The 1,153,433-nt window shown below is 41.4% G+C and overlaps 5 protein-coding genes, 2 long non-coding RNA genes, 3 other non-coding genes and 2 pseudogenes across 16 annotated transcripts in view; 9 read left to right on the top strand and 3 right to left on the bottom strand.

Annotated features, from left to right (window-relative positions):
* KIF26B (kinesin family member 26B) overlaps positions 1-364,331 on the top strand; it is a 490,005-nt gene extending 125,674 nt beyond the window's left edge. Inside the window, exons 3-15 of one of the 2 annotated variants that reach the window (XM_053607520.1) lie at positions 71,601-72,134; positions 123,755-123,921; positions 243,364-243,547; positions 300,542-300,748; positions 304,807-304,900; positions 306,198-306,460; positions 308,860-309,043; positions 317,384-317,543; positions 344,736-344,898; positions 345,881-349,280; positions 359,729-359,931; positions 360,401-360,551; positions 363,542-364,331. In XM_053607520.1, the coding sequence (XP_053463495.1) occupies positions 71,601-72,134; positions 123,755-123,921; positions 243,364-243,547; positions 300,542-300,748; positions 304,807-304,900; positions 306,198-306,460; positions 308,860-309,043; positions 317,384-317,543; positions 344,736-344,898; positions 345,881-349,280; positions 359,729-359,931; positions 360,401-360,551; positions 363,542-363,690 (5,859 nt within the window). In that variant the 3' untranslated portion in view covers positions 363,691-364,331. Of the gene's footprint in view, positions 1-71,600; positions 72,135-123,754; positions 123,922-205,732; positions 205,858-243,363; positions 243,548-300,541; positions 300,749-304,806; positions 304,901-306,197; positions 306,461-308,859; positions 309,044-317,383; positions 317,544-344,735; positions 344,899-345,880; positions 349,281-359,728; positions 359,932-360,400; positions 360,552-363,541 lie in introns of those variants that run through there. The other variant, XM_053607521.1, reaches the window with a different exon arrangement.
* Positions 77,031-78,216, bottom strand: LOC128597277 (pantothenate kinase 3-like; annotated as a pseudogene).
* A 36,314-nt stretch (positions 364,332-400,645) lies between the features above and the next one.
* On the bottom strand, positions 400,646-1,008,095 carry SMYD3 (SET and MYND domain containing 3). 2 transcript variants are annotated; one of them, XM_053605887.1, is made up of 12 exons: positions 1,007,839-1,008,095; positions 882,160-882,223; positions 864,965-865,072; positions 861,887-861,944; positions 858,282-858,418; positions 562,581-562,648; positions 560,857-560,959; positions 550,985-551,095; positions 506,251-506,338; positions 498,822-498,996; positions 414,687-414,795; positions 400,646-400,959 (listed from the first exon to the last, which is right to left on the bottom strand). In XM_053605887.1, exons 1-12 carry the CDS (start codon positions 1,008,000-1,008,002, stop codon positions 400,858-400,860), a joined length of 1,287 nt encoding a protein of 428 aa, XP_053461862.1. In that variant the 5' UTR covers positions 1,008,003-1,008,095; the 3' UTR covers positions 400,646-400,857. The 2 variants fall into 2 exon arrangements, with proteins under 2 accessions (XP_053461862.1, XP_053461863.1); XM_053605888.1 differs by lacking the exon at positions 1,007,839-1,008,095 and adding an exon at positions 882,772-882,811.
* Positions 458,373-471,759, top strand: LOC128596256 (uncharacterized). The gene is made up of 3 exons (XR_008383097.1): positions 458,373-458,660; positions 468,066-468,237; positions 471,359-471,759. It is a non-coding gene; the product is annotated as an uncharacterized LOC128596256 (long non-coding RNA).
* On the top strand, positions 518,774-523,441 carry LOC128596257 (uncharacterized). Its single transcript, XR_008383098.1, has 3 exons — positions 518,774-518,970; positions 522,228-523,338; positions 523,370-523,441. It is a non-coding gene; the product is annotated as an uncharacterized LOC128596257 (long non-coding RNA).
* Positions 732,331-732,462, top strand: LOC128597951 (small nucleolar RNA SNORA70). The gene has a single exon (XR_008383486.1). It is a non-coding gene; the product is annotated as a small nucleolar RNA SNORA70 (small nucleolar RNA).
* LOC128597864 (U6 spliceosomal RNA) lies at positions 880,731-880,833 on the top strand. The gene has a single exon (XR_008383419.1). It is a non-coding gene; the product is annotated as a U6 spliceosomal RNA (small nuclear RNA).
* LOC128596255 (NADH dehydrogenase [ubiquinone] iron-sulfur protein 5-like) lies at positions 945,341-945,661 on the top strand. The gene has a single exon (XM_053605889.1). It carries the CDS (start codon positions 945,341-945,343, stop codon positions 945,659-945,661), a length of 321 nt encoding a protein of 106 aa, XP_053461864.1.
* LOC128597898 (uncharacterized) lies at positions 994,831-994,928 on the top strand (annotated as a pseudogene).
* Positions 1,008,096-1,013,607: 5,512 nt separating the features above from the next.
* On the bottom strand, positions 1,013,608-1,030,996 carry TFB2M (transcription factor B2, mitochondrial). Its single transcript, XM_053606962.1, has 8 exons — positions 1,030,563-1,030,996; positions 1,029,473-1,029,561; positions 1,027,295-1,027,448; positions 1,026,824-1,026,972; positions 1,021,234-1,021,323; positions 1,019,827-1,019,889; positions 1,017,001-1,017,155; positions 1,013,608-1,014,527 (listed from the first exon to the last, which is right to left on the bottom strand). The coding sequence occupies exons 1-8, from the start codon at positions 1,030,870-1,030,872 to the stop codon at positions 1,014,341-1,014,343; spliced, it is 1,197 nt and encodes a 398-aa protein (XP_053462937.1). The 5' UTR covers positions 1,030,873-1,030,996; the 3' UTR covers positions 1,013,608-1,014,340.
* Positions 1,030,997-1,031,192: 196 nt separating this feature from the next.
* Positions 1,031,193-1,125,326, top strand: CNST (consortin, connexin sorting protein). 5 transcript variants are annotated; one of them, XM_053606959.1, is made up of 12 exons: positions 1,031,216-1,031,379; positions 1,037,574-1,037,698; positions 1,059,555-1,059,855; positions 1,086,093-1,086,298; positions 1,093,471-1,093,501; positions 1,095,600-1,095,686; positions 1,096,158-1,096,272; positions 1,100,831-1,100,852; positions 1,101,014-1,101,110; positions 1,105,492-1,106,384; positions 1,119,069-1,119,204; positions 1,122,739-1,125,326. In XM_053606959.1, exons 3-12 carry the CDS (start codon positions 1,059,606-1,059,608, stop codon positions 1,122,942-1,122,944), a joined length of 2,043 nt encoding a protein of 680 aa, XP_053462934.1. In that variant the 5' UTR covers positions 1,031,216-1,031,379; positions 1,037,574-1,037,698; positions 1,059,555-1,059,605; the 3' UTR covers positions 1,122,945-1,125,326. The 5 variants fall into 5 exon arrangements, with proteins under 5 accessions (XP_053462935.1, XP_053462934.1, XP_053462932.1 ...); XM_053606957.1 differs by having other exon boundaries at positions 1,031,217-1,031,379; positions 1,059,555-1,059,984; XM_053606960.1 differs by lacking the exons at positions 1,119,069-1,119,204; positions 1,122,739-1,125,326 and adding an exon at positions 1,106,697-1,106,871 and having other exon boundaries at positions 1,031,193-1,031,379; positions 1,059,555-1,059,984.
* Positions 1,087,958-1,088,059, top strand: LOC128597919 (U6 spliceosomal RNA). The gene has a single exon (XR_008383466.1). It is a non-coding gene; the product is annotated as a U6 spliceosomal RNA (small nuclear RNA).
* Positions 1,125,327-1,153,433: the final 28,107 nt, after the last annotated feature.

The raw sequence follows: 1,153,433 nt of genomic DNA, 5'->3' as shown, positions 1-1,153,433 counted from the left end.
TTGTTTTTCTTTGCCATCCATCTGAATTTCTTTCCTTTTTTTTTGGATGGGGAGACGGTGTTCAATTAAAACACTTTTTATGGAGTGATAGGTTCCAAATTGCAAACTGTTCTGCTGGAGAATTGGGAGTTCATTCCCTGAGTTTTCTCAGGAAATGGTACGTTACCCTCCTTTTGACTGGAAGCAGTGTAGATTGAAAAGATAAATAGCCACCCTCTGCCTAGAAAGACATTTTCTGTTTTTCCTAAGTGTACCGCCCTTTAGGTCTCTGCTTAGACACACTTGCTCTGGGAAGCCTTCCCAAACTTTGCCACCCTACCCTCAACCCTACCTCCAACTCTGTTAGGTGGGCAGCCTTAGTGCCTGTCTTAATATATTTTGGAATTGCCTATTTCTTGTTCATGTCCTCTTTTACTTGGCATCAGGAACTGTGTCTTGTTACCTTTGTATCTCCTAGCATTCAGTAAGTGCTTAATAAAACCTTTATTGAATGAATGAATGGAAGTAGTGCGTAGCTCACCTGGGTGGTAAGCCTTTGCATACCTTATTCATTTCTGCATAGCCACTGCCTACTTGGTATATTAGTTATCTATTGCTGCATAACAAACCACTCTAAGACCCAGTGTCTCAAAACAATGGCTATCTGATTAACTCCGATCCTGCACACAAGCAACTTCAGCTGGTCCAGCAGGCAGTTCTGCAGATTTTAGCAGTCTTTCCTCTTGTGTCTGTGGTCAGCGTCCAGGTCATTTGGGGGCTGGGGGATCTAAGTTGGCCTCAGCTGGGTGGGGTCTCACCTCCTTATCCATGTAGTCTTTTATCTTCCAGAAGGCTGGCCTGGGCTGTTCATGTGGCAAGTGGTCAGGGTTTTAAGCAAGTGAGCAGAAGCATGCATGGTCTCTTACAGCCTCCAACTTCTGGGCTCAATCAGTCCTCCCTCCTCAGCCTCCCAAAGTGCTGTGATTACAGGTGTGAAGCTCAGAACTGGTACAGTGTCACTTCTGCTGTGTTTTATTGGCCAAAGAAGTCACAGGGCCAGTCCTGAATCTAAGGGATGGGAAATAGACTCCCTTGAGCAGAAGAGATGCAAGTCCTGTTACAAAGGGGCTGGGTACAGGGAGGAGAACAACTAAGGTCATTTTGTAAACAAGTCTTTTCAGCAACTTCACAAGCTTTTCTTCTTTAGGATTTGCACAGTTTTTGTTAAATTTATCCTTAGGGGTTTGAGACCAGCCTGGGCAACATAGTGAGACCCCTGTCTCTACAAAATATGAAAAATAACCAGGTATGGTAGCATACACTTGTAAGTCCCATCTTCTTGGGAGGCTAAGGCAGGAGGATCACCTCCAAGTTTGAGGCTGCAGTGAGCTACAGTTGTACCACTGAACTGTAGGCTGGGAAATCTTGTCTCAAAAAGTCAAATTAAAATAAAATAAAAATCTTCCTGGGCTGCAGAGAGAATCCCATTCATTTTTCTAGTATCAAAACACCACTCCTCAGGAAGGTGTGAGGAAAAAAGCAATTGGACTACACTGAAGCTACTGATAACCCTGTCAGTGGTATTCAGTTCAGACAAGTCTTTGTGTTTTGTTTTTTTTTTTTGAGTTAGAGTCTTGTTCTGTCACGTGCACTGGGGTGAAGTGGCATCATTATAGCTCACTGCAACCTCCAACTTCTGGGTGCAATCCGTCCTCCCTCAGCCTCCCAAAGTGCTGTGATTACAGGCATGAGCCCCCATGCCCAGCTGAGACATCTTTTTTTTTTTGGGGGGGGGGCCAGGTTTGAACCCACCACCTCCAGTATATGGGGCTGGTGCCCTACTCCTTGAGCCACAGGTGCCACACTTGGCTGAGACATCTTTATTGTGCAGTTTTAGAATCCTTCTGAACCCGGTCCCAGGGGAACCTCTCGGCCTGTGCGTGGAAGCTGAGGACACAGGGGAGGGGAGGGAGTGTCATTACCAGCGCTGGGTACCACTCTGTTCCTTCTGACCCGGGATGCCCTGCTGGTTAGGGGCTTGTGGGGCTTTGTGAAACCCCCTGAGTCCTCACACAAGTCTGGCAAGTGGCTCAGCTGGGATAGTGTGGAGCTCTTTCTCTTGAGGTCTCAGGGCAGGACCTTTACCTGCTGCTATTTCTCCCCTATTTCCCCCCCCCCCCCAATTGGGTGCCATTTTACCTTTTTATCAGTTGTCATTTTTAAAATGTTGTGATTGGTCGCCCCCTTTCTCCTGGTTTTCAAGGTGGAGCAGAGATCTCCTTTTCACTGCTGCCTCCTGGGAGCGCCTGGGAGCTGTGCTTCTCAAGCGTCACTCCAGAGTAACTGACAGTTCATTGCCCGTGTTCTGCAAACCCATTTCCCTATCCAGTGTCCCTCCATTCTCATTGGTCCCAGAAGGAACGTGGCCACTGCACAGCTTCTTCATAATGAAATGTTTAGGGCGCCCCAGCCGGCAGTTTAACTCGGTGGCCCAAGCTCAGTTTCTGTGCCACCTCTGCTCCTGAATTTTGACAACCAGAATTTTCTTTCGAGAACAGGTCCTGCTTATCAATCGTGTTCAATATTAGGTTACTTGCAGAATGAAGTCATTATCTTTAATGTTTAATAACTGTGCCCCAAAGATAATATAATAACATCTGTGAAATATAATTTAGAGAGGCTTTCGACTCCAGCCCCGTGTATGTGTGTGTTTTTAATCTTTTATGATCCTATCCCCAAGGCTAAGAAAAACCTTGTTTTTGCTCCGTCTTCCACTTGGTTTATCTCGTTTATTTGGTTTTTGCTTGGCAATGTCCTGATTGATCTGTTTTGGTGGTACCTCGACGTGGGGACTGGAAGCAGAGACAATCCCCGGAGCTAGGGCTGTGCTGCAGGAGAGGGGAGTGACTGGCTGTTGGGGTGTTGCAGGGTTGGAGCTTTGCCTGGTGTGGACTTGGCCAGGTGTGAAGAACGACTGTGTGGACTCTTTGCTCTTGACTCAAATGAACCAAGTGCCCAAGTCTTATTCTCTCAACCCTGGAGGCTTCAAGATCTTTCAAGATAGAATTTAACCTCAGAATAGAGGGCTCTTAGGAGTTAAGAGATTCTGTAGGGTAAAAGCCAGGCAAGAAAGAAAGAAGTTCCTCCTTTTTATTTTTATTTTTAGGATTTTTTTTTCATAAAATTGAATTTAGTTATGTTGATGTGTCTCCTTAAAGGAAGCATCGACTGACTACATCTTTGAATTTGCAAGTTAAACTCTGACCGCTGGCAAAATCCTCTTGAGAAATAAGGCCGCAGACTGTTTTGAGTTCTTCCTTTAAGGAGTATAGACTATAACGGTGGCCCTGTTTTGTGTCCTGAGGGGCTGTGGACAGGAAGTCTATGCAAGGTTCATAAAACACTTAGAGGTTTTTCAGAGAAAAGTGCCATAGAGGTTAGGAACCTCCCACCCATCCCCAGACTCCCATTTCACTCCTAGTCCTAAAGGATCTGTTACAAGCCTTCTCTCCCCACCCCTCTCCTTACTCTGTCCTCAGGAAAGAATCAAAGGATGAGCGTCAACAAGACCTGACAGTCCTTTCAGCAATTAATCTGCACAATCCTATCCTCTATCTTCTAAAGAGCAGGCCAGCTAGCCTCTCAAAATGTTACAATTGGGCCTTTCCTTTCTCTGAGTTGCATTATGATCTGACTTGTCTAACTAAGGCAGTGATTTTCAGCAGGTGTGCTGAGAGAGGATCTTAGGTGTGCTGTGAAAAATTGTAAAGCTCGTTAATGAAATTATTTTCAAAAGAAGTTCAAAGCACAGTAAGTAGATTTTTTTCTCCACCTTTTTTTAAGCAACGTTAAGTTAAATGTGCGGTGGAAGTTGAACTATAGGTTCAAGTGTGCCATGAAATAAAAAAGGTCGAAAAGCACTGTTGTAAGGAGACCGCCCTTGAACAACATAAAGCTGACCGAGGTCCATAGCCAGCTTCGCTTTCTCTTCTAGAATTTTGCTTGAGTTTGTTTTCTTGGTCTACCCATGTTGGAACTGTAGAAGGTGGGGATGAGAAAGGGGTTGAAACAAGTTCTTGAAGGAAATGTTCTTTTTTTTTTTTTTAAGAGACAAGAGTCTCACTTTGTCGCTCTCTGTAGAGTGCTATGGCGTCACAGCTCACAGCAACCTCCAGCTGTCGGGCTTAGGTGAGTCTTTTGCCCTAGCCTCCCGAGTAGCTGGGACTTACAGGCGCCCGCCACAACGCCCGGCTATTGTTTGTTGCAGTTTGGCCGGGGCTGGGTTCGGACCCGCCACCCTCAGTATATGGGGCCAGCTACCTACCCACTGAGCCACAGGAAATGTTCTTAAGGAAGCCAGGACTGAGTTACACGGATAGTCCAGTTTTTGACTGTTTTGCTGTTTTATTAAGCATATTCTAATCTCCTTCAGCTTACAAGGGAAACGTTGCAGAGTTGGCGCCTAAAGTGTTATAATTCTCACCAATCAAGATGTAAAAAGTGAAGCACAGATATGTTAAAGTCTTTGTATGGGATGGACAGAAATGATCTCTTTTCAAACATTATAACTTCATACATTCTAGGGCAGTGTTTTTCAACATTTTTTATCTCACGGCACACTTGAACCTATAGAACTTCCGTGGCATACTTACATTATGTTGATCCAGAAAAAAAAGTTAAAAAGAATAATATACTTACTGTGCTTGGAATGTCTTTCAAAAATAATTTAATTAATTATCTTTAAAAATTTTTGTTTCATAGCTAAGATTCTTTCATGCCACACCGGTCGAAAATCGCTGTTCTAGGGACATGTTTATACACACCATTGGTTTAACATTTTAGCTGAATTAATTAGGCACATTGGTTCAACAAATGGTCAATTCCATCAGCTTCTTAATTGATTTTTAATAAAACTGAACCAGTCAGCTGCTTGATTCGAACAAAAGTTTGGATGGCCTAGAGTAATAAGGTTAGGCTGATCAGTGATCAGTGGCTGTGACCAAGGTTAAGTAAGATGTGGAGATCTCCACCCATGGATCCATTCAGCAGCCCATGAAAAGGCAAATGAAATCATAGTTCCCCACCCTTGAGGTCTCATTTGATTTCACAGTCAGTGTTCTTTTCTTTTTTTTTTTTTTTGAGACAGAGTCTCATTTTGTCACCCTCTGTAGAGTACTGTGTTGTCATAGCTCACAGCAACCTCAAACTCCTGGGCTTAAGCAGTTCTCTTGCCTCAGCGTCCCAACTACAGTGAGTAGTATTTTCAATCTATGTCAAAAAGCACATGAGATGTTAACACATTTAGACACATGGAGGTGATGAGAGTGAACTCCAGAGACAATTTGGACATTAGAGATGATGTTCAATTTAGTGTCTTTTTAAGTCCTTATCGGAAACATTACTTTTCAAGGACTGGAACTAATTAGAAGAAGGGGATCCTTTAAGTATATTTAGAAAACTTCTTCCATCTAGTTTTGAGTGTACTGGGTTTGCCTGAGAAACTTGTTTTGTATTTCATTCTGGCAGTGGCTTGGTAGATTGCTTTGATCTAATAGCTTTGGGATGTAAGGAGGCCTGAATGAGAGTGAAGCTGTTTTTAGAATTGGGATTTCCTTCAGACAGCTGTGGTTTAGACTTGAACTTATGTGGAGACACCTCGGCCTCTCCTCATCTTTATACCCCTTGATAAGGTTAGTTACATAATATGCATTCAATAAATCTTCAGAGTAAGACATTTGCATTTGTTCATTGAATTGAGTACTATTTGCTGCCAGGACGTACGACTTTGGGGAAAGAAGCCTTAGCATTCCAGAAGCTCTGGTGTGTTGACGATTTTTTTTTCTTATGGGCTGGCGAATTTCCCCTTAAGTTATGTACCTCATTTAGGAGTAAGTAACAAATATCCAAGTTAACTGAAGTGTCTTCTTTTGGGTTCTGTGAAGAACCACCTTACTAATTGATACCCCTTATTAAAAAGTTCCTAATCTCCGTAGTAACAAGATAGACTTCTGGTTTGTATGATCAGAGGTCGGCAGAGTAGTTCAGAGACGTGGGTAGTAATCTGAGTGAGGGATGATAAAGGTCAAACAAAGGGCCATTCAGGCCTCAGCTGGAAGTGGGTTTAGATCTATACAGCAGGCACTGAGCTTAGTCCTGGGGGTCTTCTGCTGAAGGATCCTCCCTCTAGTGTTGAGACTTCTGCTTTCCTAAGTCTTGGTGGGAGGCCCACAATGTTAAATCAGGAACAAAAACTCTTGCTTAGCAAAGGTGACCTTCTTTTTCACTGCCCATCTCCTGGTTTTCGCTTCCTTGTCTATTGATTTCTGACACCTGCCAGGAATCCCATCCACTCTGCTCCTTGTTGATGAAGAGCTCAAGCAAAACTCAACTCTTCAAAAAATCCTTCTGTGCCCTCTCTTTATTACTACACAGTTTATTCCGCACCTAACTTGCACGTGCTTTGTTGGGATTTTGTTCGTGTATTGGCTGTTGAGATGGCACACTAGAGAGGGACGGTTCTTCTTTTTGTATCAGGATGACTTCAGGAACGCGATTGTACATGTCGGGGCCATGTCATATAGATTTTCAGTTTCTGAGATTTTATTTGATTCTCCAAATAACCCTGTGAGAGCAATTTTTATTATTTCCATTTTATTGATGATGAAACGGTAATTCAGAGAGGTCAAGTGACAAGGTCACACGGCCAGGTGAGAGGCAGAGGCACGATTTGAATCCTTGACCCATCCGTGATCATTCCACGTCCATTATTCTTTCCACTACTGCACTGTCTGTTGGGCTGGCTGATAAAATAAATTCTGCCTTCAAAAATTAGACTCATATTTCTTTTTTTATTTTAAAGAAGGCTGTCTTCGGCTTATAACAGCTATGATTTTTCTAGAAAATAATTTGACTTAGAGCAAAGGAGTGGGCTATAAGAAAAAAAGTATGGTCAAGGTTTACTTGTTCCTTTATTGAACATTTAAGTGTCTACCCTGTTCCAGGCACTGTGTTGGTTGATGGGAACAAGAACTGTGTCAAATAACGTGATTTTTGTCCTTCTGGAGCTCCCTGCCTAGTGGCCAGGAGGTGGAACCCCATGGTTCTAGATCCTTTCAGTTTGTGGATCTGAAAGACTAACCCCAAATATTTCAACTGATAGGCACATTTTATCTTCATTCATTATGAGTAAGTTTATACTCATACTATACAAATGTAAGTTTCTAGGGTTCATGGAGGGATAGACAGATAAACAAAATGTGGTGTAGACGTAAAATGGAATATTATTCAGCATTAAAAAGGAATGAAATTCTGATACATACTACAGCCTGTACACAAACCTTGAAGATATTTACACTAAGTGAAACAAGCTTGAAACAAAAGGACAAATTGTGTAAGATTCCACTTATGTGACAGGCAAATTCATAGAGAAAGTAAGCAGAATAACCTCTGGAGGAAGAAAGAACGGGGCAGTGATTGATGATACAGAGTTTCAGTTTGGGAAGCTGAACAATTTCTGGATATGAATAGTATATGATGGTTTCAAAACAAAATGAACATTCTTAATGCCACTGAATATCTAAAAGTGGTTAAATTGTTAATTTTTTTGTTCAGTATGCCATACCCCCAAAAGTTGTTTCCAGAATATTGTCAGCTGTGCTTACTAAACACCTTTAAGGCACAAGGAAGGTGGGACTAGTCATAGGCATCTTTGGAAAGTGGAAGAGACCCCACGTGTCACCAACTAGTTTTCAGAATCCAGGAGGCATCCGGGAATGAACAGCCCTCCCGTGACCCGTGAGCTGTTTCACTTGCATTCAGAACAATTCTGGCAGAGGCTGAAAAACTGGACCAGGATCCGGGTAACTCTTTCACAGTTGATTGGCTAAGGAGAAGAGCTGTTCTCAGAGAAATGAGAACATGTGTCTTGGAAGGCTGCCTTTGCTTAATGTTCCACGCGATCCAGGAGGCCAGATGGCATTTTATGTGGTTTTCACAACTGTGATTTTGGATTGATTACTAAACCTGTTTGTGTTCCTAACCCAGCTCCCTGGCTCCCGCCTGCCTTTTAGCTTAACCCTTATTCCCAGAGCTTGGTTTGAACGGACGCATTGTTCTTCCTTTTTCTTATTATTATTGCATCACTACCAGCCTCTACTACTTTCAGACTTATTTGTCTGCCCGGAGTCCAAGCTAGAAAATGAAATCTTTTTTTCCAATAGGTATGATCGAATGAATGGCCGTCACATTGCATTTATATCCAGTCTGTGTCTACTTTTCTTGAGCTCGAGTCACCTGCTGGTGGGGTTACAAAAGGCCAGTTTCCAAACCCATGTTGGTTTTTCCTTATCCAGCTGACCTTCTGTCATCAGATGGTATTTGCACAGGAAAAGCGAAGTAATTGTATACATACTTTAAGAAAAACGTTATTAGGAAGGTTGGAATAAAAAATTTGCAAAACATTTCAGCAATTTTCAAAACTTGTTGCATAAATCACCTCTGTCAAGTCTAACTACAGTCCTGAGAAGGAGTTGAGCAGGGGTCTCATCCATGTGAGGAAACTGAGGCACAGAGAGGTTAAGAGCTGCGCCCAAGGTTGCACAGCTAACATTGGTTAGAGCCGGATCAGGAGATTGTCTCTTCTGGGTCCATGTTCAGAATTCTTTTCACCTTTCTCCTATGCCTACTGGAAAAGAAGATCCAATTTAGAGTAAATAACTTGGAATTATCCATCATTTTAAGCAAATTATTAGATCATTGTCCTTTATTAGATAAGTCATAGTGTACATTTGAACTTTGCAGAAATCCTTTTTACTCTTTGTGTTTTAGTAACTCTTGTGAGCAGGGTCTGCATCGGGTTGGCAAAGTGAGCCAGACATGGTGAAGAGAGACTCAAAGGTTCTCAGGAACATCTCTGATGTCCTCTTAACCTGGGCTAATGGACTTCTATCATCCTTTCCAGAGCCGTGTAGATGTTTTGGTGAAAACGCAGCGTCCTGCTGCCCAGCTAACGTTCTGGGATGGCTCCAGCAACATCCGTTTCTAGCTTCTTGACACAATAGGGACCCAGTAGCTATTTGTTGAGTGGAACCTCTGAAGAGACCAGTTTCTTCTTATGGTGAATTACAATCGATTGCATTGCTCACTGCAAGCTCATTTTACTAAGATTTCAGACGTAGCCCACTCGGTACGTTTTCTGTCCCCCCCTTTTGAAAGAGGTCTTTCTGTCGTTAGTTGAAGTTCCTCTTAAAACACAACCGTCCTGTAGAGACACAAATGAATGTAAATCTTCTCTCATGAATTGCAGTTCACGACAATGAACTCTGGTGTCTAGGATATGGTCGCTCTGCTGTGGTTTCTCCGGGTCGCTTCCTTGTCCCCTCTTCCTGCAGTGTGCACGGGTCGAAGCTGGGGCTCCCAGGATGTGCTGCTCTGGGTTATTACAGTGATACATCTTGGAACTGAGCTTGAACAGGGATCATCCTGTTTCCTGTTGGAATTGATTTTCTGTCCAACTTTCATTTCCTATCGTGCGTTCCTTTGGGGTCAGAGCGGCTTTGTCAGACAAAAGCAGGGCTTTCTTTTTTGGAGATATTCCTAGATTCGCTTCAGCTGTGTGTTTATATAAATGGACAGCCAGGCAGTGCAATAAACTGGCTTCCCAACCAAAGTCTGGCTGTACTGCCTGGTTTTACTCCAGGAGTTGGGCCCCGTAGAATTCCTGGACTAGGGCTCGAGTCCCAGGTCACCTTGTCACTTGCCCTATATCCTCACTTGTGAGTACTTATTCATATGTCAGCTGGGCTTTGTTCTCGGAAGCTTGCATCAGAGAGCTCTTCAGAAGAGAGGAAATGCTATATTGCTGTTATCATTTCAAATGTTTGCTGCCGAGATGAATCTGGTCCAAAGCTTAACGGCCTGTGGGGGAACCACGAAGCTCGGCTGGATCACAAAGAAATCCCTGATCAGACCCTCAGCCTTCCAGGACCTGATTATTTACCAGTAAATGTTAACATCACAACCTCTGGATTATTCATCAGTTTTTGAGAAGTGTGAACACTGAATCCTTAGCATCGTAAGATGCGAAATAGAATCAAACCCTGGTTGTTATTCCTTTTTTATGTCCTCAGAATCCACTTTTGTTCCATTCCATTTCCATTGCTTTCTGCAAGTGGCTTTGAGGTTTCAATCAAGTGGAACGACAGTGTCAATAAACTCTGCCGCCTCATTAAGTTTATCAATGACAAATACTTTGATCTGTTGTGGATGTCATGAGTACATCTTTCAACCACCATTTTCCCATTGTATTTCTCGGATCAATGTAGACCCTACATCAACCCATTTGCTGGTTCATAGTCAAGGTCCTGTTTCTTGATGTTTCATCGTAGCAGCAGGATTATGTCTGTCAGCCTGTGATTATCAGTAGTAGTCAAAAAAATCTAATGTAAATTCACCGTAATGCCATAAAGAGTGTCAGCCCTTTTGGCTTCAGTGATCTCTTGTTGAGAGAGAAAGCTGGTGACAGGGGGAAGATATTGAAATACTGGTTTGGGGATTATTTCTAAAACATGATAGTTGTACAGTATACATATGTCTGCAAATGAATCGAGTCATGTGAAAATATCCAGTTTCATTCAACCCAGAATTGGACATCATATTCTTTGGATATATCTTGAAGGGAGATGGTTCTGCCTGTGCAGCAGCAAAGGGTGAGAGCCTGCTTGTCACATCACTTTCCTCTTTATATGTCATGGCAGTGGTAAGAAGCGTGGAGGCTTTCCCCAGTATATCAGGGAGTTTTTTATCTATTCCCGAACACGAGGAAGTACATGGCAGTAGAGGTGGGTGATGGTCATTTACTTGATGATTTTAAAAACCTGGGAACTCTGGCTTCCGTTATGCTTCTACCATGGTCAGTGACCTTGAGCGAGGTCACTTTCAGTGACCTTGAGCGAGGTTTCTTTACTTTGCTGCACCTGAATTCCCTTATCTATTGTAAAAAGAAATCATTGAACGAAATGAAATGTTCTTGAATCTCCTTCCAAGCCCTTACGCTGAACTTGGTACGTCAACTTACATGATTTATTTACGCAATCTTAGCAGAATTAATTTGGATTTGTTAATTGTTTGCACCTGGCTAATTATTGCTTGCACACTCAATATCTAATAGTCGTGCTATCCTACATTAACTAAAGGTTCTGTGAAGGAAACACGGAATTTTCAAAAAGCAAAACTAGGGCGGCGCCTGTGGCTCAGTCAGTAGGGTGACGGCCCCATATACTGAGGGTGGCGGGTTCAAACCCAGCCCCGGCTGAACTGCAACCAAAAAATAGCCGGGCGTTGTGGTGGGCGCCTGTAGTCCCAGCTACTCGGGAGGCTGAGGCAGGAGAATCACGGAAGCCCAGGAGCTGGAGGTTTCTGTGAGTCCTGTGACATCATGGCACTCTACCTCAAGGTGGTAAAGTGAGACTCTGTCTCTACAAAAAAAAAAAAAAAAAGCAAAACTAGAAGAAACTTTTCTTTTAGAGTAAATGCTGATAAAATACATGTAAAGGTACTCTAGCCATGCTAGGCCCTTCTGCCCGCTTCAGCAAGTCCTGAGCTGTGCAGAATTATTGCGAGCTCTTGTGCCGTGAAATGATGTGAGGAAGTGTGAGGCTGTGAAGGTACGTGATACAGGTGCGGGCTCCACTACCGAGCAAATGTGGTCTTTCTCAAGTTAATGAGCCCGTTGCAAAGTTTTCCAACTCTGCAATCTTTCCTGCTTCCAACAAGGATCCTGGGGCAAGCTCTCAGAGTAACAGATCACCTTACATTAAAGAAAAACAAAAAAAGCATTCCCGTTGCAAGAGTCTAAACCAGCCACAGACCCAGGGCACACATTTTGCACTGTCTTTTGGAGAAAGGAAAGCTACTAATAACAAGTAAGTCTTGTGGGCTTTCAGATGGGTTTCAGCCTCATTCTTTTGTGGTGCACAGAGCTGAGTTTTGATGTTTTCCCTCTGGAGATGTTTCTAAACAAGGAGACCCATAGATACCTCAGTAGAACCCCATCCTCTCTGATCAATGCAGTTGCTACACAAGACCAGAAAAAGGCTCACTAGTTGATGGCAAAAGTTTCTGTGAATTGTCTTCTGACTGGGGACTCAGGAGGATTTGTTTTTTTCCAGGAAGTTGTCTCTGACCCATGATACAAAATGGAGTTGGTGTGTCATTTTAGGTTTGGCTCTTGAATCCTCAGAAATATTTGCCTTCACTGACTCTGAGGAGGAAATATCCTTTGGTGCTGGAGATCCTTTTCTACCCTGACTTCTCCAGAAGTTTGCTTCATCTGATGCTTCTTCAGTTTGCAGACAGGTCCAAGTCTAAATAAAAAGCAGACGTCGCCTGATTGTGCAATCCTCTCTTGTCCTAACTCTCCATCCATTGCCCAACATTTTGAAAGACAAATCTATATTTGCCATATCCATTGCTTCATAACTAGCTTACTCTTTTGCCTTTTGCAATTGATGAGAAAGTCCTTACACTGTCCTGAAATTGCTCTATCAAATGTGACCAACAACTTTCTGGTTACTAATCCAGACCACCAATTCCCCAGGTATTTTGTGAACCCTCATCATTTTGACTTTTTTTTTTTAAAGGCATCTAATACCCTTGACTACATTTCCATTCTGGAAAGGTTTTTCTTCTTTGGCCTTGACTCCTAGGGTTGTGATGAGCCTTACATCCAGTGGTATATGTAAAGTGCTTAGAAATTGTTCCCATGGAATTACTTGATAAATATTAACTACAGTTGTTGTTATTCTGGGATATGTGCTTTCTAATTTTTAAAGCTCCCTGCCTCTTTCCTTTATGTTGGCTTTGTTTGCTCTTTCTGTCCTTTAAAGGCAGACAGCTCCCTGTGCCTCTCTCCTCAGTCCTAAGATGTACTCGGAGTGGATTTACTATTACACTGATGAAATTTGAGCTCCACTTCCAAGGTGTGAGGGTGCTTGCTGCAAGTTCACACAGCCATTTCTCTTGTTTGTAAAGGTGAGCTATTTGACTGTGATTGGTTTGATGCCCTACCTCACCTCCCTGACACCTTCCTCCTCCTGTTGGGAGGTGTTACAGCAGTTGGCATTTTTGCTAACCTGATAAGCAGAAATTGAGCTGAGGGTACATTTAGTTTCCATTTCGTGGTTATATTTACATGGTTTTCAGTCCCTCCTATGTTTGAATCATTGAGGGGTCCCGGAGCAGAAATGTTTCCCTCCTGCCCAATAGACCAACTCGCCCAGGTCCAGAGGTCGCATCGTGATGTGAATGGGTTGTGTGTGGCACAGCCCTGGAAGTTTGGACACAGTGGAGGAGGAAGATACAGAGCCAGAAGCTGGACATGGAAACATTTTTAAGCTATTAAGTTTTTAAAAATCAGCACCATGCTGGAGAAAAGGCCGAATTATGTTTCTATTCTCTCTCTAAAAACTGACATTACAAAATTGTCACTGTGGAGAGGAAATCGGCGTATACTGACCATACGTAGGGAAATCAACAGCATGGAGAAAAAGGAAAAGTAGGTAAGTTGGACGACGTGGAAATGGAAAGCTTTTTTTGTTGCACATGATGTCATCAATAAAGTGAAAAAAAAAATCTACATGATGGGAGAAAAAATGTGCAAGTCATGTATCTGATAAGGAACCCATATCCACACTATATAAAGATTTCTTGCAATTCAATAATGAGATTAAAGAATGAGTAAAAGATTTGAACAGATGTTTTTCCAAGGAAGATACAAATGACCTGGAAAGATGATCAGCATCATCACCCATCTGGGAAAGATAAATCAGAACTACAATGAGATACCGCTCACGGGTACCAGCACAGCTAGAATAAAAATGATGATAGGAAATGCTGGTGAGGATGTGAGGAAACAGAATCCTCATTCTCTGCTGGTGGGAACGTAAAATGAGGCAGCTCCTCTGGAAAACAGGCTGGCACTTTCTCAGAAAGTTAAATATAGTGTTATATGACCCAACAATTCCGAACCTTGTTTACATACCCAAGAGAAATGAAAAAACTATATACACAAAGACATGGCCAAGAATGTTTACGGCAGGATTATTCATAATAGCCCTAAAGTAGAAACAGCCCAAAAGTCTATCAACTGATGAACGGATAAATCAAATGTGGTGTTGTCCACGTAAGGGAATATTACTTGGGAATAAAAAAGGAAGGAAGTGTGGTTCATTCATAAGATGGTATGGTAGGTGAACAAGACCCTGTGTTGTACGGTTCCATTCATGTACAGTGTCCGGAACAGGCGAGTCTGTGATGTGTAGGGAGATCAGTGGTTGTGTGGAGTTTCTTTTAGGAGAGGATGGAAATGTCCTAAAATTGATGAGGGTCGCACAGTCCTGTAAATATATACTAAAAAGCATCGACTTGGACAGTTTCAATGGGTGAATTGTATAGCACGTGAATTTGATCTCACTGAAGCTATTTTTAAAATGTAAAAAGAAATATTATAGATGTGTGTCTGTACTCTGAAATTTAACCACTGCCTTCCGTATGTTGCCTAAACTTTACCGATTGGCTTTAAATTGCTTTTATTTATATGGAGATTTCCTCCCCCTCATCTATACATCTGTAAACCGTGTTATTCAAATGCCATATGATTCGTCAAACTGGATATGTCTTCTTCCTCCAGATAGATATTCCTTCATCCCTCTCTTCATGGCCTTTAGCAACATCTGCCTCGAGTTGTATTTCTTTTTGTATACGTCTGATTGAGAGCTCTTCAAGGCCGCAGAGAATGCTCACTCACGTTAGGATCCCTCACAGCCCCTGACCCCTAATCTGATCTGACCGACACGTGATAAATTCTTATCACTTGATAGAATGACCGGATTGTGAAATTATCAGAAGTGAGCCAGACATGACACTATCTTTACCAACCTCTTTCACAAGTGTCTTTCAAGAACGGCGAGATCAAACGTAGAATGACATTTTTGAAACTCTTAAAACTCTGTGCAGGGTATTATTATTATCTGTAACCCTGGTAACTGTTCAAATTAGTGTCAATTAGCTTTTGGCGGCACTCTTTAAGATGCCTTATCATCTACATTAGTTTGTCAGATGAGGTAATGCACTTTTTCTGGGTACAGTTGTCTTTGAAGAGATTGGCAGCATTTCATAGTTGTAAACAAAACTGTCTCATACGCGGGACCATGACAAAGAGGGGATAGGATGCCAGAAGCTCTGTGAAAACACTTACATCCATTTCAACGAGGGGGATTGTGATCTGGAAAACAAATTAGTACTCTGCTGTGTTCCTCAGCTCCTCCGCTAATGAATGGGCCCCAGAGATTCCTTGTCCGGGGTGATAAGCTCCTCATATCTATTCAAGTTCAGTTTAAAGCTCATTTGCTCTATAAATCTTTGTTTCAACTAGAATTCGTTAAGCAAATATATTTATCAAATTAAAAATATTTCAAATATACAGAAAGACAGAGAATGACGTAACCAACCAACCCACCACCGGTGTTTACAAATGCTCGCTTTTTGCCATATGTACTTTGGATTTGATTTTTAATGAAAAACATTTTGGTTGACTAATTCCTTCCCTTCCCAATTCTCATGGCCTTTCCCCTTCCTCAGAAGTAACTATTATCTTCTAGGAATCTTTAATTGATTAATCTTTTAGTCCAACTTTGATGTCATCTTTAAACTCTTGAGACCATTTTCTACTTCAAAACTGTCCATCTGACTCGCTTCTTATTATGAGTCAAACCCATTAAACGGGAGTCTTCTGAGAAGGTTTAAATCAGTGCGTGGGTAAAGGGAGGGGACAGTCACAGAGAAACCTCATTCCATATTCCTGGAATTCTGGGAGAGAGAGGGGAGGAAGCATGGTGGTCTTGTCTTTGAAATACAAAAGTTTAACACTTAGGACATTTTCATATGGCAAATATTGTGCAGTTTAAAAATATGTATTGGCTGGGCATACTTGTAATCCCAATACTTGGGAAGGCCAAGGCTGGAGGATCACTTGAATCCAGAAGTTTGAGACCAGCCTGGCTAACATAGGAAGACCCTCTCTCTCTCTCTCTAAAAAAAAAAAAGAAAATAAATAAATAAGAAAAATTAATCAAGCCTTGGTGGCACGTGCATACCGGCAATCCTAGTTACTTGGGAGGCTGAGGCAGGAGGATCGCTCGAACCCAAAAGTTTCAGGTTATAGTGAGTTATGACTGTACCATTGTAGTCCAGCCTGGGTGACACAGTGAGACCCCATTTCTAAAAAATAACAAATACATATCATGCCAATTCAACAGCAGTTTTTGAAAAAATGTTAAGGTGCTAGGTAGTAAGGAGAGGAAAATTAAATAACCCGGGTGGATATATGTATTCATATATATACGTGCCTCATTAAAAAATAAACCTCAGGTGACTTTTTAAAAGACACGGGTGGAACAAGGAAGAATGGTAAGTAAGGAAATGAAGGTTAAGGAAAAATGAGGATAGGAATGGGTTTAGTTGTAAGGTCAGGTCATCATGTGGAAGGAATCCATACAGCAGGCAGGAAACTCGGCCAGACGTGGGCCACAGATTAGGTTCTGAGCTTCTAAGACGTGGACCACAGACTGGGTCCTGAGCTTCTAAGACGTGGACCACAGATTGGGTCCTGAGCTTCTAAGACGTGGACCACAGATTGGGTCCTGAGCTTCTAAGACGTGGGCCACAGATTAGGTTCTGAGCTTCTAAGACGTGGACCACAGACTGGGTCCTGAGCTTCTAAGACGTGGACCACAGATTGGGTCCTGAGCTTCTAAGACGTGGACCACAGATTGGGTCCTGAGCTTCTAAGACGTGGACCACAGATTGGGTCCTGAGCTTCTAAGACGTGGACCACAGATTGGGTCCTGAGCTTCTAAGACGTGGGCCACAGATTGGGTCCTGAGCTTCTAAGACGTGGACCACAGATTGGGTCCTGAGCTTCTAAGACGTGGGCCACAGATTGGGTCCTGAGCTTCTAAGACGTGGACCACAGATTGGGTTCTGAGCTTCTAAGAGACAGTGAGAGACAGTGAAGGGGTCAGTGACACAATTGAAGGCTTTTTTCTTATTATTGCAGTTTAATTTTAATATCTTCATTTGGTTTCTATAAAACATTAAAATATCAGTGTTGTTTTGAGTTATGTAATAATTTAGTTTTACATTTGCTGGATACATAATATCTTGATGTTAAGTGTTTCCATTTCCTCTCTTTTTTTTATTACTATTAAATCATAGCTGTGTACATTAATGCGATCATGGGGCACCATACACTGGTTTTATAAACAGTTTGACACATTTTCATCACACTGGTTAACATCACCTTCCTGGCATTTTCTTAGTTATTGTATTAAGACAATTATATTCTACATTATAACAAAGATATTTGCACCAGAATGTTTATTGCAGCCCGATTCACAATTGCTAAGTCATGGAAAAAGCCCAAGTGCCCATCAATCCATGAATGGATTAATAAATTGTGGTATATGTACACCATGGAATATTATGCAGCCTTAAAGAAAGATGGAGACTTTACCTCTTTCATGTTTACATGGATGGAGCTGGAACATATTCTTCTTGGTAAAGTATCTCAAGAATGGAAGAAAAAGTATCCAATGTACTCAGCTCTACTATGAAACTAATTTATGGCTTTCACATGAAAGCTATAACCCAGTTATAACCTAAGAATAAGGGGAAGCGGGAAAGGGAGGGGAGGGAGGGGGTAGGTGGGTGGAGGGAGGGTGATTGGTGGGATTACACCTGCGGTGCATCTTACAAGGGTACATGTGAAACTTAGTAAATGTAGAATACAATTGAGGGCTCTTAAGATAAAAGTAAACCAGTTGCCTAGGAAAGAGTGGCTGTTTTCTGATGCAAATACCTGAGAGCCTTGTCCCTGAGCACATGGTCCTGACTCCTGGTGGACAATGAGAACATTCTAGCACATGTGCAGGGTGCTCTAGGGAAGTGTGTGTGATGTGCAGGAAGCACAGCTGGGGACGGAGCGTTAATGTGCGTGAGGAATGCTCAGAGTACCAAGGCTTATTTGTGCTAATGATGTCGTCAATGACTCTGTGACAGTTACTTTTATGTGTCAACTTGACTGGGCCATGAGATGCCCAGATATTTGGTCAGACGTTGTTCTGGGCATGTTTGTGAACAAACTGTGCTCTCCCATGTGGGAGGGCCTCATCCAGTTGGGGGTTGGAGGCCTGACTAGCACAAAAAGGCTCCCCCTTTGTGAGTACAAGGGAACTTCTCCTGTCTAACTGCTTGGTTTTTGGGTCACTGGCCATTTCCAGCTTTCACACTCAAACTGAGATGTCAGCTCTTTTTTGGGTATCAAGCTTTGCAGTTTTCAGACTGGAACTACACCACTGGCTCTTCTGGTTCTCAGACCTTTGAGCTTAGACGAGAACCCTGGTGATAACCTCTCCTGGGTCTCTAGCTTGCCAACAGCTGGGGGAGATGGGGGAGCCTCCACAGTCCCTGAGCCAATTCCTTATAATAAATATCTCTCTCTCCACACACACATCCTATTAATTCTGTTTGGGACTCATGCCTGTAATCCTAGCACTCTGGGAGGCCAAGGCTGGTGGGTTGCTTGAGCTCCGGAGTTTGAGACAAGCCTGAACCAAAGCAAGACCCTGTCTCTACTAAAAACAGAAAAATTAGCAGTGTGCGGGGGTGGGTGGGGGCGCCTGTAGTTCCAGCTATTTGAGAGGCTGAGGCAGGATCATTGCTTGAGCTTAGGAGTTTGAGGTTTGAAGTTGCTGTGAGTTAGGCTGACACCACTCTAGCCTGGGCAACGGAGTGAGATCCTGTCTCAACAAACAAACAAACAAACAAACAAACAAAAAAAGACAGAGAGAGTGAGTGTTGGTCTTAGGTGTTAGTTATAAACTTATTTTGTATTTGAAGAGGTAAATCTAATTGATATCATTGAATGGGGGGAAGATTTTGTATTCTCTTATCCATTAACCTTAAGTGTTCTGATAATAATAATAATACCAATAGTAATATTTATGGTGTACTGCTAAGCACTTCTTTATTAGCTCACAGAAGCCTCCTAGCAAGATTCTAAAGACCTGAGGCTCAGAGTTAGGGAACTTCTTCAAGGTCATGTAGCTAGGAAATGATGTAGTGTTTTCAAGGTCTTAATCTAAATGAAGCTGATCTTCCATTTACTCTTGGTGGTGAAGCATGGGAGGGATCTGTATGGAAGATAAATTAGAAGTTGCCTTCTTTTATAGGCTGAGGCATCTCTGACTAAAGTAAGGAAGCAGCGGGCATGTGTGCAACGTGGGCTGCTGACATGGCGTGTGCAGCTTGGGCTACTGACGCGGCGTGTGCAGAGTGGGATACGACGTGTACAGTGTGTGCAGCGTGGATGCGGCGTGTGCAGCGTGGGCTGCTGACACAGCGTGTGCAGCGTGGGATGCGGCGTGTGTAGCATGGGCTGCTGACATGGTGTGTGCAGGTTGGGCTACTGACGCGGCGTGTGCAGAGTGGGATACGACATGTACAGTGTGTGCAGCGTGGATGCGGCGTGTGCAGTGTGGGCTGCTGACACAGTGTGTGCAGCGTGGGATGCGGCGTGTGCAGCGTGGGCTGCTGACGCGGCGTGTGCAGCGTGGGCTGCTGACGCGGCGTATGCAGCGTGGGATGCGGCGTGTGCAGTGTGGGATGCGGTGTGTGCAGGTAGCAGCTGGGACAGCTCATGCAAAGGAGGGAGGAGGCTGCCCACAGGGGCAGCTATGATGCCTGGGAAGCCCTGCTGGGCTGGCTCTGTGTCAAGGTGACCTCCTGAGCAGCTGCAAATGAACTACTCGTTTTCCCATCAATGCTTGTAATTTACTAAGCACTTTCCTGGTGTCATGAGGGGGTAACTCAGGTAGCTGGCAGATACTAGAGTTGTTAAGTTGTTAGACACTAAACTCTGATTTCCTCACTACACCTGCCTTGCCAGTTCCAACGCACCTCAAGAATTTTTTTTTATTTTATTTCAGGTTAATATGAAGGTGTATATACAATTAGGTTGCATTGTTTGTTTGTAAGGTAAAGTCCAAGTTGTAGTTAAATCCTTCACCTAGGAAGGGTGCCATACACCCCTACATTGTACCCGTTAGGTGGGAGCTTCCTGAACCCCCTTTCCCCGTTGCGACAGGAATTTCTGTTGAGAACTTGTCTCGGTATCAGCATGAAGCTGGAAAAGGAAAAAGAAAGCAGGGTAACAAAGCCCGCAGGTGTTCTTTTTTTGTTCCAGTCTCACTCTGTTGCCCTAGGCTAGAGTGCTTGCATCACAGCTCACAGCAACCTCAAACTCTTAGGTTCAGACAGTTCTCCTGCCTCTGCCTCCCAAGTAGCTGGGACTCCTAGGACACCTGGCTAGTTTTTCTATTTTTAGTAAAGACAGGTTCTTGCTCTTGCTCAGGCTGGTCTTGAACTCCTGAGCTCGAGCAGTCCTCCACCTCAGCCTCCCAGAGTGCTGGGATTACAGGTGTAAGTCCCTGCTCCCAGCCCATGCAGATCCTCTTGAAAAGCAAAGTGGAAGAGAGAATCCAGACTTGCTTCTCCCTAGTAGGAGTTTTTCTCACCACCTGATTTTTGTTTCTAGATGCTCCAGGCCCCTTGCTCCTGACCTCAGTGCAGGAACAGTGCACATGACCCCTGGAGCATGGAGCATGGAGCAATAGCCAGTGTCTCCCCTGGTGGGAGGGTGCTCCACAGGGATCTGGAGGGTCTTTCTCACGGTGATCAATGTGTCAATCTGTGTTGAATAAAGCTGTTGCTGAAACTGAGGCTGGTCACCCTATATCATCGTCTTGTTCTGTTAAGCAGGTTTCAGGCTGTTTTAGTGGCGAGTTAGACTTCCCTGCCTATCTGGAAATCACCCCCTAACTCAGAATCAGCCAGGTGGGATTGGGTGAGGTTACTTGTACATCAGGTTGAGGATCTCCTGGGGATGTGGTAGGTTGTTGACTTTGCCATCCTGTGAAGAGCACAACTGGGTCTGCCTAGAGTCGGGACACAGCTATGTGGGAAAGCAGGCATGGAACGGGAGGATTCTGGGGAACGGCTGCCTGTCCATTGCGCTGCCACCTCCCTTCCCACCAGGTAAATACTGCTTAGACACTCAGCTTCTGATTAAAGCCACACGATGGAACTTGTACTAAGGATGCAAACTGATGGCCCGTGTCAGCCTGTTGGAGTTAAAAAATATATTTTAATTTGTTTAGTTCTCCGGGGAAATTATCTGAGCCTGCATGTGATAATCAACTTTCATATGAGCTTTCAAAAAATCTGAAATGATTCAAGCAACAAAATGAGATTTTTAATCTACATAAATACAGAAGTCATTTGCCTATTGTGTGTGTATGTGTGAGAAGAGATTAAAAAAATTTTAATTCATTCCTTCCACCCTGCCCCCGACACTATCATTAGCAATTGTAGGAAGGTGATCATAGGAGTAATACTTTCCCTAACATTTTCACTCACAATTTCCCTTTTTATTTTCAACTTTATACCAACTCTTAAAGGTGGGGGGTGGCAAGCATCACTCCCCCTTTTTATAGAAGAAAGTGAGTGTCAAGGAGGTTGTATGATTTTCCCAAGTTCGTGTGGCTGGTGAGTTGCAGACTCAGTTCTAGAGTCAAGTTCTGTTGGCAACCGGCTCGATGCTCACCCCACCCATTGCCTCATAGTGATAGTAGTAATGATAATGCCAACATCACTAAAACAGTATTTGTAAGAGAACAGAATTCGAGGTAAGGTAGATTTATATTGCATCCCACCCGCATCCACCAGGATAAGCCAGGATAAGGATAGACCAGACTGTGTGTAGCTTGATTTGTTTATGCAGGGTCCCCTGTGGGTCCAGCGACTCTCCGGGGAAGTTGCTCTCTGCGTCTTCAAGTGGCATTGATCTCCTCCCCCCACCCCCTCCTCCTGCCCCACAATAGGAGCCTTTGGGGTGCACTGAACTGAGGAGGGGAACTGAAGACTTGCTTGTTGGCTTTAAGTTCATCAACCACAAAGTAACCACGTTCACATCAGTCCCAGCCTGTGGGCCAGGCCCAGCTGTAGAGCTCTGCCCAACTGCACGGGTAGTTGTGAAACTGTATCTTCTTTGTGTTCAAGAAGGGAAGGAAAACCAGAAATACTGGTGACCACTAGCCTTGAGCACCACGCCATCCACAGGCCAAAAGATGGGTACCATGGAACAGGCTCCTGTTTGGACCAGTATCCATGTCAGGAAAGGATGCCGTATTCAACAAATGGTGCTGGGAGAGTTGGATGGCCACATGCAGAAGAATGAAACTGGATCCTGACTTCTCACCATACACAAAAATTAACTCCAGCTGGATTAAACCCTTTCTGAGCCTACGTCAGACCTCATCCGACATAACGATTTTCCTGTCCCACTCATGTGGAAAGATGTCAACATGTTTTTTTGTTGTTGTGTTTGTTGATGTGCCTCTGATGCTTGACAAGCTAGGTGCATTCTTTGACCCTCAAACACAGCTCATCACTGGTTATAGGAAGAAATAGCTGTTCAGTTTGAAAAAACAAGTTATTTTAGAATACACTGAGCTTATGAGAAGAGTGGACAGAGCTAATCAGTACTGTGGATGTTACGGATTTATAAGGAGGTCCTACAAATGGTAGAGAAAATTATTATTCTGGCTGATGGGAGGTGGAGTCATGAACAGCTACATCCTTTTACTCATGAGATGAGGAGAGTGGAGAAAAAGTGCAGATACACCTTTCTTATAGGAGAATCTCATCACTCAGCTTGTGGGCAATGTGAGGAACAGAAATTCAAGAAAGAGGGGAAGACCTTCATCTTCTGACACCGAGGAGAGGCTACATGGGAAGATGCATTTTATAATGCAAAGTGAAAAAAAAAAATCAATAGTCCGTGCTTGGTGGCTCATGCCTGTAATCCTAGAACTCCAGGAGGTTGAGGTGGGTGGATCACCTGAGCTCAGGAGTTCCAGGCCAGTCTGAACAAGAGCAAGACCCCATCTCTACTAAAAAAAGAAAAAAAACAACTAGCTGGGTGAGGCGCCTGTAGTCCTAGCTACTCGAGAGGCTGAGGCAAGAGGATGGCTTGAGCCCAAGAGTTTGAAGTTGCTGTGAGCTATGACGCCAGACCCAGAGTGACAGAATGAGACTCTGTCTCAAAACAACAACAACAACAAAGCATTGCCTGGTTTGCAGCAGAAGAAATGAGAAAGATAAAAGGAAAGAAACCATTATTGGACTTAATCCTGGCGATTGCTCCAAGAAGTATCACATTCAAATTATAAGTAAAAATAAACAAACACACTCATTTTATGTAACTTAAAATAATAAAATCACCAGGCGAGTTCATATTTATGTTTTTCTCTTTTAAAACTGTAATAATTATAAGTAATCCACCAACTTCTTTCCCACCCCAAATAATGAGAGCTGGGGAGCAATGTGAGGGGCAGAAAAATTGGATTGGAAATTAAAGACATAAATGTAAGACTTGATACCATAACGGTTCTAGAAGAAAACACTGGAAAAACTCTTCGGGACATTGGCCTCGGCAAAGAATTTATTACCAAGACCCCACAAGCAAAGACAGCAACAATAAAAATAAGTAAGTGGGACTTAAACTAAAAGGTTTCTGCACTGCAAAGGGCATAATTAACAGAGTAAATAGAAAACTTACAGAATGCGAAAAAATATTTGCAAACTTTATACCTGACAAGTGACTAATATCCAGAATCTACAAAGAAGTCATACAAATCGACAAGGCTAAAAACCAAGTAACTCCATCAAAACGTGGGCAAAAAATATGAATAGAATCTTTTTGGAAGATAGACAAATACCCAAAAAGATATGGAAAAATGCTCAACATCATTAATCATTTGGGAAATGCAAATTAAAACCACCGGAGATACCACTTTACCTCTGTCAGAATGGCTATTATGAAAAAGTCAAAAACCAATAGATGTTGGAGTGAAAAGGGAAGACTTGTACACTGATAGTGGGGATGTATGCTAGAGCAACCCCTACAGAAAACAGTAGGGAGATTCCTCAAAGATCTAAAAGTTCTACCATTCAATCCAGCTATCCCTCTGCTGGGCATCTACAAAGGAAAAGAAGCCATTTTATCAAAAAGCACCTGCATCTGAATGTTTGTGCAGCACAATTCCCAATTGCAAATGATCTGTAATCAACCTCAGTGCCTGTCAACTGATGAGGAGATAGAGAATGTGGTGTATGTACACACCATGGAATACTTACTGGCATAAAAAGCAAAGAATTAATACCTTTTGTAACAATCTGGATGGAACTGGAGACCATTATTCTAAGTGAAGTGTCTCAGAAATGGAAAGACCAGTATCACATGTTCTCACTAATCAATGGGAGCTGAATGAGGGGTACGTATGGTCATAAACATGGGGTAATGGACATTGGAAACTAAAGGAGGTTGGGCAGTGAGATGAAAATCTCCCTATTGGGTACAGTGAACACCATTCCAGTGATAGGTGTACTAAAAGCTGACTTCAGCCTGATACAATTCAGCCGTGTAACAAAAAATACTTGTATTCCCTAAATGTATTGGAATTAAAAAAAACCAACAAGACCCCCTCCCAAGAAACCAAATACCCCTGTCATTGATGCTGAGGAGGGAATTCATCCTATCCGTGATCACTTTGGTAGAATAGTTCAGTGTTTAACAGATATTTAACAGATAGAAACCCGGCAGTCTGTCCTAAATGCATGCGCATTATTATTCGAAGATTGTGATTCCTGCTTGATGAATGCCTTTTCCTGATTAAACATTCAGTGATTTTCCTTGTCCTGAAGAAACAATTACAACTTCTTAGCAGGACTAAGGCTCATTCTGATTTGGCCCCTGGCACCTTTCCGAGTCTTCTGTAATCCAGGTTTACGGAGCTCCTTTCAACCTCTCAATTCTCTCTTTCTCTCTCACCTCTTTATTCAGGCCTCTGTTTAAAAAACATGGATTTTTTTCTCTTTTTGAGACGGTCTTGCTCCATCACCCTGGGTAGAGTGCTATCATGTCAGTCTAGTTCACAGCAACCTCACACTTCAGGGTTCAAGCGATCCTCCTTCCTCAGCCTCCCAGACTGTAGGAACCTGCCACCATACCCAGCTCATTTTTCTATGTTTAGTAGAGATGGGGTCTCATTCTAGCTTAGGCTGGTTTGGAACTTCTGACCTCAAGTGATCCTCCTACCTTGGACTCCCAGAGTGCTAGGATTACAGGCATAAACCAACACACTGGTCTTAAATAACATTTTTCTGATGGGGCTAACTCCTTTTCTGCTTTTTTGGCCTTTATAATTACCTTTATTACCTTTATCAGCTATTGGGTCTTCATAATGGAGTGGCCTGCTCACTTTTCTGAGTCCCAGCTGTATGGCAAACTCTTTGGAGTCAGGGAAAGGGACTGATGGAGGCTGTGGCCCTTGGGAGCTTATTCTTAGCACAGGGCTTAGCTAGTACACACAAGCAGGTGAAATTAGTACACAGAAGTAGGTGAAACAAAAAAATGAATGGATGTATGAATGGATAAATGAGTCTATATAGAGAGTCGAATGTTTCTGATTCTTTTTGCTTTGCTGTGCTATAAGCTTTAGGCAAGGTGATTATTTTCAAGCTTTGACCATGATTTCTCTTTGCTTTTAGGTGTCGATGCTCATCTAAAGGGTACCCTAAATTTTTCAATTACCCTATGTCCCACCAAGTTCCCTTAAAAGTTGAAGGGATGTCTTATATGTTGATATTAAATCATTTCCTATTTTTCTAGCAAGCTTTAAATTCACATGGTAATATATAATTAATGGTCCAATCCTATTAGGTACCTGAATTAGTGGGCTGTGCTCCCCCTTAGAGTTACTGTTTAATGGGTACAGAGCTTCAGGTTGAGATGATAATGTTCTCATTATGGATGGCGGCAATGGTTGTGCAATAGTGTAAATGTACTTAATGTCAATGAACTGTACACTGGTTAAAATGGAAAATTTTATATATATCCTACAATGATGAAAATAGATTTCCGTTATAGTATATCATTAATTCCACAAATGCAGACAGAACACCAACTGAAACAAGTACTCAGAACGTGACTGAGTATAGTGTCACCCAACTAGCCACAGCCTGCTTCGTGTCACCAAGCTGGGACATCACTGCACTGCAAGGAAGACTGCTGAGACTGAGTTATGTTTTGGTTTCCAGGCTTCTTATGTAGGAAAATTATTCCCCAAATGAGACTAATTTTGGTTCAACAGAAAACTTCTGTCACCTCTTTTCAAACGAAGATGAAAATCCAGCTCAATGATCTCCAAATATTTTATGAACTAGATCGAATGCAGTTTAAAAAATAGTTCTTATTTCTGCATTTATAAAATCATAATCTCCACACCCCCACAGCCCCTGCTGCCTACCCCCAAGGTTAAAAAAAGATCTAGACACACCTAACCACCCAGCAGGGTCCTTGACCGGCTTGGATGGCCAGTTTCTCTACATTGTTTTCATAAAAAGCTGCATTTGATGTAACACTTGAGTATGAATACAGACGTGCTTTCCACAAGGTTTTTGACACATCAGGACAGCCCGCTACGCCCCATCCCCTCACCCTTCACTTACAAGAAAACAAGGGGTCTGCATTTCATTTGTTTCCTGGTGCGGTTCCTTTAAGAGTCCAGGCGCCTGGGTGTCCAGCCCCAGTAGAGGGGCTCCCCGAGGCCTGGTGATGGATGCTCTAGTCAGGAGTGCATATTGGATCTGTTACATGGCCGTGATGTATGATTTCAGCATTTCAGGGTTGATTTGGATTTCCTGTACTCCCTGACTCGCATTTTGCTGCCATGTTGTTTTGGGCTTCACTGTTCAACCAGAGGAAAATAAATCTAGAAACCTGCTGGAAAATAGACCTCAGTATGAATTCTATATTTTTAAAAGCTCTTAAAAGCGAGACCTTAATGCTCTTGCCAGTGGAAGGAAGAAATTGAGCTGAGGATCTCTTCTTAGAAATAAGCTCTAGAAATTCTAAAATTCTAGCTAACAAATAGCGGTATTCATGCGGCCTGATATTCTTGACATTTTTCTTGTCTGACGGGCCCAGAGGGCTCATTGGCTGTGGGTTTTCACAGGGTTGCTGTATCCCCCAGGGTTGATTGATCTGTTTATTCTAAGTTGGAGGCCAGAGCTGGAAGGGTGGCTGTTTGTTTGGGGCACTGCTGAGAAAAACAGAAGAATCGCCTAAATACCACCTTGGGGAATGAAGTAGCTTGAAACGAAACTGACTGGTGCTCGGCTTTTATTTGGAGTGAAGAGGGAAACCTGCAGCTGAGAAGGGCTGACTGATGATGAAAAGTGCAAAGCTCCAGTTTAGCAGCTGGAGGAATTTAGTTTCTTTCACTGTCCAAGAGTGAAAACCCCCATGCTCCCCAATTCCAGAAGCTGACCCCTCTGCACATTTCTGGTCACTATCCTGGAGGGCCCCCCAGACCCTGCTGCTGAATCCAGGGGCCTGCTCAAGGTCAGGTGTTCTGGGCAGAAAGGCAAGTCTTAGGTACCATGGATGGTGCCTTTCTTGGCAGCAATTTGAAGATTTTCAGCGGAGCAGAATTTAAAACTAGCACAAGAAAACTTTGTGAAAGTAGAGCGGCCCCCCAGGTTTTATCTTTCTAACTTCAATGGCCTTATAAAACACAGGGCACGCATGGGGATTTAACACTTTTAAGCAAGTTAATGTTGCGAGGATTACAGGTCACACGCCACCTGATTTCCAGGTTAGAACAGTGCCAGACTTTTTTCCCAGGGCACTCTCATTTAGAAGTACAGTTGAGACAAGCCTGTCGTTTCTCTTAGTTCAGATTGCCTCTGTTGTGAGGACAGATCTAAAACAGGCGTCCTCAAACTTTTTAAACAGGGGGCCAGTTCACTGTCCCTCAGACCGTTGGAGGGCCAGACTATAGTTTAAAACAAAAAAAAAAGAACAAATTCCTATGCACACTGCACATATCTTATTTTGAAGTAAAAAAACACAATGGGAACAAACACAATCACACTGCCTCATGTGGCCTGCGGGCCACAGTTTGAGGACCCCTGATCTAAGAGATCCCTAAGTATATTGAGATTTCATGCTGGGTTAAATCAGCAAATATTAACTACATACAAAAGACAGGGCCCGATCACACAAGTCAATTAGTCAATATCAACACTTGTCATTGGTGGGGAAAAAAGCAGTACAATGAATGACTGGGGCATACAGATGTGAATTCCATTTAGCCTCGGTAAGATGAAGGAAAGGCAAGCCTGGCCAGGCACCTCCTTTGCTCCTCACAGGGGATTCTTTGCCCTGGGAAGTGTATAGCTTGATAGAACTACTCTGCCTTTGGCCTACTAGGATCTGCTTGGCTCCTGATCTGCAGGTCATAAATGCACCAGTGCTGGAATTATCCCAGAACTGTGCGTTATGATGTCTTGACACTGGCCTTTTGAAGCTGGCACTTTGCTCTGACTCCTTAAGGAGTCACATAGGACTAATTTGGAAAGCAGCAAAAATGAGTTCTGGAGACTCCAGCATATGCGTGAGAGTTCCAGGGTGAAAGGTTGTCCCCATGTAAACTGTGCATAACTTAATTCCCCTGGCTGCCCTGTGTCTGTCGTCCCTGAGATTTCTAGGGGCCAGCTCAGGTCAACACGGGCTAATGGGACAAGATCTAACAAAACAAAGTAAAGGGTTTCTCAGTCACAAGGGAAACTTTTACTGTTTGAAATTAGCCTGAACCAAGGCTGGCCAGGAAAAAAAGAAAAATCTATTGCATTTTACTCCTAGAAAGAAGGAAACTTTTATAAATAGAGTACAGGGATATTTCAATCATGGTTCTTTTGGGGATTGGGATCAAGTGTTACATATCTTTCTCCCCTGATTAAGAAGCATCTTCAGCTTGGAGCAGTGTTTTTCAACCTTTTTTAAATCTCATCGCCCACTTGAAACTATAGTTAAATTTCTGCAGCACACTTAAATTATGTTGATTAAAAATAGGGTAAAAAACCCCCCAGAATATACCTAACTGTGCTTTGGACTTCTTTTGAAAATAATTGGGCCGGGTGTGGTAGCTCACGCCTGTAATTCTAGCATTCTGGGAGGCTGAGGTGGATGGATTGCTTGAGCTCGGGAGTTCAAGACCAACCTGAGCAAGAGTGAGACCCCATCTCCACTAAAATGGAAAAACTAGGCATCATGGTGGGCACCTGTAGTTCCAGGTACTTGGGAAGGTGAGTCAAGAGGATTGCTTGAGCCCAAGAAATTAAGGTTGCTGTGATGATGCCATGGCACTCTACCCAGGGCCACAGAGCGAGACTCTGTCTCAAAAAGAAAAAAAAAAAAAAGAAAGAAAGAAAGAAAAGAATTTAATTGATGGTCTTCAAAAATTTCTGTGGCGCACCTAAGGTTTTCCTGTGCCATAGCACATCAGTTGGAAATCACTGGCGTAGAGGAAAAAGTTAGATTCATGAAGCATCATGCCCTGGAAGAAAGAGCCTGGGGAGTTAAGGGTGTGTGTGTATGTAGGGGACATAGTATAAAATTGAGTCTACAGTAATTCTTTTATAGGGAGAATACATTCCCAGGTGCCAAGAGATTCAAGAGGAGGGTGAAGCTTTAATTTTGAGTGAGACGAATAGAGTCAGAAGATCCGGCAGAACCACATTGTTTGTGGGAGAGAAGACCTCTGTAAAGGTCTTGAGATAGGCCACAGAGAGAGGCGGGGGTAGGAGGATTGTAGGCCCCGAGAGCTGAGGGTAGGGGCTGGCCCTGCAGACTGCAAGGGCCCTTAGCTAGAGTGGGGCAAAGTGGCAATATGTTTGGGTGCCTGGGGTTTTGATGTAATCACTCTGCTACTTAAGGAAGGAGACCCAGCCATATGAAATGCAGTAGAGCTGTGGGTCTTCTTTTCCTTTAAGTTAGAACCTCCAGGGTGTAAACAACAGAAAGCAAAACATGAGCTGAACAGACGTCTACAAGCTACATAATAATGTGTCCAGATCCAGTTCACTCATCTACTCAGACTTCAAAGGCCTCCATCCTGGTCCATTCATCTGCTGGACTTTCCAACTTGGAGGCTTTTCACAGCTGTCATCATTTAGCATAAATAACAGCCTGCAGAAGAGTGGGTGACAATGTGGCATTTTGCTGGGCCACTTCTTGCTCAGCATTCCTCATGAAGTCTCCTGTCACTGGCCATGTGCCAGGCCTGACAAAAGCCGTGAAAACGACTTGTCATAAAGTGATTTTCAAAAATTATTGTTGAGGTTACTTCATTAGTACATCTTTCATGCTTGGCAAAATAATTACTACGCTAAGTGTTTTCTAATCAACATAAAACATGGATAAAATGTTTTCTCGTATCTGGATTACAGAATAGTCAGTGATCCCTGGACTTTGTCTTATGTGCTCCTTCCATGACACAATTTCTCTTCTTCCCAGAAAAACGTTTCCACAAATTCCTGGGGATGAACCCTGATTAGAATTGCACACTTCTTAGGGAGTCCCTGGTCTGTTTCTGAAGTTGCGTTGGGGAAGAAACAGTTGTACTTGAAAAGGCCGCCCTGTGATTTGGAGACTATGTGAATGGCAGCATTTTGAGAATGAGTTTTACTAGTCCATGATATTTTTCTGTTGTAGCTTAGGTGTGGATTCCTCAAGTGGGAATGATTTGGGAACATGAAAACATAGACGCATTATTATCATTGTATCTACTACTAACATTTTCTTTCGAAAACATATCTGTCTACCAATCTATAACAATGAAAGAACACTGTATTTTTAGAAATAAATCATAAATTAATTTTACTTAGGATGTTACTGTTCACAAAGTGCTTTGACATGTATTATTTTATTTGGCTAAATTGTGACGGTCATCCCTGCGAGGTCAGCCAGCTAGTGTCAGTCCCGTTTGTTCCAGATGAGGGACAGGAGGCTCGGAGCAGCAGGTGACATGCCTCCTGTGGCAGGCAGGCAGAACTCAAAACTCCTTCGTCCTAGCCCACAGCTACTCCCTCAAAATCCCTTTACCACATTTTTACTGTTTTAGAAACATTTGCTTATTGTTCCTTCCCTAGATTTTTTTCTTTTTTCTTTTTTTTTTAAATCATAGCTGTGTGCAATCATGGGGTACAATGCAATCATGGGGTACAATGCGCTGCTTTTATATACAATTTGAAGTAGTTTCATCACACTGGTTAACATAGCCTTCACGGCATTTTCTTAGTTATTGTGTTAAGACATTTATAGTCTACATTTAGTAAATTTCACATGTACCCTTGTAAGGTGCCCCGCAGGTGCCTTTACCACATTTGTAAAAAAAAAACGAATAGACTTTTTTTTTTTCCCAAAGCAGTTTTAGTCTTGTAGGAAAAAAGGAGTGAAAAGTGCAGAGAGCTCCAAGTGCTTCCTTTTCTTCTCTCCAATTTGCCCATTACTAACATATTGCATTGGCCTGGGACACTTGTTATGCCTGAAGAATGATATAATGATACATTAGTATCACCCAAGGCTGTAGTTTACATTAAGATTCAGTCTTTGTGTTTTACATTCTGTGAATTTTGACAAATGAATAATGACATGTGTCCACCAATACAGGCTTAGACGTAATGATTCTCTGCCTTAAAACATCCCCTTCTCTGCCTAGTTATCCTTCCCTCCTTCTGCCCTAACCCCTGGCAACCACTGATCTTTTTACTATCTCCATAGTTTTGCCTTTTCTAGAATATTACACAGTTGTAGTTGTGTACTTTGATTCTACCCCCATTTTAAACCCTGATATTTTGCCTTCATTGGTTGTGTCAACAACAACAAAAATTTTTTGAGTTTCTTTCTATTTGAATTAATTTTTTTTGAGACAGTCTCACTATGTTGCCCTCAGTAGAGCGCCGTGGTGTCACAGCTCACAGCAACCTCAAACTCTTGGGCTTAAGCAATTGATTCTTTTGCCTCAGCAGGGACTGAGTCCCAAGTAGCAGGGACTACAGCTACAATGCCCGGCTATTTTTTTGTTGCGGTTGTCATTGTTGTTTAGCAGGCTGGGTTCGAACCCACCAGCCTCGGTGCATGTGGCCAGCGCCCTACCCACTAAGCCACGGGCACCACCTGAATTAAATTTTTTAATGAAGCTAGGTATGTAGAGAAAAAAAGCCTCTGTTTTCAACACGGTCTTCTAAGCCTATTTTTATCATTGGTTAGAATGTGGTCAGTAGAGTTACTTCACGGTAAGATGTTCCTGCTTCTTATAACAGCCCTGACTGTTGGTTCATACCAAGAATTTTGTTTTTCTGAGCAAAATCAGCAAAATTCTTTTGGGTTCTAAGGTAGCCTGTGATATATGCTCTTGTAAACTATGAATATCAGTAGAGACTGTTAGCCCTTGAGATTAAGAAAACTGAGGCTTTGAAAGGGGAAACAGCTTGCCCACGGAAAGACCTTTAGGAGAACAGCCGAGGCCTCCTTACTCCCATTTGACGTACTGCTGACTTTAGCAATCACTGGCTAGTGAATCCGAAAGAAAGATCTGGAAAGGACAGAGCAGGCAGTCAGCTTTGCCATTTGGCATAGAAGCCCTGAGTATTGTGGCCCAGGCTGTGGATTTGGTCCCCATACATTAGCATTACCTTGGAACTACCCTGTTTCCCCGAAAATAAGACATCCTCCGAAAATAAGACCTACTTACAGGAAAGATAAGACGTCCCCTGAAAATAAGACCTAGCGCATCTTTGGGAGCACACCTTAAAATTAGACACTGTCTTATTTTCGGGGAAACAGGGTAGCCTTTAACTCCTGGGAGCTGTCAGGGCCCACATGGGCACCTGGTTTATAAGGGGAACCAAGAAAATAAGTTTAGATCTCATCTCCTCCCCTGAAATCCAGGAATAAAACAATTCAAACCATGTCCATCCTACCAGCTTAGCACACGGTCTTTTTTGTGTGTGTTTGAAAGAATTGAATACTGGCGTTGGTTGATGGAAGAGATTACTTTCTGGAGTCAGCATTATCATGAACAGAGGAACAAAGGAAGCATCCAGTAACTGATATTGCTTAGCAACTGATTATCTATTTGCGTGACATATTAATTATCTTGTTTTCTGTTGTTTGAGCGGTAGTTGTTTCTACGTATTAGAGACACCGGAGTGACAGAAAGATGAAGGATCATAAACATTTCAAAACACTTCTTGCTTTTTAACAAGGATAGAGTACCTTGTTAAAAAAATAACTGAGGATCGGATAACCAAGGATGATGATGGCTAATGCTCCTTTTGCTGAGCAAATAAAATATGGGTGTTCTTAACCTTGTCAGTTAGGTGGCAGCATAGTCTAGTAGAAAACAGCTCTAGCTCCTGGGTCCAAACTTTTCCAACTGACTCCTAAGTCCCTTGTTGATATTTGGGTGACTCTGGGTAAGTCACTTGATTTCTTTGGCTCTCCCTTGCCACGTCCTTAAAACGTGGGCAGTCATAACGATACGTGGCTTTGACTTATGCAAAGAGTTTTATGCTGTCAGTCTACAACTTCAAGTATGTTTCAAGACAAAAAGTATTATATACCATTAATATTTATTTTATATATGTGATATATATTACTATTTCTGTGTATCTTATTAATGGTCGTTATATATGGATGTGTCTATATGTGAGGATATGTGTAGACGTGTGGATATGCTTGTGTCTATAAAAAAACACGTGTATTTTTGTGTTTTACAGTTTTACAAAGCTCTCTTGCAGACAGGATCTCATTTCATGCTCCCAGCAACCTCTCAGAAGGGGGATATTTCTGCATTCATTTTATAAGTGTAGTTGAGAGAGGTTATGATTCCTGAAACTTGATACAATGACCAAGTTTCTGAAATATGGGAAAAAGAACTTCATTGTAGACAAAGATCACAAGTGCTTTTATAACCAAATTATGAGCAAGTTTGGAAAAGCTGTAAGAAAGTCATTGAACAAAATCAAGATCAGCCTTTTGAGAAAGGTCTCTTTTGATGGAAAGGCTGAGCGGCGTCTTTTACAGAACCACAAATATGCATGTTGGATTGGGTTTGGGGGAAGGTTCCGCTCAGGACGGTGCCTTTCCATCAGCCTGGAAGTGCTGCTTCAACTTGTTTGTTAAGAAAGACCCTAAAAGGCCCCACTCTCAAAGGTGCCACCTGCTCATGTCATCCTTAATTTGTTAATTAACTTATCCATCTGTTTATTTACTCATTCACTCACAAGCATTTACCATGCTCCTACTGTATGCTGTGGGAGAACGCCGAGGGGGAACAGACAGCCCAACTGCTTGTGGAGTTACTGAGGGTTCTGCACAGTTGAGGCTGAGCAGGAAGAACATTTCAGACTTGGGGTAGACCCCAGATGGTGGACAGAATCACAGGAAATACAGTAAAATCAGAACGTGGTTGTTTAGGGCATCTGATCATCCAGGCAGAGAATCTTCTTCCTATGGAAAATTTGAGGTGTAATATTTGGGGGGAATTCTTTTGGTGGAAGCCACAAACGATGTTGGGGTTTCAAACAAAATTCATGTCATGGAAAATGCCTCTTCATGGGGCTGAAGTATCTCTTTAGAAAGAGAAACTCTCTGGAATGCTAGATTAAGGAGGGTATGCAAAATAGCAAGAAGCTCAGTGCTTTTGATTGGGATTTATTCTTTTTCCTCTGTTATGATTTCTTCGCAGTTTAGTGCCCAGGTGGCTTGTGCATCTTTCCTCCCTTAAGACATCTCCCACTTTGATGCCCTGCGTTATCTTTGGAGTATCCACTGGCTCTTGGGATGCTGACCACAGAGCCAGGCGTGAAACTCAGCCATCCCTCTGCAGCATGATTGCTATGATTGTGCAGGCTCATTAGCAAAACAGGACTTTCCAAGACGCCATGTTCCTAATGAAATTGGATATCCACTGCTGCCCTCCTTATACACATACCCACAGTGCAGTGACTCCTTTCCTGGTCTGTGCTCCCATATCGATGTTGCCATGTGGAGTTGAACCAAGTTGCCAGGGTTTACCATCTTGACCTACAAAAAAGGGCGGTTTCATGTGGTTCAACAACCCATCATCTATTGCGTTTACCCTGTTTACCCGAAAATAAGACAGTGTCTTATTTTAAGGTGTGCTCCCAAAGATGCGCTAGGTCTTATTTTCAGGGGACGCCTTATCTTTCCTGTAAGTAGGTCTTATTTTCGGAGGATGTCTTATTTTTGGGGAAACTGGGTAAACAGCATTTTTTGTCCGTTTCTGTGTATAGTGGAATGGGGTCTTCTCACTGTTTATCTGTGTGTCTACATCGCCCAGTATGTGACACCTGACACGTAGATCTTAATAAAAATACATATTAAAAACCAGAAAAGAGGCTCAAAGCTAAGAACCAGTATGTTCTGTTGACTACATGACAAAGTGGTTGGTTGGGCTAATTATCCAGCTGAGGAGAACTGCATTAAAAAAACAAAATCATTACACATCCTTGTTAAAACTTATTTTCCATTTTTAAAATGATAATTGTCTTAGTGGGTGTAAGGTGACATTTCATTGACATTTTTACTTGTATTTGCTTGTTGACTAAGGATGTTGTACATCTTTTCACGTGCTTGTTGGCTATTTACATCTTTTTTAGAGAGAAATGTCCAATCAAGTCTTTGCCAGTTTCTAATTGAGTGATTTTTTTGTTGTCGTTGTTGCCTTTTGGCCACTAAGTTGTAAGAGTTCTTTATATATTCTGGAATTGAAAATTTTTAAAAAATGGAAAAAAAAAAATCAGACCTTTTCTTTGTCATGCCAATGGTGGCCCTGTTGCTGTCTGTAGCTTGCTCTGTAAGCCGGTACCTTGTTCTTACTCTTTAAACCTATCTTTCTCTTTTTTTTTTTTTTTGTAGAGACAGAGTCTCACTTTATGGCCCTCGGTAGAGTGCCGTGGCCTCACACAGCTCACAGCAACCTCCAACTCCTGGGCTTAAGCGATTCTCCTGCCTCAGCCTCCCAAGTAGCTGGGACTACAGGCGCCCGCCACAACGCCCGGCTGTAAACCTATCTTTCTCAATAAACTTTCCTTAAAAGAAACCAGGTTGCTCCCCTTCACATGCAGATATATAGCTCTCTGCCCTCTAGGATATAACCGTAATATGTAGAAGTTTTCTGAAGCATTTAAAATGCTTGGTTAGAGGTCCTTTCTTGTGTCAAAATCATGCGTTTTATTCACATCCTTCCAATTTGGGGGTAAGAGCCTATTGTCTAGTGGAAGGTAAGTTACCATTTCGCTATGAGCTGGCTCATTGGTTGATGTGAACTTGAAACCAAACCTATTCCATTTTGCACTCAGTGAATTTGTGAAAATGGGCTTAAGAATCCGGTTCTGTTTCTGGGAACATGAAGTGTTCAGTATGACATATATTTGGACAGCTTTCTATGTGTCAGATAGAGTGTGTGTGGGATATAAGTTGTGATGGAGATTTTTTTTTTAAATTAAATTGTAGCTGTGTACATTAATGCAGTCATGGGGTACAATGTGCTGGTTTTATATACAATTTGAAATATTTTCATCAAACTGGTTAACAGAGCCTTCATGGCATTTTCTTGTATTAAGACATTTATATTCTACATTTAGTAAGTTTCACCTGTATCCTTGTAAGATGCATGGTAGGTGTGGTCCCACCAATTACCCTCCGTTTACCCATCCTCCCCCCTCCCCTCCATTCCTTTTCCCCATATTCTTGGGCTATAATTGGGGTTATAGTTTTCAAATGAAAGCTATAAATCAGTTTCATAGTAGGGCTGAGTACATTGGATACTTTTTCTTCCATTCTTGAGATACTTTGCTAAGAAGAATATGTTCCAGCTCCATCCATGTAAACACGAAAGAGGTAAAGTCTCGTGATGGAGATTTTTGAACCAGAACCAATGTTGTAGGCTTAACTGTCTCACCTCCTACGACACAGAGGGCTCCTTGGAAACCACCGTCTGTGTTGCTGCTGCATCTGATTATCGTTAAATTGAGAGAAAACGGACAAGATTGTGAACATGAAAGCAATGACTTTGCCAACTGGATTTGATGTAGACATGAGCAGAAACACAGAGCACCTCACCCCATGCTCAGAAGAGTGGTTGTGTCACAGGGAAGATTTGAGTGTGATTTCCTTGAAAGGAAGGTGTGTTCATTTCAGTCTTCTAACTGCTGTTTTTCAAATGTAAACACAAGGCCACCAAAGCAGCAACAGTTTTTTATTGTCACAAAGGTGTGCTATTTAGAAAGAATAAAAGCTGTTAGAATATAACAACCGAAAGGTCATTAACATGATTTAGTAGTAGATGGGGTATTTAGGGTTACTCAGCACAAAACGACATTTCTGGACAGTGATAGATTCGTTCAGCATCTCACAAACACAGTGAAGTGACCTTTTATTTCTTCCCACCCAGGTGGTTACTCTGTCCTCAGCCCTGGGATTTAAATGTGGACTGATGTTGTTTTTACTCCAGAGCAGGTTCGGGGCCATTTTCTTCTTCAATATCTGCAGCCTCATAAAGCTCAGAAATGTTGACTTTTATGAGGCTAAGAAAAGTCAGAACGTGTGCCCAGGCATTGGTTGTGGGCTTGGCACGTGGAACGGCAGCTGGTGAGGACCGAGGGCCGCCCAGCTTCCATGGCACACACTCCTCACAGCAGTTCAAGAGGACAATCTTTTGGTTTCCACAGATTGAACAAACTTTACTCTGTTCCTGAGAATGATTTGAAAATTCCATGTATTAATCCATAACTTGGAAATCTCAGAGAACTGGAAGGTCATATCGAAATCACCTAGCCAGAATAACTCCTCCTTTTCAAGATCAAGGTTTAATGAGATTCCTTCTCCTTGACCTCACGTTCACCTCTGCAGCTATTTCTTTTGTATCTCATATTTTGTCTTCACGTCTCGCCTTCCTTTTCCCACTCCTTGCAGTCTGAAGAAGTGAGAAAATTGGGGCGGCGCCTGTGGCTCAAAGGAGTAAGACACCGGCCCCATATGCTGGAGGTGGTGGGTTCAAACCCAGCCCCAGCCAAAAACTGCAAAAAAAAAAAAAAAAAAGAAGTGAGAAAATTGTTATGGGCATAGCAATGTTAACTTTTCTTCCTTCATTTTTTCCCACTCATGCCCTATGTGAAATGAAGCACAGGGTTTCATTCTGAGGGTTTGAGTCAAAAAGCCCAAGAAAAAGCCTTCCTTTCTATGCCACATGGTGGTAGCATAATGATCAGAGCAAGCCTTAGTTATCCCAAGTCTGGCCATTGCATGGTTTGCTCTAGGTTTTACTTTCTGACTTCCTTGGTTAGAGGTCAACATGCTCTTGATCTTTTGATCCTTGCTTTTTTCCTCCCTTGCACTTTGGTCTCTCCCTTCTCTCTGACTTTTAGTTATGAGACATCTCTAGGAGTCGTCACCTGCCTTGAGAATACAGCAAGGGTTCTCCATCCATCAGGGCCTGCCACCTCTGATGACTGTCTGCTCAGACAGGGTCTCACTGTTTTTATAATTATGATAGTTCTCATGTATTAAGTGCTTTCTGTACACCACACACTGCTTGAGCCTGCCTTGCTGGGACCTCAGAGGGCTCCGTGGCCCTGGAAGCGTTGAGGACGCTGTTTTATAGCATTGACCAGGAAGGGATCTAGCTTCTGCCATCTTTTCTTCTAAGGTGGCTACAAAATACCAACATGCTCTTGGCTATTTTTTCCCACTAAATGTATTTTCCGGAGCTTTCAGATAGTAGATCAATGGGGAAAAAAAGAGAATTGACCTTTTTATGAAGGGAATGCTTTCAATAGTAAAATGGGCTTTATCAGAACTCAAAAACTTGTGACTTTCAGAAAACAATAATGGTCTAATCTGGGATTGAAGGACTGTCTTTATCCCAGACACGCCAATCAACTCTCAACCAAATTGAAGGGTTCTGCACCATCTGAAACCTGTCAGGGGAGTGACAGGCAGGGATGGGCTCACTGAGTCCCCTAGTGAGCAGCTCTGTTGACAAGGCTGTGTTTTGCTAAGGAGGGGGCAGGGGAGAGGCCTGGGCTTGGGGAAAGCAGGAAACTCCTGTGCCATTTGGAGCATGTCATAATGGGAGTGTTATTTATTTGGGGGTAAGCTCAGGCCTAACATTTGTAAAAGGAGGGATTATGCTCAGGCTAAGCGTTCCTGGAAGCCCTCAATCTGTTTGTTTCTATCTATTTCTTCTTATTCATAAACACATGAATAGGTTCATATCCATAACATAGGCCAAGATAATGGAAGAATTTAGTAGCTATAATTTTATTTTGTATGACTTTGGGGGGGGAGTACCTTGTATTAATTTTATTTGTTAGGTACTTGGACATGTCAAGTGTAGAGCTAGATTGAATGGCTGTGTGTAAGCTGTAAATTCCGCCTGCCTTTCATTCATGCCGTGCCTTTGGTGTGCATAATTCCCAGAGTGGCTGGCTGCACCATGACCACCACCTGACCTTGGCTCCTTCTAGCAAAAGACCAGGGGATGTGGGGATGCCCTTAACTGGTTCATAAAGGCTGAGCACCCGTGAGCTTGAAAGAGCAGGCCCGGCGTTTTGGCACTGTCATCTTTCTCCTGGTTACCATGCCTGGTCTTTACACTGGCAGGCGCTTCTCATTCCAAGGATGGCCACCAGGGTTTTATGAAGCTCTGATCGTTTGTCGTCAGGAGCATGAGGAGACAGGAAGGAGAACAATGGCTGGGAACCCGCCAGGATGGCTCGTTCATCCTGGTCATGAGGACTGTGTCTCGGTCCGAGCTCTTTGTGTCCGCGCGCATTCTGTGATGCGTCGTGCGGCCTTATTAGTATATTATAACATCTATTAGAGAGTAATTTTCTCTAATTTTGTCATTTTGTAGTTCTGCGCAAAAGGCACTAAATTGTGGATTAAAATGAGGGCATCTGGATATTGTTAGAAAATGCCAGCTGAATTCGCAGGCTCTCAGAGCGGCAGTATGTTTGGGAAGCTTTGGCCATTTCTGTGATTTTTCCTTTTCTGGAGCTGGGGGCAGGATAGGAGGTGGCTACTAGTCCCTAGAGAAATTCCCAAGGATGTGTTCCTCAGCTTAGTTTGGGGATTGGGCTTTATTTTAACTCCAGCATTTCTAGGCCTTGGGGAAGCATCTGCTTTGCAGGGCTGTCAGTCCACCACCTGCCACCAATAGAAGTCAGGGGACACCATTGTCACCAGTGCCGTGAGTAGGAAGGGCAGAGTCAATGTATAAGAATATCTTTGTTTCTGCCTGCGGCTGTGAAGCACCACATTTACCCACTATCTTGTTCAATTTGAACCACAGACAGATGAAGCGCTCACCAGACGCTCCGAGTGCGGAGGGAAGCGGTGTGTTCAGCCCTCTGGCTGAATGGCTGGAGGCCACATGCACCCACACTCATCAATAATTTCCTTCTCCCACCATATCCCTCCCAGGCTCCTGACTCTGTCAGGCATGCCTGGAAGGTTCACTAGATGATACCATGGTGGATACTAACTAAATAGTTGTTTGATAAACACTGGAGTGACATCTGTCTGATCAGTAAGATTATAAAAGGATGTTGATGTTAAGAGTCTGATGTTTTCTGAGCTTCTGGTCCCAAAGCTCTGTGGATGGCACAGGCCCACCTGTGGAGTGGGGGGTGCCACCTTCTCAGAGCACAGACGGCTGCCCAGCGTGTGGGCTGAGACCCGGGTGGGGGGGTGAGCAGGAGCTTAGCTTCTCGTGGAGAATCAGGTGGGCTGGCGAGCAGCACGTGGGAAGGAGAGATGGGCCGCAGCCACAGCTGGTGTGTGTGGGGGGCAGGTGGGGCAGAGGAGGTGTGACTTAGTCATTCATTCCCTTAATGATTTCAAATTAAGTGATTATGAAAAAGGACAAGCTCCTCTGTGAGATGGGCGACCTCCAAAGACAGACAAAAACTCCTGTAAGAAACCGGGGTGGGGTGAGAGATTGTGGAGAACACAGGCTGGAAGTTGCACACCCGGGAGACTTGAAAGGCTGATCCTGTGGAGGGAGACGCCTCAGAGCAGGAATACAGAGGTGGCCTTGGTGTGACCAGTGTGTGATAGGATACAGGGCTAGAACGGGCCACAATGCAGGGTGACAGAGTAGAGCTGTGCTAAAAATGAGCTTCTCATTCTCATGAGTGACAGAGCCTGGACACCTGCTCTTGCCAGAGAAGAAAGCAGGTGTCAAAGGTTTCGACAACCACTGTGCCAAGTTGTGTGTGCTGGGGTGGGAGGGGGAGGTTCTAAAAGATGAGTTTCAGAAGAGACTTACGAGCCACTTTTGAGGTGTGGCTGGGCACAAGGTGAGAAAAGTGGGAGCCCTTGATACTCTTCCTCATATTTAAACCAATCCATATGCTCGTAAGGGAAGTGCTCTGTCACCCAAGACTCTAACTTCGTGGTCTTCAACCTTCCTAATGCCACGACCCTTTAATACAGTTCCTCATGTTGTAGTGACCCCAAGCATAAAATCATTTTCATTGCTACTTCATAACTGTAATTTTGCTCCTGTTATGAATCGTCATGTAAATATCTGATATGCAGGATGTATTGTCATTGTTACAAAGAGGTCGTGACCCACAGGTTGAGAACCGCTGCTTTCACTGAAAATACGGATCGGAAATTTGACAAAGGAAGTTTAAGGTAACCACATTTGCCCAAGCATGGCCTCCACCCTGAAATAAGGAGCTGTCTGTGGCAGACGCCTCTGTGATACCTGTCTGGGGGACAGAGTTTCTGAGGAGCCCGAGGCTGTCCCTTGATTGTGTTTGCCAAGGAAGGAACTTGATTTTCTGTGGAGCTCTGGTCGCCTGTGAGCTTTGTAGATGAACAACTGAACATGTGTGATAAATAGATATGCACTGTTTAATGTTAACTGTGTGTTATTGTTATATAATGGATAGTAATAAAATAAGGCATAAAATGTGATGACGTGTACAGAAAATGCAGGGATTTCTGAAACGAGATTTTGTGTGTGGGCCGAAGTCCACATTCAGAAATGCATGAGTGCGTGATTGTGAGCTGGGTTGAGCTGCTGCAGAATCTTCTAGGTCTTTTGTGTATTGATGGAACGTAAACAATTCAATTTGTTGTTGTCACAACAAATGACATCACCCCCACCCAGGTTAGACAGAGAAGTGGGTATAACATTTAGGGTTCACAGTTTGAAATACTCTCTTTCTTTAGCCTCTGAAGGCCAGAAATGAGCACTTCCTTTTAAATTTTTATTTTTTCCTAGCAGATTCTTTAGTGAAGGAGCTTTTGGTCTAGTGTAACCTTCCTCCTCCCGGTTTGCTTCAGCCCCTCCACCTTCCTCCTGCCTCTGCCCCTCCGCACCCCTACACTGCTAGCTTGACATTTGCCGCCTCCTAGAAGCCACAGCCCAGGTAGGTTTCATGCAGGGTGATGTGGTCCGTTATGAATATCATGCTTCGCCCAAGACAGGGAGGAGTCCTGGCTGGTTTGCTGGCACGGGGCCATGGCTTCTGTTCATGGCTTATGATTTTCTATTCTTTGAGAGGGCACCTGTGGATTTTTTTGTTGTCTGTCCTCTGCAAAGGGGCTGGCTTTGCTGGTCAGTGGCAGAGGTGAGAGGCGAGTTCAGAGCCGGGAGAGGGCTGCTCAGGAACATCTGGGCAGATGTGTATTTCCATGTGTATCTCCCCAAACCAAATCCTAGAGAATGGGGGCAAAATACAGGCCAGGGCACCAACACGGGGCCGTCGTGGTGCCACAAAGGATTTATTTGGCATCAATAATCAGAGGTCTGGTGCAAGATTAGCAAGTGGAGTCAGCATGCAAAAGAAAAGCAGGACAGAGACACGGTGGCTGAATTAATATAATACTGTCGCTCCCAACGGGTATTTGTGTACGCCTGGTCGTCCACCCACGTTCATGATTGCCAAAAGGTGGAAATAGCATAAATGGTTATCACCCTACGAATGGATAAAAATATGATAAACATGTACAATGGAATGTTTATCAGCTTTAAAAAGGATTGAAATTCTAACGCACGCTACAATGTGGATAAGCCTTAAAGACAGTAAGCTAAATAAAATAAGCCACAAATACTGTATGATTCCACTTCTGTGAGGTACCTAAAGAGTCAGATTTGTCAGATTTGCTGGTTACTGGGAGCTGGGGAAGGGGAAGGGGCAGTTAGTTAGTGGTAAGAGGTCCAGAGTTTCAGAGGTGGATGATGGTGGTGTACACACGGTTGTACAACACCGTGAATGTACTTAATGCCACAGAACTGGACATTTAAAAATGATTAAAGTAGAAATTTTTATGTTATATTTTACCACCCTCCCCAAACACACACACACAACTGAACTCTCCAAGTTTTGTCTTTTTTTTTTTCTCCCCAGGACAGTCTTTCTCTGTCTCCCTGGCTAGGGTGCAGTGGCATCATCACAGCTCACTGCAACGTCCAATTCCCAGGTTCAAGTCATCCTCCTGCCTTAGCTTCTCAAATAGCTGGGACTACGACATGTGCCTCGGCATGCCTGACTAATTTTTCTATTTTTAGTGGAGACCAAGCCTCTTCTTGCTCAGGCTGGTCTTGAACTCCTGAACTCAAGGATCCTCCCTCCTCATGCTCTCAGAGCGCTAGGACTCCAGGTGTGAACGTCCACGCCCAGGCTTCATGTTCTATCTTTACATCCTTAACCTTTCACCTCTCCCAGTCCTTGACTGAAATAGCTCCTCTGTGAGTGGGGGTGGGGAGAGTGGGGAATTTATTTGGGGGTTAGAAGGAAGCGGAAGAGTTCAGTCCGGTCATCTGTTACCCACACAGTGAGGTACAGGAAATGATATGCGTGGGGGGTCCATGATGGCCTCTTCATTTTGCAGAGGAAGTGGTGGTGACTCCCACTAGGATCTCCAATTCTATAAGGCAGCTTTAAAATCCAGGCGGACATATTTCAAGTGGTCTCATAGCTGCCTCCTAACTTAATTTGTGTTTTGCTCATTCCTAATATACCCAGGGATGTTATTAAAATGTTCTTTCCTGGTCTTTACTCACGCCACGCTGTCCTTGCAGCCTGCGTGATTAATGGCAAGGTAATTGCCCTTCAAAACAAGGCCACCTGGGTCTTTACTGCCCCCAGAGCAGATGTCTTCTGCCAGGAGTGAAATTCCCAATTCCCAGCAGTTATTCCCTCCTGGTGAAACACCTAGGTGAGAAGCTGCTGGGTGCACAGGAAGGACGGGGTGCGGCTCTGCTGGAGCCTTCAGAGGAGTGACCTCAGTCCAGTCCGGGTCAGGCCAGGCTCCCTGGGGGTCTGGCAGAGTGGGATCTTTTCCTGGAGGGGATTGTGGTCACCAGGAAGACAAAGGAACAGAAACAACCGAGAATGAGACATTAGTTTGCCCTGCAGTCTGTGAGTCTGTTCTCCATGAAGGGGGACAGTTTTGGAGTATTTGTTCTGTGTCTGCCTCTGCTGAGCACTTGGCATAATTCCTGTCACCTCAGCCTCATGCTAATCTTATGCACTAGGCATCGTTGCTTTGTGCTTGTATAGAGGAGGAAGCCTCCATAGAGGTTAGGTCACTGGGCCAAATCCACCCATGTGTGGGAGAGCTGGGATTTGACCCCAGACTTCCCGTCCCTGAAGCAGGTAAGAATCGGATCTCATCTGCAGTGCCCAGCTTGTTCCACTTGCCCTGTGATTTCTGTTACCTTAAGAAAGCAGAAGGTAGCTAAAGCAAGGGCACCCGGGGCCAGGGGGGATCTCTGCTCCCTTCTGTGGATGTCGTGACCCTCCATCTCATTTCTGGATTCTGCTGCCCAGCTGGCTGTCCTGCGCTAACGGTGAAGGCATAATTTGGGGATCCCAGATCTGCCTTGCTGCTTAGGATACCCCCCTGGGTGCTCATCTCCATCCAATCCCAATCTTGGATTGCCATCCCCCTTTTATGGAATCCCAGAGCCCTGCTTCTGGTTTGCCTGTGTTACACACACACACACACACACACACACACACACACACACACACACACACACACTTTCTCTCTCAGTCACATGCACGCACATGCATACTGACTCTAGAGCCAAACATGACAGATCGGGAGGTTGGTTTTCTTCCCCCGAGTGTCTTTGGAATGGGAGAGGTTAGAGGAATCTAGAGGAGTCGGGAGGTGATCTGACTTGGGAAAGAGCTGGATTGGAATCCACTGCCCACCAGTGCTGGAAGGGAAAGAGAACGTCTACCCAGTGATTGCCATCTCACTCTCTGTAGCTCTCAGGCTTTATGCCGTCTGGCTGCTCTCTAGAAAAGCACCATCCACTGTCTGCGAAAGAAGGAGAGGAAGGAGATGAGAGTGGGCGAGCCATCCTAGAAGGAGGACTGCCCAAGGGACAGGAGACATCAGTGTGCTGTGTTGAAGGCCACAGCACAAGACAGAGGGTCACAGCTGTGTCTGCTCCGTCCTTACTGCGGAGGGGCTGATCTGACCACTTGGTGGAGACAGCAGTGACCTTGGCCTGCTGACCACGTTTGCTGCACAAACGTGGACTCACACTCAGTGGCCTGGCAGTGATTTGCTCTCTGTAATAAAGATCTATGGCTTTATAGCTTGTGCAGTGGCACTGCTGGGGGGCGGTTCCTGGGCGGTTCCTGGGCGATTCGGAAAGGTCTTGGGGTTCAGTCATTTCCTGTTTCCCTACCCACCTTCCCTATCACATGCCTTTTGGCTTTCCCCACCTGAAAGCCGCTGATACCCTTCTCTCTCTTATCTTTTCCTTCCCCAAAGTGCTCAGGAACTACAAATCCAACTTCATTAAACTGGAAAGACTGGCTCGCTTTGCTAATTAGTCCATTTTAAATGAAACTGAAACCCAGGCTAGGATTTTTTGGTTCACCTCCCAGATCACAGGAATTTATTGCCTCATTAACAGTAGAATAAGCAGTTTTAAATGATCCAAGAGCAAGCCGACCACTTGGAATCCCAGGGTAGTCTGTTAGGCCTCCAATGTCGTAGCTGGTTTGTGACTTACCTTGGCTGCCATGGGGGCTGACGGGGAAGAAAGGAAGCAGGAAATGAGATGCAAAGAGAAAACTGGAGTGAGCATTCTGGTTTATCAAGAGAAGTAGAGAGAGAGAGAGAGAGAGAGAGAGTGTGTGTGTGTATTGGGAGGAGGGGAAGGTCACGTAGAAGTTTTATAACTGAAGATTGTTAGTTATTCAACCTGGTGATCTAGCAGTACTTTGGAATTGTGTGTGTGTGTGCGCGCGCGCGTGCGCTGTAACTGAGCTTGTCATTCATTTAACATAAACAATCTGTAGATTTGTTTAACTGTCTTCTACTGCTATCATGTAAGGTCCTTGATGTCTGCTTTTGTTTGTGTCTATTTGTGGTGTTTTTTAAATCTTTTGTTTACTAACATATTTCAAGTCCTGAGAACAGTGTCTGGCAGATAGGAATTCAATAAATTGTGTGTGTGTGTGTGTGCACATTTATACACAGAGTAATATCTCACCCATAAAAAGTCATTGATGTAACAACCTTAACTCCATAAAATAAGCGAAGAATTAGAACACAGTCCAAAAGGCGAGAGTGAGAGCATGAAGGTGACAAAGCTCAGGGTCGCGTTTCTTCAAGAGGAACTTATCGTCCTTCATAGCTAGGTCTACTTTAGATACTGTTCATGGCCTGGAGCAGATCAGGAACGGCAAATTAAAGATAGAGACAGTCACAAAGCTGAGACCAACTAAGTGACAGTTAACATCTTGACAGGAAGAGAGAAGACAAAAAACAGACACAAAAACTATAAGTATAGCCGCCTGGAACCACTAGATTTAGGGCAAACAGCATTTATAATTTACTGTGCATTTGGAAATTATGTCGTGTAGCACATGGTCCGACATTAACTAACATTCACAGTGGATGCTGCAGGGTCAAAAGCTTAAATCATGTCTTATGATTTTATAAGAAGATGAGGTCATCTCTAATTTGGGGGAAGATTCCTTCAAAATGGTTTAAATGTTTCTTAAAGTGTCATGCTTTCATTACATACACCAGGAGGCAGAAAATTATGACCTGTAGGCCAAATCTAGCCTGCTGCTTGTTTTTATAAATAAAGTTTTATTGGAAACAGCCATGTCTGTTCATTTACACACTGCCTGTGGCAACTTCGTTCTTCCTCTTAGCAGAGTTGAGTAACTGTGACAGAAACCATATGGCTTGCAAAGCCAAAAGTACTTGTTATCTGGTCCTTCACAGAAAACGTTTGCCAATCCCTGGTCTCCATATTGGGTTCTTTTTCAGGTGTTGGTTTCTGCTTCTGTGTAAGTCTGATTCATTTCCAGGCATTAAGTGATCTGTGTCCATGAGTTTGTACACACACGCATTGCTCTGTTTTAACAAACTCAGTTAAATGTTGAATGCCACATTCACATTCTCAAATGTTTGAATGAAATTAGCTAGAACTTCTGCTTCACTCAACTGATGGCAGTGAGCAGGATGTTGTGACCTCTGACCCAAAGGGCAACGACCTTCTGGAGGAACTGTAGCACCTTTGGAAACCTCACTGCATGTTCACTCAGCTGTCCTCAGAACAGCTCCTCAAGCAGAGGCGTATTGATTGCATTCAAAGCTCGCGTAAGATAGATGTCCTTGCATTGTGAATGATTCAGTGACTGTGTGTCCCACACTATGTAGGGTCTTGGGGGATATTTAAATGGCACTGGAAGTTGGCAGGACTCTGCTCTCATAGGCTTTACTTTCCAGTGAAGATAAGAGTTATTAAATAGCTAATCTCACAATGAATTTCACAGCCACATTGTGATATATGCACCAAAAGAAGTATCCAGGTTTTTTGGATAGAAGGGTGGAGGAGGGGGAGGTTCGAGGAGGGTGCGATGTTTCAGCCAACATCTGAAGGATAAGTAGTAAGGGAACGGTGTGCGCAAGGGCAGGGGTGCCTATGGTGAGGGCAGAATGTCACAGGCGGGGCAAGAGGGTAGGCGGGAGCTACAACATAGAGGGCCTTGTAGGTGTAGGAAGGATTTTAGACCAAGTAGTAGAAATTCCCTAAGTTCCTAAAACCCACCCTAATTGCTGTGTGTTAAGGGTTAGAGGGGAGCTGGCATAGAACAGGGAAATTTACTGCAGGCATCCAGATGAGAGATGGGTGTCTTCAGTGCCCAAACTAGGGAGAGTAGGGGACATGAAAGTGGATTTGAGATCTGTTTAGGGCATGGAATTGACCACCCTCATCGCATTTATTACCTTTTCATTCCTGCTTAGAGTCCTGCTTTCCCAGTTCTAGGACCTCAGATGTCCTTGTTTTCCTGTCTGGCTGAGTGTACATTGAATTCACACTGCAAGCCATTCAGTGCCCCTGGAGTCAATTAATTGTCATCTTAGGACAACTGTGTCTGCAATGTTAGAGACCCCTGATTTATAAGGAGAAGGCTTCTCCAGATAATTTCTTGACGTTGTTCTGGGAATGTTACTGGAAAAGCTGAGGGCTTATCAAAGACGCAGTCTTCAGAGAAGGTTAACTCTCTGGGCACCCAAAGACACTCACAGGGATGTTCATAAACTTGAAGTCGCATTCATAAACTGGCTTCAACACAGGAATCTACATTTTCCACGCTGTAAAGTTCCTCCATCTTTTTTGTTGTTGGTTTGTTTTGTTTTTTGGAGGCAAAGTCTCCTTCTGTTGTCCTGGGCTAGAATACCATGGAGTCACTGCTCACAGCAACTTCAAACTCTTGAGGAGGGGGAGGTTCCTCAGCCTCCGAAGTAGCTGGGACTACAGGCGCCCACCACAATGCTTGTCTGTTTATTTCTATTTTTTCAGTAGACGTGGGGGTCTCACTCTTGCTCAGGCTGGTCTAGAACTCCTGAGCTCAGGCAATCCACCTGCCTTGGCTCCTAGAGTGCTAGGATTACAGATTATAGGCATAAACCACCTTGGGCCGCCTACCTGCATCTTTTTTAAAGATCCAAATGCTGCGTCTCTCACTTCCTAGGTGGGAGGACAGGCAGGAGGCTGCTGGTGGGTAGAGCCCGAGGGAGGCACAGCTGCCAGGTGCTCAGCCCCTGGGCCTTCTGCTTCTTGGCACCATCAGGTCTGTGTACTCCGCTCCCCGTGCTAACATGACATTTTACCCCCAGATGGTGATTTTTTATTCACTTCAATTCTGGAGTTTAAAATTCTCAGACTTCAAACTGAGTTGAAAATAATCCTTTGTGTCCTACTGAATGATGAATGAGAATTTGTGCCTAGGAGACCAGACGGGGTAACAAACTAGAAAACTTCCCCAAACCTAGTTGCTCTCTGGCTGTAGTCATTTAATTCTGAGCCCCTGATGGATGGTGATGCTAAATATGGATGGGACTTGCATTATAGAGGAATGCATCTCTGACTGTCAGATTTTTCACTCATTTAGCCAAGTGGATGGCTTTTTGCCTTCAGTGGGTTTTTATTTCAAGACCAGCAACTATGGCACCAAGATGAAGAAAGTAGAGGGCCTTAGAGTCAGACAGATGGTTTTCCATATCCAGAGCCCAGAAAAGAAAAGTGCAGAGACAGTCTTTAGTGTTTTTATATAAATTTGCTTTTGCAAAAAAATATATTGCATAATTAAGAGTGTGGATGATGTTGGCCAAGCAAGAGAGAAAGATGGCTCCTTGGTCTACAGTCTTTAGTCATTTTGATTCAGACCTTTATTCTGACGTCAGTGCTGGTTTTGTGTTTTTTGTTTTGTTTTTTACTGTTTTTCTCAAGGACTTGGGGCTGGAGGCTGGCAAAGGGCCCGTTCCACAATTTCTCAGCACTCCAGGCCAGTTTATCAGGATTGGAACTCAGAACTGCAGTGCCCTGCAGGGTAGTGATGGAGCTGAATGAGATCTTTGTGAAGAGAGGGGGAGGGAGGGAAGAAGTAGGTGTCAACTTACAGGAGGCGAGGCCTGTGGCTCAAGGGGTAGGGCGCTGGCCCCATATGCCAGAGGTGGTGGGTTCAAACCCAGCCCCGGCCAAAAACTTCAAAAAAATAAAAATATAAATATAAAAAGAAGGTATTAACTTGTAGTAGGATTTGGAGTACAAGAGTCAGAGATTAAGAATTTAGATTATTGGCGGCGCCTGTGGCTCAAGGAGTAGGGCGCCGGTCCCATATGCTGGAGGTGGCGGGTTCAAACCTAGCCCCAGCCAAAAACCAAAAAAAAAAAAAAAGAATTTAGATTATTGTTTATTTTGGAACAAGACAACCATAAATATATATTTAAGTGTCTGTCTTCACTATAAGTTTGTTTATGGCTAAATTTGAAAAATAACTTCCTTTGGTCTCTTGAGTATATTTAGTCATTTGGGTGTGATGCCTTGTACGAAGGTGCTCAAGATAACATTTATTTGGGAATCATCTGAGATTTAAGATCAGAACTAATGCCTTTAACACATAAAAAACAGTTTAAAATATTAAAAGGTAGGGCCATGCCTGTGGCTCAAAGGGCTAGCGCGCTGGCCCCATATGCCAGAGGTGGCAGGTTCAAACCCAGCTCTGGCCAAAAAATCTGATAAAAAAAAAAAATTTTTTTTCAAAATATTAAAAGGTTACATACCATCTGTTTCTTTCTTATTACATGTATTTATGAGAAATCATCTCCATCTTGCCTCTCCTTTGCCAGGGAAATTATTATCCCCTACACATGAAGGTCTGTGTTCAAATCAGCATAATGAAGACTAATCAGCAAATAAATATATACAGAACGTGCCAAAGAAAATATACCCATTTTATTTTATTTATTTATTTATTTTAATTAAATCGTAGCTGTGTACATTAATGCGATCATGGGGCACCATGCTCTGGTTTTATATACAATTTGAAATATTTTCATCACACTGGTTAACATAGCCTTCACTGTATTTTCTTAGTTATGCTGTTAAGACATTTATATTCTGCATTTACTAAGTTTCACATGTACCCTTGTAAGATGCACCGTAGGTGTGGTCCCACCAATTACCCTCCCTCCACCCATCCTCCCCCCTCCCCTCCCCTCCCTCTCCCCTTTCCCCATATTCTTAGGTTATAACTGGGTTATAGCTTTCATATGAAAGCTATGAATTAGTTTCATAGTAGGGCTGAATACATTGGATACTTTTTCTTCCATTCCTGAGATACTTTGCTAAGAAGAATATGTTCCAGCTCCATCCATGTAAACACGAAAGAGGTGAAGTCTCCATCTTTCTTTTAAGAAGGAAAAACTGTACTAAAATTATTATGCTCAATGTATACCAATAAAGTTTATTATCTTGTATACCTTTTTTTTTTGCAGTTTTTGGCCTGGGCTGGGTTTGAACCTGACACCTTCGGTACATGGGGCCGGCGCCCTACTCACTGAGCCACAGGCGCCGCCCTATCTTGTGTATCTTGTATTGCATCTGGTATCTTTTATACCTGCAGAAGTCAAAAGTGACTTGAGTCTTACAATTTTACTATAGTTTTTCTTTCTTTCCTAAAATGTCTATGCATATTTTTGGCACCCTCTGTATAATTTTCATAAGATTCATGCTACATTCTTAAGCTTTAGATTTTAAATTTTTAGCAGTGCTTTCTAGGTAGAAATCATCTTTGTAATTGACGTTTACAACACAAATTCTTCTCATAATTGACAACGACTTCATTCATGACAGCCGTGAAACTCAGTTTATAACTCTTGTCAGTGCTTGACATATTTGACAGTTCGGGAAATCTCAAGTAAAATAGATAGATTTGGGCATGAGATGTTGACTTATAATTCATGAAATCGCAACCTTCCGCCTGTAAAGGAGAAGAACCGGCAGAGGCGTCGTTTTGATTTATGTGGTGAAAACCAGAAAACAAACACGAAAACCTTTGTTCTGCTGTCACCGCTGATGAAGGCGACCGTGTTGAAATAAATAAACATCCTGAGCGCTTCACACACAGCCCAGCCTCTGTGGCAGCACCACGGAGAGGCCAAGATTTCCTTTGCAGAATATTCCGCCTTTCTTAGAGCACAGGTAGGGCTCTGGCCCTGCTCGGCTTTAACCAGAAGCACAATGGTATTTCCTTCCCTCCCTCCCTCCCTCCCTCCCTCCCTTCCTTCCTTCTTCCCTCTCTTTCTCTCCCTCCCTCCCTTCCTTCCTGTTTCACTGTCTCCTTTTTCTTTCATTACACTTCTGTGTAAGATTTTATTTGAAAAAGAGAGTTCTATCCCCCTATCTAACCCTCAGCCCTTGGGCCACAAGCTGATTTTTTGAGGACTGTTTTGCTTATCTGTGCTGTGGGAGATTGTGCAAAGTATGCACGGACCTTTTGTTTTGCTCCTTAGCTGTTATTAGCGGTTATATATTTATTGTGTGGCCCAGGGCAGAGAAAAAAAGGGGAGACACCCCTGGGTTATAGGAAAGTTGCTCCTGGCTACCCTGTACCACAACAGGGCAATTACTCTGGCTACCTATGTGTTCCTACCTAGGTCTTTTTCCACTTCAGCAGTTGCTACACTCCTGGGCCTCCCATTTCTCCGATAATTCCCAGTTTCTCTGCCAGCACACTGGCCCTCTACCAGGCAGCATTAGGTTGCACCAGATGCACAGATAATCTTTACCAGTGTGTGAGAAACTTTAGGATCCCGCAGGACTGGACACTACAGCTGTGTGTTTTTCGGTGAGTGGTATCATGCTGAACAGATCCTTTGACAACTCACATTTTTAGCTCAAAGTTACACTTTTCAGATCTGTCTGTGATGGTTCATGTAAAAACTGGTGATGCTGCTGCTTTCGTTCTACTCCCCCAGCCTGATCGGACCCTCGTACCTCCACCACCCCGTACCTACCTGGTGCTTCTGGACACACAGTTCAGCTAATACTGGAGGACACAGATGGGTTCACTGTATCTTCACCAAGGAGATGGCATGAAATATATATTCTGAGCTATTCCCCAGCAGCAAGGGCACACTTGTGCTCTCCTGTGCATGGTGACTGTTGACAAAATTTGAATGTCATCCGTGGCCGTAGACTCAAGTGAAGAGAGATTCCAGCTAATTACCTTGGTATTGTTGTGTTTATCATAAAGAGGGGGCCTTTGAACTCACCCAGTACAACACACTGGTATGTCCCTTCTTGTTCAAGAACACCCTCTAGCAGTTCCCCTGCCTTCTTCTCTTTTTTTTTTTTTTTTGGAGACAGAGTCTCACTTCATTGAGTGCGGTGGCGTCACAGCTCACAGCAACCTCCAACTCCTGGGCTTAGGTGATTCTCTTGCCTCAGCCTCCGGAGTAGCTGGGACTACAGGTGCCCGCCACAACACCTGGCTATTTTTTTGTTGCTGTTTGGCTGGGGCTGGGCTTGAACCCGCCACCCTCGGTATATGGGGCTGGTGCCCTACTCACTGAGCCACAGGCGCCGCCCCCTTCTTCTCTCTTTATTGGATCATTTCCTTTAGAACACGAAAGTGCTATTACAACTCCCAACTTAGAAAAAAAATTACAGGTTCGGGTGGCGCCTGTGGCTCAGTTGGTAAGGCACTGGCCCCATATACCGAGGGTGGCAGGTTCAAACCCGGCCCCAGCCAAACTGCAACCAAAAAATAGCCGGGTGTGTGGCAGGCACCTGTAGTCCCAGCTACTCGGGAGGCTGAGGTGAGAGAATCGCTTAAGCCCGGGAGTTGGAGGTTGCTGTGAGCTGTGTGAGGCCACGGCACTCTACCGAGGGCCATGAAGTGAGACTCTGTCCCTACAAAAAAAAAAAAAAAAAAAAAATTACAGGTTCTCTGGACCTCCTACCCCCCACAAACTACTGTCTTATTCCTTTGATTGTCTGTACAGCAAGTCTATTTCTTAAAAAGATGTGTTCATACTCCCTGCCTCCGACTTCTTATCTCTACGCGCTCTTCAGCCTATTCCCTGCATCCTTTAGTTGGCACCACTCAAGCAAAGGCTCTTGTGACAGTCATCCGTGGTAATAAATGCTAAATAATGTTGTGATGTTATAATCCATTCGTTCAGTCAGTAGGCATTGTTGACCCCCTGGTATGTGCCAGGCGCCGTTGTGTACTGACTCACATAAACCCATAAGGTGCCAATGTTATCCCTGTCTCATGGGTGAGGAATTGACCTTCTCTACCATAAATAGTATGCAAATGGTTAGTTCTCTCTTCTTATTTTACTTGACCTTTTCCACCATTTCTTCCATACTTCCTAGTTTTTCTGCTGGTACACCAGCCCTCAACCAGGCAGCATTAGGTATTTATTGGCAGGTCATTTTCTTTTTCTTGGAATACTTCCTTTACCTTGTTTCCTGAACAGCACTCTATTTGGTTTCTCCTTCTACCTCATTAGCTATTTCCTCTCCTATCCTTTGCTTGTTCCTTCCCATCTGCTCTAAATAAACCTGGAGAGCTCAGCTATCAAACCTTTTCCGTACCTGCCCTTCCTCCCTGTGTGATCTTCCCCAGTCCTGTCATTTTAAACACTTACCAGTGTCTCATCGACTTCTAAAATTGTATCCCTAGCCTGCACTTCACCCTTGAACTCCAGGCCTGATAGTCTCTGGCTTGGTGTAACTGGGCTGCTGTAATAAACCACCACTGACCAAGTAGGTTGTAAGCAACAGAAATTTATTTCACATGTTTCTGGAGACTGAGAAGTTCACAGTCATGGCAATGGCAGACTTGGTGCCTGGTGAGGGACCTTTTTCTGGTTTGTAGACATCACCTTCTCACTCTGGAGAAGGGGGTTCTCTGAGCTATTAGTGGCAAGGGCGCTAACTTCATTCATGATGGCCCCACCCTCATGACCTAGTCACCTCCTAAAGGCTCTACCTCCAGCCTTCACATTGGGAGTGAGATTTCACATGTGAGTGGAGGTGGGAGGATAACATTCAGTTTACAGTGGTTTCCTGGACCTCATTTTCAACCGTGTCCCCTGCTGACTCCTGTGGGCTCCCTTGCTCTGCCCAGTTGTGCTAATCCAGCTCCCAGCCTGGAGCCTTCATATGACCTGCTGCTCTGCGTGGGAGGCTGCCCAGTGATGCCTGCTGTGGCTCACAACCACTCTTTCTCCAGGTCTCTCCTCAAGTGTCACTTAATAGAAAGGCCATCTCTGACCATCCTGAGGAAAAGCCCCGCACTCCAGCTCCCAGAGTCCCTTTCCCATCTTGCTTCATTCTCTAGGTGCCACACGTAACCTTTCACATTTGTTCATGACTTGCTTTTCTCCAGAAGAGAGCTCTCTGACAGCAGGGACCTTAATTGGTGGGCTGCTTTATCACCAGCGCTGGGTAGATAATAGGTGCTGGGTGTGTAAATATTTGCTGAGTGAATGAACGAAGTCTCTGCGGGGAGTGCACAGACATCTTTCAAAACCCCATGTGTTTAGTTTTATAAAAGTGAATTTCTTTGATTGTAAATTGATTCACATTTACAAATGGAATAAGGTAACAAATGGAAAAGCGAGTCTTCTTTCCTGTCCCCTTAGATTTTAAGACATTTATAAATGTGCCTGAAATTGTAGCAAAAGTTTCCAGGTTTGGGGCGGCACCTGTGGCTCAAAGGAGTAGGGCGCCGGCCCCATATTCTGGAGGTGGTGGGTTCAAACCCAGCCCCGGCCAGAAACTGCAAAAAAAAAAAAAAAAAGATTCCAGGTTTTCCAGCATGTTTTCAGTTGATGGTAATTGGTGGAAAGAGTTGAAATAACAATGTTAACAGGTTATGGTTTTGCTAAAGAACCACAGTGTTTTTAAAAGGGAAACTTCAATAATCCCATTTTACTTATCCTTAAACCTTTGAAACACATAATAGTTATGAATGTTGAGCTATTTAACAGAAATAAAATTTTATTAAAAGCTAACAAAGTGTCACTCTGATATTAACTACTTTGGGTTGAATGATTTTTTTTTTTTGTAGAGACAGAGTCTCACTTTATGGCCCTCGGTAGAGGGCCGTGGCCTCACACAGCTCACAGCAACCTCCAAATCCTGGGCTTAAGCGATTCTCTTGCCTCAGCCTCCCGAGTAGCTGGGAGTACAGGCACCCGCCACAACGCCCGCCTATTTTTTGGTTGCAGTTTGGCCGGGGCCGGGTTTGAACCCGCCACCCTCGGTATATGGGGCCGGCGCCCTACCGACTGAGCCACAGGCGCCGCCCGGGTTGAATGATTTTAAATAATGTCTCAATAATATTGGCTTCATGAATTCGGCTCTAAGAAGGGTACCTGTCAGGTTATATTATTTGCAGAAAAAAGCAGCTAAAACTCTGCTTGTAAATAATAATGTGGGAAGATGCAGTATTGATCCACGGCTGGGCTTGGACAGCTTCCAAACCCAGTGGAGTTAACATTGAACCTATCTGTATTTGAAGTGTAAAGAGCACAAGACGTGGTCCTTTGAGAACTAGCTCTTATGGGAGGGAAAAATTGTAGGAAATTGCACCTAAAACCCATTTACAAAATCATACTCTTAAAGGCTTTGTCTTGGAACAGTTTTTAAAAATCTGGTGGGTCACCTCTTGACCACGTCCCTGGGAATACAGAGGAATGCTGAGAGTATTTTTTTGCATAATAATTGCCCTTCACATTTTCCCTCAGTCTATAATCTGATTGAATCAGTGGCTCTGAAGATAGCTGGCCTGGAGCTGTTCACGTTTGGTGGCCCCGCCTGAGTCTCTATCAGGTGCCAGTTCATCCTGTCTGGAGGTGTGCACAGTTGACCTGGGACTCTGTGGACATAGCAGAGAATCCTTCATTTCCGAAGGAGATCTGGAGATTTTGCCGTCTGTGTCAGCTCAGCCACCTCTGGATAGCTAAAGCCTCCCCATGAAACCCTTTGACCTTCTTTGAAGCTCGCCTTGTGTCTTGAGCTATGAAATTTTTCCTAATCCTACAAGACATGGTTGATTAACATCTCATCTCAGTTCAAATTATCTTTTTAGTCTTTCGGCTGGTGTCTCCTGAGTAGGAATGCCTGCTCCACTGCTGGCCTTGGACTATGGGCACACTCAAGTGTGTGACCTGGGGCCATAAAAACCCAGGTAAGGCTATATCCAGAGCAGTCTCTGGCCAGGCCTGTCCTGGGGCACACACTTCCCATTTTGTGGGCCGCAGAAAACTTAGATTCTGCTCTGGGATTCTAAGTCTGGGCTCTGAAGGTGACCACTAGCTATATGGAGGGCCCTGCCAGGCCTGCCTGGTGGGGGATATCTCTTACCTAAAATCTATTGCTCTGAGGCAATTCTAAGATCCCAGAATACATGCACTTGAAGTCTTCATAGTTACGGAGGCTCTGGCTAACTGTCTCCAAAGCCTTTAATGATTCTCTCTGCTTGGCTGAGAACTGGGCTTATCACAGAAGTTCAAATGGCATGGGACTGTGCTCATTTTTCCTTCTGGAAAATTTTGTTCCTCTGCCTGGCCCCCACAGCAGTGCAGGGAGGTCAGGGAAGTGACTTCTCATGTATGTAACAAGTGTGGACAGAGCGTGCTTGACATTCATCTTAACTATAGACCAGGGAAGAAACTGAGCCACTTCTGGCTTTATCTTTTCTGACCTGTCCATTGCGATAAATTTAGCTGAGAGCACTTTCCTATCTGTATGGAGGGTCTAGAAAAAGAGCCGGACACTTAGCTGGGCTTGGCATTTTGATCTTGGCTTTTCTCTGGAGCCAGAGGCTTACCTGGGTGGGCCCTCTTTGGTCCTGTGACTCTGCTATCCTTTTCATACTTGGCCCTTGAGCTCCCTAGCTGAGAACTGTTAAGTACACCAAATAGGACTTAGGCTAGGCTCTGACTATGCTTTTTTGTGTCTTAAATGCAGGAAAAACTGAGTGTTTATAATAATAACATGCTCGGTTTGTAGAGCTCTTCACAGAGTACTTCAATGTCTATGACTCTATTTAATCTTTACATCAACACCAAGGGATAAGTATTATCCTGATCTTATTGATGAAGAAACTAAGGCTCAAGAAGATGGAGTGATTTGGGTAAACCCATGAAACTAGAAAATGACAAAGCTTAGACTAAGACCCAGGTCTTAAGAATTCGAGCCCAGAGCTCTGGCCAGTCTGTGATTTCTTCCTCAGCTGTCCTGATACAGAGGATCTGTTTTCTGGTTTAAATCTTCGATGATAATAGTTTTGTAATACTCTCTAAAGGCTGGGCCTGTGTTTGTTTCCTAGCACCTAACAAAGGATCTGACGCAATTAGATACTTAATAGATGTTTTATACGTGAATGAAATTAGTGAGTAAAGAGGTAAATGAGTGAAGATATTGAAAGAATAGATTAACCGGGCAGAAATCTACCTGTCTGCATTTGTATTGGAAAGTACTATATGTAAAATGGCATTTGAAAGAGTTTTAAAGTGTGGCCAGGTGGGTAGGAGGGATCTTCCCTGCATCTTCCGTTGCTTCTGATTTCCTACCGATATGGAAGGTCCACATCTAGTTCACACAGTATTTCTCAAATTGCATTGAAATCTGTAACCAAAATCAAAATGAAAATCTATTTTAAAAAGGTCTTCTATGCTCCTATCTCTCCCGTTCCTACCTCCACTTTAAAGTCATCTGGGAAATACTCAGGGCACAGCTTTTTAATTTTCACCCTTCATCAGACCACACAGATCACTTTATGAACTTTGCATGTTTAACTTCATCAGAATCGATCCTGAGGAAAGCTGAGAGAGGCAGGCTGGGTGGGGAGGGGTGAATTTTCTCATTAATCTCAGTTTCTGAGCCTCTGACCAGTAGTGTTAACCCCTAGAACTGCTCTGCCAGAGCCAGCTTACGGATTCTCTCCCAAAGAGATGTATGTGTGTTCACGTGTGTGTGTGTTCAGTGAGGAAATGTAAGGTAGCCCTCTTAACTTTGAGTGAATTCACAGAATTTTGCTTTATGCTCTTTCCCTGTGAACCTACTCATATTTTTTGTAAGATTAATACGTCAGAGGTTTAGTGTTATAGTTGCTGTTATTTTCAGTTTCTTTCTTTTTTTTGAGACAGAGTCTCACTATGTCACCCTCTGTAGAGTACCGTAGCATCACAGCTCACAGCAACCTTTAACTCTTGGGCGTAAGCGATTCTCTTGCCTCAGCCTCCCTACCCTGTTTCTCTGAAAATAAGAAATCCTCCGAAAATAAGACCTACTTACAGGAAAGATAAGACATCCCCTGAAAATAAGACCTAGCACATCTTTGGAAGCACATCTTAAAATAAGACACTGTCTTATTTTTGGGGAAACAGGGTAGTAGCTGGGACTACAGGTGTCTGCCACAACTCCCGGCTATTTTTTGTTGCAGTTGTCACTGTTGTTTAGCTGGCCCAGGGTGGGTTTGAACCCACCAGCTTCGGTGTATGTGGCTGGCACTGTAAACACTGTGCTATGAGAGCCGAGCCATATTTTTAGTTTCTTATGTAATTAATTTATATAGGTAGACAGTGCATATGAATTGACTGATTAAAATATATCTCTTCTGGGGTCTGTTAAAAATAGTCAGAAAGCCTTCCTTCCTTCCTGCCTTCCTTTCTTCCTTCCTCCCTCCCTTCTTTTTTTCTCTCTCTTCCCTTCCTCTCCTCTCCCCTCTTTCTCTACAGCACCTCACTCTGTAACCCAGGCTACAATCCAATGGCCTGATCATAGCTTACTGCAACCTCAAACTCCTGGGCTCAAGCTATTCTCCTGCCTCCCCTCCTGAGTAGCTAGGACTACACACATGTGCACTACCCAACTAATTTTTTTACATTTTTTTATAGAGGTGGGGATCTTGATTTCTTGCCCAGGCAGGTCTCAAATTTCTGGCCTCAAGCAATCCTTGCATCTCAGCTCCCAGAATGCTAGGATTACAGGCACGAACCACTGCCCCTAGCCTAGATAGCTCTCTTTTAAAAAGTGAAGATATATTCATAATTTAACAATATAGCAGCTCAATACAGCTGTGCTCTGTCAAATCCTGGGCTCCCGTGTGTTGGAATGATTGGAGGCATCGCGGAGTGGGGTCCTGGTTGGCTTACCCTCTTTCTCATTCACTTATTAACAGGGGCTTGCTGTGGTTGAGGCTGTGGAGGGAGCATCTAAAAGGGATCATTTAAAGGAGACAGCTCCAGGCTTCACTCGGGCCCCCCATGTGTTCTTCCAGCTCTCCCTACCATGGGGTCCTCTGCGAATCCTGAGAGCTGTAGCCCTTATAGAGGCCACTTCTGCTGTTGGAGGCTGGCGGGTACAGCACACAGTAAAGGAGGTGACAAAGCATGGCCCCTGCCCACGGTCAGGTCCAGGAATCTCACCCCTGATCAGCACTGAAGAGGTGGAAGTCGGAAATGAGAATGGCCAGCCAGTTCTCTGATGTTCTGGGGATGTGACAGTCTGTGTGTCAGGAGTGACGTTACCGACCGGAGCTGAAGGAGAGGTGGGACCAACCCCCTGGAGAAAGGCTCCTTGCCCTTCCTCCCCCCACTCCACCATCCTGCCATATTTAAATATTTCAGCGATGCTCCCTCATCTTAGTGAATGACCTTTTGGTTCATTCAGTTCAGACCTTTCTCCTAAAGATCATCATGGCTGAAAGAAGGGCGAGCCATATGGCTGAGTATTCCACGATTAGCCCTTCCCTCCTCAAATCAGTAAACGGGATAGGGAAGTTAATTCTGGGCCTCCTGGGTAGGTCTCGGAGTTGTTGTGAGTATAGACACCCTCTGTCAGATGTTGTGAGATGTTACATCCTCTGCTCAAGGATGTAAGTCACTTCTGATGTATCGTGAGGGAGAACAATGTATAGCTGAGGTTCTCATCCTCTAAGGCTGTGGTCCCCAAGCCCCAGGCTGTGGCCTCTTAGGAACCAGGCCACGCGGCGGGAGTGAGCAGCAGGTGAACTGGCAAAGGAGCTTCATCTGTATTTACAGCTGCTCTCCATTTCTCCTGTCACTGCCTGGGCTCCGCCTCCTGTCAGAAGCTGTGGCATTCAATTCTCACAGGTGTGTGACCCTCACAGGAAGCTTACCTGCTCCCTAGGAGAACCTCATGCTTGATGGTCTAAGGGGAGACAGAAGGTGCTGGAGTTCTCCGGAAACCTGCCCCTGCTGTGGCTCATGGAAAAATTGTCTTCCATGAAACTGGTCCCTGGTGCAAAAGGTTGGTGACCTCAGCTCTCTATGAGAGAGCCTATGGCTTGGGACACTATGGCCAAAGCCTGTGAGACTTCCCTGACCAACTGACATAGCACAGAGCCCGGTGCATGGTGTGAGCTATATAAATGTGTGTGTGTGTGTGTGCATTTTCAGGAACAAAGAGGTCTTTGGTCTTCTGTGTAATAGCTCCATATTACATCTTCAAGATGACTCTGTCTTATCGTGGCATTGATTTTCCTTCTCTGAGAAGGAAACTGCAAAGTTACTATGACGTGAAATCTGGCCAGAGGCTTGAAGTGATTTCATAGTAAAAAGCAACCTCAGCTGTCACCTCTTAAACTCAGGACAGGAAGCAGTGATGGGAATGACATGCTCTACAAGCAGCCTCGTGAGCCATGAAGCAGATCCATGGTTACACATGGCCAAGACCTTTGGGCCCACATCAGCCCTTTTCACCACACTCTTGTAAACAGCTGGTGGCACTGTCAGCAGTGCCTCTGTCACCAGGAAGGGCAATGGCCTGTGTAGCCCAAAAGAGGGGAGGTTGGAGGCCAGGGTAGGCGGTCCGGGATCTAAAGTGCACCAGTCAGGGGGTCTATGCCCACCCATGGTGTGCTCACGTACACCCACCACAGTCCATTGTCGGCTGCAGTGGAAGAGTCAAAATGTTAAGAGAGTGTGCTTTTTAGAGTTTAGTATCTCTTTACTTAAGGGAAACTGAGGTAGAGGAGTGTCAGAATTAGCTTTTGGAGTAGACACCATCTCATTGTCCTGCATAGAGATTCCTCTCTAAGGAGCCGGTGTGAAGGAATCAGACAGAGGACTCAGAGTTCAACCTCAGCACAGTTGACAAGGGGGTGTATGATTCTTCGTGAAGGCGGGGAGTGTTTGTTCTGCAGACTGTCAGATATTCAGCAGCACCCTTGACCTCTACTCATGAGATGTCTTGTAGCCCCCTCCCAGATGTGATAGCCAAAATGTCTCCAGATATTTCCAAATGTGGACTAGGGGGTCAAAATCATCAGTGGCTGAAAACTATTGGAGTAGTGAGAGAATTTGGTGAAGAAATATTTGCATCAAACCTTTAGTCTCAAGGCTATGTATCAAGAACCATTTATCATTGTCTTGAATTATTACTGTCTATAAAAAGCAACAGCCCTCAGCACTGAGGTTTTCAGAGGTTTGCAATTTGTTGGGTGGAGTGGAAAGCTCGTCTCTGAAGGCCATGGTTAGGGTTAGACATTGAAAGGGAAGGACAGATGTCACTTTCTACTTCTTTTTTTGCTTTTTCTTTGAGACAGGGTCTCATTTGTTGTCTAGGCTACAGTGCAGTGGTATCATTATAGCTCCCTGGCTTCCGGGATCTTCCTGCTTTAGCCTCCTGAGTAGCCGAGACTACAGATGTGCACCACCATGTCCAACTAAGGTTTCTTTTTTTGTAAAGATGGGATTCTTACTGTGTTGCTCAGACTGGTCTTAAACTCCCAACCTCAAGTGATCCTCCCACCTCAGCCTCACGAAGTGCTAGGATTACAGGCCTGAGCCATTCACCCAGCCCCTTTCTGCTTCTTCACGTAATCCTTCTGCCTTAGGCTTCCAAGTAGTGGGGACTACAGGTGTGCGCTACCACAGTTGGGTAATTTTTATTTTATTTTTTGTAGAAAAAAGGGTCTTGCGATGTTGTCCAGGCTGTTCTTAAACTCCTGTCCTCAAGTGATCCTCCTGCCTTGGCCTCCCAAAGTGCTGAGATTATAGGCACGAGCCACTTCACCAGGTCTTCTTGCTTTCTCATCTTGGTCTCTCCCTTTTTCAATGGCACAGCACCACAGAATCTCGTGGGGTGCTTATAATATGCAGATTCCAGAGCCCCGGTCCCCAGAGATTCTAATATCAAGGGTCTAAGAGAGGGCCTGGAAATATGCCTTGTTACAAGCTTCCCAAATGAGTTTGCTGCAAAGGTTCATTCACAGCGAGCTCACCCTTGAGAAATAAGACCCTGGAGGAATTTTAGAACAAACGAGCTCTCCAAGTCCTCTCAGGATACTAAAATCTAGCAGAAACAAACAAAAAAGACAACTTTACTAAAACAACTTTCTTATAAAGAAAAAAGTGATAGAAATCCATAAGAAAGACGAAGCTAATAGACGGAGGAACTCCTTTCACTGAGAATTGATTCATTGATTCATGCAACTCGTCCTTTCTGAGTGCCTGCTGTAATTTAGGCATTGTTCCCAGGCGTTAAGGATTTAGCAGTGAACAAAATGGGCAAAAGTCTGTGCTCTCATCCAGTTTATATTTTGCAAGGAGAGACAGACGACGAAGGGTCATAGAGCATGGGAGAAGGTGACAGCATGGCAGACAGAAATAAAGCAGGGAGAAGGGGGTTAGGGCGGCCTGCAGTGTGATTAGGGGCCTGGGAGGGCTCATTTACAAGGTGATGTTTGAGCACCGTGGAGGTGGTGAGAGACAGCCAAGCAGATATCTCCAAGCAAAAGATTTCTGCGCAGGAGGACTCACCCAACTGGGAGTGAACATTCCTGGGTGTTCAAGAATTAGCAAGAAGGCTTTTGTGGCTGGTGCAGAGTAGGTCAGGGAGTGACTTGTAGGAGCTGGGATCAGAGAAGGACCAGGAGGCTGGATCCTGTAAGAACCCAGGGCAAGGTCATTGACTTTACTCTGAGGGAACTAGGTGAGGGGCCAGGGGAGGATTCTAAGCCAAGAAATAGCAAGATCAGATTTAAAATCTAAAAGGATCACCCTGGCTGCTGTCTTGAGAGTAGACTCCAGGGGAGCAAGAATAGAAATTGTCATTGCTATTAAAATTATGGCATGGTTTCTGCCCCCTAGGAATTTACTGCGATGGTGGAGATAGAACATGTACAACTCTAATGAGGAAGTCTCTGCTAAGCGCTGTGAGTGACTCAGACCGGAGAAGCGCTCTGGGAGTCCAGGGAAGGGAGACATCCCTCCTGGGAGCCCGACTTCACGGACGAGCTGGGCCTTAGGATGAATGAACAAGATTTTTTCTTAACTTGATGGATATGTAATTGACATACAGCAAGGGGTACACATTTCAAGAGCACACTCTGATGCATGTGTACATGTACACACTCATGGAACCATCCCCACAATTATAACAGCAAACATATCCGTGACCCCCTATCAGTCTTCTGCTGGTTTATGAAGGAGGCTGAGGATTATCATCAGGGCAGAACCTAAGCAAAGGTTCAGGGAAATGTAGGGGCTCCTGTGGGACAGGGGGAAGCCCACGCTCACTTCACTGGAGGTGACAAGATGGCTTGAAGAAAATTATGTAAAGTCTGAAACTCTTGGCCACCAGGATTAGCTCATAGGGGAACTGTGGAAGTATTTAAATTTGTTGCAAGACATAGTCAAAACAGGGTTTATCTGCTAACATTTCAGCTTTTAAAGATAAAAGTAACAACAAATAACTAATATAGTGATAACATTTCATCTTTTAAAGATAATAGTAATAACAAATAACTAATTTTTGGTTATTTCATTTTTTTGTAGTAAGTCCAAGAAAACACAGCCAAGTACATTCGTGTAGTATTTCATGCATATAAAATCAATTAAAGGAAAAAGAAAGTATTATGCAATTTCATAATTAGATAATTAACAGAATCCTTAATAGCCTTATACTAATACAACTACTTACAGACTGAAAATAATTCCATTTGCCACCTCTTAGTACACTGAAGCCTACTCATAAAAAATATATCTAGTCTAGATAGAATTTAATAATATAAAGATGCTATTTCGGTGTGTTGCATTAGAATCCTGACGAGTGCTCATATATTTAAAGGCCAGTACTTTATTTTTGTGTCATGTTGAACATGAACTTTCAAGTTAAGGGAAACATTTTAAATAGGAATCTACTCTCCCATCTTAAGCTCTTAATTTATTTGTGAAGGGATCCTATTTCCCCAGGGCCAAGGGATAAACTGGAGATCAGGATTTTCAGCTTTGAAGATAGTTTTTTGCTAACTCAAAATCATCTTTTTCTTTCTACCTCTCCTGGGTATAGGTTGGCAGATCCCAGGAGACACTGACCAGTTGATGGCTCTGTGGTTCTAACTGAACATCTAGCAAAGCCCCTTTAGGACTTTACTTGCTTACTGTTAAGGGACAAATAAGGAATTTTTTTTTTTTTTTTTTGAGACAGAGCCTCAAGCTGTTGCCCTGGGTAGAGTGCTGTGGCATCACTACAGCTCCTGGGCTCAAGCGATTCTCCTGACTCTGCCTCCCAAGTAGCTGTGACTACAGGCACCCACCACAATGCCGGGCTATTTTTTATTTGGTTGCAGCTGTCATTGTTGTTTGGCGGGCCTGAGCTGGATTCGAACCCGCCCACTCTGGTCTATGTGGCTGGCGCCTTCACCGCTTGAGCCACAGGCCCTGAGCCAGGAATATTTTTTTTTCAGCTTATTATAGAGAAAAGAATCATATTCTCAGTTCCATGGAAATGAATCACTCTTGGATTATTTTATCTCTTACAATAAAGAAGGAGGCTGGGAGCCATTTAATCCAAGCTCAGGAGTGTCAGCTCTGGAGACTTGTTCTTATTATGATTTCTTTTAAGAAGTTGACTTACCTGGATGTAGGAGGTGGTTAACTGAAGGTCATATGTTCTCTTCCTTACCATTCTCGCCCCTCTTAATTTTCAGAAGTAACTAATATCCGCTTACTGGCATTTTGGGAGGATCCTTCGGTTTCATATGTTTGAACTCTCCTCTCTGACAATGGCTAAGATTAGGGCAAATTATTTTTCTTCTTCTGAGATTACTGAGGGGGGAAAAAGAACTATTTCTTTGAGAGACATTTGGGTTCAGATAGTGGAATATTGAACTACAAATGAGACAGTTGGTACTCTTAGGTTTCGAAACACCGAAGATTTGCTATCTATTGTTTTGTAAACCTTTCGATTTTGCATTTTCCATTCAAAAAAAGCAATTTGTTATATGGACCTTTGGGACTAAAATTGCTACAAGGAACATTGAGTTTCTTGCGAAAGAAAGGACACAGGAGGGCCACGCCTGTGGCTCAGTCGGTAGGGCACCGGCCCCATATACCGAGGGTGGCGGGTTCAAACCCAGCCCCGGCCAAACTGCAACCAAAAAATAGCTGGGTGTTGTGGCGGGCGCCTGTAGTCCCAGCTACTCGGGAGGCTGAGGCAAGAGAATCGCTTAAGCCCAGGAGTTGGAGGTTGCTGTGAGCTGTGTGAGGCCACGGCACTCTACTGAGGGCCATAAAGTGAGACTCTGTCTCTACAAAAAAAAAAAAGAAAGGACACGGGAATGGGACAGGGGCCAGCAGGGATGGGAGAGTGGGAGTGGGAATCACACCCTCCCCATGGAAGGATTGTACGGAGTGTGAAGGCAAATTCCATGGATCCTCCGAGAAGCTGCTCCTGCGGGGAACAAAACATTTTGGTTCTCAGGGCATTTTCCTCCATTCCTGGGGGCAGCATTTTTGGAGGAAGAAAGTTTAGGAACAAAGTGGAAAGAAACTGCCTTTGAAGAGCAGCTTAAATCTCATTGAGCTTGTCACTGGAGGCCCCTAGAATAATAAACCAGAAGCAAACATCAACAAGGGTTTGTATAACACATGCTACATGCTCACTCCAGCTGCGCCTTCCTCACAGACCCAGAGGCTTTGGAGGAACATGCTCGAAGGCTCTTTTGGCTACAATAAGGTGGAAAATGAGCCAGTCCTCAAAAGTGGCATTAGCATTTATTGCTCAGCAACATAGCCATTGGAGGACAAAATGGGACAGCAGGCAAATGAGGGGCTTTAGTCAATGGCTTTGTTTGCCTGGGCGGTAGTTCTTGTGGTCTTGATTGAATTTGCAGACTCTCCCACCCTCATTGCCTGTCCCAACTCATGCGTTGAAAGCTGGCTGCCAGCTCTTAGAAAATAAGCCTGCTGCCTGCTCGCTGGAGTCTCACCTTGCTGGAGCACGTGTGCAGTTACTGGTCTGGAGTTGACTTGTAGGCAGGTGTGTCTTGTCTTGTTGAGAAGCTGGTCTGATGGTTAAAAAGTTTTTTTAAATAAAGCCCTTTTCATGTAAACGTAACTTTCTTGGGAATTTACGAACAAGATTAATAGATTTTGTACTGAGGCCAGAGAATCTGTTCTTACAGTTTAAGGAATCATCTGTAAAAGGAGAATATCCAGACTATGGTGGACTCACATGAGGTTCTTTAACAAGGCAGAACAAATATGGTTGGGAAACTATCTTTGATTTGAAAGAGTTTCTTTTGTGATGATTATATAATAGGTGCCTAACTCGTTGAGGCAAAATAAATGAATGATGGACCTAAACCAGCTTTATTACTTGGCTGTTCTCGCTTCGGTTGAATTCCTTCATTCATTTCCCAAATGTTTGTGGAGGCCTTACTGTGGAGTAGGTGTTATGCTGTGGAATCAAAAATGGAAAGAAACAATATTTTCCCCAGTCCACAGGACAAGTGGTTTTACAGATAAGAAGTAAAGACGGTCAGCTAACCCTTAGAACGGAGGAATAGGAAAGCAAGTAATGGCATGATCCGATTTGCATTTTCATACGATCATTTTGGTGGCAGCGAGGTCTGCGAGATTGTGGTGATGAGAGGGACACTGGAAGTCTGAACATGGCAGTGGGAGGAGGGACCTTCAGGGGCTCTTAGAAAGTGCTGTGATTTGGGCCGCACCTGTGGCTCAGTGGGTAAGGCGCCAGCCCCATATAGCGAGGGTGGTGGGTTCAAACCTGGCCCCCGCCGAACTGCAACAAAAAATAGCTGGGCGTTGTGGCGGGCGCCTGTAGTCCCAGCTATTCAGGTGGCTGAGGCAAGAGAATCACGTAAACCCAAGAGTTGGAGGTTGCTGTGAGCTGTGACGCCACGGCACTCTACCGAGGGCAATAAAATAAGACTCTGTCTCTACAAAAAAAAAAGAAAGAAAGAAAGAAAGTGCTGTGATTAGAGGTGCGTGAAAAGGAGGACACAGGACGGTTCTAGATTTCTAGCCTGGGGCCCCCAAGTGAATAATGAAACTATTTACTCATCTAGTGGCTATTGGAATGAGAGGAGGTTTAAGGGCAAAGAAAATTAATTTTGAATTACCAGGTTGTGGGTATTTACCTGGGTGATGCTGCCCAGGGGCCCTTGAAAGGGCTTTTCATTTCCGTGAGATGTATCTCTCCGTGTACTGAGGCCTTGTGATGATAAGAACTAACACGGGGCTTCAGATCAAGGGTTGCTCAAGGTAAGGAGCGATCTGACAACTGCACACTGGTTAAAGACTCACCCTCAGCTTTCCTCGGGATGAGGCAATAATGGTGTTGGCTCCTGCTGTGCCGTCCGTGACCGTCATATTGGGAGTGGGTTCAGCTGTGCACTCAGGGATGGTTTTCTTGGCTCTTGAGGGGGTGGCTTTGGCTGGTGCAGGTGTGAGTGAAAGAGAGTGATGGGGAGCTGGAGCTCTGCCTGACATCTTAGGAACCGCAGACTGAACTTCTCACGTCTGAGTACGTACAGGTGGATCCTGCGAGTCACTACAGACTGAACTAGGGGTAGGATATGCCATTTGGAGGTCCAGAAACCAAGGCCCCTGGTCTGTGCCTAACAGAGAAAGATAATTGTTCCCCTGTATGCTCAGGTGCCCAGCCCGGTGCAATGCCCGGCGTTTTGGAAGCCAGCATACCTGTTTGTTAAATGTTGGGAGCCAAACAAGAAATGGTAATAGCTCAATGAAAAAGATACTGCCTCAAGGGAGAGTAGGAAAAACAGGAAGAAAAGAGAAAAGGAGTCTCAGAACCAAGGACTGCAGAGGGGACGTGTCTCTATGTCAAAGTCAAATCCAGAGTCTCCGGGCTAGGGTTGAAAATAACTGTGATGTACAGATGCACTTGCTCTTATAACTGCCCCCTTTCACTGGTATTTCTTGCATATGATTTGGGTAACAAAAAATATTCTAAATAAGCTGTTAATTTGAGGCCTCTTGACGCCAAATAGTTTGGTAACTTGAAAGTATAAGCCATTGGTTGCAGATTGTATTTAATGCCAGTCTCCTGATTTCCCACATTTTCTCCAATTATGTGGGAATGAATTATGGAACAACTAACGGATAAGTACCATGTGGTCATTAAAAAACACATTTTTGAATGATGTTTATTGATAAGAGGAAAATGTTCCTTTTCAATGTTATGTGAAAAAGCAAAGGACTCTTATCTTGGTACATATTCCCCCCGCAAATTCCCTTCGAATAAATTAAAATTTCCTAGGTGAGCAGGGTTGACAGCCATATATGTCTGTGCAAAAACTACAGGTCTGTTGTTGGATGTGACTCTTGGGATTTTGCAGTGAAAAATCACGGATTGGCAGAGAGCAGAGAAGTCTCAATGTGCCCCAAACTTGTATCCCCTTTTGTGCTGTTTCTTTGTCTGTAAGCTGAGGTGGTAATCTGTTCTAGAATGGTCCCTGAAGGGCCCTTTTGGGTCCCAGTGCTCCATGTTGTGATCAGAGACTCTCTGGATATGGCAGCTTTGGTGGAAGCGGGCCCCATGTGGTTCACATCACTTCACAGCCGGGACCTGATCAACCTTGACCTCCTATTGTTTCCCATCGTTTTATCTGACTGTCTTGAGTTTCTCCCTCCTGGGCTACTCCTTACCGTTGCTATGTAAAGAGGCCTCTTGATTTATTAATCAATTAATCAGTGCATCCTGAGCCGCTGTTCAGGGTAGTTAAACTGAGAAAACAAAATACGAGAGCCTGTAATCAAGATGGATCATAATTAAGAGCGGCCCTCACTGTGACCATCTTCCTGGCTGCCCAGTGCCACTGCCCTGGCCCACAGCTCCTCAGACCCCATTCAGCTCTGATGGGACTTCTGCAACAGCAAATCTCAGATGGGCAGGTTTCCCCCTAAAGTCCTAGCGGTAAATAAGCCTTGAGGTGAGCCTCATTCATTATGGGCAGCAACTGCCGACCCTCAAAAATTCAACCAGGCCTCCCAAAAGACATAGTGGCTCTGTCCATGTACACACACACTGTACCCTCCTGTCCCAGTTTCCCCACAGTCATGAAGCTAGAAGGATCTTACAAGAAGGACCGATGAGAAGTTCAGTGAAATTAAGTTGTCTGAGGTCACGCAAAACTCCAAGGACACAAGGAGCAGAACTGCAAAATATTTTGATACCCAGTTGGCTCTCCTGGTGCTTTTTTCTCTGGGTAATCCTGCTTTCTTATAAAAGTGGGAAGCCAAGTAAATGAAGGGCATCATCTTCAATAAATGTTCTGGTCTTTTTAAAAGATATGGGCCTCTAAAGATTTTTAAAATACAGTAAAACCTCTGGAACTTGACCACCCAAGGGCCTGTAACAAAGCCATCAGCTTATGGAGGTGGTCAGCGTAAGGACCTAGGCCTACTGTACTGATATGTACATGTGGTGCATGTCTGGTCTATGAAAATTAGGTCAACTTAAGGGGGCAGTCAGGGTAGGGAGGTGGGCAGCTATAGAGTTTCTACTGTAGTAGTTTTAGATGAAGTTTGTGTGGGAAAGTATCTTGGACTGTCAGGGACAGATTTTTATTTTAATGTGTCTCAGATCCATAGATACAGGCATGGCCAGCCTGCTGTGGGCCACGTGGTACACATGAGTTCACCTGCAGAAGTTTGCTGGGCTGCTGGATCAGGTTGGGTGTCTGATCCAGAATCTGTTTGCTTGGTTTTCTCCCGGTGGCACTTAACCACCCAGTGCTAATGAGGCCAAGATTTCCTTAGAGCAGAATCTCTCTCCCAGGCCACAAGTAGCACCTCCATCTGTGACTGACTTTCTGTGGGTAACATGGGGCCAGAGGGCCACAAGGTGTGGGTCCAGACCCCATTGTGCCTGCACAAACATTTGTGTCTCTGATCGAACGCTGTGGGCTGGTCCAAGAACAAGAAGATTCTTTTTTTTTTTTTTGTAGAGACAGAGTCTCCCTGTACCGCCCTCGGGTAGAGTGCCATGGCGTCACATGGCTCACAGCAACCTCTAACTCTTGGGCTTATGCGATTCTCTTGCCTCAGCCTCCCGAGCAGCTGGGACTACAAGCGCCCACCACAACGCCTGGCTAAAGAACAAGAAGATTCTTATTTGACTGGCTTGATGAGGAGGAGACTTAGGAATCTGTTTGGGGTTTTTTTGTACTTCTTTAATAAAAGTTTGAACTATAAAATTCTTAGGCATTTGTCAAAACATGTTTGTCAACCCTAGATGCTCTTCTGCCAGGCTGGCTTCTCATTTCTATTGGATGCCAGTCAATCAGTCAAATTCCTTGGATTTGCCTAGAGCTTAATTCATAAACCAGATATACAAATGGTGCTTACCAGCCTTGAGTTACAGGCTCTGTCTCTCTCTCTTTTTTCCTGCCTCTGTGTTCTCCAGGACCCGGCTTTCTCGGCTGTGATTCATGACAAACTCCAGGTCCCCAACACCATCCGGAAGGCATGGAATGACCGTGACAACCGCTGTGACATCTGTGCCACGCACCTGAACCAGCTGAAGCAGGAGGCCATCCAGATGGTGCTGACCTTGGAGCAGGCGGCTGGCAGTGAGCACTATGATGCCTCCCCCGGCTCACCCCCACCACTCTCCAGCATCCCCGCCCTGGTGGGCTCCCAGCACGTGGCTGGGTTCCAGCAGCCCAGGGATTGGGCTTTTGTGCCTGCAGCCTACGCCACCTCCAACTATACAGGCTTCGTCAACAAGCACGGCAGCAAACCCAACAGCCTTGGGGTCAGTAATGGGGCAGAAAAGAAGAGTGGGTCCCCCACCCACCAGGCCAAGGTCAGCCTCCAGATGGCCACCAGTCCCAGCAATGGGAACATTCTCAATTCAGTGGCCATCCAGGCTCACCAATACTTGGATGGCACCTGGTCCCTGTCAAGAACCAACGGGGTCACCTTGTACCCATACCAGGTGAGTAGCCTCGGTGAGTTTGGAAGAGCAGGGTTGGCTAGACCCAAAAGCAGAGAGGCGGGTAGCACTTCCTTTCTTCACCGTCTCCTGGAACCTCCTCAACTCACAGCCTAATGTTTCCATATGGTTCCCACAGGGTTCTAATCGAAGTGTTTCATCCGGGCCTCTGCTTTGAGAGTGTGCCTGCTTCATCCTCTGAACCCTCTGTACCTGGCCCCTCTCTGCTTCCTGGAGGCCTTGCTGGCAGTGCCAAGGGCTTCCAAGCCAGCAGGTTGACCATATGGCTCAGTGATTAAGAGCATAGACCCTGGAGATAATTGGACTAGAGTCCAAGCCCTGACTTGTCCACTTCCTAGCAGTGTGACCTTGCACAAGGGGCTTGCCCTATCTCAGGCTCTCTTATAAATGTACGTTAGCAGTGAGAGTTAAGTAGGGTATGCAGACATACAGCTGAGTATCTGCCAGATACTAGGGGGTTGTTGTTATGCCTGTTAACAGAGATTTTAGAAATTAAGGGAGATGGGTGAGAGATTTTTGAACAAAAAATATTATGGGTTCCTAAAATCATGGTGCGTAGTGCTGGACATTGGGAAGATAAAGTATACGAGGGGCCACTGATCCAGGTTAGTACTCTGCTTCCATTGTCTACACCTCCTAAAAGAGGTGTAGACTCTCCTGTTAACTCTTCTGGCTTGACAGACCTTAACCCTTTTCTATTTACAATTCACCTTTAATACCACTGGGATTGGGTTACCTATGGTGTCTTTTTTTCCTTTTCAGTTATTTTAATTAGCACACACCCCCCAACTTTTCCTATAGAAATAGGGAGCAGGTCTTAAATCTGCCAGAGAGTCTAAAAAATGTGTCTGAATTTTTCCTGGGTGAGTTTTCTGGCAAGCGAGCCACGTGCTCTCTGCGTCCCCTGCCTCAGTTGTGTGGGAAGCAGCGGAAGACACTGCCTGCCCCTGGAGTGGAGAGGTGGCCGTGGTCAGGGGTGAATTGTTTAGGGATGGTAATTGATGCAACAAATAACACTGACGATCTCAGGTACTTTCTCATCTCTTTCCCTGTCAAAGTTGGGGTTTGGTGGGTGGCCTTCTGCTGTGACAGAGAAACTTGGGCTTCATCCATCAGATGTGCCACCGGCTTCCCAGGGCCTCCCTAGCCTTCCACCTGACCTGTAACCACCCAGGAGATGAGGGAGGAGAGCTTGGAGGGTCCCGTAGGGGGATTTTGCCCCCCCCCAGCCTGGCCTCACAGGGACGCGTGTGGCTTCCATTCATATTCTAGTGGCAAGAATCCAGGCTCTTCCCTCAGGGGAAGCTGAGAAGGCCAACCTGCCCCAGTGCCTGAGAGGAGGGAAGGCTGAAATGAAGATTAGGGATTATCGCACATTTATTTGTAAATAATTGTTTTTTTTACTTCCTCCCTACCTCGGATAAAAGAATTTCATGTATGGCTGGGTGCCTGTGGCTCAAGCGGCTTAGGCGCCAGCCACATACACCAGAGCTGGTGGATTCAAATCCAGCCTGGGCCTGTCAAACAACAATGACAACTACAACCAAAAAATAGCCAGGCTTTGTGGCAGGTGCCTGTAGTCCCAGCTACTTGGGAGGCAGAGGCAAAAGAATCGCTTAAGCCCAGGAGTTGGAGGTTGCTGTGAGCTGTGATGCCACAGCACTCTACCCAGGGCGACAGCTTGAGGCTCTGTCTCAAAAAAAAAGAAAGGAATTTTATGTACAAGAATAAGTATTTATTAAGCTCTAACCAGGTTCTAAGCACCATGGTAGGTGGCAGGTGGGGCTGCTGCCTGGGGCTGGAAACCCAGGTTCCTGTCCTGAGGTCGTCACAGCCGGAGGAGCAGGTGAGTGCAAAGGCAGCGAGATGCTTTGAGATGAGAGGGTAATCCAGCCCCTGGAGGAAGGGCAGGTTGGTTGGCTGAATCATGAAGATGATTCATGCCTGCCACCAGTTTGAGATTGTCCTGGGTACATTACATTGCTTCTTTCCAACTCTAGTTAGCAAAGACCCATTTGTGCATTTCCCCTGAGTAATAATGAAAGCGACCAGAGGAAATCTCTCTGGGATAAAGAGATTTGGTGCCTGGCTATGAATCCGTATCCCCTCTGCTGTGACTGTGTCATCCTGATGCCCGGGGCTGGGGGGTGTGGGCCTGGCCAGACTGAGCGTCTCCTGCTGTGGACATCTCCCTGCAGTAAATACCGTGCGGCTCACAGTCTAGCCGACTCGCCAGAGATGGTTGACTGCTCTGAAAGCTGACCTCGTTTTTCCTGCTCACCCATACGCCCACTTCCCTCCCCACAGAGCAGATGGCCTCTGGAGTTGTGCCAGAGCTGTTCCCTGAGCAGAGAAGCATGTAGCTTTGTCACTACGGAGGGTACTGGTCCACACCCACAGAATCTGAGCCTACAGAAATGGGAGAAGACACCTGCCCTTCTTCAGTCAGATGCAGTGGGGATGAAAAAGATGAGAAAGGGCTTTCTAACTGTGAGCTTGGAGAAACTGTTGTGTGGGTAGAAAAAGGTCCTGCAAATCCCTCAATTCCTGTTACCCACACCACTGTGTAATAATCCTCGCAGGTTGCAATAGGAAGATTCTTGATTCTATATCTTTATATTTCCATAATACCTCTAGAAAGAACAAGAATCTATAAGCATCATAGATAAATATGAATCTATCCAGAAAGGTTAGAAAGCCAGTAATTTAGGAGACACTGAGCTGACATTAAAAATGTCAAACAAATCACAAAGTTAATTGGTCATTAAATATCTTAGTGAATTGGTTTCCTAGAAGCTGATAAGATGGGCCCTTTCAAAGAAACTTTCTTTTTTTAATTTGTAGACATTTAAGATAATCTGTACATATACAGAACAAAATGCTCTAGAACATTTGACCACATGAGTTTTGACTCTGAAAAGGCACCTTCTGGGGCGGAGCCTGTGGTTCAAAGGAGTAGGGCACCAGCCCTATATACCGGAGGTGGCGGGTTCAAAACTGGCCCCTGCCAAAAACTGAAAAAAAAAAAAAAAAAAAAAAAAAAAAGGCACCTTGTAAGGAAGCCTTTGAGATCCCCTGCGGGAGGAAGCTGAGACTGTGAGGCCCCCAGTACAACTGCTGCTGTACTCAGTGGCTTTTCCTATGGTGGATTCCAGGAGAGCGGAGGGGTGCGTTCTAGTCTGATGTCAGGAGCATGAGGTGTTCAGGTGTACATGTGCTGCTTCTGGCTGAGCCACTTTTCTAGAAGGTACACAGGTGGGTATTTGCATCAGGCAAACTTTCCAGGGCTCAGCCACTTGTCACCTAAAATATGCAACATGCCCCTTATCGGGCCAGCCCTCCTCTGTGGCTACCAGTTTGCCAGACTCCCAGATAGGGCAATAGCATAAGCTGTTACCATTAGATACATCATAACATTGAAAGGATTTTTAACACCACGAGTTTTTGTTTTTACCTGTTTATCGATATTCGAAGGGTATTAGGTTATTTATCTTTATGCTTTTTGACAAATCTGGAACACAGTAAAAGGAATCAGTTTGTATATTCAGTCATGGACGGTATTTCTCAAGGACATAATGTTCTCAGGTGGAATTCCAAGCAGGTAGACCAGGGTGGGGAAAGTTTTCATGTTAGAAAGCTGAATTACTTTAGCTGTAATCAAACAAGGCTGTATTCAAGAAACTTCAATTAGCTATACTTAAGAGTGTACATTATTTTGTAAAAATCTACTATGTAGTTAATAATTTAAAAAAATTTTAAAGTTTATTGACTTTTAAAAAAATTTTTTAGCATGAAAAATAATATAATATTGAGGAATAAACTTTACAATGAAATGAAAAATTTATATATTGAAAATTACAAAACATGGATGAAACAACACACAAATAAAGGAAAAGACATCCCATGTCCATGGATTGGAAAGCTTAACATCACTGAGATATCAATACTACCCAAAGCAATCTATAGATTCATTGTAATCCCTACCAAAATCCTAAATGTTTTGCAAAAGTAAAAAAAAAAAAGGTATCCCAAAATTTATACACAATCTTGGGAGTGTCCAGATAGACACAATAATCTTGTACAAGAATAAAGATGTTGAACATCTCAAACTTCTGCTTTTAATACATACTACAAACCAACAGTAATCAAAACAGAACAGTACTGACATAAAGACAGACATATACACAACTGGAATAGATTTGACAGCCTAGGAATAAACCCTTACACATAGAGTCAAATGATTTTCAACAATAGTGCCAAGGTCATTCAAAAGAAAAAGGACAATCTTGGGAGGTGCCTGTGGCTCAGTGAGTAGGGCGCTGGTCCCATCTACCGAGGGTGGTGGGTTCAAACTTGGCCCCGGCCAAACTGCAACAAAAAATATCTGGGTGTTGTGGTGGGTGCCTATAGTCCCAGCTACTCAAGAGGCTGAGGCAAGAGAATGCCTAAGACCAAGAGCTGGAGGTTGCTGTGAGCTGTGACATCAAGGCACTCTACCAAGGGCAACAAAGTGAGACTCTGTCTCTAAAGAAAGAAAAGAAAGAAAGAAAAAGGACAATCTTTTTTCAACAAAAGGTGCTGGGAAAACTGGACATTCACATGCAAAAGAAAAAGTTGAACCCTTACCTCAGATTTTTTTTTTTTTCTGTAGTGAGAGGCTGTATTACATTTAAGAATTCTACACTGGCCGTATATGTTAGGGAAAACATTTCAAATAGAAATACTTCATGTTACCGAGTTCTCTCTTAATATGGCAATATGCAGCAGCTTATGATAGTCTTTTATCCTTGGGTTCCCAGTTACAAACAAAGAGACAATAATGCCTCTGGTTTCAGCTCCTCCTGGATGACATTTATTAACAGAGAGAGACCTGACGGTTTAGCTGAAATTTGGCAGCCCAAGCAGTGCACCAAGTGCTCCAAAGTATCCCTCATGTTCTAGAAACAATGCTTTCAGTTGACCTTTTGACCAATAATCCAGTGCATATGCCAGAAGTTTCACTGAAAGAGTACTGACACGTAAAAAATGTCCAACAAAGACAACTCAGTTTATTTTCTCATAACAGCACACATTCGTGCCTCAGAACCAATGTTATTGGTGATAGTAACTAAAGTAGCTCTTGCCAGATCTTCTTTACTAACAGATTCTTGTCTCTCTTTATAAATCATATTCCCCAAACTAGACGCTACAGCCCACCCTGGCAGACCAAATCTTTCATAATCTCCTCCATAAATATCACAGACCAGCTTGTCAGCTTGGGTGCTATCACCCTTGGATTTCATTTCAAGAGCCTCTTCAGAACTTTCAAAGCCAGTCAATAAACTGCACAAACCCAGAAAGGTACCCCCTCCAAGGCTTGTCCCAGTCACTCCTTTATAGTTGTCTTTGGAATGGACTGCTAGAATACTGACTCCTGAGCCAATATTCACGACCAGCAGTGATAAGGATCGTCTAGGTGAAAAGGCATCTTTTGGCATCGCTCAGGTTCTGAGGCATTAGCAAAATAATAGCACTCTGCTTGTCCAGTGAAACTGACAGAATCTATGTACAGTGAGCCCTTTACAAGGCAGTCAAGTTCATCCAGTTTGTGCAGGTGGAGGTTTCCAATCTACTGTGCGAATTCGAACTTGTAAGCACCACCTCCTGCAGCACATAGCACCGTTTGTAACGTTGAGAAGTTTTTATCTCTTCCCATTTGGATAAAAGTAGGCAGGTCCTGGGTTGGAAATCTGACAAAGTGCAAGTTCCCTCTTCGGCCAAAAAGTGTTAAATCCTTCAGTTCAAGGTGTACATCCCGAATGCCAGTGGATCCATATGCTACATTAGAAGTCCAATATTTCAGAATACTTTTTAAGCTCTCAACTTCTTCTTCTTCTTCCTCTGCTGTGATATCAATAAGCTCAAAACGTGAGAGCTTTACTATAGTTCCCCCAATGTCCAGGCCAAAACACGGGAAAGCTTTTCAAAGGACCAGTCCATCACCATACCACCCTGAAGACGCCTAATCTCATCACAGGATCAAACTGCAGAAGATAGAAGGTTTCTTGGCCTCCTTGATCTTCATGGCGTCAGCTGAGGGGCGAGGAGCAGCCTCTAGACTGGAGCACGGAGAGCAGTGGCGGCCACTCCAGGGGGTGGTAGGGCCGCACCTAAAATTTTTATTTATTGAGACAGAGTCTTACTTTGTTAATATCCTGAGTAGTGCCATGGCGTCATGGCTCACAGCAACCTCAAACTCCTGGGGCTCAGGCAGTCCTCTTGCCTCAGCTTCCCAAGTAGCTGGGATTACAGGCGCCCGCCATTTCTTAGATATAAAGGCTGGCTATTTTTTAGAGACAGGGTCTCGCTCTTGTTCAGGGTGATCTTGAAATCATGAGCTTAAGCAATCCACCCACCTGGGCCTCCCAGAGTGTGAGGATTATAGGCGTGAGCCACCAGGCCTGGCCTTAATTAACCTTTTAATGTTTTGCTGGGATTTTTGTTGGAAAGCATTTGAATACTTGCTTGCAGCATGGAGGTCCACCACTTCGGTTAATTCTTTAGATGGGTACTTGTCATTTGTGACCGTTAGGTCATCTTTAGTTGAGTTAGGTAAGAGAATACAGATTCCCAGCAATAGTGGTGGAAAGCAAGAAATAATTTTTTTGTGCGTGTTGCTGAAGCTATGGGTAATCTGCATTTTTCCATATTTCAATAGGATCTTTCTCAGCATCAAATAATATGTTTAAAATGTCATGTACTAAGAACTTAGTCAATTCCATCTGTCGTTCGTTAGGTGCCTGGGTGATATCAACTAGGTAAGGCTGAAATGCTAATTTTAGTGTGATATTGTGATTCCCAAAGTCAGTGACCCTTTCATTGTCTTCTCCAATTAGTAGGCCTATAACAGTCGCATATTCTTTAAATGATTCACATGCACCATCTTGCTTATCTATGACCTTTGCTGATCATTCTTGGGGAGAAAGATCATCTGAAATTTCCTTTTAAAGAAGAAGTATTTTGAAAACCAATAGCTTTTTTTGAAACGCTTGGATTTTTTTTTTTGACATATATTATTAGAGTTAGTTGTACCTTGCAAAGAAATACTCAAATTGTTTTAACATGATATCACACAGATTCCTAAAGACGTATTCTTTTAATAATTCACATTGCTGATTCTATTCTTCATAAAATTTAAGTGTCTGTTCTAACAGAGATAAAGTTTTGGCTAATACTTGTCCCTGCAATAGCCAGTGCACTTTAGAATGATAGGCCAAGTCCACACTAGATACCTCATCATTCAACTTTAGCATGTTATGAAACTGACAATGCCATGTTGCATTTGCAGGAATATAGTTAGCAACACTTACAGTTCGTTACAACGTGTCATATTATAGTAAAAGTAGCACAGAAGATTTTGCTGATGCAAGATACAATGAAAAGATGAAAGTATCTGGATCTGTTAATACTTTTTAAAAATCTGTGCAATAAACTCTTCATGTTTTCCTGTCATGGAAGGTACACTCTCTGTGCACATTCTCACTAAGTTTACCGAATTTAGTCCAACTTCACAACATTTATTTTGAATAGATAGCTATTCCCTGTATTCTGTTTGCAAGAGTATCCAAAGCAAGTAACTCTTGGTTAGCAAAGAAAATCTTCTGTTACAACCCAGATGACCCAAATGATGTATAAAACCTGTGCCAATCCAGTCGTAATCTTCTGTTTATTCATCCCAAGTGATCGAATAATACATACTTTCCTTTTGAAATGTCTCATAAAGTTGTTCTATTACGTATCTATTACATATCAGTTATGATTCCCCTTGAAAGAGGCAGTTGTTTGTACTTTGAAATGTTATTGGAGTCTAAGCATCCTACAACTTTAGTAATGCATTCTTCTACAATTTCTACATCACTCAATAGTTTCCCCTTTTTCCTGAGTGTAAGGAACTTTGTAAATTGTTTCAGTGTCAATATTTACAGGTCTTATTGCTGCTTGAACGAATTATCTTTGCTTCTGCTTTTTATCTTTTGAATTTCTGCAAGACAACCTTTCACACCTCTCCCCCTGATTTAAAGTATCTGTGTTCCTGGCAGGAGTTCTAATGCCGATTTCTTTAATGTTGATGTTTCAGTATCACAAAGTGAGTAAATCATCTTTAGCAGAAACGACGTAATATTGCAATTCCCAATCCTCATTTAAAAATCTGTTTTTTTCCTTCAGCATTCTATTGGTTGTCTTTTACATGATGGGCTGCTGTGCCTCTATTCATAAATTCCACTTCAGACAGAAACACGGTGCAATGTTGTCAAAAGCTGGTGACAGACTGGTGTGCTTGACCCCTGTAAACTCTCACCAGCCAGCATTGTGTGGAGTGGTGCCAGTCAGGTGGGGGAAGCTAGAACTATATCATGAGCGTAGAGCCATCCATTTAGCCCATATGGCTTGCAGATGTTCTAATTGTGCTAGTCAGGGAAGATTATTTCATTGAAATTTATTTTATTCTTTGGTATTTTAAATACACTTCTTTCAAAAATTAAAATAAAAATAGATGAAAATAAAAGCATTTGTTTTATAAAATTTGGATTCAATCAAAAGACCGTATTGAAGGGTATAGAAGGCTACATGTGGCCTTAACATAGGTTCTCCACCCCTGGGGTGAGCATATCTTCTCTTTCTTTCCCAGTTTTTACCCTTTATACTTGTTCCTTTTATTCCTTTCCAACTAAAGAACAAGAATGGGACTCCTCCACCGCTGTCCAGCCGTGCACATTTGGCACTCAGAATCAGTCCAGCGAGGAAGGACTCCATAGATCCCTCACCTCTTCAACTTCATTTTTCATCCTTCTGTCTACCTACCTACCTGGATAGGTTGAATAGTGTCTCCTCCCTAAAATTTAGGAGGGGATGGGTAGGGCTTAGTCTGCAAGGAACATCCAAACTTCATCAGGGAATTTCAAAACAATGTTAAACTGGCCATCTGCTTGGTGTGGTGGCTGAATAAGGGATTGAGATGTTTATATCCTGATCCCCGCAGTATGTGGGCCTGTTAGCTCACATAGCAAACGTGATTTTGCAGGTGTGATTAAATTAAGGATCTTGGGATGGGGGGGATTATCTTGGATTATTCAGAGGACCCAATGTAATCACAAAGGCCCTTTAAAAGAGGGAGTTGAGAGGCTCAGAGCCAGGGAGAGGCAAAAGCTTTGCATGATGGAGGAAGGGGCCATGAGCCAGGGAGTAAAGGCAGCTCTAGAACAAGGGTGTCCAACCGTTTTTTTCTTCCCTTTGCCGTACATTGGAAAAATAAGAATTGCCTTGGACCACACGTTAAATACGCAAGTACTAAGCAAAGTTGATTAGCAAAAAAAAAAGAGGTCCATGCATACTTTGGTGGTATCCAACATCACAGATAAACAAAAAAAGTCCTCACCAGGCTTGGTGCCCATAGCTCAGTGGTACAGGTGCCAGCCACATACTCCAGGGCTGGCGGGTGGGAACCCAGCCTGGGCCTGCTAAAAACAACAATGACAATTACCAAAAAATATATATATATAGTCGGCATTGCGGCCAGCACCTGTAGTCCCAGCTACTTGGGAGATTGAGGCAAGAGACTCGCTTAAACCCAAGAGTTTGAGGTTGCTGTGAGCTGTGACACTATAGCACTCTACTGAGGGCGATGTAGTGAGACTCTGTCTCAAAGAAAAAAAGTCTCCACCAAATCAGCTTATGGCACCATCAGCTGCATGTTGGACACCCCTGCTCTAGAAGGCAAGGAATCGAATCTCCCTGAGAGCCTCCAGAAAGAGCCAGTGCTGCAGACTTAGACTTCTGACCTCCTGAGCTTTCAGAAGGTCAATTTGTGTTGTTTTAAAGCTGCTAAATTCGGGGTGATTTGTTTCAGCAGTGGTAGGAAACTGATAGACGCGGAAATATCTGGTAACTGAAAGGCTTGGTAAGGAGAAGCAACCTGGGGTGCTCAGACCGAGGAGTCGGTGCAGAAGCCTGCAGGAGGGTTAGGAACAGACCACGCTGCCCTGCAGACGGGCCAGGACATCAGCAAGTCCCATTATTTCATTTGGGTGCCTCCACAGAATGAGCGGTTACTCATCCCGCCCTGTTGGTTTTCAATTGTCTCAGATTTCCCTATTGTTATAGACTCATAATAACAAGCACACCACAGCCGCTCTCCATTGGTAGCTAGTAATTACCATTATGTAAGTTTCTCATAGTGTTGAAACTGCAGAAATCGTTCCAAACTAGGGGAGGAGGGGATGAGAGGGCCAGAAGGGCTGTGGAGAGACTTAACTGAAATATACAGAAGGGAATTCACCTTCTCCCCAGGGCTTTGGACCTGGTAGAATGCGGTTTCACAGAACTACCCCAGGAACAGTCCTGACCTCATCTGGTAAGATCTTGAGGGTCAAATGCATTTCAAAACACTTTAGAAATTGTAGAGAAGATTGGAAGTGTTCATTGGTATCGTTTTTTGTTTGGTAGGCGGATGGTGGCCATTGGAGATTTTGTCCCAGGAGAATAGGAAGATGTCCTTGCTTGAAGACAGGAGTTTTCAGTTTTGGCTACACATTAGAATCCCCTGGGGGATTTCAAGAAATCTGATGTCTAAACCACTCCAGACCAATTAACTGAGAATATCTGAGAGATAAACCCGGACTTGTTTTGAACTGGCAGGGCCAAGAACTACAGCTTTAAGAAACAGTTTATCTGGGTGGCGCCTGTGGCTCAAAGGGGTAGGGCGCCGGCCCCATATGCCAGAGGTGGCGGGTTCAAGCCCAGCCCTGGACAAAAACTGCAAGAAACAGTTTATCTGGTGTGGGTATAACAAGTACAAGAAGGAGGAGCAATCCATATAGGTAGATAGATAAGTGACATGTGGCTTAAAACAAAAGTGTGTCCTCATAGTTTTGGATACTAGAAGTTTGAAATCAAGGTGTCAGCAGGGCCGTGCCCACCCTGAGAGCGCCAGGAAGAATCCTTCCTTGGTTCTTCTAACTTCTGGTGACTCCAGGCATCACTCCGCATGTGGCGCATCCCTCCAGTCTCTGCCTGTCTCTTCCCGTGACCTGGGTCCCACTCTGTGTCCCCTCCCCTTATGGGAACACAAGTCATTGGATTTAGCATCCACTGGTATCCGATATGATCTCATCTCAATCCTCAACTAATGACGTCTGCAAAGACCTCATTTCCAAATGCGGTCACATTCTGAAGTTCCAAATGGGCACGGATTTTTGGAGAGACACTATTCAACCTACTGTAGGTGCACAGGTAGATGGATGGATGAAAAACGACGTTGAGGAGGTGAGCAATATGTGGGCTTCTTCCTCCCTGGACTGATTCTGAAGAAGGAGCAGGTGCACGTGGCCCATTCATGTTCTTTGGTTGGAAAGGAAAGAGGGTAAAGACGGGCTGAGCAAAAAGAAGGAGGGAAGTGTCACATCGGCATAGACCCTGATACCGCTGGAGGAGACACCTCAAGAGCCGGACAAAATGAAAACATGCTCAGAGATGAGGTCGAGTGATCAACTTATATACCTATGTTTTTTGGTGGAGTAATGGCCTCCTCTTCAGAACTTAGGAAATGACTGTTTCATTTGTGTTTTCACAACCCTAGTCATTAATGTAAATGTTTCTTAGAACACTGTTTGCAGGTAGATACATTTAAATGGAGGACCCCATCTAACCAGTGCTAGCGGAGCCTAATTCTTATTTTACCGACCACTCTGATAGTTTGGGCTAAGTTGGTGGTCTGTGTTTCTGTTTTTCTTCTTCTTTTTATTACTATTATTTGTTTTTATTACGTCTTTTGTACATAGATCATAAATACATTTATGCCATTTTCTTTTTTTTTTGTGGTTTTTGGCCAAGGCTGGGTTTGAACCTGCCACCTCTGGCATATGGGACCGGCGCCCCACTTCTTGAGCTACAGGCGCCGCCCCATTTATGCCATTTTCAGTGTGTTGATTATTTTTACAAATTGGAGTGCTTACATCATACTAATCAACATAGCTTTCACCTCATTTACCCAATTATAGCATTAGGACATTTGTGTTCTACACATGATAGATCCAACTTGTACTTGCAATGTGCTCCATAGGTGTGGTCCCCCTACTATCCCTACTATCCCTCCCACCCCCCTCCCCTCACCCTCCTTCCCCTTCCCTCCTTCATCCCAGGCTAAAATTGTGTTTCATTTTTCATATGCAAGTGCGAGTGATTATAAATTGGTTTCACAGTAGTACTGAGTACATTGGATACTTTTTCTTCTTTAGAAATGTTTCTCTGCTCTAGAAAGAAGCTAGAAACTGTAGGTAAGTTGCTACGCCCCTTAAAAAAGGATTGCTTTCCCACCAGCAGTGTAGAAGTGTGCCCTTTTCTCCACATCCACGCCAACATCTCTGGTTTTGGGATTTTGTTATGTGGGCTATTCTTACTGGAGTTAGATGATATCTCAAAGTAGTTTTGATTTGCATTTCTCTGATGATTAAGGATGATGAGCTTTTTTTCATATGTCTGTAGATCATGCGTCTGTCTTCTTTAGAGAAGTTTCTCTTCAAGTCCTTTGCCCACCCTGAGATGGGATCACTTGTTCTTTTCTTGCTAATACGTTTGAATTCTCTGCGGATTCTGGTTATTAGACCTTTATCGGAGGTATAACCTGCAAATATTTTCTCCCATTCTGAGGGCTGTCTGCTTGCTTTACTTACTATGTTCTTGGTTGTGCAGAAGCTTTTTAGTTTGATCTGGTCCCAGTAATGTATTTTTGATACTGCTTCAATTGCCTGGGGAGTCCTCCTCATAAAATATTCACCCAGGCTGACAGCTACGGTGCATCTTAGAATGGGTATAGGCGAAACTTACTAAAGGCAGAATACAAATGCCTACATACAATAACTAAGAAAATGCCATGAAGGCTACGTTGAACAGTTTGATGAGAATATTTCAGATTGTATATGAAACTAGCACATTGTACCCCTTGATTGCACTAATGTACACAGCTATGATTTAACAATAAAAAAAAAGGATTTCTTAGTTATTGCCCGCCCCCCCTTTGTGTGGGTGAGGAGGGTGGGGTGTGAGAGGTGATGGGAATGAGGCTGCTATCTCCCAAGCACGGGGGAGTTTCTCTCGCAGGGCTGCCTCCCAGGTGAGGGGGAATCACTGCACTAGGAGGTGAACTCAGTCAGAGGGAAGATTGCTTAGATGTTGATGCTTTTTCACAGTTATCTTTCGTTTTTGACAGCTTTCCACATCACTCGTCATTTCAGCCATCCCCCCCAGTTCTTGCTTTCTCAGGCAAAATTTTCACTTTATATTACACAGTTGAGCTGAAGAGCTAAGGCGTCTCCACAGTCCCCAGTGAGCTAGGGGAAACAGCAGCTACCGTTTTTGGTTCTTTATTATTATTATATTATTCTTGACAAAGAAAACAGATTGTTTTAGAAAAGCTGAGCCTGAGACTTATCAATGATTTTTTTTGTTTGTTTGTTTTTCGGCCGGGGCTGGGTTTGAACCCTCCACCTCCGGCATATGGGACTGGTGCCCTACTCCTTGAGACACAGGCATCACCCCTTATCAACGATTTTATACAAGCCTCACACAATGAGGGACTAGAGGGTGGGGTCCTGCTGGATTTGCCGCTCATGTCCCAGAAATAAAAATCCCAGCTTCCTAGCTCACTGTACAACCTCTGTGCACGCTTTTTAACTGCAAGGTGGGAAGTCCCAGAGTTGCTGTGGGAATCGTGGGAGATAACGTATGAACTTAGTGCTCGCTGTGTCTGACACACAGTAACCCCTCAGTTAAGTTCATTGAACCCCAAGTGCCTCTTTTAGTCAACTCAGGTTCATGTGACTCAGCAGTGAATGGAATCAGGGACCTCTTTTCTAGTCTATGAAACAGTGGTAAATGAGAAAACAAAATCATAAAATGAATATTGTCCAGCAACTCAGAAAATACCAGCCCTCCCTACATATTGCTAAAAATTAACTTTCCATGTACATATCACATCTTACATGAGGATGCCATATGTAAGGTGGCATATTTCCATATTAAGTGGAAATAATCTCATTCCACCATGAGTGAATTAATTGATATAATACAGAAAGGCTCATGGACCCATTTCCCCCCAAATTTAGGGAGCTAAAGGGAGGGAGGAGTGGGAGCAGTGTGTGGAATTTTAAATTCTATAGACTAGTAGAGAGGCCACATTTAAAATTATCCAAACGAGTAAAAGCTTATTAACTTTGGAATCAGTTTGAAAGATCAAGTAATTCAGGCATAGTTCATTCTTACCAAATGAACGTTTTAGTTTGTTTTTTGCAGTTTTGGGCTGAGGCTGGGCTTGAACCCACCACCTCCAGCATATAGGCCCAGTGCCTACTACTTTGAGCCACAGGCGCCTCCTGAAATGAATGTTTTAAAAAACAGACCACTCAGGCCTTTCATTCTTGCTTTCCTAAGATACATGCTTACGGTAAAATATAATTTTAATGCATTTGCTTTCTTATTATTGTTTGACATCTTTATTTAGAAAATAAAATCTTTATTTTTAAAATAAAGATAATTTTCATTTTTAAAATTAGGTGGATGCCTGGGCTGGGAGTGGAATCTTAAAAGTGGAGTCTACTCCTGACTCCCAGCCCAGGCATACACCTAATTAATTTTAAATTGAGACTTTACTAACAGTCTTTAGCATGACAAATTAGCATACCTTTATCTTATAGAAGTATTTGTAAGGATTAGTTAATGAGTCATATATTTCTTCTGCCTAAATCACTCCCAAGGAGTCATTTAGGTGTTTAGGAAGCAATTAGTCACCATCATTAGGACACTGGAGGCTGGTTAGTACATTTCTGCTGCATTACTGGCCTCGAAGTGTTAACATATCTTTCAGTAGCGTATCTGAGAGCCTGGGCATGACTGAGACACTGGGGAGAAAACAGGTACCCTATGAAGAGCAAGCAGAGCAACAGGCATGTCTAGGTTCAAGGCGGTGAGCCCGAGTTTTCTAATCAGATGACTCATCGGAGCCAACCTGACAGTCCCCGTCACCTTAGCAAGGCTGGTTTCCACTGCCCACGGTGCCTGAGGAGCAGCGTTGTAAGCTGGTTCACAACTGCTTTTTTGTTACAGCAAACACATCTCAGCGATGCTGATGGAAGCAAAATGGGGAGGTTGCCCTTGTAAATTAGAGATGGCAAAACCGAGGCCCAGATATGCCACGTGACCTGTCCAAGTCACACTGCTGGGAAGTGATGGAGCCAGGAGTCAACCTTGGGTTTCCTGTGCATTTGCCTCTGCCTCCCTCCCTGCCACTGCTCTCCCGAGGGAGGGGACCAGTCACTCAGACCGGCCACATGTGCAGCCTCGGGCGGGGGGGGGCACCCCAGCAGATACCACTAACATGGTGTCTCTCTGGCGATTCTGGGTGACGAGGGTTTCCAAGTCAGGTCTCCCATTGTATGGCTCTGCAGCGTCATCCGTGGAAACATAAGTGCCCTGTGTTACATCTCACTGGGAGATGAGGAAGCCAGTGGGGATAAAGGTTCAGACAAAGATGGACCAAAAATGAGTAAAGGGCTGTGTAAGCAACACTGCCATCTAGTGAGACAGGCCGACCTCAGGGGTGGGGTTGGGAGGCCTGATTGGATCTGTCCAGAAACTTACTCCACTTTCCTATTTCATTGTCACTAGTGTGGTCTTTGTTTAACAGCATAGTATAGATTTAAATTCAGCGTCCCAACGCATATCCTTTAGAAAGAACCTTATTGCCTGAGCAGCTCTCTTGCAAAAGTGGAACTCACTTTTGACCAGGTAGAAATAGCACAGAGATCTTCATGTGAATTCTGACTCACCTACTTAGAAGCCGAGTAATTTTTTGCTGTTGTTTTATTTGTGGTAAAATAAGCATACTATAAAGTTTATCATCTGAATCGTTTTTAAGTGTGCAGTTCTGACAGCATCACACGCATTTACTTTGTTGTGCAGCCGTCACCACGATCCATTTCCAGAACTCTTTGGAGATCCTGCTTTCTATTCTTTTGGAAATACACACAGAAGTGGGACGGCTGGGTCACGCGGCATGTGTTGTAATTTGTCAAGGACCTGCCGAACGGTTTCCTCCAGCAGTGGTGCCATTGACATTCCCACCAGTGGTGCTTTAGGTTTCTAGCTGTTCCACAACCTCTCCAGCACTTTCTACTTTCTGTTTTTTCTGCACTACAAGGTGCTGTCACACTGGTTTTGATTTGCACTTGTCTAATTATTAGCGATGCTCAGCGTTTTTTCATGTCCCTTGGCCGTTTGTGAACTAATATTTGGTAAACCACTTGACCACTCAAAGCCCCAATTTCCACTTCTAGAGAATGGGAATGGTACCAATCTACTAGTATAGCATGTGTCTCTTGAGATTATTGAAAGATTACATTCACTCTGAAATACTATATTTGAGTCCTACCACTCTGGGAGGCCAAGTTAGGATGATCACTTGAGCTCAGCAGTTTGGAGACCAGCCTGAGCAAGAGTGAAACCCCATCTCTGCTAAAAAATAGAAAAATTAGGGGTGGTGCCCGTGGCTCAAAGGAGTAGGGCACCAGCCCATATGCCGGACATGGCGGGTTCAAGCCCAGCTCTGGCCATAAACTGCAAAAAAAAAAAAAAGAAAAATTAGCTGGGCCTTGCGGTGGGCGTCTACAGTTCTAGCTACGCAGGAGGCTGAGACAAGAGTATTGCTCAAGTCCAAGAGTTTGAGGTTGCCGTGAGCTCTGATGATGCCACCGCAGTCATCCGAGGGTGACAGAGTGAGACTCTGTCTCAGAAACGACTAATAATTTTTTTTAGTTCTGTGTACTTTTCTAGGCACTGGTTTTAAGCCATTTATACCTATTTATGTAAAAATCATTTTACATGTATTTAATCATTTTTTTGTGTATTAATAATCATTTTATTTGTCCACAAAGTGTCCAGCCATTGTCAGTACTATTTTTCATAGTATGTGGCTGGATACTTTCTGGACATCCATTTCATATACTTTTATATATTTTTGCTATTTCATACATATGAGAGACACACACAGAGAGATACACAAAATCCTATAAAATCAGCCTGCACTGACAGACCACTCACAGAGCACGGCTCTGTACCTCACTGTGGCCTGGCACCACATTTAGAGGTGAGGCACACATACCTGAGCCATGAACATACCTCTGAAAAACAGTGGTGGAGGGCGGTGCCTGTGGCTCAAAGGGGTAGGGCGCCGGCCCTATATGCCGGAGGTGGCGGGTTCAAACCCAGCCCTGGCCAAAAACTGCAAAACAAACAAACAAAAAAACAAACAACAGTGGTAGAACTAATGAATTTGCAAAACTAAGGCATCTCACATCTGAATGGGATACAGCTCTGTTTTTTGTTTTTTTTTTTGTAGAGACAGAGTCTCACTGTACCGCCCTCGGGTAGAGTGCCGTGGTGTCACATGGCTCACAGCAACCTCTAACTCTTGGGCTTACGCGATTCTCTTGCCTCAGCCTCCCGAGCAGCTGGGACTACAGGCGCCTGCCACAACGCCCGGCTATTTTTTTGTTGCAGTCTGGCCAGGGCTGGGTTTGAACCCGCCACCCTTGGCATATGGGGCCGGCGCCTTACTGACTGAGCTGCAGGCGCCGCCCTCCACCACTGTTTTTCAGAGGTGATACAGCTCTGTTTTTAGCAGTCACGTCATGATTAACACCTTGAATGTCACCTTTTTGCAGGGCTTGCTCTGTAGCTTCGAGATTCATTTATAGCCCACCTCGAAGGCAGCTGAGACCGTGGATTGGAGGTTTTGTTGAAGACAATAGTTTTTCGTTTTCTTCTAAAGACAGATTGTACTTTCTCATCTAAATAACCTTTGTGATAGAGTGCAGATGCTTCAAAGGATTAACTGCTGCTATTAGGCTAGGTGGCTCCCTCTCTCCAAATGCTCTGGTCTGTTCATTATTGTTTGGGAACCTGGCAATTTACAAGCAGCAACCACTTTGTTGAGTCCATTAGGAGGTAAGAGAAGGATCAGTAGCAGAGGAATGAAAATTCTTGTGTGCAAGTTGTGAGTAGAAAAGATGAATGGTGGTTGCTGAGGCTTTCTGAAGGAAATGAGGGCAAGACGTGCTGTCCTCTGATAGGACAGAAGCTTTCCCCTTCTAGAAAAGGGGCTGCCAGTCCACTCTGGATGGAGGAACTGATCACAGACTCCTTTCCGAACACATGCCTGGATTGCTAAAACTTGAACAAAATATTTCAGCTGTTGAAATGGTCTTTCCTTTGGGAAAACTGTGGGGACAGTACAGAGAGTACAAACACTGAATCTTAATTCTAGTCCACGTCTACTTTTATTATGGCCTTGGGCAGTTTTTCTGATCTTTTCTTCTGAAGAGCAGAAGCCTTATATTGTTCCTGGATTCGTCAGCCCGGGAGGGGACATCCAGCATCGCCCCTGCCAATGTGCTTCTGCTTACTGGGTTCTGTTTCTCTCCCAGGTGACCAAGTTCACTGTTTCTCACCTGTAAGAACCAACTGTGAATATCTTTAATTTAGTATTGTAGAAATAAAAACTATAACCAGGTGGCGCCTGTGGCTCAGTGAGTAGGGCGCCGGCCCCATATACCGAGGGTGATGGGTTCAAGCCCAGCCCCGGCCAAACTGCAACAAAAAAATAGCCGGGCGTTGTGGCGGGCGCCTGTAGTCCCAGCTGCTCGGGAGGCTGAGGCGAGAGAATCGCGTAAGCCCAAGAGTTCGAGGTTGCTGTGAGCCGTGTGATGCCACAGCACTCTACCTGAGGGCGGTACAGTGAGACTCTGTCTCTACAAAAAAAAAAACAAAAAAACAAACTATAACCAATACGTAAGTATGCCAGGCCCTGTGCGTATCGAAGCAGATAAGCTTTGTAATGTTCCTGTAAAGTAGGTAGATAATTATCCTAGTTTTAGTGGTGGGGAAACTGAAGTAGAAGTTTGTCTAGATAACACTTCGCCACCTGCACAGAGGAATTCCACATTTCTAGACTTCTAAAAATTTAGTCAATATCTGTTTTCTTAATTCAGTTATTGGTTGGCATTATAAATAGATACCATTTCCACAATAATAATATAAGTGATTATATAAGTGCTATTATAACTTAATATTATAAGTTCCAGTGATTTCAGTTAATACCAAACTGGGATAGGAAATCTGGTTTTGTCTGACTTGAAATAGGCGAAGTCCTGTCCTTAGGGTTGTTCATAGGAAGTTTCATGTCCCCAGCCTTCCTTCTCCTCACCTCTCCCCACACATCTTCTTTATCTTTCTTCTTTTTTTTATGTTAAATCATAATCATCTCTTACTACGTCTAATGTAACTGTCTAGATCATAAACTATTCACACTTTTCCTCTCATTCCATCCCTGTATTTTAAATTTGATCTACCACAGTTCAGTTGCATTTCCAAGAGCGGGTGGGTAGGCAAAAGAAATAAAAGGACTCAATGAAAGTCAGTTAATTCTGTCTTGATGAGCAATCTACATAAAAGTTTTGCAGAAAAGGAAACGGGAACTAAAACAGTAATTAATGGAAAGTCGCATTGCAAACTTTCTTGTCCCTTCTCTGTAGCTACTAATAGCTAAGTAATGGACTAAATGGAAAATAGACCAAGGCAGTGTTTAAGGTTAGTGGGTAAAAATATATTAATTGTATTAGCTGGTCATTAAATGTTTCATCTGGTATTAAATGTATATGTTACTGGCACAGTACCTGTGTAAATGCCGCCTACTGAATACGTATAATTGCAAACACGTCATGCTTACACCTACGCATTTAAAGTGTCTCTAGAGGGCTTTTACATTGAAGCATCCTGAATTTACACAGATGTTTGTTGTCACTGGGAAAAGACTGCAAAAAGATGGAAAGAAGAACGGATCTGTAAAATTGCTGTCGTGGGAAGGGGGTGTGGGGAGCTAGGGAAGAGTCAGGGCAGGGAGGGGGGATAAAGTGGGGGCTGCATGCAAGGCCCTCGGTAGGTGGGTGGTGAGAAGCCGTGTGTATCCACGTGGAGGCGGGGGGGGGGGGGCCCTGCTACTCTAACAGGTAGTTTGCGATCAGGAAGGTGGCAGCAGAGGGCTCAGGTGAGGGAAGGCAGGTTTCATGTATACTTACAAAGAAGCCCAAAAACCTTGAGGATTGGTTGTATGTGGGCCAAAAGGGAACTCATTGAAGACAACGCTCTGGTTTCTGTGCTGGGTGCTGCGCGGGCAGTGAGCTGTTAACCACAGCAGGGAGGAGGAGAGAGCAAGGCCAGGGAAGAGCTCAGTTTGGGATGTGTGGCCCTGGGGTACCTGTGGGTGCTGCAGGCCAGAGGCACATGGTAAAGCCGGTGTGGTTAGCGGCAGAGGCTTAGCTGTGTATCAGAGGTGGGAACATAGCCATGAGAGCCTCAGTGGGTACAGAGTGGCAGAGCTGCTGCTTCTGGAGCTCAGGTCTTCCGGGTCTGGCTGTCCTCTCCGCTGGATGGCTGTCTTGTCAATGCCTCCACTTGAAAAGCTGTGTTGCTGTGGTCTGACCGCACTGTGGGAGGTCACATGTTGATCTATTCCTTCAGCAAGTATTTGCTGAGCCAGGCACTGTGCTCAATGCTGGGGATACGAAGGGCCAGTACTTGCTTCTAGGATTTTGCCTGTTATCAATGCGGCTTTTCTGTGGAGAAATAGTGAAGGACAATGGGCTGCTCTGATCTTTTCTTGACCTGTGCTAACCTGTATATGTGGGGAGGAGGGGTAACCAGAGGTATTACTTTTTAAATTGTTGGCCTGGTGGCTCACACATGTAATCCTAGCACTCTGGGAGGCCGAGGTAGATGGATCATTTGAGCTCAGGAGTTTGAGCTGTGCACGAGTGAGGCCTCATCTCTATTAGAAAGTAGAAAAACTAGCCAGGTGTCATGGTGGGAGCCTATAGTCCCAGTTACTCAGGAGACTGAGGCAAGGGGATCACTTGAGCCTAAGAGTTTGAGGTTGCAGTGAACTATGATGACACCATGGCACCCTATCCAGGGTAACAGAGTGGGGCTCTTATCTCCAAAAAGAAAAAATATATATTATTTTGTTATTTTTTATTATATAGTATCACGTTATAATTGGGTACATTTATTGGCTACAAAGGGGTGTTACTGTTTTCAAATGCAATGTGGAATGGTTAAGTTAAACTAATTAACGTATCCATCGCCCCAGATTTTTGACAGGTTTTATGCTGGGAACATTAGCAATTGGGTAAATTAGCAATGTTGAAATATACCAAACTCAGGTAGTAGCTATTATGCAACATTCTGTGCAATTGATTTAGAAAAATTCAGACTTGTTTCTCCTGTCTCACGGAGGCTTTGTACCCTTTGAGTGTCATCTCACCAGTGGTCTTTAAGGAACGGCATAGCGACTCCCATCTCTTTGATGGTGGGCAGGGGGTATGACCCAGACTCATGGGTCGTGGGGTGACCATGCTGCTTCTGGGGTCAGGGCTGAGGCTTCTGCTCCCCAGCTGGGTTGCCGCTATGGTGGGAATCAGACTTTGACCATCCATGGGGCAGAATATGCTCATCCCTCCTCCCCAACGTGGTGGTGTGGGCAAACCCAACAAGGGCGATAGGGGATCCCACTAAGGATCCCACTGGCTTTGTTCCTTCCTTTGAAAAGCCTCCTTTTATTTACAGTTGCCAAAATCTGGAAACAGCCTAAATGCCCCCCAACCCAGGAATGGATTAACAAGCTGTGGTATATGTACACCATGGAATAATATTCAGCCATTAAAAAAATGGAGACTTTACAGCCTTGGCAATTAACCTGGATGGAAGTGGAACACATTATTCTTAGTAAAGCATCACAAGAATAGAAAAGCATGAATCCTATGTATTCCATTTTGATATGAGGACAATTAATGACATGGTGGGGGCGGGGGAAGGGGAGAGCAGAGAGAGAGAGAAGGAGGGAGGGGATGGGGTCTCGGTGTGTGACACACCTTTTGGGGGCAAGGTGTAATTGTAAGAGGGACTTTAACGAATGCAATCAGTGTAACCTGGTTTCTTGTACTCTCAATGAATCCCCAACAATAAAAAAAAAAAAAAAAAAAAAGCCTCCTTTTCAGAGCTATCCATTGATAAAGATAAGCAATGGACAACTTCATCCATTTAATCTGCAGCAAAACAAATGTCACCACTTATTTTCTCACTCTCTGATGTTGGGAAGAGAAAAACAGTTCAGTATGAAATACTGAATCCTCAGTTCTTTATCTTAGTTCATGCAGTGTTTGGGGTGTTTGGGGCTAGGGTAGTAAGGTTGAGGCGGGCTGAGCCCCTCTCTTCAGGCATCTTGCTGAGCACAGCTCTCCATGATTCCAGTCAGACCGGGCTCAGCGCCGTGGCAGAGGTGCAGATGGCCTGCCGCAGGACAGTAGAAGGAGGCCAGGTGTGAATGCCACCCAGGTGTCTGGAAAAATGCCTCTTAACATTGGTTATCTGCATAGCTGTGAGTTAGATGAACTGTTTACACGTGTAGTAATCCAGAAACAAGTAGTAAATATTTATTTAATGCAACATTTACTAATAATACAATGATAATATAATACAATATTTACTAATTATGTTATTTACTAGTTATTAGTAGCTTCTATAGAGGCTTTATTATCCAATCTGGCTCTTGATTTCATATATATGTTCCTATATGTTAATATTTTTTCTTATTTATTTTATTAAATCATAAACACATAGCTCATGTCTCCATTAATGCATTTATGGGGTACAATGTGCTGATTTCATATAGAATTAGGAACGCTTACATCACACTGGTTAATATAGACCTCATCTCGTTTGCTTAGTTATTGTGTTAAGACATTTATACTCTTTGTCATCTAGGCCTGATAGAGAGAGGTGACCCAATCACAGCTCATTGCAACCTCATTGCAACTCCTGGCCTCAAGGAATCACCTGCCTCAGGCTCCTGAGTAGCTGGGGATATAGTGTCACCACCTGGCTAATTTTTTAAATATTTTTTTTTTGGATAGAGATGGGAGAGAAGGGGTCTTGCCAGGCTGGTGGTCCTGAACTCCTTGGCCTCAAGTGATCCTCAGCCTTGTGTGACCAGCCTTTGATGCCACCTTTAAAATTATTCTTCTGCTCAGCAGACAGGGCTACCCTGACACCTTCCGGAAGTATAACCGGACATTTGTGTGGACTCGTGGAGTTTGGGAAAAAGCATCAAAATTAAATACAAGTCCTATTTTTTCTTTCTCATTCACTTCGCCCAACCTCTGGTCAATCACCTAGGAAATGCAGAGTCCTGGGCTGCATTTGCCAACTTTAGTCTAATATGTGCTTATATGTCTGAGGCCGGAATAGGCCATTTTGAAGCTTTGACCTAAGAGGTCCTCTGGTTCCATAATTGTACACAGCTATGATTTAATTAAAAAAAAAAAAAAACAAAACTGAAATAGCAGAGTTCTGACCTCTCTTCCTGGTGGTTCTTTGGTGCTCATCTCCATGAGACCAGAGCTGTTTTAAGTAGTGACATGGGCAGTATTGAGATAGAGATATTTGGGCACGTACAGTTTCCATTCACTCTTTAGTGAGAATTAATGTCGGGGGAGAAAAGACCATGATATGAACATTCCCAGGTTTTTGTTTTAGTATTAAAGACTTTCTAAGGGAAATTCTAGATGGATACTTCTTGAAGGGATAGAAAAGTAAAGTTGTGGGGCGGTGCCTGTGGCTCAGTGAGTAGGGCGCCGGCCCCATATGCTGAGGGTGGTGGGTTCAAACCCAGCCCCGGCCAAACTGCAACAACAAAAAAACAGCCGGGCGTTGGGGCGGGCACCTGTAGTCCCAGCTGCTCGGGAGGCTGAGGCAGGAGAATTGCAGAAGCCCGAGAGCTGGAGGTTGCTGTGAGTCCTGTGACATCATGGCACTCTACCAAAAGCGGTAAAGTGAGACTCTGTCTCTACCAAAAAAAAAAGAAAAGTAAAGTTGTAAAGTAGCTCATGTTGAAAGGATTTTCTTTTGATGAAAAATGATACCAATGGAACCATTAGAAGCACGCACTTGTAATTACTGAAGCAAAAGCCGGCTACTTTAATTGCTTAGTCACACGGATGTCACAGTCCTTATTTGCCCAAATGTGCTCTCTTTTCTCATCTTGCACATATGATGCTGTTAGCATTTATCGCCGTGTTTGAAAACTGCCAGGATAATGACTATGCTAATTAATCTGGCCCAGTGTGTTTCACCATAAGTAGGAGTGTGGCTGACTGAGTAGGTCCCTGGCCCCTTCCACATCTGTCTCCTGCCTTTCCTAGGAAGAAGTGAATCTAAGTCATCCTGGGAACATGGTCCTTAAACTGTACCTCCCTGGGGAGGGGACTCCAGCCCTCTTTCCATTTCTGTTATACTCATTTTCATTTCTAAGAGCTTCTCTTTGTTATTGCTCCGTTCATCTCTGCATCTTCCTTTTTTTTTTTTTTTTTTTTTGTAGTTTTTGGCCCGGGTTGGGTTTGAACTCACCACCTCAGGCATATGGGCCCAGGGCCCTACCCTTGAGCCACAGGCACCTCCCTGCATTTTCCTTTTTTAATGGCCTTCTCTTCTTGCCTCGGATGTGGTATTTTCATTGCTCTCTCTGAGAATATACCTGCTAGTCGATTTTGTTTTGTTCTGTTTTAGTTTTCTTCTTCCTGTATAATTTCTCCATTCCCAAAGGTGGCACTTTTTTTTTGTTTTGTTTTTTCCCCTTTTTTAGTAGATGTTTTCTTCAAATACTCGTTGGTTCTTGGTGGACTGATTACGAATGAGGCACAAAATAGCAGAGTGTGGGAGCATGGGGCGGGAGTGGGGCTGAACGTCGAGTGTGGCGTTCACTGGTGACCCAAGTGAGCCATTTTCTGTAGGTTCCTCAGTTCTTTTCTTTGGATTGTTGGGATCCACCAGAAAAGACTCTTCTCATTGCCAGCCTGGTAGGTGTAAATTTTGGCTGCCAGATTTGGGGAGCCAAGAGGAGGAGGACAAGGGAGATTTCGATTTGGTACGTAAACTTCAACTCGATCCCCATTTTTAGTTTCCTGCTTCTAACCGCGCCTAGTATGTTCTAGGAACCTCCCCTAGTCTGTGTTTTTTTTTTTTTTGTTTTTTTTTTGTAGAGACAGAGTCTCACTGTACCGCCCTCGGTGGAGTGCCGTGGCGTCACACGGCTCACAGCAACCTCTAACTCTTGGGCTTACATGATTCTCTTGCCTCAGCCTCCCGAGCAGCTGGGACTACAGGCGCCCGCCACAACGCCCGGCTATTTTTTTGTTGCAGTTTGGCCGGGGCTGGGTTTGAACCCACCACCCTCGGCATATGGGGCTGGCGCCCTACTCACTGAGCCATAGGCGCCACCCCCTAGTCTGTGTTTTATCCTTTTGGAGAAAAGACTGTTAAACTCTGCCAGGTGGGGAGGCATAGTCACCCAGCTACCCGGAGTGCAGAAAGGGACCCAGGGTTCTAACTGCTCTGAAACAGTTCCACGTGTCCCCTTGGCATCAGCTTCACCATCAGCCCTACTGCCCATGGTATCTGGTGCCATCCACTCTTGAGCCTTTGGGGATTTTGAGCTCTCAACCGAGTTGTTTACAGCTTTCCGGATTTTGTCGCCCATTTTCTTTGTCCTTGTGAGTTTATGCTTTCTTAAAAATCCTTTATTACCATATTGTTAGCGTTTCAGTAGAGAACACTGCTTCATGCATGTATTTAATCCACCATTTTTAAATAGACTTTTACAAAAATATTTATTTATCATTTATTATTATTATTTTGAGGCAGAGTCTCAAGCTGTTGCCCTGGGTAAAGTGTTGTAGTGTCATAGCTCACAGCAACCTTCAACTCTTGGGCTCAAAAGCTCCTCCTGCCTCAGGTTTTCTATTTTTCAGTAGAGACAAGGTCTTGCTTTTACTCAGACTGGTCTCAAACTTGTGAACTCAAAATATCCACCCTCCTTGGCCTCCCAGAGTGCTAGGATTATAGGCATGAGCCACCACGCCCGGCCTTAAAAAATATTTAAAGAGAATAAAAAAATGCCTTTGAGGTATTTTCTTAGTAGGTGAAATTGCTAAGAGTAAGAAGCATTTATTCAGTCCCTGTTACTTCTTGAACCAAGTTGTTGCTGTTTCTTAGTTTACCTATATCTGAGTATTATAGGCCTGATTCAGAAGTAAGCGGTTTGATGTTTGGCTCCAACATTACATAATCATAATTCTACCTTAAGATTCAAACTTGAGTAGATCTGGGCACATACATATGTTGAAAATGATGTCGCTATTGGAGTGTTTTCAGATGCTCTGGGTTCCAGGCTGGATCGTACTCAAGGGCAGTTTTGCTCTGGGTTCTTCCCTGGGATCTTAATATACTTGACTTGGTTCGTGTATAATCCATTCTCTTCTTTCCCTTTCCTTTTCCAGTAACAGCTCAAATTCTGATATCCATTTAAAAGACAGGTTAGGTGGTGGTAAGAGGAGGTGTAATGTAAGGGAAATAAGAAACCTTCCTGATTCCTGAGCAGGCCAGATTCCAGGCAGACTTTTTAGACAAGCCGTCTAGATCCAGTGGTGTGCTGGAGCCCAGGTGTATGCCCTGGTGGGGTCATTCACACCTCTGAAATTGGCAAGTGCTACAAAATCAGGGCTGGTTTTCTTTTCTTTTCTTTTTTTCTGAAAAGCTTATTTTTGAGTCTTACCAGCATGCTGCTGCCTAGATCTGACTTTACTCTCAGGGCAGCCTGGTGACCCCCCCCCCACCCCCCCAAAGCTTCATAATCACGTCATACTACCAACGTGGCATTGTGTTTATTTACCACACTAGGAGCCCCAGGGAGGCCCGTGATACAGCGGGCAAAGGGCAACATTTGGAGCCAGACAGCCTGACATTTAGTTCCTTCCTTGGCTACTTCTAGCTGTGTGACCTTTGGCAAACCTCTCTGAGCCTCAGCTTCAGTTTCCTGCAGAACAGGGGAAACGATTTCTACCTAGGATTTCTGCCTAACAGTGGGATGTCATAAAAGTTAACTGTGCCATCTCCCCACCATATCCTGCAGGGAATCCTGCCTTTGTGAACAGGTGCCTCTGTGACCTATTTCTGTTTGGTAGCAGGATTGCGGCATCTTTGGGTCTGCATTTTTATAAGAAAATACTAACTTAATCTTTTGTTTATCTGGTTTCCAAATTTTATAAAGCTACTTAATCAAAACTATGGGATCAGTGAACTTTAGATTCTCCCAAGAGAGTATAAGATTTCTCTCCAGGGCAGCACCTGTGGCTCAAAGAAGTAGGGCTCTGACTCCATGTGCCGGAGGTGGTGGGTTCAAGCCCAGCCCCAGCCAAAAACCGCAAAAAAAATGATTTATCTCCAGTGCTCAGAGTCTGAGGGTGGAGGAGTTTGTGGAGGGGCAGTTATTTAAAGAAGGCCTGTCTAATAGATTACCTATTCTAAGTTACATCTTTGAGCAAAGTTAAAATACTGAAGGAAATATTTACACATGTGGACAAACTCAATTCAATCCTTTCTCTCACCACTCTGAAATGTGTCGTAATCTTATTCCTTCAAGTCTTCATCGTAAATTATTGTAAAAAGCAACGATTTGGCTTTTGCTTCAGTATTTGCTGTGAATGGTGAGTACAGACACTGACTGTTCATTACAAGTTTCAATTTTCCCAGTTTATGCTGCCCTACAAGAGACATCTGTCCTTGGTACAGGGACTGACCTTGTCTCTCAAAGGAGCTCGTCTTTTTTATCTTCTTAATAAGGAGTGGTGATACTTATAATGTTTCCCAGTTCACCTTTGTGCCAGACACATTAGAATCAAATTTTGTACTCAGTCTTAAAAACTGGGTAAGCTTTTCATTTGGCAAGTAAGATTTCTCTTCCTGACCCTATTTTCCACGTTTGTTTCTATCGTACTTATCACATTATTAATTTTTTTTTTTAATTTTTAATTTTTGAGACAAAGTCTCACTTTGTCACGCCGGGTAGAGTGCCGTGGCATTGTCATAGCTCACTGCAACCCCACATTTGTGGGCTTAAGCAGTCCTCTTGCCTCAGCCTCCCAAGCAGCTGGGACTATAGGCTGCCACCAAGACACCTGGCTAGTTTTTCTATTTTTAGTAGAGATGGGGTCTTGCTCTTGCTTAGGCTGGTCTCAAACTCCTGAGCTCAAGCCATCTGCCCACCTTGGCCCCCCAGAGTGCTGGGATTACAGGCATGAGCCACGGCGCCTGGTCTGCCCCACTATTTTAAATTACAAATTCCTTTTGGGGAAAAAAAATGAATAAATGAATGAATGGTTCTGAAAAAGTGAAGGAAAATGAGTAATGGTAAGTAACCATGTTTTAAGAACTGTGTAATATGAGACATGGTCATGGGAATTAGGGAATTTTAGGCTGGAAAAGAGAATCAGAAGAGGAAAAGGAAAATGTCTTCAAATGCCTGAGATGCTGTAGTTTGGAGGCGACAGTGGACATGATTTTTTATTGCTCCTGAAAATAGATTAAGAGCCAGTGGATAGAACATTCATTAACTGATCCCTTCACTTCCAAGTTATTACTTATTTATCTGCTCTCTCAAGCATGCAGAAGAGGCCCAGATTAGGACAAGTTCCCTGCCCCCAAATTTCTTCTACTTTAGGGGGATAGTTTTGGGGTGATTTGCAAAGAACCTTTTTTTTGCAGTTTTTGGCCGAGGCCAGGTTGCGAACCCGCCACCTCCCGTATATGGGCCTGGCACCCTACTCCTTTGAGCCACAGGCGCCGCCCGATTTGCAAAGAACTTTCTAACAGAATTATGTAATTATAGGATGTATTGCCTTATGAAGTAGGAAACTTTCTATCTCTGCAGGATCCCACAAAGAGGCTGAATGTGGAGACCCCTAAAAAATATTCCTGCATCAGGAGAGAGGGTGGATTGGTTGACTCTAAGGTTTGGCCCTGCCCTGCTTCCACGATTCTCTTTTCTTTGGCGCCTTCCATGCTAAACTGAAGGATTAGGTTGTTTCAAAGTAAATGGGGGCCTAGGGGTTGGGGGGAGGCAATAAAAATACCTTCACAAGCCAGTTCCTTTACTCTGTGACACAGGCAGTTCCCACAGGTGCCTTGACCCTTGATAAAGTGATCTTAGCTGCTCCCGTGGCAGCGTAGGCAGCCAGGGTTTACGGAGCCTGTGGTTGTCTCCTGAAGAAGAGTCTTGGCAGCTTCCAAGGCCACTGTGAGGATTGCTTTAATCCTTGGTGGAGACTCCTCTCGTATTTCTCACCATGGAAATGAGACCAGGAGATGGACTCCTGGGCTGATGCAGAGACCCAAAGCCCAGGCTTCTTTCTGTGGAGAAGACAGGTAGACGGACCCACGCTCCTAGCTGGCGAAGGGGTGGGCTGCTGAGAGAGAGCCCTTCCCCAGATGTGGAAGTCATTGCTCAGTCTACATCGTCTGTGTCCAGGCCTAGAGGGTTTGTGGAAATTAGGGAAAGAGGACAAGGAATGGCCCCATGTAAAGCCCTAAGAGAAAAAATTGACTCAGGAGAATTTTTGCCCCATCAATTTCATTCACTCTTAAGAGAATTAGATGCTTTCCCCCGGAAATAACATTCAGCTAACAGAAAAGTTGCAAGAACAAAATTAGTACAAAAGACACCCTTATTCCCTGTACCCAGTTAACCATGAACTATTTTTTTCGGAACTATTTGAGAATAAGATGCGTATACCATGATCCTTTATCCTTAATTACTTCACTGTGCATTTTTGAGCAAATGGCATATTCTCTTGTGCAGCCAGAGTGCAGTTATCAATTTAAGTATAATTAACGTTGATGAATAACTTTACATAATTGGCCATCATATTTTTTTCAAATGACCCGATAAGGTCCTAATTTATAGCCTTGTTTCCCCTCCAGGACAGGGTGCAGTCTGGAATGAGATTACATTTAGTTGTCACATCTCTTTTTTGACTCTTTTAACTGTAACATTATTATAGCTGTAGTTAATAAGCTCACTAACTTATTCTAAATTGTTAGCTAGACGTACTTCTTACTAGGGTGGATTTGATTTACAACCATGCTTTTGTTCACTTAAAAACCATGCTAGAGGCTCGGCACCTATAGCTCAACCAGCTAAGGTGCCAGCCACATACACCTGAGCTGGCGGGTTCAAATCCAGCCTGGGCCTGCCAAACAATGATGGCTGCAACCAAAAAATAGCCAGGCATTGTGGCAGGTGCCTGTAGCCCCAGCTACTTGGGAGGTGGAGGCAGGAGAATCGCTTGAGCCCAGGAGTCGGAGGTTGCTGTGAGCTGTGATGCTACAGCACTCTACCCAGGGCGACAGCTTGAGGTTCTGTCTCAAAAAAAAAAAAAAAACCAAGCTAGATTCTCTGGAGTCCAAACCCGCTCCTATCCTGTGGAAAGTGGGGTGGAAGGGATGGGGGTGAGGAATTTGGGGTGTGCTTTTTCAACAGGGTTACTTTATTTGGTTTAGAACACACAAAAACTGAGCAAATTCTTCGAGATCATCCTCAAAATCTCCTGTTGCCAATTTAGCTTGTTGCCAAAGAGATCTTTCCTTCATCCTTGAGAAAAAGAGGATCATTTTTGAGAATCTGTTTTCTATGGAGACAACATACTCTTATGAATCTGCAAACAGATGAAAATACCTTTGCATATACTCAGAGCCCTTATCTCAGCACTTTCATGCATGTTACGAGTCAACAACAGCAATGTGTGTGATAATTAAGCATTTCTAGGCATTCGGTGCTTTGGAAGCTCAGGAAAGGGCATATTCAGCAATTCTGGTCCCTGCCCTCCAGAACAGCTTGCTTAGCATGCATCAATATGCATTATTAAATATAATAACACATCAAGTAAAAAATAGGACTAACACTTGCAAAACATAAATACAGACTTAGAATTATTGAGATGATATTTTTAAGATAGCAACATTTGATCGCAGAGAAGCTGAATAATTTGTCAAATTTTGCTTAAAAAAGAAAAGAACCAAGGTGGTACCCGTAGCTCAGGGGTTAGGGCGCTGGCCAACTAACTGAGGCTGGCAGGTTAGAACCTGGCCTGGGCCAGCTAAACAACAATGACAACTGCAACACCAATGAATAAATAAATAAATAAAATAGCCGGGCATTGTGGTGGGTGCCTGTAGTCCCAGCTACTTGGGAGGCTGAGGCAAGACCATCACTTAACCCCGGGAGTTTGAGGTTGCTGTGAGCTGTGACACCACAGCACTCTACCCAGAGTGACAGCTTGAGACTCTTTCTCAAAAGAAAAGAACCAGAGCTACAAAACCAATGTTCAGTTCTTAACTTTCTTACTACAACCCCTCATTTTCAAAATACCCTTTGTAAATGTCTCCTTTCCTGTCTAAGAAACAGAAGAGGGTGGGGAGACTGATAGAAAATAGCATTTTAAAAAAGGTTTTGCAGAAATCTGGTCCACAGCTTCTTTTAAAAAAAAAGAAAAAAGAAAAGCTAAATGGAAAAAATAATTGACTTCTCGCTTTCTGAGGGTGCGATTTTATATTGAAGAGACTTCACTGTGGTCTGTTGTTTAAGCAGCTGCAAGAGCTATAAGGCTGGTGGAAGGTCAGGTTGGTAATGTGCCTCTGATAACGGGCTCTCCTGTGGCTGCCCTAAGTATTTCTCCTTTTCACTTGTTTTACTTGACCTGTGCCTATTTCACTAAGGGTTATAGACCAAAAATTTGGACTTTTAAAGTGGCATATAATTTTGATATTTTATGAATTTATAGCATTCCAAATTATAACCTGAGGGAAGTGTGCCCAGAGGGTATGCAATAATCACATCAATAGTGAAATTTTTTTTAAATTATCTTTTCCTGGGTTAGTCAAAGATGCTGCAGACCTGTGCTATCCACATGATTGCCACCGGCTGTGTGTGGCATTGGAGATGTGGCTATTTTGCTGTGGACTTGCTGGAAGTGTAACTGCACATTTGGCTTCAAAAACCTACTACATGAAAAAGAATGTGTCAATAAAATATCTCAATAATAAGTTTTTAAATATGTTGATTATTCATTGAAATGATAATATTCTTTGATAGGTAGGGTTAAGTAAAATAGCCATAGCATAATTAATTTCATTTTTTTCGATGTCTCCTAGAAAAATCCTAAACTACATGTGTGGCTCAGATTTGTGGCTACCATTATATTTCTATTGGACAGATCAGCTCTAGAAGGAAAGAAAATATCGAACAAAAAAATTAACTCATTAAGTATATTGTAGACTGACTTCCTGAAGAGAAAGCTGAATATCCAAAGGTTCTAGGTTTTATTGTTGTTGTTAGGTTTGGGTTTCATTAAAGCTTCTTTACTTAAATTTATTGTAAATCCATCCAAGGTCCCAGTTGGCAAGAGAATTGAATCTTTTTATTTGCTTTCGAAAATTCTAAGAACATCCTGAACTCATTTCCAAAGTGACTTAGTTTAGAAAGCTTTCTAAAAAGCTTTCTATTTTATGTGGATTGTAGGTCTGATTTAATATAGAGTTCTAAAAGGGCTGAAGAATTGTGAAAATTATTCAGCAACTTCTGAAAGGACTTTTCTGGTCCTTCTCACAGATGAAGCATCCAGGGGAGACTCAGAAGCCTTTGGAAGCCACAGATCAGCCATGAACTTCTGCGTTCACACCTTCCTTCCAATAAAAAACATCGGGGAAGATAAAATATTTATTCCTGAGTGTCTATAACTGAATTTATGGATATAACTTGCTGGATATTATTGCTTGTATAAACCCACGTAACTGTGCGTGGAGAGCATGTTTTTATTAGTTCCTACATAAAATTTTTATGATAATGGCAAACAAAGGACCAATTTAGTTTAGCTGAGTTTGTTCTTATTACTCCAGCTTCCAATAGATAAACGCAAACAGTACAGTCAAGAGGAAAGGAGGGTTGGGCCTCGCCAGGCTAGGGCTCCTGGCCTGTGGGCTGAGAAGGTTGAGACTTCTGCAGGGCTGACTAGCGTAGTAGGGTAAGACTGGGGTAAGCTGCCCTCAGCTCTCCTCCCCACTGGTAACTGCGGAGTATTCAAATTTGGTCTCTGAAAAGGCCTGCATAGCTACTATTGAAAGAATTCCCACATACTGTATTTCAGCTGGAGAATTACAGAGGGAAAAAGGTTCAAGTGGCTTATTGTGGGTCATCTCCCACTCTGGGATTTAAACAAAGCCCCAGCAGAACAAAGTTCCTTTAAACAGGGTGCCTTCATCTGAGTCCCTTCTGTCTGTGGGGTCTGGCAGGCCCGCTGCAGAAAGAGCCCACGTCTCTCATTCCCACTGCTGCCTTTTTAAGTTTGACCCTTGACTCTGGCAAAGGATCCCCACGGGGATCTGATTGGGAGGGGAGTTTTGGTAGAATTCGAAGATAAAGCATCTTTCATAAATACTGCCTTTCCCCTCCCAATGACTAGTTAAAAACTGACGGTCTGTAATCTAGCTGGAGTGTCATTGCTGCACCTCAATTCAGGAGGCAGGAGTTGACACGTATAAATGTACGTGGGAGAACAATAGCAGGACCTATTTTCAGTTGTGTTTGAAGTGCGATTGTTATAGATAGGCAGCACTGAGGGCTGTTTTGGACAGAAATCAACTAAGAAGAGGGGCGAGCATGGTGCATGATCTAGGCTGAGGTCAGTCTGGGACACTAATGGAATTACAGGTTAGTGATAGAGCAACACAGTGGTTTAGGTTTGAGACTTTAGAAGTATTAACACATCCAAAACTCCTGTTTGGGAAGAAGTTTCCTCTGGGCACCTGCTACATCTCCCCCTTTTGGTAGGTCTACACTGGAGCCATGCTAGGCAGCTGGATGGTTGTATTTTTTTTTCTTTTGGTTTTGTTGTTGTTGTTGGTTGTTTGTTTATTTTGAGACCAAGTTTCCCTTTGTCACTCTGGGTAGAGTCCCGTGGCATCATAGCTCACAGCAACCTCCGACTCTTGGGTTCAAGTGATCCTCTTGCTTCAGAGACTACAGGTACCTGCCACAATACTCAGCTAGTTTTTAGAGACAGGGTTTTGCTCTTGCTTAGGCTGGTCTTGAACTCGTGAGCTCAAGCAATCCACTCGCCTCGGCCTCCCACCCAAAGTGCTAGGATTACACATGTGAGCCACCGTGCCTGGTTGTTCTTTTTTATGAGACAGTCTCACTTTGTCACCCTCAGTCGCGTGCCATGGCATTATAGCTCACAACAACCTTAGGCTCTTGGGCTCAAGCGCTTTTCTTGTCTCAGCCTCCCGAGTGGCTGAGACTACAGGCACCTTCCACAACACTGGGCTATATTTAGAAATGGAGTCTCACTCTCGCTCAGGCTGGTTTCAAAGTCCTGAGCTCAAGCAGTCCACTGCCTCAGCATCCCAGAGTGCTGGGATTACAGGTATGAGCCACTGTGCCCCGTTGGTTGTTCCTTAAAGGTCTGTGGAAGGAAGGAGCCCCCCTCACCTCTGCCCCCACTGTGTGGGTGCGTTCCCTTTAGGACTAACCTAACTTGAGTTTCTGTACTTTGTTTTTTTCCTCAGTGGGCTTGTTCCCTGGATTCTCAAATGTGTCTTTGTATATTTCATAAATGATTTCTTGGCATTCCTCCCCCCAGAGTAGTTTTCATTCTTTTCCAGAGATGCCACTGGAACCTTCTTGGAAGAGCAGGTGGAGGGGGTGTGTGTGGCTGTTCACCCACGCCCGTGCTCACGTCTGTACTGCTTTACTTTGGCCTCATCTCAGGCCCTGGAAAAAGTACAACGCTACTAAATCTTAAGCTAACTACATGCATACGTATTTTTTCACTCTTGCCAACATTTTATGATTCTGCTGGTAGTGAGCCCTGTAGAATTTTAAATAGCATAATTTTCAATACGTACTCCAAGAGGACCATTCAGAGTAATAAAAGTGACTCTAATGGCAAGATTTATTTCCTGCCCTCTTGGCACTGACCTTCTAAAATAGGTATATTGCTGCCCACGCTAACCAGGGGTTACTACACACCCTGTGTATTCTCAGTGGGTGTTGAACATTGTGGTTTGGGGCCATCAGCTTCTTTCAGAGATGGCCTGGTTGATTCCAGACTCTGGATCTGAGAGGCTAGATGGGTTTGCATGATTGCCCCACATGCATGGAGACATTGCAGACTTGAAAGGGATTTTGTATTGAGGGGAGAATCATGGTTTTGGTCCTGGTGATTGGGGGTCGACCCACCTTCCCCAATGAGGGAAGAGGACAGTCTGAGCTGACATGTTGTTGTTGTTACTTTCTCTCAAAAGGTTGTTCAGAGAATCATTCAATTTGGAGGAATTGTAGCAAGACTGATTTTTTTAAATGCAGTGTAGAGTCTTTTAACTCAGGGTTAGATGAATAGCTTTTCAAGTGTGTATGAAAGACAAGAATCCCCAAAGATTGGCTCTGTTTTAAATAGCAGACTCCAGGGACTCAAGGCTTGCAACAAAAGGGCAGGTAGGGAAGGGATGAAGTCCCAGGTCCAACTCTGTTAGAGAATAAAGCTCACTGGCTGGGTTCCCCGAGGTGTTGGGGAATGCCAATCTTGCCGGCTCTGGTCTGTGAGCTCGCAATACGCTGCTTAGTATTAACTTCACTAGGCCTGACCCGTATTATAAAGTTCTAAAAAGTGGAAAGTATAACCAGGCTTTGGGAAAAGCCATCGCAGATACAATAGAAGGGAAAACCAACATCTTGAATGAACAGAGGAGAAATTTGAGCAGAACCACCAAGTGAAGAAATTAGGACACTGGATGGAATGTTACTGCCACAGTAGAAAAAAAAGAGCGGAGTATTTATTGAGTGAAAACATTGAGATGGTACAATTCTCTGCTGTCACCTCACACAGAAGATCTTTGTCTCTTGCTAATGATGCAAAAAGCAGAAGGGTGAGTGCTAAGAAAAATTTTCTAAAGAAATCTGACAACAGCAAAAAATTAATCTCGGAGGTTAGTTTGATAACTCACGCCATCCAGGATTTTTCAATGTCCCTCCATTTGAGGATTCAGGGTTAAGGATAGATTTAGGGACTATTCGAACATTATTTAAATGGCTTAAAAACAACTTTAATGCTGTTTTTACCAGGGAAATATAAAATGAAGACACCCACGTGTAAATAAGTATATGTTATGAATAATCCAGAGCTACTGAGTGAACCAATTTAGAAAACCGGCAGCTGTGAAGCCTGCCCTGGGTCTGGTGACGGGATTAGGATCAGTCCTCATTAGGATTAATGAAACAGAGTTTCCCAGTAATTAACTCTGACAATCTGTTCTCTACATTCTGGACATGTAGGAATGGTATGAAAGTTTAGATTGTCAGGTCTATAAAGTAAAGAATCCTAAACTCGGAAAGGAACAGGAGAACCGTTTTAAGCATCTTCACAAGATCGTTTTGGGTCAGCCCACAGAGGTCTGTCAGCTCGTGTGCAGGTTTGCAAGTAGAGGCTTAGCGTTGGTTTTGATCCTTAAGCCATTTTTATTTGAGGAGAAGTTTGCTCGAGAGTGTTTTTAGTTAATATTCCTTGTGGCAGATCTCTGATTTTGGAAGCTGAGATGCTGAGAGGTTAATTGACTTTATTAAGGTCCCGCAGCTGGTCATTTGGGAAGAACGGAGCCCCTGGTTTATTGCTAACCTGCAGAGAATGACTCCTTTTTTTCCACTCTGTACTTCTGGGATTTTCAATCCTTTTAGAATTCGGCTCTCCTGTTGTTGGTTTTTTGATATGTGTGAATAAGTGCTGCAGTTAACTGGCTGTGGCACAAACTGGATGTGTGATTTGGGGTAACTCAACCTCACCAGTTCAGGCCTCACCATCTTCAGGTTTACATATGAAAAGTTGAGCTAGAATATATCTAAGGACTTTTCCTGCTCTATTTTTCTTCAGTTGCTTTCTGGTTTATGTAAGGTTTGGCATTTGTGCAGTTGGAAAACAAAAGACATGAAGTTTGGGATGAAGTAAAAACTGAAACCACATGCCGTGTCCAACCTTTTTTCTGCCTCACATTGGAAGAAGAGTTGGGTTGGGCCACGTGTTAATTACACCAACACTAACAATAGCTGGTGACAGAAAAAAAGGGAAAAAGGTCCATGCATACTTTTCACGATATGTGACACCACAAACAAGCAAAATAGTCATTGAATAACGTGCATGTGGCCCTTGGGCTGCAGGTTGGACACCCCTGAACCATTGAATTACTCTGAACAATCTGCTGACTCTGAAAATCAGTTTCTGTTCATCACTGGTGGTTTGGAACAGTGGAGGGGAATGTTCTGTTGTCACCAATGTGTTTGCCTGTTTTTAGACAAAGGCTGCTCAAATGTTAAATTAGGGGTATATTTTAAAGATGTAATAGGGATATTTCTTTTTTTTTTTTTTTTTTGTAGAGACAGAGTCTCACTTTTTTGCCCTAGAGTGCTGTACCATCACAGCTCACAGCAACCTCCAGCTCCTGGGTTTAGGCGATTCTCTTGCCTCAGCCTCCCCAGTAGCTGGGACCACAGGCGCCTGCCACAACGCCTGGCTATTTTTTGTTGCAGTTTGGCTGGGACTGTGTTTGAACCCACCATCCTTGGTATATGGGGCCGGTGCCCTACTCACTGAGCCACAGGTGCCGCCCGTAATAGGGATATTTCTAATCATTTCTGCTTTCTATTTGATTATGACTTTAGGAATCACAGGGCATATTCAGCTGTGTTATCTCATTTCATCCCAGACACAGTTTTAAGAGTCTCCTTTTGCTGGGAAAACTGGAGCTAAGAGAGGGGAAATGATTTGCCCTAAACCTCCCATGTTGTTTCAACCAAGCCAAGCCTAGAATTAGTTCTTACCATTCAATGCAACCAGGGCCCAATACCTGCCATACCCTTTGCTAGGCGCTGGGATTACAGAGATAATTCAATTCGGGGCAGCATGTCACCAATTTAGACATCCCTCCTTCGTGGCTGTGACATGGGCTTGAGCAGAACAGAGCAGGGTAAATCGTGCCATCTAGAGCCAGCCCCAGAGCGGTCAGTCTCCTTGAAGGATTCCAAACAAGAAGTGCTTTCCCTGGCTGAGGCGAGCCCCGCAGGCCTGTGCTCTTGTGGCTTCTGTGGCAGGGAGCCCCCAGGCCTTGTATGGGCTCTAGTTTCTACACATCCCTGAGGGTGTGTGTGTGTGCACTTGAGCTACACACATACATGCCATTAGTGGGTAGGTTCCTAACCTTGTTGCCTCAGTTTTGTCCAAATGCAAGGTCACTTTTGCATTCAGCTCACTGGCCATTCTGCAGACCTAAATGAGCCAGTATTATCCCCAAGTCCCACATGACTTGAGCTCAAGAAAAATATGAGGAAATGGAATGTCTACAAGAAATGCACATTTTAAATCTCAGGCTGTAATGCACTGCTGATTTCCTTGAAAGGTTTCCAAGCATTAGCCCAGACGTAGGGGAAGAACAGTGACATAGACCCTGGGAAGGTACTGCTTGTTAGAGGTGCATGATGGTGACCTCTACAGGACAGATTAAACAGAGATGGAAAGGCCGTCATCTGTATTAGAATTAAATGCTGCATCAATTCCGGCTAATCTAATGTCCGATCCCTTAATCTCATTGTGTTGACCCTTGGCAGCATAACTAATAAACAATGCCATTCTGTAGAAGTTATACAAAGCAAGTATTCAGATAGTTTAAAAACTCCAAGCTGTTTTCTTCAAAGGTTAGGACTTTTTATTTATTTATTTATTAATAAATGGAAAAAAGGAAGAGAATGGCTCAATTTTGTGAAATGTATCGTTAGTCAGTTTGTACACTTTGATCTTTCTAGTGCCTCAGGGGCCAGAGGACAGTTGAAAGTCAAGTCTGGTGCAGGGAGAACTGGGCCAGGGTAATGGGACTTCAGCCTTTGGGCTTGATTCCTCCTCTCCTGGAAACCATATTCCTATGACTGCTTGCCCTGTATTCTAGAGAATTCCAGCTGTCTTGCTGTAGCTGTTTTACACTCACTGAGACTCACTGAGAGGAGCAATTACTGGTGTCTTCTCTTTTTTCTCGTCTTTTTATGTAAATTTCTTTTGGGGTTTCTCTTTTATTTTTCCACCTTTTGTTCCTTTGTCCCTCTTTGTTCCTTGTTTTTCCTTTCTTTCCCCCACCCCAGCAATTGTCTTATTATCACTATATTCAATTGAGTATATGCTAAAATACCTGTTTTTATTGAATAAAGATTGCTGTATCCTATTCATAATTTTAAAAAATTAAATGAAAATAACTTCTTAACGTTTAAAAACAAACGAAACTCTGGCAACCAGCCCAAAGCCAACTCAATGAAGTTCATTTTTATTTGCATGTATTTGTGATTTCGTGTTTGAATTAATGTATTTGTTGGATATAGTGCATGTTTAGACACTGGTTATGCTGAGAACAGACAGTCCCGGATCCTCTAGTTGGGGAGAGGCTGGTGACAGGCAGTTACAAAACAAGAGGTGCTCTGATAGCACAGGGACAATTTTGGAGAACTATGGAGGCAGGTGGCCCTGATCACTCAGTGCAGGGGAACAGTGGTCAGGGACTTCCTGGGGGACTGGCTCTTGGTTAACCATTTGGGGGTAGGAAAGAATGCTAACCTTCCCCCAGTGGAAGGGCAGCCTCTGGGTGATTCAGTATGTGAAGAAATACAGGACCTGGACTAGGCGTAGCCTCTGGCCCGTCCCTGATGTCAGGGTTGAGATTTAATCTTGACTGAGCTTCTCAGTCTGAGTTTGCTCAGTTGCAAATTGAAAGTGAAATCGATTTCATTAAGATTCAGACCATTTGATTTTATTTTCATTTGATCATAAAAATCGCAAAACACTGGATAGAGTAGAGCCTATGGCACATATTAAGAAATTATTCCTGGGGCAGCGCCTGTGGCTCAGTCGGTAGGGCGCTGGCCCCACATACCGAGGGTGGTGGGTTCAGGCCTGGCCCCAGCCAAACTGCAACCAAAAAATGGCCGGGTGTTGTGGTGGGTGCCTGTAGTCCCAGCTACTCGGGAGGCTGAGGCAGGAGAATCGCTTAAGCCCAGGAGTTGGAGGTTGCTGTGAGCTGTGTGAGGCCACGGCACTCTACCTAGGGCCATGAAGTGAGACTCTGTCTCTACAAAAAAAAAAAAAAAGAAAAAAGAAAAAGAAATTATTCCTATGATCCTTTTCTCTTTTCCTTATCAAATCTTTGCTGTGAGCACGTTTCCCAGAGGGAGGGAGCTGCACGTCCTCTGGGTAACAGGGGTATCTGCACAGTATCTGCTCAAGGGTCTGCTCAAGGACAGAAAGAAACCAAGCCGGGTGCATTACTGGCCCCAGGGTCTTTCCATGTGACAGACAGAGTTTAAGCTCTTATTTGATAACAGTTATGCCTACGTTATAGGGTTATTGCCAGGGTTAAATATGACGATACCCTTAGAACAGAACCTGGCTCATGCTACATGCTCAGATTTTGGTGTAATGATTTTGGTGTTGATCTAGGAGGATGCCCGATTTCCGTCCTCAGAGTCCTCTCAGGCTGCAGCTGATGCCGTCAGGTCAGCTGGACTTCTCGTATCTTTACACCTGCCATTGAACATGTCCCTGAAATCATCCCGCAACACATAACTGAGGATTAAGTAGTCAAAGTGATTGTGATTCAACACACCTACGTGGTGAATTACAATGCATATGTAGAAATACTACAGGTGCAATTGGTAAGACTCTCTCATCTGTTGTAAGAGATTCTTTTTTTAAAAAAAAATGTGGTCTCTACCTTAAGCTGCACGTGTTGGAACTTAGAAATCTAAGGGAAGGGTCCAAAATAGAAATGCAGATGGCCTTGTGCTTCTCGCTGCACCTGGGTCTGTCTGAAAGCAGGCAGCTGGCCCTGCCTCTTAACCTTCTAGCAACACAAAGAAAAGACAATAGTTATCAGGTGCCGAGGGGCCAGATTTAAGCCCTGATAACGGGTATCTTGAAACGTGAGCAGCCTCTTCTATTTGCTGAGTCTCAGAGCCTCCTCTCGCAGGGCACAGGCCAGACGCAGGCAAGGCTATAAATTGGGGGTGAAGGAAAGGCAGCTCTCCTAGGCCCTGTGCTCGCCAGTTGTGGGATTCTCTTTTCCAAGAGGTCACTGAGTCAAATGCTGTGGATGGATAATTTTATGGCCACTAATAAAATTTATAGCCAAGGCAAGTTAAGATAATATGGGTAATCACACGTCCAGCCCTGCGACAGGAGAATCCCATCTTGGCCTGGTGGTGCCGGTGGGGGGGTTGGACAGCACAGGAGGAGTTTATCTGTCTGACTCAAGGCCAGCCTCAGAGTCTCAGAGGTGATTTGTGTGCCCGCCAGCTGCGAGGACTGGGCCAGGCTCGGGGCAAGCTTCAAGTGGGGCAGGGACCGCCTGCAGTCTGTGGATAGCATGCCAAGAGCAGTGGGAGAAAGAAATGTCCTGTTTAAATGCCTGAATGTAAACGGTGAGCCTAAGGAAGGATGTTCACGGACTATTCAGGTGTGACTTGGCAGGCCAGAGAGAGATAAGGAAGGAGAGGATTTCATTTATGTGAGTGGAAAGAAATCAAGTGATGTTTAATGGAGGAGCTGAATTTGTGTGAGGGCTGCCCTCAGCCCATCTCCTCTCTTCATTGCCTTCCCCCCTCGTCCCTCCTCCTGCTGGCCTGGCGAGCAGGCTAGGTGGGGTCGTGAAAGGTACAGAGGGCACCTGGGTCTGTGGAAGAGAGAAACCTCGGGTCCCTGCCCCCCATGTCTGACTCAGGCCTCACCATTGATAGTCCTCAGGGCCACCTGCTCTAAAATGGCTAAGCAGGTGCACGGCCGCCTGGGGCGAGTTAAAAGGGATTAACTCTTAGGTGTTGTAGGATTTTTTTTCTTTCTCTTTTTATTGTGATGAAATATGCATAACCTGAAACTTACCATCTTGCCCATTTTTAAGCGCACAGCTTGGTGGCATTAAAAGCACATTCACCTCGTATTACAACCATCCCCACCCTACGTCTCCAGGATAGTTTCATCACCCAAACTGAAACTCTGTTCCCACTAACCAATCACTCTGCATTTCTCTGCCATCCCCAGTGCCTGACAACCCCCTGTTCTATTTTTGTCTTTATGAATTTGACTCTTCTAGGTAGGCCAGATAAGTGGAATCGTATGTTTGACCTTTTGTGTTGTTGTTTGTTTATTTATTTATTTCTGAGACAGAGTCTCCCTCTGTTGCCCTAATAGAGATAGGTCACAACAGCCTGAAAGTTCTGGGCTCAAGCAATCTCCCTGCCTCAGCCTCCCAAGTAGCTGGGACTATAGGCTACCGTCATGGTGCTCGGCTAAGTTTTCTCTCAACATTTTTTTTTTTTTTTTTTTTTTTTTTTTTTTTGTGGTTTTTGGCCGGGGCTGGGTTTGAACCCGCCACCTCCGGCATATGGGACTGGCACCCTACCCCTTGAGCCACAGGCGCCACCCTCGGCTAAGTTTTCTATTTTTTTTTTTTTTTTTTTATTAAATCATAGCTGTGTACATTAATGTGATCATGGGGCACCATACACTAGTTTCATAGACCGTTTGACACATTTCATCACACTGGTTAACATGGCCTTCCTGGCATTTTCTTAGTTATTGTGCTATTACACCTGCCATGCATCTTACAAGGGTACATGTGAAACTTAGTAAATGTGGAATATAAATGTCTTAGTTTTCTATTTTTAGTAGACATGTGGTGGTGGTCTTACTCTTGCTCAGACTGTTGTCAAACTCCTGAGCTCACGTGATCTACCCACCTTAGCCCCCCAAAGTGCCAGGATTAAATGTGTGGATTTTGTTTTTGTTTTTTTTTTTAAATAGAGACTGTTTTGATGAGATGGGGAAAATTATTGCTCTAATTTTCAGTACATTTTGTTCAGGCGAGAAGAATCCAGCGATAGTTAACTTGCTGTAGCATCTGCTGAGACAGAAACTTGTCTTGCAGTTCTGGGTAGCTCTGGTGTCCAGGGAGAGAAGAGCTGAGATTAAAGTCTAAACAGGATGGACAAGTTTGCCCAACACCTGGGGTCAGGAAGGAGGGAAGGGGAAAAGAGAGGTGTGCAGAGTAAGTTAGTGAGGGCAGAGAGCAGCGGTCCTGAGGAAACTGACAAGACACTGCAGAGGAGGAAACGGTCCCGGGCTAGGGAGCATCCCCCACACTTCCTTCCAGAGGGCGTCATTTCTTTTGTTTCTCTGCCTTCAAGGCTGGAGTCAACCTTACTCATAATGGAGCATTTCAATCCCTGTGGGAGTGGCTCCCAAGCGGGCAACCTGCGGGGTGGTTGTCAGAGTGAGGGACCTTCCCGGCTGCTTGTTCTGGGTCCAGAAGGAAGAGTCTGGGGTGGCCAAGCAGCAGCCACTCCATGGGGCCCCCTCTGCCACCTACACTAGTGATTGGCTCTGGAAGTGACTCGATGTAGGAACTGAGACACTCCTGCAATCCAGGCTCATATACAGAAAGGGACATACAGTTTCTCTCTCTCTCTTTGACATGAGCAAAATCTAAACAGGGTTGATGTGGGGCCACACCCCTGCACTGTGCTTGCTGGAGGAAGTGCCTTCTGGCCACTGTCCCCCTCCTGGTATCCGTGGGACTGCGGTGAAACATCTGTACAACAGCTATGCGTTTATCTTTAGTACCGGATGCATTGTTTGGTCTTTTCCTTTTCAGATTTCCTTGCATAATTTATATTTTACAGAATATATATAGAAATATATTCCGGTGCTCTGCTTCCCAAGAGCAGAACCACAGACAGCATAGAGGCAGCCCAAGCCAAGGCCAAGAGTTAAAAATGAGCTGTGACTAATCTTTTTCAAGATAATTGTGAGTTGATTTGTGCTATTGTGGATCAAAAATATTTATTAAGCACCCACTGTTTACAAAACCCTAAAAGACATTAAGTAACAGTGTAACTAACAGATAACAATAAAAGATGTCCCCAGACAGTAAGATATTAATTGTGTAAGGGAAAATGTTATTACAGGTTATTTTCTGGGATTGGGAGCGGGGGCAAGTGTCATTAAACGTACTTAATTAAAGACTGAGTAGGAAGCATTTGCTGTCCACAGACAACCCTACACAGGAAATGGGCACTGTGTGGCCTTCCCTGCTGTGTTGGTGGAGTCAGAGGGAGGTGGCTTTCTGGGTCAGTAAGGCCATTTATGATGAACCCACGTGGATACACTCTGCTGGCTCTCAGAGTCTTTCCTCTGGTGGGAAAGTTAAAGGTCAATGGCTTACAAATTGCAGTTTGCCATGTGGAAGAGACATTTATAAGAACCAAGTATCTTTTGTTTTGATTTTGTGGTCAAGACCATAACCAAATTTAAGATTCACTGTTTCTTTGGGGACAAGTCCCGAGCTCCTCAGACTGAGGTATCTGTGCAGAAATTCAAATGTGGTTGAAAGGCATGAATCTTAGCCAAGATTAAAATACAGAGAGAAGCTTTATTTCTATGAAGTCTGGGGAAAAGCTCCCACTGCACATGGAATGGAGGGGGGATTCTCACATACCTTGAGGACCCCTTATATACACACATGCACACATGTGTCCGCCCCTGTACAGATACACATGTACACCCTCTCCCTGCAGGCTGGTCCCTTTTACTGCACCCTGAATTCATTTTACCACCCCTACTGCCACCCAAGGGGTACGATGTAGTATCTGGAAAGTAACAGAAGGTATGAAGTGGCGAAATGGTCCCATGGAGCCAAGATGGAGATTGCAAGAGGGACTTTACCTAACAAATGCAACCAACGTAACCTGGCTTATTGTACCCTCGATGAATCCCCAACAATAAAAAAAAAAAAGAGAGAGAGAATTAAACCAGACAAAATCCTATGGTGAAAATCTAGTCCCCAAAAGCTTGTGAGTGGGACTGTCCGATGTGTTTCGCAGCTGCTTTAGACGTGACCACGACACACACATAACCGAGACAATGCGTCCTTTCCACAAGGATTTTAGGTTTTCCAAATGTGTTAGATGATTGTTTTGAGGTTTTCGAACCTGAGTTGAATCAGGAAGACTCCTGTATGTCACAATATTGCCAGAGAAATAAATTCGTAACAGTCTAAAAATCTTAGAGTTCAACCAAAGCCCTTTAAAAATAAGGCTCTTGAATCAAAATTAAGCGGTGAAGTTCAAGTTTCCAGAGAACTCCTGCTGTCTTGGGGATGTTCTCGGATAGTGGGTTGGGGGAGAGAGGCGGAGTTGGGAAGTGGTTCTGGAGGGAGAAGAGTTCAGGAAAGGGATGTTAAACTTCTTTGTTTTTTAAAATAGAGACTCTTTTGATGAGATGGGGAAAATTATTGCTCTAATTTTCAGTACATTCTGGGGGCAAAATGCTCGTGAAAACCACTTCAAACAGCGTGGAGCTCCGCTCTGGGCTTTTCCTTTTATTAGCTGTGTTTCCCCTTGGGGAAATGGCTCAATTTCTCCCGCCCTTGGTTCCTACATGGGTGAAGTGGTTGAACTGTCTTGGTTTGCAAGTGACCATCTCAGCACAGCAGTGGGGGCTCTGCAGGTGTCAGCTGAAGCCCACCCTTAGCTCCATTTCCAGGCCACCCCCCCTGGCCTGGGAGCCGGGGACATGGCTGGAGAAGAGCAGGGGTTCTCTAGAACTCATTCCCTCACCCAGGGCAGCTGGAGGAGCCAAGGCTTTGGGCAGGTGTTTACATACAGAACAGAGTATTTAGTATCGCTAGGGGCAAAGGCAGGCCCCTCTTAGACTTGTTTTTAAAGCATGATGGGGGGGGAATGATCCTACTGACTGGTGGGAAAGACCACTGCCCTGGGATAAAATTTAGAAGCCAAGAGAAGAAGGAGTGCTGTTGAGTAGGTGGTGTGTCCAGTGCCATGGATTGCAAACTCCTCAAATCCCTTAGGGAATACAACGGCCTGCCACTCCTGAGAACCAGCTCTGGGTAGAGAGGCTGCTGAACTGAGGGAATTCTCAGTGAGGGCCCCAGGCATGTGACAGCTCACTTGCCACTTGACCAGGGCTGCAGCTGGTGGGAAGCGACCAAGCTCCAGCACATCCCCCTCAGGCCTGGCACTGCACGCTCACCCCATGGAAACTGAGCAGGGGAGTGCGTACCCCTCCTTCCCGGTGCCCCCTGAGGTCCTTTTTGACCTAAATATTGGGCTAAAAACATATGTTGGAGGCTTCTCCATTACCAAGTTGCAGATAATATTTCTACATACACAATTTTAGGGACAGGAGAGAACATGGGTCTTTGGTGGCTGACTCGGACTTTTTCTATCTAGCTTTCTTTGAAATCTCATGAGATGTTGATCAGCCTTGAAGGGGGTGGACCACAGAAGAGCATCCTTCATTCTGTTAATGATGATGTAATTGTCATGGATGTGGATTGCTAACCTTTGGTTAACCTAAGAACAATTCAGGGACAAATTATCACTGTTTCAGAGAGCCACAGGAAGAATTGGATGGGAGCAGTTCTTTCTGAGCTAAATCTCATCCAGTAGGCAATTATTTGTTTCTCTGATTAATGAGATAATTCATGTGTAACCTATGATATCGCCCTAGGGATAGTTTGCTGGGTTGAGGAAGAGTAAATTTTAGGAAAGGAGCAAAACAGTACCTTGGTAGAACTCTGTACTTGGAAGGTCTCCATGCCCAGGGTATGTATGAAAACTGATAAGTTTATCTACAAGGAGGTGCCCTGTCGCCCAGAATCATCTACAGCTGATAAGATTTTAATTGTTAAAGCAGCTAGATCTACTTTTACTGAGAGCACTAGCTCTTCTGTTTTTAGAATTACATATATGACGATATAGCTAAACATAGACAACAGAAGTGGCTTTGGATAGCCAGCTTATGAACTCACTTTGTGTAAGACTTTGACTGCCAATGGGTTTTACACAACTAAAAAGAAAATGAAGTCAATGTTGAAGATACAGGAGACTCTAAGCTATTTGTACATGCATTTGTCACGGTGCCTGGCACATACTGAGCTCCCAATACCTTGTTGTTGATAACAATGAATGAACAAATGAACTAGTAGACTGAAAAAAAGGCAGCTCTTGATCCCTAAACTGTTACATAGTGGAACCAAAATAGTAGACTTTGGCAGTAATGAGGATAGGAAAAACATTGTTATATCTTAGTAATCAATCAAAATAGGAACGCGATGAAACATTACAAAAAAATGTTGTTTTGCTTAACAGAATTAATAAAAAAAAAATTTAGAAAGTAAGAATAGCTGAAGTTTACTCCCCAAGCATTGTGAACATCTTTGTGTATCAGGCCTTGGTGTGCGGTAGTGGGCAACCAGCCCTAGACCTACTTCAGAGAATTTGTGTAGTGGGAGAAAATGACCTATTATTAAATGCATAATATGAATCAAAGCTAAGGTGCTGCAGGAAGAGATTGCAGTTCTGTAAAAGCATCAGCAGAGGAACCATAGGCTGGAAAAAGGCTTCTTTGAGGTCATGTTTTTTTTTGTTTGTTTGTTTTTGTTTTGAGACAGAGCTTTAAGCTGTAACCCTGGATAGAGTGCTGTGGCATTACAGCTCACAGCAACCTCCAAATCCTGGGTTTAAGTGATTCTCCTGCCTCCGCCTCCCAAGTAGCTGGGACTACAGGTGCCCGCCACAATGCCTGGCTATTTTTTTTGGTTGCAGCCGTCATTGTTATTTGGCAGGCCTGGGCTGGATTTGAACCCACTAGCTCAGGTGTATATGGCTGGCGCCTTAGCCGCTTGAGTCACAGGCGCCGAGCCAGGGTATGATGTTTGAAGTGGATCTGAAGGAAAAGAAGCAGCATTTGAGATGGAGAGAAAAGACATGTGCAAAGGCCCTGTGGCAGAAGAAGCAGGAAGTGTGTTTGAGGACCTTAACGGAGGCCAGAGCCCTAGAGAGCAAAAGTGAGTGGGAGGAAAATTAGCAGTGGCTGTAGCCAAAGTGTGTATTATTTCTGAAGTCTGTCACCCCTGAAGAGGATACTGAGCGTAAATATAAATGAGGACGTGAACTTCTAGGTGGTGAAAGTCTATAGGAGTAGGCACTGGGGGGTTGCACTTGCCTATTGGTGGAATAAGGAGAACAAACTCTAGAGAATGCTCAGAAGAAGGAAATAGTAAAGTGAGTTGGTAGGCTCTTAGGAGGAAGGCTGCGGGAAAGCACCCCCTTAGGAACAGGAACATGGACTGGCCCCACTAAAATACTGAGCTCCTGGTACTGGCTCCATCTGCAAAGGAGGGCGGGCAGGGCATCATGACTAGAGACACTGGCAACTTGGGCTTCTTTTAGAAAATATCTTCTAAGATAAAATATTAACATTTGCTGATGGTAGTGGATAGCCATGTGTATGTTTTATTTGATGTTTTTCTATATGTTATTATTATTTTGTTGTTGTTGTTGTTGATTTTTCCCCAGATGGGATAAGGAACAGTTAGAAGAAAGGAGGAGGGGCTACAATCGCTCTTCTCTGCAGAGTCTCGCTCAAATCACTTCTGTTTGTTGTCGTTGTTGTTACTGTTTTGTTTTTGTTTTTTTGAGACAGAGTCTCTCTCTGTTGCCCAGGATAGACTGCAGTGGCATCAACCTCAAACTTTTGGGTTCAGGCAGTTGTCCCGCCTTGGCCTCCCGAGTAGCTGGGTACAGACACCTGCCAGGACACCCAGCTAGTTTTTCTATAGTTAGTAGAAATGGGGGTCTCACTCTTGCTTAGGCTGGCTTCGAACTCCTGAGCTCAAGTGATTCTCCTGCATCAGGCTCCCCAGAGTGCTAAGCCTATACCTCTCTGGTCTTTGGGTGTCTTATCTAAGAAGTGTGAAGGTGATGACCTTCGAAATCCCTTCTAGCTCTGAAACATTCCGTGATTCTAGAAACAATTGATTATTGAGCGATTCTGGGTTAGGCTTCTTGCCTTTCACCACACAAGTCCTGATGGCTTCTCTTGGGGTTTGCAAGAACAATGTACACATATGGAAACAAAAGGGTTCCCTTCTTTTCCCTCCCTTCTTTGGGTTAGAAATACAATAGTGAGAAGGAAGCCACACAAAGAGAAGTTCCTATGAGAGCAGCCTTATTATTTTTTTTTCAATTTATTTTTATTTTATTTTTTAATTTAATTATTTTGTGGGTGTGTGTGTTAAGACATTTACAGTCTACATGTAGTAAATTTCACATGTACCCTTGTAAGATGCCCAGTAGGTGTGGTCCTACCAATTACCCTCCCTCCATGGATCCTCCCCCCTCCCCTCCCCTCCCTCTCCCCCTTCCCCACATTCTTAGGTTATAACTGGGTTATAGCTTTCATACGAAAGCTATAAATTAGTTTCATAGTAGGGCTGAGTACATTGGATACTTTTCCTTCCATTCTTTTCTCCCCCCCCCCAGTGGCCAATTCTTTTTTTTTTTAATTAAAATTTGTATTCTGAAGTATTCACATACAATTGTAAGAAATAATATAGAGATCCCATAGACACTTTACCCAGTTTCCCTCAGTTATAACATCTTAAAAAACCATAGTACAATATCACAACCATTTCCTTCCATTCTTGAGATACTTTGCTAAGAAGAACATGTTCCAGCTCCATCCATGTAAGCATGAAAGAGGTAAAGTCTCCATTTTTCTTTAAGGCAAGAACAGCCTTATTAAGCCCATCAAAGGATATAAGGTATAGCAAATTGCATGCATGTTCATTGCCTGGGTTACTGGCTTTTTTCCAATGTCATGGTGTGTCACAGTCAGATGCAATGTTCAATTGTAGCTTCTGGATGAGAAAAATGTGCCATGAATGTTGGAGGCTTGTGTAATGTTCCGACATTGGCCGTCATGGCGTTGTGTACCACCTGGAGCTTCAGGACACTATTTAGTGGGGACAGCAGTGCTCACAGTTCCATCCTCAGGTCCCCAGTTCTTTAAGTTGTTCCCTCTGCATGCCTCATTCCTCTGGGACAGTAGCAGCTGGGGGAGGGGAGCCCACACCCCATGGGCTCTCTGTAGAGGGAACAAGGACTGTGCTTCAGGCCCTCGCCTGCTCCTGCGCCCTTCTCTCCAGTTTTTCTTACTTGGGTCAAATATCCTTACAATGTGTTGAATGAATGAGAATAAGAAATTGCGGGTTGGCAGAATTTCAGCTGAGTAACACCACGCCTTTCCAAGTGAGAACATGAATTTAAGCAAAGCAAAATCTCAAGTCAGTGGGACTCAGAGTGATGGCTATTCAGCTAATAATGAAAAGTACAAATGTTTTTACGTTCAAAAGTTAACAAGTGGGATTCTTTCCCTGGCTGATCGGCCTGCTCAGTTACAAAGCCGAAACTGTTCCGGATCTTTGCTTTTTTAAAGTTGTAGTTCCTAGGTGATTAGAAGCATTTTCCACTTAGCAGTGAAGCATTTGAGCAGGCGGGTAACATTTTTTTTAAAGTAAAATTTCTTTCTTTCTTTTTAACATAACATTTTCCCCTTTTTGTACAAAGACTGAAGTTTTAGAATAACATGTATTCTGCATAGCATACTTAGACTTTGCCTGCCTAATTTTTACATTTGTCATGGGGGATTAGCATTTTCCAAAAGTATCTTTCTACACAAGAATCTCACTTTGCCCAAAAGTATAGTTCTTCACAGCTTACTAAGCGGGTTTAGGCAAAATGGACCCTGCCTTGTCCACTAGGACTTCTGCTGTAAAGGGCGATCATGTCAAATAAAACAGAAGCCATTTATCTCAATGAACCAGCAGGAAAATGAAGGCTATTGAAATGATCTGAAGCCTCGGTGGCGTCCAACCAGCAGCCCAGGGGTGCGTGCAGATTGTTTGAGGTTTTGCTTATCTGTAGTATCAGATATCGCAAAAAGTATTCAGAGGCCTTTGTTTGCACATCAGCTTTCATTAGTGTATTTAATGTGTGGCTCAAGACAAACCTTATTCTTCCAAATGTGTGCTAGAAAAGAAAAAAGTTTGGACATCCTAATTTCCTAACCCCACAGCATAACCTCACAAATTCATGGTGGCTTTGTCTGTTTCTGGGAGGTTCCCTAACTTGTCTGCTTTCCTGACTTCCCACGGCAAATCACCACTATCAAATTCCGTGGAGTTGTGTTTAATTCCTTATGTCCTTCATTAGCAGCCTAACTTCCCCTTCCTTTGAGAGCATTTGGGGCCATTCCTGGTCAGTCATCAGCATTAGTTGATGTTTCTCTGCTGGTCTTGGGCTGCAAAAAGTGTGTAGATAATGGTCTGTGCTTTCCATTCCAAAGGGAGGTGAGACACAGACGTAATTGAAACTTAGTGTCAAGGGGTGGTTTTATTCCATTATTTTTAATGAAGATGAGGAGACAGCCCAGCTCAAATGTGGGAAAATAGCCTTCTAGAAGCCCTAAATACCCCCATGTAGCTGAATACAAGAGGGATGTACACTTTTTCCCCTCTGGCCTTCCTCTCCCTTTCCCATACTTCTGGCTCTCTCGCCCAAAGAGAGACTTGCTGTCAGTGGTCAGGAAATGCAGTGAGCCACAGGTAACAAGCTCACTATCTATTTTCCTTGTCAGATCTCTCAGCTGATGACAGAGAGTGGCCGGGAGGGGCTGACAGAAGCTGCGCTGAACCGCTACAATGCAGACAAGCCCTCCACCAGCAGCGTCCCAGCCTCCCAGGGCTCCTGCGCGGCCAGCGAGACGACCACAGGCACCTCCGTGGCCGCTTCCTTCTTCGCACGGTAAGACAGGTGTTCAGATCCTTGCTACTTTGGGGACGAGCCCATCCGGTTATCTTCTCACTTGGGCCAGTTCAACTACAGAGAGTTGTGGGTCAGTCTTTGACGTCACTCTTTAAAACAGGGCTGCTCCACCTTGACCCTGTGGACCTTTTGGACCAGATAACTCTTTATGATGAGAACTGTGCTGTGTGTTGTAAGGATGGTGGCAGCAGCCTTGGTCTCCACTCGCCAAATGCCTTTGCCCCACATGTAACTACCCAAAATGTCTTCAGACATTGTCAGACGTCCCCTGGGTGGAAAACCTCTGCTCAAAGAATACATGGCTATAGAGATGGGCTTCCTCAGGATGAGGGCTTTTATAGGTACAGCCCTAGGGCTGGCATTTCCAGATTTATCTTCTTGTTACAGAAAACGCACTGCTTAAAAACTGGTTGTTAAATAGACGGCAGTTTTTCCTTTTTTCTCCTCGACAGTCTAGCTGGAGAGTTACCAAATGCTATTCAGCTAATCTTGGAAACTTTAAAAACACAAGAAACAAAAAAGAAAGGTATTTCAACAATGTTTTCTGCCTAATTTTAGCAACATGGTGGAGACGGAGCGGGAGACAAAGAACAGCTGAGCAGGAAAGAACTTCAGGGGTTGTCTAATCCGGGCTCCTTATTTTGTCAGTGAGGAAACTGAGGACCAGGAAACTTCAGCTATGAGTTAGTTAATAGCAAAGCCAGAAATAGAAACCAGATTCTCTGCTTTTTTCTCTATGACTCATTTTTTATTTATTTGATACAAATGCGTGGAACTTAACCTTTGAAAACTTTCTCTACCTAAGATTTGCAAGCTCCTGAGGACACAGAGCATGGATTAAGTACCAGGGGAGCAGATATGAAATTAGAAGCCTCCTTGGGTTCAAGTTCCAGCTCTGCCTCAGTTTCCATATCTATAAAATGACGATAGTATCTTCTCTGCAAGGTTGCTGTAAGGTTAAGATAAGAGGATAGAAAATGACGGAAGTACACGTGTTAATTCCGTGGACTTAGCCAGTGGGGCACTAAGCAGAAATACTGCATGGTTTTCTTGCTATCCACATGAAAACAAACTGCTTAAAAATTGGTTATTAAATATGGAAAAGGGGCTCTGATTAGGAGCAGGAACTGAGAGCCGATGTCCTGGGTTAAGAGACCATCAAGGCAGCACCTGGGGCTTGCTGGACGATTGGCTTTGAGGGCCTGATTGTACTTTGGTGCCCTGTTTATTATCCTCTGAACACTGGGACTAGCTCGAATGTGTGGGAAGTAGCAGGAAATATGTATATCCCGGCCACCCAACAGTGGCGACGCTTGTGTTAGTTCCATCTATACGTGAAATCTCTGTGTTGTTCGAGACCATTGATCGGGGGCTAGGCTCCCTGGGAGGTTGCTTGCATGCCGTTTAGGTGGGGGAAATGAAGAGGTGGAGTGGTTTATGAGGAACTTCCACAAGTGCAGGAGACCCTAGGAGGTGATTAGAGGGTTTGCAGAGGAGGATGTCATGGCAGGGTTAGTTTAGAGAAGGGAAGGATCTGGGGTGCATTCTAGCTGCCCTTAGTACCTCTTGGGCAATTGTGTAAAAGAGGACGTGGTTGATAAGAGCATCCACGCAAAGTCTGAACAAGACCTACAGCTGGAAGGGAGGTATCGCCCAGCTCAGAATAGAGGGGAACTTGGCAGTGGTTCATTCTGCCCCAGAATAAGGTGCGGCCCTCTCCCCGAGGGAGAAGAAGGTTAGTTACGGTATGTTGAGTGCTCATATGAGAGTTGATCTCCAATGTACCTTCGGTCTGAAGTTCTTTGACTGTCAGAAGACTTCAGTTCAGAGTCCATCCAGAGAATTTTATAGACTACCAACTGATTCACAACCCCCCACCCCAGAAGATAGATTTCTTTTTTCATTTCAGGTTAATGTCAGGGTACAAACGACCAAATCACATTATCTGAATTTGTTAGGTACCTCTTCTAACTATGCCCTGTACCCAAAAGGTGCGCCACACACCCCTACATTGTGCCTATTCCGTGGGAGCACCCCAAACTCTCCCTTTCCTTCCCCCCTCCAACTTGACTTGAAATGAGTTTTTCTCTTATGTGGGTGTGAATTAGATCCTCTACTGGCTTCCTATAGTATTAAGTACACTGGATATTTGCTTTTCCATTCTTGTGATACTTTACTGAGAAGAATGTGTTTGAGCTCCATCCAGGTTAATGCAGGAGATGTGAAGCCACCATCTTTTTTATGGCTGAATAATATTCCATGATGTGCATATACCACAGTCAGGAGATAGATTTGAAGCAGGAAGAAATATAAGGGGATGGCTCCTGATAGAAAATGTGTAGGGAGAACAGAAGTTTCCCAGTGCAAAGAATCAACAGTGTCTGTAGAGCTAGGAAAAGGTTGTCAAAAGGAGATGGGCCTGGGAACTCATGAGTCTTGGACAAATGGTTATGCCAGAGGCCAGAATTTACATTCATCAGGGGAGGATTTATTAGCAAACTTCAGGGAAAGGAAGGGCAAATCATTGGCAAAGCCAGGGGACGGAAGAGAAACTCTGAGGCCAGCTCGAAGTGGATGGGCCAGTGGTGTCAGTGGGGGTGGCCAGCAGATGATGCCAGCATTAAGAAAAGACTCAAAAACCCGAGACTTCAGAATGGCAGGGGCTTATGGTGAGAGATTTCAAAGAGCTGGAAAGGATCCACGGAGCTGCCAAAATCCTCATTGTTACTTTCTTACTGAACGCTGATAGCCCTCGGAACTTAATGGTATAAGCATTGAAAGTATATCATTTGTTTTCAAAAGGTTTACAATATACAGTGGGAACAAAAGTACCACAGAAAAAGAACAATTCTTTATAGATAGTATAAGTTCCCCCACACCACTTATTCCTTTTTTTTTTTTTTTTTTAGAGACAGAGTCTCACTTTGTCGCCCTCGGTAAAGTGCCATGGCGTCACACCTCACAGCAACCTCTAATCTGGGCTTAGGTGATTCTCCTGCCTCAGCCTCCCGAGTAGCTGGGACTACAGGCGCCCGCCACAATGCCCGGCTACTTTTGTTGCAGTTTGGCCGGGGCTGGGTTCGAACCCGCCACCCTCGGTATATGGGGTCGGTGCCCTACTCACTGAGCCACAGGTTCTGCCAACACACCACTTATTCTTTACCTGATTTTTCCTATTGTTCCCATCAGCCATAGTTGGGCCTTCCCACCTTCCCGCAAGGGAGGCAGCATGTTAACAACCTCCCTGTCACTGATGGGCGCTTACAGCAGATTCGGAACACTCGCTCAAGGCCTACTAGGTCAAGAGACAGAATCAGGGATATGTCTCACCTCTTTGGATCCCCAAAGATCCACGTGATAAGCCCAAACCAGCCCAGCTTACGTTGTGAGAGAGGAAACTTGAGTTCAGCGTTGGGGAGCCTTTTGGTTTCAGCCAACACAAAGCTGCATCGGTGATGGTGTGGGTAGCTTTTGCTAGGGGTGAATTCTGGCTCTGTTGCTGGTGCCAACGTTGGAAATGCTTGAGTGGTTTTGATTTATATTGAAAAACAGGAGTTTCTGTCCTCACAGGGTTTGGGGGGCAAAGTCAGCTCCTATATGCTCCCCATTTTCAACTCTTCCTGCTGGTCTGTGTAACAGAGTCACAGGCCTCTGAGCCTGGAGGGTCCTGGAACTCCTGCAGCTCCAAGACAGGACACAAGGGTGGCCTGCTGTCAGGAATCTGTGCTGGGGGTCATTTCATATGCGAAGGATGACATTTGCTGAATCTGTGACCTGTGTGGCTGACGGTTATTGATGCTCTGTATCAACAACTAAGATCTTAATGTGCAGAGACCCTCTTCCTCCTTGGAGTGACCCTATGGACTAGCTCCTGTCATTTTTCCTGTTTCATGGCTAAACAAAGAGGTGCTCTGAGGTTGAGTTACTGACCCAAAGCCACACAGCAAGGAAGTGGCAGGGGAGGAGGGTTCATCCTCGTTTTTTCTCATTTGAAAGCCCACGTTCCTCTCCTCCCCTGAACGGGCACAGTGAGATACCTCATTATAGGATTTTATTCACCAACACCATGAACTGATGATCATTGCTTATAAAACACATCCGATGCTCGGGAGGCTGAGGCAAGAGAATCGCGTAAGCCCAAGAGTTAGAGGTTGCTGTGAGCCGTGTGACGCCACGGCACTCTACCCGAGGGCGGTACAGTGAGACTCTGTTTTCTACAAAAAAAAAAGAAATAAATAAAACACATCTGAAATTAGTGGGCCACATGGTTTATTTGAGAAGATGAGTAAAACAAAACCGATTTTTGAGTGTCACAGATGTACACTTTTCTCCATGATGCTATCCTTTTTAAACATTTTTTATTGCCTAATTAAAATTGTATATATTAGGGTAGACAGTGTATTTTGAAATATGTGTATATTGTGGAATGAGCCTTTATTATTATTATTATTGTTTATTTATTTATTTTTTAGAGACAGAATCTTACTTTGTCGCCCTTGGTAGAGTGCTGTGGTGTCACAGCTCACAGCAACCTCCAGCTCTTGGGCTTAGGCTTCTCAGCCTCCCGAGCAGCTGGGACTACAGGCACCTGCCACAACGCCCAACCATTTTTTGTTGCAGTTTGGCCGGGGCTGGGTTTGAACCCGTCACCCTCGGTATATGGGGCCAGCACCCTACCCCTTGAGCCACAGGCTCTGTCCTGAGCCTTTATTTTAAATGTTTGCTTTTCAGCACTATGGGTAGAGATCTGGGTGGACCGTGTTGCATCTCAAATTCAACATGCATAAAATAAGAATCCCAGTATGGAATAAGCAGTGATGCCTCTGGACAGGGTTACTCTAAGTGTGGCCTCTGGACTGGTGCTGGTCCCTATGCAGTTATTGGTCTGGGATAAGTCTAGAAATTGGACACCTGTAAAAATGTCTTTGGACAGAGAAACTTCATCTATTGAACCTAAGAATAAAACGTCGGGGCTTGTATTTTGTGCACAATTAGAAATAAAAGAAAAAGTAGTCCTTTGCCACAGACAGTTGAGAAGTACTACTGTAGAGAACGGAGCCCCAGGCATCTGGCCTATTCTTTTCTGCCTTTCTTACCAACATTTCCTTATAAATTTAAATAATCAGCATCTTAGTTTTTAGCTGTCTTTGCTTCAGAATTTCAGTGCTCTGTATTTAGAAAACATTTATTGTTCTGGAAAAAATACATTAACAGTCTACCCAAAAAAGGATCGGCAAAATTGGTCCTCAAGTTAGTTTATCATGTGCTGGCTTTGGACGTAAAGAACGCCTCAGATGGGGGACTGTCCTTTACGTGATTTTTCACATTAAGAGGAAATGGTGAAGTAGTGTGTGATTGGATTTTCCCATTTGTTCACTTTGGATAAAGGTTTGCTTAATTAAGATCTTTGCCTTGTAACTTGTATGAAGTGTATGATCTTTGCCTTCATACACATATATGAAGTGTATGAAACCCAATAAAAACTCTTGGGTGAAACCCTCGCTTTGTACATAGGGGCAGAGAAATCTTCATTTTCATTTGAAGTGAGCTGATTTTGTATTGTGCATAAAATTGGACCTTGGAAAATAAAATGAAACTTTCAGATGACCTTATATGTTCATATTGATTTTCTTTCCCAAATAAGCATTACAGATCGTGTTTTTCTTATTTATGGAGAAAATGAGCCTCTGGAGGATTTTTATTCTGTGTTCAGAGCAAGTGTTTGAAAAATGGTGGAAATTGCTAATGATCACATAAGCCTCTCCAAGACAATTTCAAGTTTTTGCAGAACGGGTGTGGCCAGCTCTGTGGCGTTAGTGAGCACAGGGACTTTCAGCTCTGCCATCAGACATTATATCTGATTGGATTTTTTTTTTTTTTTTTTGAGACAGAGTCTCACTATGTTACCCTTGGTAGAGTGCTGTGGCATCACAGCTCACAGCAACCTCAGACTCTTGGGTTTTAAGCAATTCTCTTGCCTCAGCCTCCCAAGTAGCTGGGACTACAGGTGCTTGCCACAATGCCCGGCTATTCTATTTTTTGTTGTTGTTGTTGTTGTCATTGTTGTTTGGCAGGCCCAGGTTGGGTTTCAACTCGCCAGCCCTGGTGAGTGTGGCCGGTGCCCTAACCGCTGAGCTACAGGTGCTAAGCCAGGAATATTGTTTGTTTTACAGCTTTTATATTTAGTTTTCATCCTTTCTACCAAATTAAAATCATATTTTCAAGTAAAATTATATTAAGGGATTTTTTTTTTAATTGTCAATGACTTTTATTTAAATTTTCCCTTCCTGTGTATGAACAGAATTTTCCCATTCTGTTTTCCTGGGTTCTCATGACTTCAGATTCCTCCCTGCCTTCAAATCCACATTTCAGAATATGTTTCCTCATTATTGGGTCCATCACATTAGTTTGAATTTCTCTTTCTTTCTCCCTTCCTTCTCTATGATATTAGCCTTAAAAATTTTTTTTAATTGACTCATAAAAATTGTGTATATTTATAGTGTAAGTGTGGCATGGGACCAGCATGGTGCTTGGATGGTGGGCACCTACTGGTATGGGTGAGTGGGGCTTAAATCCGGCCAACACTCTGCTGACCCTCTCCCTTCCTTCCACCTACTGAACCTCCTCTTGAAGATTCCAATCTGTACACTATTTTTTTTTTTTTTTGCACTTTTTGGCCATGGCTGGGTTTGAACCTGCCACCTCCAGCATATGGGGCTAGCGCCCTACTCCTTTGAGCCACAGGCGCCACCTGTACACAGTTTTTTACTATTGATAACAGATATATCTGTGCTGGGTTTTGAATTTTCTGAGTAAATTTTGACCTTCACCTCCATGTAACCTTGGCCTTGACTCCATTTCGTGGTGTCCATTTCCTCTGTTTTCTCTTTCTCGCTTGCCAGGCTGTTCATTATTTCCTCCCACCAGCTCCTCCACCTCCTTGCTGTGGGCCCACACTCATTCTTTTCTCAGGGTTACTGTTATGTTTTTTGTCTACCTTCATCTCTTGCACAATTTCTTCAATCTTTCTTTTTAAATGGCTTCTTGCATTACCTAGCAGCGTTCTCCAGGCCTCTTGAGCGTGTCACTTATGGTTGACATGACCAGTCTGCCCTTGAGTCTTGAGGTTACCCTGGCATTAAAACCAAGACTTGTTCAGGACTTGGGGTCAGGGGATAAGCTGAACATAGAGGCCCGACTCCTGGCCCACGGCCCTGCCTGCAGGACCACATGGCTCCTGTTGTCAGCCCCCATGGGGCCCGCTCAGAGCGCTATGTATACACATGCCACCGCATGGACGGCTATTACTGGAATGATGACTGTCATTTCCACATTCTTGCTGACAGCCGACTCAAATAGCGCCTTGGTGCGCGGGTTCCAGCAAATGCTTTTCATATATAATCTTCACAGTGAAGGCTTTCTTTAGTCCCTGGGCACTTAACACATAACAGTGGGACTTGGTGTTTTGCTAGTTTATTACGTCAAAGAAGGATGAGGAGTGTGGAACGGCTCGCACTTCTGTTCTGTCAGATACAGTTCCCATTATAAATCCATCAGCAACATTATGGAGAAAAACTATCCTAAACACGCCACAATTGGTCTCAATTGTGGAGGAGAAAAATGGTGCTGGATGCAGAAGGTCCAAGTCTTAGGCATGAATTTGCTATGGGGAGATAGACTGTAGTTTCTGCCTATACTTTTACAGCTTGGGACGTTACTTTCCCAGCATGAAATGGCGAAGTAGAGTATGATTAGATTTTCCCATTTGGTGACTATTCAAATAGTCACCAAATATTTACTTTGGATAAATATTTACTTAATTATGAGCTTTGCCTTATATCATATGAAGTGTATGAAACCCTATAAAAACTCTTGAATAGACTCTTAGGTAGAGGATATAAAAGCCTAAGAACTTTTATGAGGTCGTATTACAGAGCGTCTCTGTATTATTATTTTTTCCCATTTTTTGTTTTGTTTTCACTAAAGTGTATGTTACCTCCCCTCATTCCCCCTCTCTCTCCAGGGTGTCATTCTGAACTGGCGTCTGTTCCTTTCCTTTTTCTCCCCATTCCAGCTCCCTGTCTGTCTATTCCTTCCCCTGCAGGTGAGGTTGCCCTTGAGCTTCCCCTGGGACACTTGTGGTCAAGGCCAACATGCATAATTGTGCCATTTGCTCATGGAACAGGGGCACCCAATGTAGGAGTGAGTGGGGTCTAAGTCCGGCCGATGCTGGGCTGGCCCCTGGCCCAGCGGAGGGGCCACTGTGGGTCTTTGTGCAGAGTGAGCATCTTTTTCTCAGTAGCACACAGCTGGAGTCTGGCTTGGTGTCATTCCAGCCATTCCTGCATCCTTCCCTGGTGGCTAAGCAGTGTCAGGGCAGAGAGCGTGGAAGACCTCAATTGGAAGCCAACCCCCTACCCTCTGGGTATCTTGTTTATTTCTTCCTGACAGGTCATTCATTGCTTCATTTTTCTCAGGAAAGACTCCAGGCCTTCTTGGAAAAGAGACCCTTACTCATGCATATTGATGGCAATTTTCAGAAATCAGAGTTAGATGAATATAGTCTCACTTTAACTCACCTCAGTTGCCATATGAAAAGAAAACAGTAAGAAGCAGTCAAGTATATATTTAGTGCCATGAGCTTTCAAGTGCCCCAAGAAATAGTTTCAGGTGTTTGCTGCATGAAGTAACACCCTTAGTTGCTTATGAGAGACAGTGAAAGTATTGGGAAGAAAGTGGTTATACTTCAATATCTACACTGTTATCCCTTGTGTTAAAAAATCCTAAAGCACCTCAAATAGTTAACCCTAGCATCCAGTAGGCAGCCCCCAGGACGCTTCTGTTTTGGGGTGTGCACACTGTAACAGAAATGGCATTCATGGCTTGGCATACGCCACTCTGGCTTGATGATCTGTGCTAAAGAAAACCACCAGTGTTTCCAGCCCTCTCCCATCTCCTGCTACAGGGACTGTATCAGATGGGGCATTTTCTGATTAAACAAGTCCTTTGTCTGCCTGGTGGCTGATTGGGGTGCTGGCAATCAGCTCCCAACATCTGGAAATCATTTGCACAGTTTCGCCTGGGTTGAAAACCCAGTTCATGTCTTGGTGCGGATATTTGAAGGCAGCGCCGTTTCAATGAGCATGGAGGATCCAGCGATTCTTGTCACATATCTGCAGGGTTAGGCTTTCCAGTTCTTATTGCACATTTTGAATGTGTTTTTTTTACTGATGTTGGGGGTGGGAGGTATAGAAGGAAATTGAATAAAGCAAACAGAAAACTAGACTAGCCCAAGGTTGAATCCTCAGCCTGTCATTGACATTCTGACTTTGGATAAGTAACTTTACCTCTCTCTACGTTTCAGTCTCTTGTATTAAATGGGGATGGTCACATCTAGGGTGTGGTGAGGATTAGATGGCAATGTGACAGTACTTTGTAAACGTCTTCTACGTTCTAGAGGTGATGTTAAGCTGGCACGTGCTGTAAGTTCTGGTCTCCGTGGAAAGTCCAATGAATTCTCAACGTTCCCTATCGAGTAGATGACTTTTGTCATGCCCACCATTGCGTGAAACTCTGTAGTTTGCCTTAGTGACGCCTAGGCCTTCTGTGGCAATTGCAAACATCTGGCACCGTGCCCTAGAGACAAAACCCCCTACCCTGGGAGTTGAAGACCAGTTAGCTCTCAAAGCTTCACCCATTATGAACCAGATGCCACTGACAATTGAAACATCAACAGCCCACAGGAAGAAAAACTCACCCTCAGGTAGCCCCATCCTAGCCAGGCTCCAGGTAGGTGAGCACACACTTCTACATCTCTTTCAGAAGGGGGTTTATTTATTTATTTATTTGGCTCTGTTTTGTTTTATAGCCCTTGAAAGAAGGGTCTTGAAAAAGAATGAAGGAAAAATGGAACAAAGAGAGAAGCATGAAGAATTCTATTTCCATATAACTTGGCGGTGACTGAAGTACAGCCAGTTGGAATTGTCATGACACTGACAGGGAAGATTAAACAGTAAATAAAACAAAAGTAGAAGGAGAGAATATTCTCTTTTTTTGGTTAACACCTTCATGATTTAAATTTGGGGCTAAAGAGGGAGGATGGGGTGACATGGAATAAATTCAGAAAGAGCAGGACAGGGACCTGGAAGAAGGCGAGGATAGGAGGAAGGGGGGAGGATACAGTTCTACCTCATCTGTATAATATTTCTTCAGCTTGTTTAATAGTCTACACTTCCACCACCACCATACTGCAGGACCTCTATAACTTATTTCCTTTTTTCCATACTTACCTTCTTTATTTAATTGTTTGTTTGTTTTTGAGACAGGGTCTTGCCCTTTCTCCCAGGCTAGAGGGCTGTTGTGTCATTGTAGCTCAAACAGCCTCAAACTCTTGGGCTCAGGAGAGTCTCCTGTTCCAGCTTCCTATGTAGCTGGGACTCCATATGCCCCCTATCATACCTGGTCAGTACTTACTCATTTAAAAATCATAGGAGCCTACATTTATTGAGGGTTAAATGTTTATTACACTCACTATTCTGAGTTCTTTATAAGGAGGGGAGAACGGAGGGTAAGAGGAGGGAGGGTGATTGGTGGGACCACACCTATAGTGCATCTTACAAGGGTACATGTGAAACTTACTAAATATAGAATATAAATGTTTTAACACAATAACTAAGAAAAAGCCAGAAAGGCTATGTTAACCAGTGTGATGAAAATATTTCCAATTGTATATAAAACCAGTGCATGGTACCTCATGATTACATTAATGTACACAGCTGTGATTTAATAAAAAAAAAAAGAGAGAGGAAAAAAAAGTTCAAACTCGGCCTAGGCCTGCTTAATAACAATGACAACAACAACAACAAAAATAGCTGGGCATTGCGGCGGGTGCCTGTAGTCCCAGCTGCTTGGGAGGCTGAGGCAAGAGAATTGCTTAAGCCCAAGAGTTTGAGGTTGCTGTGAGCTGTGATGCCACAACACTCTACCAAGGGCAACATAGCAAGACTCTGTCTCAAAAAAAAAAAGAAAAGAAAAAAGAAAGAAATGTTTGTTGCATGATTAAATGCGGTTACACCGCCACACTCAAGATGTATTGTGATGGGTAGAGGATCATGAAATAAATAGGCTCAGAGCAAGGGTGGCAAGTGAGGCCAAAGTAGAGGATGGATGCAAAACGGACCACAGAAGCTGTAGGGGAAACGGGGAAACACTGTGGGCAAGAAGTGATTAGAAGATTCTTTAATCTTCTAATTTTGTTGGTTACTAAAATACTGCTTCCTAAAAAGCTAAGGGTTTTTAGTGACTCCCAAGGCTCCTTCCATACCACGCGTAGCCGGTCCTCTTCCTCCGCCACCCTCCCTCTTGTTTACTCTAACCTAGACAGAGTGATCTTGCTTTTTCTCCAAAAGCACGATGTCCCTTCTCAGGGACATCGTTCTTTTCTGTTCCCTCTGCCCTTCCTCTAGACATCAGCCTGCCTTGCCTTCAGATCTTTGCTCTAATGCCACTTTCGAGGTCAGGCCTTCCCAGATCTTCCTCTTAAAACTGCACCTGTCCTACTTCTGCACGCCCCCCTTTCTGGATAATGCTTTCTGTTATTATGAATATTTGTTGAATGAATGAATGAATTTCAGACAAAAGGAAAACAAGCAACTAAATTTCCAGATTATCTTCCTCTGAATTCTTTAAGAAGGAAGTTTGCATATTTCCCATTCAGTTCAAACTACATGCTCGGGAATTAAATTACTCTTTTAGCTTGAGGTTGTTCTGGGGAGATAGCATTATAACAAAACATGGTGGGGGAGTATTGTTGAGAAAATGAGGTCCTTATTAAAGTCTAAGTACCTGGCTGTGATTCCAAGATGAGGATTTGTAAGGGATAGGACAAGTGATGCCGCTCTTAGGGTGATAAACCCAAGAAAGAGTTAAAACAGAGAAAAGTGTTATTAGTTACAGGACTAGCACAAACAAAGTAGGGCTCTCCATCTTTTTCCTGTCTTGTTGAAAACCTGTCTTTTCCTCCCTTGAATAAACTTCTCTGCTCTCTGTCCCCCCTGCTTTTATTTATTATTTTAATTCTATAGCTGTCTTAGTGAAGTATGTAAAACATTCAGGGAGAAAATTACGTGGAAGACATTATAGAAACTAAAGATGTATTATATTACGTGGTGTTGGGCAGAGGTTCTGTATGCTGATGCTTCATAGTGTTGAAGAAAACACAAATCTGTCCATGGCATTGTCTGTTGGCTGAATGCGAAATTGGCTCCTCCTTGAGGGTATGGGAAGGAGGGGCTTAAGGGATCCTGCTATAATAGTTTGGTTAGAAATAGGTAGAACTGGGGTGGTGCCTGTGGCTCAAAGGGGTAGTGCGCCGGCCCCATAAGCCGGAGGTGGTGGGTTCAAACCTAGCCCTGGCCAAAAACTGCAAAAAAAAAAAAAAGAAAGAAAGAAAGAAAGAAATAGGTAGAACTGAAGCATAGATAATCTAGTTGACATCTCTTGTTTTTTCTACTGAGAAATGTTCCTGAAGGTGGTATTTTTATTTTTTTGACTCTAAAATGAAAATAATGAATGTTTCTATTTCTTCTATCTGATTACTCTCTGATGAATGTTTCTATTATTTTTATCAGATTTCATGAGAAGAGGAACTAATCTAATCCTCTCCCACCCCATAATTCCCAACATGCCTGTTATATAGTAGGAGCTCAGTAAATGAATGTTGAAGCTCAGTAAATGAATGAATGAATGAGCCATGCTTGAAAACTTAGGCCTGCCCTTTAAATGAGTAAAATACTTAAAAGAAGCTATGGGAGTGTGCTTGAAAATACTACAATTTATGGTGTAGCTTCAGCATCTCATCCTCCCAGGGACTGGTATGAGTGATAAAAAATAATTCTGATGGGTAAATAAATGGAATTTTATTTTTCGTTATTGATTTCATCATAGTTAGACTCAGAAGTACACTATTTCTGATAATCGTCTATCATTTTCTTTACTGTATGCAGAAATGATCTTAGTATCACATTGTAATAGATGCTTTTTCTCTAGCACCTGGTGTGCTTGTTCATGAAATACACTGAAATTTGGGAAATATAATTTCAAGAGCCTAGAAATAATAGCCCATGTCATTTTCTTGGTATCCCCCCAAATCAAAGCTTTAAGAGTCCATGGTTTGTCCTTTTCAACCCTAGCAAAGGAAAGAAAGGCCCTTGGCAGTGACAAAGAAAGCAGTTCTCTCAGGGGCCTACAGGGAAAAAGGGTGTAATCAGCACCAGGCAAGCCACTTTGAATAAAATAAAAGAAAAATGAGCAAATATAAACCATCACTCAAAATTTATTTCTAGTCTTTTAGGCGCTTCAAAATATAAATGGAGTTCACTTTTCTCAAATAAATTTCCATTTATTATCAGAACTGTCTCTTTGGTGCTCAAGCTAAAGTGGCAAGGTGCCATTTATAGGGAAAACAGTATTTTTTAACCCAGCCATCCTGAATTTTAGAGGCACTTTCAAGAGATGAAAAGTGCACACCGTGGTCGTAAGTTCCTATCTCTAGTCTCATCACCTAAAATTATTTAAAAATAAAAATGAAACCTTGCCTCCACCCTCGAGAAACTTCAGGGATCAGGTTCAAAATGGGGAGCAGCGGTAAAAGAGAACCAAGGATTACCAGTGTTTCATAGCACCTGACCTGGGGAGGGTGCAGCCCGGCTGCGAGGGCCTCTATTCTCCCCCAGCCTCTGTGGCCCCATCGTACACTACTCTCTCCATGTCCCTCAGGAATTCACAAGAAGAATCCAGGGGCTGAGATAGGTGCTTTAGTCCCCCTCCCGCATGCCCTTGACACTCATCATTCTGCCCAAACCTTGTAGCTTCTGAGGCGCAGCACCTGCAGGTCTTCTCTGGCTGCTGGAGCCACCTGCAGGGACACATAGGACAGCCAGAAGTGCCGGGAACTTAATGCCTCTTGGGAACAGCTCCAATAAGACTGGCAGGAGTTGGTAAATAAGCCCCCAGCTCCCTCATGCCTTGGTTGGAAGAGCTGCGGACATGGTCTACCACGTCTCTCGGATTTCCTAGGCAGGATTGTGCCTAAATTGTCCATCTCCATAACCTGTTTGATAAAGAACACAGCCTCTGGTATCTTCCTTCACTTCCCACTGTCCTACGGCTGCTTCCTGGAGTGACCTCTCAGTTAAAACTACCAGCACCCTCCTCCTTGTCCAAGGAAGCTTCTGAGGGAATTTAGTGTAAGCTGTTGCGAGTACATTCATTCATTCATTCATTTCTATCCATGCACCCTTCCAACGAGCATTCGCTAATCCTTGGTATATGCCAGGTCTTGTTTTAGACACCCAGGGTAGCAGGAGGACACTACTGCCACCAGGGAGCTCTCAGTCCAGCAGGGCAGCTAGTCCCCTTATAGGACAGTTAGAAATAATATGGAAGCTCAAGATAGAGACATTCATGAAAATGTCCAGTATTACTCTCCCTGGATCACTGGCCCGTTTAGCAATGACAACCTATTCCCAGCACACGTGATTATCAGAAATTATCACGTGTGTTCATTTGCTTACTGGTTTATTTCCTGCTCCCCCTCCTAGAACATAAGATCCTTAGAAAAGGGCCTGTGTCTCCCTGGTTCAGCTGTTGCATCCTCAGCTCCTAGAGCGGGGCCTTGGCACATGGCTGGGGCACAGTAAAGGTTTGGTGAGCTGGTCTCGGAATCAGTGTGGAGTTTGTCACAGAGAGTTGGTCGGCCTCCTCCTGTCCCTCCCAGGGGTGGGGGGAATTTCATCCATGTTGAAATGTAATTAAGTTCCAGTCTGAATGTGTTTCTAGTGCATGTGGAAGCCTCTGCTTAGGGCAGGAGAGAAAGTAAACGTGCTCCCCGCCCTGAAGCCAGAGGCCTTCCCTCTGGTCACTGTTCCTTAGGAACGAAGTCCTTCCCCCTACTGTGTCCCTAAGGTGGGCACGCTCCCTTAACATAAAGGGTTATTTGGTTGAAAGGAATTGTCTTCTAAATAGCCTGCTAAGTTTCTTTAGGTATCTTCTTTGTACACTGAATGCTAAACTCTAAGTTGGGAGGGTCTGCTTATACCCCGTTTACAGCCTCCCCCCTCCCCAGCCTGCATGATCCTGAGTGATGGACCACCGAGACAGCTATACAGCCCCCTTTGTTGGTGGTGGTGGCAGTGGAAAGGGCAGTTTGAATTTGGAATGTAGACTTTCTGTCAACAGGGTCAGAGAAATAACTGTCCACCACCCTCCCTTCTGTGTTGTGCAACGTGAACTGACGTGGTGATTGTGGGGCTTGGCAAGTCCAAAATTGGCAGGGATAGAAATTCCAGCAAGAGTCGATGCTGCAGCCTTGAATCCAAAGGCAGCCTGGAGGCAGAATTCCTTCCTCTCCTGGGGCACCTCTGCCTTTTTCCTGAAGGCCTTCAACTGCTTGAATGAGGCCCATCCACTTTATGGAGGGTAATCTGCTTTCTCAGAGTCTACCAATTTTAAATGTCAATCTCATCATGAAAACACCTTCACAACAACATCCAGGTTGGTGTTTGACCAAATAACTGGGAACCATACCCTCGCCAAGTTGACACATGAAATTAACCACCATACCTGGAATCAGCAGGACTGAGTTTAACCTGATAATAATGAACTCTCAGTGCAGTTCATCAAGCACCCATTGAGCCTGGCCAGGGTTGCTCCTGGTGCTTGTTTCCTAACCTTCAGGCTACTGAGGTGATGCACCTGCTCACTCCCAGGTGGAGCTCGGCCACGCCCTCCCTCTCTTGACCTCCCATCTTCCAGCCTTCGTTTCACATTTAACGGAATCTCCCTGTCTTGGATAAATCGGAGAATTCCATATCATTCATTACTTGAGATGCTGAGCATTTAGTTTTAGCTTTCACATTAAAGACAGAGCAAATAAAAATAGATACCATTAATCTTTACACTTCTCCTGTGGTCCAACCACAGCCGCAGAGATCCGTGGTGGATTTACTGCTTGGCATGTACCTTATTTCCTGTAAACCTGGGCAGCTGAGGAACATTGATTTATGGAGCCTATATCCTGCTTGGTTGGTGAGGGGGTGCAGACCGAGGCGAGGTATTGCTCAAGCTGCAGTAAATTTAAACATCACTAGTATTTCTTTACACATTCAGGGACAAAAAGTTCTAAGCTGAGTCTATTGCTACAGGAGCTCATAAATTAAAAATAACAGGACTATTTCCTACGCACCTGGAGCTGCAAAATTACAACCTGTTAATTCTGTGATTGCCCCCTTCACAAAAGAGGCATTGAAGGTGACAACTCAAACAAGATCTCCACCGTGGCTCTGAAATCCAAGCAATGATTCACCTCATGTCTTTTGACCTTTGCTTAAAAAAAAAATATTTCAAGCTAAGGGAAGTTACTTACCTGAAGCATAGAATCTAAGAATTTAGTCTTGTGTTTTTTTTCTCTAACTTTTCTCCTCTCTCCTCTCTTTCTCTCCCTTGTTTTGACTTTTTATTTTACATAAATTTTTAAAAAAGTCTAACAGCATCAGAAAACAGAACACAGGAAAGTCTTCGTTAGTTTCCACTATGTTTTGAGCCATACATTTCTTCCAGTAGGCAAATAATACATCCCAGCTGTGCTGGTGGAATGAATTTGATTAGTATCTTAAATGTAACACCTGTATCCCGCAGAGCTTCCAGGAATGGGGAAATTATGTTTCCTCCTGTCCCTATGGGGCTGCTTGCCACCTGGGCCAGATAGCTGCTGTGTGCCAGTTTACAGACGTTAAGATTGAGCAGTTTTTAGGTGGACAGAGAAATTTCTGTTGCAGTTTGGCTGGGGCTGGGTTTGAACCCACCACCCTCTGTATATGGGGCCAGCGCCCTACTCACTGAGCCACAGGCGCCGCCCAAGGACAGAGAAATTTCTAAAGAAGTACAGACACAATTTCAAGTCCCTGCACATTTTGACTTCCTCATCTTATTCTTGGAGAATTATGTTTACTTTCTTTGCTAAAATGCATAAAGGATCAAGAGAGGATGTACTTTACTTAGATTTTCGGAAAGCCTTTGAAAATAGGTCAGACCTATTAAATAGGTCAGGAGCAGTTGAGCTGAGCTTTCACTTCCTTACCGCCCCCCTTTCCCTGCTTGGTGTTTACCAAAAAGGAATGAAGGTGCATTTTTACCTAAAGACCTGCACGCGCATGTTCACAGCAGTACTGTTAATAACAGCCTCAAACGAACTACCCAAATCTTCTCCAGCTGATAAACAGATAACCAAAGTGTGGCTATCGGTTCACTGGAATACTCTTCAGAAGATTCAAATTATTACTAACTGTAGCAACATGGATAAAATCTCATAATAATTACGGTAAGTGAAAGAAACCAGGCCCCCCCCCCAAAACAGACACCACCACACGATATGATTTCATCCTTATACAAGCATAGACAGTATAGACCAACAGAGAGACGGGAAGCATCTCAGTGGTTGACCAGAAATGGTGGACCCATTACAAAGGGGTGGGAGGAAACTTTTGGGGATAATAGATGTATGTTCATTATCTTGATTGTGGTGGTTTCTCGGGTGGATAAATATCACAAAATCCACCAGATTGCACAGTCTATTATATATCAATGATGCTTCCCTGAAGCTAATAAATGAGTTTTGTTGGGATTAGAGAAACGTTTTGAGATGGTAGAAAATTGTCATTGAGAGTAAAGAGGGTAAATGATTGTTTTCCTTCCTTCCTTCCTTCTTCCCTCCCTCCCTCCCTCCCTCCCTTCCTTCCTTCCTTCCCTCCCTCCCTCCCTCTCTCTCTTTCTCTCTCTTTTTCCTGTTTTGGCTGGAGCCAGGCTTGAACCCACCACCCCCAGTATATGGGTCAGGCGCCCTACACCTTGAGCCACAGGTGCCACCCAGTAAATGGTCATTTTCTCCAGAGGAAAAATGTTAATAATAGGAGCTCCCAGGAAACCATATTGAATTGGCATCATTTAACTTTTTTTAAGGGATCAATATGAGACAGTATCCTTGGAAAATGTTGAAATGTGTACAGAACACTGGATTCTTCCAGGCAATAAAAAATCATCAAGGTAGAATAAATGGGAAGAAATGAGCCTAGGAGATTTTTGAGAGCAAAGTGAAACATTTTGGGGTAAGGTACAAGCAATTCACACTGTTCTTATGAGATGATAGACTCTGAGAAACTTTATAATTGAGGAAGGGAAATTATGGACTTAGTTGCCTGAAGATTGAGTCTAAGATTATGAGTAGAGAAACAATAGCAAAACTTGTTGGACCTTATCAGGAAGAATATTGGAAAGAAAGTCAAAGGCATCCTCTTAGCCTTGAACAAAATGAACGTTTGAACCTAGAAGTTCTTAAGAAGTTTTGATAAGTACACCTTATAAAAGGGAAGCAACACTGTCAAGAGGTAAGGGATTTCCATTTGGAATAGGCATTTGGAAGAACTCCTCAGTCTAGGAGGGAATCTGAGTAGCTCATTTGACATGGGGATAGATAATTCAGTGCGTCTTGGAATTATCTCTTGAAATTGGGAAGAAGCAGCTTTCGAGGAAAACAAAACATAGCTGTATTCCACCTCCTAAGAGATAGTAGCAAAAACTGAGAATATAAATGTGCCGGTGCAGATTAATTCCCAGATGGTAGGTTGATCGGGAGCTACCAGACAAAGCTTAGAAGGGTCTGGGGGCAAACCCCAACTTCTGACTCCACTGAGGGTCACAACCAGCTTCTCTTGCACAGGAGAAAGATGAATTCTCAGCTAAATATAGCAGGACTCTAGTCCAACATAATGGCTGCTCTAGGGTTTCTGAAATAGTCTGGATCATTTTTAAAAGTGTCTTCATTCTTCTGAGTTTTTTTTTTTTTTTTTTTAGCAGTTTTTGGCCAGGGCTGGGTTTGAACCTGCCACCTCCGGCATATGGGGCCGGCACCCTACCCCTTTGAGCCACAGGCACCACCCTCTTCTGAGCATTTTTATCAACTTACAAATCAGCTGACATAAATGCTTGAAGTTGGCTGAAAGCCAGCAAGGATTTAAAGCCCCCCTCAGCAAGTCTAGGTTGGACACGTGTGATAGGCTCTTTCCTGTAGGAGGCAGACTCTGGGCAGCCTGGTATAGAATGACCTCCAGCTGCCCATGTTTGGGATGTAAATGTCAGCAGAGCAGATGCTAGGCATTTCCCCCCAGCACCTGGGTTGTTTCATGCCCAGAGGGAGGCAAGACAGGAAGGCATAAAAATCTAAATCAGTGCAGTTGCTCAGAAAAAAAGGACAGGTGATGGCTTGGCATCCTCTTGCTGGCTTCCTGAGGAATTCTGAAGTGGCACTTGGGGACTGTGAACTCCAGCTATGTGCATACTTGGAACCCGGAGAGCAGTGCAGCTGGTGCCTACCACCATAATTAGGAGGGGTGTGGCACACGTAGACATTACTATTAACCACCAGGAAGGAACTGAGTGTGAGAGTCACATTGGAAAGTGAAGACGCAGGAAGGCTGATGGCACCCAGGGGACACAGCCACCAGGTTTTCCTTTATGAAAGGAATGGAAGGATGAAGTCGTTTTGGAAAGAAGTATGACGAATCCTCAAAGAGCTCAAAGGAGACCTCCCATTTGATTTCCCAGTCCCATCAGTAGGTATCTACCCAGAAGAAAAAAAAATGATTTTACCATAAGAACATTTGGGGTGGCGCCTGTGGCTCAGTGAGTAGGGCGCCGGCCCCATATGCCAAGGGTGGCGGGTTCAAACCTGGCCCCGGCCAAACTGCAACAAAAAGAAAAAATAGCCGGGTGTTGTGGCGGGCGCCTGTAGTCCCAGCTGCTCGGGAGGCTGAGGCAAGAGAATCGCGTAAGCCCAAGAGTTAGAGGTTGCTTTGAGCCGTGTGACGCCACGGCACTCCACCCGAGGGCGGTACAGTGAGACTCTGTCTCTACAAAAAAAAAAAAAAATTAGTGTGTACATCATTAATCTACATAAAAAGAAAAGAACATTTGCACTTGAATGCTTATTGCAGCTCAACTCACAATTACAAAGACGTGGAAACAACCCAAGTGCCCATCAACCCCTGAATGGATCAATGAACTATGGTGTATATATATACCGTGGAATACTATTTGGCTATAAAAAGATGGAGACTTTGCATATTTGTATTTACCTGGAAGGATTTGGAGAACATTCTCCCAAGTAAAGTGTCTCAAGAATGAAAATCAAGCATCATGGACTCAGTTCTCATCTGAAACTAGTAGATCAACAACTATAGGCCCACGTGAGAGAAAAACAAAACTAAATTCAAGAAGGGGGGAGGGGAATGGGGCTCGGCCAGTTCCCACCTTTTGCTCAATATACACTAGCCAAGACGTGGAAACAGCCTAAATGCCCATCAACCCAGGAATGGATTAATAAACTGTGGCATATGTACACCATGGAATACTATCCAGCCATAAAAAAGATGGAGACCTTACATCTTTTGTATTAACCTGGCTGGAACTGAAACACATTCTTAGTAAAGTACCAGGAGAATGGAAAGCAAGTATCAATACTAATACTCAATATTACTAATACTTAATACTAATATGAAGCCAGAAGACGATTGACTCTATACCCACACGAGAGACAAGCAATTCAATTCAAGATGAGGGGGGAGGGGGATGGGTGCGCTCCCACCTAATGGGCACAATGTGGGGTGCACACCTCCTGGGGGTGAGACACAACTACAACAGGTATCATACTCAATAAAGGCAAACATTATAACTGAATTCTTTGTACCCTCAAATTAACCTGAAATTACAAAAACAAAGTTTTTACCTATTGGGCATAATGTAAGGGTATACGGCACCCTTCCTGGGTAAAGGACACAATTACAACTCAGACTTTGGACTTTACCTTAAAAACACAAATAATGTAACCTAATCGTATGTACCCTCATACTAACCTAAAAAAAAAAAAAAGGGACAAAAAAGTACTCTTTTCCCCTGGTGTCTGTCCCTCGGATATAACTTAATTAGCGAGCATCTTTCTCTGTTGCTGGCGTGTTTGCTGTTATCACAGAGTTTTCTGATTCTTCATGCCTGTGGCTGCTTCCTGGTCCTCCCCCCAACCCCCATTTCATCTGGTGGCTCCTGGGAGCCCAGGCTCCAGTTTCCCCGGCTAACAAGTGTGTGATTCTGACAGTAACGAGCAACACGAATCTGGGAGGCGAACAAGAATAGGATATTCCTATATTTGTATGTGGAGATTGATAATCAAGGCTAACAATCCCTGCAGAAGGTGAACAGCACATTAAACAGAGGGGGAAAGATAATAAAATATCGCCTGCTGCTTAACAATTGTTGGGTGGAAACGTTCCCTGGAACTATACAGCTGGCGCACTTGATGGCTCATAAAGCCTCAGTAAAGTCCGTCAAGGGCCTTTTTTCTTGGTGAGGGACCATTTTTTTCATGCAGTTATGATAGCATCTGGTTCCTGTCCCTGCAAGCGCAAGGAATCCGCAGGCGCAGGCAGACGGATGTAGGGCAGGAGCCCTGCTGCAGAGGCATCTGGCTCCTTTGATGGGCTTGGGATAACTTCTGGTCTAAAGGGCATTGTCATTAAATGCACATTAAGGTTTAGTGGGTAGCCATCGAATATGTGCCAAGCACTGGGTTAGGTTATCTCATTAATGCCGACAACCATGAGGTCAGTATTACCATCATTAAAAAAAACAATACTCTGAAAAATAGAGGCCTAAGCTGGTTTAGGAACATCCAGGTCACAGTGGGCAAGTGGCAGCTGAGCCTCCCAAGCCTCGTGGCCTCTGGTGGCGAGATGGAGGAAGAGGCGACAGCTCCTTCCTGTCTGTGCTCTGGGTATGTGTGAAACAGGCCTGTTCCCTGGATTCCCGTGCACATGTGTTGAGAAGGGTTGCTATTTTCCAGAACATTCGAAGTACATGGAGGGAGTCCCAGGTGACCTGTTTTAAGGTGGGTTTTCCAGTAGCAGATCCTAAAGTGAGGATTCCTGTGAACTTGATTTACTAAGAATGTGTTCCCTGGGGACACTGGTAAGGGAGAGAGGGGGAGACAGGGAAAGAGAAGAGGAAGCCAGAGCTGAGTCAGCCTAAGGGTGGCTTTTAGCTTCAGCCTGGCCATGCTGGGGCACTGTCCTGACCCGAGGCCGGGGAGCTGGGCTGTCCTCTCCCTGACTGTTAGCCTCTCGCGGTTGCTGTGGGAAGGAGGGGGGTAGCGGATGGATCCCAGGCCCTTGAGCGAGCTCTCGGCATGCTGGAAAGGCAGGCCCAGCAGCCCAAGGGCAGGCCTTTGGAAAGAGGTGCAGGTGCTGGCTGTTAGCGAAGCAGCCTGTAAAAGCAGCACAGGAGGTGGCTGGCCGAGTACAGCGGTGACCACCCCCACCTGGCCTTCCTCAGCAGCTAGCCGGCAGGAGAGGACGCCGAGATGGTGGAGACAGGAAACCAGTGGCTGGATTAACCAGGTGCCCCTGATGTTTTCAGGCAACACCATCCGCTGTTATTTCCACAGTAAGAGTGTTGCTTTTCCTGAATTCTGGGGGTGGTATTTTCAGATGTCTTTGATTGGCAAGCTCCCTGCAAACCAAGTCAGCATGAAACACCATGGGGTATTTCACCTTGGATGACAGACGGGAGGAGGCTGACTCTCATCTCCAGAGCCCGAGGGGGGGTTGTTTCTAAGTAAACTTCCATGTTCCTTTACAAGGTAGGAAAATGAAAAGGGAAGATGGAAAGTGGGGGGGGCGCCCCTCCTTCTGAGACCATGCTGTGGCTTAAGGTCCACAGATTCCAAAATCCATGTGTGTTTTTCTTCAAAACCAATAGCTGCATGTAAAAAAAAAAAAATTGTATATGAACCTATAGCAACAACATTTTAAGTGAAAACAGCTAACATTTTAGAGCGATGTTGACTCTTGATTATGAAGTATGAGGGTCCCTCAGACGTGTCCTAGCTGATAGAGAACTCCAGGTTCTTCTGTAATTTATGGCAGAGTAGTTCTGTCCCCTGCTGGCTTTGTATCTGTCGTACCCATCAACATTGAGGACGCTGGAAGCCAAGCATGTTCTGGTTTTAGTGTTGTGACTGAGTGGAGACAGTGAATTTCCCTTCTCCTTGGGCCGTTTGAGGGAGTGAAGTCCAGGGGGTGGCCGTCCTGGGTTCCAGCAGAGCCAGGCTCGTCCTACCTAGCCCTAGTCTTTCAGGCAGCCCCAGCCTGGGAATTTTATCAGAGGGGCATGGGTAACAGTTTAAAAGGCAATGAATTAGAATGTTTGTGTGATAATAGAGTTTTTTAAAAAGTGTCCTCCTCCTTTAGAAATATATGCCAAAACATTTATAGATGCCACCTTAGGTAATTAGGGAGGTGTTGGCACTTAATCAAGAGGAACTGACAATATAACAAAAAAGGTGATCTAAAGAATAACCCCCGACCCCTATTATAGACCATTTAACTCCTATGTGAACTACAGTAGGGACCATAACAAACTGGTCAACATAAGGAACTAGGCCTGCTGTACTGACACGTCTGTGTGGTGCCTGTCCAGTCTATGAAAATCAGGTCAACTTAAGGAGGTGGTCTCATGACAGGAGAGCCTCCCTGGAGGAGGAGTCAGATACAATTGCAAATTCCGTTCTCCCCCAGTTCACAGCCCCTCTCATTTTACACAAAGACATCTCATTACTTCTGTCACTAGGGAGTTCCCACAGATACTGCCATGGATCCTAGAACAGCCCAGGTGTTCCATTATTTGAGAAGTAAATTTCATTTTCTTTCATATTTGGAGATACTGTTTTTAATTAGCAGTGGTCTCTTCCACAAAGATGTGTACCATGAACACTGCTGACTCTCAGGATATAGTCTGATTGAATGTAATCTTCCCTACAGATGCAACTCTTGGTTCTGTTTTAGCTTTGCCCTTGCTCCTCAATGTGTGGCGGGTTGAGCCAGCTCTTCTGGAGCAGGTGCGTTGCTGATGAACTTGATGCTGCTGCTGTGCTCACTGTCCGTTCAATAGACCAGCTCACAAGGCTCTTTGGTGTTCTTTGCACTAAATCACTTAGGACTGTAGGTAATGTGGGTAATGTCCTAGTGCTGGGGCTGTCCTGCAGGCTGCAGGCACATTATTTGCGGGCTGTTTTGCTTGTCTGTGATGTCAGATGCTGTGCTAAGCGCACCTGGACCTTTTCTTTTGCTCATCAGCTTTCATTAGTGTTTGTGTATTTTAATATGTGGCACAAGACAACTCTTCTTCCAAGGTATGGCAGAAAAGAAAACAATGTGCCCATCACCCAAGTAGATTTATTGTATCCATTAAGTAGGTTTCACTCATCCCCTTCCCTCCCATTTTTCCCTGCTTGATTTCCATTGAGTTTTACTGCCCTCTGCGCACGTGTGCTCATGGTCAGTTCCAACTTAATCGGACATGTGTTTGGTTCTCCATTCTTTCAGGCGTCCTCAAACTTTTTAAACAGGGGGCCAATTCACTGTCCCTTAGACTGTTGGAGGGCCAGACTATAGTTAATAAAAAAACAAAAGCTATGAAACAAATTCCTATGCACACTGCACATATTTTGAAGTAGAAAAACAAAATGGTTTTTTTTTTTTTTAATATCTACAAAGTCAATAAGAATATGCCTAGTACTGGGAGAAGAAAGCATTCTTAATAAGGACTGCTGTGGTCTGAACATTGGTGTCTCCCACCCCCCACGTTCCTATGTTGGAAACTTCATCTTCAATGCTATAATATTAAGAGGTGGAGCCTTGGAGAAGGTGATTCTGTCACGAGGGCTCCACCTTCATGAATGAGGTCAGTGCCCTTATCAGAGAGGCCTGAGGGAGGTTGTCCCTCACTTTACTTTGTTGAGGACACATGGGAGGTGCCATCCATGAGAGCTGGGCCCCTCACGACGTTGAATCTTCTGGCAGCTGGATCTTAGATTCCCCAGCCTCCAAAACTGTGAGCATACGTTCCTGTTGTTTATAACATACCCAGTTAAAGGTATTTTGTTAGCAGCAGGAATGACAAGGACTAATCTCGGTAGGAAGGAATTAATATAGATCTTAGGAATTATGACAGATACTCAAAAGACTGGAGGAAACCCACAGTTCTCTCCTTGTGGCGTGTTACAGAAACACTACAACTCTTCCCAGTTTGGTCTGAAGCTTTATAGCTATTATTTAGATTAAAAATTGGCATCACAACCTATAACCAAAGTGTTGCACTCCTCTTGCTTACGCAGAGCTACTTTGAATTTTAATAACTCCCTGCTATTCATTTAAAAGTACATTTATTGAACACGGAGTCCAGACATCAGGATCTGCTTGGCTTTGGCTATCCTTGTGATTTTTAAAGCCAGAAGCACCCAGTAGCTATTAAATCCTTCAAGTGATACAAAATATTCATAGCCATAGTCTTCTCTGAGTAGAGAACCTCTTATGCTTGTTCAATTTAGCACATCTATACTTGAGGATCGATTCTGCGTTGCTGCTTTGGCCTGCAAGTTCAGAATAACATCGTGTGGATTTTGAAATAAAATGAACACAGCATCAGAGAATCTGTCACAATAATAGGAAGGGGCCGGAGCCTGCCTGCCACGGGCATCAAGAATCTCGCTTTCATCAAGCCCTCTATCCCGTGGATCATTGTCATATGGAAGTGATTCGCAGGGGCTGAGAGCTGTGCGAGCAGTCTGCGGAAAAGAACCAGGGTGTTTCTAAAACTCAGCCAGAGCAATTTACAAGCCTGAGCCGAGCTGGACACACCACAAAGGAAATGCATTTTCCCAGTAACTATTTTTTGAAGGAGGCTTTTTATGACTTGCCTTTGAATCGCATTTGTTTATGAAGTCTCTGGTAATCACCTCCATCGTCGCTGGCTGTTTCTTCGCAGACCAAATTTCCATGACTCAGTGTACTGTGAGAACTCCGTTTCTGTCATGCGCCATATGGCTCATGTACATTTCCAGGTTAATCAGATAAGTGACTGGGAGCTGGGGAGTGCATTCACGAAGCACCTGGCTAGCCTGAAGGTCTTCACATTTGACAAAATTGGGAGACAGAAATTATAATGGTTTTTCCATTTTATAAAATGGAAAAACCATTATAATGGATTGTAGAATTCGGTAATCAAGATTACTTTAAAATGCTCAGCTGAATGAGGTAAAATATATTTTACTGCTGGAGGGGAATCTATCCAACAGGAGACAAAAGCATGAATTTTAAGTTACAGTTTGTCCCAAGGACATTCACCTACCATAAGATGCTTTTTACAGTCTATTTGTTATCTTAGGCAATTATTACTGAGGCTTTCTGCTAATGGATTCATTGGGAGGAGGATTACCATATTCGGAATGAGGTATTCCATGCCTACGAGGTATGTCCACACATGGTGGGTGTTATTTATTGATGAAGAGAGAAAAATACATCAATGTGGCCTTTAGATGTCTGTATTTTGCTTTGGGAAGCACCAACCTTGCAATATAAATTACAGCTGGTGTATGTCTGGGCCGGGCGTGGTGAGTTTTCCATCTTTTCATGCCATTTGAAACAGCAATCAGCTGTTTCCTCCAGTTTGGTATTTTTGGTGGCCATTTTTTTCTTACTGTTCTCTCCAGTGATGATTTGGTTCCATCTGAGAGTTGCTTTTCCCGTCTAACTTGAAAACAGCATCGTGGTTCCTTCCAAAACACTGGATTTACAGGGTTAAGGGGCTTGCTTGCCACACACATTAGTTGATTGGGATTAGAATTTGAAAAGATTTTAATTATTGTTTCAGATATTCTCAAAGGTGGAATGAGTCATTGCTGCTCAGTTTTAATGCTAAAGGGAGAAAGGAGTCATGTTAATGAGATGGGAAAAATAACCTAATCTTTTTCTGACCAATCCTTTCTATAGAATTTAGGGCAGCAGGCCCAGTGGCTGTGTGAGAATGATGGTGGGGGGTGAACTGTTGTTCCATTTCTGTTAGGGTTTGATTTGGGGGCCTTCGGTGAATAATTTCACTTTGTTGTGACTTAATCTTCTCACAGGGAAAATGAGGAGACTGGTGATGTTACCCTTCTTGGGTAGCTGTATTCAGTGGTAATATTCAGAATAAAACAGTGGGGTGGCACCTGTGGCTCAGTGAGTAGGGTGCCAGTCCCATATACAGAGGGTGGTGGGTTCAAACCCGGCCCCAGCCAAAATGCAACAACAAAAATAGAGTAAAACAGTGTTAAAACTGAAGGGGTCTCTTCAGATGGGGGCATGCAGCAAGGTGCCAAGGGCTCCAAAAGCTGTCTGACATAGCACATCTGGGGATATTAGTTTTTCCTTGATTCCATGGTGTGGTGAAGGGAACCCTTTTTTACGACAATTAAAAACAGATATAGTATGGAACACAATATGAAATTTGAAGGAATTTTTAAGATAGAGCATGCAGTTCTAGGGAATTTGCTAGATTTAGACTGATTTGGGTTATGCCTTCCTGTGGGAACGAATTCTCTACGCCCACTGCCATTAACTACAGGGGAAAGTTTGATTTTTTTTTTTTTTTTTTTTTTAACCAGCATTTTGATTTATTTTTTATTAGTTCTACTATTTTTCTATTTGCTACTTCACTGATTTCTGCTTTTAATTTTATTTCCTTCCTTCTGCTTTCTTTTGGTTTATGTTCTTTTTTTGGTAACTTTTGGAATGAAATGCATTTATTTTTCTTGATATAAATATTTAGGCTCTGAGTTCTTTTGTTCACTGTTTTAATCATGTTTTATGTATTCTGACATGGAGTGTTTTTATTAACATTTTGCTTTACAAATTCTGCAATTTGCATTTATGCCTTTCCTTTTCACCCAAGAATTATTTTTACAGAATTTTTAAATTTCCTGAGGCAAGAGCCTTTTATTTTATGACTTAAGTTTAATTGTATTATGATCAGATACTGTTGTTTTTATTGTCTTAAGTTCATGAACTTACGATTTTTTTTTTAATACAAAGGTTTTTTGTTTTTTTGGCTGGGGGTGGGTTTGAACCCACCACCTCCGGCCTTTGGGGCCGGCGCCCGACTCCTTTGACAGGCGCCACCCCAAGTTCATGAACTTATTGAAGTTTTCTTGGTGAGTTAATGTATGGTCAGTCTTTATGAATTGTGCCTGAGAAGGTGTATTCTTGATTGTAGTGGGTGCAAAGTATGATATGTATCCAGAAGCTCTTTTTAAAAAAAAATACTTATTATGATAAAACATGTTTAATATAAAACTTGTGGTTCTGCGTTTAAGTGGCATTAATTACATTTGCATATTACATAACAATTACCACTATAAAACTTCTTTTTTAATTTTTTTTATTGTTGGGGATTCCTTGAGGGTACAAGAAACCAGGTTACACTGATTGCACTTGTTAAAGTCCCTTTTACAATTGTGTCTTGCCCCCCTATAAAACATTTTTGATCACACCGAACAGCAGCTTTGTAATCATTAGGCAGAAAGTCCCCATCCCTCTGCTCTCGACCCCCGGCCACTTCTGATCTACTTTCTGTTTCTATAATTTGCCTGTTCTTAACCTATCATATGATTCCAATCCTATGAAATTTATCCTTTTGTATCTGGCTTCATTGATTTAGCATAATGTTTTCAAGGTTTAACCACGTTGTCTTATGTATCAGAATTTTGCTCCTTTTTATGGCTAAATGATAATATACCATTTTATCTAGAAGCCACATTTCATTCACCCGTTTATCTGTGCACTGACGTTGGATTGTTTCTACCTTGGGCTATCGTGAATAACACCGCTATGAACATTGGTCTACAAGTATCTGTTTGAGTCTCTGTGCTCAGTTCTTTTGGGTATATACTTAGGAGTGGAATTGCTAAGCCATGTGGTTATTCTCTGTTGAGCTTTTTGAGGAAATACCTGTTTCCACAGCAGCTGCCGTATTTTATATTCCCTTAACAATACAGGTGGTTTTCAATTTCTCCACGTTCTCACTAACATTTATTTTCCTTTAAATAAAAAAAAATTGCAGCCATCCCAATAGAAGTGAGGGGTTCTCTTGACCTTGTGATTTGCATTTCCCTAATGACTGATGATGTCGATTATTTCTTCACGTGTTTATTGGCCATTTGAGTCTCTTCTTTGAGAAATGTCTGTTCAAATCCTTAGTCCATTTCTTGCATTATCTTTTTAGGCCAGGCATGGTGGCTCATGGCTGTAACCCTAGTACTTTGAGAGGCTGAGGAAGGTGGATTGCCTGAGCTTAGGAGTTCAAGACCAGCCTGACCAAGAGTGAGATTTTGTCTTTACAAAAAAATAGAAAAATTAGCCAGATATGGTGGTGTGTACCTATGGTCCCAGCTCCCAGGAGGCTGAGGAGGAAGATCACTTGAGCCCAGAAGTTTGAGGCTGTAGTGAGTTAAAATGGCACCCTTGCACTCTAGCCTAGGCAACAGAGTGAGACTCTGTCTCCAAAAAAAAAATTTTTCTGTCGTTGAATTGTAGCAATTCTTTATCTACTCTGGATATTAAACTTTTATCAGGCCTCTTTGATAAGAGCACTGATCCCATTCTTGATGATATCCTTTGATACACAAAAGCAATTAATTTGGGTGAAGTTCAATTTATTTTTTCATTGCTGGTTCTTTTAGTGTCATATTTAATAATCCATCCATTGCCCATCCTAAGTCATAAAGATTTACCCATATGTTGGCCAGGCACGGAGGCTTATGCCTGTAATTCTAGCACTCTGGGAGGCTGAGGAGGGTGCATTGCCTGAGCTCAGGAGTTTGACACCAGCCTGAGCAAGAATGAGACTCCATCTCTACTAAAAATAGAAAAACTAGCCAGGTGGTATGGTGGGTGCCTGTAGTCATAGCAACTCAGGAAACTGAGGTAAGAGGATGGCTTGAAGCCAGGAGTTTGAGGTTGCATGTAACATCATGGCATTCTACCCGGGGAGGCAAAATCAAACTCTGTATTAAATAAATAACCTATATATTTTCTTCTAAGAGTTTTATAGTTTATAGTTCTTATGTTTAGATTGTTTATCCATTCTGAGTTAATTTTTGTACAGGGTATGAGGTAGAGGTCCAACTTCATTCCTTTGCATGTAGAAATTCAGTTGTCCCCTCATACCAGAAGATCTTTTTTTATTGATCATGTTGTTTAGGTCTCCTATAGCCTTATTTTATCTTCTTTTTTTTTTTTTTTTTTAGACAGAGTCTCACTATGACACCCTTAGAGTACTGTGGCGTCACAGCTCACAGCAACATCAAACTCTTGGGCTTAAGCGATTCTCTTGCCTCAGCCTCCTGAGTAGCTGAGACTACAGGTGCCTGCCACCACACCTGGCTATTTATGTGTTGTTGTCATTGTTGTCTAGCAGGCCCAGGCCGGGTTCATACCCACCAGTCCCCGTGTTTGTGGCCGGCACCCTAACCACTGAGCTATGGGCACTGAGCACTTTTTTATCTTCTTGGGCTAAGAGTGGCAAGTTAAAGGCAAAAGGACAAATCAGTGACACTGATCTCATCTTTACATAAAATTTTCATCTTTTATTAATCGTGGACTTTTTTGTATATATTTAAATTTTTAAAAAGATTACATTAAAATATTATTTATCTTAGTTCTTGAGTTTTTTCCACCCCCTTAAACTGTGTGCCCAAGGAGAGTGCCTTATCACCCGTGCCCCCCACCCCCAAGTGCCAGCCCTGGGTTAAAGGTTCCTGTTGTGAGTGTGTTTCCATTGCTCCTTACAGCTCCTGTGGTTTTGGTTTTCTGAAAGCAGTTGCTATGTATTTGGTATAAACATATTCATAAATGTTACACTTTTGCTATGAACTGTGGCTTTTAGTATTACAGTGTTATTTGTCTCGTTTAATACTTTTTGGCATGGATCCTACCTTATCTGATATCAGGATCACAAACTACGGCAGAAAAGTTGGGATTCTAGCAAGTCCCCACTTTACAACTGATGAAAATGAGGACTTTGGCAGCAGCTGAAATAATTATCATTAAGTTAAAAAATGTCAATTACTCCTAAGTCCTGATACTATAGTAATGGCCTCATCATACTTCAATGTGAAAAGGGTATCGTTCTGAAATTGTGTAAAGAAAAAGAGCAGTGCATGTGTTCATCATGTTTAAGGATGGGCTGCACACTCAACCAAGGTCTTGGGATAGGCAGGTTTGAGAAATCTTTGGGCTGAATGCAACTCATACAAAGATAAAGGTTCAAGGCCAGTGAGTTGAAGTAGGATGATTCCACCCACTCCAATAGAAATTTTAGTTTTAACAACGAGATCCTAGACCTCTATGTTAGAGCTACTAGACGTTTGATGGAGCAAAGAAGGGAGTTTTACTGTACTCTACAGAATAGAGTCTCCTTATATTTCCCTTTTTTGCTTCTTGCCATAACCTCGTAGTCTCTAACCCACCCAGCTTCATTCGAGCAGTGAGGGAGCATTGGAGACTGCCTTCTTACTTTCCTTCTAAGTAGTAATTATTTCTGTGTCTCAGAGCATCTAGGGAGGTAAAGCTGGAAAAGGGTGGAAATAAAATATGGCTCAGTTTCGGCCTTACCAGACCCTTCTAAATGGATTCATGCGTCTCTCTGCACATCTTGTTGTATGAATGGGAAAGAAAAAAAAAAGGTGTGTTTTGGTCCAACAGGCTTTCTTCTTCTGTCTCCCTCTGAGGTGCTCAAAGGCATCAATAACAGAGCAGGAAAGCCCAGGCTGAACAAAACTTAGTATTTTCCTTTGATACCTTCCACTGGGAGCCTTCATACAAAACATCTGAAAGCACTTTGTCAGCAAACTCTTGCTCCAGGCGAACATTGAGAAAACTATTGAGAAGGCCTCGATGGAAAGCATCTAATCTGCCCTAGAAACTGCCCTAGTTCTGTATCAGGAGAGCCACCTTCAGTGGAAGAGAAGTCCTCTCCCCACCTCCCCCATCCCCACCCCATTTTTTTTTCCTTTCTCTTTTTTTTTTCTTCTCCTTTCTATTGTAAGAATTGTGGGAACGCTCTTTAAATGAAAATAACCCTCAAGCTGAGTTTTGTTTTCTAACATGGATAAATGCCTGGATACCTCATCTCCCCTCTGTAAAACTAGAATCTCAACTTTAGATTATAATGAACTTGTTTGGGACAAATATTTGAGTTGAAGGAGAAATTAATGCTCGGCGTAGTGTGTGTGTTTTAAAATCACCCAGAAGTTAAATGCTGGTTCATTAACCTGCTGCTAAGAAGCCCCTGGCTGTTACTTGGCTGGTCTGTTGTGTGTGGGCTGCCCCAGGCTGGCTCTGTGTAATATTTGCATTGGGATATAGACTCACCACTGTGCCCTTGCTAGATTTTAATTGAATTTAGTTGCTTCTGAACTTCTGAGCATCTATCCCTTTTTTAAAACCTATACTACATTAGCTTCTACTTCAGGTTGTAGCGTGAGCAAATGTTTAAGGTGGCAAAGCCAAGAGAAATAAAATCTCCATGGCACTGGCTTCTTCTACCAGTCATTGAGATGAGCCCAACTGGAACAGGAGTGTTCAGGAAGACCAAGAGCTGGGCGATACCTGTGGCTCAAAGGAGTCGGGCGCTGGCCCCATATACCAGAGGTGGCGGGTTCAAACCTGGCCCTGGCCAAAAGCAGCAAAAAAAAAAAAAAAAAACCCCAGGAGCATGAAGAAGTGACAGATGGTGACCATTGCTCTTAGATCCCAATTTCTGTAATTATCTGACAATTTATGTTTTTATTTATTTATTTGAGACCATCTCACTATGTTGCCCTCGGTAGTGTGCTGTGCTATCACAGCTCACAGCAACCTCAAACTCTTGGGCTTAAGCCAGTGGTTCTCAACCTTCCTAATGCTGCGGCCCTTTAATACAGTTCCCGTGGGTCACGACCACAGGTTGAGAACTGCTGGTTTAAGCGATTCTTAGCTTCCCAAGTATCTGGGACTACAGGTGCCTGCCACAATGCCCAACTATTTGTTTGTTTGTTTATTTTTTGTTTGTAGGTATCATTGTTTGGCTGGCCCAGGCTGGATTCAAACCTGCCAGCTTCAGTGTTATGTGGCTGGCGCCCTAGCTGCTGAGCTACAGGCACCGAGCCCAGTTGATGTTTTATTCTAATTGCAAAGCCAACCCACTGAAAAACATGTTAGAAACTATATCATGGTGCAAATAAAATAGACACCCATGATTCCAGGAGTTAGAACCATGGGTGGCTTTTTAGTGTGTTTTGGTCCGGTCTTTTTTCGTGCATATATTATTTCAGAATTAGATTCCTAGGTGTACATAGCATTTTCTCCACTAACATTCTCTCTTGAACATTTGTCCATAATATTTTTCAGTTTATGTTTAATGACATGAAGAGTGCAGTTTATTACATTACGTGGCTTGTGTTTTGTTTAATGAATACCTTATTGTGTATTTAAGAGTTTGCTATGATAAATGATGCTATAGTGAGTATCTTGGCGCATAAATCTTTGTGCATATCTTCATTTATTTCCTTAAATGCATAATCCCAGCAGAAGAATCATTGGGTCGTTGCTACACAATGTCAAATTATACACCACTACTATATGAACGCCCAGCGTCACGCATACCTTCCAATACTGAATATTATCTTTGCCTGTTGGTAGCTTAAAATTATAACTTACTTTAAATTGTTTTCCTTCTATTGTTCATTTGGTTGAATATTTTCATTTGTTCATCAGCCATTTAAATGATCCTGCTAGAATTTTTATCTTTTATTCATCCTTCTATTAGGTTATTTGGAGAATCTAAATGATTTTAGGTTATTTTAGAACCTTGTAAGAACTCAAATCTAATTATTTTAAAATATGAACCATGCTGAAACGTTTTAAATTTTAATGAAACTGCAATAGCTGGTCTTCTTTTATAATGTGACTCTGTTATTTTTCCCTAACTCCTGTGCCTGGCAGGGAGCTATGCATACTCAACAAGCTATATAAATACTTTTTTTTTTTTTTTTTTGAGATGGTCTCAAGCTGTTGCCCTGGGTAGAGTGCTGTGGCGTTGCAGCTCAAAGCAACCTTAAACTCTTGGGCTTAAGTGATTCTCTTGCCTTAGCCTCCCAAGTAGCTGGGACCACAGGCGCCTGCCACAATACCCAGCTATTTTTTTTTTTTTTTTGTTGTTGTTGTTGTTGGAGTTGTCATGGTTTTAGTTGGCCCGGGTGGTGTTCGAACCTGCCAGCCTCAGTGTATGTGGCCAGCGCCCTGCCCACTGAGCTATGGGCACCGCCCTACATAAATACTTTTTAATGAGAGAATGATCCATTACCTAAACATGTCATTGATGTACAATGTTGATTAGCAAAGCAAAAATCAGAATTTTTAGTCCATTCAGAGTTACAATAAGGACAGCTTTTAAAATGAGTTGTCCCAGAAAAAGAAGCTAGAAGAGAGAAAAAAATTCTATATATGTGACCTTATATTAGCAGGACATCACTGATACTATAAATCAAAACAAAGGTACAGCTCAATTTTTTTCAAATTAATGAGTATCTTATGCTTGCAAAATGAAATAGAATGATATAAGAGACTTTATCAACCTTAATGTTTTTGTCATGTTTTTCTTTTTTTAAAGAAATAAAATATGAGAGTTGAAGCCTGCAATCCCTTCTTTAATCTCATCCTTCCTCCTTCCGCAGAGGGACCTCTTAGTCTAAATGTGGGGTTTATTATTCAAGTGTGTGTTTTTATATTTTTATGACATAGGCTTGTGTCTGTAAGCAATATGGAGTGTTTCACATTTTTAAACCTGTTACAAATGGAATCATACTTCACGTTTCTAATTGCAACATTTTTCTCATTCAGTATTAAGTATTTGAGGTTGATTCATTTTAGTAGCACTCTATCATACGGAAATTTCACAACTTACTTGTCAACTCTGTTCCTCACAGTCATTCCAATGTCTAGCTCGCAAATGCCGCTTCAATGAACATTGGATCATGTCTATTTGTATACATAAGTTCAGTTTCTCTAGGATAGGAAAGCAATTGCTAAGTCATAGGCATCTCCTCCTCCTCTTTTATATTTTAATATTTATTTATTTAGATGGGGTCTTACTCTTATTTAAGCTGGTCTCAAACTCCTGAGCTGGAGGCAATTTACCCACCTTGGCCTCCCAGAGGGCTAGGATTATAGGGATGAGCCACCGCATGCCCAGCCTATTTGTTTTTTTTGTTTGTTTGTTTTGTTTTTTTGAGTCTTGCTCTGTTGTCCTAGGCTAGAGTGCTATGCCCTTCATAGCTCACAGCAACCTCAAACTCCTGGGCTAGAGCAATCCTCTTGAGTAGCTGGGACTATAGGCACCTGCCACCATGCCCAGGGATCTCACTCTTGCTTAGGCTGGTCTTGAACTCCTGACTTCAAGCAATCCGCCTCCCTCAGCCTCCCAGAGTGTTGGGATGACAGGCATGAGCCACAGCGCCAGCCATCATCATCTTTTTTAAATAATACCAAGTTGTTTTTCATGTTTTTAAGGTATTATGCAAATAACTGAGTTATGTCAGGGACATATTATACAAACTACATTAGTTAATATTTCCAAGTGCTTGTTATGGGCCATGAACCCTTCTAAGAGTTTCACATGATTCAAAACGTTTGATGCCCCTTATCCATTTTACAATCGAGGAAACTGCAACAAAAGAACTTGAGGATCTCAACCAAGGTCACACAGCAAATATCAGAGCCCACTCACACCCGCCAGTGTAGTCTCAAGCCCTTTCTTTCTCTCAACCCAGGGTTGTGCTCTAGTTACTGGAGAGAGACTACTGTGCCAATTTATAGTAGTGTAAAGACAGCAGCTGCTTAGCCTGTAAGAACCATCTGAAGGGTCCACTTGGCTGTGGCTCTGGGTCATGGCCCTCAAATTTGGCTCAGAATAAACCTCCTTAAATTATTTTACTGAGTATGACTTCTTTCACATTGACAAGATCAGCACCCAGACGTGAGGTCAGAAGACTCAGGACCCCCGAAGGAGGAGCCTGAACTCAGCACTAGGTCCCGACATGGACCCTTTTAGGCCCCTGACTCTGAACTTCTCCACGGGGTGGAATTGGCATAATTAGGTTACCTATCAGGCCAACGAAAGTTTTGCCATGTGAACAAGTTCCAGTTTTGTCAGAAGAAATTTGGAATCAGTTGTCCTTTACAAACTGATGAGTTATGTTACTATCTTATGGCCAGTGTTCTAAAAGTCATGACAAGTTTTGAGTGAACAGCAAGTTTACCTGGTACCTCCAGGTTTTGAGACTATTGAATGCTGCCTTGCCCAACCCGTCCCTCACTGCCAACATCCTGCTACCCAATATCCCTCCTCTAGGCACAGGGACTATTACAGAAGCAGCGGGTGAGGGGGAGATTGTAAGAGCTGGAAGGGATGGAATTGGTTTAAAGCCTCCGGATGAAGGCACACAGAAGCCTAAACAAATTCAAAATGAGACTTTGCCTTTCTAGGCCACATGGTACAGACATAAATCCCACTCATAAAAAATGTCGTGCTGTCCCTAGACCGAAGAACTCTCTGAGTAAAATTGTTCTCAGTTACGGGGGTTATGTAAAAGGAGATACAACAAAAAATTTATTAGCCACATCATGATAAATTACTAAAGAGACTAAAATGTCACGATACAACAAAAGTGTCTAAATCCCTCAGCTTAAATGGTTAACAATACTTAATGTTTGCTGTAAGCTTACAACTAAACCCAAGAATACAGTAGTAGCTCAACACTTATAGACAGATTAATTTTGTAGTCTTGCCTTTGATATTTTGGTTTTTGCTCTTATATTGTCCTTTCTCCTCTCCTCCCCTCTCTCCTCCCCTCTCTCCTCCCCTCTCTCCTCCCCTCTCTCCTCCCCTCTCTCCTCCCCTCTCTCCTCCCCTCTCTCCTCCCCTCTCTCCTCCCCTCTCTTCTTTCCCTCCCCCTCCCTCCCCTCCCCTCCCCCTCCCTCCGCCCTCCTCCCCCTCCCTCCGCCCTCCTCCCCCACCCTCCGCCCTCCTCCCCCATCCTCCACCCTCCCTCCCCTCCTTCACCCTCCCTCTCCTCCTCCCCTCCCCTCCCCTCCGCCTCCCTCCTCCCCTCTCCTCCCCTTTCCCCTCCCTCCCCTCTCCTCCCCTTTCTCCTCCCTCCCCTCTCCTCCCCTCCACTCTCTTCTCTTCTCCTCCCAAATGTATTCATGGAGGCACATAGCTCCATCTTCATGTACTTTTCATTTCTTTTAGCCTTGAGTAGACAGTTCACAACAGGAAAGGTCAACTAAATGTTTTAAGACTAGTAATGGATGTAATCTCGTAGATGTAAATTTTAATTGCAGCGCTTTAATCCCCATTCTAAGTGCCAAACTTTCAGGATTAATTTGTTGCATCTGTTGGTAACACTGTCCTCAGTCTTCTGACCAGATTCTTTGCCTAAGGGCCCTCATTTCCTCATGAGTAATCGCTGTAATTTTCAGAGAACATGCTACTGGTACAATCATGTCTGAACATTCATCAAATATGATGCAGGCCCAGTCAGGAGAGATGTTAGCGTCCTTCGCCTGCCAATAAGGATGTAGAATTAAATCTCATGCTCCCATTCCTCTATGGTTACTACCTCTGTCAGTGTTTGCAAGAATTGGTGGTAAAACTATTCGTGATCTTGCAGCTCTGTGGAGAGGACCATGTCATGGGTCAGGCTTACCTGACCAGCAGAGGCCGTATTGCCACTTGCCTTCTATTATTCAAGCTCAATTTCGGCAAGAAAAGACAGAGGTAGAAGAGGGCGCATCAGCAGGAACGCACCTGTCTGCAGATCAGACGCGCAGCACTGACAAACTAATTACAGCTTCAGGTTGAACATTTCCGATTTCTGCATTTTGTTTGCCAACAGCCAATTATTTCCATCCTGCCTGCGAGAGAAACACACACGAAGTGGCTCATCGGTAGCGTTTCTGAGTCAGTCCAACTGTCTGCCTACCTCCTCTGCTTTGGTTTCATCTTGCTAGGCTGGGCGTCTCACTCCTCTTCCCTCCCTGCCCAGTTACTTTTTGAATCTTTCTAACCTGCACACAGACCTGCGGTTGGAGTTCCAGCTTTTGCTCGTCCAGCTGTTCTGTTCACATCAGTTCCCCAGCAGACGTAGCCACCGGCCTGCCAGGCACTGCTAGTCACTAGGAGAGTGGGTGATAAGGATCTGGTGGTAAAGAACATGAGGATGGGCCGCGCCAGCAAAGCAATGAATGGATACTTTGAGGTCACCTGAACTGGAAGAAGAACGGAGTTCTAAAGCAAAAACTGGAACTAAGCTCTATAGTAGCCAAAACAGGTGCAAAGTGGGATAAAAACTTAATACTGCAGACCTGGCCCTAGGCTCCTATTCTCTGTGATGGCACAGAAAAGGTGAAAATCTCTGAAATGGGAACCTGTGATTCAAGTTGCTGTGTAATGTAAAATCTATGATTTAATGTCCTTCCTGCCCCTACATTTTTTTTTTTTCTGCCTATAATTTGCAGCAAAATTAGGAAGTCAAGAAAGGCCCTTGATTATCCCCAGGGCTTTCTTGATGGGGCAGAGTATCTGACTACAGACTTCTCTCGTTGTAGAATTAGTTCACCTTCTCTTGGATCATTTTTGTTTTAAATCCGGAGATGGCAAAGTATGGCCCAAGGTCCAAATCGAGCCTGAAGTCACCTATGTTTGTAAATAAAGTTTCATTGTAATATGGCTGCCTCTATTTGTTTACAGGTTAGCAATGGCTGCTTTTGCCATGCAAAAGTTGAGTAGTTGGACAGAGACTACATAGATTAAAATATTTACCCCTCTAGCCCTTTACAGAAAGTTCACCCATCCTTAAAGTACAGAAAAAGAGAGGCTTTAGGGAATTCAGGTGTAGGAAGGTTTCTGAAGTGTCATTTGGCAAAACACAGTTATGATTAAAAGGTATATATTTTGTAAAAGGAAAACAGACAAGATGGACAGGTGCCGATCGGTTTATTCCTCCAGCAGCAGGGAATATGTTAAACTGTGGGGTATGTGTGTATGGATATACACACAGCTCCTAAATTCTGCCGCCCTTTCTGGAGTTATTTTGGCCATCCTGGTTCAGATCAATTCAACAGACTTTCCTTAAAAACCTCTGGACACAGGGCGGCGCCTGTGGCTCAGTCAGTAAGGCTCCTGCCCCATATACCAAGGGTGGCGGGTTCAAACCCAGCCCCAGCTGAACTGCAACCAAAAAATAGCTGGGCGTTGTGGCGGGCGCCTGTAGTCCCAGCTACTCGGGAGGCTGAGGCAAGAGAATCGCTTAAGCCCAGGAGTTGGAGGTTGCTGTGAGCTGTGTGAGGCCACGGCACTCTACCGAGGGCCATAAAGTGAGATTCTGTCTCTACAAAAAAAAAAAAAAACCTCTGGACACAAGCCACACTCAGAACAGGGAATGCAAAGATGGGAGGGCCCCTGCGTGTGCAAAGCAGGGGACACAGACGTGAGCAGTTACCAAAACCAAACCTCAGAAAGGAGTGAGGCTAATGGGGAGCTAGAGAAAGCAACTCACTCTTTCTGGGGGAGTTGGGGACAGCCATTCTGGGACCTCGTTCCTTTCATTCTCATGAGGGAAACAACCGAAACCAAAGACCTGTCCACCCGTGGAGGCCAAGCAGCATGCCTCTGCTGGCCGCCCTCTCCAGGCTAAGCAGACTTTGGAGAAAACGTGTCCTTTCTTCAATTCTCAAATGGTTGCAAGGCCTGGATGACTTAGAGGTGATGTGCTAGAGTCTGGACTGGTTTCTTTGGTTCTGCTTTCTCACGAAGTCGGCTCCGGTTTCCCGATCTTAAAACTAATTAGATCAGCTAATTGTGTGCCCAGGAAGAGGCGCAAGTGGGCAAGCCACAGCCCACCTGCCAATAGTCAGTGGTAGTTTGTTAAACTGAGGAGGGAAGAAATTAATACCCATCTTTTGTTCCAGTTACCTGGAGCCACATAAGCCTTGAGTAGGACTGACCTGGGCCTCCCCAGGGACCCTGCCCTGCGGTTGTCAGGAATCAGAGCTCTGTGCGGTGCCTTCCCGCTGCATTTGTGCTCTCCAAAGTGTGGCACGATCTCTTCAGACAAGGCCTGGATTTTAATTTGAGGCAGAGTGTAGATCAAATATTTTCACTGTTGCCTCGGGGATTAAATTTTAGGTATCTTGAAGGCAGGAGATGTTGGACTGATACTGGAGGGAGAATTTTGCAGACGTCCACAAGTTGTTCTCATTCCTCAGGCACACCACGGAGAATGGAGTTTCACGGTGTATCAAAATCTGACCGCAGGGATTGGCTTCAAGACATACCAAAAGAACACTCATGCAGACGGGCGTAATGCTTATCTCTAGACAATATTTTGAAAAGTTAATCTCCAAAATGTTTTAAAGTCTAGTTTTGTAGTAACCCCCTAAAACGCACACACCAGGCATGTTCTATGTCTTTATTTCAGCCAGCAAATCAGAGGCAGAAACTGGCTGCGCCTTTGAAGGAGAGGGAGGAAGCGACTGTCGTGCTAGTGGCTTCCTTTAGCGGCATCTTCACTGTGTGTCATCGGTACCCACAGTGTTAATAGGTAATGCGTGTCAGGTGGCTTCCCAGTGTCCATCTCCCTGCAAATGAGACTGTTTTACGGTCACCTTCTTGTTTTGTGCTCAGAGTAACCGCAGGAGAAGCCGAGGCGCAGACAGTGAAGTCAGTTGCCAAAAGTCATCAGGGCTGGGATTTGAACTCCAGGTGGACTAATGTCAGAGGCTGTGTTCTCAGTTCTTACCTGAGTGGCCTCCTGAGCAGAAATCAACACGAATGCATGAATGAATGAATGAATCCATGAATGAATGAATCCATGAATGAATGAATGAATGAATCCATGAATGAATGAATGAATGAATCCATGAATGCATGCATGAATGAATGAATCCATGAATGCATGCATGAATGAATGAATCCATGAATGCATGCATGAATGAATGAATCCATGCATGCATGCATGCATGAATCCATGCATGCATGCATGCATGAATGAATGAATCCATGCATGCATGCATGCATGAATGAATGAATCCATGCATGCATGCATGCATGAATGAATCCATGAATGAACGAATCATTCCTGTGGAGGCAAACAGGCTCTAGAACGCCTTCTCAAAGCTTACACGTGGTTGGGAAGACAAGGCTTGGTACAAACACACACAGATGTGCAACCAAATGGGCAAGTGCATGGTGCACATGAGAGGGGTTGGATGCCTGCTGAGATTCCTCTCTCCTTCACCTGTTCTTTCCCACCCATGCCCTTCTCAGAAGAGAATGTGCTTCTTTGACAGACCTAATAGGAAAAGGCCCCGCTACCATTGTATACCAGCACAGGTGAATAAGAGGGAGAACAGCTGCCATTGATCCGTTGGACTCCTCCTGTTCCATACATGGCCTTACAATCCTCATAACAATGTTGCCAGGTAGGGATGATGATTCTTCCTTTGAGATGAGAAAACTGAGGCTTGGGAGGTTAAGCAGCTTGCCAGATGTCGTGGCTGAGAAGTGGAGTCAGGACTCACGCAAGGATGCAGCAATCCATAAAAGCCTGTGAGCGTCCCATGCCAGGTTGTGTCTCTCAGATATATACATCAGTACTGTGGCTCTGGCAGGTGGCAGTTGAAAGCCATGGATGTGAAGGTGTTTGGACCATCAGGAAGAGCCCAGTCAGCTCCTCACAGACCTCCTGGGCCTTTGCAGGCCGTGGTTGCAGAAGTTACTCTCTTTCAGCGCATCACAAACCCTGTGAGTCTAACCTGTTACCCACGGCCCTGTGGGGCAGCGACTGTTTGTCCGTCTCTGGGGCCACCGCAGCCTGTCCAGATTGTGACTCAAGGTGTAATAGGAAGTGGGAACAGTACCGATTTGTGCTTTAAAAGTGTAGTTTAACTTGGTTACAGGAACCTGGAGGTGGGTAAATACAGGCTTTTATTGTGTAAAGACACCTCTGAGACAAACCCATTTCACCTAATTTCTACTTGGGAATATTTGCTGTGAGGTTTGTCTAAGCTCCAAGGCTTCCCTGTAATGATTTTTTTTTTTTTTCATGATTCATTCATCAATTAGTGGTGTTTTATGCCGCTTTGCCTCAGAGCTTTCAAACCGTGACCTCCTTCTCCTCTGGAAAACATGCACAGACTTTGCCCACATTTAATCATGCCAACCCCACCCTTCCTTGTCTTTCCTCAAATTTTTGTATGTCTCAGATGAGCACAAGTCAAATGCTAAGAAAGAAATATCAAGAGCTTAAAAATGCCTGTTCAGAAACCATGTTGGTCTATGATGGCAAAGATGCTTCTGCTGGCCCCTCAAAGACTGCACTGCTCTAGGTTGCTCTGCTGCAGTGGGGAGGGGCTGGATGTCGCAGGACCTGATGGGCTAGAAGGAAGAACGTGCGTGCAGTCCCCTGACCCTGTGAGCACACGTGTGAGTGTGTGCATGTGTGAAGCACAGAGTGTTTCTTACTAAACTGAGGTTGTGGTGCTGGTGTCCAGAAGACAAACCCTGGCCGGGCATGGTGGCTCATGCTTGTTATCCCAGCACTTTGGGAAGCCAACATGGGTGGATTCTTGCTCTGGAGTTCAAGACCACCCTAAGCAAAAACAAGATCCCATCTCTACTGAAAACAGAATAGAAAAACTAGCCGCGTGTTGTGGCAGGTGCCTGTAGTCCTAGTTACTTGAGAGGCTGAGGCTAGAGGACCACTTGATCCCAGGAGTTTGAGGTTGCTGTGAGTTGTGACGTACGGTACTCAACCCAGGGTGACACTGATATTGTATCCTGGAGAAGACTCAAATATGGAATTAGCAAGTCAAGGCTAAAGCAGGGGGAGCTGGTGAGCAGAGGGCATCAGCCAGGGGGGTTGAACTGATAAGAGCCACAGCACTGTCCCAGGCTGCCCAGGCACCAGAGCTACAGGTTACTTGATGACTTCATTTCTTCCTCTAGCATCCTGTGGGGAGGGGATGATTCTTGTCACAGTTTCCCAGGTGATAGAGGACACTGCCGGTGAGCAGCTGTTTCCCCACAGCCTAAGCTTCTAACCAGATGGATGGGAGGTGAAAAACAGCATCAGTGTGCAGGCAGCGGCCTCCATGCCTGGTGCTCGGGATTCATTCAAAAGCACGGGATTAGAGGAATTCAGATATCTGTAAGGAGAGAAAGGACCCACAGAGAAAATGTCTTTTGGGTTTTCTGCCCAGTTACCTTGAGACTCACTTTCTTGTTTTCTTTATATTCCATTTCCTTCTAATTTATACAGGTACCTTTAGCCTGTAAATATTCATAACTCTTTAGGGTCATCAACCCCTTGAACATCCTTTGGATCCTGGCAGAAAGCAGATGGTTTGCTCTGCATAATGAACACTTTTTGAAAGGGACTCTTTACAAAACTACATAGCAGATGTAGAGAAGCTATGGGGGATGGTGGGTCCAAGCCAGGACCCACTGTGCTCTGACCACCTGCAGGCATGAGGGACAAGGAGAAGAAGCCATAGCCACAAGTGAGAAAGGCAGATGCCAGACAAGTGCTGGTTCCCTTGAGAGGCCCAGCCGGCCCTTAGCAGCCTCACCAGGCGGGAGTTGGGTGGACAAACTTCTGTCCTCCCCCGTGTTCTTCTGAGTTCTCCAGTAGCTGAGCCCATCCTGAAATCATGAAGGAAATCTGTTGAGACAGCTTCCATTCATCTGCCTCCTGGCCCAGAGCTGGTGGAGAAAGGAGTGAGCTTAGGTGGGCAGGTGGAAGGCTCTAAGCATAAGCATTTCATGAGAATAAGAAAAGTGTCTAAATAAGCAAACTGTGTCAGATTTTCATGGCATTATATACCCCATTCAGCCAATACAGGGTAAGAGTCCCTGACTGAGATTGATAGGAATGTTTTTTTCCCCCTAAAAACCTCTGGGTTTGTGCTCTCCCTGAGTCTATAACAGCTGAGTGCACAGCCAGCCTGCACACAGGTGCCCAGGCCACATATACAGTAAGCAGACATTTCTTGTTTCTATTCTACAAAGGAATAAACAAGCCCAGCAGAACAGAGGCTCGGTTGCAGTAAAGTACAACCCTCACTAATTTTAAGGGAGTGTTTAAAATGATGGCTATTTAGAGGAAAATTTATGGCTGGGATTTACAAGCAACCACAGGAAGGGAGGGAAAGGTTTTCAAAACATGTTCCTCTATTTGATTTCTTTAAATGAAAGGTGAGTGTGTAGACAGGTAATTGTAAGGATCTTGACTTTAAATATTTGATTGCCTTTTTTTCATGAACGCTTTATATTCTCTGGCTCCTTAAATGACGGATGCTCTCTTTAAGAAGGCCTATCTAATCCTCGGTTTTGCATTCACCTATTTAAGAAAATCACTGAAAGCTTTGGGTCTAACCACGTGCCGTCCTGCTTATGGTGGTGAAAATGACTGCTTTTGCTCAAAGGATGTAAGACAGGAAGTTAGGAAGCTTTGGACCTTCGACAGTTGGAACTGAGGATTCATCTAGAATATCAACATTTTTGGACATTTTCATAGTAAAATAAAAATCTGTTAAATATAAGACATACTCCATTTGGTCATATGAAAGAACAAAGTAAAAAGTAGGGATTGAGATAATTTCGGTTTGTTTTGTTTTTATTAAATCATAGCTGTGTACATTAATGCTATCATGGGGCACCAATAATTTCAGTTTTGTCATTAGTGTGGTACTTGATGAGGTATTTTTAGGAAACGAAGCCACGTATATTTTAGTTCTTAGAAGTTCTGGTTTTGGTTGCCTTGAAAGTTTAAGGCAAAAGTCTGGTTCCTTGAGAAAAAAGTTTTTTTCTATTGGGAAATCCCAGAGGTATTCAGTTCTTGAGTGATTGCAAACAGGAAGAGCCTTCTCTATTGCCCAGTTCTTCTCCCTCTCCTGACTCCAAGGTGGAAACTGCTGGATCTGATTCCTAAGGGGCCCCACCAGGCTCAGATTTTAAGGCGTCTGACTTAAAACTGGTCGGCGATGGCTCCGCCCCAGAGTCCCCACCTATTATTGTGGCTTCACTTTTGCATTTAGATCCAGGCTTTTTGGTAAGAACCAGGTTGAACAAATACCGCTCAAGTATTTGCTCTGCCTTTGAATTTTTCCAAGAAGTAGGGCACGGGTGGGAAGAACCAACCCAAAATTATTTAAATTCCTATATAATGGCTTGAAATGATCAGAAACTTCCAAGCCAAGTTCACTTTTACTTTTCAGCCTTTGTCGTCTCATCAGGAGAGCATCTTTATCTTCCACAAGGACCCCTTCTCCAGCGCCAGTTAGGAAACAGCACTGGGGAGGCCAACGTAATAAACTACCTTTCCTTGCACCACACAGAGGGTGGCTTTGGTCTGGAGAAGGAGAGTGAGATAGAATCTGTCCTGTCTGTCCCCTTCCCAGTTCATTTCCTCTGTGGTTTTTACCCACCCTCACTCTCATTTTAAGCAGCAGGGGCCGCCCATCAGGGCAGTGGTATTCCCCTCTCCTGAGAATGGAAGGACTGCAAAATGTCCCATGAGTCATGAGCCATTGTTCTGGGGACCTGAAGAAGTTAGAGAAAAGAATAGGAAAGTAAGAGAGCTGTTGCTGAAAGAAGGGAACTGTTGGCCAAAAGAGAGACTCAGGCTTAGAAAATTGCTGAATGAAATACCTATACCTTAAAGAGCAAGAGAGAGAGAGGAGGAGAGGCAGGGCCTTTGTTACGGAGTTGAGTGACATTTCTCTTTATTTTTTTTTTTATTTATTTTTTTGTAGAGACAGAGTCTCACTTTATGGCCCTCGGTAGAGTGCCGTGGCCTCACACAGCTCACAGCAACCTCCAACTCCTGGGCTTCAGCGATTCTCTTGCCTCAGCCTCCCAAGTAGCTGGGACTACAGGCACCCGCCACAATGCCCGGCTATTTTTTGGTTGCAGTTTGGCCGGGGCCGGGTTTGAACCTGCCACCCTCGGTATATGGGGCCGGCGCCTTACCGACTGAGCCACAGGCACCGCCCTAACATTTCTCATTATGAAAAGGTTATGGGTGGCGCCTGTGGCTCAAAGTGGTAGGGCACCGGTCCCATATGCCGAAGGTGGCAGGTTCAAACCCAGCCCCGGCCAAAACCCACAAAAAAAAAAAGAAAAAAAAAAAAGGTTATAACATCTGGCAGTAGAACTGCCCACAAAGGCTCAGTTTAGGGGTGTCCTCCCCCACCCCCAAGCTGTATTGTTTTAACAGTTTGCATCTGGACTATTAAAGTATTCTTGCATGGGAAATACTACTTATTGGTTTAACAAGTGAGACTACTTGCTAAAGTAGTTATTTTTTAATATAAAAAATACACTTTGGGGCATAGTGCCTGTGGCTCAAAGGAGTAAGGTGCTGGCCCCATATAGCCGAGGTGGTGGGTCCAAACCTGACCCCCGGCCAAAAACTGCAAAAATAATAATAATAATAAATAAAAATACACTTTGTATTTTAAAAATATGTATACACACTATACATGTGTATACATAGGTATGTATGTGTTTCTGTTCTTTGACATCAGAAAAAGAGGGTAGCTATGCTGTAAGAGTCTTTGGTAAAGCAGGGACTCTGGTGTGCTATTTAAATGACGTCCCTTCTCCCCCGCCAGCATGGCCAGAGCACCACATTGTGATGTAGAAATGTCACGGTTTGTCTCCCTGCTGCCCTCCTGCGTTTTGGTGTTCAGGGAGAATGTCAGCCGGGGATCTGCCTTGACTTGAAATCGTCTTCTCATCTCAGTTAAAAATCAAGCCATTCACAGGCTTTAGTGTAGAGAGTTTGTTGTTCCGTTTTCTTTGGTGGTATCCATTTTAATAAAGAGTGAGGGTTAGGGGTAGCATAATGGATTCACATCCTCTTTAGAGATTTAATATCTTAATATTTCGTGTGTATTTTAATATCCCTACCTGTACTGAGAACTGTTGTGTTTAATCAGAGTTATATTTCACTCCAGAATAAAGTTGTGCTTTCTATGGTTACCTGGATTCCAGGTGGGGCTGAGCAGGCTAAGAGTATCTGATCTCATCCTCAAGTGAGTTTTGTATTATCTAAATCTTGATTGATGGAATTGTCACTATGCATGTTTATTTTAATGCCAGGCACAGCTCTTTATTGCAGCATATCCCAAACGCAGTTTACTTAATCCATCAAAACTTTTGTACCACCTACCTATACAATGTGAAGCATATACAATCTCATCTCTGGTTTTTAAGAATTCAAGATATCACACTAGGTAAAATCGAAGGTGTGGTGGCTCACACCTGTTATCCTAGTACTTTAGGAAGCTGTGGCAAGTGGATTATTTCAGCCCAGGAGTTTGAGACCAGCATGGCACCATAGCAAGACCCCATCTCTACAAAGAATTTGAAAATTAGCCAAGTGTGATGGCCTGTAACTGTAGTCCCAGGGTCAGGAGGCTAAAGCAGGAGGATCACTCGATCCCAGGAGTGTGAGGTTGCTGTGAGTTATTATGATGCCACTCCACTCCAGTGTGGGTGGCTGAGCAAGACCCTGTCTCAAACAAACAGGTGCAAAAAGTAGCCTATGGATTCGCTCCAAACGGATAGTAGTGTATGGAAATTCTGTGGGAGTTCAAAAGAACTGGAAGTCACAAGAGATTTGGGGTTGGAGAGAGTCTTCAGGAGAAGTGAGGTTTGACTTAGGCCTGGAAAGAACCAATAGGATTCTACCAAGAGGTAAGTGCACAGGAACTGTTTCCTATGGAGAGGAGTTACTGAGCCTGGCCATCCTCTGTGAATATAATAGTGCGTGGGTCCCTTAGGCCTCTGGTCCCATGACACTCAGCCTTTATGTAGGGAAAATGAGCAGACTATAAACAGAGTATCGGCAAACCGACGTGGCTAAGACTACTAAAGAAATATAGAAGAGCTGAGAGTTAAGAATTGGCTGAGCGAGCAGGCTGGATCACCAGGTCTTCTTGATGGGCACAGTAAAGGCCATTTGCCCAAAGGGGACCTGTCTCTCTCTCTCTTAAACAGAGTCTCACTTTGTCTCCTTGGCTTGAGTACACATTCAGCATCATGGTTCACTGCTGCAACCTTGAACTCCTGGGCTCACGTGATCCTCCTGCTTCAGCCTCCTGAGTCATTGTGACTGCAGGCACCTACCATGATGCAAATTTTTCTATTTTTTGTAAAGACCATGTCTGGCTCTTGCTTAGGCTTGTCTGGAAATCCTGAGCTCAAGCACTCCTACCTCAGCCTCCCAGAGTGCTAGGATTCCAGGTGTGAGCCACGGCATCCAGCTCTCCTCCTCTTACTGTTAAATGCAAACCTATTTGTTTTAGAGCACTAGTATACAACAGTGATGTCTTTTCTATGATCTTCAATTTTTAAATCGATATTTATTTGCTTGAAAGCTTTTCCTACTCATGATCTTGGCCTATCATCCATAAGACATATTAGGGTTTATGTGCCTCTGATTGCCACTTGAGTTGGTGACTTCCTGGTGTGGTGGCAGTCTGGGGGAGGGTGCCCTGTCATCAGAGGAGGCTGAGGAATGTTTCTACTCCTGCATCTTGTGGACTATTTTTCACTTGCTTCTTAAATTCTTAATAGGCATTGAGGAGAGGAAGGAGGAAGGAAAACCAAAGCCAACAATAAAGTTCACACTCATAATCCTGGCAGCAGCTACTATTTTTTTTTTTTTTTTTTTTTTTTTTTTTTTTTAATTTTTGGCTGGGGCTGGGCTTGAACCCGCCACCTCCGGCATATGGGACCGGCGCCCTACCCGTTGAGCCACAGGCGCCGCCCAAGCAGCTACTATTAATATCGTGGTATATAGCCCTAAATACTTCTAAAAATTATTTCTTCCTTAAATTTTAGAACAAATGGGGTTACACTACCAATTTTCTCACTAACAGCAAATTTCCAGATCAATAGATGGTTTTCAGACTGTGTTCTGTGGAGCGGCAGGGGGTCACCAGCCTGAGAGCACGGGGGCCCTCCCTACAAGGGACCAGGGGCACAGCCAGCTGATTTTCCTCCGTGCAGCGCCACTCTTACTGGAATATATTTTGTGACACAAACCCATTGTTTTTTATCTGGGCACCGTGACTCACCTCTATAATCTCGCCACTTGGGAGGCTGAGGTGGGAGGATCAGGTGAACCCAGGTGTCCAATGTGATTGACTGAGCTGCTGCCTTCCCGCCTGGGTGATAGAGTGGGACCCTGTCTCCAAAAGCAAAACATTATTTTTGTGTGTAAAAGCTCTTACTACTCATATAAATAACAACTTGGAAAGCTTGCGCTCATAGTCATTTTTTTCATTGACTAGAGAACACACATAGACATTCAGAATTTAAAGCTGACATCTCTGTCCATACCCCCTTGCTTGCTTATTGATGGACGGTTGTTGGATTGATGCTAAAGCAGCCACCTGTTGGCCCCTGTGGAGACTGTGGCCGTCTCTGCCTCTTAGAGCTGCTCAGATCCTTGACCCAGTACAGAGTACCCAACGGGGAACACTGGCTGCCTCACTCCTGCCAAATGGGAATGAATCACACTCGTGCATGTTTATAGGAAGGTTTGGGGCCCTGGCACTGCTGAGCAAAGCCTTGGTTGACTAACAAGTGTGGAGGAAACTGCCTGGCCCATGTTTCCAAGGAGGGATGCCTTGGGCACCATCAGACATCCTGGGGTGGGTCCTGCTTGGGGGTCAGAAGGTTACTGGATAGGTGGTAATAAAAATTAGTGACAGGATTAGAAGAAAAGATTTACTTAAATGGTTTTGATATGGGTCTAGAGTATAGACAATAAAATGTACTCTTATAACTTCTCAAAAACACAGCACAATTAAAAAATGGGTGGAGGATTTTAATAGACATTTCTCCTAAGATACACAAATGGCCAATAAACACATTCAAAGATGCTTAACATCGTTAGTCATTAGGAAAATGCAAATCAAAACCCAGTGAGATGCTACTTCAAACCCACTAGAATGGCTATAATCAAAGACAGACAGAGTTTTGGGGGCATTTTGAGTGTTGGCAAGGATGTGGAGAAATTAAAACCCTTGTAAAATGGTGCAGCCACTGTGGAAAACAGTCGGGCAGTTCCTCAAAAGATCACAGTGCAGAGTTACTAAATGGATGGCCCAGCGATTCCAGTCTTAGATACACACCCAAGAGAAATGAAAACATACGTCCACACAGAAACTTGTATACAAATGTTCAGAGCAGCATTATGTGAAATAGCCAAAAAAAGTGGAAACGGCCAAAGTCTCTCAACGGATGCATGAATAAACAAAACATGGTTTATTTACTCAATAGCATGTTATTTACCAGGAAAAAGAACAAAGAACCGATACACTCTACAGCCTGCTTGTGGGCAAACCTTGAAAACGTGGCAGGTGAAATACACCAGACATAGAAGCCCACGTTTGCGTGGTTTCCTTTATTTGAACGTCCAGAATAGGCAAATCTATAAAGACAGAAATTAGCGATTGCCTAGAACTGGGGGTGCTGTTGAGATGGGGCTTGACTGTCAAAGGAAGTGGGTGTGAAAATGTCCTGTGTTCTATGATGAACCACATAGAGTGGTTCACAGCTTGGAGTATATGAAAACCACTTAGTTGCAGACTTTAAAATGGTGAAGTTCAATGTCATATGGATTTTATCTCACTATTAGTTTTAAAATTCACGAAGGGCAAATTTACATTGTTTGGGGCTCTTAAACTGCCTTAAAAGATTCTTTTACATTTTGTTAATGGAAAAGTAAATAAACCACGAGGGAATAAACAATATATACACCCCCACAGTTCAAAGGGAAAAAACGGAACATATGCGTTGATGTGTCTGAGAAAAACAGATAACAATACTTGCTTAGAGTAACTGCCAGAATTGTTTCACCTTGTAGAGAGGGAAGGTAGAAAGAAGTGGAGGCCCCAAATGAGTGTGGGGGATGGGAGTGAGCCAGTATGTTTTTTAGTGAAATAAAGGGTTCAACAGGCTATTTACTGGTTTGTAAAAGTTAAACTGCAAAACCTTGAAACTGGTTTTTTGGCATCACTTTTCAATTAGGTAGGATTAGTAATTTGTGCTTAATGTTTTCTTGGTTTAGTCCCATTTCTTTTCTTTCTAAACCAGAAATACTTTGTTCTAAACCCTGGTTTAGAAGGCACATGTTTGAAACTCAAGACACAAAATTCATTGAGTCCTACATTCAGCGAATACTTCTCAAGCGTACGCTGTGTGTCCGGCACTGTTCCAGGCACCTGGGACGCAGTAGGAAACGAAAAGATTCTTCTCATGGGGCACAGATTGTAGTGTGCGTGTGGGAGACAGACCTTAAACCACAAATACAATGAGTAAGTCAATTGTGTATTAGACTAGAAGGTGATAAAGGAGGGGAAAAACTGTGCGGCAGGTATAGAAGTGGGGTGCTGCAGGCTGTAATGTTAAATGAAGTAGCCGGGGCCTACCGAAAAGGTGAGATTTGGACACAGACATAAAGGAAGTAGGAGTTTAACCAAGCAGGTGCCTAGATATCCCTGGGGGAAAAGCATTCTCAGGAGAGGAAGTGGCAAGGTCAAGGCTGTAAGGGAGAACAGGCCTGGTGTGTCTAAGGAATAGCAAGAAGTCTGGGATTAGCTGGAAAAGAGACAGAGAGGAAATCAGAAGCTCGGGAAAGTCAGATGCTCTAGCAGGGGTCCTCAAACTACGGCCCGCGGGCCCCATGAGGCGGTGTGATTGTATTTGTTCCCATTTTGTTTTTTAATTCAAAATAAGATGTGCAGTATGCATAGGAATTTGCTCATAGTTTTTTTTTAACTATAGTCCGGCCTACTGTCTGCGGGACAGTGAACTGGCTCTCTGTTTAAAAAGTTTGAGGACCTGTGCAGTGTAGAAGGCCATTGTGAGGACTTGGCCTTTTTTAAAATAGACATGTTCACATACCATAATATTCAGCCTTTAATGTTACAATTCAGTGATTTTTAGTGTATTTACAGTGTTGGGGTCACTACTTATTCCAGAACATTGTCCTCACCCCCAAAAGAAACCCCAAGCCATTCATGTGCGTGCACACACAAACACACGCACGCACCCACCCACCTTCTTTTCCTCCCAGCCCCTGGCAGCTGCTACTCTACAGTCTGGCTCTCTGGATCTGCCTCTTCTGAACATTTCACATCAATGGGATCATGGAGCATATGTGCTTCTGTATCTAGTTTCTTTGATGTGACATGTTTTCAAGCATTTTGTTGTAGCACATAAGAACCTCATTCCTTTCTAGGGCTGAATACTATTCCATGGCGTGGGTATAGATGTCCGCATTTTGTTTACCCATGCGTTAGCTGACGCATGCTTTGGACTACTTCCACTTTTTGGCTATTGTGAATAATGCCGTTACATATGTTCAGGTACAAGCTTTTTTTGTGGGTATGTGTTTTTATTTCTTGGGTATATGCCTGGGAGTGGAAGGGCCTTTGATTTTTTTTTTTTTTTTTTTTTTTTCTGTATGAAATGGAGAACCTTAGCAGGATTTTTAACTTTGCATTTAAGTCTCCCTCTGGCTGCCTGTGGAGCATAGATGTGGGTAAGCAGTGAGCAGAGGTTGAGATGCCAGTTAAGAGGCATTTGCAGTGACTCAGTGAGTGATGATAGTGGCTCATACCCAGGTGGGAGCCATCAAGCTGTTGAGGAGTGATTAGATTGTGGATATATTTGAATGTAGCCAATAGAATTTACACTTTCTATGGTGGAAAGTGAAGATGTCAGGATAACTCAAGAGATTCTGGCATGATCTGAGGATGGAGCTGTCATTCAATGAGACAGGAGAGGCACACGGAGAAACATCAGCTCAGTCCGAATATACCAGTGCGGAGATGTCCACTAGACACAAAAAAGAGATGTCAAACAGGGAGTTGGATAAATGAGTCTGGAGTTCAGGAAATAGTCTGGGCTGAAGATATAAATTTGGGAGTCATTGGCATATAAATGGCATTTAGAATCACATGAGACTGAGTAAGGTCACCAAGGTTCCCATTTATTTTAAGGATAAAATAACACAAATGTGAGTAGCGTGTGGTAGTATTTTCTGTCTATTGAATTCCAACAATGAGCTCATATTATAACTGAAAACACATATCACAGATAAGTTTATCTAGAAATACATATTTCAACGTGGTTGAGCTATAGGCACCCTGGGTGTATTATAAACACAAGCCATTCATTATAATCTTAGGATGTGCATCCATATTTTATGAAGGCTCTTTTGTTTTCTGTGTTTTTAAATTATGCTGTCTGGGTTTTTTTGTTTTGTTTTGTTTTTTTTTTGGTGGTGGTTGTTTTTCTGTTCCCCCATGTGTACGTCAGCTTGTGATCAGTGTGTAAAGGAGTAAGGATCTTTGGTTGAGACCTTTGCAAAAGTGGGTGGTAACCTTACCTAATTGACTCCTATGCACTGTTTCCATAGAGAGAAAAGTAGTTTGACAGTTGAGGGCCGAAAATGTTAGAAAGCAATACTTTCTCAATAAAGAAATCATAAGAAGAAATGAATAATCTTAACAAAGAAATAATAGGAGACATGGGGGATACCAACTAGTCCAAAAACCATGTCACGTGGGAATAATTGCAGGTCTGATGGGGGTTTAGCCTGGAGAAGACCCAGGGGAGGGAGAGCAGTGGTTAATATTCATGTATGTGAAAGGTCACAGGCTTGATTTGCTCAAGACAGAAGTAGGAGTCAAGGGTAAGGACGGTAAATAGACAACTTTCCACTTAGGAAAGAACTTCCAGAGGATTAAAGCTGCTAAACTATATGCAGGGTGGATTTGGGCACCTGCCTGAATCACCCTGTTGGTGTCACACCTAGGAGCAAGGGATTCTCAGTTGAGGGTGCAGCCAGAGGAACTTCTATACTCTGCTAGGGCCAGTGAGTGCTTTGCCTACTTGCAGACTCTGTGATTGTCAGTTAGAATGTCTTTAAGAAGATGGGACGGGTTTCTGGTAGGTGTTTGGGAGTTTCTGCATCTCTGTGATGTAAACTGGCCCTCGTTCTCCCCCCCACCCCCTGCCCCCGCAGTTTTTGGCAGGGGCTGGGTTTGAACTCACCACCTCCAGCATATGGGGCTGGCGCCCTACTCCTTTGAGCCACAGGCACCGCCCCACCGGCCCTTGTTCTTCTAAGGGTTATAGTCAGCTTGGTACCATTTGACCAGCATATCTAAAGTTGAGGAATTGCACAGCTGATTTGCAGTAATACAGCCCAAGAGTCAGAGCTAGGGGCATGATAGAGTGTATAAACTGAACTTCTGAACTTATGTTTTTTTTTTTTAAAGAAGAAATACAACTTGCACTCTGTACCTGAATTGTTCTTTGTTCTGTAGAGAATTGAGGGTTATTTATTTATCTTATGCGTTCCAAGTGCTAAAATAGTTTAATCCTGACATTTTTTAGAAGGTCAAAAAAAGAGAGGGAAATGTTTAAAGTTTGGACACAAGCCCTTTGAATCTTTAAATATGCTCAGTGAGAACGACCACAAAGGTCCTATGGCCCTGTTCTTATAGACAAGGAGTCTGTAATACCCAGATAGTGGTTTACTCAAGATCAGTCAGTTGATGCAAACCTTCCCATCTTAGTTCCCTGTACAGTATTTTGTCCACAAGTATATTTAAGAGTTGGCAATAGTTACCATGTGAGAAGTCCTTAGCTATGCCAGGCATTGTGCTGGCTACACCTTGCACATGCATTTTCTTATTTAAAATATCACCTGTAAGCGCTGTTCTTGGAATATTTATCCTTTAGCGAGAAGCATCTGCTTGGAGCCGATGGCAGACAAAATGGCTTTTCTCTTATCTTTACTACTGTGCGGGTTTCTCCATAAATGGTAGGTAACTGGCAAAGGCCCTCTCTGGGCTCAGAGAATGCCCACAGCTGCCAGCCCAGCTGGCTCATGAATTGTGTCAGGTTCTGTTCCCAGGTTGCAGTCAGTCTGTCTAGAGAACAATGGGACTCCTCAAACATTCTAATGCTCCAACATGATGTAAAAAGAACAATATAAAATTTCAGGCTTCAGCATTTGAACTGGTCCCTTGGGGAAACTAGCATGGTGGGTAGGAACTCATCATTGAACAGGGAAACCCAATATCAATGTCTACTCCAGCGTCTCTTAGTGCTGTGGTCCACAGACTGGAGAGAGAGAGAATGCTTATTCCTAGTCCTGGAGCTTTGGTCTTTTTACATGCAGCTAATATTTGAAAATTCTTTCCCTGGAGTGTCAGACCTCCCGTCAGCTCACCGTAAAGACAAGAGATTTCCTTTTTCAACAAGTGAGGACAGATGTGGCCAAGTGTTGATTATTATTGTAAGAGATGAATACAAATGTTATCATTACTGAGCCCTAAGCTTTATTTCTTCAGAATCCCCCCTAGAGCCTCTAGGCTGGGAATTGCACCCACAGACCTTAATAAACATCCTCTGGCACGTTGAGCTGTCCCTGGTTTGATGTGCCATGACAGCACACGGCAGTCTTCCCTCTTACCAGGGCTGCAGCAGCATCTGACCAGATTCCCCTCTTCTCAGAACCACGTGTTATTCTTACTACACTGTCCTTGCTAATGAAACCCGTAGCCAAAGAAGAGAAAGGTAACAAATATCCGGCCATATTTGGTTCTCGGAGTAGGTGCACACCAAGTTAGAAATTGTCAGGGAGGCAATTAATGGGGAGAGAAGTTTATTTTTAACAAAGACCTTCCAATGAGTGATCCTTCATAATCAGTATTTAGAACGGAATGTCTCACCATTAGAACTAGAAGGCATGTGAGATGCACATTGTGTTATGTAAAAATATAAAGGACTGAAACCAAACATTATTGACCAAGCTCTTCTGAGGGCTTAGGAAGAAATTGCCGGAGGGCACCCAGTTTTGCACGCACAGGATATTTTCCATTTGCCTGAGATCTTTCAGAATCAGAAGAAAGGGCACAGCTTCATGAATTAGGGTCAGAAAAGGGGTCGCGGAAGATCCGCTTCACCCATGCGCTGTAGAGCCGCAGTATGTCCCTGTTGGCTGTTCCCTGGAGTGGGCTGGCAGTTACTAAGAGTGCTCCCCCCACCGTAAACGGCTCCCCCCAAGGCAATCCTGATGTGGGTATTAGAGGAGGAAGTGAGTGAGAGTATCAAGTCCTAAAACTGGAAGGGCCACAGGGAAATGACCCCTTGGTCCTTTGAAGGTTTGATGAAAATGTAACTGACAAAAGCCGATTCATTGGAGAAAATGCATCAGAATTTACTTAAAGCGTATGCATGGGAGCCTTTAGAATGGAGACCCAAAGACACAGAGGAAACTGTTTTTCTGCTTAGGTCTAACAAAGTTTGGACAGCCATGTAGAAATATGATTGGGTGGGGGAAAGGATATAATCTGATGGTAATAGACCTCATGGGGAAACCCAGCGAGGCCTGTCTGTCTACATTCTTCTTGGCTTCTCTGAACACACGTTTCTTCCTCCTAGACGTGGGGCAGGGTCCTCTCCCCTGGAATGGGGGTCTTATGACCTACACTCAAAGTAGGTGAGATAATCTCTTTATGGCCAGTTTTTACAGTTTTTAGAGGGAAAGTCAGAGTGACATTCTTAGGTTTTATGGCTTGGCTTTAGGGAAAAGGGGTTCGGTTTGTATGACCCGCCTCAGGGAAGAGAGATTCTGGTTTCTGTGGCTAGCTAGCCTGGAGGTGAAAGGAAATGGAACTGAGACAGGAAAGCAGGAGAAAGTCAGAGAGAAACTTCTGCTTCTGAGGTGGTAATTTTGGGGTGCTGTTTTTTTTTTTTTTTTTGAGCCCCGACAGAATCAGTGGACATGCCTAGTCCCTGTTTGGGGGCCCTGCCGTCTGCAAGTGAGGTGTGATGAATTCAGGGCAACTGTGCACAGATTCTAGGAATAAGACACTTCAATTCTAGTCATCAGGAAATTCCTCCCCTGCAGGTGTGAGAAGGTGCAAGTGGCAGATGCCAGGACTTACACTCGGGTTAATTTCCCTTGGAAACTGGGGACTCAGGTGCTGGCCAGAGCACTGGGATGTCTTCTTTTGCACCCTCCTTCAGATCTCAGGGATTACGTGCCTGCTGGTGTCTGATGTACATGGACAATCCGAGAGCCTGGTGAACAAAAGCTGTCTCAGAACCAATCACTAGAAAAATAAGAATAGTTAACAGACAGAGAGCATTTGCTTTGTCTTAACAGCATGCTAAGCACACTTGTTTCCTTCAGCCCTCACAGGTTCTGTTAGCGCCATCTTTTCTAGAGGAGAAAAATGAAATTTAGGTCAAAATGTTGTCCAGGGTCACCCAGCTGGGACTGTAAACCATGCCTGCCTGATCCCGGAGCCCTTGCTCGGAATTGCTCCATTTCCTGCCCTGACTTAACTGCCTGTGAATTTCAGTCTCAAAAGGGCTGGTTTTATTACAGCCACCAGCTGAGTTGTGGGGAATGGGAGAGGTGGAGGAATAAAGTTCAGATCGTTAAGAAACTTTGCTGATTAATTTTGGGAGGATATGTTGAGCCAGGCTGCCCCGGTGCATGTTGGCACAGATGCTATTGTCAGTGGGCACTTAAGTGTTCCGGCTACGAAGGGCAAGTCAAGTGCAGTTGTGACAGCAGAGTAAAAAGGAAAAGGGGTACCTTGGCACGGGAAATACGCATTTTGCTTATTTTGTCAGTTTTGGGTGGGGAAACCCCAAATTATAATTATGTAGGGCAACTACTTGGGTTTTATCCAGGAAGAATATTTCACACTGGCTGGAGGAGAGGGGAGTGATCATGGCTCACTCAGATTCCTGGGCTCACGTGATCCTCCCACCTCAGCTTCCTGAGGAGCTGAAGCCACAGGTGTGTGCCTGGCTAAGTTTTTAAAGTCTTATAGAAATGAAGTCTTGGCTCGGTGCCCGTAGCTTGGTGAGTAGGGCACCAGCCACATACACTGAGGCTGGCAGGTTTGAGCCTGGCCTGGGCCTGCTAAACAATGACAACTGCAACCAAAAAACAGCTGGGCGTTGTGGTGGGCGCCTGTAGTCCCAGCTACTCGGGAGGCTGACCAAGAGGATCACTTGACCCCAACAGTTTGAGGTTGCTGTGAGCTGTGACAGCACAGCACTCTACCCAGGGCGACACAGTGAGACTGTCTCAAAAGGAAAAAAGAAAAGAAATGAAGTCTCACTCATGTTGTCTAGGCTGCTCTTGAACTCCTGGCCTTGAGTCATCCTCCGACCTTAGTCCCCGGAGTAGCTGGGACTACAGAAGTGCCACCACACTCAGCTGTTTTTATTTTACTATACCAAATATTTTTCTTCTTTTCTGTTTTTAGCAATTTATTAATAAAATGTTTTTATAAAAACCTGTGAATTCTTTTATTCCCCTTTCGTCATTCTCAGGCCCTCACTTGAGTTGAGAGCTCGTCACTTTTACGGGGCTTTGTTAGGACGGACTGTGAATACCAAACCATTTTGTATTTGTCCGAGTTTGAGTTCTACTCTAACCTCAGAAATTTTTTTTACCTTCCTATCTTTTTTTCTCTTTCTTTTCACCTGTGACCTCTCCTGCCTGTCCTTCTTTATGAAGTGTTAATGATTCTGGGTTCTACTTTTAAGCCTTCTGGGCAGTATCTGAAATCTTATCTCACCAGAGAAAGTGCTAATGAAATGTCCCATGTTATGTGTCTGTGATCACTTACAGAAGCAGATAAGATCTCAACTCTGCCTTTCACATAAAGCCCATAAACAGTAAGGGAAGGGACATAGCTGTCACCAATCAGATTCACCCTCTCCGTCCTCCTCCCAATGCACCTCATAACCCTGTCACTGGACACCATGTGACTTCTCTAATACATTTTAAGGTGACCAGTCTTTCTGCTATTCCACAAGTTACATATTTTCTAGGATGAATTCCTCTCTGGAATACTGGGCTCTATTAAGAAATAGACCTCTATTAAAGAAATATGTAGCAAAAATGTAAAGATTTTGGAGAATTGTTAGGAGATTGGGCCTTTATTCTAAATTGTAGACTTGGAGATTATTCCAGCAATTTGGAGCTTTTTTTTTTTTTTTTTTTTTCTTTTTCCTTCAGAAGAACAGCTTACAAAAGAGCAGATTTACGTAAGGGGCCTAGTGATTGGGCCCTGAGGGTTGCCTTTCTTCTCTGAACTAAGGGGAATAACTAAAGATAAACAGACACCTTGGTAGAGTTTTTTTTTTTTTTTTTCTGATTATGCTTTATGTACGTCTTGGTATTTTAAGTCTCTTTTCCCAGTGGAAACTGAGAAATAAAATGCCATAGTGACAAAGTAGTCATCGACAGAGGAAGGGATAAACAAAATGTTCTATACATATGACAGAATATTATTCGGTTATAAAGAAGGAATAGAATTCAGGCACATGCTATAACACAGATCAGCCTTGAAGACATTCTGACAGTGAAAGAAGCCAGGCGAAAAAGAGCAAATACTGTTTGAGTCCACTCATACGGAGTACCTAGAATAGGGGAATTCATCTAGACCAGCAGTTCTCAACCTGTGGATTGCAACCCACAGGAACTGTAGTGAAGGGTCGCGGCATTAGGAAGGTTAAGAACCATTGATGGACAGTGGTTTTCAGGGGTAGAGGGAGGGCGAGTAGGTAGGTACTGTTTAAGGGGTACAGCGATTCAGTTCAGGGTGATAAGTTTTGGATCTTGATAGTGGTGATGGTTGCACAACATTGTGAATGCACTTAACGCCACTGATTGTACACTTAAAGATAGTGGAAAAAGGCGAATTTGGGGCTATATTGCCTTAATTAAAAAAATACTGCATAGGAAGGTAGCCTTACAGCAGTGTTTTCAACCTTTTTTTATCTTGAGATTCGTTTGAACCTGTAGTTAAACTTCCAAGGCACACTTAAATTACAATGATTCGAAAAAGTAAAAAAAATACTGGGCTTTGAACTTCTTTTGAAAATAATGAATGATCTTTAAAAATTTTTGTGGCACACCTGTTGAAAATCACTGCCTTATGGAAGTGGGGTGCTCTTCAATTTCTTTCTTTTTTTTTTTTTTTTTTTGCAGTTTTTAGCCGGGGCTGGGTTCGAACCTGCCACCTCCGGCATCTGGGGCCAGCACCCTACTCCTTTGAGCCACTGGAGCCGCCCAAATCCTTTTGTAGTTTTTGGCCAGGGCCAGGTTTGAACCCACCACCTCCAGTATATGGGGCTGGCGCCCTACTCCTTTGAGCCACAGGCACTGCCTGCTCTTCAGTTTCTTATAAATTAGTGACCCTGTGTAGATACAGACACTTTAGGGCCAGCAGTAAGGAAGCATGTTGGGTCCTTCCACAGGAGTGATGCTGAGATTTTCCCCATAGCTGTGATGAATAAATAAATGAAGGGAGAAGTTAAGATTCCATACTACTCTGCAGCTTTGTCTTTTGACTGAATATGGGCTTTTTCTTTTCCTGTTTCTAGCAACCTCTCCCACAGCTGTTATTCTTAAATATACTGGCATTTACTTAAGTGAGCCTTCTTGTCAAACAGGATTTGACCTTTCCTAAAGCAGCTTTAAAGAAATCCACATACCCTGATTAAAAATAGAAAGCTGTATACTTTCTCAAGGATTAATGTAGGCAAAGCAAAGAAATGTTGGTTCTGATTTAAGAACGTCCTATTTAAGGCGCCTTTGGTAACGCGTTTCCTTTTTGTCCATTTGGGCTAAAACCACATCGTTGAGCATTTTATAAAATCGGCGAGAATCCTCCAGGAAAAGGTTCCTACCTCTTTTTCTGAGGGTCACGGTTGGAGAGAAGGAAGGAAGTAAAGCATCTGTCATTTTGATAAATCATTTTCAGCAAAGAAAGTTCAGAAGCAAAGTGTAAGATTGAGTAGGCAATTCAACAGCAAAAAGAAAATGGGGAAAGAACACCGCAAATAGTACTAATAACTTGTTTTTACGTCGAACTTTTAGATACATAAAGTAATTTCATATATATCATCTCATTTGATACAGCAATCCAGCAAAGGAGTTTTCATTACTCCACAGGGTAAGAAATGAAGGTTCAGCTTTAATAAGTGGCTTGCCCAAGGCCTTACCACCCATAGAGGAATCAAACTCCAGAAGAGTTTACTGGGTCAGGTCCTAAGCCTGAAGGCCGGGTTTGCTACAGGCGGCTGGACCCCAGAGTTGACCTTGGTGACTCCAGGAATGAATCTCTAGTTGTGGAAAATTGAGAATGGAGGTGTTTGGATTCTTTTGACATGTTTCATGAATACAGTGCACGTGGTGCTGCGTCTTTGTATACTTGTAAACCTAACCATGCCCACATCTTCTGAAATGGTCTTTTACATCTGAATTTGTGATTTTCAATTTAACAGATCTAAATAGATGGGTGGTATTCTGTATGTTTAAAAGAAAAAAGTATCACCACCAGGACAAACTACGTAATGTATGGGGTGCAGTACAAAATGAAACACAGAGTCCTGTGTTCAAAGAATAATTAAAAATGTCAATACGGCAACAGCATTCAGTACTAGGCGGCTGCTGCCTCTCTAGCCTGGAGAAGTGGCAAGTCCTCTCTGCCGCCGAAGCGACAATGTGCCTGGGGGATCAGTTTGGCCTTTCTCCAGACCTTTTATGGAAAACCTTACTCCTTGGCAGAATCAAAGGGAGAAAATTAAAGAAGTAGTAAGTAGTCCTGAAGCCTGAACTCTCTTTTCTAAACCATAGTTATTAATTGGACTTATGAAAACCCTAATGAAACTTTCCATTGGTACGGTGGCTTCTTTTTTTTTTTTTTTTTTTTTTTTTTGCAGTTTTTTCCGGCTGGGGCCAGGTTTGAACCCACCACCTCTGTTATATGGGGCCAGGGCCCTACTCCTTGAGCCATAGGCACCGCCCAATGGTGGCTTCTTTTTAAGTTGCTTTGGTGGCAACATTTACACTCACTTAACTTAAAAAAAAAACCTCTAACCACATGAAAAAAATCAGCCACAGACTTTGCATCCCCCTAACATTAGGCCAGAATTTTGCCAATAGATCCCAATGATAGATACGTTCCCTAAAAATATGCTAACCAGATAAACATTCCTCATTGTATAGAATTGTTTCAGGGGATACGAGGAGCAAGGGACCTAGCCAAGCCTGGCATCTGTCTCCTCTGGGTCCACACAGCCCAGTTCCTCAAGGAGCAGCCTCTAGGGAATGAATTATCCTTGCAGCCTGGGGGACAGGCACCTCCTGGTCCATGGCACCCCTGGGGTGAGATGTGAACCGCAGATGCTGTCTGTCCTCTGCTGTGGCCCCAATCCTTCCCCATCTAGATTTTGATGAACTGAAGACCGAAGTCCAGGCTGTAAAGGAGACTTAGAGTGAAGCATTTTCGCTTTAAAAAGATTATTATAATTATCTCAAGGCACTGAAGTGGTGCTGCATTTGCATTTCAGACACTAAAATCAGAGGGCAGATCTGTAAGAGGTTAATTTTGTCAGTGAGTCTTTAATAACAGAGGGACGAGACTAGATTCTTTATGCCTTAGGCTGGGTTTGCAGCGGGTAGATGCAAAATATGCTGATAAGATTAAAGCTCCCCTAGTGACTCTTAAACAAGCTTCAGGCTCTTTTATTTGCAAATGACTTCTGCCCTCCTTCTCAGAGGACTCTCTGGGCTCCACTGCCCTAGAATCCCTTGCAATGGATCCTGTCTGGAGTTTGGTATGGACAGGAGAGCAATTCTTATCTCCTACCAGTCATCACAAGGGCTGGAACAGAGTCCAGCTGCACATCTGGTAATTCGATCGCTTCACTGAGGACATAGGGGAAGGCCCCTTATTGATCATTGTAAATATACCCATCATAAAGCAGTCCTTGTGGGTTTCCAGCATCTGCTTGAACAAACTTACTGGAACACAGCCTCAGAAGGACTAATGCATCCCTTCCAACCCTCAGGAGCGGATAAGAGGATGCCGCATCATTTATTACATTGCAGTTGTATGTCAATAATAAACATGGACTGAATACACAGTGCAAATAGAGGAAAGATATTCACATCTCATGGAAGTAAATCTGATGGCTTATTTTCTTATAAAATTATACAATCCACAGTCAAGTGCTAGTGTAGAAATCTAAGAGATGTCAAGCCACACCGTGAGGTTAGGGTTAGGGTCAAGGTCAAGCCACACAATGGGCTAAATGGCTTTGAGATGGCCTGCCAGGTAGCCTCAACCTGTTATTTCCCAAGACAATCAGATTTAGTACATTTTAAATACCACACTGCCTCCTTCTTGAAATATTTAGTTTTAATGTTTGCTAAATTTGCGAGTTTGTAATGCAAGAAAACAGGTTAATTTTCAATTCCTGTTTTTGCTTTGGGATGGGTGTAAATAAAGTCCAGGCTTATCAGGAGGAGGAAGCAAGCTTTTTGGTAGAGGTGTCACAGTATATAACACAACATGGCTTAATTTAGTATAGGCAGAACTCTCTTTCAAAATTAGTAATGGGCCGGCACCTGTGGCTCAAAGGGGTAGGGCTCTAGTCCCATATGCCGGAGGTGGCGGGTTCAAACCCAGCCCTGGCCAAAAAACTGTAAAAAAAAAAAAAATAATAAATAAATAGGGAATATTAAACAAACAAAAAAAACTACTCATGCTCGCTCAGTCTTCGTGATACTAGTTAACATCTATTGAGTGTGGTCACTATGCCTACATCTCTACTAAGAACTTTATACTAATTACCTCTTTTGATTTTTAAAGAAACATTTTGAGGCGGGTATTATGACTCTCCCTGTTTTATAGAAAGAAGAAGCAGAGGCTCAGGGAGGTTAAGTAATACGCCCAAGCACAGCTCAGTAACTGAGCTGCTTGCAAACCTGGTTCCTCCTTTGTCCGGAGCCCGTATTTGTAACAACAGCTCTGATGTGTGTAAGTTTCTTTGACTATTTGGAACAGTGAATCAAGTTCAACTTACTTGCCAACTATGATCAAATGTGGGCCTCTAAAGTATTGAACTTGGTAAGAAGTAGTGTTGTGATTGATCTGTGATCTCTACAATGGGTAGGTCCAGGATAAAGGAATGAGAAAACAGGAGTCACCATTCCAAATTAGATTATTCTTAAACTGTCCATGGGGGACTTCTGATGGACCACATGCCATCCAGGCTTCTGTAGAACACACTTTTATTACACAGTCCACGTTTGCATTTCTGTTCTGTCACGAGCTACTTGTTAATAAAAAGTGGCAGTTTTATATTAGTGTCTTATCAAAAACAATGCCTGTTTTCCTTTCATTTTACTTTGGATTTGTTTTCACCCTCACTGCTGAATCCTTGGAAAATAGTATATACCATGAGAAATACTTGAGAATACCTGAGAATGATTTTCTCTTGCATTTATTGCTGTACATAAACTTTTCTATCAAGAATCCCTATTTCTGAACTACACTGTTAACTCTGTGGTTGGAGAAACCAAAACAGAACAAGTAAATGGTCTTTTGAAATAGCCGTGATACTATTAATAAAAGTAAGTCAGATCCTTGTTTCATTTTTCACAGAAAACTGAAGCAGATATCCACCTCTTCGGTACTGAATAATGTTTTCCTCTATGAATTCTGTTGCTGAGATTGGAGTTTGTCCCACAAGAAATGACTGAACAGATTTAATTTTGTTTATTCTTTTTTTTAGACACTATATTTATTCTCTGCAAATATTATCCAGAGACTGAAATGAGTCTCAAGCAGAGACGTAGGACCTAAAAAATTTAGGTCAAAGCTAACACGTAAATGGTTTATCTTGCTGACATCAGTATTTTCATATTTCTCTTCTCGAAAGAAAATAACTATATATTGACATTTCAAAATTAAATGTAGCCTGCTTTACTGGCGACTGTTGTTTCTTGTTGTTCTGATATAAAAACTTTTATTTTCTTTGCCTGAGACATTCTGCTAATATCTGAGATGGCTGCATAGACACTGGTAACCTGAAAGGCCTATGTCAGATTGAGAATTATCCTGACCCACCTTGGTCTAGGTCCGAAATCAAGCCTGGGGGAATATTACTGTAGCCTGGGCAGGAGCCACTGGCCTCTAGGAAGGAGCTCCTTATGGAGGAGAGAAAAGGAGGAGCTGTCAACTGGAGGATGCCTAAAAAACCCGGTGAGCTGAATTCTAGGTCAAGCCTTACCTCCTGAGTAACCTTGGCTGAGTTACCAAATTCTCATGATGTCAGCTCTCTGACTGTAAAATGGAGATAAGGACCAGAAAAATCTCTTAAATGCCTTCTAAGTTTAAGAATCCAAGATGCCTGATGTCTGCTTCCACAACAGGGCAAGCAGAATGTGGTTTTAATCTCTCCATCTTTCTCTTGAACCCCTGAGGACAAGGGCTGAGTGCTCTTCAGCTCTTTCTCCAAGAGCAGTTTAAACCCTTCGCAATGGTCAGAAATGCCTTTGGTGGCCTCTCTGGATTCTCTAGGTGTTTTGCTGAAGCAGGATTCAGGTTTGCTAATGTTCCTTTTTGCTTAAGGTGGTATCTATATTATTGCAAAGTCAATTAGACAAAAACACTTTTAAAATGCCACCTACAAGCTTTACAAGCTTTCTTCTGGTGGAGGGAGGGCAAAGTTCAGTTGTCTTAAACACAGTGGTTGGCTGTCAACTGTCAGCTTTAGGAAGAACCTTCAATAACCTTAATTCCTAGGATGCAACTAGAGTTAATGAGAGAATGTAGGGAAAATGGGCAAAAAATAAGCAAAGATGATAGTAATGTGTTAAAATATTTTTTAAAGGAAAACAAAACTGGAAAATCAGAGCAAATGACAAGACTGTCGTGGCTACTGAAGTTTTGCATAGACTCGTGACGGAAGGATGTATTTCAAACTGACCAAAGACAGTTTGGACTGTGGTTATTTTTGGTAGACATTGAAGCTGCCTATAGTCCAAGGAAGGTAGGGGTATAGGTTTTCTCCTACAAAAACTTGTTTCTGTGTTGTGTTATAAAAAAAAAAAAACCAAAAACGGAAGTCTTAAGCCAAATTAGGCTAGACTTACAAACATGGGTATAGGCTGACAGATAAAAGCCACACCGTATGTTTTTAAGTTTGCTGAAGAGCCACTTCCCTGTCCTTTTAGGCTTTCCACTAGCACTTTGAAAAGGATACCAGAGGTGGGTATGGTAATATGTGAATGGCTAGTCTCAGATCATCAGCCAGAGTCAAGCAGAGAAACCCACCTGTAACCATCTCAACAATGGGCCCGTTAGTTTTAATCCACATTCTAATTGGGCTTGCCAGATTCTTACTAGAGTTGGAATGGCTGCTCAATATTTCCAGCCAATTCACATGTTCTTGCACAGCCATTTAAACCAAAGAAAAATTATTTGTAACCTCCATTATTCTAATTAGCAATGTCTCTGCTGTTGAACAGTAATAAAGATAGACAAAGCAATTGTGGTAACAACCTTTGGAGTATAACTTTCTGATTAGTCTTTCAAATAATCACCTTCAGTCATAACAGGTTCTGGCCTCAGCTGATGCTAGATCTGGGAACCTCCCTACTGAGCCAGAGTTGTCCCAAAGAGCTGCCAAGGCAACTAGGACTTGAATAGCTAACATCAGAGAGAGAAGGGAACTACGGAGTGTTGAGAAGATGTTTTTCTCTTTTTTTTTTTTCCTCTTAGGTCAGCAGTTCTCAACCTGTGGGTCGTAACCCACAGGAACCGTAGTAAAGAGTGGTGGCATTAGGAAGGTTGAGAACCACTGTTTTAGGTTATGTGCTGAGAAGGTGGTGTTTTTTTGTTTCTTTTTCAATTCAAATTCTCCAGAATTTTGACCTCTCAAGTCTTGCCTACCTTAGCCTTGAAATCAAGTTTTTGACACAGAAAAGTGAGCTGGATACTCCAGCAGTTTTCCTCTTTGAAGCATTTGCCAAATATTAAGCTGCATGGAGTGAGAGGCTAAGCAAAAACCACTGAAAAGGGGATTTTCAGTATCACAGTGCTGAGTAAAAAATTCTCATTTAAGGACTGTCAAAGGGAAAAGGTACCAATATAGATCTTATTGGAATCCTTGGAGAGCTATACCCTGGGAATAGAGGTAAACTAGAATAAACCATGCCATATAACAACTCAGGGAGCTCACTCATGGATTGGGTTAACCCTTTGGAGCGTTCAGAAATGTGCCTACAAGCATTGTTTGCACCAAAGGAACTCTTGTATTGACGATCTAAAGGTGTTGGGCATTTTGTTTGAATACCTGTAGGCATCATTTGAGGTCAAAAGGTTCAGTTGGCCACTCCTATTCAGGCTGCCTACTAGAGGATTGGAGGATAGCACTGTCACATGTCTTTAAATGTCTCATACATTTTTTCAATCAAAAATAACTGGGCATAATGGAAAATAGGCCTAAGAGGGGAAGAAAATAGGCACTGGAAAAAGGCCCATAACTTACCCAATTACAGACATTATCTGACATAGACTTTAAAATATCTGTAGTTAATACGTTCAAGAAAATGACATAATAAAAAATTTCTCCAGAAAACTGGAAGCCATCAAGAATAAAACATTCTGTAACTTACAAAATAAAGGACTCAAACGGATTTAAGAACAGATTAGATTTAGCACAAGACACAATTAGTGAAATGGAAGACAGATCAGGGAGATGCATAGAGAACGAAAAGGAAAATATCCAAGTAGAAGCTCAAATAAAACAGATGAGCTGCAGACAAGAGGGCAAGAGAACTGTGGAGCGTGTGTTGCTCTGTGTGATAACACGTAACTGCCATCTCAGAAGAAGGAAATAGGAAGGAGGCAGAAGCAATTTTTTTTCCTTTTTTTAATTTGATAAATAGTTGTACATATTTATAAGATACAGAGTAATATTTTGATACAGGAATGCAATGTGTAATGATCAAATCAAGGTAATTAGCATATCTGTAATCTCAAATGTTTATTTCTTTGCATTGTAAAAATTTTCTAGCTTTTTAAGAATGCATGATAAATTATGGTGACCGTATTCACCTTCCAGTGCAGCAGAGCACAGCAGAACTCATCTTTCCTACCTGGCTGCAATTTGCTGTCTGTTAACCAACCTCAGCCCATCTTCCTTCCCAGCCTCTAATACTCACAATTTTACTCTCTCAGAAGCAATATTTTCTGAAAACAATGAATGCCACTGAAACGTGGGTTCAAGCAACTCTGTATTGCCCAATCAGGATATATACAAAGAAAATTGCAATTAGGTAAAATGCAGTAAAATTATTAAAAACAAAAATCAAAGAGAAAACTCACTTCTCAACAGAAGCAATGGAGGCCAGGAGACAACGGAATGTTAATGTGCTGAAAGAAAGAAACTTCTAACCAAAAATGTTATAAGCTCAACAGAAATATTCATCAAAATTGAAGTGAAATAAAAACATCTTAAGACAAACAAAAATGGAAAGAAACCATCACCAGTAGATTAACACTAAAAAATATATTAGAAGGACATATTCAGAGAGAAAGAAAATGATCTCAGAAATGCAGGAAGAAATCAAGAGAGACAGAAAGGGTAAATTAAAAATATACTATGTGTCGGTGGCTGGATGGGGAGATGGATAGGTATGCCATAAAGCAAGTGTAGAAAAATGTTCATTATAAAATCTGGATGAGGAGTATATGGGTATTCACTGTACAATTTTTCTAACTTTGAAAAATTCAGAATAAAACATTAAGAAACTATAAGGGCAGGTATAAATGAGTATTGGTCATACAACAAAAATGGTTTTGTGTGGTCTAAAATATACATGTACGGATGCAGCATTAAATGTATGGCCAAAATAATACAAAAAGTGGAAGACAGGTAAATGGAGCGGAAGAGTTGTAAAGTCTTAGCAACGTCTGGAAGTGTGGCCCCTGTGGCTCAAGGAGTAGGGTGCCGGCCCCATATACCGGAGGTGGTGGGTTCAAACCCAGCCCCGGCCAAAAACTGTAAAAGAACATAAGAAAGAAGGGAAGAACAGAAAACAGGCCAACAGCTAGCAATTCTGAGATGGGAGCTATAAACCCAAATATATATCACTAACCGAATTAAATGGAAATTAGCTGAATATTACAAGATAATGATTATCAGACTGAACTAAAAAAATAAAATCTAAGTCTATACTGCTCATATGAGACAACTGGTTAAATTTAAGGACACAAAGAAGTTGAAAATAAAATAACGGAAGGGCGACGCCTGTGGCTCAGTCGAAAGGGCGCCGGCCCCATATACCGAGGGTAGCGGGTTCAAACCCGGCCCCGGCCAAACTGCAACCAAAAAATAGCCGGGCGTTGTGGCAGGCGCCTGTAGTCCCAGCTACTCGGGAGGCTGAGGCAAGAGAATCGCTTAAGCCCAGGAGTTGGAGGTTGCTGTGAGCTGTGTGAGGCCACGGCACTCTACCGAGGGCCATAAAGTGAGACTCTGTCTCTACAAAAAAAAATAAAATAACGGAAAAAGATACCCACTGTAAATACCAATCTGTAAGCTGATGTAGTTGTACTAATATCAGAAAAAGTGGACTTTAGGGCAAAGCAACAATCATTAAGGACACATTTGGGTCATTTTGTAATAAAAGAGTTGATCTACAAGGAATATATATAATTATAAATTTGTATTTAATACAGCTCCAAATGTAGAAAGCAAGAATTAGGAGACTTAAAAGAAGAAATAAATCAATCTGTCATCATAGAAATAACACACCTCTCAAGAATGTATAGAACAGACAGGCAAGAAAATAAGGATAGAGAAGATCTGAATCTCTCTGCAGTCACACAGTACAATTCTCTTCCAACTACACCTGGGACATTTACCAAAATCTCAACAAATCTCAAAGAACTAAAGTCATTCAGAGTCTGTTTTTTGACCAGAGAGAAATTAAGCTAGAATTAATAACAAATCCCCAAATATTTATCCACTTATAAATAACCCATGAGTTAAACAAGAGTTTCAGTGGATTTTAGACAAAATTTTGCAATGAAATAATGAAAATGTGACCTATCAAGTGCTAACTAACCAATCACTCCTGAAGTATGTATTCCTGCTTAAGGCATCCCAAATATTAACACCCCTAAAACATAGTAACCCATACACAGTGTTGCGCTGTGCATGCTGAGGGACTGTGTTTTAAAGTAAATTGCTGAGACTGTAGCAAGAATAGAGGTAATTATAGCAATGTGCTTTTGTGGAGGGGAGGGGCTTCCAAATATTAAATAAAAAGCAGCCAACACTTAGGTGAAGCTATTTTGAACACATACTTCTTCTATCATATTATCATCCCTCTCAAAACATAATGCAACTGCAAATGTAATTTCCAGGTGGTTTTTCAATGTTGAAACATCATTTATTATCCATCAAATTGTCATTTTCTATTTCTTTGTGTATCCCTTTCCTGGGAGCAGAGGGAGGTAGGTGGGTAGAGAGCCGGTCTGCCACACTTTGTGTTCTAATATTTTCCATCCAGTTTGCTTTAGCGTGATGGGAGAAGCTAGAAATTGAATCAGAGACCTCAAGGGCACCCCAAATGATGAGTCAGCCTGTGTGTGAAGGTTATCACTCTTGGCTCTGTGTGTTTAATTAGAAGCTACTGGAATATTATCATCTTTCCCAGCAAAAATCTTCACTTGAGGGGCAGCTGGGTTAAGCAAGAACATGCTGAAGATAGAATTTTGAACTGTAACTGGAAACTGTTTGTCCAGAGCAAGCCGCAGGGAAAGTGAGGAGTGGGGGAGGCACAGCATGGGGGGGGTCTCTGCACGGAGCCTGTGTGTTAAGCAAAGGGACGCTGTCTCCGAAGCTGTGCCTGAGAGTACTCGGCCGTGTCCCCTGAGCTTTCTTCCTGACAAGATGGTGTGGATTGTCAAGATTTCTTCTTCCTTATAGTATAGACGTTGGAGATTTAACTTCTTCTAGCCTGGAACTTTCAATGATATCATAGCCGCCCTTATGTGCCACCGTGAGAAAGGCCGGTCTTGACCCAGAGCCTCCTGGTTCTGTCCTTCCAGGTGTAGAATCTGAGACACCCTGAGAAAAGGGGGAGGTAAGGATGGTCTTCTCCACGGCTCTCTCTCCACCCACCTGCGTTTCTTTCAGAGGTTCACATTCTTCCTCTTGCATCCAATGGTGAATGCATTTAAAGAACTGGTGAGGACAATGCCAAGTTTTGTTGATGTGTGTTAGATGGGAAGAGAAAAATTAGCAGGTGCTCTTTAAGGAAAGCAGACACAATTACACCGAGAGGCAGCAGGCTGCAAAGTAGTGTAACTACTGAAAGAGGAACTTCCATTGCATTTTTGTGCCGGTTTTCATCTACACCAAATCTCTTTTGTTTCGGTGTCAGCCAGGGCTCATGTTACCTTTACTCAAAAAGAAAGGTGTGTAGAATCTTCAAGCTCAGGACAATTCTCAGTGTCCTTGGCAGTGACCCATATTAAAAATGTAAGAGAGCGCGAGAATAATAGGGGTGCGTGTGTGTGTGTGGCGTGCACGGTGTGGGGGGGTGCCTTTCCTGGAGAAGGTCAACACACTACAAATACAATCTAGATTAATCCAACATCATCAGAGTCTAAAGAGGTTTGGTCAGTCAGCCCACATATGCTGTGATTTAGCTAAGACTCCATGGTGAGTTTAGAAGTAGAGCCGGACACAGACCAAGTCCCTACTTCATATCTAAAGGGTGCTGTTGTGCTCCATCAGAATGAGGAGGAGGAGACTGCTCTCTGATTTTATTTTCTCAGGATAGATAAACTCGGCTAAACTGATGGAAGCACACAACTCAGACCCTACGCCATAGATAAATAACTGTTTATGTAGTTTGTGTATCATTTGAGTGTGCCAAAAACTTTCCACTTGCAGATTTTCTGTATCTTCAGCTGAGAGTATTAAGGGGGCCAGGGAGGCAAAGACAGCAGAATTTAGAATCTCTCTCTGTGTCTATATATGTGTATATATAATTTATTTATTTAGAAATAGCTTCTTAGCACACATGGCTATCAGATTAGCCAGTTGATATCCCAGGCCTGAAGGCCTATAACGTGGAGGCCCTGTTTTGGTTGGTTCGATTTTTGCTTGGGGTATTCAGGCTGGTAGGTCTAATGCCCTGGGAACGTGGTAAACCAATAATAATGGATGCTAGGGAACAGTGTGGAACATACAAAGAGGTCGTTTTTCCGAAGGGGACGTTCTTTCTCTTTTAAGATTTTGCTGTAGCTGGGCCAGACCGGGAGCTTTACCTTCCTGACTACCCTCTGATTTTCCAATGCACACTTTATTTCGGGCTGGGTAGCCACCTGTCAGTAGTTAGAATGCAGACAGCCCTAATGCTTGCTAAGAACATGAGGCGTCTTTAGGATCCTTGTGTCTTAAATATCTATTTTCTAAGCCCTAGGTGATAGAGCATTCAAAGGTATTCTTTCCAGTCTGACTGGAACCTAGGAACCTAGTTTACTTTGGTGCTAGAGTTATAGTTCATCATCCGTTGTTATGACTTTTTATTCCAAATGAACTGACCTCATTCCTATGAGCTTGGCTGGCTGAGCCCTGGGAATCTGTTCCAGTCTTCAGCTTTAACAAATGATTTTTTTTTTTTTTTAATTTAAAGAAATAGTACTGGTCATTTGGCCTACATCCTAATGGCTAAATAAGACTTATTTGCAATAAATATGTCTTCCATTTGAGGACTGAGTTCTTCAACCCACATTCTAACTTTTCCCACTTAGAAAAGACTACAGTCCTTCTAGACTACAAAAGCCATAACTCTACATAACCCAAACAATAGGTTGAAAACTGGGTTTGTTGTAAGTAACATATTAATAACACCCGGTGTGATACCTGTTAACATGCTCAGTGCCTGAAGCAAATTGGCAGGCTCTGCTTCTACTTTTGCCAGTAACTTGTCAAAAACCGACTTAGAATTCCTTCCAAATTCTCAGAAGAACGTCCAAGACAAGGCAGCTTATGTAGTTCTCAAACTTCACCAGGGCAAAGGCTGGCCCCTGGCCAATTTGAGAAGTCACAACTGAATTAGAGGAGGAATTCCGAAGAGCCAGGGGAAGGGTCTCACGAGGGCAAGATGCTGAATAACAGCGTGATGAACTAATTGATTTGTACCTTACGTGAGATCAGAGTGAGGATAGCAGTGAAGTTCATTTCCTTCGATAGATCCTGCTCCTTTCTTAGTCCTTAAGCAGCATGGCTGGAACTGCCTAAAATGCTGCTTCCATCCCATACAGCCAAAGAGGAGTCTTTCTATCCAGCCGAGGACGTAGTGGTGTCACATGGCCAGAGACCACAAAGGAAGGCAGGCCACACGAAGTCATGTACAATCTTCCCAGAACAGAGATTTTCTTTTCTTTTCTTTTTTTTTTTTTTTTTATTAAATCATGGCTGTGTACATTGATAGGATCATGGGGCATCATACACTAGCTTCATAGACCGTTTGACACATTTTCATCACTCTGGTTAACATAGCCTTCCTGCATTTTCTTAGTTATTGTGCTAAGACGTTTACATCCCACATTTACCAAGTTTCGCATATACCCTTGTAAGATGCACCGCAGGTGTAATCCAGAGCAGAGATTTTCAACCGGTGTGTTATGGGAGGGTTTAGGTGTGATCTTTAAAAAATTTTTAAAGATCATTAATTAATTTGATAGAAGTTCAAAGCACAGTAAGTATATTCTTTTTTTTACTCTTTTTTTTTTTGATCAACATAATTTAAGTGTGCTGTGGAAGTTTAACAATAGGTTCAAGTGTGCCGGGAGATTAAAAAAGGTTGAAAAACACTGCCCTAGATGAAGACTAGCCTGCTTGGCCCTATGGAGGCAAAGTATTGGGAAGGGTTGGGCACTGCTTGCTCATTAAAATTGAGACTAGTTACTAAGTGATGTGTCAAGCACTTTTAAATGCTTTATTGTAGATATTCTGGCAATCTTAGCAAGGTCAACGCCATTATTATGCCGATGTCACAGATAGCTGTTTAGACACCTTCGGGAATGTACATGAGGCATTCTGGCATAAAGTTTGAGAGGAAACTCTGGAACCAGGCCACCTGGATCCAAATGTTGGCTTTGCTACTTTCTAGCTGTGTGACCTTGAGAAAAGCTTAACTTCTTTGCGTTTCAATTTCCTTATCTGTAGACCAAGGATAATAATGTTACATCTATCACCACAGAGTTGTAATGAGGATTAAGTAAACTGATAGGCGCAGATCCCTGAGAAGTACTAGTTACCTATTCGTTGTGTGATTTGTTTTTATTCATCTGAGAGAGTTGAAACCTAGTTTACTTTGGTGCTAGGGTTATAGTTCATCTGTTGTTATATGACTCTTTATTCCAAAGCAAGTAGACTAAATTTCTTTTGTTTTCTTTATACCTAAACAAAGATGATAATCCTGCTTTAGCAGAGGTAGCATGCGTGCAAAGGTATCATGGAGATTAATTAATAATTTTTATCCACGGAGAATCTTTTTTTTTTTTTTTGCAGTTTTTGGCCGGGGCTGGGTTTGAACCTACCACCTCTGGTATATGGGGCCAGTGCCCTACTCCTTTGAGCCACAGGCTCCGCCCCACAGAGAACTTTTTAAATGGAGAAAATTTGCTATGCTAGGTTAGTATGGTAGCAAGAATTCACTTCCGAGTTAGACTTTGTGACTTAAAGTAAAAACAAATGCATTTCTGCTAAGACTAGCCGCATATTTAGAGGCATACAGCAGTCTGAAGTAATTCTATTCCTTTATCAACACACAGACGGAGGATTGTTGAGCCCTTCGCTAAATCCGGCTATGCTGCACTTCTGTCTTTAGAACTAGGCAATTGCTTCATCATGCACACATTGTACTGGCCTGATATTTTGGTAACTACCACACTGGTGCACATTCTCAGGACGCCAGCTGTGCATCTGTACAAGTCTCTGAGAACTGGGGCTTTGATTGTCCCAAAGTCGTCCTTGGCACCAATTAAGGCGGCCTACATTTCAGGTGAGAGAAACACCCCACCCATCCTTCAGGTGGACAGATAACTCTGGGCCTCTTGATGAGAAGGGACTCTTGTCTGTTGCTTTAGAACGACTCAATATGATAAGTCAATATAGCCTGATTTATTCCAGCTTTAAATTTAAATTTTAATAAAGAGAGATTTAAGTTTTCATAAAGAACTACACAAAACATACTTTCTTACGGCTTTTCAAGAAAGGAGTTGGAGTGAGGGGGTGTGATGTTTAAAAAGAAGCAGCAACAATTGTCTTAGAAAACAAGGACTAGTTTCTTAAGACTAAAACTCAATGAAGGTTAAAATTAGGTTGGTCTTGTTCCAGGCACTCTATATATGTTTGTTGAATGAATAAATGAAAATGATAGATACTATCTGGAGATGAAGAAAATGCCTCTGGATATAAGGAGAGACCTAAGATGGCCAGAGGAGTCAAGAACGTCTGTGGGTACCAACTCCTCCTTTGTCACGAGAGGAAATCTCCCTGAAAAATGATTTATATTAATTGGAAAAGAACCTATGATAACTTTTTGTAAATTACATGGTTTCCCAATTTGTCTTTTAAAAATTACGTCTAGAGTTTCCTGTGTTGTTTCCTCATGAGTAATATCTAATCAACATATAGATTTCATGTACATTTGGCTGTATGTAATATTTAATCAGACTTCTAATATTTACATAAAATGCCAAAGCTGCCCTTCTTACCAACCCACTCTGTACACACCTCATGGGGAATGAGGTTTAAGGTATTGGCATGTCCTAAATTTACCATTTATACATTCTTGAAAGCACTTCCTTTTTTCCCATACAGATCTAACTAAATATTAGAGGTATTTGACCTTTTATTTTAAAAAAGATGTTTGATGTTCTGACTATTTGCAACAAAAGAGCTCTGTTCTCAAATGCACCGTAAGGGCAGAATTCCTCAGTTCCTTTGAAAGGGATAAAAACCCTCTCTTAAGTCAGACTGAAGATCAAGGGCATCCCAGCACCATGCATTTGAAGGCTGGTCATTGTCTCTCAAAGGAAGCTGGATGGTGATGGGTATGTTGGAAACACTGGCTAGACCAATGAATTTGAAGCTAGAACTTGGGGGTTTTCCTCGTGACTTTGCTCGACTATCTTGCCTTATGAAGATGCAAATCTCAGTCTCTTCTCGTATAAGGGTCTGGTGGCTTTTCCAGGCCAACCCATCGATACTGTGGGATTGGATGTCACATGACTCCAGCTCTCTGGGTGGGCTACCCTGGGCATTAGTGGGAGGCAGTATTTGAAAGCTGTCTATGGAAGGTTGTCCTCTCCTGAGTGTCCTGATGCAGCCAGCACAAAGACTTTCTAAGAAAAAGAATCTGCTCCTGCCTTAGTCCTTTTTTTCTTCCCTTAGGGTCTACTTAAGATGCTAGTTCCCAGGCTTTCTGAGCTGCCACATCTTCTCTGCCAGTTATTGGAGCTGGACGGGTGAGGGCAGGGCCAGGAGGTCAGGGTGCAGCCATGGGAAGTGAGGAGGCTTGGAAAACTGGGAGTGCAAGTGACTCGAGGAGGCTACAAAAAAAAAAAAAAGATGTGAGTTTAAAATTAAAAAATCCTAATTTCCTACTGAAAGACAAATCACATGGATGATTTGGAAAAGAATAAAACACAGCATTGTTTAAACAAATGAAAAATAAATGTCTATAACGGGCTCCCGCAATGCCTCTAAATAATAACAGGGGCACAGCTTCTCGGGAGCAGACTTGGGATCCGTACTTACAGACGGCGGACGTCATAAAGACATGAAGAGTCATACCTGAGGCTTGATGTGCAAGTGACCCTGGGTACCGTGATGGGCTTTCGTTCTTTCTGTCAAACCTCCTTTTCTGAATAACGTGGGTTTTAGAAAGAATTACCAAACCATAAACACCATAGATGTGGTGGTACGCGACCTCAAGGGAAGCAAATCTCTTTTTAACTGTCTCTGCATTGTATTTTCAGAATACACACGGTTCATTTTCATCCTGCTGTGCTTAAATGATTAAGGATTCTCACACTTTTGGTATTTCCCTTAGGAAAATTCTGCAAGTAATTTAGGTATGATGTTTTTACAGCTTTTTTTTTCATTATTTGTAACTATTTAGTAACCATTAAACCTCCCTTCTTGCATAGAATACAGCTAGTATTTTCCTATAAGAGGGAATAAAGAAATTCCTCCCCTCTCTTGGGCATGCTCACAGAGACAGTGGGGCCTCATTTCTATGTCCCCCACGTTTTCTATAGTTGCTACTGTGTTTGGGGGCCATGAGGAAGGAGATAACTGCAGACCACAGCCAGGGAACATGGCTCATGAACTTGAAAGCTCTTCTTTCTACTTTGCCTGTCTTAAATCCTCCTGAGAAGCCTGTAAATGAGAAAGTTGTCCGAACTCCTTCAGGAAGCAATTCACAACTCCATCATCATTTATAGTTCCCTATAAATTGAGCCTGAAAGGCATCATTCTGTTAATGTGCATTATGATCTTGTCTGTCTTTGTGAGTTGATTTGTTTCTCCAAATTAGTAGATGGCCTTAGGTACCATGCTGTTCTGCTTTTTCGCGTCTTGTGGGGACAGTTGGAGCATCATAGACTATTTATTATAGATGGGGGGTTTATATGGTGTCATCAGAACCAGTGCTTTTCAAAATAATTTTTTTTCTCTTTTTTTGAGACAAATTCTCACTTTGTTTAGGCTACAGGCTGTAGAATCAGCCTTGCCCACAGCAACCTCAGACTCCTGGGCTGAAGCAGTCCTCTTGCTGCAATCTCTTAAGTAGCTGGAACTACTGGCACCCAGCTAATTTTTCTTTTTTCTTTGTTTCTTTTTTTTAGAGATGGGGTCTCACTCTTGCTCATTCTGGTCTTGAACTCCCGAACTCAAGGGATCCACCTGCCTCTGCCTTCCAGAGTGCTAGGATTATAGGCATGAGCCACTGTGCTCAGCCTTAAAACTTTTTTTAACCACGAAGCCCCCCCTCTTGCAAGCAAAATCTTCCAAGACCCTCAGCCTGCAAAACAGGGATAAAAGCAGAGCTACTCGGGTTGAAATGCAGGAGTTGGGGGGCAATCTGACTTCCTCAAACCTCCCAGAGGCCCCTCTGATTTCTTCTAGATGAGAGAACTGACACCCCTGGAGGTAAAATCAGTTCCCCAACATTTTGGTGAGGGAGGAAGACTAAACGTGTTGCCTTGACACTCTGATACCCCCAGAAGTACATATCTGTGGAAATTGCTGGTCACAGGTTTCAATAGAGCAGAATTCCCATGAGGTTCCCGGTTGGGTTCTCTGCAGTCAACACTTCCACATGGAGCGGGGCATGCAGGATGTTTATTACAGATGGGCACCTGTGGAAATGAGGGGAGATGCAGGATGGTACAGAGGAAAAATTCAAACTGTCTAACAGGCCAACAAAGTCTTGGCAAAGTCCCAGAGGAAGCTTGGGAACCTACCTGGCTCCCACAGTGTCCTGCATTGGACTAATGGCTGAGTCTTTGTATCCTCACCACCACCATCAAGTCCTCCCTTGAAGAAAGATCTGGAAGGCACATCTCCATGTCTGTCCCCTATGGATGGCCCTGGGAAGCACCAGTAACACCAGAGATAGTGGACAGGGAATGTCAGCCGCAGCCTTCCCCACAGGGCCGCCCGAAACTTCTGGGATTCTCAGCTTTGCAGTACTAGGAGTGCGGTTGGCTAAACATGTGTTTTGGCAAGTAGATCAGTCCTTGAGGCGGCGGCTTCTCTGTTGTCGTCAGATGGAAACCTGTCGATATCTTCCACTTCCATCTCTGGTTCACCAACTTTGCTGACCCTTGTCAACTGCGGGGGCTTAATTGGGTGCCGAGGAAAATGCAGCAGATTTCGTGCAGAAGATTGGGCGTTAGGTCTTGTTCAGGAAGTTACTAGCTGTGTAAACAAGAGCAAGTCATTTAACTTTTCTGAGCCACGATTCCTCAGTTGTACACAGAGGACTTGATACCACATGAAATATTCTAAAAGGCAGAAAAACAATATTGAAAATGCCCTTCATTGGTGGTGGTCCCCAGGGATGTGCTAAGCCCTCTCTCGTCCGTCCGTCCATCCATCCAGCCACTTGTCAGTACGCTTCTTAACTTTTTGTCTATAATTCTCCAACCTTTTTCAGCCAAGTAAATGGGAGATTTTGTTTTCTGCTAATTATTTTGGTGGTCCTTCTGCAAAAGAGTTAGCCTAAGTCTGCTCTCGCTTAGAGCAGCCCTCTCTGCTCAGGCTTTCTCCTTGCCACCGTTAATTGCAAATGTGACACTTTCTGAGTCCCAGACACATCCATTTTTAAAAACCACCTCTCCAAACCTGCACATTCGGCTGAATTCACCTCACTCTGGTTCGTTCTTTTCTACGTGTCTTGTTAACCTTCTTTTTACATTAGCTGTTTATCATTTTTTCCTCTTCATTTTCCATATGATGCTCTAGGCCAAAACTCAGATGTTATGAGTTATTTAAAAATTGTTCTTTAAGTGAAGTGTACATGAAAAAAATATATGTGTATACTGATGTGCAGTTTGAAGAGCAATGATAGAATAAAAGTCTCTGTATTAACCACCCAGGTTAAAAATACTGTTATGATATATTTAGCCACTTGATTAATGCCCATAAATTGTCTAGTTGGATCCAGAATTTGGGGACATAATGATTGCGAGATTATCTCGATTACATAAAATGGATCATCATTCCCAAATAGGGGAGAGACCAGCCAATAAATTATTGCAATGCATATAGGTACTTGCAACAAGGCCCACAAACAAGATGTGATTGGAACCATTACCTGTGCCTGGAGATTTTTAGAGACAGGGTCTCACTAAGTTGCCCAGGCTGCTTTTAAACTCTTGGGCTCAAGCAATCCTTCCACTTCGGCCTCCCAAGTAGCTGGGACTACAGCCACACACCACTTAGCTCAGCTGGCTGTGACTTTTGAACTGGGTTCTAAGGAATGGTTTGCCTGAGGAGGAAGAGCATTCCAGGCAACGGGAACAGCGTAGCACGTGCAGCCTCGGAGCTGTAAAAGCAAGGCCTTTTTGGAGAGTCTGCAGTCACTCCTTTTCTCTTTCTTGTGACCTTCTCTCTCCTGGCTTCCTTCTCCCAATCTGATCGAGCATTCTCAGCTTTGTTCTGTCCTCCCACCCTCCACAAGTGCAGGCAGCCTGCCCACAGGTGTTCTGTTAGCTCTCTTCTCACGTCATATCCTTTTTCTTTCATTCATTCTCTCGACACTGCTGAAGAAATGAGTCATCACAAACTCCAGCCTGCAGGAGAACTGTCTGCGGAGCTTGTTAAAATGCTGATGATGGTCCTCAGCAGCACAGTCAGAATCTTTGGGATAGGGGCCAAGGAGGTGCAGGTTGAACCCGCTGTCACTGGGTCTGTGTAGTATAGATAACTGGGACCACACATACAAAGCCCAGAAGAAAGGATTCGGTGGAGAGACCCCTCAGGAATCAGAGGTGATCTCTGCTGCCTGCCAGAGGACTGCCCCCCGCCGTGCCCTGCCCAGAGCCGGCTCCCTTCTACATTCCTGCCCTCAGCTCCTCTTTTGCTGTCATTTTATGCCTCCCTCAGTTCTGCGCTGCTGCAGAGCCCCTCTTGTGTAGCTCACGGCCTTGCTACTGCCACTCCCTCCCGCAGACACAATCTGTGCTGTGGCTGGGTCTGTGAAATGTTTTGAGCTATGGTGCCACCAACCATGGAGTGAGGCAGGCACTCTGGACGGTCACACTGCAAGCCCCTGCCTTACCTGTTCCCTCTTGTCCTTTGGGGGGCTTCTTTCCCGAGGCAGGGAAGAAAGAGACAGGAACCCAGATCAAACCGGGGAAGGCATGGTCTGACATGGCATCAGAGGCAAAGGACTATTTGCCTGATTTGCACTTCGATTACCAAGAGCATTTGAATAGTTTTAAGACACCTGAAGTGTGAGACTAGACATTTTCACTCTGAAAATGAAATATGTGCGTGCAGAGAGCATTCTTGTGGGGATGCATATCTGTTTGTCTACAAGTGTTCACTTGCAGAGGCACGCACGTGGACAGAGCCTTGGTTCCGTCAGCTTTGCACACGCAAGACGACATGTGTATATGGATGTGTAGTTAGAGCTTTTTAAACACTTGATTTTGACAGTCTGTTTTGCAGCTGCTGTGCTGAGAAAATTCCTCAGCTACTGTGGGTTAATGAGAGTTGTAGCAAGTGCTTCTCTTTCTGCTGTCTCTTTTAGCAAATATCCTCTCTCCCTCCCTCCCTCTCTCTCTCTCCCCCCCCTCCCCCCTCCCTCCCCCTCTTCCTCCGTCTCTCCCTCTCTCTCCCTCCATCTCTCCCTCTCTCTCTCTCCCTCTCTTTACCCTCTCCCTCTCTCTCTCTCCACCTCTCTCTGCCCCTCCCTCCCTCCGTCCCTCCCTCCCTGTCTATGAGATCGCAGACAAGAGAGAGAAACTAGTGAGGCTTCCTCTGCTTATATGCGCAGATTGGCAGGATCCTGTGAGCTCCTCTCCCATCGATGCAGAGTTCTTAGAGGGAAATGCAATGTTGGAGCTGGGGCTGAGCTGCCCTGGGAAGGTGGCTGAGAGCTCAGTGAGGCCAGGATCATGGTTTAGCCAAAGGCTGGAATCACAGCAATGTTTCAGCAGGGTCTGTTCAGAGAGTTCCCAGACCCCCACGGATTTCAGAATTTTACAGCCTTTTCTCCTTCACCTTCGCACTATCCTTCTTCCTTCTGAGATGGCCCCAGATCTACAAGAGACATTTGAGAGAAGCTATTTGTTAGCAGACGTGAAGAAATGGATCCTGCACTTGATTATTTAACCATGAGTTTTCAATGATGATGGATTGGAAAGTGGTGTAAGTAACAGTTATAATATGTTCCTATAGTTAGGGGGTCTGTTTACTTGCTTATTAATTTTTCTTACTTTAACTTTTTCAGGGAATTTCCTTTGGAGAAAAGTTAAAATGTATAAAGTATTCTAAAGTAGTTAAGAGGGGCCAGGTTATATGAGCTCCCTCCGTGTTCAGTCCACTGCAGAATACACACAGCTCTCTCAGAAGAGACAGACAAACTACGGACAGAGATTTATAAACATCCCTTGGAGGATGAGAATAAAATGCAAAATAAACAAACCAGGTTTTTCAACTGACAGTCACTGCCATGATCAGACTTATTCAGAGTTGCTAAAATATTTGACATGGTCTCATCTTAGAATCCAAGACAGAATCAGAGTGTGTTCTCTTTATAGGATTGTATAAATAAAGTTAGCCTAGGGTTTTCCGAACACAGGTTCTTTCGTCTTTTTAACCTAATGTCTAACATTGGCTATGTTTCCTGCCCATTTCAGCTTTCCTTGAGATAGGACACCTCCCCATTCTAAAGTACAATGTCTGGTCACTCTTGGGTTGCAAGACCCTGGTGGGTTGAAAACTAGTCATCGCTGGTTGATAAGAGTCAGAGGGTTTTCTGCCTTGATGTGCCAAGTCTTGATTTGAGCACTTTAATTTTCAAGTGTTTGTGGGAGACAAGGAACTTGACAATCCAGATCAGCTTACTTCACAGGAGGAGGAAGCAGGTATCTAGAGGATTAGACATTGAAATGAAAGACTATGATTTGCCTTCTAAATTTGAAATGAGGTAACTTTGTCTAGAACAAGGAACATAAGCTTTCTTGATTAAGAACAGAATGTTACAGGAGTCTTGTAAGACCATAAATCACTTAGGTAAGGACATCCAAAGAGATCGCTGATTTTTGTTTTTATGGCCATTTGCAACTTTCAGAACCTATGCAATAGTGTTAACACCACTGTGTCTGGCTCCTTAAAACTTACGTAGATTCCGTAGTAGGATTTCTAACAATAAGTCATGAGTTTTTCTGAGCTATCGTTGCCTTTATCTGTCACATCCGTACCCCAGGGAGGGCTGTTGCTCCTCCTACCTGCCTACCCCTCCCAGCCCCCATCCTTTTCTCTGAGCCTTGGACTGTCATGAAAGACCCTTCTAAAGACTCCCTTTTAACACGCCCTGCCCAGCCTTGGACAGAGGAAGTACTGTAAAGCAACACACAAGGCTGCCACTTTTGGAAATGAATGAGCTCAGCTGATTCCTGAATATTAAATCCGCTCTGCCAGCAGTAGAATGAGATCATATCTTACAAACCTGACCCAAAGTGTTCCTAACTTTATTGTCATTTAACATCATCGAGAGCTATAGCACCAAATACCTGAGAGGGGAAGTTGAAAGCCAAACTAGATCCCCAAACTCCTCTCGCATTCCTGCTGGCCAAAATATACCTAGGGCCACGCCTTTTAAAATGTGTCCTTTGTTATCAAGGGAAATCTGAGACAGAAAGCACATGTTGGCAGCGTCACATGAGTGCCTCTGTGCATAAAGTGGTTGTATCACGGGGGAAATGCTTGCAGTCTCGTGCTGTTTTGTCTTGGTTTCTTGTTTATGTGAACTCCGTCAGACTCATGCATCTGGAAGAGGTTTGGAGGGGAGTAAAAAGCTTGGAACCAAACATGCAAAGCAAAGGGAAATCCTTCAAAAATCAAGTCAGACTAGAAAAGGAATTATTTTCTTACCCAAAGTTCCAGTTCTTCTTGTTTCTTGGTTGCTCATTATAGTAGATACAGATTTTAGCCCATTTAGTAGATGCAGATTTCCTGGGTTAGTGGCTAAAAATTTCCTGGGTTAGTAGAGATGGTGCTTGCATGGTGCTTTTGGATTTTCAGCAAAGGAGGGAGATTCCTCCCAGACATAGAAAAGGCAAGAAGTAGTCTTTTGAGTTCTTGGTCACATCATCCGAGCAAGCAACCCTGCCCTGTCCTGTGTGCACCTCCAGCCCGCCTCTCGGTGCCTCTGAAGCGTCCCGGGTGGCCAGCACCAAATCCCCCCCAAGAATCTCGTATGTGTCCTACTAAGGTGAAAAGATGAGCTGCAGAGGGCAGGGTTTTCACAGAGGATGGAGAGTGCTTTTTACTGGTGAATGAGCAAAGAGACCAGATATGCTGATACCTGCAAACAGTCTTTGAGACAGGCAACTGATTGGCATCAGGAAAACTGCTGAGAGATTGAAACGAAAACACTGGGGTCAAGGTGAGAGAAAGAGAAGGCAATGGGTTGTCTCTGAGGAGTGTACAGCAAAGTTCTGCTAAGCACCCAGCAGGCCTAAACTCATAACGATAAAACGCCAGATGGTGAAGATAAGTCTTTCGCTGATCAATACCTTGCAGATGGAGTGAAACTTGCATTTTGGCCTGATGTTCTGCCGGAAAGCTTTGCTCAGGCTACACTGCCAGTTCCCTCGCTTTGCTCAGAAATCCCTACTGTGTTAGAACGTTCTCTGTCTGGTTAGCCATCCTCCTTAACAACGGGTGCTGTTCCGAAAAAATTGGGAGTTCAAGTAATGTTCTAAAACCAAGTGTGGTCTTTAGATCTTTAATTCTGAGGGAAAACCTACCCAGGAGGGTCCTCATCATTTTTCTTACTAGACGTATTGCTGGTGCTAGTTTTTGGCCTTTGTCTGAACTAACTGGCCTCAGTGCTAGACCTGCCAATATCCTTTTGCCCATGAACTCCATTCCTCCCTAGTTTTGTCTGCTTTGTGGAGAACTCTCAAGTTCCCGGTGAGTTTTGCTGCACAGCCCATGCCACCCCAACACAACGCACTCATTCTTAATCTCTTCTTCCCCCTTATTCCCTTGGAGAGACTCCAGGGGAGAAGCTTGTCTTCATTAAATTTGAGAAGTAATACAGGGTGACCACCCTGTAGAGTTAATAACAGTGTATTGTTTTCTTCAAAACTGCTGCCGAGAGAGGAGATTTTCAGGGTTCTCAACATAAATCAAAGTATGTCAAGTAAAGCATTGGTTAATTGCCTCAAGCTAGCCATTCCACCCTGTGCATATTTCAAAACATACTTTATACAATGCACATGATTTTTATCAATTAAAAAATAGATAACAGGAATTTATGTTAAGTTTTTTAAAAAGTGAAATAAAATTGAAGAAAAATACTTCTACAGGTATTCCTGATCAGAGGAAGGATTTGCCTTTTCTCCTAAACGGTTTCTTTCCTCATCTTCCTCTAGAAGGTGGTAGAAAAACTATTAGGCAACCTCTAAAGTCAGGAGAACCTGTAATTATTATCTACACTTGAGGTACTGACCTGTAAATTGCTTAGCTTCTGCAAGCTTCTGCCCATGGCATCCTTAAAGCACATGCAATCTTGTATTATGAGGTTTTATGAGAGTTAGATGTGATAGCTTAGTGCTGGGCAAGGCCTTTTTATCTGTACTCTCTTGGTGTTCTCCTGGGTGTCAGACACTTACAACAGAGGACCCAGATCCTAAATGGCAAAGGGGGATCTGGGAAGTCAGGGAAGACGCTGGGATTGTTTGTTTGTTTTGCAGTTTTTTTGGCCGGCGGCGGGCTTGAACCCACCACCCCTGGTATATGGGGCCGGCACCCTGCTCCTTGAGCCACAGGCGCCACCCAAGACTCTGGGACTGAATGGAAGGAGCAAGGCAGTAGAGTTCAGACCTGGGTGTTTTAGTCCCAGCTCTGTTTACAACTACTCCTGTGACCTTAAGAAAATTACCGCCCCCCAGACACAATTGCAAGAGGGACTTTACCTAACAAATGCAATCAGTGTAACTGGCTTATTGTACCCTCAATGAATCCCCAACAATAAATAAAAAATAAATAATAAATGCATTTTTAAAAAAGATAATAAAAATAAAAAAATATATATATAAAAAAAGAAAATTACTGCCCCTCACCCGCACCCCACCTCTGCTCCAGCTCTACGGAAATGCTCCCATTTCCCTAAATTGGTTGCTCCTCCTCCCATGAGGGCCTCCTCCCCATGGCCTATCCTCCTCCTCCTCCCATGAGGGCCTCCTCCCCATGGCCTATCCTCCTCCTCCTCCCATGAGGGCCTCCTCCCCATGGCCTATCCTCCTCCTCCTGGCTGAATTCTTTCTTTGCTTCTTTTATGAAACACCCCCCGACCTCCCGAGCCTGGCTCAGGGTCCCTCCTCTGTGGTCACATGGTGCCTACATCTCTCCACCCCAGGCTTCGCCATGTGGACGTCGTCATCTCTCTCCCTGGACTGTCACCCCTCTGTAGTGACGCTCTGCTACAGCATCAAGACCAGGGCACTGCTCAATGCATGTTTGCTGAATGGATAAGTTAATGAAAGAAGGAATCAACAAGGAATATCTATCTGCCCTGCCTCCCTCATAGGTCTGGAGTGGAGATAAAATAGCTTGTGTGAAAGGCTTTGATGGAGCAGAGAGTGCCGTGGAGCTGCCTTCAGTTCTAAGTTAGTATGAGGACAACGTATTTTTAGTGCTAATATTTTAGTTGGTTTCTCAGATACTGAGATTCATACATCTTAGTGAAACAAGACAATATTCATTCCCTTTTTTTGCACTGTCCTTGCAATGCAGACCCACTCTTTGTCATGGACACAGGGCAGGCTTTATGTGGGCTAGAACTTCTGATGTTTGAAACTCTGTGAGCAACAAAACTTTTCATTTTGAAATGAGAGATAAGACTCTGAAAGCCAGGGCCCCTGGGAGGGATCAGCCTGTAACTTAGCTTCACCGGGGTATGAGGGAGAGATTTCAGACTGCATGACAGGACGGAGGAGGGAAATAGTGTTCTAAAAGCAGAGATGGGTGGAGAGGAAAGAGAGAGGGTCCCTGTGCTACGGCTCAGAAGCCACACATTGCCTGTGTCATGGAGGCAGCATTGTCAAGGGAAGAGCAAAGTTGTTTGTTTTTTGAGACAGAGTCTTTGTTGCTCTGGGTAGAGTGCCGCGGCATCATAGCTCCCAGCAACCTCAAACTCTTGGGCTCAAATGGTCTTCTTGCTTCAGCTTCCTGAGCAGCTGGGACTACAGGTGCCAGTCAAAATGCTTGGCTAGTTTTTCTAGTTTTCATAGAGACGGAATCTCACTCTTGCTCAGGCTAAGAACTCTCTCACACTCCTGAGCTCAAGCAATCCACCTGCCTCAGCCTCCCAGAGTGCTAGGATTATAGGAATGAGCCACCACACCCAGCCACAGAGCAAGGATTTTTGAGTCTGACAAACCTGGGTTTGGATTCCAGCCTCCTACCTGGGTCTTGGCTGCATTTCATGAGCCTCTCCCTGGAGGAGTGCTTGGGTTCTGTTTTGCTTCTTTGGCCAGTGTATTTTCATCCTGGGAATACCCCAAGACTAAGGAGAATGACACTGAATTATTCTCTTTCTCAGAACTCCCTCCCTTTTGATAGAATGCCCACTTATAGTTTCCATAGCAATACTTACACTCTGGTTCATGATGCCTCAAGCCCTTCCTTGGTATTAGGTCTGTTTTTCCTTCAGAAAATGTTCTTTGCAGAAAAAAAAGAAAGGTTTAACAGGGATGGGTCAATTCCAATGGCCGGTTCTCAGAGCCACAAGATGGTCCAGAGAATGATGTGAAATTATGTTCATAAGTGTCCTTTGTTAATAGGCAACTCTGCAGGGATGCGCAGATTAATATTACATGTATCTGTGAGGAGCCCCCCACCGCAGCTGCCTTTGCCAGCCGGTGGAGTGAATGCTGGCTCTATTATTCACCTCTTCAGGTGCAGCCCAGGAATTTTGTGTGGGCTCATTTTTCACTTACCTTTGACCCTGGATGTCTCTGCAAAGGAGCCACCTGCTGTGTCTTGGTGTGGGGGCGAAGTAATGAGGGCCTCAAGGCCTGACTTGGCCTATTGGCTGCTCTAAAGGGAAATTGAGGAATACTGCAAAGCCACAAATCTGAGATGTCAGCTCATAAATATGTAAGCTCCTGGCTTAGGTAATAAGCTCCTTGACAGCCAAAACTGTCATTTGCACATTCTTTTCAGCTGAACACAAAAGTTCCAATTGCCAGAGTATCCCTGGATTCTGGGGACTAAAAGCTGGCGAATGAGAGGTGGGGAGGGAGAGCCGGGCTGACTGTTGGCTGCCCTCCCGCAGCTGCAGCCCTCTCCCCCACCTGGCCATCCATCCAGGGCTTTTCTCTCTTGGCATTTGATGAGTAAGTGTAGGCAAAAATTTGCAGCGTGACACTTGGGATAGGAAAAGAGTCAAATATGAATGTATAGATGGAGACAGGAGAAATAGTTGCCAGCATTTTGCTTTTGGCAACAGCAAGTAAATCTGTACAAATTTCAATCTCTGTTGCATGATGTTTGAAACTCCACGGGAAGCATAATACAAATCCAGTCAAGTTTCATGTTGAAATTTAGGCCCGCAGACCAGCTGTAGAGTGGAAAGCAGGTATTTGGTACACATTCATTGGCCAGGCACCTAATTGTGGTGTAGGGCACAACATTATGCACTTTGTAAAGTTTGGGGAATTTAAAAGTGAATCAAAGAGAAGAACGGTTAAGACAAATTAATTCTATTGTAATACACCACAATAAGCTGCAAGGCAGTTGCATTAGCAACATACTATCAGAACTAATGAGAGAAAAGAATAAATTCTGTTGTGTGGTAGGGCGGGAGTCACACACGTTAGAACTGGATCTGGAAAGACCAGTAGGAGGTGGCTGAGAAGGCAGAGAAGAGAATTTTCAGGAATCTCTGTTTATGAACAGAAGCATGAAAAGGAATGAATAGTTTATATTCATGATTAAAAGCAATTTTTTTTTTCAGGCTCTCAACATAGGCAACGTTTAGTAATAGACCAGATCAAATAGGAAGTTATAGTGATGATGAATAACAACCGTATCAGATACGATTCAAAATCATGTCACATTTTCACAACTGATTGGAAACAACTGATGATAGGTCAGTACAAGGGAGAGGGTGGAGGAACAGACCCACCACTGTGATTAGAACCTGGGTTTTGTGACTCACTGGGAGGGTAGTTTTAGACCACTTGTAAACTCCTGCGTCTGTTTGTCTTAAGACAGTATTATTAGTTTACCCATTTCTAAGAATCCTTGCTTGAAAAGGAAGAGAGATTGAGGAGCAACAACAAGAAATTGAGTCCTAACAATTTGATTTCACTTGAGGAGTCAGAAGTCATCACTGGAAAAGGGTCTATAGTAAAAAGCACAGGACTTGATAGAACCTTTTAGGTAATTCAAGTCTTTTACGCTGCCTGCCAGTGTTCTGTTAACTGGTGACTTTATTAAGGTGCATTCCCAAAATTCATAATAGTGCCAAAAAATACTAACGAGCCTTCTAAAACACCAGAGAAGCAGGGGGTAATGTTTGGATGCTTTTTAATAATAAGTCAAAGCGTCATAGTGATTACAGAAGCAATAGTATTTTTGAGCTGGGGAAGCTCAGAGACCATGTATTTTGTAACGGTATTCTTCAAAGATTTGAAAGTGAACAAATGGGAAAAGAAACTGCTGGGAGTCCATGAACAGAGTTACTAAGGACATTTACACACAAGCATGTTCATTCAACAGATGTTCAAAAAGTGCTTACCACATGTAGATAAATATATAAATAGGGGTTGGACACAATGGCTTATGTCTATAATCCTAGTACTTTTTGGGAGGCCAAAACAGGATTTCTTGAGGCCAGAAGGCCAAGAGCAACATAGTGAGACCCCCACCTTTACAAATAATAGAAAAAAAAATTAGCTGCTTGCGGTGTGCGGCGCCTGTATTCCAGCTATTCAGGAGGCTGAGGCAGGAGGATTGGTTGAGCCTAGGACTTTAAGGTTGCTGGGAGTGATGATGACGCTTCTGCACTCCAGCTTGGGTGACAGAGTGAGACTTTGTCTCAAAAAAAAATTTGTTTTATTTGAATAAGATATTGGTCTTACCTTCTGGGAACTTACAGCTTTGAAAGGGGATACGTCTATAAAGAAGGTATATATGTATAAACAGTTATTTTTTAAATACAGTGAGAGCTATTGATATTTGGAAGGTAGAAAATTATTTCCAAGTAAAATTGATGACTGTGGTCTGTAATTGTGAATGTGCTGTATTAACTTGGACTTACACACTTGTATCTGTTTTTAACACAATAAGGATTTCTATATTTTCAAATATTTGAAGAATGGCATTCTGGGAAGGGACTATCTAAGCCATATCTAAACGTAGAAAAGGTACAGTAAAAATGCAGCTTTATCATCTTATAGCACCACCCCACTGTGGTCCATCGTTGGCCAACACCGCTTTATGCAATTTGGCTTGGCCCATACTTTTATTCTGGGGAAATGTATAACAGGATTAGAATTGTTAAATTGTTGTCATTAGCTGGTAGCCTAATAAGAACATATTGTTCAAGCACAAGAATGTCTTGGTTGAATTACCTAGACAATATAATGTTGAAAAATATCTGTTATTTTTAAATAATTAGATATACTATAAACTAAAACACTCAACTAACTGGTAACTCAGTTAATTATAGGAAATGGGAACAATAGTTAAAGGTGTCTCTTTTATGCTGAGAACTACCCCACGAATAAGCCAAGGAAAATATGGACTTTGAGCCCCCTCTGGAGGAAAAAGAGAAAGCCCTCCCCTGCTAATCTGGCAGCAAATGGTTTCTCTTCTAAAGGTCAGAAATGAGGAAAACAATCATCTAATCAAATCGACTTTTGGAGTTAACCTTATGAAACGCAAGTCTATAGCCTTTAACCCATAAAGAACCTAGTGAGCATATTAGCTTCAACTAGCAATTTCAAAAGTTCCCTCTCCCAAAGAGTTGGTAAAAACAAATGTTGAACACAGACTAATAATGATGTGGAAATAATCATAATGGATATAATAACTGTTTTATGAACATAATAGCTGGAAAAATCCCATAACAAAATATTTTATCTATTATCATCATTAAGAAGCCAGCAAACCTTAAAAACAAACAACACTCATTCATTCTGTTAATTTTTAATTATTATTATTTTTTCTTTTAGAGACAGAGTCTCACTTTGTCACCCTCGGTAGAGTGCTGTGGCATCACAACTCACAGCAACCTCCAGCTCTTGGGCTTAGGCAATTCTCTTGCCTCAGCCTCCCGAGTAGCTGGGACTACAGTGCCCACCGCAACGCCTGGCTATTTTTTGTTGTTGTTGCAGTTTGGCTGGGGCCGGGTTCGAACCTATCACCCTCAGTATGTGGGGCTGGTGCCCTACTCACTGAGCCACAGGCGCCACCCCATTCTCTGTTTATTGAGTATCTGTTATGTACCAGGCACCATTCTTGGCAATAAATATTCTATTGGGTAAGGCAATAAACCCTTTCCCTCGTGGAGTTATACTGGAACAGGCACTACAAGGCATCAGCTCTGCCTTTCTCTTAGGGAGTGTTGTAGGATGAATGAAGATGTGGATATGGGGGCAGAGAAGCAATAAACGGAATCTCTTACGCCCCTACACAGTAAAAATAATCACCTTGCTACGGATACTGCACAACCTGTTAATCAGACAGGCTTATTTTGGAAGATAGATACTTTTACATCCATACACATCTCTAAGCATAGCTTTGCAGAACCTCTGAGTTGGAACAGTCCTTAAAAAAAAGTCTACTTCCACCTAGGCCAATGTTCCAATGTGCATGGGAAGGATGTGAGGATCCTAGAGCTCACCCTCTCAGGAAGGCACGCATTACGCTTCCTCAGTGGTGTCAGTGATCTTTGAGCCAGCTCTGTCCATCCAAACATCCATCTGTGCTTATACAGTGCTCACCACGGACAAGGCAGTTTGGAAGGCAATTGTAGGAAAGAGCTAGGAGAATTCTCAGAGACCTGGCTCTTGACTTTATGGAATTTTCAGTCCTGTGATTTTGAAGCAGATAATTGTAGCCAATTGTAAGAAACAGTATGGTGAGTTACACGTTCAGCTCCTTCCTCATCTTGATCAGGGTCCCCACGGGCGGATGGCTGGCTGATACGACATGGCAGTCAGGATCTGTAGGACTTGTTGACCAGCACAGACAACTTATTTCCAGAGTATTAAGGAAAAGTGATACTGTATATACGCAATTTAGATTGTGAGCCAGCTGTGTTAGTTTGCTTACCATAGCACCTTATATATGCATAGCTATTGATTGTGCAAACATGCTAAGTCCTCCAGAATGCTTCTTACGGTGTCTTGGTGAGGCTGACAATCACTTGTCCTGTCCCTGGTCATTCTGGCATGAAGGCACACTGTCAGAGGAGTAATTTTACAAGTAAGTAATTGCCTCCAGCATATAAAGGCTGCAGACACATGGTTGACATAAGAATCCAGTTTCAGCTGATAGTTTTCAGCCAAAGAAACTGCTCTGACGAGATTTTCCGGACATCTGATTTAAGGCTGTAGAAGACCCCAGTGTATCAGCTGAAATTGAGGCTGTTCTCTTTTAAGCCCTTTTCTTAGCTATAAATGAGACCTTCTGGGCCAACAGGCCAACCAGAACTCAAGATGTCCAGGACCTAAAACTAACATCAGGGTCAATATCAGACACTCAGTTGTAATATTGACAAGCTCTGGTGGAAATCCTCAGAGTTGACCCAGAATGCAGCAGGACTTAGAAGGCATCTATTTCACCTCGTTCTGTAGGATTTCTATTGTAAGAAGATAATGAGAAAGAATCTCTAAAAGGAAACATTTAGGAAACAGCCTTTATGTTAATGTTTTCTTTTCTTTTTTTTTTTTTGGTTGATTGGGCATTTATTTATTTATTTATTTATTTTTATTGTTGGAGATTCATTGAGGGTACAATAAGCCAGGTTACACTGATTGCAATTGTTAGGTAAAGTCCCTCTTGCAATCATGTCTTGCCCCCATAAAGTGTGACACACACCAAGGCCCCACCCCCTCCCTCCATCCCTCTTTCTGCTTTTCCTCCCCCCCATAACCTTAATTGTCATTAATTGTCCTCATATCAAAATTGAGTACATAGGATTCATGCTTCTCCATTCTTGTGATGCTTTACTAAGAATAATGTCTTCCACTTCCATCCAGGTTAATACGAAGGATGTAAAGTCTCCGTTTTTTTTAATAGCTGAATAGTATTCCATGGTGTACAAATACCACAGCTTGTTAATCCATTCCTGGGTTGGTGGGCATTTAGGCTGTTTCCACATTTTGGCGATTGTAAATTGAGCTGCAATAAACAGTCTAGTACAGGTGTCCTTACGATAAAAGGATTTTTTTCCTTCTGGGTAGATGTCCAGTAATGGGATTGCAGGATCAAATGGGAGGTCTTTGAGGTTTCTCCATACTTACTTCCAGAAAGGTTGTATTAGTTTGCAGTCTCACCAGCAGTGTAAAAGTGTTCCCTTCTCTCCACATCCACACCAGCATCTGCAGTTTTGAGATTTTGTGATGTGGGCCATTCTCACTGGGGTTAGATGATATCTCACGGTTGTTTTGATTTGCATTTCTCTAATATATAGAGATGAGGAACATTTTTTCATGTGTTTGTTAGCCATTTGTCTGTCATCTTTAGAGAATTCATGTCTCTTGCCCATTGATATAAGGGATTGTTGGCTTTTTTCATGTGGATTAATTTGAGTTCTCTATAGATCCTAGTTATCAAGCTTTTGTCTGATTGAAAATATGCAAATATCCTTTCCCATTGTGTAGGTGTCTCTTTGCTTTGGTTATTGTCTCCTTAGCTGTACAGAAGCTTTTCAGTTTAACGAAGTCCCATTTGTTTATTTTTGTTGTTGCAATTGCCATGGCAGTCTTCTTCATGAAGTCTTCCCCCAGGCCAATATCTTCCAGTGTTTTTCCTATGCTTTCTTGGAGGATTTTTATTGTTTCATGCCTTAAATTTAACCTTTATCCATCTTGAATCAATTTTTGTGAGTGGGGAAAGGTGTGGGTCCAGTTTCAGTCTTTTACATGTAGACATCCAGTTCTCCCAACACCATTTATTGAATAGGGAGTCTTTCCCCCAAGGTATGTTCTTGTTTGGTTTATCGAAGATTAGGTGGTTGTAAGATGTTAGTTTCATTTCTTGGTTTTCAATTCGATTCCAAGTGTCTATGTCTCTGTTTTTGTGCCAGTACCATGCTGTCTTGAGCACTATGGCTTTGTAGTACAGACTAAAATCTGGTATGCTGATGCCCCCAGCTTTATTTTTGTTACTAAGAACTGCCTTAGCTATACAGGGTCTTTTCCGGTTCCATACAAAACACAGAATCATTTTATCCAAATCTTGAAAGTACGATGTTGGTATTTTGATAGGAATGGCATTGAATAGGTAGATTGCTTTGGGAAGTATAGACATTTTAACAATGTTGATTCTTCCCATCCATGAGCATGGTATGTTCTTCCATTTGTTAATATTCTCTGCTATTTCCTTTCTGAGGATTTCATAGTTTTCTTTATAGAGGTCCTTCACCTCCTTCGTTAGGTATACTCCTAGGTATTTCATTTTCTTTGAAACTATGGTGAAGGGAGTTGTGTCCTTAATTAGCTTCTCATCTTGACTGTTATTGTATATTGGTGTATACAAAGGCTACTGACTTGTGGACATTGATTTTATATCCTGAAACATTACTGTATTTTTTGATGACTTCTAGGAGTCTTGTGGTTGAGTCTTTGGGGTTCTCTAAGTATAAGATCATGTCGTCAGCAAAGAGGGAGAGTTTGACCTCCTCTGCTCCCATTTGGATTCCCTTTATTTCCTTGTCTTGCCTAATTGTATTGGCTAAAACTTCCAGCACTGTGTTGAATTGTAAACGTGACAGAGGACAACCTTGTCTGGTTCCAGTTCTAAGAGGAAAAGCTTTCAGTTTTACTCCTTTCAGTAAAATATTAACTGTGGGTTTGTCAGATAGCTTCAATCAGTTTTAGAAATGTGCCACCTATGCCTATACTCTTCAGTGTTCTAATTAGAAAAGGATGCTGGATTTTATCAAATGCTTTTTCTGCATCTATTGAGAGGATCATGTGATCTTTATTTTTGCCTCTGTTAATATGGTGGATAACGTTTATGGACTTGCATATGTTAAACCAACCTTGCATCCCTGGGATGAAGCCTACTTGATCATGATGTATGACTTTTTTGATGATCAGCTGTAATCTATTGGCTAGGATTTTGTTGAGAATTTTTGCATCTATATTCATGAGTGAGATTGGTCTGAAATTCTCCTTTTTGTTTGGGTCTTTTCCTGGTTTTGGTATCAGGGTGATGTTTGCTTCATAGAATGTGTTGGGGAAGATTCCTTCTTCCTCAATTTTTTGGAATAATTTCTGCAGTACAGGAATAAGCTCTTCCTTGAAGGTTTGATAGAATTCTGGAGTGAAGCCATCTGGACCAGGGCATTTTTTGGTTGGAAGATTTTTTTATTGTTTCTTTGATGTCAGTGCTTGAAATTGGTCTGTTCAGGAGCTCTATTTCTTCCTGGCTAAGTCTAGGGAGAGGGTGTGATTCCAAATATTGATCCATTTCCTTCACATAGTCAAATTTCTGGGCACAGAGTTTCTGCTAGTATTCAGAGATGATCCCTTGTATCTCTGTGGGATCAGTTGTTATTTCCCCTTTATCATTTCTGATTGAGGTTACTAGAGATTTTACTTTTCTATTCCTCATTAGTCTGGCCAGTGGTTTATCTATTTTATTTTTTAAAAAAACCAACTCCTTGTTTCATTAATTTTCTGAATGATTCTTTTGTTTTCGTTTTCATTGATCTCTGATTTGATTTTGGATATTTCTTTTCTTCTACTGAGTTTAGGCTTAGATTGTTCTTCTTTTTCCAATTCCACAAGATGGCTTCTGAGATTGTTGATGCGCTCTCTTTCTGTTTTTCGAATGTAGGCATCTAAAGCGATGAATTTTCCTCTCAAAACTGCTTTTGCAGTATCCCACTGGTTTTGGTAGCTTGTGTCTTCATTGTTGTTATGCTCAAGGAAGTTAATGATTTCCTGTTTTATTTCTTTCTGCACCCATTTTTTACTCAACAGAAGATTGTTTAATTTCCATGCCTTTGTGTGGGGTCGAGCGTTTTTGTTAAGAGTTGAGTTCCACCTTTAGTGCCTTGTGGTCTGAGAAGATACAAGGTAAAATTTCAATTCTTTGGATTCTGTTGATAATTGTTTTGTATCCCAGGATATGATCAATTTTGGAGAATGTTCCATGGGGTGATGAGAAGAATGTATATTCTTTATCTTTGGGGTGGAGTGTTCTATATGCGTCTATCAAGCACAGTTGTTCTAGGGTCTCATTTAAATCTCTTATATCTTTGTTTAATTTCTGTTTAGAGGATCTGTCCAGCTCTGTAAGAGGAGTGTTAAAGTCCCCTGTTATGATGGTATCATCAGATATCATATTGCTCAGACCGAGTAAGGTCCGTTTCAAGAATCTGGGAGCATTTAAATTGGGTGCATAGATATTTAGAATTGAAATGTCTTCTTGTTGTATTTTTCCCTTGACCAATATAAAGTGACCATCTTTGTCTTTTTTGACTTTAGTTGCTTTAAATCCACATGTATCTGAAAATAAGATCACAACTCCTCTTTTTTTCTGAATGCCATTTGCCTGAAAAATTGTCTTCCAACCCTTGACTTGGAGCTTTAATTTGTCTTTTGAAGCCAGGTGTGTTTCTTGCAGACAGCAAATGGATGGCTTGTGTTTTTTAATCCAGTCAGCCCATCTATGTCTCTTCAGTGGGGAATTCAAGCCATTAACATTTATTGAGATAATTGATAAGTGTGGTAGTATTCTATTCGTCTTATTTGGTGAGAGTCCATTGCTTAGTTTTATCTTTTGCATCAGTGTGGAGGTTAGGTTCTGTCCTTTAATTTCTGAGTTCTTACTTTGATGCTGATCCATTGTGGTGGTCAGTGTGCAGAATTGGTTGAAATATTTCCTCTAGAGCTGGTCTTGTTGTGGCAAATTTCCTCAATGTTTGTATATCCATAAATGATTTGATTTCTCCGTCAATTTTGAAGCTTAGCTTAGCAGGGTACAGAATTCTGGGCTGGAAATTGTTCTGTTTAAGTAGATTAAAGGTAGATGACCATTGTCTTCTTGCTTGGAAAGTTTCATTAGAGAAGTCTGCGGTCACTCTGATGGATTTGCCCCTGTAGGTCAACTGGCGCTTACTCCTGGCAGCTTGCAGAATCTTTTCTTTTGTCTTGACTTTGGACAGGTTCATCACAATGTGTCTTGGAGAAGCTTGGTTAGAGTTGAGGCGACCTGGGGTCCGATAGCCCTCTGAAAGCAGTGTGTCAGAATCTTTGGTGATATTTGGGAAATTTTCTTTTATAATATTCTCTAGTATGGCTTCCATTCCTCTGGGGCATTCTTCTTCCCCTTCTGGGATTCCTATAAGTCGTATGTTGGAATGCTTCATAAAGTCCCATAATTCTGACAGTGAACGTTCTGCTTTCTCTCTCTTCTTTTCTGCCTCTTTTACTGAGTTATCTCAAGAACTTTGTCTTCTACCTCTGAAATTCTTTCTTCTGCATGGTCTAACCTGTTGCTGATACTTTCCATTGCATCTTTTAAGTTCCCTAATTGACTGTTTCAGTTCCTTCAACTCTGCTATATCCTTTTTATATTCATATCGTTCATCTCTTATTTGATTCTGTTTTTGGATTTCCTTTTGGTTATTTTCCACTTTATTAGCAGTTTCCTTCATTGTTTCCATCATTTCTTTCATTGTTTTCAACATGTGTATTCTAAATTCCCTTTCTGTCATTCCTAACATTTCTTTATAGGTGGAATCCTCTGCAGTAGCTACCTCATGGTCCCTTGGCGGGGTTGTTCTGGACTGGTTCTTCATGTTGCCTGGAGTTTTCTGCTGATTCTTCCTCATGAGTGATTTCTTTTGTCTGTTTCCTTGCCCTAGTTTTCCTTTCACTTCCTCTTGCTCTTTAAGTTCCTGTGCCTGTGGACTAAGGGGTCGATGAGTTCTTTCGGTACAGGACCAGAAGGGTGAAAAGGTTGAAGAGCAAGAAAGGGATGAAAGAAAGGAGGACCAAGTGATAAGAAAAAAAAAATAAAGGAGAGGGGGTGGGTAAAAGGAATATTGACAAAAAGAAGAGAGGCACAGAAAGAGGGAGACAGGGCAATATAGGTGTACAGTAGGGTTCTTTGACACAACCTTAAAAAAAAAAACCACCTTCTGGGGGTGCCCAGTTGGGTGGTTCCCTTGAGGTCAGCAGCTCTTTGCTAACCTGATCAGACACAGTACCCCACCTCCACCAAGTAGAGAGAAAAGACAAAAATGCTATAAATCAAACAAAAACAAGCAAACAGAAAACTTTACGGGATAAAATGGGGTGAAAAACCAAATAATAGCGGTAGAAACACTAGCAAAAATGAAGTTCTAGTTGTTGAAAAGGCAGCAATGGGAAATTATAATTAAACTAGAAAAATTGAGAAAGAAAAAAGATCTGTACGGAAAAGGTTGAAATTAAAAAACAAAACAACATCAACATCATAATAAACAAAAGAAAAAAACCAACCAAACCAAGAAAGAAAAAAAAAAAACCACAACCAAAAACAAAGCAGTATGTATATGTTGTTGATTATTGTCTGGGCAACACGTGGTCTTCTGGAGTATGAGATGTTAATCACAGTTCTGATACAACTGGAGGCCGCTGATTTCTCAAACCCCAGCAGGTGGACACCCTAAATCTCTCTTCAGCCCTCTTAAAAGGCACTTTGAACTTGTAAACTTGCTGAGCAGAAGCTTTCTCAGGAAAGTGCTTGTCACTGGAATCACTGCTGAAGTGGCTATTCACTTACCCAGTGTGCCAAAACTGGTCTCACTCTGCCCCTGAGGGTTAGGGCTGCAAGGCAGCTCAGACCCCACCCTTAGGCTGCTAGGTTACCACCTCCCACCTGGATTCTAGCTCTGCAACCCTGAGGGCGGAGCTTACCGAGGCAGATCACTCATAATGGCTCCCTGTGGCGCACAGCAAACACTATTAGCTTCGTCTGGCTCAGCGGCTCAGACTGGGGCACTAGACAATGGCCAAAGTTCTCCACACTCCTGCTCAGGCTCTCCCCAAGGCAGTTCAACTGAGTGCCAAGTCCAAAGACAGCAAAACAGTTCACAGGTAAGGCCTTTCCGGTTTGCAGTCTTGCTGCTACTGAACTTATAGTTGTGGGCCAGTTTAGACCCATTGAACACACACGACCACTTGCCGTTTTTCCACTGTTTTAGTCCTCCTCTTGGGGTCCAGAAGTCTCTCACTGACTCCCTGTATCCTCACAGGGGTGATGATAGGTAGATCCCACCATCCAGAGATGCCTGGAGTCCTATCTCCCCAGACTCACAGTGCCCAGATGCAAGGAAGCTGTTACTCGGCCACCATCTTGCTCTCTGTTAATGTTTTCTTATGACAGTAATAGGAGCAAACATTTCCTGGATGTTTACTACAAGTCAAGAACTATTCTAAGACGTGTGTGTGTGTGTACGTACATTATCTTCTTATTCTTAAAATATGAATCCTGAAGAGCAACATGGCAGAGACGCCTGTGCCGTCAACCCTGCTGTATTCTGAATCAACTCTTACTTCTGAATCATTCCCCCCAGAGCTGTTGATATTGTGATGGAGTCTACGATATTGACTTGGATGTAAGTTTTAAGTCCTGGATAAACAAATATGGGTGTGTGTTTGTGTGTGTTCTACAGATACAGTAGAACCTCTATAAGTTGACCACCCAAGGGACTATAACAAACTATAGTCAACATAATGGAGGTGGTCAACATAAGGAGATAGGCCTCTTGTGCTGATGTGTACATGTATTCTTGACGATGAAAATTAGGTCAACTTTAGGTTTCCAGTGTAGGGCGATGGTCAGCTCTAGAAGTTCTACTGTATATAGACTGTATATCAGCTATTAAGTCTCACTTGATGTGGCCACTCTTATCTTGTTTATAACTGTGGTACAGGAAAGTTAAAGAACTTGACCAAGTTCACAAAGCTGTGAGTGGCAGAAAAACGATCTTAAGTCTGACAATTGGCTCCACAACCTATACTCTTGGCTGTTTTTCTTTTCAGCTTTTTTTGAGAGAACTCCGAAATACTGAATGATTACATACTAAACTTAGTGTTCGCCAAAAGGCCAAGAAGTGATAAAAGTACTATATGATACTAAATACATGTTTGCTAAAAGCACATATTAAGTCGTGAGTCTCAATGTATATAATTCTTTCCTCCATTTTCTTTTCTTTAAAAAAAATTTTTTTTGTATTTCAAATATTAGGGGGACACATTTTTTTGTTACATGGATACCTTGTATAATGCTTAAATCAGGGCTTTATTATTCTGGTGTGTCCATCACCAGAACAATGTTCATCCTACCTGTCAGGTAAGTTTTTATGGCTCACTGTCTGCCCTCTTCTTTGTTTCCAATATCCTTGACATCTCTTTGTGCCCATGTGTGCCTAGCATTTAGTTCCCAGTTATTAGAAAATACATGAGGTGTTTGCTTTGCTATTCCTGTGATACTTCACTTAGGATAATGGTCTCCAATATCCTCCAGGTTGCTGCAAAAGACATTATTTCATTCTTTTTTATGGCTGATATATGGGGGATACACAGACACACCAGATTTGTTTATCCAGTCATGAATTGATGGGGTACGGGTGTCTTTTTGATAAAATGGATTATTTTCCTTTGAGTGGGTACCCCATAGTGAGATTTTTGTATGAAATGGTAAGTCTACATTTACTTTACTGAGGAATCTTCATACTTTTTTCTACAGAGGTCATACTAATTTGCAGTCCTACCGACACTATATAAGAATTTCTTTCTGCATCCATACCAACATCTATTGTCTGGGAACTTTTTAATGAGCATTCTACCAGGAGTCAGACAGTATCTCATTGTGGTTTTAATTTGCATTTCCCTTATGGTTACTGATATTGAGCATTTTTTCATATGTTGGTCATTTGTCTATCTTCTTTTGAAAAACTTCTGTTCATGTCTTTTGCCCACTTTTTAATGGTGTTACTTGTTTTTTTTCTTACTGAGTTGTTTGAGTTCTTCCTAGATTCTGGATGTTAGCCCTTTTTAGGATATATAGTTGGTGAATATTTTCTCCCATTCTCTAGGTTGTCTGTTTCCTCTGCCGGTTATTGCCTTTACTGTGCAGAAGCTTCTTAATTAACTCCTATTTATTTTTATTGTTACATTTGCCTTTGCCTTTGGTGCCTTAGTCATAAATTCTTTGTCTAGGCTGACATCTGGAGGAGTTTTTTCCTATGTTTCCTAGAATATTTATGGTTTTATGCCTTACATTTAAGTCTTATTCTTGAATTAATTTTTTGTATATGGTTGTTGATAAAGGTCTTATTTCATTCTTCTACATAGAACTATCTAGTTTTCCTAGCACCCTTTATTAAATAGGCTTCCTTTTCTCAGTGTATATTGTTGTGGGCTTTGCTGAACATCAGTTGGTTATAGGTAGATGATTTTATTTTTGCATTCTCCATTCTGTTCCATTGGTCTATGTCTCTGTTTTTATACCAGTACCATGATGTTTTGATTACTATAGCATTGTAGTATAGTTTTAAGTCAGGTAATGTGATGCCTCCTGATTTGTTCTTTTTGCTGAAGATGGCTTTGGCTATTCAGGCTCCTTTTTGGTTTTAAATGAAGCATAGGATTTTTTTTACAGGTTTGTGAAATATGATGTTGGTATTTTGATGAGGATTGCATTGAATCTGTAAATTATTTGGATAGTATGGACATTTAAGCAACATTCCTTCAATTCATGAGCTTGGAACATTTTCCCATTTGCATCATCTATGATTTCTTTCATTAGTGTTTTGTAGTTTTGTAGAAATCTTTCATTTTCTTAGTTAAGTAAATTCTTAAGTGTTTTATTTTCTTTATAGCTGTTGTAAATGGTATTCAGTTTTTTCTTTGACTCTTAGCTTGACTTTTATAGTATATAGAAATGCTACTGATTTGTGTACATTGATTTTTGTAACCTGAGACTTTGTTGTATTTGTTTATCAATTCTAGGAATCTTTTAGTGCAGACTTTAGGGTTTTCTAGGCACAATGTTTTTGTCAGTGAACATGGATAGTTTGACCTCCTCTTTCATTTTTTTGGATACCTTTTCTTTCTCTTGCATGATTGTTTAGGCTGAGAATTCCAGTTCTATGTTGAATAGGAATGGTCACAGAGGGCACCCTTGTCAAATCCCAATTCTTAGGGACAATGCTTTCAACTTTTCCTCATTCAATGGCAATGCGTTTGTTATAGGTGGCTTTTATAATTTTGAGGAATGTTCCTTCTAAGCCTAATTTGTTGAGAGTTTTTATCAAGAAAGAGTGTTGGATTTTATCAAATGCTTTCTCCACATCTATTAAGATGATCATGTAGTCTCTGTTTTTGTTTCTGTTTACATGATGAATCATGTTTATTGATTTGGGAACATTGAACCATCCTTGAATTCCTGGAATGAAACTCACTTGATCATGATGAATTATCTTTTTGATGTGCTGTTGAATTTCATTTGCCAGTTTTATATGAGGACTTTTGCATCTGTGTTCATAAGGGATATTGGTCTATAGTTTCCTTTTTTGCTGTATCCTTTCCTGGCTATGCTATCATCAAGGTGATATGATATACTATTATAGAATAAGGTAGAAAATAGTTCCTCTTTCTCTTATGGAATAAATTTCTGTGGGATATGTACCACTTCTTCTTGTAGGCCTAGTAGAATAAATTCTAGTAGAATCAAGCCTTCTTTGTGGGCTATGAATCAATCTGTTCCTGGGATTTTTTTGGGGGGGGGGAAGGGAGTTTTTTTATTATTATTATCACTTTAATCTCATTGCTTGTGATTCCTCTGTTCAGGATTTCTATTTCTTCATAATTTAGGCTTAGAAATTTGTGTGTATCCTGGAATTTATTCATTTCTTACAGGTTTTCTAGTGTGTTTAGAGGTTTTCATGTTTTCATGGATATTTTGTATTTCTGTGCTATGAGTTGTAATGTCTCCTTTTTCATTTCTATTTGAGACTATTTGAGTCCTTTTCTGTTTCTGGTTAATGTAGGTAGAAGTCTATCAATTTTGTGTATCTTTTCAAAGAAGCAACTTTCTGTTTCCTTGATTTTTGTTGTTGTTTGTCTCCCTTTTATTTAGTTCTCCTCTGACCTTTGTCATTTCTTTTCTTCTGGCTTTGGGTTTGGTTTGTTCTTTCTTGTTACTTGAAATGAGACATTCGGTTGTTAAGTTTTGACTTTTCTGTCTTTTTAGGTTAAGCACTTAAAGCTATGAATTTCCCTCTTAACACTGCTTTTTCTGTATCCCTTAAGATTTTGTATGCTACGTCATGATTGTCATTCAGTTCAAAAAATCTTCAATTTTCATCTTAATTTTGTCATTGATCCGATGATCCCTCAACACACAGATGCTTTGATTTTTATGACTAGGTATAGATTTGAGAGTTCCTTTTGGAGTTGTTTTCTAGTTTCATTCTACTATGATCTGAGACAATACATGAAATAATTTTGATTATTTTTGAATTTTTTTGAGACTTGTTTTGTAGGCTATTATATGATGTATCTTGGAAAATGTTCCATATGCTGATGAGAATAATGTATATTTTGCATGGTAGAATGTTCCATACATATATATTGAGTATATTTGTTCTAGGAGTACTGTTTAAGTTCAGTGTTTCTTTGTTGATCTTCTACCTTGGTGATCTGTCCAGTTCTGTTAGTAGAGTGTTGAAGTCACTGGCAATTATGATGTTCCTATTTATTTCCTTGCTTAGGTTTAGTAGTATTTGATGAATTTGGAAGCTCCTGTGTTAGGTATATATATATTTAGGACTGTCATATATTCTTGATGAATTGTTCCCTTTATTATATAATGACCATCTTTGCATTTTTTATTTAACCATTGTTGATTTAACATCTATTTTATCTGATACAAGACTGCTGGTTCTGCTCACTTTTGGTTTCCATTTGCATAGACTATCTTTTTCCATCCCTTTACCTTTAGTTTATAAATATCCTTGTGAGTTAAATGGGATTATTGGAACAAGAAATTACTTATGGTGTGTTTTCCATTCAGCCAGTCTGTATCTTTAAAAAGGAGCATTAAGACCATTTGCTTTCAACGTTAATATTGATGTGAGATACTGTTCTGCTCATCATGTTCAATGATACCTAGTTGCTTTGTTTTCTTCCTTGTGTTTCTGTTTAATAAGAATTGTGAGCTTTAACCATGGACATTTTTACATTCGTGGCTATCAGTTGTTTTCCATGTATAGAGCACAATTAAGCATTTCCTATAGGGCAGGTCTAGTGGTGACAAATTCCTTAGTGTTTGCTTGTCTGGGAAAGACTTTATTTGTCCTTCATTTATGATCTTCATTTTACAGGATACAAAACTCTACACTGCCAGTTATTCTTTTTAAAGCAACTAAAAATGGGACCCTAAACCAGAAGTTAGTCTGAGGAGTTTTCCTTTGTAAGTAATTTGTTGCTTTCATCTCACAGCTTGTAGGATTTTCTCCTTGACTTTGACTTTAGTAAGACTGATAACCATATATCTTGGTGATATCCGGCTTGCTATGTGTCTTCTAGGTGTTTCATAACCATTTTGTATCTGGATATCTAAACCTCTAATGATACCATGGAAGTTTTTCTCTATTATTTTCTCAAATAGGTTTTCTGTACTTACTGTGTTTTCTTCTCCCTTGAGGAGTACCTATAATTCTTACATTTGCTTTGCTTAATCCCGTATTTCTCACAATGATTGTTCATTCTTTTTTGTTCTTTTTTTCTGCATTTTTTACTGACTGGGTTACTTTGAAATTCTTGTCTTCAAGCTCTGAAATCCTTTCTTCTGCTTGGTCTATTCTGTTTTTAAAAATCTCTAACGTATTTTGAAATTCCCTAACTGAATCTCATTTCTTTAAGTTCTATTATCTCTTTTCTAATGTTATCTGTCTCTGTAGTGAATTTTTCATCCTGTCCTGAATCTTTTTTTACTGCTTTGAGAAACCAAATTTCATTCATCTTGCCATCTATAATCTGAATTCCATATCTGTCATTTCAACAAGTTCCTTTTGGTTGGAGTTGATTCCTGGAGCGCTATTGTGATCCTTTGAGGATGCTGAGACAGCCTGCTTTTTCATGTTGCTAGAATTTTTATGCTGGTGGGTTCTCATGGGGGCCACTTCTCTCAGTTCAAGATGGATAACCAGAATAGTTATGGTGTACTTGTTCCTTTCTGCTGGGAGCCTCTATGGCTCAGTGAAGATAAGGTTGGGTCCCTGAATGACAAGCTTCATTCCTACTCCAGAAGTTTGATCAGGGAGGAGAGGGGCAGATGAACTCTGAGCCTTTTAATTCTGCTGCCGTACCACATCTCCCCTCTTTCTCTGTGGTTGTCACTGGGTTGCTGTGGCAGGGCCCAGCCCCTGGTACCAGGTGTACACACAAGGTGAAGCTTGCTGGCAAGATGGGGCGTGTATGCAGGATGGAGGAGGTGGGCAGTTGAGGTGCCTAGTGCATGGGTAGAGTGAGGTCTGCACATGGTACAGCATAGGGCAAAACAGGTCCACAGGGTGTAGTGGCCCCATGGCCCACAAGGTACCAGGTGGAGCAGCTGCTAGTGTGGAGTAGGCCAGCAGGTAACAGTTCATATGTGCAAGATAAAAAAGGATTTCTGAACACAGTGGACCCACTGGTCAGCATGCCTATGTGGGATGGAGCAGATCCATGGGCTGGCGCAGCCACAGGGCTGGGCACACAGGCAGGGCAGGGCCCATGCAAGGCATGGCAGCTGTGTGCCTGTGCAGGATGGTACAGTTCTGTGGTGTGCAGACCACCCAGAGCCAAAGGCCACAGCCGCACTGGCTTTCATCTCCAAATAACTTTAAATGACTTATAAAATTAAATATTTATGAAATAAATTAGATCCTAAGATATATATATTAGAAAGCAGTTAGAAGGAAAGCACAAGGTTTGACCTTGACCAAGTCAGTTATTGCATTTGGACATTAATTAGGCTATGAATTTTATGGAAGCTAAGGCACAGAAATCACCAAGGAATAAAAGAAAGAGGAAGGGAACCAAAATATGTGTTGAGCTCTTGTGTGTGCGAATCATTCTGATGGCTACGTTTCCTTCTGGTATGTCCTTGTTTTCACAGCAGACTCTTGGTGGAGGTGTCATTATTTATATACACATCAAAGTAGGTGGCAGAGCCAGGGTTTGAACCAAGCCTACCTGATGCCAAAGCTTCTATGTTTTTTACATTAGATTTAGGTTATGTTACCCTCTCCCAGTAAAGTGACACATACGATTTGTCTGGAGGCTCCTAGTCTTTCTTTGAATATTTCTTTCAATGGATCCTTATCTAGGGAACGTTGGGTAGCACCTAGTAACCTGTAAATGGTATGCACTCAATAAGTGTTTATGGAATAACATGAATAAATAAATGCATAGATAATAGATTTTCTTTAATTTTTATAAGCTATACAACTGTTTTTTATGGATTCTTTTGTAGTAACCTGTATAAAAAAAACAAAGCCATACTATAGCCTCATAATTCAGTATAAGGCATTTAGATACAGGCCTAAAATTTTACTATTTTACATTTTTTTTGTTTCTTTCATAATTTAACTTTTAAAAAGAAGAACGTGGAACCTTTATCTTTACATCAGCCCTCATTTACCTCTCAATCCACTGAAACGTATTCCATCTTCCTGTGCTTCTGTTCAAGGTCCATGATAAAGTCATTAAAGTCATCAATATTAATCCATTGTATTCTTGGTCTTTTTTGGTCTCTCAGGAGCATTTAACATTATTAACCACTTGTTCCACCACATCTCTCTAGCTTCTCCTTTGGAATCTTCTCTTTTTCTATCTGTTTGTTCAGTATCGAGGTTTCTCATGCATCTGCCTCATTCCACTCTACACCTCCCTGGGTCCATCTCATCTACCCTCGCAACTCCAGGTGCCATCTGCATGCAGAAGACTCTCACAACTGCAAACCTGAATCAAATATTTTCCTATTCAAATGCTATAAGTGAAGGCCTACGTTAAGATGAAAACAAGTGCTTTCTGTCTAGGGAGTCAATGCCTGATGTAAAAAGTGAAGAACCTGATATATTTCTTAGCCAATTCTGCTAATTACTTATGCACCGGGAATCATGTCTGTGTATCTTTATACTTTTGAACGAGTCTGCATTTATTTTTAGTGATCTGTTTGGAGTAGAAGGCAGGCACAGGTATTTAAAGATATTCATACCTATTCTCAATTGAATACCATTCATAAAGATGTCTCTGAAATTTGATAGAAATCAATGTGAAATAAGATTCAATTTATGAAATCTCAAATTACAAGCAGTTTGTCGAAGCATATCTGTTGTGTAAACGTGGGAATCCACACAAGGAAAAGATGATGGATTGATTGGTTATATAACACGAGTTATATTCATCCAACTGCACATGACTATATTGGCAGACACAGCTGGATGGCATCCTGATTTAGAAAACAAGTGTTTTCTTTTCACAATCTGTTCCTGGAAGGTCTATCAGAACATAAATATTATTTTCCTTATAATAATATCAGACTTAATGATTTTACTCTTAGCCAAGGATTTAGTGTCAAAAAATTATGGTTATAATTAAAACTGTTTTAGTGAAATCGAGGCAGTACTTTAAGCCTACATGCCTATTTAAAATGTGATTATGCCTCAGATTCTACAAAATAAATGGAAATATGTTTATTTAACTTAGAATTCTAATAGCTTAGAGTACCCACAGCATTAAAAATTATAATCTTGTATATTATAAATTTCACCTGCTTGCAAATAAGATTTCCAGTAAACTAAACATTAGTTAAATATGCAGTTTAACATGGCCCAGGTTAGTTTACAGAGTTAACTAGGAAAATATTACTTCTCCACTTCATTAAAAACAAAAGTTGCCTTTGTTGTTTATCTCAGAGCTTTGCCGGGCCTGTGATGAGTGCACTTTACTGTACAGTGGGCTTTTGCCTTGGTTTTTGGTTATCTGCATAGACCCCATGCCAGGCTTCTTGACAAAAGTAAAAACAGGAGGAGGGGATGTAAGTTTCTACCTCTCTGCCTCTAGTGGAGCTGCTAAGGAACCAGCCGTCTAAACAACCACCCAGGGTCTGTCTGGGGCAGCCCAGCCTCTCAGCAGACCCAGGGGCAGGGATTCCAACCTACTTCTGTGCCTGATACCTATTTGTTACAATCCAGGGATCTTATGCAAATTATTCTCTTTTTTTGAAATAACTTACTTAATGATTTCTTCAGATTTCAACCGTAGTAAATAATTTGTTAAATAAAAATATTGGTATTTAAGGGGGAAAAAAAGAAATCACTGTTTAGCAGGAGAGATTTATATTCAAATTTAATTAAAGAAGAAGCCCCCTAACCACAGAGCGTGTCACCCAGCATTGACAATTAATTAGCTTTGCTCTGAAAGAGCCACAGGTACTGAGCAAAGAGTGTGGATTAAAGCTTTTCCTTGCTTTGCAAATGCTGCCCACGTCTCACCATCGCACCTCCATAGCAGTTTGCTGCTTCAGGCAACAAATGATACCCAAAATGTGTAATTTCATGTCAGATTTTAATTTTGCATGATTAAAATAGAAAAAATGAGAGTAAAGCACCATTTTTCCCCCAAAAATAAAGACGTGAAAACTGAACAACGGCTTTTCGGTTTCTTCTGCTTTTTAAGATACTGTTTTACCAAACCGTGAAGGAAGGAAAATAAACATTAAGGAAAACTCCTAAGGAATTAGTGGTCACCCTTGGCCTTTAAATGGGCTTTGATGATTATGGTAAATCACGCAGCTTCTTTTTCCTTTTAACATTACGTTAGCATAGGGGTAAATGATTTAACTAGAAACTACTGTACTTCGGATGTAAAAGGCAACATGGTGTAATGAAAAGAGCATTAGATTCATTAACTTCTTGAAATCAGATTATCTGGAATATGCTTATTCCTTGAAGGAATCTTAATTTTAGTTGGATAGTCTTTATACTGTGGAAGACACGCATGTGTATTTATGAACAAGTGTTTCTCGGCCAAAAAGCTAGGCACCAGCATTCCACAGGGACTGGGCTTTAATGAGCTTATAATTGTCTTTTTCTCTGAAATAGCCGGATTGTAAAGCATGGTTTCATCAGTTCCATCCGAAGAGCAGACAGTTCTGATCTGAAACACTCATATTTATAAAGGATCATAATAATGTCAGTTAACCATAATCATTTACATCTGGCTTTAGGATAGGTTTTTAAACTTACATTGACTTGGGTCCGGTGTACTGTGTGTTTACAGGTCTTTCAGTGTATGAATTAAACTTCCTGTAGTATGGCTCAGGAAGAGATAAGAAGCTGCCCCGTTCCCCGGGTACTAAGCAGGCTTTGGACGGGGCAGATCAGGTCAGAATCATGAAGATCTGCAGACAGGGAGCTTCTGGCCAGGAGGATTGATGTCTGGAAGGTCAGTTGGTACAAGGAAAAGCACTTGTGCATGTAAGTGCAGATAAGAAAGAAAGGCAGGGAAACCAACCCAGGCTGGAGCCAAGCCTTGCAAGGGAAAGGCTAGCAGGCAAGCAGAAGCCATGATGTGGGAGATCTGGAAGCTAAAATCAGGATGCTGGGACATCTGGGAAGACGATGATGACACAGGGCTTGGCACAGGCAAACAGCAGGAATAAGAGCGGATAGCATTGGGGCACATTCCAGAGTAGCTGGGTCATCAGTGACCGGTGTGCACAGCCATTGCGCGACATCCTCCAGAAGCAGGCAAAGCTCCCCCCACAGGCATGGATGGGGTGAGTGAGACTGTGCCCCTGTCCTTTCTCAGGTAGAGACTTCTTCCTTGTTATCGTCTGTAGCCCACGTGCTTGGAGCAGAATGCCCTGCAGACACGCGTGTGTTCATGAGTTCTGTGTTCATGACGCTTTCTTCCTCCCTGATAAAGGTCTTATGCGGGTACCTGGGCAGGCTGGAGACGGCCCTTCCAGAGCAGCAAGGAGCAAAGGAAGTGAGTTTGGTAGGTCTGATCGGAGATAAATTGTGATGAATGGGTAATACAGTGGCTGTAAGCCTGAAATCACAAGCTAGAATCTCTGTCACGTGGCAGCAAAGGCAGTTTATAAATTGGTAACATGCTCCTTTAGACTTTTCTATTCCACATGCATTATAAATAAGTTGGGGGTTATGCCATCTTCCAAGTTCTTGGAAAAGTAATTTGCTGTCTCTTAAAAATAAGAAAGATTGCTGAGGCTTGAAGCAAGTCGCCACCTTCCTGAGATCATTTAGTCTCAGAAACAGGACTTCTCTGTTTTTAATGAGTGTTTTCCTCTAGGTCTTGACCTGGAACTTGTTGTCTCGGCAGTATTTGGGTCTGAGTTTCGGGACATAGAGAAATAAGGAAAGTGTAATAACAAAGTTGACATGTCCTTAGGCTGCCCATAGAGTGTGGTACTGACTTGTCAAGTTCTGAGCGAAATGAGGTTCATTAAAGCACAAGTTCCCAACCTCCTCTTGGGTCCTGAAATCCGGCTCTCACAGATAGCAACATCTTGGCCATTAGTAAAGCAGCTCTATCAGAGCCCCTGTCTCGTGAAATATAAAGAAATCCACAAAAATCAGCTGCAGAGCCTGCTGTCCCCTTGCCACGTGGCTGGAGGTGAGCAGATGCTGTATAATGAAGTGACAGGGGTTTGCCCCCCCGCAAGGCAAATAGAAGCATCATTGTTAAAATGCTTCAAAGCCCAGTGTACATCACAGTGTTTAGTGCACCCAGAGATCCCACAGCTCCTTTCAGAAGCAGGCAGAGGATGCTGCTGACCTTCTGCAGCAAAAACCCTCAGCAAGGCGTAGATTCTGCCACGGATTATTCATTTGGCATTTCTAAAATCCAAATAGCCAAGCCAGAAAATAACAAACTCACGCTTTGTACTTCTGTTGAGGCATCCGTGCCAATGCCTAATTTATTTTTTATTAAATGCCTTCTGCTTTCCTTTGGCATATGAAAGTGTCTGTGTTCTCCGAAGGAGCTTGACTCAGCAGACACTTCCATAGGTCCCTGGCTTGCAGCAAAGGAGAAGGGTTTACTTGGAAGGGCTTACTTGGAAGGGCTTAGATAGAAAAAAGAATATTAGTTTTTGAATGGGCTCCTTTTTTCTCCCATTCTTTTTGCCTTGTCGTGTTTTCATTTACTCATCATATTCTTACTCTGACCATGAAAAAATGCAGACATAGATAGATCGGCAACATGCATTAGCAGTGAGGTTTTCAAATACTGCTTTTTACCTTTTTTTAACCTCCAGCCATGAATGAATGGCATACTGCCCAGATAACAGAGTTCAGGAATAGCTTTCCGCACCTGCCTGTTAGGGATGCTCTTCAGTTTGCGGTGGGCTTACCTGCTGTGTGGCTTCAGCCACCTTCTTATTCTTTATCTCTGCTGCCATGGAGCCAATACCAAGTTATCAGTCATAGTTGGTGACGTGGACTCTTGTCCTCTGTGCAATTTAGGAGTAGACTGTTTACTACGGAATAGCTGCTGGGCGCCTCAAAGATGACTTTAGTGACACTTATACTGATTGCATAGCTCTTTGGGTATGATTGTCCTTCAGTAAATACTGATTGATAGATTGATTGATTAAACAGTGTCCAGTACTCCTGTTGTGTATGTTGAGGGAGAAGCATGAGGCTGTGGCAGATAGCTCATACTTTGTATTGTGGTGGTGGCTGTTGTTACTGTCATGCAAAGGACCCACTCCAGGGGATAGGAAGGGAGAAGCCATTTTTGTACAATTTGCCTTTACATCCTAATTCTGGCCATGACCTAACTCGCTCAACTGAGACATCTCCCCCTTCTAATATGGAGGTATGTTGCTAAGCAACCAGATCAGTAATTGGTAAGTGCTTGTATATGATTCAATTTGAGTTACATGCAAAAATATGTAACTGGTTTTGTTCCTCTTCATTATTCGACAAATGGTTATCATTTAGTTTCATTTTGTCTAAATAGTATAAAATAACTGCTTTTATTTATCAACGTGCATAATAACATGATGTCATGGAAAGACCCTGGGTCTAGAAGACAGAAAACACAACTTGGAGTCCCAGGTATGAGAGTGACTAGTTTTGTGACCATGGGCAAAATCATCTTTTTTAAACCTATAATTTGTGATATAAATACCTTCTGTGCTTGCTTCACAGGGTCAGGTTACGTAAGGATGTGACGATGTGTAGGAAAAAGGGATTTCAAAGTCTAAGCATTAGCTGCTAGGACTCCCAACTACTTAACCTTGGGACTTCGAGTCTGTTAGTTTAAATCCAAAGGCTGGATTGATTAACAAGTACAGAGTACGTACACCCTGTCCCCTCAGCGAGGCACACAGCTATAGGGGAGGCCTGGGGGGCTACAGAAGAAAGTGAAACCATGGTCTTGACCCTGAGTAAGTTAAATCTGCAGTGATGGAGGCAAGCAGAAGCAAAAGACTACCCAGCAAAGCAGAATCTCATTAGGTGTAAAAACGTAAGATATATCTTCTCAAGGCCAATGGCTGTAAGACTGCGGGGAAAAGGACAATGAGCCGTGAGGGGAAAGTTGTTGATGAGAGCCGCTTGTTCAAGTCCTAGGAGCACACAGTTAAATTTTTAAGAGAAGAATAAAAGGACCTTCACCCTGATGATCACTCTGGGTTAACGTTGTGTATTAACACTGTGCAAAAAATCAATCCATTTCCACCTTGTAACAGTATCTGGGTCTATAGGGTTTTAATGCAGTATTGTTTGAGGATAATGGTTAGCCATGTTTTGCCTCCTAGCAGTAAACATTTTATTTGAAGTCATGTCATGAATTATCTTCCTGCACTAATGAAATGGATCATTTGCATAAAAATTCAGAAAAACCCCAGGACACATATGGTTCTCAGTCTCTGGAGACGTGGAAATGACCTCCCTGGCAGCCAATTAGAAAACAGAAAGGTGAAGGAGGATGTTCTTATTCCAGATTTGGAGAAGGTCCAGAATGACTAGCATGCTTCATGCCTGTGCCAGAATACTTTCAAATAGGTGTTTTAAAAGGAAGCATTAGTGGTGTGTGTGATATCTGAATTGCTTCCAGAGGCTCTGCCTCAGAACACAGGGTCTCGTCGCATAGCCTCGCTGTTTATAATCTGTTTTATTATCTCCTTTCCCTGTGTCATTGACCCCGTGGATTTCCTAGGGGCTGCTGTGATCTGTCATGTCATTGCTCATTATCAGATAGTCTTAATCCTCAGAGCATTGAAATATTTCTATAATGGCACATAAGCTGTGGAGTCCATGGCAGCACCAGACATTTTCACATTAAATTGCAGCTTGCCTCATCCTCTACATGCTGACAGTGGAAATTCTGTGCCTGCCGTTTCCCTCTGGGTCAGGACCCCTTCTGGGGAGCAGGTGCAGCAGCTCAGAGGGCCTCCCAGTTTTCAGTTGATACCTCACCCATCAATCGCCTGGATTGAATTTAGTACAGCTTGAATGACCTCTTGATTTTTATAAACCTTTTACCTACACTTGAACACCTCTTAGACAAGATGAAACATTCTGGATGTAGTTAGCAACACATGGTGCGTAGAATTTTTAAAAGGGTAGAGGTCCTTAAAAATGACTACGTTGCTGGATTTTCTTACCTGTTACCTAGGATAAGTTCTATTCTTCATGAAGTTAATCATTTTTAAAAGATTGTTAGGTCAACAATTTAGTAATTCCCTAGCTACCAAGGACAGTAGAGCCCAATTTAATCCTTGTGAGATGTATTTATTGTTAAATTTTTTAGAGATAAGGTCTTGTTCTGTTACCAGTGCTGGAGTGTAGTAGTGCCATGGTAGCTCACTGTTACCCCCAAACTTCTAGGCTCAAACAATCCTCCTGGCTAATTAAAAAAAAAATGTAGAGATGGGGTCTCACTATGTTGCCCAGACTAGTCTCAAATTCCTCACCTCAAGAGATCCTCCCATCTCGACCTCCCAAAGTGCTGAGATTACAGGCACGAGTCACTGTGCCCAGCCAAGATGCACTTAGAATGAGCTTTTCGTTTAAATATTCTATAATTTTGAAAATCCAGGGTTGTAGTTTGGCAAATAGTCTGTGACACAAATATAAAAAAAAGGCAATAAATTCTCCCTCTAATCTGTATAACTGAGACCTGAGACTTCTTCCACTTTAAACCAGTTACAAACAAGTATTTGCATTTTCTTAGAACTGGGTAGATCTGGCCAGTTAGAACCAGTAACCATCCCATGGGAAGGTCATTTCAGTTCTAAACTGAGAGTTCTCTTCTGTGTGAAGTGAGGATATAGAAAGAAAGGGCTAGAATGCAGAGGGGAGGTCTAATCTCCCGGGTTTAGATTCTTGCCAAGTACAGTCTATCGGTCTTCTCTTCACAGCCGGGTCATACTCAGCCTGGCCCTGCTTTCCTTATCAGTGTTCAGTAACTATTAATCTCAGCCTGCTAAAGAGACCATCTTTTTTTCTTGAAATAAAGCCCAGAGAATTAAGTGAAGCTAATGGATATTTACAGACTTATGCTGTGATGCGTAGCTTTAGGAAATACATGATTCTATCCTCCATAAGAACAAGACAAGTAAATATACCTTATAATAGCTTTTTGGGTTAATTATTTTTGCCATTTGAAATCTTATATAAAACAACTCACCTGTCTTTTTTTTTTTCCTATGAAAAAAATAACTTGTAAGGCATTAGTCACATAAAATACATTTCTGGCCCAAATGTCTTTACCTTTTCAGTTCTTTCATGATTGCCTCTCCTTTCAGTCCCTGAATAATACAATTATACATGAATGATTTCTGTATCTTAACCTTCTCCTATCTGTGTGTCATTGAAGTGCTCCATAAAAAGAGCTGAGGCTGCTGACCTGCAAGAAATTGGAATATATAAAAGAGATCAAACGGCTGGTTATAATGATGTCAAAATTAATATCAAATGCTATTATGGAATCTGTGGCTATAAAAATGTGATTTATATTAACTTCAGTATTCTGAAACTCTCCTGATAGATTTCATATGCAGATTTGAAGATGAAAATAATTTTGAATGTATTCTCAAATCATTTCTTCTATATTACTGTATTTTTTGCATCGAAGCCCATAAAGACTTCCCTAAATGGAATATGAATTCGAGGTTTCATTGCAGAATCTCTGCTTTGGAAGGTGTTTTAGAAATCACCTGGTTTTCCTAATGTATGTGTTTCTCTCCCTATTTCCTACCAGCGGTTTTCTACCCACCACTTGGACAATTTCACTGACAAAAAAAATCTGTTTCATGAAGTTGACTTGTTACTAGTCATGACCCATCGCTTCAATTTTTAGAAAAATGTCCCTTATACCTACAAAGCTAAATATGCCTTTATGTTTTATCTGTGTTTAGCTACCTGTGTTACAGAAATCTAACCACCATTCAGATATAACATGGTGCAATTGACCTATATTCAATCTCAACTCTACTAATTATTATATTCCTTTAGAACAGCGGTCCTCAACCTGTGGGTCGCGACCCACAGGACCTGTATTAAAGGCTCACGGCATTAGGAAGGTTGAGAACCACTGCTTTAAAATAACGCTTTGCCTGTCTTGTTTAATTTTCATAAAACGTCTATAAAAGGAGGTATTCTTTTTCCTTTATCTTACGATGCAGAAACTGAGACTTGGTAATAATATGTACGATGATGATAGCATTCTTGTGTGGCAACTGTATGCCAGGTACTGGACTAAATACCTTATTATCACAATTTAAGTAATTTGCCTAAAATTATCCACCTAGTATCTCGGGTTCAAACTTAGGTCAGATACTGAAAGGCCTCTGGATCGTACCTCCTTCTGGCTAATTTCTTTGTTAGGTGTGGATAGTATTACCTTCCTTGTAAGATCTTGTGAGATTCAAAACATGGCTTAGGAAAGTATATAACATCCTTGCTTAAAAAATACTTCCTTCTACATGTCAATTTATTTATTTAAGGATATATATATATATATATATATATTTTTTTTTTTTTTTATGTATTTTAAGTTTCTTTTCCTTCCTCTTTCTCCAGGTTTCTATTCTCCAGGGTAAATATCCTGAGTTTCTTTAGTCTTCGTTCACTCATTCAGCAAATACTTATGAGATCACTTCCCTGTTGAAACTTACATTCTAGAGGGGAAACAGATTATAAACAATAAAAATGAAAACTGAGTAAATTATCTTCTGTGTTAAAAGATACAATGAGAATAAGGGAAATTCAGGGTCTGGGAGTACGTGGCATTTTGTTTGCTATGGCTGTGTCATAAATTGTCCCCAAACTGGGGCTGGATGTGGTGGCTCACCCCTGTGATCCCAGTGCTTTGGGAGATCAAGGTTGGAGGATCGCTTGAGGCCAGGAGTCCAAGATCAGCCTCAGCAACATAGCAAGACAGTATCTATAAAAAAAAAAAAAAAAAAATTTTTTTTAATTTAGCCAGGTGTGGTGGGGTGCATCAGTAGTCTCAGCTACTCAGAGGCAGGATAATCATTTGAGCCCAGGGGTTCAAGGTTACAGTGAGCTATGATTAGGCCACTACACTCCAGCCTAGGTGAGAGAGCAAGATTCATCTCTTAAAAAAAATTTTGAGGAATCAGGGCGGCGTCTGTGGCTCAAAGGAGTAGGGCGCCGGCCCCATATGCTGGAGGTGGCAGGTTCAGCCCCAGCCAAAAAAAAAAAAAGAAAAATTTGAGGAATCGTAGGCATAAGGATATTATTTAATAAGGAGGCTAGTTAAATTGCAATTCTGAAAGAAAATGCCAAAAGATTGAGTGTAGAAGAGAACAAGGAGTGAGCCCTGAGGCCCCCCACACCCTTGCCAGTAAGAGGTTGGACAGCAAAGAAGGAACCAGCAGATGAAACTGGAAATAATGACCAGAATGTCCTTGGAGTCTAGAGAAGGAAGGATGGTCCTGGTGCTCTGATACGTCAGGATGGGGTTGAGAACCGTCACGTTTAGCCACCGTGTGGTCATCAGTGACCTAGATAAGAGCAGTTTCAAAGAAATAGTGGGGCAGATGCCAGATAGAAATGGACTTACCAGGCAATGGAAGGGGAGAGGGCTGGAGACGAGGAGCACAGACACCTTTCAGGTGTAGTGCTGGCCAGGGGAGCGAGGTTGATACAACAGCAGCTGGCTGCTGCAGAAGACTCCAGAGAAGGATTTGTTTGATTTTTTTTAAGATGAGAGAAACAACCTATCTACTGGCTGTTGGGAATGATCTAGTAGAGAATAAAACTTGTTATTGTAGGAGAGAGAGGAGGGGACCCTGGAGTGATGTCCTGGGCTGTGCTTTTATTCCAGAGACCCTTGCTTTCCTCCTCCAGGGGCAATGTGTGAGGTGAGCATCGGAGCATGGGGAGCAGAGACAAGAAAAAGGAAAAAGCACCGGGCCCCTACCCCTTCTGAGCGGCCTCTAGGACCCCTGCCTTGCCCCGCCTCTCTCTCACTTGGCCTGGGAACCCCAGCTTCTGCCTGGTTGTTTTTCCTTTGTACAGAAGAATCCTAAACGTGAATGGATAAATGCCACCTCTCAGTTACTAGCAGATCATCATCTTCCCCCTTCTAGCTCGCTGAGAAGCAGGCAGGGAGGCTTGAAAGCAGTAAGGGATTGCTGAGCAGAGGAGTGCGCAGATGTCAGAGGGAGGTAATGCGACACCTCCTGTCGCTGATGACACTCACCCAGGGATGAGCTGCTGTTCATTCAGGGAGAGAATCTCAAAGAGGAATGAAAACCACCAGGAGGAGCACCAGACTAGTCATCGAACAATTCCATTTCACCCTTAATTTAGAAGGAAAGCATTAGGGAAAGTGGCAATGAAACCCTGGAAAAAATATATTCTTAGCTCTGTCTTTCACTGATTGGAAATGGAAAGTGGGAAAGCATCATAGGAATCTCCTTCCAGCACCCTTCATTTCTCGTCCTCCTGTAACGGGGCGACTACAGACTTCCCTAAGTTCGGCCCAGGGTACTTACTGGACTTGGAGTAACTTCCCATCAAAACCCGTTAGTCCTCACGTGTCCCATCCCTTTGTGTTTTCCTCCCGCGAAATAGATTTTCAGTTTTGCGGCTGAGAAGAATTAAGCTTTGAAATGGTGACTCCATTTGCCATATTTGTGCAGTGGCAATTTTGGAGCTCAGGGGATTTGTCAAAAGCATGAAACTTACCGATGCATAATCAACTATTCCTGATCGTTAAGAGAGACAGGAGTCGGGGGGAAGGGAGGAGGGTGAGGGATGCTGATTTCATGTTTCCAAACCTGCTTCCCCAGTGCCCCATTAGGTAATTATTGGTAAGCATGTTGGATGGATTAGAAGATTTTGATTTGGGGTGGGGCCTTGGTGTGTGTCACACTTAATGGGGGCAAGACATGATTGCAAGGGGGACTTTGCCTAACAATTGCAATCAGTGTAACCTGGCTTACTGTACCCTCAATGAATCCCCAACAATAAAGGGGAAAAAAAAAAGATTTTGATTTGTAGAATAAAATGATGGTCATCCTTTTGTTTTAAGCAGCAGCGCAAACATTTAATAACATTTGATGAGGAAACCGGACACAGCAGCGTGGTGCAAAAATACCAAGAATTAATCCAGAAATGAGTATATTATGGTCTGTAAAGTGCCTGTGCCTCACACCACCCCTTTCCCTCTTTTCTGTAGTTAAGATGATCATGTTTTAGGTGTTGCAGGGCACTTGAATGCTGGAAGATGTCATGTGAACAGCCAGTGTCGCTGATGATGCTGGGCACCTCTGCACCCACCTGTCCTATCCACACCCCTTTTGTTTCCATGACCCCCTCACCTTGTGCTTACCTGTGAATTATGAGTCTGTTACCCACCTAGTCTCGGCGTCCTGCACTCTGGCTGGAGTTTATATTCTGATTCAGCATTATGTTCCTAAAACCAGTTTGTTTTTTATTTTTCCCTGTTGTATTGGGGCTTGTATTTTTCGTCTTTAGTCACGTATAAGGTGGTAGAGTTTTTAAATCATTTCGTATGGTCTCTCCCACTTGAATTTATACCAGAGAAGTGAAGGGATGATTAACTTCATTGGTGCTATTTAATCCCCAGAGATGACCAGCTTTATTCACGCTTAAGCTGAAATGTTGGTGGATAACAAACAATTCTTCCTAAGTGACGATTGCAGAACCATGCCATTTTTATGGCTTTTTCTGCTACATAAATGATTAGGTAGCTCATTAAGTTCACTGTGTTGTACTAAGGGGCTACCGCAGAGGACACGGAGGTGAGGAAAGACAGACGATTAGGCTTCAGTAAGAACTAGAGGGTTCTTCAAAGAAAGAAAACAAAGTAACCCCAGTGTATCTGATTGTACAACAGTTTTTTTCCCCTCAATGCCTCTTTTCTTCATTATCCCCTCCAGAGCTGCCCAGAAGTTGAATCTGTCTTCTAAAAAGAAGAAACATCGACCTTCCACTTCGTCCCTTGCTGAGCCCCCGCCCTTTGCCACCAGCTTCAGTGGGATTCTGCAGACGTCCCCGCCCCCAGCCCCGCCCTGTCTGCTGAGGGCCGTCAACAAGGTCAAGGACACCCCCGGCCTGGGCAAGGTAGGCACCATCCGCCGTCGCCCAGGGTGGGGTTCTGGATCAAGTGTGGGAAAGAGGAAAACGAGGGCCCCAATTTGTTAAAAGAAGGTGCCAGGGAGAAAAGAAGACCAAAGAACGCATTTGAAAGTACTGTACAATTTTCTTTGGTTTCATATACTGTTAAGTAGTGAATGAAGACATTCAAAGTGTCGGAGATCTGATTTGGTGGTGCGGTGGGGGTAATTACCTTCACATTGTTTGACAGAACCGTACCCCTGTAAAGAAGGCAGAGGTAGGAGACACACCCACAGGACAGAAGTGAGACGTGAAGACATGTCATGATTTCCTGGTGACAAGAGCATTGCTTCCTCCCCTGCAGAGAAATCATGACTTCTGTTTTTGAACCAGACCACTGTGGGAATACTGAGGCACCTTTTCAGTCCTGCCTTTCTAGCCAAGGAATGCAATTTTGAATTGTTCCAAATCCTTAGAAAGAGATGCCGGCCCACTCTTGCTCACTTTATTTTTAAATGTCATCTCTGAAGCCTTTCTCTGTTCCAATATAAACATTTGGGTGAAGTAATTTATGGTTTGCTCTTCAATTGGTAAATAAGCTGGGGTCTGTGTAAACAGCTAAAGACAGAAGGGGCGTTTTATTTTTTATTTTCATCAGAAGTAGGAGGGTGCATATGGCCTCCCGGTTTGCTGACTTTGGCCCCAGTCTCACCACTCTGCTGGGAAGATAGTGATTACCTCGGGTCCTTTTCCTCAAGAAGAGCTTAAATTTTAAAATTACATTCAGTAGGGCAGTGCTTACTCTGATGGAAGGCATCTGGTCCCGAAATTTTCTGTCGTGTAGGGCAGGGTAGATAGTTTTCAGCTGAAGGCTTTCCCAGGCCCAGAGGTAAAGTGAGACCCAAGGCAGCAGGGCCCCGGCCTGGGCTCTGTCTGCGGGGGCTGCTCCAGCGTCACCAGACGTGGAAACAGATGGAGATGACAGAAGGGACTAGGACTCCTGTCCAGAAGAGGACTCAAGTGGGAAGAAGCCACCGAGGCAGGCTGCTGACACCCCCACAGGGGCACATGGGAGTGATAACAGGTGGTTGACGTGCTGCCTTCCCAGGAGGGTAGGACCAAGTAACTGTAGGGCTCTTTTTTTCTTTCTGAAACTTTAAAATTTCTAAGTTTTCATGGGCTTTGGTTTTGCTAAGAGGCGTTTGGGACGTCAATGCCAGAGCTAAGCTTCCCTGAACGAAATGAAATCAGGCTACAGGTACAGTCTCCTTCCTCTCTTGTGCTCTAAGCCAGTGGTCCCCAACCTTTTTGGCACCAGGGACCCATTCCATGGAAGACAGTTTTTCTGTTATGTAGGGGGACGTGTGGGTCAATGAGTTCAGGTGACGATATGAGTGATGGCAACTCACCTCCTACCGTGTAGTCTCATTCTCAAGCCTCATGGAAGACAGTTTTCCACAGATGGCGGTGGGTTAGGGATGTGGAGCAGGTTGGGGGAGAGGGAGGCAGAGTTCTGCACCCAGAGCTGTACCCCGGGGTACCTGTCCAGGAGACTCAGAATGAACCTCGTCAAGCACCATCTTTCTGTCTATCTAACGTTGGCCTTGTCTGTGGCTCCTAAAAAGGTCCGTGTGGATGTGTCTTCAGGTGGGCCTGGACCCCAAGCCCAAGACCTCTGTCCCCTCCTCCTCTCTCCCTAACCCTCTCTTAGAAATTCTGAGTAAGACAAAGGACATCAGGGCACCCGGGCCAGGGACCAAAAGAGCAGAAAGAGCCAGCAGGATGGCCAAACACTTACACGAAAATGGAAGAAGAGGAAGAGTTATACTTGTTAGTAAAACTTGCAAATCATACATTTTTAATTTTTTTTTTGAAACAGAGTGCTGTGACATCATAGCTCACAGCAACCTCAAACTCCTGGGTTCAAGTGATCCTTCTGCCTCAGCCTCCCAAGTTGCTGGGACCACAGGCACCCACCACAATTCCTGGCCAGTTATTTTCTATTTTTACTAGAGACAGGGTCTCTTTCTTGCTCGGGCTGGTCTTGAACTCCTGAGATCAAGCAATCCACCTGCTTCGGCCTCCCAGAGTGCTAGGATTATAGGTATGAGCCACCAGGCCCAGCCAAATCGTACGTTTTTAAGAAATCATCCCTTTCATTTGCTATCTAAAATGTAACCACAACCCTGAATTTGTCCATTGAAATATGTCATCGATGGAGGGGGGCATCAGCCTGGGGTCCCAGCAGGTGATGGAGGGGGGTATCTTCCATCTGACCAGTGGCCACATGGCAGCTGAGTTTATTTTTCTGTCTTGCCTGGCCTCAGACAGTGGTGAAGTGCAAGTGACAGAGGAGTGTGTCCTCTGGAAGATACTAGTAATCATACACTTGTTATATTAAAACATGTACTTGATTAAAGCAAGAGATTCCCACACACACGTTGGACCCTGCCTCTTGCTGCACAGTCTTGTTCTCACATGCCAACAGCTTCGTCCTCGGCCATATCAGAGTTGCCGAACTGTCCAACCTTAGCTGGGGCCCATCTCCCCAGACTCCAGCTTTTTCCACTGCCACTGACATCTCCCTATAATTAGGAACTGCCGTTCTTTTTACCCATATGGAAAATTCCCATCAATTTGTCTCTATTGCATAATTCATATTTTAATATCTCAAAGAAATACAGTGGAGCTTAATATAGAACGTAATTAGTGCTATATATAAATTGGCATGTGTGAAGTAGACAAGCTTGATTGAATTGCCAAAAGCCACTTGATTATTTAAACCTGAACTGGCCCTTCTGAGGTGGGGCCAAGCGAGCCAGGAAGCCCCAACGTTTGGGGTAGCCTGGAGGTGAGAGCTTGTCAGCCAGCTCAGCCACCACCACTCAGGCCTCAGCTACTCCAGATCACCCTCTGGAAACCTGGGAGGTTTTCCTAGGCATGGAAGGGATTTTATGGGTTTACTTCGAGAAACCCTTTTATTTAGTAAATAAGAAAACTGAGGCCTGGGGAAGGTAAGAGATTTTTCCATTGGCTCCAGAATCAGGGTGAGAAGTCAAGATCATTAAGCCATTTTATTTCCAATGTTATCAGCAGACTGCCCCTAGATAGGCATGACTCTGTAAAATTCTGAGTGGAGACAAAAATGTCATGGGACCACGGTGTCAGGAAAACATCACTGGGAACCAGTTGTTGTCATCCAGTGGAGAAGGACACTCTTCCCTTTTCATAGAGTTAGGAAAGGAAGGTTAATAACAGCCAAGAATAGAGGGGAAGTTGGAGATCTCCGCACCACCCTCCCCTCATGCCCACTCCCTGACATTTCCAGTGGCAAATCTTCTGCCCTCCCCACAAGTGATTGCTGGCCATGAATCCCTTCTTGAAGCAAAAGCTGTTCTAGAGGTGATTTTAGGAAGAATTTGAGATAACTTTGGTATACTTGGAACTGAAACACACACAGAAACATCTCAGGATTCTTCAGCACCTAGAGCCATTCCTTGTATACAACAAATATTAATTGAGCACCTAATATGTGCCAGGTACTGTGCTGGGCTCACAGCAATGGACAAGGTATAATGCCTGTCATTATAGCACTTGTAGTTACTGTGTTATTCCGACCAAATGTAGAAATCTCACTAATTTGGACCAAAATGAAGGACAGTCTGGTTTCAGGAAAACTCAGAGCGATTCTGTCTAACTTTTGAGTTATATAAAGAAATTACGCTGCTGAGTGGCCTTCCAGAGACATTCTTAATGAATAGATAAAGATGATTAGTGGATCAAAGCCGCTTATTCCCCATTTATATTGCACTGATTTGGCTTATATGTAAATGATACCCCTAATCTGTTTGAAAATGGTTCCTTCTCCTAAGTCAGTAAACATTCTTCATGAAATTTGTTTGCACGATTAATTAACATGCGTGTTTAAGGTTCATTTGTCAGTGTGTTACAGCTTAATGTCAGGCCTTTCTGCTTTGGATTACAAGCTTCTCGAGCAAAGCACGTTATCTGTTCAGTACACGGAGGACATGACTCTGCAGCCGCGCATCACAGTGCATAAACACTTTAAAGAGTGAGAACGGCAATGGTGACAGTCGTACTGGTTTGACGACAAGCATCCTGCAGGTTGGTTGATTCTCCTCTTCCAGGAAAAACCCCTGAAGAGAGCTACTTGCAGCATGAAGGAAAAGGAAATTTCATTTTCATCATAAGCTCCAGGGACACCTCAAAAGAAATGACAAAGATTAGCACCCAGCCTTTCTCCCGCAAACATGTTTTACTGAGTTAATTCTTTTTTTTTATTTTATTTTCACATATACGTGTATTCATTAGGCTTCCACTTTTTGCCTTCACAAAATTAAAAAGGCTTAAACTTTAACAACAGTAACAGTGTTTAAGATGGGGACCAGAAACAAAAACCTTGCAAAAAACGAACGAAAACAAATACATTCAGAAAAGAAATCAGGGAGAAAGAAGAACACTTCAAACCTAAATGCAGCAGAAGAAAAGAAATAACCAAAATCAGAGCAGAATTAAATGAAATTGAAAACAAAAGAATTATACAACAGATCAATAAATCCAAAAGCTGGTTTTTTGAAAAGATCAATAAAATAGATAAACCTTTGGCCAACCTAACCAGGAAAAAAAGAGTAAAATCTCTAATTTCATCAATCAGAAATGTTAACGATGAAATAACAACAGACCCCTCAGAAATTCAAAAAATCCTTAACGAATACTACAAGAAACTCTACTCTCACAAATATGAAAATCTAAAAGAAATCGACCAATACCTGGAAGCACGCCACCTACCAAGACTTAGCCAGAACGAAGTGGAAATGTTGAACAGGCCCATATCAAGTTCTGAAATAGCATCAACTATACAAAATCTCCCTAAAAAGAAAAGCCCAGGACCAGATGGCTTTACGTCAGAATTCTACCAAACCTTTAAAGAAGAACTAGTACCTATACTACTAAACCTCTTCCAAAATATAGAAAAAGAAGGAATATTACCCAGCACATTCTACGAAGCAAACATCACCTTGATCCCCAAACCAGGGAAAGACCCAACAAGAAAAGAAAATTATAGACCCATATCACTAATGAATATAGATGCTAAAATACTTAATAAGATCCTAACAAACAGAATCCAACACCACATCAAAAAAATTATACACCATGACCAAGTCGGATTTATCCCAGGGTCTCAAGGCTGGTTCAATATACGTAAATCTATAAATGTAATTCAACACATAAACAAACTTAAAAATAAAGACCATATGATTCTCTCAGTTGATGCAGAAAAAGCTTTTGATAATATCCAGCATCCCTTCATGATCAGAGCACTTAAGAAAATTGGTATAGAAGGGACATTTCTTAAACTAATAGAGACCATCTATAGCAAACCCACAGCTAATATCGTATTAAATGGAGTTAAATTGAAATCATTTCCACTTAGATCAGGAACCAGGCAAGGTTGCCCATTGTCTCCATTGCTCTTTAACATTGTAATGGAAGTTTTAGCCATTGCAATTAGGGAAGAAAAGGTGATCAAGGGTATCCACATAGGGTCAGAAGAGATCAAACTTTCACTCCTCGCAGATGATATGATCGTATCTGTAAAACACTAGGGATTCTACTAAACTTTTAGAAGTGATCAAGGAATATAGCAATGTCTCAGGCTACAAAATCAACACCCATAAATCTGTAGCCTTTATATATACCAACAATAACCAAGCTGAACAAACAGTCAAGGACTCTATTCCTTTCACAGTAGTGCCAAAGAAGATGAAATATTTGGGAGTATACCTAACAAAGGACGTGAAAGATCTCTACAAAGAGAACTATGAAACTCTAAGAAAAGAAATAGCCGAAGATGTTAACAGATGGAAAAACATACCATGCTCATGGCTGGGAAGAATCAACATTGTTAAAATGTCCATACTGCCCAAAGCAATATATAACTTTAATGTAATTCCTATTAAAGCTCCATTGTCATACTTTAAAGATCTTGAAAAAATAATACTTTGTTTTATATGGAATCAGAAAAAAACCTCGAATAGCCAAAACATTACTGAGCAATAAAAACAAAGCAGGAGGAATCACGCTACCAGACCTGAGACTGTACTATAAATCCATAGTGATCAAAACAGCATGGTACTGGCACAAAAGCAGAAAAGTAGATGTCTGGAACAGAATAGAGAACCAAGAGATGGATCCAGCTACTTACCGTTATTTGATCTTTGACAAGCCAAGTAAAAACATTCAGTGGGGAAAAGATTCCCTATTTAACAAATGGTGGTGGGTGAACTGGCTGGCAACCTGTAGAAGATTGAAACTGGACCCACACCTTTCACCATTAACTAAGATAGACTCTCACTGGATAAAAGATTTAAACTTAAGACATGAAACTATAAAAATACTTGAAGAAAGTGCAGGGAAAACTCTTGGAGGAATCGGCCTGGGTGAATATTTTATGAGGAGGACTCCCCAGGCAATTGAAGCAGTATCAAAAATACACTACTAGGACCTGATCAAACTAAAAAGCTTCTGCACAGCCAAGAACATAGTGAGTAAAGCAAGCAGACAGCCCTCAGAATGGGAGAAAATATTTGCAGGTTATACCTCTGATAAAGGTCTAATAACCAGAATCCACAGAGAACTCAAACGTATTACGAGAAAAGAACACGTGACCCCATCTCAGGGTGGGCAAGGGACTTGAAGAGAAACTTCTCTAAAGAAGACCTATGCAAGATCTACAAACACATGAAAAAAAGCTCATCATCCTTAATCATCAGAGAAATGCAAATCAAAACTACTCTGAGATATCACCTAACCCCAGTAAGAGTAGCCCACATAACAAAATCCCAAAACCAGAAATGTTGGCGTGGATGTGGAGGAAAGGGCACACTTTTACACTGCTGGTGGGAATGCCCACTAATACGTTCCTTCTGGAAGGATGTTTGGAGAATACTTAGAGACCTAAAAATAGACCTGCCATTCGATCCTATAATTCCTTTACTAGGTTTATATCCAGAAGACCAAAAGTCACAATATAACAAAGACATCTGTACCAGAATGTTTATTGCAGCCCAATTCATAATTGCTAAGTCATGGAAGAAGCCCAAGTGCCCATCGACCCATGAATGGACTAGCAAATTGTGGTACATGTATACCATGGAATATTATGCAGCCTTATAGAAAGATGAAGACTTTACCTCTTTCATGTTTACAAGGATGGAGCTGGAACATATTCTTCTTAGCAAAGTATCTCAGGAATGGAAGAAAAAGTATCCAATGTACTCAGCCCTACTATGAAGCTAAATTATAGCTTTCACATGAAGACTATAACCCAACTATAGCACAAGACTATGAGGAAAGGGCCAAGGAAGGGGAAGGGAGGGGGAGGGTTTTGGTGGAGGGAGGGTAATGGGTGAGGCCACATCTATGGTGCATCTTAGAATGGGTACAGGCGATTGCACTAATGTACACAGCTATGATTTAACAATAAAAAAAATAAAGAAAAAACCCTTAGAAATAATCTTCAGTAGTGTAAAAATATTACTCCCAATAAAAGCTGAACATTGAAAGAAAAGAAAAGTAATCAGACGATTGCTGCCACAAAGTATTAAGCAATAATAATAATGATAATAATGTAAAGAAAGTAACATCCACATTGTCAAATAAGCGTATGTCTATTACAGAATGCTTTGACTCTGAGGTTTAGTATGGAGTCATCAGTTAACTATCCAGATTAAGTAGAATGATTTTGAAGTATTTCTTCTGTAAGATTTGGCATGATCTATTTTTAGAAATTATCTTTTGTCTTTATTTATAAATATTGTCTATTCTTTGATACTTTGGGAAAAAAATAATAGTTAATTCCTGAGTTAATTCTTACACGTGGATGCTAGCAGCAAGAGAACAGACTGTGGAATTTGGAAGGATCATAAAAATTGGACAGTCAAACAGGAAGAGGAATTGTGGAAATTAAGGCGAGAACAAGTCAAGGAGGGTTTAGTCCTACTTGATTCACTGAGAGGGGAAGTCTGGACACCTGCTATAGCCCCTCCAGGCACTGGAGTAGCTGTCATTGACAGAGGCAGGACATAGGAGCTGTTGGCTGCTCTAAGCCACGTGGCTGTGTTGGAAGGGGAAGATAAATCGTGTTCTCCGTAAACGCTAAACTCCATAAAAATGTTTGGCTCCCAGCCCTTGCCACCACTTCTGGCCACCAATGCTGCTTCCCTCTCATTCGACTGCTTTCTTAGCTCATTTGGTACAGGACAGGTGTGTGCTGTTAACAGTGGCTGTCCCTCCCCACCCCTTCCCATTTATCTGTGCATTTCCCTTGATCTTAGCTGAAAGGCTGAGAGGGGCAATCACCCATGTACTTTTGATTTCTCCTCTGTGGGCAGTGCAACCCCAAAGCAGGCAGTTTGCCAGAGTGTTTGGAATTAGGACTCAGTGGTCAGATTTTCTTATGCAATAAAGACTGGCTCCATTTCCTGTTCTTCTTTGTCCTCAATTTTAAGTAACCTACCTCTTACTCAGCACTAGGTTTCAGGATATTCTCACCTTTATTAACACGTTTGCTAAATATTCTCTCAGATATATATACACCTACTTAAACACTGCTGGTCTCACGTCACCAGGTCCTGCCCTGTCTAGGCTTAGTTTTCTCAACTTTCTCTTGTTTGATATAAGAACAAATAGCACAGTGGGGCGGCGCCTGGGGCTCAAAGGAGTAGGGCATTGCCCCCATATACCGGAAGTGGTGGGTTCAAACCCAGCCCCGGCCAAAAACAACAACAAAAATAGCACAGAAAAACAAAAGAGCCAGGTGTGTTTCTTCGTAGAGACTCTTTTCTTTTATGCATTTTATTCTATTAACATTTTTAGGGTAGCAGCCGTTCCATTACTAACTCCTTGTGGTATTGACTGTAAGGCAAAGATAAGATTTCTTTCCAATTACCATTCTGATAACACGAAGAGGAAAATAACAAGATTTAAAAGTTAGATTAAGATGAGATGTTTAAAAAGATATTCTGTAGCTAGAATTCACTGTTCAGCAAGTTCAAGTAGAAATGGGGAGGATGATGCTCTCCTTCAGGAAGTGAGGTCAGGTTACATCCAGGGTAAAAATCTCATGCTTTCCAGCCCACTAGGGATAGATCATTTAAACAATATATACAAGTTGTACAGTTCCTCCTTATCATTTCTCCCCTTCCTCATCCTAAAGCTTTATCCAAAACCAGAGCAAAAATTTGAGCCAGTCTTTAAAATTCATTTCAGGTGTATATGCAGTAAAGAATTTAAATGTTCCAGGAAGGCTATGTTAACCAGTGTGATGAAAATAGTCAAATGGTCTATAAAACCGGTGTATGGTGCCCCAGGATCGCATTAATGTACACTGCTATGATTTAATAATAAATCTAAAAAAAGAATTCAAATGTTACGGAAAATTCTGGATCCCACTAGTCACTCAGAGTCTGTCCACCCTTAAACCCAAAAGACCAAAAAAGTGAATTGTGAGTTAGCTATTTAGGTGTGCTGCTGGGGAAAAAAGAAAGGGGAAACTATTACACAACTAATACCTGCTCATTCATCGCTATAGCTAGCGAGTACTGCAAAGCTATCAACCTTCGTAAATGAAAAGGTTAGATCTTCTGGGAGATGCGCTCTGTGACCTTCCCCTTGCTAATTCATTTCTGCCCTCAGTTGGTTTTGGTTGGGTCTCCTAAGCTCGTGTAGCTAGAGTTGATTGGTAGTTGTTCCTTCCTTCCTTCCTTGATATTTTATTTTGAACCCTCCTCCAACCTATCTCAAGAAAAAGGAGACTTGGGGGAAATGTTCTGACTCATTAATTTTCAGTGTCTTTTGCTCTGTGGACGCAGATTCCGCCCCAGTCCTAGCAGGCGCCAGCCACCGGGCTGCACATGCGCACTACGTAGCCCCGCGATTGGGCTGACCCAGAGGTCAGGAAATGCAGCTGGCGCGGCACGGAGCACCACGCTGCTTCTTGGGGAAACCTCTAAGTCATGGGCGCTTTTTATATGCTGTGCCTCTCTTGAATTTACCATTCTTGATTCTTGCAAAAGAATGGGGAACTCGGTAGCGCCTGTGGCTCAAAGGAGTAGGGCACCAGCCCCATATACAGGAGGTGGCGGGTTCAAACCCAGCCCCGGCCAAAAAAAAAAAAAAAAAAAAAGGCAGGGAAACTAGGAGGAGGATGTTCTCCATTAAAGGCGCCTGGATAGAAAAGTCACGATAAAGACGTGTGTAAAGAAAGTGTGGAGTCACTTTTGTTCTTCCTCATCGAGATGGCTGTCTTGACTGCTGGTCCAAGTTGTCTGGATGTCATTTTCTGTTGTCTTATGAGATGGAGAAGTAGGAAGGTCAAGCAGCCCATTTCAGTTTAATTAGATCATATTTCTGATAGGACGATATATTACCACGTATAAAACCCTCATCTTCTGACTTTCCTGGCCTGAGCTGTCTTATGGAGCAAACTCAATGAAAGGTCCTTGGGTGCCCAGGGAGGACTAGGGTCCTGTAACCCAGAGTGTCTGGCACACATCCCGGGTCTGCTATGGTAGTTTTCAGGGTGCAGGAATAGAAAGGGAATGTTAAGTCCATTTTCTTTATACAGATTCTGCAGTTTCCAATTCTCTAAATTCCCCCTGCCTGCTTCATATGAGGAGCCTGGATCTTCTGAAAACCTTTCTACATTGATAGGTATAATGCAGTCCACAGGAAATATCTAGAATTCATTTCCTTACCTTGTCAGTTTCCTTCACCAGGTTGTTAATTTCCTGGGAGAAGAAGTCATATTCTTTACATTTTCAAATGCCTCCAGTGCCACTCACAGAAAGGACATACAATAAATGCTAAGTATTTTTTCATAATTCTTGAGTCCTTGTGGGATTCTGATTTGGCCTTGAGCACTAGACAGGGTCCTTCCTGAAGGAGGCAGCTGTGAGAACGATGCGAACATGCCCCCAAAACATCTGTATGACATCACCCAGCTGCTGGACCCATTCCTTTAAGGTGTGAGTTGCTCTGGATGAGTTATGTCAGGGAGAAGATGAACTTATGCCATGGTAGCAAATAGCAAACATTACCCACATCCCTCACCAAGGAACTTTCTTAAAGACCATCATTTCCCATCCTCTCATTTTGCATAAGAGCAAACAGAGCTAACAAAAGGAATTAACTTGTCAATCCATATATGTAGGAAAAGACAAAAGTTTAAACTGTAAGTGAGAATTTGGACAGGAAATTCATAATGTTTTCTCCCCCCACCCCCTTTTTTTTTTTTTAAGATAGAGTCTCACTCTGTGGCCCTGGATGGCGTCACTGCTCACAGCAACCTCAAACTCCTGGTCTCAAGTGATCATCTTGACTCAGCCTCCCAGGTAGCTGGGACTATAGGCACCTGCCATAACGCCTGGCTAGTTTTTTCTACTTTCAGTAGAGATGGGGTCTTGCTCTTGCTCAGGCTGGTTTCAAACTCCTGAGCTCAAGCAATCTACCCATCTCAGCCTCCACTCAATTCTGTTACTTAAAATCTTAATTCTAACCTAGTTTTAGGTATAAATTGGCGAGGGTAGGCTTGTATATGAGTGTGTGTGCTTGTGTGTAATTGTGTAGAAGAGGAGGAACAGGATTTTTTATAAGGAGACTTCTAAAAAGCTAGCAACCTTTATCATAATTGGAGGATAGGTTTGGGCTTCCTGGAATACCCGTAATTCCTAATTAGCATCCTGACTTGTGGAATGAAAATATGAGATAAAATGAAGGCATTCTCTCTGGAATAAATGCCACTGTCTCAATTAACCAAAGGGCAATACGATGCATTATAATGCCAGTGTAGGGCTTTTGATCACTTTTTGTCCAAAACCCCCATTTTAGTCAAACTCAGCACAATTAGACAATTACTGATATAAAGAGAATGGAAATAGTAGGAATATTTAAAGCTAACATTGCAGCATCTTATCTTTCTATGTCTTTCTCTTACCCAGGGATGAAAGGAAAGTTAATCACAATTTGCTGTAACTATCCCATTAAAATGGGATTGATAGCAGTGTTTTATTTAAAAAAAAAAAAAGGTGACTCAGAACTGCTGAGTTAATTAGGAAGTTTTCCTTTATGCTTCACACAGAATAGGAAATACTGTTCTTGCCTGCTGAACGATTTGCATCAAATAAAACTATGCGAATCCTTTTATAATGCTTCATTGAACTGAAATGTATTAGGGAAGGGGGAAAATCATCTTAATATATTCTTAGAAGAAAAATGTGTTTCGCTTTAAATTGTTGAATGGTTTCTGAAATAAAAATCCTCTAGCTACTCAGACCTGCACCATTAACCTTCTGAGTTCTCTAATATCACTTTACAAGTCCATCTTAGATCTGTTCTGTAATGTCACGCTTAGTTGTAAATTTCAGCACTGAAATTTAAGTCTTTAACTTTCTAGATAAAAAAAACAAACAAAAATAGAACCATTGTAGTAGCAGTTAGTGAGTGCTAGGGACACATTTCCTGCCATGTCCCCTTTCCTGTTCCCTGGGTCGACCTGTGTGTACCGTGCTACAACCATCTTTTCAGACAGAAACGTTGTCCACTGACAGCTCAGCTGAGATCTGTTTACCCACAACAGTGAACGTTCGGTAGAGTCTTTAGTGGAGCGCCGTGCCAGCTGTAGCTAATCAGAAGGCTTCTTTGTGAAACCAGTGGTGGTAAAATCGGTCTCTGTTTCCCAGTGCCCACTTCCTAGGCTTCCATTCTCAATTCTCTTCTCCTGGAGTGTGAGACACAACAGCATGCCCTGCAAAGGAGCACTCTCGCCTGCTCCATCCTGGGTGCTCCCAGGCGGGCTCTGGCTTACCAGCAGTGAGTACTCTCGCCTGCTCCATCCTGGGTGCTCCCAGGTGGGCTCTGGCTTACCAGCAGTGAGTACTCTCGCCTGCTCCATCCTGGGTGCTCCCAGGCGGGCCCTGGCTTACCAGCAGGGAGCACTCTCGCCTGCTCCATCCTGGGTGTTCCCAGGTGGGCTCTGGCTTACCAGCAGGGAGCACTCTCGCCTGCTCCATCCTGGGTGCTCCCAGGTGGGCCCTGGCTTACCAGCAGGGAGCACTCTCGCCTGCTCCATCCTGGGTGCTCCCAGGTGGGCTCTGGCTTACCAGCAGGGAGCACTCTCGCCTGCTCCATCCTGGGTGCTCCCAGGTGGGCCCTGGCTTACCAGCAGGGACACTCTCGCCTGCTCCATCCTGGGTGCTGTCAAGTGGGCCCTGGCCTACCAGCAGGGAGCACTCTGACCTCCATCCTGGGTGCTGTCAACTGGGCCCTGGCTTACCAGCAGGGAGCATTCTCGCCTGCTCCATCCTGGGTGCTGTCAAGTGGGCCCTGGCTTACCAGCAGGGAGCACTCTCGCCTGCTCCATCCTGGGTGCTGTCAAGTGGGCCCTGGCTTACCAGCAGGGAGCACTCTGACCTCCATCCTGGGTGCTCCTTACCAGCAGTGCCCTGTAATAAATGGTCAGCCCCCCACACCCTTGAGGGCTACCTGCACTGCATTTAGGACCCGTCTTATGCTTTGAAAACCCACAGCACAACAATTAGGCTGGAGCAGCTCAGGCCAGCTTGGGGTGACAGGCAGAGGATTGAGACCAGGTCATGAGTTTGGCTTAGAGGAGCCATGGGGGGGCCAGGCACATGCTAGAAAAGTCGCATTTATGTCCTGGGATGTGCAGGGAGAATGGGATCAGGCATTTTGGATCCAACTTGTAAACTCCTAACACATTTACTGTCATCATCAGTAAGTTGGTATGAGCTTCCTCTCTGAGCCTTGAAACAGGAAGCCTAAGGTGACCTTTATGGAGCCCTTGGGTTTTTACAGGAGAAAGGAGACTCTTTTTGCCCCTCAAAGGTTATTTCCTTCAGCAGCTTGATCACATCCACTCTTTTCCCCAGGTTTGGGAAGAGGGAGAGAGGGCCTTGGGATGTCTTAGCCCATAACCAGCTAAGGGACAGTCACTTTCATTCCCTGTCACGGCACACTTAATCTGCTCTTCGTTTTAAATATTTTAAGAAAATATTTCACCCAGTTTACACCAGAAGATTTTCAGTGAAGGACAAAATTTTAAGAATCCAGTCAGTAAAATACTCCCTGGGTGGTGTTTTCATATAAATCGGTGGAAAGTTAATCACAGGAAATGGAAGGAACAGGTTTTGTAGTCTCCCTCCTCCACACCCTCTGTCCCCCATTCTCTAAAAAGTGGGGAAAGTAGCAAGGTAGCAAAAGGTGCCAGGGGACTAGTAAAACACCGGTCACACTGCCAGAGCACCACAGCTCGAGATCAGGCTGTCTGCTCTGTTCTAAGTGCAAGTGGTGTCTGTGCGCAGGAAGGACGCAGGGTGTCCAGAAGGAAGCTGGCTCTTCCAGAGGTTCCCAGGGACCTGTGCTCACCTTTCACTTGGCTGATTCCATCCATCCTGTGTGTATCCTTGGAAACGCCATTTTCTTGGGGACTCTTTCCTGCCACCCTCCCTCCCCCACTCCTGTTGTGCAGGTTGGGTGTCCCTTATTTGCTTTCATTACTAAGTTTCCCCCCCCCACACTGCATTTATCACCCTTTAGATGACCAGTCCGCATAATTCCAAGTGGATCATCTTAGTGACTGTACACTCCATGGGGCCAGGGCCATGTCTCTCTTGTCCCCCTTTCAATCCAGGTCATGACACAGTGCCTGGCCATCATAGGTGTACAATAAATACTAGATATATTAGAGTTCTCCAGAGAAACAGAATCCTGTAGACATCAGGCATGCAAGTTCTAGAACCAGGGTTCATGGCCCAGCTCCACCAGGGACCAGGTATGTGATTGTGGGCAGACTCCTTCTGTTTCGGCTGTCTACAACGTGAAGAGTGGGAGTTAGGACAACCTCCCCACAGAGCTGCCTCCGTGTGTCACGGGTATTAACTCATCACATCATAGGTGTGCTGTAAATGCTAGTCGGAGTTCTCTAGAGAAACAGAACTCGGAGGGTGTGTGTGGAGAGAGAGAGAGAGGGATTGACTGATTTTAAAGAATTATCTCATGCAACTGTGGAGGTTGGCCCGTGAGATCGGTGGCAGACTTGCCTGGTGCTCAGTCAGACTTTGTTCTATTTGGGCCTTCAATTGGTTGGAAATGGCTCACCCACATATTAGAGGGTAATCTGCTTTACTGGAAGTCTACTAATTTAAGGTTAATCTCATCTAAAAGAAACGCCTTCATAAAAATATCTAGAATAATATTGGCCCAAGTATCTGGGTCCATACAGGGGCCATCATGCTAGACGAATAAATGGATGGATAGAATTATGACCTTGGTCTCCATTCAGCTACAATAATCCTTCTCATCTGTGTAAGGCCTTGTTTACAAAACTGTTCACCTGTGTCATTTCACCGGATTCTTAATACAGCTCTGATAATATTGGCCCAAGTATCTGGGTCCATACATGAATCATCATGCTAGACGAATAAATGGATGGATAGAATTATGACCTTGGTCTCCATTCAGCTACGATGATCCTTCACATCTGTGTAAGGCCTTGTTTACAAAACTGTTCACCTGTGTCATTTCATCGGATTCTTAATACAGCTCTGAGAGGCGAGTCAGAGCATGGGGGAAGGGTAAAGTGCTGCTGATGGATGAGAACACTGAGATTCAGAGAGGGCAAGAGAATTCCCAGAGGTGACACAGCTTTTTATAGACAGTGGGGAGAGGCTAGGTGCTGTTTCCAGTTCTTCCTATGTTCTTTTCCTAATCAGACAACATATATTGGCCATCTACTTTGTGTGAGGCACTGGTCTGAGTGTTTTCACACTTCCTTAAATCCTCCTTACAGCTCTGTGGGAAGGTCCCGTTATCACTACCCCTCTTTTATTCTGAAGGTAGCTGAAAGAGATGCATGGAATCTGCCCACAGTCACATATCTGGTGCACGGTGGGCCTGGGCTGTGATCTTCACTTCTGGTTCCTGTTCTCTGTTACATGTTACTGTCCCTCTGTGCTCATCTGATGGAGTTATGTCAGTTTCAGAAGAATTGCAGTGAATGAATGTCCCTGCTGGCGTGCTGCAAATGCCTCTGCCCGGTGGCTCACGGGGCTGGGGCTGAGACCGGCTGTCCCTCTCTGCCGGGTGGCGCACGGGGCCGGGGCTGAGACGGGCTGTCCCCCTCTGCCAAGTGGTGCACAGGGCCGGGGCTGAGACGGGCTGTCCCCCTCTGCCGGGTGGCGCACCAGGCCGGGGCCGAGACCGGCTGTCCTCCTGTGCCGCTGACAGCTTCATGGCTTTGTTCCCTCTTCGTCTTGAATAGCTTTGTAATTGTCACTGTTTGTAGTTTCTCTCATTTTAAATATGGATTGACATGTGGCTCATATATCTATGCACTGACCATAACAATCAAATTAATACTGAAAATGATTTTTAAAAAGCCCAAACAAAAAAGTCCTAAGTTCCATGGGAGAAAGACACATTGTACTTCAGCCTTCCTCAAGCACAGTGAAAACTCAGAGCCAAAGCTAGGGTACTGACAGCACCTCTGTGCTATTTAATCCCATCCCAGGCTATACAGGTCTGACAATTAAGTTCATGAGCTTATTCTTAAGTGCCTCATTTCTGACTATCACTACAGTCATCGTTGAAGTAAGCCCCTTAGGAAATTATGCCCTGACACCAGTACCTAGTCTACCTTTCAAAACAATTTTGGAACTCTTTTTCTGGAACGGCCACCAGAGCTGTTGTCTTAATACCCTTGATGTCCTGAATGTAATCAAGATGTCTCCTTTTCAATATTTCCTTTATCTTAAGGTAAAGAAAAAAGTCACCTGGGACCATATGACGTGAGTAGGGAGGGTGTTTCAATATAGTTATCTATTTAGAGGCTAAAAACTCCCTCATAGATACACAGCTGTGTAAGCTGGTGCATTGTTGTGATACAAGAGCCGTGAGTTGTCGGTGAGAAGCTAAGGTCTTTACTCCTAACTTTTTCTTGCAACCTTTCCAGCACTCACAAATAGTAAACTTGGTTGACTGATTGTCCAGTTGGTACAAATTCATAATGAATAATCCTGCTGATATCAAAAAAGGTCGGGAACATCATTTGGACTCTTGATTTAGACTGACAGAATTTTTGGTGGTGGAGAATTGGCTGACTTCTGTTGTGTACTTTGACGGTTTGTTTTAGGGTTGTATTGGTACTCCTGTGTCTCCTCATCAGAGATAACACTGTCCAAAAACATCACCTGCCTTTCTAAAAGGTCTCGGCAGACTTCGACTCGCCTTTGCTTTTGAGCTCCTTCGGGGCCATTTTTGCACACGCCTTTCTCATGCCAAGATTTCTAGTTAAGAGTTTTCTGTTTCTCTTTAGACATTTTCTTGGTCTGCTATGCTTCTCACAGCCAGCTGATGATTTGACACACAATTCATTGAGTTTTTGCAATGTTTTCATCAGTTCTGTTTGTTACTGGCCTCCCTGAACTCTCTTTATCAGGGTTGCTTTCTCTCCCCCCACAAACTTGGACTAACACGTCCCTGATTTCACTCCCCCTCTTTCCAAATTTAACAAGAAATTTAACATTTGTTCATTGCTCTAATTCAAGCTCCAACATTCTCACAGTGCTACACAAAAACACATAACACCAATGACATGCACCACTCAGCGAGACACCACCACATGTTCACACGAACACAGCTCCTAAGACACGATATACTAAGGTTATGAAACCCTACTGAGCCTCCTGTACGGTGCTGCCAATGGAAGTGCACAGTGGCTAATTCATGAACTTTATTGGTAGATCTCATGTTGAGGGAGCTGGGTGATTCAGTTCCATTGAGAATTTTGTGTCTAGACCACCAGATCCAGTGACCCTAGAAAAGTCTGACTTCAGCTCCTGTTGATAAAAATATGATGTGAGAATTTATTGACTTGTGCTCTGTGGGGATACTGCTGAGAGGCTGCGTTTCTGGAACCTGTCACGGCTATCCTCCCACTGTGGCCTCTGCTCTTAATCTCTTTTTATCATGCACCCCTCTGTCTTCCGCGTCTAACCCACCCACTCTTGCAAATCTAGCTAAGTTTCTTCAGCACCCCACATCTGTCCCTTTCTTGGCCCCCTCTTTGTGTTTTGTACCATGAACTACCCTTAGCAGATTTTTCTCACTGGCCATTCACTGCACTGTATTACTGTCCTTGGCTTAGAGGGTTGGTTCTCTCCTCCACTAAGTCTGCAGGCTTCTTGAGGTGGGGATCTTGGTTCATACTGCTTTCATATCCCCAAATGTTTAGCTGTCTGCTGGGCAAATAGAGAACTCCCTGAATTGAGAGTCATTAAAATATGGAGTATAATGGAGTCATGTGATTATTGCCCCTGCCTTTGCCTGCCATTATCCACCAGTCTTTTAGTCATTGATTCATCCATTAGGCACGTATTAGGTTATATTCTATGTGCTGGTTACTTTGACATCCTTAGATGTCAAAATAAGTTTAAATGATCTCTACCCTTAAGGATTCCAAAAATTGCTATTTGAAAGACTTAAAAAAATTATTATTTAGGTAGACAATTCAAACAAAAAATTCCTGTTATTATTACCATCCTTCTGACTTACCAGGGCACGTAAGTTTGTGGCAGATAATTGGCTTCCTGGTGAGGTTTCTTCCCCCCTCCTTTTTAAAATTATTTTTACTGCATATACCATAATATTCCTACAGTGTCCACACTGCTTTGTGATGACAGCTAATAGTACAGCCATCAGGGAAGGCTGTAGTTTTATTTTTAGCCCTTTGGTGTACTATATGCATTTGCCCTGCAATTAGTTCACATGCATAAATCATGGTTGCATGCAAAATGGGTGTGGTCATACAGACCTTCTTAAGAGAACTCACACATCCTTGCTTTTGGATAGAATTCCTCTGAGAGTGTGTAATAAGGAAGTTGTGCTTTTCCTCTCTGATGGAGTGAAGTGAGGGGCTTTGTTCAAGCCCATTGAAAAAGCTGTCTGCCATTCTGGGTCATAGTCTTCCAACTCAGGTAACACCTGTGCCATCTCTATTCTGCTTTTAGTAATGAAAGAGAAACTTCAGACCTTCCAAAATTCCAGTATTTTCTACTCTTCTTGGAAAATGGCCTGTTAAGATAGGAGGGTGGCACCAAGGGTAGGTGAGATTCTGAAGTTATCTTGAATAACGGGTGTCCTGGAAGATGCCACAGTCTGAAATGGGGATAAAGAGGAATGGAGGCGTGTTGTATTATTTGTTCATTTTTAATTTCAGATTAATATGAGGGTACAAACCATTAGGTTATGTAATTTACGGATGGAAAAAGTCAGAGTTGTGGGTGTGTCCTACACCTAGGGAGCATGCCATCTGAGGAGGGTTTTTATTAATAGAGGTCTTGTTTGTTTCAAGTAATACCCTGTTTCCCCGAAAATAAGACATCCTCTGAAAATAAGACCTACTCACAGGAAAGATAAGACGTCCCCTGAAAATAAGACCTAGCGCATCTTTGGGAGCACACCTTAATATAAGACACTGTCTTATTTTCGGGGAAACAGTGTAGAAGCTCAAGCTGGCAAGCGGTGGACGTGATTGGGAGGCTTCTGGTGTCCTGTGGAACCAGACTGTGGGAAGGTCAGGAATGCCTGGAACTAGGATCGGCCGAGCGCTCCTGGCCTCTTTCTGTCCTTGGTACTTCTTCCCACATTTTGACCTCATTCTTCCTCATTTCAGGCAAGCTTTTCCTCTCCCAGCTACTCAGAGCTCCAAAGTGTCCTATCTTACAGCTTCTGCCAGCAGACTCTTGTCCTCTATGGACAAAAAACTCAAAAACTCAACAATTCCAGGGAAGGGTTCAGATGAGCCCAGCTTGGGTATCCAGAAAGGGCCACTGCAGACTCCGGAATACAGGATTGGAGGGAGGGAGATCCGTGTCCATCTGGAAGATAAGGTCCTGTAGAGAGGCTGGGCAGACAAGAAAAGATCATCCCCTGCATATTTTGATGGGTTTTTGAGGCAGTTTTTGACCCGGGGCTGGGTTTGAGCCCACCACCTTTGGCATATGGGGCCAGTGCCCTACTCCTTTGAGCCACAGGTGCCGCCCCTATTTTGATGGTTTGTAGGAAGTACTAGCGAGCATTTGGGGGGAAAGGTGAAAGGAAATGTGTGCAGAGCATGGTGTGTCTTAAGATTCAGACGTGGCCCGGTGCCAGGGAGAAGGGGGAGTCATTTGCCCAATGAGCATGTCCCTGTGCCTTGAAAATGAGAATTTGTGGGGGGTAGTTAATTTTGTGGACCACTTATTCCACAGTCATTTAGCAGTTCGTAGGGGAGAAAAGTAGTGTGCACATTCAACAGAGCTTAGAGAACAGAAACGTGAAGGGACTTGCCCAGGGAGTGCGGGGGGAGGGGCACCTTGTGGGGAAATCGACGCCTTCTCAGATGCCAGTGGCAGGACAGGCTCGTGGCTGCTCTGGAGGAGACAGACGCAGTCCTGACTCGGAGCTCTGGTTTGCGGGGAACACTGACTCCAGATGGACAGTTGCACATCAGGTTAGCGCTGACTACAACCTGCTCCCTCTGAGAAACATGTGTTGGACAAAAATACCTGAATTTTAGCACATTGATCTTCATGAAACATATTGTTTTCTTTTCCCATTCCTGCCACAGCCATTCCATTTCCCCAACTGACAGGTGGGAGGACTCAATTTTCCCTATTAACCCAACCTGAGAGTTCCATGGTGCAGCACACACCTGGGACAAGGGGCATCTCTCTCAATGCGGGCCGTGTACTAACTTCCTGTATTACCCAAGAACATTCAGTCAATTGACCTTTCCAAGTGCCTGTACAAAAGTACCAGGCACTGTGTGACAGATGCCCCCTATGTGATGGAAGCAAAAATAGATAGCGTTTTTTTTTTTTTTAATGTATAGATTTTTGGAATTTTTCATATGACTTGGGTAATATCAAAAATCGGTATCAGTCTTTGATTAGCAAAAAATCTGAAAAGGCTTATCGATCTAAGGGGGATTTGAATTTGAAGTCAGAGGTAATCCAGACCTCTTTGCAGATGGGTCACCAGAAGCCAAACCTCCCAGCTTTACCTCTGTGTCACTGTCACAGCCAGCAAGTCCCAGATCTCCTCCTTCATTGGTTGTGTCACCCTAGGGAAGATATTAATTTCTCTGGGCCTTAAATTTCTTATCTTCAAAACCCAGGAGCTAATCATACTTTCCAGGGGTAACTGAGGCTCCAATGACCATGCTGGGGAAAGCAAGGGGGGAGGCCTTGTTCTGGACCGTGTGAGGGCCCTCTTCAATCAGCCTCAGGAGTTCAGGGCTTGGTGAGATGTTCTAGACCAGGCGTCCTCAAACTTTTTAAACAGGGGGCCAATTCACTGTCCCTCAGATCGTTGGAGGGCCGGACTACAGTTTAAAATAAAAAACTATGAACAAATTCCTATGCACACTGCACATATCTTATTTTGAAGTAAAAAACAAAACAGGAACAAATACAATTCACACCACCTCATGTGGCCCGCGGGCCGCAGTTTGAGGACGCCTGTTCTAGACCTTGCCAGATCTGTGGGTAGGTGAGGAAGCTTTAGATGTCTCTATGTAAGAGACAGGTAACAGGCGATACAAGTTAGGCCTCAAACTAGGATTTCCAGGAGCGTGCAACCTTTTTTCTGCCACACATTAGAAGAACAAGAGTTGTCTTGGGCCACACATTAAATGCACAAACAATAATGAAAGCTGATTAGCAAAAAAAAAGCTCCATGCATACTTTTGTGATATCCAACATCACAGCTAAGCAAAAAAAAAAAAAAAAAAAAAAGGGCCTCACAAAATTAGCATGCTGCCCCAGGGCCACAGGTTGGACACTGGTGATTTAAACCTGTGAGGGAAGGAAGCACAGGTGATTTTTGGCTAAGGAGTAAATTGAAGCCAATCCCATCTAGCTAGAGGTGAGACTTAGTCAGCTGCCCTCCAAGGTCAAGGAGGCAAGGGGTAGATGCCGAGGGGTGATAGCCGCTGGTACTAGGAGGCTGGCCACTAATAACCTCCCACAGTAGGCTGTGCTGGGCTCTAACTCAGCATTTATTCACTGGGTCGAGTCTGCCCTCCTCCTCTCTGAGGACAGATCACATCTGACCGTGCTGTGAGGTCAAGTCCATCCAGAACATGGAAGGTGCTGGATAAATGTTTGTTCAGCTAGGATCAGAGCTCAGAAGGTTACAGGAAGCCACTGTGTCGTTATCCTTCCTGCCCTCTCTGAACATTCGGATTGAGTCACTTCAGTCACCATCTACTTGGATAACAGCATAGTGTTGGGAAGACACGTTTATTTGCAAGCAAAAATGCATGACGCTGTTCCACTCTGATGATCCTGGGACCAGCATCTCACTTACTTCCAGGCTTGGAAAGTGGTGATGTGGGGCGGGTTGATGAATGCATTTTCTGTTTGAGTAGTTGAGTATTACAGAGGATGCTCTCAAAGCCTTGACAGGAGTCAGGAAGAGTTCTTGTCAGATTAAATAAGGAAACTCATCGTTACACGTACACACTGACAGTCAGCTGTTCTCTCTTGGTGTGTACAAGTATTTAAATTAAAATGGAAGGAATTCTGCTTTACTACCAACTTCTTTGTTTACCACAGTAACAGGGCTTTTGATTTGTTCTTGAGTTGGCCTGTTTTGTCAACCAGTGTTCTCAGTATTTTGGCTCCGGACTGAGGCCTTTATGCCTCGTCACATCCTGCTGGCACACAGTGAGTGCTTCCCTGCCTGTCCTTCCGCCCTCGCCTCCGTCAGGGATGCTTATCGCCACATCATCTGTTGGCCTGGAATAGCCCTGCTCGCCCCTCCAGGCTCAGCCCCGGTGTCACTGTCACCTGCAGCCCCTCCCCCGACCTACCTGCACGCGCTGTGCTGTGTGCCCCTCCCGTAGATTTAGTTACCTCCTTTGTATTTACTTGAGTGACCACAGAGATGCTTGTTAATTCCAATTCCGTGCATATCTACCTTTGCCAGGCCTTTTCTCCTCTTTGGGAGGAGTCCCAGAATATAGGTCCTGCCTTTAAAGAGCTTTGAGGAGGTTGACTTGCTGAGCCACGTGGGGAAGACTATGCCCAACAACATGCCATTTCATTTCTTTCCTGGGGAAGGAAAGTGTAGCTTATGGAGTTACTTTCATTCAGAGATCACTGCCTGGTAATCCTCTTATGCTCTGCTGCTAATTATTTTAGAAGAGCTAAGAGGCAACTTTGTGGTGTATTCATGGGGTATGAATGTTCAGAACCTCTCTCCTCACTTCATGGAGTTTCCAAGGGACCCCATAAATCCCTGGGGAGGTGGGAAAGGCAGCCCTGTCCACCTGTCATCTCTCCCCTCTGGAAGAAGTCTGGCAGGTGACTCTCAGGTGGTTCAACCTACTGTCAGATGCCCTGTCTCCCTTGGAAACACCCTTTCCTCCAGTCCCGACTCTCCCTGCTACCCCTCACTCCCCACCTCTACAACACAGGGACAGTTCCCTTTGGAGGCCCCTGTGCTCTGGATACAATAGATTCTGGGTTTGGGAGTAGGGGGTCGCCTCCAAAATCACAGCTCCTGAGGGGAGCCATGCTCAGGTGTGGTACATGTCAGCCCCCCTATAGTCCCAGCGGGTGTCTGACTGATAACAGCCCTGTGCACTTGAGCAGAGGGAGACTCCAGACTTGACAGGAGAAACCAAGGGCTGCCCCTGAGGCTAGTTGCCAGGTGCCCTGGGGAGCTGGGAGCCTTTTCAGCCTGTGGGTGGCTGTTGATTGTGAGGGGTGTTAGGCAGACAGGAGGCAGTGCTGAAACCCAACAGCACAAAGCAATTTCCAACTTGATCTTGGATTATTAATAACGAAACAGCAATAGCGCAGGCACAAATTGACAGTGAGTAGGTGGGTGGCAGTGGAGAGTTGGACATTTGGTAACAGCCTGGGCAGCTGCAGATACAGAGGGAAGCCATGTGGTCCCTGCAGCACCCGCTTCCCGGGGACAAGAGCAAACCTGAACTGACAAATGCAGAGTCATCTGCACATTGGAACCAGGTTCGGGAACTGTTTTCCTAACAAAGGTGCAAGGTGGGTTCACGCATTGTGCAGAGGACTTATTACCTGTAATTCTGACTCAGCACTGAAATTTGAATCCCAGCTAAAAAGGGAAAAATTGTTTCCGAGTGCTGTGTGCTGTTCTAAATGCATCTCATACCTCAGCTCATTTACATACATACTAATCTACATAATTTGCATATATCAACTCACTTGCATACATATAATTTGCATATATCAGCTCATACTCATCTACTCTTACATACATTGACTTATTTAAATCTCTTAATGATGGGGAAACTGAGGCACAGAGTCATGTGCTTGAGGTCAGACAGGCCAGCTGTGGCTCCAGAGGCCGAGCTCCTGATGGCACTGCACATCTTAATCACTGTCCTGTGTGGAGGGTGCCTTTGGTTTACTAGCAATTTTGTCAGCCCATCAGACACAACAGACCTACAGAGATGAGAAGGCGTCTCTGTCTGATCCCAGGGTCCATCCCAGCTCTTTTCAGCCGCCACCTCCTGCTGCAGGTGCTTTAGAGCCCCTTCAGATGCTCCCCCAGGGCCACCGCAGATGGTGGCAACCTCAGTGTGGCTGGGTCAGACTCGGCATTCACCCTCCAGGCTCTGTCTCCTCTGCGGGACTTGCCTGTGGTCAGTGCTAAAGCCCTTCTCAGCTGTGCTTTGGCCACCTCCAAGAGCAGAGGCCGAGAGCCAGGAGGAATGCCGGGAGTTACACAGAGGCGTAGAGGGGAGGGGGTAAGTTGGTTTGTGACTTTAGCCTTTTGTACCTACTATAACAGGCAGATGTTTCAAAAAACATAACCTAGGGGCAGAAATGGCAATGCCTAGGTTACACCCTTAAAATAGAGGACCCTCATGTTGCTTAAAAGGAGTCTTCAGGGAATTTTGCAAATATTCTGTGGCTGGCCCTGCTGAGGTGGCACATCTCACTCTCAGCCAGGATCGGGGCTCTGTTCGCAGGTTTTATGCACCCCCATTGCCTGCTGTCTGTCGTACCCAGCTATTTCTCACTGTGGATAGTTGCTGGGTCTACCTGTGTGCACATGGCCATGACCCCTGCCTTCCTTTCAGCCTGGCCGAGGCCTCAATCTCGGGAGTTCCTGCAGAGCCCTCCAGAGGCAGAGTCACCTTCTCCTAGTTCTAACATCCCAGCGTATGTGCTCAGCAAGATGTATTGTAATTATCTCCCAATTCCTCCACAGACAGAGAATGTCTTTTTAGAATTTGAAAATCCACTGCCTTTTCATCTTTGCCTGCTACCACCTTCCACCCGCAGCCAGCGCAGAGCCCGGCACTTCGGACAGGTTTGTTCAGGGAATGAACGTGAGGCCATCAGTTAAGTGATTCTCAGTTGAGTCCATTGAAGGTGGAAACTAGCGAAATTCAAATGCTTTGTGCTCAGTGCCAGTCCCTGGCTCTCCCTGGGTCCACTGTTGAACCTGACCTTGCCCCTGTCTTCGGGTCAGGCCCTCAGGGTCTTTCATGGGGATTCCACCGCAGGCTCCTGTTTTCTCCTCCATCAGCAGATACTTCTATTTCAGCTTCCTTTTCAGGATGTCCTCTGAACAAGTAGATTTATACGTATATTCCTAAAAATCAAATGTGATCATTTTAGTCAACCACCAGATTCCATTTAGACAGCTAAGCAGGTCATGCTAGGCTCTGCACAATTCAATCCAAATAGCAGTTAAACTCCCAACATCCAAGCCTACACCAGCATGCCGCCTCCCCTGTCGTGCAGCCGTCTGCAAGCCTCAGTGTCTCCTAAACACTCCAGACCTTCCAGGGTCTCTGTCTTTACACCTGCCCCTCTGCTTAGAGCAAGCTCCTTGCCTCCCATTCTATGCCCCATAGCTCCACTCCTCCCTGGGAGCAAATTCTCCCTGGGCAGAGTGCTCCTCACCTTGTTCCTGTCTCTGCCAGCATCTGTCTGGGTTTGGGGGTCTCTTCTACTGCCTGAGACCTTCACCAGCACAGGAACTCTGGCACGGTCCTCTTTGCTTTTCCTATCCCAGAATGAGGCCACAGTTGCTTCCTCTCCCCTTTAAATGTTGCTGACTGGGGGTGAGAGAACAACATCACCTGTTTGAAAGATTTGGGTTAAATTCTGTGCACTTTTGAAACTCAGAAAGAGAAGGAAAGAGCTCTCTTAACTGAACCTTTATCGGAGGTCCTCAAACTTTTTAAACAGGCGGCCAGTTCACTGTCCTCAGACCACTGGAGGACCGGACTATAGTTTAAAAAAAACAAGGAACAAATTTCTATGCACACTGCACATATCTTATTTTGAAGTAAAACAAAACGGGAACAAATACAATCACACCGCCTCATGTGGCCCGCGGGCTGTAGTTTGAGGACACCTGCGAGATGAAGCATCCACAAAGGCCTTTTCATTGAAACCTGAACACAAGGTGATATTTGTACCTTCCCATCATAGCAAATGCCCCAGACTCCAGGAGGCAGCTTCCTTTTGGGGAATAACGTTATGAAAAAAATTTTTGAATTCTTACAGTTTTTTTGAGTTTGCTGTGTTGAAATTTTATAGTAATTCAGATATCACTGTGAAAGATGCTGTAGCTACTGGGGGGACCCTTGGAGCTCACTGGACTCTCAGGCTCTAATGTAGCCTCGCCAGTCTATCTGCAATCTCCTTCATACCCGCGTTCTTCAGCTCGGAGATTAAGGGTGTGACATCAGCGCTGTCAAACATTATTCAACTTCCGAAATACATGGACGTAGTGCTCAGGACAAAGGGAAGAACTTCATTGGCCTCTGTGGACTTACCTTGAAGATGTTCATGGTTAGTTCATGCTGTATTATTTTTACATTCTCCACTGGAGGTCAGTGAGCCCTTTCACACTGGCCAGCCCCAGCGGAGATGCTAAGTGAGTCCATTTTTAGTTGTGGTGCCTCTTTTCTTTGCATTTTATACTTTACCAGCCCTTTGCCTTACTGCCAGGGGCTACTTGCTACCCCAAGGAGCCACAGGCTCCTGCCTGATTTTGCATTCCTTCGGGATCCTGCAAGTTAATGGCTCACTAAATAAAAATTGTGTTCACTGTATAAAAAATTGTTTTTGGAATATGGTAAAATATGAATGAAGGAATATGGTAAAATATGAATGAAGGATGGATGAATGAATACCAAATAAATACAGCTGCTTGAGCTAAGTTTCTAGTATCCTTTTGGACAACCTGGAGGGGACTGGGAACTATTCATCTGTGTGAAACTTCACAAGAAACAGAAACAAGAGCATTCAGTGCCAAATTGGATCTAATAGATCATTGCTCAAGTAGACATATGGAAGTAACTCTCTGTGAAAAATCAAGCTGGGTGGAGGTACGGTGCACGTTCTCTGCGTAAAGGGCATACTTAGGCGTATAATTTTGACTCAGTCTGTACAAAAGCAAAGTATGTAAACGTTTGTTCCCCTTAACGTTCTGAAATTTTTAGAAAAGAAGAAAAAAAGAAAATAAGGCTATCATTACTTCTGTTTCTCCAAAGCAAAAGCTTTCAAGTGCAACAGGGTCATTTCTAAACCTTCCTTCTCGAGTGCAGGGCCCCCCGGCAGCTGCAGCTTGCTCGTCCACATATCCTGGCTTCCCAGAGCAGACAGCCCTGTCCACTCCCTGCCAATGCTAAGGGTCAGAAGTAGCAACTGGTGATTAATCAGGTGGCTCCTGTCATAGGACCCTGTCAGCTTTTATTGTCTCTGCAGGCCAGACTGTAGAAACAAGCAGACCCGTAAAGGCCAGCCATTAATATTTCCTGGGAGATATTCCAGACCCTGCTGGCTGGACTGTGGGGTGGCAGCGCTCTCCTGCTCCTGATTTATTTCATCATGGAAGAGCTGTCCTTACACGAGGAGTTTACACAGAAGTGACCTTGTCTGATTTGTGAAGTTTCTCATTTGGACATCTTTTTGGTGTCTAATGTTGAAAGAGGCTGTGCCTCTTTCAGAGCCTCACCTTCCCGAACAGTGGGAAACTTGTCTTCACCACCTTTCCTCCTATGAGCACCTTCTCCTCTCCCGTCCCCAGGAGCTGCTGAGTAGTTTCACCAAATGGTGACATTTTACTGTGGCCACCAAAGGCATATGGGATGTCCATACAGCCTCATGGGGTCGGGGGGGAGGTCTTGGTTGGAAGGGATTTCCCATACCCCAAGCCAAACCAATAATTCAGTGTCCATCCATGAAAAACTCCAAAAAACTGACTTATTTCTCAGTGGCTCTCATTAGCTGCAAAATTTTGGAGTGTTCAGTAGCTGGATCTCGGGACAAAACTCTTGTTTTAAACAGTACAAGTAAGACAAGGTTGTGGGGGAAATATACCATCCTCCTTCTCATCTTCATCATCGCCCCTTGTTTAAAAATTTTAATGTAAATTAAGATTTTGGGTTTCGAATTCAAAGGGAAACAAAGTTCTCAAAATCTTGAAAGGCATGTGAAACATCACTAGTTCAAAGCTTCCTTTTTTTTTTTCTTTCCGTATGCAAAGGTGTAAAAAAGATCGGGGGATGTCTAGAGGGAGAGTTTATTGGCGCTAATTTGCAACATCACAGCTTGGCCCTTGGAATCGCAAGATCTCATGGGGGCATCTCATGACGGGTTGCTTAAAAGAAACTGAAGTCATGGAGAGAATTAGTTTATTTTGCGTCTTTTATGTTCTGACTCTTCGTAGCAAGAGTCAAGGAATAGTAAAATAATCCCAAGAATTTAATCGTCTTTGAGAGTCTTCAAGCCTTCATCTAAACCATGCTTTTGAATTGAGCTGAGTCAGAACAGATATACGATGAAAACAGTACACGATTTTCAATCTAGTGACCAAATTCTGTGACTTCCCTACTCTGAGCAAGAGGCGATGACAGCTACAGCCTGGTTTAGGATGATGAAGATGATTGGTTGTGCTGCACATTCACTGGACTCAGATGAGAAACAGGTTTAAGACACAGCAAGAGTTTTGGAATTTGGTTGGACATGAAAAAGAATATTTCTTCTTGTCAATGAATAAATGTTGTGATAGGCTACTGGGAGAGGATATAGAGCCCCAGTGCTGGAAATTGTTTGGATTTTGGAGCCTGAGGATTAGACAAGTAACCACGTACATTTTCTTCCTTTCTCTTTGTGTAGTTTACCCTGTTGTTACTGACTGTCCTTCCAAAGCGTCCCACTGGGCCTTAAGGAAAAGTTCACCTTAAAGATAAAAAAACTGAAGACTTCTGCTAGAGGATTCTTGATTTGTCAACTTTGATGATCTGATCTAACTTTTTGGGGTCTTTTTTTCTGAGCCCTTTTTAAATGATCATTTATCTTTGCCTTGAAGATCTATGTGTTACATAGAAATGTTTTTAATTTCCACTTTACAGAGAAGATAACTCAAATTCAGGGATGTCAAGGGGTGGTGCCACCCAGGTGTGAAACTTTAACATTCCTTTTGTGTTTTTTCCGTGCATCTCACATTCAATCCTTTACCAAATTCTATTAATTTTTTCTTTGTGATGTTACTCTCAGCCATCTTTTTCTCTCCACATCCAGCTTTCATCACCTCATGCCTGGACTATTACTTTGGATTTATACATGACCTTCCCTGTCTTCTCTCCTTGGTGCCTTCCCCGAGTGCCCTAGAATATGGGAATATGAATCCACATCTGTTTCATTTATGAGCACGCTCATATCCCCTGCACCTCAACTCTAACACCAGCTGTTGGTGTTCATTTTTGGAGTGTGGACCTGTTGGTGGTAGATAATTTTATGGGTCCACGAGTCCTTGTATGTTGCATACCCATTAAACGTCAGGTCACCAAAGTCAGTTAAAACTCACCCTGAAATTGCTGTGGGTTTTGTTTTGTGCTGTTTTGTTTCCTAGAATCCTAAACCAGAGAATTCACTGGTCTAGTTGCAAACTGCATACTGGGGCCACGTGTTCTTGTTTGTAATTCCATGTTCACGTGGCCTTGCAAAGGTCCCCAGATCCCTCTAAAATTTAAAAACCTATCATAATAAGTTGAAATATGAGAATGATAATAATGCCTCTTTTATAATCCATTATTTCATTGTATGAAATAACAAAACCGCATCATATCCTATCTTCTATTATGCCCTCTTGTCCCATTGGGTTGTAAAACTCTTCAAGACCCGTATTTGTTCATAAATGGAGTTACTCGGGGAGACATCCGGTCAGTACTCAGTGCATGGAAAGCCCAATACATACCCCTGGTCCTATGGGAGCTGGGTTGCTTTGCTATCAGTACCCAAGGTGGCAGATATGAGTGATGTGCCCAACACCATAAGACCATGCTACTTCTAAACATGTACCATAAGACCATGCTACTTCCAAATAAATAGTGTCAACAGAGAAGAGATCTATCTAGTTGTGAACATTTATTGGATCCCCAGATCAAGAAGCAGAGAAGTCAGATTTCCAGACAGACAGAGCCGGCCTCTTTGTCATCCTGTCCCTACTCTTCCTTTGTTGATGAGAAGGTGGTTGGCCTTGAGCGGGGTATAGACTGTTTTGTAATTCTTCCTGATGAGCTTTTCTTGAGAGATGCTTATCCATTTGCTCCCACTTTCCCTTTGTTTGGTTCTCTAAACACATTATTTGAGTAACAGAATCAATTAAGGCTTTCTCTTGGTTTTGGAAAACTAAGTCGTAGCCCAGGAAAAGAAGTCATCCTGGCAACCTCTCTGTGTCTACAGCAGATTCTATATTGTGGATTCTTATTTCTCAAAGACTTGGTCTGGGCTGGGTGATAGGTTGCCAGGGTATTGTCAGTATATTTACAGAGATTCCTTTGTGAGCCTCTAGTTCACGCCCTGTAAGGACATGCATCCTTCTCTGCCCTTGATAGATGCAGGAAAATTATTTCCTGGTGAGAAATCAGGTGCTTTTAAGAGCCAGCCTTTCAAAGAGATATCTACTGTCAAAGGGGGTAATCGTGTAAATGACAGACACACGTAGCTGGCTGCCCTCTTTATGCTGCCTTGATTGAGACAAGAGGAGCATGCTGCTAGCGTACACAGTGGAAAATTCTGTAAGGACAAGATCCTCAGGGAATAGCTTTTGTCTGCTAAGCATGACAGGTGTGACCATTGCTCACAAAGCCCGGATCTCATTGTCTCATTTTGCAAAGGCTGCAAGACCTCAGGCTTGTAGCCCTGCCCCAGTGGAGACAGGGCTGACTCTGACTCTGTAGCTATAGGAGTGGTTCGTCCTTGCAAAGGATTTATTTACCTTTTGTCATGTGGCCTGGAATGTTTCATATCATGAAAGCCTGGTCATGGTGGGAATTCCTTTTGGAGATAAGTAGAGGTAGAAGATGCTTTTGTATTTTGGACACTGAGATTGCTGAGGTCATGGGCAGTTCATCCTTAACTCCCAACCTCCGTGTGAACAGAGGTGCTGCTGGGCCGGGCATGGCAGGGTTGAGGGTGTGGCCTCTGAAAAGGCCACGGAGCACAGCACGCTTATGTCTTTCCCCAACTGTTTTCCGTCATAGACTCCTGACACCGTGGCCATCACCCACGTCACAGCTCTCCCAGCAACAATCTACCTCTCAACCTCCCCATCACTGTTCCCAGGGCAGAGGGGAATGTTGCTGTGGTAGCTGTTCGAGGTTCCTCTAAACATCATCTCAGGCCCACCTATAGAGACGCTAAGTGGATTAGTGCTTTCCAAGGGGTGGGGAAGAGGGAATTGGGAGTCACTCCTAACAAGTATAGGGTCTCTTTGGGGAGGATGAAAACATTCTAGAATCAGGTAGCACTGATGGTTGTACAATAGTGTATATAGGGTTGTTTAAAAGCAGAAAGATCCACTGATTGGTACTTATTAAAGTGGGAAATTTTATGTTACGTGAATTTTTATATCAAAAAATAAAAAATAAAATTAAAGGCTCAGCGCCTGTGGCTCAAGCGGCTAAGGCGCCAGCCACATACACCTGAGCTGGTTGGTTTGAATCCAGCCCAGGCCCGCCAAACAACAATGACGGCTGCAACCAAAAAATAGCCGGGCGTTGTGGTGAGTGCTTGTGGTCCCAGCTACTTGGGAGGCAGAGGCAGAAGAATCGCTTGAGCCCAGGAGTTGGAGGTTGCTGTGAGCTGTGATGCCAGGGCACTCTATCCAGGGCAACGGCTTGAGGCTCTGTCTCAAAAATAAATAAGTAAAAATAAAATTAAATTAAATTAAAAAAAAAAATATCCAATCTCCTGGAAGGAATCATCCTGACAATACTATTCCTTGCTTCTCACATCCATCCCATTCTAATGTTTAAGTTCATTTCAAGATACGTGACCTGCATCTGTTGACTGTATGTGGGTATGACCCTATGAAATGCCCATCGGCCATAAGTGAATCGACGGGTCAAGGCCTTTTGTGGCTTCGGGTATGTTTGCTGTGGGGAAATGGTCAGACGTCCTGTGCTGGAAAGGGCACCAGTCCAAGACCGAAGTAGAGAGACACATCCTCACCTCTTCCTGCTGCCTGTCCGAATACTTTGATTCTGTAGTGTAAAATTCTTTATCAAAATACAGAGATGAGGTTCTTGACATTTTTGTCCAGAATTTGAGGAAGAATGCAACCTTTTCTAACTCAGCTGAAACACACACAGAATAAAAAGCAGATGCAAAAGACAAATCCTGAGAACACAGATAAGAAACAAAGAGCTATGCTCAGCCACTGTCCCTGAGAGGATTACACCTGGGACTCACAGATGCAAATTTTATCTGAATTAAAATACTTATGTTTCACATTAAAGCTCTAAAGTTTATCTAGGTCCCAATGCTTTTTAAATTAATGAAGATTGGTTTTTCCTGAAATCAGTCCTTTCTGTGTCATCCTAGGGCTTATTTTTTTCTTTTTAACCTCTTAGATACCTCACTGACCCCTCCCCAAGCAGAAGTTTGCTCTTGCTTACAAAAAATTGTCCAAGATAAAAACCAGAATAATTTCTTCTATTCAGTAGTCCTGCTTTATCCTTGGGGGATGATGTTTCAAGACTCTTAGTAGATGCTTGAAACTTCAGAAAGTACTGAATCTTGTATATGCTTTTTTTTTTTTTTTTTTTTTAAATCTGATAAGGAAGACAATATCTAGGTAACTAATGGGGAGCAGCAGCAGTAACAGAGATTTGCTGGGGAGAGGGAGAACTCCTGTCCCAGGCTGGGCGGAGTGAGGTGGCACAAGCTTTCATCACACTATTCAGAACAATGTGCAGTTTAAAACTTAGGAATTGTATATACCTAGAAGACCAAAAATCACAATATAACAAAGACATCTGTACCAGAATGTTTATTGCAGCCCAATTCATAATTGCTAAGTCATGGAAAAAGCCCAAGTACCCATCCATCCACAAATGGATTAGTAAATTCTGGTTTATGTACACCATGGAGTATTATGCAGCCTTAAAGAAAGATGGCGACTTTACCTCTTTTATGATTACATGGATAGAGCTGGAACATATTCTTCTTAGCAAAGTATCTCAAGAATGGAAGAAAAAGTATCCAAAGTACTCAGCCCTACTATGAAGGTAATTTATAGCTTTCATATGAAGGCTATAACCCAACTATAGCACAAGAATATGGGGAAAGGGCCAAGGAAGGGGCGGGGGGAGGAGGAGGGAGGTTAGCGTGGAGGGAGGGTAATGGGTGGGGCCACACCTACGGTGTATCTTAGAATGGGTACAGGCGAAACTTACTAAATGCGGAATACAAATGTCTACATACAGTAACTAAGAAAATGCCACGAAGGCTACGTTGAACAGTTTGATGAGCATATTTCAGATTGTATATAAAACCAGCACATTGTACCCCTTGATTGCACTAATGTACACAGCTATGATTTAATTAAAAAAAAAAAAACAGCTTAGGAATTGTTTATTTCTGGAGTTTTTCATTTAATATTTATTTTTTAATAATTTAGTATTATTAAATCATAGCTGTGTATATTAAGGCAGTCATGGGGTACAATGTGCTGGTTTTATATACAATTTGGAATATTTTAATCACACTGGTTAACGTAGCCTTTATGGCATTTTCTTAGTTATTCTGTTAAGACATTATATTCTACACCTAGTGAATTTCACATGTACCCTTGTAAGATGCACCGTAGGTGTGATCCCACCAATCACCTTCCCTCCACCCTCCATTTAATATTTTTAGACTGTCCTTGACTTATCCTTTCTGAGGTTTAAGTAGCTCAAAGCTCAGAACGGATAAGAGGGGACCACTGTCAGTTCGGAGAATGCAGATTGACATGCTTAGGCTTGGCCTGTTTCAGATCAGACCTCCGTGATTCTTAGAGACCATTTAATTGTGATAAGTACGTAAACAAGGAGCCGCCAGAGAAGGAGCCCACGCCAGGAGGACAGCAGGGTGTGGCCAGGCAGCTGCCCCCTCTCAGGCTGGCTGCTACCTTAACATATATCAGGACTGGTATGTCCCCTGGAAGATTCTGGAATTCAGGCTGTGCACTTTGGCTGCTCTTGTTGGTGACAGGGCCATTAACTGCTCTTGCTGTAGCCTCAGTGGTTGCAGAGGCCAGGTGGGTGGCAGCCTCCTGCCAGCATCCCGGACCAGGAAGCAGGAAGCCTTCCCTGTTGTCCCAAACACAATTCTCCCTCATCCCTGTACATTGCTGCCCTCCCTTTCAAAGAACGATAAAAATAGGAATTGTGAGGTTTGGGGCAGATTGTCTTTTTTTCTATCTATTTCAAAGAAAAAGGTTAAAAAACAAAACCCATCCGCTATTCATGGCTTGGCGGAAAGTAGATTTTGATCACTCACATGATTTTAGATTCTTTTTCTACTTTGCAACTCCCGGGTAGGTCAGGTTGCTGGAGTTGGTGACTGTCCTAATATCTGCATTCTCTAACTTTCCCCTTGGAGAATGGCCTTGTCCAAATTATAGGGGCTTTGTTGTGTGGGGCAGGATGTTGGGGAAATGAAGCTTTAAAATCCATAGCATTATTAGCACTGCCAAGGCAAACATTTAGTAAGTGTTCCTAGGAGGAAACCAGACCTTGACAGAGGTTATCTTTTCTACTAGTTTTGTTTTTTTTGTGTGTGTGTGTGTGTGTGTGTGAGAGAGAGAGAGAGAGAGAGAGACATTCTTCATTCCTGAATGACTTTTGTTATATAGTGAAAATGATGGAGTGTCAGTAGAATCTGTGGCCTGAACACTTACATAGGCCTCCTCCCCTTTCTGGCACTTTCTTGGCCGCTTCCTCATGCTTGTCTGGGGCCTTTCGTGTAGGGGTCTGGGCCAGAGATGACACCCTTGCCCGAGTATCCCTGCGTTGCAAACTGTACACAGCTTGCAGAGTCAAGATCAACACCATTGTATAGGGTCTATCTCTTTGCACCCTGACGTGTAAAGTCCAGCTAGCTCCTGTGGGCCCCCTTAGTCTATAATCTCAGCACTTGAGGCCAAGAGTTGGAGACTAGTGGGGCAACATAGTGAGACCTCATCTCTACAAAAAATAAATTAGCTGGATGTGGCAGCACAGGCCGATGGCCCCAGCTACTCAGGAGGCTAAGACAGGAGGATTGCTTGAGCCCAAGAGTTCGAGCCTCCAATAAGCTACTGTGCTCCAGCTGGGGTGACCGAGTGAGATCCTATGTCTAAAAATACATATTACGCTCCAGTGGCTTATTAACACAGACTGAGGCCAAAGAGGCATTTCTAAGTCATCTAGACCTTCCTTGAATACAGGTTCTGGAGTTACCAGGGCACAGCTTTTCTGAACAGCATTGTTACAGGGTTGGTTGGGTTTTTTTTCCCTTTCATAAAATTTACCTTTTTTTCTTAGTTCCCTGGGACTCCCAGTAATCACCTTTGCTGACAGTTGTCTTTGTGGAGATTCAGTGACATTTTTAGGGACGGATGCCAATCCTGGGACCCCTCCAGGGACACCTGTGACGTCAGCCTTTGTGAGTGTGACAGCCCAGGGGGAGAAGAACCTGCTGATAGTTGCATGTCCTGGGCAGCACATCTCTGACCCTGCTGTCCACGTGTCTGGCCAGCAGATAGGTATCCCTGGTGCTCCCCAGGCCTTTCCTGCCTCGCTGTGTTGATTATATAGCATTTCTGCAGGGCTTGGAAAGGGGCTTACTTTATTGCAGCTGGTCCTAAAACCCATTTCCACATGAATCACCTCTGTTCTTTTTCTGTGTGGCACCTTGTTGAGACAAAGAGTAGTTTGTGCGTCTGACTCCCCACCGGACTCTGCTAAGTGGAAGTCTGGGATTTAGAACTGGGGATTTTTTTCCCTCCTCTCTAAATGAATGGCTTGTTAGATACCTTGTTGATGAAGTGCAGTTTCTCGCATTTCGATAGCACAAGGGCCTGCCTGAGCCACAGGACGCGTCCCCTTCGTTTTTGTTTTCTCAGCATCATTTATGACAGGATTCAAATCTAAATGTAATGTTAGATTATACCTTCCCCCAAATGCTTCAGAACGTTGTCTTTGAAAATGCTTTTTAAGGGTGGCACCTGTGGCTCAGTGAGTAGGGCGCCGGCCCCATATGCCGAGGGTGGCGGGTTCAAACCCAGCCCTGGCCAAACTGCAACAAAAAAAATAGCCGGGCATTGTGGCAGGCGCCTATAGTCCCAGCTGCTCGGGAGGCTGAGGCAAGAGAATCGTGTAAGCCCAAGAGTTGGAGGTTGCTGTGAGCCGTGTGACACCACGGCACTCTACCTGAGGGCGGTACAGTGAGACTCTGTCTCTACAAAAAAAAAAAAAGAAAGAAAGAAAGAAAATGCTTTTTAAATGACCTAATCCAAAGCACTCAGTCTACAGAGGGGGCAGAAACCTGGGGTGGGATTTCTCAACAGTGACACTGGTGACCTGGGCCCCGGTGACACTATGTCATGGGTGTCTGGTGCCCCGGAGGGCGTTCAGCACTGTCTCTGGCTTCTACTCTTTAGGTGCCGGTGGCATCTTCCTGCCCCAGATTGGGACAAACAAAAACTACCGGCTTAGATGTAGCAGTCACCCAGCTAAGTGATGACAGTATCTGGAGGAAGACTGGGTGTCCTGACTCCCAGATCGATCCTTCCCAGGCTATGAACCCATAGGGAGCTCAAAGGAAGTCAGGAGCTCTGCATGGCTCTCTGGGAAGATAGAGGGCTTGGAGGAGAAGGAGTCGTGATCAAGAATGAGCTTTGTAGAGCTCCGGGCCGTGTGTCCCCTCTACCCAGTGTCCCTATCTGGTAACTGAACCTGGCCCAGTGACTCAGGGACCCATCATCTCTGGGGGCTCTTCCACTAGACACTATGTTCTAGAAATTCACAGGGCGTGCATCCAGAGTGAATGGATTTAGGCGAGAGAATGTCAGAGACGGAGTAATGTTTCTGCATGCGTGCTGGCCATCCGCACCCCCAGGGCCTGGAACCAGTCCCATGCAAATCCTCCAGGAGCCTCATGCAGTGATCACAGCTCCTCCTCGGCCAGGGGGACATCAGCCTGACTTTGCGCATCATCCGATTCACATAGGTTCTTTGGCAGTTTTTCTTGAACTGTAACCAACATCCAGTTTGTTCAGGGCTCCATTCCGTTTTGTCCTTTATGTCTGCTCACTTTTCTGGCCACAGTTTTAGAGCACACAAATGGCGCTCATCACAAGGAGGGTGGCAGGTAATGAATGAACCCTAGCGCAGGGGTCCTCAAACTTTTTAAACAGGGGGCCAGTTCACTGTCCCTCAGACCGTTGGAGGGCTGGACTATAGTTTAAAAAAAAAAAAAAAAACTATGAACAAATTCCTATGCACACTGCGCATATCTTATTTTGAAGTAAAAAAACAAAACAGGAACAAATACAATCACACCGCTTCATGTGGCCCACGGGCCGTAGTTTGAGGACCCCTGCAGAGTCTTGCCACTGTCTGATGAACAAGGGCAAATGTCATTTCCAAGGGATTCATAGCTGAGAGATGAGAAGTTTTCCTCCTGGGCCTGATTCCAAGTCTAGGTATAAACCCATATTTCCCTTGTGTAAAGGTAAGAAAATCCGACTCAGCACCTATAGCTCAGTGGTTAGGGCACCGGCCATGTACACCGGGGCTGGTGGGTTTGAACCCAGCCCGGGCCTGCTAAACAACAATGACAACTGCAACAACAACAACAAAATAGCCAGGCATTGTAGTGGGCACCTGTAGTCCCAGCTACTTGGGAGACTGAGGCAAGAGAATCGCTTAAGCCCAAGAATTTGAAGTTGCTGTGACCTGTGATGCTGTGGCACTCTACCAAGGGCAACATGGTGAGATTCTGTCTCAAAAAAAAAAAAAGAAGAAGAAAATCTGCCACTGGGGCTCTGGATGGAGACTGTCCCAATACTCTTTTATGAGCTTTCCTAGGCTGGGCTGAGGTGTTTCTCTCCTCTAGTCACAGGATTTTATTTAGTGGCTGTGTCCACATGCAAAGCCATAATTTCATTCAACTCTCTAAGTCTTTCGTCCCATAGATGCCAGCAGTATGGAAATAGAAACCAAACTGTTACATGAAATTACTTTCAGGTAGGAAAAACAGGCTCTAAAAACAGAGTTAATGAACTGAGGGAAAATAGTTTCTGGTTATGCTACTAGAAACTGTGATTTTTATCCTAATAAATCATTGCTTTAAGGGGGGCTGGGGTGGGAAGCCCTTTCTTAACTTTTCCTGTCCTATTTATTATTTATTTTTATTTGAATGAACAGCAGGGTATGCTCTGTCTTTCTGAGTTATTTCCTTCCCAGCCACCTGGTTATCATTCAAGGGGAAAAACAAATTAGATCAATTCTGGGAGCTGTATTCCACAGCCCTTGGCATGTGGATCGCAGTGTTCCATTTTGCACCAGATAAAGGAAGAACATTCTGGAAACTTTACAGGAAGAAAAAGAAGTGTTCATCTCTATAGTTGATTTCCCACTATTTTTTCCCCCCCTTAGGAAATATCAAGTTTTTTTTTTAAATTTATTTTTTATTATTATTTTTTTTTATTGTCGGGGATTCATTGAGGGTACAATAAGCCAGGTTACACTGATTGCATTTGTTAGGTAAAGTCCCTCTTGCAATCATGTCTTGCCCCCAGAGGTGTGGCACACACCAAGGCCCCGCCTCATGGGGTACCATGCGCTGCTTTTATATATAATTTGAAATATTTTCATCAAACTGGTTAACGTAGCTTTCCTGGCATTTTCTTAGTTATTGTGTTAAGACATTTATATTCTACATTTAGTAAATTTCACATGTACCCTTGTAAGACGCACTGTAGGAAATCAAGTTTTTAAAAAGGAGCCTCAATTTCCACTAATCCCAGCCTGTGTTTCTGAAGATTTTCCCCTGTGACTTGGTGGGGGGACTGTGTGATTGAGGGATGGAGGGAGGCTGGGTTTCCTCCAGGGTCTGCCCCTGAGGCCACTGAGGTTTAGATACACTGGCTCTCTCCCCTCTGCAGGGTTTCTTAGCTGTACAGAAGGGGTAATAACTGTGTCAGCCACCAGCATTACAGTAATGCTCGGAGCGTGAGTGCCACCACAGCTGGGAGGGACTCTGACTCCTACACAGCAATGCCATCTCCTAACAGGCTAAACCCCAACATGCCCACCCCATATGTAACATGCACCAGCTTCTCCCTCCTCCACACAAGTTCTTCCCCTTTACAATTAGATAGGAGCGCTAAAGCCCCCACTCTCCTCCCCCAGGAGCAGCCATCGCCTACAAACCACAAACAGAAAAAGGCATCCGAGTAAGCAGGTGTGTGGGTTGGAATCTGACAGGAGAAATTTGGCACACTCAAGCTGTGTATTTGGGGAAGGGTTTGACAAAGGGAATGTGTATAAACGTGGATGGGGAATAGAAAACTAAAAGGGTAATATTACTAGCCTGGGGCTGGTTCCCCTACTCTGAGGGGTTGAAGGGAGGAGCAGTGTTCTGACCCTACAGACAGGGAGGAGTGGTGAGGCCTCCCTCCCCCAGGACAGGGGCCTGTTGGTGTGGTCCGGGCTGTCCAGGTCCTACTGAGGCCAGTAGGAAGTGCAGAGAGTGAGTCTGGAGGGCACAGAGGAAAATGTGCCCAGCATGGGTCAGATTAGCCTCTCACAGTAGCCGCCTCACTCCTTGGGAGTAAAAGGCATCTTTCCCTTCAGCTTCTGTCACCCCCTGCCTCCCCTGTCATTTCCCATCCTGTGTGTGACCCTCATTCCTTGTTCTCCCAATACAGTCATAATGGGCAGGGAATTTTAAATCCTCTCTCTTGCTGCTGACAGCACAAAATGTGTTCTGCCATTAGTGTGACACAGACCCAGGACGAGGGTTTTGGCCTGAGTTCACTGTATCCATTGCCCTCTGGATGGACCATCTCTCAGCATCTTACTCCCGGCTGGGCCACGTCCTGGCTGTGTGGGACACAGTGGCACAGAGAGAGCTTCCTTCTCACCAGCTGGGTCACCAAAGCGCAGTTTGCACGTGTGAGGGGAATCAAATTGCAGGACCTTTGCACATCATCCTTTTTGATCCGTTGAGTAATATTTAGACAACTGCTGCTTCTGACACGTGGTCGATGCCGAAGAGCCTCACAGGAGTCAGTGTCCCCGGGATGGGTACTCCCCAGCCTGTCTAGCCCCGGCTTTCTCCACATGTTCCAACCAAGAGCTATTAATGGCTTTGCCCTTGATCAGAATAGTATTGGGGTTTTGCTGCAAATACATTTTCCAGCTATATTATAAGGATGGAAAGAGAGAGAAGTTTGTGTGTGTTTTAAAGAACAGAGTCAGGTTTTTTGTTGTTTTTTTTTGTTTTTTCCAGTTTTTGGCCGGGGCTGGGTTTGAACCCACCACCTCCGGCATATGGGGCCAGTGCCCTACTCCTTTGAGCCACAGGTGCCACCCAGAACAGGGTCAATTTTCTTAGAGCCATTATCCTCTTGCCTTGACCAGTATACAGTAGATGGCATCTGTTCAGTCTCAGAGGTTCTTCCATTCCCATACGAGGACACAGCACGGACAGCCTCAGTAAGACCTTGCTTTCTGGTGGAAAGACATTAACTGGGGAGGAGGGCATGGATGCTATCCTGGCTCACCAACCAAACACCTCACCCTAAACTCTAACCGTTGAACTTGTGTGTTTCACTGTACTGTTTGGGTCTCAGGGGCCTTGTGTGGAAATGTTTAATATAATAAACATGAAGTGGCAATTACTCTCCAAGTGAACCATGTGCGGTAACTTGGCCACTTTAGTACTTCCAAAGTACCAGGTCTTGCTGTGACATTGAGACTTGAGCAAAGACCCTCAGAGCCTTTGGGTGTCATGCCTGTCAGACATACAAGCAGCAGGATGCTGAACTTCCTGTCACCACAGAACCACCCCTCATCCTGTCTGGAGTGTCTGTGGATTGACTAGCAGATCCTCTTGGCAGAGGGCTTGCGAGCTGTGAATTCACCGTGTGCCACCAAGGGGGTCTTTCTGTTCGTCAGCCTGCCAGTAAACTGCACAGTAAAGATTTGAATAATGGAGCAGAACAGTTTCAAAGGACTTGTTACAATCGATCAAGTCAATAACTTACAGTTTTAGAAAATCCCTGAATACAAATTTGCACAACTTTGAGTTGTTTTACAACTTATCAGGCCATTAATCTACGTTTTAAAAGTCTCTTAATATACTTAGAGCCTGTGATTTTTTTTTTTTAAGTGCTGAAATATGTTTCAGCACGTTAAGCCACAGTGGCACAGGAAAAAACGACTTTAGAGAGTTCCGTAAAACTTGCCAAAGCAACCATAAATATACCAGAGTGAGGTCTGTTTTGTGTACAATTTATATGCAACAGGTTGGGGGTGAGCCCTTTTGCCTTGTCACCTTAGACGGGCAATTGTGGCAGAGGGAAACATTCACAGGACGCAGAGCCAGAGCTGGGTGTGAATCTCTTTTCTCCACCTACTTCCTGTGGGACCTTAGGGAAGCCCTTTTGCTCCTGTGAACTATCTCTTACGTGACAAGGATGTGCCCACCTTATAGAGTAGCTGCAAGGGTTGGCACAGAGCAAGGCAGAGTTCAACTGTCAACAGGTGTGTGTTGAACTTGAACCACATGCAAGAGCTGATACTGCACTCAGTGTCTTCCCTCTCCCGCCTGCTGAGAGGAGAACCACACCATGTACTCTATTCACAGAGGGGCCAGCTATTAGAGTACACTCATTCCATCTCTTTGGTAAATACACACACACCAGTCAGCCGAACTACCACCTTCTACCCATTCCCCTAAAAATATAAGAAGAAAGAATTAAGAATCTGGGAGGATTGTTTCTAAAACATTTCCTACCTCTAATTTGTCATCGTGATTTATAGAGATAACTTCTTTTTCCTTTCTCTTTCCTTTTATTTCCCAGGAAAGAGCCTATTTTGGAATTCTTCCCTCTTCACTCTCTTAACTCCCAGTTTCAAAGCTTGTTATTGGTCCTGTAAAACTGAGCCCCACTCGTGTGAAAGGCACTGTTGGTGAAATTGGGGGTGTATGAATAAATAAGACACAGTGTGTCTTCCAAGGCCCTCACAGGCCCGTGAGGCTGGAAATGAGAGTTTTGCCTGGAGGCTGATGGCCACAAGTAGCAGCTAGAGTTGAATCCTAGCCAAGCAACCAGCAGAGAGATGCTCTCTCTCTCTCTGCATGAGCCTCCAGCCACCATCAGGTACCCAACCAGACACCTCACCCTAAACTCAACCTTCTGGGGGAAATTCATTATAGCCCAGCTTACTCCACGTTTATAGATGAATGTTTCTTATCATGAATGAGATTTTATTAAATCAGTTCACTCTGAGGGGAGTTGACTAAAGCCGTCTCCAAAGCTACCCAAGGACCCTTTGCCATCTGAACTGTGTTATAAGTGGATAATATCATAATAAGATTCCTGGTACCCGCGTGGGCTTCAGGAAGGATCTGGGTCATATCACCACCCTCACTTTGAGTGTGTCAAAACTACAAAATGTGGCTGGAAGGTTGCCAGTGTTCACCACCCAACAAAGCAGAATTCTGCAGATCCCCTGCCCAGTGAGTGTTCCCTGGTTTTAGGGATTGGAATATTCTGGAATACTTCCATCCAATTCAGACATCGTTCTAGATTGCCTGTGACCTAGAAGCAGAGAATCCTTCCTGGTGAAGTTACCCCAAGTCTTCTGATTTTATTAACTATTTTCTACATCAGATAAATCTTATCTTACCCAACCATAGGTAGTTCTTGATTCTAGAAATTGTTGAGTGAAAGAGTGGAGCCTTATCCTCAAACATATTTTGATGCACTCAGCGACGCAGGGCCTAACACATTCACACTCTCACACACACAGCGTTTCCATGCCGGGACAGTGTTTTCTGGGGTGAAAAAGGGTTTCGGAATGATTATTAGTTACCTTTAATGTTTATTTCCTAATGAGTGTAATTTTAATAATAATTCAATGAATCATTTATTTGAGGAAAGAAAAAGAAAACCTGTGGGAAGAGTTGGTTTGGATTCTGTTGTGGTTCATGGTCATGATAAACTGTGTGTGTATGTGGGGGGCAGCTGTAGCAGTTAAGTGTAGCTCCAGGAGTTGTGCTACCTTGATCCCTAACTGAGTCGTCCTTCCTAAGGCTAACATTTACCTTATTTTCCTTTAGAGATCAAGAGATTTCCTCAGGTAGAACTATGGAGCAGAGTCAGATACCACTTCAGTTTTGACAGCACAGAAATGTTCTTTCCTTGGTTACCCAGATCTTTAAGGTTGATAAGATCGTAATTTTCCCGGGATGTAATATTCACATCTGTTGTGTTTCTGATTTGCAGTGGAGCTCAAGGGAAACATTCCACGAAGATGAGGCCAACGTGCCTCCTGAGCTGTGGTTCTACAAGTGTGGTCCCTAGACCAGCATAATTCATACCAGCTGGAAGTTGTTCGAAATGCAAGTTCTCAGGCCCCACCCTAGACCCACTGAATCAGGAACTCTGTTGGGAGGGGGCCCAGCAATCCTCGTTTCACCGTGTAGTTTAAGTCTGAGAACTGCTGCTCTTAGTAAGAAGATGCTGGGCTGTCGCTTGAGTGCCAGTGTGTAACCAGTTTCCCCCCAACTTGTAGTTACTTAAACAAAAATGTGTCTAGGGAGTCCAGATTGGGTGGCCAATTGCCTTTATAAAAATTTACAAAGTGCAGAATCTGTGCTGCTTCCTTTATGAGCTGGAAAGTTGCTCGCTTACTGGGAGTAAGGATCAGGCACGGAGCGATGTCTCGTGGGTGAGCTAACACACGCCCCAGCGGATGAAGGAGCCAGGGCTGCCGCTCCCTCCCACCAGGAAGGAAAGGGATGCTTCTGTGTCAGGCAGCTCCTGAGCCAAGGTCAGTGTGTGCTGTTCTGTGGTTAGAACAGCAGTCCGCATCCTGCGCATTTATGTAACGACTGTAAAGCACGCTTCTTCCTCGTGAGAGTTCTGAGCAGATCCGGCTTGGGTTCTTTTTGTGAATTCACATAGGTAGCCTTACTTAGCTTTCCTAGATCAGGAAGAAGGCGTTGCTCATTTACATTTAACATTTGTTGGTTGACTGATTCGTTATCCTTCACGTCAAGTCACGGGGCTTCTGCCAGCACCCAGGACACAGGCACAGAGTAGGTCCTCTGTACGGTGGCGTCACCCATGCGATTTCTGCAGTCATCTCAGTGGACAGCACCTTTAAAGACGCTGTGCTGTAAAAGCGTGAGTTGCGCTGACATTGTTTGTCTTTAACTTTGTAATACCCCGAATCAGAAGGAAGTCGGTGGCATCGTTCGTGTGGCTTTGCAGGTGGGGAAATCATGTCACCTGCAGGTGTGTTCTGTCTCCGAGCTGTGGGAACCTCCCGGTGATGTTCCTGGGTGTCCCCCGCAGCAGCTCCCTAATATCCAGGTTAATACAAATGTTTCTGTTTGGAGAAGAAATCTCTCCCTAATTTGGTGTTCACCTGTCTGTCAAGCCAAATGCCTTACTTTCTTCTGCCCTGTGCACACTAAACTGCAATCTCAGTAAAAGGTGGAACCCCACTCGCTCGTGGAGCCTCCCCAGGCGCCGGGCTCTTTGCCAGGAGCTTCACCCGCTTTAGCTCATTTACTGCTTGTTTTCATGAAGAGGATTCACTGTTACCATCCCCTTTGTACTGAGACACAGAGGCTCCAGGTACCTTGCTCCAGGGCCCCAGGGCCGCGTGCAGGGTCTAAGACCCCCGTCTGCCTCACACTCGTATTGCGGCCCTCACCGCCCCTCTGCCCGGTGCCCCTGCCCCTTTCCTGCCTTGAGTGCCTGGCTGACATTGACGCCTCCTCCAAGGCTGTTTCTTCATCATCATCTTCATGAAGGCTCTTCTGGCCCTGCTCTCCAAGCAGAAATGCTTCCCCCTCTGGGTTCTCAGCTAGCACAGAACTCTTTTGTTCTTCTCTATTATAATCTTTTTTTGGTCTCACCTAATAAACCATAAGCCCCTTGTGGACAGCAACTGGTTTTTAAGCTGTTTGTAACCCCAGAGCCTTTATGGTACCCTTCCCAGACTGGGAGAGACTTAGCGTATCCTTAATGGAGGAAGGAATGGGTTTCTCAGCTGGTGCTCATCCACTAGTCTAGTTTAGGGGGCGGCCAGGGGGCTGAGAGAGCCGCCGGACCATTGCTCTGTCTGGTTCATATCCCTTGGGCAATTTCGTTTTAGACTTTGGTTTCTAAGTCCAAACAAGGTGAACTGTGCACACTGCCCCAATTAGGGGACAGCAGCCTGGGTCCTTTGGAAATAGGAAAGGGCAGTTTGTGGGTTCACCTGCTAGGCAAAATAAGACAGCCAAGAAAGACGTAAGCCGGAGCCCAGAAACAGATCCCCACCATGCACACCTTCTGCAGTATAGTGCTGGTGGCGGGGTCCACGTCTGCTTTTTCTGATCTTTGACAAAAGATCCCTACAGGGCCCATTGAGAGTATCTGCAGGGCCTGGGCAAAACTGGCTTCTGTGGTTTGGCAAGCCGCAGCTGCACACCATCCGTCCAGCACATGATAAATGCTTCTGACATTTCCTTCAGATGCAGCGTGCAAAGAAGGCTTTTAAATTCTGAAATGCAGGCGTCTGCCTTATTGATCAGATGCTTCCTGGTAGAGGTTTCCAAGCCCCTCAGTCACAGAGGGAGTACTGCCCTCTCAGCCTCCTCGGTCCTGGCATCTCAGGCAGAGAGGCTTATTGTTGCTGGAACACGGGCATATAACTTAATTTGTTCTTGAAAAAAACAAATGTACACTAGAGCCCACTAGTTATTATTAGGCGAATATCTAATACACTAGTATCACATTTACTTGGTACATCCCTCCCTAACCCCCATCTGATCCTACACACACATATCTTAAGAGGAAAATTAGGAAAACACGTCCTCCTAATAATCCTCCATACTTGAACTTAACATTGTGCTTTGAACTTGTCCCCTGCTGCCAGCAAGGGCTCCTCTGCCAAGGAGGAGGGGGTGGAGGGAATTAGAGGGGTGGTGGCCGGTGCTTGCCTCCAGCAGAGGGGGCAGGAACGTCTCCTCCTTCCCTCTCCTGCTGGGCCTCCTGGGCCCCTCTTCTTATTGACCCTTCCTTCTCCTCTCTCTGGCTGTCCCCTCCACTCAGGTCCTCTCCAGTCCCTTCAACAAGATGGCAGCAGTAAGCTTGGGGTCCTTGGAGCTAGGCTGAGAATTAAAGCTGCTCTCATTCTAAGCCTAAAACTTGACAATAAAGAAACTCTTACATGGAAATGCCACGTCTCTCTTTTGTTTGATGCATACACCCAGCTGTCTCTCCTTTCTCTGGGCCTCCCTCCTGACCCTCTCCCTCACAGCCCAGGTGTGGGGCGCTGGGCATAGTGTGCTCCAGGTGTGCAGAGTGGAAGTGAGCAGATGCCCTCCCCATGGGGGCCTCTTGGAGGAAGTGACGGAGAAAGAATTGCAGTGATTGTGGCTGGTTACAGAACTTCCTTACTTTTCCTTTTTGTTGGTTGAATGAGAATGGAAATCTCTGAGACTTACCAAGAGTCCAGGGATTTTGGATTGAAATACTAACATCCTTTCTTTGTTTCTCCTCCTTACTTCTCCCCTCTTTTTGTATGAGAAGGTCTTGAGGATACAGAGTTCAGGGTACAGATCTGTTGAGTATATGTCAGGCAGGCTTCAGGAAAAGGTAAATCTACCTAACATCCTGGATTTTAGGTAAGACCATTCCAGATTTTCTTGGTTGCAGCTATCATTGTTGTTTGGTGAGCCGAGGCTGGATTCAAACCCCCCAGCTCAGCTGTATGTGGCTGGCATTCCAGATTTTAACATCTTAATCCAAAATTGGATGATTTTTCTTACCAGGGGGATTCCCTGGGTTTCTTATTTTTTCCTTCCTGGAATAAGGCTGCAGTGTTCCAGGCTGGACAAATAGCTCACTCCGGGAGGGTGCCTACCCGTGGGTTTGCTGGGGAGGGACTCCCAAGCCTGCCAGGAACCCAGCCTCCCTAGACAGTCTTTCCTGAAAAGGACGCCTTATTTTCCACCATCAGGCTGCAGGCTCAGGCTGGAGAGGCCTTGATGATAAACTGAATGGGTTCTGTACTGGCTCACCTGCTGTCTGTCCCTGGGCAGCGCTGAGAACGCAGGCTAATGCTGTGAGCCCCACATCTTCATGAGAGACTACTAGGAACAAAACGATCATCTCCTGGAGCACCTTGGGAGCTTGGGAGCCAGCATAAACAGTGTCCCCAAAATACAGTTCTATAGAGAAAATGGACTTCAGGGAAGAGTGCCAGAAAGCTATATGGCATACCTGGTTCTTGCCTTTTTGTTTTAGATAACTGGGTTGCTCACTGTGGTGCTTTGGTCAGTCCACAGTGGACTGAGGAGTCAGGACATAGTATTTGTAGGTAGACAACGAACTGGGTTGCATGACCTATTTTTAGAGTTCTGGTTTTACTTAGCTGGGTTAAAGGCCAGAGCAGTGGGATAGTGAAATTCCCAGGACTAGGGTGAACATGGCATTGATGAGGTACAGGAGATGAAGTTCAGAAGACGCCGAGTCAGGTGTCATGTTAGCAAGCCCGAGTTTTCATATTTATATTAAAGTGGGCTACAGAGAAGAAAAACAACTCTCCCTCGGTCCTGGTTTTTTCCCAAGCCAAACGGCATCTCTATGGTGACAGACGAGTCTGTATCAACAGATGCAGCATTTCTTGAGTGTTCTCTAATGACAGATCTATTATTTAGCTCTTTGGTTATAACACATGTGTGAGCTTTAGTGGTAAATGGGCCCCTTATTACAGTGAGTGCCAAAATCCAAACTGAGAACATCGGAAAGAATTCTAATTGAGTGCCCACTGGCACGTTCTCAAAAGTTCCTTCCATGCTTTTCTATCTTTTGAATGGGTATTTCTCAATTCTAACCATAATACCCTGTTTCCCTGAAAATATTATTTTAAGGTGTGCTCCCAAAGATACGCTAGGTCTTATTTTCAGGGGACATCTTATCTTTCCTGTAAGTAGGTCTTATTTTCGGGGAAACAGGGTAGTTTTCCTACCCAATACTCAGAAAAATCCCCAATTGTCACTGACTCATTATTTATCAAATATCAGGCAAGAGAGACGGGTGGAGGCTGGAAGGCCTAAGCCTAGCTGCGTGTATAAAACTTGGGGAACCTTAGCCAAACATGGGTCTGCCTCAGCTCTGTGAGCATGAAATTACTTAGCATCCAGTGCTGTGTGTCCTGAACGCCTATGTCGAGATTCAGGAAGGCAGTGAACATTTCTTAGATTCCCAAGGAATGGGCTGTCACTGCAACGCCTTGGATGTGGGTTCATTATGACAGCAATTATTATGTATTGAGGGCCCACTATGTGCCAAGGCTTAGTGTGATTATCAGCTTTATAATCATGTAAAGCCTTCAAGGGAGAGGTTAATAGCTTCACTTTATTGATGAGGAAACTGTTAAAATACTGTATATATGGTCACACAGCGACCAGGGCCGGGATCTGTCTGACGTCAAAGTTCATGTTCTTTCCAGTAGACCTGGTAGCCTCAGTCACAGTAATAAGAGGCGAGGCACTGTGGCTCGTACCTGTAATCCCAGTACTTTGGGAGGCCACAGCAGGAGGATTACTTGAAGCCAGGAGATTGAGACCCATTGGGGCAAAATAGCAAGACCCTATCTCTCAAAAAACAAAAAGATTTTTTTTTAAGTTAGCCAGGTGTGGTGGCATGCGCCTGCAGTCCCAGCTACTTAGGAGGCAGAGACAGGAGGATCCTTGGAATCCAGGAGTTCGAGGCTGCAGTGAGCTGTGTTTGGGCCACTATGCTCAATCCTGGGTGACAAAGGATTGAGTATAGTGGTCCAAACACAGCTCACTGCAGCCTCAAACAAAGCAAGATTAGGTAATAAGGAAATAATGACTAATAGTCACTGAGCACTCGCTAGGGGGCAGGCATGGTGGAAAGGGATGTTACAGGCATTTCCTCTTTTAATGATCACTTAACCCAGGTGGGCCAGTCCTATTATAATGACCAGTTTATATTTGTGGCACAGGGGATGGTAAATCTCTTGTCCATGAACACACAGCACTGAATGGTACAGCCAGAACCCAAATGCAGCAGCCTGCACCCCCAAGCTCAAGTCTATATGCCATGTATGTCCTAGAACGCTCTGACAGGGAGTGTCATTGACATTGGAGTGGGTCATTCAGGGATACCTCAAAATCCCACACCCCACTTCACTTCAGACCTGCGAATGCCGCCCTAGGTGGGATCTTTATACCATTTGAAATAAGTTTTCTAATACAGTGAGCTGAGGATGGGCCTCTTCCAGCTATACCACTGTCAAAGTTCCATCCTTCTTGACAGATCAGCCCCTGACACATGTCTGTCTCTGTCCTCACAGCCCAGCCAGCACTGTTCCAAGTCTGCTAATTGGCGTGGCGAGGCTGCCCATCCATTAGCGCTGCCCCTGGGGAAGGGCTTTCTTCCTTGGCTTCAGCTCCCTCCCTCCAGCGCTGCTGTCCCTCGCTGGGCTTGCCTGGTGACAGATGCCAGTTGATGAAGAGCTGAGGGAGTCTCCTCCCCGTCCCCCGGAGCTCTCCTTTATGGAACACATCTCATTACCCGGCTCCCTCTCCTGGGCTTGCAGAGCTTCCTCACACTTAGCTTCATTGTGCCACCACTTGTCACCTTTCCCACCCTGGCGTTTAATAATGTAAATCTTCCCCCTTTGATGGCATCATTGCTCATTATTTGCTGTCTGGCACCACACATGCTCATCTGCCGGCAGCTCTGAGAAGCCAGTCTCCCTCCCACCAGCTCCCAAAAAGTGGCTGGGCCCTGGCTGCCACCCAAGATGCTCTTGGAGGGAAGAATTGTCAGGACCCAGGGCCTTTCCATCTTCCTCAGGCAATTGGCTCTGAACAAGTCACTGAAATACCCCAAACATCAATCTCCTCCGTGTCAAAGTAGGGAGGATAATAATCATAACTGTAATAATATTTTCTCAACAAAGTTGTTACAGGGAAACCAAATGGAAATAAGGAATGTCTTTGTAAATGGTAAGATTTGTAAAACTTGTAAAGAAGTATGGTAGTCGTGGCTGATAACTAATTGATCTTGTCTACACAGAGCAGTCCCTGCCCCTAAGCAGACCCCCCGGTAGGCTGAGTTCACTTTGGCCTCCTAGTCTGGCTTCCCAGACTCAGCCGGGGATCATGTGGCTTTGGACTTTCTCCAGGTAAATGTAGCCCTGTGATCTTCAAATATGTCACATAGAATTATTATTGTGTTTTTATACAAAGAAATTTAATCCAATTTACTTTTGTTCTGTAATGAACAACTGAACTGTGCTTAGAATCTCTCTGTAGCCCATCAGGTGTGGATCTGTGGTTCTGTGCCTGTAACCGTGATGGGGTGGAATAGTGACTTCGTAAGGTCTATTTCAAAGCTCCCTCTAAACTGAGGGATTAAATCTTCTTGGTTGTTCCCCATGTTCCTTGGCGTTGGAGTTACTTGAAACTTCCAAGGTCATTGCTGTCTGGAATGTGATTCCTTTGGTCTCCTAAAAAAACTTCTGGAACCTTTTAGTCACATGAAATCATCAAGATCTTCCTTCAGAAAAAGTCACTTTAGATCCTCTATAGAAATTTTACCAGAAAAGTATTTAAACTTTCTCCTTTTATGAAACCTCCTATCCCGTGAAGCAAGCACTTGGGGTAAATAAAAAGGAGAAAGGAAAATCCTCTTCATGGAGTTGTTTGTGCCAGTGGGGGGTGAGTGATATAATCTTACACTTTGATATTTAAAGAGAAAGGGCCTCTTTAAATAATGGCTGGAAAACCACACCCTTAATTGTTTGTAAGGCGTGTTTTAGAAATTCACACTCCATCAAAATGTTTTCTGATACATTTGTCAGAAGGGATAGCACAGAAGGATAGGGAAAGCTGCTGAAGTTTTTGGTAGGTCAGGAAAGGGAGTGTTCAGGAGGACAACCCTGGGAAGGGCACACCTTGTAGGTTCCCTGTCTCTCCAGCCATCCTCCTTGGGCTGGCTGGGAATTTTCCTGAAATAAGCCACATAGCAAAGCAGACGGCGTGAGCATGTCCATTGATCACATTGCCTGCTCAAGACAGAACACAAAGCAATAAACTACGGGAAATACCACATTTATCATTTGGATGCTCAGATCAAATTTTGCACAGATTACTCAATTTTACTAAAAGGGTAAGCAGGCCATACATTCTTTAATTGAGAGGGGATAATTTTTTTCTTTCTCTAGTTTCTGTGTATGCATACACTCATTAAAGAAGTTTTTGCTTTAATTTTGAAGATTATGCCTAGGGCAAAGACTTCTGATGTCATTCATTTGTTGTAGGAAATCTATTTGAAGCCAGTTGATTTAAGGAAAATGGACCTTTGACTTCTTTGTCTTTTGAGATAGTGATACTTTATATCTGGATGCTGCTCTAAAGTCTGTTCTTATCTCTTTGGTTCTTTGCAACTGCCCTTCAAGGCAGGCAGCACAACAGGCCCATTTGGGGGAGAAGGAAACCAAATCCTATGCCGTAGGCCTTCCAGGGGTGGTATTGCATCTGGGTTAGATCTCAGCTCCTGCCTCACTGTGGTGCCCACAGACCCTGTACCTGTAGAAAGGGACATTCAATGGGCCCTTCTGTTATCCCTCCACATTTTCCCTTGACAGCTGATCCCAAACCATGTGGAAAGTAGGAAGCCTTCCTGGTCTGTCCCAAGGACCCCATGGTGCTGCTGTTCACTGCTGCCCTGGGCTCTCCTCTTTGGCCCACGTGTTGGCTCTCTCTTCCCTGAGGCTGAGAGGATTATTGGCATCTCTGTGGCATACCCTCACCCTGAGGACTCCCAGGGTCACTGTCACTGCCACTTGGCAGGGAAGCAGGGTCCTGACCTGAGGTAGCTGCTAGTGGGCTCCACGGTTTGGCTGTGCCATGTGTCCCCTTTGGATTTATAATCCCTCTGGCAATCTTACTTTTTTTCTACTTTCCCCACCAATCTCCACACTGGGAGAGTTGTCATCACCCAAACTTTGGGAGAACCATTTCCAGACAAGTTTTAGGAACTTGAGAGTAGATGTGGAAGGCTTAGAGGTAATTCTGACCCTACTGAGACAAAGTGATGCCAAGTGATGTTTTTGGTGAGGTGAATCCACATGTACCTTGCCAGTTTTTACTCATCTGATTCTTTAAAAATCTGTGAACTCAGAAATCAAAGTAAAGAGAGTTAAGATAGAGAAATGTAAAGGAACCAAAAGGTGTTAGTGGTTAATTTAACTTTGTATCCTATAACCTTGTAGCGGGGGGGGACCTGTTCACTGTCACCCTCACACACTTATTAAACATTTATTGTGGCCGAGACTCAGGTCGGAGAACAGTCCGTAGTTTCTCTGCATCTGAGAGAGTTGTAGGTATCCACAGAAAGAATTGGAACAAAGCTCACACCTGAGACTGAACGAGGGAGTCCTCTCTTTCCCCCTGTACCTCCTCACCATTCGTAGTCTTTTCTTGATTGCTGAGAGAGCCTTCCAATGGGCAGAGTTGCCCAACACCCTCCTAAACCCCACAATCTGACTGAGGATTAGCAGGAATCTGTGCTTGCTGTGATCGTGTGTAGCGGCCAGTGGGCGATGACTAGCTACCCCTCATTAGCCTCCTCGCAGGCAGCCTGGTGGTCTGAGGCCACCCCCGCATTGCTAAAGTTCATCAACCAGGCTCTGCCTCTCTCAGTGTCTCACGATTCCTTTCTCCCTCTGTCCCACAATGCCGCCCAGAAGAAGGTGCTGAGATGATTAATGAGCAGGACGTAAAGGCAACTGCTGCCCGAAGCAACCGCTGTCTTGCACCATCCACTGAGTGAGTTGACAAATGAGGCGAAGTGAGGTCTGCAGCGGCGGGGACTGTGGTCCAGGAAACACCGGCCTCCTGCTGATGGAACCGGGGTGTCAGCCTTCCTTGCCCCCACTTGGGCTATTCCTTTAACTTCCTGGATCCCATTTCCCACAGGTCTACTCTTGAGAGTGAAATAGTGACTGTGCCCTTGACCCTGAGAGCTGGGGAGAAGGCTGTGCATGTTAACAATGGCCCGGACTCTCTGTAGAGCAGCAGGGGCAGGCTGGGCAGAGGAGGTGTTTCCAGGGTTGGTGACAGAGGCAAGAACTCCTGGCAAGAAGGCTGAGAGACTTTCTTCAGCACAGGTAGTGTCTCCCCAGCACTTTAATTATAGCAGATTAAGCAGGAAGTAAAATGCTGGACTAAGGGAACAATGACACCAAGTAAGTGAAGCAGAAAAACCCAATTTCCTTCTTTTAAGGAAGAAAAGTCTCTATTTAAATGTATTTTAAAGAGAAGAATTGAGTGTGGCATTTCCCGCAGCTCAGAGTTCAGTGGGGTTTTAAAGAACTGTGTATCTCTTTGGCCAGACCAGCAGCCGGGATCTTTAGCCTGTCTGCAGAAAATGAACCGCAGGCCGGAGCTTCATTAAGATGCAGGAACATTCCCTGTGGACAAATGACTCTCTCGTTCAGCCCTTCCTTCTTGCTTCTCCTTGCAGACCCTTGCCTGGGTTAGCTTATATTTTACATTCAGCACCTCTCATTACCCAGAAATTGCATGCAAAATTGTGAAATGGAAAGTCACTGGGCCACGGCTTCGTCAGTTCTGCCTGGCACCGCAGCGTCCCAGCCTTGCAGAGCTCACAGCCTGGGCTGAGAGATCCTCGCAGGAAGCCCGGGGACCCAGACACCTCCCAGAGGGTGGGATTTGAATGCACGCTTTTACTACACCTGGTACGTAACGGGGGAAAATTCACAGATCTGAAACCAGGCTATTAAAAGTCGCGATGAACAGGAAAATTGCCAGATGGAATGTAGATAAAAGTGGTGGCTGTCTTATATGCAGAGGCTGTGGGAGTCGGCGATGTTTTACTAACAAGAGCCTTGTCAGGCCCAGCACTTAACAACCAGCTGTATCTATAGTGATGCCCCGTGGTAACCTGTTTGTGATTCGTGGTACCGAGAGTCCAGGGCAAGGAGTCTTAAAGCTTATCATTCACACTGTGATTGGACAATAGTAGGATATCCTGATCCAGAGGGAAGTTATTAAAGCAGGGAGGTGGGAAGAGAAACAGGATTCCAGCCCCTGTGTGCTCAATCCCACACTCAGCAGGCCACATGTCCCTTCATTGAGTCTTCCCACAGCCCATAAGATAGGCGTCGTTATTCCCTATATACAGGTGAGGAAACTGAGGCTCTGAGAAGTTTATGTGTGGAAGACAACAAGGCATGATGGGGAAAGTATGGGCTTTGGAGGTGGGATCAGAGGCCAGCCTTACCACCCTAGGTTCAGTGATCTGAGCCAAGTTACATGACATCTGGTTTCTCATCGGTAAAATCTGGACACGTGTGCCTCCACATGGGATTCCTGGGAGGATTAAACGAGGCGATGTAGATGATAGCACAGTCTTGGCACACAATAAACTCTCTGAAAATGACAGGTATCATTCTGTGATCTCACAGGGGAGAACCAAGATCTAAACTCTGGGAGGCCCGCGTCACCCCACGTTCATGACATGGGGCCTCCAGATCCACACTTGAGTCTCATTCTTAAGTTACAAGGCTGAGCTCAGCAGGGGCGCAGTGTGGTATGTCTGAGGAGCCCCGTGCTCTCGGAATTCTTTACATTTCACCTTATTTCTGCAGATCAGGCCCCCTGCCTCAGCAGACGGAGCAGGAAGATGGCCTCACTCCATCACACGCAACATATCAAGGGTGCCAAAAAATGTATACACATTTTAAGAAAGGAAAAAAAACCCATTAAAATTGTAATACTCAATATATACTGAACCAAAAATGAACACAAGTCAGGGCAAGCATCAATTGTAATTGCAGAAGGCAAACGTGACTTGGGTGTACATTTTTTGCTACCCTCTATATATTAATCTGTGAGTATTTCTGTATGTTTGGAATACTTTATTTAAAAATGTACGACCTCGGCTCAGCACCGGTAGCACAGTGGTTACAGTGCCAGCCACATATACCGAGGCTGGCAGGTTTGAACCCAGTCCTGGCCAGCTAAACAACAATGACAACTGCAACCAAAAAATAGCTGGGCGTTCTGGCGGGTGCCTGTAGTCTCAGCTACTTGGGAGTCTGAGGCAAGGGAATCGCTTACGCCCAAGAGTTTGGGGTTGCTGTGAGCTGTGATGTTAGGGCACTCTACCGAGAGTGACACAGTGAGACTCTGTCTCAAAAAAAAAAAAAAAAAAAATGATGGGGGTTTCATCAGACCTTACATCTGATTATATACAGCTGGCAGGAAACGGGAGTTTACAAATAACCCTGAATTTGCCACATTGTATCACTGAAGTGATCTGTCTCTGCCTCTGTCTGCCCTGGTACTCTATACGTTACCAGCCTTTGCATCCCCCAGCCCTGGCCCACAGTAGGTGCTCAAAAAAGTACCCATCTTGAGTTGTACTGAACTAGGTAAGATCTAGTAAGCTGAACTGAACTAGTTGACAAAGATTTGGTAAGAGCAAAGGCTGTTTCCCCAGGAGTGTGGCTGGATTTCCTCTCACCTTAGGCCCTATGTAGACTGTCCATTTCCACAAGCCCGGCTGAGTGGGGCGGGGCCAGGACGAGGTGGGCGGGGCCGGGCTGGTGCTCAGTGACTCAGAAGGCAGGTTAAAGGGCACTGCCTCCCCCTTCTTTCAGAGATGCACTTTAATTTCCTGAAATGACGACTTCTTTACACTCACTTACTGGGATCCCAAATAACACGTTGCAAACCAATCTTTCATCACTGTTGCCCCTTGGAACACATTTCAAATGCTGGCCATTAACAGCAGGCCATTTCATAGGCCTTTAATGATGACACTAATAACTGTGGATTTTTGTCTCCCAGAGTCCTGATGAGCCAAGCCAAGGAGTAAATTACGGAGCTAACTTTCATGTGCACGGTTTATTGATCTGTGAGCTTCGAGGGAACTCCGCCAGCCCCTATAGCTCAGCAGTCCAGATTACCTTTTCATCTGTGTAATTGGGCCACCAGGGCTCAGTTAACTTTCGATTTATATTAATAGGAAGACAAAGAACATGACGTGCCACCTCTGTATTAAAGTAATAGACATAGCAAAATATTCTACCTGGTAATTATAAATACATCAGTTTTCCCATGACCCGGTGAGGATTACATTGCTAATTCATCCTGTGCTTCACCGTAATTTATCATGAGAAAATGCAGGGCTTCTCTGTATGTTTATATCACCAGCACAGACAGACGCGCCTGGCTGTGAGGTATCCAGCAAGCTCACCCCACGCTGTTTCCCACCTTTGTTTCTTAACAGGTGAAAGTCATGCTTCGCATTTGCTCCACCCTGGCTCGTGATAGCTCAGAATCCAGTTCCTTCTTAAAGGTGGACCCGCGGAAGAAGCAGATCACCTTGTATGACCCCCTGACGTGTGCAGGTCACAATGCTTTCCAGAAGAGAGGCAGCCAGGTTCCTCCAAAGATGTTCGCCTTTGATGCAGTTTTTCCACAAGACGCTTCTCAGGTGGGTGTAAAGCTCAGGCTCAGGCAGGGCCGATTAAAGAAGCGTTTACTCATTCACTGGACCTGTGAGCAGGCCCTGTGTCTCCTGGAGAGCTCCTCCGTCTGCACGAATTTTAGGAGTCGATTTGCGCCTCCTTGGCTGGGTCAGTGCTTCTGAATTACTGGTTCATCCATAGGGCGGGATCCGTGTGCCAGGACTTCCAGATACCCTTGGGAAGAAGGACGAGCGCGGCAGCGTGTGGGCAGTGACCAGAAGCAGAAAGAGGATGGGCAGAACTGGGAGTTAGAGGGACAGCTGGTCCACTAGAGCCCACCCATCCTGGGCTCTTCTGGGTATGGGCATGGAAGAAGGGAAAAAGCATTTCTGGGAGCTAGAGTAGAATTAGGCAATGTCCTCAGGCCCTGTACAAGCGCATCAGGGCTGAGGGCAGGTCTGTAGTCCTAGTGAAGAACCAGAGTGCCAGGCATGGAAGCTGAGGCTTGGCGTGTGCCTGTGGCCTGGGTCGGTGGAGCGGAGGGAAGAGAGGCTTGGGGATAGCTGTCGCATCAGTTAGGTATTGCTGCACTACAAACCACGCTAAAACTCAGTGCTTAGAAAAGAAGCATTTATTGTTACCAGCTGAGCAGCTCTTCTGGTCCTAGACCAGCTCCTGTAAGTGTCTGTGGTCAGCTGTGATTTGGGTAGGAATCTCTGAGGGTCTTGGCTGGATGCTACCCAGCCGAAATGAAATAATGCTTTATGGGCACATGTTTGGGAATCACCTTGGCTGGGTTGAGTGGTCGCTTTCATATTGTCTCATCATCCAGCAGGCTAGCTTGGCCTTGTTCTCATGGTCACGTCCAGAACCCACGCATGCAGACCTCTTGAGGCCGGGGTCAGCATTGACACAGAATCACTTCTGCATTTTATTGGCCCAGCTTCAAGAGGTGGGGAAGAGACTCCCCCTCATGATAGGAGGAACTGCATGGAACATTGCAAGGAGCTTGCACACAGGGTGGAGGGAGAATTGGGGCCATTTTTGTTCTACTATGAGTATAATTTGGAGGCTACTTGGTGGGGGGGAGGGCAAGGTGCCAGGATTACAAGATTACTGGACCGTAAACAGCCAGTGAACTATAGACCCTAGTAGACATCACTTTTTACTTAGATTGGCTTCTGGTGCTGTGGTGAACATGGGCCTGTAAGTGGCACCAAATAGTGCCTATTCGTGCAAGAGTCTGCAGGGGGTCATGAGTGTAGAACTGATTAATTGCAGAAATAACCCGGGTTGTAACAGTGGCCTCCTCGGCCTGCGTTTTGGCATCAGACACCTGCACCTTTCTGATAAATGTGTAGTACTTCCCAAGATTTATACAAAACCATGTATAACTGATGGCCTATAGCAGAACTGAGAACAATGGTGCTAATCGGTTCCCTTCACATCCTGCAGTAATTACCTCCACGTTGCCTGAGTGGAGGAAGTGATGATGATCGCACAAGCTCCTGTATTACACCACGGGCACACCACACATATTATAGTTTCCGTTCAGTAAGAAGATGAGCATGTGATCTCCCTGAAGAGTTTTACCATAAGACAAAGAACTTTATGATTAAATTCTAAAGTTTCTCTCTTTATTACATTTTTAATACGTTGTACCACCCAATAAGCTCAGTCCTTTAAACCCGCTATTGGATCTAATAAATGGCCTACGGATAATTTAATTAACACAGTGAAAACTTTTCAGAAGCAAATCTCTGTAAGTTGTAAAAATTCCAAAGCATGCCCTAAATTAAGCATGGACTATTAATGAGTTTTAGATTTATTCCAGAAAAGGGAGCCGTTTTTATTGCTGGTCTTTGCTTATATTGCACGCTTGGTTCCAGAACTCAGTAAGCTCCATGTTGTAGTTTCACTTATTTCAGAATGTTTTATTTTTGTTTAGATGTAATGAATTACATTTACATGTAAGTTTGCAATTCTTCAGAAGTTGCAACTCTTCCTAGGATTCTGTGGAGTAGGGAAGGTAGACATTACTCTTTTCACGTAACAGATGAGGAAACTGAGACTCAAAGATTCAGTCACCTGTTCAAGTCCCTGTTCTGAGCAGACACCTTTTCTGGATTCTTCCATTAACCTCGCTGCACCCTGCTCAGGTTGTATCTTTCACCTTCCTCCACTTTCCATCGTCATTGCCAATGTCACCATCAGGCTGCCGGCCATGGCCACCTCAGCCCCTGCAGGCTGAGCACCCTTGGGCCTCCAAAGCTCAAGACCCAGAAAGTGTGCAGAGTGGGCCTCAGCTCTCAGTGACCCCAGGCAGTTACAAAATTTACTTTTGCTCAGTCCCTTGAAGATATCTGTTTCCTGAAGCTAAGCAATGATGGAACAGTCCACGTTCCTTGTTGCCTTCATAAGCCATCCTTATTTACCCTAAGTGGCCTTGGCAGTCACCAGCTGCCCACTGTTGGGACAAACTCTTTAGGGTTGAGCTTGTGGGGTTGGAAGTGGGGCAGGACTCACACCCACGAATGGCAGAGGCTTCTGCATTCCGGGGTCTGTGCTGGGGAAGGGTGTGTGCTTCTCCAAGTCCAAGGGAAAAGCAACCAGTGGCCTCCAGGAAGCACGGTCAGCTCTTAACAGATACTAGAGGGACACACAGCTGACCACTCTCTTCTTGGTAGACAGCGGCAGGGGCTCTTCAAAGGGCTCCCCCCCATCCCCGTGCGCTCCCCCCCCCCCCGTGTCCCCTCTAGCTCCTGGCCTCTGGGCAGGTGATTCAGTGATGGAGGTTCGGCCCACATACAGCCAAGAATGAAAGAATGACTCAAGTATGAAATGGTTTACTTTATGTGCGGCTCACTTATGTTCAAAGAAGACTTAGTGCACTGGGCTGTAACTTGTCCCCACTCTGCAGAGGGACCTCTGGCCACTTTGTCAACATTCTTCTGCCTCAGGCTGCCTCGCCAGGTTCCCTTTGTCGAGGTCCAGGGAGGGGGGGACTGTCTGTAAGATCCTGTGGTCCCCACAGCAGCCTTGTCCTGCTGCCCCCTTGGCCAGAGAGGAGCCCTCCGCAGAGACGCTGAGCCAACCACCCTGGAACAATTGACAGTTGTCGGGAACGTGGTTGTTCAATTTCAATTTGGGAGAGAAAATTGATTTCTGAATACTTAGGGTCATTGTGCCGTTGACACCTGGAGCTGAATAACTGTGTTCACTGCCTGGGCTGGGGCTTTCAGATCCCCCTGGGGAGGCATGTTGCTGTGGTGACTGCAGGGCTCCCGCATTTGCACGGTGACCTCACTGTGCTGCTGCAAGCACCAACTCCGGCGCAGGGACAGAAGTGGAGTTCCCAGGACATAGGGAGTGACTCTGTCTTCCAGCTGCTCTGAAGAGTCCCAGGTACTAAACAGAGCGAGAGGAGTTCCTCGGCTTTCCAAGTTGGTCCATGAAATGTATGGAGTTCCTGTTGTTTGCAGAGTGCTGCGTTACTGGGTTTTAATGGGGAAATAGAGAATGTCAGCAAGAGCCCGAGAAAGCAGACGCAGATCACGGACCTCCTGCTTGTGTTAGAGCTATCGTGTTTCCCAAGGTCGGTCTCCTGAAACAGCACATCACCTCTTCCCTCTAGTAAGCCTGGAGCGTTTCATAAGCCGTGTGTGTGTGTGCGCGCGCGCGCGCAGGAAGGATCTAGTTAGCAGAGGGCAAATGGAGCATTTAAATTCCTTGTTCAAGAGGTCGGAATAGCAGATGAGGGAAGGAAGTGATGTCGGCGACACCCTGTGTCCCCATTCCAGCCTGATCCTCCTCTACAGAGGCAGCAGCTGAAACGCACCCCAGACGAGCAGAAAGGTGAAGGGCACTTTGCAGTTAACATGTCTAATGCTCAGGCTTGCAAAGGGCAGAAGGTACCCAGGGGCTGTGAGCATCTTCAGGCTTCTGTGGCCGAGGCTGGCCCACTTAAGAATACAGTGACACTGGAACACTAAGTCCTGGAAACAGGTGGGCTCACTTTTAAGTCATCAATGGTGCCTCGGTGGTGGAATCCAGTCACAGCTCGTGTCTCCTTTTTGTTTTACAGGCTGAAGTGTGTGCTGGGACCGTGGCGGAGGTGATCCAATCTGTGGTCAACGGGGCAGATGGCTGTGTGTTCTGTTTCGGCCACGCCAAGCTAGGTCAGTGAGAGCTTTACTTGTTCTTGCTGTGTGTTAGGGTTCCTGCTGTCCCTGTTCTCCTGTTTTGGTCCCCCCCTCAGGTGAAAGGAAGGGTTAAGTATCTCGTAGGTGCTGAAGAACCATTTCTGCTTTTGAAACTTAGGCTTTCATCTTAAGCAGACACCCAGTCATGTAGGAAATCCTGCATGAGATGCATACAGGGGTACCAGGGCTCTAGGTTTCCTGAACAGGGGCTGTTGGGAAAGCAGACAGGGCTCCCTGCACACACACTCCCCCCTACCCCATCCCCCAGCAAGGTGATCAGAGCTGATGTAAAACCTGGAGGATCAACCACCCCACAAAGCCCCACAGCTGTGTTAGGACCTGTCTGGGGGAAGCTGTCTGACCAGCCGCCCTTGCTGCCCAGCACGCAGGGTCCACACTGTTGGGACACTCCTGTGCAGTAGCTTCTGGTGAAGGCGCAGTGACCCTCCTCACCACACACCCAGGGTTTCTATCAAATGCCTTCACTGTCCCAGCTTAACCCTGACCTGTGGCCATCTGCTCACCAGGCCTTGCCTTAAGTTACACGCTTGATAAGTTAGTGATTACGAGAGCTGCAAAAAGTGTCCTTGGCAGAGACTCCGACAGAGGCCCCGCAGAGGGCATGGAGGCCAGCTCTGGGCCAGGACAGAAAGCCCATTGCCTCTCTCTGCACTTCCATCCTAGCTCTTCCTCTTTTCTTGATCTCCATGAAAGCAGTGATCTGGACTCCAATGGAATTTGCCCATGCTATAAAAATATACACAGCATTTAACTTGAGAAACCATATAAAGTGTGAGTCTGTGGATTTAATCTGTGGGGCAGCTGTAAAAAGAACCGTAATAATGACAAGTTCTTGCCTTTCCACTCTGCGTAAAACAACGCAGAAACTGGATAGCTTGTGATATTGGGACCCTCCGCAAGGCACATCGCATCTTGTCATTTGGGCTCTTGACTTCTTTGTTACAGCTATTTAACCAGTAGTATTAGGAAATGTCTTTTCTGTTTCTGTTGTCCAATGCTTGCTATTTCTCTCACCTTTTCATTCCTTTCTTCCACCTCCCGCCTTTCCTCTATGCCCTTGGCCTGGTTTTGTTTTTTTTTTTTTTGCAGTTTTTGGCTAGGGCTGGGTTTGAACCCACCACCTCCGGCATATGGGGCCAGTGCCCTACTCCTTTTAGCCACAGGCACCACCCCTTGGCCTGTATTTTTTAAGAGGCCTAGAATGATGCCTAGACACTGAAACTGCTTTTGCTTTCGTCCCCTGCTCTCCTAGGAAAATCCTATACGATGATCGGGAAGGATGATTCCATGCAAACCCTCGGCATCATTCCCTGCGCCATCTCCTGGCTCTTCAAGCTGATTAATGAACGGAAGGAGAAGACAGGCGCCCGTTTCTCGGTCCGGATCTCCGCTGTGGAAGTGTGGGGGAAGGAGGAGAACCTGCGAGACCTGCTGTCCGAGGTGGCCACAGGCAGCCTGCAGGACGGCCAGTCCCCGGGCGTGTACCTCTGCGAGGACCCCATCTGTGGCACGCAGGTGACTGTTCCTGGAACTTGCCCCGAGGACGCTCACCCCTGGCTCAGAGGCTGGGGCAGTTCAGCCTGTGAATCACTCAGCCTGTGCACTTGCGGCTTACGGGTGTTTACTTTAAAGTGGACTGAACTTTATGGCCTGCAGCTGCGGGGCCATCTGCTTGCCCAAACTAAATATTTGTACCTTGAATCTAATTGACAGTGTGCAGGAACCACCATTGTAGAATTTGGGGGGAAATTGGATTCACTTTCTTTATGCCCCTTTCAAGAAAAAAAAAAGGTACAATCTTTCTTTTGTTTAACAACAAACCGAAATATTTACTGCTCTGCACAAATAGCTGCAGCCATTACCGGGGCTGTTTATGGCTCTATAAACTCTGTTTCTGACACTAGTTTGCAGTCGGATTAGCACTGCTTTAGGAAAAACTCATAACCACTGTCTAATTAGAACCATGATATAATTGCTAGAACTGTGGAAGCCAAGAGAAGCTCTGGTTTGCCTTTGTGGGATGTCATACCTGTTGGGAGCGTCTCCCCCTTGCTGTGACGGTAGCTGGAGGAATGACTTGGGAGTCCCTGATTCGTATCCAGAACAGTCCGTTCTTCTAGCCCCCAGTTTTATCAGCTGCCTCTTTTTTATATATGTTCCATATGATCCCAACTGGGATTGCTGGCACAGGTGAGGATGTCCCCGGTGGGTCTCACCTACTCAAACCTGACCATGCTCTTCCCCTGTGAAAGCACCTCAGATCCTCCTGTTTTCCTTATGAGTCCTCTTTAGTCTGCAGTAGAGTGACCAGGAAGACTTGTTAAAACAAGGCTCATTGGGCTCCACCCAGAGTTTCTAATCAAGTAGGTCACAGGTAGAGTTCCAAAATTTGCATTTCTATGAAGTTCCCACATAATGTTGATGCTGCTGGTCTGGGGATCGCACTTTGAGAATCAGTGTTCTGAAGTATAAGACGTCTTCAGACCATCTCTACTCAGCACCCACTGCTACCACTGCTCAGGTTCCAGGTGTCTTCTGGACGGTCAAATACACTTTCACCTCCGTTCACTTTATTTTTTTCTCACAGGTCAAAATTAGAGTAGAAAATTGTCAGAATTTATACCAAGGCCTGGACTGCAAGCCAGCTCAGAAACATGAGTTTTCTTTTTCTCTCAAAAAAAGGAAGTCTTGTTTTTATTTTATTTTCATTCACATATGCAAAATTAACAAAATTAAAAAGGCTTAAAATGTAATAACAATAACAATGTTTAAGACAGGGACTAGAAACAAAAACCTCGTAAAGAATGAACGAAGATAAATACATTCAGAAAAGAAATCAGACGATTGCTGCATCAAAATATTAAGCAATAATAATGCAAAGAAAGTAACATTCACATTGTCAGATAAAAGTATGTCTATTACAGAATGCTTCGACTCTGAGATTCAGTGTGGAGTCATCAGTTAACTTATTTATTTTGAAGTATCAAAAAATAGACAACTAAAATTTATAAATAAAAGTAAAAGATAATTTCAAAAAACAGATCATGCCAATCTTATAGACAATAGCAAAAGAAGAAATAAGAATTTGACCAAGAAGGACATCTTGGTCAAATGCTGATATGATGGCTCCGATCAGCTTTACTGTTATTTCCAAGTGTTCTCATAACATTTAGACACATTACCCGCTGTGCCGTCTTCCATTAATTAATGGGTACGCCAGGAACATGAATTCAGAATTAAAGGCAAAAATAGGTATCTCTTAAATACGGATGAGACATCGTGGGTGTTTTGGGGTGACTTTTCCACTCACTCCTTATTTATGTGAGTAAATGTGGCTTAAAATTGGCTTTCATTGAATAACTGAAGGATTAGAAGCCTTGTGAAAGTTAACCAAGTCTGTGTTCTTTGAGACCTCAGTGCTGTCAGGTCCAGATCACATTTTGTAACCCACCCGTCTGCAAACAGTCTAATCTTTGGGATCAAGATGCAGTCACATCCCTCATCCCTCTGTTTTCTTAGGTAAACGGATAGCTGGGAGGTTGGCTTGCTGTCCTCTGCAGAGATAAGGCTGGGCCACCTGCTTCCCTAGATCAGCCTATGCAACCATTTGCTTGTTACACCTGCTATTTATAGATATACTATGTAAATTACAAAATGGGTGAAAATAGGTTTTATCCAATTAAGTGTGCTCAATATTAATCTTCAGAAATGAATTAATTAAGCTGAGAATTGCACACCAGCATAGCACCTGGTTCTAGACAGACTTTCTGCCTTAGGTGCGTGGCTTTACTATAGGAAAGGGATGGCTTGCTGAATGGAGCCCTAGCGCCTGGGCGTGAGTGACAGGCAAGCTCCCCGCCCCTCCAGAACCCCCAGCCTGCAGCCTCATTCAGCCTGTGGCTTCTGTTTTCCAGCTGCAGAACCAGAGTGAGCTGCGGGCCCCCACTGCAGAGAAGGCGGCCTTTTTCCTGGACGCAGCCATTGCCTCCCGCCGGAGCCACCAGCAGGACTGTGACGAGGACGCTCACCGCAGCTCACACATGTTCTTCACACTGCATGTCTACCAGTACCGGATGGAGAAGAGCGGCAAGGGCGGAAGTGAGTTGGCCTGCCCACCCCAGCCCTCCTGGGCTCCCCCCAGAGACATCCCCTCGAAGGCAACTGTGACCTTTTTTTTTTTTTTTTTTTTTTTTTTTTTCAATTAAATCATAGCTATGTACATTAATGCAATCATGGGGTACAATGTGCTAGTTTTATATGCAATTTGAAATATTTTTATCACACTGGTTAGCCTTCAGGGCATTTTCTTAGTTATTGTGTTAAGACATTTATATTCTACACTTAGTAAATTTCACATGTACCCTTGGAAGATGCACCATAGGTGTGGTCCCACCAATTACCCTCCCTCCACTCGTCCCCTTCCCTCCCCTCCCCCTCCTCCCTTTCCCGTTTCCCCTTCTTCTTTGCCTATAATTGGGTTATAGCTTTCATATGAAAGCTATAAATTAGTTTCATAGTAGGGCTGAGTACATTAGATACTTTTTCTTCCATTCTTGAGATACTTTGCTAGGAAGAATATGTTCCAGGTCCATCCATGTAAAAACATGAAAGAGGTAAAGTCTCCATCTTTCTTTAAGGCTGCAAAAATTGCTAAGTCACAGAAGAAGCCCGAGTGCCCATTGACCCATGAATGGATTAATAAATTGTGGTATATGGACACTGTGACCTTAAGGGCTGCTGTGATTGGTAATTAAGACAATTGTGGAGTTGGGGCCAGAATGTACTTCTGAACTTTTTCTTTGAAAAAGATAATTCACCATTGTGATTGCTGTGAAAATGTAAGGGGACAAAATTTCGAAAGGAAAAGTGTCCTTCTGGAGGAGCAGTGGCTCACTCCTGTAATCCCAGCACTCTGGGAGGCCGAGGCAGGTGGATTGCTTGAGCTCAGAAGTTGGAGACCAGACTGACCAAGAGTGAGACCCCTGCTCCACTAAAAATAGAAAAACTAGCTAGACTTTGTGGTAGGCGCCTATAGTTTCAGCTATTGGGGCGGGGGGAGGGCTGCAGTAAGTGGATTACTTGAGCACAGCAGTTTGAGGTTGCTGTGAGCGATGGCACCACAGCACTCTACCCAGGGTGACAGTGAGAATCTGTCTCAAACAAAAAAAAAAAAATAGCTTCTCTTCATAAACTCTAAAGGGATTGTCTTGAAAGATTATCATTTATCCATCAAAGCACGCTGGAATATGTTATTAATCATGAGCTTGAATCTGCTATGTGAGCCCAAAAGAAACATAGTCGTGTTTTTTAGGTAGAAAGGGGACTTTTGAATAACTACCAGCCTCCTTGGGGTATGCCCCTGTGTGGAGATTGATTGTAAAACTCAGGCACAGTACCAGGTCTGGTACTGCACAGTTGGGAATGGCACTGTGGTTGTACAGACCCCTCTTGGCTGTTTGTCATAGGCAGCAGGAGACTCAGCACGATGCTCTGTCCTTGGTCGGGTGGTGTCTATCGCCAGCGGAGTACTGTGCCAACACACAGCTGAGTGTCATGGGTGGAATCTTAGGCCATGGCCAGGGTGGTCTGTTGACCTCAGTGGTTTCTAAGGCAAGCTGTGGGCCCTGCTGGGCTGGCCAGGTAGTGGCTTCCACAGTCTCTCTGTGCCCCCCTCTGCAGGGATTTCACAACACAGGTGACTGAACCCCAGTCCTTTCTGAATGACTGCCTCAAGAACATTGGAGTTCAGAAAAACAAAACTTTGACTTAGGAAACTTAACCCAGACCTAGACATTGTAAAGCCAATTGCCTAAAGCAGAGAGTCAACAAGCCTACTCTAGATGAATTCAGAAATTAAGATGTCCGCTGGGATCTGTGGGCAAGCTCCCCAGTTTCTCCCTAAATCTCCTTATGGCCCAAAAGACTTGAAAACCAGCACCCCTGAGGGTAGGTCTGGGGGCTCCCATCACCCCTCAGTGGCAGCCCCTCCCTTCCCCTTCTTCTGTGATCTCGTGATCTGTTTTCTGCCATTGCTCCTTCTCTTCTGTTGTTGACGTTCATGTTCCCTGAGGCAGAAGGTATAGTCAGTAAAATTTGCCCTTTTTATGTGTCTTCAGGTGAGTTTTGGCCAATCTGCAGTGGTGTAGCCACCACCACTGTGCAGACGGAGCAGTGCCATCACTGTGTGAAGTCCCTCTTGCCCTCTGTCCCTTCCTTACACTTCTGTCCCCTGCCAACCGCTGCTCTGATGTTCACTGTTCTAGCTGTGCCTTGCTCAGGACTGTCACGTGAATGGAATCACGTGGTCCATATGTGGCCTTTTGCGCTTGCTGCTTCTGTTTAGTGAATCTGAGATTGACCCAGTCACTCCTTGACCCTTTAGTTCGGGCAGGGCCAGGAAACTGGGCTCCTGCCCTTGCCCCCAGGACTGTACACAAGCACCTGCATCCAGGGCCAGCGCACCAGTGAGCAACGAGGCTTCGTGGCTCTGAAAATCAGCCCTGAGCGACCTGCAGTGGCTGCTGCCCCAGGGGCCTGGGTACGGTCCTCAGCAGCAGTGCTTTGGGCACCCTAGGGAGGTGAGCGTCAGCAGAGGACCAGATTCTCTGCGATGGGGAGAGAGGTCTGACTGGCGAGGAACAGAGCATATTGAATGAGAATCTTTCAGAGGAGATTAGTTGTCTATAAATGGTTCACACCACATAGAGCACGCCCATCTAGAATAAGGTTCCTAAAGGAGGAGACGGGGGATCAGGACAGGGATGAGAAGATCAGAACTTCAGAATCTACAGCAATTTTATCCACATTTCCCCCAACAAGCTGGGGGCTGGCCTCAAATCCTGCCCTCACTGCATTTGTTTTGTTTTTTGTTTTTTTCCTGGGTAATGTCTTAGCAGTGTGAATATGAGAATCTGAAAAATGTTTATTCTTTTAAGCAGCTGTTCATAATAATAATCAGAGCCTGTAGCAGATTCTGTTACTTTCAGCAAAGAATGACTCACACGGATCTGAATCTTGAGCCAAATGGTCCTGAGCAGAAAAACTCAGACAATGGGATAATCTCTTCCTCTTCCTAGGTTTCAAACCACGCTGAAAACAACTGTTTGCAGGTTTATGGTTTTTACTTTTTCATATTTTTGCTTTCAGTTTGAAATCTGGGAGAAATCTTGAAAACAAGGAAACAATTAAATTGCTTCCAATGTAAGAAATTCAGCTTCCATAGGTGAGAGGAAAACATGAGAACACTTCCTAACCTTAGTGAGCCACCCCACATCGGTACTTAATGAATCCTTGGCACATATTAAATATTTAGCATCAAACTCATCTTCTTCCTATTTTTAAATTGTGAAAGAGAATTGCTTTTAAATAATAAATTTGGGTTAAAGGAAAAGGCAAATACCATTAAAGGCTTCCAGCACCTCTTGGAGGGTCTTTGTAATGTCTCAGTAGATGAGAACAGAGAAGGGACTAGAGTCCCGGCTATTGGGGATCAGCCCCAGAGAGATCTGGGGGAGACACCTCTTGCCTCTCAAGGAGAAAGGGGCCAGGGCAGGCAGCCTTGTGCTTCTGCTGTCTCAGGAACTGACTGAGGCCACGTGGTGTGGGATGAAGAGCTCAGGTGTTAAAGTCAGACCCTGGTTTGAGTCCTAGTTCTATGACTGGCTGCATATCGTGGGCAAATTTCTATTTTTTTTTTTTTTTACAGCTTTAATGAGACGTATTTGAGATGCAATGACCTGCCTGTATTTAAACTGTAATTTGATAAGTTTCATCATGTGTATACACCCATGAAACCATCAGCACAGTCTAGATCACCAACATATCCATCACCTCCAGAAGCTTCCCTGGGAGCCTTGTAATCCGCCTCCAGCTCCCCCACTTTCTCCCTCCCCTCTCCAGGCCACCACTGATCTGCTCTCAGTTTCTCTACATTAGTTTAGATCGCCTAGAATTCTTCTATTAATGGACTCATATCATAAAGGCTGTACTCTCTTATGTGGCTTCTTGTATTTGTTATAATTATTTTGAGGTTCAGTAATTGTCAGAGCGAAGACGCTAGGTCGCCGGCCCTGGCCCAGGACACTGCTAGGATGCGGACTGCTGTACAAGCTCGCTCAGGGTATGGCTCCCCAAAAGTGCCGGGGAGCCCGTTGTCTCAGTCAGGTAAGGCTCCCCATCAGGAGCAGCCAGTTGCCTCAGTCAGGTCAGAGGTGCTGGAGCGCCTCAAAGGTGCAGCAGTCAGTCTTACTAGGAGCCCCAACTCACTTCTCCCATGGCTGTTTATAGAAGTGATCCTGTGGCTGTTTACACCACAGGTGTGGAGACTGTCAAGCAATGATGCATGTGCTCATGTGCTCTTGTGCTCTTTTTTTTTTTTGGCTAGGGCCGGGTTTGAACCCATCACCTCCAGCATGTGAGGCCGGCGCCGTACTGTGTTGAGCCACAGGCACCACCCCCTCCCGTGCTTTTTAGGGATCCCTTCCCCGTTCCCTTATTACCAAGGTGCTTCTTTTCAGGTGTCTCCTACAAATAATATTGCTGCATAGATCAACTGTTCATTTATTTACATTTCTGAGTAATGGTCTAGATCAGTGTTTTTCAACTGCTATTATCTCATGGTGCACTTGAACCCATAGTTAAATGTTGTGACTCACTTAGATTATGTTGATCAAAAAACTTCTTGAGGGCAGGACACAAACATAACAGGGACTTTATCTAACAAATGCGATCGCTGTAACCAAATTCTTCGTAACCTACGTGAATCCCAAACAATAAAAAAAGAGAAGACAGAGACCCTGTCTCAAAAAAAAAAGAAAAAAAAGAGAGAGAGAAGATGGTGGGATTCCTGCTAGAGAAACTTTGAAGACAAAAATCCCTGTTTCGTTTTTATATCCCTGTGGTGTTTAACAGAGCACATGAGATGCTCCATGAGAAAATGAATGATGAATGAATGCCAAAAAAATAAAAAAAGATGTTACTGTCTTACTCTGGGGCCTCCCAGCCTCCACAAATGCAAGAAATAAACTTCTCTTCTTTATTAAAAAATAAAAAAGACAAAAAAGAATATACTTACCGTGCTTTGATTCTTTCAAAAATAATTTAATTAATGATCTTTAAAATTTTTATGGCACACCGGTTGAAAATCACTGATCTAGATAGACCCCAGTTTGCCCATCCATTTGCTTGTGGTGGTGTTTCCAGCAAATAAAAGTACTACAGGCTGAGTTTTCACAATCTGAAAATCTGAAATCCGAGATGCTCCAAATCCAAAACTTCTTGAGCACTAACGTGATGCCACAAATGAAAAATCCACACCTGACCTCATGTGATGGGCCAAGGTTACAACTTTGTTTCATGTACAAGATCATTAAAAATACTGCACAGCATTAGCTTCAGGCTATGTGTATAAAATATAAATAAAACATGAGTAAATTTTGTGTTTAGACTTGGGTCCCATCCCCAAGATATATTGTTATGTAGGTGCAAATATTCTAAAATCCAAAACAATCTGAAATATTTTCAGTCCCAAGCATTTTAGATAAGGGATAGTCAACCTGTATTAATATTCATATATAATTCTTGAATAGATGTATTTATTTCCTTTTCTTTGGGGTAAATACTTAGAATAGGAATGGCTAGAAAATAATGGTGGATATATATATATATATATATATATATAGATATAGATATAGATATATATACATACATACACACACACATACACACCTTTAAGAAACTGCCAAACTGTTTCTGAATATGATTGCACCATTTTGCATCCCCATTTGAGAGTTCCCTTTACCACACATCCTTGCCACCATTTGTTATATTGTCTTGTCTCTTTTGTTTTTTTGAGAAGAGTCTTAAGCTGTCACCCTGGTTAGAGTGCCATGGCATCATCATAGCTCACAACAACCTCCAACTCTTATACTCAAGCGATCCTCTTGCCTCAGTTTTTCTGTTTTTAGTAGAGATGGGGTCTCCCTCTTGCTCAGGCTGGTATCAAACTCATGAGCTCAAGCAATCCACCCCTTGGCTTCCCTGAGTGCTGGGATTACAGGCGTGAGCCACCACACCTGGCTATTTTTTGTCTTTTTGATGGTAGCTGTTCTAACTGGGGTGAGATGACATCTCCTGCTTGTTTTGATTTGCATTTCTTTGATTAATGACAGGTGTATTTTTCATATACCTATTGGCCATTGTGTATTGTCTTTTGAGAAATAACTATTCAGATCCTTTTCTCACTTTTTTTAAATGAGATTATTTGGGTTCAGTTATTTGAGTTCCTCATGTATTCTGGATATTAGTCCTTTGCAGGGTATTTCCTCCCATTCTACAGGTTTTTCCTCTTCTCTCCTTTGATAGTTTCCTTCATCATGCAGAAGCTTTTAATTTACTGTAATTCAATTTGTCTAATTTTGTTTTCATTGTCTATGTGTTCAAAGTCTTGACAATAAAATTTCTACCTAGACCAGTATCCTGAAGCATTTTCCTTATGTGGTTTTCTTCTAGTTTTTGTAATGTTTCAGGCCCTACATTTAAATCTTTAATTCATTTTGAGTTAGTTTTTGTATATAGTAAGAGAGGGTGGTCTAGTTTCATTCTTCTGCATAGGGATATACGCTTTTTCCAGCACCATTTATTGAAAAGGATGACCTTATCCCAATGGATCAGTTTGGACTTTCAGATGCTAATAGTCCATTTGATGTAATGAAATAAAATACATAATGTTACAAAATGGTAGTAGAAGGGCCTTATCTATTAATAATATTGGATGTAAATGGACTAAATTCTGCAATTAAAAGACATGAATTAGCTCAAGGGATTGAAAAAAAATAGACCCAAATATATGCCGCCTGCAACAAACTCACCTCACCTAGACTAAAAGCAAAGAAGTGAAAAAAGTATTCAATGCAAATGAAAACTGAAAAAGAACAGGAATAGCTGTGTTTATATTAGATAAAATAGACTTTCAGTCAAAACCTGTAAAGGGGAACAACATCATTATATAATGATATAGAGGTCAAGTCAACAAGATAATATAAAAAATATAGGTACCCAAGGCCAGAGGACCCAAATATATAAAGCAAGTGTTAATATATCTAACAGGATAGATTACAATACAGTAATATTAGAGGACTTCAACACCTCACTTTTGGCAATGGATCAAATAATTTAGGCAGAAAATCAAAGAAACCTCAAAGTTAAGCTGTAGAGTAAATAGATCTAACAAATATTTACAGAACATTTCATCCAAGTGCTACATAATGCACATTCTTTCCAAGAACAGACCATATGATAGGCCACAAAACAAGTCTCAACAAATTCAAAAAAGACAAAACATATTGGGTATCTTTTCTGATTTTAACAGAATAAAACTAGAAGTCAGTAGTAAGAGGAACATTGGAAACCGTATAAATGCATGGAAATTAAACAACATGCTCTTGAATGACCAACGCATCAACGAAAAATTAAGAAAATTAAAACTCAATTAAATACACAAGGGACCTTCCAATCTCCAGAGCTCTTTCCTTTCCACTGTTGCCACTTTGGTCTCTCTGTACCTGAGAAGCAGAACTCATGAGCAAGTTACTTTTCTGATGTATTATTTTCTCAATCTATAAAAAAAAAGAGAGCAGTATTTCACTTAAGATTTTACTATAGGGGAATTGAATGAGACTAATGTTTGTGCAGCACCTGGCACTCGGCAGATACTCGCCGAATAACTGAGACTTCCCTGTGTCGGCACCTGGTTGTTACTTCTTCCTGATTTTACCTTGGCTTTTCTACCTGATTCTGGCTGAGCTTTAGGTTTGGTTCTCTATGATGGTCAACCAAACCAGATACTCTCTCCTGGGCCATTTAGGTTTTAACTTGATGAGTTTCAGAATTCTGTTATTCAAAGGACATGTAGGTGCAAACTTTGTCCTCTTTTAATTACATGTTTATCTTCTCTGAAATCTCACCAGATTCAACCTGTAGGAATTATTCATTTATTCTATAGTATGAGTGTCAGTAGGCTTTAGTGTCTGACTTTTTTCCTTTTCTGCCACACACTGGAAGAATAAGAATAGTCTTGGGCCACACAAAATACACAGACACTAATGAAATATGATGAGCAACCAAAGAAGATCCGTGCATACTTTCTGCAATATTGGACATCACAGATAAGCAAAATAGTCCTCAAATAATCTGCATGTAGCTTGCGGGCCACAGGTTGGACATCTCACCCCTCCTTTAGAAGATCAAGTGATATGTGATAGAATTTAAGAGGACCAATGCTTTTGTAACCCCAGGATTATTTAGGATTAAGGTCTCCTACTAGGTCATAAATGTCAATGTTTCCCCTTTTCCTTAAGATTTCTCAAGGAGCTACATGGAGAATAGATGTGTATTTGTCAAAACTTAACCACTTCTCTCTTGTCTTCTCTCCTGTGGTAGTGTCTGGAGGTCGCAGCCGCCTGCATCTCATAGATCTCGGGAGCTGTGTGAAAGCTCTTAGCAAAAATCGGGAAGGAGGTGCAGGGCTGTGCCTGTCACTGTCTGCTCTGGGCAATGTCATCCTGGCTCTTGTCAACGGCAGCAAACACATTCCATACAAGTAAGTGACTCAAAGAATGGGATGGGGTAAGCATGGAACCAGAGCCAGGTGTGGGACTCTCGATCCAGGGCCATCTGAGGAAAGTGAGCCACAGAGGGACAGTCTGGACCATGTTATGAGTTCAGTGCCAGACACCAGCCTTAACTAACTATTGTACATTGTATCACCTTCCAAATTCAAAAGTTCTAGAAATACGTCTATTTCAGTTATAACTTCAGGCTGCTCAAGTGAGAGGGAATAGGAAGTTATTTCAGTTGAGGTTTCCAATCACAATTGCTATTGGTGGATTATTGTCACCATAATATAGATGTAGCTGTTTCATACTGATGTGAGGAGGGGGCAAAAGATGGGCTTACTCTTCCCTTAGAAGTAGGCCTGTTGGGCGGCGCCTGTGACTCAAGGAGTAGGGCGCCGGTCCCATATGCCAGAGGTGGCGGGTTCAAACCCAGCCCTGGCCAAAAAAAAAAAAAAAACACACACAAAAATAAATAAATAAAAGATATCTAACATCTTTCTAGAAATATTAAAAAAAAAAAAAAAAAAAAGAAGAAGTAGGCCTGTCAGGCTCAACCAATGAAAATGCTGGATACCCAGTTAAATTTGAATTTCAGATGAACAACAAATGATATTTTATTATGACTATGCCCCCCCCCCCCCCAGTATTCCATGGGACATTATGGGAGTCATGTTATCTGATAGCCCTACTTAGGAGAGCTTCGAGAATTTGAGGAATTACCACTCATCTTCTTATGTAAACATTTATTCCACTGGGCGGCGCCCGAGGCTCAGTGAGCAGGGCACTGGCCCCATATGCCGAGGGTGGCGGGTTCAAACCCAGCCCCGGCCAAACTGCAACAAAAAAATAGCCGGGTGTTGTGGTGGGTGCCTGTAGTCCCAGCTGCTCAGGAGGCTGAGGCAGGAGAATCGCCTAAGCCCAGGAGTTGGAGGTTGCTGTGAGCTGTGTGACGTCATGGCACTCTACCGAGGGCAATAAAGTGAAACTCTGTCTCTACAAAAAAAAAAAAACATTTATTCCACTTCCAGGATCCTTCCCCTCTTTCTGTTACTTTTCTAAGGCTAATTAGAACTACTCCTATGGTTGGCACAGCCAGAGCCATCCCTCACCACCAACAGTGCAATTCAGCTTTGCCCATGGACAGTACAGTGGTGTGTGTGTGAGTGACTGTCAAGGCGCAAGTGTGCGTCTTATAAGCTATATGCACCTTCACTCATTTAAAATGAGGGTTATAGCTAGATATTGTCTCCACATCAGAGGGACATAAGACTCGGAATGATATGATATATGTGAAAACTTTTTGTAGAATTTAAAACACTGTGGCAAATACCCAATCATGATAGTCTGGTCAAGCCTGTCTCATCTATTTCAATGGAAAAAAATGCCTACCATATAGGATGAGGATTAAGTAAAAAAAAAAAAAAAAAAAAGTGAAATCGCTTTTTTAACTGTAAAAATCCTATAAAACCTGAGTTACTATTGTGTGAAAGGAAAAAGGTAAGTTGGGCAGTTTGTTCTACAGTAACTGAGATTCAGGATGAGTCCTGGAACTCTTTCCCTCTGTCCTAAGTTGATGTAGCCCCCAAACAAAGTGATTTTATTTTCCCCAGGGGGATCATTATGAACTGACTTTAGGATCGTGAACAGCAATTATAACCCTGTATGTCTCAATTCTTGACATTTGGAATCCTAGTTGAGTAAACCCAGAAACAGTTTTCCCACTTCTTATAATGACCTTTTTCTGTAAGAGAAAAATGCAAGTTGGAAGTTCACAGAGTTTCATTTGACATCATTTCTGTGGTTGAATAAATTCAACTTGAGGGAAGGGAGGGAGAGAGGGAGAAAAACTGTCCAGGTGGGAGATCATAGACAAAAAGTACAGAATTCTTGGTTGGTTTCCGTAATCTGAGAATCGTGTCTATTAAAGCCACAACTTAATAGATCATGATGTAGATAAAATTCAAATACCACCTTATTAGGAGGCCAGGGATTGTGTATTTTATTTTTATCTTTTACACTGATTCTGTAGAGCAACATGCTTTTGTAATTTCAATAAATAGTTGAATTGATGGTGGAGAGGATGGATGAAGGTAAGCATATGAAAATATTTTGAATTTAGATAAAGTAACTTTTTCTTGGTTGGAGTTGGGTTTCATTACAAACAAGGAAGGGAACATTAAGAATCTCTAAATGACGGGCCACTACGCTTAGGCTATAGTTTTGAATAAATGGAAATATATGTATTTTATAGACTATAATAAAGAATCTCTTAATAGTTCAAGGTCTCTTGTTAAGCACACTTTTAGGCTCGGTGCCTGTGGCTCAAGTGGCTAAGGCGCCAGCCACATACACCTGAGCTGGCGGGTTCGAATCCGGTCTGGACCCGCCAAACAACAATGATGGCTGCAACCAAAAAATAGCCAGGCGTTGTGACGGGCGCCTGTAGTCCCAGTTACTTGGGAGGCGGAAGCAGGAGAATCTCTTGAGCCCAGGAGTTGGAGGTTGCTATGAGCTGTGATGCCATGGCACTCTACCCAGGGCGACAGCTTTAGGCTCTGTCTCAAAAAAAAAAAAAGCGTACTTTTAACATTAACTATCCCTAACAACCAGCCACCTGCTCTCTGGGGAGGGCTGACAGAGTGGGAAACCTCTACTCACAGGTCCCTGCAGACAGCTGCCTGCCACAGGCCCAGGAATCCCTTCCATCTCTGCAGTGAGGGAGTGGTAATGACAGTGTTTCTATGTCTTCAGTAAGCACAGACTTAACATAAATGTTGTCTGCACAAGACTCAGTCATGGAGGTTCCCCCCACCACCAGGATACTGGCCTACCTGAGCCATTGGGTTCTTGGGTCCAGACTCTTATGGTGACCTGGCCGTCCAGCCACCGCTGTCCTCCCCAAAACATTCCTTGGCAAGAGTGTTTGTTCTGACATCCCTTAGTCCTTTTTTTCTTTCTTTATTTTTCTTGCTTTATCACCCAGAGTGGAGTGCAGTAGTATCATCATAGCTCACTGCTCACTGCAGCCTTAAACTCCTGATCCTTCAGCCTCAGCCTCCCGAATAGCTGGGACTATACGCTTGGGTAATTTTGTACATTTTGTTAAGACAGAGTCTCACCGTGTTGGCCCAACTGGTCTCAAAATCCTGGCCTCAAGCAATGCTCCCACCTTGGCCTCCCAAATTGCCGGGATTACAGGCGCGAGCTGCCACGTCTGGCCCTCAGTCCCTGGTGCCGGTCATAGTGTATAAGCTTTGAAAGACCCTGCTCTAATATTTTCTTAGTCTGGGCCACAGCATATAGTCAATATTTGGTTTCTGCAAATCACATTTGCAAAGTGATTCATCAGCTACAAACTCTCCACATTTTAGGTATGGCAAGACAAAGGTTTACTCAAATCACCCAGCCAGTTGGTGGCAGGATCAAACTGCCACCAACCTTGATAGTTGGGAGCCAGCCCACATTTTCATCAAGCTCTGGAACAGATTAGCTGCCTTTGCTCTGCACAGCAGTGGGGGGACTCAGCCCAGCAGGAGGGGGCCTGATTGCTTTTATCAGTTCCATCAGGGCTCTAAAGCACATTACGGCAGCATTTTGTTAGCATACTGAACACCTTTCTGGGTTCTGACCTTTTCTTTGCAAGCTGTTCCGTAGAGAGGGGCAGTTTCCTCTTATTCCTGCTCACAGGGAAAAACAAATTCTATGTTCTTTACTCCAAAACACAAAACCCCACTACTTCTTCCCTTGTCGCCTTGGAGACTGCGTCTCTCGTGTCGCTGCTGGGAAATTAACTGCAGTATGCACAGAGGGGCCTGTAGCCCGTCCTCATCTGTCTTCACCGTTTTACCAATGATTCTTGTGTGAGCAAGCCAGGGAGGGAGTCTGGACTCACTGCCCTTCCCAGGTGCTAACCCAGGTGGCCTCACAGCCCATCCCAGGTGTGTTTCTGCCTTTGCACGTGACAGGGGTTCCCAAGCTCAGCCATTACCTAGCATAGATTTTGCAGCCAGTCCCAGGGCCTTAAATCAATCCTAAATCATGACACCATTCAGAAAAGCTTGCAACAAGACAGCCAAGGTCTCCATCCCCCTGGTCAGTTCTGCGTGGATTACACTCTGACTTTGGGGGCAACCTCATGTCCCAGGATATCTGTCCTAGGCCTGAGCATTTTGACAGTGCGTTTGCAGATTTCCAATTTCCTTCCATCGCTCATTCGTCACAGCCATTGACTATTCCTCCCCACTGCTTAGGCACCAAGGTGCTCAAGGGCACTGAAGTGAATTCTCACACCAAAAACTAGGGTTCTAGGCACATCCTCCCAGAGTTGGCCCAGGGGTCACCCCGAGGATCTGTCAGAGTAAAGTTAGCTTTGGCCAAAGTGCTGTTATGTCCCAGGACCACAGTCTTTCTGCAGACTCAGGAATTCTAACTACAACATGGTTCTCTCAGAATAGACTTTGTGGGCCAGCTGCAGTAAGTGGCTCACACCTGTAATCCTAGCATGTTGGGAGGCCAAGGTGGGGAGAGAGCTTGAGGCCAGGAGTTCGAGACCAGCCTGAGCAAGAACAAGATGCCTGTATTTACAAAAACAGGAAAATATTACCCAGGTGTGGGGATGCCCACCTGTAGTCCCAGCTACTCAGGAGACTGAGGCAAGAGGATCCCTTGAGCCCAGGAGTTTGAAGTTGCTGTGAGCGAGGCTGAGGCCACTTCACTGTAGCCTGGATGAAAGAGCAAGACCCTATCTCAAAAAAAAAAAAAAAAGAAGAAAAAGAAGAATTTCTGATCCCCTGTAGGTATTGTCTTGGCAAAGGTACAAACCCTCAGGAAACACCCTTCACACAGTGATACTTCAGGTCCTAAAACAGCTGCATTTCTTTATAACTGTTACTCCATTTGGAAAAATAGTTACTTTTATGTTTGTGCGATCTATTTACTTATTTGCTAACAGGATGCTTGCACTCTGTTTGATATTCAATGATATTTCGGCTAGTATTTAACGAGGTCTTGGGAGGTCACTCTGTGAGCCTCTCATGTTGTGTCCCTAAGATGCTTTTCACGTCAACTTGAAAAGTGGCGCTAGGTCACAATCCCAAGATGTGAGTGGTGCCGATGCCTCTCTCTCCTGGGTTGGTCTGTGCTTCAGACCGAAGTCTAATCCTTTGTGTGGTCAGATCAGTTGCTGACACCACGCTGTGGGTCTCAGGCAGCACAGCTGACCTCACCTCCTTTTTTCCTGAGGTAGAATAACAGAGAGAAAGCAGGTGGCCCGAGGCATTCTGTTATCGCAGGCTGCAGGCGGACACCGCAGGTGGCATCCACTTCCAGAAACCTCTATTCCACTAAGCGATAAGGACACCCATCCTTAGGGTCTGTGATGGGAATTCTTCCTCCTGAGGCCCCAGTGAGAAGTCATGAACCAAGGTCATGTTTAAGAAAGTAGAGGTATCAGAGCTAGTGGTTCATTCAAACCAGCAGGCAGCCCTGGAAACGCCAATGCAAGTCAAGGACTTTAGGGGAAGTGACACTTTATAAATAGAGGCAGCTTTTTCAAAATGTGAATACCTTTTCTCATCTGAGAGGGCGCAGGGCGCCGGTGCCTACGGGCAATCCCTGCAGCAGCAGGCCTGGGACCTCTCAGAAAGACACAGACATTCCTCCGCCTGGCCCTGAGAAATATTTCTTCCTAATACCCATTTACAATTTGGGTTAATGTCTTGTTTTCTCAACTGGAAGCCCACTCAACGTCTGGGAAGCGGGAGAAAGGGGCTCAGGATTGCTGGTCACTACAGCATCCACCTCCCTGGCTCCCACAGGAGAGGAAAGGCTTGTTCCGCCGGAGTTGAATGTATGTTACTTAGATACCATGAAATTAAATAGATCTTTGCCTGGGAAAATGCAAAGCAATATCAATTCTCTAGATTTAGTTAAGATAGCATGAAATGGGGCAAAGCTCATGTCAGAATCTGAGCGTGAGGCAGAGGTGTGAGAGAGGTGTGCGTATTTAGCCTCCTGGAAGTGTGCGTGAATGCTGTATTACCTCCTGATTTCTAGGGAGAACATCGATTTAGAACTATTTGCACAAACTCCAAATACTGGTTTAGAGCATTCCCCATTCAGAAATGAAATAACCGAAGTCTCAGGTTGCCAGGCAACTGTAGCAATGACAATTCTTGGTATTGCTGCTTTAAAAATATCATTTTTATAGATTTTAATGACTGTAAGGATGCGGAGCAAGTGAGTTCAGACATCCCGAGGACATAAAAGTCCCTTTTTCTTTTATGAGGTTTTTAGCATTCTTACATTTCTTTATTCTTCCATCCAAGCTGCATTTGCTTTGGTGGCTAGCGGGATCTTCATATTTAATTATGGAAATTTCCAGAGATTGTTAATATTGAGAGTTGAGGCAGGAGCTGCCACAAAATTCAGTCTTCCAGGCTCATTATAGAAGCATGTTTGTCCCCTGGGGAGAGATTCCATCTGGGAATCAGCTGGGGATCACAGGCCCTGGGTTCAAGTGTCCAAGTTTCCCCACTGGCTCACTAGACACATGATTCTTTATGTTCTCAAGAAGACCATTTTCTGCCTCCTCTGGAAGCTTCATGGACTCGGAAGCAGAATATTAGGTCTCTGGCTCAATCATCGTTTCTTAGCACAAAGCCATGGCTTCTGTTTTTCTTTGTCCACCGCATTGGTCGCTGTTGGATAATGGGATATAACAGTTCAAGGGCTCGGTAGGGATCAGGAGACACCTTCCTTTCCCTTTTGGCTCTTCAAGTTTATTTTCCTGGATATTCCATTTTTGAGGTTACTAATCAAACTCTCGCCTTTCCAGATTCTCAACCACTTGTCAAATAAATGAAGGAGGGGTGTCCTCCTGCCTGTCCACAGGTATAGGCTCCAGGACTCAGGAAAAGGCAGGGTTCGGTCAGCAGAGCAGTCCCTTACCCAGCCTGCCTGGTCTGAGCGGAGGAAGGAATGTGTGGTCTGCGGGAAGAGCACGAGAGACAGAGCAGGCCGCACATGCCCGGGGTCCCATTTACTGGCCTTACCAGTAAGACCTTCGTCCTCCTTCCAGGGGAAGAAGTGATGAAAGGGGCAGAGGCAGGCTGGGAAGTTTTTTCTCAGTCTTTCCGTGAGGACAGGAGTTCCTGATCTATAGAATTGCTGGATCACGGGGAGAAGGAGAAAATACTTTCTAATACTTACTTGCTGGTTTTTCAGCAACTTTGCAGATAGCACAGTGCAGGGATGAGCTCCGCGCTGTGAACAGAGTGGTCATAGCTCATGGTCGCTGGTCTGTATCTGTGTGTCAGGAACTGTTCTGAGTACTTGTGGGTATTTGTTTCTAATGACAGCCTCTGACATTGGCACTGTTAAGATTACCGTTGTATTACATATGGGGAAACTGAGGCACTGGGTGACTGACCTGTCCATGTTTACGCAGATGGTGGGTAACAGTGCCTCCCAGCACATCGCCGCCACCAAGTCCAGCATCTGGGATATTGTTGGTGTTGAAATAACGAGTGAGCTATGACCATGGGTCAAATGGAGCTGCAAAGCTGACACAGGCGTCACTGATGGGAAGTAAAGGCAAAGATCCCAGGGCTGGGCTGCTGGTGGCCAGCACAGATATTCATGTCAGCCTCCCAGGCTCACCTTTTGTGTGATTGCTAAGCCAGGCTGACTCCCAGACTCAGGGTGGTAAGAAACGTAAAATGGGGGAAATAAAGAAGGGAAAGAAATCTTCCATTCAGGACCTAAGTTACTCCTCACAGCTGAATCAGAAATATCAATCAAGAATGTTGAAATCGACAAGACTGTCCTGACCAAGAACCTGTACACGGGGCCCATGAAGTGAGGCTGGCCATTAGATTGCTCAGTGGGGCCTGATGCCGGAGCCCCACGTTCTGGGCACCACTGACGGAAAATCTCAGCAAATCTCAGCCTATGTCCCAAGTCATTTAAAAAATGTCTCCAGCCCTTCTCTTAGGAGAGCATGAAAGTTAATGGAGCCATTTCATACCCTGCAGAAAGGAAAAGGGCAGGGTTCTATGATGCCCTCCTTGGCTGCAGGGACCCCCATGAAGCTCTCTCCCTTACCTGGGGCAGCTCAGGCCGCCTGGCAGGACAGTCCCTGTCCCTCTCGTCCCTGGACAGTAGCGTCCCTTCAGTAGCAGAGGCTTTCTGAGTGGATAGGTTTGTGTCAGTGCAGGAAGTTATCACCCCGGCTGGGTCTTGCAGCTTTGCTGAGTATAAGAACATTAGCAAGACGGGAGAATGATGGCGGGGCTGTTGGGGCATGGGAGCTCCCCGGACATCCGGCTGATGACAGAAGCTTTGGACGTTCTCACGGTTGGCACGCGAGGCAGTCAACCTCTCAGCTGGAATTCGTGCTGTTTGTTCAGACTGAGCTCCCAGAGGAATGTGTGTCGTCATAGCTGTGACTTCTGAAAGCAATGGATGGTGACCTGAGGCTAGTGGAGCCAACGCTGAGCTGAAGCGGGGAGAGGTGGGTCCTAGTGCCTCTGTCGCTGCTGACCTCGTGCACTTGGGACGCCTCTGGAGCTTTCCGTGTCTCCATCAGGGAAATCAGAATCATCATTCTTCTTTTCCCACCTATAAAATCGGAAACATATAGTAGGTCCCATTGAGACTATGTTTGTGAAGTATGCTTCGAAGGCAAAAAGATCACTGTTTTGATGTATTTAGAATTATATAACCTAGATTAATCTAGCACCATCAGATCTTTTTATCTATTCTTTGACTCTAAAAGTATGCATCTCTTTTGGCTGAGGGTATTAGAGTTACTTCTTATTAAAATAGAACCCTCATGCATTTACTCAACCAGAGTTTGTGGGCTTAACATACAAGGTGGCTCGCTGATACGGACATTTGATTTAAGAGAATTCAACTCTAAGAACTCTAGACAAAGGAGAAGGGATGATCTAAGGAGACAGAGGACTCCAACCTCAGTGAGTCCAGGGGCGTGAGAAAGAGCCTGGCTGTGGGGGGCCGATGCTGCTGCACCTTTCACCCTATCTGTGTCCCTCTGACAGGCGTGCTTCAAATGCAGGTGACACAGTTTTCATAGATGATGACCTTTAACCGCAAGCCAAGTTCTTCCTCTGGTGCTCAGCCAGAGATAGTGATTGTTTCCAACAATGAAGTAAAATTTGCATGTGTTGGACTTAATGAGAAAAGGGTTATCTTCCAAGGAGCCTTTCTTTTGTTTTTGTTTTTGCAGTTTTTGGCCAGGGCCAGGTTTGAACCCGCCACCTCCAGTATATGGGGCTGGCGCCCTCCTCCTTTGAGCCACAGGCACTGCCCCAAAGAGCCTTTCAAGGTTACCTTTGATGATGGAAATTTCACCTTTCACTTTAGAATCCCTACATGGTTCATAAAATTTAACTCCCTTATTCATAGAACTCAGCCCTGCTCTAATCAGCAGGGTAATTCTGGCTCAAAAGAACTAGCTCAGGAATTAGCTAGTAAGGGACTGATTTTGTTACAAGTCTGATTGAGGCTACCAAACATATACAAAAAATAATTGGAGAAATATCTACCAGAAATATAAGTTCTTTGATCTATTTATTCATTTATTCAAACATATTTATTGGGCCCTGTAGCATGCAAGGTGCTGGGGATATGACAGATGGTCTCCATGCTTGGGTACCTTCCAAAGCATAGCAGTACAGACATGAAGCACTCAAGTGTGACACCCAACATGTACGCACATCAAAGCTTCCGCAGCGCCCAGGGAGAGAGGGGCCAGGTAGGGTTGAGCGAGTCAGAGGATTGCTGCGAAAGGTCTTCGGGCAGGGGTGGTGATTTTCCAAGTTCTCTCATCATAGTTGTGAAGTGTTTCACGGTCCATCCTCCAAGCGCCTGAGCCCAGCTTTTCTCCAGTCCCTGTATCAACGCAGAGATTATCCAACACAAATCATGATGAACTGCTGAGTCAAGTGCAAGACTCCGAATCCACAGCTCAGTCTTACCGTTAATGATAAGTAATCATCCCATCACAAGTCATGTTGCCGCCAGAAAGAAAACAGCCAAAGGGGGAGGGCTGTGAGTTAGTCCTGGGCCAGTGCACAGGAAGAGCCTAGGATGCCCTTGGGCACCACAGGGCTGGTGGTTACTGAAGGATGGCTTCATTTAGATGCAATTAGGCATCGGAAGGGATGGAGGGTTCAAATGAGTTGGGGCTTAATTCATTAAAAAACTGTCTTAAACATTAATAGAGCTTCAATCAGAGTATCCAACCATAAATTCTCACCTGTTTCACAACTGGTTCAGGCTCAATTGAGCATTAATAGATTTTTTTTGACATGCAAATGAGGTGATAATTCACTTCATGTCTAATTGAACGATTTTCAAATAGTTAAATTCGAGGAACAGTTAAGTTGTACCAAATTATCTATGGTACCTAGTAATTTTTCAAAACAGCTGCATTTCAATTTCATTTTGATATAATATAAAAGAAAACCAGAGGACTAGAGATGGTTCTACTAAATTTGTTACTAGTGTGAGAAATATTAGCCTTTATGATGTTTGGTCCTCGAGGGCAACAACTATAATTGCTATTTATTTATGTTTGTTCTTACCATCATTCTACTCCCTACCAATGAGATCAACAAAACTTTGGGGGAGGTTTGGGGTCCATAGAGTCCCCTATTTATAAGTGTACATTTCCTAGTTGTGTGGCTTGACATGTCAATTTTTCTGAGGATTAAATATGTCTGTCTTTAAAAGATTGTATCAGTCTTTTCCTTCAAACCACTTACCAAGGTTTGTTTCCCCCACAAGACCTTGCCATCACTCAGCATGAGATCTTGTGCTGGGAGCTAAATCCAGTTGCTATTTGTATTGAAGATTTTACTTCCCCTTGCCCTCCACATAGCTACCACATGGCCCCTTTAAGATGCAGGCAGAAGTCACCCAGTCTTGAAATCCTGCGATGCCTTCCTGTTGACTATAGGATAGAGTTAAAACCCCCTTATTGCCTATGAATCTTTTTAAATTCCAGCCATACCCATCTTTCTGATCATAAAAACTATGGCGATATTACTGAACATGCTAAGATGCTATTTATTCTTCTTCCAAAGACTCTTCATTCATTCATTCATTCATTGTCATCAGGAACATACTGGATTCCAGGACTGTCTTGGACTTCTTTCTTCACTAGTGAGTTTCTCCTTATTTCTTTCACATGTTATAATGGTGAAATGTGTTTGCATATAGAGATGAAGAAATCTATCAGCCCAGTCTGTAGAATGACAAATACCTGTGTGCCCATCACCCAGGTTAGGAAATGGAGCATTCTGATGCCTTAGGAAGTCCACATGATCCTCCGCCTGCTCCAGAGGTGACCACTGTGCTGAATTTTGTGTTTACCATCTCCTGGTTTATCTTTTGGTTTTAACACTTGAGTATGTGTCCCTAAAAGACATATCGTGTAGTTTTGCCTATGTTTGAACCGTACGTAAATGGAATCGTACTCTATTCTCTGGCCTGCCCGAACGTGCTTTTTTCAATCAATATTTCATTTTTCAGATCCATCTTGATACGCATGGCTACAGGTTATTAACTTTCATTATGCCCAGAATTCACTCACTTTCCTGTCATCATTGTTATCAACATCACCATTGTGGCTAAATTTAAACTTAGGTGGTTACTAGGGCCAAGTTCTCCACTCCGTTCTCTTTGTATATTACGTCATTTCATCTTGAAGACAATCCCCACAGGGCCGGGACTAGAAATCAGCCTGAGGAGGTTTGCTCCAAGTTTCCTTTGTCACAGCAGCCTGGAGCTTGGAGCCTGCAGAAACATGGAGCAGATAAGTCGTCACACTTGACTCACCGGACAAGGGACACGATTGCAAGCGTGCAAAGTTTGCTTCCTGTGCCTCCTCGCCACCTCTCCGCCCAGTGCTGTGCCTGGGCACCTCTTTCTCACCCTCCCACCTACCTGTAGCTTTGTGCCAGCCCAAAATGCCAATGCCAACTGCTCTCACTTCCATCCACCTCTTGTAACTTTGGGGGTTTTTTGTTTGTTTTTTCTTTTATTTGTTGATTTTTTTTTTTTTTTTGGAGACAGAGTCTCACTTTGTCATGTTAGATAGAGAGTTGTGGTGTGATAGCTCACAGCAACCTTGAAGTCTTGGGCTTAAGTGATCCTCTTGCCTCAGCCTCCTGAGTAGCTGGGACTACAGGCACCTGCCACAACACCCGGCGGTTTTTCTATTTTTATCAGAGATGGGGTCTCAAATATGCTCAGGCTGGTCTTGAATTCTTGAGCTCGAGCAACCCAACCACCTTGGCCTCCCAAAGTGCTAAGATTCACAGGCGTGAGCCACTGCCCCCCAGCTGCTTGTAACTTTGTTGAGAGCCCCAGTGCCCTAGGCCTCATTTAACTCTATACCTAATCAGAAGTGATCTTCCCAGTGGGCTGTGCTTCTCGGGCAGTGATATCAATCCCAGTGACTCAGGAGGCTGAGGCTAAAAGACTTGAGGCCAGGAGTTCAAGACTAGCGTGGGCTATATATAGACCCTGTCGCTACAAAATGTTTTTGTTTTGTTTTTCAAAATAAGCTGGGCGTGGTAGTGTACACCTGTAGTCCCAGCTACTCAGAGGCTGAAGCAGGAGCATCACTCGAGCCAAGGAATCTGAGGTTGCTGTGAGCTGTGACCTTCTGCCTGTGTCTCAGAGAAAGACCCTGTCTCTAAAGCAAAGGGAAGTAATAACTGATGATTATGCAACAATATACGATATGCATGCCTGTTTTTTCTATAGAATTACTATCTTTTTGTTTCTCGATCGTGGGAATTCTTTGTAAATTATGGACAGCACTACTCTGCAGGTATCTTGTCAGCACCATTTACTGAGCCCCTGCTGATCTGGAGTGATTTTTCCCGTCACACAGCGAGCGTCCAAATCTGTGTGGGTCCGTCTCCGGGCCTCTGTCCCTGTGCCCACACCCCACTGCCGTAATGACTTAGGATTTTGTTTATTTCCTTTATGGCATGTTTGTTTCTGCTCTTTACCGTTTCCTTCCTTCTGCTTTCTTTGGCGTGTTTGCTGTGACTTTTCTCTCATTTGAAGATGGCCGTTTAGCTTAGTGGATTTCTCTCTTTCTTATCCTGTAATACAAGCACCTAATTCTACACATCGCCCTCTAAGACTGCTTTGCCTATATCCTCAAGTTTTAATAATGTCAAGTGTATTTTCTGTTTTTCATTTTAACCACTTCTCGATCCATGGATTATTTTGAAGTATATGTACTAATTTCCACAGTTAAGTTATTGGGAATCAGTTTGTTCCTTTGAGGCTTTTAAGCTTCTCGAGGGCAGGCACAGAGCAGGCGAGGTCTTGACCCCACTGTTGGAGCAACAGCTTTCCGAGGACTCTGTCTGCTGCCCTGGATGTTAACAGGTCTTCCCACTCTTCAGGCCCTTCTTGAGTATGAGGATGGACTTGACCCTCCTTTTCCTTCTGTGGTCTTGGTGTTTTTCTCGTGTGGGTGCAGATCAGTGCTCAGCTGGAGATCTCCGTAGCACTCCTACACTTGATCTTAGCCAAAAGGCTGAGAAGCGATCCTGTAGCACTCCTGATTGCTCTTGGTGGTGTCCCTCCCTCTCTCCCCCCAAACCTCCTCCTCCTCTGGTTCTCTCTCCCCCATCCTTCCCCCAATCCCTTTTCTCTCTCTCTCCCTTTTTCTTTCTGTAGCTCTTTCCTTTCATCCTTTCAGCTATTTTGTCCTGCACATTTTGGCTGCCTTGGCCTCCCCAAATTCTGCACTGTCTCCTATCTCAGTAAGAAAACTGCCCAGCTTCGTTTGGGCTCCCCTTTTCTGTTTTGTGGCTGGGGAACTCACTCCAGGCAGTGAGCTAGGACACTTACAAGGCTCAACTTACTGCTGCCTGTTACCCAGTACCCAAAATCATTTTTTAAGATTTCTTTAAATGTTATTTGGTCTTCTAGTTGTTTAAAGTTGGGAAGTAAATTCAGTTCCTGGGTTTCAAACATGGACAGAAGCAGAAATTCGGTCATTCCTGATCATTTTGTTTATTTCCTTTAAAGTCTTCATTTCCTTAGACGTGTGAATCGCCTTTTGGTTGTTCCTTTGTCATCTGTCTGAGCACCACCTTCTGCCATCTGTTTCTGTGGGTTCTTCCTCATAGTGCCACGTTTCTCTGCGGGTTGATTTTTGTCTGGGGGTTGCTCATTTTTGCTGGTATTTTATTTGTGAATTCGTGAGACCTGGGATAACGAAGTTTACTTTAGAGAGCATCTGTATTTACTTCTACTAGGTGCCAGTTGAGGATCGTGTAAATTAAGTTCTCACCTTACAATATTTTGAACCACCTGGTTATTGAGAGTGAAGATTTGCAAACCTGGATGAAATTCAAGCTGAGTTTCTTTCCCCTCTACTCAGCGCTGTACTTCAAGACAGTCATGTCTTGAACACAAGGGGAAAGGGTTGGACAAGAGGATTTCCCTACTGAAATCCCCATGCTGCACAGGCTTCGGGCTGTGTCTTCTGTTCTCCATGCCTTTAAGGTCATAAAAAACTGCAGCAAATAGTAGTTGCGTTTGCAGGTGTCTTCAGGGTGAAAGCAAGCTTTACTATTCTGTAATATATTGCTGAATAATAGCTTCACTGTTGTACAAATATGTTCTGTTTTTCTCTTGAGTCTCCAGCTTCACTGGCTTTTCTTTGGCCTAAGAATTCGGTACCCCATTGAAGTTCAGCAATGCACTTAGTAAGATTTTTAGAAATATCCACCATATTTTGTTATAGTTGGCAAGAAGGCCTTTTTAGTACTCAGCCTATCATATTTTAGCATTGTTCTTTTTCTGTTCCACATCCCTCCCTCTTTTAAATTGTAAGGGGATTATATAATTTCTTGTCTCCACCAGGACACTTTTGAGAATGGGATACCTAATATTAGTTAATGTTTCAAAATATTTTCTTACAGATCCATTTTAGATTGATGAACCTATAAAATACCAAAAATTCCTTTCAAACACGAAATATTTTCTTTAAAGGATGAAAATATCTATATACATCAAAGTAAAAAGCAAAACATTTTATACCTCTGAATGTTAAAAAAATAGGAATAATAATTCTTGGTTTACCTTTTTTTTTAAATTTTATTTTTTGGTTTACCTTTGTTTTAATCAGTCTTTATCATATTTGCGTCTAATACCATGTTCATGGTATTTTTCGTAAGATTGTATTTTTTTTCCTAGTATTATCATAAAACCATGGCATTTTTCTTTAGATATTCTAACTACCTTACTGTACATATTGTACATTTTGATAATTGCAGCTTCTGTTGGAAGAATAGCACAGTTTCATAGAAAATAATTATGAATTTATGTGCGCTACCACCAATTCTCAATTCATTTCAGTGGAATAGGTTTCTAATTCAGTAAGAATATTATATGTGTTGAATTTCAAAAGGATCTTGACCGTGACAATCAGAATCCTGTTTTCATGTTGTTGACTTGAACAGAAAGGCCACTGCACAGGGTGAGATGTGAGCATGAGATCACAGGAAGGAACAGATTTCATCGTATAATTCATCATCTCCAAACTGGTCTGAGTCCTTCCCAACAGAGTGATGTTACTGTACAACCTTAATAAAGAGCCAGTTTTGTCACCTCCTCAGAAGGTCATCCTATATCCTACAAGGGGGGCCCTCTGGTATGCAGCCTGATTGAGCAGAGAGAGGTAAGACCTCTCTGCCTTTGTGTGCATAAGATCACAATACAGCCAAGGGAATACAAATCCAGGCTGCCCAGGGCTCATATTTGCATATTCTAGTTTATTTTATTTTGATAGAAAGCATGGGGTTGGCTAAATCCAACTCTAGAAACTTGAAGTAGTCATAACTGTAATCCACTATAATCATCAAGCCTAGACCCTTTGCCTAATCCTGTTTAACCTCTTTTTAGCCTTTCCAAGGAATGTGACAGGAGAGGGACTCACCTGAATTCCCAAAATAAACCCCCGTAACTCACCTAGGACTCAGGATGCTCTGTTGTCATGTTAGGATTTTGCTCAGAGAGCAGCTGTTTAAAAAAAAAAGTAGATGAAATTTTTCTGGGTGTTACCCTGCCATTTTTTTTGTAAACACATTTTTGGGGGGAAAGAGCTCTAAACATGCTTGTAGATTTTCAAAGCCCAGATTCTACACAGTTCTAATGTCAACCGTGAAGGGAGCTACAGAAAGAGGGGCCATCAACACACCACATCAAATGTAAATTTCCTGTATGTTTCTTACCTTGAAACACATTAAAACTCTTGGAAAAGCATAGGAATGTTTTTAAAATGTAAGTTTCTCACTAAGGAGACACAGGAGGTTGGGAGATTGTATAGTGGCCAGGCCCTGGGCTAGAATAAGATGTCATTATATCAGAAACTCCATTTGGGCTCTTTGTTTTCTTTCTTCTTGCGAATTCTTTTGAAATCCATGGAGGAGAATGGGGCTAAGCAAGAATAGAGGAAGAGGCTCTGGGTTTCCATGACAACATGACTCTCGACTCCATCTCTGTGACCCCTCAGCACCCAACTCCCTTTTGGACTGTACAGAGATCTGACATTGGGATTAACACATGCTCTTAAACCTGACTTCAAGTTGAAGGAGAGCAAAGTTTCTAAATAGTACAGTGAGCTCATCTTTACTCAAAAGACGTGTAAGGTTCATAATGCCACATAATTGAGATGTTTCCTTAACTCTCCCCCAGTAAAGCTGTCATAAACCATTGCAAAAGTTCTATAAAAAGTGACAGGGCTATAGAAATGTCTATTGCAGGGCATTGATAATTAATGATAATGGCTTGGGTCAAATACAATTTAAAGGGAAGCAAGACCTCAGACAATGGGAAACATGTCAGAGCAATATTTACATTCTAAATTGTAATAGTGATAATGATAAAAAATAGTATTATTATTCCTAATCCGGTCCTATAGGTGGATTAAGTGAGTGAGCATCTATTACACAACAGTCTATATGTTCATTCAGTGCACAGGGTCTTGTTAGGAATCAGCACCCGTTTATGTCCTCTTAAACTAAATTAGCATATGCAATTTTTGGCAGTCTGTTGATTCAAGGGACATCTGTGGACCTATTTTCTGTTTGTCTATAAGGTCTGTTAATTTGCCTTCTAAGTTATTATTTGAGGGGTTTTGAGTTTGTTTTTTGATTTGATTTGTTTTTTTCATCAAAGTGATGACATTCCTATGATAAATTGGATAAAAATAAATGTAAGGTCTTGTCTTTTCTGTCCTAGAACTAAGTCTTAAGTATCAGCTGTGTTACTATAAAGAAAGGTCAAAATAAAAACACAGCTCTCACCATCACAGTTGGTTTTATCTTATTGAGAAGAGCTGCCCAGTTTTGGCCAAACTTCAAAGTTTGAGAGCTCAGTCTCCAGACTGCCCCAGGTCTTTCTAAGACTTCTGACACCAACTACAAGGGATTAGGGTCCAGCTCCAAAGTGAGAAGGAGGAGTTCACACAAGGCCACTCTCAACTTCTGACACCAACTGCAAGTTTGAAGGGTTTTTATCGATTAGAAGGATTGACAGAACTCCCTGAAAATGTACTCCTGACTACACTTTGTTATATGGAAAGGATACAGATTAAAATCAACCAAAGGAAGAGCCATAAGGGAAGTCTGGGAAGGTTCCAAATGTGTAGCTTCCCTTGCCTTTAGGACACATCACCCTCCCAGCATTCATGTGTGACAATATGTATGGAGTTTTACCAACTTGGGAAGCTCACTGAGCGTAGGTGTCCAGAGTTGTTGTTGTAGCTTCATTACATGGGCAAGATTGTTGATTCATGTACCATGTGATTGAGCTCAGTCTGTAGGTTGACTTATACCATGTGGCCCAAAGCCCTTGCCCTAATCACATGGTAGACATTTATTATGTGGCCAGCCCCCACTCTAACACTATCAAATGTGACTCACCCCTCCTATGATCTGATGTGGCCAACCCACCCTAAACACAGGCACTCCTAATGGATATGACATGGTGTACCTCCCAGAAGTTCATGGAAAAGTCTGGATCTCTCTTTGGGCAAAGCCAAATTCTTTACTACTCAAGTCTAAGCAGGAAGGAAGTGCTAAATTCTGAGTGGGGGGTGGTTAGTGTGAGCTTGGATGACCAACTACATATCTGAAGAACAATAGTATGAACATGGAATGTTCCTAAGCAACAGAACCCTTAAGGAGGACATGATAAATGTCTCAAGATATGAAGGCCAGTGTGATTACAGTGGGTTATTCTTACCCACTGTAATCCCAGAGAGCTAGTGCCCATGGGTTAGAAGTCATTAAAAAAGGTTTAAGTTCAGTAAAAAAAGATCTTTCTAATAATTGAGGATATTCAAAAACATTCCACAAGCCACCCTGGGAGACTGTAAGTTCTCCCAAGTTAAAAATACTAAAGCAGAACACAGAACACCTGTTACTGTGGCCCTTTTATTAAGAATTGCAATGACCCCAAGAATTCTTTCAAGTCTAATACTCAGTAGTTCTAGAAATAGTTTTCAATCTTGACTCAGAATTGTAAATTCTATAAATTACTATTTATATCATAGTGCTTATTCTGTGAGTTACCTTTAACATTCCTGATCTCATACTTGGGTGCCATGGCCTTGGAATGAATGTACATTTCCTGAGCAGAACTTAGAGTATCTAGAACAGCAGTCTCTAACCTTTTTGGCACCAGGGACCAGTTTCATGAAAGACAGTTGTTCCCCAGGCCAGTGTGGGGAGCATTAGATTCTCATAAGGAGCAGGTGACCTTGATCCCTCGTGTGTGATTTACAGTAGGGTTTGCACTCCTATGAGAACCTAATGCTGCCACTGATGTGGCAGGAGGAGGAGCTCAGGCAGTGATGCAACTGATGGGAGTGGCTGTAAATACATATGAAGCTTCACGTTGGCCTGCCACTCACTTCTGTTGCGTGCCCAGTTCCTACCACACCACGGACTGGTACGGTTCCACAGTCTGGGGGGTTGGAGACTGCAGATCTAGAGTAATTCACATTCTACTGGTTGTGCATGGTCACAACTACAATGATGTTATTCCTTGCCCTAGATAAGAAGGAACAGATTGTTAAATAAGTGAACAATTTTAAAAAAGTGTTCATAGAACACATTTGATTTGTGTATATGAACCTATGTTTTATATCAACTGTCGTTACTGCAAGTGAGTCTTTTTAAATGAGATCAAAGCAGATTGGTTGGGATTTTGGCTTAAAACCTTCTGTTATTTATAAATTCAAGTTACATCATAGAAGATTTTGTTGAAATTCTTCACTATTCATAGCTGGTCTCAAGAGGTAGACTGAATTATTATGGATTTTATCTTGTAGACATAAAGGGAGCACTCACATCTAGGATCAAAGGGCTTCGTGTGGCCCAAGTTTGATCTACACTGTATCCTCCTGTATGTACTGCGGTGAATTGTCCCGAGTTATAACTCAGATCTCATTGGCTTCCATTCATTCTTGCAATAGAAAACCTCCAGTTTGTGTAAACTCTCTCCACACAGGTGTTTTCTGCTCTTTCCAAGAACTCTCTCAAATGCTGGTCACATGCTTGGTTCTGTGGGAGCACCAGCTGCTCCACCAAGAATAGCAGGTCCCCGTCAGGCACCGTCACTTCTCTTCTGCCTCTCACTGGGCACTGCGAACATGCTACAGCCATCGTGGCGCCAGCCCTACAGAACCAAAAATGGGATGGGGAAGAACACCCCTCTCTGGCGTATTATCCTGGGATTCACAGGTATCCCAGATGGTGCTGCTTGTGCCTCAGGGTTCTGAAGTATTTAACAAAAGAGCTCTGTGAGAGAGTAGATTTTTAAGAGTTTAGGTTAGAGTTTTAAGAGTTCTGCCAATGCATGGTCTTAGGATAAGCAAGACTTGAACTCATCACAGAAGGCATGTTGACTGGACCACAAAGTTTGGTCCTTCATCTGGGTGCGTGGCTCTGAAGGGTGGTCTTCTGAGTGCTCCTGCATTGCTGAATGACAGTATTTGCAGAGGCATCGCTAACACACATCATGGACTCAGGGAGCCATTTTTTTCCTAATAGTTTATCATATAAGCCAGAGTCACCCTCTCTGGAATCCCTGAGGTCTGTGCTTCTCTGTCTAGTTATAGTCGTCTTCCCAGCATTCCCCAGAAAAGCCCCGCCTGTGTATGAACAGCACAAATGGAAAACCTGACAGGGGACAGCAGGCACGTTACCTTCGTGCACCTCTGCTTGTGACGATGCAGCTAGGGTAGCTTGGCTTCTGCCAGGATTCTGGTGTTTCTCTGGTACCAGAAACCAGACAGTTCATGGCCCTAGAATGTTGGCATCCTTGAAGGGAACGTTGCTGAGACAAGGCTGCTTCTGCAGAGCAGATGGCTTCCCCGAAGAAAGGGGCATAAGGTCTTCCCTCACATGTATGGCTGTCCGTGAAGAATCGTGAACATGATTCTTCCTAACAAATAGATAATCTCAAGGGATGTGACTTTTTATCCCCATAGATGTATGTGTTTCAGTCTGTCACAATTCAGCCTTGTCAGAAATAAAGATACTTGCTTGGGACCCAGGAGACACATGGGGCAGAATTGTCTTCTGTTGGGCTGGTAACAATATCTGTCCTTGATAAAAATCTTTCTCATGAGGGTTAGAGAACTGTAGAGTTGCAGCCGACCTCAGCTGGGAGTTTTGGGCCATGGGGTGGCCTCAGAGGGTCACTGGTGGCCCTCAGGAGACAGTGGGAAAGGAGGTTCACAGGCCCATACAGCACCATGGGAGCAGCCAAGTCTACTTCAAGGCCATGATTCTACCTCGCCTCTGCTCTCCCCTCCACTGCCGCCTCCTGGTGGTCAGTGGGGGGATGAAGAGGCCTGGATGTTGGGGGCTAAAGTTAGGAGATCAGAAGTCTTGGAGCTGGCTGGATACCTCGCAGCGCTCATCCCACATGTCCAGTGCTCTGTCTGGGGCCTCTACAATGTGTTCTGGTGGCTTACAGGTGAGGTAAACACAGGGTAGTTACTGGAATGCAATGTAGTTCCAGGATTCTTGCCTTAAGAAGAGAGTGATACCGGGCGGTGTCTGTGGCTCAAAGGAGTAGGGCACCGGCCCTGTATCCCGGAGGTGGCAGGTTCAAACCCAGCCCCGGCCAAAAACCGCCAAAAAAAAAAAAAAAAAAAAAAAAAAAGAGAGTGATACTAATGTTTTCTTGGTATTTAAATAGTAGTCTTTAACTTGACCTGATTATCCATAACATAGAAGAATTCTACAATTCTATAATTTTGTAGAAGAATTGCATAATTCTGCAATTTCTATAAAGTCTATCATTTCCGTTCTTAAATATGAATGGCATATAAAAAAATTAAAACAACAGCCAAAACTATCTCTCTTCAAAGAAAGAGCCTTGTACATACCTGTGTGTGGCAGGTCATGTGTGATTAATGTCTTCTATTCCTGCTGCCCACAGGAATCTGTCTCCTGCAAATTATTCCGGAGCTTAATTAATTTTTCTGGATTAAATAGTCACCTTTCTTCCTTCATTTATTAAGAACTGACATAGAAGGAGAGGCCTAGCTTCTTCTAACTTTATTCTGCAACCTCATGGGAAGAGGCATGTTTGATGAAACAGACTCACATCTGCTATGAGTGGACGTAAGTTCACAGTTCTCTTTTCACAAGGACCAGGCCTTGATGGAAGGGCTGTCCTGTGCTGCCGTGAGCTCTCCTGTCTGGGTGGTCCAGAACTCACCCCTTATCTCCTTCGGAAGGACACCTTCCCCACTTTCTGCCTCTGGGGTTCTTTGTACCCTTTCCAGAGAGAAAGTATATCTGACACAACTGTTGTAGCACAAAATCAGGCTCAGACAATATGTCGACAAATAGGTGGGGCTGTGTTTCGATAAAACTTTATTTACAAAAGCAGGCAGTGGGCCAGATTTGGCCTATCAGGCCCTAGTTTGTTGGCTCTTGTGGAGTTACACAGTCACATTTGCTGGCAGCCCTGAACCACCTCCCTGGGAGGGCTAATAACACGCGGAATCCACACTGCCCGTGGGGGTTGGGCCTTCCTAAAGCAAGGAATTCCCAGCCAATAAGACAGAGTCATGCTGGGATTGTAGGCATCTGGAGGTTCCCTGGCAGTCAGAGAGTTGCAGTGCTGGGCTGGCATCAAGGGGTCCTTCCTTATCACATGCTGTTTTAGATCTGCCCTTCTGTCATTAGCTCAGGTGACATCATCTCTAGTGTTTGCACATCTGCTTCTCCCACTGGATAACAGGCTCCTTGAATAGTCCCATCTCTTACCTGAGCCACTGCTTAATAACTGCTTCTAGAATGAGCAGCTGCACACTCATTAATGGGTTAGTCAATGGAATGAATGTGAGCAGTCCCACAGTCCCTTTGGAAGGCCAGACTCTGCTTCTGTGTGAAACAGGAGTGATTTGGGCAGTCACCGAGGCTGTGGCCTGGTACGCAAGCGATTTCTAAAGCTGAGCAGTTGTTCTTTGCCTCTTTCGTGGACTTGACTACAGCTGTTCCTCTGTGAAACCTCAGAACTAAAAGAGGAACAACACAGACTATGGGCAAATTAGAAGTACGTTACTGACTAGTAAGGAAATTAAGATGCTCCTTTATTCTCTGGTTAATGATTCTGCATCTGAGATGATGCTGTCACATCATAATTCTAGAGCTGGGGCTGGGCAGGGAGAATCAACAAATTTCTTCTGTAAATGGCCACAGTAATTCTCTTTAGCTTTGTGGGTTATATAGGCTCTGGTACAACCACTAACTCCTGTTGTAGCACAAAATCAGGCTCAGACAATATGTCGACAAATAGGTGGGGCTGTGTTTCGATAAAACTTTATTTACAAAAGCAGGCAGTGGGCCAGATTTGGCTTGTCGGGCCTTAATTTGTTGGCTCTTGTTCTGTGTGTAGAATGCTACATGCTCTTTCATGTTCTTTAAAAATTATTAAAATAATTAAAATGTGTTCATTATCCCATTCTTTATCTGCCTTTTCATTAATAGCTAATAAGATTGATTTCTTTTAAAAAGTAACACAGCCAGGTGTGGTGGCTCATACCTGTAATCCCAGCATTCTAGGAGGCTTAGGTGGGTGGATTCCTTGAGCTCAGGAGTTCAAGACTAGCCTGAGCAAGAGTAAGACCCGTCTCTACTAAAAATAGAAAAACTATCCAGGCATGGTGACACACACCTGTAGTGCCAGCTACTTGGGAGACAGAGGCAGGAAAATTGACTGAGCCCAGGAATTTGAGGTTGCTGTGAGCTATACTGAGGTTGTGGCACTGTAGCATGGGTGACAGAGACTTTGTCTCCAAAACAAAAACAAAACAAAACAAAAAACCACTTTTTTCTTTTTAGAAAGAGGATCTCACTCTGTCGCCCAAGCTGGAGTGCAGTGGCACAGTCATAGCTCCACGGGGCTCAGGTGATCCTCCCCCATCAGTCTCCATGGTAACTTGTTATAGATACAGGACGCCACACCCAGTTACTTTTTATATTTGTGTGTGAGTGTAGAGATGGGGTCTCATTATGTTGCACAGGCTGGTCTCAAACTCCTGCGCTCAAATGATCCTCCTGTTTTGGCCTCCCAAAGCCCTGGGATTACACGAGTGAGCCACCAAGCCCACCCTAAGACATTTTTCCAAAACTCATTTTAAAAAATGTATGAGATTAGGGTAGCCAGGAGGTGGAATATGTTTATATAAACACGGAGACTTGAAAGAGTGGTATGGTCCCTCCCCAGTTTCCTGTTATCTCTGCTGTGTCCCTGGCCCCTTCCCGCACCTGCCTGGCCTGTCCTCCACAGCCAGGGCCTCCCACCTGACCTCTGAGCCTCCCTCTCACTCCCTCCAGCCTGGCACTGGGGCGAGGGTGGCCAGCAACTCTGTACTCCTCTCCTTTCTTTCTCTCGCTTTCAATGGTTGGGCTGAGTTTGTGCTGCCCACGGCCCTGGAAATGATTTTGAACTTTATTTCCCTCCCAGAGGTACTGAGTCCAACCCACAGTCTGTAGCCATTAGCATCCTGCCCCTCCTTCCCCTGCCCTCCCTAACTTAATTGTCTTTGTTCTAAGTGAAGTGATCATGATGAGGCTGAAAAAGCCAAAGCTTTTGATGCACCACTCCCCTAAGGACATGGTTTACAGTCCCCGTGCGACGAAGGTACACTGGTGGCTTGACTGGCTCTCCCTCCACAAGGAGAGGGAACATGCTGGTTGCTAAGCAACACACGTGCCCCGGCTTCTTTCAACAATGTGAACTGTGAAACAAAATCAGCAACCAACATTTGTCCATAGGATTGAGTCCTAAGCGGGGGCTCGTGTGGAAATCCGCATGGCAAACAGTTTTATGTCACAATGTTATATCCTTTTATTCTGTCCTTGATAGTTTTCCTGAGAACTTACACAGGGTCACATGGAGAAGCGGGGTAGTGGGGAGGCAGGGTGCATTTGGCCGGGCACAGTGGACTAATAAGACTCATCGTGAGGAACTTCAGAGTTTACGGATTTGGTATTTGCAGATTCAACATGGAGGCTTCACAGTCACCTGCAGACGCGCGCCGAGTGGTGAAAACTTTAAGGCACTTGATGCACGTGCTCCTAGCTGAGGTGGAGCAGGTGACACTCTGCCCTCGCCTTTTAGTACACAAGCGTCCTTTCCACGGTCTCTTTGGTGCTATGTTTTTCGTATCTTTTTGTTCTTTTTGATAGTGAGTTTGCTGATTACAGTCGCCCCCAAGTACAGTGCTGCTAGGGCCCCAAGTGCAGGAAGGCTGTGATGTGCTTTGCAGAGAAAATACGCATTAGATAAGCTCACTGTAGGCGTGAGTTACAGGCTGTTGGCTGTGAGGTGAGTGTTAATGAATCAATAATGGGGCACACCCAGAAAAAAGAAGGGGAAGTTGTTGATTTGTATCTTAGGCGCTCCAGCAAGTGCTCAGGTAACAGCTATGGTAGAGATAAAAAAAGTCCTTGAATTCATGGGTTCATGAGATAAGCAGTTTTTTATTTTTTATTTTGTATTAAATTATAACTTTGTACATTGATGCACTTATGGGGTTCAGGGTACTAAGCAGCTTTTAAGTATAATAGATAGCACTGTTGTGAGACTGAACACTAAAGAAATTTATGATCATGGACGGTGCCTGTGGCTCAGTGGGTAGGGTGCCAGCCCCATATACCAAGGGTGGTGGGTTCAAACCTGGCCCCAGCCAAACTGCAACAAAAAAAACAGCCGGGCGTTGTGGCGGGCGCCTATAGTCCCAGATACTTGGGAGGCCGAAGCAAGAGAATCACCTAAGCCCAGGAGTTGGAGGTTGCTGTGAGCTGTGACGCCACAGCACTCTACCCGGGGCGACAAAGAAAGACACTGTCTCTAAAAAAAAAAAAAAAAAAAGAAATTTTTTCAACTAGTATTTTACTATAAGGAAATACCACATATAATTCCTTATTTGTAAGAAATAGATTGCATAGAGTATCTAATTAACAAGGTTAGGTATTGACCAATTGATAAAACTGGTGTGACCAGAGGTTCTTAGTGATCCAAGCTGTATATTTTCCTCTAAGAACAATGGTTCAGTGGTCACAGATATTTCCTAGAATATCACTACCATGGATAACGATATCTAACTGTACCTGATGTCACCTTGACCCAGCAGAGTCCATTATCCCCTCCCATATTGAAGAGGAGACTCGGGCCTCGCCCAGGTGCAATGTCTCTGCAGGAATGGGACTCGAGTTCCCTGTTGGGTGCCTGTGTCCATGATGTTCCTGCTGGCTATGTTGTGAGGGGAGTTAAATGTTTACCGCCAGCCCTGCTGGTCTTCCATTCCCCCTTACCTCACCACTCACCAGTGATTATTTTGCTTGAAGAGAAGCCCCAGTATTTTCTTGAATTGCTCTGGAACTGAGCCAGAGTGAGCCCAGCATCCCTGAACTGACACCTTAATTGGTCCCAGATGGGAAGGAAAAACGTTCACTAGTACACCACAGTCTTTCCTCCCTGAAGCCGGATGCAGGTCACATGTGCAGTGGTCCTCACCTTCCTGAGTCTGCTGAACTAGACGGTCTCTCCAGGGAGCTTTGCAGGGGACAGCAGACTCACAGGCTGACAGGACATGGATGCGAGGACAAGCGCTCATATCTGGCCTTACAAACACAAAACAGACATAGGAACACAGGGCATGGGGACCAGACGCTAGCTCTGCCTTCAGGATCCAGGGATGAAATGACATTTGGCAGCAGTGGAGAGGCTGCGGGCTGTTGAAGTAAGCAGAGGCCTTTTAAAAGCAAGGCGGGATAAGTATAGGAATGGAAAAACCTGAGCCATTCCTTCAGATCATTTGCTAAAGACCTAGAAATGCCATCTTAAACCTGTGGGCCTCACTCTTGCCACTTGGGCAGTGGCCTCACAAGGCACCTCCAAAGTCCCCAGACGAGACCTTTATATAGAAAGCTCTGCTTCTCCATTGCTAACTGAGTGAGTGCCTGGGTCACTGTCTCTGCTTCTCCACTTCTCCACTTATGAGGAACAAGGACACCTTTCTTCACTGCTACTAGGTGCAAATGTTAAGAGTTAAGGGACAAGAGCAATAAGGTATTTGCAACTCCTTGGCAAAGAAACTGCATGAACTACAACCACACAGATCTCCAGTACGTGTGCATGGCTGGGAGGACTACTTTTCATTGCAGGGATTGCCTCTGTACAGAAATTCCTGGAAAGGGCTGTGTGTGAGTTAGCATGTGGCCCGCCCCAGTCACAAAGCCATTTTCTCTTGATCCTTTCCCCATGTTTCTACTCCCAGGCCTTGTTATGTGTGATACCATTTGCGTGTTCACAGACGCATAGGCACACCCCATCAGAGGGACAGGAGCACTAAGCGAGCTGCTTTGTGCAAATTCCATCCTTGGAGTTAGAAGCACTTGCCCAGTGCTTGCCAACTACAAATAGCCTCATGCTAGAAATTGATGCTAATTAGTATGCTATTAAAAAGGGGGGGGGGATCACAACCTACAACAAAACAGGCACAGACAGACCTGAAGTCCCACCCTGACAGCCAAAGGGACACATGGTCCACTAATGCAGGCTTAATTCACTTTGTTTGGCAGAGAGAGCAAGCTTGCCATGCTGCTGCGGGAATCCCTGGGGAACATGAACTGTCGCACCACCATGATCGCTCACATCTCAGCCACGGCCGGGAGCTACGCAGAGACCCTCTCCACCATCCAGATTGCCTCGAGAGTCTTGAGAATGAAGAAAAAGAAGACGAAGGTAGGGAGTTAGCAGGGGGAGCAGTGCATAAAGAAGGTTTTGGATCCCTCCCCTGAAACGGAGTCTGAGTGAGCCAAGTGGACACAGCGGATGCCCTGGCACGAGGAGACGTGTACCCAGGGCTGCCGACACCTGGCTCAGCAGCCACCTCAGGGCGGGGCCACCCCTTCAGGCTCAAAGTCAGGTTCCCTCCCCATAGCGGGGAGCTCATCCAGCCTGGGCCCTGGATGGGGAGCACCTTTTCTACTCTAGATAGTACAAATGGATTGCTGCTTTGAGATGAGAATTTTTTGGAGGGGTGGGAACTAGTCACAGGTTTTGACTTGCCTGCCTTGTCCTAGGTAGATGAAGACTGTGTCCTTCGAGGGGTTGGCCCCACAGAGGATTATGAACTCCTTTCCCCTCTGCGCTTCCAAGAGTCGTACTCGGGCTGCTGAGGTGCCATGTTAATCTGGTGTTTTCTGCTAGAAATCACTAGGCTTATTTTCCCAGATAGAGGCAAAGCCAGGACATCAGTAGCGTGACTAGGGTGTCTGAGCAAACCATCATGGTCATGGTCACTCAGATCCAGAGGCAGCTAATGATGTGTGGGCTTCTTACTCTTTCTCCTTTTTTGTACCTTTCTTTTATATATACATAAAATAGGTCTTTGCAACTGATCCTCCACAGTACAGGGTGTCAAAGTGGCAGACCCTGAGTCCTTAGAAGGTCAGGTGGGGCCTAAGCTGGTCACCCCCTCTCAGGAGCAGCCCGTTTCCCCAGCATGGTGACTGGGATTATCCTTCACATATACAGCCACAGTGTGGAACGTGGGGTGCACCAGCACACCCTGATTCATGGCCGATACACAGGGAGACCAACCAGGGTGGTCTTCAGTAGCCTGAATCAAGTGAGGGGCCTCCTCTACTCACCACCCAGGGTCAGGCTCTGCGGGGGGGCTGCCGTGGAAGAGCCGCTGTAGTAACGGTTCTCTCCCTCACAGTACACGTCCAGCTCCTCTGGGGGAGAGAGCTCTTGTGAAGAAGGCCGAATGCGCAGGCCCACCCAGCTGAGACCCTTCCACCCCAGGGCCACGGTGGACCCTGACTTCCCAATCACCCACCTGTCCAGCGATCCTGACTACTCCTCCAGCAGCGAGCAGTCCTGCGACACTGTCATCTACATTGGGCCTAATGGCACAGCCCTCTCTGACAAGGAGCTCACCGACAACGAGGGTCCCCCAGACTCCGTCCCTATTGTGCCAGCCCTGCAGAAGACCAGGGGCGACAGCCAGCCCATGGAGGCAGGAGAGGCTGCGGCCAGCAAATCGGAAAGGGACTGCTTGAAGTGCAACACATTCGCTGAACTGCAGGAGAGGCTGGACTGCATTGATGGCAGCGAGGAGCCCAGCGAGTTTCCTTTCCAAGAGTTGCCTGTCCAGTTTGGGGCCGAGACCGTGAGCAAATGCCCCCTGTTAAGCCAAGCAGCTGGGGCAAGCCCCCTCTCTGAGTCTGATAAGGAAGAGAATGGGTTTGAAGATGCTCTGACTGACAGAGAAAGCACAGACTCTCCAGCCTCCAAGCTGCAGAGGAGTCACTCGCCTGTCCCAGCCGCCATGGTGCCCACCCACAGCCCCAGCCCTGCCTCGCCCAGGAGCATCCCAGGCAGCAGCAGCCAGCACGGAGCCACCCAGCTTGTGCAAAGCCCCAGCCTCCAGAGCAGCCGGGAGAGTCTGAGCTCCTGCGGCTTCGTGGAGGGCAAGCCCAGGCCCATGGGCTCCCCACGGCTGGGCATCGCCAGCCTGTCCAAGACCTCAGAGTACAAACCACCCAGCTCTCCTTCACAGAGGTGCAAAGTCTACACCCAGAAGGGGGTCCTGCCATCTCCTGCCCCCCTGAGCAAGGACTCTGGCACAGTGTCTACTGAGTCCTTACTGCAGCCTGAGGTCCGTACCCCACCGGTTGGAATGAGCCCCCAGATTTTGAAGAAATCCATGTCTGCTGGGAGTGAAGGGTTCCCAGAAATCCCTGTTGATGATGAGTGTCAGGCAGAGTCCCCTCCAGATTCGAAGAAGGAGATTCTGAGCACCACGATGGTGACGGTGCAGCAGCCTCTGGAGCTGAATGGCGAGGATGAGCTGGTGTTCACGCTGGTGGAGGAACTGACCATCAGCGGGGTCCTGGACAGCGGCCGCCCCACCAGCATCATCAGCTTCAACAGTGACTGCTCCGTGCAAGCGGTGGCCTCCGGCTCCCGGCCGGTCAGCATCATCAGCAGCATCAGTGAGGACCTGGAGCGCTACCCCAGCGCGGCCCCCGTCTCTGAGGTCAGCATCACGCAGTTCTTGCCCTTCCCAAAACTGGGCCTGGAGGAGCAGGCCCGGGAGGCAGGGAGCAGGCGTTCCTCCATCAGCTCCTGGCTGAGCGAGATGAGCGCGGGCAGTGAGGGGGAGCAGTCCTGCCACAGTCTCATGGCCCAGACGTGTTTTGGACATGGGGAAGCAATGGCAGAAGCTCCAGCTGCGGAGTTTGCCGGCAGTGTCCGGAACACGGCCGTGGTGTGCAGAGAGAGGCCCAAGGCAGGCCCCGACGACTTGCTCATACTGTCTGAGATGGGGGAAGACTCTTTCAACAAAGCAACCCCCATCAAAGGCTGCAAAATATCCACACTGGGCAAGACTATGGTCACGATCTCCAACACGGCAAATCTGAGCAGCTGCGAAGGCTACATCCCCATGAAGACCAACATCACAGTGTACCCCTGCATTGCCGTGAGCCCCCGGCACATCCAAGAGCCTGAAGCAGCCGGCGCCACCCCCAGAGCAGCCCAGTCCCAGGAAAGTAAAGAATCTGGTGCAAAGAAAGAGATGAAATTTGAGGACCCCTGGCTAAAACGAGAAGAGGAGGTAAAAATAGAGAATGTTCATCCCAGCCACGAGGGGATCAGGTATGAGATGGTGGCAGGCCCCACAAAGGCCGAGGCCAGAGTGGAGCAGGAACAGGACAGAAAGCCCAGCCCTGGGGACAAGCTCAGCAGCGGCAGTGGGGATGCGTTAGCCTCGCTGGTGACCGACAACTTCAGGAGGTTTGTGGATGGGTGTGAGATGGCCCTGCCCGCTTTGGCTGCCCAGAGCCCTGTGTATCCCAACAGAAGTGTGAAGTCGAGCAGCCTCCCCAGGGCTTCCCAGAAGGTCAGCAGGCAGGAGGAGCTGGACGGCCTCTTCCATCACTGCATGGTGGACACCACCGGGGTCAGCACAGCCCCGGGTGCCCAGCCCCCCAAGGCCACCTTGGATAGGAAGGTGGCTTCCCCCAAGCATTGTGTCCTGGCTCGGCCCAAAGGAACTCCTCCTCTACCCCCTGTCCGAAAATCCAGCTTGGACCAGAAGAACCGGGCCAGCCCCCAGCACAGTGCCAGCAGCAGCGGCACCAGCAGCCCCTTGAACCAGCCAGCGCCCTTCCTGGCCGGCTTCCCTGAGGAGCCCAGCAGCAAGGTGAAGGACGCCGGCGGCAGCAGCAGCAAGCTCTTCAGCGCCAAGCTGGAGCAGCTGGCCAGCAGGACCAACTCCCTGGGCAGGACGCCGGTCAGCCACTACGAATGCCTGTCTCTGGAGAGGGCCGAGAGCCTGTCCTCCGTGAGCGCCCGGCTGCACGCCAAGGACGGCACCGTGCCCCGCGCGGGAAGGAGCCCGGGCCGCAGCGCCGGCGCCTCGCCCCCTGGCCCCACGCCCTGCCAGTCGGCTGGGGCGTCGCCCAAGGCCACCCAGTCCAAGATCTCCGCCGTGAGCAAGCTCCTCCTGGCCAGCCCCAAGGTGCGCAGTCTGTCCACTTCCACCACCAAAACCCTCAGCTTCTCCACCAAGTCCCTGCCCCAATCCGTGGGCCAGAGCCCCGGCCTGCCCCCTGGCGCGAAGCACATGTCCTGGTCCACGCAGTCCCTCAGCCGGAGCCGGGGCTCGGGCCTGGCCTCCAAACTGCCGCTGCGGGCCGTCAACGGACGCATCTCGGAGCTGCTGCAGGGCAGCGCGGGCGCCCGGGCCTCGCCGCTACGCGCCAGGCCGGACGCGGAGGAGCGCGGCGGGGCCCCGGCGGAGGACAGGCCGGCGGCCGCGCACCTGCTGCCCTCGCCCTACAGCAAGATCACGCCGCCGCGGAGGCCGCACCGCTGCAGCAGCGGCCATGGCAGCGACAACAGCAGCGTGCTGAGCGGGGAGCTCCCGCCGGCCATGGGCAAGACGGCGCTGTTCTATCACAGCGGCGGCAGCAGCGGCTATGAGAGCATGATGCGGGACAGCGAGGCCACGGGCAGCGCATCCTCAGCCCAGGACTCCATGAGCGAGAACAGCAGCTCGGTGGGCTGGCGGTGCAGGAGCCTCAAAGCCCCGAAGAAACGGTCCAATTCAGGTAGGCTGCGGACGCAGCGGAACCCGCGCTGTTCCCTGGGCTGTGCAGGGGGTGGGGGGCGTCCAGGCCTGCAGTGGGATGGAGGCCTGGCCTCTCCTTCCCCACAGCCTGTCACCCTGCAGGTCTCAGCTGGGGAGGTAACATAACCGGGTGGGGCTTCACTGTTGCGCACCCCACTGTTGTGAGCATCCTCAGCCTGAAGGCCAGGAGTGCCCCTGAGCCATCAGCAGGGTGGAAAGGCCATGGCAGGATGCACCACACACACCCCCCATCCACTGGTGGGGGGTAAGGCTGATGGAGGCTCTTGTCTGTGGGTTCCCCTCACCTGCGTCCCGAGATGCAGGTTTATCTGCTCCATCACCAAGGATACCATTTAGCACCTCCTAAGGGACCCCATCAGGGTAACTAACCCCATGACCCAGAGGCTGCAGAAGGCCGTCTGTGAGGCTGGTGGCCTCAGAGACTCTGGCAGGCTCCTAGGGACATGGGGTAAAGCACGGTTTGTCTCATCAAAAGTGCAAAGGGAGAGGGCTGCCCTCTACCTTCACCCCAAACGCACTTGGGGATAGTCACGTTTGCACACCCACCATCAGCCTGCAGTGTCCCCCCACCCACCCATGGTCTTGGAGGGCATGCTTTTGGAGGAGTCCTTGCCACCCCTAGGAGTCGCCCACCCAAAGGCACAGGCTCCAGAAGGACTAAGGTTTGAAGCCCTCTGACATGTGAATTGGAGTTTCCGGTGACACTTGACAGTGAGTTACGATGGTCAACCCGACCCTGGTCAGAGCTGGTGCCTTGGTAGCCATGAGATAGGAGAGGTGAAAGGAGCGGTAAGGAGAGACTAAGACAGAGACCGGCAAAAGGGACCAAGGACAATTCACGCTACTTGAGAATTTTGCTTAGAATCATCTCTGCTCTTAAATGGCTTCCAAAAAAATGACCCCTACTTACTTTTTAACCTATAGACTTTTTTTCATATTCATATAAGCTTTATTTTTGATACAATAACGCATTTATGGGGTACAATGTGCTGATTTTATAATGAAACAAAATCTTCGTTGAGCTCTACCTGTGATGCTGTCTTTGGTGAAATGAGCATGGCCTGGGGTCCTGTCCTCCTGGTCTGTCCTTTGCTCTTCTGTGGAAGGCCAGGCTTTCCAGGCTCTCTCAGAAGCCCTGGCTCTGCAGAGTACCAGGGTTGTTGCATACTTGGAATTAAAAGACAGGGTGAGAGGCAGAAGAGGGCCTCCCCTCCCCTGCTCCTCCAGTAGCTGCCCCAGGGTTTTCTCCCACCATGGGTGAGAACAGGCTCTGGAATGCTCCATCCCAAAGGGAAGGACTGTGGTCACTGCACAGCATAAAACATTTGTCTTCCCCAAATCCAAGAAACCCACCTTAAGGGACTGTGTGGTTTTATGACGCAGACAGCCTCATCCACACACTCCATCACAGACTGTGGAACTCACCTGCAAGATGTTGAGCTTTGAGCCTGGTAGTGATGGCCATGGCTGTCAGTGCCTCCACATCTCTCTGTCCCAGGCGGGGTGCGCTGCAGCCTTTGATACACTTTGTGCTTCGCTTCACCCTCGGTCTCAGCAACAGGCCTGGAAACAGAACCCCGTATAAGACAAGTTGGAAATGAAAAGCTCTTCAGTGTGACATAACAACGGCTGTGTCCTATTACCAGGGCAAGGGCAGTGAATCGTGTTGATATTAGTTACTAAAAATAACAAGAAAGAAGGGAAAAAAATCTGCTGGCCTTCCCATTAGCTGGTTATAAACCTTAGTATAATCTACCCAGTCTTATTATTCTGTGCTGCAGATGGTAACGGCTTTAGTGTGACAGAGCACTTTCATGTACTCTAACTTGGCACCTGTGTTTACCAATCTATTTCATCCCTTCAATATCTTTTACTCTTTTTCTCCAATTTTGCTGGGGAGGATGGTGATTATACCAAAGTAAAGAGGAAGAAAAATTATCAGGAAAAATGTGCAAAATTACTGCTTGGAGAGGGGACAGGAGCCCCTGTAAGTGCCCTTGCTCTGGGCAGGGCCCTTTCATAAGCGCTGTCCTCTGAGGGCCTCTCGTTAGGTAAGGCTATTGGAGGAAAACGGCGTACAATAAAAACGCCAGGGTCAGTGCTGGAGATGGGATTCCATACAGAAAGTGCCGAGAGCTGCCAACCTTTGCAGCCTGCTGCTGTGGAGCCAGGGCTCCGTGATGGATATGGCAGTGGAGATGTGCTTATCTCAGGGTAGGTGACCTTGTCTTGCTTATTTATGATTATTATTAAGAGAAATGCTGGCTGTCAGGCATGATTAGCATAAATCAAAAGCAACTTCTTTAAGAGAAGCCATAAAACTTCTCAAAGGAAATTCCTAACTTAGGCAGCTGGAGTTTACAGTGGTAAGAAATGTTTGGAACTGCAGAGGTGACAGACAGTTATCTTTTATCTGAGATGACTTTGAATTTGGGAAATGTTAATGCTTTGGTTATTGCCTTAGTAAAAATGAACTAGAATTATGGGAAAATAACCTTGACCCCCTCCGATTCCTTTATAGTACATATGACGATAGAGGCAGCCAAATAGCATGATGGTTCATGATTTCAGTCCCATTCCAGGAGATCCAGGTTGTTGGGAAATGCATAGGATCAGGCTTGTTCCATGAGCCATAGCATGGTGTAGGAGGAAGATCTAGTTTGAAAGCAGGAGGCCTGGGGTCTTGAGCTATGTGACCTTCGGGGAATAGTATCCTCTCTGGGCTTCAGTTTTCTCATATACAAGCAAGCTGAGAAGATTGCTAGATAATAGCCATGGTCCCTCTGCTGTTCACATCACATGAGACTGAAAATAGCACCAGAAATGCTTATAGGACATCTTTTTCTTAAGATGATCCATAATCAGTGGGATTTATTTTCAGTTGTTAAACATTGATTGGGCATCTTTTATCCTCTTAGAGCAGTGGTTCTCAACCTTCCTAATGCCGTGGCCCTTTCATACAGTTCCTGTGGGTTGTGACCCACTGGCTGAGAACCGCTGTCTTAGAGCTTGGTGGTGTGGAAGTTTCGGGCACATGGCTGTAAGGGATGGGTAGGCATAGAAGACAAGGCTACTGTCAGAGAAGTTTGTAATGTAGAGAAAGGACGAAGGGTGTGGAACAGTGAACTGAGGCTCATTGCCAAGGGCCAAGTGATGTAGTACAGACCCAAATGGAGGAAGCATTTAGACAGAGGCAGAATCCAGCAAATCTGAGCAGGTGCAGAAGGACACAGGGTAATATCAGTATTGAGCTAGACCTGACCTGGATGGGCAGAGTGGAGGATGGTGTAGGCTGAGATGTTAACAAGAGCACAAGCTTAGTGCACGGCCTGTGCAAGATTTACTCAAGAATGGGGATGTTCCTAACAAGCATAATGAGTAGAAATGTAGGGCGGCACCTGTGGCTCAAAGGAGTAGGGCGCTGGCCCCATATGCCGGGGGTGGTGGGTTCAAACCCAGCCCTGGCCAAAAACTGCAAAAAAAAAAAAAGAGTAGAAATGTAAACCCAGGCTGGGGTGCAGTGGCTCATGCCTGTAATCCTGACACTCTGGGAGGCTGAAGTAGGAGGATCCTTTGAGCTCAGGAGTTCAAGATCACCCTGTCTCTACTAAAAACAGAAAAATGAGCTAGGTGTTGTAGCACATGTAGTCCCAGCTACTTGGCAGGCTGAGGCAAGAGGATTACTTGAGCCCAGGAGTTTGAGGTTGCAGTGAACAACAATGATGCCACTGTACTCTAGCCTGGGTGACAGAATAAGACTCTGTCCCAAGGAAAAGAAAATGTAAACCCAGATTAAGTTATGCCTTGAACATCTGGGAACTATTATATAACAGCAGAACACATTATTCTATATTTTTCTGTAGAACTATAATGAGAATATACAATGTGCTATTATAGTTGGCAATGGAGAATCTTGGTCAAGTTCTTGATCAAGTAAGTAATAAGGTGAAACTTTGGGTTGCTTTTATTGATGGATTTCCATTGGTCCAACATCAGTTCCCTGCCAGCCCCTCTATGGTCAGCAACATGAGTTGTAGATAGCCAACAGCCATGAATTAGCGCGGTGACAACCAGCCCAGGGAGAAGCTTATATTGCTAGTGTACATGTATGCTGCTAAGAGGGTGGAAAGACTCAGTTTAAGCCATGTTTGCACCAAGCAACCCTAATCCTAACACAGCTACAGCCCTCTCATCTCCCCTATTACGTATCATGTGAGCTCTGGCCCAAGTATGCTCCATCTTCTTCCGCTGATTCCTTACATTTCACCTTCAACCTGGCTTCGTTCTCTCACTTTCCAGACTAAATGGGGAAGTCTGGAGGTTCGATGAGCACCTTGGTCTGAATGAAGTTCATTCCCACTGCAGAGGGAATGCCCACCCCTCACCGCACATTAGGTACAACCTGCAGAGAGGCCAGATCTGGTATGTCCCAGCATCCAAAAAGCCTGGGGGTGCTTTGAGGAGGGTCTGCCCAAAGAGAGACCATCCCAAGGAAGCATGCTGGTTCTGGGGTGCATTTGAGCCTTGATGTGCCTAGACACAAGCCCCTGCAAGGCCTATTCCGCATGTGGGCCAGGATGGTTCTGGGCTGGGGAGGTTACTGCTGGATATGGCTGGCCAATTCATTGGCTGGCTGGCAGCATAGTCCTGAAAGTCAGCTCCAACTTCTTCTCTGCTTGTCCTGTTGGTGATAAGTGCTGTCGTGTTGAGTCTAGTCTTTCCTTTGTCACCATAAGCACCAGACATCATGCTGTCCCTTCTCTTGGTGCTGATTAAGCTTTGCAGACTGCTGGGCTCGTCCTGTGGGCTGCTGGTAGTGAATGGAGCTCCGAGCACTGAACAAATTCCTGTGACGAATTGCTCCTCCCTGGGGCCTGAGGCTCTGTGGTTTGCTCTGCCGACCTCTGCTGCTCGCCTGGTTCTCTGGTGTGTCCTGATTTGACTTTAATGAAATAAAGTAGTCGCTGGCTTACGGAAAACCGAAGAAAGGCCAGATTTAGGATTTCCAGAGTGTTCTAAGAGAGCAAACCTAGAGACAGATGAGAGAACTTTGAGGGGTTCAGCAGTTGGGGGGAGGAAGTAATGGAGTCCCTAAGGTACCAAGGAAGCACCTCAGAGTAGAGCCTGCAGGGAGAGGTGACACCATGGTCCTGGGTGCGGGGCTGAGGGTCACAGGGCCAGAGGAAGCCCAGACTCTGCTCAGAGAGCCTTGTGGCCTGAAGGCATCTGCCCTTTCTCACCCCCAGCTTGGGGACATTTGACTCTTCGATTAAAGCCTTACAGCAGCCAGTACCACCACCCTTCAGCTGGGCAATGTGGAGCTGGCTTCTTGTTGGTCACTAAAATCTGGCTCTCTGATGTCTGTAGCTCCGTCACCTTCAGTGCCTCACGCTCCTAGGTTCACTGTCTCCAGGTGGCCTTTCCGAGTGGGGGTGTTGGTGGGTCTTGGAGGCAGGAGCTGGGGACGGAGGAGGCGTCTTCCCCAGAGAGTGTTGAGGTCCAGGCCCTTGCCACGCCCATGTTGCCTGACATTTGACCTAAGCAGGAGCTTCTTTAAAACCAGTGTGGGCGCTTCTGTCTGGACTCACTGGTGTTAAGGACAGAGGCCTGGAACCTGGGCTTTGAGTGCTGCGGCTCGTAAAGCGAGCGGACCCCCTGGTGCAGCTGCCTCAGCCAAGCTGGAGGGGGCGGGCTTAGCCTCTGTTCAGTGGGAGGGCTCAGGGGTCTGGTTGGGAGCTTCATGAAAGTACCAAGATTGGCTTTCTTATGTCATATCGGGGCCATTTCAAACAGCAAACCTACATTGGCAGGTCCCAGCCTCAGTGTCTTTTTCCACACTGGGCTTGGATGTGTCTAGACTAGTGGTTGTCAACATTCCTAATGCCGCAACCCTTTCATACAGTTCCTCTGGGTTGAGAACCGCTGGTCTAGACTGAATGCCCAGCTGATGAGCAGGAGTGGTTGAGGACAAGGGGTCCTCCTGACCCACTTGCCACAGAAGGAGGCTGGTTCTGGATGTGTGATCCCAGATCAGGCAGGCAGCATCACACAGGGACCACATGCCTCTTGCCAGGCTCTGCTCCCCCAGCTCCCCCCCTACCTTCCTTACCGTTGCGCCACTGGCAGAGGCTGGGCTCAGCAAAGCAGTGAGCACCTGCCCGACAGGTGGAGAAGGAGGGGCGAGCAGAACACGCCAGAAACCTTATTTACATGGGGACCCAGGCCAAGGCCTCCGGTCAGTCCTCCCCCAGTGATGGCAGGGCATGTTGGGACCGTCCCTTCCTGTGCCCCTTTGAGCACTGTGAGGGTACATTACCCGTGGAGCTCCCTGCAGGTCAGTAAGACCATTTCCTTAGTCTAACCACCTTCTCTACCCAGGCCCCACTTCCCCCTCCTCACTTGGGTGATTCCCACATCAGGAGGGGAGGGAGGGCTCCCCAGCCAGAGTAACGAGCACTCCCTTCAGTCCATTCCCAGGACTGGGGCTCCCCAGCCAGGATCCTGTGCTCATTCGTGTGCAGGAGACACTAGTCTAGACCCCAGCCCACCCCTCACTGCACATTAGGCATTCAGTCCCCACCTTGGGAGGAGGAATGTAGTGAGGAAGTTCAGAAGACTGCCAGATAGCAGGGAAGAGGGCAGGAGGAACTAGATGCCAGCCAGGACAGTTCTATTCAGCTCCTGTAGCCCAGCGAAATGTCACTCTCCATTCAGCCTTATTTACTTTTATCCCATCTCACACAATGCCCTGACATAGGCACAGGCAGGAGCCAGAAAGTGGCCCTTGTTCCCAGTATTTTCCCATCTGCTTCCCTCCTCAGTGGGGGTCACCAGACTCCGGGGTGGCCCCCTACCGTCCCTGCCCTCTGCTATTTACACCCCTCCCACTTGGTAGCGGGGTTGGTCTCTGTGTCCAGTAGGGTAGGAAGGAAGTGATGGCAGGTCACTCTCAAGATCAGGTTATAAAAGACACGGGGGCTTTCATTCCGGTTCCTTCTCTCACGCTCCTGGGTCCCTCACTCTGGGGAAGCCAAGTCATAAATAGCCTGACGGACAGACCTACATGGCAGTGGACTAAAGCCTCCTGCCAGCAGTCCTGTGACCAAGCTCGGAAGTGGGAGCTCTGACTATGGGAGAGCCCAGGGGAGTCTCCTGGATGCAGAAACACCTGCTAAGTTGTTCTCAGGTCCTGCCCCACGGGAATATGGGAGACATTAAACATTTGTTGTTTCAACTGCTAGGTTGGGGGGTAAATTGTTACACAGCACTAGATAACTAATACACCAGCGCATCCCATGACTGTTCTCCATTCCTGCTGTTTCTTGTGCAAACAGGTCTTTAGCAGAATCATCCTGGAGACCTGCAGGTGTCTGAGGGGGCCCAGCTTGGGTTCAACACGGTCCCCACCTAATTACACTGCTGCCTTCACTTTTAGAGGGGCTGGCTCCTGCCCTCCTCCTCAAGGTCAAGGTAGTTGAGGAGGAGGCCAGGAACACTTGCATGGTCTGAGAACACCTTTATCACCCTCTGAGGAAAGGGTATAACAGGAGCCAATTCAGGAGTGTTTGCAGCCCAGGGGATGAGAGCCACTTGGATGGCCAAGTCCTCACCTGGGGTCCACGCAGACGCCCCTGGCTTCACTCCTCCCCCTTGGTCAGACAGAACTGTACAGCCTTACTTGGCTTCTCTAGATGGTCCATGGGTGACCTGTGTCACAGAGGCTGGTCCTGGGGCACAGGAGGACACAGTGGCTTGCTCAGAGTTAGCTTGCTTGATCAGACTGACTGTTCATTGCTGCTGTAAATGTCTTAGACACAGGAGACCTGCATTTGCTTTGCTCTGGTGGTTGATGTCTCTTAGTGTCATAAATCAGCCCTTGTACTTCGGTGAAAACTAAATACAGGTGTATGTGTGTGTGTTGGGGTAAACAAAGATCTAGGCTCTGACAAGTGAGGTTAGATGTAAAACCAAGGAAGCTTAGAGCACAGAGTACGCTTTGCAGGGAGAAATACCTCTGTGGCAAGAGTTCCTTGCTGTCTCTGGAGGACAGGCCACCTGTGCCCACGGCAGGCACAGGTGGCTCCAGCGGGAACTGTGGGTGGGACAGTCATGTTCCTAATGCTCTAGAACAGCCAGTGAGGAGGTAGCCCTGGATCTGGGCCCCCCGTGTTCATATCGAAGGATTCTGGCTCTTTCTCTCTGAGGTTGTGGTACTTTCAACTTTTCATAGCAGATGAAGGATCTCTTGAAGTTGGAGAAAAGTAGAACTTCTTTCTTGCTAGAAGGGTCATCAGCCCCACTGGCTCAGTACTCCACAGACAGAACCCACTGGAATTCCGGGGACGAGTGGGGATAGTGCTGGAGGAGAGAGGCAGAGTTTCCTCTGGATTCTCACCGAATGGCCACCGCCAACCCTGCACCACTGCTGCCCCCCACGGCCCAGGACCGTGCAGCCCTCCCTGGGGGTGCACGCCAGCTCCTGCTGTCGCGTATTCAGTTGAGTGCAGCTTGTCTGGGCCACTTTATCCATCTACTGAAAAACAGAATCAGGTAAAGCCCAACAGAAATGTAGCTAGCAAAGGTTTTCGGCAAACTCTAACTTCTTTAATCAAACTCAGCAGGGGACCATATGTCCACTCACAGTTAAGTTAGATCAGGATAAATCTGTTGAGATGGATTATGCCACTTCCCCAACCACCCCCCTTCCAGCAGATGCCCCTTCTCCTGAGAGGGCATAGCTGGGCAGCATGTCCGAGGCCACGTTCCAGGCTCAGGGCTGGCAGGACACCAAACCCTCCCCCAGGCAGAGGAGCCACACAAGGGAAACAAAACTCCGTAGTTTCCCCAAGCACAAGGCACATTCCATCTCAGACAGGGATGAAAATATCAGGCCCTGTCCCCCAGAGCCCAGGCCACGGCTTACAGGAAAGGTGGGCTTGGACCCGCGGAGCCAGACCCTGCGACCCTCTGAGATGGCTTGTTACAGTCCTTCCAGAGACCTCCCTCTAAGGCAGTGGTTCTCAACCTTCCTAATGCTGCGGCCCTTTACTACAGTTCCTGTGGGTTGCAAGCACACGTTGAGCACCGCTGCTCTGAGGGCACAGGCAGCACCTCATCTCTCCAAAGCATTCTCAAGTTCCATCTCCCCAGGCTGAATGCTTTGCAGACTGACAATCACAAGGGTATTAATGTTCAGTGGGCATCTACTAGATACCAAGTTCTGTGGCATCTGATCATAACACAACCTTTGGGAAAATAATGTATTCTATGGTTTTTAAATTAATTTTTAGTAGAAAATGTGGCCAATGGATTTGTTTGGTTGTCTTGCTCTGTTGCCCAGGCTGGAGAGCGGCAGGGCAGTCCTAGCTCACTGCAGCCTCAAACTCCTGGGCTCATGCGAGCCTCCTGCCTCTGCCTTCCAGACAGCTGGGATTATAGGTGTGGACCATCATGCCCAGCTAATTTTTCTGTTTTTTGTAGAGATGGGGGTCTTACAATGTTACCCAGGCTGGTCTTAAACTCCTGGCCTCAAGCGAGCCTCCTGCCTCAGCCTCCCAAAGTGCTGGGATTATAGTATAAGCCCCTGCACTGGGCTGGGATATTTTTTTTAACAAGGAAATCTCAAGACCTTGGGAAAGTTGTTTAAGTTCTTTGTACCTCAGTTTCCTCTCCCATGAGAATTAAATGAAATACTCTGTATTAGGATTAGATTTGTCTGTGACGGAACCTCCCACCCCAAACAATAAGGAGATTTATTGTCACGTAAAACTCTGTTTAGGTGGTCATAAAAAAGTATCCAGGGCATCAGGAATCTAGGATCCTCCTATCTTGTTTTCCTGTTGTTTATGATGGGAACCTCATGGATTTTATCCAGGACAAAGTAGAAAGGAAGAATAGACACCCAGCCTTTGAGGATACTTGGTCAAAACTTAAGTCCCCATCCTGAGACGCCACACGGCCCCTCACACCAGGGTCTCTGTTGCTGAGGAAGAAGACGGCAGATCTGGGAGGCAGCTGGCAGTCTTTGTCCCAAGGTGCAAAGTGTGTTGAATCAGGCCTGGCACATCACAGAGCCTTAGTGCTGCTTCTGTTTTTATAACTAAACAGTGTTTTCTGGAACTACAACACCACACAGTAGGAGCTTTTTACATACCCACACTTTGATGTGCCGGTGTGACTCCCAGCTCGCGGCTGCTTGTGTTTTGGGGGGGGGGGTGTCTCACAGGTGGAAACCAGGAGCTAGTTCTAAAGGTTCTGCAGGGAGGTTGTAGAGAAGGAGATGGGAGCGTCTCAGTTACAGCCCAGCCACAGATCCCAGGCCTGCTGTGATTTCATGCCTTGCATCGAAAACAGATTTCAAAGATTGAAATTCAGGAAGATTAATTTAAGCCTTAATCCCTCCCTCAGGTTCTCAGAGACGGAGACTCATCCCAGCCTTGTCCCTCGACACCTCCTCCCCTGTGAGAAAACCGGCCACCAGCTCTGGGGTCCGCTGGGTCGACGGCCCCTTGCGGGGCACCCAGAGGGGCCTTGGGGAACCTTTTGAGATTAAGGTCTATGAGATTGATGACGTAGAACGTCTGCAGCGGCGACGAGGGGGCACCAGCAAGGTGAGGCCGCTTCCTCCCCGTGCGGTGGTGGGTACCCAGTAAGTCCGTGTGCAGATCCCAGGGCCATGCCCTAAGGAAGTGAGCTCAGACCCAGAGGGACATCCCAGGGGGATTCTGGGGTCGGGGGGAAGGAGAGAGCTCCATGGTTCCCTCACTGACATGTCTTACAGGCTGGGCAGTCATGGTCTTGGGCACTTTTCTGCCTCCTTGTGGTTTTCTGTCTTGACCAATGTTTGGCCAGCTGGGACCCCCACCTGCTTTATAAATTTAAGAAATACCTGTGCCGGTCCTGCCTTGTGCTCAGGTCTGTCAAGGCAGAAGTTTGGCTGAGGTCACCCAGGTCCCTCCAACTCTGCCCAGTGACCAGCTCCTTTCTCATCAACTGTCCTCATAATGATTTCTTCCCAGAAGAGGTTGCATGCCTGGATTTGAGCCAAAGTTCCTTTCTCCTTCTCTGTCTGTGTCCCAGGAGGTCATGTGCTTCAATGCAAAACTGAAAATCCTGGAACATCGCCAGCAGAGAATTGCCGAGGTCCGGGCCAAGTACGAGTGGCTGATGAAGGAGTTGGAGACGACCAAACAGTATCTGATGCTGGAGCCCAACAAGTGGCTCAGTGAATGTAAGGCCCAGGGCACCTTTCTGGTTTTGTGACTGACAGGCTCAGCAGCTAAACAGGCCTGGCAGGTGGCCTTGGGTCTACCCCACAGTGTCCATTGCCCGTTAGCTGGAGAGAGTCAGACTGAGCGAGTGATCCCCTCTCCTAGGGGCAAGCAGAGGGGTGGAGGGTGCTGAATCTCGCTCTGGCAGTATTATTTTTTATGTGTCTCAGTTCAAAGCACCTGAAAATGAGATTCCCCCCCCGCATATGGCATAAGATCACCCAGTCATGAAAGCTGTGTTATAAATCTGCTCCTAGGCCCCAGAATCACACTGCATATCTAGCCTGAAATAGACAAGAATTGATGGAACTCTTAAGACGGTAGCTTGTGCAATCCCAGGAAAGCCTCATAGAGAACCCAGAAAGCAAGGAAAACATTTTTGAGTGGGAAGAAAAAACTCCGTGTTAGCTGTGTTTAATAGAAATTCCAAGATGACAGTAACCCTCTAATAACAATTCAGAACAATTGTGCTGTATGTGAAAGAAACAGTCCCGTGTCTTATTTATTTGTTCCTGACCATTCTATTTGCTACAAAATAAAACTGAAATTGGTCCCCACTATTCCACTGATAGGGGTACCGATGCTGGAAGACGAAGTCTGTGGGGCAAAATACATCGTTGGCATTAAATCTCCCTGTAATGCCCCTCCCTGCACACACCCTCTCCCTGGCCAGTGGGGAGAGGCCATAGGTGAGACTGGAGACCTAGGTTTTGTGCTCCAGAGAAGCCCCTAGGTGTAGTGTTACCGAGTCAAGCTGAAGAAGGTGGCAGGATGTGTCAGCCTCCTGGCTGGGCCCGGCCACCTGTACCAGCAGTCTTCCAGCAGCTTCTTGTCCATAGGACTGAGGTGGTAACATCACCTGGGAGTACCTCGCTGGGTCTCTGGCCCTTTCAGTCGCAGCGTTTGTGGCTCTGACCACAGGCACACAGACCTGCTTGGACTCCAGCTTTTCCGTATTCAAGCTGTGGGACCTTGGGAAAAACACTTAACCTCTCTGTGCCTTGATTTCATTATGGAGGAAATCTGTTCTCATAAGTGCTTATGTCTCGGAGGAGTGTTCAGTATCTGTTTTTATGATCCCAAAGTTCAACTAAATGCAAGTTAAAAGGAGACATCTCCTTTCTGCAGTTTGTATGGTGCACTGAGTCTTCCTCCGAGGGTGTCGTCAGAGGCCCTGCAGGGCAGAGCAGTGAGGCGTTAAGTGCGGAGGCTTGGCCTTTCTTTGTTTCCACCTGTGGACACCCTTTCCTTTTTTTCATGACTCCAGGATCCCAGGGGCACCCATTCAGTCAGTTCCCCTTCATTTTTACTATTTTCATTAACTTTTTATTTTTCAAGAGCTGTTTATGCCCAAGGCAGGCTTGAAAATTTTCTCCATCTGACAAAGTCCTATTTTTTCCCAGGATGGGAATAAGCTTAAGCATCAATAGACGTGTGTTTGGATGCTTTGGGGACGCAGTCACTTCCTCCTCATTTTGTGTATGTCAAAAATCAGCGAGTTTTTGATGTTGAGAAAGGGAACGAACAGAAAGCTAGATGAAAGGGGAAATACAGATTATTGTTTCTTTAAGAAGAATTGAAAATGAATGAAAAAAACACTCAATGAGGCTGCATGCTATTCCCTGTGGGTAGTGGGCAGGGCGCCTGCACAAAAGTGTGTGTGCCGGGATCTACTTACATTTTCACATTTCAGTTTCAAGGTGATCCAGGGTTGTGGCTGGATATAGTCACACTACAGTGGGTTTTTATGCTTTTTAAAAAACATCAGACTGGTATTTAGGTTTCCTTTCAGCTCTAACTGTGTCACCCTGAGCACATGGCCTCACTGTGCAGCCCTCAGGGAACTCATCTGTAAAAGAAGCCATTGCAATCTCTGATATTTCCACACTATGTCTCAAACCAGATTCACATTCATTATCTAATTTTCATTCACAGCAGCTCAAGGTAGGTAGGGTAGGAAGCGTGACTGTCACGTGACTTTTAAGGAAACTATCCACAGAGTGGCCAGGCTGGGAATTAAGTGTAAGTCTCCTGCCTTGGGTCCTGTGGCCATCCCCGTCTTCCTGGTACTGGACCAGGCAGCCCACCCCAGATACCTGCTCTCCGGGAACTGAAGGGCATAGGCACTGCACTCTGCTGGCCTGAACATCAGGAAGGTGGTTCAGGCTCACCTTGTCTTCCGAGTTGAAAGAATCTTAATATACATTTTGCTTATCATCTTTCCCAAGTGACCAGTGAGCTGGAGAGACAGAATAGAAAGTGCTAAGAGAGAGGATGGAGTTTCTCAGCCTGAAAGGCTCGAAGGAATAACCAGAGAGAAATAGCCTTTGAGATGAGGAAATGGGATAAATGCATCTCCCTTGAAAGGTTCTCTCCACCTCAGTTTGAAGAGCTGCTTACTTTGTGGTTAATAAAAAAATAATGGAGCCAGGAGTGTGGCTCACATCTCTAATCCTAACACTCTGGGAGGATAGGCGGGAGAACCGCTTGAGGTCAAGAGTTTGAGACCAGCCTGAGCAAGACCTTGACTGTACTAAAAATAGAATAGAATTAGCCAGACCTGGTGCCTGCCTATAGTGCCAGCTACTCAGGAGGCTGAGGCAGGGGATCACTTTAGCCCAAGAGTTTGAAGTTGCTGTGAGCTGCCGTGATGCCATTGCACTCTACCCAGGGCAAGAGAGCAAGACTCTATCTCAATAAGTAGGAGAACCTTTCTCCAATCCCATGACAGAGATGGCGGAGCCAGAATGTCACCTTATTCCTCAGAGTCTTGACAACATGCTAAGGATCTAAACCTGGTAACCTAGCCATTCCACCTACGCAGGCAAACTCAGAACTCTAGACCAAGGGATATCCGTGGGGATGGCCATGGTGGTCCTACCGTGCAGCTGGAAGCTGGTTCCCACCCCGCATTTGCCCCAATTCTCACCAGGCTCCTCCTCTTTTGCAGTTGACTTGGAGCAGGTTTTGGAGCTGGATTCCCTGGAGTACCTGGAGGCACTCGAGTGTGTGACGGAGCGCCTGGAGAGCCGCGTCAACTTCTGCAAGGCACACCTCATGATGGTCACCTGCTTTGACATCACCTCCCGGCGCCGGTAGAGAGCCGGGCCCTGTCCTAGCGGTCTCTCACTCCCCAGGACTTCACAGAGACATCGGACGCCCCCAGTCGTCTTTGCTGGTGGCATTGGATACAATGAATGAGGATGAAGGTTGGTGGCAAGTCTGGAGTGAGTGTTGAGCAGAAGGTGGTTTTTCTTTTATTTTCTGTAGGAAAGGTGCAAATGCCAAACACCCATGGAAGGAGAAAATGATGGAAGCCCAAGGGATGTCGAAGCCCCAGGAGACTGAAAAAGCACTTTGAGGAACTGTAAAGACCTTGTTTGTACATAAGAACTGCTAGCAAAAGAGGCCTCACTCTGCTCTGGCTTTTGTGAGGAAGGGGGAGGTGGACGTAAGATTGCTGTGGAAAATGAACACAAAACAACAAAAAAAGGACCCAGAATGACTGATTAAGTGCCTTGCAAATCTTATTAGCCAAACATTTATGTTCATACTTTCTCGTGTACAGATGGTGCTAGTCAAGATGAAAACAACACAACAAAAAAGAAAACTGCATTTTTGAAATGTATTTGCAGCTCGTTTTCTCTTGGTGTCCTATTTCTGACTTGCTGTTTCTAAGTAAGTTGTGTTTGTAGCGAGATTTCCTAATCAGTATTGCATACGAATAAATGTTAACTGTCTCTCCTGGTTACTCTGGTAAGGCCACTTACGCAGAACATAAAGACTTCATCAGCACACGCCCCTGTGCCTTTCCAAAGAAGGTCTGGAGAAGCCGGTGATGGCCGCTGCCGCCTCCCAGGAGCAGCACAGCTGGGGCACACTCTGAAAGTTGACCATGGAGCAGGTGCATGGGAGCGAAGACAGGACTATCATTTTTAAGGGAAAAGGAGTCCTTTGCAGTCTGGGCCCTGCCTTCTTGGAGGTGGGCTTTCTGTTCTCAGACACATACCTGGTTCCTTGACCCCCAAATCCAGGGTTTTCATGACCCTTAGAACATTTTCATTCCAAAGACTCTGGATTAAAAGCTTGAACCAATTCAACAGAGCCATATTTCTTACTTTTCTAGTTTTGTGAATTAAAGTGGGGAGATTTCTCCCAGTTTAGAGGCCTGCTTAGAGATTCCAACTGTAGAACAAGAAAGATTCTTTTTTGCTATCCAGAGTACGGCTTAAAAGCAAGAATTTCAGCTCTCCCGTGTCCCAAAGCCTCTCTACAAGGAGGGGACAAGACTGTCCCTTCAAGCTTAGCACCCAAAGGCAAAGAGAGGTTCCCCACTTAAATTGTACAGCCCTGGATAGGCAGAACACAGGGTTTGTTGAACACCGAGGGCTAGGCTGGCTTCCAGGACCATGGACCTCATTCTCAAATTCCAATTTTTGGCCCTGTAACAATTCTCTTGGGGATTATTATACTCATTTTAGTAATAGAAACCCAAGGCACAAAGTGGTCAAGGGATTTGCCTAGTAGCTGTGGTGGGGCCACACAGGATCCAGGAGTCCTCCCACTGTACAGATGTGGCCGCTTCCCACTGATGCACCTGCCCAGGGGTTTGGATAGTATACCGATCTCTTCTGCCCTCAAATACATCTAATGTTCAGGAGCCCATTTCCAGGCTAGGCTGTCCCCACTAACTCCTCAGCCCCAGGTGCTCCTCAAGCAAAAATAAACAACCTTTGCATTTCTTGGGCAATGTACCTCTGGACACATAAGGTCCTTTTTTATCAGCCAAACTCAGTAACTGAAGTCACAAGAGCGTCGTACCTAATTCTTTATCATCAGAACGGGCTCATATGGTCCTGCTGGCTGGCAGGTTTTGGAAGTCAGCCCCAGAGACCAAAGCCAGCTTTGTGGGTCACAAGCTCAGGTTTGCACGTTCTGTAAACGTCGGCTCCTATGCAAAGGTGTACACAGGAGACACACCCAACTTTACCAGCTGAACAGGCAAAACTATGGTGAAAGGCTCCTCTGGAATGGATCATTCCCCTGTATGCATGCCCCAGACCTAACAAGTCATTGCCTGGGAAAGCAGCACCTCCACCCCATTCTGCAGGAGTCGGGTAGTTCTGGGCTCACTGCCAGCTTCACAGCACTTGCATGAGTGGGCTGGACAGTGTAGGCGTGGGAGGTTCTGCACCCAGAGGGAGGCCCGTCATTTCAGTTTGCCAGTTGGCATCCCTTTGGTTGCTGGTTTGAAATATACCACTTCATGAAAAGCCTTTAACTTGGGGATTTTCATAAGTGAGTGTTATGTGGGGGAGTTATTGGAAACAAATTCATTGGATTGACCATCAGTGAGCTGGCCCATTGCCCCCGCTGTGCCCTCCCCTGAGGCTGCCTGCCATGCTCACCGACTTCCTAGGCAGAACCACCACAGAGCTTAGTGCCCTTCCTGGGACCATCTACAGCAGCGGTTCTCAACCTGTGGGTCATGACCCACAGGAACTGTATTAAAGGGTCACGGCATTTGGAAGGTTGAAAACCACTGATCTGTAGAGATTTAAAATATCAAGCAGTGGAATCCTCCATCGGGGCGTGGCCTTCAGCTTACCTCCTGCCAAACCTGCTTTTATACATTTGTAGCAATTTTATAAGAAAAGGTTGAATGAAACCAGTTCTCTTACCAAGTCAGATGCCACCTCTGCAGGCTGTGGTGTGAGAACCACTGGACATGGATGACGGATGGTGTCCATTCTTCCTCTTTTCCTTTCTTTTTTTTTTTGGAAGGGGAGAGACCTAAGTAAGCTGCAAACAAAATATGAAGAATCAATGAACCATATAAAGAAAATTGTGCGTTTGATGATATGATGTGTTTGTTTCTGGCTCTGGCTACAAATTAGATGATAACCTCTAGGTGCAAAGGCAGGCGGTCTGGCCAACTGCACTGAAGCAGGCCTAATAATCAAAGAATGCCTCCCACAGTGACCAGATGCGAGAGAGGTCCAGGTCTCCTTTTAGCTTTGGGGACAGAGAACCCAAGGTGACAAGGGGAACGCCAAAGCACCCATTTCTATGTCATCATCCACATACGAAAGGACAAATACTCATTGGAAGTTGTCATTTTGACGAGTGAGCCTTAATTCCTTGTCTAAAATGTGTCCCCCAACCCTGTTCCAAATAGCAGCATTAGCAGCAGAGCAAAACCAAGATTCAGACAAGGGGAACAGCGATGTTTCCCTGGGAGTCATTCATGCTGCGACAGAGGGATACTCTGCTTTATCCTGGGCTTTCACTCCCACCCCCCACCAAGAGCCACAAACCTTAATCTTCTTGTTCTTGAATTCCCCCATACATCATGGGAAGCTGTGTCTAAACTTCATCTCTTCCAGATTTGAAATCAGAACACCCCACTTGTTGTTTAATCTCCATGTTCTGCACATGGGGGACCTGAGGTGCGGATGCAGACGTGGTCCTATCTTGACACAGGGGGTGGGGGACGTGGGGGTGCTCATACATGAAACCCCAAATAGACCCCTCACATGTGGAGCTGGGATAAGAAGCCAGGCAGGAGGAATCTTGTCCAGCCCATCACAAATTAGCCGTAACCTTGAAATCTAATGTGCTCCAGTAGGCTAAGGCAGTGACTTAGAGATCACCAGGTATCACCGTGTAGGGTGCTGGTTCAGACAGTGCTCAGACCTGCTGCTCGGACTTCTCTCCACCTGTTAAGGAAAAACACAGGTATGCCTGTGTGGGCATGTTAGGTCCTGTCCTTACAAACTAGCCACCACCTTTGGGCTTCCTCATGTGTTACATGTAAAAGCAGCCACCTGCCCCTGACTTTTTAGGGTCAACACAAGGCTGGCAAGAGCCCACAGATTTGTTCCACGCAAACACAGTTCCCTGGGTCGTAGGCCGCTGCTGACCTGCAGTCAGACCTTCCAAAGTGACATACTGAATGTTTTTAGGGTTCTTATTCCAAAAGCATTTTAGACCTTGAGAGAAATGACTTAAAGATGAGTTGATCTCAAAATTGAAAATGGGAGAATTCCTGCATTATTATTCTTTCTCGCTGGACTATTTGCCCATTCTTTGAGCATACACGGAAAGATTTCCTCACTTGTAAAGGCAATGTATAGTAAGCCCTGAAACGATGCCAGAAAGAAACAGGTTGAAGGTCCTTCCACTGCCACTGCCCCTGTGGCCTCCCTCTCAACCCCCGCACGTGGCTCAGCTTTCCACCATGTGAGGGCGCTATTCTCCCAGGCGGGAGGAAGGGTCGGCATGGCCCATTTTTCTCTGATCACAGGGAAGGAAGCCCAGCAATTCAGTGTCATTGACACAGCTAGTAAAGGGGTCTAAAATTTGGAGGAGAGGGGAACAGATGGTATAGGAATATAGTGTTCCTTTAGATTTTAACATCTCTCCCTTTTTAGAAAACATCCGTCAACATTTATAGGTACAAACTCATAATTATCACTTAGCAGCCAGGCACAGTGGCTCACACCAGTAATCCCAGCACTTTGGGAGATCAAGGAGAGAGGAAGCTTGAGGCCAGAAGTTCAAGATCAGCCCGAGCAAGGAACAATCCCCTTCCTTAAAAAAAAAAAAAAAAAAAGATAAATTAGCCAGGCGTGGTAACATGTGCCTGTAGTCCAGAAGCCCGAGGCAGGAGGATTGCTTGAGCCCAGGAGTTTGAGGTTACATACAGTAAGCTATAATGACACCATTGTACCCTAGCCTGGGTGACAGACCAAGATCCCATATTTAAAAAAAAAGCCCACCAAAAACATCACTTAACAATCTTCCTGACAAAATATTTTTAAATTAGAACCTGTTCATTATTTCAATAATAAAAGCATAATTTCAATTTAAAAGATGCTATTGTTAATTTAAGCTCATCTTCTCAACAAATATTTGAAAATTCCTAGAAGCCAATTGATGCCTCCCTAAACACACACATTCTGCTCTCGGGTGCCCCTACTCAGAACCTGAGATGATGTCATGATATCAGACACAGAGTGGTGGGGTTTGAGATAGCATCAAACCTTCATTGCTTATAATTAAAATTCTCCAACTGTAGTTGTTCTCAGTCTCCACACGTGTAGAGGTGAGTACTGGAATACCAGCACTAACACATCTATTTTATGTATGTGGACAGATTACCTCCAGAACTCAAACTGGCTCGTTCCTTCCTCCCATCCCCCAACCACCGCTAACATCCCACATTGTCATATTCAATTTATGAAGAAGTTATAGCTTATTTGTAAATTCAGGATGTTTCATAGCATTGCTTATGTTTCATAATTTATGTCAGTTGGAAATTTACCCGAAAGCTACTCCTTGAAGTGTGAGTCTGGTAGGTCTGTCTGTGGTCATGTATGTTTCTATGTTTTGCTCATTCTAGTAAAGTCTATTAGTAGAGACAGGGGCTGTGGGGAAGAAAGGTAAATCAGAATAGGAATTAGGGTCCAATGCTTGAAGTACAGGGCTTAGTTCCAAAGTCTACATGTTTCTATAGCAAGTAGCAAAGGGGACAAGATTCCTGCATTTTGAATTTGACAATGATGAGCTTGGAAATCTGCTTCCCCAGGCCTGTGTGGAAGAGGATCCAGCCTCTCACTGCTGGTTCAACACTAAATTTCTGAGAAAAGTGCTGACAATATTAGGCCCCTCCATTTCCCTAAGACTCCCACCCACTCCCTGATGCTACTGAAGGGGTTCTGAGAAAGCAAGCCAGGCCCTTACCTCGGATAGATACATGTGGCACCTGATTTTTCTGGAGAGACCAAAGCACTTTAGTAAGTCTTACAGCCAACCTATAATACTTAAGGCATCTTGTCCCCTCGTTGGATCCCTGAGAGGCAGGAGGCGTTGGGGTCAGTAGTCTCATTTGAGAGTCAGCTAAACATAGGAGCAAAAGCCTTGGGCTAGAAGTGAGGATGCGGGGCTGCCAGGCCTGGTTCCGGTCACTGGCGGTGCAACCTCGGGTGAGGCTCTTGACTCTGCTGGGCCTCAGGATCCTGGTGGAAGGCTGGGGGTCATGACAGCTGCCCTTTCAGGATAGTATAAAGAGAAAGTGATATAACTGATGGGAGTGCTTGGAAGAGAGTAAAACTCTGTGTAAGAGCTCGGGAAGATCACGTATAGATGAAGAAAATGAAATCAAATGACTGGCCTGAGTGCACAGTAGTTTTCCAGCAGAATTGGGACATGGGTTTACTGTGTTGGACTCTTCCCATCAGGTCACGTTGCACCAGGTGTGTGTAGACAGGGACACACACACAGCATTCCTCTGTGCTAATGTGGGTGTATAGCTGTGGCTACGTGTGTCCAGGCAATGTGTGACACGGTGGAAGAGCACAGGACAGAAAGCCTGAGTTCTGAATCCAGCTTTGACAGTAGCTCCACAGCCTTAGGTTCATGACCTGACTTCTCTAGAGCTCTGTTTGCTAATCTGTAAAATGAGAACATTGTGCTAAATGATCTTTGTGATGCCTTCAAGCTCTGGCTCTGTGGTTCCGTGACTAGTAATGTATGTATGTGTATATATAAATATGCTTCTCTGTAGAAACAGGCCCATCTGAAAGTTAAAGACAAGGCCTGCCCAAGTGCATTTATTGTGTCAGGAACAGCAAATTCACAAAGAAATTCACAAAATGCAATTGCAGTACCTAATGTTGTCAATTTAAATCCACTGTTAAACCGGACAGAGGATCGGTGCCATTTTAAAAATGGAGTTCTTAGTTCTCAAGTGTTTACTGTTGAAAACTTTTAATGATGCTCATTTGTGAAACTCACAAGTTCAACTATGCTGTCCGTGGGCAGGTCCCAACAGCCTATTTGCAGGCTAGTTTTTGTGCATGGGCTTTACATAGCTATATAAAAGTTAACTATTGGCTCGATCATGAGAAATACGAGCAGGCTCCCTGGAGAACAGTCCAGAAAAAAAGAGATCTATTTCTCACAGACTGGTGACATGAATCCATTAAGCTGTGAGCCATTTCCAGTGTGAAGACATTGTGTGCTGGCTATGATCTCTGACTTTTTGTGGCATATGAGGTGTAAAATGTTGTCAAAACAGAATCTGGTGTTTAAAAGACTCGAACTATGGTGTCATTAAATGTTCACTTTTATTCCCCCGGAGTCACGCATTCCTCTTTATCCAGTTTAACTTTCTATACATAGGAGAAGGCAAATCCAGGCCTGGGGGTGGGTTCCCCTCACTGGAGCACGTCTCAGCCAAGGCCTGCCTCTCAGGACTTCCAGGGGTGAGGCCTGCCTCGTGCCCTGTGGGGCCTCCACAAGGGCAGAAGCTCAGCCGGGAGTGAGTGGCGTTTCTAGTGAAGTCCCAACCCTGGAACTGTTCTACCTGCCTGAGAGTCAGACTGGGCTAGTGATCACACACAAAAAGTGCTGAGAACTTGGTGCTGATGCAGTATTTTTTTTGTCGGCCTCCCTCAGGCAATGTCTCTGGGGCACACATAACATAAGGGCATTTTCTGTCACTCCAGACTGACTGGGCCTGGGTGTGTGGGCCCCTGTTATGTGGGTGCTTGCCTCAACTGAAACTGGTCACATTCAGGCATGACAGCAAAACCAAGCAGAACTGGAAAAGGTCCCCTAGGGTCCCACTCTCCACAAGGACAATCCTTCTCCTGGCACTGCAGACTGGTCCCCCCGGGGAAGCAGTGAGGCACCTTCCTGTACGTTGGTGCCACAGCTCTGCAATCAACCGAGTGCTGCACAGTCCCGAGACGCCAGGGCTGGGCGGCCACTCAGAGCAAATGCGCACTCTCCTCCCGGCAAGGCCCGGCTCTGAATCCCATCTCCTGCTCTGCTCAGCCCTGGACACACCTCCTGGTCTCTATACTTTTCTTCTCCCCAAGTCCTCAGCGAGACCTTTTGGGGCTCTGGGTTGCCAGAGCAGAAGCCATCAGTTAAGAAACTGTAAGTATTTTCTAAACAAGATGCCTTCAACAAGAAGAGCATCTGAAGGTGCTACCTGATCATTCCCTTCGGGAAGCGAGACAGAGGCGACATCTGGAATTGTCTCTGATGCCCTTGCTGCTCCCAGCCACAGCCACCACCTCGGGTCCCCGCTGGTCTGGTGGGAAGGGGATGTGCCCTATGATCATCAGAAGTAACTTCTCATCAGGGAAAAACTGTCCGAGTATAGAATCTTAAATGTATGTGTCTCTCGAGCCATTAAACCTTCACAATTATCAACATTACGTTTCCTCTTTCCATCCTTATGGATCATGTCTTTTCGTCTCAGGACATTCTCCAGTCCCTCTATGGCCATTCTGTCTACCAAGGGCACCACAGTGCACACGGCCAGATGCCTCCGGAACCAGAAGGACGTAAAAACAAAGCAAGATGACACCTCTGTGCAGCAACAGCAGGCCAGGAGACCCCTGTATCTGGATGAAGAAAATGCCTCTCCGTCCTTCAGGGCCTGCTGCCATACCTAATGCTTCCATTCACCCTTCTAGGGGAAGGTATTGCTCTAGAAAACTCTCACGAATACACAGAGCACTTGGAGGGTAAACGTGGTGACCCGTCAGGGGCAGCAGCTCCTTGAACACATGTGGGTGTCTCTGGTTCTTCCCTATCCCCTGCATCTAGAGCCTGGAACATAGTGGGTGCTCACTCAACACGGCTGAATGAATGAGTCCATCAATTTACTCTGGGAGAAGAGGCACCAGCGACAAAAACAAAACCTGGGCAGGAATCTGCCAAAATTTCAGGCTTTGCCTGACAAAGGGAGCAAAGGCCTGCATTGGCAAGCCCTCCACTGGGACTGAGTCCCTGACACACGGTGAGGGGGGGACACCAAGCCTGTGCCCACGCCCTTGGCTTAATATACACGCAGACTGACTCTCCAACCACAGCCCAGCCTTGGCCTTCGGGCCTCCCAAAGCATGTTTCGAAGAGAAGAAAAGAAGTAGTGTTCACACACCTGGCTTCCTGCTGCACATTTCTAAAGCCATCATTGGGTAAACACTTCCTGAGCACCACGTGCTCTGTCCCAGACCTGTGCTTGCTGCTGATAAAGAAAACAGATTCTGGGCTTCGAGAATCAGCAGATTTGGCAGGCCTGGCTGGCACACAGAAACCCCGCTGCAAACAGGAAAATGTGCTCTCGCTGCTCCGCGTAGGGGGTGGCCTCTCCTGCCAACCCCAGCCAGGCCCCTTTCCTCGAGTTCCCACCCATGGGGCCTCACCCCCAAAAGAGTCTTTTTAGGCAGGAGCTTGACAGGGTGAGGAGGGGGGAGGGAAGGGGAGAGAGCCAGTGTCACCTGCAAGTCGCTTGTTTTCTCCTGTAGAAGTTCCTTGTTCCCTCACTCCCCCCAGGCCTCGGGCTCTGAAGCCCTCTCCCTGGATGTGGGTGAGCAAGTGCATTGGTCTACTTCTGGTTCTTTGAGGAGTCCCCACCTTTTTTTCCATAACAGCTGCACCAGTTTGCAGTCCCACCAACAGTGCATTCCAGTCCTCGCTCCCTGCAACCACGCCGGTGACTGCGGCTGTGGGACCTGGCGATGTGTAGGGTGCACAGTGGAATGGCTCATTTCCTGGGGGAAGGACGCAACTACAACTTGGACTTTCCCTTACACACACAAAGGATGTAACTTTATCCTATGCAACCTCCTATTAATCCGAAATTAAAAAAATAAACAAAGTAAAACACAAATGAAAGTGTTATTGTCAGAAAGACAAAGTGCATTTGGCAAGAGCTCAGGAAGAACGCACTGCGAAAAGGTAGATGTCCAAGGGGCTGGGCTTGGGGTGGATTGTCCCTGGGTGGCCCCGGGAAGGTGACCCAGAGGCCAATTTGCCACCACCCCAGTAAGCTGCTCTGGGGCCCACCCATACACAGCATAAGCCATACAGCCTTCGTTTTTCATCTTTAACATTATTTAATTGCCCTCACTCAGCCTTTACTCTCTGCTCTTTCTCACACCTTGCATCTGCTCAGAAGGAAAATTCCACGGGCTTCATGCCAGACCACAAAGATCTCTAAGTCCCAAGATCCCTAAAGGTCCAGTGAGAGAAAGATCATTTTTTTAATGGACTTTGAAAAGCTGGATATTCAAACTAAAAATTCAGGCTCACCCTACAGAGAGCCCCTGTTATTATCTTACAGATACCCACACATGTACTTTTATGCATTTTGGATCATCCTGGACATGACCCTTTGGAATAAGTTATCCCCTTAATAATCCTGCCCTGCACATTCATGTCCCGAGCCAGTCCATGTGCTCAGACAACATGAGCGTTAATGGCTGCAGAACATGTTCCATCCCGTAGACTGTCAGTTACGTCCTGCCGGTCCCTGCTCTTGGACCTGAAGACTTTTTCACCATTAACGGTATCATCAATTGCACAGTAATAAATATGTTGAACATAAATCTCTTTCTTACCCCTCTGACAAGTCCCTAAAGATAAATTTCTAGAAGTGGAATAGTTGTAATAGTTGTATGAGGTCTAACAATTAAGGCTGTGAACTTGCCACCAGGGGCTTCCACTGGTAGAACAGCACAGACAGCTGGGTAAGGGTTCCTAACCTTGGCGCATCAGCATCTCACAGCCGTGTTCATGTCCTAACCTTGGTGCATCAGTCTCTCATGGCCAGGTTCATGTCCATGGGTGGCAGTGTCTTCCTGAATGGCATTTATTGTTTCTGTGTGCCATCACGAGAATGTCAGAACTTGAGTCAGAGCAATGAACAAACGTTCAATTTCTTATTAAACTTGCCAAGAGTGGAAGTGAAACCAGGGACATGTTCGTCCAGGTTCATGGAGACAGTGACATGAAGAAAATGACAGTGTACAAATGGGTTGAATTTTTCTGAGGAGAGAAAAGGCATCACTGATGAAGAGAGGTCGTTACTGTGGGCCAGTAACGAGCAGAACTAATTAAAACATTGCAAAAATTCATTGGATTGTGTGTCAAAATTGTCGGCTGACTGTGAGAAGCATAGCAGACCAAGTCAACATGAACAGGAAGAGGAAAGTCTTGACTGAAAATCTTGTCATGGGAAGGTTTGTGCAACCCCCTAATCATTTGTACCCTTATATTAATCTGAAATAAATAAATATTTGGGGGAACATTTCTTATTAATTTTGTTGTTTATGATCCCATTCAAATAAAATACATATTTCCTTGTTTTTTTAGCTAATTACAGATAGAGAGCAGACATTGATTTTTTATTTTTATACTGCAATTGTTAATTGACATAATCGTATATATGTATTTATGGGTTGAAATGTGATGTTATAGTATACGTATATAATGTAAAATGATTATTCTAGTTCATTGATTATAAAAAAAAAAAAGGTGTGTGCAAAAAACGGTCCTGAAGGAGCTCACCAATGAACAAAAGCATAGAGCTCACTCGGCACTGTCTGTGAGGGAGTTTTTAACCAGTAATTAAATAACTGTCTTGGAACACCCTCCCTACTCACCTGATCTGGCCCACAATGACTTCTTTCTTTACCCAAAGATAAAGGATGACATTTTGATGACCTTCAAGACAGCAAGGGTAATATGATGACAGCTATGATGGTCATTCTAGAAAGAATTCCAAAATTCTTGAAGGCCGGCATCAGTGCATAGCTTCCCGAGGGGGAAACCTGGAAGGCAACTGTAGGGATAGTCAGCTGTGAGGTTATGTAGCACCTTTTCTAGGACGAGTTCACGAACTTAATTGTTAGACCTCATAAGGTAATGTGCAAACACCAGTAGTGGCCATGCTTTTTAACTGTCCACCTGAATGATGACTAGAAGCCGGCCCTGAAGGCAGTAGATCCTGCCTCTCTTTACTTTTCTTCATTGTTCACTCACAAATCCATGGGGAGACCCAAGGCCCAGCAGTGCTCCTCCCATCAGGGGTACCAAGTCCTTAACTCCTTAGCTCCTCCACTTTAACATAGGATGTATTTGGCTTCTGAAGAGCAGACACTCTTTCTATGGCCTTCTGTGGCTAGCACAGTGCTGGGCACAAAATAGGGTTAAGATGCAGAGGACATCAGTGAAGCTATTAAAGGGAAGAGCGTTTTATACACAGTCTGGGGACCCTGGATTTTAGAAATGCTTCTCAGGGGGTTCTGACCTGCATCTCAACTCCTGCTGAGAGCTCTTGGCTGAGAAGTCACAAAGCCTGGGTGCTGGCTCAAGAAATGCAACTTGCAGTTGACTTGGAAGGAGTCTCTGAATGTCTCTGGGCTCTGATGCCTGTTCTAGGGACGAGAGGAGCTCTGTGAGCAGCAGGTCTTAACACAGGAAGAAGTTCAAAGCACAGTTAAGTATATTCTTTTTTTTCACTCTTTTTTTGATCAACATAACTTAAGTGTGCTGTGGAAGTCTAACCATAGGTTCAAGTGTACCATGAGATAAAGAAGGGTTGAAAAACATCGCACTAGTGTTCCATGATTGGAACAAAGACTCCCCAGCAGCCTTGCTGCTCCCCCAGGCCTTGCCTGTTGTCCATTGCAGCATTTGCCCCATTCTTTTGTAAGTATCAGTGGCCTCTGTGTGAGAAGTAGGCTGAGCTGGATGTCTCGCCCTCCCTAAACCTGGCTCCATATAGCTTGACTAATGAAAATAAATCTCAGGTGGGATTCTAAAACATGTATGAGGTAAGCAATTAAGTTCTGGAACTCATCCTAGAAAAAATGCTGCATATCTCATTGCTGAATATCACTGTGGTAACCAGATTGCCAAGGAGAGGACCTTGAAGATGACCAGAGTGATATTCAGCAGCGAGGTACACAGCACTTGTTGTAGGACGAGTTTGTGAATTTAATTGTCATATCTTGCACAACAACAGCTCCAGAGTTTCAAAACTGCTTTGAGGTGCAGACTAAAGTGCAGACTAGTGCTGGCATCAGAGCGTAGCTTCCCAGAAGGAGCACTTCGAAGGTGACTAGAGTGTTATTCAGCAAAAAAGGCATGTAGCAATTTTTCTAGAATGGGTTTGCAAACTCAATTGTCCAACCTCACATAAACATCTGTTAGCAGACAAGCTCCTAAGGGTCCCAGGGACTGCTCCTGTGTGCCATGGAGTATGTCCCACTGTCTGTCCTTGGCGCTTGGAAGAGCCCCTGCATGGAAGGCTCACAGGGGACCAACCAGTCCTGCACCAAGTGGGGTGGGGGGGACCCCTGGCCAAGTGGGGCTGCAGACCCAGCACCTAGCTCCACAGGCACAGGTCCCTGGCGTGCTGGGCTCTTACGCCGACCTCAAGCTTCTAATATCTTTCAAGTTAACCAGAAATTGTGAACACCTCTTGTTTTACCAAGAAAAACTATTCCTCAATGTTTTATATGTTAATTCATGAGCCTCCTGGTTAGATTTAGGTAATGATGTTTGAAGTGCTTACTGTGGGGACTTCTAGGGTACTGATTCCTGAGCAGTGGCATTCAGGCCACCACTCCAGGACTGTGGAGTCCAGATTATTCAGAGCAGAAGCTAACTCACTCCTCCTAAGGTACGGATGAAAGTTAGCTACTCTCACTCATAACCTGCACACCCCATTTATACTGAGCACCTTAAACCACATTACCACCCAAACCGCAGAACTGTCTTCATTCTCGGCCTGCATGCTGGGAGGGCACCAGGACCCATGTAGCACACAACCTGTCCTCTGTCGGGGTGGAGGCTGCAGAGGCCATCGCTCACGCCCTATTCTGCAGCCACCAGGGGAGGGCGAACTCCTTTTATCCATTTTCCTTGCCAAAATGAAACACTCACACTATTTCTCTTAGAAATAATGAATTGCGGATTTTGAACCACCTTGTGTACTTACATGGGCCTGTCCGAAGGAAAGGCAAACCCTACCCCAGAGGAAGGTGCCGGGCTCCCTGGAAAGGAGGAGACACTGTATGACTCCAGGCCCCCGGCTGCTGATGGGTGATTCCCAGAGCTTACCTGGAGGGCTTCCTGGGGAGGGAGGCGTGGGAGAAAACTGCCCTGATAGGAGACACAGCTCTGTCTAAACCAGACGTGCAAGGTTGGCACAGGCAGCTGGGTTACTGGGAGTGGAGACAGAGCTGCAGGCAGCGAGGGGTCCCTGAAGTAGGGCTCTGGGTCTGGTCGGCCAGCTCCTTTGTGAGTGCAAACCAGCCTGGGACAATTAAGGCCCGCTCAGCTTCCCGTGCCATGAACCACTGTGAGGCACCAGCCTAGGGCTGCTCTTTTCTTTTTTTTTTTGCAGTTTTTGGCCGGGGCTGGGTTTGAACCTGCCACCTCAGGCATGTGGTGCCAATGCCCTACTCCTTTGAGCCACAGGCACCACCGGCTGCTAATTCTTTTGAGAATGGATGTTTTAACTCTGGAAGAGAAGGCAAAATGCCTCTAGCTGTAATAGCTAGACTTGCCTTGAGCTGGTGGCAGACAAGCTGAGGGCCCTTGTTTCCTAGAAGTTGAGAGGAGGGTGGAAGCCAGAAAGGGTTCAAAAGCTGGGAGGGACTGATCTGACCCTCTTTGCAGCCCCTGCGGTCCTGCCCCACAAGGTGGCTGTGACAGCTGACCTGGGTTTACCGACACCCCAATCCCACCTGGTCCCTGTCTCCCGTGCACAAGCTTGTGGAGCCAGGCACAGGGAAGATTCTCACTCATCCCCTTCCCCTCTCCACCCCTTCTCCCAATTTACTCAGCATCACACAAATGTTATAGGACGGCAGAGACTGTCCTGCCAGACACCTGAATAAGCAGTTTGGATGGTTAGTGCAGCGGCAGCTCAGAGGAGGGAGCGGCTGATAAAACCTCAGGGCTCCCGTATAACCTCATGAGTCTTGCCCTGTCTCCAGGCAGCTGTGCTCCTGGACCATGACAAATGACTGAGAAGTTCCCAGCTCAGGGGAGTCCTGGGGAGAAAGGAAGATTCTTGCTTTCCTGAAAGCACATTTAAGGTCACTCAGTCACAAGATGCCCCTTCTGGCAGCCTGTGGCTCTGAGTTGGTGACAGCCACTCTGTTATTTGAGCATGGCTCAGCCCTACCCTCCTTCTGCCTGGATCAGTTGGGGGGATCCACATCATCTTTCTAGACACACAAATACACACGTCATATTGTTTCTGTTTCCCTGCAGAGCCCTGATTAACCCAGGCTACCTCCCCTCCATGACTGTGGCCCTCCTTTTCCTCTAATAAGAGCTCCCTTTGGGAAAGTCCTGTAAGAAAAAAGAAGAAAAGCTCGTTAGGACCCTCCACATGAACAGTGACTGTGTGAACCCTAATTACTGCACTTGAATTATTCTTTTCTAGTTGCACAGGAAGGAATCTCTAAGGTCCTTATTAAAACCTACGAAACTTCTAAAGAATGGTAAAACAAGAAGGCCTGAGTCTTTTTTGCATGGATGGGAGCATAAATAGATCGTGAGAGCGTCTGAACTCGGAGCAGGTCAGCCCAGCGCTGCTTCGCCCGACATTCCCCTTTGAAGGGAAAGCAGTGAGCGGTAACTCGAGTTTATAGACTTTATTATTGCCTTTGATCTTCAGCACCACCCTGTTGAGGTAAGTATTAGCTCACACCTTTGAACAAGGCCAAGTCAGAAAGTAAGAGGGAAAGTGAGAAAGGCATTTGGAAAAAACAGGGTGGGGGACTTTGTGGTTGGTTCCTTCATGCGTTCATTGCACAAAGATTTACTAGCTATGGTGACGTGTCAGATGTGGTGCTGGAAATGGGGATACAACAGTGGGCAAGACAGACAAAGCAGAAACGCTTAGGGAGTGTATAGTCTAGTAAACATTTCTTTAGGGCCTGTCCCTGCCCAGGCACTAGGCAAAGCCCAAGTGCAGGCAGTTGGAGCTGAGCAGGAGGCTGTGCAGTCCTCCTATGAGCTCACCACCTCGGGATTCTGTGGCCTCAGTTGGGATCACTCCCCTTTCCTGGTGATGGTCTATTTCATTATCTTTCTCTCCCCACTGGCCCGAGAGCTCCTCAAGCGTAGGACTGCTCCTCAAGGGCAGGACTGCCTGGCCCAACACTGCGTGTGACACATGGCCCTTCACGCAAGCACGGTGTCAGCAGCTGAGGCTACAGCATGGGAAGACACCCGGGCCCTCCTCTCCAGAGATCTGGAGTTCAGTGGGCAGAAAGATCAAGAAGGAATTGTTCTGATGGGCTGAGTCTCAAGGGAAGGAGTAGGTACTCCCGTGGTACAGCGGAGGAAACTCACGGAGAGGGGAAGAAGAACCAGGAACATTTCCAGGGGCACATGTGAGTTGGCACGCACACGCTCGGCACTTGTGGACAAGACCAGATGGTTTTGCCCCTGGTCTTCGTGGTAGAAAATGACCCTCAGACATCAAAAGCCACAAAATGTTTGAGTGAGAAGCAGATGCAGAGATTAGTTTAGTTCAGTTGTCACTGTATATAAAAGTGATTTATCCAAGGTCACAAAACTTTTGGCAAGATGGGGTACAAGAAGTCTCCTGGTCTTTTTCACATGCCCCCAGCCAATGGCTGTACTTTTACCTTAAGAATCCACAATAATTCCTTTCTCTAGCTCAACTAGAATCTTTTTGCAAATGCTAAGGAGATTTCTAGCAAGTCAGCAACTCAAATAGTTGAGGCAAAAAATTTTTTTTTGTCCTATACTGGCTACTTTTCTGCAATTTTTTGTGGTGTTGTTGTTAAACAGGCCTAGGCCAGATTTGAACCCACCACCCCTGGTGCATAGGGCTGGCGCTCTAACCACTGAGCTATGGGCACCCAGCGTTTTCTCTACTTTTAAGATTTAAAAAACCTCAGTAGAAATAATGGCTAATGTTTTCATTTTCTAGGGCTCCCATAACAAAATGCCACACAGGCTGGGTAGCTTAAACAGCAGAAATCTCTTACCTCACAGCTCTGGAGACTGGAAATCCAAGATCAAGGTGCCAGTGAGGTGGTGTCCTCTGAGGCCTCCCTCTGTGGCTTGCAGACGGCCGCCTCCTTACTCCCTCCTGTTCTCTGAGGGAGAGCCTCTGGTGTCTTCACGTGTCCAGATTTTCTCCTCTTACAAGAACACACTAGTCGGAGTGCATCAGGGTCCCCCTGATGGCCTCTTTTGAATGTAACCACCTCCTGAAAGGCCTTACCTCCAAATATAGTGACATCCTAAAGCACTGGGGGTTAGTGCTTTGACATCTGAGTTTTGGGGGACAAAATTCAGCCCATCACAGTTCATTTCTTCACTTTCCCATCTCCTCTCTCTTGCAAGTCAAATACCCTCTGTCTTTTGGGAATTGGTAACGGAGAGTCTCTAAATGGCCTACCCCTGTCCCTGAGCACCAAGGAGATGTCACACTGTTTATGAGCTTCTGATGCTCATATCTGTCCTCGTGGTTAGATGGTTAAGTTCTGCCCGGGCAGAGACAGTGATGTTTCCCCAGTACCTAGCAGAGAGGGCCTTTGGTAGGGAAGGTACTCAACATAGTATTAGTGGATGAATGAATTCAATAGTCACGTAACAGGGAATCTGAAGTCTTTAAAGCAAACCAGAATAGCAAACAACTAGATAATATTTAATCTTCCAATTAGTCATAACACATGTTCTACACATAAGTAGTACAGACCCACAGAGTTAAGTCCTAGCACAGGGATTTTACACATACTTGCAAGGGATGACTCAGATCTTGATGCCATTCCCTGGAACCTCATAGAAATCTAGTAATTGCCTAATATTAAATGTATGGAAAAGCTAGGTAAATCCCAAGGTCACGTTGCTTGTTGCTTGATAGAGCACATTTTTCTTGTCTAACTCCTTTTTTTGTTCATGCTGATGTGATCCACGTGCAGCCACACAGACACTGGCATCAAGATGTGATCTCCACAGTAGATCCTTGAAAGCCAGGACACCTGTCCACCTGAACAGCATCTTACCATGCTTGGCACCCTGTTACCTGCAGATGCATTCAAATTAGGGAATCTCTCAGAAAGAAAAGCACTCTAGGGCCGATGCCTGCGTTTCCTTATTAATGACGGGGCCAGCCATCCTCATACTCCTCTGTGCTAGAGGCTTCTCGCATCTGCAAACTAAAATGCCTATAGGAGAAATAAAACAATCAGAGTGGTTGATCCTTTTTTTTTTTTAAAGAAAGTCATTCAGATTCAGTGATAGTGGGTCATGCTTCTTAGCCACGGGGAAATCCCAATTCATGCAAAAATAATTCTGTCTTCATTATTCTACAATCCAGTGGGTGCCTATGATAATTTGAACACTCCTTTTGAAAAGGGAAGATAGACACACGTGTCTTAATAACACATTCCTCCTGGTCTCCTGAAATGCTGCATTAGTAACTGCGTTTGCCTGCATTGTAACCTGGCTCAGTCCCCTACTGATGCTCTTATGGGCCATTATTAATGCGTACCCCTCCAGGGGCTGTAATTTGGGACTCAATTTGCCATAAAATTGTCCTATGTGTCACCTTAGTAATCGGAGATCACATGACCCGTGAAACACATTGAACTACACGATGGTGTCTCCTTGAAATGAATGTCAAATCATCTCCAGTGCTACAAAGGCACTAGCCATTGTGTCTGCAGCGGATTTCACTGTGTCTCAGAGATGGTGAGGGGCTGAGAGGCTCCCTGGCCACGTTCCTTGCGCTGGGCCTCCAGGGCCCCCGAGCAGAGCCTCTGCCCTTACACGTGCTGAAGACTCACACACAGACTCTGGTACCTGAGCAAGCCTCCAGGTGGATTTTGATGGTACTCATCTTTTTAACCAAAAATCCATATGTGATCTGGTAAAGGATTTTTATGCTGATTCCAGATACAAAAAAGTAAATTAGATGCCAAGTCTGGCACAATGAAAGGCGGTCTCACTAACCATTACGGAAACCCAAATCAAACCACATCGACATTCTTGTGGTTCAAGAAGGCTGACTAGAGACACAGGGCCCCCAGTGCTCCTTAGAAAGAAGAATCAAAACTGTGCGTCGATAATCACACCTTGAGTAGACTCTCAAGGAGAGAATACCCAGTGGAAGACTCAAGGCGAACACCTTATGCCCAGAAAAAGATGAAAACAGGAGGCTGGCTTGTGTGAGATTGGCTAGGAGCCTGGAGAAACTCAGTTTATTAGGGCAAGGGCGAGGGGGAAGGTTTTGGCAGCCCTCATCCCTGCTGCAGACTGTCGGGACCCTAACTGTGGGAGGGCTCCTCTGCCATCACGCACCCTGATGCCAGCCTGGGAAGCAATTTGGAGAACACTTGAGGGCATGTGCCAGAGTGGAAACTTGTGCTGGGTCACTCATCCCCCGCTCCCCGAGACTCGAGTGGCTATTGCTGGGAACTATAGTGTGAGTATAGCCATCAGGGTACTGTATCCTGCCCTGGGACCCTCAGCCTTTATATCGCCACATGTTGGTAGCTCCACTGACATTTTCCAGTACCCGCCTGGAGGGCTGCAACAGCAGAGAGCTGGCTGGACCTAAAGGCGCGGCAGGGTCTTCAGCGGTCTGGCCCTCCGGGAGTGCAGCTCCCAGGGGAAGGAGAGTGCAGCACAAAGACAAAGCTGAGGCATATCTTCCCAGATCCCCAATTGGAGCTATGAAATTTGGCTGTACTTCCAGCAGGGGTACAAACTCTGTGTGGGGCTCTACAAGCAAAAGTGATATCTCCCCGTCACCCCCAATGGCAGGCCCAATAGCATCTGTGCTCATGAGTGCAGAAGGAGACCTTTCTCCCCCCCCCATACACCACTGCAGGCACAGACAGTGCTGCTGCCCCAGGAGGCTGGGCAAGCAAGCCCAGGGTACCCTGTCCAGGGCATGACTCCACCAGACGCACAGCCTTGGGCCCAGGCTTTTGTGATGGTGGAGGTCCTTCCTCCTGCCGGTGCAAAGCTGCAGTGTGGCTGCTGCTGCAAAGAGCAGGAACACATGAGAGCGTGTTTGGGACTCTGGGAGGAGCCTCCATGCTGCAGCCACCACCGACCACCACAGAGGTTTGGTGTGGAAGCACTGAGCTGGTGTCTCCACAGCCTTGGGCTGCCCTGCAGTGGAGAAGCGATAGTGGTCAGTGCCTCATGTAACTGCAGATCCTCAGTGCCAGGACAGGGGCGTGAGAAGGAAGCAGACCCCTTCCTGCCTGCCAAGTCCATGGCTAGGACCAGGCCATCCCCCCTCCCCCATGCAGGGCCTCAGTGTCATGCAATCACCCATCCCCCATATATTGCACCAGCAGCCTGGGGACCCCCTGCCACCTCCATCAGGGATGACACTTGCACCCACCATTGGGGGACTTGTGTGCAGGCTTCCTTGTCCAGTTCCACCCACCTCTGCCACTCTAGGTAGAGAGCGGGACCCAGACCCTTGAGCATGCTGGGGCCACACTCACCACCTGGGACACCAGAGCACTTCTCCTCATTAGGAAAGGTCAATCATAAACACTCCTGCTAACACAGCAGCTGGCTCTTACCTGCAAATGCCACCTACTGGCCTGGAGGTCAACCCACAAAGCCCATTACAACACCTGTGGACACAAGTGCTCAGCATTTGGGAAGGGGAAAAGTTCACAAGCTCTACGACTACCATCAACCATGCCACTCTGACAGTGAGCCTGCTCACGTGCCTATTACCCTGGTACTACAACTGGCATTTAAGAAAGCCACTACACCAAGGCTATTTAAACTAGGGAGATCATATAGAGTCTTCAGCACCGAACACACCCAGGAGCAAACAAAATGACCCTATCAACACACTTCACTGCCACAAACTCAAGAAAAGGTCCCATCCTATTGAAAGTAAATTCAAAAATAGGAAGAAGTGACTATTTCTCCATTCATTGGGGGAAAGATTGTCTATTTAACAAATGGTGCTGGGTGAACTGGCTGGCGACCTATAGAAGACTGAAACTGGACCTCCACCTTTCATCATTAACAAAAATTGATTCTCACTGGATAAAAGATTTAAACTTAAGACATGAAACTATAAAAATACTGGAAGAGTGCAGGGGAAATTCTTGAAGAAATTGGCCTGGGAGAATATTTTATGAGGATCCCCTCAGCAATTGAAGCAACACCAAAAATATATTACTGGGATCTGATCAAGCTAAAAAGCTTCTGCACAGCCAAGAGCACAGCAAATAAAGCAAACAGAGCCTTCAGAATGGGAGAAGATATTTGCAGGTCATGTTTCCGACAAAGGTCTGATAAGTAGAATCCACAGAGAACTCAAACTAACCAATAAGAACAAATAATTCCATTTCTTGGTGGGCAAGAGACTTCAACAGAAACTTCTCTGAAGATGACAGATGCATGGCCTATAAACTCATGAAGAAAGGCTCGACATATTTAGTCATGAGAGGAATGCAAATCAAAACCACTTTGAAATATCATCTAACTCCAGTAAGATTAGCGCATATCACAAAATCCCAAAAGTTCAATGCCGGTGTGGATGCGGAGAGAAGGGAACACTTCTACACTGCTGGTGGGAATGCAAGCTAATACAACCTTTTTGGAAAGAAGTTTGGAGAACACTCAAGGGACTGAAAGTACACGTACCGTTCAATCCTGCAATTCTTCTACTAGGTATCTACCCAGATGATCAAAAATCATTTTACAACAAAGACATTTCCACCAGAATGTTTATTGCAGCCCAATTCATAATTGCCAAGTCATGGAAGTAGCCCAAGTGCCCATCGACCTATGAATGGATTAACAAATTGTGATATATGTATACTATGGAATACTATGCAGCCATAAAAAGAGCGAGACTTCACATCTTTAATGTTTACCTGGATGGAGCTGGAAGATATTCTTCTTAGTAACGTATCTCAAGAATGGAAGAAAAAGTATCCAATGTACTCAATACTATTGTGAAACCAATATATAATCACCTACACATTCATACAAATGACAAAACACAACTATTGTCCAGAAAGGAGGAGGGAAGAGGAGAGAAAGGGGAAGGGAAGAGGGAGGCTTGGAGGAGAGAGGGTATTTGGTGGGACCTCACTTAATGTGCACAATGCAATGATACATTTCAAAACTATGAAGAGTAGAATATCAATGTCTTACCACAACAAATAAGCGAGGTGATGGTTATGTTAACAAGTTTGATATAAGCATTCCACATTGTATATCAAATTAGCACATTGTACCCCATAAATGCATTAATGTACACAGTTATGATTTAATAAAAAAAAAAAAAAGAAAGAAATCCAGGGAGAATGAGCAACAAAAAGGGTAAAGATATAAATCTAAATGAATATTGACTCTCTAAAAAACACAATTTTATAGGTTTTAAGGTATATATACAGAGAGTTATCTCTATATAAGAGATATTATCTATGTGTTACTTTTTGAAGTTGAATTGAAGGTACCGTGTCTGGTCAAGTGTATTTAGACATGCTATGCACAGCCATTTTACCTGCAATTCACATGCTTTTTTGGGAATGATTTTATTTCCAACAAGAGTTCTTAAAATGTGTACACGCCCAGCATGTAATAGTAATGAATAAAGAGAGCATGCAAATCAAGAGACAGGAAATAAAGATTCTAAGATTTCTGTGTTATCTGGGAGAAGGGTACAAGCACTAAGAAACATTGGACTTTAATATGTCAAAAATGCCTGATGTAATCTTTGAGTGATCACTAAAAAAACAGTATAACTGCTAACTAATGAGTTTAAAAAAAATGAAAAATATCTGGGTCAGGTGCAGTGGCTCACACCTATAATCCTAGTACTCTGGGAGGCCAAACTGGGAGGATTGCTTGAGGCAAAGAGTTCGAGACCAGCCTGAGGAACATAATGACACCCTATCTCTACAAAAAACAGAAAAATCAGCCAGGTGTGGTGGTCACCACTGCCCTATAGCAGGGGTGACAGAGCAAAACTCTGCTTAAAAAAAAAAAAAATCTAAAAGAAGACAAGAAAGGAATATAAATCAGATGACACAAATAGAAAGTAAATAGTAAAAAGAATTAAACCCAAATAAATCAGTAATTATATCAAATAAACTAAGTACTCCAATCAAAAAGTGGATTTAAAAACAAAAACAAAAACAAAACAAAAACCCACGCCATGCTGTTCATGGGAGACATAGCTGAAGGATAAAAATACCAAAAGTTTGAAATTAAAAGATTGGGAGGAAGATAACTTTACTAAAGGGTGACAAGCTGCTTGTCAACATGGTTGTACAAATTTCATCTCCTTGTAGAGGAGTTTTTGTTCCTCTACATTCTGTTCAACACTTGCACTGTCAGATTTTTTTAAATTTCCAGTTTGATGAATGTATAGTAATACCTTCTTGTGGTTTGAATTTGCATTTCCCTGATTACTAATGTAGTTGAACACATGCTCATGTTTTTTTGACCATTTGGGTTTCCTCTTTTGCCTGTTTAAATTTTCTGCCATTTGATTTATTTGCCTTTTTTCCATTGATGCGTAGTTTGTTAAACATTCTGGACACTAGTCTTTTGTATGCTGATGCCTTGTATTTACATTTTTTAAGTGGTTTTTTTCACTGACTTACCTTATGTAAGAGAATCACATCCTGGTCACTGATCTGAAGTATAAACAACAGACATGAGCTTGTCTCCAAGCTGGTGTCATAATGGAAACTTCATTAGACCACATCACTCTTCTGTCACTCAGTTACTTCTGGACAAGGGGGTTTAGCAAGGCCTGATAATTAAGATCATGAACTCATCTTAGAAAAAGTGCTGCAGACCTCATTTCTGCACATCACCACCATCACCTTTGAAGTACTCCTCTTGGGAAGCTATACACTGCTGCCAGCACCCTGAGCTGTCATCATATGAAGTCTGAACAATTAAGTTCACAAACTTGCCACTGTGTGCTTACATTGGCAGCACTGTACAAACAACCTGGTAAGGTTTCATAACCTTGGTATATCAGAGTATCATGGCTGTGTTTGTGTTGATGTGGGAGGGTGTTCTGCTGAGTGTTGTTCATTATTGTGTGTTAGTATTTTTGTGTGCCGTACAATGACAGCTCTGATGATCATTCCAGAAAAAGAGTTGCAAAATTACTTCAAAGGGTGGACTGGGTGCTGGCGTCAGTGTATAGGTTCCCAAGGGGGTTACACAAAAGGTAATGATAGTGATATTCAGCGATGAGATAGGTAGGACTTTTTCTAGGATGAGTTATGATAAGACCAGTGAATTCTATGGCTTGAGCACATTGCCATATTTCTTTTGCTGTAAAGTGAGTTCTTTAGGTAGAAGCAATGTTGTGTAGGATGCTAGGAAAGTAATAAGGCATTCTGTAATTACATCAGCGGTGGTTCTGGAAGAAACATTGTGAGGAAAAAAAAAAACTAACCGTATACACATGCACATACGCACACAGTAGGGATAAATTATTTTCCTTTCCATAATGAAAAGTATCCAACATAATTCACCTCACCTTGTTTCCAGATGGAACTTGTAGCCCTGGGATCACATGTGGCCTTCTGAATCCTTGAGTGTAGCTTTTGACTGAATCCAAATTTTACAAAACAAATCCTCTTTTTAGTAAAGGATTTGTATTTGGTTGAGAGGCTGTGCTTAGAGATTTGGAGGGCCACATGTGACCTTGACGCTGAAGGTTCCCCATCCTTGGTTGGGGTTGCTGTCTACAAACTGGGTATTCTGTAATTACAGTAGCTAGATCATTCTTGGTGAGAGGAATTGCCCCTCATTAAGTCTATAAATAGTCCCAACCTTGCCTCCATGGCTACTTTATGTATAAGCTTATGGTCACATGCCAGGATGGCTAGGGAAAGAGACTGGGTAACATTCCCCAAATAAATAATATTGTCTACATGATTGAGAGTTGCCTTTAAATGGTATATTTTTTAGAGAGCAAACAAATGAGACACAGATTTCTTCATATTCTGTCCATTTCAAAAGGTACATCCACACACATCTCTCCCTATAACTCTTTATTATCAATCTTCTACTATGTCTGATTAGGCACCTGACCATATAGTCTAACCATTAGCCACTCCATAGTTAATGTAGATGTGTAACTCAGGTTCCTTTTCTTAGCTAGTTACGGTGAAAAACCAGATGTATTTCTTGAAGTTCTGCCCATCGGGAGGATTTACTGTTAGGTTTTTGTGTAATACTCTTCATGCTAATACTGCATTGGTCCACTCTGGCTAGGACAATGAAGAGCAGTCTGTAAATCAGCCCAGTTTTTTCTTCCTCTATAAGGTAATCATAAAGAATTTCCTATGAGGCCAAAAGTGTGAGCTGATAGAGAAACAGGAGTGCAACAAGAACAGGTGTCAGGAGAACGTGGGCCACCTTCTCTCAACTTACTTCTGCCTCCTTTGAACCTGACCTCTGTATATACCACTTCTACTTGGACATAGACTACCTACCAAGCATTAGGTCTCGATGAATCAAGTGATATCTACTTCACATTGAGCAGCTTTATCACAAACCAGATGCAACTACTCAAAGGAATTACCTGCAGAAGAGGGAGCCATTTACTCTGAAATTCTAAGGATCTTCCTACCGTTGAACAGTATACCAGACATGGATCAGAGATGCACAGTCAAATGTGATATGTACTACCCAAAACCAAAGAAGTCTGCTGAGCACCGTGCCACTTTCTTAGTGGCAAGTACCAAAGGTGCAACCACTCATCCACTAGTATAACTTAGAAACTTCACTTCTGTGGTGGGCTCCTGGCATGTATGGTCCTAAAAATTCAGTGAAGGAACTGCCACTTCCTGTTTACCTGGTCAATTTGGCATGATTTCATCAATGTGGTAGACCAAAGTAATGTTCTCTGCAATGTCAAAATGATCAAGATCTGGTTGGCTACCATCTGTGAGATTATGACTGAACAGCTCTCAGTCAGAGTCCTCCCCAGGTTGATCAATACAGCAGCGCTAGGGCACCTGGGTTGGCCGACAGAGTCAGGCCCCTGCTGTTCTCACAGTGAGCCCCAGCGGGTCCATGCCATGGACTGGGTCTAGTGCAGGTTGCCCCTGGGAAATGGGGTACAGCTAGAAATGCAGCCGACCCCTCATCCATTACACAATGCATGTTTGTGGGGAACCTGGTGCTAAACCCTTTGTAGAAGACCTGCTTCTGGGTCAGGGTCTCGCACATGGCAGAGCAGCTCCCTTGCTGTGATCTATTGAAAGTCAGCCCTCAACACAAGGGTTAGTAAAAAAAAAAAAAAAAGATTTATAATGTTTTAAAATAAAAAATGAAAGAAAATAAACAAATAGAAAAGTCTGAAAAGACTAGATTAATGGGATTACACCTGCGGTGCATCTTACAAGGGTGTATGTGAATCCTAGTAAATGTGGAATGTAAAGGTCTTAGCAAAATAACTAAGAAAATGCCACGAAAGCTATGTTAACTAGTGTGATGAAAATGTGTCAAACGGTCTATGAATCGAGTGTATGGTGCCCCATGATCATACTAATGTACACAGCTATGATTTAATAAAAAAATAAATAAATAAAAAATAAAAAAACATTTATGAAAAAAAAAAGACTATAGTTTTGGCAGAGGAAGTGACACGGCCTAGAGACAATGATGACAGGGCACTGCTTGTTCTACCATATGAAAGAAAACTGCTCGTCATGGTCCTTGCAAATTGTTATTAAAAAATAAATTGCCCATGGCTGGTGCCTGTGGCTCAAGGAGTAGGGCGCCAGCCCATATACCAGAGGTGGCGGGTTCAAACCCGGCCCTGGCCAAAAACTGCAAAATAAATAAATAAATAAATAAAAATAAATTGCCCAATGTCAAAGCATTTTGATTACCACTTTGTCCTTATTGCTCATTATAATTCTTGTTCCCATTTGTCTCTGGAGAATAAGCTTTGCCCTCTGACACATCATTATTCCCAGTGAAACTAGAGCACCCATTTCAACACTGGCATCTCTTACGTCATCCCTGGGTTCTGGACAGCACAGCCACCATGGAGTTTGTCAAGGATGCTGATAATCCCTTCACAAAAGCATTTTTAACACATTAGTGGAGGGAGTGTCCTCTGGGTGTGTTATGGAGATGGAGTGGTAGCCATGATAAAACTTTTCATCATTTTTACCTCCTAAAGTCTTTGGATCACTTTCTTTTCATCATACGGGAAGTTCTCACATTTCAACCTCACTGAATGAGAGCACCAAATCCAGGTTTCAGTCAAGCAAGTGCACAGGAAATTGTTATAGCCACTCCCAGGCTAAAGCACTAAATCCGCAATCTGTGCTATGTGGATCCATATTGATAAATTCAGCCTGATCCAGTATTGTATTATACCTTCCCTGATCTAACATTATTAAACTCAATTCTTACACGTTGTCCCCAGGATATATAACCCATCTCCTGCTGGGGAAGTTCACATGGTGTTTGAAATCCGACTCTAGCTGTCACTGTGGAGCCACTGAAGGGTGATAGATGTTGCCCTGGAGAAGAATAAGAGTATTCCTTGTAAGTCAGTCACTTATGGTGACTTTACAATTGAGTCTTCAATCAAGGGAAAGCAAGTGTCTTCAGAGAAGGGAGGAAGAGCTACTTTCTTGGGTAAGGAAGTCTCATGGTGGGAATTTTAGGTGGTCAGTTTTGCCCCATGACACACAAATATCCTGCTTTTAAACTTGCTTTTTCCTTATCAATGCTATTTCTTTTAGTAAGAGACTTAGTGAGGCTCTGGATTCAACTTTCATAGAGTCCTGTATAGCTACAAGAAATAGGTTTTTTAGAGATGCTCTAGAAGGTTTTTGCTTTCCCGACTGTGTCTTGAGCAGAGAGTTTAGAACACTGTTTGCCATTTCTTTCCCTTTGGTCTCTCTAGCATAACCAGAAATGGTTATCCCAGTCCACAGTCATTACAATTAGCCTTCTCCTAAAAGCTTTCTTCAGCAGGCATTTTATCTCAAGCAAGCACAGGTAAAAATAAGGAATCATTATGTCACTGCTTTCTGTAGGTGAACAAAATCTGGTTTCCACCAGCAATGAGGTCTTCACTGCATTCAGGCTCAAACATGTCAACCACAGACTCCAGAATCACAAGTCTGTTTCTTAGAACCTCACTCAAGCTATCAACTATGTACATTGAGGTACATTCCGGAAAACAGAAGAGGATCTCAATAGTGGAAACTATTTACAGAAGTGTTGGAAGGGTGGAAAGAGCAAAAAGAGAAAGAGGTAGTACTGGTAATCTAAAATTTAGTTAACAGCAGAAGGCAGCTACCACTTCTAAGCTTGGCGGAACAAACTGTAGGAAGTAACATTGCCAGAGCCCAGAGCTTGTGCACATCAGGAGCGCTGGTCATCCGTTTTCTTTCTTTTTCATGTCTTCTTGCAACACTGACCTTCCACCTGTGATCACTTTCTTTCTGCATCATGTACATCCTCTAACATTTGTTTCTCTTCTGTGAGGCTCTATTAGTAATAAGTTCTCTGAGGTTTCATTTTAAAATGTCTCCATTCCACCCTCATTCTTGAAAGACACTTTCACAAGGTATAATATTCTAGGATGACATTTATTTTCTTTTGTCAACTGAAAACACTATTCCATTCATTCCTGACTTCTAGGATGCTCATGAGCAATCACCAGTGAATGTAACTGGCATTCTTTTGGAGGCTTTTTGCCTTTGGTTTAAGTTTTTTTTCTTCAAGTGTTTTTCTAAATTCACAATGCTGTTTCTACTGTGAATTTTGTTTTTATTTATCATGGTGGGGGTGGCTAGACCAATGAATCAGTGGATTAGTGATTTTCTGAATCTTTATGACTTTTAAAAATTTTTATTTCAGGGGATATGGGGATACAAATGTTTTGGTAACAAATTGCTTTTGTACAGTTTGAGTCACTCACATAGTGTACGTTGCACCTGTTAGGTGTGAATCCTCTCCTCCCGCCTCCCACCTGCTTGATTTCCAATGAGTGCTATTTCTAATTGATCAACACTTATGTGCTCAACTATTATATGCTCAGATACAGTCTGTATAAGTTCTCATTCTTCTATCAAATGTATATTGAGGTACACTCAATGCACATTTGACAGAAGAGTGAAAATGTACCTTATTACAATATTTCCTCTATTTCTTATTTACTATATTTCCTATATTTCCTCCTATGCTGCATTATGGATAATTTCTTCTGAACTATTTGCCAGTCTACTATGTTCTTTTTGACATAACCGATCTTCTGCCAAGGATATCCACTGCAGTTCTGATTTGTTACTGAATCGTTCACATCTAGGATCTCTATGGCTCTTTTTCAAATGTCACTTGTATACTTACTAATTCTCTGTACTTTTAAAAAGTCTATCATTTACTTGTGAACTTGTTTTGTTTTTTTTTTGTAGAGACAGAGTCTCACTATATGGCCCTCGGTAGAGTGCTGTGGCGTCACACGGCTCACAGCAACCTCCAGCTCCTGGGCTTAAGCGATTCTCTTGCCTCAGCCTCCCGAGTAGCTGGGACTACAGGCGCCCGCCAGAGCACTCGGCTATTTTGTGAACTTGTTTTAAAATACACATATAATATTCCCAGTGTTTGAAATCTGAGTAAGCTTGTTTCTTTTCTCTGCTGTTTTCCTGGTACTTACTCACGTTGCTTTTGCTCTTGAATTCCAAATGATCATTGCTTGGTCATTCACCGACCTTGGAAAAGTGACTCACAGGTTTTCCCAGAGGCCTAGAACGGGTTTATCTTCAGTGAAGTTTTTCATTTGTTTCTGTCAAAGATTTGAAAGCGTTACTAATTGAGAACCACCTCAAATCAGCTCAGAGCTTGAGGTTCCTTGGTCAAAACAGGCTTTACTTGCCCAGGTAAGTTCTGGTCTTTAGGCCCCAGTGTTGTAAGATCTTTTTTTTTTTTTTTTTTTCTGGTCTTCCTTTTTCTTTTATTTATAATTTACTGTTCTTTCAACAGGGACATCCCTGAGCCATTTCTCCTTATAATAAATGTTTAGCTGTTTGGGGGTCCCAATACAAAATCTCCTTTAAGTCTGACTGCTGTAGGGTGCTCTTAAGCCTTAACGAATAAACCTTTTTCTCCTAAAGCCTGTGACATTCAAGTGTTGGCACTCAAATGCTTTTAGTGGGTAAGCAGCTTTGGTGCGCTGACATCTAATAGTTCACTAACCTCTCTGCTGTAGGCTTTCCTCCACACATTAGACTAGAATTTCCCCACTGCCTTTGAATCACCCCTTTTGTTTTTATTTTGGTATTTTTCAGCATTTTTCATTGTCTTTCATGGAGAGCTAGACTGCAAAACTCAGCATTTTTTACAAAGAAGCCATAAAATCTCCAGTTTTCTTCAGTTCTACTTATTTATTGACAGAAAGCCAATGGTAGCCTTATAGTTGAAGAAAAATATAGTTGGAAAGACAGAGCCCAATATAAACAAAATAAAAGGCAATTTGATAGAAACATTAGGCAATGAGAGAAAAAAAAAACTCTCTCCACTATTATGACTATCCTTACAAAGATATTGAATCCCAAAAATCAGAGCAAGAGGCTGTTAAAAAAAATAGAAAAAGAAAGAGAAAGAGCTTTGGAAAATTAAAAATAATGTCTGCCATTGGAAATGGAAAAGTCCTGTACAAAGTTTGAAAGTTTGAAATGTAAAAGGGGGAGGAGGAATCTTTCATAAAGTAAAACAAAAAATAACAAAGAGATAAAAAAAATTAGGAGTGATAAGAAAACTAGAAAGCTAAAATCTTATAACTTCCTGAGAAAGCAAAGTTAAAGAGACTTGCAGTCTTTATTCTGTATTTACTTTTAATATGCTAGCTTGGAATTTATGTTTACAATGCTAGATTTGTAAATAATTTTCTCCCAGAATTTTGAATATTTTTCTCCATTATCTACTAAATTGCATGGTTGTTTTTGAGACATCTGATAGTATTCTTCTTGATCCTTTGTAAGGAATTCCCCTTTATTTCCCCTATGGAAGGAAGCTTGTAAGATTGTTTTGTTTACCATATTTTGAAATATCATGATTATGTATATCTTCATATAAATTTAGTTTTATTCATTTTACTAAACAATCTAGGTCCATTTCAGTTTGAAAAAAATACATCCTTTAGTTCTGTAATTTTTATCTCTCTTTCTGAAACCCCCATTACTTACAGGATGCTAATGATAGTGAAATGATATTTTGCTTTGTTTCCTCATAAAGATTATAAGGAAGTATGCTCATGTTCAGAGTTTGGGGCGGAAGAAAAAAGTATATGTAATCTACAGTTTTTATTTTTGCATTTAAATTATACTAGCATATGCAGCAGAAACGTACAAGCAGAAAAATTAATATATATTTATGCTTGTTGCTGACAAAGCTTATATGAAAAATGTGAAACTGCTCGACATAGTTTCTCGACTCATACTACATTTAATATACATGTACATAAAACCAAGCACACTAAAAATAAATTCACAATCAAAATTACAAAGCACACAAGGAAGCTATCCACCATGAGTGAAAGACAGTATACACAATAAGCAAGATGACTGTGGCATGCCTAAGATTTCTCATAACAGAAGAAAATTAAAGAGAATTTAAAATAAGTACACAACCACAGTAGGACCTCCATGGTTGATCAACTCCCCACATGGACCACCTCCTTCAGTTGATCTAAGTTCCATACACTGGCATGTCCCACAGGTACTAAGGCTTAGTTCCCCACTTTTTATACAAAACTGTTTCTCTTATAGGCAAAATATACACCAATTTTAAGAACTAAGCAGAAGATGAGGGGGTGGGAGTAGCCTCTGACAATCACAATAACACATTTGCAGAATTTTTTCTTCCTATTCCTGTGACTTTTGGATCTGCTGGTGTAAATGTCCTGGTTTCTAAAAGAGGATACAACAATGGTTCCATTATTATGGAAGCTGAGACTCTCACTCAGCTCAAACTGGCCACTTGGGCTCGTCAAGCCTCAGGAGCAGATTGGGTTGATTGACCACTGCACCATTGAACTGCTACTATACAATGGGGTTAAGGAAAACCATGCCTAAACCCCAGGGATTCTTTGAAATGCATCTCAGAAACTGTATTACCAAGTTCAGTGGAAAACTGAACCAACCCAAAAAGGCAAGACTACTAAGAACCAGTTAGGAAGGAAAATATGAATCACTCTATCAGGTGAAAAACCTTAACCAAGCAAAGTGCTAGCTGAAGACATGGTCACAGAATGGGTAAAAGAATAAATTCTAAAATATCAACTTAGCTCATGAATATTTAAGAATCAAGAACCATATGGGGAAGGTTGGCGGTACTTACCTTTACAACTGGACTCCGGTTTATCACGGAATGGAATTATGGAATATTTTTGAAAATGCTATACAGAAAAACTCAGGGCAAAAGCCTAACGTAAAGTCAAAAATCTAACGACAAACTGGAAGATTAAATATCACAGAGAAAGGAGTGAGCTCCTCAATATATAAAGGACTAAAGATTAAGAAGACCAAAAATCTTGATAGAAGACAAAAGACATGTAAAGATTGTTTACAAAAAGGCATAGGCTTTTAAATATTTTCAAAGACACTTCACATCACTAATAAGAAAAATGCAATTGAGATACCATTTCTCACTTCTCAGCTTAGCAAAATCATCAGAAGCTGGACAACCCACTCTATTGACAAGGCTGAGGGTAAATGGGCCCTGTTATATAGCCCGGCTTGAGGTGAATTTAACGGCACCCTATAAAATTATGTATGCATTTACCCTTTGACTCAGCAACTCCAGTTGTAGGAAATTACCCTAAACATCTCCAGCAATGGGAAAAGGGTGGGGCATGGGGTAAGGGGAGAGCATACAGAGAAGGAGGGAGGGGGTGAGGGTAAGGAAAAGAAAAAAAAAAAAGATAATGACTAATTCTTGATTTTGACTCAAGTACATTACTTAAACATTCATTTTTACTTCAACTTGTTAATATATTGTTTAGGATACAGGATACTGCATCCTCATTTAAAAGTGAATTATGTTTGTAATTTCATCTTTATAATAATGTATTTTTTCCAATTTTAATATCAGGTGTATCCAGATTAAGCAGAATGATTTTGAAGTATTTCTTCTTTTCCTATTGTCTATAAGATTTGGCATGATCTGTGTTTTGAAATTATCTTTTATTTTTATTTATAAATATTAGTTGTTTATTTTTTTGAGACTTTGGGAAAAAATATAAGAAGGTAATTGATGACTCCATACTGAACCTCAGAGGCAAAGCATTCTATAATAGACATACTCTTGACAATGTGAATGTTACTTTCTTTGCATTATTATTATTGCTTAATACTTCATTGCAGTAATCGTCTGATTTCTTTTCCATATGTATTTATCTTCGTTCATTCTTTACAAGGTTTTTGTTTCTAGTCCTTAAACATTGTTATTGTTAAATTTTAAGCCTTTTTAATTTTGTGAAGGCAAAAATTGGAAACCTAATAAACACATGTAAAAAAAAAAAGCAACAAACATGGCCAAGGCTATTCATTACAGTATTATTTATAATAGCAAACTATAACATGTTTGTATTGATAGCTATTAATATGTACATGTCCCAATATAAATCAAAAATAATAGGAAAATCCTAATGCTGATTCAAATAGAAACAAACCTCATTGGACCTCAAGTGGAATACATAATCCTACAGAAAAGAATTCACGTCACTTTTTTAAAGATACAGAGTCTCACTCTGTCACCTACACTGGAATGCAGTGGTATATTCTTAGCTCACTACAGCCTTGGGCTCCTGGGTTCGAATGATCTTCCTGCCTCAGCCTCCCACGTAGCTGGGACTATAGGTGTATGCCCCGACACCCAACAGTCAAGTAACTTCTAAACCCAGTATTCTGATTTTACAACCTGTTTGCCTAAGGAAAAACAAGCACCAGAAAGGGATCTGAAGATTTACTTAGTAGGTTTGCTGCTGGGAATAGTTGTGCAGTAATTTCAAAACCATCTTTTATGTATTAAAGAAGCACAAACAGGGGAGGAGAAAGATGAATAACCATTCAGATGCTGGATTTTAATTGGTGGTATTAGTGTGAACTCATTATTTTAAAAGGGTCTAGGAAGCAAAGACACCTCGGTAGCAATGAGCAGATAACTGTGCCCAGGTCAAGGTTTCTAAACATCACTCCTTACTAAAAGAAACCAGGGCTCCTTGGAGAAATGTCTGGTTCCATATCTAAGCAGAAAAGTATGAAGTGGGCCTGGAACATCTCACTGTGTCCTAAAGTTTCTACCTTTTCAAACATGATAGAAACAAGTCAGACAAAGACTCAACTTGAATAATCTAATAGCCAAAGCTATGAGGACTTGACCGTGAAAATTTACCTATGGTTATAGATTATAACACATTTGAATTTAAAAAAGAAATTAAAATGTTTGGACTAGACCTTTGAGAGTAGATGTGATTTAGATAGATAAAGAAGGGGAATTTAGTCAGTATGAACAAAACAAGGGACGGATGAAGAGGGCGCAGGTCACGAGGTCGTGCTGGGGAGGCCAGTCCAGCTAAGAGGTAGGCTCGCACGGGCTAAGTGTAGCCTGGGTAGTCTCCAGACACGAATGCCAGTCTGGACACTGGATCTGAGTGGCAACCGGGGGCCACTGTAAGCTTTTGAGCAGAGGGTTGTAAGAAATGATGAAATAGGCACTTTGAGAAGGTTGTTCTGGCAGCTCTGATGGTGCAGAGGAAAGGGCAGGATGATGCGAGGTCCCTGAGGACGGACCCGCAGGGGGTGAGGAATGAGGCTCTGGGGGTCTGCAAAGGGGCTGGGAATGGGTAAGAAATAAAAATGACTGAAATAAACAAAATGCTTCAGACGATGAACACAATTTATTCCCTTGCCAGAGGGGTGGGAGAGTGCCGAACTAACCATAAAAGACCGAGAAGTGTTTGTATGTTTCGAATCAGTTTTGAATACACTGACTTTGCCCCAATAGTATTTTGACGCTTACAAACCTCAAAAAGTTCAGAGCGTGTCCCCCTTAAGGGCAGTGTTTCTGGTTCTCCTCCTCAACCAGTTCTATTTCTTACAGGCCTTAGGGGAAAGGGGGGCTGTGTTGTCTTCCTGAAGCTTCCACCCATGACTGCCCATCAGGAGGATTACAGGATACTCCACAGACAGAGCCCAGAATCTTCTCCCTGTGACATCCCAATGGGCTACTCTGGGTGAGCAGAGGATCAATTCCTGACTGGGCCAGAGAAGTAATTTCAAGATCTAACTCAGGGGTGAGCCCCCACTGTGAGGCTGGCTGAACGGCCTCTGTGGTCTGCAGCTGTCTGGCTGCGTCCTTGCCCGCCCAGCTCTGCCCGGCTGGGAAGAACGTCCCAGGCAGCCATCGTGAACAGGCTTCCCAGGCAGCCTTCCTCCCCGCACTCTTGGCATTCATGTGGCATGGCTATAAATTATGCCCAGCGCGTTCATTCAGTTTAAATGTGTTCTCATCCCAGAAGAGCAACTAATAACATCAAGTTACTGATGTGAAAAAAGCCTGCCGCTACAATGACTATGGATTAATGAAATAGCAGTTGTGGAGGCTGGGTAGCAATAAATCCTCAGCCACTGCTGACATGGAGTTTAAATTATGCTCTCCATTCCTTTTCCTCTTTCTCCAAAATTATTTTGCTGTAAAGTTGTTTGGTAAATGTTTGTCTTTGCTTAAATGTTTGCTTTTTATTAAAAGTTGATGCAAGCAGGGCCAGTTGCTCTTAGAAAACTAGAAGCTGGCTGAGAGGGATTTAAAAGCCTATCATGCTTTCTCTAGGAGGCGTGAAGGCAAATCTCTTAATCCAGGATCATCACTGACAAATTTCATTCAGAAAACTGGCAAACACGGGCTTCTATCAGTGAATTCTGCTAGTTTAGCATCAAAGGTATTACCTCTACCTTCTGTTTCAGATTGTTTTCTTCCTTGAAGAATTTTAAATGAGGAACCAATGCAATGGCCACCAGTGTTTTTGAAAGGCAGTAAGTCTTTTTTTCACTTGAAGGACCCCAGGGAATCCACTGATGCACCACAGACGTCCGAGAGTCCCTGATCCTAAAAGCAAACTGTTCCCATGCACGATGGCCCGCCCTACAGCAGGTTTGGCATCTGTGGACTCAACGAACCATGGACTGGAAATATTTAAAATCAAACAGCACCCACACTGAACAAGTACAGACTCTTGTTGTCATTATTCCACAAATAGCACATTGTACCTTTATATAGCATTTACATTGTATTAGATAGTACAAGTAATACAGACATGACTTAAAGTGTACAGATTCTAGGCAAATAACGCACCATTTTTTATCAAGGACTTTGAGCACTGACAGATTCTGGCATCCAGGTAGTCCTGGAACAAATCCCCCATGGATACTGAGGGAAGACTTCGTATTTCTCTAGAAAGATGGTCCACAGATTCAAAGTGACTATATGTTCTATAACACCAAAAAAGTTTAAGGATTACTATGGAAAATTGCAGTGATGGCTACAATTTCTTCCCTCAATGGGGAAAGCAGAAAGAAGACCAAATAATTGGGAAATAATAAAAAGGAAAAAGGAAAGAAAGCAAGTCTGATTTGAGCTGGGACGCTTGCGCCCTGCTTCCTGCAGGATAACAGAGCTTTGGGCTGTGTATCATACTCACATGTCAAACCACAGATTGGAGAAATTACAGAAAAAAATTTCAGGAAAAAAAAAGATGGCATACACAAAGAGTTATAACATGCTTATGAGAAAGATTTACACAAAGAGGTGTGAGACATTTAAAAAACATTTTCTTTCTTGGCATTAAGATTTCCTATCCTTTTCTAATAACACCTAAAATGACCATTTTCTAAGATTTAGGATAAAACTTACTATGTTGGAGACAACATTTGGAAGTAACTAATAGACACATTTATCAAAAAGAGTAAAGATAACATCTCAAAATTCTGCTTCTCGCCAAAATGGACATTAACATTTTGCTTGGAAGCACATGTGAAAATAGTGATTTTTACCCAATTATCTCTACATATGTATCAAGGAGAAAGTTGTAACTTATTCTGTCATGCCTAGAATAGAATTTTCTCTCATGAATGCTGAGAACTTAAACAATAAAATCGCCAGTGTGTAAGCAAAGAAAACAAACTACCAGATGGCATTTTCGACCACATTTTTGAATTTATTATAATCGTGCTTCTCTATAACTAATGATTCTTGTGGTTTACAAACCATATGTCTGCCCTTATTTACCTACATAAACACAGAACAGCATTTCCAATAGGAGAGGTTCACACATCAAACAAAGCATACCGTGTGTGACCTCAATAAGGCATTCACTAAAGGTAAAGCCATTTGTCCCTGGAATGGGTTCCCTTAGGATGCTCTTATATTGGCATCACATTCTTCTAGGAGTAGAATCAAATCTTCAATTAGGCTGTGCTCTCTGCCATGTGTCACTCGCATAATATCAAAAGCCTAAAGAGAAAAGACAGAAGACAGATTAGTCCTCGACACAGGTGGGCCCTGTCTCTTTCCCATCTTTCCCCCATGACACCAGGGGTAAACCAGGCCTGGTGAAGTACACAGCTCACAGAACTGTCCTTCTCTGAGCCAGAACAGAAAGTGACTTCTGAATGTGGTGTTTGGAAAGCAGACTCACTATCTGAGTCATGCTGGGGTTCAGTGACAACCGGTGATCTTCAGGGATTGTTAGGGTTTGATGCGTAGAGGTTTAAGAAGTGTCACTAAAATGACTAAGTCACATGAAAGATGACACGCCATGCTGCTGCCACTTTAACATCCTTTTTCTTTACTGCATTTACATTCAATTCTCATCTACATGCACTGTGATTATTACATACATGTGTTCTTGTATTCTTTTTGTATCATATGACATTACAGCACCAGCATGTCCTCCCCATATTCAGTCCATTACTAAATCTTACCCATTCTGTCTTCATATTTCTGAGGGAGAGGGGAGGATGGGTGGAGGGAGGGTAATTGGTGGACCACACCTACGGTGCATCTTACAAGGGTACATGTGAAATTTACTAAATGTAGAATATAAATGTCTTAACACAATAACTAAGAAAATGCCAGGAAGGCTATGTTAACCAGTGTGATGAAAATATTTCAAATTGTATATAAAACCAGAGCATGGTGCCCCATGATTGCGTTAATGTACACAGCTATGATTTAATAAAAAAATATATATTTCTGAAATCTGTGTGGGCTTGTAATTACTCCAGTAATAGTACAGTGGAAGTAAAGCTGTTTACTTCCAAGGTTGGATCAAAAAAGCCTTGCTCACTAGAATTTTGCTCCTGGAAGCTCAAGCCACCATGCTGAGGAAGCCCAGGTCACATGGAAAAAGGCCATGCACAGGTGCTGTGGTTGAAACGCTTAGCTGAGTTCATCTTTCAAGTCATCCTAGCCAAAACACTAGACATGTACGTAAAGAAGCCTCAAGATGATTCCAACCCTGGCCAGAGACAGCAGTGTTTATCTCTGCAGACGCAACACCAGACACCGTGGAAACGTAGAGAAGAGGAAAGTCATCCCCATGGTGCTGTGTTTAAATTCTTGACCCACAGAATCTGTGAGCATAATTTTATTGTTCTACTCCACTGAGTTTTGGGGTGGTTTGTTATGGAGCTCTGAATAATCAGAATACCCTCAGAAATATTTGTGCAATAAATAGAAAGCAGTATTCCATCTTGCTTTGCTCAAACGGGAGATGGGATGAGCTGAGGGGAGGGGTGTCCGTTGTATTTGATGCACCCAGGAGACATGTAAAAATGTGACTCTGGTGGCTATTAAGCACCTAGCAAAGGACCTGGCAGTAGTACCCAGCTCTCAGCCTCGGATGCACAGAGCTCCGAAGGAGACACCAGTGCCCCGAACCTAGGCAGGCACCTGGGAGTGACGATGAGGATCCAGGAGGCTCCAATGCGCCCTCAGAGTCCAAGACAACTGATACGGTGAACTCTCGAATAACAGCAACGATTCACTATCCAATGTCAGTTCACAGTGAGCATTAACTGCCCTGTTAATGGCTATATATAATGAATTCTATCTTGTTCCTGAACCATTGTTTACTAAACTACTCCTTGAAATTGAGATCATGTCCAGTTATTATGATGTGATGCAGACCTTCTAGCATTAAGACTTTGCTGGATATTAAGACAATTTCCTAGGGGTGGAATTCTTGGGTACGAACATCTAAAGCCACAGAGATGTTAGAGCTGGAAAGTACTCTGGTGGTCAAGGCGTGGCCCTTCCTTCTCACCACAGCCTCACAGTGGGGCCCCTTTGTTTCTGCTGAGGGGAAAGCTGAAGCCTGGAGAAACAGAGCATTCAGGCTGACAGTGCTTCAGCCTGTGCTCCTGCCTTCTTTTTTTGCTGCTTTTAAAATGTTCCCTTTAGGTTGGAAGGAAAATGGGTAGGCAGAGTGAGTCTAGGTTTAGCTGCTGGGAGAGAAAGGGAGAGAGGCATAGCGCCTCAGCCCCTGGCCCCCCAGCTGGAGAGATCTCCGCTCTGGCAGTCAGGCCCCTCAGCCCCGACAGCACAGGCTGGAGCGCAGGGAGTAGCTGGGGCCGACCTACTAAACAATGGGGAGGAGATGTGAGTCTGCACGCAAATGCCAGCAGATCCCGAGGTGGAGGGTTGTCTGGGATTGGAGGGGAGGGGCTGGAAGCAGCCCCACTTTGCAGGCAGCTGAGCTTTCTGAGATTTCTCTGCACAGAAGATTAAAAACAAATGTTTGATGCCGTTCAGGGAGCACACACCTCATGATTTATTCTCTTTTCTCCAAACTGCCCTGTGTCCTTTGCTGCTCTGGACATCTTCAGGTCTGAGGCAGAGACCTGTGTGGCATACGGTTGTGGAGAGAGGTTTCCTGGATCACAGAGAGCCTTCATGGGAAACTCTGACTTGAAAGGACTCTCAGATGTTCCTCTTTTCCCTTTTACTCCACCGCTGGCCAGATGTGCTTGTGATCTGGCAAAGGAAGATGACGGGCCCAGAAGGCAGCCTGGAAAGCTCTCTGCAGAGGGACTCCCAAGCCTGCCCTCACAGACGCCCTCTGCTGGGGGAGGGCCCAGCTTGTTTCCTCAGAATTCCCAAACCAGCTTCTTTTTTGTCCTCCCAGTTACATGTCTTTGGTTCCTCACCTGAGGAATGATCTATGCTACTTTGTGATTTGACTCAGAGGATAATGGCAAAACTGTCTTATCATCACCCTGGCAACATCATGGTGATGTTCATGTTTTCAAACATAACGTTGGCTCCGATCTTCCTTCCTCACACCTTCCTTCCAGTTCCAGTTGTAAGTTTCACTTTCTCCCCTTGGCAACTTTAAGAATCAGGTGTAATCCTCCAAGGCCAAGACTCTCCTGTCCACTGAAGGGACAGATGTGCCCGTCCTATGGCAGGGCTAGTGCCCACATGTCAGCAGGAGGCTTCCAGCCCCACAGCCAGCCTGGAATTACAGTGACTGCAGGAAGAGGGAGCTGCCTGGCCTTCCCCAGGCCTCATGTCCACACCTTCCAGTCTTAGGAAGGACCACAAGGATCATCCTGGCCCACTCTCATGGCATGGAAGGAGCTACTTCCCGAGGCTGCCTGGCCTGAGAGGTGGGCAGAGGGTGATCACTCAGCTCTCAGGACTCAACCCACTGTCCATTCCATGATTGCAGTTTGTGGCCTCCCGGGAGAGAAACCTGAAGGTCTCTTGGACATGGCTTCTGAGAGAGACATCCTGAAAGGCCACAGGAGTCTTCCTAGTCCAGATGCTGCTGGTCATGTTCTGTATTCTCTTATTTGGTGGTGAATATAGCACCCGATACGCTCCCAATCCCTGGGCTTGAGATACTAAGATTAGAGGATCTTGTCCACTAGAGTGGCTAGAAGCAGAGAAGAAATGGGTACAGGTTGGGGCAGAGGACTAATCTGAAGAAACTGGGAAAAAAATCCCACGTCATTTGTCCATCAAGTAAAACTAAATATAGGTCTGATTAGCATGTAAACATTTAAATTGTCTTTGAGTGATGGGCAGATATGGAAGAGAAAAGGAGAAAAAGAAGAAGAAAGAAGTAGGACTCATAATGTGCAAAATATGTCAGTGACTCTTGCGTGTGTAGGAGGATGTATGAATGAATGAAGTGACACGCTGGGCGGGCAGGCAGCTGCAGCCTAGACCTCGTGACAGAGGACATCTGGTCCTCTTCTTGGACACCACCTAGCTTCCTGGAGAGCTGGGCCTGCGAGGTAGGAAGAGAGTCCTGGGTGGCCCGAGGCACAGCCATTTAGCCCATGGAAGGTGAGGAGGGCGTCCTTCCTCTACACCCCCCCCCAAATAAAGTCACAATAAATCTGACAAAGCAGAAAAATTGTTTCCAGCAGCTCTGTGTCTCCCTTCTCCCATCCCCTCCTGACTGCCACATACACACACGTCCGAGAGGACAATTTCGGTTTAATTCCCTGCAGCAGCATATAAAGCAGATTAAGAAAATATAAAATTGGAGCTGGCTTGTGTTGGGAAATGCTTATCTCTTTCCATTAAATTTTATTTTTTTAATAGTAGCATTTAAAAAGAGCCTGCACATAATCTTTCACAGAGGACTCATTTGAAGCCTCCAAGGGGAGTGCTTGCTGTACCCACGTACAGACTGTAAATGTCACAGGAGAAATGGCGGCATAGATTGTCTGCCACATGACAGACACATGGTTTACTAAGGAATAAAGAAAGGGCCCCCAGAACTGATTTGAATCTCCCATCGTCTTTAAAAGTAATTTTAGAATTGTGGCCATATATTAAATAAAATGAATTAAATCAAGTTATGATTTAAAGTTGGAAACAATATAGCTTTCATATTAATTTTTAATAGAAATATATTACACTTATCAAGGATCTCCTATAGTTTCCACCATAAGCCTGAGGAAGCCAGTAAATGACTTCCCCAAGCATGATTTAAATATGTATATAAACTCAGAAACGCATGGATGATGAGAACTTCTGGAATCAGGCCACAACAGGGAAAAATGGAAGCAGGTTTTTTATTCTGCCCATCTCAGAAAGAAGGAAGCGTGCTGGAGGTAGAGTGGGAGGGCAGGGGCGTTCAAAGTGCAAATGTAAGAAGAAAGAACCACAACACATTAGGCAGCTCCAGAGCCATAAGCAGAGGAGGGAGTGACGGGGCAGCGCAGGGGAAGCGCAGGAGGGTTACCCATGTGGTGAGCTCAGGTCTGTGCCTTCAGTGTGGTAACTATTCCTGAAAAAGGGTTGTCACGTCACTACGTTTAATCTATGAGTCAATCCAATGACTATCTATTGAGCACCTGAGAGAGACCCTGAAGAAGCATGCCCCCTCCTGAGAGTCAGTTTCTTCAATTGAATGAGGAGGAGACTGGATAAAATAAATTATAAGGGCAACCCAAGACCCTACGTGTCGCACAATGTGCCAGGCTACACACAGAGCTAGGAGGTATGGATCTGGTTTGTTCCAAATATTGTTAATTCCATTGTCAGAGAATTTACTTCGCATGACTTGAATCATTTTATATTTATTGAGATTTGTTTTATAACTTCAAATATGATCTATCTTGGTATTTCTGTGATTACTTAAAAAAATGTGCATTCTGCTCTTGTTGGGTGGAGTGTTTTCTAAACGTCAATTAGATCATGTTGGTCGATGGTAATTACGCAATTGTTCTATACCCTTGCTGATTTTCTGTCTAGTTGCTCTATCACCTCTTGACAGAGGGGTTGTGATGTTCCCAGATAATCTCATGGATTTGTTTATTTACTTTTCCTCTAGTTTTATCAGTTTTTGTTTTCCATATTTTGCAACTGTGTTGTTTATTGTACGTATATTTAGTATTACTATGTCTTTTTGGTAGACTGACCTTTTTTTCATTAGATAATATTCCTCTAGGAGAATTTTCTTTGCCCTAAAATCTACTTTCTCTGATATTATTACAGCCAGTTCTTTCTTTTGATTGTGTTTTCATAATACATCTTTTTCCATCCTTTTACTTTCAACCTGCCTATATCATTATATTCAAAGAGAGTTTCTTATAGACAGTATATACTTGATTTTTTTTAAAAAAAACCGTTCTATCAATCTGTCTTTTAAATAGTGTATTCAGACATTTTACTTTTCTTGACAGAGACAATTTACGTAATTTAAAATGTAATTATTATTATTATCATTATTTTTGAGACAAAGTTTCAAGCTGTCGCCCTGGGTAGAGGGCTATGCATCACAGCTCACAGCAACCTCCAACTCTTGGACTTAAGCAATTCTCTGGTCTCAGCCTCCCAGGTAGCTGGGACTACAGGTGCCCACCACAACACCTATTTTTCGTTGCAGTTGCCATGGTGTTTCAGCTGGCCAGGGCTGGTTTTGAACCCACCAGCCTCGGTATATGGGGCTGGCGCCCTACCCACTGAGCCACAGGCACCACCCAAAATGTAATTATTAATATATTAAGGTTTGAGCCTGCCATTTTATATTTTGTTTCTTTTTCCTGCATTCCTGTGGATTACATGAACATTTACGGAATTCTGTTCTACAGTGTTTTGAGTATACCCCACTAATTTTGCTAGTGCCTGCTCTAGGTCTTACATTCCATGTACATAACTTAGCAAGCTCCACTCCTGTAGTTATTTTACCAGTTCAAGTCAAGGGCAGAAACCGTACCTCCCTTTAGATCTCCTACCCTCTCCCACTGGAACGTAATTGTCCTAAATATTTCTAACTACATACATTTAGAACCATATCAGATAGTGTTTTAAGTTTTGCTTCAACTATCAAACTATACTATAGAAAAGTGGATGAAGAAAGTCTATTTTACTTACTCACATTTTTGCTGACTGTGCTCTTTCTTCCCTCTTGATCCTCGCAGATTCTTCTTTTATAATTTTCTTTCTGTTTAGAGAACTTCCTTTAGCTATTCTTTTAGAATACGTCTGTTGCTGACAAGTTCTTTCGGTTTTCATTCATCTGAAATATCTTGATTTCTCCCTTCATTCCTGAAGGATATTTTGCTGAATTTAGGTTTTTCTGGTTAATAGCTCTATTATTTCAGTACTTTAAAAAAATGTGTTACTTTATCTGGTCTCCATGATTTCTGATGATAAAATCACTGTCATTCAAATTGTTTTCCTTTTGCTGCTTTTCAGAAATTATTTTTGTCTTAACCTTCTGAAAGTTTGAGTATGATTCACAGTCTTTGCATGGAAGTTTTGGGGCTTCAGCTGTTTAAGGTTCAGTTAGCTTCTTGAGTCTGCAGGTTTATGTGTTTTGCCAAATATGGGAAGTTTTTCACCATGATTTCCTTAAAAAATATTTTATTGTGGTAAAATATACATATTATAAATTTACCCTTTTGACCATTTTTAAGAGTATACTTCAGCTTAATTTTAATGAAGTTACATTGATTTACTTTTTCTGTTTTGGTCTCTGCCTTTGGTATGATAGCTAATATCACTAAATCTAACATTGTGATGATTTTCCCCAGATTTTCTTCTAAGAGTTCCATAGCTTTAGCTCTTATGTTTAAATCTTTGATCCATTTTGAGTTACTTTCCATGTACATTACATTAGGTAAGGGGCTAACTTTATTCTTTTGCATGTGGCTATGTAGTTAGGCCCAACACTATTTATTGAAGGGCCTGCCCTTTAACTGATCTTAGCACTCTTGTCGTAATCACTTGACCACATACCTGGGCTGTCTATTCTATTCCAATTAACTGTATCTCCCTCTTTACGCTGGTATCACACTGTTTTGATTACTGTAATTGTAAATTTTAAAACCATGAACTTAGAATCTTCCATATTTGTTTTTCAAGATTGTTTTTGGCTACTCAGGATTCCTTGAGGACTCATATGAATTTTAAGATAAGAGGTCATGGGATTTTGATAGAGACGGTACCAAATCTATGGATTGTTTTACATAATACTGGCATCTTAACAATATTAAGTTTTCCAACTCATGGATATAGGATGTCATTCTGTTTATTTAGGTCATCTTTAATTTCTTTCTGTAATAATTTATAGTTTTCAGTACACAAACCTTTCAACTCTTTGGTTGATTTAATTCATAAGTATTTTATTCTGTTTGATGCTATTGTAAATTGAATCATTTTATTAATTTCCTTTTTGGATTGTTCATTGCTCACAACTGATTTTTACATGTTGATTTTGTAGCCTGCTGCTTTGCTGAATTCATATATTAGTTCTGAGAGGTTTTTGTTTTGTAGATTCTTTAAAGTTTTCTACCTAGAAGATCATGTCATCTGTAAATAATTTTACTTCCTCCTTTCTAGTCTGGATGCCTCCATCATTATTTCCTCAAGTACTTTTTACACAACACCTTCTTTTTCTTCCCCTTCTTGGATTCCAACGTTAGATCTTTTGTTATTGATCCATTGGTCCCTGGAGTTCTATTCAATTTTACTCTTTTCATTAGTCTTTTCTGTTTTTCAGACTTGGTCGTTTTTCTTATTCTATCTTCAAGTTCACCAATTCATTACCCTGCTCCCTCCATTGTGCTATCAAGGTCCATTCTGTGTATTGTAGTTATCAGTTCTTAATTTCTATATCCTTCTTCTTTACATCTTCTATTTTTTCACTAAAATCTTCTATATATTTTTTTTTCATTTCTTTTTAGGGTGATAGTAATTGCTTGTTGAAGCATGTTCATTATGGCTGGCTGCTTTAAAATCTTTGTCAGATAGAATTCTAACATCCGGCTGGTGCCTGTGGCTGTGGCGCAAAGGAGTAAGGTGCCAGCCCCATATGCCAGAGGTAACAGGTTCAAACCCAACCCCAGCCAAAACTGCAAAAAAAGAATTCTAACATCCCAACCAACAAGAGTAAGCATCTAATGATTGCTTTTTTTTTTCATTCAGATTGGGAAATTCCTGGTTCTTGGCATGATGAGAGATTTTCAATCGAAACCTGGACACTTTAAGTATTCTGTTATGAAACTCTGAATTTCACTTAAATTATCTGTTTTAGCTAGCTTTCTCTGACATTACTCCAGCAAAAGAACAAGGGGATGACACTTTATACTGCCAGGTGCAGGTGTAAGTCCAAGTTCCCCATGTAGTTCCTAGTTACTACTGGACTTACACTTCATGGTAGGTAAATTTCTGCTTATTTTCTTTAATGTGGTTTAATCACAATGTTTGCATTTTATCCATTGTTTTTACCCTTATTTTTTCCCTTTTTTCGTTCAAAAATACACTCCTGTAATTATTACTCTCTATTTGATATTCACGAATATTAGAGCCAGGTGCTTCAAACAACCCTTTGAGGGTATTAGTGATAATTATGGCACATCGTCTCCACATGCCTTCTTGTTCTCCCTTATAGAGTGATATTACATATTTAGAGGAGGGCTTTTTAAACCCAGAGGTCAGGGACGCTTAGAGAATCCCTGACGGCCTTTCCCCACCAAATGTACAAAGGGTTACATCTATGTACACATTTGTTGGTGAGTCAGTGATTCTCATCAGATTCCTAAATAACAACATGACAAGTTTAAGTATCACAGTAGAAACAATAGAACTGGCTTGGCACCGATAACTCAGCAGCTATGGCCCTAGCCACATGCATAGGAGATGGTGGGTTCAAACCCAGCCTGGGCCTGCCAAACAACAATGACAACTACAACCAAAAAATAGCCAGGCATTGTGGCAGGCGCCTGTACTCCCAGCTACTCGGGAGGCTGAGGCAAGAGAATAGCTTAAGCCCAAGAGTTTGAGGTTGCTGTGAGCTGTGATGCCACAGCATTCTACCCAGGGCGACATAGTAAGACACTCTCAATAATAAATTAATAAACAAACAAACAAATAAATAAAAAGAAACAACAGAACTGTATGCCCTAAATCAGTCCTTGTGGGGGACTGGAAATCAGGGTAAGGCTGGAGTAGACAGAAACCAGTGTGGTTTTGCTTTAGCTCTCCCTGATGTGCTAGAGTAACTGATAACTGTCCAGCAATAAAAAGAGTGATATCTGGGACATGGGGCCTACACTCTCCATTTATATCAAGAAACAGCCAAAAAGACCCTCAAAGTGTAAAATGCTGCAACAAAATGAAATGAGATGGGAAGAAACAAACCATAGTATAAGAATTTTACAATCTAATTTGGGTGCAGTGGCTCACGACTGTAATCCCAGCAGCACTCTGGGAGACTGAGGTGGGAGGATTGTTTGAGCTCAGGAGTTTAAGACCAGCCTAAGCAAGGGCAAGACCCTGTTTCTACTGAAAACACCTGAAGCCCCACTACTTGGGAGGCCGAGGTAGGAGGAGCCCTTGAACTCAGGAGTTTGAGGTTGCTGCTGTGAGCTAAGGTGATGTCACAGTATTCTTGCCTGGGGAATGGAGTGAGACTCTGTTTCAAAAAAAAAAAAAGAAAAAAAAAAAAGAATTTTACCAGCTAGATAAAAAATGGCTATTAAAAAGAAAGAAGTCTGACTTTTACAGCCTGACATCTGCTAACAACGCAGTTCTAATAAATCAGCTCCCCGGGGCAGGCTGGAGGAACCTGAGCACCCAGAGTGCACGGAAAACAGAGCGCAGGCTCCCCGAACAGACAGCCTGAAGGGGTTGTCCTTGAGGTCTAAGAAGTCAAATGAGTGGCAAACAAAATCCTCCCAAGAAATAAATGGAAAGAAATAAAAGTAGATTAGAGACGAAAGAAAGCAGGAGGGAAGCGCTGCTAAAGGACCCCAGACCATCCCATGACAGCAATCACAGGCATTTCAGCTGAGCCTAGTGGAATTGGAAGCCTAAACCAAATCAGAGCGGGCTAAGTGGATTCCTTTCCTCGAGGAGGCTGGGGCCTAATTGAATCTGATTTCTGCTTCTGAAGCTCTCTGATTTCTGTTCCAAACTCAGTCTTTGAAAATCTTATTCAAGCTATTTCAGTCCATTATTTCCAGGGTTTTTAAGACAAGAAAGAATATCCAGGGGTGCCTGTTTAAAGAGAGCATCCATTTCAAAAGGCAAAAAAAATCTAGCCTCCCTCTCCCCCACCCCTCTCCTTGGCTACCCGAGTCTTGAGAAGGGAAGAGAAGAGACATTTTGCAGGCAGATGCCGACCTGCTTCTGGACTCACGGGGCACCTGAGTTCTCATAGAGATGGCTGTGTTCAGGCCATCCCTCGGCTAGCAAATGCTCAGTAAAGGAGTGAGATGATATGGTCCCTCAGCCAAATGTAGCTCAAAGAGCAGGGCCAGAGTAGAAACTTTAAAGTCTTTCATCCATTAAAAAAATCCATTCAGCTTATATTAAATAGAACTTGCTGTGTCTGGGGCAGCAGAAGATAACAATGGTACCCAGGTCAGGGTCCCTTGAGGAATTCCCACTCATCTTGGGGAAACAAAACCCACCAATGTGAACGGCTGGGGGGAGCAGTCAGATAACAATTGTTCAACAGGGGAATATACGTCATCTTTATTAGTCTCAAAACGGTTGAGCTTGGTAAGCACATTCTCATACATTGCCTCACTTCTCAAAACAACTCCATAGGGTAGGTAACAGCCTTACTTTTAAACGAAAATTATATTCAGAGAGATTAAATGACTTGCTTCAAGTCACAAACCCAGTAAGTGGTGGGAGTGATATCCAAACCTACTGAGTCCAGGAGCTCTTTTATTACACTCCACGGCTGGCCGTGCACATTTGCTCCTTGGTTGACCATCAGAACTTGGCAAGAGACTCAGTGACTTTTCTAGGGTCAAACAGGAAGTTTGTCCCAGGCCTCAGGACAGACACTCTAAGGTGGCTCCCAGAATATCTTTCATTTAGCAGGTATAAGGGTCCATGCTTGGGGTTGTCTTTGGTACCAAGAGTGGGGGATGCAAAAATGGTTACCAGGGAAAGAGGCAACTCACAAGAAGGCCATGAGGACGACAGAGAATAGAATTGCGCATGAGGAGCGTAAAAGGGAGATCAGAGGGTCCTCAGAAGGGCTGGCGATGCCACCACCATCAGCCCAGGCTGCCTGACCCTGTAAACACACACCTAGCTGGCTGTCTAGGTTTGCTCAGGCTTGTTAGCTGAGGATATTTGATGTCTCCTTCAAGAATTCTGCAGGCAATGAAATGACTAAAGCCTCGCATGAAGAACAGAAGGCATCGAAATATTCTCTGATTTCTCTCCCATTTTTCTCTGATTTGGCACCAGGAGTTAAGCTAGATCTGAAGCGATTTCCACATATCAACTCTTACTAGACAGCCTCATCTATTTAACAGGGCCAATCTACAGGAAAAGAACAGAGCCTTGGATTCTAGCCTGGAGTTAATGACTTGTTCACGTTTGTCTCCTCCACTGAATTGTAAGGACAATACTGAGTCTGATTCAAAGTAACAGAAGCATTCAATCAACATGTGTTAGATTAATCTGAACAAACTACACCTGGTTCTGCCTCAGTGTAACTTTAGATGAGCCCTTGCGTGTCTCCAAGCCTTAACTTTGTCATTTTTCAAATAGGAAGGAAAATGCCCATCCCACTGACCTAGCATGGCTGTCCTTTCATCTGTCGTTAGGACCAAGTATGAACATGTATTAGGAGCAGTATTTGCATGTATTAATGCAAATAATTTAATTTGATAATTTACAAAACACCAACTTGCACGTGACCCTGAGTTGAGTATATCTCATATTTAGGAAATTTCCTCTACATTATTTTTCATGTCAAAACTTTTACACAGCAAGTATGTTCTGCCTAAGTGATCTGACTGGCTGACAAGTACCAGCCAGACCAGAAAAAGCAACTTCTCCCTGTGAGTGCAGACTGTCAGAGACTGCTAGACACCAGCAGTCTGGGTAAAGATGTCAGACGAGGTAAGAGGTCCAAGAGCAAAGCGACCTCAAGGAAGCCTGGTGTTCCTCTGGTTGACTGTGCTCTGAATTCAATTAGATCAGCAAAGGGCAACATGGCAAGCTTTCCACAAAAATTGCCATTAGGGAACCTTATTTTAAAGAATCCCTTCAGCGTTTGTCATTTCTCTCATCTAAATGTGGGAGACAGCCGCATTATGGGGCCAGCCCATGGACAGTCCCTAAACAACCCTGATGCAGGGGCCCAGGGCTTTCACCATGACGCTCCTGCAGACAAGGGCATGTAGCCCAGAAGACCCCGTTAAAATATGACGTGCTTCCTGTGAGACCACATACCATGGTCTTTTTATGACCATGACCCACCAGCACTTGGGCCAAGTTTGCATGTGAGCGTATCTTCTGGAGGGCCACGGACTGGGAATTCTACTAGGGTTTGACGGCCAGGACAGCAAGGAGCCCTAGGCCCCTCTGGACAGGGGAGAACCCCCAAGAGGGTGAAAGTAAGTGTCACTCTAAGGAAGAATTCCAGCACTGACCCAGTTCCCCATTTACTTCTTGATACTTCTTGCTAGGACTATTTTAATTGACCCCCTCCTTCCTTCTTCCCAAGTTCTGGGTACTTTGCATGCACGGATCTGGTTACAAAGAGAACCACAAAGACCTCACCGTCTCCCAGTGTTCTGTGTGTGGGGTGTTTTCAGGTACCCCTGCTACAACACGGGAAATGCTCTACTGGCAGGGGGAGCAGAGTCGTAGGAGTACATCAGGATAATGACACTGAAGCTGGGCCTGAAAGTAGAGTTCTGCCAGGCCCAGGGGTGGTGATGAGGAGGGCATAGAAGGCAGAGGGCATAGCTCCGTAAAAGGCCTAAGAGTGAGCAGTTCTGGGGAACAGTGGGCAAGGGGGAGCAGCACAGCAGTTACCGCGTGTGGAGAGCCAGGAAGGGAACGTGGAGGGCAGACGCTGCAAAGGAGACTGCTAAGGCCGAGGGGCACAGACTGTGTCCTGGGGGCAAGCCAAGGGCAGACTGCTCACTGTGCACAGGGACACCAGTGTCCTAAGGCCAGTGATGGTTAAAATTATCATGCTTTCTACGAGAAAGTTGATGTTTACATTGATAGTTTCAAATCAGGGTGGGCACATTCATGCCACAGAAATCAGCAAATGTCGCAAATCAAGTTTTTTGATTTTTTCCCCCCCTAGAGTGGTTGTTAAACTTTCACTAGCACACACTGGGTGTATGCGTGCACACGTAGAGTTGTTAAGAAAAATCACAAAACAGGAGCCCAGCGACAGCCAGGAAAAGTTGCAGCGGGCGGTCACCATGAGGTCTGGGCACACTCACCAGTCTCAGGTTCTTCATCGCCTGAGGAAACATGCCTTGATGTAACTGCAGTTTGCCAACTTTCATTACTTGCACACCTCTGACGGGATGGCTTCCTGGGAAAAAAATCCTGCAAGAAACCAAAGGGCAAGCAGCATCAGCACCGCCCACCTCGCAGTCAGCATGTCATCAAGAGACTAGGAAAGGGGGTGCAAACACTGGCCAGAAGGTCAATGAGCTACTGAAAAGCCATCAGCTGTCCATCCAGGAGCGTGCAATACTGAGGGGAATTAACACATTACTGGTCTCCATCTCCCCAGAGTGCCTTTGGCAGGAGGGTAAAAAGGACAGGACTGGAATGATTCTCTAATAAATACTAGAGAAGAGAAGCAAAAGTCTGGACCTCTGTGTTTATATTTTGGAGAAGGAGGGAGACCAGGTGTTTAAAGTAGTCACAAAGCTCCAGCACTAGCAAAGCCTTGGAACAGAGGATGACCTCTCAATACATATTTGTTGAATCAGTGCAAGTTTTCATGATTCCCCATCTAGACACTACCATGTCCCCCTTTTAACTGAAAAGCCCTTTGACTGAATTATCAGTTGTAGAGTTCATCACGGTCTTATAAGCACTTATATTTATTTGGTCGTCTCACTAGATCGTGATTTTTTTTTTAACATTTTATTTTTAGAGACAGGGTTTTGCTCTGTTATCCACCCTGGAGTTCAAAGGCACAATCGGAACTCACTGTAATCTCGAATTCCTGGGCTCCAGTAATCCTTCCATCTTAGCCTCCTGAGTAGCCAGGACTAGAGGCATGCACTACCGTATCCAGTTAATTTAAAACACATTTTTTTTTGGTAAAGATGGTGTTTTGCCATGTTGCCCAGAAGGGTCTCAGGATCCAGCCCCAAGTGATTCTCCCACCTCAGCCTTCCAAGGCTGGGATTCACGCCTTCTATCCGGCCACCCTATCTGTTGTCTGTGATGTCCCGAATGTAGGAAGAACTAATACATGCTGATCCTTTTCGCATATGACAGACTAGAACAGGATATTGTAGTGATCAAGGAAATCAGACTTAGGGCTTGTTTCAGACCCCTTCAGTTCAATTCCACAAGAATTTACTATATTGGATTCAACAAAATATGTGTCTTCTGCAATATCAACTCCCCGCTCCTGCCACCATTCTTAGAGTATACTGAGCTCTGAACATCTCAATACTGAACACTGGACTGAACATCTAGCTTTATAATCAGGTACACCTTATTTGGGCATTAAATAATGCTCTATTCTGAGCATTATAAAGCTCCTGTGTCTGCAGGATTGCATCTGGGGCTGGGGGAAACGCCAAACACACTTACACTGTGTGTCTGTATGTACTTGTATACATGTTGGGGTGTCTGGGGGGAGTGTATATAAACTATACACTCATATAAAACTCATACACGCAGAGTTTGTATGAGCTTTTTCCTCAAGGCCCAATAAGCCCATACACATAAGATAAACATTTATACAGGAGGTAAAGCAATATTTCAGGATAGAGCATTATTTAATGCCCAAATCAGGTGTACCTTATTATAAAGCTAGATGTTCAGTTCAAGTTTGTTGAATTAAAATGAGAAAATGATACAGGAGTTACGAAGAAAGAGAGGTGGCTGATGGTTGCAAGGGGGAAGGCTTCCTGGAGGAGGGAAACTGGCCTCAAATCGGCTGCAAAGGATTCAAGAAGGACTGGCTGGGTGGGGGGAGAGGAAGCTCCTCTGAACTGTTGCAGTGCACAAGCAAAGGCCCAGTCCAAATGCTGCTTCACCAGATACAAAGGTGCTGCCCACAGACACAGATAAGATAATCCCAGAAGCCATCACCTATGTAGGGTTTGCTGTGTGCCAGTAACTGTTCTAACTGCTTCTCATTTATTAGCCCATGGAACGCCCACTGACGCTCCACTACGGAACAGAGATGACGGAGACATACCAGGAGAGAAAAGGACGTTCTCTGACAAATGTGCACATACCTGCAAACCATCCCTCTCCCTGAAGCTCCATTCTTCCCCTATGAAATATGATACAGAAACGTCTTTCATTCATGCTCTTAACAAGGGGGGGAGCAGTTCCTGGGAGGAAAGTATTTAAATCCATAGAAGGTTGGCCATGCCTCTTATAAAGAGCTGAAAAGGGAGGGAAAGAGGAAGAGCAAAGGAGACACCTGGGTCCAGGATTTTCCTTCATCTCTTGAGTATGCCAAGAGGCCAATCACTTCACCTCTCACCTCTTACAAAATGAACATCATTATCTACTTGTGCAGAAAGGATTTCAAGATCCCCAGACAAAAGGCTTACATGCACGATGCCATTATCAGAAGGTAATTGCCCTGGACACTTTCCTCGAAAAGCACACCTGGATTCAGGGTTTTATTTTATTGCTATGAATGTGGTATAATTAAATTTAAAGGCCAAAAAGTAATTTTATACTAATAATCACTCCACGCACTAAGTGGATGTCTGTCACGTCAGTTTGCAGAAGAAAAGAAAATCTTCAGTTCCATGATGGCACAGAAGGGGTGCATAATTATGCCACGACAGGTACCTGCCCCGGTCACTTAAAGAAACAAAGTAGAGTTTAATAAGGAAAAGATGAAGAGGAAGTTCTGAGAGGGGGAACTTCCACATAAATATTTGCAGAACAGTCTCATAGCCCTGGCAGGGGTGCTGGCTGTGAGCTTGGTTTGTTTTTGGAGGCCTCCAAGCTGATATATGGAATAATCATCATGATTACTTGCTAGAATAGCACCCCAAGGAAAACTGGTGAAGTTCATTCCCGCTGAGAGAAGTTCTCCACCAAGGGTTGAGGCTTTCATCAACTTTACTGTGTGTGACAGTGATGAGGAGAGAAGTGGGCCTGAGAGTTGCCTTTTGACAGGACTGTCAAAAATCAAGTCCAGGCTGACAGTCTGAACTGGAGAGGAAATCAGCCATGCCCAAGTACCACAAGGGCTAAAACAGGAGTCTGAGGGAGAAGGTGAGGGAAGGTGGGCCCAGTGCTATAAGGGATCTGGAGGAGTCCAGAACAAGTCTTTGCCCTTGGTTCGCATACAGTTGAGCTGCAGAAATGAGGCAAATCAGATCATGATACAGAGAGGAGCATGAGATCCACAGACCGTCGCACAGACAATGGGTGCTCTAGCAGCTGGGATCACAGTGATCAGTAGAGCAGCAGAGCTCGAGCTAGTTCAGAGAGGAGGAGGTGACGGGATCTAGGCCAAGCATGTGTGGCATGGGAAGAGGCAGGCTGCTCTGGTGATGCCACGGGAGGCTGAATATGAAGGGTTAGTGAGCAGGCTGGTCTGGCCAGCAAAGGACAGCGGGAAAGGAGGTGCTGTTAAGGCCAGGCTATGCAGACACATAAATATGAAAACAGAACTTTGGACTCCCCTTACTGGCAGGGAGCCACTACCAAAGGGTCTGAGAATATTTAACCAGAATAGGAAACAAAGAATATTGAAAGGAACCTCTAGAGGCAAAGAGACTAAAGCTAGGATGGTGGCAGTGAGAACAGAGGAGGACTTGGTACAAAAAAGGTCATAGGGCTGAATCAACAGGACCTGGGGACACAATAGAATATAACAGAGTCAGAGCTGTCTCCAAGATTCAGAAATAGAAATAGCTCCACAAAAACATATAAGCAAACTATATAATAACAAAATCATTCAACATGGCATTCTACTCATCTGGGTGTTATAAATTTTCTTTTTATAGGTATAATGCTAGCAATCACATGCTCCAGAATTCTGGGCCTAGAATGGGAAGATTACCTTTGGTGTTTCTATGGCAAATAAATATGTAGGAAGAAATGAGTTTAAATAAACAGGAAAAAGGAGGAGGCATACATAACAGCTTTAACTCAGACCCACAGCACCAAGGTCTTGCTGCCACCAACCATATTTTACCAGGAGGCTGAGACTCAGAACTGGAACGTCAAAGGTCAAAAGGACAAGGAGAAGAAATACCTGACGGCAGGATGTCTGCTGGTCTTGCTGAGGCTATTCTACACGATTCAATTACCAATCACATCACATCATTATAGGTAACATTTGCAGGTCAGGGAAAAGGATAGTTCAGAATTATTGCTCTGGTTCGAAGTTTGAATGTTTACCCTCCAAAATTTAGATGTTGAAACTTAATGGCTAATGTGGTATGTTAAGAGGTGGGACCGTTAAAGGTCATAAGGGCTCTTCCCACTGGAAATGGGGTCAAGGTTCCTACAAAGGAGGCTTCACACAGCATCATCTCATTTGCCCTTCTGCCATTTACCATGTAAAGACACTGCACGTCTTTCCTCCGGAGGATGCAGCAACTAGGCACTGTCTTTGAAGCAGAGCGCAGCCCTCCCCAGGTAACTGAGCCTACTGCTGCCTTGATCTTGGACTCTCCACCCAGAACTATGAGAAAACAAATTTCTATTCTTCATAAATTATCCAGTCTATAGTATTTCAGTATAGCACCGTGGAGTAAGAAAATTATTTTTTTTTAATCAACACAAAATATATTACTGAATCTAAAAGGAGACCTTAACAATCCTATTTATTTTATATCTCAGAGTAACCAAGTAGCTCCAGTTATATGTATTTTAGCTGATAAATACGACATGATAGAATCAGAAAAATCATTTTTCAACTCCTGCAGAAATAACTGATCTAGAGGAAAAGTACCACTTGATAAAACCATAGATGAAAGGATGATGGAGAATTTTTATAGTGGATGGGGTAGGTTGTACCATCTGAATCCACTGATCAGTCTTAACATTACCAAAGTAGGATAATCAGACATTGAGTGTCATCTGATACAGATGGAAATTATTTTGTACTATGTATTATATAAACCATTCTTGCCAAACAAACTCCACATTCTGAATCTCATCAAGTCCATAATGTTCACCCTCATTTCATAAGAAAAACAAATAACACTGCAGTAGAAGCAGTCATCTGAATATGAGATGTGGGCAATTCTATAGGACCCTGACCAAGAAAAGAAAAAGAGAATTAGGGGAGTAGAATATTTTAGATTAAAAAAGACTTAAGAGACAACAACAACCAAATGTAATGTGTAGACTTTCTATATCGTAACTTAAACAAACAAAAAAGCTATAAGACGACATTTCTGACACAAGCAAGGAAATCTGAACATGAAGTGGCACAGTGGGTATAAGAAGAGATGTTGGCAAGGAAGAGGGGCAAGATGGTGGACTAGAAGGAGTCTACACACACAGCTCTCTGGGCGAGAACTGCACGTAAATGTTCACCCACGGATAGCCTTTCTTGGAGAGATTATCAGAGAACTGACAGGAGACACTCAAAGTAAGGGAGATAGGGAAAAGGAGTTCCACTTGCGAAGACTGGAAGGTACCTGGAGGGAGACCCCTACACTTGGGGAAGGGATAAAGGAGAGAGCCCGAGGCACCATGTTTCCCATGTGGACACACCATTCAATCTGTGGGGAGCACTCCCTCCATCACTGTTGGCTTCCATGTTGGGGAACTGCTGGAAATTGGATAGTAAAGTTGCATCTGAGAGCAGGCTCAGCATGCCCAGTGTGGGCCACACTCTCTGGTCTCGTACAGTGGTAGGCAGGCCATTCTCCCATGGCTCTGAGCACTGACCGCCAGAACAAGCGCTCTGAAACCTGTGGTAGCCCTGCCAAATAGCCATTCCCACTACCACGGGAGACCTGGACAAAGCAATCTCCTGCAATGCCTGCCCGTGAGGAAAGGGGATTGCCTAATCCCTTGCCCGAGCTTCCCATAGTGGCCTAGAGACTAACCTATAACTCCACACAAAGATTCCTCAGCACTACTCCAGGTCCGTCCACCTGACCCATGATTTGCCTAGGAACCGGCCAAGTTCTGACCTGCCTACGTGCTAGCCAAGGTCATGCCACCCATCTCTATGGAGAGGGACTTGCGTAGCCTCCTGCCTGAGTTTCCAAGAGCAGCCTGGAACCAATGCACCAATCCAAATGAGTATTTCCAAGCATCAGCTTAGACTGTGACAACCACAGAGTATCAAGATGACACAGGAGAACAGCTGTGTTACAGGCTCTCAATGCATCCACCCCTTTCCTGACAGGTCAATCTTTCAAAGTAAGACACAAAAGAATTATCTAGGGACCTCTCCACTTTCTCACAAAGTAGGAGAGGTACTAGCAAAGGAAAACAGGCACACTGCAAACCTATCATCCCTGAACTGAGATAAGAGATTTCAGATGAGAAGAAACCAGCCAAGTAATTCCAGTAACATGAAAAAACAAACTTTAGAGTTTGATACCTCCAAAGAATCACAACAGATTCACAGCAATGGACCCAACCAAAAGAAAATTGTTGAAATGTCAGAAATGGAATTCAAAATATGGATGGCAAACATGATAAATGGAATTGAAGAGAAAGTTGTAAGCCAACACAAAAAATAAAAAAAAAGTTTCAGAACCTTGAATGAAGAAAAATAAAAACTCAAGTAAAGAACATAAGAAAGGGAATCACACAGACTCAAAGTTAAACACAGAAAAAAATATTCCATGCAAATCCAAACCCAAAACAAGCAAGAACAGCCATCCTCATAATAGCCTAACACACAGTTACAGATACCAAAGACTTTAAATTAAAAATGCAAAAAGACAAAGATGATTATAATTTAATAACAAAGGGAGCCGTTTAAAAAGAAGATATGACATCCTGAGTGTACTATGTATATGCATCTAGTTTAGGAGTTCCTAGATTAATAAAATAAATCCTTCTATGTCTAGTCAAAAAAATAAATAGTAAAATCTTAGTTGCTAGGGACTTCAATACTGCACTGACAAAACTACACAGATCATCAACGCAGAAAATGAACAAAGAAACACTGGACTTAAGTGAGAGTCTAGAACAAATGCACCTAACACACAGTTACAGAACGTTCTATCCCCAAACTATTAAATATATATTCTTTTCATCAGCACATGGGATATTTTTCAAGATACATCAAATGCTGGTCCACAAAACAAATCTCAGCAAATACAGAAAAATCAAAATCACTCCTATACATCTTTTCAGATCATAGTAGAATAAAACTAGAAATGAACTCCAAGAGGAACTCTCAAATCTATACAAAGTTCTGGAAATTAAACAACCTGCTACTGAATGATCCTTGGGTTAATGATGACATTAAGATGGAAATTAAAAGATTCTGCAAACTGAACAACAAAGAGGACACAAGCTTTCTAAATCTTCAAAAGCAGTGCTAAGGAGAAATGTTACAGCTTTCAATGCCTACATCAAAAAGACAGAGATCACAAATTAATGACATACTATCACATCTCAAGAAAACAGAAAAAGAAGAACAAACCAAACCCCAATCCAACAGAATAACAAAGCTCAGAGCAGAGCAAAAGAAAATGGAAACGAACAAAATTACAAAACATCAATGAAGCAAAAGATTGGTTCTTTGAAAGATAAACAAAACAAACAGACTAGTAGCCATATTAGCTAGAAATAAAAGAGAAAGGACTAAAATAAGCTCAATCAGAAATGAAAAAGGAGACATTACAACTGATAGCACAGAAATACAAAATATGATCTGGGAATACTATGAAAACTCTACACAAACAAAATACAAAGCCTAGGGGATATGAACAAATTCCTGGAAACATGCAACCTCCCAATCCTGAATAGGGAAGAAATAGAAATCAAACCAAACAAACCAATAGAGATCAGTGAGACAGAAGCAGTAATAAAAAAAAAATCACCCAACAAAAAAAGCCCTGGGCCAGATGGAGCCACAGCTGAATTCTACCAGACCTACAAAGGAGAACTAGCACCAATTCTACAGAAACTGTTCCATCACATCCAGGAGGGAATCCTCCCTAACTCATTCTATGAAGCCAGTATCCCCCTGATCCCAAAGCCAGGAAAGGGCATACATAAAACTGCAGACCGATATCTCTTATGATCGTAGATGCAAAAATCTTCAACAAAATAGTAGCAAACTGAATTAAACAGCACATCAAAAAGATAATCCACAATCAAATGGGCTTTATTCCTGGGATGCAAAGATAGTTCAACATACACAAATCAATAAACATGATTCACCACATAAACAGAAACAAAGACCATATGATCATCTCAATAGATGTGGAAAAAGCATTTAATAAAATCCAGCACACAGTCATGATAAAAACCCTCAACAAACTAGGCACAGATGGAATGTATCTCAACATTCTAGAAGTCATATATGACAAACCCATAGCCACCCTCATAGTGAATGGGGAAAAGTTGAAAGCATTCCCCCTAAGAACTAGAATAGGACAAGGAGGCCCACTGTCACCACCTCTATTCAACACAGTGCTGGAAGTCCTAGCCAGAACAATCAGGCAAGAGAAGGTTTAAGGATCCCTGTTTGCTGACAATATAAACCAGCATCTACACAATCCTAAGGACTGCACCAAAGAGCCCTGAAATTGATAAATTCAACAAAGTCTCAGATTACAAAAATCGATTTATGTAGACCAACAGCATTTCTACTATAGTAATAGTCAAGCTGAGAGTAAAATAAAGGAATCAATATCATTCACAATAGCTATAAAGAAAATAAAATACTTTGAAATATACTTAACAAAGGAGGTAAAAGATCTCTGGGAGGAGAATCTGAAAAACTGATAAAAAAATTGCAGATGACAAAACAAAGGGAAAAACATATTATGCTCATGTATTAATAGAATCAACTTGTTAAAATATCCATACTGCCCAAAGTGATTTCCAAGTCCAGTGCCCCATCAAAAAACCAATGTCACATTTCACAGAGTCTGAATAACCAAAGCAATCCAAAGCAAAAAAGAACAAATATGAAGGCACCACATTACCTGACTTCAAATTATACTACAATGCTATCTATAGTAACCCAAACAGCATTATCAAAGTGGAGGCATAAATCAATGGAACAGAACAGAGAACCCAGAAATAAAACCACCTACCTACAACCATCTGATCTTTGACAAGTAGTTGGGGAAAGGAAGCTCTATTCAATAAATGGTGTTCAGAAAACTATGAAGAAAAACTCTTTTGGACACTGGCCTAGGAAAGGAATTTATGAATAAAACCCCACAGGCAAATACAGGAACAACAAAAATAAACAGATGAGACTTAGTCAAATTAACACATTTTTATGTAGCAAAGGAAATAATAGAGTAAACAGACAACCTAGCAATGGGAGGAAATATTTGCAAACTATATGTCTGGTAAAAGGCTAATGTAAAGAATCTACTAAGAACTCAAATCACAAGAATGAAAAAGCCCATTAAAAAGCGGGCAAAAGACATGAAAAGAACTTTTTCAAAAGAAGACAAATGGCCAACAATCCTATGAAAAAAGGCTCAACATCACTAATCACCAGGGAAATGCAAATTAAACTACAAAGAGATACCACTTTACTCCTACCACAATGGTCATTATAAAACACTCAAAAAACAATAGATGCTGGCGTGAGCGCAGAGAAAGGAATGCTTACCCACTGTTGCTGGGACTGCAAATTAGCACAGCCTCTATGGAAAACAGCATGGAGGTTTCTCTAAGAAATAAATGCAGTCCTACTGGTTGATCCAGCCATCCCACTACCGCGTATCTTCCCAAAGGAAAGTAAGTCATTTTATCAAAAAGACACCTGCACTTGAGTATTTATCAGAGCACAACTTCACAACTGCAAAGACGTAGAACTGATCTAAGTGCCCATCGATTCATGAATGGATAAAAAAATGTAATATCACACACACACACACACACACACCATGGAGTACTAGTCAGCCATAAAAAGGAAAAATATAAGGTCTTTTGCAGAAATTTGGGTGGAAACGAAGACCATTATCCTAAGTGAAGTATCTCTGAAATGGCAAAGTACTGTATATTCTTATAATAAGTGGAAGCTAAACAATGGCTACAAATGAGCTTAAAGCAATATAAAAGACATGAAAAAGCAAGGAAGGGGGAGCTTGGAAGTGGCGTGTGGGATAAAAAGTTACCTGTTGGATTCCGTAAACACTATTCTGGTAATGGGCCATCACAAGCCCCGACTCACACATTATTCAAAGTATCCATATAACAAAACGCTTATACTCCCTTCACCAATATTCTGAAATTAAAAGAAAACATCGAAAAAGAAAAAATGTCTACATCCTTCGTTGAGACAAACTGAGTACACATGAATGAAATGATAAACACCAGAGACTTGGTTTAAATATAGTCAGCCCTCTATAACCATGGAGGTTTGATTCCAGGAGTCCTGCTGATGCCAAAATTCAAGAATGCTCACATCTCTTACAATCAGCCCTCTGCATATCAGGTTCTGTATCTCTGAGGTTGGCATCAGCAGGAGCAACCAACTGCAAATCACAACCCTGTGTATCCACGTGCTCTATATCCATGATTTCAACAGATCATGATCTTTCAAGGTGGAACACGCAGATATGGAGGGCCAACTGTAACTTCAGAATTTCTGTTTCCAGCAATGTTGGATTAGCTTATTTCAGACCACTTTCCCGCTAAAAACAAGAAAAGACAAACAAACAAACAAAAAATCTGTTTGAAAGTATTAAAGAGCCACTGAGGCAACATAATCTTTTATGCTTTCCTTGGGATGGGGCCTCTTCTTTGTTATGGCAATTGCGCAGTCGTGTTATCATAGCTCACTACAACCTCACACTCCTGGGCTCAAGAAATTCTCCTGCGTCAGCCTCCCAAATAGCTGGGATCACAGGGGCACAACACCATGCCTGGCTAATTTTTCTATTTAGACACGGGGTCTTGCTCTTGCTCAGACTGGTCTTGAACTCATGACCTCAAATTATCCTCCCATCTTAGCCTTTGAAAGTGCTAGGATTACAGGCATAAGATTCATGCCTAGCCAACAGCAAGATCTTGAAGAGCTAGTTAAGATCATACAAAAACAACACCTTAGGAAGGTGAAGCTTATGTTCATTGCCATTTTTCCCTTTGATGATTTGAAAGTAGAAGGGCTGGGTCCAGTGGCTCATGCCTGTAATCCTAGCACTCTGGGGAGGCCAAGATGGGTGGATTGCCTGAGCTCACGGGTTCAAGACCAGCCCTGAACCAGAGTGAGACCCCAACTGTAAAAATAGCTGGGTGTATGGCGGGTGCCTGTAGTCCCAGCTGCTCAGGAGGCCGAGGCAAGAGAATCGTTTGAACCCAAGAGTTTGAGGCTGCTGTGAGCTGTGACGCCACAGCACTCTACTGAGAGTGACATAGTGAGAAGGAAAGGGAAGGGGAAGGGAAAGGGAAAAGAACAGGAAAAGGAAAGGAAAGGAAGAAGGAAGAGACAGACTGGCTAGCTGAGCAGCGGTTCTGTCAGTCTTATAGATACAGAGACACAGAAATTGGAGTTCAGGGTTCAACAGTGATAAGAAAAAGCTCTGGGCGGTGCCTGTGGCTCAAAGGAGTAGGGTGCCAGCCCCATATACTGGAGGTGGCGGGTCCAAACCCAGCCTAGCCAAAAAAAGAAAAAAGAAAAAAGAAAGAAAAAGCTCTAGTAAACCTCTCTGGCTTTCCTTTGGGATCTCCCCCAAGACTATAATCTAGGAATAGTACAGTAAACTACAAATAGACCAGCCATCAAAAAGAATGAATTACTTCAAATCCTGGTTGGATTAAGATGATCTCTTTCTATCCTGACTGCCAGAGGCAAAAGTAGGTATCTCTGAAGAAGATATCATCATCCCCAGCCTCAAATCATCTCTTCAATTTTTCTATACTTCAGTAAAAGTATAACCAGGCATAAAAAAAGAACTGTCTGAAATCTGAGAGAAATAACACAAACAATGAAACAGACCTACAGGTGCTCAAACGCTGAGGTTCTCTCATATGGACTTTTTTTTTTTTGCATATAGACTTTACGTTTATAAATGTTTATGTAATAACATGTTTGACTTAAATAACAGGAAACAATTTTAGCAGAAAATCAGAAATTATATAGAATATAACCAATGGAAATTTTAGAGCTGAAAAATAGACAACTAAAACTAAGAACTCGATAGTTTAACGTCAGATTAGTCACAACTGAGGACACACAGATACAATGGAACTGAATCTAAACAGGCACACAGATGTCACATATGTAACTAGACCCTCGAACAACATAAGGGACAGATCGGGTATAAAGCCATGATGGCCAAAAATTTTGAAAATGAATGAAAGACAGCAAGTTAAAGATTCGGAAATGGCAAGAACTGCACAAAGAATAAAATAATTCAACAAAAGATAAAAGGAAAAAGGCATGAGAAAGTTAAGTGTTATAAAATCTTAGTAATTACTGAACTGGATGAAGGAGATAGGAAAGTTTATTATATTACTCTATTTTGAAATCATGGACTCTGGCAGATAACTGCCTGAAGCTTCAGAAGATTTGGAATTTTACTAAATTCTGAATCTTATACAGAAATAAAATGACATGTAAACAACAGGCTTCCAGAGTGTTTCGAGACACCACACGGATGGTGACTTGATAGCCAGAATAACAGAAGTAGCAGGAACTCACACTCCACAGTAACAGGCTTTGCTTCAGGTCTTAAATCAAGTGTAGAAACTCAGTGTCCGGCATTCTGGGAAAATGGGACAGGCAAGCATAAAAAGGCAGATAGAGTCATCTGATGCTCCTTGGGCTGTGTTTAATTTAAAGCAGCTGTGGTATGCAAGTTATTTATCCCTTCGTGGTAGTTTTATTTGTAATAGGATACATTTTTGTTTTTGTTAGCCTTAAAAAAAAAAAAGATCCTAACACAAAGAAACAAAACCAAAGAAAGAAGAGACAATACCGTCAAGAAACCACCTCAGAACAAGGAACAACTCCTTACCCCATCCTTAATTAACCCTGGCAGTAACACTGGAAGAGGCCACTGTTTCCCCAGTGGGTGATACCTCATCACTTCGCCATCACCTCCGTGCCTGACTGTGACAGGAAGAGTGGGCCCATGAACTCTCAGTTGTTTCTGAAAGGCAAAGAACCGGGTTCTAACCCAGGTGGAACCCTCAGCTTCTGTGCTATGTGCTCTGGGCCCCACATCACCAAGAGAGATGGATCCACACACGCTCCTCTCCTTCTTCCTGAGTCTGAGAAAAAGAAAAGTCACAGTGCTGCACTTTCTAACAGGATTTGACCACTGTGAGATTTTTCTCTTACTACAAGGAGAATTTTCCTGGGTTTCCTTTATCCTATAAATCAGTAAGCAGGATCTTTTCCATACACATAAAAAAATAGGTTCTATTCTCTTAAAAATTTACCAAATAGGTCCTTCACTCAAAAGCCAGAGTTTTCTCACTCTTGTAAGTTTGACAATTTTGAGTTATTTGTATATGATTCGTAGTTAGGAATAATGTCTAACTGGATAAGAACAAAAGAGCTTTCTATTTATTTTAAATATCTATATAATTCAGGTCAGGAGCACAGATGGTGGAGAATCAGCACAGGAAAATGGATAAATAAAAATGAAGACGCAAGATTTGGGCTCAAGACCTGGCTTTTCCAAGTAGCTTGGCAATTCTACTTCTGGGTATATTCCCATGAAAAATGAAAGTCCATGTAAAAACTTGTATGCAAATGTGCTATTCATATAGCCAAGAAGTAGAAACAATACAAATGTCATCAGTTTACAAATAAACCAAAATATGATATATCCATACAGTGGAATATTATTTACCCATGAAAAGGAAGAGGGTGCTTATAAATGTTACAACAGGGATGAACCTTGACAATATTATGCTAAGTGAAGGAAGCCAGGCACACAATCACATATCGTATGATTCTATTTACGTGGAATGTATAGACGATATATCTCTAATCGGCAATTCCATAGAGACAGAAAGTAGGTTAGTTGTTTCTATGGGAAGTAGGTGTGGGAGTTTGGGGATGACTGCTAATGGGTAAGAGGCTTCATTTGGGTGGTGAAAGTGTTTTGAAATTGGATAGTGGTGATAGCTGTACAATCATGTAAAAAGTGCTAAAAATTATTAAAATATATACTTTAAAAGAGTGACTTTATGGTATGCTAATTATATCTCAATTTTCTTAAAGGTTAAACATTGTGCCCCTGAATTCCCCTACTAGGAATCTATCTACTTAGGAAAAATGAAAACATGTGTCTACACAAGGACTTACATATGCATGTTCACAGTAGCTTCATTCATTATAACCAAAAAGTGGAAATAACTCACATTATCAACCAGTGAGTAGATAAATACAATGTGGTACCTTCACACAATGTAATGTCATTCAGCAGAAAGAAGGAACAAAGTGCTGATGCCTATTACAACATGAATGAACCTCAGAAACATTACACTGAGAGAAAGAAACCAGCTAAATAAGACTATGTCTTATATGAATCCACTGAAATAAAATTTCTCTAAAAAGCAAAAGGACAGAGAAAGAAGGCAGATATGTGGTTGCTTGGAGCCAGGTGTGAGAGTACAAATCAAGTTTAAATAGGCCAGGCACAGTGCCTCACACCTGTAATCATAGCACCCTGGGAGGCCAAGGGGGAGGATTCTGTGAGCTCAGGAGTTTGAGACCAGCCTGGGCAAGAGCAAGACTCCATTTCTACAAAAACAGAAAAATCAGCCTAGTGTTGTGGTGGGCACCTGTAGGCCCAGCTCCTTGGGAGGCTGAGGCAGGAGGATCACTTGAGCCCAGAAGTCTGAGGCTGCTGTGAGATAGGCTGATACTATGGCATTCTAGCCCAGAAAACCAGAATGAGACTCGTCTCCAAAAAATAAAAAGAAATAAAAAGCAAATAAATAAATAAAATAAAGATAAAGATAAAAAAAAAATTAACTTCAAACAGGCCTAAGAAAATTTCTGGAGGTGCTAGAAACACTCTAAAAATAGACTGTGGTGCTTTTTGTACTACCATAAAGATTCCTAAAATTCAAAGAAATACACACTTAAAACAGCTGAATTTTATGGAATATAAATTATACTTCAATAGAGCTATTAAGCATTAAATAATCTTAAGAGATATACCAGTATAGCACCACTATTTTAGCAATCATGAAATTGAAGCACAGATAAAATAACTTGCTAGAAAACGGTAGAGCTATTAGTTGATTCCAGGCAAAATGATTACAGAGTTCCTAGCCACTAAATCAAATCCAGTATAATTTGCTAACTCTGAAGGACAGTTCTGGGCACACTGAGAGAAGTCCTGCCTTCCTCTCATGGTCGAAGAACTGTCACACATTGAGCGCCTTCTACATGACCCTCAGCAAGGAACTCTACTTTTATTCTCCCTTATTAGCATACCCATTTGTAAAGTAGTTGTAATTATCACTATTTTACAAATTATGAAATGGAGGCACAAACATTTTAATAATTTGTTTAAGATCATCCAGCTAACACGTAGGTAGGCTGGAATTTAAATCAGTGGTGTTCTTTTTCTTTCTTCTCTCTTTTTTTCTTTTTTTAGCAGTTTTTGGCTGGGGCTGGGTTTGAAACTGCCACCTCTGGTATAACACCTACTCCTTGAGCCACAGGCGACGCCCAAGTCAGTGGTGTTCTAACTCTGAAGTATTTGTATGGCATCACAATTGCTCATAAAAATGGATTATTCTTTTAAACATGACATTCCTCATGTGATAAAAAACTGACCTTTTTACATTAAAAGTATATAATTTAAAGCAGTTAAAAGCCATGTGCTTTTTAATGATAGCCCCTGAATTTCAGAGTGCCTGTAAAAGAAAAAAAGCCTTTCTGAGCCTGTGTCACTAAAGCCTTTCTTGGCTAACAGACCTCCTCTCATACCATCTGAAGGCTGGGTGCAACGCAGCAGGCCAGCTCTTCACCTTCCTGCCAAACCGAATACGTATCACTCCCTCTAGATTATAGAAATACACATTCCATATGCTCAATTAAATAATCAATCCCTACTTAAAAGACATTGCTCCAGTTCCTTTCATCTTATTTCTGGAAGAGCCTCTGTGGCCATCACTAATTTTTTTCCTACTGGTCAATTTGTAAGACTTTGACAGTTTTCAATGATGCAAACATATATAGCCATAAACACTGCTCAAACAGTATTTTTCCCCCCAAAGGGAGGAAGAAAGCAAAGGTTTCTCTCCTTTGGGAACCTGTTTGCCATTGTCCAAGAGGAAGTGGGTTTAGAGTTCAATCAAACACTTGACAGAAGTAGCAAAACCATTTGGGTTTATCCTGATGGCCCTGATAAACCCTTGAAAATGTTTTTTAGTTTTTTCTGTAAATATAATTAATGGTCTGTTTGCTATGTTGGCAATTTACAAAGCAGGAAGTATGAATGATTCATAAATGATTACTGATAGTCAAAATAGCATTGACAATTTATCTCTGATACAATGTTCCCAATTTATCATTAAAATACCTATTAAGATATAAAAACAGATTTAAATTTTAAAAAATACAAATTAAAACGCTCCCAATTTATCATTAAAATACCCATTAAGATATAAAAACAGATTTAAATTAAAAAAAATACAAATTAAAACAAAGACTAATGCCAGAGTCTAGGAGGTCTGAGCTACAACTTTCGCTGAGTGCACAGTGAAACACCATGTACGGTAAGTCCGCCTTCTTGAAAGTAGTGGGAGGGACCCTTCCCATTATTGGAACCATTGATCAGAAGTCAAATCTGTACTAGCAGAAATGTACACAACTTTATCTGTGTGCTACGTGGGGCTGGTTTCTGTAGCAGCCAGATTCAGTCATTTTAGCCCCTCTGTCCTCAGCCAATTCAGACCTTTATCCTCCATATATAGATTTTAACTCCTAGGAAAGAACAGGATGGGAGGAATTCTGGGCATGTTCATTTACCACTTCATTTCCCCAATTTTGCACTGTACCTTGGAAAACCTGGCATGGAAGTAATGTAGGAAGGTATGTAAGCATCTGTGGGAGGCAAATTGTTCCAGTTATCTACTGCTGGGTAAGAACCCACCCCGAAATGCAGGGGTATAAAGTAACAACTGTTTTCTTCTTGTCACATATTTTGTGGGTCAGAAATTCAGAAAGTGTGCAGCAAGGCTATATTCCATAATCTCTGTGGCCTCAGCTAAGGCAACTTAAATGGCCATGGGTGTCTCAAAACCAGCGGGGGCTGAGAGATTTACGCCCAATATGGCTTCTCCGCTCTCATGTCTGGCGCCTGAGTGAGAGTGGCTGAAAAAGGAGCTCAGGCAGGGCCTACCAACCAGGACACACTCAAGTGGCCTCTCTGTACAGCTTCTCACAGACTGGCGGCTGGGTTCTGAGAGGGACTGTCCAGAGGATGGACTTACCGAAAGCCAAGGGTTGCAAGAGACTAACGCATAAGCTGAAAGGGTCGTCTACCCTTGCCTTGGAAGTCACATGGACTTTCTTCTGCTGCGTTCTAGTGGTTACAAGTGAGTCACTTAGGGAAACCCAGATGTAAGGGAAGGGAAATTAGACTCCATTTCTTAATGGGGAAATAGTAATGTCACATTTACAGAGAACATGTGGAATTGGAGATATTGCTGTGGGCATCTTTGGAAAATAGAAATTGTCCCAATGGTGAAAGCCAAAAAGTATGAAAACATTTTTTTGATTCCCTAATAAAGTAATTTCCCACTTTATCCCCAGAGGCCCTCTAAGTTCTTTCACTCAATAGACTAAGTTTTCATTCCTCACACAGAAGGTTCTATTTCCACATTTTCCTCACGTGCCTTTTACACGCTGCCTCCTGGGTGGCTGTTGGGTGGGGAGGGCTAAGGTAGCCACACAAAAACCCTTTTCCCCTCCTAAGAGGGAGACACAAAAGATTTGTCTGGCCCCACCCCACAGAAGTTCCAGGGAAGACCCTAACCTGACTGGCACTGTATACACCATAAACCAATTTTATAAAAGTGGTCTCCAACTGCCACCCCCCTACTCTATGCCCGCGCAGACGCCATCTTTGTACTGCCCAGGAGAGTCACCCTCCCCTTTCAACAAACCTGGCTGAACGTCTCTGCAGCCTCATCTCTGGGTGCCACCCTATACACCTTTCAGTCCTTCCCAAGGCTAATTCAGCACGCGCTTCCTGGTCACTCCCCTGTGCCCGCCCTCTACGTGGGTGGTTCCTTGTCATTAGGACTCTTCCCAGCCTTCCTCACTCCCTGCTATTCTCTAATAGAGGTCTCCCCCCAGCCACCCCACCCCCACTCCAGGGCCATTCAACCAATAAAAGAGCCTTTTAAGGTGCAGGAATTCCACTATTAGGTTTATTTCAATTTGAAGGCATTTTGCCTTTTATTTATTTACTTATTTATTTTTGACACAGTCTCAGTATGTCACCCTTGGTAGAGTGCTGTGGAGTCACAGCTCACAGAAACCTCAAACTCTTGGGCTCAAGCAGTTCTCCCGCCCCAGCCTCTCAAGCAGCTGGGACCACAGGCACCCGTCACAATGCCTGGCTATTTTTTATTGTAGTTATCATTGTTGTGTGGCTGGCCTGGGCCAGATTTGAACCCGCCAGCCTTGGTATTTGCGGCTTGCGCCGGAACCACTGTGCTATGGGTGCTGAGCCAAGTTTTGCCTTTTATAAAAAAATTAAAAAAAGCAGCAGCAGTAACTCTTGGAGAGAAATTTGATGCTACATGTATTACCTAAAACCTTACCTGATGATTGGAGATCAAAGCTCTGTAAGAATAAGTACAGAGTTGAGATTGTGTGGGGTGGGCAATGGTGACAACATGGCCAACATGGCCAACATGGCAGTGAGAAGGGAAAGGAGGCGGTGACAAGTTGGGCAGGGCACCAAGGCAGTGTGAGTATACTACCCAACAAATGTGACCGGTAGGAGCACTGTATACACCATAAACCAATTTTATTCACACTACTTCACTGACTACAAATTGTAACTGTGCAGTTTATTATCTTGCCTATGCAGACGTAGGTTCCACGAGGGTATGTGATCCGTGGTGACACAGCCCGTAAATGGGAGAGCTAAGATCAGAATCCAGCACATGCTTCCCGGACCTCTGCTCTTTCCATCTGTCTCACTGCCTCACTGGACCTCACATATCCAACAGTTTTGCCTTAGATTAGCTCCGAGCATGTTGTTAACTTCTCACAGAGCAACTAAAAAAGTTTCAATCCATTTAATAGCCCCCAGTACACTCTGAGACCACTGAGTACCAATTTGCCAGCAGCCTGGCATTACCCCCACCACCAGGAGCTCACAGGCAAAACCAAACTCGTCACTTAACTGGAGAAAATAAAGAAAAGTGTTGGAAAAATGTGAACCCAATGAATCTGCCAGCATGGTCACTTCACATGAAAAATCTAAAATCCAGCCTCCAGATAATAGCAAAATACTGTTGCTACCAGCTGTGATTCCATTTAAGACACCATTTGGGGAAAACATTTATTACAGTCTCCCATTTTCTCTGCACAAAAATCAAAGAAAATTGAGAAATGTGAAATTACATTGTCTTCCAAATTCCTGTCATAGAGTAACTCGGCTCTCACCAGCTATTCTCTGAAGGCATTATTGATGTTCGACCAGGCCGATGGAGTAATATAATCTGTTAATAACAACAACAACAACAAAAGGCTGCAAACACAATTGTGTTCATTAGAGCAGTATCTTTAAAATGCCTTCCTCCATTTCCATTATTTTTCAGGATCACACATCTTGTCACAGAGCAGAACCACAGCCTTGCCATGCCCTGGATATTTCAGTATCTTTACAGTTGGAAGTAGATTTTTAACACTTGAGCAAATTACAGGTAAAAAGGACTGAACTGTGCTGCTGGGCCAAGGCTGTTTCCTTCTCTCGGAAGGTCTGGGGGCCGCTGTTCACATGCATGAACTTGTGGCTTCCAAGTGCCTGTGGGCAATCCCTTCTACAATTGATTCATCAAACCCATGATGGGACAGGCCATGTCAAAATTTTGAAGTAAGTGTTTTTATTCCTCACCCCCTTTTCATTTCTCTCATTTACTAGCAACTTTTCTCTTTCACTTGGGCCAAAGGACCCACCACTGCCTTCTCAGTGGTTGCCTGATTAATGCTGCCTTCCCCAGAGCACTTTTCCCTAAAAGTTGTATCTTCATCTAAACTTCCAAGATTCCTTTAGAAAAGTCTGATCTCACCGGGGTGTTAAAAAAAAAAAAAAATCCATCTTATGAGATGAAATTATAGTTGTTAATAATTGGTAGTTTCACAAACACATTTGCATTTTGAAGGAGAAATTCATATTAACTCAAAAGAATTTTTAACGGATAAAATTTGAAACAATTAAACTATAAGATGAATTTTCATTAGTGGGGAGGAAAGATATTTAAAGGCATAAGTGCTCCCCAAGGTTTTCAAAACCAAATGGAGAACCGAGGTTTGTGTGCGCGGACAGCCAGGCATGGTACAGGCAATCAACTTTCAAGCTGAGCAATGTGCTGGTCACACACTCAACCTCGCTACTGAAATGTCCATTATATTTCTTAGTCCTGTGGGGCAAATACAAGGTGCCTGGAAGGGCTTGAAACCACCTGACCAGGCCCTACCTCAGTGAAGACGGGAGGACAAGGGTGAGGAAGGCATGCTTTAGGCATTTCCTCCGCTTTCTAAGCTCTTCGTGTTTGGGCAGAGTTACACTACACTCTCTGTAATCTACATTCCTCTGCTCCTGCTAAGTGTTCACAGGACTGGGGAAGGCAGAGGATATTCCTGGCTCATGCCTACCAGATTAAAGGGGTACAGGTACTTTTCCTTCTGGTTACTGAAATGAACCATAGACTGTTTAGAATTAGAATGAACTAGTGATCACCCACTTCAGCCCTATCGACTTAATGATGATGGGGTCTACAGTGCTCTCAGATGATCCCACTTGGTGAAATGTAAGTCTAACAAGGTGCCCAGGGGCACTAGGTGCAGTCCATGATAATGTGCCATTATAAGTCCTTTGAGAGACAGTTTCACAGGCAGCTTCCTAATGAGGCAAATGTCATCACCCTTCACCTATAAATGGAAAGCTTTTGCACAGAGGAATAAGACTCTTTCCAAGTGGGGTGGCGCCTGTGGCTCAGTCGGTAGGGTACTGGCCCCATATACTGAGGGTGGCGGGTTCAAGCCCGGCCCCAGCCAAACTGCAACCAAAAAAATAGCCGGGCGTTGTGGCGGGCGCCTGTAGTCCCAGCTACTCGGGAGGCTGAGGCAAGAGAATTGCTTGAGCCCAGGAGTTGGAGGTTGCTGTGAGCTGCGTGATGCCATGGCACTCTACCGAGGGCCATAAAGTGAGACTCTGTCTCTACAAAAAAAAAAAAAAAAAGACTCTTTCCAAGTAAACTGGTAGTTGGGAATGGCACTAGAACCCAGTGTATTTTAGCACAGACTCAGGATTAGGACAGTCTGCAACACTGCAAGCTATGGGCAAGGAAAGATCCCACTTAAAAAAAAAAAAAATAGAGAGGGAAGGAGGGAGAGGGGTAGGGTCTTGGTGCGTGCCAAATCTTCTGGGGGCAAGACGTTATTGCAAGAGGCACTTTACCTAACAAATGCAATCAGTGTAACCTGGCTTATTGTACCCTCAATGAATCCTCAACAATAAAAAAAAAAAGTTTGGACCAATGAGAAAGCCACAGTCGATATTTGATTATTGAATTCAGTGAATATGTATGTATATACACAGGGAATGACCCCAAATCCTTTATGTTGGCCTTAGGATATTATTTTTATTTATATTTGAGAATTATGTGGTCTATGTTTGAGAAATTTCCTTCCAATTAAGTAAATATTAGTGCCAGATAAATGCAGTCTAAAGTAAAAAGAATTCCATAAACCCTATATTTTACCTATTTTCATCATTTTCCAACTCTACTCAACACTGTTAGCTGAAAACATTGCTGACACAAGGATGGTCTCTGGGTTAATGAATTTTCCTTCCCGGGAGTTTGGACCTTCTAGAAAGCATAGATCCTTATATACTCTTGATCAAAGCCCCACCCCATCTTCGACGTGGCATACGCCTTTGGGAGACAGACAATAGAAGAATCTGCTCACCAGTTCATTAATTAGTGCATTCGCTTTACACATTCAACATTTACTGAGCACCCATCATGGGCCAGGCACTACAGAGAGAAAGTAGGAAATGAGGCAGACTATAGCTCCTGTTCTCATGAAGCTGAAATACTATGGAAGGGTCCAGACACTGAACATTATTCACAAGTCTGTGAGTACCGGGCAGGCTTCTGCAGGGGTACAGCAGGAGGAACAACTCCAAACTAGAAGACTGGGAAACTTCCCAGAAGAGGAAAAATTTTGGTTGGGGGCTGATGGGTTAGTCAAAATTAGACTGATAATGAATAACATTCTGGACAGAAGGAACGGCAGGTGTAAAGGTCCTGAGGCACAAAACAACACTGATGAAAGGAATGAAAGGAGCAGACAAGAAGTCCAGAGTGTCCTGAGTATAGAAGGAGGGGTGTGCTGATAATGTCCGTTTGTAGCTATAAGCTGCTGGCAGACAGGGAGCCTCTGTAATCAGATGTTATAAATTTATGTGCCTATAGTAGACTCCAAAAAAAATTGTTATGGATCATTTGTTAATAATGACAGCCAATGGGCAAGATCCTGATCACTCTGAGAACAAGGCAGGAGGATGTATTTTTACCCCTCTTCTCTTTGCAGGAAGCATGGAACTTTGACTTTCCGTTTGTTTATCCTTTTGGGGGGATGCCAAGCTAATGGACAGCACAGTGAGCCTATCCAAATACCTGTAAGCCGGGATTCAGCAGTATCTGTTTTATGAACAGACAGAAATTGCCTATAGTTAACCTACATCTCCTGTACAAATAGTAGCCCCAGGAACAGCAGTCCAGAGCCATCTGCAAGGTTTGGATGGAGGTGGGGAAGTCGTGCGAGAAATCATCCCAGTTGAAAGACGAAGTCCTCTCAGGATTCCACACCGGTTTAGTGTGTTCATGCCAGCGGCTGCTGCTAGCCAGCGCCATAATGATGACAAAGTACGTTCCCCTAAGTTATCAAAACTGTTACAAGCAATATTCTCTGTAAAGGCTTGAGTTGGAGAAGAATTGCCCCTGCCCTGTTTCTGGTTAGAAAACATCTTCCACCTAAAAACTCGAGTGGCGCATTTTTCACAGGTGGCTGAGGCAGGGCAGCACTAACTTGGCCGTGCTTTCCCAACCCAAGGTGGGTGGGAATGAGATGGTTGTTGCAACTTTCTCCCTGCTGGCAAGGCTCCGACTGGCTTCATGGGTCTCCCAAATCTCCGCCCCGTCACTCCGTAAAGAATGCTGCCCAGAGATTCACATCCCATTTCAGCCCTTAGATGCACTCACAACAGTTGCTTTTTCTTCAAAACAGGCCCCTCTGGGCATCCGTGAGATGAATCTCTCATTCCCTGCCCTGCTGGCTGCCACCCCCATCTCTCATGCTGTCCTCCCCTCCATCTAGCTGTTTTCTGCGGTGACTTCTCACACAGCTTAGGATGATACACAACCCCCTAACCATGGCCCACAAGCCCCACGTGACCTGCTTCCTGCCTTCCTCTACTAATTACACAGAATCTTACTCCACAAATGCTTCTTCTGCCCTAAAGTCGACATTATTTGATAATGATATTGTTAGCCCAGCTTTCTTCTGGTTACTATCTCGGTGTATCTATTTCTATCCCATTATTTTTACCCCCTAGCTGTGGTTTTCTTCTTAAGCAGCATGCACTGGGCTTTTCTTTTTTCTTTCTTTCTTCTTTTAACCTAACTGATCCTCTGTCTTTTAACATTTCGATTTCATGTTTATCTATTTACACTCATGGTGATACATGTAGATTTATAACCTCCCCATCACTTTTATTTAGAATCTTAATTTTACCTTTTAGTCTAAATATGCAAAATGTAGTTCCTTTCATAGTCATTAGTGAGCTACATCTCTTGACATTTCGATATTTTCTGTACTCCCCATTGTTCCAGGCGTCCTACAACTCTCCTTTGCATTTACCTTTCTTCCTGTGATACATATTCTTTAACAATTGTTTTAGCAAGAGTCTGTGTACTTCCTAAAAACATCTGTCATTCTCGCTCTTGAAAGACAGTGTAATGACAGATAGAATCCTTGCTTGACAATCATGACCCTCAGCACACAGAGGACAGGGTTCCACACATTCTGGCATGGCTGGTTGATGAGAGATGCTCTCTTAGTCACACTGAAATCAGGCTTTAAGAGTCTCTGTCCTTGATATTCTCAAGTTTCACTACAGTGCGTATTTACATTTCTTTTTATTGATCCTACTCAGTATTATGCTTTGAATTGGAAGGTTCATGTCTTTAAAAATTCTGGCAAAATGCAGCCATCATTTGCCTGATTCTTTTGTTCAGAACCTCTCGTTGGAAGTTTCTTGGAGCCTCAAAATACTCCTCATGCCACTTAGCTACTTTCTCATAGTTTTTAAATACTTCATTTTCTTTCTGAGCTGCAGACTGGGTGAATTTCTCGGTACTACTTTTTAATTCGATATACGTATCCGTTAGGTTAGGCAGTTAGCCAGGAGCACGGTGGATGCAATTAGGCTATTTGGGACTGGTTTGGGTCGGGTTGGACTGGGCTAGTATGGGAATGGGGCTAATCGCTGATTGAGGCATTTCAGACCTTGTAGGTGCACTGTTTGGGGAGGCTGGTTGTTTTGAGGGACTGATTAATGTCCCTGGGCCTTTATGATGTAGACTTTGACACGAATTCTAAGGAAATGGCAACAGGTTTTGGGATCGGCCTGATTAGGACTCCAGGGAGGGGAATCCCAAGAAAGAACAGATGAGGGTCTCCAGGGAACGACCAATCAGAAAGAGGTAGAGAAACCGCAAAGTGGAGATACCATCAAGGCCTCATAGGAGGTCTTTGGGGGCATGCGCACAGTTGTGCTAATAGTGTCCCTAAGGAACTACCCTCATTAACATAGTGACAGTTTACAAATACCACAGCAGCCCTTGAAAATTGCCTTATAAGGATAGAAAAGGGGAGGGTTCCCAAAATTAGGGAATCAGCATAAAAGGAGAAATCTTATCAAACTCAGACTCCTCCACTCACAGGGGCTGACCTGTTCTTTCTCTGGAATGCGCTGTGCTTTAACCTTTAACAGAACTTTGGCACTTTGTCTGCTTGTACCTCCTGCTCTGCCCGTTCTTCCCATTGGCCCCATTGCAGCAACCATCCTTCTGTACTGGGAACCAAGAACCTGGACACACAGGTTCCCCAAACCCCTAACATACCTTTACTGGTTTTTTCCTTCAGTGACTCTAGTTTTCATTTCTGAGATGAACCAATCTAATGGGTTCTGTTCCCACTTTCTTGTCTTATTTCATTTATATTTGCCCCACCCCAACCCAATGTATATTTCTGTTTTCTCTTTAAGAAATTGAAATACATTTAAAACTCAGGGTTTTTTTTTTTTTTTTTTTGTAAACAGAGTCTTTCTCTATTGCCCCAGCTAAGATTGCAGTATAGTGTCACCATAGCTCACTGCAACCTCTAAATCCTGGGCTCAAGCAATCCTCCTACCTCAGGCTTCCTAGTAGCTGGACTACAGGCACCCAGCACCAAGCCCACTGAATGTTTTCTATTTTTAGTAGTGATGGGGTCTTGCTCTTGCTCTGGTTGGTCTTGAACTCCTGACCTGAAAGGATACTTCTAATTCAGCTAGGATTACAGGCATGAGTCACCATGCCTGGCCTCTATTTAAAACTTTCATTCTGTATTTTTATTTTCATATGGAGTATATTTATCTTGACTGTGGATTTCTTTGGTTCTCTTTCTTGAAGTTGTATTTCCTCGTGTGTTCTGGAATTTAGGTGTATACGCGCATTGTCCTCAGGAATTTCTCTTCCATCTTTCTTTACCTGTATGTGAGTCCTATCCCCACACGCGCCTAGGCCTTCACCCTGAACAGGATCTTAAAGGTGCCTCAGTAACAGGGATACTGCAAAGCCAGCCACTACGCCAGCAGATGGCCTGGCTCAGGTCCTGCTCAGGATCCTGTGTCTAGAATTCTCTACCTCCACAGACCACAAGCTTCAGGTAAGCCATCATATTAAGTCAACAGTCATTTTTATTAGCCTCCCATCATAAGGGAGGATGCACATTCTCATTTATAAACAGCCCTGAATGTAATCAGGGAGCCTGATCCCACTTCCCACTTCATAAAGTATATATCTAGTCCCTGTTAATGCAGGAGCCAAATTACCAGCCATTCCACCTGCTTTATCCCAGAGCCAGGCAGCCAGTGGCTTCAGCTCCATCCCTGCTTTGCATTTCTCTTCTTTTTCTGATCCAGAGATGTGCATCTTGCTTTGCACCTGGCTAGATCTTTTCACTTTCCTGTTGCTGTCTTTTATCTCTTGGGGCTTAAAGCATAATCTGACAATGCCGTCTCCCCAAGAAGACCCCTGATCTCTTCTATAATCTCATCTCATGTGATTACCCAATGTGTTCCAGTCACCTGTTCAGTCGAAACTTCTCATAGGTCAGGACCACATGGCTGCCTGGAGAAGAGCCAGGCACCAAATGCTCTGTGCTGCGCCATCTCCCAGGTACGACTCCCAGCCTTTGCGTTCCAGCTTGAGCAGCAACTTGTCAGAAGCCCTTCTCTGACTGCTCTACCTTAGCAGCTGTATCTCCCTAGCGTTTACCACTGTATTCCTTCCAGGGTCTTCAAAGCCAAGTTGCAAACAAGTCACAAGATAGCAATGAACGTAAAGGCCAAGAATGTACATAGGTACAGCCCAGGGAGGAATGGACATGGGAAGTTGGATTTTCTTCTTACATGTGGAATTATCTGCAACTTGAGATACTATGTCCAATGGTCTAAGTGCTGTTGTTTCAGTATTTTATCAAAAAGAAAATATAACAAAGCCTTAGTAATTAGGAGCAAATAGAATGATAACATATCCAAATTATTGGAAATTTGAAATTCTGGATTCTTTAGTGAAATGGAGATTTTTTACAAACCTGTATAAATGACACAAAGCAATGGCTGATAGGACATTGCTGTAGAAATTCTACAGTAGCCTGGACCTACATGAATGAACAGTAAGAAATTGTCTATGATTAACTGTGTTTATTTGGGACAGCAGGCTGTAAATTGCAAAGGCAGTACAAATGGGCTAACATTTCCCCTATGCTTCCCCTGGCTGGGAAGCTGTGTCTAGGATTCGCTACTGCTACAGACACACAAGCTTTGCCTATAAATTCATCATTTTTTTAAGAAACATTTCTTCTCCAGATGCTAGAAATGTGAGTATTAGCCCAAGCCCTCTCTAAATTACCATCAGTTCAAAATTAGTGTGGTCGAATCACTGAGATTTGATACGCACAAAACTCGTGTGTATTCTGATGTGACCGTGGAGGAGAGTCAAATCCACTTCACAGCCAGTCTCTGCACCTGCAGTTGGCTCCTCCGCCACCACTAGTTCCTTGCTCTACTCTGTTGTTTTCTAAGCAAGTGGGAGTCTCATCATTTCTTTCTTTTTCTTATTCTTTCTACAGAAGGTATCACTATTCTGATTCATCAGTCAAAAATAAAAGCTCATGATGTAAGATACAAAATACCTAAGAAATAGTGATGTATTTGGAAGGAAGCAAGGACCAGATGATACCGGTACAAGCTGAGGTACTCAGGAATCAGGTATATGCAGCCTTAAAGAAAGATGGAGACCATACCTCTTTCATGTTTATGTGGATGGAGCTGGAACATATTCTTCTTAGCAAGGTATCCAAAAAATGGAAGAAAAAGTATCCAACGTACTCAGCCCTACTATGAAGCTAAATTATAGCTTTCACATGAAGGCTATAACCCAATCTCAGTACAAGAATATGGGGAAGGGGGCAAGCGAGGGGGAGGAAGGGTGGAGGGAAGATGATTGGTGGGTCCACACCTAGGGTGCATCTCGGAAGGGTGGAGGTGAAGTTTACTAAGTGTAGAGTATAAGGGTTTGAACACAATAATTAAGAAAATGCCATGAAGGCTATGTTAACCAGTTCGGTGAAAATATTTCAGACTGTATATGGAACCAGCTCATTGTACCTCATGATTGCGTTATTGTACACAGCTGATTTAAAAAATAATAATCAGGTATATGGAGGGAATTGCTTCTTTGGTAGTGTTAAGTAAAGGTTTTCAAAACAATTACTACAAGGAACTTTCTACCCAAGTACAAACTGTAGGATACTGAATATGAGGGGATTTGGTATGTTTTCCTTTGAATAGGGCTTTACTTCACATCAGTATAGGAAATGGCCAACTCTGAAGAGATTTTGGGGTCCACCGCAAATGCCCCTACTGGCAGGTTTTCACAACCGTGCCAAGAATTTTCCTCTCAATTTCTTCTGAGTTCCAAAAAAGAGCTGGATCAAGAGACTGTCGAGGCTCATTACTTATGGTCTGTTTCCTGTGCGTTCTAGGGAATTCTATTCTAAGGCTTTTCATGATATGGGTTCAAGGATACTTAGTATCTGAGATTTGTAGCTTGGGGTGCAGAAAGCAGATAAAGCCTTGTTCATTAGGCACAATTGCCCAGTATTCCCCAGTGTAAATGAATCACAGTCTAGAAAGTAGAAACATTCCTATTTAAATATATATATATACACGCACACACACAGACACACACACACACACACACACACACACACCCTTCAGTTATTACTGCCTATTTCAAATTCCAGGAAACCACAGAGGATTCTCACATCAAGCTGCTGCAGAGGAGCATGGCCCCCACACTCCTGCCCCACCCCACCGTCGGGCCTGTGATATCTGGGTAGGGCCTCTGTACCAAGCCAGAGGGGCCTCAGCCTACAGGGAGGTACAGTCTAAGATGCCTTGTGAGTGAGGAGCCTTGACCTTTCAACACACATCCCAAAACACACACACACACACACACACACACACACAGAGATACCCCTTAACGCTTCCCCGTGCTTAAGAACCACACAGTTTTTCAACCTGCCCACTCTACAGCGAGGAAGAGAGGAGGAGATCTCAAGGGCCGCAGGCTCCATTCTTCCCGATGCCCAGATGTGTTTCCTCCAGGCAGGGTTTATCCCGGATGAGGCTGAACAAGGGCGGGACAGCCACCCCTCCTCTGCCCCCACATCTTCTCCCGCCTCCTGTCCTTACCTCATCAGATCACCTCCCACAGTGTCATTCCTCCCTCGGCTGTTTCATGTCTCCTGGGATCAGCACTCCCGCCTTCCCTCTCTACCCTGCCCTCCTCCGCTTCTCTCATGTGTTACCCTGAGAATACAGTCAGCCCCTCCCGCTGGGCCTTCATGATGCCACCTGGCCCGCTCTCTGCTTCCAGCTGCGCTCAACACAGACCGATGACGCCCTCCTTATTTTTCCATCCCAGCCCAAATGTCCATCCATCCATCCATCCATCCACCTGATACTTAGTCTTCCCCTCTCTACTCCTGCCTATACCTCCCCCGTCTTCACAGAACTAGCCCCTGTCCTTTCAACAGAGAACCTGCCTACTCCTCTGAGAAACAACAGACACTGCCAGGGAAGAGTCGGAGCTGTGGGCGGCAGCTCCCTGTCCATCTGAGGTGCTCAGAGTGCCATGGGACAGGGCTGAGCACCCGGCCTTCTCACACAGGTGTGCGGGAGCACAGCAGCAGGGTCTGGCCACAGAGCGGGAAGGGCATCCAGACAGGCAGCTCAGCAGGGAGGCTTCCACGTCCTGCCATGTCTGAAGCACTCAGTTCTCGACATTCCAATTCCTATACTCAGATCCACCATCAACTGTTTAGGACAGTAACATCTAGCTTCTCCGAAGGGCCTGGCAACAGCTCATCCACCAGAATCACCAGCAAGTATTGTTACAGGAAGGAGGGACTATCTTCTACCCTAGAGTCTCTCTTTTTTCCTTTCCAATTAAATGAAAACCTTATGGACTTGAATGTATAGAGTCTGAGATATTTATGACAAGGAGTAGATTTAGTTACCCTAAAGGAGACCAAATGATGAGTTTGTGTGTGTGTTTTAATGCTGTGTTGCAAGGCATAAATAATGTAGCCGTGGAGCAAACTGGGCACAGCACATAGCTGGTGTGTTTTTGCTGCTGACACTGACAGAGAAGGCACAGTCCTGCCTGGGACTGATTTCTCTGTGACGTCTGTGAATGAACCAGTGAGTTAGAAGAAGGTTCCTGCGGCATCTCCTGACTCAGCTGCACCTGTCCACCTGTCAGCCTCATGCCGTAGAGCTAGAATTCACACCACCTGTGCAAGCAATTGGCATCTGTACTTTATAACAAAAACTCTGAGAAAACTGCCATGTAGCAGTCGGCCTAAGGTATGTGCCCACCTTACCAGACTCGTTCTGGCCCATTCATCCTGCGTACCCTTCCTCCATCTTCCCCCGCCCTGCACCAACACTGGCCTTAGTGCAGGTTCTTAAGTGTGGCTTTAAGTTCTCATAACAGCGTATCCTTCCTTACTGGCTCTTAACACCATTCATAGCTATAGGCTCTATTTTGGTAATCGTGCCATTACTGTCTGTCTCTCACACTAGAATGTAAGCTGCCTAGAGACGAGGTTTGTATATGCTGAGGTCTTTTTAACAATAAAATACCTAATAGTGCTTGGCATGTGGGAGGATCTTAATAAATGTTTTTAATAAATATTTAAATATGTTGATGGTCATGAATGAAGACTATTAAGGATGCAGACCCAGACAGGTCAGGTAAAAAAAGCACGGCCCTCCCATGAGACACACTATGTATGCAAGCCATTAACTTCTCTAATGATGTTAGATCAAGGTGGCTAAGAAAAAAGACATCCATGGATTACAAGCAATGCACAATTCATTCTTAGAGACTGTTTTGTACAAATGCATAAGAAACTAAGGCTTGGGTGGCGCCTGTGGCTCAAAGGAGTAGGGCGCTGGCCCCATATGCCGGAGGTGGTGGGTTTAAACGCAGCCCTGGCCAAAACTGCAAAAAAAGAAAAAGAAACTAAGGCTTTTTCCCAATTAGTAATAAGAGCTCTAAAACAAGTAGTGGACATCCCTGCACCACCCCTGGGAGAATGAGAGGTGCCCAGAGGCAGGTCCCCAGGAACAAGGAGGGATTGGGGCTGGCTGACAGAGACCCTCTCCTAGGCCACTGTGGCTGAAGATTAACACTACCTTCCAATGGAGAAGAAACAGAAACTAATAGCAGGTCTATCTACCTATAATCATTAGTTGCACATGATCGTGTAGGATGACTATGTAGTTTTCATTACAGAGGAAGAGACATGGTGATTCTCAACACATTCTTTGTTCACGTAAAATCCTGAGTTGACGAAGTCCTCTAGGTAGTATTTTATAGCAATGCCAGAACTGACTGGGTCTTATTTGTCTTTTAAAGTCAAGTTTCTGGTAGACAAACCAACCAAACAGCCCCACTTGAGAATCTGATCTTTAAAAAAGTTTATTTTTCTCTGAGTGTGCTTCACATTACACTTGAACCAATTACAAATGTTTAAAATAGCTGAACGATTAAAAATGTGTTTGATGCTTTTATATATAAAAGCATTTTCAATAATAATAATAATGTTAATAAACAGAGTATCAGATTTGCCAAGGTGGATTACTAAGTGGCTGAAAAACTGTTCCCAGAAGATGTTGATTAACATATCCCTCTGGCCTGGAGGGCAATGGCATTAGGCCATTCTTGGCCTGAATTTAGTCAACATTTTTAGCCATGATTTGGATGAAGATATTTGAGACATGTTTATCAAAACTGCAGCTGCTATAAAACTCAGAGGAAAGGATAATAGCTCTGCAATCCTGGCCGTGTTATTTAATCCACTGGACTCATTTCCTCATCTATAAAATGGGACGATGACGTCTATCTCACAGGGTTATCACGAAGAATTAATGAGCCAAAGGCATAGAAAGTGAACCAGTCAAGTTAGTTATCTTCTTTTACACAAAGAGTAATAAAATCAGAATTTAAAAAAATATCAGTCTTAAAAATGAGCTATAACTAATAATTATTGCATCATGATAAAAGGGGAATCCTGTGTTTAGCTTTTAAAAAATAACTCTAGATAAGGATCCACACAAAAACAATGACACACGCATAAACCTGAAATGAACAACAAACCACCAAATCAAAAAACAAATTTTCAATAATATCACCAAATCATGCTCTTCCAAAACTTAATGATGTCATTGTAGACTTTTGATTAAGGCTTTGCTAGACTAGTCAGCCAACCCTATTGATTAAAGAAGGTGGCATGTTTTACAGCTTTAGTACAAAGATTTCCAGCTTCGGGAATGTATACACATTACTGCAAATGTATTCCACTGTATTCTATTTTGCAATCATTTATTTAAAATAATTTGAGTTATTATCAGAGTAAACCTGCATATGAATAAAAAAGTACTAGAAAACTACAAAATTGGAGACAGATTTGACTTGGTAGTATTCCTGAAATGGAGCTCAAGAAGTTTTCATTGGCCACAGCTCAGCGGGAGCCAAATGCCACCCCGCCACTGAAGTCCTCAACCAGCGCTTGTTCTAGACTCAGAGGGCCAAACCCTGACCTCCCCTTCTCCCCAGATCACAAGGGGACTCTCCCCTTCGTAAAATAATCACATAATATTAAGATCACAAATAACTTCATTTTATTCACTTAATCTCCTTTAAAAAATGGCTGATTATTTTCTTTTTCAGATGACATTTTGTGTCACATACCTCCCAAAAGCATGGCTGCACTAGAGAAGGATCAACCATGCTTCCAATGCCTGATGTCAGTGACTTCACTCCTAGGCCTGGCTCTGGGCTGTCAGGATTTCTGGCTACTAAGGTGGTTCTACTTTCCAATGTTCCCTCATGGAGCCTGATGGTGACCTGAAATTCTGTAGTTTCTTTTAAAACAACAAAAGTCAATGAAGAAGATGGGGAATGAGTCTGACTGCCCTTGCTGGAAGACCAGCATTGGTCTCTGAGACAGTGAATAATGGGGAATGTGGCCAGAAATGGGATATGTGAGTCTCATCCTAACTTCTGATCTTGGGCAAATTTCTTAACTCATTAAGACTTCATAATCTCATCTGTAAAGCAAGTGGCTGCAGTTAAATCATACAAAAGTTTTCTCTAGCTCTGAAATTCAGTCATCTCTTAACTGCCTTGGCACCCAGGCAGATTGGCTTTTGGGGAATGTGTGGACACCAGCTGCCTCCCAAATGTGCCAGAAATGAGTTGAAAAGCATGAATGTTCAAGACTCACAAGGTTGGCAGAGAAGCTCTACAGCTTCTAAAAATGTATCCTATCTTTCCTCATTATCTGATTCACAGAACCTAATTTAATGGTGAAATTCCAGAAAAGCATGCCAGAACCTCTGACTGTGACATGAAAGGTGGTCATCTTGGGCCTGGGATTCGGTTATGAATGACTTGCCATATGCTCAAGCACTCTGCCACTTGCCACCAGCTGTTTAAACATTATCCCAAGGCACAGGAGAGGTACTAGGAACAAACCATCAACAATAAAACAAAACAAAAATACCAATTTATGCAAAGCTTCCTAGACACAACTGCTGCTGCTATGAAACAATTATCACTTCAAACATGGTATTTTAGGTTGAACCATATGAATGCCAATTTTGTAGGTCAAAAACAGCGGCATACCAACAGTTTCATACAGATATATACAAACACCCCTGATGGTGAAGGAGGTGATCTGAGGTCTCTGAGGAAGACCTGAGTGCAGTGACTAGAAAGAAGATGGATGACAGTCCAAATGCAAAGCCACCCAGGTGAAGGCTAAATGGTTCTTACATAAAAAATGACAATTATGGACATACTAGAATTGGGTCAGGGTTCTTAAGGAAAACAATAGATTATTTCTAGAATTAATAAAAAGCTAAGAGGAAAATGATAAACTCATACAAACCCATCATCTTAAAACAATTTCTAGAATTTGATATACCTGATTTTGAAGCCAACAAAAGGGGCAACAGAGAGGTGAAGAGAAACAGTGTCCAGGTCTTACAGCCCTGGATCTAGCCATGCCTGAAACCAGTCCTGCCTACACTTTCTAGATATATGAGTCACTGTATTTCTTATTAAACCACAAAGTCATGCACAAATACAGTAACACCCATTGCCATGGTCTGAATGTCCCCCGAAACTCATGTATTAAAATAAAACTCAGTCTCCACTGTGATAGTATTGAGAAGTGGAACCTTTTGGAAGTTACGAGGGTTCTGCCTGCACGAATGGATTAGAGCTGATGGGAACTAATTAAGTTAGTTAATTTTTCCCCCTTTTTTCCCTCCTCCTTTCCACCACAGGAGGACACAAGGTTTGTCCCTGTGAAGGTCACAGCAAGACATTACCTTGAAGTAGAGAGGGCAGCTCTTACCAGACACTGAACCTGCCAGCACCTTACTCTTGGACTTCACAGCCTCCAGAGCTGAGAGACAAAAGTTTCTGTGGTACCACCCAGTCTGTGGTATTTTGTTAAGGCAGCACAAACAGACCATGGCAACCGTAACATACACAAAAGCTTAGATGCTGGGCCAAATTGTCTCAGAACATTAAACTGAATCACAGCAGGCAGGACTCATCTCATATCAAATATTTAGAAAAGCCTAGCCTTCTAGTCTGATTAACACATTCTTGGGGTCAAGGTCCAGGTGGCTGAAAACCAACAGAGATGAATTGATTTATCTAGGACTCTAGGTACAAGAAAAAAGAATAGTCAAAACAAAAGGAAAAAAGAAGTTTCTCACATCTATAAATTCAACTAGTATATTACTGTCTAATGAAGAGAAGAGAAAAATCAGGGTACTTCATAATCAAATATTAAGAATATATCAGAGAAACAAACCTTGCCCTCATCACAGGAAAGCAGCTGGAGATAAGGTGAACTGTGCAAAACCACACAAACCAGGGGCTGAGATGGACTAAACTGATCAAATTGTTACTAGATTAACATTATTAGAATACTGTCAGTGTGTTCTAATAATAAAAATATTAGAATAGAGGCCAATGTTTCAAATCGGTTTTGCCTCTTTTCTGGGCTGGTTAAACACTTGGCTGGGGTGCAGTGCATAAAGCAAGGCCCACATGCTCACCTATGTCCCAAGTCTCCTTGCAAAAGTTATGCACTTTTAATTGTTCTATTTCTGGCAAATAAAGGTTGATTTTAATTTATTGCCAAATTTGTGACATAGGTAAAGGATAAGTTGGGATCAAAAACTATTTTACTGTTTACCATCTATTAGTCACCATTTGAAAATCAATATTCAATGTTCACCCCATCCATGGCTCTGGGCAAAAAAAGAAAATTGTTTACTACCCCCATTTGGAATGATGATGCACTGTGCCATTATCCTGTGAGCTAATATGAGACTCAGAATCCTCGGTCTCACCTGACAAGTATGCCTTGAGAATCCGGGCTTGGGCACGTTACTTGAAGTATCTGCGGCTTTAGCATAATTTATATGCCTGAGTCCTTGACTACTGCTTCCATCTGTGCAGCATATGACTTGGGATAGAAGGCTACAGAAATTAGAGTGGTTCTCTTCCTTCCTACCTCATTATCTAGTAATTTCTGTGCATTCCTTTTATCCATAGCCATATTATGCACTGAGCACCCACCTTGTGCCAGGGAACCTGTTAGCTGCTGGGAAGACGGTGATGAGTAAGGCACAGTCTTAAGTTGTTCAGCTTCTTTGCTACTTATCAGAAAGATAAAATGAAGAGAGAGAAGAGAAAGAATTCTGGCCTGGAGAGGTGTGAGAAAGTATTCTAAAATTACTCCCAAGTAATGCAGAATTGAAATCCACTAGGAAAAAAGAAAAAAACTATGCTGATGCTGTGTCTCAAAGATCAATAATAAAAACAGTAACAGCTGGCATTTGTGCGTGCTTATTTTGTGTCATTCACGTTGCTAAGATTTATCTTATTTAATCCTTGTTACAACTCTATAGGGTAAGAACTACAAATAACCCCTTTTTGGAAATGGAAAAACTGAGGCTAAGGGAAGTTACATCCCATGTCCAAAACAAAAGATCTCAATGCAATGGAGTGGCAGCACAGACCTGACTCCAGCACCTAAACCCTGACCTGTTATACCATATGACACAGGTTCGCCCAGAATGTATATCCTGCCAATCTGGGATATGTGATAGGGATAAAAGTGGGATAAGAAAGGAAAGAAAAAAATGGTAAAGCATATCTTCCCCCAAATTAGAAATGAACAGAGAGAAATTAATCAGAATTGAGGACAGGGCCTGGAGGCGACCTCTGCTGCCAGTCAAGAGGGGGTATGGTCAAGCTGCAACAGTCAGCTTGCTGGGAAATGACAAGTTCTGCTCCAAATAGACCACAGGGAGCAGCCTTTCCCTCCATTTCTGCCAAACTGTCCAGGATTTCCCTCCTTACATAGAGACCCAGGAGCTGACCAGGTCTCTATGAGGCCACCAGCTCCAGATTAGTAAAAAGTCTCATAAATTGCTAATAAGCGCACCCCTACAACACAAACATCTTTTTACCAACAAAGATCAAAGTTAGGAGAGTAAAGAAAAGAGGGAAAATGAGAAAACACATTTGGCCAAGGCCAGAAAGGCCCTAACTGCCCCCCAACTTGTGCTCAAATTTTGGTATCTTGTTCACTGGTGACAACTCAGGGACGTACCCTAAATTGCACAATGCTACTCAAGGGAAGCCTGTAGGCAGAGAGATAATTACTGGCACACATCAGTGAGAGCAATCACAGCCAACTCAGACTCACATTCAAAACGGCCTTTCGTTCACAGACTGATCGTTATTTCCTGGTTTCTAAGAAACCAAATAAAATTAAAATTCACTATTAATAACAAAACAATATTTTACAATCCCCCTTTCCCTCTCAGAGACCCATCAGTGACTGCATCTGATCAAAGCTGAATTATTAAATGTCTATAGATTAATCCCGTAACTCTCAAGGGCCCAGAGTTTATAATTTCCCTGAAAAAAACAGCCACAATCTACACCGTGAAAAATTTAATTGCACTTTAATCACCAGTTAAGCTGAGTAGCATGAGATATGGGTGCCTTCAATTTTTAATAGTCATTATGATTCCAAGAGAATTTTGAAAAGAAATAATTGAATCTTTGGGGAGTATTCTCTTCTTTTGACACTGCCAAAATAAAAATGAGAACAGAAAAAAAAAATGTAAAGGGTGATTCAAATTCTTCCAGATCATAACCCAGGACGGCCCCTAGCAATAATAAACTGGCCATTCCCAGGCAGCTGCACTGCACATTTTCATGATATGCTAATGGAGAAACGAGTTTCCTGCAGTTGAGTTCTGGTACATTAAACAAATAAAGACTGTTGGCTGGGGTGTTTTCTTTTTAAAAATCAGATCTAAAAATGCTGTAGTTGTTTCTTTGTTACTCGGAGTTAAGTCACCAATATGGACATGTGCCTGCCATCCACCCACCCCAAAACACACACATGGACACACATACCCCCCACCTGCTTCCATGATGTTTCAAAATATCATTTTAAAAGGGAAAAGGGTAACACAGAATCACAAAAATCTCCCCAAAAAGTGGAAATTAGTAGGTCTTGTTGAGAATTCCAAAGGATATAAATTTAGACTTCAAACACTTTATCAGGGAACCAACTGATTCAGGAAGGAGGAGCAGCCCTTCAGAGGGCTGGTGTGGGAGCAGATGTGGAGCCCAGGAAGCTGCCCACTTCTCCCTTCCCTCAAGTGTGTGCTGGCCTTCTATACTTGCTAAGGTTGCTGAGGTTTGAGGAAGGAAGTGTGTCTCTCCACCGAGACTGCACCAGGTTTCAGCCTCTTCTTACACTGTCCCACCCCAGGACAGGACATTTTATAGGTATTTGGGAGCAAATAGAGACATCTCTTTTATAACCACTCATGGTAAGACCGGGGAGAGAGAACTCTAGGTTCTGGGGTGCCCTGCCCAGAAAAATCACTTCAGGGACGCAGAAATAGCAGGTGACTCCAGGAGCTGAGGAGGTTAGGAGCTATGGAAGACCAGCACAGAAGGTGAGTGCCTGGCTGTGGGAATAGGACAGCCAGTCCTCTGGCAGGAATGGGCTAGAGACAAAGCTGTCCTATAATGTTTTTGGGTACTTGGTATTTTGGGGGGAGTTGGATACGTATCAGAGCTACCTTGGGAGAGCTAAAGCAAGTGAATGATCATAAACAAGTCCAGTGGCTGTCACTCAGCCACTGGGTAGGGTGGAACTCTCATCATTTGGCTGTTATCAGGGTGCTGCCATTGTGGGAGGGATGCCAGAAGGAACAGCCCACAGGGTACTAGTGTGAGTCTGATTCTGGGGCATCTGCTGAGCTGGACAGCCACTCCTGGAGGGACCTTGGTGGATTCTAAGGGAATCTCCAAAGAAAGCCACTTTGTGCCCAATGGGCACTGTTTGGAAAGGTTGAGGCTTATCTCTTAAGTAGGCTGACAAGAGCTTCAGGGTCCCAATCCTGCTGGAATTGAAGGCAAATAAATCAGGAAGATGGGACTGGGTCTTCTCAGTAACTACACAGTGGCTTCTGGCCCCTATCCTATACAGCAGAATTAGTGACATGATTAGTCTCCTAACTCCAGAAGGCTATCTGTCACCCAGGCAATATATTGCTCTCTCTAGATATAGTCCTTTTTTCAATATTTTGCTATTTTTTTTTTTTTTTACTTTTGTTGTTGTTGTATTTTTCTTCTTCTTTTTAAATTTCAGATTAATGTGAGTGTACAAACAACCAGGTCACAATATTTGAGTTTGCTAGGTAGGGTCCTCTCACAGCTGTGTCCCACACGCTAAAGGTGTGCCATACACCCCTACATTGTGCTGATTAAGTGGGAGCTTATTTCTTCATTTTACTTTCTTCTATAGTAAGGGCTACATTTTTGCTAGGGTTTTTCTATTCCTTTTATTCTTTCTTTTTTCATTTTCCCCCCTTAGCCTTTTTGTTTTGTTTTGTGTTTCGTTTTGTTACATTTTTATTTTTCCTTTTTATTGTACTTTCATCAATAGTAAGGGTTCCATTTTTGTTATGTTTTTTCTACCCATTTTATTCTTTTCCTTTTCATTTATCTCCTTTTCTCTCACTTTTGTAGAGATTTTTCTACTTTTTGTATCTTTAACACAAATTTCTCAAGCAACAAAGACACCCTTTTAGTACATCTTATTTAATTTTACTTTCAATTTTCTCTATATACTTTCATTATTACTATTTTTTTTCCTTTTTTCTGATCTGTTTTATTCCATTTATGGGGCAGACCCTCACTCTGAGGCCTGGGCTGGGGTGCCATGGGATTGGCATGGAGCAGGGAGACTTTGAGCTCCTGGTTTAGGGTGGCCTTCTAGCTTTGGCCTTCAGGAGGATGGTATCGATAGGTTCCCACCGCAACATACTGATATATATTTTTTTTCTATATTTGGCGGAGGTAGGATCTTGTTCTTGGCTCAGGTTGGTAAGGAGCTCTTGACTCGAGGGACCCACCCAGCCCTGTCCCCCAGAGGCCAGGAATTGTAGATCTGGGTCAAAGTACCCTGCTCAACACCACTATGACTCCCACCTCTCTCCTTCTATTCCTTTTCTCTTCATTTTTTCATTTTTTTCTTTTCACCATTCCCCTTTTTTCTCTCTTTCTTTTCTCCCTTCTCATTCTTTATTATTCTCTTCCTTTTGGTCCTATACAAAAAGGACACTTCAACACCTAAGCACAGAGACAAGGTAACTTAAAGAGGAAGAGGAAGTGAAAGGAAAAAGTAGGGAAAGGAAGTGAACAAGAAGAAAATATGGGGAGGAACTAACAGAAAAATTCTGGCAACATGAAAAACAAGAACAGATCACACACACCCCCTTCCCCAAGGGATCACGAGGTAGCTACGGCACAGAATTCAACCTATAAAGAATTTATGGAATTGACAGGCCTCAGCCTCCTAAGTAGCTGGGATACTACGCATGAGCCACATCCATGGATAACTTTTCTGTTTTTTATAGAGATAGAGTTTCGCTATGTTGTCCAGGCTGGTCTCCTGGCCTCCAGAGATCACGAGCCTTGCCTCTTAACACCAGGCTGTGGTTTTAAAACGTCAGGCTGGAGTCAAAAGACTTTCATGAGGTTGCCAAATAACTTAGGGATCTGCACTGCCTCTGGCTCTTGTTGCTCACTAGTATCAAATACATCACTCCCACGGACCTTGTTCTTAGTTACCACTTTGCAAATGGATTACAATTTCATCTGTCAGGCAGATAAGAGAAGAAAAAATTTGTGCAGAATCATCTGCCACTTTTCTCTGTGTACCCATTTCCTTTCTCCAAACCTCTGTATCAAACCTGCGCCAACACAGGGCTGTACTGGACTTTTGTGGGATTTGAATGTGTCTCCCTGACAATAACTTCCACCTTAACCATGAGGGTCCCAACCTACAGTGGAAGTGGCACAGGCTCTTTCTTCCTGCGCCCAGTGGGTTCAAGTTGTAGAGTTCTTGTAGTTTTATGAGGCAATGCTTAGAGCCGCCTTTTCTCAGGCGCCTGCTGTTGAGGCTATTGAAGGCTGCAAGTTGGCAATTAGTCCCACGGCACAAAATACTGAGGTTAGGGACAAGGAGAGGCGCAACATCAGAAAGCCATTCTTCACATTACCAAGGAGACTGCAAGCTCGTGGTGGCTAGGAAGCCAGACACAGATAATATCCAGGTGTGGGCAAAACTGTGCCAGCCGAGTACCACAGGGGGCAATGGCAAGAGGATCCAGGCCAGACGGGCTCAGGCTGTTCCCAGAGCCACCCCACGCAGGTGTAACTCCTCAGTGAGAAGGAACTGGGGGCTGGAGGCAGGAGCTCCTCTATATCCTGGACAACATCTTATTTCTAAATATCTGGACTAAACTGTATTGAGTCTTCATTATAAATGATGAGTTTTCTCACTCTCATCTTTACAAAGCCCCAGCAAAAAGATCCTCCAGGTTGCTGAAAGTGAGGTACCCAATCAACCACAGCAGCCAAGATTTTGTTCTCAGAGGGGACAAACCTAGGTAAATCAACACCCTCTGAGCACCACCCGGTTTCACCAAGTGCAGCTGTTCTCCTGCCGCCTGGGCAGAAGGAGGCCTTGCCTCTTTTGGCAATGCTCTGAGAGTTTATCCCAGGAGGGCACAGCCTTGGCGTTAAAGCAGCTCTTCAGGGCAAACACCACCTTCCTGGCTGCTGTACCAAGCTGAGGCATCTCCCCAAACAGGAGGGAGCTGGGAGAGGTTGTCACAGAACACGGAACTGAAAGCCCATCTCCTACAGCAATTTGCACTGCTAATCCCTCTCCTAGGGAATGAGCACCCTTGCCTGTGGTGCCCTGAGGCAGGGTATCTATTTCAGAGTCTCCCCCAAATCTTCCTTCCTTTCATTCTAAAAATCTAAGGGTCCTAACACAGATAGCATTGGAACCAACAAGACTGTAATCTGTGAGTAGTCAAGAAGCTGGTCTATAGTACCGCGTACCTGTTACCAAAAGCTTTGGTCCCCACTGCAGTGGCTCCTTCCAGACCGGTGGGAGTGGGGAGGGTGGATGGGTGGTGATTTAAGAGCAGATCATCCCTCTGAACTGAGCTACAGACCTGAGCAGCAGTTTCAGATTTGAGAAGCTTAGAAAAGGGAAAGCCCATTATAGTCTACACATCTAGCCTGTGTAAGCCCTGGGATCAGCATCAAAATGCTGCAGTGTGAATGAGCCAACTGAGCTGGGAACCGTGTTTTCAAAGTATTCCTTAATGGCAAACTAGAATACACAGGACGGCACATGATGTCACAAAGCAATGAGGCTGCCAAAGCCATGGGGCCTAGGAGACTGCGGGAACGCAGTTGTCACATGCAGGGCAATGGAAAAAAATAATAACTTGGGAAGATTTTTCAGTAGCTATTGAGGTTATCAGATATTCTGGCCCCAATCCCTAGTGCTCATTATCCTTCCAATATTATTTTCTCACCTCTCCTCAGGCTCACTGGTGCATCCTCCAGTTCAACAGGGCTTACACAGTTCTTGTCTCTAAAAGAACTAGTCCCTCTAGGAATTTACAAGTGTGAAGGCTGCATTGCAGCTGTCACATTCTGGCATATCACTGATACACACTCCAGTGGCCTTTCCAGGTTCCTGGTATGATGCAAATGAACACTGTGCAGCAGGTAAACAGGGCGCTGAAGTGCAAAGTACAACTCTTATTTATAGATCAAACACCTGCCATCGATTTAAACAGTAGTTATCTAACTTGAAAGTTTAGCAAGCTACTGAATACCCCCTTGAAGCAAGTAATTTTGAAGCAGCAGTTCATGTATACAGATGTGTTTAAAGCCTTCTTCAGAATGTTGTAATTATCATCAAAAAGACAGATTCCATTAAGTATCTGTTAAGCTTTTAGTATCTGTACTCCCAGACAGATAGGAAATGTTGAAAGTCTTGGGTTGCTTAACTCTATGCTTTTATTGTTATTTCTTTAAAGGACTGGGGGTTAGGATATTCAGAATATAGAAAAACATCTGATCAGAGATTTGGGGAAGTTAACAATACGATGTGGCTGCTGCTGTCACTTTGCCTTTTCAACCCTGTTCTATCTCTAGCCCCTCTCTCTACAGACACAAAATGAACTTCATGTTTGGTGTAAACTCTCTCACTAAATACAAGTTAGTCAAGAATGAATACAGCTGTAATCACAACTAACAACCACTGTTTCTTAAATGTTAAAAATTAGGTGATATTGGCCGGGTGTTGTGGCTGTAAATCCTGGCACTTTGAGAGGCTAAGGTGGGAGGATCACTTGAACTCAGGAGTTCAAGACCAGTGTGTGAGCAAGATCCTGTCTCTATCAAACCCAGAAAAATTAGCTCACTGTTGTGGTGGGCACCTGTAGCCCCAGCTATTCAGCAGGCTGAGGGAGGAGGATCGTTTGAGCCCAAGAGTTTGAGGTTGCAGTGAGCTAGGCTAATGCCACTGCTCTCTAGTAGCCTGGGAGAAAAAGTGAGACTCTACTGCTCCCCCGCCCACCCCCAAATTAGGTGGTATGCTGTCTAGGGGCTCGGTGGTTATAACCCACAAATATTTTTGAAGAATTATAACCTTCATTTTACAGATGATGAAAACTGAGGTTCTAAGAGGTGAAATATATTACCTGAGATCATGAGCTAATAAACAGAAGAATTTGAATCTGAACATATACTTACTTGTGTTGACCCCAAAGCCCCTTTGCTTTCTACTGTAGCATACCAGCTCAGAAAACGCACCTCCTTCTTTGCTTAGGTTGTTTAAAAATTGATTTTCCATTTACAGAGAGATGGAATGTCATTCTGGGAAGTAGGTGATAATTGTTTTCAGTGGCTTGAGATACCTTGACCTTTCGGATAGGAGTTAGCAGGCCACACTGGCTAGTCACAGCTAAGTTACTTGAGTGCATCTTTTCTGCTCAACCAGAAAATTCTAAGAATGGGTTAGAGGACTTTTACAGTTCCTTTTAATTTTAAAATTCTGTGGCTCTGAGTCTCTGAACTGCTTCACCCTGATGAGGACAGGCTTGTGCCCAGAAGGGCCTACACTGTTCCAGGGCTGGCCCTCCTCATCCTGCCTCCAGGCTGCTAACACCCTCCCCCTACCACCAGGTATCTCAGCTGCTGTTAGAGGAACCGGGAGGGAATGAGTGAATACAGTCAGAACATATTCCAACAGTGCTCTGAGAGGGGCAAGGGGCGCTGAGCCACCACAGTCCTCTCCTGCTCTCAGCTTCACTTCCCTCCTTTGTGACCAACGTAACAACTGCTGCCCAGGGGCAAGTCTAGGAAACCCCCGCCAAGCAGAGCTGTAACCTGACCCAGAAGACACACAGTCCTTTGGCAGGAAGGAGCAACTCACCCAGGAGCAAGAAGAGAAAAGAAAGGGGGTGCTCACCCAGAGGGGTGGGGTGAAAGAGAAGCACTGCATCTTTTATCAGGTAAAGCATTAGCACCTCTTTTTCTTCTTTGGTAAAATAAATCCTACTGAGAGCAGTGAATCTCACCCATCAAGGGCAAGCCCTAGAGTTTGATTTGAGCCAGGGACAGAGTCACCTGGGGGGAGTGTAGGGGAAGAGGGAGGTACAGAGGAGTGGCAATGACACAGCTCCTTCCCTAAAGATGCACAAGGGTCCACACACAACACAGGGGCAAACCTGCCTCCCCCGTGCAAGCTCAGCTGGCCTCAAGGTAAGAGTTAAATAAATCCAGCCCCTTGAAAGAGGGAGGTTGTCCAGGCAGAAGAATCAAACCTGGTGGGGGAAAGGCACCTATTTCCCTAGCCTAAGGGCATTTGGGAGAAGTACAGAATAGTAATTATCTAAAACCAGATAACGATGAGTTAGAAGGGCAAGCCCCTGTCTAATCTACTTGACCTTTATAGCAAGACTAAAGATAGAGTGGGTAACAGCCTTGTATGTCCAAGAGTTTACTGTGATTTCAGGCCTTCCATAGAAGGCCTCCAAGTACAACCCAGAGGCCGGGGAAGGCTCTGGAAACCGCAAAGCAGCCGTAGGTGGAGGAGCTGTTCCACGAGAAAGGCAAAATTTAGAGTTCAGGTGGCATCAGAATAATAAGCACCTAAACTACCCTTTCAGTGGGGTTAATTCATGAAACCTTACCCACACACAGAAGAGCTGTTACCATGAAAGAAGCAAAAATATTCATTGTAGTTGCTTTTGATGATGAAATTACAGATTTCTTTATTGTTTTACCTTTTTGTACATTAAAAAGAAAATATATCAGCATAATGTTCATAATTATAAAAAAAAGAAAAAAAACAGAGGCCAGTTGCTCTCCTCACATACGGCGGAAGCTACGAAAGGAAACGTAAGTCAAAGTTAGTGCCCTTCCTGTCCAGCCAGGGAGTAAAACGTGACTATTAAATGAACTATTAAGTATAGTTTGAACTGCAGTTCTGAGGAAGAGGACTTGATTTCTGGTATCCTCCTGCTTTGTATGTAAACAATTTGATAATGTACTTTAATAACTACATCCAATTATCCGAACCATTGTCTTCATGTAAACATCAGGAATTACAGTGGAAAAATACATGAGGCAACAGCAAGTATAAGGAAGACACGGTTCAGCTTTTTAAAAGATTCCTTCTCTCCCAGTCTTCTCATTTAATTGGGGGTGAAAAAAGAATCCTACTATTACACCATGTACTTGCTGAAAGTCTTGGCTTTCTAGTCCTGAACACGTTGTACTTCCCCGGGACCGGTAAAAGGGTTGCTGCTGCAGAATTATATTTAAACATCTTGATCTCTTGGGCTGTGTGACTGGTACTGCTGAGCAGCTCTTTCTAAAGGGGAAAGGGTCACTTAAGCTAGTGCTGTCTTTGACTCTGCCAGGAGCTCCAATGAGGAATAAACTTTGGGATCTTCTACCTAATAGAATTTTGGAATTTCTAGCAAGCATGTTTTCCTCAGCTTGCAGATCATCAGAAATGACCTTATTCCTTGGGTTCCATCTGTCTTTCTCATCACTGAAGGCTTCCAAGACAGCCTCCTCACAAAGAGCCTTCCATTAGTGCTCTAGATAAATGAAGGGTACACTAAGCTCATCAACACCAGGGGCTCATTCAGGTTAGATGACAGCAGAAAGCCAGGGCAGTGCAATGGTTTTGATCCCCTACTCAAAGTCTGCAGGTACAACCTCTACACAGGCCAGGCAACTAATGCTACCAAAAAGTGGAATACTTAGAGTAAGCAATAGGAGATGCCTTCATAGCTACAACCCCCACCATTCTCCAAGGCCTCCCTCCAAGATGTGCAGGTGTGCAAACTGCGTGTGTGACAAAGAATTTCCACTGCCTTGCCCATTATTGAAGCTCTGGCTTAGAATGTGCTCCAGCCGTCCCTCTAAAGTTATAAAGAGATGCAAAACTTGGCACAAGGTGGGTGCACTGGCTCACACGTGTAATCCTAACATTCTGGGAGGCCAAGGCGGGAAGATCGCTTGAGTTCTGGAGTTCTATACCAGCCTGAGCAAGAACAAGACCTTGTTTCTACTAAAAATGGAAAAACCATCCTGGCATTCTGGGATGCCAATGCTGGTGGATTGCTTGAGTTAGGAGCTTGAGCCCAGCCTGAGCTAAAGTGAGACTCCATCTCTAAAAATAGCTGGGCGTTGTGATGGGCACCTGTAGTCCCAGCTCCTTGGGAGGCTGAGGCAAAGAGGATTCCTTGAGCCCAAGAGTTTGAGGTTGCTGTGAGCTATGATGCCAAAGAACTTTGAGGGTGACAAAGTAAAACTCTGTCTAAATAAATAAATAAATAAATAAATAAATAAATATATAAATAAGCAAGCCAGTCATGGTGGCACACTCCTATAGTTCCAGCTACTCAGGAGGCTGAGACAGGAGGATTGCTTGAACCCAGGAGTTTGAGGTTGCTATGAGCTAGGCTGATGCTATGGCATACCAGCCTGGGTGACAGGCTGTCTCTACACATACACATACGCACTTGGCAACAGAAATCAGAAACCCAGGGACTCAGCACTGTTTTTTATTTACAACTACCAGAAGCCAAACATCCCAACCAGAAAACAAAACAAAAACAAAATAGGAATAAACATAGGAAGCAACTATTAAAAATAGAATACAGTGGCAGAGCCAAGAAAAGCTGCTGGTCAACTCCAGGTGAAATACCCCTGCCTCCCACCCAAAGGTACACACTGAGGTTACCCTAGGGAGCTCTCCTACCTCATGCAACAGTCTAGGCAGTGGACAGTAGCCAGACAGGTGGCGGCAGAAGCAGCCCTGCCCCGGCAGCCTCTCTCTGTGTGGTTACTGCCCTGTATGAAAGTATTAGAACGCCATTCTTAGATAAGGCAAAAGCAATTTCTTTAGTAATTTACAGTCCATGAAGTTTTTCCACAGCTACTATGTCACCGCATCAACTCTTTATGTGATAGAAATTAGAATCCCTAGTTTTACAAACTCAGAAATGATGGGCCCTAAAAGCATCACACAGCCTCTGATCTTTCGAATTCGTCAGAGCTCCCCTCCAAGTATCTGCTGTGGTTGCCACACAAGGTTTACTTTCTCTGGGTTAGTAGGTAATTTGCAGAAGAACATTCTTTTAAAAGAGCAGCTCACCTCGGTGGAAGAAGATGGCTATCGTCCTCAAGGATGTTTTGGCCAAAGCCTTGGGGTGTGCAGGAGCAGTCAATCTATTGAATGAAGTGTACAGGGAACAGCGTAACAGATACTTTCTTTGTTCAGCTTCTCCTAAGTACCTCAAGAAATCAAGAATTTTCTCCGAATGGTTTACAAAGTAGACATAACTCAGAATAGAAAGTCATGTCCGTTGCAGCGCAGAGAGCAGCGATAAACTGCACACAGAGAGTGCTGCTGGGGCACAGCACTGTCACTCACTCTACCACAGAAGACCAAGGAGCGGGGCCTGCACTGCTGTTTGCTATAATCTCAAACAGGATCTTCAGATACATTTCAGAATGGCGAGACTAAAACAATACTCTGCTGAGTCACTGCAAAAGCCAGGTATAACCCAATCCAAAGTGACATCTACTGAGGGGTCCTCTTCATCTATGTTTAAAAAAACAAAACAAAACCAGAGCCAGAATGCCACTGCTGCTGCCGAGGCCCGAGGAGCTCAGCTATTTCACTGCCTGACACCACCCCAGAGCGTCCACAGTTGAGGATGAGACTTGCCTCCCAACCACCACCCACATGGCTCCCTCACTTGGCCCACTGGGCTTGGCTCTCCACAGTGCTTCTTAACTCCTCCATCAAAAGACATTGTGGTATAAGCTTTTTTAAAAAGAAATCCTCCTGCAAAAGACTCTTGAAATCTCTCCCACAATAGGGCTGAGTCCAAGTAAGTGCTTAATAAAAGAAGTGGATAATGAAAAGCCACGTTCCCTGCTCCTGGCAGTCCAGAGTGGGTGGGCAGCACGCTCAGATGTCGCGCTAGCAACAGCATTTTCTGTCTCTGCCTCCCTGATTATTACATTCTTTGTCTGCCATCCCACAGGCACAAGAGCCCTGATGAGGGAGAGCTTACTTCTTTGGTGTGAAATACAGAGTGACAGAAGCCATTGGCCTCAGAGCAACAGAACCAGACAAAAAAGTACAGAAAGGAACACAGCCAGGCAGAGAAATGGCACTTGGAGGACCTGATTCACATCATCTCTATCTTCTTCAAGACAATTCAAAACCCATTTCTCTGCTCTCCCCTCCCTATCCACCTTTTCCCTCAAATACACATAAACACACTTCTTTTTCTGAGGAAGGTAAGGAAAAAGAAGAATATGTATCTTTTAAAACACAAACAGCTAAAGTTGGTCCTGCACATTACTGCAATTTCCTGGGCCAACCATTCTGTCCAGGCAAAGCTCCCACTCATGTCAACAGTCTCAGCAGGATTTATCAAATTCCACCATCTGGACAATATTCATAGAGGTTCATTCAAGAAGCTCTCACTGATCCAACTTCCACCTTGTTGACTGGCTCTCATCTGTTCTTTTTTCCCCCAAGTCTTTCACTTCATTTGTTGGGCAACCTTACAGGGAAGCCCTTAAGACACAGATATCTGCTCTCTTATTCTGCAGAACACAGGATAGGCAAAATGGTGAGATTGCCAAATGAGGAAGGAAAATTGGAAGAACTTCTCTGGTTCAGTACCAGACTTGCTCCAGGATAAAAATGCACTGTACCAAAAACTCTGGCAGGGCACCAGGTGGGGTGGGCAAGGTTCCCAGATTCAGCTTCCCACACCGACTGCCATGTGCTACCAGGAAAGCACAGCGTGCAGGACGTGGCATGGCCAGAATGACAGCAAGACACGAGCTCTTTGCACTTAAGGACCCAAAGCCCCAGAGTCACACTTCTTTGTTAAAAATCCTCCTCTATTTATGATGATAGGGAGTTGTAATTTCTGCCTCTTTAATCACAGTCAACTTAGAGTAGTGTCTGAAAGCATCAGTGCCCAAGCCGTCTAGCAATGCTCCACCAAGTAGGTAAGGCAGTCAGTAGTGCCTTACCCAAGCTTGGCATGGAGGCATTCCCTCAAAATTACTTTTGTACTTCACATAGGTGGTAAGTGACCAAAATACAAATCATCATTTAGGCAAATTATATAAAAGAAGAGACGCTTCCTAGCCCAGTATCTCTCCCATAGTGGGCACCCACTAAAGGTTGGGTGTCTAGATGAACGGATTAAAGGACAAACAAAAGGCAGGTGTACTTCTCTCAAGTCGGCTAAGCATTAACTGAGTTATCTCGTTTTTGGCTACTTTTTATGAGACAGGGTCTTGCTCTGTCACGCAGGCTGGAGTGCAGTGACTCATTACAACCCTGAATTCCTAGGCTCAAGAGAACCTCTTGCCTCAGTCTCCAAGCAACTGGAACTATAGGCACCTGCCATTATGCCCACTGAATTGCCTAAATATTCTATAGAAAAACAAAATATTCTATAGAAAGGAGATCTTGCTCTGTTGTCCAGGCTGATCTCAGACTTCTGGGAGAAATCCTCCCATCTTGGCCTTCCAAAGTGCTAGGATTAGTGGCATGAGCCACCACACCTGACCAGTAATCTTTGACAATGAAGACCTACCAAGAGATCACCCTGGGGATGGACCACCCTTGGGGAAGACCTCAAAAAAAGCCACCCAGACACATGAGAATCCAGCCTTGCCTTCACACAGACATTACAGGAAGAAATTCTACCACCTCTCACAGTAATCTCTGCAAACATCTGTCAGCCACCACCCTTGAGGAACTTTTTCCATTTCCCTTCTTCTCCTAGGCTTGGAAACCCACAAGGCCTCCCAGCAAAACTCTGCTAGAAGGCTTCACACCTTCAGGGTCTGCGGCTTGAGTCCTTCTTCAGTGGTTCTTAACTCTTAGGCCTAGAAGGAGACGACTCCTGGGAACTTCCTAAAGTGAGATTTGTAAGCCACCCTTCCTCCTGATGCTTCTTTGTCATCAAACAGAAAAGAACTAACAGGGCAGGCTGAGGCCCTACCTGGTCCTCCCCCCAGCTACGTTTTTTATGCCTTTGTGGTCTCTGTTCTGGACACATCTTTCTCCTACCTCTTCTATGAGATTTTAAGCCCCTTTGAGAGATACTAATGAGTAGAGCAAGAAATAGCACTTTCCAAGCGTGTTGAGCATGTTCCCATTGTTCTAAATGCATTTTAATTCCCATGACAATCTGTGAGACTGATATTAACCATTCCTATTTCACATATTATGGAAATATAAAAGTTAGAAGAATTAAGTAACTTGCCCAAGGCTACTGCCCCAGTAGCATATACTTGAGTCTGGAACTGAGGTCTCTTTACAAAATTCCATGTTATTTTCTCCTAAACTACTCTTCCTGAAGACAGGGATCTCCCATGTCTTAGTCATCTTAATCTCTCTGCTTCTATATCTAGCACCTAGCACAGTGCTTTATATACTCCATTTACTTAAATATTTGTTAAATAAAAATGAAAGAATATGCACCATATATGTTCACAAGATTTAAGTGTTCAGATCAGCTGTATTAAGTTTATGAACATGGTTGTATAACAGATCACTGCAACCTTTTCATCTTGCAAAACTAAAACTCCATACTCATTGAACAATTCCCCATTTCTCCTCCCTCCAGCCTCTGGCAACCATATTTTTACTTTCCGTTTCTGAGTTTGCCTCCTACTTTAGATACCTCATGTAATTGGAATCATACAGTATTCATCTTTTCGTGACTGGCTGATTTCACTTAGCATGGTGTAGCAGGTGACAAGAATTTCCTTGCTTTTTAAGGCTGAAAATATGCCATTGTATGTCTCATCAGGTTTATTAAATGCCTTGTTTCATCAAGTTGTTTCCTTAGAACTCCTCTTTTAATACAGCTTCACCCAGAGAAGAACCTTAATAATATGACAGCCATTGCTGCCACCTGTTGAGCTCTCACACTGTGCTAAGCTCACTGTTGTGATCTACAGATGAGAAAACTGAGGCTAAGGAGATTAAATGGCATGTTCAAGGCCACGCAGCTTCAAAGTGTGGTGGTCTGGACCTTTGATGCTTCCCCAGGCCCCTTGGACTCCTTAGCCTGCTGCTGCCCATCCCTTACCCTGAATGCCTTCCAGTGAGACCGTGAGATGATGACATGGCACAGAGGGACTCTGAGGCATGCATACCCGTCAAGGCCGCACTGCCCACTGGCTATGAAGCTGGGGTGGAGCCCTGGACTCCTGACTCCTGACTCAGGTTGCTCTGCCCTATTCCACTTGCCTCCTGCCCATGGGACCTCCTACCCAAACCAAATCCCTTGCCTTCCTCAAGGCTAGCTCGAGATTCACTTCTTCCAGAACAGGCAGGACCTCCCCTAGACGTTCTCTGGACTCTCCTTCCTCTTTGCTCTGTGTAGCCAGACTTAATGGGACACACTCTCAGGGATAAATGAGATCCTTAAGGGATACATGTTCCCTTCCCACCCACCACCGACCAGCATCCTGCCATGTGGCAGGGCACTTGATAAATGCTTTTTGATTGGATGGGTCATGAAATCACATAATTTAAGAGCTGGGCAGACCCACAGGAGCATCTGGCTTAAAATATTCATTCTGGGACCCAGAGAAGCAAAATGACTTATCTAGTTACCCAGCTAATTAATGAGGGGTTGGTTCTGCTGCCTCCTGCCTGGTCCTCTCCCTCTGCTGAGCCCCATCTGACCAGGATTCATGGCTTCCCAGCATTAGAGCTGCACCCTAAGACCACAGGAGGGTAGACACAAGCAAAGAAAGGTTAAGTTCTAACATCCAGTCATTTTAGGGAGACACAAAAGTCCTACTTTTATATATCTATAGGGGAAAAGCAGACGAAGAAGAATATTGAACAGAAAGAAATGAATACTGAGTAGTGCGAATTCCACGTCCCTACCCAGATATTAAACAGCTGAGAGACAAGACGATCTCTCCGTCCTCCTCTCTCTGCCCCTCCCACCTCAATATTACTTGCTCTTAAGAAGGGCCAGGGAGAATCAGTTCTCTCTAGGGTGAAGTGTGAAAGCCTAGAGAGGAGCATTAACATTTTATGACCTGAAAATTCTTTAATAAATTAACTTTATTAAAGGATTGCTGGTTCTTCAGTACCTTGAAAATGAAATGACACCTTCTAGAAAAATATATATTCACTTCATTTGCAGATTTGCTGTGTTGTTACAACCATCCTCATATCTCTTTCCACTAAAAAGGAAGGAAGTCAGACATTTCTGCAGCATTTTATAGTTCACACAATAATTGATCATATTATTTTAAAAATATTTATCCTTAAAATAATTCTGGGGATTAAATAATAGAAGTCTGGGCGGCGCCTGTGGCTCAGTCGGTAAGGCCCCGGCCCCATATACCGAGGGTGGCGGGTTCAAACCCGGCCCCGGCCAAACTGCAACCAAAAAATAGCCGGGCATTGTGGCGGGTGCCTGTAGTCCCAGCTACTCAGGAGGCTGAGGCAAGAGAATTGCTTAAGCCCAGGAGTTGGAGGTTGCTGTGAGCCGTGTGAGGCCACGGCCCTCTACCGAGGGCAATAAAGTGAAACTCTGTCTCTACAAAAAATAAATAAACAAATCAATCAATCAATCAATAAAGAATGTTAACTTCTATCCAGGTTAACATTTAAAAAAAAAAAAATAGGCGGCACCTGTGGCTCAGTCAGTAAGGCGCCGGCCCCATATACCGAGGGTGGCGGGTTCAAACCCGGCCCCGGCCAAACTGCAACCAAAAATAGCCGGGCGTTGTGGCGGGCGCCTGTAGTCCCAGCTGCTCGGGAGGCTGAGGCAGGAGAATCGCTTAAGCCCAGGAGTTGGAGGTTGCTGTGAGCTGTGTGAGGCCACGGCACTCTACCGAGGGCAGTAAAGTGAGACTCTGTCTCTACAAAAAACAACAACAACAAAAAATAATAATAATAAAAATAATAGAAGTCTATAATTTAACCAGTCAGCGAATACTTACTGGGACACTATTGTTTACCGGACGCTGTTCTAGGCCCTTGGGTTATAAGAACAAACAAAGCGGGGAAGTTCCTCCTCTTCTGGAGTTTATTTTTCAATTAGCTGCCCTTTCATAGATGAGACAAGTAGCACAGAGGCAGGACAAAGTTAGGCAATAGTGACAGTACCTGCTCCGTGCCAGGCTCCACTGCACCACGCACTTTACCTATACTATCTCATTTACTCCTCACGACAACACTGCAAGGTAGGTATCACTGTCCCTGTTTTAGGAAATGGAGATTCAGAGAAGTTAAGTAACTTGCTAAGGTCACTATGCTAGTAAGTGGGAGCACAGAGATTTACTCCCAGGTCTGTCTGACTCCAAATTTATATGTCCTTTAGGCCAAGACAACCTATGCATGCTGAGCTTTTCTGGATACTGGATGATGTGCAGAATTCGGTGACAAGTGGCTTGAAGAGGTTGTTGGCTTCTCTTGGGGGTTGGCACTTGAAGGGACCTGGGAGAATGGAGCAGAGATCATCAGTACACGCATCAGCCTGACTGCTCTGCTGGGTATGATAAGGGTCTCTGTGTTTTCCTAATACCCGTCTCTCAGTTGTAGGATTGTAGGATGCAGCTGTGCAGGGCAGGTGGCCCCTGATACAACCCAGAGAGATGTCCAGGAAAGGCTTCTGCTTTTGATTCTTAAAAGGTGATACACAGGGTGTCCGTAAAGTTTGTGTGCAATTTAACAACTGGATATATATATGAAAGTAGGATTGATTCCCTACCTCATTCCGTATACACAAAGTAACTCAAAGTAAATCAAATACTTAAATGTAAGAGCTACAACAATAAAACCCTTAGAAGAAAAGATAGGAGAAAATCTTCATGGCCTTCTATTAAGGCAATGGCTTCTTAGACATGACACAGAAGCACAGCAACAAAAGAAAACATAAATAAGTTGAACATTAAAATTAAAAACTTTTGTGCTCTAGAGAAAAGTGAAAAGATTTCTCCCACAGAATGGAGAAAATATCTGTTAATCATATACGTGGTAAGAGACTTGTCTTTACACTATACAAAAGAAGTGTAACAACAAAATAATGTAAAGAAAACTCAATTAAAATATGAGCAAAAAATACATTAATTAGTAGGATGTAAATACTCTAATCTGTACAAATGATCAACACGTTGAATCCCACAAAGGCATAAATGTATTCAAGATCTCTCTCTCTCTCTATATATATATATGACTTAATAAAAAAAATTAAAAAAAAATACAAATGGCCAATAAGTACATAAAAAGATATTTGATATCATTAGCCAGTAGGTAAATTCAAACTAAAACCACAATAAGATGGTAGCGCCTGTGGCTCAGTGAGTGGGGCGCCGGCCTCATATACCGAGGGTGGCATGTTCGAACCCAGCCCCAGCCAAACTGCAACAACAACAAATAACTGGGTGTTGTGGCTGGCACCTGTAGTCCCAGCTACTTGGGAGGCTGAGGCAATAGAACTGCCTAAGCCCAAGAGCTGGAGATTGCTGTGAGCTATGACAGCACTCTACCAAGTGTCACCATGGCACTCTACCTAGGGCGACAAAGTGAGACTCTGTCTCTAAAAAAATAAAAAGAAAAAAACCACAATGAGAGGCTCAGTGCAGGTAGCACAATGGTTATGGCATCAGCCACATGCAATGAGGGGGGCGGGCTCAAACCTGGCCCAGGCCAGCTAAACAACAATGACAACTACAACAAAAAATATATGGGCATTGTGGCAGGTGCCTGTAGTCCCAGCTACTTGGGAGGCTGAGGCAAGAGAATCACTTAAGCCCAAGAATTAGAGGTTGCTGTGAGGTATGACGCCATGGCACTCTACTGAGGGCAACATAGTGAGACTCTGTCTCAAAATAAAATAACAACAACAACAACAAAAAAAACCCCACAATGAGATAACTACTACGTACCTGCTAAAATAGCTAGAGTGAAAAGACAGATAATAACAAGTGGTGGCAAGGACATGGAAAAACTATAACTCTCATATATTACATGTAGGAATATAAAATTATGCACCCACTTTGGGTAACATTCTGGCAGTTTCTCAAACATTTACACATGATCCAGTAAGTCCACTCCCAGATACAGATATGAGAAAAATTAAATTTCCACATAAAACCTTGTTCAAAAGTGTTCATAACTGTATTGTTCTTAGAAGCCAAACAGTCGAAAGAGCCCAGATGTCCATCAACCAGTGAGTAAATAAAATACGCTATTTTCATAAAATAGATTTGGCAATAAAAAGAAATAAAGTACCGATACATGCCACAACATGGATGAACCTTGAAAATATGCTAAGTGAAAGAAGCTAGTCACAAAAGTCACATATTTATGATATGATTCTATCCAGATTAAATGTCTACAAAAGGCAAATCCAGAGAAAGAGCAGATTACTGGCTGCCTAGACCCTGGGAGTCTGGGGGTAGTGGGGTACTGACTACTAATGGGTATGAGGTTTCTTTTGAGGTGATGAAAATGTTCTAAAACTGATTGCCGAGATGGTTTCTGAACTCTGTAAATATACCAAAAGTCACTGAGTTAATATACCAAAAGCCATTGAATTTTACACGTTAAATGGATGAATTGTATGTTATATGAACTACATATACATCTCAATTAAACTGTCAAAAAAGATGACATATAATCTAGTATGAAACATATTCAGAGTAGAACATGATACACTGATAGTGAAAGATCATCTCAGCAGCTATGTGTGTGAGGAGCCACGTGCCCTGACACCAACATGTTTATCTTCTATAAACCTATAGAGAATGTTCTTCTGGGAAACTTTCTGGACCAAAACATTGGAGACAGGGAGTCATCAACAAATATTGCCCTGACTACCATGAAAAGTAGAAAGCTTAGAGAGAATAGAATTTCGCTGCAACACCCAATCACTGATAAGCTTCATAATTCACTGGAGTGGCAAAAGCTCTATTAAGATTCATGAAAATCTCCTTTGAATAGGTGCCGCTCAACTCTAAACCAAAGGAGATGGATCTTTCTTTCTTTCTTCTCTCCAAACATCACCCCTTATCCTCACAATACCGGTAACTGAGTTTCAGAATTGGCATTCAGAGCCAAGATGTAGATTCTTGGTGAGTGTCCTCTAAGCACACACCTTTGCCCCCGCCTCCCTTCTTTAGATCACAAGTCCTAGCCTGGTCTCTCTAACCACAAACAGTAGTAACAACCTCATCCAGTTCCACATGCCTCTTAACCAAACTTAAACTAATCCCAAGTAAACAGCACTTGAACTTCTGCAGTCTGGTTCCATCCATCTGTGTGAATGACACACTCTTCAACATTTTAGCAAAGTCCCACCCTCAGTTATTGTTTTCCTGTAATGATCATCCTCCCTTATTGAAACTAATAAATGATTGGCCTTCATTGTGTAGGTATACAAAGGATCTCAAATGATGAACTGGCTAAAATACTGCTCTGTTTATAGAAATGTTATAGTCATAACATGTACATAACAAGCAACCTTTCCTCATCTTTACCAGTGGGAAGGAGCTAGAATTTGGCCAGGGCATCCAGTGCTGTGGGTCCCCCCAGACCCTTTAGCCATAGCTATTTGGGGCAAAGCATGTGCCTGAGTAGCTTTCTCTCTCACTTGTTATTCTGCCACCACAGGGGCTAAGTGCCCTTACAACTTTGTCCCACAAGAGCCATTAGTAACTTGAAGTTTGCATCAACTTGAAGCACAACTCATGAAGACTGCTTTCCTTCATCACTCACGCAGAGACTGCCAATATTTGGACCAAGTCCCACAGAGTATTTTTTCACTTGGTTGAAGTTGTTTTCAATGTTTTCCAGTGATAAACGGTCAAGCCCTTGTAATGGCAGTTGCTGAAATGACACTTTAACCCATCATTGACTACTAGAGACTAGAAATCATCGCCAAGCAAGCATTGTGGCCCAAGACCTTCAAACTGGCCCTCAATAAAGTGGTGCTGATTCTGGATGGTGAAGGAATTTAAGGTGTGTGTGTGTAAAAGAGAATCTTGGCTCACAATTTGGGAGTTTTGAACTGGAAGCCTTGCACAAATTGCCTAAAGCCATGGTAAGAGAGTAAAGTTTGTTTCTTCTCTCAGTGAGAAATGTCAGTTTCCTAAAGCTCAATGCCTTTCTTAGAAGGAGCGAAAGCCTTTTCCAACTTTGTCTAACTCCATGCTTTTCAGGCTTACATATTAATGAATAGGCAGGTCTTAACACATTCACTCCAAAAAGGATTTGTCTCATCTAACCTGATAGCTGGCTCAGAAATTAGTCAAGAAACTTGGTCTCACTCTTCAAGGCTCATTTACATGGGGATCACCTCTAGTTCAGAAACTGTAAATAAACAAACATGTAGCACACTACTTCTCAAACTTAAGTGCTACAATCCAGAAAGCCTTTAGGCCAAGAATTCATCCTACCTCAAATGGATAGGCAGTAAATAGTATGTAACGCTCTTTCCTAAAATGTGTTCCATGGAACTCCAGGGTTCCGTGGTCAGTTATGTTTGGGAAAATCTATTCCATCCCTATCTTATTTCTGGGATTCTAAGACATCATCAGTTGTAAGCTCCCCATTAACTTAGTAACAGTTTGAAGGAAAGAGAAGTTGGGGGAAAACAACTGATTACAGGTACATAGTTTTGTTTTTATCTAAATGGTAAAAGCCTACAATTTTCTTCTTCAGGATCTTGGCATTCAGAGCCAAATCATACGGTTTGTATGTAATCATTCTCTGCATTCAGAATCTAAAGGCTTATTGAGTCATTTTTGACCATTAGAAGCTGTATTATTAATAAATGTCAGAGCGACAAGTCGCCTTTCATCAATTTCTCATGATCTAGATCTCTTTTATACCTTTATTTTTATTGTTTTTCTTGAGCCAGAGTCTCAAGTTGTCACCCTAGGTAGAGTGCTATGGTGTCATAGCTCACAGCAACCTCTAACTCCTGGGCTCAAGCAAGCCTCTTGCCTCGGTTTTTCTATTTTTTGGTAGAGACGGGGTCTCGCTTTTGCTCAGGCTAGTCTCAAACTCATGTGCTCAAACAGTCCACCCACCTCAACCTCCCAGAGTGCTAGGATTACAGGCGTGAGCCAACATGCCCAGCCTTCTTTTATACCTTTACAATGGATAACATAATTTCAAATCCTATAAAGAATAGTCAAGTTTCATGTGCCTTTTCTTTTTGATAAGCTTATAGTTTCATATTTTCCTCAATTGAATAAAATGTGACTGGAAGGTATCAACTTTACCAAGCGTCAGCTGGAAGCTCTTGACAGATTCTTGGAGATAGAGTGACAGTTCTCTATAATGGAGGAATCAGCAGTCCAAGAACTGTCACACTACCTTCTCCTCACACTGAAGCTTCCATGAGCCATTCCCTGAGGTTTGGCAAAATCTGTTGCCTTTAATTACTGTCTAGAGTGTGACAAAAAAAAAAAAAAAAAAACAAAACTTGCCTTTATAATGCTTATTCATAATAATCTTTTTTAAAATACACATTTTCTTTTGGAATAATTTTAGATTTATAGAAAACTTACAAAGATAGTACAAAATGTTTCCATATACTCCTTACCCGGTCTCCTCTGTTGTTAACATCTTACATTACCAAAGACTATTTGTCAAAACTAAAAAACTGAAGTTGGCATATTACTGTTAATTAAGCCCCTGATTTTACTTGGATGTCATCAGTGGTTCTCCCACTGTATTCTCTCTGTTATGGAATCTGCTCCAGGGACAAGTGTCAGGCCTTCCCAGGCTCCCCTGGTCTTTGGCAGTTTCCCTGATAGTCTTGAAGAATCAAGTATCTCATACAATGTACCCCACTCTGGGTTTCTCTCAAGAGTAAATAGCAGCATTTTTGTAAACTATGCCACATAGGCCAAGCAGTGTTGGCTCACATCTATAACCCTAGCACATTGGGAAGCCTATGGGGGAGGATCACCATTAAGCCAGGAGTTCAAAGCCAACCTGGGTAAAATAGCAATACCTCATCTCTACGAAAAACTAAAAAGAAAAGATGGACATGGCGACGTGTGCCTGTAGTCTTAGCGACCCTGGAGGCTGAGGTGAAAGGATTGCTTGATCCCCAGATTTTCAGGCTGCAGTGAGGGCAGGACTCCAGCCTAGACAATGGAGCAAGACCCCGTCTCAAAAACAAATAAATACCCACAGAGTTAAAGGACCCTCTCTCCTTATATCAGAGGGGACATGGCAGCCATATGACATCACTGATGAGGCTAAACTGATCACTTAAGACTGGCTTTTTCTACTACAAAGTACAGCGATCTTTTTCCAAATAATCTCTTAAATGATACTTTAAGAGATAATGAAGGGATCAGTGTTAAAATTCAACTTTATTTGGTTTCCTATTTTAAGAAGCATGTACAAAGGCTGGCCAAGTTCCTTCCTCTTTCACAGGTGGAGACCACACTGGCCTTCTGAATCTTCTGCCTGGTGCCAAGAGGGCAGGACAAGCAAGGGGCTGGAGGCACTCACGCTAAGGGCTACCTGCGCGAAACTCAGGCCCTACAGGCCTCAGCTGCCTCACTCCACTCTCAGCCCTGCCTCTGACATCAATTTACTTTGAGAAACACTAAGGTATAAAAAAGATATGTATTTTATTTTAGGAAAAAAGTATCCTGTAAAGGAGGATCCTGAAGTAACTGTATCAAACCTACTGTTTCCCAAATTAACTTGACCACAGAGCCCTTTTTCACTTTCGAGCCCTCTCTTCACCTAAACGTATGAACACTCTGGGAAAACAAGAATAGACCTGCAGGCACTAGACAGGGTCCAGCCTGTCTCTGCCCCTATTCTCAGCTGTCTGACCTTGGCTAAGTTCCCTCCGAGAGGAATGTTCTTCAGAGACTCTGACATCCTTGGTCACAATTCTAATGCATTTAAATGGAGTTCTTTGACCTCTTATACACCCCGGGGAAGGCTGGGCGTGAGCTTCTGTGAGCTGTAGATGGACGTGCTGACAGACCTAGGGGAGTGGCTGACCCTTGTCAGCACACTGGGGAGTAAAAGCGGTCTAGATGGGCAGGCAAGCACTCAACACTGACTTCCTTACGCTCTCTGAAATCATCACTGTGCCACTGTGAACGAGGATGGGCTGCGCCTCACTCCCCCACTATCCTTTCTGCCCTTTAACCGCCAGGACTCACACACAGCTCTAGCAGAATGGACGTCTGTTCTCTGATACAGGATCTTAACATCCGCTGAAGAACACTGTACTAGCAAGCTAGTGAGCTGAAAATTTAGACACCAAATTGCATTAGACATCCTAGCCAAGCTCATTTCACAGTTTTCAGTGGCCCCAACAGAGCAATCCTCCTGTTCAGAAGATCAGAGCAATGTGCTGAGCAATCGTCATTTCAGCCCAGGAGCAGGAGATAAAAAGGGAGACCCTAATATCATTTAAACCCAGGGCTCCACCCTGGGAGCAGCAGTCAGTGGGTAGAATGAATATACAAGCGGACCTGGCCATCCATCAAATAAAGAGCTTACGTAGAGAGTGTCTTGGGGGAAAAAAATCCCACATTATAAGAAAGAACGTGGGCCTTTTCAATTATATGACGAGGTGAGTTCAGACACAAATAAAGGAAGCTGTTCATTTTATTTTTTAAAAATCTGTCATCTTCAATTAATGACAATTAATGACATGGTGGGGGTGGGGAAAGGGGAGAGCAGAGAGAGAAAGGAGGAGGGAGGGATGGGGAAAGGAAGAGCAGAGAGAGGGAAGGAGCGAGGGGTGAGGTCTTGGTGTGTGACACACCTTTGGGGGACAAGACATGATTCTAAGAGGGTCTTTACTTTGCAAATGCAAGCACTGTAACCTGGTTTCTTGTACCCTCAATGAATCCCCAACAATAAATAAGAAGAAAAAAAAAATCTGTCATCTTTTACCAAAAGAAGGGTAGAATGGTAGAAAATTCAGGAGACCGGGAAGGAGACAGACTAAAACCCAAATCCTGGTTCCCAGGGCACGTGCTTAACTTCTCTGAACTTCACTTTTCTCCTCATAAGATGGGAATAATAATACTTCCTTGGCAAGGATATTTTAGGGATCCAATGAGATAATTGGCCTAAAGCTTCTTAGCCAGTGCCTAGCACAGAAAAAAAATTAACAAATGTGAATTCCTTTCACCACAAGCTTCCTTTTCCCTGTAGGTCGTCTCGTGGTTGGTATCAGATGGCATGGTCTAGAATTCTGCACAAGCTTCGTACCTTAACACTAAGCCCTCAAGAAGAGTATAGATCCATCTTTATTTTTTACTCTTAACATTTTTTTATTAAATCATAACTGTGTACATTAATGCATTTATGGGGTACAATGTGCTGATTTTATATACAATTTGGAACGCTTACATCAAATTGGTTAACATAGCCTTCAACTCATTTACTTAATTGTTGTGTTAAGACATTTATACTCTACTCTTTTTTTTTTTTTTTTTTTTTTGAGACAGAGCCTCAAACTGTCGCCCTGGGTAGAGTTCTGTGGCATCACAGCTCACAGCAACCTCCAACTCCTGGGCCTAAGCAATTCTCCTGCCTCTGCCTCCCAAATAGCTGGGACTACAGGCATCCACCACAGCGCCCAGCTATTTTTTGGTTGCAGCTGTCGTTGTTGTTTGGCGGGCCTGGGCTGGATTCGAATCCGCCAGCTCAGGTGTATGTGGCTGGCGCCTTAGCCGCTTGAGCCATAGGCGCCAAGCCTATACTCTACTCTTAAAAGATTTGACATCTACCCTTGCAACATGCACCATAGGTGAGGTCCCACCGATTACCCTCCTTCCACCCAGCCTCCTCCCTCCCCTCCCCTCCCCTCACCCTCCTCTTCCTTCCTTCATTCTGGTCTATAGTTGTGTTTTATCTTTCATATGAAAGTGTAGGTGATTATATATTGGTTTCATAATAGTACTGAGTACACTGAATACTTTTTCTTTCATTCTTGAGATCCTTTACTAAGAAGAATATGTTCCAGCTCCATCCATGTAAACATAAAAGAGATAGAGTCTCCATCTTTTTTAAGGCTGCATAATATTCCATGGTATATATACATATACCACAGTTTTCTAATCCATTCATGGGTCAAAGGGCACTTGGCCTTCTTCCATGACTTGGCAATTATGAATTAGGCAACATTCTGGTGCAAATATCTTTGTTGTAATACCTTAGAGGAATTGCAGGGTCAAACAGCAAGTCTACTTTTAGTTTCCTAAGTGTTCTCCAAACTTCTTTCCAAAAGGAACGTATTAGCTTGCACTCCCACCAGCAGTGCAGAAGTGTTCCCTTTTCTCCACATCCATGCCAACGTCTGCACTTTTGGGATTTTGTTATGTGGGCTATTCTTCCTGGAGTTAGATGATATCTCAAAGCAGTTTTGATTTGCAGTTCTCTGATGATTAAAGATGATGAGCATTTTTTCATGCCTGTAGGCCATGTGCCTGGGTTCTTCAGAGAAGCTTTAATGTGCTCGTGATTAAAAATAAAGGAAAGAAAGGAAAGAAAGGAAGGGAAGAAGGAGGGAAGGGAGGGAGGAAAGGGAAAAAAATGACCTAGTGGGGCAGGGTCTAAGTGGTCTCTAGACTGAATGGCATCATGAGGGAGCAAACAGATATCAGCACCCTGAAGCAAGTCTTCCTGAACATTGCAGAGTTTGCCTAGGAGGCCAAAGTGTCTCATCCTCTCTCCACGTGATCAGGATGGTCTTTCTCCTTTTTCCTGTTCCCTTTCTGCCTGCATGGCTTGTTAACATTTACTCTGCCTATGGGCAGGAATTAAGAGGGCAGCTAAAACTTGCTGTGCTAGTCTTGTCCAGTCTGCTCTGACAGAGGATCGGTCTAGTCTTCTTGGAGAAGCAACAAAGGGTGCTTTTTACCGGAACCAAGAGTCCCCAGCTTCTGCCAAACATTTGCCACTCTGGAGGGTGTGACCATCACAGCAGTCTGTAAAGCCACTGAGAAAAATACCCTTTGGCAAAAACAAAGCTTAGCCAATTTGTTTAGTTTTAAATACTTATGCGGCCAGAGGAGAAGAATGACAGATTGGGTTAGATATAAACAGAAGCAGATTTAAGAGAATGAAATAAATGAAGCCAAGACATGAGACAGCCTAGGACAGCCTGGCTTAAGTCAAGCTGCGGGAGAAACTGGAGTTGATTTCAAACCAGGCTGAAACCCAAGTCCCCGGCGCTCCCTTCCCATAGCCATGGGCTTTCCGCCATCCTCTGAGCAGCCCTGAATTGACCAGGCACACGCAACGGCATTCAGGGATGGCCGGGAGCAGCATTCTTCTTTCAGGGCATCCTGAGAGAGGGTTAATTCCAGGCTCAAAGGCCAATGAGGGCGCGAATGTCTGAGTCAGTCAGGCTTGACATGGTCCATCTGCTGCTGAGCACCTCCCTGGGCTGTGTGCTTCTGGTCCACGTGCTGTCTTAAACATTGTCAGCTGCTGACAGATGAATGCTGGCCTTGGTGTGCTGCACATTCTTCGGTTAGTACATACTCTTATAAGGAAGTACTCAAAGAGTACTCCCTCACGGCAAGCTACTGGTACTGTGCTCACAACAATGTCCTGACCTGGACTCAGAGATGGCTCCAGTGCCTCATTTTGCGTCTTTATGTCACCAATGTTGTTCAAACCTTGACAAAACAAAGCCAAAAGGCACGCATGCCCTGAGGATGCTTTGGAAATTCAAACTCTAATGGACAACTCCGCTTCTGATTTGCCAAGGAAGCAGGCCATCAATCAGGCCCAAGTGATCAGGGTGGTGGAGATGTGACCTTTCAAATTACTTACAAAGTAAAATTTAATGATTTAATATTTTAATACTTAATTTCCTATACTATGGTACAGTTACTGACCAATCAGAACAGATGTCAGCCAGAGCAAAGAGCAGGGTTCCAGAAGGCCCCTAGAGTGCAAACCAGCCACCTTTTTTGTTCTCAGATTGTAGGAAAGTCCTCAGAGGGAAGCCTGTGGGGCTGGGCAGAGGGGTTGGGGTTGGGGTTGGGGCTGCCAATCGCCTGGGAAGAGAGTATTCTACTGCTCCAGGAAGCAGCAGTCAGCACCAGGTCTAGGGGCCTCTTGGTCGTGTGGGGTGGAGGTGAGGGCCTGGGCACACAGCAGCAGCACAGAGAAAAGAAGCCGCTGCAACATTTGTGTTTGATCAGACCACGCTAACACATGAGAGTTTAGCCCTTCTAAATAGCGACTGGATCAATAAATTCAGGATAAAATGTCGCGGAAGTCAATGTCCATATTAGCTTAGGGGCTGGCAGGCCTTTGAAAACTCGGCCCCTGAGACACGGATCCCCAGGGAATTCAGTTCAATCCTCCAATAGACTGAGACTATCTCCAGGCACCACCAGCTCAGATTTCTATTCAAAACACATGCACTCATGTCTGGGGAAAGGCAAGCATGAAATATACTTCACTGAAAAGTTGTAAAGCATGGAGGGTAAGTTAATTTTCGAAGAAGAAAGTAAGTCAGGGGCACAACCCATTGGAACGTGTGATTCACCTCTGCAGGGCAGACACTGATTTTCCCTCCTGGGAACATCACCAAATTAGTTGGCAGTTGAAAATATGACCTCTGACTTTTCAATTCCCTTAGATCCTAAATTTTAAGACCATGAAACAAAATGAGACTAAAAATCTCATTCAGAAACAGAAGTGGAAAGGGAGAGTCAGTATTTCTCTTGTTTAGAGAAAATGCTCTCAAGGGTATTTCATAACTAAAATTGACATGTGTAGGTGGGGGGAGAGGGGGACATGTGCGTTTTCCTTGCTTGGTTCATGCTGGACAGAGAGGCAGCCTGTGGGGGGCACCGACACCTCCCATGCACAGTCATCATACGGCTGCTGTGTGCAGAACCCAGGTCCTGCTCTGTGCCCCTTGGCGACTTGGGCGCAGGCATCCGTCAGGAGCCGGGCTCTCACTTTGGGGGGCGGGGATGAGGAGGACAAGTAGTGGGAGGAATCACTGAAGTATGAAATGTTCTGCCTCTTACTGGATGTGTGGGCTTGGGTGAGGCACTCAAGCCTCTGAGCTGTAGCTTTTACAGCTCTAAATTGGGGCAAATAACTTCTGCTGTATCTAGAAAGGGACATCTAGGTGCAGATTTTCTGATGCCAAATACTACAAAAAACAATTCTGTAGGTATTCTTTAATAACAAACCTGTAAAGTTGACAAATACAGAATTAGCAACAGGGCTCTGAAAAGGCTCATGCAGGTGGGAGGCCCTCCAGTGTAAGCATCATGGTGCTGTGGTGGATTCACTTTTGTACACCACACCTGCCTATCTCAGATGAGTAAGAGATAAGGAAACACATGTTCACTACCGACGGTAAAGCACACAGTGCATGATGTTGGATTATTCCCCAATACATACACAGTAGGTCCAGGAGACAAAGCTGTGATAAGACAGACATGACCCAGGCACTGCATTGTCACCAGTGGTGGGATGTCTTCTCCATCCTGAATTCTGGAGTGAAACACATCAGCAGGGAACAGCTTAACACTTCACCTGGAACACCAGCCCGCTCAGGACAAGGTGCTGATCCCCACACCGGCTTTCTGAGATCTGGGCTCAGTTCAACCTCTTGCTCTGCCTTCTCCTCCTGCCAAACTTGTTTTCTCACTGACTTGCATTTTTAAACCCTTGCAGGGGTGGGGAACCTATGGCCTCAGGGCCACACATGGCCTTCTGGATCCTTGAATACAGTTTTCTGAATGAATCCAAATTTCACAGAACAAGTCCTTTCAATAAATTGGGGCAAATAACTTCTGCTGTATCTAGAAAGGTAGATCTAGGTTCAGATTTTCTGATGCCAAACACTACAAAATACAATATAAAATACAAAATACGGAACAATAAAGGGATTTGTTCTGTGAAGTTTGGACCAGGAGTAGGAGCCATAGTTGGGAATCTAGAGGGCCACCTGTGGCCTTAGGTCGCAGGTTCCCCACCCCTGCAAGGCAGCCTCACTAGTCTCTCAGTTTCAAATATGGGTATACAGTGATTGCCTAGGTTGAGAGGGGTGGGCCACAGAATGGGGAGGTGACAGCTAAGGAGTAAGGAGCTTTCTAGGTGAAGGTAACTAAAAGGATCTGAAAGTGATAGTGCCAATGGATACATAGCTGCCACTGAACTGTACATTTTCTTTCTTTGACTTTTTTCTTTTCTTTTTTTGTAGAGTCAGAGTCTCACTGTACCGCCCTCGGGTAGAGTGCCATGGTGTCACACGGCTCACAGCAACCTCTAACTCTTGGGCTTACATTTTCTTTCTTAAAAAAAAAAAAAATTTCTTTTAAGCTTTAAGTGGAACTACTTTTTTTTTAGACAGGATATCATTCTGTCACCTAGGCTGGAGTATAGTGGAATGATCATAGCTCAATGTAACCTCAAATGCCTGGGCTCAGGCAACCCTCCCGCCTCAGCCTCCCAAGTAGCTGAGACTAAAGGCACATGCCATCGTGACTGGCTAATACCTTTCTTTGTAGAGACAGAGTCTTGCTATGTTGCCCAGGAGGGTCTCAAACTCCTGGCCCCAAGCCATCCTCTTGCCTTGGCTTCCTAACTGGTGAGAGCACAGGCATGAGGTTATAGGCACCACCCCCAGCCTGGACATTTTCAATGGGTGAATTAAGTGGTATACGAATGACATTTCAATAAAGTTGTTTAAAAATTATGAATGGAAAACCAAGAAGCACCTGAAGTCTAAGAAAAGCTTAAAGCAAGAAAAAGATCAGAATAAACAAGGAGAAAAAAATTAACTTGAGGAAAACTGGGATCATTCAAAAAACAGAAGAGAATTTTAAAAATGATCAATTATCCTTAGAAAGATTCAAGATGTTACATTGAAAAAATAAGAACGGGGAGCTATGAAACAGGAACTATCCAAAACCAAGAAAGAGTTCTTGTAAATTTAAAAAAGTTTGTTAAAACAGAAAAATTCAATTAAAGGTCTAGAAGATTAAAGTCAAGGATAATCCCCAAACATAAAGCAAAAAGCCGAAACATTAGAAATACAGAAGGTTAAACACGTCACCAGCAATTTCAGAATTAAAATATGTAGAAAATAGAGGAAATGAAATTAAAAAACAAAACAGAAAATTTTTCCCAGAGCTAAAGGTAGACAAGAGTCTTTAAAATGAGAGGGTCTACCATTAATGGAAAAAATGCCTATACCTGGATATATTAATGGGAACTTTCAGAACATTAAAGGGAAGGACAGAGCCTGAAAGCTTACAGAAAGATAAAATGGGTGATAATAAAGGATCCAAAAATCCAGCCAGCCTCAGAAACAGCAGAACTCAGCAGACAGTGTAATGGGCTTTTAAATTTGTCATTGAAAATTATTTTTGAATTGAGAATTTTATATTCTACTTCTGTAACAAGAACAGGAGTATTACATCTCCCTTTAATGTTGTGAGAAATGAGATGGGGCCTAAAAGTAATGGAACAAGAAATAGAAATTTCAATACATCATTTGAAGTTTAACGAGTAGTCAATAAAAGCATTATTATTTCAGTGGAAAAAAGAGGCAAAGGACAGAGAAAAGAGGACAGTATAGGCTAGATCTTTATTTTTCATAGCCAGGAATAGATTTGGTTACAAGAAACTTAAGTCTAAAAATAGTATAGAGAGGCACAAAAGTAACCATCATTAGTACTGAAACTATAAATGGTTTAGAATACACGTTGCTAAGCAGCAGCCCGAAAGTGGAGGTGGGAGTGGGGGAAGGCGGGAACCTATTGCTTATTTCAAAATGAGAAGCAAGTTAAAAATCAATTTTTTCCACTAATGAGACTTTAAAATACAGAACCCAGAAGCACAACAAGGAGCCCAGCCCTTAACACCTGAGTGGCTATGTTTTCTTTTCTTTCCTTTTTTTTTTTTTTGAGACAGAGTCTCAAGCTGTTATCCTGGGTAGAGTACCATGGCGTCATAGCTCACAGCAACCTCCAACTCTCAGGGTCAAGCGATCCTCTTCCCTCAGTTTTTCTGTTTTTAGTAGAGATGGGGTCTCGCTTTTGCTCAGGCTGGTCTCAAACTCATAAGCTCAAGCTATCCACCTACCTTGGCCTTCCAGAGTGCTAGATGAGCCACAGCACATGGCCGGTTTTACAGTTACTTGAGCTTGGAAAATGGTGTATTAGTCTTAATGTCTCTTTCTAGAGATTCAAAGTATATTTTAATTTATTAAAAGCTCTAAGACGTTCTAAAGGAAATAAATCACTTCAGCTTCATTTAAATATAGGTCAATTCACTAAAAGATCAATTTGATGAATTATTAATTTGCTGATTTTTGTAAATTTACCAACTGTCTTTTCCCCCCAAGATTTAATACTTGTTGTGGGAATGTTTTCAAAGTTTTGACAAGAGGCTGGACGTGGTGGCTCATGCCTATAATCCTAGCACTTTGGGAAGCTAAGGCAGATGGATTGCTAGAGCTCAAGAGTTGGAGACCAGAGTGTGCAAGAGCAAGACCCTGTCTCTAAAAACAGCCCAGCATTGTGGCAGATGCCTGTAGTCCCAGCTAAGTGGGAGACTGAGGCTAGAGGATTGCTTGAGCCCAATAGTTTGAGGTGCTGGGAGCTATGATGGCATAGCACTGTACTGTGGGCAACAAAAAAAGTCTAAAAAAAAAAAAAAGCTTTGACAGGAATGTGCAAGTGGCAAAAGAATATTAAACATCCAAAAAGTTAGTAGAGAATAAATGGATACATTTCCACCAGTGAGATTGTTTAGAATGCCTCTGGTTTCTTTTGGACATTTCTGGATATCATTTTTCACTTTGCTTAAAGTTTCCACCATTTTAAGTTTTTTTTTCCCCCTCAATTCCTCCAACAGACTTTCAGCATTAATTTTGCATTCCAAGCAATTAAACATTTAAATTAAACATAAGTTCAAATTCAAAAACACTACAAAGATATCAGTTTTACATTGATTTAAATCTAATTTAAACTCTAATAAATACAAAATTAATGCTACTAAGCTACTTAAGAATTGATGAAAGAACATTAAAAACTCTTTAAAAAAAGATAATAACATTCCAAAAGCATATAAAAGAAATAAAACACAGTTGAAACAATCACATATGAAATGATAAACCTTTGGATAGAAAAATTGTACTTCACATAGGAATTTTTCAAACAATGCTGAAATCTGTTTTGCCAGCTTTTCAGCATTTTAGGATAGGATGTCCTTTTTTTTCCACAATTGTCTTAGTAAGAAAGCATCTCAGTATTAGTTAATACAGTACGCGCCACCCGAAGACATTTCTGTCAACAACCGACCGCACGCAGACTGATGGTCACGTAAGATTATAATGGAGCTGCCCTATGCAGGTGTACCATTTCTTTTTTTTTTCTTTTGCTTTTTTTCTGAGATGGAGTCTCACTTTGTCGCCCTGAGTAGAGTGCCATGGTGTCATAGCTCACAGCAACCTCAAACCCTTGGGCTCAACCAATTCTCTTGTCTCACCCTCCCAAATAGTTGGGACCTCAGGCATCCGCCACAACACCCGGCTATTTTATAAAGATGGGTTCTCGCACTTGCTCAGGCTGGTCTTGAACCTGTGAGCTCAGGCAATCCACCTGCCTCGGCCTCCCAGAGTCCTAGGATTACAGATGTGAGCCACTGCACCTGGCCCCAGGTATACCATTTCTTGTTTATATTATATTTTTATTGTACCTTTTCTATGCTTAGATCTGTTTAAATACAGAAATACTTGCATCATGTGGCAACTGCCCACTGTGTTCGTTGACACGCTGCACAGGTTTTAGCCCAAGAGCAACAGGCTGTGCCTAGGTATGTAGTGGACCATGGCACTTAGCTTTACACAAATAACACTATGCAACAGTCTAACAAAGACTGAATCTAACGATGCATTTCTCAGACTATATCCACAGCATTAAAAACACATGACTATATTCAGAAAAGCATCCTTCATTATCTGCAACCCATATCAAACGTTTCTGACAAAGCTGCTAAGTCATCATCATTAAATGTGGCCTAGTTGGAATAGGTTCTTTGTGGAATTGGTGGATGGGGAACTAGCTTTTGATGAATTGGCCTTCCGTAATTGATTTTCAGCAAATTGACCTGAAGCCATTTTATTTAACCTGGCTTTTCCCAAACTCATTTGACCAGGATCCTCTTTTCATTTCAAGTCAGTGGAACAATTATCCCCACAGAACAAAGGACACTACTGCTCAGGAGGAATGGGGTCAGACTATTAGCCTTGGGGAACAGCAGACCTTGGTAATATTAATTAGAAACTGCTAGTAGGGAACCTAGTGAGAAATACTTAACTTTTATGCAGATGTCATATTTGTATAACTCTATAATCCATTTCCAATAGTGCCAATAGTGATAGTTCCATACTATTTATTAATTCTAAAAATAAAAACATATTTTCACAGGAAACTCCTGAGTGCAAAGGAAGCATTTGCTTTCTTTTGCAACTTCCTTCACATCCTCGGGTCTAAGGCAGCCTGATACAGACCGTCGCCATCCCACTCCCAGTGGCTGCTGGGAGAAATGCTGGCAGGCTGTTGGTGGGAAGAAAGCAATTTTTAGGGCAGGCATCTCACACTTACAGGCCCACTGGGTAGACAGGATTTGGATGAGTAAGGTCAGCCTGGTGGGGAAGTGGTGGGGAATTCGGCAAACTGACAGAGCATAAACCAGGTTTTAAAAGGCGGCTCTTCGCAGCACAGCTACTGCGGCTTGGGGTCGTAGCGTTTTGGAAGTCAGCAGCTATTTCAACTTAAACCACTCTGGTGCTAATTATAAATAAGGTCCAGGCATATATGAATGTCTATATGAGTGTATATGTGTTTCTATTGGTATATATGCACATACATGTAAAAAAGGATATCACCTGTGTTATCTTATTCTACCACATATTAAGTTATAAAAAAATTACAAATGACTAAAACTATACTCAGAACGCTTAGGATGTTTTCTTAGAATCAGGCAAAGAAAGGAAAGAAAATGCATTATTTTTAACTTCACAATCAGAGGCAATTCAGGATTTAAGCAGAGTTGGTTTGTTTTAATACTTCATTTGTGGCTGAGACTAAAGACATTTTGGGCAGTTTTACAATTCAGAATCTCAAAGCTGGAAAAAACATTGAAGCTCATTCAGACAACATTATCACCTAGTAAAGGAATTACTTTGATAAAGTTCCAACAGACGGTCACCTAGTTATTGTGCAAACACTTCCAAAGTCGGGGAATTCAATACTCTCTGAATGTTCTATTATTGGGCATTTAAATTGTTCTAAACTAATTCTTCCTATATCCTGGCATGGAATGTGTCTTTAATTCCAAGTTCCTACTCCTCTAGCCATGAGAAAGATTTTACTCCCTTCCTACAAGAGGGTCCTTTAAATGTCTGAAAATACACAGTGGGTCTCTCTCTCCTTCCAGGTCTTTTAATCTAGTTCTCATCAGCCACTCATCTATAAAATACTCCAAAATTCACACCCTCGTCACCTCACCCAGAAACACTCCAGGCACAGAGCGATGAACTCGTGTATTCGACCCCACGATGTTGATGCCATCTTAATAACGCAGGCTATCCCGCAGGGCATGGTCTCCTTATATCCTCCTCACATGTACCACGATTCTTTACGTGGTATGAACTGAACCAAGAAATCCAATTCAAATTGACAAAAAATGTAAAGGTATTAGCCTAAGTGCTTATGTAACTCAAGAGTACAGACGTACATCTGGTTTCAGGTAACGCTTGAGCAATGTGAGCAGAGTCTGGTTTTTCTCTCTCCATTTCTCGAGGCTGCACCCTTGTCTTTGTTCTCCATTCTCTCTTTTGGTGGTCCTAAGAAACCTGACAGCCTGTAGCCCCTGGGCCACACGTTTCCTCAATCATGACTAACGGGAAAGGAAAAGTCTACTTTCTTAATACATCAAAACAAAAAGCCCAAGAATGGACCAACTCTGATACTAACTGGTCTAAGTCATGTGACCAGGGAAAGGTAATTTTCTAGCTTAAGCCAATCACAGACTGCCTGTGTCAATGACATGCAAACCATATGGTTGGGGCAGGGGTCCTCAAATTGCAGCCTGTGGGCCACATGAGGCGGTGTGATTGTATTTGTTCCTGTTTTGTTTTCTCACTTCAAAATAAGATATGCGCTGTGTGCATAGGAATTTGTTCAGTTTTTTTTTTTTTTTTTTAACTATAGTCTGGCCCTCCAATGGTCTGAGGGACAGTGAATTGGCCCCCTATTTAAAAAGTTTGAGGACACCTGGGTTAGGGCATTTGAGGTTCTATCTGTATTACAAAAGACAATGGAGAAATTAGTGTTAACAGGGCAACCAAAAATCATCCACTAAAAAATACGAAGACATTTTCTCCAGGCTATTATTAAATTTCTATTTCTAAATGCAGAGTTTTCCATATATCCTTGTTCATCTTGCTAGTATTGACCAAATGTTTCTGATTAGGGAGTAATTTTAAAGTTTGGTTCAGTTCCCCAAAGTATTATTCTTTTCTGCTTTGAATCCCTTGCAAGCTTGATATACCTTCCACATATTCATCTCATTAAGTCTTTGATAAAAATGGTGACTCAGAACAACCAATAGAACAAAAATGGAGCTTTGAAGCATATCATTATCTACATCCCCAAAGGGGTCTATCATCTGTTGATAACTACAGTTCAGAAATAGCTGTTTAGAAGGTATAAATTAATCTCACTAGCTCATATTTTTCCATCTATAGAAAACAGACCAGGGCCACTATCGAATGCCTTGCTGAAATCAAGATAAACTTTCTGTAGCATTTCCAAAGTGAACGCTGTCTTCTGGCTATGTTCCCTAATGCCTACAGCCAGAAATAGTGCACACACCTCAGGACTGAAGAAGCTTCACAGAGTGTGCCACACACTGCCATCAGAAGTTGCCTACACAACTTCCCTGCCTCGGGTGAGGCCTCACACCTACCTCCTGATCCACTTTTCCTCTGAACAGCTGACTGACCTCCCCCCAAGCAGGTGGGTTGTGCTCCCGTCCTAGTGGGTCCTGCTGCTCCCTCTGAAATTCTGGGAGCCTACTCCAGCAGACTTTGTTGCTAACACATCATCATTCTGACACAGAGTGGCTGCTGCTTTCTCACGTCATAATCTTTTTATTTGTCATCCTTTGAATACTCTTTGCCACCTTCAAACCTTTTCTATCTGAAATTTAAACTAGACCATTTCTTCGAGGAGAAGAGTACAGTGGACATCTGTTCTTCTGGTTTGTCCAATATCCACCTACCCTCCCAATTGAACTATTGTCTCAATTCTAAACCCACGTGGCTGATGGGGCTGCCAGCACCTCACCTCCCTTGGACTGGGTAGGGAAGGGCAAAGAGGCCAAAGATAACCAACCAAAATAATATTTTTTAAATTTGTATTTTTTTGGCTTGTTACAGAATGAAAAGAATGTGAGTGGGGGTGGGTGGGGACTGCTGTGCCCTACCACACCGGGAGAAAGACCACCTGTATGGGGAAAAATGGAGATAACACAGAGAAATGAGCAGAGCAGAAACAGATCCAAGGAAGGAAGAGAGAGAGAGAGAGAGAGAAAGAGCGAAAGAGAGAAAGAGAGAGAGAGAGAGAGATAGATAGACAGATATAGATATAAACCTGATGGCCCAGATTGCATCCCTGAGTTCTATTGCCCAGCTCCGTGCCTGGCTGTGCAACTGTGTGGGCAGCAATTCACTTGTAGGCAGCCCCTCTGAGTTGGGTTTCTGTCTGTTGTAATGAAAACAATCTTGACAGGTTCACGGTAGGGAGGCAGGGTATATTGTGTCCAGGCCACTACAGCCTCTGCAGTGCAGACTTTATAACCTTTATAACCAAGCACATCTGGGTTCAGGCTGACTAGTAAAGTATTTTTGTAAAAATTATAACCAAAATAAATGAATTAAGCCAAGGGCTGAGTTTGAACCTTGGTAAGTCACCTAACTCTCAACCTCAGCCTCTGACAATAGGAGACAAGACAGACTGACTTCTTCCCCACCACCTGTGAAGATTAGAAGGACAAGCAAGTTGCTTGGTCCACAGTTGGACCTTAATAAATAGCAGCAATTACTTTTCAGTTTAAGAGAGTTGAAAGGTACAGTAGAGTTCTTAAAGTCCTTTCACCTATTCTTCTGGAAAGATGGCGCTGACAGATGCCTTTATGATTGTTGGACCTGATTTATCTTCGTTGGGAGGACATTATGGTGGTATCTCCCATTACAAGTGAGGGCCGATTTGTTCTTCTTTAATACTTAAGGGCAGAGTTAGTATGACTGGTGTCCTTTGTGAGCAAGAGCAATTTCCATCACCTATTTTATTCTTTGCAGAGCAGGGCACTGCTCCCCCTCACTGCTCGAGAGCCTCTACCCTCTCCCTGTTAGGGAGCTGCGGCCAACTACACTCTTGCTACTCCAGTTTCCTAGCAGCTGGCCAGGCCCCTTCCCTTGAATACATCTAACAATAAGAATATTATACGTTTTTCCATTCAGTGTCTCTCACCAGCTCAAGAGCTTTATATTAACTAGTCCAGAGGATATTTTCCTTGCTTAAAATAATTTGGCAATCTCACAAACTGGAAACTATAATTTTGAGGGTCATTTACACCCCATTTTTCATTTCTTTCAAGGACCTCTTACTGATCATTACAAATGCTGTCACCATTCTCTATAAACGATCACGTTTGTGAGGTTTGACAAATCAGTTTTATTTGTGCAATTTAATTGGAGGTCCATTCATTTATTACTAGGGAATTTCTGAAAACTCAGTATGAACTTCACTCAAAATACACTAATAAATAGCATCTAAGCAGGCTGATCAGATTTTTTAAAAAATCACAAAGTGTGTACTTTACGTAAAATTAAAATGGATTTTTAATTCTTTTTGAGTCTTTCAAAGTTCAATCCTTCATTTCCCATTTCTTGGGCCTGCCGGATTTTCTGGTGGCTCCCTATGGGGAAAATGGGATTATTTTCCCCTCCTTTCTCTTTCAAAGAATGAGGAAAGGAGAAGAGATAGCAGCTTTGTAGCTGCAGGGGCAGCCATGCAAGAGATTGATTCAGCAGGAGAAATTCAATGCGTCCCAGAAGATTCCCTAGATTTTATACCCTGCTGCTTGGGGTACAATTTGTTGTAATAAGAAACTGAAGATTTTCTGTCAGGAAAGTCAAAGTGCTCAGTGGTGACTTGTGAGAGTTCAAAAGAAAAAAAAAAAAAAAAAGAAAGTGAACTACAATGGGAAATGTTTTTATTCTGGAAATGCTTTCACAAAAGGAAGACTAAAGAGAATTTCTCAGAGCATATACATTGCTCATGTGTACTGCTGAATACAAAAACGTAACGTTCTCCTGTGCAGGTGACCTAGCTCCAGGAGAGGAGCTTGGCTTCCATCTTGCTCCACTGGGCTGCTGTTTCCACTGGGAACCAGGCAAAGGCAATAGAGAAAAAGTATTTCTTGTGTCCTAGCCTGGTCTGGTGTCTCCAGGGCCAAGCAAGGTAGGTTTGGAATGCATGGGGTTGGGTCCACAGCTGTGGAATTTGGGGGTGAAGGGAAATCGGTAACTTTGTCTCAGGTAGGGATGGGCAGCGATGTAGATAGTGAGCAGAGAGAAAGTACACAAGCTAGAATGAAAGATCTCCAAGGAGGACAGGCCAGACAGAAAAACAAAGGGATTCGGAAGACAGATCCTGGAAGCAGCACATGAAGCATCCGAGTTCAGGAAAAGGAAGCCTCTACCGACGGTGAGCATCTGTGGACTAGGTGAGAGGTATAGATGGGTACTTCTGTTTTCCTTGGTTACCACTACCAAGGGAGGCACAGGGTTGTGGGCCTTCCAGGGTAGATAAAAACTTTCACTAGGCAATTATTTAAAGGGGTGAGGCAGATCTGAGTGGCTCTGCTCCTGGTCTAAACCCACCCAGCAGACTAAGTGCTAGAATAAGTCATGCTGTCACGGAGAATCCAGCACCTCCCTGTACCCGGTCCTTGTAAGCAGGAGTGTTGAAGGAGGTACTTAAGAGAATCAGAATGAGCAGAATTTGATGAAAGACAAATGGAAGAAAGGGGTGTAGGAAGGATATTCTATATACTGCTTTAAATTAAAGGTTTGAAGACTCTAAATTACAGTAGACCTCCATAGTTGACCACCTTCCTACACTGACCACCTCCTAGAGTTGACCTAATTTTCATAGATTGGACATTCGCCACATGTGTGTATCAGTACAATAAGCCAAGTTCCTTGTTGACCAGTTTGGTACAGTCCCTGGGGTTCTGTAGATACAGAGTTTCTATCCTATTTTGAAAGAGGCTCAGAGGTCAGTAAGGTATATGGGAGAGAATTTGAGAACAGTGTCGAGGCTTAGGTGATTTCCCTAGAACTCATGTTGGTCAGTGCACTTTTTACCAGACCTCAGACCTCTGTTTGCCTAGGTACTTCCTAGTAGATAAACAAATGCAAATTTGGAGGGACCTTGAACAATGCCTTTTCAAACAAAAAAAGAGGGAAGTAGCCAAAGCCAGCATTTGGGTAGCTGGGTAGGACACGGGGACAGAACACCACATTTCTTTGTTGGACAAGACGGACAGAGTGTTGCGGACGTGGGGAATGGGGGCTCTATTCAGAGGTGTTACTACCACAAGGACAGTGCCATTTCTGTGTAGGGATAACTATAGCATATGGACAAGCCACAGGCATGGAGATCCTGGGCTATTCTTGGTGTGGGTTCAAGTTTAATGGAAGGTGGCAATAATGCAGGATTATTAATCCTGATTTGAAATTAGGAGTTTTGCTCTGCAATGTCTGATGATGGAAGAGAAAAGGTCTGTGCCTTCTGGTCCTGGTCTAGCCTGGGGCCTCAAGAGCAGGGAAGATTGTGTGAATGGACCGGGTTGATGCATGAGTGTGGAATTTGGGGCAAAGGAGAATTGGTATCCTTGCCCCAGGTAAGGATGGGAGGCAGAGGAGGAGCTGACATGTACAATGCAAGTGGTGTCATATGTCAGAGATCACCTGGCCAAATATACAGTCATCTAACTTCATACTACAGGCCTGCTCAGTATCACCCCTCATGGCTCTGGGGCTCTCAGAAATGCCACTGCATATGGGTATACAAGTTTGTTGGTACTGGACCACCTGGTCAGCTGTAGACGGGGCTTAAGAATCTGAAAATGTTTTAGGCAGACCTCTATTTTATGCATTATTTTATGATAGTGGTATTTGAGAGTTTAAGGATTTGATTTTAAGGCTATACCCCAAAATTTGCCTTAACAAGCCATACAAAATGATCACATTCCCCCATCAGTGTTCCTGGGAACACTGGCTTCTGGGAGAAGGCATCCTCTGGTGGCCTACTGGTCCCACCAGCCTGGCGATAAGCAGAGTCTCCAGGTTTACTCCAGCTACTCAGAGAAGCCTGAGCATGCTGGCACTGGTTGTTGGGTACTTTGGAGTTCCTGAGTGTAAGTGAAAGCCCTGAGAATAAGAAATTATTTTTCCTAGTCAGATAGTTGATTTCCACTGGGTCCAAATTCATGGAAATAAGAGCAAACCCTGGGACTGGTATTCAATTCTTGGGAATGAATAATGCTAGGGTTTTAGGCTGAATTCTGCACCTCACCCCAAATCCCTAACCTTCAGTATCTCAGAATGTGACTATAATTGGAGACAGAGCCTTTGCAGAGGTGATTAGGTTAAAATGAGGCAGTTAGGGTGGGCCCTGATCCAGTCTGACTGGGATCCTTATAAGAAGAGAAAATGTGGACACACAGAGATACCGGAAACAAGTATAAACAGAGGGACAAGCATGTGAGGACACAGGGAGAAGTGGCAATCTGCAAGCCAAAGTGAAAGGCCTCAGAAGAAGCCAAACCAGCTGGTACTTCGAGAATATGCCTCCACGCTCACAAAACAAAATAAAGGACTTGTCTGCTCCCCTAGCCCCACCATGAGCCCCACCGTCCAGCTGTCCCCTTGCGGAGTCTATGTGCAGCTTCTACACGAGAAACAGCAGGGGTGGGTCTCTCCCTCCTCCTCCTCTGCCTCCCTCTGCTTTTAATTTTTTCTTCTTCTTTCACCTTCTTATTTTCTTTTTATTTATTTCTAGACTCTCAATTAAAAGAGCCCTTCAGAATTATATTAAAAGGACTTACATTTAAAAGGTTAAATTAAAAATTCTTGGGTCTTGATAAACACTTCCCCAGTGTCAAGACAAGGGGCGGTAGGCGGCACCCATAGCTCAGCGGGTAGGGCGCTGGCCACACTGAGGCTGGCAGGTTCAAACCTGGCCAGGCCAGCTAAACAATGAGAACTATAACAAAAAAATGGCCAGGTGTTGTGGTGGGTGCCTATAGTCCCAGCTACTTGGGAGGCTGAGGCAAGAGAATCGCTTAAACCCAAGAGTCTGAGGTTGCTATGAGCTGTGACACCACAGCACTCTACCCAGGGACAGCTAAGGCTCTGTATCAAAAAGAAAAAAAAAAGGGGGGGCTGTGGCAAAGAAATCAACCTTGCAGAACTGACAGCAAAGACAAAGAGGACCTGATTAGGTAAGGCAGGTACCTCAGTATTTTCACACATATATACACACAGAGCTTAAAATCTTATACAAAGGTGTTGCCACCAAAGATACTTTAATTGAAAACTACAGCATGGAAAAAATGATTAAGTGGCTAAAGGATTACTATCCACATCAATAAGCAAAGAAGAAAACATTTGTTCACTTATCAGGTGAAGTAATTCTGTAAACCTCATCATAGACGATAAATAACAAACAACAGAAGTGAAAAGAACGTTGGATAAACTTCAGATACTCATTTCCTCTCCTGGCTAGAGAACCAGCTCTGATAGATTCCCTAGGGCCTACCCCAGGAGCCTGGTTTAGCAAAGTTCTACGTGACATACGGCAGCTGAGGACCCTGACGGCCCTTCAGGAACAAGCCTCAGTGACAGAGATGGAAAGCCAGCTAACCGCATCCGTACCATCTGGAGAGGAGGGAATGACAGAGGCAGGCCCGGGCAGGTGGTGGGTGTGTGACTGCACCATCCCTCACCCAGGTCCCCACACTGTAGGGCTCCTGTATTAGGCTGTCACAGTGATTGACAAAAACCCACAAAGGAGCAACTGTAGGCCTTGAAGAAGAAAAGGCAGCTTGAAAACAGCAGTAGAAGGTACTGCTGAGAGGAAGCCTTACAGTTTACCAATTTTTCTGCCAAAGCTTGAGGAAAAAATTAAAAAAAAAAAAAAAATCACTCGCAAAGTGAAAACCAACGTAGCTGCTGTGTGATTTACCGGCAAGCTTGAAGTTCCAAACCCTTGACTTGTAAACATGCCAGGCTCACAGACTACCGGATGCTTTCTACTTTTCTTTCAACCGACCTTTTTTTTTTTTTTTAATCAACAAAGTACAGAAACTAGGGGAGCTGAACTTTCCCTCTTACCATCTTTCTCCTCCTCAATGGGATTTCATACCCCCCCTCCCCTGATCACACCTATTAAAGTCTCTCCACCATTCTTATTCTTCTGTCTCTTTCCCAAGTTACTCACAAAAATGTCATTCCCACCACCACAGAAAACTATTTATGGACAACAAAATCAATACCAACCAATCTCATTCTATAACGCGGGCTTTGATCAAGGAAGAGGTGAAGTACCTTATATATTTTGAAATAAATTCAGATCAAATACAATAAAAATCAGTGTCACCCGTTCTTAGATTTTCTTGAGGAATGAGTGGCATCTTGGTGGGTGGGAGTACAATTTGGTGAGTTATCCAAATTATTTTTTGTTTTTGGTTTACATTTTTTGACAAATAATACTTATACATATTTAAAGGTACATAGTGATGTTGCAATACATATAATGTACAGCAATCAGATCAGGGTAATCCATCACCTCAAATATTTATCATTTCTTAGGATTGGGAACATTCAATATCTTCCTTCTAACCACTTAAAACTATATATTATCATCTCTAGTCATCCTACAGCGCTATAGAACACTAGAACATTCTTCCTATCTAGCTGCAATTTTGCATCCTTTAACAGACCTCTTCCTAGAGCCCCCCCCTTCTATTCTTCTGTTATCTAAATTTAAAATGAACATCACAGTTGGGCACAGTGGCTCACGCCTGTAATCCTAGCACTCTGGGAAACAAGGCAAGTAGATTGTTTGAGCTCAGCAGTTCAAGACGATCCGGAACAAAAGCAAGATCCTGTCTCTACTAAAAGTAGAAAAAACTGTCTGAGCGTTATGGTGGGTGTTTATAGTGCCAGATCCTGGGGAAGCTGAGGCAAGAGGACTGCTCATGGCCAGGAGTTTGAGGCTGCTGTGAGCTCGGCTGATGCCACAGAGCTCAACCCAAGTGACAGAGGGAGACTCTGTCTCAAAATAATAAAAATAAACATCACTTTTGATGCAGCAAGTGAACATTTAGGATGTGTCCTACAGACCAGTCACATCAGTACACCAGGAGTGTGAATCATCACACTGTCTGACACAGTACACACAAACGGAGCCAAGAGAGACTGATCTGCAAGTCACTGGACATTCATGAGGTGAAATCCCACATATCTATTAGCAAGAATGAGGGCGATCTTCAGGAGCTGATCTAGACAGATGTCGACATGATGTTGTAAAGTGAAAAAAGTAAGTTACGGAACATGGAATGAAGAGTCAGTCCTGTTTTTTCTTTTCTGGCTTCCCCTTTCCTTTCCTCTTTTTGTCCCTACTCCTCTCCACACCACCTCAGTGGGCACATTCAACACCTCAGTCGGGACTGAGTCTTTCTCCAAATGAGACAAGAAGAACAATGGCAAAAAGAAAGGAAAACAGGAGGAGCCGTGTGAACGGCTGTGGGGGGAAGAGTATTGAGAGTGAGGATGTAGAAGAGCTGGGAAAACAGCATTTAACATAATATAAAATGTAATTTCAAAATAATCTGCATTCAAACTTGTTTTGTATTTTCGTCTCCTTTTTAAAGTTTATAGAAAACATTAGTAATCTTATAGGCTGAGGAGAATTTCGTGGGCTTCTCTACAGATCTCACCATAATCTATAAAACAATCTTTCATAGAAAAATGCATTATAAGTCCTAAATTACAAACCGCTAAGCAACTTTTGGAATCTGACTCATCTTATGCTTAAGATTTGACTAAATTAAACTTTTTAATAAAATTTTAAAAATACCTTTAAATTACTTTTATTCTGCTTAAGGTTTAAATGCTAATGGCTATATGACTATGTGATATAATCACAGATATGCAAACACTCTCAGAAGACTTAATATAAGCTAACACTAAAGATCATCCATTTTGTTGTATGTAAATTATTTCCAATTTGCTTTATGTAACATAAAAAAAACCTAATGTTGAGTTGCATCATATAAATTAAGTAAAATCTACTAAACAAAAATAAATGACAGAGTAACAAGAAGGGAGCTCAGGGCAGCGATTTGGATAAAAATGGATTAAAGTCGCTTTCTCCTCTAAGGCCAGCAATTAAAATTTAGCCAAGGTCAGGAGTGACAAAATCATCACTAGAGACTTGACCTCAATCCAGTTACTGGGAACAGTATATTAACATTGTAAAATTGTTATAGCAGATGGCAATCCAGTCACCTCTTGGTAACGCATGCCCAGCTAACTGTCCATGTCCTTGGCTAACAGAGAGCAGAAAGCCCACCTGAGCACCCGCAGGGGGCTGACAACACACAAGGCACATTCTCTCAGCCCACGTGAAGGGTGAAAACCACTGCCAACACCTAAGATTCTTAAAGAGCTTGCAGGGCATCGGACCCGTTTGCATACATTCCTTATTTTCACTTTTGCCTGAGCAAAAGAGAAAAAAAAAAAAAAAGGCAAAATACGACAGGATCTACCCCTCCTCTTTCTCCTGACTTTCTGGGTTATTTACACCCTTTTCCTCAACTGCAATTTGAAAGCAAATGGTTCAGATCTCACTCATGTGAAGTGGACCAATGCAGACTGGATTTCTTAACATACAGAAGAGCACAAAGCGACTCCTTAACGTGCATTAGGGAAGAGAGACCGAGGGAGGCTCTGAGTGTCACCCAGGGTAAGAACAGAGTACACATTCACAGGGAGACTGTGACCTGCCAACACCACGGAACATAACCAACGTGATTATGGGGCATATGCTGGTGGATTTGGCCTCATTCACAAGAAGGGCCTCTTTGTTTGACTCCAGTTTAAGTCAGTCAAGCTGCCAGTTAATTAAGGGGTAAGTTAGTGCTTCACAGAAGCCTTGGGAGGTGTGGGGAAAAGACGGTTCAGAAATAACATGCAGAACAGGCATCCTTGAAGGTGTGTGGCCTTCCTTATGGAAGTGCTGCACCAATCCAAAGTTTCTGTGCTTCAGAGTCTCCTGGATTCTGAAAGGGAGGGGAAGGGACAGGAAGAGACAGCACAGCAGCGTGCGGCCAGGGGAGCCCAGGAGGAAGGGGGAGCTTTCCAGTCTACGCCTCCTGGCTGGAGTCCATCCACTCACCCAGCAGCCTGTGGTTTGGCTTCCTAAGAGCAAGCCTCGAGCCCTGGAGTTCAGAGAGGTAACACCAACCATCTCATTGCAACACTGATGCTCAGAGAACGAAGCTTTATCTCTTTGTATGCAATTCATATTTCCTGAGAAGCCACAAGATTCATCATACTGAACAGACATTCACTGCTCATGGGAAAGTCTACAGTCTCAGCCCTCAAGACAATCGCTTCTAAGTTTGATTAAAGTTGACTCATAGTTTGGATTCCAAAGCTCTTCACCCATAAGGCAGTGGAAGAAACCACCTATAGAAATCCTGAAAACACCCTCAGGGTCACGCTGGTGCCATCCACCTGGCTGGTAGAGCTTTGTCATCTTTAGGTTCCTCGTAGCCTGCCCCAAGCTCTAGGCCCAGACCTGGCTTCCTGCCCAATGCCTTCTTTCTGCGTTCCTACCCTTGTCAGAACAAACATCCTAGACCTTGGATTCACTTTTGTTCTCGTCGCATTGATCCTGGTAACTTCTGCTCCCAGCTGTCTCCTGAGGCTCTCCTCAGGAGAGGAAGTTCTCCCTCTTTTGCCTGAACCACGTTGGACAGGTCTGACACAGGGTGACACTGTATTTGCATGGTCTGCAGAATGGAGTTCAGTATTTGCCCAGAACGGAGTCCCTGTTCTCCAGGGACCTCTTCTCCATACAGTCTTCCCAGGCCCCAGGTGCTTTCAAGGTATCTTTCCGGCAGTGACCTTTCTGTGCTAGGGAGTGGGCTATTTCAAACTTACATTACGGTACAGATGTCTCTGTGTCCTTTCCCTTGGGCTGATCTCAGCCTCTACTTCTGGACTGAATTTCTCAGCTCACTACAAATCAGGGCCTGGCGCCCACCAGAGTTAAACATTCAGTATTTGACTTCAACAATACCCGCCTCTCAAAGTCTAGAGAAAAAACAACTGCTGGTCTGGAGGAGTGGAGGCCAGTCAAGGAGCAATCACCAGTATGTCCTTCACTGCCTCAGTGATGCGGTGGAGCAGGGCTGTCTCCCTGTTCTCTTGCCTGGTTCACAAGGTGGTTATGAAGGCAAATAATTCAAGTAAAAGGATAAACCCTGACAAATGCAAGGGCCCATCATCACCGTCAGCCAGACCGAGGGCCCCACACTGACCATTCTTACTTGGACCAGCAGAGGCTAATGACACAGCCTCTGAAGCTGGGTCTAAGCCCTGTGTTCCCTCTCTAGCTCCCCTGGCACCCTGTGCTGGCCTTAGTCATTGTGGGCACCACACTGGACTGTAATCTGCCCCACATCGAGACAGCGTCTAATCTGTCTCTGTATAACCACAGTGCCTGACACGTGAAAAGAACTTTACATGAGATAAGTGAATGAACAAAGTAAAAAATAAAAAAGTAATAAATAAACCAAGGTTTGGCTTTACACATTGGGTGAGAAGCAGATGGGAACACTCACTACGGAGTAGTAATCAGAATGACTTCACAACATCGATCTTTCGCCCAAAGGAATGACGTTCCGGCCTTCACGTCCGCCCTCCCCCAGGACTTGCCTGTAGGGCTCCATGGTCCGAGTGCCGTAGAACAAGGCCTCCTCCAGCAGGCCAAGGTTGATGCAGGCATCCATGGCGCAGTCGAGCACCTTCAGCTGGTAGATATTGATATCGGGAAGCCGTTCTGAGTTGCCGCTAATAATCGTCTGGCACATGGCCAGAACCTGTTCCCACTCTGTTATTAACCTGAGTTAAGGATTCATTGTCTGCACCAAGGAAAAACAAAAGTAAACTGAGATTCTCCAAAAGGCCGAAGAGCTCCCAGGCACAACAGGGAAGGAAGCGCCCATCATTTCGCACAGATGAGCTGCCTGAGAACACACTTGAAAAACAAAAACGTGTAAGTGGCATCTCAGCAAAGTAAATTCTGTTTATGTCAACAAACCATCTTCTCACCAAGCCTGTGCTGCGGGGGATTAAAATTTCCCAAGAACCATCCTTTCTTCACACTCCCATGTGTCTCCCCTTTAAATCTAGTCATGAAACGAACGAAGCTCTGTAACAAACTAAAGGTTAAATTAGTTCAGCTTAAAACATTTGTTCTGTTAGCTTCTGTTTCAAAAGTGATCTGAAATTAAAGAAGCTTTAGAGAGATTCCTTTTATAAAAGGAGGAACTCACGTTTGTTTCTGTGTTGTTTGAGTACTGAGCAGACATGAAACCAAATACACACCCAGCCCACAGGCACATCCTAGGAGAAGGGATTTAAAAAAAAATCATTTCCACTAGACCTGAAGCCTATACTTAACCAAACACATTCAAGTTATTCTTACTTTAAACACAAAAAGAGACAATATTAAGAACAAAGCTTATGGCGGCGACTACAGCTCAGTCAGCCACATAAACCTAGGCTGGCAGGTTCGAACCCAGCCCAAGTCTGCTAAGCAACAATGACAACTGTAACCAAAAAATAGCTGGGTGTTGTGGCGGGCACCTGTAGTCCCAGCTACTTGGAGGCTGAGGCAAGAGAATCACTTAAACCCAAGAGTTTGAAGTTGCTGTGAGCTGTGATACCATAACACTCTACCCAGGGCGACAGCTTGAGGCTCTGTCTCAAAAAAAATAAAAAAATAAAAAAAAAAAAATAAAGACAAGGATTATGCATATAAATTGCTGACAAGGGGACATGATAGTTTAGAAAGGGTGGAGAGAAGACCCGTGACAGGGACTTTTTCTCTCCTGGTTAATACAAGGGTAGGTAGGCTTAAGTTACATTGTTTGCATTTGTTAGGAAGAGTCTGAGTTGTATCTGAGTCCTTCACCCAGGAGGTGCTCCATGTGCTCCTACCCCCTCCGCCCACTTCCCCTTTCCCTCTTCTTGACTTGAATTGTGTCTTTCTCTCTAGACAAATCGACCATTCATCTATTAATTGTTCATCTATTAGTTCCTTTTTTTTTTTCTTCCAGTTTTTGGCTGGGGCTGGGTTTGAACCCACCACCTCTGGCATATGGGGCCAGTGCACTACCCCTCTGAGCCACAGGCACCCCCCATCTATTAGTTTCAAATTAGTGGTGAGTACATGGTATGCTTCTTGCTTTTCCATTCTTGAGATACTTTACTTAGGAGAATATTCTTCAACTCCATCCAGGGAAATACAAAAGATACGAAGTTTCCCTCTTTTTTATGGCAGAATAGTATTCTATGTGGTATACATACACCATGGTTTCTTAATCCATTCATCAGCTCATGGGCACTTGGGTTGTTTCCACATCTTTGTGATTGTAAAATGAGCTTCTATACACATTCAAGTGCAAATGTCTTATAATAAAATGATTTTTTTCTTCTGGGTAGATACCTAGTAATAGATTGCAAGATCAAATAGAAAGCCTACTTTTAGCTCTTTGAAGATTCTCCATATTTCTTTTCAAAGAGGCTATATTAGTTTACAGTCCCAACAACAGTGTAAAAGTGTTCCCTTCTCTCTGCACACGCACCACCATCTGCAGCTTTGGGTCTTTGTGATATAGGCTATTCTCACTGGGGTCAGGTGATATGTCAAGATAGTTTTGATTTGCCTTTCTCTGATGATTAGGGATGATGAAAAGTTTCTGATAAACCATGAGTCAACTTAATGGCATGGAGCCTCGGTAGCTGCAGTCAGAGGATTGAGGCAATGGTATATGGAGTGTGCTATGAATGCCTCCCAGGTGAATCACCTCAGCAGCACAGCAGAAAGTGATAGTTCGGGACCCTGGGACCTCACGTGGTTTCTCTGCTGTGCTGCTGTGTCAGGTGAGGTGGAGACCACAGAGGGTGAAGCTCTAGTCGGCCTTTCTCCCATCTCTACCCTACCGTTCACCAGTGCAGCTCTAAACCCATCTGCTTTCATATGTAAGCATTCCAGTAGAGAAGAAGGTTTAGAGATGCCACGTACAGCAGAAACGGCATAGCTTTCAACCAGATAAAAGTTAGGCTCAAATATTAACTATTCAAGAGTTGATATTCTGGCCGGGCACGGTGGCTCACGCCTGTAATCCTAGCACTCTGGGAGGCTGAGGCAGGTCCACTGCCTGAGCTCAGGGGTTCGAGACCAGTCTGAGCAAGAGTGAGACACCATCTGTAAAAGTAGCCAGGCATTGTGGTGAGCACCTGTAGTCCCAGCTCTTTGGGAGGCTGAGGCAAGATAATAGCTTGAGCCCAAGAATTTAAAGTTACTGTGAGCACTCCACCAAGGGTGACAAAGTGAGACTTTGTCTCAAAAAAAAAAAAAAAAAAAGATGTTCTAACAAAGTCAAAGTACTGTGACATGGGCCAGAAATAAAATGACTAATGTCCTTGTAAGAATTAAATAAGATATTATATGTAAAATGAAGCAATTCTTTATGTACTCTATGCTGAACCAGGCAGAATTCTGGGTGCCAGGGACACAGAGGGAAAACATTTATTTCAGGGGTCATGACAAAAGTTTTGAGATACACAAAAATCAAGAAACAAAATCTGCATGGATAGAAACAGATGAAGCCCTCCCAGCAACACTGGTGAACAAGCTGAAAGTTGCACATGTGAATTAAAAGGAACCCTGTTGACTGTTTCCTGGAAGCAAAGTAACAGACCATAACACAGTCTGTCTTAAAACTTCCACAGTGACCTCTGCAATAGAAGCTTACCCAAACTAGGTACTACACAAAAGCACCTTCTTCCTGCGTCATGACCTCTAGGCTAAACTTAAAGAAAATTGTTCAGTGGAATGAGATTGATCAAACTTCCCCTGACTCTCCCACCACTGCCCACTCCCACATGACCCAATCTCTTCCCAGTCCAGGGCTCTCTGCACGAACCTCCCCCCCCAACATAAAACCCTCTTCGTTGATGTCTTAATCCACTATTCCCAGACCCGAGCAGACAGCCCACCTTCAATGCTCCTTTATTCCTCCCCCTCCAGCAAAATCTACCTCGCCTAGTCCATACCCTCAGGCACTACTTTCCAAATCAGCAGCACATACTTTTAACAAATCAATCAAGCCACATGTGAGAGTGGGGACCAATATATTTATAAACCTCACAGGAAATATGTTTTCTTTTCAGCAAGGGTCTCCTGAAGGCACAATACCTTAGCCCAGGCGTCCTCAAACTTTTTAAACAGGGAGCCAGTTCACTGTTCCTCAGACCATTGGAGGGCCGGACTATAGTTTAAAAAAAAAAAAAAAAAAAAAAAACTATGAACAAATTCCTATGCACACTGCACGTGTCTTATTTTGAAGTAAAAAAACAAAACGGGAACAAATACAATAACTCCGCTTCATGTGGCCCGTGGGCCGCAGTTTGAGGACGCCTGCCGTAGCCCAAAGGATGACTTACCTCCCTGATGGGAATTTCAAGCACCACAGTGCATAGCTGAGGGCCCTTTAAATCACCCCCCTGTAATTTTAGGACGAGTACTGTCTTAAGGGAGTTCACTCTGGTCCCAGAGGAGGTACATTTATTGGAAGAAAGTGAGCTGGTGATTTTCTTTTGTATTCCTCTGCCACGTAGTTCGCATTTAGCCGAACGCACCCCACCCCCACCCCAGTTGGGGGCAGCAGTATCTTGGGCAATGCGCTCATTTGTAGCAGAATGCTGGGCCAACCTCTGTGGCTTTTCATTTCAGAATTAGGTATCTGACCAACTGTCAGGAGGAATGACTATGTTTTACACAATGCTAGACGTTTCTGTGGCAAGACGAGCACCTTGTTGTAACATTGTACTATTCGACCTCCACTGTTATTTGCCTATTCCTTTATATATATGCTCCAGCTCATTCTAACGAGGTTAGGTGACAGGCCTTAGGAGAAAGAGCCAGATGTGATGTTCTGCAGCCTCTCTACTTCCTCTCCCAGTAAGCTGGAAGGGACTGTGTGCCAATTTCCCTTCTCAACACTGGCAACTGTCTCCTGGCAAACAAGGCAAAACCTTTCCAGTAAAATACCCCAGTGAGCAAAAAATAAATGGAGTAATTTTAACTAAGAGGCTTTCCCCCCAAGCTACTGCTGACATGTATTTGCTCAAAGATTTAGTCCCTGGCATCCATGCAGTGCTGACTGCAAGTCGCTCTGTTCCGGTGAGGAGTTGAGCTCCAGACCTGAGCAGGCTGGACAGCCCACCCAGAGGAACAGATTGTTGAGGGACAGAATCTATACTTTGTTTCCTGATACTTTTAAATGACCGTAAGAGGATTCATGGGGAATCCTGAGCAAAGAAAATTCACTTGAGAGTCAAAGACTGTCAAACCATGAGTTTTTCTTACTTGGTAATACTCCTTCCTCTACTGCCTCAAAACTCATCCCACAGTTTTCCCTCCCTCTTAAAGTCTAATCTCTTGTGCATGGCATCCAAGACCTTGCCACGTTGCCCTTCTCAGTACCGAGCAACAGGCCATCTGCCGTGGGACTCCCACTCGTCCTCCCAGGGGCCACCTCCTCTGGGAAACCATTACCCTCCCAAAGGTGACTACTGATGCCCCACGTAAATATCTCTACCAAAATATGTAGTAATTTACGTTTTACTACCCTCCTGTGTGCGAGAATCATGAGTACAGGGCTATATATTCTAACTTCTGCCTGGATCATAAGGTGCCCAGGCACCCAGCACAGAGCTATAGTGGTTTTTAGTAAAACTTTGTTCAATTGAGCCTAAATTGTAGCTGGGCTGTCTAAGGGACCCAATTCTGCTGCCCAGGACCACACAGAACACGTCTACTCCCTGCACCTGGTGGCTCTTTGAGCTCATGAACACGGACTTCTTGCTGCCAAGTTGGCTACTTTCTCCATGCTTTATCCCATCTATAGACAGGTTTTCAATCCTCTTGATTTTGATTCCACTCCTCAACAGTTACTTTAGGTTTTCTATTTCTCTCTTAATATATTCTGCCCCAAGGTGAATAGAAAATTCCAGATATGACCAGACCAATACTCACTTTTCTCATTTTATCTTCTACATTTCTATTAATACAGCCCAAGATCATGGCAGTCTTTTAGCGGCTATATTATATTCTTAAATATTATTAAATTTTGCTCTTTACTAAAGCCCTAAAATTCATTCACATATTCTGCTGCTAGGCTTTATGGATATTTATACACAGGAACTTTTTAACCCAAATAGAAGAGTCTATACATGCTCTTGTTAAATTTCACCTTTTAAAACTCAGACACCATCCAAACCTGCAGGGATCTTTTGGGCTCTTGATTCCGTTGCCCTCTCTCTGCCATCCTTCCCATCCATACGCCTTTGGAAATTTAATGAACCTGGGCTCTGTATCTTCATTCAAGGTATAGAATCAAAGGCTGAAGAGGACTGAGATGGGAAAGGAACATTCCAGAATGACGGTGATCCAATGAGCATCATTTTTTCAGTATAGCTATTTAACCAGTTGGTAAGAGGCGTGGTTTTGCTAGCAACTAACATAAATTCATCGACTACCTTTTGTCAAATTGCGTTCTGAAATCTAGATACACACGTTACCAAAGGAAGCCATGATTCTACAGATTCACCTGCTCTTAGTGAATCCATACAGCACAGTTTATGTTTCCATTCCTTGCTGACCAATTCTAGACTCTTTACTAAAACTGCTAATAAACTCACTGGGCTGTAGATTTCAGAAATTGCATACTTTACCTTTAAAAACAGAAACATCTGGGGCAGCGCCTGTGGCTCAGTCAGTAAGGCGCCGGCCCCATATACCGAGGGTGGTGGGTTCAAGCCCAGCCCTGGCGAAACTGCAACAAAAAAATAGCTGGGTGTTGTGGCGGGCGCCTGTAGTCCCAGCTACTCGGGAGGCTGAGGCAGGAGAATCGCCTAAGCCCAGGAGTTGGAGGTTGCTGTGAGCTGTGTGAGGCCCCAGCATTCTACCGAGGGTGATAAAGTAAGACTCTGCCTCTACAAAAAAAAAAAAAAAAACACAGAAACATCTGTCTACCTCTCCCAGCCTTTAAATTCTTTAAACATCATTGTCAGTAGATTAGAAACTTCATTTGCAGATTTTTTTACTGCCTGGAAGATAATTTACTCAAAGCATCTGAATGACCTTCTTAAAAATCTTTTCTCCTCTTTTGGTCTTTATCTTCTTACCTTCTGGCTTCTTTGGTCATATTTTTGCTCAAGTGAACGCCTCTTCTGGGAGTGCCCCCCCCCCCCCAACCTCAGTCTTGCCTATCCACATCCGGTCCCTGACCTAGGGTGCCTTTTGCACAGTAAGTCATCAGTGGAGCCTTCCCAGATGACCTCAGTCATAAGCATCTTATTCTGAAGTTTAACCCACCATAGTTTCTACTATTTATGCCAAGAAAACTTACTATGTGGAAACTCCCATTGCCTTCGTAGTCATGGCTGATTTAATATAAGCTTCTAGGTCTGAGGGTTAGTGGCATTAAATTATTACAAGGATTCTAAGCCAGTGGTCCCCAAGCTTTTTACTTGTTTGGCACCAGGGACTGCAAGGGTGGTTTCATGAAGACAATTTTCCATACATGGCTAGATCAGGGGAGGTGGGGGGGCTGGGACAGAGGTGGAGCTCAGGCAATGATGCTGGGCAGCCCAATTCCTAACAGGCCACAGACGGACTGACACTGGCCTGTGGCCCAGGGATTGTGGACCGCCATTCTAAGCTACTCTTTCCTAAAGATGTAAGTGGTTACTGGAGGAGGGAAACTTAGAAATTTATAGAGACTATAGAGCTATTAGAGACTATTACTTACTTCCCTACTATCCCTGGGCTGTAAATTTTGATTTTTATCTGTTGGTGATGAGGTATTCACGCTGATCTCCCTGAAATCTTCCTAAGCTCTTTACCAAAATTGTTAGCTGGCATCGGGGATGCAGCTTCTGACTATGGAAGAGAAGGAAGACCAACGGGCATGGAGAGAGCTAATCCTGCCCTTGTCCTTGTTACCACCAGCCTCCAGACAAGAAGGAGGCGATTCCAACATCCCTCCTCCACCCCCAGGTGAAAGGATACTCCAGTGTGCCTTCAGTTCTTCAATTTGTTTCAGGGATTCTTGAACGTCCTTCCATACTTGCTCATCACCAGCTAGCATATCAGCATCCTGCTCAGAGAGGAGGACAAATAACCCAATTAAAAAACTGGACAAAGGGTATATACAGACAGACATTTCTCTGGGGAAGATATACAAATGACCCGAAGCATACAAAAAGATTTGTGACATCATTTATCTGTCATTAGGGAAGTACAAAAGCAGAACAACAATGAGACACTACTTCTTACCCACTAGCACGGTTATAATCAAAAAGACAGATAATAACCAAGTCTGGGTGAGGATGTGGAGCAACAGAAACCCTCATACGTCACTGGGGAGAATATACAACGGTACAGCTTTGGAAAACAGTCTGGCAATTCTCCAAAGGTGAAACATACAGTTAGCATGTTACAAAATTAGAGTTATCATATTAACAAATGCGGCTTCTAGGTATGTAGCCAAGAGAAATGAAAACTTATGTTCAACAAAAACTTGTACGCAGATACTCATGGCAACATTGTTCATATTAGCCACAAAGTGAAAACCACTCAAGTGTCCATCAACTGATAAATGGATCATTAAAATGTGAAATATCATACAATGGAATTTTATTCTTCAATAAAAGAAATGAAGTGCTGATACACGCTACCACATGGATGAACCTGACAACACCATGCTAGCTGAAAGAAGCCAGTCACAAAAGACACTTGGTTCCAGAAACATGCAAAGTCCAGAGTAGGTAAATCCAGAGGCAAAATGGATCAGTGGTCACCTAGGGCTACGGGAGCTGGGGGAGGACTGCTAAAGAATAAGCATTTCTTTTCTCAGTGTTAAAATGCTCTAAAGTTGATTGATGCTGATTGCATAACCCTGTAAAGAGACTAAAACCCCCTGAACTCTACGCTTCGACTGGGTGAGTTTTATCATATATGAATTATACCTCAATAAAGTTCTTACTGTTAGAGGGCACCCAACATCCCTCTCCCTGACACACCACTGTTCATGACCACTCTCCAGATGACAAAATTGAGACTCAAAGATATTAAGGGACTTGCCCCCAAATCACTAGCTTGGAACCAAAATTTAAACCCACGTCTGTTTGATACCAAAAGGCTGCATTCTCATCCTAAACCATCCTGTGTAACACAGACACTGATACGGTCCCTTTAGCAAGCGCAACAAGTCCCAGGTCTTTAAAGCTGCACTGTCCATTACAGTAGCCACAGGCACATGTGGCTGTTTCAGTTTACATTAATTTAAATCGAATACAATGAAAAGTTCAATTCCTCAGTACCAAGCACGTGTTAAGAGCTCAACAGCCACATGTGGCTGTGGCTACCATACTGGACAAGCCAAATGTGTAACAGTTATGTCACGCCAGAAAGTTACATGAAACTTGATTTCAAACCCAATGAACGTCATTTCAGGCTTCTGGACAACAGAATTCTAAAATAATAAATTAATTTGTTTGAAGTCATGAAATTTACGATCGTTTGTTATAGCAGCAATAGGAAACTCACATAGTGCCTAACTTATCTTTTGTTCTTCTGGTCACTGGGACTCTTTGCATATGCCCCTTCCTGCACCTAAAATTAATTTGATCATTCATTTATTCCATTAACACTGAAGTGCCTACTGTTCTAGGCAAAGGGGATAAAGAAACCAGATAATCATGTTGTTTACACTGAAGAGGTAGGAGGAACACAGGGACACACAAAAATAAATACAGGCTGGGTGCTCCTAGCTCAGTGGTTAGGGCACCGGACACATGCTCCGGGGCTGGTGGGTTCGAACCCGGCCCCGGCCTGCTAAAAAAAAAGAAAGAAAGAAAAATAGCCCAGTGTTGTGGTAGGTGCCCATACTCCCAGCTACTAGGGAGGCTGAAGCAAGAGAATCACTTGAGCCCAAGAATTTGAGGTTGCTTTGAGCTATGACGCTATAGCATTCTACCAAGGGTGACAAAGTACAACTCTGTCTCAATAAATAATAAAAACAAAAAATAAATACACACATATAAACAAATGTCAGAGGAAAAACAGGGAACAGTGATGAGGACTATTGATACCACTGAGTTCTGCTTTACATAGGGTGATCAGGTAAAGTCTCCCTGAAATGACAGTCGAGTAAAGATCTGAAGGACGAGGAGGAGATGCAAGCTCTAGGGAGAAGGGCGAGGACCAGGTGTGTGCCCGCATGTTCCAGAACAGCATGGAGGCCAGTGTGGTGAGAGCTTGTGAGCTGCAGTTCGCGCTCCTGCTATGTTCCTCCACTTAGCTGTAAGCTCTTCAGAGCTAAGCTTTGACCCTGACTCTTCCAAATACCTAGCACAGAGTCTTACTCATAACAAATGCTCAGCTAAATGTCTGCAGAACGAATCTGGAAGAAGAGAACTAACATTTACTTCCTAATGATCTGAATATCTCTTGTACGTATTTCTTTTCTTTTTCTCTTGTTTTTCCTTTAAGAGACAGAGCCTCAGTCTGTTGCCCAGGCTAGAGCACAGTGGTGCCATCATAGCTCACTGCAGTCTGGAATACCTGGGATCAGGGATCCTCTGACCTCAGTCTCCTGAGTAGCTGGGACTACAGGTGTACACCACCACTCCTGACCCGATTTTTTCTTTCTTCTTTTTCCTTTTTTTTTTTTTTTTTTTTTTTTAAGAGATGGTGTCTTGCCATATTGCCCAGGCTGGTCTCCAACTCCTGGCCTCAAGCAATCCTCCTGCCTCAGACTTCTGAGTCGCTGAGATTACTGAGGTCATTTGCTGCACCCAGATGTTTCATGCATTTTAATTATTCTCATAACAAACATCTTTGAAAGTCATCAATATCTACAATTTACAAGTGAGGCAGAAGATCGTTCTGAAATTTGGACAAGTTACTTGTCCCATAACTGCCAGAGGTAGAATTCATATCCAGGTCTGCCTGGCTTCAGAGCCCACGCTCTTTCCACTAACTTCATGTTTAATTTGATGTTTTATTTTCCTGGGCTTGTTTAAATGGTGGAACTTATGTCTGTGACTTAACAGATTTTTTTTTTTTTTTTGCAGTTTTTGGCCAGGGTTGGGTTTGAACCTGCCACCTCCAGCATATGGGGCCAGCACCCTACCCCTTTGAGCCACAGGCCCTGCCCAACTTAACAGATTTAAAATATCTTCAACCCATGGTTCCTAAGGTCTTCCTAGGAGAACTTGAAAAGGAAGACTAAAATTCTCCACCATGGAATCCACAACAAGGTGAGAATGTGGCCCAAGGCAGAACATTTTCACATGGAATTATATTCACACCTAAATCTGCTTCCAGTAAACATAATCTGATTAGCTGTTTTAGATCAACCCTAAGCCTGTATTTACTAGACAGAAGAGCAAGCAAGCTTTGAAATTGCTCCCTAACATTTAGAAAGGATACCTCGGAGAGCACTATATACTGGAGTTACACAAAGCTACACTCTCTGACAACTGTCAGCTCTCTGTGACTGTCTCCACACTCATCTCACTCCCCTCCCCAGTGTGGCTTCCCCTCACATCTATGCCTGTGAAGGGTCCATCTCCCTTCTCTCCACACCAGGCTGGTGGAGAACATTCAGTTGTGTATGTACATAAACAGGACATCTGCACAGAAACAGAAAAGCCACTTAGAGAAGTGTAATTTAAATCTACTTTTTTAATTTGTAAATAGAATAGTCAATTACTATGTTCTTTTTCCACAGTCTCTAAGGTACGAAAACTGGTAAATTTATGTCCTTATTTACATTATTCCTTATCCAGCAAAGATACTTACTATAATTTAGGATGAGATTATTTAGGGAAAAAAAATTTTCTTCGATTTAGATTTACTGTGTAAAACAAGATGTGAATGGGTGGGTCCTGAAATTTATTTTTAAGTGAAAAACATTCATTTTATGCTTATGATTTTTTTAAAGCATCTAATATACTATTGCTAAATTTTCTAAAAAGGACAAACATAACTCAGACTGTAAGCAGAAAAATTCCTAAGGAAGTTCACTATCCTGGGGAATGATTGAGAACCTGCTGGTTCCTGCACTAATGGTGCCCCTCTCCTCACCTGCTATGTGACTCTGGCAAGCCTTCCCCCTTCCTGGCCCTCAGCTACCTCACTTCCAAAATGAGCAGCTAGTCCGGATGACTGCTCACATTCCTTCCACCACTATGGCCATTTCAGCACTGCAGAGATAATTCAGCTCCGCCACCGGAGACCACTCCCTTGCACAGCTCCAGAAAAGTTCTTAAAAGGCTTGTTATCATTTTAAACCAGCAAATCATGGAACTCATTCATTTAAGGCAGAACTGTGCCACTGTTCTCAGGGAACAGTGAGGCTCCTAATTTCTTCCTTCTCTAACCACTCAAACCCTCCAATACACCCCTCCCAACTCACTCACCCCCCCCTCCGTTCTCTCCCGTCATAGCTCCATCCCACAACCCCACCCACGCCTGTCTCTCTTACTGTGCTACACCTGTTTTTCCAAAAGGGAATCCTGTCCAGACTCAGATCACCATTTCCTGCCCATTCCTTGGGTCACCACTCCATTTACTTCTTTGCTTCTTCCCATTCGCCCCTTTTAGGATTCAGGATCCCCAGTGTACTCCATCAGGAAATCCTACTTCTGCCTTCCGGGTGAGTCCGGCCCTCCTGAGCCACCACGCCTCCTCTGCACTTCTCTCTCAGCACTGTGCTGTCACTAATCCCATGTCTCCCCGCTGGCCTCAGAGCTCCCTCAGGGACCAGGGCTACTCTTATTTGCATTCCCAGTGGAAACAAGAGCGAGTGACTGAGGAGAGACAAGTGATTTTCCACACCCGTAGATAACAGTACAGGAACAAAATACCTCAATCCACCGCCAAGGAGAATCCCATCCAAGGAAGTAGGTTGTTCTTTTCACAGCACACTTCTACCCTGACTCCTAACCCACCCATAATTTATGTTGGAAAAGGTTATGTTCCCACGGTAGCTGTGAATATTTGTCAAATGCCCAGGCATTCATCACCATTTGGGATCTATCTAAACGTGACCTCTCTCTCCCAGCATAAGAATCCCACAGTGGCTCAGGACCCTGCTCTCTGACAGTAGCATCAAGGGTTATTTGGGTGGTGGGCTCAGTCAACTCCCCTGGCTTCTACCACAAACAGCATCCTAAGCCTCTTGTGTCCATCTTGGCCCAGATGTCCCTTGTCCCATTTAATCCCTGGATGGGTCAGTGAGGCCATCCAGGTTCTCTCGTACATAGCTGCTAAATCAATAGCTCAGGATCATATTTTTAACTGTGAAAATAGGTACCAGATGATGTGAGATAATCTGACTGCCACATAAAGGGTGCCATTCAACATGATTACATCCAATTGGCCAAATGTTTCCTTTGGGTTTCAGAGTGGGAAGTACACCTGCCAATGTGCCAGTAGTTACTATGAATTAGAAAGCCACGTTTCTGCATAGGATAAGGCCAGAATCCAGCAAAAATGGTTGCACATACCTTTGGGAAAGTGACCACAGGCTCTACCAGGTTAAACATCAGAGCACCCCCCACTCCAGATCCACCTTGTAGCTGGAAGACTTGAACAGATGTGTTCACTTAGCTCACAAGCGTTGGATGTTAAAACTCAGGCACTGATGCTAATTTCAGATGGTTTTCATTAAAAAGAAGAGGAAGAGGAAAAAGGCAATCTGCTTTCTAGTACTTCCTGTTATCCAATCCTCATGTAAACCCTAATTAGATTGGAGACATGAGTATAGGATGGAAAATACAATTAATGAACATTTATGAACCTGTCCCGTAATTCAATAATTCTAGTATCTTAAAATAAGAAAAGGTTTTTTGTTTATGTTGTTCTTGTTTTCGGTTCTCAAAGTACAATGAGATCCAAATATAGTGTCTGCACTCAGGAGAAAGACTGGGAAGCCCTGAAATTTAAAATTATGAGAGAAACAAAGTATAATTTACAGTGCCTTTGAGGTACTCTGGTTCATGGATAATATACTGGGAATAATAGATTAAGATACAACGTCATTGAAAATCTTTGTGATTAACAGGAAATCTCTCTGCTGGAACCAATTTCCACCTCCTTTGGCAGAAACAACTGAAAGCAGTTCAGACGTAACTTGAGGGGGAAAGCAGCTCTTTCATAAAATGGAAAAATAGTGCCTAAAAATAGATCATTCACTATTCTAACAGCCACAAACCAGTCAATGGGCATTACAGACAGGAAAAAGGAAAAGGAAGGAATGTCCTTAACTTGAAGCACAAACAAATTATAATATGCTCTAATTAGTGATTAACAAGCAAATGGACATAATTATGAGATTCTATGAAAAGAACACTGGACTCAGAGTTATAAGATGTGGCACTCAGTCCCTGCTCCATAGCTGCATGACCTCGGCAAGACATTTAACTTCCCCAAAGCAAGTTTCCTCAGTGGTAATAATTTCCTGAGTTGATGTACCTTCTCACCTCTTCCTTTGTACCCTCCAGAACAGCGGTTCTCAACCTGTGGGAACTGTATTAAAAGGTCATACCATTAGGAAGGTTGAGAACCACTAGAAGCACCTACGTCCTAAATAGCACAGTGCACTGAGTTTTTAATTCCCACTCTCTAGGCCAACAGGCGGCTGACTAGAGTCGGCTTTGTTTGGTGGGAAGGAGAAAAACAGGGTTATCCTAGTCCGAATGGAGGGAAGTGGGAGGTACATTACAAAGTAATCGAGAACCAACCACACCTTGCCCCCACACGGCTGCACATCCAATTCCCTTTGCTTGGAAGGCTCTTCCTCAACTTTGTCTTTCAAGCAAACTCTTCTCATCCACCAAGAGCCAGACCAAATAGCCTTCATCCAGCACAGGCACGATGCTTTGTGCCCCGGGTTTCAAGACATTTGCTCAACTATCTTGTAGCAATGAGCATAGCTGTGGTGCAGGTGAAAAGGATGCCATCCAGATGCTGTTAGCAGTCCACATTCCAAAATTACCTTTGCAAGCCAAGATTAAAATTGGCTTGCAAAGGTAATTTTTTCAAATGTTTCATAAAATTATGTGATCTTACTGCCTATAACTTATGTCCACAAGCAGGATGGAATAGGGCTCTGAGCTCTGAGTCCAAGCAGCTACTCACAGCCTCTCAAGAGCCCTAAGTTCCAGCTCCCTCCTCCCCATAATAGGTGTCCTCTTCACAGGTTTGAGAGCCTTCTCCAGCTGGCCAGTCTTGTCACTGCTTTGGATCTAGCTAAGGAGCACTTGGGTAACTGCAGGCACTAAACCTGATCATCACAAATGCGATGTCAAGAAGAACCCAGCAAACTGCTTAGCGGCACAGGGCAACTTAATTACCTACCATTTAGTCTGCAGCTCTCATCAGCATTTGCCAAATGCCCGTTTAACCTCATGTCTCAGGCACAAACAGGGTTCCACTCCCAACTACAAATTTCTACAAGGCCACGCATGCAAACCCACTGTAGTATCAAGGTTAGGTCACCAGCTCTGCAGAACGGCCATAGGATGTGAAAAGTGCCCTTCATAGCTTCTGAGAAAGGAATGCCGACCTTGAGTGTGTAAATTTCTTAAACCACCAGAGGACTTTCCAGCTACAACCTCAACACTGTCCCTCCCTCTGTGGGGTAGTGCCATTTCAGTAAATAAAACTTCTCAGAAAAATTAGCTTAATTGCTTACATAAAATCAGGAAAAAAATAGAATCTACACATTTAGGGCAGTTTAAGAGCCTACCTGTGCCAGTGGTGTTCGCCAAAAATAGCCTTTCATATGTAGCCTTTTGTAGAAAACTAGCATGATGGGCTGACATACGAAGGCAGTTAAACATTCCATGAAGACATTTAGGAAGGAGACACTTCCTTGCACTTCCCCCTATGGGAATGATATGTTCCTGAGAACATATAGTAGGGATCATATGAAGCAGAAGACTATGAGCTTAGCTTGCAAAAACACATTTAAGCAGATTCTTTTTCCATTTGTAGAGAGACAATTGAACGCATGGCCCTGCAGCTGTAAATTCATACTGTGTCTCCTCAAAGAATCCTGCCAGGCTCACTGTGTAAACATCACAAGGTGGGAGGTTTGAGACTGAGAAAAATGCAAAGATTTTATAGGAAAACTTCTCTAATGCAACAGCCATTAAGATAAAGTACCCTGCAAATGTGCCCTCTAAATTTCAGGGAAGGTTTTGTTTTAATGGAAATCAAACCCAGAGCCCTCTGGTCTGCCACACCTCCATCTTGTATATTTTCTCCTTTGGGAACAGCTGCTTTGACTCTCTTCTACAGAGAGGAAAATGCTTTAAACTGCCGCAGAACAGATTCAGGTCAGGTTTAAGGGGCAATGTCCTGATAGCAAAGGTTGGGATCATCTAGATGAGGATGCTCCAGACACATTTAAAAATGGGATGAGCAATAGCATGTTGGGTTCTGTGGTCCTGGTATATGGGAATGTGCGACAAGCAACCCCCATAAAGTAGAACTAAAAGAGGCTGGACCCCAGTTCTATCTCTGCCACTGGGCAGCTGTGAGACCTAGAGGCCAAGAAGGCCTCCAGGCTCAGCCTGTCCAGGTGAGAACGTGATTAGGGTTACCATGGAGATGGAAACTAATCCTTCCAACCCATTAGTCACCTGCACCTAAGGTTTCTGTTGTGCATGTGCCTGTGGCAAGATCTGAAATTCTGAGAGTGGAGACTTTGGAATTTGTAGTTGTGCAACAAACTGCAAACACCTTCATTTCATTTTTATTTTCCCTTCATTCCATTTTTAAGTTGAGTTTCCTCGCATGTCAACTACCTACCCAAACACGGCATGCAGGACGGAACAAAGACTACCCCCAGCACAGTACTGTGCTGTGACAGCCCAAGAATTTGACAATGATTATTTATTTCACACGTTCCCTGTAACATTTGTATGTATAATAATTAGAACGGACAATCTTCCAAAGTCGGGCAAATATATGATATTTGCTTATCTGCTCAAGCAAGCGTATCAGATTATTTAATCTGTGGTCCTGAATCAAGGGAATAGTTTACTTTGGGTCCACAATAATAATTTCAGATAACAAGTCTGGGGCACAAGTCTAGACATACTTTTTTTAGGAGGTAATCATAGGGGTAACCAAAGGGAATTATTTAATTTGACATTAGAATATTAACATCAGTTAATGAAATGCCCAACAGCTTCCCACAACTTTTCAGAGTTGGGTTGCACAAATTCCCTGGTTCTTACTCACACTTTGTAAAGCAGCACTGAAATCCTCAGACTATGTGTCAAATAAGCCAAAAGTTCAGTATGTCATAGTTTGCAGGAAAGAATTACTTTAATATCCCAGCCTTATTTTCTTTTAAAGCCCAAAATTATATTTTTTTCTATCAGTAGAAATACAGCCAGTGCTCCCTCACTTATTCTAAACCAAATCTGTAGTCTGTGAATTAATCCAGGAAGAGATCTGTTCCTGGAAATGGAGAGCTGGGTCACACCAGGAGCAATCACCCGGGGCCGCAGGCACTGTTTTCCCCCTTGCCACAGAGAACGCTAAGATGTCAGCCACGGAGGACTGCCGAAATCACTGCTTTGTATCAGTTTTTGTTGTCTTTGTGAGTCACATTCATTAAGGGTCAAAATTATACAGCCCTGGCCATTTGCCTTTAACATGTCTAAGGTTTGGGAGGAGAGAAGAGGTGAACAAATTCCAGGGTCCTGCTCTTTTTGCTCCATTTCATACCCATCAGATTCTGCAGCACGAAGTCGCCAGGACTCAGATGCTCATCCTGGCAACTCTGTGTCCTGTAGAAGTGAAGTGCTGGCCGACTGCACAGCGAGCCTCCCCTTGGCACCCCACCAACAGCAAGCACATGTCTGCATTTTAGATTCCAGTAAACTCTAGGCTGGCCCTTGGCCAGGGGACCTCTTTGTAATGTCAAAGATAAAAGCACCGGCCATGTTTGGCACCCTGCCCCCACCTCCATTCTCTTGTAACCGTGTCATAAACCAAGCATTACTGTTAACAGAGCCTTCCAGACAAAGGTCTGATGGAGCTTCATAAACATTACCAGATGATGATAGGGGATGTCCCCACTTCACAGGAAGAAAAAGAGGTACAGGGAGGGGCCAGTAATTTCCCTCAGGAGATGCTGGAAATCAGGGGAGAACTGGAAACATATATTCAAATAAATACTCAGAAGACTTCACCCAACTGCCCACGTCATTGACATCTTTCAATAGGACTTGGCATGCTGGCAACATCGAATCTCAAGCATGTTCCAACAGCACAGGTATAATCTGTGCACTGATGCCTGGTAAGGTCCAGATCCAAGTTTGGGCGTAAAAGACGGGGCATAATTCTCTCCTTTCCTCTTCCCAGTGTGATCCCCACTTGGCCCAGATCACTACCGAAATCTGCCTAAGTCACAGGTATCTCTCTCTAGGACTAGGCAGCTGATGCTACTTGATGGAGGGTCTAAGAAAGCATCACTTCCTGATTAGTTTTTATTTTCTTTTTTGGGTCAAATACTTTATGGGTCAAAATTATACATCCCTGCATGCCTGGCCATTTACCTTTAATATTTCTGTTTTATTATCCATTTAACTTTCTGGATTACTTTGTGGTTTTTTTCTTGTTTAATTTTGTTTTGTTTTGGGGACAGAGTCTTACTTTGTCACCCTGGGTAAAGTGCCATGACATCATAGCTCACAGCAACCTCAAATTCTTGAGCTTGAGCAATCTTCCTGCCTCAGGCTCCCAAGTAGCTGAGACTACAGGCATTGGCCATTATGTCCGGCTAGTTTTTCTACTTTTAGTAGAAGTGGGGTCTCAATCTTGCTCAGGCTGGTCGCAAACTCTTGAGGTCAAGCAATCTACCCACCTCAGCCTCCCACAGTTTAAAGATTACAGGCGTGAGCCACTGTGCCAGGCCTCCAGACTACTTTGCAAATAAGATTTTAGTGTTAGTAAATGCTTATCAACTACACTATATGAAGATTTCTTTCCTGGAAGTAAACAAATGTAAAAATCCCTCTTGCTCTGTGCAAGAACAAGGAGTACACAAAATTTCATTGTGAGGGCTCAGCAGGAGAAATCCCGAGTTATTCTTCACCAGCGGGAGCTGGGTTGTTCTGAATATGCTCACTTTATGTATCAGAGACTTTAATTCACTCCAGGAGTGCTTACCGGCTCCCCCATAGTTATACACACAACAACACACCCGCATGCACACAGCACAGAAACATGTCTTCAGAGATACCGAGTGCTCCCTCAAACCGCAGGCCTGTGTTCCTCCAGCTTTGGGTCGCTTCCCTGCTGTCAGGGCCTACTGAACTGGGTATGTATTCAGAATCATTTGAGGAACTTTTCAGAACACAGGGGCCCAGGTCCCGTCCAGACAAATGCTATCAGAGTCTTCTGGGGCAGGCAGATATCTGCAGTCTTTATAAGCTCCCCAGGAGATTCTAATGTGCAGTCAGAGCTAAGAACCACCAACCTGGTCTTTGCTTCCCCAGTCACCATTTCTAATTTACGTGATTACACTGTCACTTTTCATGCCAACATCGCTAAGATCTGCTGCAAGTGCTCACGGTTTTGGCTCTTTTTCTTGTCTAGTCAATCTACAATTGCGTCTCCCATGCTCTGTATTTTTGTGCCTAAAAAGTGCATTTACCACAGATATACAAAGTGACTACATCCACAGCTTATGACCAATATTGTACCTTTAGATTGTCCTTAGTTCGATATATAACATTTCCCAAATGCGCGTGAGGACCAAGCACCGGAACTGGGAAGACACACATGAGACGTGGCCTCTGCATTGAGAAGTTCACAGTCCAGTGGTTGAAACAGCCACATACGTGTATCACTTCTAAGAGAGGGTGGGTGATGATAGAGAGAGAAGTCCTGGGACTGTCGGAGCACAGAGGCAGGGCCCTTTGCCCAGCCAAGACCAGGGAAAGCGTCCTAGACGATGATGCCTGAGCTCAGGCTTAAAGGCTACAGAAATATTTTAGCCAAGAAGAGAAAGCAAGGGGGCCAATCCAGACAGAGGGAGCTCCATGAGGAAATGGCGAGGTCTGGGAGGGGACCAAGCTGTTGGGTCTTCCTAGTCCCCTGTGCATGGCAGGATTAAGTGCCAGGGAGAGTGAGTGGCACGCCTCAGTCCTCGCAGCCCTGCTGGGGAGTTATGTCCTGCTCAGAGGCTGCCTTTTTCACCGCTGGGAGCTCATTTTGCCCCCTAACCAGGAGGCCTACTTCAGAATAAGTCCACAGACCTTAAGACATAGGCTGGATTAAATGCTTTATGGGGACAAAGGGGAGGAGGTAAGGGTTTAGACATGAGGGTGAAGAGGCGGGCAGGGGCCAGATCAAAGGGTGAATTTCATCCTGCGTGTGCAACGTAGAGACCTGGGACGATTCTATAGATAATCACTGCATTTTTCAAATATTTATATGGCAAATACACTGACAGGTGGATGGACCAAAGGCAGGAAGCCCAGTTGGGAAGATGTTGCAACAATCAAACAGAAAGAGATGATATGAACCAGGATGAGGCAGTGGCCTCAGGGACAAGAGTCAGAGTGTGAGGTTAAGAGAACTAAAGGAGGTCATGACTGGAAGTGAGTTACCTGTGGAGAGCAGAGGAAGAGGAAGAGGCCAGGGAAATTGCCAAGTATCTGGCTCCAGTGACTGGGCACGTGACGAAGCCTTCAGGTAAGACTGGGAATGTACAAAGCAGATGTTTAGGAAAGGTGAGGTCGCTTTTTGATATGCTAAATATGAGATGTCTGCAGAAAATCCACGCAGAGCTGCCCCAGAGGGAGCTGGAAATATGAAACTAGACCCGGGAGACAAGCAAAGCTGGGAAGTATAGATTTGGAAGTCAGTGCCAAGTAGGTGGAAGTTGTAGCCATGGGAGCAGAGGAGCTTACCCAATCCAGAAGAATGCAAACAGGTAAGGGAAGAATGGAGAAAAGTAGACAAAGGTGCAGAAACTAAGGAGGGGTGTTCCCAGGAGGAAGAGAGGGATGGCTGCCGTACACAACAAAGGCGCCAACGGCGTAGGACGCAGGGGAGGCCACTAGGCTCAGAACCAGGGGCTCACTGGTGACGTCAGGGACAGACATTTTCCGTGGGTAATGACGCTGTAAGTCCATCCGTGGGTATAAAAGAAAACAAAGAGACAGAGTCATCAACTATGCAGATGGCTTTATAAAGGGGTTTCACAAATTGAAGAGGAAACAGTGGGTAGAGGCAAAAGCTACGTTGGGAAAAGAAGTTGATTTTTATGATGGGAAAGTCATAAGCATTTTTATGCCAAAGGGCAGGAGCAGTGGACAGAAGCAGACCCCAACAGAGGGCATGGCTAGAGAAGCCAGGCAAGGGGGCAGCAGGGCTCGGGTCAAGAGCAGAGGGGATGGAAGGGGTGGTGGGGACTGGTTTTGGCAAGGAGGTCCCTGTTTCCTCTGAGACAAGAGGAAGAGACTGGGTGCAGATGTAGCTGTGTCAAGAAGTAAGTGTGTGTGTTGGGGGGTATTATGCCTGATGGGCTTTATGACCTCCCTGTCTACTGAGGGCCGGGGAGCACTGTGGGACAGATCCACAGAGGGAGCCAGCTGAGGACACGCAGGATAACTCGGCAAGGGGGGAACCCAGGGGAGGGAAGGCCAGGAGAAGCCACGGCATCCCACCCTCTGTGGGATCTTGTGACTTTTTTTTTTTTTTTTTTACCCAGACTGTTCTGCACTGGTGCCCGAGCAGCAGGAACCTACTATTGATGTCATCCATGGTGGGGACAGACAAGGCAGGGATGGCACAAAACGGAGAGTTGAAGCTGTTACTAGGAACAAACATGAGTTTGGGAAGAGGGGAGGAAGCCAGGTCTGGTGGGATTTCCAAAAGAGCAAGGATGCTTTTCTCCACCTGCAATTTAGCCTATGAAACCAATTTGTACTTGTTTGTGGTTTGCTTAACCTCCAGTAAGAGCGGGGACATTTCTGTTTCATAGCAACACATTTGAGAACTGCTCGCCCATCTTTCCACGTTCATTTTCAATGCTTTTTGTTCTCTGTTTTGTAACAAAGCAGCTGCAGTCTTGATAATGAGAGTGCAGTAGTCATTAAACTCTCAGAAAACTACGAGTTTGCACCAGGCTTGACGGTTGCTTAGGTTCACATTTCCTCTATTCATTTCTAGCTTGTGTAAGGGCATCCGTTCACTTCCAGAACAAAGTCTGGAAACACTGATGACAATACAGCTGTTAAGCATTTCCCAATAGGAAATGGGATTAGAGGACCTACCTCCCAGGGTTGGCACAAAGAATAAATGAGATAATGTGTGTGAAGTGCTTTGCACAACAACTGGCTCACAGAAACTACCCAACACAGAGGGACAAAGAGAAGACCACACAAAGACATTACTGCCCCAAACGATCCTCACCCAAAGGACTGACGCTTATTAGAAAATGCTCCAGAGCTCTTTAAGCAAGCAAGAAAAGTACAAGAGGAGACCATTGCTGATCAGAGCAAGTGGGAAAACATCCACAGGTCATAGAAAGTTACTTAATTCTTAGTTTTTCTCCTTTGTTCCCAAAGAAGTCATTCTCAAATAGAAGTGGCTAGAAAAGTGTTTCAGAAAAGTTCCCTTTTGTAATTCCAGGTGAATTGTCTCCCAGGATAGTGAAAGACTTTTGTGACTCGGGGCGGTGCCTGTGGCTCAGTGAGTAGGGTGCTGGTCCCATATGCCGGAGGTGGCGGGTTCAAACCCAGCCCCGGCCAAACTGCAACCAAAAAATAGCCGGGCGTTGTGGCGGGCGCCTGTAGTCCCAGCTGCTCGGGAGGCTGAGGCAAGAGAATCGCTTAAGCCCAGGAGTTGGAGGTTGCTGTGAGCTGTGTGAGGCCACGGCACTCTACCCGAGGGCGGTACAGTGAGACTCTGTCTCTACAAAAAAAAAAAAAAAAAAAGACTTTTGTGACTATGATCATGGAACTATTATTATAGTAAGAGAGAGGAAGCAATAGCAGAAGACCAGAGTGTGGCAGGTACGGTCCCAAGGAGAGAGAAACAAAAATAGAAGTTTATGTAATGGAAGCCCTAAGGAAATAACTTACTATCCTCGAGGTGACTAATGCTTACTGAGAACTAAAAAATAAAGTGGCATTCATCAGAAACAGCACAGGAGGACCAAGAACAAATCCTGCCAGTCTGAACTCATTTTTTCATGAAGACTGTACAAATCTATGGAATCAAATATTACTAAGACCATGTGAGTTTATTTCAACAGGGATTTGACAAAGGTTTTCATAATTTTCTGTGGGCATGATAATGAAACCTGGTTGGAGTGGGAATGCAAATATATATTCCTAGCTAGTTGACCAACCAACCATATCTTTGATGTCAGCCTTGAATCACTCTTTGATCTTTAGTTTATGGATGAGGGTGAATTTCAGAGAGTTGGCCAACAGCTGGCCACATAATACCAACAACATTTATTGTGGATTTATTGTGCTAATAACTTAAAATACTTTGTCTCATTTAATCATTTTAACAAAGGATAACATAAAATGCACCTTGGTCCCTAAATTATAGATGAAAAGACTTCATCTTCCCAGATGCTGGGCACCATGGCTCACACCATTAGTCCCAGCTATTGAGGAGGCTAAGGCAGGAGGATTGCTTGAAGCCAAGAGTTTAAGACCAGATTGGGCAACACAGTGAGACCCCCCCCAATCTCTACAAACATACATCCATACTGCTGCTAAGAAAAATGGAGTGACTTCAAGTGTATGTAGCTAGAAAGTGGTAGAGATGGACTGAACTCTCAGTTATATAATTAAAAAGCCCGAGTACTTTTTTTTTAATACCATGATGCCTCAACTACCCAAGTATTCGAAGCCTGGTAGGGGTAACAGGAACCTATTTACATTTATTATTTATTTATTTATCTTCTTTTTTTTTTTTTTTTTTTGCAGTTTTTGACCAGGGCTGGGTTTGAACCCGCCACCTCCGGTACATGAGCCACAGGCACCACCCAGTAATCTATTTACTCTTTATTGATCCATGAAGCAGAATTAAGACCCTCGTGTAAATTCAAAGAGGCAGCAAATTTTAGTTCACAAGATTGACTAACTTTACAGTCACGGTTGCCCAGGAGTAGAATCTGTTCAAACACAGTATGCTGAGGCAAGGAATCTGGACGTCCATCCAGAAGCGATATTGTAGGGGAGATTCCTGCCCTGTGGAGGGTGGGGTCGCTAAGTGCCTTTCCAATCCTGGGTTTATGGGCTCCTATGAAATGACTTCCCTTTAATTTGGGTAAAAATACACAGATCTCTAACAAGATAATGTAGATGATCTACTCTTGACCAGATTAGAAAACTCACGAATCTAAGGACACCACCAAACCAACTGTGTGTTATTAAAGTATGGTTTCACAAACCCTGGACATATGTGCCCTCTTAGAGGAGGAAAGAATCCTGAGGCATGAATTGCACACTGAAAGGACTCTACTTGAAACCACTTACATGGTGACAGTAAGATGGCGTCCGTCAGACTAGGGCAGCCAGGACACGGCTGGTCTGCTCCATTTAGGTCCTGCCTGACCTCCAACCCCGTCTCCCATTCTTACTGTTTTGTAAATTTAGCTCTCACCCTAAAGATGCCTGTCTTGAGTAGTTTAAGGGGATTGATTTAGAAGACTAACTTTTAAATTAAAATGTTGCTAACTGTTCATGAGTCATAGTGATAACAGGACAGGTGGTGCCCCAGCCAGCTGAGCTGAGCTGAGCTGAGCTGAGCTGGAAGACCTGCCCCCTTAGCCCTGGCGGTGTTGGTGCAGCGGCCGGCAGTGGAACCAGCTGGTTGGAGGGTAGGCAGTGGGGCCGTAGGAGGCTCTAGTAGGTGGAGGGTCCAGACACCTGCTGGGGAGACAGCAGTGTCTTGGTGTGTCCTTCCCCTTGTAATTCAGGCTAAACCTGGAACCCCGCCTTTTCTAGGCCTGGTCAATTTCATGTAAGTTTCCTAGGCCTCAATTTCATGAATGGTCTGTGTGCATTGATTAATACATTCATTTACCTTGCCCCAGTGGAATTCATTCATTAATGAATGTATTCAGTTTGCCCCAGCGGAATTCATTCATTAATGTACTCATTCAGCTTGCCCCATGCAAAGGACTGTAACCATTCTTTTTTTTTTTTTTTTTTGTAGAGACAGAGTCTCACTTTATGGCCCTCGGTAGAGTGCCGTGGCCTTACACAGCTCACAGCAACCTCCAACTCCTGGGCTTAAGCGATTCTCCTGCCTCAGCCTCCCAAGCAGCTGGGACCACAGGCGCCCGCCACAACGCCCAGCTATTCTTTGGTTGCAGTTCAGCCGGGGCTGGGTTTGAACCCACCACCCTCGGTATATGGGGCCGGCGCCCTACCAACTGAGCCACAACTGAGTTCAGGGCCCCATGCCACTAAATGTAACAACTGAGTTCCAACTGCTTGTAACTTTAGAGGACCCACACCCGCTAAATCTAACAAGTTAAAGCTAAATAACCCCATGCGACTATATATACCCCTGAGCAAAGCTCCCAGAGAGGCAGAAAGAGGGAGCAAGAGAGCTTGTTCCCTGACCTGGGTTCTCTGCCACGAGCTTTGACGTTTTTGTATTCTTTTCTTTTCTGTAAATAAATCCTGTCTTACCACTGATTTGTGGTCCATGGATTCATTCTTTGAATCACTGAGATCAAGAAACCTTGAAAACATAAGTCTGGTATCAATAGGTTCTGCCAAATACCGTTTAAGATAAAAGTTAACATGGTCTTCACTTTGAACTTAAATATATAAAACTGTAATTTTGAAAACCGAACAGAACAGTCTTGTAGAGGCTACTCTCACTGGTCTCCAGAATCCCAGCCTTCTGATAAAGCTTGGTGGATCTATCCCCGTCTCTGCGTACTGGTTGACAGTGACAGGCGGCCAGACCCTCTTTGTCCAGCGACCCTATCAAAATGATAATTGGACACATGCATTCTGTCTTTCTACTCGGTGGTTTACATGTCGGTTTGTAAGTCTTGGTGTGGGGAAGGGCGATGGGTTATGTTCAATGTTAAATACTGCTGGAGGGAAGAAGGGCAAGAGTAGCCATTCCTGATAGCCCACTTCTTAAACTTTCACGAAGCTGCTTCATAACTAAAGGCATTTTGAAGCATCAAGTATTATAATATGGATTTTTAGCATATCTGATAGAACTTAACTCGATGCTAAGCTAATAACAGTATTTATTCACATATTCATTCATACAACACAAATTTATTATGCCCTGTGTTGGGTACTAAGGACAAAACAGAGGAATAAGACTGCTAAGGTCCTTTTTATGTTTAAACAAGTCAACAAATACACAGCAAATAAAAATAGTACGTAAAGTCTATTGTGCTAAGATGGAAATAAAACGTGCCAGGAAACAATAAGGACAGAGCCCCCTGATTTTCACAGGGTAGATGAGGATTCTCCCCGGAATGTGAGGCTGAAGTAGATTTCAGGCACCGGGAAGCCAGGTGCAAAGGCCCAGGGCAGGAGAGAGCTTGGCCTATTCCAGCCAAGAAACTGAGTTGAGCCTGGAAAGGTGAATAGCGCCAGGCCATGCTAGGCCTGCTAGCCTCGTGGGGAAGCCGGATCTCCCACCCTAAGTGAGTAGGAAGTTGCTCAAGAGGTCTCTCCGGAAGACTTTTCTAACTTCCGTGCAAACACTGAATTGTGGGGTGGCAAAGAGACAGGCAGAGGCTGCTCTTGCCGCAGTCCAGGCAGGAGGAGCTGGGAGGGAAGAAAGGAGAGAAGGATGTGACAAGGCGCTGCTGTCAACCACGGGATGCCGCCTCCGCCTCACTCCTGCACGCTGTTTGGGAAACGCTGGCTGGATTTTTTAACCCAACCCCCATCTCCCCAGACAGCTGCTGCTAAGCCTCCTCCAAGTTTTCAACAACGGCCACTGTCTATCTTCTGTGTTCTCAATTCTCTTAGTCATGAAACCTTTCTTTCATCTGAAAACAGAGGCTATTTCTTGAAGCCACCACAAGAATCCAAAAATTAATGTTTAATCTTGGGTAATAGTTCTAACCCTATTTTCAACCATGGGGTTGGGGGGATGTTGAGATGAAAAAGAAAGTTTGAGAAACTTGTGGTGAGGTCTCTGAGTCAACAATCTAATGATTAAATCAATAACTGCACTGGAATACCCTTGGGTCCCAGTTCTGACTCAGTTACACATCTGTTCTGCAATAGAGTGAGTTAATTACTTTCTATGGCATGGATGCATTCTAGCGCACCACACTGCACCAGTTAATAATGATCTACCTTCTGTTGACACAAAATGCTTAAATTAGTAAAAAAAAAATACTAAATGATATATCTCATAGCAAAGCATACTTTATTGAAAGGCTGGATGGCAGGAGTAGTAATTTTCCTGAGTAAAAATTGAGTTGAGCTTATGATACCATGAAAAGCTCAATCAATAAAGGGATTTTTATGGGCAAACTGTTTTTGCGAATACACCATAGAAAGGGGAGGCGGAGCTTCTCTAATCACAACATGGTGATCGTTCAAGAAAGAAACTCAGACTAATACTCAGTAATTGCCCGTAATTGACAGTATTAGTAATTTTCCATCCCAAACGTGAAAGGTATAAACAATCCCCGTTAGCTCTACTATTAATAATTAAAAACTCCTCTGCTCTTCACTGAGTGTACCCTTGGTAACCAGATGCTAAACCAACAGCATTATAGAAAACAGTTTATTTTTTCTAAGCTATATAGCGGTATTAGATTACCTTGGAAAAATCAAGATAACATCTAAAGGAGGCTCCCAGCATTAAGATGAAAGGGCACACTCTAAATAAACTTGACAGATGTATCTTGTTCAAGTCTTAAAACCACCCAGAGAAAAATCTGAAACCTAAAACACTCTGAAATAATTGTGCTATTTTCCACTTATTTTAGGTTAAAGAACAAAACAGTCTAATAATAGTTTTCTTTGATTTTAAAATTCACTCTCACGTCTCTCTCTCTCTTGCTTAAAAAACAGAATAGAGACTTGCAGTGGGGGCTCACATCTGTAATCCCAGCATTCTGGGAAGCTGAGGGATGGTTACTTGAGACCAAGAGCTCAAGAGCAGCCTGGGCAACAACACTGTGAGAGCCCCATCTCCACAAATTAAATCTCAACAACAAAAAATTAGCTAGCTGTGGTGGTACATGCCTATAGTCCCAGCTACTCGGGAGGCTGAGGCAGGAGGATGGCTTAAACCCAGGAATTGGAGGCTGTAACTAGCTATGATGATGCCATTATACTCCAGCACTTCAGCCTCGGGCAGCAAAGAGAAACTCTGTCTCAAAAAATAAATAAATAAATAAAAGCCAACAAAAATTTTTGGCAACTGAAGTCAAGAAGTTTATTTCCAATATAAATAATTTGTTTCTTTCTGGAGTGCTAATGCTAAAGGATCTGGGAGAATATTTCTTTTTTCTGACCTTTGATTCGATACTTTGCTCTTCGGTGTCCTTCACAGATTAAAGGAGCCTTTCGTGATGTAGGCCCATAGAATATCGTGTAACAGTAGATGGGCTTGATACTATACAGATTTAGGCACAAATCTGATAAGCTTAACCCTTTCCTCATTTTTGCCTATTTTTGGCTTTAGACAGAGCTTCAGATATTAGGGTCTTCTTCTAGTCTTTTGAGTACATAGTAGGTATTCAGTAAATGCTTGGCAGTTGTCAAGGGAAGCAACAAATAAAGGTAAAAATGGCCCAAACTCACAGACGGTGATTTTAAAAAGAAAAAAAAATCCAATTTTATAGGATAAAGGTGGTTTGTTTTTTTTCGTGTTAGAATGTCTGATTTTTCTTTTTAATCCCAAATATCTAAATTTATACAGTGACTTATCCAAGGTCAAAGAATTCCAGAAATTGAGGACTGAGAAGCCTCTTGGGGATACAGACATGAAACAGCTACAAACAACTCTGTTCTTAAAGAGAGAAGAAATGCCACCAAGTCATCGAAAAAAAGAAAAGCCCAGGAGGTTGGTGAGGACATCTAACCCTATCACCTGTAGTTTAAATCTATTTCCCTAAACTTAGTGAAGGCGACAACTACAGGCCACTGTGCCTGGATAAGGCCTCTTTCTCTCAGAGTCTCATTTCCTCTGACCTTGTTTCAAGCTCTGGGGCCACAGTCAGGACAGCTGCAGAACAAAGCTCACGAACAACACTGATCTGGGTTTTGTTTTTAAGGAAATGATATAAAATTATGTATCATTTTAGGTAAGCATTCACAGTAATTTTTACAAAGATTTTAACTGACCTTACAACATGACACGGTGGTAAAAACTAGGTATTCACTTATATGATGTCAAACTAGGGCAACTTTTTCCATCTTCTGAGGCTGTATTTGTTACTTCCGCTAGGGTACTCTCCCAAGTTGAATGCAGCCTAATTGTTTAGAAATAATTAACGTGTTTTATTTTAGTAGAAAACATCGTTTATTATTTGACTGCTACTTTATGTATTGTTTTAAAAGGCACAAATAAATTTACATAAGATACTTTTAAAATGCCAAGATTGACTAAATTCTACGAAAAGCAAAATGGTTCCAAATTAAGGATGAACAAATTCACTGCACAGAGAAGTTTAATGACAAAAGTGGAGACAACTGTTTTACAGACCTTTAGCTGCAGCTTTCAAATTTTAATGTTATAGACAGGAAAGCATTATCAATGCTTTAATAATTCCAGGATCTAATTTACATATCAAAACAAGAGACAAAGACAGCCTACATCATTTACTGATCAGAGTTCTCAGGGTCTGAAAATGACTCGGCAAATAAAGGTTTAAAGAAAAGAAAACAGAATATGCTGAGGCCTTTAACCAAAGCTAAGCAAAATGCTAATTACTGAAAGTATAGCTAGTTTAGAGATCATCACACCCTCTCCTTAGCAATTAATACTCAGAACAATTGGTAAACATCCTAATCTTTAATTGAAACACCCAGAAACAGCTTGTAATCAAATGAGTATTTGAAACAAACCATTTGCCATTTCCTGTGGTATTAATCAGACCTAACAGCAGCTCATCCTCTGTGGGGGAGGAAGAATGCTGCCATCACGGATACAAAAGCAACTCTCCACAAGCCCTTCTGCCCGAGGATGGACTTGGGAGAACCATACTCAACTTTCACTTGGCTTTCAAATGTTTTACTCTTCTTGGCACAATTGTTCCTGACTTCTTAGTTCTATACACTAGGCTATATTTTTCTGGCTGTTGCTGGTCAATAAACCAATCCTTACTCTTCTTCAATGGCTTCCCAGCCCTCCAGGAGGAAAATCCAAAACCTTTGCCTGGCATACCTTATCTGTCAGCCCCCACCACTGCCCTTGCCAGCCTTTATTCATCAGCAACACCAAACTATCCTCTGGGACATTCCAGAGGGTGCAGTCCCCACCCTGAAATCCCACTATCTCACTGAAAACTCCTAGACAGTCTTTACGCCTCAGTCCAAATGTCAAGTCTTTCTTGACTGACCAGAGAGATATTTCTCTCTTCTGCTCTCAGTGCCCCTCAAACAGGCTTCCATGTGGAATTAAACTGTGTGTCTGGGTACCTATTAGAATGTAAGCCACCTAAGGAGAGGAGGGATCTTTTTATCTTAGGATTGCAATGGTTAGCAAATGGTAAGCTTTACTTCATGAACTGAGGAAGGAGGAGAGGGAGGAGGAGGGCAGGGAGAGATTCAAGAAGACTTGCTAAAAGACTAGAGATGAAAATGATGATCACGGATGAGAAATAAGCCAAAATAAGGTGAGGGGACTTAAGTCCTAGAAAACATCAGAAGCCTTGTTTCCAGAGGGTTAATGCTCAGGCTAGGAACAGAAAAGACCTAATCCTAACCACAGCCCTTGCTGGGGTATGTGAGTCAGAGCTCCCTGGGCTCCCCGCAGTAGCTAACGGTCGCTCTTTCTTACACAATGGATCTAGTCTCATCCTCCCAAGAGGGTGGCAGAAGCATTAGACAATGTTAGCCCAGGATCTTCAACAGGCATTATAATTAAAATAAATTATTCAGAGGCAAAACCAACTAAAATTTTTTTCCTATATTTATTTCTAGAGTTCCACTATCTACAGGACTTAAAACTTAGGTAAATATAACATTTTAAACACTCTTAAATGAGGGGTAAACAAAAGAAGTGAACTTGGAAGAAAAATAATCAATGAGTAAACTTCTAGAAGAAGATATTCCTTTACCTTTTACCTTTACTGCCACACTCAGATATAAGTGTGTATAAGGCATGAAACAATAAAAATCCTTGAAGACAAAGTGGGGAAAACACTTGAAGGTATCGGCCTGGGGAAGGACTTTATGAAGAAGACTCCAGTGGCAATTGCTACAACAACAAAAATAAACAAATGGGACTTAATTAAACTGAATAGCTTCTGTATAGCTAAGGAGACAACAACCAGAGAGACAACCATCAGAATGGGAAAAGATACTTGCATATTGCCAGAGGGCTTCATCAAAAGCACACTGCCCCAGAATTAGGAAACCTGGGTTTTCCAGGCCCGATTGTCCAGTGTCACTCAGTTAGTGAACAGCACAAGTCATTTCTCCTTTCTGTAAAAAGGCACTACTGAACTGGATGCCTGTTTATTCCAACTATTCAAACTAACTCCTGCTATACCTGCTAACCTAGGGGTATTTGTTTACAGATCTAAATAGAAAGCATGCTCCTTTACGTCTACCTTGTAAGCTCTCAGAGTACATAATCAATCACATGTAGGAAGAGCTGACTCTGTCATTTCAGCACGTTTTGAAGAAAGAACAAAAAGATACATGAGCCTAATCTGCTAACAGTTACCTTTCAGAGCGGGGGACTAGGAAAGTGGAACCACACTGGGCAGCCCATCACCCCTTATACAGAGAACTGCATTACATATCCCCCAGGGCCATCCAATGCCACCAATTCCCCAGCCTCATCCACCCAAGGAGGCCATGTCCCTGCAGGGGGCCTGTCTACGACCGCACAGATAACGAGCCCAAGACAGTGAATTCAACCTCTTCCCATACTCTAGCAGGGAGGTGTCAGGGGAGCTTTGTGTGGCAGGGTTCCAAAGTTTTGTTTTGTTTTTTAATTGTTGGGGAATCACTGAGGGTACAAAGAGTAAGGTTACACTGCTTGCATTTGTTAAGTTCCTCTTATAATTGTGTCCCATTCCCAAGAGGAATGTCACCCACCATGACCTCCCACCACCAACCTCCTCCCCTTGCTCCCTTCCCTTATTGCCCCCTCCCATGTAGTAGCATCAATTGTCCTCATATCAGAATTGAGTATGTTGGATTCTTGCTTCTCCATTCTTGTGATGCTTTACTAAGAAGCATGGGCTTCAATTCCATCAGGTTAATACAAAAGATGTAAAATTTCCCTCTTTATTAGTGGCTGAATAGTATTCCATGGTATACATACACCATAGTTTGTTAAACCATTCCTGGGTTGGTGGGCATTTCGGTTGTTTCCACAATGTGGCAGTTATAAACTGAGGTGCAATGAACAGTCCAGGGCAAGTGTCCTTACGATAAAATGATTTTTTTCTTCTGCATAAATGCCCAGTAATGGGACTGCAGGATCAAATGGGAGGTCTAGTTTGAGTTCTTTGAGGGTTCTCCGTACTTTCTTCCAAAAAAGTTGTATTAGTATGCAGTCCCACCAGCAGGATAAAAGTGTTCCCTTCTCTCCACAACCATGAAGCATCTGCAGCTTTGAGACTTCGTGATGTGGGCCATTCTGACTGGGGTTAGGTGATATCTCAGGGTGGTTTTGATTTGCATTTCTTTGATTATTAGGGACAATGAGCATTCCTTCATATGTTAGCCATTCGTCTGTCTTCTTTAGAGAAGGTTCTATTCGTCTCACTTGCCCATTGATACCAGATTGTTGGCTCTTTTTCTGTTGCTTGAGTTCTCTGTACATTCTAGTTATGAAGCTTTTGTCCATTTGATAATATGCAAGTATCTTTTCCCATTCTGATGGTTGTCTCTCTGGTTGTTGTCTCCTTAGCTATACAGAAGCTATTCAGTTTAATTAAGTCCCATTTGTTTATTTTTGTTGTTGTAGCAATTGCCACTGGAGTCTTCTTCATAAAGTCCTTCCCCAGGCCGATACCTTCAAGTGTTTTCCCCACTTTGTCTTCAAGGATTTTTATTGTTTCATGCCTTAGATTTAGATATTCTATCCATCTTGAATCAATTTTAGCGAGTGGAGAAAAGTGCAGGTCCGGTTTCAGTCTTTTATATGTGGTTTTCTAATTCCAGCACCATTTATCGAATAGGGATTCTTTCCCTCAGTGAATGTTCTTGTTTGGTTTACAAAGATCAGGTGGCTGTAAGATACTACTAGTTTGATCTCACGGTTTTCTACTCAGTTTCAGATGTCTATGTCTCTATTTTTGTGCCAACACCATGCTGTTTTGATCACTATGGCCTTGTAGTACAGCTAAAGTCTGGTAGCCTAATGCCCCTGGACTTCCTTTTAATACTAAGAATTGCCTTAGCTATATGGGGGTTTTTTGGCTCCATACAAAATGAAGAATTATTTTTTTCCAAATCTGGAAAATATGACATTGGTATTTTAATGGGGATTGCATTGAATGTGTACACTAAAGTAGACACTTTAACAATGTTGATTCTTTCCAGCCATGAGCATTGTATGTTCTTCCATTTGTTAATATCCTCTGCTATTTCTCTTCTTAGGATTTCATAATTTTCTTTATAGAGGTCTTTCACCTCTTAGGTATATTCCTAGCTATTACGTTTTCTCTGAAGCTACTATGAAGGGAATTGAGTCTTAGGTTAGCGTCGCATCTTGGGTGTTATTGGCATATACAAAAGCTACTGATTTGTGGACATTGAGTTTATATTCTGAGATATTACTGTATTTTTTTGATTACTGCCAGGAGTCTTGAGGTTGAGTCCTTGGGGTTCTCTGTAAGATATCCTCAGCAAAGAGGGAGAGTTTCACTTCCTCTGCCCCATTTGGATGCCCTTTATTTCCTTCTCTTGCCTGATTGCATTGGCTAGAACTTCCACCACTATGTTGAATAGTAGTGGTGATAGAAGACAACCCTGTGCAGTTCTAGTTCTGAGTGGAAAAGCTTTCAGTTTCACTCCATTTAGTATAATATTAGCTGCAGGTTCGTCGTACATGGCTTCAATCAGTTTAAGAAATGTGCCACCTATGCCTGTATTCTTCAGAGTTCTAATTAGAAAAGGATGTTGAATTTTACCAAATGCTTTTTCTGTATCTATTGAAAGGATCATATGGTCTTTGTTTTTGCTTTTATTGATGTGCTAAATTACAATTATGGACTTGTACACGTTAAATCAGCCTTGCATCCCTGGGATGAAACCTACTTAATCGTGATGTATGACTTTTTTAATGAGAAGTTGTGATCTGTTGGCTAGGATCTTATTGAGAATTTTTGCATCTATATTTATTAGTGAAATTGGTCTGAAGTTCTCCTTTTTAGTTGGGTTTTTCCTGGTTTTCATATCAGGGTGATGTATGCTTCATAGAACATGTTGGTAAAGATTCCTTCTCAATTTTTTGGAATAGTTTCTGTAGTGTGGGCACAAGCTCTCTAAAGGTTTGATAGAATTCTGGTATGAAGCCATCTGGACCAGAACATTTTTTTGTTGGGAGATTTGTTTCTTTGATCTCAGGGCTTGAAATTGGTCTGTTGAGGAGATCTATTTCTTCTTGATTAAGTCTAGGGAAAGGGTGTGATTCCAAAAATCGATCCATTTCCTCTACATTGTCAAATTTCTGGGCTAAGAGTTTCTTGTAGTAGGAGATAATCTCTAGTATCTCTATGGCATCTGTTGTTATTTCCCCTTTATTGTTTCTGATTGAGGATAGTAGAGATTTTACTGTTCTGTTTCTCATTAGTCTGGCTAAAGGTTTATTTTATTTATATTTTCAACACACCAACTTTTTGTTTCATTCATTTTCTGAATGTTTCTTTGTTTTCAATTTCATTAATCTCTGATTTAATTTTGGGTATCTCTTTTCTTCTGCTGGGTTTAGGGTTAGATTGCTACTCTTTTTCCAATTCCATAAGTTGGTCTGTGAGTATGTGAATGCACTCACTTTCTTTTTTTCCCCCAAATGTAGGCATCTAGTACAATAAATTTTCCTCTCAGGACTGCTTCTGCTGTATCCCACAGGTTTCGGTAACTTCTGTGTTCACTGTCATTATGTTTGAGGAATTTAATGATTTCCTCTTATCTCTTCCTGAACCCAACTATCATGCAGCATAAGGTTGTTTAATTTCCATGCCTTTGTGTGGAGATGCATGTTTTAGTTGGAGTTGAGTTTCACCTTTAGAGCCTTGTGGTCTGAGAAGAGGCAATGTATAATTTATATTCCTTTAATTTTCCTGAGGTTTGATTTGTGTCCTAGGATGTGATTTATTTTGGATTATGTGCCATAGGCTGGTGAGAAAAAGTATATTCTTTTGCTTTGGGATGGTGTGTTCTGTACATGTCTCTTAATCCCATTTGTTCTAGGGTCACACTTAAGTTCTTCATACACTTGTTTCATTTCTGAGTAGAGGATCTGTCCAGTTCTGTCAGAGGGGTGTTAAACTATCCTGCTATCATTGTGTTATGGGACATCATATTGCTCACACCCATTAAGGTCTGTTTCATAAATCTGGGAGCATTTAAGTTAGGTGTGTAGGTATTTAAAATTGAGATGTCTTTTTGTTGTATTGTTCCTTTAACCAGTATGAAGCGTCCATCTCTGTCTTTCTTAACTATAGTTGCTTTGAATCTGCTTGTATCTGAGAATAAAATTGCAACCCCTCCTTTCTTCTGATTTCCATTTGCTTGAAATACTGTTTTCTGTTCCTTAACCCAGAGTCGTGATTTGTCCTTTGGGGCTAGGTGTGTCTCCTGGAGACAGCATATAGATGGCTTGTGCTTTTTTTTTTTTTTTGAGACAGAGCCTCGAGCTGTCACCCTGGGTAGAGTGCTGTGGCATCACAGCTCACAGCAACCTCCATCTCCTGGGGCTCAAGTGATTCTCTTGCCTCTGCCTCCCAAGTAGCTGGGATTATAGGCACCTGCCACAACGCCCGGCTATAGCTCAGGTGTATGTGGCTGGTGCCTTAGCCGCTTAAGCCACAGGCACCGAGCCAGCTTGTGCTTTTTCATCCAATCAGCCAGCCTTCAACTCTTCAGTGGGGAATTCAATCCATTAATACTTATTGATAGTACTGAAAAGTGTGGTAGAATTTTATTCACCCTGTTATGAGAGAGTCTATTGTGTAGTTTTATCCTTTGTGCCACTGCGAAAGCTAAGTTTTGGACTTTGCCTTCTAGGTGTTTACTTTGGTGGTGGTCCACTGTGGTGTTCAGTGTTGAGAATAGGTCTAAGTATTTCCTGTTGAGCTGGTCTTGTTATGGTGAATTTCCTCATATATCCACTTGTATTTCTGCTAAAGATTTTATGTCTCCATCAGTTTTGAAGCTTAGTTTAGGAGGATACAGAATTCTAGGATGAAAATTATTTTGTTTAAGGATGTTGAAGGTGGATGACTATCCTTGTCCTGCTTGGAAAGTTTCAGTAAAAATGTCTGCTGTCATCCTAATGGCTCTGCCCCTGTGGCTCAGTTGGCGCTTACTCATAGCTGCTTGCAAAATTTTTTCCTTTATCTTGACTTTGGATAGATTCATTACAACGTGTCTTGGAGAAACTCTGTTCGAGTTAAGATGACCTGGAGTTTGATATCCATCTGAAAGGAGTGTGTCAGGATCTTTAGCAAAACTTGGGAAGTTTTCATTTATGACAGTCTCCAGTAGGGCTTCGACTCTTTTTGGATGATCTTCTTCCCCTTCAGGGATTCCTATTATTCATATGTTTGAACATATGAATAATAGGAATGGAGTCTCATAGTTCCCTAAGCTCCATGGACTTCATGGAGTCTCATAGTTCCCTAAGCTCCTGCTTTGCTTTCTCTCTCCTTTTCTACCTCTTTAACTACCTAGGTTGACTCAAACACATTATCCTCTATCTCTGAGGTTCTTTCTTCTCCATGATCTAATCTAATTTTGATACTTTCTATTGCATCTTTACATTCCCCAACTGTCTCCTTCATTTCCTTAAGTACCCTTAGTTTTTACACAGAGCAAAATAATAGAATAGCCCTTCCTCCCACCCTTAACTTCTAGGACATCCTTCCCATTGCCACTGGACAGACCTAACTACAGATTTCAAGAAGAGCCTTCTGCTGCCCGCACTCACTGCAGAATAAGCTATTCTCTACTTATCCTGGATCCCAAAAGCTGTTTTCAGGATTAAGGCCAAAGTGAGGGTGTGCCATCCTAAATCCACACTATAATGAATAAGGAATAGATGGCAAAAGAAGCCTTGTTGGGTCTCTATAGCTGCCATTTCATTATTTCTGTTTCGTTGTGAGCAAAAGATTCCAAGTACAGTCTTACCAAGGAAGGGGCAATAATCCTCACATGGCAAATTCTAAAAGAAGCATCAGTTTTGGGGAAAGAACCTGAGGAAAGAGAGAGTCCAAGATGACATCCGCATTGTCCAGGGATCTTGGGGAAGGGAAGAGTTGATCTGGTGTGTACTCTGGGCAGTACCACTCACGCTGTGTCCTTAGGAGCCTGAGAGACCCCTCCCTGGACTACATACCTCCTTAGAGAGAGGAAGGTGAGGGGCTGCAGGGTGAACAGGACAGCGTGAGCAGTCCAGAAGGGCGCTCCATACCAAAGCCTGGACAAAGATCACCTCACTCTTCAGGAGGAAAAGCCCAGGCGAGGGAGGGAAGCACGCCAGAGAGAACACAAAAGAAAAGCTCTAAGCACCGTTTACAGTGACCGCTGGGCACAGAAATGGGGGAGGGAGCAGAGATGACTAAATGTCGGAGGAGAAATTCTTAAAAACCTATCGAGAAGACTATGGGAGCAGTTAAAGTAGTCTGATCAGCAAATGGTAGTAACTGAGGACACTATAATTCTTGGAACTTTCCGAATAGACTGTTTCCTCCAGGTTATTCAATAACTAAAACAGCTACCATTACTGCGAATCTACCACCTCCCAAGCTATGCAGATATTGTCTAATTGAACCCTCAAAGCAGCTTTGCCAAGTATAAATTAGTCTCATATTACAAAGGAGAAAATTGAGACTAATATAGGGAAACTCACTAATGTTAAGTGGTTAATAAACCCAGGACCACCTGTGTGCAAAGCATGTGCTTTTTCTACTCTCTCAAGCTGTCTGCTCACCCAACACTCAGATTTCATCTTTCTGGCCAGAGGCACTGGTGTTAACAAGTTGATGTTACGGGCGGCACCTATGGCTCAAAGGGGTAGGGCGCTGGTCCCATATGCAGGAGGTGGTGGGTTCAAACCCAGCCCCGGCCAAAAAAAAAAAAAACTGCAAAAAACAAACAAACAAAAAAAACAAGTTGATGTTACAAGGAATGGAACCCAACTCCTCCTACATCGAACACTGTATCCTATAAATAAGATACTGATTCAACAAATACTGTAATAATGAGATATCCATATACATACACCATATCCATAAATTAAATGAAGATGGATGAAAGATCTAAATATAGACCTAAACCTATGTAACTTCTAATATAAAAAGGGAGAAGTATCTTTCTCCTCTTGAATAAGGCAACAATCTCTTAGGGCATCACTGATGCATAAAAAAAAAAAAAAAATTGAACTACATTAGAATTTAAAAGTTCTGCTCTTCAAAAGACTGGAAAGAGAATGAAAAAATAAGCTAGAGCTTGAGAAAAATATTTATAAAGCATACCTAATAAAAGACTTGTATACAGAATCAAAAACTTTAGAGAGTTGATAATAAGAAAATATCCAATTTTTAAAACAGGCAAAAGATTTGAATATATAACCAAATAAGTTACATATATGGCAATATGCCTGTGAAAAAAATGCATCATTGGTTATTAAATACAAATTAAATTCACAATGCAATATCACTACATATCTACAGAGAATACCAAACAATGTGCACACATTTTAAGAAAGGAAAAAACTGAATTAAATTTGTAATATTCAAGTCATGTTGGACTTATATATATAAGAGGGGCCCAATGTGACTTGTGCTCATCTTTTTTTATTGGTGTATGTTGAGTATTATAATTTTAATATAATTTCTTTCCTTTCTTAAAATGTGCACACATTTTTTGAACCCTGTAAATTAGAATGATTTAAAACAAAACCAAAAACAAATGTGACAAGACCAAGGACTAACAAGGATACGAAGTACCTGGATTCTCATTTATTGCTGATGGGAATTAAAAATGATATGTCCACTTTACAAAAAATTACAGTAATTTCTTATAAAGTTAAACATATACATATTTACCATACAGCCTAGGAATCTCACATTTAGGTATTTGCCCAGATGAAATGAGAATTTATATTCATACATTAACCTGGTACGTGAATGTTTACACTGGTTTTACTAATAACCACCAAAAATGGAAAGGAACTCAAATCCCCTTCAATTAGAGAATGGATAACGAACTGTGGAAGAGCCTTATAATGGAAATAGAACAGATGGTAATAAGAACCAGCTACTGAGATTATGTATTTATAAATGTGTATAAAAATAACATGGCTGAATATCAAATGCATTATGCAAGGTGAAAGAACCCAGAATGGAATGGCTGGTTAATTTACATCACATTCTGGAAAAGGTAAAACTATAATGACAGAAAGCAGATCATGGGTTAGTTAGCAGAGTCTGGGAGTGGGAGTAGGGTTGACACAAGGCAGCAGGAAGGAATCTGGGGGATGGCAGAGATGGAACTGTTCTATATCCTAATGGTACTGGTGCTCACAGACTTTATGCACGTGTCGAAATTCATAGAACTATATGCTAAAAAGGGTGAATTTTACTGAATGCAAATTATAATCCTTTTTTTAAAAAAGATAGGTAGGATTTACCTATTTATTCGTAGAATTCTAGAAAGAGCACGGTGGAATCGTTAAGGCCATACTCTTGAAATCTCATTACTTCATCTTCAAGAATGGAAATAAGGTTGGAGATATTAAATATGATGAAGCATATAACTCAGCAGAGGATCCAGCTGCTGGTACCAGGGCATAGTAAGTGCCCCCAAAGCTTTCTCGGGTATTCTAATTTACAACATTCTCTGAGGAAGAGTCACCTTATTCTGTAACACTTCTTGAACACTGTGGGCTGTGTGTTGGGTCAGGTACACAGAATACATACTCTGTGTCACATTAGCTGTCATCACTAAATCTGTCCCCTGAACTGGAGCTTCATGTAGAAGCAAAAGCCAGCAAAAACAATGTTTGTACAGGAATTGGAAACGTGAGGTAGAATTCATGACACCACAAACTGTGGTCTTCTCACCCCTCACGTGGCCTTTTGGACATAACTCGTTGAAGGAGCTGGGGAGCACAGCTGCCTATCCCCTAGGGAGAAGGCCGTGATGAAGCCTCCATCCTGTGATGTGGTCATCCCTACGTTCCAAAGCAAACACAATAGCTACCTTGTTTATTTCTCAGCCAACTTTATAGGCCATTGTACCAGGCCCAGAAGCCTCTCCCAGGATTTTATGGCAACATCACACATGGGATTATGTGGTTATGAAGTCAATAAGCTCCTCTCCTCATTTAAACATGAACGCTGGCAAGCACTGCACTCACTCTGGGGAAACTCCTTCTTCTGTTTGTTTGAAGCAGCAAGACACAGGTACCATGCAGCAATGTTGAGTGTGACTATTTAAAAATGCAAACACACACATCCATACACACATGTACACATACACACACACTGAGGTCTTCAATTTCCTGCCAAATCTTCCTAACCGTCCTGAAGATAACAAACACATTTCGGTTATGATGAAAACTTCAGAAACAGCAAACACATCATGCTTCAGTTGTTAAAAGTTGAACAGAAAACAGTTCAGAGGCATTTGGGCTCATCACTCCACCATGAGGCAGTTCTGCTCACAATTAATTTAACAAAATAAAGGAAGGCAGCAGAAATCATGCTTTACTAATGAACTCTAAGTAAATGCTCACATTTCAAATAGACTCAACCTACTATCAAGATTTTTCTTGGGCAGAGGACTTTCATTTCCTTTGCTGATGGCTTTAACTCTGACACTCTTTAATTTCTTCTTCAGATGACCATTGTTTCTCCCTCTGGTTCAATCCTGCCTTCCCCAATGCTCAGTGTAGCAGGCACAGCCTCGCCGCTGCACAGCACAGACAGGAAGTAAGGCAATTCTCGCATTGTGCTAGCAAAAGCCAGTTCTTTGTGGAATACCAGGGTACTTCACAGCTCCATAACTCACAGTGTCATGGAGGGTCTCTGAAGGGATCAATGAAAGGCAATTCTGAACAAAAAGGGGTTTTCTTAAGAGAAGATTCCATAATTGCTCAAGATAATACATAACACTGCTTTATTTGTACTGAAGAAAATAAGAGGATGTGAGCTTAGAATTGTAGCATCAGGCAATGAGCAGCTTTATTAAGGCTTTTCTCCCCTATAGAATAATTTATTAAACTGTTTCCAGAATGGAAACATTTTCAGCATTCCCCTATTCAACTCTCTCCCCACAGAAGGCCCTGTGATAAAAGAAGATAGCGGATCCCCTGCTCAACGGACAGGCTAGCACTGGGCGAAATGTACCCACATGCTTGGCAGCCCTCAGGACAATTAGATCATTGTTTATTCTCTCATTTTCCTTTGCTTCCAAAGGTTTGGGTTCTTACCTATGTACTTGAAAAGAAAACTGCAGATTATAATTAAGATGTGTAAGTTAGGACAGCGCCTGTGGCTCAAGGGCACTGGCCCCATATACCAGAGGTGGCGGGTTCAAACCTGACCCTGGGCAAAAACTACAAAAAAAGAAGAAGATGTGTAAGTTAAGGCCCTAAAGTTCTCCCCGTCTACTCCAAACCCATAGTTAAAGATAGGCAAAATATAAAAAGAGAAGCCAAAAAATAGCTCCACCAATTCAAAAACAAGATAAGCATCTCTCTGGACAAAAAACAGAAGAGCTATGCAAAGCAATAAGCAAAGCTGAAGCCACAGGGCCTCAGGTATGCAGGCAGTAGTGGGTACAAGTTCAGTTCTGCTGGTTTATAGGGAATAAAAATGCCTCACCAGGAAAGGTGAGCAGAGTCAACCTTAAAGCTTAAAGCCAGGGAATGCACTGAGGCTCCCTTACTTGTTAAAAGAGGCCAAAAAACCGGGGCTGATGACTTGTTTCTTTGGGTTAAATGTCTACAGGAAGTTGTGGGGCTGAACGGGCCAGAAGACACGTAAGGCCACGGCCTCACATCCAGGTACAGAGCGGAGAGGCACCACCTAGGGAACACGATGGGCACCAGCCTCGACATCAGAGGGTTAGGAGGAGCCCGAATGCCCTTAAACTCTGCTGTTGAACCAGAGTCAGAGGGGTCTGGTAGGGGCAAAACTACCAGACAGAAGGGAAGAGCAGAGAAAGAGAAAAAGTGACAAAACTACAAAGCTGTCCACTGAAAATGAGCTTGCTATACAAAATTCCAAGAGACTTAGTGAAATGCAACACTAAGGAATACAACCAACAGAAATCAGTCAGAACATGATTTCCTCCAGTAGAAGATAATTTTATGGAACTAAGATTTAAAAGAAGTATGATTAGGATGCTCAAATCCTAACGGATTAGAAGTGAATGCATCAGAAGTTAAAAAACAAAAATAAGCAGAAATAAAATACAAATCAGGAGATAGAGAAAGAAGAAATTTTAAATCCTGGAAATAAGAAACAGGCTTTAACCCAATCCAATTGCAAAAAGCATCCTTAGCACTTTACCTAAAGGAGCTGTAATTTTACAAACATGAAAAGAAAATTCAAGAAGCTGAATGGGGTTATCTCTAGAGAGCAGGAAAAGGAAAGTGCACTACGGTTTTCAGGTGGATTACAGTACTTTAACTTTTCAAACTATATACATGTATCAGTTTACTGAATGTTAAAAATAATACAAAATATAAAAGCCCATATGCAAAAAATAACATCAATGGAGGATTACCTGAAGCATATGCAGGCCTTGGTTTCCCCTAGACAAAGTAAATTTTATTCTTTGACTGAAGCAAACCATCAGAAGGATAAGATCTTAGATTACATAATTTTTCACCTTTCTTGTTACTTCTGTATTATAATATTATAAAAATCAGCTACTGTAGCAGTCTAATAGGAGTACTTTATGAGAGCCTTGGGTCTGTGCATAAATAACTGCTTTGGCTGAGGAATGTTATGTATGGTTACTGTGAATTCTGAAAGCAGCCTTTTAGCTTTAGCTGCTGGAAAACAGAGTAAATTTGTAATTATATTCTAATCATTATATGTCATACCTTTAGCCTTTGGCTAAGATCAGAGTAGTACCTCTAGCCATTATATAAAAGATCATATGACATGAATTCTGGGTACTAACATGATTTCATCTAATTTCTTGTCACTCTTATTCTCAAAAACTATAAAATTTATTGCTACATATACAAGTATATGCTTATATATGCATGAGTGTATGTGTGTGCATGAATGAGTGCCTAGAAACTACTTCCAAATCCTGTAGGTGGCAGAAAAGGTGATTTTCAAAAAGAAAAGGGAGAACACAAAGACCGGTTGGACGTTAGGGTCATGACTTTAGAAGACATTGAATGCCAAGCTCAGAGTTTGAAATTTATTCTGAACACGAATGACAATACGGCTAGGCACAGTGGCTCATGCCTGTAATCCTATCACTGTGGAAAGCTGAGGCAGGAGGACTGATTAAGGCCAGGAGTTTGAGACCAGCTTGACCAACAGTGAGAACCCCATCTCTACAAAACATAAAAAAAATTAGCTGGGCATAGTGGCACACACCTCAAGTCCCAGCTCCTTGAGAGGCTGATCACCTGAGCCCAGGAATTTGAGGTTGCAGTGAGCTGTGATGACACAACGGCATTCTAGCCGGGGCAACAGAGCAAGATCCTGTCTCAAAAAAAAAAAAAAAAAATAGATAATGCTTGATGAATTCTGAGCAAAGTAACAACATGGAAACGTGGAACAGTGGTATTTGAGAAAGTTTACTCCAAAACGGTACAGGGGGTTAATGAAAGGAAATAAATTATGGGCCAGTGAACAATGAGGGGCTATTTCAATGATCTAGCAGTGGAGCTTTGAATAGACCGATAGACATCATGGTGTTTAAAAAGAATTAAATAGAACAGGCCTTAGGAAATAAAAAGCAATGTGGCAAGTCAATATAGATGTTTTTGCAACAAGGTATGTGACATCCATTGAAGTATGCTGTGTACTATTCACAAACTTGTAGAAACAATCAAGACATCTAGATACATAAAGCTCAAAAATCCCCAAATAGATTTAATCTAACTTTATAGCTAAACTGTCAAAAATCACACAGCGAGAAAATTCTTGAAACAGCAAGAGAAAAGCATCAAATCATATGTCAGGGAATCCTCATCAGACTAACAATTTCTTAGCAGAAACCTTACAGGCCAAGAGAAAAAGGGAAGGTATATTCAGAGTGCTGAAGGCAAAAAAACAAAACAAAACAAGAAACCTGCCAGCAACACTACATCTAGCAACACTGTGTTTCAGAAATGAAGGATAAATAGACTTTCCTAGATAAGCAAAAACTGAGGGAATTTGTTACCACTAACTTATCTCTACAACAACATAGGAAGTCCTATACCTGGCAGGAAAAGGATAGTATCTAGCATCATGAAAACACATGAAAGTACATATAAAACTCACTGATGTGAGTTGTACAAACGAGAAAAATAAAGCAATCAAAAGTTATCACTACAGAAAACTACCACATTGATAAGGTAAACAAGAAGAAGAAGAAACAAAGAGTGTACAAAACAAACAAAATGAATAACATGATTCGGAATAAACCCACACCTATCAATGAAAACCAGGCATGAAAATGGTTTAAATTCCACAATTAAGAGACAGAGATTTCTATCCACAATTGGATAAAAAACCAAGACCCAACATATGCTGCCTAAAATAAACTCAATCTATTCACCTATAAAGACACACAGACTAAAAGTGAAGATATGGGGCGGGGGGACACCCATTGCAAGCAGAAACCGAAAGTAAGCAGAAGTTACCATATTTATAATAGACAAAATAGTTTATTTTTGACTTAAAATATTTAAGTCAAAAAACAGAGACAAAGAAGGTCATTATATAATGGTAAAGGGATCAATTTAGCGAGATGATGTAACAATTGTAGGCAAATACGTACCCAAATCGGAGAACCCATATATATGCAAAACAAGTATTTTTAGAATTAAAGAGAAAGGTATGCTCTAATAGAGTAATAGTTGGAATTTGAACACTCACTTTTAGCAAATCACTTACACAGAAAATCAACAGAAAATCACTGGACTTAATCATCACTATACACCAAATGGACCCCCAAGAGACATTCACAGAACATTTCATCCAACAGCTACAGAATATATCTCCTTCTCATTGGCACATGGAACATTCTCTAGGATAAAACATACATTAAGTAGCAATAAAAAGACCAAACATATTTTTTTAAAAACCAAAATCTTATAAAGTATAATTTTAGACTAGAATGGGGTAAATTAGAAATCAGTAAGAGGAACTATGGAAACTATACAAATAAACAGAAATTAAACAACCTGTTCAGAACAACCACTGGGTCAAAAAGAAGTTAAAAAGAAAATTAAAAATTTCTTAAAAAAAATAAAAATGGAAGCAAAATAAACCCAAACCTATGCAGTATAACAAAAGCAGTGTTATGAGGGAAGTTTATAGTAAGAAATGCCTACAGCAAGAAAGAAGAAAGATTTCGTGTTAAACAACCTAAAGATGTACCTCAAGGAAATAGAAAAGCAAAAACAAAACAAACCCAAAATTAGAAGGAAATAAATAATAAAGATTATTGCAGAGCTAAACAGAATAGAGACTAAAAATTATAAAGATCAATAAAGTGAAAAGCTGGTTTTTAAAAAGCATAAACAAAATCAATAAACCTCTATCTACACTAACCATATGATAAAAGAGGTAAGTTCCAAATAAAATCAAGATGAAAAAGGAAATATTACAACTGACACCATAGAAATTCAAAGATCACTGGAAACTTATCTATATGACAGTAAAATGTAAAACCTAGCACTAGAAACTATTATCTATATGAGAGTAAATTGAAAAACCTAGAAGAAATGGATAAACATATAGATACATATTAACTACCAAGACTGATCCACAAAGAAATGGAAAATCTGAACAAACCAATAATGAGTAAAGAGATGGAGCTGTAATAAAGCCTCCCATCAAAGAACAGTCTGAGAGCTTCATTGCTAAATTCCAGCTAACGTAAAAAGACTGATACCAGTTCTACTCAACCTATTACAAAAAAAAAGAGAGAGAGAGAGAAAGAAGTATTTCCAAACTTGTACTATGAGGCCAGCATTGACCCTAACATCAAAACCAAAAACACAACAAAAAAACCTATATACCTGTATCACTGCTTAACATACATATAAAGATCCTCAACAAAATACTAATAAACCAAATTCAATAATGCATTAAAAATATCATTCATCATAATCAAGTGGGAATCATCCCAGAGATTCAAGGATCGTTCACTGCATGCAAATCAATAAATGCGATACATCACAAAAATAGAATTTAGGACAAAAACCATATTATCATTGCAACAGATGCTAAAAAGCGATTTTTATAAAATTCCACATCTCTTCAAGATAAAAACTCTCAACAAAATGGGTAAAGAACCTATCTCAAAATATTAAGAGCCATATACGACAAATCCATACTGACCATATTAAGTAGGAAAAAATTGGTAGCCTTCCTTTAATATCTAGAACAAGACAAAAATATCCACACTCACCACTTTCAGTCAACATAAGTACTGGAATTCCTACCCAGAGCAATAGAACAAGAGAAAAAAATAAAGGGCATCAAAATTAGAAAGGGAAAATAAAATTAGCCTTGTTCACAGATAACAAGATCTTATACTTCCCCCAGGCCAATATCTTTCAGGAAGATATTGGCCTGGGGGAAGACTTCATGAAGAAGACTGCCATGGCAATTGCAACAACAACAAAAATAAACAAATGGGACTTCATTAAACTGAAAAGCTTCTGTACAGCTAAGGAGACAATAACCAAAGCAAAGAGACAACCCACACAATGGGAAAGGATATTTGCATATTTTCAATCAGACAAAAGCTTGATAACTAGGATCTATAGAGAACTCAAATTAATCCACATGAAAAAAGCCAACAATCCCTTATATCAATGGGCAAGAGACATGAATAGAACTTTCTCTAAAGACGACAGATGAATGGCTAACAAACACATGAAAAAATGTTCATCATCTCTATATATTAGAGAAATGCAAATCAAAACATCCCTGAGATATCATCTAACCCCAGTGAGAATGGCCCACATCACAAAATCTCAAAACTGCAGATGCTGGCATGGATGTGGAGAGAAGGGAACACTTTTACACTGCTGGTGGGACTGCAAACTAGTACAACCTTTCTGGAAGGAAGTATGGAGAAACCTCAAAGCACTCAAGCTAGACCTCCCATTCGATCCTGCAATCCCATTACTGGGCATCTACCCAGAAGGAAAAAAATCCTTTTATCATAAGGACACTTGCACTAGACTGTTTATTGCAGCTCAATTTACAATCGCCAAAATGTGGAAACAGCCTAAATGCCCACCAACCCAGGAATGGATTAACAAGCTGTGGTATATGTATACCATGGAATACTATTCAGCCATTAAAAAAAATGGAGACTTTACATCCTTCGTATTAACCTGGATGGAAGTGGAAGACATTATTCTTAGTAAAGCATCACAAGAATGGAGAAGCATGAATCCTATGTACTCAATCTTGATATGAGGACAATTAATGACAATTAAGGTTATGGGGGGGGGAAGCAGAAAGAGGGATGGAGGGAGGGGGGTGGGGCCTTGGTGTGTGTCACACTTTATGGGGGCAAGACATGATTGCAAGAGGGACTTTACCTAACAATTGCAATCAGTGTAACTGGCTTATTGTACCCTCAATGAATCCCCAACAATAAAAAAAAAAAAAAAAAAAAAAAGATCTTATACTTAGAAAAACCTAATCTACCAAAAAACTTCTGGATTTTTAAAAATTCAGTAAAGCTTCAGGATACAAAATAAACACACAAATATCAGTAGCATTTGTACACAGTAATAACAAATTAGCTGGAAAAAAAAAATCAAAAAAGCAACCATATTTGCAGTAGCTGTCAAAAAAAAAAAAAGAAAGAAAGAAAACCTAGGAATAAGTTTAACAAAGAATGTTAAAGACCTCTACAATGAAAATTATAAAACGTTGATGAAAGAAACAGAAGAGGACAAAGCCAAGTGGATACACAGCCACGCTCATGGATCAGAAGAATTAATGCTGTTAAAATGATGATATTTCCCAAAGTAGTATACTGATTCAAGGTAACCCCTCTTATTATACTAATTATATTCTTCACCAAAACAGGGAAAAAAAAAAAATCCCCAGTTTATATGGCATCACAGAAGAGCCAGAGTAGCTAAAGAAAAACTGAGCAAAAAGAACCAAGCTAGAAGCATCACGCCACCTGACTTGAAAATATACTACAAAGTTATAGTGGCTAAAATAGCATGGCAGTAGCATAAAAACAGACACACAGACTAATGTAACAGAATAGGGAACTCAGAAATAAGTCCATGCATTTAGTCAACTGATTTTTGATAAAGGCACCAAGAACACAGAGTGGAGAAAGGACAATCTTTTCAATAAATGGTGCTAAGAAAACTAGATATCCCCATGGAGAAGAATAAAACTAGACCCCTATCCATTGCCACATACAAAAAAAAAAAATCAAAATAGATTAACTGAACATAAAACTACTTGAAGAGAACACTGGGGAAACGATTCAGACAACAGTTTAAGCAATGATTTCTTGGTAAGAACTCAACAGCACAGACACCCAAAGCAAAAATTGACAAATGGTATTATATCAATCTAGAAAGCTTCTGCATAACAAAGGGAGAACAACCTACAGAATGAGAGAAAATATTTGCAAAATGTTAAGTGGACAAGAGATTAGTATCTAGTATACAAAAGCAACTTGATACCCCAAACATAAATAATCTGATTAAAAAATGAGCAAAAATCAAAATAGATATTATTCCGAAGAAGGTACACAAACCTACAACAGGTATATTGGGAAAATGCTCAGTATCAGTAATCACCAGGGAAATGAAAATCAAAATAAGATATCATCTCACTATTTAAAATGAGTATTATCAAGAAGTCAGAAAATTTCTTAGAGATTTGATATGCATCAATATCTTGATTACTCGGATTTGATCATTACACATTATATGCTTGCATCAAAATATCATACATACCCCATACATATATACAATTAGCATGTATCAATAAAAACTTTTACAAAAGGGCAGCCAAATTAGAAAAGAGGAAATTAAATTGTCCCACTTTGTAGATGACATCATTTCCATACTAAATGGACTTAGACTAAAGACTTATCCTAAAAACTGTTAGACTTAAAGTAATTTTGTTGCTTTACCCCAGTAACAAACTAACTGAAACAAAAATCAAGAGAGAAATCCCATTTATAATAGTAACAACAACAAAAAAAACCCTAGAAATTAATTTAACCAAGAAAATGAAAAACCTCTACAATAAGAACTACAAGACACTGATGAAAGACGGTGGAGGGGACACAGAAAGATATCCCATGCTCCTGAATCAAGAGAATGATTATGATTAAAATGACCGCACTATCAAAAGAAATCTAAAGATACCACTGGGCGGCACCTGTGGCTCAGTGAGTAGGGCGCCGGTCCCATATGCTGGAGGTGGCGGGTTCAAACCCAGCCCCGGCCAAAAAAAAAAAAAAATAAAGATACCACTGATACTCCTCACAGTAGTAAAAAAAAAAAAAAAAAAAGACCCTAAAATTCATATACAAATATAAAATGCCCCAAGCAACCAAAGCAAGGTTGGAAGCAACACATTACTTGACTTTAAAATATGGCCAAAGTTACAGTAACCAAAACAGCATGGCATTAGTAAAAAAAAAACAGACCTACAGACCAATGGAACAGAACACAAAATCCAGAAATAAATCCACGTATTTACAGCCAACTGATTGTTGACAAAGGCACCGCTAACCTACCATAGGAAGAGGACACCCTCTTTGATAAATCGTGCTGGGAAAGCTGGATATCTCTATGCAGAAAAATGAAACTAGACCTCTATCTCTCACCACATATAGAAAGGAACCAAAATAGATTAAAGATCTAACTGTAAAATTATAAACTATAAAACTACTAGAAGAAAACAGAGAAAACACTTTAGGACATTGGTTGAGGCAAAGACTTTATGGCTCAGACCTCAAAAGCACAGGCAACAAAAATCCAACAAAACAGATAAATGAGATAATATGAAACTAAAAAGCTCAGCATAGCCAAGGAAACAATCCACAGACTGAAGAGACAACCTGTTCGATGGAAGTAAATATTTGCAAACTTCTCATCAATAAGGGATTCAGAATATACAAGATACTCAAACAACTCAATAGCAACAAACAAACACACAAACACACAAACACAAAAAAAAAAAACAGATAAATAAACCACCCTAAAACTCCCCCCACAAAAATCTCTCCAATTAGTAAGTGGACAAAGATATGAACAGACATTTCCCAAATGAATACATATGAAAGGCCAATAAATATATGAAAAAAAATGTTCCATATCACTAATTATCAGAGACATGCCAATCAAAACCAATGAGATACCATCTTCAGTTAAAACAACATATCAAAAAGACAAAAGTAACAACTGCTGGTGAGGATGCAGAAAAAAGGGAATTCTTATGTACTCTTGGTAGAAATGTAAAATGGTATAGCCATTATAGAAAATACGGAGTTTTCTCCAGCTATCCAACTATGGGTATTTATGTAGAGGATAGGAAATTGGTACCTATCAAAGGGATACCCACACCTCCCTGTTCATTGTAGCACTGTTCACAATAGCTGAGCTACACAATCAACCTATATAGCCATCAACAGATAAATGGATAAAGAAAACGTGGGATATATACACAATTGAACACAGTTCAGCCATAAAAAATAATAAAGCCCTGTCATTGATAGGAACATGAATGAACCTGGAGGGCATTATGTTAAAACTGTCAGGCACAGAAAAATAGTGAGAAAGGGTAAGGTACCAAAGGATATGAAGTAGTGGGTCCCATACTCACATATGACAGCTAAAAAAAAAGTGTAGAAGTAGAGCTAGTATTAGACACTGGGTAGGGGTGGATGAGGGGTGGATGAGAAGAGGTGAGTTAATGGATACAGAGTCACAGCTGAACAAGAGGAGTGAATCTGGTGTTCTGCAGCACTGCAGGCTGATTACAGTTAAATGTAATCTATTTTGTATTCTTAAAAAGCTAAAAAAAAAAAAAAAAAGAAAGATTTTGGGCAGCGCCTGTGGCTCAGTGAGTAGGGTGCTGGCCCCATATACTGAGGGTGGTGGGTTCAAGCCCGACCCCCGCCAAACTGCAACAACAACAACAACAAAAAAAAAATAGCTGGGTGGTGTGGCAGGCACCTGGAGTCCCAGCTACTCGGGAGGCTGAGGCAAGAGAATCGCCTAAGCCCAGGAGCTGGAAGTTGCTGTGAGCCGTGATGCCACAGCATTCTACCAAAGGCGACGAAGCGAGACTTTGTCTCTAAAAAAAAAAAAAGAAGAAGAAAGATTTTGAATATTCACAACACAAAGAAATCATAAATGCCTGAGGTTATGATTGTGGTAATTAACTTGATTTGATCATTATATATTATATATATACATGTATTGAAACATCACTCTGTATCCTATAATACCTATAATTATTATGCATCAACTGAAAATAAAAAGAAATAAAGTACAAGGATAAAAAACAGATTGGTGGTTACCAGGAGTTGCGGTTAGAGAGGTAGGATTGACTGTAAAGGGATACAGGGAAATTTTTTGGGGGGTGGGGCGGTGATAGAACCATTCCGTATGTTATTTTTGATGGCAGTTACATGACTGTATGTTCGTTAAAAATCACAGAACTGGTTTACTAAACAAGATAAAATTTTTGTATATGAATTATATAATACCTCAATAAGCCTGTTAAAAGAAAAATTTTAAAGAGATAACCTAGGTACAACTTGGTGTGTTTATTACAAAGCAATAGCTATTATTAACAATAATGTAATTCAACCCTTTACTATATGCTCTAATAATACTGTGGCCTTCAACATTCTTTTAATTACCATGTTTAATGCCTACATTCCCACTAGCCGCTAAGCATCCTTTACCTTTTATTAAATCTCAGCTTGGTGAGTGACAAAAGTGTCACAAAATAAGATATATGCTGCTCAGTGCATTATTTTATTAGCCTGTTTCCCACCATGCACTGAAGGTCATTTACTTTGGTTAATGAAATAAAAGCAGAGTTCTCTGAGAAAAAAAAAAAAAAAAAAAAAAATCACTGAGTGAACCTGGGTGGTGTTCCACTCTGGTGCACACAACATACCTTGTCCTGGGTTTGGCATCGCAAACAGTCACACTCAAAGCAGTATTGGTCCCTCAGCTGCTTACGGCGCTCCTCACTAGTCATCAGCATATCCAGGTAGCAGATGGTGAGCTGCAGAGGCCAGAGAGAGGGAGGATTTCACATGGCTGTTCTGCATATTTGAACTAACATTATTATTGCTAATTATCAGAGTAAAACTTGGATTTACCATACATTAAAAAAATGAGAAAGAAAGTACCATTTAGTGTCTCTACCCAAATAATCATGTGTAGATTTTAATGTATTCCCTTTCAGCCTTTGTTGTTTGTCATGTGGTGAGTCCACATCTATCGTGAATTTATTTTAAAGAATTGGGCCCACTACTTCCTACACTTTTGTACCTTACCCTTTTTCTCACTAAAAAGTAAGATACCAAGAGATGTTACGTGTCTGATGTTACTTAAGTTTGGTAATAAATTCTATAATCATTGGCAATAGGAGGGCGGTGCCTGTGGCTCAAAGGGGTAGGGCGGAGGTGGCAGGTTCAAACCCAGCCCCGGCCAAAAACCGCAAAAAAAAAAAAAAAATCATTGGCAATAGTAGAAGCCAGATTAATCCTGGCAATCAACTGGGTGGCAGATGATGCAAGCAGATCACTCTTAAATTCCAACCAATTCTATAGCTGCCTCATGGAATTTGGAGTTATCCAAATTTGGCATCTTTGAAATTAGGAGAGAAGAGAAAGTTGTCTTACTTGTAGCCAGGTAATATATATAGAATAATTTTCAACTGAGGAGAGTTTACCATCAGAGTGCAATCATTGATGGAGGCTCTTAAATTGATTTTGTTAGACCCTTTCAAACAGAATAGATATTCCCTGTTTTAGATAGTGAAGGTTATAAGGGAAGACATATTTAAAGGATTCTTTGGGTTACTCTATATCCCTAAGAGTCTACTTTATTTATTTTTTATTGAGACTGAGTCTCACTTTGTCACCCTCTGTACAGTGCTGTGACATCACAGCTCACAGCAACCTCAAACTCTTGGGTTTAAGTGATTCTCTTGCCTCAGCCTCCTGAGTAGCTTGGATAATAGGCGCCTGCCACAGTGCCGGGCTATTTTTTGTTGTTGTTTAGCAGGCCTGGGCCAGGTTTGAACCCACCAGACCTGGAGCATGTGGCCGGGACCCTAACCACTGAGGTACGGGTGCCTCCCTCTCCCAAGAATCTACTTTAAATCACATGTCTTTTGTGCTTTTTTTTTTTTTTTTTTAAAGAGACAGGGTCTCGCTTTGTTGCCCAAGCTGGAATGCAGTGGTGTAATCTCAGCTCACTGTAACCTTATCCTGAGCCCCTCCTGCCTCAGTCTCCCAAGTAGCTCTGACTACAGGCCTGCACTATCATGACCAGCTAATTTTAAGAAATGGGGAATCTCCTTATGTTGCCCAGGCTGGTCTTAAACTCCTGGCCTCAAGTGATCCTCCTGCCTCATCACAGCCAGACAGAGCAGCAACAGCTCACTGACTGTTCCCTCAGACTCTCACCAGCCAGGCCTCCTTGCTAGCTCCCGGAATGCTGAATTACAGATGTGAGCCATCATGCCCGGCCTAAGTCACAGGTATCTAGGCAGCATCATGATGTTCACACATTTTGCTCTTAACTGATTTCCTGCATACTGAACATCTAATTCAAGATATGTAAGACAAAACTCTTAATTTTCCCCCCAACTTGTTCCATCTCAGTTGGAGCCTTCCCACTCTTAGCTGATAGTAACTCATCTTCTGTGTTATCCCCAGAGTCTGACACCCCAGAGTCATCCTTGTCTTTACTCTTTCTTTTACACATGCTGCTCAGAACACCACTCCTTGCTATTTTTTTTTTTAAATAACGATAAGTTTTTATTATGTCACCCAGGCTGGAGTGCAGTGGTGTAATCACTGTCCCCTAAATTCCTGGACCCTAGTGTTCATCCTGCCTCAGGCCTCCAAGCAGTTGGGATGACAGGCATGCACCACAATGCCATACTAATTTTTTAATTTATTGTGGAGACAGGGTCTCGCTGTGTTGCCCAGGGTGGTCTCAATCTCCTGGCCTCAAGTGATCCTCCTGCCTCAGCTTCCCAAAGTGTTGGAACTTGGCCTAACATGGAAGGTTTTACAAAAACCCATCACCTTCAAGTCTGGAGAAATAAAGAAACTCCAGCCTAGATGACAGAGCAAGACCCTATCTGAGGAAGGAAGCAGGGAAGGAGTGAGTGAGTGAAGGAGTGAGGGAGGGAAGGAGACGCAAATTCAATGGTTAGAAACTTTTCACGAATACAAGAATAATTTTACGTGACTAAAAACAAAACATCGGGTTTTTACTTTATGTGTTTTAAATTTCATTTTCTAATAATTCATTTCCATTAAATTTTATAAAAATACAGGTTATGAGAGATTAGTGGAACAAAACTGGTGCTTCATCACAGGCAGACAATAGCTCACTGACTCCGTTCCCTGACTCCCGCCGGCCGGGCCTCCTTGCTAGCTCCACACACACTCCTGCCACCTTCAAGGCCTATGCATTGGCTCTTGCCTCTGCCCTTCCCCAGGATCTACTATGACCGTCTCCCTCATTTCTTTAGAGCCTTAGTTAAAACTCACTTTCTCACCAAAGTCTAACCTGGCCATCCTGTTTACAAAAACAACTCAATCCTCATCCCTCCCTGGCACTAATTCCTTCCTCTTTGCTGATCTTTCTTTTTCTGTAAGTATTATCAGCGTGTATCATACTTTATAAATTAATTCTTTATTTGCTCTTAAAAGTGGAAATTACAAGGGTATTGTGGTAGGGGGAGAAGGGAATATTGCAGAACAAGAAGGCAGGATTATCTATTGACAAAAAATCCCTGGAGCAAAAAACTCCATGTGGTTTTGCTTAAAAGAAAGCACCTCATGTCTACAAAGCATGATCTTACTTGCTTAAAATCCTGCAGGCCATCCTCTTTGACAGAAAACAGACCTTTGGGAAGGCCTCATTAAAGCTACAAGGTAGGGGTGGGGTGGGAGGAGGCATGGCCTGGCCAGCCAGGTCTGTCAAATCCACCATGGCCATCTCCATACACAGAAATAGGAATACCTGCCCTTTAAAAATGTAGACAATGGTGTTATTGAATACCTACTCAGTGTGAGGCACCTGGCGAGCCATCATGGAACAGGGCAAATCAAAAAAAGTCTTAGATTCAGGTAATGCTGGGATTTGTGCCCAGATTTCTGGATTCAAGCCTGGTGCTCTTTTTGACAATAACACATCTGCTTCTACCACCTCTGGGGATGCTGTAGGAGAGGGCAGCTTCCTAAGAAGCTGCGGCAGCACCATCAAGCACTGCCCGTGCTTGACAATGTTCTGTGGCAACTGGACTCCTTCAGCTGAGACAACAGCAGCACCTTTTTAATTCCCGGAATGTTTCTTTTGCTACATGATCCAAAGCCAGAACTTCCTCTGAGGTGCAAAAGACATCATATCAAGAAAGGACACTAAGTTCCAAATTCCAAACAAGCAACTTTGAAGCACACCTTTGAAATAGATTAGTTACATCAGACGCAGAATATATATTCATCTTACAGCATCAGGCTTACCAGATTCCCAGTTTCCTTATATGAGGTGGGGTGGTAAAATGAGCTGATCTCTTGTGTTCCCTCTTGGGTTAACTCCAGGACTGTAACTCTCAACCAAGCCCAATAGCTCTCAATCATTAGCCCCTGCTGTCAGATCAGGTCAAAGGGCAGTAGTTACTAGGTGGTGATGTGTGCCCAGTATAAAGCCACTCAAAAGCCTGCCACATCAAGGAAATGTGCTTGACTTTATTACAAGGGCCCAAAACTCACAAGAGATCATGCCAGACAGGGAATGGGCAACAGGAGACCAGTTATTTCATTGAACCCCCATAAAGAGCCTCTTAAAGCCTCCCTTGGTATCCTGTAACTGCCTGGAACCATTACCTGGACTTTGCAATGGCTTTTTACCTGGACTCCCTGCAGTCTTCAGTACACCTTTCATCTTCTAAACTGCTTTGACAGGCATCTTCCTAAAACTTCCATCTGATCATGTCGTTTTTCTACCTAAAGACTTTTGAACAGTTTCTCATTGCCTGTGAGACATAAGCCTTTTCCCAACTGCTTTCCTACCTGTATTTCTAGTCTCAAGGTTTCCCTAACCCTCAATCTGTCTCAATTCTGTGTATGGCCACACCTCTGGAACACTGCACACCGACCAGCAAGTGTCGGGGCATTGCTGCCTAAGCTGGCCAGGGCCCTATCTTCCTCAGTCAATTGAGGGGTCTCTCATCCTCCCAGCTTGGCTCACATATTTCTCTTCCAGTGAGGACTGCTGTGTTCCCTCAGATAGTGACCCATTTTTCCCTTTGTATCTCTTTCATACCACTAAAGTTTGCAAAATACACTGTATTAAAGTTTAAGGGCTAAATAGCAAAACTATTTTTTAATTCATATTTATGGAAAAAAAAACATAACCAGATTACTAACTGTTGATGACAGCTAAGACCATTTTATCCACCTAAGATAAAAACCTTTATTAAAGACTCATTGACTCACCCGCTGTAATGGAGTGTCTGCTCATTAAATGTAGGGCTCATTTAGCGGGAATATATATATATGAAACTTGGCCATTGATCAGTTGATGCTTCAATGGCACAGAACAGAATTGCATTAAAATATTAATGCCACTGACCACTGCTTTTCCATTTTAGTTCACTCGTACAGAAAATACAGTAAATTACTTCCAACTTAGAGTATTATGAAAGAAATTTCCTGTATCTTGACTATGTTGCTTACATTAAAGGCAAAATGAACCCCTTTTCCATGAAACTATGTTTTCATTATCTGAAACTGAGTGGATAAGATGAAATTAAAATTAGAGCTTGTTTTTATTTCTGGAATTACATTGTCACAGTCGCAAATTTTTCTACTAAAACTAGCTCTGAACTGAAGAGAGACTTTGAAAACTCTCCCTGCATTTTAAAGTCAAACCTGATGTCAGCCCTGTATCTCATCTTTGTCTCAAATCCTGCTAATTTTAGCTTCTAAATATTATGTTCTTCAGATTCCCATATCACACCACCACCTGACCTTCCCCTGACTCCAGGCTTCCATTGTCACCTCCGCCTGGATTACTACATCACCCCAAGCTCACCTACACAGACAACAATCTGGTTATGCCCTTCTTTCCACGGGTGGGGAACTTGTGGCCTCAGGTTATGTAGCCTTCTAGATCCTTAAGCATGGCCTTTTGACTGAATCCAAATTCTACAGAACAAATCTTTTATTCAAAGGGGTGCAACAGAGAACCATGAAGCTTTTCTTCCTTTTGTGGTGCTTAACAAAGAACAAACTTGAAATTAGAAGGATGCAGTTTCCCTACCGTTGGTGGGTCCCTTATCCTTTCTACAAATACTGAGCGCCTCCTATATCACAGTGTTAGGGAAGTTTCAGATAAACTGAGTTTTGGAATAAGGCCAGAAGGGGGTTGTCTTTTTGGTCCTTACATTTTCCCTTATCAGCTGGTCACATCTAAACTCTTCAGTCTACTGATGAGAGCTGCTGCTTGCTCAATGAACTCAACACTCTGTTCCCGGCTTCTGTGTCTGTAACTAGCATGCCTTCCCCTGTCTCACTCAACCCCAACTCTCTGGATCCTTTGAGAGTCTATGAGTCACCTCTCTGGAAGCCTTTTTAACAGCTCCCCAACCACTGCTTCTTCCTAACCACTTGGGTGCCCTGGCTCTGAATTTCTATAAATCCCTGTGCACATTATACCACTGTGCTCCTCATATTCTGTAACTGTTTTCTGCTCTGTTACAGATTCTGCAACTATACCCTGAACTCCTGAAGGCTGGGCTGGGTCTTATTAATCTCTGTACTCCTCAAAAAATCTCTAGAACGGCTACCCCAGTTCCTGATACCCAGTAAGCATGCCATGAATATATTAAATGGCTCAGCAAACAAAGATGACTGAGAGATGAAATGGACTATCCTCATCCCCAGGCACATCAGATTAAAGCTGACATTAGGGATACCGATACATTCAAAATTTATGTAAATTGTATTTCTCCCAATTCATATGGCTTCACAGAAAGCTGGCAGCAAAGGGTGCTTTTTCTAACAGCTACAAATTCTTTTAACCAGGGGTTCTTGGGAGGATGGTGTGGACTATCCAGCCTTCTTCCCTGATCCACGTTTTATAAGACTATCAGACCATCAAATGTATTTCATAGCTTCACATAACTCTGAAAGGGCAGCCATCAGCAATCCAGTCAAGTGAGCCATGACTGAAATGATGTTACAAACATTTCTCTGTGGGAGGTGGCTGGATGAGGAGACAAAAAAACCCAAATAAAAAAAAAATAAATAAAAAGTCCCCATAACTCAGCATTATGATGCAAATCCTTACACAGCTAAGTGGTATTATAAATGGTGCTATTATGAAGGGAAATGATCCCAAAGTGACCAAAGGATGCATTTATATGGAAAGGAACAAAGAGTAAGAAATTTCCATGGCAACTCCTACTGTGGAACCTTGTGCAATTTCCCAGCTCTCGCTTTGTAAGGTTTCAAATGCACCCATCTCTAACTGAAAATGGGCCGGCTTTCATGTTCTTTCTTTCTAGGGACCATGGGACTCCTCCGAGGGTTCCTGGAAGTTTAAACATCGCTTTAAGAGTCTACTCCACTTCCTTCACCTTCAACAAGTCTCAGGCATTTACTCAACGAGTACAGACAGAGGAGCTTCTGCTACAGGCCCTGTCCATCTCCCTCACAGAGCCCACTGCTGGTGCTTACAGTCCAAACGGCCTGCATTGAAACTGTGGCTGCCCTCATGAGCAGTAAACCCAGAGGCAAAGGTGATGCATGAAACCACCAAAACGCCTAAACTTTTCCCTGCATCAATTTAGATAAAGCTACCATGTACACAACAAATAGTAATTACCCACTTTTCAGGCAATTAATGCCTCAAAACGTCTTTTCTCTTGGTGCTTCCTCTTCTCAACCTCTGCTCCAAGGGGTCAGTTTCAAATGTACAGGATGTATTTTAGTTGTTAGGGGTGGCTCTGAGCATTAACAAGCAGGAACTAGGGACGCAAGTCTTCTCCCATAATCCAAGAGTTCCATGCGAAAAACCCTTCCATCCAGAATGCCAATAGTGTCCCCGCTGAGAAACACTGCTGGTCTTTATGGTATGCTGAAATTAGCAGTCACTTATTGAGGAGTTATTGAATGCCTCCCAGGTACAAAGCAGAGTGCTAGGAGATACAGAAGTAAGATGTAACTGCCTGTCCTCATGAAGCTCATAACTGAATATAGATGTCACCATATGGGACAGAGTAAGTGCCAAAGATAAAATAACCACCACTATAAGGGAGATATCAGAGGGAAAGATCCTTTACCGTGGGAGATGAGAATAAGCTTTATAGAAGGGATGGTGTCTGAAAGGGTGTCAAAGTTCATTTTCTGTCATAAGACAGTACAACAGACTGGGTAATTTACAAAGACAAGAAATTTATTTCTCATAGTTACAAAGGTCTATAGTTACAAATGTCTAGGAAGCATGACACCTGACTTCCTAGGTGCCCTGGTGGGGACCTTCTTGCTGCCTCATCACGTGGCAGAGGGCATCACACGGTGAGAGGCCAATGGTGTGCCAGCTCAGGTCTCTCTTCTCTTCTTATAAAGCCATCAGTCCCATCATAGGGGCCTCACTCTGATGACCTCACCTAATCATAATTACCACCCAAAGACCACAACTGTAAATAACACCAACATAAGAATTTAGGGGATCGGTAAGCTCTCACCTAATGGGCACAATGTAAGGGTATATAGCACAGCCGCCGGGTGAAGGGCTCAACTACAACTTGAAATTTACCTAACAAATACAAACAATGTAACCTAATCATTTGAATCCTCATATTAATCTGAAAAAAAGAAATGATAAATGTTTGAGATGATGGGTATGCTAATTAGCCTGATAGGATCCCTATACATTATATGTATTGAAACATCACTATTACCCCATAATTATGTACAATTATCATATGGCAATTAAAATATTTACTATTGAAAAAAACATTTAGTGATTAAGTTTCCAACACATGATATTTGGGGGACATATTCAAAACATACCAAAAGACCTTAAAAAGGCATAAAATATTAAGACAGGCAGAAACAGTGGGCAGAGAGAGGGACAACGAATCAGAGGGAAAGTCTTTCATTAAGACCTATATAACGGGGCGGCGCCTGTGGCTCAGTCCGTAAGGCGCCGGCCCCATATACCGAGGGTGGCAGGTTCAAATCCGGCCCCAGCCAAACTGCAAACCAAAAAATAGCTGGGCGTTGTGGCGGGCGCCTGTAGTCCCAGCTACTTGGGAGGCTGAGGCAAGAGAATGGCTTAAGCCCAGGAGTTGGAGGTTGCTGCGAGCTGTGTGAGGCCATGGCCCTCTACCGAGGGCCATAAAGTGAGACTCTGTCTCTACAAAAAAAAAACAAAAACACCTATATAACGGAATGGAGGAATTTTTATTTTCTTAACAAGCTGGTACAAGATGGACTGATGGGAACAATCCTCTTTCTGTTACGAAGATGCCTTGGTAAATACCAGAGGGAAATATGAGTATGAAGAGCCTGACATTGAGCAGAAATGTTTTGTATAAGAGAAAAGATTTGCTTGTTTTGCTCCAGATATGGAAAGCGGAAAGACATTCAACAGTGAAACAGGCACCAAAAAACTAAATGTTTTCTCAACTAAATAAAATCCTTGTCATCATCAACAACTAATATTACTAAAAATAAATAGTGGTTCTCTTTCTTATCTGCCTTGAGGTCATATGTGGCCCAGGGAGGGGGGAAGCCTAAATTTTCTGTTGTTAATTTAATACCCCAGTGTGTGCATACACTGGTCCTAAAACTGCAAATTCAGAAAGTAGCTGTGTAAGAAGTGGCTAATTCAGTTGAAAATCAGTTTGAAGGGCATCCTGTCAAAGCAAAATCCCTGTCTACATAAAATATACCTCTGGGTTTAGGTTTTACTGGCTAAGTGCTGCATAAATGCAGTAAGATCTTATGAGTGTTTCCTTGCAATAAATACACACCTTACCAAATTGGAAGGTAGAAGAAAACTGTTCTAGAAAGCACAAGTACCTGTAACGCAGAACTTAACACAACCAGTAACTATGCAAACCCATGCCGGCTTAAGTTCAGCTGTGTTGCAGACCTCAGGCTTCTCTTCAGGTTCCCCATCAAAACATGCTGGGTAAGCTTTCTGTAAAACGGGAAGGGTCAAGGCCAATTTGCTGGAGGTCACACTCCCTGACCTCTATATTTTCTCTTGTATCTTTGCTTAAATAATCACCCAGTAATGTTGAGGAGTTTATAAAGGCTCAAAGATAACCTTAAGGAGTAAAACTATTTGCTTTACTAATATAAAGAATAAAAGTGTATTTACCATCAAAATACAATTGGTGGCCCTGGGGATTCCATTCTCTGCCCATGGAAGGCTGACCACTTGCAGGGAAAGGAAAGGCTCCTGAGCTGTCACCAGATTTAATAACTTCCATGCATGTGAGTAAAACACCCCCACTGTCACTTGCAGAAACCCCTCTCACATACATACAAGAAACCATCAGCATCCAGAAATAGGATGGTTCCTCCAAAATCAGTGCACTTATAATCTGGGAGCAGTAGCGATTGGTTGCTGGGGTGAGGTGACTGCACTATGCATCTTCTCACAGGCAGAGAGACAATGGAAAGCTTTCCCCTCAGGCGCAGCTGCTTAGAGAGATGGGCTGTGCTGAGAGGATCTTTGCTGGGAAAGGAGGCCAAGGAGGGGCAGTGTGAGTTTCCTTACCTCCTCTCCTGCCTCGATGCCGCGGACTGCACGCAATAAGAGGTGGGGGCCATTAAACACAATCGAACAGTTGGGGTCACAGCTGTGATTGAGCAAAGACATACTGGAGAGAAGAACACAAGGAGACCATTAAAGGCTCATCAGATGAAATTCAAACAGCTAAATTTAATAAATGTAATGGGCAAAAGACACCTTAGGTTGGGGGGCAGCCGCAAGTAAGGCTGACAGGCCACCAGGAAATCAGTACTCAGGGTGGATTCACAGAAACGTCACTTCCTACGAAGTGCAGTTCTCCCCGAGATGGAGGCTAGTTGGGGAATTTGTTAATAAAACATTTTCTGAGTCCTTTTTTGGGGTAGGGATAGGGAGGTAGTTAATTCATTACATGCCAGCCAATAAGGCAACCCAACATGAAGATGGGGTGGGGGGAACTGACCTTCAAGGAAATAATCTCTGAGATAATGGGATGCAGCAACCAAAACACCACTGCCCTTTCCCACACAGGACCTCATTTGCTGAGCTCCTCTGCAAGAACTGCCACTTCTGCTGGAGCATCCTTGCAAAGGATAATTAGAAATACCTCCTCTTCAACACAGAGCTGAGGTTATCTTGCTAACTAGATCCTGATGCCCCTGTGTCACAGTCCAGTCCTTTTATTACCTTGGAGGTATATTTCTTAACATCTGGGAAATGGAGTAGTTTGAAGCTACTACCATAAATTGATGATAAATTAAACATGTCTATGTAGAAAGCACTTTCTTGTATTTGCACTTGCTTACTAAATGTAATCATCACAAGAATCTTAGGAAGATCAAGTGAAGAGACTGAAATTAAATTACATGCCCCAGGACACACAACTAGTAAGTGGTCACTGCCTGAAAACCAGGTGGTCTCCACTCAGAGCCCAGGCTCTGAACCACGCTGTGCTGCTGCTCTTTGAGAAGCATGCCCAGTAGACCTCATCTACAGGGAATGACACTTAAGAAAAAATGCCAAATTCTCAGATTCACAATAAATTATAAGAAAGTCTAAATTTGTATTTGGATCTTTATAGCCTACAAACAAAATGAAATCAGGAGTGACCGTAGTCTTGTGGAAGGACAGTCTAGTGGCTCAGTGGTAAGGGCTTCCTCAGTGATAGCTGGGGAGAGAGCACTTCAGAGGGCCAAACACTCAAAGTTTGCCTCCTTCTTCTAGGGCAGTGGTTCTCAACCTTCCTAATGCCACAGCCCTTTAATACAGTTCCTGTGGGTTGTTACCCGGAGGTTGAGAACCGCTGCTTTAAGGATAAAGCTCAGGGTGTGCTAAGTCAAAGACAAAAGGAAACCAACAGGTAGAGTACAGCAAATCTAGAGAGATAATGACCTGCTAAGTTCAAGAGGCTGGGGAATGAGATCAGCCAAGGGCTGGATGAATAACCACATCTCAGCCTGACGGTTAACTGGCACCCACGATCTCAACCTTTTACGGCAAAGTCCGCCTGAGAACAAGAATTTAGGTCTGAGGTCTGCCTCTTCCTTAATACCGCAGCATATAATGTAAGGTTATAAAACTGTTTTCCTTAAACTCAAAATTTTCCATTTTCTTGTAATTGATCACTAAGTTTCCAGCTTGGCTCTTGAACCAACTGTTGCACTTGCCTTTCTAACTACTTCCAAAAGGCAGAGATTTTGGGTAGGAATTAAAGCTATGTCTTCCAGTGAATGAAACACGATCTACCATACCTGGGATACAGGCCAACACCAACCTCCTGCATCTCCGCATTACAGATGGTGAAAGAATTGCAGATCACCTGTAGAAACAAGGGAGAGACGATCAGTATCACCAGAATCCCTTAGGAAACTTGGTAGGTGAAAGAATAAAAAATTTCAAAATAAAACATAAGAGCCTTTTAGTAGTTGCTTTGGAAAGATCCAAGCCAAACCTGAATGCTCTCTGATTTGCAAAAGAACTTCTGTGGAACATACTTCCCCTTAAGAACTTCAGGTGTGTAAGTGCAAAAAAGCCAGCATCCCAGGGAGAAAAACAAAACACAACTTAACCCACCAGGCTTAAGCCAGCATAGGAGCTATTAAGTTCAATCTAATCGCTCCCTGTCCCCAAAGTTAGTTACATGAAATGTTCAAAATTTAGAATACAAATAATATTTATTAAAAACTAGAAACTATGGGGCCATATCTATGGTGCATCTTAGAATGGGTACAGGCGATTGCACTAATGTACACAGCTATGATTTAACAATAAAAAAAAAAAAAAACCCAGAAACTAAAGGGGACGGGAGAGGGAGGGGAGGGGGAGGAGATGGCTGGAGGGAGGATAATTGGTGGGACCACACCTACGGTGCATCATACAAGGGTACATGTGAAATTTACTAGGTGTAGAATACAAATGTCTTAACACAATAATTAAGAAAATGCCGGGAAGGCTATGTTAACCAGTTTGATGAAAACAGTTCAAATTGTATATAAAACCACCACATTGAACCCCATGATTGCATTAATGTACACAGCTATAATTAAAAAAAAAAAAAAGACATTTATACTCTGTACTAACACAATAGCTAAGTAAATAAAGTAAGGGATATATTAACTAGTACAATGTAAGCATTCTGAATTGTATATGAAATCAGCACATTGTACCCCATACATGCATTTATGTATACACGATCTACCTCTTTATGATTTAATAAAAAAAAATAAAAATGAACTAGAAATCTTCCATATCATGATTTTTCACTCAAATGGTCTACAGTTTTCCAGTGTCCTTGTTTATCTGTTAAGTAATAGCAGCCTGTTTTTTATTACAAAGACTGAAGTATACCCTGAGTGAGTTTGTGATCCACGTCGATGACAGACCACAAGGTGCACAGGAAGTCATTCAGGCATGCCGTGGCATTTACGAGGCACATGGAGCCCATCACTGGTTTATGGCACAGTCCTATACCCCATGGGGAGTTATGGCAAAAGAAGTTTTAAAAAGCAACCACTGTGCTCACTCAAGGAACTTAAAACCTCATTTTGGAATAAGTTTAATGTATGAGAGACCACACAGAACCATGGAAAGAGCACTGGACTTGGAACCAGAAGATGTAGGTCCTAGCCACACGTCACTGTCTCAGATGGATTTGGGGGAAAGAGCAATGAAGAAAAAAAGATACCCAAAGTCTCTGCCTTCATGAAGCTCAAGACCTAGTTGGAGAAACAGATTTTTTAAAACCTCAATGGTTAAAAAAACATGAAACGTACGTAAGTACCAAGGAGAGAAACAAGGTGAAATAAAGGGACCAAGGGAAAAGCAGCCAGGAAAGCTCTTTAGGATACATTGACACTGATGCAATGACTGAAAATAACCATGGAAATGGGCGCCGAAGGTATACACAGGTGCCGAAGGTTCACGGCAGGAGAAAAAGCAAGTCAAAGGCCCTCAAGGGGGAAGATTCTTGGTTACAGAGGAATAGCAAGCAGGCTGGTGTGGCCAAAGCAGAATAGGTAAGAAGAGCAGTAAGCTATGAGATCGGAGGGCAGCAGGAGGGCCTTACAGCCACGCTTGGATTGTATTCTGAATGAGACAGGAGGCCACTGGATTCTGAGCCAAGCAGTGAATGGATCTGACTTCTATTTTTTTTTTTTTTTTGTAGAGACAGAGTCTCACTGTACCGCCCTCAGGTAGAGTGCCGTGGCGTCACACGGCTCACAGCAACCTCTAACTCTTGGGCTTACGCGATTCTCTTGCCTCAGCCTCCCGAGCAGCTGGGACTACAGGTGCCCGCCACAACACCCGGCTATTTTTCTGTTGCAGTTTGGCCAGGGCTGGGTCCGAACCCGCCACCCTCGGCATGTGGGGCCGGCGCCCTACTCACTGAGCCACAGGCGCCGCCCCTCTGACTTCTATTTTAAAGGGATTTCTCTGTCTGTTGTATAGAGAATGGGCTACCCAAAGGCAAGAATGGAAGTAGAGAAAACAGGAGATCACTTGCTAAGGTGAGAGATGATGGTGACTCACATGTTGGTGGGAGCAGAAGGGAGAACTGGGTAGTAAGTCAACAGGTCCTACTGAAGGACTGCTTATGGGGAAGGGAAAGAACCAAGGAAGATGCTCAAGTTTGGCCTGAACAAGTGGAAGATTGTAGTTGCCATTTATTAAGACGAGGAAGAATGTAAAACAGGTCTGGTTGCACGGAGCTGGGAGAAAGTCCAACAGTCCGTTTTAGTCCTGTGAAACTTGAAAAGGCCTATCAGACATTCAACCCAAGACTAAAAATGAGCAATTGGAGTTCAGGGGAACACTTATGGTTGGAGATAAAAATTTTTGATAAAACATAACAAAGCTCAAAAAAAAAAAAAAAAGGTAGAAGAGACCACTACAGATTTGAGATGAACCAGTGATTACAAATGGATGCTGACTTATGATAACTCGGAAAGTTTATATAAAGGAAGAAATAGTGACCCAAAATTTATCTAAAGGAGGTTTATACGGAATAGCACAATGTATAAGAAAGAATTCAGTCCTCTAAGACTCTTCCGCTGCTCTAAATGGCTCTTACATGAAAGCTAACGCTACCCACCATGATTTAGCAATTTTTCTTCTAACAGTGATAGAACTGGCTGTTTCAAATCAAGAAATAAATTGCTGTACCTATTCATATTTTAAACAAATACTAGTTAAGTTGCTTTAAGTATCTATTTTGCATTAAGTGGCAACAGTGTACTTTCTCTACATATTTATGTATAAAATGAATGGTAAAAATACAGGACAAAAAAATTCTGCGTTTTCATCTTAAACTTTAAATATTTTAAAATGCATATGAATTCTGGGGAAGGGTTATCAATTTTAACACATATGTATATTTTAAAGTATAATCAGAACTTTGGTTGATGTAATCCACCAACAAAAAACCCAGCTGAGCAGATCTAATTGGCTAACTTTTGGATCAAACTAGTTTTTCCTTAACTATGAAGCAAATTAAATGTTTTTCCAAAATAAGGTTTATTCTGATAGAATTTTTAAGAAGGAAGAGCTAAAAAGGGGAAATGTCAACTTGGCTGTCTCTTCCTCTGGGAAATGTTTCCTGATCCCTAAACTCAGGTGATTTCTCTCTTTAGCAGCATTTATCACCTTGGGTTATTGTTTACCCATTTATTTGCCATCACACACAAGCAGACTGTCTAATACTCAAAGGGCCAAGATAAATGTTTCATTTACCTCTGTATTCCTGTGCCTAACACAACGCCTGGCACACAGCAGACACCAGTAAATATATTTTTAATAAGTGGACGACTACATCGATGTAGTCCTCAGCCTCCCCAGCAAGTCATTCCCCAGAAAAGGACTGGGGAACAAACAAATCACAGGTCCCGTGTGGATATGGAGGCGAAGAGACGGAAGCAGTCTGTGCCAGGTAAGGAGTAGGAAGAGTTGGTTTTCCATCTCTCTTGTCCTGAGGCCCCATCTTTATATATCCCTGCTCATATCTCATTGCCCATTCTTTTTCTCTAGTCTCAATCAATTTTTGGTTCATCTTCTGTTCTACTAGATCAGTGGATGGGATGACAGTTTCATGCATCAGAAGAGCTCATGATTCTCTGCTTAATATCAGGGGCCTGACTGGGCACAAAATAAATACTTGCTGAATGAATGAACGATAGTCCTTGTGTTTCTCTCTTTTACACTTTTCTTACATCTTTTACATTTATTGTTTACTCTCCTTTCTTTTCCTGTCCCTCTTTTCACTCTTATCATCCATCCTCCTGTTCCTCTCTCAATTGTGCTCACTTCACAACATAAGGAGGACTTCCATTTAACAAGTTCTAGACAAAGTATTGTCTAGAACTCATCTGTATTATTCTGTATTATCTGTATTATTATTATTATACAGATAATCTGTATTATTCTGATGTCTTCCCCAGCTAGTGAATAGAAAGTTTAGTTTTTTACCTGCTCTCACTCAGATTAAAAATATCAGTTCCATTCGGCACTGTATCAATGAGGAAGCACTTTGAAGGAAATATTTTTGACATATGCAACTGCTAGCAATAGTGGATATGAGGAAGCTCTTAGGATTTTTTCTTTTTTAAATGAAAGAATAGGTAGATACTAAGTCCACGTACACTCAAGTGATAATTTGAAAGAAATTTGTCTCTTCTTTTATTCTTTTAAAAAAATTTTTTTAGAAATTTCTCTTTATACCAAGAAGCAAAAGAATGAAAAATAAAGTCCAGAAATAAATGAATGGATTATTTCACATTAAGATACATTTACAGAACCATATTAATGGGATTATTCAATAAAAATAAAAACAATTAGGTTAAAGAACTCTTTCTAAAAATTAAGCTTTTTACTTTAAAGTTTTACTTTAAAAATATTTCCCTTTGGCTTGCTGCCTGTAGCTCAGTGGTTAGGGTGCTGGCCACACACATCAGGACTGGTGGGTTTGAACCCAGCCCAGGCCTGCTAAACAACAATGACAACTGCAACAACAACAAAAAAACAAACTAGTCAGGCATTGTGGTGGGCGCGTATAGTCCTAGCTGCTTGGGAGGCTGAGGCAAGAGAATTACTTAAGCCTAAGAGTCTGAGGTTGCTGTGAGCTGAGATGCCACAGCACTCTACCAAGGGTGACATAGTGAGACTGTCTCAAAATAATAATCATAATTTCCCTTGACTTGAAATTAAAAATATATATCTGAATTTTCTTATCAAATGTAAACTTATGTTTACTTTTCATAATTTTCTCTTTAAAGTAACTGGAACACTTCATAATACAACACTGTAGACTTTCCAGATGATAAAAATCTAGTGAAGTAGTACAAGTGTTCACTGGTCCTCTATATTGTGTAAAAACAACCACGGTGAAGTTAAAAATATTTTTGAACCAAATTCTTATGTCACTTGTTCTCAGTTCTAGATCCAGAATCTGACATTTGTGTTCTGAGGTTAAAAAATCCTCTGTAGAGGGCTGGTCTCGGTGGCTCATGCCTGTAATTCTGGGAGGTTGAGGCTGGTGATCACCTGGGCTCAGGAGTCTGAAACCAGATGAACGAGAGTGAGACCCCATCTCTACTAAACACAGAAAAATGAGCCAGGCATTGTGGTGGGCTCCTGCAGTCCCGGCTATTGGGGAGGTTGAGACAAGAGGATCATTTGAGCTCAAGAGTTTCATCTGAGCCCAAGAGTTTGAGGTTGCTATGAGCTGTGACACCATGACACTATACCCTGGGGCAACAGAGTAAGAGTCTGTCCCCACTAAAAAAAGAAAAATTCTCTGTAAACTAGACTCAAAGAGTAAGCAATAGCCAAAGACAAAGTGAGTATCTCAGAAACATATATACTCATTTTATATAGCTCATGTTCAAGTTTCAATTTTTTCCTCTAATTTTCAGCACTAGAATTTTTTTTAATTATAGCAGCAAAAATATCGACGTAATTTGAGACACAAAAGAAAATCACCACACCATAGTGCTACTTGTAATGGCAAAGCAAACTGCCATAAGAAAACTTGCAACTCAGTCAAAACTGAGTAATTTCTACACCTTAACAGAAGAACTTGTGCCCTCTCAGCCCTCTTCCTCTTCCTCTGCCCTGGTTACTGACCTCTACATGGCCTACTTCCAACAACACCTGCGACCTCTCTCTACACACACACACATAAAAAGTTAAAAACACACTTAAACAGGAGGGAATGAAGTTTCCGAACACAAATACACAGCAGTCTCCACAAAAACCACTCGCCTCTTTTTTTCTAACTTCTCTATGTAAAGGATAAGCAGAATATGTGGCACTCAGGACCTCAGACAGAGTTTACTAATCAGAGGGACTAAAGGTGAATTTTTAAAAGGGACCTTACTGCACGTCATTTCATTAAGCTCTGTGGGTAGAAGTAATGGAAGTAGGAAGAGTTGGTGGTATGAAAACGAAAGCAGAGGTTTCTATAAAAAATAATTACCTCCTTACCCCCACTCCTAGAATGAATAATTCTCTAAAGTACAGTAACTATTTTAGTCAGGGTATATTTTTCTCTTGCCACAGAATATGACATTAAATACATACTTTTTCCGGTCTCATAAACCTTAAGAGATTTGAAATCTCATCTCCTATTTGTGTGACAAATATTTATCTGTCCTTCAGGACTTCATACAAGCCTTTCCTGTTCCACTCTCTCTTTTGTCAAACATATACAATCTCTTGCTAGCCCTAAGGATAAAGGATTTGCAATCTCCAAGCCAGAATAACAATGGCGGCAAACTAGTCTGGGGAAGGATGTCAGCTCAGCAGAGAAGAGACCACATTCCCAAATGATGGTTCACAAATTTCAGGACTCACAGCAGTGTTTCTGGAAGGTTTACACGTACAACTGTAACAATGCCTTTGGCACCTATTTCAACTTCATTTTTCAAAAAATCACCAACTAAAACAATTACTGCACTACATTTACCCTTTATCAGGAAGTTGCTGGAGACCCTCAGTGTTTTACCAGTGAATATGCTTTAAGGTAGAGACAAAGAACTAGGCTCATGACACAGTAACTGAGTTCTGTCTTTGCTAGTCTTGTGGCAGATTGACATTATTGAGGTTTTCGTGGTTTCTTAGTTATATATGATTTCATTTGCAAACCTAATGGACTATTGGTTGAAGACAGAAATCATGTAGCAAATATGACCCTAAAAGCACAGCAAACAAAGGCAAAAATAGATAAATGGCAGTGCATCAATTCTGCACAGCAAAGAAATCAATTAACAGAGTGAGGAAACAATCCACAGAGTGGGAGAAATATTTGAAAACCATACATTTGATAACAGGTTAGTATCCAAAATATATAAGGAACTTAAACAGCACAATAGCAAGAAAATAACCCAATTAAAAACAAAGAACTTGAACATACATTTCTCAAAACACATAAAAATGGCCAAAAGGTTCATGAAAAAGTGAACATCACTAATCATCACGGAAATGCAAACCCAAACCACAAAGAGATATTACCCCATATCTGTTAGAATGGCTGTCACCAAAAAAGGCAAAAGATAAATGATGGGAAGGAAGTGGGAAAAAGGGAACCCTTGCACACACCATTTGGGGGAATGTAAATTAGTATAGCCATTATGAAAAACAGTATGGAAGTTTCTCAAAAAATTAAAAATAGAACTACCATATAATCAAGCAATCCCACCTCTGGGTCCACATCTGATAGAACTGAAGTAAGAGATATCCACACGCTCATGTTTACTGCAGCATTTTAACAATAGGGAAGATGTGGAATCAAGCTAAGCATCCATTAACAGATAAATGTATAAAGAAAATGTTGTACATATAGACATGGAATACTATTGGGCCGTTTTAAAAAGAAGGAAATTCTGTCATATGCAACAACATTGCAAATGAACAGTACTGAATCTGGAAGACATTATTAAGTGAATTAAGCCAGGCAAGTAAAGAAATACCACGTAGTCTCACCTATATGAAGATGTAAATAAGCCAAGCTCTTAATAGTAGGGTGGTTACCAAAGGCTTTGGGGTAGAGGTGGGTAGATGTCGGTCAAGGGGAGAAAAGTTTCAGTTAAACAGGAGGAATAAATTCTTGAAATCTGTTGCACAGCATGTTGCCTACAGCTAATGATAACGTATTGCACATTTCAAAGTTTCTAAGAGCAAATGTCAAGTGTCTCGCCATAAACAATGCTAAACGAGGTAAGGAATACACTAACTTTATTTAATCATTCTACCTCACTTACATACATTAAAACATCTCCCTAAACCCTGTAAATATATACAATTATTTGTCAATTAAAAATTCAAAGCAATGTTTGTAACAAGACAGAAAAGAAAGATTTTGGAAAACAAGTAGAAACAAAAAAAGTATGGTTATACAAATTTGGCTCAAGATGCATCATATTATAACTTATTGAGTAGAAATTCTTATATAGCCCTTGATAATATTTTTAAATGCTACAAACATATTAATATATAATTTTATTTTTAGCAGATGGCATGAAGACTACTAAAGTCTCCAGTGTGTTATCTGAAACGTGCTTGCATACAGCTACATAAAACCGCTCCCTTATCTCATGATTTAGAAAAAGACCATGGAAATTATAAAATATAATCTACCTGGTTTCTTAAAGAGTAAATTTTAAGAATGTTAAACATCAGGTCATGAACACAAGATGCCATCTAAGCAAAAAGATTTCATTTAAAATTTTATGTTCATAATGATTTTCTTGTACAAAACTAATTTAAAGTTAAACCATGTAGACCACTTGTTAAATGAGAAAATTAAAACTGTCTTTTTATACTGTGAATATTATTAAAGATTTTGCAAATTCATTTTATAATATAAGCCAGGTAACAAATAAAATAGTCTTGCTTTAAAAAACTTTACTCAATCCCGTATGACAATATAATTGCAAATGTGTCTTCCTAAACCTTGGTACATTCAACAGTTGCCATAATTGCAATCTTGGCCACAAATTGATCTGAAGTGTATACCACACATAAAAAACTCGACAATGACACACCGTGGCTGAAATCACTATGGAGGCCAGTATAGGAAGAATAATCATAAAATTGTGTTTTCTATGTTATGTCTTTCCCAGTCAAAGTGCCAAATGTTAGCAAGGGAAGCCCCTTGAGATAACATGCTTGCTTTCTAAAACCCCCATACATTTTTATTTTCTGAGGGCTTTACTCACAACAGGACGTATTACACTTTAAACAATTGCGCTTGACAATAGAGCGCAAAACAGGAATGATATTCATAGGTTTGTCCATTGTTCCTTCCCCGAGGCTATTACCTGGTATTTTACCTCCTTAAAGTCATCTGATGAAAAAAGCACTTAACTACAGATGTCTGTCAAATATATATATAAAAGTATGAAGCACTACAATACAATTTTCATTGTTTAATTTTCCTCCCACATCCTGAGGCTCAGAACCGCTATGGGATTCTTAAATAATTTATTGTAAGACATTGTTGTAAGTTTTTATAGCTCTGTTGCAAGTCTTTTCTGTTACAAATTCCATTTAAATATGTTCCTATCCAAAAAGTTCATCACAATGAAATGAACTTCCTCCCATGTATCACACTTAAAGATTCTTTTGTTCAGTTTAAATCTCCAAAAATGTTTTCTCGCATGATGGTGTAGTTTCTTTACTCTCTTCCCACCCCCAGGCAGCGCCAGTATTCTTCACCGTAATTTGTCTTAGTTCCAGTCCTAAATTTCTACATGAAGTGTACGAGGTATGTCACCTGACTGAGGCTGGACTGAACATGGCAGAGTGTGGCTCAAATCATGTGTCTTTCCATCAAATTAATGAAGAAAGGAAAATACAGAAAAACGTTCCCCGTGAAAGCTAAGACTGAACACTAACCAACTGCTTCATGTAATCCCCAGATGAAAGATACATTCAAGTGTGTGCTCAGAAATTAAGGTGAATATTCTGTCCAGGAGAAATTATGGCAGGCAATGGTTTGTCATGCTGATCATTCTCAGAAAGTGAAACTCAGAAGCACACGTTTCACATTATGGCACGTGAAATGTGCATGATTCATATTCAAGCCCCATGGATCTGCATGAAGGTTTTTTGGGGAAAAGGGTTTGTTAGGGTTGTTTCTGGCAGGCAGTAGCAGTAGATGGGAAGGACCTCAGTGGGCTGATCCTTCTGTGGTGGCCGGGGCATACCTAATCCCTAAACACTGCCCAATTACCTAGTGGGCAAGAGCCAGGGAAGAAAGAGGGTGGGTCTGACTAGAGAGTGAGTCACAGTTTTAATGACGTGGTCAAGAGGCTGTAAGAAATTAGGCTCTGAGGTCAAATAAAACAGAATAGAGGACCCAGATATAAATCCATCTATCTACAATGAACTGAACTTTGACAAAGCAGACAACAACATACCCTGGGGAAAGGAACCCTTGTCTACAAATGGTGCTAGGAAAATTGGATAGCCACATGCAGAATGAAACAGGATCCCTAGCTTTTGCCATATATAAAAACTGATTCAAGATGGATGAAAGACTTAAATGTGAGGCATAAAACCATAAAATTTCTAGAAGAAAATATAGGAAAAACTCTTAGACATCAGCCTAGACAAAGATTTTATGATTAAGACCCCGAAGGGAAATATAACAAAAATAAATACATGGCACTTAATTAAAAATCTTTTGCTGCAAGGTTGTCTGCTAAACCTGCTCCTCCAAAGCCAGAGCCCAAGCCTAAAAAGGCCCCTGCAAAGAAGGGAGAGAAGGTACCCAAAGGGAAAAAGGGAAAAACTGATGCTGGCAAGGAGGGAATAACCCTGCAGAAAACAGAGATGCCAAAACAGACCAGGCACAGAAAGCTGAAGGTGCTGGAGATGCCAAGTGAAGTATGTGCATTTTTGATAACTGTGACTTCTGGTGACTGTACAGTTTGAAATACTATTTTTTATCAAGTTTTATTAAAAAAAAATCTTTTGCACAGCAAAAGAAATAATCAACAGAATAAATAGACAACCTACAAAAATGGGAGGAAATATTTCCAAACTATGTATCTGACAAAGGACTGATATCCAGACCTACAAAGTCAAACAAACCAGCAAGGAGAAAACTAACAACCCCATCAAAAAACAGGCAAATGACATGAACAGAACTTTTTCAAAAGAAGATAGACAAGTGGCCAATAAACATGAAAAAAATGCTTAATATCACTAATCACCAGAGAACTACAACTTAAAACTACAATGAGACACCACCTTACCCCTGTAAGAATGGCCACTACTGAAAAGTCAATGGATGCTGCTATGGAGAGAGACAAAATGAATGCTTATACACTATTGATGGGCTACTAATTAATACAATTGCTGTGGAAAAGAGTATGCAGATTTTTCATAGAAATCATTTGATCCAGCAATTCCACTACTAGTTATCTACCCAAAGGAAATGAAGTAAAAAAGACACCTGCACCCAAATGTTTATGGCATCACATCAATGTAATTGCAAAGATGTGGAATCCACCTAAGTGCCCATCAATTCACGAGTGTATAAGCAAATGTGGTGTAGGTATATATGAATATGCACACACAAACATACAAATACACATACTATGGAGTACTACTCAGCAAAAAAGGAATGAAATAATGTCATTTCCAGCAACTTGGATGGAAGTGGAGACCATTAACCTAAGTGAAGTATCTCAGGAATGGAAAACCAAACATCGTATGTTCTCACTAATAGGTGGGAGCTAACAGACGCTTGCACATGGGCACAAAGTGACATAAAGGACTGAGAAAACAAGAACTGGGAAGGGCAAGAACTTACCTACTGGGTACAATGGACCCTATTCTGGTGCTATACACACTGAAACCCTGCCTTAAGAGATCCATGTAACAGAAACACTGTACCCCCTTAATTAAATTTTGAAAGAAAAAAAAATTAGACTCTGAGTTCAGACAGCCCCTCTTGTGATCTCTCAAGTTACACTCATGATGTTCATTCTGGATCATAATGTTTATTTCTGGAAATACAGAATAAAATAAAAGAGGAAATTTATCACGGCTTCATTCCCACTGCCTACCCTGTCCCTTGTAATTCCCCTCCCCTGCTTCTCCGACCACTCTTATAGATGGCCAGAGACACAAAACAGACAGGTGGGATTTCAATGCAAGAACACAATCTTTTTTTTTTTTTTGTGCTACAGGCACTGAGCCTTTATGAAAGTTTTTTAATGAAAAATTAAAGAATGAAAGAATGAATGAACTGAATGTTTACTACAGCCGGGGACTGATTTTGCTGATTTTCAGAGCAATCTTATCAGTTAGGTACAACGGTTATCCTCATTTTACAGATGAGGAAACTGACGCCCAGAGCACCCTGGCAGCTTGGTTTCAGTGTCCCCCTCCTAAACATTATGCCACATGACACAGCTTCCCACATAGACCAGTAGAGTATTTCAACTACTTTACACATGAAGTTTCTACCACTTAACTGAAGAAGGAGTTGGTGTTAGCAAAGTTTAAAAGTTCACTACTTCATGGAGAAATCCAAAGGCTATTACTTATTGCATTTTCTAACCACTACCCATAGGAATTTATGCAGGTGGTTCAATTGCTGTTTCAGCCTCATTTTATCAGTTATCTTTTTTTTTTTTTTTTTTGTAGAGACAGAGTCTCACTTTACTGCCCTTGGTAGAGTGCCGTGGCGTCACACGGCTCACAGCAACCTCCAGCTCTTGGGCTTACATGATTCTCTTGCCTCAGCCTCCCGAGCAGCTGGGACTACAGGCGCCCGCCATAACGCCCGGCTATTTTTTTGTTGCAGTTTGGCCAGGGCTGGGCTTGAACCCGCCACCCTCGGCATATGGGGCCGGCGCCCTACTCACTGAGCCACAGGCGCCGCCCCTTTATCAGTTATCTTATAAAGTTACATGAAATGATTAGAGAATCCTTATGTTGTCAGAAACAGAATTCTGTTGATATTGATTCTAGAACTATGAAATAAATACAGAGGTCTAGGCGATCACTAAACTCCTTCTACAGTTCAATGCTTCTGTAATTGAAGCCCTTGCACTGTGGTATCCACCTAGTTATTTCATTCCCCAACATCCTTTCCCACTGAATAAGCCATATGGTTTTAGGCTCAGTGGCCAGGCAACCTGGCCAACCTCCTATCCCCATGTCAACCAGATGAAGTGGAAAAGGAGAAACAGAACTTTCTGCATAGGGCATGTTGAACTGTAAAAAGAAAACAGGGGCAACTGCAAAATCAATCATCTCTATGATTCACTATGTTTCTAAAAATATCCTTTGAAGAAAAATTACAGTAGCCCTGAAAACATGATAAGGTGCCTCTCATGGGCTTACTTCTGGCATCATATTTCAAATAGGTGACAAAAACCAAAAAGCAACAGTTTCAGATCCTGCCAGAAATTGGGATTTTACTTGAACTATAAAATAGTCAAGGGGTGTTTACTGGGTAAAACAGGAAGCCCTTCTTTATCACCTCTTAGAAGACTAGAAACCACAGGGTTGCCATGCAGTTCCTGCTGATGGCACTTGTTACAAAAATAAACACGCTCAAGTTCCAGCTTAAAAACAGGACGAGAGTTCTGGTTCCTTGTCTGGCATGTAAGGAGCTTTGAAGTCACTCCATCCTGACTACAAAAAATAAACAAAAAAATATCGAAAGCTCTTCTTCAATATTTGAGGTACTAAATATGTTAATTAGCTTAATTTAATAATTTTACATTGTATTAAATCATACCACTGTGCACCTCATAAAATGTATACAGTTATAATGGGTAAATATACAACATAAAATGACCCACAAAAATTTTTTCTTTTATTTATCAGTAGTGAGGTCACTGGGCAATCTGCTGCTCCCAAAACTATACAGAGTGGTACACGTGGAGAATCACAACCTGCGGGAGGAGAAACCTCCATGGGAACCAGTACCAGGACAGGGAAATCTGAATTATAACTAACAAACTGCTGGAAGTTCAATATGGACAAGTCTGAGTTTAAAACTCAGGAGGACCCCATCATAGGGAACGTACTCATCAAACTTTTGTTGAGTTTTTCTACCAGTCACTTCACAGTGACTATCAGAGAAGAATCACATTCTGTGTTTTCTAGCAGAAAAAGGGAGGACAATGTCAGAGCATTCTGTTTTTCTGCTCTCCCCAACACTATACCACTACATCTCTAAAGCCCCATTTATCCTAAGTACTTGACCTAGTATGCCAAGATGTCAACCTTCCAGAAAAATCACAAGACATACTAAAAGGCAAAAAAAAAAATGTACTTGGAAGAGACTGAAGAAAATCAGCAGAACCAGAGTCAGATATGGCAAGAATATTAGAATTATCACATGAAAAAATTTAAAAAACAGATTAATATGCTAAGGGCTTTAATGGAAGCAGACAACATGTAAGAACAGATGGATAATGTAAGGAAGCAGAGATATGAAAATTCTAAGAAATACTAGAGATAAACATTATAATAGAGTTGAAAAACACCTTGATGAGGTTATTAGAATGGACACAGACGAGGAAAGAATCTCTGAGCTTGAGAATATGACAACAGAAACTTCCAAAATGAAAAAGCGAAGAGGAAAAGACTGACAAAACCAGAATATCCAAGAACTGCAGGCCAACAATGAAAGCTGTAACATACATGTAATGGGAACACCAGAAGGAGAATAAAGAGAGAAAGGCAAGAGATATGTGAAACAAAGATGTCTGAGAATTTCCCTAAAATTAATGTCAAACACCAAGCCACAAATCCAGGAAGCTCAGAGAACACCAAGCAGGACATCAGAAAAACTACATTCCAGGATATCATATTTAAAATTCAGAAAATCAAAGATGAATTCAGAGGAAAAAACTTTACTTACAGAAGACCAAAGATAAGAAATATCTTTTCAAAAACCATGCACAGCAAAAAGTAGAGCAAAATATTAAGTTTTGAGAGAAACCCATCAACCTTAAATTCTGTACCCTGCAAAATTACCCTTACAAAGTCAAGAAGAAATAAAGACATTCTTGGATAAACAAAATTTGAGGGAATTTGCTGCCAGAACTTCCTTGCAAGGTTTAAAGTTCTTTGGAGAGAAGGAATATGATGCAGGTCAGAAAACTTGGATCTACACTACCAAAGGAAGAGCACTGGCGAAGGAATAAGGACATAAAATAAAAACTTTTCTTTTTTTATTCTTAATTGACCTAAAATAGTTTGTTCAAAATAATAACAGCAACAACATATTCAATTATGTATGCATACGTATGTAAAATGAATGACAGCAATGATACAAAAAATGGGGGAAGAATTAGAGATATTGCTATTTTAAGGTACTTATACTACCTGTAAAGCAGTTTAGTGTTATTTAAAAACGTATCTGGATCAGTTGCAAATGTATATATGGCAAAGTCTAGAGCAGCGATTTTTAACCCGTGTGCTGTAGCACATTGGTATTCCGTAAGAGGATCTTAGGTAGGCCACAAAAATTCTAAAAGATCATTAATGATCTTTAGAATCTAAAGATTGTTAATGAAATTATTTTTGAAAGAAGTTCAAAGCACATTAAGTATATTCATTTTTTATAATTTTTTTTTTTTGAGACAGAGTCTCACTGTGCCGTGACATCATAGCTCATAACAACCTCAAATTCTAAGGCTCAAGCAATCCTCTTGCCTCAGTTTTTCATTTTTAGTAGAGATGAGGTCTCACTCTTGCTCAGGCTGGACTCAAACTCATGAGCTCAAGTGATCCACCCACTTCAGCCTCCCACAGTGCTAGGATTACAGGCTTGAGCCACTGCACCCAGCCTATTATATTATTTTTCTTACTCTTTTTTGGACTGACATAATGTAAGTGTGCCATGGAACTTTAACTATAAGTTCCAGTATGCCACTGGAAAACACTGTTCTAGGGCAACCACTAAAAAATATTAAAAAACAGTCTAATTAAGGAGAGAAAACAGAATCATAAAATTCAGCTTTATTAACAATTGCCAAACCTTTGAAGTAACCAAGATGTCCTTCAGTAGGTGAATGGATGAACTGTGGTACACATCTAGACTATCAAATATAGAAGATGCCAAAAACTGTGTATACATTTTAAGAGATTACTGATGTATTACTGAAGTTGAACTGAAGGTACTATTACTGGTCAAGTGTATGTAGATATCCATCTTACCTGCAATTCCCAAGTTTTGGAGAATGATGGATCTTCCTTCCACCAAGATCTCTTAAAATATATACACATTTTTGACACCCCAGGTGTAATTTATCACTAAAAAGAAATGGGCCATCAGGCCATGAAAAGACATGGAGGAACCTTCCATGCATAATTACTAAATGAAAGTAGCAGAATAAGCTATCAAGCTATGAAAAGACTCAAAGCATGTTAAGCACAGTACTAAGTGAGAGAAGTGGATCTGGAAAATTTTATACTGTACAATTTCAAGTACAGTAGAGCATCTGTAAGATGACCACTAAGAGACCGAAACGAACTGGTCAACATATGGAGGTCGTCAACATAAGGAGTTAGGCCTAGTGTACTGATACGTACATGTGGTGCCCAGTCTATAAAAATTAGGCCAACTTGAGGAAGTCATCGATGTAGGGACGTGGTAAACTATGGAGGTTCTACTGTATATGATATTCCGGAAAAGGTGAAACCATGGAGACAGTAAAAAGATCAGTGGTTTCCCTTCCAAAGGGAAGGAGAGATGAACAGGCAAAGCACAGAGGACTTTTAGGGCAGTAAAACTACCAGGCATGACACTGTAAGGACGGTAAGTGTTATTCTACATTCGTCCAAACCCACAGAACGCACAACGCCAAGAGTGAACCTGATGTAAACTGTGGGCTTTGGGTGACAATGAGGTACCAACGATGGTTCACTGACATACCACTCTGGCTCAGGATGTTAAAAAGGGTGCAAGTGGCAGCAGGGTGAGGGATACATGGGAAATCTCTGACTGTGGTGTTCAATTTTGCTATGAACCTAAAACTGCTCTAAAATACAAAGTATATTAATTTTTTTTCAAAGAATGATTTTTAGAAGCGTATCAGCTAAGTTTTGATAAACATCTGCTTTCTTCTTCATCACTATTATAAAACCAAATGTGAAAAACAGAGGCAAAATAAATCAACAGTTTTGTAATTGAGACTAAAATTATGGATTATTCCTTCCAATATTTTTGCATTTTTAAAAAAACCTTGTTTTAATCAATGGGGAATGTGAACTTGACTGCCAAAGATCTGGTCTTTGAGGAAACAGACTTTCAGATAATCCGACGTCCTGATTTCCCTTGTCACCTCCAACCTCTGCTGTGCATGTTGAGTCCTTTCTCCAGCAACCCTGACTCATTGACGAGGGAACACTACCCCTGGTTTTAGGGCACAGGGAGGGCCTTATACAGTCTTTCAAACATTTCTTTTAAGCTCCTCACATCAATTCATCCTCCTTGGTGTCTGGCTTTACACACTTCTGAGCCTTTTTGGAGTTCCACTAGCTTGCTTCTCATCAATACCTACCATGGTAGACACTTAGAGCTCACCTAGCTCCACTCTTAACTCAGTCACCAGACTGCCAACTGCCTTCGCCTCCATTGTCGGGGATCAAAGTTTTAGAGGAATCCTGCTTTCTTCAAAAGTAGAATTTGTGTTTCTAGTCCTCATTCTCCTTGTCATTCTAGGGTCATGGATCCAGTTTAGGGAAGAAAGAGGCTGAAAGCTCCTTAACCATAATTCTTATTCTTATGTATGGTATTTTAGTACCATTATCTTTATTAATCTGGCTTTATAATATATTTTACTGTCTGGTAGAAATACAGCCATTTCAAATTTGACTGAATATTTCTATAAAAGTCTTTTTGCTGGTCTTTAAGGTAATGGAAGTTAATAGATAAATAAATCAGAAAGAAGTTGCACATCCAAACACCAATTTTCATATGTGGAACTTCCTCCGTCAACTCCTCGCAAGATGCCAGGCCCACAGCTGGGGCTCAATACCTGTTGAATGACTATGAACAAGCCATCTGGGAAAAGTCAAAAGAATGAGGGCATTTATGAAAGCATAGGGTTGTCACTCAAAAGCTACTGTGCTGTGAACTTGCTTCAGTCTCAGAAGAAAGGTTGTCCTGTGACCACATTTGGTGTCTACACCTAGTGTGACGAGTGTTGGGCAATAAAGCCTCTGTAACCACGGACTTAATTCAGCAGAGGTGGCGGTGACGAGGGAGGGCTTGTGACTGGGATGCTTGCTTCACGATGAGACGTCCTGGGGGCCTCGGATCAGGGGACAGGAATGATTAAAACAAAGGTTTCTTCTTATTTCAAGTAATAGACCCAACACCTTAACAGAGGGTTTAAGGCACAGCATAAAATGCAAAGTAAATGCATCATTCCAGAAAATGAGTAGAATGACTGATGCAAAACAACAGGCAGGAGAGCGAAATAAACATATTTACAACTGTTTACTCACTACTTCCAGGGACTATTTAATTTTTGAGAATCTAACCTCTTGGGTTAAAGGTATTTCTTCCCTAAATCTTGCATCCTTGACCAGTACAGTGCAGTATTTATTCCCAGTCCTGGGAAATATCCATGACAAAGTTACTGTTTCCTGAACGAAATAAATAAAAACCCAGATTTCTCTGCTCCCCGACAGTGTGTGTAGCTCACGTAACTCCTCCCTCATTTATCTCTGTTTCTCCCCACACTCTGCTGTCAGAACAATCACAGACCACAGCTCTGAGCACTGTAACCCTCCCCTCAATAAACTCCCCCACTGGCTCCTTGCCAAGGATTTTGAGCCTTCTCGGGATAGAACACTTGGAACTTCTCTTTTGGCTAGGGCTGGGTTTGAACCCGCCACCTCCTGTATATGGGACCGGCACCCTACTCCTTGAGCCACAGGCGCTGCCCCACTTGGAACTTCTCAAACAGAACTACTCTTCATTCCCAGACGAAGGAACCTCCCAGCTCTGTGCCTTTTGCCCATTCAATGTCTTCCACCTGAAAGATCTTTAATCAGACTAGTGAAATGGCAATCATCCTTCAAGGCCCAAATTCCTCCTAATTTTATTTATTTTTTAAAACAAAGTCTTGCTCTGTTGCCTGGGTTACAGGGTATAGTGGCATCATCATCACTCACTATGACCTCAATTCCGGGCTTAAGCAATCCTCAGCCTTTCAAGTAGCTGGGACTATAGGCCAAGTACCAACAACCTGGCTAATTTTTTAAATTTTCTGTAGTGACATGATCTCACTGTTCCCCAGGCTCATCTTGAACTCCTGGACTCAAACCAACCTTCCACCTTGGCCTCCCAAAGTGCTGAGGACTACAAGCACGAACCAATACACCCAGCCCTCCTCCTGATATTAAAAAATAGTTAGCACTTTTCATTTCAACAAAATAACGAAAAGTCTGTATTATACTGACAAAGTACACCATCCAAAGCAGGCAGTGAAGGAGATTCAAGGTCAAATAAATTTTCTTACCCATGCATTTTATATAAACTGCTGTGAGGCAAAACAAAGGGTATGTACAGCCTTCGAAGTTGGTTAAATGTGGGTTTACCTTCTGGCTGTGATATCTTTTAATCTTGTGACCTAGGGTAACTTATTCAACCCTTCTACAACTGACTGTTCTTCCCATGAAATGGACATAATAATAAGATGGTAGACACAGAGCACACACTCCCCGTGTTCCATTTAATAATCTGTGCTGGCCTTGTCTTTCCTATGTTGTAAATTTTAGCCTTCTCTGGTCTGTCTCTTTCTCTCATGCTATTCACACCCATGGAAGCTCAGTTCCAAGTGCTGGTGGAAGCCGTCTCTACAAACTTTTATGGAGGAATTACTCTGTCTCCCCATCACTGATAACATTCTGCATCCTGAGACTGAGACTTCCAGTCCTCGGGGATTATTACTGTGCTCTATGAAAGCAACCTTTAAAAAGTGTGTAAATCTGACTGTTTTCTTAGTTAAGAATGTGCCACTGTGGTAATACTATTTAAGTGATTTCTCTTTTCTCAAAACATAAGTACTTGTGAGTTCTCTTTGTTAAGTTAGAAGGGGAAGCAAAATAACTTCGTTAGATTTCTTCAATTGAGAGCCTCCTTATCAATTAAAATTAACAAGTTTGCCGTGAGAATTAATCACAACAATTAATGACTGTTTAGTGGACAGAACATAGAAGATAGCCCTATTAACACGATCAACAATACAACTGCATAACTTCTAAAATAGCAGTGATGATAATGTTCTGCCAGAACTTACAGTACACATGGTTTTGAAGCCTCAGCCAAGACTTATCTCTGCTGGAGAGGTAAAAACCACCAAGCAAAGCCCTGCTTGTCTGAGTCAGCTGAGTCTCCCAGCTGGGGTATTTGACCCTGTTTCCATGCTGAACTTGCCATCCTGTTGTAAATCAGTCAGCACCCTCCTAGAAACATACCCGCTCATTTACTTAAGAGCACACAACCCTTCAAAGGGCAAAGGAGGCTGAGGAAATCAACTAACTGAAGGGGGTAAGCAGGTCAGGAATATGGGTTCCTCTGAGATCAGTGGTATTTATTAAATGTGCACACAGATCCCTGAGTAAATACCCACAGCATTCCTTTGTGTTTTTAAAATTCAGATTACATTAGGGAAAGAGCAAGGTGCCTTTCTTTTGTCACACCACTAAGTCTTCACTCTGTCAGAATGCTATTAGCATTAACGGGAGATTTTATTACCTCTCAAACTGTGTATAAAAACCAAGTGTCTCTAAAAAGTATTGTTTTGTTGACATTTATCATAAGGACTATTAAAACAACATATAAAAATGTCAATGTTTCATTTGGATACCTCATTGCACCCAAACTGGCTATTATACAATTTTAGTTTACACAATCTATTAGCAGAACACACACCCTGGCGTATTAGAATGTGTTATTCTTCTTGAGGGAAAACCTGGGCTTAGGTAATTATTCTAAAAATCTCCCCATCACCTGGAATGTCCCTTGAAGACCAGAAGGAACTCTGTATTGTATGTCTGAGACTCCAGGGCCTGCCCTGGCACCTGGCACACACTGGGCGTCCCATGCGTGGTTGTTAAGTTTAAAGAGATGTTACTTTGTGATAGGTCCCTTACTTGCGTGATCACTGATACTTGGAACAATGCTGTGAAGAAGATTTAATCAACTGCACCTTACAAAAGGGGAATCTCAGGATGAGGAAGATTCAGAAACCTGTCCAAGTTTACCTGCTAAGTGACTAAAAGAGATTCAGATCGAAAGCCCAACTGAAGAAGAGTCTGAAGCAAACACTGCACTGTGTAGTTACCTGCAATCAATGAACCTCTTCTTGGTAACTGCTGATCTTGCAATGCCTTGAACATCCCTGACCACTCACTATAATTGCACCAAGCAGGCAAAGGGCACTGATCTAAGTGTACTCTGACCACAGGCCGTGTTGGGGATGTATCAGTGAGTCCTTGATAGATGAGAAGATAAACAATCTGCCCTGAAAGTAGTGGGCAAGAAAATCTTTTTCTTTTTTGCAGTTTTGGGCTGGGGCTGGGTTTGTACCTGCACCTCCAGCATATGGGGTTGGTGCCCTACCCCTTTGAGCCACAGGCACCACCCAGAAAATCATTTTTTGATTCATTAGAATTGAACTGATACTAAGTCATGAGACACCTGGGCGGGCTACATTAAGTCTGGTTGGTGGTTAGAAACCTGTTCCTGAAGCCGCCAGAAAATTAACATATGGAAATTTCCTTTGTCAACTCCAAAGGGCTCTACAATGAGAGAGTGTTCAATGGCATCATGGCGGAAAGAGCACAGCTTTGGGATCAAACACAACAGGGTTAAAATCTGTATCCTCCCACTCAAAAGCTTGTGACCTAGGGCAAGCCAAGGTAAGCTCTCAAAGTTCAAATTCTTCATCTGCAAAATGTACACTGCAGGCTGTAGTGGACACTGCTAATTGTTCCCTGATACCTGTTCTCCCTGCTTCCAGAGCGTAGGTCTGAAATACATTCCCAAGCATCTCCCCCCTCTCAGACTCAGGCTGTCCTCACTACGGAAAGGAAAATTCATGAAAAGAGGACGACTCTGGAGAAAAAACGAAATCAAAACTTTCAACTGTAGAAGAAACAGTTAAAGCACTTGGCCTATTGAAGGAAGCAGCACTTTGATAAAATAACCTAAATCGCTGTTGCTTTTGCTGGGCTATTATAGTTATGCTATGAGGTCATATAGAGCAAGGAAGCTCGTAGACACAGCAATAGAAGGAACTTGAGGACGTCCCGTAACAAGGTGTCCATGGTGTACACAGGTTCTTCATCCAATCTGCAAACATTTACTGTAGACACCAACTAGGTACTAAGGCTCTGCTCAACGATGGTGGTACAGACATTAGCCTTTCTCTCTACTTTCACAAGTTTTATCCAAATAAAATCAAGTGAAAATCAGTAGCTTACTATGTGGATGTGGAAAAGAGAAAAGAATACCACCATGTTGTGAGGGCAAGAGAGACAGAGAACAAACATATCAAAAAATGCTCATTTTCTCAGTGAGAAGAGTTACAGTCCAGCCATCTGCTGTTCACGGAACCAGACAGTGTCAAGTGGCATAGGACATCCTGACACAAGGACAATTGTCCCAATTAGCCATGATTGAGGAACACTAACATCCTTCGATCTGCACAAGGAACTCGACTTAGATAGCCTGTTTTGGGTTCACACAGTCAGCCACAGGCCTATTTCTTACCCCATCATTCAGAGATGTAAATAGCCTGCCAGGTACAGCGGCTCATGCCTGTAATCTCAATACTTTGGGAGGCCAAGGCAGGAGGATTGCTTGAGGTCAAGAATTTAAGACCAGCCTGGGCAATATAAGAAAAACCTTAGATCTTTAAAAAAAAAAACAAACCACTTCTGCCACCTTAACAAGGTCATCATCATTAATACTTGTGCTTATAAATCTAAACAGTTTCAACCACTGTCAGGCCCTTCCTCCAGACCCTGACTTTTGTTGACAGGTGCCACTGTTGGCTCAGGCGTCCTCCTCTACCCTTACGCACATCTCTCACAGCCAACTCTCTCAGTAACAGTGTCCTCACCCTGACGCTCATTTACTTATTTACTCCGATATTACTTTTAAGTAACTCTTTAAATGACATTTTTCAAATTTAACATTACTAAACTCTGGCTCTAAACCTATTCCTCCCTCACTCATTCCCATTTCATCAACCCAAATGCTCAGGCCAGAGACCTCACAGCTATTTTAAAACTGTCTCCTTTTTTTCTCTCCAATCCATGACATCCAATCCATCAGTGTCATGACAATTCTGTCCCCAGAATATAACTTGAATCTATTTGATTCTTCTGTCTCCCATGCCAACCTCCTAGCTAAAGCCATCATCTATCTTCCGCACTTTTGTGACGGCCTTGTGCTCATCTCATACTTTTGACCCCTTTAGGAGAAAATTCAAACTTCTTCCCATGGCCTATGAGGGTCTGCTTGATCCAGCCTCAGCTCCCCAACAGCCACCCCACTCTTCTTGGGGCTTACTCCCTGACAGCTGGAAGGCCACACCTTGAGAGGGAGCCCATTCCTGACCACAAAATCTAAAGCAGGTTCCCTCTTTAATTTTCTCTCCACTGCGTGATAATCTTTATTTGCTCTCCACTTACCATAATTTGTAATAATTTCTCTAGTGATTTCTTTGTTGCCCTGTTAGTAATACCTCGGAAGGTAAGCTCCAGTAAGGCAGGGAACAAACCAGATGTATAATATCCTTGGCTGTCAAGTGTCCCCTCTCAATCTGTTTCTATATATGTGTATGCAGCTTTTATATGAGGGAAATATTAGTGTGATTCCCCTTATATAGTTAAAGATGATGTGAGGCACCCAGAGATCACGTATCTCCCCCAGGCCACCAGCCAGTAGGACACAGAGCCAGGGGCACGCCCAGGTAGTCTCAGCCAGAGTCCCTGCTCCTCACCATACCATTTCTGATTGTTATACAGTAGGGTGCCTGGCTCTTTGTAGGAGTGCAACAAACACTGGCAGAATGAAAAATGAAGTAAACTCTTCTATGTCTGAATAGCCAGAGATAACCGGCATCCCTTCAGGTGCCTTACCTGTCCCTAGTCCTACTGTTCACGCTGACATGCACCTTATCTCACCTACTAAGTTACGAGCTCCCGAAGAGCAAGAACCGGGCTTTATCCCCCTTCATGCCTCTCGTGGTGCCCAACATTATAGTAGGTACTCAGAATAGTTTGCCTGAAGTAGGCAGGCATTTAAAAATCAGTAGAAATTAACTACAATTGCAATAAAGTAAAATTCAACTAAGTGTTCCCATAAAAGATAAGTACAACAGTCTCCATTTATCATTTTAGTCATTTATAGAGCTGATTCGATTCCAAAGGTATTCTTTGTGTCTCCAGAATTAAAGAGCCATTTTACAGAGTATGGCTTTATACTTCATGAGTGGGTAAAATTATCTTTATTGGGAAAAAAAATAAGGTGAGAGAGGGAAACCTATTTCTAAAGCTTTTTCACTGTCTGTCTTAAATCGTGCAGAACAGGCAGTCAGTGTCACATGCAGGGTTTCAGAGCGTGGCTGCTCCTCCACCAGCCTTTGGGAAGACACACGGAACAGCCTTATCCAAGCGTCTGCCTTGCTCCTCATTAGCTCTGCTGCTCGCACCTCCCCACCTGCTTCCCAGTCTCTTCTCCCATTTCTCATTCCTGTTCCCATTTCCTCTGGTCCCTTGCAACAACACTGCTAACACTGAAAAGTCATTTTTAATATATTAATAAAGAATTCCTTTCCTGGGAAAGGGACCAAAAATTCAGGACAGTACTGACTTGAGGAATCCACCAAACCTGTGACTACTGTCCTGCAGTGGAGAGCCCTCCTCCGGAACATGGCTCTCTGCTCCCTGAGTGTTCTGCAGTGAAAAGAACAGACTCCACTTCTTACTGGAGGCAATCTGGGTGATAAAGGTCTCTTATCACCACACAGAAAGATCTTGAAGGCAGGAGCAGTCAACTCAAATGTTCAGGGAGCTGAGCACCAACAGAGCTTTGTGAACCTCTTCCAGGGTAAAATAATGGGGACAAGGTAGGCGAGAAGGTCATGGGAATAAGGAAGTTCTGCCCTCTGTAAAGGTATCTGTTACGGTTAAATTATGTACTCCCAAAAAGAGATATGCTTAAGTCCTAACCCTTGATACCTTAGAATGTGACCTTATTTGGAAATGGGGTCCTCATTGACGTGGTTACTAAGATGAGATCGCATTGGAGTGTGTGGGCCCCTAATCCAGGACACTGGGGTCCGTGTAAAGAAGGCAGCCACGGGAGGGCAGACACAAGAACTCTGTGAAGATGGAGGCAGAGAGTACAGCGACGTGTCCACAGGGCAAAGAGCTGTAAGGATTGAAGTTAGCAGAGAGGAATGCAGCAGATTCTCCCTCAGATGAAATCAACCCTGGTGACACTCCTCGAATTCAGAGTTTTAGCCTTCAGAACCCTGAGAAAAATCTCTTGTGTTAAGCCACCTTCTTTGGGGTTTTTCATTATGGCAGCCTTAATGTAATCTAGCACCCAAATTCAGATTTTTTTTTTTTTTTTGTGCTTTTTGGCCGGGGCTGGGTTTGAACCTGCCACCTCCGGCATATGGGACCAGTGCCCTACTCCTTGAGCCACAGGTGCCACCCCCAAATTCAGATTTTTAAAAAACTCATGATGGCCAAATCAGCCCCTGGCAGCCAGGCTGCCTCTAATTCAATGGGTAGTTACACTTCTGTTGAAAACAAATGCCATTGCAAACCTTCTTTGCAAAAAGAAGTCTCCTCAATGTTGTGTATCAGCACACGCTATAACTGAGAGCAGAATTACCTTCCATGGCCCACAGGTGAGGAGTGTGGATTCCACAGTCAGAAATCATCCGACTGGAGTTTATGTGCTCCCTCTGCCACTCACAAGCGGTGGGGTTTGAGGCTCTCCTGCCTCAGTTTCCTCACCTATACGTAGGAATAATAATGTGCCGCCTCACAAATGGCTATACACGGCACACCCCTGGGAAGCCTTCTGCATTGCAGAGGAGGGAGAACTCAGCAATCCCAGCCGTGTGGTCTCCATCACAGGCTGTCTCCCTTGATGGCATTTCACTGTGTGTTATTTTCTATTTGCTTCATTGTGAACTCATCTAGGACAGGGGCTTGGCTTGGTCACTTTTGTTCCTTGCACATATGCAATAGGCAGTCAAGCATAGCTGGGGAATGAAGGCAGGAATTTCCTTGATCTCTTTGACTCCTGTGATTTTGAGATCCTGAGGGCAGGACCCACATCTGATATTATCCATGTGCCCAGCAACTGGTAAGTGGCTACACAAAGGGCGAATGGAAGTTCTTCTATTAGAAGGGCATGTGTACATACGCTGCTCCTCTCCATCACTCTAGAATGGGAGCAGGAACGAAAAGGCTGTGTTCTGAGTGCAAGTTCTAGGTTTATCTACTTCCTTTCTTCTTATCACACACATGAAACATAAAACAAATTTGGGTGCAAAGTGAAGATTTTGGGAAAGCCTACTAAACTCAATGCAGAAAAAAAACAATTCAAGAACATGACAAATGTAACATTCAGTAATTTTACAGTTACCAGCAAATGCTAAAAAAGTACACTTATTCTCTGTGGCTTCCCAGAGCTGACTTGGAGAGATGCTTCCCAACGGTGTAGTAGGGATGCTGTCCCACTGGATTGGCACAATCTAGACCAGTGACCAACAAACTAGCCCATGGTACATAAGCTACCGTTTTTTATAAATAAAGCTTTATTGATCCTCTGCCCTGCCCATTCAGCTTTGTATCCAACATGGCTGCTTTTGTGCTATTTGGACAGAGTAGGATAGTTTTAACTAAGACTGTTTAGATCAGAAAGTCTAATATATTTACTACCCGGCCCATTATAGAATTGTCTGCTGATCTCTAATTTGGACCATCCTCTGTGATACTAAAAATTAACCTCCAAGAGGACATAAACCCCGTCTATGCAGCTTTGACCTATATCACTGGCATCTAGCAGAATAGCGGAGTAAAGAAGATGGAGCGAATAAAAGTCACTTCTATGATAGTACCAGCAATGTGCAGTGCTAACGGATGTCCACTGGGCAAGAGCAGTGCCCAGAAGCTCTGCCCTCTCCTAGAAGCTAACCCAGGCTGGATGTGCCTTGGTTACTAACTACCTGGGAGTCCCCTATGAGCACAAGGCTGGACACACAACCAGGACATAATCATTACAAGAACTGAAAAATAATGAGCTGTCAGGACAGATTAAACCTAAGAAGAACCTTTCAAAATCCTTTTTCTATGTATATACGTTTACATTAGAAAGTTTTAAGGGAATAAACATTTGGAAATCAATTCCCTTACACAGTTGAACCCAAAACAGCTGTCACAAGCCAAACATTTATAAACACAAATGCTCAAGGTACTGAGTGAAAAAAATATTTTCATAGTTAAAAGAAAAAGTCCAACCTTCCCTGCCATAACAAAAGCAAAGAGAAACAGAAAAGCCAGACATTTCCGAGAACGGTCCTCTAGTGTTAATATGAAAAGCATGTGCACGTTCTGGCTCCAAGAAAGTTGTTTATGGCTAGATTTAAAGTAAGAAGGGTCCTTTCACTAGGAAAATGATCACACAGAACTTGTTGCATAAAGAAAGAATTTGATTCTCTATTCTCTCATTTTTCTCTATTTCTTCCTCTCACCCAAAGAAATATCACTTCCAACACACATGTCTTCAAATCAGGCTTAGACTGGAGACCCTCCCAGCGCTCTCCCTGCACCCGTGGTTACCAGGATCTTGAGCATGTGGTGTCTTCAATAAGGTATATTCTCCCTTAAATTTTTTTGGGTAATGCTGAATTCCATCTTTAAGGATGATGAGACTTTAAATCATATGGTTATGGTAATATTTAGACTTAAAATTTAAATAAATATGGCATCCTATTATCTCAGTTTCTGATCAAATCTGAGATAATCAAAATGTTCATCTGGGAGTTGATCTAATGTAATGTATTTAAGTGAAGTTAAATACTTTGTATAAGTTAGATACTTATATCAAAGAAATCTCAAAATAATAAAGTTCTTTTTTTAGTTTTTCTTCCCACTAATCCCCTTCTAAATCCACTGAATTCACATTTTATATACCCCAAAGTCGAAGTACTACAGAAAAATGTGCACAGTCCAAACATTTTTTACAATATAAAATCTGTTTACTCCATGGGAAGAGCAAAAATTCAGACAAGGATTGACATATTACATTTTCTTTGAGGTCTGTTATGTTTTATTTAAAAGTAGGACTTCGTATTCCTTTTGTAGTCACACCTTTAGAGATATAATCAAGCATTTCTCATGGGAATCTTTAAAGAGCTGGGCCTAGGCATGGTGGTGGTGGATTTCCAGCATGACCTGTGCTCCCTTGCTCCCCCAGCTGGGAATGCCTGACACAGCAAGTCTCACACAGACATGATGTTCCATCTCCCTTGCCTTATTTTGCTGCAGCTTTCAAAGCATTGTTTTCACTTATATACCAACTTTTCAGACTCTTTCACCTTTGGGGGTTGTAGGTCTACACTAAAATTAATATAAAGGCATCTCCATCAAAAGAAGATAGGAAAAGAAAATGGCTAACTACAGCAGAATCATTTTTCGTAGGAACTAGACATGCCAAAATGCTGCATCTTTAAGCAAGCATCCTTCCCAATATGGAAATCATAAAATGAAATTAAAACCACCTTTTCACAACCAGTTAACAAATATATGTGGGGAGATCAAAAGTACAGCACACAGCCCACTGGGACGCATGACCAGATGCCCACAGCAGATTTTTACACTGTTTGACTTTTCTTCTTAAATCTACATAACTGTTTTTCTCTTATTTGCTTCAAGCTTTCTGTGTGGGAGTGTTAATAAAATTTAACATCTGTAAATCTCTCACGTTGGTATGATGAGTCCTTGTTCAAATTTTCTCCTTTATTCCAATTCTGAATTATGTCATCTAAGCAATCTCCTGAAAGTATCCAACAATTAAGACAGACTTAAAATCTCCACTGAAATCTCTAACAGAAACCCCTAAATGCCTAGAGATTGATTCTCCAAACATGATATGATGAGCTGGTTTGGGTTCAAAGGAATCAGCTTCTGGTGAGAAAAAGCCAAGAGAAAGAGGGAGAGAATAAATGCGTATTTCAGCTTAAAACTAATCATATTCTAGTTCAACTAGAAGGCAAAATTTCCAAAACCTTAAATAGGTATTAAATTTGAATAAACTCAATCAACCTACTCTTATCCCAGGATCTTTCAGTGGACAAAGCTGCTTCCGACTTCAGAAAGAAAAATTATGCCAAGAGGAACAAACGTCATCAACTTCACAACCACCTACCACAAATCTATCTGCACCTGGGCCCAACAGAAGCATCTCCCCTCCTATGCCAGGCACGTGCCCCAACTGGGCCCTGGATCCCACCTCTCCTCTTCCTCTAGGACAGGAGTTCTCCGACTTAAGTACACATCAGATTCCCTTGGAAGGCTCGTTACAACACAGGCTGCTGAGTCTGAAACTCAGTTTCTGCCTGAGCAGATCTTAGTTAGGGGCTAATGTCCTTCTTTAAACAATTTCCAGGTGATTGACATTGCTGGTTCCAGAGTGGACTTTGAAAACCAGTGTTCTAGGACCTGTTACACTGATTATCCCATTTCAACCAGGTTTTTGAGCCTCTCTCTCCACACTGCTCCTTTCTCTAAGGATATAAACATGTTCAAATGTATATCATCTTAAAACACAAACACATTTCCCTTAACCTCATTAAGAATGTGTGTAAAATATTTCTCTTTGTACATCTCCAAATTCTTAAGAGACTGTTCTCCACATACCACTTTCTCCCTTCCCACCGACTCCTCCCTGCTCTGCAACCTGACATTTGCCTTCTCACATCTGCTGAACCTACATATGGATCAGCATATCCAACGGATACTTCGTAAGTCTGTCTTTACTCAGTCTCTCTGCTCAAACCGCATTCCCTCCTACCTTGGATTTTATAGCCTCTCTCTATCCTGGGTCTCCAGCCACCTCCTTCACTGCCCCCATTAGTTCCCCCATTTCTCAGAATGTCTGCTTTTCATCATCCTCATAGTGTTGGTGATTCCACGGGCCCCAACCTTAGCTCTCCCTTTCTCACTCTACACCAGCGGTTCTCAACCTGTGGGTTCCAACCCCTTCATAACAATGAAAATACATCCTGCATATCAGATATTTACATTACGATTCATAATAGTAGCAAAATTACGATTATGAAGTAGCAACGAAAATAATTTTATGGTTGGGGGGTCACCACAACATGAGGAACTGTATTAAAGGGTCACGGCATTAGGAAGGTTGAGAACCACTGCTCTATACACTCGCATGAGAATTCTCACCCATGTCTGTCTTTCCACTGTTGTATGATCTATAACCTGACTCTCAAATCAAGATCTCTCCTAATTCTATTTGTCCAACAGGCATTTCAACATCATCAATGCCTAAAAGTGAACTCATTATCTTCTACCTCATTCCTGTTTCCCTTCCTCTACTTTCTACCTAACAAAACGGATCCTCCAATTACTCAGTATGCAAATCATCTTTAAGTAGTCAAGGAAAAACACATCTTCACGCACAACCAAATCTCCAGTCCTATCCAGTCTGCTTCCTAATTTTATCTCAAATTCATTCCTTTCTTCCCATCTCCATGACTCCTGCTCCAATTCATGTCACCACCATCTCATCTGGACCACTGTCATGGACGCCATTCAGGCCTCTTCTAAACTCTCCCCTTCTAATCTCTGAACTGTTGATACAGTAATCTTTCAATCTTACAGAATAACTCTACCAAAATTCTTCAGTGGCTCATTACCCCTGAGATAAAGTTTCAACTCTTCTGCAAGGCACTTAGCTTTAAATATTTGGCTCTTCCCTTTCTATCTAACCCCATTTAATGACATCTGTGAATGTAGTCTATTCTCTCACAACTAGAAACTTCTGTATATTCTATTCCTTCTCCCTGAAAATTTATTAAAATCCCTACCCCAAAATTCTCTTCTCTTCAAAGTCTTCTCCAACTTTCTCGAATTTGAGCTCCTTGCTTACCACCCTCATTCCACTTGAACGTGCCTCCATTAAAGCAATTATCTGTTTCCATCACTATCACTGCACCATTCAAAGGTAAATCCTTGAATCTCTGGTGCTAAGATTAATGCTCGGCTCAAAGCATGAGCCCTATTAAAATTTATTTTTAAATAACATCAGTGACGCTGAACAAGGAAACACACTCCCCAGACAGGTAGCACGAGGGGAGATTATAAACATTTCAGGACCATTTAACTTTGTGCCTGTAAATTTTACACAACCAACATCGTATTTTTTTTTCACCTTGCTTTGAGCATGTTTAATTTCCTGTTTACTTCATTTCTTCAAGGAATTGGGAGAAGAAATACTGAAATAGGAATTGAGGCTATTAGGAAAGTTTTTTGTTGGAGAAATGTTCTCATCATAACAGTTTTTCTCCTCTAGTCATTAGAAAAATGAGGGGAGCTGAAGGAAGCTGGTACTTGGGAATTTTCCATTTACTTTAAGTACCTGAGTTGTTTTCTGACATTTCTAAGATAGCCACTCCCAAATACAGTTCTGCTACATGCCTCTGTGCAGCTACTCCCGTTGCTAGCCCACGTTTTATAGATTATGTATATAGCTCATTTAGTGAGCCCAATAGCTTTTATACTATTATGATACCATAAGCAAAGTCATATACAAATTTAATGCCAGTAGTAAATGCCTCGAAATTAGCTGACTAAAATATATAGCATTTAGGCATTTTCTTTTTTTTTTTTTTTTTTTTAATTTTTTTATTAAATCATAAGTGTATACAATGATATGATTATGGGGCATCATACACTCACTTCATAAACCATTTGACACATTTTTATCCCAGTGGTTAACATAGCCTTTCCGGCGTTATCTCAGTTACTGTGCCAAAACATTTATATTCTACATTTACCAAGTTTCGCAAATACCCCTGTAATATGCACCACAGGTGTGATCCCACCGATTCCCCTCCCTCTACCCACCCCCTCCTTTCCCACTTCCCCCTATTGTTAAGTTGTAGTTGGGTTATAGCTTTCATGTGAGAGTCCCAAATTAGTTTCATAGTAGGGCTGTGTACATTGGATATTTTTTCTTCCATTCTTGGGATACTTTACTAAGAAGAATATGTTCCAGCTCCATCCATGTAAACATGAAAGAGGTAAAGTCTCCATCTTTCTTTAAGGCTGCATAGTATTCCATGGTATACATATACCACAATTTATTAATCCATTCGTGGATCGATGGGCACTTCGGCTTTTTCCATGACTTAGCAATTATGAATTGGGCTGCAATAAACATTCTGGTACAAATATCTTTGTTATGTTGTGATTTTTGGTCTTCTGGGGCATTTAGGCATTTTCCTGGTCTTCAGTGAAGGCTCTACTATCCTGAAAACCCCACCCTGTGCACCAGAGAACTTTTGAAAGTCTCCATTGCTCCCCTCTCAGTTCTTCCAGTATAAGGTGTTTCACCCACACCCAACAATAAGGCTGGCAGGAACGTGTCATCAAATAGAATATGCTAAATGCTTGAAACAGGCTATCTATGACCTACGTCAGGCTTAAAATAATCAGTCTTGCCTTACAGATATTTTAAAGAAGACTGGTATGGGCAGATATAGGAAATGAACATGTATTTGAAAACCAACAGACAAAAATAAATAAATTAACATATTTGCATTTTATGCAAATGTCAATGCACATGTTGTTGGACAAGTTGGCTCTCGGCTGAAGAGTCTATCTCATTTCAAGTAAGTTATCACTTGCCGTTGAATAGAGAAATGCTGACAGATCTATATGAGATAAAATGGATCATAGCAGTCTTGGAAACAATACACTTTTATGATGAAACCAACTCATCTATGCCTCCAAACATGGCTTAGGCCTGAAACCAAGTTGAAGAATGTCCAAAAAATCTGGAAGAATCCAGATGTTCCTGTAATCAGCCACTAATAAATTTCCCAAGAGAAAAGAACTTAAAGATGGGAAATTGCAAGACGTTGACTAACGAGAGAATGTCTGCAACAAAACTTTGTACTCAGACCACAGGAAGTTATAGGCTTATGGTTCGCTGATGTAGTCAGACACCTAGAGATTTGTGTGAGCATCTACCCTCCCACCACTACCCTTTCAGGAAAGAAATGTATCTTTACATTTGAAGAGATAAATTAGAAAGCACCAAAAATCAGAGGTAAAAGTCATAGATCTCAAAAACACATAATTGAAAAGTAAAGGAACTGTGAAAGTTTAACAATGACTAATAACAAGTAATATCCATTGAAACCTTTCTGTGTTTCTAAAGCTTCATTCTAAGAACATCACATTTTCTTAACTTATTCCTTGCAACTTCTGGTTGACATAAGTCAATTATTCCTACTTTACAAATAAGAACACTAAGGCTTAAAAGTATTAAGAAACTTGCCCAAGGTATATGACTTATAAGCAATGGACATGGAATATGAATTCAGTGTCTTTTGTTCCCAAGTCCCAGCTGTTAAACTCTATACCAGGTGCTGAAGAAGCAAAGGCTCGTGGGAGATGTGAATGCAGTCTTAAATATTTGTGGGTTTGTAATATAAAGATTGGTTATGCCCAAGCCCTTTTGTACTAGAGAATCATCTCTCTGCCATGTTTTTAAAGAACCACAGTTTCCAGGGTTCCCCCACCAGATTCCGATTCAGTTGATCTGACATAGAGGCCAGGAAACTATGTTTGATAATACTTTGCTGGGTTTGAGATCTACTGCTTTTATACCTCAGAACTAGCATAAATGCAGAAGAATTACTAGCATGTCACGTACCGGCACGAGAGAGGGACCCTGCGCGACCAGGCACGAGTTGGGAGAGTTGACTTGAGTGGAAAGGTGGGAAATGAAGAAATACAAAGCCATGAAAGACAGGAGCCAAGAGCTAGGCTGGGGTCGGGAGGGCAGATGCAGCTGGTGACTGTAGCCAGCCCCTGAACCGTGGAAACAGATTTATATTTTTTTTTATTAAATCATAGCTGTGTACATTAATGCAATCATGGGGCACCATACAATGATTTATACACTATGTTAATGAGATTGCATAAATCTTAACACAGGGTAGAGATCATCCTGGAAGAGGAAAAACTGTTTGCTGGCCGATAAGGGGGAAAGTATGGATGTGCTACGTGACTCATGGCAGGTAGAAACAATGTTATTAAGAGAGGAGAAGTGGTTGGGGGTCATTCCTTGAGCATTTCCCAGGCTGTGGGGTCCCTGCTCGCCACAGCCCGCTCCCCACACTAGCAGGCAGGTTTGGCTTTATATTATTAAATAGAAAAACCCAACCACACACACACCAGTCCTAACAATCAGTTTCCCAAAGTAATAGCTGCTACCTCCTAGAACAGCATAATATCACGGAAAGAGTTCCGTCTCTGGAAATAAGAGGTTGCTGGTTCCATTCTGGTTTGGCCATTATTAGATGTGTAGACTTAGTCGAATGATTTTCTGTCTCTGAGTCTCAGTTTTCACAATTGGGTATTACTAAAAACTTACTCCAAAGAACTATTGCTGAGCATTAGGCACAGGTAGGTAAAACTCTAAGCACTGTGTCTGGCATGTGGTAGGTGCTCATGAGCACAGGACGTCCGGATGCCCACTTGAAGTTTGGGTCCACACAAGCTTCGGTAGCAGGCCTCTGTAACGGGACAGTGCTGCTGCCGCTGCCGTATTCCTCCCCCTTGGTTCCCAGCGTGAAGCAGCCGTGTCATATGGGTAACTGGCCTTAAGTTTTGGCAATGGGTCTTGACTGGCCTCATCTGAGGGGCCTACACCCGGGCCCAAACCAATCAGCACACAGCAGCCCTCTAATAGCAGAGACTGATTTCAGAGGGAAGCGGGGTCAGTATCCTAAACTGGGCCAGCAGAATGAACCCAAAGACTTTCGCTTGACAGCTGGGGGCAGGGAGTTTCTTTCCCAGACCATACGTCAACCTGACACTTGACACTCAGCAGCACTTTTGCTACCAAGAGCCTTTCTGAAACTACATCTGAAGCCTGAGCTAACTCTGTATTTTTGAGATTCATGAACCAATCAATTCCCTTATTCTTATCATTTAAGTAACCTTTAGGTTGTTCTTCCACGACCAAGATAGAAAACATAACTTATCCACGATCCCCCGGATGGGAATAGTGAGATATAACCAGTTAGATCATTCCTAACTTTATGACCCAATAACTTCTTAGATTATTTATATAATCCTTGACTTAAATTTATAACACTTATGACAACTGGTTTCTTCAGCTGGACACCCTGTCCCTCTTCTCCTAAGAAATCCTGCTCTCCTTTTAGGGCCCAGCTTAAACACCTCCTCCACTGCAAGGCCTTTTAAGAGAACCAGCTCATCACCCTTCCTCTGCAATCCCATAGCATTTACTCTCTTTTATCCCTAATTTCACCGCGGGTTTCTCTCGTGCCCATCTCCCCCCCTAAATTTAGGCTGTGAGTACCTTGAACACATCAGCCCTATTCCGAGGCATCGTTCGTTTGTAGGCAATGCATGCAGCAAAGCAACACAAATCAAACTACTGTGCGCGTCCAGCACCTGAGAAGGGGCCAGTCACACAGGAGACTAAACAATCACCGATTCATTAAATGCAATACAAGTGGTTAGCTGGCTACTTGGGAGGAACACAACACAGCAAAGGCTTCAGCCTTAGCCTTCTAGGAATCTTACCTTGGACCCTGAAGGAATCAGAGAGAAATACATCCTCCATCTCACGCCACTGATTTCCAATTACAGTTTTTTCCCCTCCCAGAACCTTACAGGCCAATTTAAATGTGGGAGGATTTATAGGGCTGGAGGTGGTTTATATTCTTTTCTAACCTTATTAAACTTACTCAGAGCTTAACATCTAAATAAAATTTTCTGCAATAAAGGTAAAAAATTCCAGTACTGTCTATACCCTGCCTTGAGGTATAAACACTCAATTTTTAACATATTATGCACATCAAATAATAAACTACTATATCCCATGACCTCTTCCATTATACCTCACAACTCTATATTCTAACATCACCCTGTTACCTGAGGTTATTGGAAGGTACTTCTGTTACATGTTACATCTAGCTTTTATTATTATTAAGTCAGACAAGTAGTGAGAGAGAAATCTCCCCTAGTCCTATTTTTATTTGGTCTTGAATAAGGATCTTGAAATAAAACTTCTGGATCTGACACAATTCCCAATGGCAATAATGAGAAAGGAAATACGCAGTACAAACTAAGAGTAGATTTGTTATTCACACTCCGATACTCAGTCACATTCTCGGGAACCAGGATGTCGCCTGCAACTCATATTCTCTTTGACATCTTGGTCTGGGGAAGGGGAATCATGAGCCAGGTGACAAGAGCGGCCGCTAAATGCAGGGAAGCAGACTGTCCCTCAGAGCCTCCGGAGAAGAACACAGTCCTGCCAACACCTTGGTTTTCAGTCTGGTGGGACTTGTGTTGGACTTCTGACCCACAGAACTGTAAGATGATAAATACCTGGTTTTAAAAGCCACTGGATTTGTGGTCACTTTTTATGACAGCAACAAAACTAGTACAGTGACTTCCCCATCCAGACGACTGTGAGCTCTTCAGTGTCTCCAGCAGTCCCTTTCCAAACAGAAGTATGTTTAAATTAAAGTGTTAGGTTTATCCAACATGAAGCATAATAAGTCATGATCATATGTTGAAGTTAGGAAAAAGAAAACCTTAAAATTTAAAATTCAAAGATCCAAATCCAAACAGGAGGAAAATTCAGGTAACTACTCAGATCTGTTTCAAACTTTCCTCTGATATTCACAGAACAGACTTGGATAAGTATATGCTTTAACTGACTTCTATATGCAGATTAAATGAATTCATTCATTAATTTAACACATAGTTTACAGAGCCCTTTCCGTGTGCTAGGCATTGTGACACGTCTTGGGGACTTCCTGCTTTCAAGACGCTTATCTATGTGAGCAAGGGTAAGCATGGAAATAAATTCTTCCTATCTTAGTTCATCAATGCTCAAATAGAAAACATGAACAGAGCCCCCACAACTTAACAGTTTTGTTATTATAGACAGATACACAGAGCTAAGCCACGTGCGCTTGTTGTCTACTGATGCTTAACGCGTTAACAACTCATAACAACAAACGTTATCTCATACAGTTTTGCGGGCCAGGAATCTGGGAGTATCTTTGCTGGATGGTTCTGGCTCAAGGTCTATCATGAGATTGTGCTCAAGTGGTCAGCAGGGCCCACAGGGAACTCAAGGCCAGACAAAGGCTGGAAGATCTAAGCTCACTGGTACTTTTTAGCAGACCTCAGTCATTCACCGGCTGTTTGCCAGAGGCTGTAGTTACTTGGCATGTGGGGGTCTCCACAGGGCTCCTACAAAAAAGGCAAGTGGCTTCTCCACAGCTGAGCAACCTGAGACAGAGAAACCAAAACAGAAGCCCATGTTTTTTAAAGTCTAATCTCAGAAATGACCTGCCATTGTTTCTGTTGTGTTGGGATGGTCACAGAGACGCACTGTGGAACAACATGAGAGACAACGACCAGGAGTGTGAATGTCACAGGCAGGGACCACAGGAGGATGCGCTAGAGCCTGACCACCTCCCGATGTTTTTCCAGAACATTCCCACATGGGAAACCACGTTGTGTAATACGCATAGTGCTAACACGGTGGTCACGTGGTCTGGGGTAGTCACGGATCTGCTACTCCCCAATCTGTATGATCTAACAAGGCCTTGGTTTCCACAACTGCACAATGACAAGGGAGCCCCAAGTATTAACAACACTGGGGGGCAGCGGTGCTGCTGCTGAGGCTGCACTTGACATTTATGGGGAGTTTATCAGCTGCCGACACCTTCTGGAGCATTAAACCCTTCTCAGTACAACTTTTCTGTTCAACTCTGAGAGAGGTAGCATTTTTACCATTGTGCCATAGTTTAGAAAATCAAAGCAAAGAGAGGTTCCTCCACTGGCCCAAAGCTTCATCACTAGTAAGAGGTAGTCAGGATTTGAACCTAGGCGGTTTAGCATCTAAACCCACCTTCTAAGCTACTGCCCTCCACTAGCTCTTTAGCAAAGAGTATAGAAATAATGTGACTAGATAGACTATAAAATTATACTCAAATTTAGAACAAGAATCAACAATGAAATTTTTGGTTCCAAAACAGTGTGATTCCTCTTATATGAATGACCTAGAGTAGTCAAAGCCATTAAGACAGAAAGCAGAAGATGATTACTAGGGGTGGAAGAAGGCAGAAAGAGAAGTTATTGTTTGATGGGTAGACAATTTCAGTTGGGAAGTTGAAAAACTTATGGAGAGGGAGGGTGCTGATGGTTGTACAATCATGTGAATGTACTTAATGCCATAGACTTGTGCACTTAAAAATGATTGAAATGGTGATTTTATGTTATATTTTACCACAAAAAAGACATTAAACTATAGCATCTGATATTTCATCCAGAGGCTCACTCAAAACAAAAAAAGTCCTATGCCGTCACTTCACATGCTTAGAAATTAGTTTAGCTATAAGGCATCAAAAGGAATTCAAAAGGACTTGTCTTTTCTGGTTGGTCCAATGTTTGTCTGTCAATTTCTTTACACACAACAACAACAAATAAGAGTTTTCTTTACTCTTATCTCTCCCGTCACATAAGGAGCAATTTTAAAGTGAAAGTTGTGGTCCATTCCTAAACCCAGGGAAAATCTGCCATCCTGGGTGCTTCATAACACACACTTGTAAGAACTACTGTGCAGTTCTCACCATTGATACCCTCCTCCAGATGTGTCCTGTGTGTCTGAAGAGTCGGAGATCGCCCCAACAAAATGAAAGCAAAGAAGTGAACTGCGAGTTGGGGTGTTAGGGCCCTGGCAGTTGGGGTTTCTTGTTAAGCTCCTGCTGTGATGTGCTGTCTGGTTAGAGACAGTATGAGAAGGTTACTCCCTCTGGAGGTCAGTCCTTTAGATTTATGTTCTTTCCCTGTCCTCACCCTCTGGAGTAGGCGTTTCCTCTTGGAGCATTTCAGAACCAGGGACTGTAGGATTCTTCCTCATCACCATGGTCATCTCCCACATTTTGGGGGAAGAGTTATATTTCTAGGAGGCGTTTCTGGCCTCATCTCAAAAATGGGGATGAAAAGCCTAGTCATAAAATGAAATGTTATGCCCTTGCTTAAGGATGTATGTTTAATTTGCCAGTCATTTTCCCTTGTTCTCCATGCACAGGTAGATCATAATGTTAGGAGGTACAGAGTGAGACGAAGAGGGTAAGAGATGGAGAAACTTAAAAAAGATACTGTAAAAAGGACACAGGTAAAATGTAACCTTCAAAAAAGTTATTTAAAAACAAAGCAATGAAGCAAAATACACCATTTACCAACAGTCATGTTTGTTTCTGGTACCTATCAGAGGTGGCTTCGTAACCCTCGGGAGATGCTGACAAGCAGCGGTGTGGTGCACAGAGTCCACCAGAAGGAAGTGGGAATAGTGAGGTCCAAACTCAATCCACCACAAATTTCATTTATTGTCTATATGACAAGTATTTAAACTGAGCTTGTTTACACGTCTGAAAAATAGAACAGTAACAATCCATGACGTTTCTATGGGGAATTTATATCAACATGTTTAGTAAATCTTTACAGCTCTGGGGTGCAACGCTATCTGGAGACATAAGTCTGTATACTCTTCATTGCCTCTTTTTTTTTTTTCTCCCCTGGAGCAGACTCTGCGTAGAGCCTCAGGGAAGCTGTGTGGCAGTGCAGAAATCAGATACCACCTGTAAAAACTGGGATGAGACAGAGGGTTGGAGGAAGACCAGTGAAGCCTGGAGGTTTAAGGGAGTAGGAGCCTGGGCCTCAATTCTTAGCAGCATGGCCAGCCCGGCAGCACCTCTCCAGGAGGTGGATCTGGCTAGAGTTGCATATGTGACAAGGGAGCATCAGAGAGCCACCAGGCCTACAGGGTGGGGGGCGAAGAGACCATGTCCACCATAGCTTGATCCTGGGGATCATCCCCAAACCCCAAGAGGGGAGGTTAAGTTTTCTAGCACATCAGGAGAAAGAAGGATCAGAGCCAGAAATTGGGCAGCTTTACAGAAAAAACTGGAATGTTATTTAACACTGGAGTTCAGGGACTGAGTTTTATATCCATTTCAATATCTAACTTCCCAACACCTAATATCTTCTGGCAGTTACCATTACTTAATGTAATAAATGTTTCCTGTTTTACTTTATAAATATATACATATAACCCATCTTCTCTGACTCAAAGAGCACACAGATGGTGCTGCTTTAATGAAAAGAGCACTGGCAAGGCATATATTCTGAAAGGACACTAGGCACGCAGAGGGTGCTAAATAAATAGCTGTTAGCTGATGGTTGACAAACTGTCCAGAGCCGCTCTTAACTTCCCTGGACCCTTGCAATCCATGGCACACACCCGCCAACCAGTTGGCTGGGATTAAAGGTAGAGTGGGTTGTGATGAATAGACCTTTTCTTCACACTACGCTAATAGGTTTACATTGAACAGACTTCATGGTAAGGGTGTTACTTTAAACACTGTGATCTAACCACTCGAAAATGGAACGAAGAGATAACACTCATTAGGCTAAGGCCTTATCTAATCTAGTTACCCAATGCATTCCCAGGTCCTAGAAGAGTTCTAGGCACATAGTAGGAATTCAATAAATATCAGACAAATACTGACTGATGGAAGACACAAGACCTCTACCTCCACATACAAAATACAAGGTAGAGGTAGCTTCTACCACCACAGCCAAGCCCCAAACAAATCAAACAGAATGCAGAACAAGGGCTGGCTAGGATCCCAGTTTCCCTTTCAAAACTAGAAACACCTGGAGGGTCACAGCAAGCTCAGCCTATGGGAGGGGGCAACGCGGGAAGGAGAGGGCCCTGTGAGGTGATCATCACTGCCGCGCTCACGCTTCCTCCAGCTCCTTCCTACAAGAGGCATCGCGCTTTGTATGAAGGCGTCTATCCCCCCAGACTCTGAAGCCCTAACCTGACCTACATCCCAGGAAAGTTCTGATGGACAAACCAGCACTGAGACCCCACAGCTGGTACAGACCACCGCGGTGTCTGTTGGGGGGGCGGAGCACATGGAGCAGTCCTCCACAGGTGCTCTGTTACTTAGGGTTTCCAAGCTCAGGTCAGGGCACGGATTTTAATCAATGAAATGGCAACCTGGCCCTACAAAATGGGACACCTAATAAATTTATTTAACGATGGCAAATATGGGGACCCCCACCCCTTAAGTGAAAGGAACAGGAAGAAAGACTGATTTGTTAGCAGATATCTAAAAGCAACTGAATCACTTGAGTGTTCATCAAAGACAATGGGAAGTTGGGGTGGGAGTGATCCCTGGAGAACCAACTCCACTGTGAACGCAGAGATTCAAGCACCTTCTACTCTTCGCATAATTCGCGTCATGAGACACAGATGACACCCTCTCTCTTCTTCAAGAAGCCTTTGATAGACACCATTAACAATATAACTTGTATTTTTGGCTAACGATGCACTTTCACTTCACCTGATCTCATATCATGTTAGCCGTGAATCAGTAGTGGCAGGGATTATTTCATCCCTGAGAAAAAACCAAGATGTAGGCTGGGGCAGGGCGGGCCAGGGTGGAGACGGGAGGCAGTGCTGTGCCCAGAGGACCTTCCCCAGGTCACTCAGCTATGCAAATGGAGCACATGAGTAAGGGCTGCAGCCTATAGTCAGGATTCCTGACCCTTCCCAGAACCTCAGGGCCTCCAACCAAACCAGGGGGGAAAGACACAACTTCAAAACTAAGGAGGAAGTACAAGGGAAAGGTATAAGAACTGAGGCCTTACAAACCAGGGAGTGATCAGAACCGCTGGAAGAACGACCAGCCACTACCAAGGGTATCTTCAAGCCCTAAACTGCACTGAAAAGATAACAGCTCTCCCTGGCAGATGCTCAAAAAAGAGGTCACGCATAGGCACTATTCTGGCAATGCCCAGACAAACGAACCTCTCTCTGATCCCATCTGAAAGGTTTGACAATAGCAGAGTCTGTAGACAAGGAAATTCAAAGCCTGGCATTCCTCCAGGGAAATTGCTGTGCTGGACCTGGGCCAGGGCTGCCAACACCTGTGAGCGAGTGAATTCCAACATGTACACTCACAGGCTGGCTTCTCTAAGGCTTGGCTCACAGCGTTTCATCAAGAGAAATGAAGATAAGGAGGTATCTTCCTGCTACCAGCCCCCACTGAAGTGACATCCTCCTCATCTCTTACCCACCTCTGAGGAGGGCATGGAGATCATGAACTATTAACCCTGAGTAAAAGGAACAATGAAACTTCATTTTCTGAGCTCTTGGAGTTTTGGGACCTGATAGCTACTACAGAGACATGATTCTTATTAAATAAATAATTCACTAGGGACTCGTGTCTGAAATACGGGTTGATGCCTTCAATTTCTATGAAAACACTGCTTCGGTTTATTTACTAGACAACATTTCTATGTCACTGTGTGACAACCACGAGATACCACTTCATATCTATTAGGATGGCTATTAAAAAACAATAATTATAGGCTAACTCAAGCAAAAGAGAAAGAGAAAGGCTAATGAAACCAAGGTACCATATTCTTATTTCAAAATCAAACATTAATTGTTGAATAAATAGTACAGGATACTACTACTAATTTTTTACAGTTTTTGGCTGGGGCTGCCCACCACCTCTGGTATATGGGGCTGGCGCCCTACTTCTTTGAGCCACAGGTGCCACCCACCACTACTAATCTTTTAGGTTCACCCAAGCCCCTTCCAAGAAAAAAAAATAAATAAGAAAGACCCTGAACTTAAGGTTATAAAACCTGGTTTAAAATCTGGCCCAATGCCTTACTTTACTTCTTCATTCAGCAATCATTTATTGACTACCTGCTAAGCACCAGGCAATGTACTGACCAGTTTGGTTAATGCTTTGAATCCTGGTTCCTCTGCTAGACGTGGGAAAAAGACACCTACCTCACAGGGCTGTTACAAAAGCTAAATGAGATAAGCTGTGACTGTTCTAGGTTCCTGATTGACAATAACAGTTGACTAAATTTCTCTTGCCTAATTAATTCACCAGAATAAAAATTCCTAACAATGATAAGATCTATAAACCTTAGTGCTTGTGTTTTCAATGAAGGCACCATGACTGCCAGGCTGCAGACAAACACACACAAACAGTACCTGGTTCCTTGTGCCCCACCCTCTCACTCACCCTCCAGCCAGCCAGAAGATGACACATGGCAGGACCCCGATAGATGTCTGCGGGTTTTCTATCACTCCTGGAAGATGTGGGAAGAGGGAAGAGAGAAGAGAAGAGAAGAGGAGAGAGGAAAGAGGGGGAAAAAGAAAATGGAAGAAAAGGAAGCAGGATGTGAAGACAGAAATGAGCTTTTCCCCTTTTCCTGCAGTGAAGGAGGAGGCTGCCGCCTTTCATGTCTCCTACAGTATCCCATAGCATCAGTCATGCCCCCAAACCAAAGATGGCATGGAACTTCTCCAGACCCTAAAAGTCTCTTTGAACCACAAAGGACTCGCTTCCCTCTTAACCTGACACCATGACACCACGGTGCACATATTTAAATGATGACCTTTAATTTGCAATGTGGCCAAAACAGTTATTAAGGAGTTTCGTTTTAGGGTATTCACCAACAAGACAACAGAATTCAAAACCAAGGCCTACAAGCCTTACACTAAGCTCATCTTGTCCACTAAACTGTAGGATTCTGGAAGGCAGAGAATCTACCCAACTTAGTATCACTGAGTATTTGTTAAAGCCATGTCTTGGCTTATGACAAATACAGTGTTGGAAAACCAAAAGATCGCATATCTACTTTCCACATAGAGTCAATGTGTAGATAACCTAGACACTGCTTTACTGCATCTGAGCAAGGCTTTATTTAATTTTTAAAGCCTTGTGATGACAACATATTTGTACCACTTCATGCAAGTCCTATGAAATAAGGCCAGTGTCCTGCACCTCTGAGAAAAGAGAGAAGCAAAATTAATGCAAATGCTTTTCCTAAGGTTGCCAGACAGAACCATATCAGGCTAGTTATGAATACCGCCTTCCTACCTATTCTCCTGAACTTTGTTGTAATATGTGTGTGAATTACATGACATCTTAGCAAGTGTTGCTTCTCACCAGGGAGGAAGTTTTATGTCAATAGAAGGTGAATTGCTCCAAGGACAAAATTATACCAGGCAAGTCCAAACATGCTTGCCTGCTTAAGATTCCCATAAACAGCTCCTCTTCTTACCAATCTTCAACCTTTGAGGGTGTAGATGTTTTCTAAGTTTCTCCTGGCTCTAGGAGGTACTACAGAAGAGACAGTGTCTAGCTTCGTTCCAGAAATCAAGGTGTATCACGAATTCATCATAATTTGGACATGGGGAGTTTTTACATTAGCAGCCCTTGCCAAAATCTAAGAAGCATGCCTGGTCCCTATCATGTGATCTCTGGCTTTGCAAGCTGTGGTTTGAAGATGGAAACAATAACAATCCCACACAGTGATGACTAACATTTTATGGGGAAGATTGAAAATATTTTAAATGTTTTTCATAATCCTCTGTTTGAACTACAAATGATAGTCAAGCAAAGGTCACTTCCCTGACTGATCATCTTCAGAATTGCAGACGCTATCATAAATAGCATTCACAGATGGTTCCCTTCTTTGTATATCCGTGCTCTCGCTCTTGGGAAGCTCTGAACTAGCCAGGAGACCTAGGATCCTATGGCTCTCTCTTTACTCACTTCAGAGTAAGAGCTTGAGACAGAATCTCTAGTAGCTCTCTTCCAGCTCAGTTCTGGGAGACCCAAGATGATCACAGATATTCTATATGTCTTCAATATACAAACCCCAGTTGCAGAGCCCCTAACCTCTTCATGGTTCTAGTTACTAGAACCAAACCCATCATCTTTGAGAAAGTACCAAATTCACTGTAGGGACAAGTAGCAAGGTGAGCCGTCTGAGGAGACCACATTTGGCGTGAGTGAAGAGTCCAGTCTGAAGGGCAAGATGACCATGTCCTTGCAAAGTAGCTCCCTCCTTACCTGCTCCCATTGCATGGCTCAGAGAGAAATGTCTCAGTTCACACTGTCCAATGTAAGTGGCTCTACACTCACTGAAGAGAACAGATGTGCTGTGTAAAGGGTAAAGGGGAGAGGAGGAAGGTTGTAGAGAAGACGACGGTGGGCAGGCTGAGGAAGAGATATGCTGGCAGAGGTAGAGGAAACAGGTAAAGTGGCAAGTGACGCTGTGTAGACACAAAACTGAACCCAGAACCAGCAATGTGGAAAGTTTTACGATGCTAGGGGGCCCTAGTGGATGGTTAAGCTCTCGGGAAACCCAACACAAAGTTCTCAGCTACTTCTCAACCCACTAATGGGGGCATCAGGGACATCTGTGCTACCACAGCACCATCTAGTGGAGTGGTGGGACTTATGCCCTAACCAGTCTAGAACTAATTCTGAGTCATTATACCAGGTAATAAACACAGGTAACAGAACATATAAGGAATGGGTACGATTGGAGTTCAGACTTTTATATCCTCTGATGATCTCCTCTCAGACCAAATGAGGATAACTTTAGGCTCCAAATTCTGAAAGAGTTTCTCCCTACCCCATTTTAATCAGCTCAGCTATTTGTAAAATTTTCAGTGAAAAATACATTACCCTTTAAAAGACATGCCTTTAAACAATAACTACCTTCCATATTTTTCTAATAATTCTATTATGAGCATATCTTTAAGTATATAGATACAGGATTGGTATCATGAAACACGAAGTTTATATTTGTAATATAAATATCTCACATATCTAGTCATTAAATACTAATACATTTTCTTGCTTTTCTTTCTGTACTATTTTCCAATGAAATTCTCTCAAGAACAAGGTATAACAGTGTAAATCTCAGTGATTTACTGTGCAGCTGACTTTACTAGGGATATGAGGACCCAGGATATTGGGCTCTAACAATGTTACCATGTTACAATGTAACAGTTATACCAACTCAGGCATTAGTTCTGGGAGCGCTTTGGCGTAGACGGCGTAGATCTTGACTGGACTTCAGGAACTACCACTCACTGGGCAAGCTGGGACTCAATGCATTTCTCAAGTCTGTTTCATTCCTACCTGTAAAATGGGAATGCTCATACCGATTTCACAGGACTGTTGTGAAAATGAAATGAAAACAGGTATGCAAAATGCCCAGCATAGTACTTACTCTTAGAAAGTGCTAAGTATGTAGTAATTGTTTTTCTGCTGTCCATTCCTGAAGAGATCTGCCAGAGAAATATGATTCCCATTTTCGGTCAAGCTACTCTCATTAAGACCCCACAATCTGATCTGTTCAATAAAAATGCAAAATTGAGAGAAAATAAAAGCCTTCCAAGATTGTGATACCCCTCACCCTAGTTTTCACTTGAAAGTCAACCCATTACTAAGCACTAGGGTGTAGATGGAATCCTGCCAGCCATGGTACCTGAGAGAGTTCATAACACACTTGACTTTAATTCATGTGTACCATAATCCTGTGGGTTAAAGGGCCATAAAAGTTGTTCTGGTTTTTCTTATACTTCAAAGGAAGCAATTTAATGGCCATGAATTACAGTCTCCTGATTACACTACAACTATGAAACATGACTGTTCTGGTATGATTTCCAGCCTGGCTCCTTCGCCAAAGGAACTTCAAGGAAAGAATTTAAACAAAATAACCTTTCCAGGCTTTCATCCAGCTTCCTCATGCAGGAGACTCTATCCTTGAGAACCCAAGGAATAGACATGCACACAAAGGGTTATGAAGGGCCTGAAGGAGGGTGGCCTAGAGAGCTGAGTTGTGTTGGGGACAACCCATAAAACAGACAGCAAATAAACATTTTTCCCTGGGGAGACCCATGTACTACAGACACAATAAAAAGGAGGGTAATTGGTGGGATTACACCTGCGGTGCATTTTACAAGGGTACATGTGAAACTTAGTAAATGTAGAATATAAATGTCTTAAAACAGTAACTAAGAAAATGCCAGGAAGGCTATGTTAACCAGTGTGATGAAAATGTGTCAAACGGTCTATAAAACCAGTGTATGGTGCCCCATGATCGCATTAATGTATGCAGCTATGATTTAATAATAATTAAAAAAAGAGATAAAAGAACAGAGGAAAAGAATTTTAAAATTTTTAAAGGGGGAAATTTACATTAAGAATGTTAATTAAAAGACTTCACAAAAGTGGGCTTTTCCTATCATTTTGCCATTTCTTAATTAGCCAGACAGAGTAAGCCTAAATTATTCCCATTGCCCTAAGACTCTGCGGGTAAGTATAAATCTTTCTCACAACAGCAAAGCAAATGCTTACACCTCGGAGGCAATCACTTACAGTGGAGCCAACACTAGAGTTGGAATAAGATTTGATTTTCAGTCCTGGTTTCTCAAGCAGCCAGTTCTCTGACCTTGGGCAATTTCCCTGAACACTGAGTTGCTCATCTAAAATGGGGATAGTCACCTACCTCTAGGAAGGGCTACCACAAAGCTAAAATTAGATGGGAGGGAATAAACCCAAACTGCTGGAATCAAACAAGACCTGGACAACACATCCAGTTTTCTGCAATCAGTAATAAGCCTATGATCTAAGGATGTACAGAGGCACCTTACAATGATGTAACAAAAGTAAAACAAATCTATGCTTGCTAAAGAATCTTCTCACGGAGACATCTATAAAAACTGCAAAGCAGATAAAGAAAGGCTAAGTAGGGGAGGCCAAGTCCCTCCAGTCTCCCCTCAGTCACCATCAGATGTCTTCACTCAATGCGGGGTGTCTGTCAGCACCAGCACACATCTGCAGTCTTGGTTAGAGGTCAGAGCACAACGTACTTGATATTTAAAGATGTTTATTATAGTCTGCCTATATGGTAAGCTGCCTATCTCCATTCAAGATACAGAGTATGAGAACTTAATTGTCCCCAAGCGCTGTCAACAGATTTGATGTACTCTATTTAAAGGGTGACAGGGGACAAAGAGGGGATTCCTGACATTAAATTTGGGAATCAATTCTATTACACAGTTTTGAGATTGGTTTTAATAATTAAAAATTGTGTTTTTGATGTTGGTGTTAAAAGTACAAACATGCCCCAATTGCTAAAAGTAATCTACTATATGAAATAATCCCCCAAAGTAAATTCAAAAGTTGTGGTAACAATATACTTTGTAGGAAAAGCAAACCTAGTTATTCTACCTTATAATTGAGAAAATGTGTGTGTGTGTACACATTTACACACACGTAGGTGTGTTGGGGCCAGATGTTGAAGAGGACAGTGTAAGGCAGGGGAGATGTGGCAGGAAAGACTTAGGGATGTGCAGGCTGGGGCCTCCTAAATGTTTCTTCCCAAAGGACAAGTAAAACCTACTCCCCATTTCCAAGATGGAAATCTGGGTGATAGTGGTAAAAGCCTTGCCTCAGACCTGCTGTTCCCCACATTTTTTTTTTGAAAACGTGTAGGGAAACTGGCAAGACATAAGAAACTCATGTGTAATTCTGATTTACTCTCAAGAGATCTTTAAAACAATCAAAAGTAAATGGAAATCAGTGATAGCCTTTCCTATGTGCGAGCCAGCAGACATTTAAAAAGGAAACAAGTGTCAAACACTGACCTGTCTCACATAATACGATTGCTCCATCTTTCAGCCCCCTGAGAATAGAAGGAATATACAGAAGAGAAGTGAGTTCTCTATGAAGAAGCCCTCCTTGCGGGGTACTTCATGTAGCAGGAACACATCATGGCAGGGCTATGGAAGACTTCACAATGAGCAAGATGAAGGAGTCTTGTACCTCTAGAACATAATGAAACAATCAGCACTATGTATGGGCCAGAGCCTAAGGAAAGGGGGCAGAGGGAGGCCCTGGCTTACTCTGTCCTGATCTTTCTGCCCTTATTTCCTCCAGTCGCAGCTATGTGCTGAGGTACTGAAGAGAGGGGCTTCCCCACCTGGCCAGAACAGAGACTAAACAAGGCCCAAAGCTGAGGCCTGAAAAACTCCCTGTATCCTAAGGTGCCTGACATCCTCCTCCAGGGCTTACCAGCCAGAACTCTGCTATCAATTGCCCAGGCCCGCCATGGTCCTTCCCAATCCGTAGGAGGCCAAGAGGAGGAAGAATGTGAGTTTGTCCCTGGCCTTGTTGAAAGTGTTCCATGTTTAAGGAGAAAAGTGGGCAAAGTAGGCCAGGCACGGTGGCTCACACCTGTAATCCCAGAACTTCCGGAGTCTGAGGTGGATGGTTTACTGGAGGCCAAGAGTTTGGGACCAGCCTGGACAACATAGCATGACCCTGTCTTTAAAGGAAAATTATCTGGGCACAGTGGCATGTGCCTGTAGTCCTACCTACTTGGGAGGCTGAGGTGGAGAGCTTGAGCCTGTGAGTTGGAGTAAGCTATGATTGCACCACTGTACCCCTGGATTGAGTGAAAGAATGAAACCCTCCCTTTAAAAAAAAAAAGGAAAAAGAATCTCATGGACAACTGGATGGGGTGCTTTCTATTCCCAGAAAGGGAAAGATCTAGGGTATCTTTAAGAAGGGGAGTCTGGTATCAGCTCCCTGGTTAGTCAGCTACTTGGTAGTGAACTTGCCATCTCACCTCTCTGCCTGAGCAGAGAATAAAAGAATGAGAGTGCAGATGGGGGCAGTGACAAGGGCTGTATTCCACCACGTGTCTTGTCACAAATACCTGTGCATCTCAGGGAATAAGTGAATGCCACAGAAGGTAGCTGGGCTTAAGCCATTTTGCTGCTGCTGGACCACCAGAGCCAGGCCTGAAACTTCCGCATCAGGAAATTCCACAATGCAGGGAGTGGGGAGAGGGGTAGAGCAGGGACAGGGCTCTCCAAATCATCCCTAAATGTGTATCGTAAGTCACCATCTGGGTACTTGACACAGAGTGGGTGCTGGAGTAGCAAGGACACACACACACAAAGGAAATGGCATTTGTCCAGCACCATGTCTGCAACCAGCCCATGACAGCACAGGTCCAGAGCCCACAATGGGAAAGAGGGTGAGGTATGGAACGGGCAGACCCCACATCACTTTTGATATAAGCTCCCAGAGTTCTAAGTCTAAGCTGTGAGGGGGAAGAGAGAAATTTGGATCATATACCAGATGAGAGTTTCTAAAACTGAACTGGACAAATTTTAATAGCCAAATGATAATGGGAAAAACAAAACAGTTGCACAAAATCTCAGTAAGGTTCATAGAAGGGGATTAAATGCAGAACAACTGGTAGCAATAAATATCAAATACTCTAAGGGATTTGAAGCACCTTTAATAAGCCAGAGTCATTCATTTAGCACTTCGTGTTTTATGCAGGGAGAGAGAAGAATTAGCAGAAGAAATGGAGATAAGAACTGAAGAAAAGGCAGGAAGACAAGAAATATACTGAAGGACAATGTGTACTCAGAAGTGGGAAACAGGATGAAAGACAGCAGAGAGTGGATGGAATGAGTGTATGGTGAGTGTGACACACTGGCGTGGTCGCCTGCAGAGGAGGAGGGACAGTAAGAGCTGTGAACGGGATGGGATGTGCCGCTTGGCTACTGCAGAGACGGAAACTCACGGATCGAAACCCTAAATATTCAGGCCTGCTGATCTAGACAGCCACAACACAGGGAAACCCTTTTCTCCACTTTAAAAAATCGTAATCAAATATGGATTACATAAAAATAAACTGAAATATTTAAAAATTATCATAATCACTTAACATGTTATTCTCCATGTACAAAATGATTTTATACTTAAAAAAATAATAATGTTAAGTCACAGTCCCTGCCCTGCCCTGGAGAAGTTTACAACAAAGTGATGCCTTACAAAGAATCCGGTCTAGGAGAATAGCCATAATGTTATTACAAGCTATGTGGCAAAAATGCAGTCCCTTCCGATCTCTCAGCTGTCCTTGTCTCTAAATAGGGCAAAAAAGGAAGGTGGGTAGAATCGGTTTGCAAACCCTCATGGCAATGAAGAACCAGGGCCTGCACTTAATACTGCAGAGGCCTTGAGGAACAGGATCCTTACTGCCTGTGTTGAGAAAAACCTCAGTTATCATCTGGCACTATGACAAGTAAGGGCTCTTTCCGCATACTCTAACTTTGCATGGATAAGAAATAAAGGTGGGCAGAACTCTGAGCTGAGATCTGGCTCAGCCTAGCTTCTGGGAAGGAAGCTGCCCTCTGCCCGCCACCCCTCCCCCACCCAGTCCATTAACTGAAGTGTAAGGGCTGTATGAATGCAGGGACTAGTTTTCAAATTTTGAAAATAAATACTAGAGGCTCTAGCAACAACTGTGGCTTTGGGAGTCGCCATACCTCTGGAGTTCTCCTTTTCCCTTCTCAAGCAACCCGGAGGGAGCCATCTAATGAGGAGCCACAGCACAGGAAAACAAAGCAGCAGTGTCTGCACATAAAGGAGGTGCTGGCAATTCTCTAGGTTTCACTTTTTATGAATGCCAAAGTCATTTGTTTTGAAAATAAGAGCCTCTCCTTTGCCCTCAGCATCCCTGTTGAGACATTAAACCACAGGATTAATTCTGTTTAGGCCTGCAGAGTACGGGCAAACCCTCTGAGGCACCTCAGCACCTTCCCCAGGTGAGACATTAGCGTACAGGGATAAAGAAATAGGCTCTGGAGTCAGAAAGACTCAAGTTCAAGTACCGGCTATGCCACTGGCCAGTAATGCAACCTTGGACACATCATGTAGTCTCAGTTTCCTCCTACTAACTGTAAAACAAGAAAAATAGGGCTGTTGTGAAATGCCTGGCCTCTATATAGTCAACACTCAATAAATGTTAACTACATATAAACAGTGGCAAAACTAACAAAAAACCTATAGACGTGTGTAACTAACGTTGGTCTCTGACGTGAAACCACATTTAAGGTACTTCAATGCATCATCCTTCATGGTGCTCACCACGCTTCAGACTGCAGTAGCTAAACTGTCACACACTCTCACTTGTGTGCTAGTAATGTGGGAATACAAAATTTAGGTCATTTGCCTAGGTTGTTTCTGATGCAGACTTAGAACTTACCCTATTCTCCCTAAAGCATCCCTCCCATTTCTGGGAAGACTCTACAATCGTAACTTTACCACATTCATGTCTAAATGAAGAGTTCCGCATTTTTTTTTTGGATGTCATAGAAATATTTATGAATATGTTCTTTTAAGTAGAACCCTGATTACTATGTAACATATGTGTATGCATACATATGCACTTACATACATGGAAGGCTAACAAAGCAAAAAATACTGGCTTATGTCTATAATACAGTGGAAAGAATATTAGATCACAAGTTAGACCACCTACCTCTAATACTGAAGATGGTCAGAGTCTTAAGGCAAGTGCCAACCTCTCTGCTCAACTCTTAGTATTCTTGTTATTTAAAAAGTGATTATACCACCTTCAAAATACTGTTGTGACCCCAGGAAGAATAACTAGAATGAAATGGAAGAAGCTATTACAAGATGATGTCTCATATAAGAGCATGCATAGTATGAAGCTCTCGTGTTACCCCCAACAACAAGAACCTCAAAAAACACTGATTTTAAAAATACCAATGGAAATTGTGTGTGCGGATGTTACGAGAAATTTTTTTTCCTCAATTTCTGATGAGACACAGAGAATCATATTATTTTTTATCTATTGGGTCAACAATTCATCAAGATAAAAATGGATTTTTAAAATTTGACCTCAGCTCTTTTCTCCTCTCTTTCACCAGTTTAGCCCCAGACCTCACATCAGAGATGAAGCTTCACCACGCAGGGAAGGATCCGAAGCTCTAGCATGATGTCCTCACACGTGAGAGCTGCACCTAGCTTTTGCCCCTGGACATAAATTTCTGCTAGAGCAAGCAGCGAGATCAAGTATCCAGAGCCCAACAAGGCCAGTCAGAGCCCCTGAACATAACTTAATAATCTCCCCTTCTCTTTTCTTCATTTCCTATTACTTTGGTTTGCTTTGGAGTGCGTGCAGGAGACATCTAAGTGCATTTTTGGCAAGCAGTTAACTGAATTATCTTTGCTTATTCACAGAATGAACAGTGTGATGGAGAAAATCCAAATAGGAAAGAGAAAGGGAAATGGGGTAAAGTTAATTTCCCATCTTAAACTATTTCTTGGATTAATAAAATTTCTCATCCATGTTGAAGGGTTAGAGGTCTAAAATAATTGTTCCAAAACGTAGATGTTAAAAGGCATCAGATATGAACTACGAGATGCTTTTCATGGATATGTGTTTCATCTATTTAGATGTTATGTGCCAGCTAAAGAAGGCTAAGAGAAGATGGCATTTCCCCAGGGAAAGCTGTGTTTATTCATGTTTATTTATAAGTCTTCTAGGATAACTGGAGAGTTTCTTTCATGGGAGGGACATGGAACATGCTTCCAGAATCATGAGGCTCCAAGAGGGCTGGAGAGGTCATCCTGTCACCACATGTGACCCAAGGACGTGAAGTCTAGTACTGCATTTAGGCTAGAAATCTGCATTTTAAATAGTATTGCAAAGTTAAAGACCTAATGGTATATTAGCCAAATTCCAAATACATCCACATAATTATATGTAGACTTTATTTCAAAAATCACCTAATCTGATCTGAATTCCACATTTTATAGATGAGGAAATCAAGGGCTTGAAGAGCTTAAAAACTTGCCAAAAGTTGAGAAACACCCCTCAGACATCTTCCACCCATCCGTAACTTCACAGTATTTCTACATTTTCTTTAATATTCTACCAGACCTTTAACTATCTTGAATTTAAAATACCATTATCAAAATCTTCAGTTGGTGTTAATCCTCCATAAATAACTTAAAGTTTACTAGTTAACAATCTAGTATCATCAGAAAGTAAGCACCACTGGTTCGGCCCACGTGCATCGAAATTTAGCAAAGAGATGTAAAACAAAGGAAGAGATTTTTCAAAAAGCACCTAGGCCACCATCTGTCCTTTGAGGGAGAATTTCTACTCACCAAGGCCCAAGGGCAAGCTCCTAGAAGTTGTAATACGAGAAACAGTCTTAAAAAATGGCAGCAGCTTTAGGGACAATAATCAAGGAGACTGTGCTCTTTCCTTGGCTCTTGGTTGCTCTCTGCCCCAGCATCCAGTTTTCACAAGACTTCAGTAACCCTGTCAAAGCCACTGAATGGCTCACCAGGGGATCCATGGTAATTCATTGAGGGGAACTACATAACTAATTAATATGGGGGGCATTGGCCTCTAGCAATCAGAGTGGCATGATAACTTCCAGAAACCTGCATAATAATAACATTATCTGTCAGAAACTCCTTCTCCTGCTAAGTTGACACTTGATGCACTATACAAACTTAACATCCCCAAGAGCCATCTTTTTCTCACTGCAGGACTGAGGTTCAAGGAACAGAGCGACTCATCTGAAGCCCAAATTAATCCGAGAACAATCAGCAATAAAAGAAATGTGGTATTGGCTATCAACATCATTATCAACTGATACTGGCTATCATGTGCTTGCTGGACAACAGAACATCAGCTACTGACCCCACCCCAAGCACATTTCTTCTATTTCATCCATCACTAGCAGCGATAGCCTCTTCTATTTTCTTTTTTTTTTAACTGATTAAAGTTTAATACATTAAAAGCAGATATTTATCACTTATACTGCATTTGCCATTTCTGAACAATACAGCACAGAGGCCGATAGTGACACTTCATAAAAATGTTGATTCCCCAAGCCTTTCCCTAAGACCCAACCCACCCTCAAATATTCCCTCCCACCCCTTACAGAACTCTATCCTGAATAAAACATTTTAATACAACCTAAATAGTAAATTATGGAAAAAAATTGCAAGAATTCTTTCTTTCTTGTAAAAAACAAACAACAACAAAAAAAACATGGCAGCACTTTTGTTTCCTAGAGAGAAAAAGCACATTCAATAGAGAACCCTAAGCTCTATTATGTGTAAAAGTGTTGAAAACCACACACAATAAGGACAAAAGTATGTTTTCAACGAATTATCTTCCCTGCACTGTGAAAGCCCACATTTGATAGCCCAGTTGATAGCAACTGTATGAGATTATAAATAAGGAATTGGAGTTTCCACGTTTGGAGAGAAATGTACTCTCAAAGCTTCAGCTCTGATGTGTGCAACAGAACTTGAAGCAATTCTCTGGTTTTAACAACAGGTGGCGCTGTCATTTCTACATTTCCCCTGGCAAGAAACCTTTGCAGTTTGTGATTTCACCTTCCAGGAAGCAGTAACAGATTGATCGTCACCTCTATGGATAGTGTGTGCATATGTTCCCAAGTGGTAAATGTAAATGCAGGCAGAGAAACACTGAGATGTGTGTAAATGCAGTTTTACCAATTGTAAATACTAGGGGCATTTACTCATATCCCTCCCCACAGAAGCATCTTCTAAACACTGGCACCATTTCCCGTAGGGAAACACTGCAGCAGGAGAAATGCAGAAGGGAAATAGATTCCATCAGGTACGTTCGGATTTTCAATTACCACCCACCACCTTCCACACGCAGATAAGAGAAAGGACATCACAAGGTCCTGGGGCACATTCTAGGCATTCTAAGTCCTAGAAATCCGTTGTGTGTTTTTTGTTTTTTTTTTTTTTAATTCATATCCAGAAAAACACTCTAATGCCCATTTTTACTAAGCACTGTGTTCCCTCTTCTGCCCCAAAAGAGCATGCCTAATATTTGAAAGGAACAAACGGGGACAGGAATTTCATTTCCACAAAGAAAACACAGAATTCAGGAGTGTTTTTCAATAGTGCCAAGGAGACAGATTACATTTTATAGGCTTTTTGCATGTGAGAAAATTGCCAAGAATCTCTCACCAAACACCCACAGTTCACTTTTTCATCACATGCATAATTTCATTATGTAGCAGCAGGTACTATATGAGTTCTAGCCTATAATGTTAATCGTTATTGGTTTCATATATTAAATTTGTTTAATTTTGAATTTGTGGGGTGTTTTTAATGGGGAATTTAATAATGCAAATCTTGCCAAGGCTGCAAGGATGAGATCATACTGACTGATGGGCAAGTCAAAAGCCTGGAGGGACAAGCCAGGTATGGGAAGTCTGGTGTGCGCAACTCGAGTGCTCAGAAACATACTTGTATAAAAGCAGATGAGCAGGGAGGAGAAAAGTCACACTGAACATCACAGGCTGTACTACAAAGTGCACTGTCCCCATGTCCCTGTTACATAGCATAAAATAGCCACATTCTTGCTTTCTGAAAACAGAGGGCTGGAAAATTCCATTCAAGAGAACTTCTGGTATACAATTTACACAATCTTAATATTATTTTACAAATACAGAAAGAATGTTGGAAAATATCAAAAACATCACCTAGAGTTAAAAGGCCATGGGGCAATTTGTTAGCAATTTTGCATTAAGAGAAAGTATCTGTCCTAAACAACAAATTGTGAAGAGCAACCCACACGATTTCCTGGTGATCAGACAATATTAGACTTGTGCTTCCTGTAGGAAGTAGAGTTTCATGAAATAGCATAAACTTCGAATCCAGAGTCATGGGCTTAAACCTGATGCTACCACTTATCTAGGCTAGTTAACGATGGTCAAATAGTAAACCTCTCCAGTTTCTCAATATGATAAATAACAAAATAACAGATCCTGTGTAAAGCTATTATGACTATTTTAAAAGAATTATTAGTTCATAGTATTTAATAAATGCTATTAATAGTTTTAGACGCTATGGACTTACAGGTAATTTTAGTTTCCTACGAAAATACCCATGAAGGCCAGGTGTGATAGCTCAACCCGTAATCCCAGCATTGTGGGAAGCTGAGGCAGGAGAATTGCTTGAGACCAGGAGTTTGAGACCAGTCTGGTCTCCCTCCCCTGCAATGAAGCTCTCAATCCTGTCTCTTCCAAAGCACAGAATGAAGTTCTGTAAAGTTCCCTCATCTGCCTGACATTGGGCCCACCAAAGAATAAAACAATTTACCTTTAATTCCTTTCCTGAGTTCTCATTAACTGAACTCGTATTGTAGGAGGGAAGACAAGTTGGTCAACACACCTGGACAGACTTTAATCACAAACCGTTGGTTGCTCTGCGGACCCACCAAACTATCTGGGGCCACTATGTGTTCTTCAAGCCCAGGAATTTCCCTACAATCATTTACTACCCCCTAAAATTATGCACACTTTCTATGGCCCTTTCCCCTTAGAAGAAGGATATAGGAATATTTTTACCCTGTTGAGTGGTGGGGTAATCACTCTGATTCTCTGCCATACACCTCAGTAAATTTGCCTTCTCTCCTGTCAGTTGATTTTCAGCAAACCTTTAGAGGGCAAAGAGGAAGCATTTCCTTGGCGCCTACGCCAGCCACAGTACTATAAAGAGAAGAGAAGATCCCATATCTGACAATCCAAGGAAACTTTCCTTTGAGTATAGCACTAATGAAGGGGGTTCTACCCTCCAGTAACTTTATAGGCTTAAAAAAATTAAGTGAGAGGTTGAGGCAAGAGAATCACCTAAACCCAAGAGCTAGAGGTTGCTGTGAGCTGTGATGCCACAGCACTTCACTGACAGCAATAAAGTGAAACTGTCTCTTAAAAAAAAAAATTAAGTTAAAATATACACAACATAAAATCTACCATTTTAACCATTTTTTATTATTAAATCATAGCTGTGTACATTAATGCGATCATGGGCACCATACACTGGTTTTATAGACCGTTTGACACATTTTCATCACACTGCATTCTAACCATCTTTAAACGTCCAGTTCAGTAGCACTAACTACATTCATGTTGCCATGCAGCCATCACCACCATCTATCTCCAGAATTCTTTTCATCTTCCCTTCCCATCTTCAAAACTCCCTTTACCCGTTAACAGTAACTGCCCCTCCCTACCCTTTTCATCTCAGGCTCTGACAACCACCATCCTGTCTCACAGAACTTTACTACTCTAGGCACCTCATACCAGTGGAATCAGGCAGTGATTTTCCTTCTGTAACTGGCTGTGTCACTTAGTATGCCTTCAGCGTCTACCCATGTCACAGTATGCGTCAGACTTCCCTTTTAAGGAACATAAACACACATAACGTATGTACATACCATCTTTTGTTTTTCCATTCATCACTGATAAACACATGGGTTGCTCCACTGTTTTGCCATTGTGAATAATACTGATATGAAAGTGAGTACAAACACCTGTTCAAGCTCCTGCTTTCAATTCTTTGGGGTATATACTGATGGGGCTCAGAAAATAGTACCCCAAAGTGAAAGCCTTAGAAGCAAGTTTTTCTCTGAACTTCTGTCCTCTTTCCTCTCAGTCCCATTTTTCTCTAGGGCTACCCACAGAACTAGAATCTCTCTTCCCTAAGGCAGATCATAAACACCAGAACACTTTTCCCCAAAAGCCAGCTATTTGTGTAACGTATGTACATACCATCTTATGTACAAAGAAATTACCCGATCTACCTTATTTGACTGTAGGTCAGAAGACCCCCATTGCATAAGATCCCTCACACTCAGAACGAACAAATGCATACTCCAAGAGGCCAGGAATAATCTAGATGGAAAGGCCTTGTCGGGTTTCCATGTCATCCATTAACGTCAGATCCTGCCTGTTGCATCCAATCATATTTCTACATGGCTGTCTGTACTTTGTTGAACCTAAGCATAAAAACAGACAATTTCCCCTATATCTCTGGGTCTTCATCCTGAAGGCTCCCAAGTATATACACCAAATAAATGTGTATTTCTTTACTCCTATTAATCAATGTGCCTGTGTCAGTCATTTTTTCAGTGAATCTTTAAGGCAGTGATTTTCCCTGCACATAGTTATTCATAAGACTTTTCTACTTAACCCGGTGTTACAAGTATCTTTCCGAAAGTGTTTTGTTCCTTTAGAGAAGTAAAAGATGTCAGGCATCATATGAATGTTTAAGACTTTTGATATATATTTTTAATTTGATATCCGACAAGTATCACTAAGGTATGAGAGTATCAGCACTGCTACCATTAATTTTTATTTAATTTCTTTATTTTGAAAGAATCTTAAAGTTGCAACAACAGTATAACTTATTTTTTTCTAAATTATGACAGAGTAAGTTGCCAACATGATGGCCCACCACCTCCAAATTGTGTATTTTCTATATAAAATGACACTGTCCTACAATACAACCATGGAGATCAGGAAGTTAACACTGAAATGTGCTGTCATCGAACCCTCAGACATTAGTCAACATTCACTGATCACTCCACAATGATAGTTTTTCTTTGCAAAATACTCCAGTTCAAAACCATAGCTTCCGTTTCCTTGACTATCATGAGCTTGGTACTTTTGAAGACTAGAGGACAGGTATTTTGTACAATGGCCTTCGTTTGGGTTTCTTGGTATTTCTTCATTGATTAGATTCAGGTTATGTGTCTTTGGCAGGAATACCACAGCAATGATGCTGGTTCCTCTCTTTACATCCTATCAGGTAGTACACGACTTCAATCAGCCGTATTCCTGATGTTACTAACTTCGATACTCGGCCAAAGGAGTATCAGCCAGACTTCTCCACTGTGAAATTACTCATTTTTCCTTTGTAATTAATGAGCATTTGGGGATGGGGGATAGTTACCTTGGGACTATACAAATATATTTATCAAACTTAGACTTTAAACATTGAATTCTTCAGGTCAGATTGGGCTCACAAATTCCTTTTTATTCGATCAGTTGTAATCTGTTACTATTTGTTATATCAATGGTCAGACGACATAGAATTGGTTAGCGGGTACCTCTTCAAGCCAGCTCCCATGCCCTTTCAATGCACCCTCATCTTTCTTTGAGTACTTCGTCACCTTATGAAACAAGATAGTCCAGGCTTATCTTCTTTTCTCTGGGCAGAGCCCTGGAATCAGCCATTTTTCTAAAGAACACTTTTAAGTGGAGAATAGTATTTAGAAACAGAGTCTAGGACTAGGTGTGCACCGAGCATCACAGCTGCCAGGCCCTCTCAGGGGCGAAGATAGCAAATATATGTATATGGGAAACACCCATAAATATGCAAAATTTACATACAGATGTATACAGATAAATCTGTATAAATTTATTTATACAGATTTTCTCTCTCTACTGCATACCATGAGTTCATGCCAATATCTCCAACAAACAGAGTTCATTCCACTTTCCTCCCCTTCCAAAACAAGAAGAAGCCACATCTCTGCTGCTCTCTCCCGTCCAGCTTTCAGGTCAACGCATGAATGTTACTTTCCTGGAGCTGGAACCTGCCACTGGGGGCCACTGTGACTCCTCTTTCCCAGGATCCCCCACCAATCAAGACACCCACTTTGCTCTGCCTTGTGACCTATAACCTGAACTTTACAGAAACACTAAGAACAAGAAACACTATCGATTTTATAGATGACGTGTTTGCCATTGTATTTATGCATAAAAATTGTGCTTTGTATACTTTGTCTATTTACCTGTATGGGTGTTGTCAATTACTTATTGATTACACTCTCAGTGAGAAAGGTATTAACATGTAGGCTTAAGTGTTGCAAATAATTTCCCGATGTCTTTGGTTTCTTAACAGAAAACTTTAATAGAAAATCTAACCCTTTGCTGCTTTTCTTTGGCTTCCAAGCTCTAACTTTTTCTTAGCCTTTTGTATCTACTCCAGTGGTTCTCAATGAGGGGCCACCTTATACCACCTCTCCTACCCCACCCCCACCCCGGACTTTTATAGCGACGTCTGGAGACACTTTTGATTGCGGTAACTGGGTCAGGGACTGTGAATGGCATCTAGCGGGTGGAGGCCAGGGACGCTGGTAAATACCCTACAGTGCACAGCCCCTCAACGATTACCCAGTCTAAAATGTCAACAGTGCTAAATCTAGTTCTTTTGATTTCTTCCAAAATAAGATAGTGGAAAAGAGCAGCCAAAAGAGAAGTATCTTTCATGTAAGCAAGGGCTTTCTCTGAATCCCAGGCTTAATTTACAAATATTGGTCATAGCACCTTCTGTAATCCAAAGGCGCTGTCAAACAGACGAAAAACCCCGTTACTTCCACAAAGGATTCTCTTAGCTGAGTTCTTTATTTTTTTATTTTTTTTATTAAATCATAACTGTGTACATTGATATGATCATGGAGCATCATTCACTACATAAAGAGACTCGTCTGGTTCATAAAATCTTACATTTGTGTCTGTCAAGTTGTCAAGATTCATATCTAAATCATCTAGGTACATTTACACTATCTTCAATGCTAATGAAAAAGGAAATGATATAATTATCTCTTTAATAGCAAGGTACTAAATATAAATATATAGACATAACACATATCAATGTTCATATGTAAAATATATATGCTTTTAAATAAGGAATCTCTTAGAATTCAGGTCTTTGAAAGAAAATACATCCATAACAGAATGACATGAAGAAATATAACAAGATACACAAGGTACATTAGAAAGAAAGGAGATTTAAAACATTTTTTCCCTTCACACACAGTTTGTATCTTCTTGGTTATAGGAGTGTTACTGGCTTGCCAGAATAGTTTACGATCACTTTCACGTGTATTCAATTCTCAGAGCCAGGGGATGTCACAGCCTCCTCCACCCAATCAGAGCAATGTCCTATGTTGTCTCTGCCCTAGATCCATCTGAACGTCATCCTACCCTACTGATGGATTCGACATCTACTTTCTACCACTACTGCACAGGACTACAGCAGGTTGCTAAACCCAGTAAGACTTACCTGTAGACTAACAACCAAGCAAAATCGATGCTGGCTCCCTTTCTTCAGCACAATACCTTTACAAAGTACCATAAGCAAAACGGTATTCTCAGGACCTGCGGTTTTCAGTGAGAAGCTGCTAAACACAGGACGGGAGGCTTCCTGTCGTCTTCATTCCCTAATAAACTACAGAAACTTACATAATGGAGAGAATTCTTCTTGGCCCAGTTAAGTTTCAAAAGCCCACAAATCCCATAAATCAGTGGTTCTCAACCTTCCTAATGCCTCGGCCCTTGGGTCACCACCCACAGGTTGAGAACCGCTGCTGTCAATTCTGTTACCTTTCCTACTAAACTCAGCTTGGTGTGCATTTCAAATGCTTTAGTCTCTTTCCTGACCCTTTACAAGAAAGGAGCCTATTAAAATGAAAACACAATAATTATGAAATCGTAACAATCATATATTAGGTAACATTTATTGAATGGAGGGTTCACTGTGTGCCAGATACTCTTCTAAAAGCTTTCCATGTGTTACCTCACGTAATCCTACAACAACCTACAAAGTGGATACTCATTGTAATTATTAGTCCCATTCTACAGGTAAAGAAACTGGCGGCCAGGGGCTTGAATAACTTTTTCTAGGTCAGAGCCAGAATTAAAATCAGAAAACCGGACTGTAAAACCCATGTTCTTAACCACTATTCTGCCTCCCTGATTCTTACTGTCTTAGAAGCATCATGGTTTCTTTCAGGTTCATTAAGTTTTAGGCTTAAAAAATTTGTTACTTTCAATCAGAAAAAAAAGAAAAATGTATTCAAATTTTATGTAACTTGACTGAATCCAAACCTTACATTCATTATAGCACCAAACCCATAAAGACTCTTTTGATTCAACGCCTAACTACATGAGCATGTCCTTGTTGCCAGTACAAATCTTCACAGAGTTATCCAGGTAAACTGCAAGTTGTATTGCAAAAGTAAGAACTAAAAACGTAATTTTGCTTTTTTAAAGTGACGGGTAACTGGGCAATCGAGGAAATGTTACTATCGCAAGGCAGCCGTCCACCAACCTGAGATAGAGAAAACGTCAGGTGCACCTCTCCAACCCGACAGAAGCCCCTTGTCGTCACTTGTCTCATCCAAGGTGACGATCAGCAAGTCTGCTGCTGCCCCTGTTGCCACCATCAGCAAAGCCCAGGGACGACAGAGGAACTCTGAGCCTCAGGATATGGGTACAGAATCCCACTATGACTGTTTCGGTGCAAAATATAACTCCGTCATCAGAAACGCTTCATCTTCCTCTGCTGGGGACGGCATGTTCAGCTACACTGTCCCTCGGGGCACGTGCCACAGGGCGGGCTGTGGTCAGGTAATGGGAGACTATTAACTAGCCCCACAGAAGGACTGAAGTTCACAGACTTGGATTACTACAAGCACAAAATTACCTGCTCACCCAACCAGCCACCCTATCTAGTGTAAGGATCTGTCATATAGATCTGAGGAAAGAAACAGGTCCAGGAGATGCTTCCCAGGGGGCAGGATATTCACTTATCCATCATTATATCATTGATCAGCCACCACACTCCCTGATGGCAATAATTACTCCATTGATGAAAAGCCATCTCACTTTTACAATTCTATTGCTTTCGCAACAATACAGGCAAAATTTCACAGATCAAATTTTATGCTTGTGTATTTTTATTCATTTTTTAGCAAATAAAAACCCATCCAAATGGAAAAGCAAAACTACCTCAATATGAAACTGAGCGTAAGATGTCAACACCTCACCTTAGAAGTGCTGTATTACTTCAACGTTCTGCCGATGACCTCTTGGAAAGTGTAACTCCTGCGGAGTACCCCAAATTGTTATATAATCAGAGTTTCCTCGCCCAGGTCTCAAAGGACATTGATCCTTGGAAACGCAAATACCAGCAGCAACTAAGAGTAAGCACTGCTGAACACAGACAGAGACCGACGGGCCTTTTGTTAAACACAAGTCTGCGTGTAACCAAATGGCAAGTAAATGCAAATTATCATTATTGAGAGAATACATCACTATGCATAAGACATCAGTCCCTCTATAGATAGGCTATGACCTATTTACCCAAAGCAATATGGGTAAAAAGAGCTTTCAAAAAGCAGGTTGGTTGTCGAACACTGAAATGCACTTATCAGAGAGAAATACTTTCCCAGGCATCTATGTACAAAGATGTTCATTATAGAAATATTTGTTATGGTGAGAAATGAAAGGCCAACGTCCATCAGTAGAGGACCCATCCCACAAATTGCAGTTTACAGGGAGGGGGTTACGAGCATGGCCTGGTGTATCAAAGAGATACCTGCACCCTCCTGTTTATTACAGTACTACTCATAATAGCTAAGATATATAATCAACTTAAGCGTCCCTCAACAGATGAATGGATAATGAATAGACACACAATGAAATACTCTTAAGCCATTAAAAAAAGAATGAAAGAAATCCTGTCATTCACAGAAACATAGACAAGCCTGCACAACATTATTTTAAGTGAAATAAGCAACACACATAAAGATAAACAGCACATGTTCTCACACCTATGTGCAAGCCCTCCCAAAATTGTTGAGGTCATAAAAGTAGAGAGTAGAATTAAGTCTAATAATTGGGGGGAGGGAAGAATGGGGAAAGGTTGGCTAATGGACACATAATTACAACTAGGCAGGAGGAAGGAGTTTGGGTTTTCCATAGCACTACGAAGTGATTATAGTTAACCATAATTGATTTTATATTTTCAAAAAGGTAGAAGAGAGAATTTTGAATGTTCACAATGCAAAGAAATATTTGTGATGACAGATATGATAATTATCCTGATTTGATCATTACACCTTGTATGTACATAAGAAAAACCACTATATTCCATTAATATGTACAATGATTATGAGTCAACTAAAAATAAAAGGGAAAAGAAGTTCCACTGTTACCAAACCTGTCACGTGGAAGATCATAAATATATACCTGCCCGGAAATTATGTTATATACTGTGTATCACTGATGCCAGAGTCTAGGAAGCCTTATTATGTATGTTGCCCACAGTTTTCTGACTGTGCCGCAGTAGAAGCCTTACATCAAACAATGTTACGTGAACACCAAAATCAAAGTCATCAGATGAGATGAAAGCAAAACAAGGGCGTGTGCAGGTTTCCAGTGGGGGTGCATTTGTATGCCAGTGTTTGTAGGGAGAGAATGGGGCTGCTTTCCCACAACATTGTTTGAAAATGTTCAATTTGTTCAAATGTTCAAAATGTTCAATGTTCAAACAGTTGAGCCGTTCTAAGCTTATTTCCCAAACTAAATATGGGATCACCCTCCAGCTAAGGAATTTCCTTATACATAAAATAAGGGGTGTGGACTAGACTTTTTCTATTTGTGCCTAGCAATGTTTTATGAGTCTATTATATAGAGTCCTCATAGGAAATGACAAAGAGGTCCACTGACATGATAAGCATTAAAATAGATAATACTAAACAATCATGGTAGCAAATTATCTATTGGCCAACAAAAAAATGAAGGAAGGGCTTAATCAGACCCACTTCTTGCAATGTTATCTATATATTAATTAAACATTAAATACTGAGATCAGAAAGCATGTCAAGTATTAACAGAAAAAAAATCCATTATTACAACAGAAATAATGTTGATCCTTGGAAATAAACAGGCTAAAGAGATGCTAAGTTATTGAGGAAGCTGATTTCAAAACGTCTGACTGGTATGAAGATAAAGTCGCTTTCATTCTAGCTTTCATGTAGTCTGCAGAGACTAAACTGAAATCAGCCACTATAATTCAGAAACAACATTTAGGCTGCAAAAAGCAAAGTACAAGCCACTCACTCTGCCTTTGTTTAAAACCTCTGAAACAGAGGCGAAACAGAGGGTTATTTTCTGTAACAGAACAGACTCTCAAGTTATGTTGAAAGAACCTTTCACTCTTATAGCAATGTACAATTTTGTGGCTTTTATTTTCTCAAACTGCTTAATAAAACCCTCTCTTTTTTACGAAGGGAAAAAAAGCCCCAAAAAACCAATGGCTCCAGACCATACATCCAGGTAACATCATTCTGCTTTCAGGCATGTGAAATATTAATAATTAACTGCTGGTCAGGCACACCGCGTTAGCACTGTTTTCCCACAGGACATCTTCCTGTCAAGATGTCACCCAGAAATAACCCTTTAGACTACAGGAAAGGGCAGCAAATCCCCACCGCGCACCTAATAACCATAAGCAGCATCAGCACTTCAGTACCTGCCGCAATCCAATCATGCAACACCTGGCAACGTCATACTCTTCCCCCCTCTTCCGCCTGCGTCCTTGCCTCTAACACACCAATAATTGATGCTATCAGTCTCTCAGAGGATTGTCAGCACCAGCTGCCTGCCCAACGCTGAAGCAGAAGCCACCAGACAGAGCAGGGTTGGGAGATTCTATCTGAATCCTGGCCCTGCCTTGATTCCCTGGGCAATCAGTTCTGGTTGTTCAACCTCTCAGCAAGGTGAGAATATAAAGCTCAGTGCCCTTGTATTATAATGCTAGAATCCACTCAATTAATGTCTTCTGTACTGATATTTGCTTTCTGTTATTTGAGAAAAATACATGCACAATAATATGACCATAAAATTGCCCCCTCACTTTTTGTGATTCAAGGTCAGGTGAAAACAGCACCCTCAGTTTTCTATTCCAAACCATGTTACATGTAAAAGCCTACATACATACATGTTAAAGGTGTAGTTCAGGATTGGAAAAGGTATAGTAGAGATTTGGAGGGTCAGGCAGACCTGAATTCAAGTCTTAGCTCTACTACTTACTAGCTTTGTAATCTTGGGCAAGTCAGTAACTCTGGGTTTCAGTGTCCTCAAATGTATATAATAAATGAAGATAATAACGTATAATATACGCAATCACCGCAAGTGGCATGACGCACATGTTAAATATTCAATCACGCTATAATCCAGCAATTGCACGACTGAGCATTTATCCCAGAGAAAATGAAAACTTAATTTCCCATAAAACTTTTATATGAATTTGTATGGCAACTTCATTTATAATAGCCAAAAACTGGAAGCAACTCAGATGTCCCCCAAGGCTATGGTTCAACCATGCCATGGAATTCTACTTAGCAATAAAAAAGGAAAAAAAAAAAAATAAGGAAAGGGGGGAAAAAAGAGAAAGGAAAGGAAGGCAAAAGGTTACACAGTGACTTCTCTATTTATACAACATTCCTAAAGTGAAAAGATTGTAAACATGGAGTGTAGAGTAGCGGTTATGATGGCAAAGAGAGGTTGGGGTGCAAGGAAAGTGGATGTAGCTGTCAAAGCACATGAGGAGTTCTCATGGCGATGAGCACACTCTGTTTCTTGACTGTCAATGTTCTGGTTGTCATACTGTAAAGCAGTGGAGGAAACCAGATAAAGAATACAGACATTTCTCCGTATCATATTTTATAACTGCATGTGAGTCTGTAATTCTCAAAATAAATTAAAAGAAATTAAAAATAATGCATATTCAGATCATTGCAAGGATTAAATACATGCAATTGAGCAGTAATTTAAAAATCATTCAGCACGCAAGAAACTGCCTAGCACAGTCAGTTCTTGGTAATAACAGAAAAACCATTAAATGTTTATTTCTTTCCTGTAAAAAGTGTACATAGAATGTGTTTCACTGGATTTTTGTGGTCCAAATGAAAATGCAGCTCTGAATGTGATACAAATGCTTCTTGGTACACTGAGTTTTTCCCTATAAATCTGAACTTTGGGGAAACTGTGTATTATGTCACACTAAATGGCATCAGTCCCTCAATCCACAATTCAGATACCACCTAATTTTTTCATCAGAAACATGAGGGGAACAGGTTGCAGGGGACTGTGATCCAGTTGGCTAAGAGCCACAGTTAGAAAAGACAAATCAAGGCCAAAAATTAATGACTATATATTTTTTCAGACAATGAAAAGAGAAAACAAAGGATAAAACCTGGTCTCATGTGGGCAAGAGTTCACAACTAGCTAAGAAAGGAGAAGTCTCATATATGAAAGTTCAGAGACAAGGGATGAACAGTCCATCTGTGCAACAAACCCACAGCAGAGGGGGAGGTGAGTGTGGATGGGGGACTGGGAAATGGCTAGACGGGGTGCCTGGAAGCCGGATGCTGGCTCCACTCAGACTGTCAAGCTGTATGGAGGGCTGCTGGCTGGTACACAACATGGGCCTTGGGAAGGATGCAGCAAGCTTAGTGCTCTGCCAGTGCTGCAAAGTATCCCACCTTCCCAGAGATCTCTATCCCCCGCTGCGTACGAAGCTTGTATGAAGCTCCTGGTTATTCCATGAGTGGGGGACGAGAAAACACACACAGAAACACACACGTATGACACATGCACAGAGGATGAAGCATCGCAGTGTTCTCGCCTCAAACATAAAATAAGGAGCAAAGGCTTTGGCAGAGCAAACACCTGCCCGCCCCAGCTCCATCCTACCCTTCTAGGTCGCTGTGCTCAGGATATAGTTTAAGCAGGTGACTTGTTTAAAACTATTGAACACTAAGTTAAGGCCTAAAAGGGTCCACCAAGTATCCAAATCCTTTTCACGCCAAAATAAATATGATAAATATTATCTTTACTTCAGCATCAAAACCTGGCAATATGAAGAACATATGCTTTCAGAATGGCATTTTCTGTATGAATGCCATCTTGTTACAAGCCTTCTAGCTAGGAATCTTCCCTGTAAGCTACTGTTCCTGAGTTGAAGTAAGTGTGAAGGAAGGAGGGTCACAGCCCCACGGCATAGCTCCCAGGGTGACTCTCACGCCACTCACTAAATGAGCCTTTTGACTCCAACAGGAGGACGGACTGTGGTTTCACGAGGTGAGCTACTGGCAGACAGATGCATCCGGAACACATTAATTGGAACCTCTTGTCACAGGACAGCAGCATTTCCATTTCTCTGTGGATGCTTGTGCACTACACATGGTGTCTGGCAGGTGTAAGAATCTCATCTCTGATTGCCTATATTCCCAATCTACTTTCTCTGCCCATTTTCATACTGCAAAGCAATTACTGATGAAAACCAGTTTGCAACATGCGCTCATCCATATTCAGTTCTTTCCACTTCAGGCAAATCTTGCCCAGAAAAAAATAAATAAATAAAAAGAGACAGATCTGAGAAATCCAAATTTGTTCCTATATTTTGATCCTGTGATTGTCCAAATGTTTACTTGTTGATAATCCACAATGTGCTCCACATTAAAATAAATATTTAAAAGATGCAGCTCCAGACAACTAAAACATATCTCTATCTTAGGTGGAAAGGAGGGATGACACATCCACAAAAGTTTCAGTAATCAGACTAATACATGGGAGCAGCCTGAATTAGCTGAAAGTGTAAACAACCAATCATTCAAAAAATACATGGACACCTTAGTAACTGGTTTCAAGTCTGTGGAGGAAAACAAAGATTTAAGCAGCAGCAACACCCAAAGGCCAAGGTTAAAACTGGACTGAAGAGGACATAGGGGTTTCTCCCTGAAGCCTGGAATAATTAGAATTAATTCACCTTGGATCTGCCATTTACCTTCTCAGATCTTGTTTGAGAAACCACTAAAAGGCACAAGTCTGGCACTAGATTTTGACATTTCTTTCAAATTTTCAGATGAAAGCTGTTTAACTGGCCCATAAGATTATTGTTACTTTTCTTTTAATCAAAATTCAAAAGGCACAAAAAGATGACCCCCACTCCACCCCCACCAGGCTGGAGCTCCAGAGGCATCCATTTCGTTTCCCGGGATTTTGTTTTACGCATATACAGGAACATATTGATGTATTCCTTTCCTCCTTTTTTTACACAAATATCCATATATTATATACCCTGTTTTTATTGTCTATACTTTAAATGATATAACTTAGTGTTAATTTTTTATGAAGATATAGGCACCTCATTCTGTTTTATGGCTTCATAGTATCTTTTGAATGCATACTGCATAATTTATATAACCAATCTCCTACAGACGGACAATTAGATTATCTCCATTCTTTCCCCGTTACAAATAAAATTGCAGGGACTAGCCTTACACATGTATTTGCTGAAATACTTCATGTATTTGCTGAAATATCCATAGGATAAATTCCTGTAAATGTAATTGCCGAGTCAAAGGTCAGACATATGCATCATGTCGAGGGGTGTGCATTGCCTTCATCTCTTTCTCCCGATATGCACACACCCACACACACTTCATGCCCCTTTTGGGCGCTAACATCTTGCTCTTTGCCAGTATGACCGGTAAAAAGTTCCATTTCCGTATTGTTTTCATTTCACTGCTCTTATTATGAATTAGGTTGAGGATCTTCCATTGGTCTTCTGGGAAGCTGACCCCTGAGAAAAGCATCGCATGGACCCCTTACCTCGTAGCTTCTGGGAGGCACCAGCAAGTGACTGGAAGGCGGAAAGAGAGGTCAAAGTATTTCTTTGCCATTTCTTTCTTGTTTCAGCAACACATTTCTCCCAGTGACAGTGGCTACGTCCCTTTGTGAGTGTAGACCTCTTTGGATGTCCGTCCTTGCCTGCTCCAGCTCTGAGCTCCAGGAATTCCAGTCTTCCTCTCTCTTTGTGCTGCCCTCACTCCCGGGGTGGCGATGGCTTCCTGCTCTTACTGGTCTCTGAGTATCACAGCCTCTCCAGTCTGTCTCCTAAATCCCGCCCTCTCCTTTGTAAATTGCCCTTACCCCAACCCCATTTGAGGAGATGAAGCATTTTGGGGAGAAATGTTGCAGTTTTGTTTTGCTGAGTTTCTAACAAATATATCTCTTGCATATTTTAATATGGGATTGTTGGTGTTTGTTTTCGTTTGTAGTTGCTCATTATTTATTAGAACAAGAGTTGGCAAACTGTTTTGTAAAGGGCCAGATATTTTGGCTTTGTGGACCATAATGTCCCCATAGCAACTACTGAATTCTGCCACCAAAGGGTGAAAGCCGCCGCAAACAATATGCAAACGAATGAGTTGTGGCCTCGTTCCAATAAAACCCAATTCACAAACAGGCGGCAGCCCAGATTTGGGCCTTGGGCTGCAGTAGCCAACACCAGCACTGGGGAAATTTTCCTTTTTCTGTGATAACAGATGCAAATATTTTTCTCCCAGTTTAGTTTTTTACTTCATGGAGAAATGTATCTGCTATTTATAGTTTATGTTTATTATATTAGAAAACAGAAAGTTGGTAAAACCACAAAAAACTAAAAAAAAAAAAAAAGGAAGTGTACCTTAACCTGAACCAGTTAGCTCATGCTACCACCAAGAATCTTCTAACGAGACCACAGCCACCACTCAGCCTTCATCGGACAGTGAGGGGGAACCCTTTCCTGAGTAAAATCTTTGGAAAGGTGTAACACGTGGGGCGGGAACCCTGGCAGAAGCAAGAGACCCCCCGCAAGGTGCCCCAGGTACCCTCAGGTAACACTTCTCTACACAAATACTAATGCCAACCACCCAAAGAAAAACAGAAGAGTTTTTTGTTTTTGTTTTTGTTTTTTAACATCATATCCATGTAAAAGTTCTATGAATTTTCCTATCAGGACTTGCCCACCCCCAACATCTTTCCAACATCAGTGAGTGATATGGTGACATTTGCTACAGTCCTTATAACTAGGGGATCCCTCAGAGTTTCCATTGCAGAGCCACACTTCCACTCCTGTGTGACTTTGCTCCAGTGTCTAAAGGCTCTGTCTTTCAGTTTGTAGTGAATTCTACTAATAAAAAACTATGGAAGTTTTTAAAGTAGAAATAGAAGGTAAAATATTGCCAATTTAAATGTGTTCTTTGCATAAATTACGTGATATTTTAGGAAATAACACTGGGCATTTAAATCTCTATTGGAGTTTAATATTTTATTTTATTCTTTTGATTTTAGTAGACACAGGGTCTCGCTCTTGCTCAGGCTGGTTTCAAACTTGTGAGCGCAAGCAATCCACCCACCTGGCCTCCCAGAGTACTGGGATTACAGGCGTGAGCCACCACCCCCGGCCCAGGAGTTTAATATTTTAAAATCACAATATCCTTTGCTTACTTTCTCCTACTATGGAGATGCAGACATAGTTAAAAGAGAAGGAACAGAACACAGACTGGAAATTTGGAGGTTTCAGCATGGACTTGCATGCTCAAAGTATGAATAACGGGTAATAAGAATTTGAAATTTCTCTCGTTGAATTATGCAAATTACCTTTGAAATTGTAGTTGGTTACTCTCTCCATACCAGAACAAGTTTATTCATATTGATATTCCCTTTCCATGTATGTGCATATGCAGATTTTTATTTATATGTACACCCACATGTAAACACAGGTATATACCCACTCTACCTCATCACATTGCCTACAAAATATGTATTAGAAAAGACAAATATAATATCCAAAAAAACATAAAACCAACGTGGCAAAGGTAAACACAGGCTTTGGGGAATAAAAAAGACACAGTTCAATGATAAGCACATCATCGATAAATGATCTTTGGCAGTCCTTACAATGTGACCAGAGATTGCTATATTCCTCAAACTGATACTTAGAAACTCATTAGAGACAGGGCAGCGCCTATGGCTCAAAGGGGTCGGGCGCCGGCCCCACATGCGGAAGGTGGCGGGTTCAAACCCTGCCCCAGCCAAAAAAAAAAAAAACTCGTTAGAGACTTCATGTCTTCATAATCTAGTCAATAAATTCTACTATATGCAAGCATACCATGTGAGATTGAAAAACTAAGAGTAATTGGTAACGGTTTGGTTGAGTCACAAAATGACAGACAACAGTTACACATTAGTCATTAGAAAGAGGAGAATCACCAAAAGGAAAGCTGTGTAGGAGTTTTCTGGATTATTAGGTCATGGAGTAAGGGGGGCAAGGTCAAAGGTTCGCTGCTCTCTTTGCCAATTACCTTTATTGTATTTCAAAGACATAGACTAGTCCCTAAGAGTTCTCAACATCTTCCCACTAAATCAGTATTTTTCAAAGTACTGAAAAAGTAACCTAACACGAATTCAGTGTTGATCAGTACCACTGTCTTAGTGTAGGTTACAATTAATGTCCAACATAATCTGTGACTGTATAAAATTAGGTGAAACATTTCTTTGGGATAGTAGTAAACAGCATTTATTCAGTCAACCTTGTAAGATCCCACAACAAAAGAGAAAGACCATTCACTTTTCAAACAGAAGTACTCTAACCTGTGGTCTACAATTAATGCTGGGGTCCTTTGGATATCTGGCTGCATTATATACATGATCAGGATATGATTAACATAGAAAGATTAAAATGGAAGATTTATTTAGCTCCTAATAGTGGAGTTAAAGAAGCCAGAAAATTACCAGAATTAAAGCTTCCTGCCATCGACAGCCCATCATCACAGCTTATTCCTACATCAGCTACTTGTGCTTCACTACCACAAACGTAAGGCTGCTGCTTACCTTTTCTCTTACACAAGCAGGATGCAGGCCTTGGAATGGCCCTGACCCAACACTTCACCTCTCTCAGAAGAGATATCCCACTGAAGCTGACGCTGCCATCCGAACACTGCCTTCTGCTAGGACTTTGCCAAATGAACCCAAAATGTAGTCTCTAATCAGTTTAGCCACACAGGGATACATCCTTCTAGGTATCAAGGTTCTCAGCGGGGGCTTATATTAAACCCGTAGTTACAAATCCCACTTCCAAGACCTCCCTCCTCCCCAGGTCCAGCGTGCCCCTACTCCTTGCACAACCCCAACAAACATCTATCTACCCTTCCCAAAATGACCCATTAAGCTCATGTATCTTTTTTCACTTGAAAAAGAAGTTTTTATTAAAATATTCTGAAACCTCCTGTACTCATTGATTCCTAAGTTCCTACAGAGCTCTAACATTTTTTGGTCTATACTTCTCTGAATCTATTGCATCTTAGTATTTGCTTCTTAGATTTTTGTTTGAAAATCATGTAAAATATAGCACAAATGGCAAATAACTGGAAGACAGATTGCTGTGTTTTTTCTATCTGATTTATAAACTGTCCAGGAACTACATGGTAGAAAAAAAGACAGTTCTATAGTCATGCGACACAGACAATGTTTCAGTCAAGACAGACTACATATAACAATGGTGGTCCCATAAGATTATAATACCATATTTTTACTGTTGTCTCTTCTATGTTTAGATATACAAATACCTACCATTATGTTACAGTTGCCTACAGTATTCTTTTTTTTTTTTTTAATTTTTTTATTAAATCATAACTGTATACAATGATATGATTATGGGGCATCATACACTCACTTCATAAACCATTTGACACATTTTTATCACAGTGGTTAACATAGCCTTTCCGGCGTTATCTCAGTTACTGTGCCAAAACATTTATATTCTACATTTACCAAGTTTCGCAAATACCCCTGTAATATGCACCACAGGTGTGATCCCACCGATTCCCCTCCCTCTACCCACCCCCCCCTTTCCCACTTCCCCCTATTGTTAAGTTGTAGCTGGGTTATAGCTTTCATGTGAGAGTCCCAAATTAGTTTCATAGCAGGGCTGTGTACATTGGGTATTTTTTCTTCCATTCTTGGGATACTTTACTAAGAAGAATATGTTCCAGCTCCATCCATGTAAACATGAAAGAGGTAAAGTCTCCATCTTTCTTTAAGGCTGCATAGTATTCCATGGTATACATATACCACAATTTATTAATCCATTCGTGGATCGATGGGCACTTCGGCTTTTTCCATGACTTAGCAATTATGAATTGGGCTGCAATAAACATTCTGGTACAAATATCTTTGTTATGTTGTGATTTTTGGTCTTCTGGGTATATGCCCAGCAGAGGAATTACAGGATTGAATGGCAGATCTATTTTTAGATCTCTGAGTGTTCTCCATATATCTTTCCAAAAGGAATGTATTAATTTGCATTCCCACCAGCAGTGCAGAAGTGTTCCCTTTTCTCCGCATCCACGCCAACATCTCTGGTCTTGAGATTTTGTGATATAGGCTAGTCTCATTGGAGTTAGATGATATCTCAAAGTAGTTTTGATTTGCATTTCTCTGATGATTAAAGATGATGAGCATTTTTTCATATGTCTGAAGGCCGTGCGCCTGTCTTCTTCAGAGAAGTTTCTCTTCAAATCCCTTGCCCAGCCTGCGATGGGATCCCTTGTTTTTTTCTTGCTGATGCGTTTGAGTTCTCTGTGGATTCTGGTTATTAAACCTTTGTCAGAGTTATACCCTGCAAATATCTTCTCCCATTCTGAGGGCTGTCTGCTTGCTCTGCTTACTGTGTTCTTAGCTGTGCAGAAGCTTTTTAGTTTGATCAAGTCCCAGTAGTGTGTTTTTGAAGCTGCTTCAATTGCCCGGGGGGTTCTCCTCATGAAATACTCACCCAGACCAATTTCTTCAAGGGTTTTCCCTGCATTCTCCTCTAGTATTTTTATAGTTTCATGTCTTAAGTTTAAATCTTTAATCCAATGAGAGTCTATCTTAGTTAATGGTGAAAGGTGTGGGTCCAATTTCAGTCTTCTGCAGGTTGCCAGCCAGTTCAGCCAGCACCATTTGTTAAATAGGGAATCTTTTCCCCACTGAATGTTTTTAATTGGCTTGTCAAAAATCAAATAGCGGTAAGTAGCTGGATTCATCTCTTGGTTCTCTATTCTATTCCAGATATCTACTTCTCTGTTTTTGTGCCAATACCATGCTGTTTTGATCACTATCGATTTGTAGTAAAGTCTGAGGTCTGGTAGTGTGATTCCTCCTGTTTTGTTTTTATTTCTGAGTAATGTCTTGGCTATTCGAGGTTTTTTCTGATTCCATATAAAACGAAGTAATGTTTTTTCAAGATCTTTAAAATATGACAGTGGAGCTTTAATAGGGAGTGCGTTGAAATTATATATTGCTTTGGGTAGTATGGACATTTTGATAATGTTGATTCTTCCTAGCCATGAGCATGGTATGTTTTTCCATTTGTTAACATTTTCAGCTATTTCTTTTCTTAGAGTTTCATAGTTCTCTTTATAGAGATCTTTCACGTCTTTTGTTAGGTAAATTCCCAAATATTTCATCTTCTTTGGCACTACTGTGAATGGGATAGAGTCCTTAACTGCTTTTTCAATTTGACTGTTGTTGGTGTATATAAAGGCTACCGATTTATGAATGTTGATTTTGTAACCTGAGACGCTGCTGTATTCCTTGATCACTTCTAGGAGTTTTGTAGTAGAGTCCCTAGTGTTTTCCAGATACACAATCATATCATCTGCGAAGAGCGAGAGTTTGATCTCTTCTGACCCTATATGGATACCCTTGATCGCCTTTTCTTCCCTAATTGCGGTGGCTAAAACTTCCATTACAATGTTGAAAAGCAATGGAGACAATGGGCAGCCTTGTCTGGTTCCTGATCTGAGTGGAAATGATTCCAATTTAACTCCATTCAATATGATATTGGCTGTGGGTTTGCTGTAGATAGCCTCTATCAGTTTAAGAAAAGTCCCTTCTAGACCAATTTTCTTGAGTGTTCTGATCATGAAGGGATGCTGGATATTATCAAAAGCTTTTTCTGCATCAATTGAGAGAATCATATGGTCTTTGTTTTTTAATTTGTTTATGTGCTGAATTACATTTATAGATTTACGTATATTGAACCAGCCTTGAGACCCTGGGATAAAACCAACTTGGTCATGATGTATAATTTGTTTGATGTGTTGCTGGATTCTGTTTGTTAGGATCTTGTTGAATATTTTTGCATCTATATTCATTAGTGATATTGGTCTATAATTTTCTTTTCTTGTTGGGTCTTTTCCTGGTTTAGGGATCAGGGTGATATTTGCTTCATAGAACGTGTTGGGTAGTCTTCCTTCTTTTTCTACATTTTGGAACAGGTTGAGTAATATAGGTACTAATTCCTCTTTAAAGGTTTGGTAGAATTCTGACGTGAAACCATCTGGTCCCGGGCTTTTCTTTTTAGGGAGGTTTTGTATAGTTGATGCTATTTCTGAACTTGATATGGGTCTGTTCAACATTTCCACTTGATTCTGGTTAAGTCTTGGAAGGTGGCGTGCTTCCAAGTATCGGTCTATTTCCTTCAGATTTTCATATTTCTGAGAATAAAGTTTCTTGTAATATTCATTAAGGATTTTTTGGATTTCTGATGAGTCTGTGGTTATTTTGTCTTTGTTGTTTCTGATTGATGATATTAGAGATTTTACTCTTTTTTTCCTGATTAGGTTGGCCAGAGGTTTATCTATTTTATTGACCTTTTCAAAAAACCAGCTTTTTGATTTATTGATCTGTTGTATTATTCTTTTGTTTTCAATTTCATTTAATTCTGCTCTAATTTTGGTTATTTCTTTTCTTCTACTGGGTTTGGGGTTGGAATGTTCTTCCTTTTCCAGTTGTGTGAGATGTCCCATTAAGTTGTTAACTTCCTCTCTTTCCGTTCTCTTGAGGAAGGCTTGCAGTGCTATAAATTTCCCTCTTAGAACTGCCTTTGCAGTGTCCCAGAGGTTCTGATAGCTTGTGTCTTCATTGTCATTTTGTTCCAAAAAATTGGTGATTTCTTTCTTAATCTCATCTCTGACCCAGCTATCATTCAGCATAAGGTTATTTAACTTCCATGTTTTTGTATGGGTATGCAGATTCCTGTTGTTACTCAATTCAAGTTTTATTCCATGATGGTCCGAGAAGATGCATGGAATAATTTCTATTCCTTTAAATTTACTGAGGTTAGACTTGTGACCTAAAATGTGATCAATTTTGGAGTAAGTTCCGTGGGCTGATGAGAAGTATGTGTATTCAGTTTTGTTGGGATGAAATGTTCTGTAGATGTCTGCTAAATCTAAATATTGGATGGTTAGGTTTAAATCTAAGATTTCTTTGCTCAGCTTCTTTCTGGAGGATCGATCCAACACTGCCAAGGGAGTGTTGAAATCTCCAACGATTATGGAGCTGGAGGAAATCAAGTTACTCATGTCTGTTAGAGTTTCTCTTATAAATTGAGGTGCATTCTGGTTGGGTGCATAGATATTAATAATTGAGATCTCGTCATATTGAGTATTACCCTTAACAAATATGAAGTGACCATTCTTGTCCTTCCTCACTTTTGATGGTTTAAAGCCTACTGTATCTGCAAATAAAATTGCAACACCTGCTTTTTTCTGATTACCATTTGCCTGAAATATGGATGACCATCCTTTCACCCTGAGTCTGTATTTGTCTTTTAAGTTGAGATGTGACTCTTGTATGCAACAAATATCTGGCTTAAGTTTTTGTATCCAGTCAGCTAACCTATGCCTCTTTAGAGGACTGTTTAAGCCATTCACATTGATGGAGAGAAGGATAAGTCTGGTGGAATTTTGGGTATCGAGTTTTTCAAAGGTCCAGTGGACATTTTTAATCCTTTCGCCAGTGTGGAAGTTGGAGTTTGATCCGAAGTTTCTGAGTGAGTTTACTTTTGTGGTATAGGATTGGGTTGGTCATTGTGGAGGATAGGTCTGAGAACATCCTGAAGAGCTGGTTTACTTATGGCAAATTTTTTCAACATATGAATGTCATTGAAGTATTTAATTTCTCCATCATAGATGAAACTCAGTTTAGCTGGATACAAGATCCTGGGTTGAAAGTTTTTTTGCTTTAGGAGATTAAAAGTTGATGACCAGCCTCTTCTGGCTTGAAAAGTTTCAGCAGAGAGATCTGCAGTTATTCTAATATTCTTACCTTTGTATGTTATAGTTTTCTTTCGCCGGGCTGCTTGAGAATCTTCTCTTTCATGTTAACTTTAGTGAAGCTAATTATGATATGTCTGGGAGATGGCTTATTGGGGTTGAATCGTGCTGGGGTTCTGAAGCTGTCTGCTATCTGAATTTCAGATTCTCTAGGCATGTCTGGAAAATTTTCTTTCATAATTTCATGTAGAAGGGCCTCTGTGCCCTTGGCTGCCACTTCATCAGTCTCCAAAATTCCTATAACCCTTATGTTATTTTTTTCGAATTATCTGAGAGCTCTCTGAGTGAGTGATCCGTTTTTGCTCTCCATTTCTCTTCCTCTTTGAGAGATTGAAGATAAAGTCTTCGAACGCTCCCAATGTCAGAAATCCTTTCTTCTGCTTGCTCCATTCTGTTACTGAGGGATTCTACTGTATTTTTCATATCTTTGAGGGCTGTAAGTTCTTGTTTCAGTGTGTCTAAGTCTTTGGTGGTTTTGTCTTTAAATTCGTTAAATTCTTGAGACAGTTTTTGAATTTCTCCTCGAATTCCTAATTCCATTTTATTAATCTTGTCTGCAAACCAAATTCTGAATTCGACTTCTGACATCTCAGCCAGTTGTTTATGAATGGGATCTTCAATCACATCTGCCGTATCTTTTCTTGGGGGGGGTTGATCTATTCTGGTTATTCATGTTACCAGAGTTTTTCCGCTGATTCCGCCCCATGGTTTACTCCCTTTGGTTTTTCCCCTGGGGTTTTATCGAGGGCCCGTACAGTGTTGTGGCCTGAGAAACTGGGGCCCTGTCTGGTGTGGTGGAGCAAAGTGGTTCTGTCTTGTTTTCAGCTGGTTTCTGTTCGATCCTATTGCAACTTCTACTCTGGCTTGAAGTCTCAGCTGTGTGGAAAAATCAGCAATTAAGTCACCCCGCCTGCCCACCTCTGGCCCCAGTTGGAAAAGGAGAATCAAACCTTCCTACAATCGCACACCCAGGGCACCACCTGAAAAGTCCTCAGTCTATTAGCCCAGTTCAAAAGGTCCGAATCAACTGTCTCAATCGGCACTTGTCTCAGGTGGAAGGGTTCAAGAGGTCTCTGGGAACTGGATCACAGGGGCCTGGTGACTCCTCTGAGACAGCTCACCCCAGTGCAGCGTGGAGTCAGGAGGAGCCACCCCGCAAACAGAGCAGTCTGGGAAGGTTGACGTCTCCTTCCCCACTTTGCCCCTCCGTCGGACCCAGTCACTGGTATCTCTGCAGATGGCTAACCCAGTTGCCTGCAGTGAACAGACACTCCAGGGGTTTGCACCTGCCTGAATCGCGAGGAAGTCTGCCAGGCCCCCGCAGACTGCCGCTATCTAGCAGGAGGAGATGGGGCCTGACATCTTTGAGTGTTTGATGCAGGTGATGGGAAGGAGGTGTTCACTCAGGCTTAGCCCCGTCCCTGATGGATGCTGCTAACAGAACAGAACAGAACAGACAACTTTGTGAGGTTCTGTCTCTGTTCCTGTCGTCGCCTACAGGAGACGGGCTGTTTTGAGTTCAAACGTCTTTGCTGCTGGAGAATTGCGTCTGAACACCTCTCTGGGTCGGCCCCGCCCTGGAGGCTTCTGGGTTTGTGAGCCGTGTCACCGGTGGCCTCCTCTGGTTGCCCAGGGAGACAGGGGGTGTGGCCTCAGAATATCCAGAAGTGAGCGTTCTGCCGTTAAAGAAAAAACGGCTGTTGATCTACCTCCAGGGAACTGCTGCTCTGGTGTGGGCACTCAGGCGACCCTTTTCTCCTCTGTCCCGCGCCCCAGAGTCAGCACTGAGCGGCCGCAGTTTGTGCTGGGTCCACACCCCTTAAGAGATCCCCCAAGAATCAGAACTCTTGGGGGATGGGCCCCCAGACCCGGATTGGGAGTGGGGCGGGGGGAAGCTAGAGTTTCATTCAGTTTCACGCAATACTACAGTCCGGGGAGGGCTCCTGCACTGCACCGCAGGGAAGTGCCGCCAAGGCTTGATTTCCCCTCAGCAGAGTGCCCTCTCCTCGCTCACGTATCCCAGAGTCAGCGCTGACCTGACGCAGCTCAGGCACTGTGCACTCCCCTCGAGAAATCACCCAAGGAGCCGAACTCCTGGGGGATAGGCCCTCAGACCCCGAGTGAGAGTAGGGGTTCTCAGCTCTCAGCGGGGAGGCCAGAGTCTGATTCAGTCTTGGGCCCCGTATGCCTGGGGAGGGTTGGTGCACTGCACCGCAGGGAAGTGCCGCGAGGCGTGACTCCCCCTCAGCCCGGTGCCCTCTCCTCACTCGCGCGCCTCAGAGTCAATGCTGACCAGTCGCAACTCGGGGACTGTCCACTCCCCTTGAGAAATCACCCAAGGAGCCGAACTCCTGGGGGATAGGCCCTCAGACCCCGAGTGAGAGTAGGGGTTCTCAGCTCTCAGCGGGGAGGCTAGAGTCTTATTCAGTCTTGTGCCCAGGGAGGGTTGGTGCACTGCACCGCAGGGAAGTGCCGCGAGGCGTGACTCCCCCTCAGCCCGGTGCCCTCTCCTCACTTGCCCGCCTCAGAGTCAATGCTGACCAGTCGCAACTCGGGGACTGTCCACTCCCCTTGAGAAATCACCCAAGGATCCGAAGTCCTGGGGGACAGGCCTACAGGCCTCCAGACCTCAGTGGGCGGGAGGGGAGCGCCGGGGATTCAGGGTTGCCGGCAAAGGATTCCCAAAGTTTTATTCAGCCCTATGTCCGGCAGGAGAACGCCAGGGCACCCCAGTAGGGGAGGTAGGTCCAGTTTTTAGAAGGTCTCTCCCGTGGAGTGTAGTGGGAGGGGCTTTAATTTCTGCCCGCTTGTTCAATTGTGGGGCTCCAGAGCCGGTCTCATGGGGGAGGGAGACTCCCGTCCGCTTGGTGGTGGATTTTGTACCTTTTATTTGCGTCCTTGTGATCACAACTTGCCTCAGCGGTGTTGATGTGCGTTCTTCAGCCTTCTCTCTTGGTGAGGCTCAAGTCCACCAGGATACTTACTAAATTCCTGTCCCTTAACTCTCCTTCTGGACGGGAGCCTTTGTTGAAAGCTGGCTTCAGTCCGCCATCTTGTCTCCCCCTCTCCGCCTACAGTATTCTAAACAGTAACATGCTGTATAATTTTGTCACCTAGGAGCAATAGGGCATCCATATGGCCTACGTGTGAAGTAGGCTGTACTACCCAGGTTTGTGTAAGTACACTCCATTATGTTCATACAATGACAGAATCACCTCATGATGATTTCTCATAATATATCCCCATCATTAAGTGATCCATGACTATACCTATCACCCTAAGGATGGAAATAAACTCTTTACAATCCCCATGAAATGAAAAGATTTGATGCTCCTCTCTCCCCTCAGTGTGGATTTCAAAATAAAAACAATACTAAACATCAAAGAGAAAATTTGGTTTGACATGAACACAACAGCGTTCTGAAGATTTCTAATAATAAATTTCTTTTAGCTTGTTCAAAAGTTGAATGTTTTTGTGAAAGGGAAGCTCACACGTGTGGGTGTGGCCACACACCTATCCTGGTGTTGACAGGGCCATACACATCCGTCCAGTAAGCCTAAAATCTGTCTAGTGGGAACTCAACAACGCTTACACCCTAAAAGTGACAGACATTAAAGACAGAGAAAGCAAAACATTCACAGCCAGAGTGGTCAAACTGTACTGGGTGTATCAGAAAAATCATGACTTCTTGTTCTGGAAGAGAATTAGAAGGGTTATAGCCTCTTTTAATGGATTTGTGTAGAAAAAGCTCTAGCTCAATATGGATGATACGAAATCTTTATTAGAAAAAAAGGTAAGGTGGGGCCTTGGTGTGTGCCACACCTTCTGGGGGCAAGACATAATTGCAAGAGGGACTTTACCTAAGAAATGTAATCAGTGTAACCTGGCTTATTGTACCCTCAATGAATACCCAACAATAAAAAAAAAAAAAGGTAAGACTACATACATATGCTTTCATAATTTGTATTCCTAGATGAAATTACCAGTAAGAATAGCTACTACTGAATTTTTTGACCCCTTATATGAGGTACTTTAAAACACTTTCTCTAATACCCTCCACCACAAAATTGGTTTTATTGTGTTCATTTGTTGAAAAAACTGAGACCTCCAAAAGATTAAGGACTTTCTTCTATGTCTTATGGGAGATAAATGACATTTTGAAGACATGATCTGATTCTAATCCTCCAACTGTGGAAAGCTCCAAAGCAAGTTATGTGCTCTGGAATGTACAGCTAGAAAAAAAAATGGGCAACTCTCTCTCTCTAAATTCTACCCTTCAGTAGATCATCCTTTCAATTTCTAACATCCTCCCATGCCAACTATTATTTGTAAGATGCTCCTCTGGGTTCATGGATATATACTAAATAATATAAGAATGGGGAAAAATTAAGGTTACAAACAAATTAATATGACAAGAAAAAACTGGTGGGGGGAATCCATGAAGAATTTATCAGAATATAATTATAATTAAAGAATCATATACTAAGAATTTCTATAAATTCTTAACTACAAATTAAGCACTGAAGAGCACGGCAGCTTCCACTGGCTCACACTCCACACCAGAGAACATTAATTCAATAGAAATACAGTAGAGCCTCTGTAAGTTGACCACCCAGGGGATTATAACAAACCGGTCAACATAAGGAGGTGGTCAATATAAGGCACTAGGCCTAGTGCACGTGCAGTCTATGAAAATTAGGTCAACTTAAAGGGGGCAGTCCAGGTGGGGAGCGGGTCAACCACGGTGGTTCTACCGTAGTTTGCACTTTGTGGGTATAGTTCAGTTATCTCAGCTAACTATATGTAAGGATTTAACATTAGTAGTGAGCCAAATCTAAGGTAGGCACATAATGTGATGTCTTACGTTCAAAATGTTTCTTCCTTATTCTTCAAGAAGAAATTAAAGCTATATTCATTAAGCGTTCACTTAAAGCTATTTCTTTCACATAGAACCCCCTTCCCTCCTTTTTGCCAAGTTACTTCCATCTTTGATTTATTATTTTTTTTGTGTGTGTGGTTTTTGGTCAGGGCTGGGTTTGAACCTGCCACCTCCGGCATATGGGACCGGTGCCCTTCCCCTTTGAGCCACAGGCACCACCCAGTTACTTCCATCTTAATCTTTTTGAAACCCTTCTTGAATTCCATTCTAGAATGGATGCCCTGTTGTGTCTTCCCCCAAGCCACAGGAATCCCATGTTTACCTTTATAAAAATCTTTGACCACACATTTCTCTTTTAACGGAGTATCTTGTTGTGTTTTGTTTTAGTAACTTCTTTGAAGGTACCTCCAGGGCCTCTGAATAGAGCCTGTTCTTAGGAGATACTTAACAAATGCATCCTTAGGAATGAGTGAAAAATCAAATAGACTGAAGGGCCTAACGCAATTTCCAGAACACACTAGGAAATTTCTTTCTTTTTCAGCCATTCCCACTCGTTCTTTAGCCCCACCCTTATCCATACACAAATAAATCCATGGCGACACAGGCAGATGAGTACGTACATGGGAACCTGTGCACATACCCACACGGACTGACGCTGCCTTCCCTACACCCTTCCATGTCAAACACAGACAAAGGAAGAAATTCAAGAATTTGTGATAATCTACACAAAATCATTTATTCCAAAGTCTCTTCACACATCCTACCATTCAAACATTTACTGAGCACATACTACTATTGAAAGCACTAAAGGCAAATTAATCGAGAACTCATACATTCTAAATAGAAAATGCTTGAGTCCCACCACAGATATTCAGAAAAATCCAGAAAAGCAAAATTAAAAGCATATTTAAAATATATCTTGGGATAGAATCAACACTACCAAAATAAGATGATTATTTTAACATGTGGGATGGCCTCAAAGGATGTGGCTCTCAGTCTTTGGACAGATAATGGGACAAAAAGATAAACACACGTGTTCTCCTGCAGGGCACAGGTTTGTGGTAAAGCATCCACGCTGACCTAGAGGAAGATATCAGATGGTAATTTCATAAATGCTATTTACCTTTAAAATGTGATTAAATAGCATTTATAATGAACATGCTTAGAAAATGATGAATAATGTATCATGTGTGCAATAAAGGGTAATATAAAGCAATTGTCTGAGGAGGGAGTTTTTCCCTGGCAGTTTCCCAAAGCTATTACAGTGTGCTTTTCCATTTCTCAGAAACACTGGAGTTAGAGCTCTGCCAGAGGCAAAATCCTGAACACAGAGAATGGACTGAATAACAATTCACACTAAAAATTCTGGGCATCCCTGTGTAAAGGAAAACCTGAATATTCACACTGCGGGATATTCAGGATTAACTGTAACTGCTACCATGTCCTCAGGTGGTTCCTGGTAAGAAAGGACAAACCTGCTTGGTGTGTGTTGTTTTCCTCCCAAATCTCCGTGAGGTTTTTCTGCAGCCTGTTTTAGTTTAAGACTTCTATTTAAAAAATGAAAAGAAATCATTCCACAAAATGATACTCCAACTTTCTTCTAAGTTAATAGTCCCATAAATAAACACAGAACTAACTCGACTGATTCACTGTATATTTCTCTAAATTAAGGGGAGTTCATTTTGGAAAAAAAAAAAAAAAGTCATTACTTAAATTTAGTTCTTAGTGCAAATTAGGATTTATGGTTCAGTTCATAGGAAAAGCTTCAACAAGTCCATGCTCACATACGCTAAGATAATGTGGTCTCAACAGATACACAAATGCTCACACGACAGTAAAATTTAGAACACCATGTAAAAAGGAGGTATTACATGATGTTGATTTTACCTTCAGAGAAATGTGTACAAACCGGTTAATGACGATGCCAGTATAAAGAGCCTCACATAAATTGGGTGGTTTGGGGCAGAAATTTGGTAGGTATGTAAAGACAGAACTAATTTAGAGCCTTGTCAGGCTCGGTTTCATACTTGGCACAGCAGCTAGAGGACACGGAGCACTAAGAAAAATTACATGCAAGCTGTTTTGCAGCCTTCTTCACCAAGTGTACAATTTTACAACCAAGAACGCTCTATTCTGATCAATCCGACAGAGGAGAGGTAATAAAGTTCCAGATGTATATATATGCAGCAAATTAGGTCAATAAATAAGTGTTTAAAGTACTTATACAGGAATGATAAAAATTACTTAAACATGATAAAGACAATTCAGCAAAATTCAGAAGCAAACTTAATTGCTGGGTGGTGAAATGTTAAAGCCATTTTTATCAAAATGAGAAATCAGATTAAGATGTTATTAAGTCTTTAAAAATACTGCTTTAAAGGTTCTGGCTGATATAAAAAGAAATGATTTACAAATATTATATAAATATGAAGCAAATAGTCATTACTTACCAATGATAAAAATATATATTTCAAGTATTTGTTATCACAGAGTTGATATCAAATAGCGTTTACTCATTTTAAATGTAGTGTTACTTCTCTACATTAAAAAAAAAAAAAATAGCTGGCATGGGCCAGTAGTCCCAGCTACTCGGGAGGCTGAGGCTGGAGGATGGCTTGAGCCTGTGAGTCAGGCTACAGGAACTATGATTGTGCCACTGCACTCCAGCCCAAATGACAGACTGAGACCCTATCTCGAAAAGAAAATAAAAGAGAAAAGGAGCAACCTGTATCCTAAGATACACAGGATAAGTTTAACAACCAAACAATGTAACTTCTATGTGAAGAAAATTTGAAAATATTGAAAGATGTAAAACAATAAATGAACAAACATATTCCTGAAGAGCCTATTCTCTTAAAATGTCAAGCTTTCAAGTTAATATATAGATTTAATTCCATATATTCTAATCACAATCCAGAGGTGTTTTTTCTTCAGTTGATGAAGTAATTTTAAAGTTCATTTGCAATAATATACATATAGAAAAAGTTAAGAAAAGTATGGAAGAGAATAGAGGGAGTTGAATTGTCAGATACTGAACACACATCGAAAAAAATGAAAAGAGAATAATACTAGTGAGAAAACAGAAAAGTATAAACAACCAGATAGCACAGAAAATGATGGGCCACATCTATGGTGCATCTTAGAATGGGTACAGGCGATTGCACTAATGTACACAGCTATGATTTAACAACAACAAAAAATAAAAAATAAAATAAAAAGAAAATGACCACGTGCCTGCAGTTTATAGGTGGCTATTCAAGTAAATGGGTAAATGGTTTATATAACAGAAAGGTATTGACATAAGTACATTTTCACTAGGTGAAAAAAGAAAGCTAAGATTACCTCAAACCATACACAAAATAACCTCTACAGATAAATTTTTTAAATGAATCAATATATTAGAAAAAATGAAAATAATTTTATACCCTTGAAGTAAGCAAGGATTCATTTATCAATATCCATAAAACACTGAACAAAGTGTTGATGTCACAAAGAACTTCTCTAAATTCATAAAGAATAGCAAAAAATTCAGTGTTTCCTTTGTTCGTTAAAGGAGTAATACACTTGAATCACAAAAGAGGAAGCCCAAATAACCACTAAGTACATATAATAAAAAGGTCTTCAACCTCAAGGAAATGCAAAGTCAAGTCAAATAACACTACCCAGTGTAGTAGATCAGAAAAATATTCATTAAAAAAAAAATAGAAAAAGACCAGGAAGGATAAAGATGACAAAAAAAAAAAAAAAAAAAGAAAAATATTCATTGATAAGATAACACGGCAGTTAAAATTATAATATGTTATAAACAATAGTTTTGGAGAAATCTAGCAATATCTTTAAAAATACATAGTTTATACAGCCTGTGAACAAAAGGAAATCCTACTTTGAGGAGTCTTTTCAACCAAAATAAAAGAGCCAGTATACAAGGTTACACGCAGAGAGTGTCTATGGCAGAAGTATTTTAGTGACAGAAAAGGAAAAACATCACGTCCATTAATGGGAACACAACTGAATATATCAGGATACAGCCATTCTATAGGATAAAATGCATACATTTTATTTTTTAAAAAGTATTTTACTCCAGTGTGATAGAGTATGGTGGTAAGAGCCCTCGAGTTTGGGAGCCAGGCAGCCCCTTCCAAATATGAACCTCACCGCTTACTAACACTGTGAGCTTCAGCAGCTTCTTTCAGTTCTTTTGGCCTCAGCATAATAGGGATAATAGTATCTATTTCACAAAGTTATTTTAAGGCTCAAATGAGATAAAGTACCTAAAGCAAAAAGTATGTTTTTAAAATCAACTTCCAGAAAATCATGTTACAAAGTCATGTCTATTGTGGGATTCCATTTTTGCCAAGATGACAGAGATTGATCTTTTCTTAGTTACTATTGCCCAAACAAAACTGCATATTGTCCATTTGTAATGATTTTGTCCAAATTGGGGGGATAGTGATTAGTTCAGTTAACTAGATGGGGTCTGAATTGTGGCACACAGTGAGGAGACCGGCGAGCTGGCAGGGAAAGGAGAATACAGCAGCACGTAGCCTGATGGACGGATGCCGTAGGACAGCAGCCCCCAGCCTTTTTGACACTAGGGGCCACTTTTGCAGAAGACAATTTTTCCATGGATGGGTTGGGGGGTGGCGGGGGAGATGGTTTCTGGATGATTCGAGCTCAGTACATTTATTGCGTGCTTTGTTCCTATTATTAAATTGTAATATATAATGAAATAATTATGCAACTCACCATAATACAGAGTCCACGGGAGCCCATCTCAGGTCCTCCTCAGATGATCAGGCATTAGATTTTCATAAGGAGCATGCAACCTGGAGCCCTCACATGCACAGCTGACAGCAGCGTCTGGGCTATGAGAATCTAATGCCATTGCTGATCTGACAGGGCGCAGAGCTCCAGCAGTAATGCAAGTGATGAGGAGCAGATACAAATACAGGTGAAGCTTTGTTCCTAGCCTCTCACCACCTACTGTGCGGCCTGATCCCTAACAGGCCTTGGATTGGTACCCAGTCTGTTGGCCCAGGAGTTAGGGACCATAGCCCTAAGGGAATGAGAGATAAAAACTAAGAAGGACGTGTATGTGAGCCTGGGCCCCACGCTGAGGGCTACATTCTAGTTGCAGGCCACAGGTATCCTAACAATAAAATACCCATTTTTTGCGAGGTGGGTTCAATAAGTCTTTTATTTGCAGACTCTATAATAAATACATAGTATATATATTTCAATTCATCTATGATATTCAGCCAGGCCAGGATGCTGCCTGTAATTGGAAAGCAAATTAGTGTTCCATGTAAAATGGGTAGAAGACAAAACTGCACTGTAAATTATCATTTTCTACTATACAAGTCAGTCTATGAGATTCCTCTTATGCCTAGTCAATGGCTGACAACACCTTGGGAGGAGGAAGCACTGTGTAATCCATCTAAATGTTCTAATAATCAATACTAATATCCCACTTATATTAATACATAAAGAATCCAATCAAAATGAAATATACAAACATTCAGATAAAAGCAGCACATACTGAACAAAGCCAAAGAGAGGTTGACCATATTTCAGTAAGAAATACAACTTGGTATTAGTCAAAAAGAAAGTACCAAATGCATTCACAGAACCGATGAATGGTCTTTCACAAAATGCATAGATTACACCCATCAACTACTAGTCAGTGTTCTTTTCACTTTAAAATGAAAGCTCAGAAGTTCATTACAGGCCTTCATTAGAGCCATAGTCAGGTCCAAATTTTTTCTTTCTTTCTCTAATTAAGAGAATCATGCAAAAACTCTGAAGAACTAGCCCCATGATGATCTCTAGACAGGCAGACCCAGTGTAACACACATACACAAATATTTCGCAGAAGTCACAAACTATGAACGTGAAGATCTTCAATTTGATTTGTTAAGACATAGCTGCCAGGCAAGCTAAAAGTAGGGCACCATCCGTAGGAGGCCAGACAAAAGATGAAAGCCTCAAAGCCAGGTCAGATGGGTGGCTTTTTACTAGAAGAGTCTAAGGTAGTCCACCTAGAGAAACAATATCCATCACTATTAGAGCAAAGGCATGTAAGTGAAGCAGCTCTAAGTGTCAAGTCCACATGGTGAGTGCATAAAAACAAAAGGAATGTCTAGCCCAGATATGATAAAAATCAGGAGGTAAGGGGTATGAAGACAACAAATTAGGTCTCTGTAAGCAGTTTACGCCTGAAACTGTCAACACTGAGAGGTTGTTGGAGGGTTTCTGTTAGGTTGTACCAGGTTATGGTGTGGTTATGTGATCTTGCAGGTACACATACGTGTGTGTATATATATCAACAAATGGGAGGTAGCAAGAGAAGTGCAAATTTCATGGTTCAAAGGAGGTGGGCAAAACCAATGTCTCGATTAAATACTAACCATCAAATTATATTTTAATACTGTTATTCGGGATTGCTTGGAAACAACAAACTGGCAAATTATCCAAGTGACAATAAGCTATGTCACTGGGACCACATGATCAGAGCTAAGTTCACGGATAAACTTGAGGACACAGACACATCTTGATTCAGAAAATATCAAAGTATGAGGAAGAAAACACCCCAACGACAAATGTTTTGAAAGATGAGATTTTTGTTAAGCATAGGTTACTATTAATTTCTCTTATATGACAGGTTAGGGAGTCACAAAGAAGTTGGTATCTAAAATACAGTGAAAATACCCTCAAATTTATATCTAAATTATGTAACTGAGACTAACATGAGTTATTTTCCCCCTTCCAAACCATTTCTAACTTTGATATTTATCCATGATGCTGGGAAAATTTAGCAATTAAACTGAAGGTCATAAAACTAATTTCTTTTACAGTACAAAAAATATACCAAGCAAAATATAATTTCATCTCTCTTTGACCTAGATTTTGCCAATTATTTTAGATGTTTTATTTCCCATGTGTATCAGAATTTCCAAACAATACATGGCTTCTAAGAAAACACTGCATCATTCCCAAATGGCACGCTCTCTCCACAAGAAACTTCTCTTATTAATCATTCTGAAACTGTATGCTCACAAAAAAGTGAGCAAAATTAGAAGCAAGAGCTTTCCAAAAATAAATGACCAACTAAATCAGATAGGCAGATTTGAAGGTTTTTTTTAATCAGGCACTGCTGGCATGATCACAAAATTTTAAAGACCCAGATTATTCTACATAAATCTAACTCATCATCTTTCTTATAAAAAAAAACCCAGCTCTAATGAAGTCCATAATGATCTGGATAAAATACATTTAATTAGATTATAAACTGCAACATAAAACAGCTGCACTATGCTTTTAACATTTTCCTCTCTGAAGATCAGAAGATTGAAAATGGGTTATAAAACACCCTATTCATTTCTCTTGTCTTTTAAAAGGAGAAAGAAAGAACCATTAAGCACAACTAAAGTTTCAGACAACTTTTAAGTAGTGAAATCCAAATCAGCCATGTTTTGAGTCCTGCTTACAGATGCAGGGAATGATAACAGTGCCAGGTGACCAACCCATCAATGGGATGGCATGTGGTTAGACAACTCTGGGGGGAATTCATTAATTTCCTATGTGATGCTAATAGTACAAGACATATTTTATGCTTGATGGTATCTAGATGAAATAGATAAGAAAAAAAATCAAGGGTAATTAAAATGCATTTCAAAGATAATCCTAACATGGTTTAACAATAAGCAAGTCCGTTGTGAGTTTCAGATGGTGAACTAAAGATCAATCTATTTGCCCACAGACTTATCTATCATATAGCTCAGATCATGTGTTTATTTTTGGTTGAGGAAGACAGGAGGTGGGAAATAGGTGTGCAACAACTGCTAAGAATTCTGCGAAGAATGTTTTTAAATATGTATCTACGGAATTCCCAAATGTGTTATCTCAACTGCTAAGAGTATTTGGAGTGAGCAGATCTTTTTTTGAATACTAATTCCAACATATATTAGCTCTGTGACTCTCTCAGTTGCAGGTGCCACATCTGAACATAGTGAGAACACATGCTCGTAAGGTAATTAAGAGGGATTAAGGAGAAAGCACTTTGTTTTTTGGCCTGCCCTAGAAACGGTGTTCAGCAAATTAAATCACAGTGAAAAGAGACAAGCACAGTTTAGAGAAATTAAATAAATCTCCAAATAACTGAAGGGATATACCATGTTTATGCTTCAATATTAAGATGTCAAATCTCTCTGAACTAACCTATGTTTGATACTACCATTTCAGTCAAAATAATACTGAGGTTTTGTAAAAACTATCCAGTCTATTATAAAATTTATGTAAGAAGGCAAACAATTCTAAATAACCAAATCGATTTTATGAAAAGAAAAACTTAGAGGGTGTAACCACACAACTGCAAGACTTACTAAAAAGCTAAGCTAATCAAGACGGGGTGGTGCTGGAGAAAAGATAAAACATAGAACCCAGAAATACCTTCACAAATATGGGCAACTGACCTCCGATAAAAGTGAAAAGATAATTTAACGGGGAAAGGAAAGGCTCTCTTCAACAAATGACACTGAAAGAACTGGGTATCTGTATGGAAAATAAATACCAACCTGCATCTCACACTATATTCAAAACTTAATTAAAATGGGATTATAAATCTATATGTAAAAGACAAACTATAAAATTTCCTTGAGGAAAATCTTTGTGACTTTCCATAGTAAAAGATTTCTTAAATAAAACACAAAATAGGAACTGTAAAAAAAATTGATAAAATGGACTTTATCAAAAATTAAAGCTTTTGCTTTTCAAAAGGCACCACTGAGAAAAAGAAAAGTCATAGATAAGGTAAAAATGATTGCAATATGTGTGTATCTGACAAAGGACTCGCATTCATGTTATAACTCAATAATACGAAGGCAGAAAATAGACGAAAGATTTTAACAGCAACTTCTTAAAACATACAAATGACAAAAAAGCACATGAATAGAAAGATGAACAGCATTAACTAATCAGAAAAATGTAAATTAAAACCACAGCGAAATGTCACTGAGCACCCAGTAGAATGGCTAAAATTAAATTGACGTTGTCAGGTGCGGCTGGGGCTGAAGAGAAACTGAACTCTCATCCACTGCTAACGGGAACATGAATGGCTCAACTGCTTCAGAAAGTGGTTTGGTTTTTAACACTTTTACAGAGTTAAACAAACACCATATAACCCCGCCACTCTGCCCCTAGCTATTTTCTGAGAGAAATAAAAATACATGTTTTAAGAAGATTTGCAGATGAACATTCACAGTAAATACCTATCAGTTGGTTAAGGGCTAAACAAAATGTGGTATGTCTGTACAATCAAACACTTTTCACCAATAGAAAAGAGGGGATTACTGGATAAACCAACAACATGAATGTATCTCAAGGCCATTTAGCTAAATAAAAAAAGTTGGATGTAAGCGTGATTCTATTTGCGTAAAATGGGAGTTAATGTACAGAGGCAAAAAGGAGATCAGAGATTTGCTGGGCTTGGGGGGAGGTAATGGATTGAAAAAGGATACAGGTAAAAAGAAGATGTATAGATGGCCATTTTTAAACATATGAAAAGATGCTCAACATCAGCAATCATTAGAAAAATGCAAATCAAAACCACAAGAAGACACCATCTCACATCCATTAGGATTACTATTACTTAAGAAAAACAGAAAACAAATTTTGACAAGGATGCAGAGAAATTGTAGTCCTTGTGTATTTTTGGTGAGAATGTAAAATGGTGACACTGCCATGAAAAATAAACTGGAAGTCCCAAGCCAGGCTCAGCTGTACATACCTGTAGGCTATGTACAGGAAGGTGAGGCAGGAGATTGCTTAAACCCAGGAATTTGAGGCTAGTCTGGACAACACAGTGAAACCTAGTCTCAAAAGAGAAAAAATTACACATAGAGTCACTATTAATATATGATTCATAAATTTCAGTTCTGGTATATAACCTAAAAAAAAAAAAGAACCAGGCTGGGCATGGTATCTCATGCCTGTAATCCAAGCACTTTGGGAGGCTGAGGCAGGGGACTGCTTAAGGTCAAGAGTTCAGGACCAACCTGAGCCACATAGTAAGATCCTGTCTCTACTAAAAAATAAAAGGGGGGGGGCTGAAAAATTAGCTGAGCATGATGGTACACACCTATAACCCTAGCCCCTAGCAGGGCAGACACAAGAGGATTATTATTAAGGAGTTTGAGGTTGCAGTGGGCTGTGATGACATCACCGCATTCTAGCCCAGGCAAAAGAGCAAATTCTGTCTTTAAAAAACAACTGACAGCAGGGATTCAAATAGATAATAGCATACAAATGCTCACAATAGCAGTAGTCACAACAGTCAAAAAGTAGAAATGATCCAAGTATCCATTAACAGATAAATGAATGAAATGTGGTATATACAGATAATGAAACTATTCATCCTTAAAAAGGAAGGAATTTCTGATATATACCATAATACTGATAAACTTTGAAGACATCATGCTACACAAAAGCAGCTAGACATAAAAGTACAAATATTGTATGATTCCACCCATATGAAGTACTTAGAACAGTCAAAGCTTAAAAACAGGAAGTAGAAAGGTGGTTGCCAGAGACCAGAGAAAAGGAGATGGGGGATTACTGTTGAACAGGTTTAGAGTTTCTGTTCTGGATGATGAGAACATTCTGGAGATGGACAGTAATGATGGCTGCACAACATTAATATGCTCAGTGCTAAAGTAAACTGAATTCCATATTTGAAAACAGTTAAAATGTTCCCTCACAGTAGAGGAGAGACAATCCTCCCCTCCAAAATAAAAGGAAAAAAAGGTAAATTGATAAATTTGATGGTAATGTATATTTTCCCACAATTAAAAAAAATACAGTAAAGAGAAAAAAATGGAACAAGAAATCTTTGAGAAGTAATGGAAATGTTCTGTATCCTGATTGTGACTGGTTTCACAGGTATATAAAACTGCCAAAACTCATCCAATTAAATAGATTCATTTAACTGCATTAAATTATTGCTCAATAAAGTTGATGAGGGGAAAAAGAGACACCAGCAAATTAGGAAGAATATAATTTATGCCAACCCTCCTTGCCTTCCTCCGTCTCATCCTGCCATGCCTACCCGTTTTCTTTTCCATGAGAAACAGGAGGAAAAGGAAATGAAGAGGAAAAAAATCATTCGTTCAACAAATATTTAGAGAACACCCAGCTCATTTGTTACTCCAGTAACACTGAGTGCTATACATTTATAGATGAGAAAAGTAAGGTTTGGCATAATGGAGCAATTTATCTAAGTCACACAGAGAATAAATGGTAAAGCTCAATTTGCAACCACTGTCTATGGTTTGAAGCCTTCACAGATGCGCACTGCAAACTTTCTGTGTGTGACGTCACCAGACCTACATACATAAAAGGAAATAATGAGGCAAAACCATGAAAATTGTGCACTTTCAATCAAAATAAAACATGTGATAAATGATAAGTGCTCAAAGGGATGGATATGCTAATTACCCTGATTTGATCATTATACATTGTATAGGTATATGATCTAAATATCACTCTGTATCCAATAAATACATGTCAACTAAAAATAAAACCAAAGAAACTAAAAATAATATACATAGAAAATGAGTACTTTAGTTCACTTTTACTGACCCTTGACAAAAAGTTCCCAAAACTGTTGTCTTTGGCAATTTCTCAACAGTTGAAGATAGAAATTAAGAGGATAAGGTCCAGAGTCACATTTTCCAGGTACCACTCTTGGTGTTGTGACCTGAATTTTTTTTTTTTTTTTTTTTTTTTTTTGAGACAGACTCAAGGTGTCGCCCTCGGTAGAGTGCCGTGTCATCACAAATCACAGTAACTTCCAACCTGGCCTCAACTGATCCTCTTGCCTCAGGTTTTTATTTTATTTTAGTATTTTTAGTATAGACAGGGTCTTGCTTTTGCTCAGGCTGGTCTTGAACTCGCAAGTCCAAGCAATCCACACACCTCGGCCTCCCAGAGTGCGAGGATTACAGGCGTGAGCCACCGCACCCGGCCTGATGTGATCTCCTCTTGCCTCAATTTTCTCAATTGCAAAATGGAGATTATAATTACATCTACTTCAAAATGGTTTTTGTGATGAGTAAATTAAAATTACTGAACTACATCTACTCTTACAACATGATCCAGAAATCTTGCTCCTTGGTATTTACCCAAACGAGTCTAAAACTTATGTTCATTAAAAAAAACCTCACACAGAGATGTTAATAGCATAATTTTTTTTGAAATGGAAATCCATTACTGAACTGAAATAAATAAATAAATAAATAAAATCTATTAGGACTTAACTTATGGCCTAATATAGGGTCTACCCTGGAAAACGTCCCGGGGCACTGAGAAGAACGTGTTTGCTGCTGCTGTCTAGGAGACTGGTCTATATATGTCTGTCAGAGCTGGTTGCTTTATTATGTTATTTCAGTCCTTTATTTTCTAACTTATCTATCCATTATAAAAATAGCACATTTATTCATAATTGCCAAAACTTAGAAGCAACCGAGATGTCCTTCAGTAGGTGAACAGATATACAAACTGTGGTGTAGCTAATGAAATATTATTCAGTACTGAAATAAATGAACTATTAAGGCATAGAGGAAACATAAATACATATTACTAAGTGAAAGAAATCAATAAGAAAAGGCTGTATGATTCTAACTATAAGACATTCTGGAAAAGATAAAATTATAGAGACTATAAAAAGATCAGTGGTTTAGGGGCGGCACCTGTGGCTCAGTGAGTAGGGCACCGGCCCCATATGCTGAGGGTGGCGGGTTCAAACCCAGGCCCGGCCAAACTGCAACAACAAGAACAACAACAACAAAAAATAGCCGGGCGTTGTGGCGGGCGCCTGTAGTCCCAGCTACTCGGGAGGCTGAGGCAAGAGAATCGAGTAAGCCCAAGAGTTAGAGGTTGCTGTGAGCCACGTGACGCCATGGCACTCTACCGAGGGCAGTACAGTGAGACTGTCTCTACCAAAAAAAAAAAAAAAAAAAAAAAAAAAAATCAGTGGTTTCCACGGATTAGAGGGGAGGGAGAGATGAACAGGTGAGCACAGAGGATTTCTTAAGCTGTGAAACTACTCTAATGGTCTGTAATGGTGGATACATGTCATTATGTATCTGTCCAAACCCACTGAATGAACCCACAACACCAAGAATGAACCCTAATATAAACTATGGACTTTGGGGGATGATGAGCCAACGCAGGTTCGTCAACTGTAATAAATGTAAAACTTGGGTGAAGGATGCTGATAATGAGGGAGGCTGTCCCTGTGTGGACACAGCAAATACATGGGAAGTCCCTGTACCGCTTATCAATTTTGCTGTGAAACTAAAAGTGTTCTTTAAGATGTGTCTTTTTATAAACCACATATGATGGAAACCATGAACAGTGAAAGCAAATCCCATTCAATAACCTCAAGTAGCACATTATCTTAAGAAGGAATAAATGATTCATTCGTAGTTGGCAGAATTGGGTCTTTTCCCTGCCTTTCTTTCTAAAGAAATAAAAATTTTACACTTTCTCAAACACTTGGAAGATTCCCTTTGATAAGTCAGTGCAAGGAAGCTTGAGGAGGTCTTTTTTTATAGCTAAGTATAATAGCTGATAGTCTGAAGGGCCATATAAAAACATTTTGCTGTTGTACAGAACTTAAATTGTACCAGCTCACAAAAGCAAAATTATTTTTACTAAGAAAATAGTAAAAAATTGTTGAAAATTTTCAAAATTATATAGTATAGAGAAGGACTCTTAGTGTAATCAAAGTAATGTACAGATAATGTTTCTCATAGTTAACCAAGGTGTCCATTTACCTGCTCAAATCCACATCTCTAATGGACTCCAAATTCACTTGCGTTTTAAAGAGAGGCAATGGATTCTTTGGGTACGATGTTACATTAAGTCAGATGGCATGCTTTTGCTAGGTTTTCTAAACCAGCAGGGTCAAGGAGAATAAAATACATTTACTTGGAAAAAAAATAACTAATGAAATTAAAATGACTGTAAATATTCTACACTAATAAGAGAACTTTTAAATAGAAATAAATTCATTGCTCTTACAACCAAACAGAGACTTGAACAGCTGGAGGTGTTTCACCTTCTACTACTCCACTGGCTTTAGGATCTTTTCTTCATATTTTATCAACAGATGTTGAGCCAACCTTTATCCTACCAAGAATGTTCCATGGTCTGGAGAACCTAAACTAAAAATATATTTGTCAAGTTATCATAGACTTGAGGCTGAAGGATTTAAGAAAAACAAATTGTTCCTCTCATTTTAAAAGATTATAAAAACATTTAGGAGAAGCTTTAGGAAAAAAGGCAAATAAGACACAATTTTTGTAGCATAATAATATTTCATTTTCTGGAACTCAATTAGAAGAACTAATGAAGAAGAAATGTGTTCCTTGCTTGCAGAAGCCAGGCTACACTGGTAACAGCCTAATTACTAGCAATATTTGTTAAGTAAAACCCATTTATGTTGGAACAGAAGACATTTAAGCAATAATATTAAAGTTAAAATGGAGAAGACAGTGCAGAATACTTAAGTTACAATATCAAATTTGGCAGTTTGGACAGAACTACTCAAGAGATCACTAAATATACTGCTTTTTAAAAAAAGGTTGCTGTATATCTGACAAGATCTGCTATATTTAATTTTAAAAAGCTGATTTAAGAGTTCTGTATGTTTACATGAGACAATATTTCATAAGGTTTCACCCAACCCTAATCATAACTCTGAACAGTTTTATTTAATGATCTGACACTTCCAAAGTAGCAGAATCTTTCTTGATTTCTAGAGATAACCAAGAATAAAAATAAAGCAGAAAAGAAACAGATTATCTCTTGCTTCATTTTATGAAACAAGGTTTACATCTAGTACCCATAAATTCTATGGTCCCTCAGTCATTACCAAGCTGGAGTATGAGGGAGAATGGGGACCAAAGACTCTATTCTTAGCAAGGCAAAACACCCTCAGAAAAAGAGAAAAAATGAAGAAATAAGCTGAGCGAGGCGGAATAAAGAAAAATCAGCTAGTTTACCTTTAAACCAGCTGCTACTAAATTTCTTATCTGAGCAGTTTCCTGGAAGCCTGGCCTGTAGGGGATACAGCTTGCAAACACCCCTGCTGGGTCTCTGGAAACTCTGAAGGAACAATGGCCGCAGAGGAGCTGTGTGCAAGGCCTGGCAAGAAATGTTAACTAGGCCGTGCCCTGCCCAGTCAACAGCCAAAACAAATACCCATTGTGGATGAAGATTTATATTTGGCCAGGGCAGAGATCAAGGAAACATCTCGAGCCCTGAAATATGGGTAGGACAGCTCACATTCATTATCACAGAGGAAGAACCTCTATGGTAGAGATCAGAGGAAAATTCCTCTGTCCCACTGATTCTTCAGAGGAGACTGATGCCGGTGATGTTTTACTCCCAGTGAACTAGGGAGGATTAACATCCCCCTAGGAATCTGCGTGTGTGACCACAGACAGGAGGCTGCCCACACACAAGGGTCAGGTTTTGGCTTTCTAAAGGCTGCTGAGACCCTTGAAGTTAATGATTATAGAAAAAGTAGGAGCTGACATGCTGGCTCAGAGAAACTGCCTACATCTTTGTTTCCTTCCTCAGCTTACCCTCTGGGCTAACGAGCAAATAGCCTTCAATAAAAGCTGAGTGGAACACACACTCGGGGCCACTGCTGTGAACCCTACAAGCTAGTGGAGGTCCCCTGTGCCCCCATCTTTGAAAATTCTAGTCTGTGTGTCTTATCTCTTTGTCTCTCATTGTTTCTAATTTTACTTTTCTTAGTTGACCACCATCAGCTCCACAGGTCTTAAGGGACCCTGCCCCCGGGGCAGGACCCTGGCTGGAACACATAATAATTCTCATTTAGGAAAGATTTTTATTGAAGTTTTTTTTTTTTTTTTAATAGAGACAGAGTCTCACTTTATGGCCCTCGGTAGAGGGCTGTGGCGTCACACAGCTCACAGCAACCTCCAGCTCCTGGGCTTAGGCGATTCCCTTGCCTCAGCCTCCCGAGCAGCTGGGACTACAGGCGCCCGCCACAACGCCCAGCTATTTTTTGGTTGCAGTTTGGCCGGGGCTGGGTTTGAACCCACCACCCTCAGTATATGGGGCTGGCACCCTGCCCACGGAGCCACAGGCACTGCCCTATTAATGAATTTTTTTATTGTTTTTCTTCATTTGCAGAATTAGTCATAGATCTGATCTTGGACATAATAATTCAGTTCCTATAAAGAAAGGCATCGAGGACCCACTTTATCTTCTTGTTACTTTGCTAAGTCAGGTAATGAAAAGCCTCAGGGGACACTCTCACTGCTGCTGGCAACGCCAACTGGTTCACGCACATTACTGGTTGCTTACTCAGTTTCCTTTCCTTCTTGGTCATTCCTAATAGAATCCTGATTTTATTCAGGTACTCGTCCTCATGAGAAATAGATGTTCTAAACTCTTAAATTCCCAATGGTAAATTAGTAGATAAAGATAGTTACAAGCAGGGCGGTGCCTGTTTGTGGCTCAAAGGAATAGGGTACTGGCCCCATATACCGGAGGTGGTGGGTGCAAATCCAGCCCCGGCCAAAAACTGCAAAAAAAAAAAAAGATACAGGCAGTGTCCAGGTTATAAACAAGATAGATTCTGTAGATTGGTTCTTAAGTTTAATTTGCATGCAAGTTGGAACAGGTAGATTTACCTATTACCTATGATAGCCTCCATTTGTAAGTGTGAGTCACATGTCAGATGTTCGTAACTAAGGAACTGCCCATATATGAGTAGTGGGGAAAGGGATGAAGGGGGAGTTCTATATGAGTGTTTCAGTAAATACCTATCAATTGGAAAAAAGTGTGCTGAGGCATGCTCTTTTAGGATCAAATGTGTGGTAGGATAATACACATCAAGTCTGGAAAGGTGGTTAAAAAATGCTGAATGTAATGAAACATAAACAAGCACCTAGAAACAATGGTTTGAAATGGACCTTCCGATTTATTCGTAATGAACTGAGAACTGACTTTTTAGACTGGCTCTGTTACTACAATGTGCACTGCCTGAGCAAGTGGGGATGCTGCTCAGTTTTCAAACCAAAGATTACATTATGGTTTTTCTTTATAAAGGACGGGAAAGGTTTTATTTAATATTAGAATCTAAATCAGAAAAAGGAAAGTGAGTTGATTTTTTTTACCTGCTTAATAAACAAATTTATTTGACTGGTATTTCTTCAGGATCTCAACAACCATAAGCCAAAATCTTTTGTGGTTTTTCAGATTTGTAACACAAATCCTGCATTTGCTACACGTTGAGCTGCATAATGGCACTGAGAATCAGGAAACACTTAGTTCTCCCAACACATAAATCACATCATTGGCTTCGTGTAACCTAAAGATCACCACCACCCATTGTTTGTAAGTGGGAAAACACCCCAAAACCCCAGACATAAGAGGTCAGTCCCTGATTTAAGAGTCCTTTTAGTCCACCCATTTGAGAATGACTTGACCTCTCGGCGAGAAAAAATACCCACCAGGAGTAGTATGAAAATGTGCTGAATTTAGGGCACCTCTCTAAAGTGCCTACCATTATACAACTCCTAAATCAGCAAAAAGGCTCTGGGTCTTGGTTTTAAACATTGTGACACCAGAAGAGAAAGATTGCCCGAGTGAGGATGAACACCTGCCAGACGTCAGCCTGCGAGCAGGCCTTTTCAAGAATAGCAGTCTGGGATGGCCACGTTAGCTCTTTTCTGCATAGTGACCATGTCAGAAACCAAAATGTAATCCCAGTCCCTACTTCTTCCTCACTGCCCTTTGTCTCTTATAAGGCTAAATCCCGTCAGTTTTGCTCCTCAGTAACTCGCCTGTATCCTCCTAGCTCCATTCTCACGCTCGCTGGCTTAATCCAGGCCTCTGTCCTCTTTTTCTCATCACTGCAGGAACTCCTATCTCATTTCCCTGCCTACACTCCTCCCATCCTCACAGGCTCCCGCTTGCTGAAGCCTATAAAGGTTTCCCAGTGTCCTCAGTCTCCTGAGCCTCACATAACAAAGCCTGTTTCGGGTGTGCCCAAGCATCTGTCTCATTCCTTGACCCTTCCTTGTTGGTACTCCCTGTTCCAGTCAAACGGCTATTAAACATAATTCTCAAAAGGCATCACACTTGCCTTTGCCACTTTGTACAGGCTACTGCCCCCTTCTACCTGGGATACTGTCCTACTTCTGCCTGGGTTAGGCAGTACTTGCTCTTTAGAACTTAGCTGGGACATCAACTCAAACCTACCCCATATACCAATCCCCGGGTCTGATTGAATGTCACAGGACCTATGCCTACTCCCTTCCATAGCATTTATCACACTGCACTGCAATTTCCTAGTCTATTCTACTGATTTACCCACACACACACTAACTATGGATCCTTAAAAGTGCGGACTAGTTAACTCCTAGCATGTGGCGTGGTATCTGACAAATTGCTCAGGTTCGATAAATATTTGTTGACTGAATGTAAGAATGTCACAATCTTAGTGGGGGTTGCCTGGGGGTTAGCTCTAGCCCAAAGTCTTCCATAGAGGACTAAACTTAGACAAATCTGGTGCAGACACTGGGAGTGGTGCATTGTTCATGTCAACCTCTTTGGTTTCTTATATACTAATCCCACTTCTGATTTCAACTTAACTTTTCCCAACCTTTGACCCTCTTATCCTTTGTGCGTTTCTAAAGCTTAAATTCTTTCTGCACCAACACAGGAAATACATAAAATGTATATAGTGCCTAAGAGAGGAAAACACTATCCCATTGTTCTCTCAGGAAGGTAAAACCTCACTGTTTCTGGGTATCCCATTCCTGGCTAAATCCAAAGTACCATAAAGTACAGCTTACACAAGGAAATATTTTCTGTCTGGTTCTTTGGTTCTACTTCACCACAATTAAGTTAGTTTAAATAAAGGAATGCACAAGTGTACCCATTTTTCTTCACCAGATTTAGGAATAAGACTGAGAAGTGAGTCCAGATGTGTACCTTATTCAATCAATATGCCACTGAAAAACTATTTATAAAATGACTTGTTTAAATAGAATCAAAATTTCAATTTGCCAGAGATGCTCACTATTAAGAAGGCCATGGCAAATCACTAAAGTAACTATGGAGTGAAGGGAGTAATCATGACTCTGTAATCCCAGATTTACACACAAAGGCAATTTAAAAGTGTACTATCAGGAAACCCTCCTGAAGTTCTTCTGTGTATAAACACGTAATCCTCTCCATTTGTTTCATCACCTCTAAATCTAACTCATGTTCACAACCAGCCAGCGCATCAAATATTAAAATACTGTTATCACCAAATTCACACCACAAACTACTAGCTCTTCAAACGTGAGCCTGTTCTCAAAGACCCAGTAATTCCCCTCTTTTACCCTACTCCACAAATATTCCTTGGCAACCTCATAAGTAAAACACTAAGGCAAAGTTATTGCCATCAAGGAACCTATAGCCTACTGAAGGAGTGAACTTTTGTTTCTTTTCTTTTTTTCCATTGTTACAAGAATATCTATTACTAATGTTGGATTTTTTTCTCCTTTAAATCAAAGTTTTTATTTTTTTCTTCTTTACAGGCAATGACTTTATTAGCTTGGTTTATAAAATTCCTAACCACCACCAAAAAAAGGAAAGAAAAACTGAAAAAAGAACATAAAGGAGAGACAGCACACGCAGAGTTGAGAAAAGCTTGTCACCATAAAAACATCTAAAGACTAGATTTTAATAATTTGGATTACTGAATGGAAACTCCTTATGAATTAATTATAGATTTGAATTTTTAAAACAATTCCGTTCAATTCATCTGAAGTATAAAAAGCACCATTCAATCTGGGCTAATGAAAGGTTGCTTAATGGACATCCCAAGGGGTTTAATTTTAACTAGTTAATAGATTTGTAATTACTTTAACAATATGGATAAAAAAGAGACATTTTAGCATGTGAAAACTGTTCTTTCAAGAATGAGCCTTCCAACATTTTTTACAGTATTATTATTATTTTTTTTTTTTGTAGAGACAGAATTTCACTTTATTGCCCTCGGTAGAGTGCCGTGGCGTCACACAGCTCACAGCAACCTCCAACTCCTGGGCTTAGGCGATTCTCCTGCCTCAGCCTCCCAAGTAGCTGGGACTACAGGCGCCCGCCACAACGCCCGGCTATTTTTTTGTTGCAGTTTGGCCGGGGCTGGATGCGAACCCGCCACCCTCGGCATATAGGGCTGGTGCCCTGCTCACTGAGCCACAGGCGCCGCCCTTACAGTACTATTTTTATTCTTCAAACCTTTTTTATACAAACAGTGAAAAGGTAAGTTTTAGCCAATTTATGTCCAAATTTGTCACCACTTCTAAGGAAGTACAGATGGGAACTATCTTATAAATGACTTTGACAATGAACCATAACCTAGACTCTAGCTCCTAGAGGCAGAAGCAAACAGTGCTGTGTAAAGTCACTGGGTAACATCTGAGCTGAACTCTAAAGTTTATAAGCAAATACTTTCCAGAACATCTGAGAGATCAGTATTTCAAAATTCTTTCTAACTGCTTGAAGCTTTCATCCTTTTGTTACCCACCCCATGGTGTGTACTCAGCCTACTCACAGGTATTTGTGCTAATTGGTTCGCCCCCCTCAGGACACACGGGGTGGCCCTTCCCATCTTTAAAGCACTGATGCACAGATTCCTGGATCAGGGACAAGTACATCTTTCCCTTATAATTGCATGTTGCTTTATGTGCTGCTGTCCCCCTGCTGGGAAAAATGTTAAAATATATAAAGTCTACTATCTGGTGTGACTGTGATTTTATAATTGAAGTCTGGGAAGAGAGAAGAGAATGGCAAAATGCACTACTTTATTTCAGTAGGAATAGTCTTTCTTTGAAATAGAAAATGTTTGGAAAGTAACAGTTCTGTGGAATACAGCTGGTGGAATCTTTCTGAAATCACTATAACAAATATCTAAAGACAAGACAGTTTAATTTACATAAAGCTGGAAGAGTAAGAACTGAATGTCACGATGATCATGATTGTCCTCAGTGATAAAGGAAACTGTGTCATCGATGCTAAAACATCCTACATACTAAAATGGTTAACTATTTTTACATATTTCCGTATTTGTCTATATACCAGACTGTCAGTGGGGGAGAACAGTTTAATTGTGTTCCGAATTAGAACACAATTCTGAGCTGGAACTATCTGATTGGCTGGTAGGCCAAGCATCCCGTAATCCACACATACTCCCTCTCTGGTTCTTCCTTTACCCCCATCTCCTGCACCAAAAGGCAAAAAAAAAAATCCAGCCAGGGAGTAGGGAGTTGCAGAAAAACACTGTGGTTGGGGAGAACATCTGGATTTTATCACCTGGTGTGTGGGGACTTGCAGGGATTTTTCTTTTTTTTTAATTCTAAATCTAAATGTTGCTCTGCAGACTTGTGCCTCCTGGTACAAATAGACACTCCACACACTAATGCCCTCCCACACCCTCAGGGCTCTGCAAGAAAAGTAGAGCTCAACACCATAACTAAGGTCAACCTGGTCCAGGATGTGACTCTAACAAGCAATATTATTTTCAATGAACAAATAACTCTAAACGACTTGATTTAAACCTCCTCTATTATTTTGTTTGAATGAAAGCAGATGCGTAATAGCAACCTGGAAAAGAAACCGGCGCTTTTAGATGCTTGCTATTGTACGTGCAAAATGCCCAGGCGAGGCCGAGCTCAGTCAGCAAGACGTGGCAGGAAAACCGCAAATGTGCACAAAGGCCACACACTCCAGCACCCACTAGGCTGGGCTGGGGCTGCTGGAAGAGGAGCAAGTTGTCCTTAGCCAAGACCCTATTCCAGGAGGGGCTGAGGGGAGGGGTACTACGTGAAGTTCAAGGAGAATAAACTTGTGGTTTGCAACCAGCTTGTCACTTCTTGACGTAAGTGAATCCAGTTTATGTAACTATTTAGAAAAGCAATTAAGGGCAGTTAAATCTTTCTAGGTTAATTAAGTGATTTTCATCTCAAGGTATAGTTAGAGAAAGGAGCCTCCTGGAAACCAGGACCAGAAAGAAGTGTTCATTGTGAAAAAAATCAATTCCAGATGATTTTGTATATATGTCTGTGTTTATATTCAGACTATTAAGTCTAGACATTGGGAATTAAACTACAGGTCAGGAAAAAAAAAAAAAAAAGAACACCCAAGCAGTAAAAAGCTATCATTTCAGTTTTGCTTTTCTTAAAAGTATGCAACATGCTTCACTCAAATCCATGTGGGTTTTTTGGTGGTTTTGTTTTTTTCCATTTTGAGACAGTCTAACTCTGTTGCCCAGGTTAGAGTGCATCAGCCTAGGTCATTACAGCCGTAAACTCTTAGGCTCAAATGATCCTCTTGCCTCAGCCTCCTGGATAGCTGAGACTACAGGCACCACCAGGCCAGCTAATTTTTCTATTTTTAGTAAAGACAGGTCTCCTTCTTGCTCAGGTTGGTCTCAACTCCTGAGCTCCTCCCACCTCGGCCTTTCAGAGTGCCAGGGTTACAGGAGTGAGCCACTGCACCTGCCCCAAAACTATGTTTTATAATTTCTTTCTTCATAACCAAACCTATTCTTTTGATGAAACTATCAAAAAAGAAGTATTAAGGATATAAAATTAAAGTTTTAAGCTTATGCCCTTGCTAATCAATGCAATGCCTGGAGGTGGTGATGACTGGAAGGGGAGCAAAAAGGCTATGGGAATAACAACAGCGGAGAGACAGAGCCCAGGGTCCCAGTAACTTGCTACCAGTCAAATCCCTGGCCACAGATTCCTCATCTCTACAAAAAGTAGAATAATGTTAACAGTAAGGAACTACACTTAAAAGGAACTATACGTGCCTTTGTTATTGTTACACTATTAAAAATCGTAAGAATAAATACCACTCTTACTAGCAACAAATCAAAGATGTGTTATGAAATCAGTGTAAATGATTTTCTGCAGGGGTAACAGCCATCGATTTGCAAAATTATCGATCCAAAATTTTCACTCATAGCTCCAGCAAGAAAAGAATCAATGTCTTACTTTATGCCTCTACTTAAAAAAGCAAATGAAAAGATGATCTCTCTTTCAAAATGAAACCACCAAAGCCAACGTGGGAAGAAGAAATATCTCTGAAAATGAAATGGTGGCAACAAACTACACAGAACGTCATTTGGATCATCTCCACTTTCAAGAGACTGCCACCGAGGCACAAGTAGGCTAAGTAACCTGTCCACAGCCACACAACTAGTCTGTCAGGGCTGGGCTCTACTTTTAACATCATGACACTGCAGCTGCCTCATCTTGTTCTACCATTAAAAGGAGAATTTTGAAACACAACAGTAATTTACAATAAAACAAACTGAGAATTTGCCAAAGAAGTGAAAATTTTCACTTGTGTAAGGATAACGTGACACCAGATATCAACATAAATATCTAACACATTTCATTTGAAACAAAAGAATACTGTCACAGTAATTACGCTCCTCAATTAGATAAAAAAATTAAAAACAGGCCTATCTGCAGATATTAATCTGCAATGCACCATTTATTGTTTTTTTTTTTTCAATAAACCTTGGTAAACATTCAAAGAAAAAAGTTTACCAGAAATTAATCATAAGACAGGTTCGTCAATGTATTACTTTTTGCAATTACTTAATATTAACAAGCCAACCTAACACAATCCCAAATCAAGAAACAAAGCCAAGATAAAAGACAAAGACGGCATTTTCAATAGCAAAAGACATCACCTCAAGCTTTTCATCATGTTGCTTTCAGGTTCATCTCTACACAAATCCTTTGTTGTTTCCTCTGAACAACACAGAAGCAGAGGCAGCAGCATTCTCCCATTATTTGAGCTATTTGCTAAGGTCACATTCCATCTGGGGTTGGTGTTGGGCAGGATTGATTTAGACCATTTTTCTCCTTCTCAGGAATGCTTTGGTGGGCAGTAGGCTATCGTACTCCGTCGTATACCATCATTCCCCCTACTGTGTATCCTCAGTTGAGAAAGAAGGGAATCACAACCCTGCCGCACCTCCCACCAAGAAGCATGCCTGCCTAGGTGGCAGCTACTTCCCAGGCCTGAATGTGGCTTCAGAGGAAGACTCATGCTTTCAGAGATGGTCATCATCCCTTTCCTAGACTATCGTTAAGGCTGAGAGGCAAGGACTCAGAGCCACAAAAACTAAGATGGAGGCACACTGAAAACTAGCCGGGTGGGATATGGGATGTGGCCTAAACCCACGCAATGGCACTCATCAGGTCCCCTTCCTTTCCTTTCCCCCTCCATGTTGCGAGCTGAACTGGGAACATTCATCTTACCTCTTTATAGAAGATGAGAAAAGATGCCACAAATGAGTTTAATTCTCAAAGGAGAAATGTAAAGTACCATCTGATATTGATCAGGTCCAATTACATTCCTGGTGTTTATAGCCAGAACACATCTGGGCACTTGTGTAAGAATCTGTAGGAGACTTTACTCATGTGTCCATTTCAAAATAATGAGCTTTTAGTTCTCTGACACACCCTTTACCCATTCCCATTTTGTCTTTTGAAAATGACACTAAGGATTATAAAAAGCTTCATTTTTCATACTAGAACACCAAAAGGGAATGCTCCTGTATTCCTTTGCCCAAAGTACCCAGGATCAACGCCAAAGGAGGTATTCCTAAGAGGTAAAGCTGTTACCTAAGGATTTACTGGAAGCCTAATCAGAAAACACAAAACAAAGTCAAGTAGTACAACCAAGTGGGAACAGAATGACTGTGTTTATTCACGTAAACAGAGTCCTAATTAGTGACAAATCTGATTGTAGTATTGTTTTAATGGCATGTACCTTTTACTGCTTTCAAATCCTCAGAGTAAGCAGAATAATCTACTTTGTTAGAAAATGAAACATATACAAATGTATGTGCAACTAACTGGTACATTTTAAACTGGTGTTTAAAAGCAATTTATGTCTTAGTTAGGGAAAATATTCCTTTAAGTCATTACTTGGTAACCATAAATTTTAATTCTTTTCTTGGCCTAATTATCACATATTTCGAGTAAGTACTCTCTAAAACAAGAGGCTTTACTGGTTCAATTAGGAATACTTGTAGAAGGGTTTCCTAAGGAGAATGCAGTAAGATAAAATTAACTCTATCAGCAGAAGCACTGAGTATAGAATATCAAATGTAGATCTGTGTGTAATAAACATGGAAAGGTATCTAACACGTGTTAGTAAGTAAAAATAAGGATGCTGCAGATATGTCTATGTTGCTTATCCAAACAAAACAAAATAATTCTCTGTTTTTCTTACGGATGTGTTTGTGTGTGTAAGCTTCAAGTTCACATGCCAAAATCCTAGGAGTGACGACCTCCCTCTAGGAGAAGGGTAAAACTGGTAAGAGAAAAGCAAACAGGGATTTAAGACAGCTAAAAATTAAAGGTGAATTTCAGCTTTGTATGAAAAATTTTCCACATTTTTAAAAATAAAGTATAGCAAATGTGTTTATAAATGATTTTTGCAATTAAAATGATCTTAAAATTTCAGGTTATCCCCCACTATAACTGACCAGTAGTGATTGCTGAGTATTAAGGAAGCCAAGTACCCATGGATGGTGCATATTATAACCTGAAAGATACAATCCTGAATGCCATAATCCTGAATGTTAAAATCCAGAAAATCAAAACTCCTGAAGTCTAAGTCTATAAGTCTAAAATCCTGCAAATGACAATCCAGAAAGATTAAAACCATGAATGTTGAAATCCTGAAAGCTACGTTCTGGGGAAGAGATTAGTGTGTGTTCAGTTGTACTCAGGATAGCTGTGTCATTTTAGCAGAACTATTCTGGTGTCGCTGTCTTTACCTAGAGATTAACTATGCTGAGGAGATGCATGGTAGGTCCCAAACTGACAGGGGGAGGACTTGTGGACCTATGAAGTGTCAACTTGACTAGGTTAAGGGATATCTAAACCTGGTACATCACACTTTTGGGTAGGTCGGTGAGGATGTTTCCAGCGGAGATTAGAGTTTGAGTCTGAGTGAAGTAGGTGGGCACCACCCATCAGCGTTGAGCTTGGAGAGAACAAATATAGAAGGCAAACGAGGCTCTCTCAGTGTCCTGGGGCAGACTTTTCTTCTGCTGCCTTGGACATCAGAAACTTGATTTCATGAAAGTGCACTAACACAACATTAATGCTGTGTATGAGCATTACACATATATAAGAGAATACTGAAACTTCCTCATAAATTAAGAGATGTTCTTTTTTTACATCTGCAATGATAAAAGATAAAATTTCTTGAGATCTTGGCTCTTCAGGTGAGCACATATTTGGTGGTGACCCCACTACAGTTTTTTATCCATCTTGTCAAAAGTTTTACACGGTGTGTTATGGTGTTTCAGATGACTGCAGTTACAAGGGTGAATATACACAATCACTAAGAATAGTAATATGTGCTTATATTTTTTGTTTATTAACCTACCTTTTATGACTTGGGGTCATCTGCTCCTAATGTGACTGCTGATAGTATACTTGAGTGTATACGCTTGTAAAAAGATATTATTACCCATTTTGTAAAGTGACCTATGAAGTGTTCTGTCACATTTTTATGCTTCTCAAATAAATCTCCTTTTTAAAATGTAAATAAGCACCTTAATTTTTTTTTTTAATTATTTATGCCAGGGATGGTGACTCATGCCTCTAATCACAAAACACTGAGAAGCCAAAGGGGGAGGATTGCTTGCAGTCAGGAAATTGAGACCAGGCTGGGCAACATGGCAAGATCCAGTCTCTATGAACTTTTGTTTTTTGAATTAGCCACATTTGTGGCGCATGCCTGTCGTCCTAGGTACTTGAGAGGCTGAGGTAGGAGAATCATTTGAGCCCAGAAGTTTTAAGTTGTAGTGAGCTAAGACCATGCCGGTGCACTCTAACCTGGGTAACAGAAGACGACCTTATCTCTAAAAAATAAAATAAAGACATAATATTTATTCTATAATTACATTTTCAGGATTTTGATCTTCGAGGATTATGATTTGGGAATTTTAGATTTTAGAGTTTTAATCTTTCAGGATTTCAACATATGGAATTATGGCATTGAAGATAGTATCTTCAGATATTATGGTCCAATTCTATGTAGAGGTAGTAGGAAAATACTATACTAAATGCTGCAGAACAGCAGTTCCCAACCTGTGGGTCCAGACTCCTTGTAACAATGAAAATACATCCTGCATACCAGATATTTACACTACGATTCATAACAGTAGCAAAATTACAGTTATGAAGTAGCAACAAAAATAATTTTATGGTTGGGGGTCACCACAACATGAGGAGCTGTATTAAAGGGGTTGGGGCATTAGGAAGGTTGACAACCATTGCTACAGAAGTTCCTGAAACATCTGACTCCATTCTTGTGCAACCATGTGAGAACCATGTCTCAGGTGCAATTGCCCAAGAAGAAATCAAGTGTAATAGTTGGCAAATTGATCTTGCCTTAGGTCTTTAATGTCAGAGGAATATCTAGATAGGATCACACTAACGAAATGGTCTGAATCCCCAAAGCATTTACACTGACCAGTACTTCTGAGAATCCTTTAAGCTAATTCCAAGAAAAATATGTTTTGTAATTAAAAAAAACAGGAAAAATTATCTTTGTTTTTATTGGCTTAGAAAAAAGCGGGGGGACCTATAAACAAATATTAGAAGCAACAGTCATAATAAACAGTTGTCATAAAGCTTCTGTAATGGGGAAATAGCTCCTCTCACATATAATATACGTTTAAACTCTACTTAAAATAGGGCGGCGCCTGTAGCTCAGTGAGTAGGGCGCCGGCCCCATATGCCGAGGGTGGCGGGTTCAAACCCAGCCCCGGCCAAACGGCAAGAAAAAAATAGCCGGGCATTGTGGCGGGCGCCTGTAGTCCCAGCTGCTCGGGAGGCTGAGGCAAGAGAGTCGCGTAAGCCCAAGAGTTAGAGGTTGCTGTGAGCCGTGTGAGGCCACGGCACTCTACCCGAGGGCGGTACAGTGAAACTCTGTCTCTACAAAAAAAAAAAAAAAAAAAACTCTACTTAAAATATAAAAACAACTACCTAAAGAGTGACCAAAAGCAGGCAGAAATTAGAGGAGATTAATAAAAAAAAAACACTAGATGAGTTTCTTATTTATAAGGCTTTTTGGCTAAAGCCAATATCTCTCTGGCTGTGCCACAAGGGCACCTAAAACCTGGATAGAAACTAGCAGTCTCCTGGCTTAAAGAACAGAATCAAGGGCAGTGCCTGTGGCTCAAAGGAGGAAGATACTGGCCCCATATACTGGAGGTGGCGGGTTCAAACCTGGCCCTGCTCCCAATGCCCCCAAAAAAGAAAGAAACAGAATCAAGTGAGAAGAAAAAGCTCAGCAGGTGCCACAGGGTTTAGTGCATAACAATTTCTGGGAGACCCCTAAAATCCATAAGCGTTAGAGTGGATGTGAAGCAGTTCTGATAAAGCTGAAAGAACTGAAAACTCATGTAAGTTGCTGCCCTTGGCAGGGGTAGCAAAGTTCGAGCATTCATTCTGCCAAGTTGATAGTGTGCTAAAGCAAACAACAAATCGATATTCCAGAGGAATACAACAGAATCCAGAAACATGCAACATATTAATTTTCTAAGTAGCTACAAATTACTACACATATGAAGAATGTGGACAAAGTGACCCATTCAAGAAAAAAACGGAATCCTTTAAAACCAATCCCAAATGATCCAGTTACTGCAGTGACTAGATGAGGATGTTTGGGGTCAGCTTTCATCACCACATCCAAGGGAGGAGAGGAAAATGTGCCTGTAATAAACTAGGAGTATCTTACCAAATTCAAGTCCCTAGATCACATATGATACATGCATGAAAGAATATTTTTTTATTTTTATTTATTTTGTTGTTGTTGTTGAGACAGGGTCCCACCCTATGCCCCGGAGCAGAGTGCAGTGGGTGTGGTAGCTCACCACAACCTCAGACTCGGGCTGCGGGCACCCCGCTGCCTCAGCCTCCTGAAGCCGCTGGGATTACAGGCGCTCGCCACAACGCCCGGCTGGGTTTTTCCATTTTTTTCATGAGTCAGGGTCTCACTATCGCTCAGGCGAGTCTCGAACTCCTGAGCTCAAGCGATTCTCCCTCCTCAGCCTCCCATAGCGCTGGGATTACAGGTGTGAGCCACCCCGCCCGGCAAAAGAATATTTTAAAATAAAAAAGGAAAAATTAGAAGAACTTTTTTTTAGCTATAATCAGAATATATGTCATCTAATAAAAGGTCATAAATAAAATGCTCTCCAATTACTGATTTGCTAATAAAAACCAATTAGATCTTTGAACTAAATTTTTGGAAAATTTTATTTTTTTCGTGTGTGTGTGTGTGTGTGTGTGTGAGTGAGAGAGAGAGAGAGAGAGAGAAAGAGAGAGAGAGAGAGAGAGAGAGACTGAGACTCTCAAGCTGTCACCCTGGGTGGAGTGCTGGGCTGTCACAGCTCACAGCAACCTCAAACTCTAGGGCTTAAGTGATTCTCTTGCCTCAGCTTCCCGAGTAGCTGGGACGAGAATATTTTAAAATAAAAAAGGAAAAGTTAGAAAAACTTTTTTTTTAGCTATAATCAGAATATATGTCATTTAATAAAAGGTCATAAAATGCTCTCCAATTACTGAGTTGCTAATAAAAACCAATTAGATCTTTGAACTAAATTTTTGGAAAATTTTTTTTTTTTTTTCATTTTTTATGTGTGTGCGTGTGTGACAGACTCTCAAGCAACCTCAAACTCTTGGGCTGAAGTGATTCTCTTGCCTCAGCTTCCTGAGTAGCTGGGACTACAGGCGCCTCCACAAGGCCTGGCTATTTTTGGTTGCAGTTGTCATTGTGGTTTAGCAGGCCTGTGCTGAGCTTGAACCCGCCAGCCTCAGTGTATGCGGCTGGCACCCTACTCACTGACCTATGGGAGCTGCCTGAAATTTTATTTTTTTAACAAAAACAAAGAAGTAACTTAGTATCTCAAATACCACACAGGACCTAAAGCCTCCAATTCCCAGTGTTCCCTAGGACAGTCAGAGTTTAGTGACAACAAAATGAACCCTTTCATAGCTGGCTCTTTTCTACCTGGTATCTGTGATACTCTCTTGCCTCCAATATTCAGTTCTCTTGAGTCTTTAGAGTTTGTGAAGTCCATCTCTCTCTCAAGGTCACACTCTAGACCCACTGAAGTATTCATTCACTCGTTCATTCAACATTTACTGTGCATATATACTACCTATCAGACCGATGTTACTTTACAGAGTTATAAAACCTCCATAAGACACTAGTCTTTCCCTCAAAGAGATGGAATATTATGCAGCCTTAAAGAAAGATGGAGACTTTACCTCTTTCACGCTTACATGGATGGAGCTGGAACATATTCTTCTTAGCAAAGTATCTCACGAATGGAAGAAAAAGTATCCAATGTACTCATCCCTACTATGAAGCTAATTTAATTATAGCACAAGAATATGGGGAAAGGGCCAAGAGAGGGCAGGGGAGGGTGGAGGTAAGGTAATGAGTGGGGCCACACCTACGGTGCATCTTAGAATGGGTACAGGTGAAACTTACTAAAGGCAGAATACAAATGTCTACATACAATAACTAAGAAAATGCCATGAAGGCTACGTTGAACAGTTTGATGAGAATACTTCAGATTGTATATGAAACCAGCACATTGTACCCGTTGATTGCACAAATGTACACAGCTATGATTTAACAATAAAAAAAATAAATAAAACTCAAAAAAAAAAAAAGACAAAAACAAAAAGCACATGTAGCTTTGTCACCCTGGGTAGAGTGCTAGGGTGTCATAGCTCACAGAAACCTCAAACTCTTGGGCTCAGCAGATCCTCTTGCCTCAGCCTACCAAGTAGCTGGGACTATAGGCACCTGCCACAATACCTGAGTATTTTTAGAGATGGGGTCTTGCTTGCTCTTGCTGAGGCTGAGCTTGAATTCCTTAGCTCAAGCAATCCACCAGCTACATGGATCTCCCAGAGTGCTAGGATTACAGGCGTCAGTCACCACCCCTGGACTCACATGTAGATTTTACTCATCCATATTATTTAAGATTCTATCCTAAGTATGCATGTTACCCATTCTTATTTGAAGAAAAAAAGATGATTTAAATTAAATAATGTGTAGTACTATACTTCATTTGTGATAAAATTTAATTAAAATGCATGATCTTACTTTGGAGGGATTGGAGCTATTTTAAGTGCCTGAGTTTTCCCCAAAGGAGGGAGGAAAAATGCTAAAGTGGCTCAAAATTCTTTCATAGCACAGTCCAAACTTAAAACTACTTTTTAAAATTATCTAAGACCTATTAGAAAATAACAAATCACAGGAGAACTGGAAATAAACCTATTTTTACTCTTGGAAAATAACCCTGTACAACAAAAACTTGAAATTTCTCATAGAAACAGATACTAGACGAACAGAACAGAGAACCCAGAAATAAATCCACATATTTACAGCCAACTCATTCTCAACAACAGTGCCAAGAACATACACTGAGAAAAGAACAGTCACTTCAATAAATGGTGCTGGGAAAACTGAGCAGATGTTCTGATACAGATATATCCAGAAGAATGAAACTAGACCCTTTCCCCCACATTAAAAAATCCAGTCAAAATGGACCAAAGACTTAAATGTAAGACCAGAAATTATGAAACTACTAGAAGGAAATACTGGAGAAATGCTTCAGGGTATTGACTTATTGATCTGGGCAAAAACTTTTGGGGTAAGACCTTAAAAGTACAAGCAATAAAAGCAAAACCAGACATATTTGTTTATACCAAGCTACAAAGCTTCTGCACAGCAAAGGAAATAATCAACAAAGTGAAAAGACAACCTATAGAATTAGACTATTAGACTAAATATCTGCAGACTATTCATCTGACAGGGATTAACAACCAGAATATACCAGGAGCTCACCAACAACTATACAAACAACAAATACACAAACAACTCAATACTTTAAAAAATAAAGAAAGGGAGGGGTGGCAAGTGAAGTTAGTAGACATTTCTCAAAAGACAAAATACAAATGGCCAACAGGTATATGAAAAAATGCTTAGCATCACTAATCTTCAGGGAAGTACAAATCACAATGATGCATCATCTCACCCCAGTTAAAATGTTCATTATCAAAAAGACAAAACAACAGATCAGGTATCCTCAAACTTTTTTTTTTTTTGTAGAGACAGAGTCTCACTTTATGGCCCTCGGTAGAGTGCCGTGGCCTCACACAGCTCACAGCAATCCTCAAACTTTTTAAACAGGGGGCCAATTCACTGTACCTCAGACCATTGGAGGACTGGACTATAGTTTAAAAAAAAAACTATGAACAAATTCCTATGCACACTGCACGTATCTTATCTTATTCTGAAGTAAAAAAACAAAACAGGAACAAATACAATCACACCGCCTCATGTGGCCTGCGGCCCGCAGTTTGAGGACTCCTGCAACACATGCTGGAGAGGATATGAAGAAAAGGGAACTCTTGTACACTTGGTGGGGATGTAAATTAGCAAAGCCATTATAGAAAACACTATGATGAATAATAATTAAAAATAAAAACTAAAACTAGAACTTAGCAATCTCACTGCTAGACATATAGTCAATAAAAGGAAATCAATGTGTCAAAGGGATAAGTGCACCCCATGTTTACTGCCACCCTACTCCCAATAGCCAAGATACAGAATCAACCTAAGTATCCATCAACAGACAAATAGATGTTAAAAAGCGATGTAACACATCAGATGTGCAAAGATCCAGGGTCACTGCTTTTTTTCAAACAAAACTCGCAGGGCTATTTCTAGCTGTCACACAGGTTGTTAGAGTCATATGCCACCTGAGCCATACTTAGTTTCTTCAAGTCTAAGTATCCCCCCAAGAAGTATCAGAAACTGGTATCACAATAACCCTAACACACATCACGGTCCCCATTTTTCATATGGAAACCTTGAAAATCTCCGAGCCTCTCTCCAATCTGCCTCCTCCTTGCCACACTTGCCTCCTTACTTCAGGTGACCTTCCCCTCTTCTCTGGCCTTGGGTATACACAGCAAGCATCAGGTTGGTGGCTCTAGTGAACTGTTCACCCTCTTCCCACTGATGTCTTTGCCACAGATAGCCAATGATCCTCTCTCACTAGGGTACCATGTCCTCCATTTTCTCTGGTCCTCTGGGCAGGACTGGACGCTCCTCTACAATGCCAAAGACCCCTGCATCATCTCAATGACACACAGTATTGTAATTTGTTTCCTTGTCTTTCTCTTCCCACACCATGGTCTTGCTGATGGCAAACACAAATCTTAACAAAAATAAAAAAATTTTTAAACTTAAGAATTATAATATCCAAGAGAAGAGAGGAAGATCCCATAGTCAGCTAGTAATTCACCTAGAAGTTCTTACACTTCCCAGGTTTTAGCTACTTAGTAATTCCTTTAGGCCAAGCTCAGTGGCCCACATCTGTAATCCCAGCACTTCGGGAGGCTGAGGTGGATCACTTTAGCCCAGGAATTCACAAACAGCCTGGGCAATATTGCAAGACCCTATCTCTATAAAAAATAAGAAAAAATAGTGGGGCATGGTAAGGCACACCTGCAGTCCCAGCAGCTGGTACTGCTGGGGCAGAAATATTGCTTCAGCCGAGGAATTCAAGGCATCAGTGAGCTATGATTGGCCACTGCACTCCACCCTAGGGCAACAGAGTGAAACCCTCTCTCCAAATATATGTATATATAGTAATAATTAATTTAACAAATTCTTACTGAACTTATACCATATGCCAGGTATTCTGGTAGACCCAAGTGCAGAAATGAGTAAGACACAGTGACACAGGACACGGTAGAGGAGTCAGCACACAAAATAAGTATGGGGTTTTCCTGGAGTACAGATTGGGAAGACAAGTCATGCCAAAAGGATTTGAAAAAGACTGCACGAAAGCCTGCATATCTTAGTGAGGGAATTATACATCAATGAGTGTGAACCAGTAAAAGACCCAAAGAAAAGGCAGACCACAACACCAAAATCAGTCGAATCAACCAAGCCAACAACCAAGCCTGGATGACCCAGTTGCCTTCCTTTAAAGGAAAAATGCCCCCGACACATGAACTTAAAAATCCTGTTTACTTACACACATCAGGACCATTGTTAAAACAACCTTTACTCAAGCTATTCATACAAAGACCTCTTCCATCAAACCATGATTATATAGCGATATTTTCTCCAATATTTATTGGAAATTACATAAAATATTTTCCATCAATGGTGAAAATGCAATTCTATCAAGACTGAGCAAATAAAACTAGTACATATTGAACAGTATGCCTTTTCTGCAGCTGAGAAGCAAGCAGAAGCATCCTTTTTTAACAAACAAGAATAAGACATCAAGGAAGAACGTGTAATAGCTTGCTGCCAAGTACACACCCGTGCTCAGACTGGGTCGTGTTAGCCCAAGCGTCTAGACTCTGCTTTGTGTCCCAGGCAATCTCAGACCAAGCATAATGAACAATCTGAAACAATAAACCCTTAACTCACTCCCCTTGCCAGTGGACAGCTGTGAGCTGGGCAGAAGCTCTGTGGACAGTCTCTGATTACCCTCTAGTCCAGGCCTCTTTCCTGGAAAATGATAAAAGTGAATAAACAGGAAGACAAGACCTGCCTTGCTACTCAGAAAACTAGGCTGGTAGGAAGAGAGAAGCTCTGAGGTCCAAATCCTTTAAATAGCAACAATTTTTGTTCTGTATAATGTGTATGGCAATTTCAGTTCACTGTACTTATGGTAATGCTTTTTAGATACCCTGATTACTACAGGTACTTGGGAGCCAGACCACAAAGACTTAACTAGACCACATTGCAGTCATGAGCAGCTTTCTCCAAGTGAGTTAACAGGAGTCTACTGGCCTAAGACAATGTACCTGAAAAAGACACCAGAACCAGCTTTAGTTAAACAAAAAGATTCATGGTTCTTGCAAATGTTTAACATCTTAGTTCTATTTCCAACTGTAAGACAAGTACAATTTATGGGAAGAGACACTTAGAACAACTACCAAATGATCTGCCCATCTTATTAAAGACGAAAAAGTGATGGCTCTCAGCTAGGGCATGGACATTATCCATCCGAGCCTTTGATTTGTAAGTGTTCAACCCATTTTCTCACTTATAATCCAGTAATCTAAGGAGATTCATAAATACTAAACATAGACATTCCATTTACAGTTTCCCACAGGGCCCATTAAATGTTCTTTCAGTACAGACTATTCATTTCTTGAGTTTTTCAATATTTGGAAAATAAATAAAACCCACGGAAAACATTGCTTTTCAAACACAGAATCATCACTCCGATCCCCTATCTTCTCCGCAGGAACAGAATGCACTTCCACCCATTCCCCTAAAATTTTTTATTTACTTAATGTGTGCCACGAACTGAAGAGATGGCGGGAGAGGGTTACAAACTACGCAGTTTCCCTGTTTTATGCTTCGCTCTGGGGGAGCCCAACGCTGAAGAGACAGCAAAGGTGGGGCGCGCATGGCAAACAGCAGGCCGAGGGATCCAAACCAGCTCACGGAGACCAGGAGGCAGGGCCCTCTCTGAGTATGACAGGTCACTAGTGGTTGCCCTCATGAACGTGCCAACTATAGGGCCCGACCAGAGTTCAACAATGTCTGACACACACACAAGAAGGACCGTTTGTCCTTGGGGCCATAGTGTCTAACTATGGAAACAGGATAAAAAATTCAAAAACCAAACAATCCTAAAACAAATTAAAAATATAAAAACTTGAAATTAGTAATGTAAAAACTTAAATACTTCATAACTCACACAGCAGTTAACGTGTTTTTATTAAATCATAGCTGTGTACATTAATGCAATCATGGGGCACCATGCACTGATTTTATACACAATTTGACACATTTTCGTCACACTGGTTAACATAGCCTTCCTGGCATTTTCTTATTGTGTTAAGATATCTATATTCTACATTTAGTAAGTTTCACATGTTCCCTTGTAAGATGCCCCGTAGGTGTGGTCCACCAATTACCCTCCCTTCACCCATCCTCCCCCTCCCCTCCCCTTCCTATCCCTTTTCCCCGTATTCTTGGGCTATAATTGGGTTATAGCTTTCATATGAAAGCCAAAAATTAGTTTCATAGTAGGGCTGAGTACATTGGATACTTTTTCTTCCATTCTTGAGATACTTTGCTAAGAAGAATATGTTCCAGCTCCATCCATGTAAACATGAAAGAGGTAAAGTCTCCATCTTTCTTTAAGGCTGCATAATATTCCACGGTGTACATATACTACAGTTTATTAATCCATTCGTGTGTTGATGGGCACTTGGGCTTCTTCCATAACTTAGCAATTATGAATTGGGCTGCAATAAACATTCTGGTACAAATGTGTTAACTGGAAAGGCAACAGCTCTGTAGTATTCTAGAGCTCTCAAACAGACATATTAAAACCTATCATTTCCTTGTTCAAATCTTTAACTCCAACACCCCCATGCATATCCGACCCCAGTTTCCAATCAATATTCCCCCTAGGAGGGCCATGGTAAGTACTGCCTACTCTCTCGGTACACAACACCTCCCGTTTCATGTTCAAATCCCACTTGACCATCACCTTCTGACCTATCATATCGCTATGATACAGAAAAATACCTCAAGTCCCAGACCTAAGTCACACTGCTTATCACCTGCATTGACCATCCTTAGTAATGACCCTAAAACCAGTTCATTTTTTCCTCACACATTTATTTCCTTCTGAAGTATGCTTCTGTGATTAAACTTAGGTGGCATCAGAAGTTTAGTTTCTATTACATTTTATAGACGCCTGTTGGCACGTACCTGGGACTACAAGTGTGTGCCACCATGCCTGGCTAATTTTTTAACACTTTGTAGAGTCAGGGTCTTGCTGTGTTGTCAGGCAGATCTCAAACTCCTGGCCCTCAGGAGATAATCTTGCCTTCCTCCCAAAGTGCTAGGATTACAGGCCTGACCAACCGCAGCTGGCCTTCCACTATCCTTACAGTTTCCTTGTAGAGTTTCTTTTTTGTTGCTGTTTTGTTTTTCCGTTCTGTGTCTACTACTTATTTAAAAATTACCATTAGACATATTTTTGTATTTTGTTTCCATCAGGAAGATGAACAAAATATAAATATATGCCCTAAAAAATTAATAATCAATTGGGGGTAAACCGTATCTATCCAGGCACCAGAAAGACACTATAATTCAGTGCACAAATATAAATCAAGAGGGAGGAAAATGACAGGATTAGTTCTAAAACTAGTGACCTTCACATTCATCCCTCTCTTGAATGCCAATATGTACATTTCAAACATTCACTGTCAACCTGAGAAAGTCCTAAGTCAATAGCGCTGCAGGAATAACTTGACTTTCCAGGTATCCTACATGCTCAAAAACCTACTAATGGTCAAAAGCACCAACATATATTTTATATTTTGCACATTTTAAAAAAGGCCACTATTTGAATATTTAAATATTCAAAGCTAATAAATTAGGACATATTATTCTTATATAAAAATTTCCTTTGAAATTTCCCTATGTTTTATTTCACTTCAAAATGAATGTATGATTAAATGACAAAATGCAAGACAATTTTGTATGTTGAGTGACTTATCTACATTGTTCTGAATTTTACATGAATAAATTATGTTCATCACTTACAATGTGACATTGTATTTCTTTAAACAGTCAGCTTTCTTTGTCCTATTATAGTATTTAAATTATGAGCATATTATGCTTTTTAAAAACAAATTATATAAATATAGGTATATATAGCTATGTGTATGTATATATACATACACACACATTTTTAATCCTTTGAGCTTGACATATAAACACATGTTAAGCTATTGCAAAGATGTTTTAACAATAATTAAAATGCTGTTTGTCAAACAATTTTCAAGCTATCTCTGAAGAAAAGTAGAATTTCTGGTCGTTAAAGAAACAAAATGTTTTAATTTTCTTTCTCCCTATTCTTTGTTCATCTAATCTCTTCTAACCAGCCTCGATCTTTAAATAAAGCTATACCTACAATTCTTAACTCACACATAGCTGTATTCTGTTTTATCAGACTTGTGAGTTGATAACAAATGTCAATAGCCGAAGAGTTTGCATTGGGCCTAATAGGCGAGTTACTTCCTCAGATTAATATTCAATTTGATATTTATTGTGAAACAATTACTGTTTCATAGTTGGTTGTGAAATAAACATTTTTCTAAGTTTTTAAATTTTTTTTTTTTTTTTTGCAGTTTTTTTGGCCAGGGCTGGGTTTGAACCTGCCACCTCTGGTAAATTGGGCCAGCGCCTCACTCCTTTGAGCCACAGCAAAGGGACAGCAGAATTCAACAAGTTTGTTACCCATCTGATTCTTCATGGCAATGCACTGATTTCCATGTGATACAATGAATACAGCAAGGCTCTGTGTCCATACAAAATAGAACCATGCCTTCACCAGGCAAGGGAACAATTACTGAAATGGAATACTAAGAGGCATCACCAATATCCAGAAAATAAAGTTTTAAACTCAAAAAGATGTAAAGAAAATTTTAAACAGATTCTGGTTTAGAACCAGTGGGACTACAAAAAACTACTTTCTACTAAATACTGATTCACCAACAATTGGAGAGAAAAAAATGAAAATTCCAACATTATGATGTTAATAGGAATTTCATCTGCAGCAACATTCAGTAAGCTGATTAGATGATCCTAAAGGGTGATTTAAAGTGAAAGGAAAAAACACCCTTAGCATAATTTAATAAGATCTTCAGACTGAAGCATATTCAACGGTTTCATGAAAGACCTTCTCATGGCCTTTTAATAGCTCTTTCCAATTCCAATTAACTTGTTAAATGCCAATTCTCACTGCCTCATCAGAAATCCAAAGCCAGCCCTTTCTGATTAAATCATTAACTATTAACAGTACAATGACAAGTATTTATGAACAGTACAGCACAGATAAGCAGCTTTCAATTCTCCATGCCAAGAGAAAATAAAAACTGGAGTGGGTGATTAAAATAATAAATTCTACTCATTTTTTTCAAATACACTAGGTTACATTTACCTAACACATTTACCCTTCCTAATTGTGTTACAGGGGTTAATATTCAGATTAGTCTAACCTATTCATAGACTCCCAGTAGATAGTGTAGAAACATGTTTTTTTTATTAAGTCTTTTGTACATGGATTATATAGAAATGTTGATTACGAGAGAGTTCATTTACATGGAAAAGACAGGTAGGTGCTGCAGAAATCAGAACCCAGATGTCAGCTGTGGGCTGCCGCTTCCTGCCAGAGTCAGGAGCTAGATGTCCCCATTCAAGGGTCTATGGACTTCTCTACTGGGCATGTCCATATCAACAGGCACTGGCCTATGTCAGCCCCATACTAATACTCAAACTGTTTCCACAAATCCATCTACAACCTTTGCTTCCCCATCTCTCCAACAGCTTGCTGGTTGTCAGGGTTATACAAGCCTCAGCTCAAAAGACCAGGGACCAAGTTCAAAGTTTAAGGTAGTCCTTACCCTTACAAGACAGAGGACATCCACCGACTGGGTTGTGAACAGGTCAGCTCTGCCACATCATTTCTCTTTGAACTTTAATTTCTTGGATTCCTGAGTATCCCAGGATAGTGATGCCCCGAAAAAGTGAATGTGAATCCCCCTAGGAAGATCCACAACAAACTCAATACCTCCTTTGCATACAAGTTATACAAAGCTCCCACAAATATTCTATTCTCCATGCAACTTTTTTTTATGCAGTCTTGTAAGACATTATCATGGAAGAAAACAGGTACTGAAGATAAAAATAAATAAAACAAGATTAACAAAATCTACCATATAAATTATGTTACAAATCACTGTTATTAGGCTAAGGAATCAAATACCAGTCTCTTCCAGAAACTAGGTAAAATGTTAAAACTTATTTCAATGAATATATCACTAGTAATACATATTTTGATATTTTTTTTTTACAAATTAAGAAAATTGTAATATGTGAAGTTCTATCAATAATTTTACGAGTGCTAGAGGTGGTTCTGCTTAGAATTATAGTTCCAACGAGAGGCAGCCAAATATAATCTTTGACAGTGAAACAAAAATAATTGCCAGTCTGACTTTACCTTCCAGTTAAGGGCTATAGTCAACAAACACAAATAAATATAACTATCACATTCATATCAATGGATTAGTGAAGACAGGGCATTATCCTTTGAAAACTCTTAACATGCTTCCAGACTCTGCTCATTTATCCCTTTCTCCTTCCAGCACAGTGTCCGGTACAACGTGGGTGCTCCTTCAGTCTATGCCAATCCCCATCTGCTAGCGGCTCACTCCTGTAATCCCAGCACTTTGGGAGGCCAGAGGACTGCTTGATGCCAGGAATTCGAGACCAGCCTGGGCAATACAGCAAAGACCCTATCTCTACAAAAAAGTAAAGCCAGGTGTAGCGGTTGTGCCTGTAGCTACTTGAGAGGCTGAGGGAGGAACCGGAAGTTACAGTGAGCTATGACTGTGCTACTGTACTCCAGTCTGGACAACAGAGCCAAACGCTGTCTCAAAAAAAAAAAAAAAAAAAAAAAAAAAAAAGTATTTTATGCCGTGTAAATTATGTTAATATGCAGCTAAGTTCTTGTTCAAGTTACCTCATGTTTGCTTTTTAAAAAACTTTAATTTCTTCGACTCAACGGTTCAAAGAAAGAAAAGTTTCTCCCTTTTTCTATAGTGCCTTAGCATTCTTCTTGGTAGGTAGGCAGAAGACAGACATCAGCCTGTTACACATAAATTGTTATCTTTTGAACTCTGATAGCATCCCTACTTCCTATCTTTCATGGTTGTTTGTAAAATTTAACAGAGGAATTAAACAGGATGCAGTTGTTTAAAATTCTCTTAGTTGGAAGAACAAAAATCATTTTACCACCAAGACATTTGCACCAGATCTTTTACTGCAGCGATTCATGATTGCCAAGTCTTGGGAGCAAACCAAGTACCCATCAACTGAGGAAGGGATTAACAACCTGTGGCACATGTGCACCATGGAGCACTATTCAGTCATAAGAAAAGACGGAGACTTTAATCTTTTCTGTTTACCTGGATGGAGCTGAAACACATTCTTCCTAGTAAAGTACCTCAAGAATGGAAACAAAAGTACATATCCAATATACTCAAGTACTAACATGAAACAAATATATAAACAATTACATGCCCACATGAATGATAAAATATAAATATAGTCTAGCAAGGGGGAGGGGAAAGAGGAGGAAGATTGGCAGGATTGTGCGCAAAGTGCGGGTGTTCGGCATGCCCTCCCCCCCCCCATGAAGAGTTCAACAACGTGTAACAATTTGAACTTTACCTTGGAAGTGAGAGCAACATAAGCTAAAAATTTGTTCATTCATATTAATTTGAAATAAAAAAAAATTCTCTTACCCCAGCCTATGTAACCGCCTCCATTATCTGAATCCATTATCCACCTCCATTACCTATTTTAATGATCTGTTCCCAAAGTTCTCTCTGTCCTTAACTTCTCCATGGATTTTTGCACTGGAATATTTAACTGCCTGCTAGACATCTCCAGGCATCTCATACAGTGCCTAAAGCCAAACTCAGGATCTTTTTCCCCAACATGCACAGCTGTTAGCAGTGGTTCACCATTTAAGTAGCTTAAGCTAGACCCCGTGTCACCTTGAACTCCTTGCGTCTGTTTCTGACCTGAATGTGTCTCCACATCCTACCAGTTTAACCTTCTAACCATTAACTCCTTCGTCTGTTCTGCTATTTCTCATCTAGTTCAGATCCCAATCATCTCTCACCTAAAAGTTAATGCTTGCCTCCCAGATGGTGGTCTCTTTGATTCTACAAATTTTAAACTCCTTTCTCCAAACAATGGAGAATAACCTGACTGTATCTAAGTTTGGCTGGTTAATTACTCCAATGAAACCCTTTGATGCTCTTCCTCTCTTTCTTATTCAACCACAAATTTGTGTATGTAATATAGTACCAGCCTTTGAGAATCCGGCCCCAGCCTCTCTCCCCCTCCTATAGACGACACCCTTCTTAGAAGGTCCCTGTTACTTCTTGCCATCCACCCGCACGTATTCCTTCCCTAACACCATTCTTCCTGGATGACTTTCATGGCTCCACACTTGTAGCGACATTACCTTACCTTGCTATGGGTCACGTGAGCCTACCTACCCTGTCCAATTGTCTGCCCCCCATATTTAGCACATGAGCTCCTTGAGGGCAGGATTTGGGTCTTATATGAATATCTCTAGTTCATAATCCAAAGATTCTCACAAGGTAAGCCTTTGATAAATATTGAAGGAAGAATGAATACATGGAGTTCAACAGTGAGAGCTAAAGGTCTAAAAAAACTTAAGTCAAAGATGGTAGCTTTTTTATTCTTTCTTAATAATAAAGAAAGCCCCATTACATTCCCCAAAGTAAATTCATATTTTTTCCTTTATCCTTAATTTTAATTCTTATAGTGCTTCTCATAGTCCTGAAATAATGTCAATTATTTTGAGAATATCAGACCACTGAAAATAATCCTTCTATCCTCTCTCCACTTGACTGTAAAAATTATCTGTATCTTCATCCACAGGAAACATGTCTTTTTCTCTCTGATTTCTATTGTCCTGTAAAAAAGCTCCAGATACTCACCTGGCCCTTCTTTTTTTGAGATAGAGTCTCACTCTGTTGCCCCAGGCTAAGGGGCTGTGGCTTCATAGCTCACAGCAACCTTAAATTCCTGGGCTCAAGCAATCCTGTTGCTGCAGCCTCCCAAGCACACAAAGCTACAGGCCTGAGCCACCACACTCAGCTAATTTTTTCTATTTTCAGTAGTGACGGGGTCTTTGCTGAGGCCGGTCTTGAACTCCTGAGCTCAAGCAGTCCACCCCTCTTGGCTTCCCAAAGTGCTACACACCTGGCCCTCCTCTCTTCCCAAATCTCACTTCTTCACTTTTGTTTCAGAAATAATGCTTAGATTTAGGGCCTCCTCTAATTCTCAGAGCCAGTACTGTAGTAGGTCAGGTCTTTATCATGTCTCATTTGGATTATTTTAACAACCCCCTAACTAATCTTTCCTCCTCTAGTCTCTCCCCTTAATAATCTGCCTATTTATTTATTTATTTTGTTACAGAATCTCACTCTGCTGTCCAGGCTAGAGTGCAGTGGTATCTTCATCACCCACAGCAACCTCAAACTCCTGGGCTCGATAGATCCTCCTGCCTCAGCCTCCTGAGTAGCTGGGACTACACACAGCATCACCAGACTGGCTAGCTTTATATTGTTTATCTTTTTGTATAGACAAGATCTGTGCTATGCCGCCCAGGTTGGTCTCAAACTCCTGGGATCAAGCGATCCTCTCATCCCAGCTTCCCAAAATGCTGAGAGTACAAGCATGAGCCACCACTCTTTATACTTCCAGCCAATAATCCAATCTTTACACTGCCTGAGCTCTAACCAAAACTGACCCTATTTTAAAATCTTCTCATGTGAATAAGACAAAGTTCAAACTTCTTAGTCTGAAATACTGCTTTGTCCCATCTTACCTTACTAATCTTACCTCCCCTTATGCATTCTAGAATCACATCAATCTGCCAATCACTTCTTATCAAGCTATGCCAAACAACATCTCTCCAATTTTGGTTATGCTGTCTCTTTGACCTGTCAATTTGAAATATCCCCACTTGGCAAGACATGATTGCAACAGGGACTTTACCTAACAATTGCAATCAGTGTAACCTGGCTTATTGTACCCTCAATGAATCCCCAACAATAAAAAAAAAAAAAAAAAAGAAATATCTCCACTTGTCCTTCAAGAAGACCCAGTTCAGATGAGCTTCTGTTCTGTAAAACTATTCACCTGTCCAATTACAAAGAGTGACTTTTCAGGGTTTTAATAACATTTACTTTATACACCTGGTATTGGCACACTAATTATTAGATATATCTCTACTATATAATGAAAACTCCTTGAAAGGAAAGATTATTAATTACACATCTTTGCATATTTATTGCTTAAGATAAAGCTTGAAGCAAAACAAGTGCTCAAAAAAATGCTTGTTGAATTAAAATACCTCCATTGCATCACAAACCCTCAAAGGCAGGAACAAGTCATGTCACTGAATTTTCGGTAGCACCTAAAACAGCTCAGAGACCAAGACAAATTTGTGAAATGAAAGAATTAGCCACTTTGGGGGACAAATATTATAGAATTATGTAAGTTAACCTGAAATACTTTGAAAATATATATGCCCAAAATTATTTAAATATTTGTTACAAAACATTTCTGCCATACAAAGACTAGAATAGAGTTACTTAGGTATGCTACTATTATGGATCCACTGTGAGATGAAAACTAAAATTAGAACTATCTAGAATCTTTCATAGCAGCATAACATGGCTGAGACAAATGCTCACCAGCAGCTTGCCTCACTGAAGAAGGTACTGGCTGGTTTGGTCTCATAGAGCTCATGTGTAAGTGGCACATGGGACAACAACTGCAGGCCAGTCGTGATGCAATAGGATCTTTCACCCAAGACAGTTTAAGAAGCATCAGCAAAGAGAAGAAGCTCCTGAGTACCACAGCCAGTATCTTCATCTTTACCTTCCATGTTCTCTTGAGACCTTGTCTTCCAATGACTCAAAACATTGACAAAGTTGAAAACACCTCTGTGCCCCTCCCCAATCTTTGAGTTCCTCTTTCCTCTCCAATGCGACTGTTTAAATAGGCTACTGTCAAAGAAAAATCAGTGCTGGATAGTAAAGCAATAAAGAGATATTATTCAGGACTATTGCAATAAGGGAAAAGAGGTCTTGTTGCAGAAAAGGGCTCAATTCCAAATAGAATAGGCAAGTGGAAACGCATAGCCAAAAAGTAGGGTGGTCATCAGTAAATGGAAAATAACGAGGAGAAAATATCAGGAGGAAGGTGATATTCTTACTGAAGATGCCAAGGTCATCAGCCATCACCTTGGGGGGGGGGTGGAGGATGAGGAACCCCATGAGGGTGAGGGTGATCAGGTATGAAGGACAGGGAGTCTAACTAACATGACTTAGCAGGTTCTTGCTAAAATGAATTCTAAAAAGGAATACACACAGATGGGGACGGAGTTTAGGAGCTTAATTAAAGTCTGGTTAAGCAAAGAATCTTGGTCACTACTAAATCCTGTTTAGTCACATGAAATTTTCCTATTGAGGTTTAAGGTAATGGTGCTTTTCACCAGAAAACACTAAAAATTACCAGTAATATTATTTTAAAGATTCCATCCTATTTAATATTATGTGAAAATCTGCGCTGCTCCCCCTGTGGCCCTTCAGCCACGACAGACAGACCTGAACTCCAAGTAAAGGGACATAAACATCTTACTAAAGTGCACACAGCTTAAAAGGAGGATTAAAGAGCATGTTGCGAAGGTGAAGAAAGTACAACACAGACGTAGGCTTTCTAAGAACACTGGGTTGATGAGACCTGACTATAAAAGGTGCTTATTTCAGTGTTAGAGCTTAGCTTGGAGAAGAAATGGGGGAGAGAAATGCCTGAAATAACAGGAGGAAAGAAATGGGCCTTCCCCGCTTAAACAAATGGGTATCATGATGCCAACATGCTTCCTGAAACTGAAACCTTCATTTTTGCATTACTGCCAACTCATTTCCAAAACATGCACTGCTAATCAAACTTATTTGGCTGCCTCCTTATCGAAACTTTACAAAACTTTGATTTCAGCCTCATGAGCCCCGCAGCTGTAAATTAATTGAATAAAATTTACAAGCATTATGCAGTGAGATAAAGCGCTCTTGAAGTCTTCTCCCTGTTCAGTTGGCTTAGCTGCCTAGCATGCCAGTTTAGCTTGACATGAGTTCAGGGCCCCTGGAAACCTTCCTAATCCTGCTCTCTAGGCCTTGTGCCTATTCATGGAACCATGTTAACCCATATCTGGAAAATTAATAAACTTCAGATGGGTTTAAGCACATAAAATACTCCCGATACCTTTTGCCATCCATTATATTGCAGACATCCTTTTCAACAGGAGAATCCCCCTTAAAAGACCACAATAGCAGATAAAATCATTCAGGCTGTAAGTGAGCAACAAAATACCTCATTTAAGATTACTGCAGTCCAAAGCTGAAGCCAGGAATTAAATCTACTGAAGGTGAAATCGCTATGCTTTGGATTAATATACTTATGCCTGAAACTGAGTTCTCATTGTAAAATGGGTAAATTCAGAGTACAAAATTATCAAGCTTTTTAAACAGCAAAGCAAGTAAAACTGATTGCTCCTGTGTTTGCCAACTGTGCCAAGTGAGTCAGCTAATCAGTGGTTACATACATCATGCTGACGGCGAGAACAGAAAAAACCATTAACTTCCTCCAATAATAAGTCCTAATATACTGAGGTGCCATAATTCACTTATATTTTCCACAGTTACTAAAGGATTGAAATCCACCCCACCCCTGGTGGTTTTCACTGCACAACAGCCACCCCGTCCAAGTGTGGTCAGGTCTTTTACCCTCTGTTTTCATCAGTTTTACCAGTACCTGGAAGGCTTTTGCCCTAAGGGGAGCCATGGAGGAAGTGGAGGTTATGAAGCTTATGGCTTAGGTGAGAAACCTGGGTTTGAAATAAGCTCTGATATTAACTGCTAAGGAAGAGGATTTACAGATTCTTCAAGAGCTCTGAAACATGGTTCTCAATGGGAAAGTGAAGATAACAATAGCTCTGAAGTAGGGTCCATGTGGCCGCGAAATAAATGCAAGAGTTGGACACACAATAAGCTCTCAATGGAAAAAAGTCTTTTGAAATGTAAATATATCTATTTTCCCTCTTTTAGAGAACAACGAAGCCAACATATTTCACTGCAGAATGCTCTTTACATATGTGGCCTTAACACTAAAACAGGTAAATTCATAAAGAGGGTCTTTTCATAGCTTCATGACAGACTATCAGGTACTCAGTGGCTACAGAAGTGTTTGCTCTCCCACTGGAACAAGAAATGAATAGAGCAGAGTACATCCTTAAAATAAATGTTCGTGTCTTCCTTTAGTAATTCCAAACAATGGGGAAATTAGCTAATTCAAACAAAGTCTGTTGAATAAATAAAATCCCAACACTTGTCTCTTTGGACAAGAAGCAGATGGAAGCAATACAAAAGATTGCTAATGCTTTGGCAAACTAACCATTCTTCCAAACGCCATCTACAAAAGCCACAGACCTCCAGCTGTGACGATGACATGGGAACGCCTTATGGCAATTATATTTAACTTAAGACAAGAAATACCAGAGTATTTTTAAACCAAAAACTCCAAATACATTCAAAAAGGCATTACTATTTAGAGTATCACACAGCCATAGTTCAAATAGCCAAAAGTAAAGAAGAAAAAAATAAGTACTTTTATACATACTTCGTCACGTAATCTCTAAACAATAAAAACCTGGTTGAGTTGTTACTAAGGAAACAGCCATCTTTAGGCCTGGGTAGTTTCTGGAAAACGGGAAGTCCAAAGAAACTTGACCATAAAATGAAAATTACAACTGACTTTCAGAGCTAAACCTTGTTAGTGACAAGAAACAAAAGTTCTCTTGAGCAAAGGAAAAATTCGCAACAATTCTTGATGTAAATGGGTGATACATCCACTCTAATGCCCCAATATTTACCACATACTCCTATATACCAAGCACTGTGCCGAGTGCTGTGGAAAAAGAAGAACTAGCAAAACTTGTCTCTTATCTCAAAGAATTTATATAGTCCAGAGAAGTACCCAGCAATTATAACAGAAAGGCATGAGAGCTATTCCACAGAGGGGCATAAGTTATGCTAGACATACATGTGCCTTACAAAGTAATCCTGCTTACAATCTCAGCAAAGAAACTGTGCCCTCCAATAACTAATGCTATCAACATCCACCCAGTTTCTCAAGATCATTCTCTTCTAAAATCCTTAGATTTCCAGACCTACCCCTGAAATAATCACACAAATTCTGATACCACAATCACTGCCTGCTTCCTAAAATACATCTTCTATTATAAATTCTTCCCAACTAGTGTCCTCACCATTCTACTTATTACTTAGTTAACTGAAATATTTCTTCTCAAAAATGAATCTGATTTCCCTCCCCTTCTTAAAAAAAAAAAAAAAAAAAAACTTCTCTAGCAGTTCCTGTTGAGTACAGGATGAAGTTCAAACTACTCAGTGCAGCCCAGCCCAGCTCAGCCCAGCCAGCAAATACTAGGTTGTGTGGGGGAAATAAAGCGAAGACAAAGACAGCCACGCTAAACTCAGGGTTAATGGATTTAACTATCCTCCGTCAGGCCGCCAGTATTTTACACAACCTGTTCCTTCTTATTAAGGCCCTTTCCCCTTCCTCTTTCCCCTTCTTCAAATGTACTGTCTTCTGTGGTCTTCTTGGCGTCTAGGCAGGGTTTTATCTGTGCCCCAGGCCTTATGCCTTCTGCATATGTCATGAAAATGCACTCAGTGCACTGGCATAAGTTTGTCTTTTTTCTTCCTAGTCTGTGAACGCCCTGAGTCAAGGAACAATTTCTTAATCATCTCCCACAACCTAGCACAATGTATAGCACAAAGAATATATCTGATAAAAATCTCATGAACTAATTACTAATCCATTCTAAAAGCAAGCCTAATAAAGGAAATGATTGCTTGTTAGGCTAGGACTGTACCATGTTACAAAGATAAAATTATGATGGGCGTGATAAAGGAAAAAAATACTGTTATACTCTTAGAAAGAGTACGCATACAAGATTTTTTGATAAACAGATTTCTTACTACTCAACTGTGACATTTCCTCTTTCCGTGTCCATGAATAAATCACCAAATCCTTGCACAAAGAGATGCAAATGTAAACTACATCAGAAATGATGACTAAACCTTATCCAAAGACACTGACCCACTGATAATACCTCACTATAGCACGGTACTCACAGGACAAAAACACACCCTGTGCTTCCCTACCCTCCTTCATAGCTCATTAGGAAACTTCATCCCCCAAAGAGACAACTAACGTGCTGTTTTTCAAAAGAGAATTCAGGAGCTTTCACCACTGATGCTCTCCAAGGATCCCATGGTAGCAACCGATACTACCCATGTTACCCTAACTTAAGGTCTACTAAATTTAATGCCTTCTTAATTTGATCCAGGAAGAAATTATCTCAAGGGCTACTCACATGGGACAGTGTGGCTGAAAAAAGCTACTCTGAGCTAGCAGTGTTTGCTGTACTAACAAAAGACACCTGCAGTAACAGATTTCAGGGCAGCCTGAAGAATCCTTTGCTTTGCCTGAACACTCTTCCTCTGGATATCTCTGCTCAACATGAAGTCCACTTGGGGACTGTTTTCTACTTTATAAGCTATTCAGCCTTGGGAGGACTGGTTTCACTCATGTGGTAATATCTCCACACAGTTCATGACTCAACAGAATAGCTCTTCCTTCGGGGCTCCTCTTGGTAAAGACACCTCCTAGTAGCCAACATTCACCAAAATGGTGGACACAGCATCTCTGCGTCCCACAGCATTCTGCTAGTTTATGCAACACCATAATCACAGCCATATCCAGAGTGGACCAATGACAGTGCTTCTCCCAGACTACTTTGCCATGTGGCATGAACAACAGAGTCAGCAAGAGGTCTGCTCAGTCTACAGCTAAGGTAAGACCTTCCTTATGAAAGAACTTCACAAGCTGCACAGAAGTTCATTTTGTGGGGATATTACTTGTATTAACCAATCCTTAATGTTGGAAAGGATTCTATTTTTTTCCATGCGAGGTGTTTACCCTGGCTAGAGTGGGACTCCCTACACACGTGAATTGTGAAGGTCACTGTAAAGGCTTTTCAAATGCCAGCAAGCTAGCAAGGGTAGCAAGCAAATAACAGGCCACACTCTACCCTTCAAAGCAGCACTCTCAGTCTTAGAATGTTTAATTCATAGAATGATTGGAGATTAAAGCTATCTTAATGTTATAACTAACTTCGTATCTGTACTTATGACCAAAAACTAAGATAAATTACCAGATAGAAAGAGAGGTTAAGCCCATTTTCTTGAACCTGACAAAATTTGAGCTGTTTTCCCTAGGATTTCCACTGACTGTTGGGGATAAATTCAGCATTTGTTAATTTTGGAAGAATTTTTAAAGTGGTCAAGTATTCTTATAAATCTGTGTTAAAATTTTAGTTCTATAATTATTGTATTTGGATTATTTGCTTTCCTCCAAATCTATTATTTACTAAATTCTCCTAAATTAGCTAATAAGAACGTCTTAAGAGAAGCCCACTGATGATACACATAAATCACTAACAGAAAAGGGATCAGAGGTAAATAAACCCAGTTTTTCTTTCATGTAAGATAAAAGACAAGGCTACTAAAAAATTCATGGTGTGAGTTATATGTATTTTGGAAACTCAAGCTTAAAGAAGTGATAACGTGTTTTGTCATCAAAAGACAAAGAATGTAAAAAATAGAGTATACTACTGTACTTTTAAAAATTAGTTGGGAAATGGCTGGGTGCAGTAGCTAACACCTGTAATCCTAGCACTTTGGGAGGCTGAGGAAGGAAGATCACTTGAAGCCAGAAGTTCTAGATCAGCCTGGGCAATAGTGAGAGCCCATCTCTAGCCCCCAATATTAAAAAATTAGTTAGGCATGGTGGCATATGCCTATACTCTCACCTATGTGGAAGGTTTAGGTGGGAGGGTAGCTCAAAATCCAGGAGTTTGAGGTTGCAGTGAGCTATGAAAACACTAGTGCACACTAGCCTGGGCAACAGATTAAGAGCTTGTCTCAAAAAAAACCAAAACAAAGCAAAAAAGAGAAAGAAAGAAAGAAACACACGCACACACGTGGAAAAGAAGCTGTTTCATTTAATATTATCTTAGGTGATTAAGTGTGAAATATCTGATTTCCTTAAGTACTAAGTAGTTTGACAGTTGATGTCTCTGACATTTTGCTTTGGCCTTTTAAAATTGTGACATCCTCCATCTTTAAAATGCATGTTTTGGCTTATAATTATTTTGCAAAAAAATTTTAAAACAATTTTTGTGAAACCATGGAAAGTCAAAAATTCGTGTTATTTTTGAGTATGAGTTCAGTTGTGGAACCAATGCCACACAGACTGCTTGAAACATCAAAGTGTTTGGGAAGGATGTGGCTAATGAATGCATAGTGCGTCAATGGTTTAAGAAATTCCTTTCTGGCTATTTTAATTTTGAAAATGAGCCACGTGGGCAACCTGAAACCAAGGTAGATAAAGAACAGCTAAAAGCTGTGGCGGAAGCAAAGCCATCTCAACCTACATGTGACCTGGCAGGTTTGACATTACCATTCCAATAATATTGGACCATTTGAAACAAATTGGCAAGGTGAAAAAACCAGATAGATTGGTGTTAAATGAATTAAACACGTGTCAGAAGAGAAATCGTCTGGGAACTTGCCTTTCTTTGCTGCCACAACACAAAGGCCAACCATTTCTAGAAAGGCCAACCATATCTACACCATATTGTCACATGTGATGACAAACGGATTCTTTTTGACAATGACAAGCGTTTGGCACAATGGTTGGATAACGAAGTGGTGCCGAAACACAGTCCAAAACCAAATATTCATCAATGAAAGCTAATGGTAGCCAGGTACAGTGGCTCATCCTGTAATCGTAGCACTCTGAGAGGCTGGGGCAGGAGGATCACTTGAGCTCAGAAGTTTGAGACTAGCCTGAGCAAGAGTGAGACCCCATTCTCTACTTAAAAAAAAAAAAAAAATTGTGGTGGACCCTTGTAGCCTCAGCTACTTGGGAGTATGACATGGGAGGACCACGTGAACCTAGGAGTTTGAGGTTGCTGTGTGCTAGGTTGACACCAGAGTACTCTAGCCTAGACAACAGAGTGAGACTCTGTTCCCCACCCCACCCACCCCCAAAAAATGAAAGAAAAGTAAAGCTAATAGTGTCTGGTGGTCCAGCATCTGGTATTATCCACAACAGCTTCACAAAACCTGGTCAACTGAATACAGGGGCTGTCTACTGCCACCAGTTGGATAAAATGATGAGGATGCTTCTGAGGAAGCAGCTGAGATTGGTCAATGGAGACAGGCCAGTCCTGTTGCAAGACAATCCTGTTGCACAAACAACACTGCTCAAACTACAAAAGCTGAACTTGGAAACTCTCTTTATACACTTTATTCATCAGACCTTGAACCAACTAACTACCACCTTTTCCACACTTTGGACCACTTCTAAATGTTCAATTCTCAACAAGCTGTGGAAAATGCCTTTCGTGAATTCACGGCTACTTACTCTCCAAGCTTTTCACTGCTGGCATGAACAAGCTATCACTGAGATGGTAAAACCATGTCTATAGTTTAGGTGCATACTTCTATTAATTATACTGCTTCTTGTTTGAGCTATAAAAAAACCTGAACTTTTGATTTGAAATTGAGCATTTCAGATCTAATGACCTAATAGAATAGCAAAGCTTCATCAGTATATTTTTGCAGAAATAATTCAGCTTCTTGAGACATAGGTAAAAATATTAATGAAGATTGAACTTTTTAGAGTTGGTTTATAAAAAATAGAATCAACTTAATAAAGAGAGACAATCTTATTTTTTCCACTAGAACAGCTGCCAAGGAGAATACATATTTTAAGGATCAAGAACTGCTTTTCACTTAAACAAAACCCATCAGCAATCTGAAAAAATACAGAAACAGAAAATTCTAGTTAGGTGGCTACAAGGTAGATAAATTAACAGAAAGTGTCATATGGATATCAAGTTAGTCTTGGTAGGAAAAAATGTTTAAAATGTATTTTTTGCTCTTAGATAGCTTGCTAACAGATAAAATAGAGAATTTTACTTTCACCAACAAATCTGAAGGACAAGAAAGTACCAGTATGGTGCTGCTCGCATTTTGTTAAAATGGTACAAGGAGTTAAAGAGAATGTCTTTGGCTTTTCAAAGTACTTAAATATGAAGGCCACAGTTTTTCACATTGTATTATAATTTTGTATGTACGCAATCTTATTTCCTTCCATAGAAAGTGAGCTTCTTAAGAGCAAGAATATCTGCTTCCCACTTATCCTGTATCTTCAGCAATTGTATGGTCACAACTGGCACTCAGACTTTGACCAAGCACAACTTACAATCTCATACTTGAATCTTTTAGAAAGAGGTTTTAGAAACTTATCTGTTTTCTTGAAGAAAAAACCTCAACTCTTTCTTAAAGAAATCATACCTCTTATTTTTGCACGATTAGCACTTATCAAGTAACGCCTACCATCCAAGGAGAGAGTACGTCCTAGGATCAGGAAGAGACGGATTAGATGAGCCACTAATGGCTTCCAGTAAGAATGAACTGTGATCCTGCATCTCAGTCATGCTGAGATTGTAAACACATACATAAACACACCACGCTACATAGCCTTACCATCAGAGTGTAACCAACACTTCTCACTTTGTAAATCTTATGTTTATTTAACAGCATATCTTATAAAATAGGGCTATATCAATAGATTAAATTTACCACAATATAAAATGCACATAATGCATTTAGATTAAACAGAACTGCAGCTTTATATTCATTGGTTCTCCAACAGAAGACGACCCCACATAACTTTATGATTTCTTCACTTATCAAGCAATGAAGAGGCACCAGTAATCATTGTTTTTTATCTTGAAGACAGAATACATCAAAATACAAAAAGATTGGCTTCCAGAGAGAAGCCCTTAACTATGCTATCTTACTGTTCTTAACCATAGAAAAATAAATATAAAATATTAAAGAGAAAGAAAATAGTTTTCATGAGTAGTAAATACAACTGGTTAGCCGTGCCCATCAATACATTTAAGTCATCCTTTACAGAAACACATCTTCAATTAATTAGGAACCGTATTTTCAAGTCAAGAGCATGAAACCAGTCAGCTTAGACCTTATTCCTTTGAACAAGTAAGAAAATTTTTTCAAATGCAGTATTTAAAAAATAAAATAAAAAATTAGACCACTGACTTCAAAACTAAAATTTAGTCAGAAGGCATAAACCTCCCTCAGTTTTTAACAAGAAATGGAATAGTTTTCCTTAGAAACCCTAGCTCCAGTTAAACATAAGAATAAACTCCCAAAACCCGCTGGAGCATCTGCTTTTCTATAAACACGCACAGTGCCTCTTGGAAAATAAACCCCACTGAAAGCTGCACTGCATTGTAAGTAATCTACTCTAGATTTGCTGGTCAGATCTTAGAATAAAACCTGCAAATATTATATCCACCATGCAACTCCTGTATAACTGAGCTAAGACCAGCAAGTAGAAATTTAATCATATTATTTTAAAATGTCTTCTAATCATTTGTAGGTTTTAATAAATAAAAGATATTAATTTCAAATTTCATTTCCTTTTATATGCACAACATCTTGTATTATAAGGGTGAAAGCTAGGCTGCTGGCTTTCTGACTGGCTTCTCTGCTGCCCCCATCTGCTTAAACAGTACACAGCAAGCAGGCTACCCAGCTGTCAAAGAGCTGTAAACCAGGTTTACCAGAATACAAAGTCCAGACTGGCATAGAGACTTGATGTCTTTTCTTTTTTTTTTTTTTTTTTTGAGGTATAGGAGTCTCTAAAGTTGCCATACATAGGGAAAATAGAAAAGTTTACTAAATATTTACAAAATATTCTCTATGTGTGGCCACCTTTTTGTAAAATTTTATAAGTATTTTGTAAATAAAGGTACATTTAGCTACAAATTCCCTTTTTTGCTACAGATTGGCAACTTAGGAGGTGACTTCTGGGACCCCATATTTTCATTTTATAGCAGAAATTGCTTCATGTACATCCTGAAATCTTACGCATGTGTCAGGTCACACAAATCCAGTGATGACAAGACTCTTTCCCCAGCACATACGTACACGTGTACACATGCATGCACACACTCTCAAACTTTGAAATCCGGCTCAGCGCCTGTGGCTCAAGTGGCTAAGGCGCCAGCCACATACACCTGAGCTGGCAGGTTCAAATCCAGCCCAAGCCCGCCAAACAACAACGATGGCTGCAACCAAACTTCGAAATCCATTCTGGCATGCATTCAGCCAGCACCTTCAAGAACCTCTTATACTGAAAACATTACTACATTAAAAACTGGGTTCTTTCATTCTTGAAAAACTATAGAAAAAACATTTCTTTGCACTGGGTTCAACGTATATATTCTTTCTCTGACAGTATTTCTTTTCTGCTATGTATAAGCTTCTATTTACAATATGGTTACAGATACATTTATCTGACTATTATCACAAGTAGTACAAATGGTTTAGGTTTCCAGAACCAAGAATTGTAATTCTGACAACCTTTTAAAGGAAAGGAGTACAAGAACAATATATAATTCCTAAAATGCCTATATATTCTCTGCAACCAAGCATGTAAACCTGAAGTGCTACAAAATTTCACAAATACTTATTTGAAATACATACATGCAGTAGAGGAGAAATTTAAGCGAAAGAGCAGAAGCTGAACCCAAATCTGCCTTCTAGTTTTTTTTCCCCAAACTCAAATGATAGACAAAAAAAAAAAAAGTCAGAAGCAGAAATCATAAATGCTACCTTGAAGGCCAAAGGATAGGAAATATTTTAAAAGCAGACGATGAGATCTTTGCAAGTAGAGAGTCTATCAAAACATGAAACCACAACAGATACAAGCCGACTTCATTCCTCATCCCACACACTGAAGGTCCTTAGCCTACATGAAATCCCTTCTGGAAGGTGCATGTGCAGGCATCACGTGGAATATGGGGCACCTGCCGCCCAGTGACCCCCAGAAGTCAAGCTGGAACTGTCACATGTGCCCACTCGAGAACGGTAGTGAAGGGAAGTACCTGCTACTTTTATTAATTCTGTGCTGGTATCACACCCCTTCCAACAAATCCTCCATCTGCTGCCAGGGAAATCTTTATGAATCCAAACCTCATGACACTCCTCCAGGTGATAGGAAATACTAGTTCCTCTCAAACACCCAGTCTCCCTTCTTTCTTAGTAAGAGATTCGCTCTGTTCTTTCCTTTTCCTTTTTTTTATTGTGTGCTAAATATAAGTATTGTATGAATCTTCAGAGAAATTCACATAAAAGGCATGAGGCCCACACCCTTTTGGTTCTTCGGATTTCCTGCTTTCTTCTTCAGTGCAGAATTAATGGCTAGTACAACAGCAGCCACCTTGAACCACACAGGACCTTGAAGAGGAAAGTCAGGTACAGCACAGCCAAAAGACAGACATTGCCTGGACTTCTGAGGACTTCTTAAAGGTGCTATTCCAGCCCTAGAATACTTCTTCTATGAGAATACAAACTACTATGTTTATGCCACTGTAGTTAGGTCTCTCTTTCTTGCAGCTAAATACACTCACTTTTGGACAACTCTCCATCACCCATCAGAAGTTCCAAGGCCAGGAGCGGTGGCTCATGCCTGTGATTCTAGCACTCTGGGAGGCCGAGGCGGGTGGACTACCTGAGCTCGTGGGTTCAAGACCAGCCTAAGCAAGAGAGAGACCCCATCTCTAACAAACAATAGCAGGTATTGTGGTGGGTGCCTGTAGTCCCAGCGACTTGGGAGGCTGAGGCAAGAGAAACGCTTAAGCCCAAGAGTTTGAGGTTGCTGAGAGCTGTGACACCACAGCATTCTACTGAGGGCAGCAAAATGACACTGTCTCAAAAAAAAAAAAAAAAAAAAAAAAAAAAAAAAAAGTTCCAAGCCCTGCTGCCCTTCCAGTTTCGTTTCTTGCCACATACTATACTATTTTTCCTAAGAACACTATTCTCTATATTGGGGGGAAAATATTTCTCTTCTCACCCATCATGAGGTTCATGGCTGAGATCCTGATAAAAGATACATTAACAAAAGCATCCAAATTTATTAATAATTTTTACATAAGAACCTTCAAAAATGAAAGCCCAAAGCAGAGAACCCCATGTATTTTTTTTTATTTTTTATTTTATTAAATCATAGCTGTGAACATTAATGTGATCATGGGGCACCATACACTAGTTTCATAGACCGTTTGACACATTTTCATCACACTGGTTAACATAGCCTTCCTGGCATTTTCTTAGTTATTGTGCTAAGACATTTACATTCCACATTTACTAAGTTTCACATTTCACCCCATGTATTTTATGCTTAGGTTTGATATACAGTGGATAGTTTTGGTGAAATATAATCAGACAAAGAAGGTATGGTCTATTGGTGATAAATTGGGGGGAACTTAGCAAGGTCTGTTTGTTCAGAGTCTCCTTGATATAGGCCTTTGAGGGTAAGGATGTCCTCTTCCTCCAGGTAGAGGAAGGGTACCACTAGAATGGTACCCAATGGACAGGGAGGGTACTACTAGAATGAAGGATTTACAACTTGCGTAGGGGAGAAGGGTGAAAGGAAGATGAGAGTGATCTTCCTGCTTCTGCTGTTGGCTCAAATGCCAAGGTGCCCTATTTGGGGGCAGCATGCCCCAAATTTTCATAGATCAGGTTCCCCTCCCTGCCTGGAACCAGACCCCAAACCACATACTACTGATCTACTAAATTCCTAATCCCCCTTCTTAAATTCAAGGGTCACTTCCTGTAAGGTCTTTGCTGGCCCGTCTTCCCCGGCCCTGGGAGGCTCCTCAGCCTCCCCAGCATTCCAATCTCAGCTCTGCTTGCTGGGCTCTGAATCATGTGCGTATGTGTCGGGGAATTCCTGAGTTCACAGAGTATGTCATGTTCATCTCTATAACCTTAGCACTTGGGGAGGGCCAGGCTCATATTGGCTGGATGGGCAATATTTTTATTTATAAATAATGGATCCCAAGTCAGTCATGCTTTAATGTGATTTATTCTATGAAATCATCATCTCCAACCTGTCCCTCCCATGTGCCTCCAGAACACTCTGTACGTACAAGTGAATAACATACTGGGGTTATTTACACACCTGTCTCTCCTGCTAGATTGTGTGATCCACAAGGGCAGGGACCACATATTATACAAGTTGGCACCCCCACCTCTGCGCTCTGAGCCTGGCTTACAACATCTGCTCGATAAATATTTACTCTGCGTTGACTGAAAACTACTAAATGAAGGGTGGCTTTCTTTCATGTTTACTGCACAGTGTTACAGTTGGGATACAAGAATGAGGAAGACGTAGTTTCTGCTTTGAGAGGCTACATTCTAATAATAATTAGAAAATATGAGTACAGCTTTTAAGACAGAACATATGTGGGTAATCTCCAGCCCCTATTACGTACTACTCTTTAAATATAATACTAAATACAAAAGTAATGATTTACTAAGATATTATTCTAATACACGATTCTTCTTGTTCTGTATGTTGTAAAGAGCCACCTACTCAATGTGCAGCAACAAAGACTCTTTTGGAAGCTATTCATTGTCTTACAGAGTTGGAGCACAGTTAACTGTTGTTTCTCTCTCATGTTTTCTGTTAAGGTTTTTTTTTTTTTAATGCTACTGTCCAGCATTACTATGAAATTTTAAATCCCCTCATTTAGCCTCAGAAAGTGCTTTTCTGATTAATTTTAATTGTAGCCTTTCAAAAATCAAAGAGCCCAAAACTTATCAAAATGACCAGAGGTTGAATTGAGACATGAAGTGCTTTTTTATTGCCCTTTTTCTTTCTTTTTCTTTGAGACAGAGTCTTACTCTCTCACCCTGGGTAGACTGCCATGGCATCATCATAGCTCACAGCAATCTCAATCTCTTGGGCTAAAGCAATCCTCTTGCCTCAGCCTCCCTAGTAACTCGGACTACAGATGCCTGCCAAAACAGTTTTCTTTTTTCTCACTCTTGCTCAGACTGGTCTGGCACTCATGGCACTCATGAGCTCAAGCAATCCCCTGTCTTGGCCTCCCAGAAGGCTAGGATTACAGGACAGAACCACCAGGCCTGGCTTTCTTTTTTTTGGAGACAGTCTCACTGTGTTGCGGGCTAGAGTGCAGTGGCATCATCATGGCTCACTGCAACATCAAACTCCTGGGTTCAAGGGATCCTCCTGCCTCAGTCTCCAAAGTATCTGGGACTAGAGACACATGCCAAAACACCAGTAATTTTGTTGTATATTTTTTATATAGATTACTTTGGCCTCTCTGTCTAGATATTTAATTTTCAGTATATTACCAGACAAATAACAGTTATTTTTCTTTCATGTCCTAAACTTGATAGCAATTCATATCATACCCTTTTAATGAAAGGATACAAGACTTGTCTTGTAGGGCAGTAACTTTAAAATGACTACTGTAGGAAATAGGAAGAACATGTTTTAGAAACTGCATCTAAAATGAGTAATTAATGATGTCATTATGGGATAAAGGAAACAATGTTAACAATAGCTTCTGAAAACACTATCTATGATGGAATCATAACATGGAAAAGATATTACTAAACAATTTGAATCAAATAAAATATTGCAAGACAATTACAAATTTCCATGTTCAGAATGAAACTCCAATTGATACAACATCTATATCCTTTTCATCACATGCACTACCTCCAATGAAAGAGGTATTCAAAAATAGTCTCATTTTAAAAGGGAAGAAAAACCCTTCTATCCTCTCAATATTTCAAAAACAAATATACTTTGTAGAATGAAGGGAGGAAAGAAAAGGTACTACAGGAAGGAAGAAAAGAATTTCCAATATTCTGAATCAAGTAAACACAATTATCAGAACACAGACCTGGTGCAGGGGCTCCGTGACTGTAACCCCGAGAGCCTGAGGAGGCAGGATTGCTTAAGCCTATGGGCCTGAGCCTGCAATTAGCTGTGATCACACCCTCCATGACACCTGGGTGACAAAGCAAGACCCTGTCTCTAAAAAGAAAGAAAAAGAATATGTACAAGTTTATCTCACATACACAGATCCACCCAACCTTGTGAAGGTATATTCATTAGGTGGTAAGAGTTTTCTGAAAACCACTCACTGCTGCTCCATGACAAATTGCTAAGGCTCTAAACATCTGCCATGTATTTCAAAAATGATTCACTAAATATTAATCCTATTACATGTTAATGAAATATCCCCAGCTGCCAAGTAATTTTCAAAAATGCACCAACTCATTAAAGAGCAAATCGCATACTTAAGTAAAGGCCATGTTTCATTTAACTCTTAGTTACTCCGTTAAGTCCAACTTCATGACGTAGCTGGAGCTCAGTAACCACATGCACAATGGCAGTTATGGATGGTGACCAGCCAAACTCAGCTGACCTTCCAACCAAGGACACCACGCTCTCCAGGACTATTTTCATATCTGTGCTCAAAGGCACAAGGAAAGGAATAGCAATTATTAACTTCAGGAAAACCTCACAGCTCCCAAAAAAGCTCAATTTTAAAACTATGGATCATCATGGAATTTCTTCACAGCAAGTTTCTGTCAAGAGAAATCATAGTTTGAGTTTTTCAGTTTCACTACGATTTCCACAAAACACTATCTCTGTAATGCCCAATGAAATGCAGTTAAGGAATATGGGCAGATAAGAAAGTGCCCTACACAATGAATTCTTCTCCTTTCTTATTCTGTTCTCCCACTGAAAACTGAACAATGTCAGTCAACTATGGAGTTTAAAGCCACGGAAATCTGAAAATAGTAAGTACCAGCATACTTGTCAGATAATTACAGCTGGATATATTAAAATTTCAAAATGAAAGAGAACTTCATGATGCAGGTAGCTGATGATCTAAACAGACGATCCATCTAATAAAATAGCTTAAAGTATTCTGCATTGTAAAATTATACCCTGCCTAAAGGTGGCAGTCCTTGGATCTTTATGTTTTTGTTCCTAATAAAATTGAAGCTATTAAAATTGTATTACATGTTTGTATGATTTAACATAAGGTAGTATACTAAGTGCAAATGGCCCAATTGAACCATTATGAAGGAACGCATGCCTGCTGAATTTTCCTTTTTATGTAAAAATGTGAAATTTTATATAGTGACCCTGAAAGTAATAGGAGCCCCAACACCAAAGGATGGGACTAGTGTACCATCTACGCCACTAGCCTTTCTTCCTACAGGTCAATCTGTGCCTTCCCTATAAATAATTTTATTTTTAAATCTCTCCATTTAATATACCTTTCACAGTAAGTTTGTACTGGCCTTTGTACATACCACACCTATGTTTACTATTGTGCTTTTTTGCATAACTAGTAAAATTTGTTGAATAATTATTCTGTCACTATCATTGTGAAAGTAACTGGTTTTTTTTTTTTTTTTTTTTTTTTTAAAGAGATGAAATCTCACTATGTTGTCCAGGCTGAAGTGTGGTGGCTTTTTACAGGTGTGATCCCAATACTGATCAGCCTAGAGTTTTGACCTACTCTCTTCGCAACCTGGGCCAGTTCAACCCTCCTCAGACAACATAGAGGTCCAACACTTCCAGAAGGTCACCATATTGATGCCAAACACGCAATTAGCACAGCCCACAAAAGCCCAAAACTCCTGATCTCACGTCATCCTCCCACATGAGCCTTCTGACCAGCGGGGACTACGGGGCAGCAGCTAGTTTTATTAAGGGATGAATAATTCTTTTGGAAATTACCACTTCATGTATTCTAGTCTTGGTATTATCACTAACTGGCTCCTGACTTAGAGGAAGTCCCTTAACCTCTCTGGTTTTCTTTCCTCATCTATTAAATATGGAGTTAGACAAAGTGGTTTTTAAAACAGTTCCTTCCAGCAGTAAGTCTGTAATACTATTGAGTGGATTTATTTTATTTTTATTTTTTTATTGTTAAATCATAGCTGCGTACATTACTATGAGTGGATTTTTTAAGGTGGCATTAAGTGCATCACTGCCCAAAAGTCTGTGAATAGAACCGAGGAGATGGCATAAAATCCAAAGAGGCTGTCCACAGATAAGGTAAAGTCTGAGCAGAGCCAATTTCCCAACAGGTACTGATCACCTATTGAAGTCAGACACTCTGCCAGGCAACGTAAGCGCAAAAAAGTGCTTCAGGCTATCCCTGGGTTGCCCAGACTAATGGGGTAGACAAAACAGAAGGTAGACTCATGTAAGGTGGGTGAACAGACTGATGTAAGGTGGGTAAACATAAGGCCAGAGAGCCACAGCAAGTCATCAGCAGAGTAACGTAAGTTGTTCAACTTTTCTGTTACTACAGAATTCATTACAATCATTAACAGATGGAGCTCTTCACTGAGAGGCTACAATTTGGGATTAAATCTTTAACACTTAATATACAGAGAAAATTACCACCAAAAATACTAGGCTGACCTAATGTCTGACCTTCCATGAAGTTGTTGGGCCTCCTTGTTTTCAATGTTATAAACATTCTGTCAATGGAGCCCCTCCTCACAAGTACTATACCCATTGTGTACCCTCCCCAAAGCAAAAATTTTAAATTAGAAACCAGGTAACAGTAACTATCTCCCATAAGAAAACCATTCGTGCTAACACGTGCTGATACTTACATGAATGCCCTTGTAAAATGAAAAACTGCATCACTCAGAAAAAATTACAACCTATGTTGATTAAAAAGGCTAGACATAAGTAAACATGGTACATTTTTGTTTTGAAAAATCCAATTTTTCTTCTCCTGTGTAACAGAGAATTTTAATCTTTATCACAAGAAGAAAATGCTGTTTGAATTAAAAGCATATTTACATGCCACTCACTACAACTTCAGATAGTTCTGACCTTTTGTAAGAGATCAATTTTGCATTTCCATTTCTCCTCCTTGAACAATTGCACTGGCTTGATAGTTGGGTTCCTTCCCTCCAGTCATTTGATCTCCAATCTGTCTTTCATACTATTAACAGAATTATGTTTCTAAATCATCATAATCATTTTATTCCCCTGCTTGGAAATTTTAAACAGCTCCCTATTTACTATAGAATAAAGTCCAAACTTCACAGTAGGGCATTCAAGAAATACCACAATCAAACCGCATCTTAATGTCCCCAGTCCTCTATACCACAACAAAGCTCAACAAACCTTTTGCTCCAAAGACTAAGAGCAGACTGAGCCCTTTCCACAAGATTTATTCATGCAGCTTCCTCTGCCCCTCCATTTGCCACTGAAATTTAAAACTAGCCTTGCTCTGCACAGGCTAGTTTTAAATTACTTTTCTCATGAAGACGTTTCTAATTCTCATGGTTTTATTTATTTCTTCCTTTGCATTATCAGCACACACAGGTTTTGTCTTTAGAATGATTGTCACAATTAGCATTATAGGGGGTTGCCTGCATTGCCCTCTTTTGGTCTATTATGAGATCAAAGATCCTGTCTTGTTTATTAACTCCGTATTATCAGAATTACCTAATTATATACTATGTACATGATGGTTATTCAGTAAATGTTTGATGAATAAAAGAAATCAATCAATGTGAACCCTCAATCAGTAAGAAGGAGGGAAAGGTGAAGCTCTGAGTCAAAGACAGGACTTTGAACACATACTTTCCTGTATCACCACCCTGGGTATATCACGTATCACAAGGCTGACCATGTTTGTTCTACCACGATAATGACAGTGAAAAAATTTATACTTCAGTTATTTCACAATCAATCATGACTTGGGATGTGCGATGTAATCCCAATACTGTGCTAGGTACTTTGAGATACAGAACATAAATTTGAGCTGGATTCTTACTAATTGTTTTCTATCTACTAAAATATTCCCTTCTTGACTATAGAAATTATTTCCTAAAAAGTGTATGGTGCCCCATGATCATACTAAATTTGAACTACAATTTTATGATTTATACAAGAATAATGATTAAGTCTGACAAAATTCTCCATTAGTACGGTGATTAAAACATGAAAAACACATATAATGACCATTTAATTGAAGACAGAATGATTTCATTAAAATACTTTATAAGAAACTAAAATCATTTCCCTTGTTATGTGGTTATAAGGCTGACGGTCATAAGGTAGCTATGGTGTCTAAGAATTTTCAAATTTTTTTTATTAAATCCTAACTGTATACATGAATGCATTATGGGGTACAATGTGCTGATTTTGTATACAATTTGGAATGCTTACATCAAACTGGTTAACATAGTCTTCAACTCGATTGTGTTACGACATTTGTACTCTACTCTTAATAGATTTGACATGTCCCCTTGCAATATACACCATAGGTGAGACCCCACCGATTACCCTCCCACCACTCACTGTCTCCCCTCCTCTTCCCTCCTTCATCCTGGACTATAATTGTGTTTTATTTTTCATATAAAAGTGTGGGTGATCATATATTGGTTTCATGATAGTACTGAGACATTGTATACTTTTTCTTCCATTCTTGAGATACTTAAACAAATTTTGATGTCCTTCTGAGTAAGATGAAGACCCACAGGGAAATGAAATCAGATAGATTTGCATGGTACCCAAAGAGTGTAGTTTGACAGATGAATATCTGAATTCAATTTTTAGCACCATCTCTGAGGAGCTGTTATTAAGTCCTAAAATTGGGACAATTCTATTAAATATGCCTCTCAACAACTTGTCTGGGATCATAGAAAATATGAGATGACATAACAATGGGAAAATGATAAATATATAGAATTTATGTATTTAAAAAATATTTTCCAAACAGATTAGAAGATAGAACTATAAACAGACAAGACTACATTCATCAGAATTAAATTTCAGGTCCTGAATTTATGTTTTTTGAAAATTAATTAGGTATGGAAAGACATCCCATGTACATGGAAGAGAAAATTCAATATTGCTAAGATCACCAAACTGATCTATAGATTTAATGAAATTCCTATGAAAAGCACAATAGCATTTTTGATATAGAAAAATGTATTCTAAAATACATATGAAATCTCAAAGTCCCCAAAGCAGCCAAAGCAATTTTGAAAAGAATATTGTTCTTACACTCCCTGATTTCAAAACTTATTACAAAGCTATAGTAATTGAAACAGTGTGGCATTTTGTAAAAACAGATATTAAATAGAACAGAGTCCACAAATAAATCTTGCATATATGGTAAAACAATTTTCAACAAAGTGCTAAGATCATTCAACAAGGAAAGAACAGGGTTTTTAACAAATGACATAGGAAAAACTGGACATCCATATGCAAAAGAATGAAGTTGGACCCTTATACTACTATTATTTGAGTTAACACAAAAATTATCTCAAAATGGATCCAACACCTAAAACTATAAAAGTCTTAGAAGAAAACAGAGGAAAAGTTTCATGATACTTGGCTAAGACTGTAGTATTGGCCAATGGGTAAACACACACATCAGTGGAACAGAATAGAGTCAGAAATAATGAGAATACTCTTTGGGATGCAGAACTAGACCAAGAGCTCATACATCCAACACCAAAATCACATTCCATAAAGGAAATACTGCCACATTGGCCTTCATCAAAACTACAAACTTTGTTCTGAAGACTTGTTAAGAAGATGAAAAGACAAACTATAGACTAGGAGAAAACAGTTCCAGACCACATAACTGACGAGTGAGACAGTATAAAAAGACTGAAAACTCAATAGTGTCAACAACTGCACATTTAAGGTAGCGAAGACTTTTCTAAAGTATGTCACTAAATCAACTTACATGGCACGACTGAGGGAAAATCAAAATACATAGAGAGTTTCATGAGTATCCACTCTTAGGTACCTAGATTTACTGGAAATGTTCATTGGTCTAGTTCTCACCAAGTTAGGAAAGGATCAGAATGTCTCCCACAGCCCATCTCCTTGCTTTACTAAATGGAGAAGCTGAAAGAGTAACTAAATGAACGCTTTCAAAAGGCCTAAGTGCCACTAAGCTTACTATCTAATGATAATAGCTCGTTGTTCCTTCAGCAGTTTTCAATGTAGTATGTGTGTGTGTGTTTTTTTGGGGGTGTGTGTGAACAGATCAACTCACCTAAAGCCATGATTCTTTTGTTGTTGACAGTTTCACTCTGTCACCCTCAGTGGAGTGCCATGATGTCACAGATCACAGCAACCTTAAACTCTTGGGCTTAAGCAATTCTCTTGCCTCAGCCTCCCAAGTAGGTGGGACTACGGGCACCCAACAACACAGTGCCCAGGTATTTTTTTGTTGTTGAGGTTGTCATTGCTGTTGGGCAGGCCCTGCGCTGGGTTCAATCCCGCCAGCCTTGGTATATGTGGCTGGCACCCTCATGGCTGAGCTACATGCTCCAAGCCTAAAGCCATGATTCTCGATTCCTGTCATCACAATTAGCTGATACTCATGGAAGCAGGAGTGTAGCTTTATTGAAGAGCTTCAGGAAAAAATATCCTCTTAAGGAAATTTAAATCTGCTCTGTCATGAATATACTTTTTTTAAAAACAGAGGAGAATGAGTGAGGGCACACCAGCACAAGCAGTGAACTCAACTGCTATCAAAGTAGTGCTTGAAAACACTTCACTATTTAATAACGGCCACAGCTCAACTAGCAATTGACACTGGTGTAGCTATGACTAATATAATTAAAACTGCACCCTAAGTTTTCATTTTTTGTTAAACCATAAGGATAGAAACACTTCAAAAGGAACATATTCTTGTTATGATCAACTAATTAAAAATCCATTACATTTGGACGAGAAGAACCTATTTCCATGTAGAGGCAAAGATAGCCCTAGGGAAAGGACGGGTGAGACTTCAGATGAAAATGTATTTTAGTTTTCCTTTACAAACCACTGCTCCTGCTTTCATAAGCCTGTCAGCTCATTCTGTCACCTGCTGTAAATTAAGCAAAGTATTTTTATTTTCCTACCATTTCTTCTAGAAATGGCATACAGCTAATATTTCAGAAGGAACAGCCTTTATTTGAAAATATTCTATTAGAAATAATACGGCAGAAGCATATTCCAACATAAACTCCATTAAGACATAATTTAAAACAAGGATATTTATATAAGGCAATAAACATCTTCATATTCAGCCCAGCTGGACGGATTACTTAGACAATTTATAAAATAGTCTACATAACGTAAAGTGTCATACATAAAATTTAATTATAATTTTTTTTTTTTTGTAGAGACAGAGTCTCACTTTACTGCCCTCGGTAGAGTGCCGTAGCGTCACACGGCTCACAGCAACCTCCAGCTCTTGGGCTTGCGTGATTCTCTTGCCTCAGCCTCCCAAGCAGCTGGGACTACAGGCGCCCGCCACAACGCCCGGCTGTTTTTTTGTTGCAGTTTGGTCGGGGCTGGATTTGAACCCGCCACCCTCGGTATATGGGGCCCCGGCACCCTACTCACCGAGCCACAGGCGCCACCCTAATTATAATTTTAATAACATAAATTAACACATACTATTTATGTGCCCTAAATAGGTCCACTGATGTGCTTCAGGATCCAAGAACTCTTTGAAATAATTTGCAAATTTTGTTCAGATATGTACATGTGCTTAGCTTTTAACAATTTTTCAAAAGAATCTGTGTACAACTTGGCTTATTCCCAAACGACCACTACATTATTTAAACGTAAGTGTCTCTGAACAGAAGACCTAAGAGCCTACAACCCCTCCATTTTCTTCTACGCCCATATGCCCTTGAAATTGGTTAACCACATTTTCTTTCTTCCCCCATTCCCTTTTAATGATTCATTTTAAATTTCTACTCAAGAGCTAAATAATAGCTTCTCTTAAAGGAGGTTTATTTACACATTATACCAACCTAAAAATTGTATTCACTAGAAAATATTCACAGTCAAACCACAAAACAAAATTAGCCCATATGCTAGAGGGGCTGCTGCTTGGTCCCTGGGTTAGTGTTGAAATAGACAGTAAGAGCTAGAAACCACAAAATAATTTCTCTAATTGAGAACTACATCAGTATTTTATATCAAGAAAATTACTGTTGTTATTTAAAACTCTAACATGCTCAGAAAAATTCAAAAAGTAGCTCCACCTTCTGTTATGATATGTTGAAAAACTACAATGATTTGTTTACCTGGAAGCTTGTCATTTCAAATGTTTTTTAATAGTCACCTCCTACTTAGAATAAGAACCTTTGATCTCATTCATTCTTCCACATCTAGCATCAGACATAGTATTTACTCACACAGGTAATTCAAAAAATTTTTCTAATCCCAGCCTCTTGGGAGGCTGAGGCAAGAGAATCGCTTAAGCCTAAGAGTTTGAGGTTGCTGTGAGCTGTGACACCACAGCGCTCTACCGAGGGCAACAAAGTAAGAGACTCTGTCTCAAAAAAAAAAAAAAAAAAAAGTTTTCACTAATTAATCCCGTATGACCTAAGTAAATCCTGTAGTTTACACTTCTGGAAGCTATCCCAATGCACATAGTTTAGGTATGCTCTAAAATGAAAGGGTCATAAATAAGCCATCTTAGGGAACTAGCAACATTCTTTGAGTAATCTCATAGCTGGGAGATGACAAGTCTTCATTAGCAATGACCAGTCCTTGCTAATCAACAAAGAAGTAATTGGGAAAGAACATAATCTTGCTTAAGATGCAGAGGCAAAAATGATAGTGACAACAATCACTTTAAAGCTTATTAATAAAATGAATCTGGCAATTGCCATTACATGTATGTATGCATGAACAGTAGAAATATACATCAAGTTTTTTTTTTTTTTTTTTTTTTTTGAGAGAGAGAGAGAGTCTCACGCTGCCACCCTGAGCAAAGTGCCATGGCATCATCATAGCTCACAGCAACCTCCGTCTATTAGGCTCAAGCAGTCCTCTTGCCTCAGCCTCCTAAGTAGCTGGGACTATAGGTGCCCACCATGATACGTGGCTAGTTTTTTTCTATTTTTTTAGTAGAGACAGCTCTTGCTCAGGCTGGTCTTGCATTTGTAGCTTAAGCAATCCACCGGCCTCAGCCTCCCAGAATGCCAAGATTGTAAGAGTAATTCCGGCCACCTAAAGTTATTTTCATGTACAAAGAACAATGAAATTTTAAGTAATTGAGAACATATAGATTATATAGGCAGATGGAATTGCCAGGAGTCATCTAGTTCAAACTCCAATCTGGCATTTTACCACTCTGAAGTTTTTTTCTCCTGTTTTTAAAAGGCCACAATGCAGATTAAGGCTTCACCAAATCATGCTTTGGTCATTTATGCTAAATGAGAAAATTGTATGAGGAAGAATTCTCTATTGCTTGTGTCCTGAGATCATTTCAGATAAGTCAGGAGTAGCACATCTTCCTAAACCAACATTTTAACACAGTGCTAACATACTGGAGTTAACAGTCATATATCACATTCGACAGAATAAAACTCTCAGACCAACTCTAATAAATATATAGCCTTGCCTTGATTTGTAGTTACTGTCCTGCAACAGCATAAAAACTAAGTATCCAGGTGAGGAGTAACTCTCTATGTTTCAGTTTGCTACTGTTATCAGTTCCCAAACCATACATCGATCATGCTCAGATTTGCAAGCTGAGAGAAAGGCACACACTTCAGACGCCTCATGAAGGAGCTCAGAGACAGGTGGGAAATAAGAACTTCCTATTGCTCTCATCCCTGTTCTGAGACACTGTTTTGTTACAGAATTTTCTTTCTTACAAAAAGAAAATACTGGTTCTGCAATGAATAGTTGCTGAGAGGCGGCAGGATGTCACCAGGGCCTTGAGAGTATGTAGGAGTTGGAGGAAGATGAGAAGAGAGTTGGGAGGATGTAGAGCAAGAGCTCTGCAACTCGAGCAGGGAGAACATACCGGCAGGTGGGCAGCTGTAAGCCAACAAATACAGTTTACGGAATGAGTAAAGGAATGAATGAACCAACAGAGGAACCAATGAACAAACCAAAAGATGAATAAATAAGTAGAGAGGTAAGTCTATAAATGAATGAAGTTGCTGAACTGTAGCTGAAACTAAGATGCCAATAGTCGTAAATGCCAGGCAATGTGCCTGAATCCATCCTATTAAGCAGTGTGGGAAAGATGTCGTTTAGAGCTGTACAGCACACTGCCTACCCAATTATGCACACAAACTTACCTGAAAGCAATGAGAGGCCACTGAAAGTTTTAACTCTATGTAATAAGTCACTGAGGAAAATAAATCAGGGAGCATTAGGCAAAATATAAGAAACAGTAGTATAAAAATACATTAGGTACAAGATACAAGCTAAGTCACTTTTTTTTTTTTTGACTATACAAGACCAACATATGATACGCGCATGATCACTGGAATTTTAGAATGAGCTTTTAAAAGTTGAAATATAACTTATATACCATGACATTAATCCTTTTGAAGTTACAATTGAGTCATTTTTAGTGTATTTACAAAATCATACAACCATCACCACTATCTAATTCCAAAACATTATATCACTCCAAAAAGAACTGCTGCACCTATTACCAATCATTATTCATGTCCCCTCCCCTCAGTCCATGGAATTAACATGCTTGAATCTTAATATGACTTTCTTTTCAGTATCTCTTCCCAAAGTGCATATATGCATCTTTGGTCAGAAGATAAATGATTATCTGCCAAAGAAATACCAAAGTATCAAAGACAACAATTTTCTTTTCTACCTACCTGCTGTGGCATTTTTACTGTCATATGTTAAGTAGCAATTTTCAAAGGTCATTAAGATTTTTACAGTATTACTTGGTATCCCAATTGCAAAAGTTTCAGTTGTTTTTCTCCCCTTTGGATACCATAACAACCTAAATATAGTGGTCCAGCTCAAAAATGGTCAAAGTAGATGGCCCACAACTAATAACCCATTTCAGCAACCACAGCCTTAGATCCTAATTGATTTTTCCTCCAAGACACAGAGCAAAACTGAAATTCTGTCTAAGAAAGCACAGATAACGTACATTTTTCTCTCCAAGTCCCTAGCTGGAAGCACGGGGTTGGAAGTTTAGTTGATTGTTCCCCCCCATTTTAAGGTCAATTAAGAATGTATTTCCATTAAATTATGTATATAAATCTATTACAGCTCTTTGGTACTCACCAACACATTTTAAAACAAGCAGATCTCTAAACTCCTCTCAGCTTATTATTACCCTGAATTTTAGAAATGTCATTGGACTTCATATGCCATTTCCCATTGTACATATACATCTTTTCCCCTTATTTCTTCTAAAAACGTATACCACACCTTTATTTAAAAAAAAAAGTCCCTCACAATTATGAAATCCAGCTCAGCAAAAACAATGTGAGTCGTAGTGATTTTCATTCTATGAAGATGACCCAAGACGCAAATGTACACAGTTCTCACCTGTCCTATCCTTCCTCTTCCCCCAACACTCTCTTCACAGATTCATATATCACTTACAGAAGAAGTAATTAGTATTAAAACAATTGTTTTCATGATATTATGATATTCAGCTTCTGGAATTGAAAAAAATAAAACCAAAACTAAACACAAATGTTTTAGTCAGCTCACCTCTTCCTATCAATTTTTTTTTTAATTTCAGATCGATACAGTGTAAGGGTACAATGATTAGGTTACATTATTAGCATGAAAATACAAATTGTAGTTTAGCCCTTCACCCAGGAGGGCTGCCATATACCCCTACACTGCGCCCCTTAGGAGGTAGCACGCTAAAAACCCCCCTCCCCTAATGGCTTAAGCTAGAGGTTGGTGGTTTTGGAGTTTTCTTTCGTGGGGGAGTGTAGTTGTTCTATTGGTTTCATATAATTATTGAGCACACTGGATGCTTGCTTTTTTATTCTTATACTTTACTTAGGAGGATGCTCTCCAAATCCATCCAGGTAAATATAAAAGATATAAAGTTTCCATCTTTTTATGGCTGAATAGTACTTCACAGTATACATATAACACAGTTTATTAATCCATTCATGGGTTGATGGGCACTTGGGTTGATTCCACATCTTGACAATTGTGAACTGTGCTGTGATAAACATTCAAGTGCAAATGTCTAGTGTAAAATGTTTTTTCTTCTTCTGGTTAGATACCTAGTATTGCAGGGGCTGGCAGATGGTCTACTTTTAACTCTGAGGACTCTCCATACTTCATTCCAAAAAGGCTGTGCTAGTTTGTAATCCCACCAACATGTCAAATTGTTCCCTTCTCTCTACAACCACACCAACATCTGCAGCTTTGAGGTTTTGTCATGTGGGCCATTCTCTCTCTGGGGTTAGCTGAGAACTCAAGATGGTTTTGATTTGAATTTCTCTGATGATTAGGAAAGATGAGCATTTTTTCATGTGTTTGCAGCAGGCTATTTGTCTTCTTCAGAGAAGTCTCTGTTCTTGCCTCTTACCCAATGATAAATGAGATTGTTTGCTCTTTTTTCTTTATTAGTTGGAGTTCTTCGTAGATTCTGGTTGTCAGCCCTTTGTGAGATTTGTAACATGCAAGTATCTTTTTCCATTTTGAAGGTTGTCTATTTGGTTTAATTGTTGTGTCTTTAGCTGTACAGAAGCTTTTTAGACCAGCACCTCTCACTACTTATAAAAATTAACTGTTGATGGATAGAAGTAAATCTAAGACAAGAAAATGATGAAAACTCTAGAAGAAAAGCATGAGAAAAACTTTAGGAAAAGATTTTATGAAGAAGACTCCATTGTTAATCACAGCAACAGCAAAAATAGATAAATGAGACTTAATTGAGCTATCTACTATTTAAAAAAGGAAATCTAGTAAAAAAAAAAAAAAAAACAAGTTTAAATACTTTCTATAGTACCTGAATTTCTTTGAATTACTCTCTATGGACAAGTCATGTGAAAAAATATTTTCTAAGTGTTCAGGTCCATCCAGTTTGCTGGGGAAAAATCAATCACTTTTGGGGATGCTCCCAGCAAGCCAGGACTTTATGGGGCTGCAGGACAGTTGAGACAATGGGGACCCAAGGGAGACGGACTTCACAGTCACAGCAGCCACCAACCCCTGGCCTAAGCCACTCAGAAGGAAAGGTTTTATCTTCTTCCTTCACAGTGCCTCAACACCCTAAGGGGATTCTCCATAAATAATCCATGAGCAGCAAAAACAACAACCTCTAATCAGGAGTAATGGCAAAACTCACAGCAGGTTCAAGGGGACTGGCTGGATGTTATATTAATATCTGATTAAGTATCCTTGCAAAATTTAATATTTTATAAACCCAGGACCTAAAATTAACCTTTTAACCTTATGTTTTATAAAGAGTCTTTCCCAAAGAACTAAAAAAGAAGTCAAAAACATTTAATGAAAATAGAAGGCTAACCTATGTATTTTAGTATGTAAAAGATTCAAGATCACTAAGAAAATCAGAACTTAGTATACCTCACTCTCTACCTTAAACATTCCTAATTATTTTGTCTAATCTTTAGTGATTATTTTCAGGAGTCTTTAAAATGCTTTCCTTTTGTAGTTGCCAATTTTCTATATTCTAAGAAAAGAAATTTGGGGTGTTCTACAACACTCTTTCTAGTAATTACACTTGTCCGTTCATAGCAAAATAATCACATTGTGTCATAAACATTTGAGTACCTGAGTTTGAAACATGTTTGTTAAACAAAAATGATATATTCTGACTTTATGATTACCAGTGTATGCACTTAAATGCAAAATTCTTTAAATGAGGTGATATTACATAGAAAATCTGAAGCGTTAACAACAGTGGATTACAGAAGACCTAAAAATAGGCTTATTTCTCCAATTCTGTTTTGTTCAAGATGCTGTTGGAAAGAATTTTTCTGTACATACTGAGAGGAAAGTCAGCTCAGAATCTTGCAGCAAAGTTAAGAGTAACTGATCCAACTACCTGTATTCACTTTTTTTTTTTTTTGGTAGAGACAGAGTCTCACTTTATGGCCCTCGGTAGAGTGCCATGGCCTCACACAGCTCACAGCAACCTCCAACTCCTGGGCTTAAGCGATTCTCTTGCCTCAGCCTCCCGAGTAGCTGGGACTGCAGGCGCCCGCCACAACGCCCGGCTATTTTTTGGTTGCACTTTGGCCAGGCCGAACTGAACCCACCACCCTCGGAATATGGGGCTGGCGCCTCACCGACTGAGCCACAGGCACCGCCCCTGTATTCACTTTTTAATGAAGTAGTTATCCCTTTTGTTAAGCCCTGATATCCCTTTCATTATTTACCGGTTAAATGGAAGATAAATAAAACATATCATTCTTTAATTAAGTAAGAAAAATATCCAAAGCCAAGATCTCTTTAGAAAGGATAAATAAAGAACGCATGTACACACAAAATCAGAAGATTTGCCAGCAATGACCCATGAGCTACAAGTGCCGGGTTCTTGCTGAAATGCTTGGTAAAACATGGGGAACCAGGAGACTCAGCTTCAAATTCCAGCTCCCTTGCCTTGGACATGCATCATCTGGGGCAAAAACTTTTCTTTAAGCCTCAATTTCTTCATCTGGAAAATTATTAATGGTATTGATCGTGTGTGATTGCTCTGAAGGACTAAGAAAGACCATAACCCACACAAAAGACTTAGCACATTTTCTACCAAGCAATATAAGCTCATTACAAACAATATAAGCAGACAATGTAATAAAACGTTAGCTGCTGTCAACGGTACTAAGTAGTGCCACAGAGAACTGAGAAGTGGTAATACTAATCCCTCAGGTATCTGCCATCTTCAGTGAATGCACTGCTCCACAGTGCATTATTCCCCTTATACTTTAACACATCAAACCTTTTCCTTCCACGTGGAAGGAAATTTTTTAAATGTACATCAATATTGACTGGCTTAGCAGGGTGGACAGTACCTTGTTAATTCAGGACCATCAATAAGACCAACAGTTTCCATCTTATGTAACTTGGGTCCTTATGTAAGGAAGGTACTATCAGGGCAATCCCAGGGAGGTGGCTTCAGGTGGCCTATCCAATCACCTGCTAAGCTTTTCTTGAAGTTGGTGACTCTCAAGAAAATTCAGAAAAATTCTCAGGTTCATAGTACACTTAATCTCTCAGGGTCACATTTAATGAATACATAAAGGAGCAGACTTGAACCCCAAAGTATCTGGCTTGGAAATCTGGGCTCTTTCTAGTACCCCTTACTGTACTCAGCTGTCACTGCATCCACGCTGCACACTGGAAACTCAGCAAAAGAGCTGTCATGACTTGAACTCCATAGCACCAATGTTTGACAAATCAATAGGCCTCAGCTACAAAAAGCCTAATAAAAAAACAAAAGCAATTATTTCTCAAATTTTTTCTTGTTTATGCTGATATTCAAATGAATGTTGATTTCTTTAGTACATTTTTGCCACGGAGACATCCTGTAAGCTTGCTGTACATCAGAGAGAACCTAATCAGGTGGGACATTTCTGTAATCACTTTCATAATTTTACAGTCCTCATTTCTTTCACAGTTGTGGCAGCTAACAAAAGCAACAATAGTTCATGTTTATTAAACATGCAGTGTGCTAAAACTGTGGCAAGTCTTTCACACAATCATAGCCATCCTCAATGTACTCAGAATTTTAAAATAGATGACTAACATGCTAATGAAAGTACGTTTTTAAAATCAGATTTGTTAAACAGAATTCATAAACTAATGTAAAAACATCCAAAATTTATATTTAGTAAATCGATCTCCTGGAATACAGTACTAGTTCTTGTTTAAATTCTGGTTGATACGTTCTACATGTCAGTGGAGGCCTATTACAGCTGGAAGCAACGAAGTACTTATTTTTAAACAAAATGAAGTTTCCTGCAAAGAAGAAAAGTAATGCTGAGGTCCACTCTTTTTCAAAGTTTTCCTTTTTCCCTACTCTCTCTTTTAAGAAATTACCTTTAAATGAAAAGAAGGGCTCAGGAGTCAGTTGTTGCAAATGACCAGGCATTGCCAGCCTCAAACCTCAATACACTACATTCTTTTTCTTCAGTTCCAGAAGGTAATGCCTTTTTCTAGGTACAGTAGTCCCCTTTATCTGTAGGGGATAAGCTCCAAAAGCCCGCAATGAATGCCTGAAATTACAAATAGTACTGAACCCTAATTCACTATGCTTTTTCCTATACATACACATGTATGATAAAGTTTAATTTATAAATTAAGCATAGGCCAGCCACAGTGACTTACACCTGTAATACTAGCACTTTGGGAGGCTGCAGTACAAAGATCATCCGAGGTCAGGAGTTCATGACCACCTGAGCAACATAGCCAAGACGTGTCTCTACAGAAAAAGAGAAAAATTACCTATGTGCCCATAGTGCCGGCTATTCAGACTTAAGGTAACAGGATCATTTGATCCTGGGAATCTGAGGCTGCAGTGAGCTATGATGACACTGCACTCTAGGTGGGGCAACAGAGTGAGAACCCCTTCTCAAAAAAAAAAAAAAAAAAAAAAAATAGGCACAGAGATTAGCAATAACTAATAGTACAATGGAGAACACAATACACTGTTTCACAATTTCACAATAGAAGATTCGCTCTAAGTACACAGCTTTGCAACCTCAGCAAATGAGTATTTTTTCTTCTTTCCCTGTTGAGAACTTTCACCTTTTCACTTAAGGAAGGAAGCACTCTACAGCTTCACTTCAACATATCCAAATTGACAGAATCATTACCCATGTACTTTGAGAACTTCAGTCAAATAAGGGCTCCTTGACCTGAAGCACCGTGATACTGTGACAGCCAATTCGATAAGCAAAGATGGACTAACAGGTGGGTGGCATCTACAGTGTGAATACAGCAGATAAAGAGATGATTCCGATCTCGGAGGGTAGAAGGTTTCATCATGACATTCACAACAGGGTGAAATTGAAAATTTATGAATTGTCTATTTCTGAAAATTTCTTTTTTTTTTTTTGTAGACACAGAGTTTCACTTTATGGCCCTCGGTAGAGTGCCGTGGCCTCACACAGCTCACAGCAACCTCCAACTCCTGGGCTTAGGCAATTCTCCTGCCTCAGCCTCCCGAGTAGCTGGGACTACAGGCGCCTGCCACAACGCCCGGCTATTTTTTTGTTGCAGTTTGGCCGGGGCCAGGTTTGAACCCGTCACCCTCAGTATATGGGGCCGGCGCCTTACCGACTGAGCTACAGGCGCCACCCTGAAAATTTCTATTTAATATTTTCAGACCATGGTTGACCAAGGGTAACTAAAACCACTTGATGGGGGTTGGGTGACACTCCTGTACTCTCGGTAAGGAGTTTGTAAGTATAATATTCTTTCCTAGACATCTACAAACCCAAATTGGCCAGAACATCATGAGGAATGTTTAGAGTGAAGACAAAGTAAAGGGGGGCTTCGATGGTGGCTTTTCATGGAGATAAACACAAGGGTAGGAAGTTCTGTGCAAGTTATGACAGCTGTGTGACCAGTCTTTTTAAACTGTATAACATCCACACGAAGTAAGAAATAATGCCACCACAAAGAAAAGAAAATCTCACTAAAGTGGGTTAGCAGACAGAAAAGCTAACCTAGATTACATCATACTTTTTAAAGAAAATACAATTAAAGCACATTTAATACTAATGAAATTAGCATTAATTATGTAGAAGGTCTTGGAACCTGCTTAAAAGATAAGGGCTATTTGTAAGCCACGTATTACTGCGTGAAATAGGCTCTAAAATAGCCTCTTCCCCAAAGGCTCTAAAATAGTTACCTTTCTTAGTAAGTCTAAACAATTTCCCTGCAGTCTGGGGCATACAATGAGACTCGAAGTCACTCCCCTCCATAATACATTTCGAAAGAAAAAAAGTCAAAGCATCTCCATGGGAATCATCGTAATATCAAATACTTGTGATTTTGCCTATTTATGGACAGCATCCCATGAGACCTTTCCCAGACTTAATGCTTCTGGATCCTCCCCCTGGTAAGTCAACACCATGTTTCCACATGTCTGGAAGAACGTCCAACTCCATAACCCCACAGGAAGACACCAGTTCCAGAAATTGAACATTTGATTTAATGCAGAAATCAAACTTTCTCAAAAGCCTTGCATTTTTCCAATCAGGCATTTTCTTTCTCGCAGAGCAGCAGCATCGTTAACAAACTGCTTCTAGAAGCTCCTGTAAAGATTTATTAACCTTAGTTGGAAGAAAAGCTGGAGATTGTCTTTTCCATTCCCTGACTATACTTGGAAGCTACTCACTGCAGCCCAGCAAGGCTCTCCTCACCTGGATCAACAGCCTCCCCACAGAGCTGGCGAGAGGTGATGGATACATCTGCCAACTATTACTGAAGGTTCAGATACTGCCACTGCCACGTCTTTGGCACTCTTCAATGCAAGCCTGCACACTAAAATGTCTTCCCTCATTTGCAGCAAAATTCTGAGACAGAACCACACTTACAATTCTAATATTGCTTCTTCTCAGTTCAATTTCTTCTCAGGCCAACAATGAAGAACGAATTTTTTGTATTTGAAGCTCATTTTTATATTTGCAATACTGTCAGGATGACGGACCCATTATTATTAAAGTACAGTTTTTAATGAAATTCCATTTCACCATAACATCTAAAACACTGCAGCTGAAATTGATTAATTGTACCCTAGAAGAAAGTAATAACAGACTTTCCTATTTCAAATACATAATGGGAAGCTGCTGTTTTATTCCTTTAATTATGTGAGAATGGACAAAGTAATATGCCCTCCCTATCAATGTATTTCAAGAATCCGCTTTTATCTTCTTATTTTTTTTGCAGTCAGAGTCCTTGTTAATGACAGGAGCATATCATAATTTAATTAGCTGACACTGGCAATCTACCCACTTCTTTTTAATTGGAATTATTTCATAAAACTATCCATAAAGGCCCACTTTGCATAACTAATAACCTTCATGAACAAGACCTTTGGAAAACTGATTTTATAGAAAGACATAAAACACTTTACTGTGTTCCTACTTCACTGAAGAATAAGGAGCACAGAATTCCCCTGCAATGTACATACACGGCTAATTCTAGAAGAATGAATCAGGTGCCCTGGGTAGCGCAAAACTACCAGAAGGTCAGCTTGCCCACAACGTCACATAAGCATCCTATTATCTTAGCTGTGTGTAGCAGAAAGAACATGGGCATAGAAATCAGATCTAGGTTTGTTTTTTTTTCCTAATGTAGAAACAGAATGAAGTGCTGTGGTATTCCCAGGCATGATACTCCTATTTCAGTCTCCTGAGCAACTGGGACCACACTGGCATATACATCACTCCTAGCTCAGATCTGAATTTCAATCTGAGCTCTGCCAATATAAAGCTACAATGTGACCTTGATCAAGTTCATTAACTTTTCTGAGTTTTAAGTTTTTAATTGAAAAATGAAAGTGATCATATTAATACCTAACTCAAGAGGTTGAGAAAATTACTTATAATGTATATGAACTGCTTAGTAAATAAATAGCAGCTTTTATTCTCACATTATACATTAAATTTGGCTAATAATACTGGGTTGTTGGGATTAAATTAAATAATTTTGTTCAAGTGTTTAAACAATTAAAAAGTGATTTGGGCATTTGAACGTCACTGGATTAAAATTTTAAGGTATAATTCCTATCCTTTATTTTATTCTCACCAAATGATCCTCCCTTTAAAGAACCTCCAATTTAAGAGTACCAGCTTGGGAATTAATGACTGTTAACTCGGTCTATTTTGTAGCTATATAACCTTCGATATATATATTAGGCTTCTTAAATTGAATTTCTCATATGAAAAAGATAGGTTATAACATTCATCTCACAGACATCATGAGGGTTAAATTAATCCATGTGGACTGCTAAAAACAACGCCTGGCAAATATTAATGGTCAGCATACGCTAGGAGTGATTATCAAATTAGTGATAATACAAGGTCAAATGTGATACAAATGAGAAACTGAGAATAAGAAAGGTTAAACCAGGGGTGGGGAACCTGCAGCTTCAAGACCACATCTGGGCCTGCAGATCCCCAAGCACAGCCCCTTGATTGAATCCAAACTTTACAGAATAAATCAGTTCGTTAAAATTTGGACTCAGTCAAAAGGGTGCACTCAAGGATAAAGAGTTACACTGTTACCTGTTAAACAGTCTTACTGATGTTAAAGAGCACAATAGGAATTTTATTCCAGGTCTGACTTCAAAGCTCATATTCAACATTTATGCTTTTAAACCAATTTCAAACCAAGCTCAATCAGTATTTACTTATATATATTTATTGAGTATTTACAATACGCTGATTGCAGTGCTAATCATTGGGGATATAAGGAAGGAAGGAACCACGTCTCCCTGGCCTTGGGGAGCTTACATAGCTGGGAAGAACACACAGGAGACAGGACGCAGGACAGCAAGCCCTGTGCTCTGATGAGAACACGCTGTCAGGTGACTGGACGTGGAATTCGGAAGAATCCAGGGAACAAACAGCTTATATTACTGCATACTCTGACGTCTCTTAAAAAAAAAAAATCAAGATTTTTAGAGATGGCCAGCATCTCAGGAAAATTGTATATCAAAGCCTCAGACTGCAAGACTTTAAACAGAAGGCTTATAACCTGACCTCTGCAGAGCAAGTAACTGCACCATGCAGTTTAGCGCCAACGGTTTGAGAAAGAGACCCCCACCTCCACCCCATCCAAACAGATCTGCTGCTTCCCTGCCAAGGGTCAACCTTTTCAATAAGGGGCAAAACTTCTGCAGTACCTAAGGAAGAGACAGCAAACACCAGTGGCTTCTCACGATGGACAGCACACAGACCTGAGGCATGGAGAGGCGTAAAGGACTCAGAGGACACCCTTCCTGAGGATGAAGTCTAAAGAAGTCAGAATAAAAAAAGGAGAAAGGCAGCAGGGTCACGGAAACCCAGACCAAGAAGCAGGGGAACAGGAGGGAGCTACACCCCCCGAGAATCTAACAGGGCCTACACACCCAGGTGTGTAGAGCCACAGACGACAATCAACATAGAATTAGTAGGACAGCACGAGGAATTCTGAGAGGAGAGGGAAGGAACCGGGATGAGGGAGAAAAGAGAAAGAATCGGCTTAAAATTTCTAAGACCCTCCAAACAACCCTACTTTAGTGAAGGTTGATAATACTGTTGCAGGAAGACCAGGCCCAACAGAGATAAAGAGCACCCCAACACCATGTTTGTAAGAGGAAGGGCTTTATTCACCAGCCCGGAGCTTACGGCATAAAAGAATTCCAATGGCCATGCTCCCCGGCTGCCTTGGTCTTTCCCTTTTTATTGACAGTCAAAAAGTTCCACCCCACAGGTACCCTTCTCATTGGCCAGTTTGAATCAAGCGGGAGATGCTATCCCACCCATACAGAACTACAGGATTTCACAGAAGTGGAAATTTCCAGGTTCCAGGAAGTTAAGTTTACAAATTCCCAAGAGCTGAGTCACCGTGGAGAGGACCCTGCAGGTGTATCCTTGTGGTCTCCTTGAGAAGACCTGCTCTCCTGGACCTCGCCCTTCTCGGCTATCCTCTCTCAGGTACAGAGGTTGCCTGAAAGAAAACTTCTGAACTGGAAGAAAGCACAATTCCCATTTTGCACCCCCCCCCCCCAGCAATTTCCTAGGATTAGCCCTTTAATCCTTAATAAGTAAGGTGATAATGCATCTGTCACAACTGTGCAGTGTCGTACAGCCTAGGGCACCTGAAGCCTTGGCCTGCTGTTCTCAGGTGGGTAGCTGGGAAACCCTACAACTCAGGTTGGGTCCTAGGACAAATGCAGCATTGACAGAGACCTAGGTTGAGCAAGGCAGTTAGTTAGGAGAAAAGAAGACATTTGAGTAGCGTTTCTGTAAAGAAAAGTGGAGTAATGCAGCAATTCAGTAATAGCTAGAGGAGGAGAAGAGGTCAGAAGACTTATAAAAAAATAAGCAGGGTCCGATTTTAAGAACACCTCCTATGGCATTTTGATTAAGTGATTGAAATTGAGCACTAAAAAGAACCTTAGAGATCTAAATGAAAACCCTATTTAATTAATGTACTTGTTTTTTGAGACAGAGACTTGCTCTGTTGCCCAGGCTAGAGTGCAGCAGTGTCATAACTCATAGCATGTTGCTTAAGTAATCCTTAAGCTTCAGCAAGGAGTAGCTGGGATTATAGGCATGTGCCACCACACACAGCTAACTTTATTTTTTATAGAGAAGTTGCTTGGGCTGGTCTCAAACTCCTGCCCTCAAGTGACCCTCCCAGTGCAGCTCCCAAAGTGTTAGAATTTCAAGTGTTAGCCACCACACCCTGCCAGGCCATTATATGTGAAGAAACTAAGATTCAGAAATGGTAAGTGACTTCTTGTCTAAGACACCAAGCAAGGCTGGAATCAAAACTCGCGCGTCTGGTCGCCTGTGTTGGGCCTCTGCTCCATCCACCACCATGCCATACCCTGATCCATCCTCCCTTTGCTGCAACTGATACCCAAGTTTAGTTTTAGTTTGAGTTTTGTGTTCACTAAGATGTTTAAAACACCCGGAAGAGAAAGGTAGCAAATTAACTAGAAGTGACTTTTCTTTTCCCTTTCAGAAGCAAAATTTTACCTTCTGCAACAAAGGATTAAGTCGAGTCTCTTCTGTGACGGAACTGCATTAAAAATAATAAGGCAGATAAAGAAAAGCTTTTATTATTTTAATGAATTCAAAAGCTAGAAGCATTACTGAGATGACCAGAATGTTGCTGCCCTATTCCAATGTAATCATGCTTTATAAATTATTCTGTTTAGGAATTTTTCAGCTACACTGGAAAAAAGTCCAAAATCTGCCAAGTAGACAGAGTATTAAAAGTTAAACTCTTGAGCGCCTTCAAAATAGATATCAATATGCCAAAGACCATCTTCAAAGGAACCACACATAAGGCAGGAAACTTCCTCACAGGCAGCAACAGCCCCATCTAACCCAAAGATCATCTGCCTGCCATTTAACTCATGTCCTAAGAATCTGTGACTCTATACATTCTTTATCTGAATCAACCATTTACTTCTATGTGAATAAAGAAGCTCATTTAACCTCTGTTCTTCTGCATTCGTAGGTATAGAAAAAGAAAATTAGATTCTGACCTCATTGTGACTGATTCTACACAGAAGAAAACACCACAGTAATATTTAGCAGAGACAAATTTGCCACACAAATTCAATTTTATAATATGAAGCTTAAAAGGAAAACAACAGAATCTTTTCTGTCCCAAACAACTTTAATATCCAAAGAAATGTCACCCAAAAAAAGCATACCATAAATAGTCATATTCAGTTACTCCTCAAACATATCACATTTCTTGGCCATTAGGTTATCACCACTCTGCCGCAATCTTCACACATCAAGCTGAGCCATTAGTACTCAGGTAATTGCAGGGGCAAAATGACTTTGGCAAAGCAAAGTTAATTGCATTTCACTTATTTGGAGGTTTTGTGTTTTTTTTTTTACCACAGCTCATTCATGCTGAACACATTATTTCAACAAAAAAAGTAAGCCATCAATCTCAGGTTCAGCTTTAATTTCAGCAAAAGCACAGCAGTGGTTATAATTAAACTTAGGAGAAAAGTTCAATTCATCTTCCTACCAGTTTATGATTAAAATAATTCATTCTAAATTTTTTCAAAATCGTGTCCCAGCTATCATGAAATGATTATGCCATGTTCAGCTATCTCCAAAACGCCATTAAAAATTCAGTCTTAAATACAGAACATCAATCTGACAAAATGCTCTATACCTAAGTAACAGGAGACAGCATAAATTTCAATGCAAATGTTACATGAATGAGTGAACTGGTAACTAAGACTTTTGTACCTGGGGATCAACTACCCAGCTCATCATTTCTTAAGTACTTTCAGCAGCTCCTATCTACAGTGTGCGAGTGGTGCTATTCTCAGATTCCACTGGAAAAAGAAAACCAGACCATTCTCTTCTTGTGATCAGGCCTAGTAAGAAGGGATGATGCTTTACAGCTACTGATTAAAATGATTACAATATTGCTAACTTTGGATATGCTAATGTTTCTGTCTGAATAAAGCACGAGAATAACCCATGTAGACAAACTGGGTGCAAACTAAGAATTTCTTCCCCTTTGCATCCACGGAAGGGACAGACTATTTGTCTAAGAAAGGGAAGGCTTACCTGGGCACAGGGGCTCACACCTATAGTCAAGCTACTTGGGAGGCTGAGGTAAGAGTTTGAGACCAGCCTGGGCAATGTAGCAAGACCCCTTCTCTTAAAAAAAGAAAAGGCCTGACCCAAGCATGAAAGTCAGCAAAGCTAGGGACACAGGACGCAGGCCACAGAGTGGGAGACAGAACCAAAAAACCCGTATTCATGTCGCCACAGTTATATCCCACAGCTTACTTCACCTCTAGAGCCCCGCCAAAAAATGAACATGTTTTAAACTTAATGCCCCAGGTTTACCATCCTGAAAGATAAGGCGGCTTGCTCAGAAGCTTAGCTCAAGGTTAAAATGGTACTCTACCAGAGTTATGACTCACAAAATACTTGAAGAATAAAAGGAAAACAGAAAAAAATGGCCCAAACGCCCCACTTTCCATGTCATTATGTTCTTCCTACATGCAAAATGGAGAGAATTCCTATTAAGACACGAAGTCTAACTCACATGCTCGATATACCAGCAAAAGTATATAGAACAGGCAGCTTAAAATCCTGGCTGTGCTACTCAGTGCAATGAACCAAGTAACTTCCATTCCTCTAACCTTCAGTTTTCCCATGTATGAAATGATAATAAATCTACCTTTCCTAGAAAGACTTTTCTAGGAAAAAATTAAATAATACTCGAAAAGAATCTAACCTACAGTCTCACACTCAATGGATACTCAATACCAAATACTCCAAATACTTCTATTTGGGGGCCGGATGCAGTGGCTTATACCTATAATCCTAGCACTCTGGGAGTCTGAAGCAGGTGGATCACCTGAGCTGAGAAGTTTGAGACCAGCCTCAGCAAGACCCCATTTCTACTAAAAATAGAAAAATTAGCTGGGCATCGTGGGGGATGCCTAGTCCCAGCTACTCAGGAGGCTAAGACAAGAAGACACTTGAACCCTGGAGTTTGAGGTTGCTATAAAGCTATGATACCATGGCATTCTAACCAGGGCAACGGAGTGAAACTGTCTCAAAAAAAAAAAAAAAAAAAAAAAAAACAAACTTTTTTACCCATACTTGATCTCATCCCTACAATTCCCATGCCACCAGTAGACAGGTTCAAACATCATTTGGTTGGATAAGTAAATATTTGGCTACGTAAGCAAAATTATCTTTAAGGTCTGTTTCAATCCTAGTAAGTATATTCAGTACCTTATGGAGGTACTTAAAGAGCCTACTTGTGCATTCTCAAGGACTGAGACGTATCTAGGAGGGAGGCATTCTAGTATACCTGCCTGCCAACAATCTTCCTACGGCAGGAACCGAGAATCTGCTGGAGAAAGCAGTTAACCAAAGGGAAGAAGTAAATGCTCGCAGATTTGGTAAAAGGACAATGGAAGAGTAAAGAGAAGAAAATTTAAAGTAGACACCCCCCAAGCCCAATTCGGACATCAGCTGCCTGAAGTATAGGGCCTGAAACAGTAAGAAATGAAGAACTGCTTCAACACAATGCTGTTTCTGGAAGCACATGACGTAACTACTTCCTTTGGAACCTATGAAGCAGAAGAGGCTCCCCTGAGGTGAAGAGTTCGGCTTTATGGGTACTGGACAGGAGAGGCCACCAGCAGGCACCCGTCCCGATTACGACCTGGGGCAGCCGTGCATGCACAGGACAGCCAGAGGACGCACAGAACTGACTGGGAAACCCAGCACAGGAAGTACCATCTTGTTGCTTTTTCATCCTCTGGAAACATAAGAGTTATGTGCATTGAGTTGGAAGGCCCATCAGGATAGTTACTTATTAAGAGGCAAACAGGAAAAGGAGGAGGGAACCAATGTTATCTATGTATTTACTATGTTTTAAGACACTAAATGAAGCTTTTTCTCATTTAATTCCCCATAATTTCATTCTAGAGAGATTAACAATTTTATTTGATTAGCCATACTACCTCAATAAAGGCTTACAAATGAATGATTTTGTTTTGCTGATCAGGCTATAACTACTTGAGTACATCACTACAGAGATAAAGTAACCTGTAATTCACATCAGGTATTTCCATTGATTTATTTAGAAAAGAAAACTACTGCTTGTATACCAGCAGCTCTCAAATACCCTTTCAGAGGACCTCAGACATCAGTTATTTTCATACTACTACTAAGATATTTGCTTTTTTTCATTGTCATCTCACAAGAGGACAAAGGAGTTTTTCAGAGGCTACATATTAGGTGGTATCACAAGAATCTGAGTGCAGAAGTAGATATGAGAATTTAACTGTCATCTCTTGTATCACTTCTGTGGCTTTACTGGACTGAAAGTTCACTAGAAGCAAAAAATTGGCATGGTTTTGTCCCCATACCCAAGCCTATATTCATTGAACAAATCAATGGAAACAATTACTACCTTGAAGGGTTTGGAGCCATCTGCTCTAATTCTATCTCCACGAACAATTTAAAAAGTCAAAATTCCTCTTACTTCTATTAAAAATAAAAATAAAAAATTTAAACCTGCTAATTAAGCCAACCATGCTCCTTTCCTCATGGGGGCCTGGTGTGCAATGGCTGCAAACAGCAGCCTCCTTGGTAGTGTATGCAGCATGTTGCTTGTACAGGTTGCTCTAAGGGACTTTGGAGACATTCCTTTCCAATACATGTTCATGTGTTAGACCTTGTGCTGTCCCCAATATATTCAAAATAAAACAAAATTTTTTTCTAAATTCCTCTTACTAGGTGATTGACTTCTTTGGCAAAGTGAGATACACAAAAGGTTTTGGCTACTACCACTCCATGCAGCCCTAAGTGAGCGATTTGCTCCAGTGGGAAATATGTTTATACTGGTAAAATGATTCAGAGCTTAAATCTTCAAAGTTTTTCCCCTGCTCGCAGCACAAAAGGCTGTCCAAGACACATTTACAAGGCCTCATCAGTTGGTATAACAAAGACCTTAGAAACTAAACCCAACAGCACTTAGTTTCTTTTATTAATTAATAGCGTCAGATTCGGTGTTTTCTGCTTTCCTTTAACAACAATAGGAAAGTAATTAACATTTTGTAATTTTCAAAATAGGTAATGCAGGAAAATTTCCAGAATTGTGAAAGCTCCACAAATCTTGCAAAGAGAAACACCACAACAAAGAAGTTCCTGGTTTATTATTTCTACACATATTTATTATAATGACAATGTATTAAATAAAGTTACTACAAAACGGCACCCTGAAGCAAAATGAATTGACAAATTAGCTTTCTTCCCTCTCAAACTCCCTTACTCTAAATAAACCACACCTAATGAAGAGATTAAGGAACTGAGAGGCTGAATAAGGAATAATAGAATAATAATTCTGACAATTATTCTGGCATTACTTTAAAAAGGAAAAATTTATTGCTTAATTTAGCTTTTGCTCCATAGCAAACTCCAATCTTTCAGGACATAAAACCAATATAAAGCAGATGTTAATCCCTTAATTCTATAATTTTCTTATTTCAAAACAGCAATCCAATAGAACAATTCACTGGTTGTTGCTATATACTTTAAGGAAAAATTGAAAATTTCAAGCTCATCAACCTGTCCTGCTTTATAATAATCAAAAATGACCTTTATTATTACAAAGTTATCAAATCCAATCATTTGATTGCCAAATAATTTTTCATCAAAGCTAAGAAAAAACTATAATCATTCATTTACTGGTTCATCTTTCACCAAATATTTACTCTGCTGAAATGCTGGCAATATGAAGTGAGTAAGATCAAGTTCCTGCCCTAAATATGTTCAGAGTCAGCACCAAACGAGACACCACCTCAACAATCACATTCATCTTGGTTATGGGTTATGAGTTCTAAGGAGAGAATTTTTTAAATTAATGTTAAACTCAGAGTTTTGCTTGGCTCTCAACATTACATACCTAATTTGCTTATTACGTGTTTACTATAGGCTGAAAGACTTCCGTGGACCTACTTGTCATTTCAAGTAAGCAAAGTTACTACCTTTTCATCAAGGAACTCTTTGTTCCATTTTTGTCATCAGAGATGAGCAACAAAATAAAGTGAAAGAAAATAGAACGAGAAGATTTTTTACATCCTGCTACTGGGACGTTTAGGTGCGTAGAGACAACCAATTCACAACTACGAAGAGTTAAAGGTTTGTAAGAGTTTAGAGTCTAAAGAAAAGAACTTTTAGAATGCCATCTGCTAATACTGTACTTAGAACTCTAAGTTATTTGTCGAGAACATCTTTTGCCAGGAAAACATGTACTATATCATGGTTATGATCCAAGATTAACTCACGAAAGCCTATTTTCTTTCTTTTAATGAATATTGAATGTCTGTTACTCCATGAGGCACTGTGCCAAATGTAAAGTCAAAGATCCAATCTCTTCCCCAAAGAGCACAGAGTCTAGTGGGAGACACTGAATTAATGTTTTCATGTGATAAGAATTTTTCCAGAACATCCGTGAGGTGTTTTAGGGAGCAAAGGAAGGAACACCTGACTGAGAGTCACAGAAGGCTTCCCCATAAGATCGTATTTGGGCAGAAGCTAAAGGTTTAGTAGGACCTAGCACACTAAAAAGGAGGTAACAGAAAGGTAGAACCCACCCTAATTAGTGGCTGGTTGGATGATGGAGCTACATGACATGAGGGAGCCTGGAACAACTCAGGGGTTTGGTTTTGGTAACAGATTCGATGTAGGCACCAATCACAAAGAAAGTCGTCCACACAGACCATGCAAAGCTTAAACCTTTATCTTCCATCTGTTGGAACAGAAGGGGCTTTCTATGTAGGGCTTATATCAGCAAACCTGAGGAGTAACATGGTCTGGGACAAGGACGACACCTGTCCCCACCAGGGCATCCCCCATCTCCACTTTTTCCGCCGCTGTTTGCAGCCTGTGCTTTGGCCTTATCAGCACTGTGTCCTTCAGGGAGCTCTTGCTACCCAGTTTACAGATGAGAAAACTGAGGCAGGATAGTAAATAACTTTCCAAGAGAAGACAATGGGCAAATGCCCCCTTTGTCCCAAGGCCCATGTTCTACTACCTAGTTTAAGACACTGCAGGGATTTTTACAAATTCATGTTTTCCAAAGACCGACTTTCATTCAGTCAGACACCATGTGTCGATGATCGAGGAAGCAGATGCTAACAGACACTCCCTCTCAAGTTGTTCCTTTCAATTGTGTCCTTTATCAGACACAAAACGTCTATTTTAATACTAGAATTCCTCTATATTCCCACAGGATCCTTTGGGTAGCCTGTCTGATAGGAATGAATTTCCACTTACCACAACAACAAGGTTTGTCTTTCTCTCTGCAGGTCTGCCTCCTTTTCTATTTTGCCAGTTTATTGTTGTGGTTAACTACATAGGAGACTAGCACAACTTTAAGAATCTCTACTGGAACTGTGCAGAGATTCTGCAAAGCAGGCCATATATTGTGGGGTTTTCAAATTTTCAAAAGTCACAGAACCACAGACTTCTGATCTGGAACTGTGGTTCAGATGAGAGATGAGCTTTATGAAGAAATATGTTGCCAGTGAGATCTTCTAGGCTGAAGTTTATGGGGAAATAGAGATGCTTAAATTATTCTAGTTAATGAGTTTATTCTCCACTGTTTAGACATGGCAGAGTGAGGAAACAGGTGCAGGTGTAAAAAGAGGTGTAAACAGATCTCTAAGAGCCAGAGAGGACTAGCCGCAGAAGCACAGGCTTCAGAATCAATTATTAAAGCCTGCACTGGTCTGCAGTTGAGGGTATGACTGATTCCTGAGTGAAGAAATCTCATCCTGAAAGCTGCTACTTTAAGGTAAAAATAGACTCAGTTCTCCAACTCTCTTTCTCCATCATTGGTTAAAAAAAAAAAAAAAGAAAAGAAACAGCTCTGCTGGTTTGGTAATTGATGTGTCTGACACTAAAATCTCACTCTATGTGCCGCTGTCTTCTGAAAGGCACAGCAAGGTGAGAAGGTCGTCTTGGCATGTGCAAGAGCATATCCCGACTCAAAGCCACTGAGACACATGGCGGAGAGCACTTTCTACTGGGACAAATGCAGTTCTATTTGAAAGTTTACCACGTATTTCAAGTTTCACTTTGAACAAACACTGTATATTAATTGTACAGTAGTTCAAAGAGGAAAATGGCTTAACTTTTGGTTTGTTTGTTTGTTTGTTTTTTTAAAGAACCACCAGTGAAAGCAGAGTAAGGTGTAAGTTTTATATTTACCCTTTTTATAAAACTATTGAAAAATAAGAGAAGATAGAATTCCTGACAGGGAGCACTCAATTCATTAATATGAATTATTTCTATACATACACACAAGCCAGAATAAAAATACGTACAATCAGCCCAACACCATGAATTACACTTTAAATTTTCTCTTCCTGACAAACTACTGACTAAATTGTAAAAGTTCTTCTTTAATCTAGATAATATACTTGATATATATTTTAAAAACATTTGTGGAACAACCTACTCTATATCACTCAGCTCTCCATGCAGGTGGTGCACTGAACAAGAGGCACCAGGTCTTTATTGTAATGAACTCAATTCTACCACCGACAGGGAGAGACACAATAGCAAGAAGTAAATAAACATTTTCAGATAATGTGGATGTGGTAATAACAGAATGAGAGACACCATAGGAGTACGGAAGAAAGGAAGAGCTACTTTAAATGGGATGACCAGAGAAGTCCAGAAGAAAGCAAGCACCAATTATTTAAAAATAATTTTTTTCAACAGGAGGAAAAGCATGTATAATAGTTAGAATTAAATTCAGCTGTTTACAATAGAATACCAAATACAAGGGTTTCCCCAAAGAGGGGAAACAGGGAGCTCCACAGCACCATGAAGGACCCAAGCTCCTTATTTTATTTTGGTAATTTTCTCTCTGCCACCCCTGGTGCGCAGCTTTCCTGCACAGCTTTTCTTCTGGGCTCATTAGAGGGCTGCTCTACGACTGAGCAGTGATGCAGCCTCGGGTGCAGAAGAACGGAAGGATGAAAGGCAGCAGCCTGGCCAGCCGCGTCAGGCCCTTCATATCAGGAAGCAGCTTTCTCAGAAGCCCTGCCCATAAGCCTCCACTGCTAGCTGTTCTGAACACTGGTCCACAGCTACTATACAGCTTGGAAAGGGTTTCTGTTTTTTGTTTTTGCTTTTAACTGGCTTGAGTCTTTTGCAGCCTTGAAAAAAATTAGAATTCCATTGGCAGTAAGGAAGCATAAATGGTTATTGGCCTGTAATGAGCAGTGTCTTCTGATACATCCCAGACAAGCCAATGGCAAATGCAAAGTCCCTAATAGGACAACAGACTTGGTTGGAAAAACAGAAGACTAGTGTGTAGTGTAGGTCACCCGGGGTTCGGGGGTAGCAGCAAGACCCAAGAATGCTGTTAGAGGAGTGAGAGCCCCTATACTGATGGCTTGCCAGGTCCTAGCTATGGTAAACTGCAGACATGCTTGTCATGCACCACCTCACACTCCACAGAATGGGTATGACATTTCACAAATAATAAAGCAAATTTGGTAGGTTAAGTGACTCACCTAAATTCATAAAATTAGAGAGGAGACAGAATTACAACCCAGTTTGATCCACTTTGAGTTCATTCCTCTGATCTCCATCCTCCTCTGCCTCCTCCACGTCCCTGCTGTACCAATTTTACTGAGATGACAACCCTTCATTCTTCCAAGTCCATTCTGGTGATCACCTATTGTCCTGTTCACTCACATTTATGGGAAGTGCTTCTTTGTTCTAACGTTATTCATTCGGAAATTCTAGATAAAAGTGGTTCCATGTGTTTCTTTACCTACCTAATATGTATAGGAGAAAAAAGTTAAAATCGAAAATGACTATCTTTGTATGATGCTGAAGTTATGGATGTGTGAAAATTCATGTCACAGGAAAATAAATGTCTATACTGCTCCTCACTCCAAGATACCTGGGGAGAGAGAAGACAAGACTGAAATTTCAAAGCTCCTGGCAGTTCTTCAGTGCTTGAAACATTAATGAGCTTCTGAATTTGCAAAGGTGGGCCCACAGCCTAAGGATGTTTGAGAGTTAAATTGCTCTGCATAATAAAGAAAAGGTAATTGAGTTTCCCAAGGAATCAGAGAATAAAGAGGTCTAAGAAAATGGAAAAAAGCAGGGAGCTATGAAGACGACTGTTGTCTAACCTCACCTAACATCGTTAATAATTTCTGCCTAATCAGCAAAAGGCACAAAACTTGTCCTGAGCTCTTATGTTGGGGAAGAGTCAGCAGTGAGGGTTCTATAGATGACTCCTGTGGGCAAGTACTGGTGAAACGCTTTGAAATGACACCCAGGATAAGCCGTTATTTAAAATGTAGGAGCCTAAAAGAATCCCATGAGGCCTGGCAGAGCTCCTGACGCTCTCCAGGGCAGGAACAGGCAGAGGTGGGGCTGTTAGGTCAGGCATGCTGAGGCTGCACAGCAGCAGCATCAGACAAGCCCAGTGGTCCAGCAGTTACTTCAGGTGAACCTCGTTATCTCCCCCTCACTTCTCAGCACCACCCTGTTCAGCACCTCAGAGTCCTCTGCAAATACAGCTGGTGAGGCACACCTGCTCTACTTCAACTGCACGCTGCCAAGTGTGACAGACTGTTTTCACAATAGCTTTTAAAAAGTCTGTTTTCCCCAAGTGGTTTCTTCTCTGGGGCCCTGTGGCTTTCTGTGTGAACTTCAGACTGAATTATGTATTAAAGAGCTGACTGGTCCCTGCCTGTGTGCTAGTGTCACCTTGTGCCACTCCCAACATGTTCCCTGATTACCAACAAGATTGGCTGCCAGTTTCCTCTAGGTGCCAACCTGTTATATTCTTGTCCATCTTTACTCATGCTGTTCCCTCCTTTTCAAGTGTCCGATTGTCTAGGCTGCACTTGTTTTCCAACTATCTTCTATGAGGCCTTCAAAAATCAATTCGGGCATCATTTTCTTCAGGAATCCTCTGCTTCTGACTCTGCTGGCATCTGTTACACTCCCCAGCACCCCATGTGCACCTCCATCCTGGCACACTGTGCTCTGGTGATTATAATTCGCCTAATTCCCCCGGTAGATGGGCCCAAAGAGCCAAGCACTGTGCCTGCAACAAAGTCATTTTTATTCAGTAATTCTTATGAATTAAAAGCTTTGTATTTTTAAAGCCTAAAAAGATAATCAAATACAGATCAGCCCAAGAAGAGTATACTTCAAATGACGGGCAGGAATACATCTTCCCAAATCATTTTTCCTTCAAAACACATCTATATCCAGATCCTCACGTATTACTCTTCTCGAGTTAAGCCAACACCAGCCTTCAAACCCAAAACATGAATGCTAACTGGGATACATTAATAGTTTTTCCTTTCACAAACATGAGGTCTGAAAATTAAGTTTGCAAACTCGTCCTAGAAAAAGTGCTACATACATTGTTGCTGAATATTACTAGGGTCACCCCTTCAAGTTACTCCCTTTGGGAAGCTATGTACTGATACCAGGGCCTAGTCTACTCTTCAAAGCAATTTTGGAACTCTTTTCCAAGGTCTGACAATTAAGTCCACAAACTTGTCACTGTCCACTTATGAACTGTTCATACAGTTGTTCAGCACTGTATGAACAACTCAGTAAGATTCATAACCTTGGTAACTGTGTCTCACAGTTGTGTTTGCGTCAACGTGCGGTGGAGTCTTGCTGAGTGGTGTTCATTAACTGTTGCATGTTTTTGTGTGCCATCCAATCGTGGGAGGTTTGCCAGCATGAGTGTATATGGATATTGCCTTTGGAGGTAGGAGTTTGCCAGGCAACAGTGTGTGCATGTAGGTTGCAGGAGTGTGAAAACAAGTACATGTGATAAAAGCTTATGTACTAACTACAGGAGCTTAGAGGGTTTTAGGAACACCAAGGACAGTGCAGCAGAGCTGTGGGTACAGTGAGTTCGTGAACCATGCTACAGTATACTTGGCTAGCTAAGCTAAATTAGTTACTTGGTGAATCTGTCTGAGAAGGAATAATGTGCAGACTAAATCTGTGAGAGAAATGTATTTTAAGTGAAAAAGAGTTAAATAATTCACATGGAAACAACTATCAATTGAAAAGCTACCAACTCCACTCCACATTGGCTGAATGAAGAGCAAGTCTTATCTCAATTACTCCAAAAGAACAATCCAGAACTAGATTAAACTAGTGAGAATAAACGTGTGGGGGGAGGGAGGTGTTTCTAGTCAAAAGTCTGTCATAGCCCAGCACAGGTTATAAATGGAATTTAACACCGTATAGAACTGTGGCCAAGTGATCTGAGCCTGACTACCACCAAAGGCACATTAATGTTTTTAAAACTAACAGAATGGATGTGAACACTGGCAGATCATTTTAAATTCTCATTTATAAAGATCTGGAATTTTGGTTTGCGTTACCTCCAAATCCAAATTTCACAATGCTGCGGAGTTCATAGTTTTTAGCCATCATCACAAAATAACCAGCACTACCTAACAGCTGGTGGCAGCAAAAACCTGAAGCTTGAGATCAGACTTATGATGCCTGAAGCTAAAAATCATCTCATAACTTCAAGCACAATAAAATGGGAAGGTTATTCCAGGTGTGCAGAGATTAGCGGTATGGTCAGAGTATAAACTATCCCATTTACTTACATAGAGAACAACTCAAACTTATGTTACCAGATAATTACTTTATGTAAGGGGAAATTATTTTCAGTGGAAATGGTAGAGTATAACCAGCTAAGTACATAATCCCTTCAGGTACACACCTCAATTACAGTTCTTAGTGTAGCTACCTAGCACGAGCTAACTAGTACACAATCACCTTCAGCTATATTAGCTTTTTGAGTCTTTAAATATCCAAAACACATCAATTAATTTTTGTAACCATTTCATTTGAAAAGATCCTTGGAACATTAATGGTTACAGAGACAATGGATGTCATGTTTCTAATGTTATAAATTATTGTGATTCTTACTACTCAATGGTTGTATCTAGGAAACTCAAAACCCAACTACGATACCATAAAGTAACAATGACAATACAAGTTCAATCTATACTTGCAGGCTGCTTGACATTTTCCAGCTTGCCTTAATTTTGTAAAAAGAAACGACCTTAAATAATTAAGCATATCAAGAGGTAAGTCTGTAGCTCACTGAAATACCAACATGTTCATGTCTTTACAATACTGGGAAGCACTCATGAAATAGAAATATTATTGTTGTTTAAACAATTTTATAGGCTTGTGCATATTCACTACAAGGCCATTCTAATCTTCATCTACCTGTATCTCTCTAAAATCAGAAATAAAGACAATCAGGAATCAGAGAAGATTTTAAAAGAGGCAGAAAAGTCTGGCTGATTTTCCCCCCAGTCTGTGTTTAATTAGAGCACTCTCAATAAACACACAATTTCAGATTAGGTTTCTGCGCTCAATATTTATTAATTTGGATGCTCTTTAAAAGAGAACTTGTAAGCATCTTGATAAATAAATTTAGCTGCTGTCACTTTATAAAAGGAACAAACATAATTAAAAAAGAAATAAAAAATAGACAATGAGATGGAAGGAAAATACTTACAAGACCTGGGTGCTATCAGGCCCGTTCGGGATAACTGAGCAAGCTCCCTGCAGTGTTGCAAAGGGCTCAGGGAAGTCAGAATTACCATGTCTTGGGACCTTAAGGCAGAGAAATATAAAGGGTCTGAGGAAAATCAGAATCTCCAAAAATGGAAGACCAAATATCAAGAGAGCTAAAGAAGAGATCCTCCTAATAAAAGGAATACTCAGGACAGGACAGAAGGCACTATTTTGAATTTACTTCAAGTTCTCTGCTGGGTCTCCTCTTCCACCTCTACCTATAGCTGAGTCAACTGATACCACAAAATGTGCACAAAATACTGAGCTGGTTTCTCTCAATTTGAAGACATTGACCTGTGACCCCAGGTGAGAGGAAAGGAGGTTTATAAAAATAAGGCTTTTCCCATAAGATGATAAAATGTCTTTGAGTTCGGACATTCACAAACCACCAAATTTTGGCTCACTGGGGAGCCAAATTCTTTGTTTCATTCTTTCCTTTTCTTATGATACATGGACAGGGGTTAAAGGTAGCAACTGAGGAAGACACATCCAAAGAGGAATTTTTCCCAGTGCCAGGATTTTCCTGGGCGGTCTACTCATTCATTTGCTCACACTGATTGAGTACCTACCATTGCCAGGCACACCGCCCTTGAGTAAGACCAACACTGCCTCTGATTACATGAAGTTTATATACTTGTGAAAGGTGACAATAATAAAAAAACTAAGGAATGATCATTCCTGTTAGGAAACCATCTATCAGTTGATTCATTTACTTAACATAGATAAACGCTTTGCACCAGGTTCTGTGCCAGCTGCTGGAGGTATATACCAATGATTTAAAAATGCAGACTCAACTTGGGAGTCAGCTACATACACATGGTAAGAGAAGCTCCAGGAATTAATGAGGTAACCCAGATGAAGTATGAAGCGAACAAAGAGCTCCACGAAGATGGAAGATGGTACAGGAAGTAAAGGAGAGTTTAGTGTCACTGTAGCCCAGGGAAAATGTTTCAGGAAGGGAATTTTAAATGTGAAAGGAATGAAAGGGAAGTAGAGAAAGAGGTAGGGAAGGGACTTTTATTAAGTCTTAAAAAAAAAAAAAGTCTCACTTTGTCACCCTCGGTAGAGTGCCCTGGCATCATAACTCACAGCAACCTCAAACTCTTGAGCTCAAGTGATTCTCTTGCCTCAGCCTCCCAAGTAGCTGGGACTATACAGGCCCCTGCCACGGAGCCGGGTTGTACTTTTTTAGAGATGAGGTCTCGCTCTGGCTCAGGCTGGTCCCATGAGCTCAGGCAATCCACCCGCCTCTGCCTCCTAGAGCGCTGGGATTACAGGTGTGAGGCACAGCGCCAGCCCCGTGAAGAGGCTTTAAAAAAGATTTTCCCCTCCTTTTCTTCCTTCCTGAAACAGAAGAGATTCATCACATTTAAAGACCGAAAATAATGGAGAATAGATAACTGGTGGAGTGAGATCCAAAGAATAATTAAAAAATGACATCTAGACAGCAGGAGACATTTTTGTCAAGGGGATTTCAGGATAGGAAGAGGGACAATTGCTGATACTTTAAGGCAGTGATTTCAACTGTGTGCTGAGAGAGGATCTGAAGAGTGCCCTTAAATTTTTTAAAGATTAATTATTTGCAGAAGAAGTTCAAAGCACAGGAAGTATATATTTTTTACTCTTTTTTGAACATAATTTAAGTGTTCAAGGAAGTTTAAGTTCAAGCATACAGTGAAATAAAAAAGGTTGAAAAACACTGCTTTAAAGGGTGATGAGAGCTGGAGGGTTAGGAGTTCTAAGAATCTCCTACAGAACAGCCTCGGGCTAGCAAATCCCCAGGCACAATTCAGTGCAATTGAAGAGATCATAGGTTTTTAATTTTGTTTTTAACTTTTATATTTTTTAGGAAATTGGTAAAAGATCAGGGAAGGGAGAAAGTAGCTGATGTATGATTATTTACAGAGGGATATATGAAATTTCTACAACTAGCCAAGAAAGACTTGGTTAACAATGATTCACATGTTTTTAAGGGAAGTTTCCATGTATCACTCCAAGTCAGAAGGTGGGCAATACAGACACTGCTGAATCAGTAACTTCCGTGACACAGATGACTGCAAACCAGCAGACCTGTCTACATGGGCACACCTAAACAGAAGAAAGGAACTCCGGGCAACAAGTGTCATCCTGTGTGACCCACACCCTGGTTACCTCACATCAGGTAAACTGCTTTACTGCACTCTGTCCCAAGTTCTCCTTTTTCAAAGCACGAAGCTCCTGCTTTCTCGCAGGAATACTGTGGAGATGAATGGACTGTTATGTTCAAAGCTTCTGGGCAACTTATAAAAGAACCTGAGAACATCAAAGGTCTAAACTGAACTGGAAGAGTCCTCTGGGCATAGGCTACTCCAGACCACACACCGGTATGTTCTCATTACACGCATAAAGAAAGGTACATATTTACAAAGGGCTCATTTCAGAAGCATTTCTGTCACCTAAATCATTTGTTCCAGTATGCATGACTGAAATCTATCCTAAATAAGAGGATAGCATCACACTGCCTGAGCATGAAGCTGGCAACTCCCCTCTTACTACCACGTGAAAAAGCATTTCACCCCTTGGTGTACCCCAAAAGTCAGTCCTTTATTTACTGAATGTCTGCTCAGTCAACACAGAGCCTTCTTATTTTGTCTGTCCCCTTGTTAATTCTTAGAGGTGGTTGGCTCCTAGAGTCTGGGAACCATGTCAGTCTCTGTGTCCTGTACAAGTTCTCAAGCTAATGTCTGCTAATAATAGTGTTTGCTCAACTTACTCTTGGCCCAATAACATGCAAGTGTTGCTCTATAAAAGCTGCTACTGATGGCAATGCCCTCGGGAGAGATGACATAGATGCCTTAGTCATTACATTTTTTATTAAATTCTATGAAATTCAGATATCATAGAATTAACCATTTTAAAATTAACCATTTAGTAGCATTTAGTGTGTTCACGATGTTGCACAACCACCACCCTATCTAGCTCCAAAATATTTAAAACTTTTTATAAACATTTTTCTATTTCTCTCATAGGAAACCGTGTACCCATATTAAGCAGTTGCTCCCTATTCCCCCTTCCCACAACCCTGGGCAATCAATCTTTATTCCATTTCTATGGATTTACCTATTTTGAATATTTCATATACACAGAATCATAGAACATGCGACCTTTGTATCTGGCTTCTTTCACTGAGCATAATATTTTCAAGGTTCACACACATTGTAGCATGTACTGAATATTTCGTTTTTGTTTTGTTTTTTTTCTTTTTCTTTTTTTCCTTGATACAAGGTTTTACTCTTTACTCCTGGCCCACAATGAGGCCTCCCAAGTTGCTCAGACTACAGGCCTGAGCCATCACCCCACCCCATTGTATTTTATTCTTTTTTAAGGCTGAATAATATTCCACCACATGGAGAGATCACAACTGGTTTATGCATTCATTCACTAATGAATATTTTGACTGTTTCTGCATTTTCACTATTGTAAATAGTGCCCCTATGAATGTTATGTGTACACATATAACGGTTTTCAATTGTTTTGAGTTTGTACTGAGGAGCAGAATTCTTCTACATTGCTGAACTTTTTTTTTGCTATTAAAATAGTACGATTACTGCTTTCACCAAAAATATATCACCATGAATAAATTTTAACTCTTGATAAATATTTCTATATTTGCTCTTGTTCCAAAATATAAATCTATTTACACAAAGCAGCAGTAATATTAGAGTGCCTATCTTACTAAATTCTTGCTAACATTTGAGGAGTAACATTTCTTGTTAATTTTTCTCAAGTATTATCTCACTATTTGTCTTTTAATCTTACAAATGAATACTAAAATATTATCTGGAAAAGTGCCTTCAAAAAATTTGTTGGGGGCAGTGCCTGTGGCTCAGTGAGTAGGGCACCGGCCCCATATACCGAGGGTGGCGGGTTCAAACCCGGCCCCGGCCAAACTGCAACCAAAAAATAGCCAGGCGTTGTGGCGGGCGCCTGTAGTCCCAGCTACTCGGAAGGCTGAGGCAAGAGAATGGCTTAAGCCCAGGAGTTGGAGGTTGCTGTGAGCTGTGTGAGGCCACGGCACTCTACCCAGGGCCATAAAGTGAGACTCTGTCTCTACAAAAAAAAAAAAAAAAAAATTTTGTTGGGACTTGGTGTGTGCCACACCTTTTGGGGGCAAGACACAATTGCAAAAGGGACTTTACCTAAAAAATGCAATAAGTGCAACCTGGCTTATTGTACCCTCAATGAATCCCCAACAATAAAAAAAACAAAAAATTGTTGGGAAAGACTGATCTCTTACAATGCTTAATCTTATCACCTACAAACATACTATGTCTCCCCAATTAAAGTTCTGTATTTCTTCAAAATTTTTTATAGATTTACGTATTCTTGTGGCCTCTAACTACATTATTGTAAGATTTCTCATGGTTTTTTTTTTTTTTGGTAGAGACAGAGTCTCACTTTATGGCCCTCGGTAGAGTGCCGTGGCCTCACACAGCTCACAGCAACCTCCAACTCCTGGGCCTAAGCGATTCTCTTGCCTCAGCCTCCCGAGTAGCTGGGACTACAGGCGCCCGCCACAACGCCCGGCTATTTTTTGGTTGCAGTTTGGCCGGGGCCGGGTTTGAACCCGCCACCCTGGGTATATGGGGCCGGCGCCTTACCGACTGAGCCACAGGTGCCGCCCAATTTCTCATGGTTTTTTAAATGCAAAATGCACAGTACGTTCTAAAAAAGCTTCCAATTTTTGAACCAATTATTTTCTGTAGTTTCATAACACAAAGATCACCATTTTAAGATTATGAATTTGAGCACAATTTTGTTTGCTTTGTTTGTTTTATAATTCTCTTCTGTAATTTTCTAGAAAGTTTTCATTTCTACTTTGTTTGAAAATACTTATTTTCTATGTTCCCAATGGTTGGGACAGACCTAATACTCTCTATGTCCAACCAAGAATCAATTATTGTAAGTGTTTCAAAGATAACTGAAAATAGGTACGGTACTGTATCTGCAGTTTAGTCTTGGCTTAAATGTCATTGTGCATTGTGTGACTGCATTTGTTTGTAACAGTGGATCTATTCTAACGGCAAGAAGTGCGCATAGTATACAGCCTCAACAATCAGCAGGCTCTATACTAATTATAATATTTCTACCTCTCTTCATCATACTTTCACCTGATAAGCACTTGAGAAATTTAAATGGAGTTTTCTCTGATCACTAGTCCATGGATCTGTTACTTTTAGAATTAGAAACACCTAAAATAGTAAAATATTGTCTAGTGTCATGGAAATATTTATATATTGGTGAGTATGGGATATACAAAAATATATCTATATTCAAATCACAAATTACATACTAACTATACCTTGTATTGTTTACAAATTAAATCTTATTTCAGAGACAGGGCCTCACTATGTCTCCCAGGTTAGAGCACAGTGGTATTCTAGAGTACAGAGATCACAGTTCAGGGTAACCGTCAAACCCTGGGCTCGAGCAATCATCAGGGCTCACCCTCCCCAGAAGCTGGTCTGTATCTCGGACCACAGACATGCACCAACATGCCTTGCTAATTTTTTTTTTTTTTTTTTTTTTTTAGGAGATGAGGTCTCACTATGTTTCCCAGGCTAGTCTCGAACTTGAAGCAATCCTACTATCCTATTCTCCCAAAGTGCTGAGATTACTGTCAGGAACCACTATGCTTGACTGTGCCTCTATTTTAAAAACGTATTAGGAGAAAAATATCTAGAAGTATTGCTTAGGCAGTAACATTACCTTTGCCCTATGTAAAAGGGATTTTGGTGATACAAATATTAATTTTATTTATGATGACAAAATACCATGTCATCTTACTTCTTGCTATGGTAAATATCCCTTTATTGCACCAAAAATTAAAGTTAGGTTTCAAGAAGATTTTACATAATATAATAAGCTTAGTATTTTCCTACTGATATGAGATAAAACAATAATCATCCCTGAAGGAAGTTTACCATTCAAGTAAAATAACTGCCTTGTTCTTTGAGACTTAACTCTATTACATAAAAATGTTCTTTTTCCTATAAATAACCTTTACAGTATCAAAGTACCCTAAACTTGAGAATTTCTTCACTACCTGAGCATTTAAAACACTATACTTCACTCCTGAGCATTTAAAACACTATAAATGTTCATATGTTACTACAATGTCTGAACCTTACTTTCCATCACAGATCTGGTAGTACTTCAAAAACTAGCACAGAAAACAGGGGCATTCACACTATGAGTATTTGTTCAATTTGTAGAAATAAAGTATCCTCCAATTGTTTATAATTTTTCGGAACAACATTTGCCTGGGACAGTTTCAAACATTTATTGAAGATACTTCTGGGAAATAAAGGACAATTTACTGGCACATATGACCATCAAGTGGGAGAACGTGTCAATCCCCCAGTTACCAACTCTTCACTGAGGAGGGCTTTCCCATACTTTATAAATGAAGTATGTACAAATTAGTCATGAACTCCAAAGGCATTATACTACACAGAACACAGAATAAAAACCCTTTTCAAAATATGTCATTTATGAAAAGGAGTTTCCCAGCTTAAATACATTTTAATACATCTATGAAAACCAATTTGTACTAACCCAAGTCACCACATTTTCCACAGTTCTTTTATAGTATTCATTCAAAAGCAGCAACGGAAACGAAATGTTCTAGGATGAGCGAATGTTACACAAAATCCCCAAGAACGTAATTTGTTATTTTGTTCCGCTACTCTTTCCATTGACTCCTCCAGGCACCAACGGAAACCTTCTCACCAATAAAGGCAAAATAATTTATTATTTTTAATGTGACATTTAGTCACAGAAACAAAGGCCTATGCTGGTCTATCCCCCAAATCAGAAACTGATACAATTGACCTTCCTCAACCACACTAATAAAGCGGGTGAAGGCCAACTTCCTCCCACTGCTATTCAGGGACCAAGAATTTCCTCAGAGCCCTTGGCAGAAAGAGATAAACAAGAGGGGAAAAAAAGGAAATTAAGTGACTTCGATCTTAATACACTTGCTAATGTGCCATTCTTTTCAGCAAAAGAGCCTAATTATGAGCAAATACACAACTTCACTGACATCTTCTTAAATGACGTATCAGGGCTCACAATTAAAACGTCATTTAAGAATTTGTAAATTAAAAAATGCAAGAACAAAAAATCTTAATTTTTATCTAAGCCACAGTTTTACCCTTTCAAATTATCTAAATAAATTCTAGACATGGTAGTATTCAGTCTACTGAATAAATAGAAGCAATTGATAATCCTACTTTATAGAGGAATTCAAAAGTACAAACGTAAGATCAAATGATCACACAGAAGTACCGTTATGGAGAAGAATAACGGAAGAGCAAAGGTAAGTACACTGAACAGTCAAGGTATGAGTGCAGGTTTGTTGAAAGGCAGCATCTGAAAAAGCTGAACTGCTTTCCAGGTAAAGCCGAGTCCGCAAAGTGTCTTAAAGTACATCAGTTTTCCATCCCTTCTTGAAATACGGAAGAAAAAAAAACCGTAAGAAAAACATGTAGGACCATGAAGAAGGAGTAAATGATGGGAGTACCTGGAAAAGCTGCTATTTCTAAGGATTAGGTAAAAGTGGAGCAATTTAAAAATCTCTCCAATGAAGTCAATCTCACTTAGACATTCAAAACATTAAGCCTAGACACTCTTCTAGATCACTGTTATACATGAGTCATCCTGAAAGTTTTGAGATAACAACAATCAAGAAACCTAAAATCCACACAGACAGGAACAAACAAAGCCCTCCTAGCAACATCAATAAGCCAAGCAACTTGAAACTTGCATGGGAAGTGTCAGAAAGGGAAAGGACATTGTGGACTGTGTTTCTTGAAAGTGAAATAAATAATAGTCTTAATAACACAGGCTGTCTCAAAACTTTCATAGTGACCCAGATAGCAGATCTCAGGGAGGAAATACCCCCATGCTTCCTGCTTTCAAAAAGGGTGCTGCTTCCACTTAGTGAAGTTTATAAAAATGGCAGCAGTTTCCTGTTTGAATGTTAATTATTGTTACGACACACAAGATAATTTAACTTGCTTCCTTAATTTATTCTTCCTCATAATTAAATATAGTAATTGGAAAATCTTTCAGAGTGTGACAACAGCTCTGAAGGTGAAATGGCAGGGGAAGGGAACTTTCCCTATAGGATCTCAACTATAAATCCAGGGCTGGGTTTCAACTGGCAGTCGCTTGAATGAACCATGCTGAGGATCGGAGATGGTCCTTCTGGAATCAAGTAGGTGGCAGCCATGACCTTTAAGAATTGAATGATTAAAGAGGAAGACAAAGCTCCAAGTAGGTAGAGATACCCGGAAAAAGAATATTAAAGACTGAACTTGAACGAATACAGAAGTGATACCACATGTACCATTTTTAAGCCCCCTAGCCTAGGAGCTGTTACATATAGTTCAAAGACTGCAGACAGAACAAGCCAAAAATGCCACTGCGGTATGATGGGCCCCACTCACATTATTGATACTTGCTTTGCAACCACATTTTCATGCTTGCTGCATTATATACTCAACAATTATCTACTGAAATAAGCAAATGAATGGCTACATGGCTACAAAATACTAATAGGCAACAAAGACTCAATACATCAGGTACTCTGCTAAGCACTTTTTATCTCTTTTCCTCCTGTATTTTCTTTTTCATTGAACTGAAACCCTTACTACGTATCTTTACTTAAAATTTAATGTTCTGACAGATCACTTCAAACATATCCATATGTAGAAAGAACGTTACACGTAACTGTCTTTCCACTTCAATAATGATGGCAAATCTTCCTTTGTTTACATCTATATTATTCTACATTTTATATTATTTTGAATGGAATCCCAGATATTACCTCATCTCATCTGTCAATACTTACAGGGCTCATTTGTTTGAACCTCAATATCATGTCTTAAATTAACAATAATTCCTTAATATCATCAAACATTCAGGCAATGGACCTTCCCCTCAATTGTATTATAATTTGTATAGTGTGTTTATACAAATTGGTATCTAAAAAAGGTCCAGACAATAGTATTAGTTCATACAGCCTAAATGTACATCACTTTATAGAAATTTCTTCCTTTTTTTTTTTTTTTTTTTGGAAACAGAGTCTCATCTGTTGCCCTGGACAGAGTGCAGTGGCATCATAGCTCATAGCAACCTCGGATTCCTAGGCTTGAGCAATGCTCTTGCCTCAGCCTCCCCAGTAGTCTCATGTGCCACCACACCCAGCTAGTTTTTCTATTTTTAGTACAGATGGGGCTCTTGCTCTTACTCAGGCTGGTCTTGAACTCCTGAGCTCTGGCAATCTACCTGCCTCAGCTTCCCAAAGTGCGAGGATTACAGTCATGAGCCACTGTGCCCAACTGTATTTTTTCTTTATTTGCATATGTTGTTGTTGTTGATGAAGCCAAGTCATTTGCCCTGTAGCGTGGTCCAGTCTCGTTTTTGTTTTCATTTTATCTCTATGACATTCTTTAATTCACTTTATTCCCTTATCCTCAGTACTTCCTGCTACGGTAGTTCAGAGAAAGAAGCTACATGAAGATTACAGTATAAAATGCTGGCAAGAATACATCACAGGCTAGGCCCTTCATATACCTCAGGAGATACACACACACACACACACACACACGCAGAGGGTGCCAAAAAAAGTATGCACATTTGAGAAAGGAAAAGACTTATAATTGTAATATTCATAAATATCAATAACAGAAGACGAATAGAAGTCACCTTGAGCACTTCTCATAATTGAAGTCAAACAGGACTTGAGTATTGAAAATTTCATACAGTTTTTTCCTTTCTCAAAATGTGCATACATTTTTGGCATCCACTGTATATACGAAATCTGAGTGCCTGTATGATATTAGTAGCTATGAATGCTTACCACCTAGAACTATTAACTCATTGAGGGATGCAAAATAATAAATTCTAACTTTCCAAATCCTTCCTCATTTGCTAGCTGAACTATTTCTATAAAGAGTCATAAAAAAAGATTTGATTTATAAAGGAAAACAAGTTAAATATTTGATTCTTTCCGTTCATTTCCTAATTTTTTTTTTTTTTTGGTAGAGACAGAGTCTCACTTTATGGCCCTCGGTAGAGTGCCGTGGCATCACACAGCTCACAGCAACCTCCAACTCCTGGGCTTAAGCGATTCTCTTGCCTCAGCCTCCCGAGCAGCTGGGACTACAGGTGCCCGCCATCATTTCCTAATTTTCAAAATGAGTTGATTCTCTAATGTCATAAAAAAAAAAGTAGTCAATGAGGACGTTTTTTGTTGTTGTTGACAGTCTCACTATGGTGCCCTCAGCAGAGTAGCCGTAGCGTCATAGCTCACAGCAACCTCAAACTCTTGGGTTTAAGCAATTCTCTTCCCTCAGCCTCCCAAATAGCTAGGACTATAGGCACCCACCACAGGCCTGGTTTGTTTTTTTTTTTCTTTTTTTTGAGACAGTCTCAAGCTGTTGCCCTCGGTAGAGTGCCATGGTGTCACAGCTCACAGCAAACTCAAACTCTAGGGCTTAAGTGATTCTTTTGCCTCAGCCTCCCAAGTAGCTGGGACTACAGGTGCCTGCCACACCTGTAGCCTGGCTATTTTTTTTTTGTTACAGTTGTCATTGTTATTCAGCTGGTCTGGGCAGGGTTCGAACCTGCCAGCTTTGGTATATGTGGCTGGCACTGTAACCACTGTGCCACAGTGCCAAGCCACAGCTATTTTTTGTTGTTGTTGTTGCAGTTGTCATTTTTTTTTTTTGCAGGTCCAGGCTGAGTTTGAACCCGCCAGCCTCAGTGTATGTGGCTGGCACTGTAACCACTGTGCACGGGCACTGCCCAAGGTCTTTATTTGTATCTGTGAAATTACTTTGAGGGAAACATTCCTGAGATCTTTGTCAGAAATTCAAAAGCATCCATTATCTAAAGAGTCCACGTTTAGTTGGGGTTAGGACAAGTGAAGATATAACCCATTAGAGCTGGTCCAACTCTCTCACGGGGGCCTCTTCCACAAGAGACCTTTTATCTTAATCTGAACATCCCTCAGTAAGGAAGTTTCAACACTACCTGTTATAACTTACGCCTTCTCTTTGAAATCATGAAGATTTGATTTGGGGGGTTGATGCAGATTTTAGAACCCGGAAGGGCAAAAACAAATGGGTAATCATTATAACTAATCTCCAACAAGAAATGTCTCCCTTTATAAACATGCCTCTCAAACTGACATAAACAGGTCATGAGAGGTAAGGAATCATAAAGAGATATGATGAGATTGAAAAGCAAAAAGGCCAGGCCCGGTGACTCACACCTGTAATCCGAGCACATTAAGAAGCTGAGGTGGGAAGATGGCTTGAGGTCAGAATTTCAAAACCACCCAGAGCAACAAGGAAGACCCTGTCTCTCCAAAAAATAAAAAATAAATTGAAATTAGCTATGTGGTAGTGCACATCTGTAATGCCAGCTACTCCAGATGCTGAGGCAGGAGGATCTCTTGAGCCAAGGAGTCTGAGGCTACAATGAGCTATATAATCATACCACTGCATTCCAGCCTCAGCAACAAAGAAACCTCATTTTTAAAAAAAAAATAAAGGGAAAAAAGCAACAAAAGACTAGGCAAAGACCATATTCTACTTTAGTATGTATATCATGTGGATTCTATTTGTTTCCTAGGGATAAAATTATTATTTACACTATGAAAATTACTATCATCCATTTCTCCACCTGCATTCTCATTCTTGATAAGTGGTAGAAACCATTCCCCTAAGTGACGTGTAAACAAATGCTCCTGTGAACAGGGAAATAGTTCACAGACGTTCCACCCCACTGAGAGCAATGGCTATGTAAAGCCCGGCCTTCTGAGAGCAAGGCAGATGAAGGCAGAGTGCACTAAAAAACAATAAATGATTTCAGTGAAGGAAAAAGCGTTTTCTATACTTGTCCTACATCCCACCTTCAAATAGATATACTCGTGGCAAGGCCAGAGGAAAGAAGAGGTGTCCTTGAAATTATATTCAGCTTTGATGTCCATCTAGTTATAAAATTAGTGGAAAGTACTTCAGGCTGTCAACCGACATCCTCGCCACTCCTCCCAACTGAGATTGCTCAGTAACAGCAGTATACCTAACATCAGATATGCCACGTAAAGGACTCGGGAAATTCAAGGAAAATATTATGAATCCTACCATTTAATCTCCACAGTAACGGAGGAGATCTCAGAATATCTCTTCCCTGTGAGTATGCAAATCTTAACTTGTAGGACTTTATTAATAAGAGAATTCAAGTCAGTAAATTATGAAACATACACATAAACTAGGGATATACTTTAGGAATCTAGTCCCTAAAATGAGTTCAAGAGGATCTAGGGCTGGGCAACAGTACTTTTCTTGTAAACTTATAACTTGTAAACTTGAGAAGTAGAAACTAAAATGACAACATCAAATGAGTCTAAAAAACATTTTCAACCACAAGCTCAAATGTAGGTTATTGGATAGTTAATAGTTTATTTAATTTGGCAGCTCTAATCATGTAGTTAAAAATATGAAAAAGATTAAAAGAAAAAGCCAGAAAGGTCCACAATAAGTATCTTAAATATTGACAGAAAAAAAGGGTAGGAAGAAGCAAGGTGAGGGAATTAGGGAAAATGCAAATAGCATTTCCATTTTCTACAAGGTAAAGAAAGATAATTAAAAATCGTGACAAGCTAGATATGTCCGGTGTGTGTGTGTGGGGGGGGAATCGGTGCTGTTGATATAAAGTCTCGAAAATAACGTCACTGAATTGTAAACATGAAGGAGTGAAGTACTTGCTCAAAATATTGTGAAAATTGAGATTTCCAAACTGAATTTGAAAAGGAAACAGGTAGAAGAGGTCTGCTCATCATAGGTGAGGAAGAACTTTATGTTATTTGGCTGTTTTAAATTAATATCCTGGAACATTAGGAGGTTAAAGAGTCCTATAAAAACAGCACAGAGGGAGAAGCAAATGGGGAAGAAACGACAGCGTTTGTGCCTTAGCAACAGAAAGGCGTTACGAGGAGGATTTACAAGGTGCTGACAGGACATGTATCAAAGTCAAAAAGGCTAGCTTTAATCAATGATGAGAAAAAAGGCATTAAGCACGGAAGTAAACCAGAAAACTTGAGATAACTATTTATGCACATACTAGATTTTAACCCTCATAAGCCACTGCAAGATCCATGAAAGATCATGTTTTATTATTTCCTGCATGGCAGTATTCCCATTAGCATCAAATCAATAAAGGCAGTTAGGTGGAAAACCTAGGAGTACAAAGTACTTGTCCTTTCTGGGATTCTGTTAAATGTGTTGAAAGAATATGAAGATCTATCTTGACCCAAAGAGATCTCAGGCCTTGAACAACATGGAAGAAAAGCAAGTGCATTGCCCTTTTTCCTGTTGTAAAAAACTTGAAAGGTAACAGCTGGAAAAAGTCAGAACTGATGAATAAGAATGATTTAGTATACCACCCCCTTCCAGGTCAGCACACACATTGGCATCAAACTCATAAAATCCTGGTTGGTATCTTCAGCACTGAGCTGGCCTCGTTTGGGGATAGTACTACCTGTCATCCCCATCTGTACCTTTGATGTACAGGTTTCTGCTTCTAAAAGTATCACAGATTATGGACTAAATGTTTGTGTCCCCGCAAAACTCTTACGTTGAAGCCCTAAGCCCCAGAGTGGCAGTATTTGGAGACAGGGCCTCTAAGAAAGTAATCAAGATTAAATGAGGTCATAGGAGGAGGGGATTGAGTCAAAAATTAGGCTCCTTGTAGGAAGATACACCAGACAGCTTGCTCACTCCCTTCCTTCCTGTGACACACTCAAGGAAGAACCCTGAGAGGACTTAGCAAAGTGGCACCATCTCCAAGCCAGGAAGAAAACTCTCACCAGAAAGCCCAGGTACCAGACCCTCGTCTTAGGCCTCTAGCCTCCAGAACTTTGAGAAAGTAAGTATGTGTTTTAAGCCACCCAGTCTGTGGTGTGTTATAGCAGTCTGAGACGCACCTAGTCTATCACTGTTTATTTTTTTGAGAGTGTCTTACTCTGTTACCCTGGGTAGAGTGTCGTAGCTCACAGCAACCTCAAACTCTTGGGGCTCAAGCAATCCTCTTGCCTCAGCCTCCCGAGTAGTTGGGACTGCAGGTGCACCACTACATCCAGCTAATTTTTCTAATTTTAGTAGAGAGAGGGATCTCGTTCTTACTCAGGCTGGTCTGAACTCTTTTAACTCAAGCAAACCACCTGCGTTGGCCTTCCAAAGTGCTTGGATTACAAGCTTGAGCCACCAAGCCTGGCCTATCACTTTGATAATGGACTATTAGATATGAACTTTATGGCCAGCCCATATTTCCTAATGCAATGCTGAGGCTGGGTGTTTAAAAAAATGCTTTTTTGAACATAATTCTTTATTATTTATTAACTTATTTATTTGAAATTAATGAGGGTAGAAATGTTTGAGTTAAAACCAACACTGACTATAATAATGACCTCATTTTCTATAAGCACTGATGGTGTTATAAGCCAAAATATTATTTTTACAGGCAAGCAAATTTTTCTCCTTATCCAAAAAGTTGCCTGTAGAATGCTCACCCTTTCTTTACTCACTACTGAAAACTGTCAATAGAAATTCCAGTAATAGGCTCGGCGCCTGTGGCTCAAGCAGCTAGGGCACCAGCCACATACATCTGAGCTGGCAGGTTCGAGTCCAGCCTGGGCCCGCCAAGCAATGACGACAGCTGCAACCAAAAAAAAAAAAAAAAAAAAACCTGGGTGTTGTGGTGGGCGCCTGTAGTCCCAGCTACTTGGGAGGCAGAGGCAGGAGAATCATTTAAGCCCAGGAGTTAGAGGTTGCTGTGAGCTGTGATGCCAGAGCACTCTACCCAGGGTGACAGCTTGAGGATCTGTCTCGAAAAAGAAAAAAAAAAAAAAATTTTTTTTTCAGTAGTAACTCTTTTCAAGAAATATAAACACCTGGCTTGGCACCTGTAGCTCAGTGGTTAGGGCGCCCACCACATACACCGGGGCTGGTGGGTTCAAACCCAGCCCGAGTTAAGAACAATTTCTCATTGTACTGAAGTATAAAATGAAGAAAGATAGAACAAACGGTCTGCTACACAAACGTACAAAGTAGGTATGATATTCTAAGTAACTAGGTGATATGTTGATCAAGTTCAAGTCTGATCCCACTTCCACAGCTCCAGATAACCTACATTTCAATAAAAGTTGAAGCACAGAATAGAGAAGGTATAAATGGGACTCAGAAGCCCTTGAGGGGACAGAAGAGTATTGTGTCTAGGCGAAGAAGCACAGGACAGAAACAGAAATGGAAAGCAGGGAACATTGTAACTTGCCACAATTGCTTAAAATGTTCAAGAGGATCACTGCAAAAAATATTCCGAAAACACAATGGTAAAGTTAGGGGCTGAACACTATATTTAACTTGTTATTAAAATACTCATACAAGAAGGGACATGTAAGAAAAAAACAGGAAAGAGGAATGTGTTTTAAAGACACAAGAGGCGAAGATCACAGTGTAAATGCAGATACTCTGGGAGAAATTCTCAACCACCTCCCTACAAATGGGTCAGATTAGTCTCTTAGGGTAGTTGCCTTTTCCTGAAAGCTGCCAGACATCTCAATGGGTAAAATAAAGAAAAAGAGACCCTGCGGTTTATTGGCATATGCATTGTAGCAGCACTTTCTGGTTTTAACACAAATTGAAGCTATCACGTGCTGCTTTTAAAGACCAAATGACTAAAATAAAAACTCCCAGGTGCTGTAATGGCAAGATCCTGTCAGTCCTATGTGCTTAGGAGAGGCATGTATCTCTACAAACAACAAAACTTTCATAAAAATTTTAAAGTAATGACCAAGGTGACAAAAGGAAATATGGAAACCAGCTTAAAAACCAGGATTTTGTTTTTGTGGGATGTAATTTATTCTAGACTATTAAATACAACTCCCATCTGAGTTAATGGTCTCAAAGGAAAAATAATTCAAGTAGTCCTGGGGTTACAAATGAGATAGGTTCTGTAGGTTTGTTCGTAAGTTGAATTTGCATATGAAGTTGGAACAAGTACTTTTACCTATGACTGTAATAGCCTCCGTTTGTAAGTGTGAGTTGTTATATAAGTCAGATGTTTATAATTCGGGTTCTGCCCGAATTAGGCTATATAGTCTATAAATATGTGTAAGTCCAAAGACTAGTATTAGACTAGTATAAAGACCCAGTTCTGTAAGTGTGAGACCTTGGCCAAGTAACATAGCCTATCTCAATCTGTTTCCTCAAAATAATACATTACAAGGCTTAAGGATTAGGTGAAACGGTGCATATATAGCACCACACACAGACCCTGGCATATATTGAGAGATTAATATAAGCATTAAAAGCGTGAGAAGGAGTAGCTGAAGCACATTGATTTAATATTTAGTGAGACCAAATTTTAAAAATCACAGCTTTCTTTGTCTCAGCAAAAAAATAAAGCCAAAAACAAAACATAATAATTAACAGAAAACAGTTAAGGTTAAGATTTGCATTTGCTCTCCAGCTATTTTATTTTCCCCCTACTTTTCTGGACTAAGGCATTTCAAGGACTCAAAAATCAAAGTAGAACAGGAAGAAAGCAAGAGAAAATAGAAAAAAGGAGCTAGAAAAGCCAGTATCACAGAGTGCAGCAGCCTTTCCACATAATTCTAGTAAAAATCACCATGAACTATTCATCAGGTAAATTCTGAATACTGGCTGACACTGGTTTAAGATACTATTTTCATAGAACTTATACACCAAACACTCTGAAATAGTTTAGAAAGAAATTATGGGAAAGATGGAGAAAAAATACCTCATAGTTTATTTTGTATGCTACTGTGCTACATAACAAGAGTTTAAGTGATTGGGTACTAACCAAAAAAGACAAACCATTAGTTCTCCAGGAAGCAGTAAAAGACGATATCCTTGAATGCAGTGCAGAGCCCTTCTGCTACCATCTGGTGGTGTGGTTTTCAGATTCCGTCTCTCAGATCATTCATGATCTATCTTCATTGTACCCACAAATAATGGTGTTGCCAAGAACCATCACCACAAGTGAAAAATGCCAGAACACTAGGCTAGAAGGTATAAAATTTAACATTCTTCCTCGTGATTAACCTTGGATGGCCTAAACGAGTTATATAAACTTTTTTATTTTAATAGAACATTGCATTTTTAGAATATTTTTAGCACAAAAATCAGATCTTTTAAAGAAAATTTCAAACCTATATTACAAATAAATGTGAATACCAGGAGGTGTATATCTAAATAGATAAATAAACAGCCAAAAAGAATGGGACAAAAATATCAAATATATTTGAAATCAGAGTGATGCCTTTTGGGAACTGAACTCTTGCCATGAGTAGGAGAAACCAGAAAGTTTTCTGTTATCTGTTCAACTCTCAATTCATTATGTACACTGGGAAGAAAAAAAAAAAAAAAAAAAAAAAAAACACAAATTTCTTCCCAACTCATTTTCCCCATCTGTTTCTGCCCAACATGTCAGTGGGTTTAGTGAGGATCAAATATGGTGATTAGTCATTCTTGAAGTGTGGACCCCAGATTCATACCATCAGCAAGCCAAGAACTTATTCAAAATGCAGTTTTGAGTCCCACTCAGACCTACTAAATGAGAGAAGCTCCATTGAGAAGCCTGAGAGAAGCTTCTCCAATGAGAAGCTCCAACCATCTATAAGCCTGATGTACCCTAAAGTTTGAGAACTATTATAAAAACAGAAAAGCAATCTGAAAACTTTGTAACACTGAAGATAAGGAATTATTAAGGGTAAATTATCTCATTTGAAGACTTTAAGAACTATCACTTATACAGAACTAGATAGATGATGCGATGTATGACTTTTTTAAAGCACACAGTTAAATAGTTTCTTTAGTGAATGCAAATATAAAATGAAATCCAAAATCATGGCAGCTATCAATGTTATAATACACCATTATTTTACTGTAACTTTAAAAAGGTTTGGGGAAAAGAAATCAAATTACTGATTACGTGTTCTTTAAAAGAGTAAATATTAGACTAAATTTATTTCAATACAACTGTTAGTTAAAGAATGAATCTGAGATTAGCTCTCTCTGGGGAAAAGAAAGAAATCTTACTAGGATCTTTACTTTTTTTGGCAGAATAAAACATTAATTACTTTTAAAAGGTAAAATATGAAGTCAAAAAGAATGTGATTACAAAGAATGAATTTCAATTGCTAATGGAGGCTTTTAATGTAATAATTACAGGAAGAATTTCAGGCGTGCTAATAAATAGAACTAAATTACAAACAAAACTGAGAAGTAGTCTTAAGACTGTTTTCACCCTACATTCTACAATAAAACATGTGAAAACAAAAATATTCCATACCAGAAATTCTCTTAGCTCATATTTATCTTCACATTTCATTTATTATATAAATTTAAGAAAATGCAGTACTGCAAACTGACAAATTAGAGATAACCTGAGAGCTGCACGGGTAGAAATATAAACATCTGAAGAAAGGCATCTGGAGAAGTGAGGAAGGGCAGATTTACGAATAAAGTAGCATTTAAAATACAGTAAGGTCATACAGGAGTAGAAAAAGGTCAATGAAAAGACATGAAACAAGTTAAATTCCTAACTCTTTGGAGTTTATTCTGATTCATATATTTTCATAATGTGTTTATTTGTAAGGTAGTCTTTAGGGTGCCCTTCAAATAAAACTCTAGACTTTGCGAAGCACTAGACGAGGTACCTAGGCAAGGAGGAGAGAGCAGCCCCCAGCAGTGGCCTTGTGGTTGGCCTGCTGGGTAGAGACCCAAAGCCCCCACTCACCACATCCTCCACTATCGTACTGGCCCGTATGCATTTCTCTCCAGGCTATCTTCCCATAGTATAAATCAGATCCAAATTTGCTGCTAATCATAGCCCTACAATTACATCAGATACAGCCCTGGTGGGCTTCTTGTACTTTCTCAGGCAGCTTCAGGAGGATACACCCAGCAGCACAGCTGCAAATGTCCTGCCAAACCCACAACCAGTACTTCTAAGCCAATTCTCTGCACACTTCTCTTTCTTTTTCTCCTTAATTCTAGGTCTTCTTTTCATTTCTTGCTATCTCTATGTTCCTTTTCAAATTTTCCCTTTGACAGAAAACATATGCCAAAATGGCAGAAGAGCAAAACATCCTAAATCATGCTCATACAATCCAAGCTGGGGAGAAGAAAACGGATACCAGTGTACCATATTCTTTCATTTTGGAACATACAGGATTGAGATGCATTGTTTTTCTGTACTTCTCTTACCTGATTCTATCATGAAATTTAAGGGTAAATGTTTTTTTGTTTGTTGGTTGGTTGGTTTGTTTTGTGAGACAGAGTCTCATTATGTCGCCCTTGGTAGAATGCTGTAGCATCCCAGCTCACAGCAACCTTTAACTCTTGGGCTTAAGTAATTCTCTTGCCTCAGCCTCCTGAGTAGATGCGACTACACTACAGGTACCCATCACAATCCCTGGCTGTTTTGTTGTTGTAGTTGTCATTGTTGTTCGGCACGCCCAGGCCGGGTTGGAACCCACCAGCCTCAGTGTATGTGGCCAGCACCATATCTGCTGATCTACAGGCGCCACCTAAGTGTTCAATGATGCCATTACGGGAGAGTTAAAATGGAAGATTTATCCACCTCTGGGTTGTTGCTTAAATGAAGTATCATGGGGTCTACACACTTCCTAAAGAGAAAAACAGACATTCTTCATCATTTACTATGCCACAGATTATAGCAGATATTATCTCATGAACAGACATGACAAACACAGCCATCCAGAGCTGTGCTATATCCTGAAAGGTAGCCACTAATCACATGTAGCTATTTAAATTTAAAATGGAATTACAATTACATTTAAAATTTAATTCATCAGTCACGTTTACATTTGGCATAAGGCCAATGACTGCCATAACTGCCCAGCACAGAGACCATTTTCATTGTCACCAAAATTTTTATAAGACAATGATCTAAGAGCCTTTCTCCTTTATGAAAAGTTTCCACAAAAATACATGGACTATTACATTTGGTCCCCCTGTTGCAATGAAGATTAACTCTCTTATGCTAAAGCTGTGACCAGAGTCCTGCAGCCTCCTGCACGAACTCTCTCGTAGCTGCCCCTCATTTCTCATCACCCCACAAGTCTACACTGTACCTGGCCTAATGAGAGCTTCGGTCTTTCACCTTACTACACCCTACCCTTGGTTTGGATCAAAAAAGACATCACATTGTTCCATATATGACATAATATTTACAGTGTCTTAAAAATGTATTAGTCTATTATGAAATGTGACTCCCAAAACAGTGGCAAAACTGAGTTTATGCTACTGAGGTTTTGCTTAAACCCAGAAGATAAAAAAAATAACTTGTGTTACTATGAAGTCACTAAATAAACTAATGGTTTTTAAATTGAGAGTAAAAAAAATTGATGAGTATAATGTCATTATCAAACCAAAAAGCTGTACTTGAAATAGAGTGCAGTTTGGGTTAGATTTCCTTTTAAAGTCTTCTAACAGTACTGTGACATTGGGCATCTATGACAATAGGCAAACTTTCATAAACACTTAAGCACATCTGGACTCTATTTCAGTGACCTATACGGCAATACATCATTCTGTCAGTTGCACAGGCATATTCACATCCTATTCTCCAAAACCTGAAATGGCCCAGACCTTATGACATATTGCTCAGGCAAAAAAACAAACACAAACTGAAACAATATTATAACATTTCACTTTTCTTCTAAATTTTACCTGCTGTGATTCAAACTTTCCCTAAACAAAGACTGCCTCTCACTAAATTAATATCCTGCAAGGTCACTAGACTACAGAATCATATCCCTGGATTATTAGGGCAAAGGGTTTTTCTATACAGATTAGGAAGGTCTATGACAAGTCTGAATTTTGTTGAATTTTTAATCAAACTGATTCAGAGCCTTTGCAGCTATCAACCGTTGCAGTGGTTGGCTGCTGGAGATAATAGGCTGCCTTTCATCTTAAAAAAAGGGTTTTCTTCTAATAGTATCTTACCAAACAGTGGACAAAATTGTCTTAAAAACTAGTGAAAATGCATTTTACTGTCATTTATTTTTTAAACATGCTCCCTTTACAGATGTATCATTGAGACCCAATGTTTAAAAATATTTTTTTAACTTCATATTATTTATAAGTCAATAGTTCTCAGATCTTTGGCAGCTCTTCAAGCCTGGGCAGGGGTGATGGTTTACCCAGAATATCCTAATCTAATCTCCTGGTGTTTTCTGAAAATCCTGTTTTGACTGAGTAGTGCCTGTACAGTGTAAGTTGTTAGCTATTCTGACAGTCACTCCTGGGCAAAGATCCTGCTGTTTGTCTTTTTTGGCTTATATAATTTAGACAGTATATGTAATAAATGTCCAGGAAAAAGAAAGTCTCCAAGTTCTAAATTCAATTTCTAATTATAATTCAAGTCAAAGTCCACTGTAAAAGAAAAGCACAAAATGCACTCTTCGTAATCATTACCCAGAGAATATTACTGATCAAGATATTTTGTATAATATCAAAAATTACCTTAAAGAAGGCAGCGCCTGTGGCTCAGTGAGCAGGGTGCCGGCCCCATATACTGAGGGTGGCGGGTTCAAACCCAGCCCTGGCCAAACTTCAACAAAAACATAGTTGGGCATTGTGGCGGGCGCCTGTAGTCCCAGCTACTCGGGAAGCTGAGACAGGAGAATCGCCTAAGCCCAGGAGTTGGAGGTTGCTGTGAGCTGTGTGAGGCCACAGCACTCTACCGAGGGCAGTAAAGTGAGACTCTGTCTCTACAAAAAAAAAAAAAAAAATTAAAGAATAACGAGGGTAAATTTAGAGAGACATAATTCTAACAAATATATTCAAGTTCTTATAAAGTATGTGTTCTTTAATTCTTTAATTCTGGGCAACTCTTGACTTTAACCACAATAGAACAATGTTTCTCGACAAATTAAAAGCCATTTATTTAACACTTTTGGTCACCAGTGTTTAATAGAAATAGCACTGCTCAGTACAGCAGGTCAAGTGGCTTAAGAAAATTAAGAGTAAACCTTTTATATAGAGCTTAGAAGCAAAGACAACTCAGTAGCAACAAGCACAAACTGGTGCCCAGATCTTGGTTTCTAATACTATTTGCCAAAGAAAAAAACCAGGGGTCACTAAAGAAATGGCTGGCTTCGATGGGAAATACACAAAATGAGCCTTTTCCCAGAAGTTAGGAAGTGCTGGGAAAAACACAAACAAACAAACCCCCACAATATGGGGATATGTCTAAGGGATACCAGAATCAACTGAAAGAAGCCCCAAAGGCCAAAGCTACAACACGTTGCGCAAGAACACAAATTAGTACTGAATTATAACTCAAAGTACACAAACGTTCATGAGTGTATGCTGATATAAATAAATACTGAAAAATCTCCTGGTCAGAAAAATGTCAGATATTCCTGTGAACACTTCTTCAGAGAGGTGGAGGACAGCTCCCCCCTCCTCACGTGGGCTGTGCATAATGACTTCCTATCAAACAACACAGACTGGAAAGGAAGAAGAGTAACTTCTCAGGGAAACCTCACAAACACTGTGTCAGCCAGATGATCCAGGTCAGTACCAACACGCCATGCTGACGGAGCATATGGATGAGATGAAATGGACTTTACTTCTGGGGTCTTCCTCCCTCAAATTCTTAACTCTATCGTAATCGTGGAAAAAAATTTAGACTGACTGTACTTTCCACGTAAGGGACATTCTACAAAATATCTGACCAACAACACCTCAAAACACAGTCAAGATCATCAAAATCAAAGAAAGTCTAAGAAACTAACAGCCAAGAGAAACCAAAGGCAACATGAAGACTAAAGGTCATGTGGTATCCTGCATGAGACACAGGTATAGGAAAAAACTAAGGAAATCTGAATGAAAATGGCCTTTAGTTAATAACAGCATATCAATTTTGGTTTATTAACTAACACTGGTGCCATACTAATGTAAAACGTCAATAGAAAAATCTAAGTAAAGGGTATAAGGGAACTCTCTGTACAATCTTTCCAATTTTGCAATAAATATCTAAACTGTTTTAAAATAAAAAGTCCATTTTTAAAAAAATTATAAATCTTTCCAACACTAAATCATACTGCATATCTTCTTTAGTTTGTTTAAAAATAGTTGTTTGACATTGTAATTATGGCTAAGAGTGTGGCCTAGGTCAAACTGCTTTGGATTTGAATCCAGCTCCACTGTGTAAGCTGATTTTTACTAGTGAAGTACTAGCCCTGTACACAGTATATAACTAGCATGAGCCCATCCATACTGACCGGCCATCCTGACCGTCAGTCACATTTAGCATAATTTTTGCTTTCCCAGTAATAGAAAATAAGATGAATAAAACCCAATTAGCCAGAAGCTTTTTATTACAGGGTAGTCATATCCGGTACTTTAACCAACTGGCCGATGTGCTGCTCTGAATAATATTGGGAATGAGCCTGGGCAACCTAGACCTCCAATCATAGTCAAGGCCCCTTCCCAAGAACAGATGCAACTGACAATTTGATGAATGCCTCCGTTTTTAAGAGCAGTCATTAATTTCACATGCTATGAAGACTACCAGTTTACTTCTAATATTCAGATGAGACTAATGAAGTACAAATTTCTTTCACAAGTTTATTGTAACAAAAGCAACAAAAGGAATTTGATGAAAATATCTGAAGACACTTAAAAATGGCCAGGGTATCTAGCATGTTATTTATTTTTTTTAAGTTTACATGTTATAAGATTTACAACTTCCTACCAATGAATGCTTCTCAAATGAATATTCATGCAGCAACTGCAATTTTTACCATCTTAAATAGTCAATAAAGGCTTGTTGAGTGCCTCTGGCACTGCTAATTATTAGATCTTGGCCTATAGCTTTGAATGCTATAATAGCAACACAAAAATGAGAAATAAATTACCAATAAGAATAATCAAAAGTCACAGCCAAAGCTCAACATTTTATAGTGTCACCTACTTCTCAATATAAAACTATAAAGATTTTCTTGGCTAGACTGAGTAAATAAAAAGATGAAATTAAGTGAAACAAATGAAATAGGTGAGAGTAATTAGCTATTGTTTAAACCCGAAAAATTTTTTAAAATCATTAATTTTCAAAAGAAGTTCAAGCACAGTAAATGCTTTTTTTTTGATCAATATAATTTAAGAGTGCCACAGAAGTTTGACTATAGGTTCAGGAGAGCTGTCAAATAAAAAAGATTGAAAAACACTGCTTTAGGCGGCGCCTGTGGCTCAAGGAGTAGGGCGCCGGTCCCATATGCCAGAGGTGGGGGGGCTCAAACCTAGCCCTGGACAAAACCAAAAAAAATAAAAAAGAAAAACACTGCTTTAAACAGCCTATAATTAACTAATGGGCATTAAAGTTTAAGTAACTTTTTCAGCATTAGCTTAACTGCCATTATACCTACCATGAACTAAAAATTTTAACCCCATACACCTGACCTAATGGACCCCCTTCTTTCCCCTCTAAGCCTGAGTTACCGGCCTAGAGAAAGGAGGTCAGACACAGACCTCTACCTGCCTTCTTTCTCTTCCAGACGTCCTTTACAACCAGTAACAAGCCTAAGGCTATGCAAGACCAAGGGGACATCACACCTATTCATCAATACTCATCAGATTACTCAACAGATGACTTGAGTCTGATTATCAAACCTCAACTTCCCAAGCCTTTAGACAAAGCTTCACTTCTTTCACAAATCAAAGAATATTTAAACCTATATGCTCTACCCCTCTCTGCTTCAAGACATCCTACCTTTTTTCGGCAAAACAAAGTACACCTTCCAAGTATGATTTACCCTGTCTCCCTGAGATGTATAAAACCCAACTATAACCCAACTACAGTGAGTCCATGTGCTCAAGGCTTCTTGGGCGTGACTCTGGGCGTGGTTCTCAAATTTGGCTAAATAAAACTCTTTATTTTACAGAGTTTGGATTATTTTTCATCAACTCTAATGCCAAGTTTAATTTTGGATTGTACTTCAGGGTGTGCTTCATGCATGCCATGGTGCTAAAACACAAGCACTCTGAAGCCACAAGTACCCAGGAAGCCCAAGACTGATCTTTCTCTCTAATGAATACGTTCCTACACTAGCACTGCACTTATAAAAGAGTAGGGTAATAAGTAAATATCATTTCAACTAAACGAATGAATGTGCTTGTGAAATTATAACCAATCAAGTACACCAAACAGGGAACACAGCCACCTGGCTAACTGAAGCTGCAGGGCCCTCAGGAGCTGAAACTCCTAGATACTCCCCTCCCTTCAGGACACTCTGACACATTTCTAGTATCAAGTCTCATAGCTCAAAATTCAGAAGGCATCCACCTTGAAGCTCGGGGCATGTGCTCACCAGGAATCTTGACCGACAATCATGCCAAGCCTTATCCAACGGTGAAGGAGAAGCTACCCAAAGCCACCACGGACCAGACGGGGAGGTGTGGATGCCGCCCAGGCACTAATACCCACGTCCACTGTAATGGAGAGGCGGGAGGTGGGAAAAACCAACTAATCCCCAACACCTATAGCAGGCATTTTCCTTTTCGTATATCTGATTAAATTTTCCAAACAAACTTGTGAAGTGGATTTTACCAGCCCAATTTTACAAGAGCTAAAATTGAAGTTACTCACCTGAAGTCAAATGGAATAAAACTTAAGACTTCCCATTTTCTTTTACCTCCCCGCCCCCTTCCAAGCCTACCCTCAACCAAAAAGAAGTTTCTCATCATACCACCATATAAAACACCAAACCCATGCACACATGGTCTCAGAAATCCAAGTCATCCTTTAAAATAGGCATTCTAGGAACAGACTTCTTACACTCACATTATCTGGATTTTTTTCACAAAATATCCTACCAAAATAACACCACATCTTTTCCATTCAATAAAAAACATTACCTGCTTATAGATAAATTAAGTTTCTGTGACTAGTGACAGAATATAGTGATAACAATGTAAAAAAAAAAAATACAGTTTGAGACAATTTAATCAAATTTGCTCATCTCTACAGGTTCAAAATGTTCCCGTATCAACTGATATTTATGGTATTAGTAACAAGGGATACCAGGTGAGAATGAACACAAAACACACAAATTACTAATCCCTATGACACGTAAGCAGGGGGCAGGGGCATTTTTTAAGTCAATGCAAACCTAGAATTTTTCCACTGTGTAGAAATTTTGTCTTAATCTCTAGATCAGCTTACAGACATGCGTGCTATTCATTTTATTATTTGGGTCACGATATAGGTACCTTAAGCAGATGGCATATGTATTTTACGTGAAATATTTAATTATGTCACCAGGCATGTGGTGGTACCAGCTGCTATGGCCCTGCTGACCTTGGTAAAGGAGGAAATCAGCAAAATAAGGACGACAATGTCCAGATGAAACCTGGAAATGGAGACTGTTTATGAAAACACCGGCTGCTCTAATTTACCATACTGCAAAACAAAAAATGTGAACCTCACCACAGTCATCTGGCTTAGATCACACACTTCAGGTCTTGTGGGTTTATTAGAAACTATTTTTTTAAAGTGTATACTGACATATATGTATTATGTAATATGGAAAACTCTGGAAATACCTACTTCAAATAGTAGTAAGTGTTATTTCTAGATGGTGAGCTTGTGGGTGCTTTTTAATTTTTCTTAGTATTTTCTATATTTTTATGATTTGAAGTATTTTTAATTTAACAAACAAGTTACTTATAAACACATAAGTTTTTATTACAGCGCCCAAGTTCCTGAAACACTGTTACGTAAATCTATTTTTTTAATCTATTTTTTCTTATAAGTAAACGCGATCCTTTCTCATTTACATATAAAGCACTTTTTCATTTTCATCTCTAACCCCCAACTGGCCTATGACATTTCTAATCTCCCAGTGCCAAATTCTTCTTCCAACCCAGGCAGAGGACTCCTGCTACTGTAAATCCTTGACCTTGCCGGCAAGAGTTTTGCTGAAATTAAGTCAACTCCTTCCCCTTCTCCAAAATGTCCTCCTCTCCTCTACACAGCACCTCTCCTTAGTCAAACCTCAAGATGGGGGGCACTTAATCCATGCACAGTCACAGAAATGCTACCTTCCTTGAAAACAGTATTTGACGACAACAACTTCCTGCTAGAAGTTCTACAAGTTATCTAAGAAAGTATACTCCAAATCCTTTTGCTTCTATAAAGGTATAATACTTGCTTTTATATAAACCTAAAGTCTCCATGGCTTGTGAGAGAATATGGTGATACTGGGTAACGGATCCAATCCATTTGCTCCTCAGCCTCTGCAAGCAGAAAATAAAGGCTAGAAACTTAAGCAGAACAAATCCCTCCAACCCCAGGGCTCTGTATTCCTCTTGGTTTTCCCATCAAAATTAATTCCATTAATGTTCATTTAACTTTTCGCCAGATGTGTGCAAGATCCTGGAGATCTGTTTAGCAGTAATCAGAGACGCTCTCTGCTCCATCAAGAATCTCCTCCTCACCCAACAAGAACTCCTGTATTAGTTTGCTGAAGCTGTAACAAAATACCTCATTCTGGTGGCTTAAACAGAAATGTTTTCTTACCCTTCTGAAGGCTGGAAGTCCAAGATCAAAGCATCTGCAGGTTTGCTTTCCCCCAGGCCTCTGATTTGAGGAGTCACCTTCTTGCTGCTTCTTGGCATAACCATCCCCTCTGGGCACATGTGCTCTAATACTTCATCCTCTTATCAGGACACCAGTCAAAAAAGATGAGGGCATCACCCTAAAGACCTCATTTTAACTTAATCACCTGTTTAAACACTTTATCTCCAATATGGTTGCGTTCTAAGGTACAAGGGGTTAGGACTTCAACATATGAATTTGGAAAGAACACAATCCATCCCGTAACACACGCCTTCTTCTAGGGTTTCTCAGTTGGTCCTGGCTCTTCTCCCTCAATGAATAACATCAAATTACTTCCAAATTTAAAACAGCAACAACCCATTCTTAGCCCAGATCTTCTCCCTCTTCTATCTAGCTGCTTCCCTTTATTGCCAAAACATGTGAAAATTCCATAAACTAGGAGTCTCAAACTCAAGGATAGAGGGGCCAGGCTAATCATAGCAGGCCAAGTGGAGAACCAGAGTACCAGTTCCACTCAAAGGAGGAAACCTCCACCCACTGCCAGCTCACTTTAGTCAGCAGTGAAAGCAGAGCCCAGGGTACCCTGTTCCTGGAGCTTTCCAGAGAACCCTGAAATGTATTATATACAGAAGGATATGTATATGTGTGTGTGTACGTGTGTAATAATCTCCCAAGTTATAAAAGCTGGCAACAACCACCACCAAAAAAAAAAAAAATTGTGGGTAGGCCAAGTAAATGGGCCTGTAATCTTTCCGCTTTCTATGTTTTTTCTATAATCTCTTAAACTCACTTTCCCCATTTCCTAACCTGTCATTCATCCTCACATTTCTGAAATCAGGCTTCTTGGCACCATTTTCTATGAGCCCCTTGAAAGAAGATACTGTGTATTTGATCTCTATGTTTTTAATGCTTAGCACTGTGTCCAACACAGAGTGTAGACTCAATGATTATTGAATAAATGTTTTACCTCTTTACAATAACCCAAATGCAGTGGAAAAACTGTAAATCAAAGAATCCTACCTACCTTGAGTAATTTTATAAAGGCTCACCACTTATTTACCTATTTGTTGTTTTAGGTATGAAGATTCCTGCCATGACGTCATGCGTATGCTCTTACATGCCACGAGCGCTTAAAATCCCACACATGGCAAAATTTAGCTTCAAAAGAGAAATTCTGATGTCGTTTTCTCATTTATTCACAAGGTCATATATCTGCCTAACATTTAGAACAAAGTAACAGAAGGTAAGGAAAAGTTCTATGAGTTCTCAAAAAAAGTGATTAATGTTCATGAATTTCATTCATAAACCAACCCTTCAGAGCTTCATTCAGAATGTACTAATTTCTAAACTATTTTGGCATAACTTCACTTAGAGGGGAATTACATTTGGCCAGACCAGGAAGAAGGCAGTGTTGTAATCAGGTGTTCCCTCTCTTCTTTCCTTGTAAATATGTAGAGCAGTATGAAGGGGGAGGGTCTCTCCCCTAGGGTCCTTATCCGACACAGCCGGTGCAGTAAAGCCCAGCCAAGGCACACTTATCCATAAGGAAAAGGAACATGAATAACAGTACACCTCTCAGACACATCAGCTTTTCCTCAACTCTAGCAGGCATTCAGGAAAAAACTAGACTAAAACCACCTGCTCTACTGTTGCGTTGCGTCAGCTTGCTAAATTTTTCTAATTAACAATGAATTAAGATGTGCAAAGGTTGAAAAAATAATTTAAAGGGTATGATGACCTATCTTCATACCTATCTTCAATTTCCAAAGAAAAAAAGGCACCACATATTAGAATTACCATCTCAGCTGAGGTTTTTCTATCAGACTCGGGGAACCGTCCTCACTTATCCTTGTGAGGCATCTGTGGTAAGGATCAGATTTCCCATTGGAAGTCATGCATGAACTATTACTGTTCCACCATTCTTCACACAGTTTCAATTAGATATGGAATTAATGGGAAGAAAACAGAACGGTCTTAAAATGTATTTTACAAAAATATACAGAAACAATTTAAAACTAAAATGAATAAAAAATGAATCCAGATGATACATAACTTAATATCAAGAGAAATTGTATAGAAATCAATATTCCACCATAAACCAGCATGAAATTTCCTTGTGAAAAGGGGAGTTCTGAGTTATCACTTAAGTAAAAGCAACATGAATTCCATGGGTAAATGAACTTGTGATGAACTGAACAGGTATTTAGGCACGCTGAATGTCAGAAGAAGAAATAGAATTAGGGTGATATGGAAGCTGCAGTGGTACCAACAGTCACACACACACACACGACAGAAGAAAACTCTCCGCAGAACTTGTTTGCTTGAAAGAAAGATTACAAGTATTTTTTCTCTTGCTACAAATGCAAAACAAGCAAAATCAATAACCAATTCTATTTCTAGATTTTTATCCAGTGTACTGCATAGAGGCAATTTGGGCACTGCCTAAACAGAACTGCTAACTCAGCATCTTCTCAGACAAGTAAATTTATCATTCTGACCAATAGATCACTAGTCATATTGTGGCAAAGAGAGCACTTTGTATTTAATGCTGTAATAAAACTAAGAAAGCTTGGGAAAACTTTCAAACCCTAGTCAGTTTAGTGTAAATGTTAAATTTTAATACAGTTTTGGAAACTATCAGTTCAGCTGGTTTAACTATGAAAAGCCAAATTCCATAATAATATAATCCAGGGGAGGCGCCTGTGGCTCAGTGAGTAGGGCGCCAGCCCCATATGCTGAGGGTGGTGGGTTTGAACCCAGCCCTGGCCAAACTGCAACAAAAAATAGTCGGGCGTTGTGGTGGGCGCCTGACGCAAGAGAATCGCCTAGGCCCAGGAGTTGGAGGTTACTATGAGCAGTGTGATGCCATGGCACTCTACCGATGGCGATAAAGTGAGACTCTGTCTCTACAAAAAAAATAATATAATCCATACTGACTTTTTTTGTTGTTGTTGCAGTTTTTGGCCAGGGCCAGGTTTGAACCTACCACCTCCGGTATATGGGGCCGGTGCCCTACTCCTTGAGCCACAGGCACTGCCCCCTACTTTTTAATTCACTTTTCAGAAACTATGATTTGCCAGAAGTGTTTGCAGACTCAGATGCTTTCTGAACAAAATTAAGTTCCCTGAACATTTCGTTACTGGGCATTAGCAGGGAATGCCACTCTGTGCCACAGCATATAAAGTGGGTGCCTAAAAAGACGATAAGGAGTAGTCACTTCTGTAAAGATACTGGAGAATGGACCTAAAACTTAGATACCTATATGCCGCACCCAGGTCATAACGTCACAAAATCTGAATTCCTAGGTGTCAATGATTCGTTTGTTTACTTGCCTCTTTCAAATGACTCTTTCCAACATTATTTCCTCCTTGTTTGTTATCCGCATGCACGCTTCTCTTTTATTTACATTCACGCTTCTCTTTTATTTACATTGTATCTACTTCCATGTTTTCATCTTTATCACTGGCCCATGTTATTAGGTTAGTTTTACTTTGTGAATCTTTTCTCAACACTCCAAGATGGAACTCCCAAGTATATGTCCTCTTCTTTCCATCAGAAATAAAGAATTCTGAGTGGATAAGGTCAATGGACTTGGAGCTACTCAATAAAAGGGATGTGGAAGACCAATCACATCCTAGGAATGTGACGCAGGGGAAAGGGCCATCATGGTAATACTTATCAAGAACACTCGTATGAAGAGTAAAAGACAGAAAGGACATTCACAGAAAGGTTGTAACGCATTAAACAATTTTAAAAAAGAAAAAAGCTCTAATGTCTACAAAATTGTTACAACTATGGGATATGAACCCTGTTATTTCATTTCTAAGTGGAAGAAAAATCACGTGTGTCTGATAGGGGAAGATTTGCGTAAGAAAGCATTCTCATTTTAGATTTGCTTTTTGGTCAGTGCTTTATGGGCACTGATTGTATCTATCATTCTACACCAAGTTTTCACAGGAATCATACTAGTAAGAAAAAAAGACTGGACATTAAAGGGCCTGGGGAACAGCACATTTGGGAGCACTTTGTTTTGTATTAACTAGTTCAGTTAACCAAGATGCACAAACTGTCAGAGCAGAAACAAATCTATATTCTTAAAATTTCTTAAAGTGAAAAGTAATAGGGAGAATATGTCTCTAGCACAGTCATACTAGGAGACAGAATTAGGAGAATGGGTGAGATATGAAATATATAACTGTATGATGTAAAGTAATTCCAGCATGATCGTTATCGCTGGGTAAGTGAAAGCACAGCTATTTTGCTCCATGTACACTTTGTTTCTGCAGCAGAGCTGCTGTAACAGCCATCATAAAGCCAGCAAATTAAACAGGGGAATCTGAAAGCCCAGGCATTGTGAATGCCGTTTCACTGCCTTCACATTGTCAAGTGCGTTACATAGAAGCCAGTGTGAGTGTAAAATGTATGTAGATGTTATTAAACGGAAATGAACCTAAGCATGTGGATGGGTCCCATCTCACTAACACCTCATTGATAAGAGTTAAATAGTCTGAATAGTTCAATTTCTAAGGGATTACTACACTTCCCCAGTACTCAAAATCATTTATGCCTTTCAATTTATTTGAAAGGTTCAGTAATAACCTCTCAAATAGTCGTAGCTTATCATATTCTAAACACCAAATTCCTGGATGCCAATATGTAACCCCTGAAGTTACATACAGGCTATCCCAAAGGTCACCATACACACATACATACGGAAAATGGAGAATTGTAGCTAAATGTACATTTACAAAGTATTCATTATAAAATTTCATAAAATTTTTACAAAATATTTCTCTATGTGTTTATATATAAATATTAGTATGAGTTTATTTTTCCCGTTTGTGGTGACTTGTGGCACAAATGCATACGTCTAGAAGCCTATTCTCTGCAGCTCACAGGCAATCATGTTGCATTTTCTCTGGTGAACAGAAAATGCATTGCTATTTACGTGGAACCATTCAGGTGTTACAGGCACTTCCACGACATCCAAGAATGCATTAGCTGAAACCAACTGAGGTCGTTTTTTGGCTCATCAGCATTCAAACTGAATTAATAATATTAAACAGCATGTGGGATGAGGGAAAACCAAGTACAGAGCAAAAGTAAAATCCCTTTCCACTCAAGCATAATTCATTTTGATCTTTACTACTGGATTCAGCTGAAGTTCAAACCATATACAATGGTTTAGAAAATATATTATTTCACTGTTACGTATAGTCTGAAATGAGGGCAACTAATTTAAAAATGGAAGCAATTTAGAAAATATAAATGCAATGAAAAATGTCTCCATTATAAAGTAGATAAATTAAGTCCTACTATTGATTAATGCCAACAGTTACACCTCCCCACTCATACTGGTAATGCCTTTAGTGCAACTTAATTTTCTTCCTATTGTGTTATATACATTCAATGAACATCATTCTGGTGAGGGACCAAGAAAAAGGTCAGAAGTGGTTGTGATAATAAATTACAGACCTTAAAAACTTTTGAGCAGTTCTAAATGCACAAGTTATCTAGCTTGACAGATGAATTGTTAACAAACTATACTAACGAGCCATGTATTAATCTGTACTACCACATGGCCTAAGGCCAAGATCTTAAACATGGTCTCCATTAAGACTAAAACCAGGAACTAGAGTATATATTGTATAACTAAAGAAAAAAAAAAGAGTAATCTATTAAAATACTATATAAAAATTATGTTTTATATAGTATTATAAAAATTAATATAAATACCATATAAAATTAGATTAATAGATCTATTAAAATACTGTATAAAAATAATTTATCTATTAAAATACATATAAAAAATTACTTGTCAATTTATGTAAGCACTTTATAAGCATGTACGGTTTCATGGAAGGACTGGTCAGACTCACAATTAACTGATCACTGACACATTATCAGCTGTGGAGTAAAAAAAAAAAAAAAAAGAAATAGATGACTGGGCTCAGCGCCCGTAGCTCAGCAGTTAGGACAACAGCCACATACACTGGGACTGGCAGTTTCAAACCCGGCCCAGGCCTGCTAAACAACAATAACTACAACAAAAAATAGCCGGGTGTCATGGTGGGCACCTATAGTCCCAGCTATCTGGAAGGCTCAGGCAAGAGAATCACTTGAGCCCAAGAGTTTGAGGTTGCTGTGAACTATGATACCACGGCACTCCACCCAGGGCCACATAATGAGACACTATCTCCAAAAAAAAAAAAAAAAGATGACTGGTTGGTTCAGGTATTTACTTGTTCTTTTCTCTGTTTTCAATGAATGGCAGTTTGAGATTTTAGTCTTCAGGGTCTGCATTACAGAGTACCTGGGCAAATCCAAACTTGTGTACTCTGATGGACTCCATTGCTTGCTCTCGAGTGAGTCCCAAGCAAAACATTGAGTCACCCGTCAACACACCTCTGAGAGAGATCCACAGACCAGTTCCTGGAAGGAACTCAGCTTCGCATAACTCTGTGGAATCAAAACAATTCCAAGAGGGAGAGACTGAAGAACCAACCTGGGAAGGAGACGGACTGAACAACAACAAGCCCACAGCAAGTGATTTCCCCAGTAATGAATTAAAACTGACAAATGACGCATTTCCTGGGAACACTGATAAAGTCTTCACTAATTCAACTACTTCAGAATTTCTCAAGAGTGGTTCTTCTACCACCAGTATCACAGACTTCCAGAAACCTGTTTAAAATGCAGATTCCTGGCTCAGCGCCTGTAGCTCAGTAAGGTGCCAGCCACATACAACAGGGCTGGTGGGTTTGAGCCCAGCCCGGGCCTGCTAAAAAACAATGACAACTGCAACCAAAAAACAGCCAGGTGCTGTGGCGGGTGCTTTTATTCCTGGCTACTTGGGAGGCTGAAGCAACAGAATCACTTCAGATCAAGAGTTGGAGGTTGCTGTGAGCTGTGATGCCGCAACACTACCGAAAGCAACAAAGTGACACTGTCTCAAAAAAAAAAAAAAAAAAAATGCAGATTTCTAGGTTCTCTTCCAGTTCTTTGGTAATACAATTACCAGAAGTAGGGTGAGAGATCTTTTACTAAACTTCCCAGGAGACTCCAATATGCCCTGAAGCTTGAGAGTCCCGATCGTACGGGAGGCCCCAGAAGCCCTTCATTACATCTCCTCTCACCGCTGCAGTGAGGGGTTCCTCCCACCACACCCAGTGCACGTCAGCAATACGTGTGCAAGAAATACCGAACTCTTAAGAGCAGCACGGTGCCTTAAATATTCAATGTGTGGACATATGCATGAATGGAAAAATTAATAGTGTTTCTGAAAATAGGACTTCTGATTCTTTTAGAATTGCCTCTATAAATCTAGTCAGCTCTCTAAAAATCCCCAAAGTGCTCCAAATTTCTCAGAGTCTGTAAATTTGACCATATGATCTTAGTGTCTCAAATACTGATCAGAAAATTCAGAGGAAAGAGCAAATGCAGGGCTCTGACTGATATCCCTGAAACAACACAGCGCTGTGCTGCTGCCCATCCCGCATGGTGCGTTGGCAGACACCACGGTCCCCCACACATCTGCTGCAAAAACCGTTGCTTAGCAACAGCAATCAATGCTGTACTTCCTCTTCTCCATTCTGCTGAAGATTGAGACACTGCTCCAAGGTATTATTTTCAAATACCTTCTGTTTCAATGGCCAAACATGTTTGCTAATTTTTTTTTTTTTTTTAATTATGGAAAAAGAAATCATGAACCAAACTGGCCTGAGAATCCAGGAGAGAAGAGCAAAGGAAGGTCAGTGTAACACAGGCTGCTTTGGGACTTGCTTGATGAAGAAAAATTCTTTGACAGTTCATTGATTTTATTTGCTATACCCTTTCATTCTGCCATTTTAGAACTGATTTCTGCTACCTCTTGGGAGATGAAAGCCATTAGCATGAATTATCATTCTAAATGCAGATCTACAAGGTACTGCCATAAAACACAAAAAGCAAATGATTTTCAGAAACTGGCTTAATACACATCTCACATATCTGTTAAAGCTCCTGTCCCAGTTATATTCATACCAACCATTACCGACATTTTTAAATATCTCTCCACTGACACTGCAATGTATAATTCTTTCAGATGGGCAATGCTTATGCTAAATTACCTGGGGCTAAATTACCTGTGACGAAAACATACAGATAATACTAACATTTACTTTAGGGAAAAAGTAGAAAAGGTGTACAAATGAGTATCAAATAAATGGGGGTAGGAGACAAGAATTCTTACCAGTATGTCCTACCAACAAATGGGTTCTTTATACAAAAACAAAAAAGGGGCTTGAAAACTTTATGTGACATTTCCCAAGAAAGAGACTTGACCAAATGCAGGGCACACAAAGACAGACAGGACATTAGAAACAGATTCTGTAAGTTGCTCTCCTTCAATGTCCTTCCATAGGTACGGAGCCTCCAGAGCACCGCAGTTCTTTTTCAGAATGAATTGTCTGTCCACAAAAGGAGTTTCTAGTACCATCTGGGAGAGGTGACTGTGGTATCTATGACCGATAACTGCCACGAGACAGACTGAAAGGATAAGTACGCAAAAAAATAAAATTAAGTGAATCCAGTCACAGTTGAAATTAGTTTTCTTTCAATCTTTCTCTAAATTTTGTATTATTTATACATAAGTACACAAGACACCATATACTCTTTTTAACAGTTACCTATGACTATAGATGCTGATAAAAAAAAAAAAAAAAAAAAACACTTTTCTAACCAAGAGCCAGAATTTTTAATACTTATACCAGCATAGTATGCTCAGCTATCAAAGCAGTGAACTAGAGCTTGGAATGGAGAAGTAAGCTGGCCAGGGTCACCCAGCTCATTAGCTAGAAGAAAAAACTCTAGGATAGGTCAGTTTATGTCCTAAGTCCATATTCCTACCATTACAGCATAAATGTTATCTGGAGAAATGAATAAGAATAGGGGTCAAAAAAAAAAAACCCAAGATGACAAGAAATACTCAGGACATCCTCAGGCCCATACTCGCGAGCCTGCTAGATCAAGGGTGGGGGACGCTCAGCTTGGCTTGTTCCCATGAGCTGCCCCATCTCCTGCACTTGTAGGCAGGAAAGGGGCCCTGTCCAAAGGTCACCCCCAGGTGCCCCTCTCTGGCTCTATCTCACTCCAGCTTAGTAATCTCATGATCTCTGGGACTATCTTAATATTTTTAATGGCCACTGGCTTTACTAAACTCCAATTTTAAACCTGCTTGTGAATAAGCAATTTGGTCTTCTGTCCTATTACTTTATCTTACTAAATACAGTTCTTTCTCTTCCTTCAAAAATAATCTTTCTGGAGCACCCTAAGTTTCCTTGCTTTTAGTATCTCTGCTCTCAAGAGTTCTGCAGAGCTGGCGCCCATAACCTGCCTTGCTCGATGACTCTTACAGAACCAAAAGCTGCCTTCCAACACCAGGAGGCACGGTTTAATGGTTTCATCTTTTAGGTACTATTCCAGAATCTGCCCAACTGTCTTTCCTTTCTTTTTTGAGAAGTGATGATTATTGATCTAAGTGGAAAAACAGGAACATGGTCTCTTCTTAATGGTGAGTTTTGAATAATAAGATTGAAAAAGACAAAGGAGAGATCTTGAAATCCAGGTACAAATTACATTTCACATCCTAGGGTCACCAGTCAGTAGGAAGGTACATTTTCAAAAGATTTCTAAAAAAAATTTCTTTGGTAAAAGAATGCAAGATGGACTAAAGAAGGTAGCAGTGTCACATGTCACAGCAATCCAGCTGAGCTATCCATTCTGTGCTACAACAGTAAACTAAACACGGCAACGTATCTCAGAAGAAAAATGGGCGGCACTGCCAGTGAACTCCGTACGAGGTCAGATAAAGGAAAAAGATGAGGTCTGAAAACATGTCTTAAGTTCCTACTATCAGCTTATTTAGTGAAAGACAAGTGAATTAAGGGGTTGAGATAAGAAATATAAAAAATTATACCAAAGTAAATATAATATTAATGTTAGGTATAGAAACTTATAAAAACAAAACATAATAAATATGCCTCCAGGAAGGAGGGCTGAGACAGAAACAGACCAATGACCTTTTCCATGAAGAAAAATGTTTCTGTTCAATATTCAATGTTTTCCATAATGATCACTGAAAATACTTTTAAGATCCTCCAAAGACAGTTATTCGGATATTTAGAAACAGGTCTAAAAAAAGTCAAGAAACAGAACCTTCTAAATACTGAAGAATGATAATTGCACATAACCAAGAGGAATGGCGAAAAGCCACTTTGTACCTAAACCAGCTGAACCCCCAGAAAATTACCTATCCATGTTTGCGTTAGCAGTACTATAAAAGCATTCTATTATCAAAGCCATTTTTCACTCTCTAGTAAGTTAAAATTCATAGATATACATTTAAAAAAAATACTTCTGCTGAGCTTTCTATATTTTATTCATTGAAATTAAAATGCAGTGATTCACCAGTTATTACCACAGTAGCCATACACATGTTGAAGAGAAGCTCGTGATTATAATCTGCACAATTACTGACTGCTAGACAGCACATCTAAACAGTATTTGAAGAAGTAGCTTCATTTCCAATGGAGATCAGGACATTAACAAATCAGTTTCGCAATCTCCTCCCTAAATACATCTTTGTTTGTATGGTCTATACATATTGTCATGGGGCAGGTGCAGGAAAATATATAATATAAATATTTAAAATCCTAGTGAACTTCAGAGAAGCCAGTGACAAAGAAAAAACCAAGCATGGGGCTTCACACAGGTAAATACATACATAAAATCCTTAAAAAGCAGCAGCCTATTTCTTATGGGGTGTTGACTATTATTCAACACTGTACTTTTTAAAATCCTAAACCACCTGAAAAATTTGTCAGGCAACATTAAATTCATCAAGTCTTAAGCTCTAAAGAAAATTACTACTGTAATTAAACACTGAATTAGACACTAAAGGTGACCTAATGGGAAGCAACATTAGGACACGTTTACATTGAGAAAAAAATCCTTATCGTAGCCCATAAAGTAATTTGGATGACTCTTTCTCATCATTCTCCATCCTGTCTTTAGGTGGCTGGTTTGAGCGATGACAGGGTTCAGCTGAATTCATTTGTCCAAAGTGAAAGTCCAAAGATAAACTTGTTCTGTTCCTTAAACCAATGTCCTTTTAAAATTGGAAGCCCTGGGATGTAATCCTGGGTGAGGTCAGTCCACTTACGTGACAATAATTTAAAATTTGTAACTATTTGTATGAAAGTCAATGTGCTAACCATCTTTGTATCTTCTACGTTAGTGGTATATTCCTTAAAAAGAACATAAAAATATTTTTTTGACTGCATATCCTAATAATCAGCAACTCACAAGGAAAATGAATGGAGAACAAAAGATGGCGCACATTGGGCTACTAAGATAAAGTCAAAAGCAGACTTCAGCAAATACCAAACAATAAACTACATTTCCATATCTGACCATATGGTAAACCAAATAAATAACCCAAATAACCATGCTAAACAAAAATCTTTTTAAATGCATCACTGCCTTTGTATCCTCATATTAGGGGAGGGAGGTTCGTTGGGTGCAGAGAACACATACAAAAGATTTAGGGCCAACTAGAGAAATCTGAACATGAATTAGGTATTACATAAAATAGTAAAGAATTCTTATTGTCTAAGGCAGTGGTTCTCAACCTTCCTAATGCCACGACCCTTCAATACAGCTCCTCAGGTTGTGGTGACCCCCAACCACAAAATTATTTTCATTGCTACAACAAAATGGTAATAACTGGTAAATTACTGCATTTCGCTGTTGTACCAACGAAAATAATGTTATGGCTGGGGGTCACCACAACATGAGGAACTGTATTGAAGGGCCGTGGCAGTAGGAAGGTTGAGAACCACTGGTCTAAGGTACAGAGCAGAACGTCTGCATTTTCAGAAAATACAAAGCATCCAGCTAGAAGCAACCTGGTATCTGCAACTTACTTTCAAATGGTTCAGGAAACACACACAAAAACATGGCAAAATACTAACAATTAAAGTAGGTGCTGTATTTCCTGCTGTGTCCCTTCACCTTTTCTGCATGATTAGAATTTTTATAATAAGGTGAAGAAAAATAAAGACTTATAAGAAGTTCTATTAAAAAAGAAAATTGAAGCAAATAAAATTCATTATTTGGGTGATAAAAAAGAAATGTATCCTTATATGATTATAACATCAACTAAAATCAGGAATCCAAAGAAGTACGTAAATATTCAAGACAGCTTTCTCACTGGAGACATTCAGCTAACCTGAGGACCTTGAACTTCCATCTTGACAGACACAGGGGCACAAAACACTGGAAACCATGCCAAGGCCTTGCCCACATTGGAAAGTCTAAAACCAAACTTTTGAATTGACCCAGGGATTCCAAAGGAGTATGTTTTGTAAATTAGGAACATTCATGACTTGAAATAACTATAAATTAGAACGATTCTATTCCACAGAACTAACAGCAAGTAAGTTGCCAATCTGTACCACTGGACAGAGGGGGATTTTTTTTTTTTCCCAGACTCAAACTGGTATCTAACCAAACTTACAACCAAAATTCACATTATCTTTTTGGTTAAAGAAACCACAAGCACAAACATTAACTGTGGAGGGATTCAGGGTTACTAATGTCCTAGTTAGCCACCAGAACAAAAAGTAAATTCATTCTGGATAAGTATACCTTTCATCTAAGTTATAAATTTCTAAAAGAGCATGGGTAAAAAAAAAAAAAATTTATAAACAAAATAAGGAAACAAAGACCAGTAAGCAAGACTCAGCAGGAATACCATACAGCTCCATCAATTCAGAAAAGAGCTTAAAAGTTGGTATTGTCAGAAGTAACTGTTTAATATGTTTAAAGAAATAAAAGATTAAAATTGAGCAACGATAAGTTTTTTAATGTACAGGCAAAGAAAAATCATCTAGAAATGTGAAATATAACTAATTAAAATGCTAATTTAGAACTGTCAAAACCCTTATATACTACAATGTCAAAGGGTGAAGATTTAGAACAACGGGAAGTATGATGCGTGGATGGTTCTATATAAACATACACAGTCATTTTGGAAAACAATTTGAAATTATCTAGTGAAGCTGAGATAAGCATACTCATGGCCCAACAATTTCATTACAAATTACATATCCTGGAAAAACTCCTGTACGTGTTCAATAGGAGATAAGTACATGAATCCTGCTGGCATTGAAGTGTGTAATAGTTAAAAACAGAAAACAAACTATGGTGCATTCATATAATAGAAAACTATACAGCAATGAAACTGAATTGCAGCTATATGCATCATCGTGAATAAACCTCAGAATACTGGGCCAAACAAAAGAGAAAAAGAATTTACACAGTCTGACTTCATCTGAATGAAATTAAAAACATTTAAAACTAAATCGAATATTGATTACAATACACATGTGAAAAACTATCAGGAAGAGCCGGTGAATGAGCACACGTGATTTAAGATAGCGGTTACTTCACTAGAGAGAGAGAGATTTGTGACACTTCTTAGACTGGCTGATTGCATGTGAGTATTTTACTGTTCCTTCTACCTTATACTCAGGTTAAAGATATTTTTATATGTGGCCGATGACATAAACTGTTTAACAAAAAGGTAATATGAGTATCCCAGCTAAAAGCATAAAGTTATACTTGTTCTGCATGCAACAAACATGCTTTAGAAAAAGAAGAAACTATTCACGTTCAGGATAATCATAGCGAAAACATCAAGTGGTTCAAGAAAATACAGGACACTATGGTACCTAAACTACCAAGCTCCCCATGTAGATCTCCATCCTACGGGAAGCGTCAAGCCTCTCTGCAATATAGGCTGGGCCTAAGATAACTGCCACTAGTGATTTTTTTCTCCCACTGTCTCTGTTCATTCAACTTCAACTTCCATGACATCTAAATGCGATTTTTTGGCATTTATGTTCCTCTAAACCCAGCCTTAAATTTATATGATGAAGATCTTAAATTTTCCCAAACTGATACTACTTCTTTCCACATCTCTAGGATGTGACTTATATTCTGTTACACTGTCTCATCATTCGTGTTAGAGCCGAGTCTGTTATTTTGACTGTCTGATGTTTTGGCTTACAGTTGAACAGATGGGTAGCTTTTCTCCAGTATGAATATTTGCCAACAATTGGAAGGGTGTAAAACTCATTCTCGAAGAAACCCAAACATAACCACGAGGAGTCTAACAAATAATTAAACTATCTACTGCTACAGATAGAATTCTGCACAGAATGACACTGTATATGGAGAAATCTTGGTATAATAAGACAATTAAAAGAACGCTTTGGTAATGCTGTCAAATTAATGCTACTAATAATCATAATAGCTTGGAATTTATGTAGGCATTGTCTTCATAGTCATCTGATTCTCATAGTTCTACGAAATAGGTACTGTAAGTATTATTACCAACTTTACTGCAGATAAGGAGTAAAATGTAGAAAGACACCCATATTATAGAAAATGGACTGAACTCAGAAATCAAAACTGGGGTTTGGGCCCATCTGTGCCTCATTAGCTTTGTAATTGTGAGCAAGTAAATTTCTCAGAGTCTCCATCTTATTTGTAAACATATACAATATTTAAACCCTAAGGTTCCTCTAAAAATTACATAAAATATATAAAAGTTTCTAATAAGAATACCTATTATTGAGTGGGTTCTCAATGAATATATCCTTCCTTAAAATATGAGGTTCTTGTTGACAACAAAAAGTCAAAACTTTCAGTTACTCCTTTCACAAAAACAGTCAAAGGTGACTCAGATGTAGGGGAAAGAACAGTTTAGAGCTGAAACATTAATATAAACTGGAAATTACCAAGAGTTCTAAACATTCTACAATCACATTTCAGTGGTCTCTCAAAGACATCCCAAACAAGTAATGAATGGGTCTTTAAGTATTTAAGAAGGGATAGAGTTGTCCTAGAATAAGGATGTTGCATTTGATGCTTAATTGTTATAGGCTGTAATACTGTAATTTGGTGTCTGATGCAAGCATAATCTTGTCTGTACAGTTTAACAGTATTCTCCATGTCACATACGGACAGCCCCGAAATTCATTCACAGATCCCTATACCTGACATTGGTAATTTGTAGATTCCACCCTGGCGTTTCCTGAAAAGAAAAGAAAAGAGCTTTCATCCCTCTGCCCAACATTTTTGGTTCATGGCAGGGGAGGGGAGCAGATGTCTCTTTTGGAAAGAGTCTCCTGTATTAGAGGTGAGGGGCAAGTGATCACAGGGAAGCCACGGACCTACAGCATTACCAGTCACCATCGACTCAGCGAGAGAGGATAACAGGGCACGGCCAAGGGGGTGGGATGGGGGTGTTTTTAGATCAACTATACAGCCTGAGTCTCATGTAAAAATCTCAGACACTTTCCAATCTCCATGATTTTAGTTTCCTTGTCCTTGTATCTCCTGCTCTGGGTGGCACACAGCACTTCACGAAGCATCATTCCATCATTTTGTGATACACTGAAAATGGAGAGGATACCCAGTACCCCTCTCTCTCTCTCATGGTAGTATCTGTCTCTGTTACTCAGCTTCCTAATTTTGACAGAACTATTTTTCATATGAGTTATATATTCACCTGAATACTTCAATTTAAGTCTCTAACCATTTTGTTCAAGAGAATTTTTCAAATTACAGACTTGGTATTCTCACAGACTTGCTGCTATTCTCTGCCCAGTGAATTCCCTGAGCTGTTGCAAAGGACCATCTTTCGTGTGTTCAGACTCTAGTCTTAGGTCATTTCTGAAAGCAGTGCTTCGTTCTCTTAGACCATCAATTATTCTTGCTCCTCTCTCGTACCAGCTGATGTGCCATTTCCAAAGAGGTGCGTTTTCTATTTCCTGCTTTTCTTGATATGGCTGTGGACACATGCGGAGTGTAATAAACATGTCGTCCACACACAGCTTCTGCAGTTACTGGGCAGTTAATATCAGCGTCAGCAATACGTACACTTAATAAATAAATATATAGTCCTAGTACATGGAGAAATATAAATATACAAAATGCTGCTATAGTATCTTTATAGTGCTCGGACAACTTTATACATAACAACTATAAACTACAAATTAATAATTTAAGGCTGGGCACGGTGGCTCATGCCTGGAACCTTAGCACTCTGAGAGGCCGAGGCAGGTGGATTGCCTGAGCCTGAGCAAGTACAAGGTCTTGTCTCTAATGAAAACAAAAAACTGAGGCAAGAGGATTGCTTGTGCCTAAGAGTTTGAGGTTGCTGTGAGCTATTACACCACAGCATTATACCAAGGGTGACAAAGTGAGACTGTCTCAAAAAAATAAATAACTGGTTTTTGGTAGTTAATATAATACACACCCACAAGGATATGCAGAAGTACTAATATCTTTAAATTATAAGGGGAAAATATCAAAATAAGATCAGACATTTCATAATATCCCAGAGATAATATCACTTACATTTCAAAACTATCTTAAATCATCTAGGGCTCCAGCTGTTCAGCAGATACAGCACTTGACATAAAAAAGCATGGCATGAATGACAATTACTATTTTGGGTACAAATCTTTACAGATCGCACATAGGAGCCAATCCTAGTCAACTTCCCACAGCTAATCAATTTTTCGAAAAGAAGGAGACACCCAATGTTTGTGTTAAGGAGAAGAAATCAAATGAAAGGGGAATGAGTGACGTTAAATCCTATGCCTTAGTTTAGATTTTCGTTGGGAGCACTGAACAGATTTTATGAAATTTAACCTAATTTTGCTATGGCAACAGTTGCTTCGCTTGAGATCCTACAGTAAGGGAAACACAGCACTTGCTCTCTTATCCAGCACTTTGATCCTCTTAGAGTTTGACTTAAAAGCCATAGGTTTTAATGCCAGTGAGAATACAATGATATTCAGGAAAGATTAGAACATTTATCTTTATAAACCTATGCATGCCTCTTTCTTCGGAAGTCTTTTGTGGCATGAAGCTCACTCCATGGTTAGGGGGGCTAATGAATGAAATGGATCACTGGACTAAAAATAAAAATCACTATTTAAAAAGAAGGCACCACCAAGAGAATTAGGCACTACATAATGCTGCAACCACTGAGAATTCTCAACAGTAAAATAAAGCCTGGTAGCCCCGGCATTTTCATTAGTTTTTCAGTACTGCGGGATGCAGTGTGAATTACAATGAGGTAGGCAGCAATGGCTGCTCCCTTTAAAGGGCATATACTACAGAGAGGGAAAGCACTCAACTCACACTGCCATGGTTATGGCCCATCTACCCATACCACTGCGTATTTTAAATTTTAGTACCTTAAAATATTTCATATAACAATACTGCATTTAACCTGCAAGATAAAAAATGCTAAATAGCTGACATATGAGCCACGTGGCATTGTGAGCGTTAATTTAAAAATACAGATTTATATAAATCAGCTAAAATATATCAACTTTTGTAACTACATAATTTGGTAGAATTATGTTCAATGTGTCTATTTAAACCAATGCCAACGTAACAGAGACAACAACCCAAACAAAAGAAAAATCAGGTTATTACATATGAGATTGTTTCAGTTCAAAAGGAGGAAGTAAGGACAGGTACGCAGACGCACAGCACTGCAAAGCGGAACGTGACATCAGATCTTTCAACACAGATGATGTGTTACTTTGCCTTAGGTTCCTATTCTCCTCGCAGCTCTTTTGAACTACGGAGAATAAAAAAAGGTCGAAGGTCTCATTAACAAACCTGCCCCTAAGAGTAAGGCTGAGGCAGAAGGTGTACAGCAGAGGGAACAAGGAGTTAACACTGCTTACCCACCGTAATCACAAAGTGTGGGAAATCCCCCATTCCCTCCTGTCCTGATGACTCTAATCCCCCCTCCAGTTTACCAAAGGTGAACAATCGTTCTCAATTTCTACTAGAATATATTATAATAGCATGTACCTTCAAAAGCCAATGATGACGTCTCTTCCTCTATCTGCTCCTCAGGTGTCCCTCTCTGCGGGGAGATCTAGGCAGGCAGGCATCTAGGGTGATCCCTCTCTAACTCACAGGCAACATCAGACTCATGGTCACACCACTTCCCCTCCCTAGGCCTCCACACGCCCACAACTACCCTAGAACTTCTATTTGAATTTCTCACCCAAAGAAAACTCTCAATCTACACAGGAAAATGTTGGAAAAACTGACTGAGGTCATTACGAGGGGTTCACAAATCCTTATGTGCTCTAAGCTCTGTCTAGTTTTGACATGGGAGCCACCAGCCACCAAGTGACTACTGGGCACTTGAAATACAGATAGTGCAGCTTAGAAACTGAGTTTTTATGTAATATAATGAACTCCAAATTAAACAGCCACATGTGACTAGCAGCTACAGCACTAAGAAAAACATAAAACATTTCCATCATTGCAGAAAGCCTTACTCTACGGGTAAGTAGAGACCATAATCCAATAGAGTCATTTCTGAGAAATCTCACGGTGTGCAAAATCTTATGAGGGCTTATAAGGCAGAACACTCAAACCCTCATAACCAGAGCCCTAAAAAAGTAATAATCATAGCTCTAGCACCATTTCAGAAAAGACATTAAGTTCTTAATAAAGAAATGCCACAATAAATCCACACTGTACTTTAAAGCACAGGTGAAGGTGACATGAATGAAGGCTGTAAGAAGGGCGTCTACGTAATGAAAATACACAAACCCTGGAGAGAACTGTGCTGAACCTGCAGGTGAAGGGGTCTCGGGCTCACTACTGAGCTCCTTCCTGCCTCCACCGTGCTGGGCTGTCAGTGTTACATGTGCTTTGAGTTCAGCTACTGCTACCTGATGATGAAAACCATTAACACTCCGAGAACAATCAGTCATAAATCACCCCCTATTTAACTCAGTATCATTCCCATAACAATTCTATATTAATTATTGTGGTAGAAATATAAGTAGGAGCAGAACAGACTACATTTGTCAAGCAAAATTTTTTTCTTTTTTTTTTTTTTTTGGCAAAGTTTTTGGCCGGGGCTGGGTTTGAACCTGCCACCTCTGGCATATGGGGCCAGCACCCCACTCCTTTGAGCCACAGGTGCTGCCCCAAGCAAATTTTTTTGTTGTTTTGTTTTTGTGCCTACTTGACAGAACTCTGATCACAGCTCCATTACCAACTCAGTCTGTCAAAAAAAACCCCTATGCTCGGGCAACACCTGTGGCTCAAAGGAGAAGGATGCCGGAGGTGGTGGGTTTAAACCCAGCTCCAGCCAAAAACTGCATAAATAAATAAAGAAATAAATAAAAAAAGAAAGGAAAAAAACCTATGCTCATTTTTTGACACTTTTCTCATTTCATACTTCTTTCTCAAGATGTCAGAAACACAGCCTTTTTCCCCCTCTAAAGATACTCTTGTTATTGTTGTTACTATTATTACACATGGTTTAGGAAGGCTGATAGAAAATGAGGGGAAAGGTAAAATTCCCCAAGCCATAGCAATACTTCTACTGACTTGATTTTACCCCTAACTCTGCAACTAGCTTACTAGTTGATTGGCAAGTCATTCCCTTTTCTTTGCTTCTAATCAATCTCATTTTTCAATGTTAAAATGATAAATCTGCTCCTGTAAACCTTATGTAAAAACTGAAAAGGCTGAATCGAGTGTAGCCGTATAGACTTCCCCACATAAACACATATAAACATAAGAGCATTTTATCCTGAATTAGATCATGCCATCTCCCTCATTATGTGACCCTATTTTATTCACTTAAAAAATTTGACTTTGGTACAGAAATAAACCTCCCCAGATCTTTTACCTGCTGTATTATATGACCTACAATTTAGAAATCCCATATTAAAATGTTCTGTAATTTTTTTAAGCTTTTGTAAAAACTAGCAAAGTAATACATAATCTATTTTTTAAAGTATAAAATAAAATTTTCCTTGCTCTAATATATTCTCTGGGGGAAAAAAAACACTTCTAAAAAGTATATTTTCTCATTCTTCTCATAAATACGACTGTGGTTTTAAATAATGTATTCCTATATTTATTTCTTGATTGTTATAGTATTCTTTTATATTGTCAGCATTTTAAAATATTGAATTCTATCACATAAATAGACCCCGGTCCTTTGTGCTCTCTCAGTAGTTGATTTTAGGAGACTGAAAACCAATAGAAACCATTTACAACATCATAATTACCCAAGTACTATTCACCACAGAACTAAGTATTGTGGATATATCCAGAGAAAGAAATAAAATCTTACCATTAAGCCTTTCTGATTTGAAGGAAAATGTCCCAAGATTCAAGATCAAGTAGGTTGAATTTTAACTTTTCTGCTTTTTTCACATCCCAGATTATCTTCTTTCTTGGATTCCTCTACCATTTCATTGGAGTAATTCTCCAAATATTAATTTTTCATTAGGCAGCTTGGCTTCATAGAGGCTTATGTCCATGCATATTTGAGTATCTTTATTGTTGCCTTCTTACCTAGAAACAGTCTGAACTACGTGAGAGTTTTGGTTCATTGTTCTCTGCCCTTAGAATGTTGAAAGTATTGCTCCATTTTCTTCCAGAATTCAATGCTGTTTATGAGAAATGTGATCTGAGTCTGGGTCCTGTATCTTTTCCCACTGATTTTTTTCCTCTGGGAATATGTAAGGTATGTGTGTATATTTTAATCCATGGAATTTTAAAATTCCACTAGGAATAACTAAGTAGTAGACTTTTTTTAAAGCATCTGACTCAACATAGTGAATCTTTACAATCTGAATCCAAAGAATTACTTGACTTTTTCAGATTCAAGAATTTGCCTATCAATTCATTGATTTCCTCTCCTTTGTTTCATTTAGTATTTGCTCCTAGAAATCCCATTCGAAAGATATTGGCCTCTTAGAACTTAAAGTCTCTCTTTTAGTGGGGAGATAAGAGCCTCACTTTGTTGACCTCAGTAGAGTGCTGGTGTCATAGCTCACAGCAACCTCAAACTCTTGGACTCAAGTGATTCTCTTGCCTCAGCCTCCAAAGTAGCTGGGACTACAGGCGCCTACCACAATGCTCCAAAGTAGCTAAGACTAGAGGCACCCACCACAACACCGGCTATTTTTAGAGATGAGGTCTCATTCTGGCTCAGGTTGGTCTTGAATGTATGAGCTTAAGCAATCCACCTGCCTCAGCCTCCCAGAGAGCTAGGATTACAGGCATGAGCCACTGTGCCCCGCCAAACATGCTGTTAGGCCCAGTGGCTTGATGTCATTCTTTTAGGACCCAACAGTATTTTTTTTTTTTTAAGCAGGGCCCTGGCTGGGTTTGAACCCACCACCTGCAGGGCAGAGGATTGGGGTGGGCAGCACTCTAACCATTGAGCTACGGGTGCCCAGCCTGCCTAAGTCTCTTATTTCCCAAATTATCTATTACTTACATTTTTTCCCATGTATAGTCTGGAAGTTTTTGGAACTTTCCTTTCAAAGCCAGTCTTTAGCTGTACTTATTCTCTTAGTTGGTACATACAACTTTATTTCTGAAATCATATTGCAATTCTTGAGAAAAGTTTTAAACATTTCAATATTGTTTCGATTCCTACTTTGAAAGGTTGGTATTGAAAGAACTTTGTTCGTATACAAAGATCACAACAGATTGGAAAGTCAGAAGGAAACAATGTTCTAGAAGTTTTATAAATAATTTTTTTCCTTATTTGGACATAAAGGTGATCTTTTTAAGAAATGATAAAAGCTAACCAATCTCCCAACCTAATGGAAAACACAAACTGAAGTACAGCTTATCATCAATAAAAACTTCCTATGCTATATACACATACTTTTTGGTTCTCAAATTTAAAATGTGTCCTGGCTTCCATGCCTACCATGACAGATTCTGCCTACCCTGTGGTTTAGAAAGATAATTATGGAGGGGGAAGAAAAAAAAAAAAAAAGAAAAATCTTATACTTAAAAGAGACCTTATTAGTTTCCATATAGAAATATTTCATTAAAATCTCTTATACATGGGAAACATTATCACAAATTACTTTCCTCTGTTTGATTCTAAAAATGCCCCATAAAAGGTGTTATCTATAGATCATGAATCAGCTACTAATTGTACATTTCCCACACTTGAAAACGTCCAAAGATACCGAAATGCAAATTCATTGTACTGTTCATCTCCTTGGGTGACCCCATTTAAAATGCATCTTGGGACCATCTATACATCAATTTTAAATCCTGACATGCTCGCTCACTCCATTGGAGAGAATGAACCTTCCACTTGTGAATGTGAAAAAAGCACTGATTTTTAGATCATTTTCTCCCCATTTGTTTTTGATAAAGAAACCTTATAAATAGGATTTTATGCTGGCAGAACAGCAAACTTAAAGTACCCGTGGTATAAACTGTAATCATTTATTATAATATTTTTCAATGCCTTATTAATGGCAAAGTAGCTTTTAAACCAACCATACCATGTGCCACAGCTAACCTGACAGTGAAAGCTGCGATGCTGGTCTGCCCTGGCAGAAATAAACCACCACCAAGGGAGAGGTCCTTGGCATTTACAATCAAAATGCTTTTTGCTTCGTGTTTTCCAGCGGATGAAAAGGGACAGGAAACACTCCTCATAATGCTTTACTGGACTTCACTGCAGTGTGCGCTGTTGTCTACTATAAACATTTAAATATATCTTCTTTTACTCTCTAGTTATAACAGTTTCTTCTACATAAAAATGTTTCCATTTTAACTGAATCAGGTTTACATAAACTCCACCTAAATAATATTCATGAACTATTCTCAACACATACAAAAATGATACCTCAATGATATTCAAACTGCTGAAGTTTCCATTTTAATTCTGCTATCAAGCCAGGCAATGCATTCGTCCCTGTGCCTGCCTTTCAGGCATCAGTAATGTTTTAGATTCATAAAACCTGCTATGGCCAAACAGACCAGGAACCTGAACTCTGTGAAGTTCCTATAAGAATTCAGCAACTACTACCCCCTTTTTTTAATATTTTATTTATAGTTTTATCTCCAAAATAAACTTTAAAAATAAGAATAAAAACTGGTAACAAAAGTATTTTGGAACATGCTGTAATATCCAGATTCTACTAAGAAAGAAGCAGAGACTTCTTAGGGTAATTTCACACTGAAAAGAGGAAAAAGTCAATTAGAAATTTTACAAATAGAAACAAAAGTTAAAACACTTCAAAATAATGAAGACTTTTATCTAAGAAATTAAAACTTCAGATTTAAAGTAGAAAATGTTTTTAAAATGTGATTATGAATAAGCCTTATATTTATGTATCACACTTGACTTAAAAGACCTATTTGCTTGCATTAACATTCATTCTTTACCAATGAAGGCCTTGTTCAAGATTTCAAATGCAATTCTTTCAAGCTCATACTTTGCTATGAATATTCCAAACTGTATGAAAAGTTAGAATTTTTTTAGCTCTGTAAATGTACGTTTAGTAAAATGTAACTACAGATAACACAGCAGGCCATGATTTCAGTTAATTACTCACTGAGCCATGTTTTGCTATCAATGAAATTAATGTTTTGGTGATAGTGTTGATGAAATTATTTTTTAATTTACTTGTTTTTTTACTCGTTAATCATATTTGTGCTCCAGTTTGTTCCATAAATGGTTTGAGAAAGATCACAGTATTTTGTTCTTCTGATAAACTGAGATACCAACTGCTGTCAGACAATGATTCCACTTGGATTCCAGCTTCTCAGAAATTCAGGGCTAATGTTTGCATTCAGTTATTGTAGCTTTTCTTGGTTAAAAAAAAAAAACAAAACACTTTCCTCTTCTCCTTTAGCTAGCTTTTTTCTTATAGTAGATGCTCAAATTTACTATATCTGTAGTTTTGTTGTAAGTTAGAAACGAGGACTCCTAACACTGTTATTTCCTTCTTCTCAGATCACAACATACTTCTAACATCTATAGAACACTTCTCCCCCCCCAGGACAGCAGTCCAGCAGGAGATGCTCAGTATTTAACAGGTAGTGGGCAGGGGCTGAGATATGTAAAAAGAGACCCATCCCCTCACTCCAACCCCATTCCATTGCCTTTGCTCTGTCTTTCCTGAAACAAGTAATGCAGATTTCTCAAAACTGTTCTTACCGTTCACCTGTTACAAGTATTACAGTCTCAAAGTCGTCCAACTATTGTCTCACAGCTACCAATAAGCAGCAGTTTATGTACAGCCCTTACAGAATTCTAGAGCCCAGCCAATTTAATGAACAGTCATTGTCCTCCAATCCAATTCTTAGTTCAACCCTGCTTTTATTGCCATCTCTTCAGAACACAGACCTGATGAGGTAGGTTGTAACAAAGATGACGACAAATGTAGAGGGCTAAGTAACAGGCAGAACAAAGAATGTTAAATTAAAGGTAGAGGTAACATGCTGCTGGGAAAGCAGCAGAATTCTGGAACTCTGACCATATGATCAGGAAAGTCATCATAGAGGCACACTAGGAGCTGCATTGAGAAGTTTTTGACTTTGGCAGAGGGTACAAAGCAGAAGGAATGCCATGAATAAAGGCGTGAAGACTGAAGAGTAGCTGGCATGTGGGACAGTCATGTCACGAGATAATTGCCTTCATTTAACCATATCCCCAATTCTGGGAATGTTTACCAATGGACCAAGTCTGAGCTACATGACCCTGCGGACTGATGCTTAACCCAAACTGGTGCAAACAGATTCTCATTCTAAGGTAGGAAGATTGAAACAGAGAGACTCCGAGACAGAAAACTGGTGAAGCAGTCACATCTAAGGCAGCATTCTGGAGAACAAGCTTGTCTGCAAGTCCTGACTACCAAGAAATTCCTCTGATCCTATAAAATATTCGGGTCAAGTCAACTAATTCCCATTTTTGAATTGAGCTAGCCAGAGTTGGTTTCTACTGCTTTTAACACAAGGTCTCTTAATCATCTTGCCATGTTAGGGAAATGGTTGTGGCTGGAGTGGATGAAGAGTGAACATGGTAGGAACGAACTGCTGTTGGAAGATAATTTGAGGGAAAAGGTCTTGAACATGAAACAAAGATGAGCCATTCCAATCCAAAGGGCAGAACTTAGCTCTAGTTTTATGAGTTTAATATGTAAGATGAATCCATGAAGATCAGGGCTTTTGGTTTCACTATGCCTACAGCAGGTATCTTGACTCTGAAGAAAAATATCTTTTATCTCTTTCCAACCAAAATGCAAGCACGCCAGACTAGAGCAGCATGACTCTGAGGTGTCATCTCACACTGCGGGGTAGACATTAGGAATGGAAACACCTTCGACGTTTCAGTAAGGTTTCTGATTTAAGCAGATACTATGGTGCATTCTCATACATCACAAATAGTTACTTCCCTACTTTATAGTGAAGAATTTTTGTAATGAGTATTTCGCGAAACCAGACATAAATAAGGACACTTATACACGCCAATATCCTAATGAGCCTATTACTGGGATCGTGCCATTAAAAGAGAAATGATGGCCATCTCTCTCAGATTATGTTTGGTGATCATAATATCCATAATGTGAGACAAAGGTTTACTCCAGGGAAGTCTGTGGCCCTGGGCCCTGGCGATCCAGGTCATATAAACCAAGCACTGACAAGGAATGTAAAACAAGGAATTCAAGAGATAAAGCCAAAGAGTTAACCAAAGATTAAAACCAAAGAGACAGAGAGGATGACCAAGTTACTGTGCCACTCTTACCAGTTTACTATTCAAATGAGAAAAGTCAATGGTACGGCTTCAGCTGTGACAACATAACTGGATGATGAGCTTTCAATATAATGTAAAGGACCAGACTGAACTGAAGACCAATCTTTTTAATTATGCAAGCAGAAAATGGTTAAATAGGTAATGAGGGAGGGTTTCTCCTTAATGAACTAAGGGATTTAGGGGTTTCACCTTCTTAAGATCATGTCACCAAACTGCACCCAGTATGAATTACACAGTAGTTTAGCATTCTCCTTCAAGCTGCAGCATAAATATTGATGAGATGTTCTGACTCAAGAGAGAAATGTGGTGTAAAGATTTATTTTCCCAGTAACTAAAAATATTTTTTAAAGGACAACAAATCAGGCTGTAATGCTTAAGATGGAGTGTGAGTGGATGCTGGAGTAGGTAAAAAGATATTTTTTTCCTGATAAAGTTACCTTCTGAACCACGTCAGGCCTATACAGACTATCAAAAACATATAGACTATCAAAAACAATTTTTAAATAAAAAAAAAGTTACCTTCTTCATGTTAGTATCAAGACGGTGGTATCAGTCTCACAGTAGTATACCCAATGTGAACGTGCCAAGAGAAAAGCCACAAGCAGAGGAAGAAAAGAGGCCAAGATCAAGCCTCCAATTAGCTAAAAGGTGTGGGACTTGAAGGGGTCCCCAATTTAGTGAAAAGCAGATTCCCTGATAAACATAATACTTAATCCAAAACATGTATCTGCAGCTCATAACTTCCCAACCTACAATTATGATTAACAACTCTGTTTATATAAAAAACCTATCATAAAGATATTCAAATATACATAATGGACAAATAAAGGAATATAGGTAATGTTAAGTCCATTCTACAAAATGTCTTGTTTAATAGTACCTTTGTATTGAGTAAAGCTTATTAATAAAACTAAAGGCACAGAAATGTGATTAGATTGACCTGGACATAGCTCTGGTTATTCAAGCGATATTGTACATGGAGTGTAAATGAACATTTTTCTACTGGACAGTCCAATAGCGTCAATTGGAATGACAAGGCTTCCCCTTACAGTAGGGCAGGCACCAATCCCACGTAATGAGGTTTCCAAAATGAGGTTATTATCAAAAGTGGAGAAGTTCAATCAATACTTGGTATTATTTCAGAGTGAGTGAAACTTATGAAGAGTGACTTGTTTGTGTTCCATGTTATGTATATTTTTCTTATGTTCAAAGAAGCTTGATACTCATATTCATAAATAAACTCTATCAGATGTAATAAAAATATCACTATTAGGCACTTTATAATATGCCTTCATAGCGTATCTATGACTTTATTTAACTCATGCAACAGCTCTATGCAGTTGCTATTTTTAGTATACTTTTTACAGTGGTAACTGAGGCACAAAGACTCTCAAATGACATGATATTTCACCCAAATTCAAACCAGATTCCAACATTAATACTGTTGAACATCACTACAGCATCTCACGTTGGGTGAGCAAAACCCTCTGGTTAACTGAAATGTTTTCAAAAAGAAAGTAACATTTTTGTATTTCTCTTATATATATACACACACACACACAATTAAAATACCAAGGCATACATCAAACTGTTAATAAATCAAATGCTGCTTTGCAAACAACTCCCTTATTAGGTCTGAAGGTTGCAGAGTTGTAAGCTCACCTGGTACCTGATCTGAATTCAGATTGCCGTTCTGTAATCAGCTGTGCTGTGTGGCGCTGCACTGAGCCCCAGAGGAATGCACTGAAGTCTAATGAGCTGCCAGACACTGGACTCAAACAGGTGAACAGCATTTCCAAGTGCATGTACAGTAGGGGAGGAAATCTCTCAGGTCTCAGCTCTTGAACTGTGTGTTATAAGCACAATGCTAAAAACTCAAGTTTTAATTTTTTTACTAATATGTAAAATGTAGTTTGGCAAAATGCTTGTTAAACAAAAATGACAGTAACACATTTTCTAGCTAAGAGTTACCTACTGCCTTCACAAAAACACATTCTTCCAGTGAGTTACAAAGCATGCTTAGAAAAATTATGGCAGACTTTTGTCCTAAAAGAACCCAGGTAGTAATAGAAGCTGGATGATTACAGCCTGCATTAGGTAGCCGTTATGAATAAGCACTACTCAGTAGTATGTTACCTCAAGTGATAGGAATAGACCTTTGTGGCTTTACCATCCACCACCACCAAAATCCCTCCCACCCATTTGCTACAACCCACTGTTGAAGAAAGAAATCCATTCTGTTATTTCACAGGTAGGTTCTCAATGGAAATAGATAACAGAGAGAGTCTCTTTTGAGAGTATATTTGGAGTAAAAGGTTAGGACACGGAGGCATTAATGAGGTGTGTGTGGGGTTGGGGGTGGGGTTGTTTCATAGATCTGCAAAACAGTAAGAAAATGAGTTTGAAGCCAATATGACAAAAACTGATGATTTAACAATTTTGCCCAGTCTGTTCCTGACCATATAATCAAATCATGCCCGCTAACCAATATAAGACACACAGGAAAAGTCTGGTCACAAAACAGATGCTGGACTCTGGCACACTAATTTTTGGATTTTGAAAAGATTTCATGAGATTTCAAATCTTCCTGTCTCATCTCAAAACCTGAGACTTCTCCAAACAGACAATATTTTTTGGAAAGTAATTTTGGCTGAATCAGTTATATAATAAGTAATTCATCTAAGTCTGGAAATATGAATTCCAATTTAAATGTATGCTTTTTGCTAATACGTGAAGGCTGCCTCTGTTGCATGGCTTTTCTGATAAACCGTAGTCATTTATTCCAATATCAATTACAGGTCAGCATTTCAGTAGTTCTTTTCCTATATCTAAGCTGCTCCTAGGCTTCCTTACACTCAGGATGTCATCCTTAGACAACTGCTTTGTAGTCAGTCCCCAAAAGCCTGAGCTTGGCCCTATCTACTACTTCCTCTGGGCAAGTCATGCGACCTGACATCATCTGCCTGATTCGACGTGTTCTTCTGAGGATGAAGAGATCATCGATAAGACATAAATAATATAAAGTGAATAAAAACATAGGCTGATGCTGCTATGATTATTTGACATTCCATACAAAACAGAGAAATGACAAATTTAACAAGGAAATTATTAAGTATTCCAAGTTTTAATTCATGAAAAGTACCCAGACTAGAGCAGCACGACTCTGATGAGTCACTTCACACTGTGGGGTAGGCATTAGTAATGGAAACACCTTCCATTATTTTTTAATTTCCTGAGTGTACTGGAATAAAATAATTCTGAAAAATAAGCTCTATGAAAATCTTCATTTAAAATCATTTAAAAATTTTAAGTGCTTGGGCGGCGCCTGTGGCTCAGCGGGTAGGGCGCCGGTCCCATATGCCGGAGGTGGCGGGTTCAAACCCAGCCCCGGCCAAAAAAAAAAAAAAAAAAAAAAAAAAAAATTTTTAAGTGCTTACAGAGTAAATTCAAATGCATTCCTTTTCCTCTTCCTTTTGAAGTATACCTGCAAAACTGTCTCAAAAACCTTACTATGAAATCTAAAATTAAAAAATTGTTTCTTCTACGTGGTATATTCATGTTCTTCCTTCTGGAGTCTAGATTCTAACGCTCTTCTACAAATCTGGCAATGCTGTCTAACCTATTCTCACCCTGTGATTACTGTGACTCCTATGGGAAACCTAATTTTCATAGTCCAAAACTCACACCTTTGCTCGACAAATCTGGTTGTCATAGAATATCTATTTAAAACAACTAAGCTCAGGACACTATTTTTAGTCACTGCAAAACTATAGTACACAATATGACAATGTTTCACATAAGCTAGGTGTGAAGACATACAAATGTTCACACTTCATGAGAATACTTCAAAAAATAAATCCTCACCAAACGAGTTTGCAGAAAGCCAGTGAGACACATTTACACTATACCTTGAGTACCACAAAAGCGTCCCACTGATTGTCAAGAACAGTCAATAGGCTTACAGCACCGACAAAATGGTAGCAGACTATCCTGTGTCTACTGAATTAGAATTAAATCACTGCAATTGAAGCTCCATCTCTTAAAGCTATTTTTATGCATTTAGAACTCTATGAAACAAAACAAGGAAAAAAATTGAAGTACATTTTTTAAAGGTGACTAAGAAACTTTGAAAGGCAGCTTATCTTTCAATAGAGATGCAATAAACTGTACTCATCTTTCCAGAGTGCAATAAACTGAAATGAAAACCTGAGAGCAGCTACCTTAAGCTCTTTTAAAATTAAATACACAGACAACAATTTAAGACTCAAAATGACTTGTTTCATTCAACCATAAGTGAAAGTTTGGAAGTATGTTTCAGATATGATTTCTTAATACAAAGAAAATAGAACCAACATAGATTTGAGTAGATAGGAAAAGTCAGCTTGAGCTGGGGGTGGGGGTAGTGTTGCTGGATTTAGGATGTGGGAAATATGATGGGGGTTCATAGGGAAAACTTTTTCTGATCAAGGAAAGCAGCTAAGCTGACTTCAAATGGCAGGTGTCTTTCCTTGGAATATTTATAGGTAAGTGGCAAATACAAGACACCTTCCATACACAGAATGTTATTTTGTGATTGGGGCTCATCTCAAGTACAACCACCACCTGCCTGCACCCCAGTCAAGTCCCTCACGCACTATGGTCAGAGGATCCTGAATGGCTGATTTCTCTATCCTACTGCAGGACTAATCACACACCACATATCATAATAGCAAATAATAGTTAAGTGTCAACCTTTTATTAAGTGCCAGGCATAATTACACATATTTTACCAGGTAGCAACTATTATTATATCCCTTTTCAGATGAAGAAACTAAAGTACAGAGAGATTACTAATTTGCCCTAGATCACATAGATAGTAAATGGTATGGACGAATATCTGTGTAACTACACTAACTCCAAAATATAATTTATTCTCTATTAAAGATTTCTTTCTGTTTACTTCTGCCCCAAAATTCATTCCCTTTACTTAAGAAAGCTTTCTTTTTAGATTCACTTATAGCAAAATTTTATTACAGACATTAAACTTGTCACTGGGTACAGGCACCTGGTTCTAATGAACTCTGTCCGGACTACCTTAAAGAAGGCAATACATGAGGGAGAGGCGTATTGTCATAGTTATTTCCTTTATAAAAGAAAGAAATATTTCCCAAAAGTTATAAAATTTGTAAATTTCAAATTTTTTATATCTCTGAAACAGATATAGTCATACATGACTTAAAAATCATATTTAAGTATTCACTAACAGAACAAATCCTATTACTATGGTAAATATTACATCAGTTATATCACAGAGGTCATTGGACAATAGTTTTTTCATTAAATTGAATCATTGTGACCTGTCAGCAGCATGAAATAAATTAATGTTTAATATTTAATACTGCGTGACAGCGATACTAAACCAGACATGTATTTTTAAGTTTTATATGATTTGACATTTCAATTTCAACTCAAAAGCACTTCTAAAAGCATTGAAAATGTATACCTCAAAGTAACAGTGTAAATTTAATAATTTTTCTGGCTTTGTAATGCTACCTTATAGTCATAACATTTATTTTTTTGCCTCTTTTTTTAATTTTTATTAAAACACAACTATATACATTTATGGGGTAAAGTGTGATGATGGGATATACAATGTAGAATGCTTAAATCCAACTGATTAACCATCACCTCACTTATTTTTTGTGTACAGACATTTGTAATTTACTCTTTGTTTTGAAACATATTCTTGTACTGTGAACATTTTATATTTTAATGATTCAAATCCAATTTCAGAAAATGGGTTTATTTTCTTGTAGTAAAGGTAAAATACTTATTTTAATTATTGAAGGTCTTCAAAGATAAATATATAAAGATCATCAATATAACCTATGGAATTTAAATAATTATACATAAAATAGGTTTAGACATCAACTTTTTTTTCTCATGCTTCTTTCTTTGTATCCACAGTGCCTACTTAGCACAGTGGACTACAAATGCTTTACAGTTTACAAAGCACATTCATATATTTTTCTTTGGGTCACCTTGATACAATAAATAATCACTGCATCCTTAGTGCCTAGCAAAGGGACAGGCACAGAGAAGGAAATTAATATTATTCAGACATTCTCTGACTTTACAACAGGGGGTGGTAAACTATAAATGGCAGGCCACATCCACTTTGCTCAAACAAAGAACGGTTCTTACCTTTTAAAAAGGTTGTTAAAGAATATGTAATAGTGAGCGCATGGCCAGCAATGACTAAATTATTTACAATTTTCCCCCTTACAGAAAAACCGTGACTACTGATTCATACAATGTTTCACAAGTTACACTGCACTATTTCAAATGTTACCTGTGCATGATTGCCAATACACTATTTATAAACAAATCTTGCTTTTTTCTCTTGTGTTTTATAGTTCTTTCATACACACTATCAATCATTTCAATCAACTTCCCTCATAAAAGGAGGGAGAATCAAAGAAAAGATTAAACCTACTAAATAGTCCCAAGTTTTATCATCTTTAAGCCTAGAGATGGGTGTTAAACCCAGGAGCAGGGTTGGCATAGTCCAAAGTATTTGGCCACTATTATGAACAGGGAGTTCAAGTTGTCTCATGGGGCCTCACTCCATCCCAGACCCAATCACTCTTTCTGTATCCATCGTTGGATGTTATAAACACCAGGAATCCTGCTCACTTAAGCTGAAAGAAGGAAGGTGTTCCCAGCAAGTGCTTCTTAGAAGGTTGACATATCTGTGTACCCCTTGTTTAATTCTTCTCATTGGCCTGGAATATCTCTTCACATTCTACATGGATAGCCTGGCACATTTTCCTCCCCAACGGCCTGCTGTCTTCCTCTTATCAGACTAGGGCTTCTGAGGTTTGAGAAGAAGACTAAAACGTACTATCACCTATATGGATACTTGCTCCGGAGAGGAATAAACAAAAGCCAAACTAGATATTGTCTGGATTTGATGTCTCTCTTAAGTGTAAGATGTGAACAGAAATGGAAATAAAAAAAAACACTAAAACCTTAATAACTAGCTAAAACTGTGATTAAAAACTGGCTTAAGACTTGCCCAGCATCATACTGTCAATCTAAAGATATGTTCCTTTAAAGTAAATGGCAACATCAAAAAGTACATCTCAAAAGAGGCATACTTAAATGAATTTAGTCTTGAGATTTGTTTCTCTTGGACCTTCTGTTCATCCAGGGAGGCTTGAGCAGTTGGTCTTACTTGTGTCTGTGGTCTTCCACCCTTGGGTCATGGAAATTTGATCTACAACCTTGGGCATATTTAAGATCTTGGGCCTGATGCCATAGGTCTCAGTTCTCAGGCCTACCATGTGTCCCATCCTAATTGTTAGGCCTTCTGTCTAACTCAAGACTTCAGCCTTCCATTCAACTCAGTCAGGCTCTGTCCAACTCAGGCCACCTTCTGTACATTTTGGTTCTTCAGGCTTTTGTTGGTCTCAGGTCTGGAGCTTCCATGTATCTTGGGATATGGGCTTTCCATTGTAGACCTCGAGTCTCAAGTCTGAAACCATTTGTCTTCTACTTTGGACCTTCTATCCATCATGAACCTTCCACCTTCTGTCCATCTTACATCTTGGGATTTACTTTAGTCTAGAGAGACCATAGGGCCTTGTTTTGGTCTTGGATCATCTCACAGGGAAGTTGGCATAAGGAACAGCTCTGTGATGCTTTTCTTGATAGCTGACATTCTGTACCTATTGGGAAGGGGTTAGGAAGCCCCTGTCACACATAATGCCACACATACACATGCACACATACATATGCAAAGAAATTCAAGGAGGGGATTATATAAAAACAAAGAGGAAGACACTCATGAAGACGCTGAAATACTCAAAGGTGAGCAGAAAGGGAAAAGGCACAAAAGAAATACAAACAAGCAGAGGGATTAATGCTGAAACAGAAAATCACAAACAGCAAAGGGACACTGAGATGCACAGGGGGTTGGGGAGGAAATAGCCTGAGAGAGGCATAAAAGAAATGTGGAAAGAGAAATGCAAGACAAGACATGGGAACAGCAGGAAGATACGCCAGACTCAGAAAAAGGTGAAACGTCAAATGAGTAAGGAGGGAGGGGGTGACAATCTGAGTTCACAAAAAGAATGAGAAAAGAGGCAGGCAGAACGAGAAAATAAAAGCACAAAGCATGTGACCGAAAGAGAAGACACAAAAAGAACAAAGAGTGAAAAAAAAGAGTGAGATCTAGGAGGGCAAAGAGAAACAGCGACAAAATGAAAAGGTGGGACACATCTAAGCCACTCTGAGAACAAAGAGAAAATGAGGCAAAGGCGGCAGCTGGAAGAGATTAGTGAGAAACATGGAAATGGGTAAGACACACTTTAGACAGAGCAAAGAGACAAGCAAAGAAATACACACTTACGGGTGAGAGATCAACGAAGGCAGACGTTGGGAAGAGGGTAAGGAGTAGGAAGGCAAGGTAACAAGGAGAGGCAAGAACACAAAAGGCCCCTCATTCTGCCCGTCTCAAGGGCCGCAGCGCCCGCCAGGTCGGTCTTCAGGTGGGAAGGCTGGCTTCCTTTGATGTGTTCAAATTTCTCACGCCTGCTGAAGACCCAACTCTCTCCTTTCTTTTGGGAAGGATAATGATTTGGAAAATATGAAGGGAAAAAAAAAAAAAAAAATCAAAAGCTAGAGCACTATCCTGGCTCTTTAGATCCTGCCTGATGACAGATAACTTGGTGCCATTTTTTGTCAGGTTTCCATTTGTGGTTACAAGGCATCCAATCAGCCGGCGCAGCACAGGAGGATAAAACTCTTATTTACCTTTTCAAACAGCTTAATGTATGTTATATCCTATGGACAACGCAAGGCATCTTGGATGTAAATGACTGACAAAGTTCTCCTATAAGGCCTACAGGGAGCCTTTGAGGATGCGATGGAACAGAATTTCTCCACAATATCAATGTCACTTATATGGCAGTTGTCCACATTCTCCTTCACGTGTGATAGTTGTCTTTGAGACGTCATCTTCCTATCAGGGCCCAGGAAAGTATTTTTGGTGAACCTCCTGGCCTAGGGTTGTTGCCCAGTGGTAGTGAGCTTTTCCCCTGGAAGAGCCTCATGCCCCGTCCCCACCTAGGGATCGTCAAAGGGAATGGGTCACTAACACAGTAAAGCAACACGCCTATTCCTCTGAGGAAGATCCATCGTGATGGGGCCTTCCTGCCACGTGAACACTGTAGCTGAAATGGATCCGCCATCTTGGAGAATCTAACAAAGCATATCCTGCCTCCCTGAGCAAGGCTGCAGTGTCAAAACCACCATTTTAAGTTCTGCGCATGACATCTGAAACTCTGGCTTTCACCTGTCCCCTGGTACTGGTAAGACGATCTTGTTTTTCTGCCTCTGGATACAATTCTAACAAACACTACATAAGCTCATTCAAACACCTTTAGCTCACGGAGCAAACGTGACTACCTCTATCGTCCATCTTGCTTCCCTAGCTTGGACATCAATTTTTTTTTAAATAGTTAACTCTGAATATAGAGAAAGCTCAAAACACATTATTAGAATAGGAATTGGCCTTAATAAGTAAAAATGCCCTGTTGTCTCTATTACACATCATACTAAGGATTTTCTACAAAATCAGCAACAGGAAATAAAACAAATCAGTTCACTTTTGTCTGGAAGGAGAAACACATTTTCTCTTCCTTTTAGGAAGGTGAGGGGAAAGGTCTTTAAAATGTAGAGCATCCTGTACAGACCGGCATAAACAGTAGCCTGTGCTGCACGCTTGCCACAGTCTTGTGGTATCACTTAGCTTTATTTCCGTCCATTAGGAGACGAAGGTTACCACAGATCTGCTGGTAAGAACCATACTTGCACAGCAGTGAATACAGGAGCTGTTGAAAGTCCAATACCTACTGATCCCTCTCTGTAACCAAAGTTTTCTCCAATAATATTGCTTCTGCTTATTCCCCATATTCTCATTACTATGGGGGGCATCTAAATTTAAAGATATTTGATGGTATTGAGCAGTAACTTTGGATAGATTTCTTTTCATCAACAAGAAAAACATTAATTTCGTCTGATGTGAGCAGACACAGGAGTATATGGGTGTTTTCTTCTTAGAGTCCAAGTTCAGACAGAATTTTTTTAATTTTTTTTTTTTTTTTGTAGAGACAGAGTCTCACTTTGTCGCCCTTGGTAGACTGCTGTGCCATCACAGCTCACAGCAACCTCCAGCTCCTGGGCTTAGGCGATTCTCTTGCCTCAGCCTCCCCAGGAGCTGGGACCACAGGTGCCCACCACAACACCCAGCTATTGCTGCAGTTTGGCCGGGGCTGGGTTTGAACCCACCACCCTCGGTATATGGGGTCGGTGCCCTACTCACTGAGCCACAGGTGCTGCCCCAGACAGAATTTTTTTTTTCTTTTTGAGACAGAGTCTCAAGCTGTCACCCCAGGTGGAGTGCTGTGGCATCATAGCTCACAGTAACCTCCAAATCTTGGGCTCAAGTAAGCCTCTGCCTCAGTTTTCCCATTTTTAATAGAGACGGGGGTCTTGCTTTTTGCTCAGGCTGGTCTCCAACTCGTGAGCTCAAGTTATTCACCTGCCTCAGCCTCCGTGAGTGCTAGGATTCCAGGTGTGAGCCACTACCCCCGGACTCAGAATTTTAAAGCAAATACAGGGAGTTATGATAACTGAAGTCCAATTTCACAATGTTTAAGAATCCCATTTGAAATCCTAATACTGCTTGAGAACAGGAATAATGCATTATTTATTTTTATTAACCATTATTATTATTAACCATCTAACATGTGCCAAAGATCTGAGCATAGTCCCATATCTTAATATCGATAACTATCCCTCTCATATGGGCTTTATGATCCTTTATTCCAGATGAAAAAACAAACTTAGAGACACTAATTTTGCTGGTTTAGATAGACCACAATTTCAACTTCCTTCTTCCTCTCAGTTAATAATTATTTCTTAGGTACTTTCGTTTGTACCAGCCCCTGTGCTTGGCACAACATCTACCCTACAAGCCCGTTTCTCTTTCTTCTAAATCCCATAACCAGTCCCTACACCTAGCATAGTCCCTACGTCATTTCAGGTTCTCAAGGAAGGTTCACTCAATTATTCTACAAAATAAAATTCTAAACGGCTATTTGGGACCAACTTTATATTATCTTAAAACAACTTATAATTCAACACTATGACATACATTTAAAAAATAATTTTTGAAAGGATAAACTATTTTGCTAACTATGAACAACCAGGAAGCCCATGTCAAGTAGCAAACAGCTGCACTTCAAACCAACAGAATCACAAAGAGGAAGCCTGGTACGGTACAGATACACACTCTCTCATCTAGGGTGTACTCATGACTATAATCCTAGCTCTCTGGGAGGCCGAGGCAGGAGGATCACTTGAGTCCACGAGTTCAAGGCTACAAGGCTACGCTGAGCTATGATCCTGCCACTGCACTCTAGCCTGGACAAGAGAGCAAGCCCCTGTCTCAAAAGTCAAACAAAAGCCTTGTGTATAAAAAATTACACATTCTTTGATTTTTTTCTACAGTGTGTGATATGAATACCCAGTTCAACTACACACATCACATGGGCATGGTCTTCTAACGCTTGTGCATATACTTAAGGCATAATGCATAGTGTTGCCCCAAAGCAAAAAGCTTACAGCACAAGGAAGCCATGTAATGCATAGATTTTTTAGTCAGATGCCAAAGAGACTGAATGCTAGCTCTGCCACTTACAAACTACCTTATCTTAGCTAAGTAACTTCAATTCTCTGAGCCTCAATTTCTATATTACAAAGTGCAGATAATTATAATATCTACCAGATACTTCAGAGATTACTTTGAGGAGTCAATGACATGACACACATGTAAAATATTTGGCACGTACCCAGGTCAGACTTAGGGCTCATCAACTCTGAGCTCTGTACTGCAGCAGGGAGTTAGGAGGCAGAGAGATTTTTCTGGGAGGCATGGGGTTGAGCAGACTGGACATTGTTCATCTACTTCTTACTCTCTAACTTTTAAAGCTGTTTACTATGCAGGAGAATGCCCGCTCCTAAATGAGCTTATCTCCATAATGTAGGGTTCCAAAAAAACCCACCTTATTTATCTTTAATTTGACAACATCCTCCTTAAAACACACATACTTTTTCACACTGCCATTCTAAATAACTGCTTATGATATAACTTAATAGCAAAAATAGGAAAATTTACTGATTTCTTTCTGTGCAATTCCGTAATGCCTCAAATTATGCCTTTTCATTCTCCAAAGAAAATATTACTTCCAAAGCATGATCAAACCCAGATAGTGATAAATTTGAACATATTTTTAAAGTCTAAGAATGAGAAAGAAATTATATTAACCACTTATTCAAACTTAAGTGAAAAATGTATAAGATAAAAATGTATGAGATACATTGCCTAAGCAAGAGCAAGACCCTTCTCTACCAAAAACAGAAAGCTAACCCAGTGTTGTAGCTTCTCAGGAGGCTGAGGCAAAAGGATTGCCCAAGCCCAAGAGTTTGAGGTTGCTGTGAGCTATGACACCCCAGCACTCTACCCAGGGTGACAGTCAGACTCTGTCTCAAAAAAATAATTTTTTTTAATAAAATAAATAAAAAAATGAAAGCTCCACATTTCTTACCTTTTCATTCATCCATCTGGTTGGCAAGAAAATCTTTGCTTGCCTCCAGGTACTTACCTCTATTCAATATATGCCACACAATTTCTGTGGATAAGGTGCTATGTTAAATTAGACGTGTCCCTACCTTCAAATAGCTTCCAATTCAGTGAAAGTAGAACAGGCAAAACAACAGCAGAATAGCAGAATGAAATCAACATTTTTAAAAGGGTCAAAAACCTATGACTTCTGAGGGAAAACAGAGGGAAAAGCAATTTTTTAGAGTGGAATCAGATAAAGTGAGGATACTGGTGCTAAATCTTGACGGATGAGGGCAGAGAATATAGTGAGAGTAAAACTGGTATGGTCTAAACATGAAAGCAAAACATGGCGAAGTATTTGGCATATTCTGGGAATATACAGCCAGGTACGCAGTTGGGGCAGAGTGAATGGAGTACTGTAGAAAATTAATCTAGACAGCACACTTTATGGGGGCAAGACATGATTGCAAGAGGGACTTTACCTAACAATTGCAATCAGTGTACCCTGGCTTATTGTACCCTCAATGAATCCCCAACAATAAAAAAAAAAAAAAAAAGAAAATTAATCTAGACAGAAACCTTGGAGTCAGTTCTTGAAAGGCCTAGAATGTTTCAAAAAAATTCCCAAATTGATATAGCCCTTCACAGTTAAAAAGTGCTTTCATATAAATTATTGCTACCAATCATCAGAGCAGTCCTATACCAACTTAGCAGGGCAGACATTATCAACCTTATCTTACAGACGAGAAAAGTGAAAATATTAAACATCCACTATGTACCACACACTTCATAAGGAGACTGCCAAACATTATGACCTTTTGAGATGAAGAATCAGCATTGCTACAATTTTACAACTAGAAAAACAAGTTGGTGCCTAAACGGCTAGGGTGACAGCCACATACACCAGAGCTGGCGGGTTCGAATCCAGCCTGAGACCGCCAAACAATAACTACAACCAAAAAAAAAAAAAAAAAAAGCCGGGTGTTGTGGTGCACACCTGTAGTCCCAGCTACTTGGGAGGCTGAAGCAAGGGAATCATTTAAGCCCAAGAGATGGAGGTTGCTATGAGCTGTAACTCCAGAGCACTCTACCCAGGGTGACAGCTTAAGACTATCTCCAAAAAAAAAAGAAAAGAGAAAAACATGTTCAAAGAAGTTGAGAAGCTTGTCCAAAGATATGAGACTAGTTTATAGGAGATTCAGCCCTGAGACCAGATCATGCTTCCAAATCAGACATTGCCATGACAAAAAGTGTCCATTTTATTGTTGAGACAAAAGGAGAAAAAAAAAACCCAAGAGGAGGCAATTTTTAGAGGCTTTTAAGGAGAATAGTAACAAGATCTGAATTATTTATTGTTTTTGTTTGGGGGGGGGCAGAATCTATTTATTTGTTATTTTAGTACTTTGGAGTCAGGGTCTTGCTTTGTCTTAATGGATTCCAAAGAATGAGTTAAAGATAGACCAGCTACAATATTACTAAAATAATCCAGGGAAACCTGGGACTGGGGAAAGGAAAACACACACACACCCCTAGCTGGGCATTGTGTCAACTGCAATCTCAGCTACTTGGGATCATCCGAGTCCAAGAGTTTGAGGCTGCTGAGAGCTATGATGCTACAGCACTCTACGGGGCAACACTGTGAAACTGTCTCAAAAAAAAAAAAAAAATAATAATAATTTGACCATATATGCAAGGGTTTATTCTATTCCATTGGAGTGTATGTCTGTCTTTATGACAGTTTTGATTACTGGGGCTTTGAAATCAGAAAGTCTTCAAGCTTTGTTCTTTTTCAAGATTGTTTTGGCTACTCAGAATCCCTTGAAATAAATTTTAGAATGGCGTTTTTCTGTTTCTAGGGGGAAAAAATGAAATTTTGACAGGGATTACACTGAATCTGTAGATGGCTTTGGGTAAATACTGACGTCTCACTAATACTCAGTTTCTTAATTCAAGAACATCGGGTATGCTTCCAGTTATGTCTTCTTTAACTTCTTTTTAGTGACGTTTTTCTGGTTCTCATTATGTAAGTCTTTAGCCTTCTTAATAAATTACTAAATAGGCGGCGCCTGTGGCTCAAGGAGTAGGGCGCCGGTCCCATATGCCGGAGGTGGCGGGTTCAAACCCAGCCCCGGCCAAAAAAAAAAAAAAAAAAAAAAAAAAACCACAAAAAAAAATAAATTACTAAATATTTTATTCTTTTTGATGCCACTCCAAATAGATTGTTTCATAATTTCCTTTTCTGACTGTTCATTGTAATTATATAAAAATGTAACTGATTTTTTAGTATAGACTTTGTGTCTTGCTAGTTCACATAGTACTAGTATATGAATTCATATACTAGTACTAGTATATGCATAGTACTAGTACATATACTAGTACTAGTATATGCATATGTACTAGTACTAGTACTAGTACATAGTATATGCATAGTACTAGTATATGAATTCATATACTAGTACTAACAGTATTTATGGCTTAGCTGCGATCCCAGCTACTCAGCAGGCTGAGGCAGGAGGATTGTTTGTGCCTAAGGAGTTCATAGTTGCAGTGAGCTGTGATGCGACCGCTGCACTATAGCCCGTGTAATAGAAGTCTGTCTTCTTCCTCCCCCCAAAAAAATATCAACTGTGAATAGAGATTTTTCTTTCTTTCCCATTTGTATGCCCTTTTTCTTGTCTAATGGTCTGGATAGAATTTATAATCGTATATTGAACACAAGTGGTGAAAAACAAGTATCCTTGTCTTATTCCTCATCTTAAAGAAAAAGGTTTTAGTCTTTCACCATTGAGTATGATGTTAGCTGTGGGTTTTTCACATAAGGCTTTTATTATTTTGAGGTAGAAGACATAGAAGGTATGTTTTCTTCTATTCCTGTTCTGATGAAAATTTTTATTATGAAGGGGTATCCAATATTGTCAAATGCTTTTTCTGTATCAATTCAGACAATCCAAGTATAACGGACCACACGGACTTATTTTGAACCATCCTTATATGCTAATAACAAATCCCACTTGGTCATGGTGTATCATCCTTATACTATGTTGCTTAATTTGATTTGCTAGTATTTGTCTTAAGGATGTTTACATTAATGTTCATAAGGGACACTGGTTCATCGTTTCCTTTACTCAAAAGTACCCTTGTCAGGGGAGACTTCCGACTTGGGTCTTCCCCTTTGTCAGAAGCTCTGGTGCTTTTTACTCCTTCTGTATTCCTAATTAAATCCTATGTTACCACTAAAAAAAAAGTACCCTTGTCAGGTGTAGGCACCAGGGTATTGCTGGACTCATTTAATGAGTTAGGAAGTATTCTTTCCTCTTTAAATTTCTGGAAAAGTTTGAGAAGATTGGTATTGGTTTTTCTATAAAGGTTTGTTAGAATTTAGCTGTGAAACTCTGACACCCTGAGCTTGTCAGATTTTTGATTACTGAGTCACTCTTACTAGTTCCAGGTGTATTTTCTTTTTCCTACTTCTTTACACTGTAAAATTGTGAAACTTACTAATTTTGATAGTAACTTCCTTATATGATGTTTTAGTTAAGACTTGCAATCATATACTATCCTCGGATTCATAATTTACTGATATAATAATCCTGTGTATGTTCAAGTAAAAAGATACAGGGACCCCAAAACACCTTCCTTGTGCTGTGAAAGCATATTATTGTTTCTTTCCTTTTGTTTTATCGGTCCTATGAGTTGGCAGCAAAAAACGAAGTTTCATGGTTACTGTCAGAGAACACATCACGATTCTAATAGTTAATTCCTTCCATATTATCTAAGTTTTACAAACCTTTTTTCCTTTGATTTTATTATTCTAAGCTTCATATCCGGGATTCTTACAATGCCTGACTTTTATATAAAGAATGTAGTATATAATAAAAATCACTGATGTGAGCACACTGATATTCAACCAGTGTTTTATTCTGAGGCTCAGCTTCAAGATACTGAATGCTATAAAGACTCCATTTCTCTAAATGTGACATTTGTTTCAGGTTTTAAAATAGGTAATTTACTATATCCAATTAAAAGTAATAGGGACGTTTTGAAAATTCTGTAACTCGGGGTATTCACTAATTCAGGCTGAGAGTCCTCCTATCCAGTGCAAATTCATTGAAATTTTATTGACTAGCCCTTAAGCCCTGTGAAATAAAACTCCGCATCAGCACAACATAGAGCACTTTCCTCTCACAACACAACGGCCAGACTCAGGTCTCAGCCTTAGTCCCTTGATTCTCTCCTTACATTAGAGTTCAATTTTTCAAGTAATGTCCTGAAAATGTTACACCAAAAACACAGATTACGTTATTGGGGGCCACTAGGATAAAGAGTATCATTTTTTATGAAATTCCTTGTTACATTCATGTATTTACAGAGAAACCTCACAGATGCTACTACTACCTTTGTTTTCATACTTTTGATTTTTGAGGGAAGATATTTTTGAAAAAAATTTTTTAATAGGAAGACTTCTTTGGGACACTTGAACTGGTGCTCTCTTTGTACATCTTATCAGGGAGGCACACTCCTTAGAACCAGGCAAGGCAGCAGTGGAGACAAGGTATACGAGTCAAGAGCAGCAATCAGCAAATTTTTCTACAAACACACTTACAGACTATATGCCACATAAATATTCAACTCTGCTGCTAGAATAAGAGACAAGGAACTATATGTAAATAAAAGGGCATGCTGGTTTTGGCCCTTGGCTTTTATTTTGCCTACTCCCAGCCAAGAACAAAGATGTCCGAGTGTGAACACTAATTCTGTTCTTCACTGGCTGTATTACCACAGCCACGTTATTTAATGCCTCTAGATGTCCATTTCCCCTCTGTAAAGTAGGGATAATGATAGCACTGATTTTCATAAGGCTGATTTGATAATTTATATATAAACCAATGTATGTAAAGTGATTAGCACATGATAATTTCTTTTCACTGCAGTAATATGTGAACAATTACATATAAAAGGTGGTACCATTTCGTGAACTTGTAAACAGTGGAAATAACATTCAGCTTAGGCACTTTGTTTTAAAGGAAGTACAAATTTTCATAAGAGATATACAAATGGCCAATAAGCCTATATAAAACGCTCAACATCATTTGTTATTAAAGAAATGCAAATTAACATCACAATGAAATGTCACTGCATACCTGTTAGAATAGCTAAAACTAAAAAGAAGCGATATCAAATGTTGGTGAAGATGTGTTGGAGCGACTGGTGCTCCCCTACACTGCTGGCTGGAAAGCAAAATAGCAAACCTCTTCAGAAAATAGTTGAGTAGTATCTTGGGAAAAAAAAAAAAAATACACTTACTATATGACCCAGCAATTTCATTCCTGAAACAAGCAGTATGCCCAAGCGAACACTTGCAGGTGAATATTCACGGCAGCTTTATGCCTAATAATCTCCAGAGACAACATAAATCTTCCCCAGGAGGTGCGTGGATCATTGTTACACGCATTACAGACGAATCCGTGTTAAAGAGGAACTAACAACACCAACGACCCTCAAAGTCCCTATGCTAAGTGAAAGAAATCAGACCAGAGTCTATATAACATTGTTCCATTTCTGTGAAATTCCAAGTAGACAAGACTAACTTACAGGAAAACAGCAGAACAATGGTTGCTGCAGCCAGAAATGTGGACGGGTTGAGAACGGACATGAGAACTTAGGGGGTGACAGAAAGGTTGGTATCTTGATTGTGATTGTTTTAACTTGGTGCACACCTTTGTTAATACTCAATGTTAAAGTTTATTTAAGTAAAAAGCTACAAGTAAAACAGAAATAGGTAAAGGAGTGAAAATACAAAAGATGAGTGAGGAGCTCAGCATGGAGACCATCAACTGCGATGCTTTCCGAGCCTCAGGTCAGCCTGGAGGAGGTAAACGCTGTTGACTGTGAAACCCAGGAACAAACCTCCCTCAGTGTGTCACTGTGTTTGCTGACTTCCCTTTCCACTGGAGGGACCGAGTAGATTCACACCTTGAGTTGCACCATGACAGCGACGACCTTGGTCCTCATGCTTTTCTACACACACACACACACACACACACACACACACACACACACACACACACACACACTAGTACTTGCCCCTGGAATATGAACTGGATCTGTGACTTCTTTCCAAAAGAACATAGCAAAAGTATACGTCACTCCTGCAGATAACAGTTTATAAAACCCCATCTTGCTAGTACACCTGCACTACAGTCTCTCCTTGCTGAGTTGATAAAATAAGTAGCCATGTGGGGAAAGCCTACATGGAAAGAACTGTGGGTGGATCTTTAGTAACTGTGGGCAGACTCCGGTTCCACTGAAGCAAGGAAAAGACTTCTTCCAATGATCTAAGTGTATTCTTCCCGTATTTCCATATGAAAACACAGCCCACTTGATACCTAGATTAGAACCTTCTAAGACCCTAAGCAGAGAACCTAGCTATGCTGTACATGGCCTCCTAACCCATACAAGGTAAGATAAAGTATGTTGTTTTAAGCCACTAAGCTTGTGGTAATTTGTTATAGATAACAAAACTGATATTGACAGAGGAGGAGATATTTAAATGGTTAAAAAGAAAAAGGTTAATGCACCCAATAAAGCAGGCCTTTTCAGAACACGAATGCTAGGCAGAGCTGCCTGCTTCTGTCAAGACCCTATAGCCACTTTTTTTTTTTTTTTTTTTTTTGCAGTTTTTGGCCAGGCTGGGTTTGAACCCACCACCTCCGGCATATGGGGCCAGTGCCCTACTCCTTTGAGGCACAGGCGCCGCCCCCTATAGCCACTTCTTACTTCAACAAGTAATGGGGCCCTATGTTCCTTGCTGACACAACAGGACTAACCACATTAGTTCAGCCTCCCCCACGCCCTGAAGTGTCACTAACATGGATCACAGCTTTCAAAGTTGTCCTAAGAGCACCATAGGGAGCACATTGCCTACTGTCCTTTAAAGCCTATGCCCTCCAAGGCGGGTAGATTGCCTCAGCTTAGGAGTTCAAGACCAGCCTGAGCAAGGTGAGACCCCGTCTCTACTGAAAATAGAAAACCTAGCTAGTCATTGCAGAAGGTGCCTGTAATCCCAGCTACTCAGGAGGCTGAGGCAAGAAGATCGCTTCAGCACAGGAGTTGGAGGTTGCTGTGAGCTACACCACAGCACTCTACCCAGGGCAACAAAGTGAGACTGTCTCAAAAAAACAATAAATAAATAAACAAAAAAAAAAACCTATGCCCTATTTTCTTCGGGGAGATGCACACCCGATGAACACATCCCCATGGACATGACATCACAGTCCCAAAGAGCCATTTAAGCCAAGATGGAAGACTGCTGAGACTAATCTTTATGTGCAGGGGTTTCTACTCAATAGCTGAAGAGGAAGTGGGATACAAACAGGTTCTTAACCTTCAGAAACATTTAGCAGTAAACTCAAATACGTAGACTATTAAACAGGAAACTACCCAGTATGGAGAGAAAAGAAAACAGTGTGGCATCCTGGGAGGAGAATGACACAGAAGTGGGAAGTGCTGAGAGGCCTGGTTCACAGTAACTGAGATTAGCAAGTGGAGCTGTGCAGTTTAGCACACCTGCATTCCTAGCATTTGGCAACAGTCTTACAAATGCCCACCCCATACGTTAGGTTGCAAAGAAACGGCTGCTCAAATCCTTTAAGGAAGGAATATATACACACACACACACACACACACACACACTGTATACAGTAGCTGGAAGTTGTTTTACTTGTAATTTAATGCCCAGGAGTAATCATTTCATGTCTGGTTCCCTATAACTCTGAAACACTGACATTTTGTATGCAAGCTAAACCTTGCACTAGTTTATTCTTTATAAATCAGAAAAAAAATAGGCAGAAAATATTATTTTACAAAGCCGATCAAGTAACTAAGATCAAAGAGATGCACATTACGTAACATTTGGGGGCTTCTTCTAGCATGTCAATACACATAGTCATCAGGAAAAGTAAGTTTGGCTGAAAGTCCTGTGCTGCCATGTTAGAGAAAAGAAAGCTAAACTATCTATATGCCATAGTTTTCCTTCTGTCACTGAAACATGTTAGTCCTTATCCATGTAAAAAATGTTAAAGGAACTAGGCATGATGGCACTTACAGTCCCATCTACCTGGGAGGCCAAGGCAAGAGGATCGGTTGACCCCAGCAGTTCAAGTCCAACCTTTTAAAATAAATATATATATATATGATCTCTACCTAAATTTTCAGCAACTTTCTACTGTAGTTCAAAATTAATAAGCTTATATTTGGACTGTACATTTCAGTTTCTATTATCTACTTTACAGAGAAATTAAAAATACTGCATTTGAAACTTAAACTGGTATTAAAATGACCCCTGCTGGCCTCATCTTTTCTGTTACTGCGTTCACTGGATGCTGTAACACCTAACTGCATTCTATAGTTGGACCAGCCTTTGATGAGACTGCCACATTAAAAATAAGATGTAGAAAAAGATGGCTAGTCCCACTAAATAGAAGTAGGAGAATGCCCTCCCTGAAAGATTTGCCTATTTTATTTGCAAAGACTTAGTAAATAAAATCACACTAATATCCCCACAGCCTACTGATTTAGTCTACAAATTCATTCATTCAACAAATGTTTACAGATTTCTAGAACACCACAAGAAAACAAAGATTTTTATAACACCTGTTCTCTAATTACTTAGAGGCATTTATAAGCCATTGGAAAGATCACTTGAGAATTCAATTCTGGGGCAGCGCCTGTGGCTCTAGGGCGCTGGTCCCATATGCCGGAGGTGGCGGGTTCAAACCCAGCCCCGGCCAAAATCCACAAAAAAAAAAAAAAAAAAAGAAAAGAGAATTCAATTCTGGCATATGATTGGACACCACAAAAATGAGACGGAAGCCACCTCCTAGTCAGCGGCACAGCCTGCCTCACTGGGCATGGGTCACTTAAGATTCATTATGGAACTAGCTGGGGAAAATCTGTCCTCTTCCTTGTGTTTATAAGTTAGTGGCTACCATTTACTGGCAACCTACAGTGTGCCAGAGACTGTGGTTAGTTGCTTTCTTGCACTATCACGTTTGTCTCACTCCGTAACTCTCCATAATTATAATGATTGCCATCTGTTGACAGCCTACTATGTGCCAGGGACTGTGGTTAGTTGCTTTCTTGCACTATCACGTTTGTCTCACTCCGTAACTCTCTCTATAATTATAATGATTGCCATCTGTTGACAGCCTACTATGTGCCAGAGACTGTGGTTAACTACTTTTCCATACATTATGACTTTTACCCCACTCAGTAACTCTGAGATCAATATTTTTCTACTTATGATTTATTTCATGGATAAAAATAGCTTTGTTATATTACAGGGTTTTTCTTTTAAACATATGTTTCTCCTCTGTAAGAGAGTGAGCACCTTAAGCATAGGAGATTTTGTCATTGTCATCTTTGTATTCCCAGAAGAGTATTCTCAGTCAAGGCACACAGGCTCTCAAATCCTGTCTGCAGTATATAGGAATGGAGATATTATCAAATGAATGTGGCTACTAAATATATAACTATGTGAATAACCTGTGCTTAAGCATTGAGAAAGTAGGGAAGGAAAAGAGGAAAAAGCTGTGACTCCTGAACACAGACACCCAGACGTGACATGTCCAAGGCAAGAAAAGGAGAAAGCCCCAAGAGTAAACAGAATGCTACGAAAATACAGCTAATGTTGCCAGTTAAAAATTAAACAGAAAAACGACTCCTAAGAAAACACAGGACTATAGTGTGAGTATCATATCAGAGCTTTCTCATCCGTGAAGCATGATGACGCACAGGTGCCAGACATTATTGGAATCAGAAACCTCAGAGGCAGGAAAAGACAATTTCGTTAAATCCTACTGTTTTTGTAACATACTTACAAAATCAATTGATCTGAAGAATACTTCTGCAAGATGTGGACTATGAGTCTAGGTTTGCGGGTCCAGATATGTAGATTATATATATACATATATACACACACATATAGATGTCATAGCAGGAAAGACAAAAAAAATCATGAACAAAATACAATGTGAAAACCCAAAACTCCTATGTTCGCCAAAAAAGCTACCTTTATTGTTCTTTTCCTTACCTACCCTTATTTCTCAACATCTCTTTTCTTGGCACGTCAGACAGATGAAGATAAATGAAGTACAGTAGTCAGAATTCTTTGTTTAGATACCAGTGATCTCTAGTATCAACAACATTGTTATACAAGCACTTTCAATATTGCTTCCAACAGATGAGACTTCTGCTTCAACATATGTCATGGGGAAATGATAAAAATCTTATTCATGACTAAAATAACTGAACAGTCGATAAAAAACTGCCTAGAAAATATTAATCAATCTGGTTTGTTGCCGTTGTTAACTCTCTAAGGCAGTGGTCCTCAACCTTCCTAATGCTGCGAACCTTTAATACAGTCCACAGGGGTTGCGACCCAACAGGTTGAGAACCGCTGCTCTCAGGTAAGCCAAAGATCCTCTCTCTCCCCCTAAACAGTAATGAACAATCCAGATGCTCAGGATTGTCGACACTTTCTGTGTTACCCTACCCTATAACCAAACCATTGCTGCAAACTCATTCCTTGCATGGACGTCCAATCTATGACCACTAGGCCACACGCAGATTATGTGAAGACTGTTTTACTTACCTAAAGTGCTGGATAGTGCAAAAATTATGCATGGATTTTTTTTTGCTCATGAGCTTTTGTTAAGTGTTTGCATATTTAATGTGCGACCCAAGACAACTCTTCTTTTTCTTCTAATGTGGAGTAGAGAAGAAAAAAGGTTGGAACCCTCTGTGAGTGACTAAAATTTAACTTCCTCTTCCTGTACCTTCCCTGGGACAGAAGCTACAAAAGAAACAGGTGGCTCTAATGGTTCTCCTGCTCAACAATGATTACCTTAAAAATCTAAACTGTACTGAAGATGTAACCTCCATAGAAAATAAAGGTGTGGTCAAGCTTCTGCAATCAGGTCTCAAGACTGCCTGGGTTCAAACTGCAGTTCTGCAATTGTAACCTAGGGCAAGTCCTGATCTTTCTAAATCAGATACAGTAAAATTATCCAGACTTGAAAATCAGTCAGTCACGTGCAAAGAATTCAGCACAGTACTTGGAATGTTACGTTCAGTAAGCACGAGCTATTACCATTATTACAACCCCTATGCTGCCTCCCTTCCACCCACGTTATCCTCCTTAGCTCTCAATGTCAACAAAGAAACAAGACCTCAGAATCCTCACTCTACCTACACTGGCTATAAATGTGTTAAATGTGCCCATCCTGCCTGCCTTCCTTCCTTACCCCTTCCTGCCAATAATCAGTCACCAAAACTTCCCTGGTTCATACATAAATGAAGCTCTCCATCCTATGTATTTGTATATGTTTTATTGTGGTAACTAGGGGTCTCAAATTAACCAATATGGTTCTAATTTCAAATATTCTGGCCAGTTGTTCCCATAATGACACTTGTTTCTGTGACACCAGAAAAAATACAACCACCACACCTAACATCAAAAGCCCAAGATAATTTCTACTAGACTTACAAGCACTCACAGAAATCTACCCAGGTCTGCTTGCCACATCTCTAGAATCTGTATCTTCCATTCTTTACACTGTCTAGTCATTAAAAAAAAAATTTTTTTTAAACACAGCTCATTCCAGGTTTCAGATCCTATGACAACTGTGACCTACACACAATCTTTAGGTACATTATTCATAACAGTCCACCTTCTAATAATTGATTTTAAAATAACAAAAGGAAATGTTTACATCAGATTAATACCAACCGTTTAAGTTTAGCACATCACTATGTAACTAAAACAAATCAACCAGTAGAAAAATTAAACATAATAAATTACCCAAGGCAAAAAGACTATATGAATTTCTTAAGAATAAAGTCTTGCTAGAAAGGTGCATTCCACATCACCTGCAGCCTTAGAGTACTTCCTCACAGCCAGTATCAAGAGCATCGGTGAACACGCGGCAAACTGGCACACAAACCGTATCAGCGACTTGAGCAGTTAGGTCACGCTTTCCCAGGAGTGGGTGCTGCAGTCCCTCTGCATCCAACATCGGGTAATGCGCTGCCAAAGCAGACAAAGCAAGCAGCAAGCTCAGAAGTCCTCCAGCTTTCCCTCTACCATCACAGCACTTAGACACTACAAAGGTCACGTGATCGTCAAGGTGCCCTTTGCCTTTTATGAAATATGAACAAAGTTTCCATTCTCTAAGATTAGTGATTCTAAAAATGAAGGCTCCGCCTCACAAAAAGCTTAATCAAGGACAATAACAAACCCTTGCTTTCTAGCACCTGTTAGTTTAAAATTTGATAGTCACAAATGCTCCCATCAATGTCTCTTAAAGGCACATACTTTCCATTGTCTTAGGGAAGTCCAAGATCAATGAAAAAAAAATCTCCAAATATCTCCCAAAGTTTTCACTAAATGCAAACTCCTAAGCATAATAAGACTGATGCAAATTCTGTACTCAAATTCACAGAAAATTTGTGTTTTCTACCAACTCCCTGAATGTTGGGAAGAAAATCTAAAACTTCAGAAAGTTGTATGAAGTAATAAATGAACAAACTACTTTTGCTCATCTCTGTAAATCCACCTAGTATAGGCCCAGGCACATACCAGACAGTATCTCTTAACTAAGAAGAAGTTCAGTTACCTCTCAAGTGTTTAATAAGACTTGAATTCTAAATTCAAAACAAGCATCACGTGTGCTCAATACTAAATTGAAACTAGATTAGCTACTAATGTTCACCTGAGAGAAAAACTCAGTAAGTTCTAGAAAGGGGGGAAGGGAAGGCGGTTCAGCAGTTCCCTCTCACAGGGAGCAATGCACGTGCACATGGCCCATTTCCCAGGTGAAGGAAACAACTACAACTTGGGCTTTACTTACTAATGCAAACAATGTAACCTAATCTCATACATACCCTCACATTAATCTGAAACTTTAAACAAACTTTTGAATTCCAAGTTCAAATGGGGGAATTTTCTCCATTGAACATTATAAAAGTGTGGCTGTATATCTTTGGAAAAGAGCTCACCCCAAGACATAACAAGATCATGTTCTTTTAAAACAGTGGTTCTCAACCTTCCTAATGTCGTGGCCCTTTAATACAGTTCCTGTGGGTCATGACCCACGGGTTGAGAACTGTTTTAACAAATAATAATTTTAGAACTTCATGAATATAAGTTGGTAAAATACTAATGAAAGTCCAAAGTTGTTTGAACTTTGACAATATTTTCTCACATACAGTGTTTTGCTTGATTAGATAAGCTCATTACAGTTTTAAAGTGTTTAGTAAAAGCCCATGAGTCTAATCACTACTTTATGTTTTCCAAAAACATGTTTGGCATTCCATCTGCTAGGTCAGGACTCCAGATAAAGTTACTAAGTCCAAGCAGGGCTGGAGTGACACCACTTGGGTTTAAACTCCAGTTTCTTCACTTGCTCGGGGACCTGGGACAAGTTATACTAAATCTATCTTTGCCTCAGTTACATCTCTGAGATGAAGATAAAAAACACTAAATTATGGGAATACTATTCTTGACGTTAATTAGCTTTGTTTTGTGTGTTTCCTGATGCCTTACCCTGTTTCCATTTGGCCAGAGGCATTCATTTGCCTAAGAGATATTGAGGAAAAGCTCAGTATTCCATTTTGAGCACTCAGAAATCAATATCTTAAGTCAATAGCAAGATAAAATTCTCAAAAGCCAGCCCCGGCAGGAGAAAAACATACTTTCTAAACTCTTAAAACATCAGTTCTAAAAAATCAGAACAGAGAACGGCATAAGCTCACCACTGACGACCACCTTCCACGAGATCACAGCTGCGGGGCAGCACCACCTAGGAAGCCTTTTTAACACTGTGATCCCCGGGGTCACCCCCTGTTATTTCAATTGGTCTGGGTTGAAGACCTCAGGTGCTGCTAATTTTCTTCATTGACATCAGATGATTCTAATGTGCAGCCTGGATTTACAACTGCAGCTCTAGAAAGAAGTGTCTTGTTCAGTTCAAAACCAGAAATCATACAGAGCTCCTGTTCTTCCTTGTGACCCATTTGGATACAGTAGAGACCAAGACTCCCCAGGGTAAGGAAATCCCAAGAAGAGAGGCCAAGGCTACTCCAAGAACAAGACTAGATAAACAACCCAGGGCAGAAACGCATCAGGACCAGTCACCAGCCTCGTTGCCATTGTCAGACAGAGGACGTGAAGGAGAAATGGAAAGGATTGGGCATTTGCCTGAAAGAAGACAAGCTGCCCAAGAGAAACTTTAAACAGGAAGAAAGGAAGCTCTATTAATTGGCAAGTGTGTCCCATCACGCACGTTCCTTAACACACCTCACCCTCGTTGAAGTGGAGGCTAGTGAGGGAAAGGAGCTCACCAAGAAAATATAAAGCTATTGTTAATTTAGAATATCCCAAACATGAAAAAAGGAAAAGGTGAGGGAGTTGATCCCGTTCCGTGCTACCCTGGCACACTATTAAGGATGTTTAATTCTCTGGAACCGTATTTTTAAACCTTTTTTTATCTCACTGTATCTATTAAACCTATAGTTAAATTTCCTAAACTTAAATTATGTTGCTCAAAAAAAAAAAAGAATATACTTACTGTGCTTTGAACATCTTTCAAAAATAATTTCATTAATGATTTTTAAAAATTTTCACTGGTTGAAAATCACTGCTCTAGAAGAATGTTCCTGCACTTGACCTTGTTATTTACTCTTTCATAGACCACAGACACTGTAACAATACATATTAACTTGTAGATTTCTGCCCAATATGAAGGTAAGTCTAAAAGTTGTGGTTTTATTGCCTGCAGAACATTACCGTTTTTGTCTCCAATCTGCTACCTCTGGATATTGGCTTTCTCCTGGACAGCAGGCAGATGAACCTGGCTGGGCAGCCATAAACTCCTCCTGGTTCCCTCCATTAAGAAGTTAGTAAATCTTTGCACGTTTCATTTTGTATTTCTGGGAGAGTCAGGTTTCAAATCTTTGAAAATTTTACTTTGATACTACATTTTCTTTGCAGAGTTAGTTGTGTATGTAAATCTACCACCCACTGACAGTGATCTCAAGTGGGTGTTCACATGATAACTCAAGTAAAGTGCTCAGCACACTGCACAGTCACAGTTAATGCTCAGTGAATGTATCAGTGTTCATAGTTGTTATCGGCTAGAGGGATGGGAGGGATACTGGCCTGTAACGGTAATCACAAACTCAGCAACAAAGGTCCCCAGCCATCATGGAGGGCAGCTCCAGGTCAGTAGTTACATGAAAGGCTTCCTCAGTAGGAACCAACTGCATGTATCATAATTATAGGAAGCTACTATACTCAAAATAATTCCCAAACCATCAACATAGACGATGAGGATCAATTGTAAGTTTATGACAATAAATGTGTGGACCTATGAAGGAAAAACAATAACTTAGCAAAATTAAGTACACAAGGAAAAGAAGCCATCTCCTTGGTTACCGAAAGTGTGCTCCTCCATTATGTTAAAAGAATATTCAGATATTATAAAAAGATGGCCACAGAAGAAAAGACAACACAGCAAAATAAAGGTCCTGAACATTCTCCAACAAAGCTGGAGAAAACAAAGCAAAACCATCTATATCCCATAGTTTGTCTTCTGTCACTAATAGTCTTGATAATGCACTTGATAAATTTGTTAATGATATTAACCTAAATTTTTGGCAATTTTGTGCTGTAGCTTGAAATTAAAAAACTTATATTTGCACTGTACATTTCAGTGTCTATTCACATTCTCCTAGTCAAGGAGGACCTGAAAATTCTCCAGCAACAGCTATCAGGGAAGAGATATATGGTTAATTTCTTACGTTATAAATGGCTTACTTACAATTTCTCAACAGGAAGTATCTTCATAAATGAAATGCACCTGTGAAAACAATAACTTGTCCAACTTTAAAACTAAACCCATAAGAAACTTCAAGGCTTGACTTAAATTTAGAATGTGAGCCTTTCAGATACATCAACACATTGTCAAGCCATTGAGCAATTCCGCATGCCGATCACTGCTTTTCTTACATTCATGTGTCTAGAGCTTAGTTTTCCTAATAACAATAAGCAATACTACAACTAGCAAGGCAAAAGGAATAAAAGCACCTACGCCTCACATAATGAAGCAAAAAACTCTGTATTCTTTTACCCACCCTCATTCCATCTCTTGTCCCTTGACCAACTGGGGATCTAGCTTTATTCTGAAGTAAACACACATACATATTTAGACACACGCAATCTTCATAATTTACCACACTGACACCTTCATCATCAACTACCAGTCACAAAGGAGTTGAAAGAAAATACTTAATAAGCAAGCTCCTAAGGTTATATAATTCTTTTTTTTTTTTTTTTTTTGTAGAGACAGAGTCTCACTTTATGGCCCTCAGTAGAGTGCCGTGGCCTCACACTGCTCACAGCAACCTCCAACTCCTGGGCTTAAGCGATTCTCTTGCCTCAGCCTCCCGAGTAGCTGGGACTACAGGCGCCCGCCACAAGGCCCGGCTATCTTCTTGGTTGCAGTTTGGCCGGGGCTGGGTTTGAACCCGCCACCCTTGGCATATGGGGCTGGCGCCTTACCGACTGAGCCACAGGCACCACCCTGGTTATATAATTCTTTTAAAACAGGCCATTTTTCAAAATATAAAATATACAATACTTTCCTCTTTTTTTTTTTTTGCAGTTTTTGGCCGGGGCTGGGTTTGAACCTGCCACCTCCAGCATATGGGGCAGGTGCCACCCAATACTTTCCTCTTTTTAAAAAAGAAGACTACTTCTTACCTTGTGTTGGTATAACTAAACAAGCTTTCATTTTAAGTGCAATAGAAAATATGTAGGTTAAGGAAGTGATTTTAATACAAAGAAAAGAAAGACTTAATACTGGTGTTTTCATATACTACAGAATGCTGATGACTAAATGGTCAAGATGAGCATCAGTTACAAATTATGTATACAGCTTGCAAACAAATTAGGAAAAATGTTCCCCTTTGGTTTCTTTCCTGTCTACTTGTAAAATAAAATTCATACACAAATTTGCAATTCAAATGTGATGTCTTATGAGCACATTTGCAGATGATGCTCTGAGAAGGGAGCAAGTGAACTAAGACTTGCATGGAAAGTATAATTTACTGCTGGATTTTAGCCAGAAACATTAACCAAAATGTTTAGAGACCATGAGGCATCTAAGCAAACCCAGTGCATCTGGACTTCCTAATATTAGTTGTTGCTGTTTGTTTATATGTGAACCTCCAAATAAAGGGTCAAACAGAGTAATTTCTTAATTTAGAAATTCATACATTTGAAAACGTACTTATTTTATTTACAGAGGACAGACAAGGAAGAAATTTGAAGGCCCTTTGAGAACATCTGCAATTGCAATGACAAAAAGTCCCAGTGATTTCAGCTACATTAATAACCATATGTCTGGACCTATGTTCAGCTGTCACTTACATATTAAGTATAAGCTTTTATTTTCATACTTGAGAAAATATGCCAAGTATTCATCATTTATAATCACAGTTGCAGAATGAGGAAGCTAATACAACAGAAAGAAGAAATTATTGGTCTTGGGAAAGAAGAAATTTGATTATCATATAGGTTGGTAGTAAAGGAGTTATTCTTACCTTTCACAACCAAATCAATATGTCAGTATCTTAAACTTACTATAACTGTCACATATTAAAGCAGCTATGATCACTACATGGGAAATATATTGCTAATAAAAATCCACTCCAACATACCAGTTACTCCAGTATGGCACAAAATAAATTCTGTAGGGGTATGCTATAGTAAACCATGTGTCATAAATTCTGTAGGGGTATGCTATAGTAAACCATGTGTCATCCTAAAAGGCATTGCATATTACAATCTTTCCTTAAACAAAATACCATAATCGAGTTCTGTCAACCCATTACTTGAGAGTGTTCAGGAGCAAAAGAATCATGCTGAATAAGAGTTCTTTCAACAGAAAGCAACACAGACAGCTGAGCAGATGACAGAGGCAGTGAGTATGGGGGATATTGAAAAGACACAATGAAGGAAGTCAATATATAACTACTTTCAAGAATGGAATACTATGCAGCCTTCAAAAAGACGGAGCCTTTACTCTTTTATGTTTACATGGAGGAACCTGGAACATATTCTCCTGAGTCAAGTATCTCAAGAATGGAGGAGAAAGTATCCTATGTACTCAGTACTTCTATGAAACCAACTTATATTTACTCATACTTTCTTATGAAAGATAGAACACAGCTATAGCCCAGGATGAAGGGGACAAATGGAGTGGGAAGGGAGGGGAGGGAGGAGGCTTAATAGAGGGAGGGTAGAAGGGGAGACCAAACCTATGGAGCATATTGCAAGGGTACAAGTCAAATCTGTCAAGTGTAGAACATAGATGTCTTAAAGCTATGTTGATTGGTTTGATGTAACCACGTCAGATTGTATAAAAAAATCAACACATTGTACCCCACATATACATAAATGTATTCATGATCTATGTGTATATGACTTAATAAAATAATAATAATAATAATTTTAGTTGGATGTTAAATGTTAAGACTGAAAACTGGGCCACATATGGTGGCTTACTCCTGTAATCCCAGAATTTTGGGAGCCAGCAGGGGAGGATCACTTGAATCCAGGAGTTTGAGGTTGTAGTGAGCTATGATGCAACTGCACTGTAGCCTGGGCAATAGAACAAGACCCTGTCTCGAACACACACACACAAAAAATTGCAAACTAAAGCATGAGTTGGGAAAATCTGCAGATGCAATCAAGAACAGTCACAAAGAACAATTACAAGCCACCATACTTGGAAGGTAAATGCCTGTCTCTCTTACTGCATTTGTAGCACTGTACTATAAAAAACTAGATTCATACAGGGTCTCCTTAAAGTTCATGTGCAATTTAAAATCACACGTACTTTAAATTGCACATGAACTTTATGGACACCATGTATAATACTGTTCTTTTCTTTTTTTTCATTTTGAAAAGATTTACTTAAGTATGCTACAAAAATCCTTATCAAGCTGACATGCTGGGAAGAATCACTTGTCTTAAGAAAAGCATCATGTCATGGGCAAAAAACAAAAACAAAAGATTAAAGAGTCGGAACTAATAATCTCTTAACATTGCCATCCCCTGGGTGCTTGTCAGAAATGCAGAATCTCAGGCCCCATCTTACGGCTACTGAATCATAATCTGCCTTTTGACAAGTTGCCCAGTCTTTAAACATATCCAGTAAAGTTTGAAAAGCACTGGTTTTGATCTTTCCAGGCATAGGAGAGCTCTTTTAAGGGTTTTTGAAAGCCAGACGTAAGATAAGAAAATCAGTATCATTAGCAGCACTAGAGAGGATGAGCAACACTGGCCGCTTAAAAGAAACATCTGGGGAATTTTCTGGTGTTCGTTTTCATGCCATTTACCCAGTCAAGTCCCTCCTCATGCCAGTTCAAAACACTGGGCCCATGTTGGCATTTTGAAATTCCCCAGGTGATTCCATTGCCAGCTACGTGTAAGGACCATTGAGCCACTGTGTTCCAGGAACTTTTCACCTAACCTCATTTAATTTTCAAAACAAATAAACAAAAAGAATGTGAAATCTCCATCTTTTTTAGTGGCTGAGTCGTATTCCATGGTCTACAAATACCACAGATTGTTAATCCATTCTTGAGTTGGTGGGCATTTAGGCTGTTTCCACATTTTGGTGATTGTAAATGGAGCTGCAATAAATAGTCTTGCAATAAGTACAAATGTCCTTGTGATAAAAAGGATTGTTTTCTTCTGGATAGATGCCCAGCAATGGGACTGCAGGATCAAAAGAGAGATCTAGCTTGAGTGCTTTGAGGGTTCTCCACACTGCTTTCCAAAAAGGTTGTATTAGTTTGCAGTCCACCAGCAGCGTAAAAGTGTTCCCTTCTCTCCACATCCACGCCAGCATCTGCAGTTTTGAGACTTTGTGATGTGGGCCATTCTCACTAGGGTTAGATGGTATCTTAGGGTGGAGTAAAGCATCACAAGAATGGTGAAATAAGAATCTCATGTACTCAATCCTGATATGAGGACAATTAAGGTCCTAGTACACAGTGGAGAGTAGGGGACAGGGAGAGCTGAGAAAGGGAAGGGGGTGGGGGTCAAGGGATAGGGCTCACCTTCTGGGAGAGGGACACAAATATAAGAGGGTCCTTATTTAACAAAAGCATCAATGTAACCCGCTTCTGTGTACCCTCAATGAATTTCCAACAACAAAAAAGTAAATCACCTTCTTATGCTCATTTGCATATTAAAGATCTGAGATTGTGAGCAGACCAGCAGTAAGTCAGTTGTGCTGAAATTGTAATTCAGATAACTCTGAGGCCTGACCCTTTGAGGGAATGAATGGCCTCTGGCTGCCTACTTCCTTGTGGCTCTTCCCAGCCCCCCAGCCTCTCCTACTATGCTCTCACTTACTTGAATCATCTGTGTGTTCTCCAGGGTCAATTTTCGCAGAGCAATTTCCCACACCTGAGCCCCAAATGGCGCCTGTGTTTTGCAATCCAGCTGTGCTCAGTCATGGATCCAGGGCAGCCTTTCAGTGGCTTGGAGCTGGGACCTGTGATAATGGCCCAGCCAGCCCAGAATACTGTTCTATACATGGTGTAATTATGAGGCCAACTGGCAGCTCCTCATCAAAAAGAAATTCCTAAACTATATCATAGCAACCCCTAAAAACAGTTATGGGTCCTCACCCTAGCAGACAACTTTTTCATGGGGCCCCAGTGTTGGTAGGTATCTTCTGAACTGTGTTTGGTTGTTTATACAAAAAATCATTCGCTCCTACTTCATCTACATCAGTGGTTCTCAATCTTCCTAATGCCGTGGCCCTTTAATACAGTTCCTGTGGGTCACAACAGGAACGTCACAGGTTGAGAACGGCTGATCTATACATATTATGTATTTTAATAATTCACTAGCACCGGAGAGCACCTGGAGCTTTTAGACGACAGCTTTAAACATAAGTATGCTCAACATACACTTTTTATTAAATGATGATTTCTTTCAGGCCATTATCAGAAGTTAAGAAGGTCAAGGACTGTGATCTCTAACGTATGATGCACAGGTTAGGGTAGGTGGGTGTGCTTCCACATTTGAGGACACAGAGCAAAAGTGGCCTTTCTACTAGTGAGACTATGCAAGGAAACTCTGCAGCATGCACAGTGGAGCAAACCGTCTAAGAGAAAGAATGTTTCTACCAGGATTCAAGGCTAATTCCCTTGCTCTCACCTTCTCAGAAATATCACTTCATCACTGATAACCCTATCATCTACTTATCTTTAAGTATTTCTTTACTGACTGTATACTCAAATCTCTTTAAAACAAATGAAACTAAAAGATCTACATTCTTCTTCTAAATAGCACCCTATTTTCTTCACATAGTCAAGTTTCTTTAAAAAAAAAAATCAATGATGAAAATGTGTCATATGGCCTATGAACCAAGTGTATGGTGCCCCATGATCAAATTAACGTACACAGCTATGATTTAATAAAAAAAAAAAAAAAATCAAGCTCTCATTACTCTAGCTAAGGTACTCTGGCAAGGCTCACCCAAAGATTCTCTATTATTGAATTCAATTAACACTGTCCAGTCCTTATCTTTACTGACCTCTCTGCAACACCTGAAACTGTTGATCTCCATAAAGTGTTTTTTCTCCCTTGGTTTGTTTTTTGTTTTTGTTGAGACAGTCTCACTATGTCGCCCTCAGTAGAGTGCTATGGTGTCACAGCACAGCAACCTCAACTCTTGGGCTTAAGCGATTCTCTTGCCTCAGCCTCTCAAGTAGCTGGGACTACAGGCACCTGCCACAATGCCTGGCTATTTTTTTGTTGCAGTTGTCATTGTTGTTCAGCTGGCCCGCGCTGAGTTCGAACCCACCAGCCTTGGTGCACGTGGCTGGTCCCATAACCACTGTGGTATGGATGCCGAGCCTCTCCCTGGTTTTTATGATATCTTTCTCTCCGGGTTTTTCCTCCTACTTCATTCCCTCTTAATGACCTTTGCTTGCTTCTCTTTTTCAACTTGCCTCTTAAACATTCCTGTTCCCAAAGGGTTCTACCCATGCTCTTACTGTCTTCTGCCCTCCTCTCTCGTTTCTGCCTCCACAGTATCAGCTGCCATCTACATACTTACAGATTCTCAGATCTCAATCTCCTGCCAAATCTCTCTCCTGAGATTCAGACCCCCCCAAGAGAGATATGAGCCTGCTTCTGAACACATCCACGTGGATATCCCAAACTGTTTCATCCTCAGCATTTCCAAAACAAAATGCATGGTCTCTCCATGCTCCCCCCACTGCTTGTTCCCCTGTCAGCTCCTCTTGCTGTGTTCGTTCTTTCTGAAAGGCAGTACCACTCTCCAGCTGACCAAATGTGAAGCATGGGCACCCATTATTACTCTTTTCTTTCTACTACCCCATAGTAGGGAATCTCCAAACACTAGCAGTTCCATCTTCTAAAATTTTTCTCTTTCCCTCCTTCCACCCTTCTCCCTGCCCACTGCAACAACTGCCACGGTGCAAGACCACATCATTTCTTGGTTTCATAACTGCAATACTCTCCTAGACTCAGTTTTACTCTCCTCCAAACCATCCTCTAATGGAGATCAGAAAGAACTTTCCAAGTGCAAATCCCACTTGCCAAATCCTACCATGTCACTTGACAAATCACAAACTTTAAGTGGTTCTCCTTCAAAATAAGGTCCAACTCTTTGACACTCTGCCTATCTTCATCCTCATTTCTCACCAATCTCCTGCCTTGTGGTCATGCTCTGGCCATGCTGACTTGCTTAGCACTTCCCACAGCAGTATCTTTTATTCACTACCTTGACATGCACTTCCCCCTGTGCCTGACAACCCTTTTCTCATCTGTTAGCTGCTCCTAGGTGATGTCGCTGAAAGATCCTGTCCTCCCCACAGCCTTCCCAGATGAATACAACCTGGTTCCATGTCCTTCCCATGTACTATTAAGTCCAACGGCCCCCTGGGAATATCAGACAGTACTGTGAGTGTACATGTTTGAGAAAATGAACCAAATATTAAGATTGCAAACAAATATAAGTGGCTAGCATAATGGGCACTGCACTCAAAGAATGTAAGATGAATGAATAACAACTTGGCTTGAAATTTGCATCTGGTATAATGCCTAACGTAGCACCTAACATATCTACGTCAAATTGTATTTATTCATGACCTCAGAGTAATATAATTCTTGTCTTGCTTAAGTAATAATAAAAGGTCAAAGAATGGAATAGTCTCTAGTCTTTTTCTTTTTTCTTTTTTTTTTTTTAAGAGATGAGAGTCTCACTATTTTGCCAGGATGTTGCCCTGAACTCTCTGAGTCAGGTGATCATCCTACCTCAGCCTCTGAGTAGCTGGAACTACAGGAATGCACCACCACACCTGTCCTTCTAGGTCTTAATAACAAAGTTATCTTGATTACAAAGTAAATGTTTAAGAAATTCTATATACATATATACTTGAAGGAGTTAATATACCTTTCAAAGAGTCTACTGTCTACCAAGTCACTAGCTCCAGAGACTGTGCTCCTCATCTCTGCATACCAGAGTCCCTGGCAAACAGTATTCACTCAGCAAGGTCTGATGAGGCCTGATAAATGAGTGATATAAAGAACATTATAGTGGGCAGCACCTGTGGCCCAAAGGAGTAGAGGGCAGTTCCATATACCGGAGGTGGTGGGTTCAAACCCAGCCCTGGCCCAAAACTGAAAAAAAAAAAAAAAAAAAAACACATTATAGAATCAACTACAGCCTACTCTGCTACAGAATTAGCCTTAGCAATTTTTTTTTTTTTTTTTTGTGGTTTTCTTTGGCCGGGGCTGGGTTTGAACCCGCCACCTCCCGGCATATGGGACCAGTGCCCTACTCCTTGAGCCACAGGCACCTCCCAGCCTTAGCAATTTCTAATGTCTTAACCAGATCAGATTCAAGGCATCCACAAATGATCAGGCTTACTGAGAGCAGACTACCATTTCCTATATGGGTCCAGCTCAGTATTCATTTATGCAGCAAATACACATTGTCTATTATATGCCAGCTAGTAGGTAGGCAAAAGAATTATAGGGAAAGTATTGGAAATAGAAACAGACAACTTTGGTTCCGAGTCTTTCTAGACATTTAAGAGCAATGTAATTTGGGCAAGCCGCTTAAGCTCTCTGCCTATAAACATCTTCATATTGAGAGCAATATATCTATTTCACGGGGTTACTGGGAAGCTTAAATGAAATAATACATAAATCCAGTCTATTGTATATTAGTTATTCCTGTTATCCACTATGAATAACATGCAATAATAAATATTTTAAGCATTACTTATGTGTCACTTTATTTAAACAAGCCCATAAGACAAATAAGATAGGGATTAATATTTCCATTTAGAATTTTTAAAAGCAGTCCCAGAATCTAAGCAATGTTCCCAAGACCACTTGTGTAGTTAGTAGATAGCAAACATTTTGGTATTAGAGACGAAGACTGTGATTCTCTTTTTCTTAGTGTCTCCCATAGATCTCACTTTTACATCTCACGGTGTCAAGGACCCCAGCAAAAAAAGAGTTGTCAACAATTGAGAAAGCAAAGATTTTGACATAATAATATAATAACAATAAGCAAAGTGTTTAATTGTTGTCTTATGAAAGAGTAACAATTTTCGGATTGGACACAGTATAATTCCAACTATTAGGAAACAGCATAAAGTTTTCCATCAGGGATGGGTCTCAAATGTCTTAACTTTTGCTTTAACAAGAAAAATTCTAATATTAAAAAACTGTCAGGCTGCCATAGTAACAATCTGCTTGTGATCATGAAGCTGGTGGTATTCTGTTATATTTCTCTCAGGGATAAGTAAACTTGATACAGCCATGGAATTTAATAAAAAGTATCTGCTGGACCAAAAGCAAAGATATGACTATTTTCAGGCAATATGACAGGATTTAAATATACAGCAGGAGACCCTCAGGTTATAATACCAGTTCCATCACTAAAATTAAAAGATTTTGATCTTGACACCAATATGAGTGATAGCCATATGATCTGGAAAACTCAATTCTCTGAGCAAGAAATATAAATCGTTACACAACTGAGATGACAGCCGTAGAATAAGAAAGTCAGAATTCATCAAAAGGAGAACAGAATCAATCCTCAAAGGCAGCATGAATTATAAAGGCTAAATTTCTCACACGAAACTCAAAGGTTTGATTTTAGTGCTTTGTTTTGCTGCGTCTGCGTGCACACGTGGAGGGGGGAGGAGTTTGCACTCTAGGACATCCTTTGATGTTTTAACCTTCTAATTTTATCTAGAAAATATGAGAAGGATATATTCAAATAACTTGATTCTAAACAAAAAAGGGCAGAAGTTATTGTCACTAATTAAGCCATTCTGAAGTCTGGAAACAAACTGCTTATGCAGACCGGCAATTTCTACACAATCAGCAAAGCCTCAGTCTTGCTTATGAAAATCAAGGATTTTCCCTCTCCAGGCAGACTTTTCCAGTACTAATTTCTACAACGACCCAAGAATGGTAACATTCCCCCCCCACAACTTTAGCTGTCAACAAATCATTTCTTTTCAATTTTTTAATGATTTTACAGAATACCATGTACATGTTGAACGTCCTGAAAGACAACTAAAATAAAAATTGCAATTCCCTTGATTTCAACAATAAATTGACTTTGCAAGAAAATACCAATATGCATAACAGAAGTTACTGGCCAGCTTTTTCTTAACCTATACACTCAATGCAGATTTATGTATAATAACCTTATTTACTTTTTATAACATCTTTAAAAATATGTATGCTTATATGAAAATAACTAATTTTCTGAAATATAATCCTAAAAACTGTGTGTCATATAATATTCTCTATAAGTTCTCCCTCTACTTTCAACATATAATTAGAGAACTGTCCCCTACCCCTCCAAAAAAGATTAGCTAAAGGCATTCTTTTAAAACAAAGTTAAGATTAAGCAAACCTTTAAAAAATCAGATATTTTAAATCTTATTAAATTCAGAAATATTAAACAAATAACTGTCTATACCTAGTATAGATGACATATTTTTGTGTAGATATTGTTTTTAAAGGTCACAGAGATGTTGGAAATGTTAAGATTAAAGCTTCTAGGAAGATAACATGAAATAAATATAATAAGAGAAATATGTGAGCAATACAGATTTGAGGAAAAGGACTAGATAGTAACACAAGTTTTATGTTCAGAGAATGAAATGGGAATGAAAATAGCCAGCAGTTGAAAATACAGGGTTGGAACTCAGAAGAATGGCCTGAAACAGAGACAAAAATTCACTACGTGGTAAATAAGTAATAGTTGGATCTACAAAAGAGGACAAGACTACCTAGGGAAACGATGAGAAAAGCAGACAAGAGAAAAAGGATCATCCTTGAGACCAACATTTAAAGATGAGTGGAGTTTGAACAAACAAGGTAACAAGGTGTCCTGAAACTCACAGAAGAGTTTCATGAAGGGAACAGTCAACAATCTATGCCTCAGAGAAGTCCAACAGAATAGAGGAAAAGAAAAAAATATCCTATTTAGCATTTACACTATATTCAGTAACTAATTATATGAGTGAACTCACTTAAATACAGTAGTAGAGGCAGAAACTAGCCTACAGGATGCACTGAAAACAACACACCCCACTCTTGATGCCATGCTCTAAAATCAAGAAAGCTATGTTGATTAGTAGAATATAAGCACTCCAATTTATACAAATAATTGACACATTGAATCCCGCAAAGGCATAAATGTTATTCATAATCTATGTATATGTGACTTAATAAAATAAAATATTCTTAAATAAAATTTATTCTTAAAAAATAAAATAAATTTATTTATTTATTCTTAAAAAATAAAATTAATTAATTTATTAAATAAAATCAAGATTCCTCCACAAAGATAAGCGATTTCAGTTTACATAGTAACCCTTTCTATGTTATAAATAAACAAGTTAACAAATAAATCAGCATTTGTTCTTTGAGGCAATTTAAAATTACTGGCTTGTACTGGGAAGCACAACCCACAGTTTTTTACTTTCTAGTTTGTTTGTTTTTTTTTAATCCCAGCAGCATAAATTTCTTCACGAAAAAAAGAATATTTTCTTATACAGCAAATGTCACAACTTCATTTTTTCCTGATGTATAAACTATAGATTCATTGCATTGGTCAGAGAATGTGATGACTTTTTCTAGGATTAGTAATGCTTTTTAATTAAACTAAAAGATTTTCCATTCCAAGAGTCCCAGACTATCAACTTCCCAGACTAAATCTATTTGCTGGGTGGGTCCTCCTGACCTCACAGAGCACCAGAGCAAGTCATATTTGAGTTGTCAGCAGACCCCCGCGATTTAGGGTCTGCCAGTGACCTTTTAAACTCTTCCACCTGAGACAGGTGCTGAGACAATTGATTTGGACCTTTTGAACTGAGCCAATTGCCCGAGGACTATCCAATTGGTGCCCTGGATGTATAGTTGTACAAAGGTTTAATTTTCCTTTTCCAATTGTTGCCTGTGGGGGGCGGGGCGACTTAACTGCTGGTATTTCTCCACAGCTGAGACTTGAACCCAGAGTAAATATTTCACTAGGGTCAGATACAGACCAGCTGAAAATAAGACAGAGCCACTTAGCCCCACTACAGCAAACAGATCCCCACTTTCTCAGGCCGTAGCACTGTACAGGTCCTTGGCAAAGCTCCTGGGGAAAAGTGAAACGCTGTAAAATAATCATGGGGCGGAATTAGTGGAAAAACTCTGGTAACATGAATAACCAAAGTAGATCAACACCCCCCCACCAAGGAAACATATGGCAGATGTAACTGAAGATCCCATTAATAAACAAATATCTGAATTCAGATTTTGGATCGCAGACAAAATTAATAGAATGGAGGAAAATTTGCAATTACAAATTCGAGGAGCAATTCAAAAGTTGGAATTAGAAATTTGAGGAGAAATTCAAAAGTTGTCTCAATAATTCAGTAAATTTCAAGACAAAACCACCAAAGATTTTGACACATTGAAGCAAGAATTTGCAGCCCTCAAAGATCTGAAAAATACAGTAGAATCCCTCAGTAACAGAGTGGAGCAAGCAGAAGAAAGGATTTCTGACATTGAAGACAAAGCTTTTGAACGCTCCAAAACTCTCAAAGAGAAAGAGAAATGAAGAGCAAAAACAGATCATTCTCTCAGGGAGCTCTGGGATAATTCGAAGAAGGCTAATATCCGCCTCACTGGAATCCCTGAAAGCAATGAAGTAGCTTTGCAAGGCACAGAGGCCCTTCTCCATGAAATTATGAAAGAGAATTTTCCAGACATGCCAAGAGATTCTGAAATTCAGATAGCAGATAGTTTCAGAACCCAAGGATGACTCAACCAAAATAAGACATCCCCCGAGCACATCATAATTAACTTCATTAAAGTTAATATGAAGGAGAAAATCCTGAAAGTAGCCAGACATAAGAAAACCATTACCTACAAAGGAAAGAATATTAGAATGACTGCAGATCAAGGATACCCTTGATCGCCCTTTCTTCCCTAATTGCGATGGCTAAAACTTTCATTACAATGTTAAAGAGCAGTGGAGACAATGGGCAGCCTTGTCTGGTTCCTGATCTGAGTGGAAATGATTTCAGTTTAACTCCATTCAATACAATATTGGCTGTGGGTTTGCTGTAGATGGCCTCTATCAGTTTAAGAAATGTCCCTTCTATACCAATTTTCTTAAGTGTTCTGATCATGAAGAGATGCTGGCAATTATCAAAGGCTTTTTCTGCATCAATTGAGAGAATCATATGGTCTTTGTTTTTTAATTTGTTTATGTGCTAAATTATATTTATAGATTTACGTATATTGAACCAGCCTTGAGACCCTGGGATAAAACCAACTTGGTCATGATGTATAATTTGTGTGATGTGTTGCTGGATTCTGTTTGATATGATCTTGTTGAATATTTTTACATCTATATTCATTAGTGATATTGGTCTATAATTTTCTTTTCTTGTTGGGTCTTTTCCTGGTTTGGGGATCAGAGTGATGTTTGCATCATAGCACGTGTTGGGTAGTCTTCCTTCTTTTTCTATATTTTGGAACAGGTTGAGTAATGTAGGTACTAGTTCCCCTTTAACGGTTTGGTAGAATTCTGATGTGAAGCCATCTGGTCCCAGGCTTTTCTTTTTAGGGAGATATTGTATGGTTGATGCTATTTCAGAACTTGATGTAGGCCTGTTCAACATTTCCACTTGATTCTGGCTAAGTCTTAGAAGGTGACGTGCTTCCAAGTATTGGTCAATTTCCTTCAGATTTTCATATTTCTGAGAATAAAGTTTCTTGTAATATTCATTAAGGATTTTTTGAATTTCTGAGGAGTCTGTTGTTATTTCGTCTTTGTCATTTCTGATTGATGGAATTAGAGATTTTACTCTTCTTTTCCTGGTTAAGTTAGCCAAAGATTTATCTATTTTATTGACCTTTTCATAAAACCAACTTTTGGATTTATTGATCTGTTGTATAATCCTTTTGTTTTCAATTTCATTGAATTCTGCTCTAATTTTGGTAATTTCTTTTCTTCTACTGGGTTTGGGGTTGGAATGTTCTTCCTTTTCCAGTTGCTTGAGATGTCCCATTATGTTGTTAACTTCCTCTCTTTCCGTTCTCTTGAGGAAGGCTTGCAGTGCACAGTCTACAGACATATGAAAAAATGTCATCATCTTTAATCATCAGAGAAATGCAAATCAAAACTACTTTGAGATATCATCTAACTCCAGTAAGATTAGCCCATATCACAAAATCCCAAGACCAGAGATCTTGGTGTGGATGTGGAGAAAAGGGAACACTTATACACTGCTGGTGGGAATGCAAATTAATACATTCCTTTTGGAAAGATGTTTGGAGAACACTTAGAGATCTAAAAATAGACCTGCCATTCAATCCTGTAATTCCTCTACCAGGTATATACCCAGAAGACCAAAAATCACATTATAACAAAGATATTTGTACCAGAATGTTTATTGCAGCCCAATTCATAATTGCTAAGTCATGGAAACGGCACACCACGAATGGTGGTATATGTACACCATGGAATATTATGCAGCCTTAAAGAAAGATGAAGACTTTATCTCTTTCATGTTTACATGGATGGAGCTAGAACATATTCCTCTTAGTAAAGTATCTCAAGAATGGAAGAAAAAGTATCTAATATACTCGGCCCTACTACGAAACTAATTTTTGGCTTTCATATGAAAGCTATAACCCAGTTATAACCTAAGCATATGGGGAAGAGGGAGAGGGAGGGGAGGGAGGGGGGAGAATGGGCAGAGGGAGGGTGATTGGTGGCATTACACTTACTGTGCATCTTACAAGGGTACATGTGAAACTTAGTAAATGTAGAATATAAATGTCTTAACACAATAACTAAGAAAATGCCAGGAAGGCTATGTTAACCAGTGTGATGAAAATATGTCAAATGGTCTATAAAACCAGTGTATGGTGCCTTGTGATCACATTAATGTACACAGCTATGATTCAATAATAAAAAAAAGAATATATAACAACATTCCCTTTATATTATACTCCATCATATAAAGAAGGAAAAAACACTAATACTCTCAAAAGCCAGAGAAAATGTCTAGATCTACTTAAAATTGTCATGACCTCAAAAATTTCACAAGGGAAAAAAAAAGTCTCACAGTTTTATCAGGCAAAATTTTAACATTTAAAACTCACCAAAAACAAATACCCAAAGAAATAATTATTAAGCATGAAATGTCTGATTTACTAAGTACTGAGATTTCATTTTGACATTTCTTGTTTTTTTCTTTTGTAGGTGAAACTATACTCTCATTCTTGAAAGAACATATTTTGGCCTGTGATTACCTTTCAAACTTTTCTTACAGAAATTTTTGTGAAACCGTGGATAAGTCAAAATTTTGCGTTATGTTTGAATATGAGTTCCATCATGAAACCAATGCAGCGTGGACAGCTTGAAATGTCAACAATGTGTTTGGGAAAGATGTGACAAATGAATGCACAGTACGTCAATGGTTTGAGTTTTATTCTGATGATTTTAATCTTAAAAATGACTCGTGGGCGAACTGAGACCAGGTTGGATAATAATAAGCTGAAATATATAGTGGAAGTGAATCCATGTCAACCTGTGTGGAAGTGAACAGCAGGTTTGATATTACTACAGAGCCATTTGAAACAAATCATTAAGGTAAAGACGCTGGACAGACAGGTTCTTCATAATGAGTGTCAGAAGAGAAATTGTTTTGAAGCTTACCTTTCTTTCTTTATACACGACATAAAGGTGAATCATTTCTACACTGTATTGTATTATTATTCGTGATGAAAAATGGATTTGTATTAACAGTCACAAGCATTCAGTACAGTGGCTGGATAAAGACGAAGAGCTGAAACACGGTCCAGACTGAATATTCATCAAAGAAAGTTAAGGGTGTCTGTTTGGTAGTCTAGCGCTGGTATTATCCATGACAGCTTTATGAAATCTGGTCAATTCATTGCACTGGATGTCTACTGCAAACAACTGGATGAAATGATGAGGATCCCTGGGATTAAGCAGCTGAGATTTGTCAACAGAGACAGGCCAATTCTCTCGAGACAATACTGTCACACAAACAACATTGCTCAAACTACAGAAGCTGGACTTGGAAACTCTCTGTTATCCACCGTATTCACCAGACCTTGCATCAACTGACAACCACTTCTTCCAGGCTTTGAACTATTTCTTTGCAAGGAAAAATACTCAATTCTCAACAAGCTGTGGGAAATGCCTTTTGCAAGCTCATTGCCACATGCTTTTCAGGCTTTTGCCACTTACATACACAAGCTGCTACTAAAATGGCAGAACTGTGTCGACAGTTTAGGTGTACACTTTGATTAATTGTACTGCTTCTTGGTTGAGATATAATAAACTTAATTTTTGTAATTTGCATAGAACCTATGCTTATCCTGCTGAATACTTTATTGATCAACTGACTGGTTGATTGACTGACTGATCTAAGCCAGAATCTCATTCTATTGCCCTTTGGTTGACAGCCATGGCATCATGGCTCATAGCAACCTCAAACTCCTGAGCTCAAGCACTCCACCTGCCTTGGCCTCCCCAGAATGCCAGGATTACAAGGGTGAGTCACTGCACCCACCACAGCTGTATACTTTTTTTTTTGAGACAGACTCTCACTTTGTCGCCCTCCATGGAGTGCCATGGTGTCATAGCTCATAGCAGACTCAAATTCCTTGGTATAAGCGATTCTCTACTTAGATTCCCAAGTACTTGGGTCTATAGGCACCCACCTCAATGCTCAGCTATTTTCAGAGACAAGGTCTCATTCTGGCTCCAGCTGGTCTCGAACTCATGAGCTCAGGCAAGACACTGGCCTCGGCATCCCAGAGCGCTAGGATTACAGATGTGAGCCACTGCACCCGGTCTGTAACAGGTGTATACTTTAAATCAGCAGTCCCCAACCTTCTTGGCACCAGTAACCAGATTCATGGATGAGAATTTTTCCACAGACTGGGGGGGGGGGGGTGGCAAAGGTTTCAGATAATTCAAGCAAATTATATTCACTGAACTTTATTTCTATTATTATTACACTGTAATATGTAATGAAATACATCTCACCATAATGTAGCTCAGTAAGCCCCAAGCTAGATCTCTCTCATGCTCAATTTACAGCAGGGAGTCTGGGCATGGTGGCTCACATACGTAACCTAGCACTCTGGGAGGCCAAAGCAGGAAGACTGCTTGAGCTCAGGAGTCAGAGGCCAGCCTGAGCAAAAGCAAGCCCCAGTCTCTCCTAAAAATAGAAAAACTAGCCAAGCATTGTGGTGGGCACCTACAGTCCCAGCTACTTGAGAGGCTGAGGCAAAAGGACTGCTCAACTCCCAGAGATTGAGGTTTCTGTGAGCTGTGATGCCATGACACTCTACCAGAGCAACAGACTCTGTTTCAAAAAACCAAAAAATTTACAGTAGGGTTCTTGCTCCCATGAGCATCTAATGCCACCACTGGTCTAACAGGAGGCAAAGCTCAGGTGATAATATAAGTGGTGGGAAGTGGCTATAAATACAGATGAAGCTTCTCTTGACAGCCTACAGTTCACATCCTGCTGTGAGGCCCTGGTCCTCATAGGCCATGGACCGGTTCTAGTCTGTAGCCCAGGAGTTGGGGACCACAGCTTTAAGTAATTTCTAGATTACTTACTATACCTAATAAAAAAGAGATACTACATCAATAGTTGCTATACTATATTCCTTTAATTTGTATTTTTATATTGTTATATTATTCTTTTTTTCTTAATGTTTTTGATTGACAGTTGGTTGAATCTATGGATGTAGAATCCATGGATATGAAGGGCCGAATGTAGTCATTTGCTATGCAGCAACAGAAAATTTTCACACTTATATAGCACTTAGAACACAGCCTGGCATGCTGCAAGTTTCCAGTAAATATTAGCTATTGTTATTACAGGATTCCATTAAAGTAAATGTTCTGATGCATTCAAAATAGGATTCTGATTACAAAAATTCAGTTATCCTATATTATCTTGGCTGGCACAGAAGATGTACAGGCATATAGATGTATCCACATGATACAAAGAACTAGGGCAGACTGCTTATAAAAATTCTATAACACATGTATTGACTGATTTTAAAGTGATTTTATAGAAGGAAACCAATTATTATGATCATATATTTTAAACTGAATCCAACTGGAAATAAGTTCAGGATATACTATGACAGTCTACTAACCTAAATAAAATATAAGACCACAAAGTTATTTTTAATGCATATTGAATTAACAATTACCTGGCAGGGAAGAAACCTCAATAATGTTACTGGTAAATGAAATCATTGTATTATGTCTATAATAGTGTAAAATAACAATACTATACTGTGGATGCTAGTAACTAAGAAAACAAGCCATAATATAAAACAGATTTGAATGGATTCCTATATAGCACACACATTTAATAGAATAGTAAAATTCGGCATAAAATAAGCTGCCAAAATTGTAGAAATAATACATGTAGAAATATATTTTAAATGTGGAAGTAATACATGTAGAAATATATTTTAGTTAAATAAACTAGTTAAAAGAATACAGCAAAATAAAAAAATTTGCAAGAATTCCAATGAAATATACACACATACCATAAAAGCACTTATTTCTCTGAATATTAGTAAATGACCAGCAACTGCTGGGGGAATAACAACAGATACTACAGAGATACAAAAGATCACCACTGATTACTACAAAAACCCCTATGCCCAGAATTTTGAAAATGTGGAGGAAATGGACCAATATGTGGAATCACACACCTCCCTAGACTTAGCCAAAAAAGAATTAGAATTCCTGAATAGACTGTTACCAAGCATCAGAATTGCAACAACAAAAAAACTCCCAACAAAAAAAAGTCATGGACAGGAAGGTTTTACATCAGAATTCTACCAAATTGTCAAATAAAAGCTTATACCTATACTGCAGAACCAATTCCAAAATATTGAGAAGGAAGAACCCTCCCCAACTCTTTCTATAAAGCAAATGTCACCCAAACAAAAAGAACCCTACAAAAAAATAAAACTACAGACCAACATCATTGATGAAAATCAACACAAAAATACTGAATCAAATCCTAGCAAACAGAATACAGATACACATTTAAAAAGTACATCATGTAGCCAGGCATTGTGGCAGGCACCTATAGTCCCAGCTACTTGGGAGGCTGAGGCAAGAGAATCGCTTAAGCCCAAGTGTTTGAGGTTGCTGTGAGCTGTGATGTCACAGTACTCTACTGAGAGTGACATAGTGAGACTCTGTCAATAAATAAATAAATAATAAAAACATCATAATCAGAAGGGTTTTACCAGGATTTAAGGGTGATTCAACATACACAAATCCATGAACATAATTCACCTCATAAACAGAAGTAAAAACAAAGTCTATATGAACCTCTCAACAGAGGCAGAAAATTCAGCATCATTTTCTGGTAAGAACACTTAAGAAAACAGGCATAGACAGGACTTTCTTAAACTGAAGTCTTCAATGACAAACCCACAGCCAACATCATACTGAATGGAGTAAAACTGAAAGCACTTTCACTTAGAACTGGAACCACACATGAATATCCACTATTGCCACTACTATTCAGCACAGTGCTGAGAGTCCTAGCCAAAGAATCAGCCATAAGAAGGACATCAAGGAGTGTCCAAACTGGGGCAGAGGAGGCCAACCTCTCACTCTTCTGTTGATGATATGATCTTATACTTACGAAACTCAGCAACCCAACCACAAGATACCTGGAAGTGATCAAGAAATGCAGTAATATCTTTGGATATAAAATCAATGTCCACAAATTAGTAGCCTTCATATATGCCAATAATGACCAAGCCAAGAATCAAATCAAGGCAACGATACCCTTCACAGTAGCTTCGAAGAAAATGAAATACCTGGAATTATACCTAACAAAGGATGTGAAGGACCTAGAGAGACTCAATTATAAGACCCTGAGAAAAGAAATAGCAGAAGATATTAACAAATAGAAGAACATACCATGCTCATGGTTGGGAAGAATCAACATTGTTACAATGTCTAGACAACCCAAAGCCATCTAAAGATTTAATGCAAACTCCATTAAAATACCAACAATATACTTTGAAGAACTTGAAAAAAAATCATTCTTCATCTTGTATGGAACCAGAAAAATAAAATTTAACCAACAAAATTCTTAGAAATAAAAACAAATCCAGAGACATCACTTTATCAGACTTCAGGTTATACTGTAATTCCACAGTGATGGTATTGGCATAAAAACAGAGACATACATCTATGGAACAGAACAGAAAATCTAGACATGAAACCAGCCTAATTATTGCCATCTGATCTTTGATAAACCACATAAAAGCATACACTGGGAAAAGAATCCCTGTTCAATAAATGGCAATGGGAGAACTGGATAACCACATATAAAAGACTGAAACCGGACCCACACCTCTCACCACTTACAAAAACTGACTCAGAATGGATAAAAGATTGATTTAAATCTAAGACACAAAACAATAAAAGTCCTGGGGAAAAAAACATGGGAAAAACTCTTGATATCGAGCTGGGGGAAAGATTTTATGAGAAAGACTCCATTGGCAATCATGACAACAAAAATAAAGAAATGTGAGCCATAGGTGTGCATTCTCCAGATAGGGAAACACTAATATTTTGGCAGGCTGAGGTATTTCTGAGCCCATTTGTAAAGCTACCCATGTACACAAGGAGGGGACATCATAGACAGTGACACGTGATCCAGCTCTGGTGAAGGCTGGTGTACGTGTGAGAGAGAGAAGGAGAGCACGAGAGAGAGGAGGAGAGCACGAGAGAGAGAGGAGGAGAGCACGAGAGAGAGAGGAGGAGAGCACGAGAGAGAGGAGGAGAGCACGAGAGAGAGGAGGAGAGCACGAGAGAGGAGGAGAGCACGAGAGAGAGAGGAGGAGAGCACGAGAGAGAGAGGAGGAGAGCACGAGAGAGAGAGGAGGAGAGCACGAGAGAGAGAGGAGGAGAGCACGAGAGAGAGGAGGAGAGCACGAGAGAGAGAGGAGGAGAGCACGAGAGAGAGAGGAGGAGAGCACGAGAGAGAGAGGAGGAGAGCACGAGAGAGAGAGGAGGAGAGCACGAGAGAGAGAGGAGGAGAGCACGAGAGAGAGAGGAGGAGAGCACGAGAGAGAGAGGAGGAGAGCACGAGAGAGAGGAGGAGAGCACGAGAGAGAGGAGGAGAGCACGAGAGAGAGAGAAGGAGAGCACGAGAGAGAGGAGGAGAGCACGAGAGAGAGAGAAGGAGAGCACGAGAGAGAGGAGGAGAGCACGAGAGAGAGGAGGAGAGCACCAGAGAGAGGAGGAGAGCACGAGAGAGAGAAGGAGAGCACGAGAGAGAGAGAAGGAGAGCACGAGAGAGAGAGAAGGAGAGCACGAGAGAGAGAGAAGGAGAGCACGAGAGAGAGGAGGAGAGCACGAGAGAGAGAGAAGGAGAGCACGAGAGAGAGAAGGAGAGCACGAGAGAGAGAAGGAGAGCACGAGAGAGAGAGAAGGAGAGCACGAGAGAGAGAAGGAGAGCACGAGAGAGAGAAGGAGAGCACGAGAGAGAGAAGGAGAGCACGAGAGACAGAAGGAGAGCACGAGAGACAGAAGGAGAGCACGAGAGACAGAAGGAGAGCACGAGAGACAGAAGGAGAGCACGAGAGAGAGAAGGAGAGCACGAGAGAGAGAAGGAGAGCACGAGAGAGAGAAGGAGAGCACGAGAGACAGAAGGAGAGCACGAGAGAGAGAGAAGGAGAGCACGAGAGACAGAAGGAGAGCACGAGAGAGAGGAGAGCACGAGAGACAGAAGGAGAGCACGAGAGAGAGAAGGAGAGCACGAGAGAGAGTTCTGATGCTTTTCTTTCAGTTAACAAGTATTCGTTCAAAAATAACATTTTAAAATTATTTGTCCATGCCATTTACATTAGATATAAATGTTAAGGTCAAATAAATACATCTAAAAGGAAAAGGTGCTAATAATGCCAAAGAGGATTTTCCTCTATATTGCATTATAAAAAGTTTTAATCTATAAATGCATGTATCTATAAATCATGGGGGGGAGGGGAACACACCCAATAATGGCTTTGAAATAATACAGGCCCAAGCTGAGGGGCTCTTGAATAATTAATATTTTAATATGCAGTCCTCAAGATTATAGAATGTAGATTTCAAAAGGTAGCTTAACTCCATGCTAATTCCATACCAGTTATCTTTATTTTAATAAATTGTGGCAAGAATCAGTGCAGAACCATTTGATATGAAAAACCCACCCTCCTCCCAACCAACTTAGCACTTACTTAGATTTGAATAGATGGGAGAGAGATAGGTAAAACATGATGTACCACCTATAGAAAAAGTGGCAGAGATCCTGATGAAATAATTTACAGTTTTGCCTAGAGCAATGCTTTAGTACAAGAGGGAAATATTATCAAATATTCTTTTTTCTTTCATTCTGGATTTTATTTCTAAGGCTTAATAGTTCAGAATCAGAGAGGTAACACAAAACTCACAGAATGAGGTATGGTAGAATGGGAAAATATGAAATCTGAAAACAAGGGACCCATGCTGAAGCTCTCTTTTATTTAAAAATAGTGTGACCTTATGTATTTTCTCCTCTGCAAAAGGACTGTGGTAGGAAAGAAAAAGTGATTTATGCTAAAGTACTTTGTAAAATATTAAAATTTTTTAACAATTACGTAACAAAACAAAACACTGAGAAAAGTACTATAAATTCCTCAACTATCCCTTGATCTATTAGTATAAGATTTAGGCCACTATCTAATACTCTTTGGCTTCTTAGCAAATATGGGCCCCAAAATGGGAGAAACAAGAAAAATGTACATACTGTCAAGTATGTAATACAGCAGTGTTGTTTATAACTGAGTTATCTGAAGGGAGGGTATCCAGGTGATCTGAAAAGCCACAGTCATGTAAACAGACATATAGAAACTCTGAAAGTAAAACTGATCACTGGATACAAACCAATCTACTTTCAGACGCTGAACAATAACTATTTAATAACTTATTTTTAATTTTCTGGCTTTTTACAGATAAAATTCAATATGAGAAATAGATATTACTGAAATAGTTCTTTGTAATTTGACTTCTATTTGCTGTTACCACATTTTTACTTCTTTTTTTTTTTTTTTTTTTTTTTATTGTTGGGGATTCATTGAGGGTACACTGATTGCAATTGTTAGGTAAAGTCCCTCTTGCAATCACACATTTTTACTTCTAGTTCTTGAGTATCAACAAAAAGAAGGCATTAGACTGAGCTCAGAAGACCTAACTTGCAGCTTTCTTTCTGTGACCAGCAACTATGTACCCTCCCTTCTCGGAGCAGCCATGGATACATCATGGCAAAAGGCAAAGTAGAAAAAGCAGAGAGGCTATGAAGCCAGATAAGTTTCTGTGATCTTTTCCATTCTAAAATTGTATAATTCTATTATGCTTAAGGAAAGAATCGGGAACGCCTGAATTCTGCTCTCAAGATTAAAATCTAAATGGGATAAAAAGATCCATAATTTAAAAAATAGAGAGTATTAACCGTCACCAAATTATTGGCATGGAAAATACCAGTGACTCCTGATTTTACAAAGGGAAAAGATCTATCCTAGTCAGATGAATTTCAGCAAAAATTTGAGCTAAGGAGGACTTCAATAGACAGGATGAAAGAAGATACACTGTGTCCTTCCACGAGGCACCGGGAGTCAAAGAGCACTTTTCATGTCAACGTCATCTGGCCCTACCACACACTCATGCAGACAACCCAAACCGATAAGGGATTCTAACCCTGAATTCTAACTCCCTCTTCCAGGGAGAGTTAGCTCCAAGCCGTACCAGGGAAGCCTAGCACTCTAATTATGAAGCTCTTCAAGATGATAAGTCATAATCAGTTTGTCTAATATAACAAGGCATTCTGTCTTTCTACATCATGCTTTATAAATAGGAATTTATGAATATGTCTTTAAACATGTAACACTAGGTAATGAACATAAAATTTTTAATGAAAATCTACCTTTGAAGATAGCAGGAAAGCTACTGTTTCCCTTGCTTAAGATATTTTTTAAATAATCTGGCTTGGAGAAACAGTCTCCAAATTCAACTGCTTTTATAAGATCAAATAGCAATGTCTGATTTTTGCCCTCAAAAATATCACTCTGTGCCTGCTACAAAATTTAAAGAGCAGTTTATCACAATTTTTCTTTATTACTAATATTTGCCATCTAAAACATATTTGGTTTTTTTCTTCCATTAAAGGTCTTTCTCATGTGAAATAGAAAGGGCCAAATCACAATGTAAAGCTTGAGATAATAACCCATAATCAAAGAAAATGATCTGATTAATCCAACAAACTTCTGGACCTCCATTAGGTAACCAAAATATTTCTAATACAAAGTCATATCTTATGTTCAAGGCAAAATAACAAAATACTACACCTTTAATTTAAAAATGAAGGCAAGGCTTGGCGCCTGTAGCTCTAAGGCACCAGCCACATACACCAGAGCTGGCAGGTTCAAATCCAGCCCGGGCCTGCCGAACAACAATGAGAACTACAGCCAGGCGTTGTGGTGGGCACCTGTAGTCCCAGCTACTTGGGAGGTGGAGGCAAGAGAATTGCTTAGGCCCAGGATTTGGAGGTTGCTGTGAGCTGTGATGCCACAGCACTCTACCCAGGGCAACAGCCTGAGGCTCTGTCTCAAAGAAAAAAACAACAATAATAATAATAAAATGAAAGCAAGCCAGGCAACAGTGGAGAATGCCTATAATCAGGAACTTGAGAGTCAAGAGGATAACTTAAACCCAGGAGCCAAGGCCAGCCTGGGTAACGCAGCAAGACCCATTTCTAAAGATGATAATAATAATAATAATAATAATAATACAAGATGATCGTTTTAAGTACATAAGACTATATTTTATTTTTCTCTCTTTAGGGAAATCACTTGCAGCTCTTCTACTTTATTATTGAATTAAAATGTTTCTACAGTTATTGAATTAATGTAGAGTTAAAAAAATAAACTCACAAAACAATGTATGTATATTATCCTCACAAATGTGATTAGTAATATAAAACTATAGAAACTAATGTCTTGTTAGAAGATAGAAAAAATATTTCCTAATCTTTTTTTTTAATTAGAGGATTTTCTCATAGCATATTCCATTTCCTATCGTGTATAAAAAATCTTCTGGCTCACAAATGATAATTCAGGAATTGCCAAATAATAGACCACAGGCCAAATCTGGCCCACCACCTGCTTTTGTAGAGCCTACAAGCCAAGAATGTTTTCTTACATTTTTGAACAGTTAAGGGAAAATAAGAAGACTATTTGGGAATATGTGAAAATTATATGAAAATCGATGTGCAGGATCTATAAACCAAGTTTCACTGGTATACAGCCACACCTGTTCACTTACATACTGTCCATGGGGGCTTTCAGACCACAGCGGAGAGCGGGGAGGAGGGAGCGGATGGGGGATTGTGGTGTAGGGCACACCTCTTGGAGGCAGGACATAATTATAAGAGGAACTTTACCTAACAAATGCAATCAGTATAACCTAATTCTTAACACCCTTAATGAACTCCAAACAATAAAAAAAAAGTTAAAATAAAAGCTGCCATAATAAGCACATGAGGTAATAATATTTAGGGTGTCATAAAGTTCCCTTTTTTTTTTAATTTAAATTAAACACAAACTTTATGGACACCCTGTTATGTTAATTAGCTTGATGTGGACATACTACAATATATACATAATTCAGAACATGTTGTACATGATACATATGATTTTTTTTTTTTTTTTATTGAGGCAGAGTCTCAAGCTGTCACCCTGGGTAGAGTGCCGTGGTGTCACAGCTCACAGCAACCTCAAAGTCTTGGGCTTAAGCAATTTTCCTGCCTCAGCCTTCCAAGTAGCTGGAACTACAGGCACCTCCACAGCACCCAGCTATTTTTGTTGTTGTTGTTGCAGCAATTGTCATTGTTTGCTAGCAGGCCCTGGCTGGGTTCAAACCTGCCAGCCTCGGTGTATGTGATTGGTGCCCTACTCCCTGAGCACAGGTGCCGCCAATACACGTGCTTTTTATTTGTCAATTTAAAATAATTTTTTTAAGGAAGCTACCAGCAGGCATGGTAGCACATGCCTATAGTCCCACCTACTCGGGAAGCTGAGGCAGGAAGATCGCCTGAGGCCTGGAGTTCAAGGCTACAGTGAGCTATCATTGTGCCACCACACTCCAACCTAGGGTGACAGAGCAAGACTCTGCATCAAGAAACAAAAAGAAAGCTGCTAGAAAAATCACAAATAGTGCTCTCGTCACAGACTATAAATCACCATCACTATGTGACAGTTATAAGAGTCACCTTTGTTTCCTGGCCTGCAAAGCCTAAGTATTTACTATCTGAACTTTTACGGAAAAGTTCTCTGAACCCTGGAATAAATAATATAATGATTCATCATTTCCTGAAGAGTTGAGAATAATGTCAGCCTCTATGAGTCTTAGATAATAACTATCTTACTAAACTTCTTGAATTTTACTATGATATTAATGAGTTCTTCTTGCCTGGTCTTGTATATTTGCATTATGTGTTTTTAAAAAATATTTATCAATGTGTTCTCCACAAAACAGAAAAGGGATACAGTTTTCATGCATTCCTTCATTCAGTCAACAATTAAGCACCTCTGTACACTATGAAGGTTGTTAGGAATTCAAAATAAGCTGTAATTCCTGACTCTAAGTAGTCCTACTCTATTAAAGAGACACAGTACACTAGTGAAAGTTTTTGCCATTAAAAGAAAAGCCAAAGCAATGACAGTAACCTCAGCCATTTCAAAATGACATACTATCATTTAAAAAATATTACTCAGGCTCGGCACCCGTAGCTCAGTGGTTAGGGTGCCGGCCACATACACCAGGGCTGGCGGGTTCAAACCCGGCCCTGGCCTGCTAAACAACAATGACAACTATAACAAAAAAAATAGCCAGGCACTGTGGCAGGTGCCTGTGGTCCCAGCTACTTGGGAGGTGAAGGCAGGAGAACCGCTTAAGCCCACGAGTTTGAGGTCTCTGTGAGCTGTGTCACCATGGCACTCTACCGAGGATGACGTAGTGAGACTGTCTCAAAAAAAAAAAATTACCTCTATCTGAATTAATGGCAAGTTATATGCTCCAAAGGATAAGGCAACAAGACTTGGCAAACACGTTTATCCATCAATACTTTTAATCAAAGCATTAGCCTTTATGTAAGCAAATAACCTTGACCAATGCAGATAAAAATTAAAATGCTAATTAAGAACTTACTAATTATCTTTAAAAACTTCAGAACTTAACTGGCATCTGATTTTTAACTCTGATAAACATACACCAACTCACTGTTGGTTTTTTTACACAAAAATGAAAATACATATTAATGGAATGGCTAAAAATAACACAGTAAACAAACATCATCATTGAAAATTCAAATAATGACATTTTTAGTTTCAAATGTCAAAATGTCCTACAAATATTATTTTACTTCAAAGTAGAGGAATACTTTTGAGAATAAGCAGGGGTTCTCAAACTTTTTAAACAGGGAGCCAGATCAGTGTCCCTCAGACCGTTGGAGGGCCGGACTATAGTTTAAAAAAAAACAACTATGAACAAATTCCTATGCACACGGCACATATCTTATTTTGAAGTAAAAAAACAAAATGAGAACAAATAACAATAACAACGCCACATGTGGCCCGTGGGCTGTAGTTTGAGGACCCCTGGTAACTGAATATACTTTGAGACTCAATCTGTTGTAAAAAAGAAAAATATAAGTCATAAATGCATCACCATTTCATAATTTCATAATTTGTGTCTGTGTGCAGTTAAGCATCTTGACTGTTTGCCTGCTTTACTTAAAACAAGAAGAAAAGCATAATCTCAATAACCAAGTCTTCTAGCAGCTGCTCTGAACCTACTAGAGAAATGTCACATGTCACATCCCCAGCAGTTACTGCCAAACACATAGACACGGGCACCCTGGTGACTGGAGGTTAGCAATCCTGGTGTGTCTGCTCGCTTTTAGTATTAAATATTTAATGGTATATTTTGCCTTAATGGAACCCAGGCACATCTGATCAGTCACTGGGATCATTTAGTAATGCAGTCAAAGTTACCATACCGTCATTTCACATCAACTTTGTAATTAGATAATCCATCACTTTATTAATTCAAAAGATTGCTTTCTTTACTTCTTTATAGCATGCTATCACAGTGATGCCTAAGCAAGCTCATCAACAAAAAAGCTCTAAAATTAACCCAAGTATCTGCTATCTCCAGAAAAGACATACATCTAAACCACAAGGATACACAGACACTCAAAATGAAAAAATGGGGTAAAATTCCATGTAAGTAGAAATCAAAAGAGAGCACGTGTAGCCATTCTCATATCAGATAAAATTGACTGTAAGCCACAAAGGTAAGGAAAGGGTCATTATAGAATGGTAAAGAGAGCAATTCAATTAGAAGACATAGTAACCCCAAACATATGTATGTCCAATACAGGAGATCCCAGATACACAAAGCAAATTTTACTAGAGCTAAGAAAAGAAATAAATAGCATTGCCCTAACTGCCAGGGACCTCAAAAACCCACTGTCAGAGCTTGACAAATAATTAAAGCAGAAAATAATTAATGAAACAATGAACTGAAACCAAGCACTAAATCAAATGAACCAAACAAACATGTACAGAAAATACTTCAAAAAAAAAAAAAAAGCTCTAAAATTCGGTCCCGCATGAACTTGAAACTCTCAAGTGGCAAACACACTTCCAACCTTTCAAAACAACAACAGAAGCAATATTCTTCCCACAAATTAGCCTCCCATCAACACTGAAATAATAGAGCACCAGTAGACCAGAATGAGACGGCTGACAGAACCATTTCAAGATTAAAAACTGAAGATAACATGATCAACTTTGCCCTTGCTTTTCAGTGAGGTACACTGTTCACCAAAGAATGAAAAGAACACAAAAAGAACTACTGAGTAATTTTTCCTCCTTGTTGATTTAGAAAATTATGAAGTTAAGGTAGAATATGACATAAATTATTTATTAACACTCTTCTAGCTCTAAATATATCATCCCAATGCAAGGATGCAATCTTGAATATAATATCTTAATTATTTGTCTTATTTCTACCACACCTTAAAATATTAAATCATATTTTTTCATATTATGAATTAGCAAGATTCTTGTTTTAACACATTCTCTACTGGTTTTCCAAGAAAACAAGAATTCTCCCCAATACAAAAGAATTTACTCAGAATGAAACTCAATGTAAAATTTAAGTATTGTAGAACAAAAAACACTTCCTACAATACTCACTTCCAAATCTATCTAGCCAGTATCTATTGCAAAACCAGCTGCAGCTAATAGCATTAAAAATTAGATTTTGAAAACGAAAGCACCAAAGGTCACATATGTGCCAACGTGCTAGTAGAAGAATTACTATTTTGTTTGAAAGAAAAGGAGAGGGAACATCTTCTCAAACAGATGTGAAATTTCTAATCAAAAAATTCAGTGGCAGTTGCACAACATTATGAAGTTTAACAGTGCTATGCGAGTCTGGAAACACTAACAATGACATATGTTTTGCGGTCAGGGAGGTCACTATTATTCCTGTTACTTCCAATTTAATGTCTGTTTTTGAAACGTTCTAAGCAATGAGTTCATTTTCTATCTTATTCTTCACATCTTAACATATTTCTAATCAGTCTGCCAAATGCATTTTTAGGGAAAAAAATTATAAATCTAGAAAAAAATTAGTTGTATATTTTTTATACAAGAGTCCCCAGAAAAATCTTCCCTGTGCCTGAAAAACAACCTAAAAACCAATTCTACTGAAATTAAGTTTAGGTTTTAGTAGCCATTGCCAATAAGTAGCAATATAAATTTTGAGGAATGAAACACAGAGATATTATATATTCCATGCCATTTCAAAGAATTAAAATGTGACAAGAGCACTGTAATTATTTAATTTCATCCTTTTAAGGTGCATGTGTGAGAAAGATTCCATTAACCACAGCAAGCCTACTTTCACATTTCTTTTGTGAAATCCCAATAAACTACTCTGAAATCATGTCGATGTTAGGAGTAGAGACAACAATAAATAATTTCTGTCCACAGTAGCTTATGGGCTAAAGCCAAGACAGTAAGAGAAAGATACTATTTCCTGTTTGCAAAATTTCCTCTCAACAAGACAGGTAATTCTCGGCATCCCACGAGACACCAGCACTGAGCATGCTGTGAGCAACCATCTGAGGCTCTAGTTTACAGTCGGCACTGGCTATACCCTTGGCATCAGACAGGGAGATAGCGGGCCCTGAAGTTTTATATTCAGATACAGATAAAACTGAGATGTGGGGGCAATAGGAGTAGAAATTAATATGTCAGACACCCTACTAAGCACCTTACAGTTGATCCTCATTTTTATCTATGAAGTAGATAATATTATTATTTCTATTTACAGATAAAAAAATTGGGACTAAAAAAAAAAAATTGGGACTAAGAGAATTTTATTTATCTGGACAAAGTGACTTAACCATTATATTCTTCAGTCTCCCATTTAAATTTGTCTTGTCTAACTATAATTTTGTGACCTTTTAAGGTTTATACTTATGATTATGAGTATATACATTTCCTATATTTGTAGCAAATGTTCAGGATCCAATCATCAGACTGCACTACAGCAGCTGTCATGCCAAGATAAATCCATTTCAAAATTAAGTGACATTAATTTTTAGGAATTAGTTTTTAAAATTAGAATTTTTTTTGCAGTTTTCTTTTTTTTTTTATTAGTATTAGATCATAGCTGTGTACATTAATGCGATCATGGGGCACCATCCACTGGTTTTATAAACAGTTCAAGGAAATTTGTTTGAAGATGGAAATAGAAGGAACGAAAGTGTGGGGTGAGAGGGGGAAAGGCTTGTAGAGCTGGACACACACATACTCTCTGCTCTAAATAAAAAAGAGCCAGAAAGGATGGACTTAGCCTTTATTTTTCCTAAGCACATAAATAATCACATCTGTGTTCTCACAAACATCTCCAGTGCACCTGCCACCCTTTGGCCACCTTTGTTGCCATCGGTGGTGATCACCACCTTCCATTCCTCACACTTTATACTTTTATTTTCATTCGGTCACACATCCCAAGGAACAGGTAACCTAAGTTTAAAAAACACTATTCAAATGAAACTGCAAGTAAATCGCTCTCATTTCTCCATCTACCAGATCATCAGCTGGCAGCCCCTCTCTATAAAAATTCTAGAGGTACCAGGCAGCGCCTGTGGCTCAAAGGAGTAGGGCGCTGGCCCCATATGCTGGAAGTGGTGGGTTCTAGCCCCGGCAAAAAATGCGAAAAATAAAATAAAATAAATTCTAGAGGTACCTCTACCCCTCACTACTTTTCTATTACACTTAATACAAACAAACATTTTAAACATCAAGCTTTTATTCAAATTCTTATTGTAATTACTAAATACAATTAAAAACCCGTATTCATCAGGTAATAACTTCCTTTTCAAACTTTCTCCAGAGAAGGTCAAGCTATTACCCTCAGATCAGAGGGTTACAGAAATAAGTACTCTCTCTCTCTTTACCAGCATTTTTAGACCACTGGACATAACTATTCTCCAACACCATGTGAAATGTATGGCAATTTCTACTTCCAATGTGAGGTCCTCCTTGATACCACCTCTAGAAAAATTTCTCCTTCCTGTATCTCATATCACTTAATTTTTATAGCCAGGCAGCAAACTTACAAGTGGACAGGATATATTTATAGAGCACATTCCTATAATCTAAACCCCAGATTTTCTGTTTTATGTGTGTTTGAGGAGTGGGAAATTAATACTGGTGCTAAGAAGTAGGTGAAAAACAGGAAGACCTGGGAATGTAACCCACAAAATGACTACACAATAAGGCCTCTGAGGTAATGAGGAAAAAAATTCCAGGTAAAATCAAGACTTAAGCAGCAGAAACACATTCAGCACTGAAAACCTGGTCCAAGAGAACAGAAATACTATTTTTTCACCAGAAACTCTAAAGGATGCAAAACATAAACTGCCACTTTTCATGCATTAATCATGGGCTGCCATTAGAGAAAGCCATCAGCTCAGTAGATAATGAGACACGCTCTCAAGATTAAGAACTATCTCATTCTCCACGGATCCCTTTCCTTTCAGGGCAAGTTCAAGTTTGACAAAGACATACATATTCCGAAGTAAGACTTGTGACCAACTGAGACTTTTTACCTTGATAGGTAATTTTCAGATTTAGAATTAGCCACATCCTTCTATAATCCTTCATCAAGAGTACTTTGCATACAAAATGAAAAAAAATGCTGAATTTACTAGGTGAATTTAATAATGAACACCTCTCAGGAGGACAAGAGTCTTGATAACAAAAGACTAATTCTAATGAAGATTTGGAAATCCAAATAAAGAAAAAGAACATCTGTGTGAAATCTAAGAATTAAAAATATCAGCTATCAGGGTGGTGCCCATAGCTCAGTGAGTAGGGCTCCAACCACATACACAGAGGCTGGTGGGTTCACACCCAAGCCAGACCTGCCAAACAACAATGACAACTGCAACAACAACAAAAAAAGCCGGGCGTTGTGGCAGGTGCCTGTAGCCCCAGCTACTTCAGAGGCTGAAGCAAGAGAATTGCTTAAGTCCAAGAGTTTGAGATTGCTGTGAGCTGTGATGCGACAGCACTCTACTGAGAGCAACACAGTGAGACTCTGGCCAAAAAAAAAAAAAAAAAAAAAAAATCAGATATAAAACAAGTTTGAAAATTACTGAAACTAGATAACTAGATGATGGAAACATGAGGGCTCATTATACTAGTCTCTCTACTTTTGTATATGTTTAAAAATACCCACAATTTAAAGTCAAAAAATTAAAATGCAAACAAATTTAGAAAAACTCTCAGAATTCCATATGCCTTTCACATGATGAGATGGGCTAAAACTTAAGATTGACATGTCTAATACCTGTACAGAACATGAATGAGCATAAATGAGAGGGACCAAAAGCAAAACGTAAAACCGAACCTTATTTATTGAGTCCAGGTAAAGCCAGTGTTCCTCACAGCATAATTTTAAAAATGAGCTTGCTAGGCTGAGGAAGGCAGGTCAACATGTTGCTAGAACTACCAGACAGTTTGTACGCACAGAGCAGTCACTCACGGAGTACACTTTGATTAACTCTGCACCCAGTGAAATGGGGGAGGGGTGGTAGATCGGGATAAAATCTCTGCCGAGTGCTCTCCACTCAGGTCCACACGATCAGCACCATCACACACTTGCAATTCTGTGCTCAGCAGCTCATCCCTAAGATTTGCAGGATACTATTTAGCTTAATTTAAGATAGTTTTATTCTTCTGAAGAAGATGAAAAAGGAGGAGGGGGAGAGTGATATCTTTTAAGGATGTATTTACATGCAGAAAATACAAATTACAAAATATTAACAATACTTTCACCAAAGTACAAGCCGTATGTTAACATAGGTAAACAGTATATTCCCCATAACTAATCTACATTTTAAGGCATAAATAATATTTCTAAGTCCAATTACGCACCCCCCAAATCAGAAAGATGTAACTGTTAATACTTTTGTAATGATAACAAATATCATATAGGCTAGCATATTATTAAATATATGCCCACTTAATCATAGCAATAGAATTTTCACCCTAAACATGAGAATTTCATTATAAGATACACAAGATTAAAATTATTTAAAAAGAAACAAGAGAAATAAGATAGTAATTCACATTTTAAGTTTAGTGATAGAAATTATTTTAAATTTTTTTGATTAATATTAATAACACTAGTTATTAGCACTTAAACATTTTCTAACAATAGGAATAACTGTCACAGCGTAGCCACAAACTTAACACTAGGAATGAAGTAACAGTCATCACAAGGCATATTTTTGTCTTTCAATGTTTAACATCAAAAGAATCTATGTACATTGTACACATGATACTACTAAAGGTCATAATATGTTTACAAAGTAAAACTTCTCAGATGCATATGTAACAACTATATTTTAAAATCAATTTTAAATCAGAATATAATGTTCAGATAACATTAATCAGAAAATCATAAAAACATACCTTACAGAATAAAAATACATGTCAGAAAAACTAGAATAAATCTCTAGCAAGCAAATTAATATTTAAATTTTTAAAAAAACAGGTAAATTTCAAAATACACCTTACTAAAATAGTCATGGCAAAAATCACCATTAAATGTAAAATTTTACTTGTTGTTAAACTATGGTCAATATTAAAACAGAAACACATCTTATGAGAAAGCAAGGAGAACAGACACCAAGCAGGGAGGGAAGGGTCTTGATACCCAGTTCCATCCTCCTCCTCCAAGGGCAGATACCAAGAATCCATCACTATACTCTTCTTCCCTGGGCCAAGACAAACCCTCAAAATTATCTTCAAAAAAGGGCACTTCAGGTTGCTATTACCAACAGACCACAACTGAAATAATAAATAAGACCTGTTTGCTATCCCTAACCTAGGATTTTAATTACCTGAAACATTAAACAGGTTTTAGACACTTATCTTGAAATCAGAAATAGTTCGCTTTCATATTATTTAGAATTCACTTAATAAGAATTATTAATTATTGGATTCCAATAAATTTTTCACTTCAAAGACAGGCTCTGTGCTGAAATAACTACCATAAAACTCAAAGAACGTGATGGCAAAGTTAAGTTCATTAGTAAGAAATAATGGGATATGCCATTTTCTTTTGAGGAAAAAAATGCCTATGCTTTCTTCCAACGGTAAGTTTTGAGAGTTCACAATGAACATGCTCAGGCAATAATAATAATAATAATAAAACAGAGTAATTTACAACCTTCTCAATATCCATAATACATTTCCATATTCTACTCATGAAGGTAGAGGAGTGATCTAAGGCATTAAAACACCTTGAATTTCCTGTCAAGGTTCTAGACATTTTTGTAACCAACAAGAAATTAAGAAGTAAATGATTGATTTGTGGAATTAGCAAAGATAAAAAACTTAACACTTACTTTTGCAAAGGCTTCAAAAATGTCAAAAGAAGGTGGCAGCTGAGAAACATCCTGTATTTCTTCTCTCATGAAATGCTGAAATGTCATTGCAAGTTGCCTGAGGCCGTCTTTCTTATCTTCAGTCAGTTTTTTAATATCTTTTTAAAAAGAAAGTAACACAATCATAAGGTGCACTTTTAATGGATAATTTTCATCATTCAATGTTGGCTGTTAAACCAAGTATTTCCTGTCTTACAGTCTATTCTGACAGAAAAAAAATCTTCTTATCTTTTAACAACTATAAATTATGATACATATGTCATCAAGTAAATGCTGCCAAACTTTTTTACAATATAAGATCAAACACCTATTAAAGAAATAAATGTGCCTACAGATGAAAAAGCATTAAAACCAAAATCAATAAGTACAGATTTTCTACATCTCCTATACATACATAGAAACCATGGTAAATTTTTATTAAGTCAGTAAGTGTAAGCAGACTTTTCTATGAATAATTTACAACTATGTTATGCCTCATGATAAACAGAATCACCTCAAAGGCAAAAAGACAAAACACGAGAACTAAAATGTTGAGATAAAGTTCAAATAGTTAGAATTTGTCATACACAAAGTACATCATGAAGCAACAGGAATCAACCAAAGAAATCTCAACTTCAAGTTATTTCCAACTTAAATAAACAAAATATGGGGCTGCTTCAACCAAAACAGCAGGAAAAGGTTTTAAATTTCTTTTAGCATCATACCTACTGCCTTATGTGTAATACTCTCAGATGGAATGAATTGAACGATGCAGTCTTAGCCTTCACACCCTATTTGTGATATAATTTAAAAATCAGTTTAAATTCACTGAAAGCAGGATGTTTGACGACACTGCTACTGAGCAGGGCTGATCTTAGCAGTAAAACTCACTGTAAGAGATGCTCATTACCCAGCAGCAATATAACAAGAAAAAAAGACTAACGTGTTCTCTAGTAAAACTTGAAAAGACAGATCAAGTTGAACTATGTCATTAATTCTGTTCTGATATCAAGTCTACGTATTTTCTGGGCATATACCCAGAAGACCAAAAATCGAATCATAACAAATCTGGTAAAATCATTTGTACCAGAATGTTTATTGCAGCCCTGTTATAATTGCTAAGCCATGGAAAAAGCCCAAGTGCCCATCGATCCACGAATGGATTAATAAATTGTGGTATATGTACACCATGGAATACTATGCAGCCTTAAAGAAAGATGGAGACTTTACCTCTTTCATGTTTACATGGATGGAGCTGGAACATATTCTTCTTAGTAAAGTGTCTCAAGAATGGAAGAAAAAGTACCCAATGTACTCAGCCCTACTATGAAACTAATTTAGGGTTTTCACATGAAAGCTATAACCCAGTTACAACCTAAGAATAGGAGGAAGGGAGAAAGGGTGGGGAGGGCGGGGGAGGGGGGGATTGATAGGATTACACCTGCAGTGCATCTTATAAGGGTATATGTGAAACTTAGTAAATGTGGAATGTAAATGTCTTACCAAAATAACTAAGAAAATGCCAGGAAGGCTATGTTAACTAGTGTGATGAAAATGTGTCAAACGGTCTATGAACCAAAGTGTATGGTGCCCCATGATCATATTAATGTACACAGCTATGATTTAATTTAAAAAAAAAAAAGTCTACATATTTTCCTTACTTGTTCAACAAAATAATTAATTCTTTTTTTTTTTTTTTTGAGACAGAGTCTCCCTTTGTTGCCCCAGGCTAGAGTGTTGTGCTGTCATAGTTCACAACAATCTCAAATCTCTGGCCTCAAGTGATCCTCTTGCCTCAGCCACCGAGTAGCTGGCATGTGCCACAACACCCAGCTAGTTTTTCTATTTTTAGTAGAGCCAGGGTCTCACTTTTCCTCAGGGCTGGTCTTGAATGCCTGAGCTCAAGCAACCTACCTGCTTTATTACTGTTGGCACTTAGGATCCCATAATCGTAAATCTGTACTAGAATATCTTCTTACTTGCCTCTATCCAAAAGTATTAAACTGTGTACAAATTTATTCTATGAGCTCTGGATAGTTTGGGGTTGAAGTCGTTTACAGCCTCAATGAAAATACTAATAGAATCTGCTCTTTAAAAGAAGCCTTACATAAGCTTTGATGTGAAGCAAAGAACAAGATAAAATGTTTTATATAATATTGTATCACTTCCCAATTTCTTAGTATTAGTAACAGGAAAGTAAAAACAGTTTGTCAAATTAAAGACCGAGGTGGATCCAAAGACAGGAATGGAGTGGAATAGAATTTGAGATCAGATAACATGGGTTTCAACCCTAGTTTTTGCAAATGCTGGGAGAATACAGTACCTACCTCAAGTTTGAACAAAGAACTGGCAGACATCACTCATAAACCTATGAGGGTGAAGCAGAGAATGAGAAAGCCACCAAGCTGGAAAGCTATTTCTATTTTCTGTCATCTTAGCAAAGTGTTTCTAAGCTGGACACAGTGGCTCATGCCTACAATCCTGACATTTTGGGAAGCCAAAGTGGAAGGATCACTTGAGGCCAGGTCGAGACCAGCCTGAGCACACAGGAGACTCTGTCTCTACCAAAAACAGAAAAATTTGCAAAGTGTGGGGTGAGCATCTGTAGTCCCAGATACTCAGAAGCCTGAGGCAGGAGGGTCATTTGAGTCCTGGAGTTGGAGGTTGTAGTGAGCTATGATAGCACTATTTATTCTAGGTGAGACTTATCTCTTAAAAAAAAGAAGAAGAAAGAAAAGCTTCCACGTAGCCAGACACTGGGAAGGTGGTGTGTTCAGAAAGAACATAAAAGCACCCCTTTTCATACCTTGGCACCTCTTCATCTGATCATTCATTAGGATTCTTCATAATACTCAGGTGTCCTACAGATCTACTGTACCACATGATGACTGTAGTTAATAACAATATATCATAGACTTGAAAATTGCCAAAAGAGTAGATTTTAAGTGTTCTCGCCACAAATAAATAAAAAAATTAAAGATTTTTATGATTTCACATACACAAAAAAAGGTCTCTGCTGACATGAAAGCAAAATCAAGCCTACGTCAGCTCAACATAAAGATACGGAGAGACTTTTAGTCATCCCAAGAAGCTTGGCTACTGCCGTGGTAGTTCAGGAGAATTGGACCAACACCCAATACTGTCATAGAGTCTAAGTCATCTGTACTTTCTACTTTGCTTAATACCTGAAGGACCAGTAACCCTAAAAGCTCCTTAGAACTCCCCTGTTCACTGAATTACTTTCTCTGGCATCAAAAATAAACCAGAAGAGGAAACCAAATGAAGAAGAAGAGAGACAGAGAGGGAGAAACAGAAGAAAAATTATTTTGCCAATTGGACTAACAGTTAGATTACCCTGCCTAAATTGGACATCTTTATGGGGCTTTACAAACCCTTATATGGCCAAAGCTATCCTGGAGTAAATGACAAAAACTAGTCCGGCAGTAGTGTATATGTTTTTAAAAGTTTTGTTAGGTTTGTCTCATATAATACAAAACTATAGAAAAACAAAGTTACAAATAAATCAGTTCACCAGTTCAAATAAATGATAGGATTTTTTTTTAAGATGCTCATCAACAACCACATACTTGACTCCAGATCATAAAATGTGTAAAGTTTTTCCGATTCTGAGGGTGTTTCGTCCATCTGTGAAAGAAAGAGGGAAGAAATCAATAACAATTTGAAATGCTTCACTGTATAAATGAGTATGTCTGAGTACAGTTAGGTATCTAAATGAAGTCTATAAAAAAGACCATTTCCCACATATTCTCTGTATTCACTTTCTAAAGTTGAATTACTTAATAAATAACTTTGAAATATTAATAAAAAATATAACTTGCACCTTACTTTACCATTTAATCTCCAAATGCAAAACTCTTTTTACAAGAAATTTTATACTTTTACATTTTTTTAAAGTCTTCTATAAAACTTTATACTGGCCAAAGTCAACAAACAACAGGAAGTTAAATTGTTCAGTTTTCATTTGCATTATAGTAAATACCCACGGATTTAACACACTCAAAACAAAAGCTCTTGGAAATCCTCATTTTTACTTGCATTCTTTCATTTTATTTCAGCATTCAAAGAGTTTAGTTCAATGTGATACCTTCATGTGATAAAATACTATAAAGAACTTAAATCAAACCAGAAAACCTTGTGTCAATATGAATAGATCTCAAAAATACTATGTTGAGATTTTTTTTTTTTTTTTTTTTTTTTGAGACACAGTCTCACTATGTCACCCTCAGTAGAGTGCTATGGCATCATAGCTCATAGCAACCTCAAACTCTTATGCTTAAGCGATTCTCTTGCCTCAGCCTCCCAAGTAGCTGGGACTACAGGCACCCGCCACAACGCCCGGCTATGTTTTTGTTGTTCTTGTCATTGTTGTTTAGCAGGCCAGGGCTAGGTTTGAACCTGCCAGCCCCAGTGTATGTGGCTGGCGCCCTAACCACTTCGCTGTAGGCACTGAGCTGAGAAAAATTTTTTTCAAAAAAGAGTGTGAAACTGACCTAAGGAAAATGAAAAGATCACTTGTGCAAATATAGACACTAGAAAGATGAAAACCAACTAAAAATATACACAACAGGGGAGGGTGGAACAAGATGGCAGACTAGGGACAGCTCCTTTGCAGCCACATTTGGCCCTGAAACATCACTTCAGGAGTACAAGGAGGCAGAAGGAAAGTCTAAGACCCCAAGAAGAGACTGGAAGCCGTGCAGAACTGACATAAGGGCAAGCACTTGCATGCTGGCAGAGGCCTGCCAGTTCAGTGACAGTTTTTAGACAGAGAAAGCCTTCCCTGTAGGGGTTTTATTGGCTTTGTTTGTTTGTTGGTTAGCCAAGCTGTGAATGCAAAGAAAATGTTCCTGAAGGAAATTAAAAGGGCTACTCCAGTGAACAACACATGAATAAGAAAGTCAAACAGCCTTACTGCTGATATGTAGAAAGTCTGAGTAGTCAAACCAGCTACAACACTCCCTGCCAAAACCTAATCCAGAGCAAAGAGTCTTTAATTCTATGAAGGCTAGGAGAGGTGAAGGAGTTGCAGAAGAAACATTAGAAGCTAGCAGAGGTTGGGTAATGAAGCTTAAGGAAAGAAGCCATTTCCATAACAAGCACAAAGGGAAGTCCAAGACATGAAACTGCAGCAAGTTATCCAGAAAATCCAGCTAAGATAACTGATGAAGAGGCCACGTTAAACAGCAGATTCACAATGTAGATGAAACAGCCTTCTACTGAAAGAAGATGCCATCCAAAACTTTCACAGCCAGAGAAGAAAAGTCGATGTCTGACTTCAAAGCTTCAAAGAATAGGCTGATTCTCCTGTCATAGGCCAGCGCAGCTGGTGACTTTAAGTTGAAGCTGATGCTCATTTATCATTCCAAAAATCAGAAGGCCACTAAGAGTTATGCTAAATCTACTCTTCCTGTGCTCTTTCATTCATATCAAAGCATGAATGAAAGCACATGGTTTATTAAATATTCTAAGCCTATTATTGGGATCTACTGCTCAGAAGAAAAGATTCCTTTTCAATACACTGCCCAGTGACAACAGACCCAGTCACCTAAGAACTCTGATGGGGATTTACAAGGAGATGAATGTTGTCTTCTGCTAACACAACACCTATTCTGCAGCCTATGGCTCAAGAAGTAATTTCAACTCTCAATTCTCATTATTTAAGAATACACTTCATAAGGCTATCACTGCCATAGACAGTGACTCCTCTGATGGATCTGAGCACAGTATAGTGAAAATCTTCTGAAAAGGATACACTATTCTAGATGCCATTAAGAATATTCAAGGAAGGGAGCCAAAATATCAACATTAACAGGAGTTTGCAAGATGATTCCAATCCTCATGGATGACTAACTATGAGGGTTCAAAACTTCAGTAGAGGAAGTAACTACAGATGTGGTGGAAATATCAAAAGAACTAGTATTAGAAGCAGAACCTAAAGATGTGGCTAAACTGCTATTATCTTGTAATAAAACTTGAAAGGATGAGGAGTTTATTCTCAATGATGAGCAAAGAAAGTGGTTTTTGAGATGGAATTTACTCCTGATAAACAGTCTGTGAAAACTGTTGAAATTACAAAAAAGAATTTAGAATATTACATAAACTTGGTTGATAAAGCATTGGCAGGGTCTGAGAAAACTAACTCCAATTTTGAAAGAAGTTGTACTATGAATAAAATGCCACCAAACAGCACTGCACACAACAGAGAACTATTTCAGGAAGAGTCAACAGATGTGGCAAACCTTATTACTGTCTTCTTTTAGGAAATTCCCATAGCCACCTAAACTTTAGCAACCACCAACCTGATTGTTCAGCAGCCATCAACACTGAGACAAGACCCTCCAGCAGCAAAAAGATCATGACTTGTTGATGGGTCACTTAACTGTTAGCATTTTTTAGCAATAAAGTATTTTTAAATTAAGCCATTTACATTGTTTTCTTTAGATGTAATGCTATTGCACACTTAGAATACAATACAGTGTAAATATAAGTTTTGTATGTACTGAGAAACCACAAACTTTGTGAGACTCACTTTATTGCAGTTGCTTGGAACCAAACCTGCAATACCTCCAAGGCATGTCTGTTATTGCAACTGCAAATGACTGAAAAATTAAAACCCAAGCATATTTTATGAGTTTTATACTCACAAGTTTGAAGATAACTCTGCCAAGAAGTCGGACAGAGTCTGGAGGATACCTGGGTCTGCAGCTTTTAAGGCATTTGCATTCCCGCTTATGGTCTTGCCAACCTTTTTTCTGTTGAGACAAGAATGGGAAGGGTATGTGAGACCTGAAATATACCTTTCTATTAACACTGGTTTTTAACATTGAGAGTCATCCACATTAATTTCAACAGTATAAATACAACTGCAAAATAGAAAATGGAAGCTATATTCTCTATCTGTAAATGATCCAAAATTCATTCTCTGACAAGTATGCAATTACCAAGCGCAGATGTTAACAGTTTCAGCCTCACCTCTGTCCTTTGATTTGCCCCTTGGTTATTACCTGGCTGGTGGAATCCAAAGAAAGATCCATTATGGCTTACTTAACTAACTAAATAGGATTAAATAATAGATAGCTGTCCCAAATACAAAAAGAAAATATCACTCCCAACTAGAAAATAAAACACATGGTGCAGAGAAAAACAAAATAGGGATGACAGTCTGATGAATTTCTGCACTACTACCATAAATAAAAAAATATTAGGGGTTCTAATTTACCCCAAAATATAAATTTTTGTTTTTAAAGAAAACACAGAAGGAGTTATTAGCTACAATCATAACATGTCCAAGTTTTCCCAGGACTGCCTGAGTTTCTGCCTAAATCCTGGCTTTAATATTAATAGCGTCCCTTATCACTCTGAAAAGTGTCTGGTTTGGGTGATAAATTATATGGCCACTTACTCCCTGATCCTAGCCATGTGTTGGTGCAATGAAGGAGACTAATGAGTCGATTGGCAATCTAGAAATGAATGAACAAAAGAGAAGAACAACACTGACCCTGAGCCTAGACTCAGAAATGCTGTGGCTTCTCTGACAAGGAATAAAATACAGAGTGTCTAATATTCATCCCTGATATCTGGGAGATAACCAGACCAAATGTCTCAGGTGTTCTATTCCAAGAGTTGAATTTCCATCACCAAAATTTCTAATGCCCTTTCTCATTCTTATTTCCAAAATTATAAACCTGGTCCCCAAATCCTAGGCCTATAGAATTCCCTTAGGAGGAAGATCTCTCTCATTTCTACTTGCAGTACAAACACACAGCACAACCAAAAATCTCAAGAGTCTTAGCTCCTTCACAACTGCGACTCAGATTCAAGTCAGCATTTTGCACAGAAAGACTGCAGTGTCAAGTTGTTAGATGACAAGTTGGTCTATCTCCTATTTCCTAGTAACTCAAACTGTGACGACATTACTTACAACAGGTGCATCAATTTTTCCTTCACCTCTCTCAAAGTTTCCTCACTTCCACCTGGCAACCTTCTTAATATCTATCTGTAACTTTTCTTTGGTCATTTATGCTTCACTTACTTCTAAATAAGACTGAGCTGTTTCAAATAAAGATATCTATGAAGTAAGATTGTAAAAGTAGAAACAGAAAATGCTAAAATTATGGGGAACAAAAAAGGAAAGACCTCCAGTATTTACTTAGAATTCTAGAATGTACCAGAGCTAGACACTCATGGCTGAGCAATTAACAAAAGACACTTCATTTGATTTCTCATAATACCTAATACAAATGGTAGATATTTGTCCTTATATTAAAGATGAAGAAAATAAGGCTCAAGACTGGGATCTACCTGTTCAACCGCCTCCACACAAAAGGAAAAATCCTTAGTATGATAAACAAGAGAGAAATAATTACTGTGTTTATATATCACATTATTTGAGTTCCCTTACAGGCAAGGCAAAAGGGAAAACATAATGGCTTATGTAATTCTCACCTGACAGAAAAGAAAAACCCATAGCTTTATCAAGTGTTATAAACCATGGGAGAAATTTATTCTATGAATGCTAATCAATACACTGGTCAATGTCTTTAATAATAGTTTATAACCATAATGGCCATTCATGTAGCTACTTTTTTTTGAGACACAGTCTTACTCTGTCACCTGGGCAGAGAATCTGTGGCATCATACTAGCTCACAGCAACCTCAAAATCTTGGGCTCAAGCAATCCTCTTGGCTCAGCCTCCTGAGTAGCTGGGTCTACAGACACCTGCCACAGTGACCAGCTAGTTTTTTTCTATTTTTAGTAAAGACAGGGCCTTGCTCTTCCTCAGGCTGGTCTCAAACTCCTGAGCTCAAGCAATCCACCCGCCTTGGCCTCACAGAGTGCTAGGATTACAGGTACTAGGAGACGTTGTGCCCAACCTATAAAAAAATTTTTTTAATGCATAGCTTTTTAGAACTTTTAGCTCACCAAGTATATTTTTTTATTAATATTAAATCATAGCTGTGTACATCAGTGCGATCATGGGGCACCATACACTGGTTTTATAAACAGTTTAACACATTTTCATCACACTGGTTAACATAGCCTTCCTGGTATTTTCTTAGTTATTGTGTTAAGACAAGTATATTCTACATTTACTAAGTTTCACATGTACCCTTGTAAGATGCACCGCAGGTGTAATCCCACCTATCACCCTCCCTCTGCCCATCCTTCCCCCTCCCTCCCCTCCCTCTCCCAATTCCCCATATTCTTAGGTTATAACTGGGTTATAGCTTTCATAGGAAAGCCAAAAATTAGTTTCATAGTAGGGCTGAGTATATTGGATACTTTTTCTTCCATTCTTGAGATATTTTACTAAGAAGAATATGTTCCAGCTCCATCCATGTAAACATGAAAGAGGTAAAGTCTCCATCTTTCTTTAAGGCTGCATAATATTCCATGGTGTACATATACCACAATTTATTAATCCATTCGTGGATGGATGGGCACTTGGGCTTTTTCCATGACTTAGCAATTGTGAATTGGGCTGCAATAAACATTCTGGTGCAAATACCTTTGTTGTAATGTGATTTTTGGTCTTCTGGGTATATACCTAGTAGAGGAATTACAAGATTGAATGGCAGGTCTATTTTTAGATCTCTAAGTGTTCTCCAAACATCTTTCCAGAAGGAATGTATTAATTTACATTCCCACCAGCAGTGCAGAAGTGTTCCCTTTTCTCCACATCCATGCCAACATCTCTGGTCTTGGGATTTTGTGATATGGGCTAATCTTACTGGAGTTAGATGGTATCTCAAGGTTGTTTTGATTTGCATTTCTCTGATGATTAAAGATGATGAGCATTTTTTCACATGTCTGTAGACCGTGCGCCTGTCTTCTTCAGAGAAGTTTCTCTTCAAGTCCCTTGCCCAGCCTGCGATGGGATCACTTGTTCTTCTCTTGCTTATAAATTTGAATTCTCTGTGGATTCTGGTTATTGAACCTTTGTCGGAGACATAACCTGCAAATATCTTCTCCCATTCTGAGGGCTGTCTGCTTACTTTACTTACTATGTTCTTGGCTGTGCAGAAGCTTTTTAGTTTGATCAGGTCCCAATAGTGTATTTTTGAAGCTGCTTCAATTGCCCAGGGGGTCCTCTTCATAAAATACTCGCCCTGACCGATTTCTTCAAGGGTTTTCCCTGCACTCTCTTCTAGTATTTTTATAGTCTCATGTCTTAAGTTTAAATCTTTGATCCAGTGAGAGTCTATCTTAGTTAATGGTGAAAGGTGTGGGTCTAGTTTCAGTCTTCTACAGGTTGCCAGCCAGTTCGCCCAGCACCATTTGTTAAATAGGGGAATCTTTTCCCCACTGAATGTTTTTAATTGGCTTGTCAAAGATCAGATAACGGTAAGTAGCTGGATCCATCTCTTGGTTCTCTATTCTGTTCCAGACATCTACTTCTCTGTTTTTGTACCAGTACCATGCTGTTTTGATCACTATCTATTTATAGTATAGTCTGAGGTCTGGTAGCATGATTCCTCCTGCTTTGTTTTTATTTCTGAGTAATATCTTGGCTATCCGAGGGTTTTTTTGATTCCATGTAAAATGAAGCATTATTTTTTCAAGATCTTTAAAGTATGACAGTGGGGTTTTAATAGGGATTGCATTAAAATTGTATATTGCTTTGGGTAGTAGGGACATTTTAACAATGTTGATTCTTCCCAGCCATGAGCATGGTATGTTTTTCCATTTGTTAACATTTTCAGCTATTTCTTTTCTTAGAGTTTCATTGAATCTCTAAGCACAATCAACATGATGTTTTTCAAACTTTATTTCACAGTGGAATTATGTATTTTTTAGGCATCTTACACATACTGGTAATTGCTAATTGCTGGTCCATGACTACCCTCTGAACAACAGAAACATTTTCTTTTACTGAGTTGTACTTTGGTATTATGCCTTTCACTGAATACTGACATTAGAAGTAGCTACCTGAGGTCAGGCAAGGTTGCTCACAGCTACAATCCTAGCACTCTGGGAGGCCGAGGCAGGTGGATTGCTTGAGCTCAGGAGTTCAAGAACAGCCTGAGCAAAAGCCAGAAGCTATTTCAACTAAGAATAGAAAAACTACCTGGGCACTGTGGTGGGCACCTGTTAGTCCTAGCTACTCAGGAAGCTGAGACAAGAGGATTGCTTGAGCCCAAGAGTTTAAGGTTGCGGGGAGCTGTGACACCATGGCATTCTACTCAGTTTTTGAGACTCATTTTGAGACTCAAAAACTGGGTAGAATGCCATGTCTCAAAAAAAAAAAATTAGACATTATTTAACATGGATTGCCACAATTGTTATTGCCATCCTTTGGGGAGTTAGGCTACTATTCACTGATCAGATGTACCTATATGCTTTCTTTCACCTGCTCTTTGAATGAGAGTGGGCTAAGCAAATGAATTTATGGTCATTTTCACTGAAAAGAAACTAGAATGTTGGTATGTTTTATTAATGATTAAAAGGACAACCATAATTTTGATGGAAAAGTTTTCATTTGATTATAAATGTTAGGAAACCTGATAGACTGTGGGCAGGAACGAACCACACAGTACCTGTGAGAAATCACCTTTGGCTCTGTTCAAATGCCTGAGCAGGTGTCCAGCTGAACAAGATCATACTCAGCAGTATAAGGCAGAGGCAATTTGAAGCAAAAAATTTTACAAATAGATTTTAATTAGTACCTGTTCCAACTATAAGAGATCATCCATAACCCTTCTGTTAAAAACTCCAGTTTTGGACACTCAGCCCATGGGTAGCTTACTTATCAGGGTAAGATAACTGCAAAATGTACCTCAAAGAATGAACCAGTTGATGACAGTATTTGGAATTAAACAGCAAAATTTTAAAGAACTCCTGTCAAAAAAATTTAGATCTTCAACATAATGAATATTGAGCTCTTATATATCAACCACAATTAGAAACTAGACAAAATGTTTCTTAAGTCTATTCCTAGATCATTGCCAGAAAACATACTTGTCTTCTCATTTGCTTCAGCAAAATGATGTTCATTCTCTTCATCTATAAGCCAAATCACATTATTTAGGGAGAAATACAGAAAGCAGTCATACATACCACTGGAAACTGGTCTGTAATACAGCACCAACTTTCAGTCAACTACATTTCTTTTAAAACACCAATTGTTAAGATTTATCATTTAGCTTAACCCACCACACATTACCATACGGCTTAAAAATATAAAGATATTGCACAAAGGCATGTTCCACTATGTTAAAATAAAACCTGATAATTCATATAAAAACAACAGGCATTATCTTTACTCTATAAACTTTAAACTTGGTCTAGACCTCGGTAGCATATTAATCTTCCATATACCTGCCAGTTTCTCAAAAGATAACCTTACTAATCTACTTTTTTCTATTTCCTGTCATTACTGGCAATACACAGCACATAATTAAGATTGTCTTTGTAATATTGGCTATAATGTGTTCTCTTCCCATAATTGAAAATTAACAAGGATGTACAAGACGCACAAATTGGTGGGCAAGATAAAGGAAATTAAATTATTACATTAAAAAACAAAGACAATGAGGGATAAGAGTTTTATATGGGGAACAAAGAAAATGATAAGGTCTATGATACAATTCCACGTGTCAGTGCATTCATGGCTCAAAAACCAACATGAGCTAAACCAACCAATTGAGCTAAAATAATTTCCTTGTTTTAGAGTAATTATAGTACTTCAGAACACAAACTAATTAACTACACCAGTGATTCTCAATGAGGGTAATACCAACATTGAGTGCTGTTTGGGAAATTTATGGGAGTATTTTTTTTTTGTCACAACACTTGTGGAACATGATGGGTACTTAATGAACAGGAACCAAAGACACCAGGCATTTTATGTAAAAGAATTCTATACAACAAAGAATTTTTCTAAATCCAGCATAATTTTTAAATGTCTACCAGATAGTCTATGAAAGTGAAAAATTTGTTTATAACTATGTGAGCCTAGAACTAAACTTCCTTTTATATTTAAAAACAAAGAGCTTACTTTAGCATTGAATTATCTAGATCAATCAAGGGAAGATGTATTTGAAGAACTTTACCTAAAGTTAGTCAATATTTCATAAAATCCCATCACGGAAGGCACTGTCACTCATAATACTTTATACTGTGAGTTACTGATACAGCACATCCCCTGTGCTACATTTGTACTTCCCTTCTCACTGTGACTCTCTGTATAGGTACAAGTATGTAATTAATTATATCTAATGATACATAAACATTTACCAAAAGAGAGACTATTATATATTGTTTAAATTTTCTCTTTATAGTCCAGTTATGGTGTTAAATTAATATTTTGAAAATGGGTAACATGCTAGATGGTATTACCTGTATAATTTCATTTCAACATATCAGAGATGGCAATCGAAATATTTGTCATAAAAAATGTAGAGATGGGTCAAAGAAGAGCTGAAAACCCTAGCTCTATAAACATGTATTTTTTAATACACACTCTGGGATCCACCCCAGAGATTCTGACAGTACCCATGAGACAGAATTAAGCACCCACATAGTTTTGATCACTACAAGGTGCTATGGTTTGAGTATGTCCCCAGAATTCATGTGTTGGAACCTTAATCCCAAAGCACCACTGGTGAGAAGTAGAATCAGGTCATGAGGGTTCCATCCTCCTGAACAAATTAATGGCATTATTGAAAGACTTGGGTTCATTATCACAAGAATGGGTTGGGTCCCCCTCTTTCATAATTTCATGAAGAAGGGCCTCTGTGCCTTGTGAAGCTACTTCATCGCTTTCAGGGATTCCAATGAGGCGGATATTATCCTTCTTCAAATTATCCCAGAGCTCTCTGAGAGAATGATCCGTTTTTGCTCTCCATTTCTCTTCCTCTCTGAGAGTTTGGGAGTGTTCAAAAGCTTTGTCTTCAATGTCAGAAATCCTTTCTTCTGCTTGCTCCATTCTGTTACTGAGGGATTCTACTGTATTTTTCAGATCTTTGAGGACTGCAAATTCTTGCTTCAATGTGTCAAAATCTTTGGTGATTTTGTCTTTAAATTCGTGCCCATCGATCCACAAATGGATTAATAAATTGTGGTATATGTACACCATGGAATATTATGCAGCTTAAAGAAAGATGGAGACTTTACCTCTTTCATGTTTACATGGATGGAGCTGGAACATATTCTTCTTAGTAAAGTATCTCAAGAATGGAAGAAAAAGTATGCAATGTACTCAGCCCTACTATGAAACTAACTTACGGCTTTCATATGAAAGCTATAACCCAGTTATAACCTAAGAATATGGGGAAGGGGAAGAGGGAAGGGAGGGAGGGGGGAGGATGGGTGGAGGGAGGGTGATTGGTGGGATTACACCTGCAGGGGTCTTATAAAGGTACATGTGAAACTTAGTGAATGTAGAATATAAATGTCTTAACACAATAACTAAGAAAATGCCAGGAAGGCTATGTTAACCAGTGTGATGAAAATGTGTCAAACGGTCTATAAAACCAGTGTATGGTGCCCCATGATTGCATTGATGTACACGGCTATGATTTAATAATAATAATTACAAAAAAGAATGGGTTGGTTACAAAACTGGGTTGGGTCCTTCCTTGCTTCCTCTCATAGCTCTCTGGCTACATGATGCCTTCTTTCACGTTATCACCAAGCCAAAAGTCTCTCACCAGGTATGACCCCCTTGATCCTGGACTTTTCAATCTCAGAATCGTAAGCCCAATAAACTTCTATTGCTTATAAAGCACCCAGTCTGTAGGATTATTATAGCAGCACAAAACAAACAAAGACAGGAGCATTGTATATATACCTAAGTTGGAAAAACCACTGAGCTAACTTGGATTACAAAGAAAGTCATTCAATACTTAAATAGATGAAACAAAACACTATTTTATAATTATCATTGAAGTATTATACTATACAAATAGATACTTTATAATACTAACATAATGAAAAGTGTTTCTTTTTTTTTTTTGTAGAGACAGGGTCTCACTTTATGGCCCTCGGTAGAGTGCCGTGGCCTCACACAGCTCACAGCAACCTCCAACTCCTGGGCTTAAGCGATTCTCTTGCCTCAGCCTCCTGAGTAGGTGGGACTACAGGCGCCCGCCACAACGCCCGGCTATTTCTTTGTTGCAGTTCGGCCGGGGCCGGGTTTGAACCCGCCACCCTCGGTATATGGGGCCGGCGCCTTACCGACTGAGCCACAGGCGCCGCCCAATGAAAAGTGTTTCTAAAGAGGAAATAAAAAATAGAAACCATAAAGGAAAAACATATATATTAAAATTAAAATAAACAATATTTGTACATTGGGGGAAGGAAACCTAACACTACAAACAAATTTAAAAGTCAAAGATAAACTGCGAAAAAATTTAAAACATGTATACATGATGTTAAGTGTCTCCAATACATAAAGAAGTACCACAAATAAGTAAAGATGAAAATTTCAAAGAAAAAATAAAGACAAAAGATATAAATAGAAAATCCATGACTCAAAAAGAAAAACCAATAAGCAAGCAACACAATCCACATTGATGCTCAAAGAACTGCTAACAGAAACAAGAAATGATAGTTGTCTTGTTGATTTAGAAAAGATGAATAAAACTAAAAATATTTAGAAGGATATAAGGCGTGGGGAAATGGGCACTCTCTAGTTACGTTAGTAGGACTCTAACCAGCTTCACCTTTCTGATAAATACTTGGCAATGAATTCAAAATTTTTATGTACATATTGTTGGTGTGAAATAGTACATAGTAATTTACTCTTAAAAATTTAAATGGTATGGAGAAATATTTTTAAGAATGCTCCCACAGTAGATAGTTTCAAAATATTAAAAAGTTAGTAAGAATTTTTCCAGTTTTTCCTAAAAGGAACAGCTATTTTTTCTCCAAAGTTTCAGTGGCATCGTCATAAGTCAGTGAAACATAAAACTTCTGTGCTCAAGCAATCCTACTGCCTCAGCCTCCCTCGTAGCTGGGACCACATCCTTCCACCAAGATGCCTGACTAAAGTTTCTGTTTTTAGTAGAGACAGGGTCTCCTTTTGCTGAGGCTGGTCTTGAACTCCTGACCTCAAAGAATACTCCCATCTAAGCCAGAGAAAGAGAATTAGAGGTGTGACCCACTCCACCTACCTTATTTTTGTCTTATATTTTTGTTTTATTAAGCAACAGAGTGGGAATTCTCTCTGTTGCCCAGGATGGAAAATAATGGCACAGTCATAGCTCACTGCAGCCTCAAATTCCTAAGCTGAAGCAATTCTCAGCTTCCCAGGAGCTGAGACTATGGTGCCACCAGTCCTGGCTAATTAATTTTGTGTATGTGTGCAAAGACCAGGTCTCATTATTATATAGGTCAAGCTGATCTAGAACTCCTAGCCTCAAGTGATCCTCCTGCCTTAGCCTCCCAAAGGAGGATTAAATGCTAAAATTACAGGCATGAGCCACAGATGGGTGGTCTTTTTCTTTATGCTTTTTGATTACTATTTGAATTTTCTACAAAAAGCAGTCTTTTGTTTATGAAAAAACAAATATAACTCTCTTTCCTATCTCTAGTAACTATAATTCAGGGAGAAGCATCTTTAAAAAAGCAAAATTACTATTTAATAGACATACTTCCTAACTTTTTAATGTTTATTTTGAAAATCTGGTTGTAACTCAAACATGGTTTAAATACATTAATTTTTAGATAAGAATACAACAATGAATTGTTTTGTAACACCAATGAAATATTTTGTAATTCAAAGATTCCTTCAATAAATTTGTTTTAGTAGTTTAGCTTTATTAATGTATGATTTTCTTAATGAGTCTAGTAACAATTAGGTGGATCTGGAATGTACAGGTGTTCAACAGATATCTTATGATTTATTCTAAAACCAATACCATTTACAAGATAAAGTTTACTGTGCATTATCACTGATTACTTGAAAGTAAGGACATCCAAAAATAAGAAATGACCAAAAGTCCCCAATAATTCTTTCTTTGACCAATCTGAAATGGGCTTAATTACTTGATGATGAAAGAAGTGAATTGATAAAATACAAAGAAAATAATTTATTTCGAGGGAGGGGGCTGGGGCCTTGGTGTGTGTCACACTTTATGGGGGCAGGACATGATTGCAAGAGGGACTTTGCCTAACAATTGCAATCAGTGTAACCTGGCTTATTGTACCCTCAATGAATCCCCAACAATAAAAAAAAAAAAGAAAAGAAAATAATTTCATCTTTCTTACACAAAATAATATCTGCACTATTATGATAATATATTTCCCTCCTCCTTAGACACAAAGTCACTGTAGCTTACTCAATAACCCATTTAAATGCTATTAAACAAGCCGGGTGTGGTGGCTTACACCTGTAATCCTACCTGAGAGGCTGAGGCGGGTGGATTGCTTGAGCTCATGAGTTCAAGACCAGTCTGAGCAAGAGCAAGACCCCTGTGTCTACTAAAAACAGAAAAACCGAGGAAAGAGGATCCCTTGAGCCCAAGAGTTGGAGGTTGCTCTGAGCTATGATGATGCCATGGCACTCTACCCAAGACAAAAGCTTGAGACTCTGTTTTAAATAAATAAATAAATAAATGCTATTAAACATTGAATTTTGATTGCAGTACATATCCATTTAAGGTCATGATAAAACTTATGATAGATTGAGCCTGATTTGGGCAAAGAGCATCTCTACTTCATGACCTAACCTCACCAGGTATTTACTCTGAAGGAGGATTGGATTCAAAGATCTCTAAGGCAGCCTCTCAATGATAAAATTCTACACTCCTGTGATATTATTACTAACAAATATCTAAATTATGAATTATGTCAAAGTAGACTTGGAACCTGCCCAGGTTCGGCTTACATAGCACTCAAAATTTAGAATACTATTTTCCTCAGTTTTGAGGTCATTAAAAATGGAGAAGCTGGCTTAAAACATGTAGAAAATTGTTTATTCAACAATTTCCTATAACTGCTTTAAGTGAACATCGTCTATGTGAAATATCACAATAATTTTTCCTACATATTCGTAACTCAGTCCACTCACAAACAATTATCTATAGCGGTTTCTTATGAGCAAAACAGGATAGTTGAGTTGCCACACAACTCACTGGGAAGAAAAGACCCTTGATAGTTCTCCAATCACTTCCAGACTACTCGAGAGTAAATAAATAATACTCCCTCCTTTATGCCTCAGATGCAGTCCAATACTGAATTACAGGCTGTCAGATGCATGTAGATATGAAAAGCTGGAATCTGGGAAAAGAAAACTGGAAGACTAAGCAAGTTGTCTAATAGCTACAATTGACTGACAGGTATTGATTACAATCTCACATAAGATCTTCTCAGAACACACTAGAGATTCAGTAATAAGATGTCAGACTAAACCACTGAATTCTGTATCAAACGCAGAGCAGGAGTGCCTTCCCACTAGCCTTAATCAAATTAGATATACACGGCCAAATGTAAAGGAGTAAGGCAGGAGGACAGTCTTAGAGTGTTCACAGGAGAAAAGAAACAAAAATATAATTTCCCAGGAAAATGGAAGTACAGTCTCCTGATGAACCACATACAATGAGGCAATAATAATATCAACATCCCCAAATCAGCCAGTCATCACCTACTGCGGAGTTTGGCAAATTCCATGGCCCACAGGTCAAATCTATTCTCCTACCTTTTTTATAAAGTATAATGCAGTATAGCCTCACTCCTTAGTTTCATTCATTGATTTCACACTGCAACAACGGAGTTGAATAGTTAAGACAGAAATCACGTCCCCTGGAAAGCCTTAAATATTTGCTGTATGGCCCCTTACAGAAAAAGTGTGCCAACCCCTGAGCTAGTGGGCAATCGTATCAAGATGAAATAACTTAATTGATATATTTTAGCTAGACAGCAAAATAAAATATTCACTTCTATGGACTTCTAATCTTATTTGAGACAAATTAACTTCCCAGATTAATCAAAATACCAAGTTCTAGTTGAATGTGGCAGATAGCTGTCATGCATTTTATTTCCCCAATACAAATAATAATCAAGTTTTTAACTCCCAAAATGAACTGGACAGGCTATCAATGGAGGAGGGGGTTTAACCTCATCTACATGTATGAGTAACAATGTAGTGATAAGAAAAGGGGGCTGCAGAGACAGGGTCCAGAAGGCCACTGAGAGGGGCAGTCCTAGCAAAGCTGTTTCAGAGAGGGGAGCCAGCCTATCAAGCAGAACTCCAACAAGGATCTACATATAATAAAGACCACAAATGGAACAGAGAATAGGATTGGAAAGTGGCTAGTAATTCTACCCTTTCCAGTGGGTATGTAAAGGTATGTCACTGTGGTTTTAATTGCCATTTCTGTATAAAGATCATTCAATTTGTCAATGGTCTGCCAATTAAAAGAGATTGTCAAAGTAGATTAAGAGATATGGGCGGCACCTGTGGCTCAGTGAGCAGGGCGCCAGCCCCATATACTGAGGGTGGCGGGTTCAAACCCAGTCCCAGTCAAACTGCAAAAAAAAAAAGTGGCCAGGCATTGTGGCGGGCACTTATAGTCCCAGCTACTCAGGAGGCTGAGGCCAGGAGAATTGCCTAAGCCCAGGAGTTGGAGGTTGCTGTGAGCTGTGATGCCACAGCACTCTACTGAGGGTGATAAAGTGAGACTCTGTCTCTACAAAAAAAAAAAAAAACCAAAATCTTGAAATAGTTACATTACAATGTATTAAATATCAGATATAGGAATTACAAGATGAAATGTGAATTTTTTTAAATTGTCTTTTCATTTACAACACCTGCCACAACACCTATTTTTTTTAGAGATGCGGTCTTACTCTTGCTCAGGCTGGTCTCAGACCTGTAAACTCAGGGCAATCCACCTGCGTCAGTCTCCCAGAGTGTTGGGATTATAGGCGTGAGCCACCATGCCCAGCCTCACTGCATATTCTAATAGTATAGTCTGAGGCCTGGCACAGTGCTATTTATAAAACAAGCAAAGCTTGGCTTCCTTCATTATCACTGCTTTGGGTATGGTATTCTAGAAACCAACTTATTAAATCACTCTGTTAAGTGCTTACTAATGTGGGATTAATTTTCTACCCATCAAAAATGAATCAAAGCATTCTACAACAAAGCATAAAACATAAACCCAAAAATATGATTCGCATTTCTAAAGAGGTCTAAAATTATCAATTATTATAAAATGGAGCCTCTCTCTGATAATAAACTGCTTTTTAAAAGTTTATAAAATGCAATTTGATGTAGCACCAAGTTGCTTGTTTGTGCAGCAGTTAATTCAATTAGAAAGATACATATTATGAATCAAATTAAATCCAGAAAAGATGAAATACTTAGTGAATTTGCTTAAAGTTGATTTACTTGCTGTCAACATTGTTGCCATTTTTTATTTTGAAAATGATTTTCATAGGAAATCCTTCTTCCTCTTCAATCCCATAATCATCTGTGATGTTCTGATTATACTAATATATAGTAAGCCTAGTTGCCTTTCTATTAAATATGTCAGACACTGCACAGTAAGATATAGACAGAAATACAAAGCCACTAATGACAAAATATTATGATCAGTATCAGAAATAGTACTGTACACAGCAATAAATATACACATGGATGTATACACTATATATGAAGCACAGACTAACAGTTTGATGTGTATCTTCTACCCACAAAAGGGATGAAGGGTTTACCTCTGAAAAACAGAAGTAGGAAGGGAGGGAAGGGAGCTGGACAAAGATTTGTACTTTTTACTCTGTATGATTCTATGTGGTGTTAATATTGATATTCAAAATGCTGGTGTTTAAAACTGAAATGTAAATACCCACAGCACTGATACCATCCTGCGGACAGAAAGGACATATTACACCTTGCAATACCTCAATAGCCTCGCTAAGACTACTTGTTGATACCATGACCCCACACATCAAATGCAAAGCTGGTGAACCAAACTTATGTCCCCTTGAGATATACATATTATAGATTTTATGCTATGAATTCACATCATCTATAACAATTTCCATTCTAAGTGCTTTGCCTCCTGTTCATTATTTTTCATAGTTCAGTTTGTCAGTTTAATTTTGTGCAGCTTTGTACATAGCCACGATAATTCCAATGTTTAATGCTGTATCTTAAGGCTGAGATAAAAAGAGCAATTTAAATGTGTATTTTCTGAACACTCTTTGACTCCCACCCATAACCACATACAAACCCACCCCGTCCACACACATACAAACACATATACTTGCTGGTGTTATCTTTCACCTGACCAGCTGCTTTGCCAGTACCTTCCACAGCATAGCTGACATTATTATTGATACAATGGTAAACAGCTAATACATGTAGTAAAAATACGTGTACCAAATTAAATCAAAATAATACAACCACTCACCAAATTCCCTCTGTTCATTCAAATCAGATAATGAATTATTTTTCCTTGAGTATACTCAAAAAGAAGCAGCATTGGAAAAAAATACAGTATTCATGAAACCAGGGAACATCTAGGTCATTGAGATTAGAAAGGAAGAACATTTGTGTCAAATAATAATCTGTCACTTCTATAAGTATTCTAGTATTAATTCTGTGTAAGTATTACTCTGAAGTTCCTAGAAACAGGTAGGTCAGTTTCACATGAATAAAACAGCTAAGATATCAGCACAAAACAGCCTTTCTGGAGTTTATACTGTACACAAAATACAAGTTTATTTCATTTTCTGCTTTTTGTTAGTGCCATTTCTAATAATCTTACATATATCTGGGGTCTTTCTAACTTTGATAGAATTTTTTGTTTACAAAATGAGGTAAAAATAATTTAATTATTTTTTATATTTCTATCCTATTTTAATTAGCAAAGTGTTATTCTTAACCTATTTTTTAAAATCATTGTTTTGTGTTCCTTTGGGATAAAGTACATTCTTATCAAACATATAAAACAGAATAAAAAAACAAGAAACAGAAGAAGAATACAGTGAATAACAAAAAACTAGGCCTACTCAGAATGTTAGGGAAAAACAAAATTTAGATTTAAAATTAAATGTCTGACTACGTGGGTTCATTTCTCAAACTCCAGAGCCCACTAGTTGTAAAATATTTGACAGGTTGCTTGCTATCCATTCTCAGGAACCTTATTAGTAAAATGAGCACAGTAGTGGTACCTAACTCTCACAACACTGTTGTAAATCCAATAGTCCCAGGCACACAGTAGCTGTCTAACAAACAGGCTTATGAGCTCTTATTAGTAATACAGATTCAGAAAGTGAGGACTTGGGATAATATAACTAGTAAATGGCATAATTAGTATTAGGACATGGAACACCTGATATTTCTGTACATTTGACTACTTCTCCATTAAGATCACTTTATTTGTAGTCTGAAAAAATTACTTTCAAAGAAGAAAGTGAGACAACAGAACATCTCTCAGATAAGCGTGGCTTAGATTTAAAAGCTTCGGCAGCACATATACTAAAATTGGACCAATACAGAGAAGATTAGCATGGCCCCTGCGCAAGGATAACACGCAAATTCATGAAGTGGTCCATGTTTTTGGGTGAGGCCTTGGTGTGTGCCACACCTTTTGGGGGCAAGACATGAATGCAAGAGGGACTTTACCTAACAAATGCAATCAGTGTAACCTGGCTTATTGTACCCTCAATGAATCTCCAACAATAAAAAAAAAAAAAAAAAAGGAGGAAAGAAGGAAGGAATTCAACATACACACACCACACACAGCGAGAAACAAAAACGATGGGGAGGGGGCAAGTGACATAAAACTTCCAATTAGACTTTTTAATATGATGTCATTCATTAAAGCATAATTTCATTTATTAAATGATTAGTCAGAAAGTTAGAAGAGAAAAGGTCATATTGAATGTTAATTATACATCCTTTAAAGAATTTCAAAGATGTTAACATGGGTACTTGTAAATCAACTCAAAGTCCTGGCAGACAATTTGGGCATCACCTTTAAAAATTCAAAATGCACATATCCTTTCACTAATCAATACGACTATGAAGAATTTATCCTACAATTAATTTGCAGACATGAAAATGTACATAAAAAGGATGCTGGGTTCATTACTGGCAATACTAAACACTGGGATAAATTTAATGGAGAAATTGTGATTGTAGGGTAGAAAATAAATAGATTATTAAATGGAGAAAAAACATCAAGGTAATACAAAAATTTGTGCCAGATTAGCTTATACCTGTTTTTATTAAACCTAGGATCTAAATATGTAAATATCTTTGCCCATGCAAATGCTACGAAGACACACAAGAAACTAAACAGTTACCTCTAGGAAAAGAAAATGAAGTCAGGTGACAAAAAGATAGAAAGCAACAGACATTTACTCTCACTTAGTAGACCCCACACATATACACAAACATAATTTTTAACCATATACATAAGCTAATTTTAAAGTTGAAGCTAAAAATTAGTCAAAGATTGAGAAACAGAGGCCAATGGTACAATGAAAAGTCAAATTTAACACATTAACTGCCATGAGAGTTGCATTTAACTCATACTAGTTTAAGCACACACCATGCTGCCACGCTGGAGCATACATGTTATGTGAGGGTGGCTCCTGGGCAAAATCCTGCAGAAATGTTTCATTAACTTAAAAAGGAACATTTTGTTTTCTAAGTTTTTTTTTTTTTTTTTTTTTGTGGTTTTTGGCCGGGGCTGGGTTTGAACCCGCCACCTCCGGCATATGGGACCAGCGCCCTACTCCTTGAGCCACAGGCGCCACCCTTCTAAGTTTTTTTATTCTATTTTTGTAATAAAACACTGTGGCCCCAGGGAAAAATTCGCGGTTTTTTTTGGTTGGCAGGCAATGTGAAGGTCTCACTTACACATGGCTGAACAGTCTTACCTGACACTTAGCACTACAGTATTTGGCAACTCGGCATTGAGAACAGCGCATCAGCTTTTCCTTCCTGTTAAAAAAAATAATTCCGCATTAGGGGATGACTGAGGAACATACTATACGGTTGAAGAAAGAAAACATAAATCAACTTCAACACCAATGTGTTCTGCCCACTTCATGCGGATAATCCCTTGAGATTTAGACTTTCACATTGATAAACACCTTCTTTCACCTTCAATGTAAGATATTTACATAAAAACAAACATTCTTTTATAAAATTGTGGTAGAATGCACATAACATAAAATTTACTATTTTAACCATTGTTAAGCATACAGCTAAGAAGCATTTTCACATTGTTGTATAACTATCACTATCACTGACATTCTTTTTAAAATAATTTTTTATAAAATACAATGAGATTCCTATTTATATAAAAATCTCCCCTTTATAATGACACTGATCTCTCCTTAAGAAATTCAAAATCCAGTCCATAAACTAGTTGAAAGTACTTGATACTTTTCAAATATAAAAATTTTGTTTTAAATTATCATACAGTTTAATTGTGAATATACTCCTTTGGAGAAATGTTGTTAAATTCCATTAAATTCAATTACTACCTTAGACATGCTGAATTGATATGCATGAGTTGTTTTCCCCAAGAAACCTAAGGAAAAAAATGCAGAAATTTTTTAAATCGTGAAAAATAATAAATCTGATGGTAAAATTAATAGTCACAAAGAGCGGAAGGGATTGTGGATAGTTTCAATGTGGTCAAGGGCACTAAAAGTCACACTATAATATTAACATAAATGACAGTACAGAACAAGTCTTTCAAAGCATTTCTGATGTGCCAGACTCCATACAAAGTTGTTCATATCTATTACCTGACACTATAAGGTCAACAGTCTTGTTATGCACACTTTAGAGACACTTTAATACATTTGTTTCAAGAGATTAAAAATTGGAGGGAGTGATGCAAACTGACTAAGGAATCATACCATATAGTGTATATGGCAGGCGATATTCAAAGCGTAAGAACAGAATCCTATAGAGAACCAGAGCTTGAAAGCATTAAGTACTTCACTCAGAAAGAACAGAAGGAAGGTATGAGGAGAGGTCAAAAGACTAAATAAAGAAAATCTAAATGTCTACCACACCCAAGTATAGAACTCTAGTTGCCAGTTATCAACACACTCTAGACAATAAATGAAATTCAAGCAATCTGGCCCTAAATTTCTTCCTCTTAACCACCACATTATGCCACCAATCTTAAATAAGTAGATAAAAATAAAATCCATCCCAAAAAGCATATAAAGGTGGGATAAAAAGGACATGTCAGGAAAAAAAACCTATGTAATTATAGAGGTAAGAAAAGAGACTTCAAGATTAAACACATTATTACAGATAAAGAAAGTCAATATACAATGATAAAAGACTCCGGTCACCAAGTATGATGTATCTAGTAACAAACATACCCAGTATAAAAATATATAAAGTACAAGTAACACATCTTTAAGGACAAAATGACCAATACATAATATGTCAATATATGTAAGGCCCTTAAAGTAGTGCCTAGGAAATATTAAGTACCATGTAAGAGTTAGCTATTACTATAAAAAGATATTACAACCTCTCTTTCAGGAATTCATAGATGAAGCAGATAAAGAATAAGTACCTCTATAATTTACTTGCACCTGTTACATGAATGTATATTCATGCATTCTACTCAAACACCTATTGATCATCTGAGGTCCACATAGTAGACCATATATCAAATCTCAAAACTCCAAAGAATTGGTATCATATACGTCATATTCTCCAACTATAGGGAATTAAATTAGAAATGAGTAACTAAAAGAAACCCAGGGGCGGGCAGCGCCTGTGGCTCAAGGAGTAGGGCGCCAGTCCCATATGCCGGAGGTGGCGGGTTTAAACCCAGCCCCGGCCAAAAATCACAAAAAAAAAAAAAAAAGAAACCCAGGGGCACCTGTAGTGCAGTGGTTAGGACACCGGCCACATGAACCTGGGCTGTTGGGTTCAAACCCAACCTGGGGCCTGCTAAACAACAGCAACAACGATAACAAAAAAAATAGCTGGGCATTGGGGCAGGTGCCTCTAGTCCCACCTATTAGGGAGCTGAGGTAAGAGAATTGCTTGAGCCCAAGAGTTTGAGGTTACTGTGAGTTAAGACATCATGACACTCTACAAAGGGTGACAAAGTGAGACTGTTTCAATAAAAAAAAAAATAAAAAATAAACCAGTAAAATCTTCTACGCATGGAGATTTAAAAGCATACTTCTAGATAACTCAAGGATCAGAAAATTGTGAGAATGAAGATTAGGAAACATATTAGAACCAAATAATGGGAAAGCATCAAAACTTGTGAGACAGAGCTATGGTAATACTTACAGGAATATTTATGTCTTCTCTTTTTCTTTTCAGCTAATTATAGCTTACAACAAATCGAGTAAAGTATACTTTTATGAAAAAAATCAGAAGAATTTATCTTTCAATCTAATTTCCCCAGAACTTGGAAGCTACATTACTGCCCAACTGGGTTCTATTGCTCACTGCACAAAAGAAAACCAACACACTGAGACAGCAGAGGTTGCAGCACAGAGAGAGTTTAAAGTCAAAGGGCAAAAAGCAAGAAGACAGGAGGACTTTCTCAAATCTCTCTCCCTGACAATTTGAAGACTAGAGTTTTCAAGGATGGTTTAGTAGGCAAGAGGCTAGAAAATCAGTCTTGCTGAGTGGTTGGATTGGCCATAGAAATTGTCTTCTTGCACTGAGTCAATTGCTAGGTCGTACAAGACGAGTTGAGTCTGCTACTTGGTATGGGTCACTGATCTGGTTGGGCCAGGTAGCCCACTGGAATACAGGGTCTGGAAAATAACTCAGAGACCAGCCTTATGATTCAAAATGGTCATGCTGTCCATGGGAGCCGTTAAGAAAGACAGAATCTTATGACCACCAGTTATTCTAGGAAAACAAGCTAGGAAACAATGGATGATTATCTCTTAACCATGCCTACACCTTTACAGACTTAGGCCCCTACCACAGTTCCTATCTGCTGGCCCTTCATTAATTTTATAAACAATGGTTTTAAATATTTGTGGGTATTCTTAACTTATGCCAATATAGTTATTTGTGTAAGTTTAATAGGAATCTGCCGTCTTTTGCAATAGAACACAATTGGAAACAACTGGTTATTTTTCCAAGGCCTTGGTTGTAATGGCATATTTTCAGATATGACTAGACTGCTTTGAGAAACTGAGGTTGAATTTGTAGATCCAATAAGAGGCCTTTTGGAAAGACTGGCCTGGTACCTTATCTGTGCGGTTCCTTCACAAAGTTCCCGACCTGTGGCAAGTAAAGAATGTCACATTCTCATAGGAAAAGGAACCACATGTTATTTTGGGACTTCAAGAAAAGAATAATTATAGCTATTTATAGGCAGTCTAGTGGCAAAATCTTTGCTTGGCGAGGCATTTAAAAGTCTGAGATTCCTTCTGGAAAATGTCCAGTAAAACCAACTTAAATGAGGCTTTATGGCCAATCATTATTCTTATTGTACTTGATACAAATAAGCAGGCCAAGCATAGTAAGACTAAGATGTATTTAAATTGGTCCTACTATTATTTTTCTTTGGTATAAACTTTAGAGAGAAAAAAATAAGCTTTAAAAGAAACCACAAGGCCAGGCATGGCAGTTCATGCCTATAAGCCCAGTACTTTGGGAGGCCAAAGCAGTAGGATTGCTTAAGGCCAGGAGTTGAAGACCAGCTTGGAAAACATAGTACAACTCCATCCCTATAAAAACAAAAAATTAGCTAGGCATGGTTGTACACACCCATAGTCCCAGCTACTGGGAGGGATGAGGTAACAAAATTGCTTGACCCCAGAAGGAGTTCAAGCCTGTAGTGAGCTACAATTGTGCAAATGCACGCCAGCTTGGTGACAGAGAGAGACCCTTGCTGAGAGGAGGGGGAGATAAGAGAAAAAAGAAGAGAAACTAAAATATACCTGTTATTATATTCTAGCCTTCTCCATTATTTATTTATTTATTTATTTATTGAGACAGAGTCTCACTTTGTCACCCTCCGTAGAGTATGGTATCACAGCTCACAGCAACCTCAAACTCTTGGACTCAAGCGATCCTCTTGTCTCAGCCTCCTAAGTAGCTGGTACTATAGGCACCTGCCACAACATCTAGCTGTTTTTAGAGACAGGGTCTCCCTCTTGCTCAGGCTGGTCTCAAACTCCAGAGCTCAAGCAATCCACGCACCTTGGCTTCCCAGAATGCTAGGATTACAGGCATGAGCCACCGTGTCCGGCTTCCATTATTTTTTATTATTTGCCTACCATTTTCCTTGTTAACTAAAAATAATAATGAAGTTTATAAGAAAAGAAGAACTTTATTTCTCATAAAGGGTTTACAGTCTATGGTGTCAGACCAGCAGGATGGGGAAACAGGATGGCTTGTGGCCAGGAACCTATGCTTTAAGGGACAAAGGGAACAGGCTTTATATTGCATACAATTGCTAAATAAACATTTTTAACAAGCTATAAGAGTCACAAATATTTATGAAAAAAGATCTATGTACCCATGTGTTGGGGCTTTTTGTCTTTTCACGGGGTTAAAGACAAAAGGCAGTCTAGTGGCAAAATCTTTGCTTGGCGAGGCATTTAAAAGTCTGAGATTCCTTTTTGTAGCTCCTTTTTGTCTTAATCACGGGATTAAAAATAGTGGCTCTTTGCATTAAAAAGATGAAAGAATGACACAAAGATCTTTTCTGCACATATTCTGTAAATTGTTAAAACCTCTTCATGGTTGGTGTTCTGTCATCATGAAAAATGTTGGTCTGGCGCTCAGGAAATAAAGCAAGGGAGGGATAAAATGGTGTGAGTTTAACTTCCTATCCCTTCAGGGCTGGCAACTCAGTTTCAAGGTTGCTCTGAAGTCCTCTTGGCTAAGAAGCATCCATTCAATCAATGGGGCTTAGGATTTTATTTTTAGTTCCCAACTAGATCCTGAATTCTTCCCTGGCAACATGTTTCCAAACTAACTTTTTCAAATATTTCTTCCATTATTCTGACTTGGATTTACTGGAAATTAAAACTATGCTTTTCTCAAAACCCTGCAAACTGAAGCTAGACAGCTTAAACTTTGGGGGAAATAACAGCAATTTATATATAAATAGCCTTTGAGCTTCCTGATATGTGAACTCCTCCGAAAGTTCACTGAACAACAATCAAACTACAATGCAGAAAAAAATCTGTCGAATTGCCAGTGCAATCTGAAGATATGCTTCAGAGACTTCAGAAAAACTATTCTATTAAAGTTCCAGATATCAACCTTTTCCATTTCTGTAGAAATGCTTTGTATTAGAAATCTGTTTGCCTGTATCAAGTATGGAGACTCAGCTCATCTACAGTACAACCTCTGAAATGGGACACAGCTATTTACCTGATCTATTCATAGGACTAAATGACTGACTAACGAAGATATGGAACAATATATTTAAATTTGCTCTTTTCCATTTATTCTGATTTGTTTTTTCATTCCTTCATCTATCATTATCTAACAACCTCTAACTCAAATTTCTCCAGAGCTATCACCTTGGCTTTTAATAGGCTAAACTTTTTTAAAGTTTCAAAATGGGTGTCGAAGGAAATCAGAATCTGTTATCCCAAAATATATTTCTTTGACATATTTTGAAGTAATCCTGTAAGGTTATCTTTTGTGAGAAGTATGCATCTATAGATCTGTGGATAATCTGCATTAATGCAGCCAGCCATTCCCTCAGCCAGATCTAGGGAAGAGTAACTGGAAGTGTGACATCCGTAAAGGCCTGAAAAATACATTTATCATCTATTCTCTCTGGGAGCTGCTTAATGTGAGTTTGATTGACCCAACAACACAACCCTTTCTAGTCAAGACACTTTTCTCCTAGAACCTGTAGGCCACTAAAAACTGTTGTACCACTATAACCTATTTTGTTTTTGGCGATGGTCTGAGCCCACATTCCTTCTGTAACCTCAAGATAGTATATAAGCGGGCGGCGCCTGTGGCTCAGTGAGTAGGGCGCTGGCCCCATATGCCGAGGGTGGCGGGTTCAAACCCAGCCCCGGCCAAACTGCAACAAAAAATAGCCAGACGTTGTGGCGGGCGCCTGTAGTCCCAGCTGCTCGGGAGGCTGAGGCAAGAGAATCGCGTAAGCCCAAGAGTTAGAGGTTGCTGTGAGCCGTGTGACGCCACGGCACTCTATCAAGGGCAGTAAAGTGAGACTCTGTCTCTACAAAAAAAAAAAAAAAAAAAAAAAGATAGTATATAAGCTTCTGTACCCCACTTAGGGGTTAGATCTTCATTCTGATGGGTCCTGTATATACACATTAAATAAATTTGTATGCCTTGTCTCTTATTAAAAAAAAAAAAAAAAGGGCGGCACCTGTGGCTCAGTGGGTAGAGTGCCAGCCCCATATACTGAGGGTGGTGGGTTCAAACCCAGGCCCAGCCAAACTGCAACAAAAAAATAGCTGGGCGTTATGGCGGGTGCCTGTAGTCCCAGCTATTCAGGAGGCTGAGGCAAGAGAATCGCTTAAGCCCAGGAGTTGGAGGTTGCTGTGAGCTGTGTGACGCCACAGGCCACGGCACTCTACCGAGGTTGATACAGTGAGACTCTGTCTCTACAAAAAAAAAAATAATAAAGAAAGAAAAAGAGATGAAAAGATAAAAATAAATGTGCCAAATATGCACCAAATACTTAAATTGTTAAAGGAAAAAAAAAAACAAGGAAAGCATCAAGTAGGAAATCATAATGATAAGGCAAATATTTTAAAAAAATGAAACAGAAGACAGAAATATAATGAAAAAGATTAACTACACTAGAAAGACAAATAACAATTCTTATATGATAATTTAAGAAAAAAGGAAATAATTCATAAATAAATATAGAGAAGAAAAGGGAATATATAACAAGATGAGGTAGAGATTTAAAAACAAACGAGACAATTCCAGGGAAAGGATGGCAATGGTATAATTGTTTAACCTCCTTGACTCAACCATAAAAAAAGAGCAAGCAGACTGCAAAACTTAATTACTATTACCCTCTTGGAAACCATCTACAACAAACCCCAAAATAAGAGTGGACAAAGAACCATGAACTGTTCTAAAAACAGAATTACATCAGCATCTTTATGGGAGGAAGGAAGAGAACCGTGTTTCCAAACAACCTATAAACAAAATAAGCCTCAAAGTGCCAAAAGATAAACAGTGTAGAGTATGTCAAGCCCAACTGGGAAATGCCCCTAAAATTGGGAGAGGATTCTTTCTGCCCCGAATCCTACCTTCCTTATACCTCGTTCCTCAGATTCTTCTTCACTTCCCTTTCTCTTGTCTAAGTCATTCAAAGCCTATTTCTGTTTCCTGAAAAATAAAAATCCCCAACTATAAAAACATGTTCTCAGTTTAAAAAAAAAAAAAAAAGAGCACAATCCAGACACCTGAGAAGATCAGTGATGAGAAGAAAGCGCCAACCCTTCCTCTCCTCCTCCCTCCCACAGCTACTAACTGCAAGCTTTCATATATTTTAACACAAAATTTCAGCAAACTAAATAAGATGATTCAGAATATTTAAATAATTTAGTTGCCATCTGATGTATGACAAGAATTCCTTAATATGAGTTATTTAAATGTTTGGGGTTACGTTTACATACTAAACTACTAAACAAACAACTTAAATCCTCAAGTTTCAGAAAATGAGGTCAACGGAATCCAAAAAATAGTTCTGCATGCTTGATTAGACCAAATAAACCAACCACTGAGCCTTTGAAGAGTTATTTCTTTTCTCTTTAGGGTAAGGTTCAGAGCTATAGTACCCTGACAAGGTTCCCCTGCTGAGAAAAAAATGTGTGTAGCAGTAATAGAAAAAAGGAAGTAACAAAAACACACCCACCAGAAAGTTCATGAAAATCTTCTTTCTCCTTTAAAAAAAAAAAAAAAATCAGTACATCATTTCAAATTGTTTCCAATTTGAAAGCTACATTTTTTTTTTTTTTTTTGTAGAGACAGAGTCTCACTGTACCACCCTTGGTAGAGTGCCGTGGTGTCACACGGCTCACAGCAACCTCTAACTCTTGGGCTTAAGCGATTCTCTTGCCTCAGCCTCCCGAGCAGCTGGGACTACAGGCGCCCACCACAACACCCGGCTATTTTTCTATTGCAGTTTGGCCGGGGCTGGGTCCGAACCCGCCACCCTCGGCACATGGGGCCCGCTCCCTACTCACTGAGCCACAGGCGCCGCCCTGAAAGCTACATTTTTTTTAGAAACCAATGTGAAATGCACATGTCAAATTAAAACCAGAAGAAACCACAAACATATAAGGGGGGGAAATAAAGAGTACCTGACATAAAGTAAAATCCAGGAGAGACCTAAAAACTGGCTACAACTTTGAAATGTGTTCCCTAATCCACACAGTTGGACTGGCAGAGGGCAGAAGCCTCACAGCTTCAAGGTACCTCTACCCATCAAGTGGCTGATCACTAGGCTATGCAGGCAGACAGAAAACCTCTACGAAGCCAATTTTAAAAATTAGGAAAAAAAAAAAATAAGCAGACATTAGTGGCTAAAAACCATACAAGAAATAGATTTCAGAGTTTAAGCTCAGATGAGTTATCAAAATAACAAAACCAAAACCATATAAAAATAAAACAAGTCCAGAATCTCTTTTCTCTATATTACCTAAACTGTTCAGTTGTCAGTAAAATATTATGAATACAAAGAAACAAAAAAAACGTCACCCATGACCCACACATAGGACAAAGGAAGCTGTCAAGGGACATTGACTCTGAGTGGTCCCAAGGATAGCAGACAAAGACTGTAGAGCAGGTAAGTAACTACGGCCAAAGAATTTGCAAAGGTATATTCAAGAAACTAAAGGAAAACATAATGCAATGACTTAACGAAAAGGGAATCTCGAAAGAGAATAAGAAACTCTATATTTTTTTTTTAAAAAAAGAAATTCTAAAGTAGAAGAGTACAACAACTAAAATGAAAATTCACTAAAAAAGCTCAAGAGCAGGCTTGGTGCCTGTAGCTCAAACAGCTAAGGCACTAGCCACATACACCAGAGCTGGCAGGTTCGAATCCAGCTCGGGCCTGCCAAACAACAATAATAACTACAACCAAAAAACAGCCGGGTGTTGTTACGAATGCCTATAGATCCAGCTACTTGGGAGGCTGAGGCAAGAGAATTGCTTAAGCCCAGGAGTTGGAGGTTGCTGTGAGCTGTGATATCACAGCAGTCTTCCGAGGGCAACAACTTGAGGCTCTATCTAAAAAATAAATAAACAAATAAATAAAATTTAATTAAAAAAAAAAAGCTCAAGAGCAAACTGACACAACAGAAAAAAGAATTGCTAAACTTAGGAATAGATGAATGGAAATTATATAATGTTAAGAAAAGAGAGAAAAGAAATGAACACAGCCTCAGGGGGATGTGCAACAACTTCAAGTATAATGACAGACTTACATGATAATTCCAGAAGGAGGAAAGACTAAGAAATATAAGATGTCTTAAAACATCCCAAGTTTGCTGAAAAATATTAATGTACAGATTTAAAAAGCTCACCGAACCCTAAATGAGATAAACACAAAGAGAACCACACTTAGATATATTATAGCCAAACTGTTAAAAGTCAAAAACAAGGAGAAAATCTTGGAAGTAAAAACAAAACAACAACAACAAAAAAAAACCCAACTCCATGTACAGGAGAAAGGCAATACAATTGATGGTTGACTGTACATCAAAAACAATAAAGGCCAAAAGGAGGTAAAATGACGTAGTCAAAGTGCTAAAAGATAAAAGGAAAAAAAACAACTTTCCATCAGTAATTCTATAGTGAGCTATCCTTCAAAAAATAAAATACACAGGCATTCTCAGACAAACAAAAAAAGTGAAAGAATTCACTGCCAAAAGACCTAGCCTAACCTAAATGAAAACTACATATAGGAAATCTAATAGTATAATTCAGATAGTAACTTAACATCATAGGAAGGAATAAAGAAACCTTAAGATTGGCTTAAAGTAAAAATTATGTATTGTTCAGCTTATAACATATATAGATTATGTATAACATATACAGATGTATATACAACAAAAATAGCACAAGGGAGAAGATGGACCTTTGTGGAAACATAATTGCTAAATTTCAACAGAATTAACTCACTGTTAAACTAAAATAGATTGTGATATGTTAAAGAAGCATACTGTAATCCTTAAAGCTATGCTACTCAACAGAAATACAATGGGTGCCAAAAATGTAAGTTACATATATAATTTTAAATTTTCTAGTTATATTTAAAATAAAATTTGTTGAACATAAAACTTGAGCCTGACAACAGAGCAAGACTGTCTCTACAAAAAGTAAAACTAAAACTATCTAGGCATAATGATACATGCCTAGTCCCAGCTACTCAGGAGGCTAAGGCAGGAGGATCATTTCAGACTAGGAATTTGAGGTTGCAGTGAGCTGTGATTATACCACTATACTCCAGCCTTGGGGACAGAGTAAGACTCTCTTTAGGAACAAAATAAAAACTTTTAATCAATATACAAATTAATGAGATATTTTTTATTCAATAATACCTACTAAGTCTTTGAAATCTAATTTGTGTTTCATTTTAAAACATTAATTCAGACTAGCCACATTTCAAGTACACAACAGCCATATGTAGTTAATGGCCACTGTACTGGACAGTGCAGCTGCACCAGAGCAATCAGTAAAAAATTTTTTTAAAAATGACTAAAAAGACATGAAACAGATGCATTAAAATGGTATACTCTGAAAACATCTGTTTAACACAAATAGAACAGAGAAACAGAAGAAGAAAAAAGACATGAAACCTATAGAAAACAAAAGGCAAAATGGCAGGCCAGACACATAGGCTGATGACTATAATCCTAGCACTCTGGGAGGCCAAGGCAAGAGGATCTCTTCAGCTCAAAAGTTTGTGACCAGTTTGAGCAAATGTGAGACCCTATCTCTAACAAAAATAGAAAAAATAGCCAGGTGTCATAGTGAGTATCTATAGTCTGAGCTACTCAGGAGGCTGAGGCAAGAAGATCACTTAAGCCCAAGAGACTGAGGTTGCTGTGAGTTAGGCACTCTACCCAGGGCTACAGAGTGAGACATTGTCTTAAAAGAAAAAAAAAAAAAAAAGCAAAATGGCAGACTTAAATCCAATCATGTGAAATGTTCTTTCACATTTAATGGATATTTCACATTTCCATTAAATGTGAAAGAACCAAACATTCAAATCAAAAGGAAGAGGCCATCAAATTAGATTTTTAAAAGCAAAATTTAACTATATTTTCTCCATAGGACATATATTTTGGATTCAAAGATAACACATAGATTTAAAACAAACTAGGAAGCATGAGAGTGCTGCAGTGACTATATTAATACCAAACAAAAAAGACTTTAAGACAGGAATATCACTGACACAAAGAGGAATATTTGTTAATAAAAAGACATTTAATAATGAAATTGGGTACGTAAGAAAGGAAGAGAGAAGAATGTTCTGAGCATTAATGGACCAGAAGCAAGTGAAGTCCTTTCCTATTTGGTACTGCTCCACTTCCAGCTGATCATAAAGACCCTCAACCCCCTCAACCCCATCACCAGTACACACAGCAGCAGTCCAGTAATTCTCACCCTGGTCTTGAGCATTCAAATTCCTATGCACACCTTTGCTCTGTCCAGAACACTGACCCCAATGTTTGGATGAGAAACTCCTACTCATCCTTCAAGTTTCAGCATGGCTAGAAACTCTTCCATAAATGATTTACTTAGGCTTCCATATACCATTAAACTACTTACTGTTCTCCAATTATCATTTTGGTATCTTTCTCTCCAGACTCTCTGAGGAGGCGAAAAAGAAAAACCCACCTTCTTTTCCCCTAGTTTTCATTTCCAGGTTCTATCACAACACAAGAGATGACAGGTAATAAGTATTCAGCAGATGCTTGATGAATGAATGAACAAATAAATAAATGAACAGCTAAATATTGAATATACGTAGCAAAGACCAGGGTTAGTAAATCTGGGAGTTGAAAACCAGATTCATTTGTTACAACTCCTATCAGAGAAATTAAAATGGAATCAATAGAAAACATAAACACATGAATAAATTTTTATGAGTAATAATAATAATAACCAACATTAAAGGAGTATTTACTATGCATCAGGTACCGCTCTAAGCATTTTATATATATTAATTCTTTTAATCTTCATGATCACTCTATTAGGAAGGTACTAGTTTTATCATCACTTCAGAGATGTGTCAACAGCAATAAAAAGTCAAATACAGGGCGGCTCCTGTGGCTCAGTGAGCAGGGCGCCGGCCTCATATGCCGAGGGTGGTGGGTTCAAACCCAGCCCCGGCCAAACTGGGCATTGTGGCAGGCGCCTGTAGTCCCAGCTACTCGGGAGGCTGAGGCAGGAGAATCGCCTAAGCCCAGGAGTTGGAGGTTGCTGTGAGCTGTGTGACGCCACAGCACTCTACCGAGGGCAATAAAGTGAAACTCTGTCTCTACAAAAAAAAAAAAAAAAAAGTCAAATACAGGAACATCCATACAAATGGCCGATAAGCTGTGAAAAGATGCTAAACATCATTACTCATTAGGGAAATGCAAATCAAATCCACAAAGATATGCTACTTCAAATATACTAGGAGACTATAATTTAAAAAACAGATAAAAACAAGTGCTGACAAGGATGACAATAAAATTAGAACCTTTATATATTTCCAGTGGGAATGTAAAATGCTGAATCACTTTGGAAATAGTGTGGCACTTCCTCACAACGTTAAACATTGATTAGGCAGGTTGAGGAGGGACAGCTAATGGGAACCGGTTTTCTTTTAGGGGCAGAAATATGTTCTAAAACTTGACAATGGCTACACAATTCTGAGACTATATGAAAAAACAATTTTACTGAGTGAATTGTTTGGGATATGAATTATATCTTGATAGAGTTGAGTTTTTTTTTTTAACTTTAAAAAATTTAAAACATGTCCATTATAAAAAAGTTACTAAGTAGCAAAATCAGAATTTGAACTCAGACCTGATTCTGTGCTCCAGATTCTTACATACTTCACAAAATTAACAGAAGCATTATAATTAGCTCATCTTCAAAAAAGGATCTCATCTAAATATCTAAACCAAAGTAACAATTTTTAACATAAGCATTTTGATTACTGGTGTAGTAATTTAACACTAAACAGCATGAGAACAAAATTTATGGTATTAAAGAAAATTCTAAAGGGAATAGTTTTTATTTCTGAACTTATCTCCTTATTTTGGTGTCATCCCATGGTTAAGACTGAAAATAAGTATTAGCTGCTGAAAGCAAAGGATTTTTCTACATGGATTCTGTTTTTTTTTAGTTTTGCTTTTATTTTACAGAAACAGAAAGCAAGGAAAACAAATTTAATCAGTTATTTCTCTCCAGTCTCACATCCTAATAAATGTTGTCCCTATGTTGTTGTTTTTTCCCATTTGTTTGGGGATATACATATGTATATATATTTCTTTTTTTTTTTTTTTGAGACAAAGTCTCATTCTGTCACTCTGGGTAGAGTGCCATGGTGTCACCGGAGCTCACAGAAACAAACTTCAATCTCGTGGACTCAAGAAATTCTCTTGACTCAGCCTCGGGAGTAGCTGGGACTACAGGCACCCACCACTACACCTGCCTGGCTAGTTTTTCTATTTTTAGTAGCAACGGGGTCTCACTCTTGCTCAGGCTGGTCTCAAACTCATGAGCTCAAGCAATCCTCCAACCTCATCCCCCCAGAGTGCTAGGATTACAGGCATGAGCCACGGCATGGCTGAGGCAACAAAGTGAGAAACTGTCTTGAAGGGAAGGAGGGAGGGAGGAAGGAAGGAAAAGCTTTCACAAATAAAACACCCAGGGTAGTTCTTGAAGGGTAAGTAAGAGTTCGCCACCATGATGACAAGGAAAAGCACATGGAAAGAGGCGCTGTGTGCTCAGAGAACTGTAAGTAGTTCTAGAATGACTGAAGCACAAAGCGTGGGCTGAGGTTAATGAGACAGGCAGGAGCCAGAGGAAAAGGAGGCTGCAAAAGAAAAACTGAGAATGAGATCGGGAGCCCAAGGAAAAAGAGAATTCAAGAATTGGTGCTCAGTCTGAACACACTGGTATAAAACAGATGGACTCAAACGCGGTCTAATCCCTGCCATATTTTTATTAGTAAAAAAACTGATTACCACATGGCAAACTGCCAGCATAACCAGTCATACAATAAAGGCGCAATAGATTACTACTCTGGGATAGTTGTAGATTTTCTCGAGACTTCAACGATGCACATATTTTAAACATATTTTAAAATAGTTACTACCGAAAAAGGTACTGTGAAAAAGAAAAAAAAGATGAGAAAGACACATCCTTACCCTTAAGGAGCTTATATCCTTCCAGGTTATAAAGTAAGCCTTATCATTTCTAGATTTTTAAAAAATTTATTCTCTTTTCTTTTAACTTTTGTTCTTCAAAATTCCCTTTCTTCAGCTTGTTTTGTTATGGAATAACACTTACGGATTTACAGCAACATGTCATCCTGTCAACTTTATTACAGAGACTACACGTGAGCCAATGTCAATAAATGAGATGCATTAACGTCAACTTTAATTGTATGAACATAAATATTAAAATTGAAGCATGAAAATGAATGATTCTGACCTAAAAATCAATAAAATTGTAATTATGAATTTATGTTATGCTCTCACTGCATCCATTAACAAGCCATTCAACAAGACCACTAAATTCACACTAACATTTTTATGGTATCATTTTTATTTTAATTTTCCTTAGGTTACTTTTCCAAATCAAAAAAAGGGTAAAGATCAAAAGCTGTATATTTCAGATACATAATCCTTTAAAAATGCTCAATGGCTAGGTGACTAATTTTAAAATATAGGCATTAGTTTAAGAAGTCTTTTATTCACTGATCTGTTAGACCAGATGCCATGATAGCCAGAGGAAAACAGAAACAGAGCCTGCTTCACAAAACTTAGTCTAGCAGGAAAATAATTTAACAACAAACTAAAACAGTATATTGAGTGCTTTTAACAAATAATCCTTGCAGCTACACCAATTATCACTTGCATTTTAACATTTTGCTTCAAGACCATTTTTAAAAATTACTTTAGTATTCATACAACTTTAAAAAAACAGTATCACGGCTGGCATCAGTCATTAGCTCTGCTATTTTATGATTTATAATATTTTTATACTTTTACTTTAATATTTATAGAGTTTTCCGGCCATTTCCAATAGAAAAGTCCTTGCCCCTACCACACTATAGCAGTTGAGATGGAAAACTTGAGATATTTTTAAAGACAGAAAATAATAATAAATAAAATACAGGGATGGGAAACAGTATTACCCATGTAGTAAAAAACTCAATGCACCTAAAATTTGTTTTTTATCCTAGAGGCACACACACCACAAAAGACTACGAATCACATGGAATCTAGGCATGTATTCTTTGGAAAATACTAAAAAAGAAAAACATTCACGTGGAAAGAAATCACTTTATTTCTGCCACCGTCTTTTTTAGACATTCATAAAATTCATAAAACCTAAAGTTAATAAATGAAAAGAAACTGGCCATAAATAATGAATAGTAAATTTTTTAAAAGTGTTTGGGACAGGGCGGCACCTGTGGCTCAGTGAGTAGGGCGCCGGCCCCATATGCCCAGGGTGGCGGGTTCAAACCCAGCCCCGGCCAAACTGCAACAAAAAAATAGCCAGGCGTTGTGGCGGGCACCTGTAGTCCCAGCTGCTCAGGAGGCTGAGGCAAGAGAATCGCGTAAGCCCAAGAGTTGGGGGTTGCTGTGAGCCGTGTGACGCCATGGCACTCTACCTGAGGGCGGTACAGTGAGACTCTGTCTCTACAAAAAAATAAAATTAAAAAAAAAGTGTTTGGGACAGCTGAACATCACAGTATTTTCAGCCTCATATTTCCTTAGATTAATTCAATGACCATTTTAAAAGCAAACTTTTCTTTGAAAGCTAAAAGAAAATTCCTAGGTAATCACACAGACTCATGCAAATGGAAAAAACTGATGCCATTAAACAATAAAAATTAAAGTATGTAGTAATCATATAAAGTTTTAAAACACCTCAGTAACAATGTTTTTAAATCCTAGTAATTCAAATGCTATTCAAATTATTAATACTGCATTCTAGCCTAGAATAAGAATAACCTCTCTGACTAGTACATACCCACCTTCATCATTTCTTTTTCCAAGAAAATGGCAAAAGATGGGATTGTGATATTTTTATCGCAACCATAGGAAGATTAATTCAATATATAGGGTGACCTGCCCATAAAGTTCATAAATGTTTAAATTGCACATGAATTTTATGCACACCCAGCGTATGGGTTAACAAACATTTGAGTAAATATCAAATATAGATGTTTATTAATCCTAATGAATAAATTCAAGATTAGATTTGCTGATTACCTATCCTCCATATAAATAAAATGTGAAGCTAAACTGTTGAAACCAATTAAAATGAGTCTTGATCTGCTAAAATGATTAGCACCACCATCGTAAAGACGATCCCACATCTGAGCACATGACACCCGTGATGCAGGGCACAAATCCCTCTGTCCACAGAAGGGCTAGAGAGGTTAATAGAGACAGAGTATCTGAAATAGACGTCTGCATTTCATTCTCCACTCAACATACTCCGGTGATCACTGAGCTATTTGTTACGTTCTTATGAATCAACGCTCTCTTCATTTTAAGATACATGCTAGAAGCCTCTGTGTGAAGCAATAAAGTTTACCTTTGCAAATCCTCATCAAGCTGATCTGATGATTAAACTATGTGAGGTTTCATAAACAATTGAAGTGCAGGCACAACTTTAATTAGAAGATTAAAGGGCACTGCTGAACACCTAAATAAAACATGAGCAAGTACAGCAGCTACCTGCAAAGAGCAACAGCACTTTACAGCTTCCATTTACTATAGATTTTTCTGTAGTCAGCTGCCCAATCACTTGGGGTATACGAGCTCTTGCCTTGCAGTAGCAGTCAATAACTTAAAATTATGGAAATAAATTTTGAACATATACTTATGCTCTATTATAGACTGTGCTAGTAGCAGTCAGAAATGTTATGAGCCAAAAAATGAAGACTGCTCGTTTGCTAGGCTAGGCACCCTATTATACCCTAATTCTCCATAAAAATTCACTATTAAAAACAACAAAAACTCATATGGAAGACAGCTGATAAATCAGGATCTGCTTATTATATTTGTGGCTGATTAAGGGTCATCTTGGGACTATATGGCTTTTTTATTCATTCCTGACTAAAGGAAAATTTTAGAAAAGCAGGAACTACAGAGCTAGTTGGATAAAACACAGCCCAAGACAGACTATGGAACCAGAATAATTTTTGTTGGAGAATAATATGCAGGGGTCTCTAATCTGAAGTTCCTTATTTGTCAACATTCGCATACCTTAAATTCAAATTTCCCTTGTGGTAGGTTTACTTTGTTGTTTTCGGTGACAAAGTCTAACTGTAACCTCTTTCCATTTATATTCTGTCCCCTCTTATGGTCATATAACTCTTTAGTTAGCTCCATGCACAGACAGCATAAAGGACTAAGGTCAGAAAGACTCAGATTGAACATTTTCTTCAACCTCATACTAGCTACACAATCAGCTGCTTTTCCTCTCTTCATGTTCATTTTTTCAATTACTGAATGGAAATAATAAAAGCTCTCACATGACTGTTAGAATTAAATGAGATGACATAGGCGATGGTTCCAGGTACCCAGAAAATACAGTATGTCAGTTTCTTTCTCTTCTCCCTATTCTAAATACATTCTCTATGCCTGGTCCCTTTGTTTCTGGTCTCTCCATCCATGAGACGTATGTAAGTTATCCCCTGTCCTTGCTGCCCCCTAATAGTAATGCAACAGAAAGTATAATCAACTGTAAGAACATGTAACTAGGCAACAACCCAGAAGTCCACTGACAGGAAATGAAGTGGGTCTATGCTACATTGTAGAATATTATATAGCAGTGACAATGAATGAACTGAAGCTACGTGTAACAACATAGATGCATCTGGAAATGTAATGTCGAATTGTTTTTAACTCCTATAATATTACATTCACCAATATCATTTATAGAGCTCAAACAGTATACATATATTTGTGAAGCATAAACACATCTCAGATACCCTGATTCAAAGTAAACATTATCGTGGAGCAAAGGGAACACTTTTACACTGTCAGGACAACTAATACAGCCATAGGAAAGAAGTATGGAGAATCCTCAAAGAACTCAAAATAGATCTTCCATTTGATTCCACAATCCTATTATTAGGCATCTACCCATAAGAAAAAAAAAATCATTTTATCATAAGAATGTTTGCGCTAAATTATTTATCGCCCATCAACCCAGAAATGGATTAATAAACTGTGATATATGTAAACCATGGAATACTATTCTGCCATGAAAAATATGGAGACTTTGCATCTTTCATATTAACCTGGATGGAGCAGAAACAAATTCTTCTTAATAAAGTATCACAGGAATAGAGAAGCAAGAATCCAATGTACTCAGTACTAATATGAAGCCAGTAGACGAACTAGAACATGCCCACACAAGAGAAAAAGTCAATTCAAGTTGAGAGAAGGGAAGAAAGGAGGGATTGGTGTGCTCCCACCTAATGGGCACAATGTAAGGGTATACGGCGGCACACCTCCTAGGTGCAAGACACAACTACCCTGTTTCCCCGAAAATAAGATATCCTGATCTCTTCTCAGACCTTCTGGCCCCAGAGCCTGTTGACTCTGTAGTACACAATGAAGAGTTGGTTATGATGTGCTCCAGCGAGGGCCATTGCCGCAGCCACTATGCCGAAACGAAAGAAGGAGAATCAGCACCACTTACCGCCGCAGCAGCAGCCCCCATTACGGGAGAGGGAAGAGACTGGAGATGAGGAGGATGAGAGTCCCGTCGAGAAGGCGGGGGAGGAGAGAATAAAGAGCTCATATGCGCAGCCTCAAAACGTCAGGGACGAGGGACAGATGTTGCAGATTGCGATGACTGGGATGACAGTTTGTGACCAGACATTCCCTGGGAAGATGGAAGTGGAAGCTTTCTCTAAACTACTCCCTTGGGGGAAGGGAAGGAGGAAAAAACTATCTGGCCAGCAGTTAAGGACCACCCAGCCTTCTGGGCCCTCCCCCCATGGCCAATGGAAAGCCTGGTGATCCCAAGTCAGGAAATCATAGAGTAGGAGAAGATATTTGGAACAAATATAACCAATAAAGAGCTCATATCTAGAATGTATAAAGAACTCATCCAGACAAGCTATTAGGAAAATTGACAAAAGACCAGAACAGACACCTTATAAAAATGGAGATCTAAATGAACAAGAAATGTGAACAAGTACTCAACGTCATTAGTCATCAAACAAATGCAAGATAAAAACACAACACTTCAAAACTGGAACTCTTGCATGCTGCTGGTGGGATTGTAAAATGATGTAATCACTATGGAAAAAGAGTATGTTGGTTTCTCAAAAGGTTAAAAATAGAACTATGATATGACAGTCCCATTTATACCCCCCAAACTGGAAGTAGGATCTTGAAGAGGTGTTTGCACATCCATGTTCATAGCAGTACTATTCACAAAGCCAAGAGGTGGAAGCAACCCAAATAGCCATTGACAGAAGAATGGATAAACAAAATGTCATGCATTCATACAGTGGAATACTATTCAGCTTTATAAAAGAAGAAAATGCTTTCACATACTACGACACGGATGAACTTTGAGGACGTGTATGCTAAGTGCGATAGAAGACAAGCACAGTGGGCCAGGTGTAGTGGCTCATTCTATAATCCCAGAATTTTGGGAAGCTGAAGCAGAAAGAGTACTTGAGGCCAGGAATTTGAGACCAGCCTCAGCAACAGAGTGAGACATGCTTGTGCGCCCAACGCCCATCTACAAAAAGTAAAAAGATTAGCCAGGCACAGTGACACACTTGTAGTCCCAGCTATTCAGAAGGCTGACAGAGGAAGATCACTTGAGTCCAGAAGTTTGAGGCTTCAGTGAGCTGTGATCACACCATTACACTCTGACCTGGCTGACAGAACAAGCCTCTGTCCCTAAAAAATAAGTCTTTTTAAAAGGCAGATACTGTACAGTTTCACTTATCTGAGGTGTCCAAAGTCAAATTCATAGAAACAGTAACATAGTGATTACAAGGGGCTAGGGGAAGAGGGATTGACGAAAGAGAATTGTTTAATAGGTACAGAATTTCAGTTAGGTTTAATAAAGTTCTGGAGATCTTTTTCACAACAAGATGAATATACTTAACACTACTGAACTGTACACTTAAAAACAGTTAAGATGGTAAATTTTATGTTATGTGTTTTTTACCACAATAAAGGATAAACTAAAAAAAAAAAAAAAAGAAAATAAGATATCCTCCAAAAATAAGACCTACTTACAGGAAAGATAAGACGTCCCCTGAAAATAAGACCTAGCGCATCTTTGGCAGCACACCTTATAAGAAGACACTGTCTTATTTTCGGGGAAACAGGGTACAATCGGGACTGTATCTAACAAATGCAAACATTGTGACCTAATTATTTGTACCCTCATATTAATCTGCAATTTAAAAAAAGAAAATAAAATTAGAAATAAAGAAAAAAACAAAGTCAGCATTATCACAGAAATTTATTCCAGTTTGGATGCACACCTAAACTGGAATATATACTATCTATACACACACACATCAAACACATACAACTTACTCTTCTTCTAATGCTATTAATTTTTTCTTTTTTTTTTTTTTTGTAGAGACAGAGTCTCACTTTATGGCCCTCGGTAGAGTGTCGTGGCTTCACACAGCTCACAGCAATCTCCAACTCCTGGGCTTAAGGGATTCTCTTGCTAATGCTATTAATTTTTAAAATAAATAAATAAAGCCAGCTAGCATATGCTACCCTTCATTTGCCTTCTGTGAATTCAGAACACAATGACAGCTATAAATGGAAATTTTTTGCTTTTTTGTTATAAAAGCTTTACACACACCGTGGCAACCACAGCTGCTGAGGTCAGCAGCACCAAGCAGCTGTCAAGGGTCAGCAATTTAGTTCTTACCTGTTGAGGTCCTTGGCTCAAGATCCCACCTGTGCTGACTTCAGGCTGAAGGGAATAAATTTCCTCCCTCTTGAAAACTGAGACATATGCTGCAATAATTAAAGGTTCCTTAAGTCATTTCAGCAGTACCAGGGATGCTGAGATTGATGACCCAGGAGCACACCAGAAGACTTCACACAGGGCACCCACGTGCTAGACAAAAGGACATTTCCGAAGACATGGCCATAAGGCCTCTATATCCAAAAAGGCAGAAATAGGTTCCATCTCCTATATCTATATATGTATTATTTCTATACCTTCTAGCAGACACTGGCTCCAGTTCAAATGCAGAGTTACGGAGGTTTTGCAAGCAAAACGACAGAAAGGGCAACAAAACTGCAGCATTTAGAAAGGCTCTGAAAGCACTTTCTCTTTGCATCCTCTTAATCTAGAATTGTGCTCTCCAACACTAGCCATATTTGGCTATTTTCATTTAAATTAATAATATTAATTATTAAAAATAAATAATTAGAATTCAGTAAAATTTAAAATCAACTTTCTCAGTCATAGCCGCATTTCAAATGTTCATTAGTCTCCTATGGCTAATGGCTTATTCTGCATTGGACAGAGCAAATAAAAAATATTATTTCTGTCCTTACAAAAATCGTGGCCTATACATTAATCTACTTTTAAATTTTTTATTATTTTTAATTGGTGCATAATTATAAATATTTGTGGGGTATAGTATGATATTTTGATATATTTATACCAGAGGTAATGATCAAATCAGGGTGATCAGCATAGCCATCATGCCGAAGATTTATCATTTCTTTGAGTTGGGAACATTTAAAATCTGTTCTCCAGCTACTAGAAAATATACAATAAATTGCTGACAGATGCTAAGCCATTTTTATTAATTTTTTTCTTTCCACTTTTAAAACAAAAACAAAACCTCCACCAGCATGCCGTAATTAATCCCAGAATCAACCAGAAAATGCCAAACATTAGTCACTTAGCACAATCAATCTGAAAGTCTTCACAAGCTTGGATGGTTGAAGTGTCTCTCAAGCCTTCATTTGTCCATTTCATTGTTCAGTGTTGCACAAGATTTAAAAAATGAACTCTGGAGTGAGACGGTTTGAATCTAAATCTCTAAACAGTGACAGTCTGAGTTAACTATTCAACTTCTCTCATTTTCCTATGCATAAAAGGTGAGGATACTATCTACCTTATAGATTTGTTTAAAAAGTAAGTGATACAATGTTTGTAAACCTATTAGTACCACGCTTGACACATAGTGTCTATAATTAAGAGCTCTATAATTGTCCCCTATTAACCATTATTATCCTTGCCAAAAGCCCGGGTGTGATGTTATGATTATAGTATTTACTGGGTTTTGTCCACAGTGCCTGCTTATAATTTCCACATCCTTTGTTACAGAATTTTGTTATAATGTTAAGTGTGTTAGGCCTCAAAAGCAGGTGTCAGGAAACAGAATCTCTGACCTCCTGCCTTCCTTTCACTAGCCCCAAGGCAGGAGTGTAATCTTCCCAGCCCTTCTGATGGTAATTGATAAGATCCTCATTCCAGAAAGGTCCCCAACCCATACCCTGAAGACCCACAGTTTCCCAAAAACCCAGAGGACTGTGTTCAGGAACTTCGGCATAGCTACACACGTGCAAGTTCCCTGAGGGATGCCAAGGAACCTCCGCACTCGTTCCTGTGTACATCTCTTCATCCATGTCACCTCAAATAAACTTTAAAATAAACTAGTAAACATAAGTGTTTCCCTGAATTTTGTGAGCCACTTTGGAAAATTAATCAAATTCAAAAGGGGGGTTCTGGGAGCCCCAACTTGAAGCCCATCGCTTGTAAGTTCCAGAGTCCAGCCTTGTAACTGATGTCAGAAGGAGGAGGTTAGTCTGGGGACTGAGAGCTCACTCTGTGGGATCTCAGGCTACTGCAACAGAAGTAAATGTCTGAAATAGGCCACAAAATGTTTTAAGAACTGGCTTTTTAAAATCCCCCACCCTTTTTGGAAATTAAAACCTATATTCCTGTCTGAGGCCAGTAAACAAAGGGGCAGAAAAATATTCTTTGTTGTTTTCTGGTATCTTAAACTATAGGAGACAGCTCAACAGAACTGTCTGAACATGGGTTGAGATAGACCACTGTCCCTGGAGATGAGATCACCAGAGATAAGGTGACCCAAACCACCAATTACAGTTAAACAACAATAGCCCAAAGCCACAACATACGATGCTGGTCACACCCAACCCAACCTCTGAAAATCCCCCTTTTACAGAGCCCTGTTAGGGCCCGCGACGCCTTGTCTCCGGCCCTGGCCCACTCAACCGTCTGGATGCAGGCCGCTGCACCAGCTTACTTGGGGTAGGTCTCATTCAAGTCTCGGGTGTCAAAGCACCTTAGAAGTCACAGTCAGTATTAGTAGGAGCAAGGATCTCAGCAGTGATCTCTCAGCAGCAATCTTAGTAGGGGAGCGTCGATCAGGAGTCCTCTGAACAAGAAGCAGAGCCAAAGGAGCCATGGCTACCTTCTCCAGAAGCTTTACAGAAGTAATCTCAGGGCCTGCTACGGTGTGGGATTATAATCCCAGGTGTGGAGGCTGCTGACCAATGCTGTACATACTGTCGTGCCCCAATCCCTCATTGCCAAAGTATTTCTCACAGGTGTCTCCTACAGAGCCCTGCTTAAAAGCAGGATGGCAGTCTTTGACATGCTAGTCTACTACTCTTCTCATTTGCCAGCAGATTAATAAATTTCTCCTTACTCTTCCTCAAACCACTTGTCCTACTTCTTGTGCCCTTTCTTCATTCTCACTGATTCAGCCTCACTGACAACTTTCGGTAACACTATCTCTAGATAGAAAGTGTAAGAACTGAATTGGAAGGGCCAGGCCCCGCGGCTGACGGCTGTAATCCCAGCACTCTGGGAGGCTGAGGTGAATGGACTGCTTGAGCTCTGGAGTTCAAGACCAGTCTGAGCAAGAGCAAGACCTCATCTCTACCAAAACTAGAAACTCTACCAGGTGTTGTGGCAGGGGCCTGTATCCTGTATGTAGTCTCAGCTCTTCAGGAGTCTGAGGCAGGAGGATCGTTTGAGCCCAGGAGATTGAGGTTGCTGTGAGCTATGACATCATGGCACTATCTGCCCAAGGCAACAGAGATTCTGTCTCAAAAAAAAAGAAAAGATTCATCTCTTGATTCTCTATTCTATCCAGCTACTTACCGTTATTTAATCTTTGACAAGCCAATTAAAAACATTCATTGGGGAAAAGATTCCCTATTTAACAAATGGTGCTGGGTGAACTGGCTGGCAACCTGCAGAAGACTGAAAGTGGACCCACACCTTTCACCATTAACTAAGATAGACTCTCACTGGATCAAAGATTTAAAATTAAGACATGAAACTATAAAAATACTAGAGGAGAGTGCAGGGAAAACCCCTGAAGAAATCGGGATGGGCGAGTATTTTATGAGGAGGACCCCCCGGGCAATTGAAGCAGCTTCAAAAATACACTACTGGGACTTGATCAAACTAAAAAGCTTCTGCACAGCCAAGAACACAGTAAGTAAAGCAAGCAAACAGCCCTCAGAATGGGAGAAGATATTTGCAGGTTATGTCTCCGACCAAGGTTTAATAACCAGAATCCACAGAGAACTCAAATGCATTAGCAAGAATAGAGCAAGGGATCCTATCACAGGCTGGGCAAGGGATTTGAAGAGAAACTTCTCTGAAGAAGACAGGCGTGCGGCCTTCAGACATATGAAAAAATGCTCATCATCTTTAATCATCAGAGAAATGCAAATCAAAACTACTTTGAGATACCATCTAACTCCAGTGAGACTAGCCTATATCACAAAATCCCAAGACCAGAGATGTTGGCACGGATGTGGAAAAAAGGGAACACTTTTGCACTGCTGGTGGGAATGCAAATTAATATATTCCTTTTGGAAAGAGATATGGAGAACACTTAGAGATCTAAAAATAGATCTGCCATTCAATCCTGTAATTCCTCTACTGGGCATATACACAGAAGACCAAAAATCACGTCATAACAAAGATATTTGTACCAGAATGTTTATTGCAGCCCAATTCATAATTGCTAAGTCATGGAAGAAGCCCAGGTGCCCATTGATCCACGAATGGATTAATAAATTGTGGTATATGTACACCATGGAATATTATGCAGCCTTAAAGAAAGATGGAGACTTACCTCTTTCATGTTTACATGGATGGATCTGGAACATATTCTTCTTAGTAAAGTATCTCAAGAATGGAAGAGAAAGTACCCTATGTACTCGGCCCTACTATGAGACTAATTTAGGGTTTTCACATGAAAGCTATAACCCAGTTACAACCTAAGAATAGGGGGAAAGGGAGGGGAGGGAGGGGGGAGGTGGGTAGAGGGAAGGGGATTGGTGGGATTACACCAGTGGTGCATCTTACAAGGGTATATGTGAAACTTGGTAAACGGTCTGTGAAGCTAGTGAATGATGCCCCATGATCATATCAATGTACACAGCTATGATTCAATAAAAAAAAAAAAAAGAAAAAGAAAAGAAAACGAATTGAATTGGAGGGCCCAGAGCTGGCATCCTCTCAGTTTCCCCACATGGAGTCACAGACTTCCTCTGTGTTGATGATTGTTGTGGTGTTAAGAGCAGAGAAAATGGTTTGAGGTTTTTCCAAAGCAGGAGGAAAAAGAGGCTGAATTTCTGAATTTTATCCATTAAAATCTTTTCAGAGCTCAGGTAAAGATTCACTATGAGAGAAGATCAACATACGTGATCTTTTCATCTTCTGCACTCTAACTTAGTAATTCCTTCTCACCTTCCTGTCTGCCCTCTGCCTCTCCACTTCTCTCTCTTTCTCTCTCTCTCTCTCTTTCTCTCTCGTCTTTCTTCCATGCCCTGGTGCACAGTGCCATGTGTCAGGCACTACTCAAAACATGTTATTAAATCCTCACCACAGTCCTACATGGTAAATACTCAACATACCTATTATCTTCAAATGAAAAACTGAGACACTACGGGGTTAAGTAACTCATCATGCAAGATCCCAGAGCAGTCAGTGGAGGAGACTGGATCCAGTACAGGGAGTCTTGACCCAGAGTCATTGAACAACATTGCCTCCATATGTAGCAGTCCCCCTCCAAAAGAACAAGCTTTCCTAAGCTATTTATTAGGTTATATTATCAGAAATAGTTTATTTAATGACAAGGAGAGGGAAGTCTCTTGGGATTTGAACATGAGGTATCCTGTCCTATTTTATGACTAAATCCCCTCGGGGATTTGGATGAACTCAAATACTGTAGCCAGGAGGGTTGGCATTGCCCCCTGGGAGGTATGGAAATTTGTGAGGGTGGTTTGGTCTCCACAATAATGTGGCCGGGTAAGGGGCGCACCATAGGCATTCACTCTGAAGGAGGCAAGGGTGTTTAACATCCTATCTGCCACAATCCCACACAACTTCCAAATGTCCAGCCAGGACATTTAGGTCTAGAACTTAATTGCTTTTCACATATATGAAGAAGTAATTCTTATGTTATTTTAGCATGTTTAAGATATGCTGAATTCTCTAGGATTATAACCACCAAATAAACTAAAGGAAATTGATACTTTTTTCTTCTAAACTTTATCTACCATGAATGATTCATCATTTCAGATTCTTATGTTATTTGAATCATGAACACAAGACCCCTGAATAAGCCTCCATTAGAACTGCAATGTCTACAGTAATTCTTCACCACGACTTCTCTTAAATATTTACACACATACACGGTAATGTCACAGTCGGCTCAGGCTGCTGTAACAGAATACCACAGATTGGGTGGCTTACAAACAAAATGTATTTTTCATAGATCTGGATGCTGGTAAGTCCAAAATCAAGGAAGACATCTGTAAATTCAGTGTCTGGTGAGGACCCATTTTCTGATTCACAGATGATGATTTCTTATGTCTTCACATGATGGAAGGTGCTAACAAGTGCCAATGAACTATTCATGAGGAACCCTCATGATCTAATTACCTGCCAAAGGGTTCGCCTCTTAATACTATCACCATGGGAGTTAGGTTTTCAACATCCAAATTTCAGGAGGACACAAACTTCAGACCATAATAGGCAACACATACTATTTAATGATAAATAACTTTTTTTAATTCAGCTTTTTTATATCATCATTAGGACAATATACAGATGATTTGAAAATATGTGCGTAAGTAGTTACATTATCTAAAATTTTCTTACTAAGATAACATGTGTGCGCTCCTGAGTGTGTGTCAGTTTCAAAGTACATGTTTATAAAAAGAGAACACATTACTATGCTTTCCAGGGTTGATGCTCTGCACGCCACATCTCCAAAAAAAAATGGTAGTACATGGAATAAACTGATGTTACGCTATTGCTGTTTCCTAATAATATATTACCACACAGGAAATTCAGAATACCATGTCTCCAACACAAGCTTTCTAACTGCCTAGGAATACTGATATACAGAGGGGTAAACGAAATGTGTTCTCCATAGAGTTCTGGACCTCCCCGTGCTTAAAGCAAGTCTTTAAGGTACAGAAGCCACTACCCTACCTTTTTCTTTTATAACTCAGCTCCAGCTGAGCCAACTTGGTTTGAGTTAACTATCATTCTCAGCACATCCCCCAAGAGGCTAAAGAAAAGGCCTATTATCTTGGCTTGTTGTCATAAAATCATCTCAAACCTCTCTGCATCTTTACTTCCTAGTAAATAAGAATGACTTTTACAATCCCTTGATTAATTCCTGTAGCCCACTCCCAGTTTGAATATCTTTTCCTAATATTGCTGATCAGCAAAATCAAGAGACAAAACTGCTCTTACTCTTGTGACCAAGGAGCCATATCTTTAGTTCCTTACCTCACAGCTTTTAATGAAAACAAAACCGCACTGCATTGCCTAGTTTTTCTTTAGAAATAAAACATTAATTCTCCTTAATACTTCATCTCTTTGCAATTAAATGCCTTCTATTTCCTGCAATCCAGCTAAAAATAGAGCAGGCATTGAAAAAACAGATTCCAATAAAACTAAACAAAACATGCTGAATGACAACTACTTAAAATGTGTTTTAAAAAAATATTACCTGATTTTTTTCTCAGGGAATTAAAAGGTTTTCTGAATTTGCAGCATTCCTAAACTGAACTCAGAACTGGAAAGAAAGGGATAAGAGTGTAATATAGGCACCTGCCACAACACCTGGCTAATTTTCTATTTTTAGCAGAGACAGTGATACAGGGTTCCCCGTTCAGTGCTGGACAGGGACCACCATTTTCTAGGCCCCAGCAAACAGACTTTTTGTCCAAACCACACTCTCTGGATACAAGCAAGACTTCTTCCAGACCTAGAGTGAAAAGCACACACACCCTGCAGCTTTGCCTAGGACAGGAACTGTAAGGACCTCATTCATTTGCTAACACATTCATTCCCTAATCAAAATTGACAGGATGTTTTTATCTGACAGGTCCTGGCCAAGTGTGACATACCTTCCCAGGACAGCCCCTGCTCACAAGCACTATATGAACTTCTACACAGGCGGCGCCTGTGGCTCAGTCGGTAGGGCGCCGGCCCCATATACCGAGGGTGGCGGGTTCAAACCGGGCTCTGGCTGAACTGCAACCAAAAAATAGCCAGGCGTTGTGGCAGGTGCCTGTAGTCCCAGCTACTCGGGAGGCTGAGGCAAGAGAATCGCTTAAGCCCAGGAGTGGAGTTGGAGGTTGCTGTGAGCTGTGTGAGGCCACGGCACTCTACCAAGGGCCATAAAGTGAGACTCTGTTTCTACAAAAAAAAAAAGAAAAAAAGGGGCGGCGCCTGTGGCTCAGTCAGTAAGGCGCCGGCCCCATATACCGAGGGTGGCGGGTTCAAACCCAGCCCCGGCCAAACTGCAACCAAAAAATAGCCGGGCGTTGTGGCGGGCGCCTGTAGTCCCAGCTGCTCGGGAGGCTGAGGCAGGAGAATCGCTTAAGCCCAGGAGTTGGAGGTTGCTGTGAGCTGTGTGAAGCCACGGCACTCTACAGAGGGCCATAAAGTGAAAGTGAGACTCTGTCTCTACAAAAAAAAAAAAAAAAAAAAGAAAAAAAGAACTTCTACACAAAAGTCACCCCTCTGCTGACACAGGCTTTGTTACTCTTCTATGTCCTTCTCTATAAAATAAACTTTGTCCCGTTGCTTACTCGCATGGTCTGGGATTTCACTCTTTAATCTCCAGACCAAGGACCCATCACAGAGAGAAAAATACCAGTAGCAACAGGGTCTCACTCTTGCTCAGGCTAGTCTTGAACTCCTGATGTCAAGCAATCCTCCCACCTCAGCCTCCCCAGTGCTAGGATCACAGGCATGAGCCACCACCACACTCGACCTCAGACGAAGAATCTTTAAACTCACCTATAACCTATTGGCCCTGCCTTTGAGATGTCTACCTTTTCAGACGAAACCAATGTATATCTTCCACATATTGACTTATGAGTTTACCTTGTAATTCCTGTCTCCCCACAATAAGTCCACTGGCTCAACACTTCTTGGGTGTGGCTCCAGGTCATGGTCCTTAAATTTGGTTCAGAATAAACCTCTTTAAATTATTTTATCGAGTATGGTTCCTTTTCCATGGACAAGAGGGACTAGAAATGTGACTTGTGTGTTCTAATTAGGCTTTTTTTAAGTTTAGCATTTAAAACTGTATTCTTACTTGATTAATATTCACCACCACTATTTTTATACAGCTCACATGAAAAATGAACCCTATATGCCAGGATAATGTGCAAGAAATTACTATTCATCAGCATGAATCAAGAAGCCCACAATTGTAACAGTGTCCACTGGGAAAAGTAGGGGAAAAAATCGCTAAGGTCATGTACAATGACAAAAAAGGAGAAAAATAAAGAATTCATTTTTATATTGAAAACCATACAAATGTTTTGAGGAAAAAGAGTCTGACTATTGTTGGGGCTCAGAAAATGATAAAGAACAGTGCTTTGACAGGCTGAGCACTTTTTGAATTAAAAGGTCAGTATTCATCATCATGTACACACAAAAAATAAAACTCAAAGATCTAATAAAACATCACAGAAATAAGGAAGAGAAAGGACTTAAATGGCAATATCTCTTGTGCAAACATGTAAGAAACTGGAGATGATTATCTTCAGTGAAACAAGTCAGACACAGAAAGATAAGGACCATGTGATCGTACTTGTAAGTGGGAACTAAATAATCTATACACATGGAAGCAGGGCGTGAAATGACGGTGACTCAGAAAGATGGGGGTGGGAGGAGTGTAGATGATGGAAGGCTCTTTGGTGGGTACAACGTGCCTTGCTCCAAAGATGGATGCACTGAAGGCCCCAACTTCACCACAATGCAATATATAATTATAGCAAAACTGTGCTTGTTCCTCATGAATATATACAAACAAGAAATAAATTTCAAATAAAAACAAAACAATATTTAAAAATAATTATTAATGCAATGCTTTTTCTCAGGGGGGTTGGTTTTGTTTTGTGTTGAGACAGGAACTCACTCTGTCACCTGTGCTAGAGTGCAGTGGCATCATCATAGCTCAACTGCAACCTCAAACTCCTGGGCCAAGCAACCACCTTGCCTCAGCCCCTCAAGTAGTTAGGACCATAGGCTTGTGGCACCACACCTGGCTCAATTCTTTTTATTTTTGTAGAGAGGGAGTCTCACTATATTGCCCAGGCTGGTCTCAAACTTCTGGCCTCAATCAATCCTCCCCATTTGGTTTCCCAAAGTGCCTGGATTATACTCGTAGGCAGGAGGCACCACACTTGGCCTATAATTTTTCGAGAAAAATAACCCACTCAAAAATCTGACACACTGCTCAGCAAAATTTGATACAAGTATGGAAATGAACTCAAACCTTCTGTAGGTTTTTTAAAAGGAACAAATTTATGTATATCTGTTACATAAATTGATATCCAATTCTGCCCCAATTGTCTGAAATGACTCCAGGCAACCAAGTTCAAACTCAAATTTCATTCTGATGCAGTTCTTTTCTTAAAAAGTGTTCTATATTGGGCAGCGCCTGTGGCTCAAAGGAGTAGGGTGCCAGCTCCATATACTGGAGGTGGCAGGTTCAAACATGGCCTGGGCCAAACACTACAAAAAAAAAGGTGATCTATATTTATAATAGAAGAGATCATTCAAAAATTAGAACTTTCAATAGTGTAACATGGCTTATTGTACCCTCAATGAATCCCCAACAATAAAAAAAAAAAAAATTAGAACTTTCTTTACCTATAAGAATTGAGGAAATCGAGCAGCACCTGTGGCTCAAGGAGTAGGGCGCTGGCCCCATATACTGGAGGTGGCAGGTTCAAACCTGGCCCAGGCCAAAAACTGCAAAAAAAACCCAATGATAACAAAATAGAAAGGTTTATTTAAAAAAGAAGAAGAAGAAGAAGAATTGAGGAAATCATTCAGTTCCTAAAAACTCATACTTCTGGCTACATTCTAAAAGAGAATATCTACTCTGCCAGCCTCCACACATGCATTTATTTTTTTTAACCTCATTGCACAATTACAGAGTAAGAGACAAGAGTGGGCCAGGTGTGGTGGCTCACATCTATAATCCTAGCATTCTGGGAGGCTGAGGCAGGAAAATTGCTGGAGCTCTAGAGTTTGAGACTAGCCTGAGCGAGACGTTGAACAAGAGTGGACCCTGTCTCTACTAAAAATACAAAAAATTAGCTGGGCATTGTGGCAGGCACCTGTAGTCCCAGCTACTCAGGAGGCTGAGGTAGGAGGATGGCTTGAGCCCAGGAATTTGAGGTTGCTGTGAGCTAGGCTAAAGCCATGGCACTATAGCCTGGGCAACAGAGTAAAACTGTTTCTCAAAAAAAAAAAAAAAAAAAGAGACGGATCAAGATGGCGGCCGAGTAACAGCTTCCTTGCATGTGGGCACCATGAGTCTGGGGATATAGGACTCCAGGCATCTCTGGCTGGTGCGATCTGCCTATCATCACCCCTGTGAGGATACAGGGAGTCAGCGAGAGACTTCTGGACCCCAAGAGGAGGACTAAAACAGTGGAAAAACAGCCAGTGGTCGAGTGTGTTCAATCCATCTAAACCCACCTGCAACTGTAAGTTCAGTAGCAGCGAGACTGCAAACCAGAAAGGCCTTACCTGTGAACTGTTTTGGTGTCTTTGGACTTGGCACTCAGTTGAACTGCCTTGGGGAGAGCCTGAGTGGAAGTGCAGAGAACTCTGGCCGTTGTCTAGGGCCCCAGTCTGAGCTGCTGAGCCAGACGGAGCCAATAGTGTCTGGCTGTGGGTCACAGGGAGCCATTGTGAGCAATCTGCCCCGGCAAGCTCCGCCCTCAGGGTCGCAGAGCTAGAATCGGGTGGGAGCTGGTAACCCAGCGACCAAGTAGCCGAAGGGTGGGGTCTGAGCTGCCTTGCAGCCCTAACCCTCAGGGGCAGAGTGAGACCAGTATTGGCACTCAGGGTAAGTGGATAGCCACTTCAGCAGTGATTCCAGCGACAAGCACTTTCCTGGGAAAGCTTCTGCTCAGCAAGTTTACAAGTTCAAAGTGCCTTTTAAGTGGGCTGAAGAGAGATTTAGGGTGTCTACCTGCTGGGGTTTGAGAAATCAGCAGCCTCCATTCGTATTAGAACTGTGATTAACATCTCATACCCCAAAAGACCACGTGTTGCCCAGAAAAATATTCAATAACATATACATACTGCTTTGTTTTTCATTGTGTTTTTTCTTTTTTGGTTTGGTTTTTTTTTTTGTTTATTTTGATGTTGTTGATGTTGTATTGTTTTTTAATTTCAACCTTTTCCATACAGATCCTTTTTCTTTCTGAAATTTTCTAGTTTAATTATAATTTCCCATTGCAGCCTTTTTCAATAACTAGAACGTCATTTTTCTTAGTGTTTCTACCGCTATTATTTGGTTTTTCACCCAATTTTATCCCGTAAAGTTTTCTGTTTGCTTGTTTTGGTTTGATTTATAGCATTTTTGTCTTTCCTCTCTACTTGGTGGAAGTGGGGTACTGTGTCTGATCAGATTAGCAAAGAGCTGCTGACCTCAAGGGAACCACCCAACTGGGCACCCCCAGAAGCTGGGTTTTTTTTAAGGTTGTGTCAAAGTACCCTACTGTACACCTATATTGCTCTGTCTCCCTCTTTCTGTGCCTCTCTTCTTTTTGTCAATATTCCTTTTACCCACCCCCTCTCCTTTCTCTATTTTTTTTTTTTCTTATCACTCGGTCCTCCTTTCTTTCATCCCTTTTTTGTTCTTCAACCTTCTCACCCTTCTGGTCCTGTAACCCTTAGTCCACAGGCACGAGAACTTAAAGAGCAAGAGGAAGTGAAAGGAAAATTAGGGCAAGGAAACAGATAAAAGAAATCACTCATGAGGAAGAATCAGCAGAAAACTCCAGGCAACATGAAGAACCAGTCCAGAACAACCCCGCCGAGGGACCATGAGGTAGCTACTGCAGAGGATTCCACCTATACAGAAATGTTAGGAATGACAGAAAGGGAATTTAGAATACACATGTTGAAAACAATGAAAGAAATGATGGAAACAATGAAGGAAACTGCTAATAAAGTGGAAAATAACCAAAAGGAAATCCAAAAACAGAATCAAATCAGAGATGAACAATATGAAGAATATAAAAAGGATATAGCAGAGCTGAAGGAACTGAAACAGTCAATTAGGGAACTTAAAGACGCAATGGAAAGTATCAGCAACAGGTTAGACCATGCAGAAGAAAGAATTTCAGAGGTAGAAGACAAAGTTCTTGAGATAACTCAGATAGTAAAAGAGGCAGAAAAGAAGAGAGAGAAAGCAGAACGTTCACTGTCAGAATTATGGGACTTTATGAAGCGTTCCAACATATGAGTTATAGGAATTCCAGAAGGGGAAGAAGAATGCCCCAGAGGAATGGAAGCCATACTAGAGAATATTATAAAAGAAAATTTCCCAAACATCACCAAAGATTCTGACACACTGCTTTCAGAGGGATATCGGACCCCAGGTCGCCTCAACTCTAACCGAGCTTCTCCAAGACACATTGTGATGAACCTGTCCAAAGTCAAGACAAAAGAAAAGATTCTGCAAGCTGCCAGGAGTAAGTGCCAGTTGACCTACAGGGGCAAATCCATCAGAGTGACTGCAGACTTCTCTAATGAAACTTTCCAAGCAAGAAGACAATGGTCATCTACCTTTAATCTACTTAAACAGAACAATTTCCAGCCCAGAATTCTGTACCCTGCCAACCTAAGCTTCAAAATTGACAGAGAAATCAAAACATTTACGGATATACAAACATTGAGGAAATTCGCCACAACAAGACCAGCTCCACAGGAAATACCTCAACCTGTTCTGCACACTGACCACCACAATGGATCAGCAGCAAAGTAAGAACTCAGAAATCAAAGGACAGAACCTAACCTCCACAATGATGCAAAAGATAAAACTAAGCAATGGACTCTCAAAAATAAGATGAATAGAATACTACCACACTTATCAATTATCTCAATAAATGTTAATGGCTTGAATTCCCCACTGAAGAGACATAGATTGGCTGACTGGATTAAAAAACACAAGCCATCCATTTGCTGTCTGCAAGAAACACACCTGGCTTCAAAAGACAAATTAAAGCTCCGAGTCAAGGGTTGGAAGACAATTTTTCAGGCAAATGGAATTCAGAAGAAAAGAGGAGTTGCAATCTTATTTTCAGATACATGTGGATTTAAAGCAACTAAAGTCAAAAAAGACAAAGATGGTCACTTTATATTGGTCAAGGGAAAAATACAACAAGAAGACTTTTCAATTCTAAATATTTATGCACCCAATTTAAATGCTCCCGGATTCTTGAAACAGACCTTACTCAGTCTGAGCAATATGATATCTGATAATACCATCATAACAGGGGACTTTAACACTCCTCTTACAGAGCGGGACAGACCCTCTAAACAGAAATTAAACAAAGATATAAGAGATTTAAATGAGACCCTAGAACAACTGTGCTTGATAGACGCATATAGAACACTCCATCCCAAAGATAAAGAATATACATTCTTCTCATCACCCCATGGAACAGTCTCCAAAATTGATTATATCCTGGGACACAAAACAAATATCAACAGAATCAAAAGAATTGAAATTTTACCTTGTATCTTTTCAGACCATAAGGCACTAAAGGTGGAACTCAACTCTAACAAAAACGCTCGACCCCACCCAAAGGCATGGAAATTAAACAATCTTCTGTTGAATAACAGATGGGTGCAGGAAGAAATAAAACAGGAAATCATTAACTTCCTTGAGCATAACAACAATGAAGCTACCAAAACCTGTGGGATACTGCAAAAGCAGTTTTGAGAGGAAAATTCATCGCTTTAGATGCCTACATTCGAAAAACAGAAAGAGAGCGCATCAACAATCTCACAAGAGATCTTATGGAATTGGAAAAAGAAGAACAATCTAAGCCTAAACTCAGTAGAAGAAAAGAAATATCCAAAATCAAATCAGAGATCAATGAAATTGAAAACAAAAGAATCATTCAGAAAATTAATGAAACAAGGAGTTGGTTTTTTGAAAAAATAAATAAAATAGATAAACCATTGGCCAGACTAACGAGGAATAGAAAAGTAAAATCTCTAGTAATCTCAATCAAAAATGATGAAGGGGAAATAACAACTGATCCCAGAGATACAAGAGATCATCTCTGAATACTACCAGAAACTCTATGCCCAGAAATTTGACAATGTGAAAGAAATGGATAAATATTTGGAATCACACCCTCTCCCTAGATTCAGCCAGGAAGAAATAGAGCTCCTGAACAGACCAATTTCAAGCACCAAGATCAAAGAAACAATAAAAAATCTTCCAACCAAAAAAATGCCCTGGTCCAGATGGCTTCACTCCAGAATTCTATCAAACCTTCAAGGAAAAGCTTATTCCTGTACTGCAGAAATTATTCCAAAAAATTGAGGAAGAAGGAATCTTCCCCAACACATTCTATGAAGCAAACATCACCCTGATACCAAAACCAGGAAAAGACACAAACAAAAAGGAGAATTTCAGACCAATCTCACTCATGAATATAGATGGGAAAATTCTCAACAAAATCCTAGCCAATAGATTACAGCTTATCATCAAAAAAGTCATTCATCATGATCAAGTAGGCTTCATCCCAGGGATCCAAGGCTGGTTTAACATACGCAAGTCTATAAACGTTATCCACCATATTAACAGAGGCAAAAATAAAGATCACATGATCCTCTCAATAGATGCAGAAAAAGCATTTGATAAAATCCAGCATCCTTTTCTAATTAGAACACTGAAGAGTATAGGCATAGGTGGCACATTTCTAAAACTGATTGAAGCTATCTATGACAAACCCACAGCCAATATTTTACTGAATGGAGTAAAACTGAAAGCTTTTCCTCTTAGAACTGGAACCAGACAAGGTTGTCCTCTGTCACCTTTACTATTCAACATAGTGCTGGAAGTTCTAGCCAATACAATTAGGCAAGACAAAGAAATAAAGGGAATCCAAATGGGAGCAGAGGAGGTCAAACTCTCCCTCTTTGCTGACGACATGATCTTATACTTAGAGAACCCCAAAGACTCAACCACAAGACTCCTAGAAGTCATCAAAAAATACAGTAATGTTTCAGGATATAAAATCAATGTCCACAAGTCAGTAGCCTTTGTGTACACCAATAACAGTTAAGATGAGAAGCTAATTAAGGACACAACTCCCTTCACCATAGTCTCAAAGAAAATGAATACCTAGGAATATACCTAACGAAGGAGGTGAAGGACCTCTATAAAGAAAACTATGAAATCCTCAGAAAGGAAATAGCAGAGGATATTAACAAATGGAAGAACATACCATGCTCATGGATGGGAAGAATCAACATTGTTAAAATGTCTATACTTCCCAAAGCAATCTACCTATTCAATGCCATTCCTATTAAAATACCAACATCGTACTTTCAAGATTTGGAAAAAATGATTCTGCGTTTTGTATGGAACCAGAAAAAACCCCGTATAGCTAAGGCAGTTCTCTGTAACAAAAATAAAGCTGGGGGCATCAGCATACCAGATCTTAGTCTGTACTACAAAGCCATAGTGCTCAAGACAGCATGGTACTGGCACAAAAACAGAGACATAGACACTTGGAATCGAATTGAAAACCAAGAAATGAAACTAACATCTTACAACCACCTAATCTTCGATAAACCAAACAAGAACATACCTTGGGGGAAAGACTCCCTATTCAATAAATGGTGTTGGGAGAACTGGATGTCTACATGTAAAAGACTGAAACTGGACCCACACCTTTCCCCACTCACAAAAATTGATTCAAGATGGATAAAGGACTTAAATTTAAGGCATGAAACAATAAAAATCCTCCAAGAAAGCATAGGAAAAACACTGGAAGATATTGGCCTGGGGGAAGACTTCATGAAGAAGACTGCCATGGCAATTGCAACAACAACAAAAATAAACAAATGGGACTTCATTAAACTGAAAAGCTTCTGTACAGCTAAGGACACAATAACCAAAGCAAAGAGACAACCTACACAATGGGAAAGGATATTTGCATATTTTCAATCAGACAAAAGCTTGATAACTAGGATCTATAGAGAACTCAAATTAATCCACATGAAAAAGCCAACAATCCCATAGATCAATGGGCAAGAGACATGAATAGAACTTTCTCTAAAGATGACAGACGAATGGCTAACAAACACATGAAAAAATGTTCCTCATCTCTATATATTAGAGAAATGCAAATCAAAACAACCCTGAGATATCATCTAACCCCAGTGAGAATGGCTCACATCACAAAATCTCAAAACTGCAGATGCTGGCGTGGATGTGGAGAGAAGGGAACACTTTTACACTGCTGGTGGGACTGCAAACTAGTACAACCTTTCTGGAAGGAAGTATGGAGAAACCTCAAAGCACTCAAGCTAGACCTCCCATTTGATCCTGCAATCCCATTACTGGGCATCTACCCAGAAGGAAAAAAATCCTTTTATCATAAGGACACTTGTACTAGACTGTTTATTGCAGCTCAATTTACAATTGCCAAAATGTGGAAACAGCCTAAATGCCCACCAACCCAGGAATGGATTAACAAGCTGTGGTATATGTATACCATGGAATACTATTCAGCTATTAAAAAAAATGGAGACTCAAAACTGCAGATGCTGGCGTGGATGTGGAGAGAAGGGAACACTTTTACACTGCTGGTGGGACTGCAGACTAGTACAACCTTTCTGGAAGGAAGTATGGAGAAACCTCAAAGCACTCAAGCTAGACCTCCCATTTGATCCTGCAATCCCATTACTGGGCATCTACCCAGAAGGAAAGAAATCCTTTTATCATAAGGACACTTGTACTAGACTGTTTATTGCAGCTCAATTTATAATCGCCAAAATGTGGAAACAGCCTAAATGCCCACCAACCCAGGAATGGATTAACAAGCTGTGGTATATGTATACCATGGAATACTATTCAGCCATTAAAAAAATGGAGACTTTACATCCTTCGTATTAACCTAGATGGACGTGGAAGACATTATTCTTAGTAAAGCATCACAAGAATGGAGAAGCATGAATCCTATGTACTCAATTTTGATATGAGGACAATTAATGACAATTATGGTTATGGGGGGGGAAACAGAAAGAGGGAAGGAGGGAGGGGGGTGGGGCCTTGGTGTGTGTCACACTTTATGGGGGCAAGACATGATTGCAAGAGGGACTTTACCTAACAATTGCAATCAGTGTAACCTGGCTTATTGTACCCTCAATGAATCCCCAATAAAAAAAAAAAAAAAAAAAAGAATAGTAACAAATTCTCCAAATAAAATAATGTTGCAAATTTAAAAAAAAAAATGGAGACTTTACATCCTTCGTATTAACCTGGATGGAAGTGGAAGACATTATTCTTAGTAAAGCATCACAAGAATGGAGAAGCATGAATCCTATGTACTCAATTTTGATATGAGGACAATTAATGACAATTAAGGTTATCGGGGGGGTAAGCAGAAAGAGGGACCGAGGGAGGGGGGTGGGGCCTTGGTGTGTGTCACACTTTATGGGGGCAAGACATGATTGCAAGAGGGACTTTGCCTAACAATTGTAATCAGTGTAACCTGGCTTATATTATTACCCTCAATGAATCCCCAACAATAAAAAAAGAGAGAGAGAGAGAGAGAGTCAAGAGTAATGGAAAAATTATGCCAAATAAGCATAAAAAATTAGAACTTTCTTTACCTATAAGAATTGAGGAAATCGGGCGGCGCCTGTGGCTCAAGGAGTAGGGCGCCGGTCCCATATGCCGGAGGTGGCGGGTTCAAACCCAGCCCCGGCCAAAAAAAAATCACCAAAAAAAAAAAAAAAGAATTGAGGAAATCAAGCAGCACCAGTTCTATTTCCTGGAGCACTGCCTTCAAATAAATTATCAGAATCATTTATTGTAAACTGTATGTAGGCTCGGCGCCCGAAGCACAGTGGTTACAACGTCAGCCACATACACTGAAGCTGACGGGTTCGAACCCAGCCCAGGCCAGCTAAACAACAATGACAGCTGCAGCAACAACAAAAATAGCCAGGCGTTGTGGCAGGCACCTGTAGTCCCAGCTACTCGGGAGGCTGAGGCAAGAAAATCACTTAAGCACAAGAGCTGATGGTTGCTGTGATGCCACAGCTCTCTACCAAGGGCAACATAGTGAGACTGTCTCAAAAAAAATAAAGAAATAAACTTTATGTACCATGTATCACTGAGGTGTAGTTTCATACCCTATATGAAAACATAATTTCTAATTATATACTCTCATTTTAATTACTCTAGAGAATTATATATTAAACTTGGCTATTTTTAAAAAGTTAAGTTGCTTTAATGAAAGTAGTTTAAATACCTATGCCATCATACACCAATTAGAAAGTTAATCATTCTGTTTATTATCACAAAAAGATTTTAAAGGAGGCAGGAAGGTGTTAATGTTTGGTGCTTTTTAAATAGTTAATTACAGGACATCTAGTGAGAGAGATCATCCAGAAATAAAGTTTATCCAAAACTCAAAATATGTAGTATGCACAGTTACAAGAAATAGCAAGAGATTCTCTTTAACGAGTTTACTCATGATCATTTTTTTTTTTTTAATTTTTATTGTTGGGGGTTCATTGAGGGTACAGAAAATCAGGTTACATTGATTGCATTTGTTAGGTACAGTCCCTCTTATAATTGTGTCCTGCCCCTAACAGGTGTGTCACACACCGTGACCTCCACCCCACTCCCTCCTTTCCTCTCTCTGCTCTCCCCTTCCCCCACCCCTCACCGTGTCCTAGGTCATTAATTGTCCTCATATCAGAATTGAGTACTTAGGAATCTTGCTTCTCCATTCTTGTGATACTTTACTAAAAATAATGTGTTCCACTTCCATCCAAATTAATACAAAAGATGTAAAGTCTCCATCTTTTTTAATGGCTGAATAGTATTCCATGGTACACACATACCACTGCTTGTTAATCCATTTCTGGCTTGGTGGGCATTTAGGTTACAATCCACATTTTTGGCAATTGTAAATTGAACTGCAATAATCAGTCTAGTGCAAGTGTCCTTATGGTAAAAGGATTTTGTTTTTCTTCTGGGTAGATGTCCAGTAATGGGATTGCAGGATCAAATGGGAGGGCTAGTCTGAGTTCTTTGAGGGTTCTCCATACTTCCTTCCAAAAAAAGTTGTATTAGTTTGCAGTCCCACCAGTAGTGTAAAAGTGCTCCCTTCTCTCTACTCATGATCACTTTAAAAGAAAATTTTCAGTTCACTATGCCAAGGTTAGTTTTCAATATGCTGTAAGACTTTACTATGTAATATCATAAAATCACTACATTAAAATTTTCTTAAAATATTTCTAAGACAGAAGGCAAACAAAATAACAATCTATGACTAACAAACCTTAAAATTAGCTCAAATGTCTTACAAATTAAACTATAGATGAGAAAAGCTTCATATAATAGAATTCAAGATATTACCAGTTAGCAAAAAAATCAGGTGCTGTAATTGTATCATATATTTCCTTCACCCTAGATTTACTAATAATAAAGCAATTTATTTCTATAGATGAGTACTCTATCTTAAAATATAAACTCATTATGGTTGTGTGCAGCAAAAATGTCACCAATAGCATTTAAGTTAGAGGTGACTTTCCCAACAAACACACAACCTTATCTTCTAGTCTTTTTTTTTTTTTTCTTAGTTTGGGGGAGGATATATTCCAACTTGGGGGAAGGGGGAAGGCATTTTAGCTCTGAAGCTCAATTATGACATTTCCAGAGAGTTCTGGAGTGCCCCCGTGTTTGACAGGACAGGGTGGACGAGCCTGTGCCGGCCTGGCTGGACTCTCTCGCTCCAATGCACAGTGGATGCACAGGCGGGGCAGTGCTAAGCTGGCAGTGCTCCCAAGGCTCTCAGCGTTCATCAGCTCAGCAGGTCAAAAGTCTGCAGACACTGCGTGGAGCAGCAGTAAGCTACAAAACTAACCGTTGTCCTCCCCTGGTGCAGCCCTGCCATCGGTGTCTCTCTCAAGGGAAAGAGCTTGGGGTAGACGATGGTAAACATGGGCTCGCTACACCAGTGACAGTGCCCTAGGGGGCAGTGCAGCAGCTCCAGGAGACTTCTGGGTAGTGAGATGGGAGACAGAAAGTTCAGATCTTTCAGAAAGCTGTGGTAGGTGTGATACAGACATCTCATGGCCAGCTCTTGCAGAGGCAGGACATGATCATTCTCGGTCCCGATGGCCTTCACCTCGGCTGGGAGGAAAACAGTTGCCCTGATGAAAAGGAAAGTAGCTTTATTTCGGAAACCTGAATGGGAGCACCACAGCTGTGAACTGTTTTGGTGTTCTTGGATTTGGCACTCAGTTGAACTGCCTTGGGGAGAGCTTGAGCAGGAGTGTGGAGAACTTTGGGCATTGTCTGGGGCCCCAGACTGAGCCACTGAGCTGGGTGCAGGAAGCCATTGTAAAAGAACTGCCGTCTTTTTTTTTTTTTTTCAAGACTATTTTATTCAAATGGATTATATCCACTGCCATTTTAGCCAATGCAAGCTCACAAACACTACAACTGTCTTTTTTTTTTTTTTTTTTTGCAGTTTTTGGCCGGGGGCCAGGTTTGAACCTGCCACTTCTGGCATATGGGGCTGGCACTCTGCTCACTGAGCCACAGGTGCTGCCCCTCATCTTCTAGTCTTAATGGCCTTCCTCTATTACTCTGTACAAATTTTATTCCATCATTCCATTGCTTTTCACAATCCAATTAGTAAATTTTAAAATACATGTTCAAGGTTTCCCAAACATTTCTCTCAAAACAATTCAGCCCTTGCTATGTTTCGAAACCTCATTTAATTAAATAAGATCAAATGAGATATGGTATGTGAAAGCAGACTGCACAAGGTCTGTCACATAGCGGACACTTAACAAACACTGATGGAATTCAAACCCCTTTGACATCAAAACATTTACAACTAGAAGGTTCACACTTAACATCAAATTAGACAAACATCAAAGTCACAGCACAAGGGCAAAGAACACATCAGGTATGGACCTCACCACATAACTGCAGATGAGAAACAGAGGGATGTAAAAGACTTCCCAGGTCCATCATCCTTCATTTATTCCTCGCTCATTCCATTGAGGGAAAATGAGAAGGGCATCCAATCCCTCGGTCTTGGCTTCCTACCATCTTCCACTCTAAAAGTAGCCATCCAGTCACAGTCACAGTCAGCATTACAAAACACTCCATAATCTTTTGGCGGGGTTAAGTTTTCAGTGTTTGAGTTAATCATAATCACATAATAAAACATTATTTACTAATTTCATTTTTTTTTTAAACAGAGTTTTATTTTGTTTCCCTTGCTAGAGTGCGGTGGTATCATAGCTCACAACAACCTCAAACTCCTAAACTCAAGTGATCCTATTGCCTCAGCCTCCTGAGTAGCTGGGACTACAAGCATCCACCACAATGCCCGGCTATTTTTAGAGACGGGGGTTTCACTCTTGCTCAGACTGGTCTCTAACTCCTGAGCTCAGACAATCTGCCCGCCTCGGCCTCCCAGAGTGCTAAGAAAGAACCAAGCAAGTTGACAACTTCATTTTTAGCCAAAACATGGTTCCATGAATCTATCTTAGATGAGTGGATAAGCTTCAGAATGTATTTCTGATTATCTGAAATAATTGCAAAATGTGTATAGGTACATTTCTTTCCAAAGCAGGTCCACAAGTTTCATAAATTACTTTCTTATTCCATGAGTAAACAATAGAATAAACAAAACAAAGCAAGAAAATTTTAAAGGAAGGCCTTATATTTATACTTCAAAGTTTCTTTAGTAAGAGCAGTGTGTTAAGCAAAGAGATATCCTGAGTAACTATAAAAACTAGTAAGGTACCAGCAGGACAAAGACTTACTGCGTTTTTCTTTTTGAGACAGAGACTCTCTCATCATGGCTAGAGTACCATGGCCTCTGCCTCACTTATAGCAACCTCAAATTCTTGGGCTCAAGCAATCCTCCTGCCTCAGCCTCCAGAATAGCTAGGAATACAGGTACCTGCAACAATGCCCAACTAATTTTTCTGTTTTTAGCGGAGATGGGGGTCTCACTTTGCTCAGGCTGGTCTCAAACTCCTGAGCTCAAGCGATCCTCCCACCTCAGCCTCCCAGTAGACTAGGGTTATAGGTATGAGCCACCTTATCTGGCCCCCAGAAATTTTTAGTAATAGTTACAAGTTCAAATTTTCTTTATCTACTTCATAGATACAATGTAAAGGCCCTGAAGTACTTCAGAAAAAGCTATTTTTGAGACATCCTTCCTTGTTTTAATAAAACCATACATACTAGTAGGGAGTTATAAAAGCATCTAATCTTCTGAAAGTAAATTAAAATCTATAAATTAAACTCCAGTAACTGAGGACAGTGGCTTTGCTTTTACGGACTATCTTATGCAGCAGTTTAAAAACAGCCTATGATTTTTTCTCCTTAACTTTTTCTTTTTGAGACAGTCTCAGTCTGTCATCCCTGAGTAGAGTGCTGTGATGTCATAGCTCACAGCCATCTCAAACTCTTGGGTTTGAGCAATCTCTTGCCTCAGCCTCCCAAGTAGCTGGGACTACGGACATGCACTACCACTCCCAGCTAGTTTTTCTATTTTTTAGTAGAGACTGAGTCCTTCTCTTACTCAGGCTGGTCTCAAAAAGCTCAAGCAGTCCAGCCTCCTTGGCCTCCTAGAGTGTTAGGATTACAGCCATGAGCCACAACTCGTAGCCCTTAACTTTTTTATTTTAAAATAATTTTACGTGGATGTAAAAGTTGCACAAATAATACAGGCAATTCCCACCTACCCTTCACCTTCACTCAGCTTCCCTTAATCCTGACATCACCATAGTAATGTACTGAATGCATCTAGTCCTGCTTCCTCAGTCTCCTCCAGTCTGCCACTCGACATTGGCAGGTTTGCTAATATTCCCTGACCCCAGGTGTACTGGGTTTTCACCAGAGCCCTAAAAGTGGTCGTGATTTTTTTCATCCTTCCCCTGCTTTCATTCAGTGAGCGGAAAGGGAAGCTACGGAAGAAAGGTACTGCCAGTTTCTCGCTCTTATCCTCAGCCTTGCGCCACCACAAGACACTTTTTTAGGAGTCTCACCTATCTAAGCCCTGCAACGGGGCATGAACTCTCCTCCCATACCCACAGCCCCGAAGGACTCCATGCTCTGGTGCCTACCCACACTCAGCATCCATCAACTTGGTGAATCATTCTAGCTGAATGCCCGCCAGCGCCTAGCTGCATCTGCGCTGAGTAAGCAGTGCTTATGTCTCTCCCTGCTGGCATCTGTCGCCCCTTAAATCTCAAGCTAGTTGGCTGCCCTGAAACCTCACCCCGCGATGGGTTTCAAAAGCTCATAACCTTGGCAGTTGTCGAGATTTTTTGTTTTGTCATGTTTTAAGACTAGAAGCCTTGCTCTGTCTATATCACAATTTTGGTTTTATTAATACCTGAATTTGTTTGCTAAAAGATAATACTGTGAAACAAATTTAAAATATACTGAAAAATCATGTTAAAAGCAACTTTCCAAATTCCAAATTATAATAAGAATCTCATTCATCAATGTGATTTTTTTCTAGCTATTGCTATATCATTAAGAAAACACTCATTATTTCCCTAATAAATATATTCAAAACTAAATTGCAATTAAAGCATGTACACATAAACTACACTGAGAATTCAGCCTAATAAAAAATACATGACAGTTGATAATAATTTCTTCTTTTTTTTTTTTTTTTTTGTGGAGACAGAGTTTCACTTTATGGCCCTAGGTAGAGTGCCCTGGCATCGCATAGCTCACTGCAACCTCCAACTCCTGGGCTTAAGCGATTCTCTTGCCTCAGCCTCCCAAGTAGCTGGGACTACAGGTGCCTGCCACAACACCCGGCTATTTTTTTGTTGTAGTTCTGCCGGGGCCGGGTTTGAACCTGCCACCCTTGGTATATGGGGCCGGCACCTTACCGACTGAGCCACAGGTGCCACCCCTGATAATAATTTCTTAAAAGCATGTTCTTCATGTTTGACAGAATGCTTTGAGAATACTAATTATGTATTCATAGTCTCCATGATTTTGTTTTACAAAATATTTCCCAAATCTCTTGGGAGACAACGATAGGGTTAAAAGCTGCCTTAAGATCAGAGATCAAACAGAGAAAAAAAACCTGTAATTCTCTATAGCAGCTCATTGATCTTTCCCATCTGTTATGCAAAAAAAGGAGGTGTATGTTAAGTTTGAAAAAAGAAAACCTTTTTAACTAGCAATGAGAGTAAACTGATCCTGGAGAATGTTCAAAGGGAATTTTCTTGTAAGAGCTCCAACTCCCTTTTGCCAAAATATAAATGATGTCAAAACAGGAAATACAGTCAGTAGTCTCCTATTTATTTATATCTTTCTTCCTGAAAATATATCATATGATCAGATTTCTACTATAAAACTTTATTTAGTAAATGAATTTTCAACCATCAAGAGAACTTTATAAGCACAAGTTTATGGGTGAATGATGAAAACAGCTGGAGTAAGACTCTGAAGAATGAAGTTAACTCAGGCCCAGAGAAATTACTTTCCTGATACACTCACCCCTCCCTTGATATCCTCAAGGGATTGGTTTCAGGACAACCCCCACCCCCACGGATACCAAGAGCTCTCCATGGGCGCTCAAATCTCTACACAAAACGGCACAGTACTTGCACATGACCGACGCACATCTTCTCAGATAGTTTACATCACCTCCAGATTACTTATCATGAATGATACAAATATGTAATAAACATTTTTTATACTATAGTGTTTATTGTTTATATTTTTATTTTTTATTATCATATTGTTATTTGGAGGGAGGTTCCTCAATATTTTCCATCAAAGGTTGGATGCACCCTCAGATGCAGAACCCATGAAACAAAGGGCCGACTGCAGAGGCCAATAATTAGAGTTCCCATGCACTTTCCTTTATGTGAAAGCCTAGAAGCCTGTCCTATATCTTTGGAATCAGTTAAGAAATCCCCAGGACACAAATTATGTGGCACATTTTTTAGAAGAAGCACTTTTTGCCTCCTCAGACAAATGCTCATAAACGCACCAACAATTATGACTTTTGGTATCCATCAAAGTATTATAGAATGGGGTATGATTCTTTCCTGAGTGAGCCTTTGCTTCTCTCTCCTCTCACAATCATTAAATTGTACTTCACCAGGCACAGTGGCTCATGTCTATAATCCCAGCTATTTGGGAGGCTGAGGCTGGAGGATCGCATGAGCCTGCAAGTTCAAGGCTGCAGTGAGGTACGATTGTGACAGAGCGAGTCCTGGTCCCTTTACAGGGGCAGGGGTGAATTTCATGCTGTGTAAATGTTTTAATAAAGTTGTTTTGGCAAAAGGAAAGGACTATCACTAGATCCAGTGTTATTAAATTAATGAGTAATCTAAAATAATTCTTATTCCCTTCCTATACACAGAAGTGTAGCTGGGTCACAGAAAGATACACAGTCACCAGGTTGCCAAGGGGAATACTTGGAAAATGACCCTAGTGATATTCAGCAATGAGTTACATAGCGCTTTGTCTAGGATAAGTTCATGAACTTAATTGTCTCGACCTCATGGGATGACAGCTCTGATGACCATTCCAGAAAGAGTTCCAAAATTGCTTTGAAGGTTGGACTAGGTGTTGGCATCAGTGCATAACTTCCCAAGGGGAACACCTCAAAGGCGACCACAGTGATATTGAGCAATGAGATCTGCAGCACTTTTTCTAGGAGTTCACAAACTTAATTATATGACCTCATACATCCAAAAGAAATAACATACCATAGTAGAACCTTCATAGTTAACCACCTCCTTAAGTTGACCTAATTTTCATAGATCAGACATGCACCACGTGCACGCATCAGTGTGGTAGGCCTAGATCCTCATGTTGACCACGTCACTACGTTGACCAGCTTGTTACAGTCCCATGGGTGGTCAACTTACAGCAGTTCTACTGTATATGTCCACATGAAAACTTGTTCACAAATGTTCCTATCAATGTAACTCTAGGTAACACCTAGCAATTTTTGTTTTGCAGACATTAAGCTGTGCTTCATTTTTGTTATTCACAGAACATTCTGAACACCTAACTCACCGTTACTACTATAGTCACAATAAACAAATTTCTCCCTCATACTTTAAAATCGTCCTATATTTCGTTAATCTCAAATAACTACAATGAGTAAATCTACAGATTTAAAACCAAAATAATTAAAATGATGTAGAGAAACCACAAAAAATGAATACCTTCCACAAATTGTAAGCAGACAAGGCTATAGTTTGCACATAAAAAAACAAAAGACCTTTTTTACACAGAGAATTAGTTGATATTTAAAGCCTCAATAGGCTGAAGATGGTTGTAAATCACTACATCTAGTAAGACCTTTTATTGGCAAAATTTTCTCATGGAGGGTGACACCTGTGGCTCAAAGGGGTATGGCGCCAGCCCCATATGCCGGAGGTGGCAGGTTCAAACCCAGCCCTGACCAAAAACTGCAAAAAAAAAAAAAATTTCTCATGGTATGAGAGCTGAGAAACATTTGTCCAAATCAGTATTTACCAAATTATGTTTTGAGGAATAATAGTACAAATAAGAAGTTATGTGATATGCTACCAAAAAAAATGTTTATGGTTAAGTTAGAAAACGCTAGATTAAACAGTCAAAAAGCTTTTCTTGTGGAAACTTTTACATGTCCTTTAACAAGCTAATATTTATTGTGAATTTCCAAGAGGGAGAATATAGAGTTTATAAAATCTATCTGAATGAAAAAGGAAAACTCTAATTAGTATTTCTCAAATTTTTCTGATTATAAGAATCACTTCATGGTATTTGTCAAATATATGGATTTTCAGGATCCTACCTGAGAGATTCCAATTTAACAGATCTGGGGCACAAAATTATACTCCAGGTAAATCATGTGGTCCAGTTTAGGAAACACTGGTCTAGGTTATTCAAAGCATTCAAGAAAAATGTGAAAACACAAACTTAACTGATCATCACACATCATCACACTTTTTTAGAGTGTACTAAAAAAAGTAACAAGAGATAATGAAGATGTGGAAAAATTGGAACCCTTGTGCGCTGTTAATAGGAAGGCAAAATGGTGAGGCCACCTTGGAAAACAGTATGGCAGTTCTTGAAAAAAATAAAAATAGAATCACTATATGACAAGCAATTTGATTTCTGGGTATGTTCCCAAAGGGAGTAAAAGCAGTGTCTCAAACAGACACTGGTACACTCATGTTCACAGCTGCATTTATTCACAATAAACAAAAAGTGGAAGCAACAACCAGTGTCCATTAACAGACGAATGACTAGAACAAAATGTTGTGTGTACAGTCTGCCATCGGATATTATTCAGCCTTAAAAAGGAAAGAAATTCTGACAACACAGATTAACCTCGAGGACACTATACCAAGTGAAACAAGCCAGTCGCGAAAGGATAAATACTATATGAGGTACCCATAGTCGAAATCATAGAAACAGAAAGTGAGGCAAAAGGGAACGACTGTTTAATTGGTATAGAATTTCAGATTTGAAAGATGAGAAGAATTTTGGAGATAGAAGGTGGTGATAGTTGCACAACAATATGAATGTACTTAGGTCACTGAACTATATATGTGCTTTAAAAAAGTTAAGATGTTATGTGTATTTTACCACAATTAAAAATGACTTAAAGAAAAAAAACCTGGATTATTGGTGTTGTCTGGTTACACAGGCAAGAACTAGAGGTAGCCTAGAGCTCCCTGGCCGCGAGGCCAATGTCCTTATCACCAACCACACCTTGCCAATAAAGATAAATAGCCAGGCATGGGTCAGTATATAAAGTCACAGGTCAAGTATGTCCCAGGTTTAGGAAGAAGATTTCATTTTCTGCAGTTCTACTAATTTGGAATGTATGATAACCCAAGCAGAAACTTCATTCCACCCAAATTATCTGTCTCTTAAGAAAGCATTAACTGGGCGGCGCCTGTGGCTCAGTTGGTAAGGCGCCGGCCCCATATGCCGAGGGTTGCAGGTTCAAGTCCAGCCCCGGCCAAACTGCAACCAAAAAATAGCCGGGCGTTGTGGCGGGCGCCTGTAGTCCCAGCTGCTCGGGAGGCTGAGGCAAGAGAATCGCGTAAGCCCAAGAGTTAGATGTTGCTGTGAGCCGTGTGTCGCCACGGCACTCTACCCGAGGGCGGTACAGTGAGACTCTGTCTCTACAAGAAAAAAAAAAAAAAAAAAAAGAAAGCATTAACTGAAACACAGATATATGTAATCTACTTCAGAAATCAAGCTACTCAATGCTTCCAGTACACTGATTATTCCTCTACTCTCAGAGTATACAACTACCATTTCTTACTAGGGAAGTGAAATGAAAAAGGTGATTTTTACTTTAAGCTTAATCTCGCCACACACTTTTAAAATTATTTCGGTGACAATGCAGTTTTCCTCTGTTAATACTAAGACAAGTTTGTATTTTATTAAAGACACTCTAACAAATGCTGAAAATAAAGTGGCTATATTATATTAATGTATTCTAAAATTTGAAATATCTTAACATAAATGATACCACTCTGTTTATTACATTAAATTTGGAGAGAAATTTTCTCACCATGGGACTCAGCCAGGATTTTATCTTCTTACAATCCAAAGAGAATACAGCCGGTAGTCAAATAATGACCTCTCATACAACATCATTTTGTTATAACATTGATGACGAAAATAAAATCGATTCCAAGCCAGGGGCTACTGTCTATGTGGAGTTGAAATGCGCTCTCATCTGCGTGGGTTTTATCCAAGTACTCTAGTTTCCTGCCCCACCTCAAGGATTGCCTCTTAGGTTAACTGGCATGTCTCCATGGTCCCACCCAGTGTGACCACGTGTGGGTGTATAAGTGTCCTGTCCAGCGGGGGGTCCTCAGCTGCTAGGATAGGCTTCTGAACCGAATTAAGCGAGATGGAAATGAATGAATGAATACAAATTATTGTAAAATAAAAATTCATAAAGTGTACTATAATCATAGAAGACAGAACAGTGAATGATGTGGTAGGAAAGTGCTGAGAGAGCGGCCATGTTTGCTATTGTTTGTTTTTGAACTTTGTGGTGATAAAAGGTATTTTTCCAAACTTTCCTACTTTGCAAACATTTATTCCTGATTTAATCCACCACCACTAAGACCACTGTCACTCACTCATTCATCAAAACTCAGGTAAACAGTTATCTTACCTGTTTTGATTAATCTTTCTCAAATGAATGTGTAGCTCACAAGTATTTCAATGTTTAATATTAGAAGTGTTCTAGATCTTTCCTTACAGGCTTGGTCATGTTTTTGTGACCAAAAATATGCCATAGGAACTTAACTCTTGTTTATATCAGTTAGCCTATGGTGAAAGTGGTTTTGTTATAGGTCGCGTTACTTAAAGTTGCAGTTTCTAAGAACCTATTAACAGTGTTAAGTGAGGACTTATTATACATGAGAAATAAAAACAAGAAAATCCAATCACCCAGAAAAGACACTTTTAAATCAATACACACAAAGAGTAAATGTACAACTTTATTTTTCAAGACCATTTTGTAATTTGCTTTTATCACTCAATATGATTTGCCCCATGTCACTAAATATTTTTAAAAATTAGCAATAGTAAAAGACATCTACCACAAATTGAGTACTTATCATTTGCCAAGCACTATATTAGCACTTTGCATAAGTTACTTCATCCTCACAAAAACTTGTGAGGAAGAGGAAGACCCCATCACGCCCATATTACTGAGGAGCAAACTAAGTGTTAATATTTAATGATATGAAGGATCACAGAGTAAATAATCATGATAGTATTTCTTTATTGTTAAGTCAAACTTATAGAAGTCTTTTCAGGTAGAAACTAGTGCTGTAAGAACTCCCTCCCCAAATCTGTGAGTACATGTCTGTGAAAAAAAAAATATTTGGGGGGTACAAAAACTAAATTGAAAGAAGTACACAAACATATATAAAGTTGAAAGTCTTAACTTTGATGTGACTAAAAAGGAAAGCCTGATGTTTGACAACTATATCAGAGGACAATTAAAACAATCCACACCAGCATTGTTGAACTTTCATAAAAAGTTAAAAGTTCATAAATCCCTTTCGTAATTATAGCATTGGAGCTTTCTCATCTGTGACCATCTTTCTGAATATGTGGTGTAGCCCTTCCTTTGTATTTTCCTAAGAGAGAACAAACTCCTCCCTTCGTGAATGGAATAATACCCACAGTACCATGTGTTGTAAAACTATATATGCCTATTGCTTGGTTTAAGGCCCTTGGGAATTACACACACCTGTTCATGCGGAGCAATATGGTCTTCAGATCAGACCACATTAGGCAGAAGCAAATTATAGGTAACCCGTAATCTCTGTTTTGTGTCTCTCCACTTGGCCTGCCATTCATAACCACATGCACATTCCAGACAGCTCTGGAGAAAACTTTTTATCCTAGAGTTTGAAAGAGCTGACTAGGAAGCTTACAGGAAGATCTCTAAAGAGTAATTATGGCAGGTAAAACTCATTCTAAGGTGATTCTTAGACCTCATTCAAGTCAGTGTACTTAAAGTACCAAAATACCTTTGTCTCAAAGGTCACTTCACCAACAGGGTAAAGACATGGCTTGTAACAATGTTGCAAAATTTACAGTAGTTCCAAGTTATCCCACACTACTCACAAGAACCCTGAGAGAAAAGAACCATCATTCACTACACTGATGAGCAAATGGAGGCTAATTTAAAACAAGAAAACTGATATTATCTTCTAATGATGACTTCTATTTAAGAACTGGCCAGGTTATCCTTTTCTGACAACAATGGAATTTTCAAATCAACAAATCACAAAGCATTCTAGTGGCTGAACAAAGTCACTAAAACAAGAACAAAGAATGGCCTCTCATCTTTTCATAAATTAAGAACACTGACATTTTAGGCTCTAATAACTTTTTTTTTTTTTTTTTTTGAGACGGTCTCACTCTGTCGGTAGAGTTCATTGGCATCACAGCTCACAGCAACCTCTAACTCTTGGGTTTAAGCAATTCTCTTACCTCAGCCTCCTAAGTAGCTGTGACTACAGGCACCCGCCACAATGCCCGGCTATTTTTTGGTTGCAGTTGTCATTGTTGTTCAGCTGGCCCAGGCTGGGTTCAAACCCACCTGGTGTATGTGGCCAGCACCATAACCACTGTGCTACAGGCACCAAGCCGGGTCTAATAACTTTAAAATCCTACAGAATATACTTTTCTAAAGCCTTCCCATCTAAACACGTAAAGTCTGACATTCAAGACAATTAACTGTGCTATGGTGAAAGTGTTGATATAGTCATTTAAATAATAATAATAAACCTTCATTGGGTATTCATTTTGGCAAAGTACCGCCTAAACATGTTGCACACATAAATGTACTTCATGTTCACAACAATCATATAAGATATATTTTTATTATTATCCTCTTTGTGCAGATGAGCAAATTAAGGCAAATTGCCCGTTAATTTGCACAGCTAATTAGTCAGAGCCAGGATGTAAGTGCAGACAGCCTGGCTCTAAAGCCCATAATCTTAACCACTGTGTGCTATAATACCACCCAGAGAAGGTCAAATGCATTATAAAACTTGTACTGTCACCTAAGAATGAATGAAAGCTGAGTTTCCAATCCACTCTCACTTGTCTTTCATCAATGAAACAGGGCCGGGCATGGTGGCTGATGCCTGTAATCCTTGCAGTCTGGGAGGCCCAGACCTGCTGATTGACAACTTGAGCTCAGGAGTTCGAGACCCGCCTGAGCAACAGTGAGAGCCAGTCTCTAGAAACTACAGGCACCTGTAGTGCCAGCTACTTGAAAGGCTGAGATAAGATCACCTGAGTCCAAGAGTTTGAGGTTGCCAGGAGCTGTGATACCACTGCACTCTACAGAGGGCAACAAAATGAGACTCTGTCTCAAAAAAAAAATCTGCAAAACAAAATTGGAGAAATAATTCATAGGATGCTAGTGAGGACTACATGAGTTAGTATGCAGAGAATGCTCACTATGGCACATAATAAACACATGCTGGCTAATACTACTGTCAGTCTTTTTATTCACTTCCTTCTCACTATATTTGATATTTTGTGAAATGAAGAAGAGCAAAAAGGGAATGGACGGATGATCCTGGGAGATTAACGCAGGCAGGAATGTATAGGATTCTTACCTACCAACTTCCCACACAAAGTATTCTAGATTCTAACTTCAGACTTTACACTATCCCATATTTAAATTTTTCTTATTCAAATATACAAATGCGGTAGCTCTACTTTGGATTTTTTATACTCCTCTGTGGTCGTTTTCTTTTTTCACTTATTTTTTGCATTAAGTAACGTTATGATTTACCTACACATATCTTGGCTTAAGAAAAAATTTTTTGTGTGTGTGTGGTTTTTGGCCAGGGCTGGGTTTGAACACGCCACATCCAGCATATGGGACCGGTGCCCTACTCCTTGAGCCACAGGCGCCGCACTGGCTTAAGAAATTTTGTTCAACTTCCCCTTTTGCTCTTGCCAATCAGTGACACTGGCTTCACCAAAAATAAGATCACAATAGGTATTAAACTCTTTTTAATACCTTTGAGTTTGATCCTCAAATTGGACATTTCTCCAAGTACAATATAATATTCACCAATTTCTCTAATGGAACATAATATGTAGTCAGATAGTAATTCAGGGTAGCCATAAAGTTTGTGTACAATTTAAAATAGTATATAAATTAGCTAAATCTCAATGTATTTAGGAAGCCCTAGAACATAACCTCTTAAAATGCAACAGTCTCCCACAGAATCAATACACACGTAACATTAAGAGGCAGCCTCTAAGGAAAGTCACTCAACAATTATGAGTGGTTCAGGTAGATGACCGAATTTTAAAATACTTGGGAGAAATAAGCCCTAACTCTTTTCCCAGACAAACAGGGGTTCTATCCAGTGTTAGGCAAGGGAGGGTTGGTCTGGTGTGATGATACACAAGATACAAACAGAAAATTCACAACAATTTTTCCACTCGCATGCTTCCTAAAAAATTTTGAAAAATCAGGCGGCGCCTGTGGCTCAGTCGGTAGGGCGCCGGCCCCATATACCGAGGGTGGCAGGTTCAAACCCAGCCCTGGCCAAACTGCAACCAAAAAATAGCCGGGCGTTGTGGCGGGCGCCTGTAATCCCAGCTAGTCGGGAGGCTGAGGCAAGAGAATCGCTTAAGCTCAGGAGTTGGAGGTTGCTATGAGCTGTGTGAGGCCACGGCACTCTACCGAGGGCCATAAAGTGAGACTCTGTCTCTACAAAAAAAAAAAAATTTTGAAAAATCGTGTACTCTTTTTACATTTGTAAGTTGATCACTTAAATAATTTTTCTCCTAAATTTAATGGGAGCATGGATATAATTTCCAGTATAGTATATATTATCATTGCAACCCTACAAACTATGGATTTCATTCATTTACTCAATAAAATATGTCCACCAAACTATTCCTAAACCATCCCTCACTGTCAAATCAATACATCAACTCAGGATATGGGCGGGGCAAAAATAAATACATAATAAAAGAAGAAAAAATAAATCAAAACTTACTGTGAGAAAAGTGTAGCTCAGGACACAGCCATATACACCAAGACTGGCAGGTTCGAACGCGGCCTGGGCCACCTAAAACAACAATGACAACTGCAACCAAAAAATAGCCGGGCGTTGTGGTGGGCACCTGTAGTCCCAGCTATTTGGGAGGCTGAGGCAAAAGAATCGCGTAAGCCCAAGAGTTCGAGGTTGCTGTGAGCTGTGACACCACAGCACTCTACTGAGGGCACCATAATGAGACTCTGTCTCAAAAAAAAAGAAGTTCACTTTTCAACTCAAATAAAAGTGCTAACCTTCCTTTCCTATAAATTCCTCTTCAATCCTCACCACCATCACAGGCAGACAACAATCCATTAATAGTCAATTCTAAAAGAGGTTAAGTTGGAGTCCTGCCATGAGTTTGTTACCTGGATGAGAAACATCTATGATTTTCACCAAAGTGGTCCTTACTCTGGTATTTTCAAATTCTCACCCAGAAGCTAAGAATTCTTAAATGGACCCTTTATTGGGTGAACCAGAGATTTTTTTCACTCCCAGAGGCAATCAACTGTTTTAAGAGTGATGGAACTTGTAACCCTAGCACTCTGGGAGGCCAAGACAGGTGGACTGCCTGAGCTCAGGAGTTTTAGACCAGGCTAAGCAAGAGTGAGACCCTGTCTTTACTAAAAAGGCGCCTACAATCCCAACTACATGTAAGGCTGAGGTAACAGTATCACTTGAGCCCAAGAGTTTGAGGCTGCAGTGAGCTATAATGCCAGGACACTCTACCCAGGGTGACAGAAACTGTCTCAAAAACAAAAAAGAAAGCAGTGTGACAGAAACTGCCTCAAAAACAAAAAAGAAAGCAGTGTATGACGTACCTTTTGGGGGCAAGACACAATTATAAGAGGGACTTTACTTACAAAATGCAATCAGTGTAACCTGGTATCTTATATCCTCAATGAACCCCCAACAATAAAAAAGAAAGAAAAGAGTCATGCTGTGTGGAAGCATGACTGGCTGTCCTTGTCAAGTGAGAGAAAAGCAGTTTGGGAATGAGAGGTTAAGAAAGGAGAGTCAGCCTATCACAGGTGCTCTCAGGCAATTAGGAATGAGCAAACACAGACACTGAGCATCTAAATACCATTAAAACTGTTATTGCAAAATTCCTGGAAAGTCTCCATAAATTCCCAAATACATACACACACACACACACACACACACACACACACACCACTTTGAAGACAACTAATGTAAAAAACAGCTCCAGAGAGCTTAATTCAAAATTAAAAGCCAGGCACACAAAACAGTGTCAATCATAATGCTCTAAACACAGAAGCAGAATCAAGGTACAAACAAGACAACATGGCAAAGACTCTTGGATATGTGAGTTCAAACTAAGGGTGCAGAGCTTGGATTCTGGAATCAAAAAGTCTGAGATTTGGATCCCAGCTCTACCACTTACTAACCATGTGACTTTGAATACATTTCCTTATCTCCATATGACTTTGAATAAATCTCTTTAGGGCTTAGTTTCCTCATTTCAAAACAGAAGTGACAATGATGCTAGTAATGGCAGTGATGTTATAAATATCTGTACTTCACTGAATTGTCGTGAGGGTTAGATGAAATTAACACAAGGCACTTAGCACAAAACCTAGCACACAGAAAACATTTAATAAACGCTAACAGAGAGGCGGGCTCACAGCATTAGGAGGGATAACTTACCCTGAGGGGTTTAAAGCACGCCCCTTTTTGCCAGCAGTGAAGGCTGTGAGTAAGAAGAGGGTTGTGAGGGGCATGAAGCCAACTCAGACAAAACGGAGACATACTATTATCAATTACGGGCCTGTCCGAAGTCCCTGAAACTGCCTTCCATGAATGTAACCTCAATCAGAGTACAATTCAGGGCAGAATATCAGAACTTTCCCTCTTACACAGACCAAGGAATAAACAGTACTAATAAAATTCTGCTGTTTTTTAAAGCCTACTCTCAAATCTTTATCTGAATTTCAAATTGCGTTTAAGGTGCTCAGAGTCTAATAGCATACAGTACAGTTAACAACAAAGAAAATGAACTCAAGAAGGCTGAGAAAGAAAACCCCTACAGCTGTTAAGACAGTTTTTTGCAAACCAAGAGATTAGGAATTTAATTTGTGAAAGTATGGAGGGGACTTCCAGCCATTTGTCTGAGAGAGCTTAGTATAGATAAGAACTTAATTTGCCTGAATGACCTAGACTTAATTCTACAAACATTCTCACTTCTGAAAGGGGCCTGCAGCTTGCCTTTGAGTGGACATCCAAAAAAAAAAGGCTAGAAATGACGAAATTAATAAACTCATAAAAAGTAAGGCATTACTAGATATCTTAAGACTGAAAACCATATGAATGCATAACCAATGATTTTCCCACAGATAAATTAATTCAAGATTACAAGTGTTGGGGGCCTTTGAACCCTTTCCCCTCCTCCTCCTTCCTCCCTCCCTGTTCCTCCTCCTTCTCTCTTCCAAAGACAAAGACACAAAGGACCTAATTAGCCCCAACTGACCCCACCCACTCCCAAGTTTGGGTCAAAGGACCCTCACTCACCAAAGCCCTCCTGAGCAAGCTGTGAAACTGCCCAGAGCCTACAGCCCCACATGAAAATGGTCTCCAACTGCCCCTAGACACAGAAGACCAAGCCTACACCCTTCAAGAAGCAGTTACTTTCATCTCATCCTTTTAAAACTACTAGAACTGGTTGTTTTCTAGTCCCTACCTTCCCACATACTAAGGTCTGTCAGAAGACCTGGAATGTACTACAAATATATCAGCTACCTCCAAAAATAAAGACCAAATATTGAAACTGCATCCTCTCCCAGGGCTTTTATGGGAGCAGAGCCCCCACAATCAGGGCTCATTTTACTGCTGGTCAAAGTACAAAACACAATATATCACAATATATCGCTACAAGTAGCAAACAGCAAGTGAGCAGGGGATCAAGGGATGACATTGCTACCTCCAAAAAATAACGTCACCTCATTTGTCTTAAAGAGAACTCTAGAAAAAATTCTACTTATCTAGTAAGAAAAGTAGTAATAATTCACTGTATATAAACAACATAATCTTTCAAAGAGTGTTAGAAATCAATTGTTTGTCATCTGGGAAAGAAAACATACTCATCTTTAGTAAACGGAACCTTCACATCAGAGATTCTAGAGGTGCTGTTTTGGTAACTTGCATTCAAGGTAGCTCTTACCTTGCAACAGGATTTCTATGAGAAGTTTTATGTTTAAAATCAACTAAAACTTATCTGTGACTTAGATAGGTACCCTATGAGACTCTTATTAACCTCTGTAAATTGAGGCATCTAATGACAATGTATTATTAAAAGTTTTCTATTTACTGCAGTAAACATGGTCATTTGGAAATGGCATCCTCGTTAATTTCAACACATCACAACTTAGAGCAAGTTTTGTGTTTTAAGCTATATAGCTTTTCAAGCAGCAATACCAAAACTATAAATGAAGATCTTATTAAAATATTAAATGCATTAGCATTATAACATTTCCTTTGGTAACTAGATTTAATTATATGGTAATCTATAATGCTTCCCTTTTTCTGAGAAATCGGGAGGTAGGTGATTAAACAAATAGGAGAGGGTCACTACACTTTTATGGTCCTACTAACTTTCTTAATGTTTTGTAACAAAATGTACTATGAGAAAAAAATGCTTCTAAAATCAATATGTAACACAAATAATTGCTTCAAGACAGAAAAATGAATTCTTGGCTATAAAAGAGGAAAATTTCAAGCTTATGACAAGATAAAAATACTAAGAAATATTTGATATTTGAAACAAAATTTCCAGAAGTTTCTCTCACAAATATGAAAGACAAAGACACTGACACAGAGGCCACATACCTGAAGTTGTCTCACTTGTCTTTTAAGATTGATTTTCTCAATACATGAGATGATTGTCTTTCCGATATTTATTTTTCGACCTTCTAGTCTACAGAAGTACCCACATAAGGAGAGCTGGCTGGACACACAACACATCATAAATCACAGTGGACAGGTGAGCTCCACGCTTTGTCCATTCTTCGGTCAACACCCTTTCCCACTTAGAGACAGCCTCTTTCCCTCTGGGGAATTAATTGCCATGGAATCATCACTTGGCTTATTGAGCTCTACTGTTTTACTTTCAGCTTATGAGAAGATTGTTTTCCTCTCATTTTTTTCAAATAAAAAAGGTGAGAAAAATACAATAATCACTTACATACCCTCTCCCCAGACTCACCATTTGTTAAACAGTTTTCCATGTCTGCTTCATCCCTCTACATACACTACATATTTATGTTCGTTAATCCATTTGAAAGTTGCAAACATCATAACACATCCCTAAAAACTTCAGTATGTGACTCCTAAGTATAATATAATCTCTGATAGGATCACGACATAATATCATACAATAAGCACCCTATGTTCAAATTTCTCCAACTGGAGAAAGAATGCTTGTTATAACTTCCCCCTTCAACCTGGATCTGACCTAAGTTCACAATTGGTAATTGTGTTTGTCTAGTTTCCCTTTGTCTAGGGAACAATCACACACACAAACATACCCACTTTTATTTTTTATGACAATGGCATCCTCAAAGTTCAGTACAGGTTTGATTAGATTCAAGTTAAATATTTTTGAAAGAATATTTTATGGCTGATGCATACTCCATATTATATCATAGTAGAGGTGGAGAAAGTCTGAATCAGTTGATTAACTGGTAATGACTCCATTGCAAAGGTAATGTCTCCTGCGCATAGATCCTGGTCCCCAACAAGCTTTCACTCAATATTCTGCATCTATTCATGATCCGTGTCTGAATCTATCATCACACTAAGAATTATAAAATGGTAATTTTCTATCATTCATCTCTACTTATTAGAAAACACGCTTCTGTAAGGTAGAACTTTGCCATCACACTACCCTTTTTAAGCACCACTATTGTTTTGTTGGTTGGTTTATACTGAGGTTAATTTCATATAACATAAAATTCGCCGCAGCATGGTTTTTAGGCAGATGAGCATGGGTTCCAATCCTGCATCTATAACTTCCTGTACCTACCAGAGCAAGTTGCCACTCTGAACTTCACTTTTCTTACCTATAAAGTAGGGATATAGGCTAACATGAGTTGCAGTTATTAGGTTCCTTGATATAAAGCAGGGGTTCTCTACTATAGCATTCGTCAGAGTCACTGTAGGCTTTGTTAAAGCATCAATTGCCGGGCCCCACGTAAAGAGTTTCTGATTCAGTGGGTCTAGGGTGAGGCCTGAGGAGGTGTATTGGTAACAAGTTACATACGTAGAAACTGCTGTTCCTGAGACCACACTTTGAGAAAGAATGCACAGATACTGGGATAAATAGATGTTCCACGATGTTCCTCTTCTCTTCCCTTTCCAAAAGTCAACTTTTGAACTTTGGATACATATGATGCAATAAATCTTTTCACAAAAATTACTCATTCCCAACACATCTAATAAGAGAAATTGAATAAACAAATGGTTTTATATATGGTCAGTGGCCAGACCATATATAAAAACATAACTATGACCCACAACCTGCACCTACAAGCCCAGGCAGCCATCCTGTTATCTATAGTCCAGGAAGTCAGATTCTATCTCTGACAACCAGTCCAGGAAGTCAAACAATAACCACCACAAGAATCAGGACAAATTTGGGTGTGGTGGCCTCAGCCTGTAGTCCCAGCTACTCAGGAAGCTGAGGTGGGAGGATTGCTTGAGGCCAAAAGTGAGCTACATCTCATCTATGAATAACCACGATACTCACAGCAAGACCCTAAGTCTTAAAAAACAGAATCAGCATAAAATATTCAGGATTTGATTAATAACTGACAGTTTCCTAATGTCTGCTCCAGCTTCCAATTTAGGACCAACCAGAGAAAGCCAAAAATTCACCCTTAAGTAGTCATATAGCATACATGCTTCTACTTGGCCCACCTACAGATCCCCACAGAAGCAATCTCTAGTTAGGGCAGTGGTTCTCAACCTTTCTAATGCCACAAACCTTTAATACAGTCCAAAGTGGTCGTGACCCACAGGTTGAGAACCGCTGAATTAGGGCATACCTGAAGCCCCCACTTTTTTCCACTATAAAGCTGTCTCTTTCTTTTCTTTGCGTCTCTACCAAATGTAACTGATGGTGGCTGACTGCTTTGCTATTTATAACAAGATCAGAATAAGTAGCTTTTAGTTGTTCTCATTTGAATGGTCTTCATTTATTTCTACAACTAGAATAAAATAAGTTCAAACCCCCATTTATTTCATGATGTTTTGCTCTGTAACTTAAAACATCTTTTTCTAAGAAGCATGGTTAGGCAGAGACCTGTTTGGAAACAGGGGAGACCTGGGTTTCAAAATCTGACTTCTCTAGCTATACCTTTATGCAAGAACTATTATTTCTTTGAACATCAGTGTCCTCAATGAAGGCAACACTAACCCTACTGCTTAGGGCTGCCCTACTAAGAGACGATGAACTCAGAGGAGCACAGTGCCACACAGAGTTAAGTGCTTAATGAAGTTAGCTGCTCTGATAAGCTATGTTTCCCAGCTTTGAAACATTTAATCTTGTGATTTTATAACCTGTTGCTATTAGGTTTGGAAGTTACTTTTTGTTTTGTCTGTTTTTAAGTTATGTTATTAAGAATACAGAGCCAAGTCCGTCATCTTGGAAAGTAAAGGATGGATATTCTAGCACTGGTGTACTGTTTTGACTACAGTGGCAGAAAACAACCTAAACCGGTCATGTAAAATATCATGGACAAAACTAAAGTACATCCAGGATTTCCAAAGGCTAAATTTCAACTGAAATAACTCCAGAAATCAGGCCACTTTCTCAGGAAATGCTTGGTTTGATTATCTCCATTCTTCCTTCAACTTGCTACCTCTGCTTAGTTAGCCTCCATGTGGCCCTTGAAAATAACCATCTCAAGATAGCAATGAGCTACAACTTGACAGGGATTTTGGTTACATAAATGTGTGCATTTGTTGAAACTCATTAAATGGTACACTTAAGGCACATGCATTTCACTACACATTAAGAATCTCTTTTCATGTCTCCCTCAGTAAATTGTGACATCTCAAGGACAAAAGGTTAACATATATGTTGACATATTCAACCCTGAATCCTCAACACTATCATATGGCGAGCATGTAGCTGAATCTCAATAAATGCTTCATCACTGGCTCGGCACCCATAGTACAGTAGTTACAACACTGACCACATACACGGACGCTGGCAGGTTCGAACCCAGTCCAGGCCAGCTAAACAACAACTACAACAAAAAAATGCCGAGCCTTGGGGCAAATGCCTATAGTCCCAGCTACTTGGGAGGCTGAAGCAAGAGAATCACTTAAGCTCAAGAGTTTGAGGTTGCTGTGAGCTGGGATGCCACGGCACTCTACCCAGGGCAACATAGTGAGACTCTGTCTTAAAAAAAAAAAAAAAATGCTTCAGCAAACATCATACTGCAGGCGTCCTTTGCGGCAGGTGTCTGCGTCGCAAACTGGTCATCTCAAAGCTGCAGCCAAATAAGAACAGACAAGGGCGCTGCATCGTGAGTGTGTCAGAGCCTCAAGCTGTCACCATGGGTAGAGTGCGGTGGCGTCACAGCTCACAGCAACCTCAAACTCCTGCACTTACGCGATTCTCCTGCCTCCACTTCCCAAGGATACCAGAATTTAATTACCCATTTTTTTATTGTTGCACATTCAGCCATGCCTCTCTTTGATATACAGAAAAGGCTGGGCCTTAATTTAGATCGCAGGTTGACGATCCAAAGTGCTGAACAACCCTACAGGAATCCTGCTCGATGCCACGCTTTTGAAAAAGGATGGATAGAATGTGCACATGGAATTGGTACTATCCGGGCACAGAAAGAGTGCAAGATAGAATTTCATGATTTCACAGAATGTATAACTCGGGTGAAAACAATTCAACGCTTGAAAGCCATCCAGAAACAGCAGGATAAGCTAATAAAGGAAGGGAAATATACCCCTCCACCCCACCTCTTGGGCCAGGAGGAGCCTAGACCCTGAACAGAGAGCAGCAGCTGATGGCTGGAGGCTGATTTTCATTCTCCACTGGAAAGATTGTTTACTGAAAACTTCTTTATCAAAGTATGTAAAAATAAAGGATTGCTCCATCTTGAAAAAAAAAATGCTTCAATCACTAAACAAAGGAAGACAAACTTAAGAATTTGGGAAATTATAATTATTGAGATTTACTTTAAAAGATGTATTAAAAGTTCTAATTTTAATTAATGTTTGCATCCTATTCAATTAATATAAACAAATTTAAATTTTACTCATGATAAAGAGAACTATATTCATAGGCCAATGATCAATGACTTAATTACAGCACAATCCGCTCAGTGTACATGACTCTACCACCACCTAGAGTAAACAAATGTGTATTACCATGTTTGGAAATTCCCTATGGAAAACAATTCCAAATGCACAAGCAAACATATCTCAACCACAAACATTCAGCAGGTTCCTGTTGGGTTCTGGAAATTATGCCAGGTTCCATAAGGACAGACGCAGCTTGTCATTTTTATCATGGCTGTATCCCCAGGGCCCCAAGAAAGTGACAAAACGCTTTGTTGGCTTTCAATAAACATGTGTTAGTGGACAAAATTCCAAGACGAAAAAGATACTGAGCTATATCTTCAGGAAAGACATTCAGCCATTCAAAATAGAATTTTGTCCAGACAATGGAAGATGATTCAGCACTAAAAACAAGCTATCAAGCCATGAAAAGACATCGGGGAACCTTCACTGTATATTACTAAGTGAAAGAAGCAATCTGAATAGACTACATACAGTGTGATTCCAACCGCAGGAGAGCCTCCACAGGCGACCACCTCTCCACACTGACCACCTCCATACACTGCGACCTAATTTTCAGACCAGACATGCACCACATGTACGTATCATCAGTATAACAGCAATAAGCCTAGTTCCTTATGTTGACCACCTCCATATGTTAACTACTTTGTTACAGTCCCTTGGATTGTCAACTTAGAGACATTCAATTATGCATGACATCTTGGAAAAGGCAAAAAACTATGGAGACAAAAAGAGAACTGGTTGCCAGGGGTTAGAGGGAAGGTGGAATAAATAAGCTCAACATAGGGATTTAGCAGGCAGTGAGACTATGACACTCTGAATGACACTACATGTCATTAAACATGTAACCCCACCAACAGTGAACCCTAATGTAAACTACAGACTGCAGGGGATAATGAAGTTAATGTAGGTTCATCAACTGCAACAAATGTGCTACTCTGGTGGGGATGTCAGTAGTGGGGGCGGCTGTGAACACGTAGGGCCAGGAGGTATGTGAGAACTCTCTGAACTTACCACTCAATTTTGTTCTATACTTAAAACTGCTCTTAAAAATAGTCTATTTAAAAAAAAAAAATCAATAGAATTTTTTCCTCTAACTTGAGATATCAAACAAGCAAAACCTACATCTAAGGAGGACATCAGAAGTATGATACTGGTTTTAAAACACCTAATGTTCAACCAATGTTATTTTGTCTCCTCCACAGTATAATCCCAACCCCTAATCCCCAAGTAGCTGCCACTAAACAGCTGTAAACATGCCACTATTTCTTCGTCTATAAAATTAAAACAACTGAATGACATCTCTCAGTTCCTGTCCTAATTTGACATTCTTTTAAATTTTAAAAGAATAGATCATACAATTTAAACTTTTGTGGGGTATAGAAAAAGAGAGGAAAGTTGTCAAGTATTTAAAGCATCTCGGGAACACCAAAACCTAACCCTCAAAATTGAAAATTACTATCAAATGTCACTTATGAATATTAATGCAAAAGTGTTAAAAAGTAATACCAAAGAAAACTCAGAAGTTCACTGAATATTTTACAGTAGCCCAATTCACACGTGCAAAGATGTGGCAACAACGCAAATGCTCTTCAACACCTGAATGGATTAATAAACTGTGGCCTATGTATACTATGCAATACTATTCAGCCATAAAAAGATGGACATTTTGTATCTTTCATAACAACCTGCATGGATTTGGAGAACACTCTAAGTAAAGTATCACAGGAATAGAAAAACAAGCATGGGAAGTGCTCAATACTAAATTGAAACTAATAGATTAACAACTACACGCTCACTTGAGAGAAAAACTCAATTAAATTCAAGGAAGGAGAGGCGGCACCCAGGGCTCAAAGGAGTAGGGTGCCAGCCCCATATACCGGAAGTGGCGGGTTCAAACCCAGCCCTGGCCAAAAACTACAGAAATAAATAAATAAATAAATAAATAAATTCAAGGAGGGAGAAGGGGGCAGGGTTTGGAAGCCCCCAGCCAGAGAGAACAATACACAGGTACACGGCACACTTTGTGGGTGAAGGATACAACTACGATTTGGACTTTACCTTACAAATGCAAACAACGTAACCTAATCATGAATGCCCTCATATCAATCTGAAATTTTCAAAAAATGTTCACTAAATGAAGGATAAGCTACAAGCTCAAAGTATTTATTCCAGTGATGCAAGGACAGTTCAATGTCAGAAATAAGTCAGAAAAGTTACATGATTACGTCGATACCAAAAAGGCAGGACAGATTTTTTAAACTATTCCTGATTTTAACCCTTAGCAAAAGAGCAATAGGTAACTAGGTTCCTTAATATAAATGAAAAACACAAAAATTCAAATCAGTTCATAACTGTCCAATGTTTTACTAGAAACACTAAAAACACTAAAGTAGTGAAACATGTAAGCACTTGTGTTGAAGTCTGGACCAAACAAAGAAAGCCTATATTCATTTTTTAATATTGGACTAGAAGTACTATACTAGCCAATGCAAGGATAAAAGATGTTATTTTTTTATTTACCACACATTTGTTATGGTGTTTACTATGTTATACACTGTCCCAAACACTTTACTGATATAAAACCATTTAATTCACATAATCCCAATAATCTCGTGAAGTAGTACTATTATTATCCCCATTTTAAAGAGGGAGAGATTGAGGCACAGAGAACTTAAGGAACTTCCCCAAAGCCACAAAGCTAGCAAGTGAGGAAAGACAGGCTTAAAACCCAAGCGACAGTGGTTCCAGAGCCTAAGCGTTTCCCCATTATGCTATGTGAAACTCTATTTTGGACAAAAAGAGGCAAAACTATCCATATATGTAGATGATATGACTGTACTTACAAAATTCAGGGAAAGAAAAGGCTGAAACACTGTTGGAAGTGAGATTTAGTACAGTGACTGATTATAGAATAATGTAAAAAGTCCATAGTGTTTCTATATATTATAAACAAAAACTTAGAACAAATATTGTTTAAAAAAAAAAAAAAAAGGTGCTGGCCAGGTTCAGTGCCTCACACCTATAATCCTAGCATTCTGGGAGGCCAAGCTGGGCAGATTGCCTGAGCTCATAGGTTCAAGAACAGCCTGAGCAAGAGTGAGACCCCATCTCTAAAAATAGCCAGGAGTTGTGGCAGGCGCCTACAGTCCTAGCTACTTGGGAAGCTGAAGCGAGAGGATTGCTTGAGCCCAGAAGTTTGAGGTTGCTGTGAGCTATGATACCATGGCAGTCTACTGAGGGCAACAAAATGAGACTCAAAAAAAAAAAAAAAAGGTACCACTTACACTGACAAAAAAGGTAATATATAGAAATAAGAAGAAACAGTTTGCCTGGTGCAGTGGCTCATGTCTGTAATCCTAGCAGATTACAGAGGGAGGCAGAGGCGGAGTAATTGTTTGAGCTCAGGAGTAAGACCCCCATCTCCACAAAAAATAAAAAAGCCTAGCCAGACATAGTGGTGCATAGTCCACATGGTGCCTGCAGTCCCAGGTACTCCGGAGGCTGAGGCAGGAGGATCACCTAAGCCCAGAAGTCTAAGGTTGCTGTGAGCTATTAGTCCAGGATGCCATTGCATTCTGCCAAGGGCAACAGAGCGAGACTGTCTCAACAACAACAAAGTTCCTATTTGAATAAAAATGTACAACTCTGCTGTGAACATGAACTCCAAATTTATCAGAGGTGAGGTATTCAAAAGCTGTGGACTGTCTGAAGGGGCTCCTCAAGCACCTAAGTAAATTGGCAGAGTAAGAAGCAAACCAACCCTAAAAAGGCCCACTCTTCAACCACCTACCTGGATTGGGTGATTACAATACACACGAATTTCGTCTCAGCAAACCCACCTATGCCCCATCTCTTAGGGCAACCCTCAACAAATTTAATCTCTTGGCATTACCGGCCCAACAGCATGCACATGATATGAATAGCTTTCGGTAAGGTATTAGTAAATCTCTACTCATACAACAGTCACCATTCTAACTACTATATAAGCACTGAGGCAGGGTGGGGAACTGAAGGAACAAAGGATCATCTAATTGGCTCCTACTCCAGTTAAAGGCCTGGACTGAGGCTGGGCAGTTAATGCCTAGGTAAAGACAGCTGCTTCAAAGACCAGCTGAGTCAGATTAGGTTGCATGTGAGGAAATTGTTCACACTGCAAAAACAGAAGTCCTAAATAAATACAGAAAAATATAAGGTTCCTTGAAACAGTCTGTCTTCCAATCATTAACTGAAAACCAAACATCATTCACCTATGAAATGACCTAACAAGAGAAACCAGGATTCTCTCTAGGAAGTATTTTTATGGGACAGCTATGCATCTGTGAAGAAACTGCTATGCCTTGAGCTGAGGGGAAAAGCTTTTAACTGTCACAGTTAGCCCTATAACTAATCAGTCAGTCAAGTAACCAGTCAACTGTTATTTATGGAGTTCCTACTAAGTGCACAACTCTGAAGCAGTTAAAATGAAATGTAAGATATGGTTCCATCAAGAGAAATATTTATTATATGCTTGGGGAAACAAATACATTAAGAAAACACAAAACAGAACATAAAAAGAAATGAATGGGGCAAAGTAGTAATGGGAGAATTTCTCTCTCTGATTTTCCATCTAGATTTTAGGAATAAAAATCTAAGAAGCAATCAATGAGAATGGAATTTTATTTCCTCTAACTTTCAGAAGCTGAAAGGATTTGGAGGCTTTTGAAATGTACACAGGTAAATAATCTATACCAATGTTAATAAATGTAAGAAGTTATTAAAAAATATACTAAAACCCCAAAGAAATCTCATTAATGTTTATTCTCCTACTTCATTAATTTAACAAGCCACTGAGACTTAGGCTCTTACTAAATGAGCCAAATAAAACCAATAAAAATTCAGTTCTTATATGTATCAAACAACAGGACTGAACAAAAGCTCAAAGGGCAGCTCTTTAGCAATAAAAGAACAGGGACTGAAATTAAGTTGGTGACTGAAAACAAGCACATGTAGCTGTGCAGTCACCTCTATTTATGGTGCTATGATAAAAGCCACATAAAAGGCTAAATCAATGTCCTACCATCCCTAAGATAACCCACTGTACAAGAAATTTATAATTGGGGTAATGATTGATATCAATGCAACAAATATCTACTGAGTTATGACACTGTGCTCAGTGCCTGAAATGCAAAATTGAGTAAGATGGACACAGTTGTTTGCTTGTTTTTTAAATAAAGATACAGTCAAGTCCAAGCCCCTGATCTGAAAGAGCTCATGTAATAGAAGACTTCTCTCTTTTTAAGAGAAAAAGTATGTCTTTAAAAGTAAGGTTCCTTGCAACAGTCCTGTCTTTTTTGATCATTAACTACACAACTAAAAAGCTGGAGAGCTGAAATCCACCACACTTTACTTGTAAGAGTTGAATGGAATATGAATTGGAAATAAAAATTAAATCTCTCTAAAACTATCATGCTAAATGTACATCAAGAAATTTTATTTATAATCTTACATTGAGAAATTTCACTTACACAAGTTCTATCACACAAAGCAAGATATGACCAGCAAATGTTTCCCTGGGCTACTACCAAATGTTAAGAGGTTTCCAAGTAAGAAATGTGCTCTATTAAAAGCTTTAGGGATACTGAGCCTCCAAATACTATAGAAGAGGCAGATAATTTAGAAATGGCAGATACTACCTTTAGGCAAACATTAGGAAGTGACAGAATGCTTTCTTTACTATTTGCAGCTAGGTTATCATCCATGATAAATTGATAACCATTCTTTAACTCTGAGAGCAATAGACAACTGGCAAGCTATTTCATGCCTCAAAGAATTTATGGCAAAAATGACAGGTGACTTTGAATTCAAAAAATAAAATGGATTTTTGGAAATTGTTACTTTCACGAATTCTTTTCTTTTCTTTTTTTCATGAATTCTTGTAAATACACTTGGAAGTAGAAATAAGTATTTGCTGATAAGAAGAATTAAAGGTCATGATTTCCTACATTAGTAATAATAGTAATTAGTAAATGTTAACAGTTAACAGTTTCACCAGTCTGTCAACCAACACGAGATACATGAACCAGACATTTACGGTATATCCTGATACCTGATATCCACTCTGGGTAATAAGAGGGAAAAACTATGCAAAATATACATTAACAGCCTAAACTAAAACAGAATGCAATTAAGAGTTAGGAATTATGTTTACAGCTTTGCTGGCTACTTCCTTGCTAACTATCACAATGTTGGTGTTCCCTAAGGTTTTTGTCCCCGGTTCTATTTTCTTCTCATTGTCCCTGTTCCCTAACTAATCCTTCTCTAAGACTTCAAGTATCATCTACACCTCATTTTCTCTAGGAAAACCTCTCTCCTGATTTACAGTGATTGTGAACTCAGGCTACAGTTGATTTTAAAACATAACAAGCTGCCTCTCTATGTTAAATAAATTAAATTAGAATCTCTGTGAATAGGATCAAGGCATGATTTGGTTGTTAATTTCCCTAATGGGAAGTCAAGGTCAAGACCTACTTGCTCTTTTAAATCCATCACTCCAGCCATCTCCTGGTCATCTCCACCTGAACACCCCACAGTTACCTCAAACTGCTCTCTCATGTGACATATCTACTCATCCACCAACACCAAGCGAAAGCATTTTTTCCTCTGACCTAACAGACCTAAGGAGCATGAGGCAGCCCTTTCTCCTAGATTTCAAAGAATTCTGTCCTTGCCTCAATTAAAGCACTTATTGACATTTACTGGAACTTGATATCTTCCCCACACGACTGTTTCTTTGTTGTTTTCTGTTTGCTTTAGCATCCAAAGAACCCAAATGGGTGGCACCAGAGGGTGAGTGCCATGCACTTGTGGCAAAAAGCCAATAACACAAACTAAATATCTGTAGTTAGGTCCAAGGAGTAACTGCAAGATTGGAAAACTAGAGACACACCCAAAGGATTCCTTAGACATAAGAACAGAATCGTGACAGAGGATACAGAGGGATGGGGATAACATACCCAGGACTCAGCTTTACTAACTTGGGCCTAGTACACGGAATGAAGCAAACTAATCTAAGTCTGGCTCTGTGTTGAAGCAAACAATACTGAAAAGTTTACCTCCCTAAAATGTATCAAATATAAGTTCTTTTCTCCCTCACTGCTACAGCATTAGATGAAGCCTTCATCATCTCTTGCTCAGACTTCTATTCTAAAATAGCACCTTATCCTACCTAAGAATATATATATACATTTATATATGTCTTTCCATGTAGGTGTAAACATGTGTGTAATTTGTTTTTATAAGAAAGATGTGGAAAATGCCTGTTTATAGTACATATCTGAAAGAGAGATTGGAGAATATTAACTTTTAAAACTTTTTTTGGATTTCTTTTATTTTGTACAACAAACATGCGTTCCCTTCTTAATGAAAACATTAATTAATAAATAAAATAAAATAAAATAAAAAATAAAATAGCACCTTAATCACATCCACACTAACCATCTCTTGCTACTTCAAGCTAATACTGACCACAAACTCACCTCCAAAAGAATACATCTTCTGCCATGACTCTTCCCTTGGAAACTCTCAGGTATCTCTTGGAAAACAAAGTCCAAATTCCCTACCATGGCCTATTAAATAGCCTCTCCCAACCTGGCTCTAACCATTACCTTCAGCTATTCTCCCACATAATTAATAACATTCACACTTAAATTCACAACTTAGTTCTTGCATGCAAGCTGTTCTTCCAGCAAAACTATCCAAACCATTGCCCACCTACCATCCCAATTTGATAGATCCTGCAAAAATTAGCTCAAACGTTATCTCTTCAGAGAGGCTGTCAGTAACTATACCACATAGACACTCCTATTCATTTACTGATTTTTCCAAAAGTTTTTCCAGGGGCCCTTTTATGTGGCAGGCACTGGTATAAACATTCTTATAGTATTTTATTCATTACGTAAATTGTGACAGTTATAATGCCATATTAAAAACATCTGTGGGCTGGACAGGGTTGCTTAGGCCTGTAATCCCAGCACTTTATGAGGCCAAGGCAGGAGGATCATGTGAGGCCATGAGTTTGAGATCAGCTTAAGCAACATGACAAGAGTCTGTCTCTACAAAAGTTTTTTTGAAAAATTAGTCAGGCATAATGGCTAATTATGTAGTAGTAGTCCCAGTATACTCAGGAGGCTGAAGCAGGAGGATCATTTGAACCCAAGAGTTCAAAGTTGTAGTGAGCTGTGATCATACCACTGACTCCAGTCTGGACAATAAAGGAAAACCCCGACTAAAAACAAACATATCTGTGATTTTATTGCCTCCCTCAGTCTGTGCATTTCCTGAAAACAGGAACCATTAATTTCTGCTCTCTTGTTTTTCTGGCTTGGGTCCAAGAGGGGCCCAGAATTCTATGCCATGCCATGCCTAGTAAAACTCCCCTGATGACAATTCACAGCTATGGGCACCACAGGTCAGGCTACAGGGACTGATATTAGAAAAAAGAACAGAGCCTGCATGTAGAACACTAAAAGTGAACAAAAAAAGTGAAAAAAGGGTCAAAAGGTAAAGTACTAAGGTCTTTATCTTGGATAAAAAAGATACAGATAAAATTAAGAAACAAGGGGGGGGCGGAGCAAGATGGCAGCCGAGTAACAGCTTCCTTGCATCTGGGCACCGTGAGTCTGGGGAGATAGGACTCCAGGCATCTCTGGCTGGTGGGAACTGCCTATCATCACTCCTATGAGGATACAGGGAGTCAGCGAGAGACTTCTGGACCCCAAGAGGAGGACTAAAACAGTGGAAAACCGGCAAGTGGTCGCGTGTGTTCAACCCGTCTAAACCCGCCCACAACTGTAAGTTCAGTAGCAGCGAGACTGCAAACCAGAAAGGCCTTACCTGTGAACTCTTTTGATGTCCTTGGACTTGGCACTGAGTTGAACTGCCTTGGGGAAGGCCTGAGTGGGAGTGCGGAGAACTTTGGCCGTTGTCTAGGGCCCCAGTCTGAGCCGCTGAGCCAGACGGAGCTAATAGTGTTTGGCGGTGGGTCACACGGATCCATTGTCAATGATCTGCCCCGGCAAGCTCCGCCCTCAGGGTAGCAGAGCTAGAAACGGGTGGGAGCTGGTAACCCAGCAACCAAGTAGCCTAAGGGTGGGGTCTGAGCCGCCTTGCAGCCCTAACCCTCAGGGGCAGAGTGAGACCGGTTTTGGCACACTGAGTAAGTGGATAGCCACTTCAGCAGTGATTCCAGCGAGAAAGCTGGGAAAGCTTCTGCTCAGCAAGTTTACAAGTTCAAAGTGCCTTTTAAGTGGGCTGAAGAGAGATTTAGGGTGTCTACCTGCTGGGGTTTGAGAAATCAGCAGCCTCCAGTCGTATCAGAACTGTGACTAACATCTCATACCCCAAAAGACCACGTGTTGCCCAGACAATATTCAACAACATATACAAACTGCTTTGTTTTTGGTTGTGTATTTTTTTTTCTTTTTTTTTGTTTGGTTGGGTTTTTTTGTTTGTTTATTTTGACGTTGATGTTCTTTTGTTTCTTAATTTCAATCTTTTCCATACAGATCCCTTTTTCTTTCTCAATTTTTCTAGTTTAATTATAATTTCCCATTGCTGCCTTTTTTAATAACTACAACTTCATTTTTGCTAGTGTTTCTACCGCTATCACTTGGTTTTTCACCCAATTTTATCGCCATAAAGTTTTCTGTTTGCTTGTTTTAGTTTGATTTATAGCATTTTTGTCTTTCCTCTCTACTTGGTGGAGGTGGGGTACTGTGTCTGACCAGGTTAGCAAAGAGCTGCTGACCTCAAGGGAACCACCCAACTGGGCACCCAACCCCCAGAAGGTGGGGTTTTTTAAGGTTGTGTCAAAGTACCCTACTGTACACCTATATTGCCCTGTCTCCCTCTTTCTGTGCCTCTCTTCTTTTTGTCAATATTCCTTATCCCTACCCCCTCTCCTTTCTCTATCTTTCTTTTTTTTCTTATCACTCGGTCCTCCTTTCTTTCATCCCTTTTTTGCTCTTCAACCTTCTCACCTTTCTGGTCCTGTAACCCTTAGTCCACAGGCACAAGAACTTAAAGAACAAGAGGAAGTGAAAGGAAAATTAGGGCAAGGAAACAGATAAAAGAAATCACTCATGAGGAAGAATCAGCAGAAAACTCCAGGCAACATGAAGAACCAGTCCAGAACAACCCCGCCAAGGGACCATGAGGTAGCTACTGCAGAGGATTCCACCTATACAGAAATGTTAGGAATGACAGAAAGGGAATTTAGAATACACATGTTGAAAACAATGAAAGAAATGATGGAAACAATGAAGGAAACTGCTAATAAAGTGGAAAATAACCAAAAGGAAATCCAAAAACAGAATCAAATCAGAGATGAACGATATGAAGAATATAAAAAGGATATAGCAGAGCTGAAGGAAATGAAACAGTCAATCAGGGAACTTAAAGATGCAATGGAAAGTATCAGCAACAGGTTAGACCATGCAGAAGAAAGAATTTCAGAGGTAGAAGACAAAGTTTTTGAGATAACTCAGATAGTAAAAGAGGCAGAAAAGAAGAGAGAGAAAGCAGAACGTTCACTGTCAGAATTATGGGACTTTATGAAACGTTCCAACATACGAGTTATAGGAATTCCAGAAGGGGAAGAAGAATGCCCCAGAGGAATGGAAGCCATACTAGAGAATATTATAAAAGAAAATTTCCCAAACATCACCAAAGATTCTGACACACTGCTTTCAGAGGGCTATCGGACCCCAGGTCGCCTCAACTCTAACCGAGCTTCTCCAAGACACATTGTGATGAACCTGTCCAAAGTCAAGACAAAAGAAAAGATTCTGCAAGCTGCCAGGAGTAAGCGCCAGTTGACCTACAGGGGCAAATCCATCAGAGTGACCTCAGACTTCTCTAATGAAACTTTCCAAGCAAGAAGACAATGGTCATCTACCTTTAATCTACTTAAACAGAACAATTTTCAGCCCAGAATTCTGTACCCTGCTAAGCTAAGCTTCAAAATTGATGGAGAAATCAAATCATTTACGGATATACAAACATTGAGGAAATTCACCACAACAAGACCAGCTCTACAGGGAATACTTCAACCTGTTCTGCACACTGACCACCACAATGGATCAGCAGCAAAGTAAGAACTCAGAAATCAAAGGACAGAACCTAACCTCCACACTGATGCAAAAGATAAAACTAAGCAATGGACTCTCACCAAATAAGACGAATAGAATACTACCACACTTATCAATTATCTCCATAAATGTTAATGGCTTGAATTCCCCACTGAAGAGACATAGATTGGCTGACTGGATTAAAAAACACAAGCCATCCATTTGCTGTCTGCAAGAAACACACCTGGCTTCAAAAGACAAATTAAAGCTCCGAGTCAAGGGTTGGAAGACAATTTTTCAGGCAAATGGAATTCAGAAGAAAAGAGGAGTTGCAATCTTATTTTCAGATACATGTGGATTTAAAGCAACTAAAGTCAAAAAAGACAAAGATGGTCACTTTATATTGGTCAAGGGAAAACTACAACAAGAAGACATTTCAATTCTAAATATCTATGCACCAAATTTAAATGCTCCCAGATTCTTGAAACAGACCTTACTCAGTCTGAGCAATATGATATCTGATAATACCATCATAACAGGGGACTTTAACACACCTCTTACAGAGCTGGACAGATCCTCTAAACAGAAATTAAACAAAGATATAAGAGATTTAAATGAGACCCTAGAACAATTATGCTTGATAGACGCATATAGAACACTCCACCCCAAAGATAAAGAATATACATTCTTCTCATCACCCCATGGAACATTCTCCAAAATTGATCATATCCTGGGACACAAAACAAATATCAACAGAATCAAAAGAATTGAAATTTTACCTTGTATCTTTTCAGACCATAAGGCACTAAAGGTGGAACTCAACTCTAAAAAAAATGCTCGACCCCATCCAAAGGCATGGAAATTAAACAATCTTCTGTTGAATAACAGATGGGTGCAGGAAGAAATCAAACAGGAAATCACTAACTTCCTTAAGCATAACAACAATGAAGACACAAGCTACCAAAACCTGTGGGATACTGCAAAAGCAGTTTTGAGAGGAAAATTCATCGCTTTAGATGCCTACATTCGAAAAACAGACAGAGAGCACATCAACAATCTCACAAGAGACCTTATGGAATTGGAAAAAGAAGAACAATCTAAGCCTAAACTCAGTAGAAGAAAAGAAATCTCCAAAATCAAATCAGAGATCAATGAAATTGAAAACAAAAGAATCATTCAGAAAATTAATGAAACAAGGAGTTGGTTTTTTGAAAAAATAAATAAAATAGATAAACCATTGGCCAGACTAACTAGAAATAGAAAAGTAAAATCTCTAGTAACCTCAATCAGAAATGATAAAGGGGAAATAACAACTGATCCCACAGAGATACAAGAGATCATCTCTGAATACTACCAGAAACTCTATGCCCAGAAATTTGACAATGTGAAGGAAATGGATCAATATTTGGAATCACACCCTCTCCCTAGACTTGGCCAGGAAGAAATAGACCTCCTGAACAGACCAATTTCAAGCACTGAGATCAAAGAAACAATAAAAAAGCTTCCAACTAAAAAATGCCCTGGTCCAGATGGCTTCACTCCAGAATTCTATCAAACCTTCAAGGAAGAGCTTATTCCTGTACTGCAGAAATTATTCCAAAAAATTGAGGAAGAAGGAATCTTCCCCAACACATTCTATGAAGCAAACATCACCCTGATACCAAAACCAGGAAAAGACACAAACAAAAAGGAGAATTTCAGACCAATCTCACTCATGAATATAGATGGAAAAATTCTCAACAAAATCCTAGCCAATAGATTACAGCTTATCATCAAAAAAGTCATTCATCATGATCAAGCAGGCTTCATCCCAGGGATGCAAGGCTGGTTCAACATACGCAAGTCCATAAACGTTATCCACCATATTAACAGAGGCAAAAATAAAGATCACATGATCCTCTCAATAGATGCAGAAAAAGCATTTGATAAAATCCAGCATCCTTTTCTAATTAGAACACTGAAGAGTATAGGCATAGGTGGCACATTTCTAAAACTGATTGAAGCTATCTATGACAAACCCACAGCCAATATTTTACTGAATGGAGTAAAACTGAAAGCTTTTCCTCTTAGAACTGGAACCAGACAAGGTTGTCCTCTGTCACCTTTACTATTCAACATAGTGCTGGAAGTTCTAGCCAATACAATTAGGCAAGACAAGGAAATAAAGGGAATCCAAATGGGAGCAGAGGAGGTCAAACTCTCCCACTTTGCTGACGACATGATCTTATACTTAGAGAACCCCAAAGACTCAACCACAAGACTACTAGAAGTCATCAAAAAATACAGTAATGTTTCAGGATATAAAATCAATGTCCACAAGTCAGTAGCCTTTGTATACACCAATAACAGTCAAGAGGAGAAGCTAATTAAGGACACAACTCCCTTCACCATAGTTTCAAAGAAAATGAAATACCTAGGAATATACCTAACGAAGGAGGTGAAGGACCTCTATAAAGAAAACTATGAACTCCTCAGAAAGGAAATAGCAGAGGATATTAACAAATGGAAGAACATACCATGCTCATGGATGGGAAGAATCAACATTGTTAAAATGTCTATACTTCCCAAAGCAATCTACCTATTCAATGCCATTCCTATCAAAGTACCTACATCGTACTTTCAAGATTTGGAAAAAATGATTCTGCGTTTTGTATGGAACCGGAAAAAACCCCGTATAGCTAAGGCAGTTCTTAGTAACAAAAATAAAGCTGGGGGCATCAGCATACCAGATTTGAGTCTGTACTACAAAGCCATAGTGCTCAAGACAGCATGGTACTGGCACAAAAACAGAGACATAGACACTTGGAATCGAATTGAAAACCAAGAAATGAAACTAACATCTTACAACCACCTAATCTTCGATAAACCAAACAAGAACTTACCTTGGGGGAAAGACTCCCTATTCAATAAATGGTGTTGGGAGAATTGGATGTCTGCGTGTAAAAGACTGAAACTGGACCCACACCTTTCCCCACTCACAAAAATTGATTCAAGATGGATAAAGGACTTAAATTTAAGGCACGAAACAATAAAAATCCTCAAAGAAAGCATAGGAAAAACACTGGAAGATATTGGCCTGGGGGAAGACTTCATGAAGAAGACTGCCATGGCAATTGCAACAACAACAAAAATAAACAAATGGGACTTCATTAAACTGAAAAGCTTCTGTACAGCTAAGGTGACGATAACCAAAGCAAAGAGACAACCCACACAATGGGAAAGGATATTTGCATATTTTCAATCAGACAAAAGCTTGATAACCAGGATCTATAGAGAACTCAAATTAATCCACATGAAAAAAGCCAACAGTCCCATATATCAATGGGCAAGAGACATGAATAGAACTTTCTCTAAAGACGACAGACGAATGGCTAACAAACACATGAAAAAATGTTCATCATCTCTATATATTAGAGAAATGCAAATCAAAACATCCCTGAGATATCATCTAACCCCAGAGAGAATGGCCCACATCACAAAATCTCAAAACTGCAGATGCTGGCGTGGATGTGGAGAGAAGGGAACACTTTTACACTGCTGGTGGGACTGCAAACTAGTACAACCTTTCTGGAAGGAAGTATGGAGAAACCTCAAAGCACTCAACCTAGACCTCCCATTCGATCCTGCAATCCCATTACTGGGCATCTACCCAGAAGAAAAAAAATCCTTTTATCATAAGGACACTTGTACTAGACTGTTTATTGCAGCTCAATTTACAATCGCCAAAATGTGGAAACAGCCTAAATGCCCACCAACCCAGGAATGGATTAACAAGCTGTGGTATATGTATACCATGGAATACTATTCAGCCATTAAAAAAAATGGAGACTTTACATCCTTCGTATTAACCTGGATGGAAGTGGAAGACATTATTCTTAGTAAAGCATCACAAGAATGGAGAAGCATGAATCCTATGTACTCAATCTTGATATGAGGACAATTAATGACAATTAAGGTTATGGGGGGGGGAAGCAGAAAGAGAGAGGGAGGGAGTGGGGTGGGGCCTTAGTGTGTGTCACACTTTATGGGGGCAAGACATGATTGCAAGAGGGACTTTACCTAACAATTGCAATCAGTGTAACTGGCTTATTGTACCCTCAATGAATCCCCAACAATAAAAAAAAAAAAAAAAAAAAAAAAAAAAACACAATACCTGTCGCTCAGGTTAATTTACAAGTCAATCTGTCCCCCCACCCCAATCCACACATCCCCTAGCAACCACTTCCTACACCTATACTTTCTACATTCTCCTCCCCTTCGAAAAGACACCTTCTAAAAGGTCTCTGACTATCACTGAGACATTGTGTAATCATTCTGTGAGTCTCCCCATGGGCATGGTATTTGGAAATAAACCTTTCTCTTATTAAAAAAAAAAAAAAAAAAAAAAAATTAAGAAACAAACAAGATAAGCAGAGATTTAAAACCTAAGGACTTATTTTGAACTAACATTATGAACACAGCTCATCTATGCGTGACTTGGTACCCTTTGCTGGAATGGGGCCATAACCTTCAAATCGAAAAGTCATTCCAAATACAGTGATTATATTCATCTTTGTAACTGTCATGAAGCCTACCCTAGCACTAGGAGCATGTGCTGTACAGTGTAGTGAATTAATTAATACTTTTCAAGCAATAATTATAAGATACACTCATTTACCTGATGTGTTTTCATCTGGCCCACTCAATGAAACAAAACCATTAGAAACACTGTACTAAGAACAAGATATGTAATCTAAAACTAGTGACTTGAGACTACTTAAACACAGCATACAATACATATCAAAAGACTAATTTATTCTACCACATACAAGTCACATGCAATATTAAACACTGCAACCAAAATATAAAAGCAATCGGAGCTTTGGAAATACTGTCACGTGGACTGAGGAGCAGAAAGAATCATTCTGCAAAAGGCTGCGGGGAAGTGGCCCAGCAGAGAGCAGCAGAGATGGAAAAGATAACAAGCCCAGGCTCTGAAAGGTTTTCCAGTCCTCAGTTTCAATCCCTTTCCATGTTACAAACACACTCTTGCCTTCGCTTCTATGAAATACTCTGAAAGCTTTTAATATATTTTTCTTTGCTTGAAGTAGCTAGCACTGGTTTCTATTACTGGTAAGAAAAAAAAATCTTGTACCAAACATAATTACCAGAAGTGCTTTGCCTCTGCCTTTATCACATCCCAAAACTTCACTGCCAAAAACATCTACTCCTTTTTTAACACTGATTTCACTTCTTACTTCTCTTTCCAACTACCAATTCATTCAATTAACATCTGCCGAGAACCTACTCAGTGTCAGGCACTGAACTAGCACTTTGCAACAGAAATATGAACATGTCATGGTCTCTGCATACAAGCTCATAAGCTAATACAGCACTGTTTTCAAATTGTGAGTCTCGATCATTTGTAACATCAATTTAGTCGATCTTGAGAAGCACTTTTTAATATCTGAAATACAAGAGAAAAAAATAATGCATCACAAGAAATAAAAGTTTTTTCATAACTTTTGTTTCCATTACATTTATATTTGTACTGAATACCAATATAACATACATATCATACTGCTGGTCATGAACAAAGAATTTGAAAAATATCAGGAGGTCCCCATTTCCTAATAAACTTAACAAATATCAAGGAAGAAAGCAGTCAAAAGCAGTGCCTTAGAGAATGCATTAGCACTTTAATTAATAAAAAGCATTTTAATTGGTATATCCCTAGTTTATGCTGATTTTCTAAGTACTTGAAAACAGTTGGTTTGCCTCAAGTAGATTAAATATTCCATCTTGTTTATAGTTTTAATTAGCTAAGCAAATCCTTTTCTCTTTGCCTTTAACAGTATAATGAAATTTCAAGTCAGCATGACAGAATTATCATGAACTCATCGTTAGCTAAGTAAGTACAAACTGAGTAAGTTTCTACCATATTTACAATGAATACCGACTCAGCTACACCACAATCACCATCAGGCTACCATTGGCTACAAGCCCACAGCAAGTCAACCTGGAGGGAAGACCAGGAGGCAGAAGACAGCTGTGTTCTAGCATTCCTAAAGGCAACTTGTGAAAAACATAAAGAGAATATAAAACAGTATCAAATATACTTTGGTAATTTTCTAGTATTTCTTGTATTTTTAAAGTGTCTTAAGCCTACGAATCTGATTTTGTTTCAAGGAAAATTAATTTGAAGATGTTTATTCTCTTATTTAAATGCTGTCAATCTTCATCAGGTAGTGAAAGTTAAGATACTCTTGATTAGTCAACAAGATTGTTTTCTGAACACCAGCTTTGTGCTACTCCAGCTATTATGCAGACCACGACAAAAAATCAGAAATGCTATAAAATACTGAAATTAAAATCCATTGTAAAACCTAAAACAATTTCAGGGGCAAAAAATGATCTCAAAACAAACAGTTCTATGGAAAAACAAAAACCTATAAAGCATGGCAGTCTATTTCTATGTGCTTTCAAAAATATACACTTGTTATTTATTCATTAGTTTTGTTAGGGAGAAATCACTAAAGGTCCAAGAAAAAATATGTAAGGAAATTAAAATTGAGAAAATGTATTCATAAATGTCTATTTTTTTCTGACACAGAAAAAGTACTGCCATTAGGTGATTTTCACAGATGCACATACATCTGGCTATAGAATACCATCTCATGTGGAAGCATTCATTCTCATTTACTCTCATTTACTCTAAACTAATTGACTGCCTAATTCTAGAGACATAAAGTTGAAGGCACTCAGTGTTGCGACAATACTATAAACAAAAAGAAAAATATAAAAGTGGATGACCTAAATCACTACAAAAAAAAAAAAAAAAAGAGGGCACTCAGTTTAGAAAAGGAGCAAACACATAAACCTAACTATAATACAATGTGCAAAGTGCATCACTGAGGAGGGTACCAAGTCCAGTCTGGTGTGTCAGGCAGGGCAAGAAGGCTTCCACAAAGAGATACGTCTAAAACAAAGACGGGGGTATCCAGGTTGAGAACCACTGGTTTAACCGAAGAAGAGAAAGCACATGGACCAAAAAGATGGCCTAAACCAAGCAAGCACTAAGGTAAAATCTAAACTTTAGATGCCTTTAGAGCTTACAAAGGAAAGTGGAGTGGAAACTGGGTTCAACTGTAAACAAAGATTTTTAGAAATGCGACTGTGATGAAGAGAAAACAGTTCAGTCGCCTTAAGAAGAGGTGTGAGGTGAGGGCAGAGGTGCCCTTTCACCTGTTTTGTTTTGTATTGTTTCAGACAGGGTCTTGGTCTATTGCCCAGGCTGGAGTGTAATAGTGTGATCATAGCTCACTGCAGCCTTGAACTCATGGGCTCAAGTGATCCTCCTGCCTCAGTCTCTGGAGTAGCTGGAACTACAGGCATGCACCACCACGTCTAATTTTTTTTAATATTTTAAATTTTTTTGTTTTAAAGAGATGAGGCTTTCCTATGTTGCCCAGGCTGGTTTAAAACTACTGCCCTCAAGTGATCCTCCTGCCTTCAGCCTCCTAAAGCCCTGAGATTACAGCAGCGAGCCACTACACCTGGGCTTGGTTTCCTTCTTTTTCTTTCATTTTTTTCATCTTATACCATTAATCTGTCATCTGCCCCATTTTGGTTTTGATGGAAGACAATATATAGCATATTTTAAGAACTGATGGCAGTGAGTCAGTATCAAGAGAGAAAGATTATAGATATAGGTTTGTTTCTGATACAGAGTCTCACTCTGTTGCCCAGGCTAGAGTGCCATGGCATCAGCCTAGCTCACAGTAACCTCAAATTCCTGGGTTCAAGCCATCCTCCTGTCTTAGCTCCCAAGAAGCTAAGAATACATGTGCTCAACACAACATCCAGCTAATTCTTCTCTTTTTAGTAGAGATGGGGTCTTGCTCTTGGTCAGGCTAGTCTCAGCCTCCTGAGCTCAATGGATCTTCCCAGAATGCTTCCGCCTCCCAGGGTTATAGGCGTGAGCCACCATGCCCAGGCAAGGTTATAGATACAGGAGATGAGAGAGAAAATACTCAACAGCATAAATTCCCAAAAAGGCTAAAATACATGGGATCCAGCACCCATGTAGAAGTATTAGCTTTTCCTTTCCAAAATGGTGTCTGCTTAAAGAACCCTTTGTGAAACTTCAGGATGATGGTGGTTGAGGAAACAGTCTTGGAGCCGCACAGTACCCTTTAAATCAGGGATGGTGAACCTTTTCTCGTTGGAAGGCTACATTTATTGAGATGTAATTACATAAGGCTACATTCTAGAAATTTGAATTGTACTTAAAAATGTACATTATTCTGTAAAAATCTAATATATACTTAATAATTTCAAGAAAATGAAAATTATTTATTAATTTTAAAGTTAACTGATCTTTTAATGACTTTGTTGTGTCTGCTTTTTGTTGGAAAGCATTTGAATATTTGGTTGCAGCAGGGAAGTCTGCAGTTTCACTTGATCCTCTAGGTGGGCATTGGTCATCTGTGACCTTAAAGGCGTCTTGATGAGTTAGGTAGGAGAATGTAGATTCGCAGCAAAAAATGGTTGAAAAGCAAGAAAGCATTTTTCAGGCATGTTGTCAAAGATGTAGGTCTCATCCACTAAGAGCTCAATCAATTCCATCTTCAGTTCTTTAGGTGCCCTGGTGATACCAACTAGGTGAGGCTGAAATGCCAATTTGAGTGTGATGTCATGATTCTCAAAGTCATTGTATTCTCCAATTGATGGTCTATAACAACTTCATATTCTTCAGATGATTCCAGCATATCATCCTGCTCATCAATGACCTTTGATAACTGGTAAAATGTTCATTCAAAATTTCCTTTCAAAGAATTGTTTTTAGAAAAAGATAGCTTTTTTCAAAATGCTCAGATTTTTTGCCACATATCACATATAGACTTAGTTTTACCTTGCAAAGAAATATTCAAGTTGTTTTGATTTGACATATCACACAGAAATGCTGCATTCCTATAGAAATCTTCTTTTAATAATTCACTGATTCTGTTCTTTATTTTATTATATTTGAGACAGAGACTCAAGCTGTTGCCCTGGGTAGAGTGCCAGCATCATAGCTCACGGCAACCTCAAACTCTCAGACTTAAGCAATTCTCTTGTCTCAGCCTCCCAAATAACTAGGACCACAGGCACCTGCCACAATGCCTAGCCATTTTTTAAATTTATTTATTTTTATTGTTAAATCATAGCTGTGTGCATTAGTGCAATCAAGGGGTACAACTGCTGGTTTCATATACAATCTGAAATATTCTCATCAAACTGTTCAACATAGCCTTCCTGGCATTTTCTTCGTTACTGTATGTAGGCATTTGTATTCTGCATTTTTGTTGCAGTTGTCATTGTTGTTTTAGCTGGCCTGGACTGGATTTGAACCCGCCAGCCTCAGTGCATGTGGCCGGCGCCCTAACCACTGAGCTACGGGCACCGCCCACTCATTCTATTCTTCATAAAATTTATCTGCTCTCACAAAGCTAAAATTTTGGTTTACATCTATCCCTGTGATAGCCAACACACTTTAGAATGATATGGCAAATCTACACTGACTACCTCATCCTTCAACTTTAGCATGTTATGAAACTGATGATGCCATGTTCCATTTGCACAAATACAGTAAACAATACTCATAACTTCTTGCAAAGTGTCACTTAAAATACTACCTCTAGCACAGAGATTTTGTTGATGTAAGATTCAATGAAAAGAAATGAAACCATCTGGCTCAGCGCCACAGGTCAGTGAGTACGGCGCCGGCCACATACACCAAGGCTGGAGGGTTCCAACCTGGCCTAGGCCTGCTAAACAATAATGAAAACGGCAACAAAAAAAGTAGCCGGGCATTGTGGCAGGCACCTGTAATCTCAACTGCTCAGGAGGCTAAGGCAAGAGAACCGCTTAAGCCCAGAGTTTGAGGCTGCTGTGAGCTGGGACACCACAGTACTCTACCAAGGGCAACATAGTGAGACTGTCTCAAAAAAGAAATGAAAGCATCTGGATCTGTTAATATTTCTCATCTGTGCAATACCCTTTCATATTTTCCTGTGATGGAAGGTGCACCATCTGTACATATATTTATTAAATTTACCAAATTCAGTCCAACTTCACATTTATCTTGAAAGTTGTTGAAATTATCTCTTCCAACCCCCTAGTGTTCTGCTCCCAAGAATGCCAAAGCAAGTAACTCTTCTTAACAATGAAGTATAAAACCTGCACTGAGATAGTAGTATCCGTTAATTCATCCTTATATTTCCTTTTGAAGTATTACAAAATACTTTTGTATTTTCCTTTTGAAGTATTATTTTCCTTTTGAAGTATTACAAGAAGTTGTTCTGTTAAGATGAAAGCTAATTCATGCTGCCAATCAGTTATGATTCGCCGTGAAAGAGGCGGTTTTTGTACTTTGAATGTTACTGAGCACTAAGCATCCTACAACTTCAAATGTGCATTCTTTCACATTTCTACATCACTGAATGGCTTCCCTTTTTCCCCAAGGATATAAACTACTGTATCAACTGCCTCAATGGCATTATTTCCAGGTCTTATTGCTGCTTAAAAGAACTGTTTTTGATTTTGCTCTTCATCTTTTAATTTCTGCAGGGCAATCTTTTGTGCCTATCTCTCTAATTTAAAATATTTGTGGTCCTTATGAGAATTATAATGCTGATAAGCACAGAATTTCTTTAATGTTGATTACAGTATCACAAAGCAAGCAAATCATCTATCATTAGCATAAACAAGATATTAATAATATTGCAATTCCCAATCCTAATTTAAAAATCTGTGTTCTTATGTCAATAGTCTTTTTTTTTCTTTTTTTTTTATTCTATCCTTTTTGATGTGATGGGCTATTAAGCAGACAGAATGATGAAATATTGTTGAGCTGTGCCACTATTTACAAATTCACTTCAAACAGAAATAATGCCCTCTTGTCAAAAGCCAGTAACAGTCTAGCTCACTTGACACCTATAAACTCCTGGTAGCCAGCCTCATGAGGTAGTTTCACCACTTACACATGGGCAGGCCAGTTAAAACTAAATCATAAGCCTACCAGCCATCAACTTCTAATTGTGTGAGTTAATGTGAAAGGATTATTTTATTAAAACTTATTTTATCCTTTGATATTTTAAATATATTCATTTTAAAGATAAAATAAAAATCTATTATTATTGATTTTTATAATACATAAAATTTTATTTTATTTTATTAAAATAAAATCTGATAAAAGTGTATTAATAGAAATAAAAGAATTTGTTCTATGAAATTTGGTTTCAGACAAAACTCCAAACTTAAGGACCGAGAAGACTGCAGATTTCCCACCCCTGGTCTAGATTCTGAGTCACATTAAGGTTTGTCTGGACTTGCTACTAAATTGTTAGCCACCGAGGTACAACTCGTCCTGTGTAGCCTCTTATTTTTTCCAGAGATCTTTGTTTATTATTACTAGCAGTGTCTTCCTTGGTTCTGTATGTTAAGCAAAGAAAGAAGAAAGTTTTATTATATAACCTGTTTTTGGCTACACTAGAGGATTTTGAAATTGTATATTCAATTTTATTTCTTAAAGCAAGAGAATTATATATTATATAATTCTCTTGCTTTAAGAAATAAATATATATATAAATTATATATATAATATATATATATTATTATATAATTCTCTTGCTTTAAGAAATAAATTCCTTAAAACTGAGAAGCACTGTGTCACACTTTATGGGGGCAAGACATGATTGCAAGAGGGACTTTACCTAACAATTGCAATCAGTGTAACCTGGCTTATTGTACCCTCAATGAATCCCCAACAATAAAAAAAAAAAATAAAATATGTCAAATGGTCTATGAAGTGAGCATATGATGCCCCATGATCATATCAATGTACACAGTTATGATTTAATAAAAAATAAAATAATAAAAAATACTAAAAAAAAAAAAAACTGAGAAGCACAAACTGCAGGGCTAAAATTTAAATAAAATAAAAGCATCTCAGCTAAACTTCTTAGTTTGTGTTCCAGATCCTTCAAGATGGTAATGGAGAAAATGTAAATATAGAGAAGAAGAAAATGCCTAAATATCAACTGAGGTTTCTTGTCAAAATCTGTTTCATCAGACCCAACAGATAAGGCAGAAGATGATACTCTATCAAAAGATTTGGAAACTTTGTCTAAAGACTTGAATCGTTCCAGGAAAAATGGACTAACTCACAAATCTGGTAGAAATGAACTCATAGGAGGAACTAAGGCCTGCTGTCACTCTATAGATGACTAAATCATAACGGCATCTACTTCAGGAACTGTGTAAGATGCACTGCTAGTAACTCCTGCAACGGCACAGGGAGTCAATTCTTAATAAACAAAAATTAATGAAGGAAGGTCTAAAGTTTGGATGAAGCATTAAAAGAACATGGACAGATCAATAAAACAATGGAAAGTTGCAATTATTCTAACAGCCTCCTACAGGACAGAAGAGACACGTCATTTGACATAATCGGTTTTCACATAATTTACCATGGCTCCTGAGATGGAAGGAAATAATAAAGAGCAGAAATAAATGAAGTAGAGATTAAAAAAACAACACAAAATATCAATGAAACAAAGAGTTGGTTTTTTGAAAAGAAAAAAGAAAATCAATAATCCTTTACCTAGACAAACTAAAAAACAGAGAGAAGATAAAATAAGAGATGATAAAGGAGACATGACAACTGATACCACAGAAATACGAAAGAGCAGGAGAGAGTATTCTGAACAACAACAAACTCAATACCCAGAAGAAAAAGATAAATTCGTGGACACATACAATCTACCAAGATTGAATCAAGAAGATAAAGAAAATCTGAACAAATTAATAACAAGTAAGGGAACTGAATCAGTAACAAAAAGTCTGCCATCAAAGAAAACCCAGGGTCTGAAGTCTTTGCTGCTGAATTCTATAAAACATTTACAGAAGAACTAATACCAATTCATCTCAAACTCTTTCAAAAAAATTAAAGAGGAGAGAATACTTTCAAACTCATTTTATGAAGCCAGCCTCACTCTGATACAAAGACACAACAAAAAAACAGAACCACAGACCAATATCTCTAATGAACACAAATGCAAAAATCTTCAGCAAAATACTTGCAAACTGAATTCAATGGCATATCAAAAAGATCACTCCCCATGATCACGTGGGATTCATCCCAGAGATGCAAGGATGATTCAACAAACAGAATGGACATAAAGATCATGTGCAATTTACTATATTAAACTATTTTAAATTACACATGAACTTTATGTTCACCCTGTGTGTAAATTAATGAATGTGATGCATCACAGTAACAGAACGAAAGACAAAAACCATAGCATTTCTACATATAGACATAGAAAAAGCATTTGGCAAAATTCATTGTGCCTTTAACAAACTTTGCATGCCATTTTCACTTTTGATATACAATTTTATGATTTTTTGCAAATGCATTGATACAGGAACAGCTCCATGACCCCCCACATTCCACTGTGCTACCTCTTTGTTGTCATTTCCTCTCTCCACGCCCCCCCCCCATCCCTTCCAAATGGCTTTTTGGGACACTATGTTAGTACACCCTACTGGGGTCCATAGTCCCAGTCATTTGGCTTTAGTCATGAAGTCTCTACACATGGCAGCCTTTTCCCACTAAACCCAGCCCACTGCCTACCCACTGCCCCGTTGGCACCTCCACATTCCACCACTAAAGCAAAAGGGAACTTCTGGATCTCCAGGGTGGCAAGTACATGCCACGAAGAACCAGGGGTATTGCCATATTCAGCCAATTTCCTTGGACACTCACTGGCCACCTGCTTTTCACCACCATCCTCATCACCTATTTAACACACCTCCAAAACATGAGCGGTCTCCCCAAGTACCCTTCAATGTAGGTCATCTTATTCCTCCCGAAATATCCCAATTTCAGAAAAAGTCCAAAATTATTGTAAATTTCACTAAGTAGTAGTTAAGACTTGCCTGTAAATACATCAATAGAAGCAAGAGGGGATTTTTTAAATGGATAAAACTAGCCTGAGGAGAAAAAGTACAACATAAACTGAGGGAACATTTTGTTGAACTAGAGACTAAGAAAGTGTTCTCAAAAATTAAGGAGGCAGATCAAAAGATACAGGAGCCAGCCTGAAGGGGCTCCCATGAGGCAAATATGTAATAATTTCATCATCAAAATAAATTAAAACAATAATGAATTATAACTCAATAAAATAGGAATCCATGGGCAGCACCCACAGTTCAGTCCATAGGGTGCCAGCCACATACACCGAGGCTGGAGGGTTTGAACCCAGCCGGGGCCAGCTAAAACAACAATGCAACTGCAACAAAAAAATAGTCAGGCGTTGTGGTGGGCACCTGTGGTCCTAGCTACTTAGGAAGCTGAGGCAAGAGAATCACTTAAGCCCAAGAGTTTGAGGTTGCCATGAGCTGTGACACCACAGCACTCTACCCAGGGCAACATAATGAGATTCTGTCTCAAAAAAAAACAGGAATCCATGAGTCCATACTGGTAATAAGTAGACATATGAATAAGTAGGAGAGGTGAGACTCTTCCTTAAAAGACTATAAAGACATAAATCATTATTTTCCAACCATTACAGTAAATAATGATTCAGGCAAGAACCAATCAACAAAAGATGCTAACTGGAGAAAAAATAACGAGGATTAGACACGTGAACGGTCTCAAAGTGTCTCCCCACAGATTGGCTTTGAAATTATTCCATTTGGGTTTTTTTTTTTTTTTTGGCCGGGGCTGGGTTTGAACCCACCACCTCCGGCATATGGGACCAGCGCCCTACTCCTTGAGCCACAGGCGCCACCCTGAAATTATTCCAAAATAAAGCTCTTTTTAAAGTGGTTTTACCAATTTTAAAACATTTCAAAATAAAAATGCATTAACACTTCATCTTTGATCTCAACTACAATAAACAATCTAACAAAATACACTTTGTAGTGAGAAAGATCTAAAAATAAATGTTATATAAAGCACAGATAAATATTTTAAGAGAGGATTAAAGCTTCAGCTAGCACAGCAATTATGCACTGGTGCTCTGCTTATTGTTCTACCTGGATTTCATTTTGGGCTCATCAGGGATCCCCAGAGTAACATTTAAACACTTTATCACTTATCTATAAATAGATCATTGCATTTGAATAAAGAGAAGTTCTCTAAAAATGTAGGTAGACTTCTCCTTATGTCAATAAGGTTAAAACCCACAAGTACCATATTTATCTCCTAATCTCAGTAGCCTTTTATTTATTTTTAATTTCACATTAATATGTGGGTATGTACAATTAAGTTTCATTGTTTGCTGTTCTAAGGTTAAAATACTAGTTGTAAATAGCCGGGCATGATGGCAGGCTGCCTGTAGTCCCAGCTACCCGGGAGCCTGAGGCAAGAGGATCATTTGAGCCCAAGAGTTAGGTTGCTGTGAGCTACCATGCCAGGGCATTCTACCAAGGACAACTGAGTGAAACTCTGTCTCAAAAAATAAAATAAAACACTAGTTGTGGTTGTGTCCTCCAACCAAGTGTGCAATACTAGTGCAATGCACCTATCCCCTACCCGTCTCCTCCCTACTTCAGTTTCACTGAGTTTTTTCCTACGCTCAGTAGCCTTTTAAAAGCTAATCAGCAAGAGGCACAACTCAAATACAGAAAGTAGATGACAATCTTGGAAAAAAAACCTAAAGCTGTTACTTATGATATGCTTTGAATAATTCTGTAAAAAGTATATAAGCATTCGGGGAGGCACCTGTGGCTCACAGGAGTAGAGCACTGGCCCCATATACCAGAGGTAGTGGGTTCAAACCTGGCCCCGGTCAAAAACTGCAAAAAAAAAAAAAAAAAGGTTGTAAACATTCAATCAAAATTATGGATCTTCTTTAAGTTACTTTTAACAAATAGGAAGAATACAAACAAAAGTATAATTAGCCAGCACAAGCCACAGGGGTCTCAGAAAAACACACACCACACTCCTGCAAACCCACTCACATAGCACCATATAGAAACTGCTATATGTAATTAAAATAATCAGAAGTTTTTGATCTTGTGAAAAACAACCCAGAAAAGTAACAGTCAGTCCCTTCTGCAATTTAATGAGTAGATATGCTTCCATACTAGCTGGAAGCACATTTTACTTTGTTTTTAAAATTTTAATCAAAGCAATATATACCGTATGGTTAAAAAGTTATAATACAAAATGGCTTCCTGATCCTGATCCTCAAAGGCAATCATATCTAAGCATTTCATTTTAGGAGTCACTGGCAGTTAATCTCAAATCTCTAAATAATATTTCTTCACTTTACCACTTGAAATATCTCTGTAATCTTTACTCCTTAGGATCTGACATTTTAGCCAACTTATACTTCCCCGAAATACCCCTTTCCTCAACTATTAATGCATCTCACTAATCTTATAATTTCATTTATTTATTTATTTTAAGACAGAGTCTCACTATGTCGCCCTCGGTAGAGTGCCATGGCATTATAGCTCACAGCAACCTCAAACTCTTGGACTTAAGCGATTCTCTTGGCTCAGCCTCCCAAGTAGCTGGGACTACAGGCACCCGCCACAAACACCTGGCTATCTTTTTAGAGACGGAATCTCGCTCTGGCTCAGGCTGGTCTCAAACTCGTGAAATATCTATAGTAGGCAAATTCATAAAGACAGAAAGCAGATTAGAGGTTACCAGTTGCCGAGGGAGGGAAAAGTGAGGAGTTATTGCTTAATGGTTACATAGCTTCTGTTCAGAATGATGAAAAAAGTTATGGAAATAGGAAATGGGGATGACTACACAACATTGTGAATATAAGTAATACCACTTTGAAATGGGTAAAATGGCAAATTTTATGCTACTTTACCACCACCACCCCCCAATAAAAAGATCAATGAGCAACTGTAGGAAATACAGCTGAGAAAGGGCAAAAATATAAACTGAGACTAGGAAGTTATTCCAATTATCCTGGCAAGAGATGATGTGACTTGGATTATGGTAACCCTAGTGGAGATGGAGAAAAGCATGTAGATTCTGTAAGTTTGAGAGGCAGAACCAACAGGTCACACCAGTGATTGAATATAGAAAAGTATTGATGGGTACTGTACACTTAGGGGTACTCCCAGTGGTGTAGCCATAACCTTCTAAACTTCAAGCCACTATTAAGACTTATTAGTGTACAGGCTATATCATGAAGAGAGCAGATCAAGCTACCTCTGAGATATAGAAAAAGCCATCCAAAGGCCCCCTTTTCAAAAACACAAGTAGACATTACATGCTGCTTAACAAAACACAAAACCTCTTAAGAAATATTCTTAAATACTATTCTAGTAAATATTCTAAAATACTAAATCTGAAACTGATCAAGCATAAATCTAATTATTAATTTAAAATTTACAGGGGGAAAGAAGAACATATTAAGTGACAGTTTAGGAACACAATAAGAAAAATACAGATCGTGGGAAGCCCTAAAGTAAAAAAAAAGCAGTTTTTAAAATAAATTTATTCCAAGGAAAAACAAAAGATAGGGTATCAGTAGTGTTAAAAACCAATGTCAAGGTTGGGTGCAGTGGCTCACACCTGTAATCCTAGAACTCTGGGAGGCCGAGGTGGGTGGATGACTTGAGCTCAGGAATTTAAGAGCAGCCTGAGCAAAAGTAAGACCCATCTCTACTAAAAAACAGAAAAACTAGCTGGGTGTCATAGTAGCTGCCTGCCTGTAGCCCTAGCTACTCCAGAGGCTGAGGCAAGAGGATTGCTCAAGCCCAAGGGTTTGAGGTTGCTGTGATCTATGACACAACAGCACTCTACCCAGAGTGGCAGAGTAAGATTCTGTCTCAAAAAACTAAAATGTCAGTAGGTGGTGGCTGCTCTACATAGTGAATGTATTAAATGCCACTGAGTTATTCACTTTTAAATGATTAATTTGACACTATATAAATTTCACTTCAATTTTAAAAGTCTACAAAAAGAAAAACCATTGTCAACCAATTGTAATGTACTCCTTATTTAGATCCAGATATGAACAAAAAAATGAGGTAATTGGAAAAATTTAAACGCAGAATGTATATTAAACAATATTAAAGAACTATTTATTATTTTAGTTATGACAAGACTTTTTTCAAAAGAGTCTACATAGCTTAGAGATATGTATTAAAATATTTATAGGTTGGGTGGCACCTATGGCTCAAAGGAGTAGAGCACCAGCCCCATATGCCGGAGGTGGCAGGTTAAAAACCCAGCCCAGGCCAAAAACTGCAAAAAAAAATTTATAGGTTAACTGACTGATCCTTAGGATTTCTTCCTAAACTGAAGGGAGGCAGGACTGGGACGATCCAATCACATACTTTAAACACTCATGAATACTAGCCAAATGACGAGCTATTTTCAACTCTAGCCTCTTCAGTACTACTTCCAGCAAGGCATTGTCCTTTTGTAAACTCTCCCATTCCCTTCAAGTGTACAACTCTGGGTGGCGCCTGTGGCTCAGTGAGTAGGGTGCCAGCCCCATATACCGAGGGTGGTGGGTTCAAACGCAGCCCTGGCTGCACTGCAACCAAAAAATAGCCAGGCGTTGTGGTGGGCGCCTGTAATCCCAGCTGCTCAGGAGGCCGAGGCAGGAGAATCACGGAAGCCCAAGAGCTAGAGGTTGCTGTGAGTCCTGTGACATCATGACACTCTACTGAAGGCAGTAAAATGAGACTCTGTCTCTACAAAAAAAAAAAAAAAAAAAATCAAGTGTACAACTCTAACCCTACCTGCTTACCTCCTGATGCTACGGCAAGAAACCAAGTCGGCCGGCATGAATTCCCTAAATATCCGCCCATGGCCTCCAATCTTCACTTTTCTTCACCAAACCTCATCCCTTCCACCAATCTTGTACCTCAACTCCATCGATCTATGAAATTGTTCCCTACAAGTCATCAATAACCTCTAGTGTTTCAAATCCAAAATGATAGTCTCTTTTTTATTTTCATGCTACTTGATTCCTCTAAAGCACATAAACCTTCTTAAATCCCATCTTCTCCTGGTGTCAAGCCGTCTCCTGATGTTCTGTTTTGCTCTGGCTTACTCTCCTGCTTCTTTCCCTTTTAACACATAGTGTTCCCCTAGGCTCAGTCCCCAACCCTAATCTCTTCTCACTCATTCCCAAGACTTCCACACCCATTCCCAGTCTGAGACTTAAATATCAGTAAATCTTTCTTGACTGAAAGAAATAGACATGCACACACAATGTGGAATTTTCAAAAGAAAGTAGAAGGATCAAGCACAGAGGTAGTAGCAGAAGGCAGACCTATTCCATGTAAACAACAGAAACTCAGTATATGACGTGCAGGGGGGGCCACAAGAATTACCCAGCTGCTGGAGCCAAGAAATGTCTTTCCTTGCAAAGGACTTAGTCATACACCGGTCTTTACAAGAAATAACTATACACAAAGGATAATTTCAACAAAAAAAAATCCTTTCATTATAGCATAGTATTTTCCCCCATGAGATAAGTGAGTTCAGATGCTTTTTTTTTATGCACCAGTGATACTGCTCAGCTTAAAGACAATAGCCTGTCTTCATCAAACATTTAAACATTCTAAACTTTTCAGAGCTGAAAACAGAATTAGTTCACAAACACTACTAAAGCCTAGTCAAATTTATAGAAGAGACTTGAAAGCTCACTAATTAAGTCATGTTATTACAATCACCAACTCTAACCATTTCAGTGTTCACCACTCCAGGTGCCTGAATTAATTAAGGCTTCCCAGAAAAAGATGGAAGTATTCAAGTTTCACAATGTTTCTATCTAAAATCAAACTAAAAATGATTACTAAGGAACTACTTTGTGAAAGACATTGTTTCTAGATTTAATTCATATTTCTATGTATCTCCAATTGTAATGAAGGTATTAAGAGTCATTCTTCTGTAATCCTAGTACTTTGGAAGGCCAACGCGAGTGAATTGCTTGAGCTCAGGAGTTTGAGACTAGCCTGAGCAAGAGTGAGACCCCGTCTCTAATAAAAATAGAAAAACTAGCTGGGCATTGTGGCAGGTGCCTGTAGTCTCAGCTACTTGGGAAGCTGAGGCATGAGGATCACTTGAGTCCAAGAGTTTGAGGTTGCTGTGAGCTGTGATGGCATCATGGCACTCAACCCCAGGCTACAAAGTGAGACTCTGTCTCAAAAAAAAAAAAAAAACTCAACTCCAGGCTACAAAGTGAGACTCTGTCTCAAAAAAAAGTCATTCTTAACTAACCAATGATTACTGTTTACAAATGTAGTTATTATTCTGCTCCAGCTGGATTAGAGCCTCCTTCTTCAGCACACACATCTTTAAACACTTCAATACCCAATAATGACATAAATCTCAGAACTGTGGTCATCACCCACACCACAAGAATTAACATTCATGGCAAGGTCAGTGGTTAATGCCTATAATCCAGGGCCTTTGGGGAGGCTGAGGCAGGAGGATTGCTTGAGGCCAGGAGTTCAAGATCAGCCTGAGCAACATAGCAAGACCCCGTATCTACCAAAAATAGAAAAATTAGCCAGATGTAATGATATGCCCCTATAGTCCCAGCTACTCAGGAGCCTGAGACAGGAGGATAGCTTGAGCCTAGGAGTTAGAGGCTGCAGTGAGCAATGGTTGTGCCACTTCACTTCAGCCTAGGTGACTCAGTGAGACCCTGAATCAAAAAAAAAAATGTATAGTAATGTTTTTTCTAATCATTTGTTTTTATAACTACAATATATAAACTCATCAACAAGGTCTGGCACTTGATTTCCCCTTTCTCTTATAACTGCCCAATTATCACCCGTAGTTCTTAACACACAGTGGGCATTTCCTAAATATTTACTGATTAAACGAATAATCTACATCCCTGTTAATATTATCATTCTCTGTTTATGTGAATATTTGCTGAGTATCTACTATGGCAGTCTCTGCACTAAGAGCTGAGAATTCCTCTAATAGTAAAATGCACAGAGTTCCTCATGGAGTTCATAATATGGTAGAAGACGTAAATAAAAGAATAATAAATCCCAATACAATACAGTATGCTATGGGATGTTAGTTATGGAAGCACCTAGCAGGAACACTTAACCCAGATAATCAGGGTACAGGAAGACTGCCAGAATAAGTGACAGAGAAGTTGAAACATGAAGGATAAATAGAAATTAGCCAAGTAACAGGTATAAACGAAGGGAGAAAAGAGGCAAAAAGAACAGTGAGAAAGCCAAAGGCAAGATAAAGCCCTGATGGTTTATGTACCTGAAAATAATTCAGGTGGCTAGAAGACAAAAATGAAGAAAAAGAGGGTCAAAAGACACAAGAGGGAAGGTAAATGAAAGGCAAACTTGACTTATAAATTATCCCAAGAGCGATGAAAAACTATATAAGAGGTCGAAAGAAAGGGATTGATATGAACAGAAAGATCAGTCTAGATGTAGGAAAAAGAAACTGGAGAGAACAGAATGGAAGCAGGAATAATGCCGTGGTAAGGCAGAACAGGAAGGCTGAGGAGCCTAGTGTAACCACAGTCAATACCAGACCACCTGGACGGGAAGTCACCAGCAAGCTGCCACCCTGGGACCACCTGCACATGAATGGATTACTAAGCCGATGCCTTACTGCCTTACGAACTGTGCTTATCTTTTGGTGACAGTAGTTTATGATTAACCTTTATGGCCTGACCTCAAGACAATGCTGGTCACATCCAGGGTTTTCAAACATTTCCCATAAGGGGTTCCCTTCCTATCACTAAAGGACCCCTGCAGCCTGTGGAGTAAGATCTGACTTCTGTCTCTCTCAATAAACTTGCTGTTGCGAGTTGGCTCACTCTTGAATTCTTTCCAGTGTGAAACCAAGAACCTACTTGGTGAGTTTAGGGGGCTTTCCTCCCTTCCTTGGGACACCCCTTGCATCAGGAAAAGCAGTTTAAAAAACTTTGCAGTGAGGAAGTAGGAGGTAAGCAGGAGAGCTGAACTGAGGAAGTAGCAGCAGCAATAGAGCAAAGTGGAAGATCTGAGAATTACTTACAAAGAGGAATCATGAAAATCTAGTAATGCCTGATTGTATTGTAGGAGGGAGAGGGAAAAATAAAAGATGATACCTATACTCCAGCTTAAGCAGTTGAGATTTTTTTAAAAAGGTGAAGTGTGGATTTGAGGAAAAAGATAATGACTTGAATTTTAAACTGAGTTTTAGGTGTCTATGAGCCATCTAGTAACAGATGCCCAAGAGGTAATTGTACCTATGAAGTGTAGAAATGAAGAGAGATACATGGAATATAAATAAAGATTCAAAAGTTATAGGTTCTCAAGAGTTGGAAACAAGTCTACACAAAAATATGTACATGAATGTTCATAGCAGCATTATTTATAATAGCCAAAGGTGGAAAAAACCCACCCAAATCACTACCAACTGATAAATGAATAAACAAAATTTAGTATAGCCATGTGGTATAATATTCAGCTACAAAAAGGAATGAAGTATTGACACTTGCTACAACATGGACTTACCATGAAAACATTATGCTATGTGTAGGAAGGCAGATACAAAAAACCTACATATTATATAATTCCATTTATATGAACTGTCTATAATAGACAAATACATGGAGAAAGAACATAGAATACTGGTTGCCAGGGACTGAAGGACAGGGAGGGATGGGGGTGATTGCTAATGAGTAAACGATTTCTTTTTGGGGTGATTAAAATGTTCTAGAATTAGGCGGTGCTCATAGCTCAGTGGGTAGGGCGCTGACCACGTACACCAAGGCTGGTGGGTTCGAGTCCGGCCCAGACCTGCTAAAACAACAATGACAACTGCAACAAAAAAAATAGCTGGGGCTCGGCACCTGTGGCTCAAGTGGCTAAGGCGCCAGCTACATACACCTGAGCTGGCGGGTTCGAATCCAGCCTGGGCCCGCCAAACAACAATGACGACTGCAACCAAAAAAATAGCCGGGTGTTGTGGCAGGCACCTGTAATCCCAGCTACTTGGGAGGCAGAGGCAGGAGAATCGCTTGAGCCCAGGAGTTGGAGGTTCCTGTGAGCTATGATGCCACAGCGCTCTACCCAGGGTGACAGCTTGAGGCTCTGTCTCAAAAAAAAAAAAAAAAAATAGCCAGGTGTTGTGGCAAGCGCCTGTAGTCCCAGCTGAGGCAAGAGAATCGCGTAAGCCCAAGAGTTAGAGGTTGCTGTGAGCTGGGACACCAGAGCACTCTACCCAGGGCGACAGCTTGAGACTCTGTTTCAAAAAAGAAAAAGTTCTAGAACTAGATAGCAGTAATGGTTGCACAATTTTGTGAATAAACCAAAAATGAGTGAATTTTGTACTTCAGATGAATTTTATGGTATGGTAGTTGTATCTCAAACAATAAAAGAGTAAACGAAAAGTCATGGGTAATGTTGCCAGTATGAACCAACCTTCACGCAAGTATACACTCTGGGCAAACTATCCACCTGCTGGCCCTGGAAAGTGACCAAGAGCAGAGAGAAACACGTAGAGAAGGGGAAAAGCAGGGGACTGGTGAGATGCAAGCCACACTTGGAAGAGGGAATGGCAGGGTTTTTTGGTTGTTGTTTGTTTTGTACCAACTGTTATTAATGAGAGACTCCAGTCTGCACTATGCATAGCAGATGAAACTAAGGTAAAATCTTGCAGTCCTACCGGCTTGAAGAACCAGAGTTGGGGGTAACCACAGAAGCAGAAAAGTGAAGGGAAGAAACCAAGAAAAGAGAGAAGATATGTCCCAAATCCTAAGTACAAACTCTAATCTTATTTTTGGATGGTCCTCAAACAACAAATACATAGGGCAGGCTGCAAGCAACCCAGCTAAAGCTAAAAAAAAAAACGAACAGAGATTTCAAATGCTGCTCACCATGGAAAAGTGTGTCTGGAGCTTAAGTCAAGCTATTATAATTATGAAAAATGTAAAGATTTGAGAGTTACAGAGATGGGAAGTGGAGCTTCCGAGACGTAAGACTCCCAAGGCCCTCAAACACATAACTAGAAATGAGCTTCCCACTATACTCCAACACCAATAGATGAGAATGGCCTGCTAGGAGAAGAAATGTAGTAAGAAATACTCTGAGGCCAATTCCAGGCACTATATGGAAAAAATACCATAGATTAGTCAACTCTTCTCAGGAAAAAGTGGCAGCATACATGGCATATACCTGACACTTCTGATCTAAAAAGCAACACCATCATTTCTTCACACTCACTAGAGGTAACAGAATCCAGTGCACTGTGGGTTCACTATTTGATGATATGTCCGTCCTTATGTGTTTTAATGCCCTGCTTTTATTCTAAGATAACTCCCAAAGTCTGCAACAAGAGAGAATATACAGTTTAAGGTTTATTTCTCAACAACCTAAATATAGTTAATGCAGTTTTCCTGGACTACTACTTCTCTTAAAAACACACATATATAGGCCTGATGTGGTGGCTCACACCTGTAATCCCGGCACTTTGAGAGGCCGAGGCAAGAGGATCATTTAAGGCCAGAAGTTTGAGACCAGCCTGGGCAAAACAGCAAGACTCCCTCTCTACAAAAAAAATTTTTAAATCAGCTGTGGTGGCATGCATCTGTAGCCCTAGCTACTTGGGAGGCTCAGACAGGAGAATCACTTACAATGAGGTATGATCACACCACTATACTCCAGGCTGGGTGAGGAGGAGGAGGAATGCTTTCGGCTTTTACCTAAACTTTTAAGTCTTTGGTTGTATCCCCCACAGATAAGACAGATACTCCATTTTACACACTTCTTACAGAAATTTGGAAGTAGTAAGCTTTGACAACTTTTTTTTTTTTTTTTATTTAAGCAGAGTCTCAAGGGCAGTGCCTGTGGCTCAGTGAGTAGGGTGCCAGTCCCATATACCAAAGGTGGCAGGTTCACACCCATCCCTGGCCAAACTGCAACAAAAAATAGCCGGGCATTGCGGCGGGCACCTGTGGTCCCAGCTACTCAGGAGGCTGAGGCAAGAGAATCTCCTAAGCCCAGGAGTTGGAGGTTGCTGTGAACTGTGATGCCACAGCACTCTACCCAGGGCAACAAAGTGAGACTCTGTCTCTTAAAAAAAAAAAAGAAAGAAAAAGACAGAATCTCAAGCTGTTGCCCTTTATTCAAAAAATAAAGTTATTTTTTTAACTAGTTATTAACATCAAAACTATAGGCACTAGGTTATTCTTTTTTTTAATCTCTAACATGTACAGAGGACTCCACCATTTAGAACAGACATTAGCAACTCTTTGAGGTTAACAGAGGAAAAGGACAGAGAGAGACAGAGGCAGTCACACAGTCACTCTCCTGCTTCCTTTCCACTATACACCTTTCTCCCTTCCTCACCCCCCTTGCATTATGTTGCTGCTGGATGAGGCAATTCTGTCAAGTAGCAGGAAAGAGATGGATATGAGCCTTGGAGCTAAGATTAGTAAGAGAACGAAGAAAATCAGTCCTATCTGTGCGATCAGATCATTGAAGGTGCTGCCTCTGGTACTTTTGGCAAAGATGGTCAAATTCTCAACTACAACCTTACAGTGATTTATGGTACATTAAAAGTTATTATTTTGAAGCAGTAGTTTAAATTGACTTTATTCATACTCAAAACAAAGGTCATAAGTTATCTATACTTCACTGTGTTATTATGTGACAGGTAATACAGAAAATGATTCAGAAAGATAACGCAGTATATGATCCAAAAGTTATTTTTTCATTTCCTTTCAGGGCTGTAATAGATCCTAAAGTTTACAAAAAACTTAATTGTGAGGTTAATTCTAATCAATATGGGCATTTTATTCTGTAATGACACATCTGCTATATATAATATAACCTTCATTTTAAAAACATCTTTCTAATTCTTTTTTTTTTTTTTTGTAGAGACAGAGTCTCACTTTATGGCCCTTGGTAGAGTGCCGTGGCATCACACAGCTCACGCAACCTCCAACTCCTGGGCTTCCGCGATTCTCTTGCCTCAGCCTCCCAAGCAGCTGGGACTACAGGCGCCCGCCACAACGCCCGGCTATTTTTTTGTTGCAGTTTGGCCGGGCTGGGTTTGAACCCGCCACCCTCGGCATATGGGGCCGGAGCCCTGCTCACTGAGCCACAGGCGCCGCCCCATCTTTCTAATTCTAATGGATCATTTCCGATGAACTAAACTCCTCTAAACATTACACACGTACCATCATTATCCCTGTTTCACATATAAGAAAACCGAAATGTCATAATGGTAAATGTCAGACTCAGGATTTAATCTCAGGTAGTCTGGCTCTATAGATAATGTTCTATCCATGCTTCTCAGAATTTAAAATGCATGCAAATCACTTGGAGACCTTATTAAAATGTAGATTCAGGTTAAGTTAGTTAGTCTAGAGGTAGGTCCGAAATTTTACATTTCCAAAAACCATCTAGTCACACCACTGCTGCTGATTCACAGATCACAGTTTTAATAACTACGTTCTAAACCAATTCACTCTGCTACCCAACTAAGCACTAAGAAGGGGGTAATATATTAACATAATGTAGATGGCAGTGACGTAAGCAAAAAGGCATTTTTACCTTCAATCAAAGTACTGAACAGTTTCAATTTACAATAAAGTTCAAGACCCACCTATAATACACTTGATTTGCACAATGTCCTTTTTCTGCTCTAAGGACAAAAGTCTTTTTCACTCTCTCACCATATAAATACACAGAATAAAACTTTTTTTTGCAGACAAGTTTTTCAAGTTGGCATTGACTAAACAATACATGTAAAAGCAGACTTATTAGTAAGACACAAAATTCTTGAGTTAACAAATATGCCACAAAAACCTGCAAAAGACAGCTTGTCTCTGGAACACTGTAGCTCAGCAACTTTTAAAGGACGGATTACAAAAAGAAATTGTTCTAACAGGTTATGCATCTCTATTAAAAACAACATGACGTAGGCCCTTATATCTAAAGGCATGTCTGACATGAACTGAAGCCAATTTGTGTTTGTCTGAATCTAGACCAACATGAAAATATGATTAATTCCTAATACACTTTAACTTCATCGCTCTTTCTCAAATTCAAACTATTTCAAAAATTTTCTTGCACAGTCCCTTTTTAAGGACTATTCAGAGTTTTCTTTGTTTATGCATTCTATTTTTCCACTTACATTATACTTGAATAAGTGTAATCAAGAACTGTATTAAGTTTTAAAATTAAAATTTAGTCTTATTGACACCTAATTATAATACCTCCAACAGGTACTGCGCTGTTTAAAAAACATGCATTCTAAAATCACTCCCCACCACCACCACAGCGCTTTTTAAAGAGACAAGGTCTTGCTATTTTGCTCAGGATGGACTCAAATTCTTGCGCTCAAATAGTCCTCCCACCTCAGCCTTTCCAATGGCTGAGAGTACAGACATGCACCACCATGCCCAGCTTAAAATTACCTCTTCGTGTGACTATATTCTAATGCTCTTTTTGAAACCCAGATAAACTTAGATTTGGAAGGTTAAAGGGAATTATTATTTACATAAACCAGACAGTAGGCACAGGCATTTAGACAGATCTGGGTTTACATTCATCCTTAGTGACTATACGATATACAGTCAGGCTTATCCAAATTTAATATGCCATAATTCTTTGTTTTGCATATAATAAACATTCAATTATATAGATAGTATTCCAACAGATACTATAGAATCCTTTTTGCAAAAGAGAAAATTAAAGCTCATGGAACTTATGCAATTTATTGAAGGTCATATAGTAACTGGAAAAGTTAGAATTTGAATCCAGTTCTCCAGAGCTACCTGACTCCACAGTCCAGGATTTCTCTCTAGGCCATATACAGTAGGACCTCTGTAAGTTGACCAGCCGAGGGCCTATAACAAACTGGTCAACATACAGAGGTGGTTAATAAGGAACTTCCATGGAGTATGTGGTGCATGTCTACCTCAAAACTTTCATAGTGACCTGTGTGTGTGTGTGTAAATATATATCCTGTTGGTTTCTCTGGAGAACCCTAATATAGGAACTAAGAAAAACCCCATAACTTCTATGATCAAAGTCAACTGTCATAAGTAGTGAAATGCTGGGTCAGCCCAGGGCATTTAATCTTTATGCTACTAGCATCAACAAAGGGCAGCGTGCATAAAGCCATGGCCATCCTCCTCACTAACACAGTCTTCAATGTTATGGACGCATAGGAGGCAATTCTTATCATGTCTATCGATTGATTCGTCTTGTATCTATATCCATCCCATACATAAGCATCCACATTGTACAAAGTGGTATTTTATCCCCCAGATTTTTTTTCAACTACAATGGCTGATGCAAGCCACCCTGAGATCAAGGCCAAGTACAAGCCATTTCCCTCACCTCAAATTAGAAGCCAAGGTGGGCTCTCCACAACTCTCCCCCAAAGGTACCAGGACCCATCCCCTCGCACACAGCATCACACAATAGCTACTCAATCTCAGTAAAGCACTTTCTTCTAAAGAAGTGGCTAGCCCCTGAACTAATAGACATGTAATTTTGGGCAAAATTAAGGTAACAAGTTCCACTGTTTATAAATATAATAACTTAGGATACAGTGAGAAACAAGAGCTGCTTCAATTTTAGTTACAAGCAAATCAAAGCCATGTACATCTCAGTAGGGGAAATGTCCACTAAGATCCTGAAAAACTACCACCAAGAAAGAGAGGATAACACTGCACTGCATACAAGGATGGTCCAAGGAAACCCCTCAGATTCCCAAGGGAAAGCTGGACCTGGTGGCTCACACCTGTAAACCCAGCACTTTGAGAGGCCCAGATGGGAGGATTCTTTAAAGCCAGGTGTTTGAGACAAGCCTGGGCAACATAGTGAGACTCTGTTTCCACAAAAAATTTAAAAATGAGCCAAGTGTGGTGGTGTGTGCCTGTAGTCCCAGCTACTCAGGAGCCTGAGCCAGGAGAATCACTGGAGCTCAGGAATTTGAGGTTACAATGAGGTAGGATTATGCCACTGCTCTCTGGCCTGGGTGACATTCTGAGATACTGGTCTCCAAAAAAATATTCCCAAGACTCTATAGTTATAAATAGATTTCCCAAAAGGATAAAACAAATTTCGGGTTTCTTCTAAATTAGATCAAAGGCCCTGATGCCACCAGGCTGATCTCTGTGCCCCTCTCTTGAACATAATTACAATTAGAATGTTCCTAACATAAAAAAAATCATAAATGCCTGAGGTGGTGGATACCTCAATTACCCTGATTTGATTCATTCACATTGTATGCCTGTATCAAAATATCACATGTACCTTCTAAAGATATATAATTATTATGTACCCAAAATAGTTAAAAATAAATTTTTTTAAAAACCCAGTTGCAGACTTAGAAAGGATTTACTGTTCACAGCAACAAAAATAATTTTCTATTATACCCAGATAATCTTTTTTAAATGTTCAAGTTACCAAGTTAATCAAAGGAAGATGTGTACCTCAGTTAAAGTATTTGAATATTAAACTAAGAGTTAAACTGTTAAGTCCTTAAAATCTAGTATTCTCATGAAACAATCACATTAATTCATGCAAAACATTAGAGAGAATTACATAATGAGTCACACTAAAATGGCAATGAAAAGAACAGCCATTAAGACACCCAGAGTATCAGTTTATCTCAAGTTATTCACCGCATGAAAATGTCTTAAGACAAGCATCAAAATACTTACCTGAGCCCTCAGAAATACCCTATTCTTTACCTTAAATACATAACATTTACCAAAAGCACTATTGTATGCAAATAAAGACCTCTTTCTCTAAAAATAAAACAAAAAACTTCTTTGAACTATCTCTACCGTAGACCTAAAGGTTTAAGGGACTATTTAAGGGAGGAGGCTATGTAATTAAGTAATCAAGTTCTCTGATACAACTGTGGATCTTGCAACAGCTTTCTTACAAGAGCATGGAAGAATTAAGAAGACGCAGCACTTCTTAATTGGCCATGGCTCACACCTATAATCCTAGCACTCTGGGAGGCCAAGGCGGGTGGATTGCTGGAGCTCACGAGTTCTAGACCAGACTGAGCAAAAGTGAGACCCTCCTCCCTCCCCCACCCCCCACCCCCGTCTCTACTAAAAATAGAAAAACTGAGGCAAGAGGATCCCTTGAGCCCAAGTTGGAGTGACCTATGCTGTGGTCTATGACACCACAGCACTCTTCCCAGGGCAACAGCTTGAGACTCTGTCTCAAAAAAAAAAAAAAAAAAAGGCACAGCACAGGAAAAGAACAATTATCAGCAATGAGGATTCATGAAAAACATGGTAATCAGCTTATCTCTCTCTCTCTCTCTCTCTCTGTCTCTCTCTCCCTTCCTTCCTCCCTCCTTCCTTCTCATCCACTATGCTGTTGTGGGCCTTTCTAGTAAAAAAAAAAAAAAAAGGAAATCTCTCTGCTGGGCATGGTGGCTTACACCTGTAATCCTAGCACTTTGGGAGGCCAAGGTAAGAGGATCACTTGAGGCCAGGAGTTCAAGACCAGCTCGAACAACACAGTAAAACCTCTGTCTCTACAAGAGAATGAGAAAAATTAGCCAGACCTGGTAGCATGTACCTGTAGTCCAAACTACCGGGGAGACTGAGGCAGGAGGATCACTTGAGCCCAGGAGTTAGAGGCTACACTGAGCAATGGTGACGCCACTGCACACTTTAGCCTGGGCAACAGAGACACTGTCCTCCTCCACACGCAAAAACGCAATTAATCAAGTAATCTGTGGTTAATTCCAAATAATGACCTTTTTTTAACAGATGCCACTCAAGATTCTAAAAGACACTGAAGAAAATGTAAAAACATGTAACTTCAACCTAAACATCTAAATGACTGGACCAACTAATTACCCATTTCTAGAGAGGGTTTTATAGTTTGAATCTGATCAATACATTTTTTCTAATGTAATTATCAACTCTGTAGCATCACAAAATGTGTAATTACTGTTGATATTTGACAAATTTCCAACAGGAATGAAAAGCTTAACTAATAAAAAAGATCACAGGCTCTTGAATGCAGACAGAATTAGTTAAATAATAATGACAAGTTGTAACCTCTTTAAACTTTAGTTTCCTCACCTATAAAATAGGAATTATATGTACAGAGAACTCAGACAAATTTGCAAGATTAAATGAGACAATAAACATTAAAGCTTTGGCATCATTCCTAACATACAGCTATTCCGTGACTGTTAACCAACATCTTCTATGCTGACCACAATTCTCATTCCTACTTACTTACCAATGACGTGGAATGTCCCCAGCTTTATGCCAGGTATTGGACAGTTTATTATGGATTATCTCATTTATTCTTTTCACCAATCCTATAAATAAAATGGATATAATTATATTATAACTCTATTTTACCAATAAGGAAACTAAGGTCCAGCAAATAATTTTCCAGGTTCATACGAACAATAAATGGCATGATCAGAACCTGAACCAGAATCCACCTGACAACAGAGCTGCTCACAGATAAGACTTAAGGATCAGCAGGTTCAAATCCCTCTGGAATACGTAACAGCAGATTTATTACCCAATACATGTTAGAGGTGACACTCATCTATAAATAACAACACTAACCTCTGAATGTTTTAGCCAAAAAGAGAAAAACCAAAACTCAATTCCAACTCTTTAATTAATTAATCTTTCATCTCTAAAAACTTTATTTCAGGGATGAGGTAAACATTATGGTAACATATCACACATTTGTGCAATGTTTGGGTATATTAGTTGATCTTCACTACAATCTGATAACCCAGGTAGGAATTATAACCTCCATCCTGTAGATGAGGAGAATAAAAATCAAAGGGATTAAATGATCCGTCCAATTGGCAGACAGAAGCAGGACTGGAACCTAGGACACTTCCTACCCAAAACACAGTGCTATTTCTCAGTAAACCATGCAGACGAACAGATGAATAAATACTAATTAAAAAATTATCTCCCCTCACACACAAAAAAGCCTTAATCCACACATCATACTCATTCTTATCGGTGATCAAGCCTTGGAGACAAAGCAGTGATGCAGTTCTCTAAAATAAGACTTCAAAGAAAGGAGAAAAGACCTAGAGGAGCTTAAAAACGGTAGGCCCATGGACCTACAAGGAAAGCAGAGGATCCATCAGTCTCCAAGATAAAAAAAATACATAAAATCATCCACGTGTACTAAATGGAAAACAAAAAAAAATATGACCTAGAACAATACTGAGGAATTCAGTGTAGATAAGGAGGAGCAGCCAAAATGGGTAAATATTGTGGTACAAGACACAATCCCTGCATCCAAGAGCTTCCAGAGGAGACAAAAAATTATTTAACAATTAATTACTGGTTCAAATAATTAAAATCCAATGTGGTAAATGAGATAAAAGATACAATGCTATGACTGTATGGAAGAGTGAGCACCACTCTAAACAAACAGGAAATAATTGAATAATGTATTAATCTACAGAAAGAAAAAGGAAAAAATACAAGAAAAATAATTATAAGAAGTGTCACTTTACTGCAAAAAAGTATCTCAGTTTCTAGCTCAGGCTCCACTTACCTGTCCTTTAGCATTTCCCATGCACAGGAGCCACATGAATCATATGACCTCTCATTAAATCCATCTTCCACAGGTCGCTTGTTCATTAAATCCTGCTCATTACAGGTTGGACTCTGAATTACAATTAAATTTCCTAGCTCTGTGCCTAACAAATTAATAATTAAAGGTAATTATTATAGGGACAATTTCATTTAAAATTTTAAGTCTGAGCATTTGAAAATAGGCTTCTAGAATCATCTGCAAGCTAGACTTATATTTATAATAGATGTATTTGTGTGTGTGTGTGTGTATATAATATATCTTGACTGAAACTAACAGAAAAAAGATATTACAGATCTCTGATACAGACAAGTCAAGATCAAGAAATTTAGTTAATGGCCAGGCACAGTGGCTCATGCCTAGAATCCTAGCACTCTGGGAGACCGAGACAGGAGGCTTACTTGAGCTCAGGAGTTCAAGACCAGCCTGAGCAAGAGTGAAACCCCATCTCTATTAAAAATAGGAACAATTAGCCAGGCATTGTGGCAGGCACGTATAGTCCCAGCTTCCCAAGAAGCAGAGTTAGGAGGATCACTTTAACCCAGGAGTTGGAGACTGCAACGAGCTTGGATGATGCCACTGAACTATAGCCTGGGTCACACAACACGACTCTGTCTCAACTACCACTACCAAAAAAAATAGAAGAAAGTGACGCTTGCTAAGAGAAAGCTAAGCTCAGGGGGAAAAAAAAAAAAAAAAAAAAGCAGATTTTAAGTAGGCTATTACTAACAGCTGCTGCAAATATTCATATTCAACTATTATTTATTTAGCTCTAATATTCTCAAACTTAATGCCAATAAGACCAATAAAGTAGACAAAGGACAGATGGCAAAAGGAATGTGTCTCTAGGCCCTATAGGTAAGCAGATGTCAAAACATGCTAGGATGGGTGCCAGCACCGATCAGGGAGCTTGGTAAGAATGCAGATTTCTGTGCCTTACATACTAGATATCCTAAAAAGAAGCACATGAAAAGAGATTTTTAATAATCCCCCTCTCTCCTTCTCCTTCCCCACCCCCACCCCCAGTGATTCTCATGGAGGTGAAGGACAGAGAAACCATGCAATATTCCAGGTACCACCCTAGTACTATCATGTGTGTTCTCTCATTTAATTGTCATGAAGATCCTGTGAGGTAGATACTGAATGAGGAAATAGAAGCCCAGGGTTTAAGATCCCCAAAGTTAAACAACTAAGGAGAGAAAGAAAAAAGACAGAAGGGAAATTTGCTTTTGGGTAACAATTATAGAGTAATGTAAATAAAAAAGCTGCCATTCTAAAATTCATTTAAAAAACAAATGTAAAAATAAATTAGAGAGTTTGATTATCTTGAGTCATTCAAAGATACAGTGACATGAAAGTCTAATATTGAAAACCATAAATAATCATTTAGCTAAAATGCAACTCACGTCTAACGTAGGCTGTGAGTGGATCAGGGTAAAGAGTAAAAGTACACTGGTGTAAAGTTTCTATGCTTAAAATTTACATTCTTGAGCTTTAAGTCATTTTTGTAGGTTTTTTTGGGTTTTTTTCAGGCAGAGTCTCAGTACGTCGCCCTCAGTAGACAGCCATGGCGTCACTGCTCAAAGCAACCTCAAAACTTGGGCTTAAGCGATTCTCTTGCCTCAGCCTCCCAAGTAGCTGAGACTACAGGCACCTGCCACAATGCCCGGCTATTTTTTTTTTTTTTATTGCAGTTGTCATTGTTGTTTTAGCAGGCCCAGGCCAGTTCGAACCTGCCAGCCCCGGTGTATGTGGCCAGCACTCTAACCACTGAGCAATGGGTGCCAAGCCTTTATAGGTTAATTAAATACTAACATATAAACATTTACTTTGATAGAATCTTTTTTCTTTACTACAAAGGATTATGGTTTTGATTTTAAGAATTCAGCCAGTGATCTCCTAACCAGCAGTACCAACTGACCAGGAGTAGAAATACATTAAGGGAAGGACAAAGTTTCCAAAAGTGTCAGGAAAATGTCTCATGTTTTTTATCTGTAGACAGAATGCTCTGATAACCTGCAAGTCTCAGTCGCTGAGATGTTCACTGAGCATTCCTGCACACTCAGCACAGTACTAGGGTCTGGGAACACATAAAAAAAAACATGACACTCTGTCGTCAAGGAGGCTCATACTAGAAGGCAAATAACAAAACCTAATAATAACCAAAGTAAGAGCTAAATTATGTAATATTCCTTAAATTCCACAGATCAATCAAGGAAATCAATGAGAACTAAATAAAGTAAGGAAAAAAAAAGCATCAGTACCTGTTAATACCAAACATTCTGCATGTTATCTCTGTTAATTCAGAGAATAATCCTAAGAGGCAGGGTTCAAGGTGAAGAAAACGAAGTCCAGAGCTGTTAAGCAGTTTGTCCAAACTAGCATAACTATTACATTAATAGTAAAGAGGACAACACGAGAGAAAGCACCAAAGTTACAGTAAGTATAACCATCTCACGAGGCATTAAGGAAACCAATGTGATTAAAACAAAGGGCACACGGGGAAATAAAGTTGGGCAGAGTTGGGCCAAATTAGAAAGGACCACTATTTATTGTCAAGATAAGAATCAGTCATTAAAGTAATATTTAAAGCAGCACTTCATAGAACAGATTGCAGTGGAGAGGCTCTATTAACAGATATAATCGGGTAAAAAACAGTCCTGGAGGGGAGCTACCCCTGACATCCGAGTTCTGGCCTGGTAGGTACTATAAGGAAGGCAGGTGTTACTCTAAGCTGACTGGACCCTCAGCTTAGGAGTGGTACCCTTCTGTTGAACATAAACAATTTCCCATAACATCATCAGACAAGGCCACTCTATGACCAAGATGGATCAAGACAGAACAAGATTACTGTGTAACTGTGTCTGAACCCAACTTTGTTTAAGTACAAACGTGTCCGTGGTGGTCACTGGCTGCAAGGCAGGAAGCTAGTACAGTACAGACTTCTATACTAGGGCAGTGGCAGTGGGAATGGAGTAATGAATGAGATATGAGTAAGGTTTCTAGGTAAAAATAAAAAGAACTTGTAACAGGCGATTTAAGAGGTGAAAAAAAGGTTAAAACTCATACACCATTTGAGAAAGTGGAATATATATTCCACTGAAATATAGGTTTAGAGTGAGTCTAATTAGTCCTTTTAGTACAGACTGAACAAAAGATAAAGGAAAAGAGAAAAATATTTGGTAGGCAATTAGAGATTAAAAAATAATGATGTTGGGCGGTGCCTGTGGCTCAAGGAGTAGGGCGCCGGTCCCATATGCCAGAGGTGGCGGGTTCAAACCTAGCCCCGGCCAAAAATCCAAAAACAAAAAAAAAAATAAAAAAAAAAAATAATGATGTGGGCGGCGCCTATGGCTCAGCGGGTAGGGCGCCGGTCCCATATGCCGGAGGTGGCGGGTTCAAACCCAGCCCCGGCCAAAAAAAAAAAAAAATAATGATGCATGGGTCCCACCTCCAAAGATTGTGGTTGAATTGGTCTTGAGTGTAGCCTAGGCATCAAAATGTTTTAAAGCTCCAAGGTGATTCCAATACGCACTCAAAGATTCGCTATTTTAGAGCATGCCCATGGCTCATGGCTGAGAGAAAAAAAAGAAAGCAATGAAAAGGGTAGGAAAAGGCCCAAGGAAGTAGTGGGGGCAGAAAGTTAAACGGTAAAAAAAAAAAAAAAAAAAAAAAAAATGGTTTGAGGACTGAGCAGGGGCTTCCCAGATATAGCAAGAGTAGTTAAAATGATGGAGTCACTGATTTCACACATGATAGAAACCAGACAGGAATGTTAAGATAGGTTTAAGTGACTGGGAAACACGGCCAACAGGTAAAGACAATATTCTGCATTAGCAAAATCTTCAACTAGCAAGCTTTCAAGCTAGAGTCCTCGGAGGATGCCTGGATAACAACTACATCTACCACTACAAATCTAGGATCTTGTGTACCGCTTGTTTCCAAGCACAGAGGTGAATTTCTCCAGCCACCTTTCTTACCAGGTGTCCCCATACTGCCACCTAGTGTCTCAGTGTTACAAGGAGCCAATTTGAACTGGAGCTACCTCTGGGTGGCTCAGTGAACTTACATGGCTTTAGGAGGCAAAGAGCCTAAATTCAAGGATTTAATCCTTATCTCTGTCTATGTTGGGTTAGAGTAGAAAACAGCTTTAAGGTATGTGTTTTCTTTAGGAGGTGATAAGAATTCTCTAAAATTTAACATACTGACAGTTGAATAACATTTCTAACATACTTAATGCCACTAAATTGTATACTTAAGAATGGATAAAATGGTAACATTTATGTTTATGTCACCTCAAATGAGCGATTGGTATCGCACATGAATTTTATCTCAATAAGGTAGAAAACCTAAAAAGGATATCAGAAATCTTTCAATCCTTTCATTTCAAAAAAGGCAAAATTGAGAAATTAAATTACCTACCCTATTCACCCAGAGAATAAAAAGTAGGCCAAAAAAAAAAAGGAACTATTTCTTTAATGGACTTCTATGGTCTCCCAATCCTGAGTGTTTTTTTTTTTCTTAAGCTTGCTCCTCTGTTAGAGTGCCATCATTAGCTGCCTGACTTACTAGATGGAGAGCTCAGTAATACCAATGACTTTAACCACCAGTTTCCCCGCAATCCCAACAATTGTAGCTCAAAACCAAGTACTCACCTTTCACTCCTTCCTTGCCTTTAATGGGTCAACAAATTGGGCCAACCCTTCTCTCAAAATGTCTTGTTTTTGGCTCAGTGCCCATAGCACAGTGGTTACAGTGCCAGCCACATACACCAAAGTTGGCGGGTTTGAACCTGGCCTGGACCACCTAAACAAAAATGACAACTGCAACAAAAAATAGCTGAGCTGTGGTGGGTGCCTGTAGTTCCACCTACTTGGGAGGCTGAGGCAAGAGAATTACTTGACCCCAAGAGTTAGAAGTTGCTGTGAGCTGTGACACAACAGTACTCTACAGAGGATAACAAAGTCAGATTTTGTCTCAAAAAAAAAAAAAAGTCTTGTTTTGTTCCAGGCCCTCTATCACTCAACTAGCTGAGGCTTCATTACTTCATGCTCAGGTTAAAGCAAATTTTCTCTTAACTGGAATCTTTATATTCAATCTTTGCACATCTCTCCCTAATTAGTACTCTTGTATCAGTCTTCCATAATTTTGTGCACTTCATACTGCTGCTTAAAAACCTTTATGGTGCTTGGTTTGGCAGCACATATACTAAGATACAGAGAAGATTAGCATGGCCCCTGCGCCAGGATGACACACAAATTCTTGGAGCGTTCCATATTTTAATAAAGAAAATAATAAGAAGAGAAAAAACAACAAACCTTTATGGGCTCCTCAATACCTGTACCTACAAAATAAAAATCAAACTCTTTAGCCTGACCACAAAGCCATCTGTATTCCAGAATCTATTCCAATCTATAACCTATAACCTCCTGCACAAATACTTCATAGCAGTAAAAATAGTCTATTACACAATCTATATGCATTTCCCAATTAGTTACACCCCACAGTTACCCCGTTTCCCCGAAAATAAGACCTGCTTACAGGAAAGATAAGACGTCCCCTGAAAATAAGACCTAGCGCATCTTTGGGCGCACACCTTAAAATAAGACACTGTCTTATTTTCGGGGAAACAGGGTATTGTCTATACCATTTACTTAACAGTTATCAATTTTGTCTTTTTTTTTTCTTTCTTGAAGTTTCTCAGCTCTGGCCATGGATCAGCATTATCTGTGAAACTTTTAAAAGTCAAGGAATCTTTAAGGATGCTGCCCAGACATCTGAATATCTTTAAAATTCCACAGGCAGGGCAGCGCCTGTGGCTCAGTGGATAAGGCGCTGTCCCCATATTCCGAGGGTGGCAGGTTTGAAACCAGCCCTGGCCAAACTGCAACAAAAAAATAGCCAGGTGTTGTGGTGGGAGGCTGAGGCAAGAGAATCACCTGAGCCCAAGAGTTGAAGGTTGCCACAGCATTCTACCGAGGGTGATAAAGTGAGACTCTGTCTCTACAAAAAAAAAAAAAAAAATTCCACAGGCAAATTTATACAAGGAGTGAAAAACAATGATTCATATAGATAGTCTTTTCGTGAGATGCTTAGGTTTCACCACTTAAACCAAGTATCAATATTATAGAGGGGGAAAAAATCAAAAATTAAACTTCCCAGAGAAACTGTTACCTAAGTAACGAAGGATTCTATTTTATTGATCACTTTGTAACATAAATCTTTCTGACATCTACTTCCTAACAAGCAGTACACAAAGTAGCTGAAAAATGCTAACAAAAATTAAATGTTTGCCAAGCATGGTAGCTTGTGCCTGTTGTCCCAATTACTTTGGAGGTTGAGGTAGAAGGATCATTTAAGCCCAGGAGTTCAAGTCAAGCTTCAGCAACATAGTAAAACTCTGTCTCTTAAAAAGAAAAAAAAAAGAAGAATGAAAATTTTATATACTCATCAAATTAACTTGTGAGAAACATCACAACCATTCCAATCAAAAATTCAACATATAACTAGGTGTTGTGGCGGATGTCTGTAATCTCAGCTACTTTGGGAGGCTAAGGCAAGAGAATAGCATAAGCCCAAGAGTTTGAGGTTGCTATGAGCTGTGACACCATGGCACTCTACTCAGGGCAACATAGTGAGACTCTGTCTCAAAAAAAAAAAAAATTCAACATAATTTGTGTTTTTCCTACTTATGACAACCATTTAAATGAGAGCAGAACATGCTAATAAATGTCTAGTTTAAAAATACAACATGTGAGTTACTTATGGATGTCAAAAGCAGTCTGACTAAACCAAGCTGTGGCAACTTCACCTTAGTCCTCACATATAAAGATGCAGAGAGAGGAGTTAAAATGGAAAAGAAAAATAGCAGTTGTCAACCTAGACTGCACATTATATTAATAACTTGGAGTGATTTTTAAATTTCTATGCTCAAGCCACAGGGGTATCCAATCTGCAACCTGAGGTCTGCATGCTGATTTTGTGAGGAATTTTTTTGCTTATCTGTGGTGTCAGATATCATGAAAAGTATACACAGACCTTATTTTTGCTCATCAGCTTTCTTTAGTGTTTATGCATTTAACATGTAGCCCAAGACAGCTCTTACTCTTCCAATATTTGGCATAGAAAAAAAAAACAAAAAAAGTTGGACATCCCTGCATCAAAATCTCTGGAGGTAGACCATGCATCAATATTTTTTAAAGCTCTCTAGGGGTTTCCAATGTGCAGGCAACATTGAGAACAAATGAATTCCAAGAGAATCTCACACAGAGAAATCTATGTCAGGTTTTTTTCTTGGTTATTTTATTTCACAGAGAAATCTAAAACTCGCACTGGCCAGGCCCAGTGGCTCATGCCTGTAATCCCAGCACTTCTGGAGGCCAAGGCAGGAGGACTGCTTGAGGACAGAAGTTCAAGACCAGAGTGAGCAACACAGGCAAGACCCAGTCTGTACAAAAAATTTAAAAATTAGCTTGGTGTAGTGGCATGTGACTGTAGTTATAGGTACTTTAGAGGCTGAGGCAGGAGGATCTCCTTAGCAACAAAGTGAGCCTTGTCACTTAAAAGAAAAAACAAAAATCAAAACTGTTCAAAGATAGATATAAGAGAAAGAAAGTCCCAAAAATCAGGTAGTACTTCCAAAATAAGTTGCTTTCTCTTATTAATTTATGAATGATTTTTATAAGTTACAAATATATTCCTTTTTGTTGCAAATATTTTTCTGTTTCTTGACTTTTCCATTATAAGATGATTCTCTGACATACAGATGTTTTTAGCATTTATATAGTCAAATCTGTCAATCTATCTATCTTATCCCCCTGTAGTTTCTCTTATCTTTTCCTTAAAGGCTATAACAACAATAACAAAAAAGAGAACATCCTAACAGTGTGATTCCCAACCAAAGTAACAAATTCAAAGGTCAATATTAATTTAGAATTAAGCATGCTCCTACATGTATAAAACCAAAGATGAGCCTATAATCCTAGCACTCTAACAGGCTGAGGCAGGAAGATTGCTTGAGTCAGGAGTTCAAGACCAGCCTGAGCAAGAATGAGATCCTGTCTCTACTAAAAATAGGAAAATTAGACTTGGCGCCAGCAGCACAGTGGTTACAGCGCCAGCCATGTACATCGAGGCTGGTGGGTTCAAACCCAGGTTGGGCCAGCTGAACAACGATGACAACCGCAACCAAAAAAAAATAGCCAGGTGTTGGGACAGTGCCTGTGGCTCAAAGGAGTAGAGCCCCGACCCCATATGCCAGAGGTGGTGGGTTCAAACCCAGCCCCAGCCAAAAACTGCAAAAAAAAAAAAAAATAGCCAGGTGTTGTGACGGGTACTTGTAGTCCCAGCTACTTGGGAGGGTGAGGCAAGAGAATCACTTAAACCCAAGAGTTGGAGGTTGCTGTGAGCTGTGATGCCACAGTACTCTACCGAGGATAACATGGTGAGACTCTGTCTCAACAAAAAAAAATAAATAAATAAAATACTTCTTAAAAAAAAACAGAAAAATTAGGCAGGCATTGTGATAGATGCTTACAGTCCCAGCTACTCAGGAGGCTGACGCAGAAGAATCACTTCAGTTCAGGTGTTTGAGGTTGCTGTGAGCTAGACTGATGCCAGGGCACTCATGTCTGGGCAACAGAGTGAGACTATCTCTAAAAATAAAAAAAAACAAACATGGCCAAGTATGGTGGCTCACACCTGTAATCCTAGCATCCTTGGAGGCCAAAGCGGGTGGATAGCTTAAGCTCACGAATTCAAGACCAGCCTGAGCAAAAGTAAGACCCCGCATCTCTACTAAAATAGAAAAACCAAGGCAAGAGGATCACTTGAGCCCAAGAGTTGGAGGTTGCTATGAGCTATGATGCCATGGCATTCTACCAGGGCAACAGCTTCAGACTCTGTCTCAAAAAAAAAAAAAAAAAAAGAAGAACCCAAATATGAACGGACCATGAGTAAAATACTAAACTGGCAAAAAATTAACTATCTTTATTCCTTTATTTATTTGAAATAGGGTATTTCTCTGTCACCCAGGCTAAAGTGCAATGGTACAATATAACTCATATTTCTGGGCTTCGGCAATCCTCCCAGCTCAGTCCAAGTAGCTAGGACTACAGTATGCACCACCATGCCTGGCTAATTTTTAAACTTTTTGTAGAGACAAGGTCTTGCTATGTTTATGTTGGCTCAGGCTGGTCTTTAACTCCTGGTCTCAAGTGATCCTCCCACCCAGATCTCCCAAAGTGCTGGGATTAAGGTGTGAGCCGCCATACCCAGCCACAAGTTAACTTTAAAAGGAAACTTGATTTTATTGTATTTGTAAGTAAATTAATGGCTCTGTACATTACATTTTTATTTATTTATTTATTTATTTTGAGACAGAGTCTCATTATATTGCCCTCGGTAGAGTGCCACAGTGTCACAGCTCACAGCAATTTCAAACTCTTAGGCTTAAGCAATTCTGTTGTCTCAGCCTCCCAAGTAGCTGGGACTACAGGCGCCCACCACAATGCCTGGCTATTTTTTTGTTGCAGTTGTCATTGATGATTTTAGCTGGACAGGGCCGGGTTTGAAACCGCCAGCCTTGGTGTATGTGGCCAGCACCCTACGCAATGAACTACGGGCAAACTTTTAAAATCAAATGTTAGAATGAGCTATGAAAGGCAAGGTTATGCCACACAGTCATCTTTAATTTTTTTTTTCATCCTACTAAGTAATCATTATAGCAAAAAACAAAGGAAAAAATAACATGCACCAAATATTTCAAAGTAATAAATCCCACTATAAAGATCAACAAGCACAATTTTTCCTCCAGATGATACCAAATCCCAATGTAACTACCAGTTCCAACTGTTTTTACTCTTATTAGGAAAAACATGGTTGGTCAAAGTAATAAGCCACTATTATCATATAAATTTGACCCGTGCTCTTTAGTTTTATATAAGTTTTACATATATATTTATGACAAAATTTGAATTGTTGCCCTTTCTTGGTAGAATTCAAAACAAGAGTTATGTATGGTAAGTAGCAAAGGCTGAGAACATCTTGAAAAGAAGCCCATGAAGGAGACTACTCAGGAATATTATTTTACTAGCTGAAAACCAGATTACTTTTATGCTTTATCTGCTTTTCACACCTTTGTCCACTACAGGGAGCATCGTATCTAATGAAGACCTCTTGGCAAACTCCTAGAGAGAAATGAGAAATCATATAAAATTCGATCTGCCCGATGCTACAGATGTACTATGTAAGAGTTAAATGTAAAATTAAATCACAGAATCCCCAGAATAATGACAAAGTAAACATTTATCAAATAACTGGCCTAAGATCTTTAAAAGTACTTTCAAATCTAAGTTTGTCTCAGTTTACTGTACATAAAAATTACACACATTATCTTGAAATCATGTACATAAAAAGTATATTCTGATTCAGTAAGTTTGAGGCAAAATTCAGCCTCCTTATTTCAAAAGACTGTGGATGTTATGATACATACCAACTTCAGTAAATTCAGCATTGCTACAGTGTTGGGCCTCCTGTATTCCAATTTTATTGGGTGCCCCAATAATGTTCTTTATAGCGTATTTTTTTCCTTCTGGTACAGGATCCAGTCTAGGGTCAAGTGTTGTTTAATTGTCCTCTTTGGCCTGTATGACATGGACATTTTTGAAAGGTGCAGTTCTCTCCTTTTATACTTTTTTCTTTTTGTTTTTTTGAGACAGAGTCTCACTTTGTCACCCCCAGTAGAGTGCCATTGTGTCATAACTCACAGCAACCTCAAACTCTTGGACTTAAGCAATTCTCTTGCCTCAGACTACCAAGTAGCTGAGACTACAGGCACCTGCCACAATAGCCAGCTAATTTTAGAGATAGGGTCTCACTCTAGTCCAAGGTGGTCTCAAACTCGTGAGCTCAGGCAAACCACCCACCTCAGCCTCCCAAAGTGCTGGGATTATCCTTTTCTTCTTTTTTAATAGAACAGCACTCATTTGGGGTTTATTTAATGTTTCTCAAGGTTAGATTCAGATACTGTATCCTTTACTAGGATGCTACACATCAGCATTGTATCCTTCTCAGGGTATCACATTGGGAAGCTCACAAAGTCCACCAGCTGACTTTCATTGATGGTGATGATTTTTTTTTTTTGAGACAGGGTTTTGCTCTGTCACTCAGGCTGGGGTGCAATGGCATCATCATAGTTCACTATAACCTTCAACTCCTGGGCTCAGGTGATCCTCCTACCTTAGCCTCCTAAGGTGCTAGAATTCCAACTCCCATTTAAAAAGAAAAATGGAGGTCATATCCATAATGTCCTTTCCCAACCTACCTTATTGTCAATTTTTCCACTGTATTTTATTCTAAGTCCTCGTCCCATTAGCCATTGCCCAGGAATCTGTAAATCCTGACTCTGAGCCATTTCCCAAGGTTCTACCTTTAGAAACTATTTTGCTAGTCATTTGACCCCCCAGGGCCCCCAAAGAAGAGTCTGTAACACACTTAACCAGTTCACCCATACCTTGAACTGACATTTTTTAAACAATCAACTATAAACCCAAGTAATGTCTTTTGTGCATTATTTGAGCTAAGTACATCCTGTCCCCGCTTGGCTCTTCCTACTCTAATGACTCTTTATAATCCAGGGTTAAGTAGGCCTTTGCTGAAACTATTCATTTCAGTGCCAAACATTCTAAGTAACTTCATGTTCTTAGAAAATTCATTAACACCTCAGACTCTCAGTTTCCGGATTATCCCAACAATCTTTTCTCACTCCCTACCTCACTCTCTGCCATACCGTGAATCACTATACCAATACATACACTACTTCTAAACACATGCATTTCGGGCCAACTCATTCTCTGCCCACTAGTCATTTCTCTGACCACATCAGAACCTCTAATCCACGGATTCTCGCACATTTTACTGAGCATCGCCCCCATCATGATCCCATTCTCAAGCTTAGAAACCATGATTCATGGTTAATTTTCACTCTCCCTGCCTACAACCTCAACTTCCTTTCTCCCTCTCCATCCATCATACTAACCTGGCAATTCTGGGTAAATCCAATTCTCAAAGCCAAGCAGCTGGCCACTGGAAGCAGGGAGGGGGGGAAGAAGGGGGTTGCTGCTCAGCTAACCATTCCTGCCTTAAATAAATGAACACAAGTTTTTTTTTTTTTGTTTTTTTTTGTTTGTTTTTTTTTATAGAGACAGAGTTTCACTTTATTGCTCTCGGTAGAGTGTCGTGGCATCACACAGCTCACAGCAACCTCCAACTCCTGGGCTTAGGCGATTCTCCTGCCTCAGCCTCCCGAGTAGCTGGGACTACAGGCGCCCGCTACAACGCCCGGCTATTTTTTTGTTGCAGTTTGGCCGGGGCTGGGTTTGAACCCGCCACCCTCGGTATATGGGGCCAGCGCCCTGCTCACTGAGCCACAGGCGCTGCCCAAATGAACACAAGTTTTGAGGGGACCCTGAGCACTTCCCAAGAATCCTACATTTCACTAGGCAATTCATGCTTCTTTCCTAAAATATTTCAGAACATTTCCCCTCTAAGACTGAGTCACTTCTCTGGCTGTCCTCAAGCCTTTGAATCACCATGGTTATTACCTTCTCTTGTACCTCTTCCTTTTACCCCAATACATAAAGATATTCCTTCTTGCCTCATCCCAGATTCAATTCTTGGCCAAAACAAATGCCATTGTATCACCAAATGCTGTGTTCCTTTACTACCTTCTATTTCCTGGTCACATTTACCCACACTGCAACTCAATACAGATGCTTTAATTTCTATAATTGTTCTAATCTGCCTCCTGAACATGGGGCTGCTTTTTCTAAAATTAATCTAACATAATTCATGAACATCTACCATAATAAATATCCAGGAAATTTTAAATTTGCCAAATAATATCTCAATCTCTTAAAAAATTCAGACTTTAACTTCTTCCTAGGGCTGGTTTAAGTGGTTGCTTTCAAGTAAATTTTTCTCCCAAGTCTCATGGGACATCCTAGAGATAATGGTGGCATGAAGACCTTGAATCTGCAGTACCTCTCTGGGTTGTCATTGATCTCTGCTGCAAACTGGTGGCTAGCCTGGTGCCATCTCACCTCTTGGGATGTCATGCTGGCTCCCATCACTAGCTTCCATGATCCTGCCCCTCAGTCTATGGTCACCCAGTCCTTGTCACGAAGCCACTGTTCCACTAGGCCAGCCAGTTCCTCCACTCCCTCCCAGTGGTATGAGAACACTAGCATAGGTTCATCTATTTAGCCACTTCCTTCTACCATTGCTATGATGTAGCCTCCAGTGTTGACGTACCACTAACCTGCATAATCTTCTCCTTCCAAGATTCCTAACAGGGAACAGAACTAAAGGCTTTCTACTATTGACTGTCCCCTCAACCCATTTAAAATCCCCACCCAAAACCCAGAACTTTGGCCAGACAAAAAAGATCAGCATACATATTTCTCACAACCTGTTTTCCCTTTCTGCCCACAATCCTCCAGGACTGAAAAGGATAAACTGTCCACCTCCAAGTCATCCTCTTTCCTCCTGGGAAGTGCTAAACCTCAATCTCAGCCTGAATGTTGGATGAGATATCGTCTTTATTCGACAGAAGAAATTATCAGGCAGTGCCCATAGCTCAGTGGGAAGGGCGCCAGCCACATACACTGAGGCTGGAGGGTTCGAACCCGGCCCAGGCCAGCTAAAAACAACAACCACAACAAGGAAAATAGCCGGGGACTGTGGCAGGCACCTGTAGTCCCAGCTACTTGGGAGGCTGAGGCAACAGAATCTCTTACAACCAAGAGTTTGAGGTTGCTGTGAGCTGTGACGTCACGGCACTCTACCCAGGGTGACAACTTGAGACTCTGTCTCAAAAAAAAAAAAAAGAAATTATCATTAGAGTTTGCCAGTGGTAGCTATTGATATGGAAGCTACAGGCAACTTAGAAGATGGGAAAACTAAACACAAACATACAGGGACTTAAAATTCCCCCAAATATTATACCTTTGCAACTTTAGCCATTAACATCTCCTGCATGTCAGGCCCTAGTGATATGAAGATTAGACTTAGGTCACTATCTTGGGGAGTGGAAAGACTTACAAACAAATAAAGTAATTACAACAGAATTTTATGTGCTACATTTACCAAATAAACAGAAAAAATAATACATATAACCCATCTGTGAAACTTTTCTATGTCCATCAAACTAAAAATGTGTGCAACAGCAGGAGGAGAGTATAAATGATTTCAGGTCACAATCACTGTCATTTAATCTTAGAGGCTTTATTTTCTTTTCCATACACAACACGAAAATCCAAAGCATTCCCTTAATGAAAGGCAAAAAGTAAGAGAAGCCAAGAAGGGAGAAGGTTCACGTTTTTTCATTAACAAAAATAAAAACTGAAGCACTGGCTGGGCACATTGGCTCACGCCTGTAATCCTAGCACTCTGGGAAGCCAAGGTAAGAGGATTGCGTGAAGGAGAGCAAGACCTCTATCTCTACTAAAAGTAGAAAAAATAGCTACATCATGGCACATACTTGTCCCAGCTACTGAGAAGGCTGAGGCAGGAGGATCGTTCCAGCCCAGGAGTGCAAGGTTGCTGTGAGTTATACTAATGCCACTTCACCCTACCTGAGGGAACAAACCAAGACTATGTAAAACTTCGCAACAATCATTTTTAGAAACCAATGAAGTATAATCATGTTGTAAGAAATGTTCTGTTAGGTGATTTCATTGTTATGTGACTAGATAGACTGCGCTTCTACAAACCTGGCTCGTATATCCTACTACTCACATTGGCTGTAAGGTAATGCTTATTTGTTCCTACCTATAAACCTGTATAGCATGTTACTGTACTAAATACATCAGGCAATTATAACACAACAGAAAGTATTTGTGTACCTAACCTACATTTAGGTACTTCCATAGAAAAAGTACAGAAATTAATATGGCATTATAATCTTTTTTTTCTTTTTTTTTTTTTTAGAGACAGAGTTTCACTTTATCGCCCTTGGTAGAGTGCCGTGGCGTCACACAGCTCACAGCAACCTCCAACTTCTGGGCTTAGGCGATTCCCTTGCCTCACCTCCCGAGTAGCTGGGACTACAGGCGCCTGCCACAATGCCCAGCTATTTTTTTGTTGCATTTTTGCCAGGGTGGGGTTTGAACCTGCCACCCTTGGTATATGGGGCCGGCGCCCTGCCCACTGAGCCACAGGCACTGCCAATATGGCATTATAATTTTCTGGGACTACTGTCCATGGCTAGCCAAAATGCACATGACTATAATTATAGTAAATATCTGTTTTGTAATTCTATTTTGACTTTCTCCTCACAACATTTTTCACTCCATACTTAATTCAAAGAGAAAGCAGCAGAAAGGGACAGTTAGGAAGTAAATTCTGCTGAACACTTTATACCTACAAACTAAGGACTCAATGCCTGTCAGGCTCTGACGTTACAAAAATTGACAGATGTACTATCAACTCACAAGGACTTCACAATTGATAGTGGATAATGAGAAATGAAATCTGATGAAGAACAGAAACTTATCCTCCAATGACAGGCATTCAGTAGTGGTAGAAAACTGCGTTAAACAATGCACCATCATTTCCCTAACACTATTTCCAGGCTGCAGCAACTCCCAAAAGCATGCTCTCTACAGTGCGAGTCTGAAACAGAGTATCTACTACAACAAAAGTGAATTATATACACCCTGGCAATCCAAAATAAGCGCAAATATATTTTTAGTATAAAGTATTAATAAACAAATACCTGGCAGTCATTATGAAGAATCTGTTTGTTCAGTTTGTTTTGCTTAAATGCCTGGCATGTACTTATATTCCGTTTTCTATCTTTGTGTTTATTTCCCCATTAGATGACTACTGGTAGGAAGTAGTGCCTGCCTCCTATCTTAAAAGTCAAAAAGATCAAATATTTCCTTTCTCAACTTCCCTTGCTGATAGGGTACAGGTAATGATCAAAATTCAGGCAATCCAAGACACTGAGAACTTAGAATCAGAATCTACTATTACAAAGAATAGTTGAGAGAACAACTTTCTAGCCACAGCTAGCTTTGCAAAGATCAATAGTAGCAGAGTACAGTGTCTCTGGTGCTGATGATACTACTGCTAATCCAAAATTATCAGGCCATGGAAGTGACAGACTTACTCACCAGCCTCCAGCCCAACTACTACTACAATGCAATTTTGACTTGGTCCCTGTCAGGTTTCTCCAGACTTTAAAGCAATGCTGAGAATTCCCAAATACCTATTTATGAAATTCCTATTTTGCTCAAATCACTACAATTCTTGCAAATAAGAAAAAAGAATGACAGCAGTAATGAAATAGTATGGTAAATCAAGAAGCATCCCAACAACAAAGGGTTTAAGTAGTTTATTTTGGAAAATGGACAATTCCATGTGCCTTTTGACTCAAGTTCAACTCTAATGATTCTGTTACTAAGATGCCACCATTCATTCATTCCAAAACTTTTCTATTCCAAATACTAAATAACATGAAATCTGACTTTATTCCAAATACTAAATAACATGAAAGATGACTCACATCTTCTCCGCCAATTAGTATTATAGGGCTTAAGAAACAGTAAGTTCTGTATGTTGGACATTCAAACTCTGGATATACAAAGGATGAAGAGCCCGCTTTCTCTGATTTGCCTGAAAGAGAACCAAAGCTCTATGACTTTAAATGTCAGGGCTTTCAGGAAAAAGTCAAGTCTTAAAAGGAATGAATTGTTTTCAACCACACAACTTATAAAAAAATTCAAGGTGTCAGGCGGCGCCTGTGGCTCAGTGAGTAAGGTGCTGGCCCCATATGCCGAGGGTGGCGGGTTTGAACCCAGCCCTGGCCAAACTGCAACAAAAAAAATAGCCGGGCTTTGTGGCGGGCGCCTGTAGTCCCAGCTGCTCCGGAAGCAAGAGAATCTCGTAAGCCTAAGAGTTAGAGGTTGCTGCGACCCGTGTGACGTCATGGCACTCTACCCGAGGGCGGTACAGTGAGACTCTGTCTCTACAAAAAAAGAAAAAAAACAAAAACAAAAATTCAAGGTGCTTTCTGTTTAACAGATTTTTTTTTTTGTAGCTTTCATTACTTCAGATACCAACAGATAAAATTATTATCGGTAACTTTAAAATGCAAAGTCAAACTCCTCAATTATGAATCAAGTAAGAACAAAATAAGATAAACAGTCAAATTACAGATAGGAGTTTTACATTTCTCTCCCCACCTCCACCCACCCCAATCTCAGGTCTGAAAGCAGCCATGCAAAAAATCATCCCCCTTATCTCAAAACATAGTTCTTCCCCCTTTACATGGTAGAAACTCAGTAACATTTGTTGATTTAATGCATTTCTATGACTGAATATGTATATTACACATTTCCATGAATTGCTTTTGCACAGCACTCTAAATTGACACAGCACTTCCAGGCTTCCAAAACTTTCATAAATGCTTGAAGATTAAGAGTTAGACATGCCTGCACAGCCATTAAATGGCGAACACACAGTGGTACCCCAGTAACTTACACCACTACAGTACATTATTTGCACCTCTAGTTCAGCCCTTTTGATACACTGTAATTATCTCTTTCGCTTCATCTGCTCCTTAAGGATTCTTAAGGATTGTCCGGTTCATCTTCGCATCCTCAGGCAGCACAGAACCTAGACCACAGAAGTGCACCACAACAAACAACATCAGATCCTTCCACCACGCGCAAGACCCATCCTTTCCCAGCGGGGCTTCTGCAGTGAGTCCGATTTATACCCAGCTGTGCTCCCACGGCCGCCACACGTATTCCCACAGTCGTACCTAATGGGAGCTTGTCACACAGGACACGGTCTTATCCCCCAGGAAAATGATCCACGGCCCGAAGCTTTCCCCTAAGTCCGTCCAGCAGGTTGCCCAATTCCTACCGCAGCCCAGGTGGCGGGGAGGAGGTCGCGGGTCCTACTCCGCCCGGCTAAGCGTCAGGGACTGAGCCTGGGGACACCCTCGGAACCCCGCCGAGACACCCGAGGGGGCGTTCAAGCGGGGCCTGTCAGCCGCGACCCGCCGCCGGGAACACGCGCGTCCACGCAGCACCGCCGACCTCCAGTGCAGGCCCAGCCAGGCGGACTCCGCGACCGGCTGCCCGCTCGACCCCCCAGCAGCTCGGACCCGCGCTCCGTACGTACCCGAGGAGGCAGCGGTCACAGACGACGCCCCGACTCCCCTTGCACACCGTGTACGCCAAGGGATCCGAGCGGAAGAGCAGCTCTCCTGGGCGCAGACGGACCACAGCGCGCAGCCCGTTTCCCCTGTCGGCGGTCGCGAACTTTTCCACCTTCAGCGGCTCCATCCTTCCGCAGCTCCCGCGCCTCAGCCGTCTGCCGCGTCCCGCAGCTGGTGTCTGGAGGCTGCCGAGCCCCGAGCGCCTGCGCTGTGAGCGCACGCGTACGCCCGAGGGGCGGGGCGGGCGCGGCGGCTCTCTGCGCATGCCCAGTGGGGCCCGGAGGAAGCGGCGCGGGCGGTGAGCGTGGAGCCCCCGCGGTCCTGAGACATTCGGAGAGGCTTCCTTGGGGCGGCTTCACCGAGGATAGGCGTAATAAAATAATGTTTTATTATGAAAAGTTTAGTGCATACGGAAAAGTTGAAACAACAATGAGTGCCTGTATATCCTCTGCCTGGATCAAACCTCAGCAATTTGCCATTTCTGTTCGCTCGCCGTCTCCTACCTGAGTACGTCTGTATCGTTGAAAAATTTCAAAGTAAGTCGTGGTGGTATTGAACCATTCGCAAGTAAGTTGCAGACATTGCAACATTTTGCGACTGATACTTCACAACATAACATTTCGTAATTCTTAATAAATACTTTAACATGTATTTCCTTGGAATAAGAATTCTATCCTGGGGCGGCACCTGTGGCTCAAGGAGTAGGGCGCCGGTCCCATATGCTGGAGGTGGCGGGTTCAAACCCAGCCCCAGCCAAAAAAAAAGAATTCTATCCTGGCTTGGCACCCATAACTCAGTGAGTAGGGCGCTACCCACATACACCGAGGGTGGCGGGTTGGAAACCGATCTGTACCAGCTAAACAACTGCAACAACAACAAAAAACATAGCCAGGCGTTGTGGCGGGCGCCTGTAGTCCCACTTACTTGGGAGGCTGAGGCAAGAGAATGGCTTAAACGCAAGAGTTTGTGGTTGCTGTGAGCTGAGACGCTACAGCACTCTACTGAGACTCTTCTCTCAAAAAAAAAAAAATCTATCCTTCTCTGATCCTAAAACTAACAATGTCATTATTAAATCTGAGAAAATTAGCTGTAGTCTACCAAGCAAAAATCATACTCATTTGAAGAATGCAGTTTGTAACTTTTTTTTAAAAAAGAGTCTCACTCTGTCACCTTGGATTGAGTACCATGGCGCCGTAGCTCACAGCAACCTCAAACTCCTGGGCTCAAGCGATCTTCTTGCCTCCACCTCCTACAGGCTTCTGCCACATGCCAGGCTATTTTTAGGGAGTGGATCTCACTCTTGCTCAGGCTGGTCTCCAATTCCTGGCCTGATGTGGTGTAACTTGTTCCTCTTTTTCCTTTATTTCCTGTAAAATGCAGACTGGGTCTAGATGTCCTAGTCTAGAGGTTTGATTTGATTGAAGTGAAACATTTGGGGGCAAAAACATACTTACAGATGATATTGTTTATATTATGTCATATGCAAGGTGCATAATACCAGGTTGTCACACTAGTAATAAAACCAGGTTGTTCAAGTGGTTTAAGTGGTAACTGCTAGATCTGGTCATTGTAAAGGTACAGATTACCCTAGCAATTAGTGAGTAATCTGTAGGTGATAGTATGGCACTGTGCAAATAGAGTGATTCCTTCAACCTGTAGAGGCAGTTTTTTGAGACTTGCTGGAGTAGTCCAGAAGATGTTGCGCTGTGGTAAAAGTAGCAGTGAACTATGATTCCAAAGACATGGATTTAAGTACCAGTTTTGCCCTGTGACCCTATGTTACTTCTCCAAGCCTATTCATTGTTTACACAATGAGGATGAAAATACCTTACAGAGTGATGAGGATAACGTCCTATGAAGTATTTTTGAAAAATCTTTGAAGTTCTGTACAAATGTAAGGAATCATTTTTCTGACTTAAGACTCTTAAGTCTGTAAGTGTAGGATAAAGCCTACATACAGCATGCTGCCAAAATAATTATCTCATACCAGTGCTTAGCATTAAGCAAGATACATAGAAGGAACTCAAAAATTGTCTGCTGAACTAAATAACATGCCATAAGGAGTTGTGCCTCCTCCAAGATGTAATTCCAGATACCCAGACATGACCCACTTCCCCTAATGTATGTATGGTTCCCTCTTCCCTCAACACTAAAAGTAAACTGCCCAAAATCTTACAAGTCCTGTTCTTTTGGTCTTTCTCCTAGCTTCTTCTCTTTTTCACATCCTATTGGCTGGAGCTTGGATGTATGGCTGGTAGTAAGATATCTTCCCTCCTGAAGAAAAAAGCAATATCCCAGGTAATTGCGCAACAAGAAAGGAAAAGCCAAAATAAATAAATAAATAAAGGAAAAGCCCTGTATCTCTGGGTTACTCACCTGGTTGGACTACTACAGGAGAGAGGCAGCTTGTTTAAGTCACCCTTATTTTGGTCTGTGTTAAAGAAGCTGAAACAGTATTATTACTTCTCAGCCTTTGTGACAGTTAGGGTGCAGGCACAAGACCTGGGCTCTGCCCATCAGACCTGCCCATTTAAGAGTTGTGGGGACTTTGAAGAGCTCTAGATTTTCTGGTGCTACAGTATCAGCAGCTTGCCCCTAGTAAACTAGGTCTGAGGCTTGAATTCAGCTGTTACTCAGACAATGTGACCCCATACCTGGTCTCTAGCCCTCCTGTGTGCAAATTCTCCAATACTTTTAATAACCTCCATCCCTGCTTAAATCAGCCAATGATGTCCTAATGTCCTTTCTTTTTCTTTTTTTGCTTGCAAGACCCTAACTGATGCCACTCTTCACCCTCTCACAATGCCCCACTAGAGGTGGCGCCTATGGCTCAGTGGATAGGGCGCCGGCCCCATATACCGAGGGTGCCGGGTTCAAACCCAGCCCCGGCCAAACTGCAACAAAGAAATAGCCGGGCGTTGTGGCAGGAGCCTGTATTCCCAGCTACTTGGGAGGCTGAGGCAAGAGAATCACGTAAGCCCAGGAGTTGGAGATTGCTGTGAGCTGTGACGCCACGGCTCTACCGAGGGCGATAAAGTGAGACTCTGTCTCTACAAAAAAAAAAAAAAAACAGTGCCCCACTATACTAATCTTGTGGGTCCTGGAGTGCACCACACTCTTTCTCACCTTCAGCCTCCCTGAGCACACCTGGATATGAGTGTGCATACCCACACCGTCCTATCTCATGGCTGGCTCTTTCTCATGTCTCAGTTCTTTGCTTAAATGACCCTATTCAAAGAGACTTCCTCAGACCATTCCATTTACACTAGGTTCCAACTGCCATTCTGTACTAAAACACTCTTTTTAAAAAAATCTTTTGTAACACTTACATGTTAACTGTCAAATATTTGCAATCACTGTCATTGTTGTTGCTTTACTGGTTTAGTATATGTCTCAACCAGTAACTATATACGCAAGTCTCTGGTTCATCACTGTACTTAGAACTCAGCACAGTGCCTGCCTTAGAGTAGATACTCAATATTTGAGTGAATGTTTTTTCTTTTTCTTTTTTTGTTTGTTTGTTTGTTGTCAAGACAGAGTTCTACCCTATACCCTGAGCAGAGTGCAGTGGCATCGTAGCTCACTGCAACCTCAGTCTCGCGCTCTGGGCATCCTGCTGCCTCAGCCTCAGAAGCTGCTGGGATTACAGGCATTTGCTGCGGCCCCTGGCTAGGTTTTTCCATTTTTTTCATGAGTCAGGGTCTCACTGCCATTCAGACAAGGCTCAGACTCCTGAGATCAAGCAATCCTTCCGCCTCAGTTTCCCACAGTGCTGGGATTACAGGTGTGAGCCATCGCACCTGGCTGAGTGAATATAGTTCTTAAAAGTATTTTGTTTAGGGCGGTGCCTATGGCTTAGTCGGTAAGGCGCCGGACCCATATACCAAGGGTGGCGGGTTCAAACCCGGCCCCTGCCAAACTGCAACCAAAACATAGCCGGGCATTGTGGTGGGCGCCTGTAGTCCCAGCTGCTGGGGAGGCTGAGGCAAGAGAATCGCTTAAGCCCAGGAGTTGGAGGTTGCTGTGAGCTGTGTGAGGCCACGGCACTCTACCGAGGGCCATAAAGTGACACTCTGTCTCTACAAAAAAAAAAGTATTTTGTTTAATGTTATGAAAACTAAGTGCACCAAACATTTCTACAAAATTAGATTTATATTTAATCTATAGTACTTTGCTTTTTTTTGAGACAGAGTCTTACTCTGGCACCCTGGTTAGAGTGCCATGGCATTATTGTGGCTTGTAGCTTATAACAACTTCAACCTCTTGGGCTCAGGCAACTCTTTTGCCTCAGTCCCCCAAGTAGCTGGGACTACAGGCTTGTGCCACCACATCTAGCTAATTTTTTCTATTTTTGGTAGAGACGAGCCTCTTGCTCAGGCTTGTCTGGAATTCCTGAGCCAAGGCAGGTGGATTGCTTGAGCTCAGGAGTTCCAGACCAGCCTGAGCAAAAGCAAGACCCTGCCTCTAAAAATAGCCCACGTTGTGCCAGGGCGCCTGTAGTCCCAGCTACTTGGGAGGCTGAGCCAAGAGGATCATTTGAGCTCAGGAGTTAGAGGTTGCTGTGAGCTATGACACCACAGCTCTCTATCGAGGGTGACAAAATGAGACTCTGTGTCAAAGAAAAAAAAAGTAAATTCCTATTATCACTGTCAGCCTGGTTCTGGTTCTTCTAAACAGTTTATTTTACTCGTATCTTTCAGAGATTGCTTAATGTATATGCAAGCAAATACTTTTTTTTTTTTCAGGTTAATGTGAAGGTACAACCACCAAATCACAATATTTGAGTTTGTTAGGTAGAGTCCCTCTTGTAGCTATGTCCTGCACCCAGAAGATGTGCCATACACTCCTACATTGTGCCCATTCAGTGGGAGCAGCCCAACCCGGCTCCCTCCTCCTCCTCCTTTATTCCCCCTCAAAATGTATTTATATATAATAATACATTGTATTTTTTATAGAATATGGTAGATGATAATCCACATTGTGACTATCCTAGTTTTCTTTTTGTTTCTTTTGTTTTTATTGAGACCAGGTCTCCACTATGTTGGCCAGGCTGGAGTTGAACTCCTGGGCTCAAATGATCCTCTCACCTCAGCCTCTAAGCAGCTGGGACTACAGGCATCAAGTAGCACTATGCCTTTCAGGGAAAAAAAAAAAATATATATATATATATAGAGAGAGAGAGAGAGAGAGAGAGAGAGACCTACTCTGTTACCCAGACTAAAGTGCAATGGAGTCATCATAGCTCATTATAACCTCAAACTTCTAGGCTCAAGCGATCCTCCTGCCTCAGCCTCCCTAATAGTTGGGACTATAGGTGCATACCACCATGCCTGGCTAATTTTTCTATTTTAGTAACTGCATCTTGCTCTTACTCAGGCTGATCTCAAACTCCTGGGCTCAAGCAAGTCTCCCAACTCATTCTCTGAGTGCTATGATTATAGGTATGAACCACTACACTTGGCCTAAGTAAATATTCTTTAATTCCATTTATGCTCTCATAAAGATCTAACTTCAGATGAATTTTGATGGAACAAAAATTCAAGGGACTTCTGAGTAACAAAGATTGAATCATTCACTTAAAATATACTGAATATACACATAACAGAACTAATGTCAATGTCATGTTTCACTTAGAGGCGAAAAAATCACAAAATCTTATTACTTAAAATATTTTAATTTTGAAAAAAGTTTAAATTATATTAAAATTTAAATAATTTCATTGTACAGTATTTGCTAATACATTTCTTTTTTTTTTGTAGAGACAGAGTCTCACTTTTATGGCCCTCGGTAGAGTGCCATGGCATCACACAGCTCACAGCAACCTCCAACTCCTGGGCTTAAGCGATTCTCTTGCCTCAGCCTCCCAAGTAGCTGGGACTACAGGCGCCCGCCACAACGCCCAGCTATTTTTTGGTTGCAGTTCAGCCAGGGCCGGGTTTGAACCCGCCACCCTCGGTATATGGGGCCGGCGCCCTACTGACTGAGCCACAGGTGCCACCCGCTAATACATTTCAACAAACTGAAAAGTAAAACAAACCACTTTTGTTTACTTTCTAAGCTTAACAACGTACAGACTCCTTTAACCCCACAATAGTGGGATATAAAACCAACAGCGATGTCAGGAAGTTAAATATTTAATACATTGTAAGATGTTTGACCAAAAAGATTTTAAAGAGCAAACTAAATTTCAACTGGTAACACCCTACAACCACCAGTATGTTTAAAGTAGACAGGAATTTGAAACAAAACAAATTCAATCTGATCAAGTCTACAATAAAGTCTTCATTTTATTCACTTGTGAATAAAATAGCAGTCATTATTTCGTCCACTATGCCAGTATCAACTTCAGAAGAAGTAATCTGCTTAGTGTGTATAAAAGAAGAGTTATCTTCTGAAAAGATGTGAGCTTTCCACAATTTAGTTCTTTTTCTTTTGTGTCATCATTTCAGGTCCTGTCCCAATGGTCTAGTTCTCCACATACTTGGCGTCCACCATACTGTCATCATATAGCCATTTATAAGCATGATCTTTGGAACACTCTATAGCTTCAAAAATGCGTTTAAAGTCTTCAGGATATATGTTAGTTACTTTCACTTTTTCATCTCTACATATTTTTTTCAATATATGCCTTGCATCAACTGGAGTCAAAGAACTGCAAAAGAAACACAAAGTGTGCTTAATTCTTCATCATACAACTGTCAGTGTGGACAGAGATGGCTTCTAAGCCCAATGTAAAATACCTAACTTATACACAATTAATCTTATTTAAGAGCTTGCAATAACTTCATGTTTATTTCTAAAGTTTCATGACTAACCTATAATGAAAACAGCAGATTTAGGCTTTAACGTTTAACTATTGCCCTTTATAAATCATTTTTTGCCCATAACTTTCTTCCTATTACTTCCTGCAAAGATATTCTTGGCTCCATTTTAGTTCATGTAAAAGTTAGTACATGTACAAACACCAGAAGCTGCAATTTGGCAGTTTTCAAAGAAGGAATATTTTTTCACATTTTTATGTAACAACCACTGGTGAATAAATAATAAAGCAGCAAACCTCACTTAATGAAGACATGTTCTGAGAAATGCATTGTTAGGTGATTTCTCTGTTGTTAGAACTTAGATGGTATAGCCTGCTATACACTTAGGCCATGTGAAGATACAAACCAGAATATCACTTTACTATACTGAGTATTGAGGCAACGGTACCAACGGTACCTTATTTGTACACCTATCTCAACATACAGAAAGTAAAGTAAAACTACAGTGTTATAATCTCATGGGATCACCACGAGGGTGGCCAAAAACATGTGGTCTATTGTTCATTGAAATGCCATTATGAGCTGCATCAATACATTTTTGGCTTACAGAGAACCCATCAAGAAGCCTCTGACAAACATAAGTAAACAACCATCAAATAAAGTATTTTGGTGGATAATATTTTTTGATATTGAATGGACTCTTGGTACCTTGTTTTTAATCCACAGAAATCTACAAGGGAATTTTTAATATTTTACAGTATGGTTTTATCATGTTTGTTTCTTATTTTCCTACTTTCTTAATATTTTCATGTAAAATGGCTACCACTACAGGGTGGCAAGAAAAATAACGGACAACTTTTACTGGTCTACTGCCACATTATACATAAATGTTATATAATGAGCAGTGTAGTCAAGAGTTTGTTCAAAGATATATATTAACTTATAATGAGTTAAGATAATTGTTTTAACCATTTTCCCCATCCTGACAATATTCTGAATGACCATGGACTGCTAATTAGAAGATGCACATATTACAGAAATGTATACATCAGACCTATATAAAAATTATGCTTATAAAGACATAAAGCAGATAGTAACAGCTATAATCTTCTTTTTAGAGACAAGGTCTCTCTGCAGGCTATAGTGCAGTGGCATCATCATAGTTAACTTCAATCTCAAACTCCTGGGCTGAAATGATCCTCTCGTCTCAGCCTCCCAAGTAGCAGGACCACACCTGGCTATTTTTTTTTTCCTGTATTTTGTAAAGACAGAATCTTGCTATGTTGCTCCGGCTGGTCTTCACCTCCTGTCCTCAAAGAATCCTCCCACTTCAGCATCCCAAAGTGCTAGGATTATAGGTGTGAGCTATCGCACCCAGCTAACAGTTACAATTCTAAAAAAGCTTTAGTAGAAACATAAAATTGGTCCAAGGCAAGAGAACCAGGGCAGCATAATAATCTATCCCTACTTTGGTTAGGAAACAGAATCACTAACGACAGGCGACAACAGGTAAATGGTGAGCATGCTTCCAGTACCGCCGACTTCCTCCACTCCAGCTAGTGCTTCCTGTAGGTTAACCCTGGGCCTACAGGGCCAAGCACGGTGGCTCACGCCTGTAAACCTAGCACTCCGGGAGGCCGAGGCAGGTGGATTGCCCTGAGCAAGAACGAGACCCCATCTCCAAAAAAAAATAGCCGGATGTTGTGGTGGGCACCTGTAGTTCCAGCTACTTGGGAGGCTGAGGCAAGAGAATTGCTTGAGCCCAAGAATTTGAGGTTGCTGTGAGCTGTGACACCACCGTACTCTGACAAAGTACTACTCTGTCTCAAAAAAAACAACCTAGGCCTATACTCTGACAAAGATGAAACAACTTGTAGGCATCTCTGGGTGTTTTTTCAAAGAAAAAATAGATGAAGGGCGGCGCCTGTGGCTCAGTCTGTAGGGCGCCGGCCCCGTATGCCAAGGGTGGCGGGTTCAAACCCGGCCCCGGCCAAACTGCAACCAAAAAATAGCCGGGCGTTCTGGCGGGCGCCTGTAGTCCCAGCTACTTGGGAGGCTGAGGCAGGAGAATCGCTTAAGCCCAGGAGTTGGAGGTTGCTGTGAGCTGTGTGAGGCCACGGCACTCTACCGAGGGCCATAAAGTGAGACTCTGTCTCTACAAAAAAAAAAAAAAAAAAAGAAAACATAGATGAAGCTCAGAGGGAGATTATGTGTCAGAGGGAGAAAGAAGTGTCTGAAAGAAGTATGAGTGAAAACATACCTCACTGTTGTTAATCCAAGTGTGAAAAACAGACCTCTAACATGAAAGAATAATTCTTATAATAAATTGCTACTGTTATAGTTGCTTTTATTCTTTTTACTTACTGTAAGTGGTCTATTAGCCTGGCACTGCGCTTCCCAAAACAGTGCTTTAACATGTGAAAAAATACGTCATAGTTAACTGGCGTTAAGTTTTCTGTAAATAAATTCTTACGAGGAGTCATTTGAATAAAATACAGGTTTTGTTGATCTAATGATTCCTGGAGGGAAAAGAAAGTAAAATGTGTTAGTCACAAAATATTGCCAGAGTAAGACACTGTTCAGATATTTCTTCAAGCTACTTGTTGAACGATACAATCCCCATAGGGCCTGAGTGTTTCCAGATTTTCCATTGGGCAGTCCAAGAATGCAAAAACTTAACTGCTCTTTACCTGAGCCATTTCTCAGACTTGTCTACAGCCTTTAGGTATGAGATCACGTCTCTCTCCAGGAAAAAGAGCTAAGAGAGGTGGATTCCCCCAGCTGTGTTCCTCAGCTACAGTGCAAACCCGTTGCACCCAAGGAAGCCAATTGAGCCGTATCACAGCACTCCACAGGAAAGGGGCCACACAAAGTCCTTAGTCTGATCCAGGAGTCTGAGTCTTTGATCAGCATCCAAGAAATAATAACAGCTTATTAACTTATAAGTAGGGTAAAAGCAAATCCCAAGTGTGGCATTAACATGTACTGCTTCCCTGCTATACCGAAGGCACACACCACCAGACCCTAAAGATAAAAAAATTACTGACTTGGGCGGCACCTGTGGCTCAGTTGGTAGGGTGCGGGCCCCATATACCGAGGGTGGCGGGTTCAAACCTGGCCCCGGCTGAACTGCAACCAAAAAATAGCTGGGCGTTGTGGCGGGCGCCTGTGGTCCCAGGTACTTGGGAGGCTGAGGCAAGAGAATCGCTTAAGCCCAGGAGTTGGAGGTTGTTGTGAGCTGTGTGATGTCATGGCACTCTACCGAGGGCCATAAAGTGAGACTCTGTCTCTACAAAAAAAAAAAAAAAAATTACTGACTTCAAACTTTTAATTGAATATTTAAAAAGTAGTAAGTCACAAACAACTTGGATAAAAATGAAGATGATATGCTCTGAAAAAAAAAACCACTTTAGTGGGCGGCGCCTGTGGCTCAGTGAGTAGGGCGCCGGCCCCATATGCCGAGGGTGGCGGGTTCAAACCCAGCCCCGGCCAAACTGCAACAAAAAAATAGCCAGGCTTTGTGGCGGGCGCCTATAGTCCCAGCTGCTCAGGAGGCTGAGGTAAGAGAATCACGTAAGCCCAAGAGTTAGAGGTTGCTATGAGCTGTGTGATGCCATGGCACTCTACCCGAGGGCGATACAGCAAGACTCTGTCTCTACAAAAAAAAAAAACAAACCACTTTAGAGCTTCTATAGCAATTCACAGTGCTTCTATGGCAATGAGGAGCACACTGATATCAAAGACACATGTGAAATATCAAAATTCTCTCATGAAACACGACATTTGACTATTTCATCTGTATCCCTAAAAGTTCATATATTTAAGTTGGCCAAAACTGTTGTTTAAGTTTCTGATCTTCTAATTCAAAAAATAAGAAAGTGACTTATAAGATCACTGAAAGAAAATTGATACTTTTCCTACCTTCAGTGACAAGAGTGAGAAAAAACACAAAGAAGATCTTCCGACTGAGTTGATATGCGGAGATTAGGCCATCAGCAGAATTTAATTCTAAAGTGGCACTTCTAAATTGAGTCTAAAATTTTTTTGTGAAACTTCAGCTATTATTAGAATGTCACAAGTAGCTCTGAGATAGAGGACCACATTACAACATCATCACTTTGGTTTAGATGGAAAGGTTAAAAAAACAGAGAAAAATAAAAGGCCCAATTGAGTTGAACAGCTGAGTTGAACCACACACTAAAATGAGCAATTTTACACATTTCTGATTGATTAATATGTTATACTTTTTTTTTGAGAGTTTTACTCTGTTGCCCCAGGCCAGAATGCTGTAGCAATATAGCTCACAGCAACCTCAAACTAATGGGCTCAGGTAATCCTCTTGCTTCAGCCTCCCAACTAGTTGGCACCACAGGCACCCACCACAATGCCCAACTAGTTTTTCTATTTTGGAAGATACAAGGTCTTGCTCTTGGCTCAGGATGATCTTGAACAGTTCTGAGCTCAAGCACTCCATCTGCCTCGGCCTCCCAGAGTGCTAGGACTACAGGTGTAAGCCATTGTGCCTGGCCATAAAATCTTGGCTTTGGTTTATCAAGCTTGATGAATATTAAAGTAGCTATATTTTCCAAATTTGAGATGTATCTTCATTTCATCAGAGATAAAAAAAGAGAAGATTCTTTCTTTAAGTCAACTACTATGCCAGCATCCACTGTATTAATGTACTAGCTGATAAATACAACTCTCTTCCAAACTAATTTCAATTTATTAACACTAATTGCTTCTCAGTCTTTTGGCTAACATCAAATGTATTAATGGTAAGATATGTTTAAAGAATATTTCCAGTTATTCTAGAATTAAAAAGTCAAAAATAAAGAATACCAGATCATTGGGTGGAGCACATAGCTCAGTGGGTAGGGTGCTGGCCACATACACCCAAGAGGGTGGGTTTGAACCCAACCTGGGCCAGCTAAAACAATGGCAACAACAACAAAAAATAGTGGCAGGTGCCTATAGTCCCAGCCACTTGGGAGGCTGAGGCAAGAGAATCGCTTAAGCCCAAAAGTTTGAGGTTGCTGTGAGCTATGACGCCATGGCACTCCACCCAGGGCTTCAGACTCTGTTTGAAGAGGAAAAAAAAAAAAAAAAAAAAAAAACAAGAATGCCAGATAATCCTTAAAAAAATTGAATATTCCATTTAAGGGAAAAAAGAGAAAGCTATTCAATTCTTACCTTACGCTTTGGCTTTCGCAGTTCCCCATTTCGATTATACATATCGAATGATGACCAAGGCTCCTTGGGAAGAAAAGCAAAAACAAAACATTTTTACTGCTCTTTGGACAAAGGACCCCAAATTATGAATGCAAAATAACAAAACAAAGCTTGCCTAAATAAGAAAATGAGAGGCTTGGCCTGTAATGCTAGCACACTCTATGAGGCCAAGGCAGGTCGATTGCTTAAGCTTATGAGCAAAACTCTGTCTCTACTGAAAATAGAAAAACTAGGGGGCATAGTGTCCCATGCCTATAATTCCAGCCACTCAGAAGGCTGAGACACGAGAATTGCGTGAGGTTTGAGGTTGCCGTGAGCTATGACGCCATTGCACTCTACCAAGTTTGAGGTTGCTGTGAGCTATGATGCCATAGCACTCTACCAAGGGTGACAAAGTGAGACTCTGTCTCAGAAAACAAAAAGAGGATCGCTTAAGCCCAAGAGTTTGAACAGGCTGCTGTGAGCAATGACACCATAGAACTCTACAAAGGGTGATAAAATAAAACTACCTCAAAATAAGTAAATAAATGAATAATTAAAAAAATAAAAACTTGAGAAGAAATATTCAACAAGGAAAAAAGCTTACAATTAACTATTAGCTATTTGGTTAAAAAAAAAAAACAAGATACAAAACATTATCATCTTCACTATGTAAAGAAAAAGAAAATCAGGGGCGGCACCTGTGGCTCAGTGAGTAGGGCACCAGCCCCATATATGGGGGGTGGGGTTGGGGGGTTCAAACCCGGCTCCGGCCAAACTGCAACAAAAAAATAGCAGGGCGTTGTGGTGGGCACCTGTAGTCCCACCTACTCAGGAGGCTGAGGCAAGAGAATCGTCTAAGCCCAAGAGTTGGAGGTTGCTGTGAGCTGTGACGCCAGAGCACTCTCTGAGGGCAACAAAGTGACACTCAGTCTCTTAAAAAAAAAAAAAAAAAAATGACACAAATGTTAACAGTGACCTCTGGGGGATAGAACTGCAGTAGTGATTGTTTTTAAAAACACCTGTGGCTCAAAGGGGTAGGGCACCAGCCCCATATGCCAGAGGTGACGGGTTGAAACCCAGCCCTGGCCAAAAACCAAAAAAAAACAAAAAAAAACACCTTTCTTTCCTTTTAAAAAAACCAAAAACACATTTCATGTTTTTAGAGTGAACATGAATTATTTTTATAACAATGGGAATACACAAATATTTGTGACAAAAAAAATGTATCACCACAAATTTACTATTACTTTGACATTTGAGAAAATAATAAAATCAATCTTTAAATTATCTCCATTTACTAGCTTATTTGAAGTATTTACTTTCTTCAAATTGTTTCTTTGAAGTATTTTGAAACTTCAAAGTTCTTTCTAGAAGCATGTTACTTACCGTGTGCAGAAGCTTAATCTCACAAGCTACTTGCCAGAGCACACTCCATGCTTGATACAAGTTTGAGTTGCTGGGAGTAGCCACTAGTCTCTAGCAAAAGGTAAATAAAAATTACATGTTAGATACTTCTAATTAGTCAAAATGAAATGTTGGATCTTAGCACTAATACCTTAATTTAGTAAATTTAAGTAAAGAAAATTAGAATTAGATATAAAACTGGTGACACAGTGGCATGTGCCTGTATTCTGTGCCACTCTGGAAGCTGAGGTGGGAGGATTACCAGAGGCCAGAAGTTTGAGATCAACCTGGGCAATGAAGTGAGACCACATCTCAAAACAAACAAAAAAGAATTAAATGCCATAGCCGGGCGTTGTGGCGGGCACCTGTAGTCCCAGCTACTCGGGAGGCTGAGGCAAGAGAATTGCTTAAGCCCAGGAGTTGGAGGTTGCTGTGAGCTGTGTGAGGTCACGGCACTCTACCGAGGGCCATAAAGTGAGACTCTGTCTCTACAAAAAAAAAAAAAAAAAAAGAATTAAATGCCAAATCTCAGCTATTTCAAAGAGTCTTTTTTTTTTTTTTTTTGTAGAGACAGAGTCTCACTTTATGGCCCTCAGTAGAGTGCCGTGACCTCACACAGCTCACAGCAACCTCCAACTCCTGGGCTTAAGCGATTCTCTTGCCTCAGCCTCCCGAGTAGCTGGGACTACAGGCGCCCGCCACAACGCCCGGCTATTTTTTGGTTGCAGTTTGGCCAGGGCTGGGTTTGAACCCGCCACCCTTGGTATATGGGGCCGGCGCCTTACCGACTGAGCCACAGGCGCCGCCCTCAAAGAGTCTTTTTAAACTTTTATCTTGAAAATACATCATGAGGTACACTTAAAATGTAACATATTTGAGATTGGTTTCATTTAATCATATGGCCTATCAGGGTAAAATCTCAATAAAGAAAAAGTGAAACCAAAATATATATTAGGATTAACACAACAGCTCATGCCTGTAATCCTAGCAATTTATTCCATTTATTCCATTTATTTATTTATTTTTGAGACAGTCTCACTTTGTCACTCTTCATTGAGTGCCATGGGGACTAGGCTCAAGCAAACCTCTTGCCTCAACCTCCTCAGTAAAGAAGGAGGAATTACAGGCACCTGCCACAATGCCCGACTATTTTCTGTTATTTTTAGAGATGGGGGTCTAGCTCCTGCTCAGATCTCAAACTTGTGAGCTCAAGCAATCCATGTGCATCGGCCTCCTACAGTCCTAGCACTTTAGAAAGCCGAAGTGGGAGGGGTTTGCTTGAGGTCAGGAAGTTTCAAAACAGCTTGAGAAAGAGGGAAGATGCTTCTCCTACAAAAAATAGAAAAAATTAGGAAGGTATGGTGGTGTGTGCCTGTAGTCCCAGCTACCTACTCAGGAGGCTGAGGCAGGTTATCAGAAGTTTTACATTGCTGTGAAGTAAGCTGAACCACAGCATTCTCACCTGGGGCAACAGAGTAAGAAAAAATACAATTCCGTTAAGGCTAAATGAAGGACCCAAGGATACCTCAGTGAATGTCAGAAACTACAGACAGAAGAAAACACATGTGAAAAGGTCCACGGCAAAAGAAGCAGGCCCCATTAGAACATTATCCTCATAGGAAGATAAAATCCGATAAAGCATCTCCCATGTTTCTTCCCGCTTCCTTATATTCTTTTTTTACATACTGCACGTGCAGCCTCCTTACTGAGCCTCCTGCTATCTTTCCCTGGCTAGTCGATACTGACTTACCATCTGGGTCTGGGTCTGGGTGCGCAAATTATCCCTTTCACTTCTTGCCCTTCCTGTTATACTGGATTAACAGACTAGTAACATGAAATATTCTGGGCAGAAAAATTATTCTTACACCAATATTGAGGCCATTAGGAGGTCCCTCGATTATAGAGAATAAAAGGTAGAGTCTAAAACCATAACTATTCCACAAAAAAAACCCTCTCAGAACTAACAGGCAATCTAGCAAAGTTGCAGAATACAAAATAAACACACAGAAATCAGTTGTATTTTTATACACTAGCAATGGACAAGTAGAAAAGGAAATTACAAAAACAACTGCATTTACAATAGCATCAAAATAATAAACAAAACTATAAATTAACTTAACCAAGAGGTTAAATAAAGACTTGTACACTAAAAACTACAAAACACTACTAAAAGAAACTCAAGACACAAATAAACGGGAAGACATCCTGTGTTCATGGATTGCTAAGTTCGTCTTTGTTTTTTGAGTCTTGTCTGAGACAAGAGTCTCACCCCTTTACCCAGGCTAGTAGGGTGCTGTAACGTCAGCCTAACTCATAGCAACCTTAAACTTCTACGTTCAAGTGATCTCCTGCCTCAGCCTCCCAAGTAGCTGGGACTACAGACACGCATTATAATGCCTACCTAATTTCTTCTATTTTTAGTAGTGATGGGGTCTCACTCTTGCTCCAGCTGGTCTAGAACTCCTGACTTCAAGGGATCCCCCCACTTTGGCCTCCCCGAGTGCCAGGATTACAGGTGTGAGCCACAGCTTGATAATACTGTTAAGATGTCAACACTACTCAGAGTGATCTACAGATTCAATGCATCCCTATGAAAATCCCAACATTTTTTAAAATTTTAGGTTAAATGAGGGTGCCAAAAATTAGGTTACAATGTTTGTGTTTGTTAGTTAAAGTCCTTGTTGTAGTTGTGTCCTGCACCCACAAGGTGTGGGGTATCCCACACTGTGCCCATTAGGTGGGAGTACACCAACCTCCGCCAGTCCTCCCCTCTTCCCCTAATTTGAATTGAGTTTTTCTCTTTTCTGAGTGTGTATTAGTTTATCTACTGGCTTCATATTAGTTTTCAGAACACTGGGTACTTGCTTTTCCATTCTTGTGATATTTTACTAAAAAGAATGTTCTTCAATTCTGTCCAAGTTAATACAAAAGATGTAGTCTCCATACAATACCAATAGTATTTCATGGTACACATATGCCACAATTTATTAATCCATTCATGGGTTGATGGGCCCTCGGGTGGTTTCTACATCTTGGTGATTGTAAATTGAGCTGTAATAAACAATTTAATGAAAATGTCCTTATGATAAAACGATCTTTTTCTCTTCTAGCTAGATACCTAGTACTGGGACTATGAGATCAAATGGAAGGTCTACTTTGAGTTCTTTGAGGATTCTCTATATTTCTTTCCAAAGAGGCTGTATTAGTTTGTAACCCCACCAAAACTGTAAAAGTGTTCCCTGCTCTGCACACCTGCACTGTTGTCTGCAGGTTTGGGACTCTGTAATGCAGGCTAACATGTTTTGAAGAAATAGAAAAAGTCCTAAAATTCACATGGCATCTCAAGGAACTACAAGTCTAGACAATCGTGAAAAAGAATAAAGTTGGAGAGTTCACGGTTCCTGATTTCAAAACTTACTACAAAGCTATAGTAATAACACAGTGTGGTATTGGCATAAGGGCAAACATATAGACCAGTGGAAGACAGCAGAGAGCCCAGAATTAGACCCTCACATGTAAGGTCAAATGATTTCTGACAAGGATGCCAAAGCCATTCATTGGGGGGGAAAAACAGTTTTTCAACAAATGGTTCTGAAAAAACTAGGTCTCTACAGGCAAAAGAATGATGTTGGACCCCTACCTGACACCCTATGTAAAAATTAACTCAAAATGGATCAAAGACCTAAATATAAAAGCTAAAACTCTAACTCAGGAGAAAACATGGGGAGGAAAGCTTTATAACATTAGATTTGGCAATGATTTATTACATATGACAAGAAAAGCCCAAGCAACAACAACAAAAAAAACAAATTTGAGTTCATCGAAATGTAAAACTTTTGACATCAAAGGACACTGTATTACAATAAAAAGGTTAACTCAAAAAATGGGAGAAAATATTTGCAATCACCTATCTGATAAGACATTTATAGCCAGAATATATAAAGAACTCCTAAAACTCAGTAACAAGCAAAACAACCTGATAAAAAAACAGGCCTTCTTTGGAGGCATCTCTCCAAAGAAGATACATGAATGGTCAATAAGTATATGAAAAAATGTTCAACATAGCTAATCATAATGAAAATGCTAATCAAAATCACCATGAAGTACTACATACGCTGGGCACAATGGGGGCACATCCTACAGACCCAGCAATTTGAGAAACTGAAGACAGAAAGATCCACTGAGCCCAGGAGTTTGAGAGTTTGAGCCCAGCCTGGGCAATATAGCAAGACCCCATCTCTAAAATTAAAAAAAAAAAAAAAAAAAGCAAAGAAAATTCATTTTATACTATAAGAACATCATTTTAAAAAAAAGGAAAATAGGGCTGCGCCTGTGGCTCAGTCGGTGGGGCGCCGGCCCCATATACCGAGGGTGGCAGGTTCGAGCCCGGCCCCGGCCAAACTGCAACCAAAAACTAGCCGGGCGTTGTGGCGGGCGCCTGTAGTCCCAGCTACTCGGGAGGCTGAGATGAGAGAATCACTTAAGCCCAGGAGTTGGAGGTTGCTGTGAGCTGTGTGAGGCCACGGCACTCTACCGAGGGCCATAAAGTGAGACTCTGTCTCCACAAAAAAAAAGAAAATAAGTGGCTGGTGAATGTAAAATGGTGTATTCACTACAGAAAACAGTATGGCTGTTCCTCAAAAAATGAGATAGAATTACCACGTAATCCAGCAATACCATTTCTAGATATACACTCAAAAGAAATGAAAATATGTACTTTAAGAGATACAGACTCATATTCATGGCAGCATTATTCCCAACAGCCAAAAGATAGATGCAACCAAGTGTTCACTGATGGAAGAATGAATACGCATATTTTGGTTATATACATATAGTGGAGTATTTTTTTTTTTTTTTTTGAGACAGAGCCTCAAGCTATTGCCCTGGGTTGAGTGCCGTAGCATCATAGCTCACAGCAACCTCAAACTCCTGGGCTCAAGCAAGTCTCCTGTCTCCGCCTCCCAGGAAGCTGGGACTACAGGCGCCCACCACAACGCCCGGCTATTTTTTGGTTCCAGCCGTCATTGCTGTTTGGCGGGCCAGGGCTGGATTCAAACCCATCAGCTCAGGTGTATGTGGCTGGCGCCTTAGCCGCTTGAGCCACAGGCGCCGAGCCCATACAGTGGAGTATTATTCAGCCTAAAAGAGAAATGAAATTCTGCCACACACTTTAACATGAATGAACTTGGAAAACACAAAAAGACAAATACTGTATGATTCCACTTACATGAGGTACCTAGAATAGTCAAATTCATAGAGACAGAAAGTAGAACACTAGTTACTAGGGAATGAGGGGAGAGGTAAATAGGGAGTTAGTGTTTAATGGATACAGAGTTTCAGTATGAAATAATGAAAAATTTTGGAGATGGTGGTGGTAATTGTTGTACAATGGGAATATACTCAATGCTACTGAACTATACACTTTAATCTAAAGACTGCTCTACAGAAATTTTAAAACAATCTTCCTTTTCTCACATCATGAGCCCTATATTAAAATTGCAGATTTAAACTACTCAGAGAAAAATCACAGAACTCATTCAAAACAAAATATAGGTACTTGTTAATAACCTACCTGGTATTCTTTTTCACCAATAAACATATTTAGTTCTATTCGTCCATATTTATATATAGAAGTACAGGAATATAGGTCATATAAAAGTTTCCAAAGTACTTTTCTTTCACTTCTTATTGGGAAAATTCCAATTACTTTTAAAGGTACACCTGTCAGAAATACAAGTAAAAACATTTGAATAAAGTTCTTAACATTCGTTCCTCTGATCATACTTTCTTATTAATAGACTATATTAAGGTTTATTTCAATTAAAAGTAAGCCTCAGCATCTTCCTTTAATATGAAACGTGGCCTTTGGGAAAATAAACTGGTTATGTGTCCAGGTGAGGGAAATGCCATATCCAATGTAAAACCATCTGCTCACAAATTGTACAATATAAATTGTATGCAAATCTTGTCAACAAACCAAGCATACTGCTAAAGAAAGCTGACAAATTACAAGTCATCTCCTTTAGTGAATTACAAAACTTACCTGCTGACCAAGGACGTGCCTTTATTCCCAAATTCTGAAAAAGTATATGTGAAAGCAGAATGGGTGGTTTGACTTGTGTACTATTTCTAGGATCCATTTTAAAGAAGTCACAGTGGATGACGTCTAGCTGTCCATCTAGATTGTTTCCTAAAGTCTAAAGAGAAACAGAGGTAACATATTAGAAAATTTTCAGTTTTAAGTAGACTTTGCAACAATTCAAAGTTCTACTTCAAAATCTGAAATAATTCAAAGATCTTTTAAAAAAAAATATTACCACCTCCATAAAGACATAAAGAAAATATTACTACATTCCTAAAATTTAACAGAAGAAAAAGTCAACTAATGCGCAGAAAGTGGTGAAAATATAATAATTTTAACGAGCAAAACCTCCCAAAACAGAAATAACCTAAATTCTTACTGATCCTTTTCTTTTCTTTTGGTTTTTTTTTTTGGAGACAGAGTCTCACTTTGTCACCCTCAGTAGAGTGCTGTGACACCACAGTTCACGGCAACCTCAAACTCACGGACTCAAGCAATTCTTTTGCCTCAGTCTCCCACCTGGGACTACAGGTGCCCACCACAACACCCAGCTACTTTTTTACAGAAGAGGTCTCACTTTGGCTCAGGCTGGTCTCAAACTTGTGACCTCAGGCAATCTACTCGACTCAGCCTCCCTGAGTGCTAGGATTATATGCGTGAGCCACTGCTCCTGGCCTTATCCTTGTATTTTCTTTATTTTTTTCATGATAGCTTTAGCTGTTCAAAAACTTCTTGATATCAATCTCTAATTACTCAGTAGTGACTAGTTGGAGCCCCAGGCAAAGATTAGGATATCGCAGCTGGACTCAGGCAGTGAGCTATATAGTGGTAAGGAGAAGAGGAAATGAAAAACATTTCATGATAGAAAAAACAATTACAATACCAAAGTGAAAAAAGGCAGACAAAGTCAAGAGAGTATCTCGTTTATCCGAGGGTAATCTAGTCAGTTATCTGTCAAATGGACTTAGTTTATTGTGTAGATCACTGTACATGTTCCCTTCAATTTTTCATTTACTTTTTCTAAAGACAAAGGCAACCACAGACCTTGTCCACTGGAAGAAGTCCAATAGACCTTGTTCTTCTCACTATGCTGGTTTGCTCATCTCGTAGTACCACTAAAGACCTCAGTTGTGAAGGCAAGAATGAACTACAAACTTCATAAACTTTATTTCCATTCACAAAAAAAATCAGAAGAGGATAATATGTTTTTGCTGTGCACACTGAGGTTTTTACATGCATAGAAAATTCTGTTAGTATTTAATAAGGTTTAAAATGATTTTGCAGGCTCAGTGCCCGTACCTAAATTCAGGCTTTCAGAGGTGTCCATCTTGCGCCCTACATGCAGATTAGTTGAGGACTGTTTTGCTTATCTGTAGTGTCCAATATTGTGAACAGTATGCACAGACCTTTTCATCTGCTCATCTGCTTTTGTTAGTGTTTGTATATTTTGGGGGGTGGACAGAGCTTCACTCTGTCATCCTGGGTAGAATGTCATAGCATCATAGCTCACAAAAACCTGTAACTCTTAGAATCAAGTGATCTTCTTGCCTCAGTCTCATGAGTAGCTGAGTTTACAGGCACTTGACTATTTTTTATTTAGTGGGGGAGGGGGTCTCACTCTGGAACTCCTGAGCTCTGGCAATCTACCCATCTTGATCTTCCAAAGCACTAGAATAGGATTACAGGCGTAGTGTTTGTATATTTACTGTGTGGCCCAAGATAAGTCTTATTCTTCCAAAGCATGGCAGAAAAAAGAAACGTTGGACACCCCTGGACCCATTAACCTAATCTTAGCATTCGTTCCAGTTTCATTCCAAACTCACAGAAGGTAGGCTTACAGCATGGCCTACCAGAGATGAGGAAACAAGTGTAACAACATTAGTTATACACTCTGTTCACACTTATTCAACTAGTCTGTAGCAGAGACAGAACTAGAAAACAAGTGTCAGGATTCCAAATCTGTCTTTCAACAAGTATTGAATATTTATTGGGTTTCTGTTACTGAGTATAAAAAAGATATTTAAGACATGGCCCCTAAAAGATATTCTATAAAAACAATGTGCTTAATTCCACTTCCCTAAGACATTCAAAAGTTCAGTTAATGGAATCATAACACACTTTTAGCAACTAAAAATATACCTCCAAATGTGGAATAAATGTTTTGTCGCTTTCAAGGGCAACCACTGTGGCACCAGTTTCAAGCAATGCCTGAGTCAGGATTCCAGGACCTAGTAAATTAACAGAACAAAAAGTTTACCAGTTAGAGAAACAATATAATTTCTTTCCATATCGAATTTTTATTAGATATCTTTACATTGATTACCTAATTTTGTATGTCGATGTTACTCTCCTTTTCATATGTGAGGAAACTGGAGGATAGATACATACAGGTACTTGACTCGATCATAACTACTGGTAAGTAGTAGCTTGGCTTTAAAACCCCTCTGTCAGCTGCAAACTTGCAGTCTTAATCACAGTATTTCACTACCTCTTAGAAGAAAAAAAATCCAACAAGGAATACTGTGAGCCTACCACTTACTTATGGACTATCTGGGTGCTTTAACCATCCTTTAACCATTAGATATTGTCAAATGTAAAGAGAACTGACTGTAGCGCTTTAAAAAGTTAAGATTCAGGCTCGGCGCACATGGCACAGTGGTTACGGCGCCAGCCACACACACCGACGCTGGTGGGTTTGAGGCAGCCCGGTCCAGCAAAACAACAATGACAATTGCAACAAAAAATAGCCGGGCGTTGTGGGGGGCGCCTGTAGTCCCAGCTACTCCGGAGGCTGAGGCAGGAGAATCGCTTAAGCCCAGTGTTTGAGGTTGCTGTGAGCTGTGACGTCACAGCACTCTACCGAGGGTGACATAGAGAGACTGTGTCAAAAAAAAAAAAAAATTAAGATTCAGTCTAAAAATCTTGTGTTCTCAACATCTTGCTATGCTTTTTAGGAGAAGCACGGAATGAAATAACATTTTATATTTTGGAAGGTGGGGCTTGCATTTATTCTGAGGATATGGTGAAATCTAAGAGCATATTTTATCAAAGTATTGTGTAAAGTGCAAATTGCTATAAAAATATTTTGTGGTGCCATTGTCAAAGCAGACACTCTCCAATGAAGCTACTTCAAGGAAAGAGCAGTGCCTTAAATAGCACTCAAAGGATGGTCAATAGAAGTCTGCAGAAGTAATGAACTTCCAAGAAAATGCAATCCAGCTGTACTTACCTGGATTGCACTCCAATAATAGTTGTTGAGCTCTTCGTTTCCCCTGCAGAATATGGGCCACGGTCTCGGCCAATTTCCGATTACTCACATAGCGCTTGGGTTCTCCTCGGTACTTGTACACCACAGAAGGCGATTCATTGAAATCCGGATAGGGCAACTCCTGTGGGCAGGACTCAGACAAACCTCGACGGTTCCCCAACCGCAAGTCCTTTAGCGTCGCTGTTCCGGACCCCAAAAGGCAAAAGCGACCAGCGCCCCCCAAGGCTGACAGCATCAGCCGAGGAGGAAGCCCCACCACTGGAACCCACATGTCCTCGCCTCTACGGTCGGCCCCAAGGGTCACCCAGGTTCATTACTTCGGTCAACTCCAAGCAGGGTGTCCCACGTGCAGCATTTTCCTGAGGCTGCACCAGGCAAGACGGAAGTCAACACTACACGGCGCATGCGAACAGCCGAGCCTTCTGGCTTTTCTGTTTCACTTCCGCTTCCGTCCGGGCTCAGCGCCCGAGGACTGCGAGTGGACTAACCAGCCCGCGTTGTGTCCGCTCGCGTACTCTATGGTTGTCCGCGCTCGGCGCTTCCTCTCTAGCCGCTCGCGCTCTATGCTCCGCGGTCGCGGGCCGCCTGCCGCCAGCTGGCCGGCCGCGAGGGGTGCGCAGAGGGAGGCGGGGCGGAGAGGCAAGAGGTGTCTCCTCCACCGGAGCCGCGGGAGACCCGGGCAAGCTCTGTGACAGCGCGTCGGCCGCCATGTCAGACAGCGGGGCTGGAAACAGACCTGGCGCTCGGCGGTAGCCGTCCTTTCGCCTCCGATTCGCAGGTGAGGAGAGGAAGAGCAGGGCGCAGGGGACCCGCCGGCTCGCGGCGGGGATGGAGAGCCTTGGGGAGCCCCTCGCTCCTCCCCCTGCGCTGTCCTCCTCCAGCGCCGCCTCTGCCCTGGGTTAAGTGTAGTCGGGTTCCCTCACCTCCGCCCCCTCTCTGCCCGCCTGTTTTCCTCTTTCCTGCAGCCCCTGTGGGTCTCTTATCCCTGCGCATCGCGCCAATTTTTTGCTGGCTCCCTAGGGCACTAGCACCAGAAGTCGTTCCTTACCCAGCCTCTCCAGGAGCCTGCGGCTTCCCCTGCGTCTCTGTTCCTTTCTGTCCTGTTGCCCGCAGCTCGGTCTCTCCACCTTGTGGGTGGTTTTCATTTCTCCCCGGTACCTGGTCCCCCCACCCTCACCACCCACTTTGGTTACCAAGAACCACCTGGTGTGTCCCTGTGGTTGCTCCTTCCTGGCCAATGTTTACCTTAATTTTTCATTTTTAATTTGTGTTTGAAAGACTTAACATTAAGATTAAAATTAAGGTTTAGAAGCTTAAAATTGTTTCGTAAACATAGAAAGATTAAGATCTTTGGATGTTTATTGTATCGCCTTATAAACTTAGTCAAACACGTTGTACTGTGGAATGCGATTTAAAAGAGCAATTTCAAAGACTAAAAATAGGCTGCAGCAATGGAAATTTTGGCAGTCTTTTTATCTACTGGACAATGATAGAAGACCTGATTCTTGGAGAGTGATTTCAGTGTTTGAGGATCATGCTAAGAAAGAGCTTTACCCAGTGTCCTTTCTACCAAGGCAGGAAACTGCAGCCAATCAACTCCCTGTTTTAAAATATGTACAATCCTTTCTGCTGACTCTGCTGGGAGCGTAATTGAGCTTGGCATTTAGGTGCACAAGGAAAAGGTTTCTTAAGAATGTATCACCTGGCAGTAGTCTGAAGATTATACTCCGCTGATGAAGCTCAGACAGATAAAGAACTGACAGCCAAGCATGGCCTTTTTTGGATTGTAAATTTCTTAGGACACCATAGAAGGTATCTACTCAGCTGTTGTAGAAGCCCTAGGCACTCACTCCTTGCTCTTAATGTCCTTAAATCCTTACTAAAATACAGTTTCCTCGTTGACAATTTTGTAGAAGTGACTTTTGCATCCTCTGAACACCTGAAATAGCCCCTTCATCCTTTACTGACCAGTCTGTCCCTCTTCCCTTAAAAAACATTTTCACATATTCTATTCAGAAATACACTGGATTTTCTCCCCCAAAGCCCTGGAGGCCTAAATATTCCAAAATCAAATAAAGCAGAATGATGTCTCATGGTATAGGAAGGACACGGTTCACTCACGGAAATGTGTTGCTTAATTTCTCACTTTTAAAACATACTTTTTAAAAAGAAACTGGTAAAACACACAGACACACATTATAAATACTTATTTTAAAATTAAAAAGTGGTGGGTAAAACAAATACTTCTTTTAAATATTTTCTTTTTTTTTTTTTTTTTTTTTGTAGAGACAGAGTCTCACTTTATGGCCCTAGGTAGAGTGCCGTGGCCTCACATAGCTCACAGCAACCTCCAACTCCTGGGCTTAAGCGATTCTCTTGCCTCAGCTTCCCAAGTAGCTGGGACTACAGGCGCCCGCCACAACGCCCAGCTATTTTTTGGTTGCAGTTCAGCCAGGGCCGGGTTTGAACCCGCCATCCTCGGTATATGGGGCCCGCGCCTTACCAACTGAACCACAGGTGCCGCCCTTTTAAATATTTTCTAATTTCATAATGTCTGGACCAAAGTTGGCCTACTCTGTCTTGGAGAAACTGATATAGTTTTTTATTTGGTTTTGAATGGTGTTATTTTCTTTCGGTTTTGGGAAAGAGAATTAGTTTATAATCATTCTCCTTTTGATACTGTTTTTGGTTCACTTGATTGTGGTTGAAGGTGTTTGAATAATAGAATCTTATACATCTTATTTTTCTGAAGCCCCAGGTGCTAGAAATGAAAAAATGTCCATTTCACTTTGAAAATAAACCTTATAATCAACATTTAAACTTTATTAGAAAAACTTTGTTAGTGCACAGTATTTCTTTTTTTGTGTGTGTGAGACAAGAGTCTCACTTTGTCGCCCTAGGTAGAGTGCTGTAACGTCACAGCTCACAGCAACCTCCAGCTCTTAGGACTACAGGCACCCGCCACAAAGCCCTGCTATTTTTTGTTGCAGTTTGGCCGGGCCAAGTTCGAACCCACCACCCTCGGTATATGGGGCTGGCACCCTACACACTGAGCCACACGCACCACCTAGTGCACAGTATTTCTATCTTACTTTCTTAACAGTTGTGGGTTTTGTATCCTGTGCTGTTTTTGCCTTTTTGAAGTAATCTTTCTTTAAAGTGATGCCAGAATGAAGCGATTCTACCAATACTTTTCACAGTATTTCAAAGTTATTTTTCTAATTAAGTTATCTCAGTTAAGTTGGTGGAGGGGGGGATGCTGCTTTTTATTTTTTGACTTTTAAATGACAACTTTAATTATGAAATGCCAAGGGATAATTATTGTTTGGTGTCAGAATTAAGGCTGTATGCCTATAGCAGCATGGTTCAATACCAACATCATGCAGGCCACTTAAGTAATTCAAAATTTTCTGGTAGTTACATTAACAAAGTAACAAGAGACAGGTAAAATGATTTTAATATATATTTTATTTACTCCTATGTATATCATTTCCAACACGAATTCAATTTTAAAAGTTAATAATGAAATGTTTAACTTTAATTCGTACTAAATCCATAAAATCTGGTATTTTATACTTACAGCATATCTCAGTTTGGATTAGCCACATTTCAAGTGCTCAGTAGTGGAATATACCTAATGGCTACCCCATATCTATAGGATTGCCATAAGATAACTTTCTTCCTTGAGAGTCTGAGTCTATGGGGCAAATTTAAAAAGCCTGTTTCTGTAGTGCTGTGATGTTCAAATTGAGGAGTTCCTATGCAGGAAGAGAGTTCAAAGAGGTCTCTTCCTCTTCATGTTGACTGTGTTAACATTGGGCCCCAGGCTTGTTTAGTGAGGGTTATAAGATGAATGGAATGCTCGGTCATTTCCTGGGGTGTCATATTATGGTTATTTACATCTGCACGTCAACAGTGTGTCAAGGCATTGTGTGAGTCTTTGTCTACTAAATCTTTTGGCATGAAGTAGGAAGAACTTGACCTACAAGAAGATTGAGCTTTATTGTATACGGGTAGAGTACCTGCTGTTGTAGAGTTTTCTCCGATTCAGGTATGGTTAATACTTTTGTAAATGTGCTTATTATTATTTACCTTTTATTTATCAAGAAAGGTAAAATCTTTTAGCAAAGTTTAGAAAAGAAGAGGGTATGTTTTATGGCTCTAGAACACTGGGTACCTGAGAAGAGGTAACTTGTGTGGTGCGCTCTAGGGAGAATTTTAAAGGAAATACGGCAATTTTTTGTGAAGTTACTGACATATTGTCTAGGTATGTGCTTTAAATTGTTTTTGCAACAGAGATCGAGATTTGTATGGGGTTCTATCCCTGGTTCAGAGCTGATATAACTAAAAGATAACCCTGAAGGCAGCTCACCACAGTGGGGATCATTGTTCCTACTCATGATCCCTATGCTCTAATAAACTTTACTAAATTCTACGTTAGCTATAGTGTTCTACATCTATATTTAACGTCAAAATTAGCCTGATGACCTAATTAATATTCAGTATAATTCAATACAAAAGACCTGCCCTCTTCCCAAAGTTTATGGTATAAAGAAATTATAAATTACCCAAGCAGTAAACAAACTCTGAATGTAAAAATCTACTTGTTATAAACCTGGCAGGGTGTAGTCATTGTGTGGAGTAGTAGATAATCAGAGACATTTGTGCAAGGGGTGTAGTTATGGGTGTTGCTTGTTTCATGAGAGAGATGTGCACTTTCTGTAGGAAAATAATAGTGTTTTCTCTTGTGTTTAAAAGTAGATGGCTGTGTGTTGGCACCATTTTAGTTGGATAATAAAGAAAATACATTGTTTGGTTCTAACAAATTAGTCTTAGCAAATTTATTTTAGGTATTTGAGGAAGAGTAATTGACAATTTGGCAGTTTTCAATTTTTAAAAAAGCCCTGATGAGGTTTAAATGGCCTCCAAAAGGATTATATGCTTATTGAGAAATTCTAACTCTCTCTATATATTTCTTTATACTGTTATGTCTCATTTTCTCCAGTTTAGGGCCTATAAGATTCACATGAATACAGGCTTTCCTTTATTTAGGAATCAATTCCCATGGGGAAAATTATATTTCCTTTTAACCAGGGAATAGTTTTGTTTTTCAAACATTTGTAATGTATTTAAAGAAATTCAAAAAATTCTGGTCTTATATTAGCTTGAGATTTCTTAAATTGTTTTTGTCCTAGTTTTGAGATTCTGCTCTTTAACATACTTGATGATAGAAACTTTTTTGCCATTATACCACTCCACCCTGCCATTGCTTAGGACTTCCCATTTTTCATCATCATTAACCATGTGGAAAGGAAAGATAATGTGTGCCTGTCAAAATACAATTCTGGATTCTTTTTGCTCCAACTATTTAAAAAATAATTGTTGTAAAGTTCATTGTCTTGCCAACCAATTAGGGTTGTACCTGTAGCATTGGGTAAGCATTTTAAAGAGCCAAAATTAGAAGTAATGTCATGTATCGTCCCTATTTTAATCATATAATGAATGTTTTGTGACTAGGAAAAGATAGTTTATCTTATTAGTATTGCATTTGAACTTTTGTTTTAAAATTCATCTGACAAGCTGTATAGCCACCAAAGCTTATCTTTTCACTAGCCAGCGAAAGTCTATTTCAAAATAACTTCAAGGAAAGGAATATTTAATTCAAGAGGTTAGTTATTCTGTCAGGTGGCCTCTTGGTTGGTTATAGCTTCATATGTTTTGATTTTTATGCTTCCTTTCTCAGCTGTGTATCTGGGAAAACCTAAGGATTGCCAAGAGAACACCAACAGGACTTTGACCTTCGTGTCTGTGGCTAGCCTTCCTTGAAGCTTCAGAGATTATTCTTCTATGGCAGAAAAAACTTAGCAAAAATTCTGCTCTAGGACACTTATCTAGGCTGAGGAAGCATATTCTAAGAATGTGTGCTTTCTAACCAAAGCTTCCATGTACTTCTTTTTTGAGACAGAGTCTCACTCTGTGCCCTGGGGTTGAGTGCCGTGGCGTCACAGCTCACAGCAACCTCAAACTCTTGGGCTCAGGTTATCCGCTTGCCTCAGCTTCCCAAGTAGCTGGGACTACAGGTGCTTGCCATGATGCCTGGCTAGTTTTTCTTCTATTTTTAGTAGACACGAGATCTTGCTCTTCCTCAGGCTGGTCTTGAACTCCTGAGCTCAAGTGATCCACCTGTCTCGGCCTCTCAGAGTGCTAGGATTACAGGCGTGAGCCACTGTCCCTATCCTTTCCATGTTTCATTCAAAGTATTTCTTAATACTTTGTATAAAAACATGGTATTTCTTAATAGTCTGTATAAAACCATGGTATTTCTTAATACTTTGTATGAAACCATGTACTCTGTATAGCCTTTGGTGGAGAGTTTCCATTTTCCTCTTAACTCTTCAGCGTAATTGTAAAGATAACACCCGAATGTCTCTATGGCTTATTCTGCTTTTTTCGTCTCCTTTTTAGTTTATTCTGTGGAAAGCTGATAAGTCAGAATAGGCCATATTTTTTTATAGACTTGAAGGGAGTGGGTAGGAATACACATCTTACTCTTTACCTCTTTTCTTCTTTTCTTCCCTATTATAGTAGGCTAGGTGCAGGGTCTCACATCTATAATCCCAGCACTTTGAGAGACTGAGGCAGGAGGATCACTTGACACCAGGAGTTCAAGACCAGCCTGGGCAACATAGTGAGACCCCATTTCTACAAAAGAGAAAAAAAATCGCTATTGTGGTGGTGCACGCCTCTAGTCCCAGTTACTTGAGAGGTAGAGGTGGAAGGATCGCTTGAGCTCGTGAGTTCCAGGCTGCAGTGAGCTGTCTCTGAGCTGCTGCATTCCAGGGTGAGCAACAGAGCGAGACCCTTTCTCATGGGTGGGAAAAAGTAATAATGCTCCAAAGAGAAAGGGGGTAAATGAATTTTTACTAGAGAAAAGTACGACTACTAAAAAATTCGTGTTTTTTCTGTTGGCAGTTGACCAGCAACTTTAATTTAGCAGTCAGAATCCGTTGATCTTTCTCATCTTACTGATGGTGTCTGATGGATTGGCCAAGAAGAAACTGAGGGCAAGGAAACGTTGAGCACACAGATACTAGAAGGTATCCTTCTCTGGTACAAATTTTTCCCTGTATTGGTTTGTCCTTTTCCTTAAGATTTCTAACCTAGAATAAACTGCCATATCTGGAATATTTTCTTCTCTCAAACTCTATCAAAATAAATTCTGTTGGCCAGGCATGCTAGCATTTTGGGAGGCCAAAGTGGGAGCATTGCTTGAGGCCAGGAGTTCAAGATCAGCCTGAGCAACAATGAGACCCCCATCTCTACAAAAATGAAAAAATTAGCTGGTGTGGTGGCACGTATCTGTAGTCCCAGGTACACGGTAGGCTTGGTGGGAGGATTGCTGGAACCCAGGAGTTGGAGGTTGCAGTGAGCTTTGATGATGCTATTGCACTCTAGCCTGGGGACAGAGCAAGACCCTATCTCAAAAAAAAAAAAAAAAATTCCCTTGGATGTCTCATTATAAGAAAGCATATTCATATTTACACCTGTCTTCCTTCCTGCCTGCTTTTCTGTGAATTTCCAGGGTTGGAGATAGAAATCATAAATTGGTGTGTCACCATTAGCGTAAACATCATGATAGGGATTAATATTATATGTATTTGTTTAGATGTTGTAGGGATGGAAACCAGCTGCCTATTTATTTATTTGTTTGTTTATTTGTTTTTGATGTGGAATCTCAGTCTCACTTTGTCCATTGCCCAGGCTAGAGGGCTGTGGTGTCACCCTAGCTCACAGCAACCTCAAACTCTTGTGTTCAAGCGATCCTCCTGAGTAGATGGGACTACAGATGCTTACCCAGTGCCTGGCTAATTTACCTATTTTTAGTAGAGACAGGTCTCGCTCTTCCTCAAGCTGGTCTCAAACTCCTGGACTCAAGCAGTCTTCCCACCCTGGCCTCCCAGAGTGCTAGGATTACAGGTATGAGCCTCTGTGCCCTGCCAACAGGTAGCAATTTGTTATGAGGAAAATACAACGTGGGGGAGTTTTTAACCTAGGAGAAGCCTACAAGAATAGGCTTCAGGCATTTGTAAGCCCCTTAAAATTACATTTATAATTATTAGTAGTATATGTGTATTTATCTAAGGAGGGAATTCTCAGCATTCGTCAGATTCTTTTTTTTTTTTTTCTTTTTTTTTTGTAGAGACAGAGTCTCACTTTATGGCCCTCAGCAGAGTGCCGTGGCCTCACACAGCTCACAGCAACCTCCAACTCCCGGGCCTAAGCGATTCTCTTGCCTCAGCCTCCCGAGTAGCTGGGACTACAGGCGCCCGCCACAACACCCAGCTATTTTTTGGTTGCAGTTTGGCCGAGGCCGGGTTTGAACCCGCCACCCTCGGTATATGGGGCCGGCGCCCTACCAACTGAGCCACAGGCACCGCCCTCGTCAGATTCTTTAAGGAGTATGTGTCCAAAGAAAGGATGAGAACCATAGAATTAATTTGAATTTAGTTAATTATTGCATGTACTTCCTAAATCTAGCTCTTTTAAACAACTATAGCTTTGTAAGGATCCCTATATAGAAGCTTCATTTTTCAGTAGTACTTTATTTAAAACAAAAATAATTTAATAGATTATTTTATAAGAAAAGCTAAGTGATTCTTTTTAAAAAAATCTTCAAGTATCTTACCTTACATCTTTCTTTTTTTTTTTTTTTTTGAGACAGAGTCTTACTGTGTTGCCCTTGGAAGAGTGCTTGGCATCACAGCTGACAGCAACTTCCATCTCTTGGGTTTAAGCAGTTCTCTTGCCTCAGCCTCCCAAGTAGCTGGGACTATAGTAGCCACAATGCCAGGTTATTTGTTGTTGTTGTTGTTGTAGTTGTCATTGTTGTTTAGGAGGCCTGGGTCGGGTTCTAACCCACCAGCCCTGGGGCATTTGGCCAATGCCCTAAGCACTCAGCTATGAACACCAAGTCTTACCTTACATCTTCTGTAACTTTAGGAATTAATCTTTATACTTTTCTAGCATGTTACGAGATGCTTTGTTTATTATCATTTGTTTGCCCTCTGTTCATTTTACAGGAAGGTAACTCTTGTGGTTGAGTTTTTGCTGTAAGTCCCAAGACCTGGGACGGATGTCCACAGATGTGTTTGTAATGATGTCCTACCCAATGAGAAGAATAGGTCCATAGATAGCGTGATTGTACATTCATGCTCTCTGATGGAGTGGAAGTGGGTAGGAAATTTGGTACAGGGGGGAAAATTATCCTTGAACAGCAGGTAGAACATTCTACTGAGGTAGAGGGGAAAATCCTGGTTACCAACTAATATCTGGTAACCTCACTTTACTTATCCAGGTAAGACAGTCTGCTGAGCCCGGAATAAGCAGGGGACGGGAGGCTGGTGATCAAAGTTTAGAATAGCTTTGGAAGGATATCCTGGGAGCTCTGGCCAGCATTGAGTGGTCTAGCTGAAGTTGCATGAATACAGCTTTTAGAGAGTTACCAGTCTGCATAGTTGTGATGTTTTTTTTGTTTTGTTTTGTTTTGTTTTTCAGTTTTTGGCCAGGGCTGGGTTTGACCCACCACTTCCAGCTTATGGGGCCGGCGCCCTACCCCTTTGAGCCACAGGCGCTGCCCAGTTGCGATGTTTTTTAGCATTAGATAGCAGCTTAGCTGTAAGAGCAGAGAAAGTGGGTGGAATGAGGAGGCTGGAAGGTTTTTAGGGTGAGTGTATCAGAAGTATAAGAGGACTAAGGAAGTAACTAGAGATGATATTCATGGATTCAGTGCTAGATAGGAAAGAAGTAATGCTAGAAAGAGACTGATAATGTAGCAAAGAAAAAAAGGCGTGAGTCTGGAGTTGTTGTGGTTGAACAGTCCAGGTAATGGCAGTACGGATTGAGAGTAATAGGGAATAGGAGATCTTGGGATATTGGTAGTAGGATGTTGTTGTTGAGATACGTCTGAGTTGAACAGATATGTTTGTTTTAATGCTAAGTAAAGACATATGACAGTGGCGGCACTAGCTAAATTGATAGTGGTATCTCATTTTTGAAACATGAGGAATTACCCATAAGTGTATGGAGTCACTGTTTTTATTATGTAAAACAGAAAGCTAGTGTTTTTTGAAGATAAATCTGCCTTTGATATGCAGGATGGACTGAAAGGAATATATGAGATGATGAGAGCCTTAATTAAAAGTAAACATCAGCCTAAACTTCTGAAATGATAGAATTAATGAGTTTTTGCTTCTGATTCAAAAGAACAATAGAACATAAGCTAGTGATCTTTCGACTTAGGGTTTATAATTTTAGAAATTGTGTTTTCCATATGGAATTGTATGTTCTTTTTCTCTTTTTCTTTCTTTCTTTTTTGTTGTTGTTGTTGTTGTTGTTGCAGTTTTTGGCCAGGGCCGGGCTTGAACCACCACCCCCTCTATATGGGGCCAGTGCCCTACTCCTTTGAGCCACAGGAGCCGCCCTGGAATTTTATTTTCTTTAGTATATGTGCTGCTGAAACAAGTACCTTTTATACCATATTCAATTTGTGAATAGAACTTAATTTTTCCAGAGCAGCATCATATTAAATTAATGTCATTAAATTTAAATTGGTGTTTTTAATGCTCATATTAATTTGTAAATTTGATTTAATAGTTTTGTTAGAGTTATAAGCACATGCAAATTCTGTTTTTGTGTCTTTAAGTGAGATTATAAGTAAAAATAATGTCAATGCTTAAGAATCATCATAATTCTTTCTTTTAGTATGCTCATTCAAGAGAAATAGTGACATAAATGCTTTGACTTGAAAGAGCCCTTAAAGATACTCTTTCTGTGTCCAATCTCCTGATTTTATTGCTGCAGAAATTAAAGCTGAGAGGGGATAAGGGTCTTGCCCAGGGTCTTCAAACAAGTTATTAACAGAGCTTGGTTTAGAATGCAGACTTCAATATTTGTAGCTCAGTGTTTTTTTCTTACACTTCATCATTTTTTTCTTGCCTCTTATTGTTGTTTCTCATACATGCACTTTTCTTTTTTCAAATAGAGTAATCTTGAACAAAAATTGTACTCCTTAATTCCTCTTACCCTATTCCCCCTACCCTCCCACAGGTACATTGCATCAAGCTTGGTGGGATGTACATACCAGGCACTTACTAAGTGTTTGATAAAATGCATGAATTTTGCCCTTAGGAATACATGGAAACTTGGCCTTCAAAATTTAGGCAAGCTTCAGAATGGAAATATTTAGAAATCTCGTGCTAACATGTTTTTACTTTAAAAAGTTTTAAGTATTAGCTTGGTGCCCATAGGTCAGTGGTTAGGGCGCCGGCCACATGCACCGGGGCTGGCGGTTCAAACCTCGCCCAAGCCTGCTAAACAACAATGAGAACTACAACCAAAAAATAGCCAGGCATCGTGGTGGGCGCCTGTAGTCCCAGCCACTTGGCAGGCAGAGGCAAGAGAATCGCTTAAGCCCAAGAAATTGAGGTTGCTGTGATCTGTGAGGCCATGGTACTCTACTGAGGGTGACATAGTAAGACTCTGTCTCAAAAAAAAAAAGTTTTAAATATTGGATTAGGTTTTTATGTTTTGAGGAACCATTCTGCCCTCCCTTTTTTCATTTTTGATGAGACATTGCCAAATTATACCCTTGTTGAAGATTACTAGGGTGGACATCTTTTACTTCAGGGAGGAAATAATTAAGGAAATCGTTTGGTGAAAATGCTTTTGTGATTTTAAAAAACCTTCAGAATTGATAATTCTGATGAAATAAAAGTGTAAACCATAGAACCAAATACTGTTGTATTGTTATTATGTCTTTGTTGTGTTCTCCCCAACATCCCCCCACCCCACCCAGATTGCTCTTTTTTAGAGCCTCTTCCCTGCGTTTACCTCCTTAGTCCAGTTCTCCTTCTAGGCCCTCTAACCATCCTGTGGGTCTGTTTTGAACAGAATCTTGGAATAAAGTTACCTCTGAAACTCACTTGTCTGGATAATATATTATGTACACCCTTTTATACCTGATATTCAAAGTATGTTTCCACTTTCACTGGAATTTGGGGTTACTCTGATTATTTTAGTCTTTTACTTTTAAAATTTCAGGAGCATCCTATTAGTAAAATAATGTATTTTCTTTTTTTGGAGACAGAGTCTTAATGTGTTGCCAACGCTAGAGCACCCTGCTGTAAACCTAGCTCACAGCAACCTCAGACTCCTAGGTTCAAGGGATCCTCCTGCCTCAGGCTCCTGAGTAGCTGGGACCACAGGAGCCCACCACAGTGCCTGACTAGTGTTTCTGTAGTTTTTATTTGGCTGGTCTGGAGCTCCTGAGCTCAAGGGATCCTCCTGCCTCAACCACTGCACCTGGCAATAACGTGTTTCTTAATTTCAGTAAGGGTAGTCATAATTCTTTTTTTTTATTTCTCAGTTTTGTTTCATAGATTTGCTACATTTTGCCTTTTTTTTTTTTTGGCCGGGGCTGGGTTTGAACCTGCCACCTCCGGCATATGGGACCGGCGCCCTACTCCTTGAGCCACAGGCGCCGCCCCATTTTGCCTTTTTAATGGGCATCAAATTATATCTTTCACATTTTTCTGTAATGAAGAAACCCAGTCAAGAGCTTGAGAAGGTGAACCTTTCAAGTAAAATTGTAATTGAAGAAACAAAAATGGAAAGACTAGGATCAAATAATTTTGACCCTGACCTCATTCCATTTGTCTCATCTCCATTTTAGAAAATAACTTAAATAGTTCTTTGATGTATCTTTAAATATTTAAACTTTGTCCTTTACTTTGTATAGCATGAGCAACGAAGATTTGCAATTACAGACTCAAAATTTTCCGACATTGCTGTCAGAAAGTAGAGTGAGCCCATTCATTTGATTCATTTGCCTTTTTTTTTTACTAATTCATGCTGCTTTTTTTGAATTTGCTGACTTGTCCTAATCGTATTTAATCTTTTGCTGACAAAAAATACTTTCTGTTCTCTGGTTTCTCCTCTATTTCTGTTTCCTACCAGATAATATTTGTGGTTTTTATAGTAAATTTTAAACATCATCCTAATTGACACGACCATTTCTTCTAAATCTGTTGCTTTAGGTAAGAGGTAGTAAAAGAAGGACTTAGTATTGTTGGACAATTGAACAAGCATTAATTAAGTGCCCTTTATGTGCCTGGGGCTGTGTTGTGGTAAGGGCTGTAAAGAATTAACAGACACAGTCTTTTGCTTCAAGTGCTTGAACTGGGAATGGGAAATAATATACATGCATAAAATAACTTGAGAAAAGCTCTAAATTTGAGCCAGTGTCCACTGGATACCCCCCAAAATTATAATGCTTATTTTAAAAAATAGGTCTCTGAAAAGGTTTTCGTATAGATTCCTCAAAGTTATAATTGAACTCTTCTAAGAAATCTAATTATTAATAATATTGTCACATTCCTCCTCCTTCTTCTAACTGATACAAACTCTTCAATACTTACCCGTTTGTAGAGTCTGTCCTATCACAGACTTAAGCCAGTGTTTGAGGCCTAATTCTGAGAATTGTTTGATGGTGGATGAGTTATTTAACCTAGTAGTGCCTCAGTTTGTTTATCTATAAGGCTGTGGTGCTAATAATAATTACAGTATCTCCCTGTTATCCATGCGATTAGTAGATTCCAGATAAATGCAATTTCCAGTTGTTTGAGAGTTACTGTCTAAAATAGGCCTGATTCTGTATTTCCTACTGTCCACGCCATACCGTAAACTCTGTGTCGACTTGATGTTAATATTGAAATACACTAATTCAAAGCAAATTAAGACAAATACAGACAAACTTCACTTACTGAAACACAGTTTTACTGTTTATAACATAGCTTTGTGAATGCAGGATACAATTTTAGTTAAATGGCTGTCAATACATACACTTTTCAACTTCACTACCATGTATTTTAAAAGTCAAGTAACATACATCAACACTTAAAACTGTTAACAGAGAACACAGGGGCCCTGAAGGAGTGATGTGCAAAGTGTAGGCTGGTGCACCAACTTTCAACTCTTACTTGTTGGGGGGCCGGGTCATGTGCCTGTTGCTTTAGTCGTGGATAACAGGGAGTTGACTGTACCTAACAGGATTGCTGTGAGGATAAAGGAATTGCTGTATACCCGGCATCAAGAAAGCACTATATAAAGGATTCTTGTTCTTCTCATGCTGTGTTGTTATGATCACTCTTCACAATAGACTTAAAACACAAACATTTCCATCAAGTTATTTATGTGAGCTTAAAGGTTTTTTTGAATTTTTGTATTTTTATATTCTGCTTTATAATATGTTTTGTTTTCACATAAAAATTAGTGTCTGCTACGTTCTCCCATCCCCCAATTTTTGGAGAATCCAGCCAGGAAATCCAGGAAATGTGCATTTATCATCCTGTGGCTTTGCAGATCCCTGGTCAGCTTTTCCTCTTTCTCTTAAGTATTTATTCATTCTGTCCTACTGCTTGCTACATGTGTGCTCTCTGCTAGCTTGTAAGTTCTTCTCAAGGAGGACTTTTTTTTTTTTTTTTTTTGAGACAGAGTCTCACTCTGCCACGCTGGGGTTGAGTTGAATGCCACATTAGCTCACAGCAACCTCCAACTCTTGGACTCAAGTGATCCTCGTGCCTCAGCCTCCTGAGTAGCTGGGACTATAGGCGCCTGCCACAACACCTGGCTAGTTTTTCTATTTTTGGTAGAGATGGGGTCTTGCTCTTGCTCAGGCTGGTCCCAAACTCCTGAGCTGAGATGATCCACCCACCTCAGCCTCCCAGAGTGCTGGGATTACAGGCGTGAGCCACCACATCTGGCCAAGGAGGATTCTGTTTCAATGTTGATAACAAACGTAACAATTATTGAACTCTTACTGAGGTGAATCTTGGCTATCATTAGAAAATCTACAATTTCACAGTAAGATAGACATTTTAATATTATAATTCAGGTGTAATACATGACTGGAATTGGGATCCAAAATTATTTCTATTCCTTTTTTTTTTGAGACTAAGCCTTAAGCTGTTGCCCTGGGTTGAGTGCCGTGGTGTCACAGCTTACAGCAACCTCCAACTCGTGGGCTTAAGCAATTCTCTTGCCTCAGCCTCCCAAGTAGCTGGGACTACAGGTACCCGCCACAACACCCAGCTATCTTTTGGTTGTAGTTGTCATTGTTTGGTGGGCCCGGGCTGGATTTGAACCTGCCAGCTCTGGTGTATGTGGCTGGCGCCTTAGCCGTGTCAGCTACAGGCGCCGAGCCCATTATTTCTATTCTTAAAAACTGCCAAGTGCTTCAGTGTTCTCAGGGTTTCTTCATAACAAACTTACACGCTGAAGAATGTGTTTACTCAGCAGGCATCCATTGCGGGACTACGCATCTAGCACCAGCTTGGGCACTAAGAAGTGTATCATGATTAACAGCGCACACTAAATTCAGACAGCTGGGTTCAGATTTCAGTTCTGATACTTACTTGCTAGATAAGCTTAAGCAAGTTGATAAGCCTAGCAGAACTGAAATACCCTGTCATCTTTTGAAGACTAGATGTGGATTTCATTCTGTATCCTCATCTTGTAAGAAGGGGAAAATAATAGAGGTTCTATGAAAGTTAAATAAAATAATATTTAAAATATTAGCACAGTACCTGACATTCATTAAATGTTCAATAAATGTTACATATTATAATCAGTTATTTTTGGAGAACAGAGTGGCACTTATCCAATGGGCTTGAATTTTATTGTAACTGGCACATTGGAACAGAAAAAGAGGCCTTGAGCCTAAGCCAAAGATCCTAATTGGAGCAACTACAGAAAGCCAGGACCCTTGAAGATGTCTGTTCTAAAAAGTGATGGATGTAGGTGGGGGTGATGGGTGAGTGGGGGTGGAATATGCCTGGGGGGGTAATATGCCCATGAGAAGTTCTTTTTTTTTTTTTTAACCTCCTTTTGGACAGTCTTTTGAAGACAGAGGCTTCCCTGAAAATTTGTAACTGTGACTCTGTTAACTCTGAGGTTTAAGGTTCTTATTAATGTCTTTCTCAGCTTATAATCAGGATTAAAAAGTGGCCCTGAGTGATAACATGATTTGGATGCCTAGGCAGCAGATACTTGAGAAGGAGTGAGCCATAAGCCCACCCCTGCAAGATTCCCACAGATACGATCCCTCACTACAGCAGAGCCCATAATTCAAAATTATAAAGTAATTCACCCTGAGCAAGAGCCAGCAGAAACAAACGTCAGACTCTCAGGAGCCTGAAAGAATGAGCATTTTTAATTTGTTTTATTTATGTGTGTGTATATGTATGTCCACCTTGTATATAGTAAAAATAATTTACTTTTTATAGAGGTAGGTTCTTGCTATTTTGCCTGGGATGGTCTTGAATTCCTGGCCTCAAGTGATCCTCCCATCCCAGCCTCCCAAAGTACCAACCCATCACGGCTGGCCATAGTAAGCATGTTCTGACTTTAAAATAAGTATTATAAATTTGAAGTGGAAAACTTAGGAAAGGAAGCTAGATGTAGTGGCTCATGTCTGTAATCCTAGTACTTGGGACACCAAGGTAGGAGGATTGCTTGAGGCCAGGAGTTTGAGACCAGCCTGAGCAAGAGTGAGACCAAAAAAAAAAATAGAGGAGGAATTAGCTGGGCATGATGGCACATGCCATAGTCCCAGATACATGGGAGGCTGAGGCAAGAGAATTGCTTGAGCTCAAGAATTTGAGATTGCAGTGAGCTATGATGATGCCACTACACTCTAGTCAGGAGAGCAAAGCACGAGTCTCTCTAAGAAAAGAAAGAAGAGAAAACATAGGAAAAAGCATACCACCAAAAGATCAAAGGCATTTTAAATAGTACTGTATATAACTTCAAGCAGTAAAATCTAGTAGCTAACGAAGGAAATAGTTAACTGGAAGATATTAGTGCTGTTGGATTCTGAATTCAAGCCCCAGGAAAGTTCTAACAGATACTTTCAGTAATGTAGAAAATCTAATGTACCGGGCGGCGCCTGTGGCTCAGTCGGTAAGGCGCTGGCCCCATATACTGAGGGTGGTGGGTTCAAACCCGGCCCCAGCCGAACTGCAACCAAAAAATAGCCGGGCGTTGTGGCGGGCGCCTGTAGTCCCAGCTACTCGGGAGGCTGAGGCAAGAGAATCGCTTAAGCCCAGGAGTTGGAGGTTGCTGTGAGCTGTGTGAGGCCACGGCACTCTACCGAGGGCCATAAAGTGAGACTCTGTCTCTACAAAAAAAAAAAAAAAAAAGAAAAGAAAATCTAATGTACCTCTAATACGGGTTGTCAACCTTCCTAATGCTGCGACCCTTTAATACAGTTCCTGTGGGTCGCGACCCACAGGTTGAGAACCACTGCCTGGAGTTACAGAAGGAGAGAGCAACAGGAATGAAGGAGAGAGAATATTTAAGGAGATATTTACTGATTGGTTTTCACAATTGATGAAACTTAAATATTCAGATTTGAAACCACAAGGAGTCCTAAGTAGAGTAAATGAAACGAAATTTCTACTTAGAATACATGGCATGAAATATTTCTGTTCATGCAGTTGACTGTGTAATTGGAGGGTATGATATAATGAGCATCTTGACATCTAGGGACTGTCTCATAAGCGTGTTCTTAATTTATCTTTACGGATGACTTTAGCAGTTTCCCATAAATTATCTCATTTCATTCTGACAGCAAAGAATCCAAGGCTCATAGAATTGCACTAATTTGGCCAAGATTACACAGCTGGCAGACACTGGAGCCTGTATTTGAACTGAGGAGGGATTGACTTCAAAATTAGAGCCTCCCTTCATATTTCTCTATCTCATCTCTAATCTCATTTGTTGTTTTGAAAGAGAACTGGTTTGGATGAATGATAGGGATTTGCATTCTGGAAAATGGTAATAAACTGTATTGAATTTCCTAATTTTTAAAATTAAGATGTAACATTACTAGTTTCCTATTTTATCGATGCTTTCTCCAATTAAAGAAAAATACCCTGTCATCTTTTGAAGTCTAGATGTGGATTTCATTCTCAAAATGTAAATATTAAGGCTTATGTGGCATTTAAGGTGTTTTCAGGCAGAAATTAAATGAAGGCAAAAAATATTGGAATCTTGGTTTTTTCCTGCAGTAATTTTTTTTTAACTTAATTTTTATTAGATCATAACTGTATACATTTATGGGGTACAGTGTGATGATTTGATATAGAATGTGGAATGCTTAAATCAAACTGAGATAACCATCACCTTACTAATTTTTTGTGGTAAGACATTTATAATACGCTCTTAGTTATTTTGAAATGTGCCCTTGCATTGTGCACATTAGGTAAGATCCCACCAACACTCTCCCTCCACTTGCCTTTCTCCTCTCCCCCTCTCCCCTCCTTCTTTCTGGACTGTATTTGTGTTTTATCATTCATAGAAGGTGCAAATGATCACATGCTGGTTTCATAATAGTACTGAGTACATTGGATACTTTCTTCCCGTTCCTGAGACACATTACTAAGAAGAATATGTGGCAGCCCCATCCAGGTGAGCATAAAAATGTGAAGTCTCCACCTTTCGCGGCTGCTCAGTATTCCCTGGTGTACATATACACGATTTGTTAATCCATTCATGGCTTGATGGGCGTCTGGGCTGCTCCCACGACTTGGCACCCACCCCGGCCTCCCAGAGTGCTAGGATTACAGGTGTGAGTGACCATGCAGCCCTCAAGAAGTTAATTTTGTATCTGTGTTAGAAAAACCGTAAATTGGCAAGAAAATAAGATGAAATTCGAAATTGATTTTAGCAAAAGAGGTGGCATTTTAGAATTAAAGTGTCTCTAAACCAGGCGAAACCACAAAAAAATGAGTGAATAGCATTTGTGCGATCTAAGTAAGAGGTTGAAAGGAGGCATATCACTTTTTATCCTGGTATGCGTTTAAGTTCCGGCATACATTTAAGGTGCAATTACAATATGGATTTTAGAAACCGTTTTCCGTTGTTAAAGAATTAGGAAGAAGAATGGCAGATCTGCGTGCAGAATAAAGACCAACAGTATAAATGAAAATTGGTATTGAGATAGACTGATGCAATCTCCTCTTTCCACTATTATAACAAAATTCCAGTGCTCCTAGTAATACTTTGTACTCATGTAGAAGATTAGTGTTCAAGGTTGTCTTTGTAGCTGCTAGTTTGTCATTTATTCACACTGTGAGATTGATTGGAGAGAGTTATGTGTAACCAAGCAGAATGGAGGCGAATTTGTGGTACGACTAACCTTTGGCAGCAGCCCTACAATCTTCCATAGCTGCATATTAGCTAGTTTAAACTTTCTTTGTACTTCCCAACTCCCTGCTCCCTCTTGGCCCCCAACATACGGATCTCCTACGGGTTATGTTTCTGTTAATTGTTTTTCCCCCAGTTTTTATTTTTTAATCAAAACTTGATCTTTTGTATGCCCAGTTGTTTTGGATTAGATATTATACATTAAAATTTGAGTAAATAATTTGTGCTTTGTTGGATTTTTCTTTTTTTTATTTATTTATTTACTTTTTTTTTTGCTTTGTTGGATTTTTCTTTCAGAGAAGATCTACTTAGCTTTCTGGCAGGCGACAAGGTTAGAGTAGATCACCTTGGTTCAACCAGAGACAGATGGTAATGCTCCGTGTTAGTCCCTGAGGGCTGGGCTATTTCAGGCTCCTTTTCTTCTAGGGAGTAGGTCCCACAGGAAAGCTTATGACTCCTTGGCAGACCCTGAACTCCAGTTTATCCTCCAGCTCTGTGAGTTTACTGAAAGCTCTACTCTGCTTGTTCAGCCTCCAAACTGAAGCTTTCTGCCAGCTTCCCTAATTGTTATCAGCAGGAGGGTTTGTCTCAAATGACCTGGTCTGTTTTTTGGGGGTTTTTTTGGTTGTTTTTTGTTGTTGCAATTTGGCCAGGACTGGGTTCCAGCCCACCACCCGCGGTATATAGGGCTGACACCCTACTCACTGAGCCACAGGTGCCGCCCAGATCTGGTCTGTTTTTGCAGAAGTAGAACATTCATCCTTCCTTAATGTTTATTTTTACATATGTTTAAAATGAACACATATGTATATTAGCTTGGTATATGTACATATAATTTATGGGCAGATGTACACACAGTGGTTGTATACGTGATCTGTTTCTTTGCACTCTGTCAAACTTTAGACTTCTGCACTCTCCCTCTTTAGGTATGATGTTGCTTCAGGTAACCTGTGACCTGTTTGGTAGTAATTTTTCTATATTATATAAGGGTAAATGTCAAATATCTGATAATTATTTTTAGAGGAATATTATAGATTAACATGTAAACCTGAAGAAATGAGCTTATCACATTTAAGAAATACACCAAATTGTCTATTGGTGGGTTTTATTTTATTTTGCTTCTTAACCTATTTTTCTAAATTCTGTATATGTGAAAAACATTTCAAGATATTGGAAGTTATTCTATTGTCTCCTTAAAGGTAGTAATTTGGTGTTTATAACATATAATCTGAGAATAGTTGTTTTTTAAATTAATATAAAAATGATTGAAATCATTAATGGTACTGTACAGGCTGTACAGTCAGATCACCTGAGTTTGAATCTTGACTTTGCCATGTACTAGCAGTGCAACCTTGGCCTATTTATTTACTCTTTTCTGTTGCTGTTTGTGTCTATAAAATATGGAAATAATTTTAGAACTTCTTTGTAGGATGTGTGAGGACTAAATTGTGTATGGTAACATAAAACACAAATACTTAGTAAATCTTCAATAATTGCCGATTATTATTAATATTAGCATTTATTCAGATAATGCAAACTATTTGATCAGGGCTCTTAAAGGAAAGGAGAGAGTGCCATGGTGTCATCATAGCTCACAGCACCCTCAAACTCTTGGGCTCAAGCGATCCCCTTACCTCAGGCTCCTGAGTAGCTAGGACTATAGGCACATGGCATCATGTCAGGCTAAATTGTTTCTGTTTTCAGTAGAGATAGAAAAGGCTGGTCTCAAACTCACTCCTGAGCTCAAACAGTCCTCCCGCCTTGGCCTCCTAGAGTGCTAGGATTACTGGCGTGAGCTACCCACACCCAGCCAATTTTTGTTTTATTAGAGGTGATCCTGATCTGAAAGAAAAAGTTTTTTCAAGTCTTGAATTTTGTTGGTTGTATATTAAAAGTATGGTTGCAGTATGTTTTACAATAAAGAGGCATTTAAAACTAAATAAACACAATTCATATGTTGGCCCAGGGAAATATGACTGACTGTGATTCCCTCTGTTTTATTAGATCTGTAAAACTAACTAAAGAAAATGCTTGTGTTGCTGCTGATAAATGCATATGCTGTGATTTGTCCACCCTTTATCCTCAAGGGCTATAGAAATTAATTTCTAATAACATTTGAAATAAATTCAGTCTCCCTGAAGTAGACAAAATTGCTAATTAATGATCTTTGTTAACTGAGAGAGTTGTTAAAGCATTGCTAAGATTACATGTTTCGGGATGTCTAATGATATCCTGGAACTTATATTGTTTTAGAGATTTGCTTGTGTTTCTTAGGATAAAATGTATATATGTCTGTTTATAAGAGAAAGAAATGAGGAGAGAAATGATTATCTTCCCACTGCTTGGGTATCCACAATAAGGCTTTTGACCTGTCATTTCCATTAGGTAGTGGATTTTGAACTCAAAGTTCCTATAGATATGTAAGCTATCTTGAACGGAGCCCTATTATGAAAAGGAGCATTGAAGAACGTGAAACAAATTATGTTTTCTTTCATTCATTTTATCTCTCCCAAGGTTGTTTAGGGTGTATGAGTCATACAGTTTCTCTAATTTCTTCATGTTTTTAACAGTCCGTGCATAAAGAAAATTCCATAGGGCGGCGCCTGTGGCTCAGTCCATAGAGCACCGGCCCCATATACCGAGGGTGGCGGGTTCAAACCCGGCCCCGGCCAAACTGCAACCAAAAAAAAAAATAGCCGGGCGTTGTGGCGGGCGCCTGTAGTCCCAGCTACTCGGGAGGCTGAGGCAAGAGAATCGCTTAAGCCCAGGAGTTGGAGGTTGCTGTGAGCTGTGTGAGGCCACGGCACTCTACCGAGGGCCATAAAGTGAGACTCTGTCTCTACAAAAAAAAAAAAAAGAAAATTCCATATTTGATGTTTTCTCCCTTAGAATAATTACCTTCACATTTATTTTTTCTTATTTTTATTTTATATTCTTATAGCTTCATTACATGCTTTGCCCCATTTTTATCCTCCTTACTTACCTTATAGTATTTAGGTCTGATTTGTACAAATTACAGAAAAATGACACCTGCAGACTCCTTAAAAGCATTTCAATACAGTGAGTAATATTTTAATAATTCTGTATTCCTGTAACTTTTTTTTTTTTTAGGAACACCAAATGTTTACTCTCATCAGACATGCATTAAGATGTATGAAAATGAAGTCAAGTCCCATCTAGGATTGAGATTATGCTTTTGACAAAATGTAGGGGTTTTTTTAGCCTATTACTTTATTGAAAGTTTCTTTCTCAAAGTTTCATGGGTTTTCTTGTTTTGTATAAGCCTCACTTTAATATGTTTGCTTGAAATCCTTCAACTGGAGAGTCAACATGTCAAATGACCTTTACACATTGTACATATTTGGAGGGCTGTTTTGCCACAAGAGTCTGGAAACCTGGGCAGTGCTATGGTGCTTTTAAAAGACAAAATAGGGCGGCGCCTGTGGCTCAGTCGGTAGGGCGCCGGCCCCATATACCGAGGGTGGCGGGTTCAAGCCCAGCCCCGGCCAAACTGCAACCAAAAAATAGCCGGGCGTTGTGGCGGGCGCCTGTAGTCCCAGCTGCTCGGGAGGCTGAAGCAAGAGAATCGCTTAAGCCCAGGAGTTGGAGGTTGCTGTGAGCTGTGTGAGGCCACGGCACTCTACCGAGGGCCATAAAGTGAGACTCTGTCTCTACAAAAAAAAAAAAAAAAAAAAAAAAGACAAAATATGCCACAGTCTGTGCTGTAGTGACGATTGCATGTACCTCTGTTTCTTCCCTGAGAATTCACGTAGAAGTAGGGACTCTTACAGAATAGCCAGGCTTTTTAAATATCACGAATAAATAAATGAATAAATAAGCACAGGACCTGATAAGCACAGGTCCCGTGCACTGTTTATTTGCACTCTTAGCACCCAGCAAAGTGCTGTGTATTAACTGGGCCCCTTTCTCCTAGGGATTTTTCTCTTGCCCAAGTGCTTTTATGTAGTGAGATACAGGTGTGTATTTCTAGTGCTATTTGTGTACCAGAAAATCAACCTCCTGAAATGCTGTTGGTGTAGCATTCAGAAAAGGAAAAGGAGACAAAAATAACATTTTATCTGTAACTGTTTCCAAAAGCAGTAGGACTATACTGATGAGAAATCTCATTGAGAAGGGGCGCCGGCCCCATCTGTCAAGGGGGCTGGGTTCAAACCCAGCCCCGGCCAAACTGCAACAAAGAATACCTGGGCGTTGTGGCAGGTGCCTGTAGTCCCAGCTACTTGGGAGGCTGAGGCAAGAGAATCAACCTCCAGGAGTTGGAGGTTGCTGTGAGCTGTGATACCATGTTACTCTATTGAGGGCAACAAAGTAAGACTCTGTCTCAAAAAAAAAAGGGGGGGGGCACCTGTGGCTCAAAAGAGTAAGGCACCAGCCCCATATGCCGGAGGTGGTGGGTTCAAACCCAGCCCCAGGGGAAAAAAAAAAAAAAAAAGAAAGAAATCTCATTAGGAAGTTTATCCTATTGCGTAACTTAAGATATTCTTATTGGAATAAGTTAGAGATGAAGACAGAAATCAAAGACTGTACAGTAGTCTCGTTACCACTCTGGGTAAGAGGGAGGATTGGAGACGGGAATCCTCTTTTCAGGGAGAAATGGTAGGAAATTGTTCCCTTATTCTTTCATGTGTCTCCTAAGCACAATGTCTAGGGATAGACAGTGTGAAGAATAAAACTTACCTGTGGCTAGGTTCTTTATGAGTATTCACATGGCTTGACCCTAGCGTGATACATGGCGGACGTGCACAGAGTGGAGCACGTCTGAGGAGGACTCTGAGTGACGCACGGTGCTGCAGGAGAGAACACTGGGCCTGGGGCTCTGGGCGTAGAGAAGTCAGGGAAGGCAGACTGGGCTAAGTGACTTTTCAGTAGAAATTGATTAGTAGGTGTGTTACAAAAAGAAATTACAACACAGTCACATCTTGGGAAGAACATTGGAGGCAATGTTAGAAAGCAGTTTATAAAATTATTTTTTTTTGAGAGTTAAAATAATATCACAGAAGAGTCAGAGGCAAAATGTCTTGAGGCCCAAAGAAAGGAATACCTATTGTATTGGTAATAGCTATTTCACTTAAATAGTGCATTCCCCCATCTTCATTCCCCACAACCTTTGACACCAAAAAACATTCCCAACAGGAGAAGACAAGCTGTATAAGAAATGGTATCCCAGGCAGCGCCTGTGACTCAAAGGAGTAGGGCGCCATATGCTGGAGGTGGCGGGTTCAAACCCAATCCCAGCCAAAAACTGCAAAAAGAAATAAAAAGAAATGGTATACCGTGTGGATCCAGTACTTCTCAGGGGAAGAGAGAAGCACTTCCAGAAACTGGAACTTCTTGGTTATTAGAGATGTGTCTTGTGCTGTGGGGCACATGTTTAACTGGAAGATACCATAGCTGGAGTGAAATACTCAGTTACTCTCTCCCGGTGTCCATAGAGCATAATGATTAAGAGTATAGCCCCAGGATCATAACTGGTCCAAATTCCATTTCTTTTCTTTTTTCTTTTCTTTTTTTTTGAGACAGAGTCTCATTTCCTTGGTAGAGTGCTGTAGCATCATAGCTCACAGCAACCTCAAACTCCTGGGCTTAAGTGATTCTCTTGCTTCAGCCTCCTGAGTAGCTAGGACTATAGGCGCCCGCCACAACACCTGGCTATTTTTAGAGATGAGGTCTTGCTCTGGCTCAGGCTGGTCTTGAACCTGGGAGCTCTGGCAATCCCCCCACCTCGACCTCTTGAAATGCTGGGATTACAAGCCAAATTCCATTTCTAAACCGAATGACTTGCCTGGGCGTGGTGGCTCATGCTTGTGTTCTTAGTACTCTGAGAGGCTGAAGCAGGACAATCAATTGATGTTAGGAGTTCCAGACCAGCCTGAACAAGAGTGAGGTCCTGTCTCCTAAAAAATGTGTAGAAAAATTAGCTGGGCATTGTGGTGGGTGCCTGTAGTCCCAGCTATTGGGAAGGCTTTGGCAGAAGGATCACTTGAACCCAGGAAATTAAGATTGCTGTGAGCCAGGCTGACACCACAGCACTCTAGCCTTGGCAACAAAGCAAGATTTTAAGTAAATAAACAACCTAACTAACTGAATGACTTAACAAGAGTTGAATTTTGATTTCTTCATCAATATAATAAAACTAAAATTACCTGTCTCCTTGGGTAAGAATTGAGTAAGAATTTTGTTCTGAGTACTTTAAGTTGTGGCCTGGCACATGACTCTCAATAAAACTGCAGATGTGATATGTAATTTTATACTCACTAGGGAGTCATAATCACTACTTTCTAAATATCTTAGTTTTCTGAAACAGGGTGCTCAGAATGGACACTTAGCATTATTGATACTTCAGTGTTAACCATTCAACATGGTTGGCATTGGTCTGTCATTAAGAACTTGGTCATTTCTGGGATGTCTGGCAAAGGTGTTTCTTTCTTTTCTTTTTTTTTCTTGAGAACCACTGCTTAATGGAAAAACTGTTCCGAAACCTATAGTAAGGTTAAGCAGACTCACTTGAGTAAACCTGTCAGTGCTTAAGGTCAACCTGTGAGATTTCTTGGGAAGTAATAACTTTTCTTGAATAGTGACTAGGAGCCGGGCTCCCCACTAAGTACTTTACATCCAGTATTGGCTAAGCTTCAAAAACGATTCTTTGAGGAAGATGTTACAATTCTGCAGTTTTACAAATGAGGCATTTGAGGCTTGTAGGCGCTAAGTAACTCGTCTGAAGGTGCACGCGCAGCTTACAAAGTGGCAGAGTCAGAATGTGAACTCAGGTCTGCCTGTGTTCTTAGCGTTTATGCTGGACTATGCAGGATCCCAAATCAGAATAAGTATTTTGCCTTTTTGAGTTTCAGATTTTTCTTCTTCAACACAGTGTGAATACCCGCTATACAGGCTTATTTTGAGGACTAGAAATAAAGTATGTACAGTTCATGGCACAGTTTCTAACGGCAAGATAGGAACGAAACAGGAGGGAGTGTTACCTTTCTATTCCCACCTTACCCCTTAGCATGTGGCCACTGTGTCTGTTGCAGGTAAAAGTAAAAACTTCTGCTTTCAACTGCAAATATGTATTAGAATACCTCATTTATTTATTTATTTATTTGAGACAGAGTTTCACTTTGTCACCCTCGGTAGAGCGCTATGGCATCACAGCTCACAGCAACTTCAAACTCTCAGGCTTGGGTGGCGCCCATAACTCAGTGGGTAGGGCACTGGCCACATACACTGGGGCTGGCAGGTTTGAACCCAGCCCGGGCCTGCTAAAACAACAATGACAACTGCAACAACAACAAAAAAATAGCCAGGCTTTGTGGTGGGCACCTGTAGTCCCAGCTATTTGGGAGGCTGAGGCAAGAAAATGGCTTAAGCCCAAGAGTTTGAGGTTGCTGTGAGTTGTGACGTCCGGCCCTCTACCCAGAGCAACAGCTTGAGACTCTATCTCCACACAAAAAAAAAAAAGTCTTGGGCTTAAGTGATTCACTTGCCTCAGCCTCCCAAGTAGCTGGGACTACAGGTGCCCTCCACAGTGCCTGACTATTTTTAGAGATAAAGTCTCACTTTGGGTCAGGCTGGTCTTGAAACTGTGAGCTCAGGCAGTCTACCCACCTCTGCCTCCCAGAGTGCTAGGATTATAGGTGTGAGCCACCGCACCTGGCCTAGAATACCTCTTGATCACATAAATTAGAAAACAACTGAGGATATTACCAGTTTCATAGGATCACTAGAGACACGTAGTATATGCTTTAGGGAAAAAAGATGCCAGCTGGATTTAGGTATTTTTATTTTTGCTAAGCAATACTTCTATAGGCGCCCCCTTCTATTTTCTCTAATGAGAAAACATATTCCATTTGTTGGAATCATATGAAATATTCTAGTTGCGCCTGTAGTCCCAGCTACTCGAGAGGCTGAGGCAAAAGAATCACTTAAGCCCAGGAGTTGGAGATTGCTGTGAGCTCTGATGCCACAGCACTCTACCAAGGGCGATAAAGTGAGACTCTATCTCCAAAAAAAAAAGAAAGAAAGAAATATTCCAGTTGCAACATATGTTGAAAATATATAAGAGTTTATTTAGGGTTAATATTTTATTTTGTACTTTGTTTTCATGTTTTTAAATAATTACATTTTACATGTTTCTACAGATTAAAGATTTCTAGTTACAGCTTAAAGGATTTTTCCCCAAAATTACTAGAATATTTGATTCAGACCCATCATTTTCCTTCAAAGGTAATATACTTTTAGATGGTAAGAGGATATAAAGGATGGATGACTGATAAAGGACTTGCAATCTGTTTTGTAAATCTTTTTTTTGCAGTTTTTGGCTGGGGCTGCCACCTCTGGTATATGGGGCGGCACCCTACTCCTTAAGCCACAGGCACTGCCCTTGTTTTGTAAATCTTTTTAAAATGTTAACAGTATGCTCAGAGTGGATTTAGATTTTTCTAACTCTATGTTAAATAGCCTAGAGTTAATCATAGCCCTCCCCCTTTTTTCTTTAAGTATGTAAGAGGATTTTTCTGACAGTTCTAAGATACGTTCCAGGGCTTATTTTGAGGAAGTAAAAGATATAATGATAGTGCAAATAGTCAAGGCACAGTTGCTCACCCCTGTGATCCCAACACTTCCAGAGGCTGAGGTGGGAGGACTTAGCCTAGGAGATTGAGGAAAACAATGAACTATGATCATACAACTGCACTCCAGCCTGGACTACAGAGCGACACCCTCTCTTGTAAAAATAGAAATAATGATGATAGTGTAAATATATGCTACCTTGATTTCCCCCTGCGTGCCTTTTCAATGTATTTATTAATAATCTTTACATTTTTCATTTCTAAACATTGCTGCTGCTTGGCCAGGGATGAACTTTCACTTGTCTAGTGAGTGTCCAGGGCTAACCTCTAGCACTAAGTGATTTTAAGAAATAACCTTTTAACCGGTAATTTTCTTTTTTTTTTTTTTTTTTGTAGAGACAGAGTCTCACTTTATGGCCCTCAGTAGAGTGCCGTGGCCTCACACAGCTCACAGCAACCTCCAACTCCTGGGCTTACGCGATTCTCTTGCCTCAGCCTCCCGAGCAGCTGGGACTACAGGCGCCCACCACAACGCCCGGCTATTTTTTGGTTGCAGTTTGGCCGGGGCCGGGGCCGGGTTTGAACCTGCCACCCTTGGTATATGGGGCCGGCGCCCCACCAACTGAGCCACAGGCGCCACCCTTAACCAGTAATTTTCTTATGGCAGTTGTCCCAACCTGATGCGCATTAGAATAATCACATAGAAAACTTAAATCTATATGTATATGTACAGTCACACATATACAACACCCATATACAATCATATATATACACACCAATAAATATAAATAAATAGATATTAATATTAGTGCTTAGCTCCATCCGTAGAGGTAGACTCTAGTGCGTTCAAAACAGAATTTAAACAGCCTCCCTAGGTAATTCTAACTAGTAGCAGCCAGGTTTGAGAACTATTATATTAAAATGAGAACTAGCAGAGTTTGGGATTGATTTTCAGGTGGTAAAAGGGGAGTAGGAATGAACTTCAGTCATTTTCTTGTCTTCCTCAGCTACAGTGAAACAACCCAAAATAAGAGAAAAATCAAAGGTCACTGAGAATCCACAGAGATTAGAAAATGAAGTAGCTTTTTTCTTTCTGTAATTGCAGCCATGGAAGGACTTTAATGAAACTTTCAACGGTTTGACAAAGGATGCTCTAATGGATGACAGTGATACTCCTGCACAGAATCTGCGCATTGAACCACACGATGGGTGTCACCCTGCCGACACTGTGGAAAGGAGTGTGACACACCTGCCTTCTGCCTCAGACGAAAATGAAAATCAGCTTGATGGGGATGGGAATGAACATCTGACCGGCAGTGACAACGCAATGGGAAGACCCGAAGTGTTTGAGCAGGACAGTCTGAACAACAATGAAAGCTGCACGTTGAGCTGTGAGGCAGCAGCAGGTGAGAACTGGGAAAACCCTGCTTGTGAAGACCCCAAAGATGGGCAGACTTTCTTGGGAATGGACAAAAAAATACCTGGAAAAAGACGTGCAAAGAGCCAAAAAGGCACTGCCAAGAAGATACCACCAGGTATTTAAAAAAATTACTTACCCTGTTCTTTCATTATTTAAAAATGAACCTCCGGGTGGCACCTGTGGCTCAAAGGAGGGCGCCGGCCCCATATGCCAGAGGTGGCGGGTTCAAACCCAGCCCCAGCCAAAAACCACAAAAAATAAAAATGAACCTCCTTTCCATCACATACTGTGTGTCCTGTCCTGCCCGTTGCTTTTCTTCTCTTAGAGCAGTGGTTCTCAACCTTCGTAATGCGTGGCTCTTTAATACGGTTCCTGTAGGTCACGACCCACAGGTTGAGAACCGCTGTCTTAGAGCATTCTGGAGCTAGTTCTACAGTAGAACACGCAGATCCAGCTGTGTGGTATTCTGGGCCTGTGGGATCTCTCCCCAGCGTTCCACCCTATGGGTGTGAACATAATTTAATGACTTCCTTATGGCTGTTCCCAGTCTTATATATAACAAATGGTGTTGACATTGACATTTGTTGTACATATTTTCACACTAGGTACTTTAAATATATGTAGTCTCCTTCTTTTATAAATTAGATCATTTTCTACCAATATCAGCCTTTAAAATTTCCTTCTGTGACCTGTGAGTGTATATGCTAATATGACTTCTTTAGAGGATCATTCCATCTCTTTCAGTGGGGGATAATATACCAAGATATTTACTTTTATATATATGTGTGTGTGTGTATCTTATGTCAGCATTGAATAACACATCTGGTTTTTTTTTCAGGCAACAGTATTGATTTTATTTATTTATTTTTTTAAAGACATCTGGTTTTAATTATCTATATCACTTTGGTTACAAAGTAATTCAGAGTATTTCTTATTTGGTATATAGTTTGGCAGTTAAAGTTTAGAACTGTGGACTTATTTGACTGAATCATAGGGTACCCTTGGGAAAATGCAGCCTCTGGTTATTTTTGATCAGAAACATGTGGGACTGGAGTTCTGGTATGTCCTACACTGGATTCCTCAGTGGAGCACGGCTTTACACAGGCCAGCAGCTTTTGCCTAAGCTGTAGTGAACAAAGTGGAACGTCTCCTCTCATCTTCCCTTCCCTTCTGCTTCTTTGGCTAATTAGAAATATAGTCACTCTCTAAGGGTGGAGCCTGTGGCTCAGTGAATAGGGCGGCCAGCCCATATACCGAGGGTGGTGGGTTCAAACCTGGCCCCAGCCAAACCACAACAAAAAAATAGCCGGGTGTTTTGGCAAGTGCCTGTAGTCCCAGCTACTCAGGAGGCTGAGGCAAGAGAATCGCCTAAGCCCAGGAGTTGGAGGTTGCTGTGAGCTGTGTGATGCCACGGCACTCTACCGAGGGCGGCAAAGTAAAACTCTGTCTCTAAAGAAAAAAAAGAAAGAAAGAAAAGAAATATAGTCACTCTGTATATCTTTTTTTTATTTGGAATAAAATACAAATTTTCCAGTTTCTATAAACTAGTCCATATTTATTCAGTAAGATAATTTGATAACTTTTAAAGGTAATTCATTATTTAGCTTTCCAGTTAATGTCATTCATAATTTGACTTATCATTTTCCCTTTGTCTTTTGCTTAGTAAACAAATAAAAATAATTTTTGACAAGGGATGTGAAAGCATTTTCTTACAAGATCTAAGGTTAAATAGATGCTATGTATGCATCATATAAATTGATTTGTATGTGTATTAGAGCTATTATTCAAGGGCAGATTGACCATGCCTTTCTGATCTGATTTTTCATGTTTTTAAGAAGTGATACCTAGTCGCATATCTGTAAGCATGCATCATAGGTTAAAGATGAGAGGTTCTTTTGCTTCTCCCTTCCATGGCTTTATTATTCCTGTTTCTGTAGGTGTGATTATGTAACTTGAAGTTACTTGGTATTTATTATCTGATATGTTAGATTAACTATACCCAAATGCATTTGAAATACCTGATTTCTAAAATTAAGGATAGTCTTTATACAGCTTATTTGAAACATTATTTTATATATCATTTTTTTTTTTCTTGAGATAGAGTCTCACTTTGACACCCTTGATAAAGTGCTATGGCATCACAGCTCACAGCAACCTCAAAATCTGGGATTCAAGCTGTCCTCTTCCCTCAGCCTCTCGAGTAGCTGGGACTACAGGTGCCCGACACAGTGCCCAGCTATTTTTAGAGACGGGGTCTTACTCTTGCTCAGGCCGGTCTCAAATTCCTGAGCTCAAGCATTCCATGCACCTCAGCCTACCAGAGTTAGGACTACAGGCATGGGCCGGGCGCAGTGACTCACACCTGTAATCCTAGCTCTCTGGGAGGCAGAGGCGGGTGCACTGCTTGAGCTCACGAGTTGGAGACCAGCCTGAGCAAAAAGTGAGACCTCGTGTCTACTAAAAATAGAAAAAACTGAGGCAAGAAGATCACTTGAGCCCAAAAGTTGGAGGTTGCTGTGAGCTATAAGGATGCCCCAGCACTCTACCAAGTGTGACAGCTTGAGACTGTCTTGAAAAAAAAAGGATTACAGGCGTGAGCCACTGCGCATGGCCCTGCCCCTGTTTTATGTATCTTATATAAAGTGAGTTTAAAGAGAGTAAGAAAACAGAATCAGGAATTGTAAAACCTTTGTCCAAATCTTCTGGTTCTAGGTCACATAGTAAAACTGAACCAGTCTTTTCCCCTCCTCCCCCCACCCCCCAGTTTTTGGCCGGGCTGGGTTTGAACCCTCCACCTTTGGCATATGGGGCCAGCGCCCTACTCCTTTGAGCCACAGGCATCGCCCTAAACCAGTCTTTTACTTTAGTGTCTTCATCTGTATGATGATGTCCTTTATCTACGTAAATCTATACAATTCCTTTCTAAATTTCTAAATTTCATAGGTTTCTGAATGGAGATGGTGTAGTCCATATTCCATTAAAATTTGGTGATTCGCAGCCACACGAGAGAAAAACACAAATTCAAGAAGGAGGGGGGTTTGGTAAGCCCTTTCCTAAGGGGCACAAGATAGGGGGTATATGGCACACCTCCTGGGTGAAGAGCTGAACTACAACTTGGACTTCACCTAACAAATGCAAACGTTGTAACCTAATCGGAATCAGAAAAAAAACCCAACTTTGGTGATTCACCTCTAGTGCGTCTACAGAGGTTTTTGTATTTTAGGGGTACATTTTTGTCCTTTAAATTTTGTTGTTAAAGGAAAGGACAAGTTTGAGTAGGCTAAAAATTTTTAAACTGAATGGAAGGATTCTTTTGGGGGTGGAATCATTCCTTTCTTTTTTTTTTTTCTTTTTTTTTTGTGGTTTTTGGCCAGGGCTGGGTTTGAACCTGCCACCTCCGGCATATGGGACCAGCACCCTACTCCTTGAGCCACAGAGCCTCCCTGGAATCATTCCTTTCTATGTGTGGAATGGACATACAACTGGAAGAAGTTTTAGGGTTGCCTAAGGAGCTTTCCACAGAGTTTACTTGCTAGGGCCCTACCCCTGAGAATTTGCTTCAGCCTATCCCGTCTAAGTGGGTATCCTGTCTCAGTCTCCAACTCTGAGTGTCTTCTGTGATCGCTCTAGCTGGTCTGTTTCCTTCCATCTCCACTGCCGTACTTCAGCAGCATCTTTAGCTGGAATACTGCAAAAGCCCCCTAAATATGTTTCCCATCTTGATTCCATTCTGCATATCAGAAATAACAATGCGAAAAAGTTAAAACATATTTGCTCTCCTTTTTTCTGTTAAATTTTCAGGTCCTAAATAAATGAAGTTTCAAAATTTTGCAGATGAGTGGTTAAACAAACTTACTTACTCTTCTGTTCCCTTCCCTAATTTAATTTGTAGTAATTTTGCAAGTGTCCAAAGGCTGGAAAAAATAAATAATAGGGCAGTAGTATCAGGAAACATGTTATTATGTAGGTTTGGTAGAGGCAACGTTTGTATAGACAACTAAAAACTTTAAAATTAGCCCTAGGGAAGTCCAGTTATCATTATGTTTTGAGCTTTTATTTTCCTTAAAATAATTAGGTCCCCAACCTTATGGAACCAGGGACTGATTTCATGGAAGACATGGAGGCAGGGCGGGCAGGGCAGGTACTAGATTCTGGTAACCAGTGGCAACCTAGATCCTTCTAATACACAATTTATAGTAATGTTCATGCTCCTATGAGAATCTAACGTCACCCCTGATCTGACAGGAAGCAGAGCTCAGACAGAGATGTGAGCAATGGGGAGCTGTTGTGAATACAGATGAAACTTCACTGCTCACCTGCCACTCTCCTCCTGCCGTTGGGCTGGGTTCCTAACAGGCCACAGACCGGTCCAGGACCCAGGTTTGGACACTGCAGCCTTAATAGAATTGAATCCCCTTGGCACAGTGAATTAAGCAGGGTTTCATGCTGTGCTCAGCAGGTTTTCACTGTAGTTAAAACTGGCATAACTTTAGGCTTAAATGTTATTCTAAAAACTAGTGGAAAATATTACAAATATTTTAACAGATTTATTAAGATATGATTTACATATACACAATTCACTCATTTAAAGTTTAAAATTCATTGATTTTTAGTATATTCACAAAATAGTACGATTGTCACAGTCAATTTTAGTACATTTTTATCACTACACGAAGAGTCTCCATAGCCATTAGTACTCCTCATTTCCACTGAGTCATCACAACCCTAGACAGCCGTTAATCTTTTTTTTGTTTTTTTGTAGAGATAGAGTCTCACTCTATGGCCCTCGGTAGAGTGCCGTGGCATCACAGCTCACAGCAACCTCCAACTCCTGGGCTTAGGCGATTCTCTTGCCTCAGCCTCCCGAGCAGCTGGGACTACAGGCGTCCACCACAACGCCCGGCTATTTTTGGTTGCAGTTTGGCCGGGGCTGGGTTTGAACCCGCCACCCTCGGCATATGGGGCTGGCGCCTTACCTGCTGAGCCACAGGCGCCGCCCCATTAATCTTTTTTATTTTTCTATAGATCTGCCTACTCGGAACATTTCTCTTTTTTTAAATCATCTATTTTTGTTTATTTTTTATTGAGGTAAAATACACATACATAATGTACCATCTTTTCCATTTTTAAGGGTTTAGGTTAATGTAATAAATATATTTATATATTTTTTCTTTTTTTTTTTAGAAACAGAGTCTCACTTTGTCACCCTCAGTAGAGTGCTGTGGCATCACAGCTCACAGCAACCTTCAACTCCTGGGCTTAGGGGATTCTCTTGCCTCAGCCTCCTGAGTAGCTGGGACTATAGGCACCTGCCACAACACCCGGCTATTTTTTTTGTTGCAGTTTGGCTGGGGCCAGGTTTGAACCTGTCACCCTCGGTGTATGGGACCAGCCCCCTACCCACTGAGCCACAGGCGCCGCCCCTATATTTTTTTCTTTATCCCCGTTCCCCCTCTGGACATTTCATGTCAATGGAATCATAGAATGGCTAGACTTCAGTGAGTGGCTTTTTCATTTTACAAGTTTTCATGGTTCATGTTGTAGCTTCTAAACTTTGCTCCTTTTTATGGCCAAAAATTATAATGTTACATTGCATGGATATACCACATTCCATTTATACAGTCATTAGTTGATGAATGTTTGGGTTGTTTCTACTTCTTGGCTATTATGAATAATGCTCCTGTGGACATCCGTGTACACATTTTGTGTGAAAGTATGTTTTATTTCTCTTGGTCATATTAGTACATTGGTAGGAGTAAAACTGCTAGATCATATGGTAACTTTATGCTTATTCTTTTGTGTGTGTGTGTGTGTGTGTGTGTGTGTGTGTGTGTGTGTGTGTGTGTGTGTGTGTGTGTGTGTGTGTGTGTGTGTGTGTGTGTGTGTGTGTGTGTGTGTGTGTGTGTGTGTGTGTGTGTGTGTGTGTGTGTGTGTGTGTGTGTGTGTGTGTGTGTGTGTGTGTGTGTGTGTGTGTGTGTGTGTGTGTGTGTGTGTGTGTGTGTGTGTGTGTGTGTGTGTGTGTGTGTGTGTGTGTGTGTGTGTGTGTGTGTGTGTGTGTGTGTGTGTGTGTGTGTGTGTGTGTGTGTGTGTGTGTGTTTTGGCCGGGGCTGGGTTTGAAGCCGCCACCTCCGGCATATGGGACCGGCGCCCTACTCCTTGAGCCACAGGCGCCACCCGCTTATTCTTTTTTTTTTTTTTTTTTTATTGTTGGGGATTAATTGAGGGTACAAAGAACCAGGTTACACTGATTGCATTTGTCAGTAAAGTTGCTCTTATAATCGTGTCCCGCCCCCAAGAAGTGTGTCACACCCCATGACTCCCCACCCCTCCCTATGCTTATCTTTTTGAGCACCTACCAAACTGTCTTCCAAAGCTGCTGTACCATTTTATAGTCCTACCAGCAATATGTGAGGGTTACAGTGAGATGTAATTTGCATATTGTAAAATTTCTCTTTTTAAAGTATACAATTTTGTGACTTCAGTATGTTCACACAGTTGTATAACTATCACTTATGAAATGTCCAGAACATTTCATCCCCTCGAAAAGAAACCACGTACCCATTAGCAGTCACTCATTCTTTCCTCCACCAACCCCTGACAACCACTAGGCCATAAATTTTGTATGTTTGTAAGAGACAAGTTCAGATAAGTGTTTTATGGTTTCCATAGCAACATCCGTTATTTACTGTGCACCAGTCACCATGGTATCTAAGCATTTGACAAAATAGTTCAGCAAATGGCAGGAAGCCAGAGATGGGCAGCGTTTGGAAAATGAGAAAGGAAGACCTTTCTAAATTGACCTGCCACTGTTCAGTGCCCTGACTTGTTTCACTGGAGGCCTTCTCAACCTGGCTAGCTGAAGGATGACAGAGAGGGCTACAGCCAAAGGAAAATAAACCTTGGAAATGGATCTGTGGTCTGGCGTCAAGCTTGTGTAGTGAAAAGAGCAAAGACAGCTGGGCACGGTGGCTCACACCTGTGCTCTTAGCTCTCTGGGAGGCTGAGGTGGGTGGATTTCCGCTGTATAATACCTGGATTAGGCCCACCTCATGGTTCAGAGATCACCTTGGAACCAGAGTCTTACTGTGCATGCAGACCTTCCATGAGCCTCTTTGAAAACCCATTGGGGGGCGGCGCCTGTGGCTCAAGGAGTAGGGTGCCTGTCCCATATGCCGGAGGTGGCAGGTTCAAACCCAGCCCCGGCCAAAAAAAAACCACACACAAAAAAAAGAAAACCCATTAGGGAGTGTAGACTTCAGTGTAGATAGAAGCTAATGGCACAATTATTAGCTTTGGGGCTATTCTAGGTCACCTTCCAGACTTTCTTGTACCTATGTGGCTTGGGCCATGAACTAGCGAGTCCTCTACATCCTTTTGCAATTGGCATGCTAAGTTCTGATTGGTAGATCCCCACTTGGAGGCAGCCCCTGGGATAGTATCAAGGTGGGTGGCCCCAAGATGCAGGCCTGGGAGGCTGCCCACGTCTTTTCCCTAGAAGAGCCAGAGTCCTACTTAAGAGTTTGAACAGAAGAATGGTGTGATATGAGTTACATTTTTTAGGAGATTGCTCAGTCTGCAGTTTGGAACAGTACAAGATTAGAGGCATTCCTATAGTTAAGGGGCTTTGGAATAATGTACACAAGGGATGCTGGTGATCTGTAATGAGGGAAGGGCTGTGGAGCTAGAGAAAAGTAAGTGGATTCAAAGTTACTAAGGAGGTGAAATTTATAAGACTGGATCATTGAAAATAATATTAAAAAAAGAGTCCAGGATAATCCTCAATTACCTGATTTAGGAACCAGGATGCCTGATAATGCCATTTACTAAGCATAAGAATACAAGGAGAAAAGGAGGTCTGAGGAGAAGAGGGTAAAAGACAGTGTTGTGGTTTTGGGGTCTGTTAGACAAGTAACCTGGTACTTACGACATGTGAAGTAGGTACTTATGACATGTAGGCGGGTCTAGAGCTCAGGACTGTGATCTTAGTTACAGATAACAGATTTGGGAGATCTAGAAAGAGCCTTTAAAATGGTGTATGCTAGGCTGGCCATGGTGGCTCATACTTGTAATCCCTTTGCTTTGGGAGGCCAAGACAGAAGGATCACTTGAGGCCAGGAGTTTGAGGCTAGCCAGGACAATACAGCAAGACCCTAACTCAACAAAAATTTTAAAAATTGGCTGGGCATGGTGTTGCACACCTGTGGTCCCAGCTACTCAGGAGACTGAGGCAGGAAGATTACTGAGCCCAGGAATTTGAGGCTACAGTGAACTATGATGATGCCACTGCACTCCAGCCTGTATGACAGAGCAAGACCCTGTCTCTGAAAAGAAAAACGAACATAAAACTCTAGCCTAATGTCTTAAGTTTTTGCATGGAGGAAGTTAAGGTTTAATTGAGAGAATACATTATCCATCTTTTTAGGAAAGAGGATAAGAATTAAGATGTGAATCCAGGGTTCATAATGACGTAAAATGTGTTTTCTGAGCATCAGAGTTTTACTTCTACTACTAAACAAAAAGTTTCTTTTCATGGGGTTAAAAATGACAGTAATGATCCACAAATGTCTATTGATTTAGTATTATGGAAATACTTGCCAAGCATTGGGAATACAGTAGTGACAAAACAGGCCTTACCTTTAGCCTCCTGGATCCATTGTGGAGTCTAGGGGGGAGGCAGGTATTAAATAATAGAGTTATTACAAGTGAATGTGCTTAAAGGCAGTTCTAGGAGCTGTGCCTTGGGACAGGAGGATGTGCTGCATGCTTGTTAAACTGACACAAGTTCAGTTTGTGTGGAGTGGAGAAAGAAATTTAGAGGACGGCAGGAGATAAGCTTTGAAGTATTACTTCCTGGGTTTCTGAATGCTAAGAAAAGGAAAGCTCAGTTAAGGTTGATAGAGGTAGCATATCACCTGCTTCTGAGAAGGACCCTAACCTGATGGCTAGACTGGTAGAAATACATCACTTGCCATTCCGAACCACCTCTTTCCAATAGACTGTTCCGTATCCAGAAACAATGAGAAAGGTGTTTGTTGCAATTGAAAGCACAACTATGGAGGAAGGGAATAACAGAATACAATAAAAAAAAAAAAAAAAGAATTGAAGAATTTTGCATAGTCTGCATATTAGCTATCTGTTACAGCATAACAAAATATAGTAGCTCAAGCCAGAAAACAAGTGTTATCTCATGGTTTCTGTGGGTAGAAGATGTCTGTGTGGCTTACCCTAGTGCCTCTAGCTCAAATCTCTCATAGGTTACAGTCAAGGTGTTGGCCAGGCCTCTAGTCATCTCACATTTCCACCAGAGCTGGATAATCTGCTTCCAGGATCACTCATGTGATTCTTACAGGGCTGCTCTTATACCATGACAGCTGGCTTCCTCTAGGCCAGCAGTCTACGTGAGAGCACCCAAGCTAGGAGCCGTACTTTTTTATGGTCTGATTTTGAAAGTGACATTCCATCACTTCTGTAAATTTCATTCATTAGAAGTAGGTCACTAAATCTAGCCCATAATTACTGGGAGGGAAGGGTATAAAGGCATGAGTACTAAGAGGCTGGGCTCACCAGGCACCATCTCAGCCTGCCTGCCACAGTCTGCGTGGAGATCAGTGTCTCAGGCTGTGGCAAGGCTCCTGTGAGAGGCTAATGGTGGACTTATCACAGTTCTGTTTTTTCTGAGTGTCTTTTTCTGAGATTGCTGTTGTGACCTAGGTAATATGATGGAACAGACAGGCCAGTCAGATAATTTTATACTTTTTGTCTAGTTTTTTTTTTTTTTCGTAATTTCATATTCTTTTTTTCTTTGTTTTGAGACAGACTCTCAGACTCTCACTCTCTTATCCTGGCTAGAGTGTGGTGTCATCTTAACTCACTGGAACCTCAAACTCAAGGGCTCAAGTGATCTACCTGCCTCAGCCTCCCGAGTAGCTATGACTATAGGCTTGTACCATCACACCTGGATAATTTTTCAGATTTTACCATGAATGGGGTCTTGCTGTTGTACAGGTTGGTCTTGAATTCCTGAGCTTCAAGCAATCCTCCTGCCTTGGCTTCCCAGAGTGTTTATAGGATTACAGGCATGAGCCTTGGCACCAGCCTTGTTTGGTTGTGTTTTTTAGAAATAGAGTTTCACTCTGTTGCCCAGGTTGGAGTTCCGTGGTATAATCATAGCTCACTGCAGCCTCAAGCTCCTAAACTCAGGTGATCATCCTGCCTTAGCCTCCCAAGTAGTTGGAACTACAGGTGCATAACCACACCCAGCTAAATTTTAAACTTTCTTGTAGAGTTGGAGGGGGTCTCACTATGTTGCCCAGGCCAGTTTCAAACTCTTTGGCCTTAAACAGTTTCCTGCCTCAGCCTCAAGTGCTGGGATTATAGGCGTGAGCCACTGCACCCAGCCTCAGTCATGTTCTTAAAATCCCATATCCATATAGAGAGGACATGGAAAAGAAGCGAATTCTAGGTAGTCATGTCTTTCGAATTCTGTCCAAAATTCAGCATTCTCCATCAAGTCCTGACAATGTGATATGCATTTTATAAGTAATGTGGTGATATTTTATGTAAAGAATAAAGACATTTACACCTTCAAATTCATATGAGTATTATACAGGCATATATTTATCAACATAGGTAAATGAAGGCAATATTTCATGGCTATGTTTAGGAAAAGAATACAGTATTTCGCTGTTGATTTTACAGGACTCAGATTAGTGAAAGCACACGTTTAGGTAGGATGTTTATAGACTTTGGCCTCTCAGTTCTTTACTGTTAAAGTCAAACTTTAAAACATTAAATCGTTTTTTGTTTTGTTTTTTCTTTCTTGAGACAGTCTCACTTTGTCACCCTCAATAGAGTGCTGTGGCATCACAGCTCACACCAACCTCAAACTCTTGGGCACAAGCAATTCTCTTGCCTCAACCTCCCAAATAGCTGGGACTACAGGCACCTGCAACAACACCCAGCTGTTTTAGACATGGGAATCTTCCTCTTGCACAGGCTGGTCTTGAACTCCTGAGCTCAGGCCATCCACCCGCCTCGGCCTCCCAGAGTCTAGGATTATAGGAGTGGCCCGGCCTATTTAGTTTTCTAAGCAGTCTTCTTTTGTTTTGCTTTTTATTCCTGCTTTTTGCTGGATCATGATTCCTGCAAAGAGCAGATGTTTTACCTTCATTTATTTAAAATAATAGTTTCTAAGCATCACTCAACAGGATCAAAACTATAATTGATTAAAAGGCGGTTTTCTTATTTGTTTTTTTAAGAAAGTTGTTATATACCCCTGATTCTCTAATTTTGACAAAGCATACCAGTGAGCATTTGAAAAACTTAACCGGGCGGCGCCTGTGGCTCAGTGAGTAGGGCGCTGGCCCCATATGCCGAGGGTGGCGGGTTCAAACCCAGCCCCGGCCAAACTGCAACCAAAAAATAGCCGGGCGTTGTGGCGGGCGCCTGTAGTCCCAGCTGCTCAGGAGGCCGAGGCAAGAGAATCGCGTAAGCCCAAGAGTTAGAGGTTGCTGTGAGCTGTGTGACGCCACGGCACTCTACCCGAGGGCGGTACAGTGAGACTCTGTCTCTACAAAAAAAAAAAAAAAAAAAGAAAAACTTAACCACACAAATCAAAAGTAGGTAAATGGTATATGTGTACAATAGGATATTATTTGGTAATAAAAATAAATCAAGTACTAATACATGCCACAACATGGATGAACCCTTGAAAACATGCTGAGTGAAAGAAGCCATATATTTGAAATGTCCAGAATATGCAAATCCATATAGACAGAAAGTGGGTTAGTGGCTGCGTGGTGCTGGAGAGGCAGAGCGGGATTGGGAGTGACAGCTAAGGATGCAAGGTTTCTTATTAGGGTAATGAAAACATTCTAAAATTTATTGTGGTGACATTTGTACAACACTGGATATCCTAAAGCCATTGAATTGTGTGTATACTTGAGATGGGTACATTTTATGTTAAATGTGAATTATATTTCATTAAAACTACTAAAAGAAAAAGAAGTGGTAGTTTGTGATCATCGGTTTGGTGATTTCAAGAAAAAGGGTATAGTTCTTTGTGTCTACAAAATTCAGATTATTCATATAGTAGAATTTGATGTAACAAATTTTTTTTGAGACCTTTTTTTTTTTTATGTCGCCCTGGGTAGAGTGCTGTGGTGTCACAGCTCACAGTAACCTCAAACTCTTGGGCTTAAGCGATTCTCTTGCCTCAACCTCCCAAGTAGCTGGGACTACAGACGCCTGCCACAACACTTGGCTATTTTGTTGTTGTTGTCATTGTTGTTTAGCAGGCCCTGGCTGGGTTTGAACCCACCAGCTCCGGTGTATATGGCCGGCACCCTAACCATTGAGCTATGGGCGCTGAGCCAAGATATAACAGTTTTTTGTAAAATCCCATTAAATATGTTTCTGTGTGCCTTTGAAAGTCCATAATTAACTCTTGGGTTCTCAAGCTTCCTTTCTCAAATGATTTGATGAATCCATGCAAAATCTGTGATGTCAGTAGCTTTTGTGAATTATTAGGAAGCAGGCTTAAATATGGTAAAATTTAGCATTTTGATATTTGCAAAGTTAGTGTACTTCTAATGGAAAAACAATGTGTTAATTTTCATTTGAGACTTTGGTGCTTGAATTGTGGGTGGACCTGGGTGAGTTTAAGAATTAGTATAATTGGTGGCACCTGTAGCTCAGTGGGTAGGGCGCAGGCCACATACACCAAGGCTGGCGGGTTGGAACCTGGCCTGGGCCAGCTGAAACAACAATGACAACTGCAAAAAAAAAAAAACATAGCCGGGCGTTGGTGGGCGCCTGTAGTCCCAGCTACTTGGGAGGCTGAGGTAAGAGAATGGCTTAAGCCCAAAAGTTTGAGGTTACTGTGAGCTGTGATGTTCATAGCACTCTACCCAGGGCAACAGCTTGAGACTCTGTCTTTTTTTTTTTTTTTTGCAGTTTTTTGGCCGGGGCTGGGTTTGAACCTGCCACCTCCGGCATATGGGACTGGTGCCCTACTCCGTTGAGCCACAGGCGCCGCCCACTGAGACTCTGTCTTAAAAAAAGAATTATCAGGGTGGTGCCATATGCCAAGGGTGGTGGGTTCAAACCCAGCCCGGCCAAACTGCAACAAAAAAAAAAAAAATAGCTGGGCCTTGCGGCGGGCGCCTGTAGTCCCAGCTGCTCAGGAGGCTGAGGCAAGAGAATCACATAAGCCCAAGAGCTGGAGGTTGCTGTGAGCCATGTGACGCCACGGCACTCTACCGAGGGCAGTAAAGTGAAACTCTGTCTCTACAAAAAAAAAAAAAAAAAAGAATTATCATAACTAATGGATGCTTGGGCAAATCCCTTGTATATTTTTAGTTTTTAATAAAATGTCAAATCAAACTTCTAAGAGGAAAATTAGGGACTCCAAACATTGTTCCTAGTTGACATGTTCTACGTAATTTAGATTCTAAATCCCAGCAATATTTATGAGTACTAAATGTTCCTTGAATATGAAATGAAAGCCTGGAGCAACCTACAAAGTGGTAAAACTTGAGGAAATACCTGTAAGTAATGGAATTTAAAGGGTATAATTGCCAATGCAGTTACCTCTTCTTATATCTTAAGGGCCACAGGATGAGGAAGCTCTGGCCTTAAACAGCCTGAGGGAGCTCTTGTTGGCTTGCATTTGTTAAATTCCCTTTGAGTTGAAGGAGTTCATTTCTTTTTTTTTTTTTTTTTTTCTGAGACAAGAGTCTCACTTTGTGGCCCTCAGTAGAGTGCTATGGCATCATAGCTCACAGCTAATAGTCTTTAAGTTAAAAACAGGCCGGAGGCAGAGGTACTTAAATACTGAGTTAGGCTTATAGATCCAGACAGTGGTTCATGCCTCCTTTCTTTGTTTTTTTTCCCCCCAGGGAGACAGGATCTCTCTTTGTCACCCAGCCTGGAGTGCAGTGGCACAATCATTGGTCACTATAATGTCAAACTTCTGGACCCAAGCCATCCTTCTGCGTTAGCCTCCCAAGTAGCTGAGACTACAGACATATGCCACCATGCCTGACTAATTTTTAAATTTTTCTGTAGAGTTAGGGTCTCACTGTGTTGCCCAGGCTGGTCTCAAACTCTTGTCTCAAGTGATCCTCTAGCCTCAGCCTCTCAGATTGCTAGGATTACAAGTATAAGCCACTGTGCCTGGCCTTAAAATGGAAAATTCTAATGAGTAATTAGAGCTTTGCTTGTTAAGAGCTCAGCAAAGCAAACAAACTATAAAAAAAGGGCTTGTTCTTTCCACTCAAGAAAAGTCCCCTTTGTGGCATCTACATGAGAGGAAAATAAGAAAAATTATTTTGAAAGTTTATATGTCACTATTCTTCAGAGCCTGCTAGGCCAGCAAACTCCTACTAAAACATTTAAAACACAGTTATGAAAGGCATGACCTTTTAGTCCAAATAAATATTAATAGTCATTATTAAGATTGCCCCTTAAAATAAAGTCCAGTGGCTGTTTTTGTTTATACATCCCTGTATTGACCTTGAAACCACTTATCCAAGACTCCATTAAGAGAAGTAATGTCTTTGAGTTAAAGATAGGCCTGAGGCAGAGGTATTTAAATGTATAAAATATCAAATCAAACTTTTAAGAGGAAAATTAGGGACTCCAAACATTGTTGCTAGTTGACATGTTCTACATAATTTAGATTCTAATTATGTAGAACATAATTTAGGGACTGCTAAAGCACTGCTGCTCTGAGGGCCTGCTAAGTTCTGGGTGTACTTTGTATGTTACCGCATTTAATCCTGTGCTGTTAATTTATGAGGAGACAAGTTGGGAGAGACGGGTCCCTTACCTTAGGTTACAGGACAGCCTGACCTCAGCCAAAGTCTCAACCACAGCCTTGCATTCCTCCCTCTGAAGACAGAGGCTGCAGCCTGTGGGCACAGAAAGAGAATGTGGCGTAGGGAGCAAGTGGTGATTACCTTGTAATTACATCATATATCCCATTGATCCCAGATCAGGTCAGAAGAAAATTGGCTTATTTTCATATTTATCTCTCATAATACCAATGTATAGTATTAAGGAAAAGAAAGGGATGCTTCCTTTTTGTAACTTCAATATGTTTAGCTGTTGCAGGAAGACATGGGCCCGTGGAGGGAGAGAATCACCCAAGATATGGAGGAAGGGCTTTATTTCAGCCATTGAAGCCACAGTGGACTAAGGTCCAAAAACGGCCGGTCTCTTCTACTTCCTCTTTTCCCTTTTATCTCCAGTCAAGGGCTCTTTGTCCATGGGTTTCTTTCTCTTTGGTCAGTCTGAACTGAGCTGGAGAAGGCAGGCTGGGGCTTTTACAGAAGCAGAAGCAAGCGTTAGTTTCCAGGTCCCAGGAAGTTAAGTTTCTACAAATTTCTGAGACCTGCGTCACCATGGGGAGGACTTTGTAGGTGTGTCCTTGGGGCTTCTGTGAGAAGACTTTTATTCCCTCAGTTTTCTCCCGGTATCCTTTCTCATAGCCAGCAATTGAAGATATTTAAACAGTGAGCATTATCTTCTCTATTTTCATGACATTGACTAGAACCTCAGAGTGAGGAAATGTAGGAGAAAAAAAGGATCAAGGCACAGAGATTCTAGCATTGGAACTACAGAAACTATGTTTTAAAGTTTATTCATGTGCCTTCCAAAAGTGTGGCCAACATATGCGTATATATCAGCATTAATGGATAAACTGGTTTAAGGCAGTGGTTCTGGACCTGTGGGTCACAACCCACAGGGCCTGTATTAAATAGTCGTGGCATTAGGAAGGTTGAGAAGCACTGGTTTAAGGAATTCAGTTATGCAGTGATTCAAGATAGTGTAGGCCAGGCACGGTGGCTCATACCTGTAATCATAGAACTCTGGGTGGCTGAGGCAGGTGGATTGCTTGAGGTCAGGAGTTTGAGACCAGCCTGAGCAAGAGCTGGACCCCATCTCTACTAAAAATAGAAAAACTAGGGTCAGGCACGTTGGTCACACCTGTAATCCTAGCACTCTGGGAGGCCAAGACAGGTGGATTGCCTGAGCTCACAGGTTCAAGACCAGCCTAAGCAAGAGCAGGACCTCGTCTCTAAAAATAGCTGGGCATTGTAATGGGTGCCTGCTATAGTCCCAGCTACTCAGGAGACTGAGGCAAGAGAATCACTTGAGCCCAAGAGTTTGAGGTTTCTGTGAGCTGTGACGCCACAGAACTCTACTGAAGGCAACAAAGTGAGACTATGCCTCAAAAAAAAAAGAAAAAGAGGGGGCGGTGCCTGTGGCTCAGTGAGTAGGGTGCCGGTCCCATATGCCGGAGGTGGCGGGTTCAAACCCAGCCCCGGCCAAAAACCACAAAAAAAAAAAAAAAAAGAAAAAGAGATTACAACTCTTAAAATCATAGAACTGAAGGTTTTTAAAATTATTTTTATTGTAATAAAACATAACAACATAAATTTGTGATTTTAACCATTTCACTGTACATTCAGTGGTATTAATTAAATTCATAATGTTGTTTAACCACCATCACTATCTATTTACAAAACTTTGATCACCTCAAACAATCTCTGTACCCATTAAATACTAACTCCCATTCCTTTTTTATAATTTTTTTTATTTGTATTCTTGTTTTGTTCATACATTCTTTTCCTGATTTCTTTTAGTTCTTTGAGCAAATTTAGGACAGTTGATTGAAATTCCTTGTCTAGTAAGTTTAATGCATAGGCTTCCTCAGGGATGTTTTCTGCCAGTTTGTTTCTTTCCTCTGAATGGGCTATACTATACTGTTTCTTTGTATATTTTGTGGATTTTTGTTGTTGTTGTTGTTGAAAACTGGCCACTTGAATATTGTAATGGTAATTCTAGAAGTCACGCTCTCTCTCTTGCTCATCATTGGCTGTTCTTGACTGCTGAAGTCTCAGCTTGCATTTCCTTTCCAGCCCTTACAGATTGGCTCTGTGCTCAAGCTTCGGCCTTGCTTCCTCCTTCCAGGGAGCTTCCAGGTCTTTTCTAAGGCTTATGGCCTATCCTGGACTAGGGTGTGGTTTTCTAAATTCCACAGTACATACAGACTCTTTTGAATGCCCTGATTTCCCAAGGAAAGTCCCTTCCTAGCCCTTTCTCCCTGGCTTTAAATAGTCTATCTTATGTCTCAACCATAACTTTTTTTTTCCAGTTAGCTGTGGGTTTCCGATCATCTGACAGTATTTTCCAGTAACGCCCACCGTTTTTCCACTCGGAATGGGTTCTGAGTTTGGCGTTAGGGGTAATCGACTGTGTTAGTCCTTCATGTAGCTATAGACAGGTTAGAACAAACACCATGATTTGCAAGTCTGGTCTGCTCTGCTCCCTTCAGAACTACATGGGAATGTGAGCTATTGTCTTCAAGACTGCTGTCAGGCTGGGAAAGGGGTTGAAGGGAAGGCGCATAAAAAATGCCACAAAGCTGTGCTCCCATTGTTATGCTGTCTTTCTTGTGATTCAGCGCTCACTTTGCTGTCCTCTTGTTTTTCAGAGCACAGAGTTGGTTCTGACAGTTCTGGTTATCTTTCTGATATTTCTTTGGAGGCCTGGGAGTTTGGAGCTGCCCGTTGTGCCATTTTGCGTATAGCACTCAAGGCCTCTTAATTTTAGGGCTTCTAATAGCCAGAACTGTGCCTGAGGCATGGAATTAAACTGACTCTGGAAGAGTGCTATTTCTGTCTTTTTGTGATACCATCTTTTAAATAAGGATGCCAAAGATTTAGAAACATCAACCAATTAATCTTTGGGAAGTAACTTATTACCTATTTCAGAGATGGGGGAAAAACTGCAAAAATATTGAAGGCTCAAGACCGTAGTTGAATTAGAGTTAAAATCATAGAGCTCTAGGAAAGCTGCTTGGCAGTTCCTGAGAAAGTTAAACATAGAATTACTGTCTAATGTAGCCATTGAATCTCTACGTCTAGACCCCAAAGAATTGAAAACAGAGTCTCAGACAGGTACTTGTACACCAAGGCTTACAGCAGCATTATTCACAATAGGCAAAAGGTGGAAACAACCCAGATGTCCAACAGGAAACGAATGGATAGACAGAATGTGGTGTGCCTGTGTACGTATATCTATAGAATATTCATACATTCATAGGGCGTTATGGTAGGCAGTCCCAGCTGTTTGGGAGGCTTAAAGGCAAGAGGATCACTTGAGCCCAAGAGTTTGAAGTTGCTGTGAGCTATGACTTCATTTCACTCTAACCTGGGGCAACAGAGTGAGACTCTGTCCCCCCAAAAAAAGAAAAAAACTTAAGTACTCGAACATGAGTTGAATGTTTACTATATGCCAGCCATAGTGGTCTGTTCTTTATATGGGTTATCCCATTTAATCTTCAACACAGCCTTATGAAGCATACTATAATTAGCTCCAATTTATAGATAAGGAATCTTAGGTATAGAGGAATAAGTACCTTGCCCAGTATCATCTTACTAATAAGTAGCGCTCTCAGGATTTGATCCCAGGAAATCTGACTTCAGATTCTAATTGTTTACCCCTCACTGTCTCACTTTTGCTGAATTTAGAAGTGTATTTAAAGTGTATTAAAGTGCATTTAACTTACCACAGTTTGCCACAGAACAATTACTGCACATGTCTGCACACGCCTTTCCTCTGAGTATGTTGTTAGCTGTTTCTGCAGAACAATTCCTGCCTGCTGGTTACAGCAGGACTAAACAGGATCACAGAACAGGGATGGTTCATTCTTACAGGAAGTGGTAGAGTTTGGTTTTTTTCTTTTTTTTTTTTTTTTTGTAGAGACAGAGTCTCACTGTACTGCCCTCGGGTAGAGTGCCGTGGCGTCACACGGCTCACAGCAACCTCTAACTCTTGGGCTTATGCGATTCTCTTGCCTCAGCCTCCAGAGCAGCTGGGACTACAGGCGCCCGCCACAACGCCCGGCTATTTTTTTGTTGCAGTTTGGCCGGGGCTGGGTTTGAACCCGCCACCCTCGGCATATGGGGCCGGCGCCCTACTCACTGAACCACAGGCGCCGCCCGAGTTTGGTTTTTTTTTCATTCATTGTCTCTGAATGATCTAACTTTTCTGTCAGACTTTTAATTTGATCTAGCTTCAATACAATGAAAGGAACCTTTATTAGTTGGGTCAAGAAAGTATTTTTATAAAAACAATCAATATCGTTTTGTTTTGTAATTCCTTTCTTTAAAAAAAATTCCGTGTTTTTGTTTGAAGGAAGAGAGGTAGCAGAATTGTGGGTAAATGTGGAAGAGTCTCTTATTTTATTTCTTATATAAATGTGATTTCTTAGGAGACTCCATATAAAGCCGTATCCCTATGTAGCAGGTGGCAAAGTGAAAGTTTAAAGAGACTGACTTGCCCAAAGTCACAGAGCTGGAAAGTCATAGATTTAGTCAAACCCAAGCAGCCCGACTTAAGAGCCCATGTTCTCATTTAATCTCTTTGACAAATTCAGTTGCTTCATCTACAATTTCTAATACTTGCCACGTAATGTTGTAAGAATCAAGTGGCATAGTATGTATGGGCTTGTATCACATTCCATGATACATATTAACATTCAGTTTTTTCCCAGGTGTTTTTGAGTACCTGCTCTGTGTCAGGATTCACAGTGGTAAATCGTGCTCCTGCTCGAAAGCGAGCAGACTATGCGGAGGAAGCAGCAAGGACAAAGGCAGAGTTTTCGCTACAACATCTGTATGAGATAGTGCACTTACAGAGTAGTCGTATATACTATTTAACATGTGTAGCGTTCCTACAAACCCTCACCTCTTCATTAGACACGCTCATCAGCTCAGTTTGTGCCCGTCACTCCCATTACAGGCATCCCTTCTCTGAAATGCTTGAACTAAAAGTTTTATAGATTTGGGACTGAATGATTGATTTTGAAACAGAGTTTTACTGTGTTGCCCTCAGTAGAGTGCCATACCATCATAGCTCACAGCAATCTCAGACTCTTGGGCTCAAGTGATCCTCTTGTCTCAGCCTCCCAAGTAGCTGGGGCTACAGACACCCACCACTACACTGGCTATATTTAGAGATGGGGTCTCACTCTCACTCTGGCTGGTCTTGGAATCCTTAGCTTTTTTTTTTTTTTTGATTGTTTAAGCAGGCCCCGGCTGGGTTTGAACCCACCAGCTCCAGTGCACAGGTCCGGAGCTCCCATTGAGCTCCGGGCACCCAGCCTGGAACTTCTTAGCTTAAGTAGTCCATTCGCCTTGGCCTCCCAGAGTGCTAGGATTACAGGTTAGAGCCACTGTACCTGGCCCAATTTTATTTATTTGTTTGTTTATTTATTTATTTATTTAGAGACAGTGTCTCAATTTGTTGTCCTTGGTAGAATGCCATGGTATCATAGTTCACAGCAACCTTAAACTCTTGAGCTCAAGTGATTCTCTTGCCTCAGCCTCCCAAGTAGCTGGTACTATAGGCTCCTACCACAATGCCTGGCTATTTTTAGAGATGGGGTCTGGCTGGCTTTTACTCAGGCTGATCTCAAAATCCTGAGCTCAAGCAATCCACCCACCTCATCCAGTAGATTTGGGATTTTTTTTTTTTTTTTTTTTTTAGATTTGGGATTTTTTAAGGATTTTAGAAAATTTCAGGATATATAATGAGATATTTTGGGCATGGGATCAATTCTAAACATGGAATTTATTGATCATGTTTTATATATACCCTACACATAGAACCTGAAGATGGTTTAATGTAATATTTGTAATAATTTTGTGCATGTAACAAAGTTTTGACTGCATGTTGGCTCTGACCGGTCAGATGATGTCAGGTGTAGAATTTTCACTTGTGGCATCCTGTCAGTGCTTCAAAAATTTTAGATTTTGTAGCATTTCAGATTAGGGATGCTCAGCCTATGTGATCATAAATGTAGTCATTGTCACCATCTTTGCGTAGGTCTTGATGTCTTGTGTGTAACATCGTTCCAATCCCCATTTTGTCTGTGATAATTTTTTATTCTCTTGGGTACTTATGTACCAGCTGTGAGATTTTGTCTTTAAATCATCTGGTCACGTCATTCTCCCTATAATGCAGAGAAATGGTCATATCCCTTAGTTTATATTCCAAGAAGGCAAGTATGTGTTAGAACTGACACAAAAGTCAAGAACTATGATAAATTCAGTGAAATTTCTCGAAGTAATTGTCCCTATCTCTGGATACAGATTAATAAAATATATATACATATATTTTTTTTTTTTTTTTTTTGGCCAGGGCTGGGTTTGAACCCGCCACCTCCAGTATATGGGGCTGGCGCCCTACTCCTTTGAGCCACAGGCGCCACCCCTGTTTGTATACTTTTGTATTTACAAATAGCATCAGCAAAATGTCTACTGGGTGGTTTTAACTATAACTCTTTGGTCTTTCACAGATGAAGGTAAATAGTTGTTTTTGTTCCTTTCTAGCTAGATGGATTCATATGTGGTTACAGGAAGCTGTATTTATGTTAAATAAGATTTTGTAGTTAGGGGGAATTATATGTGGCAGTATGTGTTTTGATTAGGTTTTTTTTTTTCACTATAAATATATCTTTGCCAGAAAACTTTTTGTGCATCTGAAGGAATTTTAGCACTAATTCATGAAATATAATTAGCCTTATTTTTCAAGCAAAATTGAACTCACTTGATGTGACTCATGTGACATCAAAAGTAATAATACAAAGTTATTTCAGAATTCACATGGAAAACTGCTGCTACTTCCATGTTATATCATGAATTCTTTATTAATATTATTTTTAAAATGTTTAGTACATTGTAAAAAGGTGTTAGTTCACAACATGTTAGTCTCTTAAATACTTGTGATTATACCAGTGTTTATTTTCTTTATTATTGCCTTTATTACAATCAAGTTCGAGGACTATTATAAGTGCTAAAAAGAAAAGGGCAATTAAGTAATGGAAAGACATGGGGGAAACTTAAATGCATATTACTAAGTGAAACAAGCCAATCTGAAATGGTTACATGTGCAATAATACTATATCAAATAGAGAAAAAGGCAAGTTCAAACACATTCAAACCTATAGCATCAGTGATTAACAGAGGAAGCAATTTAAGGCTGTAACCTACTTCTTATAATTCCTGTTATTTGCGATGGTGTATAAGCTCTATTAGCTTTATTTACCCTTTCCTCTAAATGTTTTTTTTTTTCAAATAAAGAAATTGGACTGTCTCAGAACTGCTTTACCAATCCGGTGACCTTTTTCATTCCAGTGACCACTTTCCAGGCTGAGGGTTGGGAGCAAACCAGCTTTTTGCACACATTATCTCATCTAATCCTTACAGTAACCTCATGAGGTCAATGTTATAGCCCCATGTTACAGAGGGAAAAAGCTCAGGGATCAAAGAGATTCAATAACTTGCCAAACGTATGGCTAATAAGTAGTGGAAGCAGGCTGGAAACATAGGGCTGCCCTGATTTCACTTACTATTTCTTCCAACTCTTTGGCAGCAGATAGTTTTCTAATATGAATGCTTTACCCCATTAATGTTGTGAAACTAGTAAGACCGTATTTTAAGTGATTTAAAATTCCTTAGAATATGGCTAAATGTTTAATAGGTGCATAAGGTAAAGTATAGCTTTGTCATTCAATAATATATATAACTATTTATATGAATATTTAAGCCATGATAGAATTCATATTCCTAAAAACTTGGCAGAGCTGGAAACAGACACCAACTCTTTAGTATGGAATGTTGTAGAACTCTGCTTGCAAGGACATTCCATTTGTTTTCTTGACTAAAAATATCATATGCTGCTGTTTATGTAACACACAGTCTAGGCAAGGGAGGAACAGTGGTTTAAAAACAAATAGTGGGAAAGGAACTAGATGAAACTTGTATTAGGTAGTCTCCCTTACTGTCAATTTACCTAAATTATGGCCCCAACTTCATCACAGAGATCATCTGCATTTCCTAAATAACAAAAGCTCTGAGGAGATTTTGAATGTTTTAAAAGGTCAGAACTTGGAGGGACCTGAGAGCTTATCTGCCCAGTCCCTTCATTTTAGATGAGGAAATTATAATTCAGAGAGTGAAATGTCTAACGCCAGGTCAGTTGGAAAGATCATGGCAGAACAGGAGTCTCTTGCACTGCTGTTTGATTTGTAATTACTTTATCCCAGCAAGCAAGGTTACTCATATCTCAGGAGGTGAGGAGGTCTTGTACTTATCTCTGAAGCTTATGATCTTCAAGCTCTGACAAATAATCCTTCTGTGGTTACAAGTCTTGCATGTTTTCTAACCACTTGGCCCATCTAGGATGACCTATCTGAGCCTACATCATGTATTTCTTCCTCCCCACACTTTATGATTAAAGGATTACATTCGTTCTAATTTCCCGGCTCAGCCTTCTCTTGCTCTTGGAATCCTTGGAGTTCTGTGTTAGGACTTCTGCTGGTTATGTTTTATGAGCAGTAGTCTTCCTTCTGTTGAAATGTCTTTGGTTACATACTTTTTATTTACCAATTTTGGGGGTTTTTATAAGTTGTACGTTTCAGTAACATTGGTTGTCAAAGTAATTTAGAGATAAAATGGATCTTACAGGAAACTTCATCATTATGAATCTGTACTGATTAAATAACTGAGATAATAACAATGCAGGTTTCCATTTTCATTCTTCAGGACCCCTTTTTGACCTGCTTTAGAAAAGGTAGTCACTGATTCTGTCCTTTTTCCTTTTTTTCGTTTTTGAGACAGAGTCTCACTACATCACCCTTAGTAGAGTGCTGTGGCATCACGGCTCACAGCAACCTCAAACTCGTGGGCTTAAGTGATTCTCTTGCCTCAGCCTCCCAAGTAGCTGGGACTACAGGCGCCCACCACAACGCCTGGCTTTTTTTTGTTTGTTTGCGATTGTCGTCGTTGTTTGGCAGGCCCAGGCTAGGTTGGAACCCACCACCCTCAGTGCATATGGCCAGTGCCGTAACCACTGTGCTATGGGCACTGAACTCATTTTCCTTATTTTTTATTTATTTATTTATTTATTTTTGCAGTTTTTTTTTTTTTTTTGGCTGGGCCTGGGTTTGAACCCGCCACCTCTGGTATATGGGGCTGACGCCCTACTCCTTTGAGCCACAGGCGCTGCCCCATTTTTCTTATTTTGAGTGTCCTTACTTCTTTGGTAATAGTCTTCAAGGTTTTTATTAACTGCCTTGTACAGAAAGTAAGCATTATAAAATTTCAGCTTTCTTTTTTTTAAAAAAATGAGAAGGATGGATAACTATATGGGAAATATCTAAACAAGAAAAGAATAGAATTTGGGAAGCTGGCTTTATCGCAGTCTGTTACGTCTTGGGCAAAAGGGAAGGAAAATACGAGTTCTCTTCATTTCTTCGTAGTTCTTCAAGAAAGTTCCTGTTTCCACATTGGCACTCTTGTAGTCTTGCCCCTAGATAGTTAGAATATTAAAAAGCAGAAGAAACATGTATGTTTTTGTAAATATTATCCCTACAAAATACCAGATCATCACTGGGCCTTGTGCTTCTGTAGGCCAAGTGATATAAAATTTATGGAAGAGCTGGGCACGCTGGCTCACACCTAAAATCCCAATGCTCTGGCAGGCCACAGCAGGACGATCACTTAAGACTAGCAGGTTGCAACCAGCCTGGGCAACATGGTGAGACACCAGCTCTAAAAAAACGTTTTTTCTTAATTACCCAGGTATGGTGATACATTCCTGTAATCCCAGCTACTCAGGAGACTGAGGCAAAAGGATTGCTTGAGCCCAGGAGTTTGAGGTTACAGTGAGTTAGGATCACAGCACTGCATTCCAGCCTGGGTGATGACAGAGTAAGACTCTGTCTCTAAAAATTAATGATACAATAGAATTCTCTAAAATGTAAATAATCATTCTAGTGCTGAGGGTACAATTGGGATGCTGTAGTACGTAAATTAACTCCTGCCGTGTAAGAGTTGTGATCTAATAAAGATGAGACTTTACACCAATTACTATAATGCTATACAGGGTTTGGAGGAAAGGAACTTGACTTCAGTCTCATCTTTTGTTAGGATACGGATTTTGTTAGGGTGAAGACAAATAAATAGGCCTAGATGACAAGAAATTATTCCAGCTATTAGAATCTGTAATTGTTCAGAAAACCGTAGACTATTTTACTAGGGAGATGAAGAATGGGCCAGTCTGGCCAGAGCAGTGGGTTTGTTAGAAGGCAGTAGAAGGCCGGATGTGAGGCACACTCTAGAGTCAGGGCACACTCCGTCCTGGTGCATACAGAGCTACCTTCCTGACAGAGGTCCTTTCTGAGGTAGGCTAGCTGAAGGTATGCATGCTGCAAGTAGTCTACTCAACCTGAACATGAAAATTAGAATTGATACTGAGGGGCGGCGCCTGTGGCTCAAGGAGTAGGGCACCAGTCCCATATGCCGGAGGTGGCAGGTTCAAACCTAGCCCCGGCCAAAAACCAAAAAAAAAAAAAGAATTGATACTGAGATTTCAGTGAAGACTTATAACAATTAAATTTTGATGCATTTTAGAGGCTGTGGGTTGAGCATATTTGTTTATTAATGATTTTTAAGAAATATGTGTTACTTCTTCAGTAAAATATTTCACTGGCCGTTAGCTCTGGCATCTGAATTCCTGACACTTCTGGGATCAAGAAGTAGTTGGAACGTTGGGCGGCGCCTGTGGCTCAGTGAGTAGGGTGCCAGCCCCATATGCCGAGGGTGGCGGGTTCAAACCCGGCCCCAGCCAAACTGCAACCAAAAAATAGCCGGGCGTTGTGGCGGGCGCCTGTAGTCCCAGCTGCTCGGGAGGCTGAGGCAAGACAATCGCCTAAGCCCAAGAGTTAGAGGTTGCTGTGAGCCGTGTGACGCCACGGCACTCTACCCGAGGGCGGTACAGTGAGACTCTGTCTCTACAAAAAAAAGAAGTAGTTGGAACCTTATCAGGATAGAGTTTAAAGGGAAAGGCTCGACTTCTTCACCTGTTTCTCATGATAAATGCATGTACCTTCCTCTTCAGTTCTGTTTTATTTTGGGCAAGCAAGGATTTCAAATATACTTTTCCTTTGGTAGAATCAAGTTTGGGCCGCATTTTAACCTCCACACTTTCCTTCAATATCTTTTTATCAATAATCTTGAAAGGTTTTTTTTTTTTATTATTGTTTGTAATACTCTTGAAAGTTTTATGGTTAACAGGTGTGATTGTGTTAGAGCACTAGACCATCGTGGGAAGCTATCCTAACATAGGCATTTTCTTTTCTTCTTAAAGCACTCTCCTCAGGAGATACTGCACTTTTAATTCAAGAAAAAATACCAAGTGCAGCCACACGTGGTGCTGGTGATGAAGACGCTGCTGAAGTGAGTGCTAATGATCAACCAGATGCTCCAAAGCTAGTTCTGCAGTCTCTGTTTTCACTCATACGAGGGGAAGTTGAGCAGTTGGATTCGAGAGCACTTCCGCTTTGCCTTCATCAGGTACTACAGTCAACCGTTTATTTTCAGCATCGCTAAGATTGTACCAGTGTTTGGAGTCTAAAATCTAGTTCTCTATAATCAGTCCTATCATTGGTGAGCCCAACATATGGTGACCCTGAATTAATGACTGGTGTGAAAGTTAGGAAATTTGGCATATTTCTGACTGGCGGCCACACCTCGGCCTTAAATAATCCATAGCTTAGACCAGTGGTTCTCAACCTGGGGGTTGCAACCCACAGGAACTGGATTAAAGGGCCGCACATTAGGAAGGTTGAGAACCACAGGTTTAGACAATGGCTGATATCTTTTATTCAGTGATTAAGTCATGTACAAATACGAGTCAACATAGCAAGTGCTCAACCCCAGCTGGGTGCCAAAGACGGTGCTAAACATAGGGGAACAGATTACTTAACAGGGTATGTCCTGGAGAGAGCTATTGTCGAATAGGAGAAGCAGTTGTGTTGATAAATACTTGTTGAATTCTGTATTAAATGTTAGAGTAGACTTAAATTTAAGGTTCATCAGCACAAAATGGATGGTAAATTTTGCCCTTTGGGCATTAGGGAAACAAGGTGACTCCTAGTTGGACTTTACAGGCTTACTATGTGCTCACTAGCAAGAGCGAGCTGGTACAGGAAGAGACATTAGCCTGTGAAAGGCGTGGCTGGGATATTGTTAGAGGTTAAGATGGAAAGGCAGGAGGTGAGATTGGATAGCTAGTGACATTAGGGCTGTATTTTTACTGGCTGGGAGTTTTCACTTATGAGAGTGCCAGAATCCAATTTGAATTTTAGAAAAAGATCTCTCTCGGGCAGCGCCTGTGGCTCAGTGAGTAGGGCGCCGGCCCCATATGCCAAGGGTGGCGGGTTCAAACCCAGCCCCAGCCAAACCGCAACAAAAAAAAAATAGCCGGCGTTGTGGCGGGCGCCTGCAGTCCCAGCTGCTCGGGAGGCTGAGGCAAGAGAATCGCTTAAGCCCAAGAGCTGGAGGTTGCTGTGAGCCGTGTGACGCCACGGCACTCTACGGAGGGCAGTAAAGTGAGACTCTGTCTCTACAAAAAAATAAAAAAATAAAGACATTAAAAAAAAAAAGAAAAAGATCTCTCTCAGTGATGGAGATGGTGACTTAGAAGATGGAGAGAAGAGTCTGGAGACTGGGAGGCTCTTAGGATACTGATAAGAAAGTCTTGTTACAAACGAAGAGTTAATTCAGAAAAAATTAAAATCTTCATGAGCTATGTTTGATTTTAACTTAAAATGAAAATATCAGGCTCTGTGCCCATAGCTCAGTGGTTACGGCGCTGGCCACGTACACCAAGGCTGGAGGGTTTGAACCCAGACCAAGTAAACAGCAATGACAACTACGACAAAAAAAAAAACGCCACAGCATTCTACCGAGGGCAGCATAGTAAGACTCTGTCTCAAAAAAAAAAAAAGAAATGGTATCAGAATGGAGAAAGTTCCACTTTTTATTTTATTTACCTCTTGTTTCATTTTTGTGCTGAGAAGTAATTTTTAATTTTTAAAAAATAAAATAGCTTTTGTCTCAACATGGGAGAATGTATATTTTTATAAATGTATGTTACTTCCTTTGAGACTTGAAGAATGCCTTTGAGAAAATGTGTACTGCTTTATGGCCTCCAAAGTGTTACTAATTTACATGCTCACTTCAGCAGCACAGGTGGCAAAATTAGAATAATATAGAGATCAGCATAGCCCCTGTGCAAGGATGACACAAATTCATGAAACAGTCCATATTTCTCAGGGAAAAACACAATTAAATTCAAGAAGGGCAGGGAGGAGGGGGCTTGGTAAGTTCCCACCCCTTCCTACAAGGTAGGGGTGTGTGGCACACCTCCTGGGTGAAGGAATCAACGACACCTTGGACTTCACCTTAAAATGCAAACAATGTAACGTAATCACATGTACGCTCATATTAATCCAAAATTAAAAAGAAGAAAAGTTTAAAAATTTTTTTAAAAGAACACAAAAACCTAGAGAACCTAATGTTTATAAGATAAAACTTATGAAATTATAGTTCTATTTGTACAACTTAATTATGAAAAACAAACAGTTTGTCAGGTTTGGGGTCCCTGTGCCTTGGTTTGCAATCTCAGCATATATTATTTTAATTTTTGCCCACAGTAGAAGAAAAAAGACTCTAGTTTCAAAAAAGAAAATTACTAATTGACTGTAGTTGAACAGCACCAATACCAAGGCAGCTTTCTAATCTCTCAGGCTTCATTGTGTTTGCACAGTGGATTACACAATGGTCTTTTCTTTCCTGAGAAGAGAGCTTAGAAAATACAGTGGTGGTTTATGCTAGTAACAAATTACACAGCTTTTAGTACTACTATTGTAAAGTCATAGAGGATTAAAGGAGATGATGCATGTTCAAGCACTTGGCATAGTGTTTGGCATATAGTAAAAAGCAAATAAGCATTATAACTCCACTCCCACTGTCACCAATTCAAAGATTGCTTGTTAAAAATCAAGAATGGGAAAGTAAAGACATCCTGATGCCTTCAGGAAGCTGAGATGTCGGGGTGACAGGAGTCAGCTGACAGTTGCCTCCTCACCCAAGGGAATATCCTGTCACCTCCCAAGGGACACACAAGCCGTGGAGGGATAGAAATACATTCTGTTCATTTCAGTAATTCCCAGCAGATCACAATGTGCCTTTCACCTAGATTTGCCAGTTGTTGACATTTACCGTGGAAGTGAGAACAATGTAACCTAAAAATGTGTACCCTCATATTAATTTGAAATAAAAAAATTAAAGTAAAATAAAATGAAAAATAAAACACTGATTTAGTTAATATGACCTTGGCTTAGCTTTAAATGTTTAACTGAGTTATACAATTGGAGGCTTTTCATATAGCAGTTATAACAGAGTATCAAGCAATGTACTCTGTCCAGCAAGCTTATACCAAAATATTCTCAGATCCAGGCAGGAAAAGGATCTACTGGGATCCTCCAAGCCATTCTGTCAGGCTGCTGCCAAAAGATACATCTCTATCTTAATCCACAAGAGCTGCTACTGCAAAAATACCACAAACTGCATAACATATAAACAAGAGAAATTTATTTATCACAGTACTGGAGGCTGGGAAGTGCAAGATCAAAGCACCAACAGATTTTGTAACTGTTAAGGGCCCTTTCTCTGTTTCCTTGCTTAGTAAAAGGGGCAAACATGCTCCTTTGGACCTCTTCTAGATAAAGATACCAATTCATTGACTGAGACAGAGCCCTTGTGACCTGATCACCTCCCAAAGACACCCCCCCCCTTAATACTGTCATGCTGGGGATTAGGTTTCAGCATATTTATGGGGGACACCAACATTGAGACCATAGCAGCACCTTCCCCTAGTAGGTGAAAGGAAGGTTGAAGCCAGGAGAACCTTATAGCTGTTGCCCTCCAGAAATGGTTTTTAACTTCTTCACATGATCTACTCTACATTGTGCAGTCGTGGTTCAGACTTAGTTTCAAGAATCATTGAAAGCACTTACTGCATGCAGTGGGCTTGGCGCTATGCTAGATAGACATTCTCTCTTTCAGTCCTTACAGCAGCCTTGTCTCATACTAGGTATTATCATCCCTGTTTTAAGTTAAGAAAGTTGAAACTTCGGATGTGAAATACATGTCCGCAGTCACAGAGCTAGGAAGTGGCAGAGCTTGCACTGGAGCGCAGTCAGGCCATTTACCTCCACACCTACGTTCTTTCTGCTCTAACAGCCTACCTTTCAGATTTAAAAATATGGGACATCTGGGTGGCGCCTGTGGCTCAGTGAGTAGGGTGCCGGCCCCATATACCAAGGGTGGTGGTTTCAAACCTGGCCCCGGCTGAACTGCGACAACAACAACAAAAAAAAATAAAAATAGCCAGGCGTTGTGGCAGACACCTGTAGTCCTAGCTACTTGGGAGGGTGAGGCAAGAGAATCACCTAAGCCCAAGAGCTGGAGGTTGCTGTGAGTTGTGATGCAACAGCACTCTACAGAGGGTGACAAAGTGCGACTCTGTCTCTAAAAAAAAAGAAAGAAAGAAAGAAATGTGGGACATCAAGGAGAAGCACATCTTCTCTTGTCCTGCTAGACTTGCTAGAGAGAAATTTTTTGTAGGGGAAATATTCTGTATATTTATATTTCAAGATGACCTTTAACCTCAAAACGCCTTTTGCTTTTGAGGCTTGGGTTTCATCACCCTCTCTCTTCTTTGTTGCTTTATTAGAACGGCCACAGAATCATGGAAGATAATTAAAAATTATGTTTCTGCAGTGCCAGTAGATCAGGTTATATAATAGGTATAGACCCTATTAAAACTTCTCAAATGAGAGCTATTTAGAAATAACCATGTGCCAATGGTGCACCACAAAAGGGCAAGGAAACTGGCTTTGAAGAGCCAGCTATTTTATTTTAATGGACAACCTGAAACTTATATATCTATCTCATGTAATATATAGTAGGGAAACCATACAGTGGCATTGATTTTTCACTGGAGGTTTGTAGTTGAAATGTTACTGATTTCTATGAGGTGTAACCCAGTGGTGTGCTGTCACCTGCTAGTACTGACTCCTGAGAACCATACTCAGTGATATTTGTCTCCTGGAAATTGGCCACAGTGGTAGTATTGGTGCTTTAGAAATGAGCATCGAGAGCTCTCCCCAACACTGTGGGGCAAACTGTTAAACATTTGTTAGCGCTTTGTTAGTGGTACCATTGTATGTATAAAAGTCTCGTTTTGTGGGTTTAAAAAAAAATGGCAATTTGACTTGGTTCAAACTAATACTTTTATAACATTATTTAAAAAATAAACTGATTAGGCGGCGCCTGTGGCTCAGTCGGTAAGGCGCCGGCCCCATATACCAAGGGTGGCGGGTTTAAACCTGGCCCTGGCTGAACTGCAACCAAAAAATAGCCGGGCGTTGTGGCGGGTGCCTGTAGTCCCAGCTACTCGGGAGGCTGAGGCAAGAGAATCGCTTAAGCCCAGGAGTTGGAGGTTGCTGTGAGCTGTATGATGCCATAGCACTCTACCAAGGGCCAAAAGTGAAACTCTGTTTCTACAAAAAAAAATAAAATAAAAATAAATAAAAATAAACTGATTAAAACAGAATCTTGAAAATTAATTCTTTGCAAAAAAAAAAGCCTTAATATAATGTAAGTATGTAGTCAAATTTAAGATTAACTGAAAATTTACAAAGAGAGGATTGAGTCCAGTCATCTATATTGCTTATGGAAAAATCTCTAGGATGTATTTAAAGTAGGCAAGTCTTTGGCTTTTAAAGTATGCCATTTGCACTGGGAAATTGGGGGAACACTTTTCCTTTTCTTGGCTAGCTTACAGAGTTGACAGGTACTTCATTGCTCTTTGCATTGGTAGTTACCTGAAAAAATGGCGAAAGAGATCTATAAAGAGAATACCTTTCTTTACCAAAGACCTAGTAAGAATCAGTAAAAACTGTCTTAAAAATATAAAGTATTTGCGTGGCGTCCGTAGCTTAGTGATTACAGCACTGAGGCTGGTGAGTTCGAACCCAGCCCAGGCCAGCTAAACAGCAATGACAACTGCAACCAAAAAATAGCTGGGCATTGTGGCAGGTGCCTGCAGTCCCAGCTACTTGGGAGGCTGAGGCAAGAGAATCGCCTAAGCCTAAGAATTGGAGGTTGCTGTGAGCTGTGACAGCCCAAGAGTTGGAGATTGCTGTGAGCTGTGACAGCCATAGCACTCTACCAAGAGCAACATAGTGAGACTGTCTCAAAAAAAATAATTTTTTTTTTAAAAATTTAAAAAGCTAATTAAAGGGTGGGTGCAGTGACTCATGCCTATAATTCTAGCAGTCTGGGAGGCCGAAGCAGGTGGGTTGCCTGGACTCAAGAGTTTGAGACCAGACTGAGTAAGAGCAAGACCCCATCTCTAAAAATAGCTGGGTATTGTGGCAGGCACCTGTAGTCCTAGCTATTAGGGAGGCTGAGGCAAGAGAATTGCTTGAGCCCAAGAGTTTGAGGTTGCTGTGAGCTATGATGCCTTGGCACTCTACCAAGGGTGACAAAATGAAACTCTGACTCAAAAATGATAATTAATTAAAAAATGAAATATTCCAAATAAGACAACAGCTTATGCCAATATTTATCAGTGAATACTTTTAATTTTACTAATCTATTCATAAATGCTATATCTAGATAATGATCTCTTTAAAAGCCCAAAATTTTTAGAGTCAAAGAATTTTTAAATTTAAAGGTGCTGTAGGATGAATCTGGTAGCTGACAAGCCCCCTAGAACCAGCTCCTGAGTGACTAAACTTTTTATCTAATGTCCTTTTACAATGTGCAGAACTTTGCACATTGTAAATACATTCCAAATATCATTACTCACCTGTTTACATTTGGCCTAGATTTCCTTAAATATCAAAACTGACCAAAAAGTCCGTGTGCCATGAGGTCTCCAGCTGGTAGTTTGTGAAATAGGAATGAAGTAAATGGGATGTCAAAGTCTCTTGTGACATGACGTATTTCTGCTTTTTTATTTATAATAAACAGAATCATTTCCTCACTTGTGTTATGTTTTTATAAGCCTCTGTCGCATTTGCCTCATTCTTTGGAGATCTTACTTCTAGACTCCAGTGAATCAGGGGAATTTGATTTAACTTGAAATAAAATATGGAAGGCTGGGCATGGTGGCTCAAACCTATAATCCTAGTAGTTTGTAGAGTTCAAGGTGGGAGGGTAACTTGAAACCAGAAGTTGAATACCAACTTTGTACCCATCTCTACAAAAAATTAGCGAGGCATAACAGTATGTGACTATAGCCCCAGCTACTCAGGAGGCTGAGGCAGGAGGATCACTTGAGCCCAAGATTTCAAGATTTCAGTGTGATTATGCTACTGCACTACAGCCTGGGTGACTGAGTGAGACCCTATCTCAAAAAAAAAAGAAAAAAATAGGGAGAACGAGGTTAGGTAAAGACCAAAGAATATCTCTGTTTGCTTTGCTTGAGATGAATGACTTCAGAATGGCATCCTGTGTCTACAAAGTTCTTGTGATCTAGAGAATATAGTAACTGAGATTTTCTTACTCTGTTATCAAAGGCATTTGAAGTTTCAAGCTCTTAATTTCTTCCACATCTGTCATTTCATCCGATTGTTAATTTAATTTTCTCTATTTTTTGTTTTTAACAGATTGCAGAGTCCTATTACCACGAAGAGGACTGTATCCTTTTCTTGTAATAATTACAGGAAGAAATTCGTAGAACTCTTAGAAAATTATTTATTTTTTAAAACTCACTGTATTTTATGTACAACAAACTGTACAGAACATGTGATTTCTATGGCTTTTGACAGTAGCAGGTTACCTCAGAAAGCAAGATGTGGAAAATTTCTGTCACTCCGGAAAACTTCCTGGAACATCCAAATATGACCTTTCATAAATAAGCCTTTATTTTTACCAAAATAGAGTATTTCTGTTCAGGAAGGGGGATAAAGCACATGTTGCTGAAAAATAAATTTTTAAATCAGAGTTTTTTCCTATGAAGTGAACAAATGTACAAATCTAGGAACATTTACATGGTGGAACAGGTCATGTACAGCAGGCACAGGGAGTCTTGGACCGTCCCATTACAGCTGTACAGCTGCCAAGGAAGATCAGTTCTTCACTAGTAATAAACAGAAGAAATGTCAAATGAGGCTGCATGTTAACTTTTGTATAGAAAGATTTCTCTCTCATTTTTTTCAATTTTTCTTTTTTAAAATTGCTTTGTTTTCGGGGGGGGGGGGATGGCTCAATATATGCTCTCTGGAAAGGATGTATCCTAAGCATCTGTTTTTCCCTGTTGGTGTCACTTGTTTTTCCCCTGAACTTTGCTGACTTTCACCACATGTCTGACCAGGCTGAGGGATAAGTGTTTAACCATCATGAACCTGTCAAGCAAACTGGTACTTCACACAGTGGCAGTTTACTACTAAGTATGTTGGAAGGCAAATTTGGTAGAAATACAGAGGGAACTCTGTCTCTCTTTTTTTCTGTTAAATAAACACTGAGTGTCTAATGCAGGACAGACAAGCAGCATCAGCATCTATGGGGTCTTCTTAGAAATGCAAATTCTTAGGCCTGAGAATCAGAGACTCTTGGGATCAGATCCATGAATCTGTATTTTAGCAAGTTTTGCAGATAATTTTTCTGTTGGAGAAACACTGATTTATCTTAAATCGTGGGCAAAGCTAAAAAAGGAATTGTTCTCACTTTTCCCTGGCCTAGATATTTGTGATCTCTGGGTCATCTGTAAGACTACAAATAAGATGAAGAACTGAAGCTCTGAGTGAGCGTGGGAAGGACAAAAAAGCTGAACAATGGGTTTTTCTGTTCCTTTTTTTCTGGGTCAACACTCACAGCTTTTCCCAGAGAAAGGTAGGCAGTTGGAGAGTGTATCTGGACTTGGTAAGATACAAATACATGGGATGTAGATGAGAAGGCAAAAGTTCGCAAGATCCACGAAAAGGTTATGAAACATTGCTGTGGGAAGTTAATCAAAATTTCATACAGATCCATAGAAGTTTTTACTCTGTCATTGTTTAGGCTTATGATCCTTTGGTCTTATGGGAGAAAAGCATTCAGTGGGAAATAATAAAGGATCAAGGCGATTGGAAACAGAAGCAAAGAGTCACATATTTACTTGACAGGAAGGAGAGAAATTAAAAAGGGAAACTTATAGACTCTAGAATTCCATGTGGGTCCTGTTTCCTTAAATCACTTTTAATTGACTCTGTGTGAAATATGTATATTAGCAACAGAACATTCCTTGAGTATTAAACCTTTTAGTTTCTACCATTTCCTGATAGTGTGGAACCCAAATAGCTACTGCTTAATATACTGCTTCAAAATGTACCTACTTCAAAACCAAGTAACAAGGCTCGGCGCCTGTGGCTCAAGCAGCTAAGGCACCAGCCACATACACCTGAGCTGGCGGGTTCGAATCCAGCCTGCCGCCAGACGACAACGATAGCTGCAACCAAAAAATAGCCGGGCGTTGTGGCGGGCGCCTGTAGTCCCAGCTACTTGGGAGGCTGAGGCAGGAGACTCACTTGAGCCCAGGTGTTTGAGGTTGCTGTGCCATTGCACTCTACCCAGGGTGACAGCTTGAGGTTCTGTCTCAAAAAAAAAATAAAAAACCCAAGTAACAAGATGTTTCAGTTGAAAAATGTTTAGAGTCTTCTCATTTTTTTGGTCAGTTGCAAGCTTCTCAACTTCCTGTTCAAATATAGGGATTAGTTAAATAGACTGGATTTCTATTTTCCTCAAATTTTCTATTCAGATGAGAAAGCAATGAAATTCATTCAGCTTGAACGATTGTATCATGAGCAATTGCTCGCAAATCTTTCTGCCATTCAGGAACAGTGGGGTAAGTATGAACTAAGAATGTAGAGGGCTGCGCCCGTAGCTTAGTGGGTAGGGCAGTGAAGTCTACGATAGAACGTGGAATCCTCAGTGATTTAAAAGTTGTTATCGAAAGATTTGACCTGGTTTTGTAAATGGGAAGATAGATGTTTCCATAGTCAAGTTAATGTTACAAAGTAGCATGTGAGAAAATGTTTTTCTTTTTATTTTGCTCTTTGTATCAATGCCAAAAAAAGAACACTGGCAACTACTGTATTTGCATTTCTTCTGATCACATTTCATACCCTCCTGGCTAATTTAGTCTCTAAGATGAGATGTACTTCTTTTGAAAAGTAATCACTTAGCTATTTCTACTGTGCTAACTTCTGGGTTGTTTGAGAAGACAATTTTGCTTACTAATATTTATCAGTTAACTATTTTTCCCTGCTAAATATGTTTTGTAAAAGCCAGTGACTAACAAATATTTTAAATTTAGAAACAAAATGGAAAACTGTGAAACCACATACAGTTACGTCTCTAAGGAATTCAGAAAAAGGATTCAATGGTGAAGATTTTGACCGACTTACCAAAATTTGCACAACACATCAAGAGTAAGTACATCAGATTTGGTTAGAATGGGTTGGAGTAGAAGCATTATAGCATTGCATATATGAAATACGAGATCTATTTCTTTGTTTAGTTAATTTTTCAGCTAAATAAATCAAAATGGGTATCATAAAGTTACTAGGTTCCCTTCTCAGCTTTTATCTGTTTCTTACACAGGTAAAGGTTGACTTCACATAAGTTAAAAAAATCCTTCTAATTAGAAACTCAAAACTGTAACTCTAAAAAAAAAAAATTATTTGGGCCGTGCCTGTGGCTCAGTGAGTAGGGCACCAGCCCCATATGCCGAGGGTGGTGGGTTCAAACCCAGCCCCAGCCAAACTGCAACTAAAAAATAGCCGGGCGTTGTGGCGGGTGCCTGTAGTCCCAGCTGCTTGGGAGGCTGAGGCAAGAGAATCACGTAAGCCCAAGAGTTAGAGGTTGCTGTGACCCGTGTGAAGTCATGGCACTCTACCCGAGAGCGGTACAGTGAGACTCTGTCTCTACAAAAAAAAAAAAAAACTGTAACTCTGATTTTTATCTCTTTTTAGTAAGAGATTAAGCAATTCAGACGGGCATAACTGCATATTAGGGCTTTTCATGCTAGTCATTTGTTAATGTTTGTTGTAGTAAAAAAAAAAAGCACTTTTAAGAGTAGCTTAATGATGTAAAGCAAATATAGTATAATATTTCATCAAAATACTGCATAAGGAGAGCTGCCTTTACCAGATAACTTTGAATTATTTAATTTGTATCCAGGAGTTGGATTTTTTTTTAAGATGGAGTCGCCCTCTTTCATCCAGGGTGGAGTGTAGTGATGGGATCGTAGCTCAGTGCTGCAGCCCCAAACTCCTGGGCTTAAGGGATCCTCCTGCTTCAGTCTCCCCCAGTAGCTGGCATGATTACAGGCATGTGTCACCATGCCTAGCTAACTTTTTAAAAAAACGTTTTAGAGACAAGAGTCTCATTATGTTGTCCCAGCCAGTCTTGAACTCTTTACCTCAAGCAGTCCTCCCACCTCACCCTCCCGCCCAATTCACTAGATTATTGGCATCAGCCACCACACCCAAAAATAAATTGGATTTTTTTAACCTAAATTAATAGTAATAACAAAATACATACTTTTTAAGAAATTCATTATTTGAAGACCCAGAATTTGAAGGTTTATTTTAACTAGTACAGATTTCTGGAATTTAGAACATGAATCATTAATACAAAGACTGAAAGACTTCCCATTCTGTTGATAACTTTTTCTTCTTTTTTTTCTCAAAACCATAAAGAGTAAACTAAAGTTCTATTTATTAATAATAAAACAGTGTCAAGTAATGCTGCCCAGCTCCTGCAGCAGATAGAGAACTGGCTTTTAGATCTGGTTGTTTTGGAGACCAGGTTTTGAAGCATGATTCTAGATTAGAGGTGGATACTCATTCATATCTCATGATGACAATTTTCTTATGTTAGTTAATTGGAACCTTTAAAACAGTATTTTCAGAGATTCTGAGTTACAATCTAATTACGTTATCTGTTAAACAGGTTAACTTTCGATTTCATAGCATTTCTTATTGTTGTTGTTTTTGAGACCGAGTCTCACTAAGTCACCCTGGGGTCGAGTGTCGTGGCATCACAGCTACAGCAACCTCAAACTCTTAGGCTCAAGCAATCCTCTTGCCTCAGCCTCCCCAGTAGCTGGGACTACAGGCACCTGCTACAATACCCAGCTATTTTTAGAGACAGGATCTTGCTCTTAGGCTGGTCTCAATCTCCTGAACTCAAGCAATCCTTCCATCTTGGCCTCCCAGAGTGCTAAGAATTTTAAAATAATGAAATCTTTTAGAGTAAAGAAGATCATTTTCTTAATTTTAAAATATTCTATGTAAGATCGCACCCTTGCCCGGCTCGGTAGTTCACACCTAACATCCTAGCACTCTGGAAGACTGAGGGGGGTCCATCGCTTGACCTCGGAGTTTGAGACCAGTCTAAGCAAGAGCAAGATGCTATCTCTACTAAAAATAGAAAAGTTAGCCCAGTAGTGACTCACACCTATAGTGCCAGCTACTCAGGAGGCTGAGGCAAGAGGATTACACAAGCCTTAAGAGTTTGAGATTGCTGGGAGGCGCCTGTGGCTCAGTGAGTAGGGCACTGGCCTCATATACTGAGGGTGGTGGATTCAAACCCCCCGTCCCCGGCCAAACTACAACAAAAACAGCTGGGCGTTGTGGCAGGCACCTGTAGTCTCAGCTACTCGGGAGGCTGCAGGGCATCAAAGTGAGACTCTTGTCTCTAAAGAGAAGAAAAAAGAGTTTGAGATTGCTGTGAGCTATGATGCCAGGGCACCTCTACCCAGAGCAACAGAATGAGACTTTGTCTCACCAACAACAAAAAGAAAGACACCACCCCTGGCCATCCTATGAAACTCACAACTTCTTTTTTTTTTTTTTTTTTTTTGTAGAGACAGAGTCTCACTGTACCGCCCTCGGGTAGAGTGCCGTGGCGTCACACGGCTCACAGCAACCTCTAACTCTTGGGCTTACGCGATTCTCTTGCCTCAGCCTCCCGAGCAGCTGGGACTACAGGCGCCCGCCACAACGCCCAGCTATTTTTTGGTTGCAGTTTGGCCGGGGCTGGGTTTGAACCCACCACCCTCGGCATATGGGGCCGGCGCCCTACTCACTGAGCCACAGGCGCCGCCCGAAACTCACAACTTCTTAATGTGTTACAAATGTTTTCCTTATATAAGAAACGAACATTTATTGAACATAATATGAATGTGAAAAGCTTTTTGCTTTAGAATTTGGGTAATTCCAGGCAGCTCTCAACGACTCACACCTATAATCCCAGCATTTTGGGAGGCCAAGGCAGGAGGATCATTTGAAGTCAGGAGTACAAGACCAGCCTGAGCCACATCGTGAGAATGTGTCTTTACAAAAAACTAAAAATAAGAAAATTAGTTGTGTGTCGTAGCGTGCCCCATAGTCCTAGCTACTTGGGAGGCTGAAGTGGGTGGATCACTTGCGCCCAGGATTTCGAGGTTGCGATGAGCTATGATTGGGCTACTGCACTCCAACAGAGCAAGACCCTGTCTCAAAAAAAACTTTTTTGATAATTCCCAAAATATTACTTTTAGTATTTAAAAATATTTTTGAGTTATACATGAAGTATGCGAGCTTGATGGGTTTTTACATGTGTATATCTACATGACTACTACTCCAAACAAAGAACAAGACACAGAACATTCCAGCCCCTGGACGGGCTCGTGCACGTACCAAGTCTATCCCCACCACCCATGGTAACTGCTACCCGAGCCATGTTAACAGTGTATCGGCCTGTCCCGTAACTTCATATACATACAGAATATAAATATTTGTGTCTAGCTTCTTTTCCTCTTGCCAGTTCCAAAGCATGCCCCAAGAGGTATCCAGTGCCTTGCACCCATCACTGTATCTGTTACGTGGTACTGGATGGAGCACCGGTTTGCTGTCATTGATGGGTGCGCAGATACATTGTATAACAAGGCAGCAATTTATTTATTCATTATATTGTATTTATTTATTTGGGTCGTTTCCCATTTTTTGAGTATTGTAAATAAAATGATTATGAACATGTCTGTACAAGCTTTTAAAAGATATATGTATCTTTTATCTTGGGTATTCCCTAAAATTTAATATTTAAAAGATAACCCTTTGCCTGGCACAGCGCTAAGTAATCCTGGCACTCTAGGAGACTGAGGTCAGAGGATCACTTGAGGTCAGGAGTTCAAGACCAGCCTGAGCAAGAGCCAAACCTTATCTCTACTAAAAATAGAAGAAATTAGCTGGTCATGGTGGCAAGCACTCTGTAGTTTGAGGGCTGAGGCTCAAACTCCTTGATCCCAGGAGTTTGGGGGTGCGATGAACTGTGATGATGCCACTGGAAAAAGCTATCTTCTTGTTACCTGTTTCCACGGATAATTCCAACAACATTATCTTCCACCTTAATCTATGTTAGGCTATAATGATAAACTGAAACTATCTGTGTATGTCATATAGTCTTGAAATACATCCAGGGCAGCGCCTGTGGCTCAGTGAGTAGGGCACCTGCCCTATATACCGAGGGTGGCGGGTTCAAACCCAGCCCCGACCAATCTGCAACAAAAAATAGCCGGGTGTTGTGGTGGGCACCTGTATTCCCAGGTACTTGGAGGCTGAGGCAAGAGAATCACCTAAGCCCAAGAGCTGGAGGTTGCTGTGAGCTGTGACGCCATGGCACTCTACTGAGGGTGACAAAGTGAGACTCTGTCTCTAAAAAAAATAAATAAATAAAAAATTATCATTTCTGAATATCAGCATTTGTAGCTTCTTTGGGAGTTTTCAGTAGTAATTGGTTATCTTAAGAGATTAGCACACGATGTAGCTGCACTTTGAACTGTGTAAGCCAGTGGTAATGTTTCAGCCATGGAAATGTTCTGTTCTAATATTAGAATCCAGAGAAGCTGTATTTTTTTTTTAACAGCCATTTCACTGACATTTGTTTGGAAGTATATTGCTACTGTAATTTTTTTTTAATTTTTTTTTTCTCTTTTTTCTACAGTCCTGTTTTATCCAAGCACGAGGTAAAAGATTGTTTCTTTTGAAAATATTTATGGAGAAAATGTTACTATAATGCCTGTTATATAGACTGTTTTAGAAAATAAATCTTTCTCAAGTTATTTTCAGCTTTCTAGTTTAATGCAACAGTTACTAAAAAAAATTTTTTTTTTGTTTTACTTTTTAGATAGCAGCTGTAGAAAAGTGCCCAGGAAGGAAATGCTGTACTCAGTTAATTGTGTCTGAAGAGCCGAAGGAAAGAGGAGCTGCAGCCAAAGAATCAGGTATGTTTTATCTCAGATTAATGTGAGGATGAGGTTACAATGTTTGTATTTGTTAGATAGAGTCCCTTTGATAGTTGTGTCCCGCACCCAAAGGTATGCCAGATACCCTTACATTGTGCCCATTAAGTGAGAGCACGCCCAGGCCCCTCCCACCTCCCCTCTTCCTTTCCCTCCTTCCCCAGAGTCAGGCTGTTTTTCAGGTAAGTTAGGTAGAAGTTCAAAAGATACCTGCCTCCCATAATATTTCACAAGTGTTGCATCTGAATTGCTATAGAGGAACTTTTTTACATGTTTTTGTACATATACCTCTCCTAGAAAAATTGCAAAGCAACACTTTTTTTTATGTTGTACAACTCCATTTTTTAGACATGTAGTAGATACTATAAAATTATTTGTTCTTTTCAGTAGATGGTTATATGTATCTAATAGAATAAGAAAAAATTGTACCTTGAAGGCAGCTTGAAGCAAATACCAAAAAAATGAAAAAGAAATTGTACAATAGTACAATGAAAATAGACTTGATTTTTGGTGTATTCAAACATCATTTTCTGCTTAAAATCCAACATTTATTTTATGGACTTTACTAGAAATTTATTCTGTAAATCTAGATATTTAACGCTTTAAATCTTGATAATTTATTTCTGGCAATTTATTGTCTTTCCTTTTTTGTTCACTAATCTATGATGTGCTTTATATACTTCAAAAGCATTTATGATGTATTTTATACCACCTGTGCCGTGTCAGAAGATTTTTAGAGACTTTTCTCTAAATGTTGTTTAGAAAAATGCGTGTTGGGCGGTGCCTATGGCTCAGTCGGTAAGGCGCCGTATGCCGAGGATAATGGGTTCAAACCCGGCCCCAGCCAAACTGCAACCAAAAAATAGCAGGCGTTGTGGCGGGCACCTGTAGTCCCAGCTACTCGGGAGGCTGAGGCAAGAGAATCGCTTAAGCCCAGGAGTTGGAGGTTGCTGTGAGCTGTGTGAGGCCACGGCACTCTACCGAGGGCCATAAAGTGAGACTCTGTCTCTACAAAAAAAAAAAAGAAAAATGCGTGTTGTTCTTTATAAAAACTTGAGAAAATAAAGATAAATATAGTTTAGGGTGTTTTCTTTCCCTTGATGTCTGATTTTATTACCAATTTATATTTCTGGGTCTGAGACCCCTGATAGTGAAGAGGAAGTATCAGGTGTTTGGGGTGAGTTGCCCTGAAGATAGAAGATGATGATGATATTGTTAGTTTAATCAGGCTTTAACTCTTTATAAAGTACTTTGTAATTTTTTCACATGTTGACTTACCTCCTTTTCTCTTATGAGTGAAGATAGGAATGTCACCTTGAGTCAATCCTACTATACTCTTTTCTGTCTCTTCTGTTATTTTTATATAGAAATTAGAGTAAAATGAGTTTCATAAGAATCTTAAACAGAGGGGGAGAATCACAAAACTGCCACCTAGTTTGGGTGTGGATGTGTCTCCGTGTTGTGTACGTTGGGAAGAATACTGTTACAGGATCTGTGCTTGAATTTGAGGCTCAGCACTGGCTGTTTCCCAGTGCGGGGTTGGCACTGACTCTAGCTCGGCCTCTGCTGTGGTATGTGTGTTGTGCACGGGGAAAATGAGGCACCATCTAGAACCTGGATCTTCAGGTTTCTAATTGAATGCAGCATGCTTCTCCTAAGTAAACTGTATGGATTGTCAGAGGCTTCAGTAATCAAGGCAGCCTACTAACCACCATCTTATGAGAGGGTGAGAAAGAAATCTTGCCCGAGTCTGATAAAATAGTGTTTCAAACAGAAATGCCAGCAATAGGGATGACTCTCCAGATGTAGTTTGGAACTCCTATTCTTTGCTTCTTAAATTATGTGGGGGTTTTTCCATAAATTTTTGCTATTTCTAAATAATGGCATGGAGTGACCATTTTCAGGCTATTTTGTAAATAATACATTGTACCTAAAGATAGTCTTTATTACTCACCACTTACATGGTATCTCAGTTCATGAGATACATTACTTTAATATGTTGTATTGTGTCTAGTAACTGCAGTCAGCTACCTCACTTTCCACTCATGTAATGGCTTATCAGACTGATTCTCTAACTTTTCATTCACTGACAGCTATTAAATAGTCTCATTTCGATTCTTTAGAACTTAAGTGTTAATTGAATTCCAGACCTCATTTTAACACTTAAATCTCATTCTGTTCAAAGCTCTTCTCTATCTGCCTTGCTAGAGGCAGGGAACATGCTACACTTGCAGTTGGAGTTAGCTGGATTAGTGCTTGTGGCTCAACCTAGGCTGCTCTGTGCTGGACCAGCTGAGGAGGAGGAACACCCCCTTCGACATGTGTGTAATCCTTTAGGGAACTAACCCCCAGCTGGGGGCAGCATACCCCATTCCACTGATGCGGGGCTCTCTCTGCCTTATGCCTTAACAGTACCTGTGGTACCATAGTCCCCAGTCTTGTTTGGTCTGTGAATCCTGTGGATGTGTCTGAGGACCATCTTGTGAACCTTTGGGTGCTGGGAACCTGTGGAGGAGTCCTTGGCTCCCTTCCCACTTTGCTGTGGCCCTCACTGCTCTAACCTTCCTCATCCTCATAGACGGGCAGGTCAGGAAGCTCAGTGGCAAAGCCGACAACCTGTGGGGAGTGAGATGTCCAGATGTGTTCTTGCAGTCTCCCAACTTTCATGTTTTGGGTTAGGAAAAGGGAAGGAATGCTGTACTTTCTTTCCTGACCCTCTTCTGATGTTTGAGTTAGGGTATTGGAGGAGGTACTTGAAACTCTACTAAACAGCTCCCTCTCTCAGCAGTCCAGATGAAGTGGTCAGCCTCAGTCTCCGATTCTCGAAAATCTAAAGAGGGCATTTTAAGTAAATGTCTTTTCTTTTTTTCTTTTCTTCAACACCAGAGATTGATAATCTCTCCAGAGATTGATAATGCCTTTTCTTTGGTTTGGTGTAGTCCTCAATTGTCAGTTCCTAATTATTAAAGTACCAATAAATGATAAACCAAATGGAATAAAATTTTAATATTTTTATCTTTGATTTTCACCTTTAGGTCATTATTTGTATAAATTTAATAATAGATGGCTATTAAAAAGGTAAAACTTCTGGTCAGCGCCTGTGGCTCAGTGAGTAGGGCACTGGCCCCATATACAGAGGGTGGTGGGTTTAAACCCAGCCCCCGCCAAACTGCAACAAAAAAATAGCCTGGCGTTGTGGCGGGCGCCTGTGGTCCCAGCTACTCAGGAGGCTGAGGCAAGAGACTCACCTAAGCCCAAGAGCTGGAGGTTGCTGTGAGCTGTGATGCCACAGCACTCTACCAAAGGCAAAAAAGTAAGACTCTGTCCCTTAAAAAAAAGTACAACTTCTAAGACAGGAATGCTGAATGTACCAATAACTGAGGGTGATCAAGCTTCTTGGTATCTAGCAATCTGTGCAATTCCCATTCATTATTCACATAAAGGATTTAAATTGTTTATTTTTAAAATGAAAGAAAAATATTTAAGTTGATTTTATTTGAAGTACAAATGGACAGAGATAACAAAATTCAAACCTGTTTCCACCTTTTGCCAAAATGTTTTTGTTTTTTGTTTTTTTGCAGTTTTTGGCTGGGGCTGGGTTTGAACCCACCACCTCTGGTATATGGGGCCGGCGCCCTACTCCTTTGAGCCACAGGCGCACCCCCAAAACGTATTCTTTTTATTGCTACCCTTTGCTGCCTCTCTTTAAGTAATTTGCAGGCACATTTATTAAGGGTATTATAGACTTATCATCCTTTAATCTTGGTAGACCAGATCAGTATTAATTTTTTCACATTTTATTTTTTTTTTATTTTTTTTTGGGGGGGGGGGTTTTGGCCAGGGCTAGGTTTGAACCTGCCACCTCTGGCATATGGGACCAGCGCCCTACTCCTTGAGCCACAGGCGCTGCCCAATTTTTTCACATTTTAAATTATAAATATATGACTAAGGTTAATCATGTAAAAACATTTACTTAATATGCTATGTCATGAATATACTGAAAATAATTTTTCTAACTTCATTTGATTGTAAAAGATCAATAGATATATTTATTTAAATGTATAAGGCCAATGAAGTTAAGACTATCTTTTAAAACTTTGAATAATGACTCATTTATAATGAGGACTAAATTATTTATTCATACTAACATGCATTTAAGTAATCTCTGTTACATATAAAGGATTATTTACTAAATACAGGTATTCCGAGTATTTTCTCTATAAAGACGCTAGTACCACAGATAGAATTTCCATTTAAGATGGTTAGAATATTATATTACACATACTATTTTCATGTCCTTCTCTTCCCTCCTATACAAAGTGTTTTTGTGAATTTTAAACAACTTATTTCTCTTTGTCTTTAGAGAGTGAATCTTGTCTTGGCACAGAACCAAGCAGAGAAAGCCAACATAAAGAAGAGCCCCTAGGGAACAGTCCCTCCTGTGATCAGATGGACGGGCAGGCAGCTTCCCCAAGCCCTGTGGTCGCTGCAGGGAAGGACCACACGGCGGAGCCGCTCTGCAGCACTGAGGCCACCCCGGAGCTCCACGCCCAGTCCTCAGAGACAGCGGATGGGAGGAGGTCTGGGCCAGACTCTGCCGAGAATGCTTGTGATGATGACAGCCACCTGCAGCCGGCTCAAACAGAGACGTGCCAGAATTTAGCCAAAATAGAGGGCATTGCCGGGGACCCTAAGGTATTGCCTTCCAGTGGGTCAGTGACAGAACCATTGATTTTACCAGGCTGTGATCACATACTTCCCACGTCGATTTCTGAAGGTAAAAATTCACAGGCTCAAAGAAAAGAACTCCACTTGCCACTTCAGGATGCTTCTGAGGCGTTGCCCACAGACCAACTTGAGAACAGTGAATTAAATGAGCTGCGGCAGCCTGATCTTACAGAGAGTGATGGAAAATCACTACGGGGGCAGGCTGACTCAGAGGCTGCTGAGAATGTACTTTGTGAAAATAATAAAATATCTGACTTAAGTACACGGCTTCCAGAGGTGTATATGGCCCCAGAAGAAAAGGGAGATAAGGACGAACAACTCAATAAAGAGACAGAAGACTACTTGAACAGCCTATTAGAAGGATGCTTAAAAGATACTGAAGATTCTCTCTTGTATGAAGAGGAAGACTCTGATCTCCTTCAAGATCTTTCTCCCGAAGAAGCATCCTACAGTCTACAGGAGAATCTGCCTTCTGATGACAGTTGTCTTTCTCTGGATGATCTTGCCAAAAGGATAGAGATTGCAGAGGTAAATTAGAGATGAAGTAAAAATTTAAAAACTAATTTATATACTAAATCTGGCCTTGTTTTTTTTTCAGTTTTCCCTAGTCTCAGGCGTAAGGGAAATTTTTAGTTAATATAACATTTTAATTATTACTAGTTTTTAAAGATATACCCATTGAATAAAGTGACTTCTAATCATTATAATGTTTATATTTCAGGAGATTATATTGCATGCCTCCAGATATAGTAAGCATTATTATACATAACCATTTTTTTCAATAGTCCTGATTTTAATTTTTTTTTTATTTTTTATTTATTTATTTATTTATTTTTGCAGTTTTTCTGGGCCAGGCAAAAGAACCTACCACCTCCGGCATATGGGGCCAGTGCCCTACTCCTTTGAGCCACAGGAGCCGCCCCCTCTGATTTTTATTTGACAGTTCCAGAAGTTACCAAGACAAGATCAGTTGTATTCCAATAAGGAAATCTCATTTTTCTTCTCATATCTCTAGAAAATAAAATACAGGATATACTCACCGTTTCTTCTTCTTGTGAATATATTTTTAAAATTCTCTAAGAAATATTTCAGAATGTAACACTAAGGGGTACTGGATTCATTTTTAAGCTACTAAGTTGAAAAAAATCAAGGAAAAATTACCATTCTGTTTGTTTAATAATACAATCAAAAGTTTGGGGGTGGGGGGATAAAAGCCATACCAAAACTACCAGGATGACTTGGTGTGGTACAAAGAGCAGCATTTGATGGCCTTAGCTCCAGTATAATCCTACCAGTTAGTTATCAGCCTCGTGGAGTTACTTTTTACCTTTCTAAGACTGTTTCCTTCTCTGAAAATAAAGATACTTACTGCCTTTCTTTTTCTTTGCCTTGTATGTATTTCCAAGTTATCTTTTAAGTCCCATTCTTACCCATTGGTTTCTAACTCAGCATTATCCTTAGAACTATGATTTTTCTCCTTAATTTTTTCTTCACAGAATTATTTAATACTGCTTCATGGATACAGAGTTTCTGTTTGGGGTGATGAAAAATTCCAAAAGTAGATAGTGGTGATAGTTGCACAATATTTTGATTGTAATAATGCCATTGAATTATATACTTAAAATGGTTAAAACGGCAATTCTACGTTATATATATTTTACCACAACTTCAAGAGTTGTAAAAAAAGAAGAAGTTTTATTCTTGATAGAGCCAATAGTAAAGCACTTGATTTATTTATTTTAACCAGATCTCTGGCAGGGGTGGGGGGTGAGGGGGGCAGGGATACCAAAATAAAGGTCCCAGCCATACTCAAATCTACTTGTAATGTCAAAAGGTTACTGTCATCTGACTGCCTCTTTCATGCCTATGGTGAAGTTGACCTTATAGGTAAAAGCCATGTGAAATTTTATCTTTTTAGGTATAAATTATGAAGAGAGATAAGAGTGCAGGTTGTATCTCCCCACCCTATAGAATATTTTAAGGGGGGGATTAACTGTTGACTTAATGTTGTGCATTACAACTAAATGCAGTATTCTCTCCTAAAACTCACAACATAAGCCAATATGTCTTTTTCTTTTTTTAACTTAATTTTTATTAAATCATAACTGTATTCATTTATGGAGTACAATGTGATGATTTTATATACAATGGGAATGCTTAAATCAAACTAATTAACATAACCATCACCTCACTGATTTTTTATGGTAAAACATTTATAATAGACTCTTAGTTGTTTTGAAGTGTCCCCTTTCGCCGTACACATTAGCTGAGATCCTGCCAGATGCCCTCCCCCCCCCGCGCTCCCTCCTCCTCCTTTCTGAACAATATTTGTGTTTTATCATTCGTATGAATGTGCAAGTGTTTATATATTGGTTTCATAATAGTATTGAGTATCTTGGGTACTTTTTTTTTCCATTCTTGAGATACTTTACTAAGAAGAATATGTACAGGTCAGTATTCTTACTGGATAATAGATAACAGTGAAAATTATAGGTATTTAAAGTTTAAAGTTATCTTTTCATGGAAGTTGATTCATGTAATAATGATTCCCTTTCTTAAAATTCTGTTAAGAAATTTAAGAAATTTCTGTTAAATTCTTTTAAAAGTCTATTAAGTTCAACTGTTCTAAGACTCACAAAAGCTACATATACAGGATGGTCATAAAGTTTGTGTACAAAACTAACTTACTTTCCTATCACAATGCTGAACGGATTGGTCAAGGTTTACTTCCTGAATAGTTTTTCCCCTCTCCAGTCTGGGAAGTACACTTTAATAAAATCTATCTAGTTCTGTCAGGAAAAGAGTTTTTTAAGGTTTAAGAACTAAAAATCACTAATGCTTAGTATTTTCTTAGTACCTTAATGAGGTCTTGGGCTAAGCAAAATATCCAGGTAATAGTGTAAACATACGTGTAAACAGGGCGGTGCCTGTGGCTCAAGGAGTAGGGCGCCGGTCCCATATGCCGGAGGTGGTGGGTTCAAACCCAGCCCCGGCCAAAAAAAAAAAAAAAAAAACATACGTGTAAACAAAATTTTTAATTTCAAAATTGTTTTTAATTTTTTAAATTTTAATTCTAATTTTTTTAATTTTAAATGCAGACATATAATGTTTTATGTTTTTGTGCATTCAGTAAAATTTTATTGAGAGTCTTTCCTATGTATCTAGTGCTGAGAATACAGTGAGGAATCAGCCGATGTTCTTGGCCTTTCAGGGGGCTCTGTGCTGTCATACCTGGCTACTGTACTAGAATTGTGTTTGAAATATTTGTGTGCCTTCTTCCTTTTGCGAACAGAGGATACTGTTTCTTAGTAACGACAAACTCACGAATACCATTTTTCATGCACTCGGGAACCATGTCGCCTGCTGGCCTCCACATTGCTGCGCCGTCCCAGTGATCCTTCTTGATCCTCTTTCCCAGGTCTCCCTGTCATTTCTCCCCGGCAGTGACCTTGCCCCTTCTAGGTTCCCTCGCTGCTGGTAGTTCTTCCTGCCGCTGTTTGTGGTAGAACATACTGCCATGTTCTTTCTTTGCCAGCTTTCCCCTTTTCTCTCATCCCTCTGCTGTCACTTTCTTGCCAATTCTGCATTGCTTAGCTTCACCTCCAGTGGAACTTGGTTGTGGTCACGGTTGCCAGCCCGTGGAAGCACTTGTTTTGTTGTGTCATTTTAAACAATGATATTCATCACACAAAATGAAATAATTTATATGAAATGTCATAGGGAACTAAAAATGTGTATTCTATTTTAACTTATAAAGACATTTATAAATGAAACTCTTCTAGGTTTGGCAAGTTTTATCAAACCCAGAAATAATTTTGCTAAGTAAAGCGGTAACTTAATGTCTAAAGCCTTGCTTCTCTGTCTCATGTAAAAGGGAACATGATACGTTATCAAAAATATAGTCTCCCCTGTTTAAAAAAAGCATCAAAAATATTTATCCTTGTTTCATATATTTTAAGAAAAAAAAAAGATCACATGTTCAATGTCAGCTAAAAAGTTAGAAAAAGCCACTCATTTATTTCTTAATTCAGTAATTGTGTGAGTGGGGCGGCCCCTGTGGCTCAGTCGGTAAGGTGCCGGCCCCATATACCGAGGGTGGTGGGTTCAAACGCGGCCCCGGCTGAACTGCAAACCAAAAAAAAAAAAAAAATAGCCGGGCGTTGTGGCGGGTGCCTGTAGTCCCAGCTACTCGGGAGGCTGAGGCAAGAGAATCGCTTCAACCCAGGAGTTGGAGATTGCTGTGAGCTGTGTGATGCCATGGCACTCTACCAAGGGCCATAAAGTGAGACTCTGTCTCTACAAAAAAAAAAAAAAAAAGGGAAGAGTAATTGTGTGAGTGACTTCTGTTTGAGGGCCATGACGTTACAAGTGCAGTGACTGGATACAGGTAAGGATATTGCACAGAGGAAGCCTGCAGTCTGGCAGTTATCCAACTTCAAGTTGTCTTTTTGCTGAATTTAAATATCCTAGTTTGGGGCAAAAGGTGAAATTTATTGCAATACCTATAGTACACTGACATCATTACTTTAATGTCAGCGCAAATCCCCTTTGCCCGGAGCCTGGTAAAATAAATCATCAATTTGCTTGGTTCTGAACCTGGAAGATTTGCAGTATCTTCTCTATAAGACAAGAGAATACTGCTCATATTGTACCCTAAGACTGAGAGGTAGCTTTTAGTATCAAAACTTGAGTGAAGGGGCTGGGTACCTATAGCTCAGTGGTTAGGGCGATGGCCACATGTTCTGGGGCTGGTGGGTTTGAACCTGGCCCAGGGCTGCTAAACAACAACAACAAAAAAAAAACGTGAGTGAAGAAATGTGTCATACAAATCCAAAGGGGTCTGATGACCCCAACTCCACGCTGCTAATAAAAGCCCACTTAGCATATAGGAGACTGTTAACATGTAGGGGAGTGAGATACTTGTTTTATTTTCTAAATACAAATATTTACTCAAATATTGAGTAAATTTTACAAAAATATAATTTGTGTTTAAAATGAAAATTATCATAGTGTATAATCCAGAGATCCTCTTTCTGAACAGTTTAGCAACATGATATGAAATTCAGAAATAAACCATTTTTCTTAATTAACATGCATGCATAATCTACTTATAGAGATAGCATATGTTCAAAAAACTGTAATAAGTGCTTTAGTTTCAAGTAGTTGTTACTTTTCGGAATTTTTTTTTTTTTAAAGAAAAAACTGTCTGTCACCCTTGGTAGAGTGCTGTGGCCTCACAGCTCACAGCAGCCTCCAGCTCTTGGGTTTAGGTGATTCTCCTGCCTCAGCCTCCCGAGTAGCTGGGACTACAGGCGCCCGCCACAACCCCCCCACTATTTTTTGTTGCAGTTTGGCCGGAGCAGGGTTTGAGCCCTCCACCCTCAGTATATGGGGCCGACACCCTACTCACTGAGCCACAGGTACCACCCTACTTTTAGAAATAGTTTTATTATTATGTCTGAAGTTGAGGAGGAAGCCACTTTGCTACTGTTTGTGTCTTTAGAAAACTTTTTTCTGAAAGAGGGCAACACATGTTCCCTGCCCTCTGTCTGGGTTAGCAACATTGACTTAGATGTCTGCAGGTGCACCTGTCTCATGAAACAAAAAATATAGGGGAGGACATAACCTCGCACTGTATAGTGGAGAGAAAAATGACAACCCGAATTGCTGTTTAGATTCGTTAGAAGCTACCTGCTGAATTCAACTGAATTCTGTGAAGTTGTCCCTGTCACTGCTGTTACTTGAGATGGTTATTTCTTGGCTAGATCACTGGAATCAATGAAGTTGCTTTTAAGACTAGCTGCTGTGACTTTCCTTTACCGAGTCAAGACGGGAAGCTAACCCTGAGCTTTTGTGTTTTATGAAGTCATGTTGGTAATTGTTCTGTGGATCTCAGACAAAGGAAGATGATAGAAACAGCAATGAGGGCGGTTCTGTCTGGAATGGCTCTTTTGAGGGAAGCAGAGGTCGTTCAACTTTGTAACAGAAGAAATGTACCCTCCCAATCACATAAGAAGATTTATGGAAAGTACTTGCTCCAGGATTTATGTAGGTGTCTAAAGAGCCCCCAAAGGAAAACCCAGGGATTACCTATTTGTAATCTGTGCCATATGGCCTCATCTTTGCCTTTCATTTTTATTCTGCCCTCTACATTTCCTAATTAATTAATACTTCTGTTAATTGTCATGTCTCTTATACCTTGCTCCTTTTCTTTTCCATTTTAATCCTTTTTATTTATGTCTTTTCTGCCTCTTTCTGGACTTTTGCATTAGCCACTTAATAAGTTTCCCTTCCCTTGTTTCATCTTCTCCCCTCCAGATGGTCTTACATTAATACAATATGAACTTGAGGTCTCAAACTGACACTCAGAAGGGCCAGTCAGGTATAAATGACTTATTTGTTACCAAGAAGGTTTTCATGCCTTATCTGGAAGTATTCAGCTTTTAAAACATTCTACATAGGCAGCACCTGTGGCTCAAGGAGTAGGGCGCCAGCCCCATATGCTGGAGGTGGCAGGTTCAAACCCAGCCCCAGCCAAAAAAAAAAAAAGAACACTCTACAGATTAAATCATACATACCAGAGGGTCTCGATCAAACACTTGGACTGTTTAAACTCCTGCTATTAAACGTTTTTTTATATTGTAATTTCTTTCCCATGCCTCCCTTTAGCTTCAAGGTAAAGTCTGGGGGCAGCACCTGTGGCTCAAGGAATAGAGTGCCAGCCCCATATACCGAGGGTGGTGGGTTCAAGCCTGGCCCCGGCCAAAACTGCAAAATATATATATATATATATATAGTACAGACTTGGTACTTGACACTCTTGATAATCTGTCCCACTCTGCCTTGCCAGCATCATCTCTGTTCTCAGCCAATGCTGTACTCACAGCGACCCCTTCACAGCCTCCCAAGTAAACTTTGTATGTTGTCACCTCTGTTCTCTGCTCTGGAACCTTCTTTCCACATATCTCTTTCTCCTCAAACCTCAACATCTAGGCCATGCCTTTTTACGTGTAGACTGCCATGCACAGCGCCTTGCTCCTGGTCACTCCTCAGTAGCTAGCTGCTGCCAGGGTTCCCGGATCCCAGACATCCATAGTTTGTTTCATTTGGACTATACCTCTGAACTTCAGCTGAGGAAGAGGCTGAGCATCATTCCTACTCATGTCCTATCTAGCTGTGACTCCCTCTGGTTAGGATAGGACACACATCCTGTCTTCTGTGCCAAAGTGCAGAAGTAGAGATCTTGGCTCGGCACCCATAGCTCAGTGGTTATGGTGCCAGCCACATATGCCAAAGCCAGCAGGTTCAAGCCCAGCCAGGGCCTGCTAAACAGCAATGACAACTTCAACCAAAAAATAGCCGGGCGTTGTGGTGGGCGCCTGTAGTCCCCGATACTCAGGAGGCTGAGGCAAGAGAATCGCTTAAGCCCAAGAGTTGGAGGAGCTGTGATGCCACGGCACTCTACCAAGGGCAACAGAGTGAGACTCTGTCTCAAAAAAAGAAGTAGAGATCTTGTTGACTACGTCTTTATATTCTTTACAGAGCCAGCACAGACCATTGTAAATAATAGCCACTATATACAGTAAGACTTTTTTTTCCTATTTAGAAAAATAACCTTTAAGAACAAATTTATTGTTATTATTTTCAGAGAAAAGTCTATGTTGTTCAAATAAGTATATCCCAGGTGCCACCTATATATAAATTGCTCATCTGTACATTTATTCCTTGGCATAGTTGTTGAGCATCTACTATGTCACGGAAACTAGGGAGATAGCAGTGAGCACAGATCGAGGCCCTGCTCTCATAAAGCTTACTTTCTAGAGACACAAACGCATAAAAATCAAGTTCACATAAAAATAATAAAGTCCCAGGTGTTGGTAAGAACTATGAATTAATTTCAGCAGGATGAGGGTATGTAAAGTTATTGAATTGGCAGCTATTCAAACAGTTTTCCAGGGGTTAAAAAATGGGTTAATACCTTCACATTCTTACCTCCTCTTCTATTTTATACTTACTAAATTGTCCCTAAGCAAGCAAAACAAATTACAGAAACATGAGCTAGTTCCTAATCTAGAAACTTTAGATACATTATAAAACTCTTATCTTTATTAAAGAAAGAAAATTTTCTTTATAAAATTATGCTTGTACTAATTCAGTGTCGATTTACACCTAATTTTTTTCCTATTTTACTCTGTCTCCATATTGTAGAATTCTAAGGTACAGAGTTGTATGGTCTGAGATGACCGTCATGTTCTGTCTGGAAGATGACTTCCTTCTTACAGCTGGCCCCTCATGGTCCAGCTCTGACTTATTCTGTCAAGTTGCTATAGTATTTGCCATTACTTTACTTCCAGATTAATCAAATAATGCAAAATGTTTTTCATCCAGCCAATCCTTTACCAGTGTTTCTAGATTGACAAATTTAGCTATTAGTTTAAGTATCTCTTTTTTTTTTTTTTTTTTTTTTTTTTTTAGAGACAGAGTTTCACTTTATGGCCCTCGGTAGAGTGCCGTGGCCTCACACAGCTCACAGCAACCTCCAACTCCTGGGCTTAAGCGATTCTCTTGCCTCAGCCTCCCAAGTAGCTGGGACTACAGGCGAGTTTAAGTATCTCTTAACTAGAGTGATACGTAGAATAAAAATTTTGTTGTTGTTGCCATTGTTGTTTTATCTGGCCCAGGCTGGGTTTGAACCTGCCAAATTCTGTGTATATGGCCTGCACCCTACCCATTGAGCTACAGGCACCAAAAGAAAAAAAATGTTTGTTAGAGATGTAAACCACTTTGGAAAGACAAAAGAAACATTAATTTTACTTAAGTTCTATTAATCTCACTGTAATTATATGCTAAAACATGTTGGAGAAATAGTTGGAGAAAATGAAGTAAAAAGGAGCTGATGGTGCCTGTAAAACAGAGTTGTAACAATTAAGCTACATGTTTTATGCCATCTTTACATAAAGTATACACGTTCACTAAATTATAGTTCTTATCATGTAACCCCAATCTCAAGGAGCAGGCAGAGAACATCACTTTTTAGTGAGAAATAGATTCACGCATGCTTCAACAGTGAAATCTCTGGCATTTAAGGTTTTATGATGAAGTAATATGATTTCTAAACATTAATTCTCAAGTTAGTTGGAAACCAAGTATATGTTTCTTCTTCAACATTGACTAACTTTGAGATTCTGGATTAAGTAATAATTGTATCATGAAAAGAATGTTATTTGGTATCTTTTTCTCCTTGAATTTTGTGAGGAGGCTCTTCTAACAGTGCTAGCTCTCTGAATATATTCCTTATCACATTTGGATTTACTATTCCAGGAGAGTTGCAAGATAATCTTGTTTTTACAACCAGTTCATTCTGAAAGTGCTATTTAAATGGTCATTGATGTTTGAGGGAAATATGGGAAAAACTATTTATTTGCAAATACAGAAGACTGGGCCAGATGGATTTTTCTTTAATTCTGTGCTGATTTTTAGAGTACTACCAGTAACAATTACATTAATTATAGCTCAGACATTCTTTTTGTTACCCATGGAATGGCTTAATATATTTTGTTTGGGTAGGAAAGAAATTCGGTGATTGAAGTGGGAAACTGCAGCTTTATTTTTTTATTCTTTTATAATGCTTTCTTTTTTGAAATTAAAATTTTTTTCACCTTTTAATACTGACATTATAGTTTTTTTGTTTTGTTTTGTTTTTATAAAAGAGTCTCCCTCTGTCAGCCTGGGTAGAGTGCTATGGCGTCATAGCTCACAGCAACCTCAAACTCTGGGACTTGAGCAATCCTCTTGCCTAAGCCTCCCGAGTAGCTGGCAATACAGGTGTGCAAAAATATAGTTTTGTTTTTTTTTTTTTAAATGTTTTGAAGAATAGTTTGGAGGGGGTATGTTGGTAGGTCCCTTAAATCAACAGCCCAATCTATTTAGAAACACTTGACAATCTTTTGAGTAAGACCCCAAACCAAGACCATGACCTTGTTTGGTCTTACTTGCGCTTCTATCTTGGAATTAAGGCAAACTCCACCAAAGTTGTTTTTAAAAGCTCTTTATTAGCTTGGTGCCCATAGCTCAGTAGTTAGGGCACTGGCTACATGCACCGGGGCTGATGGGTTCAAATCCGGCCCAGGCCTGCTAAACAACGACAACAGCAACGAATAGCTGGGCGTTGTGGTGGGCACCTGTAGTCCCAGCTACATGGGAGGCTGAGGCAGGAGAATTGCTTAAGCCCAAGAGATTGAGGTTGCTGTGAGCTCTGACATCATGGTACTTTACTGAGGCAGGTACAGCAGAAAGAAAGATCTAGAGAAGACCCTGGAGCAAAACTGAAAGGGATACAGTGGAAAAGAGCTGGGGCAGGTCCTGCTGAAACAGGAGAGTTTTGGTGGGAGATGGTTAAATTTTTGCCAAGAATTAAGGGTCGTGGGAGGATGGCATCCTCCCACACAGCTGCCTATGGCACATACTCTGCTTCTTCCTCTGGAAAGATTCTGGAAAAGTTCCTAAAGTTCATTGCCACCCATAATAAATGAGGTGGGGCTGCCTAATAAAATGTGTATCCCGTAACAGCATGACTTACAGAGCCAGACACCACTCCAGATGAGGCTGAGCAGGAGCTAAAGTTGTCACCTAACAGCTGCTGCACGGGGGCCGGCTCTTGGTCTGAGTGGTATATTCTGTACCTTTCAGATCACTTCAGGAGCTTCTGTCAGTCTGTCAACATCCACTGATTTATATTTGCAGTGTCTTTTAATTTATGGTTTATGTCTGTTTCTTGAACTTATTTGCAAACTCAAAGTTCATATTATAAAGACACAGTTAACAGTAAGGCCACGCTGGGTCTTACCTTTCGCACTGTTCTTAATAGGATTATTTTTCTAAGTAGCTAAAATGGCACCTTGAAAAACCCCATAGAGGGTGAGTTCACCATTGGTAAATATACGACTTTATTTTATGGGAGAAAGTAGATAGTGAATGAATATATGAACCTCCTCCTCTTTTTTATACATTTACTAAAAAAGTACCAGTGATACGTCTTTAGTAGTAATATGTTCATTAAAATTCATTTCCATTTTCCATTTCTTTTTTTTTTTGTTTTTTTAAAGACAGAGTCTCACTTTATTGCCCTTGATAGAGTACCGTGGCATCACAGCTCACAGCAACCTCCAACTCCTGGGCTTAGGAGTTTGAACCCGCCACCCTTGGTATATGGGTCCGTACTCACTGAGCCACAGGTGCCGTCCCCATTTTCCATTTTTTGCTCTTAATATACTTATGAAGATTTCTTTACCAAGCGGCACCTGTGACTCAGTGAGTAGGGTGCCAGCACCCTATACTGAGGGTGGCCAGTTCTTACCCAGCCCCAGCCAAACTGCAACAAAAAAATAGCCGGGCATTGTGGCGGGTGCCTGTAAGTCCCAGCCACTTGGGAGGCTGAGTCAAGAGAATGGCCTAAGCCCAAGAGCTGGACGTTGCTGTGAGCTGTGATGCTACGGCACTCTACCAAGGGTGACAAAATAAGATTCTGTCTCAAAAAAAAAAAAGATTTCTTTCCCTCTTAGTTTTAGCAGGATGCTTCTAAAGTCACTTTTTTGTTGTTGTTCTTGTATGTTGGGGCTGTTAAATTGTGTTGTAGCTTCTTTTTTTTTTTTTGTAGTTTCTGGCCAGGGCTGGGTTTGAACCCACCACCTCTGGCATATGGGGCCGGTGCCCTACTCCTTTGAAAAGCCACAGGCACCGCCCTGTGTTGTAGCTTTCTAAAGAAAGATTTAAAGGACTATTCCTTTGCATATTTGCACATACTATTTTATTGCCACTAACATACTTCAGTTTTCTCGGAACAAGGACAATGGCCATCTGAAATACATATTTTCTTTAAAAAGAATAACATTGATTTTTTTTCTTTTTTTTTTTTTTTGAGATAATGGTTTTTCTGCTGTTCAGAGAATCCCAGCAGCGGACTATCTTGAGTTCTTTGACCCTAAACGGCCTGAGTTATAAAAAGAACTAATAGAATCTGTAATATGTGTGCATAGCACATTATCAGAGATTGCTGGCTGGAACTGAAAATCATACTGAGTATTTTGTGCTGTTGATGAGATAAATGACATTATGGGCAGCCCTCAGCTTACAGTGATCTGATAACAGTAAGACTCTGACATCCACAGTGTTAAGCCCACAATGCCCACCTATGTCATCACCTGCAGCTTAGAGCAAGCAGGCTACTCGCAAGTTAAACTTCTGTGACTGACCCGACTGCTTGGGGGCCCTTGGTAAGGCCCTGCTTGCCAGCCAGGCTCTTTCAGCTGATCCTCTTCTCCCACCTGCACCGTGGAGTCTTTTAGCTACTAAATATGGCAAGGGTTTTTGGTTTTACTTCTAAGTAAGGGGTAGCAGGTGGGCAGGAGAAAGGTGGTTGAAGTGAGAACTAGAAGGCGACACAGAAAGGGGTGGGACTCGGGGTCTGAAGAGGTATCAAAGAGCAGAGTTTTCCTATGGAAACCCAGATTATAAAGATTTTAGGCTTTATGGCCTATTGCAACTCCTTGGTTCTGCCTCTGTGGCCCCAGAGCAGCCTGGTGGTCTTGTCTATGCTCCAGTTCAACTCTATTTACAAAAATAGGCCTTTGTTCCCTAGTATACTGGTTCCGAGAGAAATTCTAAAAGTCCTTAAAATATTTTGTGCAATGGAGCATTATTGTTGTCAAAATGACAACACTCATTTTGATGTTAAAAGTTTGATATTAGATACATCTTAAGGTTTGCGTGGTCATTTCTGAAAAATTACTGACGAATAAAGAAACAATGGTGAATTACAGGCATATTTTGTAAAGCAAAACTCAGTGCTGATGATTTAGCAAAGGCAGGCTGAGTAGTTCTTTTACAGATAGTGGAAAAGTAAGCTAAAAAGGATAGCAGTTAAAAGAAGTCTGCTGACTCCCCCTCTGCTGCATGCTGTTCACAGTGCCTAGCCCTGGAGTCACTTCAGGGGTTAAAAAAAGACGTCAGCGTTTTAGATCTGCATGTTTGTCCCTTCATAAAAGTGAAACTTGTATTCTGTTAGATCTTAATGCTTAATTTTGGTTTTCTTCCTATAGGAATTTCTATAATAAAAATTCAAGTATCTATTAAGTTAGCCTTTGTTGCAATTACATGTAAAATATCGAGATTTCCCACCTTCATAGAACAAATGGTTCTTGTAACCTCTGACAGGTTGTTCCTGCTGAAGGATTAGTGTCTATATTAAAGAAGAGGAACGATACTGTAGGAGATCATCCTGCCCAAATGCAACAGAAACCATCTAAGCGAAGAGTGCGATTCCAAGAAATAGACGATACCTTGGATCAAGGTAAACTGCTCAGCACCATGTCTGGCAGAGTTGATGGTCAGTGTTTACTGAAAGAATGAATTAATGTGTGCCATGATGTTTGCCCGTAAGATTCATAGAAGAGTGACTTAATCAAACTGTAACCTTAAATTATTCGTAAACATTTTGTTTGTTCAATTAAGGGAGCGAGTTGTCCTTACCCATAGCTAGTCCTCAATGTGGAGAGCTTATTTCAATTAATTTCCTTCCTTAATACTGCTTTCTTTTTTTCTTCAGTGAGCCTGATAATTTTGTCTTCTATTCAGTGGCCAGTTAATATTTCTTCTTTATTGTGGAGAAGTTTTGTGAATTACAAGTATATTCTCTTCAGTGATTTCTTCTTTCTCTTTGAAGTGTCTCTCAAGAGTAGCAATTTAACACTTGCTATTATTGGATTCGTTTTTTTCCTCCTGGGCCTGTACCTAAGGTAGTTACTGCAGCAAACAGTGCTGCCTTTTGTGGTTGCAAATAGGTTTATCTGAGACTTAGGTAAGGAAGAGGAAGTGGAAATACAGCCAAGAGCCTGTCGGTTCTAGTATTTTATAAAACAATTGCATTGTTCAAACAACAGTATAGGGCGGCGCCTATGGCTCAGAGGAATAGGGCACCGGCCCCATATGCCAGAGGTGGTGGGTTCAAACCCAGCCCCGGCCAGAAACTGCAAAAAAAAAAAAAACAGTATAACTATTAAGGAATGGTTTCTGAGTCTGACAAAAGTGATCCCAGTAGAAGTTTCTAAATTTCTATGGTCCTAAGACTGGTTAGGGGCCTTGGAAATAATCTGTTCTAACCTTTAATATTACCTTGCCCTTTGCTTGTAACTCTCAAATTCTTTTCTAGGTAAAATGCCCATTTCTGCTAGCAGTAATTTGCACCAGATCATTGCTTTAGTAGAAGGAACTCTGGATTTGGAACTCACAGTTCCTATTTCACTTAGTAGCCACTTCATCTTAGACAAAGTCACTTAATTTGTAGGAGACTCAGTTTCATGATCTTTTTTAAAATAAGAATAACATCTCTCCACCTGTCCCTCTGGGGGCTGAAAAACATGTCAAATAATGTGTGTGATTTCATTTTGAGAATTACAGAACTTCATGTAAATGGTTGGTGATGGTTGACTTCTAAGATCTAGAGCTTGCCCAGTTTCATAAACCTTCCTAAAAGAGCCTATTCTTTCAGGGGTGTTCAACCTATGGCCTTTGGGCTGCATGCAAATTATGTGAGGACTGATTTGCTTCTCTGTGGTGTCAGAGATCACAAAAAGTGTCCATGGACCTTTTCTTTTGCTCATCAGCTTTCGTTAGTATTTGTGTGCTTGATGTGTGGCTCAAGACAGCTGTTACTCTGTCAGTGTGCTACAAAAAAGAAAAAGGTTGGACACCCTTGAAAGTCTAAATCAATCCTATTCACTAGAAATACAATGAAATACATACATGATTTTAAATTTTGTAGTAGCCATGTTAAAAAACTAAAAAGAAACAGACAAAATGAATGTTAATAATATATTTTAACCCAATATGTTAAAGATATTATTTTGACATATGATCTATGTGAAAAAATTACTAAAGAGAGATATTGTACTCTCCTTTTTTCACACCAGAGTCTTCAAAATCTGGCGTATAGTTTATACTCAGATCACCTCTCGTTTTGAGCCAAGTGGCTATTGGACTGCACAGCTCTAAATGATTCCAGCACATCTAGATAAAACAAACAAAATAGATGTTTTCAAATACTTAAACTGTATTGAAATGCTTATATATGAATATGTGATAATAAAGCAAAATACAGAAAAATACATCAACTAGGTTATTAACAAAGATAAGCGCCAGGCAAGGTGGCTCACACATGTAATCCTAGCACTCTGGGAGGCCAAGATGGGTGGATTGCTTGAGCTCAGGAGTTTGAGACCAGCCTGAGCAAGAGTGAGACCCTGTCTTTACTAAAAAGAAATAGGAAAGTAGCTAAGCATGTAGTTGGCACCTGTAGTTCCAGCTACACAGGAGACTCAGGCAAGAGGATATCTGCAGCCCAAGAGACTAAGGTTGCTGTGAGCTGTAATCACTCCACAGCACTCCAGCCAGGTGACAGAGCAAGACTCTGTCTCACCAAAAACAAAGATAAGGAGGTGGGAGGGGATAATGTTAAAAAAAGAAAAGGTAGAAAGACTTAACTATCCAAAAACAAAAACACACCATGAATGATAATGATCATATTTCTACGTTTTATAAAAAACATATTTTCAGAGAGGTGCAGTGAGGGAGACTGAGAAAGAAGGATCAGTTAAAGGCAGGAATTCAAACCAGCCTGTGCAGCATGGCAAGATCCCATCTCTAAAAAAATAATAATAATTAGCCAGATGTGGTGACATGCATCTCTAATCCCAACTACTCAGGAGGGCACTCAAGGCTGCACTGAGTTATGATGGGATCACTGCACTCCAGACTGGGTGACAAAGTGAGACACTGTCTCTTTAAAAAATGTGTATATATCTTTTTTCATCATAGGCATAAAATTTTTTTTTTTTTTGAGACAAAGTCTCCCTATGTCATCTTCAGTAGAGTGTGTGGCGTCACAGTTCACAGCAACCTCAAACTCTTGGGCTTAAGCGATGCTCTTGCCTCAGCCTCTCAAGTAGCTGGGACTACAGGCGCCCACTGCAATGCCCAGCTATTTTTTTGTTGCAGTTGTCATTGTTGTTTAGCAGGCTTAGGACAGGTTCAAACCCACCAGCCCCAGAATATGTGGCCAGCGCCCTAACCATTTAGCAACAGGCACCGAGCCTAATTTTAAATTTTAATAGATACTACCAAGTTACCTTCCAAAAAGGTTTGCCTACACTGTCATCATGCTGTGAATCAAAACTTTTTAGTCTTTTTGAAATATTTTTTATTTTTCTTTAATTATGAATGATTGTCAACCAAAAGGTAGTTTTTTTCAATGTAGAAAGATTGATAATGGATATATTTATTAAAAGCAAACTTGCCAAAAATGTTAAGCAAAACTAGAAGAAATCACTGCACAGTCTAGAACTTTCCTATTGCACTAAGTGATAAGAATAAAAGTGAATAAATAAGATGCAAAGAGATCCCAGCCTAAAACATTTTTTTATAATTTAATACCAAGTTAACTTTGCTTTAAAGTGATCAGTCCCATGACGTGACCTCCAAAGGTATTATTATATAATAGTGAGGTTGTAGTGTGTACTCTAAAATAATCCTATGAGCACATCAGAGAAACACTGCCTGTTTTTCTTCTTTTTCATGGAAGTGATTATATTCATTGGATAAATGAGCTAGTTTTAATTTTAGCATTCACAAACACAAGGATGAATCTTTATGTTTGACTAACAAGTAGGTCTTTGTAGAATCATTTGGAGCATGAATTTTTTGTCAATAAGTCCTATCCCCAGAGGACTAACATTAGAAACATCCAGTTATATTATTAGTGAGAAGATAGTAGATGCTAAAATTTCCATTTTGATGACAATTTAACCTCATTCTGTTCCTGTATTTGCAGATGAAGTTGGAGGTGGCTCCTGTATTTTACTGATCTTGCTGTGCATAGCAACGGTTTTGCTTAGTGTTGGAGGAACTGCGCTATACTGCACTTTCGGTGACATGGAGTCACCAGTTTGTACAGACTTTGCAGACAACATGGATTTCTATTACACTAAGTTACTGCAGGGAATGGCAGAACTAAAACACTGGATCTACCTCTCCTAGCAGCATTCGACAAAGGCAGGCATCCTGGCAGTGAGAATGAAAGATGTGAAACTTTATTTCTAGAGTTCTGTTATATTTCCCCCTTCCCCCAGTAGTGAACCAAGGACATAAGCAACAGCAGCTTTAAATGGCAAGCCAGAAGAACTCTGTTAGAATAGTCCACGTAATGAGGCAGATGCTGATCTCAAGTAGTTGGAACAAATGATCTTTGGAGAGCGTATCTGCCTGAGCACTGAGCAGAATGAAACAGGGTAGTGTTGGAACCACACTAGTTTTACCTACCCTGTCAAGCCAGTGGTTAAAGGACACTTCTGGTTTCTATTTGTTGGTCCACAGACATTGCTTCCAGCTACCATGCAATAAGTTTGTATATAATCAAAAGGAGTTCCTTACAGGGTTTCAATGTCATTTTTTAGTTAACTTTGGAAGTTGTATAATTTACACTTTGTGCATTCTTTCCAGATTCTTTCTCCATTTATGGAATGGTGTGTACGGGTGTGCATATGTGTGTTTTAGACAGAATGATAAGCAAATACCCAAGATAAAGCAACAAAGATTATTTTTATTCTTTTAACTTGACTATGATGTGCAGGCACAAATCTTTGAAGAAGGTTTAACTGTGGGATAAATGAATTATAGAAATCTCGATTCTGAAATGAGAAACTGTAACTGATCTGTGGCAATTAACTTGATTAACTAGCAAAATATTAATCACAGGCCTGGAGGCAAAATGAAAGAGCTCCCCCTGAGTCTTAAGCAACAGTTTTATCATGGATTCAATGCTTCCTGAAATGATGAATGTTGGACTCAACTCAGCCTTTATTGAGCACCTATTATGTTCTGAGAATCTTAAGAACCAAAATAGAAGCATAAATAGATACATAGATCTACTGTAGATATTTTGATTTGGTCTTACATGAAATGAACCAATACTTTGGCAAATGAAATCATCGTATATAATTCAGTATTACAGATCATGCATTCAGATGTTTGAACGTGCATTCATATCGTGGGGTTGATTTAGACCCTATCGTGGGTTCATTAAGCAAAAATTCAATCATACCTTCAATAAGCAGATGTCTAGTTTTTGTTTAAATCTGTCAGTTAGGTGGTCTTCCCTTACCTAAAGTACAGTGGTCTAAAATTTAGGAAGCCTTGCTTTGACTTTTTATCGGGTAGCATTTTCAAAGAGCAAACATGAATTACAGTTTTTTAGCAAGTGATCATTATTTCCTGTTTTTCTGTTAGCCTCATTTGAAAGAAAAAGGGAGCAATTACTCTCTACTTGTTACTGGCTGGTACAGTACCTCCCTTGGTGTTTCAGCTTATTTATTTAGATACGAATTTTAAAGGGCTTTTTATATCAGTTGAAAGTGTGTTGCTGAGCATGCATCTGGTCACCCCAGTGCTAGGGTTTAATGATCGTGTCCTTAGTGTCTTTGTTTTGTATTTTTCAGTTCAGTGTGTTTTTAGACTTATTTTTAAATTGATGTTTTATTTTTCACATATAATACTGTTTGATTGTCTCTATCATGTCACCATAAAGTGTAATATTTTCCCAGGGTTATAGATCAAAGATATTTATTTAGAATTGTACAAGATATTGAAATTTAGATTCCTTATACTTAAGGCTGATTTTATTAGAAGATTATTTTAATGTTATAAATTTTAAGAATTTGTATTCAAATTGTATGTAACATATGTAAGATGTTGATGGTACTCTCTTAAGTGGTTCTATAAAAGCTGTTCACAAAGTCTACTGTGAGGGTCACCTCGTGACAGACAAACCTCTTCTTTCTTATCCTCAATTTCTAGTCACAGGAGTTTGGTGATGCTTATTTCTGCCTATTTTATGTCAAAATAACTTAAAAATTTCCCTCCTGTTCACCTCTTCTAGGTCACTATCAGTGTCCTATATGATCTCTGGCATAGTATTTGCCTACAGGCAACCCAGGCCACCTCTTCTGAAACCCTAGACTTCCTGGGAACCTTCGCACTGAGATGAAAGAGTCAAAACAACATCTTACTAAGCAGGGGCCCAGCTGTGTCGCAGAGAGGCCCTGGGTGTCCCCACTATTTCCAGAGAGGGTGAGGTGAGCTCAGAAGCATACTGATAGCTTGACTTAAAATAGGCATGAAATCTCAACTAGAAAAATTAGGACAACTTTAAAAGATGTAATAGTCATTTATTGCATGAACTGGAGTAATTCCACGTGGTGGTGAAAGGACCATTCTCTCTCACATAAAAAATTCATCCAGTTTTGCTAAAATGTAATTTCTTCCATCACTTGAAAGTATTGACAACTATTTGTAACTAATCTTCCTTAAGAACTGTATTTGAGGATATAAAATCGAGCTTGCAATTTAAAATCTATACCAACAGAATGTCTCAGCGTTTATTTGAACCCTTGGGCGCTAAGAAAACTGCTTTAAAGTGAAAGTATAATATTAGAAGTTGGTCTGGACCCTCAAGGAGATACTCTTCTATTCTGGGAAGTCGAGTAGGTCCTTAAGTAAAGGCTTTCTTAGCCTCTACAGTACTTCCCCCATCTGCATGTAACAGTGGTTGAGGGCGCCGGTCCCATATGCCGGAGGTGGCAGCTTCAAACGCAGCCCCAGCCAAAAAAAAAAACGAAAAACAAAAAAAAAACAGTGGTTGAAATTTACTCTAAAAATTCTTTCTTTTAGATTTAATAATCAAAATCCTCTGGGAGGTTTACTTTATTGACCTATTTGTGTGTTAGATGTGGAGAGGATCTGAGATTTGAAGGACGTGGGTCTTGCTAGAGTGGCAGCAGGACATGGAATGGGAGTGGCAGGGATGGAGGGCAGGGGTAGGAGTTGGTGAGAAAAGGAGGGAAGGTGCGAAAGAACAAATCCTCTAGCTCAGGGACCCTCAAACTACGGCCCGCAGGCCACATGTGGCCCGCTGAGGACATTTATCCAGCCCACAGGGTGTTTTTGCCACTGCTGCCTGTCCTGTTTAGCAGCCGACTCATCCCGGGCCACAGTGCGCATGTGTGGAATGTGCGCTGCACTCCCCGACTCCCCTCCTCCTCTCTGTCTCTCGACTCCTCCTCTCAGTCTCGGGTGTGATGTGATCAAGGGAGTCATCAGCTTGCTTGTGCAGAGCCTGCTGCTGTCTGAGGACCAAGGTAAGAACAAGTTAGGAGTTTTTTTTTTGTTTTTTTTGTTTTGTTTTTTTTTTGTAGAGACAGAGTTTCACCTTATCGCCCTCGGTAGAGTGCCGTGGCCTCACACAGCTCACAGCAACCTCCAACTCCTGGGCTTAAGCGATTCTCTTGCCTCAGCTTCCCGAGTAGCTGGGACTACAGGCGCCCGCCACAACGCTCGGCTATTTTTTGGTTGCAGTTTGGCCGGGGCCGGGTTTGAACCCGCCACCCTCAGTATATGGGGCCGGCACCTTACCGACTGAGCCACAGGCGCCGCACCAAGTGTTTTTTTTTTTTTTTTTTAAAGTTGGTTAGTTGGTTGGGGTGGATTCTGGGGGGTTGCATCACAGTGATAACACAAATAGTCAGCGCTCAGTGCTAATGCAAATTGTCAGTGCTCAGAGGTAATGCAAATAGTCAGTGCTCAGTGGTAATGATAATTGTAAGTGCTCAGTGTTAATGCAGATTGTCAGCAGTCATTGTTATCGCATGGGGGCCCCAAACTGGTAATCTGCCTAGGGCCCCTCATCAAACAAGTGAAGGAGGAAAATTTCTGCCATCTCCCCACAACCCAAAATCTGTTAGCAGAAAAGCCATTGGTTGCATTCCCAAACAAAACATGTGTGGATTCACTGGAAAAGTTGCAAAAGGAGTTCCAGTTTAGATTTAAAGAGCTTCATCTCTGTGAACAGGACATACAGCTTTTCGGTAACCCATTTTTGATTGACGTTAAAAATGTGGATACGATTTACTAAATGGAACTAGCTGAACTGCAGAATTGTGACTCTCTGAAAGATGCATTCAAGTCAAGCAGCCTTCCTAATTTCTATGCCTCTGTCCCCTCTGAGACATATCCTAATCTCAGGAACCGTGCATTCAAAATGGTAACCATCTTTGGCAGCACTTATGTCTATGAACAGACTTTTTCTAGAATGAAACATCTGAAATCTCCAACCAAATCTAGACTAACTGATGCACACTTGCATCACTTGTTACAACTAGCAGTGACAAATATGAAACAGGACATTGACCATCTCATTAGCCAAAAGCAGGCCCATAGTTCCCATTGAAATACTGGTAAGTTTGTTCATTTAACTTTACTTGTTCTTCATTTTAAATACTGTTTTTGTTCCCGTTTTTTGGGTTTTGTTTTTTTTTTTTGAGACAGAGCCTCAAGCTGTCGCCCTGGGTAGAGTGCCATGGCATCACAGCTCACAGCAACCTCCAACTCCTGGGCTCAAGCAATTCTCCTGTTTCAGCCTCCCACGTTGCTGGGACTACAGGCGCCTGCCATAATGCCTGGCTATTTTTTGGTTGCAGCCATCATTATTGTTTGGTGGGCCCAGGCTGGATTCGAACCTGCCAGCTCAGGTGTATGTGTCTGGCGCCTTAGCTGCTTGAGCCATAGGCACCAAGCCCCGTTTTGTTTTTTTACTTCAAAATAAGATATGTGCAGTGTGCATAGGAATCTGTTCATAGTTTTGTTTTGTTTTTTAACTATAGTCCGGCCCTCCAGCGGTCTGAGGGACAGTGAACTGGCCCCCTGTTTAAAAAGTTTGAGGACCCCTGCTCTAGCTATTCACCTGTTTCACTGAAGCTGGCCTTGGGTCATTTACTCCCAATCCAAAGAGAGCCTGAATTTTCCTTTCTCCACTGTCGTGACCTGTATCACTCTGTTTGTTTCTTTGGTCTCACTCTTGCCGACTACTTTTTGCAGCGTATGGAGTGTTTTCACCTTTAATTCATTTGAAGCTTAGATCAGTAAACACATCCCTCAAATCCAGGTCTCACAACTCCTGAGTCCATTTTTACTTTCTAGTCTATCATGTTGCCTCAACTTTAAAGAGAGTAAGAATGGTTCCAGAGTTTATGGCACAAATTCTAGTGCCATCTGCTATTTTAGCAACCTCAAAGATAAACATTTATCGAGCCTCAGGTACAAACTCCCAAAACCACAGTGAGTTTTAAATTTCCAAATGGAATTCTAGTACTAGTTAAATCCCCCTGGTGTAAGCTAGTGGGAGAAAAAGCGTGGTAATCTATGGGCATCTCTTCTCCCTAAATGAGAAAGAGTTACTCCAAAAGTCAGCTAAACCCTGAGATCAGTACAGAACTTTGAGCAAGTGTTTATCCCTGTCTTTACCTTAACAAACATTTGAATGACTGTGGTGTGCCTAGCACTGAGCTGGGTGCTGGGGCTCTAGGAACAAGGAATGTACCAGGTTAAGGAATTACCTACCATCTGGGCTTGGCTCCTGTAGCTCAGTGGCTAGGGTGCCAGCCACATACACCTGAGCTGGCAGTTTTTTAACCTGGCCCAGGCCAGCTAACCAATAGTGACAATTGCAACAAACATGGCTGGGCATTGTGGTGGGTGCCTGTAGTCCCAGCTACTTGGGAGGCTGATGCAAGAGAATTGCTTAAGCCCAAGAGTTGGAGGTTGCTGTGAGCTGTGACACCATGGCACTCTACCAAGGGTGATGTAGTGAGACTCTGTCTCAAAAAAAGCAATTAGGGTGGCACCTGTGGGTCAGTGGGTAAGGCGCCAGCCTTACCAAGGGTGGCAGGTTCAAACCCAGCCACGGCCAAACTGCAACAAAAAAATTGCCAGGCGTTGTGGCGGGCACCTGTAGTCCCAGCTACTCGGGAGGCTGAGGCAAGAGAATCGCATAAACCCAAGGAGTTGGAGGTTGTGATGCCATGGCACTCTACCAAGGGTTAAAAAGTGAGACTCTGTCTCAAAAAAAAAAAAAAAAATTACCACCTGGCTTGGCGCCTGTAGCTCAGCAGCTAGGATATACCACATATACCTGAGCTGGCGGATTCAAACCTGGCCCAGGCCAGCTAACTAACAGTGACAGCTGCAACAAAACATAGTCTGGTGTTGTGGCAGGCACCTGTAGTCTCAGCTACTTGGGAGGCTGAGGCAAGAGAATTGCTTGAGCCCGAGAGTTTGAGGTTGCTGTGAGCTGTGATGCCACAGAACTCTACTGAGGGTGACATAGTGAGACTCTGTCTCAAAAAACTCTGGTGAAGAAAATGTATTTGTGAAGAGGGAATAAAAATGAAGAATCGAGGCAACATGCTGCTGATGGGGGTGGAAAGGAGCTTATTCTTTCCTATCATGTGTCAGACACTATTAGATATAAAAGTAAAATTCTGTCTAAGCCACCTGCAGAACAACTGAATAGGAATCTTAAAAGAAATGTTTTCTTACACCCGAAGTTCTAGTAATTATTATCTAATAATTATTACTTTTCACTTCTAGTTAGTACTTGTGATGTTAGTAGCTGACAGGGTTTTTTTAGCAGTGGAAAGCTTCTCTGCAAGAGCCTTCAGAGAAGCCTTTCAAAATTGAAAGTCCAAATTGCCCTGAATTGAAAACCTTCTGACAAAGAAAACTCCAGTCCTGGGCGGCGCCTGTGGCTCAGCGGGTAGGGCGCCGGTCCCATATGCCGGAGGTGGCGGGTTCAAACCCAGCCCCGGCCAAATTAAAAAAAAAAAAAAAAGAAAACTCCAGTCCCTGATGGCTTCATCAGTAAATTCTATCAATCATGTAAAGAAGAAACAATACCCATACTTCAAAATACTATTTAGAAAGAGGGAGAGGCTTGGCACCCATAGCTCAGTGGGTTTGAGCCTGGCCTAGGCCAGCTAACCAACAACAACAGCAACCAAAAAACAGCTGGACGTTGTGGCGGGCGCCTGTAGTCCCAGCTACTTGGGAGGCTGAGGCAAAAGAATTGCTTAAGCCCAAGAGTTTGAGATTGCTGTGAAGGTGACATAATGAAACTGTCTCCAAAAAAAAAAAGTCAAAAAATGCTGAGTATGGGGCAGCACCTGTGGCTCAAGGAGTAGGGCGCTGGTCCCATATGCCGGAGGTGGCGGGTTCAAACCCAGCCCCGGCCAAAAACCACAAAAAAAAAAAAAAAAAAAAAAAAAAATGCTGAGTATTAGTCAAGGCAATGCAAATTAAAACAATGAGATACCAGTACACATCCACTAAAATGACTAAAATTTGTAAAAGTGGCCCTACAGGAATGCAAGGGTAGTTCAGCATGAGAAAATCAATGTAATACATTAATAGAACAAAGGAGGGGAAATTAACATGATTATCTCAATGGATGCCAAAATGGCACTTAACATCTTTTCATGATAAAAACTCTGAATAAACTAGGAATAGAATGGAACCTCCTCAACGCGATAAAGAATATTTATGAAAACCCCATAGATAACTCCTTGATGGTGGACGACTGGAAGCTTTCACCCTTAGATCAGGAACAAGACGAGGATACTCCCTTTCTTTCATCATTGCTATTCAACACCGTACTGAAGTCCTAGCCAGAGAAATCAGAGGGGAAAAACAAAAGGCAACCGCTATGGTTTGAATGTGTCCCCCCAACAAACATGTTGGAAACAATCTCCAGTGCAAGGGTTTTGGGGGTGGGGCCTAATGGGAGGTGTTCCGGTCTTGATGGCTCCACCTGGATGAATGGACTAATGCCAATTGTAAAAAAGGGCTTGAGCCTGCAAGTTTGAATCCTCCACTCTCCCTTTTATCCTTTCTTTGCCCTTCCACCATAGGATGACACAGCAAGAAGGCTTTTACCAGATACTGGCTCCTCAGTCTCAGACTTCTCAGGTTCCAGAACCATGTGCCAATGTGGGATAGATCAGAGGGTTGGGAGTGCTAGGCACTAGGACAGAGTGATCTGGACAGAATCCAAGCATCACTGCTGGCCCTGAACACTGAAAGCAATACTCAGTAGAGACAGCACACTGTCCTAACCCTAAGTTATATTTAACAATGATAAGAAAAGGGTCAGACAGAAGTGCAGTGAACAGAATGTATTGACTTAAATCATGTGGTTAAAGAAAAACTTGTTTTGTAACCTTGACTTTCTCTTTGAAGCTTTCTGCTGTACTGTATTTTCTCCTGCCTGACTTCAATAAAAGCCTGTGAGGATCATTGGGAGCCTTGTGTCTCCCCGCAGAGGGCTTGTTGCTGCTGGCCTCCTCAGATCCCTTCAGTTCAAGGCAAATGGACTGAATAGGTGTTAATTATTTTGTGTGGAGTTGCACTGACAGGCCGATAAATTTCTGTTCATTGAAAACTACCCACTTTGTGGCATTCTGTTGTAGCAGCACAAAACAAATTAAGACAGCATTAAAATTGGAAAGGAAGAGATTAGACTATTTACATATGACATGTTCCTATGTACAGAAAGTGCCTAAAAATCCACAAGAAAGCTACGAGAGCTTCTAAACAAATTCAGCCAATTTGCAGGATGCAAGATCAATACACAAAAATCACCTTTTTCTATGCACCAGTAATTAACAATCCAAAAAGGAAATTAAAGCAGTTTCATTTATAATAGGAACTGAAAGAAAAAAATACCTAGAATTAAATTTAGCCAAGGAGGTGAAAAACTTGTACACTGAAAACTTTAAAACATTGATGAAAGAAATTAAAGAAAACTTCAAGTGGAAAGCTAGCCCATGTTTTTCTATACAGAAAGACAATTTTAAGATGTTAATACTACCCAAAGCAATCAACACATTCAATGTATTCCCCATCAGTATTCCAATAGCATTTCATTGCAAGAATGGAAAAATCAATTGCCAAATTTATATGACAGAACAAGCAGATCCAAATAGCCAGAACAGTCTTGAAAAGGAAAAAGTCGGAGGACCCACACTTCTCAATTTCAAAACTTTCTACATAGCTACAGTAATCAAATCAGTGTGGTACTGGGACAAGGATAGACATATGGACCCATGGAATAGAAAGTCCAGAAATTAACTCACATTTTTGGCCAGCTCATTTTTGATGAGGGTGTCAAGTCCAATCAGTAGGGACAGGATCCTGTGTCCAGTGGCTCATGCCTGTAATCCTAGCATTGGAGAAGCCTAGGCAGGAGGATTGCCTGAGCTCAGAAGTTCGAGACCAGCCTGAGCAAGAGTGAGACCCCATCTCTACTAAAATAGAAGAATTAGCTGGATGTTGTGGTGGGAACCTGTAGTCCCAGCTACGTGGGAAGTTGAGGCATGAAGATTGCTTGAACCCAAGAGTTTGGGGTTGCTGAGCTATGATGACACCTGGCACTCAACCGTAGGGCAATAGAATGAGACATTGTCTAAAAAAAAAAGAAAAAAGAGGGCCAGCCATCATGCCTGTAATCCTGACACTCCAGGAGGCTGAAGTGGGTGGATTGCCTGAGTCCCCAGGTTCAAGACCAGCCTGAGCCAGAGTGAGACCTAGTCTCTGAAAATAGCTGGGCATTGTGGCGGGAACCTGTAGTCCCAGCTACTTAGGAGGCTGAGGCAAGAGAATCGCTTGAGCCCAAGAGTTTGAGGTTGCTGTGAGCTGTGATGTGACAGCACTCTACCAATGGTGACAAAGTGAGACTCTTGTCTCAATAAAAAAGTGAAAGAATATTGTGTTCAACAGATGGTGCTGAGACAACTGGATTCCCACACACTGGATGGGAATGGATGAAGCTGGATCCTTGCCTCACACTACATACAAAAATTAATCCCAAATGGATCAACAACCTAAATATAGGATAAATCCATAGCACTTAGAAGAAAAACATAGGAATAAATCTGTGTACTTATCATTGGATTCTTAGATATGCAACAAAGCCCAAATAACAACAACAAAATAAACATTGGACATCATCAAGATTTTTTTTTTAATTTGTACATTGAAGAACATTATCAAAAAAGTGAAAAGCCAACCCACAGAATGGAAAGAAGCCTTTACAAATTATCTGATAAGGGTTTAATATCCAAGTGTAGAAAAAACAATGACTCGACAAAAAGATAACCCTATTTCAAAATGGACAAAGAGCTTAAATGCACATTTCTTCCAGGAAGATAAACCAAAGGCCAACAGACACACAAAAATATGCTCAGCATCATTGGTTATTAGGGAAATGCAATCAGAACCAAAGTGAGATTAATGAAATGATACATGCTACAGTGTGGATGGATATGGGAAGTATTATGCTGTGAGAAATAAGCCGGATACAGAAGAACAAATATTATTGTATTCCACTTCCATGAAATACCTATAATAGGCAAATTCAAAGAGATGGAAAGTAAATTGGAGAGTACCAGAAACTGGAGGAACAGGAAAATTGGGATTTATTACTTCATTGTTACAGTGTTTCTGTTTGGGGTGATGAAAAGTTTTGTAAAATTGGCTCGGTGGCCGTAGCACAGTGGTTACAGCACCAGCCACGTACACCGAGGCTGGCAGGTTCAAGCCTGGCCCAGGCCAGCTGGACAACAGTGACAACTGCAACAAAAAATAGCCGGATGTTGTGGTGGCGCCTGTAGTCCCAGCTACTTAGGAGGCTGAGGATCACTTAAGCCCCAGAGTTTGAGGTTGCTGTGAGCTATGACACCACAGCACTCTACCAAGGGTGACAAAATAAAACTCTGTCTCAAGTAAAAGTTTTGGAAGTGGATGGTGGTGATGGTTGCACAACATTGAATGTACTTAGGCCACTGAATTGTACACTTAAAAAGTGGTTAAAATGGCAAATTTTGTCACATATATTTTACCCCACAAACACACTGACACTATCAAGTGTTGGCAAGGATGCGGAACCATCAAATTCTCATACACAACTAGCTGGGAATATGAATGGTGCTACCACTCGGAAAAGTTTGTCAGTTTCATATAAAGTTAAATAAATTTACCTGCTGCATGACCCAGCAATTCCACACCTAGGTTCTTACCTAAGAGAGATGAAAACAGGTCCGTGGACAAAATCTTTTACACAAATGTTCACAGCAGCTTTATCCGTGTCTGCCAAAAACCAGAAACACCCTCATGTCCATCACCAATACAAGAAAATACACAAGTGACGTGGATGAGTCTCAAAATAATTATGCTGGGTGAACAGAGCCAGAAACAAAACAGTACATACTGCATGTGATCATGTGTATAAAATTTTAGCAAATGCAAACGAATCCATAGTGACAGAAACAGATCAATTTCCATGAGGGGTAAAGGGGTGAAGGATGGCGGGAGGATGTGCTACAACGGTCCTGGGACAGCTTTTGAGATTGAAGAAAACATTATGGGCCCCGGAGCCGTTTCCCTGAGGATGAGGTCCTCCCTTGGATGTTCAGGACTGGACATGAAGAAAACATTATGTACCTTAATTATGGGATCAATTTCACTTTTCCAAAGAGTTATATATGCTTTAAATGGATGCAGTTGCATACGTAAATTACACCTCCATAACGTTAGTTTAAAAAATGTGTTCAACTGTCACTTTGTGGGATCTCAAGATAACATGAAGGGCAAGGGAATCCCTACTGTCTATCAAAACATCTAATTCCCTTTCACTGTTGCTTCACTGGGTTAGGAAAAAAAAAATGGTGGTGACCTTCAAGTACCAGCCGCCATTTGCGTAAGACCTAACTACTCAACTAGCTAATGTTGCAGTAATCTCCCTAGTTCAAAGTACCTTGATTTCCATTTTTGCTGCTTTTAGATCCTTCTAGTTTCTTCTGAAATGTTGAGATAGTGATTTAAAAATTATGCTTTTTTTCTACTTAATGCAGCAGTCCAAATTCCAAACCCAATCTAATTATAGATATTCAGGAAGGGCAACCCGATCTCCCTCTCTGCCAGAATGCATTGATAAAAAGTGAGCTTTCGTCATTTTATTGCTTTTCTTAATTGCCTTGGATCCAGGGTCAGGAAGGAGATAGGTACTTAGGGGGTGCAAGCAGCTTACATCATTCATCACAATGACGGCGCATAAATGGCTGGTTCTTATTTTGCAAGTACAAGACTGGGGGTTGACAGATGTGTACCTATAAACAAAGAAGAAAAAAATCCTTGCCAATCTGGATAGGAACTTGTTTCAAAAGTGACTGTAAATGGTAATCTGCCCTTCCTTTTCCCATTTTTTTTTTTTTTTCTTGAACGGGAAAACTAAATTATTGGAATAGGAGTATTAGTTTGGTCATCCCTGGAGAGGAGACTTTCAGGATATAGGATAGTTTGATGGTAATGAAGGAAAGTACTACCAAATCCAAAAGGGGGGGGGAGACCAGATATGTAGCAGCACCCCTCGCCCCCTACCATAAGAATGTGACCTTTTGTAACTGTCCTAGGAAATAGCCCCGAGCTGAAGCAGATAACAGGTAACTGGTTCTGAAAGAAAAAAGCTAAGCAAATGTTTAACTGCTGATCTTGTCTTAAGACAGATGAGTAATGAACCAGAGTTCTTCTTATCTGGAAAAGCCCCTATGTCTGCTACCCCTCCCTAAAGCCCCTGCTATGTCTCCTGCCCCTCCCTACTTTGTGGTTTTTGCCTTTATAAGCTTGTAAAACCTGCTGTTCAGGGCTTGACTCCTCGGCTCCTAAAAGAGTTGCGAGTCAAGCCCCAGCATACTGGAATAAAATCCTCTTGCTGTTTGCATCAAGCGCCGTCTCTTGCGGTTGATTGGGGTCGTCATCGCTCAGGGCAGAGTGGGGGGTCCTGCCCCAAGTCTTTCAGTAAGAGCTGAAAAAGGGAAGCAGTTCCTATGACTGGAATCTTCAGTCTTTTTTTTTTTTGTAGAGACAGAGTCTCACTTTATGGCCCTCGGTAGAGTGCCATGGCCTCACACAGCTCACAGCAACCTCCAACTCCTGGGCTTAAACAATTCTTTTGCCTCAGCCTCCCGAGCAGCTGGGACTACAGGTGCCCACCACAACGCCTGGCTATTTTTTGGTTGCAGTTTGGCCAGAGCCAGGTTTGAACCCTCCACCCTCAGTATATGGGGCCAGCGCCCTACCGACTGAGCCACAGGCGCCGCCCAGGACTGGAATCTTGATGGATGATATCTCATTAACTGGGTGTTTAGCCTCCTATTTGGATTTCAATTTCCTCATTGATATAATTTCTAAGATAACTTCAGACTTAAAAATAGTCTGATTCTTTGAATATCCAAAAGTATTCTACTTTCCATCATTAAGAAAAAAGTTTGGATGTTTGCATTTGGTGGGTGTTATAATAATTGGATTGGTTGGATGGGAGTACCTTGAGGCTGCACATGGAGATAAGAAGTGCAAGGTACTAATCTAGCCATATATTTTGAAGTGCCCACTGTGCCTGTAGCCCCCATCTAAGGAAGAGCCTGGAACAGATGGTTTCTTCTCAATAAGGTTTGGTGTTTTGTATTACATTGTCCTGCAAGCCTAGCCATAGTTGATTAGATTGGGGGATTGATGACTTAGCCTGAGGTACTCAGGATAATGAACTAGATGAAAATGGATTCTTTGGGGAGTTCTTTTCTCCAGAACAGTCATCAGGAATTTTTATAGATGGTATCTTCCCAAGCAGGTCACCTCTCAGATAATTGGAATCTAGGGCATAAAATATGCACCCAACCCTGACAATAGGAAGCAGAAGCTCGGTTCTCTAGGGTAGAGAACTGGTTATTGCATGGACGTACACTTAAAGTTATTTATCTGAAATTCAAATTTAATAAGGTATCCTATATATGTATATATATATATATATATTTCTTTTTTAGAGACAGAGTCTCACTTTGTCACCCTCGGTAGAGTGCTGTGGCATCCAGCTCACAGCAACCTCCAGCTCTTGGGTTTAGGCGATTCTCTTGCCTGGGACGACAGGTGCCTGCCACAACGCCCTGCTATTTTTTTGTTGCAGTTTGGCTGCAGTCGGGTTTGAACCCACCATCCTCAGTATATGGGGCCAGTGCCCTACTCACTAAGCCACAGGCACTGCCGGACATCCTATATTTTTGTTTGCTAATCTGGCAATCCTATTAGTACCACATAGCTAAGGACTGAGAGAGAGGGTTGTCAGGGTCAGAGGAGCAGAGGGGGTGGGTTACCAGGAGCTCCAGGGAGCAACTTGCATCTGTCTTCCAGAGTTTCCTAACTTTTCCAATGTCTTGTGTCTGTAAACAGAAAACATGGCTTCAGCATGATATGCATGCAAAGGGGCAGAATGCAATCAAAACATGCTGGCAGGGTGGCTCCAAGGAGTAGGGCGCTAGCCCCATATGCTGGAGGTGGCAGGTTCAAACCCGGCCCTGGCCAAAAACTGCAAAAAAAAAAAAAAAAAACCATGCTGGCATTTGTGGCACTCAAAACTCTGAGTCTGTAGAATTAAAACTGTTTCTAACTTTCACAAAAGTGAGGATTTAATCCTAGCTTAGAATGTAATGAACAAGCTAGGTGCAGTGGCTCATGCTTGTACTCCTAACAATCTGGGAGGCCGAGGTGGGTGGATTGCTTGAGCTCACAAGTGCGAGATCAGCTTGAGCAAAAGCAAGACCCCATCTCTACTAAAAATAGAAAAACGGAGACAAGAGGATCATGTGAGCCCAAGAATTGGAGATTGCTGGGAGCTATGATGCCATGGGGCACTCTACCCAGGGTGACACCTTGAGATTCTGTCTCAAAAAAAAAAGAATGTAATGAACAAAAATTAGTACTGTAGGGCAGCACCTGTGGCTCAAAGGAATAGGGTGCTGGCCCCATATACCGGAGGTGGCAGGTTCAAACCCAGCCCTGGCCAAAAACTGCAAAAAAAAAAAATGAGTACTCTACCTGAAATCAAAAATCGTCCAAATATAGTCCTGTGTGCTGTTTTTCTTGTAAGATGTTGGTCACTCTCAGTGGTCCAAATTCATGGAACTGTGTGTTTTACTCCTGGTTTTCAGATAGCACCAGCTAAAAACACGAAATGTGAGATTTAGCATATAATACCCAGTTAGTGTTAGCTCTCAGGTCATGTTATTTGTATTCAGGCCTTGTTCCAGATATGAGATCGCTGGCTGCAGCTAGCCAACGCTCAATAATTCATTGTGAGAAAAGATGGCTTTTCGGTTTGGTGCATTCTTTGGCTTAGCTTCCCAAGTGCCTCTGCTTCTCATCAACAGCTATTAGTCCTCCGCCCTGTTGTTTCCGCTCAGTGAGACCAGCTCCTCTTGATGGGAGGCTTGGTCTGGGTCTGACCTTCTCTCAGGAACTGCAAACCCCATTTTTTTTGTTAAAAATCATTGCTCATAAATAGATGTGCATTAGCATTAGCTGTGGCCAAAATCCATCTGATCTCTTCCTTTCTGGGTAGGATGATAAATTTGCTGCAGGGAAGGAAGGGCAGGGCAGGGCAGCAGTGAGGCGGTGGCTGGGGGCCTCGGCCTTGTGTGTGCATGAGGCAAGGCTCCTTGTTCAGAACAAAAGTGACCTCCCTGGAGCTCTCCTTGGCCACCTTAGGAAGAAAAAGTAGGTTCTAAACGTCGTGTTTGCCTACATATCTGCAAAGTATCCTGGGTTTGTCAGAGGAGAAAGCAAATAAGAAAGAATAGAGGGAAAAGCAATGAAAGATAGCAGGTTTTTAGAAACCATGCATATTGGTGAGAGTGTGTGCGTGTGTGTGTGTGTGTGTGTGTGTGTGTGCGCGCACGTGCACACTCTAGTCTTTTAGCTTGCCTGGCAGGGCATAAACACTCAAGGGATAAATCATTTACATAACAGTAAACACAAATGGAAAGGAGAGAAGGGAGCTACTGGTTATCAACAGGCCTTTGCCCTGTGCCTATTCCCTTCTCCAGCAGTTCCCAGGGGTGGATCTCCTGGGACCCTTCCTCAGCAACCCTTCTGTGACCTCACGTGCTGACTGTTGTCTCAGCTACCAGAGTGGAAAGTGCAGTCAGCAGCGGCTGTTATTTCTGCAGCTGTTTATGGGATATAGGTCCTTCTTTGTCCGTCCTTGTTCTTAACTTCTCTAGGTCTAATTTTTTTTATTTTTTGGTTGTAAACAGTGTATTTTATGTTAGAGAGAGGAAAGAGAGTGGAGGGAGAAGAGATAAGAAAGAAGAGGGCAGAAAGCAGAGAGAGGGAAAGCTCCAGGCCTGATTCCTAATGGTATTGTTGTTTTCCCTACACCACTTTTCTATAGTGTTTTTAGTTCTTTGGTGGAACGCTATGGTAAAAATGAAAATAATTGTTGTTGTTGTTATTCCAACAAGGACAAATAGACAAGTCAGAAGCCTGTCTTCAATTCCTGGTGCCTTCCTGCTTGCCTCAAACCAGGCATTGGACAGTGGTTTCCTTGGCAACATTTCTTAAATCTACAGACAGTGATGAGGAAGTAATGTGCTTTCTTTTTCGTATTTTCTAATAAATTGCCAAGGGAATTAATGACATGCCATTTTAAATCATGGCATCTTTTCTGTGTTCACCGAGATGCCTGGGGCAGGCTGCTGCTGATCACTCAGGACTGCTGGCCCCTCACCCTTGAACAAGGCTGGTGTCCTGCAGCCGGAATTCCTGATGTTAATGAACCCAAAGAGTCTCCCCTCTTCCCCGACCTGGGGAGCACTGATGCCATAACAGGATAAGGCTCAGCAGGGACTCTCTGGGTAGAGAATGGATGGCCCCCAGGCAGCTTACAAAGTGAACACCATGCTGGAGGGGTGGGGAATGGAGAAACCATGCCTGGAAAAGGCAAGGGAATTCTCAAACAGAAGGGCAGAGATTAACATGGTTTAAGAGCTCCCAGCCAATCAGAGCCTGATTCCTGCTTCTCTCCGCCAATAGGAGCTTATACCACTGTCTCCGCCCATCTCCAGCTCCTTCCAATCAGAGCCAGGTTCCCCTCTCCTCTCTACCAATCAAGGTTGCAGACAAAGAATGATCTTATCAAAGTCCAAGTGGATTCGCCCACATCTTGTAGCTTACCGGGAAGTCTCCGCCTGGAAGGCTGGGTCTCTAAGTCTTTGTCTCTATGTTTCTATTGTTTAGAAGAGGAAGGGGAGACGGAAGACCTAAGGGCTAGGAGGAAAAGGCAGAGCAGGGCAATTTTTAGGGTTTAAATTTAACAAAAGCGTTTTTTAAAGAGATTCTTGTGTGGGTCTCAAAACTGAAGTGCAGGGTAGAGGAAATGAGGCAGTGGGGAACCTCCCTCCCCTGGCGCAGGTGTCTGAAGGGCACAGATTCCTTGGCCTTCTCTCTTCCTGGGCCTCAGGTTCCTGTCTCATTCATTTTCTCCTTGGAGTCCTTTGTATTGAGGCTGCTTGACCGTGTTTGGCTTGGCTCCAATCCTCCTTCTTTCAGACTTCTTTCTGCTTCCAAGAAGACAGATAAATGGAGGGCCTGCCAGGCAGCTCACCCCTTCATCAGCCAAGATTCCTGTCTAAAACACACAGGAATAAATTGAAAACACGATTTCACTTTAATTCAGGTGGTCACGGGACTCCGTCGGAGCGGGTAAAAGAAAATTAATCCTAATCCCATTCAGTGAGTGAAATTTATTTTTCCTTCAAAAAAAAAAAAATGACCCAGTGAAATTCCCCCTTCAAAGGCTCCAAGTAATCGCCTAATAACATTCTTAAGTTAATGGAGTTTTACTTAGTTTCTTTTTTTTTGGTTTTTGGCCGAGGTTGGGTTTGAACCCACCACCTCTGGAATATGGAACCAGCGCCCTACTCTTTGAGCCACAGGCGCCGCCCTGGAGTTTTACTTTTAAGGAGCTTGAAGTCAACAAGGGGAGAACCATGTACAGTTTACAAAGAAAAATTTGATTTTGATTTAAGGAACTCAGTGTCACAGCTAGCTTTGGCTTTCGGAACCTTTGACCGGGGAGAGTCCAGGCTCCGTTCTTCTGTAGAAACCTTGAAAAAAAGTTTCTTCATATGAGAAAAAGAGGTTTAATGAAGCCTCATCATAAGCCAATGATATGTGAGTCCTTACGTTAGTGACATGAGGCTTAGCGCTGGTAGCACAGCGGTTACGGGGCCAGCCACATACACTGAGGCTGGTGGGTTCGAACCCGGCCGAGGCCAGCTAAACAACAATGTCAATGGCAACAAAAAAATAGCCGGGCGCTGTGGCAGGTGCCTGCAGTCTCAGCTACTTGGGAGGCTAGGGCAAGAGAATCACTTAAGCCCAGGAGTTTGAGGTTGCTGTGAGCTATGATGCCACAGCACTCTACCAAGGGCGATATAGTGAGACTTTGTCTCAAAAAAATGTTAGTGACATGACTTAGCTGCTTTAACAAAAATTTATAAAACCAGGATTATGGGCGGTGCTTGTGGCTCAGTCAGTAAGGCGCCGGCCCCATATACCGAGGGTGGTGGATTCAAACCCGCCCCCCGGCCAAACTGCAACCAAAAAATAGCCGGCTGTTGTGGCGGGCGCCTGTAGTCCCAGCTACTCCGGAGGCTGAGGCAAGAGAATCGCTTAAGCCCAGGAGTTGGAGGTTGCTGTGAGCTGTGTGAGGCCACGGCACTCTACCGAGGTCCATAAAGTGAGACTCTGTCTCTACAAAAAAAAATAATAAAAATAAAACCAGGATTATGTGGTGAGCACAGTGATGTCTGCCAGAATCCCCCTAAAGGAAAGACTTGTCTCAACTGTTAGGAGTATAGTGGGTATGCCTCTGATACAGTGAGATTACTTGGTGACCTAGCTCCAGTTACATCCATTAGGTTATAATGATTCCTAGGGACAGTCGCTCATGATATCTCTGTGACTTTGTTTCATAAATAAGCTCCAAGGGAAGCTCAATTTTTTCCCCCCCAAATAGATGACAAAGACTGGGCCCCGGCTGAGAGCGTGCTCCTTTGCACATTGGCTCTAAGCTCAGATATGGAGATTCGCCATCTCAGCCCAAATCAGGGCAACTCTGAAGAGCATTCCAGCTACAGATACCCCTGTGGGTTGACTGAGGCTTTCCCAGTGCCCACTCCGGCTCTGCCTCCTCTCTCCCGCAGGCGGTGGTCTCAGGGAACTTGTTTATAAACATCCTATATGCCAAACTCCATCATGAGGTCTGCTTCCCAGGGAACCCAGCCTGCAAAGAAATCATGCCTCTTCTCTCCTCTGTGCTAACCCATCACCCTTGTGGAGCTGCATTCAAAATTTGGTCTAATTTGGTTGATCTGTAAAGAAGCTGCTGACATGTAATAGATATCCTCTGAAGGTGAGGTCATCTTCAAAGAAGAGATGTTAAAAAAAAAAAGAGGGCGGCGCCTGTGGCTCAGTCGGTAGGGCGCGGGCCCCATATGCCGAGGGTGACGGGTTCAAACCCGGCCCCGGCCAAACTGCAACCAAAAAATAGCCGGGCATTGTGGCGGGCACCTGTAGTCCCAGCTGCTTGGGAGGCTGAGGCAAGAGAAGCGCTTAAGCCCAGGAGTTGGAGGTTGCTGTGAGCTGTGTGAAGCCACGGCACTCTACCGAGGGCCATAAAGTGAGACTCTGTCTCTACAAAAAAAAAAAAAAAAAGAAAAAGAAACCTGACTATTGGAAAGATGAGGGATGAGGGAAAGAGTGAAATCAGGAATCCTAAGAGCAAGTGGACTGGATGTCTTCAGGGTCCCCTATCGAGATCTTAACACTGGGGCCGGGTGCAGTGGCTCTCACCTGTAATCCTAACACTCTGGGAGGCTGAGAGTGGTGGACTGAACTCAGGCGTTCAAGACCAGCCTAAGCAAGAGTGAGACCCCATCTCTACAAAAAATAGAAGAACTAGCAGGGCATAATGGCACACATTAGCTGTAGTCCAAGCTACTCAGAAGGCCGAGGCAAGAAGATCGCTTGAGCCCAAGAGGTTGAAGTTGCTGTGATCTATGACAGCACAGCACCGCTCTACCCAGGGTGACAGATTGAGACTCTGTGTCAAAAAAAAAAAAAAAGATCTTAACATTGCAAGGGTTATTTACCTGTCGGCACACATGTTATCATAAAAGACTAAATTCAGTATTTAACTACATAAGACAAGGTTGATCAAGATTAAATGTAAAGGAGCAAACATACAGTTATGGAATTTTAACTGCTAAAAAAGAAGTCAGTTAGTAGTCTATTAAAATAATACTGCCTTCTGGCTTGCTGGGTTGGCTCACTCCTGTAATCCCAGTACTTCGGGAGGCTGAGGCAGGAAGATCCCTTGACACCAGGAGTTCAAGACCAGCCCGAGCCAAGAGTGAGACACCGTCTGTACAAAAAATAGAAAAATTAGCCAGGTGTGGTGGCGCACACCTACAGTCCCAGCCACTGGGGAGGCTGAAGCAGGAGGATCACTTGAACCCAGGAATTTGAAATTGCCGTGAACCCTGATGACACCACCGCACTCTAGCCCAAACAACAGAGCTAGATCTTATCTCAAAACAAAAACCAAAAAACCCTGCCCTCCTAATTTAGCAGCTGTGGATAGGTATCATTATACCTACTCTATCCAGGTAGCAAGTAGCCAGAGCACACACACATACATTTACACCAGTGTGTATCCACACACAATATTTGTTTACATACCTAAGGGACCATGAGAGTTTCTAGAGATATTATGATAAAGAATTTTCTGGGGATAATATCTGAGTACAAAAAGGAAAATGCTACTATGGTAGCTTTGCCTCTTTTGCTTAGTTGATATTCATTTATTCATCTATTCAAATAATATTTATTGGATTCCTGGCTCAGCGCCAGCCACATACACCAAGGCTGGCAGGTTCAAATGCAGCCTGGGCCAGCTAAACAACAATGACACGTGCAAAAACAACAAATATATATATAGGAATCCATTTACATAGAAAGTCCAAACCACACTCCTACAGAGGAGACATTGTGCAGACATGTAAGCTGTGCTGTAGTAATGCTATAAAGCATGACCTTTGTTGTCACAAGGACCAGCCTCAAGGTCCAGCTCCATTCTGTGCCAACGGGGTGACCTTGGACAGGTCACTCAACCTCTTTAACTCCCAGTTTGTCATTTATGAAATGGAAACAGCCACACTTACGTTGTTTGGTTGGCATCGCCACGTGGTCGTTTTATAACTGTCACCGGCATTCTCCAGAGTCATCTTTGATAAGTATGAAATCTAAGTAAAAACAGCATCTTTTCTTGGCACTTGTATCATCTCCTTAGGGTTAGATTGTAGCCTGTCAACCCCTTCTATATAGAAATCTCTTCTCCCCTTTCATCTTTAGTTGACATAATAATTTGACATATTTATGGGATTCAAAGAAATATTTCAATACTTGTATACAATGTGCAATGATCAAATCAGGGTAATTAGCATTGCCTCGATCACTTGTCATTTCTTCGTGCTGTGAAAATTCAAATCCCCTCTTTTAGTTCTTTTGAAGATATGCGATAAACTATAGGTGACCATATTTACCCTGTGTTGCTGCGGAACACTGGAATTTGTTCCCCCAATCTAGCTGTGATTTTTCATCCATTAGCATAAGTCTTTCCTGGGCTGTGGTAGAAGCTGAGGAAGGCTAAGAGGGAAGATTGGGCCTAAAATCTGAAGCAATTTTTTTTTTTTAGACAGTCTCACTTTATTGCCCTTGGTAGAGTGCTGTGGCGTCACAGCTCACAGCAACCTCCAACTCCTGGGCTTAGGTGATTCTCTTGCCTCAGCCTCCTGAGTAGCTGGGACTACAGGCATCAGCCACAATGCCTGGCTATTTTTTGTTGCAGTTTGGCCAGGCCGGGTTCGAACCTGCCACCTTTGGTATATGGGGCCGGCGCCTTGCCCACTGAGCCACAGGCGCCACCCAAATCGAAGCATTCTTACAAAGACAGACTGAAGAGGTTGAGGTTGATATTCTGTAGTTGGTGAGCAACTACTGAAACATTTGAAGCTGATAAATGAGATGGCCAGTAACCCTAGCAGTCTGGGAGGACAAGGTAAGTAGATTGCTTGAGCTCCAGAATTCAAGACCAGCCTGAGCAGGAACAAGACTCTGAGACTCTGTCTATACTAAAAATAGAAAAAACACTAGCTGGGTGTCATTGTGGTCACCTGTAGTCCAGCTACTCAGAAGGCTGTGGCAAGAGGACTGCCTGCACCTGAGAGTTTGAGGTTGCCGTGAGCTATGACACCACAGCACTCTACCCAGGGTGACATAGTGAGACTCTGCCTCAAAAGAAAAAAGAAAATGAGGGATGAATTGGAGTGGGGAGGGAGGAGAGGATGGAGACCAGTAGGGAACAGGTGATGTAATTTGTCCAGAGGAATAAGAGTGGCTGGGAGGCTGGCAAGAAGGAGGGAGATTGAGAAACCTACCAGGAAGATGTTCTGCAACAGGACTTGGTGGACAGTTAGTGGTAGTGAACAAGAGGAAAAAGGAAGAGTGGCACCTGTGGCTCAGTGGGTAGGGCGCCAGCCCCTTATACTGAGGGTGGCAAGTTCGAACCCAGCCCCAGCCAAACTGCAACAAAAAATAGCCAGGCATTGTGGCTGGCACCTGTAGTCCCAGCTACTCAGAAGGCTGAGGCAAGAGAATCGTCTAAGCCCAGGAGTTGGAGATTGCTGTGAGCTGTGACGCCATAGCACTCTACCAAGGGCGATGAAGTGAGACTCTGTCTCAAAAAAAAGGAGGGAAAAGGAAGTGGAAGGTGTCACAGGCATTTCTGCCAGAAATGAAAGCAGAGAAATAAGGAAGAGGGGGTTGGAGGAAGAGGGAGATGCTGAATTTGACATCAGAGATGTTGGCAGGAATTAATGAGGTGGCCAGACATCCCAAAGGAGATGTTTAGCAGACATGGAAATAGTCCAGATCTCAGGATTGAGTCCCCGGCTAGAGATGAAAACTTGGGAACCAGCCCAGAGACCAGGGCACGGAAGCGGGGCAGAAAAGACAGATGGTGGACCATGTAGCCCCAGCAAGGAAACTGATGGTGGGGGACAAGCCAGGGACAGAAAGGAGAGGTGACAGCCTTAGCATTCATTCATCTGTCCAGATAGGAGGTGCATTAAAATTTGCCCCAATAGTCCAGAAGCTCAAGCCCATGGGGGAGGCCAAGAGTGTGGAGCCGAGAAGGCTCTAGAGCCCAGACTGGGGTGTTTAACTTCAGCACTTTTGGGCTTCAGGCCAGGTGAAGCAGGGATCCTCCAGAGGCTAACCAAACAAAATAAATCAAAGGACGAAGAGAAGTATAACTCACAGAGAGTCTTGGACTAGGAAAGCAGTGAGATCAGAAGTCAGATTACAAGGGATAAGAAAAAATTTGCTCTGATATATGAGGTTGAAAAAAAAGTACTAGGGAGTGAGAAAATAGGAATAAAAGTACATTAGCAACTTTCTTTTTTTTTTTTTGTAGAGACAGAGTCTCGCTTTATGGCCCTCGGTAGAGTGCCGTGGCCTCACACAGCTCACAGCAACCTCCAACTCCTGGGCTTAAGCGATTCTCTTGCCTCAGCCTCCTGAGTAGCTGGGACTACAGGCACCCACCACAACGCCTGGCTACATTAGCAACTATTTTTAAAAAATAATTTCTGGGCAGCACCTGTGGCTCAGTGAGTAGGGCGCAGGCCCCATATACCAAGAGTGGCGTGTTCAAACCTGGCCCTGGACAAACTGCAACAAAGAATAGCCACGCATCGTGGTGGACACCCGTAGTCCCAGTTACATGGGAGGCTGAGGCAAGAGAATCGCTTAAGCCCAGGAGTTGGAGGTTGCTGTGAGCTATTGTGCCATGGCACTCTACAGACGAAATGAAGTGAGACTCTGTCTCTAAAAAAAGAAAAAAGAAAAGAAAAAAAATTCACATATTCTAATAAATAATAAAAGTTTTCTGCCTTTATTTATTTATTTTTTTGGCCGGGGCTGGGTTTGAACCCACCACCTCCGGCATATGGGACTGGCGCCCTACTCCTTGAGCCACAGGCGCCACCCTCTGCCTTTATTTATTTTTAAGAGATGGAGGTCTCTGTTGCCCAGTCCAGAGTGCAGTGGCATCATCATAGCTCACTGCAGCCTCCAACTCCTGGGCTTAAGTGATCCTCCTGCCTTGACCTCCTGAATAGATGAGACCACAGGGGGGCACCACAATGCCTGTGGGTAACTTTTCTGTCTTTTGTAGAGACAAGGTCTCATTATGTTGCCCAGGCTGGTCTTGAATTCCTGGCCTCAAGTGATCCTCCCAAGCCTCAGTCTCCCAGAATGCTGAGATCACTCTGATCAGATTTCTATTAATAGATGATGGTGCAGAGAAACCTCAAAGCACTCAAGCTAGACCTCCCATTTGATCCTGCAATCCCATTACTGGGCATCTACCCAGAAGGAAAAAATCCTTTTATCATAAGGACACTTGTACTAGACTGTTTATTGCAGCTCAATTTACAATCGCCAAAATGTGGAAATAGCCTAAATGCCCACCAACCCAGGAATGGATTAACAAGCTGTGGTGTATGTATACCATGGAATACTATTCAGCCATTAAGAAAAATGGAGACTTTACATCCTTCGTATTAACCTGGATGGAAGTGGAAGACAATATTCTTAGTAAAGCATCACAAGAATGGAGAAGTATGAATCCTATGTACTCAATTTTGATATGAGAACAATTAATGACAATTAAGATTATGGGGGGGGGAAGCAGAAAGAGGGACGGAGGGAGGGGGGTGGGGCCTTGGTGTGTGTCACACTTTATGGGGGCAAGACATGATTGCAAGAGGGACTTTACCTAACAATTGCAATCAGTGTAACCTGGCTTATTGTACCCTCAATGAATCCCCAACAATAAAAAAAAAAAAAAAAGATGATGGCGCAAAATAGAAAACATTAAATGTCTGATAAAAATTAGTTCAATGCAACCATTTTGAGATGGCACTATGCACTCACCACATTATATGTTTGAGAAACAGTATATGACCTATTAAATGAGAAATTATATTACAAAATAGTATATGCAGCATGCCACGTGTTTTATGAGGCTACGCACACACCCATGGATATACACATACACCTGCACGCAAGAATTTAGGCATTAAAACAATTGTTAACAATGAATTGAAACATTGAGTGTTGAGTGGTTATCTCATGGTAGTGGAATAGTATATGATTTTTTTTCCATTTTATACCTTTTGGATTTTTTAAACTTTTCCAATAAATAAGTAATATCTTTTAAGTAGAAAAATTTCAATTTGGAATTGAAAAGCAAGAGGACAGTAACAGGAGGGGACAGTGTGGTCAGGTGGAGGTGGCGATGAAAGAAGCAAGTGGAAAGGAGGGACTGAGATGGGCCCCACCCCTCTAGAGGAGAGGGAGAAAGAGACCAAGGGTCCGGGGGAGGCATTGATCTTGGCAGAGAAGAGAGGGTAAGGGAGCAGGGAAGGAAAGTCAGAGGATGCCGGAGGTCATTCTGAGTGACACAGGCTCTCTCTACCAAGTGTGAGGCTGGACAGTCACTGGCGGGGGACAGAAGTAGGTGGAATGTGGAGAGGAGTCTGTGAGAAACAGCACAGAAGGTCAGGAAGTCCTCAAACAGGGGACCCTAAGAGGTCCCCTAGACCCAGTGGTACAAATTTATAACCTAAGTCTGCTCTCTGGAGAAAGGCCACTCCCAAAGGAGTAACTCTGGTCTTTGAATTTTATCCACTTACTGGTTCAGCCCAGGAAGCTCATTAACCAGCATTTTAAGCTGAACAAAGGCTCATTGTAATTCCATCTAAGCCGCTTAGAGTAGACCTTCTTTTTATTACGGTGGTATCCTCTCTAATTAAGTTCTGCCTTCCACAGAAGGTGGACGTCTCAGGAGAAGGCCTCAGCTCTGTCTTGCTCAGAACAATGACTGCTTCCTTTGCCAAGAACTCAAGAGTTAGAACTAAATTGTGGCCTCAGCCTCTAAGTGGCCACAGACGCCACTTCCAGCATCACCTTCTGTGGCCAAGGTTGTGGTTCCTTCTCCAGCAGGCTTGAATGCCCGGGGAGACCTTGAAATGTCTTAGCAGCTAGGCCAGCACCTGCTCCCCATCCCCAACACCCTCATTTCCTAAATCTCACAGTTGGCAGCAGGATTACTTAGGGAATAGTTTGGGATTGTGGGGGCTATCTTTCATTCATTCTTTTACTCAAATATTATTACTACGTACCCAGCACGTTGGACTTCAGAGCGCCATAGGTGGGAAGTCCCCTTTAAGGAGTTTACAAGGTAAGCTCCCTCAGTCTTCAGCTTGTCTTCTTTGGTAGAAATGAATTCCACATTCCAGCCCTACTCCTACGCTAACTCCCTCCCACACCACTTTCCCAAAGCCAGTTCCCATTGCAAACCAGCAAGGACTCATTCCTCTCCAGGACAGAAAGGCAAGGTGAATGCTATTTATTCTTTTTTTTCTTTTGTTTTTTTTGTGGGTTTTGGCCAGGGCTGGGTTTGAACCCGCCACCTCCGGCTTATGGGACTAGTGCCCTTCCCCTTTGAGCCACAGGCACCGCCCTGCTGTTTATTTTTATGTGAAAACAAATGAAGAGGATTCGCAACAGCACTTTGAAGCAGTCGGAATCAGACCCACTGAGCCCACCACGACTGCAGTTTAAAACATTTACCCCCTCTAGCATGCACTGAACTAGACTGTTCGCCCCCTGGCGCCTAGGCTGGGATATTGCAATGCATGTCAGTTGAATGAACAGACAATTCAATAAATTATGCCAGCATAGATACGCACTGTTGTTTATCTTTTATGCCTCCTTAACTAAAGTGGAAGTTTCTTGAGGCCAGGGAACTTAGCTGTTTTGACTTTGTAACCTGCTCCCTGCCTTCCCCGTAGATGTTTATTAGTAATCATGACAACCCCCTTGGGGGTTAAGGGACTCTGATATAGAGACCGTTCCTGGAAGTAGGCTCCAGCTTTTCTTCCCAAGGCAGGACCTCTTCTCTGCCTCCCCCTACACCCTCCCTCACATCCCTGCAGGCACTCTCAGATGTTATTTCTACAAGCCTGGTGGGGGGGTCCCCTGAGCATCCTTCTCCAAGCCTGTCTGTGGCTTAGAGGCACATAATGAGCCTTCCTAATCACTAGAGAGTAGGTTTAACTGGAAACAAAGATATAACTAATGGGTTGGATGGCCTATAATTTGTCATACAAATCAAGACACTATTATAATTACACCAAGACAGTAGGTGTGGACAGCAGAATTGCAGGAAAATTGGTACATAAGACCACCCTACTGGGCAGTGCCTGTGGCTCAAGGAGTAGGGTGCCAGCCCCATACATTGGGGGTGGCGGGTTCAAGCCCAGCCCTGGCCAAAAACTGCAAAAATAAAAATAAAAATAAATAATAATAATAATAAATAATTAGACCACTCTACTAGTGGGTCCCAGGCTCTGAAAGAGAGAAAACAGATGTTTTGAGGAAGGTGGAAATCTTGTAAGGTTGGGAATAGGGCAATTCATTCATTTACCCAGGAGTGCCTCTGGAGACCTTTCAAATAGCTCACACTGGCCCAAGGGCCTGCAGGAAAGAGAAAGGTGTTGTCTGTAAACACTCAACTGTGGAATAGCTTTCCTCAGAGGAATTCCCAGCTCCTGGTGTTTATTGCCTCATATCTCCTGTCCTCCTCGGCAGGTGAGCAGGGTCAATGCAGACAGACAAATTGTAAGGTCTCAGACTGTGCAGACATAACCCTTGGAGTTCTTGTGGAAAACAGTGTAATCTAGCAAAAGGTGTCCCAGTCTCCAGAGGACAGCTCAGGAGCCTGAGCACCGGACTCACCCCTCTTCATGTGTACGTGTGGGTGCACTCATGAGTTTGGGCCCTGTGAGGGGCTCGGAGCTAAGTGCTGAGTTCTCTCAGTGTGGCGGCTGAAGCTCTGACGTGTGTGGATTCTGGGAGTATTACTGTACCTGAATGACAGAGCTACGAAGGAAATTAACTCTCATTAGAGGTCTGAAGTGCCATCTCCCTTCCCAGTGCCCAGATCAGGCTCAGGGAACATTTCCCACCAGCTGGGATCTGGGTCAGTGTGTGCAGCCTGACTTCTTACTCATGGGAGTAAAAGACCCCTCAAGCTCAGAGTGATCCCACCAACGACTGTTGGGTGAGGACAACATCTTTGACCACTACGAAAAAAAAAAGTAGTCAGAAACTGCAGAATCAAACTTTTAACTTAAAAAAAATTCAGGTTTAGGCCAGGCACAAGTGGCTCACGCCTATAATCCTAGAACTCTGGGAGGCCAAGGTGGGTAGATTGCTTGAGGTCATGAATTCGAGACCAGCCTGACCTTGTCTCTACTAAAAATAGAAAAACTGAGGCAAGAGGACCACTTGCGACCAAGTTGGAGGTTGCCGTGAGCTGTGATGCCGTGGCACTCTACCCAGGGTGACAGCTTGAGACTCTGTCTCAAATCAAAAACAAAAACAAAACAAAACATTCAGGTTTAAACAACTATGGAGGATACATACGCAAAAACATCTCCTTACCTTACCACAGATACGGTTTACATATCTCCGAGGCCTCCTCATGTAATCTTTTTTCAAAGTTTGAGATATAATTCACATACCACAAAATCCGCCAAGTGAAAGTGTACAATTCGGGCGGCACCTGTGGCTCAGTGAGTAGGGCGCCGGCCCCATATGCCGAGGGTGGTGGGTTCGAACCCAGCCCCGGCCAAACTGCAACCAAAAAAATAGCCGGGTGTTGTGGCGGGAGCCTGTAGTCCCAGCTACTTGGGAGGCTGAGGCAAGAGAGTCGCCTAAGCCCAGGAGTTGGAGGTTGCTGTGAGCTGTGTGAGGCCACGGCACTCTACCGAGGGCAGTAAAGTGAGACTCTGCCTCTACAAAAAAAAAAAAAAAAGAAAGTGTACAATTCATTGTTTTTTAGTGTTTTGTTTAGCCTGTGTATAAGGTTTCCCCCCACAGGTATAATCGTGGTATTTAAACATTTTTTGCTATTTTCTTCATTTTGCATAATTTCATCCTCATGTTTCTATGTAGTTGTCATATTTATAATTTTAAACCCAGAGGCATAATGGTCTGTCATGTCGATATTCTTCACTTATGTAACCATGGGCTTTTACTTTAATAATTAATAATGTTCTCTCAACTAGGTGCAGTGGCTCATGCCTGTAATCCGAGCACTCTGGGAGGCTGAGGTGGGTGGATCACCTGAGATAATGAGTTGGAGAGAGCCTGAGCCAGAATGAGACCTTGTCTCTAAAAATAGCCAAGTGTTGGGCGGCGCCTGTGGCTCAGTCAGTAAGGCGCTGGCCCCATATACCGAGGGTGGTGGGTTCAAACCTGGCCCCGGCTGAACTGCAACCAAAAAATAGCCGGGCGTTGTGGCGGGCGCCTGTAGTCCCAGCTACTTGGGAGGCTGAGTCAAGAGAATCACTTAAGCCCGGGAGTTGGAGGTTGCTGTGAGCTGTGTGAGGCCACGGCACTCTACAGAGGGCAATAAAGTGAGACTCTGTCTCTACAAAAAAAAAAAAAAAATAGCAAAAAAAAAATAGCCAAGTGTTGTGGTGGGCACCTGAAGTCCCAGCTACTTGGGAGGCTGAGGCAAGAGAATGGCTGGAGCCCAAGAGTTTGAGGTTGCTGTGAGCTGCGACGCTACAGCACTCTACAGAGGGTGACAAAGTGAGACTCTGTCTCTAAAAAAACATAATAATAAAATATTCTCTCTCTCTTCCAAGTGAAGACACACTGAGAATAAAAAAGATAAGTAAAAAATTAAAAAAATTAATACTACCATTAATCCTATTGCATAAGTAGATCTTTTTAAAATTATTGACTTAGTAATATGTGTACATCAGAAGTTTTAAATTACTGAATAAAAAATGAGATTATTTTAAGGCTCTTGTTTTATTATTTTCCTCTAGAAAGACTGACCTGCAATAAACTAGTGATACCACAATATTTTCACACGTCTGTATCTAACACCAGACCAGCAGCAGGATTCATCCTCTTACTTATTTTTACCAATAAATATAAAATGGTACACTGAAGCAATTTTACATTTACTTTCTTCAATAAGCAGAGAAGTAGCAAACTTTCCTACACGAGATTTTAAGTATCTGAAAAGGATCCTCAGGTGGTGGGATTGCTCTCATTATATCACACTACCACTCAAAAATGACCTAGGGTGCCAAATTTCCTTTAGATTCAAACCTAAACATACACATAATTGGTGTTTAACACCTATTTAGTGGCTTTGTGGCTTCTAAATCTCAGTCTCTCCCCCAAAGAGCATAATTATCTTAGGGAATGTGCAAAACTCTCAACTCCAAATTCACCCTTTTGGACTCCTCTGTGAAAATGGACCTGAATTTAAAAAAAAAAAATTTTTTTTCCTGTGCTAGCTAGTGCTGAAATGTTGTCAGCAGAGGGGGTTGGAGAGACACTGCAGAAGGAGAAGAGTTTATTGTTTTCTGATTCCACTGGGCTCACTGGGCAGATCTCCGGCATCCAGATCCCATAGTAGCCACAACCAGCAGCACCAGCCACAGCAGCAACCTGGCCCAGCCCCAGGCCCCTCCGCCGCCAGTGTTGTTACACAGCAGAGCGCCTTTAGCGTCTTGCCAGCTCCCGGAGAACAGCTTTCCC

Source organism: Nycticebus coucang, chromosome 10 (assembly GCF_027406575.1).
Source record: "Nycticebus coucang isolate mNycCou1 chromosome 10, mNycCou1.pri, whole genome shotgun sequence".
Taxonomy (NCBI): domain Eukaryota; kingdom Metazoa; phylum Chordata; class Mammalia; order Primates; family Lorisidae; genus Nycticebus; species Nycticebus coucang.
Note: the sequence above shows the minus strand (reverse complement) of the source record. Positions and strands in the feature narration are given on the sequence as shown.

Excerpts from the sequence above, each read along its gene's own strand:
- LOC128596255 (XM_053605889.1), top strand. The coding sequence starts at position 945,341 with ATGCCTCTCTTTGATATACAGAAAAGGCTGGGCCTTAATTTAGATCGC.
- SMYD3 (XM_053605887.1), bottom strand. The coding sequence starts at position 1,008,002 with ATGGAGCCGCTGAAGGTGGAAAAGTTCGCGACCGCCGACAGGGGAAAC. Across the intron at positions 506,339-550,984 it reads GATGCCAAACCCAGGACAAG|GATGCTGATATGCTAGCTGG; the intron begins GTATGTTGTGTG and ends CTCTCTGAGCAG. Across the intron at positions 400,960-414,686 it reads CGATGAAGAACCTGAGACTG|GCTTTTGATATTATGCGAGT; the intron begins GTGAGTGTGCCC and ends TTTTCTCTTTAG.
- CNST (XM_053606957.1), top strand. The coding sequence starts at position 1,059,606 with ATGGATGACAGTGATACTCCTGCACAGAATCTGCGCATTGAACCACAC. Across the intron at positions 1,059,985-1,086,092 it reads TGCCAAGAAGATACCACCAG|CACTCTCCTCAGGAGATACT; the intron begins GTATTTAAAAAA and ends TTCTTCTTAAAG. Across the intron at positions 1,093,502-1,095,599 it reads CTATTACCACGAAGAGGACT|ATGAGAAAGCAATGAAATTC; the intron begins GTATCCTTTTCT and ends TTTTCTATTCAG.
- TFB2M (XM_053606962.1), bottom strand. The coding sequence starts at position 1,030,872 with ATGTGGGTTCCAGTGGTGGGGCTTCCTCCTCGGCTGATGCTGTCAGCC. Across the intron at positions 1,026,973-1,027,294 it reads GGCACGTCCTTGGTCAGCAG|GTGTACCTTTAAAAGTAATT; the intron begins GTAAGTTTTGTA and ends TATTTCTGACAG. Across the intron at positions 1,017,156-1,019,826 it reads TGCGAAAGCCAAAGCGTAAG|GAATCATTAGATCAACAAAA; the intron begins GTAAGAATTGAA and ends TTTTCCCTCCAG.